Here is a 1,004,154-nt window from a genome sequence, read left to right as displayed (position 1 = left end):
CTCCAGAGCAGCCTGTCCCTATCTGTGATGTTCATATCCACTGAAGGAAACCAAGGTCAAGTGCAGAGAAGGAGAAAATGGTGACCAGTGACTCAAACCCAGTAATGCATGAGAGGAGACAGGTGAGGACCGAGCATTTGTTTACAGGCAGGTCATTCTCCTGGGGCACAACCTTCCTCTGGGGGAAGACATATGCTCCATTTTAACTGTTGGACCTACCTGTTGTGCATGGCAAATAAACAGACAATAAATGTAGCACAGACATGACCAGCTTCAGTCACCTTCCCAGATTAAGACAAGGTTAAATATTTTTGAGAAAAATATTTTATACAATTACACACTTTTTAGCCAAGCTTTGTAATTCAAAGAGATATTTTAAGCCTCACAGTAGCTGCCATTTAAATGTAGGATAACTACTGTTTGAAATATATAAACATTTGAGCTTTGATTTTTGCTTGAAAAAAACTTAATTTTAAAGGAATTTTATAAGCAATGTGTTAATCATTTGGGATCAAATAATTACCAATATAAAAAAAATCAATGCTTTTATTTTAATTTCAAGTGTTACTTTCCACATTACTAGCCTCACTCATGAGGATTTTTGGCTGCTTGTTTATATATTTACTGTGAAACAAGTTTTTTTTTATGTCCTATTGGAGCATTTGTAAGCCTTTTGATAGGGCTAAAGCTACTGAAATAGAAAAGCAAACAGGATAAGGCAATGAAATTGTTTTGTACTCCATTAAGCCCCCATCTCACATATCACCTACTAGTAAATGGCTATTGGGAAAAGTCCTCTGCTTGTTTCCTAATAAAGCTATTCCAATTATGTTAACACTCAACCCCATTTTTCACACAGGCCTTCGAAGCCCACTTGCCTTGGTGCAATTTGAAGCAAAAAATAGGAATTCACATTTACTGGAAAACTTGTTTATGCTACAGCCTTCCTGTTCAATGATTTCAAAGAGCTCTATTTATAAAGGTAAAAATCTGTCCTTTACACAACCAGGCCCATAAAGGGTCTGGCCCTGTTCCTGCAATCACTGGTACACATGAGCAGTGCTACACACACATATGCAATATCTGGGTGTTTCCACGCCCAGGACCATCCCCAGCACTCAGGCAACCCACAGAAAACGGCATTAAAGTCATGTGTTCACATGATAACATTACCAGGGAGGGGGAGATTACAGCTGGTGGGGAATAGGACGACACTTTGGGGAGTGATTCTGGGCCCCAGCTGGAGTCTACCATAACCAAAATAATCCAACACTGACACCGGAAATCATCAGGCTGGGCACACGGTGGAGACTGCAACTCCCATGATACACCGAGACCCAGTAGCGCCCAGCAAACAGGTTTACATTAATCTGTTTACATTAAACGAAGTCCGTCCCAGTAACCTCCAGTACGCCGCTTATCGTCCTAACAGCTGCGTAACAGTGACCGGAAGTTAAGTAGCCTGGTAAAAGGTCTACTATTGTTCGACTACAAACAGTGACCGGAAGTTGTTTACCCCAGCACTGAGTCTAATCCTGTCTGGACATAGTAACCGGAAGCTATTTGCCCCGGTACCTCTTTAATAGTGTCCCACTTGGGATAGTGACCGGGAATTATTGCCCCACCAGGAACAGTGACCGGATACCATTTACTGCGGTAAGCTAACACTAACCCACAGGGAACAGTGACCAGAAGTTATTTGCTCTGGAGTGCTGTTGAATGATGTTCCACGGGCAACAGTGACCGGAATCATTCGCACTGTTGTGCTGTCTAAAAGTATCCGCCTGCGGACAGTGACCGGAAGTCTTTTACCGAAATGCTCACTCTAATAGTGTCCCACGGGGAAAGTGATCGGAAGTTTTTTGCCTAGGTGCGCTTTCTAATAGTATCCCACCGGACGTAATAACCGAAAGTAATTTATCTGATTCGCGCGCTAAGCGTGTTCTACGAAACTTATTTGTCCTGCTACGTGCTTAAGTGTCTCAGCGGGAACCGTACCAGAAGTCTTAATCCCGTTATGTGTGCTCTCATAGTGTGGCACCAAAAACAGTTACTGGACATTTCCACGGTTATTGAACGCTCTACTGGCTCTACTACTGGGGATATTGGGATGCGGGAACAAGTGGCGATTCAGATTGCATCTCATTCAGTGAGGAGAGCTGGAGGGTATTGGAACCATTGAGAATGCGGACGGGTGTTGGCAGTGGATTGGAGATGGCAGGCCTGGGAGCATGCGGCGTGGGATTCCCTGCTGCAGCCCAGCACGCAGGAGAATACAACTCGCATGGTGCAGAGCAGGGAGACTACTCCCATGAGGCATGGAGCAGATGCATTCCCTTCGCCATGACCCTGGCGCCGTCCTCTTCTCTGACTTTCTCATGACGGCAGTACTATGCCAGCGTCACATCAGCAACGCCCTGGAAATGGTCCCGGTCGGGCCTCTCAATGGCTGATGGAAGATGGAGTCCGGGATAAACACCTCTCCCACAATCCACCGCTTCACTCCTCCCCGCCCATCCAGGTTCTCATCACAAGAGTCTGGCGTCAAGTCAATTTGTGCAGTTTGGGGCCACCTGCTGTGACTTCAATTGTATTCTACAGAGATCCTCCAGTACTACCAGGCCTCTCCCCCCCCCCCCCCCCCCACTGAACTTGGCACTAGGCCCCTGCGTTGGACACCCCCTCTAAGAGGCAAAGAAGAGACCCTCCCAGCGATCCCAGCCCCTGCCCAGAGACTGGGGCTGAGTCTGGCATTGGGCCTCTGCAAGGCATGACACCCCTCTAGGCAGTGCAGACTAGTCCCTCCAACACTCCCAGTCCCTGCCCAGCCATGGTCCTGTGTCCTCTGCACAGCCACAGTCAGCGGTCCCTGAATGATGTTACTACTTCTACACATACCCGTTCTTGGGGTCTGAGCTGCTCCCCTGCCAGTTCTTGTGGCTGGTGGATGCCATGAGTCCAACCAAAGGCACTTAGAACAGCTCAGATGTCACTGCCTTCTGGACCAAGGACCGCACGGTACAGATGATTGAGCACTTTGATGCTGTCACAATCTGCAGTGGGTAAGGCTCTTTAGTTATCATATGGGGGGAGATGTGAATTGGTCCCTGCTTGGTGCTGCTGCTTCCTCACTTGGATGGGTAGTTGTGAGCTGCTGGCAAAGGGGCTGAGCTGAGTCAGGGCAAGTGCATGGGGACACTGTTCTTCCTGCAAAGGCCTCTCCCTAGGGTGTAGGGAAGCAGCAGGGTCGGCTCTAGGGTTTTTTCCGCCCCAAGCAAAAAATTTGCTGCCCCAAGCTCCCAGAGCTCAACTGCCCAAGCGCAAAAAAAAAAAAAAAAAAATGGGGGATGGCCGGAATGCCACCCCTGGAATTGTGGTGCCCCAAGCACATGCTTGCTTTGCTGGTGCCTAGAGCCAGTCCTGGGAAGCAGCAATGTTGTGGAGACATCCAGAGGTGTGGAGTGGATGAATATGCGGGAGCCATGGGCCATTCCCTAGTGTGTTCTGAGGGTAAGGGCCATTCCCCAGGATAGTAGGGGCAGGGGGCCTTTCCCTGGGTCGGAGGAGCCCCCTGGGGCATGGACTGGAAAACTGAGCCCTTCCCCAGGGAGCTAACGAGCTTCTGGTAGTTGGAGAATTCCCCCACTGTGTTGTCCCTGGGGAGGTCTGAGTAAGTAGATGGGTACACACACACCCCTTGGCCCCTATAGGCAGCATTGGAGAAAGTGGCTCCATAGTACTAACAGGGTCTGTCTGTCTGTCTGCTTGGTGAGAGAGACAAGCCTTCAAGATACATAGAATTCTTCTTGGTACTCAGAGTGTCATAGCTAAATACAAGGTCGAACAGATAGTTTAGCACTGTTGTTCTCAACCAGGGGTACATAGAGGTCTTCCAGGGGGTACATCAACTCATTTAGATATCTGCCTAGTTTAACAGGCTACATAAAAAGCACTAGCAAAATCAGTAAAAACTAAATTTTTATACAGACAATTATTTGTTTATATACCTCTATATACACTGAAATGTTAGTACAATATTTATATTCCAATTCATTTATTTTGTAATTATATGGTAAAAATGGGAAAGCAAGCAATTTTTCAGTAATAGTGTGCTCTGATACTTTTGTATTGTTATGTCTGATTTTGTAAGCAAGTAGCCTTTAAGGATATGCAAGACATATCAGACTCCTGAAAGGGGTACAATAGTCTGGAAAGGGTGAGAGCCACTGATTTAGCATAACTAGTTAACACATATTTTAAGGGACCATTAATGGGCCACTTCACTTTGAACAGCCGTGTAGTTATAGGACAAAACAGGAACGGTTAATGGGTTACAGATCGTTGTAATAAGCCATACATCCAGTGTCTTTATTGAAGACCTTGAGTTTGTATCTATCAAAGTTATTAATTTAAGTTCACAGGCTCATCCTTTGAAAGTGTTATGCTGATTTGAGTATGAAGACTGATAGGTCAGATACAGAGTGATTGCTTTGTGAAAAGTGTTCACCTTTAGGTGATACAGTGTTGTTTTTTATAATTTTCTTATGTGAGTTTATTGTGATGTATTACATGGTATAAACAGGTTTCAGAGTAGCAGCCGTGTTAATCTTTATTCGCAAAAAGAAAAGGAGTACTTGTGGCACCTTAGAGACTAACAAATTTATTTGAGCGTAAGCTTTTGTGAGCTGTAGCTCACGAAAGCTTATGTGCAAATAAATTTGTTAGTCTCTAAGGTGCCACAAGTACTCCTTTTCTTTATGGTATAAACAAGCTCATATGGTCATGTGACTACAGACTTTTGCTTTAACCAAAGGCAACAAAGTACAAGAAAAGGCAGAAAATATATCACCTGAGAAATATTTCCCAAACTTTCCAGATCTGTACTATTATGAGTACATAGTTGCATTATCAATTGTATTTAGAAGCCTTCTGCCAATTTTGTTCAAAATTAGATTTTCCTCAAGTGATTTTATGATTTTTTTTCAGATTGGATGCCCAATAACATTTAAACATATGCATCCAGCCTGGTGGTGCCCACCAGATATGTACCTATGTGGCAGCAATGACTTTTTTTAGCTGATGGGGTACAACTTATGAATAAGACCCCTTTTTAAATATGGTAGGTAGAATACCTAATGCCCACCTGGGGCCAGATGAAGCTGTATATTATTGGTCTGGATGGAGTCCCACACTTCTGACTTCATTTTCTTGAGGCCCATTTAGGACTTGGGACACTGAGGGACGAATTTAGACCTAGTGAAAATAGGTATTACAGAAAATCCTGCACCCTGCTTTTGGGTGTGGGGGGTGTGGGGAAGTGGTCTCAGTTCCCAGGCATGTGTCTCTGCACAAACACCAGCCCTCCCTCCATGAGGTCAGAATTAACCCCCGAAACAAGCACCAAACTGAACAATATAACAACATATTTAACTAACCTAGGCAAAGCCAGGAATAGCCCCAGGTCAAGATCTCTGGAAGGAATTACACAGACTCACTTGCCTCTGATACAGCACATAACTCCCACACACACACCTGGCTAGACACACACAGACTCTCTACCCGGCACCCATGCAAACCCCCAGCCCCTGGGTCAGTCCAACCTGTCCATGCACGCTGATGCTGGCATGCACTGTGAGCACAGAGATCAGAGCTGCTGCTTTTGCTCCTCCTACTCGTTCTTTATTCCATCCCCTCTCCAAACCTTCCTCCTGTCCTGGTCTTGTTTCCCATCCCACCTTCCATCTGCTTATAGGCTCAAATCCTCTAAGGTGATCCTATTTAATTCTGGGTGCTTGTTTTGGAGTGGGACTCCTCCCAGCCAGTCAGATTTGCACAGAGTAGCAAGGAGGAGAGGAAATGGGGGAAACACACCTGTCTCCAGGTAGCGGGCATGCTCCATGACTTGGCCACCCTAAGCGCTGCTCTGTCAGTTGAGTAGGAGGGACACCTCTCCCCCCCCACCCCCCCGTTCAGCCTTTCAGACTGTTGGGATGTTCCTGCCTTGTTGCTCTGTTCCCCCTGCCCCAGAATCAGGCTTGAGTGCCTCCCCTCTGCTCTCCTCTTCCCCTGCCATGAGGCTGGACTTCGGTGCCTCATTCTTCCCCCTCCAGCTGCCTCACTCTTCTCCTCTGTTCGCTTGCGGCCAGCACCATGGTCTGATGCTTCCATAGGAATCCCCCCATGTGAGCCATCCCAATAGTGGGAGCCCAGTGACATTCAGTGGGTACTTATTGGAGGTGTACACTGTTTTGTTATAAATGTAGGTTAGCTCTAGCAAGTTCCATGTTTCTGACAGGATCCTCAGCCTCACTAGCAGTTTCTGATTGGCTCGCTTGCAAGGCTGTTGCCTTGTGGGTGGTAGGCTGCCATCCTTAGCTTGTGGTTGCCATATTGAGAGAAGACAATTCCTTGAACATTTGTGATGTGAAGGAAGTGCCTTGGTTCATGAGCACCTTGGTGGGGTAGCTCTAGGGCTAGACAAAGTAGCACCAGAAGGCTTCTGCTAGGCTTCAGCTCTGCCAGTGCCCCACAATCCTGACCCACAGCCCCTTGCTATCCGAGTGTGGGGCTCCCCACATAGCTCTGCCAGTACCCCTCTGTGCCATACTATACCTTAGGGGAGTGTCTTGTAACCCCCATATTCCTCATCTGTATATAATTGTGATATTACATATAAAGCATGTCTTGTAAGGTATCAGGGGAAAGGTTATCATAGAATCATAGAATATCAGGGTTGGAAGGGACCTCAGGAGGTCATCTAGTCCAACCCCCTGCTCAAAGCAGGACCAATCCCCAACTAAATCATCCTAGCCAGGGTTTTGTCAAGCCTGACCTTAAAAACCTCTAAAGAAAGAGATTCCACCACCTCCCTAGATAACACATTCCAGTGTTTCATCACCCTCTTAGTGAAAAAGTTTTTCCTAATATCCAACCTAAACCTCCCCCACTGCAACTTGAGACCGTTACTCCTTGTTCTGTCATCTGCTAGCACTGAGAACAGTCTAGATCCATCCTCTTTGGAACCCTGCAGACTAAACAATCCCAGTTCCCTCAGCCTCTCCTCATAAGTCATGTGTTCCAGTCCCCTAATCATTTTTGTTGTCCTCCACAGGACACTTTCCAGTTTTTCCACATCCTTCTTGTAGTTTGGGGCCCAAAACTGGACACAGTACTCCAGATGAGGCCTCACCAATGTCGAATAGAGGAGAACGATCACATCCCTCAATCTGCTGGCAGTGCCCCTACTTATACAGCCCAAAATGCCATTAGTCTTCTTGGCCCCAAATGCTGTTAGCCTTCTTGGCAACAAGGGCACACTGTTGACTCATATCCAGCTTCTCATCCACTGTAATCCCTAAGGAGTGGCAGGTTTGTATAATTTTTGGTGGTGCCCAGAATGGGTCTAGTCCCCCACCTCCCCCCGCCCTCCCACCCACCCTGTAAGCCAATATATAGTTTATTAAATAATGTAAAAATGGACTGGAAACTGTAAGCGTTCAATAGTTTCCCTTTATTCCACAATATCACTATTGTAAGAAAAAATTATTTAACTAAGAATAGGAGTACTTGTGGCACCTTAGAGACTAACCAATTTATTTGAGCATGAGCTTTCGTGAGCTACAGCTCACTTCATCGGATGCATACCGTGGAAACTGCAGCAGACATTATATACACACAGAGATCATGAAACAATACCTCCACAAGTACTCCTTTTCTTTTTGCGAATACAGACTAACACGGCTGTTACTCTGAAACCTTTAACTAAGAATATCAATGTTATTAATACTCTTTTGAATACGGAAACAACCAGGCACTCTTTGATCAACAACCCTCAAAAGAAAATACTTTCTAAAATTAAAAGAAATATAGGGTTAGGGTTGTTGATTGTTAGTGGTCCTACAAATCAAGAATTTGTTGCTGGGATAAAATGAAGCTACAATGCACTGGCACCACAAGATTTCAAGGGTCAATTAAAAGTGGAAAGTCAGAAGCAGCACTCGCCTGCTTCAATATATTATATTTTGTTGAACCTGTTGTGACGAAGTGGGAATGTTCTTAATGTTTTCTCTGAATACTGTGTGGGTGCCTCAGTTTCCCCTATGCATTTCTTAAGGATCTAGGTGGTGGGATAAGGGTGTGTGATTGTTGTAGAGCCCTAGAAAGCCAGTATGATGTTATCTGCCACACCGTGCACCTCCTACAGTGAGTCCGCTCCGGCAGGGCTCCTGCACCCCAACTCCACTGTCAGACGTGACTCTCAGCCAGCCGGTAAAACAGAAGGAACACAGTATAAAACAGAGCTTGTTGTAGGTACAGAAAACAGGACCCCTCAGTCAGTTCCAACTTGGGGGGTGGGGAGCCCAGACCCAAGTTCTGGGCATCTCCCCATTTCCCCAGCCAGCTCCAAACTGACACTGCCTCCAGCCCCTCCTCCGACCTTTGTGTCTTTTCTGGACAAGGAGGCCACCTGATCTCTTTGTTCTTCTACACTTTCAGTTAGCATCTTGCAGGGGAGGGGCCCAGGCCATCAGTTGCCAGGAGACAGAGTGTCGGCCATTCTCTCTGTAGACAGCATCACACTGGCCCTCTAGGGCTCTACAACAATCACACACCCTTATCCCACTGCCTAGATCCTTAAGAAGTGCATAGAGGAAACTGAGGCACCCACAGTGTTCAGAGAAAACATTAAGAACATTCCTGCTTCATAACACCTGTATACAACCAATTATATACTTTAAAGGGTGTAAAATAATCAAGTGTTGTGCTAAACACGATCATACCCCAAACTGATTGCCAAATTTAAGTTGTGTGTTTTTCCCCTCAGGTGAGGGCTCTGCGGTAGGGCTGGGGATGAGGGGTTCACACTGAGGAGGGGGCTCAGGGCTGGGACTCAGTGTTGGGGTGCTGGGGGCGCAGGCTCTGGGGTGGGGCAGGGCTGGGGACGAGGAGCTTGGGCTGCAGACAGGCTGCCCCAGGGCTAGGGTCAGAAGAGGACTCTTCTCCCCCCCCACCCGCCGGCAGCAGCGAGCTTTGGGTGAGGGACCCCTCCTCTCCCCTCCCACAGCACACTCACTCTGCACATGTTCCTAGGGCCCCACTCAGGTCCAGGAAGCCCCCTCACCTCCCCTATGGTGGGTACTGGGGGGGGGGGGGGGCTGCCATCATGTGTGGCCTCCCATGCTGCTGCCCCTGACCATAGCCTCACTGGGGTTGGGGGAGGGGGCTGCCCCTTGCCCAGTGTGGGGCAGGAGCAGTGGCTGTGGGGCGGGGCGGGGGGAGAGCAGGGTGTCACAAAATTCACCCAAGCCCCAGCTGCTCAGGTTCAGGAAGCCCCCCCACCCCGTCTCCCCTGTGGTGGGTGGGTGGGTGCTGGAGTGGGGAGGGGACTGCCATCACATGTGGCTTCCTTCCTCTCCTGCTGCAGCCTGCTGCCCTTCACCGTAGCCTCACTGGGGGTGGGGGATGGGGCTGCCCCTTGCCCAGTGTGGGGCAGAAGTGGTGGCTGCCAGGGTGGTGGGAGAGGGGCAGATCACTGGATCAAATACTCATCAAAGCCCCAGCAGCTGCTCAGGTGAGTGAGGTCCCCTCTTGGGGGCGGGGGAGGGGGAAGAGGGCTGCCAAGCACGTGGGTGCCTCCTCCCCCTCCCCTGGTACAGCAGCCAGCTGCCTGCCTCAAACTGCTGCCAGTGCCTCTTGGCAAGCTTTCCTTCCGGGGGCAGGGACGCTCTGGGGAGGGGTGCAGGGCGCTCCAGGGCCGTGGGGAGATCGCATGGGAGGGGGGCGGCAGGTGAGGGCTGGGGCTCTGAATATTGGTGGAGCAGGGCCCCCGGCTCTGAATATTCCTGGTGCCAGGGCTCCATGAGCCCATATAACTCGCCGCCTATGCCCCTAGGTCCTTTTCTGCAGAACTGCTGCCTAGCCATTCGATCTCTAGTCTGTAGCGCAGGATTCTTCTGTCCTAAGTGCAGGACTCTGCACTTGAATTGTTGAACCTCATCAGATTTCTTTTGGCCCAATCCTCCCATTTGTCTAGGTCCCTCTGTATCCTATCCCTATCCTCCAGCTTATCTACCACTCTTCCCAGTTTAGTGTCATCTGCAGACTTGCTGAGGGTGCAGTCCACATGATCCTCCAGATCATTAATGAAGATATTGAACAAAACTGGCCCTGGGACCGACCCTTGGGGCACTCCGCTTGATACCGGCTGCCAACTAGACATGGAGCCATTGATCACTACCATTTGAGCCCAAGGATCTAGCCAGCTTTCTATCCACCTTATAGTCCCTTCATCCAGCCCATACTTCTTTAACTTGCTGGCAAGAATACTGTGGGAGACCATATGAAAAACTTTGCTAAAGTGAGGGAATAACACGTCCACTGCTTTCTCATCCACAGAGCCAGTTATCTTGCTCGTTTTGAGCAGTGCAAAAAGGTATATTCCTGAGGTACAGTGCTGGAAGCTGGGGGGATTTGGCTCTGGTGCCTTTCTCTGTGTGATTCATGAGTGGCTCTGGGAGCATTCATGCAATCTAGCTGGATGCAGGTCTCCACGTGCGGTTGTGCTGAGTGATAACAGCACCTGAAGGGGTTTGCTGCTGGTCACTAGCAAGGCACTGTGAGAGACAACCCAGGCTAGAGAGAGTTCAGGGGGCACAGCGGTCCCACAGTCCCAGGCTGTACCCCAGGGATCCCGTCACATCCTCTGTCCAGGCCACCCTGGGTCACTGCATAGAATGTGGAAAGGCATACACTCAGGGCACTGCCCCCATCTTGGTCGCCAGTGCCTCCAAAGGTGATGGGATACACTCAGGACACTGACCCTCCTGGACACCCGTGGTCACAGTCCCAACGGAGGTAAGGAACACCTGGGACACTACCGCATCTGGCCACCAGGGTCATTCCCCTCCTCCCTGCCCTGAGGGCTACACACACAGCACTTCCTCATCTAGCCATCAGGGTCACTGGCCCAATGCAAAGTAGGATGGGGTGGGGTGGACTGGGCTGCTGAAACACACACAAGGCACTGCCCAACTACTGAACCAGGGGTCACTGCCCCAGTGAGGAGGGGGAAATACACAAGGCACTGTCCCACCTGACCACCAGGTTTCACTGCTTCCAAGGGGGTGAGGAGAGAATACACACAAACCATGCAATGTCTAGATCAGGCTTCTCCTCCTTATCCAAAGCAATGTAGTGAGCTTCTATTTGCTTCACGGAAGTATTTTACACGCAGACTGCTCCTAAAATATTCATCAATTTTATGTGTGTTTTTGATGTTTATGTATGATTGACATGTCTGTTTACAAATATGTCGTCTCTGCCATTCTGATTGCTGGCATTGGCCACTCTTTCCTGTAATCTCCTGTAAATGTAGTATCATTCCTTTTAATTATTTACTTTTGGGAAGTAGAAAACCCTCCACTAGGGCGACTTACCTGGCAAAGTGGACTAGGTTCTCCCACTGGGCATCTGAACGTAGCCTCTCCCCAGCGCACACCTCACTGCAGTTAATCTTGGAATACCTGCTCCTCCTGAAAAATCAGGGCCTGGCCCGCTCTTCTATCAAAGTTCATCTAGCAGCCACCTCGGCTTTTCATCCACCAATCCAGGGTAGATCGGTGTTCTTGCATGAGATGTCCATCAGGTTCCTGAAAGGCCTTGAAAAGCTCTTCCCTCCTGTTAGGGATCCTATCCCACAATGGGACCTCAATCTGGTTCTCTCCAGACTCATGGGTCTGCCCTTTGAGCCTTTGGCTCTTGTTCCCTTTCTCACCTATCGTGGAAAGTTGCCTTCCTTGTGGCAGTGACGTCGGCTAGACGAGTGTCAGAGATTAAAGCCCTGACCTCGGAACCGCCATATACAGTCTTCTACAAAGACAAGGTACCTCCCGGTGTTCTGTCTTAAACCGAACAAGACCAATGAGGAGAGGCGACTGCATGCCCTGGACGTCTGACGTGCCTTGGCATTTTACCTTTCGCAGGTCGACACAGCTCTTCATCATGATAGCGGACAGGAAGAACGCCCTGCCGGTGTCCTCTTAGAGGATCTCCAACTGTATCAGTTCCTGCATCCGGACCTGTTATGAGTTGGCGCAGGTTCAACCGCCGCTGTTGGTGAAGGGCCACTCAACGAGAGCACAAGCGTTCTCAGCAGCCTTCCTGGTACATGTCCCCATCCAGGACATTTGCAGAGCCAGGATGTGGTCTTCGGTTTCACATGTTCACGGCACACTAAACCATCACCCTGCAGGCCAAGGATGACGCTGGGTTTGGCAGAGCTGTGTTACAGGCTACACATCCATGAACTCCTACCCGCCTCTGTTGGTACTGCTTGGATGTCACCTAACATGGAATGGATGTGAACAAGCATTCAAAGAAGAAAAGACAGTTACTTTTTCCGTAAGTGGTGTTCTTCGAGATGTGGTGCTCATGTCCGTTCCATGACCTGCCCTCCTTCACCACTGTCGGAGTTTCCGGCAAGAAGGAACTGAAGGTGGGAGAAGCCATTGGCACCCTTTATACCACGGCATACGCGCGCCACTCCAAGGGGGTGCCAGAGCCAGTCCCCAATAGATACCACTGGGGGAAAAACTTTCAGCACTGGTCCATATGGTGAGCATGCATACCTTACATGGAATGGACATGAGTAACACATCTCAAAGTTACAGAAAAGGTAACTGTCTTTTCATTAACTGTCAGTCCACAGTATCAAACACATTTATCAGGGTGGTGATGATTAGGGCTTGCTATCCCAAGGGAGGGTAAACAACTAATAAGCAAGGGGAAAAATGGTCAAAAGAAAGAAGGGGTTGGGGACAAACCAAATGACTGCTAAATAGTGGCTAGCTGGAGAACTCAGTTTTGTGTGGAAACTCAGACCTAAACCCTTGTCAGATGGCATTAAAAATAGCAACTTGGAACGTAAGCTTCATTCTGAGTTCTTGGTGGAGACGGTTGCTCTCTGTTTTTGGAGGGGCACAATTTGGATACAGTGTGGATTCAGGAAACAAGACTTTGTTTTAGGTGAGATGTTTTTGGAATTAAAAGGATTGGAAGGAGGCCCAATACTTACCCTGGAGTTCAGATTAAGAAAATTTTAAGTATACACTATTGGTGTGGAGGATGTTTAAAATTTCAGCCTGGAAGGGGCTTACTATTTTTTTTTTCCTGTTATTTGGATAAGACATATTGTGTAACTATGCCCTGCAGCATCAGAAGCTGAGGAAAAATCTTTTAATAGAATATTTTCTCTTCTTATTGACAGCTTGTAAACAGTTATTCCAGAGAGATTGTATCTGATGAATACAGTTATTCCAGAGGGTATGTATCTGATGAAGTGAGCTGTAGCTCACGAAAGCTCATGCTCAAATAAACTGGTTAGTCTCTAAGGTGCCACAAGTACTCCTTTTCTTTTTGCGAATACAGACTAACACGGCTGTTACTCTGAATCCAGAGAGATTGTAATTGTTTAGTTACAGTGACTGAGTGAAACAACCAAAAGGTTTAGTGCTGAATAACTTACTTATGGGTGGCATGTGATATTATAGGTTACAGGATGCTACTTCGGCTCAGCTGAAAGTCTGATTTCATATCTCAAATAGCACAAAACAATGTTAATGTAATATTAGGTTTGTGCAGTTAAGCACTTAACATTTATGAAATGATAATATTAAGTTTATGATGTAGATCACATAACTAAATGATATATCATAATGCAGACTTGCCAGGATGCACAGTTAAAGTTATGCACTCAGCTGGAACTTCTACATTTCCTAATTTTGTAATGTTGCATTGTTCAGTCCTAACGCTGTGTTATCATAGTTGTTTAAATTTACTTTCCTTGTACTTTTAGGGAAAATAAATGTCAGAAGCAGTGTTTTGGTATTTGTTTGTTTGTTGCTTTAGCCCTGTCTAAAAATGTTTGACTAGAACTGTTTTAATAAAAGAAGAAATTATTCTCACTCTCCAAAATTCCAAAATACTTATAGGAATTTTGCTAACCACCCCACCCACCCACCCACCCACCCAAACAAACAAACAAACAAACAAAAAAACCTGTACAGAGATCACCCATAGAAAATTATAGCTGGAAAAAGTCAATAATTGGAAAAGTTTATATGGAATATGGAGTGATAATAGAACTGATCTGAAATCTGGAATATAATGGTATTTGCTAGATTGCCAGGTGAATGCTGTAATACATCCCAGCTATATTTTAAACTCAATTCACTGTCTGCAAATGCTCAATAGTTGAGGAATTCCTTTGCACTAAAGTTTTTTTGAAGTCCAGAACTTTTGTTGAGAGCTTGTAAAACACTGATTGGGGTCTCAGGATCCCAGCCCACAGGCCATCTGTGGCCCGAGCACCTCCCCACTGCGGCCCGCAGAGGAGAGACGCATGCAGCCACGCTGCTGGCAATGTCTGCTGCAGGTGCTGCCCATGGCAGCTCCCATTGACTGGGGGAGAGGGACAAGGATGCTATCTTTAGTCGCTGGGCAGAGTCAGCCATGGAGGCTGCATCATTAGTTGCCGGGCAGAGTCAGCCATGGAGGCAGCATCACTTTTTTCCACAATGAATATAAATATAAGCAGTGTCAGGATGAGCTCCACCCTGACATCTGGTGGTGAGGTGTGGCAAGTTGTGGAAAAGAACTTCAGGGGCCGATGTCATTTGCATAGGCACACCCACCACGCCTAGAATGAGACCATAGCTGCTCAAATGGTCACTTTGGCTGCTGTGGGATCCCCAGCGTCTCTGTTATTGGGGCAGGAAGAATAAATTGTTATTACCCTGATTATGGGAACTGTGCTTGGAACTGTACGTGGCCTTTTGTTATGATGGAGGGATTCACCATCAACTAAGTAGCACTCGCTAGGCAAGGGTCATGGGTTCCAAAACTGTGTGAATAGAGAGAGGCTGGGGATAAGTATTAATACTTGGTGGAATGGGCCCCTTGGTGAGGGCCTTCCATGCTAATTGCACTTCCTCCTCTCTCCACTGTGGAATATCAGAGCTAATTTTGATTTCATTAGAAGTCTAGTTATAGGCTGCTGAGCTCTCTTTGGGCTGACAGTGCACCAGCACTGGGGCTCCCCTACTACAAGCTGAATTCACCTAAGAGCTGAAATCACTGAGTGTTGTGTTAAGTAGTGGGGGAGCCTGAAGATATATTGTGGAGCAGTTTGCGGCACGGCTGGTGAAGCAGTTTGACGCGGAGCAGTGTGTGGATGGCAGGAGCTGCTTGTGGGTCGTGGAGCTGAGCGAAGGAGTTCGTGGGGCAGCTGGCGGAGCGGAGCGCAGCTGAGCGAAGGAGTTCGTGGGGCAGCTGGCGGAGCGGAGCGCAGCGCAGCTGAGCGAAGGAGTTCGTGGGGTGGCTGGCGGAGCGGAGCGCAGCGGAGCGAAGGAGTTTGTGGGGCGGCTGGCGGAGCGGAGCGCCGCTATGGAGCTATGGGGCGGTCAGCTTCAGATCATGTAAGGTGCCTCTTACCCCCGTCCCATTTCCACCCAGGTTGGGAGGTAAAGCTCCGCAGATAAACTTTCGAACTCTGGGGCTGCCCTGACCAGGGACAGAGACTTTTGGGGCATTGGACTTTTGGGACTTTGGGTGATTTGGGGTTGCTGGACTCAAGAACCAAAGGGAAAAGGGCATGCCCCAATTTGCCTGGGGTGGGTTTTTTTTTGCTCATGGGTTGTGTTATGAATCCTGTTGGTGGTGTTTCCCCAACATAATGCCACATTGTTTCTCTCTGTTATTAAAAGGCTTTTGCTACACTCAGGCTATGTGCTTGCGAGAGGGGAAGTATTGCCTCTTGGAGGCGCCCAGCGGGGGTGGTATATATTTGTCCCAGGTCACTGGGTGGGGGCTCGAGCCGGTTTGCATTGTGTTATTGGAATGGATCCCCTAGATATTGAACCCGGCCCTTGTTGCTGCCAACTCTGACGGGCAGAAGGGTTACATAAACAAGTCAAAATACCGAACACAACTATCTGATGAACACCTTACTGCAATCCTGAAGGTTTCAACTGCTCAGCCACTGAGGCCAAACATCAACAAACTGACAGAATTGAAGAGTTGTCAGGTGTCTGTCAAACACTAAGAAGACTCTGGCAGGCAAAGAATTGTATAAAGTTGTATGACTAAGACATTTCTAAGAAATTCAAAATAAAAAGTACAATATAAACGTTTTCTTTTCAATATAAACGTTTTCTTTTCTGAACACCATCTTCAGTGACATTATTGGCCCACTGGGAGGATTTGAGGACTGGCATTGGCCCTAAGGTAAATTGAGTTTGAGACCCCTGGATTAAAAGATGGTGGGTCTAAGAATAATATTTATAGTACTTCAGTGGTGAGAATTTTGGTATTGGAGGCGTGCAGAATTGGGCCACTTGTTAATTTTCTTATCATTCAGACAAAAAAACAACCCACCAACCAAAAAACAAAACAAAAAAAAATTCAAACCCTTACTTGAATTTTTACTGTGCCCTTAAAAGGGCAGGAACAGATATAAACCAACAATAATATAACCCAGAGAGATAATCAGATCCTATTTAAAAAAAGCCAAATAAACAAAAATGAGGTATATTTGATTGTTACATTACAGTTTATCCCTTTGTCAATTCCCTGCAAATTATTTTAATTTCTGATCTTTTTCAAGTCTTTTTTTTTTTTTTTTTTTTTTTTAATTCTGGTGCTTACTAATTTTCTGCTGCTTCTGTTTTGATACTTTCTTTTCTTTTTAATTCTTGGTAAGTATTGTGTATTATTTTTTTGCTCTGATTTTCATCTTTTTACACATTTTTCAAGATAGCCTTATGTTTTTATATTTATAAAATATATGTATGTATGTGTTTGGGATTTTTTTCTTTTTTGCGGGGAAACTTTGGCTCAGAACCAGCATTATCTCCTAACAGAGCTGAGGCAGCTTGCTATTTGTGTGTCTGCCAGCCTAGTACTGCAGTAGATATGCTGCATCCTGCACCATCCAACACAGAATAAGGAATATCTATCATTCCTGCAAACTGCCAACTAGAATCGTAGATTTAAGCTAGACAGCATTGGAGCCAATGAATTTGCAGTATATGTTCTTACACTGCCCTGTTTTTTTTATTTTGCTTTCACTCTTGTTTACTTTATTTATTAATTTTATGCTTGTTGTTTGATAAAATGGGAAAAGACTTGTGACAGCATGAGGTAAGGGAGGGGAGGAGGGCTTTGTTTCCTAAAGTAAGCCTTCTTTCCTAATGCATTTAAAATTTCTTACAGAGTTAAAATGGTGTCATATTACTTACGTGTAGTGTGCTGATATTTTCTTTTTTTCCTGCAGAGGCTATGTATTTGCATTCCAGCCTCATTTGGATTTGGAGATGTTGTTAACCTCAGTACAAAATGTAAACCGGTCCACAGCTGAGATCTCCCCAGAACTCTTTCAGGTGGCTTTCACTTTTGGATCCCTCCGTGGGGAAAAATGATTTGAGATAAACCTGTGTTATCAGAGCCTTTAGTGATGCTGCAGTTCCAAAGATACATGCATTTAGCAGAGTGGATTTCTTTGCTATAGAAAAGGGGTGTGGTGGGATAGAATAACTGAAATTCCAGAAGCAGAATCACAAGAGGCTACCAGAGAGTGGGTAATTATTCAAGCTTGAGCCAGTCAAAATAATATACCTATTGACTCTTATTTATTCCAAATAAGGAAGTAAAAGAGAGAAAATGATAACCACTAAACACTTGATCTGAAAATAAATGTTTCAGAGTTGGAAGGCAGTTCTCTCACCTATTTTATGATTTTTCTATAAGCAGGTTCTCTGGAAGAAGCAAAGAAAGTAACTTTTTTTTTTTTTTTTAAGGCAGTAGGCCTTCAGTGCAATCCAGATACTTGGAGATAAGAAAAGTTGTTCATTAGTATGGAACGGATGACTGTTAACAAGATTGTACGCAGTGTTGTTGTAGACTTGCTGGTCCCAGAATATGAGAGAGCCAAGGTGGGTGAGGTAATATCTTTTATTGCATACGTTTTTGTTGGTGTGAGAGGCAAGCTTTCTAACGTACACAGAGCTCTTACCTGATCCCTGAAGAAGAACTCTGCGTAAGCTCAAAAGCTTCTCTCTCTCACCAACAGAAGCTGGTCCAATAAAAGATATTACCTCACCCACCTTGTCTCTGTTAACAATGTTTATTTTAACAATGGTGTTGGATTCTGTGGTGTATAAGGTCCTACCCCTCTAGTGTGTGTGTGTGTGTTGGGGTGTTTCTGAATGCATACACAGTCTGCACCCTTAAACTCTTCCTAGAATATTAGTTATAGACAGTGCTGAATGTATACACTGTCAGCACCCTTGAACTCTTCCTAAAATATTAGGTATAGACAATGCTGTGTGCTATTTGAGAACTAATTTAACCTAGATTTGCAATAAATTCTTGGACTTGAGTACTGACCTTCGAGTCACAAGTATTGTGCGCTCTATACAGATAATCTACAGTCAAGCAGAAGTTACTCTTCACAGATTTGCTACAGTTTTATTACTTTACAAGGATAAAATAAATTAATAGGGTTGATTTCTAAAAGTCACTTACATTAGATGTGTCCATTCATCAGTCAAGGAACTTCAACAAGGATTTTAAAACATTCATTAATATAATGAGGGTGCTACTGTTTTTTTGGACTTTATTTTGCCCCTTGGCACAGTTTTTAGCTTAACTTGTTTAGAGAATGCTATATTTTTCTTTTAATCAAGAAACAGGTGGTGGGGATCCTTGCATCATAACAGAAACTTAGGGTATTTTATAGATAACCCACTGCAATCAAAATATTCTACACTTCTGTGGCACTGACAGATCATGCAGTTTGAGGGCACTGCTAGAAATGCTATTCTGCCCAGTGCTGGAGACTGATTGGAGTGTGTCAGTACACTTGATTCCTGTATGGTGAGGAAAATTATGACAGAAGGGTTATCAAAGTGGGATTGCTCCCACAATTATTACTATATTCAACTATTTTAAAATTTCAGACTTTGACGCTACACAGTACAAGTGCCAAATGATGCATGTATGAGTATGAGGTGAAAAGTAATGAACAGGAGAGTGGCCATGAAGCATACAGGCTGACCTCCTGAGAGTGCTGCTTCCTGGCCACCAAGTTACTCCTGTTTAGAACCCGGAGTTATGCCAAGGAAGAGAACTTTGTGACCATATGCTCTTTTGGATGTTGAGTAGCATATTTACATATCTATGCAGATGCTCCCATCCTGTGCTTAAAAACATGACCTTTATACTCTGAGTTTCTGAGAATAAGTATGTCAGTGGGAAAGGAGCTCAAGATTTTCTTCCTCTCATTGCATAGTTCTTTGCTTAGGACCTGATTCACCATTTCCTTACTGTTTCTGCCGTCATTTACACCAGTGCAAAGTGAGTGAAATACTTACCATTCTGATTTGGTAGCATTTTACCTCCACTTTGCACTGGTGTACATGACTACGCAAGATTCAGATTAAGGGTGAATTTGTGCCCCCGGTGTTTACCTTTATCTGCAGCCATGTGTCTGTTCTGTTGATGCTTGCACTAGAGCACCACAGCCTTCAGTCTAGTCTGGCCTGCACCTTCCTCCAGAACTAAATTTGCTTTCCAAAGTTTTAAATGAAAAGTGTGGTTTACATTTTTAGAATGTGGTATTCTACTGTGATCCAAATAATATTTGAATAACACACCCTTCCAAACAATGCATGGATTTAAGTTTCCTCAAAAATATTTAAAAAGAAATGTCTATTTCCACCAAAAATCTAGTATTATATGCTGTTGATAATTCTTTGTGTAGAGAAAACAATGAAGTGGTGATGATTCAGTTCTAGTAGAAATAATGTTAATTTATTAGAAACCATAAATTCTTATATAATTTATGTGGCCATGACTAAGTCAAAAGTAAAGTGTATTTTGAAAAACCAGATGAATGGCATGCTTTAAAATTAGAAGAAATGTTAGAAGAAAAGAAGGATTAGAAGAAAATGTCTTTGCTTCCATGTTGAAGTCTCAAATCATCAATGCCCTTCATGGCAAAAGCTAGGAGGGATACTCAGTGCAGCTTTAGACCTGGTTGTTCCACTATCAACTAGATCTTTACCTTGAGACAGTTTTTGAAAAGATGCCTGAATTTAATAAGCTGTGCACAACATTTTTATAAGCTTCCACGCTGCCTTTGATTCAGTGCTTCAAGTTTGTGGGCTCTGATGAGGTGACTTAGCATCCCTGGGAAGACAGAGTTTTTGATAGAAGAGCTCTATAATGGAACAGAAAGCTATGTTTGAGTTAATAGTAGATACATGGAATGGTTTCCAGTTTCCACAAGAGTTTGGCAATACTGCGTCCTCTCACCATTGTTGTTCAGTGTTGGCATTGATTGGTTGATGAAAGCTTACAAAAATGATTCCAAGAAATCCCTGGCCATAATTAAGGCTACAATATTTAATGGAAGAGATGCAGAAAAATACAGGGAGCCTGTAAGAGGCACATTGGTTGGAGAATGACTCCACTCTGTGCTCACCCTGCAGTGGTGGCTCTTATCCTGTGGGTTGGGTCCCCCTCCCTGCTCCAGGCATTGTGACTTGGCCCACGTGCTTGCAATAGCACTCAGGTTTGGTGTATCTGCCCCTCCATCTCCATCTACAGGTGGACACACCAAACCTGGATGGTGCTGCGGCCACATGGGTCAGGTTCTAATGCCAATCAAATTTAGCCCTTCTGCCCCTCTATTTCCATCTGCAGAGGGGAAGATGTGCCAAGCCTCAGTGGTGCTGCAACCATGTGAACTAGGTTGTAAAGCCTGGAGGGGAAAGGAACTGCTTCTCTCTGTGTGTGTAGGTTTCATAGACTTTATCAGAATTCACGATTACTGTGAACACTGCAACCTTCACACCAAACACAGTAGCCTTAGCCATAACCATCAAGCAGCCTTCAACTCGCGATTACAACCAGCTCAGTATTAACCTGTCTGGATGAGATATTGAACAAGTGACAACTGTCAAATACTTGGGAAACACCATAGATAGTGCTGGAGGATGCTTGAAAGATGTGGATGCTTGTATAGCAGCAATTGCTATCATGTGTCGGGCCCTTCAGTGGCCTCTGCAGAGAAGTTGTGACATCAAGCTTTCTACAAAACTGCTGATCTACAGAACCACATTTATACCAACTTTATTGTATAGCAGTGATATGTGTGTGCTGAGAAAGGCTGAAGAGCAGCGGACTGACATTTTCAATCTTTGTTGTCTTTGCCAGCTCCTCTGTGTTAAGTGACAGCGCAAGATCAGCAATGAGAATATTCATAGCCAAATCCATCAATCACCTCTGTCCACACTGGATTGATTTTGGCATATTTCTTGATATGGCCATACTATTCAGATGGAAGACTCATTAATCACAAAATATCTTTTCTAAAAATGCTGCTACACGATCAACAATCGTGTGGTTGCCAAAAGTTTCAGTGGCACAATAAGTTCACCAGTGACAGACATAGATTGAACATCCAGCTAGACTGTCTGAAGGACTTAGCTAGAGATTGATCTGCATGACATTTGATCTGCAAGAAGGCTATCCCTTTGGGATTCATCTTGATGATGACTGACAATTTTGGCCCATGGATGTTTAATACATTGACATGTAGCTGTGATGTTCTTGTTATTAAACTCTGACTGAAGACCGTTCACAGCTGGTTTGTGCCTTTAGTTCAGCAGAATTGCTGCAGATTGGAAAATGGAGTCTGGTCTCATTTATAGCAGTGTAACCTTATTGTCTTCAGTGCAGTAACTGTTGGTTTACACCAGGTCTAAGAGAGAAGAGAATTGGGCTGTTTGACTTCAGAGGCATTAATATCTATACCAGTATAGAAAGAGAGTCAAGCCTTTGGCTTTCTCAATTTACTAATTTTAGTTTTAAGCAAAGATATTTGCCTATATAATATTTATTGAGCACCGAGAGGTATATTAGGCACTTAAAATACACAAGGTTGTATTAATTTTTAATTAATTAATATTTGGGGTCCATTCACATTGGAGATTAACAAGTGTTAACACAGTTTTTAAATTGTTCAGAAACTGTTTTAAGCATACTTTGCTTCTATCATCTAGAACACTTAAAATAGCCTTAAATCATCTACATATCTGCAGAGCTGCCAAGTGTTATGAATCTCACATGATATTAATTTGTTTCACAGCTTTATCAAAGTGTGCATCTCTGTCTGTATTCCACTCTCTCTTAAAAATAAATATCTTTTAGCCTTGGGAAACATGCAGTGAACTACAAGCCAGGCAGCCATGACTTCTAGTTCCAGCTTTTCTGCTGACCATTGTTAATATTTCTATGAATGTCATACCATTATTAAACCACCCAGGACTCATACCTGCCTTTGCAGAGGAACTATCATTCATCTGTTTTACAAGTTGTAGGCCTTGCATGAACAAAGAATGAAAACAGAAGTAAGGAAACAGAGGTATTCAATGGACAAAGCATGAATTCACAGAATCAAAAGGTTATGTTCCCTTTGTTCCCTAAGTGATGGTGTAACTAACGTGTTTTGGGGTTTTTTGTGCTCCCCTTATATTATCCAAAGTCCATTTTCTATGCCTCAAGAGCCAGGCAGTCTTCTTGGGTGCAGATTTTGTTCCTTATTAGGATCTCCAAACTGTCTTCTCTTCTGCTTGTTAGCTTGATGTCTTTGTTTACCTTATATGTAAATGTACTTTTCATTGTTAATCAAGCTGGTCAGACAAGTAAATATACATTCTTTTGCATAGGTCAGGCTGGGTTTATGCACTACCTCCCAAATGTATTTTAAGAACATATTTCCCGAACACATATATAACTCTTTGTACACAACCCATATATGTTGAGATAATGAATGTGTGAGGCCTGATATGAGTTACAGTATGGTGGTCACTCTGCCAGTTGGCTTGAGGGGCTCCCAGGATCACATGAGATAACTGAGAGGTTGCACAAAATGACTTCAGGAAATAGGACCCTAGCCTCTAAAACAGCAGACCCCAGTCTCATCCATGTTGCTGCACTGCCTTTCAGAAGGTAAATGCCATATTGTTTGGCTCGTCTGTCTCTAACCACTATACCACATTCTGTTCCTAGAGCCAGGAGTAGAACCTAGGCAGCCTGAGACCCAGCATTACAGGGTTGTCTCACAAATAGTTGTGTCTACATCTCCTTCTACAGGCTGGTACACATAGAGGCTAACAGCCAGCTACTCCTGCAGCTGAACTAAAAGGTGTTTGTGCTATGGCTCTGAAAGTTATGTGTTCAAATTCTGATGATAACCAGTGTAGGAAAATATATATAATGGCACTGTCTTAAATTAACATGAAAATTCTAAAATGACTTATTGTTGAAATAAGTTTATGTTGCAAAATATAATATTTAGATGTTGAGTTTAACAGTTGTTTTATTTGTGTGTTGGTTAATGGGAGCCATCCTTTTAAGGACAGGCTTAATTGTAGATATTGTTTTGAAGGCCACTGAGAGCACTGTGTTGGAGTTTGGCTGTGGGTACATCTACACAATGGGTCGGAGTGTGCCTTCCAACAGCGGTAGACAGACTCAAGCTAGCTCTTGAGCTAATGCACTAAAAATAGCAGTGTGGACATTGCAGCACAGGCAGCAGTTTGGGCTAGCTGCCTGAGTTCCAGCCCGCCTCTCTCCCAGGGTCCACGCTTGGTTGGCTAGCCTATGCTGCCATTTTTGCTGTAACAGCCATATTGCTATTTTTAGCATGCTAGCTCAAGCAGAGATAATGTTTATCTGTCCACCTGGGCTGAGAGGCAAGCTCCCAGATGCAGTGTAGATATACCCTGTGTGGCCAAAGCATGGCAGCTTCTGCCTATGTAAAATCCAAAAAGTCAGAACTTGATCTAATAAACTTACCCCTCTTCAGGAGGACTGGATGCTTCAAGATGTTGCTAATGTGCTATAGACCTTTTCACTACAATGTTACCAGTTTGGATGTAGCCCAGATCTGTAAGAGTTAAAGGTTTCTCTCATTTAATGGATGTTTGATGAACCCAATATAACATGAGTTTGGTTGGGCTCAGTTGCAGCTCTCACATCACAAACTTGCCAACCTGCTTTGTGCTAATTAGCAGACTCATCAGAGAGGCCAAGAATTGTGTGGGCCCTGGAGACTAAACTTCTTCTGTTCCACCTAGAAAGTCTCTTCTTCATTAAAATCAGATATTGAAGAAAATTAAATACTGTATGCCAGAAATTATATTGGGAATAGTAAAATAAGTTGCACCCCAATTATTCCAGACTGCATAAGAATACACACAGGGTTCATTTAATCAATCCTTGAAATTCAGACACTATAATGTGGAGTGCTGCAGATATTTAACAATACACAGCAATACTAAAAGAAATAAAGTCTATACACAATTTAAACTACAGAGTGAATATAAGTAGGCAGTAGGTCAAATGATAATTTTGATAATTACAAAGACAATATCCCCTGCTCTAGCAAAAGGCATTATGGGATCTTTAATTACAACAGTTGGTCAGGATCTCAGTTTCATATCTTATCTGAAAGTCTGTAAAACATTGTCTCCATATAGCCAAAATCTGTGATGCTGTGTTGTTGTATGTGGGTCCTTGACCAATGTTCGCACTCTGAGGTTTAGTAGTAGCTCTGTATGATGACCATGTAGGGTTGCCAACTTTCTACTCACACAAAACCGAACATCTTTGTCCCACCCTTCCTCCAAGGCCTTGCCTATGCCCTGCCCCTTCTCTGAGGCCCTGCCCCCGCTCACTCTATCCCCCCTCCCTCTGTCACTTGCTCTCCTTACCCTCACTCATTCACTCATTTTCACTGGGCTGGCTCAGGGGTTGGGTTGCGGAAGTGGGTGAGGGCTGTGGGTGCAGGCTCTGGGGTGAGGGATGAGGGGTTTGCAGGAGGGGGCTCCAGGCTGAGGGGTGGAGCCCAGGGGTTTGTAGTATGGGAGGGGGTTCCAGGCTGAGGCGGGGGTTGGGGTGTGGGCTCTGGGCTGGGGGTGCAGGTTCCAGGGTGAGGCCAGGAATGAAGGGTTTGGGGTGTGGGAGGGGGCTCTGGGCTGGGGCAGAGGGTTGGGGTGTGGGGCTGGGGATGTGGGGTTTGGAGTGCGGGAGCGGGCTCCAGGCTGCAGCAGGGGTTGGAGTGAGGAGGGGTGTGTAGGCTCTGGCTGGGGGTGTGGGCTCTGGGTTGGGGCTGGGGATGAGTGGTTTGGGGTGCAGGAGGGTAGGGCTTGGGCCAAGGGCTTCGGAGTGCAGGAGGGGGATCAGGGCTGGGGTGGGGGGTTGGGGCGTGAGAGAGGGTCAGGGGTGCAGGCTCCTGGTGGTGCTTACCTCAAGTAGCTCTTGGAAGCAATGGCATGACCCTCCTCTGGTTCCTACGTGGAGATGTGGCCAGGCAGTTCTGCGTGCTGCCCCTTCCGCAGGTGCCACCCCAACAGCTCCCATTGGCCATGGTTCCTGGCCAATGGGAGCTGCAGAGCTGGCGCTTGGGGCAGGGGCAGTGTGCAGAGCCCCCTGGCAGCTCCTACTCATAGGAGCCTGAGGGAGGACATGCCACTGTGTCTGAGAGCCTCTCAGAGCCACGGCAGGCACAGAGCCTGCCTTAGCCCCACTGCGCTACTGACTGGACTTTTAATGGCCCGGTCAGCAGTGCTGACTGGAGCCACCAGGGTCCCTTTTTGACTGGGCATTCCGGTCAAAAACTGGAAACCTGGCAACCATATGATCATGGAACTTGTACAATTGTTGAAGAGGAAGCGAGGTGTGAGTGAGTAAGTGTATATCAATATAAGTTGAGAAAAATAAAGGGAGAAGGTTGCAGTGGGGGAGGTTTAGATTGGATATTAGGAAAAACTTTTTCACTAAGAGGGTGGTGAAACAGTGGAATGCGTTACCTAGGGAGGTGGTAGAATCTCCTTCCTTAGAGGTTTTTAAGGTCAGGCTTGACAAAGCCCTGGCTGGGATGATTTAACTGGGAATTGGTCCTGCTTCGAGCAGGAGGTTGGACTAGATGACCTTCAGGGGTCCCTTCCAACCCTGATATTCTATGATTCTATGATTCTAAGGATCCTCATGGCCTTGAAAGATACCCGAGAATAAAAAGTAATATTTTTCTTGATCTGACACCTTTAAAAAAAATTATCGCTATGCGAATTGCTTCTTCCTCAATGAAACAGTTAAATTAAATGTTTCAGCTACTCATATAAAATACCACTGTATCTTTCTCTTAGCAATATTTAAGTGCATTTTATTAGACCTCTGCCCAAAAGTAATGTATCCCATCCTGTGTTTGTAGTAGCTATTATTTGTACATTGCACTATTTTTCTATATCATGTTGTAATTTTCATAATATCTGTTGATACAAGGAAGAGAAGGCACTATTCACATGATCATTCTTTGTGCACACAGTGAATGTACAGCTGATTATTTCAAAATGCAAAATGTCCATTTTTGATGAAATTTTTAGACAGTGGCTTGTTAGAAATAAATTACCTTATGCAGAGGACAGGCCAAATATGGTGATATTAGGAAATATTTTGTATTAGGTTATGAAGCAGTTCTTAAACAGTTTTCAAAACCACTTTGAAAAGCAACATGGGTCTCTAGTACTACTTATCTAATTCATGTAGTTTCCAAAACGTGTAAATGATATAGTCTATTAAAATGATGATAATCAGTTTCTAAATACTCAAAGAGGATGTCCATGGCTAGGTGACCCACCCTAATTCATGTATCAGAGTGGCTGCTGTTCCTTTGTTGTTTAGTTTTGTGCCTCATGAACAAGCTTTGCAGTTTTCAGGTAAGTTGTAAATTGTACAGTTTTCAATTGTAGCTACATAACCATTCTTTATGTTGACATTAGATAAATTTCAGCCTGGGCCATCTGGATATAATGGCTATTGTGAGTTTTGTAGGCACTTAGTTAATATAATTTGTCATTCATTACTGAGCTGTTGAAGCTCACCTCCGATCAGCCCATGATGCCAGGCTCCAATGCCCACTTGTTACATTTTCAAACACCTTTGTACTTTCTCCCATGCTGCTCCATCCTTTTGGGACACCCTCCCTATAAACATGTGCAAAGGTGCCTCATTTTCCACCTTCAAACCCCTCCTCAAAACTCTACTGTGTTGTGATGCCTACAGAATACTTGACAGTGGTTAGGCACATAGTGTGCAGAGACCACTCTACTACGCTGACCAATATTGTCTTATTGTTTATTTGAATTCCCGTCTGTGTATTTCTATATATTGTTATACTTAGACAAGAGACAACAGTACTTAGTCTGTAAGCCCCTAAGGGGAGGGACTATCTTTTTGGTTTGTGTTTATACAGCGCCTAGCACAGTGGTGTCCTGGTCTATTACTAGGGCCCCAGGCACTATGATAATACAAATAATAAACGAGAAGAATGAAGTATGAAACCAATGTTGTCTGGTATGCTGGATCAGACCACTGATCCATCTAATCCAATATAACTATCTCCAACCATTGACTATACTAACATATAAAATGCTAAATACAAAATAATATGATGGCATTATATATTTTCAGTGTTATTCTTAATTCACGCTATTCTTGTTTGATATTTTTTGACCACTGCTTCACAGTGAAGAAATTTTTTTAGTTGAACTGTCCACCATAATGCCTATTCCTTTTTGTAGTGGATTACAGATAATGTATAGATAGATAGAATTTAAGACCAGAAGTAACCTGCATTCTTTGCTCCTAGATGTGTATCTTTGCATTAGCTGAACTAAAAAGCATTCTGTGTGAATGGGCACAGCTTACCAAGTGATCCAGATTGCTCTGTCTTGTCCTCAATATTTACCAATCTTTGTCATCTGCAAATATTATCAGCAGTGATTTTTATATATACTTCTAGATCATTGATGAACATGTTGAATAGTGTCGGGCCTAGAACTGATGTTTGTGAAACCCTATTACATTTTTTTTTCAGCTATGACTCCCCATTGAATACATCTTATACGTCAGTTAGCTAGTGCTTAATCCATTTAACATGTGGATTACTGATTCTGTATAGAGCTAATTTTTGAATGAAAATGTCATGAGGCACTGGTATATTACATCTTTGCATTTACTTTTATCAACCTAACTTGAAACCTCATCAAAGAATTAAATCATGTCTTATCAAACAACCCTATTTTCCATATAACCATGATGGCTGGCATTAATTATATTCCTATTCTTTGATAATTTATGAATTTAATCCTATATTGACATTTCTGTTATTTTGCCCAAGATTGATATCAGGCTAACTGCGTATAGTTAGACTTATTAGAGAGACAAGGTGGGTGAGATAATATCTGTTATTGAACCGACTTCTGTTCATGAGAGAGACAAGCTTTCAAGCCACACAGAGGGCATGTCTATACTTACAGCTAAATCAGCACTTCTGCGACTGATACAGCAGTGTCAATTTAGTGGGTCTGGTGAAGACCCACTAAGTCAATGGCAGAGCCCGCTCCCATCGATGTCTGTACTCCAGCTCCCTTAGAAGCCTAAGGTAATTCGGCAGGAGAGTGTCTCCCGTTGTGTAGTGTAGACACAGCTGTAAGTCGACCTAAGTTACGTCGACTTCGGTTATGCAACGGAAGTAGCGTAACTATGGCTAAGTCTATACTACGCAGGTTTTAGCGACACAGTTGTGTCGCTACAGCTGTGCCGCTAAAAGGTGCGCAGTCTACTTGCTGTTTTGTCGGCTCTCCTGCCAACAAAAAACTTCCCCCCTCAACGAGCAGGGTTAGCTTTGTTGGTAGGAGAGCGCTCCTGGCGACAAAGCGTTGTTCACACCGGTGCTTGGCGTCAGCAATATTTTTATCTTTCGGGGGTGTGTGTGTGTTTTTAACACCCCTGAAAGACAAAAATTTTGTCATTCAGGTGCCAGTGTAGACATAGCCTTAGGTTGACTTACAGCTTTAGTGTAGACTAGCTCAGAGTTCTTCTTTAGGTCTGGGAAAGGTACTCTGAGTGTCACAGGTAAATGCAAGATGGAACAGATTGTTTAGCATAAGTAGGTAGAACAAATTCTAAGGGACCGATGCTTTTTTTGCCTCTGTCTTCACGAATAAGGTCAGCTTCCAGACTACTGCACTGGGCAGCACAGTATCGGGAGAAGGTGACCAGCCCTCTGTGGAGAAAGAAGTGGTTCAGGCCTATTTATGTAACCCTTCTGCCCGTCAGAGTTGGCAGCAACAAGGGCCGGGTTCAATATCTAGGGGATCCATTCCAATAACACAATGCAAACAGGCTCGAGCCCCCACCCAGTGACCTGGGACAAATATATACCGCCCCCGCTGGGCGCCTCCAAGAGGCAATACTTCCCCTCTCGCAAGCACATAGTCTGAGTGTAGGAAAAGCCTTTTAATAACAGAGAGAAACAATGTGGCATTATGTTGGGGAAACACCACCAACAGGATTCATAACACAACCCATGAGCAAAAAAAAAACCCACCCCAAGCAAATTGGGGCATGCCCTTTTCCCTTTGGTTCTTGAGTCCAGCAACCCCAAATCACCCAAAGTCCCAAAAGTCCAATGCCCCAAAAGTCTCTGTCCCTGGTCAGGGCAGCCCCAGAGTTCGAAAGTTTATCTGTGGAGCTTTACCTCCCAACCTGGGTGGAAATGGGACGGGGGTAAGAGGCACCTTACATGATCTGAAACTGACCGCCCCATAGCTCCATAGCGGCGCTCCGCTCCGCCAGCCGCCCCACGAACTCCTTCGCTCAGCTGCACTCCGCTCCGCCAGCCGCCCCACGAACTCCTTCGCTCAGCTGTGCTCCGCTCCGCCAGCCGCTCCATGAGCTCCTTCGCTCAGCTCCACGGCCCACAAGCAGCTCCTGCCATCTACAAACTGCTCCACGTCGAACTGCTTCACCAGCTGTCCCGCAAACTGCTCCACAATATATCTTCAGACTCCCCCACTACTTAACACAACACTCAGTGATTTCAGCTCTTAGGTGAATTCAGCTTGTAGTAGGGGAGCCCCCTGTAGTAGGGGAGTGCTGGTGCACTGTCAGCCCAAAGTGAGCTCAGCAGCCTATAACCAGACTTCTAATGAAATCAAAATTAGTTCTGATATTCCACAGTAGAGAGAGGAGGAAGTGCAATTAGCATGTAAGACCCTCCCCAAGGGGCCCATGCCACCAAGTATTAATACTTGTCCCGAGCCTCTTTCCATTCACACAGTTTTGGAACCCATGACCCTTGCCTAGCGAGTGCTACTTAGTTGATGGTGAATCCCTCCATCATAACAAAAGGCCACGTACAGTTCCAAGCACAGTTCCCATAATCAGGGTAATAACAATTTATTCTTCCTGCCCCAATAACAGAGACATTGGGGATCCCACAGCAGCCAAAGTGACTATTTGGGCAGCTATGGTCTCATTCTAGGCGTGGTGGGTGTTCCTATGCAAATGAGATTGGCCCCTGAAGTTCTTTTCCACAACTTGCCACACCTCACCACCAGATGTCAGGGTGGAGCTCATCCTGACACTGCTTACATCTAGAAAACTTGGATGAGCACAGGTCCATGAGGCTGGATGCACTGCATCTGAAGATGCTAAAGGAGTTGGCAGATGTGATTGCAGAGCCATTGGCCATTATCTCTGAAAACTCATGGCGAGCTGGGGGAGGTCCCAGATGACTGGAAAAAGGCTAATGTAGCGCCCATCTTTAAAAAAGGGAAGGAGGAGGATCCGGGGAACTACAGGTCAGTCAGCCTCACCTCAGTAACTGGAAAAATCATGGAGCAGGCCCTCAAGGAATCAATTTTGAAGCACTTTGAGGAGAGGAAAGTGGTCGGGAACAGTCAGCATGGATTCACCAAGGGCAAGTCATGCCTGACTAATCTAATTGCCTTCTATGACGAGATAACTGGCTCTGTGGATATGAGGAAAGCGGTGGGTGTGATATACCTTGACTTTAGCAAAGCTTTTGATACAGGGGAAGGAGTGCAGCGGGGGTGAGGCCTGGGGCAGAGCCAGGGGTCGAGCACCCCCCAGCAGTTTGGCAGAGCACAAAAGAGTTGTAATTTGGAGTAAATTGCAACTGCAATTTGTTGAAGACTGGACTGCAATGAAGCTGGTAGTTTGTAAACAAATGACTCTCTGACTATGTATACGGTTTACCAGGCCATCCACCAACCAGCTGCCCAGGGGAGGGGATCCTACACTATTTTCAGCCTCCCACCAGGGTAATTTTTGTGTGTTCCTCAGTGGGGGTCTTTGTCACACATTATGTACTATATGAAAGGGGCACAGGACGCTGTCGTGGAGCAAAGCGGCTAGATGAATCTTACAGACCGCTACAGCAGAGCGTGATTTGGAGGTTGTCTGCCAGGGACCTTATAAATCATGCTTGTATTCCTACCCTAGGAACCCCGCGCCGTAGCCGGAAGCTCCCCTCAGGCTTCGGCCTCAGAACTACAGATCCCACTATGCACCGCTGGGGGGCGGGGTCTGTGGGAACAGCTGGGGCGGAGCAAGCTGGTAGGTGGTTTGGAGAGCTGTGATTGATGCGCCGGGGGATGGAGGGAGACTCCGGGTCGGGTTGGGTCCCACCGCCCGGGGGACGGAATGTTCTCTGAGCTGAGCCACTGTCGGTCGCTACTCCCAGCGGGAGAACCGGTTCCTGACGGGGGAGCCGGAGGCATGAGCGGCGCGCAACTCCCATGGAGCTGAATAGCGCCCAGGATGCTTCCACACGATTCCTCAGCATCGCCCAACGGTAACTGAGGCGGCGGGCTCGGGGGTGGGGTCTTCCATGAGGCGCGGGGCGTGTCCACAGTATTGGGCTCCCCGGCGGCCGGAGGGTGCGGGCGTTGAGGGGGATCACGCTCTTCCCGCCTTGAGCAGAGACGGGAGCTGTGGGCCTTCTTCCATCTCACTCCCGCCGGGAGACCCCTGGGCGGTCGTGGGGATTGCTTGGGCCGTCGGTGGGGCGGGAAGGCTTGGCTGGGGCGGGGGAAGTGTAACGGAAGCTGTTGTTGTGTGGGACAAGTTTATGAAAGAGGGTTAAAAATCAAGGGGTCATGTTGGACTGCTGTAGTAAGGTGGAGTCGTGCTGCTGGACAGCAAGGGGAATTCTGAAATTTGGCCTGGTGGGATTGGAGCCGGTTACAGATGGGGTAGTGTATTAACTGGTTGGGGCAAGTGTCTGTGTTCTAAGAAGTGGGCAATGATTTGAAAATGAGAATGAAACTGAGTTAAAAAATGTACTAATTATGAAGCAGTCACTGTGGAAAGCTCTAGAACATGCCAGTGTGTTCCCACTGCAAATTTATTTATTTTATAGTGACTGTAACTATACCTGCTTTCTCTGTGGAACACTTAGAAGATGGGCCTATACTCTGAGGGACTTATAAATGTAGATATAACATACACTTGGAAAGGGAGGGCCAGTGAAGGATGCAGGTTATAGACCTATGATTACACAGATACTCTTCTCTCTTTCTACTCCCCCAAAAAAGCCCCAAACAACACAGCGTTCCTCTCTTAGATTTACAGTCTTAGGGCGCCGCTATATTAGAAAAGGTTCACCAGTTTACATCATTTTTAAATTATCAAACTGATTGAAGTGAGGGTTAATCCAGTGTAAATGCATTTATGCTAGGAATTTGCCCCAGTTTGACTAGACTGATTTGAAAGCAATTTAGTTAAAGTAGCACCACTTTTTTAATGTAGACTAGGCCTGTGTCTAAGGAAGATGTAATGGGTTGGTGAATCAAATAAAGGGGGGAGGAATAAGGATGGTTAATAGTAATATGAGCTTGTTTTTGTGCACACAGCTAGACTATGAAAATCCATGGATATACAGGTTTGGTTTATTATTTGTTGGCAGCTATTGGAGTCCCTCCTGATTCCCTCACTATGTTTGCTCTTGGAGGGAGACCATTGTGGTGATGGTAGTGGAAATACCAACTTCTACAGAAAATATAACAGAATTTCCCCCCATTAGTTGGGACTTCGGTGGCTTTTTGCCTTTGTTTGCAGCATGGGGTATGGTTTACCTGCCAAGATCTGGGCATATCACTCCTAATCGATTCTCTGACATTGTAGGGGCCTTGGGCATTCAGGGTATCTTAGTCTGTCCCCGTTCTGTCCTACTGGCATACAGTTTAGTCTCCTGAGGACTGAAATGTTTTAGTCTGACTCTGACTAAAGTGTTTGGGCTTAATATAGTGGTATCTGGGTGAAAAGTAATGGCGTGTGGCATACAGGAGGTCAAACTAGGAGTCTAATGGTCCCTTCTGGTCTTAAACTCAGTGAAACTAGGAAACGATAGGGGGTGCGTGCCCCTCACAGCCACTAGAGAGATCCACATTCCCTTGCTTTGGAAGTGTGGACTGTGAAATGGCCTTTATGACCTAAACAACACGTTAATTAAATATATATGTTCAGAAACATACTAGCCAGAGGTCAGCTGTATGAGCACCTGAAATGAGGATGGGGCATTTCCAGAGGGAAGATGACTCCAGGGAATATGTCATTCCTACCAGAGATGATTTATCCTTGGCACTCATAAAATGCCTGTGTCATAAACTCATCATGATTTCAAAGTTCTGCTTTTTGGACCTGTCAGTGTTAGAAGCAAGTGCACCATATCTCACTGAAAACCTAGAATTTCTCTTGTCCAGTGGTATAAGCTCTTGTTTACTAGTCATGATGGGTTGTGAGGCATGTGACCTTACACTTTGTGTATGATTGCATATTATCTGTAGTGTACTGTAGACAAATGTATATTTGGAAGGAAATTACATATTTGTGAAATAGAGAACTATTGTGACAGTCAGCTTTTTTAAGCTGCTCAGAAGGTTTGAAATGGTAGAGTAAATCCTGAGGCAAGTGAATTTGTGAATAGAGTGCAGGTGAGATTGTGAAAGATACTTGCTAAATGCAATGTATCACATTGCTCTGCAGTTGATTGAATTGACACCATTTCACAAATATGTAAAAAGAAAAGGAGTACTTGTGGCACCTTAGAGACTAACCTCCTAGGAGAGTGATCACTTTAGATAAGCTATTACCAGCAGGAGGGTGGTGTGGGGGGATAAAAAGATCTTCTACACTTTCCACAGTATGCATCCGATGAAGTGAGCTGTAGCTCACGAAAGCTTATGCTCAAATAAATTGGTTAGTCTCTAAGGTGCCACAAGTACTCCTTTTCTTTTTGCGAATACAGACTAACACAGCTGTTACTCTGAAACCTGTCACAAATATGTATATTTAATAATATACAAATGTAATAAAATTTATTTTACTGACATGTTTTATTGCTTCGGTGATGTGACTACACTGTGAAAGCTTCCTTGTCGTTCAGATGCTTTTTAAAATACTTTGCACTAAGGAAGACTTGTGGTTGAAAGGTCATTTTTTGGATTTGGGGGCACTGTATGTAATGGAATACTTGTATTTCTAAGTTTTGTGTGTATTCTTTTAGTTTGTCTTTTGGGGCCATTGTGTGGTGGGTGTGTTAGAGCCTTCCTTAAATGATTGTTCAGATTTTAGCTTTTTAAAAATTTTGTTATTTCGGATCCACTTGAAAACATAAATTCAATTACCCCTGCCCCCTTTTTAAAGAGCTTTTAATTGCTTTCCCTAATGCAGAATTTGGTGATGTATTTTTTTGGTTGGGTTTTAGGCTGGATGTTCTTTCAAGTTGTAAACTTCAGTTATTCTATCTTCATATTTTTAAATGGTCTTTTACATGCATAGTGTTTTGCATAAATAAAGCTGGGCAACTTTAACTGTAACTGGCAAAATGTAGGTAAGGAAAATAAAACTGACAAGGAGAAGAGACAAAAAAGTGTTACAGTGAGGTTTGTGGCTCCTGTTTTGTTTCTTAGTATTCTCTGTAGGGCAAGTTGTGTAACTATTTAGTTTTTGTTTGGGAATATTTCTAAAGTATATTGGACAATTGTTTTATTGTTTGACTGTATTAGTTATTCCAATCTTCATTATCAGTATGTACTCGGTGGGGAAAAAAAGCTTTCTGCATTACTTCAAAACGCAGTAAAAGTGCTTTGGCTCATGTGTATGGTCCACTCAAAATGTTCTGTCCGGTGGCACCTTAAAGACTAACAGATTTATTTGGGCATAAACTTTCGTGGGTAAAAAACCCACTTCTTCAGATGCATGGAGTGAAAATTACAAATCCAGACATAAATATATATTGGCACAGTAAGATAACTCCCTTCTCTTCATGTGCCAATATATATTTATGTCTGGATTTGTAATTTTCACTCCATGCATCTGAAGAAGTGGGGTTTTACCCACGAAAGATTATGCCCAAATAAATCTGATAGCCTTTAAGGTACCACCGGACTCCTTGTTGTTTTGTGGATACAGACTAACACGGCTACCCCTCTGATACTTCAAAATGTTCTGTATGTAATGAAGACTCAAGCACTTTGAGAAGTCATTCTTTTACTGCTTCTTGGGTGGTCTAAAAAGAGTCAAAAGAAAAGGAGTACTTGTGGCACCTTAGAGACTAACCAATTTATTTGAGCATGAGCTTTTGTGAGCTACAGCTCACTTCATCGGATGCATACGATGTAGCTCACGAAAGCTCATGCTCAAATAAATTGGTTAGTCTCTAAGGTGCCACAAGTACTCCTTTTCTTTTTGCGAATACAGACTAACACGGCTGTTACTCTTAAAAAGAGTCAATAGCTTAATGTATATGCACCTTTTATTCTGTAAACTGGTGATTGTCATTTCCAGGGCTGCCAAGCCTTGTAACTTTCTAACCCATAGGTTCAGTTTAGATTTTGAACATATGGCTATTATATGATATGCAGAGTGCTCTATTGAGGCTGTGCTTTATTAATTTTGAACAGGCTGATTTGTTGACTGCTCCCTCATCACCAATGTTAGAGACCTCCCCATAGCCTTTTGAAGAGTGCTTACGGATTGAAAAATCACTGTGCTTTAAATAAAAATAAGCATCTTCTTTCTCACAGATCTGTTTCCTGGATATATGCAAAGTCATATAGGTGCTTACCTTACTGATTGTTCACTGACAACTCTGTGTTAATGAAGTTATTTAAGGTTGCCCACTGGTATCTCATGCCCTTCCAGAGCACTGAGTTCAGCAAAACTCAAACTCCATTATTCTTTAGCAATACAGAGCATATACCCCTATGGAATACTGAACTGGCTTTATTTTGGTTTGTGCATCAACAGAATTTCTAACAAATTTACAATTGTGGAATCTTTACATGAAGGGGGGCAGTGATGTATACCTTAACTGCACTGTAAGTACCCCTATCAAACACTCATCGGTTAGGGGTCAAATTGCGGAGGGAAGATGTTGGTACCCTTCCAAATTCCACCCCCAAAATAAGCTTTGTCCATGTGAATCACCAAAATGAGACACTACTCAGAGTACATTGTGTAGATATGACTGTGCTTTTTGAGCTCTGCTTGGTTCCCAGTTGTTGGGGCTTGAATGTGTCTATGACCTCTGCTGAGCTCCTTGGGCTTGACCGTGGGGGAAAAAAAATATCTGGCAATATCTCCAAAACACCGTTCACTTGGATGAAAATGAGATGTCACTCTCAGTAAATTGTGCAGATTTGTGATCCTCCCTGTCCATAAGAAATAAAATATTAACAATCATGGTATTTAAATTAGCATCTTTAGGCATTGGAGTTAACATATCAGTGAGATGAATGGGGCAGTTGACACCTCTGAGTTATTTTATTCTTTGCGGATTTGCATAGATGTGTCTGCATCAGTTACACTGTTTAAATTTTTGAAGTTTTCTTCGCATCCATAATTGCTAGAGGATTACATTTTGTTTGTTAATGTTTTTTAAATGAAAGATGAGATAGCCGCAGTTTCACAGAAGTGCTAATATGCTTTATTTCTGTGGACCATCTCAACCTGAGCTATGTGTGTTGGATCAGGGTACTGCTTCTGTGAGAGATATAGAATGGGTACAGCATGACTTGCTGATCAGTGGTCTAGTTTGTAGCACTTTTTTTTTTTTTAAATTTTAACTTGCAAACTGAGCAAATTTGCTCAAGTCATGGAGGAAAAATAAACGTGGGATCCCTCCAATGAAATGTCAGTGAAACCATTTTCTGGGGATGTGATGTTATTGACATAAACTGTGACCGTATAGATCATTGTTGCAACCACTGTTATATATTTGCAGCAAATATTGTACAAAGGTTGTTGTGTGAGGTGTCTGAGAAGGTTATGATTTGCTGGTTATGATTATGCTGTCTGTATGTGTGGCCTTTTTGTAGTTGAAGTTATAAATATTGGCTATGTACTTGTATCTCATTGTGTTTGATTCTAAATAGCATTTAGTGAAGCATTTGGTCAGCTTCTTGAGAAAGGAATTTGCAAATTAAGTGCCCAATCAAGAAACACTTAACTGACAATGGACCTTGGGAGACTCCAATCCACATAAGAAGTCTTCCCGGGAACGTTCAAGGTAGCATGGGAGCCATGGCTGTTGCCTGTAAAGAACTGAGTGTTGCATGGACATGTGACTTGCCCATTTGACTCTAAACTCCACCTTGCTGCTGTGATTTTCCACAGTAAGAACAAAGGGGTGTCCTTCCACAGGGCAGAGAACATAAAAGGCCCTGGAAACTCCTCCATTTTGTCTTCACTCCTGCTTCATACCTCTGGAGGAACCTTGCTACAAACTGAAGCTCTGAACAAAGGACTGAATGACCCATCCCAGCTGTGGATGTACTCCAGAGACTTGATGTGAACCTGCAGTTTATTCCATCACTGCTACAAGCCTGAACTGAGAACTTTGCTATTACTGTATGTAATTGATTTCATTTAACCAATTTTAGCTCTCATCTATATTTCTTTCTTTTTATGAATAAACCTTTAGATTTTAGATTCTAAAGGATTGGCAACAGTGTGATTTGTGGGTAAGATCTGATATATATTGACCTGGCTCTGGGGCTTGGCCCTTTGGGATCAAGAGAACCATTTTTCTTTTACTGGGGTATTGGTTTTCATAACCATTTGTCCCAATAACCATTTGTCCCATTTGTCCCAATAACAGCTTTGAGCTGTAACTGCCCTGCTGTAAGCAATTTATCCTGAATTGATACTCTCAGTTGTGTCCCACCAAACGCAGCATCGTTACAGGAGATGAAGGAAGAGATAAATTAATATCAATTTATAGGAGTCCCTGTGTGGATGGTTTGAGGGAAGGACTCTCCTCCCCTCACATTTACCAGAAGGAGGCTTGCTCAGTGATCAAGAGAGGATTTCCTTTAGTTTCTGGGAGGGGCTGAATGGAGAGATACTGTAACGTCTACATAATATTTCGGATGTGTTTGCAGTGATCATTCAAGATCAGAGAATATGACTCACCTTTAAGGGTATCCTTCATATTTGCTTGTCTCTGTTATCTCTCTCCATCGGCTACATAAAATCATAGAAATGTAGGGCTGGAAGGGACCTCCAAGAGGTCATCTAGTCCATCCACTGGCTAAAGTGCACATGGAAACTGAGGATTTGCAAGCTGAATTAACCGTGGTTGCGATTCCTCATAATCTCACACAAATTATTTTGGGGAACAGCTTTTTTAATGTGGCTCAAGCTGTCCTGGGGTCTGGCAGCAGCAAGAAGGAATCTTGTGCTGAAGCCCCAGAGAGGAAAAAGTAAAGTTACAGAAACTGCTGGGGAAATGGGAGAGTGTCTCTTTGCTCCACTGTTGTAGAGGAATTACTGTCTGCTGACAAGGGTGGGAGTGGTTGAGGTCAGCTCTTATCCCAAGGCTAAAACAGGTTTTTCTCCAGGGTGTGTGGGGGTGGGGGGGGAGGGGGATGGGAATGTTTTGCCTGATGGTAGGAAGACTGTCCAAGTTGCTGGCTGCCAGGAAGTTGCAGTTAAGCAAGGAACAGGAGTCACTCTAAAATGCATAGAAAAATGTGTCCTAGAGGAAAGCCCAGAGAAAAATGATGGAGTCCTAAAGACTGCTGCAGTGGATGTGGATTCCATGGGCTCTGTAACCGGAGGCAAACCCAATTAAAGGGGGAGGAGAGTGCAATGCCTACCAGTATGGGGAAGGGGGGGGGGGCTGTTCTGTCTGTCAGTTGTGAGCTCACAGCTGAACCGGGGATAGATTCCACTCTAGGGAGCACAGGGTATATGTCCTAGAGGGGGGCCCAGAGAAGGAAGTTAAGGAGGAATGTGGGGGAGTACAGGGATGTCTCCCCATTAATTACAGGGGAAGGCTTGCCCAGGAGAAATTTGCTGGATCTGCATCTGTAATCCCAGGCACCTCACCTGTGGCTCAGGTTTTAAGAGGGAACTGTGTAACTGTCCTCCTGGAGGGGAGCAGCCACACAACTGACCTCCTGGGGACAGAGAGGGGGAACAGAGGGTTCCCCAATCCAGGCCCCACTTTTGCAAAATGTTGTTCCTGGTGTACTTGTGAAAACTAACTCTGTTCCTTTAAGGCAGGGGTAGGGGTTTCTTCCAAGCATTTTGGTGTCAGTGGATATGCTAATGAACCTCCTGCTGAAGGTGAACCCCTCCAAGAAGGTTGGTGGTGATTGGACATCTAACATAGTGAATACCAGTGGAAGTGAGGTAGGATCAGAAGAGGCTAAAATAGGGAAAGAACAAGTTAAAAATTACTTAAATTAGATGTCTTCAAGTCACCAGGGCTTGATGAAATGCATCCTAGAATACTCAAGGAGCTGACTGAGGAGATATCTGAGCCATGAGCAATTATCTTTGAAAAGACATGAATATCTTATAATCCCCCATCAGTCATGCCAACAATAATAAATTTCAGGGCTGCAGGTGAACTATTCAAGTAGTACCTGTTACCTGATGATGTTTTAAAGAAAGTCACACCACTGAACTGGTGGCAGTCACCAGCTAAACACTTGGAACGAGAGTTTCTTGAAGTACTAACTCAGCTTTTGACATAAATAACCTCTTCTGCAGGCACAGAAAGAATATTTTCTTCATGTGGACTAATTCATTGAAACTTGAAAAATCGATTGGGAGTCGAAACATAGGAAACTTGTCTTTCTCTTTTGGTCTATCAATAAAAATGAGGGAAGGGATGAGATCTACTAGCTTTATAAATTTAAAGGACAGCCTAACTAATTTATTAGACTGTCCTCATTCTCTTGAAAATTAGTGAATTAGAACTTAAGCTCTAGTTATTTTCTATTAAGCATATTTGAAAATTTTCCTAGGCTGACCTGAAATAATCAGTTTAATTCACTGACTACAATTAACCCTTGTGTTCAATAAATGTAGTTGTAAATGTGAAATGTTTTGATAAGAGGGGTTAATGTATCCAAAACATTTAAGGTTGTTTAATAAAATTTCAGTTACCATCCTAATGCATCTTGACAATAAGTTAATTATGTAGTAAATAAGCAATATATCATTCACCATTTTCTAGCATACTAAAAATGTACAATTAAGAATCTGAAAACATTAAGCTTTATAATTGTTTAAAATAAATATAAATAGTTTTTGCTGCCTATGAGGGCACACTATAAGATATACTAAATTTAGTGTAAAGGCTCTAGCTATAAATCAATACAATGAGAATGCACTTCTCTTGAGAAAATAACTGAAGTACAAATGGAAAAGTTGATGACTTAAGGAGGCTATCCATTTGGTGATTATATGATGATTTAAATTGTTAATTTAAATCACCATGATTTAAATCAAAATCCACCATGATCAAGAATGAAACAGATTTCACAGGAGAGACTGAGCAGCCCAGCATCAGAATATCACATAGTCCAGCAGCTAGGACAGACACTTGAGAAATGGCAGATCCCTGCTCAGATCCATGCTGCCTCTCAAGTGGAATGGGGTCTTGGAATGGGGTCTTGAATGAGGGGGTATCCCACCTTCCAGGTGAGTACACTAACCAGTGGACAAACCGAAGGGAGGTTGTAGCCCTCATCCTCCCTCTCACAAAAATGTTGTAGCTGAGAATCCCCTGCAGAAGGAGGTGTTTCCTTGCCGCCTGGATTTAGGTGGCTATCTCTGAGAGGGGTGGGATTTAGTACAGACCCCTTGGCTTGGCATCTCCCACTGCCTAGCTTAGGTGAGGAGCTGCCTAGGGAGGTGAGTTGTCTTTTGTGGATCATATTTTGAGTGCTTGTTCACATCCGTTCCATCTCTCCCCATTCATTTTTGTGTAGGGAACATTCATGCTGAACTCAAGCTTTGTGCATCCTGGTGATTTTCTAGGCACCTAAAAATTAATTGTGGCAATGCTCAGCATTGGCATGCCAAATTTCCATTGTGACTCTAGCCATAAACTGATTACTTCTTGCCCTAACTTCGATGGGCATGGAGAACTGTTAATCAGAGTCCTCTTACCAATCTTTTATAGAATTGAAGACTGTTATCAGCTGTCTCTTCTTTAGACTAATCATACCCCATTCGATTAACCTTTCCTCACAGGTCATGTTTTCTAAACCTTTTATTTTTTTTTGCTCTTCTCTGAACTCTGTTCAGTTTGTTGACATCTGTAATAAAGTGTGGTGCCCAAAACTGGACACTGAGTTTCCCAGCTGAGGCCTCACAGGTGCTGAGCAGTTATCTCCCATCTTACATACGACACTCCTGTTAATAAATCCCAAATTTAATTTGTCTTTTTAGCTGTAGCATCACATTGTTGACTCGCATTCAATTTGTGATCAACTATAACCCTCAGATCTTTTTATGTAGTTATTCTGCATTTTGTGTTTGTGCATTGGATTTTTTGTCTTTTGTAAGTGTAGTACTTTGCGTTTGTCTTTACTGAATGCAATCTGATTGATTTCAAACCTTTTCTCCAATTTATGAAGATAATTTTGCATTCTAATCCTGTCCTCCGAAGTACTTACAACCCCTCCCAGCTCGGTGTCCTCAACAGATTTTATAAGCATAGTCTCTATTCCATTATCCAAGTCATTAATAAAAAATATTGAATAGTGTCAGGGCCCACTTAATATGTCTTCCCAGCTTGACAGTGAAATATTGACAACTACTCTTGAAGTATGATCTTTCAAACAGTTGTGCACACAGTAATTTCATCAAGGCCATATTTCTCTAGTTTGCTTATGATAATGTCATGTGGGACAATGTCAAAAGCCCTACTAAAGTTCAGATATATTATGACTATTGCCCCCTCTTTCACTATGCCTGTTATTCTGTCAAAGAAGGAAATTAGGTTAATTTGGCATGATATTTTTTTCTTGACAAATCCATGTCAAATCCATGGCTATTACTTATCACCTTATTATCCTCCAGGTTTGAAAAAATTGTTTTATAATTTGTTCAGGTATCTTTGAGTATCAAAGGCAGACTGATCTATAATTCGTTTTCCCCTTTTTGAGGATATGCACTTTGTTTTCCCTTTTCAGTCACCAGCTAATGGTTTAGAGATTGCTTTGGCAAGTTCCATAAGTACTCAAGGGTGAATTTCATCCAACCCTGCTGACTTGAATACATCTAATGTATCTAAACATTCTTTAACCTGTTATTTCCCTCCTTTGTCTTGTTTTCCTTTTCTTTTGTTATTGTTATGCATCTTGTCACAATTAATCTTTTTAATGAAGACTGAAGCAAAAAAAGCTACAAACGTTTCAGCCTTTTCTATATTATCTGTTGTTTGCTCCCCTTCCCTCTTCAGTAGTGGACATACTTTTCTTCATTATTCTCATACTTCTAATGTATTTAGAGAACCTCTTCTTCTTGTCTTACATTCCTTCCTGGTTGTAACTCATTTTGTGCCTTAGCCTTTCTGATTTGTTTCTACATGCTTGTGCTGTTTTTTTTATACCCATTCTGAGGAATTTGTCCTTATTTCCACTTTTTTATGATTCCTTTTTGATTTTTCAGGTCATTTAAAAGGTCCTGATGCAGCTATATGGGTCTCTTACTATTCTATCTTTTCTCTGCATTTGAATAGTTTGCTGTTGTGACTTTTAATATTGTTCTTTTTAGAAACCAGCCGCACTCCTGAACTCCCATTTATTTAAGATTTCCTTCCCAAGGAATCCTACTTCTGAGTTTGTTGAGTCTGCTATTATGAAGTCCTTGTCTTTTTTCTGCTGTTCATTCCTTTCCTTAAAATTATGAAGTCTATCATTTCTTGGTTACTTTCACCCAAGTTGACTTCCACCTTCAGATTCTCAACCCATTTCTCCCTTTTAGAATCAAATCTAAAAAGCCACCCTCTAGCTACATCCTCTACCTTCTGAAACAAAATGTTGTCACCAATGTATTCTAAGAACTTGTTCAACAAGGAGTCTGGTGGCACCTTAAAGACTAACAGATTCCTTTGTGCATAAGCTTTTGTGGGTAAAAAGCCCACCTCAGATGCATGGAGTGAAAATTACAGATGCAGGCATTATTATACTGACAAATGAAGAGAAGGGAGTTACCTCACAAGTGGAGAACTAATGTTGACAGGGCCAATTCAATCAGGGTGGATGTAGTCCACTCCCAATAATTGATGAGGAGGTATCAATTCCAGGAGAGGGAAAGTCGCTTTTATAGTGAGCCAGCCACTCCCAGTCCCTATTCAAGCCCCAGTTAATGGTGTTAAATTTGTGAATGAATTTTAGTCCTGCTGTTTCTCTTTGAAGTCTGTTTTTGAAGGTTTTTTTTTAAGGATGGCTACTTTTAAATCTGTTATAGAATGTCCAGGAAGATCGAAGTGTTCTCCTACTGGCTTTTGTATGTTACCATTCCTGATGTCCGATTTGTGTCCATTTATTCTTTTACGTAGAGCCTGTCTGGTTTGACCAATATACATGGCAGAAGAGCATTGCTGGCACATGATAGCATGTATCACATTAGTAGATGTGCAGGTGAATGAGTCCCTGATGGTGTGGCTGATGTGGTTGGGTCCTCTGATGGTATTGCTAGAGTAGATATGGGGACAGAGTAGGCAATGAGATTTGTTATAGTGATTGGTTCTTGAGGAGAGGCTGTGGGTATTTGGGCTCAGGGTCGGAGCGGGAGAAGAGGTGGGTATCTGGGCTGGGGGGGGGGCAGCAGCTGGGCTCTGAGTGAGAGGGGGCTTGGGTGTATTGGTTGGCTGGGGTGGGGCATCATGGCTGGGTTCTGGTGGGGAGGGATTGTGGGTGTCTGGCCCTCCGACTGGGCTTGGGGAAAGAAACAGGAACTGGGATGTCATAGGGGTTTCTTTAACTCTCTGCTCCTGGGGGAGCTTTTGTGTGTGTCTGTATTGTTAGACATACTTGCTGACAGGTATTTTGAAATAAATTACCAAAATAATTGAAACTGGTGTGATTGTGTAGTGTTATTTTGGCAAATAACATTTGCAGAATTTTTAATTTTTTGGCACCAAATTTTAATTTTTTGGTGCAGAATGCTCCAAGAAGTAGCACATGCATGTGCTGAGCGAGATGAGCCTCCTTTGAGAATAACTATACTAACTGTATGTATTTGGAGTTCAGAGGTCACATTGAAAAGTACTTAGAAATACTAATAGATGGGGTCCACTTCAAGTGTGCGAAGTAATCTACTCAGAGTAGAATAATTTTCATTAAGCATTCTTTTCTAATGTGGAGCCAAATTCCAGCATGTTTGTGCAATTTATTTTTCCAAATCTTATACAACCCTTTTTTTATCCTCCCCAATAAAAAGAAAAAAAAAAAAAAAACACTTGATGCAGACACCAAGGATGGACCTATGATGTAAAAGTAGGACTGTCAAAAATTTTTTAAAAAATCGTGATTTATGAGATAAAAAAAAAAACCTCGATTAATCACAGTTTTAATTGCACTGTTAATAATAGAATACCATTTATTTAAATATTTTTGGAGGTTTTCTACATTTTCAAGTATATTGATTTAAATTACAACACAGAATAAAAAGTATACAGTGCTCACTTTATACTATTTTTGATTACAAATATTTGCACTGTAAAGAAACAAGAAATAATATTTTCAGTTCATCTTATACAAGTACTGTAGTGCAATCTTTTTATTGTGAAAGTGCAACTTACAAATGTAGATTTTTTTTTTTGGTTAAATTGTTTTGTTTTTGTAGTTATGTAAAACATTTGCGTCTACAAGTTCGCTTAGTCCTACTTCTTGTTCAGCCAATTGCTAACACAAACAAGTTTGTTTACGTTTATAGGAGATAATGCTGCCCTCTTCTTATTTACAATGTCACCTGAAAGTGAGAACAGGTGTTTGCGTGGCACTGTTGTAGCCGGTGCTGTAAGGTATTTACAGCCTAGATATGCTAAACATTTGTATGCCTGGTCATGCTTCAGCCATAATTCCAGGTGACATGCTTCCATGCTGATGATGCTCGTTTAAAAAAAAAAAAGCGTTATTTAAATAGTGACTGAACTTCTTGGGGGAGAATTGTATGTCGTCTGCTCTGTGGTTTTACCTGCATTTTGCCATATATTTCCTGTTATGGCAATCTTGGATGATGACCCAGAATATGTTCTTCAATTTAGGAACACTTTCATTGCAGATTTGGCAAAACGCAAAGAAATTACCAATGTGAGATTTCTAAAGACCTACAGCACTTGATCCGAGGTTTAAGAATCTGAAGTGCCTTCGAAAATCTGAGGGACGAGGTGTGGAACATGCCGTCAGAAGTCTTAAAAGAACAACACTCTGATTCGGAAACTGCAGAACCTGAACCACCAAAAAAGAAAATCAACCTTCTTTTGGTAGCATGTGACTCAGATGATGAAAATGAACACACGTCAGTCCACACTGCTTTGGATCGTTATCGAGCAGAACTTGTCATCAGCATGGAATCATGTCCTCTGGAATACAGTAACTCCTCACTTAACATCGTCCTGGTTAATGTTGTTTCTTTGTTATGTCTCCGATCAATTAGAGAACATTCTCGTTTAAAGTTGCGCATTTATAACATTGTTTGGCAGCCGCCTGCTTTGTCCACTGCTTGCAGGAAGAGCAGCCTTTTGGAGCTAGCTGGTGGGGGCTTGGAACCAGGGTGGACCAGCAGCTCCCCTATCAGCTCTCCTAAGTTTCCTGTGTGGCAGCTGCCTAGCAGGCTATCAATTGCTGGGCACTTCAGGTGTCCCTCCCCCCACTGTCGTGTGCTGCTCCTGCCCTCTGCCTTGGAGCTGCTCCCAGGAGCCTCGTGCTTGCTGTGTGTGTGTGGGGGGGGAAGGGGGACAGAGGGGTGCTGATGTCAGGGTGTCCTCCCCCCACTCCTATCCTCCCGCTCCTGTACCCCATCTCCACAGAGCGGGGGTTGGTGGACAGGACAGGGATCAGGATAGAAGAAGCTTGCTGGCAGCAGTTGCTGTCTCAATTTGCTGATCTGCTTAAAAAGGCAGTGTACTGAGAGTGGGATTAGCATACTTAAAGGGGCAATGCACATCTCTCGTGCACACACACACACACACACACACACGGCACTTTGGAAAGTGGAGGGAGTGGTGCACTCCAGTGGGATAGTGTGGGTTCATCATCACATTCAGTTTCCACAGGGAAACTGCCACTGCCAAGCTGTGTCTGCTCCCTCCATTTGTGCTGCCTCTTAGAGTGTGAGGCTACATTAACAACGTGTTAACCCTTGAGGGATCAGCTGAGTGTGCTAGTTCATCATTTAGCAGTAAGGCATTCCCTGGGAAATGTCCCACCCTCTGACTCTACCACCTCAACTAAGCTTCGCAATCATCATTGCTGTGTACAGTATTAAATTGTTTTTGTGTGTGTGTGTGCACACATGCACGCAGATAGATAGATAGATAGATATAGTCTTTTGTCTGGCAAAAAAAATTTCCTTGGAACCTAACCTCCCCCCATTTACATTAATTCTTATGGGGAAATTGGGTTTGTTTAACATCATTTCGCTTAAAGTAGCATTTTTCAGGAACATAACTACAACGTTTAGTGAGGAGTTACTGTAGTAAATGCAGCATGAAGGGGTATACAAATGTTTAGCATGTCGGGCATGTAAATACCTTGCAGTGCCGACTCCAAAAGTGCCATGTGAACACCTGTTCTCACTTTCAGGTGACATTGTAAATAAGAAGTGGGCAGCATTATCTCTCATAAATGTAAATAAACTTGTTTGTCTTAGCAGTTGACTGGAAAAAAAATAGGACTGAGTGGACCTGTAGGCTCTAAAGTTTTACATTGTTTTGTTTTTGAGTGCAGTTATGTAACAAAAAAAATCTACTTTTGTAACTTGCACTTTCACAATAGAGATTGCCACTACAGTACTCGTATGAGGTGAATTGAAAAATACTGTTTCATTTGTTTCTTTTTTACAGTGCTAATATTTGTAATAAAAAATAATGTAAAGTGAGCACTGTATACTTTGTATTCTGTGTTGTAATTGAAATCCGTATATTTGAAAATGTACAAGAACATCCAAAAATATTTATAATTTTAAATTGGTATTCTACTATTGTTTAACATCGTGATTAATCACAGTTTTAATCACACTAAATTTTTTTTAATCGAGTTAATTTGTTTTGAGTTAATCGCTTGAGTTAACTGATTAACTGACAGCCCTCGGTATAAGCAACTGAAGACCGGTAATAATGAAAAGTGTAAAACAACTTTAACAAACCTTAACTGGCCTTGCTAATGTGCCACATAGAGTGTTATGTTTTGCAAGAAATGAATGCAGCGTTCCATGTACAGCTCTATGAGAGCTGTGTAGAGTGGGGCTATAACTTCCCAGATCCATAAAGCCCCTGTGAATACAGCTCAAAATTGCAACAATTTCAAACTTTTTCCATTCTCTTCATTCATACATCTTTCCATGCCTCTAGTAATGTTCTCTGCCTGTATCTGGACCCCATCTGTTTCTGCTATATTTGTTGCAATGCGGTGATCAGAAGTCCAGGTGAGGGTGTATGATTGACTTGCATAATAGCATTATAATATATTCTGTCCCATCTCTTTACGTATCCTAACATTTTAGAGTGCTGCTGTATGATGAACAAAGGTCTTTGTTGAGCTGTCTGCAATGATGCCCATGTAGGTGGCTTTTCAGAGCGGTTACAGTTAAATTAGAACCAGTAATGTATAGGCATAGTTCAGATTATTCCTTTTCATTTGTATTACTTTGTATTTGTCGATACTGTATTTCAACTACTATCATGCTACTTTTTCTCTCATTTACCTAGCTTTTTAAGACACCTCTGAAGTTCCTCAGTCTTCTCTTGTCTTGACAAGTATTTTTTTTCATTGCCTTACCTCTTTCAACTTTCAGAATGCACCTTCTTCTGCAAGTGCTCCACTCTAGGTGTGCTAGCGCCTCCTGTGGCTTTGACTACTTCTCATAGCAACATCCGTTCGGCCTGCACATGCGTGATAGTCAGCCTTGTGCCCCATGCTGCTGTTATATAGCACTGCACGAGGGAACTTCCCTCTGTTCCTTCTCCATCTCAGGCTAAAGATGCTGAGATCTGACAGTTGTCCCTCTTGAGATTTCCTCAACTTTGTCCTTATTTCTTATTCTAGTAGATAGTTGAAAAAGGTCTTAGCATTAGTGTAATTAGTTAGTAATAGTAGTAGCTTTCCAGAGCCAGAAAAAACAGGGAGATAACATTTTATCTCATAAATAACACACAGCACACTCAGTATCGCAGGAGTTTTGTTTTCCTGTGGACCTGGCTATATCTGAGATGCCCTAGTCTCAGCTGCTTGGCTCCAACATACTGTCAGTACCAAAGACATTGAGATTGCCTGAAGTTTGCCCAGTACTAACAGTTGCATCTCAGATTCTCCAGGTGCTCCACCATTCAAGAGTCAGTTTGAGGAAGGGGATTCTGATGAAGGCCATGCCTCTGTGTCTCAAATATCAATTCAGGGTTCTCCCCCTCACTCCTATAGAGGCCCCGTTTCAGAAGTCTCTGAGTCTATAACTACATGTGCCACAAGATTGCAACCAACATCTTGCTGGTATGAGCACCAGGAGTGCCTCCTCATCCTATGCCTTATGCACCACCTCCTTAGCTATATTGGGACTCTTGGGCAGCCTGTCACCAACAATTCTCCATGGCATTGAGCACCACCCATCACAGAGAGAGACAACATGCATCATCTGCTCCCTCTAAGAGACCTGACCCTCAAGAAGAAACCTTTGAGGAGCAGGAAGCTAGAGCAGATGAAGAGATCTTTCCTACAGCGAATATCTCCATCTTCTGATGAAGTGAATACGGTTGAGGACCTTTTTTGATGGGTCTGCATTATTTGTGGACACCACGGCTGAATCTCTGCAAACGTTAAAAGATTCTAGGGCTACCGTATGTTATCATAGAAGATTAGGATTGGAAGAGTCCTCAGGAGGCCATCTAGTCCAACCCCCCTGCTCAAAGTAGGACCAACCCCAACTATATCATCCTAACCAGGGCTTTGCCAAGATGGGCCTTAAAAACCACTAAGGATGGAGATTCCACCACTTCCCTAGGTGTAACCCATTCCAGTGCTTCACCACCCTCCTAGTGAAATGTTTTTCCTAATATCTGACCTAGACCTCCCACACTGCAACATGAGACCATTGCTCCTTGTTCTGTCATCTGCCAGCACTAGAAACAGCCTAGCTCCATCCTCTTTGGAATTCCCCCTTCAGGTAGTTGAAGGCTGCTATAAAATACCCCCCTCAGTCTTCTGTAGACTAAATAAGCCTAGTTCCCTCAGCCTCACCTCATAAATCATGTGCCCCAGCCCCCTAATCATTTTCATTGCCCTCTGCTGGACTCTCCAATTTGTCCACATCACTTCTGTAGTGGGGGCCCAAAACTGGATGCAGTACTCCACGTGTGGTCTCACCAGTGCTGAATAGGGGGGAATAATCACTTCCCTCGATCTGCTGGCAATGCCCGTACTTATACAGCCCAATATGCAGTTAGCCTTCTTGGCAACAAGGGCACACTCTTGACTTTCATCTAGCTTCTTGTCCACTGTAATGTCCAGGTCCTTTTCTGCAGAACTGCTGCTTAGCCAGTCGGTTGCCAGCCTGTAGCAATGCATGGGATTCGTCTGTCCTAAGTGCAGGACTCTGCACTTGTCCTTGTTGAACCTCATTGGATTTCTTTTGGCCCAATCCTCCAATTTGTCTAGGTCACTCTGGACCCTATTCCTATCCTCCAGTGTATCTACCTCTCCCCCCCAGCTTAGTGTCTTCTGCGAACTTGCTGAGGGTGCAATCCACCCCATCATTCAGATCATTAATGAAGATGTTGAACAAAACTGGCCCCAGCACTGACCCCGGCGCACTCCGCTTGATACAGGCTGCAAATTAGACATTGAGCTGTTGATCACTACTAATTGAGCCCAGCGATCTAGCCAGTTTTTTATCCACCGTATAATCCATTCATTCAATCTATACTTCTTTAACTTGCTGGCAAGAATACTGTGGGAGACCATATCAAAAGCTTTGCTAAAGTCAAGATATATCATGTCCACCATTTTCCCCATATCCACAGAGCCAGTTATCTCATCATAGAAGGTAATCAGGTTGGTCAGACATGACTTGCCCTTGGTGAATCCACATTGACTGTTCAACCTCCTCTCCTCCAGGTGCTTCAAAAGTGTTGTGTTGGGATTTATATAAGCGCCTACAAGAGAAAGCTTAGCAAGTCCCCGATGGCTCAGAGATCCAGTCCTGCTCAATTCCTGACCTCCCAGAGGCCATATGAACCACATCAAAAGAGACTGATACTTCAGGGAAGGAAACTGTCCACCTCTCAGCCTTCTACCTTGCTCTCTTCCACCGCCAAGCAGCAATTTTGATGGGCTGATGGCCACTGTTCCCTCTAAGCTGTGTGTGTGTGTACGTGCACACAGATCCTAAACCCCACGCACACGGCAAAACACCATGCGCGCAACAATTTGCACAGAAGAAATTTTTTGTGCACACGGTCTGTCAAAAATTAGAGGGAACATTGCTGATGGCAATGTTCCCTCTAATTTTTTCCATCCATGTGTGGAATAAATCTTGTTATGTGCATCAAAGTACTGTACGGATGTGCGCCAGAGTAGAAACAAAAAACGTAGATATAATATGTATTTTTAAAAAGTTACTATAAGGATAATTACTTCATCCAGGACAGGTTAGGCATTTTAGAACTCACTACTCAAAGAATTAAATTTAAGTGTAAGAGAGAGAAAAATTATGAAATGCATAACCATTCAAAAAACTAAAACACACTTTTTAAAAGCATAAAATTACAGAGAATATATGAAAACATGAGGAGTCTGGTGGCAACTTAAAGACTAACAGATTTATATGGGCATAAGCTTTCGTGGGTAAAAAACCCACTTCTTCAGATGCATGGAGTGAAAATTACAGATACAGGCATAAATACAAATTGGCACATGAAGAGAAGGGAGTTACCTTACAAGTGGAGAACCAATGTTGAAAGCCAATTTAGTTAGGGTGGATGTAGTCCACTCCCAATAATTGTTGAGGAGGTGTCAATACCGAGAGGGAAAGTTTCTTTTGTAGTGAGCCAGTCACTCCCAGTCCCTATTCAAGCCAAGATTGATGTTCAGTTTGCAAATGAATTGTAGTTCAGCAGTTTCTCTTTGAAGTCTCAGAGTAACAGCCATGTTAGTCTGTATTTGCAAAAAGAAAAGGAGTACTTGTGGCACCTTAGAGACTAACCAATTTATTTGAGCATAAGGGCTTTCGTGAGCTACAGCTCACTTCATCGGATGCATACTGTGGAAAGTGTAGAAGATCTTTTTATATACACACAAAGCATGAACAAATACCTCCTCCCACCCCATTCTCCTGCTGGTAATAGCTTATCTAAAGTGATCACTCTCCTTACAATGTGTATGATAATCAAGGTGGGCCATTTCCAGCACAAATCCAGGGTTTAACAAGAACGTCGGGGGGGGGGGGTAGGAAAAAACAAGGGGAAATAGGTTACCTTGTGTGTGTGTGTGGGGGGGGGGGGTGAGAGAACCTGGATTTGTGCTGGAAATGGCCCAACTTGATTATCATACACATTGTAAGGAGAGTGATCACTTTAGATAAGCTATTACCAGCTGGAGAGTGGGGTGGGAGGAGGTATTTTTTCATGCTTTGTGTGTATATAAAAAGATCTTCTACACTTTCCATAGTATGCATCTGATGAAGTGAGCTGTAGTTCACAAAAGCTTATGCTCAAATAAATTGGTTAGTCTCTAAGGTGCCACAAGTACTCCTTTTTTTCTTTGAAGTCTGTTTTTGAAGATTTTTTTATTGAAGGATGGCTACTTTTAAATCTGTTATTGAGTGTCCAGGGAGATTGAAGTGTTCTCCTACTGGCTTTTGTGTGTTACCATTCTGATGTCTGATTTGTGTCCATTTATCCTTTTACATAGAAACTGTCTGGTTTGGCCAATGTACATGGCAGAGGAGCATTGCTGGCACATGATGGCATATATCACATTAGTAGATGTGCAAGTGAATGAGCCTCTTCTGGTATGGTTGGTGTGGTTGAGTCCTGTGATGGTGTTGCTAGAGTAGAGGTGGGGACAGAGAAGGCAATGGCTTTTGTTACAGGAATTGATTCCTGTGCTAGTGTTTCTGTGATGTGGTGTGTAGTTGCTGGTGATTATTTGCTTCAGGTTGGGGGGCTGTCTGTAAGCGAGGATTGGCCTACCTCCCAAGGCTTGTGAGAGTGGGGGACTGTTTGCCAGGATAGATTGCAGATCGTTAATGATGTGCTGGAGAGGTTTTATCTGGGGGCTGTACGTGATGGCCAGTGGTGTTCTGTTATTTTCCTTGTTGGGCCTGTCCTGTAGTAGGTGACTTCTGGGTACCCATCTCACTCTGTCAATCTGTTTCCTCACTTCCCCAGGTGGGTATTGTAGTTTTAAGAATGGTTAATAGAGATCTTATAAGTGTTTGTCTCTGTCTGAGGGATTGGAGCAAATGCGGTTGTATCTTAAGGCTTGGCTGTAGGCAATGGATTGTGTGATGTGTCCTGGATGGAAGCTGGAGGCATGTAGGTAAGTATAGCAGTCAGTAGGTTTCCGGTATAGGGTGGTGTTTGTGACCATCACCTATTTCCACTGTAGTGTCCAGGAAGTGGATCTCTTATGTGGATTAGTTCAGGCAGAGGTTGATGGTGAGATGGAAATTGTTGAAATCCAGGTGGAATTCTTCAAGGGCCTCCTTCCCATGGGTCCATATGATGAAGATGTCATCAATGTAGCATAAGTAGAGGAGGGGTGCTGGGGACAAGCGCTGAGGAAGCGTTATTCTAAGTCAGCCATAAAAGTGTTGGAATATGGTCGGGCCATGCGGGTACCCATAGCAGTGCCGCTGCCTTGAAGGTATAGGTTGTCCCCAAATCTGAAATGGTTGTGGGTGAGGACAAAGTCACAAAGCTCTGCCACCACGTGTGCCGTGGCTACATCAGGGATACTGTTCCTGACAGCTTGTAGTCCATCCTCGGGTGGAATATTGGGGTAAAGAGCTTCTACATCCATGGTGATCAGGATGATGTTTTCAGGAAGATCACCAATGCATTGTAGTTTCCTCAGGAATTCGGTGGTGTCTCGAAGATAGCTAGGAGTGCTGGTAGTGTCGTGTCTGAGGAGAGAGTTCAAATAGCCAGATAATCCTGCTGTAAGAGTGCCAATGCTTGAGATGATGGGGCATCCAGGATTTCCAGGTTTATGGATCTTGGGTAGCAGATAGAATACCCCTGGTTGGGGCTCTAGGGGTGTGTCTGTGTAGATTTGTTCCCGAGCTGTAGCAGGGAGTTTCTTGAGCAGATGGTGTAGTTTCTTTTGGTACTCCTCAGTGGGATCGGAGGATGGTGGCCTGTAGAATGTGGTGTTGGAGAGTTGTCTGTCAGCCTCTTGTTCATAATCCAACCTGTTCATGATGACTACAGCACCTTCTTTGTCAGCCCTTTAGATTATAATGTCAAGAGTTGTTTCTGCAGCTGTAGATGGCATTGCATTCTGTACAGCTAAGGTTATGGGGCAAGCAATGCTGTTTGTTCACAATTTCAGCCTATGCATGTCTGCAGAAGCACTCTATGTAGAAGTCCAGTCTGTTATTTTGACCGTCAGGAGGAGTCCACACAGAATATATGTGCATTGCAGGAAGTACCAAAGAAGTAACAACAACAATTATACAAGTATATGTTGGGAGGTGAGTGTGAAAGACTGTGTGAGACACACACAGAGACTGTGTGTGTGCGTGCATGCGCTGGGGAGGTTTGAGAGATGCCGTGCACTGTCTCTTCAAGGACCTCTCACTGAAAGCTCTCCTGCTCCTGAGCCCAGCTGTCTTCCCTCCCCCACTCTGTGGAGATGGGGTACATGGGGAGGGGGAGAGAGAGATTGTGTGTGCTGGCTGCTGGGGAAGTCTCTGAGAGACTGTGTGCTCTCTCTCTAAGGCACTCACTACCTGGAAGGCTTGTTCAGACCTCAGAAGCTCAACTCAGGCTCCTGAGCCAGGCTGTTCCCCCTCCCCTGCTCTGTAGTGATGGGGTACAGGGGTGGGGGGAAGGAAACACCCTGACATCAGTGCCTTTCTCCCCTCCTGCTGTGCATAGACAGTAGGAGGGTCCTGGGAGAAGCTGCCAGGGGCTCCAACTTAGGCAGAGGGCAGGAGCAATGTGGCTGCAAAGCAATGGGGGGAGGGGCACCTGAACACACACTGCTGGATGTGTGTGTCTCCGCTAATCAAGTGCAAGACACTTGAATCACTCCTGGGTGGCCACCCAACCACACAGCTTAGAGGGAACACAGGCTAGTGGAGGGTCTGAATTACCATCCTCATCCTTATCAGCTGTCCCGATTCACCTGTCTTCTTCCCTTAGGCGACTGACTTTATACTTCAGGTGGGCTTGGGAGTTGATCACCAAAGACACGAGGGTTTTGGAAATCCTGTCCGCAGGCTACACTATCCATTTTACTATGCTTCCATCAACAAATCCCCCTTCCCTGTCCTTCAGGAATCCCTTTCACAAGAACTTGCTTCGTCAAGAAATAGATTCTCTTATGCTTGGGATTGGTTGTATAGCTCTCATACAGCAGAGTGGGAATAAGTTTTGTTCTGGATATTTCCTGGTACCAAAAAAAAGTGGAGGTTGGAGACCCATACTAGATTTGAGGCTACTCAATACTGATGTGTAGGCACAGAAATTGAAAATGGTGACACTTGCAGTGATGATTCTATCACTGGAGCAAGGGGATTGGTTTTCACTTTTGACCTTCAGGATGTGTGTTGCTATCCACCCATCCCACAAACAATTCCTATGTCTAAATTGGCTAGGACCACATTCAGTACAGTAGATGCTTGTTAGTAGCAACATATGGGTCCCCTTCTCTATGTTGCTGTTACGGGAAGTGTCATCTGACTAAAGGCAGTCTGCTTTTTCTGGTACATAAAACAGCTACAGTACATGCTAACAAATCTATACTTGTAACAATGTGATGTACGTTTATTATTGTTGCTACAGTATTACTTTAGTATACCTACTGTAGATTTTAAACATGTTTTTGGTTCTGCATTTGTAGCCTACCACCATATTGTATCAAGAAATCGGTATTAATTGAGTTAACATAAAAGTATCAAGTTTTATTTTTATGTTTAAGAACAATCAAACATCAACCATGATAACAAACACAACCCTTTGCTCTTAACTGTAAACGTTTTTTTGAACTCTCACTTAACTGTAATACTTTGTACGCACTGTAAGTCCCACTGGATAAGGACATCTGATAAGCAGATAATAGTTTAATTTAGGTTATTACAGTATTGTTATTCCACATCAGTGTATTCTATTTATACAATCAATATCAACTAGTAAATTAATTAAGAATGGATAAACTCACTCATTTTAGATGGAAGAACTCTGTTAATGTGCTGTGCTTCTCAGTCACAATTTTGTTTTGAAGATCTAATAGCATTTAATTTCAGAAAGGGGAACTACATCAAAATGAGGAGGTTAGTTAAGCAGAAATTAAAAGGTACAGCACCAAAAGTAAAATCCCTGCGAGCTGCATGGAAACTTTGTAAAGACGCCATAATAGAAGCTCAACTTAAATGTATACTCAAAATTAAAGAACATAGTAAGAGAACCAAAAAAGAGCCAATATGGCTAAACCACAAAGTAAAAGAAGCAGTGAGAGGCAAAAAGGCATCCTTTAATAAGTAGAAGTTAAATCCTAATGAGGAAAATAGAAAGGACCATAAACTCTGGCAAATGAAGTGTTAAAAATTATAATTAGGAAGGCCAAAAAAGAATTTGAAGAACAACTAGCCAAAAACTCAAAAAGTAATAGCAAAAATTGTTTTAAGTACCTCAGAAGCAGGAAGCCTGCTGAACAACCAGTGGGGCCACTGGACGATCAAGATGCTAAAGGAGCACTCAAGAACGATAAGGCAATTGTGGAAAAACTAAATTAATCCTTTGCATCAGTCTTCACGGTTGAGAATGTGAGGGAGAGTCCCAAACCTGAGCCATTCTTTTTAGGTGACAAATCTGAGGACCTGTCCCAGATTGAGGTGTCATTAGAGGAGGTTTTGGAACAAATTGATGAACTTAAAGAGTAACAAGTCACCAGGACCAGATGGTATTCACCCAAGAATCATAGAATATCAGGGTTGGAAGGGACCTCAGGAAATCATCTAGTCCAACCCCCTGCTCAAAGCAGGACCAGTTCCCAGTTTCTGCCCCAGATCCCTAAATGACCCCCTCAAGGATTGAACTCACAACCCTGGGTTTAGCAAGCCAATGCTATTGCAAACCACTGAGCTATCCCTCCTACCAAGAGTTCTGAAGGAATTCAAATGTGAAATTGCAGGACTACTGTCATCTGTAACCTGTCATTTAAATGAGCTTCTGTACCAAATGACTGGAGGATAACTAAGGTGATGCCAATTTTTTAAAAGGGTTCCAGAGGTGACCCTGTCAATTACAGGCCGGTAAGCCTGACTTCAGTGCTGGGCAAACTGGTTGAAACTCTAGTAAAGAACAAAATTGTCAGACACATACATGAACGTAATTTGTTGGGGGAAGAGTCAACATGGGTTTTGTAGAGGGAAATCATGCCTCACCAATCTACTAAAATTCTTTGAGGGGGTCTACGAGCATGTGGATGAGGGGGATCCACTGGGGATATAGTATATTTAGATTTTCAGAAAGCCTTTGACAAGGTCCCTCACCAAAGGCTCTTAAACAAAGTAAACTGTCATGGGATAAGAGGGAAGGTTCTGTCATGGATTGGTAACTGGTTAAAAGATAGGAAACAAAGGGTAGGAATAAATAGTCAGTTTTCAGAATGGAGAGAGGTAAATAGTGGTGTCCCCCAGGGATCTGTACTGGAATCAGTCCTACTGAACATATTCATAAATGATCTGGAACAAGGGGTAAAGAGTGAGGTGGCAAAATTTGCAGATGATGTAAAACTACTCAAGATAGTTAAGTGCCAGGTAAACTATGAAGAGCTACAAAAGGATCTCACAAAACTGGGTGACTGGGCAACAAAATGGCAGATGAAATTCAATGTTGATAAATGCAAAATAATGCACACTGGAAAACATAATCATAGAATATCAGGGTTGGAAGGGATCTCAAGAGGTCATCTAGTCCAACCCCCTGCTCAAAGCAGGACCAATCCCCAATTTTTGCCCCAGATCCCTAAATGCCCCCCCTCAAGAATTGAACTCACAACCTGGGTTTAGCAGGCCAATGCTCAAACCACTGAGTTATCCCTCCCCCAACTATAATCCCAACTATAAATATAAAATGATGGGGGTCTACTCTAAATTATCTGTTACCACTCCAGAAAGAGATCTTGGAGTCATTGTGGATAGTTCTCTGAAAACATCCACTCAATGTGCAGTACTTGTGGCACCTTAGAGACTAACCAATTTATTTGAGCATGAGCTTTCGTGAGCTACAGCTCACTTCATCGAAAGCTCATGCTCAAATAAATTGGTTAGTCTCTAAGGTGCCACAAGTACTCCTTTTTTTCTTTGAAGTCTGTTTTTGAAGATTTTTTTATTGAAGGATGGCTACTTTTAAATCTGTTATTGAGTGTCCAGGGAGATTGAAGTGTTCTCCTACTGGCTTTTGTGTGTTACCATTCTGATGTCTGATTTGTGTCCATTTATCCTTTTACATAGAAACTGTCTGGTTTGGCCAATGTACATGGCAGAGGAGCATTGCTGGCACATGATGGCATATATCACATTAGTAGATGTGCAAGTGAATGAGCCTCTTCTGGTATGGTTGGTGTGGTTGAGTCCTGTGATGGTGTTGCTAGAGTAGAGGTGGGGACAGAGAAGGCAATGGCTTTTGTTACAGGAATTGATTCCTGTGCTAGTGTTTCTGTGATGTGGTGTGTAGTTGCTGGTGATTATTTGCTTCAGGTTGGGGGGCTGTCTGTAAGCGAGGATTGGCCTACCTCCCAAGGCTTGTGAGAGTGGGGGACTGTTTGCCAGGATAGATTGCAGATCGTTAATGATGTGCTGGAGAGGTTTTATCTGGGGGCTGTACGTGATGGCCAGTGGTGTTCTGTTATTTTCCTTGTTGGGCCTGTCCTGTAGTAGGTGACTTCTGGGTACCCATCTCACTCTGTCAATCTGTTTCCTCACTTCCCCAGGTGGGTATTGTAGTTTTAAGAATGGTTAATAGAGATCTTATAAGTGTTTGTCTCTGTCTGAGGGATTGGAGCAAATGCGGTTGTATCTTAAGGCTTGGCTGTAGGCAATGGATTGTGTGATGTGTCCTGGATGGAAGCTGGAGGCATGTAGGTAAGTATAGCAGTCAGTAGGTTTCCGGTATAGGGTGGTGTTTGTGACCATCACCTATTTCCACTGTAGTGTCCAGGAAGTGGATCTCTTATGTGGATTAGTTCAGGCAGAGGTTGATGGTGAGATGGAAATTGTTGAAATCCAGGTGGAATTCTTCAAGGGCCTCCTTCCCATGGGTCCATATGATGAAGATGTCATCAATGTAGCATAAGTAGAGGAGGGGTGCTGGGGACAAGCGCTGAGGAAGCGTTATTCTAAGTCAGCCATAAAAGTGTTGGAATATGGTCGGGCCATGCGGGTACCCATAGCAGTGCCGCTGCCTTGAAGGTATAGGTTGTCCCCAAATCTGAAATGGTTGTGGGTGAGGACAAAGTCACAAAGCTCTGCCACCACGTGTGCCGTGGCTACATCAGGGATACTGTTCCTGACAGCTTGTAGTCCATCCTCGGGTGGAATATTGGGGTAAAGAGCTTCTACATCCATGGTGATCAGGATGATGTTTTCAGGAAGATCACCAATGCATTGTAGTTTCCTCAGGAATTCGGTGGTGTCTCGAAGATAGCTAGGAGTGCTGGTAGTGTCGTGTCTGAGGAGAGAGTTCAAATAGCCAGATAATCCTGCTGTAAGAGTGCCAATGCTTGAGATGATGGGGCATCCAGGATTTCCAGGTTTATGGATCTTGGGTAGCAGATAGAATACCCCTGGTTGGGGCTCTAGGGGTGTGTCTGTGTAGATTTGTTCCCGAGCTGTAGCAGGGAGTTTCTTGAGCAGATGGTGTAGTTTCTTTTGGTACTCCTCAGTGGGATCGGAGGATGGTGGCCTGTAGAATGTGGTGTTGGAGAGTTGTCTGTCAGCCTCTTGTTCATAATCCAACCTGTTCATGATGACTACAGCACCTTCTTTGTCAGCCCTTTAGATTATAATGTCAAGAGTTGTTTCTGCAGCTGTAGATGGCATTGCATTCTGTACAGCTAAGGTTATGGGGCAAGCAATGCTGTTTGTTCACAATTTCAGCCTATGCATGTCTGCAGAAGCACTCTATGTAGAAGTCCAGTCTGTTATTTTGACCGTCAGGAGGAGTCCACACAGAATATATGTGCATTGCAGGAAGTACCAAAGAAGTAACAACAACAATTATACAAGTATATGTTGGGAGGTGAGTGTGAAAGACTGTGTGAGACACACACAGAGACTGTGTGTGTGCGTGCATGCGCTGGGGAGGTTTGAGAGATGCCGTGCACTGTCTCTTCAAGGACCTCTCACTGAAAGCTCTCCTGCTCCTGAGCCCAGCTGTCTTCCCTCCCCCACTCTGTGGAGATGGGGTACATGGGGAGGGGGAGAGAGAGATTGTGTGTGCTGGCTGCTGGGGAAGTCTCTGAGAGACTGTGTGCTCTCTCTCTAAGGCACTCACTACCTGGAAGGCTTGTTCAGACCTCAGAAGCTCAACTCAGGCTCCTGAGCCAGGCTGTTCCCCCTCCCCTGCTCTGTAGTGATGGGGTACAGGGGTGGGGGGAAGGAAACACCCTGACATCAGTGCCTTTCTCCCCTCCTGCTGTGCATAGACAGTAGGAGGGTCCTGGGAGAAGCTGCCAGGGGCTCCAACTTAGGCAGAGGGCAGGAGCAATGTGGCTGCAAAGCAATGGGGGGAGGGGCACCTGAACACACACTGCTGGATGTGTGTGTCTCCGCTAATCAAGTGCAAGACACTTGAATCACTCCTGGGTGGCCACCCAACCACACAGCTTAGAGGGAACACAGGCTAGTGGAGGGTCTGAATTACCATCCTCATCCTTATCAGCTGTCCCGATTCACCTGTCTTCTTCCCTTAGGCGACTGACTTTATACTTCAGGTGGGCTTGGGAGTTGATCACCAAAGACACGAGGGTTTTGGAAATCCTGTCCGCAGGCTACACTATCCATTTTACTATGCTTCCATCAACAAATCCCCCTTCCCTGTCCTTCAGGAATCCCTTTCACAAGAACTTGCTTCGTCAAGAAATAGATTCTCTTATGCTTGGGATTGGTTGTATAGCTCTCATACAGCAGAGTGGGAATAAGTTTTGTTCTGGATATTTCCTGGTACCAAAAAAAAGTGGAGGTTGGAGACCCATACTAGATTTGAGGCTACTCAATACTGATGTGTAGGCACAGAAATTGAAAATGGTGACACTTGCAGTGATGATTCTATCACTGGAGCAAGGGGATTGGTTTTCACTTTTGACCTTCAGGATGTGTGTTGCTATCCACCCATCCCACAAACAATTCCTATGTCTAAATTGGCTAGGACCACATTCAGTACAGTAGATGCTTGTTAGTAGCAACATATGGGTCCCCTTCTCTATGTTGCTGTTACGGGAAGTGTCATCTGACTAAAGGCAGTCTGCTTTTTCTGGTACATAAAACAGCTACAGTACATGCTAACAAATCTATACTTGTAACAATGTGATGTACGTTTATTATTGTTGCTACAGTATTACTTTAGTATACCTACTGTAGATTTTAAACATGTTTTTGGTTCTGCATTTGTAGCCTACCACCATATTGTATCAAGAAATCGGTATTAATTGAGTTAACATAAAAGTATCAAGTTTTATTTTTATGTTTAAGAACAATCAAACATCAACCATGATAACAAACACAACCCTTTGCTCTTAACTGTAAACGTTTTTTTGAACTCTCACTTAACTGTAATACTTTGTACGCACTGTAAGTCCCACTGGATAAGGACATCTGATAAGCAGATAATAGTTTAATTTAGGTTATTACAGTATTGTTATTCCACATCAGTGTATTCTATTTATACAATCAATATCAACTAGTAAATTAATTAAGAATGGATAAACTCACTCATTTTAGATGGAAGAACTCTGTTAATGTGCTGTGCTTCTCAGTCACAATTTTGTTTTGAAGATCTAATAGCATTTAATTTCAGAAAGGGGAACTACATCAAAATGAGGAGGTTAGTTAAGCAGAAATTAAAAGGTACAGCACCAAAAGTAAAATCCCTGCGAGCTGCATGGAAACTTTGTAAAGACGCCATAATAGAAGCTCAACTTAAATGTATACTCAAAATTAAAGAACATAGTAAGAGAACCAAAAAAGAGCCAATATGGCTAAACCACAAAGTAAAAGAAGCAGTGAGAGGCAAAAAGGCATCCTTTAATAAGTAGAAGTTAAATCCTAATGAGGAAAATAGAAAGGACCATAAACTCTGGCAAATGAAGTGTTAAAAATTATAATTAGGAAGGCCAAAAAAGAATTTGAAGAACAACTAGCCAAAAACTCAAAAAGTAATAGCAAAAATTGTTTTAAGTACCTCAGAAGCAGGAAGCCTGCTGAACAACCAGTGGGGCCACTGGACGATCAAGATGCTAAAGGAGCACTCAAGAACGATAAGGCAATTGTGGAAAAACTAAATTAATCCTTTGCATCAGTCTTCACGGTTGAGAATGTGAGGGAGAGTCCCAAACCTGAGCCATTCTTTTTAGGTGACAAATCTGAGGACCTGTCCCCGATTGAGGTGTCATTAGAGGAGGTTTTGGAACAAATTGATGAACTTAAAGAGTAACAAGTCACCAGGACCAGATGGTATTCACCCAAGAATCATAGAATATCAGGGTTGGAAGGGACCTCAGGAAATCATCTAGTCCAACCCCCTGCTCAAAGCAGGACCAGTTCCCAGTTTCTGCCCCAGATCCCTAAATGACCCCCTCAAGGATTGAACTCACAACCCTGGGTTTAGCAAGCCAATGCTATTGCAAACCACTGAGCTATCCCTCCTACCAAGAGTTCTGAAGGAATTCAAATGTGAAATTGCAGGACTACTGTCATCTGTAACCTGTCATTTAAATGAGCTTCTGTACCAAATGACTGGAGGATAACTAAGGTGATGCCAATTTTTTAAAAGGGTTCCAGAGGTGACCCTGTCAATTACAGGCCGGTAAGCCTGACTTCAGTGCTGGGCAAACTGGTTGAAACTCTAGTAAAGAACAAAATTGTCAGACACATACATGAACGTAATTTGTTGGGGGAAGAGTCAACATGGGTTTTGTAGAGGGAAATCATGCCTCACCAATCTACTAAAATTCTTTGAGGGGGTCTACGAGCATGTGGATGAGGGGGATCCACTGGGGATATAGTATATTTAGATTTTCAGAAAGCCTTTGACAAGGTCCCTCACCAAAGGCTCTTAAACAAAGTAAACTGTCATGGGATAAGAGGGAAGGTTCTGTCATGGATTGGTAACTGGTTAAAAGATAGGAAACAAAGGGTAGGAATAAATAGTCAGTTTTCAGAATGGAGAGAGGTAAATAGTGGTGTCCCCCAGGGATCTGTACTGGAATCAGTCCTACTGAACATATTCATAAATGATCTGGAACAAGGGGTAAAGAGTGAGGTGGCAAAATTTGCAGATGATGTAAAACTACTCAAGATAGTTAAGTGCCAGGTAAACTATGAAGAGCTACAAAAGGATCTCACAAAACTGGGTGACTGGGCAACAAAATGGCAGATGAAATTCAATGTTGATAAATGCAAAATAATGCACACTGGAAAACATAATCATAGAATATCAGGGTTGGAAGGGATCTCAAGAGGTCATCTAGTCCAACCCCCTGCTCAAAGCAGGACCAATCCCCAATTTTTGCCCCAGATCCCTAAATGCCCCCCCTCAAGAATTGAACTCACAACCTGGGTTTAGCAGGCCAATGCTCAAACCACTGAGTTATCCCTCCCCCAACTATAATCCCAACTATAAATATAAAATGATGGGGGTCTACTCTAAATTATCTGTTACCACTCCAGAAAGAGATCTTGGAGTCATTGTGGATAGTTCTCTGAAAACATCCACTCAATGTGCAGTACTTGTGGCACCTTAGAGACTAACCAATTTATTTGAGCATGAGCTTTCGTGAGCTACAGCTCACTTCATCGAAAGCTCATGCTCAAATAAATTGGTTAGTCTCTAAGGTGCCACAAGTACTCCTTTTTTTCTTTGAAGTCTGTTTTTGAAGATTTTTTTATTGAAGGATGGCTACTTTTAAATCTGTTATTGAGTGTCCAGGGAGATTGAAGTGTTCTCCTACTGGCTTTTGTGTGTTACCATTCTGATGTCTGATTTGTGTCCATTTATCCTTTTACATAGAAACTGTCTGGTTTGGCCAATGTACATGGCAGAGGAGCATTGCTGGCACATGATGGCATATATCACATTAGTAGATGTGCAAGTGAATGAGCCTCTTCTGGTATGGTTGGTGTGGTTGAGTCCTGTGATGGTGTTGCTAGAGTAGAGGTGGGGACAGAGAAGGCAATGGCTTTTGTTACAGGAATTGATTCCTGTGCTAGTGTTTCTGTGATGTGGTGTGTAGTTGCTGGTGATTATTTGCTTCAGGTTGGGGGGCTGTCTGTAAGCGAGGATTGGCCTACCTCCCAAGGCTTGTGAGAGTGGGGGACTGTTTGCCAGGATAGATTGCAGATCGTTAATGATGTGCTGGAGAGGTTTTATCTGGGGGCTGTACGTGATGGCCAGTGGTGTTCTGTTATTTTCCTTGTTGGGCCTGTCCTGTAGTAGGTGACTTCTGGGTACCCATCTCACTCTGTCAATCTGTTTCCTCACTTCCCCAGGTGGGTATTGTAGTTTTAAGAATGGTTAATAGAGATCTTATAAGTGTTTGTCTCTGTCTGAGGGATTGGAGCAAATGCGGTTGTATCTTAAGGCTTGGCTGTAGGCAATGGATTGTGTGATGTGTCCTGGATGGAAGCTGGAGGCATGTAGGTAAGTATAGCAGTCAGTAGGTTTCCGGTATAGGGTGGTGTTTGTGACCATCACCTATTTCCACTGTAGTGTCCAGGAAGTGGATCTCTTATGTGGATTAGTTCAGGCAGAGGTTGATGGTGAGATGGAAATTGTTGAAATCCAGGTGGAATTCTTCAAGGGCCTCCTTCCCATGGGTCCATATGATGAAGATGTCATCAATGTAGCATAAGTAGAGGAGGGGTGCTGGGGACAAGCGCTGAGGAAGCGTTATTCTAAGTCAGCCATAAAAGTGTTGGAATATGGTCGGGCCATGCGGGTACCCATAGCAGTGCCGCTGCCTTGAAGGTATAGGTTGTCCCCAAATCTGAAATGGTTGTGGGTGAGGACAAAGTCACAAAGCTCTGCCACCACGTGTGCCGTGGCTACATCAGGGATACTGTTCCTGACAGCTTGTAGTCCATCCTCGGGTGGAATATTGGGGTAAAGAGCTTCTACATCCATGGTGATCAGGATGATGTTTTCAGGAAGATCACCAATGCATTGTAGTTTCCTCAGGAATTCGGTGGTGTCTCGAAGATAGCTAGGAGTGCTGGTAGTGTCGTGTCTGAGGAGAGAGTTCAAATAGCCAGATAATCCTGCTGTAAGAGTGCCAATGCTTGAGATGATGGGGCATCCAGGATTTCCAGGTTTATGGATCTTGGGTAGCAGATAGAATACCCCTGGTTGGGGCTCTAGGGGTGTGTCTGTGTAGATTTGTTCCCGAGCTGTAGCAGGGAGTTTCTTGAGCAGATGGTGTAGTTTCTTTTGGTACTCCTCAGTGGGATCGGAGGATGGTGGCCTGTAGAATGTGGTGTTGGAGAGTTGTCTGTCAGCCTCTTGTTCATAATCCAACCTGTTCATGATGACTACAGCACCTTCTTTGTCAGCCCTTTAGATTATAATGTCAAGAGTTGTTTCTGCAGCTGTAGATGGCATTGCATTCTGTACAGCTAAGGTTATGGGGCAAGCAATGCTGTTTGTTCACAATTTCAGCCTATGCATGTCTGCAGAAGCACTCTATGTAGAAGTCCAGTCTGTTATTTTGACCGTCAGGAGGAGTCCACACAGAATATATGTGCATTGCAGGAAGTACCAAAGAAGTAACAACAACAATTATACAAGTATATGTTGGGAGGTGAGTGTGAAAGACTGTGTGAGACACACACAGAGACTGTGTGTGTGCGTGCATGCGCTGGGGAGGTTTGAGAGATGCCGTGCACTGTCTCTTCAAGGACCTCTCACTGAAAGCTCTCCTGCTCCTGAGCCCAGCTGTCTTCCCTCCCCCACTCTGTGGAGATGGGGTACATGGGGAGGGGGAGAGAGAGATTGTGTGTGCTGGCTGCTGGGGAAGTCTCTGAGAGACTGTGTGCTCTCTCTCTAAGGCACTCACTACCTGGAAGGCTTGTTCAGACCTCAGAAGCTCAACTCAGGCTCCTGAGCCAGGCTGTTCCCCCTCCCCTGCTCTGTAGTGATGGGGTACAGGGGTGGGGGGAAGGAAACACCCTGACATCAGTGCCTTTCTCCCCTCCTGCTGTGCATAGACAGTAGGAGGGTCCTGGGAGAAGCTGCCAGGGGCTCCAACTTAGGCAGAGGGCAGGAGCAATGTGGCTGCAAAGCAATGGGGGGAGGGGCACCTGAACACACACTGCTGGATGTGTGTGTCTCCGCTAATCAAGTGCAAGACACTTGAATCACTCCTGGGTGGCCACCCAACCACACAGCTTAGAGGGAACACAGGCTAGTGGAGGGTCTGAATTACCATCCTCATCCTTATCAGCTGTCCCGATTCACCTGTCTTCTTCCCTTAGGCGACTGACTTTATACTTCAGGTGGGCTTGGGAGTTGATCACCAAAGACACGAGGGTTTTGGAAATCCTGTCCGCAGGCTACACTATCCATTTTACTATGCTTCCATCAACAAATCCCCCTTCCCTGTCCTTCAGGAATCCCTTTCACAAGAACTTGCTTCGTCAAGAAATAGATTCTCTTATGCTTGGGATTGGTTGTATAGCTCTCATACAGCAGAGTGGGAATAAGTTTTGTTCTGGATATTTCCTGGTACCAAAAAAAAGTGGAGGTTGGAGACCCATACTAGATTTGAGGCTACTCAATACTGATGTGTAGGCACAGAAATTGAAAATGGTGACACTTGCAGTGATGATTCTATCACTGGAGCAAGGGGATTGGTTTTCACTTTTGACCTTCAGGATGTGTGTTGCTATCCACCCATCCCACAAACAATTCCTATGTCTAAATTGGCTAGGACCACATTCAGTACAGTAGATGCTTGTTAGTAGCAACATATGGGTCCCCTTCTCTATGTTGCTGTTACGGGAAGTGTCATCTGACTAAAGGCAGTCTGCTTTTTCTGGTACATAAAACAGCTACAGTACATGCTAACAAATCTATACTTGTAACAATGTGATGTACGTTTATTATTGTTGCTACAGTATTACTTTAGTATACCTACTGTAGATTTTAAACATGTTTTTGGTTCTGCATTTGTAGCCTACCACCATATTGTATCAAGAAATCGGTATTAATTGAGTTAACATAAAAGTATCAAGTTTTATTTTTATGTTTAAGAACAATCAAACATCAACCATGATAACAAACACAACCCTTTGCTCTTAACTGTAAACGTTTTTTTGAACTCTCACTTAACTGTAATACTTTGTACGCACTGTAAGTCCCACTGGATAAGGACATCTGATAAGCAGATAATAGTTTAATTTAGGTTATTACAGTATTGTTATTCCACATCAGTGTATTCTATTTATACAATCAATATCAACTAGTAAATTAATTAAGAATGGATAAACTCACTCATTTTAGATGGAAGAACTCTGTTAATGTGCTGTGCTTCTCAGTCACAATTTTGTTTTGAAGATCTAATAGCATTTAATTTCAGAAAGGGGAACTACATCAAAATGAGGAGGTTAGTTAAGCAGAAATTAAAAGGTACAGCACCAAAAGTAAAATCCCTGCGAGCTGCATGGAAACTTTGTAAAGACGCCATAATAGAAGCTCAACTTAAATGTATACTCAAAATTAAAGAACATAGTAAGAGAACCAAAAAAGAGCCAATATGGCTAAACCACAAAGTAAAAGAAGCAGTGAGAGGCAAAAAGGCATCCTTTAATAAGTAGAAGTTAAATCCTAATGAGGAAAATAGAAAGGACCATAAACTCTGGCAAATGAAGTGTTAAAAATTATAATTAGGAAGGCCAAAAAAGAATTTGAAGAACAACTAGCCAAAAACTCAAAAAGTAATAGCAAAAATTGTTTTAAGTACCTCAGAAGCAGGAAGCCTGCTGAACAACCAGTGGGGCCACTGGACGATCAAGATGCTAAAGGAGCACTCAAGAACGATAAGGCAATTGTGGAAAAACTAAATTAATCCTTTGCATCAGTCTTCACGGTTGAGAATGTGAGGGAGAGTCCCAAACCTGAGCCATTCTTTTTAGGTGACAAATCTGAGGACCTGTCCCCGATTGAGGTGTCATTAGAGGAGGTTTTGGAACAAATTGATGAACTTAAAGAGTAACAAGTCACCAGGACCAGATGGTATTCACCCAAGAATCATAGAATATCAGGGTTGGAAGGGACCTCAGGAAATCATCTAGTCCAACCCCCTGCTCAAAGCAGGACCAGTTCCCAGTTTCTGCCCCAGATCCCTAAATGACCCCCTCAAGGATTGAACTCACAACCCTGGGTTTAGCAAGCCAATGCTATTGCAAACCACTGAGCTATCCCTCCTACCAAGAGTTCTGAAGGAATTCAAATGTGAAATTGCAGGACTACTGTCATCTGTAACCTGTCATTTAAATGAGCTTCTGTACCAAATGACTGGAGGATAACTAAGGTGATGCCAATTTTTTAAAAGGGTTCCAGAGGTGACCCTGTCAATTACAGGCCGGTAAGCCTGACTTCAGTGCTGGGCAAACTGGTTGAAACTCTAGTAAAGAACAAAATTGTCAGACACATACATGAACGTAATTTGTTGGGGGAAGAGTCAACATGGGTTTTGTAGAGGGAAATCATGCCTCACCAATCTACTAAAATTCTTTGAGGGGGTCTACGAGCATGTGGATGAGGGGGATCCACTGGGGATATAGTATATTTAGATTTTCAGAAAGCCTTTGACAAGGTCCCTCACCAAAGGCTCTTAAACAAAGTAAACTGTCATGGGATAAGAGGGAAGGTTCTGTCATGGATTGGTAACTGGTTAAAAGATAGGAAACAAAGGGTAGGAATAAATAGTCAGTTTTCAGAATGGAGAGAGGTAAATAGTGGTGTCCCCCAGGGATCTGTACTGGAATCAGTCCTACTGAACATATTCATAAATGATCTGGAACAAGGGGTAAAGAGTGAGGTGGCAAAATTTGCAGATGATGTAAAACTACTCAAGATAGTTAAGTGCCAGGTAAACTATGAAGAGCTACAAAAGGATCTCACAAAACTGGGTGACTGGGCAACAAAATGGCAGATGAAATTCAATGTTGATAAATGCAAAATAATGCACACTGGAAAACATAATCATAGAATATCAGGGTTGGAAGGGATCTCAAGAGGTCATCTAGTCCAACCCCCTGCTCAAAGCAGGACCAATCCCCAATTTTTGCCCCAGATCCCTAAATGCCCCCCCTCAAGAATTGAACTCACAACCTGGGTTTAGCAGGCCAATGCTCAAACCACTGAGTTATCCCTCCCCCAACTATAATCCCAACTATAAATATAAAATGATGGGGGTCTACTCTAAATTATCTGTTACCACTCCAGAAAGAGATCTTGGAGTCATTGTGGATAGTTCTCTGAAAACATCCACTCAATGTGCAGTACTTGTGGCACCTTAGAGACTAACCAATTTATTTGAGCATGAGCTTTCGTGAGCTACAGCTCACTTCATCGAAAGCTCATGCTCAAATAAATTGGTTAGTCTCTAAGGTGCCACAAGTACTCCTTTTCTTTTTGCGAATACAGACTAACACGGCTGTTACTCTGAAACCTGTCAATGTGCAGTGTCAGTCAAAAAAGCGAACAGAATGTTGGGCATCATTAAGAAAGGGATAGATAGTAAGACAGAAAATATCATGCTGTCTCTATATAAATCCATGGTATGCCCACATCTCGAGTACTGCATGCAGATGTGGGTGCCCCATCTCAAAAAAGATATATTGGAATTGAAAAAGGTTCAGAAAAGGGCAACAAAAATTATTAGGGGTATGGAATGGCTTCCGTATGAGGAGAGATTATTAAATCTGGGACTTTTCATCTTGGAAAAGAAACGACTAAGGGGGGATATGATAGAGGTCTATAAAATCATGGGCTGGTATGGAGAAAGTAAATAAGGAAGTGTTATTTACTCCTCATAACACAAGAACTAGGGGACACAAAATGAAATTAATAGGCAGCAGGTTTAAAGCAAACAAAAGGAAGTATTTTTTTCACACAACGCACAGTCAACCTGTGGAATGTCTTGCCAGAGGATGTTGTGAAGGCCAAGACTATAACAGGGTTCAAAAAAGAAGTAGATAAATTTATGGAGGATAGGTCCATCAATGGCTATTAGCTGGGATGGGCAGGGATGGTGTTCCTAGCCTCTGTTTGCCAGAAGCTGGGAATGGGCGACAGAGGATGGATCACTTGATGATACCTGTTCTGTTCGTTCCCTCTGAGGCAACTGGCCACTCTTGGAAGACAGAATACTGAGCTAGATGGACCTTTGGTCTGACACAGTATGGCCATTCTTATTCTTAAGATGGGATTCAGTGTCCCAAAGAGACTTGTAGACCCTGTCACCAAGTCCCTCTCATTATGAAATGTGCTGATGTGTGTTCGAAGCCTTCAACAGCTCGGAGTTTGTCGGAGGTGGAACTTCATCAAAATCATCCTCGCTGTCTTGATTATTTTTTTTATTATGATATGTTTAATCAACACAAGCTCATTTCTCTGACCTTGCAGCAGCTGCAGCGCTCAGTAATTCCTCATCAGTTAACTCACTGAACCTGGGCAAATCCTCATCCACAACAACTACTAAGTCCTCTTTTTTCCGTATTGACTGGAAGTGGAATATTGTTCAGGAGGTTGTCAATATCCTCACTATGCATATCTTTCACTGGCACAACAAATTTGCTTTCCTGAAACAATTGGAAATTGTTGTCAGATTTACATCTTGCCATGCCTCACAAGAAAATGAATGCAATCAAGCAAACTTACAGTTTTCAGGACTGTCTGAACATCTGTCTTGGTCTGCATCAAGAGCAATAATAATCCAGTTTGCAATTTTCTGATTGGTAATGTCCGTTTATGCTCATAATCGCACCTTGAGCCATATGTTGCATCAAAGATGTAGTGTTAGGGGTAAGAATTCGAGCTGAATGTTTGTGAGAACCAATCCTTAGGCGATAGATCTCTTCCTCAAATTGGGCCTGCAATTGAACATTCAAAAAATCCACTTTGACCCCTGTGGAAAACTTAGAATTCATAGGAGCTCATTTCAATTCAGTAATAGCAAGAGTCTACCTTCCTCTGCATAGGTTTGGCTCTTTCCAACATAGCTAATATACTTCAGCTCAGCCCCCAAGATCAGGTCAAGAATTGTCTTCAGTTGTTGGGGCTCACAGCAGCCAGCACCTTCATCACAGACCATGCAAGACTCCGAATGCGCTGCCTTCAGGGGTGGCTCAGAACTGTTTATTCACCAGACACTGTCTAAACATGCTTCTTTCCTTTTTCACTTGCATAAAACAATCCTTCATTTGGAGGAAAGACCATCACAACATATGCACAGGAGCCCCATTTGCACGTCCTTCCCCAGGGTCATCATAATGATGGACACCTCTCTGCTAGGGTGGGGAGAGCATTTAGACACTCTTACAGCTCAGCACAAGTTGATGTTGCAAGAGATCATGCTACACAGCAGCCTCCTGGAACTCAGAATGGTCAGATACGCCTGTCTCCAGTTTTTACAGCTAATGAGGAGCAAACACATAAAGGTCATGACAGGCAGCATATAATTCAGGTTTTATTTCAACTGGAAGGAGGCGCAATATCGCCCTCCCTCTGTGCCAGAGCTGTCAGATTTTGGAATTGGAGTATATGCAGTCAGGTCATCATCACAACAGCCTAGCTGACTAGCATGCATGCATGGGCTGCACACACATGGCTATGAGAAATCTCCGATGAAAGGCGCAGGTGGCACTAGCACACCTGTAGTGGAGCAGCTGTAGGGGGACACATCTTGAAGTACCACAGTTACTGCACAGGAAGAGTAACCATTTCTTTCTTTCTTCAGGTATGTGAGCAGTTTATTGTAAAGTCACATTGGCTGTTGCTTGTTCTTTGCATTCTCTTCTTTTTCACAGATGTTTTCACCAGTAGTCTGCTGTGCCTTGATTATGGTGTTTTTTAGGACCATTCAGCTGTCTTTCATTCTGGTGGATTTTTAATATTTCCTACTGCACTTTAGTCACAACATTATTTATTTCCCCAAAATTTGCTTTCCTGAAACCTGAAGCACTAGTACTTGATGATTTCTGTGCATGCATTTCTCATTACACTTAATTTGTTCAAATCCTCATTATTATTCTCATCTCCTCAGTTGGTTTCTCCCTATCTGTAGTAGGTAAGTTCAGGATGTGTGGGTTGGAGCGTTTCTCTAGCTTTTGATTCATAACACATTTCTTTTACTTAACCTGGGAACTCTTGCCATTGTTAGCAATAAGCTATCTTGGTATTTAAAACACACCATCAATATAGTGTCATATGGCTCAGAGTGCCTTGAGAGTTGGTCCAGGAATGTTTTTTGTTTTCTCTCACCTTCTGTGTAGGTGATCTTTAGCAGTAGTTACTCCTTTGCTTTTTTCATTTCTTGTATCCGAATAATTTCTCTGCCACTCTTCTTTGTCAGATTGCAATAAAAAACCCCAAATTTGGCTTCTCTCTCTCCCCCATATTGATTGAACTCTTCTGTATTGATGTTCCAGTTGAGGATCATCCCACCAAATTTCATTTATGCCCAATATATCATATTCTCCATTTATTTATTTTCATTTATAGTTTTTGCTTGTTTTCCATACCCTTGTATGTGTGTATCGACATCATAATATGCTAATGTCCTATGAATTATTTATCCTTTTTATTTCAAACAGCTCTGTCTTCAAGCCTACCTTGTCTGTTGGAAATACACATCTGTTCACTGAGTTAAGTGAAAGATCCTGTTCTCCCTCTTCCCATCCCCTTCTATTGTGGGTAATTAAAATACTTCTTAACAAGGTCTGCTAGAGTTGAATCTAGGAGGTTGGTACCTTTTCTGCTTAAATAGACTCTTAATTACTTTACATATTCCATTAATCGCCATTAAAAAATGCTGATAAAAGATTGATTTAAATCAAAGTGTGTTCTGCAGTAATGTAAGCATGTCCAGAAATGTGGTATAATCAGTAAGAGCAGCAAAGAAGATGGTTACCTGAGGAGATTGGTAATGGGTTATAGTGTCTTTTGTCTCCAGAGTATCAAATCCAATCCAGACAAAGGTCACTACTGATCAAGTAGTTGTCATCTGCTAGTTTTTTTCATAACCTATATGAAATATGTTGGAGTGGGGGAATCTTACTTCAGTTACTAGTGGATAGACATCCAGATCTAGAAAAACATCTTTTGAATTGGTCCATTTGTTCCTTTACTTTGATTCCATGTCACCAAAAAGCTTTCCAGAACAGTGTGTGTTGTGTCCTGTAGGACAATGAATTTAGGCTCTTGAGTTCATGGAAAGTGAATTCCATATCTTAGTACCCCTCACTGAGAACTTCTAGCTTCTGCATGTTTGTTTTAAACAAGGGAACTGTAAGCTTACATAACTCCGACGTCTCAATGACTTTAAGTGTTAGATGGAGAGAGAGAGAGGTGGTCTATTAGGCAACTATTTTTAAGGAATATGGATTAAAATCAACACCTTAAATTTCTCTGTAGGACCAATGAGAATCCTATGTAGATCAGAGAATGCAGGTGCAATGTACTCCCTGTAAGAAATGGTGCTCCGCAAACGGATTGCCAAGTTGAGCACCTAAAGTTCTAGGTCGATCAGGGTTACCAAAGAAGAGGATGCAACTTCCTGGCCAAGCATAAATTTTAAGTAATCTTGACCACTGCCACTACCTGAACTTTGATTGGCAGTTGCAGGTCCATCAGGACTCCCACATTACAAACCTGACTAACAAAAGGCAGACAAATTCTTGTAATAGAGGGAGCAGCTATTATCACCTCTGGTGATGGGTTCTCCCAACCCATCAGTATCACCTGAGTCTCATCTGGGTTAAAGTGCAATCAGCTTACCCTCTGCAAGTTCTCATCTCAACAAGACACTAAGAGGCAGCTTACTAGCCAGACCTAATGAAACAAACATAAAGATGGGTGCCTTCTGCATCTTGGAGAGACTGTGGTCCAGACCCCCCATTGGGGTAGATGAGCAAATACCAGAACCAATACAAAGCAAATACCAGGGCCTGAGTCCTTCAACAAGAAAAGAACTGAGCCACTTCAAAAACTATTCCTTCCATCCCTGTCAGCGTCCACAGTTGTTGACCAGAAGGTGTTGTTGGCACAGTATCAAAGGTGCTGAGCAAATTAAAATTAGAATGAATATCTGGTTCTTGTAATTTGCCAGCAGGAGATCAACCAATAAGAACATAAGAATGGCCATACTGGGTCAGACCAAAGGTCTATCTAGCCCAGCATCCTGTGTGAAAAAATACTTCCTTTTGTTTGTTTTAAACCTGCTGCCTATTAAACCTCTGCAGTCTCCATACCCATACTCCAATACCCAGACTTAAAACTGTATCTATTATGGTCAAAGAAATCTAAGGACTCTGGGTATTGCCAGAGTTGCTGCCCCACTACCTTCTTGATAACCTTTCCCATCAAAGGGAATTAGAGATTTGACATTAACTAGTGCAACTGTCAATACCCAAAGATAGTTTATTGAATAAGAGCCCAACAGTTACTTTCTGGCAGAAATAAACAAGCAGAGATGACATCACATTTTCCTCTCCCACATGGATGGAATCAGTGAAGGTATGAGGGACAAGAAATGGTTCACTCCTTCACTCCCCCCACCCCAACTTCTGTCCAGCTGTAAAGTGAAAGGAGCAGCAAAAATGAACAATTCTTTCCTAGCTGTGCTCCCTCTCACTTTTGATAGTCAGAAGAACTCCCTTCCTCCATTTGTACTATTTTTCCCTGTTGTGGGAGGCTGGATGACATGAGTGAGAGGAGGAGGCTGGGACATGAACTGTGTGTGAGAGAATATAAGGGAGATGCCCACCCTTTCAAGAATTAGAAAAGGGTCTCATTTATTCTATCCATCTTTGACTTCTTTCTTTCTTGCTCCACCGATTTAGCTATGTCCAAATCTTGTCACTTATTCCTCTGTAACATCTATAAGATCTGTTTTTTTTCTCTCTCTCCATATAACTAAATTATTTTCCAAGCCTTTATCATCTACTGAATTGATCAGTGCAACCTCTTCTCCTTTGTGCTCCCCACATCCATGTCACCCCCTCCAGTTCATTCGATACCTAACCACTAACATCATCTTGCTTGGCTGTTGCTCTGATCGCAATCTCTCTGAATCCCTCCATTGACACTCCCATTTCCACCACGTAAAATTCAAGTTTGCCTGAACCTACATGGACCTTCACACTGCTTCCCCTCCTTATCCATCTGCTATATATGTTCTCAGTGATTCACCAATGATACCAATCTCTACTGTCCATTACTTGCACAAGCATCTCCGTGCTTTCTTCCATACCATCCTCTTATGCATGTAATACACTTTTGAAATTGGGCTGTAAGGCCTCTACCCTAAAACCCACTTCATTATAGAAGTGTACAGGAAATTGTTGATAGTGGCTGAGAGCCAATCCAATATAGGGATTGATGACTATATATATTATATGGGTTGCTGTCTCTGAACCCTGTTAGTGTTACATAACATTTCCCATTATAACACTGTATTTTCAATTGTTTATAACTTTTCCAAAGTTTAAATAACTCAGGTTGACTCATTCCATGTTTGGTCTCTGCCTTGCATGTTTTTTTCTCAGCAAAAACAGTTCAGCCATAGTCAAAAATAAGGTCAGAGGAAAACAGGTAGTTTTAACAATAACCCATTTTCCTGACCAGTTTTTAAGAAGCTTTTGTGCCTTGTGGATTTGGAGCAGGAACCTGAAATTTGACAGGGGCTTTTCCTAGGGTTACAGTAGTGCCTTTTGCCGTTTCTGTGAAAATCCATTCAGATTTGCACAAGTTATAAACCACAGGCTTGCTACTAAAATATCTGAAAATTCCATCTACATGGAATGTGCTTGCCAGCCTTCCTGAGCCTCCTGAAGCAACCACACAGACCAGATGGGATGGGACATCTGGATGGGACAGACAGTTGCAGCCTATATCGATGCAGGATCTCATAATTAGTCTCTCCCTTTCTAATTTCTCCCTCTTGTTGTCCTGCTGTTAGTAATCATTTTTCTTGTCTTAAATAGATTATAAGCTCTTTGGGACAGGAACTGTCTATTTATATAATTGCACAAGGCCCAGAACAATGGTGTATTCTGCTGATTGGGGCATTTGGGTATTGTTGTGATTATTGCACCTGAAAAGATACCCTAAGCTCAATTGTAAAAGGTATATGAAAGTTCATAAGATTTTACAATAACCATGAAAAATAGGTCAAGTTGTTTACGACAGTGAATGTTATAATAGGTTCAAGGAAACCAGACAGAAAAACTATCTGTCCAAACAAAATGACCTACTGATATAAGTCAACGACTGTGGGGAGATCATACTTGGTAATCAAGCAAATGTGGGAACAAAGTTACCTCTCCCAATTTTGGCTTACAGAAATTGATTTAACTGATGGACAAAATAATGAGGATAAAATATGCTGCCCACTTTTACTACTTTTTGGGGCTCTTAAAAAAAGAGATTTTGAAGGGGAAACAATCTTCTCTCAGCTCATCTGCCAGCATTGCAACTCATCTTGACTCATCTAAAGGACTTTCATCCTGAGACGAATGCTGGTTGGCCTTGGTCTTGTTTAAGGAACTTTGTTTTCATCTGTAAGGGCTGAAAATCATCACATTATCATGACATCCAGTCCTCAGCCCTCCAGTGGAGATAGCTAATTATCAACATTACAAAAGCTTGTAAGATCCTATATTGTATTCCCTTCCCTTGCTGTGGTGTTTTCTTCCCAACTATTTCTTTCCTCCTGTCTTATCTCTTTCTCTTGGCTTTTCATCAAATCCTGAAGTCAGCTATACTGCATTCATCATCACTGCCTTGTCTAAGGATCCAGCCAGATGATGCCCCTGACCAGATTGTAACTAATCAAGCTTCAAAGAGCAGGTGTTGTGTGGTTGACTTGCCAGCCAAAACATCCACTCATAACTAACCAGTGGTCCAGTGTTTCCTTTTCTATCCTGTTTCTCCTCCACCTTGAGTCTGTTACTTAAGAACAGGAAAAGTGAATCTCATTCACATCAGGACTGAGAGTAAAATTAACTTTTTCCTTTTTTTATCAGAGAAAAGTTGTTCTGAAAATGGGAGAGTCTGATACTTTGACTCCAAAAGGAGACAGACTTTGGTAAGGTCTGAAATTTATTTTGCATAATCACTCAGTTTCAATATAAATGCTTGTTTTAATTTCTTGGGTGTGTTTTTTTTTTTAGTTTAATCAGTATATTTTTAATTTGAATGAATGATTTTGGGTGTTTTGCCAAGTAACAGAGTAAACCCAAGGCCTCTATTTAAAACTAACCCCAAACCTATCTATCTCTGTTTAATGTTGGACAGTGAAAGAGTTTATAACACGTTTAACTCTTTAGGCCTTTGAGATCAATATCTATACAGCAGTACTACTGCAATGCAAATAGTACACATCAGCTCAAATGGTAGAGGTAAGGGGGCTAGCTTAGGACTTCGAAGACCTGGGTTCAATTCCCTGCCCTACCACATAGTTCCTATGATCTTGGGCAAGCCAATCTGTGCCTAAAGGTAAATTGGGGATAACAGTACTTCTCTATGTCACACATAAGTACTTCAGACAGATATGTGGGATGTTACTACCTTGAAGTTATTTCACTGAGACCAGGAAATCATCCGCAATCAAATCCAGGTGCATTGTACAGCCACTCAAAAGCTAAAATCTTAAATTTGTGTAAAAAACCATTGCTCTGTTTTAGGAAATGGTGACAAAACACATGAGGCCAACATTTCATGTTTTATTGTTTGAACTGCCAAATAAAATACAGTAGATTCTGCATATTAGAAACCTCTCAGTTCCCAGCAAAAAGTTGTTGTTGTTTGGAAGTTGCCAATAAGTGGAAGGCACTGTTTTCAAGGTGTGACAAAGCTCCTCCTCTGCCTTGGTGGGTCTTGTGCTTTTTGATAGCTTTGCTCACCTCAGAGGTTCACGGCAACCCTCAATTCGGCTGCTTCTGCTAGAGGCTCAAACCTGCTGTTCACTCAGCTAACCTCATCACTGGCCAGCATGGGGGCAACGGAGAACAATCCCCACAGTCTCTGTGTCCCACCGAGTGAGTTGGGGACAGGCCAGATCCCTTTCTAAATTATACCTTCCCTTCTGGTGTTTCTCACAGACCAGGTCAGCTCCTCCTGTGTCCGACCAGGAGTTGGGGGGATGAGGGGAACCCAGGCCACCCTCTACACTGGGTTCCAGCCCAGGGCCCTGTGGATAATAGCTGTCTACAATGTCTCCTGTATCAGCTGCATGACAGCTACAACTCCCTGGGCTACTTCCCCATGGCCTCCCCCCAGCACCTTCTTTATCCTCACCGCAGGATCTTCCTCCTGAAGCCTGAGCTTGTAACTCCTCACTTCTCCAGCAGCATGCCTTCTCACTCCCTGCTCCTTGCATGCCCCCCACTAACTGATGGGAGGTCCTTTTTAAACCTGATTAGTGTCCTGATTAGTCTGCCTGCCATAATTGATTCTAGTATGTTCTTAATTGGTTCCAGGTGTCTTAATTAGCTTGCCTGTCTTAATTGGTTCTAGCAGGTTCCTGATTGGCTTTAGCACAGCCTCTGCTCTGGTCACTCAGGGAACAGAAAAGTGCTTATCCAGTGGCCAGCATTTTTTGTTTAAAATGTAAAATAAGTTTTCAAGAACAAAATTTGTCTGCTTTTTATGGTTGGCCACCTCCACTTGTAAATCCTTCTCAGTCTTGCGTACAGTCTCATAGCCATTCTCAAAGCCATGATTCTATCATATCTTGTGGAAAACGTCGACGGCACTTAGGTGTTCTATAAGCGAAGGCTCTTCAGGTTCATCATTCAATGCAGTATTGTCTTGTACCTCTTGTGGCTCATCAGCCTGTAGGTGCTTCACAGTGGCTGCTGTCTCCAGAAATTCTGCATCAGTGAACTCACCTTCCATCTGCAAATGACTGTCATATTCAACAGTGGTCTCAAATTCATGTGCTTTTCGTTTCTGGAACTGATGCATTGGCCAGCACATTGATGTCTACCAGACCAGCACTTTCTGTTGCTGTTGAAAACTGCTTCAGAAAGGAAGGGTTTGCACAGTCTTGGGGAGAACAACGGCCCATGGCTTCTTAACAAGATGAAATGCATCAGTCAGAATTGTTCTCTGTCAACATCCAATGCTTGTAAGTATGAGTCAGCATCAAGAGATGTGATGATGCATGCAGTAAGATGATCATGGTAGAGACCACTGAAGTTTTTAATGACACTCATGTCCATTGGGTGCTTGGCTAAGGTTGTGTTTGCAGGGAAGAATATTAACACGATGTGTGATAGCTCTACATTAAGTGAATGAGCCGGGCAATTTAGCCACTCTTCAAACAACATATTTGCATCCAGGCATTTGCAGAGCTTTGGTAGATCATGGCAGCTTTGAGTGGTCCTTAAGAAACAATGAGGCCACTTGCTCTTTTCAACCACCATAAGATGGCATTTCTCCATTCCATCCATGTTTGCACAACACACCAATGCAATGTGGTCCATAGCTTTATTTTTTTCTTTCCCCTCCCGCAAACCCTTCTTTCATCATGCTACAGCCTCTGTTGGGAAAGCCCAGTAGAAGAGACCAGGTTCATCAGCACTCAAGATGTCACGTGGCTGGAACTTCTCTAGAATGCTGGGTAAGATGTCCATCCTCCATTCAGCAGCCACCAGAAGATCAGTGTCTTTTTTTCTTGCTGTGCTCTTTATGTTGAATCACAGTGTGGTGGGCTTTCCATTGACTAAGCCAGCCATCTGATGGGTTGAACTCCTTCCCCTGCTCTGCTGCCAGCAACTAGCTTTATTTCTTCTTTGGTTTGGAGAGTTGAGCACCTTGGCCAAGCTTATGCTGAAACCAGAGCCACAGGGTTTCACCAATGTCTGCCTCCTTTCCATTGTGTTGATGCCTGCAGTCTTGGTTTGTGCTGCTTCTGTGCTCCTGTAAAATGTTAGGGCTGTTCTTTAGAATGGGTCAAACAGTGGACTTTGAGATACCAAATTTATGGCTACATGCACTTGCTGAGCACAGGGCTCACACAGGGGCTCCAGAACCCAAACTTTATTGGTGAAAGGTAGGTCCAAGCATTTGGAAGCTATGGTACACAGTGGAAGTGTTGAGCTATGTGTTCTTAGAGCCAGGAAATTGATTACAGGTAGGAACTCTCCTCTACAAAAGATGCTAATAAGCACATGCCTATTGCCGGTATCTGAATCCTTTTAACATTCATAATGGAATGAGGTTGGTTCCTGACAGAGTATTGCCAGTAATTGGAAGTTGCTCTTATCAGTATTGCTGTAAAGTGGAATCTACTGTAATTTATTTTTAAAGCCTTAGTTACATGTAATATAGTATAATCATGGCATGTGGGATAATCTGTTTATATTTATTTGTGTGGTAAGTGGTAAAAATTTTAAAAGTATGTAAATCTCACTTTCAAACATGTATATGCTTTTGAAAATCCTATCCAAGATCTGAATTATTTCCACAGAACTCAGTTCTTTTATCCAGTTTTCCATACTTCACTAAAGAATATAGTGTTTTTTTCAGTCGTGTGTGTGTGTGTGTGTAATTTATATAAGTAGGTGGTGGGTGAATAGATATAGACTACATGATGGAGTGTGTAGTGTGAAGGTTTTGTTGGCATGACTTTGGGATGGCAACTATACCGATCAGCAGCTTAGCTACTTGTGTAATGCCTGTCATCTCAAATGAGTACCAATAACGCTTCCTTGTATTTTCTATATAATGCTTATATTTGAGAGAGAGTATTTTAGAATTATTTTGGCAAGTTTTAAAATTGTTATTAGAGCTGTTTCATTTGTATTCTTCCATCTAAATTTATTCTGCCTTCATTCCAACCACACAGAAGTCAAAAGGAAATAAAATAATTAAAGCATTTTAAATACCTGTAAATACAACCCAAAATAGCTTTTCTATAGTAAAAATTGTAATTTTAAATGTTGGTACCTTGGGGTCCTCTAGGGCTGAAGCAAGTGTTGCGAGTCTTACTGAAAGCTAAGAAATTCTCCTTCCATACACTTAAAGCTGCAGTTTCTACCATTGATTATTTCAAAGCTATCTAACAGGATATCTGTTCTTGGTCTGTGATTGACTGACTGTTGTCCATGTTACATCGAAGCAATTTTTTGAGGAAAATATTTTTGTAGCAAGTTGAAAAAAAAACTATGTAATAGTGGTGACTGTTGGAAGCTAGTGGTAGGTTTGGGTTGTCAGGAAAAGTGCTGGGGAGATGGACTAGTATACAGAGTGCACGTCAGGCAGTCAAAGGTTTATACTAAATTGCAGCCTTGCTTTTTTTTAAGATTGTATTTATAACATGGATATCACCACTATATATGTGGGGCCAAAGTGTACTATAGGTATCAAGAAAGGAAAATGCATTTGCCACTTGTTCTAGGTACACCAAACCCATAAATTGATATACATTATATTCATACGAAATAACTGTTTGAATGCATGTGTGTGCACCCACAGACATTTAACTTGGGGCTAGACTTCTATTTATTCTGAGTGAGAATTTTATTTTTGTCACTAAAGCCTACAGGAGGAGGAAACTATAAACTAATTATTGTTTTTTAAAAAACTTCAGAAGTAAAATCGTATTTTTATTTTCTATGAGTATTTAGGGCATATAAAGAGACTCTCCTGTAAGAAAGTTAATTACAGCATACCACGTGTCAGCAAATATAGCTCATGTAGGCAGTCCTGTTCTATGTGTTAAGTTTATTGCAGGGTTTCTTTTCCCTTAGGTTAGACAGAGATCTCAAATGAAATTTATAATTACCATCCACCCTGGAGCTCTCAGTTGATCTAATGACTAAATATTAAATTTAATAATGGTTTTTCCTTCTGATCAGGCTCAGGCATTTCATTCTCTTTCAGGGTAAAATGAAAGCTAGACTGCAATGGCTGCTAGAGGTTTTGCATGTTGTAAGGAGGGCCCCCTGCAGTGGTGAGCCTATGCACCGCAAACCTTGTTCAGCAGGAACGATTTTTGTCAATGGTAGCTGAATATTGCAGGAGCTTTAGGGCCAGTTAACTATGTCTACTGATGAAGCATTTCTGTTCCAGCTCTGTCTCTGAAGACTTGGGCTGTAGACGTGGAGAGTTCAGCAGAAAGCATTATGGATCTGTGGAGCTGGTAAGTTTATATAGACCATTCCATGATTCTCAGTTGTTCTGAATTTTAGCAGCTTGTAATGCAGAGCTTGTGGAAATCTATTTTTGTTTATGTGCAGGTGAAATATTATCACAAAAGCATCACAAATAGCCTGGAAAAATAAGGTTCTTAGGCTGAGTTTGAAAATTATAATGTCTTAAATCTATTTTGAAGTGCATATTTATTATCTTTGCTTGCAGACCTTTCACTCTAATCTAAATCTTCTCTGCCAGTCAGCTGAAAAATAGTATGTATCTAGCATTTACCTTAAAAATTCAAAAAGATTGAAAATTAGCCTGTTTTGTTGATATTAATTTGAGGTTGACAAAAGAGCAGCACTATGATTTTATAATTGATTGATATTTGTGTGTGTGTGTTTGTTAATGGGGTGGGGTGGAGAGGTTGAAGTTAAAAATGGAGGTATAATTTTATCATAGAAAAACCTCTGCCCAAAAAAATCCATGCTAATTTATTTTGTTTAAGATTTTTCTTCAAATCTAGGCATGAAGTGAACATTTTTACTTCTTAATGAAGGAAGAATTTGGATACTGCATAAATTAACAGAGTATCAGTTATTGAAACACTGTCATTGACTATAGATAGCCAGAATTAAATTGTCCAAGTTGATACAGGGAAACTGAGGGAAGGGGAAGAGGGAGAAGCTGTATTTTTATCCTTAATATAGGAAGGAATCTGGAATATCTTATTAGATAGCACTGCAATTTCAGGCTAGTAGAAAGTGTATTAATTGATAAGTATGCCAATTGTGTACACTGGTAGATTATTGTTCAGCAGTACGGTTGTGAGGAGACCAAGGATCAGATGTTTATACACACACACACACACACACACACACACACACACGTATTTTCTATACTAATTCAAGGTATTATCTCTGGTGATTAATAATAAAAGAAATAATCATAAGAGGGCAAATTAACTGTTGTCTGCTCAACAGACTATTTGTACCTACTGAAAGTATTTAGGTTATTATTTGAAAAACTATCTGCAAATTTTTATTCATCGGTCCAAAGTACACTAATTTAGGACAAGTAACCTTAATTTTTGGTTTGTTTGTTCTTTATCTGTTTGACATTTTGGACAATCTACTTTTGGTATCACATATGGGTAGAAACTAAATTTTTTTCTGTCACAATCGTAACTGTGGCTACAATTTTGGTGATGAGGTGATGGTGTTCACAGTAATTGTGAATTTTAATAAAGTTTGTGACCCCCAGGAGTGGTGGCTCCTGTGGTACCAGTTCTCTGCTGTGGGCATTGCAACCTGGCCCACATGGTAACAGCACAACTCAGGTTTGGCATGTCTTCCCATCTGTAGATGAAGATGGGGTGGATGTGCCAAACCTGAGTGGTGCGGCAACCTGATGCACAGAGTTACAATGCTTGGAGCAGGGAGCCGGAGCCAGGCCCAGCCCGTGGGACAGGAGCTGTCACTGTGAGGTGAGAGTGGAGTGGGTTTGATCTTCTGCCCTTCCAGTCTCTTGATGCCTCCCCTCCTTGGTGGGGTGTCTTACTCTCCAGTCTCCCCTCTTCTCCAGGGTTGGCTTGCTCTCCAACACCCCTCTGGAAGCCTTTCCTCCTCGCTGGGCTGGGCTGCTCTTCAACACGCCTTTCCCCACAACCCTGGGCTATGAACTTTCCATGACTATGGATTTTTTTCCCAGCACCTGTGCTGTGAAATTGACTAAATTGTAGCTTCATTTATATTTTTCTATCTGTTCCCCTAACATCAGGTTTTAAATGTTAAATAATGGCAGACATGGAGCTGAAATTGAGGGGACGATTTTGGCTGTCATGAAACGTGATTTAACTTTTCCCCTGTAATTCTTCAGGCTTTTAAAAACAAAATATTGAATCAATGCTTTTTTTTCCTAAGCCTGTTCACTGCTTGAACAATTTTATTTTCTGCTGGGGATTTCCACCCTTAATGCAACAAAAGCTGATCTACCCTAGAATTTCTCCCTAAATTTTCCCACTAATGTTACCACTGGTGCAACTACACCAGTGGTAGCAATAGCAGGAGATCTTGTGTAGACAAGGCACCAGCAGCTGCTGGTGTTTTTACTTACATGCGTTTTTGTCCCGCTGTGATCACGATTTACATATTGTATTTTAATCCAGTTATAAGCATTTGTTCTCACAAAAATCTTCTGAGGTAAATACTATTATATCCATTTTGTTGATGAGTAAATTGAGGTACAAAGGAGAAGTGACTTGCTCTAGGCTGCACAGTGAGTCATTGGTGGAGCTGGAAATGGAGCCCATCACCCTTGACTACCAGTCCTCTACTCTAAATGCAGCACACACTGCCTCTCTGTACATACACACCACACATTTCCAAATGTATTAGTTAATTAAATAACATTCATATTAAATAGGCTTTAGTTTGAATGTTGTCATGTAAATTTGGCAAGTCTGGTTTAAGAGTCTTGTGAGCTACAATTTCATAAAATGTTTAAACAGTCAAAGCAGCTTTTACAGTTGATATACTTTAGTTCAACCACAACTTATCGGGCTGGATGCAGTAATAACTTGGTGAAAATGTATGTCGCAAGATATGTAGTAGGTTGGACTACATGATCACAATGGTCCCTTCTGGCCTTAAATCTATGAATGCATGAATTTATAAAAAGCAGTCTTTAATGATCCAAAAAATGAGTGAAAAAAATCAACTGAAGTAGGAAGGGAAGTAAAGGCAAATTATAACCAAAATAATCTTCTTGTACCCAATTTTAATTGTTTTCTGATTTATTATTTAGAAATCCTTATAGACATAGGCTGAAGAACTCTAGTGATCAGCTTGATTCCTCCTTAATAAGTTCAAAGAATAAATTATTTATATGTATACATCAGTTTTTAATATGCATCCAATACAGTATTTCTGAGCACATGTACTATATTTAGAATAACATGCTGCTTATTTAAAAATCAGATTCCTTCCACCTCTTAAATATATATATTAGGGCTGTCGATTAATTGCAGTTAACTCACGCGATTAATTCAAAAAAATTAATCGCAATTAAAAAATTGTCGTTTTAATCGCATTGTTAAACAATGGAATACCAATTGAAATTTATTAAATATTTTTGGATGTTCTTCTGCATTTTCAAATATATTGATGTCAATTACAACACTGAATACAAAGTACACTGCTCACTTTATATTATTTTTTATTGCAAATATTTGCTCTGTAAAAATGATCAACAAAAGAAACCATATTTTTCAATTCACCTTATACAAGTACTGTAGTGCAGTCTTTTTATCGTGAAAGTGCAACTTGCAAATAGTAGATTTTTTGTTACAGAATTGCACTGGAAAACAACACAATGCAAAACTTTAGAGTCTACGAGTCCACTCAGTCTTAATTCTCGTTCAGCCAATCGTTAAGAAAAACAAGTGTGACAGGGTCAGGCTAGATGACTACAGGAGAGTAATAGAAGGCAGATGTATTAGCCCTAGGTTAAGTAGGTCCCTTTTCCCTGGGTAAGGTAACAGGGAAGGTTCCAGAACAATCAGGAACCTTCTGGAGACCATTAAGACAGACTGGCTGATTAGAACATTTGCAGCCAATCAAGAAGCTGCTAGAATCAATTAAGGCAGGCTAATCAGGGCACCTGGGTTTTAAAAAGGAGCTCACTTCAGTTTGTGGTGTGTGTGTGTAAGCAGCTGGGAGCAAGAGGTGCTAGGAGCTGAGAGTGAGAACACATACTTTTGGAGGACTGAGGAGTACAAGCATTATCAGACACCAGGAGGAAGGTGCTATGGTGAAGATAAAGAAGGTGTTGGGAGGAGGCTATGGGGAAGTAGGCCAGGGAGTTGTAGCTGTCGCACAGCTGTTCCAGGAGGCACTCTAGACAGCTGCATTCCACAGGGCCCTGAGCTGGAACCCAGAGTAGAGGGCTGGCCCGGGTTCCCCCCAAACCTCCCAACTCCTGGTCAGACACACCTGGACTGTGGGTTCACGAAAAGGGCCAAACTGAGGGTTGCCGTGAAGCTCCAAGGTGAGCAAATCCACCAATAAGCGCAAGACCCACCAAGGTAGAGGAGGAACTTTGTCACACATGTTTGTTTACATTTACAGGAGATGATACTGCCCACTTCTTATTTACAATGTCACCAGAAAGTGAGAACAGGCATTCACATGGGATTTTTGTAGCTCGCATTGCAAGGTATTTACGTGCCAGATATGCTAAACATTCGTGCTTCGGCCACCATTCCAGAGGATATGCTTCCGTGCTGATGTTGCTTGTTAAAAAAAAATGTGTTAATTAAATTAGTGACTGAACTCCTTGTGGGAGAATTGTATGTTTCCGGCTCTATTTTACCCATTTTCTGCCATATATTTCATGTTCTAGTAGTCTTGGATGATGACTTAGCACATGTTCATTTTAAGAACACTTTCGCTGCATATTTGACAAAACGCAAAGAAGGTACCAATGTGAGATTTCTAAAGATAGCTACAGCACTTGACCCAAGGTTTAAGAATCTAAAGTGCCTTCCAAAATCTGAGAGGAATAAGGTGTGGAGCACGCTCTCAGAAGCCATAAAAGAGCAATACTCTGATGCAGAAACTACAGAATCCGAACCACCAAAAAAGAAAATCAACCTTCTGCTGGTGGCATCTGACTCGGATGATGAAAATGAACATGTCAGTCCATGCTGCTTTGGAATGTTATTGAGCAGAACCTGTCATCAGCATGGACACATGTCCTCTGGAATAGTGGTTGAAGCATGAAGGGATATATGAATCTTCAGCGCATCTGGCATGTAAATATCTTGCGACGCCGGCTACAACAGTACCATGTGAAAACCTGTTCTCACTTTCAGGTGAACAAGAAGCGGGGAGCTTTATCTCCTGCAAATGTAAACAAACTTGTTAGTCTGAGCGATTGGCAGAACAACAAATAGCACTGAGTGGACTTTTAGGCTCTAAAGTTTTACACTATTTTATTTTTAATGCAGTTATTTTTTTTTGTTTTTTACAGTGCAAATATTTGTAATCAAAACTAAATATAAAGTGAGCACTGTATGCTTTGTAGTCTCTTATAATTGAAATCAATATATTTGAAAATGTAGAAAACATCCAAATATATTTAAATAAATGGTATTCTATTATTAACAGTGCAATTAATCACAACAATTTTTTAAAATTGCGTGATTAATTGCGACTAATTTTTTGAATCGCTTGACAGCCCTAATATATATGTCAGTCTCTCTCTCTCTCTCTCTCTCTCTCTCAGTATTCATTCCCTACTCAAGTGAACACTGGAGTAAAAGAGATGGCCTTTGTGTGTCCTTGTGTTGGCTCACTGCAGGCTAATGACAACGCCATTCACTGGGATAGGATGCCTCCATCTGTGCCCATAACTGAATTGGGTATATAGGTTCCAGAAATCCTACCATTCAGCACCCCCCCCCCTTAGAGGTTACAGGTTTTTCTTTTCTCCAGGAAAATCAGGATGGAATTACCAAGACAACAGCACTCTAACAAAACCAATATTTATTATAAACAGAGAGCAAATGGAGTTCTAAAAAATGGCTTGCCTTACATATTTAGATTTATACTTCTCATACAGTAAACTAGATACAGCTTTTTTTCTTTTTTGCAGAGAAAAAAAATCAAGTGAATAGCTTACCTCCCGTGAAAGCAGTCTAGTCTCTGACTCCTCTGGTGAGCCTGTCAGCGTCACTTGTTGTCCAGAAAGAAAGGTCTCCCTTCCTTCCTCAGCCTGTCCTCCCCACACCACCTGATCCAAGCAAGTGATCCCTGCTTTCCAAACCAATTTTTATCATTTACAGTTACACACACACACACACACACACACACACACACACACACACACACACACACACACACACACACACACACACACACACACACACACACACAATGGGGGAACATACATATACATGAACATGCCGTATCCTGCAGGAGCGTGACTCATTAGTGATGGGTTTCAGAGTAGCAGCCGTGTTAGTCTGTATCTGTAAAAAGAAAAGGAGTACTTGTGGCACCTTAGAGATAATAAATTTGTTAGTCTCTAAGGTGCCACAAGTACTCCTTTTCATTAGTGATGATTAGCTTCCCTTTCAGAGGCCTAACAACATACTTCAAAACCTACCTTTCACAGACCACGTTGTCTGTTGGCATCTATTTTTGGTCAAGCCTTTTGTTAAACCTCTGAAAACAGGTTTTTTTTTTTTTTTGGTCATGAATTCTGGTCAGGTCCCCAGACCCTCTTTCACAACTTTTAATAACAAACTAGAGGTGGGATTTTCAAAAGTGCTAAGTGTTAGCCTTATACTGCTCACACATTGAGTACTTCTGAAAATTCCATGCTTTGACTCTGAAACCAGCAGATAGAGCAAATTCTAACCATAGATCCTCCACTTTTCCATGTGCAAAGTGGACTTCTTTGACCTTGCCTTCTCCATTATGAACATAGAGCAGTGTGTACATATAACAGAAAATAGCCTACAAAACTACATTGCACGCACAATTCTTCACCGAGGGAGAGTATGAAAGGGAGCATGAACTACAGGTGACGGGTATTAACCACATCACTTAATGTACTACTGGAAGGCGCTTAGATACTACAGTGATGAAGGCAGGAGAAGAACCTATATAGAATTACATACAGCAAATACATTGAAAGACCAGTAAGTTGCAGACTCAGCAAAAGCGGTCAGAAGCTAGAAAAGGCCAACATTAAGGTTGTTTATGCCACTTTAATATGGTCTCCTTTGTGCATATGCATTTTGATACAGATTTTGTGTGTGGCCGTTGGAGATTTTTGCCTTAGCGGTACCCATAGGGCCGGCTGTAGCGTCCTCTAGTGTGCCGCATCCATGCCGCGGTATATCAGGTGCTGCTGGCCCATGCCCTCTCAGTTCCTTCTTACTGCCCATGGTGGTCAGTCAGAGCGCCTCTCTTTTTTGTCAAGAGCTAGTGGTTTCTCCCATTGGACTTCATGCCTTCGGGCCTTTGTTCGATTGTAGTTAGTGTTAAGTAGTTAAGTGCATAGTTAGCTGATAATTAGGGTCCCAGCAGGGACTTTGCCCCAAGCTCCTGGGTTTAAGCCCTGCTAAGTCTGTGGTAGGCCTATCCATGTGAGTGTCCCCCACAACAGTTGCCTTAAGTGTTTGGGGGAATCACACATCATGGAGTGTTGCTGGATCTGTAAGAATTTTCGGCCTCACACCCAGAAGGAGGAGGACATTTGCCTTAGGACTCTTCTGATGGAGTCTGCTCTCCACCCAGCTTCCAAGCCCTCTACGCAGGCTGCACCGAGTATTTCGGCCTCAGTGCGCAGTGCGCCGCCAGCACCTGGCTCCTCTTGGCACTATTTGCTGTTGCCGGTGCTGAAGAAGAAGGTGAAGAAGTGCTCGCTGGCACTGAGCAAGGAGGCCCAGGGGTCATCGGTAGAGGGACCGCCCTGTCCGCCAACCTTCTCCGGAGCAGCGCGAGTGTGCCTCCGCGGCTGGGGCTCTTAGCCCTCTTAAAAGTCCGTCACTGACTCTGGTGAGCGGTATGGGACCTTGCCATTGTACCTTCACCATCGCATCCCAAACCCAGGCACAGAGAGAGCACAGGTCTCCACCTGCTCCTATGACGTCTTCGGTGCCGCAGGACCAGGCCAAGGCTCCCCGAGAGGACAAGCCAGCCGTTAAGACCCCTCCGGGGGCAGGAGAGCACCGTAGGTCACCGGACAACATTGCCAAAACTCTCCCCCGGATGATATTCACCAGTGCAGGATTGGCATTCCCCATATTATGACCGTTTGCCCTATCGCCTATGTGTGTCTAGACGTCGGTCCCGGTCGCCAGCACCATGGGACCACTCCCTCTTGTGTTACCAGTCTCCGCAGCACTGTTCCCCCCCCAGTCTCTCCAGCACTGGTTCTCCCTGGTATAGCCTCTGGTCACTTAAGCCTGGTCAGCGCTCACTGGTGGGCCACAAGACATTTTGTTTAAATTGACTGACTGTCTGCATGCACAGCCCTCCGCGTCTCCCAGTGGCTGCGGTTCGCCATTCCCAGCCAATGGGAGCTGCGGGAAGCAACGAGATCAAGTTGCACCTGGCAGCTATTTCTGCATTTCACCCTCCGCTTTAGGGCAGATCCCTGAAAGAGCTAGAGCACCTGTACCCACATGTCCGAGACCCAGTTCCCCCTTGGGACCTGAATCTGGTGCTCTCAAAGCTCATGGGCCCTCCTTTTGAACCCCTAGCTCCCTGCTCCCTCCTACTCCTTTTCCGGAAGGTTTTCTTCTTGGTCACCATAATGTCGGCATAGCAGGTGTCCAAGATCAGGGTGCTCATGTCGGAGCCGCCCTATACAGTCTCCTACAAGGACAAGGGCCAGCTGCGCAAGCATCCGGGTTTGCTGCCGAAGGTTGTTTTCCAGTTCCACACAGGCCAGGACATTTACTTACCGGTCCTCTGTCCAAAGCCTCATGCATCAGATGAGGAGTGCAAGCTGCATACACTGGATGTCAGACAGGCGCTGGCCTTCTACATCAATAGAGTGCGACTGTTCCATAAGTCAGTGCAGTTGTTTGTTGCTGTCATGGACAGGATGAAGGGCTGCCCAGCGTCAGCCCAGAGAATTTCCTCTTGGATCATGGCGTCAATCTGCCACTGCTACGAGCTGGCGAAAGTGCCCCTGCCAGCGATTTTGACGGCTCTTTCCACTAGAGCGCAGGCATGTTCGGCAGCCTTCCTGGCGCAGGTGTTGATCTAAGAGATCTGTCGGGCAACCACCTAGTCGTCCATCCATATGTTCACATTGTACTACGCACTGACTCGGCAGGCGCGAGATGATGGTGCCTTTGGCAGAGCTGTGCTACAAGCTGCATGACTGTGAACTCTGAGCCCGCCTCCATTGATACTGCTTGCGAGTCATCGAGATGTGTTGCTTACAGGGTGGATTTGATTTAAATCAAATTGATTTAAATCACTAGTCAGGAAGACTTGATTTAATCATGAATTTCTACATAAAAGTGCTTTCTTGTTGGTTATAACCTTAATACATATTCTTCACAACTCAGATATAGGTTTCATTTTTAGAAGGTACACACACATATTTTTAAAGTGATTTATTTTGAAAACTTTTCAGATTAAATTTACAGCTATATCAGAAAATGAATGATTGTTTGGTAATTTCAAATACCAAAGGTAATTGAAGCAGATATTTATGAAGTCATTGGGAGGTGAACTATCTCCAATTCAATGGCTTAATCATTAATATTTGGAGGATTTCTTGCTATGCTGTTATTAGGAGGAGAACATCACCAGACAGACATTTCAATTGTTTTATTTAACTAAAACAACAACATTATGTATTCTGGACTTTTTTCTTCAACAGAAAACATATAATATTTTAACAAAACAAGCATATGAATTTTTGAATTTAGTTAAACATTCAAGTTTTTTAAAATCAGGTTTGTTTTTGTTAAAATTATTTTTAACTAAAATAGTTAAATATTTCTTTTAAAAAAACCAAAAATTAAATCAACGGTGTCAGCCAGGTCAACATGAGAAATGTAAAATATTGGCTTCTGCAGCTAACTCAGTTGTCTTCACCTTTATTTTCCTGTTTGTCCTAATATGGATAAGAAAAACAAGCTTTCCTGCTCTTTCAGGTCCCAAACAATTTTTAAATTTGGAATGAATTAGTTGAAAGGAAGAAAATATTCTTTCTACACTGGCAGAAGAAGCTACTGCTGTTTAAAAGTGAGGTTGTCACTTCTACGGTCTCTGAATCCAAGTGCTTAAGTGACTTCCACCAGTTCACTGGTGTGACTGTCTTTAAAACATAAGTAGCAAACATATATTTCTTGAATGGTTCTTATTCCCAAACTAGGTCTCTTTTATGGCCTCCTATCATTACAGGTTTTCCATTAAAGTGAGAGAATGGTATGGTAGATCTCAAATCAATGAAGGCTACGCTCAGAAAGACCTCAAGACTTCTGTAATATGCTGCTCAAACAGTTTCACTTTTGTTTCTCCTGCCTGTCCCTCCCTTCTCACATGTATCTCCAGACTTCTTCTCCTTGTCCAGATCTATTCAACAATCTTCTATTCATTGAACTTTTTGAAACTTTGCACTTTTAGAGAGACATAAGGGATTAACTCTGTGTTCACCAATTTGCAGAGGGACACCACCTCTGACAATGTGAATCTGCAAAGGTTTCTAATTGCTGGAAAGTTTAAGGCCAGGAATCATGTAACTAGCATGGGAGCAAGTATCTAAATTCATAGACTGATAGATTCCAAGGCCAGAAAGGACCACTATTTTCATCTAGTCTGACTTCCTGCATAACACAGGCCGTAGAGCTTCCCCCACAAAATTCCTAGAGCCTATCTTCTATAAATACAACCAGTTTTGATTTAAAAATTCAGTGATGGAGAGTACACCATGACCGCTGGTAAATTGTTCCAATGGTTACTCTTTCTGTTAAAAATTTACACCTTATTTCCAGTCTGAATTTGTCTAGTTTCAGCTTGTCAATTGTCTGACAATTGTCATAAGACTTGAGAAAACTCCCTCAAAAATGTTTTCATCCTGCCAAAATGAGTGGATGACGCAGCTCCAGAGTACAAAGAGTAGCACTGAGTAAATGTATTAATTGAATTTTAAGTGACAGCCTTACGAATCTTGGCTACGGATACATTGGAGAGAAGTGATGGGGATGTTTACACATTTGGTTGAACGGGCTCTAAATAACCTCTGTGCACTACAGGTCCTATCATCTCTGAGGCCTTTCTGTATCTGAAGTTAGGAAAATTGTCTATGTAACAATTACAACTATGTGTGTACTTGGGAAATGCCCACCAGACAGTAAGCAACCAGCCTTAATGGGCCTTTGGGAGAAGACAATGGGTCTTCAAAGATGTGGATTTCCCATCTTCCCTGGAGTTCCTTCGTGTGGGACATTGCAAATAATGGTTTCATGGTTGCTTTGACACTGCAGGGTCAGGTGATAAGGTCACCTGGTACAAAATACCACCTTGGATACCGCTGGTACTTTTCCACTGGAAACAAAGGCTTCCTGCACTATGTAAATTCTATTTAAGGCTGGGAAGGAAGGCATTCAGGACTCTCCTCCATTGCCTGCCCAGGAAGGAAGACTGCTAAAAACACCCGAAGGGAAAGGCAGGTTTGAGTCCAGGCTGAGACAGGGGTCCAGTCTGTAAAGAGAAATAACTGGAACTCTAAGCTACAGAAACTCTGCAACTTGCCTAAAACAACATTTAGGGTGAGAAATTACATTTTGTAACCTGTTTCTTGAGTGTATTAAGCTTAGTTTGCGTGTTTTGTTTTATTTGCTCAGTAATCTGCTTTGTTCTGTTTCCTATCCCTTATAATCACTTAAAAATTTACCTTTCATAGTTAATAAACTTGTTTTTAGTTTATTTAAAAACCCAGTTTGTAAGATTCAAAAGGCTGTGCATATCTCTCTCCAAATTGAGGGAAAGTGCCAATTCTTATGAGCTTGCACTGTGCAGATCTTTCTGTACAGCGCAAGACAATATTATTTTGGGTTTATACCCCAAAGGAGGTGTGAACCTGAGTGCTGGTCATTCTCCTAGCTAAGTCTTCCCACACAGAGCTGATTTCAGTCTGTCTGCAGCTGGATGTGGCCATACCTGCGTGTGTGCTGGAGAAGGCTTGAGAGCCTAGCACAGCAAAAACAAGGTGAGGAAACCCAGGCTGGTGGAAGGGCGGGCTCAGTGAGACCCCAGCACATCAGGTGGCACCCCAGGAGGGGGGGTCCAACGCATTACAGTATTAATGTGTCGTGGTCCAGGCAGCCTAGTTTTCTCTCCTTGTGTAAAACTGTCTGCCTTCTGGTAATCAGTTAGTGGAATTGCATCTCTCATAGTCGGGGACCTCATGTCAGTGCAGCCAAAATTTGAGACCAAAAAAACTTGTAATTTGTAGTGGGCAAGCCACTCCAGCAGGTGTACACAATAGCCCCTTCCCTGCCTGAGTCCTTACAATGAGTAAATTTTTGGTGGAAGTTGTCTTTTGTTGGCCAAACTGATAATTATTACTCTGAGTTGAGCTTATCTTCAGGGGAGAGTGGAAGGACAGGTTGCACACCTCAGGCTAAGATGGTGGAAGCCAAACTGAGCTGGTTTTGTTGTTTAATTTCTGATTAGGTGGAGGCTTTTGAAGTCAGAACTTTGTATCTCTAACTTTGACTCTTTTTTTCACAGCTTATATCTAGTGATGCTGATGGAGCCATTCAAAGAGCTGGACGTTTCCGAGTGGAAAACGGATCTTCTGATGAGGTAAGAAAAAGCCTCTGTTTATATCTATTGTCTTTTCCTATTCAAAGATAAATCAGTTAAGTAACAGCATTTTCAAATTTCTGAAGTGTTGTATCATAGAAGATTAGGGTTGGAAGAGACCTTAGGAGGTCATTAATTCAATATACAAGGTTGATATTCAATGCGAGGAAGTTTATTTGGCTGCAATGATTGGGCATTGTCAGAGCACTTTCCTCTCAGAAGCGTTCATGGATATGTCTGGTTCCTCTCAGTCTTCTAACTCTCTAAAAATAGATATTTGATATAGTGAAGGATAACCTAGCCTTACACTGTAGAATATAAATTGGTGAACTTGGGGCAGAAAAGGGTCCCTTACCAATCATTTCACAATTAGCTGGATACATTACTGCAGGGAGGGTGGGAGGTTGCTGAAGCATCTGATGTAAACCTGTACCAGAGTCATAATGCAGGATTGGATGATCTGAGTGATGACTAATCTGATCCAGTGTGGTTGTATGTGTGTAATGTAAAATATTAGAAATTATGTTCTTGATATAAAATTATTTTCCTACATTTTTGAGATGAGATATAGAATCCTGATCAAGGTATAATCCTACTTCCAGCTCTGCTGCTTCTATCCCCAGACTTTCTCATGTGAGTCAGTATATTTAATTTAAAATGCATGTATTTTATATCAGCCTGGCTGGCCACGTGTGACACATCATGGGCAATCTAAATTCAAAACTCAAGATAGCTCCTTCCTTCCTAGCAGGGGCCGGAAGTGGTGCAGAGACAGCCCCCATGTTGCTTTGCAAAATCCTTCCCTCTTTTCCTTTAAAGATTTCAGGATCAGAGCTGATAGATTCTGGAGGGAATTGTGTCCAGGCCCTGCTCATTCTAAAGGAAGGTGGCCTAATATGGGGACATTAAAGGATGAGTTGAGGAAAGGAAGAAAACAAGGGTGTTTGAATCTTCCAGACCATTTGAACAGGTTCTGTTATAATCCCATGACTTAACCCCAGCCCTGCCCTTCATGTTGGTCCCACGTGGACAACCATTCTCTTTATCAACCCCACCTGAGCCACCACACTGCCATCACCCAACATAGCTTCAATACAGGATTTAAGTGCTGCAGAGGGCATTATATTGGCTATCTGCATCTAGAGGAATATTGCCCTCTATGTTGCCATCTGCATAGGTAGTTTCAAATTTGTTTGTTCAAACATGTAATGAAAATCATAAATAATTTTCATTTTTGAAGTGATAGGGGCATTGGGATGATCTCAGTAAGTCAGTTGCTTAGCATGCATTACTGAAGAAAAAACTTTTGTGTGGTTGAAAGGGATGTTTTAAGGTATTGAGCACCAAGTAACATCCTAAAAATTACTAAAAAGTTATAATCTTGAGAAACAAGAAACAATAATTGTTTCTCTTAATGCCATTTCAGGGATGTGACGTATTATTTTAGTTAAATGGGGTTCTTGCTATGCTCGAGGGACAGCACAACTAAAGATAAGCAAAATAATCACAATTATTAACTAGGATTAGTTTATTACTAATGAAAGGGAAAGGGAGAAAATAAAATAAAAACAGAGCATAAGCAATAAATGCTTCACTTACTTCAGTTGGAATCTTTTCTGTATTTGTATCTATGGAGAGTTTTTAATGGAGATTACACCATAAGAGTTGGGCCCTCTCTGGTGGAGACACTCTTCTCTACATAAGATAATATCAAAGTATATTAGTTCCCAAATCAGTAGAGTCCTGTCTTAGTGTATCATTGAGCACTAAAACAGTATGTGGATGAGACAAGGAATTTTGTTTTAGGGTTGGAGAATTGTATTTGGTTAAACAGTTTAAATATGGTCATATAGTGAGTGATATTAACTAAGTCTTATGAAACCAAAGAAATATTTAAATTCAGCTATTTAAAAGATGCCATTTAAGGAGTGGTCCTGAGACAGGCAAATTAACGACTATTAAGAATCTTAAATTTAAATTAAGTCCCAATATTTCTCTCCATTTACAAAGGTTAGCTTATGTTTCCTTTCCATGAGTACATAGTTTAAACTTTAAACAGTCTGGTGTTTAACAGGAGAAACTTGTTTGATACCTTAAATTATAATAGCATTTTGGTATCCCATTTAAAAGTTTTACAAGAAAAAATTAAATGCAGTGCTTCATCTCATCAGGGCATGTCAAAGTATTGGGTAATGTGATTCTGTTGTAGAAGCAGTGCTGGGCTGGAAGGTTGCCGCTTCTTGATGTGGTTGTGTGCAGCTTCTTTGTAGTTGTAGTATTGCTGCTGTGTGCTCGGTTGTATAGATGAAATGAATAGACTGACTGAGAGTGCAAGAGTTAACACAGTAGTCCAAGGGCATCCCTACACTGCAGAGTAAGCTCAGACTCAGACTTGAGCCCAAATCCCCCCTTCATCTACACACAATCTGTCTGACTCAGCTCTAGGTCCCAGGACTCTGCAGTAGTAGAGGATTCGAGCTTGGTCCCCACAGGGACTTGGGTCCAAACTCCATCATTTTGCAGTATGGATGCAGCTTGGGCCCAGGTCTGCCAGACTTGGGTCCTGAGAGTCTGCCACTGCTATCCCACAATCCCATGGGATGGTGTCCTTTCTCTTTTCTATCCTAAGACTGGCCAGTTGACTCCCAGGAAACGGAATTTACCCCTCTGATGCAAGTACAGCTGCTCGGCATTTAATCTTTCCATTTTATTCTGACCACTGAGCTGCAAGCAGAGTGAACCTTCTCTTGTGTTTGTAATAGTTACTGACACAAAGAGCTCCTTTGTCAGTTGTGCTGCTTAGCTGGTCATAGGGGCACAGCCAGATTTTGGTTAATCTCTGGTGCAAGGCAAGCAAACAGTTTGACTTTAGCAAGAGGTCCTGGCTTCAGCTATAGGGGTTTCTGAGGGAAGTCCAAAATACAGTTGAGGGACCTTCCTTTTGACAGATCGAAGCTGTTTGCAGAAAAGACTGATGAGTCTCTATATACCTTAAAAGACTCAAGGGCCACGTTGCGTTCTTTGCAAATTTTTCTTTTCTGTGCAGGTGTGTAATTCAGTAAGTCCCAGATAGCGCAGAGATATCGTTCTGCTTGGTTTCCTGCCAGAGATCATAGAATCATAGAATATCAGGGATGGAAGGGACCTCAGGAGGTCATCTAGTCCAACCCCCTGCTCAAAGCAGGACCAATCCGCAATTAAATCATCCCAGCCAGGGCTTTGTCAAGCCTGACCTTAAAAACTTCTAAGGAAGGAGATTCTACCACCTCCCTAGGTAACGCATTCCAGTGTTTCACCACCCTCCTAGTGAAAAAGTTTTTCCTAATATCCAACCTAAATCTCCCCCACTGCAACTTGAGACCATTACTCCTTGTCCTGTCCTCTTCTACCACTGAGAATAGTCTAGAACCATCCTCTCTGGAACCACCTCTCAGGTAGTTGAAAGCAGCTATCAAATCCCCCCTCATTCTTCTCTTCTGCAGACTAAACAATCCCAGTTCCCTTAGCCTCTCCTCATAAGTCATGTGTTCCAGAACCCTAATCATTTTTGTTGCCCTTCGCTGGACTCTCTCCAATTTATCCACATCCTTCTTGTAGTGTGGGGCCCAAAACTGGACACAGTACTCCAGATGAGGCCTCACCAATGTCGAATAGAGGGGGACGATCACGTCCCTCGATCTGCTCGCTATGCCCCTACTTATACATCCCAAAATGACATTGGCCTTCGTGGCAACCAGGGCACACTGCTGACTCATATCCAGCTTCTCGTCCACTGTCACCCCAGGTCCTTTTCTGCAGAACTGCTGCCTAGCCATTTGGTCCCTAGTCTGTAGCTGTGCATTGGGTTCTTCTGTCCTAAGTGCAGGACTCTGCACTTATCCTTATTGAACCTCATCAGATTTCTTTTGGCCCAATCCTCTAATTTGTCTAGGTCCCTCTGTATCCTATCGCTGCCCTCCAGTGTATCTACCACTCCTCCCAGTTTAGTATCATCCGCAAATTTGCTGAGAGTGCAAACCATACCATCCTCCAGATCATTTCTGAAGATATTGAACAAAACTGGCCCCAGGACCGACCCCTGGGGCACTCCACTTGACACCGGCTGCCAACTAGACATGGAGCCACTGATCACTACCCGTTGAGCCCGACAATCTAGCCAACTTTCTACCCACCTTATAGTGCATTCATCCAGCCCATACTTCTTTAACTTGCTGACAAGAATACTGTGGGAGACCGTGTCAAAAGCTTTGCTAAAGTCAAGAAACAATACATCCACTGCTTTCCCTTCATCCACAGAACCAGTAATCTCATCATAGAAGGCGATTAGATTAGTCAGGCCTGACCTTCCCTTGGTGAATCCATGCTGACTGTTCCTGATCACTTTCCTCTCATGTAAGTGCTTCAGGATTGATTCTTTGAGGACCTGCTCCATGATTTTTCTGGGAACTGAGGTGAGGCTGACTGGCCTGTAGTTCCCAGGATCCTCCTTCTTCCCTTTTTTAAAGATTGGCACGACATTAGCCTTTTTCCAGTCATCCGGGACTTCCCCCGTTCGCCACGAGTTTTCAAAGATAATGGCCAATGGCTCTGCAATCACAGCCGCCAATTCCTTTAGCACTCTCGGATGCAACTCGTCCGGCCCCATGGACTTGTGCACGTCCAGCTTTTCTAAATAGTGCCTAACCACCTCTTTCTCCACAGAGGGCTGGCCATCTATTCCCCATGTTGTGATGCCCAGCGCAGCAGTCTGGGAGCTGACCTTGTTCGTGAAGACAGAGGCAAAAAAAGTATTGAGTACATTAGCTTTTTCCACATCCTCTGTCACTAGGTTGCCTCCCTCATTCATTAAGGGGCCCACACTTTCCTTGGTTTTCTTCTTGTTGCCAACATACCTGAAGAAACCCTTCTTGTTACTCTTGACATCTCTTGCTAGCTACAGCTCCAGGTGTGATTTGGCCCTCTTGATTTCATTCCTACATGCCCGAGCAATATTTTTATACTCTTCCCTGCTCATATGTCCAACCTTCGACTTCTTGTAAGCTTCTTTTTTATGTTTAAGATCCGCTAGGATTTCACCATTAAGCCAAGCTGGTCGCCTGCCATATTTACTATTCTTTCGACACATCGGGATGGTTTGTCCCTGTAACCTCAACAGGGATTCCTTGAAATACAGCCAGCTCTCCTGGACTCCTTTCCCCTTCATGTTAGTCCCCCAGGGGATCCTACCCATCCGTTCCCTGAGGGAGTCAAAGTCTGCTTTCCTGAAGTCATCGGGGGGGAGGGATAGCTCAGTGGTTTGAGCATTGGCCTGCTAAACCCAGGGTTGTGAGTTCAATCCTTGAGGGGGCCATTTAGGGATCTGGGGCAAAAATTGGGGATTGGTCCTGCTTTGAGCAGGGGATTGGACTAGATGACCTCCTGAGGTCCCTTCCAACCCTGATAGTCTATGATTCTATGAAGTCCAGGGTCCAGATATTACAAACTCCAGTGTAAGAGGCAATGGTTCCAGAAGAGGAGACCATCTACCTCCTGAGGCATTGACCTAACAACTGACAACTTAGAAACATCAATTTTGATGGGGTGGTTGAGGTGCTGGTTACCATTCCCGTTAACACCTGCTGCAACCATCTGCTTTTCTCCCTTACTTCAGTGAATACCTTTTTCATTTCTGCCAAGATGATTTCAACAAGAAATTCCATCCACTTTATTTCACTCCCACCATCCCACCCCACTTCCCTTATCTGTCTTCAGGGACTCCTCTCATGAGCACTTCTTACGACAGGAAATAGGCTGTCTCCTGAATTAGGGTGATATAGAACCAGCTCCTACACAACACCAAGAGAAGGGGTTTTATTCCAGATACTTCCCGGTTCCAAAAAAGAATGGCAGTTGGAGACCCATTCTAGATCTAAGATTATTCAACAGATTTGTAAAGGTTCAGAAGTTTAGGATGGTAACTCTTGCAGCAATAATTCCCTCACAGGGATTGGTTCTAAACCCCTGACATCCAGGATACTTACTTTTATATAGTGAGTCACCATTCCCATAGAAGGTTGCTCCACTTCACTCTGGGGAAAGAGCGTTTCCAAGAGAGGGTGCTTCCATTTGGTCTCTCCTCAGCACCAGAGTGTTCTCAAACTTTCTCTCAGTGGTGGCTTCTCAAGGGATTCTCCTACAACGAATCCTTTTTGGCCACTCAAAGGGCCATAGATCTATTTTTCAGACTGGGACTGTAGTTAAACATCCAAAAGTCCACCCTAACACCCATACAAAGTTTGGAGTTCATAGTAGCTCACTTGCATGCAATAGCAGCCAAAGCATACCTTCCTCTGCACAGGTTCATAGCCCTAGCCAACTTAGTCACCAGAGTCCAGATCAGACCCCAAACTTCGGCCAGAAACTGTCTAGAGCTGTTAGGGCATATGGCAGTTGGCGTTCTTGTGATAAGCCACATGAGACTTCACATGCATGACCTCCGGGGTGGTTCAGAACTGTTTATTCGCTGAACAAACACAGTTTGAACAAACTACTCTTAATGCCTTTCACTGTGGAAAAAGTCCCTTGACTAGTGGAAGGACCTTCAAAATGTTTGCACAGGGGTCCCTTTTGCTCAACCATTTTCAATGCTAATAATAACAGATGCATCCTTATCGGGATGGGGAGCCCATGAAGTGAGCTGTAGCTCACGAAAGCTCATGCTCAAATAAATTGGTTAGTCTCTAAGGTGCCACAAGTACTCCTTTTCTTTTTGCATCTAGACACTCACGCTGCTCAAGGCAGGTGGTCATCTCTTGAAGCTATCCTGCACATCAGCTTACTGGAACTCAGAGCAGTCAGTCTCTGTTCCACTGATCAGGGACAAATATATGAAGATCATGACAAACAACATGTCATACATGTTCTATATCAACTGTCAAGGGAAAGCAAGATCACCTTCTGTCTGAGCCAAAGCAGTGAGGCTCTCAAATTGGTGTTTTGAAATCAGATCAACATCTCAGCAGCTTACACCTCAGCAGAGGTGTGCAAAAATTCACAGCAGATACCCTCAGCAGGTGTTTCTCACAAGATCATGAATGGGAGTTAGATTCCACTACATATTTTTGTGCTGGTGCATCCTGCAGATAGACCTGATTGCCACGGTAAAGTGCAAGAAGTGCTCCCAGTTCTGCTTGAGAGGCGGACTAGATTGGCGCTCCTTGGGAGATGCCTTCCTCCTTCACTGGAGTTCAAGTCTCCTGTATGCATTCCTCCAGCTCCCTTGGTAGCCAAAGTTTTGATCAAAGTAAGGAAAGACAAGGCCAGCCATAGTTCTGACATGGCCAAGACAAACATAGTTCCTTTACCTCACCAAGCTCACTATGGGTCGACCGATCACTCTCTGGACTGTCCCCATCTTCTCTCTTGGGATGTTGATCAAAGTCTTGAGATTCTTTGACTCAAGGCATGGCTAATTGGTTTGCAGGATTAGAAACATCAATCTGTTCTGAGGACATAGAGAGAGTGCTATTATATAGTAGGAAACAATCTGCTCATAATACCTACCTACAAATGTGGATGAGATTCAGTCACTGCTGTTACTGACATTTTTCACCTAATTCCTGTCTGCTGTCAGATATACCAGATTACATTTTCGATCTAAAACTGACGGGGTTGTCTCTGAGCTACGTTAGAGTACACTTGTCATCTATTACAGCCTTCCATCGTATGATGGAGGGTTTTTCCATGCTGACTCATCCTACAATGATGATATTTCTTAGGAGACTGGGGAACCTCTTTCCATAAGTCACATGCCCTACTCCAGTTTGGGACATCAACTTGGTGCTTACAAGCCTTTATGAGCTCCCCAGCCCTTTGAAAGTATGGCTATCTGCTCCCTTCTATGCTTGTCTGTGAAAATGGCCTTCTCATAGCCGTTACTTCTGCTCAAACAGTGGGGGAGAGACGGGGGGGCTCTGATGGCATAGCCTCCATTCACAGTATTTTTTAAGGATAAGGTCACATTACAACCATACCTCAAGTTCTTACCAAAGGTATCGTCAGATGTCCACATAATCTAACCTATCCACATTCCAGTTTTTTCCCCCAAAGCACATCTGAATAAGGAAAATATGTGGCATTAAGTACACTCAATGTCAGAAGGGCATTAGCCTTTGACCTAGACAGGACTAAACCCTTCAGAAAATCTCCCAGATTATTTCTTTCCATTGTGGACAGAATTGGATCTCCAATTTCCAAGCAAAGACTCCCTAGATGGAGCCAGATATCCATTACCTGTTATCAGTCTCATGATCTGTAACCTCCTTCTAGAGCATTAACTCACTTCACAAGATCCCTTTCTACTTCGATAGCTTTTCTTAGGAATGTTCTAGTCACAGAAATATGTAGAGTTGCAACTTGTACCTCCATTCATACCTTTCTAAACCCTATGTGTTTACCCAAGGCTTAGCTTCTGATGCAGTATTATCTATTGTACTGTCCTTAATCTTGGATTCAACTCCAAAGTCACGCCTCTCCGTAGAGGGCAGTGCTTGGAAGTGACGTACAGTGGCATGCCTGTAGAGACACTATCTGAAGAAGAAGAAATGGTTACTCACCCTGTGCAGTAACTGTGGCTCTTTGAGTGTGTCACTGTGGGTGCTCCACTATCTGTCGTCGTCCTCTACGCTTCAGAGTTCTTTGCCATGGAGCTTTGCAGTAGAGAAGGAGCAGAGAGCATGAGAATGACTCCATAGCCCAGTGATCTAGGGCATTCTTCTGGGAGGTAGGAGACCCAAGTTCCAGTCCCGCCACCTTATTCAATATTTATTTATTTAAAAAATTGAACAGTTTCAACAGAGACTGCAAGAAACCGACCCTAACATAACCCATAGCTCAGAGATTAGCACCCTCTCCTGGGAGGTAGATGACCCGAGTTCTAATCTCTGCTCCACATCAGAATTGAACCCAGGGCTCTCTCATGCTGGGTGAGTGCTCTAACCACAGGGCTAAAGGTCAAAAGTGTGGGCTTGGTTTTTCTTGCAAAATAACTGACCTGGCTTAGGCACCTAAGTACAGGACAGGCTTCAGTGCCTTGAATCTCAAGTGGAGACAGAAACCTAGCTCCCTTTGAGGGCCCTGACCCAGGCCAAACCACTCTCTTCAACATTTCCTATTGACTGTCCTAGACAGCTCCCTGCTCAGCTTCACAGTGCCTAAGTCCCTCTTGTGAATTCCACCCCAAGTGTCAAAGAGAATGACACCTCCTTAGCTATAAAACCATAATTACTACATCCATGTGTTTACACACACATTCTGGGATGCAGCTTTTAACTTCTATTTTGGTTTAACTTCAGTACTATTTTCTTTTATACTATGTTTTAAATATCTATGTATTAGTAATTGTGCTTTATATAGAATATCTGATATGTATCTTTAACAGCATATTGTCAATGTATTTCAAATGGTAAATTATAAAACTAGAAACCATTTGGTTCAAAGGAAAACAACAAGAGTGTCTTCTCAAATAAATTGGTTAGTCTCTAAGGTGCGTACTCCTTTTCTTTTTGCGAATACAGACTAACACGGCTGTTACTCTGAAACTTCTCAAAGAGCAAGACATCCTATTTGTGCCAGACAGCAGTTTGGTATGGACATAATTTTTATCTCAATAAAACAAACTCTATAAGATATTAATGTTAGAAAGAGAACTGGTTGTATAGAACAACGTGAGGATATTCTTTGCTCAAGATATTCAAAAGAAGACTGATTCTTAGGACATGTTATCAGAGCTATAAACTGAAAGGGCTTCCTCATCCCTGCTATTTGCAAAGAGAAAAACCTTTAGTGTAAACCTATACAAAAAATCTTACACACATTCTTACTGAAATTGATTTCTTTTATAAATACTCTAAAATCTTCATTCTTCAAAATATTAAGAACATTTATGGTTGCAAATGTTTTACAGAGACATTGATTACTCCTAACTCATATTGCTACTTAAAGGGAACGAGAAATGGTTACTCACCCTGTGAAGTAACTGTGGTTCTTCAGATATGTCTGCCTATGGGTGTTCCAGTCTAGGTGCACATTAATATTTAATTATTTATACACAGTGGAATTGAACCTGCTTCTCCCACATCCTGGGTGAGTGTTCTAACCACTAAGCTAAAAGTCATAGGGGGAGGAGAGGTGTTAAGCACCATTATCATAGCACATAGGTCAGATTGGGTCCTGAAGGCAAGATAGTAGGGGAGTGCTAATTTGTGGGTCCCAGTGGGGCTTAGGCTTAGGCATGAGTTAGGTGCCAAGATGTTGGATGGTATCAGGACTTACATGGCTGTGTATATGCCCAACTGCCAAAAGTTAAGCACTTCAGCGACTTTAATGGTGAAAACTCTGGCTCCTCGGGAGTTTAGGTGCCTGCAGGGTTATGTGGTTATGCAGGGCTTGTGAGTACCAGTGGTGCCTAAATGTTGGCCTCTAGGTGCATAAATTGGGAGACTGATGCTTAAGTCCACAAGTGAGAAAAATGCGTAATGTTAGAAATCTCTCAAAATCCTCTACAATATCTATTCTGTGCCTTATAATTAAAATTTCTATTTTAGAACTCCTAACTACATGGCACAGAATGCATATCATAGTCATATTTATTTATTAGATATAGATTTTTAAGGCTAGGAGGATGGACTTGTGACATTACCCCATATTCTTCACAGAAATATTGTTATGATACAAATACAGCATAACTAAGATATGTTTTATGCAAGATGAGTTACGTGAGGTATCAATGAGAAGGTTATAATCTACTGAATGTGTATGTCCAATTTGTATGAATGTATCATTTCTGTATCTAAAGTTAGTAATATTGACTATGTAACAATTATAACTGTGTGTGTATTTGGGGGAATGCCCACCAGACAGTAGGCAATCAGCCTGAATGAGCCATTTAAGAAGGACAATAGAACTTTGGAGATACTAATCTTCCATCTTCCTGAGGAGTTTCCTGGGATGTTGCTTTAACACTGCAGGGTCATCTAATGATGTCACCTGGTAAATTCTATTTAAGGCTGGGAAGGAAGGCAGTCAGGACTCTCCTCCATTGCCTGCCCAGGAAGGAAGACTGCTAAAAACACCTGAAGGGAAAGACAGGTTTGAGTCCAGGCTGAGACAGGGGTTCAGTCTGTAAAGAGAAATAACTGGAACTCTAAGCTACAGAAATTCTGCAACTTGCCTAAAACAACATTTAGGGTGAGAAATTACATTTTGTAACCTGTTTCTTGAGTGTATTAAGCTTAGTTTGCGTGTTTTGTTTCATTTGCTCAGTAATCTGCTTTGTTCTGTTTCCTATCCCTTATAATCACTTTAAAATTTACCTTTTGTAGTTAATAAACTTATTTCTTGGTTGTAACATAACCCAGTTTGTGCAATTCATATCTTGGGGGGGGGGGTAGGAGGTCAAGAAGCTGTGCATATCTCTTTCTACATTGAGGGAGAGGGCAATTTTTATGAGCTTGCGCTGTGCAGATGTTTCTGTACAGTACAAGACAATATTATTTTGGGTTTACACCCCGAAGGGGGTGTGCACGTGAGTGCTGGGTGTATCCCCGAGCTGATTCCTCCCACACATAGCTGATCTCATTGTCTCTGTGTCCATTTGCAGCTGGATGTGTCCCTACCTGTGTGTGTATGTGTGTGTGCTGGAGAAGGCTTGAGGGCCTGGCACAACTAGGACAGGGTGAGGAAACCCAGGCTGGTGGAACAGGCAGAACCAGTGGGACCCCAGCACAGCAGGTGGTATCCCAGATGGGGGGGGTTCAACCTGTCACAGGACTATTATCATCAAGTAGTCTGATCTCCTGCATAGGACTTCCCTCAGTTAATTCCTGTTTGAACTAGAACATATCTTTTAGAAAAACACCCAATGTTGATTAAAAATGTCCAATGATGGAGAATCCACCACGACCCTTGGTAAGTTGTTCCATTGTTTAATTACCCTCACTATTTTAAAAACAAAATTGTGCCTTATTTCTAGTCTGAATTTGTCTAGATTCAACTTCCAGCTGTTGGTGGTTGTTATATCTGTGCTAGATTGAAGATCCCTCTATCAAATTTCTGTTCCCCATGTAGGTACTTATTAACTGTATAGTCACACCTTAACCTTCTCTTTGTTAAAGAGAGAGCATGTTGTCTTTCACTGTAAAGCATGTTCTCCGGTCTTTTAACCATTGTTGTGGCTCTGCTCTGAACCCTCTCTAACTTATATGGCTCTCTCCAGTTTATTAACATTCTCCTTGAATTGTGAACAGCAGAACTGCTTTCAGTATTCCAGTACAGAGGTGCTCAGTAAAGAGGTAATATAATCTTCCTGCTCCTACTCAAGAGTGCCCTGTTTATGCATCCAAGGACTGAATTAGCCCTTTTGGTCACAGCATGCACTAGGACTTTATTTTCTTCTGACTATTCACCATGACTCCCAAGTCTTTTTCAAAGTCACTGCTTCACTGGATAGAGTCCCCATCTGGTAAGTATGGCCAACATCCTTGGTTCTTAAATGTATGCATTTACGTTTGGTTATATTACAACTTGTGGTGGTTTCTTGCGTCCAGTTTACTAAGCATTCCAGATGGCTCTGTATGAGTGACTTGTCGTCTTCATTATTTACCACTTTCCCCAATCTTTTTGTCATCTGCAAACTTTATCAGTGATGATTATGTTTTTTTGTAAATCATTAATAAAAATGTTAAATAGGGTACAGCCAAGAATAGATCCCTGCTGGATCCCACTAGACACACACTATTGCAGGTGATTCCCTGTTACAATTACATTTTGCGTTCTATCAGCTAGCCAGTTTTTAATCATTTCATATGTGCCATATAGTTGTGTGGTACTATATCAAAATTCCTTACAAAAGTCTGTTACATCACTACTGTTAACTTTATCCTCCAAACTTGTAATCTCATAAATTAAAAATCAAATTAGTTTGATAAAATATACTTTCCATAAACCATATATATTGGGATTAATTATACTTCTTGGTTAATTGAGTCCTGTTTCAGCTATTCACATTATTTTGCCTCGGATTGATGTCAGGCTGACAGGCCTATAATTATCTGGTAATCCTGTTTGGCTTTTTAAGTAATAGCTCAACATTCACTTTCTTCCAGACTTCTGGATCTTCCCACTGTTTCAAGACGTAATGAACATCATCATTAACAGTCCAGAGAGCTCCTTATCCAGCTCATTAAAAATGTATGGGTTTAAATTATCCAGTCTTGCTGATTTCAAAATATCTAGATTTAGGAGCTGCTGTTTAACATCCTCCCTTGTTACTGTTGAAATGGAAAGTATTTCATCATTGTCATCAGCTGATTTGAATACATAATCTATCATTTTCTCAAATACAGAACAAAAATATTTATTGAACATTTCTGCATTTTTATTGATAATTCTACTAGGGTTGCAAATATTATTTTAAATGGTAACCATTTAAACTATTAAAATTATATTGTTTAATTGGTTAACTGATTAAAGGGAGAGAGGCTGGGGCTGCTTTGGCCAGCCAGGGGCTGGGGCTGGGGCTTAATGGTTAAGGTGGGTTAACTGGTAAGACTAATGCTTACAGTTTAATATTTTACATCTCTAAATTCTACCATTTCCATCTACTAATGACTGATATCATTGTTAGAATTTCTTTTGTTCGTAATATATTTTTAAATCGCCTTGTTGTCCTTAAATCTGCTGCCCATAGATTTCTCCTTGTGTCGTTTTGCTGCCCTTCTTTTCTATGATTCCTAGATTCTAATTTATATTCATTATTATCAGCTTCCCCTTTCTTCCATTTGTAATATATGATTTTTATAGATGCTTTTACTTACTCTAGGCCAGGTTTGTTTTTGAACTAGTGTGGTGTTTTTTCTTGATTGTGGGATCTTATTTCTGGTTTGAATTTGTATAGCTTCAGCTCCCAGCTGTTGGATCTTGTAATGCTTTTGTTGGCTAGATAAGAGCTCTCTGCTTTCAGAAATTATCTCCCCATGTAGGTATTTATAGATTGTGATCAAGTCATCTCTTTACTTCTTAAACTAAATAGACTGAACTTCTTAAGTTTCTCACTGTAATTCATGCCTTCTAGTCTTAAAATCATTCTTGTGGCGCTTTTCTAAACTCTCCAATATATAGTTCCAGTCAGAATTGGGCGCTAGTGGCATCAGGCTTTTTTGGTCATAGCCCTGGTAGGTCACAAGATTCAGATTTAAAATTGTAACATTCTCTGCATAGTCCAGATACCTCTGAAATAAATAAAATTCTAGTTAAAGCAGGTTATATGATGTGTTAAATTTTTTTTATGTGAAATACTTTACGTTAACCTATTAATAGCTGATCTACACAATCTGCTTATTAGCCAGGGGTATCCAAGCCCCAGGATTCTTGCTGAAAGTCGTAGTTTCTTTTGTCAGGCCTTTTGTATTGCAGTAGTGGTGCACAGAGCTTGCATTCTGAACAGGCAATTTGGGGTAATTTCTGCCAGAATCGGCCCAGACTCGTTCATGGTTCCTTAGAAAACAGTGATTAATGCTAGTATCATTGAATATTAAGGTACTATGAGGATGTCTCCTTACTGGACAGTAGTTGAATTAGAAATATATGTCAGTACTACGTAGATCTGTAATCTGAGATACACTGGGGTGTATTTCCATGCCCAGTTTGTTGTACGTTACCTATGATTAAACGCTTGCTTCTGATGTGTTCCTCTTTAAATGTAAATTGCACAGAATGTATTGGCGATGCACAGAGAAAGGATAGGTTTCAGAGTAGCAGCCGTATTAGTCTGTATTCGCAAAAAGAAAAGGAGTACTAGTGACACCTTAGAGACTAACCAATTTATTTATCCGATGAAGTGAGCTGTAGCTCATGAAAGCTTATGCTCAAATAAATTGGTTAGTCTCTAAGGTGCCACTAGTACTCCTTTTCTTTTTAGAGAAAGGATAGTACAGCACTCCCATAGTGAATGTTCCAATAAACTAAACTATTACAGCCATCAAATGATAAAAGAATTATACTTTAAAAACACCATGGAATAATGAAAAAAACACATTGGGTTCAGTTGTGATTTAATGTCACAGTCCATTGCAGGGGCACATGTCCTCAGCAGGAACTCCAGAAGGCATTTGCTTAGCCTGGCACAATGCTTCCAGGCATGCACCATCCTTTGAAAAGATTCAGGATGTGTTCTTCAATACAGCATGAGAAGATGCCTGAGGTTTTGGCTCTGCCCCTTTAGAAAGGTTAGTAAGACAGTGTCACTAGTGTGTAGTTGTCCTTGTTTTCAGGGGAGTGCAAGGACAGCCATTTTGCCTGATCACTGTGTACGAGTGCAAAAGTGTGTAGGTACCTTGCACTGCCCTGCTCTCCGTAAACAAGGCCAGGTACAATTGAGATCGCAGATCCTATTAAGTACCTAAGAGTCAGGGTGGGTTGTTTTTTCTGGCTGAAATTCTAGACCAAAATATGAAAATAGAGTTTTCACTGAAGAATACGCTGGTAAAGTGAGGGATCTGGCTTTAGAGCACAGCTGAAGTAGCATAAACATTCCCTAAGTAGAAGAGAGGGACTTGTGTCATTTTAAATCTTGCCTTTAACCAAGCAATCAACCCAGAAGCAGCAGTGAAGGACTCCAGTGGGATTCCCATGTCCTCCGTTCTTCCAAAAGTATGGGTGGCCATGGCTGAAAGTCTTCTAGGGTTGTGCTGGGAAGAATAAAGAGAAATGGGGGAAATCTGGAGGCAAAACATTGTAAAGAGAGTTTTAAAAACCTGGTTTTTGCTATAATTCCTGTATCTAGATGTGGTGTTGCTTTTAGTAGAATGTTAAAGGGCCATCAAAAACTCAGTGGTTCCAAGGGAAAGCCAGTGAGAAAAGGCCGAAGTGATATGAAAGCATTTAGCTAAATAGAATCCTAGAAATGTAAGGGGCTGGAAGGAAGCTCGATAGTTTATCTTAGTCCATCCCTCTGCACTGAGATAGGACTATGTATACATAGATCATCACTGACAGGTGTTTTTCTAACTTGTTCTTAAAAAAAAAAAAAAAAAAAGCACAGGGTTTCCACACCTCCTTTGGTAACCTATTCCAGTACTTAACTATCCCTATACTTAGAAAGATTTTCTTAATATCTGACCAGAATTTCCCTTCCTGCAGAGTAAGCCGATTATTTCTTGTCCTACCTTCAGTGGATGTGAAGAACAATTGATCACTGTTTTCTTTATAACAGCTCTTAACATATTTGAAGACTATCAGGTTCCCCCTTCAGTCTTCTTTTCTCAAGACTGAACATATCTGTTTTTTTTTAAGCTTTTGTCATAGGTCAGGTTTCTCTAAACCTTTTATCATATTTGTTGCTGCCCTTTGGACTCTTTAAGAATGATACAGACAAATTGTAAAGTGTGGAGTGCAAAACTGGACACAGTATTCCAGCTGAGGCCTCACTAGTGCTGAATAGAGTGAAACAATGAATCACCTCCAGTGTTTTAGATAAGACACTCCTGTTGTTCCACCCCAGCATGATATTAGTCTTTTTTGCAACTGCATCATGCTGGGTCATATTCAGTAAGTGATTTTCTATACCTCCAGATCCTTTTCTGCAGTATTACTGCCTAACCAGTTACTCCCCATGTTGTAGTTGTGTGTTTGATTTTTCCTTTTTAAATATAGTACTTTGCACTTGTCTTTATTGAATTTCATCTTGCTGATTTCAGACCAATTCTCAAGTTTGTCAAGGTCAATTTGAATTCTAATCTTGTCCTCCAAAATACTTGCAACCACTCCTAGCTTGGTGTCCACAAATTTTATAAACATACTCTCCATCCCATTATCCAAGTCATTAATGAAAATATTGAATAGTACCTGACACAGGACAGACCTCTGCAGGACCCCAGTAGACAGGTTCTCCTAGTTTGACAGCGAGCCATTGATTACTCTTTCAGTATGTGTTTTCAGCCAGTTGTACACCCACTTACAGTAGTTTCATCTAGACCACATTTCTGTAGTTTGCTTCTGTGAATGTAATGTGGGAATGTATCAAAAGCCGCCTTAAAAGCACGATAAATCATGTCTGTTGCTTCCCCTCATCCATTAGGCCAGTAATCTTGTCAACAAAGGAATTTCAGTTGGTTTGGCATGATTTGTTCTTGACAAATCCATGCTGGCTATTATTCACCATTCTATTATCCTTGGTGTACTTGTTCCATTATCTTCCTAGATATTGAAGTTACCCTGACTGGTCTGTAATTCTCCACTTTCTCTTTGTTCCCCATTTTAAAGATAAGTACAATGTTTGCCCTTCTCTAGTTTACTGGGACCTTACACATCCTTCATGAGCTCTCAAAGATTGCTTCATGTAGTTCCTTAAGTATGCTTGGGTGAATTTTGTCAGGCCCTGCCAATTTGAATACATCTAAATTATCTAATTATTTTTTAACCTATTCTAGCTTATGTTCCTTCCCCCTTGTTGTTAATATTAAATCTGGTTAGGTATTTGATCACAATTAGCCTTTTTAGTGAAGATGTAAGCAAAACAGGAATTAAACACCTTTAGCCTTTTTGATGTCATCAGCTATTAGCGCTCCTTCCCTGCAAAGTTGTGGACCTGCACTTTACTTATGTTTTTTCTCTAGCTCCTAATGTATTGAAATAACCTCTTCTTGTTGCTTTTTATGTCACTTACTAGGTGTAACTCATTTTGTGCCTTAGCTTTTCTGACTTTGTGCCTACATGCTTGTGCTATTCTTTTGTATTCATTCCCAGCAATTTGTCCATGTTTCCGCTATTTATAATATTTCTTTTTGATTTTCAGGTCTTTAAAGAGCTCCTGATGCAGCTGTATTGACCTCATACTATTCTACTGATCTTTCCTTTGCATCGGGATAATTTGCTGTTATGCCTTAAATATTTTCTCTTTGAGAAATTCTTTGAGGAACTCCCTTTTCCCTTAGATTTTCTTTCCATGGGACCTTACCTACTAGTTCTGAGCTTGTTAAAATTTGCTTTTTTAAGTCCATTGTCCGTATTCTGCTGCTCTCACTCCTTTCTTTCCTTAGAAACATTTCACAATCACTTTCACCCAAATTGCCTTCTATCTTCAGATTCAAGAATCAGTCAGAATCAAGTCTAAAGTACTACCCCTCCACAGTTGTTTTCTCTACTCCTGAAACAAGAAGTTATCCCCTACACATTCCAGGAATTTGCTGGACACTTTGTTTTGCTGTATTACTTTTCCAACAGATATCTAGGTCGCTAAAATTCCCCATTATTACCAGGTCTTGTGTTTTTAGTTATTTCTGTTGTTCATTCTAGAAATGCCTCATCCACCTTCTTCTCCTGATTTGGTGATCTACCAAAATAGTAGACACCTACCGTGAAGTTGCCCCCATTTTTTGTCTTCACCCAGAGAGTTTTAACTGGCCTGTCTGTCACCTCCTTCAGAACAAGTGTATACAATCTTGATATATAGTGTAACATCTCCTCCTTGTTTTCCCCTGCCTGTCGTTCCTGAACAATCTGTGACCTTCTGTACCAATATTCTGGTTTATTCAGCAATCCAATATTCAAATCACCTGTAAGAAATTTTTATTTCAGTTGCATTAAAATAGATTTCCAAATCGGCTTCATGCTTTTGAATGAAGAATGGGCATGAGGATCAAACTCCTCAGGTGCACTTCAGCTAATTTTGCTTGACTTTTTCCTGCATTATTCCTCCACCCCACCTTTGCATTTGGAGGGGTTTAATCTAATAATTTCCCAATTCTGTTTCTGCTTCAGAATGCAGATTTCACCCCAGGTACATGGCGCAGAACAGATGTGCACTTGGAAAACCCAGAGTACCACACCAGATGGTATTTCAAATATTTTCTAGGAAAAGGTAATTACCCTTTTGTAAATGGCTTAAACATGATTTTAAATAAATGAGAAATACCTTTCACATTTGAGTAATTGCAATTGTTAAAGTGCATGGGATTGACTTTATTTCTTCTTATTAATATTGCACCTTCGGTGTGTGCAGTGTTGTACAGAAGATGGATTGTGGCAGACAGGTGGGTCCATGGCCCAAAGAGCTTAGCTTCTGACGTTATTGTGGGCACAATACAATGCAGGATAAGCACATGATAGTATTTGGTTACTAAAGCTGTAATCATTCACTGCACTACAGACTTTACTGCCAGTCCATTGGAATCTAAACTTCTAGCACTGATGCTTCATTAGTGAGAGAAGCCCCAAACCCAAGAAGTCTTGTCACATCAGGGTTTCTTTCAAGAATTCTGGTGCTCCTCACTTTTCTATAAGGTAAAAATGTTTTCAGAACACTTTTTTTGTTTTGGGATTTTTGCATTTCTACTCTTGTCCCAGACAAAATAAGGAAATATGTTTGAAGTGTATGTGAATTGTTGAAGGCCAAGTTAATTGCACATCAGGAAAAGTTTCGGCTCAGTTAAGACTTGAGTGAAGGTTCAGGTTAGTTTATATCATATCTGAAGTGGCTTACTCAATTGTCCTTGTTCTTTTTCACAAAATATCTTCCAGAACTGGCCCACTGAGTTGGCAGAATCTCACCAGATTAGTCACTTAGGCCCCTACTTGGCTTTGTAAGTCTAAAAATAACTATTATTCCGCTCCATATAATGTAGCAGTATTTTGTGAGATAGCATATAGAATAGCTCAGTGGTTTGAGCCTTGGCCTGCTAAACCCAGGGTTGTGAGTTCAATCCTTGAGGGGGCCATTTAGGGATTGGGGCAAAAATTTGGGGATTGGTCCTGCTTTGAGCAGGGGGTTGGACTAGATGACCTCCTGAGGTCCCTTCCAACCTTGATATTCTATGATTCTGTGATATTTGCACAAGACTTTAAGGGAAATCAGCAGAAATTGCTTTTCTTCACAGATTTTATAGGAAGGAACTGGGATGGCAGAATCCTGTAGTTTGAGAGACTTGAAACATAAACTTTACAGAACAAAACAAAAAAATCCCTCTCTTCCCCTTGAAGCTGCAATTCCTCAATAAATTTTCTCTTATCTCTTCTAAATTTAAACCATGTCTCTTGGTAGTGAGGATCTGCAGCCAGGTTTTGATTTCCATGCTTTCTTCATTAAGTCCTTTAAAGTTGTTGACAGAGTCAGGATTTCTTAATGTGTTTGCAGGAGTCTTTCTTCTATTCATTTTGTTTTATAATAGGCACCCTGAAATCTTAAACATCTATTTCTTAAAATCATTTTTTACCTTTCTGTTACTTGTGTTTCTACAGTGCTTAGCACAATGTCCATGACAAGGGCTCCTAAGCACTGCCTCAATACATATAAATAAAATGTACAGTCTGGTTTCAGGTTTCAGAGTGGTAGCCATGTTAGTCTGTATCAGCCAAAAACAGTGAGGAATCCTGGTGGCACCTTAGAGACTAACAAATTTATTTGGGCATAAGCTTTTGTGGGCTAAAACCCGCTCATCTGATAAAGTGGGTTTTAGCCCACGAAAGTTTATGCCCAAATAAATTTGTTAGTCTCTAAGATGCCACAAGGACTCCTTGTTGTTTTTACAATCTGGTTTGTTATTGTAGGGATGTTCACTAGGGCTAGGCTGTATACACCAGTCAGTTATTGCAGGTTGTTCATAGCTGCTTCCCTGTGCATACTACATAGTTTTGAATTTGCCTATGAGTGCTGGATATCTAGAAAAAATATATTTTTAAATAAGAAATTTTCTTCGAAAAAATGTCTCAAAATTACTTGCATTTTACAAACGGATGCAAGAAAAATAGAGAATTTAACAATTTGATCTATTGACAGTGTTCCTTTAAGTCGTGTTCTTAAAAATAACCTTGGGTGCCAGAGACTAGAGACAAATTCCTAAAAAAGCCAAATTTCTGAGGTATTTTGGAATCTGTTGGATCAACTGAATATTTACTTTTGAAATTGCATACAACACTGAAACTACTCAGTGGAAATGCTGATTAAAGAATGGTGTTGGCTGTAGCGTACCAATTTATAAACTTTAGAAATGGAAAGAGCAGGAGTTGTGCACTGCATGTTACCACATTTGGGAACTGCTGAGCTTCCAAGTTCGTTAGCATGCTTTGCAAAAGACATATTCTCATTTTGGCCTTTTGGGGGAGAGACAATGAGGAGAGAAAAGACTTGACCTGGAGCAGTCATGACCTCTCCTAAAAGAAAACATTGTGGTTACTAATTATATATAGGGTATATTATCTGACACTACTATAATAAATCCAGAAAGCCAAGTTTTAAAGGGCAGGTGAGTTGTATCTGTATAGTGAAATCCGATCTCCACATAGAATCAACCTCTTGGATTCAGCAACAGTAGAAACAGGAGTGCTTGTTAGCTTTGCTCTCTGCATATAATTTTGGTAAAAAAAAATGAAGTGTATTTATTGTTCATAGAACGGTTTTTCAGTAGGTGTCTAGCACATTTTAGGGTAAAATTGTGGTGGCCTTACTCATGTTAGTGATCTCATTGATAAAATCATAGTCATGTAGGGATGGAAGGGACCTCAAGAGGCCATCTAGTCCATGCCCCCACAACTGAGGCAGCATCATGTATACCTAGACCTTCCCTGACAGGTGTTTGTCTAACCTGTTCTTAAACACCTCCAATACCAAGGATTCCACAAGAGCCCTTGGTAACCTAATCCAGTACTTAAATATTCTTACAGTTCGAAAGTGTTTCCTAATATCTAACCTAAATCTCCCTTGCTGTGGATTAACAATTACTTCTTGTCCTACCGTCAGTGGACATGGAGAATAATTGATCACCATCCTCTTGATAACAACCTTTTACATATTTGAAGACTGTTCTCATGTCACACCCTCCCCCCCCCAGCCTTCTTTTCTCTAGGCTAAATATAAGCAATTTTCAGCCTTTTCTCAAACATTCTGGACCTTAAAATCATTATAACTTCCACTGAAGCTCACATCTCCTTTGTACGATGCATCTTGGGTCCATAACACCAACCGCCTACTATTAATGTTTTGTCAGTTATTACATGTTAAATGGAAGCTTCAAGGCAGCATTAAGTTTACAATTATAATTGCAAAAAGCCAGGAACTTGAAAATGTTAAGGTTATAACACAGTTAATATGGTCATATTGTACATACTCTGTATATTATGATGTACATTATGCCATTAATATGATAGATAGACATTTGTATAGAAAAACAAAAATATATCTGAGTTAATGCTGTAGGAACCTTAACTTGCTGTAATTAAATGAAAAAACAATTTATAGCTGAGATTTTAAACGTACAAAAGACTGGAATTTTAAAGTTATGGTTCACACAGTAATGGAAACTCGACAAATGGTAACTATATAATATTTAATATTGTGGTAAATAGCATTAATATTAACACTTTAATGTAGATCAGTAAGGTGACTGAGGCATAGTTCCTGTTGGAACCATAATTACAAATTCTGTGACTTTTCTCAGTGTACGTAAAACATCAATAACACACACCTTTCATAATTTAAAAACATTTTCTCAAATCATGTTTCTTCCTTAAAATCAATGGCATCCTTATTTGTTTTATTAGGCTTCAGTAAAGCCATTATTGACCAGCATAGACCAAATGTTAAATGCTGATGTTGTGTACTCTGGGACTGGGCATATACACTGAAATTGCTACCCACAGCAGGGAGACTGTTCCAGGTGTAGTGAGCAGCATGACAGAGAGCACAAAACCAGGAGTAGAGAACGGGACAAAGGATAAAGTAAGCAAAAGGAATGGAAAGTGTTTAATGGGGCTTGAGAGAGTTCAGAGGGAAATGTGACTGTGAGATTATTATAGGACATGCTAGAATGAGTAACTCAAACTAGATGCAATAAGTAGAAGAATTCAGAGGGTGGTGGAATGGTGGGAGCTGGAGGAGTGGCAGAGAGATTGAACAAGAGAAGGTTATTTTAATCAAGGCAAGAGATCACAGCACATGGACAAGGGTTTCAGCAGCAGGAAAAGTGAGTAAGGAGATTTTGGCAATATGCTGCTGGAAACCTACCAACAATGTAGTTCCTTTTGTAACAATTGATTTTTCCTTGTATAATTGTTTTTCACTTGTTGTGTTTCCTTTCCAGTTCATCAGAATTACATAGGTACAGATGTAGAGAAGAACCCTTTTTTTCTGTCTGTCGTGCTCTCCAACCAGAACAATCAACGTGTCCCTCAATACCGCTCAATTCTCTGGAAAAAAACAGTAAGGAACAAGTACTAATAGTTGCCTGCCTGCCTGCTCTCCATGGTTTTTTAGGGCATTTCCTTCCCTCAGTTGTACCACTGAATTCTTAACATTTTTCCATAGCTACTGTGCTGTGGTTACCACAGGAGATACATATATGGTATGAGTAAGCCCAGAAAAGAATGCAAACAAATCTTATCTGTAGCCTTCATGTTTCCAGATGCTACTTTTTTGTCATCCTGGCTTCCTTCACCTACAGGAAACCTTTGGATTCCCTGCTGACCCTCTAAAGGTCATTAACTCACTAGTTATTAAAACTCACTTATTTTTAAGTATTTACTATTTCGGAGCACTATCAGTGTGAATAGCTTTATATAAAACATAGGAGAAGGAATGGTCCCTACTCCATGGGCCTTCCATTCTGCATTTAGCGAGATCATACCGTTTGGACTGTCAATATGTTGGATGACTTGCATAGAAGTCCAGTAACAAATGGGCATATTTTAATTATTCACTGTAGTGAATTATCATTGAAAAGCTTCACGGAAGTTGTGTTTCAAGAAGATATACAAATGCATAGAGGGTGGATGTGTGGCCAGAAGGAGAGACAGGAAGATCCATGTCTATTGGATAACCTCTAAGGAGACGTAAAGATGAGAGAAGAAGGATACAGAGAGAGTGTTTAGTTAGTAAGGTTGCTTAGGAGAGCAGACGGATGGGACAGAGCAGGAGAAGAGAGGTGAGATACAGGCAGGGATGGAGTTGTCAAGGGCCTTGAAGTAGATGATGACAAGAAGCTTAAAGTTGATATGTAAGGAAGATGAAGCCAGTGGAGGAGGGGACTGACATGGTCAGAAGCAGTAGAAGTGGGTTAAAGGGAAAAGGGTAATGTAAAATATGAAGTGTTGGTGGAGTGGCGTAACACATAACCACTTAAAAAATTAATGCAAACTATAAAAGCAAACAGACAAATTAGACAGATTTATACAACTCCCAGGCAGTGAGAGTACATCGAAAGAATATCACCCACATACATGCTTCCTGTCTCAAGCGTTTTGCAGAAGAGATTTTGGTCAATTCTTGGTGGTATATGCTTCATAGGAATCACACCATCCATATTGATTTGTTCCATGTTTCCTGGCTCATGAGTGGACTGTCTTTACAAAAAACAAAATTAAAAAAAAAACTACCAGAAAGGAAATTTAAAAAATGAAGATAACGTAAGGGGGAAATGTTTCAGAGTAGCAGCCGTGTTAGTCTGTATTCGCAAAAAGAAAAGGAGTACTAGTGGCACCTTAGAGACTAATAAATTTATTTGAGCATAAGCTTTTGTGAGCTACACGAAAGCTTATGCTCAGATAAATTTGTTAGTCTCTAAGGTGCCACAAGTACTCCTTTTGTTTATAAGGGGGAAATGTTCTCTTCATTCTGCACTTTAGACTCCCATCTGTCATTATACTTTTACCATACAATGGGGAAGTGTCAGTTACTTCAGAATACACTAGTCCAAATGACTAGCAATTTATGGCTGCTGAATCAGTACAGTGGGCACATTTACATTTATTCCAGTTGTCAAGATATTACTGGTTCTAGTGGTATTATCCATTCCAAATATAGGAAATATAATTAAAACTGGAATTAACTTTTTAATTGCACCCACTGTATGTAGACGAAAAGCTGGACAGTGTACAGATTATATAGTTTTGCTTGTGAGTGTTGTTTGGTCCTACTGGATGCCTTAATAGTCCTGTGTTTGCTACATGTGAACATCAGCTACAAATGAATAAAAACTCTTGTGTTTCCTTGGTTTTTTTTTGTTGTTGTTTATCTGATATGGTTCTTTAGTGATGTGATCATTAGCCAATAAAACCTTTACTCACAGAAATAGTCTTCCAAATAACAATTTTAGTGGTAACTTTTTAATGAATTTTGGTAACCTCCCAGGCTTAGTTTGAAACAAGATGGTGCCCTTACTGTGCCCACCTGCTGTGTGATACCATATGACACCCGCTGCATAAAATGACTGAATATGTACTCAAAATAAGGACTGTGGGGACATTTGCCATTCAGCAACCATTTGATCAGTTCTTCTAAATTTTCAGGAGCAGGTATACAATAGTTAGAGTTCTACAGCTAAGAACTGATATGGTATAGGTGTGAGCCTTGTAGGATTTCCCTCTGTGGGTTATTAAATGACCATAACACTGCACTATGTATTCAGAAATATTGAGATCAAGTAGATAATAAACCTCATGCCATTTTACAAGTCAAAAGAATAACAGTGGTTTTATGCAGAATAAAAATTAAAGTGTAAGGTCAGCAAAGGTATCTCTGGGAGTCTATTAAGTCCTCTTTAAATACCTTTACAGAAACCTACTAAATAGTTTTATGTCAATGGAATGTTTTCTTCCAGCACCAGGAAGAAAACTGAGACATGTTGTTCTTCGGTCTTTGTTTTTCTGTAAAATATTTTGCTGTTGTATTGTATGTTTTGTGATTCTAAAAAATGTATTTCTTTTCTTTGTGATAGGGCTGGGAACATAACCGGCTGGATTGTGTTTGTCCCCCTTTATAGGAGATGTAAGTGGAAGGGAGGCTCCTTCTCCCTATTGTCTCCCTGGCATAACCATGTAGGGTCCCGGCATCATAATGTGATCCATTATGCTCTTGACCCTACTACAAAGAATAGACGCGCTTTTGAAAGGTCAAAATAACATGCACTGCAACAGCAAAATATATACTCCCTGGTACTGCCTCCTTTCCAAAGGGGGACACAGAGAAGGTGGGGCCATGGCCCCATTACCCTTCACACAGCCTATGGAACTTATTAAATGCATTGGAGAACATTATATTCATAGGAGCACCAAGCTGAATTGTGCTTCCCAGAGCTCTTCCTAAGGCATTGCAGCTCCATTCCACCCCCAGAGTGGGCCAGTACCAATAGGTACAGTGTGGCCCACAATTTAGAGGGCTGATATTTTTTTTTCAGGGTTACTGTTAGCTGCTCTGATTCCCCCCACCCCTTTTTTCTGAATTGTGTGTAAAAGCTTCTAAGATGTTCATAACATATGTCTCTCCTTCAAGTGGTCTCTGCATATTGCCTTTTGTGGGATGCACTGACAGTTAATCATAGTGCCTGTTGGAGGACTCGCGGGCCCTTGTCTGCCCATTCCCTCACAATCATGAAGTCCTAGGGTAGGGGTCTCAAAGTCCCGGGCCATCTGTAACCCGAGAACCTCCCCACTGCAGCCCGCAGAGAAGAGATACATGTAGCCATGCTCCTGGCAATGTCTGCTGCAGGTGCCGCCCATGGCAGCTCCCATTGGCTGGGGGAGACGGACAAAGACACCATCATTAGTCACTGGGCAGAGTCAGCCATGGAGGCGGTGTCACTTTTTTCCACAATGAATATAAACAAGTCAAAATACTGAACACAACTATCTGATGCACACCTTGCTGCAATTCTGAAGGTTTCAGCTGCTCAGTCACTGAGGCCAAACATCAACAAACTGACAGAACTGAAGCATTGCCGGGTGTCTGGCAAACACTAAAAGCTCTCTGGCAGGCTCAGAATTATATAAATTTGTATGACAGTTTTATTATTTCTAAGAAATTCGTAATAAAAGATACAATATAAACGTTTTTCTTTCTGAACACCATTTCAGTGACATTATTGGCTTGCTGGGAGGATTTGAGGACTGGCACTGGCCCTAAGATAAATTGAGTTTGAGACCCCTGTCCTAGGGGCTAGGCTACAAACGAAGGTTTGGCACTCTGACAGCCTCAGTCCCTTCCAACACCAGCAGTGTTGGATTGGGAATCAGACTGAACCTGTGGTCTAAAGCTTTCTTCAAGATAGCTATTTTATTAGGCCTTATCTAATAGCTATTGTTTATAGTTATTTAGTATATGGTTATATTAAACTAGGTTTATAGTAATTTAGTATAAGATTTTATTAAAATACGTTTTTAGTATTTGATAGTATAACTTCTTCAAGCATTGGTTCCATTCTGGAAGAAATCCTGATGGTAGATCTGAAGATCAAAAAGCCAGGAGTGAGGACAGAGACAAAACAGGCTTCAGGCTTTACTCCTTCAAGAAGTGCAAAAGCCTGGTTAATCCAATACAACCATCAATTCCAAGAAGATGCACAGTCTAGCTTCGGTTCTGGATACATCTGTGGGGAAGTATCATCCAGCCATGTGGAGAGAGACAGGCAGCCAGCAACCCAGCAAGCACACGTAGGAGAAACCCGAAAGCAAAAGGAAAAAATGAACCGCAAGCAGCCTTTTAAAGCTTTTTATTTAGCAGATTGCGCAACCAGGAGCCAATCACACTCTCTGGCGGGAAATTTCTGAAAAAAAGCACAAGCCACACCTCCGGAAAAGTCCCAGAACAAGCAACACACTGCTTAAAAAAATGAGTAGGCAATTACATACACAAAGAGGCCAATATACACTTGCCGGGAATGGGCTTGGCAACACATCATCAGTTCCACCATCCTCTTTGGTTCTGACCCTAAAGAAGATACCTAGAAAGGATCCTAAGTGCATGGATGAGAAATCTAAAAAAAGCCCAGTAGAAACGGCCAGTGTGAGCAGAGCTAAACCATGAATAAGAACCTCCTCAGAACTGGAAATCTTAGAACCAAGTAGACTTTGCTTGCAGAGTTTTTACATGCTGAGTGAAAAAACACTCAAGTGAAATAGCAAATATAATTACAAACTCAATTATGGGCAGGGGTCGACGCTCTGAGATTGATCCACCAGCGGTTGATTTAGTGGGTCTACTAAAGACCCACCAAATCGACTGCAGATCGATCTCTGATCGATCTCTGTATTCTACCTCCGACGAGAAGAGTAAGGTAAGTCGACGGTGTAGACCCCGTGGTAACTTGACCTAAGGTACGTCGACTCCAGCTATGTTATTCACGTAGCTGGAGTTGCGTATCATAGAATATCAGGATTGGAAGGGACCTCAGGAGGCCATCTAGTCCAACCCCCTGCTCAAAGCAGGACTAATCCCCAACTAAATCATCCAAGCTAGGGCTTTGTCAAGCCTGACCTTAAAAACCTCTAAGGAAGGAGATTCCACCACCTCCCTAGGTAACCCATTCCATTGCTTCACCACCCTCCTAGTGAAAAAGTTTTTCCTAATATCCAACCTAACCCTCCCCCACTGCAACTTGAGGCCATTACTCCTTGTTCTTGACCTAGTGTAGGTCGACTTACTGCGGTAGTGTAGACATAGCCTATGTTTGTCATATCCAAACCAGAAATTGAAGGATCCAGATTTATCAGTCGTCTTATCCAATCTCCTGTTACTGTAGTGCTCACAACTGTCACTCGGATCTGATGCCTCCACCTTAATTGGATCCCAGAAGTGAAGAATTGAGAAAGAGGAAATCACCGTCAGAGAAGAAAAGGGTAGAGGAGCACCACGCCTGGCCTCTGCTTCAACCTCCTAAAATTCAGTCAGATTCTCCTAGTAAACCAGTCTCTCCAGTGCCAGGACCGCTGCTGTTGCCTCTGCATTCTGGATTGGATCTGGAATCAGATCTGCAATCTGTAGACAGTTACAAGCGGGAGGTGCTATCAGTTTGTATGTCTTTAGAAGAATTTCTGGCTCTCAACCAGTCCAAGAGGACCCTTATTATGGATAATGTTATGAATTAGATTTGGTTGTGGATTACTAGCCAGACTGGTAGATGCCACCGTGTTCTAGAGTCCCTTGTTGGCCATTCCCAGATCTGCAGTACAGTGTACAGTTGCAGTCCCTTCTAGGACTTCCAGAAAGCGTTCCCACAGATTTGAAGATACCAGATCCACTGACAAAATATAGAGGGAGACCAGTCTCCTACACTGCCTCTGCATTGTGACCCCGCCCTGCACCTAGAGTGGCAATAGAAGCTGTCCCTTCCCATCTCAGAGAGGTATAGGCAGCAACATGGGATCCCAGCTTAAATAGACAGTCCATGGGATCCTAGCCCTAGATAGGCAAGGAAGGTAGCAAGGACAACCTATCCTCAGCACTTCCCTTGGTAATTAGGGTGCATATGCTTTGGTGGATGGGCTGGTGCCTATTGCATTTTTTCTCTCCTGCTATGCAGTCTTCTGATGGTTGGATGTTGATTGAGTTCCCCACAGCAGTAGGTCTTGGAATTAATATCCCATTAAGATGAATGAGGTAGTTCAAACCTCTCAGAACTATTATCTCAGGCTCTCTGCAAACTCAAGGAGATGTTACTGTGTCAGTTAGTTAATGTTTAAGTTTTTCTTCCCAACCATGGGGACTAGAAACTTTTTAAAATGAGAGCTCAGATTCTGCTGTAATTATTTGTCTCCAGGAGCAGAGGCCCCAGACGCAGGACTGTAGTGCCTATGTCTTACTTAAGCCACCCTTGGGTTCAGGTACTCAGGTAGCTTCTCTCTCACAGGGGCTAATATCAGATACTTTATGGGAAGGTTTAAGAGTTTCCATAATGGGTAGTTAACTTCACCTACAGGCATGCTCTTACTTTTTTCCTAACCCAAGACAGTTAGTGATTAGATTAAGTCCTGATGCATGAAGATTTATATACCTTTTGAATTTTTATCCTAGCTAATATAACTGAGAATATTTTTATGATCCACCTAAATATATAATATTTTATTTAACCCTGCAATTTTTGCTGCAGTATCTTGTAGCACTGAGTTCCAAAGTTGAATAATGCATTTTGTAAAAATATTTTCTTCTGTTTGTTCATTTACTGGACTTAATTTTTGTTGGCTGTCCCTTCATTCCCAAATCGCACCTGGAGCTGCAGCTAGCAAGAGATGTCAAGAGTAACAAGAAGGGTTTCTTCAGGTATGTTGGCAACAAGAAGAAAGCCAAGGAAAGTGTGGGCCCCTTAATGAATGAGGGAGGCAACCTAGTGACAGAGGATGTGGAAAAAGCTAATGTACTCAATGCTTTTTTTGCCTCTGTCTTCACGAACAAGGTCAGCTCCCAGACTGCTGCGCTGGGCATCACAACATGGGGAATAGATGGCCAGCCCTCTGTGGAGAAAGAGGTGGTTAGGCACTATTTAGAAAAGCTGGACGTGCACAAGTCCATGGGGCCGGACGAGTTGCATCCGAGAGTGCTAAAGGAATTGGCGGCTGTGATTGCAGAGCCATTGGCCATTATCTTTGAAAACTCGTGGCGAACGGGGGAAGTCCCGGATGACTGGAAAAAGGCTAATGTCGTGCCAATCTTTAAAAAAGGGAAGGAGGAGGATCCTGGGAACTACAGGCCAGTCAGCCTCACCTCAGTTCCCAGAAAAATCATGGAGCAGGTCCTCAAAGAATCAATCCTGAAGCACTTACATGAGAGGAAAGTGATCAGGAACAGTCAGCATGGATTCACCAAGGGAAGGTCAGGCCTGACTAATCTAATCGCCTTCTATGATGAGATTACTGGTTCTGTGGATGAAGGGAAAGCAGTGGATGTATTGTTTCTTGACTTTAGCAAAGCTTTTGACACGGTCTCCCACAGTATTCTTGTCAGCAAGTTAAAGAAGTATGGGCTGGATGAATGCACTATAAGGTGGGTAGAAAGTTGGCTAGATTGTCGGGCTCAACGGGTAGTGATCAGTGGCTCTATGTCTAGTTGGCAGCCGGTGTCAAGTGGAGTGCCCCAGGGGTCAGTCCTGGGGCCGGTTTTGTTCAATATCTTCAGAAATGATCTGGAGGATGGTGTGGTTTGCACTCTCAGCAAATTTGCGGATGATACTAAACTGGGAGGAGTGGTAGATACGCTGGAGGGCAGCGATAGGCTACAGAGGGACCTAGACAAATTGGAGGATTGGGCCAAAAGAAATCTGATGAGGTTCAATAAGGATAAGTGCAGAGTCCTGCACTTAGGACAGAAGAACCCAATGCACAGCTACAGACTAGGGACCGAATGGCTAGGCAGCAGTTCTGCAGAAAAGGACCTAGGGGTGACAGTGGACGAGAAGCTGGATATGAGTCAGCAGTGTGCCCTGGTTGCCACGAAGGCCAATGTCATTTTGGGATGTATAAGTAGGGGCATAGCGAGCAGATCGAGGGACGTGATCGTCCCCCTCTATTCGACATTGGTGAGGCCTCATCTGGAGTACTGTGTCCAGTTTTGGGCCCCACACTACAAGAAGGTGTGGATAAATTGGAGAGAGTCCAGCGAAGGGCAACAAAAATGATTAGGGGTCTGGAACACATGACTTATGAGGAGAGGCTGAGGGAACTGGGATTGTTTAGTCTGCAGAAGAGAAGAATGAGGGGGGATTTGATAGCTGCTTTCAACTACCTGAGAGGTGGTTCCAGAGAGGATGGTTCTAGACTATTCTCAGTGGTAGAAGAGGACAGGACAAGGAGTAATGGTCTCAAGTTGCAGTGGGGGAGGTTTAGGTTGGATATTAGAAAAAACTTTTTCACTTGGAGGGTGGTGAAACACTGGAATGCGTTACCTAGGGAGGTGGTAGAATCTCCTTCCTTAGAAGTGTTTAAGGTCAGGCTTGACAAAGCCCTGGCTGGGATGATTTAATTGGGGATTGGTCCTGCTTTGAGCAGGGGGTTGGACTAGATGACCTCCTGAGGTCCCTTCCAACCCTGATATTCTATGATTCTATGGTTCTTGTATTATGAGACTGTGAAGAGGAGCACCTGACTTTCTTTCTCTGTACAACTCAATATTTTTATACTTGTAACATGTTACCTCTTATGTGGGCTCTCTAAACTTAAATAGCCTTAATTTTTTTAGTCTCTCCTCATATGGGAATCCATCCATGCTACTAATCATTTTCATTGTCCTTATCTGCAACACTTCTTTAATTCTGAGATGAGTGGCCAAAACTAAATACAGTATTCCAGGTGAGGGCATACTATCAATTTATGTAATGGCATTATAATTATAATAAAGCTTAATATTTTGTTTTGCTTTTTTTTGACTACTGCTGTACATTGAGAAGATTCAATTTAGCAGTCCATAGTGATACACAGTGACAATTTTTCCTAAGTAGTTACAGATAACTTAGAACCCCTTAATGCGTATGCATAGTTCAAGTGTTCCTCTCAATGGCACTGTCTTGCAATTGTCTGCATCTTAATTTCATCAGCCCTCATGCTGTTAAGTCATCTAACATTGTTAGTTCCCCCTGCAGTTCCTAACATTCATTGTACTCTAGATTAGCCTAAATAATGTTGCATCATCTACATGTTTTGTCACATCACTCTTCCTCCCCTTTTCCAGGTAATTAACAAATATATTTAAATAACATTGCGGATGGGATCCTGGTCTTTAGTTTGCTTGTTTTTACTAAGAGTCATACTTAGTTAAATAGAGAATTTCAGCGTTTGATTTAACCTCTCCTATTATTTTTCCTTCATAGGGTACTCAGAAAATATGCCTCCCTTACAGTCCCACGAAAACATTATCAGTGAAATCTATTTTAAGGTAAATATTCACAAATGTATATCATTAAATGTATTTGTCTGTGCCCTATTTTCCTTTTCTGTCATTCAAAAGCTTTATTTCTGTTCATATTTTCTTTTCCATTATGGCTGTAGAAAACAGTGAAACAAAGAATACAGTTCTTAAGGAAAGCCATATATGCAAGGTGCCTCCAGTACAGGAGCTATAGAATGCCAAGTAATGGCCTTGTGATACCTCTATGGCAATGGAGAAATCTAAGCACCTTTTTGGGGGGGCAGAGTGGGGGAAATATCTTCAAGTTAGAAATTGGGCACTAACTGGAACTAACTAATTGGTGCTTGAGAGGAAGAAATCTTGGGCTTGCTTGTGGACAGACCAGGCGAAGCCTCACAAAGTTGTATGGAGAGATCTGACTAGAATATGAATGAGGGGGTAAAGGCAACCAAGGAAGAAGCAAAGATTCCTAAATGGATTGGAGTCCTTAGCTGATTCTCTCCTCTGCTTTCTCATATGGGATATTGTGGATTCTCTTCTGCACTGTTTTCCAGACTTTTGAAAGCTGACACCCGCCACACACGCTTTCAGGAAAGGAAACCAAATACACCCCCTATCCCCTGCAAACTCACCATGTGTTGTTAAAGGTCTTACTCATCTTACTGTATACAGCTTACATGGGCCTCCCTGCCCTCCATCTAGTCTTTTGTCCTCCTATCCATGAAGTGCAATAGTTAAGTGTTAACGTTTAGGGCTAGTCTACACTGGCAACGCTAAAGCGCGCAGCATTCAGTTGACTTAGTTCCCGCTCAGACTCCTGTTCCAAGTCTCTGCCAAGGCACCATAGCCCCGGGCATCGATCGCCGGCGTCTTGCTGACGCGGGTCCACCTGTCGAGGCTGCTCGCGGAGCAGCTTCTACTGTGAGTGCTGCTCCTCCATGTCGAGATCGCAGTCCCCTGGCCGACGTAGATCCTGGCACCGCCGATATTCCCGGTCCAGAGGCAGCAGCGGATCATACGCCAGCTCGGCCTCACCTCACAGCCACCCATCTACAGGCCAAGCTAGCCAGCCCGAACAGCCAGCCGTGCTGGTGCCTCAGAAAGCGCAATGGCACCAAGCGTTGTGACCGGCCCAGTGGGCACCATGGCCTCCGGCGCGGCCTGCACCGCAGCCCCTGATGGGGGCTCACTTGCTGGCCGGGGCCTCGGAATCACCATCGGCGTCCATCTTTAGACCACCAGAAAAAAGGTCGGTGGGGCCTGTGTCCTCGGTACCGTGCCCGGAGTCCGACCAGGTGGTGGATCCTCGGGTGCCAGACGACATCCAAAGTACCACACTGGTGTCACCCCGTCCGGAGGAGCTGATTGTGGGCCCGCCCCCCTCTGTCCCGCAGGAGGACTACCGGGCCCACCAAGACCTCCTAAAAAGGGTGGCAACGAGCCTCCACCTCCAAGCTGAGGAGATGGAAGAGCCCTCAGACTCCCTGTTCAATGTGCTGTCCCCTTCAGCACCAGGCAGGGTGGCCTTGCAGCTCCATGAAGGGGTGGCAAGAATTTCAAATGCCCTGTGACAAACACCAGCCTCATTGGCTCTCATCTCTAAAAAGGCGGAGCGCAAGTACTTTGTACCCATGAAGGGACATGAGTATCTGTATACCCACCTGGTGCCCAACTCCTTGGTGGTCGAGTCAGTCAACCACAGGGAGCAGCAGGGGCAACCAGCCACGACCCCCAAGAACAAAGACTCTCGGAGGCTGGATGCTTTCGGGAGAAAAATTTATTCGTCGTCAAGCTTTCAGCTACGAGTAGCAAACCATCAGGCTCTTCTGGTTCGCTACAAGTTTAACCTCCGGGAATCCCTCTCCAAGTTTGAGGACTCCCTCCAGGAGCGCGATAAGAAGGACTTTAAGGTGCTCATGGAGGAAGGGGAGGCAGTTGCAAGGGCATCCCTGCAGGCTGCTTTGGATAGAGCAGACACGGCCGCACGGTCCATGGCCTCAGCGGTGTCCATAAGATGGGCGTCATAGTTTCTACTCTCTGGGCTCTCCAGTGAAGCACAGTCGTCAATGCAGGATGTCCCTTTCGAGACGTGAAGGCTCTGTTTGCTGAGGAAACAGACACAAGGCTGCATGGCATGAAAGACTCCCGTACGACCCTCCAGACCTTGGCCCTCTATGTCCCTCCTCCCACAAAACCCAAGTTCAAGCTGCAACAGGCTCCCGTCCAGGCCACCCTCCAGAAGTATGAGGCCACCCACAAAAAGCAGTGGGACTACAGAAAGCGCCCGCAAAGGCAATCCCAGCCTGCCCCTCAGCCTGGGTCTTCTAAGGGCAAGCAGGCAGGGAAAAGGTGCATTTGATGGGCAGCTCGGGGGGACCCCACCAGTCCTCATCAGGGATCCGCCCTCAATAAAGCTCCCCTTCTCCAACTGGTTGTGTGCTTTCCTTCCAGAATGGTCGCGGCTAACCTCGGACCGATGGGTCCTCAACACCATCTCCTGGGGTTACACCCTTCAGGTTACCTCCTCCCCGCCCAACCGCCCTCCGCCCCCGTCCCTCGTGGCTGTGCTCGAGCAGGAGGTGGGGCGGCTCCTGGACCTAGGAGCTACAGAGAGAGTGCCCAAGGAGTTCCTGGGCAAGGGGTATTACCCCCGGTATTTCCTTATCCCAAAGGCTAAAGGGGGGCTTAGGCCCATCATGGACCTGTGAGGCCTGAACCACTACATCGTGAAACTCAAGTTCCGCATGGTTTCCCTGGCCTCCATCATCCTCTCCCTGGATCCCGGGGACTGGTACGGTGCCCTCGATCTACAGGACACGCACTTCCACATCCACATATTCGAGAGGCACAGACGCTTCCTCCGTTTCATGGTGGGACAGTCACTACCAATTCACGGTCCTACCGTTTGGTCTGTCCACTGTCCCCAGGATCTTTACAAAGTGTATGGGGGTGGTAGCGGCCTATCTCAGACACCAGGGGGTCCAAATATTCCCATATCTGGACGACCGGCTAGTCAAAAGCACCTCCTGGTCACAGGTGAGGGATCATGTGACGCTCCTCCTGTCCACATGTACTGCCCTGGGCCTGTTGATAAACAATGCCAAGTCCACATTAGTCCTGGTCCAATGCATAGAGTTTATCGGGGCACTACTGAACACAATGTTGGCCAGGGCCTCTTGCCCACCAGACAGGTTTGAGACCCTGAAAGGGCTCATCAACTTGGTCACAAGGTTCCCGGTGATGACAGCCAGGGCTTGCCTGCAACTGCTGGGTCACATGTCTGCGTACACATATGTGGTCCATCACACCAGATTCAGAATGAGGCCCCTTCAGCTCTGGCTGGCCTTGCAGTTCTCCCAGGCCACGGACAGAATGGACAAAGTCCTCACTGTGTCAAACTCTATGATCACCTCCCTATGGTGGTGGTCTGCCCCAAACAACAGGCTCCAAGAGGTCCTGTTCAGGGACAGGGCCCCGTCGTTGGAGCTGGTGTCCGACGCATCGGACCTGGGTTGGGGGGCCCATGTGGGGAACTTTCAGACCCAAAGCCTGTGATCTCTACAAGACCTACCCCTTCATATAAATGTCAAGGAGTTCAGAGCGGTGCAACTGGCGTGTATGGCCTTCCGCTCGCACCTGGAAGGCAAGGTAGGTCAGGGTCCTCACGGACAACGCGGCCTCGATGTTCTATATCAACAGGCAAGGTGGGGCCCGATCCTCTTCCTTCTGCCACGAAGCCCTCAGGCTGTGGGACTTCTGTATAGCCCATGACATCTACCTAAAAGCCTTCCACCTGCTGGGTGCCAGGAATGTGAGGGCGGATGGCTTGAGCAGGAATTTTTTCTCTCTGCACGAGTGGTCTCTACACCCGGAAGTGGCTCACCAGCTCTTCTGAAGGTGGGGTAAGTCCCAGGTGGACCTATTTGCGACCCGGCAGAACCAACGATGTCCCCAGTTCTGCTCCGGGGGGGGAGCCTAGGGAGGGGCGCTATCTCCGATGCCTTTACTGTGTCTTGGTCAGGCCAGCTCCTCTACGCCTTTCCCCCATTCCCTCTGATCAGCAGGGCCCTGGAGAAAATAAAGGCAGACAAAGCCAGGGTCCTCCTCGTTGCCCCAGTGTGGCCCAGGCAGCACTGGTAGGGGACCCTCTCATGGCAGTTGCCGCTCCAACCGGACCTGCTCTCTCAGGGCCAGGGCCGCCTCCTCCATCCCAACCTAGCAACGCTTCACCTCACAGCGTGGCTGCTCAGTGGTTATGTGGCAAGGAAAGGACATGCTCGGAACAGGTTCAGCAAGTCCTCCTCGAAAGTAGATAGCCCTCCACTCGCCGCTCCTATGTGGGGAAGTGGTCTCGGTTTTTGAGGTGGGCGGCAGGCCAGGATATTTCCCCGATGGCTGCCCCGATCCAGCTTATCATAGAATCATAGAATATAAGGGTTGGAAGGGACCTCAGGAGGTCATCTAGTCCAACCCCCTGCTCAAAGCAGGACCAATCCCCAACTAAATCATCCCAGCCAGGGCTTTGTCAAGCCTGACCTTAAAAACTTCCAAGGAAGGAGATTCCACCACTTCCCTAGGTAACGCATTCCAGTGTTTCACCACCTTCCTAGTGAAAAAGTATTTCCTAATATCCAACCTAAACCTCCCCCACTGCAACTTGAGACCATTACTCCTTGTTCTTTCATCTGCTACCACTGAGAACAGTCTAGATCCATCCTCTTTGGAACCCCCTTTCAGATAGTTGAAAACAGCTATTAAATCCCCCCTCATTCTTCTGCAGACTAAACAATCCCAGTTCCCTCAGCCTCTCCTCATAAGTCATGTGTTCCAGTCCCCTAATCATTTTTGTTGCCCTCCATTTTTGTTATCCTTGATTACCTCCTCCACCTGAGGGCCCAGGGTCTGGCGCCCTCGTCAGTCAGAGTACACTTGGTGGCCATATCGGCCTTTCATCCCCTGGTGCAAGGGTACACGGTGTTTTCCCATCCTATGACCTGCCAGTTCCTTAAGGTTTGGACCATCTCTACCCATATTCCAAGCCCCTGGTTCCACAGTGAGACCTAAACCTGGTGTTGGCTCGTCTCACAGGGAACCCGTTTGAACTACTGGTCACGTGTTCCTGGTCTCACCTCTCGTGGAAGTGGCCTTCCTGGTACCTATCACGTCAGCCAGGCAGGTCTCGGAGCTCAGGGCCCTAACCTCCGAACCACCGTATACAGATTTTCATAAGGACAAGGTCCAGCTCCGCCCACACCACGCGTTCCTCCTGAAGGTGGTCTCCGCCTACCCACATGGGTCAGGATGTTTTTTTGCCAGTCCTCTGCCCCAGACCTCACGTGAGTAGTGAGGAACTTAGTCTCCACACACTCGACGTGAGGCGAGCTCTGGCTTTCTATCTCGAGTGGACCAAGCCGTTCAGAAAGTCTTCGCAACTGTTCGTTGTCTTGACTGAGCGTGCAAAAGATCAGCCGCTTTCCACTCAGCCGCTTTCTAAGCGGATCACTTTGTGCATCTGTTCCTGTTATGAGCTGATGGGGGTTTCCGCGCCGCCCATTGTGAGGGCACACTTGACTCGGGCGCAGGCCTCGTCGGCTGCCTTCGTGGCCCATGTCCCCATCCAGGACATTTGTAGGGCTGCCACGTAGTCTTTGGTTCACACATTCACCTCACACTATGTGATCGTCTCCCAGGCCAGGGATGATGCTGGGTTCGGCAGGGTGGTACTCCATCCTGGGAACTTGTGAACTCCTACCCACCTCCAACAGATATAGCTTGGAATCACCTATTGTGCTATACACATGAGCAATCACTCGAAGAAGAAAAGACAGTTACCTTTTCCGTAACTGGTGTTCTTCGAGATATGTTGCTCATGTCTATTCCACATCCCACCCTCCTTCCCCTCTGTTGGCGTTGTCTGGCAAGAAGGAACTGAGGGTGGGGGGAGCACGCAGCTCCCCTTATACTGCGTCAGGCAGGCGCCCCTACAGAGGTCATGGGGGCGCTCCCCCCTACAGGTACTGCTAGTGGAAAAACTTCCAGCACTGGTGCACATGGCGAGCACGCACACCTATTGTGGAATAGACATGAGCAACACATCTCGAAGAACACCACTTATGGAAAAAGTAACTGTCTCTTTTCTGTTTAATAAGTCATATTTTGTATTTTTCTGCATATACAAAGGTTTTATCCTGTTTCTTATGTATACAGTTGACTATTTTTCTATTCTCCTGTGTTGCTTGTGCATATTTAGGTTGTAGTTTTGTGTTAAGCTTAATAATACACCTGTTTGTTTTGATTTTCACTTCCCTTATGTTACTTTTTAGGAAGTGGAGGAAAAGTTTACAAAACAAAATTCTCTCTTGTGTCATATTAAAAGGATAACTATGACAGTCCTTAGCTCAGAGCTTTATATGCGAACAAAATAAGGTTTAACTTGATGGCAATGCAATATCTTACTCATTTCTTTCTGTAAAATTCCCATGTAGTAGTCAGTGTCACATTGCAAAGAGATCATGAGAATGCAAACATGTATGATAAAATGGCTATTTGGTTAATTCTTTATGTGCAGGTGTGTAACACTAAATGGCTAATATTGAAAAATATTCTTTCTCTCTTACAAAATATATTATTTTTAATTGCATTTCAGTGCCATGAGTCTTGACAAATTTGAAAAAAGCCCTAGGGAAATTCCTCACCCTGAGATACAAAAGGTAAGAAAGAGACAGTTTTCTTCCCTCTTGTGTTTTAGAATACACTATTTATAGAAATAATTGTACTAGTTGTTGCTCAGTTGCAGTGGCAGGACATGATGGTGCAGATTACAGTTCTGTGACATTGCCAAAAAACATTGTGGCTTGAAGTGTGTTGAAGTGTCACTTGAAAAGGAAAACAACTTTGATTTTTAAAGGAGTGGAAATAAGATGGCTACGTCTTTGTCAGAGTGCTAACCATGCTTTTTTTTTTTTTAAACAGGATTTACTGGTTCTTGAAGAGCAAGAAGTAAGTGTAAACTGATCACTTTGAACTCACAAAACCCCTTCAGCGAATATTAGCTTTGCATTTCGAATAAGTTCCCCTTTATATGTAATTTCTTGTAACAGTCATTTCTTGTAACAAGAACTGTAATGTGAGGCACTGTGGAGCGTGCAAAGCTGAAGATTGTAAGTTCCATTGTGAATACATTTAAGTACATAAATAGAATTTCATCATATGACTCAAAGATAAATTAGTGGAGAAAAATATAAATGTGATATTTGTGTAACACAAGGATAAGGGCCATATATTTTCATAAGTAGGACTTGTATACAAATCCTTAGTGGAAAAATGATAAGAAAAGTACACTTGCTGACCTTTCCTGATTAACACCCTATAGCTCTGTTTTTTTTCTCAGGGCTGCGTAAATTTTAAGTTTGGCGTTCTTTATGCTAAAGATGGTCAACTTACAGATGATGAAATGTTCAGCAATGGTGAGTCAGCACGTTCTTTTCACCTTTTCATTTGGTAATTGAACACATTTGGCTGCCCGAATGTAAAAACAACAGGACTGTATATTGACTCTGTATACTGGCTGTGGAGAAGAGAGATGGCTGTTAGTGCTATGCTAATGGTGGATCTTTTCTGTATGCTTCTCCCAGTTGTTTTTCCGACACTGGTGTGATACTGCAAATGCACTTTGAGTAGCTCTGTATATTCCCACTTATGAAATATTGTGCCACCTTTTGGTAGAACCTTTTTTTTCTAGCAGTGTAGCTATGGGGCTCCTGCAGCCCCACCTCTTTCCTCAACATACCCCACAAATTGAATGTGAGGCTACAAAGGGGGCGAAGTGCCCTCCCATCTCCAGTCTGCCTAACCGCATGCCTGGGTGGATGTGAACCCCTCTGATGTCCTCAGAGGCAGAGTCTTCTCTTCTAAGAGTTAGTTTAGCATTTTCATATAGCAATCTGTCAAAATCATCTAAAGTCAGTAGCGTAGCTAGGGGGGAGCAGGACAGCAGCCACGGCGCCCATTTACTTACTAGGTGCCTTTAAAATTTTTACTCACCTGGTGGTGCTCGGATCTTCAGCAGCACTTTGGCATTGGGTCCTTCACTCGCTCCAGTCTTCGGCGGCATTGTGGTGGCCAGGGGGCTGTCCTTCAGTGCCGAAGACCGGAGCGAGTGAAGGACCCAATGCCAAAGTGCTGCTGAAGATCCGAGCACCGCTGGGTGAGTACCAGGGGGTGGTGCCTTTTTTTAATCTCTGCTCCCCCTATTTTTTCCACCTGGCTACGCCACTGTCTAAAGTATCTCTGATTTGTGATTGCTGGTCACTATTTCCAGTACAAGGTGCTCCCATTTGGCACCCAGAGTACTTACAAAATGTCTTTCTGCAGTAGTGACTTATGTAAGGAATCAGGGTATTTTCATTTACCCCTTCTTGGATGATTAGCTGCTAAAGGCAACTGTGCATGAGGACCTGATGAGCCACATAGCCACCAAGACCAAACTTCTCTCAGACCTAGGATTCTTTCTGTCATACTCAAAGGATTCCCTTTAAAGGGGCCATATTAAACTCTGTAGAAGGGAGAGTTTTTCTGCCACACTACAGGTTTCTAAGAATGAGACAGAGTATATTAAAGATTTGAAGTTGCCCTATACAGAGGGGCAAGGTTTCTCATGGGTTTTATGGCAATCACTACCTGTGGACTCTGCACAGCTGAGAATGAGACCCATTCAGCACTGGATGTCCTGGGTCCCCAGCCCAAGTTGGGCCAGCTTTCAATTATTGATTATCATGCCTCACCACCTTATAGTATGTCCAGACTGGTGGTCAAACAGGGCACACCTGAAGTACTTGACAGTTTGAGGGCTCTGGTCATCCAAGGAAAGAGCATTGCACTTCAGCATACTGGAACTGGGATTTGACTCTCAAATCATTCGTCTGTATTCTGCAAGGGAAGGTTGTGCACGTAATAACAGACAATACATTGGTGATGTATTATATCGAAAAATGGGAGAGCTTATTCCACCCCCTTGTGTGTGGAGGTGACAAAGTTATGGGATTGGTGTATCTGCCATGACATTCATCCTGTGGTACTACATCTGGCAGGTGAGAACAATGTAGTTGCAGATCGCCTGAGCAGAGATGGCTCTCAGATGCACGAGTGGTTCTTAAAGGATAAGCGAGTTCAGACTGTATTTTTGAGGTGGGGTCAGCCAGTTGTGGACTTGCTCATGACGAGACTCAACAGGAAATGCCACTGTTTCTGTTCCAGAATGGGCTGGGACAGTGAGTCCCTATTGGATGCTTTCCTTCTGCACTGCGGGGAAGGGTCTGATGTTTGCCTTTCCCTTGATACAGAAGGCAATAAGGAAGATACTTCAGGACAGGGCATGGGTGATACTCATTGCCCCGGCGTGGCAATGTCAGCAGTAGTTTGCTTATCTCATCTCATTCATGCATCTTCCTCTGTCCTCAGATCTGTCCCAGGAGGAGGATCTTTCATCTGCACCTGCAATCCCTGTACCTGATGGCTTGAGTGACTGGGATTTGACTCTCTATTCTTGAGCAGTTATGTTCTTCATCCGTGCAGGACATACTAGTTAGTTTTAGAAAACAGTCCACTAGAAACTACCATTATCTGACGTGGTCCAGATTTCAGGCATGGATGCATGGGAAGTCTGGTTCCCCTACAGTCTTCTATCCCTTGTGTTCTGGAATACTTAATGTACTTAAAAAATCAAGTGTTGTCTAATTCATTGTTAAAAGTTCATTTGGCAGCCATCTCCACGGATCATACGTTGGTTGATGGTAGATCACTGTTCATGTTTCCAGTAAGAAGCTCATGGAAGGTTTATCAAACTTGTATGCTCCTGTGAGAGATCCTGCCCCTTTGGGGGACCATAATTTGGTTTTGACCATGTAGATAAAACCTCCATTTGAGCCTTTGGCAGAGTGTTCATTTTATTATTTGCCTTTCAAAACTGTCTTCATTATTGCCATTACATCAGCCAGGGAAGTGAGTGAATTGACTGGGGTCATGGCTGATTCACCTTTTTACTTCCTTTAATAGAGACAAGGTAATTCTTAAACCTGATCCTTGGTTCTTGCCTATGGTAGTGGGTATTTTTTCCCCTAAACGACATTCTGATAAAGGGGAATCTGTCTTCCACCAACTGGATGCCCAAAGGGCTCTTGCATATTATTTGGACATAACTAAGAGTTTTTGTAAAAGTATCTAGATTGTTTTTTATGTATGTCAAGAATAATATGGGGCATATGGTTTCTTCTCAGAATATATCCTGGTGTATTAAACAGTGTATTCAATCTGACCACGTTACATTAGAGCTCTGGCTGTTTCTTTTGATTGTTTTAGGCAGGTGCCAGATGCTGAGATCTACAAAGCTACAACCTGGACTTTGGTACACACCATCACCGAGCATTATGCTCTGAATTTGGCTTCTAGAGTGGATACTGGGGTTGGCAAGAGGGCTTCAGTCTGTATTCAATTAAGACTATGTTCCTACCTCCATGTTAATCTCAGTGCCCTTTGTCAATCTGTCCCATACGTGGGACTATGCAGACCCACTGAAAGAAGAAATGAAGGTTATTTACCTTTAACTGGAGTTCTTTGAAATGGCTCTGCATATTCACGCTTCTTCCCCTTCTTCCCCTCTCTGTCAGAATCCTGGTCATGATGTCTCTGGCTTTGTGGAGGAAGCAATTGGGAGAGTGCTCTACCCCATTTATAGCCTCATCTTCAGTATGTTGGGTATGCTGAGGAGAGGGGCAGTGGTGCAGGAGTGCCGCAGTTACACTGCTAGAAGGGTAGGTTCAAAGGGTTCTGGTGCAAGGCACCACAGGGTGGTGCAATATCCCATAAATAGGAATATGCAGGGACATCTCCAAGAACTCTGGTTTTCTTTACAATAATTCTAAAGATATTTGAAAACTACCTTTTGGGCAGCTGGAAAGGGGCTGGATCCGTTGTTGGTTGTTTTTTTTCCCAGAGTTTGAGATTGTTGTATACCCAAAAGAATACTTTTGATTTCTCACACATTAAATATAATTTCTTTGAATAGTTGTGTTTGTGAGAATTTTCATTTTCATCTGGCTAACAATAATCAGAAAACCCAGACTTTTGGGTTTTGACTTTTTTCTTAATGTGGGCTTTGTATACTTTAAAGTTACACTTGAAAAAAAATTGAGTTTTGTATGATTAAAGCTTTGGCCAGCTTCTGGTGTGTTGGTGCTGTTTTCAGATATTGTCTAATATATTTGTACTCTCAAGTTCGCAAGCCAAATTTGAAATAAAAATATCCATAATTCTTTTAAGGGATTGGAGGAAGTGGGGCTCAGGATCCCAAAGGACCACTTATTTCCCATTTTATTTTCTTGAGGCCTTGCATCATGATGACTGTCCCTGTGCCATCAGAATTAGCAAGAGGGAGTCACTGTTTAGTAAACACATGGTGATCCCTTTTTCTACATGTTCCTCAAGGCTGACAGTGCTGCTTTCACAGAGCTCCCAGGCTTGGGTGATATGAGGAGAATTGAACTCAATTGTGAAATTCTAGTTTCCCACATGGTAGCGTGTTCCTCTACTGTTGAGCCAATGGGTCAGCTCACACATTCCTGTTTCATGTATTAAATTTCTAATATACCCATGCAGATATTTAGAGAATTAATATAGAAACGGGACACTCACATGAAGAAGCAGTGCTTGCCTGAATATAAGCTGGGGAGTAGGCCCTGTGTTCTGTATTGTGGTTCATACGCAGTTGCATCTGCCATACTGATGAACTGTTTCATACCTAACACTGCTTTTCTCCACTTGTAGAAACTGGAAGTGGCAGCTTTCAAAGATTATTGAATCTTTTGGGTGACACAGTTACACTGAAGGGCTGGACAGGCTACAGAGGAGGTCTGGACACCAAAAGTAAGATTTCAGCTGAAATAACTGGTGACAGGTCTATTGTGAATGTGCTGTTAGTGTGCATGCATATGTACAGAATATAAGAACACTCATATACTGTTTACATAACAGACAGTAATAGTCCAGTCTGAGAAGCGACCTACTCAGATACTATTTCCTAAACATATTATTAGACACATTTTGCCATTTTTAATCAAATAATAATAATGTTCTTAATATTATTGGTAAATCTTTATCTCCCCACCACTGACACAACCTGATACAGTTTCCACCACTCAGGCTATGTCTGTCATGTCATTCTCCTTTCAAAACTTTCTAATACTATTCCTCTGTCATCCTGGGTTGGTTATAGCTAAGCAATGTGAGACACTCCCTTCCTCACAACAGAGCTTGGGATGGGGATATCAGCATGGAGAGGCATCCCCACTGACTATAATAGGAAATAACATATCAGGCACTTCCCCCCCAGCTTTGGCATAGCATACTTCCCTACCATCCCACTCTGCCCCCTGACAGAGCCTAGAATTTGGAGGATTTCCATGATGCAGCCTCAACCTTATTTATTCCTCACAAATTCACATTGTCTGTTTTCTTAGACTGCATCTTTCCTGTCATGAACTGGCCACATATTCTGTGTCATGGTGTTAGCTACAGGTGGTTAAATAGCATAACAACTTCACATACTGTAAAGAAGTCACATTCAGCTCCTTTTTCTCTTAGAGACAAAAATTAGACTTGTCAGGCACAAGTCTCTGCAGGATAGGACCCCTTCGAATTCATGGTGTACTAAAATAAAACTAAACTGGATACGTGTCTTCAGTGGGACTCTGTAGGAGGAGTTCATTATTCAGTCGAAGGCCATGATTGAGAATGTAGATATGCACTGGCTGTCAGCCCCAAACACAGGAGTATATTTTACTGAATTACGGATTTCTTGAATGGAGATTCTACTGATATGTGTTGGTGGCTGCATTTGTTTATGTTCATGATGCTTTTTAACTGAGTTGCTGGATACATATCTCCTTTCAGGGTAGGTCCACTGGCAGAAACATTAATGTGACTGCATCACTAGCTTGGGTAGTCCACCTTGTCATAAATATAAAGGGAAGGGTAAACCCCTTTAAAATCCCTCCTGGCCAGAGGAAAAATCCTCTCACCTGTAAAGGGTTAAGAAGCTAAAGGTAACCTCACTGGCACCTGACCAAAATGACCAATGAGGAGACAAGATACTTTCAAAAGCTGGGAGGAGGGAGAGAAACAAAGGGTCTGTGTCTGTCTGTATGCTGCTTTTGCCGGGGATAGAACAGGAATGGAGTCTTAGAACTTTTAGTAAGTAATCTAGCTAGGTATGTGTTAGATTATGATTTCTTTAAATGGCTGAGAAAGGAACTGTGCTGAATAGAACGACTATTCCTGTTTGTGTGTCTTTTTTGTAACTTAAGGTTTTGCCTAGAGGGATTCTCTATGTTTTGAATCTAATTACCCTGTAAGGTATCTACCATCCTGATTTTACAGAGGGGATTTCTTTACTTTTATTAAAAGTCTTCTTGTAAGAAAACTGAATGCTTTTTCATTGTTCTCAGATCCAAGGGTTTGGGTCTGTGGTCACCTATGCAAATTGGTGAGGATTTTTACCAAACCTTTCCCAAGAAGTGGGATGCAAGGGTTGGGAGGATTTGGGGGGGAAAGACATGTCCAAACTACATTTCCCAGTAAACCCAGTTAGAGTTTGGTGGTGGCAGTGGAGATCCAGGGACAAAGGATAAAATTAATTTGTACCTTGGGGAAGTTTTAACCTAAGCTGGTGAAAGTAAGCTTAGGAGGTTTTCATGCAGGTCCCCACATCTGTACCCTAGAGTTCGGAGTGGGGGAGGAACCTTGACACACCTTTATATATAATTTAAATTATGCAGGATGTCAAGATTTTATAATTAACTTTGTCCTGTTTAAAGGCAAGTAAGAAGTATAGATCTGAAAAGGAGGTGCCCTGAGACTGTTCTGTGGCAGGAAATGAAGTTTCCTTTTCTCCTTAGAAATGCAATATTGCATAATCCTACTGAGAGTGGTTTTCTTCCTTTGCAGATGATACAACAGGAATATATTCCATCTATACAGTGTATCAAGGGCATGAGATTATGTTCCATGTTTCAACCATGCTACCATATTCTAAAGAGAACAAGCAGCAAGTATGTGGGTTTCATACTGATTTTTCTTAGTAAACCACCACATGTTTAAAAGAAAAGGTTTTTTAGTTTGTCAGTGAAACTTGTTTTTTGAAATGTAAGACTAAAAAATCTCTCAATGCTTATGGCATTCAAAATTGTGCCCGATATATAAAATTTTATATCTTTATTGTCAATACACTTCATCGCATTACCTATCTCATAGTTAGTCTTGGAAGGATTATATTTTTATTGATAAAAATGATATACATCGATTTCACTGTACACACACACAGACAAACTGAAAAAATATTTCCATCGATGATCAAAATTTATAGATAAGCAAGGTAAGAAAAATACTGTTTGAGAGCTTATTAGACTTTGATTACTGGACGTTTACTTTGTATTTTGACATATGATGTTGATAAATTTATGTTGTAATGGTCATAAAGCTTTAATTTTTTGAATCTCAACGTCTGTCATTAAATGATAATTTGGTCACAGAGACCCCCTTGGGACTGTCACCTAATGTGTTGAAATTACCTCTGAGCCTGTTTATCCTGCCAGCTTGGGACTTCCAGAACCCTGTCTTGTTGAGCCAGACACACTAGCCTGCTGCAACACAGACGCAAGGTCTGGTGCACGCCCTCAAAGCTGCAGACTTAGGTAACCTGCTGAGCTGTTTTCAGTTATCTCCAGCACCCAGACACCCAGTTCGCAATGGGATCCAAACCCCAAATAAATTGATTTTACTTTGTATAAAGCTTATACAGGGTAAATTCATAAATCGTCCGTCCTCTATAACCCTGATAGAGAGAGATGCACAGCTGTTTGCTTCCCCAGGTATTAATATATATTCCTCCTATTTGTACGCATGTATCATTCTTGTATCTGAAGCTAGAAATATGAAGTATGAGTTTGTTAATAAACAAAAGTGATTTTATTAAGTATAAAAAGTAGGATTTAAGTGATTTCAAGTAATAACAGACAGAACAAAGTAAGTCACCAAACAAAATAAAGCAAAAACACCCAAGTCTAAGCCTAATACATTAAGAAACTGATTACAGATAATATCTCACTCTCAGAGATGTTCCAATAAGCTTCTTTTACAGACTACCTCCTTTCCCCTGATACAGTCCTTGTTAGTTCCAGCAGACATCTCAGTTGGTAACCAGGGGTTTTCTCATGACTGGCAGCCCCCTTTGTCCTGCTCCACCCACTTTTATAGCTTTGGCACAAGGTAGGAATCTTTCGTCTCTTTGGGTCCCCACCCCTCCTTCTAAATGGAAGAGTACCAGATTTAAGATGGATTTCATTATCAGGTGACATGGTCACATGTCACTGTAAGACCCCTACTCTCCATTCCCCATGGGCTGGCCCACACGTACACAGGAAGGCTTGCAGGTAAATAACCTTTACAACCAATTGTCCTAGTCAATGTGAGCCATCAAGATTCTAAACCACCATTAATGTCCCATACTTTGCTTAATTACAGTAGGACATCAGAGTTATATTTCTAGCTTCAGATACAAGAATGATACATGCATCCAAATAGGAAAAATATATTTAGTAGTTTATAACCTTTGTTATGATACCTTACAAGAGACCTTTTGCATAAAGCTTATTCTAGTTACATCATATTCACACTCATAAGAATATTTCCATAAAGCACATGGAGTGCAACGTCTCAAGCATGATCTAGTAATTCGATGAAAGGACTAAAAATCAGCATATCTGGTTTCTGTGCTCAGGTTTGCCACCAGTTTGTTATTTGACCTTGGGCAAATCTCTATCTCTCTCTTCATTCATGAATTACCCTAGTTGTCCTCTTACTGGATCTGAAGTTGCCACGCCAATTTGTGGCATCAGAACACCTTAATCTCTCTGTGCCTCAATTTTCCTATCTGTAAAATGAAGATAATATTTTATTCCTTACTTGTCGCAGAAGAGTCCTGTAAAGTTTAATTGATTAGTGGTGGTAAAGTTTTCTAAGGCACTTAATACTTCTAATGATCTCTCTTACCTAATTGTTACCACCACAAAAGACACTAAAGAAAGGAAAACAGCCAATGGGTATGGTAGCTCCATCCTTCAAAGACTTTTGTTACTTGCTAGAATTATTAGCTGCAGTATTCAGTCAGTGCTGGCTGTTTTTGAATTCATTTCTTAGTTGTGCTTAGGCAGACTCTTACCAGAATATTTGTGATGGTGATGCTGCTTTTATGTACAATCTGAAATTTCAAGAGAGAGAGGAAACTTAATTTACAGGAAACACTGGTATAATTGCCTCAAATAACGTTGACACCTCTCACAGTCCAGGATTAGCAGTTCCTTTGACTCCTCACTCAGTCTCTGTTTGGGCACCCCGTTTCAAGTGAGAGGCCCAGCACCTGCACTTCTCTCAAAGTGGAATCTTTCTATTTACCTGACTCTTAGACTGGCTCTCCATGTTGCTGTACCCTTGTTTCTCAATCATGTTTCCTCAGCAGTTTTAATGAATTTGCCTTTGAAATGCTGTGATCAGTAGGTAAACACACTGACTCTGAACAGCTTCTTCCAAACAAAGTTTTATATCCATGGTTACATAGCAATCAGAGAGAAAAGTGATAAAACAACAAAAGGACAGCGAATGTATTGTCTTACCTAAAGCTTAATATTTCTTCAAAAGACAGGTAGGTCTAGCTTATCCCAGGTACCTTTCTGCTTCTGGGGACTGTTTCCTTCTGCTTTTCTGCAGACCCTGACGTTCCCTTGCTGTGCATCAGGGCTGCTCTTCTTAACAGTTCTCAAGTTCTTTGTTTAAGGTTTCCTGTCTAAAGGACCCTGTCCCTGTCCTAAAGTAGAGGACAGTTATGCCTCACTTAGAGATGTAACAAAAAAAAGGTCTTGACCCCGGTATTGCTGGAGAGCTATATAAAGCCATTAACTTTGGTTTCTGTAGACCAAAAACAGATCCGATAAAGTTGACTTAATTCTTAGCTGTCATTAAGCAACTGAGTGACTATCAGAAGTACACACAATATTCTAACATTAATACAAATATTTCTCACAGTCTTCAAAACACCATTTCTGATGCCTAAAAACTGGCCAACTCCACATACTTTATAATTGCTTCCAATACCCACTCTTTAGTAATAAGGTTTTAGCTAGAACTAGGTGAAATGTTTTGACTGAAACTTTTTTGGCAAAAAGTGGAGCTTTGGTGACACCAAAACTTTTAATGAATTCATGACAAATTTGCCAAATTGTTTCAATAACACCTTGTCCCAAATAAACAAAATATTTTGTTTTGATATTTTCAAAATGAAACATTTTAAATTTTTTGGTTCAAAATTACTTTTCAAACTTTCCAATTAAAAAAACAAAAACTATCAAATGTTTTAAATGGTTTTGTTGAAATTAAATGTTTCGTTTGACCTAAACAATTTTTGTATTTTTCGGAATTGCCAGAGAACTGAAAAATCCATTATTCACTGAGCTCTAACTGTAGTACTTTTCGTATCTTCACACAACATGATAATTCTCAAACCCCCTGCCTAATGGGTGTTGGCATCTTTTCATCTGCGAGAGATGGTGGGAATTGCAGGCTATGAAGTACATGGTTTGCAATGTCTCATGTGACTGAATAGGCCAATCCGAGATTTGCATGATCTTTGGCAGTTATTGCAAATGTAAGTATCTTGGTTGGGAGCTGCTTGCTTCCTCTGGGCTCTTTTCTCCTCAAACTGTAGGAGCCAGCTCTTGTCATGGACTTTGATACCCTGATGGAGATGATGGTGCCACTTGTTACGATAACTTGCCAACATTTCCCATTTGTCAGGATCAATTCCAAATTCCTTCATATTTCGCTTGCATGCGTCTTTATTGCGAAGTTTGGGATGTCCTGTTGTTCTTGTTCCCTCTGATAGCTCCCCATATAGCATGTCCTTCCAACCTACTCAGATGGCCCAGTCAGCGCAGTCGTCTTTGCTTGAGCAGGGCTGTCACAGTTGGTAAATTTGCCCTTTGAAGAATCTCTGCATTGGTGACTTTATCTTGCCATTTGTTGTTGAGTATGCAGGGTAAACAACGTAGGTGGAAACTGTTCACCCTTTTCTCCTGATGAGCATAAGTTGTCCGTGTTTCCCCACCATACATGAGTGTTGAGGACGCAAGCTTGGTACGGTAGCATTTTGGTTTTGATGATAAGCTTTGAGTTGTTCCATGCCCTTTTAGTTAGTCTGCTAAAGGTGGTGACAGTCTTTCCAATGCAAACAATTAGTTCTTCATCCAGGTAGAGGTTGGTGGTCACTGTAGAACCTAAATAGCTGAACTTTTGGATTACTTCTAGCTGATTTGCATTTAAGGTAATTGAAGGATCTTGTGGAACGCCCTGTCCTAATACAACCGTATTTTTGATGCTAATGGTGAGAGCAAATGCCTGACGGGTACTTGAAAGGCAGTCCATGAGTTCTTGTAATAGATCTTCATTGTGGGCTATGAGGGAAGCATCATCAGGGAATAGAAGTTCCCTGATTAGCACTTTTTTTTACTTTGGTCTTTGACTTAAGTCGGGGGCTGGTTGAAGAGTTTCCCATCTGATCTTATGGGAGATACACTCCATCTTTCATGTCCTTAAACACACAGTTCAAGAGTACTGAGAAGAAGATTTCAAAGAGTGTAGGGGCAAGAACACATCCTTGCTTCACTCAGCTTTTCATCTCAAAGTTCTCTGAAGTGGACTCATCAAACTGGACAGTTGCTCTCATGTTGTTGTGGAATGAACATATAAGACTTAACAGGGTTGGTGGATATCCTATCTTTTGTAGTATAGCAAATAGACCTGCTTTGCTGACAGTGTTAGGTCCACAAAGGCGATGTACAATGGTTGGTTTTCCTCTCTGCACTTTTCTTGGAGTTGATGCAGAGAAAATATCATGTCTATAGTTGATCTTCCAGCCCTGAATCCACACTGTGATTCAGGGTAGACACGTTTCTTCAGCTGTTGTAAGCTCATTAAGATGACTTTTGCAAAAGCTTTTCCTGCTACGCTTAGTAGCGAGATACCACTGTAGTTGTTGCTTTCACCCTTTTTGCCTTTATTTTTATACAAAGTGATGATGATTGCGTCACGCATCTCTTGTGGTACCTCACCCTCTTTTATGGCATTCAAGTATCAGCTGATGAAGATATGGTAATAGGCTGTCTGTCCCGCACTTGAGGATTTGCGCTAGGATGCCATCTTTTCCAGGAGCCTTGCCACTTGATAGCAAATCAATGGCCTTGCTTAGCTCTTCTACAGTGGGCTCCACATCTAGCTCTCACATGACCTTTAGAGTTGGTATTTAGTCCAGTGATTTGCTGGTGGTGATTCTTTCTTGTGCGTATAGCTCTGAATAGTGTTCAACCCAATGGGACAACTGCTTGCTTTTTTATATGTAATGATGTCACTGCTGTGCAATTTGAGAGGGGCAACCTTGTGACAGTGGGACCTAGAGCTTTCTTCAGGTCATCATACATGATTTTGAGGTTTCCTGTGTCTGAGGCTGTCTGTATCTCTTCACAGAGCTTGATCCAGTAATGATTTGCACAGCGTCTGCTTGCTCGCTGTATCTTGGTTTTTGCATGTCAAAGTCTCATTTTGGTGCTCTCTGTTGGCTTCTTGTTGTGTTCCAGATAGACTGTGTTCTTAATATTGATGAGAGATAATAGATCTGCTTCATTTTCTTCAAACCAGTCCTGTTTTGATGGTCTCTTCCCCCAAGTGTAGCTAAAGCTGTTTCATGGATTGTTGTTCTTAAATCTTCCCAAAATTACTCTGCCTTCTCTGGTAATAACTTCCCATGCATATTAAGTTCAAAAGCCTGCACAAACTCCTGGCATTTCCTCTGGCTTTTGGTGTTAATAGCATTGATTTTGGGCTTGCTTCTAGGTTTTGCTCTATGTAGTTTCTTGGCTGTAATCTTCACTTTGGTAATAATCAAGGAGTGGTCAGTGTCACAATCAGTTCTGTTGAACGTGCGAGTGTTGTGCACTAAGGGTAGGTCTTTCCTCCTGATGATAACAAGGTCTAATTGGTGCCAGTGCCCTGATCGTGGATGTTGCCATGACACTTTAAGAACATAAGAACAGCCATACTGGGTCAGACCAAAGGTCTATCTAGCCCAGTATCCTGTCTTCCGACAGTGGCCAATGCCAGGTGCCCCAGAGGGAATGAATAAAACAGGTAATCATCAAGTGATCCCTCCCCTGTCGCCCATTCCCAGCTTCTGGCAAACAGAGACTAGGGACTCCACCCTGTCTATCCTGGCTAATAGCCATTGATGGACCTATCCTCCATAAATTTATCTACTTCTTTTTTGAACCCTGTTATAGTCTTGGCCTTCACAACATCATCTGGCAAGGAGTTCCACAGGTTGACTCTGCGTTGTGTGAAAAAATGCTTCCTTTTGTTTGTTTTAAACCTGCTGCCTATTAATTTCATTTAGTGGCCCCCTAGTTCTTGTGTTATGAGGAGGAGTAAATAACACTTCCTTATTTACTTTCTTCACACCAGTCATGATTTTTTAGACCTTTGTCATATCTCCCTCCTCCCCCCCAGTTAGTCCTCTCTTTTTCAAGCTGAAAAGTCCCAGTCTTATTAATCTCTCCACATACACAGCCATCCCATACCGCTAATCATTTTTGTTGCCCTTTTCAGAATCTTTTCTGATTCCAATATATCTTTTTTGAGATGGGGTGACCACATCTGCCCGCAGTATTCAAGATGTGGGCGTACCATGGATTTATATAGAGGCAATATGGTATTTTTTGTCTTATTATCTATCCCATTCTTAATGATTCCCAACAGCGTGTTCGGTTTTTTGACTGCCACTGCACATTGAGTGGATGTTTTCAGAGAACTATTCACAATGACTCCAAGATCTCTTTCTTGAGTGGTAACAGCTAAATTAGACCTCATCATTTTATATTATAGTTGGGATTATGTTTTCCAATGTGCATTACTTTGCATTTATCAACATCGATAAACACTTAGTGGTGATCTTTTCCTGTAAAATATGAATTGTTAATGCACATTTGGTTTTGGGCGCAGAATTCAAGAAATTATTGGCCGTTCTCATTCATCTTGCCAACGCCAAAATGTTGTAGGCAATCTGGCCATGAGTTGTTGTCTGCACTGATTCTTGCATTAAAGTCAGCTAGGAGGAAAAGTTGCTCACTTGATGGTATTCTTTTGATGACTTGATGCAAATAGTTGTAAAATGTATCCTTCTCCTCAGGGCTAGATTTGAGTGTTGGTGCATGGGCAGTAATGATGTTCATAGAGCTGATTGGTCGTCTGAAGTTTAAGTGAGATGATATGCTCTGACTTCCAAATGGGTGTTTCTAGGAGCTTTAGCCACTTGTTTCTCAAGGCAAAACCGACACTGTGCAGACGATTTTCTTCGCTGCTTTTACCTTGCCAAAAGAAGGTATAATTGGCTTCTTGGACAGAACCAGCATATGCAAGTCTTGTTTCTTCTTTGAGTGATTGCTCATGTCTATTCCACAATAGGTATGCGTGCTCACCACATGCACTGGTGCCGGAAGTTTTTCCCTAGCAGTGCCCGTAGGGGGGGGAGTGACCCCTGGAGTGGCACTTGCCTGGCGTGGTATAAGGGGAGCTGCGTGCTCTCCCCCCCCCTCGGCTCCCCCCGCCCCCATTCCTTCTTGCCTCCAGTGAAGGTGTGTCGGAACTACTCTGCTCCAGCTTTGCTGTAGCTCGATCCCCAGTACTGTTTGTTCATTCAGCGTTAGTACCTGTAGTTAGTTAGCTGTTTAGTTAGTCAGCGAGCCCGGGCTGGGGCATGACCCGCGCCGTGGGCGTTTAAGTCGTGTGGCTCTTGTTAGCGTTCTATGCCAAGAAGTGACCCACATTGCAGACTGTTTGTGCTGTTTGGGAGAAACCCATATCAGCAAAAGGTGCAAGATTTACAAGTCGTTTAAGCTTTGGACCAAAAGAGAAAGGGACATTAGGCTTCGGGCCATCCTGATGGGGTCGGCACTGACCCCGACTCCGGCATGCTGCTCCGAACCAGTACCTGGCACTGCGGCGTCGGTATGCGGCAACCCTCTGGTGCCATCGACCAGTCGGCACCACTGCCCATTCTCTGGGCACGCCAAGAGGGCCAGGAAGACTCCCTCTTCACAGCGGCACCAAGGGAAATCTGGGATAGAGGCTAGACCCATGTTGGTCAGTCCTCGCTCCCCACCGGGCCCCAGGCCTCTGACTCACGTTGAGCGGAGTAGCCCGGCCCCTTCAGAACAGGCCTCTCTGGATGCCTTCCATGCCTGAAGCCCTCCAGGCGGCCAGGAGCACCGCCGATGTCGGCCCCATGCTCCAGAGGCAAGCCGCCGCTGGGATCTCTGCAGTCGCCTCCGGCTTGGTCTCGGTCGAGGGAACGTTCTCAACGCTGTTCACCGCCCAGTGACCGCTCGAGGCAGAGCCCAGGTGGATCGCCCTCAACGCTGACCAGACTGTCTGGCTGGGTTCTATCCGGCCGGGACTCTCTGCACCACTCATCCTCAAGGAGCAATTATTGACGGGACCGGGGCAGGTGCCGTCAACGTTCCTCGTCTCGGAGGGGGTACCGCAGCCATTCCCGGCATGGTCGTCAATGCCATTCCCGCTCGGACTCCCGCTCCAAGTCTCCGCCAAGACATCGAAGCCCCAGGCGTCGATCGCCAGCATCTCTCCATTGCAGGTCCGCTCGTTGAGGCCGTTCACGGAGCAGCTGCTACTGTCGGTACCGGTCCTCCACGTGAAGATCATGGTCCCGTGGCCGACAGCAATCTTGGCACTGCCGCTCCTCCCGGTCCAGAGGTAGCAGCAGATCTTATGCCAGCCCAGCCTCCATTCGTAGCCATCCTTCGATGGGCTAGGCCAGCCAAGCCGAACAGCCAGCCCCACTGGTGCCGCAGCAGGTGCAATGGTACTGAGCTTTGTGGCTGGCCCAATGGTACCAGTGGGCACCGTGGCCTCTGGCACAGCCCCGGTGGGGGCTCGCTCGGTGGCCGGAGCTTCTGAAGCACCATCGGCCTCCCTCTCCAGACCCCCAAGGAAGGAGTCAGTGGGATGTGCATTCTCGGCACCGTTCCCAGAGTCTGACCAGGTAGTGGACCCTCCGGTGCCAGCCGATACCCAGAGCACCACACCGGCCTTCTCATCTTGCCTGGAGGAGGCGATTTTGGCCCTGCCCCCCTCTGTCCCTCAGGAGGACTTCAGGGTCCATCAAGAACTCTTAAAGAGGGTGGCAGCAAGCCTCCACCTCCAGGCAGAGGAGATGGAGGAACCCTCAGACTCCCTCTTTAATGTGCTGTCCTCGTAGGAACTGGGTAGGGTGGCCTTGCCTCTCCATGAAGGGGTGGCTAAAATTTCAAATGCCCTGTGGCAGACACCGGCCTCATTGGCCCCTATCTCTAAGAAGGTGGAACGCAAGTACTTTGTACCCACCAAGAGTACTTGTATACCCACCCGGCGCTCAACTCCCTGGTGGTTGAGTAGGTCAACCACAGGGAACGGCAGGGTCAACCAGCGCCGACCCCCAAGAATAAAGACTCTCAGAGACTAGACTCTTTCGGAAGGAAAATTTATTAGTCTTCGGGCTTCCAGTTGTGAGTGGCAAATCATCAGGCTCTCCTGCGCCGGTACGAATTCAATCTGTGGGGCTCCCTGCCCAAGTTTGAGGACTCCCTCCAGGAGCACGATAGAAAGGAGTTCAAGGCGCTTGCAAAGGAGGGGGCAGCGGCCGCTAGGGCATCCCTGCAGGCAGCCTCGAATGCTGCGGATACAGCCGCACGATCCATGGCCTCCGCAGTGTCCATGAGACTGGCGTCATGGCTCCTGCTCTCTGGGCTTTCCAGCGAGGTGCAGTCCTCCATGCAGGATCTCCTGATTGATGGGAAAACCCTGTTTGCAGAGGAGACAGATACAAGGCTGCACGGCATGACACACTCCCGCACAACCCTCCAGACTCTGGGCCTATATGTACCAGCTCCGGCAAGACCTAAGTTCAAGCTGCAGCAGTTTCCCGCCCAGGCCGTCCTTCCTGAGTATGAGGCTGCCCACAAGAAACAGACTATAAGAGATGCCCTCAGAGGCAGTCTCGGCTGGCCGTCCCCCGAGCCTGGTTGCTCTAAGGGCAAGCAGGTGGGGAAAAGGTGCTTTTGATGGGCAGCTCGGGGGGACCCCGCCAGTCCTCATCAGGGATCCACCCTCAATAAAGCTCCCCTTCTCCAACTGGTTGTGTGCTTTCCTCCTGGAATGGTTGCGGCTAACCTCGGACCGATGGGTCCTCAACACCATCTCCCGGGGTTACACCCTCCAGTTTACTTCCTCCTCGCCCAACAACCCCCCTCCCCCATCCCTATTGGGGGACCCCTCGCACGAGGCTCTGCTAGAGCAGGAGGTGGGGTGGCTCCTAGAACTAGGAGCAGTAGAGGCGGTGCCCGAGGAGTTCATGAGCAAGGCGTGTTACTCCCAATACTTCCTTATCCTGAAGGCCAAACGGGGGCTCAGACCCATCCTGGACCTGCAAGGTCTGAATCAGTACATGGTGAAACTCAAGTTCCGTATGGTTTCCCTGGCCTCCATCATCCCCTTCTTGGATTCCGGGGACTGGTATGCTGCCCTCGATCTGCAGGACGCGTACTTCCACATCCACATATTCGAGGGGCACAGGCGCTTCCTCCATTTCGTGGTTGGACAGAATCACCACCAGTTCACGGTCCTCCAGTTTGGTCTATCCACTGCCCCCAGGCTGTTTATGAAATGCATGACGGTGGTAGCTGCCTACCTCAGACAGCGGGGGCGGGGGTCCAGATTTTTCCCTATCTGGACGATTGGCTGGTCGCAGGTGAGGGATCATGTGGCGCTCCTACTGTCCACGTGTACCACCTTGGGCCTGTTGATAAACAGCACCAAATCCATGTTAGTCCCGGTCCAACGCATAGAGTTTATCGGGGCGCTCCTGGATGCAGCGTCTTCCACAGCCTCTCTCCCGCCAGACAAATTCGAAACTCTGAAAGGTCTCATCAACTCGGTTTTAAAGTTCCCATTGACAACAACCAGGGTTTGCCTGCAGCTCTTGGGTCACATGTCGGCGTGCACGTACGTGGTCCATCACGCCAGACTCAGGATGAGGCCCCTCCAGCTCTGTGCTGGTCTCTGTGATCACCTCCCTACGGTGGTGGTCCACCCCAAATAACATGCTCCAAGGGGTCCCGTTCAGGGACAGGGCCCCATCATTGGAGCTGGTGTCCGATGCGTTGGACCTGGGTTGGGGGGCTCATATGGGGAACTTTCAGAACCAAGGCCTGGGGTCAGCCCAAGACCTGACCCTACATATAAACATCAAGGAACTCAGGGTGGTGCGGCTGGAGTGAATGGCCTTTCGCTCGCACCTGAAGGGCAAGGTAGTCAGGGTCCTCACGGACAACACGGCCTTGATGTTCTATAACAACAGGCAGGGTGGGCCCGATCCTTTGTCACGAAGCCCTCAGGCTGTGGGACTTCTGTATAGACCACGACATACATCTGAAGGCCTTCCACCTACTGGGCGCCTGGAACGAGAGAGCGGATCGCTTGAGCAGGGACTTTTCCTTGCAACACAAGTGGTCCCTCCACCTGGAAGTGGCCCACCGATCTTCTGAAGGTGGGGAACTCCCCAGGTGGACCTATTCGCAACTCGGCAGAACTGGTGATGTCCCCGGTTCTGCTCCAGGAGGGGTCTGGGGAGGGGCACTATCTCCAATGCCTTTATCCTGTCCTGGTTAGGCCGGCTTCTCTACTCCTTCCCCTTGTTCCCTCTACTCAGCAGAGACCTGGAGAAGATAAAGACGGACAAGGCCTGGGTCCTTCTGATTGCCCCGGCGTGGCCCAGGCAACATTGGTATGGGACCCTCACGGGCCTGGCGGTAGCTCCACTGTGGCCGTTGCCACTCCGCCCGGACCTGCTCTCTGAGGACCTGGGCCGCCTCCTCCATCCCAACCTAGTGGCTCTTCACCTCACAGCGTGGCTGTTCAATGGTTAGACAGAGGAGAGGAAGTGCTCAGAACAAGTTCAGCGCGTCCTCCTTGAAAGTAGACGGCCCTCCACTCGCCGCACTTATTTGGCGAAGTGGTCTCATTTTTCTAGATGGGCGGAGGACCACAGTGTGTCTCCCATGACCATCCTGATCCAGCTTATTCTTGACTACCTCCTCCACCTGAGAAACCAGGGCCCGGCGCCCTCATCTATCAAGGTGCACCTGGCAGCCATACCAGCCTTCCATTCGCTGGTGCAAGGGCACACGGTATTTTCCCATGCTATGACTGGCTGTTCCTTAAGGGTTTGGACCATCTTTTTCCATATTCTAGACCCCCGGTCCTGCAGTGGACCTAAACCTGGTGTTGCCTAGTCTCACGGGGCCCCCGTTTGAGACACTGGCCATGTGCTCCTGGTCTCACCTCTAATGGAAGGTGGCCTTCCTGGTTGCAATCACGTCAGCCAGGCAAGTCTCGGAGCTCAGGGCCCTGACCTCCGAGCCGCCGTACACAGTCTTTCATAAAGACAAGGTCCAGCTCTGCCCACACCCCGCGTTTCTCCCGAAGGTGGTCTCTGCCTACCACATGGGTCAGGACATTTTTCTACCGGTCCTCTGCCCCAAGCTTCATGTGTACAGTGAGGAGCACTGTCTCCACACGCTTGATGTGCGGCGGGCTCTGGCTTTCTACCTTGAGCGGACCAAGCCGTTCAGAAAGTCCTCGCAACTGTTCATCGCCTCAGCTGAGCACGTGAGAGGCCAGCTGACTTCCACTCAGCGGTTTTCCAATTGGATCACTTTGTGCATCCGTTCCTGTTATGAGCTGGTGGGCGTCCCCCGGCTATCCATTGTGAGGGCACACTCGACTTGGGCGCAGGCCTCATCAGCTGCCTTCGTGGCCCACGTCACCATCCAGGACATTTGTTAGGGCTGCCACTTGGTCTTCGGTTCACACATTCACCTCGCATTATGCGATCGTCCCCCAAACCAGAGATGACACCAGATTTGGCAGGGCTGTCCTCCATCCTGGGAACTTGTGAATTCCTACCCACCTCCAACAGATATAGCTTGGAATCACCTATTGTGGAATACACATGAGCAATCGCTCGAAGAAGAAAAGACTGTTATCTTTTCTGTAACTGGTGTCTTTGAGATGTGTTGCTCATATCTGTTCCACCTTCCTTCCCCTCTGTCGGAGTTGTCTGGCAAGAAGGAACTGAGGGTGGGGGGAGCGCACAGCTCCCCTTATACCGCGCCCGGCAGGCGCCACTCCAGGGGTCGTGGGGGCGCTCCCCCCTACGGGTACTGCTAGGGGAAAAACTTCCGGCACCGGTGCATGTGGCGAGCACGCACACCTATTGTTGAATAGACATGAGCAACACATTTCGAAGAACACCAGTTATGGAAAAGGTAACTGTCTTTTACTGTTGTTGTACCCAGGCTGAAAGGGACTGGATAACTTTGTAATGGGCCTCTCGCTTAGAGAGCTTAGTCACAAGGGACAAGGCCTTAAACCAAGCAGAGATCAATAATTAACCTCTGAAAACGCAGACAAAACATTTCCCTTTGATCAGATTTCAGCATCTTTTTTGTCTGAGTCTGAAGTTCCATAGTCACTTCTGAAGTTTGATTTCATGGTTCTCAGACTGAGGTTAGTGAAATCCAATTTCATTTAGACTAACCTTGATGCTTTCAAATTAAAAACGGACTCCTAACAAGTCCTTTGCAGTACACTGTGTAGTAAGGTATATGTCGTCTTGCTTTCCCGTCCTTATAAATAGAATTAAAAATTATTCTAAAATTTGATTTGCATGTAATTCAGTTAAATTTAAATAATATAGATAATTATTTCTAATTAATTTTAATAAATACTGTGTTTGGGCTATAAATAGACATCAGTTCCTCATATTTCCATGGTCATTGTACAATTAGATCAAGAACGAATAAAGAATAAAGCAGCTTCACAGTATTTTGACATTACTGTAATGCACTTTTAAATGCCTGTATTTAGATAGGTTTCAGAGTAGCAGCCGTGTTAGTCTGTATTCGCAAAAAGAAAAGGAGTACTTGTGGCACCTTAGAGACTAACAAATGCATCCGATGAAGTGAGCTGTAGCTCACGAAAGCTTATGCTCAAATAAATTTGTTAGTGTCTAAGGTGTCACAAGTACTCCTTTTTTTTTTGTATTTAGATAAAAACAGAATAGTATGTTTGTATAAATGATGCCTGCACACACTTCAGATTACCGTCAACTGCTATCATAGAAAAAGTGTATTAAATTCAATAATCTCATGTTGTGTTTCATTGTTCTTTCACTTTATTAATACTCAGGATCCAATTCTAGTGATGGTATCTCTCCTTTTTGTAGGTAGAAAGGAAGCGTCATATTGGAAATGACATTGTCACCATCGTGTTCCAGGAAGGAGAAGAATCTTCTCCAGCATTTAAGCCCTCCATGATTCGCTCTCATTTTACACGTATCTTTTGCTTTCTGTTTTTTTAATTGACTAAAGCTTGTTTACAAATCCCCATTAAATCCTTCCTATATGCCATTCACAGAAGAGAAAAGTATATTTTAAAAGGAAATTGCACACGCCATCTTATGGATTACTTTATTTTGTATCCCTAAATCTACCTTGTGAAAATTCTCCATTGTGAACTATGTCAAAGGTGTGCAGATAAAAAACAAGCAGACACTTTCAAATCAGATTTTATTATTAAAGAATTCTTCAGATGGGTTCACAAAGTTAACTCCATTTACATTTCCAAAAGTATATTTTCAGAAAATATTTCTGCTATTGATGTGAATAAATTTTTCAGTATCCACTGAATGCTGGTTGCTTCATGACATTTAGAGAGCATTTATTTTAGTTATTTACTATAGATGGAATGGGATACACAATTAATGTAAAAAATACCAAAACCTTCAGAGTGATGGGTGACATTTTAAAATTGCATTATGACCTATATAAGTGAACACAATACTGAGAGTCAGGAACTTGTGAGTTCTAAACCAAATTCTGATATTGACTACATGGTCTATTGTTGTTACCCCTTTCTTCTTGCACACTTGTTTGTTTCATCCACATGTTGGATCTTGTCTTTTAGATATTTCTTTGAGCAGGGCCTATTATTTACTATATGTTGCTAAAGTGCCTAGCACAGTGAGGACCCATGTTATAGAGGCCTCTAGATGCTACTGCAATACAAATGTTAATAAGACTTGGGGAAGTCACTTTATCTCTCTATGCCTGAATTTCAGTATTAGTAAAATCATGACAATAATTCTTACCACATGGGATGTTGAGAGGATTAGGTAATGAATGTTGGAGAAGAATATTTCTCTCTTATCTAACACACTCTTGGGTTTCAACAATATGAAAGTTCTAAAGCCATTGGTCCAGACATGCCAAACCTGTGAGAAAAATGCAGAAATTGGGCTTGTTTTCGTCTTAATTGGCTTGTGAGTTGCTTGTTGGCTAGTTTTTGGCTTGTTGCTTGTTGTAATTTGTTGCTTCTTTTTTTTAATTCAGCTTTCTGCAAGCAGGGAGCAAGCAGGGGCAAGTGGGGAGAGAGTCAGGGGTGCACAGCAGGCCCATCACAGTCCCAGACTGCACACCGGGGGGGACCTCGTCACATAGAGTGTTGCGGTTCTTAGGGATTGGCTTGTTTTGGCCTTGTTTTGAAATGCCATTAGCTTCATTTTTGGCTTATTGTGAAAGTTGGGGTGCTTATTTACCTTGTGAAAGTTGGCAACTGTGCATTGGTCCTGGCAGGGAGCATCCTGCACCAGTCCCTGCTATGTAATGTGGACACTCCCTAATGTGCCAGCTGCCAGTTCTTTTCAGACGATAGGTAGTGGTTGAGCTCCACCTTCTCCATGTAGCGGGATGGAAAGCTAATGTATGGCTTTACTCCCTCACTCTGTTAGCAAAGGTCCTGATGAAACTCAGGAGAGACACCAATTCTAATAGACCCCTTTTAGGACAAGACAGCCAGATTCTTGAGCCTGTTCAGTGCATTACTAATCTCATCAGGTTGAGAGTCTGAATATACTGGATCATATGTGTAGAGCAAGTCTTTACATCTCAGCCTGGGAATTCCTCTCTGTTGCATGACTCTTGAGAGAAACAGAAATACTTACTTTGTCCAAGCAGGTGTCCCAGGTCATCGTGTGGCTCAGAAATGCTTTTGGGCTGGTGTGAAATCCTACATGGATCCTTTTACATACCCTGTGCAAAAGTCAGTTATCTATCACCTTCCGCTCTGTTTGTGGCACAGACATCTTCCCTCCAAGCCCACCTGGCAGTTGTTCTAGCATTTAAGGTACTGGATGTTAGGCCAGTGTCCACAGTAAGGTGGGCCAATGTTTTTGCTCCAGTAGTTCATTCACTGAAAAGTGAAATTTTGGTCAACTTTAAATTGTTCACAAATTTGCTAAATCGTTTAGCTAGAAAAAAATCAGGGTTGATTAATAAAACAGCTAGAGGATTAGGCAGTACCCACTTCGTAGCTTCTAGCCCAATGGGTAGGACATACACCTGGGATGTGGAAGACCCAAGTTCAAGTCCCTACTCTGAAACAGGGATTTAAATCCAGATCTGCCCTCTCCCCAGATGATTGTCTTCACCACCAGGCTATTCTGGGATGGGTCTTTCTTCATCTCTCTTGCTGAAGCTGTTCCACTCTGTATAAAATATGTGAACAGAATAATGCAGAAAGAATAGCAAATGTGGCAGGTGACCAGCTTGGCTTAACAGAGAAATCTTCGGTGAGCTGAAACACAAAAGAAGCTTACAAGAAGTGGAACTTGGACAGATGATTAGAGAGGAGTATAAAAATATTGCTCAAGCATGCAGGGGTGTAATCAGGAAGGCCAAAGCACAATTGGAGTTGCAGCTAGCAAAGGATGTGAAGGGTAACAAGAAGGGTTTCTACAGGTATGTTAGCTACAAGAAGGTTAGGGAAAGCGTGGGATGCTTACTGAATGGGGGAGGCAACCTAGTGACAGATGGTGTGGAAAAAGCTGAAATACTCAATGCTTTTTTTGCCTTGGTCTTCACAGATAAGGTCAGCTCTCTGACTGCTGCATTGGACACCACAGTGTGAGGAGGAAGTGAGCAGCCCTCAGTGGTAAAAGACAGGTTAAGGACTCTTTAGAAAAGCTGGACATGCACAAGTCCATGGGTCCGGATCTAATGCATCCGAGGGTGTTGAGGGAGTTAGCTGATGGGATTATGAACCATTGGCCATTATCTTTGAAAACTCGTTGTGATCGGGGGAAGTCACGGATGATTGGAAAAAGGCAAATATATAGTTCCCATCTTTAAAAAAGGGAAAAAGGAGAATCTGGGGAACTACAGACCAGGTAGCCTCACGTCAGTCCCTGGAAAAATCATGGAGCAGATTCTCAAGGAATCCATTTTGAAGCACTTGGAGGAGAGGATGGTGATCGAGAACAGTCAACGTGGATTCATCAAGGGCAAGTCATTCCTGACCAACCTGATTGCCTTCTATGATGAGATAACTAGCTCTGTGGATATGGGGAAAGCGATGGACGTGATATACCTTGACTTCAGCGAAGCTTTTGATATGGTCTCCAACAATATTCTTGCCAGCAAGTTAAGGAAGTACAGATTGGATGAATGGATTGTAAGGTGGCTAGAAAGCTGGCTAGATAGTCTGGCTCAACGGGTAGTGATCAACGACTCAGTGTCTAGCTGGCACCCAGTATCAAGCAGAGTGCCCCAGGGGTCGGTCCTGGGGCCAGTTTTGTTCAACATCTTTAATAATCTGGATGATGGGATGGATTGCACCCTCAGCAAGTTTGCGGATGACACTAAGCTGGGGGGAGAGTTAGATACACTGGAGGGTAGGGATAGGGCCCAGAGTGACCTAGACAAATGGGAGGATTGGGCCAAAAGAAATCTGATGAGGTTCAACAAGGACAAGTGCAGAGTCCTGTACTTAGGACGGAAGAATCCCATGCACCGCTACAGACTAGGGACCGAATGGCTAGGCAACAGTTCTGCAGAAAAGGACCTAGGGGTTACAGTGGACGAGAAGCTGGATATGAGTCAGCAGTGTGCCCTTTTTGCCAAGATGGCCAATGGCATATTGGGCTGCATTAGTAGGAGCATTGCCAACAGATTGGGGCAAGTGATTATTCCTCGCTATTCGGCACTGGTGAGGCCACATCTGGAGTATTGTTTCCAGTTTTGGGCCCCCCATGGCAGAAGGATGTGGACAAATTGGAGGGTCCAGCGAGGGCAACAAAAATGGTTAGGGGGCTGGGGCACATGACTTATGAGGAGAGGCTGAGGGAACGGGGCTTATTTAGTCTGCAGAAGAGAAGAGTGAGGGGGGGATTTGATTGCAGCCTTCAACCACCTGAAGGGGAGTTCCAAAGAGGATGGAGCTAGGTTATTCTCAGTGGTGGCAGATGACAGAACATAGAGCAATGGTCTCAAGTTGCAGTGGGGGAGGTCTAGATTGGATATTTCATTAGGAGGGTGGTGAAGCACTGGAATGGGTTACTAAGGGAGGTGGTGGAATCTTCATCCTTATAGGTTTTTAAGGCCTAGCTTGACAAAGCCCTGGCTGGGATGATTTAGTTGGGGTTGGTCCTGCATTGAGAAGAGGGGTTGGACTAAATGACCTCCTGAGGTCTCTTCCAACCATAATCTTCTATGCTTCTATGAATAGGCACTGGGCCACACAAAGAGAGAATAACTCTGTTGCCTCGTGGCTAGGGTACGCACTTGGGAGATGCAACTTTATCGGTGCCAGTAGAAGTCGGCGCCTATGGGTGCAGCCTCCATATTACTGACACTGCTGGAGCTGTGCCACTGGATAATTACAGGTCCTAATATTTCTAGTGTAGACAGAGCCCAGAGCCTGATGGCAAAAGGTCCCTAGGTTTTATTAGGAGCACTCTAAAAACTCTTAGAAAGGTTCCTCGGATCTGTGTTTTCCTTGACACTGTTTATAGCTTAGAAGGTCATGTCAAGGATCAGTCAGTGTCAAGGAAATCTGCCACAACAAAATGTCTTTGATCTGTTTCTGTCTGAGATTTGCATCCACATTGAGCTATCTGGCCATTTTTCCGTATGCGTTGTTGCCTAGATTCTTACCAGAGTCATGAATCAAGATTGGTAATAGATCTTCGTGCAGTCATGAGAATTTACATTGCTACCCTACTAGGCCCTCTGCTTAACTGAATTATGCTAGAAGAATTTCTATAAGTCTGTGTTAGGAAATTTTATTAAACATGTTGAAACATGTTTTTTAATAATCCACTTTGTGGTAACTGTAGACAAGAACAAGTTATTTTCAACATCATTAAGCCTAGTCATGACTATCTAAGATTATGCTGAATATGGCTTGTCCTCATGTATACTGACCACAGAGTTGTGGTGACCATCACATTAGCTAGCTCAGTTGTTGAAAATAGTGTTTAAACACCATAAAACTTCTCATTGTAGACAATGACTAAGATACTTGCGCTTTTTAAGCCTTGCCATTTTAAACATTCATAAAAGAGAGACCCTACCAGAACAATCGAAGGTGCATAGACTAGAATTATATCAAATGTAATAAAGCAATTAATATATTTCACCATATTTCATCTGCTTTTTCAACAGAATGGGCATTTTCAAAACACAAGTGAACTCCATAGACATGAAAGTAATGGATTAATTTCTTTAACTTGCATGGCAGATATTTTTGCCTTAGTGAGATATAATAAGCAAAATGATAGTTACAGGTAGGTGCTAACTTTAACCAAATCATTCGCTTTGTTAGTTTGATGTTACAGTAGAAGCAGAAGTAAACCATTCTTCATAGTCCACCTATCGAATTCCGTGAATTGGGTGTTTTTAAGTGATCATGAAAGTCAGTGGTAAACGGTTCCATGGTGGGGCATAATGTAGTTGAGATCTATGGAATTTTTCCCCACAAATAAGAGTCACTCCTTGTAATACATAGTGTATTCTACTGTGCCTAAGCAGAGACTCTTATGTTCTGATTCAGTAATGTGACTGAGAATATAATCAGGTGAGGAATCCAGTATTATTATGTTTATTCTGTACCCAATTGAAACTAGGCTTGCAGATAGGAAAATCTCTCTTTTGACTGTGTTACTCCTTATAATACTCTAGTTCTTGGCTCCTTTTATATATGTGCCTAGGGTTTGTGTTGTAAAATGTCTGTAATACACAGTGTTAAAAAAAAAAAAAAAAAAGAGGTAATGTACACAGTGGTAGGATTTTGTAATTGACATGTTAAGTTTGTAATTTCATTTTTGTTTGAATAAGGACTAGACTTTGCCACTCCTGTTCTCATTGAATAGTGTATCATTCTACAAGAGTCAACTGAATGTAAAGTAATGTACTAGTTAATGGACAGGTGTCAGTATCTGATCCCAGGTGAATATCCTGGGACCATTCATTGAGACTTTCGATTTCTGAAGTGTTGGTATGCTGTTTCCCAGTAACAATATATAGTTCTTGTTTCTGCTTAAGAAGCATGTCTGGTACTCTTTGTATGTGACTTTCAAACCAAATAAATAGTAATTCTTTCATTAGGCTGAAAATATTTTCAGAAGAAAGTGTACCTCTCTTTGGGCCTCCCCTTCCATCCCCACCTGTGTTCACAGATCACCAGGAATTCAGGGACTTTGTACTAGTGAAATGTAAGTCTTTTTGAGGTCAAAGAGACCTTTTTAAACTTTTAGTCTGATACATAAGAATCTGCTCTTCACACTTATTTGGGATATTGTAGATTGTAAATAATTTTTCTGCTGTGCAGTGTTACAGTTTTATATTGAATCTTTTTTAAACTTCGGCTGTTCTATCCTCAGTGGAATATGAATTCCCTCAAACATTTCTATTTGGTTCTGATAACCACTGAATGCAGTTAATGCTTCCTAGGTTACCAGATCTGTGAGCATTTCAGAAGTATTTGTCCCATTTTTGATGAATTGTTCATTTTTCAAAAGGTTTCTTCTTAAAGACAAAGAAGAATGATACTCAGAAACATATTAATCTAATGCCATTTCATATATTTAGCAGTAAAAGGTGCCAAACTGGCAGCTTTGGAGACTAAAATACTTCATCTACAGAAAATATGCAGCATGGAAAACAATCAGTATGTTTCAGTGCTGTTATGAATATTTTAGTGCTGTTATGAAGCAGTTCTCGAGGAGAGAACTCAATCTTAATGGACTCATTCAAGCCGTGACCTCCAGCTAAGACTCCCAGGAAAGGGGCCACTGAGTACTAATCATGATTTTTGTAATGTAAACATCTGACCAATAGGAATTTGACTGAGAACTCACCAGTTAATTTCATATAAGTCACTAAAGAATACTCGTTGATATTTAAATGGATTAGCAGTGTAGACTCCTAACTCGTATACAAGCAAAGAGATTATTGGGCTGTGTCATCGAGATCTATGATTGCTCATTGCCTTTTAAAGCTAGAGGAATGTCTCTAATAGCTTTGATAAAATCTAATTAGAAAATGGCAAATTGCTTAGTTTATTGAAAACCGCTTTATCAATTACAGCAGTCTTTGACGTTGTTTGGGCCTCAAATTGAACTTAGCAGAGCAATAAGGAACTCTGTGAACTTTTCAATACAATTCTAAAGTATAAGGCAGCTGGACTGACAGCCTGTGACATAGACAGTACGGTGGTACATTTTTTGTCATATGTCAAAGAACTTCAGCACGTTTACTGAGATTCAGGAAATGGTTCTTTTTAAATTGACTGTGAAATAGTATCTTTCTGGAGTTTACATAGTTTTTTTTGTGTCTATGAAAAATGATACTAGGTAAATAAAGTTTTTAGATGCTCAAAAGCAAATAGGGTTAAAAAAAACTCTCCATAGTCATGATGATAAAACAGCTAAAACTTTTAGTTCAAAATATGCACAAATGTGAAACAAACCCAAATTAGTAATTTTGCAGTGAATATCCTTACATGAAGACAACTTGGATTCAGTAAAGGACATGAAACCCCTTTAAGTAACACATCCTCCTTTATTATATGTTTTAGTAATAAATGGGGAAAAAGCCACCTTGGAAACCCCAACATTTGCTCAGAAACGGCAGCGCACTCTAGACATGCTGATTCGCTCTTTATACCAGGATCTCGTGCCTGATCTACACAAGGTAAATCCAAGACCTGAGTGATCTTTATGCACTTCATATCCCCCCCAGTGGCATATTGAATGGCCTATTGCTCAAGAAGATATCCACTCTGGTGAGTACTAATTTGCATACAGTAAGTTGGATAGCAAAGGGGTGTTCTTCCTCTTTACATTTTACATTTTAATTGCATGAAAATCAGCAGTAAGAACAGCCATCCTGGATAGCTCAGCTGCACAGTCAAGGCCTTCACATTTATTCTTCCTTCAATGATTGGCTGATATGAGAAACGTTGCTACAGCAAGTCACTGAGTGAGGATGGTGCTTTATCTCTTCTCCTCACTAGGACTTAAGACAAATTGAGACAAGTCAGCCCTTACTCTTAATCAGTAGGAGGTCACAGGGGCACTTTTAGATGCAAGATCAGCAATAGATTGGACACCATGAGTCATCTTCTATTGGTGTCCAGGCTCAAGCAAAGATATCAGTGACTATCTGTCTTAATCTCTTTGGTCATATGGCTACTTGCACTTATGTGACACCACATGTCAGATTGCATCTTCATCCTCTCCAAGTCTGTCTGAAGTCTATTTACCAGCCAAACAGACACAACATTACTCCATGAGTGCTTGTTCCCAGAGCAGGCGATTGTCCCGCTGGCTCTTCTTAAGCCATCAGCAGGAACAGGAAGCTATCCAAATAACTGGGATCCACCATGCTCTGGACTGTGTGCCTCGTGCTTCCAGCTCCAGCTTCTTCGGCTTGACTTCCTGGCATCCCAACTCGTGGCATCTGAATTGTGGTTCTGATCTCAAGCTTGTCTCCTGCTTCTGATCTCCTGGTATCTTGATCCAGCTGATACTCAACTCCTGTTTTATGACTGTGGACTCCAGCTCTGACCACCAGGTCTGGCTGCCAACGATTCAGCTGTGACACTCAGGGCTATTCATCTAGCTCTGATTCAGGATACCAGTGTCCAAGTTTTGACACTGCATAAACAGGCAAGGAGGAGCAAGATCTTCTCTCCCCATGCCTACAGGAATTCTACTGGAATCATGTGTTTTTAGCATCACATCAGTCTCATAGCCCTACACTCACCTGGGGTTCAAAACAATTTAGGTGACAACTCAGTAGAAAATGGTCCCTCAAGTGTTCAGTCCTTCAGATAAAAATTCAGAAGTGGGGTCATCCCTCCACATACCTGTTCATGACCACTTTAAACAACAAACGTCGCACATTTGGATCCAGAGGAGAAATGAGTCCAGGCACCCTCTTAGATGCATTAGCTGGGACAGGAATCTGATGCATGCTTTCCCCTGGTCACTCTAACTACTAGGGTCCTCAGGAATGTAATACAGGACAGGGTCAAGTTATGCTAACAGCCCCAGTGTGGGGGGTGTCAGTTTTAGTATTCAGAGACGGCACACTTATCAGTTCAAGTTACTGATCAGTCTGGACATCGTAATGCAGAACCAAAGACTGGTTCTACACCCAGACTTGGTCCTGGTCTTCACTAGGTGGGGGGTTGACCTAAGATACGCAGCTTTAGCTACATGAATAGCGTAGCTGAAGTCGGCGTATCTTAGGTCGACTTACCTGGCCGTGAGGATGGCGGCGAGTCGACCGCTGCCACTCCTCTGTCAACTCTGCTTCAGCCTCTCGCGAGCTGGAGTTCCAGAGTCAACGGGGAGTGCGTTTGGGGATTGATTTATCGTGTCTAGCTGAGACGCGATAAATCGATCCCCAATAGATCAATCACTACCCACCGATCCGGTGGGTAGTGAAGACCTGCCCTTAGTGTCTCTACATCTTACAATTTGGATGTTTAGTAGGCTGATCTTGGAGGATAGACTTTCCTCTGCAGAGGTACAGGATCATAGAAATATAGAATATTAAGGTTGGAAGAGACCTCAGGAGGTCATCTAGTCCAATCCCCTGCTCAAAGCAAGACTAACCCCAACTAAATCATCCCAGCCAGGGCTTTGTCACTCTCATATTCTCATTCAGAGCTGAAAACCTTTAACAAGGCATACTTATGGGGCCAAGTGGAAACAGTTTTCAATACGGGCGTCTCATAATAATTTTACACGTTGGAGGGGTCTGTACCTGTTATTGAGGTAATCTGTTATCATTAAAGCATTCAAATGTCTTGACTAGATCTAGTGAAGTTCACTTAGCACTGATATCTGCCTATTATCCCCCAGTTCAAGAACACGCAATTTTCCCCCAGGATTTTATTCCTACTGTAACTATTTTTTTGAAGGGGTTAAAGCCTTTTTTCCCATCCGTTAAGTATTTAAACACAGTCTTCCTGATGCAGCCTCCATTTGAACCTGTCATTCTGTTCTTTGTATCATTTGGCTATTAATATGGCAGTCTTGGTGGCTACTACCTCGGTTCGCAGAATGAGCAAAATCCAAACACTGATGGTAGGACCATCTTATACCACCTTTTGTGAGGACCATCTTATACGACCTTTAGTTACTCTTCATCCTCATTCCAATTTTTTGCCTAAAATAGTGTCAGACTTTAATTTAAATCAGTTCATTCACTTGCCAGTGTTCTTTCTAAGACCTCACTCATCCACTGCAAAGACTAAACTTAACACTTTGGAAGCTTTTAAAAGCTACCTTATATTACTTCAATAGGACAAAACCATTCCACAAACCTTCAAGACTATTTATATCTTTTTGTAATAAGTCCAGAGGATATGCTGTTTCAACACAGAGACTCTCAAAATGGGTGTCAGACAGCATTAGAATTTCTAAAGAACTGAGTAAGTTAACTTCTCTGTCTCATATCGAAGCACATTCTGCCTTACACCAGGCCCCATATACTAGGCTTCAAGTCTCAGGCTCTCTCTTTCTACTGAATATGTCATCATTGATATACTAGATAGCACCGTGATACATGTGAAGAGTATTGCAGCTGCTCCACAACCTTGTAAATCAAAAGGCTAAAGCATGCATTCTTAGATTCATCAGTAGGAGCAAATTTTAAGGGAGGGTGGTTATTTTTTGGTTAGTAATCTAAACTTGAACTGAGGTCACAGGAAAATGCTGAAAGAATTCAGCAGAGTCAAGTAATGTCAGATGAAATTTTTAAAAAATTGAAAAAGTTTGGGTCAGTAAGACTTTTTTTTTTTTTTTTTTTTTAAAGAACATGCTTAATAGGAGGTCCTTCAGTGACGTGTTACCAGAATCCCCTAGATCAGCACGGAAGAAAGAGGAGGCCCGTCAAGCGGAATTTGTCCGACTTGGTCAGGTAGGTTTTATGTAGAAAGTATTGGTCAAATTAATCACTCCACTGGGATGTGTGGAGTAAGATCAGGGATGTGTGGCCCAAAACAGGCTTGTGAAATTCCAACTGGTTCTAGCTTATCTGAGGCAGAATGATACAACCAGATCAAGGTGCTGACTGCATTTATTGTTGTTAATTTAGTCATGAATCTCATTAAATATATTAGGAGCACTTTCAGGAACAAACCTGTCATCAGAAAGGGGGAGATGTATTTAATCTGTATTATGGTAATGCAGCATTTAACACTTATCTGAAGCATCCCCTTTATTTAGTAAAATTACATTATATTATGGGAAATATTTAGAAAAATGGTGATGGTAGCTCAAAGCAATTTACTGATTTTGTTTTAATTTTTTAAAGTAAATTGATGTACAATATAGTGAAGACAACAAATGCTGGGACAGAAAATTTACACTAGCAATAGGTTAATAACTAGGCAATAATATAAATGTTGGAAGTACAGTTAAATAGGGAATTGAGCAGAATTATATTCACAGAAAGAATAATGATCAGAGGATGAGTTATTAGGGAAGCTGATTTAAGTGTAAAAGATAAATAACTTTGAGATGCCACTGTGGACTTGTTTCTGGATAAAGAGTGAATCAAGGCATATGTGGAACTAGAAGGAAGCAAAGATTTAAATAAATCCAAAATATGACAGGCAGCCCTTTTTTGGTCTGGAAATAATTGGCTTAGATCCTTGGCTTCAGTTGAGGTTCAAAGTTCTCAATAGCGCAGCTCAGGCAGAGTAGTGCAAAGATGTATAGGTATTGTGAATTTGGACATCTCTCAAAATAAATTAGCTACTTGCAATGCTTGCTAAGAATTTAGTTTTCCTCTCAGTCTTTAAAAGGAAGTTAAGAACGTAAGAATAGCCTTACTGGGTTAGACCAAAGGTCCATCTAGTCCAGTATCCTGTCTTCTGAAAATGCCAGATGCTCCAGAGAGAATGAACAGAACAGATAATCATCAAGTGAGCCATCCCCTGTCACCCATTCCCAGCTTCTGGCAAACAGAGGCTAGGGACACCATCCCTGCCGAACCTGGCTAATACCTAGGGCCCTACCAAATTCATGGCCATGAAAAACATGCCACGGACTGTGAAATCTGGTCTTTTGTGTGCTTTTACCTTATACTATACAGATTTCGCAGGGGAGACCAACGTTTCTCAAATTGGGCGTCCTGACCCAAAAGGGAGTTGCAGGGGGGGTCACAGGGTTATTTGAGGGGCGTCCCAGTATCGCCACCCTTACTTCTTCTTTGCCTTGAGAGCTATGTGGCCGGAGAACGGCAACTGTTGGCTGGGCACCCAGCTCTGAAGGGAGTGCCCTGCCAGCAGTAGCACAGAAATAAGGGTCTCGATACCATACCATGCCACCCTTACTTTTGCACAGCTGCCTTCAGAGCTGGGCAGCCAGACAGTGGCGGCTACTGACTGAGGGCCCAGCAATACCATACCATAACATCGTTACTTCTGTGCTGCTGGTGGTGGTGGCTCTCCCTTCAGAGCTCAGGTCCCAGACAGCAGCTGCCACTCTCCAGCTGCTCAGCTCTGAAGGCAGCGCTGCCACCAGCAGCACAGAAGTAAGGGTAGAAGTACCACAACCCCCCCTACAATAACCTTGCAACCCCCCGAAACTCCATTTTTTTGAGTTAGGACCCCTACAGTTACAGATTTAAATAACTGAAATAATGAAATTTGCAATTTTTAAAATCCTATAATTGTGAAATTGACCAAAATGGACCCTGAATTTGGTAGGGCCCTAATAGTCATTGATGGACCTATCGTTATTTAGTTCTTTTTTGAACCCTGTTATAGTCTTGGCCTTCCCAATATCCTCTGGCAAAGAGTTCCAGAGACTGACTGTGCGCGGTATGAAAAAATATTTCCTTTTGTTTGTTTTAAACCTGCTGCCTATTAATTGCATTTGATGATCCCTAGTTCTTGCATTATGAGAAGGAGTAAATAATACTTTATTTACTTTCTCCACACCAGTCATGATTTTATAGACCTCAATTATATCCCCCCTTAGTCGTCTCTTTTCCAAGCTGAAAAGTCCCAGTCTTATAATCTCTTCTCATACGGAAGCTGTTCCATACCCCTAATCAATTTGTTGTCCTTTTCAGAATCTTTTCCAATTCCAATATATCTTTTTTGAGATGGGGCAACCACATCTGCACACAGTATTCAAGATGTGGGCGTACCATGGATTTATATAGAGGCAGTATGATATTTTCTTACTATCTATCCCTTTCTTAATGATTCCCAACATTCTGTTTGCCTTTTTGACTGCCGCTGCACATTGAGTGGATATTTTCAGAGAACTATGCATAATGACTCCAAGATCTCTTTCTGGAGTGATAACAGCTAATTTAGACTGTCATTTATATGTGTAGTTGGAATTATGTTTTCCAGTGTGCATTACTTTGCATTTATCAACACTGAATTTCATCTGCCATTTTGTTGCCCAGTCACCCAGTTTTGTGAGATCCTTTTGTAGCTCTTCGCAGTTTGCCTGGCACTTAACTGTCTTGAGTAGTTTTATATCATCTGCAAATTTTGCCACCTCACTCTTTACCCCTTTTTCCAGATCATTTATGAATATGTTGAATCAGACTTGTCCCAGTACAGACCCCTGGGGAACACCACTATTTACCTCTCTCCATTCTGAAAACTGACCATTTATTCCTACCCTTTGTTTCCTATCTTTTTACCAGATACCAGTCCATGAGAGGACCTTCCCTCTTATCCCATGACAGCTTACTTTGCTTAAGAGCCTTTGGTGAGGGACCCTGTCAAAGGCTTTCTGAAAATCTAAGTACACTCTATCCACTGGATCGCCCTTGTCCACATGCTTGTTGACCCCCTCAAAGAATTCTAGTAGATTGCTGAGGCATGATTTTCCTCTACAAAAACCATGTTGACTCTTCGCCAACAAATTGTGTTCATCTATGTGTCTGACAGTTTTGTTCTTTAGTAGAGTTTCAACCAGTTTGTCTGGTACTGAAGTCAGGCTTACCGGCCTATATTTGCTGGGGTCACCTCTGGACCCCTTTTTTAAAAATTGGCATCACATTAGCTATCCTCCAGTCATTTGGTACAGAAGCTGATTTAAATGATAGGTTACAGACTACAGTTCTGCAATTTCACATTTGAGTTCCTTCAGAACTGTTGGGTGAAGACCATCTGGTCCTGGTGACTTATTACTGTTTAGTTTATCAAGTTGTTGCAAAACCTCCTCTAATGACACCTCAATCTGGGACAGTTTCTCAGATTTGTCACCTAAAAAGAATGGCTCAGGTTTGGGAATCTCCCTCACATCCTCAGCCATGAAGACCGATGCAAATAATTCATTTAGTTTCTCAGCAATGGCCTTATCATCCTTAGTGCTCCTTTAGCATCTCGATCGTCCAGTTGCCCCACTGGTTGTTTAGCAGGCTTCCTGCTTCTGATGTAGAAATTATTCCATAAAGAGGAATTTGCTTTCTTCTTTGTGTGCATTATTCAATCACTGTTGGTTCCATGTGACTATACAGTACTGAAACACTGGATTTTGATCTGGCTGTGGAGCTCTTCTCTCGTCAATGACAATATGGAAGTATAAACTAATTCAGATTCTCCTTTTGTCTTCTCACTGCTACTTTGTGCAACATTGGTGTTGTGTTCTGTACTATGAGCTAAGTATTTTTCAAAATCAGCATGCTTCTGTTGACCTGCATCTGGAAAGGTTTGTAAAGCTGTTCATGACAAATTTTGTTTATCATTCCACAAGAATGTGCGAATAGTGCCACTTAGTATCTTGAAATGCACTTTTTAAAATGTGACATTAACTATATAGGGCCAGATTCTCAGCTGGTGTAAAGGGTGTAGTTAGCTCATGGACTTAATTTGTGGGTGTGATGACTTGTTATTATTTAAGGTGTTCTCCCTTAATATATTTGCTATGTTAAGTTTTGTTTTTACCAACAGCAGATATATATTGTCTGATATCATACAATTTTTCAGCATCTTATTGAACATTAATCTTTGCTCAAAACACACGGAATAGCTGGTTTTCTTATAAAGAAATTATGTAATGTGGCACAGAAATTCAGAGCTGGATCTATTGTAATTATAGTCTGAAATTGCTTCCCTCCCTTCCCCAATAGTCAGTCTCCATATCTTTAGTATTTATTTATCCATTTGGTGTTACCAACTAAGAACACATTTTAAATGAAATATCTGTCTTGTTTAAGGCACTGAAACTGAAAACCATTGTGAGAGGAGATGCCCTAACTAGTTCAGCAACCACAAGCCTCTATAAAAAGGAGGTGAGTGGACATTTATACATGATAATGTGCAAAGTTGCTCAAAATCTTGGCATTCCAGGTCTTACTGTGTATGGGACTACACTCAAAATCTTATAATGCATATATGTAATTTGATTCAATAACAGAAGAGAAAACCTTGACATTGATCCATGTATCAGTGCATAATATCAAAATGGCTCTGCAGGCAAGGCCCAGTAAATGGATGGGTATGGAAACTATCTCTGAACTTAAAGCTGATTTCAGCAGTCGCACTGTAGTTTGAGTGGAGTAGTAAATGAAAATGCCAGTTGTTTTTCGTGTACATTTATGTGATACTTGTAACTTTTGCTTCATGCACATAAAATTAAGTTGCATTGTTGTTCCTAATAAAGGGCAGGATTTTTTCTGGCCATAGGGTGGGTGTGCAGGAGTGGAATGTGCAAGGAGCACCTCTGTGCACTCTTCCTGCACCTGCAAGAAGTGACCTTTTCCCATAGGGAGATTCAGTGCCCCAGTTTCACAAATGTAGCTTATATTTATTAACGTCCCAAACTAACTGAGAGAGAGAATTTTTGCCTCCCCTGGCAAACAGACCAAAGTCTGATATTTTTAACTCCAAAAGTGCAGCTCTGAGCATTCTGTCCTGTCAAAGATGTCCAGGTGTTACTTTTCAGCCATTGTACTTGAAATTTTCTGTTGATAAACTTTGTGTTTCCTAGTGTATTTACCATACACTGTTTGTTGTTTCACAGCCATGGGAGTCCCAATGTTTCTGCAGTAATTTTCCTCATGAAGTTGTTTGTGCGGATTCTTGGGGCCAGTCCTTGCTAGTTTCTACAGATGTTGGTGTCCTGCTAATAGATGGTTAGTGGATGATCCAGCATTTGTCTACAGGTCAATATTTATGTACCTGACAGTTTCAATCAGTGGTGCCTATGAGGATGTTAGCAGCTCTTCACTACTTAAGATAGTTAGAAGTCCACATCTATTACTATATATCCTTACTATCAGGACTTTTATAACTTAACTGCAAAAATTTGCTCTGCACTAAAACTAGGCAAATCAGATCATCTTGGGGGCCCTGTTTTAATGCAGACTTCTGAATATTTTGTTGGTTTCAGATGCTGTTTTTTTGACTGTCTACGAGGACTTTTTATTAAGCCAAATCCAAGCTCAAGGGTTGTCCATGCAGCCTGCTTGTATTTCACAGTCCTTGATGCTTCCACTGAGCCTGAGGCCAAAGGTGGCTGTGTACCATTTATGTACTCATCCAAACCTGTTTCCTCCCTAGCCCTGATTTTATGACTCTAACACCTCTTCCCCAGAATGCCATATATGGCAGTCATGATTTTGAGGAATGATATTAGGGGTAGTTGGTTCTCAGTATTCTTCTCAAACTTCCCAAAAACTGTTCCTTTTAGGCTCTGTTCTTGCTATTTGATTCACATCAGTGGTAACTCCTCCTAAGAAAAACAACAAGGAGTCCAGTGGCACCTTAAAGACTAAAGATTTATTTGGGCATAAGCTTTCATGGGTAAAAAACCCTCTTCTTCAGATGCATGCACCCACGAAAGCTTATGCCTGAATAAATCTCTTAGTCTTTAAGGTGCTACCAGACTCGTTGTTGTTGTTGTGGATACATACTAACACGGCTACCCCCGATCTTTCTAAGAAGGAACTACCATCTTTGGTACTGTATATAAAGTGACAGTATGCCAGATGCCTCATTTTCACAGAAAAAAACACACGTTTTTGTTACAAGAAACAAGATGCTTTAAAATCACTTGTCAGCAAATTGTAGTGTCAAAAATGTGTTCTAATTGGGGGTCATGTTTCCTTTCCAGATGGCCAGTCATCAGTGCAAGTATTTGATAAAACTCTCCAGGTGAAACAGATGCATGTGCTGGAAGCTTTGGACCTTTTGATTACCAGAGCAGACAAAGGTAGGATTCTTTACCTCTTGGTTCCAATATGAATGTGGCTGGCACACTATTACTTTACTCGTAGCTCAGTAGAAGGTAACAATTTATGCACTTGCCCTTTCAGAATGTGATTTCATGTTGTCAGTAATTCTCTTTTAAAGAGTTTTTTCCATTTCTACTGTATTCCCGAGTCTCTCACCTTCAGCTGCCTTCTTGCATTCCTACCCAGATGAATTTCTTTGACTATTTCTGATCCAGTGGTATGTGAACAAGTTTACTAGTCAGTACTGGTGGAAGACAATGTCCCAATAACTGAAGTTATGAGACACTGGCACTGCACTTACACATCACTTTGTTCCCACTTATCATTGGAGCTTCCAGCAGTATGAATATGCAATACCAGGTCTATCATACAACAGAAGCTGCTTTTCCTTTGATGGGGAAATCCTCTTAGTCTTAAGTAATTCCTGCTTGTTGCTGGTATTGTAACTTTTTGGACCAAATCCTGCTTACCTTATTCACGCAAGTAATCCTACTGACTTTAATAAGCAGGAGTCCCCACCCTAGTTTACAGGCCTGAAGACTTATTAGAATTGCCCTCCATTACAATTGCAATGGTCAGGAAACAAGTGAACTCAAGAGTTCGAATGTCTCGGTTTCTGTAGTTCTAATATCTGCCAAACTGCAAAGTTAAAATATTTTCTATAGAATTAAATAAATATTAAAGTGGGAACAACTTCTTGGCAGTAGTTTATCTACAATCCATTCTGATTAAACTCAGCTCCAGTATGAAATTTATACATTTACTTAGGTTCTGTCAATTATCAGAAGAAAGCTTGTAGTAACAGTGGCTTTTAATCTCATGACAAAATTCTTACCATGCTTTTCACTCCATAAATTTATAATAAATAAATATTAAGTGGATTTGATATAGACAGTGGAGAATGTTTCATACTACAAGTGATTCTCTGATTGTATTATACTATACCCTAATGAAAGAAATGTAAAGTTACCAACAGACACTATAGTTCAAAGACATAAGAGAGCCACAGTTGCCTCTTTAATATTGCATTTCCATATTGTGAAAGTACATAAAGAGGTGCAACACCAGCTAGGACTTAACAGAGGTAAATCTCTAGTAGTGCTCTGTCATATACATTTAGGAATATTAGAGGCATATTTTTTTGAATGAATTTTGAATGTTAATCTTTCTTTGATATAACTTTAGGACATTGTAAATTGACCTAGGTTTTGTTCCAGGTTGCCCTGGTCTCTGTTATTGTGGACTTTATTTCGATTAGCATTCTGCTCTGTTGTAAAAAGAGTCCTTGAGGACAAGAAGAAATCTTTATTTTTAAATTTATAGGTAGCCGTTGTCTTTGTTGCCATGAAATTGACACATACATTTTCCTATTAAAGTAGCAGTACAGAAAAGTCTACTCCACACTAGCAAACATTTGAAAAAATCTTAGTTTCTAGAGGATAGTTAATAGGGTGGGTATGATGAGAAGAAGAGTGGTGGAGAGTGTGGTTATTGGGGCTAGATAAAGTTTTTGGTTGGTTTTGTGGCATCAGTTAGTTGAATTTGGTGGTAGTGTGATGGTTGCATAGTATGAGATGCGTAAGTAAAAGAATAGGCTGAGGAGTGAGAGTAGAGCCATCAGGATGGCAATAATGATTATGTGTTCATTGGTTAATTCTTGTAGGATTAGTCATTTTGGTATGAATCCTGTTAATGGGGGTAGGCCTCCTAGTGATATAAGAGTAAGTATTATCAGGGTGCTGAGGTTTGTAAGTTTTGTTCATGATGTTATGATGGATATTTTGTTGTTTCTAGAGGTTTAATTATTAGGAATGTTGTTGAGGTTATGATAATGTATGGGTAGAATGTGAGTAATATAAGTTTAGTGAGGATTGTGGTTATTCATCCTAGGTGGGCAATGGAGGAAAATGCTATGATTTTTCATAGTTGGGTTTGGTTTAATCCGCCTCATCCGCCAATTAGGGTGGATGTTAGTCCTAGTGTTTAACAGGAGGGGTGTGCGTAGGGATTGGGCAGTTATTACTAGTAGGGATAATGGGGCTAGTTTTTGTATTAAGAAGTATTTGGTGGCAGCCTGAATTGCTCATGGATGGTGTTGCTGGGCAATTGGTGGAATGACGGCTAATCATCAATTTCTAGTCCAGTTCATGCTAGAATTTAGTGGTTGCTGGAGATTGTAAGTAGGTGTCCTATAGTTAGGCTTGAAGTAATAATTATGCTTGCTTGTGAATTCACTAGTAGGGGAAGGATTTTAACCAGCATTTTCGGGCTATGAGCCCAAGAGCTTAGTTGTCTGACTTTACTAGGATATGGTATAATGGAAGTATGGGGAGTTTTGATCTCTGAAGTATAGGTTCGAATCCTATTTTTCTAAGGAAACGAGAGGATTTTAGCCTCTATTATTCACCCTAGCAAGGTGATCCTTTAATTTCAGGCAAGTGTTCTGTGGTATAGGTGGGAGTCCTGAGAAGCAGGGGTTCTCAATCTTTTTCTTTCTGAGGCCCTCTACAACATGTTATAAAAACTTCACGGCCCACCTGTGCCACAGTAACTGGTTTTCTGCATATAAAATCCTGGACTGGCATGAGGGGGTAGCAAGCAGGACAACTGCCTGGGACCCCATGCCACAGGGGCCCCTGTGAAGCTACATTGCTCAGACTTCAGCTTCAGCCCCAGGTGGCAGGGCATTGGCTTTCTACCCTGGGCTCCAGAGAATCTAATGCTGGCCTGCTTGTCAGCCCCTCTGAAACCTGCTTTCGGCTCCCCAGGGGGCCCCAGACCCCTGGTTGAGAACCACTGCTGAGAAAGCAATTGCTATTGCTTGGTGCTTAGGTGATTGGGAAGAAGATTTTTCATAGGAGGTGCATTTTCATAGGAGGTGTATCGAAATCATGGGTATCAGGCTCGGATTCATAGGAATTCTGCTAAAAGTAGTATGACTTTTGATGTTAATGAGAGGGAGAATAATTAAGGTGTGTTGTTAAGGGAGGTTGGGTTGAGGAATAGGATAGCAGTAAGGGTATTTATTATTAGGATGTTGTCTTATTCTGCTAGAAAGAATAGGGTGAATGGACTGGCGGCATATTCAACATTGTATCCTGATACTAATTCGGATTCTCCCTCAGTGAGGTCAAATGGTGCTCGATTAGCTTCTGCTCGTGTGGAGGTGTTTCATGTTATTAGTGGTCCGGAGAAGATAAGGTATATTGGTTCTTGTGTGGTTATAATGTTTGTATATGAAATGCTCCTGAAAATAGGGTTAGAGAAAGTAGGATAATTCCGAGGGTTACTTTGTATGAGATGGTTTGGGCTACTTCTCTTTGGGCTCCTATTAGGGCATATATGAAGTTTGAGGCCCACTCTGATCAGAGGGTGGAGTAGACTATGAAGCTGGAGGGGGAAATTAGGAATAGGAGGCCTAAATTAAGGCCGGCTAGTGGGAAAGGTAGTGGTAGTGGGAGTCAAATTGATAGGGCTAGTAAAAGGGCTAGGATTGGGGCCAGGGTGAATAGTGCAAAGGATGATCTTAATGGATAGTTTGGCTCTTTAATAAATAGTTTTATGCCATCCGCTACTGGTTGTAGTAGTCCATATGGGCCTACGATGTTAGGGTCTTTTCGTAGTTGTATATATCCTAGAACTTTTCGTTCAGTTAGGGCGAAGAAAACTACAGTGATTGGGATTATATATATGAGTGGGGATTTTAAACTAGAGAGTAGCATTTTCATAGTTGGAGAGGGGTGTTGAACCACTAAGTAAAAGGTTTAGGCCTTTTGCATTGATCCCTGGCTCTGCCACCCGAACTTGGCCCTTTTTGGGGGGCTTGGTTATTTGTTCTTATTATTAAAGTTGATTTCACTAATATAAGGGAAGGCTTGTTTTGAGATATAGGCCTTGCCTTTTTGGTCCTTTTGTACTAGAAAAGGCTCAGTTATAGATAGAAACTGACCTGGATTACTCCAGTCTGAACTCAGATCATGTAGGACTGTTGATCATTGAACAAATGAACTCTTGATAGCGGCTGCACCATCAGGATGTCCTGATCCAACATTGAGGTCATAAACCCCATCGTCTATAGGGACTCTAGGAGGGGATTGCGCTGTTATCCCTGGGGTAGCTTGGTTCGGTGATCAAATATATTGGATCATTTTGCCATAGGCACTTTGAGTTGTAGGTCTAGGTATAGAAATATGTTCTTTTTTCAGAGGTCGAGGTCATCCAACCAAAAATAGGGATCAAATACTAATTGGTTAGAAGTCCGGAGAGGGGGTGTTAGTAATAGTTGATCTGTATTTGAAGTTCCACATGGTCTTATGATGATCTCGCTTTTGCACGAGATCAATTTCACTGATTATTTGTAAGAGACAGGTAGAACCTTTTTTGGCCATTCATTCTAGTCTTTATTTAAAAGACAAGTGATTATGCTACCTTTGCACAGTTAGGATGCCGCGACCATTTAACAGTGTCACTTGGCAGGCATTACCCCCAATACTTATTATTGCTGGGGGCTATGTTTTTGGTAAACAGTTGGGCTCTTTATTTGCCTAGTTCCAGGATCCTTATGCTGCAGAGCGTGGCTTGTCTTCTGAAACAGAGAGCCTTCTTTCCCTACCTTGTCTTCTCTGACCTTGGCCTGTCCACCCCTTTTCCTTCTATTGCCCAAAACGTCCAGTGGCCCTGTGAGTCTTCCTCCAGTTTGTCTCTTTTGTCTTGTTTGAAATTGTTCACTCTCTCCAAACAGCCCACTGCAGACAAGTAGCAGGAAGTAGCTTCTCCCAGCTACAATAGCCTCTTTAGCATACTTATAGACTAGTCAAAGTGCAGTTGTTAAGGTTAATGTGTCTCCATTGTCCCTGGTCTGGAAGAGAGGTGTTTAAAGCTTTGTCAGCAGTGGTGGAGACACATAAACGTGGAATTAGTCGATACAACAGTTTTTGTAAGCACAATTTCATAAGGTCAGCCAGAAGTCATAAGTTGTACAGACAGATTCCCCAAATCATCAGTGTAGTCTCAAATGTTTTCGCCAGTCTTGACTGAAAATTGCCAGTGATGGAGAATCCAGTACAACCCTTGGTAAATGTTTCCATTGATGAATAACTCTTGCAGTTTAAAAAAAAAAAAAAAAAGGCACCTCATTTACAGTCTGCCTAGTTTCAATTTACAGCCATTGGATCATGTTTCTCTGCTAGACTGAACAGCCCATTATTAAATATTTGTTCCCCATGTAGGTGTTTATAGACTATGATCAACTTATCCCTTAACTTTCTCTTTGTTAGCTAAATACATTGAGCTCCTTGAGTCTTTCACCGTAAGGCAGGGTTTCTAATTGTTTAAATAATTCTCATGACTCTTCTCTGAATCATCTCTAATTTATCATCCTTTTTAAATTGTGGACACCAAACTGGACAAAGTATTCCAGCAGTGGTTGCACCAATGCAAAATATAGAGGTAAAATAACTTTTCTACTTCTACTTGAGATTGCCTTGTTCATATACTCTTTTGGCCACAGCCAGCACCTCCTGATCCCCCACCCCCACTCACCATCACTTGGGGGTCATCTAGCACTCTTTTCCAATATCTGGTGTGCAGTAACCATGGACAAGTGGATGCTGAATGTCATCCACTCTGGCATTATGATAGAGTTTACATCCCTACCTTCTCCAAAATCCCTCTCCCCATCCTGCTTCAGTGGCTCCTCTCACAAGAATATTCTCAAACAAGAGGTGAACTACTTATTGAAGTGAGGCGTGATAGAACATGTACCTCTTCAGTACCAAGGGACAGGGTTTTTCTCAACTTACTTCGTTGTATCCAAAAAGAAGGGCGGATGGAGACCAATCCTCAACCTCTACCAACTCAACCACTTCATTTGCAAACTCAGATTTCACATGGTCAAATTGGTATCTATAACCCATCTTGAGAAAAGGGCATGTGGTTTACAGCTCTCAACATGAATGATGCCTACTTTCACGTAGACATTCATCTCGCTCCTAGACATTTCCTCAGAGTCATGATGGGGTCTGACCATTTTCAGTATAGGGTGTTTCCTTTTGGAATAGCAACTGGCCCCAGAGTCTTTACCAAGACATTCTTGGTAGTAATAGCTCATGGTCTCATTGTCTTTCCCTACCTTGATGACTGGCTCTTTGTCACCAAGTCCCAGCAGGACACCTACGCATCAACTTCGGTGATGCTACACCTCTTGTCCTCAGTGGAAGTCAGCATAAATGCTGAAAAATCTGTTCTCAGCCCCACACAATCTCTGGACTTCAGTGGGGCCATCTTGAATTCTTATCACCGCAAGAACCTGGCCAAAGACAGGTTCCAGACCTGAATTATGGTATTGTTCATGATCACAAACTATCCTTGAGTCATCTTTGTCGGCTTTGTCCAGCTTGTCCCTGTCCATCCCTCCATGAACGCAAGTCAATGCCACACTATTCTGTTTTGTTGCGAGCACATTCTTTCCATTTCTGGCCAAAGAGTTTTGTCATTGGATCGGCCCAGTGCGTTTTTGGTCTGCCCAGCGATCGCTTGTGGTCTCTGGAGATCCGTTCATTGATGCGGGTTGTCCACCTGTTGTCTTGCCTGCGGACTACATGACCCGCCCATCTTCACTTTGCATCATACATCGCCTGCACTTTGTCGGTCACCTCTGTACACCTTCTGATCTCCTCATTCGGTATATGATCACTGAGCGATATCTTACACATTCGCCTTTCCATTGCTCTCAGGGTGACAGTGAAATTTTCTTCCTCAGCTTTCATTGTTGACTAGCTTTCTGCTCCATATATCATTTCTGGCAGAACAGTGGAATTAAACAGTTCTTTCCTTTTCTTCATGGGCAGTTCATCATCTGTTTTAGACGTCTTTATTTTGTTTAAACTTGTCCACCCTGCCTTTAATCTCCTACTGCATTCCCCTTCAAATGAGGGGGTTATCTCTTCTCAGCTGCTGATCTAGGTAAATATATTTGTCAACTGCCTCGATTTCTTTCCCTTGAGTACCGGTCATGATATGTCTATCTCTCTCCTGTGTCATGTGGCCTCATGCACCTATGACACCCCATTCCCATGACTTCACCTCTCCAAACCACCATCCCATGAACCTCATGGTAACAGTTCCATCAAGGTGGTGTCTTCCGTGCTATGGTGGACAAATCCTTATCAGGTGTGAGTGGGCATCCCCTTTCTCCCGTCCTCTCCTGACAGGACCATTATTACAGACCCATCCCCATTAGGTTGGGAAGCCCACGTGAACAGCCACAGCACAAGGTACCTGGACATCTTGAGAGTCCAGGATCCACATCAATATCCTGCAGTTGTGAGCAGTCTGGAAGACATGTGAGTCCTTTCTTCCATTCATCCATGCGCGCTATGTTCTTATAATATCAGACAATGTTATGACCATCTTCTACATCAACAAGCAGGGAGAAGCGAGATCAGTCTCCCCGTGTGTAGAATCAGTCAGTCTCCGGAACTGGTATATCACCAATCAAATCACACTATTGGCAGTATAACTTCTGGGGAAACAAAATGTGATTGCAAACTTCCTCCCCAGACATTTTGCAATCGACAACAAGTGAGAGCTCCATGACTTAGTATTGCACAATATTTTCACTCTGTGCAGAACCCCAGCCAGAGATATGTTCATCTTTCAAGCAAACAGGTAATTCACTACATTTTGCTCCAGAGGAGCCCTAGGTCACCTCTCCCAGGGCGACACTTTGCTTCTTCCTTGGCTGGACCAGTTCAGCTATGCCTTCCCTCCACTACCACTCCTGCCGTGAGTTCTGTGCAAAATCCGGCAGGATACAGTACAGGTCATCCTGATCACCCCCTTCTGGCCAAGACTGTTCTGATTTCCCAGCATCCTACACATGTCATCCCAATCTCTGATCATCCTCCCAACATTTCCCAAGCTCCTGACCTGGTGGAATGGCAAGATGAAAGCACTCTGATCTACATGCTCCACCTCAGGGCTTTGTATTTGGATGGGCATCATCCTTGGAACGTTCATGTTCCACAGTCATGTGGGACATTCTTTCTAATAGCAGAAGGATTCTACTAGAAGATGTTACCTAGCTAAATGGAAGTGTTTTTCTTGGGCACTTCAAAGAGTCATTCCCCCAGAAACTGCAGATATTTCTCTCATCTTGGACTATATCCTCTCTCTGAAGACATCAGGCTTGTCCATCAGCTCCTTGTGAGTGCACTTGGCAGCAATCAGTGTATACCATCCACCTTCTCAGGGCTACTCGGTCTTTGCACATCCACTGACAAATAGATTCTGGAATGGCTTAATCAGAATCTTTCCACCTATTCAGTGGGGCTTAAAACTCGTTCTCTCCATACTCACAAGGCCCCCCTGTGAACCTTTAGCTTCTTGCTCCATGTCTCTCCTTTCCATGAAGATTGCTTCCCTTGCAGCTGTTTCCTCAGCTAGAAGAGTTGGCAAGCTTGGAGCAATGATGGCAGAGCCTTCTTACACTGTAAGGATAAGGTTTCTTCTAATCTACACCCCAAATTCACTCCTAAAGTAGTTTCAGAATTTCACTTTAACCAATCGATTCACTTGCCTGTGTTCTTCCCAAAACTGCATATTTCCACAGAAGAACGAAGACTCCACTCCCTCAGTGTTCAGCAAACTTTGGCCTTTTACCTGCAAAAAAAACAAAACACATCAGGAAATCCCTGAGACTATTCATCACTATATCAGAAAGAATCAGGGGGCATGCTGTCTCCACCCAGAGAATCTCCAAATGGATCTCTAGCTGCATTCTACTCGATAAGCTATTGAACCTTCCCCAAACCCCCCTGGGATAAGAGTGCATTCCACCAGAGCAGAAGCAACAACTGTAGTGTCACTTCTGGAGGTACCCCTCCTTGACAGCTGTAAAGCAGCCACATGGGGCTCCATTCACAAGTTTGCGAGACATTGTGCCTTGGTACAGGACTCCTCTGGAATGGCGGTCCTCCACTAAGCTCTGCTATCTACATCCTTGCACCTTCCTCTGACTTAGGTACTGCTTGTTGGTCACCCGCAGCGGAATATAACAGGATTATCACTCGAAGAAGAAAGGGAGGTTACTGACCTGTAACTGAAAAAAAGGAAGAGGTTCTCTATGTGGGCAGCCCAACGTTGCCTGGACCGTATGGAGACTATATTGAAGGTCCTTGACTACTTGGTACATTTAAAACACTCCCAACATTTCATACTGCTCTATTGAGGTCCACCTTTCACCAGTCTCAGCTTGTCATCTATCTGTCTGATTGTGCTCTCACATGACAGTATTGAAGTTCCCAAAAGGTTTATTATATTAACTACCAGCCAGGGAACCTGCTTCTGCCTGGAACCTCAACATTGGAGCTGCCCACCATGTTGCTGTGAAGGGATGCCAGGCCTCTGGATCTCTGAGTATTTTAAGCCTTCGGAGTCAGAATGGGGTCCAGCCACTGCTCCAATCTTTGGGTGCCTAGGCATATTCTTGTGGTCCAAAACCTTAGTCTAGCTTTCCATCTAGAGAACAGGAACCTGCTGTCCAGCTGCTTAGCCCCTCTGGATGCAGGGTTGAAATTCAGTTTCACCCACGCTTAAACACACTCTCCCAGAAATCCACCTCAAGATGTGAGCCTTCTGGTTTACTGTTTTAACTCACTCAGGAGTCTTGTAGCAGTTGTGAAGCATATAACACACACAGACACTTTGCCCAGAGTTTAACACAATTGCTCTTAATCATATAAATCACAAGATCATACAGATCATACAAAATAATAAACCTTACACTCATCTTCCCTTACTAGCTCACCCTTCCCCAGGGGAGGGACCATCTGGGTTCAGGAAACAGGCAAGGCCCCCATCTCATGGAAGCCCTTACCTGCTTAGTTGCTTCTCCTCTTGACCTGGAGACAAAATGGCCAAAGATTCTCACAAATCAACTCCTTCCTATTTATATCTTTTAGCCCCCTTTGTCAGGTGATGTCCTTGCCAGATTCCCCATGTGATCAGAGCTTTCTACCAGGTGACTTTGTTGCCAAGGCAACCTCTCTCCTGAAAAACCAGTTTTCCTGGGTAGGAGCTATCTTAGTGTCAGTCTTTGGAATTTCAGCAAACATGGAGGAAAATGGCCATAAAAAAGGCAAAAGGCTGTATGTTCAAAATGGAATTTGTAGCTTTGTAAAGGTACGTGGAGTGGGTTCATAATCTCACACAGAATTCATAGCATTGTACAGGGAGATTCCCAAATCATCACGCATTCCACCAGAGCTCGAGTTGCATTCTCTACCTGCTTTAGAAATATGCCAGTTTTCTGAATCTGCAAGTTGGCAATTTGGAGTAACCCACTGACCTTTGTCAAACATTAAGCATTGGACTTAGCTGCCAGGGCAGATGCCCAGTTCAGGAGAGCAGTACTACTATTTGACTGGTGCAGTGATACTCTTGGTCCCATCATCCATAATGGGGTACTACTTGCCAGTCATCTACAGTAGGATCCACACTGACACAGATTCAGAAAATAAAGATCGGCCCCAGCCCAGACACTATCAGCCCCAACTCCTCTAGAGCCCAGGGATCCAGAGGGAGAAATAGCCTGATGCTGGGTCGTGGACTTGTATGGAGTTGCTTGCAGTTCGCCGCCTTCTTTCAGAGCTGCAGTTGGTGGGAACCCTCCAGCTCACTCCCTCTCAACCCAGCACTGTCTTCTAAGTAATTCTTCGCTTAACGTTGTAGTTATGTTCTTGAAGAATGGGACTTTAAGCGAAATGATGTTAAGTGAATCCAATTTCCCCATAAGAATTAATGTAAATAGGAGGGGTTAGGCTCCAGGGAAATTTTTTTCACCAGACAAAAAAACTATATTATATATATACACACACACACACTCTATACGTTTTAAACAAACAATTTAATACTGTACACAGCAATGATGATTGTGAAGCTTGGTTGAGGTGGTGAAGTTAGAGGGTGGGATATTTCCTGGGGAATGCCTCACCGCTAAATGATGAACTAGCATTTGGCTGAGCCCTCAAGGGTTAACACGTTGTTAATGTAGCTGCACACTCTACAAGGTAGCACGAATGGAGGGAGGGGAGACAGCATGGCAGAGAGACACACACCCTGTGTGTGGGGGAGAGAGAGAGATGCGCATTGCCCCTTTAAGTACACTGCCCCACTCTAAGTACATTGCCTTTAAAAAGATCAGGAAGTTGAGACAGCAGCTGTGGCCAGCAAGTTCTGTCCATCCTGAGCCCTGTCCTGTCCCGACTCTGTTCTATATGGAGAAGGGGTAAGCGGGGGACAGGAGTAGGGGGGATGGGGACACCCTGATATTAGTCCCCTCTTCCCCCCTCCCCTGCACAGCAAGCAGGAGGCTCCCGGGAACAGCTCCAAGGCAGAGGGCGGGAACAGCTCCAAGGCAGAGGGCAGGAGCAGCACACGGCAGTGTCGGGAGAGACAGCAGAACTGCCGCAATTGGTAGCCTGCTGGGCGGCTGCTGCACAGGGAACTTAGGGGAGCGGGGAGCTGATAGAGGGGCTGCCGGTCAACCCTGGTCCCCACCAGCTATCTGCAATGGGCTGCTCTTCCTGCAAGCAGTGGACAAAGCAGGCAGCTGCCAAACAGTGTTATAAGGGAGCACTGGACAACTTTAAACGAGCATGTTCCCTAATTGATCAGCAATGAAACAAATGTAAACCAGGATGACTTTAAGTGAGGAGTTTTAGAGTAACAGCTGTGTTAGTGTGTATTCTCAAAAAGAAAAGGAGTACTTGTGGCACCTTAGAGACTAACCAATTTATTTGAGCATAAGCTTTCGTGAGCTACAACTCACTTCATCGGATGCATACTGTGGAAAATACAGATGATGTTTTTATACACACAAACCATGGAAAAATGGGTGTTTATCACTACAAAAGGTTTTCTCTCCCCCACCCTACTCTCCTGCTGGTAATAGCTTATGTCAAGTAATCACACTCCTTACAATGTGTATAATAATCAAGGTGAGCCATTTCCAGCACAAATCCAGGTTTTCTCCCCACTCCCCCACACAAACCCACTCTCCTGTTGGTAATAGCCGGTAAGTGAGGAGTTACTGTATTTGTGAGCTGGTCTCTGCTGGGTCCAGCAGCCCCTGGTGGCAGCCAGCAGCTGTGCAGTCCATTTTTGGGGGAGGAAATTTTGCATGCACAACATTAATTTCTGCACAAATTCTGCATGTGCAGTGGTGCGGAATTCCCCGAGGAGTAGTTTCAAATTCCCAGGGAACATAGGGAGAAATTTTGCCTTTTATGTGCTTGCATGGCTGAACAAAGAGGCACAGGACGCATGTACAGCCTCAGTGGATACTGCTATTCAAAAGACTCTAGTCTTGCAATCAGGAGGTGCATGCACCCCTATAGTGGCATCCATACTGACAACATTTTAAAGAGCCACAATTGCCACAGGGTAAGTAACCATTCTTGTCATTTGCTCCTGTCCTGTTGCAAGGTGCAATGGGCCTTTTTTTTTTTTTTTTTTAAATGATCTAAAGCTTTTCACTCTATATACATGATCTTCAAACAGCTTACCTATAGGTGTTGGGTACTGAAGATTGTAGCACTGGTAACGAATGTTGTTTTCATTTCTGCAGTGGGAATATGAATCCTTTGGCATAAATTTGTTTAAATTATCACAAGTTTTAAGTCTTGTTAAGAACAAACTCAGTCTGCCCCAGGGAGATTTTCATTCTGTCATGGTTCTAGTAAATTTAGATTCAGTTGGATTATTCCCACCCAGAGAGCCATCTTGTGTGATAATTCGCATTAGTTCTTTGCGTGTTGGTTTTCATTGTGTTGTAATAATCCTGGTCTCATTTTCTCACCTTGTTTTCCATTACAGTACCAAGTTTTTACCTTATTTTCCAGTATAGAACCAGGTGCAGGGAACCTGTGCTATTGATTTGAAGGAATCTTTTGATTTCTTGAATGGGTTGCTGTGTTCCAGATTTAATTTCATACCATGACAGATTATGCTAGTTCTGCTCATCAGCTCAGGAGCTCTCAATCTGGTAGCAGAATTGCATAACCTAAGCAGAATTCATAGGCATTTTTTCCTTCCTAGCATATTTCCACTCATCTCCAAACTGGATTGGAGAGAGTTGCCTCTTATCTTCATAATTGTGGTTATGTATGTGCAGATTTGACATTTATTCTTTTTGGGAATGTTGGTTTCGTTCTTTATTTTAACTTGCTATTTCCCTGGCTCTCCCCCCTACCTGGCAGGGAAGGATTCTCGTCTCCTTGTCTTCAGGATGAGCGCTGTACGAAATGGCATAGAAGCAAAGCAGATGGCAAAGAGCAAATATGACTGCAGAGAAAATAAACTTGAGAAAACAAAAGGTGATTTGACTCTCATTTATCAAAGACCCAATTAAGGCATTGGGCCAGAAGCTGCCAAAGGTCCTATTGGTTCCCGTGTAGATGTTGCAGCAACTGACCCTTAGTTATTCTCCTCTGGACAGTGGATTGAAATCCAGTGTTAGATAGTATGTGAAAATAAATTTGGACTAATCCCAATCCCCATATGTGCACTTCCCAAAAATACCACATGACTTGGTAGTTTTTACTTAGGAGAAGTTATGAAGCAGAATAGATATATTGCAAGCAGGATTGAAGGACTCTGGCAGAGCTATGTATGGAGACCCAGGACTGAAATGATAGGGCAGTGCTGCAGGTCAGACTTGGTGCATTGGTGGAATTGTATGAGTTCCTAGTACGTGGAATAGCAAGGGAGTTGCACCACATTGTTGAGTTGTATTGGAAAAGCTGAGAGCATTTCTAGATGGGGAGCAACAGAATTTTATGGGATAGGGTTGAGATGCATACTACCTCTGGCACAAGCCTATGCATGTAGTCATTTACATCCATAAGAAATTATTCATTTGCAAATTTTAGAGGGTGAAGAAATAATTAGGTTTCATTTCACAAGGAACTATGTGGAGTTTGTGGGCGTGTTTCTTGAAGGGAATGTTAATACTTGCATTATCTCCTTAGGCTGCCATTTATATGCCATTAATACTCACCACAGCAGTGAACTGAGGATTGTTGTGGCTATTAGGAACAAACTGCTCCTCATCACAAAGAAATACAATCAAGGCAACAGTTTAACCAGTGTCTGTTTGATGTCACCCCTGTCTGAATCACCAGTGGAGGAATTCCAGTACATCAGGGTATGCTTGAGACATATCACTAAAAATACCTTCTCTCACACTGGGCTAACCTGGTTCAGGAGGGGCACACATCTTGCCTTTCTAAACCCCAGGATTGGTTCAAGTGAGAGGCCCAGCAATGGTGATGGAAATCCCACTACAGATACTTAAACAAAAATCCTCCACTTTTTTTAACTGGGCTCTTGTTCATCAATGAAACATATTTGTGTATAGCCTGTCTGCCCTCTAACACAGCTCACTGGTCACCACCTGTAGTACAAACTATTTCCAGTGAGAATATGAAAAGTAGAATAATTCCTTTAATTTCCATCTTAATGTAATGTCATTTACATTACAGGAGATTTGTCTCTCTGACCCTCCAGTTATCATGACTCTGGTGGATGGACCTTCTGGAGACAATGACAATATGATCTGTGTAGCATATCGACATCAGTTCGATTTAGTTAACGAGAGTACTGGGGAGTCCTACAGGTTACACCATATTGAAGCAAGCAGGGTAAGTTCTCAGCATTAGAACAGAGTTTGCTAATGTAACCATACCTGGCACCATAAAAGTCGACATAGCTATCTTTGAGCCCATAGTGACTTATATCACCTTCCTTGGAGCACCAGTTTGGGAGGATCTTGGCTTTTTTTGCTTTTAATTTAGTTTTTTAGCTATTATCTATGCTCCCACTCTGCCTTAGACCTGAGTTCTTTTTAGGGTACCTAATGGTGATTTTCCCCAGGCAATCATAAAGTAAGACATCTCTGACTGGTACTTCTAGGTGTATCACCAGGTTGGCAAAAGTCTTGCATCTCAGAGTCTGGAATATCACTGTCAGCATAGCTGTAAAGCCTTTTCCTTTCTTCCTAGCTCAAAAACTTTTTTCCCTTTTAGTATAGAGTGGGGGTGTGTGTGTGTAAACTACTCTTTGTTAGCCATCAATTTCAAATTAAGATTTGCATAAACCAAGACTGAACCAGCTTTCCCTGCCTTCTAAACAGGTCTGAGGAATAAACTCCCTCCTGTTTGATTGCCTTTTCCAATCTTGCATATTCCTCCTGAGGGCCTTTGGTATTCCCCTTAAGGTCTATTTTTAATATAGGTTAATGACCGGGTGAGACCTCATCTGGAATAGTGTGTGCAGTTTTAGTCTCCCATGTTTAAGAAGGATGATTTCAAAGTGGAACAGGTGCAAAGAAGAGCTTCTAGGATGATCAGAGTAATGGAAAAGCTACATTATGAGGGGAGACTGAAGCAGCTTTTTTTGTTTAGCCTAACCAAAGAAAGGCTGAGGGGAGATATGATTGCTCTCTACAAATACATCAGAGGGATAAAAACCAGGGAGGGAGATGAGTTATTTAAGTTAAGCACTGCCGTTGACACAAGAACAAATAGATCTAAACTGACCATCAACAAATTTAGGCTTGAAATTAGATGAAGATTTGTAACCATCAGAGGAGAGAAGTTCTGGAACAGTCTTCCAAGGGGAGCAGTGAGAGCAAAAAAACCTAACTTAAGACTGAGCTTGATAAGTTTATGGAGGGGATGATATGATGAGATTGCCTACAATGGGATGTGGCCCATCTGCAACAGCTAGTAGCAAATATCCCCAACAGCCAGAGATGGGGCACTAGATGAGGTTGGGAAGGAATTTCCCCCCAAGTCAGATTGGCAGAGACCCTGGGGGTTTTTGCCTTTCTCTGCAGCATGGAGCATGGTCACTTTTTGGTTTAAACTAGAGTAAATGGTGGATTCTCTGTAACTTGAAATCCTTTAAATCGTGATTTAATTACTTCAGTAACTCAGCCAGAGGTTATTACAGGAGTGGATGGGTGAGGTTCTGTGTCCTGCGAAGGCCAGGACTGTAGGCTAGATCAGGGGTGGGCAAACTTTTTGGTCTGAGGGCCACATCTGGGTATGGAAATTGTATGGCGGGCCATGAATGCTCACAAAATTGGGGGTTGGGGTGCGGGAGGGGGTGAGGGCTCTGAGGTGGGGCCAGAAATGAGGAGTTCAGGGTGCAGGAGGGGGCTCTAGGCTGGGGCAGGGGGTTGAGGGAAGTGGGGAGGGCTCCAGCTGGGGGTGCAGGCTCTGGGCTGGGGCTGAGGATGAGGGGTTGAGGTGCAGGAGATTGCTCCGGGATGGGACAGAGGGGTTCGGAGGGCAGGAGGGGGATCAGGGCTGGGGTTGGGGTGAGGGAGGGGTTCAGGGGTGCAGGCTCTGGGCGGCGCTTACCTCAAGCAGCTCCCAGAAGCAGCAGCATGTCCCCTCTCCTGCTCCTACACAGAGTCGCAGCCAGGGGACTCTGCACCCTGCCCTTTCCACAGGCACCACCCCTGCAGCTCCCATTGGCCGGGAGCCATGGCCAGTGGGAGCTGCGGGGGCAGTGCTTGAGGCAGGAGCAGCATGCGGAGCCCCCTGGATGCCCCTATGTGTAGGAGCTGGATGGGGGACATGCCGCTGCTTCCGGGAGCTGCGCAGAGTGGGGCAAGCCCCAGATGCTGCTCCCTGACAGGAGCTCAAGGGCCAGATTAAAATGCCTGGAGGGCCAGATGCTACCCCTGAGTCGTAGTTTGCCTACTCCTGGGCTAGATGATCACGATGGTCCCTCCTGGCTTTAAAGTCTGAGTCCTAACAGTAATTTCTCAAAACAGAGCATCTGTTACTCAGTTTCAGGACGCCCTCTCTCTTACTCAGATGCTGGGTAAACAGAAAATGTGGTTTTCTCCTCCCTCCTCAATAGGCAACAGTCCATGGATGTAGAAAACGCATAGTATTTATACAATTGCTCTTGTAAGCATTCCTCCTGTTGGATCTATCTGCCACAGTTCTGTCTTTTTTAAAGTCATCATTAATTCTTTTTCTGTCAAGATTCAGTGCGCCCAATAAGGCATTTTGCTATTAGATTGTAGTAGCTGCAACTCAATGCACAGCACGTAAAAAGTAATCAAAGCAGGTAGTATCAGGAGTGATGTTTTGGAGCAGTGGTTCCCAACCAGGGACACAAGTACCCCTGGGGGAAAGCAGAGGTCTGCCTGGATGTACATCAATTCATCTAGACATTTGCCTAGCTTTATGACAGGCTACATAAAAAGCACTAGCAAAGTCAGTACAGACTAAATTTCATACAGACAACAACTTGTTTATCATAGAATCATAGAATATCAGGGTTGGAAGGGACCTCTGGAGGTCATCTAGTCCAACCCCCTGCTCAAAGCAGGACCAATCCCCAATTAAATCATCCCAGCCAGGGCTTTGTCAAGCCTGACCTTAAAAACTTATAAGGAAGGAGATTCTACTACTTCCCTAGGTAAAGCATTCCAGCGTTTCACCACCCTCCTAGTGAAAGTTTTTCCTAATATCCAACCTAAACCTCCCGCACTGCAACTTGAGACCATTACTCCTTGTCCTGTCCTCTTCTACCACTGAGAATAGTCTAGAACCATCCTCTCTGGAACCACCTCTCAGGTAGTTGAAAGCAGCTATCAAATCCCCCCTCATTCTTCTCTTCTGCAAACTAAACAATCCCAGTTCCCTCAGCCTCTCCTCATAAGTCATGTGTTCCAGACCCCTAATCATTTTTGTTGCCCTTCGCTGGACTCTCTCCAATTTATCCACATCCTTCTTGTAGTGTGGGGCCCAAAACTGGACACAGTACTCCAGATGAGGCCTCTCCAATGTCGAATAGAGGGGAACGATCACGTCCCTCGATCTGCTCGCTATGCCCCTACTTATACATCCCAAAATGCCATTGGCCTTCGTGGCAACCAGGGCACACTGCTGACTCATATCCAGCTTCTCGTCCACTGTCACCCCTAGGTCCTTTTCCGCAGAACTGCTGCCTAGCCATTTGGTCCCTAGTCTGTAGCTGTGCATTGGGTTCTTCCGTCCTAAGTGCTAAGTCCTAAGGACCCTGCACTTATCCTTATTGAACCTCATCAGATTTCTTTTGGCCCAGTCTTCCAATTTGTCTAGGTCCCTCTGTATCCTATCCCTGCCCTCCAGCGTATCTACCACTCCTCCCAGTTTAGTATCATCCGCAAATTTGCTGAGAGTGCAATCCACACCATCCTCCAGATCATTTATGAAGATATTGAACAAAACCGGCCCCAGGACCGACCCCTGGGGCACTCCACTTGACACCGGCTGCCAACTAGACATGGTTGTATGGTTATACTACTCTCTATATTATACACTGAAATGTAAGTACAATATTTATATCACAGTTGATTTATTTTATAATTATATGGTAAAAATGAGAAAGTAAGCAATTTTTCAGTAAGTGTGTGCTGTGACACTTGTATTTTTATGTCTGATTTTTGTAAGCAAGTAGTTTTTAAGTGAGGTGAAACTTGGGGGTACGCAAGACAAATCAGGCTTTGGAAAGGGGTACAGTAGTGTGTAAAGGTTGAGAGCCACTGTTATGGAGTATTATGAAAGTGATACAATTTAAAAAAACAAACAAACCTGAGCATTTATTATTGCTTTTGTGCCTTTTCATGAAGTTTTAAATACCAGCCACAACTGCCTAAAACTACTTCTTACATTCTTGGAGTATTGCGTGAGAATTTCTTAATAACTTGAACTCAAGAAATGGCTTTTAGTCTTATCTAAGAAATCACGCCCAATGCAATACTGAAATTGGGAAACAAGCAGAATTAGTATTGTATTTCCAATGGCCAAAATGTTCTAATTTGGTTGCCTGAAGTTAGACATCTAAATAAATGCCCTGATTTTTCAGAAGTTTTAAGTAACCACACTTCCTATTGATTTCTGTACGAGCCTGGGATGGTCAGTATCTCTGAAAGTCAAGCCATTTTTATTTGTGTCTAAATATAGATTTAGATGTCTGACTTTAGATACCCAAGTTCGAATATTTTGAGCAGTCTGTTTATGCTGATAGTCTTCCTCAAAATGCAGATAGATAAATTCTCCTCTCTTCTGATGGTTCTTGGTTTTATTCAATTTACTTTTTGTTTTATATTTTACCTTTTATGTTTTTTGCGTGAATTTAGTGATGATGAAAGGGACCAGGTTTGACAGCCTTGGAGACTGAGCAGGTACAGCATGAACAGTTGCAATGCAAGCTTCCCCATGTGGCCTTGCCAATTTTCCTCAACCCTGATCTGAAGAAGCTACTTCTAGGGATGAGAGGGGACTTCATTCACCATGGCCCGTTCAGTCACTGCCCTATTGGCTGAGGCTACCAACAAGGCTGTCAGTTGGTACCAATTATGGTGGTTGTTTTTGGGATGCGGACACTGGCCTCTGGGAATTGGACTTGATGCCCATCAAATCATTTCACTTTGGTCACCAAACAGCTGTCATTTGGTAACAGCTTTTTGTCACTACAGATCTGGGATAGGTCTGAATGGGTGGTATGTGTGTGTATGTATGTATAATGTCCCTATGGGTGCTCCACTTTAGGTGCATTTGTATCCCTACATTGCTGATTGGAGAACTTTGGTAACAGTGTCCATTCGGCCCGCACATCCACTATACTCCCTTGTGCCCCACCAGGAGGCTAACCAGCTTGTGTGGACGAACCGCCCCTCAGTTCTTTTTCAACTGCCCCTGGCTAGAGACAGAGCCATTAGCAGTCTGTTTGTGATCGTTATCTCTATTCTTTTTTTTAGCATTTTTAGTAGCTAGTTAATCTCCTTCCTTCCTTCCTTAGCTGTACATTTTCTTTATTTTCTCTTTTAAAAAAAACAACACACTTTTAATTTTCCCCCTTTGTAGGGGACCCTTTTCCCCCAGCAGGGTATGCCTGACTCACCAGGCTTCAAGAAGTGCATCCCATGTAAGTTGGCCATACATATGGCAGATAAACATATACGCTGCCTCGGGGAAGGCCACATTCCTCAGAAGTGTGGTCTCGGTCAACAATTCAAACCAAGGTCTTGTAAGGACAGGGAACTGAGAAAAAAAATCATCCTGATGGAGGCAGCCCATCAGCCTTCCCTTGACCAACACTAGGAATCACCTAGAAGGTTTGAATCTTCCCCACAGCCCTCGAAGTCCAGGGACTATGAGTCAAAAAATCAGCCGCAGACCCTCATGAAAGGTATCTAAAAAGAGATGTGTAAGCCTCAAGCTAGCTGAAAAAGATCACCGGCATGCTCGGTATAGTTGGTACCAAGACCGTCCAAGCACAGTACCCATAGCTCACAAAGATCTGGAACAGCAGGTACCATTGATGCGCCTAAAAACCTGATGGGCACTGATGGATGAGGACAGGAACAGGTGCACAACATTAAGACGATGCTTTTGGTATGAGTGGTACTTTCGGCACTGTCAGGTGTGAGCCACCCAGCATCAGAGTACTCAGTACAGGCAAGATCCCCAACTCCCACCGTATCAGCACCAGGTCGGTCAGGACTGCAAGAGTTCCAGCACTCAAGAGAACTCAGGGTACCTGATATACCTGAATTTCCCCTTCTCGGCACTGGGGCTCCAGTACCAAGTCTCCTCCAGATACAGGAATCTTTGGCACCATGCCATTCACCTCCACTTTCTAGTGGTGATGCAGACAGTGAGCCAGAGGAGGTCATCTCTCATCACTCCTCCTATGATCCCTATGGTGCCCATTATAAGGGGCTCCTCAGTCATACCCTCAACCTACTCTGCCACCACCATGGTAGGCCAGCCATGGGAACTGCCACCAGGCTCTGTCCCAGTGGCCCTACTGGCATCCCTGCGTCGAATATAGACCTCACATTTTTTAGACTTCCAGCTTGACTCACTGTGAGCCTCTGAGACATTCTCCCTCAGCCACAGCATCCAGAACCTCTGAACCTCCAAAGGAGATCTTGACGGAACAGGAGGGAAGAATCGAGAAGGAAGTTACATCAAGAACCAACATCTCCTTCTCTCCAGATGAGGCAGTGATGCCCACTGACAGTTTCCGGTTTTCCCAGGATTTAGCTAACAGGGTAGCAGACATGCTGCAGATGCCCCTGGAGGAGGTAAAAAATACCCATCACAAGTTCCTTGACATCTTATACTCTTCCTCATCCTCCGGAATAGCCCTCCCAATCAATGAGACCCTTCTGGAGCCAGCCAAGACTATCTAGCAAACCCTAGCATCAGTGATGCCTACCTGTAAACAGGCTGATAAAAACAGTTACATCCTGACTGATGTAAGGAACTGAAAAACCAAAATTTCTTTTTTCTCACCCTCCTCCTAATTCCATTGTCATTGACATGGTAAAATCTTGGGCCTGCCAGCACCAGGTGAGATGCACTCCTTATGACAAGGATTGGAAACACCTGGGCCTCTTCAGGAGAAAGGCCTACTCCTCTGCCACATTGCAATTTAGAATGGCAAATTATCAAACTTTAACAGATAAATATGACTACATCAGTTATACAAAGCTCAACACTTTTATTGATCAACTCCCAGAGTCACACTGTGACCAGTTCGAGCTATTATCCATGAGGGACAACTAGTAGCCGAAACAGTGCTCCAGTCAGCTCTCAATACAGTTGACACAGCTGTCCATCTCCACTGTGGTGGTTATGAGGCAAGCGTCTTGGTTATACCTGTCTGGCTTCCCTAAGGAAGTGCAAATGACCGTAGAAGACCTTTCCTTCAAAGGCACCACATTATTCGGTGACATATCCCTCTATATCCTTAAAGATTCCAGGGCCACTCTTCACTCAGTGATCTATACTCCTGAACAAAAGAGAAAGTTTAGTCCACAACCTCAACATAAATCCCACACTTCACAATTCCGAACCAAGTGTTTGAGTCTCAGAGAAAGAAATCCAGTTTTTCCAACACCCTTCCTCATCCCACTTCAGAGACCCTTCTCACAAGAGTTTACTAAGATAAGTAACAGATCTCCTCCTCCGGTTAGAAGCCATAGAACCAGTACCTCAATATCTGTGAGACAAAGGTTTTTACTCTCATTACTTCCAGATACCCAAAAAGAAAGGGAGGTTGGGGGCCCATAAAGAATCTCAGAGCTCTAGACAAATTTGTCAAAGCTCAAAAATTTTGGATGGTCACACCAGCAATGATTATCTATCTCTGGAACAGGGAGATAGGCATCCTGTAGATCAAGGGCTGAAAACCAATTTCCACATATCGATCCTACCTTCACATAGATGATTTCTCAGATTTACCCTGGGCAAGGACGACCACCAATACAGAGTACTTCCCTTTGGCCTCTCCTCCGTGCCAAGAGTATTCTCCAAAGTCCTCTCCATATTGTGGGTCACCTATGTTCCCGGGAGATCATGATCTACCACTACGTGGATGATTGTCTCCTCAGAGCCTGCTCCTTCAACAAGGCCCACAAGGTTACCAAAACCTCAGTAGACTTGTTCATGGAACTGGGACTACAGATCAATGTCCAAAAATCAACCTTCACCCCTCTACAGCGCCTAGATTTCATAGGAGCTGACCTTGACTTGTTACAGGCCAAAGCGCTCCTACCACAGCACAGGTTCCACAGCTTGGCCACATTCATAGAGTCAGTACAAAACAGCCCTCAAATATCAGCCAGACACTGCCTCCAACTCCTGGGGTATATGGCCCAGCAGTGATACCTCATGCTAGACTTTACATGTTGTGCCTCCAGATATGGTTCAGCTCAATCTACAGATTGAAGAGAAACAGATTAGACAAACCTCTGTCACTACTCACCAAGGTCAAAAACTTTCCTGGATTGGTGTAAAAATCAAGCAAATGATTGCAGGGGATTCCCTTTTCACCATCATTACTTCTCACCACCGACACATCCCTCACAGAATGAGGCGCACATCTAAATGACCTTACAACACAAGACAAATGGTCATCCACAGAGATGTCCCTCCACATCAGCCTCCTCAAGCTCAGGGTGGTCAGGAATGCCTGTACCCATTTTCTCCCACTGATCAAGGGAAAACACACAAAAGTCTTAACAGACAACATAGCATTATACACTACATAAATTGGCAGGGAGGAGCCAGGTTTCCCTCCCTTTGTGCAGAAGCACTAAAGTTATGGAACTGGTGCATTTCCCACAACATCACATTATCAGTGGCCTACCTTCCAGAAGTACAAAATTCAATAGCGGACAGCCTTAGTTGCAAATTCCCACACAATCACAAATGGAAGATAAATCCAGCAGTGCTTCAGTAACTGTTCAGGCAGTGGGAGACACCGACCACAGACCTGTTCGCCACTTACCTGAACAAGAAATGTCCACGCTACTGCTTCAGCACAGGGATAGGGCAAAATTTATTGGGCGACACTCTCCTTCTGTGTGACAGGGACCTTCTCGATGCCTTTCCCCCATTTCCCCTGCTGTCAAAAGTCCTATTAAAAACAAAAAGAGAAGGAGCACACATCATACTGACTGCTCCCACCTGACTGAGACAGACTTAGTACCCTTACCTGTCACAAATGGCTACGGGCCCACTGATCTCTCTCCAACCCACGCCATACCCAGAACGAAGGACGCACTCTACGTCCCAACTTGAGGATACTCTGCCTCAAGGCTTGCCTCTTTCATGGTTCCAATGCATAGAAAGGTCCTGCTCAGGAGGTACAAGAAGTGTTACTACACAGTAGGAAATCCACTACATGTCATACTTACCTGCAGGAGTGGTCCAGGTTTCAGGTTTGGTGTAATTCCCAACAAATTTCCCTGACATCCGATACTTTTCCAGTGGTCCTAGACCATGTACTGACTCTCAAAAAATTAGGACTATCTCTCAGTTCACTCAAAGTTCACTTTGCGGCTATAGCAGCCTTCCATCGATAAGTAGAGGGATACTCACACTGAACCACAAAACAATTCCTCAGGGATATAATAAAACTTTTCCCTCAACCCAGACATCCCACTCCAACATAGGACCTAAACCTAGTACTGAAAAACCTAACTAGACGTCTCTTTGAATGCATAGCTACTTGTTCACTCACATACCTGTCGATGAAGACCGCTTTCCTGGTGGTGATCACCTCAGCAAGGAGAATAGGGGAAATAGCAGCACAGATGGGACCCTCCCCCGCAACCCGCAATATTGTTTCGGGACAAGCCACTCTAAGACCGCACCTGAAATACATCACCAAAGTGACCTCCTCCTTTCACATAAACCAACTGATTCACTTCCTGAGCTTTTACCCCAAGCCTCACTGTGATAACAGGGAGGCTATACTGCACACACTAGACATTAGGAGAGCCCTGGCTTTTTACCTGGATAGGACAAAGGCTTTTTAGGACATCTCCTGTGCTTTTCCTTTCTGTTGCAGAGATCTAAAGGCTCAGCGCTATCAGCCCAGAGACTCTCCAAGTGGATATTGAACGGTCTTAAACAATGCTATCAGTTTTGCAACATAACACCTCCATACGGTATTCGCGCTCACTCCTGAGGTCTGTCTCCTCCTCTGTTGCCTTCCTCAAGAATGTCCCTTTGTCAGAAATCTGTATAGCAGTAACCTGTGTGTCTGCTCATACCTTCACAGAACATTATGCAGTAACCAGAAACTCAACTCTGAAGCCCCAGTCCTCCAGTAGGAATACTGCTCGGGAGTCACTTACAGTGGGAGCACCTATAGGGGACATAGCTCGAAGAAGAAGAGGAAGTTACTTGTGCAGTAACGATGGTTATTCAAGATGTGTGTTCCTATGGGGGCTTCACAAACCACCCTCCTCCGCTCTACTTTAGAGTTCTTGCCAAGGACTCCACAGTAGAGAAAGAACTGAGGGGGGTTCGCCCACGCGCTCTGGTTAACCTTGTGTCAGGGCACAATGAGGACAGTGCATGTCGGACACTATTACCAACTTTCTCTGATCGGCAGCACAGGGACGTTAGTGCATGTACAGTGGAGCACCCATAGGGAGACACATCTCGAGGAACCATCGTTACTGCACAAGGTGAGTAACTTCCTCTTTCCAGGTCCCATTATCAACTGCCTGAGCTATACAGACCCACTAAACAAGGGTATAAATGTCCAGTACAGTCTCTTCTGAGGCTGGTTGGCTAGAGATTAGCGAAGGAGACACTGCTCAGGAAGCTGATTGTTAAAAAAAAAAAAAAATGTTAAAATCCTTTTCGTTAATCTAGTAGTATGATCTGGAAAGTGTTTGTCTGGTATAATCTAGTGCAGCGGTTCTCAAATTGTGTCGGGACCCCAAAGTGGGTCAGGACCCCCTTTGAATGAGGTCACCAGGGCTGGCTTACACTTGCTGGGGCCAAGGGCTGAAGCCCAAGCCTCACTACTGAGGGCCAAAGCCTGAGGGCTTCAGGACTCAGGTTGCAGGCCCCCTGCTTGGGGCTAAAGCCCTGGAGCTTCAGCTTTGGCCCCCCTGCCCGGAGTGGTGGGACCTGGGCTTTGGCAGGCTCAGGCTTTGGTCCCCTGTCCTGGGGTCATGAAATAATTTTTGTTGTCAGAAGGGGGTCGTGGTGCAATGGAGTTTGAGAACCCCTGATCTAGTGCAACCAAGGGTTTCATACCACACCTCTCACTGTACTGATTCCAGTCCAGTATCCATTATAACTAGTTTATAGTTTTGCTTGTGCTACTTACAGAATTACATGATTATTTATTACATACTGCACCAATATTGGTAGTATGTAATACTACCAATAATTAAATTTTTATTTTTATATAATTTCAGCAGATAAAATCTGTTTATTGTAAAGCTTTTTAATCTATTTAAGTTTTCACCATTACGCATAATTATGGGTTTAAAGCATTTTTGGTTATCAATTTAAATATTCGCAGTTACAGGAAATTATGAGGGTCAGGCAATAATTATTTAATGTCAGTAGATGTTGAGATTCAAAAAGTTAAAGCTTTATAAACCACTAAAACACAAATTTTATATTTTTACTAGAGCTGTTGATTAATCACAGTTAACTTGTGATTAATATTTTTTAAATGGCGATTAAAAAAATTGTGATTAATCGCAGTTTTAATTGCACTGTTAGATAGTAGGATAACAATTGAAATGTATGAAATATTTTGGATGTTTTTCTACATTTTCAGATATATTGATTTCAGTTAACAACATAGAATACAAAGTGTACAGTACTCACTTTATATTATTTTTATAACATATTTGCACTGTAAAAATCATAAACAAAAGAAATAGTATTTTTCAATTCACCTCATATAAGTACCATAGTGCAATCCCTTTATCGTGAAAGCGCAACTTACAAATGTAGATTTTTTTTGTTTGTTACATAACTGCACTCAAAAACAAAATAACGTAAAATTTTAGAGTCTACAAGTTCATTCAGTACTATTTCTTGTTCAGCCAATTGCTAAGAGAAACAAGTTTGTTTCCATTTACGGGAGATAATGCTGCCCGCTTCTTATTTACAATGTCACCTGAAAGTGAGAACAGATGTTCACATGGCACTTTTGTAGCTGGCATTGTAAGGTATTTACATGCCAGATATACTAAACATTCATATGCTCATTCATGCTTTGGCCATCATTCCAGAGGACATGCTTCCATGCTGATGACGCTTGTTAAAAAAATAATGCATTTATTAAATTTGTGACTGAACTCCTTGGGGGAGAATTGTATGTCTCCTGTTCTGTGTTTTACCTGCATTCTGCCATATATTTCATATTATAGCAGTCTCAGATGATGACTCAGCACGTTGTTCCCTTTAAGAACACTTTCACTGCAGATTTCAAGAAGGTACCAATGTGAGATTTCTAAAGATAGCTACAGTACTCAACCCGAGGTTTAAGAATCTGAAGTGCCTTCCAAAATCTGAGAGGAACAAGGTGTGGAGCATGCTTTCAGAAGTCTTAAAAGAGCAACACTCCAATGCAGAAACTACAGGACCCAAACCACCAAAAAAGAAAATCAACCTTCTGCTGGTGGCATCTGACTCAGATGATGAAAATGAACATGTGTTGGTCTGCGTTGCTTTGGATCGTTAGCAAGCAGAACCCATCATCAGCATGGACGCATGTCCTGTGGAATGGTGGTTGAAGCATGAAGGGACATATGAATCTTTATTGCATCTTGCACGTACATATCTTGCAACACCAGCTACAACAGTGCCATGCGAATGCCTGTTCTCACTTTCAGGTGACATTTTAAATAAAGTGGGCAGCATTATCTCCTGCAAATGTAAACAAACTTGTTGTCTGAGTGATTGGCTGAACAAGAAGTAGGGATTGAGTGAACTTGTAGGTTCTAAAGTTTTACATTGTTTTATTTTTTAATGCAGTTTTTTTTGTACATAATTCTACATTTGTAAGTTAAACTTTCATGATAAAGAGATTGTACTACAGTACGTGTATTAAGTGAATTGAAAAATACTATTTTATTTTTACAGTGCAAATATTTATAATAAAAATAAATATAAAAGGAACACTGTACACTTTGTATTCTGTGTTGTAATTGAAATCAATATATTTGAAAACGTGGAAAATATCCCCAAATATTTATATAAATAGTATTCTATTATTTAACAACGCGATTAATCACGATTATTTTTTTTAATCGCTTGACAGCCCTAATTTTTACGTGAGGCTGACAAAGTAAATAGCCTTAAATCAAAAGAGCACACCTGTATTTACTATTCATTCACTAGTCCATTTGTAAGAAGCCTAATTCAAAAGTCTAAATCACCAGATTTTGACTGTAGTAAGTTCTCGAGCAGCCATTTCTTACTTTGCCTGTCTGTAAATTTCAGTTATCATCTATGGGAATATATTTTCATATATATTTGTGGTTTGTGTGTATACCATGAAATAGACATTTACCTACATTTACCAATAAAAATCTAATCCTTCTAAACCTATTTATGGGCATTCAAGATACTGAATTTAGTTGCAAAGAATCAGTTGAGGGTTACAGTCTGAGAATTTCTGTTGACCATACTTTATAAAATTTTCCACTTTCTCCAGTGTCCATTTTCTCTCATTCCAATAATTCTCAGTTTCTTAATTGTAGCTGTGTTTTCCAGGGTATTGAAAACTGTTCAGCCATGCTTTATTGTCATATAGGAATTCATTAAACCTGGAACAACTGCCAAATTGGTCTCTCTTATGTTTTTCAATGCTAAGATTCCTGAGAGGGAAGATATGTGTGCTTATGGTCTTTCCAGCCTCCCAGTCATGGTGTGCAGTGTTGGGGTTTTTTGTTTGATGTTTTACAAAGTTTCATTTTAGAGCTGGCATTTTTAGCACTGCATGGTGACTCAGCCTATTTCTCCCTTGAATGCTGGTCCCTATGTGTATTCCACTGTTGGTACACACGTGCTCCATGTGCCTGAGACTGGAGATTTCTAGCAAGTAGCCTCCATTGCTCAATGCTTCTGCAGTTGCTTTCCTTGTGGTCCATACCGAAGATATAAGGGGCGGTGCAGACTGATGCCTCTCCAGTTCCTTTTTTACCATCACATGGCCTTAGCAGGAATCCTCCAGTGTCTAGAACTGGTCCTCGTAGGCATTCTTGTCTATAAATATTTAAAAGTTTTATGTTAGTTATCATTAGATAAATAATTTTTAAGTTAGAATCTCCATCCTGAGAAATACTCTGTCAGTGAAGGACCTAGATTATGACCAGGCTCCCAGGCTTTAAGAATTGCCTTTCCTTCCCCCACTCCTTTTTGGTCAGCGACAACCCCCAGCACTGCCTCTACTTGAAGAAGCTTATTTCTCCACTCAGTGCAGCGTCTACTGCTCTTTTCTCAGACAAACGTGACAGGCGCAAGAACTCCAACTTCGGAAGCACCTAATGGAGCACACTGTGAGGGCTCAATCAGATCCAGACAAGGTGATCCATTCCTTCTTCCATTCCTTGTAGGCATTCTGCTTTCTCTTAATAATCTGTTTGAGATGCTTGTTCATCCATCTTGGTCTGCAACCCTTCCCTACAATGTTTTCCCCTTTGCTTGGGATACAGGATTCAGATAATTTTTGCAATTTTGATTTAAAGTAATTCCAAGCCACATTCAGATCCTTGAGTTCTTTAATCCAGTTCACTTCTGTAACTAATTCCCTAAATGTTTTAACGTTTGCCCTTTAATAATCAAAGACCTAGTTGCAGACCTATTTTTGTTTATACTTCCTTTTAGTTTAAACTGCCTTAACTCATGATCACTCAAACCAGTGTTGGCCTAGTAGTATTTATTTCATTAAAAATATTAAAGAGGTTTCTATAAATATCCAAATAGGATCCTGGGAGTCTGTCCTCCAGCAGGGCTGCTGTACAGACCTCAGACAGGTTTCAGAGTAGCAGCCGTGTTAGTCTGTATCCGCAAAAAGAAAAGGAGGACTTGTGGCACCCTAGAGACTAACAAATTTATTTGAGCATAAGCTTTTGTGAGACACAGACACACAGCTGTATGAAAAGGCTGGGGTGGTACAGCTGCGCCGGAGGAGCTTGCCAGCGTGGGGCTGCCCGGCAGCCCCATGTTCTGCTCCTCTTGTGTCTTTCTGGTACACAGTACTGGCTATAAACAGCTTACTGGTACAACATACCGGACTATAACGCTCTACTTGCATGATTGCTGCCCCATCTCATAGCATCCCTGGGAGTCTCTGTCACTATAGAAGAGTTCACTCTAACTCTGACTCAGACTATAGACATAATAGGAGTGACCTTCAACTCAGGACAAAAGCTTATTTTTCTTATGCACAGATTCCAAGCCCTGGGCAGACTGATAGATCGGGCTATGCACAATCCTTGGTCATTGGTCCAGATGCCATTTGCCAGATTCCACCTCCACTGCCTGCAGCCTTGGCTTCAAGCAGCCTATATACCAAACAAACACAGCATGAATTCTTAGGAACAACCCTCATCGAGATAAGGACCTCTCTGACCAGGTATAAGGAACTGGCACAAGTGTGCATGTGCATTCCTTTCCTATATTCCACACCCCATAGAACAATAATCTCAGATGCCTCTTTGTTAGGGTCAGGGGCTCACACAGATGGTTACATAGCATAGGGCATTTGGACGCCTTGGGAAACCAGGATATATGTAAACTTGCAGGAACTCAGGCAGTCTGAGAAGCATGCAGGGCATTCTTGCCATTAATCCATTCTCAAAATGTTCTTACAACATCAGACACTATGACAACTGTATTGTACATAAACAAATGGAGGAGCAAGATCTGTTCTCCTATGTGTAGAAGCGGTCACCTGGTGTATCTCCCAGGAACTCAGAATTCACTAGCAGACAGCCTCAGCAGGTACTTTGCCACTGACCACAAATAGGAATTGCACAGTTCAGGGGTGAACAGCATCTTCGCTCAGTGGGAAACCCCTATCCAGGATCCATTTGCCTCTCAGACAAACTGGAAGTGCAGCATATACTGTTGTTCTTCAAGTGATTGCACATGTGCATTCCACTGTAGGTATGTGCATACCCTGAGCACAGTCACCGGAAAATTTTCAGAGGTACCTGTTGAGATGGCTTGAGCACTCTCTGGTGCTGCACGTGCTGGTAGAAAGTATCCAGCCGAACCTGTGCCCCCTCCATTCCTCCTTACCGCCCGGACAGGTTCATAGAATATCAGGGTTGGAAGGGACCTCAGGAGGTCATCTAGTCCAACCCCCTGCTCAAAGCAGGACCAATCCCCAATTTTTGCCCCAGCTCCCTAAATGGCCCCCTCAAGGATTGAACTCACAACCCTGGGTTTAGCAGGCCAATGCTCAAACTATCCTTCCCCCAGGTTGCTGGAACTGTTCTCCTCGCTTTGGCAAATTTTCTCAGTGGTCTTCCTTTTCCTATAATTGTATATAGTTTGGTTAGTTGTAAATAGTTTTTAGTCAGTTTAGTGTAATTGGTGTATCTCAGTTAGGTGGTGGAGTTTGGTCCGTTATGCAGTGCTGAGGCATGCCTTGGTCACAAGGCTTCAAGCCCTGTACTTCCTTCAACTAGGCTATGTCCCTGAGCGACCCGCAATCTGGATGCCTGAAGTGCTTGGGAGAGGTTCACGTTGGGGACTGCTGCCAGATTTGCAGGGACTTTCAGCCTCACATGAAGAAGGCCAGAGTGAAGTATTTACTCTTGGACTCAGCACTAAGTACATCAGTTTTGGTAAGGCTCTGCCGTGCAAGAGTCCTGGCACTGTTCACCATCACTAGAGCCAAGGAAAAGGGACAAGAAGCAGCCAAATGAGGTGGGAGAATCTCTGGCACCAAAGACGGCCAGGCATTGGGATCAGAGTTGAGTGCGACCTAAGCCATGCCACTCCTCTGCCTCAGTATCGCAGCGGCCAGCACCACTGACCTCCAGCTCTTATGAAACATCATTGACTCTGGTACTGGATGAGCTTTCTACTTTGGGAATGCAGCGTGGTACTAGTGCTATTGCAGCGCCCTCCACATTGGAGGTATTTGTCGCTGCCAGAGACCGGCTATCGCTGGCTCTACTAGTATCTCTGGCAGTACAGGAGTTGTCAGTATTGGTGCTGGCAGGCAAGAGGGAACCTGTTGTTCCCAGTTACTGTCTGCTATGAGGCCCAGCAGTACTGTCTAAGGGGAAACCAACAATGCTGGCCTTGACACAGGCTTCCCCACCTTGGCACTGGTCTGCAGCATCAGTGGGAACCGCACCTCCATGGTCACCAGATAGATACTCATCATATTCTGAGTTGGAGGTTGGGTCGTACTCCTCCTGTCCCATGAGTCACTCCCGCCACTCTCCCAGACACTCCTATCCTGCTATGGACCCAGGCACACGGTGCTATCAAGTACTTATCCTAGAGGTCACTGGGCACCTATGCTGATGCAGTGGCCCTTTTGAAATCCATAGGTTTCCCCCAATTCAGAATTCCTATTCAAGACACTCCTATTTGTGCCTCTGAAAGAAGAACATCATTGCCTCATTGGGCAACACCTGATCTGGACTCCGTGCCAAATTTCAGGAACCGGTTCTGTGGGATCCTGCTGATGCAGAAAGGAAGGGTATTCTCAGTTAGTGCTGGCCTCCTCCTCCTCCCCTGACAAAGTTGTCAGGAGTGAGCATGTCACCTCACCAAGAGTTGTTGAAGAGGATGGCCTTAAATTTAAGCATACGGGTGGAGGTAGTGAAGGAGTCCTCCCATAATCTAACATTTTAGCCATGGCGGGCTCATCAAAAGTAGTCCTGCCTCTTAATGAGGCCATTAGGAACCCTGTTAAATCCCTGTGGCACACCCCCACTTCCCTTCCACCTACATCAAAAAGAGCTGAGCAAAAATACTTTTTGCCTGTCCAAGGTTATGAGTTCTTGTACACTCATCCCCCACCGCCACCCGAGATCTCTGGTGGTATCTACTGCCAATGAAAGAGAAAGGTAGGGTCATCAAGGTGCAACACCTAAAGCAAAGGACTCCAAGAAATTGGATTTATTTGGTAGAAAGTTTTATTCTACTTGTGGGGTTGCAGCTTGGGATCACAAATCAGCAGGTACTGCTGGGCAGATATGACTTCAACATGTGGGACTCTATGCAGAAGTTCAAGAGCTTGCTCCCCCAAGAGGCCAGGCAAGAGTTCTCCTCGCTGGTGGATGAGGGGAAATCAGTAGCAAGGGCTTCCTTGCAAGCTGCCCTGGATTCGGTGGCCAAGTCCATGGCTTCAGCAGTGGCCGTGTGCAGGAGTTCAAGACTACAGTCTTCTGGTCTCCCACAGGAAGTCCAAGAAATTCTTCAGGACCTACCTATAGAGGGAGGATCGCTCTTTTTGGATCAGACTGACATGAAAGAGATCTCAGAGGAAAAAGAGCAGAGTTTTAGGTATAGGTCACCACTTGTTTCTACCTCAACATCAATGCCGCTCCTCCCCCGACATCCAGGGGATTCTAAGCAGGCATTTTGATGGGCCACTGGAGGACATCATACCAGTTTCTGATGCAGGATCCTATTTCCCCTTTATTTGTGGACGTCCTGTCCCACTTCATCAGTGCATGGTCCCATTTCACCATGGACCATTGGGTGTTGAGCATGGTGGAAGTGGGATATACCGTCCAGTTTATTTCTACCCCTTCTTCCCATCTTCATTCCCCATCCTCCTTCAGGGACCCCTCTCAAGACCAACTTCTAGCCTAGGAGGTTCAATCTCTCCTTTGAGTGGGAGCCGTAGAAGAGGTTTCACCGAATTTAAGAGAGAAGAGGTTCTACTCCTGTGATTTCCTAATCCCAAAAGCCAAGGAGGGTCTCAGACCTATTCTAGATCTGCGCCAACCTCAAGAAATTAAAATTCCACATGGTCTCCCTGGCTTCCATTATTCCCTCCCTGGATCCATGGGACTGGCCGCCCTTGATTTAAGAGATGTCCACTTTCATATATCGATTTACCAAAGCCACAGAAGATTCCTCAGCTTCATAGTGAGCCATGTGCGCTACGAATCTGCAGTACTCCTGTTCAGTCTGTTGGAGGCTCCATTGTGGCTGGCCTCAGTGTACTCGCCAAACCACCACCATCTGGACTCTGGACTCATGGTACCTTCTCAGATTCCCACCTCCCTCAACTGGTGGCTGGAGCCTCTTGCTCTTTGTGTAGGTGTTCCCTTTTTACAGCCTCAATCTTTGATGTCCCTGGTCTCAGACGCATCAGCCCTAGGCTGGGAAGCTCACCTGGAGTCCTCAGGACTCAAGACCTTTGGTCTCCAGAAGAGCTCTCACTTCACATCATTGTCAGAGAACTCAGGGCAGTTCACCAGGCCTGTCAGATGTTCCTGCCTCAAGTTACGGGGAAGAACCAGTTGGTTCTTACAGACAACACTACAGCCATGTTTTATCTCAACAGGCAGGGAAGGGCTCACTCTTCGCCCTGTGTCAGGAAGCAATTCAGCTATGGGAATTTTGCATAGCCCACTCAGTCCACCTCGGGGCCTCTCACCTTCTGGGAGTACAGAATGGGTTGGCAGATCACCTCAGCCAGTCTTTCTCCAGTCACCAGGAGTGATTCCTTCTTCTGAATATTGTGAGGGAAGTTTTCCATCAGTGGGGGACTCCCCAGACAGACCTGTTTGCAACCTGGTACAACAGGAAGTATCACCAGTTCTGCTCCCTGCGAGGCTATAGCCCAGGATCTCTCACGGATGCCTTCCTGCTGACATGGACAAGTCACCTGTACTACGCTTTCCCCCCCATTCTGCTCATGCACAAGTACTATTAAAGATCAAGAGGGACTAGGCCCAGGTCATTCTGATAGCCCTAGCATGGCCCCGTCAACGTTGGTTTACCACCCTGCTAGGCCTCTCTGTGGTGGCTCCAATCCTGCTACCTTTACACCTGGACCTGATCTCTCAGGACCATGGTCAGCTACTCCACCCAAACCACAGCTCCCTTCACCTGATGGCCTGGAATCTCCATGGCTAAATCCAGGAAAGCAGGCTTATTTGCAGCAGGTGCATCATGACCTATTAGTAGTTGGAAGCCCTCCACTAGGGCTACTTAGGAAATACTTGAGTATTTATTACATCTGAAGCAGCAAGGCTTAGCTATATCCTCAGTTAAGGAGATATCTTGCACCAATATTGTCTTTCCACTCTTTCCACACACATTCTCTTCCCATTACGCCATCACTCAACAGCCCAGGGACAATGTTGCAGTCAGCATGTCCACAAACTCCAATCCTACCACCTATGCAACTGCTTGGGGGAGTCACCTACAATGGAATGCACATGCGCAGTCATTCAAAGAAGAAAAAATGGTTATTAACCTTCGTAATTGTCATTCTTTAAGATGTGTTGCACGTGTCCATTCTATGACCTACCGCCTTTGAATAATAGAATATCAGGGTTGGAAGGGATTCAGGAGGTCACCTAGTCCAACCCCCTGCTCAAAGCAGGACCAATCCCCAACTAAATCATCCCAGCCAGGGCTTTATCAAGCCTGATATTAAAAACCTTTCAAAGGAAGGAGATTCCACCACCTCCCTAGGTAACGCATTCCAGTGTTTCACCACCCTCCTAGTGAAAAAGTTATTCCGAATATTCAACCGAAACCTCCCCCACTGCAACTTGAGACCATTACTCCTTGTTCTGTCATCTGCTACCACTGAGAACAGTCTAGATCCATCCTCTTTGGAACCCCCTTTCAGGGAGTTGAAAGCAGCTATCAAATCCCCCCTCATTCTTCTCTTCCGCAGACTAAACAATCCCAGTTCCCTCAGCCTCTCCTCATAAGTCATGTGTTCCAGTCCCCTGATCATTTTTGTTGCCCTTCGCTGGACACTGTCCAATTTTTCTACATCCTCCTTGTAGTGTGGGGCCCAAAACTGGACACAGTACTCCAGATGAGGCCTCACCAATGTCGAATAGAGGGGAACGATTACGTCCCTCGATCTGCTCGCTATGCCCCTACTTATACATCCCAAAATGCCATTGGCCTTCTTGGCAACCAGGGCACACTGCTGACTCATATCCAGCTTCTCGTCCACTGTCACCCCTAGGTCCTTTTCCGCAGAACTGCTCCCTAGCCATTCGGTCCCTAGTCTGTAGCTGTGCATTGGGTTCTTCTGTCCGAAGTGCAGGACCCTGCACTTATCCTTATTGAACCTCATCAGATTTCTTTTGGCCCAATTTGTCTAGGTCCCTCTGTATCCTATCCCTACTCTCCAGCTTATCTACCACTCCTCCCAGTTTAGTGTCATCTGAAAGCTTGCTAAGGATGCAATCCACGCCATCCTCCAGATCATTAATTAAGGTATTGAACAAAACTGGCCCCGGGACCGACCCTTGGGGCACTCCACTTGATGCCAGCTGCCAACTTGACATGGAGCCATTGATCACTACCCGTTGAGCCCGACAATCTAGCCAGCTTTCTATCCACGTTATAGTCCATTCATCCAGCCCATACTTCTTTAACTTGCTGGCAAGAATACTGTGGGAGACCGTGTCAAAAGCTTTGCTAAAGTCAAGGAATAACACGTCCACTGCTTTCCCCTCATACACAGAGCCAGTTATCTCGTCATAGGAGGCAATTAGATTAGTCAGGCATGACTTGCCCTTGGTGAATCCATGCTGACTGTTCGTGATCACTTTCCTCTCCTCTAAGTGCTTCAGAATTGATTCCTTGACGATCTGCTCCATGATTTTTCCAGGGACTGAGGTGAGGCTGACCTATCTGTAGTTCCCCGGATCCTCCTCCTTCCCTTTTTTAAAGATTGGCACGACATTAGCCTTTTTCCAGTCATCTGGGACCTCTCCCTATCGCCATGAGTTTTCAAAGATAATGGACAATGGCTCTGCAAATCACATCTGCCAACTCCTTTAGCACTCTCGGATACAGCGCATCCGGTCCCATGGACTTGTGCTTGTTCAGCTTTTCTAAATAGTCCTGAACCACTTTTCTCTCCACAGAGGGCTGGTCACCTCCTCCCCATACTGTGCTGCCCAGTGCAGTAGTCTGGGAGCTGACCTTGTTCGTGAAGACAGAGGCAAAGAAAGCATTGAGTACATTACCTTTTTCCACATCCTCTGTCACTAGGTTGCCTCCCTCATTCACTAAGGGGCCCACACTTTCCTTGACTTCCTTCTTGTTACTAACATATCTGAAGAAACCTTTCTTGTTACTCTTAACATCTCTTGCTGCAACTCCTGGTGTGATTTGGCCTTCCTGATTTCACTCCTGCATGTCTGAGCAATATTTTTGTACTCCTCCCTGGTCATTTGTCCAATCTTCCACTTCTTATAAGCCTCATCTGGAGTACTGTGTCCAGTTTTGGGCCCCACACTACAAGAAGAGAGTGAAAAAATTGGAAAGCGTCCAGCGGAGGGCAACAAAAATGATTAGGGGACTGGAACACATGACTTATGAGGAGAGGCTGAGGGAACTGGGATTGTTTAGTCTGCGGAAGAGAAGAATGAGGGGGGATTTGATAGCTGCTTTCAACTCCCTGAAAGGGGGTTCCAAAGAGGATGGATCTAGACTGTTCTCAGTGGTAGCAGATGACAGAATGAGGAGTAATGGTCTCAAATTGTAGTGGGAGAGGTTTCGGTTGAATATTCGGAAAATCTTTTTCACTAGGAGGGTGGTGAAGCACTGGAATGCATTACCTAGGGAGGTGGTGGAATCTCCATCCTTAGAAGCTTTTAAGACCCGGCTTGACAAAGCCCTGCCTGGGATGATTTAGTTGGGGATTGGTCCTGCTTTGAGCAGGGGGTTGGACTAGATGACCTCCTGAGGTCCCTTCCAACCCTGATATTCTATGATTCTTTTTTGTGTTTAAGATCAGCAAGGATTTCACTGTTAAGCCGAGCTGGTCGCCTGCTGTATTTACTATTCTTTCTACACATCGGGATGGTTTGTCCCTGTAACCTCAATAAGGATTCTTTAAAATACAGCCAGCTCTCCTGGACTCCTTTCCCCCTCATATTATTCTCCCAGGGGATCTTGCCCATCAGTTCCCCGAGGGAGTCAAAGTCTGCTTTTCTGAAGTCCAGGGTCTGTATTCTGCTGCTCTCCTTTCTTCCTTGTGTCAGGATCCTGAACTCAGTCACTGCCTCCCAGGTTCCCGTCCACTTTTGCTTCCCCTACTAATTCTTCCCAGTTTATGAGCAGCAGGTCAAGAAAAGCTCTGCCCCGAGTTGGTTCTTCCAGCACTTGCACCAGGAAATTGTCCCCTACACTTTCCAGAAACTTCCCGGATTGTCTGTGCATTACTGTATTGCTCTTCCAGCAGATATCAGGATGATTGAAGTCTCCCATGAGAACCAGGGCCTGCGATCTTGTAACTTCCATTATTTGCCGGAAGAAAGCCTTGTCCACCTCATCCCCCTGGTCCGGTGGTCTATAGCAGACTCCCACCACGACGTCACCCTTGTTGCTCAGACTTCTACACTTAATCCAGAGACTCTCAGGTTTTTCTGCAGTTTCATACCGGAGCTTTGAGCAGTCATACTGCTCCCTTACATACAGTGCAACTCCCACACCTTTTCTGCCCTGCCTGTCCTTCCTGAACAGTTTATATCCATCCATGACAGTATTCCAGTCATGTGAGTTATCCCACCAAGTCTCTGTTATTCCAATCACATCATAATTCCTTGACTTTGCGAGGACTTCCAGTTCTCCCTGCTTGTTTCCCAGGCTTCTTGTATTTGTGTATAGGCACTTGAGATAACTCGCTGATCATCCCTCTTTCTCAGTATGAGGCAGGAGGCCCACCCTCCCCACCCCCCCCGCGCTGTCCTGCTCGTGCTTCCTCCCGGTATCCCATTTCCCCGCATACCTCAGGGCTTTGGTCTCCTTCCCCTGGTGAACCTAGTTTAAAGCCCTCCTCACTAGGTTAGCCAGCCTGCTTGAGAAGATGCTCTTCCCTCTCTTCGTGCCTGCTTGCGAAGATGCTCTTCCCTCTCTACATCAGAGCTATCCAAAAAAGGAGGACCTGAGGGGGTGCAGGGTCAGCTGGGGGCTTTATACTGGCGCTGTGAGCGTGCGGCATCAGAGGGCGCTCGAGCCACCCCCAACAGGTACCTCTGAGGGAAAATTTTCTGGTGACTGTGCTTGGGATGTGCATACACCTACAACACATCTCAAACAACAACAGTTACGAAGGTTAGTAACTGTTTTTTCTAGGGAAGTTCAAGGCCATTCTCCAACAGCGCTGTTTTCCTTCTTCCTTGGACAGACCACCTAAACTAAGCATTTCCATCCGTCCCACCGCTTCCTTGAGTATTACAGAAGTCTTGATGTGATAGAGCACGAGTCATTTTCATCATGCCCAGATGGACCAGGAGGTTCTAGTTTCCAGTTCTCCTGCATGTGTCAGCCTGACCGCTAGTCAGCGTTAATTGTTTTCCAGACCTTTTGGCTCAAGAAAAAGGCAAGATCAGACATCCCAACTCGGAATTCTTCATCTCACAGGTTGGTATTTGGATGGGCATTGGATCTAGAATGTTCCTGTTCCCAGAATGTGCAAGCCATCCTTATTAATAGTAGAATGGACTCTGTGATAAATGAAGGGGAGGGAGTAGCTCCCTTTTATGGACACCCAGCCAACCAGTCAGCTATAAAGTCACTCTTGTTGGCTGTTGTCTGCTTGCTTAATCTGTAAATGGTTAAAAAGTATCCCTGACTAGGTTAAAGAAAGGGAGTGGACACCTGACCAAAAGAGACAATGGGAGGGCTAGAACTTTTTAAAATTGGGGAAAAAAACTTCCCTTTCTCGTTGTTGTTCTCCAGTGACGGGGGACAGAGCAGGACAGGGCTGAAGCTATGCTGTAAAGAGCTTTAAAACCAGGTATGAAAAAGCATCAACCCTACCTCATCAATCAAACCTCAACCCTACTTATGTGAAACCCCCAATATGTCAGTAATCAGGGAATGTCTAGGAAGATGCAATTAGGGTTATTTCTTTTAGTTCTTATTGGCTTGTGGACTCCTCTGTACTAACCCCAGGTGCTTTTGTTTCGCTAGTAACCTTTAAGCTACACCTCAAGAGAGCTATCTTGATGCTTAATTTTTGTAATTGCTTTTTTTTAAAATCTGGCAAAAGCCTAAATTCCAGATGTATTTTCTTTCTTTTTGTTTTTAATACAATTTACCTTTTTTAAGAACAGGATTGGATTTTTGGTGTCCTAAGAGGTTTGTGCATATGTTGTTTAATTAGTTGGGGGCAACAGCTAATTTCCTTTGTTTTCTTTCTCAGCTCTTCCGCAGAGGGAGGGGTGAAAGGGCTTGAGGGTACCCCACAGGAACGAATTCCCAAGTGAGCCTTCCTGGTTTCCAAGGGTTGTTTTTTTTGTTTGTTTGTTTTTTGTTGGGGTTTTTTGCACTTGGCTGGTGGTGGCATCTACCCATCCAAGGTCAGAGAGAAACTGTGACCTTGGGATTTTAATACCAGTCTTGAGTGACCAGTTTTAATTTTTAGAATCCTTATGGGTCCCCACCTTCTGCACTCAAAGTGCCAGAGTGGGGAATCAGCCTTAACAGACTCCATGAGAAAATGTTGTCTTGTCAATTGGAAGCGTTTCTCTATCTGGGCCCAGCAGCTCTATTGAGTCTCCTGAGTCAGCAGGTATCCCTGATATCCCACATTACCTTCTTATGCTCAAGAAGTTTGGCCTTTCCCTTAGCTTCATACAGGTTCACCTAGCAGCAATCAGCACATCACCCTCCATCAGACAGCTATGCTGCCTTATTCACCCCATCACCTCCAAGTTTTTAAAGGGTTTTAATTAGAACTTCCTCACGAGTAATAAAACCAACCCCTCAATGAGATCTTAATTTAGTGCTTCCAACAGTCACTGTGCCACCCTTCCAACTCGATGCTTTACCAATCTATGAAGATTCCCTATCTTGCTGCTATCAGCTCAGCCAGACAAATAAGTGAGTTAGGAGCCCTGATGGCAGACCCTCCTTATACTACATTTCATAAAGACAAGATCTCACTACAACTACACTTGAAATTCACCCTTAAATCAGTTTAGGAATTTCACATAAACCAGAATATGCACTTACCTGTGTTCTTTCTGAAGGCCCACACATCCATCAAAATAAGGAAACTTCATCTCTGTTATGTGAGACAAGCTGTAGCGTTTTAGCTACAGAGAACTGATCAGTCACCTAGGCTGTTTCTGGCCACAGCAGAACAAGTCCAAGGACAAGCTTTTTCCTCTCAGAGGATCTCTGGCTGCATCCTACTTTGTTATTTACTGTCTTATCGCACACGGGATATGGGCTTACTCTAAAAGAACACAGGCAGCCTCAGCACCATCATTCCAACAAGTACCTCTGTTTGACATTTGCAAGGCGGTGATGTAGAGTTCCAGGCACACATTCATGAGACATTATGTCTTGGGTCAAGCCTGCTCTGCTGACACATCCTTTGGGATAGCGGTTCTGCAAGCAGCCATCCCAGCTGCATCCTTGCATCTTCCTTTTCTCTGAGTACTGCTTGTCAGTCACTCACAGTGGAATACACACAGAGACCAGCACTCAAAGAAACAAGGGAATTAAGTAGTCTTCATTACTGGAGTTCTTCAAGATGTGTGGTCCCTATCTGTATTCCGCTACCTACCCTCATTCCCCTCTACTTCGGATCCTCTCTGATCTGCAGTAAGAGGAACTGGAGAGGGGTCAGTCCGCATCATCCTTTATGCCCTCAGTCTGGAACACGAGGGGAACAACTACGTAGGCGGAGACAGACACTACTTGCTAGAAATCTCCAGTCTCCGACACATCAGCGCACAGTGGAATACAGATAGGAACTACAGATCTTGAAGAATCTACAGATCTCCAGTTATAAAGGGTAAGTAACTTCCCTTTTCTAAACATCTGTGTTTCCAGATAAGGTCTGTTACTGCATTATGATGTTACTATAGAAAATATTGATTGGAAAACTAATTGAATCCCTTACTAAGAGTGGATTTACAATGAATGTCAAATAAAGGCATAGATACAGACGGCTACACTTGAAAAGGACAGATTTTGTTCTGAGCTGCAGGAGTGCATCTCCACTGACTCTGGGACAAAGTGTTGCATTTTTCTCAAAAGCAGTTTGTAATAACCTCAGTATCCAGTCTGCCCACTACCCTTACCCATTATCATTGCAGGTTAATTTTGTTGCAGCTATTGATGTATATGAAGATGGTGATGCTGGTCTACTGTTGTGTTATAACTGTAAGTGCTGTTTTATTTGATCCAGGCAATAGCAAAGAAAGTTTAAAAACATTAATATATCAGTCTGCTTGTATCAATTCTGTTTGTCTGTGGGATATGATTCTACATATTGCTAAGTTAGCAGTTTTTCAATATAATTTTCATTATTGTTTTATGACAAGCTGTGCAGAATGTAGAAACATCAGCTACCTGCTTCTATTTTCAGGGGTACAAATGAAATTCTCCAATTTTGGAGAACCACCTCTGGAGTTAATTGCTCACTAAAATGTCAGCTCTGAGGTATCCATTATTATAATTGCCTTTTTTTCTTATATGACCCCATTACCAGAGTGTCTGAGCCCCTCACAATCTTTAATGAATCATCCAGTGATTAGGACTCTTGCTTGAGACTTTGATGCAATTCCTTGCTCCAGCACAGACTTCCTGTGTAACCTTGGACAAAACAATTAGGTCCCAACTTTTCATCAGTATTTGGACATTGCTGTGCTCCGCACTGCAATGCCTACCTGATTTAGGAGACTATGTGTCATTTTCAAAAAGGTTTCAGGCACTTACGAGCCTAATCCTGTTGACAGTCAATGGAATTTAGGCTCATAACTACCAAAATTCCTTTTGAAAATGAGACTTAGGATCTTAAATTAGGTAGGCACTGCAACACTGAGTGCAGCAATGCTTAAATACCTTTAAGATATTGGGCATTAGTCTCTATGCCCAGATCGCCATGTGTAATGAATGTCATAGCATTTCTTGACGGCACAGAGAAGTTGTGAGGATAAATACATTAAAAATCGTGAGGTGCTCAAACATTACAGTAATGAAGTCCATATAAGTACCTGTTGATACAAAAGGTTAGACATGTGAGGAAGTAGTGGCATCCTTTCAGACAAAATTCAAGAGTTCAATCCGAGTAAATAAAAAGAATGGGGAATTGTAAACTGGTTTTCAGTTTTACTAGAATCCCTGTTGTGTGAACTATTCATAGAAAGACGGTGACTTTCTTGATTTCAGCTTTGACTTTGCAGATGTACTGATAATTTTTAAGTATATTATTCCTGGCTTTTATAATTCATAATTGAAAGAAATCCTGCAACTAGGGAAATAGATGGTGATTCATAGTTCACATTGGATAATCACTGTAATAATAATGTTCTTTGAGTAATCAATGAATCCAGATTTAAAAAGCCAGTCAGTGGAGTCCTGCCTCCCTTACTGGCTGACCTATGCTTTTATTCTTTCCTTTTTGCCTTTTAGTATTGGAAAATTACCAGTTTTATGATTAGAAGTAGGTGCTGTAGAAGCACTTGCTGATGGAAGAACATGCAGTGCATGAAAACCATGAATTTGATAGAATTTGAGCCATTGTAAAAATAACACTGCAGTTCCTGAGAGACTGGGTGCACAAGTTATTTGATTAATAAAACCTCTGTCTAATATCCCCCAGGCCTCATAGGGAAGTTTCTCCTCTCTGTACATTTCAGTCTTTGGGGAGTGTGAACTGTGCTAATGTATGACTGCGTAAAGGGTGTTTCATGCTGGCCGACAGATACTGTGCCATTGATGTCAACTTCAGAACGTTTCTTGCCCATGTCTCTAGCCACAGAAAAGTAATGGAGGATCAGGGAAGCAAGCAAACACATGATTTCATAAAATATTAATGAATTGTAAAATAAATTATAAATAGCTTTGACATCAAAGTAGACACTTAAAATCAGATTTTACCACAGATGAGACACAATATATTATATATTCTATATTACCTCTGTTTTTCTCCCTTTAAAAATTGTAGTCAGTAAATTCATGTTCTTATGGTTTTAACAGCTGTGCAGGAAGATATAATCCAATTTTCTAAGCCATTTTATTTAATGTCAGTTTGTGTCATTTTCTGTGTGAGGTAACAGATGTTTTTTGTTACAGATGTCTGCTACTACAGAAAGGTATGCCCCTATAATGGGGTTTCTCCTTTGGTCCAGACATCGGCATCAGACTTCCACTTCAGTTGGAACCAGGTTCCTTATGCTATTGGTAAGAAAAGACTGTGGTAACCTAGTAGGATGGTTTAACATTTTCATTTGGTTTGGAATTGTACTTGGCCCCTACTGGAGCAGCAGTGGGTATTACAGAAATGCAGCCATGTCACACTCAGTTCTAGGGCTGTGCCAGTTCACCTAGATTTTTGCATTTGATAGTTTAGAAATGCTATTCTATATCTATTTGGCAGATACTTTCCGTGCAAAAACAAAATTCTGAAATCATTGGCTTCTTTTTCTTGTTCTCCTCAGCCCGTTCATTTCCTCCTGCTCTATTTGAGAGATTCCATCTACATCCTACTAAATGTGGAGAGTCAGGTAGTCATACAGGCTTTATGCAGTTGGATACCCATCAGCATTTAGAGGCTGTTTAAAACTTCTAAAATATTTACACTAGAGAGTGGAGATGCTAGAGAAAGTCAGATTTTCAGGAAACTTCTAGAATCTTTTAAAAACTCTAGTTGCTTTTGTAAAACATCTGATACAAATATATGTTCATAATTTTTCTCACTAATAGCAGCCCTTGTTCCCTTGCAGTTTGTGCTTTCCCTTATATCCTGGCCTTCACTACTGATTCCATAGAGATACGATTAGTGGTGAATGGGAACCTAGTCCACACAGCTGTGGTGCCTGAACTTCAACTTGTTGCATCAAGGGTAAGACATAGGAAAATCCTGTTGGGCCCCTGTGTGAGGTCTCATTACAATGTGTATGTGCAGTTCCTGGTAACACAGACTTCTGGGTGTGCAAGCATAGAATGGAGATAGTCCCCTTCAGAACAGTCTATTAAAACCACAAAAATAGTTGATCCTATATGAGCAAGTTAGGCTGCAGATTATATATGTAATTTGAAACTGTATACTTAGATGTATGATCTTAAAGAAGCACAGGACTGCTCATTTCATTGACTGCAGTGACCATATATATTCCTTATTTGAGTATAAATCTCAAATCCAAGTGCAGCACTATCATTTATATTACCATTGCTTACCCAGAGATGCTCCATTTCAAATGTCTTTCCCAGTTTCTTTCATTTTACATAGTTAGGAATACCCCTTTCTCTTTTCCACTTGACATTCCTCTGACTGAACACAGGGTAAAGGGGTTTGGTGAGTCACCAGATGTGAGTGCATGGAGTAAGTGCAAATAGGCCAACTTCATCCTTGCGTAATTCCATGACTTCAAGGATGAAGATGGCTTAGTATGTTTTGTGCTTAGCCCTTATATATGCACCTGGAAAAAGGAGGGAGAATTCTCTATTTGTAATAAGGAACAGAGATAGTAAAGGAAAGATTAGGCTACATTTTCTAACTTCATATGAACACAAGTTGCTTATTGAGCCAAACCCTTGGACTCTGGTCCAGTTCCTCAGTTGTATTTGAGGAGCACACAGCATACGTGGGAGGGTAGGAGTGTGCCAATATGGCTTGGTGCTGTTTTTGACCTTCTCCTATTCCTGGAGCCATTTGGGCTGGTCACCTTTGTCCTTCAGGCTACTCTAATGTGCACTGATTGCCAACAGGGCCAAGGGGCCCAGTCAGGAGTTGACAGCTCTCCAGAAAGCCCAGGCCATACCACCTTCTCTAACTGCGAGTAGAGGGATCATGTAGGAGCTGGCTGCTCTGCCAACTGTATACCACCAGAGGATTCTTGGATGTCCGCTCCAGATGTCTTTAAGGCCTTTCCATTGTCAAATCAGCATACAATGGCTGCACCATGTAAAGGACAACTCTTTGGGCACGTCTCAATGATAAACTGTGCTTGCTGTGCTAACAATGTGTTCTTTGTCATTTCAGTCAGATATTTATTTTAAAGCTACTGCAACAGTAAGTGGATCATCCAATAGCAGTTTGAAGGAAACCAGTTCAAACAGTTCTCCTCAGACACCAACAGCTCATGAAATGCCAGAATTCCCTTCTTCCTCAGCAGAAGGTAAAGTATTGTTGGGGCTGGTTGTGTGATGGCTTTGAATTGCTCTGGCAGTTATCACATTTCCAATACCTCTGGGCTTTTGGTTTGGTGAATTTGGAGGTGGTGAAAGATTTTGGATTGACAACCCTTGGGGCTGAAGACCGAAATTTTCTGTTTATTCATAGAAGTGACTGTGCAAGCTTGCTCTACTTCACCTCCTGCCAATATCCCTCAGCACTGCTCTGGAGGGACCTTTCCTAAGAGGAGGAGGAGGAAAAGAATCCATTTTCAATGGCCTGCTGAATCTTTGACAACTGTTTTTCAGGGATAAGACTGCAAACAAAGATGCCAATTATGACGGGAAGTTCAGAAAAGAGAGAGTTGCCTACTAAGAACTGAACTGAGACACCCTCCCAACACCCAGCTCTTTTCACCATGGGAGTATTACAGTTCCTTTATAGAATGAAAATAGTAATTAGGCAGCCCCAGCCCCAAAGAGCTTGCAATATCATTTTAGATATGACACGATCAGTGGAGTAACAAACAATAGGGGGGATAAATATGAAATGACAAGGGCCCAATAACAAGATCACACACTGTACACCAGTGGTTCTTAACTAGGGTAACAATTACCCCTGGGGGTATGCAGAGGTCTTCCAGAGGATACATCAACTCATCTAGATATTTGACTAGCTTTACAACAGGCTATGTAAAAAGCACTAGCAAGGTCAGTACAAACTAAAATTTCGTACAGACAGTGACTTGATTATACTACTCTATGTATTATACACTGAAATGTAATTACAATATTTATATCACAGTTGATTTATTTTATAATTATATGGTAAAATGAGAAAGTAAGCAATTTTTCAGTAATAGTGTATCGTGACACTTTTGTGTTTTTATGTATGATTTTTGTAAGCAAGTAGTTTTTAAGTGAGGTGAAACTTAGGAGTACGCACAACAAATCAGGCTTTTGAAAGAGGTACAGTAGTCCTGGAAAGGTTGAGAGCCACTGCTGTACACCTCTCTAGCTCAGTTAAATATGCTACTGCTGCTGTATAGCTGTGATAGAAAAAAAACAGGGAAAGTAATAATTTTAGTTCTTCAAGTGCTTGCTTACGTCCATTCCATGTTAGGTGTGTGTGCTCACCACGTATACCAGTGCCACAAGTTTTTCCCTCAGTGGTATTTGTGGGGGACTGGGTCTGGTGCCTGCTGGAGTGGCGCACATATGCCGCGATATAAGGGGCGCCACCAGCTCCCGCCACCCTCAGTTCCTTCCTTCTTACAACCAGTGATGGTGCTAGTACATTTCTTTGCTTCAGCAAACCTTTTCTTCCATAGAACTGTTCATAAGAACAACATAAGAACATAACGATGGCCATACTGGCTCAGACCAAAGGTCCATCCAGCCCAGTATCCTGTCTACTGACAATGGCCAATGCCAGGTGCCCCAGAGGGAGTGAACCTAGTGATCTCTCTTGCCATCCATCTCCGCCCTCTGACAAACAGAGGCTAGGAACACCATTCCTTACCTATCCTGGCTAATAGCCATCAATGGACTTAACCTCCATGAATTTATCCAGTTCTCTTTTAAACCCTGTTATAGTCTTAGCCTTCACAACCTCCTCAGGCAAGGAGTTCTACAGGTAGACTGTGCGCTGAGTGGAGAAGAGCTTCCTTTTATTTGTTTTAAACCTGCTACCCATTAATTTCATTTGATGGCCCCTATTTTTTATATTATGGGAACAAGTAAATAATGTTTCCTTATTCACTTTTTCCACACCACTCATGATTTTATATACCTCTATCATATCCCCCCTTAGTCTCCGCTTTTCCAAGTTGAAAAGTCCTAGCCTCTTTAATCTCTCCTCATATGGGACCCATTCCAAACCCCTAATCATTTTAGTTGCCCTTTTCTGAACCTTTTCTAATGCCAGTATATCTTTTTTGAGATGAGGGTACCACATCTGTACGCAGTATTCAAGATGCGGGCGTACCATGGATTTATATAAGGGCAATAAGATATTCTCCATCATATTCTCTATCCCTTTTTTAATGATTCCTAACATCCCGTTTGCTTTTTTGACTGCCACTGCACACTGCGTGGATGTCTTCAGAGAACTATCCATGATGACTCCAAGATCTTTCTCCTGATTAGTTGTAGCTAAATTAGCCCCCATCATATTGTATGTACAATTGTGGTTATTTTTTCCAGTGTGCATTACTTTACATTTATCCACAATAAATTTAATTTGCCATTTTGTTGCCCACTCACTTAGTTTTGTGAGATCTTTTTGAAGTTCTTTACAGTCTGCTTTGGTTTTAACTATCTTGAGCAGTTTGGTATCATCTGCAAACTTTGCCACCTTGCTGTTTACCCCTTTCTCCAGATCATTTATGAATAGGTTGAATAGGATTGGTCCTAGGACTGACCCTTGGGGAACACCACTAGTTACCCCTCTCCATTCTGAACATTTACCATTTATTCCTACCTTTTGTTCCCTGTCTTTTAACCAGTTCTCAATCCATGAAAGGATCTTCCCTCTTATCCCAAGACAACTTAATTTACATAAGAGCCTTTGGTGAGGGGCCTTGTCAAAGGCTTTCTGGAAATCTAAGTACACTGTGCCCACTGGATCCCCCTTGTCCACATGTTTGTTGACCCCCTCAAAGAACTCTAATAGATTCGTAAGACATGATCTCCCTTTACAGAAACCATGTTGACTTTTGCACAACAATTTATGTTCTACGTGTCTGACAATTTTATTCTTTGCTATTGTTTCAACTAATTTGCCCAACTGATGTTAGACATACCAGTCTGTAATTGCCAGGATCACCTCTAGAGCCCTTCTTAAATATTGGCGTTACATTAGCTATCTTCCAGTCATTTCGTACAGTAGCTGATTTAAAGGACAGGTTACAAACCATAGTTAATAGTTCCGCAATTTCACATTTGAGTTCTTTCAGAACTCTTGGGTGAATGCCATCTGGTCCTGGTGACTTGTTACTGTTAAGTTTCTCAATTAATTCCAAAACCACCTCTAGTGTCACTTCAATCTGTGGTAATTCCTCAGATTTGTCACCTACAAAAGACGGCTCAGGTTTGGGAATCTCCCTAACATCCTCAGCCGTGAAAGCTGAAGCAAAGAATTCATTTAGTTTCTCTGCAATGACTTTATCATCTTTAAGTGCTCCTTTTGTATCTTGATTGTCCAGGGGCTCCACTGGTTGTTTAGCAGGCTTCCTGCTTCTGATGTACTTAAAAAACATTGTGTTATTATCTTTTGAGTTTTTGGCTAGCTGTTCTTCAAACTCCTTTTTCGCTTTTCTTATTACATTTTTACATTTAATTTTGCAGTGTTTATGCGCCTTTCTATTTACCTCACTAGGTTTGTTGCAAACCTTTCTATTGTACATAGTTATGTCAACTAGTACTAGTTCCCTTAGTGTGTTTAGTTAGTTTTAGTTGTCCCAAATGGGACTTAGGCTCGGGACGGAGCTTACCCTGCTCCCTGGGTTTTAAGAACCGCGACCGCTGTAAGAAACCCATTCCGGTCAGTGACCCCCACACCAGTTGTTTAAGGTGTTTGGGAGAATTTCACATCAGGTGTCAAATATGCAAAAGCTTTAAGCCTCGCACTAAGAAAGAGCGGGACATTTGACTTAAAGTGTTCTTTATGGAGTTGGCGCTGACATCAGCACCGGAACAGCTGAGATCGGACTCCGCACCCAGCACCGTGGCGTCAGTGCAGAGCAGACCGCGGGTGCCATCATCAGACAGATGACCATCCACCTCCCCAGCACCGACCAGTAAAAGGAGGAAGACCGGGAGAAGTCAGTCTCCTGCTCGCAAGGGCAAGGAGAGGGCAGGAGGCGAGTCTAGACCCAACGAACAGCAGCTCATCGACTCCAAGTGGGAGGTGCCTTCAGTTGAGCAGGTTAGCCCATCCCAGGATGTGCTGGCCACCCCGGACAGCAGTATGGGAGTCCAGCACCTGGTGATGCCGTTAACTGTTAACCCCAGAGGCCCTGTAGGCGGTGTAGAATATCTTGTCCCACCCGGTGCCACCCACACCGGCGACGGCAGCTCCCAAATCAAGAGGTAAGCCTGCCCTTGGACATCCCCCTCAGTCCCCATCAATGCTGTACCGCTCGCCACTTCAGGGAGCGTCCCACCAGTGCTTGCCCACGCAGAGCCACCATGCTTTGGACATAGGGCTATATACCAATTGGAGCCTGGGAACTCGACGCGGTGGATCATCTCCCGCATACACATCCCACTCGGAGTGTGGCGGTGGACACAGCCAGGACCAAGACGCCTGGTCTGCCTTGGTGCGGTCCCAGTCTCCGGAACATGGCCCTCCATCCCTGGGCTCGGAGTCGGACAAAGAAACCCTATAGGTGGGGCAAGGTCCTCCACTGGTGACACCAGTTCTCCCTGCGGCACTGTCAGCATTACCGTGGCCGCAGGGTCAGTGGCCCATGCTGTGGCACCCTTAGAACCTGTGGGGGTTCACGCAGCTCCCCCAAAGGTACAAGTCAGTGTTGGGAGTCTCTGACAAGCCCTCTGCCACGGTCTCCTGCCCACCTGAGACTAAGGCTGCCATGCCTGGGACCCCCCCGTGTCCAACAGATGGGGGAAGAAGGCCATGCCGATCAGGTCACAGAGGTGGTGACTCTTGCTGCAGCTACATCCTCTTTCTCATCACCCGATGAGGCCATCATGGGACCCTCGTCTACGGTCCCCCAGGACGATGCCACAGCTCATCAGGAGCTTTTGAGGAGGGTAACCTCAAACTTGGGGCTAGAAACCAAGGAGCCCTCAGACACTCTCTTCAACATCCTCAGCTCCGCAGCAACTGCTAGAGTCGTGCTGCCAGTACATTAGGGGGAGGCCAAGATTACCAAGGCCTTTGGCAGACCCCTGCATCAATACCCCCAATTTCCAAGTGGGCGGAGTGCAAGTACTATGTGCTCACTAAAGGGTATGAATACCTGTATACCCATCCTTCCCCAAACTTTCTAATAGTGTCCGCTGTCAATCAGCGGGAAAGACAGGCACAACCGGAGGCTGTTCCCAAAAATAAGGAGGCGAAAAAGTTGGACGTTTTTGAGGTTTATTCATCATTGAGCCTACAGCTGAGGGTAGCAAATCATCAGGCTCTAAGGAGCCGTTACGATTTTAATATTTGGTAGTTGATGGCCAAATTTGTTGACTCCCTCCTAGAGGACCCCAGGAAGGAATCCCAGGCCATCTGGAAGAGGGGCAGGGAGTGGCGAGGCCAGCACTTGCAGGTGGCTTCAGACATGGCTGACTGCAGTATGGACCATGCCCTCAGCCATAACCATGAGGAGGGCAGCATGGCTGTAGTCCTCGGGCCTATGAGTGGAGGTCCAACAGTCCATCCAGAACCTCCTTTTCAATGGCCAAGTTCTGTTTGCGGAGAAAACCGACGATAAGCTGCATGGGTTAAAGGACTTGTGCACCACACTCAAGACCCAGTGCCTCTACCTGGAGCAGCAAAGAAAGCATTTTAAGCAGGAGCCTTTCCAGAAGAAGGGCAAGGGCTACCAACACCATCAGGGCCAACAGCCCTCTATCTTGACACAGGCCAGCTCTTCCCCCTCCCAGCAGGGGTCGAAACGGGCATTTTGAGGATGTGTCCAAGGATGACATTCCAGCCACTGTCCTGGATCCTGCCCCCTTCTGTTTCTCCAACCAACTTTTTCATTTTTCCTCCCAGCCTGGGTGTCTATAACATCAGACCATTGGGTCTTCAATTCTGTGGTGCAGGGCTATACCCTCCAGTTTGTTTCTATCCCCCATCCCTCCCCTCGGACCCCTCTCACGAGAGTCTACTGCATCAGGAGGTGCAAGGCTTGCTGCAGATGTAGGCCTTGGAAAAAGTCCCCCTAGACCTTAGGGGCAAGGAGTTCTACTCCTTTTACTTTCTGATCCCAAAGGTCCCATCCTGGACCTGCGAGCCCTCAACAAGCATCTCAAGAAGTTGAGCTTCCGCATGGTTTCCCTGGCCTCCATCATCCCCTCCCTGGATCCGGGAAACTGGTATGTCACCTGTCCTGTCCCCTGCTCACTTGCAACTTCCCAGTTCCTAATGGGATCCAAACCCTAAAATAAATTCATTTTACTCCGTATAAAGCGTATACAGGGTAAACTCATAAATTGTTATCCCTCTAGAACACTGATAGAGAGATATGCACAGCTGTTTGCTCCCCCAGGTATTAATACTTGCTCTGGGTTAACTAATAAGCAAAAAGTGATTTTATTAAATATAAAAAGTAGGATTTAAGTGGTTCCAAGAACAAAGTGAATTACCAAGCAAAATAAAAACACACAAGTCTAGGCCTAATACAGTAGGAAACTAAATGCAGGTAAATCTCACCCTCAGAGATGTTCCAATAAGCTTCTTTCACAGACTAGACTCCTTACTAGTCTGGGTCCAGCAATCACTCACACCCCTGTAGTTACTGTCCTTTGTTCCAGTTTCTTTCAGGGATCTCTTTGGGGTGGAGAGGCTATCTTCTGAGCCAGCTGAAGACAAAATGGAGGGGTTTCCAGGGTCTTTGTTCTCCTGTGTAACATCACAGTCACAAGATGGAGTCTTTAGCCACCTGGGCAAGTCACATGTCTGTGAATGATTCAGCTTTTTGCAGGCTGACTCCATTGTTTACATGTTAGTTTGACTGTTCCTGGGAAAGCTCAGATGTGGATTGGCATCTCCCAAAGTCCATTGTTAGTTAAGTACTCCCAATTACTTGAATAACCCCTTCACACGATGTTGACCAAATCTGCCTTATGTGCTTCCTACAGCAGACACTTTAAATACAAGCATAGAGCCAATGCTCATAACTTCAGATATAAAAATGATACATGCATACAAATATAATGAATATATTCAGTAGATCATAGCCTGTGCAAAGATATGTTACATGGCATATCTAGAATAAAACATATTCCAGTTATGTCATATTTACACTCATAAGCATATTTCTTTAAAGTATTATGGGGTGCAATGTCACAGCGCCCTTGACTTAAAGGACTCGTACTTTGATATAGTGATCTTTCAAGGACACAGACGCTTCCTCCACTTCACAGTGGGATCCGCAAACTACCAGTTCACAGTGCTCCCCTTCGGCCTGGCTACAGCACCGAGGGTGTTTACAAAATGCATGTCGGTGGTGGTGTCTCACCTCAGGCATTCAAGTATCCTGATCTACCCGTACCTGGACGACTGGCTGGTCAAGGGTCACTCCAGATCCCAGGTCCAGGACTCCTTCGCGATGCTGTTGACCATGTGCAGGAGACTAGGCCTGTTGATAAACGAGGAAAAATCAACATTAGTCCCTGTACAAAAGATAGAGTTTATCAGGGAGGTCCTTGACTCCGCCAGAGCAAAGGAGTTTCTGCCGCATCACAAGTTCGAGACCATGAGGGACCTCATTGCTGGAGTCTCTGCATTTCCTCTCACAACGGCCAGTTTCTGCCTCCGGCTGCTGGGCCACATGGGCAGTGTGCACATATGTCGTCCGCCATGCGAGGCTCCGAAATGCGATCCCTCCAGCAATGGCTGGCTATGGACTGTGCCCCGTCCAGGGATCACATGGACAAGGTCATCACCATCCTATCAGAGGTACTCACAGTGCTGCAGTGGTGGACCGACCCTGGAACAGTCTTTGAAGGAGTCCCGTTCAATACCCTGTGACCTTCAGTGTCGCTGATATCAGATGCCTTGGACTTTGGCTGGGGAGCTCAAGGCACGTGGTCCGCAGAGGAGATGACGTTGCATATAAATGTTAAAGAGCTCAGGTCAGTTTGCCTGGCCTGTGGAGTGTTCCTCCTGCAGTTATCCGGCCAAGTGGTTCGAGTGCTGATGGACTACACGGTCTTGATGTTTTACATCAACAGGCAAGGAGGAACGTGCTTGTCGGCCCTCTGTCAAGAGGCACTCCGCCTATGGGATTTCTGTATCCAGCACGTGATCCACCTGGAGGTGTATCACCTTTCTGGCGTCAGGAACTTGCTGGCAGATTGCCTCAGCAGGTCCTTCTTTTCTCACCACGAGTGGTCGCTCCACTCCGTAGTGTTCCAGATGCTCTTCCAGAGGTGGGGAACTCCCCGAGTAGACCTGTTCGCCACCAGGCAGAACAGGAAATGTCATCAGATTTTCTCCCTGCAGGGTCTTGGCAAAGGTGCTCTTTCAGACGCCTTTCTCCTGTCCTGGTGGAGAGATCTGATGTATGCGTTCCCGCCGATCCTGCTAGTCAGCAGATGGATTAGGCTCGAGTCATTGTGATCGGTCCAGTGTGGCTGTGCCAGCATTCGTTCAGCACGCTATTGGATCTGGTAGTAGTCTCCCATGGCCTCTGCCCAACCATCCGGACCTTCTCTCACAAGACCACCGTCATCTCCTGCACCCCAACCTTGCCTCCTTCCAGCTCATGGCGTGGATGCTGCATGGTTGAACCCAGAGGAACAAGCCTGCTCCAGGGAGTTGCACCAGGTCCTTTTGGGAAGTGGAAAACCCTCCACTAGGGCGACTTACCTGGCAAAGTGGACGAGATTCTCCCACTGGGTGTCTAAAAGTAGCGTCTCTCCAGTGCACTCTTCGCTGCAGTCAATCTTGGAATACCTACTCCTCCTGAAAAATCAGGCCTGGCCCTCTCGTCAATCAAGGTTCATCTAGGTGCCATCTCGGCTTTTCATCCACCGATCCAGGGTAGATTGGTGTTCTCACATGAGATGTCCATCAGGTCTCGAAAGGCTCTTCCCTCCTGTTAGGGATCCTGTCCCATAGTGAGACCTCAGTCTGGTTCTCTTCAGATTCACGGGTCTGCCTTTTGAGCCCTTAGGCTCTTGTTCCCTTTCTCACCTGTCATGGAAAGTCGCCTTTATTGTGGCAGTGACATCGGCTAGATGGAATTGCCATATGTGATCTTCTACAAAGACAAGGTACAGCTGCGACCCTAGCTGGCCTTCCTGCCGAAGGTGGTGTCTTCCTTCCATATCAACAAGGACATCTTCCTCCTGGTGTTCTGTCCTAAGCCTCACAAGACGAATGAGGAGAGGCGGCTGGACGTCCAACGTGCCTTGGCATTTTACCTGGAGCATATCAAGTCCTTTTGCAGGTTGACACAGCTCTTCATTGTGACAGTGGACAGGATGAAGGGCCTGCCGGTCTCCTCTCAGAGGATCTCTAACTGGATCACTTCCTGCATCTGGACCTGTTATGAGTTGGCGCAGGTTCAGCCACCGCCATTTGTGAAGACCCACTCGACGAGAGCAGAAGCGTCCTTGGCGGCCTTCCTGGCACATGTCCCCCATCCAGGACATTTGCAGAGCCACGACATGGTCTTCAATTCACATGTTCACAGCACACTACACCACGCCATCATCCAGCAGGCCAGGGATGACGCTGGGTTTGGCAGAGCTGTGTACACATACAAAATGGAAAATGATTGCCTAGGAAGGAGTACTGCAGAAAGGGATCTGGAGGTCATAGTGGACCACAAGCTAAATGTGAAGCAAATATTATTCTGGGATGTATTAGCAGGAGTGTTGTAATCAAGACATGAGAAGTAATTCTCCCATCCTACTCCATGCTGATTAGGCCTCAACTGGAGTAGTGTATCCAGTTCTGGGCGCCACATTTCAGGAAAGATGTAGACAAATTGGAGAAAGCCCAGAGAAGAGCAACAAAAATGATTAAAGGTCTCGAAAACATGACACATGAGGGAAGACTGAAAAAATTGGGTTTGCTTACTCTAGAAAAAAGAAGACTGAGAGGGGACATAACAATTTTCAAGTACGTAAAATGTTGTTACAAGGAGGAGGGAGAAAAATTGTTCTACTTAACCTCTGAGGAAAAGACAAGAAGCAATGGGCTTAAATTGCAGCAAGGACAGTTTAGGTTGGACATTAGGAAAAACTTTAACTGTCAGAGTGGTTAAGCACTAGAATAAATTGCCTAGGGAGGTTGTGGAATCTCCATCGTGGATTTTTGAGAGCAGGTTGGACAAACACCTGTCAGGGATGGTCTAGATCAGTGGTTCTCAACCTTTTTACCATTGGGGGCTGCATCCATTACTACCGGTATGGCCCTGACGATGTCACATGGGTTGCAGCTCTGTGCTGATTGGGCTGCAGGTTGAGAACCACTGATCTAGATAATACTTAGTCCTGCCATGAGTACAGGGGACTGGACTAGATGACCTCTCAAGGTCCCTTCAAGTGCTACAATTCTATAATCTGTTACCTATGTGGGTATTTATAGATTGTAATCAAGTCATCCCTTAACCTTCTCTTTGTTAAACTAAATAGATTGAGAGAATCTATTCCTTGAGTCATAAGGCATGTTTTCTAATCCTTTAATCATTCTCATGACTCTTCTCTGAACCTTCTCTCCAATTTATCAATATCCTTCTTGAGTTGTGGGAACCAGAACTGGACATGATATTCCAGCAGTGGTTGCACCAGTGCCAAATGCTGAGGTAAAATAACTTCTGTACTCCTATCGGGGTTCCCCTGTTTATGCATACCAGGATTGTAATCCCCAGGTCCTTTTTTGCAGAACTGCCACTTAAGCAGTCGGTCCCGAGCCTGTAGCGGTGCATGGGATTCGTCCGTCCTAAGTGCAGGACTCTGCACTTGTCCTTGTTGAACCTCATCAGATTTCTTTTGGCCCAATCCTCCCATTTGTCTAGGTCACTCTGGACCCTATCCCTACCCTCCAGCTTATCTACCTCTCCCCTCAGCTTTGTGTCCTCCACAAACTTGCTGAGGGTGCAATCCATCCCATCATCCAGATCATTAATGAAGATGTTGAATAAAACTGGCCCCAGGACCAACCCCTGAGGCACTCTGCTTGATACTGGCTGCCAGCTAGACATCGAGCCATTGATCACTACCCGTTGAGCCCGACAATCTAGCCAGATTTCTATCCACTTTATAATCCATTCATCCAATCCGTACTTCTTTAACTTGCTGGCAAGAATACTGTGGGAGACCATATCAAAAGCTTTGCTAAAGTCAAGGTATATCACATCCACCCCTTTCCCCATGTCCACAGAGCCAGTTATCTTATCATAGAAGGCAATTCAGGCATGACTTGCCCTTGATGAATCCATGTTGACTGTTCCTGATCACCTTCCTCTCCTCCAAGTGCTTCAAAATGGATTCCTTGAGGATCTGCTCCATGATTTTTCCAGGGACTGAGGTGAGGCTACCTGGTCTGTAGTTCCCTGGATCCTCCTCCTATCAGCCTGATCTTAACCCCAAGCAAAATAATGGAGTGGCCGATACAGGACTCAATTAATAATGGAAAATAATGTAATTAATACAAATCAGCATGGGTTTATGGAAAATAGAGCCTGTCACACTAACATGATATCCTTTTATTTAACGTGACTACAAGTTTGGTTGATGTAATATACACAGGGGAGATAGAACCAAGCACTCTATGAACATCCAAGGAGAGGAGAGCGTGATGTGCCGGGGAGGCATGTGGTTTAGCCTGAAAAGTGAAGAGATGCATGCATTGGTTGACGTGGAATGGGGATGCCACTTTGGTAAGGAATTTGGGGTGGAGGCAGAGGGAGACTTTGGCCTTATGGAAAATAGTAAAAGGGGAACCACCATCTTAGCAGGTTTGCTCATGTGACATGCAGAGGTAATGGCCATGGCAAGATGACCTTAATGGAAAGATGTGCAAGGGAACACGTAGCAAATGGAGGGTGGTTCACTGAGGGGTGGAAAGAATTAAATTAAGGCACTGGGGGGAGTTGGCTAATGGATGGGTGGAAAGACATTAAGGAGGCCGCAGAGGAAGCAGATGGTAGATGGGTAAGGATGGAGAAACCATCTATCTGAGGGATAAAGGCACTGAGTGCTGCCTGGTGGACACAAACTGAAGAATGGGCAAGTCCAGATTGCCGGAGGTGGAGGAGGTAGTCCAAAGTGACAGGAATGGAAGTGTCATTCTAGGAATAGCTGGGGTCATGGGACCAGACGGTGAAGCTACTCCATTTCACCTCATAGGATGTTCTAGTAGACGGTCATTGACCATGAGTGAGGATGTTGCAGATGGGAGTGGAGCATGCCATGTCTACATTCGAGCACCATCCAAATACCAGGCTCTTAGGTGAAGTGGACTTGGATTAGGGTGTCACATGCGGCTATGGGCTTGGGTTGGCAGACTGGGGGGCAGGCAAAGAGGAAAAGGTCTGTAAATGAATACTGCTGGGCCCAAGCAGGAGCCACAAGGAGGACCTTCACCCAATCCAGATGTATTTTGTGCAAGACTTGGAGGAGTAGGGGGATGGGCAGTGAGACATAACGAAGCTCATTGGTCCATGGAAGGAGAGGGGCATCACCCTGAGAGCCTGGGCCAAGGACCCCTTTGGAGCAGAAAAGGGGTAGCTTGTGGTTGTCTGCTATAGCAAAGAGGTCCTAGTAAGGTGGGCTCCATTGGTGACTGAGTGGAGCATGGGATCGTGGAGTTCTCACTCGTGGTTGGCATGGAAAGAGCAACTGAAGATGTCCACAGGGGAGTTGCTGGTACTTGGGAGGTGTACCGCTTGGAGAGTGATGCCGTGTTTGAGGCACCAATACCACAGAAGAATGGCTTCCACACAATGGGAGGGAGAAAGGGTTCTGTCTTGTTTGTTGACATACAGGACCGTTGCCATGTTGTCAGAGAGCATTTGGACATGATGGGTGCAGAGGAATGGCAGAAGGGCTTGACATTGATGTTTAGTCTGGCTTCCCTGTGTGATCATAGGCCTTGAGCCGTGTGTCCTTTGACACGAGCGCCCAACCTGCTGTGGAAGCATCTGTAGTCAGGGCAGTGAGTGGCACTGGAGGCATGAAGGGGATGCCCATCAGCACTGAGGACGGCGTGCACCATCACATGAGGGAGATGAGGACAGGCAGGAGAAGGACCGTCTTGGTGAGAGGAACCCTTTATGGATTGTATGTCGAGTGGAGGCAGTGTTGGAGACCGCGCATATAGAGGCATACGAAGGGTGTCACCACAGTGCAAGCCGCCATGTGACCTAGGAGCGAGAGGCATGGCCTGACAAGAGTGCACAGCTAGCGGCGAATTCAAGTGACAAGAGAGGTGAGTGTGGCAAAGCACTCTGATGGCAGGAATGTGCTGGCCACTACAGAGTCAAGATGCGCTCCTATGAAGATGAGGCTGCAAGTGGGGATAAGGACTGATTTTTCCTCATTGATTCAGACTCCGAGGTCAGCTTGCAATGTCTGGAGAGCATGGAGTGTGGGAAGGTGCAACAAGGAGCCAGTCATCAAGGTAGAGAAAAAAGGAATGACCCAGACGGCGCATGTAGGCTGCAATGATGGTGAAGACCTTGGTAAATACCTTGGGTGCAGTAGCAGTGTCAAAGGGGAGGACCTTTAACTGATAATGAGAATCACCCATGACAAAGACAAGAAATTTGCAGTGGGTGGAATGAATGTCTATATGAAAATAGACATCCTTCAGATTGAGATCCGCGAACCAGGCTCCTTTGGGGAGACACAGAAGTATCAGGGGGAGTGTAACCATCTGGAAGCGGAACTTGCGGATAGATTAGTTGAGCAATCGGAAGTCCAGTATAGGGCAAATGCCAGCTCCTTTCTTCACTATGAAGAAATAGGGGGAGTAAAAGCCATGGTTGCAATAGTACTGCAAGACTGGCTCTATGGCACCCTTTTGCAGAAGGGTATCTGCTTCCTGGTGGAAGAAGTGGTATTGGGAGGGGTCCGATGGGCAACCACTGGAAGAGTGGTGGGGAGGAAAGGAAGGAACTCTGAGGTAGCCCCAGCAGACATTATCCAGCACCCAGTGTTTGGTGGTAATTGAGGCCCAGGTGTGGGTGAAAAGGGTAAGGCAGCCACCAAAGATGACATGGGGCATAGTTGGTAGGTTGGAGGAAAGTTTGAAGTTCTCTGTACAGAAGTCAAAAGTTTTGACTAGGGGTGTGGTGGGTGAACGTGGAGGCAACTGAGATAGAAGCCAAAGGTTATTGCAGATGCTGGGAGCATTGTCGGCGACAAGGTTGTTCAGGTTGGTGCTGGGGGTAAGGCTGGTAAGCCTGGTAGGTGGTTTGGCAAGGGCAGGAGGAGGATCAGTTTTGACAATGTGTGAGGTCTGGCGTGTAGAGGCCTAGGGAGTGGCAGGTGGTTCTGGAGTCCTTGAGGGAGTGAAGGGATTCATCTGTTTTATCACTGAATAGTTTGTTGTTATCAAAGGGAAGGTCCTGCAAAGTTATTTGGACCTCCATCGGACAGCCGCTTGACTGAAGCCATGAATCACAGTGAAGTACCACCCCAGGGGCCAGCAACCGGGAAAAGGTGTCAGCGGCATCCACTGTGCCCTCATCAACTAGAGACTGGAATTCCTGCTGCTTATCCAGGAGGAGGAATTCAGTGAATTGGTCCAGTGTTGCATGTGAGCAGGAATCATACTTGGCCAGTATGGCTTCGTAACTGGTTATGAGGAATTGTCGTCCCACAGAGGAATAGACCTTATGCCCGATAAGGTCAATTTTTTTGGCTGCACGATCCAGTGGGGTAGAGTGGAGGTGGTGGTGTTGGTCGTGCTCCATGGCCACTTGGATTACTAAGGAGTTACGGGGTGGGTGTTGGAAAAGGAGGTCCATACCCTTGACGGGCACAAAGTAGCAATGTTCCACTGTCTTCAGGGTAAGTGTACATGATGGAGGGGTGTGCCAAAGCACCTGAGCCAGCTGGAGAATGATGTTAGGGATGGGCAGGGCATTGTGGGCAGAGCCTGGACGCTGAAGGATATCCAGGAAATGATCCTGAGGGTTCTGTATGTCCTCTATGGGAAGATTGTAATCATTGGCCATGCATTGCAAGAGGGCTTGATATTGGGCATGCTCATCTGTAGGAAAGCGGGTGGGGAGGGTATGAGAGGATCATCCAGGGTGGAGGAGGCGCTGGTGTTGACCGATGGTGCCAGTGGTTCCAGAGGTGCCATTGGTGCGGGCAGCTCCAGTGGAATGGGAGCATCCGCAGAAGTGTCATAGGTTGCAGTAGTCGACAGAGAACGTTGGTGATGCATCCACCGTTGGTATGGGTCCCAAGCTGCCCAATAGGGCCAGGCGTATGGGTCACTCAGAACTGATGGTTCCCTTGGATAAGTGAACCACGGATCTGCTAAGTGCTCGTAAGGTGGAGGATGGTGGTCCTCTAGTATCTGGGCTGTACGAGAGGGCAGGAGAAAAAGGGGGGTCCACCACGGAGGACCAGTCCAAGCCCAAAGATGGTTCCAGCAGGGGCGGAGCTGTCGGAGCAGTGCGGTGGAGAGCCCACAAATAGCAGCATCAGCTCAGCTGTGGGTGTTAATGGGGACATGCATCCCAGTGTGCGCAGGGCCTGGCAGGAGACCTCCAACGGTCCTGGCAGAGTGGACGGTAACGGTGGTGAAGGCTGCACTGCCACCTGGTCGAAGTTGTCATCGCTGGAACAGGGTGCCGAGACTTATGCTCCAAGCGGGACTTCTTAAGCGGGACTTATGCTCCAAGCGGGAGGGCCTCCTGTTCTGCACACAACTTTTCACCTGACCTGGCACAGCTCAGGGAGGAAACGTTGCGCTTTGGAGCGGTCCCCATCAGGGATCTGCCCTTGTGTCCATGCGAGTGCTTCTTATGAGCATGGCGTTTGGAAGGAGGCGGCGGTGCCGCTGGCGCTGGGTGGGACGGGCCTGGAGCGGAGCTGACTCCTGGGCGGACCAGAGGTCCATCGGTGCCAGTTCCTGTGGAGGGCCTGGGTCCGTAGCCCCCTCCATTAGGAATTTGCAGAGATGAAGCTCACAAGCTTCCTGAATTCTAGGTGGGAAGGAGCAGCAGATGGAGAAGCACGCTGCTACATGAGCTTCACCCAGACAGTATAGGTGCCTTTGGTGTTCTGGGAATTCCTACAGCTAATTCCTAACTAAACTAACAACTATGAGCTAAGGGAAAATGAGGAACGGACAACTACTGTACAACTAACTATATACAATATACGATCTGAGAATGTAATTTTTGAAAGAATAGCAATGAAGATAGAGAAATGAGGTTTCCGACTGTGGCCATGCAGTGGTAAGAGGGAACTGTAGTGTCGTCGACCCCCACAGCTTCTTAAAGCCTTGGACACACCATGCGGTGGATGCACGTGTGAGTCAACGGACACTAATATGAACAGTTCTGGCGCATGGCACGCATGCACATCCGTGATTGGAATCAACATAGAGACCATCACTCGAAGAATAACTTATAGCACAGTTTCAGAGTTATAAAGTACCAGTAACATTATTAGTTTAAACAGTCCTATCAAAGAAAGCTGCAAAGGGGTCCCTGTGAAGTTACTGCCCAGCTGCTCATAGTGGATCTCTGATGGTAACATTGAAAAGGGGAGCTTGCATTCCCATTGTCTTCAACTGCATGTAAACTATTTTAACAAAGGGAACAGCAATCCCTGTTTTCCCCTCTGTGTTCTGTATCAATAAAATGCTATAGTCACTTCACTATAAAATCATACTCTGTTAACAGCATCCACTGTCTAGTTCACGGGCGGGCAAACTTTTTGGCCTGAGGGCTGCAATGGGTTTCAGAAATTGTATGAAGGGCTGGTTAGGGGAGGCTGTGCCTCCCCAAACAGCCAGGCATGGCCCGGCCCCTGCCCCCTATCTGAGCCCCACACACACACTTTTCGTCCCCTGACAGCCCCCCCGGTACTCCTGCCCCATCCAACCCCCCCCATTCCCTGATGCCCCCCTGCCCCATCCAACCCCCTGCTCTCTGTCCCCTGATCATCCCCGGACCCCGTCGCCCCTAACTGCTCCCTGCCGTCCCATTCAACCTCCCTCTCCTTCCTGATTACTCCCCAGGACCCCTGCCCCATCCACCCCCCCGCTCCCTGACCACCCCCAGAACCCCCGCTCCTGACTGTCCCCCACCGCTCCATCCAACCCCCCTCTCCGTCCTGACTGCCCCCCCAGGACCCGCCCCATCCAACCACCCCTTCTCCCTGACTGCCCCCAGAACCCCTGCCCCCATTCAACCCTGTTCCCTGCCCTCTGACCTCCCCAAACCCTATCCACACCCCGGCCCCTGACCGCCCCCCAAACTCCCCTGCCCTCTATCCATCCCCCTCCCCCACTCCCTGCCCCTTTGCCGTACTGCCTGGAGTACCGATGGCTGGTGGCGCAGCTGCACCAGGACAGGCAGCCGCGTCACCTGGCTGGAGCTAGCCACACACCATGCAGCACAAAGCAACGAGTCAGGCTGGGCTCTGCAGCCTCGCTGCCCCAGGAGCTCGCAGCCCCACCGCCCAGAGCATTGAACTGGCAGCACAGTGAGCTGAGGCTGCGGGGGGAGGGGGAACAGCAGGGGAGGGGCCAGGGGCTAGCCCCGCGGGCCAGGAACATCAGGGGCTGGGCAGAGTGGTCCCACGGACCGGATATGGCCCACAGGCCTTAGTTTGCCACCTCTGGTCTAGTTCCAGTGTGCTTTTATGTCCAATTGTTGTCTGTTTACTTAGATGGTAAGTGCTGCAGGTAAATGGCCATGTCTTCGTTATGACTAGCTGAACATGTTGTCACCACTCAAGTGATAAAAAATAATGTGTCAAATTATTATTTCTTTGAAAATATGAAAATCTATTTCTGGTTATTTTTTCTGTGTTTCAGGTGAAGTTCAGTATAAAAACTTATACAAAATTCCTCTCAGTAACCTGGTTGGGAGGAGCATTGAACGACCTCTGAAGTCACCATTAGTCCCAAAGGCCATCACCACCCCAACGTCCAGTGTTATTGCCTCGGCTCCTGTCAGTCACTCATTATCTTTGTCTCGTATGGAAATTAAAGAAATTGCAAGCAGGACACGCAAAGAACTACTAGGTAAAGCCTCTTGATCGATATAATCAATTCCCAATTATACTACCTAGAGTCTGTGTCACCCATTTAGATTTCTGGAGTGACACATAGCAGAAAATACTACAAAAATAAGATGTCAGCTGGTGAAAAAGCAGCCTCTTTGTAAAAAGGCTACATGCTTTAAAGAAAACATAAAAACTTTGGTAATCTGGTGTCTGATTCACTAATGCACACAGTAGGTCTGTACTCTAACCCAGTCATAACGTAGCCAGTGTCTGAAGCCAGTGAAAGGTATTGTAGCTATAACAGCCCTATGAATGTTTAATCTCTTTTTTGAAAACTAAGTCTTTTATTCCTTTATTGAGGCCTCTTGGATGAGAAAGTTCCCAAATCAGAAGTAGCACAGAAGCAAAAGAAGGTTCCTCGAAAACCGTCAGACCCCAAGCAGGGAGCAATAAGGTCAACAAGCAGTGACAGGTAAAGAGGAGGATTTAAAAAAGAAGCACACTAAATGAGAGGGTAAAATCCTTGGGGCATGAACTGTGTTTTCCTTTGTGTAGTGCAATGGGTCCTGACCCTGAGTGGGCTGCTGGGTTGTACTGTAATATTAATGATAATTTTAAACTATAACCCATTTTAAAAAAAATTCCATAATGCTGCCCTGGTGTAGTGTCAGAACTGGGACCAGTAATAATTTTGGCTAAGGATTGTCAATATTTTCATATCATCTCTGGTTTCTAGGTGTTTATAGCCTTTTTGAATTATATCTGGCTGTACCTAGGAACCAAATCATGGACCGATGAACAAAACCAGACTAAATGTGCCTTGATACGGTAACTACCATGTTTGCGCCTCTCTCAGAAGATTTTGGCAAACAGATTTGCAGATTTTGGATTCACTGGTGAGACAGGGTCAGGCCAGACAGCTACAGGAGAGTGCAGGAAGGAAGGTATAATCCTTTGATAAGTAGGTCCCTCTTCCCCAGGTAACTGAGCAGGGGTTACTCCAGGTTAATTAGCCAATTAAAAACCTGGAGCCAATTAAAAACCTGCCAGAATGGGGTTAAAAGCCTTCCCCCCAGCCAGTCAGGGGGGTGATAGGTGTTGTGAGAATGAAGGCAAGCTGTTGGAGAGCTGAGCGGTGCGGAAGCTGACATGGACCAGGGGAGAACCCCACAGGTATAGAGACTGGGGAGAAACCCTACCCTAAACAGGAGTTAAGGACCCTTCCAGGTCCAAAGACCTGAAGAAAAGGACCCTGCCAGAGGGGAGAGACTGAGCCTTGCATTTGGTGTGATGCTGCCACACCCGAAAGGACTACCAGAGACTAGGGGCTTTCCCTCCCCCGGCAGGAGGATCGGGAGGAACCTTGCCCAAGTAAAGTCGGGACAATAAGCCAAGAGGCCTGGGGAAATAACCCAGGGAAGCTAGCAGATTTCTTGGGAATTGGCAGCATGAGGCTGCTATTTGTAGGGTCCCTGGATTGGGGCCTGGAGTAGAGGGCAGGACTGGGCCCCCTTTCCCCTTTTCCTCTTATTGGATGTCCACTGAGGAGGCCAGAAGCCCCAGTGAAGCAGTGAGGGTCTAGCAGGCCCAGAAACAGGAAGGCCGCTTGGAGACAGTATTTCCCTGCCCACCATAAAATGGGAGGGGAGGGATTCTGAGAGACAAGACGCTATCCTGACCCACTGCTAGAAAGAAGCGTGGGACCCACCGAGACGGAGAAGTCCTGTTCCCTCTTTACAATCCTTGCTGACTATATAGAATTTCTCTAAATTGCCTCCCCCTCAGCCCTGCTGCTCCTGCAATACTCAGTGCACTATGGAATCTATACTTGAGAAGAGCAAAGGCAGGATTTGGCCCAGACATGACCGGTGATTTTTTTCATTAACACAATTTTAAATTACAGAGAATAAAAGTAGATTGATTTAAATATTTTGACTAGAAATGACAATATAAAATATTTGTTTGAGACAGTCAGCCTCACCTCAGTCCCTGGAAAAATCATGGAGCAGGTCCTCAAGGAATCAATTCTGAAGCACTTAGAGGAGAGGAAAGTGATCAGGAACAGTTAACATGGATTCACCAAGGGCAAGTCGTGCCTGAGTAATCTAATTGCCTTCTATGACGAGATAACTGGCTCTGTAGATGAGGGGAAAGCGGTGGACGTGTTGTTCCTTGACTTTAGCAAAGCTTTTGACACAGTCTCCCACAGTATTCTTGCCAGCAAGATAAAGTAGTATGGGCTGGATAAATGGACTATAAGGTGGATAGAAAGTTGACTAGATTGTCGGGCTCAACGGGTAGTGATCAATGGCTCCATGTCTAGTTGGCAGCCGGTATCAAGTGGAGTGCCCCAAGGGTCGGTCCTCGGGCCGGTTTTGTTCAATATCTTCATAAATGATCTGGAGGATGGTGTGGATTGCACCCTCAGCAAGTTTGCAGATGACACTAAACTGGTAGGAGAGGTAGATACGCTGGAGGGTAGGGATAGGATACAGAGGGCCCTAGACAAATTAGAAGATTGGGCCAAAAGAAATCTGATGAGGTTCAACAAGGACAAGTGCAAAGTCCTGCACTTAGGACGGAAGAATCCCATGCACCGCTACAGACTAGGGACCGAATGGCTCGGCAGCAGTTCTGCACAAAAGGACCTAGGGGTTACAGTGGACGAGAAGCTGGATATGAGTCAACAGTGTGCCCTTGTTGCCAAGAGGGCCAATGGCATTTTGGGATGCATATGTAGGGGCATTGCCAGCAGATCGAGGGACGTGATCGTTCCCCTCTATTCGACATTGGTGAGGCCTCATCTGAAGTAGTGTGTCCAGTTTTGGGCCCCACACTATAAGAAGGAATTGGAAAAATTGGAAAGCGTCCAGCAGAGGGCAACAAAAATGATTAGGGAACTGGAACACACAATTTATGAGGAGAGGCTGAGGGAACTGGGATTGTTTAGTCTGCGGAAGAGAAGAATGAGGGGGGATTTGATAGCTGCTTTCAACTCCCTGAAAGGGGGTTCCAAAGAGGATGGATCTAGACTGTTCTCAGTGGTAGCTGATGACAGAACAAGGAGTAATGGTCTCAAGTTGCAGTGGGGGAGGTTTAGGTTGGATATTAGGAAAAACTTTCTCACTAGGAGGGTGGTGAAACACTGGAATGCATTACGTAGGGAGGTGGTGGAATCTCCTTCCTTAGATATTTTTAAGGTCAGGTTTGACAAGCCCTGGCTGGGATGATTTAGTTGGGGATTGGTCCTGCTTTGAGCAGGGGGTTGGATTAGATGACCTCCTGAGGTCCCTTCCAACCCTGATATTCTATGATTCTACGATTCTATGACTTCATCCATGAACATTAACTGCCGGGGATATTTGATTGTCTGTAAACTTGATATTTGTGTGCATTTTCTATTGTCCGGGTTGGTGGGAATATGAGTGAATACTCTGAAAAATCAGAGTTAAAAGGAGAGGGGTCAAACTATTCCGAGGTCCTAGATCTGTCTTCAGACTAAAGTGGTTGTGCCCAGGGATAGCTGTTCATTTGCTTCTTGCTTTGATCTGAGTGTTTTCACAGAGATTTTGCCTTCCTTCTTGCAGGATAATTTCAAGCTCTTTTGAAAGCAATTCTGAAGGGCGTCACCTTTCCACTAGTTCAGATCCTGATACTGCAGCAAACCGGGAGGAGAGCCCACCATCTAGCAGTCCATTTCATCTCACTACTTCATTTGATGAAGACATCATTGACTTGAAGTGAAGACAATCTTGAGTCCCTTATTTTCTCCTTTTCCTTTTCTTATGACTCTGAAGGCCTTATAGGAACGTCACAACACTGCTTTTAGTGATAACGTATGGCTTGAATGGAGAATATTGGTGAATATTCTCTACAGAACCCAATTGGGTGAAGCTTTTTTGCCATCTTTATGTTTACCTTTCTCAGTTAAAGAACCTTTGGCTCGTATTGTAACAAGGTGGTAGATATCAATGGTAGTTTTAGGATGAAAATTTTAAGTAAATAAAAGGATTCATTTTTATTCTCTCTGAACTTCTTATGTTTGGAGTACCTGAATGAGAGTAATATTTAGCTGTGTTATTTGCAGCCACTGATATTACAAATTATTCCATAGCACAGTGTGTCACGTAGAAAGATATTATTTATAAAGAAAATAATTTATTTCAAATTTTTTAAAAGATAAAAACAAACTTGTGGCAAAGTTCTTTTCAGCCAGGATGATCTGTCCCTGAAGTGGTACCATTCTGTTATAATGTTTACTGAAGAACCAAGGATATTCTATGAAGATCAGGTAAGATAAAGCATAAATTTCTAACAGTGAGAGTAATTAAGCACGGAAACAATTTACCAAGGGTCATAGTGGAGTCTCCATCATTGATCATTTTTAAATCAAAAGTGAATGTTTTTCTAAAAGTTCTGCTCTAGGAATTATCTTGTGTAAGTTAAATGGCCTGTGTTATACAGGAGGTTAGACTAGATGATCACAATGGTCCCTTCAGGCCTTGGAATCTATTAATAAGATACAAATATGTTTTCTTAGCTCTCATCTTTCCATGTATATTTTTTTTGAGAGGAACCTGAAAACAAGATTTGGAGTAAAAATTCCAGAATGCAAAGAAGTTTGTAGAAAAATATGAACTTTCAAATTATCCTCTAAAAATTGAAAATCAAAGATAAAGGAAGAAAGATGCATCAGGCTAACAACGTAACTGGAATATTATCCCTGTTGTGTACCTGCAGGCTTCTTGAAAACACAGTATGTAGGAGCCAGCTTCTGATTTTGCGTTCCATTTTCTATCAGTGTTTGGAGTTGCAGATGAACCTCCTGTTAACATGCAGGCACCTGTATTTGTTGCTGTTTGCTTGTGCAAACTTTTTAAATGATAAAATTTTAGACTGCTCCAAATAGCTACATTTTGCTGAGTGAATTCAGGCTGAAATGTCACTGAACAGCTAGGTTTTTGTGGTGAAATAGTAACAATAAACCTTTTGATGTATGAAGGATAGATTTCACCTACAAAATGATTCTTGAGGCCGTTCCTGAATTTTCTGTATGTCAAAAAATCAATTTGCAACAAAAATCAAAATGTTTTGCTTTTTCACGAAAATGTGATGTTTTCCTCCTTTTTTACTTTAAGTTGTCAGCTCTATTTACAAGTTATTTCTTGTTCCATAATTAGAAATAGTTCAGCATCTTCATTATTTTAGGGATGTCATGCTGGTGTCATAGTTTTTCCTTCTTAGCATGAACAGCTGCAAACTTGTGTCTTTTAAATGAGTGTATCTGAATATAATCCAGTTTCCTGCCTAGTACTCTATTACTAACCTTTTACCAGTATAGATAGCTGCTAATTGCTCCGCCAAGAAAATATTAATTAACTTCATTTAAAGGATCATTTCTTATTCTCAGCTGTAACATCTGATTAAGGAAAGAAGCAATATTTTCAGCTGCAATCATTCTTTCATTAGAAGAAAGTATTTTAACCAGTGGTTAGTATTACAGTATTTTTAAACCAGAAAATCTGTGTGCTGTAATTCTAAGTAAAAGCATCTAAGAAAAGAGAGCTGAAATTGTTTGCCAGAGATTTCAACTGTTGTGAGAGAGCACGCCACAGTTGCTGGAAAGAGCTTACACACCCTATGCCATTTACCAGTTCAGTTCAGGTTGAAAAATGAAGCTGAAAGATGCCAAGCGTGGCACTTACTTTTAATGGAGTCTGGGGCCTATTCTGTGTGTGAACGACAGTATTTCATTATACAACTATATTCAGGGCAGACCATGTTAGCATGTAAGTGAACGTGTATGGGGGCTCATTGAACCCACTTTAGAAGCACTAATTGCACTAACATCTCATCCTGAAAGAAACAACAGTCTTTTCTTTCCCTTTCTGCATCCTCAGCCTTGTTCCATTATGTTGCTTCTGTTGTGTTAGTTGTACATGCATATGCTCATGGGTTATTTTGGAGCCTATACTCATGTGTTGCAAACTCAGGCTTTAGTTAAAATAAAATTTTAACTGGAAATTTTGTTTTGTTTTGTCAAAATATCAAATTGTAAATTGAAATAGCTCATGGAACTGTTCTCTTCTTCTGCTATTCTAGCACAGTCCACACAACTCAGCATATAAAAATTAGCATTAGCAAGATCCTGAAGCTGCTGAGGGAGCTAAGAGGGCATACTGAAGGGACTTAGCAAAGAGCTGCATAATCAGTAGGGCTGTCAAGTGATTAAAAAAATTAATCGCAATTAATCATGCGATTAAAAGAATCGTGCAATTAATTACACTGTTAAACAAGAATAGAATACCATTTATTTAAACATTTATGGATGTTTTCTACATTTTCAAATATACTAATTTCAATTACAATACAGAATACAAAGTGTACAGTGCTCATTTTATATTTATTTTTGATTACAAGTATTTGCACTGTAAAAAAAACAAGAGAGTGTTTTTAATTCACCTAATACAAATATTCTAGTGCAGTCTCTTTATCATGAAAGTTGAACTTACAAATGTAGAATTATGTACAAAAAAACTGCATTCAAAAATAAAACAATGTAAAATTTTAGAACCTGCAAGTCCACTCAGTGAGTTAACTGCGATTAATTGACAGCCCGAATAATCAGTGCAGGAAAGGCCTCAGGAACGGAGAAATGAGAGAACTTGGCAGGAGCTGAGTAGATGATATGCAGGAAGGCACATAGGCACATGTTTATGGTTATCGCTGTAGCAGTAGCACTGAAAGAAATTATTCTAGTCAGATACTCAGGAAAACAGCCCTTTTCTGTGAGCCTCATCACAGTAGCAACAACACATTTCCCAAGCTATATCTATCTACACATTCATAGAACTCTGAAGTCAATCTGTAACGGCAGCATCAGGTGGCTCCCAGATAATATCACTAAGCAAGATAAGAAGAGCTGAAAGGAGCGCAGACAGAAGTTGGATATTGAAGGTAGACAAAGTCATCCTGGCAATAAGGTGCAGATTTTTAATAGTTATGGTAATTAACTGATCAAACAACCTACTGAGGGATGTGGTGGCTTCTCCATTACTTGGTGCCTTTAAATCAAGATTGGACATATTTCTAAAAGATATGTTCTTATCTTAACCAGAAGTTACTGAGTTTGATGCAGAAATCATTGTGTGAAATTCTATGGCTTGTGTTATGCACAAGTCATAATAGTCTTTTCTGCCCTTAAAAATCTATGAATTGTATAATTCAGATAGCACCAGATCACAGGAAAATTATCTGAATTTGCCCAGGAAATGTGGACTGAGTGCCCTAACAAGTATCTCTTGTCTCTATTTCTTTGATTCAGTGATTAATCAGTGTGTCTTGGCAAATGTAGGGAGCACATCAGAATAGCCAAGGGAAGCTGAAAAGGGGGCTGGTGGGATCAGATAGGCAGTGTGGGGCACAGAGTGTGTATCCAAATGTCCAGGAGATGGAGAGAGAGTATGTGTGTGAGCAGGAGAGCACACACAGGAAAAAGGCGGGGGGGGGGGGGGGGGGGAGAGTCAGAGAGGAGGTCATAGTCTAAAATACAGTAATTATAATGTTAAATAGTTGGCTCTCCATAGCCAGTGTCCTAGATCCTTCCCAGTTAGGTTACAGGCTAGAATTTGAAATAGAAATAGTATTGGAGATGCTGATGGATGATCTCTTGCTCCTCATGGATAAATGCCAAATGTCCATACACATAGGATACTCTGCTGCCTGAGAGAGGTGTCAGGGGCTCAAGGGAAACTAAAATGGCTTTTTTGAGGCCTGTAGTGATGGGCAACTGCACTTGTGCCACCTGGACCCTCACCTATGCAGTTTTCTCCCTTTGCCTTTTTAGTATTTACATGCAACTTCTGAGAATTGGCAAGATGTCTTGAGTGCAAATTTTAGGACTATACAACTAAGCCAACTCCTCCTGCCTGTCACAACCTGATACCCAGCTATCCCAGTGCCTGGCCAAGACCAGCTAATGAATGAGAAAAAGCTGGTTGAAATTACACTCTAGCAAGACGGGGATTATGCTGGTAAGTAGAAGGGAACAATTGAAAAACCACAGTACTGTCTCCATCAGTGGAGGCATGCCCTGAAGAAGAGCGCTGAGTAGCTCAAAAGCTTATCTCTCTTACCAACAAAAGTTGGTTCAATAAAAGATATTACCTCACCCACCTTGTCTCTCAAATCATCAAGACAGATCATAGCTGAAGGGCTCTTCCAGGCTCCTTGCTGATGCTGAACTCTCCCATGAGTATCTGCAAGAAACTTACTTTGCCCCCTGGGACTGGCAATGGGACTGCAGCACATCCTGGCCAATAGAATTGGCCATGATCATACACACAGGTTTAAGAGTAGCAGCTGTGTTAGTCTGTATTCGCAAAAACAAAAAGAGTACTTGTGGCACCTTAGAGACTAACCAATTTATTTGAGCATAAGCTTTCGTGAGCTACAGCTCACTTCATCGGATGATCATACACACAGTCATTACTACTTCACTTGTTTTATAGAAATACAACTTACGTTAAGTTTAGAAGTGTGAGTAACAAGGGTGATGTCGTGGTGGGAGTCTGCTATAGACCACCGAACCAGGAATGAGGTGGACGAGGCTTTCTTCCGGCAACTAACGGAAGTTACTAGATCGCAGGCCCTAGTTCTCATGGAAGACTTCAATCACCCTGATATCTGCTGGGAGAGCAATACAGTGGTGCACAGACAATCCAGGAAGTTTTTGGAAAGTGTAGGGGACAATTTCCTGGTGCAAGTGCTGGAGGAACCAACTAGGGGCAGAGCTCTTCTTGACCTGCTGCTCACAAATCGGGAAGAATTAGTAGGGGAAGCAAAAGTGGATGGGAACCTGGGAGGCAGTGACCACGAGATGGTCGAGTTCAGGATCCTGACACAGGAAGAAAGAAGAGCAGCAGAATACAGACCCTGGACTTCAGAAAAGCAGACTTTGACTCCCTCAGGAAACTGATGGGCAGGATCCCCTGGGAGAGTAACATGAGGGGGAAAGGAGTCCAGGAGAGCTGGCTGTATTTTAAAGAATCCTTATTGAGGTTACAGGGACAAACGATCCCGATGTGTAGAAAGAATAGTAAATATGGCAGGTGACCAGCTTGGCCAAACAGTGAAATCCTTGCTGATCTTATGCACAAAAAAGAAGCTTACAAGAAGTGGAAGATTGGTCAAGTGACCAGGGAAAAGTATAAAAATATTGCTCAGGCGTGCAGGAGTGAAATCAGGAAGGCCAAATCGCACTTGGAGTTGCAGCTAGCAAGAGATGTTAAGAGTAACAAGAAGGGTTTCTTCAGGTATGTTATGGCGATCGGGGGAGGTCCCAGATGACTGGAAAAAGGCTAATGTAGTGCTCATCTTTAAAAAAGAGAAGGAGGAGGATCCGGGGAACTACAGGCCAGTCAGCTTCACCTCAGTCCCTGGAAAAATCATGGAGCAGGTCCTCAAGGAATCAATTCTGAAGCACTTAGAGGAGAGTAAAGTGATCAGGAACAGTCAGCATGGATTCAACAAGGGCAAGTCATGCCTAACTAATCTAATTGCCTTCTATGACGAGATAACTGGCTCTGTGGATGAAGGGAAAGCAGTGGACACGTTGTTCCTTGACTTTAGCAAAGCTTTTGACATGGTCTCCCACAGTATTCTTGCCAGCAAGTTAAAGAAGTATGGGCTGGATGAATGGACTATAAGGTGGATAGAAAGCTGGCTAGATTGTCAGGCTCAACCGGTAGTGATCAATGGCTCCATGTCTAGTTGGCAGCCTGTATCAAGTGAAGTGCCCCAGGGGTCGGTCCTGGGGCCGGTTTTGTTTAATATCTTCATTAATGATCTGGAGGATGGTGTGGATTGCACCCTCAGCAAGTTTGCAGATGATGCTAAACTGGGAGGAGAGGTAGATACACCGGAGGGTAGGGATAGGATACAGAGGGCCCTAGACAAATTAGAGGATTGGGCCAAAAGAAATCTGATGAGGTTCAACAAGGACAAGTGCAGAGTCCTGCACTTAGGACGGAAGAATCCCATGCACCGCTACAGACTAGGGACCGAATGGCTCGGCAGCAGTTCTGCAGAAAAGGACCTAGGGGTTACAGTGGATGAGAAGCTGGATATGAGTCAACAGTGTGCCCTTGTTGCCAAGAGGGCCAATGGCATTTTGGGATGTATAAGTAGGGGCATTGCCAGCAGATCAAGGGACATGATCGTTCCCCTCTATTTGACATTGGTGAGGCCTCATCTGGAGTACTGTATTCAGTTTTGGGCCGCACACTACAAGAAGGATGTGAAAAAATTGGAAAATGTCCAGCGGAGGGCAACAAAAATGATTAGGGGACTAGAACACATGACTTATGAGGAGAGGGTGAGGGAACTGGGATTGTTTAGTCTGCGGAAGAGAAGAATGAGGGGGGATTTGATAGCTGCTTTCAACTACCTGAAAGGGGGTTCCAAAGAGAATGGATCTAGACTGTTCTCAGTGGTAGCAGATGAAAGAACAAGGAGTAATGGTCTCAAGTTGCAGTGGGGGAGGTTTAGGTTGGATATTAGGAAAAAACTTTTTCACCAGGAGGGTGGTGAAGCACTGGAATGCGTTACCTAGGGAGGTGGTGGAATTTCCTTCCTTAGAAGTTTTTAAGGCCCGGCTTGACAAAGCCCTGGCTGGGATGATTTAGTTGGGTTTGGTCCTCCTTTGAGCAGGGGGTTGGCTTAGATGACCTCCTAAGGTCCCTTCCAACCCGGATATTCTATGATTCTATGATACGTTAGTTGAAAGCACAAAGCCTGAAAAAAATATAGTTGGTCAGAATACAGCCGTGTCTTACCTCAGCAGCCTGGTTTACTGAGAGCACATCGTTGCTGCATTCCACTTACTCTACAGGCTCCCTATAGAACGTTGAGTCATATTTAAGGCCAGCTACTTAAGGGACCTTGACTACCCTTGTCAGCTCTGCTCCTCAGGAACAATGGAACTGTACCCACCTCATGGAGAAAGCTCCTTTGTGAGGAGGCAGGCCTTTCTCAGGCTGGCCGAAGAATTTGTGCCTTACTCCTGGGGGAATTCTGCACCACTACACAATGCAGAATTTTGCAGAAATTAATGTTGGGCATGCAGAATTCCTTTTCTCCCCACAGAAATGGGCAGCAGAGATATTGGCCACCACTAGGGGCCAGTAGACCCCCCAACTCGCAAATAGAAGACAAGGCTTGGGGGCGGGGGGTGAGGGGAGAAATCTGGAGGGTTCTCAGCAGCTGCAGTTCCCAGCATGTCCTGAAGGAAGGAGGTGGGGGCGCACAGGAAACTCCATGCAAGCCTGGGACCCAGCATCAGGCTGTTTTTCCCTCTGAATCCCTGGGCTCTAGGCGGGTAGGGTCTGTCAGTGTCTGGGCAGGGGGCGGGTCCCGCAGCTGGCTTCTGAGAGGGTAGGGGTAGGTGGTGTGAGTGTCTAGGCTGGGGGGGAGGGCCCTGCAGCTGGGCTCTGAGGGGTAGAGGTTTGAGTGTCTGGGCTGGGGGGCCACCGTAGTTGGTCTTTGGGGGGAGGAGGTGTGAGTGTCTGACCCCCCTGCTGGGCTTTGGGGGGGAGGGGAGAGGGGCAGAGAAGCAGGAACTGGCTTGTCATAGGGGTTTCTTTAACTCTCTACTCCTTGGGGATTTTTTGTGTGTCTGTATAGTTACAGACATACTTGCTGACAGGTATTTTGAAATAAATTACCAAAATAATTGAAAGTGGTGTGATTATATAGTGTTGTTTTGAAAAATAAAATCTGAAGAATTTTGCAGAATTTTAAAATATTGTGCACAGCATTTTTAATTTTTTGGTGCAGAATTCCTCTAGGAGTAGTTCCTGCAGGAACTTTAGAATGGTGACACACTTTACCACTTTGCAAGCCAAATGAAAACTCACTTTTATCCTGTAGCATTGTTTCGTGGCACCTCACATTGTCTTTAAATAAGTATAAAACAAAGCGCAAAAAAAAAAAAAACCTGTGGGGAGGAATGAAGGCCTACATTTGTTTTTAAACTTTGGAAGGGGGTGTAAATACCAGCATGCTGGAAATAGTTTAAGAACCTAAGTAGAATGCAGTACATGTATAGTCAACCTTTGTCACGCTGTGTGGGGTGAGGGACTTGAAGTTTTGCTTCTCACAAGTTACAGAGGCTCTTTGCTTCTGGAGAGACTAGAGATGAATGTATTTATTATTAGAGGTATGGTGTGTGTGGTGGGAGATAAATCTTTATGTGGTTGTGTGCATGAATATAATAGCTGAAAGCCTATGCTGCTGCATGATCATTGCAGTTGGGCCAAGTAATCCTCCATCTATGCAGTCTCCCTCATACAACCAGCGAAATTGTTACATGCAAAATTAGCTGTAAAGGCGGTGATTGGCAGAGTTACCTCTGATATCACACTGGTCTAGGACTCCTGCACAGCATAGATACATATTTTACTATAGTTGTATCCAGCATGGATGTAATTTGTAAAGTTATAATGACTGAGAACTTAAAAATTGGATGGCAACAGCCTGCTAATACCATTGATGACTGAACCTGGTGATAGTCTGAACAAAAAGAGCCCTCAACCATGCTTGTAGCTGTTTTCATCGCTTCATACTGACTCGGACATTCTTATGTCAGCCTTTTTTAGAGAGCTCTGCCTTAGGACAGGGTGTGGTATACATGGCATTACGAACCCACCAGGGCAGGATTTGCCTACCTTGCTGTTCCAAGTGCCTGCTACCTGGATTTATGTCAGCCTGTAGTCCTGCCTTTTGGGTAACTAATATCCTCTTAAATTGTTGTAGCCCTGTTGGTCCTAGGATGATAGACACACAAGGTGGCTGAAGTAATATCTTTTATTGGACCAACTTGAAGTTACTACCTCACCCACCTTGGTTCTCTAAGGCCCTCTCAAGTCCATCATTGAGGTCAGGTATGCTTGGTCATTCTAAAGATTTGAGCTGCCTTGCAAATTATTCCCTTTCAGTAGCATGAATCAATATGCTTCTAAAGAGCAACAAGATCTTTTGATAGCTTGTAGCTCGCTAGTCTGCCTCATGCCATACTGGGCACACTCATATGCCTAAGCATTTGGCCAGAATACATTTTGGAGAAAACACTCAAGTTTATTAATGCTGTCCAACAGCCAGGCTTAGACTCCTCCTTAGAAGACAGTAAATTAAAAAGCATGTGTTGGCACATACATTTATAATGATATTTTAAGGATATTTCTTTCCCCTTTCATTGTGTTTTTACATCATGTTTGTAGCTTTCTATCTGTGAGAATGAACAAGAAATTGAAAATGAATATTGCTGTGATTGGTAGTTAATACACCCAGCATTTGCCACTTTAGCTAAAAAAAATCTTTTCTCATTGCCCTTCTGGTGTTGGTGAATGAGCTCTTATGGATTTTGTTTCGTGATGGAATAAATTCGACTTTGAGAAATTTGGATATCATTTCTAAGATACAGGAAATTCCGGTGTTTGAGTCTTCAGCAAATGTCTTTACTAGCAGCCAGGTTACTAAATGTATTTTTAGTATTGTGACAGTACAACACTGCACTTCTGCCAGCCTGTATAATGCATGTCTGCTTTGCCCAAGTCCTACTAGTGACATTCAAATGACCAAGAGCAGCCTTTGTTTATCTGTGTAAATGTGAATTCATAACAATACTACAAGCCTTGAGGAAAAAAGAAAACAGGAATATCTTTGCACATTTATTTTACTGCCTCTTGTTTAAGTATTTAGCTAGTTGAATGGAAGATGTTAGGATTCTGAGGTTTGTACAAAGCAGTTTGTGTCAACCCTGATTTTGTTTTGTTGAAGTGCTTGAATGTTAGCAGTGGGTTATGTACCTCAATGATTTTAGACTGTTGCTGAACCTTTGTGATCTAAAAATTTAACTACCACCAAGTGTCTTAAAATCTATTGTATTGCCTCTGTTTTTAATCTCAAGTAATGTATATGTACTGTGTTTTGAATGTAGCCTGTAAAGAAAGGGAATCATTACTATAATAACTAAAGCTGTTCTAAGTGCAATAGGCCATTGTTGTGGATGAGCAGCAGGTACTTTTTTGTTCATTGAGATGTAATAAATATTTATGAAATTTGACATGAGCCTGTTGTTTGATTTTACTAACGAATTATTAGACCAATGAAGCACTGGACAGTGCTTTTTTTTCCTTTCCAAAGGTAGTAGTTTCTCCATGTTCTGATCATGTTGTTCACTCGTCTGTAGTCTGGAAGGAGTGGTGGTATTCTCATAAGGGGCTGCTTTGGGTCACTGTTTTCCCTGTTTAAGTGTTTCTAAGATTTTTTCTTCCTTAAGAGATGTTGTTGTCACTTCAGAGGAGAAGACATGTATCAGCAGGGTTTGAACAAAAGCCCTTCCTGCATTGAAGGGCTTCTAAAGTCATATTCTTTGTTCTCCCAAGCCTATTCACGGGCAGGGTTCTGCACAGGAAGATGTCTCTGCTTTGGCACCCCTCATTCGCAGACTCATGGAAGAGGGTTCCCACCCCCCCTTTGTGTGTGTGTGATATCTTCTTATTTTAGATAGTCTGAGTAAACTCATTCATATTTTGCACTGCAGTCAAGTTCTGTTTTCATTTCTAGTTTGTGGCCACAAATACTATATTTGGTAAATTTGCTTCGTTTTGCACATTTTACTGAATCTGCTAATGTACAGTTTGGGGCAGAGAGCTGTAGTTGTCTGGATTGCTGATGGATTTGATCCCCTTGTGACATGGATGCGTTCCCCTTCTGTTGCTAGCAGAAACCAACTTTCTGGCCCACCCAGTAATTGGCTGTACTGGTAAAGAATTTCCAATCCAGTCTTACTTCCCTGTCAAGTCGACAACTCACTGATTTTTACTTCAGTCACACACTGAGCATTCCTAGCCTCCCACTACATGTGTACAACTCTCACTCCATTCTCACTCAGCCAACATTTTCTCTTGTTTTCAGGAATGATTTAGCCGGCCTTTTCAGCCTGACCCTCCTCTCAGTTACGCCTAATTTGTACCAGTGTAATGCCCTTTAAGTCAGTAGAGTTACACTGGTGTTAATGAAAGGAGAACTGGGTCCTTTACCTTTTAATTAAGTTATTCACTGAAAATACATGCCTGTTCTCCCATGCTTTTCCAGGTGCAGGTACAGAAACATTGCCCATTATGGCGCCTTTGAGCTCCTAGATGTGGGTTGGGTTGGAAGTTCTCCAAGCGCTGTGTTTTTAAGACCTGTTTAAAATGGATTTATTGCGCTGGGTTAATATGTGTTTTTAAAATTACGAAAAGTGCTTGAAGGAGAAAATTGGTGCATACATTTTATTTATTAGACTGACTCTAGAATAACGCTGCAATGTATGCTTAACACTATGTAACAACCTGAATACTTCCTCTAGGTGGAATCCTGAACTATGGGGAAGGGACTGTGTCTACCTCAGTTTGTACAGTGCCAATGGGGCCCTAATAGCTCATGTAATAGCAACTCTTCACTCAAAAGTTAATATTTCTAACAGTCTTATAAAGGTGAAATTTGTAGATAGTAGCACTAGTTTTGGCTTTTGTTAGCTATATACAGCCATGACATGCTGGTGAAACTGTTATATTATTTGTATTGCCATAGCAAAGGGAAACGTACTTTTATTTTTGGGAAATAGTTAAACAGAGATGAGGCCAGCTTATCTGCCTGGATCAGAAATAGGGCCTGTCCACCTACTCAATATTCAGCCATCGTTCCCCCCCATGGTCTTAAATTTCTTGCCACCCATGTATACTAGGGGGCCTGCATATGCAACATTTGTTTGCAACTTAAGTATATGAACATTCTGTGCCTTTAATGCTTTCATGGTTTCAGAAGGAAAACTAGGTTTCTGCTCTGACAGAGACTGTATGTTTAAAAGGAAAAGGGAAGGGGTGAAGTTAAATAAGTGTGTTTGAAGCAGAGGCTGACAGGTACAACACACCTGATCTCTGAAGGCATTTCTGTGCAGCAGTCACGTGGGAAGCATGGGTAGTATAGATCTGGGACAGTAGCGTGATGACCTCATTTAAGGCAAAGAAAGATACTGAATTATCTCCTATCCCATTAAGTCCCATCCACCCCTGATCTCCATGGTGTGAATAAGATACAGGCAGAACCTACTGCCTTGAGACCACTGCAATTTTTTTTCTCCAGCTGAAAATTTTTAGAGATGGCATCATTTGAGCACAGGACAGGGAGGGCTGAGGTCTATTCCTGGTTTGAACACAGATTCACTGTGTGACAATGAACAAGTCCAGTAACCTTTGTGTGCCTCCAGTTTTCCCATTTATAAAATAGGCCTAATACTTAACAGAGATGTTGAAGTTTTTTTCATTTTATACCACAGTCACTCTACATCTGGAGCAAAAGTGGCATTAGGGCTACTTCTGTGTCCCTCCATCTAGCTACTCTATTCTGTCCCACCAATGAGTAAAGGCCTCTTCAGTGTCATTTCTATCTGGCTGTCTATCTCAGGCTTTTATAAGACTGTTTGAATGGTTAAGTAACTCCCACTGAGATTCTACTTGTAAGTACATCTGATTAGAGAATTGTTAATATATTTCTTAAAATGTAGTTATGGAATATGGACACTACTATGAAATTTTCTTCTTGGCCTTCTTTTGAAAATTAGTCAGTGAAAAAGGAGATATTTCCACGAGATGACCATCACTGTGAACCACAACTGTTTGTGGGTGAAGTGGGACTGTTCTTAATGTTTCCTCTGAATACTGTAGGGATGCCTCAGTTTCCCCTGTGCACTTCTTAAGTCTCTAGGTGGTGGGATAAGGGGGTGTAATTGTTGCAGAGCAAAGGGCCAGTGTACACAAATGGCTGACACTCTGTCTCCTGGCAACTGATGGCCTGGGCCCTTCCTCCCTGCAAGGTGATAGCTAAAGGGTTGGAGAACAAAGGAATCAGGTGACCTCCTGGCCTGGGAAAGGGACAAAGCCCAGAGGAGGAGAGGGTGGAGAGCAAGTCAGTTTTGGGCTGGCTGGGGATGGGGAGTGAAGTGCAGACAGGGTTGTCTGGCTCACTGCCCCCAAAATGGACCTGGCTGAGGGGTCCTCTTCTCTGTACCTACAAGATCTGTTTTAGACCATGTTCCTGTCATCTAATAAACCTCTGTTTTACTGGCTGGCTAAGAGTCACATCTGACTGCAAAGTTGGAGTACAGGACCCTCTGGCTTCCCCAGGACCCCGCCTGGGTGGATTCGCTGTGGGAAGCGCACAGAGGGGCAGGGGATGCTGAATGCTCCGAAGTCACACCCAGGAAAGTGGAAGCCGTGTGAGCTTTTTGCCCTGAAGACAGTCTGCTCACAGAGAGGAGGCTCCCCCCGAGTCCTGACTGGCTTCACAGGGAGCAGTTCCAGAGCATCGCCTGGGGACTCGGTGACAAGTGGTGGTAGCCGTGGGATGTACTGCACCCCGTGGATGGTGCTTCCTGCAGTAAGAGACTGGGGAGCAGTAAAATGAAGGGTGATTGATGAGGACCAGGCGTGCTTAAGGCTTAGAGAGGAGTAGTTTCGGGGGGGCGGAGGACCTACGCTTAACCCCTCTGAGTGTGTAACCAGTGAAAAGGACTGTGCAGTAATGGGGTCCCCCTGGGGACTACAGTGAGCAGTCTCGGGGTGGAGGAGCCTGCGGCTTGGCCCTGGGAGAGAGAAGGAATTCGCAGTAACAGGGTTCCCCTGGGGATTGCAGCGAGCGGTCCAAAGGGCAGAGGAGGCTGCAGTACGACCCTGGCAAAGAGGTGGTGACCTTGAGAAGGGCTGGCACACTAGGGGTTCTCCCGGAAAACCATGGGGAGCTGAGAGCACACAGGCCTGTGAGTCCACAGCAACTTGGGAACAGTGAAGTGATGGCCTATCACCGTCTCCTTAAGGACACTGTAATCCTGTGCAAGAAGAGAGGGTTGCGCATTGGAAAGTTCAGCAAAGCACAGCTAATTGTGCAGCTGGAGGATGATGACTGCTCTAAGAAACAGATTTCTGACCCAAATGGGGCTACAGCAGGATCTGGGAGCAGCTGGAGTGGTAGCCAGGTATCCCTAAGACTCCTGTCCCCAACCAGATGGGGGTCTTCACGATCGGGTTCCCCGTCAGAGGATCAGAGACTGATGGAATTGGAGCTGAGTCCGAGAGCGTGAGAGGACTGTGAGAGACAGCGAGAGCCCAAGAAAGAGCTGCAGGAGAAGCAGCAGCAGCATGAACTGGCGAGCGGAGAGGCACAGGGGACCTCGCAGGGGTGAGTAGGGATAGACCGCAGGGTGCCAATTCCACAGGGAACCTCTATATAAATTGCTGCCCCTGGTTAAGGAGCGGGGGGATGTGGATGCCCACCTCACTGCCTTTAAGCAGGCTGGCGATGTGAACCAGGGGCACTCTGCGGAAGAGCCCTGGTGTCTAGCTCCCTTTCTGGTTCCCAAGGCCATAGATGCCATCAGCCAGATGGGTGGGGTGGTGGACAGGCTCCCCCTCCTGACCCCAACCTATATGGCTGTGTGGAGGCTCTTGGGTTCAGGCCCCTAGGACCCCCAGTGGGAGAGGAAGGTGATGGTCAATGGCAAGACATTCCTGGGGGGGGACGAGATCCTGGGACAGAGAGAACTGTTGTCTGGTCCCAGATGGTGCAGCCCCACCAAATGCTGAAGGGCTGTGTAACCTGGGTGAAGGTCCCAGGGATGAAGCCCCTCCCCCTACCTACTGAGCAGAAGCAACACACCTTCCATTGTCAAGTGTTACCACCTCTGAAGGTACTTATTTGAAATTTTAAAATGCTCTGGTTTTCCCGAAAGATTACAACTAAATATCATAATATTTTTCCCTGTGGTGCTCAAACCCTTTCCTGAAGTTAGGGCTCTTAGAGGGTGTTCAGCGAGTTATCAGGCATAAAACATTGGAAGAGGGCTGATGGCTAGTGCATTAATTGCAGGACTGTTGTACTCACTAAGGGCCTGGCTTTTGTTCAGTAGTCAGGCCACTACCCATACAAGCACAGATGAAGACAGTGGAAGAACTAAAATAGGATATGAAATTAATGCAGTTCAGACAATAAACAGGTTTCATTTGTACTACATACTGTGCTGAACACCAGCACAGGGCCAGGGAAGAAGGGATTCCTTCCAATTCATAAACACACAGGACTGGCTCATGTAATAAGAGACAGAATGAATAGCATACCAGCTAATCCATTAAACGCAGTTGTTCATAACTAATCTACAGTAGGTAAAGGGAACATTAGAAAGAGAGAAACAGGGACAGCCCAAATGAAGGTCCAAGACTGGGAAATGGAGAGAATAACTCACATATCACAGTGAATTAGCAGCAACTGCTACTTTGTAAACCTGAAAGAAGCTGAATGTGTAGAGCATGTGAGAACAATGTTTTGGTTCTCCATATAGTGCAATTCAGATTTTTGCCAAAGTTTAACAATATTGATTAAAAGTTGATTTAAACTAAGTGTAAACACATCACAAATTCACGTGCAGCCTACTAATCCAGCGGATCTTTCTTGGAAAAGTTTAGGCAATAACACGAACAATAACCTAATAGGAAACTTTCCTACAGGTAAAGAACCTCAGGTCGCAGGTACTCTTCGAAAGTGAGCCTCTATTTGTTCCAAAGTCCTTCCTTTTGTTTCAGGCACATACAGGACAGTAAAAATTACATTTAGGATACAGAGGACAGAGAAAAGCCAGAAAGTGCCATAGGAAGTCAGGAAGCCCTGAAAGAAAAAGAAAATTATTAGAAAAAACAAAGCTGCACAGGACTACTTGCAATACCACATTACCAGGGAAGAGCATAGCTTAGTGATTTGCCAACAGCATCGTTTATCAACTTTCACCATCAGCATCATTTATCAACTTTCACCATCAATCATAAGGGGTAAGATTCATAATTGGGGTTACATGGTGCTTACGGTAAGATCATGAAATTCCTTGGTTATTAAAAAAGCCATAAACCAGTTTGTTAAGACACAGGCACCGCTGGAAATCCCTCTAGCTTTAAGTGGGAATATTTCAGACATCACCAACCATGGAATGGGACCCCAACCAAGGGCAAAACCTGAAAATAAAGGTGAAAGAGTAAACTTGTTTTGCATTAAAGAAGCAAGTTGTGAATAATGCCAAAGCCTGTTCTGTGATAAGTGTTAATTCTACCCAAACTCTAACTACTGTCCTGTCAGACTGCTGTACAGGGAACATTTCACTTAGAAAGTAACAAAATGCACACTCCAAACCTGGTACATACTTGTTGCAACAACACCCCCAAAATTATTAACCCCAGCATCTGATAACATGCTGAGATAAATGAGAGGGTTTTTTGTTTGGGTTTTTTTGCTTCCTCTCTCTGCAGTGGAGGTTTGTTCAAACTAAATCTGCATTTTTAACTTCAATTGCCCTGCACTAACTAAAGTTACCTCACTTTGACTGATGCAGGAAGAAAAAAAAAAAATACTTGTTACCGGTTGCAAACAGAGTAAAAATAATAATAATAATAATAATAATAAATAATATGGAGGATCACTATCAAGCAGCATAAGCAAAGGCACAAAGCATGTTAAAAATAACTATGGGAATGGAAAACTAGTTTCCTAAACTTAAGGACCTTTGCCTTTTTGCTAGTTCAGTTGCTGCTCAGCTGTAATCTCTAAACGTTACACTGCTCAACGATCCCCTTATACCACTGTGTCTTTCAAAATTTTAGTTAGAAAGGTCACTTTCTTCTAATAAAACCCAGATTCATAGCATAGAAAAAACCCCAAAAAGCCCCCAAACATATTTAAGTGCAATTTCTAAGAATGTGGTCCAGGCTGATTAATCAATATCCTACGCCCCTGCAGGAGTCCCTGCTGAGTGAAGTACAGACTGCAGAAGCAGAGCCTTATATCTTGATCCCCAAGAAGTGTTGTGCTCTCACACTTTTAGCTGAGTCAGAGGTCACAGGTGATCAGTACTATTGTAAGGCCATACTTGAGAACTTCCGAGGTATACAGTAGTCCTGTCTCCAGTGTTTTTATAGTTGCTGACAATTTTTTTTTTCATAGCCCCTGATTACAATGGCAGACCACTCACCAGTGATGAACAGCCCCAAGCTCACTACAGCCAACCATGCTAGGTTGTTTTCTGCTCCTGCAGATACCGAATTTGGTGTAGTCAGTAAGTCAGGTTGTGATGAATTCCTAGGGTTTGGAAGGACTACTTTACAGTACAACCCAAATGCTGCAGTGCTGATAGCCATTATGACCCCTGCAAAAGTGAAGAACAACCAACTGCAGATTTATTGCCACTTGGAAAAGATTTGTATCTGAGAGACCAAAATTGGTAAATTAAATACAAAAAAAACAAGCCTCTTATGGAAGTTCCTCACATTTGTGCTTTGCCCACAATGACTGTATAAGAATAGCATCCTTAGAAACTACCTCTGGAACTATTTGGTACAGGCTGACTCAGGTCAGAGATCACCAAAAAAAAAAAAAAAACACACCACACACAAGAAGTACCAGTACCTAGAATTACAACCACCTCAGCAATCACTGTGAATATACATACAATTACAGGATTCAAATATACTGTATACATATATGCATGTTTGAATCCTGCTTGATATAACTGATACTACCAAACCTACTTGTGAAATAGGCACAAGTAAACAAGAAATGTTCACTAATTTCAGAAGACAATGGTATTTTAATGTAACTAAGAAAGCAAACTGCTTCTTTGGAAAGATCTCTCCCTTGCATTATCTGAAATGAGAGATTATAATAATTATCTTTTAAATCTTAAAAAGGGAAGAAGGCAAGAGTGATGAGAGCTGGCCCAGAAAGAAAGAATAACTCTCCAGTGCAGTGTATAAGTTGATCACAACTGTTCTTCTAAATCACCAGCCTAAGTCTACAGAAGTTTCAAGTTAAATTTTAAAATAAACTAGTTCACTGCATAATTACAAACCTTCATGCAGTAGGCTAGCAAGGATAGTTTTGGTATTACAAACACTGTTCTTAAAAAGAGGACATTTACCAACAGAAACTATCTTTAAGCTTTTGCATATCTGACCCAAGTTTGGAATGTTAAAATGCAGGCAAGTTTTTGCATGATGAAAGACACTTTCTTCATTGTCCCAGCCTTTACATAAAAAGGCCTCACAAAGTGTTTAGAACTCATTGTATTGCTTCTGGATCTTAAGTTCTCAGTTATTAACTGGCAACATGGAAGCAGGATTCCTACAATGTAGGATACAGTGGAAGTTAAGGGCACAAACCAGAGACAAAAAGATGCAGGACACTGGAGAAGTCTGGACCTAGGTCTTTAGCTCCTTCAGTCACATTCTCCAAAGAGACAGATTCTTAAGTATGGTTTGGAGAAGACAGACTAGTGTCTAGACGTTCCCTCGTCCATTTGCATTGATTCAAACCAGCCATCTCATTTCATGTGTGTTTTATATTTTAAGATATAGAGGTTTTGGGTTTTTTTTACCTGAAATAGAAAGCAGTACTTTTCGCCCAGTTTTATCTATAATAAGTGCAGCCACAGCTGTGAAAAACACTTGTATGGAACCCACAACAACAGAGGCCATTCTGCTGTCCTGAAAGTAAGAGAAAAAAAGAAATCTGTAGAAGCAATGTCATGGTGTTCAGTAAGTGATTAGGATTTTCCAGTAATGCTGCAGGCAGAAAAGAAATAGCATATTTTGTATTGCTGATTTGTATGCAGTATTGATATCTTGGTCTGATCTCTGTATTAACTAACATACTTTTCATATGAGGATCTCAAAATGCTTTTCAAGCATTAAGCCTCACCAGGTAAGTTACTCCGGGGGGAGAGGGGGAAGGGTTTCTGCATCAAAAAATTAAATATTCTACAAAATTCTGCAATTCTCTTTTACAGTTAAATTGTGGCTTGCAGAGCCTTGCATGACCACCCACCTTCTCTACATACCCAGCAGGGAGGGGAGTCTTGGGGCTTCAACCCATTGGGATGCATCAGCTGGGGCTCGGTGCTTCATCTGAAGCCCAGAGGCGCCCCCTCCCTGCAGGACAGAAGCCCTGAGCACTGACAGACGCACCCCAGCTCTTGAATGTCTGAAGATTGTCATATGCGGCTCGGCGGGTCAATAAGATTGGCCACTGCTGCTGTATATCATCCTGCTACCATAAGGTTCTGAATGGCCATACTGTGCAGATGAGAATTTCCGAGGTAGCCATGGATGATAACATTATGGTTCCATTACATGACTTCGGAAAAGTCAGAAGCAGGTAACAAGAATGTCAGGGATAGAACCCCAGATGCCCAGTTCACAACCACTGCTCTTATTAATATACACAAAGGCTCAATTTTATTCATTTCATTCAGAAAACTAACACAAGATTGTTATTAGCAGTTAATTCTCTCACAAGACTCTGTCACTGCCATACCTGTGGATGACCTGGAGATTATGCAAGAAACACAAGGAAAACTGAGGCAGTGGAGGATGAATGCATGAAAGAAGTTGATGGGAAAAAAGTCTGTATTTTTAAATAGTTTGATTCTAACATACAGAGCATATCTTTGTCAGTTAAACTGAAAACTGACACCAGACAGAAGCACTTTGCATGATGTATTAACTTAAAAATAGCATTTAATTATGACTAGTAAAATGTCCTGATCTTTCTTTAGAGATCCACGCCAGCAATTATTCCTCTCCATAGCTGTACTTTAGCTTTCACCTGACACAGGAATTTTACTTCCTCTGAAGCACACAACAGTAACCATGGCCAGAGAGATTCTGCGTGGACCTATGACCATACCAGTGGGTTTCTGGCAGCTTATACTACATTTCCCGGAAATGGAGGCAAAATTGCTGACCAGCAGCCTAATATATATTATTTTTCTTGAAGAAACTATTAATACTAAAACTAACCAACCAGAACAAGGACAGTCCGATGCCTACATACAAACAAAACCACGAACTGGTACAGAGACTTAACATTTTTCTATCACTCCAACAGATTCACAGAATTCATATATGGTTTCTGTTTGGTGCATCCGGCTAAACTGCATTTATCTGTTATATTTTAGAAAGATGGAAGTGAACAAGGTTTACCTTAAAATTAGCTTCTTCAAAGATAGTTTCTGCATAAAACATAATTGCATTAATCCCTGTTACTTGCTGGAAGAACATCAGTGCCACACCAATAAGAAATGGCTTGTAGATGGCTGGATTCTTAAATTCAGCAATTCTTAGTCCATGCTATAAAGAAGACATAGGCAAAGATTCAGTGACAATTATCTGATTTGCATAACTGAATGAAGTGCCACCACTGAGATTCAGATCTATGATGCTGCATATAAGAAAGGTGGCCATTTATTTTACTGTTGTTAATACTGTTATACAATTTCCATAAATCTTGCACAAAGAATGTCATGTAAGGTATCAATGGGAAAAAATTTGCTAAGTATGATTATCCTGTTTATAAGCATGTATCATCTTTGTATCTGAAGTTATGAATATTGGCTATGTGTTGTATTCTGCCAAATAGATTTACATCAGGGCTAAGCAGCTATGTGCTGAGGGCCTATCAGGGACACTCCACTCTCGCAATGGGCCATTGAAGAAACTCATCCTGTTCAGATAGCATTTTTTGAGGATGCTTCAGACAGCAAGGAGCTAGTGACCACCCCCTGTGATTCAGCAAAACATGTAGGAGCATATGATACACTTATGTGACCCTGGAATCTATCTTGGGACAGTAAGTTTCACATACAGGGGCTGTGGCCTTTGTTTGGGATAGTAAATTTCCACATACATGGCAGAGAATACAAAGACACCTGAGACATCTCCATTTTACTTCTTTCCTGCTCTAATTCTCTGGGCTATAGATTTACAACAAAAAGAAACATCTTGAACTATGGACTGAGGACCTTCCAATCTTTTGTAAAGTCTCTCTGGTGACTTCCAAGCCAGCAGTCTATTCCATCACTGCTACAAACCTGATATAAGGACTTTGCAATCATTTGTATGTATATAATCTGTTAACCATTTATAACTCTCCTTTTCTTAATAAATCTTTAGTTACTAAGGATTGGCTGACAGTGTGATATTTGGGTAAGATCTGAAATTCATATTGACCTGGGGATGTGTGTCTGATCCTTTGGGGTTAAAAAGACCCTCACATATGGTGAAACGGGTTTTCAATAACCTCTCACTATATTAGACTTGGTTATCTGGATCAGAGCCAGGAGCTAGAATACCTAAAGGCATTTGGCTTCTGGCTAGACAGTCTGGTACTGCAGAAGCTCTTTTGTTGCTGGTTTGGTGAATCTAATTATGGAGTAAACCACCAGCTTTGGTGACATGAAAAAATGGGTGTTTATCACTACAAAAGGTTTTCTCTCCCTCCACCCCACTCTCCTGCTGGTAATAGCTTATCTAAAGTGATCACTCTCCTTACAGTGTGTATGATAATCAAGGTGGGCCATTTCCAGCACAAATCCAGGGTTTAACAAGAACGTCTAGGAACAGTTTGGGGGGGGGGGGGGGGAGGAATAAACAAGGGGAAATAAGTTTGAATAGAGACTGGGAATGGCTGATTCATTATAAAAAGTAACCTAAGTTAATTGTATCCAATTTGCAAATTAATTCCAATTCAGCAGTCTCTCATTGGAGTCTGTTTCTAAGTTTTTTTGTTGGAGGATAGTCACTTTGAGATCAGAAGTCGAGTGACCAGATAGATTGAAGTGTTCTCTGTCTGGTTTATGAATGTTATAATTCTTGACATCTGATTTGTGTCCATTTATTCTTTTACATAGAGACTGTCCAGTTTGCCCACTGTACATGGCAGAGGGGCACTGCTGGCACATGATGGCATAAAGAAAAGGAGTACTTGTGGCACCTTAGAGACTAACCAATTTATTTGAGCATGAGCTTTCGTGAGCTACAGCTCACTTCATCGGATGCATACCGTGGAAACTGCAGCAGACTTTATATACACACAGAGATCATGAAACAATACCTCCTCCCACCCCACTGTCCTGCTGGTAATAGCTTATCTAAAGTGATCATCAAGTTGGGCCATTTTCAGCACAAATCCAGGTTTTCTCACCCTCCACCCCCCCACACACAAACTCACTCTCCTGCTGGTAATAGCCCATCCAAAGTGACAACTCTCTACACAATGTGCATGATAATCAAGGTGGGCCATTTCCTGCACAAATCCAGGTTCTCTCACCCCCTCACCCCCCTCCAAAAAACACACACACAAACTCACTATCCTGCTGGTAATAGCTCATCCAAAGTGACCACTCTCCCTACAATGTGCATGGTAATCAAGGTGGGCCATATCCAGCACAAATCCAGGCTCTCTCACCCCCCCCCCACCCTTTTCCCGGGGACACACATACAGAAACTCACTCTCCTGCTGGCAATAGCTCATCCAAACTGACCACTCTCCAAGTTTAAATCCAAGTTTAACCAGAACGTCGGGGGGGGGGGGGTTAGGAAAAAACAAGGGGAAATAGGCTACCTTGCGTAATGACTTAGCCACTCCCAGTCTCTATTTAAGCCTAAATTAATAGTATCCAATTTGCAAATGAATTCCAATTCAGCAGTTTCTCGCTGGAGTCTGGATTTGAAGCTTTTTTGTTTTAAGATAGCAACCTTCATGCTTGTGATTGCGTGACCAGAGAGATTGAAGTGTTCTCCCACTGGTTTATGAATGTTATAATTCTTGACATCTATTTGTGTCCATTTATTCTTTTACGTAGAGACTGTCCAGTTTGACCACCAATGATGGCATATATCACATTGGTAGACGTGCAGGTGAACGAGCCTCTGATAGCGTGGCTGATCTGGGAAAGGTACTCAGTGTTGCTAAATATAAGATCAAACATAAAAAGAAAAGGAGTACTTGTGGCACCTTAGAGACTAACCAATTTATTTGAGCATGAGCTTTCGTGAGCTACAGCTCACTTCATCGGATGCTCATGCTCAAATAAATTGGTTAGTCTCTAAGGTGCCACAAGTACTCCTTTTCTTTTTGTGAAGACAGACTAACACGGCTGTTACTGTAAAAAAGATCAAACATAGTTTAGCATAAGTAGTTAGCACATATTTAAGGGATCATTCAAGGTGAAATGGCCCGTTAACACCCCGCAGTCTTAGGGCAAAAAAGGGGGGTTAGTGGGTTACAGATTGTTTAATTAGCTACGTTTCAAAGTAGCAGTCGTGTTAGTCTGTATTCACAAAAAGAAAAGGAGTACTTGTGGCACCTTAGAGACTAACAAATTTATTTGAGCATAAGCTTTCGTGAGCTACAGCTCACTTCATCAGATGCATCAATGAAGTGAGCTGTAGCTCACGAAAGCTTATGCTCAGATAAATTTGTTAGTCTCTAAGGTGCCACAAGTACTCCTTTTCTTTTTAATTAGCTATAAATCCAGTGTCTTTACTAAGCGTCTAGCAAGGTTATGAATTCAAAATCCCAAGCTCATCTTTTTTAAAGTGTTGTGCAGGTTGCTTTTCAGAATGAGGACTGGTAAATCAGGTATTGTGTGATCACTCTGTGGAAAAAAAAGTTTTCACCAACCTCTTGTTTGTCAGTGTGAGAGAGAAGATTTTGGGCCAATACTTCTATTTCCATTTCCTCCTAGTTCTTTTTGTATTGTTCAGCTATTTAATGATCCAATGCAAGTAAGGGGCTGAAAGGATTTAGGTACCTGCTCCAAATAATTTAAAAAAATGGGATTTGAGGCCTGATTCTCCACTCCACATGCATCTGGAACACCCACTGGTCTTCAGTGGGAGCTTTGGATCCTAAGAATGTGCAAACCAGGCCACATGTATATAGATGCAGAGTGTTCTAGTCTCACTTCCTATACAGTGATTTGGCAGCCGGGGGGTGGGAGGGAGAAGGGAAGAAGTCACACTTAAGATAAGTCAAGTCCTGAAACAATTAATTTCACTATTCTCTCTGACCACACACACAAAGTACGTAATAACCATATTCAGCCAAATTTCTTCTTTACTGAATAAAAAAAGCTTTTAGTGTAAGCCAGAACAAAATCTTCATCACCTGCTCCTCAGCACTGGTTTCAATCTGCCTGCATTCCCATTCATGGTCCACCTTTGATCCCCGCAGAAACTGTAAAGCAGCCATAGCTTCACTGTGTTTTTTCTGGTTCAGCAGGAACCTAGGTGTTTCAGGCATGAAGGACATGAACACGAGCATTATGCATGGTGGGAAAGAACATAGCACAGCCAGCCAGCGCCATCCAAGTACCATTCCTGAGGCAGGAAGGGGAAGGAACATAAATTAAGAGAATCAGATGACATTTGTACTCATTATAGTGAGCTGTACTAGCTCTGCTGATAAAGCAATTTGTGTACATTTTCCCTTTCCTCAAAGTGGTTCCCTAAGCATGTGCTGCTTCTCCTCCTGAAGTCTGGAGAAGTTTCACTAGCCCTGCCACCTACATAGCCAGCATGGATGTGTCAAAAAACAAATCATTCTAAACCAACCTAATTTCCTTCTTTGATGGGGTTACTGGCCAACTGAATGGGAGAAAGCAGTAGATGGGATACATCTTAATTTTAGTAAGGCTTTTGACACAGCCCTACACAACATTCTCCTAAGCAAACTAGGGAAATGTGGTCCAGATGGAATTACTAGACCATGGATGCAAAACTGGTTGAAAGACAAAGATTAGTTATCAATGGTTCACTATCAAACTGGGAGGAAGTGTCAGTTGTGGATCCACTACTATGCAATATTTTCATTAATGACTTGGATAATGGAATGGAAAGTATGCTTACAAAATTTGCAGATGACATCAAGCTGGGAGGGGTTGCAAGCACTTTGGAGGCTGAGCACTGAACAGCCCCTCAGTCGTGAAAGAACAGGTTAAGGACTATTTAGAAAAGCTGGACATGTACAAGTTCATGGGTCCAGATCTAATGCATCCAAGGGTGCTGAGGGAGTTGCCTGATGTGATTGTGAACCAATGGCCATTATCTTTGAAAACTCGTGGTGATTGGGGGAAGTCCCGGACGATTGGAAAAAGGCAAATATATAGTTCCCATCTTTAAAAAAGGGAAGAAGGAGAATCCGGGGAACTACAGACCAGGTAGCCTCACCTCAGTCCCTGGAAAAATCATGGAGCAGATCCTCAAGGAATCCATTTTGAAGCACTTGGAGGAGAGGAAGGTGATCAGGAACAATCAACATGGATTCATCAAGGGCAAGTCATTCCTGACCAACCTGATATCTCATCATAGAAGGCAAACTGGCTCTGTAGATATGGGGAAAGCGGTGGATGTGACATACCTTGACTTAGCAAAGCTTTTGATATGGTCTCCCACAGTATTCTTGCCAGCAAGTTAAAAAAGTATGGATTGGATGAATGGACTATAAGGTGGATAGAAAGCTTGCTAGATCCTCGGGCTCAGCGGGTATTGATCAATGGCTCCATGTCTAGTTGGCAGCTGGTGTCAAGCGGAGTGCCCCAGGGGTCAGTCCTGGGGCTGGTTTTGTTCAGCATCTTTATTAACGATCTGGATGATGGGATGGATTTCACCCTCACAAGTTTGCAGATGACACTAAGCTGGGGGGAGAGGTAGATATGCTGGAGGGTAGGGATAGGGTCCAGAGTGACCTAGACAAATTGGAGGATTGGGCCAAAAGAAATCTGATGAGGTTCAACAAGGCCAAGTACGGAGTCCTGCACTTAGGACAGAAGAATCCCATGCACCGCTACAGGCTGGGGACCGACTGGCTAAGCGGCAGTTCTGCAGAAAAGGACCTGGGGATTACAGTGGATGAGAAGCTGGATAAGTCAGCAGCATGCCCTTGTTGCCAAGAACGCTAACGGCACATTGGGCAGCATTAGTAGAAGCATTGCAAGCAGATCGAGGGAAGTGATTATTCCCCTCTATTAGGCACTGGTTAGGCCGCATCTGGAGTAGTGCATCCAGTTTTGGGCCCCCCACTACAGAAAGGATGTGGACAAATTGGAGAGAGTCCAGTGGAGGGCAACAAAAATGATCAGGGGGCTGGAGCACATGAATTATGAGGAGAGGCTGAGGGAATTGGGCTTGTTTAGTCTGCAGAAGAGAAGAGTGAGGGGGGGATTTGATAGCAGCCTTCAACTACCTGAAGGGAGGTTCCAAAGAGGATGGTGCTGGGCTGTTCTCAGTGGTGGCAGATGACAGAACAAGGAGCAATGGTCTAAGTTGCAGTGTGGGAGGTCTAGACTGGATATTAGGAAACACTATTGAACTAGGCGGGTGGTGAAGCACTGGAATGGGTTAGCTAGGGAAGTGGTGGAATCTCCATCCTTAGAGGTTTTTAAGGCCCGGCTTGACAAAGCCCTGACCGGAATGATTTAGTTGGTGTTGGTCCTGCTTTGAGCCGGGGGTTGGACTAGATGACCTCCTGAGGTCTCATCTAACCCTAATCTTCTAAGATTGGAATTCAAAAGAACCTTGAGAAATTGGAATATTGGTGTGAATTCAGCAGGATGAAATTCAATACAGACAAGTGCAAGGAAGGACAAATCAAATGCACAACTATCAAATGGGTAATAACTGGTGAGGCAGTAGTACTGCTGAAAAGGATCTGGAGGACATTATACATCACATATTGAATGCGAGTCAACAATGTGGTGCAAATGCAAAAGAGGCTAATATTCTGGGGTGTATTAACAGGAGCGTTTTATGTAAGACATGGGAGATAGTTGTCCCACTCTACTTGGCACTGGTGAGGCCTCACCTGGATTTCGGTGTCCAATTCTGGGCACCACACTTTAGAAAAGATGTGGACAAACTGGACAGAACCCAGAGGGCAGCAATCAAAATAATAAAAGGTTTAGAAAAACCTGACCTATGAGGAAAGGTTATTTAAAAAGAAAAAAAGGCATATTTAGTCTTGAGAAAAAACAACTGGGTGGGATCTCATAACAGTCTTCCAGTATGTCAAAGGCTATTATAAACAGGCCTGTTCTCCAGGTACACTAAAGATAGAAGTAGTAATGTGCTTAATCTGCAGCAAGGGACATTTAGGTTAGGTATTATGTAAAATTCTCTAACTTTAAGTTTCAGAGTAACAGCCATGTTAGTCTGTATTCGCAAAAAGAAAAGGAGTACTTGAAGTGAGCTGTAGCTCACGAAAGCTCATGCTCAAATAAATTGGTTAGTCTCTAAGGTGCCACAAGTACTCCTTTTCTTTTTGCTAACTTTAAGTGTAGTTAAGCTCTGGAACAGTCTTCCAAGGGAGGTTGTGGAATCTTCTATTGGAGGTTTTTAAGAACACATTGGACCTCTCAGGGATGGTCTAGGTTTACTTGGTCCTACTACAGCACAGGGGCCTGGATTTGATGATCACTCAGGGTCCCTTCCAGCCCAACATGTCTATGATTCTATAACTAAGTGCAATACCTGCAACATAAGCTCCCAGTATACCAGTCACTACCGTCAGCTGAACACATGAGCCAAGTGTTCCTCGAATTTTTGAGTGGGATATTTCAGAAATATACACCTAAAAAAATATGCATAATTAGAAAATATTAACAAAATACTTTTAAAAAAATAAGAACAGCTGATATTGAAAAGAGCTTGTTAAAATACACCCATGGTATCCCAATATGAATCATAAGCAGCTACACTGGACTGACTAGATCCAGCAGTGTCACTTTTGGAAATTTACATTGGTTCCATGAAAGGCTCTACCAAAAATACCAACAAACATGCCGAAATTAATAGAAATCAAAATGCCACAGCTTGCATAGAAGACAATAAGTTAGCATTCCAGACATGGATGCTGAATGTGAACTACAAAATAAAGTCCATGATTCTGCTAACAGATACACAGAGGTGGCGCCCCAGACAACTCCACTGACTTGAATGGGGCTCTGCGCACCAAGATTCATCTGCACACAAACCTTTGTAGGTCACGGTTTAAGACTTTAGCATTTTAATTCAACATAAAAACCTCTATACTTCCTACCCTGTTTCAGATAATGAAAATCTGATTTTGCCAGCTCTTGCCCCACCATATGCTATACTGCAGTGTCACACCTACCACAGAACCCACTTCTAAAGTCAGTTGAGCCCTATGAGCAATTATGGAGGTGTCCGCCATGGCTCCATAGTTTTGACAGAGTTAAGTTTGCACTGAAAGCAGGGATTCATCTTCTTTGTTACATATGAAGAATACATTGGATCCGTCCCAAAAATCAGTCCTTACTCTTTGGGCAGAGAATGAGTTTTGAGAATTTAAAAGTAAATCTATTCAAGTTAACGCAAACAAGTTAATTTTAAGATAGTCCCATAAGAAACTTCATGTTGGGTTGGGTCGGGGTTCGCAATTTCCTGGGAAAAACTAGTTTAGGACAGGGTGCTGGTAAATACAGATTTAAACCAGGAAAAATAATTGCATCAGTGTGCAGCAAGCATAGAACGAATCTTTTCAAGCTTTGGATACATTCACTCAAAACTGTGGAATAGGCTCAGTCTATACACTACATCAAAGTTTGTCTTCTGCTACAGAATGCTACATGGCCAAATGGATCTAGAATGGCAGTGTGCAACTCTGCATGCTTCTCATTGCTTAACGCTTCAAGCTTACATCTCTGCATTATTGTCATTTTTCATACAAAAGTCAAACGTTTTGATTTTTGTTTATGTAATATTGAGAACTGAAATATGAGTCATGACATGTACAACTTCCTTGAGAAAAATACCAAGCCAAAACGTATAGACATTCTTACGTTCCATATCATAGTTACATATTAGTATTACACCCACAGCAGTTTTACATTTTATTTGTTCAACCCTTCTGCTTTATATAACCACAATTTGAATAGGTAACTAAAACTAAGTGTAATGTGATATGTATTAATAGCATAGTCCCAACTTAAGGCATTTTCTATTTAAAAAATTAACTAGTTTTTCCCAGGGCAGTAACAACTGTGATTTTACCTGGTAAAGAAACAAAACAAAAAACACACACACACACACATCAATCTCTGGTAAATACCAGGTCATCCCTGCATTGGGTCACAAACCTTGTGTCCCCCTAATAATTTTCGTAACAAAATAGACTTTAAAATTCCCATATAATTAAAACCTCACAGAAATCCCTCTGAGGAACAGGCTACATTTGAAGATTTTTTATTTTTTTGGTAAAGTAGGATTAGTGGTCTTCAGTGCCATTTTTCTTCATAAGGGAAAGTTGGCAAGGACAGACAAATAAGTGTTCTTTCAGATAATTCCACAAAGAACGCTTTTCTTTCAAAGTTGCTGCCATGTCTTATAACAAACAATAAGAGCTGGAGCCAGAGGCTAATTAACTGAGGGCAGCCTGTGGCCTCAGTCCTATAGAACAGAATAGGGCAGCCCTTTTGAAAGCGAACAGCTCTGAGAGTTTCTCTGAAGTCATTAATGCAGTTTAACAACAAATAAACTTTCAGTAATGGAAAATGCAGCTATAGAGTACTGCCAAGCACAAGTGTTGAAAAATAACTTTTTTTAAAGTCTCATGATTTAAGCCAATAATGAATTTTGGGTTTTTTATTTGCCGCCTAATTCCAGGGACTTAAGGTTACATTTACTTTGCAAGAGCTGGCAACACTGTGATCCCTTGAAAACTACAAATTACACTAGATCTGCTCACCAACAAGGACAAAAGGGAAGTGGAGGGGTGAAGGTAGGAGAAACTGAGGGTAGGCGAGAGGGGAAAAATAGTGTGTGCACGCATGCGCACGCACAGGGAAAAATGAAAGTCAGGAGATAGCAGTAAACGGATGTATATACTCTGCCTGCTTTCCACTGCTCCAAAATGCTGTAAAGCAGCCACAGCCCAGTGATGAATCTGACCCTAAGAGTTTAAAAAATTTTAGAAAGATAATGATATGTAGTCTTTGTTTTATTAACAGTTTATGTATTAAACAAATAAATGTTAAGAAGGACAAGGAAATTCCCGGACAAAGACTATGTTAAAATGGAGTGAAGACTGAAAATAATGTAGAATTTAAAAAAAAAAAAAGTGTTACAGTGACATTGCACTAATAACAAGTGTTATAAACCCAGGAAATTCAGAGTTAATATTAAACTGAAAAGAAGTCCAAACATATTGAGGACTGGAAATGCCATTCGGAAACCCAAAACATTTTAGCTTTGCCTTTCAGAGAGACACCAAGAGGAAATACATGTAATCCATCTTTAAAAGTCAATGCTATTTAATATAAGACCACACACACAAATATGCTATGATCATAGTCATATGGTTATTGCATGGTGTCACTACAGGGTAGAGTTAAGGTTATTTGGGTGCCATAGCTGTGGTTCCACTCCTGGTTTTAAGATTATATTATCTCATGCAACATTTTTCCAGAGTGTGCTGAATAAATAAGAAAAAATAGAACTGTTTCACTTACTGGAACAACAAGTGAAGTAATGCCACTGGCTAACCCAGTCAATATTCGTCCAATGTAAAGCATCCAGACATTCTGGGCAGATATGATAATTGTAAACCCAGAGACATATGGTATTGAACACAGCATCAAACTCAGCTTCCTCCCAAGTTTATCCACCATACAGCCTCCTAGTATTCCTCCAGCAGCAGCTCCTAATGTTACTACAGACTTCAGAAAACAAGCACACACAAATAGATAAATGACTATACATTCTACAGCCTTTCAGAAAATTAATCATTGCTTTTTGGTTTAAAAGAAGATGTGCAGAAGTCATTAGACTAAGGGACAAAGACTAGCTTACCTAACCATTCATAAACTAGTGCACTTTTAACAATAGCCAGGACACCATTTAACTTGGCAAGCTCTTTTCCCCGAAACTGCATTTTCTCTGACCCCTTCTTCATATCAGCTCTTTCATACAATCACATCAGCTCACTAGAGCAGTCTGCCCTCGTTCATAGTTTTTAAGGCCAAAAAGGACCATTATGATGATCTGATCTTCAGCATCACACAGGTGACACTCTTGTTAACACTCTTATGAAATGTACCCAAAGTTCATTAATCCACCACAGAAAGATAGTAGATCAGTTTTAGACTGTGTGTGTGCGCATATATAAAAATAAATGTGTATAAATTAAAAGATATTGCAGTGGAAAAAGATATACTAGCCATAGTCAGTTAAAAATAGAACCACCAGGCATCTTTTTAAAAGTACAATTTAAAGGCTCAGGAGAGTGGCCAGCTTGACCATCCTGGAGCCCTGCTGCCTAAGCAGTGGCACAGCAAGGTGCTACAACATGCTTCACCCTCAATATAGCGCAATCTAATTTAGCAGCAAGAGAGGGGAGCCGAGTCTCCAGGGCCCATTTAATCTTTGGCCGTTCTACTGAAACTACCAAGAGGAGGCGACTTAATGCCAAGTGCAATGAGTTCATAGAATGGGGCAGAAAACTCAAAATTAATTTCAGACTATCCAACAGCCACCAGGTGCAAACAACTTTCAGTCACTCAGACTAAAATTTGAACAAATTACCTAGAACTGAAAAGGTCTATATTCCACTATTAAATGCAAGATGCCTAGTCTCATACAAAACAGACAGTCTTCTCAAAATAGATCTGCCCCACAACTGAAAACGTGTAAGGAATTTTTTCTTACCAAATCAGTCACACACTATGAAAATGCATCTTGTAGAGACTTACCCCAAACCATGATGCTTCGTTGGTGTCTAATCTTAATTTAGGGTCACTAATTTTCTTCAGAGCTGGAATAGCTGGTGAACTGTAACCTAGGACAAATCCAAAGCTGAGGGGTCCCAAAACAGCAGCAAAGGTGGCCAGATATAGCTTCCTGTTCTGGACTTTGCTGTAATGAGTCAAACAGAAATTCTGCATGTGTATACAATTGTTGGTTCTCACAATACTGCAAAAGCCAAAGAAAATTCTGTTTTATAATATGCTTTATATCTACAAATTGTGTGATTTGGTCAATCAAGTATGTAAATAGATCAGTTCAATGTTTCAGAATCCTCAGTGCAAGCCATCAGACAATCTCAGTCCAGGTAATAATCTGGAGATATCCGAATACATTAAAAAAAACAACAACACGTAATTTAAGTGTTCCAGAACACACAATGTAATTGCTTATTTTGGTATCATCTTAGGGAGAGTTAGAGGTGGAGAAGGCTGTCAAAGTAGTAGAAAGTGAGGTTAGAAGCTGAACAGAACATAAACTGGAACATCTCTTTTCAAGAAGTATCACTCAATCATATTTTAAGAAACGGTGAAATTCTGGTGCCACTAAAGTCAATGCGAGTTTTTCCACTGACTTCAAAGGGGCCAGTATTTCAAACTATATGTCATAGTAAACAGCTTAGGATCACAGCTAAAATAAAATATAATCATTGTGGACACACCATAAAATCAGTACTTGGAGGGGAACCAGTACATCTATGTGCACACATACTGATTTGGACTTGAGTTTACAGACGTTTAATTCTCTCAGAGCTAGAATTAGAAAATGTTCACACACACACACCCCCTCCCCCCGCATTGGCAAAGCCAATGAAATTAGTAATAAAGGCAATGGCAATTTAGCCATTTTTTGTGTGGGGTGGGGGTTACTGACTCATCTGAAATCAAACATTTCAGCCAGTTTAAGCACAAAAACACAAAAAGCTCTTTTTTTCTTAAGAAGAAAGATATTTTATTTAGTAACAGAAATGAAAGAGCTTTCTCAGAAAGTTTTTTGAATTACAAATATTTAGTTTCAAACCATAGCCACAACTTCTGTCACCTGATTCTCCACAGACTGCTGACATGGCTGCAGGAACTGCATCAGTTGTTATGTAACATTAAACAACCACCCACCACTTTCCCAACCACACAAAATTTAACACATCCTTTTATTTTCAGAAGTGTGTCAAAACCTAATCTTTACTATTTCACAGTAACCTGTGTTTAACATGAGATTAAAAGCATGCACGAGAATTCGATACTTTCCACTTCTGCTCTAAACATATTTCTGCAGTCAGATCTCAGCTCTAAGCCATTTTGATGTTAGACTAAAAGATTTACTAGTTCAAAGTGGGTCTGAATACAGCAAAAAAAAAAAAAATCTCCCAGCACTCAAAGCCAACTCTCAGTTTCTGCATCTATGTTTTTTAAAACATTTTTTTCAGTCATCCTCTAACTCCTACTTAGTTTTGTACCAGGACAAAGTCCATCTTTATTTTAAACTAGAATCAGAACATTTAGAACATCAAGATCTCTTTCCATCCATACTTCTCAACATGCTTTTCAAAAGATGAGTAAACATGACAAAATGACTTCACTGAGGTCATATTGTCAGAGTGGCAAATCTGGAATAGAACCCATGTCTCCCAAGTCCCAGTCCCAATCCATCAGACCATATTGCCTCCAGATTTTACTCCTTACTCTGTTGCTTTCAAGACCCTACTCTCTTCTCTTTGGCTATAGCAGCTCTTGGAAGTCAAACAGTCTGTTAAGAATCCTGTTACAAACATAATTACATCAACCTTGTCTTGAAGGACCTACACTTGCTCCGTGACCCAATACAAGACTTGCCTTTGTCTTCACCATTGCTTGTGCTCCCATTTAACTTGGCAAGCTCTTTTCCCCGAAACTGCATTTTCTCTGACCCCTTCTTCATACTAGGTCCTTCATACTATCACGTCAGCTCACTAGAGCACTCTGCCCTCGTTCATAGTTTTTAAGGCCAAAAAGGACCATTATGATGATCTGATCTTCAGCATCACACAGGTGACAGAATTTCACTAGAGTGATTCTAGCCTGAAGCACTTTTGGTTGAGCTGGAGCACATCTTTTAGATGTACATCTGGATGTCTTCTAACTCCTTTCTAAGTGTTGTTTAAAACTTACCTGCTTAGCTTCGTTTTCAGTCAGCCAGATGTCAACCAGCTTTCCTCACTGAGTCTTATTCCTACCAGCCCATTAGGCACTCTACTCCGCTGTGCCCAGAACTCATACTGTGATATTCTTCCATATTAGTCACTGAGCTTGCCACTATGTCTCAGGAGAGTTGTAGGAATGCCACATTATAAAACTATACTGCATCGTTTGCGGCCTTTTATTTTGTTCGGTGAGAGCTATGTCAAAACCACTTTTAACTAATAGACAAATTCAATAAAAGTAGGAAAAAGAAATCAAATGAGAGCTAGAGAGAATCTGAATGGAGTCTAGTCTGGAGCAGGGTCAAATATTTCAAAGCCAAATGGCATGTAGGCTGGAGCCCCTACATGGGAAGGAGCAAGTGATGTCTCTGGAAAGACTTCACTGGAAACATCGAGTAGGGATAGCAGCCATACATTCCACGTTTCAGAGGAGCAGCCGTGTTAATCTGTACTGGCAAAAAGAAAAAGAGTACATCCGATGAAGAGAGCTGTAGCTCATGAAAGCTTATGCTCAAATAAATTGATTAGTCTGTAAGGTGCCACAAGTCCTCCTTCTCTTTTTAGCCATACATTGACACTTTGTTACTAGTCAGCCAGGAAGTCCAATGTCTCCAGCTCAGAAAAGCAAGGGTCTTACCTCAGGTAGGCATCCAGCACAGGGTAGCTCTCAGCAGGCAGCAGCCATTGCTCACTAGGCTCCCGGGAGCGCAACAGGGGCTGGGATTCCTCTGTAGCCATTTCTCTATTTAAAAACACCCCCCCCCCCAAAGTAGCGCTCTCCTGGCAATGGCAGTCGGGTTTCACTGGCCTCAGCCTAGTGAAATAAAGGGACAAGCAAAAATAGAAGAATCACTAGACTACTGTAGGTGTGGAGGGTTACAAACCCCTCTCTGTGGGGCTAGGGAAGAGAGGGACACCCCAGAGCTCGGGTGAGAGTCTACGGGACGCACGAATAGGCGCCCCACTCACAGGGGCTGGAAGGGCCTAGTCGCTCTGCAGCGATGGGCGCCAGCCCCGCGCTCCCCGTATGCGCAACCCAGGGAGGGGGCAGCAGCTGCAGGACCGTGCGGAGAGCGCCCCCAACCTCCGCTCCCTCAGACGGGAACTAGCTACCGCGCGCACGGAACCTAACGCCCGCCGGGCCTCAAAGTCCCGGCTTCAGGTGCCGAGGGAAGAGACTGAGGGACCGGCGGTCCGTTTTGTCCAGTCCTCCGCACAGCGTTTCCGGGGATTTTCTAGGCGTGGAGGACTAGCGAGCGCTATGGGCCTAGCTCTGACTCCCCGGGCGGGCAGGCAGGCCGGCCGGCCTCGCTGTGCTGAAGGGATGGCTCTGGGCAGAGCCTCTACCTGCTCGCTCGACAGCCGCTCGCCACAACCCCGCCGCCTTCTCTCACGATCCTTTCCCCCTAGGGGGCCGGGAGAACGGAAATAGCGATAGGCCGGGGCGCAAGACAATGACGTCCGGCTGCGCGCCGGAAGCTGCTCGGGTAGAGGCTGAGCTTGCAGTGGGATCTAGTGGCGGCAGGTTCGACCCCTGGGGAGTGGGGTGGGACAGGACCCCGGCCGCCTCCTCCTCCCAAGGCCCCAGTGACCTCCGCGGGGAGGGATCGAGATGTGGGCGCCAAGGGCTCGGCGAGCGCGCGGGGCGGGATCCTGCGGTGCAGCGGCTAGGCTGGGGTCGTGGCGAGGCAGTGACTGAATCTCTGTTTTGCTGCTGCAGGAGAAATGGCTGCAGAGGAATCCCAGCTCCTGTTGGGCTCCAGGGAGCCAAGCGAGCAATGGCTGGTGCCTGCTGAGAGACGCCCTGTGCCTGACACCTACCTAAGGTGAGTATTCCTGGGCCCCCCAGCCAGAGCCTAGAGAAGCGCCCGACATTCTGCAGCGAACAGCGTAGCTGGCAAGTGGCTACACTTCCCCTCCCCACCTTACACAGTAACCAGGTATAGGATCACAATGGTCCCTTCTGGCCTTGAAATCCGTGAAAGCCAGGTTCTAGCCTGCCAGCATGTCCACAACGGGTGCTACATTTTCACAACTGGTGCTACATTTGTCCTTTAACAAAGGGCACGATTTTATATAGTTCAGGTCTTAGCAGGGCTTGCAAGAAGTTGCCTGAAGTTTTGACAGAAAAAAGTGGTCAGACAGCATCTGATTATTGGGGGTCTGTTCTGTATTTGGTGAACTGTACAGTTAACACATTTTACCACTGTGACTAAAAGCAATAGACTGAGTTGCTTGACCAAAATCAGTAATGAAACAAATACTGGAAAACTCAGAACGATTTCTGCAACATTTGCATACTCAGGAGATAGGTAGGTCAACTGGATTTTAAGCTTTTTGTTCTACTCAAAATCATTAGATTTACTAGTCAGAAACCAGAACAGATTTTAGTATTATCTAGACCATTCCATATAGTGTCTTCATAAGTCTTCACAACTGTTCATTACCTTTCCTCCTTGCAATGCTTTTAGGGCACATACCTTACTTTAATGTATTTTGCTATTGGAGACAAATTTATTATAGACTCTTACAATCTTAAATTAATGCCTTTTCAGTACCTTGGATTTTGATTTCTAAAGACTAGGTTCAACTAGCTGTCTAATAGATTAACCAGTGTAAGTGGCTAATGAGAGACTCTTTGGAAGAATAAATAACTCATGGTGATTTTTAGTGACCACAGATTGAAGTGTGGCTTATTTGATTATACCAATATGAATCTATATCTTATGGAGGCTGTGCATAAAGTCTTATGTACCTCACTTTTGGTGTGATATTAGCCTGCCTGAAAGCATAGAGTTAAATCAGAGGAAGCTGTAAGGGGGAAACTTGCTTCAAAAGGGGTTAATATAACAGTGGCTGAGCCATTAATTGGGAAGAGGCTACTTACCGGGCTCCATCCAAGCTAGAATGGCTTGCTCTTCCCAGTGCTAAACCTAGGATCAAAAGAGGATACTAAACCATTGTGGGACACCAAGCCAAGAACAGGGAGTTGATTGAGTGATTTGCCAGAGGGCATCAGTGGGAGCTGACAGGCATAGGAGAGATACAAACTGCAACAGAACCGTCTGCTTCTACCAACTCAGAGATGGAGCTAACTGAGCTAGATAAATTATACCAAAGTTGGCAAGGAAGGATTATGGGTTAGGCAAGGGAAAATATACATCTAGATATTTACTGGTTTTACTCTTTGGTCTGTGTGCTTTGTACCTTTGCGTGAATGTGTTTCGAATAAGATGTTTTTGATTCATTTTAATAAGCTGCTGTCACAGGTTCCTGGAATGAAAGGGCTTACAAATGCCAAACCAACCTGGGGCTGTTGCATAATACAGTGGGAAACAGGGTGGCTGATATATAGAGATCCAATCTGAAGGTAGTTGAAGAGCGTGGTTCTACTTGCTCTTCAGAGAGGTGAAGCGAGGCCTATACTCAAGAGGGACTAAGACGATCCGTCTTAGTCCCTCTTGAGTATAGGCCTCGCTACCTTCACCTCTCTGAAGAGCGAGTAGAACCACGCTCTTCAACTACCTTCAGATTGGATCTCTATATATCAGCCACCCTGTTTCCCACTGTATTAATGCAATAGCCCCAGGTGGGTTTGGCATTTGTAAGCCCTTTCATTCCAGGAACCTGTGACAGCAGCTTATTAAAATGAATCAAAAACATCTTGAAGAGAAACACTATGGCCAAATACATTTCCTAAGACCATTTAATCTACTTTGTAAATGCTGTATATTTATCTATTGAATGCATGAAAGTACTTTTTTGTACACTGACTTACATTATCAACATATGAGGTTGAGAATGCTGATAAATCAATGATTAAAGATGAGAAATGTTTACATTATCTTTTTGAACAGAACTAATACAATATTTTGATGTACCACAGGTAAATTTTTCATAACCTTATGGAGAAAAAGGACTTTGAAGCATGGCTTGATAACATTTCTGTTACATTTTTTTCTCTGACGGACTTGCAGAAAAATGAAACTCTGGATCACCTGATTAGTTTGAGTGGAGCAGTCCAGCTCAGGCACCTCTCCAATAACCTAGAGATTCTCCTTAAGCGGGACTTCCTCAAACTCCTTCCTCTGGAACTCAGTTTTTATTTGTTAAAATGGCTTGATCCTCAGACCTTACTCACATGTTGCCTCGTGTCAAAGCAGTGGAATAAGGTTATAAGTGCCTGCACAGAGGTGTGGCAAACTGCTTGTAAGAACTTGGGTTGGCAGATAGATGATTCTGTTCAGGATCCTCTGCATTGGAAGAAGGTTTACTTGAAGGCTATTTTAAGAATGAAGCAACTGAGGGACCATGAAGCCTTTGAGACATCCTCATTAATTGGACACAGTGCCAGAGTATATGCACTTTACTATAAAGATGGTCTTCTTTGTACAGGTAGGAAGCCCAGTACCCTTGGAGTCTATTATGATGCTTAAAGATTTCTCATCTTTGAGCTTTACCATTTATTTTGTAACAATATAATTTGTTTAATCTGATTTATGATAGCTGTGCTGGGGGTGGTGTTGGAAGAGGGATGGAATTGTAAGGAGTGAAGGTGGCAAACTGGGAGGCCATGCACCTACCAATTAAGTTGAAACTGTTTCAGTTGTGTTTGTGTAATGTTGAGACTTCATCATTCCCTGAAAACTAGAACTTTCCTCATTAAATAAGTCTCACACTACGTGAGTAGAGAGGAAATACTTAATTTAAGACAAACATGGGGAAAAGCCCAGTATAAGTCTGGGAATTAACTGTCACTTTAATGCAACCAGCTACCGTGTTCTTAAACTATAGGTTCAGATGACCTGTCTGCAAAGCTGTGGGATGTAAGCACAGGGCAGTGCATATATGGTATCCAGACACACACTTGTGCTACAGTGAAGTTTGATGAGCAAAAGCTTGTAACGGGATCCTTTGATAACACAGTAGCCTGTTGGGAATGGAGCTCAGGGGCCAAGATCCAACATTTCAGAGGGCATACCGGTGCAGGTATGTTGAGCTTTTATTCAACTTTTAAGTCAACCAGTCAAATTGTGACTTTATCCCTGTCAAATTAGAAACGGAGGTTGGAATTGGACCATTGTACAGCAGACACTGCTACTTGTGCTGTGAGTTTCATATTGTGAATCAGTTTCTCATCTCTTTTGAGGGGGAACCTGACCAAAAAATATCTACAAATATGCACACTAGCTCTGCCTGCTCTTTGGGGTAAGTCCTAGGCTTAGGGACACCCTGGTCTGCATGGACATGGACACAATACAAGTTGTATAGTTCTGGTAGTATAGTACTTGATGCCTGCTCAGTGTGACATGGAGCACAATTTGCCAGAGCCACTTACATCCCAAGCCGGGGGAGGATTTGTGTAGAGGAATGAGGTAGGGCCGGTGGATCTGAACTTGCCTGTATCCCTGGTAACTCTTCACATCTCTCTTCCTCTGGAGGGGGTCACAGCAGGTGTAACAGGCTGCAGTAGCAGCTGCAGCTCCACACCCTGGAAGGAGAATTCCCTCTCTCCAACCTTCTTCCAAGTCTCCCTCATGTAGAGCTTGGTTATTTGGGCTGTCTTGTGGGCCCACAGTTTGCCCCTTTGAGTTGGAAGGGTATCTGGAATTTACTAATCCTGCTATGTAAACCTGACCACTTAGAAATTCATCTTGCACCGAGGACAGGAGGCTGCCTACCAGAACAGCTGAGGCTTTAAATGTAGTAAGTTTTTGTTTTTTTTGATGGGCTAAGGCTTTTCAGAACTAGGATATTTAAAACAAAATTACTTCTGGAACACCTACAATGGGACTGGCCTAAATAATTAGGTTACACTACACTTAATTCATACATCAGTCAAAAAATAACCCTGCTAATTGAGATACTGTTCTAATTTCATGGAGAAGAACCAATAGCCTTGGGAATTTAAGGGGTGGAAATAACAGATACATGTATTTAAAGTAACCATTCAATCTGAACCATTAGAACCTTTGAAGATTGAGGTTATTAGTCTTGGCCTGGTACCCTCATCTCAGATGAGATGAGGATAAATGTAGAGAGTGGTGCTACTCATTTAAAATCCTTCTTGCTTGTAGTTTTTAGTGTGGACTACAATGATGAACTCGATGTTCTGGTCAGTGGTTCTGCAGACTTCACTTTGAAAGTATGGGCCTTATCAACAGGAATGTGCCTGAATACATTTACTGGACACACTGAATGGGTCACTAAGGTAGGGTTGTATTGATGTAGTCAAATCTTGCTTTGCAAGATAATACTGTGCATGTGTTTTACACACATCCCATATCTCCTCAAGTGGTATTCCTTCACTTGCAGCCGTACAGGGGGTGGGCTGTCAGTAACCAGAGATAAGTGGTTGACGCAGGGATTGTCAGTTTTGATTCAAAGGAAATCGCTGTTAAAATGTTAGAAAATAACCCTTTGGCAGAAGAGAGACAAGGTGGGTGAGGTAATATCTTTTATTGGACCGACTTTTGTTGGTGAGGGAGACAAGCTTTCAAGCCACACAGAGCTCTTCAGGTCTGGGAAAGGTACTAAAGTTATTACCTCACCTATCTAATCTCTCTAATATCCTGGGACCAACACGGCTATAGTTATATTTCATAGAAGAGGCACTTACAAAAGCTACAGTGAAAACATTCAATCCACTTACATGAAGTAGTTCCTATAGCAAAGTGAATGGAATGATTAGGGTTCAATGTTTTATTCCAGGAATGAGTGTGATTGTACTGAAGCCAAGCTACTTTGAAAGGCATAATTACAATGAAAAAAAGTGCTGCTTGTCTGTAAAGTGTACAGTCAAAATGAAGGTGAGCAAAGTTTTCTCAAATGAGGAAGCTGGAATGCTTAGTTCTTAGCTAGTCAGGGTGATTCTAGAATCAAGCTTAACATGAAAGGATTTTCTATCACAATGAGTTGTCAGCAGTGGGAACACAAAGTCTTAATTGTTCTGGGTTCTTTTTGATGACAAAGTATTCTTCCTTAAAAGAACCTGTGCCCCAAAGGCACAGTCATAGCAAAATTGCAATGTTTTTAAACCTCTATTATCAGTATTTAAACCTCCATTACTCAAATTGTCAATAAACTAGAGCAAGTTTTACCTAGATTTGAATAGGTAATTTAATATTTTATGAACTTGGGAATCTGTTTAGTGAGCTTTAGACTTATTTAACTATTTCTTCAATTGCAGGTGGTTTTGCAGAAGTGTAAAGTCAAATCTCTCATGCATAGTCCTGGGGATTATATTCTTTTAAGTGCAGATAAGTATGAAATCAAGGTATGTACTGTGTCTGTTTAAATGTGTATCACAGTGCAGAGAAGTATGGTACTTTTTGCATTTAGGAAATTCATTGGCGCTTTTAAGAGTACATGGATTTTTCCCCATAGCCTATCAGTGAAGCACTGTATAGAAGACAAATGGGTCTTTGAAAGCTAGTGGTGGTTCTATGCTTTTCTTTTAAGACTGAATATCAGATGGCTGGGTGTGCATTAAGTGGGTAGCCCTGGGTTTGTAGTAAGGCCTTCAGCCTCTGCCAAGTATATTCTTGTTGCAAACTCTTCTTCAGTAGGGGGGCATATAGTTTGGGAGGAGGAGTTCTGATTTTAATAAATAGTTTAGAGCTTCACAATGTTTCTCATAAGTGTGCTCATTGGGACTTTATTAATCTTCTGATTGGGTAGAGAAAGTTAATATAGTTAAGAGGACTAGCAAAAGATTTGGTGAAACATGTTGTTGCTAAAACTATTCTGTTTTCCTCATTCACTTAATCTGTATGCAAGAGATTGAATATTAACTAAAAAAGTCTCTTCAGAGGAACACTTCAGGCTTGAGTCAAGACACACACAGTCAATACTACTACTCTTCTGTAGACTGAAAGCAAGAAAAACCTGAAAACCAAATACCTTCTGTGGTCAGGAACTCCACTTCCAGAAATCGTCTGAAATATAATTTGTCTAAATTCACTAGTTGTTGGCAGCCCAGAATGACTACCACATAAATAAGTGCAAAGCAATCACTCTCTGTTCATGTAGCAGTTTACAGCTTGAGATGCTTTATAGTATGAAAAACAGGATTTTTTTTAAATTGCAGATTTGGCCTATTGGAAGAGAAATAAACTGCAAATGCTTAAAAACCCTGTCTGTATCTGAAGATCGCAGCATCTCACTGCAGCCCAGACTGCACTTTGATGGTAAATACATAGTGTGCAGTTCAGCTTTAGGATTGTACCAGTGGGACTTTGCCAGCTATGACATTCTCAGGTACATCTTTCAGTTTGAGACTAACTTTGCATGTGAAGCTTTACTGTTGAGGTTTAAAAAACAATCTGGTTCAAAACCACTAAGGTAGACTACAGAGCCATTTGGTGGGACAAGGAAGCGTAAGGACGATCCCTCTCGCGGTACTGTTGGGCTTGAGACGCATCATAAAACATCTCAGAATTTAGTGGAATGACGTAATCAGATGTCCTGCAAACTGCAGGTGAGGGGGTCAGAGAAGATTAAATTCTGTTCTGGCGTTACTCTTAATTGTATGCTCAGTCCCAGAATAGCGTTGGCATCCAAAATCATAATTTCCCAAGAATAGGATTTATTATGGAAATACTGACAGACCTCTTTCGAAGGATCCTAGCTCATTCAGCCAGCTGTGTCTCTAACCCAAAAGAAAAGCACAGTTTTGCCTTTGTTACCTGCCTTGGGTAGTTTCACCTCCTAATCTGGCTTCAAATATATCTTTGTGGGACATGTTCAAATAAGAAGGAGTGAACCTAGAGCAGGCCTGGATTAAGGCATATTGACAGCTCTTTAGGGAAACTAATTACTTCTTCCTTAGATCATTTTGTCCTTAGACTCCAATTTCCTCTCTCTGTAGATGCATATAGGGGATGAAGTTTCATAATATACAGTGATACCAATTCTGATTTAAACACTGTCTTATCTTTCAGGGTCATCAAACCTCCTGATTTTGCAAACTTGTCCTTGCTGGGCTTTGGAGATATATTTGCCCTATTATTTGATAACAAATACCTGTATATAATGGACTTGAGGACAGAAAAACTGATTAGCCGCTGGCCACTGCCAGAATATAGAAAGTCAAAGAGAGGTTCGAGCTTTTTGGCTGGTGAAATGTCTTGGCTAAATGGACTAGATGGCCAAAATGACATGGGCCTGGTTTTTGCCACCAGTATGCCAGACCACAGTATTCATTTGGTATTGTGGAAAGAACATGGCTGAAGATGTGGCAGGACATTCATGAGTCTGGGACTTGAAGCAGTGTGTCCATGAAAGAAGACTTTGCATGAACCAAAGTTGCACACCTAATGGTATCATCATGCAATGCACAATCACTTATTTTTTGTTTTCTAGGGCATTTGGGAGAGATGGGCTTGTTTTGACATAATACAACACAGCATGCTAACAATATTTGCCAATTAATTTAATCTGTACTCATATTTAAGCATACATATTTGGGTTTTCTTGACAAAGTATAGATTATAAAAGTTTAAATCACTCAGATCTATCATTTAAGTCTAAAATGAAGTGGTGTTTGATCTGAAAGACTTCTGTCCTATATCTTTTGCTGAAACAGAAGGTGAAGCTACTATCTTATACATGTAACATCAAGTGCTAATCACAGTGCTAAAACTGCACCAGTACACAGAATACTCAGTGTAGAACTGCATGATTTCCTCAACTGTCAGCCTCTTCAGGAACTTGGTTTCTCCTTATTGTAGCTTTAAACTCTTAGCAACCTGAAGTCAAGGAAGCAGTAAAGTCCTTTCACTACTATCAGAATATTTCTTGATGACAGCGATAGCTTGTTTCGTTTTAAGTAGGGGCCTGTGTTCATGTGATATTCCCTTCCGTTAGCCAGACTGGGGCAAATTCTTAGAGATAAGCAGCATAAATAACTGCAGGATGTGAACATGGAGAATTTGTGGGCTAGTGTTTTTTACGGTTTACGGCTTGAGTAAAGTTGGCACAGAAATAAACAGTCTTTTCCTGCACAGAGTATACAATAAAGCCAACCTGCTAGTTTAATGTGCCATTGCACAGTTATTGAATAAATATTTTGGACCATGTGTTGGTCTTTCCTCAGGGACTGAAACATGGAATATTTATTTGCACAAAATTCTCCAACAGTTCACCCCATATGGCTTTATTAACATTGCATAACTGTTTTCTAGAATTTGATTGTCAGAGCACAGTTTAATCCATACATTTAGGGAAAACATTAAGGGAAGGGAACTTGTTTAAGACCTAGGCAGCAGGCTTTAGGCTCATACATTGTATGTCAAATGACATCGAAGGGCTGTCCACCATCCAACATAATAATAGTGTGCTAATGAGTACAGAAGTACCTGTTAAATCTGGATTTGAGGATGAAAATTGTGACATTATGGATATACCCGTTTTCATAAGAGTTCAGGAGTTCTAATGATGAAAGAATAGAACTAAAATAATCCATTGTACTCTTCTCTGACCAGTTTTACTAGGCCTCACTAATGTAGGGGGAGAAGATTTTTAGTAAATATTTTTTAATAGTAGGTATTCAAATATTATGCTGAATCTGACTTTTATATTTAAAAGCTGTATCCATCATTACCTGACTCCTATGCTTTAGAACTGCATTTCTACATTTTGAAAATGAAATTTCCCCTCCATGTCTATTTTTACACCACTTCTAAATATAAGACTGCTTGAAGATTAATGACTCTGTCTTTTACCTAACACACTTACATGGCTCCGATCAGCATTTCAATGTACATATCCTCACATCACCTGTTTGGTAGGACAGTACAGTAATTCCTTTTTTGCAAATGGGGAACGGAGGACCAGAGCCTCAAAGGTGTTTAAACACCTCACTCCCATTGATTTCAATCAGGGTTACATACCTACATATCTGTGAGGATCTGGAGCTAATTGACTTGGGAAGTCACAGAAAAAGAGACTTGATCCCAGGTGTTTAAAACCAGAGTCCTAACCCATTCACCCCTTTACAATGGTAATTTCTTTTTGTTGAGACTGGTTAAAATACACAACTAGATTGCAGATGTAGTGAGGAGTGATGTTCACTTCTTTTTTGGGGACACTTTACATGCTTGTGACTGAAACACGTGGTCAGCTAATCACCACAGCTAATTAAAATGACAATTCACCCATAATTTGTTTCTGCTTAGTCATGGTGTCATATGACATTTTGGAAGACAAAATGGGTCTGTAGTGTATCCTACCTTTTTCCCAACCAAGAAGAAAGCACTCAACTAGAATGGGATGGTGAATTACAAAAGAATTACATTAATGTGCTGTGCTAAGTGAGTGTTAAGGCCAGTGTAAGAGTAGGACCAGTCTCTTAACTTTATGCAGTGTACCTGTTCAAGAGTTATCTTGAATTTAGTTGAGCGACTAACTATAGATTCTTCATGCACTAGCACAGCCCCACTGACGGATACTTGACTCACTTAGTACTTGGATAAATAGAGAGGGTGTTAGCGTGATACCGCAATATAATTAGTTAGTGCTTTACAGAACAGCTAAGCCATCAGAACTAACCCAAGTCAAACTAAAGGGATACCCTGCTGGTTTGATAGAGGCCTATGTATGACTATTCAATAAGCACATTACGGCTATTGATAACTTGCTACCATTCACTTTAGGCGCTGCTCAAGCACCACCAAAATACAAGGGAGTTGCTTATTATTGCACCAGCTTCTATCCGTCCCTTGCCCTGCGCCCTCCCCTTCCTCCATACGCTATGTGGGCCTACAAGGGTTTGGCTAATTAGTGGTGCAGCACCATGAGCTGAGGATGAAGAAGTCGTCCCCACAGAAACTCACAATGGGGACCTAGCGAAGAGCAGTACAAACAAAACAATAATGCTTATCTGTGCTGTGGATGATTACTTGGATAATGTTTATTTTGATGGAATATATGTAAAACACTGATTTAGAATCATTTTGAAGAGATCAGCCAGCAAAGAGACAATAAGTATCAAGTAGTTAATTCAGTCATTTACAGTGGGAACCCAAAAGTGTAATATAAAAGTCAAACTATAAATTGCTGAATGAAAACCTAAATGCTACATGGAAATCCTGTATGAGTAAAACCCCTTCTCTAATGGTCCAATACTGCAGTCTGTTCCGTGAAGACAGATTTCTGCAACTCCACAAAAGCTCACTGATAAGGAACTGAATGGATGGAAAGTTTTGCTTGGGCAGATCAGATTGTGAGACTGCAACCTAAAGTTTCATTTGAGTAAAAGTTATTTATAGACATGAAAAATAACCTGTCTACCACCCTAAGTGGTAGACAGCAGGGAGTCCCCACTACCTACCAATGTTGCTAGAAGTTTCCTCAGTAAGGAGGGCCCTTCTGCATGGGGAACAGATTTGGCTTTTGGTATCTTAGCATACAAAACCACTATCACTATTAATAAAGCATGAATGAACACATTAGTAAACAAGTCAGTGGGAGGGTGTCTGATTTTTTTTTCCTCCCCCCTGTGACAGGTTTTGTCACAGAGATCACCTTGGGACTGTCACCTGATGTGCTAAACTTACCTTTAAGTCCTTTTTCCCTGCCAACTTGGGACTCTAGAACCCAGCCTTGTTGAGCCAGACATGCTAGCCTGCTGCAACAAAGACCCGGGGTCTGGGCTATGCCCCCAAAGCTGCAGGCTTTAACTGAAAACAACTCAGCAGGTTATCTATCTCCAGATATGCAGTTCCCAATGGGATCCAACCCCCAAATAAATCTGTTTTACTCTGTATAAAGCTTATACAGGGTAAACGTATAAATTGTCTGCCCTCTGTAACACTGATAGAGAGATATGCATGGGAGAGGTTTGCTCCCCCAGATATTAATCACTTACTCTGGGTTCATTAATAAACAAAAGTGCTTTTATTAAGTATAAAAAGTAGGATTTAAGTGATTTCAAGTAATAGAAAAAAGTAAATCACCAAGCAAAAACACAAGTCTAAGCCTAGTACATTAAGAAACTGATTACAGGTAATATCTCCATGACTGGCAGCCTCTTTGTTCTGCTCCACCCCGTTTTTATAGTTTTCCACAAGGCAGGAGTCCTTTGTTTGTGCTTGGCCCCACCCCTCCTTCTGAATAGAAAAGTACAAGGATTAAGATGGATTCCAGTATTAGGTGACATGATCACATGGCCTGTGAGACCCCAGCCTCCATTCTTCTTGGGCTGGCCCACAGGTAGGTTTGCAAGTAAACAGAGCCATTTACAGTTCATTGATTCTGAAGCACCCTTAATGGCTTCTACTTAATATGTATTACTGATGTAAACAAGTTTATATCTTATTCTCCTAACTCAAGACATAGAAATAACATATGCAAACAAATAGGATGAACACACTCAGTAGATTAAGAGCTTTGTAATGATACTTTACAAGAGACCTTTTGCAGAAAGCATATTCCAGTTACATCATATTCACATTCATAAGCATATTTTCATAAAGCATATGGAGTACAACATCACACACACCCCTACCATTCACTGAAAGCTAAGTAAAAGTGTATGTATAAAAAAAATCAGGTCCTAGTATAGTTCAATTCTTTTCTCCATATGGCCTAGTTAAAAAATTACAGTAGTACAGGTTAACTCATAAAGGAGCAACACAATAGATCTTAACCGATTTACAAAGAACTAGAATCAGCTAATAACTGTTTCTTCATAATAAGATGAAAGATTATGGAAAACTGAGGGCAGTCTCAGCATTCACAGCTCTCTCTCCTCCACCTAGAAACAAAACAGCCTCCTTCCAAGTAACCAGCTAGCACCAACTTTTTCTCCTCAAAAGCTGCCTGTTAGAGCCCCTGCACACAGCTGAGACCAGTTAACATTTTCAGGCACCTAGGGGCAGCTGAAAAAGGCAGCCCTTTTAATGCCATCTGTCATAACCATACAGCTAAGGGTAGCCTAGCATTCCCCCTTACCTGTAAGGGGTTAAGAAGCTCAAATAACCTGGTTGGTACCTGACCAAAAGGACCAATGGGGAAAGAAGAGACTTTTAAATCTTGGGGGAGGCTTTGTTGTGTGTGTTCTCTTGGGAAGCAGAGAAGCATCGGGTCAGAAAACTTCTCCTATAAACCATCCTAAAAGTCTCTCATTACAAAAATTGTAAGTAAAAGTCAGGCAAAATGTGTTCGATTATCTTGTGTTCTGCTTGTGAATTTTTCCTTTGCTGGAGGGAGGTTTATTCCTGTTTTTTGTAACTTTGAAACTAAGCTTCGAGGAACTTCTGCTGTGTTTTTGAATCTTTTGTTACCCTGTAAAGTTATTTTCCATCCTGATTTTTACATAGGTGATTTTTTTTACCCTTTTTTTTTTAAATAAAATCCTTCTTTTAAGAACCTGACTGATTTCTCTATTGTCCTAAGACCCAGGGGTTTGGGTCTGTGATCACTTTGTAACCAATTGGTTAGGATATTATTTTCACGCCTCCCCAGGAAAGGGGGTGTAAGGGGTTGGGGGGCATATTTTGGGGGAATAGGAACTCCAAGTGGTCCTTTTCCTGATTCTTTGTTAAATCACTTGGTGGTGGCAGCGTACCCTCCAAGGGCAAACAATTTGTGCCTTGGGGAAGTTTTAACCTAAGCTGGTAGAAACAAGCTTTGGGGGGGGGGGGGTCTTTCATACAGGTTCCCAATCTGTACCCTAGAGTTCAGAGTGGGGAGGGAACCCTGACGTCATCTAAAGTTAAAAAACCAGCACACTCTCTCAAACATCTATTCCACTCCTTTTTACTGCATTTTTGCTTATTCAAACAAAGAACTAAAAATCAGGACAGTCCCGATTTTATCGGGATGTCTGGTCACCCTATGACTGATGCCTAAATAGCTCTAGCAGCCACCCTTAAGAAACGTATGTTTTCCCTAGTACCTCAGGTCTTTTGATCACCATACATTAAGAACATAAGAACGGCCATACTGGGTCAGACCAATGGTCCATCTAGCTCAGAATCCTGTCTTCCAACAGGGGCCAGTGGCAGACGCTTCAGAGGAAATGAACAGAACAGGACAATTGAGATCCATCCCCTGTTGACTGCCAGAAGGTCTGACAGGACAGAGGCTTACAGACACCCAGAGCATAAGGTTGCATCCCTGACCATCTTGGCTAATAGCCACTACTAGACCTATGCCCCATGAATTTATCTAATGCTTTTTTGACCCCCTGTCACAACAGCCCCTGGCAACAAGTTCCACAATTTGAGCCTATTATGGTATTTTTAAAATGTTTTTCCATGCAGCTTGCAGGCATTTCACTATTTAATTACATAATGGTTGCTACTACTCAGTGGTTCAGCTATATTCACTTCTTGGACCAGATCCTGTACTCCTTTTAGGACTAAATCAAGAATTGTCTTTTCCCTTGTGGGTTCCAGGCCTAGCTGCTCCAAGAAGCAGTCATTAATGGTGTCAATAAATTTGATCTCTGCATCCCATCCTGAGATGATATGTTTTCAGTCAATATGGGGATAGTTGAAATCCCCCATTATTATTGGGTTTTCTGTTTATGTAGTCTGTCTCATCTCCCTAAGCATTTCACAGTCACCATCACCATCCTGGGCAGGTGGTTGATAATATATTCCTACTGCAATATTCTTCTTATTCAAGCATGGAATTTCTGATCCTAGAGATTCTATGAGACAGTTTGAATCATTTTAGATTTTTTACTATGTTTGACTCCATGTTTTCTCGCACACATAGCGCCATCTCCCCACCAGCGTAACCTACATGGTCATTCCTATATATTTTGCACTCTATTGTGTCCCGTTGATTATCCTCATTCCACCAAGTTTCTGTGATGCCCATTATATCAATATTTTTATTTAATACCAGCCAGTCAAGTTCACTCATCTTAGTATTTAGAATTCTTGCATATGTATACAAGCACTTATGAAATTTGTAAATTTTTGTCTGCTTCATCTGATGTAACTGAATGGGACTCTTATTTTGTTTGACTGTTTCTCTTCAGTTCCTAACTGTACTTTATCAACTTCTATCCTCTCCTCTTTACTAGGGTAAGCAGAGTCAGGATGAGCTCTCCCCTGACATCTGGTGGTGAGTCATGGTGGGTTGTGGAAAAGAACTTCAGGGGCTGATCTCATTTGCATAGGAACACCCACCCTGCCTAGATGGTCACTTTGGCTGCTGTAGGAGCCCCAGTTTCTCTGTTATTGGGGCAGGAATAAACTGTTATTATCCTGATTATGTGAATCAAGGATAGTGGAACTGTACTCGGCCTTTTGTTATGATGGAGGGACTCACCATCAACTAAGCAGCACTCGCTAGGCAAGGGTCATGGGTTCCAAAACCCAGTGAATGACTGGGATGATTTAGTTGGGGATTGGTTCTGCTTTGACCGGGGGGGGGTTGGACTAGATGATCTCCTGAGGTCCTTTCCAACCCTGATATTCTATGAATGGAGAGAGGCTGGGGACAGGTATTAATACTTGGTCGCATGGGCCTCATGATGAGGGCCTTACATGCTAATTGCACTTCCTCCTCTCTCCACTATCAGAGCTAATTTTGATTTCATTAGGAGTCTAGGTACAGACTGCTGAGCTGAATTCACTTTGGGCTAATGGTGCACCAGCACTGAGGCTCACAATCTGAAATCAGCTCACAAGCTGAAATCACAAAAGAGCTAAACTTACGAAGAGCTGAAATCACTGAGTGTTGTGTTAAGTAGTGGGGGAGCCTGAAGATATATGGCAGAGCAGTTTGTGGGACGGTGAGCAGAGTAGCGTGGCTGGTGGAGCAGAGCAGTTTGTCGGATGCCTGGAGCAGCTCATGGGGGTGGTTGGCAGAGCGGAGCCCCATGGAGAGGTGGGGCAATCAGCTTTGGACCACGTAAGGTGCCCCTTAACCTCCCCCCCCATCTCCACCCAGGTTGGGAGGTAAAACTCTGCAGATAAACTTTCGAACTCTGGGGCTGCCCTGACCAGGGACAGAGACTTTTGGGTTGTTGGACTTTTGGGACTTTGGGTGATTTTGGGTTGCTGGACTCAAGAACCAAAGGGAAAGGACATGCCCCAATTTGCTTGGGGTGGGTTTTTTGCTCATGGGTTGTGTTATGAATCCTGTTGGTGGTGGTTCACCAACATAATGCCACATTGTTTCTCTCTGTTATTAAAAGCCTTTTTGCTACACTCAGACTCTGTGCTTGTGAGAGGGGAAGTATTGCCTCTTGGAGGTGCCCAGCGGGGGTGGTCATATATTTGTCCCAGGTCACTGGGTGGGGACTAGAGCCAGTTTTGCATTGTGTTATTGGAATGGAACCCCTAGATACTGAACCCGGCCCTTGTTGCTGCCAACTCTGATGGGCAGACGGGTTACACTAGGTTGTAAAGTGTTCCCTTTAATAAATCCTCCCCTAAAGGATGTGGCTGTCTGAACCGTGTGCTGCCCTGCACCTGTTGGCTTTCCCCCAGATCTTAATTTAAAAGCTTCTCAATTATGCTTTTAATTTTAAAATATCAGCAATCTGGTTCTGTTTTGGCTTAGGTAGAGCCCATCCTTCTCATATAGGTTTCTCCTTTCTTAAAAGGTTCCCCTGTTCCTAATAAACCTAAATCCCCGCCCTCCAAACACCACTGTCTCATCCATGCATTGAGAATCTGCAGTTCTGCCTAACTGTCACTGTGTGTGGAACTGGAAGCATTTCAGAGAATGCTACCATGGAGGTCCTGAACTTTAACTTATTAGCTAGCAGCCTAAATTAGTCCTCAAGGACTTCTCTCCTACCTTTCCCTAGGTCAGTGGTCACCAATGAGTTGATTGTGATCAACTGGTCGATCCTGGAGACTCTCCCAGTCGATCGTGATCTCCGGCTGCGGCGATGCAGCAGGGCTGCCTGCCGTGGCCCAACGCCTCTCCCAGAAGCAGCCAGCAGGGGTCTTCACGCGCTGCTGCTGCCTGCAGGCATCACCCCTGCAGCTCCCATAGGTGGGAACAGAGAGCTGTGGCAAATGGGAGCTGCGGAGCCAGTGCCTGCAGAGAGGGATAGCATGTGGAGCCATGTGCCCCCCACAGGGGCACTTTGGTCCCTTCTGGGAGTGGCATGGTCACGTTGTGCACTACTGGCTGGCAGGGTGTGTGTGTGGGGGTGGCCCAGCTCGTGATGGGGAGGAGGTGCTGATGTGCCTGAGTGGAGCCGGGGCAGGCAAGGAGCCTGCCTTAGCCCCGTTGCGCCACCGATTGGGATCTGTCCGAGGTAAGTGCCACCTGCTGGGAGCCTGCACCCCAACCCTGAGCCTGCTCCTGAAGCCAGCACCCCATACCCCCTCCTGCACCCCAAGCCTCTGCCCTGAGCCTCCTCCCAGAGCCAAGTATCAGGGGGTAGCTGTGTTAGTCTGTATCCAGAAAAACAATAAGGAGTCCGGTGGCACCTTAAAGACTAACATTTATTTGAGCATAAGCTTTCATGGGTAAAAACCCCACTTCTTCAGATGCATGGAGTGAAAATTACAGATGCAGACATAAATATACTGACACATGAAGAGAAGGGAGTTACCTCACAAGTGGAGAACCAGTGCTGACGGGGCCAATTCGATCATAGAATATCAGGGTTGGAAGGGACCTCAGGAGGTCATCTAGTCCAACCCCCTGCTCAAAGCAGGACCAATCCCCAATTAAATCATCCCAGCCAGGGCTTTGTCAAGCCTGACCTTAAAAACTTCTAAGGAAGGAGATTCCACCACCTCCCCAGGTAACACATTCCAGGTAACGCATCAGAGTGGATGTAGTCCACTCCCAACAATAGATGAGGAGGTGTCAATTGCAGGAGAGGCAAAGCTGCTTCTGTAATGAGCCAGTCCCTATTCAAGCCCAAATTAATGGTGGTAAATTTGCAAATGAATCTTAGTTCTGCTGTTTCTCTTTGAAGTCTGTTTCTGAAGTTTTTTTGTTCAAGTACAGCTACTTTCAAATCTGTTATAGAATGTCCAGGAAGATTGAAGTGTTCTCCCACTGGCTTTTGTACGTTACCATTCCTGATGTCCGATTTGTGTCCATTAATTTTTTTACATAGGGACTGTCCGGTTTGGCCAATGTACATGGCAGACGGGCATTGCTGGCACATGATGGCATATATCACATTAGTAGATGTGCAGGTGAATGAGCCTCTGATGGTGTGGCTGATGTGGTTGGGTCCTCTGATGGTGTCGCTAGAGTAGATATGGGAACAGAGTAGGCAACGAGTTTTGCTACAGGGACTGGTTCCTGTGTTAGTGTTTCTGTGGTGCGGTGTGTAGTTGCTGGTGAGTATTTGCTTCAGGTTGGGGGGCTGTCTGTAAGCGAGGACTGGCCTGTGTCCCAAGGTCTGGGAGAGTGAGGGATCGTTTTCCAGGATAGGTTGTAGATTGTTGATAATGTGCTGGAGAGGTTTTATCTGGGGGCTGTAAGTGATGGCCAGTGGTGTTCTGTTTTCCTTATGGGGCCTGTCCTGTAGTAGGTGATTTCTGGGTACCCGTCTCGCTCTGTCAATCTGTTTATCAAGCATTCTTAAAACTACAATACCCACCTGGGGAAGTGAGGAAACAGGGAAGGGACAGGATAGATCCTGGGTTGCCCTTCAATTCAAAAAGTGACTTTGGGTGTTAAAAGGTTGGAGATCACTGCCGTAGGTCATTGGTACATGTAGGTACTACAACCCCTAGCTCCTCCTTTGCACGGTACATAACTCAGCCTAGATGTTCTGTGAGGTCTACAACCTTCACGCTCAGCCAGCAATTCGCCAGCAATTTTTCCAGTCATCACAAACCCAACTATCTATATTTCTAAAAATCAAATCCCTCGTTACTATTCCTGTCTCTTCCTAATAACTTGCCTCAGAGAGGTATCCTCAGTGCAGGAGGATACCATGATATCATCTATAGAGGATATTGGAAACAGCACTTGGTGGAGACCCAAGTTACAGATAATGTGCAATTAAAAAGTCCCATGCAGACAAGACAACAATCAGTGAACAAGTCTGTTATAAATATAAAGGAAAGGGTAACCACCTTTTGTTATGCCTGCTGCTCTGTCCCCCAGGCAGAGAGACAGAATTTACAGCTGCAATCACCTTTTACTAAACCTTTTAAAATCCTGCTGTGCTTCTGGTTCAAAATGATCTTTGGTTTAAAATGATCCCACCTCTACCACCATGTCAAGGTTTTTTCCCCACTCTGAACTTTAGGGTACAGATGTGGGGACCTCCATGAAAGACCCCCCTAAGCTTATTTTTACCAGCTTAGGTTAAAAACTTTCCCAAGGTACAAACTTTGCCTTGTTTTTGAACCGTATGCTGCTACCACCAAGCATTTTAAACAAAGAACAAGGAAACAGCCCACTTGGAGACGTCTTCACCCAAAATATCCCCCCAAGCCCTATACCCCCTTTTTTGGGGAAAGCTTGATAAGAATCCTCACCAATTTGTACAGGTGAACACAGACCCAAACCCTTGGATTTTAAGAACAATGAAAAATTAATTAGGTTTTTAAAAGAAGAATTTTAATTAAAGAAAAGGTAAAAGAATCATCTCTGTAAAATTAGGATGGTAAATACCTTACAGGGTAATTAGATTTAAAATATAGAGAATCCCTCTAGGCAAAACCTTAAGTTACAAAAAGACACAAAAACAAAACTATACATTCCATCCAGCACAGCTTATTTTACCAGCCATTAAACAAAAGGAAATCTAACGCATTTCTAGCTAGATTACTTACTAACTTAACAGGAGTTGTGAGGCTGCATTTTGCTGAAAACAAATAAAAAAGCATTATACAGACAGACCAAACCCTTTGTTCCCCCACCCCCCCCCAGATCTGAAATAATTTTTTTCCCTTTATTGGCCATTTTGGGTTAGGTGCCAGCGGGGTTACCTTAGCTTTATAACAACATTGGATAAGGATAAATACATTTACCAGTGATCTAAAGCATGTGGGACCTTGTGACAATCTACAACGACCTATGAAGCTGTGAAAAAGACTCAGATCACTTCAATTAATTCTCCACTGCAATTAAACTGAGTGAAATATGAGAGCCTAGAGACAGCATCTGAGAAATAGGCAATGTGTGTGTATTTGGTGCAAGCAGCTCATGGCCCTCAGACTGAATACGGGCTCTGGAGACCAGAGTGGCTGAACTGGCAGAGCTAAGGGAGACAGAGGTACATAGATGACACTTTCTGGGGCACAGTAGAGTGGTCCCATCCCTGGTCTGATAGCCTCTGTGGTGTTAAGGAGGATGAAAGTCCTGGGGAAGGAGAACATCAAGCTGGAGCAGACCTTAGTTGGGACCCTCCTTTCAGAATCTATACATATTGGTAATCCACCCCTTCCCCACCCCCTCATGGTCTCATTTTCCGCACTTAGAACACTGTTTTCTGTAGCACTTTGTTAACATTCATGATTAATGATGAGTTATATCTCCAGATAGTTGTATCCCTAATCAGGGATTCTCTAGGAAGCTTTCCTTGATGGGCTTCCCGGCAATGATAAATAAGGGCAATATCAATGGGAACATTCACACTGTCTGCATAGGCATGTAGGACAGAGTGGACTGAAGTCTGAACCACTTTCTTTGGATCAACTATCATTTTTTTAGGATTAAATATATTTTTTCTGTTAGGCTCTCTGTGAATATGCTGCAGGATGTTAACGCCAGGCACAGCATTCCAGGATGTAATGTTGAATATGTCAGTAGAAGCATATACAGTTTTAGGGAAGACGTGGCTCTCAAAGAGGAAAATGCCAGCCCCTGGATTTTGCTCCTGAAGGCCGCTCATCATAATTTTCCAGTCTGGGTGTTTCACGGGCAAAATAATTTCATCAATATCATTAAGAAGCACAAACTTGCTCTTGTACATGTTGCGGTAAACACAGTCATTTAGAGCTGTGATTTGTCCATAGTAGCCAATGTCTTTGGTACCCATAGAAAAATGCCATCGAGAAGAAACATTGAGGTATGAAGTAATTGGCCAGGGAATTATCTCAATGGTTCCTTCTGCAATATAAAATTCCAAGGCTTTCTCCATCAATTGGCTGCAACTGTTCTTATAGATAATAACTTTCTGTGCCCCAAGAATTTTATACATCTCCATGGCCTGTATAAATTGTAAGACATTACTATAATTTCCAAACATGGGAGAGAGACACACAGTGAATTCAGTGGGTAAGGTCTCAGGCTTGCGGTTTTTTATTTCAAACCTTGGTAGTTGGTCAATATTTCCTTTAGGTTCCCAACTGATGGATACAAAGTTTGGATCACAGTTTTGAGGTTCTGAACAAAGCAAGTCTGCTGCCCCATAAGGGAATCCAAATCGATCTGAATGAACATCTATTGCTGCCGTTGATACATATATTTCACCATCAGGCTGGCAGCAGAACCAACAGAAAAGGTCTTTCACCTTTTCATGGTGAACAATCCCAATCACGCGGGTTATTTTGCTTTTTCTATTATCGAAGTATGGGGCAATGATAAAAGTTCTAGTACCTTTTATGGCTGTGATTGTATTGCTGGCAAGTTCCCCTCTACAGAGGTTGCCTTCTTGTGATGTTATATTTGGTAGGAGAGAGTGCCCCGGTGTCCAACGATAGTATAAACTCATCAAAGTGAAAGCAAAAATGCAAGCAGCAGCTATATAGTATGATTTTCTTTTACAGCATAACATTTCAGACGGATTTAAATGCAGATGCAGTTGAATTTTTTCCAGAACTTCAGACAGACACACCTACAGGAGAAGGAGATCATGAAATGCAGGTCAGACTGTGGTACACCATGTCCACTGCTTTGTGTCAGAGAAGGTACTTGTTCTGTTTTTCCCTTTCTGCACAATAGCAATTATCAGTGTTTCAGTTTGCTCTCAGATGGGTCACTGTACATTGTGACTTGTCAAAGGACCTGTTAGAATCTAAAGGCTTATGTCTAGCTAAAAAAACCTACCCCAGGAATGTATGGGCCTAACAGCCATTTTAACATATTGGGCAATCACCTCTTTTTAAAACTAATGCTTCTAATTACAAATAATGTATTCCTCTTAAAAGCTGGGAAGGGAAAGCTACCTTTCCTCAAGAGTGCCTACCAATCTTTCATCCCACGGTTTTTCTCCTCTTAGCATCTGACATCCACCCCGATGCCCTCTTTCTCCAGTTGCCATAAAAATTCCTTGTTGTACTGAGCCACAGCAGATGACACTGTGGGCTCAGACTGGAGCATAAGCTCTGGGGCCTTCCCCCCTCATGGGGTCCCTGAGCCTGGGTTCCAGCCCTAGTGCAAACATCTATTCCGCAATTAAACAGCTCCTTATCCTTAGCCAAGTCAGCTGGTAAAGGCCAGAAGCAGGTTTTTAATTGCAGTGTAGACTTACGCTCTATGCTGCAGTTCCTCATCTGTGAAAACTGTACTTTCTTACCCCTTGAGGATTAATACATTAACAATGCAAGATTAGATACTATGGTACCATACAAGTACCTAAAACAGACACAGTCAATTACATGTAAGCACACACAATGCATCTGTCTTGCACAGGGCAAAAAACAACAAAAACATAAACCTCCTTCTACCTCGAGCTTGCTAGTAGACTTGCCTCGGCCTGGAGGAGGATCTCATGGGGCTCAATACATTAGCCACCTCCACACTGTTTTATTGAAACTCACTGGGAATGAGAGCAAATGCAATGCTGAGGCTCCAGCTCATGCAGAATATGACAGCCCCTGCTATGAGACAGGCTACTGGGATCATGTTAGTCTGTGCTCCAGACCCTCCACTGGCTCCCTGTGTGTTTCTGGACTCAGTCCTGATCTTCAAGACCATTACCAAGACAGACATAGCAACATCAACAACCACATCTCTATGCATGACACACAGACATCTATGCTCTCTGGAGGTCAGCGGTGCACAAGCTCCACGGACAAGCCTTGAGCAGTCTAACTCCCCACCCTCTTGGACAAGCCATAGCTACTGTGACAGACTGTACCCTTATGACCACCCTTTTTACAAGACTGTGATAAATTTTGTACAAAGTATGCTTTGTGAGGTGTCATTTGAAAACTCACAATCTGATAAACATTACTGGCCTGGTAAAATACGTGTGGCAACATTGTTAATGTAAAGTTATGATTTTATTGTGTAACATGTTCCAAAGTTCAAAGGCAAACCCAAGCTAGTTTTTTAGAGACAAAGACACACTGGCACCCCAGCCAGGTATCAGTCTATAATAGTTTATCTGATTATGCTATCACATACTTAAAGCATCCATTCTGTGGCAGGAAGAAGAGTGTTGGTGAGAACATTACATATTGACAGGGGGAGAGCTGGGAACTCCTGTGTAAACAGACTGCCTATCACACGAACCTCAGCTGCAGCTAATTCTCAAGAGGGGAGATGGGTATGAGGAGAAACAGTGGCCTCAAAATCACCTCTTCCCCCACCCCCCAATCTCTACTCATGGCAGCTAAAGTGCCTGACAGACGCAGGAAGGATTGTACTGGGGGAGCTATGGGCAGCGGGCATAATAGGCCAGGGAAGGCTAAGCTGTACGCTGGGCTGGCTGGGCGGAGGTGAGGGCTGGCTTCTCAGCCCAGTGCGGCCGGCCCAGCACTCAGGGGAGGGGTGGCCCAGCGTGGCTGGGGAGGGCAGACTGCAGGGCTTCTCCAGTCATAGAGGGTGGGGTCAGGGCTCCTCCTGTTACAGGGGGGCGGGGCCTCAGGAGAAAAGCAGGGGTTCACCCGCCGCCCATGGGGGGAAGGGTCTTGGCTGGGTGGCTTTTCAGACAGTACAGACTGCTGAATGCATATGGTGAGATTAAAACCTTTGTTTTGAATCCATTTAGCTTCCTAAATTAGGTATTAGTTTCCATATTATCTTTTATTTTCTTTGTAAGCAAAATGACTTTATGCCTCATTACTTGTGGTCACTTAAAATCTCTTTCTTAGTTAATAAACTTGTTTTATTGTTTTATCTAAACCAGTGTGTTTAGAGTGAAATGCTTGGGAACCTCCATTTGAGATAACAGGGCTGGTGCATCTCATTTTCCATTGCTGAAACAACAGACTTTCTATGAGCTTGTATTGTCCAGAAGGTGAGAACTGGCCATTACAAGATGCACAGTTTTGGAGACAAGTCTGGGACTGGGAATTTGCTGGTGTTTCCTTGTGTGGAAGTCATGAGTGGCTGGCCAGAGCATTCATGTAATTCAGCGGGGCGTGATTGTAGGACCAGGTGCGGTTTCTTCTCACAGCTATGCAGCATAAAAACACCACATGTTGGAGATTTAAAGAGACACAGCTGTTCAGCAGTCTAGATACCCTGGGGAATGACAGTTAAGTTCTCCTCTGCCTTCCCTCTGAGTGCTTCCCCATAGGAGGAGGAGACACTAGGGAGACTGATCTTGTAGTAGAAAGGAAATACAAAGCCAAAAAGACAAATGTATGCCCTTTTACTGCTTTATAAAATGGGCATGGGGGGGGAAGAAGCTTCATAAAGAAGCCAAAACTTATTGTTTCTACTTATGAATTATCTCTTTAAAATCATGGAGCAATATTCAAGATTGACAAAGACCTTTTTGTACAATCTAGCCAGAAAAGGTGGTGGTGATACTGCCTCCCTCATAACTTTTAGCTCAGTGGTTAGGGCACTTTCCCAAATTCAATTCCACCCCCTCCCCCCGCCTTCTCTTTTTTCTCCCCCCTCCCATCTATGGGGGAGAAAGGGTTTTGAACAGGGGTGTTACAGAATATACCTGTGTTCACAACCTACACACTATTGTAATAATGTTTGTACAAAGTATGTCTTGTGAGGTATAATGTATAAACTCAATTTGCTGATCAATCATATCATGGCAAAATGCACATAGAAGTGTTATATGTGAAGTTATAAACAAACTGAAATCATGACTAAAAGTATGTTTTCCTGATAACTTCCTGGGGAGTGGCCAAGCCACTTCCTCAGAGACAAAGGACAAGCTGACACCTCAGCCAGGTGTAAACAAGGCTGATGGACCATTACCTTCAAAATGGCTATTCTTTGGCAGGAAAGGGGACGGGGCAAAAATCTACATCTTAGCAAAGAAACAACATAGAGTTCCCTTAGAATTCTAGAATATCAGGGTTGGAAGGGACCTCAGAAGGTCATCTAGTCCAACCCCCTGCTCAAAGCAGGACCAATCCCCAATTTTTGCCCCAGATCCCTAAATGGCCCTCTCAAGGATTGAACTCACAACCCTGGTTTTAGCAGGCCAATGCTCAAACTACTGAATGATCCCTTCCTCCGGTAGCGATCCCTCCCCCCCTAGCTGGTAGCTATGCCCCTCGTTTAGAGCGCTGGGAGAGCCGTCTCCCAGCGCTCTGCTGCGACTACACAAGCCACACAGCAGCGCTTTAGTGTTGCTACTGTAGACTAGACCTAATATAGTTTGTTAGTCACCAGTAAACATTTTACCTTTATTTTTCTTGTAGTTGGTTCTGACTTTTATGCCTTGTTACTTGTACTCAGTTAAAATTGATCTCTTTGTAGTTAAATTTGTTTTATCTAATCCAGTGTGTTAAAATGAAATTGTCCAGATAACTATTTAAAATAGTAAACTGGCATATTATTCCCTTAAAAGAATAACAGACATAATATACTTGTACTGTCCAAGAGAGGGCTGGGCAGTACAGGGCATACATTTCTAGGGGAAGATCTGAGACTGGGGGTGTGTTGGGGTCACTCTGCAGCAAAACTGAGGCTGGTCAGAGCCAAGTTGTGTCTGGCTGGCTGCAGCACACACACACACACGCTTACATGGTGGTGGCTCTTTGTGAGCAGGCCAGGTTTGTGGCTACAGCAGCAAAGCATTGTAAAGGGCACCACAAGTTACAGAGCTGGGATGACACAGCTACACAGTCTGGATTGTGTACTGGTATATCACAAGGGGTCTCCCACCCATCAGGAGCATGCTGTAACCACCCACATATGGGATAGGTCACTCTTAATCTCTCCTGTTGAAACTTCCACTTTGGATAAATAAAGAGTCATGGGGAGGGGGAGGGAGAGAGAGAGAGAAAAAAAATGACTCCACATCCTAGTGGCTAAGGCACCCAGGTGGGAGACCCAGGGTCCAGTCCCCCTGCTCCAATGATTATTTCTCCAAAGTGGAGCAGCTTCAGTGTATTCCATAGCTCAGGGGTTAGACTGTGATAAATTTTGTACAAAGTATGCTTTGTGAGGTGTCATTTGAAAACTCACAATCTGATAAACATTACTGGCCTGGTAAAATATGTGTGGCAACATTGTTAATAGAAAAGGAGTACTTGTGGCACCTTAGAGACTAACGAATTTATTTGAGCATAAGCTTTCGTGAGCTACAGCTCACTTCATCGGATGCATACTGTGGAAAATACAGAAGATGTTTTTATACACACAGACCATGAAAAAAATGGGTGTTTATCACTACAAAAGGTTTTCTCTCTCCCCACCCCACTCTCAATAAATGCTCAAATAAATTTGTTAGTCTCTAAGGTGCCACAAGTACTCCTTTTCTTTTTGCGAGTACAGACTAACACGGCTGTTACTCTGAAACCTGTCATTATGCAAGGCACTGCATTTAGCTGTATGGAGTGGAAATCTATCAACTGCATGAAAAAACTTGTACAGATATAGACAGACATCATATTCCTTTCCAAATGCAAACAGACGTCCATCATACCAAAAGGACTGAAGGTAAAAAATCCATTACAATCTACATACCACACAGACTATGCTGACAGCTTGTGCCACACTCTCTCAGAGAAACTGCGGAACCACATGATCAACATCCTCTACAGCAAACAGGGAAAGATAAAGAATGAGCTCTCAAAAATGGATACTCTCATAAAAAACCAACCTTCCACACAAACTTCCTCGTGGCTGGACTTTACTAAAACTAGACAAGCCATTTACAACACACACTTTGCTTCTCTACAAAAGAAAAAGGACACTAAACTTTCTAAACTACTACATGCCACAAGGGGCCACAGCAATGGTTCCCTCAACCCACCCAGCAATATTGTTAACCTATCCAACTATACTCTTAGCCCAGCAGAAGCAGCTGTCCTATCTTGGGGCCTCTCCTTCTGCCCCTCCACCCCCACGAACATGATGCAGTTCTGTGGTGACCTAGAATCTTATTTTCGACGTCTCCGACTCAAGAAATATTTCCAACACATCTCTGAACAACATACTAATCCACAGAGACCTCCCTACCAACACTACAAAAAGAAGGATTCTAGGTGGACTCCTCCTGAAGGTTGAGACAGCAGACTGGACTTCTTCCGCCGACGTGCACGGGCTGAAATTGTGGAAAAGCAGCATCACTTGCCCCACAACCTCAGCCGTGCAGAACACAATGCCATCCACAGCCTCAGAAACAACTCTGACATCATAATCAAAAAGGCTGACAAAAGAGGTGCTGTTGTCATCATGAATAGGTTGGAATATGAACAAGAGGCTGCTCGGCAGCTCTCCAACACCACTTTCTACAAGCCATTACCCTCTGATCCTACTGAGGGTTACCAAAAGAAACTACACCATTTGCTCAAGAAACTCCCTGAAAAAGCACAAGATCAAATCCGCACAGACACACCCCTGGAACCCCGACCTGGGATATTCTATCTACTACCTAAGATCCATAAACCTGGAAATCCTGGGTGCCCCATCATCTCAGGCATTGGCACCCTGACAGCAGGATTGTCTGGCTATGTAGACTCCCTCCTCAGGCCCTACGCTACCAGCACTCCCAGCTACCTTCGGGACACCACTGACATCCTGAGGAAACTACAATCCATTGGTGATCTTCCTGATAACACCATCCTGGCCACTTTGGATGTAGAAGCCCTCTACACCAACATTCCACACAAAGATGGACTACAAGCCATCAAGAACACTATCCCTGATAATGTCACAGCTAACCTGGTGGCTGAACTTTGTGACTTTGTCCTTACCCATAACTTTTTCACATTTGGGGATGGTGTACCTTCAAATCAGCGGCACTGCTATGGGTACCCACATGGCCCCACAGTATGCCAACATTTTTATGGCTGACTTAGAACAACGCTTCCTCAGCTCTCGTCCCCTAACGCCCCACTCTACTTGCGCTATATTGATGACATCTTTATCATCTGGACCCATGGAAAAGAAGCCCTTGAGGAATTCCACCATGATTTCAACAATTTCCATCCCACCATCAACCTCAGCCTGGTCCAGTCCACACAAGAGATCCACTTCCTGGACACTACGATGCTAATAAACGATGGTTACACAAACACCACCCTATACCAGAAACCTACTGACTGCTATTCCTACCTACATGCCTCCAGCTTTCACCCTGACCACACCACACGATCCATTGTCTACAGCCAAGCTCTACGATACAACCGCATTTGCTCCAACCCCTCAGACAGAGACAAACACCTACAAGATCTCTAGCAAGCATTCTTACAACTACAATACCCACCTGCAGAAGTGAAGAAACAGATTGATAGAGCCAGAAGAGTTCCCAGAAGTCACCTACTACAGGACAGGCCTAACAAAGAAAATAACAGAATGCCACTAGCCGTCACCTTCAGCCCCCAACTAAAACCCCTCCAACGCATTATCAAGGATCTACAACCTATCCTGAAGGATGACCTAACACTCTCACAAATCTTGGGAGACAGGCCAGTCCTTGCTTACAGACAGCCCCCCCAACCTGAAGCGACCACATACCACACAACAGAACCACTAACCCAGGAACCTAACCTTGCAACAAAGCCCGTTGCCAGCTGTGCCCGCATATCTATTCAGGGGACACCATCACAGGGCCTAATTACATCAGCCACACTATCAGAGGCTCATTCACCTGCACGTCCACTAATGTGATATATGCCATCATGTGCCAGCAATGCCCCTCTGCCAATGTACATTGGTCAAACTGGACAGTCTCTACGTAAAAGAATAAATGGACACAAATCAGATGTCAAGAATTATAACATTCATAAACCAGTCGGAGAACACTTCAATCTCTCTGGTCACTTGATTTCTGATCTCAAAGTGACTATCCTTCAACAAAAAAACTTCGAAAACAGACTCCAATGAGAGACTGCTGAATTGGAATTAATTTGCAAATTGGATACAATTAACTTAGGCTTGAATACTGGGAATGGTTGATTCATTATAAAAAGTAACCTATTTCCCCTTGTTTATTCCTTCCTCCCCCCACCACCCCTACTGTTCCTCAGACGTTCTTGTTAAACCCTGGATTTGTGCTGGAAATGGCCCACCTTGATTATCATACACATTGTAAGGAGAGTGATCACTTTAGATAAGCTATTACCAGCAGGAGAGTGGGGTGGGGGGAGAGAAAACCTTTTGTAGTGATAAACACCCATTTTTTCATGGTCTGTGTGTATAAAAACATCTTCTGTATTTTCCACAGTATGCATCTGATGAAGTGAGCTGTAGCTCAAGAAAGCTTATGTTCAAATAAATTGGTTAGTCTCTAAGGTGCCACAAGTACTCCCTTTCCTTTAGCGAATACAGACTAACACGGCTGTTAATCTGAAACCTAACATTTTTAATGTAAAGTTATGATTTTATTGCGTAACATGTTCCAAAGTTCAAAGGCACACCCAAGCCAGTTTTTCTGAGACAAAGACACAATGGCACCCCAGCCAGGTATCAGTCTATAATAGTTTATCTGATTATGCTATCGCATAGTTAAAGCGTCCATTCTGTGGCAGGAAGAAGAGTGTTGGTGAGAACATTACATATTGACAATGGGAGAGCTGGGAACTCCTGTGTAAACAGACTGCCTATCACACGAACCTCGGCTGCAGATAATTCTCAAGAGGGGAAAAGGGTATGAGGAGAAACAGTGGCCTCGAAATCACCTCTTCCCCCACCCCCCAATCTCTACTCATGGCAGCTAAAGTGCCTGACAGACGCAGGCAGGATTGTACTGGGGGAGCTATGGGCAGCGGGCATAATAGGCCAGGGAAGGCTAAGCTGTACGCTGGGCTGGCTGGGCGGGGGTGAGGGCTGGCTTCTCAGCCCAGTGCGGCCGGCCCGGCACTCAGGGGAGGGGTGGCCCAGCGTGGCTGGGGAGGGCAGACTGCAGGGCTTCTCCAGTCATAGAGGGTGGGGTCAGGGCTCCTCCTGTTACAGGGGGGCGGGGCCTCAGGAGAAAAGCAGGGGTTCACCCGCCACCCATGGGGGGAAGGGTCTTGGCTGGGTGGCTTTTCAGACAGTACAGACTGCTGAATGCATATGGTGAGATTAAAACCTTTGTTTTGAATCCATTTAGCTTCCTAAATTAGGTATTAGTTTCCATATTATCTTTTATTTTCTTTGTAAGCAAAATGACTTTATGCCTCATTACTTGTGGTCACTTAAAATCTCTTTCTTAGTTAATAAACTTGTTTTATTGTTTTATCTAAACCAGTGTGTTTAGAGTGAAATGCTTGGGAACCTCCATTTGAGATAACAGGGCTGGTGCATCTCATTTTCCATTGCTGAAACAACAGACTTTCTATGAGCTTGTATTGTCCAGAAAGTGAGAACTGGCCATTACAAGATGCACAGTTTTGGAGACAAGTCTGGGACTGGGAATTTGCTGGTGTTTCCTTGTGTGGAAGTCATGAGTGGCTGGCCAGAGCATTCATGTAATTCAGCTGGGCGTGATTGTAGGACCAGGTGCGGTTTCTTCTCACAGCTATGCAGCATAAAAACACCACATGTTGGAGATTTACATGGTGGTGGCTCTTTGTGAGCAGGCCAGGTTTGTGGCTACAGCAGCAAAGCATTGTAAAGGGCACCACAAGTTACAGAGCTGGGATGACACAGCTACACAGTCTGGATTGTGTACTGGTATATCACAAGGGGTCTCCCACCCATCAGGAGCATGCTGTAACCACCCACATATGGGATAGGTCACTCTTAATCTCTCCTGTTGAAACTTCCACTTTGGATAAATAAAGAGTCATGGGGAGGGAGAGAGAGAGAGAGAGAGAGAGAAAAAATGACTCCACATCCTAGTGGCTAAGGCACCCAGGTGGGAGACCCAGGGTCCAGTCCCCCTGCTCCAATGGTTATTTCTCTAAAGTGGAGCAGCTTCAGTGGGAGAGATTGAGGAGCTCCACATCAGAATATTCCATAGCTCAGGGGTAAGAGGTGGGAGACCTGCATTCAAATCCTCTCTCCCCATCAGGCAGAGAAGAGAATTTAACCTGGGTTTCCCATATCCTGAATAAGTTTTCTAACCACTGGGGTAAGAGTTGGAGAGGTGGCAGGGGCATCACCAATGCAAGAAACAGAGGAGGAACAGGCAAGAATGGCTTAGGCACCTAACTCCATGAGAGGGATTGGCTTAACACACATACTTCTCATTGGCATCTCCAACTGGCTAGTTTAGGTGAATTCCTGTCTAGTGTGCTGGCTTTTACAGATCCCATTCTTGGCCACCTGTCTGTTCCCCTTGCATTGTATAGGATGCCTAAACCAGGCTTTGTGGATTCCAGTGATTTTCAAGGCACCTGAAAATTAAGCATTGTGATGCTGAGCATCACCACACCCAAATCCCTTTGTGAATCTGGGCCTGAGACCACAAAACTTGCTGAGGCTTCCATTTTCATGTTATTTAATAGGCTTTTTCAGCAAGAAGTTTGCTACAGAAAATATATCAATATCATCTGACACCTGGATTTAAGCCAGATCAAGTAGGAGAGATTGCATGCCAATGCTTGTGAAGCTACTTATTGAGAAGGGCTTCTATGATGTTATTGACATGAAGTGTGACCATATAGATCATTGGTGCAACCAAGGTCCTATAGTTGCACCAAATCTTGTACAAAGGAGGTCAAGTAAGGTGTTTATAAAAAGGTTATGATTTGCTGGTTACGATTATGCTATCTGTATGCATGTATCATTTTTGTATTTAAAGTTATAAGCCTTGACTCTATTCCTGGATTTCAAATGTTGGCTCCACGGGTAACACCTAGAAAGTAATCAGCCAGATATGTAAGATATCTGCAAAAATGTTATAATTTGCCAGATATGATGATCTTGTTTTATATGTTTGTATCACCTTTGTATTGTGGGTTTTAGATATGTATGTATTTCAAACTTGTGCTATGCTTCTGGGTGACACCCCCAGACAGTTTGGCATCAGCACTGCCTAGCCTGCTTGATGGCCCATTAGGGACTATCAGCGATACAACTGACCCACTGAGAGAAGGCAGATACACCTTGTGACTCAGCAAGGCATGCAGGGACATGTCTATGGAGAGAACTCTAAGGCTTCCAAGCCATGTGCTGGGCAGCTTGTGTCTGAAACAAAGGAAGCACAGGCCGCATGGCAAGAGATTATAAAAGGCAGCTGCATCTTCTCCATTTTGTCTTCAGTCCTGCTTCTTACCCTCTGGAGGAACTTTGCTACAAACTGAAGCTCTGAACAATGGACTGAATGACCCATCCAAGCTGTGGATGTACTCCAGAGACTTAACTTAAGATAGCAGTTTATTCCATCACTGCTACAAGCCTGAAACAAGAACTTTACCATAAATGTGCCTTAGTAGTAAAGGACCCCCAGCCTTGGGCTGTGACTGCCCTGTTCTAAGCAATTTGTCCTGAATTGATACTCTCAGTAGTGTCCTGCCAAAGGCCACTGTGTTACAGCTTCTCATCTCCACTAAGTATTTAGGCTGACAGCAGGCATTGAAAGATGGGCTGCTTAGGGTCTGGCTTCAGGAAAGAATCGCATTTCTCCAGGTTATTTTTGTTTGTAAGCAATTTTCTGAGTTGCAGGAGCACTTTCTGTAATAGAGGGGGAAGATCTAAACAGAAAATATTGTGAAGAGTCATTTCAAGTTATCCATCTTCGTTCCTAGCAAGCCCCCTCAACCTTGCACTTCCTAGTTTAAGTTTCTCCTCCCTGAGAGGAGAGGAAAATGTTTAGTCAGATTATTCAAAATTCCTTGCGGGTGATGTAACGATGCTGGTTTTGGTGGGACCCAAATGAGAGTACCAATTCAGGACAAATTACTTAAAGCTGAGCAGTTACAGCCCAAGGCTGGGATTCCTTTGCACACCAAGGGAAACCAAACCAGCCAAACAGAGAGGACTTTGGTTTTACCCCGCTGGCTAACCATAAGTCACACAAGCAATTCTCTTAGACACTCCAGTTTCCCAATATCACCACCAGTACCACTCATTATGGGGATGAATGGTCATGAAAACCAATATCCCAGTAAAAGAAAAAAAAGGTTCTCTCGATCCCCAAGGACCAAGCCCCATACCCAGGTCAATATGCAAGTTAGATCTTACCCACAAATGACGCTGTTGCCAATCCTTTAGAATCTAAAATCTAAAGGTTTATTCATAAAAGGAAAAAAATATAGATGAGAGCTAGAATTGGTTAAATGGACTTAATTATATACAGTAATGGCAAAGTTCTTGGTTCCAGCTTGTAGCGGTGATGGAATAAACTGCAGGTTCAAATCAAATCTCTGGAGTACATCCGCAGCTTGGATGGGTCATTCAGTCCTTTGTTCAGAGCTTCAATTTGTAGCAAAGTTCCTCCAGAGGTAAGAAGCAGGACTGAAGATAAAATGGAGAAGATGCAGCTGCCTTTTATAGTCTCTTACCATGCAGCCTGTTCTTTCTTTGTAGGAATTAAGCACAGATTTGGGAAGTTTAGTTTAGGTATTTCTTGTCAGAAGTAATGTAGTCCTTTCCCTTTTTATTTAAGGATCTTCAGGGAGTGCTCATGTCTTAATTCTCTTGTGACCTGTATTTTAATGATTCATATGTTACTCAGTTCATTACAAAATCAGAACATCTCAGCATATATACTTTAAAATGTATATTTCTTGGACTTTGATAGCACTTTCTAGTAGAGGATCTCAAATCACTTAAATACTAATTAAGTCCCTTCATGAGCACAGTATTATTTCTAACTTAAAGAGAGAAAGAAAAGTGAGGGACAGAGAATGTGATGCACCCAAGGCATGTGGCAAGACTAGGAACAGAACCCAGCTATACGGAGCCATGGCTTCCTGCTCTGACACCTCTTTCTGATATATTAAAGAGGCCCTGTTGTACCTCTATAATTAAGGGTGGATTCAATTTTTCCAGTTAAAACAGGCACTCAACCTCATATGATGCATCTTCCCCAAACTTGAAGAACATAATCTATTAAGACTGAATTTTCTGAGGACGTTCAACTAAATCTGTTAATTCAGGAGTTTAAATGAATTTTAAATGGGCCCTTTACAAATTTTTCTGAGTCTTTCACCTTTTTTCAGGTCCCTCTCACTAACAAACAACTGTCAGTTACCCTTCAAACTTGCAATATAATTAAAACTACTTAAAAACTGAGGAACAGATACAATTCACTTTGCTTAATAATCAGCTAATTTCTTCAAAATAATTAAATTGTTTACTCTGACAGCTCCTATTGGGATTGTGTTCCAGACCTTCTCCCCTCTGATGGTTAGAAACCACCTACTAATTTCCACCCTAAATTTGTTCATGGCCAGTTTATTTCCATTTGTTCTTGTGCCAACACTGTCCTTTAGCTTAAATAGCTCTTCACCCTCCTGATATTTACCCTATAATGTATGTAGGGAGAGTACTCATATCCCCTTTTAGCCTTCTTTTGGCTTCTCTCTGTGCTCTATGGTTAGAAAACTGGAGAGGAAACTGCAGAGGAAGTCCTGCAGACCTCAGTTCAATCAGAAGGAATAATGGCCAAACTTCCTGGAGAGGGGAACTATGAACTCCAACACTATGAACTCCAACACTCCAACTCCACTGTTGAAGCACTGTGGCTTTAGGAGAGGCTCCAATGCTTCAGAAGCCACAGTTGGCCCAGGTAAACAGATGTGGCATTTGACAGGCTTCCCCACCCCAGGAATGCAGGCACCATTGTGTCAGAGTTAGGATTACAGGTAATGAAGACCTGCTGTCCTCCCAGCAGTTAGCTCTCATGCACCCTCAGCATCCACATGTACCATTGCACACCCCTGCATCCTCTCCCCCCAGCTTCTTACATGTGCTGTATTAAAACCCCAGGAAATACCACAAATTTTTTTTAAACAAAATGTTTAAGATTGTTCTTAAGGGTTTGCTTTGGGACAATGGGGAATGTCAAACTTGAACAAGGAAATGCCAAGTTATGAGACATCTCCTATCAGTACCCAGTTCACAGGGACTGCTCTAATTTACAGCAGCCTTCCAATAGCTGCCTATGGCCAAGAGTTGACAGTGTGCAACTGCAAAGTAAACATGGCCACTCACTTCCTGCTCCCTCCCAGATCTACTCTGAGGGCAGTGCAGAAGGGCAACACAAGGCTACGTACAGTGGCTCTTTTGCTGGCCCTACATTTGGAGAATCCCCCTTGGGGGGCTTTTTTATGCTTCTGGAGCAGGGGCCAGAAACTGGCCCCAAGATTCTTTTCCTGTCACACAAATTTATGTTGGGCCATTATTACTCAGTGCAACAGTAATGTAATCACACACAAGATTTAGAGTACTTCAGAATCAAAACATGAAAGAGAGTAAATCATTCTCTCAAACTTTATAGACATTTCAGCATCAGTACAGAATGTTTCCAAGATATATTTACCATACCCCTAATTCCAAACTATTTGTTGAGGTGTGCTGGTGGTCCCTCCTTGCCCCCCCATTTTATATAACAGAAAGCAGATAATATTTAACATTTTTTTCTTGAATTAATCTGGTGTATTGAAAACACAAAATATCTCTAGTCCTTATAATGAATGCTTTGCTAAATGCATTTTACAATAAAGATAAAATTGTCAATTGTAGCCTATAGAATTAACCTGCTTGCTTGCATATATATATATATATCTTCTTATATTTTAAATATTTGGTTTATTGTAACAGGTCTATAGATTTACATTAAAGTAAGTTAGGCTGTAATGCAAGGGACCTACAGGCCATATCCTGTATGTTGAGCTAAGGCAAAGTTATGTCTGAGACCTTTCGCCTAGATAGATAGATACAGATAGAATGGCATCGGGGGTTTCCAAGTCTGTACCCTCAAACTTAACAGGTACACCACAAGGAAAGAACCGAAATAACGTGTGTGTATAATCTAATGTCATTAATATATATGTACATGTCATCAATATGTACAAACATACTAGTCTATGGAGTAAGAGTACTCGAACATTTTTGTGGGTGAGAAATGAAGTTTGGGCATAGAAGGAGGGTTCAGGCACCTGTGCCCTATAAAAGAAGTGACCCACCTTGCTAGGGGAGCCTGTACTTGTTTTTCTTAAACTTTCTAAGTTCCAAGGGAACTAGGCTAAGCTCAGTTTCCTTAAGCTTTGTTCTTAGTTTTGTTTATTAGGTTTTAATTTTAAGTTTAAGTTAGTTAAGTAAACTCTAATTTAGCTTCGATAGCTCTTAGCTCTAGCTTCTTCTAAGCTTTGCACCTCTCATTCGAGAATTGAGGAACCTGAACTGCCAGAGGCGAGGCTGGTCCTGTGTCTCTTGCCACCTGGTTATCAAGAAAGGGTATACTAACTAGTATACTAACTAAGTATATTAATCAAACCTTTGTAGCATATAATACCATAATACCATATATATCTTTTAAATAGCAGTAATACAATTGTAACTTTGTAACTCTGTTTATTTTACCATTCAATTACTACTTCATTCATCTTAATAAAAAGTCTTTAAGGCTATATCTGTCTCAGTGTGAGCTTCTTGTCATACCCCCAAGGGTCCTTTGTAAATTCTGTGGAGCCTGATTCGGAACAAAAACCTTTTTATCTTCTGATCAAACAGATTGGCGAGCCTAAAACGCATACTATCCAAATTAATATTATTAACTTCCTAAATCAGGCAACAGACTGGCGAGCCAGGCACAAGTCTCGAGGAGTGTGTGACAGGGATTTTCAGGATTTCCAGGCATCTTTAGACCCCTTAAAATCTCCCCTGAGGTATAAGTAAAGAGTTAGAGTTAGAGAGCAAGACTGTGTGTCTTACTCACCCACTCTTAACAACACAGGAACCTGATTTCCTGTGACTGCTTCTTAGCAGCCATCCCAGTATTTCCTGTTACGTACTGTGTTTTGGCTTAGAGTTTTAGCTTAGAGGTTTTAAATTTAATCTTGCAAGATAAAAAATAATAGTGTTATTATTATTTAAAGTAATACACGCGTTTAAGGGGCTTTGTTGAAGGTTGAAGTTATAACAAATGGTACTGATATTAGCAGTAGCATTGAGCCCAATGACCCACACTGGTGGTGGGGGAGTTGATAAATCTATGTATTAATTGCTGCCAAAAGGCCACAGTAACTCAAAACTTGTACGGTTTGAGCTACCTTATTTCAGTCCCCTCAACTCTCCTAGGCTGCACCTCTGATCCATCTGCCTCAGTTTTCCCCAGCTGTTTGGCAGGTCCCGACAGAGGAAAGAAACCTCTCGATCAGCTACGAGCCATTGAGGGAAGAGGGGGGAACGCACCCCCACCCCTCTATTGTTTACTTGGGACTTATTAAACTAAGTGTAAAAACCAGTTTGGGGTGTTGTTTCCTGTTGTTTCTGTAAAGGGATGCCTTTAGTTTCAGAGTAAAGAACAGAAGAGTGTTCATTATATAGTTGATTACATAGGCTAGTCAACAGTAAAGTTGTAAAATTAAAATAAGTTACGTGTTAAGATGAGTGGAGCAACGGCAAGGGTAGAGTCTGTTAGAGTTACCCTTAGTATGGCTTTAAAAAACTTTGCCAGAAAATACATTCAGGAACATGGAGAAGGTTTAGTACAGCTAAAAAAATTGCAAGATAATCTCTAAGCACTGGAACCCATGGGGTTTTGTAAGTGAGGTGTTTAAAGTAAAAACAAAGCAGAAAAAAAGAAAGGCTAACCTGGTAAAGAAAATAGCTGTTAAATGTCTGCTCGTGGCTTGTAGTTCGCTGGAAAAAAAATTAAATAAAAAATTAGAGCTACTCAGGAAAGCCCAGCAAACTTTGGATGAGGGAGGAAAGGTTATTCAGGATTTAACAAATGGGCTACATGTAGCTTCAGAGGAGCGGTCAGTACTTTTCCAAAAGAAGCAGAGTTTAAAAAAAAAAAAAAGTTAAAACAGTGTAGGTACCAGGTACAGAAAGCAGGAAAGAAAGCACATTGTTGGCAGGAATGAGTGAATGCCAGCTTAAAATCGCTGGACAGCTATAAATCAAACCGTGGTCTGCTGTTGGAAAGAATCAAAGAGTTGGAAAAGATAGGAGATGTGTTAGAGGAGAACAAAGAGTCGGTTCCCAACAGTATTGGCATGGTGGAACCAATGGAAATAGAGAATGCTGCAGGGCCAGTTACGAGAAGTAGGGCAAGAGAGTTAGTTCAGGCTGATACAGTACCTTTAGGAGCGGAGTTGAAGATTAAGTCTCGGAAGCCACAGGGAGAGTCAAATGAGGAAGTTAGCAGTGCAGAAGCTACTAGCAGTCTGCAGATAGAAAAAGGAAATCCAAGGGTGGCAACACGGGAGGTGGAGTTAAGTGTCATAATAGAGAAGGTGACTAGTAATGTAAAAAATTAGATGAAACAGAGCAAAGACGGAAGAAATATCCTCTCCTCTGTTAGTGTCTGCCTCTGATAGTAAGGAGGAAATACCTTTAAAAACTGTGATTGTCCAGGGACTAGAAGATGTGGTGTCACAAGTAACACAAGTAGCTAGTGCCTGTGATGTAGTAATCTCTAGGTTACAACAGAAAAAGATACAACAACCAAGGAAAGCAATTCTTGCTCCTCCACCCAATGTTACATTGGCACCATATAGATCAGGAGACCCTTTGGGTGGACACTTATTGGCATTTGTGCAATCATCAACATTGCCTAGGTCCCTAAAATTTTGTGGACCCTCTATACCCCTTTGGTATATGCTGGTCTCACCTGGTGTACTGGTAAAACACCCTACTACACCAGATTTACTGAACTAAGATGTCCTGAGTCAGTGTGGAAATGCCTTAAGTGTAGGACCTAAAGGTTTTATACAAAGGTACCCTGCTCAGCCAGGATTATTTCCAAAGGCACATTCTAATAGCTCTGATAAGAGAAATGTGGATTTGGGTAGGAGAAGTCAAAACATAGAAATTATAAATTCAAACTCAGATCCCAATCCGGAGAGAAGATCCCTGTAACAGTGGTTACAAATATTAGGACCCTAGATCTGGTAGCTAAGCAAATAGGAATAATGGAGGATTCTTCGGTTGCAATGCATGCACAACGTGTACAAAAACACTAAAAGTGTTCTGGCTTATCAAGGGAAGATGGGTTAAAATCTTACAACTCACAGTGAATCGAGCATTATGGAGTAAAAATCTTTTAAAGACACAGTAGCCCTATTGAAACATAATCAGCATCCGGGGCAAGCTGGAGAGGCCATCCTGTCTAACCTAAAGCAAAGACCTAAGTTCCCACATCTATTTCACCTGCGGTTAAGTGCAGCATGGCACAGTCACCTAAAAAGGAAAACAGATGAGTCGCCATACGTTAGTTTGTTAGTCAATAACTCTCTTCCCCATTTTCAGGAAAAGGTTAGCATGCATATAAATAATAACACTTGTTTAAAGGAGGCATTAGGCTTACTGGCCAAGGCATATTCTCAGGAAGGCCCTAAAATAGGTCGCGTGGAGGCCCTGTTGCAATACTTCAGGAACCACAAGTTAATCTCACCGTAAGAATTAAGGGACCCCCAGGGTTAGGCCAAAGTGTTCCTAAATTCCCTAGGTACCAGTGTTGGCAAAATGACCCCAACCCACATAATAATCCTGGACCTTCGAGTGAGCTTGCCCTTTGACAGGGTTTATGCGTTTGGACCCCAAGTAGGGGCCTGGGACCGTGTTCCTTTCTTTTCAGATGCTGCCTAGAACAATTCATGCCTGCAGAGATCCAAGTCACCACCTCCCCATAGAGATAAAAACTCAGTTGTAATAATGTTTAAAACAGTGCAGCAAATGCTTGAGGCTCAATGACAGGACATCCGGGAATTCCAAGCATGAGTGAATGAGCTGAAGATGGAAGGCCAAGGCCCAGCACCCTCGAACCGTCCGGTGGCCTCCGTTAACCCATTTCCTTCTCTCTGGTGGACAGCCTCTTCTCTTCCAGAGTTGGCTGCCTCCAAAGAGATAGAAGAAGAACCCATAGATTATTTGTCTGCATACTCTACAAATTACTTGGCATAACACCAACCGGCCCCGAGCGTAATCATAGCCCCCTTAGTCAGGGATGCAAGCCGGAGACCCACAGTATCTGCAGTGGTAGATTCATAGATATTTAGGTCAGAAGGGACCATTATGATCATTTAGTCTGACCTCCTGCACAACGCAGGCTACAGAATTTCACCCACCACTCCTGCAAAAAACCTCACACCTATATCTGTGCTATTGAAGTCCTCAAATCATAGTTTAAAGACTTCAAGGAGCAGAGAATCCTACAGCAAGTGACCCGTGCCCCATGCTACAGAGGAAGGCGAAAAACCTCCAGGGCCTCTTCCAATCTGCCCTGGAGGAAAATTCCTTCCCGACCCCAAATATGGCGATCAGCTAAACCCTGATCCATAAATTCCATAAATCTGTCTTATCCCATCGCTTCTTATTTCTTTACATTCTACCTCATCATTGATATATAATGCTACTCCACCATCTTTACCGTTATTTCTGTCTTTCCTAAACAGCACATACCCTTCAATACCTGTAGTCCAGTCATGACTACTCTTCCACCATGTTTCTGTTATCCCTAGAATATCTGGTTTCACTTCCTGCACCAGTAGCTCTAGTTCCTCCATTTTGTTACCTAGGCTCCTCGCACTGGTATACAAACATCTTAATTTTTGCTGTTTGGCCTCACTCACATTCTGTACCCTATTAGGCACAGTCATTCTACAGCCAGTATAACCTATTAGACTGGTATCCACACCGCCCTTCCTCCTTATATACATTCTCCTACCCATGGCTATATCCTTTCTAACTTCGTTTTTTTCCCTCTCATTGCTAAAATCCGGTGTGGAGATTACCTGGACATCTCCCAACCATCTCCCCCAAATTCCTAGTTTAAAGCTCTCTTAATCAGTTGTGCCAGCCTCCATCCTAGAAGTCTATTTCCTTCCCTACTCAGATGAAGTCCATCCCAAGAGAACTGTCCTATGTCCATGAATGCCTCCTAGTGGCCATACATCCCAAAGCCCTCCTTATAGCACCACTGCCTAAGCCATCTGTTGATAGTCATAATCTTGTCACACCTTTGTTGTCCTTCTCTAGGAACAGGCAGAATCCCACTAAAGATTACCTGAGCCTCGATTTCCTTAAGCATCTTCCCCAGGCTAGCATAGTCTCCCTTAATACTTTCCAGCAAGAATCTAGCCGTATCATTTGTTCCCACATGAAGGATAATTAGGGGATTCTTTCCTGCTCCCTTTAGGATCCTTTTCAACCTCAGGTCTACATCCCGTATCTTAGCACCTGGAAGACAGCATACCCTTCTATTCTCTGGATCAGCTCTGGTTACAGGCCTGTCTATTCTTCTCAGTAAAGAGTCCCCGATCACATAGACCTGTCTTTTCCTGGTGACGGTGCTATTCTCCAGTCTATCCCCTGTTCCCTCTGGCTGAAAGTTCTTTCCATTCCTGTTCTCCCTTGTAATCCTCTTCAACCCATCCTGTATCCTCCTGGGGCTCATATTTGGTGTAGTCTCCATTGACTCTTCCCCTTTTCCTATAGGACTAGCCTCTCTTCTCTTCTTTCTTGCCCTTCCACCTTCGGTGACTACCTGCTGAGACCCTTCTTCATTTTCCAACTCTGCAAACCTGTTCTTGAGCTCTATTCCTCTTCACTAGCCTGTCTTTTCCTCTGCCTGGTTCTTTTAGTCACATGCTTCCACTGACCACTTTCCTCACCCAGCAGTCTCCCCTCAGAATTCCTCAGTCCTGCTTCCATCTGCAAGTCAGAGCTTTCCCCTTCAGATACCTCATGTCTTTGCTCCATAATCTGCTCAAACCCCTTTCTAAACTCAACCAGACTTTCCACCTGCATCTCCAAACCTCGGATCTTTTCCTGCATCAGCTCTATCAGACGGCATTTCATGCAGACAAAACTCTTACCAGGTGCCCCCTCCAGGATCATGGACATACCGCAGCTTCCACATCCAGTCATCCTCATTGTGTCTTCCACTACATGGGTCACTCCCACTGCTGCCTCTGTATCTGTCATCGCCTTCCCACCTAAACCCTGTTAATCTGGGAAACACAAACCCCACCAAAACCCCACCCCCCACAGCAAAAACAAACCCCCAACAAGCACCACAACACAAACTCCCCCTTACAAACTCCCCCTCAGACTCCCCTGTTTACAGCTCTGTTTGCTGGCTCCTGTGCCGCTGCAGCTGTCATTTCTTTGTTAACAGTTCTAGTTATTACCATCAAGGCAAACCTTATACCAGGTTTGGAATCTATGCAGTTCCTCCCAAGGGAAAAGGAGAGCCTTGGGAGAAGGCATATTCATGCATTCCACATTCATCTCAGTATGCTAAATTAGCAGCGGTGGCTTGTGTGTTGGAGTACTGTGTGCAGTTCTCCATCACCACCACCACATACCAAAGTATCTGTCTATTTTCAGACTCCTCATGGGTATGCAATTCTCTTACAGAGTTTCTGCCATGTTGAAAGACAAATGGGTTCACATCTTCTGATGGCTCACCTATTAGGTATGCATCGCTGATGAAATACATCCGCTGGTTAGAAGTAACAATCACTGTTCCAGGGTGGCCAATTAAAGTAAAAAAAATAAAAGCCCACTAAAAATTAAAACCCTATGCTACAAAAAATGGAAAGGCTAATAAATTAGCCCGAGAAGAAGCCCAATCAGGAAAATTCTGGAAAGAAAAAGATCAGGAATATTCTGTTACTACCCCTAGTCCCAGATGACCTATTGCCACAACTAAAGTTGCACAGGCTGACATACTGAATTTAAAAGAGATGCAAACATCTGATAAAGACATAGTAAAAGTAATCAAAAAGCTTTCCCAAATAAAAGAAGAAGGGTTGCTAACAGTAGAGAAGATATGAGCAACATTTGCAGGTAGTGAATGGAGTTCTCATGTATACAGGAGTTCCTTTCCCTGTATGGGTAGTTCCAGCTCATTTACGTAGGGAAATGATGTTCAAGGTTCATTAAACTCCTTTAGGAGGACACCAAAGAGTGAACAAAACTGTCCAGCATCTTTCATCTGTGGGATGGTAGCCACTTCTTAGGAGGAATGTGCAACAATATTGTAATAACTGTCTGGAATGTGCTCAAGCCAATCCAACTCCATCCAAAAGAAATGTGCCATTAAAATCTCAGGTGTGTAAAGGTCCTTAAGTGGCTTTGCAGATTGACTTTGTAGGTCCTTTGCCAAGGACTCAAAGAGGTAACCAATATCTGTTAGTGGCTGTCAATCCTTTTTCAAAGTGGGTAGAGGCATTTCCTCTTTTGCAATACTGCAAAAGCCACTGCCAAGATCCTAGTAGAGCAAGTCTTCTCTAGATGGGGAATCCCTGCAAAGGTGTAATCGAACCAGGAATCACATTTCACTGGACAGTTCTTTAGGGACTGCCTTAAATTAATGGAAGTCCCACAGAGACTACACATCCCATACAAACCACAGTCCTCTGAGATGGTGGAACGAACCAATCAAACTATAACAGTAATGTTAAGAAAACTGGTTGATTCCAATGGGCGTAATTGGAACACTCTCATGCCTCTAATTTTAATGGCATTGAGAGCAACACCGGCTGTATCTACTGATAAAACACCCTTTAAAGTAATGACAGGCTGAACGATGCAATTACCAGAACATTTAATTTGGCACACCAGTGGCATTCAATTAGAGGAAATAAAAATAAATACCTACTTGCAAAATCTGCAAAAACATTTAAATCAGGGCCACTTGCTGGTAGCTCCTAAATTGGGGAAATCCAGACAAAAAGCAAAGGCTTACTTTGACAACAACAACAACAAAATACTTGGAAGGTTGAAGACCAAGTAATGCTGTTATCATATAAAGCACCAGAGCATGGGCTGTGTAACCGATGGATTGGACCCTTCCAAGTCATCGATAAACTCAGTTCAGCAGTGTGTAAAATTAGGATAACAGGAGGCAAGCGTAATAAAAACAGAATCTACCATGCTAATCAGTTAAAGCTGTATCAATCATTCAGGTTGCAGAAGCAACTTTCTCCTCAAAACTTAAATAAACAGCATCCGACAGAATCGCGACAGCTGAAGTCCATCAAATTGCAACCATAAAATGGACATTAATATTTCTAATTTATTACGCCATTATCGTTACTCTAAGGGTAAGACTAAGCCCAAATCACAAATTTGGGACTAAACTGTTACAACCCCATAAAACCAAACAACACGGGCATGCTCAATTGCTCAAAACATACCAACACAAAAGAAACAAACTATTATACTCAACCTAGAACTTATCCACAGTCCTATCCACCAGGTTAAGGGAATTAAAGGGAAAAATGTCACCTTTAAATATCAATTGGTTGGAGTAATCTCGTTGCCATCCAGTGGCTGGAAAAAAAATTTGGCCTTTAGATAATAACTCAAAGGAGGGAGGATACAAAACCTATACCTCCTCACCAAAAAATTCATCTTCCCTGAAACACAGAATACCTTATAAAAATTGAAAAAAAACAAAGCCATTTGTAATAATCTGATGGGGGGGGGGAGTTTAACCTTATATAAACATAAATATAAGGATAAAGAACAATATAAAGTGGTCATTATAGCTAATTTTCAAACCAAATCAGGAAGCAAAAGGTATGTACTAAATGTAACATTTAAACTTAAGGTTCGGGATCCAATTATTAACTACAATTATAACAATCCAATATCAAATAATGTAACTTGACCAATGATAAACCCAGCACCTGTTTAATTATGGATAGAGCCCTTTTTAATGTTTTTAATAAAGTAAATACTAATGGAAACTGTGTGATCATGGGAGACTTTAACTTCCCAGATATAGACTGGAGGACGAGTGCTAGTAATAATAATAGGGCTCAGATTTTCCTAGATGCGATAGCTGATGGATTCCTTCAGCAAGTAGTTGCCGAACCGACTAGAGGGGATGCTATTTTAGATTTGGTCTTGGTGAGTAATGAGGACCTCATAGAGGAAATGGTTGTAGGGGATAATCTTGGCTCAAGTGATCATGAGCTAATTCAGTTCAAACTGAATGGAAGGATTAACAAAAATAAATCTGCAACTAAGGTTTTTGATTTCAAAAGGGCTGACTTTCAAAAATTAAGGAAATTAGTTAGGGAAGTGGATTGGACTGAAGAATTTATGGGTTTAAAGGTAGAGGAGGCCTGGGATTATTTTAAATTAAAGCTGCAGAAGCTATCGGAAGCCTGCATCCCAAGAAAGGGGAAAAAATTCATAGGCAGGAGTTGTAGACCAAGCTGGATGAGCAAGCATCTTAGAGAGGTAATTAAGAAAAAGCAGAAAGCATATAGGGAGTGGAAGAAGGGAGGGATCAGTAAGGCAAGCTACCTTATTGAGGTCAGAATATGTAGGGATAAAGTGAGACAGGCTAAAAGTCAAGTAGAGTTGGACCTTGCAAAGGGAATTAAAACCAATAGTAAAAGGTTCTATAGTCATATAAATAGGAAGAAAACAAAGAAAGAAGAAGTGGGACCGCTAAAAACTGAGGATGGAGTGGAGGTCAAGGATAATCTAGGCATGGCCCAATATCTAAACAAATACTTTGCCTCAGTCTTTAATAAGACTAAAGAGGATCTTAGGGATAATGGTAGCATGATAAATGGGAATGAGGATATGGAGGTAGACATCACCATATCTGAGGTAGAAGCGAAACTCAAACAGCTTAATGGGACTAAATCGGGGGGCCCAGATAATCTTCATCCAAGAATATTAAAAGAATTGGCACAAGAAATTGCAAGCCCATTAGCAAGAATTTTTAATGAATCTGTAAACTCAGGGGTTGTACCGTATGATTGGAGGATTGCTAACATAGTTCCTATTTTTAAGAAAGGGAAAAAAAGTGATCCAAGTAATTATAGGCCTGTTAGTTTGACATCTGTAGTATGCAAGGTCTTGGAAAAAATTTTGAAGGAGAAGGTAGTTAAGGACATTGAAGTCAATGGTAAATGGGACAAAATACAACATGGTTTTACAAAAGGTAGATCGTGCCAAACCAACCTGATCTCCTTCTTTGAGAAAGTAACAGATTTTTTAGATAAAGGAAACGCAGTGGATCTAATTTACTTAGATTTTAGTAAGGCGTTTGATACGGTGCCACATGGGGAATTATTAGTTAAATTGGATAAGATGGGCATCAATAGGAATATTGAAAGGTGGATAGGGAATTGGTTAAAGGGGAGACTACAACGGGTCCTACTGAAAGGTGAACTGTCAAGTTGGAGGGAGGTTACCAGTGGAGTTCCTCAGGGATCGGTTTTGGGACCAATCTTATTTAATCTTTTTATTACTGACCTGGGCACAAAAAGTGGGAGTGTGCTACTAAAGTTTGCAGATGATACAAAGCTGGGAGGTATTGCTAATTTAGAGAAGGACAGGGATACCCTACAGGAGGATCTGGATGACCTTGTAAACTGGAGTAATAGGAATAGGATGAAATTTAATAGTGAGAAGTGTAAGGTCATGCATTTAGGGATTAATAACAAGAATTTTAGTTATAAGCTAGGGACGCATCAACTAGAAGTAACGGAGGAGGAAAAGGACCTTGGAGTATTGGTTGATCATAGGATGACTATGAGCTGCCAATGTGATATGGCTGTGAAAAAAGCTAATGTCGTCTTGGGATGCATCAGGAGAGGTATTTCCAGTAGGGATAAGGAGGTTTTAGTACCGTTATATAAGGCACTGGTGAGACCTCACCTGGAGTACTGTGTGCAGTTCTGGTCTCCCATGTTTAAGAAGGATGAATTCAAACTGGAACAGGTACAGAGAAGGGCTACTAGGATGATCCGAGGAATGGAAAACTTGTCTTATGAAAGGAGACTCAGGGAGCTTGGCTTGTTTAGCCTAACTAAAAGAAGGCTGAGGGGAGATATGATTGCTCTCTATAAATATATCAGAGGGATAAATACCAGAGAGGGAGAGGAATTATTTAAACTCAGTACCAATGTGGACACAAGATCAAATGGATATAAACTGGCCATTAGGAAATTTAGATTAGAAATTAGACGAAGGTTTCTAACCATCAGAGGAGTGAAGTTTTGGAATAGCCTTCCGAGGGAAGTAGTGGGGGCAAAAGATCTATCTTGCTTTAAGATTAAACTCGATAAGTTTATGGAGGAGATGGTATGATGGGATAACATGGTTTTGGTAATTAAATATTCATGGTAAATAGGCCCAATGGCCTGTGATGGGTTTTAGATGGGGTAAGATCCAAGTTACCTGGGAAAGAATTTTCTGGGAAAGAATTTTCTGTAGTATCTGGCTGATGAATCTTGCCCATATGCTCAGGGTTTAGCTGATCGCCATATTTGGGGTCGGGAAGGAATTTTCCTCCAGGGCAGATTGGAAGAGGCCCTGGAGGTTTTTCGCCTTCCTCTGTAGCATGGGGCACGGGTCACTTGCTGGAGGATTCTCTGCTCCTTGAGGTCTTTAAACTACAATTTGAGGACTTCAATAGCACAGATATAGGTGTGAGGTTTTTTTTGTAGGAGTGGTGGGTGAAATTCTGTGGCCTGCGTTGTGCAGGAGGTCAGACTAGATGATCATAATGGTCCCTTCTGACCTAAATATCTATGAATCTATGAATCTATGAATTACTTTTCCGATTATGGGAGTTGTGGTGAGACTATAATCAGGTTCCATTTATGCTTATTCCTGTAGTGTTAAATTTGTCTAATTTGTATCTAGGAGAATTTAGCTATTGTCAGCATACCAAAGTGGCTTCCTTTTTCTCAGTACAATTTGTGGATAGGATTGCAGCCTATCAACAACAAGTGCAAGATATTGTTCTGTTGGGGATGGATAATAAAATCCATAAACCACATACTTCTAGGAGAAAGCATAGCTTAAATCTTCTTAAAAGTTTAGGATTCCTAACAGGACTATTTGGTTCAGAAGTGTCGATTTAAAACCAAGCAAATACATAAAAAATTCACAAACATATTAATTATGTGTTACAAGAGGAAGCCAACCAAGTGGTCAATCCAATGTTACAGAAAATAAAAAAATCGTCACAAAAAAGCAATTTACTGTTTATAATATGCATGACATAACCCAACTATTTAATAAGACCCAACATAAAATTAATCAGCTAATTGCCTTAAACAATAATCAGCACAGAAATCAACATTTAGAAAAGAAAATTATATGCTCTGCATATGGAAAATATGTTGCAAATGCAATCACGAATACATTACAATCCTTAAAATTGGGAAAGGTTCCTAACTTAATTAAAAATAAGCAACTGTTAAGTTGGTACTGTCCCAAATGTTTTCAAAGGCTGGAAAAGGAACAATCCACATGTTTGGATTCATGCCAGCATTTATCAGTGGGTGCTGTGAGAGAGATGGGATCTGACACCTCACCCCAACCAAGATGGTTGTTCTCTTTCTAAAGGTTATAGGATGGCACGACCCCTGTATGTCTAATTCACAGTCTCATTACCAGTATTTGACCCAAACAAGGATGTGCACAGGCAATTAGTAGCTGTCCACTCTACAGGTCACCTCAAAGGTGACATCTATAGGAAACGCATTAATGCACCTCCCTTGGTGGTCTACCACACTTCAACTCAAACCTGAAAAGTACCACAGATAGTCTGTTGCTCTAAAAAAGGGCCTCAGTATATCTGTAGGTGTAACGTGTTTAAAACAAACACTGTTCTGTGTGGACTGCAGGCAAAAAAATTACAAAATTCATCATCGTCATGCCTAGTGAGGCTGACCAAGTAAAAGACTCCAATGAAGAGGGTGCCCTATGCTGAAAATATCCAATTTTGCATGGTTACCAATCAAAAGAGGTACCAATATGGTCCCTTGAAGTGTCCTGTCACAAAGCCAAATTTTTGTTTTACTCCAAAGCAACCCACTTTAATAGGGAATCAAGCTATTCCTCCTGTTCCCACTTTTAAAAACATCACCATTATCCAGTCCAACCCAACCTATAAATTTAACTATCCAAAGTACACCCACCTTTCTTGTCTACATTCCCCCACTTAGGGTTACAGTTAAAGTCATTATTGGCTCATAAGGAGACCCACCTCATACAAATTACTAATGATATGAAAAAAGACAAACAAGCTATTACCCAGTTAATAAATGAGGGTAATAAGCCTGCAACAACTCCCAGGAAAATTTTTGAATTAAAAAAATTGGTTATTATCCAAGGAATTGCAATTGGGATTAATTTCCTTATTTTAGAATGCCTGCAGTATAAATCCAACAGGCCCAAGCAAATATCTAGACAGGTACCAAATGTTAAAAATAATAAATATGTATACATGGTGCCCACTCCAAAAACGTGCCAGGGTCCAGAATACCATCTTTATAATACCCTTCCTCCACCCCGACCAAAAAAGAATGGTATTAAAACTGTCCCCTCAAATACTTAACCACCTACATCCATACCTATGTGATGGGATTCATTGTTGCAAATCACCCCATCAAAGGGGGTGTGTGTAGCCTATAGGATTAACCTGCTTGCTTGCATATATATGTATCTTTTCTTATAGTTTAAGTATTTGGTTTATTGTAACAGGTCTATAGATTTATATTAAAGTAAATTTGGCTGCAATGCAAGGGACCTACAGGCCATATCATGTATGTTGAGCTAAGGTAAAGTTAGCATATCTATGTCTCGGACCTTCCACCAAATAGCAAAGTTAACACACACACATATGTCTGAGACCTTTCACCTAGATAGATAGATAATGGTAGAATGGCATAGGGGGTTTCCAAGTCTGTACCCTCAAACTTAAGAGGTACACCACAAGGAAAGAACCGAAACAACCAGGAGAACAAAAAATAACGTGTGTATGATCTAATGTCATTAATATGTATGTACATGTCATCTGTATGTGCAAACATACTAGCCTATGGAGTAAGCGTACCCTAACATTTTTGTGGGTGAGAAATGAAGTTTGGGCATAGAAGGAGGGTTCAGGTACCTGTGCCCTATAAAAGAAGTGACCCACCTTGCTAGGGGAATCTGTACTTGTTTTTCTTAAACTTTCTAAGTTCCAAAGGAACTAGGCTAAGCTTCGTTTCCCTAAGCTTTGTTCTTAGTTTTTTTTATTAGGTTTTAATTTTAAGTTTAAGTTAGTTAAGTTAACTCTAATTTAGCTTCGACTGCTCTTAGCTCTAGCTTCTTCTAAGCTTTGCACCTCTCACTCAAGAATTGAGGAACCTAAACTGCCAGAGGCGAGGCTGGTCCTGTGTCTCTCACTACCAGGTTATCAAGAAAGGATGTAAGTATATAATCAAAACTTTGTAGCATATAATACCATAATACCATATGCATCTTTTAAATAGCAGTAATACAATTGTAACTTTGTAACTCTGTTTATTTTACCATGCAATTACTACTTCATTTATCTTAATAAAAAGTCTTTAAGGCTATTATCTGCCTCAGTGTGCGCTTCCTGTCATACCCCCTGTCATAAATATAAAGGGCAGGGTAACCATCTTTCTGTATACAGTGCTATAAAATCCCTCCTGGCCAGAGGCAAAATCCTTTCACCTGTAAAGGGTTAAGAAGCTAAGGTAACCCCGCTGGCACCTGACTCAAAATGGCCACTTAGGGGACAAGATTTTTTTAAATCTGGAGGTGGGGGGAACAAAGGGTTTGGTCTGTCTGTGTGATGCTCTTGCCAGGAACAGATCAGGAATGCAGCCTCACAACTCCTGTTAAGTTAGTAAGTAATCTAGCTAGAAATGTGTTAGATTTCCTTTTGTTTAATGGCTGGTAAAATAAGCTGTGCTGGATGGAATGTATATTTTTGTTTTTGTGTCTGTTTGTAACTTAAGGTTTTGCCTAGAGTGATTCTCTGTGTTTTGAATCTGATTACCCTGTAAGGTATTTACCCTCCTGATTTTACAGAGATGATTCTTTTACCTTTTCTTTAATTAAAATTCTTCTTTTAAAAACCTGATTGATTTTTCATTATTCTTAAGATCCAAGGGTTTGGGTCTGTGTTCACCTGTACAAATTGGTGAGGATTCTTATCAAGCCTTCCCCAGGAAAGGGGGTGTAGGGGTTGGGGGGATATTTTTTGGGGGAAGACATCTCCAAGTGGGCTCTTTCCCTGTTCTTTGTTTAAAGTCTTGGTGGTGGCAGCACACGGTTCAAGGACAAGGCAAAGTTTGTACCTTGGGGAAGTTTTTAACCTAAGCTGGTAAGAATAAGCTTAAACCAGAAGCACAGCAGGATTTTAAAAGGTTTTGTAAAAGGTGATTGCAGCTGTAGATTCTGTCTCTCTGCCTGGGGGACAGAGCAGCAGGCATAACAAAAGGATTTTTCTGTAGGCTGAGAACAACTATCAGAGAAAATAGGTATCAGGTTACAGCACAGCAAAATTTTATAAGCCAGGTATTTTTTTCTTTCTAACTCTCGGGTATGGCTAGGTTAAAAACAGAGAGGTTAGAATGACAGAAAGCAATACTCAACAGAAGCTGGAATTAGCCAGATTTGGGGCTAAGGAAAAACAAAAGAAACATGAAAGATGGGTAGAACTCAGACAGATGGAGATGGCCTAAACAATGTGACTTACCTTGGATGCACAAGCAGCCAAAGAAAAAGAAAGGGAGGCTGCCCACAGCAGAGAGATGGAGACAAAAGAAAAAGAAATGGAGGCTGCCCACAGGAGAGAAATGGAGGCAAAGGCTAAAGAAATGGAGGAGAAGGAAAAAGAGAGGAAGCATTCACTGGAGATGGAAAAGGTAAAGGCTCAGCAGAATATACCAAATAACCCTAACAATCCTTCCCCAACAATCCACAAATGGGAGCGACTATGTCCACAGTATGAAGAATCCAGTGATATAGCTGAATATTTTCTCACCTTTGAGAGACTGTGCACACTCCATCAAATTTCTGAAGCTCACAAGATGACCACATTGGTCACAAAATTGACTGGAAGAGCTCTGGACCTATTCAATAAGATGCCTATTGATGAGGCTTCTGACTATAATAAATTCAAGGATTTGGTTTTAAAGCAATTTCAAGTTACACCTGAAACTTACAGAGTAAAATTTAGAGTCCTTAACAGAGGACCTGGACTAAGTAATGTGGCTAATATAAACCAGATGAAGGATCTGTTGGATAAATGGGTCAAAGGAAGGGGTGTAACTAGCTTTGAAGGAATGTGTGATTTGATGACTCAGGAGCAATTCCTGAATATGTCCAAGGAGAATATAAATCAGTGTTTATGGGATAAGAAAAGGGACTCAGCAAAAAGTCTTGCTGCTTATGCTGATCAATACAAGCAGTCCCAGACCACCAGAGAGGTGGGGCAAACTGGAACAAAACAGGTGGAAGGAGGAGAGAGAAACAACCCTGGTCGCAGTTGGAGCGGATACCAGAAAGGACACCCTCAGACCACACCCTACTACCAGGGACAGCTTAAGGCCCCTACTACACCTCAAGGAACACTCCAGACACCTTATCGTCCTGCCACACCGTTCTCCAGCAACCCACCTCACCCCAGTGACCTGTCAGCTGAACGATGTTTTAAATGTAATAAACTGCCCCAAGAATCCCAGATTACAGTTCATTGCACTGGAATCACACAAAAGGTCCTCAGGCCCAGATACCTTCCAGATACCCTCAGAGCGGAGGAAAACTTTGAGTGTGGGCGGGAAGAAGGTCACAGTGTGGAGGGACACTGGAGCACAAGTGTTGGCTATCCATGCTTCCTTAGTGGACCTCAATTTAATTGACCCAGAGGTCCAAGTGACGATTCAACCCTTCAAGTCAAACTCTTTTGACTTGCCTACAGCCAAGTTGCCGGTCCAGTACAAGGGCTGGTCAGGAACGTGGGCTTTTGCAGTCTATAATGAAGCATAGATTTCATTGACAAGCATTCTTACAACTACAATACCCACCTGCTGAAGTGAAGAAAGAGATTGACAGAGCCAGAAGAGTACCCAGAAGTCACCTACTACAGGACAGGCCCAACAAAGAAAATAACAGAATGCCACTAGCCGTCACCTTCAGCCCCCAACTAAAACCTCTCCAACGCATTATCAAGGATCTGCAACCTATCCTGAAGGACGATCCATCACTCTCACAAATCTTGGGAGACAGGCCAGTCCTTGCTTACAGACAGCCCCCCAACCTGAAGCAAATACTCAACAGCAACCACACACCACACAACAGAACTACTAACCCAGGAACCTATCCTTGCAACAAAGCCCATTGTCAACTGTGTCCACATATCTATTCAGGGGACACCATCACAGGGCCTGATCACATCAGCCACACTATCAGAGGCTCGTTCACCTGCACATCTACCAATGTGATATATGCCATCATGTGCCAGCAATGCCCCTCTGCCATGTACATTGGTCAAACTGGACAGTCTCTACGTAAAAGAATAAATGGACACAAATCAGATGTCAAGAATTATAACATTCATAAACTAGTCGGAGAACACTTCAATCTCTCTGATCACTCGATTTCTGATCTAAAAGTGACTATTCTTAAAAAAAAAAACTTCGAAAACAGACTCCAATGAGAGACTGCTGAATTGGAATTAATTTGCAAATTGGATACAATTAACTTAGGCTTGAATAGAGACTGGGAGTGGTTGAGTCATTATACAAAGTAAAACTGTTTCCCCTTGTTTATTCCTCCCCCCACCCCCACTGTTCCTCAGATGTTCTTGTTAACTCCTGGAAATGTGCTGGAAATGGCCCACCTTGATTATCACTTCAAAAGGTTTTCTCTCCCCCCACCCCATTCTCCTGCTGGTAATAGCTCATCTTAAGTGATCACTCTCCTTACAATGTATATGATAAACACCCATTTTTTCATGGTCTGTGTGTATATAAATCTCCTCACTATATTTTCCACTTTATGCATCTGATGAAGTGAGCTGTAGCTCACGAAAGCTTATGCTCAAATAACTTGGTTAGTCTCTAAGGTGCCACAAGTACTCCTTTTCTTTTTCCGAATACAGACTAACACGGCTGCTACTCTGAAAGTAGTCTATAATGATTATCCCATCCCCATGCTGTTGGGGGAAGACTTGGCCTATCATGTGAAGCTAGCCAAGAGGGTGGGAATGGTCACCCGCAGCCAGGCTAAGCAAGCTGTCACACCTAGCTCTGTTCCAGAAACTTCTACCAGGACCCGGTCAGGGGTGGTGGAACCGGACCCCATGCCAAGTCTGCAACAGCAGTAGTGGATCCAGTCACAGAGACCCAGACAGAGCCAGTCTCAAAACTGAAACCAGCGGAACAACCAGCACCAGAACCATTGCCAGCACTGAATCCAGTACTTGCAACCCCAACACCAGAGGGCCCCACCAAACCTGCACCGGCAGCAGCAGATAACCCTACACAAGAGGCTCAGCCGGAGCCTGAACCCCAACATAGTGGACAAGCGATGAGCAGTTCACAGTCCATGGAAACAGCCCCATCACCTGCATCACTTCCAGAGGGACCAAGCCCAGGTCAACAATCCAATGAGGAACTGATGTCTCCAGCATCAAGGGAACAGTTCCAGACCAAACAGGAAGCAGATGAAAGCCTCCAGAGAGCTTGGACGGCGGCACGGAGCAACCCACCGCCTCTCAGCCTTCTAATCAATCCAGGTTTGTTGTAGAAAGAGGACCTTTATACAAGGAAACTCTTTCTGGTGGACACAAGGAAGACTGGCATCCTCAGAGACAGTTGATAGTTCCAACTAAGTACCAGGTAAAGCTACTAAGCTTAGCCCACAATCATCCTAGTGGCCATGCCGGGGTGAACAGAACCAAAGACGATTTGGGAAAGTCGTTCCACTGGGAGGGAATGGGCAAGGATGTTTCTACCTATGTCTGGTCTTCTGAGGTGTGCCAAAGAGTAGGAAAACCCCAAGACCAGGTCAAAGCCCCTCTCCAGCCACTCCCCATCATTGAGGTTCCATTTCAGCAAGTAGCTGTGAATATTCTGGGTCCTTTTCCAAAAAAGATACCCAAAGAAAAGCAGTACATACTGACTTTCATGGATTTTGCCACCCAATGGCCGGAAGCAGTAGCTCTAAGCAACACCAGGGCTAAAAGTGTGTGCCAGGCACTAACAGACATTTTTGCCAGGGTAGGTTGGCCCACCGACATCCTTACAGATGCAGGAACTAATTTCCTAGCAGGAACTATGGAAAGCCTTTGGGAAGCTCATGAGGTGAATCACTTGGTTGCCACCCCTTACCATCATCAAACAAATGGCCTGGTGGAAAAGTTTAATGGAACTTTGGGGGCCATGAAAAGTAAATTTGTAAATGAGCACTCCAATAATTGGGACCCAGTGTTGCAGCAGTTGCTCTTTGCCTACAGAGCTGTACCCCATCCCAGTTTAGGGTTTTCACATTTGAACTTGTATATGGCCGCGAGATTAAGGGGCCATTACAGTTGGTGAAGCAGCAATGGGAGGGGTTTACACCTTCTCCAAGAACTAACATTCTGGACTTTGTAACCAACCTACAAAACACCCTCCAAACCTCTTTAGCCCTTGCTAAAGAAAACCTAAAGGATGCTCAAAAAGAGCAAAAAGCCTGGTATGATAAACATGCCAGAGAGCGTTCCTTCAAAGTAGGGGACCAGGTCATAGTCTTAAAGGCGCTCCAGGCCCATTAAATGGAAGCGTTGTGGGAAGGGCCATTCACAGTCCAAGAGTTCCTGGGAGCTGTTAATTATCTCATAGCATTCCCCACCTCAATCCAAAAGCCTAAGGTGTACCATATTAATTCTCTAAAGCCCTTTTATTCCAGAGAATTAAAGGTTTGTCAGTTTACAGCCCAGGGAGGAGATGACACTGAGTGGCGTGAAGGTGTCTACTATGAGGGAAAAGTGCTGGTGGCGTGGAAGAGGTGAACCTCTCCATGACCCGTGGGCGTATGCAGCGACAGCAGATCAAGGAGCTGTGCACTAGCTATGCGCCGACGTTCTCAGCTATCCCAGGACTGACTGAATGGGCATACCACTCCATTGACACAGGTAATGCTCACCCAATTAGAGCCCAACCTTACCGGGTGTCTCCTCAAGCTAAAACTGCTATAGAATGGAAGATCCAGGATATGCTATAGATGGGAGTAATCCGCCCCTCTGGAAGTGCATGGGCATCTCTAGTCATTCTAGTTCCCAAACCAGATGGGGAGATACGTTTTTGCGTGGACTACCGTAAGCTAAATGCTGTAACTCGCCCAGACAACTATCCAATGACACGCACAGATGAACTATTGAACAAAATGGGATGGGCACAGTTCATCTCTACCTTGGATTTAACCAAGGGGTATTGGCAGGTACAGCTAGATGAATCCGCCAAGGAAAGGTCAGCCTTCACCACACATGTCGGGCTGTATGAATTTAACGTACTCCTTTTCAGGCTGCGGAATGCACCCACCACCTTCCAAAAACTTGTAGATGGTCTCCTAGCGGGATTGGGAATATATGCAGATGCCTACCTTGACAATGTGGCCATATTCCTGGGCAGAACACCTGGAACATCTACAAAAAGTCTTCAAGCGCATAAGGGAGGCAGGACTAACTGTTAAGCCTGAGAAGTGTCAAATAGGCCTAAACAAAGTGACTTACCTTGTACACCAGGTGGGTCAAGGAACTATCAACCCCCTACAGGCCAAAGTAGATGCTATCCAAAAGTGGTCTGTCCCAAAGTCAAAGAAACAGGTCAAATCCTTCTTAGGCTTGGCCGGATATTACAGGCGATTTGTACCGCAACACAGCCAAATCGCCGCCCCACTGACAGACCTAACCAAAAAGAAACAGCCAAATGCAGTTCAGTGGACTGAAGAGTGTCAGAAGGCCTTTAACCAGCTTAAAGTGACACTCATGTCTGACCCTGTGCTAAGGGCCCCAGACTTTGACAAACCGTTCCTAGTAACCACCGATGTGTCCAAGCGTGGTGTGGGAGCAGTCTTAATGCAGGAAGGACTGAATCGAGTTCCATCCTGTCGTGTTTCTCAGCAAGAAGCTGTCTGAGAGGGAAAGCCACTGGCCAATCAGTGAAAAGGAATGTTACGCCATTGTCTATGCTCTGGAAAAGCTACGCTCATACATTTGCGAACAGCGTTTCCACCTGCAAACCGACCATGCTGTGCTACAGTGGCTTCATACCGCCAAGGGAAATAACAAAAACTTATTCAGAGGAGTTTAACTCTCCAAGATTTTGATTTAGACATACAACACATCTCAGGAGCTTCTAACAAAGCGGCTGATACACTCTCCTGTAAAAGTTTCCCAGAATCCTCTGGTCCAAATCGTCCTTAAGATGTGGAAAATATTGTTAGTCTTTATACAGTTAGTAGTATATTTAGAGATGCATGTGTCTTATTAACTCTGTTTTCTCCTAGAGCTCCAGGAAGAAATCACAGCCAGTTTTTCACCCTATCTGTGATTTGGGGGGCATGTCATAAATATAAAGGGAAGGGTAACCACCTTTCTGTATACAGTGCTATAAAATCCCTCCTGGCCAGAGGCAAAATCCTTTCACCTGTAAAGGGTTAAGAAGCTAAGGTAACCCCGCTGGCACCTGACCCAAAATGGCCAATGAGGGGACAAGATTCTTTCAAATCTGGAGGCGGGGGGGACCAAGGGTTTGGTCTGTCTGTGTGATGCTTTTGCCAGGAACAGATCAGGAATGCAGCCTCACAACTCCTGTTAAATTAGTAAGTAATCTAGCTAGAAATGTGTTAGATTTCCTTTTGTTTAATAGCTGGTAAAGCTGTGCTGGATGGAATGTATATTTTTGTTTTTGTGTCTTTTTGTAACTTAAGGTTTTGCCTAGAGTGATTCTCTGTGTTTTGAATTTGATTACCCTGTAAGGTATTTACCCTCCTGATTTTACAGAGATGATTCTTTTACCTTTTCTTTAATTAAAATTCTTCTTTTAAAAACCTGATTGATTTTTCATTATTCTTAAGATCCAAGGGTTTGGGTCTGTGTTCACCTGTACAAATTGGTGAGGATTCTTATCAAGCCTTCCCCGGGAAAGGGGGTGTAGGGGTTGGGGGGATATTTTGGGGGGAAGACATCTCCAAGTGGGCTCTTTCCCTGTTCTTTGTTTAAAGTCTTGGTGGTGGCAGCATACGGTTCAAGGACAAGGCAAAGTTTGTACCTTGGGGAAGTTTTTAACCTAAGCTGGTAAGAATAAGCTTAGGGGGTGTTTCATGCAGGTCCCCACATCTTTACCCTAAAGTTCAGAGTTGGGAAGGAACCTTGACACCCCCGAGGGTCCTTTGTAAATTCTGTCGTGCCTGATTTGAAACAAAAACCTTTTTATCTTCTTATCAAACAGATTGGTGAGCCTAAACCCATACTATACTAATATTGTAAACCTCCTCAATCAGGCAATACAATAGTTAAATACAATGTATGTATTACCTGTTATCACCTCTGCTTCTTCTGGATGTAATTATGAACAAAGGTAATTTAAAATAAGTTTCACAGGATACCTAGTGTGACAGGGTCGGGCCAGATGGCTACAGGAGAGTGATAGAAGGTAGATATATTAGCCCCAGGTTAAGTAGGTCCCTTTTCCCTGAGTAAGGTAACAGGGAAGGTTCCAGAACAATCAGGAACTTTCTGGAAGCAATTAAGGCAGACAGGCTGATTAGAACACATGCAGCCAATCAAGAAACTGCTAGAATCAATTAAGGCAGGCTAATCAGGGCACCTGGGTTTAAAAAGGAGCTCACTTCAGTTTGTGGTGCGTGCAAGGAGCTGGGAGGAAGAGGCACAAGAAGCTGAGAGTGAGAAGGCATACTACTAGAAGACTGAAAAGTACAGGCATTATCAGACATAAGGAGGAAGGTCCTGTGGTGAGAATAAAGAAGGTGTTGGGAGGAGGCCATGGGGAAGTAGCCCAGGGAGTTGTAGCTGTCACACAGCTGTTACAGGCGCCACTGTAGACAGCTGCAATCCACAGGGCCCTGTGCTGGAACCCGGAGTAGAGGCTGGGCCCGGATTCCCTCCATCACCCCAACTCCCTACTAGATTCCAGAGGAATTGAAATGGACTGTGGGTTCCACCAGAGGGGAAGGTCTCTGGCCTGTTCCCCGATCCACTAGGTGGATCATCAGAGACTGCAAGGATTGTTCTTCTTCCTTTCCCCATGCTGGCCAGTGATGAGGCTAACTGAGTGAACGGCAGATCTGAGCCACGAAAGTGGCCAATATGAGGGCTGCCATGAACCTCTGAGGTGAGAAAATCCGCCAATAAGCGCAGGACCCACCAAGGCAGAAGAGGAACTTTGTCACACTAGAGAATAATCACCTGAAAGCAAGAGTATGTCACAAATACCTTCTGGAGCAGAAGGCTCAGGGAAGTATTGTTCAGTCCTCCAATAAGCTTTCAGAAGGTTTTGCCATTAGAGATCCTGCCAGTTATCTGTGATTTGCTTAAATTTACCCCAAAATTAATTATTCAAGCCCAAGTGTGATTATTACTGAACACAGAAAGAGAAGCTGGAACTGGGCAAATCAAATCCCAGCACAATACCTAGGAGACCTGCCAAAGCATTTTATTTGGAACACCTGGTGGTGTTTAATTTTAACAGCAGTGACTCACTTACTGGAAAAACAAGTTTTTATCACCCTGAGGAAGGCAGCCAGTCTCCTCCCAGTGGCTTTGCCTTGCATCGGCAAACCTACACCATTATGACATTGAGCATCGTCCAAGCAAAGCCATTTAGGCTTTTACAGTTTTTCAAGATACATTAGCTAGTTAAGTTTTTTTTTTAATGGCAAATACTTTTCTGTTGGGGTGAGGCAGGGAAAGTCTGAGTTCCACCTGTGTGCCACCCACATCTTTGGAACAAACTAACCCAGCTGTTTTGGCAGTTTTAACAGCTGGTTTTAATTTTAAGGAGTTTTGTTGGGCAGTAGATATAATTATTTCTTCTCTCCGCACCTGACATAGGTTATTAGTATGTGAAAGATGACCTGAAAAATAAGTGGGTCTGTGCACTTTGTTGATTCTTAGATAGATAAAGAAGGCCTGAAAAGTTTAAATTCAGACCATACCACCCCTTTTTTTCTGGAAGACTCTAGGGATGACTAGTGTGTTGTTAGATTTCATAACAGCACAAAACTCCAAGAAGTGAAACCCAAGCAATTGAGAAGGGAAGGGATTTTAATTCAGCCTCTTAACAGCCATGTTTCACAGAGTTTTAACAAAAACCAAACACCTGAGGACCACTTGGGAGAAAAATACTTTGTAAATGATGCAACAACTTTAAGAAAGGGCTGAGAAAAGCTCCCACTCCACTTCCTTGGGCTCTTCAAGGACAGCTTTAGCAAACACCAGGAAAACAAAAATTGGTTCAATTAATATTTCTAAGGCAAAAACCAGAAACCCCTTCCTATCCCAAACCCAGGCTTTCAGCCCTTGCCACACTGAGAAGTTTTGTTCTGAGCACCGCAGGCCCCACCAACCCTCCTATTTGGTGCTACTCTGCAAGAGAAATTGAGACCTCAGCCTGCTAATAACAGCTCAGGAAGCACTGGAAGGCTGCTTCCCTCCCCAAGCCAGCACTATACTCAAGGCTTCCTCTCACCCTGCACAGCTGCCAGGCCTGCTTTCCACCTTCCCTGCTGGCTCCCAAGTAGGAGAGAGCAATTGGGAACTGGGAGCAGCAGTAAGTAAGCCATATCTGGCTTGGCTCACAGGGGCTCCTGTCAAGGAGAGACAGGGCAGACTTCGCTTATAAAAATGCTAACTTCTCCTATTCCCAATCGGCCAGAAATTCTGCTTCCCTGCTGTAATAGCAGCAACCTCATCACTCTGAGGATGAGCCAATTCCCATATGACACCCATGCTGGAATTTTTTCCCTAAGTGTTAAAAAGGAAAAGAGGGTTAAACCAGTGAAGACTGGATGAGGAAGGCTGTCCTGAGCACCTCCCTCTCCACTCAGTACGTCACACCTTAAATGCAAGGTCCTCTCCAGCTCATCCCTGGGTTTAACCAGGCCAAACGTTTCATGGGTTACATACAAATATCTACTGTTGTTAGCCAGTCCCAGTGCCCAGAACACTGATGGGATCCAGACTTGTTCTCTCTCCTGCCCCTCCCTGTCCCTCTGATGTGCACCTTTTCACCTTCTCCATTGCCTCTCCCATCCTAAGCAAGGGGTCAGGGACCAGGAGTAGGAGAGATGGGGCTTGTCATAAACACGAATAATAACTCCGCTCTAGTTCCCAGCAACCTCTAATTTCTCTCCTGCCACCAAGACCTCTAAATAGCTTTTCACCCTATATCCACACCTCAGGATGACTGATTTCACTAGGTCTAGAATTAAGTAGGATCAGGCCTGGATAGTAGACTTCCAAAGAAAACCTAAGCAGCTGCACAAAAGTGGTGATAATCAATTAGGAGTTGCTCTTTCCTTTGCATGTGTATTGAACCAATGCACCAGTATATTGTTAGATCTGAATTGTGTAAAATCAGGTTTTGTCCATGTAGATCCTGCCAGCATGAACTAAAAGGCACCTTGTTTGCTTTAACACAGGCCCGTTTCAAACAGGACACCGTGAGTGCAAACTAGGTATCTTTTAGTTACCTCTAGCAGGGTCTACATGAGGCAGTTACAGTGCAATGCTTTAGTGCATGCTGCAACTCATCCCCTCCACCCCAGTACAACAGGGCCATGTAAATAAGCCCTTTATCAGTTTAAATTCACAATGTTATTTAAACTTAGTTTCAGAGTAACAGCCGTGTTAGTCTGTATTCGCAAAAAGAAAAGGAGTACTTGTAGCACCTTAGAGACTAACCAATTTATTTGAGCATGAGCTTTCGTGAGCTACAGCTCACTTCATCAGATGCATCTGATGCTCATGCTCAAATAAATTGGTTAGTCTCTAAGGTGCCACAAGTACTCCTTTTTTTTTTTTTTTAAACTTAGTATAGCTCTCAGCGAGATGAGCTTTAAGAGCTTCACCTCCAGATAAATTGGAACAAGATGAATCCAGATAGGGTTACTTCCAAGCAGTGGCTGATACATCCTAATGTAGAGTGTTTGGAATACTCGTAACAAGTGTGTGTGATCTTTGGAGCCAGCTATTTACACACCAGTCAAGCGGCACCGGAGTGCTAGGTTGAGTGGAACATTCAGGGAGGATTTCTAAAATGGCTTTTAAAAGGAAACGCAATAGAAAGTGAGGTAGAAAAATAACTTTAGTTACTGAAATCAGGGATTGACATTGCAAGACTTGCAAAACATAGCTACATTTCAGCCAGGTTAAGCCCTACAGAATATATCTGTAACTTAAATATTTGACCTGGCAACACAAGTCCAGTTATGTTTGTCCTGCTGATTCTGATGAGAATTTTATACATGTGAATTAGTTATTTATAAGCTTTTGTGAATAAATGTTGAATTTATTTAGTACTATTTCCATGAGATTTTTTTGAATATATATCCTAAAAAGTTAATGGAAACAAACCGGTCAACATAGTGATAGTTTTCTGAAGATTTAAATGAAAATGCCAGAGACATTTTTTGACTGAGTAGAAACAAAAATACTCTGGCAGTCTATAAACCAGTGAAAAAGAGGGCCAGATTCACAAAAGGACTTAAGTGCCTAATTGGCACTTTAGGTGCCTAAATCCAAGACGCACACTCCATTGGGATTCACAGCCTACCTACTCAGCTGCCCCTGAGCCCTGCAGATGCCTAAACTCGCTTGGCACCTAAGTGTTTGCAATAAAAGTTCCCTAGGCAACTACATTTCTGGCTCTGTGCTGGCTGGCTGTGCATCGCAGCCACATGACAGGCATCCAGATGCCTAAGCCCCAAAATGATACACATGGGGAAAGATAAAAGCATTCCTCTGTCTAACTTGCCTGAAGAAGTTCTGAGCATGCCTACCACATTGGGCCCCTATAGGCAAGCATACACAGAACATTGCGGGGGAGAGCAAGACCACCTCCCTCATGACTTTTAACCCTAGTGGTTAGGATACTCACCTGGGATGTGGGAGCCATCTAGTTCAACTCTCCCCCTGAGAGGGAGAAGGGACTTGTCACCTCTCAAGTGAGTGCCTTAGCCACTGGGTTATGAGACATTCTAATATGGGGCTCCCTCAGTTTCTTCTATTGACTCGTGTTCCAATGTGAATAAATAATGAAATACTCCAGAAGGCATTCTGTGCCAAAAAATTAAAAAGTCTGCACACAATATTTTAAAATTCTACAAATTATATTTGTCAAATAAATGTGGAGGCTCCAGCATGGCACTGGGGAGCACAGGACACTGTCTGCACAGTGATTGGAGATCACTGTGCAGCTCCCCCCAGGACACGGACTCAGTGGTGAGGTTGCACCCAACCCTGACACAGCACAAGGACTGGGCCTGTCCCAGAAACACTCCAGGGTCCTGCCCCTCCATGCCAGGTGTACCAAGTGTGGGCAGGCAGGCTCAGCAAGGCAAGATCCAAGTGTGGAGGAGCATAGTATGGGGGGATCCAGGTGTGACAGATTTTTGTTACGAATTTGCCGGGTAGCTGGAGCTTGTACACTAGCGGGGCGATGCGATTTACAATGGAGTACAGACCCACCCACTTGGCATTCAGAGTGTGGGCCACCTTCCCCAGCTTTGGAACATTACCTTGTCTTCAAGTTGCCATGTTCAGATGTCTTTACTGACAATCCCCTTATGCTTGGCCTTTTCCTTATCTAAAGCGGTCTTTACGGCTTCACGGGTTTTACACAGCTTTTTTTTCAACTGGGCAAAGCTGAGACATTTTGGTTCTGGCAAACAGTAAATGTGATTATTGGTAAACACAATATTTACATTACATTTGCTTACTGGTGGGTTGCTAACATTTTTATTAAAAAAAATTTTTTTTTTAGGAATTGACACATACACATTGCCCATTATACAGTACTTTGGTCTTATTATTTAATTTATTTTAGATACAAGATTTTTAGGGAAATGTCTTTACTACAGAGCTTTGGAGCAACAGGCAAGGATAAGCACACCCACTTTTGAGGAGTCCACTTGGTACAACCTCTGGTGTTCAATAGCTTCCCTCCCTCCCCAGCCCATTGGCTTGTGGTCTGGGGTAGCCAGAAGGATTCCATGTTCTCTATGGGTAGTGGGCTAACTTTTTATATTTTTGCCTTCAGAACCTGTTGGTATGTGATTTTAATAACAATTCCCCCCCGTGAAAAGGTCTGGCCTTACTATACTAAAAACATACTGCATTTATTTGTATTGATAAGTATTAAACAGTGATTTTTTTTTCTTTAGCAAGTATATTAAAACCTTAGTGTTTTTTTATATTACCCTAAAACATTTTGTGTTTTAAGGTGAACACAGCAAGTATCTGCATTTTATTACATTTTATAGCTATAGCAGTATGTATTTTTTTTATTTGTATTTGTTTTTGTATTAGGCTGTTTTGTAGCTGTGACAAAGAACTTAATTTATTTTTAATTATTTGTAGGTTTACAGTATTTATAATTTTTGCTTTAAAATTATTTTTTTGTAATATGGTGTCTGCTACTTGAGGAGGTTTTCCTGCAGCATTTGGTACACAACAGTGCTTAGCAACAAGACAAACAACACAAGATAACACAAAACACAATTTCTATTGTGACAGTAGATTCCTGGTATTTTGGGTTGCTTTTCAGCTGGTGTCAGCTTTGTTTGGTTTTTTTGAAAGACAAAAGAACATGTTTTTACCCCTTTAGGGGTAGCAGATTATTGCTTAAATTTTACTTTTTTTATAAATATTTTTGCTGATTGCAGGCAAAACAGAAGAGTTACCCTCACATTTTCCTGTGATTGTTTATAGGCAGGCCAGATTTCCATGACTTTTACCTTTATTAGTTAGGTAATTTGCATTAACACAGATGCTTTTTGGTTTGCTTTTGGATTTAAAGCCATTAGCAGCTCAGAGACTCTGTCTTAAAATGACAGGTTTCAGAGTAACAGCCGTGTTAGTCTGTATTCGCAAAAAGAAAAGGAGTACGAAAGCTCATGCTCAAATAAATTGGTTAGTCTCTAAGGTGCCACAAGTACTCCTTTTCTTTTTCTGTCTTAAAAGGAACACATTTAATTTTTAGCAGAGTTTTGAATATTTTTTATTTTTAATTTTTGCTTTTAAAACACACAGCGATTTGAAGACAAAAACACAACCTATTGTGGCTCCCTTTGGCAAAGTGATAGTTTGATTACACAGAGCTATTTTAAGGCTTAGTGAGGGGCACGGTCTTCCTCTCTTTTACTACAGCTTTTATTTGCTATTTTGTTATTAAAAAACAGATTAAATTTAAAAAAAAAATTTTTGGTTTGGCTTGCCCTGCTGCAGCCATGACTTTGGTTTTTATTTTAAACAGTTTAAATTTTATAAAGCATTGAGTTACCTTAAGGTTTGAATGCTAAATACCAAAGTTAAACAACACTAGTTACCTGTGTCTGGCAAAAGTATTACTTGGTTTTGCAACTTTGAATGGAAGATTCAAATGGATTTTAGTGGTATTATTTAAAACAACACCAATGTATTTTAAAACCCCAAGAGTGCTTTTTTTAGCAAATTTGACTAACTTGTTCATAGTCAAATGATTTTAATTGAACAGTCTTTTTTACCTGGATTGTTTACAGACCTTCCTTTGGAAAAGGGCCCATTTTCCTTCAGAATAGCTCCAAAGAAACCAAGACATTTTTTAAAAAATATTTTTACAACGTTTAACTGATTAATTTTTTTAGCCTTTGCAGAGTTAACTTTTTACTTTTTTTAAATTATTTGCTTATTTTTTAAAATGACACCTTCATTAACTCAGATTTTATTATTTTAAGTACTATTTTAGGGATTTGAATTTTTTTATACCTGTACTTACTAGGTTTTTTTTATTTTTTAAGATTTTTAACCTGTTTTTTAATTTTTTTATTTGCTGCTTGTTTGGGCCTGATCCTGTTTTTCTCATTGAACAGTTTCTTTCCATGGGCACAGGCTTCGTTCCATTACTAATTTAGCAAGGAGGGTGGGCTCCTTAATTAGCTGCCACCCCTCCTGGTCCCTTTCCTCTTTACAATTACCCCACGGAGTGCTTTTCTTGTAGTGGGGATGCTGTACATGCAACCTTATTTTTCCTTTATGCGCTGGACCGCTCCTCGGTCTTAATGAGGGCCACTATGGGGGGGTGCAACAAACATTCAACCACCCTTGGGGATCTTTGCACAGCGGGAAATCAAAGCCCTCACAAGGTTACCCAAATCATCCCCTGTGAGGCTTGCCACCTGGACCGAACGCATGGCCAACTGACATTTTAACTGCTCAATTTTCTTTTCATGGTGCGCACACTGCCATTGGGGCATATGCTGAGCACGAATGGTTAAATCTTTGACAAGTCCTTGAAGGACTGGTACTTGCTTAGCCAGTGCTCCCAGGCAGGTGCGTTCTGCTTTTTTCCCCTGGAAGTCCTGTCTCAAAGCTTGCAGCTTATTCTGGGTGTAGACTTGGGTTGCCGCCTGGTACGTGATTTGTGCTTTCAGTTGCTCAATTTCCATTAGCTGTAACACACCTCCCTTCTCCCCAGCTCCGCTTGCTGTCCCAACAACATTTGATACCACATGGCTGCTGCAGTTTAAATTAATTCCACAGCTGCCCCTAGGTTTTTACCCTTCTGCTTTTTATACTTGGCATATAGGTCTAACAAATCCTGCCAAGTCTGCACTCTTTTCTGAAGCTCCGCCACAGAACCTTGGTGAGAGCCTTCTCAAGCTGGGAGAGGTCTTCACCTCCCTTTGAAAGAGGCAGCAGGGTCCCATTTCTCTTTGCTGCCTCCTCCATGGCTCGGGCATCAGGCTCACCTGCCTCCTGACTGGGCAGCTGGGCTACCGTGCCTGCATTCCTTAATGCCTGTACGTCTGGCATTGACCCAGTCATTGATGTCATCACCCACGACTGCGGGACTCCAAAGTCCACAGCTGTACCCTTCTGTTTCCTGAACATGTTGTTACAATTCCTTAGTACAACTTTAAAAATCTTTTAATTACTTGAAATTGCACGTTGCTTACACCGACCGGCACCAGGGCTTACAATGCTCACCCCTACCCCCCCTTTGAGGGGCCAGAGGAAGAGACGCTAAGCCTCCCTCCATATTACTCTGTCTGATCCCACTGAGGGATACATACACCCCACCGAGGGTACATACACCCCAACTCTGTCCGGTTAGAGCGAGACACCCTATGGTCTCCTCTTCAACGCAGTCATACTACGACTGGGGGTGTACGCACTGAGGATTATTCCCTTGGAGCGAGAATTGCAAAGTTCCCCTCCCATTGCCCGGTACTGCTATGCCCAGGGGTAGACCCACCTGCACCCTTCCCCCACCGACCGGGGTGGAGAGAGGAATACTAAACCTCCCTCCGGTTCTCTGTCATGCTATGACTGAGGGTGGGGCACACCTTTAATCATAGAATCCTCAACATGAAATACCAACAGTGCCAGACAGAGCAAACATGAAATACCCGGGGGGGGGGGAATAGATACAGGAACACACCATGTGACTAAATTTTAAAGCTTTATTAAGAAAATAATAAAAGAACAGCAGAGCATGCTGGAATCACGTCCATGTCACGTAGAGGAAGGAAAAAGCATTCGTGCCCGAGCTGTAACCCACTTCCATACTCACACCCAAGCTACCCCAGGCTGGCCAGGCCTGAGCTGTACTGTCAGAAGGGGGTGGGGGATGGACGGGAGTTTGTCCTTTGCACAGGTCATTTGGGGTTCCGCTGCAAAGTTTCCAAATTGTTTCTGCTCTTGGGAGGGTTTTTAAGCCCTGGGGGTCTCTTGGGGGCATCCCCTTCAGAGACCTTTGTTCCCCATGCTCAGTGTACCAGTCCAGACCGGCCTTCTGTGGCTTCTTCAGCTTCCCTCAAAACACACCAGCTCCAAGGTCACAAAGGCAGACTGGTGAGTCTCACTGGGCAGCCAACTTTTGCAATTGTGTAATCTCAGTCCTGCAACTTGCTTTGCTTTTGGTTTTATTTTTTACAGCCAGCTGCGGGTTTGGTGGTCGGCAAGGCAGAGACTGTGTTGATTTTTGACCTTGAGGGCAGAGCCGCTTTCTTTTTTATTTTTAGGCCAAGCTGAATTTTTAAATTAACCCTTTTCTTTCCCACCTCGGCCTTCTAAGACCTGCAAAGGAACCTTTTATTTTACTTTTATACCTTTAACCCTTCCCAAAACACTTTGCAATGCCTGCAACAGCATTAGCAACGTACAATACTGATCTGCCTCCCCAGGGGACTTGAGGGAGGGGGCCATTGGGGTGTGACACAGGTGTGGGTTGAGACTCTTCTGTGTGGGGCAATCTGGGTGCAGGCAGCTCAGTAGGGAATCTGGCTATGGGGGGATCTGGATGCACAGGGTCTTGTTGAGGGGTTCTGGGTGCAATGGTAATGGGACTCTGCAGGGGGGGTCCAGGTGCAGCTGGTTGGGGCTCAGTGGGGTGGGGATCTGGGTGGCTCATCAGGGTGGTCCAGGTGCAGGGGTAGTGGGGCTCATCAGGGGAGTTCTGAGTGCGGAGGGGGGTGGCTCGGTGGGAGGATCTGGGTATGAGGGGGTCTGGATGCATACAGGTTGGGTGGTTGGGGGAACAGCTCCCTGTATCAGGTTCCCTCCCCCTTCAGCTGAGGAGTAATGGGTGCAGGAAGTGGGGGGAGAGTTTGCAGAGCTTCCTGCAGTTGGGGGAGAAATCTGGAGGTGGGTCTGACCTGGCCCCAGATGCCATGCAGGGAAGAGGAAGTCCCATTCTCCCCAGCCCAGCTGGGACTAGCAGCTGAGCATGATGCAGGGTAGGAGCCATCAGCCAGGTCTTCCCCAGTACCGTCCCCGGCACCACAGTGATTTACCTCTCTGCTGGCTGCCCTGGGCACCCAAAACACACTGCTGGGGTGGGTTGCATGACAGCTCTTGTGACTTCCCTGTCGGAAAGTCATTTTTCTGTGGGGAAGCAAAGAAATTGGTGGGGGGGGGGGGTCATAAATTTTGCACATGCACAGTGGGGCAGAATTCCCCCAGGAGTAAATAAAAGAATCACGGGGCCAGAAAAAGAGAGTACAAGCTTCTTGCCAAATGGTGGAGGTATCTAATCCCAAGAGATGGGATGCAGGAGATCCCTGCAGCCCAGATTTTGTGCCTATCTCCAAGAGCTTAGCCCACCCCCCTCAGCTTGGCACCTCCCATTGGCTAGTTTAGGCAAGAAGCTGCCTACTGTGCTAGCTTTTGTGAATCTCATTCTGAGGCACCTCTCTCCTCCCATTTATTCCAGGGCTTGAAGATGCCTAACCTAGGCTTTGTGAATTCCAGTGATTTTTCTAGGCACCTAAAAATTAGGGATGGCGACACTCAACACTGACATGCCTAAGTTCCTTTGTTAATCTAGCCCAAATGATTGAAATAAACTGGGTTCCAGAAACCACAGTTCTCATTAAACAGGTGTTGTGGGTATAATCTCACAGAACAGCATCAGTGCAAATCCAGTTAACATTAATAGGAAAATTAGCCACGGGCAAAACAAAACCATTTTCCAAAAACTTTGAGAAAAAACTTTATGAGTGTATTCTTCTATGAAATTAATAATTTTATTAAATTCACAGACTATTAACTTTAATTCATTATTTTTATAAACACCATGTTGCTTACAAAAATAACGACTGTCTGAAAATGTGAGACAATGTGAAATGTCAGCTGCCAAAGCTAGCAATTCAGAGATCATATGGCTGCTGGCATAAGGGGAAACTTACAACACTAAATAAAACCACCTCCTTCTATGCTCCTTGTTGAACAAGAAATGCTAAATTGGTTTTAAAGTTCATAGACTGAATTTACATTAACCCATGCAGTCAAACTCACTGGAGTAACGGATGGACTAGAAACAACACAAATCAAAATGGTCATTTTGTTATATTACTTTCTTTGTTATGTTCTAATTCAATAATTTCCTAATAACATATTACAACGCCTAAAGAAAGAAAATATTAAAACCAAATATTTAACATATTTATTTAAAGACCACCACCTTTAATGATGAAGAGCCCTTAACAGCTATGCTGGGGAAAGTACATTGGGAGTTTTACTTTGTCTTCCTATTTCTAGAAATAGAGCAATACTCTGATCCCTAAATAAATTACATAAACAAGTTGTAAAAAGAAAAGGAGTACTTGTGGCACCTTAGAGACTAACCAATTTATTTGAGCATGAGCTTTCGTGAGCTACAGCTCACTTCATCAGATGCATACCGTGGAAACTGCAGCAGACTTTATATATACACAGAGAATATAAAGTCTGCTGTTGTTTCATATTCTCTGTGTATATATAAAGTCTGCTGCAGTTTCCACGGTATGCATCTGATGAAGTGAGCTGTAGCTCACGAATGCTCAAATAAATTGGTTAGTCTCTAAGGTGCCACAAGTACTCCTTTTCTTTTTGCGAATACAGACTAACAGGCTGTTACTCTGAAACCTGTCATAAACAAGTTGTGTTTCCATAAATATAAGGAAAGTGGCTGAGATTATGTACAATGTATTTTCAGCTTCTTTAGAAAAAAAATGATGGGACTAGAGCAAGAGAGAGACACACACATTTAACAATATCATGCCACCATTCTTAACATACTTGCATCACATCATGGCTCACTCATGCCTTTAATTTACAGTAGCTTTTACCATGAGTAGGATTGCTTTTCCAGGTCTTGTTTTCAATGCTGAAAATTACTAGTAAACTCGTTTGCCCTTTTACAAATGGGGGCCTTAGGAATGTCTGTAACTGTCCCTTTAAAGGTGTTTCCAATGGCTTCTGAGAATACCTGCAATATATTTTTCATAGTCCATTTGAAGTACTGGTTTTTTTTAGCACTTTGTTAACATTCTTAATCAAAGACAAGTTATATCTCCAGAGGGTTGGATCCCTAGTGAGAAATTCTTTAGGTATTGTGACAAAGTTCCTCCTCTGCCTTGGTGGGTCCTGTGCTTTTTGGCGGATTTGCTCGCTTCAGAGGTTCACAGCAACCCTCAGTTTGGCTGCTTCTGCTGGAGGCTCAAACCTGCCGTCCACTCAGCTAACCTCGTCACTGGCCAGCATGGGGGAAACGGAGAACAATCCCCACAGTCTCTGTGTCCCACCTAGTGGGCCTGGGACAGGCCAGATCCCTTTCCAAATTAGACCTTCCCTTCTGGTGTTTCCCACAGCTCTTCCTGTGTCCAATGAGGAGTTTGGGGATGGGGGGAACCTCTAATAGCATTGGCTCACATAGCGAGCATTTTTTTTTCCTACTTGTCCTGACCGGAAACTTTTTCTTTTTTTCTTCTTTCCTCCTCACTTCCCAGTCCACTACTTTTATTCTCCTGTTATCACCTCATCTCCTACCTGGGTTCCATTTCATCCGTAGCTCAGCATCTCTATTCTTCTCCTTCTCTAGCAGCTTTTTTCCAACTGCCCCTTCTGGTGGATTCTGAGCCCCCTCCCCAGCTTGAGTTGCCTTCTCCTTGGCTAAAAGAAAAGGAGTACTTGTGGCACCTTAGAGACTAACCAATTTATTTGAGCATGAGCTTTCGTGAGCTACAGCTCACTTCATCGGATGCATACTGTGTGCATCCGATGAAGTGAGCTGTAGCTCACGAAAGCTCATGCTCAAATAAATTGGTTAGTCTCTAAGGTGCCACAAGTACTCCTTTTCTTTTTGCAAATACAGACTAACACGGCTGTTACTCTGAAACTTCTCCTTGGCTGTCTCTCCACGATACAGGCGGTCTCCCCAGGCTGTCTCCCCAGGCTGCTGCAGGTATTAGACCAGGGTGAGGGTTACTACTCTTGCTCTCTATCTAGGTCAGGTTACACTTCTATGATATGGAAGCGGACAAGCCATAAGTGCCTGACTTAGACAGTAATGTAAAATGACCTAGGTATCATGATCTTTGAAAAGTGCTGAGGATGTAGTTATAATAGGGCTTAATTAGTTTCTGTGACACAAAGACCACATTGTCACAAATAGACTACGTTTGAAAACACTTGTTTGCATCTGGGACCCAGCCACATGATTGGTAAATGCAAAGCAAATGCTGTTTGTGCTCAAATTGCAAGCTTTCCATGGGCAAACTTGTGGGATCAAGGGGTCAGAGACAACTCAACTTAAGCCTGAGTGTGTTGGGTCGAGAGTGTTTTCAGACCCAACCTGAACCTGATACCTGTAGTTGGGTCCTGTCTAGTTCAGGTCAGATTGCAAGGTTCAAGTCACTGGTACTTTAAACAAAGCACTAGATTTTATGTAGCTGGGAAAGATCAGGTACCAAATCATAAATTGCCACCCTAACCTCCCCATATACTTCCAGAATCTCAGTGAGAAGCCCCACTAACTCAAGCAAAGAAGATGCTGTACTTGTCCCCACTGCAGCTGATTACCTATAATTTATGCAATTTTATCTGTGGGAGTCCAGCGTCCTCCTCCAAACTGCCACAGGCTTCCTCTTTCCTGTCACAGGGTCCTTTAGTAACCAAGAGAAAACTCTGGAAGTTAATCAGTCACCAGATTAACCAGATAATAAAGAAAATGTTCAGACATATAGAATGGGCAGATTATAATACTGAAAATATTACAATGCCACTGTATACACGGGAGGATCTCCCCAAGTGTTCATTTCTAGTCACCCAAATAAACGATTCAGTACAAATAAACTGGGTTCAGAGAGAGGCTGATGATTAACAGCCTGGAGAGGCTGCCTGAGACTATTTACCTTAGAGTATAGCTCTCTCGCAGACTGATTGGAGAAGAAAAGGCAAAATCAGGTAAAATTACACTTTCCCACATTAAAAAATAAGGGGTAATCCTGACATTCATGGAATATCAGGGTTGGAAGGGACCTCAGGAGGTCATCTAGTCTAACCCCCTGCTCAAAGCAGGACCAATCCCCGACTAAATCATCCCAGCCAGGGCTTTGTGAAGCCTGACCTTAAAAACTTCTAGGGAAGGAGATTCCACCACCTCCCTAGGTAACGCATTCCAGTGTTTCACCACCCTCGTAGTGAAAAAGTTTTTCCTAATATCCAACCTAAATCTCCCCCACTGCAACTTGAGACCATTACTCCTTGTTCTGTCATCTGCTACCACTGAGAAAAGTCTAGAGCCATCCTCTTTGGAACCCCCTTTCAGGTAGTTGAAAGCAGCTATCAAATCCCCCTTCATTCTTCTCTCCTGAAGACTAAACATCCCCAGTTCCCTCAGCCTCTCCTCATAAGTCATGTGTTCCAGTCCCCTAATCATTTTTGTTGCCCTCCGCTGGACTCTTTCTAATTTTTCCACATCCTTCTTGTAGTGTGGGGCCCAAAACTAGACACAGTACTCCAGATGAGGCCTCATCAATGTCGAATAGAGGGGAACGATCACGTCCCTCAATCTGCTGGCAATGCCCCTACTTATACATCCCAAAATGCCATTGGCCTTCTTGGCAACAAGGGCACACTGTTGACTCATATCCAACTTCTCGTCCACTGTAACCCCTAGGTCTTTTTCTGCAGAACTCCTGCCGAGCCATTAGGTCCCTAGTCTATAGCGGTGCATTGGATTCTTCCGTCCTAAGTGCAGGACCCTGCACTTATCCTTGTTGAACCTCATCAGATTTCTTTTGGCCCAATCCTCCAATTTGTCTAGGTCCCTCTGTATCCTATCCCTACCTGCCACCGTATCTACCACTCCTCCTAGTTTAGTATCATCCGCAAAGTTTAGTATCATCCGAAAGTTTAGTATCTTCACGAAAAAGGTCAGCTCCCAGACTACTGCACTGGGCAGCACAGCATGAGGAGGAGGTGACCAGCCCTCTGTGGAGAAAGAAGTGGTTCAGGACTATTTAGAAAAGCTGGACAAGCACAAGTCCATGGGGCCGGATGCGTTGCATTCGAGAGTGCTAAAGGAGTTGGCGGATGTGATTGCAGAGCCATTGGCCATTATCTTTGAAAACTCATGGCGATCGGGGGAGGTCCCAGACGACTGGAAAAAGGCTAATGTAGTGCCCATCTTTAAAAAAGGGAAGAAGGAGGATCCGGGGAACTACAGGCCAGTCAGCCTCACCTCAGTCCCTGGAAAAATCATGGAGCAGGTCCTCAAAGAATCAATTCTGAAGCACTTAGAGGAGAGGAAAGTGATCAGGAACAGTCAGCATGGATTCAACAAGGGCAAGTCATGCCTGATTAATCTAATTGCCTTCTATGACGAGATAACCGGCTCTGTGGATGAAGGGAAAGCAGTGGACATGTTGTTCCTTGACTTTAGCAAAGCTTTTGACATGGTCTCCCACAGTATTCTTGCCAGCAAGTTAAAGTATGGGCTGGATGAATGGACTATAAGGTGGATAGAAAGCTGGCTAGATTGTCGGGCTCAACGGGTAGTGATCAATGGCTCCATGTCTAGTTGGCAGCCTGTATCAAGTGGAGTGCCCCAGAGGTCGGTCCTGGGGCCGGTTTTGTTTAGTACCTTCAGAAATGATCTGGAGGATGGTGTGGATTGCACCCTCAGCAAGTTTGCAGATGACACTAAACTGGGAGGAGTGGTAGATACACTGGAGGGTAGGGATAGGATACAGGGGGACCTAGACAAATTGGAGGATTGGGCCAAAAGAAATCTGATGAGGTTCAACAAGGATAAGTGCAGGGTCCTGCACTTAGGACGGAAGAATCCAATGCACCGCTATAGACTAGGGACCGAATGGCTAGGCAGCAGTTCTGCAAAAAAGGACCTAGGGGGTGACAGTGGACGAGAAGCTGGATATGAGTCAACAGTGTGCCCTTGTTGCCAAGAAGGCCAATGGCATTTTGGGATGTGTAAGTAGGGGCATAGCCAGCAGATCGAGGGACGTGATTGTTCCCCTCTATTCGACATTGGTGAGGCCTCATCTGGAGTACTGTGTCCAGTTTTGGGCCCCACACTACAAGAAGGATGTGGAAAAATTGGAGAGAGTCCAGCGAAGGGCAACAAAAATGATTAGGGGTCTGGAACACATGACTTATGAGGAGAGGCTGAGGGAACTGGGATTGTTTAGTCTGCGGAAGAGAAGAATGAAGGGGGATTTGATAGCTGCTTTCAACTACCTGAGAGGTGGTTCCCAAGAGGATGGTTCTAGACTATTCTCAGTGGTAGAAGATGACAGGACAAGGAGTAATGGTCTCAAGTTGCAGTGGGGGAGGTTTAGGTTGGATATTAGGAAAAACTTTTTCACTAGGAGGGTGGTGAAACACTGGAATGCGTTACCTAGGGAGGTGGTGGAATCTCCTTCCCTAGAAGTTTTTAAGGTCAGGCTTCACAAAGCCCTGGCTGGGATAATTTAGTTGGGGATTGGTCCTGCTTTGAGCAGGGGGTTGGACTAGATGACCTCCTGAGGTCCCTTCCAACCCTGATATTCTATGATTCTAAGACAGAGGCAAAAAAAGCATTGAGTACATTAGCTTTTTCCACACCCTCTGTCACGAGGTTGCCTCCCTCATTCAGTAAGGGGCCCACACTTTCCTTGACTTTCTTCTTGTTGCTAACATACCTGAAGAAACCCTTCTTGTTACTCTTAACGTCTCTTGCTAGCTGCAACTCCAGGTGTGATTTGGCCTTCCTGATTTCACTTCTGCAAGCCCGAGCAATATTTTTATACTCATCCCTGGTCATTTGTCCAATCTTCCACTTCTTGTAAGCTTCTTTTTTGTGTTTAAGATCAGCAAGGATTTCACTGTTAAGCCAAGCTTAAGCCATATTTACTATTCTTTCTACACATCGGGATGGTTTGTCCCTGTAACCTCAATAAGGATTCTTTAAAATACAGCCAGCACTCCTGGACTCCTTTCCCCCTCATGTTATTCTCCCAGGGGATCTTGCGCATCAGTTCCCTGAGGGAGTCAAAGTCTGCTTTTCTGAAGTCCAGGGTCTATATTCTGCTGCTCTCCTTTCTTCCTTGTGTCAGGATCCTGAACTCGAACATTTCATGGTCACTGCCTCCCAGGTTCCCATCCACTTTTGCTTCCCCTACTAATTCTTCCCAGTTTGTGAGCAGCAGGTCAAGAAGAGCTCTGCCCCTAGTTGGTTCCTCTAGCACTGCACCAGAAAATTGTCCCCTACATTTTCCAAAAACTTCCTGGATTGCCTGTGCACCGCTGTATTGCTCTCCCAGCAGATATCAGGGTGATTGAAGTCTTCCATGAGAACCAGGGCCTGCGATCTAGTAACTTCTGCAAGTTGCCGGAAGAAAGCCTCATCCACCTCATCCCCCTGGTCTGGTGGTCTATAGTAGACTCCCACCACGACATCACCCTTGTTGCTCACACTTCTAAACTTAATCCAGAGACTCTCAGGTTTTTCTGCAGTTTCATACTTGAGCTCTGAGCTGTCAGACTGCTCCCTTACATACAGTGCAACTCCCCCACCTTTTCTGCCCTTCCTGAACAGCTTATATCCATCCATGACAGTACTCCAGTCATGTGAGTATTCAAATCCAGCGAATTTAAAATTTACAGAGGAACTACTTTTAACCCAAACATAATTAACTCATATCTATCCTGAAGACCTATTTCTTTCACAACACTTACAAGAAACGAGATGACTAAGCCTTCTGCTTATTTATTCTTTTTTTTAAAATGTAAATTATGTGAGGAGGTATTGAATGGTGGAGAATAGGAAGGGGAACTTCATGTGATTAGCTTAAATATAAAAAAACCTCAACAGCAAACATGCAATTACTAATCTAGCTCCATCCCCATCACTTTGCTTGTACAGCCTGATCTAGCTGTATCCTCAACCTGGGTCTGCCTTTGTACACTTTTTTGTGTGTCACTGTACAGAGAGACTCTCTTTCTGTGTTTGGGTGCTATCACAAAAAATGGTCACCTACCGCTTGTAACTGTTATTCTTTGAGATGTGTTGCTCATGTCCATTCCACGTACGTGTGTGCTCGCCGCATGCGCAGTTGCCGGAAGGCTTTCCCCCTAGTGGTACCTGTCGGGTCGGCTCAGGCACCCCCTAGAATCGCACCTTCATGGCACTGCATATAGGACCCTGCCGACTCGCTGCCTCTCCAGTTCCTTCTTGCCAGATTACTCTGATGAGGGGAAGGCGGGTGGGTCTGGGAATGGACACGAGCAACACATCTCGAATAACAGGTAGAGGTAGGTAACCATTTTTTCTTCTTCGAGAGCTTTCTCATGTCAATTCTAAGTAGGTGACTCCCAAGCCTTAGCTAGGAGGTGGGGTCAGAGTTCATGGACATAATTGTTGCTTTGCAGGCATTGTTACAAAGTATCTTTAAGTTTGTTTTTGTTAATATTTCTGATAGGCCGTAGGATGGGGGAGATAATACCTCATAAAGTAGGGAAGTGCTTCCAAATGACAAACGCTTGCCCGTGCTAAAGCATAACAACTAACACAGAATGGCTGCTTACAAAACAGTTTCACTAAAAGAGTTATCAGCATTCCCCCCTAAAACTCAGGACAGCTTTCTTACCCCCATGGCCTGATCTCTGTGGCTGTGGCTTTTTTTAAAATTTGTTTGTCCTCAGTTTAGATTTTAAAAAACATTAGAAAAGAAGAAAAGTGGGGGAGTGGGGGTAGAAAGGGGGGGGAGGAAGACTCCTTATCTCTGGTGAAAAACAGCAAACTTTTTTTTACATAAGCTAATTTTTTCTTGTGTTTTTTGTATAAATCCAAACTTTAAAAAGCAATTTTTTTTGTTAATTTTGTTTTTTATTAAAACACATGTAAACTCCCCTCAACTGCCAGTTTTCATATTCTTACCCAGTTGCTGTTTTGGTACTTTAAAAACACTATTTTTAAAAGGATAGGCTAGTATCTTAAGCCTTTTTAGTTCACTAAACATCTACAAAATATCCCTAAGAGGGGCCTTGTTTTGTTACAGCTCAGTCAATACTGCTTTTTCATGTTAAACTTTTAAAAAAACAAACATAATGCTTCAAATAGGCCTCACTGCATACAGAATATCCTAAAAAGGTCATGTTATGTTACATCTCAGTCAGTGCTGTATTTTCATGCTAAATGTTAAAAAAAACCCTTTATATAATGAAACACAGCATGTTTAGCAAGTGTTAAAATTATGGGGGAAAAGTTGAGGGGTGGGGATGTTCGTCACATAGGCTATCTCTGAGCTTCATTTGGTCACAAAGCGATGGTTTTTGTCTTTTACAATCAGTAAATGGAATAAAATACTTGTTATAACATTCACAAAGTATCTTTCAATGCAATCTCACCATTTGTTAAAACTTTAACAGTGTTTAAAAAGTTAGGAAAGAAGCAAACTGGAGGGGTGACCCCTAGAGCCTTGCTAAGGCAGACTATAGTGCATGGCTCACTGGCCAGCCTAATTAGTCTTATCTGTTTTTTAAATGTAGAGAAAGCCACAGCTCCAGCCTGTGCTGTATTATTTTAATAAAATCTCTGGACCCAAAACAAACACAGGCGCTTGTACCTGTGTCTCAGCACACGCGTTGCAAACATTTAAAAACAAAAATATTCTGATAATGCAACAGAAAAATTCATACTTAAATCTAAAAGTCCTAAAAAAATGGAAGCTTAATATAACTTTCGCGTGGATTTGTTAAAAAGTGGGGAGGAAAACAAACTTCTCTCTGATCCATGGGATTACAGAATAAGGGGAATATAAACTAGCTGTTACTAAGGTTCTGTGGTTTTCACTCTGGGGTGTTTTCTGCGTGCTTTTTCTTTTTTTAATTGAAACACACATGTAAAAATGTTAAATGAAGGGCTCTGTCTTCATATAGGCTTGTCTTTTCAAGTGATTATTCCTTTACAAGCCTTTCACCTCTATTTGTTAAAAACTTTAACAAATTACTTTTATAAACTAACTGGCTGTGGTTTTAACCCTGAGTTAATTTGTTTTTTTATTTTACATTGTTAATAAGATTAGTTACAAAGCAATGTCTTCTTCAGATAACAAAAGGAAATGTTTATTTCAACAAGTATTTGGTATAATTTTGTTTTAAAAGCAGGTCTAGGGCTTTCTTGTTATGTTCTGGCCTTGATCCGCTGTCTCACAGATGCTGTTTTTGCTGACAATGGCTTTGTTGATAAAGCATGCTGATTCAAATTGTTCTTACTAAAAATGATCAATGTTAGTCTAAAACATAGGGGAAAACTTTTTTTATCACTATACATTACTTTTATAAACATGTTCTCTGTGTTTTTAACCCTGGGATGTTTCTGCATGCTAATTTTTTATTGAAACACATATGTAAAAGTGCTAAATAAAGAAATATGTCTTCAGAGAGGCTTGTCTTTTAAAGTGTTTATTCCTTTACAAAACTTAATATAACTTTCACTTGCGTTTGTTAAAAAGTGGGGGAAGAAACAAACTTCTCTCTGATCCATTGGTTTACAGAATAAGGGTAATATAAACTGGCTGTTACTAAGGTCCTGTGGTTTTAAACCTGGGGTGTTTCTGCATGCTCTATTTTATTGAAACACACCTGTAAATAAAGGGATGTGTCTTTATATAGGTTTGTCTTTTAAGGTGTTTATCCCTTTACAAGACTTAATATAACTTTTACTTACATTTGTTAAAAAGTTTGGGGATGAAGCAGCCTTCTTATCTCTGATCCACTGACTCACGGATGCTGTTTTTGCTGACAGGGGTTTTGCTGCAGCTTCAAATTGTCCTCACGAAAAAATAACCAATAATAGTCTAAAACGTAGGGGAAAACTTTTAAAAATTGTTTGTTACTAAGGGTTTATGGTTTTAACTTTTATTAAAGCCCCTATGTAAAAGGGGCTACATGGTGGAAAAAGTGCTTGAGGTCTGTTTTTTTAGATAAGAATAAGGCAGTTAAAGGGGGGGCGGAGATGGCTCTTGTTTACAAATTTTGGGACTATAGGATTGGTTCAGGAAAATTAATTCTATGACACTGCTGTAGAACAACATCTGATTGGGCTGACCCAAAGGCGGTGATAACAAGCCTGAGGGGCTGTGAACCTGGGAAGTTGTCTCTTTCCACAGAAACACTTGGAACGGTAAGATCTCTCTCTGACTCAACCACGTGCTGACTATTTTTGCCCTTTGCAAAGGGGCTTTCTTTTCCCTTTCCTGTTTTCTCTTTTAACCTATCTTTATATGTTTCTCTTATTTAACTCTTTTTAAATGCTCTTTACTTAACCTATCCTTGTATTTAATAGTTTAAATGCTTTTCTATTAACCTCTCTTTATACTTTTTAACATTGCTTACTAAACAGTTTCTGCTTTAGTAAATGCCCTTTTTTGCAATGTGTGTTCTTTTTAAACCTATTTTTCAATATTATTTAATGTTTTGAAATGCTCTTTTCTTAACCTACCCTTATATTTAACATTTTAAATGTTTCTTTCTTAACCAACCTTTATATTTTTACCATGTGCTTACTAAACAGTTTCCTTTATATGTTTCTTTTATTTACCTCTTTTTAGATACTCTTTTGAAGGGCCGAAATCCATATGCTATTAAGTAACAACCTGATATATAAACTGTGTCAGCTCTTTTTACAGGCCCAAAGTCCAGAATTTGGTTAAGAGGCCAGAGGCCTAGCAAACAGTGAACAATATTAGCTAAGAAAGAAAAAAAAACAAACAAAAAACAACCTTGGTTTTTGCTAAGATAAGCTTGGTCAGCAAAATGCCAGGTGGGGAACCATAATTGGTAGCTTTATCTAAAAGCTGCAAACAGACCAAAGGAATGAAAGGGGCCCTTTTCTGTAGAAAGGGGTACCTTCCCACACACCAACGTTGAGTTTATGGAAGAGGTTCAAACATGTCAGTATGAGATATAACATCCTCCCTCTCACAAATGTATACCCCTTCTCCAAGCCACTACCAGTGCCTGCCTTAAAAACACAAATAAGCAACTAAAAAAAATTTCTATTGCCATATACTTTTCACTGTTTTTTTGTTTTAACCCCCAAGTATGTACCTGTAAACAATCAATGGAGCTACTTCATTCCTATAAATCCCAAATCAGAATTAAACATATATATTTTATACTAATATACATTTTATACATTGTTTAAAGTACTAATTGTATGTTACTTGTTAACCTAAAACCATGGGCGGAGACATTATGTAATCTTTGACTATTGGCTACTGTGCTTATCTTGTCTTCCTGCTAGACCTATCCAGGTGTTTGGATTTCCCTCCGCCCATGGAAAATCCATATAATTCACTGTAATCAATTGTTTGGCAGTGTCTCTGAGCCTAATAAGCAAAGTAACACTCCACCAGCACTGTGTGTAATAAATCCACGTGCTTGATTCTACACGTTGTCCATTTTGGTCCTTGATTTTTCTTAACCTACCCTTACATTTAATACACCTGTTACATTTATCTCAAAATTTTTTATTCTTTAATAACTATAGTGAGCTGGTGTGGCTCCCTGCCGCCCCGGAGAGGGACGAGCCCTTCTGGACACCGGAGTGGGCAGAGCTAGGGAGCTCTGAGCCCACCCCCAGAGGGTCAGGCGGCACCCCCGAAGTATAAAGGCTCGACCTCAGAATTCACTAGGGAGAGAGCTGCTGGGGAGGCCAGACGCCTCCGACCTGTCCCGCGCCCGCTACCCAGAGGGGTTGCTGGGCCTGCCCCACGCCTGCTACCTGGAGGAGTTGCCAGGCCTGCCCCACGCCAGCTACCCGGAGGAGTTGCTGGGTCTGCCTCTAATCACCTACCTGCCCCGAGGAACCCATGGTGCCGGAGCCCCTGGAGGACACCACTGTGACCCAGGTACCACCCGAGGGGGAGTCTGGAAATAGCCCGGGGGCAGCTGACCCTAGTCTGGCTGCAACACTGCCAGAGCCTATGTCAGTGTGTTGTGGCCAGGATCCCCACTGACCCAGCAGCGGGTCTTCTGCCGCTGCTAGGGCCCCAGGCTGGGATGCAGTGCAGTGGGAGGGCCTGCGTCCCCCCCCCTGCCACCCAACTCATGGGTGGCAGTCTCCCCCTCTTCCAGGCCCTTTGGGGCCTGGGCTTATTGCTACTATTGTACTGCTACTGCTCGGCCCCTGCCTGAGGGCCTGAGCGCCTGACTCATTGTTGCCCAGGGCCTGGGCTCATTGTGCTTATTTCAGTTGCCGCAAGGGCCGCCGAGAGAGACTCCCGCGGCAGAACTAATTCCCCATAAACATCAACAGCGTGTAGTGAGCTGGTGTGGCTCCCCGCTGTCCCGGAGAGGGATGAGCCCCGGCTAGCCTCTTTACAATAACATACCAAACTAGTCCTTTAAAAATACCTCTCTTTACTCAACCTCACCAAAAATCTCTCTTTTCTTTAATAACTTGCCTCTCTTCTTTAAAAACAAAAATCTTTATTTTTCTTTAAGTTCTCTTTCTATTCTTTAATAATATACCAAACTAGGCCTTTAAAATAATCTCTCCTTACTAAACCTAACCAAACAACCTTTCTTTCCTTTTTTCCTGTAAACCTTACCAAAGCTTTCTTTTTTTAATCTTTAAGCTCTGACTCTATTCTTTCAACCTTTTTCTCATAAAAAAACAACCAAATGCAGCAAAGCACAAGCATGCAACGTTCCCCCTATTCAAACATAAAAAAAATCAATTTTTTTTTTAAATGGCCAACAGCGCCAAACCTTGACACCAATGGAAACGGGGAAGGAAGGCAGGACATAGGAGGGTCAGTCCTAGGACCAATCCCGTTCAACTTATTCATAAATGATCTGAAGATAGGGGTAAACAGTGAGGTGGCAAAGTTTGCAGATGATACTAAACTGCTCAAGATAGTTAAAACCAAAGAAGACTGTGAAGAACTTCAAAAAGATCTCACAAAACTAAGTGATTGGGCAACAAAGTGGCCAGTGAAATTTAATGTGGATAAATGTAAAGTAATGCACATTGGAAAAAAAAAACCCAACTATACATACAATATGATGGGGGCTAATTTAGCTACAACTAATCAGGAGAAAGATCTTGGAGTCATCGTGGATAGTTCTCTGAAGATGTCCACGCAGTGTGCAGCGGCAGTCAAAAAAGCAAACAGGATGTTAGGAATCATTAAAAAAAGGATAGAGAATAAGATGGAGAATATCTTACTGCCCTTATATAAATCCATGGTACGCCCACATCTTGAATACTGCGAACAGATGTGGTCTCCTCAACTCAAAAAAGATATACTGGCATTAGAAAAGGTTCAGAAAAGGGCAACTAAAATGATTAGGGGTTTGGAATGGGTCCCATATGAGGAGAGATTAAAGAGGCTAGGACTTTTCAACTTGGAAAAGAGGAGACTAAGGGGGGATATGATAGAGGTATATAAAATCATGAGTGGTGTGGAGAAAGTGAATAAGGAAAAGTTATTTACTTGTACCCATAATATAAGAACTAAATGAAATTAATGGGTAGCAGGTTTAAAACAAATAAAAGGAAGTTCTTCTTCACTCAGCGCACAGTCAACCTGTGGAACTCCTTGCCTGAGGAGGTTGTGAAGGCTAGGACTATAACAGGATTTAAAAGAGAACTGGATAAATTCATGGAGGTTAAGTCCATTAATGGCTATTAGCCAGGATGGGTAAGGAATGGTGTTCCTAGCCTCTGTTTGCCAGAAGCTGGGAATGAGCAACAGAGGATGGATCACTTGATGATTCCCTGTTCTGTTCATTCCCTCTGGGGCACCTGGCATTGGCCGCTGTTGGTAGACAGGATACTGGGCTAGATGGACCTTTGGTCTGAGCCAGTATGGCCATTCTTATGTTCTTATAAGCCCTAAATGGGGTGTGGAAACCTGTCAAAAATATATGGTGATGAATACTATCAAGCTGTATACCACTGTTGTTTGTTGTTCCCTAGGTCATGCATGACAGCATCAAAAGCCTTACTGAAGTCAAGATATACCACGTCTACCACTTTCCCCCCATCCACAAGGCTTGCTACCCTGCCAAACTCATGGACTTGTCTCTACTTCTGCGCACAGACAGATCTTAACAAGGGACTACAGAATTTGATCTGTTTATATAAAGCCCTGATTGTACGAAAAAAGAGAGAACAACCTCACATAGATTGGAAGTTTGGAAGGATTTTCCTTGTTCTTTGCCACACATTTTGGTCCTGTCACATCTGCTTTATAAATGACTGTAGTTTATGCAACTATAAAGTGTAGTGTCCAACTATGTTATTGTTTAATCACAGACAAAGCACAGTTTGATGTGCTTGACGTGAGAAGTTCTAGTTCATTGTATACTTCAAATCTACTCTTGACAATACATGGTATTGTTAACAATCTGACAGATTCACAACCAAATGCATTTGTTTGTTAAACAATTTTTTTACATTAAGGTATTTAATTAGTGAAACAATCATTATCAATGTAACAAGCTGAAATACAGCAACTTGATACAAGACTGAGGTAACAAAATACTTTGCCAAAAACCTAAAGACTCCCACACAAGGGTTAAAAGTTCAGTGGTTATTATGGGTGAGACAATTCACAAAAGTTATAGAAAGTCTGTACACAAATGGCATGCAGTGGGCTGCTGAAAAATACGGCCAAAAATAGTGCAACAGTGTTCACAAGAAACAAAGAAATATAGAAATTGGTTTATATTGTAATGCGACAAATGGATTGTATATTGAAAACTTCTGTTGATGCCTTAATTGAGTGCTAATGGGACAAACATGCATTTTGGCACTGAATTAGTTTAAAATTACACACACACTAATAAATTAATAATAAATATTGCCTGAAATATATCTAATATCTTCACAAGTCTGAAATTAGTCATCCTGAAAAACAGACTAAAAAGGCCTGATTTTACAAAAGAGCTGAAGTTTTACTGTGCGACTGATAACACTTACAAGGTTTATGATATCCTTTCATAGAGGTGATATTTTAATCAATGTCTATTATTTCAACAGGAGCTTTTAATTCACATTAAAGGTGTCAGATACTGAGTCCCCAAAAAATCAGTAATTATTAGAATTCATACTTTTTGTATTTAACAATAAATGTATTTAAAAATGGATTAAGCTAATACCATCCCTCTACTGTTCTATCATTCTCATTCATTTTATCTTCTCAAAAGCTACAAAGCAATACCACAATTATTGTGATATACTACAAGAATTTCAAGACATATTGCACAAGGCAAAACTACACAATTGCCATGTTCAGCTCTGTTTTACGTAATACTATCTACTCTGCAACTGGTGATCAGCTCAAGCATTCATTTTACCAATTCTTTAAAAACTTTAAAAATGCAAATTACTGAAGGTCTCGAGTAGCATTATTTTGAGGGTTTTGTTCTCTCCACAGACACACAGAAATTCCATCCCTGGCACTATGAGAGACTCCTGGATATCAGAGTCACTTTTGTGTGTGTTCTCTCATTCATGCCACAAATAGTTCAGAGCATATCCTGGTTTCACGTTTGAACTCCTATCTTTGTAGGGGTTTGCTATACAGGTGAAGGGACCTGGAGATGTTTGGAACTTCTCTGCCATAGAATCATAGAAGATTAGTGTTGGAAGAAACCTTAGGAGGTCATAGTCCAACCCCCTGCTCAAAGCAGGACCAACCCCAGCTAAATCATCCCAGCCAGGGCTTTCTCAAGCTGGGCCTTAAAAACCTCTAAGGATGGAGATTCCACCACCTCCGTAGGTAATCCATTTCAGTGCTTCACCACCCTCCTAGTGAAATAGTTTTCCCTGATATTCAACCTAGACCTCCCCCACCACAACTTGAGACCATTACTCCTTTTTTTGTCATCTGCCACTACTGACAACAGCCTAGCTCCATCCTCTTTGGAACACCCCTTCAGGTAGTTGAAGGCTACTTTCAAATCCCCCCTTCATGGCCAGCTTCTAAAGGGCTTTTCTTGAGAAAGATTGTTTTCTAAGGATGAAAAAACTCCCTGCCCTGAATAGAATAACACCTAAAATGTTCCACAAGGCTTTGAATTCTACAAGCCCTCAAGATCTAAACAGGTTCCAGCTTTTGCAATTACTAGCCTATCAGTTAACTGTGAGTGTCACTTCAAGGTGAAACTTGGTCCACAGTCTCAGCAGCCACAACATCCATTACTTAATTTGAATTATAAGCACGGTGGAAAAAAATGAAATGAGAATTAGCTGTTTCTCCCCTCCCCCATTACATCTAAAAACAGCTTTAGACATTTCCTTAGCCTCCTAATATGGACGTCAGGTCAGTGACTGTTACAATTTTAAATTAAATTTTATATTTAACAATGACCAAATTGTTCTCTTATTAATGGGATAACTAAGCATTTGCAGAACATTTTGCTGCAAGGATTTCAGTAGGATTTGTGGAACAGGATCCCTGCACAGGGGAATCACCCACATCCCAATAGAGCAGAACAAGTTAGATGTAGTTGTTATGGTTTCACCTGGACATGATTGGTGAATAAAAGCACTATGTAAGTACATTTCAGAGTTCTTGCAGAACCATTAAAATTAGCTGTGTTAAAAATTCTGCTCTGGCAAATGTGCATTTTAAACTTCGATGCTTGAGGCCACAATTTACCAGTACCTATACTGTCCTCATCCTCCTAAACACTCATTTCGTTGGCAATCTGGAAAATACAAGTACACTGTTAATTGTTGGCAATGCATTTATTAGTCCCTCCTCATTTTTTAAATTATGTCACAGTCCCTTTATAAATCTTTGCCTGCCAATGCCTACGATGGCAAAATGCATACTTATTTAAGAAAACAGTTTGGTTTCTTGATCTATCACCTTCCAAATTTATTGTACTAGGTGGGCCATTTTACATTCTTAGCAGTAGCCCTGGAAGCTACAAAACCCTTTATGATCCATTAGGCAAAGTGGGAATTCAGGATGCTTGAATACATGTTATGTATGTAGAGGAAGTGTTGTCTTTAAATATAATTGAAAAAAAGCAACAGCATTGTAAGTGGCATTACATGCTAGCTCTGGCTTAAACACAGAAATCCAAGGACATTTTAGATACAGGCAGCGCTCCAGGGCTCCTGATTAACAACAGCTCTATTTTATACAAATTCTGCATACGGGGATGGCAACTTAGATCTTCAGCCTTTACTCTTAGCATTTGAGGGTTTAGGTCAGACATATAACATTGCAATAATGCCGTTTCAGAGGGTTCAACCCTCTGGCTGCTGCAAAAGGTTAGATATGCGTACACCTACATGCACCTATGAATCCATTTGAATGGTAGTCCAGAGAATACCTGCATCCTCAGAAATAGTTTAAATTTATAACTCACCTCTCACCACAACCATCCATGCATCTCTCTGTCTAGGAGAATAATTCAGATGATTTCATTTTCAAATAGTTGGGCAACAGTGACATGCTGATGATAGAATTTCACCAGCATCATCATCTTTAAAAATCCTCTGTGTCAGATCTAACTATTGAAAATTCCATTCTTGGACTACAGATGCTGTTATCAGCTCACTACTACAACTAATTTTTGGCTTGGTAAAAAAGCAAAAAGATATTTTTTGGCCACTCCTCTATCCCACTGAAGATCTCTTGAACCATCAAAGAAGTCTGATGTCAAATCTGTGTGAATTCTGATACTTGCCCTGTCTCTCCCTACAGGAATCAGTAGGAACTATTTTTCTTGTCACTTACCAAGTTTCATTCTCAGGATTGTGACACAGACAGTTAAAAAACATTTTTATATAGTCAACAGAAATTCAGCATTACAAATAAGGTATTTTTGTAAGATAAATTTAAAAAAATCTGCTGTAAAATCAAGATTATGTGAGATCAGCAGAACAGCCCAGTGACTGGGCACTTGTTTTGATGTAGGGCTCTAGTGATCCAAAATTATTTCTGGTCTTTCATGGTCTGCAAGCATGTGGTCGAATCACAGGACTCTCCCACCTAGCTCACCATTTTGCTCCATTCTTGGGGAGCTGCAGAGTGAGGGTTTTAGGGGCATTGGTCATGGCATTAGAAAGCCTAGCTGAAAGTGAGGTGGGAGCTTTATGCAATGATTCATCCTTGATGGATGAAACCTGAACACTGACCAGCAAAGGGATGTGACTAAAATGTGAAGAATACTGAAATCAAGGTGAGAATAGCAGAAAGCTCCGACCAGCAGGAAGTGCTAAGGCACACCTGGGAAAAGAGAACCAGGTAGTTTCTCCTGGCATAGAAGGATCTCTTACATGCCAATCAGTCCTGCCTAGATCTCACCTCCATCATGATTTCAGAGGATCAGAGGCCTTCATGACAGCAGTCCTAGTGGCATTATTCTGCCTACCAGGTGATGTGTGCGCACATGCAGGTGCTGAATGGGATTGGGTCACCCACATGAGAGTGGAACAGTGAGTGGAAAGTTCAGCCATTCTGAGGAGTCAGCACTAGGTGGCTGGGAAGATCCAAATACCTGCATCTATGGAGCTAGGGATTTTAGATGAATAGCACCCATAGTAAAGGGGAAAAAAATAAGGCCAATTTATCCTTAGGAGTAAGAAAATCCAAGAAAAGCTGTAACACAAAGTGAATTTAAATAGCAATGGACCCTTCACTCATCTGGGTGTCCCTTTATATTATATTTAAAAGCAGCACATTCAAATGAAAGAAATACTAAATTAAACTATTTATCTTGTGCCAAAATACACATTTCCCAAATAGCTCAAATGTGAACTGCAGAATTGTCCAGAGATTTGATACAAAATCTGAGGCAACCACATTACCAAGCAACTCAGTGCACTTAGGTTATAAAAATGTTGTTCCACAATTTTCTATTCTAATTGACACTTTGCAGCAAGTTAACACTGTCAATCATTTTGTGCATTAGAAAGAACTGAAAACCCAACATGGGCTAAATGTTCTTCAGTCACATAAAGCAGCTTAACAATAAAAAGAACAGTTTAAAAAAGAATAGGCAGAAGATGTGATGCACAGTTTGTGGTCAAACATTAGTCCAGGGCAGTTTGTGACCACAAAGTTAAAGTCAAGGTTTCCAGGATCCTGCATCAGTCAGGACTCATCTTCAGTCTGTCTAAATTGTCTACTTATGTTCAGTGCATGAGACTATGTCTGGTCCTAAGGACAACATTCACTTTCTGCTTTTAAAAGCTGTGTCAAAATCACTTTCAAGTTACATAGAAAAGTGCTGAAGTAATCTTGTCTGGGGCAGCTGGCTCACATTAGGGAGCTCCTTCTCCCCTTCTCCTCAGGGACAGATATTCCCATCCTGCAGTTTGGCACTTGAAGTCACACCACATACTGATGCAAGTTATTCGAATGACATTAGGTTAGCAGGTACCTGGAAGAGAATGTAAATTAGTCAGCAATGTAAAGTTCCTGTGGCAAGGGGAAACTGAAGTGTCAATCTTTGTATTACTATTGCCATTTATTGCCAAGTGCCAACAATGCAATCAGTCCCTTAAACAGACTCTGTGTGAGGCTGACTCTGCAAGCTAGTAACAGGACATTGTACCATAATTTGGGAGAGAAAAACATGACACAGTAAGGGGCACTGAGACTTATGGCTAGAGCCGCACAAATTCACCATTACCAGATTTTTTGTGGATATCCTAGATTTGAAATCTTGCCTTCCACACCTGTTACAAAACTTTGGTCAATATGAAAAATGGGTTGTATAAATATACCCTGATGAGCTTGTCTGTGTATAATCGAGGTGCCCATAGAGGCTAGAAAGTGGCATCCTCTATGTAGGGGTTTCCTGGAATGTAAGGGAGAAACTGGTTGGAAAAGACATTTTCATGGCCTTACCTGAGGCCTGTTGCTTTTGCATGCATCATCCAAATGCTTGTGCCACAGTATTGCGTGAAACCTTGACCCAGTCTGAAACTTGTAAATATTGCCTACAAAATTAAAAAAAATCAGGATCCCTGAGGTTTTGACAGACACTTGGCTTTGCTACATTATCATCGTTTAGTGTAGAAGCCAAGAGCATAAAGTAAATAGGAAAATTAATTTGGTCCTCAAATACCCAAACTGCTCCTACCACACACAGCAGGCTCTGGCAGGGAGGATAGGCTATAGGGAATATGTGCCCAGCACCCCCTAGGTAGGGGGTGGAAGATAGTGTGCATATTCAATAGACCTGAGGGTAGCACATGGGAGTAAAATTAAGCTGTCACAGAACCAAAGACAGTAAGACCAATCTGGGCATCCACTCCAACCTCCTTCATTTTATACTTTGCTTCATTCCCACTAGCATTTATATACCTCACCCCTGAATCGTTTTCATGGATGCACTATTGTTTGCAAATTTAGCTTTTCCAGCATCCCCTTGTTGGTCTCTTTCATTCCTCAGGTCAGTATTGCCTTCCCTGAATTTTCTCTTGAAGTCAGACTTACATTGTATTCATTGTATTCTACAGGAGATGCAGCATGTGCAGCTCATGTTCATCACTGCTTCTCATTGAAATAAGGAAAGATGTGAAATGTTAGGGGAACTTCAAGGTTTTCTGTAGAGACCCTCATGATGCACATTGATGCTAGGACCTTTTTGAACATTTGAAGTGTCTGCTGAGTGATGATGGTTAAAAATCTAAGTAAATGGTTTTATAAATACTTTGATGTTTGGAGAAGCCTCATAAATCAGCACTTATAGTGAAGCTGACTATCTAGGGATTACAGGGCTATTTAAAGGACATAGTGACCTTGAGAAAGCCATTTGGAAAAAAAAAACAACCACCATAGGGTACATCTACACTGGACTAAAAGATATGCAGCACGTCCCGGGCTGGCCCAGGTCAGTCTGGCTGCAGGGCTAAAACTTGCGGTGTAGATGTTCAAACTTGGGCTGGAACCTGGGCTCTGGGACCCTCCAAGGCTGAGCCCCAATGTCTACACTGCAATTCAACAGCCACATAGCCATGCGTGGTGGGTGGAGCCCCCCTTTGGGGAGGCTAGCTCCAGCCCTGCCCCTTCCCCCCCTCATGGCCCCAAGACCACCCCCCTTCAGCCAGAGGAGCCCCAAGACCACCCCCCTGCGGTGGGAGGAGCCCTAAGACACCCCCACCCAGAGGAATCCCCAGACCTCCCCTCAGCTGGAGGAGCTCCGAGCCAGCCGAAGCCCCGAGACCCTCCCCCCACACTGGTGGCTGGAGCTCCAAGACCCTCCCTGGGCTGGTGGAGCCCTGAGTGGGCCAAAGCCTCGAGCTCAGCTGCAGCCACGCTGCATCTCCCCTCCCCAGACCCCAAGCCACCAGGAGAAAAGCATGTGTCTGTCTTCTCCGGAAGAAGCTTTTGCTATGCCCCACGAAGGTACCTGGGCAGCTGAGGAGGCGGTAGCACATGCTGCTTCCTCAGCTACCCTGGAATCTGCAGGGACATAATAAATCAAAAACTTCTCCCCAAAACCCTGAAAATGGGGTTCTGGTGGCCACGGCAGCACCAGGGGAGGTTGAGCCTCCCCTGGCCTATTATAACCCGCTGCCCATGCCCATAGCCCGAGTCCTGCAAGCCTGAATCAGCTGACCTGGGCCAGCTGCAGGTGCTTAACTGCAGGGTAGACATATCTATAGAGAACAGGGAATGCAAGTGACCTCACACTAATCCCAAGAGTTCCTGGAAAACTCACAAAATGCACTCCCCCAATCATTTGGCAAGATGCACTTAGGCCTCTTGCAGGACCCCACAAACATGAGCTTTTTGCAGATGCATGAATCTCTCACTGTACTCTATTTTGAAAATCTGGTTCCTTAACTTTCTGAGCATGTGATATTGCAAATAATGTAAACTTAACATATTAAATGCTATTACCCCATTCCCTAGGTATAATGTAGCATCTACCTTTATCAGGGTTATTTAGCTGAAAAATATCAGGATGTTCAGGATCATCAGGCAGTGCCACCATCCAGCCCACAACAGAGACTTTTTTACCAGCAGTAGATTTATACTAGAAGAGACAGATAGATCAGTTACAATTAGCAGTAGCATGATTATGCACTGGATTGACTTCTAACCATGAAAACAGAGCAGACAAATGTGCTAGCTAGGAGTGATCATATTCACTTTTTGAATGCACATTGCCAGTCCTGCTCATGAGGATGATACATCTAAAGAATGGTTTGCTTTCTAGAACAAATTAATATACTTTGCTTACGTGTTTTCTTTCTGTGCCTCTTAATGATTTTGCTCCGAAATAGAGAAGAGTTGACCCTGAAAGTGTAACCCAATATCTAGTCCATGAGGAGAGCTGAATAAGAAAAAAGAAAATAGGTAAAAATATGGTGTATTAATTTCCGATACTCTGAAAACGAATTAATAACTAAGTATTAGAATTATCTGTTTAAAGTAAGGAAGCTAATAGGAGGAGGGAGCTGGGGCCAAATTCTCAGCTGGTGTAAATCAGTATAGCTCCCTAGGCTCTGGTTGCTGTCTATGAGAATGCAAGATACAGCAAAGAAAATCCACATTATCCTAATGTCTCCTCTAGAAATCTCAGGGCGGTTCATTTCAGTGCAGAGCATTGTACTGCCCTCTGCTGGGCATATCTTATACCTGCCTCTGACATTTGGTCAACATAATTGATTATAAGTAATTTTTCAGAATTTTTGGCTAATCAAAAAGTCAGAAAAAAATTTGTTTCAGGTCGAAAGAAATGTTTTGGTTTGATTTTAGGGATTTTTATCTGTTTTTTAAGTAAAAACAAAGGAAATGAAGACCTAGATTCACAAGGAAACCTGGGCACCGTTCACAAAATTGAGGAGGAAGTTGTGGTCTTACTCATTCTCTCCTGCTGAAACTGTTCCACTTTGTACAAATAATTAAAAAGTAATTGGCGCAAGGACTAGAACCAGGGTAACACCCCCCCATTCCCTGATTCTAGGCTATAGATTCACTAGGCTATAGAGTCACTCTCACTCACTGTATTTATACAAAGTGGAACACCTTCAACAAAAGAGATCGATATCAGAGCCCACCCCAGAATAGCCAATAGGTTGGTCCTGCTCTGGAGTAGGGACTTGAACCCTGGTCTCCCATATCCAAGGTGAATTCCCTAATTACTGGGCAACTGGTATAAGGGATGCACCACCAACCCGTCCTCTTTCTTCCCCACCACCCTTTCATGAATCTAGCCAAAAAAATCAAAACATCTTGTTCTGGGAGTGTTGAAATAAATCATTTGGACATTTTCAATTTTTTTCATCTATTGAAAAAATGTGCTGAAATTGATGCAAATTCACAAAATATTTTGGTTGATCTGAATCTACATTTTTTGTTTAAATTAAGTTTCAGCCACATAATTTTGCACAGCTCTAATTACAAGGTTATTTCCACAGTTCTTCAAATCTCTTAAGACTAAACCATGAAGCTCCAAATAAAAAGTTGTAAGAGGATCAAAGGTAAACCATGGGATTTCCATTGCATCATTTTCTCCCTTCCCAAAGAGGGCCTGACACGGAGGCTGGGGGAATCCTGTGAATCTATGGCATGATGCTTGTGCAGAGAGCTGGTCCTCTGCAATACTACCTGCGTCTCCTGAAGAGCCATTCAGACTTTGTGTCCTGCTTGCAACAGAACACAAAGCCCTCCCACTGATGTGAGGGGGATCTGAATGTGAGGAGAGGGATCCCACAGAAATAGATGCTGACAGGCCTTTACAGAAGCTGATGCTACATAGAGTTCCTCTTCTGATCCCACCTCTGTGGTGTCCCTTACAAACACACAGGGAAAGAACTGATGCAGAGCAGATGCTGGGAGAAAAGGAAACATTTTGTGTCTTATGTTTTAATAGAAAGTGATTCTGAAGCAAAACATTGTTCTGTTTCCTGGAACAGAATTAACTGCCCTGCCCTGTTCGGCTTTGCACTTCAGTCTGAAGCTAACAATGTAAACAATAACAGCCATTATCAAATTAGGATCACAGTAAAGGTCCAACTTACTGTAGGTTTTCTGCCTTCCTTTAGTAATGTCTTCCTTCTTAAAGGCCCTTCCATGGTAATGACTCCTGTTGAACTCCCTAATGTGCAGTTGCAGGCCCCTGTTGGGCTGAAGTGACAAACACTATCATATTTAGGTGAGCAGACAAACAGGAACAAATAATGCTCTTGATAAAATTTATTCTTTATAGAGGTTTTCCATGCAGTGTTTGCTATTGCATATATAGAGAATCATCGAAACTTGGCTCTGTAGTGTGTATGTTTCAGATACCTAAACAAAATAACCAGGTTATCTGAAAAATTCTAGTAGATTTCAGGAAACTGGAGAAATGTAGTGCTCCATGTTATACTGAGTTATGTTTGATTTACATAGTGATAAGCCTAGAAATAATTACCTTTATTCCAGAAAACCAGGACCCATGGTAGTTCTCTTACTGTGCATAGTTTCTAATTACACACATACGCAACCTATATATGTTTATATGACAGAAAGTGAAGAATAAATTATCCAATTGAAACTATGAGAGGAATATCTGATGGAAATAATGTACTTTCAGAAATCAGAATTAAATCAGGCCACCAGGACATGCCTTCACTTTTGCAGAATGTACCAAAGCATCTTTAAGAACCCAAATAGCTAGTGCCTCTGTTTTAAGAAAAAATATATTTTACCATAGGTGTAAAGCAGCAATGGTGTCTGTGAACATTCAAAATAGATTAGTGACATGTTTGAAACTGTTTGTATAAAAAAGCCAAACTATAGGATTAAGCATGTTAAAAATCTTCCTGCAGATGATCTGTCACTGGAAAATTTGACCACACTACATGCACAGTTCTACTCTGCGTAACTGTTAAGCAAACTGAAAAAGCAGTGACCACTAAGATACCCACTGCTGCCTTCTCCACATTACCATCAATTGACATTTATAATTGTTTGAATATGCTTATCACTTATTATTATGTCATGTGTTGACAGAGTTCTTGGTGCTTCAAAAAATAGTGAAAGACACTGTTCCCCCAAAGCTTACAGTCTATGATGGATTTGTATGTAGATTACACACAATTTACATATCTGCAGTCCATACCTAGATTTGCCAGTAACAACTACAAGATGATTTTTAACCGGAGACAGAAGATTTTGCTTTGTGATACCCCCATAACAGGCAAATCACATGAATTTTCTCATCTATTTAAAAAAAGTTTTATTTTGTCATTATTAACATAAATAAACTTTCCATACAAGTATTAACAACTCCTATTCATAACCTGTATTTGCTACCTTTAAAAGTCCTGTGTTTAGTCAACTTCTTATTATTGATGTATTTATTTTGTTCAGATTCCAAAAATGGTAACCATACATAATATAAAATTTACTTGAGCCTGACATAAGGCTGTCCATCATTTTTTTCATTGAAAGGATTTCCCATAATTTATTTCTCTTTGCCTCTAATGATGGGGTATCTATCTTTTTCCAAAAATGAGCTATCACACAGCTGACTGCAAGCAGTAATTGTGTTATCAACGAGCCCTACACCAAGTTAGTAACCTCTTTTAAAATGTAACCTAATAGACTCATTATGGGTTTTGTGGGTGGCCTCACTTCAGTTATCTTGAAAATTCCTTTTGTTATTTTGTCCAAAAATACTATTATCTTAGGGCATTCACAGCATATATACAGAAAGGTCCTTATTTCTCTCCATCCTTTATATATATTATACTTCACTTAAATGGTATGAGGTACAACTAATAACATATTTTGCAGTAACCTTCCTTAATGGCTACCCAAATAGATGAGATTTTGGCCTTCCTCCATATATTTTCCCATTGCCCCAAAGTGACATCTGTTTTTAGATTATTTTCCTATTTTCCCATAAAGATTATCTTATCTTTTAGAACCATTAGTAAATTGTTATATCATGAAAAAAAAATCAGGCCCTTTGAGGTGGCCTTTACCATAATTAATATTTCTAGCCTCATTAATGGTCACCTGTAACTTGGGCTTCCTACATGGGATTTGATATAATGCTTTACTAGCAAATAAACCAGCATGGGTATATTAATAATCCCCATTAGTTCTTTGATGGTATTAATTTCCATAATTTTATCATTACAGAATAACTGGCTGTTACTTGTATATCCTTTTTCCTTCCATACATTATATGTGTTGGATTAGATAACCTTAGTTGAAATTCTGGATCATTTTTCATGTGCTTAACTTTGTGACCACAATGATGTTCTTTTAACATAGGGTTTGTTCATGTGTGTGTGTGTGTATAATTTCCTAGGTTTTTGAAAAAACAAATGGGAGAAAACAGAAATTCCATCATATCGACACCACATTGTTCATCAGTGTACTTGGAACATTTAGATCCACAACACAGACCTGTGCTGCTTGAGCTTAGTGAGTAACTAATAGCAATAATAGATCATCATCCTCTATGTGAGCCAGAGAGGCATGGGACGCTTTCCCAGTGTGTTTCACAGACATTTGCTGACAGAAGAATGGTGAGACTCAGGAATCTTGGGTTCCAGTTCTGGTTCTGGAAGGGAGTGCATTCTAGTGGTCACAGTCTCTTCTGTCTGTTCCTTCCAAACTTGACCCCCTTCTGCCTCATCCCCTGCAACCTGTCCCTGCCCTAGTCCTGTTTCTTACCCACCCATGTCTCTTTGTTCTGGTTCCAGTCCCAGTCTCCACTCCTCAGGCTTCTCATCCCAGTCCCTTTGCCCAGCCAGTCCTAATCTTCTCCTCTAGGCTCACTGTCCAAGTCCCAGTCACTTCTGTTGCCTCCACAGAACCAGTCCTAGTTCTCCACTCCTGGCTCCTCATCCAGTTTCCCCCCTGCCTCACTGATTCCCAGTCCTATCCTCTTTGTCCAATCTCAGTATCCTTCAAGCTCCCTGACCCAGCTCCCCTCCCTGGCTCCAGGTCCCAGTCTGTTTGCCTAACCAGTACCTGTTCTTCCCCTGCATCTCAGCCCTGGTCAGAGCTATCCCCTGGTCTCGTTCTTCCTCACACTAGTTCCCAGTCTCAGTCTCTTTGTTCATCCAGTCCCAATCTCCCTCATTCCCCCAACTTCTCCTCCAATCTCAGCATTTCCCCCCATCCAGCCAACTGACTCCCAGGTCCCCCTCCTCCCAGTTTTCCTTACCAGATACAAATCTCCTTTCCTGGTTCCCAGCCTCAGTCTCCCTGCCAGCTGGTCCCGGTCCCCCTCCCAGTTTCTTTCTCCAGCACTCCAGTCCCAGTCTCACTAGATTCCTTGTCCCAATCTACTCCTTTCCATCTCCCCGGTCTGGCTTTCGTCTCCTCTGCATTCAAAGCACTACTCAATGGACCATATACTCCACTGTCTTGCAAAATAGTTTTAAAACAGGATTTGATACCAATGTATACCCACTTTGCACAGGTGCAACTAGCAACACAAGATGGCAGGCAGTGAAGAATTAAGCCTGGTGCATCCAAAAGTGACTCCTAAATGTTGTGGATTGCTCCTAGAGGTTAGGCAATAGCACTGACTATTGGAAATATGTTTGATGCTGGGGAAGAGGTCAGTGGATGAATAGAATGCTTTGCTCCCACGGCTTAAAAATCAGAATAAATATTGAGGACAAAACATTCCAGAAGTTCGAGGGAAAACACATAATTTGGAGGTTTCAGAGTAACAGCCGTGTTAGTCTGTATTCGCAAAAAGAAAAGGAGTACTTGTGGCACCTTAGAGACTAACGAATTTATTTGAGCATGAGCTTTCGTGAGCTACAGCTCACTTCATCAGATGCATACCGTGGAAACTGCAGCAGACTCTATATATACCTATATATTCTCTGTGTATATATAGAGTCTGCTGCAGTTTCCACGGTATGCATCTGATGAAGTGAGCTGTAGCTCACGAAAGCTCATGCTCAAATAAATTCGTTAGTCTCTAAGGTGCCACAAGTACTCCTTTTCTTTTTACATAATTTGGAGTTTCATCCTAGTGCGATGCAGAAATAATTCAGGAGTCTGGAAAAATACAAAGTCTGGAATTGTGGCAACATAAAAGCCCCACAACAGCTCATGGCAATGACCTCAGAAATCAAAAGGCATTAATGAAAGCATATTGACTAATGGCGTGAGAGAAGAGAAACTAAGTAATAGTGCAAAATTACTTAAAGCATAATGTTGAAAATATTGAGTTCCTTTTGTCACACAATAAGATGGAATTCCATGGCTACATAAGAAACTCAGATATTCAGTAGGGACATTCTTTTTACAGAAGGGTGGGTAGGAGATGGTCTGTTAGGAATTTGCTGCCTCTAGTATCTATCTAGTATTTTGTGATCATAACACTGAAATTTCAATACCCAAAAATATACCCAGGCCAATGCTGTTTACCAGAAGTATATCAATCATATACTGATTAATGCACACAAGTAAAAGGTTATGTATGTGATATGGCATTTATTGCACAATCTCATTCATTTATGAACAAGCACCCTTTTGTCTATAATCAATAATATGATTATGAATATAAATACATGTTGATGAAAACAATACATCTATAAGCAGCACCTACACAGGACTCTGGCCTTGGTCCAAGTGAACTACTTGTGGTTACAAAGAGTCATGCTGACTTTGCAGATGCAAGCCAGAGCTCAGCTGCTGTTTTGCCTTTTTTTTTTTTAAATATTCTGGATTGTGTTCTTAATAATTTTTCAGGGTGCCTATGGGATAGGTGGTTTTCTGTTCTATGTTTAATTTAAATATATCAAATACATTTACATAGAAAGAAATCTAAAGTACATGGAAACTTTCCGCTGGATATTTACAGATATTTCTCTGGTGTTGCAGGTAAAGTAATTGATTTCTTTGTGTTGCTTTGTTAAAATTTGTACTCAAAACAGGGAAATGCAAAATTGATCAGAAAGGATCTCATTTCTGCACAGATTTCCTTTTTTAGCAGCCTTCTATTTCCTCTCAATGGGGTGATATAATGGTGCAGGAACTGGAGCAATGAGGTTAGAGTGGGGGGGGGGCTGGTAAACTTTTTGGCCTGAGGGCCACATCTGGGTATGGAAATTGTATGGCGGGCCATGAATGCTCACAAAATTGGGGGTTGGGGTGTGGAAGGGGGTGAGGGCTCTGGGGTGGAGCCAGAAATGAGGAATTCAGGGTGGGGGAGGGGGGTCCAGGCTGGGGGTTGGGGTGTGGGTTGCGGGTGAGGGCTCCAGCTGGCAGTGCAGGCTCTGGGGTGCAGGAGGGTGGGAGGGGATCAGGGCTGGGACGGGGGTTGGGGTACAGGCTCCAGGCGGTGCTTACCTCAAGCAGCTCCCAGAAGCAACGGCATGTCCCCACTCCAGCTCCTACACGGAGGCGCAGCCAGGCGGCTCTGTGTGCTGCCCCGTCCACAGGTGCTGCCCCTGCAGCTCTCATCGGCTATGGTTCTTGGCCAATGGGAGCTGCGGGAGCGGCACTTGGGGCAGGGGCAGCGTGCAGAGCTCCCTGGCTTCCCCTACGCATAGGAGCCAGAGGGGGGATATGTTGCTGCTTCCAGGAGCTGTGTGAGTCACGGCACACACGGAGCGGGGCAAGCCCTTGACCACGCTCCTTGGCAGGAGCTCGAGGGCCAGATTAAAATGTCTGAAGGGCCGGATGCGGCCCCTGGGCCTTAGTTTGCACACCCCTGGGGAAGAGTCTAGTTGCTGTTCTCATTTAACATCCTTTCCTCCTCTGTGACTAGGGCCCTATCCTCATCAAGGGCTATCTTTTATTTCTATTATAAAGCTTCTAAGAATGTTTCACCAATTGAATGATCTGAGAGGCTCAATGCTTATTTGGAAAAATTAAGCTGTCTTGTGTGGGACAAACAAACAAGTGTTCCAAGAAACACACATACATTAAGTGTATTTTCACAAAGAAAGAAAATGTACCTGATAATGCCTCATAAAGTCAACTGAACAACGTGCATTACAGCATCAAAGAATCCAAGAAATCAGAAGTGAAAACCCCCCAGCAGCAATTTAGTTCAGACCCTGGCCAATGCAGAGAATGTATTTTCAAAAGCAGGAATTATTTAGGAGATATAAGTGGGTATAACTAGAAGTAATGGAATAAAAGAAAGAAAAGAAAAATTTAGAATGCAAAGTCTTCTTGGCAAGAGGACTGGCTTGACACCAGAACTCCCTCTTCTTTAGGTATGACAAAAAAACCTGCCCCCCCATCACTATAGTATCTGAGAGTTTCTGAAAGGAAGTGGGGGAAGCCCCCAATAAAGCAAGACTGGCCAAAGCACTCATATACCATTGTAATGGAATGATAGAAAGAAATTATGAGAAGATGTACTGTAGTGAACGGTCCTTCCCTACTCCTTGGGGGATAGACTAGAAGTGATTTATTAGTTCTTTTATACCTCTGACTCCTATGAATCTTTGAATTAGTCTGTGGTTTTCAGAAGCAGATACCTCAAACATACGTGTACAAGCCCCAACATATTTTCCAAAAGCAGCTATATTAATAGTTGTCTCCAGTGGTCCCTGTAATGGCAATCAGAGATCATTTCTGCCTGTATTTAAGCATTAAAACACTGTATGCCATGGGTTATGCCTTGGGGTAGTTAAGAGATGGTGATCCTGAGATCGCTTGGGGCATTTCTAAAACAGGTCATCACCACTTTCCTCATTTTGTATTTTAATCTTGAGCCACAGGATCAACACAATCCCCTCTGCTACCTGCCTGCAGTTACAGAGGTTGTCAAGATTTTACTAGTCCAGCTCAGGTGGCTGTAGTCAGATTTACATATTATATCAACAATTCCATTTCCTGCTGTCAGGGAACTTTTCAGCCAAACTTAGGGAGTATCATGTTAAAACTTTGAGTACAGGTGAGGTTCACATGTAATCGATGATTCTCATGGCTACAACTTTGCGCAAATCTGTATTTTGTCTCTCCTTCGCCTATAAGTCAGCAGCGAACCAGCTGAGCAGCGGCGAACAGCAGAGCAGCTAACAGCAGGAGTTTGCCTGGGATCTGTGTTGGTGAGTATCTGAGTGTGTGTTTGTTGTGAGGATCTGAATGTTGTATCTGAGTGTTTGTTGTGAGGACAGTTTGACCGTGTGTTTGATTGGTTGGTTGAAAAGGGCGGGAATTGGGAGTGCTTTGTTTCAAGTGAGCCTGACTGTATCAAAAGCCAGTCGGCAGCGAACCAGCTGAGCGGCGGGGAACCAGCTGAGCAGCGCGAACAGCAGAGCAGCTAACAGCAGGAGTTTGTCTGGGAATTCGCCTGGGGAGAGCCCACTGAGGCTTACATCTTGCCGGCTACTCTGAGTCTTTACTGCATCTCCTGAGGAAGTTCATAGAAGGAAGGTAATATGGATGGGGGGGTGTTCAGCTGTTGTGACCTGCACTGGATGTGCCATGTTTGTCTTTCTTCCACAGGACAGAAGCGACTTTGTCTGTACAAAGTGCAAGCTGGTCTCCATACTGGAAGAGAAGATTCAAGGTCTGGAGAAACAGGTATCGACCCTGCGTTGCATAAGAGAAACTGAAGATTTCCTGGACAGATGTCAGGATATGCTTCTACAGGCACAAAGTTCTGAAGATTCACAGCAGGCTGCACAGCAGGGACAGGGGGCTGGTGAAGAAATTTGGCATCATGTGACCTCCAGAAGAAGAAAGGGGAACGTCCATGTACCAGCAACGCAGATACAGGTAAGGAACCGTTTTCGTGTTCTCTCCACAGGTACTAATGCGGAGGGTGGACCAGATGATACGTCTGAGGGAAGGGAGCAGAAGGAGACTCCGCCAATTGGAAGGCATGAGATGCACTGTCCTAGGGTTGGGGGTTCCATGACCACCGCTCCCAAGAGAAGGAGGCGGGTGGTGGTGGTCGGGGACTCTCTCCTCAGGGGGACTGAGTCATCTATCTGCCGCCCCGACCAGGAAAACCGAGAAGTCTGCTGCTTGCCAGGAACTAAGATTCGCGATGTGACGGAGAAACTGCCGAGACTCATCAAGCCCTCAGATCGCTACTCCTTCCTGCTTCTCTACGTGGGCATCAATGATACTGCCAAGAATGACCTTGAGCAGATCACTGCAGACTACGTGGCTCTGGGAAGAAGGATAAAGGAGTTTGAGGCGCAAGTGGTCTTCTCGTCCATCCTCCCCGTGGAAGGAAAAGGCCTGGGTAGAAATCTTCGAATCGTGGAAGTCAACGAATGGCTACGCAGGTGGTGTCGGAGAGAAGGCTTCGGATTCTTTGACCATGGGATGGTGTTCCAAGAAGGAGGAGTGGTAGGCAGAGACAGGCTCCACCTAACAAAGAGAGGGAAGAGCATCTTTGCGAGCAGGCTGGCTAACCTAGTGAGGAGGGCTTTAAACTAGGTTCACTGGGGGAAGGAGACCAAAGCCCTGAAGTAAGTGGGGAAGTGGGATACCGGGAGGAAGCACGAGCAGGAGCGTGTGAGAGGGGAGGGCTTCTGCCTCATACTGAGAAAGAGGGGTGATCAGCGGGTTATCTCAAGTGCCTATACACAAATGCACAAAGCCTGGGAAACAAGCAGTGAGAACTGGAAGTCCTGGCAAAGTCAAGGAATTATGATGTGATTGGAATAACAGAGACTTGGTGGGATAACTCACATGACTGGAGTACTGTCATGAACGTATATAAGCTGTTCTGGAAGGACAGGCAGGGCAGAAAAGGTTGGGGAGTAACACTGTATGTAAGGGAGCAGTATGACTGCTCAGAGCTCCGGTATGAAACTGCAGAAATACCTGAATGTCTCTGGATTAAGTTTAGAAGTGTGAGCAACAAGAGTGATGTAGTGGTGGGAGTCTGCTATAGACCACCGGACCAGGGGGATGAGGTGGATGAGGCTTTCTTCCGGCAACTCGCAGAAGCTACTAGATCGCACGCCCTGGTTCTCATGGGAGACTTCAATCACCCTGATATCTGCTGGGAGAGCAATACAGCGGTGCACAGGCAATCCAGGAAGTTTCTGGAAAATGTAAGGGACAATTTCCTGGTGCAAGTGCTGGAGGAACCAACTAGGGACAGAGCTCTTCTTGACCTGCTGCTCACAAACTGGGAAGAATTAGTAGGGGAAGCAAAAGTGGATGGGAACCTGGGAGGCAGTGACCATGAAATGGTCGAGTTCAGGATCCTGACACAAGGAGAAAAGGAAAGCAGCAGAATACGGACCCTGGACTTCAGAAAAGCAGACTTTGACTCCCCAAGGGAACTGATGCGCAAGATCCCTTGGGAGAATAACATGAGGGGGAAAGGAGTCCAGGAAAGCTGTCTGTATTTTAAAGAATCCTTATTGAGGTTACAGGGACAAACCATCCCAATGTGTAGAAAGAATAGTAAATATGGCAGGCGACCAGCTTGGCTTAACAGTGAAATCCTTGCTGATCTTAAACACAAAAAAGAAGCTTACAAGAAGTGGAAGATTGGACAAATGACCAGGTATAAGTATAAAAATATTGCTTGGGCATGCAGGAGTGAAATCAGGAAGGCCAAATCACATCTGGAGTTGCAGCTAGCAAGAGATGTTAAGAGTAACAAGAAGGGTTTCTTCAGGTATGTTGGCAACAAGAAGAAAGTCAAGGAAAGTGTGGGCCCCTTACTGAATAAGGGAGGCAACCTAGTGACAGACGATGTGGAAAAAGCTAATGTACTCAATGCTTTTTTTGCCTATGTCTTCACGAACAAGGTCAGCTCCCAGACTACTGCACTGGGCAGCACAGCATGGGGAGGAGGTGACCAGCCCTCTGTGGAGAAAGAAGTGATTCGGGACTATTTAGAAAAGCTGGACGTGCACAAGTCCTTGGGGCCGGATGCGTTGCATCCGAGAGTGCTAAAGGAGTTGGCGGATGTGATTGCAGAGCCATTGGCCATTATCTTTGAAAACTCATGGCGATCGGGGGAAGTCCCGGACGACTGGAAAAAGGCTAATGTAGTGCCCATCTTTAAAAAAGGGAAGGAGGAGGATCCTGGGAACTACAGGCCAGTCAGCCTCACCTCAGTCCCCGGAAAAATCATGGAGGAGGTCCCCAAGGAATCAATTCTGAAACACTTAGAGGAGAGGAAAGTGATCAGGAACAGTCAGCATGGATTCACCAAAGGCAAGTCATGCCTGACTAATCTAATTGCCTTCTATGACAAGATAACTGGTTCTGTGGATGAAGGGAAAGCAGTGGACATGTTGTTCCTTGACTTTAGCAAACTTTTTGACACGGTCTCCCACAGTATTCTTGCCAGCAAGTTAAAGAAGTATGGGCTGGATGAATGCACTATAAGGTGGCTGGAAAGTTGGCTAGATTGTCGGGCTCAACGGGTAGTGATCAATGGCTCCATGTCTAGTTGGCAGCCAGTATCAAGTGGAGTGCCCCAGGGGTCGGTCCTGGGGCCGGTTTTGTTCAATATCTTCAGAAATGATCTGGAGGATGGTGTGGATTGTACCCTCAGCAAGTTTGCAGACGACACAAAACTGGGAGGAGTGGTAGATATGCTGGAGGGTAGGGATAGGATACAGAGGGACCTAGACAAATTGGAGGATTGGGCCAAAAGAAATCTGATGAGGTTCAACAAGGACAAGTGCAGAGTCCTGCACTTGGGACGGAAGAATCCCATGCACCGCTACAGACTAGGGACCAAATGGCTAGGCAGCAGTTCTGCAGAAAAGGACCTAGGGGTTACAGTGGACGAGAAGCTAGATATGAGTCAACAGTGTGCCCTTGTTGCCAAGAAGGCCAATGGCATTTTGGGATGTATAAGTACGGGCATTGCCAGAAGATCGAGGGACGTGATCATTCCCCTCTATTCGACATTGGTGAGGCCTCATCTGGAGTACTGTGTCCAGTTTTGGGCCCCACACTACAAGAAGGATGTGGAAAAATTGGAGAGAGTCCAGCGGAGGGCAACAAAAATGATTAGGGGACTGGAACACATGACTTACGAGAAGAGGCTGAGGAAACTGGGATTGTTTAGTCTACAGAAGAGAAGAATGAGGGGGGATTTGATAGCTGCTTTCAATTACCTGAAAGGTGGTTCCAAAGAGGATGGATCTAGACTATTTTCAGTGGTAGCAGATGACAGAACAAGGAGTAATGGTCTCAAGTTGCAGTGGGGGAGGTTTAGGTTGGATATTAGGAAAAACTTTTTCACTAGGAGGGTGGTGAAACACTGTAATGCGTTACCTCGGGAGGTGGTGGAATATCCTTCCTTAGAAGTTTTTAAGGTCAGGCTTAATTGGGGATCGGTCCTGCTTTGAGCAGGAGGTTGGACTAGAGGACCCCCTAGGTCCCTTCCAATCCTGATATTCTATGATTTGGCTTCCTGAAAAGTCTAGGGCTTGATCTACTTCCACTGAAGTAATAAATTTCATCTTTTTGTTATTTCTATTATTTTACCTGTTTCTTGTGCAAGTAGATGCAGCTGTGCATTCCACTTAGGTGTGTGCACACCCAGTGCACTGGAACTGGAGAAAGTTGCTTAGCAGTTCCATAGAGGGGACAGGAATCCAGTCTTACCTACCACATTGTATGATGCTTGTGAGGTATACTGGTGAATAAGATTTGTGGGAGGGTATGTTGATGCTGCTTTGCAGATGTTCCATATAGTTTACTGATGGCCTAAGCTAACACGACTTTGTTGTACAAAAATCAGTACAATGCACTATATTCTATCTGACTTAAACAGACAATATATGAAGAGTATTTCTAGTTTAATTCAGGAAATAAATTATACAGAACGAACAGGAAGCCATCCTTTAAACTTTCTTTGCATAGTTAATATATTTAAACCCCCAAATTAAGCAAGAAAACATCCAGCTTTCATGACAAACATGCTTATGCAATGTCATAGAAGCCCACACCAATCAGCTTCTGAAGCTTGGAAGCCAGATGTATTTACTGGTTGAATCTCTATCGAAATATTCTTCTCTCCTCTGGCTAAGCCCATACAGCTTATATTAGCTCAGGGGTCGTTTTGTGCAGAAATGGAAGGAAAAAAGAATCCCAATGAGTTAGTTTGTTCACCCAGTGATACTTCTGGAGACAAGATGCATTTGGTTTACTTAAGGAAAATATAGAGTCTCAAATGAGAATTCATCACTGCATGCGGAGAGAAACAGACCCACCACCTAATTGTACCTGTAGACACAGCTTCGACTTCTGGGAGAATTCCGAATTGGTACTCGCCAGTTAGGCCCCAGCGTGGCATACAGCCGACCCCTGTTTGTAAATTTAAACATGAGTTCTTTTCTAATACCATAAATGCTGTGGTGAACATCCATTCAAAACATATAAGGAATAAAGTGAGAGAGACATATGATACTAATCTCTAAGTAAGACTACAAGGCATCTGTATTTACTCAGAAATGGAAAAGATTTAATTTTCACGTTTGTAATAAAAACAAGTATTTTCGACATCTGTAAGAAGTGCAACATGTTTTTATGGAATACGAATCTTTGTGAATGAACAAACATAGGGAAAGATCCAGGTTGAGGTTGAACACTGCACACAAAGCTTGCATTTGCTGGTAAAAAATAATTCACAATCTATGGGTTTGTGAATCTGTTTTCCATAGCTCAGAATGAGATATTTCCTTTTACTTGGATTTACTCTCCACTTTTATCTCTAACAAGGAAGGATTATTCTGAGTGTTCATTTTGGGAATAGATTATTTAGGAATTTGACTTTTGGATTCATATTCTTGCCATAAATACGAAAACTGACATCAGGAATTCAGGAAACAAACAAAATAAACAAAACAGTTATAAAGATATTGCAAAAAGAATAACAAATTAGGGTTTTTTGAAATGCCATTTTCTCCCCATTGGGCACTGAACTTAGGATTTGCCCATAAATGCTATATAATGGGTTTCATTATTTCAATGATATACATATGATATGCTGATAACAGGCACAACACCAAAGCAGTTCCTATCACAGGACATTTTCCTAAGTGACTTCCAGGGCTCTACTAATTCTTCCCAGAGCAGGGTTGCCCTCTTACAGGATTTTTATTCCCTGCATGCCTTTCTGGAACTGACCCTTTAAGTATGGCACAACCAAGTAGCTGTAGCCCGGAAGGGGCCGTTTGGCAAGTGGTTTCCCTATCTTCTGTTAACTATCTGATGTGTTTTCCCTAGATTTTTGTTTCTTATTGAGATAGAGATAGCACATCCTTAAGTCTATTATAAAGGAAAGGAATTAAGTGTATGCTCTATTTTTAATGTGTATTTAGGAAGCTTTAGTCCTATAAGGGCTGACGTGATAAAGTATAGCAGTTCTAAACTTAGTCAGTGGGTGTTTGTGGCTATAATAAATGTTCTTTAACAGATCATGCACTGTATTGTATGTGTATAGCTAATGCATACCCTGGAAAAAAAAAAAAAAAAGCTACCGTGCCTGCCCTGACCCCACTGTTTAATCTATGTTTGTACCAATACAAGTTCAAAAGGGATACCGTTGTGTGAGATGCCTAATAATCAGGGTCTAGAGTATCAAGCTGATGATTCAACATGTTTAAGATTTAAAATAAACCAATGTTTGGATTGTAAAGCAGGTTTTCTCAGACATATGGATTCACCTTAGATTTATTTCCTCACAGAAAGGAGTCATGCTGTAAACAGAAGCACATGTAACTCTATAGAAAATAATTCCCTCTGACAGCAAATAAGAGTAAATATCCCTTTTCAGTATAAAAATACACAGGTATAGGTTTCATCAGTAGTTTACAGAAAAGTTCACATACTAAGGTCCAAATTCCTCAGCAACTGCCTGCCATCTAGAGTCACAAAAACAGCCTGATGTGGGAATCTAAGTGGGTGCCTTAAACATAGCTTTTTATACTTCTGAAAACTGATGTGGTCTTAGTATTATACATATTTAGTTTCATTGGATTTATTGGAGCATTGTTTAGACATGGGGATTCAGGAAACTGTACACACTCTGGCATTATTTGGCCTGGCACATAAACATATAGAATTTGGCACTAGTCTCTTTTTATTTATGGTAAAGTTTATTGATAATACTATTTTTAAAGCTTTTAATCCAGCAAGTCCTGCAAACTATAAGGCAATCTCTCCATTGACCCCCAAAGATATGAGGACAAAGCAGATGCTCTGCTGCTCCTTCCTGAAACACTGTTTTATTCAGATAGTTCACATGAAGTGGAGTGGGAGGGCAGAAGAGGAAAAGAATAAAGCAGAGTTTCTGATTAATCAGTTTACACATTAGTAACACATACAGCCAGCATGAGCTCCATTTGTAACATTTCCCATCCTCATTATGATCAAAAGGAATCATAAGAATGAGACCTCAGAATTGGAATGTGTGATGAGGCTTGTGAAAAGCCTTTTTATGGATTTACACTATTCAGATAATTCAATATACTGTATTTTGGTCAGTTGACCAGTTTGCCTAAAGCTATAGATTTCACAGATTTCAAAGTTAGAAGAACAGCCGTGTTAGTCTGTATTCGCAAAAAGAAATTGGTTAGTCTCTAAGCTGCCACAAGTCCTCCTGTTCTTTTTTTGTGAAAGTTAGAAGAGACCACTGTGACCATCTAGTTTTACCTCCCATATCACACAGACTATAGAATTTCACCAAATTGTTCCTGCAACAAGCCCAATAACATCTCCTTCTGTTAGAGCATAGTGTTTTAAAAAGATATTCAAACCTGATTTAAAGACTCCAGGTAATGGAGAAGCCCCCATATGCATCAACTAAGTTGTTCCAATGATTAATTGCCCTCACAGTGTCAAAAATTTGCACTTTTTCCAGTTTGAATTTGCCTAGCTTCACCTTCCAACCATTGGATCTCCTTCTGCTTTTCTCTGCTAAATTAAAGACCCTTCAACAGCATGGTCCACACAAACCTAAGTTTGATAACAACATAGTAATCAAATTACAATTATAATTATAAGTTCAGATTCTGCCACTGAAGGGGGGTTCCAAAGAGGATGGCTCTAGACTGTTCTCAGTGGTTGCTGATGACAGAACAAGGAGTAATGGTCTCAAGTTGCAATGGGGGAGATTTAGGTTGGATATTAGGAAAAACTTTTTCACTAGGAGGGTGGTGAAGCACTGGAATGTGTTACCTAGGGAGGTGGTAGAATCTCCTTCCTTAGAAGTTTTTAAGGTCAGGCTTGACAAAGCCCTGGCTGGGATGATTTAATTGGGGATCGGTCCCGCTTTGAGCAGGGGGTTGGACTAGATAACCTCCTGAGGTCCCTTCCAAACCTGATATTCTATGATTCTGTGAAATCCAAAATACATATTTTTATGATGCATTTCTTCATAATGTTTGTCATTTCTCTTCCTAAGAATTAGTTATCAATGATTTGAGAAGGATCTCCTGATTCAGAATTTTTCCTGTTACTGGAATATCCCTATTTTGGCAATTGTAACAGTTTCTTAGCCCCTAAAAACAATTAGCCCCTTAGTTATTTTATGTGGTATTGAGTGAGGAAAATGAAGACACTGAGTTATAACTCACCTTTCAAGCCCTGAAGACAGCTCCTCACTAAATTCTGAACTTTCACTACTTCCTAGAAAAGGAAGAATATAGATAAGTGAAAAGCTCAAGGAAAATTAAAATGGCAAGAACCTGGAATCACTAGGAGAATTTTGACACAGTACTATGGAAACTGATCACTGAAGCTAGGTCTGAAAGTTCCAATCTTTAGAGATCAGGATAAAATCTGACTTCAGAAATAGATTACATGCTCCTTCCTGTCACTGTGTAGTTCTGCTGAATGGGTGGTTGCTGCTGCTGTAATTTTAAATATACATCGTTTAAATGTGTCCTTTTGTTTTAATTTCATGCTGCTGCTATTCCTACAGAACTTCAATACTGCAGGAAGACAGAATAAAGTCAGGTCTGTAGAGTGACCTTGGATATTTCTATCCCAACATTTTAAAATTAAAATAAAGCTATTAGAGATGACAGTCACTGTCTTTTTATCAAGCAACAGAATTTGTAACATGGAGAACATATTAGTCCTGTGTCACTGTTTGGAGCCATGTGATATTAGCTTGATGCCATTTACATCAATGGTCCCTGTCCACTTCATGTCACTCATACCTTATCATTGACCCTGGCATAGCCATCTGACTGAAATGCAGCCTCAGCTGTGCAGAAACAGATTTTGCTGTAATCTGTCAATGACTGATCTGCTAATGCTGAGTATAAAGCAGAGTGGGCTCTCTCTCAATCCTGCATTTACCTCTTGGTTAAGAGGAATTCAGAAGTTTAGTGAAAATCCCACGTTCTTCTTGGTCAAAAGTACTTCTAGCCTGTCCATCTCCTTTCTACTATAGTGATAGGCTAAATCACATAAGGAAGTGCCTGTGGGATCCACAGGTCTTAGGTCTGCAGTTCCCCAGACAGCCTTTGCATTCTGGCTGCCACCTGGTACCCTGCTTGTAGCTAGGGGCTGAGAGACTAATGGAACCCTGGTCCCATCAGAGGTACCACCCACGGGTGTCCTGACTGGCAGGCTCATGCTCACTGATTGATTCAGCTGCACTATTTAAACCAAAAGGAGGCCCAAGAAGTAGACTCTGCAACAGGGTGAATTCCTGGTTGGCTGCTACATCAGACCCTGCCTTCTCACCTGACTACTAAGCCCTGCTTTTCTGACTTGTCCCTGGATCCTGCTTCATTGTCCTGTTCCTGATCCCTGTCCCTGGCATCTGACTCTAGCCCTGGCTCTGACCCCTGGCTCAAGACTCCTGACTCGATTTGCAACTCTGACTCAGATTCCTGGTCCGACCTCTTATTCTGGCTCCAACCCCTAGCTTGACTCCTGATTCCTGCTCCGATCTCTGGCTTGATTCCTGATTATGGTTCCAGCTCTAGGCTTGACTCCGGCTATGACCACTAGGTCTGACTACTCAAGCCTGGTTGTGATACTGACTTTCTGTTGACTACCGTGCAGATTCTTAGTACAGTTTGAAACATGACTACATTAACATGCACTAGAGAACTTTTACTGCATGCCAGCAAGGTCCTCATGGGCCAGTTAGTTTGTGACACACTAGTGCGCAGTAGAATTTACACCCTTCTGGAGTGGACTAATGCAGTGTAGATAAGCCCACAGTCATGCTTTTATGACCATAACACCCTGCTGCCACCAGCATCCTTCTTCTGTAGAATCCTAATGAAGTAGTTGATGTCTCACACAGGCCAGAGTTACTTGCCCTATGTTACTCCTGGGGGAATTCTGCACTACTGTGCATGTGCAGAACTCATGTCCCCCACAGATTTCTTTGCTTCCCCACAGAAAAATGACTTTCTGACAGGGAAGCAAAGGAAGCTGCAAGAGCAATCACACACCACTCCCTAGCAGCGCAGGTACAACGTTTCAGGCACCCAGAGCAGCCGGCGGAGAGATCAATCACCATGGGGCTAGGGACACCCCAGCCAGTGGCTCCTACCCTGAGCCAGGATCAGCTGCTAGTCCCAGCTGGGCTGGAGGCAGGAGAGGATGGGACCTTCCTTCCCCTGCAAAGAGTGGCTGGGGCTGTGTCAGACCCACCCCCAGAAACCTCCCCCAGCTGCAGAAAGCTCAGCATCCTCCCCTGGTGCCTGCCCCCATCACTTCTCAGCTGTGGCAGGAGGGGTCACTGTATGGGGAGCTGCTCCCACATCCACCCAACCTCTGTACATCTGGACCTCCCATACCCAGATACCCCTGCAAGCCTCACCCAGTACATCCAGAACCCCCCTATCCCTCCATATCTGAACCCCACCCCACTGAATCTTAACCCCTGCATCTGGAGCCCTCCTGCAGCCAGACCCCCCCACCTCCAGACCCCGACCCCTTCACCCAGACCGCCTCCCACTGAGTGCACTCAAACCCCCACCCTGATGCAGCACCCCCTGCACCACCCTGAGCCCCCACATCTAGACCCCCACACCACTGACCACAAACTAGCTGCACCAGACCCCACCCCATCAAGCCCACTCCCTCAGCACCCAGACTCCCCCACTGAGCCCCCCACACCCAGACCCCTCTGCTGAGCCCCAACAACCTTCACCTGGAAACCCCTGCAGAGTCCCATTGCCCCTGTACCTGGAACCCCCCAACAAGCCCCCGTGCATCCAGATCTCCCCACACCTAGACCCCCCCACTGAGCTGCCTGCACCCAGATTATCCCACACAAAATCCTCTCACCCCACACCTGGATCCCGCCACACTGAGCCCCCCACACTTGGATCTTGACTGGTTAAGCCTGCCCACACCTGGTGTGCCTGGCACAGAGGGGCAGGGCCCCAGGGTGTTTTTGGGACAGGCCCAGGCCTTGTGCTGTGTCAGGGTTGGGTGCAGCCTCACCGCTGAGTCTGTGTCCTGGGCGTGGGGGGGCTGCAGGGTGATCTTCCTCCTCTGTGCACCTAGTGGCCTGTGCTCCCCACTGTCATGCTGGAGCCTCTGCATTTATTTAGTGACAAATAAAACTTGTAGAATTTTGCAGAATTTTAAAATATTGTGTACAGAATTTAATTGTTTTGGTGCAGAATGCCCTCAGGAGTATTACTATGTGATGTGCTAGCAGTTGCTAGTAAGACAGCAAGAGTAAGGTAAATTGAATTTTGATGATTCAGCCTCTGGCTGAAACAATGTAGATTTCCTATTTGATTTAATCACAAGGCATCTTGGCATGTTAGTCTGGGAAGGAAACTGTCAGCCTTAACTTTAAGGCCAATTTGCTTTTGCAAGCAGCATAACAGTGACATTTTCATGAGGAATACACCAGTGAATGAAAAAGTTAATCTTTTTTGTTTCAGCTTTCTTTTACAACAAACCAGAACTGGGACAAAGGTCAGAAGGATCACGTGACTAGCTTAAATGACCCTACTGCACAGTCCTGTCTTTAGAATGGGCATTTGTTTCAGATTAATTTCCTCAAAACTGCAAAGATTGAAAACCCCAATTTTTCCTATCTTGAATAAGTTGTTTTGATTTTCTTCCATATAGACTTGAGCTACAGTAAACCAGTAAAAGACTAGAAAAGGTTTTATGGCTCTAATTGACAGTAAGCTTCTTTAAACAGTTCCTATCCTTAAAAGCATAGTGCACTAATGCTCTTCTTTCTTTTTACTGTGGTTTGCTCAGGTTACTCTGCTTCCTATCTGCTCCTGGCAATGCCTTCATTATAGGACAAACCCCAGGCCAACCTCACTTTACACTAATACAGGTTAAAAACATGGGTCTTGTGCAAAAATAGCTCTTACACTTATTCTCATTTCATTAGGGAGCTATTTGGTGGTAAAAAGTGCTGGTTTGACATCCCATTTATGTACAGCATGGACATTGGCAGAACTTCCCCCAGACCCTTTCTATCTTGTTCTAGCAAGACAATCTCTAGCGGGGGGAGAATAAATCTGTGTGGATGAGTTGAGCTAAGCTGCACAAAAACTGAGTGGGTTCACAAGGCCTCGGGGCAGCTGAGAGGTGGTTCCAATCTACTTCCTCCCAAAAAAGTGACCAGTCTTTGTTTGTTTAGAAGCTAAACAATCTTTCTGCTTCTGTAGTTATAGGTGCCATTGCATATTTCCAAGCAGCAGAGACAGACAAGCAGAGAATTTAGCGAGCCATAGAGTTCTTACCTATGGAAATTCCATTGGTGAAAACTGAGTTTAGAGTGTGGTTTCTGACAGGACTGTGGGATTCTAGGACACTGTCATCCAGCAGGTGGCGTGGCTTCTCTGTTGGAAACGTTGCACTTTTACTTTCAACTACACTGAACTGACACATCATACTGGAAAGTTGGGAAAGAAAAAAAATTCAAAAGCTCTTACGTAATCTGATAACATCCATTCATCCCTGTTTTTTTTCCCACTCAGACTTTGCCTCACCATACAATGATCATAACTGTCTATAAGTTTTTTAATGGCAAGCAGTTAAATGGGACTTCTCACATTTTCCTACTGCTCATACATATGCTGCATTTAAACCTAATCCTAAGCTTTGGATTTAGTAGTGTGTATAGTTAACAATTGTTGTATTTGTGCAGATGGGAATTTATTACTTTTAATTCATTTGCTCTCACTCCTCACTGTACAGAGGCTGTATAATCTAGTGGTAAGAAGCATAGATAGGAGACTGCATGCTACACAGCTAATTCACTGCTGAATGATCCTCAGTTAACCTTATCAACAGACACTGTGTGATACTGGACAAGTCACATGAGCTCTCTGCCACAGTCCATCCTCTTGTAAAACTGGGTAGATGTAGAAAGGAGATGCTGTCACTGATCTGAGTTTTCCTCAATAAATGGTGAAGAGGGAGTCTCTCTCTAACCCATACAATTCAGCTAATACAGTACAGAAAGGCCACAACTTTTCAGAACAGTAGTGCGTGCCAAGGAGATTGCAACGTTCCTTGGATGGATCACTGAGATGTTAAAAATCTGTTATGCACATCAGTGCCATTCTTATACTATCCACTTTGATTTGTGTGAATGTCTGAAGTGAGTATTGCCAACTATTCCTGGCACTAGCAGGAAGCATGGTTTCAGTCAAAACAGAAAAGTGTTAAGACATCTTTCTGGAAAATCCTGAAGCACACAAACTAATGCCTGAATCACTCCTATAGGACTAGAAATGGGAGAGGGGCATAAGAGGAAAACTGACTGAAATATCTAAGAACTTTCAACTGCTGGATTAATCCCTAATGATGCTTGAACTGACAGAAGCTGAGACAGTGTGGAGCACCCACTTGTTTCCCAGGCTGTTACTCTTCCTGTGTCTTGGTACAGGAGGGGTTGGGAGGCTGGCTGCCACTGAGGCATCAGGACAAGTTGGTCTCCTGCTGAACCTCACAGTTGCTGACACCTCTGATGGACCTAAAAGTAGAAATAAATTAATGCTGAACTGATGCAAAAAACAGAAATTTCAGGGGCTGGTTTTGGTTATTTTCTGTGTTTGAGAGGGCTCAGAAATCCAGCAGAGATTTTCAGAAATAAGGTCTGATGATTAAACAGCCACTACTTAAACTGGATTGTTACAGATCTCAAAAGGCAGCTGCATTTATGAAATAGTGTCTCTTGCCTACCGGGTTACACCATCTGTTTTTATAAAGGATCCGTCCAATTAAAGCAAAATGGAAATGGAAGTCATCCTCAAAACATTCATGCACATATTGTTAATGATGGACTCCCACAAAAAGTCTTGGCCATTTACAACTGTTGGATTTGCCAACACATAACTTGCACAGCCATAAAGTCAGTTTGTGCTTCAAGGGTAAGCAGTCATGTCTAACAAAACATATGTTCTGAATTTGGTTCGAAACCCATCCAGCTGTAAACAGTTTGCTCATATTGACTCATAGCATGAATATCTGAGAGAAAGCGGGGACTTTTCACGTAGCTTACAGCCAGACAGATGTGTTATTTCTCAATTATCTATGATCTTTGGGAATTTAGGAAAGTCTCACTGAAAATTATCCTCCTTCTCATTTCCCAGATTTTATCAGGGTCCATAGTCACCATGCAAGGCTGCTCTCATCCCTCCTCCTGAATGCTGTTTGCAAGAGGCTTGCATGATCTTGGCCAGGAAGCAGAGAACAACACAGTTAGCAATTTCTTATGTCTTTGGAGGTAGGTTACTGCACTTGAGGCTGTTCTTTGTTTCACAGTAAACAGTTCTATTTCACTTTTAAACTGTTTAGTTGTGACTTCACCACTGGTGACAGACTCCAGAGGGATGGCCTTGGAAGAGGCTGCTCACATGGTCCCCAGTTCAGGTACAGCTCAGGCAGCAGTAGTGCAAGCTTCCCCAGTATTCTACAAAGAACACTTCTTGAGGGTTTGAGAAGAGCTTAGCATCTGTGGCCTCTCTGCTGAAAATGCCCCTAGGGGACCAACTGCGATGGAAATTTTGTGATATGAAAAGCCATGTCTAACTGACCAAACGTCCCCCTCTCCTCATCCCAAGTTTAAAGCTGAGATATCTTTTTGGTTTGGACATATATGTGCTGGAAATAGATAGGTGCCATCAGCACCCATATAGAGGAGCTTTGGTTTAAAATGCTCCTAAATTGAGGCAGAAGAACATTCCACTTCATAATGTAAGAGTTGGGTTTGGAGAAAGGCTAATATCAGGAACAGCTGGGCATCTGCCACACAGGCCAAACACCATGAACAGGACAGGCATAGAATTTGTTCCACAACAGTTTCTCCTGCTTTGGCCTGAGAGCTCATGGCACAGACCGCAGTGAGTCAAAGAGCAGTTGCTTCCTCAAGAAAGAACAGTGCATCCATTAATAAGAGGGAGCTGCTAACTGGAAAAGAGTTGATATTATAAAATAGATCCAGGACTTTTTACTGTCCAGTCCAGCCGTCAGCCTGGAGTTTTACTTATTTAGGCGAAACAGATAGACCTTGGTGAAAGATTATTTACATTGTAATTTCTCCATATTGTAGGCTCAAAGATGCTACCATGAGCTGTGCCATCAGTAGGAGCAAATTACAGTGGCTTCTCAGTGTTAGCAATGGGAAAACTGTCTGTTCAGCTTCCCAGGAGCACCTTTTATCCTACTTTTTAGTTGGACAAAGAAAGTGCATAGGGACAAACAAATATTGTGGAAGGAGAGAGATGACATTGGTCCTTATAACCAAAAGAGACGAAATAAACACTTTAAACGTATCATTTACTGCATCATCATTTGGTGGGTACACACAAAGAGAGAATTTATCTGCTTTTGTCTTTCACCTTTTTTCCCAATGCTCATCTGAATGTGTTCTCTGTTGCATTTGTCCTTGCTACAACTTTTTTATCACATGAATGAAAATACATGACACTTACCAAATTGGAGCTTCTGTACAGGTAAGATGAAATAACAGTTATATTCTGCATTTATAGAATTTAGTACATATGTGGAAGAACAGAATCCGATGCTTACAAACACAATGAAGCAGTACAAATAGGTAAGTAAACATTTTTACCAAGAAAAGGACCACAAGGAAAGGACTTCTTCAGGCATAGCTACTCTTTCTATGTATAACAAAGAACTTGCTGGTCACAGAGTAAGCAAACTAAATGTAATGGAACAGTACATTTTTTTAATGGAACCTTGAAATAATGGTGGCCACCCTCTGAAAAGGTCTGGACAAGACGGAAATGATTAAAATCAGCACTTTTAGTTGTCACAAAGTATAACCAAAGTTTCTATTTCACTCAACCTCTGGCAGATAAAATAAGGGGTTTTAACTTTGGTCAAGGAAATCCCTCCCTCAGCATACATTCTATTACAAAGTGCATATATGATAGTTCATTGCAATTCATAGCTGTTTAACATGAAGATGAATTCAACTTCCATTCTGGAGATCTAGATATTTTGTTTCCTGAGCAAAAAAGATTCAGTTGTTGCTATAGTGTAGTTTCCAATTTAACAATGCAAGTCACATGATAAAAAGTCATTTACACACAGTTGCTATACAATAGGATCTCAAAATATAATTAAAAATTTTCTAAAACTCCACAGTTCTGAGGGTCTAAGTTCTTTGTAACTTTTCTTTGTTTTCTAATGTGAAAAGTCAGTTAGCTCAAAGCAATTAAATGTCTTAAAATCTGTAGCAATCCACTGCACAAAAAAAAACCCCAAAAACTTTCCCTCAGAAAATGAACAGCGAGGGAAAATTCTGTCCTGAAATAGTCATAAATAAGTCACTGTGAAGTTGATCAAAGTTGTGCACAAATAGAGCCACATTGTACTTGAGATAAGTGTTTTAAATAACTTATAGGTTCAAGTGCTATGCCAATCAAAACGAGGAGAAAGAAATTACATATCACATTAAATATATTTCATTAAGAGTTTCTTCTGTAGAGTCACACTCTTGGAAATAGTACCCTCTTAAGGCAGCAGAGGGTGCAATTCACAAGATTATGAATAAATAGAAGCCCTTGAACAAAAATATTAAGATTTAAAGTTGCAATGATTATAATTAAGGCTATGATTTAGTCATGGGTATTTTTTGGACAGGTAATGGGCAATAAACAAAAATTCTTGGCCCCATGACCGGTCCATGACTTATACTAAAAATACCCCGGACTAAATTGTGGGGCGGGGTTCTGCTGGGCGGGAGTGCACTGGGGGGCAGCCCGGGCCAACAGCATCAGCTGCCCAGGGTCCGCTGAGCAGCGGCTGCTCCGGCCACCGGGGGACCACCAGCAGCGGCTGCTCCGGCCACCCTGGGGCTGCCTGAGCAGAGGCTAGGAAAACTGGCTCTGTGGCTACTCCAGCAGCAGCCAGTGTGGCTGGCTGCAGGGCTGCCCAAGTGGCTGGCTGCAGAGCTGCTCCAGCAGTGTCAGGTGTGGCTGTCCCTGGGGCCACCTGAGCAGCAGGCCCCGGAGTCAGCTGCCTGGGTGGCCCTGAAGTCAGCCGCCTGGGTGGCCCTGAAGTCAGCCACACTGGCCACTGCAGAAGTCACCGAGGTTGCAAAAAGTCACAGAATCCGTGACTTCTGCAGTAGACAGGGAACCCTAATTATAATTCCTTTTAAGGAGACTAAAAGAGCTTTCAGATCGAGCAGATATTAAGACACCAAAACACTAAAAACTAAACCTGGTTAAAAAAATGGTGAAACCCCTCTTAATGTATGCAAGAGGACTGGATAACTCAGATTGGGGATAGGTTATGGAGCCTTTCACCTCTAAAGTATTTGTTCCAATCAGGCTCATGTTGAGAGAATAGCTGGCTTGTGGGGGAGGGTGAAAGCAGAAGGGGGATATGGGGCCTTTCACCTTAGGGCACCAGTTCAAATCTGACCATCTGGTAGTGACTGACAGTCGTTACTATTTCATCAGTCTTGTGAAATGAGGTTATTGTCTAATTCCAGTTCCTGATGAACCAGTCCATATCACAACTGATCTCCCTAACGGTAGTACCTGTCGTGAGACTGCTGAATGAACAGGAGACAGGTTATCCTGAGCGGTAAGATAGGGTGGAGAGGCTTGCATGGCTGCTGCCGGTGCTGTAACTATTCGATGGATGAATAGTTCCCAGCACTAAATTCAGTCAAACTTAAAAGAAAGTAATGCATATTTTATTAAACTGTCCAGGATGCTGAGCAGAGACAGAACCCAGAAAATGCTGTTTCGTCTCCCTACAGGAAATTCTTGCTCTTCTTTTACCATGGGATTGACACCTTGTTAGTAGATTATTTATAGTCTCTAATGGGGGGAGGCGGGTCAGTAGAAGTGATTCATTTTAAATGAAACCCAAAAACTATTGCTTTTTATGTTTGCTGTAACTAATAAGGGTTGGAACACTATAAGACACAGGCTCATATTGGCATGTTTCTTCCTTTATACAGCATGGCTAGAAAGGCAACATCTGAGAATCCAATGAACATACTGATGTGCCTTCTGGTATTTTATTCCATTTGCATGCAGAAAAAAATTGGAAACTTCCAAATAAAATTCATAGAAGTCCTGTTATTAATTTCTGCAGTCATTCACAATGTACAGACTCAATGTAATTAAAGCTACAAAGCCAAGATAAGGTAAATTAACTATCAAACAATAGTATGCATTCCCTGTCTGAATATGAATTTTTCTCTTATTTATTATTTAGAAGTAATGCTTTGGAAGACGCTTTCTCCAAACATTAGTGGACCCTGTTACATTCCATTATTTACATAAATAATTTAAGGATGATCAACTAGAAATATCCAGTGAAAGTAATACTGCAGGCCCTGCTTTATTGCCTGCTACAAAAAACTTCTGTAATGAAGATGATTAGGAATATCTGTCATACCTAATATGGATGCTGTCACTGTACTCTAATCCCTCAAATGTTCAGTCAACTGGAGCTCATTTCAGGATTCCTATACCTGTATCAAGTATCTGGGTTTCTACTTTTAACTGAATATAGTTAGCATCTAGTAATTTGATCCATCTTTGTCAATCATTCTGATCTTTACAGACCATAGTTGTCACTGCAATGAAACTGTCTGGCGCTTTTTAGTGTACTGGTAAAAGCTACTTATACAGTACAAGCATTTAGATTAGAAAGTAATGATGGATTGGGAACTTGTTTTTGAGCAGCCTCTTCATTTGATTTGCTTCTTTTTCAATAAATTATTAGAAATAATTCTTGAAAGGAGAATGGAACGTGTTATCAATTAATATAAAATTGCTACTAATGTTCATTAAATTTAGCATTGAACTTGTAAACAACTATCCTTAGTTTTTATCCATAAATGGCTAGGACCTCCATTTAATATCCTATTTTACAGATGACCCCTCCAGCAGCATAGTACACCCTAGAATAATGCTGGAGCACTGAGGTCAGTATTGACTTGGAAGAAAAGATATTCCCTACTGAATCACCAATATCAATTTCTGCAGAATCTGGCTTTTTCTTGGATTTTTCTATGGGAATAATGCCCAGGCCTAACTTGGTTTACCTATGTGAGATCAGATGAAATACCAGATTACCGGAAGTTGCATGCCCAGTTATAGAGATTATGGCATCTGCTTCTCCAGTTTTTGACTGCACATTGTAGGGTTCTCTTAGGAAGTGGAGAATATTTTATTCCAATTACACTGTTAAGTGATGCCTGGGTTTTAGCTGTAGGGAGGCTATTAAAATCAACGAGAGTCATATGTTGTAATAATTGGGCCTACCTATTTACCCAAATTGTAAACTCAACGGAAAAGAGTAAGTGAAAGTTCTGAAGGTGTCACAATAACCTATAACAACAAATGTTAATGGGAAAAGGTATGAAAAGGAGACAAAGACTAAATTAGTGTAAAGGAAAAGGCCTAATCAATGAGTGTGCTGATATTGTGCTTAGTAAAAACGGTAAATGTGGAACTGAAAATTAATGTGGAAACTTGTGCGTCAGACATTAGGCCTAACCTGGTGGACAAAATAAATGAGGGGACAGGCTATTCCACCCACCATTCTTTTTGTGGGTCCTTAAAGAAGGGGACTCTGGAGGGAAAATAGAAAAGAGCAAAGGGAGGCTAGTGGAGTGAGTGTCAGGATCCTGGCTGCTACCCCCATTGTTTGTTGGGACCCTGAGCCTTCGTCATCCTGATGCTGAGAGATGTCCTGACTGAACTGGGCTAGAGTGGGGGATCCACATGACATTGCCACCCCTGCCACCTCCAACTGAATCCCAAAGTCCATCTGTGATTAAATGGGATTGCACTTTAACAACAGCAGCAATAACAGCTCCAGCGCATACTAACTACATTTTTCTCTTTTACCCCAAAGGATAATTATGACTTCTTTAATACCGTCTTAGAAATTGTCAAACAAGGGGTTTTTTCCTTCTAAAACTCTCTCCAGCTAAAGGGAACAAGAAATGTTTATCATAGGTTTTCGAGGTGGATACTGGATTAAAGTTTATTTTTTAAATTATCTCTTACTAGCGAGGATGAAAGACAGCATCTTGCTTGTTCTATGTATGCTTATTATAATACTGACACAGAGAGCAAAATGTAGCTAGTAGCAATGTAACTGGTGTACGGTGGTAATTTTAAACATTTTAACATAATAGGGAACATGCATGAGGCCACCACATATTCAAAAATACAGTTACAGAATAAAATGCATCAGCTCTAAATTGATTCCAAATACAGATTAGTGATGATACACACATACCAACAAACAAACAAAAAACTGAAGGAATTAGTTTACCAAGACATTTCTGACCATCAGGTTTTCCCACTGCCCATTTAGGCCAAAATGTTAAAAAAACAGCTCATAAGACTTTTATGGAATACAGTTAAAACTTGAACCTAATTTAAACCCAATTCAAATCCATATCTTAAGATGCCCTTTTTGACTCAGTTCCAGAAATCAAAGCACCCAGTATTTATTTTATCCAGTACTGTAGTTACACAGTACTTTGTAACTGGAGGAAAATTTCCCCAGGAAAGGTCTGCAACCATGGATCCTTGAATTATTCAGTTAAATCTCATCAGCACTGTATCAATCAACAAAGCGTGGTCTTGTGAATAAAAGTCCAGATCAATGCAGAGCCCAGAAGCTGCATGCATTCACTGCACATGTAGATCAGCTCTACATAAATGCATAATGCATCTTTCTCTCCTTAGACCACTGATAAAAGCAGCTAAAAAAACCCCATATCCACTGTATGACAGCATACCCATACAAAGACACTTTTGAATCTTAATTCCATGAAAGCAAAACCAATTTTTCACTGGAAGACTCAAAGCCACTTTCTGCCAGTGAAGACTAAACTGCTGCTGAATTCCAGCTTTCCCATTTCAGTTGTTGGTGTTAGTGCTATTTTAAAAAATTGCAATTATATTTTTATAATGTGGAAAATATATTTTTTTACTCTTTTCCCCCCCAAGGATGAAATATTTGTATTAGCTCCAACTTCCAAAAAATGTCACCTTCAAGCCGACACAAGGCCTGTGACAGTTAATGAAAGTTACAAGAGAATGAAAACAGCTGGTTATAATGGTGATAATGCTCGTGCAACCTATAGTGCTCCAGCTATAAGAATGCCTGCACACTGGAGTAAGCTGTCAGACTTGTATGTGAGTATTAAGAGTCTCAGTGCCCTAATGCTGACCATGAGGAGTGAATCATTCTTCAGTGGAGCACTCAAGGATTTGGCTGCACAACTCTTATTAATAGTAAAGAGGGGCTTAAGTTACCCTTTGAAAACAGAGCCCATTGGCCCAACTCTTATTTTCATACATGTGGGTGGGTGTTCTTGACAGTGAATTTTGCAACACAGCTGCTGATTTTGCATATGCGCAATCAGAGATGAATGCCTATGAATAGAGCCCTGCGTGGATACAAAATATGTATCTGCGTCTGATCCATGATCCACAAACATGGTCTGTGGATCTCTGCATCCAGATGCAGATATCCCTGGATATAAAGTGGATGTTCACAGATTTGCAGGGCTGTCTCTCTCCATTATTATTATTTATCTGTACCGCAGTAGTGCATAAGAGTTCCAACCCCATTGTGCTAGGCATTGTAGAAACACATCATAAAGAGATATTTTCCACCAGAAAGCATCAAGGTGCTTTTTTGAAACTGACGACATGGTTGTTTTTCAACATATCATTTAAGAGCCCTGACAACAGTGTTTCCATAGAAATAACAGTGCATTTTACCATTGACAAGGGGAGCAGAGCAGACTACTGATTTGAATGTGGTACTACCCCAACCTGAAAGTGCATAGGCTTGACTGATATAATTTGTTGCTTCATTCTTCTGAAACAGTTTTTTTTTTCCTTTGCCTGCAAATTAAAAGAAGTCTTTGGAATCCATGGGGGAGGGGGGTTTTGGAGCCGCCAAAAAATCTTGGGTTTGTTTGAAAAAAAAAATCTGTTGCTCAACATTACCCCAGCAAGAGACTTCCCTGTAAAAAGAATAAAGCTCATATAATTTATTAGGTTTTATTTCAGAGTGTAGACCACTATCCCAGACCCTGCTTGGTGTGTTGCAAATGCCTAGCCTTGTTGCTCAACAGTGAAGTTCCAGTCTCTAAATTCAGTTGAGATCAAGTGATTTTTGGTGCTTTTTTCCATTAAATGAGATCATCTGCTACTGAAAAGTCTCCTATTTATTCTCCTTGGCCCCTACCCTAGTGCATACTGTTGCCATGATTGCTATTCTATCATTATGGCTTTCAGGGAAACAAAGCACTTTAAGCAGGATTTTCCAGTTACCTGGCATGGAGAAAGGCAAATTTGGTTTTCATTATTTCTCAACATCATTGTCAAGACTATGCTGACATGTACAAGAAAATAATGTATAAAACTATCAAAACATTATTAAAAAAAACTGTTTACATTGGGTAACTTGAGAAACGCAGAAGAATGTGATGAGTGCTGTTTAGAGAACTATGGCAAGAGCATTTGGAAAACTTTACCACATATCTTTAATATCCCAGAGGATTATACTGTTTTTTCCTTTGCATAATTTTTCCATGAATAATCTTCCAAATGTTATAAATGAATGTCGCTTTTACAACCTTTTATTAAAACACAGGAACACATATGGTCTCTAGAGTAAAAAAAAAAGTTATAGTCCATTAATTTTCTTCTTAAAAATATCAACAAATAAACTAGTAGAAAATATACAGAGAGGAGCATGAAAGGTGAGCTATTCACCATAGGCTAGGATAATAGAAAGAATACCAGAGACTTTTCAAGAAGAAAATTCTCAACTTTCATGCTCCTCTCTGTATATTTTCTACTAATTTATTTGTTGATTTTTATTTTAAGAGAAAATTAATGAACTATGACTTTTTTTTACTCTAGAGACCATATGTGTTCACATATGTGTGTGTAAGAAATAAAACTGATATTCACTAACTATTTGCTAAAACTTACTGTTGACATTCAAAGCCACAGGGGCTTACAGTCACACCTCCTGACTGCAGTGCAGACATACCCTTAGAGTGTGACAGGGAGTTTAGTCTCCATTGACCATTCAGCTCTGGCCTCCCTTCTGAAACTGCCAAGAAGGGACCACCTCGTGCCAATTTTGTGATGTGATAACATATGGGGATTTGTCAAAGTTAACATAATATATGTCAAATAAAATATAAAAAGGACCCTAAAGGAGTCTGTCAGGCATCAGTGCCTCAGACTAGTATATTAGGTGAGCTTCCCTCACAATATGTCATCATAAAGGTAATAGCTGTAGCCTCAGAGTTTACTTCAATAGATTTTGACAATTACTCAATCATTTTCTGTACCTGTCTTCTAGTGGGCTAAGTACATTTACCTTACTGATGCTTCCCCCAACAGCTATGAGAGCACAGCTGGCAGAAAGCTGTTAAGTTAAAAGGAAATATATTGTCCATGCCTGAGTAAAACTTTCTTTAAAAAAAAATTCTTCCAGGGGGACACTATGACTCAACTGAGGCAAAACATGGTGGTCAAATCTCTTGCCCTCTGGGTGTAGTATGCTTTCATAAAGTATCCCGGAGATTAGGCTCTATGAATTAAAATAAAAGTTGGAAATCAATTAGGACACTGAAGAGAACTGTTTATGTTGAGAAGTGAATCCCACATAATAAAATGGTGAAAAGTTGTTGTTCTCTTCTTGATGGCTGTATCAGCTCTAATTGCTTTTACAAAATCTTGTTCTCAATTTTGTTTTGGGAAGCTTTGGTTCTGCACAGATTTTTTTTTAAAGCCAATTCTTGGTAGCAAACTTACTGATTGATAAAAATGTCTTAAATTCCACACATTTCTTCATTGATATCAATCACTTTCAAAAAAGGGTTCTGAAGATTTGCATGGAACAGAGCGCTCCATGGCAGGCTTATGAGACCACGTTTCACACAAGTGTAACATTTTCTTCCTGGGCTGTAAACTTCTGGGAGGAAAAAAAAAAAAAAAAAAAGGTAGATCTTATCCTAGAAGCTCAGCCAATACCACTTTAACAACAGCACCAGGAAAGTAGCCACCTAAACCATGAGGCAGCAATCGAGGGGTTGCAGGAGGATTAGACAACTCTCATTTCTACAAAATGACTGGCTGTTAAAGCACTCAGCACAAACTATTTATTGGTTACTGAGGCAACCATTAAAACAAACAGCAAAACTAAATGTCAGACTCCGTGTTTACATGGAAAATTATGCTTTCCTTTGAATCTAAAATACTGGAAGTGCCATACAGATTACATCACCAGTGTAGTACATCTACTGCCAAACGGTTACAAATGTGCAAACATCCTGGTGTCTCTGCCTTTCCAGCTGTATGGTTTTTTGAATGTTTTGTTTTTTTAACTCTTAAGTGTCACCTGCTCGAGGGCTAAAAAAATAATGCATTAAAATAACAAGTTACTTAAATTCTTCAGCCACTTCTAGGGCTGACCATATTGGGCTGAATTCTATCCCCAGTTACAGCTGTGCAAATAAAATGGTTACCCACTTTTTTCGTAACAATTGTTCTTTGAGATGTGTTGCTCACGTCCATTCCGTTCTAGGTGTGTGTGTGCGCCCATGTGCACGGTCATCTGAGATTTTTGCCTTAGCAGTATCCGTAGGACCAGCTGTGGCGTCCCCTTGAGTGCCATGCTCATGTGTTGGTATATCAGGTGCCACCAGCCCTAAACCCTCTCAGTTTCTTCTTGCCGACAACTCCGACAGAGGGGAAAGAGGGTGAGTAATGGAATAGACATTGAGCACCACATCTCGAAGAACAATCATTACAAAAAAGGTGGATAACTGGTTTTTCTTCTGCAAGTGACTGCTCATGTCGATTCCATTCTAGGTGACGCACAAGCAGTAGCAATGGAGACAGGTTCAGAGTGCGTGGTCTTGCAGTTTGCAGCACTGCTCTGCCAAAGCCAGCATCGTCTTGAGCTTTCTGGGTAAGCGCATAATGAGACATGAACATGTGGACAGACGACCAGGTAGGGGCTCTACAGAGCTCTTGGACTGGTACCTGTGCCAGAAAGGCCGCTGATGACGCTTGTGCCCTAGTCGAGTGTGTCGTCATGATTGCCGGCGGAGGCACTTTGGCCAGCTCACAGCAGTAGCAGATGCAGGCTGTGATCCAGGACGAAATCCTCTGAGCAGACACCGGGCAACCTTTCATTCTGTCTGCCACCGCTACACACAACTGTGCTGGCTTATGGAACGGCCTTGTTCTATCTATATAGAATGCCAGCACCCTCCTGACATCCAAGATGTGTAGCCTGCACTCCTCATCTGATGCATGAGGCTTTGGAAAGAAGATGGACAAGTATATATCCTGGCTAGTCTGAAACTGGGAAATGACCTTGGGCAGAAACGATGGGTGCGGTCGCAGCAGGAACTTATCCTTGTAGAAGACTGTATAGGGCGGCTCCGAAATAAGCGCCCTGATCGCAGACACCCTGCAGGCTGACATAATCGCAACCGGGAATGAAACTTTCCAGGCTAGAAATAGGAGAGAGCAGAAAGCCAGAGACTCAAATGGAGACCCCCCATGAACGTCAACAACACGAGATTCAGGTCCCAGGAGGGACAGTTTCCCGGACATGTGGGTAGAGATGCTCCAGACTTTTCAAAAACTGTGCCATCATGTTGTGAGCAAAGATTGACCTGCCTTGGAATGGAAGATGGAAAGCCCATATAGTGACCAGGTGGACCTTGATCGATGACAGGGACACACCTTGGAGTTTGAGGTGCAGCAAGTAATCCAGGATCTCCTGAAGCATGGCCCAGCACATGAATCTTTTCCATTTAGCCAGGTAAGTCATTCTGGTGGAGGGTTTCCTGCTACCCAGCAAGACCTTCTGGACAAGGGCTGAGCATGCCCATTTGTCTGTGCTTAGCCATGCAGTAGCCAAGCCATCAAATGCAGCACTGCCAGGTTGGGATGCAAAAGGCTGCCATGGCTCTGTGATCCGGCCAGAGGGGCAGCTGCAGCGGGGTGGCTACCGAAAGGCTCGGCAATGTGCCGAACCAGTGCAAAAGAGGCCACGAAGGGGCTATTAGGATAACTTTTGCCCTATCTTGCCTGATCTTCACAAGGACTCTGTGAATCAGCAGCACTGGCAGGAAGGCATACATCAGTCCCCCTGACCATGGAATGAGAAAGGCATCTAACAGGGAGCCCTTGTCCATTCCCCAGATCAAACAAAACACGTAGCACTTTCTGTTCTGCCTGGATGCAAACAGGTCCACCTGGGGAGTCCCCCACCTCTGGAAGATTATGCCGACCATCTCTGGATGGAGTGACCACTCATGGTGAGAGAAGTAAGTCCTGCTGAGCTGATCCGCCACGACTTTCCTGGTTCCAGGCAGTTGCATGGCTATCAGATGAATGGCATACACCCTGGCCAATGAGAGGCCAAAGGGCAGCACTGTGAATTAAAAATGGTGCCTGCCCACTATGAAATGGAGGATGTGTCTGTGACCTGGGAATATACAAATATGAAATAAGTGTGCTTTAAGTTGAGGGTGGTGTACTAGTCTCCTGGATCCAGGGAGGGGATGACAAAGGCCAGGGAGACCATGCGAAACTTCAACTTTTTGGAGAGACTTGTTGAGGCAACACAGGTCCAGGATGGGTCTGAGGCCCCCTTTCAGAATTAGGGAGTAGTGGGAATAGAACCCTTTTCCTTTCATGTTCTGAGGGATCTCCTCCACCGCCCCTAGGTGCAGGAGGTTCTCGACCTCTTGAATGAGGAGTTGATCATGAGAAGGGTTCCTGAAGAGGAACAGGAAAGAGCGGGGGAGGGAGGGAGGGGCGGTCGAAAATTGCAGGATATAGCCCCGAGATACTATGTCCAGCACCCAGCAGTCTGAAGTGACCCGCAACCAGACCGAATGGTAGGGATGAAGACAGTTGAGGAAAGGACAGGGAATTGACTGGGGCATTGCTTTCAGGTGCACCTTCAAAATGAGCACTTCTGGCCCCCGGGATGCTTCGCCAGGCCAGGCTGCATGGGTGAATGGGAGGAGGAAGGGCGGTGACGACTAAAACTTGTGTGTCTGTCCCTTCTCCTAGCAGATCCCTGACGAGGCTGCCAAGGCCTTGGTGGCGGGGGCAGCCGGAAATGCTTCTGTGCAGACTGCAGCATATGCAAGCCCAGCGAGTGAAGGGTGGCCCGAGTGTCCTTCAACCCATGCAACCTTATATCCATTTGTTTGGAGAAGAGACCATTCCCATTGAATGGGAGATCTGGATCTTGAATGGGAGGAATGGATCGAGATCTGCATCTCTTGGAAAAGGCCAGTGGTCTGAAGCCAGGAGATGCGTCTCATAACCACCGCCGCTGCAACCACCTTAGCCGCTGAGTCCCATGCCACCTGAAGGAAGCATCTAGCCACTGCGGTGCCTTCCTCCACCAGGGTGCCAAATTCTTGGGCCAAAACCTGCAGGAGGGACTCCTTGAACTTATGGAGGGAGAATCATGAATTAAAATTGTACCTGCCCAAAAGGGCCTGATGGTTCGCCATCTGGAATTGTAGGCTGGCAGTGGAATAAATTTATCTCCCAAAAAGGTCCAATCTTTTCGCCTCTTTATTTTGGGGAGTTGAGCTGGTGTGCCTCACTTGTCTTTTTTGTTGGCCGCAGAGACAACCAGCAAGTCCGGAGGTGGGTGGGTATAAAGGTACTCGAATCCTTTGGCTGGGACAAAGTACTTCTTTTTGGTCCTTTTGGAGGTGGGAAGGATGGAAGACAAGGTTTTCCAGAGGGTCTTGGCAATTTTGAGGACCCTGTCATGCACTTGTAGTGAAACATGGGCTGGGATAGAGGCTGAGAGGACACTGAACAAGGTCTCCACCTACTTGGCCATCTCCTCCACCTCTAGGCCCAAGTTCTCAGCCACTCATCGAAGCAGGGCCTGGTGTTCTTTAAAGTTATCAGGTGGGCTGGCTCTTGAGGGTCCCGTAACCATCTCATCCAGGGATGAAGATGATGACTGTATCACCGGAGGAGGTGCATAGGGGAGGGAGGTTTAAAGGTGGGTGTGGTCTCCCCTACCCCTACCTCCAAGCATGACGCCAATCAGGCCACTGTGCTGGTCACTGGCTGTGCTGCCAAGGAAGTGTCATCGATCTTGATGCGGCCTTGGGAGACCAATTGGGCCGGTGGAGTCTGGGCGAGGGGCTGAACTGCCTTTCCGTTCCGGAGAAATCCCGTTTCAGTGACCATGGTGGAGCCACTGCCGCTGGAGACTGGTGCCTGGAGTGAGAGGATCGGTGCCAGTATCGAGGGGACCGGTGCCAGGGCTGGGGGGACCAGAATCAGGACGGGGAGTGCTCCCATGAGGCAGGCGACTGAAAGCTGCACTGAGAGGACAACCTGCGGGGAGGGTGAATGGTACCGGCCATACAGAGACCGGCGCCTCCCCTTAGGTCATCCACGTAGAAATGGTGGGGATCGCAATGCGGTGAACGAGGGCGAGCCCCAGAGGATCTGGTCTCCGACTCTGGAGATCTTCAGGGTGGAGGACAGCACTGCCTTGTCTCAGGGGATCAGAGGTCCTCCACTGCTCCCTACGGGGTCTTAGCAGCTCGCTTGCTCTCGTGGGGAGCTGTTGCAGTTTCCTGTGGCACGTGCAGTGCCGGCGGCGCGGACGGAGGCCTCTGCTCTCTCGGTACCGTCAGGGGTTTGGATTCCCTACCACTCCCGGGAGTCGGTGGTGGATCCTTTAAGGGGCTAAGGGCCCTGACTGGGAAGGCACATCCATGTGGCTCCGGAGTGGCAGGGTGGCCCGAACTGGGTCCTTTACCCCATGTCCCATGGCCCTTCTTGCTCAGTGCCAGGGAGCTGTGCTTCTTTGTTTACTTTTGGGGCACTGGCGATGGGGAGCGGTGCTGGGCAGAGCCTGGTGCTGGGGGTGCGCTGCACACCGAGGCTGAGGTACTAGGTGAGTGTTGGTGGGACGGCCTGGAAGCCAAACAAAGGAAAGCCTCCATGAGGAAAGCCCGCAAGTCAATATCCCACTCTTTCTGAGTCCTAGGTCAAAAATGTTCACAAAAATGACACTTGTCCTTCACATGTGATTCCCCCAAGCACTTGAGGCAGCTGCTGTGGGGGTCACTTACAGGCATAGGCCTGTTCAGGGCCAGCCCACAACATTTTGGCACCTGAGGCGGGGAGCTCAAATGACAGTCACTATTGCAGGGACATTTTCACTACGTTCTGTTGTTGTTACAAAATGCACCATTAAAGTCATTTGTTCCATATGGCTGATGTCAGGTGTGCAGTCCAGAATAACAGAGTAATATCTTTCAGAGTAGCAGCCGTGTTAGTCTGTATTCGCAAAAAGAAAAATGAGTACTTGTGGCACCTTAGAGACTAACCAATTTATTTGAGCATAAGCTTTCGTGAGCTACAGCTCACTTCATCGGATGCATAAATTTATGCTCAAATAAATTGGTTAGTCTCTAAGGTGCCACAAGTACTCCTTTTCTTTTTGAGAGTAATATCTTGCTGACTTCAGATCTGCCACAATCTTCTGTTTGACTTTTGTTGCCAGTAACTGTATGATCTCATTTTGAATTGTTTTTCCAAGGTAGTGTGTGTGTACATTTCTTGGGTGGTGACTCTTCTTCGATGCTCCTGGAGTACAGCATCAAACTCATCCATCAGCTCCATAATTTTAAGGAAGTTTCTGTTGTTTGGCACATACAGCTGATCCGAAGTGCCACGCAGTGCTAGGTTTTGGGTAGCAAGCATTCTCACAATGACAACGAGCCTTTTCAGAACATTTTGCCAGTAAAGAGACTCTGATGCACTCTTCTCTTGATGCTGATCATCCATGGTGGCCTTTAACCTTAGTCTCATCTCAAACTCTTTCCACCTATGGAATGCTCTCTGGTGAGTTGCTGCCTTCTCATGGCATGTCAGATTTCTAGCCAGATTTTTCCAGTCCTTTGTTTCTGTAGAACCCAGTGTGGCTGGAACATTAGACTGGAAGAGTTTGCAACAAAAACAGCATGCAGCATTCTGGGTTTTTGAGTACATAAGCTATGGCCTCTCCACTTTGTCACCACTTGGGATTTCATGCCAGTAATGTGTTGGATGGAAACTTCTATTTTTATTGTCTTTGGGGAATTGTCTTCGGGGAATTGTCTTCATTGTCTTCACTTGCTGTGGCCCATGCAGTACAAGGAAGTCCCTCAGGCTACTGCTAAAGTGGGTCCACAGTCCTGGATCATCTAGACTGAAGGAACTAAACTCAGCAGAAAGCTGTTTCTTGCACCTCCACCACACTCTTCTCTGATCTACACTTTTCTTCAGGAATGTGCATGGTTACATCCAGATATGGATGCTGCAGTAGCTGCCAGGTCATCTGCACTCTGACTAACTGGAAGATCAGGCATCTCCTCACCACTCACATCCTCCCTGAGGCCGGAAGGCTCACCGTGAACATTTGTGTCTATGTATCTCAGGAGAGCTCCTTCCTGCTTAGATAGAAAAGCTTCCTTTGCTTTCTTTCTTTTTCTGAATGCTGCCCCAGAGGGGCGTTTTTTTCTTTCACTCATGACTGCTATTCTGTGACAGCTATAGTGGCTCCCAGCACTCAATTGAAGGGGACAAATAAGCAGGCTGGTAGTAGGGCCCGAGTGAGGGAAGATATCAGCGTCTTAAGGGCTTAACTGGCTCCTACTACTCCAGTTGACTGCCTGTTCTCCTCAAGTGGGTTCAGGGAAGCAGCAGGAAACAGGAATCTCCCTGAGAAGCTGGTGTTAATCAGTCCAGGCTCCTGGGGGGTGCTAGAGAGGTACATAAGAGGCTCCTCCTCCTCTCTCCCTGCAGCTCGTGCTGCTTTCTGTTATTCCCTCTCACCTTTTCTCCTGCCTGCCTGTTATGTCTCTTGTGCCCTCCTTCCTCCCGCACAGCACTCCACCATCTCTGTGCATCTAGAGCAGAGAGAATACATATGTACCAGCAGCAGACACAATTTTCTACACTCTTGGTCCTAGTGGTGTGCCCCCCCCCCCCCACCGCCACAGTCTGACACCTGAGGCAGCCGCCTCAGTTTGCCTCATGGTAAGGCCAGCCCTGGGCCTGTTACAGTCCACACAGAGACCGGGGCATGACCTCCACTTAACACTAACTACTATAAACAAACTATTTACAAGGCCCTAAGGCTCTACGTCAGAAAAGACAAAACCGCAAGCCCTTGCTATGCAAGGAAAGGTGCTCCGACTAACCACCATGGGCGGTAAAAAGGAACTGAGAGGGCATAGGGCCAGCAGCACCTGATATATTGATGCATGAGCGCGGCACTCAAGGGGGCGCCACAGCTGGCCCTATGGATACCACTAAGGCAAAAATCTCCAACGACCTCACACGTGGGCGCTCACACACCTAGAATGGAATCAACATGAGCAAGCACTCGAAGAAGAACCCTGATTTCTGCAGAGTTCCTATGGATCTATATTGAGGTAAGAATTTAGCCTATTTACTCCTTTGGCAGTAAGTATTATGGGGCCTCAACAGTGATGGATTTCTCCATTCTAAAGCACAGTGGAAACACAAGAAATAACAGATCTTATCTATAACTGAGCCCTGACGACTGCTCTACTTCAACACTGCCTCTGAAGAACCTGCTCACCAGACTCTCACCACCAATGCAGTCTAAAGGGGAGATGTAAAATGTTGACCCTTGAATGACGGGGTTGTTAAAAATATCCAGATTCCGCTTTGGGAGCTCACATTCCAATGCTTGGGAAACTCTCGCATGGATCCATTCAACATCCTATAAAATACAGATCAGGTCCCTACTGTTAGCATCTATTTTTTGAACATGAGTATTACTCTTTCAGTATTTGAACACTTTTTAAAAAGACAAAATAGACAAAGCTTTTGTAAAAAACAAACTTTCTATGTTCTGATTAGCTACTTTTCAGAGTGACACTGAGATCCACTAGAAAAACACATGTAGCTATCTGTACTGAACATCGCATTTAGTGATGTTCTAATTCTAAAGAATGTCAGACACTGGGAACTCTAAACATATCTGCTACATATTATGTCAAATATTCTGTTTTGCTCTGGGGAAAAAAATACTTAGCTCTATCTTCCAAAACAATCTGTCCGCTGGATGTAATGTGGGCCATCTCTTACCCAACACTGCAGGAACACAGATGCCATTTTTCAGCTAAGGCATTCAATTGGGAAATGTGAACAATTAACGTTTTCTGTGCATCATTAATGTCCTGTTTTTATAGCAGATCTAAGGGACTTAAAAACAGTCTCAATCAAGTTGTGTGAATCAGAAGAGTCCCTGAAAAACACAGGATTAAACTTCTGGTAAAGTCCCATGTTCTAAAACTATTTATAACAAACTTCTATATATGAGGGGATGCAATTTTCCTATAAAAGCACTATCTACAATTATACATAAATGTGGCAATGTAATGAGATTACCACTAAAACAAAAAATACCATTGTGAGACATTCATTTCAATCAAATGTCTGCCTCCTGTTTTGATTTACTAGAAAACTGGTTGGCAATCCAGGTGGAAAATGGACAGCTGGTTTTCTCCAATATTTTGCAAACAGAAATACTAACAAATGAAACTGTTTCACTGAGTCTTACACAGACATAGGATACTTCACTAAGAAAAACTATGTCTCATTGCAATGATCTTTAGTATACTCTGTGGGAGGGAGAGGGGAAGGAGGAGAAGGGCCGGTTTTGTTCAATATCTTCATCAATGATCTGGAGGATGGTGTGGATTGCACCCTCAGCAAGTTTGCAGATGACACTAAACTGGAAGGAGTGGTAGATACGCTGGAGGGTAGGGATAGGATACAGAGGGACCTAGACAAATTAGAGGATTGGGCCAAAAGAAATCTGATGAGGTTCAACAAGGACAAGCGCAGAGTCCTGCACTTAGGACGGAAGAATCCCATGCACCGCTACAGACTAGGGACCGAATGGCTAGGCAGCAGTTCTGCAGAAAAGGACCTTGGGGTTACAGTGGATGAGAAGCTGGATATGAGACAACAACATTGTGCCATTGTTCCCAAGAAGGCCAATGGCATTTTGGGATGTATAAGTAGGGGCATTGCCAGCAGACAGAGGGACGTGATCATTCCCCTCTATTCGACATTGGTGAGGCCTCATCTGGAGTACCGTGTCCAGTTTTGGGCCCCACACTACAAGAAGGATGTGGAAAAATTGGAGAGAGTCCAGCGGAGGGCAACAAAAATGATTAGGGGACTGGAACACATGACTTATGAGGAGAGGCTGAGGGAACTGGGAGTGTTTAGTCTGCCGAAGAGAAGAATGAGGGGGGATTTGATAGTTGCTTTCAACTACCTGAAAGGGGGTTCCAAAGAGGATGGATCTAGACTGTTCTCAGTGGTGGGCAGATGACAGAACGAGGAGTAATGGTCTCAAGTTGCAGTGCGGGAGGTTTAGGTTGGATATTAGGAAAAACTTTTTCACTAGGAGGGTGGTGAAGCACTGGAATAGGTTACTTAGGGAGGTGGTGGAATCTCCTTCCTTGGAAGTTTTTAAGGTCAGGCTTGACAAAGCCCTGGCTGGGATGATTTAGTTGGGGTTGGTCCTGCTTTGAGCAGGGGGTTGGACTAGATGACCTCCTGAGGTTCCTTCCAACCCTGATATTCTATGATTCTATGTGCTGAAGGAGGAGAAGCACTGGAAAGGAAACCCTATTTCCATCTTCAAGCCAGGCAACTAAAGTCAAGGACCTGAGGACAGACACCCACCCCTTACTGGATTTTGAAGTGACTAATCATTACCACGATATTATGTTTGGTAACACAAGGCAGCTCATAAGAGAGAAATACAGTATGTCACACTCAGAGTTTGGCTAGAGAGCTGTGAACTTAAGTTTTATTACCTTTAATACTGAAGCAGCTCAACTATGATGTGTCTAGTATCTCATGGGCGACACTAATGGCCCAGAAATCACATTAATTTAAATGGCATTACAATGTCCTCAGCCCTTTGTGGAGCTGGGCCTTAAGTTACCATGTGTCTGATTCTACTTTTACACCAGTTTTCACTATTTAAACTCCACTGACTGCAATGGTCTTACTCCTGATTTATAATGGTCAAACTGAGAGAAGAATCTAACCCTATATTAATTGACATTGATAACTGTGGGTATTCAGACCAAAATACCCCAAAATGAAAGTATTGGAAAATACAGTCACAGACTGGACTGTTTTTAACTCTGTATGGTCAAAATTCACGACTGATGTTTAGTACATTTTATGTTTTTAATCTATTCAAGGGGAAACTTAGCTATATTTTTTTAGCTTGAAATACAGACTTCTAATCCATCGACAAAAGTTCACACATAAAGAATAATTTAAAAACATACCACGGCTTATAAAACTGATATCACACAGGTCATCATTAGCAGAGAATTTTGAATGGCGATTAGGTATCGGGGGCGGGGGAGGGGGGAAGGTTAACATTAAAAAAAACTGAGAAATGCTTTAGAAGAGTGACTGACTGTTGTGTGTGAGATCATTTTTCTCAAAATTTTCTCCATGAAATTCATTAACTTGTGTGTCTGTGCACCATTGCCTCTACTGGAGAGATTGTCTATTAGAGGGTGAGATGATCAGAACCCTAACAGAGTCCAGAAAAGAGAATAAACTTGTTTTTAACAGCTTATGCAGATTCTGAATTAGCAAAAGTGGTAAGGACCTGCATTTCTGAAGGCAATTCCCAATGCAATAAGATTAGAATTTGCTGATGAATGTGGAATCTGCATACGTAAATAGCAACTGGATTTAGACTTTTGTTGTGGCAACTGCTGCACTGCTCCCTCCCCTACCAACCTCCTAAACAGAAAGCTCTTTCTTTCCCTAACACAGGGAAGAAAGGTAAGCAGCAGTATACGAACCCTGGACTTCAGGAAAGCAGACTTCGACTCCCTCAGGGAACGGATGGGTAGGATCCCCCGGGGGACTAACATGAAGGGGAAAGGAGTCCAGCAGAGCTGGCTGTATTTCAAGGAATCCCTGTTGAGGTTACAGGGACAAACCATCCCGATGTGTCGAAAGAATAGTAAATATGGCAGGCGACCAGCTTGGCTTAACGGTGAAATCCTAGCGGATCTTAAACATAAAAAAGAAGCTTACAAGAAGTGGAAGGTTGGACATATGACCAGGGAAGAGTATAAAAATATTGCTCGGGCATGTAGGAATGAAATCAGGAGGGCCAAATCGCACCTGGAGCTGCAGCTAGCGAGAGATGTCAAGAGTAACAAGAAGGTTTCTTCAGGTATGTTGGCAACAAGAAGAAAGCCAAGGAAAGTGTGGGCCCCTTAATGAATGAGGGAGGCAACCTAGTGACAGAGGATGTGGAAAAAGCTAATATACTCAATGCTTTTTTTGCCTCTGTCTTCACTAACAAGGTCAGGTCCCAGACTGCTGCGCTGGGCATCACAACATGGGGAATAGATGGCCAGCCCTCTGTGGAGAAAGAGGTGGTTAGGGACTATTTAGAAAAGCTGGACGTGCACAAGTCCATGGAGCCGGACGAGTTGCATCCGAGAGTGCTAAAGAAATTGGCGGCTGTGATTGCAGAGCCACTGGCCATTATCTTTGAAAACTCGTGGCGAACGGGGGAAGTCCCGGATGACTGGAAAAAGGCTAATGTCATGCCAATCTTTAAAAAAGGGAAGAAGGAGGATCCTGGGAACTACAGGCCAGTCAGCCTCACCTCAGTCCCCGGAAAAATCATGGAGCAGGTCCTCAAAGAATCAATCCTGAAGCACTTACATGAGAGGAAAGTGATCAGGAACAGTCAGCATGGATTCACCAAGGGAAGGTCATGCCTGACTAATCTAATCGCCTTCTATGATGAGTTTACTGGTTCTGTGGATGAAGGGAAAGCAGTGGATGTATTGTTTCTTGACTTTAGCAAAGCTTTTGACACGGTCTCCCACAGTATTCTTGTCAGCAAGTTAAAGAAGTATGGGCTGGATGAATGCACTATAAGGTGGGTAGAAAGTTGGCTAGATTGTCGGGCTCAACGGGTAGTGATCAATGGCTCCATGTCTAGTTGGCAGCCGGTGTCAAGTGGAGTGCCCCAGGGGTCGGTCCTGGGGCCAGTTTTGTTCAATATCTTCATAAATGATCTGGAGGATGGTGTGGATTGCACTCTCAGCAAATTTGCGGATGATACTAAACTGGGAGGAGTGGTAGATACGCTGGAGGGCAGGGATAGGATACAGGAGGGACCTAGACAAATTGGAGGATTGGGCCAAAAGAAATCTGATGAGGTTCAATAAGGATAAGTGCAGGGTCCTGCACTTAGGACGGAAGAACCCAATGCACAGCTACAGACTAGGGACCAAATGGCTAGGCAGCAGTTCTGTGAAAAAGGACCTAGTGGTGACAGTGGATGAGAAGCTGGATATGAGTCAGTGTGCCCTTGTTGCCAAGAAGGCCAATTGCATTTTGGGATGTATAAGTAGGGGCATAGCGAGCAGATCGAGGGACGTGATCGTCCCCCTCCATTCGACATTGGTGAGGCCTCATCTGGAGTACTGTGTCCAGTTTTGGGCCCCACACTACAAGAAGGATGTGGATAAATTGGAGAGAGTCCAGCGAAGGGCAACAAAAATGATTAGGGGTCTGGAACACATGACTTATGAGGAGAGGCTGAGGGAACTGGGATTGTTTAGTCTGCAGAAGAGAAGAATGAGGGGGGATTTGATAGCTGCTTTCAACTACCTGAGAGGTGGTTCCAGAGAGGATGGTTCTAGACTATTCTCAGTGGTAGAAGAGGACAGGACAAGGAGCAATGGTCTCAAGTTGCAGTGGGGGAGGTTTAGGTTGGATATTAGGAAAAACTTTTTCACTAGGAGGGTGGTGAAACACTGGAATGTGTTACCTAGGGAGGTGGTAGAATCTCCTTCCTTAGAAGTGTTTAAGGTCAGGCTTGACAAAGCCCTGGCTGGGATGATTTAATTGGGGATTGGTACTGCTTTGAGCAGGGGGTTGGACTAGATGACCTCCTGAGTTCCCTTCCAACCCTGATATTCTATGATTCTATGATCTGTTTTGTAACCAGAATTTCTGTCTTGTTTTAGGGGCTGAATGTAACAGGAAACTGAATGCTTTTTACTGCTTATGTAATGCCAACAGACCCCGGTCCTCGGCGGGTGAGATCGAACCTGGGACCTCTGGAGCTTAGTGCAGGAGCCTCTACTGCATGCGCTAAAAGTGATATGGCTGTTAGCTATGACTGTAGAGCTGACTCAATCTCTCTAAGCGGTCTTGGTGCCACTAGATGGGACAGAACACCATACCCCAAAGGTGTGTGGGTTACACTTATACCACAGAAGTGTTCTCCTTTGGCAGAATGAAGGCATAAATCACCTTAGCTAAACTCACAAGATTTTTATGGCACAAAGGAAGTGAAGAGAAAGAGCTGAAATCTGATGGGCTCTGGCATTTGGTGGACACCCGTGTACCAATTCATCACTCCTTGCACACTTGTAAAAATAATTAAATAGAAAAGTTCATTTTGCTCCGTCTTGCATGGCTGCAGCAGTATTTCATGTATATCATTAACAGCTTATTTAAATGGCTTTCGTTGAATTATAAACAAGGATGATATAAACCACTTTCTGGATGCAAAGTCTAATCTAGAATACATCTATCAATTTCTCTCTCTCTCGGTCACTGTAACAGTCCTCACTTGGGGTCTGGTTGGATAGTGAGGCCTAGTGGTCACGGCCGCAATGGGATTGTGAGGAGGGGAGCCCGGGCCCTCCCATTCCACTGTGCTCTGACTCAGGACACTTGGGACTACCAGTTGTCTGGCAACCAAGGCTGCTTCAGGCTGTCCTCCCTGGGCCTCTTCCTCTCGTACCCCCCTACCCGTCGGGGTCATCTTAGTCCAATGCTTTCCCCTAGTGGGGAAATCCAAACCACAATAAGAGGGATTATTCATATTCATATTCTGGAAAAAGAGGTAAACAGTGAGATGGCAAAAGTTGCAGATGATACAAAACTACTCAAGATAGTTAAGTCCCAAGCAGACTGTGAAGAGCTACGAAAGGATTTCACGAAACTGGGTTACTGGGCAACAAAATGGAAGATGAAATTCAATGTTGATAGATGCAAAGAAATGCACATTGGAAAACATAATCCCAACTATACATATAAAATGATGGGGTCTAAATTAGCTGTTACTACTCAAGAAAGAGATCTTGGAGTCATTGTGGATAGTTCTCTGAAAACATCTACTCAATGTGCAGCAGCAGTCAAAAAAGGGAATAGAATGTTGGGAATCATTAAGAAAGGGATAGATAATAAGACAGAAAATATCATATTGGCTTTATATAAATCCATGGTACACCCACGTCTTGAATACTGCATGCAGATGTGGTTGCCCCATCTCAAAAAAGATATATTGGAATTGGAAAAGGTTCAGAAAAGGGCAACAAAAATTATTAGGGGTATGGAATGGCTGCCATATGAGGAGAGATTAATAAGACTTGGACTTTTCAGCTTGGAAAAGAGACGACTAAGGGGGGATATGATAGAGGTCTATAAAATCATGACTGGTGTGGAGAAAGTAAATAAGAAAGTGTTATTTAGTCCTTCACATAACACAAGAACTAGAGGTCACCAAATGAACTTAACAGGCAGCAGGTTTAAAACAAACAAAAGGAAGGTTTTTTTTAAACACAACGCAGAGTCAACCTGTGGATCTCCTTGCCAGAGGGTGTTGTGAAGGCCAAGACTATAAAAGGGTTAAAAAAAGAACTAGATAATTTCATGGAGGCTAGGTCCATCAATGCCTATTACCCAGAATGGGCAGGGATGGTGTCCCTAGCCTCTGTTTGCCAGAAGCTGGAAATGGGCGACAGAGGATGGATCACTTGATGATTACCTGTTCTGTTCATTCCTTCTGGGGCACCTGGCACTGGCCACTGTCGGAAGACAGGATACTGGGCTAGATGCACCTCTGGTCTGACCCAGTATGGCCGTTCTTATGTTACCAATGTCCAACGTCCACAGGATACTTCCCTCTCTGGTGGTCTCTGGGGTGGGTCCTTCCTTGCCTCTGGGAGGGCTCCTTTGGGCAGCTGTATCAGAGTCTTAGGCTTCCTTCTGCTCTGCACTGCTGGAGCTGTGAGTCTTCTTACCTCCAGCTCTGCCACCCAAATGAGCTAATTCCCTGCCTTTTAATTCCTCCAGCAGATGGAGCATTTGCTGCAGGTGTGACAGGGAGGGGCTGGCTGAGCCCAAAATAATCCCTTAACCCCATGTTGCCCAATGTGGGGTTTGTATATCCCATCATAGTCACTCAGTGGTCTAGGTTTTGATCATAATAAATGTCATTCTGAATATGAAACTACTTATCAGATCAGGTCTGCTTCCTCTCATCAACTATTGGGTAAGAACAGACAAAGCTGGCAAATCAAGATAGCTTAAAACAGTACAGCTTTCAAGATGATGGATACTATTTCAGTAAATATAATTTGCACGTTCTGATTTTTAGTCTGGTTCAGAGAAATATTTATATTTCTCCTCATTTTCCAAAGTGAATAACCTAATTAGAAAACTGTAAATGCAGCATTCCTATTCTCTATCCAGCTTTTAGACGTTAGAGGTTTTTAAGTCCCAGCGTGACAAAGCCCTGGCTGGGATGATTTAGTTGGGGTTGGTCCTGCTTTGAGCAGGGGGTTGGACTAGATGACCTCCTAAGGTCTCTCCAACCCTAATCTTTTGTATTTTGTGTTGTAATAGAAATCAATATATTTGAAAATGTAGAAAAACATCCACAATTATTTAATAAATTTCTGTTGGTATTCTATTGTTTAACAGTGCGATTAATCACAGTTAATTTTTTTAAGTTAATTGCGTGAGTTGACAGCCTTAGTATTTTTTCATTATAGTTTTTTTTTTAAGTGTGTTGCTTTTTCACCACACTTGTTAGTTTTAAAAGTCCCCACTTGGGCATGGTGCCTGTCGTATACCTTATTTGTTGGCATCTTTGGACTGCTCTTGCGCCAATGTTAATGAAGCAGCTTGGGAAGAGTGAATACTCTCTTGGTGGTATCTATTCCAAAGTCTTATGCTGAAGCTTTCAGAGGCTTGGAACCATGGATTTAAAGACTTTTGAGGGAAAAATCAAAGCTGGTCAAGCAGGCAGGTGCTGCTAAGACTGCAGGTTCATTGAAGCTGACAAAACAAGAGGCATCCTAGATCTTTGCATCCCATTAGCCAGCCAGTCACAACTGGAACTGAAAAAAGAAGAATCTTTATCCAAAGGACTTTCTCTGCTGAGAGCAGCATTGCGCTTGGGAGCTGGTATGGATATTGTTTTCATATCAGATGTTCTCATTTTTCTGGAGGTCGTTACTCCAGTGCTATCATTCTGATTACCATACACTCATTCGTTAAAACTAGAATTCAAGACATAACTGACTGCCTGCCTGAGAATCTGATCTTCTAGTATACATAATGCTCCTCTGAATGAACAAGGAATGAAATGAATATTTTCTGTGTGATAGACTCTGCTTCCTCTGTGATGTTTATCCAAAACCTCCCATTCATGCTGTGTAGAGCTCTGCATATATATTAGTGAGCCACACTCCCTGTAATTTCCAGGTCAACTGAAGAATTTGCGTGTATTAAGTTAATACCACTTCATGGAAACTACAGAACCCGAATCACCAAAAAAGAAAATCAGCCTTCTGCTGACTCAGATGATGAAAATGAACATGCATCGGTCAGCTCTGCTTTGGATCGTTATCGAACAGAACCCGTCAATAGCATGGACGTATGTCCTCTGGAATGGTGGTTGAAGCATGAAGGGACATATGAATCTTTAGCGCATCTGGCACGTAAATATCTTGCGATGCTGACTATAACAGTGCCATGCGAACACCTGTTCTCACTTTCAGGTGACGTTATGAAGAAGAAGCGGGTAGCATTATCTCCTGCAAATGTAACCAAACTTGTTTGTCTGAGTGATTGGCTGAAGTAGGACCGAGTGGACTTGTAGGCTCTGAAGTTTTACACTGTTCTATTTTTGAATCCAGTTATTTTTTGTACATAATTCTACATTTGTAAGTTCAACTTTCATGAAAAAGAGATTGCACTACAGTACCTATATCAGGTGAATTGAAATATACTATTTTCTTTTGTTTTTTACAGTGCAAATACTTGTAATCAAAAATAAATATAAAGTGAGCACTGTACACTTTGTATTCTATGTTATAATTGAAATCAATATATTTGAAAATGTAGAAGACATCCAAATATATTTAAATAAATGGTATTCTATTGTTTAACAGTGCGATTAATTGCGTGATTTATCACAATTAATTTTTTTAATGCTTAACAGCCCTAAAAATACACAAAAAACTAACAACTATACTTCCACTAATTATTGAGAGGATGCAGCAAAGTGCAGACTAAAGACCAGTTGGTTCTGCTGCTCACCAGCTGCTAACTGCAGTGTTTGAACAGGGATTGATAGAGGGTTGGGGCCATTGCTCAATATAAAATCTCAGGTCTAAATATTCAAACCCATGAGAGAGGATGCACATAGCTCACATAATGTCTATTTGTTTTCTAGAGTTTTTGGCTCGACAACAAAGTTGCATGCACATCCCACAGGAGAAGATTCGGGCAGGCAATTCTTGAAGATGAATTATTCATTATGAATTATTTTAGCTCTAGTTTCAAGGCTAAGAGGCAAATGCTGATCTAGAAAAGTCACTTATTAGATCATACCATCCACATTCCATGGCTAGTGCAGGATTCTTTTATAGTTTATGTTTACACATTTTTTTATCCAGTTCAGTTGTAAATGTTCCAACTTCTGGTACTTTCACAACTGCCTTTCCTTATGGATTTAGCTATTAATGCCTTCATGTAAATTAATTTCTCCAGCTCTGCAACTATTTTTATTGTACTTAAGAATTTCTGACAGTTTGTCAATATCTTTCTGGGAATGAGGTCCCCAGAGTAAAACATTATAATGCAGAAAAGGGCTCCTTATGCTGTGATATGGTGTCTTTGTATATACAGTTCAAAAGTACATGGTCCTTTTTTTTCCCCCCTCATACAACACTGCAACCTGATGCCTAATTTATCATCCCTAAGATATCACAATATCAATGCAGAAATTCTTTCTGAATCTACCAGATTTTTCACAGTGATTAGCAAGGGTACTGTACTGGGGAAATGGAGTATGGGAAAACACCTTCAAACTAGGAGGTCAAAATCACCTAAAAATCTGGTTTGATTTTCAGAGCTGCTAAGTATGAGCAGTATCTATTGACTTCAGTGAGAACTGTGGATGCTCAGTACACATAGGAAAAATCAGACAACTTATTAGGTGCCTAACTTTAGGAACCCAAATGTGAAAGTTTTATTCAATATCTTCATCAATGAATTTAGATAATGGCATAGAGAGTACACTTATAAAATTTGCTGACGATACCAAGCTGGGAGAGGTTGCAAGTCCTTTGGAGGACAGGATTAAAATTCAAAATGATCTGGATAAACAGGAGTATTGGTCTGAAGTAAGCAAGATGAATAAGGACAAATGCAAAGTACTACACTTAAGAAGGAACAATCGGTTCCACACATACAAAATAGGAAGGAGTACTGCAGAAAGGGATCTGGGGGTCACAGTGGATCACAAGCTAAATATGAGTCAACAGTGTAACACTGTTACAAAAAAAAAGCAAACTTCATTCAGGGATGTCTTAGCAGAAGTGTTGTAAGCAAGACACGAGAAGTAATTCTTCTGCTCTACTCCGGGCTGATTAGGTCTCAACTGGAGTATTGTGTCCAGTTCTGGGCGCCACATTTCAGGAAAGATGTGGACAAAGTCCAGAGAAGAGCAACAACAATGATTAAAGGTCTAGAAAACATGACCTATGAGGGAAGATCGAAAAAATTGGGTTTGTTTAGTCAGGATGATTTAACTGGGAACTGGGAATTGGTCCTGCTTCGAGCAGGGGGTTGGACTAGATGACCTTCAGGGGTCCCTTCCAACCCTGATATTCTATGATTCTATGATTCTATGATTCTAGGAGAAGAATGAGGGGGCCAATGGTAACAGTTTTCAAATACATAAAAGGTTGTTACAAGGAGGAGGGAGAAAATTCTCCTTAACCTCTGAGTATAGGACAAGAAGGAATGCTTTAAATTGCAGCAAGGGTGATTTAGGTGGGACATTAGGAAAAACTTCCTGTCAGGGTAGCTAAACACTGGAATAAATTGCCTAGGGATGTTGTAGAATCTCCATTTTTGGAGATTTTTAAGAGCAGATTAGACAAACACCTGTTAGGGATGGTCTACACAATCCTTAGTCATGCAAGGGACTGGACCAGAAGACTTCTTGAGGTCCCTTCCAGTTCTATGATTCTATGTTCATATTTCAGCTGAACATAGCTTCTTCTGGGGCTACCTTAGTAAAAATTAACTCATTTGTCAAGATAATCCAAATATTTCAACACAAAGACAGATTACATATCTAAGCCTGCAATCTATTTGGAATCCTAGCACTATATTAACAAGATGAAGCCCAAGTGAACACTAAATACCATTGTATCTACAAAGAATCTTATATATTTTAAAAGGACACTGCCAAGTTAGGAAGATAAACTTTAGTTTCTTAAAAGCATTTTCCCTCACTGTTTAGAAAAAGCTCTTAGATGCTCAAAACTGAAAACTGGTTACATATCTCCCTACCCCCACTTGCATGCATGTACCAATATGTTATTATAGGGCTGTTCCTGGGCACTTAGTTACACACTAGTTATTTATTGTCCATGAGGGCTTGGCTGCACACACAAGCTTCTTATTGCATGGTTAATCAAATAAAGGCAAGCAGGTTTTGAAGAATTTGTTTTCCAAACCACTACTCTCAAATCACAAACCCTCATCATACAGAATGACATAGTTTCTGGAAACATATGAGCAATAAAAAGGCAAGTTCGCATTTTGGGCCAACCAATCTCAACAGTGGTCCTTTAATCAAACATGTTGCCTAGTTTTGGTAAAACAAGGCTCCATTTCTATGACTTTATGCGTCATAATATCCTCAGTGTCTATTCAGTCAAGTCAAGGGAAGCAGTGTGTTGTACCCAGGCTCCCACTGAATCCCACAGATCCACATGGAATCTAGTAGCTGTGAAGGTTGTTACTTTACCTTTAAACTGGTAACAGGGCACTTAGAAATAAAATAATGAAACATCCAAGTTGTCCCAAGTCACTTATATCAAATCCTTTCATAAGACAAAAAGAGACAACAGCCTGTATTGTGTGGTTACCATCTTCAGTCTGCTTCCGAACAAGTCTTAGTAGATAATGGGGAAGCATGTCTGTATATTGGGGAAACAGACTCTAGCCAAAATCTCTTATGAATTCTATTGTATAGATAGATAATAGATAGTGTTGGGTAGTTATCACAACACTCCTTTACCCTTTCCCGAGGTGATATAGCTCCCTTCCTTAGTTCAAAGTGCTACTTTACACAGAACTATGTGTAGAGAACTTAATTTATTATTTACTGCACTGAATCAAGCACACTGAAAGAGATACAGTCCTGATTTCTATTCACTAGATAAGTATAAATGAAAAAGCACGTTTGTAACAAACACTGAATCCATCCAATTTCTGTTTCATGTACAAATACTCTATCTATTCCTTATGTAGCATTTGTGTTCAGTGATAAATTATGCTTATTTATAAGTTAGCAATCTTTATCAATGCTCAGCTGTCAGAGATACTCTACCTCTTAGAAAAAAGGAAAGGAGTACTTTTTTGCAGATACAGACTAACACGGCTGTTACTCTGAAATCTACCTCTTAGGGGACTGCTCCATGGAAACAAGTCTGACAAAGAAGCACAGAGTAATACCACTGGGCACGTTGGTCCCTGGCAGGAATGATGTGGTGACAAGGCTGGTGTGGAGACAAACTTGGTTAGCAGTACTGCACCCTTGCCAACCTGTGTTGGCCAGCCCCAGGGATTATCTCTAGGGAAACAGAGCTGGAATACCTCTGTGCTTTTACTCAAAAGTACAGAGGAAAATACCTACTTGGCTTGTATACTGGCTATTAAAAATGTGGAGCTTGCCAACCACTAACCTCAGAAATGCTCATTTTCCAGTTTCATGTGAAATTAGAGATCAATAAACCCATTAGCCAAACAGTGCTGAATGCATGCTCCATCTACAATCTCTTCAAGTGAAGAATAACTTCTAAAGGTTTTGATTTTACTTATTTTTTAAAAGATTATAGGATTTGCCATTCTACTGCAGATGAAAAGGCAAAACTTCCTTCTTGACCACTGGAGCATGATATCTGATGAGCATCGTAGCTCACCACCTGCAATTGTTATTAGCAGTTATACAATCATCTGGCTATTTCTAAGATGCTGCCACACTATCTGATTCTGACCACCCATGGCAGTGAATTCCAGACTAACTACATGATGTGTGATTTGTTCTAAATTGATTGGCTATTTATTTTACCAAGTGACCACTTGTTTTTGTTATTACAAATATACTGAAGTCAGGTGCTCACTACTGAAAAATTCATCACTGACAGTTCTACAACTATTACATTTTTAGGATCATCTACATCACTCAATGCTCTGAAGTTCAGAATGAGGTATTGATTTTCTGACAATTCTTTCAGCATACCTATTTAATTACAATAAAATGCAATTTTCCCATTTGAAATGCAATGAATCCCTAGGCAGAATGCTGATGTGAATTGGATTCACTATATGGACATAACAAGCTTAGAAACTCCAGATGCATAAACTAGAGAGAATGATTTAAGTAAATACAGATGTAATATTGATATGTTGTTGAGATTCAAATATTCACAACAACTTTTTATACCTGCAAGATCTTCCTTGGAGGAGACCAGTCGAGGAGAGCTGCTTCCTGGCTCAATTCTTAAGGATAATCTGGAAAACAAGATTTTAGACACATCAGTAGTGAAAGCGTTCACTGAAGTTAGAAAGGTAAACAGAAGAAACTAATTATTTTATTTTAAGTAGGAAGTCTGGTTGGATCTGAAAGAATATTTATTTATTTAGCTTCAATACAAAACAGGTCCAGGATTCCTAAAGTTAACCTCTGCCCTTTAAATCCACCTAAGAGACTAAGAGATATTGTGGTGGGTTTTGTACCTCATCAACCCCTTTGATTCTGGGGGTGGGGGGGAGGTTAACCCCACCTCCCAGCTTCTACGCCGGTTTCACAACCTCCCCGGTAGTCAGGGCTGTATGACCCAATGGCCAGAGTCCCTCTAAATCTTCTTCCCCTGGTGGGATAGCACGGCCTAGCGGCCAGAGTCCCTATAGTACGCTCCTAAAGCAGTGTGGCCCAATGGCCAGAGTCTCCCAAAACTCTCTTCCTCTGGTGGGATACCGTGGCCTAGTGGCCAGAGTCTCTATACTGCGCTCCTAAAGCACTGTGACCTGAGGGCCAGAGTCCCTCTAAGTCCTCTTCCCCTCTTAGGATAGTGCAACCCAGCAGCCAGAGTTCATCTATCTCCTTTGGGATAAGAGAGGGGTCGGTGAATTATGTTGTCACAAAAAAAAGCGGGGAGGTTAGAGACCCCAGGTAGGGGAGCCCGAGCGCACCCGTCTTCACCGGGCTCCAACCCAGGGCTGTGTCATTGATGGCGTGATCGGCCCAGGGTCAACGGGGAATCCTACCGCAACACGCTGCCCTCAGTGTGGTGCGAGATACTACTCCTTTCCCTTTCCTGGGTCACTTCCTACCAGTTCTCCAAATGTAGCAATCCCTGTGGCATCAGGGTCTTCAGATTCCTCAGCCCCTGGGGCTCCCTGGGGTTCCCACAGCTGCTAGTCTCTGGTTCCACTTCCTGGCCCCTCAGCTCCCTCCTATACAAGTCGCCACTGCTCCTGGGCTGGAGCCTCCACTGGGTGTCCTCCTTCCTCAGCAGCCAGCCCTGACTGAGCAGCTCTGCAGGCTTTTATACTTGACTCTCTATTGGAGCATGCCCAGCAGAGCCTCAGGGGTGTGGCTTCCTCTGCCAGCAGGGAAGGGTTGACCCTCTCATTCCCAGTGCGGGGCCAGTCTGCCCTGTCACAGATATGTTTAAAATGTCAGTGTGAATTATCTTTTATACTTTTTGTCAAAGCAGAAATATGAATCTGAAAATGAAGACACGAAAACCATAGTGGCAAAGAACTCTTCCCTTTCTACATGTTTGTGGGAGGGGTCCCTACATGATCCCAGAGAACTGTGCGGTAGGAAATATTTATTTTAGAAATGTGTTAATTATGTGTACTTATGAAAATAAGGCTTATTTTGTGGGATTTGAAAGAGTTTGTAAGAAAATAATACTGAATAAATATAAATGTTTAATAGTTAGTATATTTATTTACCAGAATGTAATGTTAATTGTAACATATCATTCTGCCTGCCTGCGAGGGTTTATAGTTAAGGCTCCATGTCTGTCACGGAGGTCGCAGAAGTCAGGGATTCCATGACTTTCCATGACCTCCGTGATGGCAAGTGTGGCTGACCTCAGGGCCGCCCATGCAGCTAGCTCCGGGGCCTGCTGTTCAGGTGGCCGTAGGGACAGTCACATCTGCCACTGCTGGAATGGCAGGGCAGCCAGCTGCTTGGATGGCCCCGCAGTCAGCCGTGCAGCTGCTGCTGGAGCGGCCCTGGGGCCAGCCATACACCCCCTTCCATTAGTGCTTTATTTATTGCTGTAGTATCTCAACACTCCTCCTCATGTGTCCTTTCTTCTGATGCATCTACCTCCTCCAACCTCTTGTTTAACACATACACTCCTCATCCTGGCACCCACAGATCATCTGTTATGCACCAGTGTTTTTGAGAGGAGAATTTGAACAGGGCTGCAATTTTACTGGGGGTATTTAAATTCATACAAACAACATTACTAGTCTTAATTCTTCAGCATATGGCAAGATTGGGGAGTATAATGAAGAGCAACTGCCCCACCAGCTACCCACCCAGAGCAAAGTGCTGTCACATCGGACAAGACAGCCTCAAATGATCCACAGCATTACTCCAGAGACAGATTATACTGTGCCTGTTTGCAATGGGTTGCGCTGTTATCAATATTCAAAGGGTAATTCCGGGCATACATATTGATATAACTTGGTTCCACAATGTATCTGGTGCCTCAGAAGGCAGAATGGACAACATACCACCAACACTACCTACAAACATTACATCCCAGAAATGCTGGTTTTCATCCCTGACGAACAATTCAAGAATGCTCTTATTGCAACCAGTGTCACGCTGGATTTCCTAGAGTGCTAAGACAACAACATTTCCATTCCAAAATTCTTTCCTGCTCTGCTGCAAAAAAACAGTGCAACGGTGAGGGCCAGTGTCCAGAGAAATGTTCTTTAATGGAAAGCATCTGTCTTAACACACTGACACCAGGTCAATGCACAATTATACAGGCATTAGAAAATAGTGCAATAATATAAATATCCAGGCAAGATATACGCTTCTTTATTAAAAATAAGGTTAATATGATGGCCGGGACAGGACACAGTGAATTACAGTGAAACCAGGGTAATCAGAGAAAGATAAATGTATATCCACAAAATGCACAACTAGCAGTAGAAAATAATGGGATTTAAGGGAAGTTGTTTGGTCTCCAAGGTAAAAGTCTGTAATCCTGCTCAGTCTTTTATTTAAAGGTTGACACATCAGAGGTGACATTTTTTCTTAGACCAGTTCAAAAATGCATTTTGATCTATCCCAACAAAAACATCAATATGAAAAAGCCAACTCTGGATCAAGTTATTAGACTCGGATAAGGATCCTTATGCCTGAAATACCTAGGCACCTGGCTTCCACAGGAATGACTCTGGCATTATAAAATACGGAGAGTTGCAATTTAACTCCAAGTTTAAGGTAATCCTACAACAGTGATTCAGTTTTCAATTTTAAGTGGATCTTCAACCATCCATGGAAGACAGATGACCCTTGAAGAGGATTTTATGCTAAGAAGAATGGAAAGAATGTTCTGCAAGGAACAGGCGGACAACAGGTGGTGTACTGCCTTTCCAGAACCAAGACATTAGACATCACTCTAAGATTAGAGATGTTACTGAAGCTGGCAGGCAAAGTTCCTCTGGTAATGGTGCATATCACAGCAGTAATGACACTGTGTTACAAGGTACTTTACAGTTTAAAGATAACATCAAGGAATGCAGAATGGTGCTGAAGCAGAAGAATGTCCAAGTGATCTTCTTGGAGATCCTTCCTGTCCTGCAAGCAAAGGAAGACAGAAAGCAAAAGATTCTGGAAGTAAATCACTGGCTAGTTAAGTGATGTAAGACAGAAGGTTTTGGTTTTGTGGAATACTTGGTCCATCTTCTGTGTAGAGAGGGGGCTTCACGGTTTGGATGGCCTCCATCTCAGTAGAAGGAAAACCAATTTCCTGGGGGACAGGCTGGGAGCAGTGGGGACAAAAAAACTAACTGGCTTCAAGACTGAACTTGATAAGTTTATAGAGGGGCTGGTATGATGGGACAGCCTACAATGGCATGTGGCCCATTGGCAACTGCCAGTAGCAAAAATGCCCAACAACTGGAGATGGGACTATAGATGGGCAGGACTCTGAATTACTACAGATAATTCTTTCCCAGGTGCCTGCCTGGTGGGTCTTGCCACATGCTCAGGTCTAATTGATCACATATTTGGGATCAGGAAGGCATTTCCCCCTGCAACAGTTTGACAGAGACTAGGGATGGGGAGGGTGTTGCCTTCCTCTGCAGCATGGGTCATAGGTCACTTGCAGGTTTAAACTAGTGTACATGGTGAATTCTCTCTAACTTGAAGTCTTTAAATCATGATTTGAGGACTTCAGTAACTCATCCATGGTTAGGGGTATATTAAAGGAGAGGATGGGTGAGGTTCTGTAGCCTGCAATGTGCAGGAGGTCAGACTAGATGATCACAATGGTCCCTTCTGACCTTAAAGTCTACGAGTAGTCAGGAGGGTGTTAAACTAATAATAAAAGAACAGGATAAAAAGAGGGAACAAAGGAGCATCCATTTAGCACACAATAAAGCACATAGTTAATCAAGACACCAGTGGACATGAAGAAAAGAAACATTTTATTTAATTATACACCAAAGCTAGGAGCATGGGTAGTAAAGAAGAAGAATTGGAATTATGCAATTATGAGCATAAATTTGACCTACTTCATATTACTGAAACTTAGGGGGAAGATCTGCATGATTGGAATGTTAAAATCAATGGTGTGACCAAAGTTCCTGCTCTACCTTGGTGGGTCCTGCGCTTATTGGCAGATTTGCTCACCTTGGAGCTTCACGGCAACCCTCAGCTTGGCCGTTTTTCTGAATTCACAGTCCAGGTCGACTCCTCCTGTGTCTGACCAGGAGTTGGGAGGATTTGGGGGGAACCCGGGCCCGCCCTCTACTCCGGGTTCCAGCTCAGGGCCCTGTGGAATGCAGCTGTCTAGAGTGCCTCCTGGTACAACTGTGTGACAACTACAACTCCCTGGGCTACTTCCCCATGGCCTCCTCCCAAAACCTTCTTTATCCTCACCACAGGACCTTTCTCCTGATGTCTGATAATGCTTGTACACCTCAGTCCTCCAACAGTCCGCGTTCTCACTCTCAGCTCCTAATACCTCTTGCTCCCAGCTCCTCACATGCACACCACAAACTGAAGTGAGCTCCTTTTTAAAACCCAGGTGCCCTGATTAGCCTGCCTTAATTGAGTCTAGCAGCTTCTTAATTGGCTGCAGGTGTTCTAATCAGCCTGTCTTAATTTGTCTCCAGAAGGTTCCTGATTGTTCTGGAACCTTCCCTGTTACCTTACCCAGGGAAAAGGGACCTACTTAGCCTGGGGCTAATATATCTGCCTTCTATTACTCTCCTATAGCCATCTAACCCGACCCTGTCACAATGGTTATATCCTATTTAGGAAGGATCAAATAGAGAAAAGGGTTGGAGGAGTGACACACTATGTAAAAAATGATTACCTGCTTCCAACTCACTGACAACTTGGAAGAAAATGATCTTAAATGCTTATGGCTCATCTTGACAGATAAAGGATTGATCATGGATCTAAAACATAGTGGTAGCCTAGGTACAAGTGATCATGACTTGATCACAGTGTAATGTGAAAACAGAATATTGTCCAAACCAGTAAAATATATACTTGATAAATTAAAAGGGATTGATTTCACAAAGATAAAAACAATTATGAGCCAGATCAGTTGGGAAAGAGAATTTAAACAGAAAAATGTGAATGATAATTGTGAACTGTTTAAGAACATTTTACTAGCTGCCCAAAAGCCACAATTGAGAAAGAAGGACACACTGGTTAAAAAAAAAATCAACCCGGTTTAGTGGGCAAATGAAAGCAATGTGATAGACCCAGACCGGTTGGGTGCGGGAGTCTGGCAGAAGGAAAACACACTGGACACTGGATGAATAGTTTTCTGTTCCCTGAGTGACCAGGGCAGGGGCTACCCCAGAGCAGTCAGGAAGGTGCTAGAAGCAATTAAGTCAGGCAAACTCCATAAGAAACCTGGAACCAACTAAGAACTGATTAGAAGCAATCAAGGGAAACAGGCTAATCAGATCACCTGAAGCCCATTTAGAACCAGCTGGGACTAATTTAAAAGGAAGTCCCTTCAGAGAGGCTGGCTGGTAGGAGCTGGGAGTAAGAAGGTGTGTTGTGTGAAGACTGGGAGAAAGAAGGTGCGCAGTAAACTGGGAGAACAACAGAAAACTGGGAGTAGCTGGGAGAACAAGCGTGGTCAGGTACTGAGGAGGGTGCTAGGAGGGACAGTTGGGGAAGTAGCCCAGGGAAGGGCTATAGCTCCAGAAGTATAGGAAAACAACCTGTTGCCACTGCCAATTAGGGTTCCTGGGCTGGAACCTGGAGAAGAGGGCGGGCCTGGGTTCCCTCCCTCCCCCCAAACCCAAGAAGGAAGACCAGGACTAAAGAGGGTTCTTACACAAAACCCGTTGACTGGCCAATGATGAAGGTGACTCAGTAAGCTGTAACCCTTGCCTCTAGGAGGGGAGAGAGGCTACATTGAGGGTCACAAGAAACATCTGAGGCAAGTTAAGGGGAAGTTGAGAGTAATGAATATAAATCAGTTGCTAGGAATTGTAGAAAATTAATAAGAGAAGCAAAAGGACACAAGGAGAAATCTATGGACAATAAGGAGTTTAAAAATTATATTAGGGACAAAAAGAATCCTAAAAATTGTATTAGATAGATATGGTAGAATTGTCAATAATAATGCAGAAAAGGCAGAAGTATTCTATAAATATTTAAGAATATAAGAACATACGAATGGCCATACTGGGTCAGACCAAAGGTCCATGTAGCCCAGTATCCTGTCTTCCAACAGTGGCCATTGCCAGGTGCCCCAGAGAGAATGAACAGGTAATCATCAAGTGATCCATCCGCTGTCACTCATTCCCAGTTTCTAGCAAACAGAGGCTAGGGACACCATCCCTATCCATCCTGGCTAATAGCCATTGATGAACCTATCCTCCATGAATTTACCTAGTTCTTTTTTGAATCCTGTTATAGTCTTGGCCTTCACAACATCCTCTGACAAAGTGATCCACAGGTTCACTGTGCGTTGTGTGAAGAAATACTTCCTTTTGCTAATTTTAAACCTGCTGCCTATTAATTTCATTTGATGACCCCTAGTTCTTGTGTTATGAGAAGAAGTAAATAACACTTCCTTATTTACTTTCTCCACACCAGTCATGATTTTATAGACCTCTATCATATCCCCCCTTAGTCGTCTCTTTTCCAAGCTGAAAAGTCCCAGCCTTATTAATCTCTTCTCATACGGCAGCCGTTCCATACCCCTAATAATTTTTGTTGCCCTTTTCTGAACCTTTTCCAATTCCAATATATCTTTTTTGAGATGGGGTGACCACATCTGCACGCAGTATTCAAGATGTGGGCATACCATGGATTTATATAGAGGCAATATGATATTTTCTATCTTATTATCTATTCCTTTCGTAATGATTCCCAATATGTTGTTCGCTTTTTTGACGGCCGCTGAGTGGATGTTTTCAGAGAATTATCCAAATGACTCCAAGATCTCTTTCTTGAGTGGTAACAGCTAATTTAGACCCCATCATTTTATATGTATAGTTGGGATTATGTTTTCCAATGTACATTTCTGTTCTCTATTTGGAAAAAAGCCAGATGATGTAGTCATATCATATGAAGATGAAACACTTTCCACTCCAGGAGTGACTTAGGAGGATGTTAAACAGTAGCTAATAAAGTTTGACATTTTAAAATCAGCAGATCTGGCTAATGTGCATCTAAGAACTTTAAAAGCATTGGCCTAGGAGCTGTTTGGATTGCTAATGTTGATTCTCACTAAGTCGTGGAACACTGGGGAAGTTCCAGAAGTATGGAAGAAAGCTAATGTAGTGTCAATATTTAAAAATGATAAATGGGATAACCTGGGTAATTATAAGCCTGTCACTTAAACACTGATCCCAGGCAAAATAATAGAAAGGCTGATAAGGGACATAATTAAAAAAGAATTAAATAAAGGAAATATAACTAATGCTAATGAACATGAATTATTGGAAAAAAAGATCTTGTCAAATTTGATTTTTTTATGAGATTGCTTGATAAAGATAATAGCATTGACGTACTTAACTTAGATTTATGCCAGGCATTTTATTTGGTATCACACAGTAGTTTGATCAAGAAACTGGAACAAATACAAAATCAACAAAGTGCACATTAAATGGATTAAAAATTGGCTAACTGATAGGTCTCAAAATGTAGTTGTACATGGGAAAACATCATCTAGCCCTTTTCAAACTGTGGGTTGGGACCCCCAAGTGGGTCACGACCCCATTTTGGAATCGCCAGAGCCAGCATTTGTTACTTGCTGGGACCCGGGGCTAAAGCTGAACCCCCGCCTGAGGCAGCGGGGCTTAGGCAGTGGGGCTCAGGCTCCAGCCCCCTCTCTCTCCATCTGAGTCAGCAGGGCTTGGGCTCCAGCCCCCTCTCTCTCTGCCTGGGGTGGTGGGGTTCGGTCTCCGGCCTCGCCTCCTCCCACCCGGGATAGCAGAGCTTGGGCACCTCCCCCCGGGGTCATGTAGTAATTTTGTCATCAGAAGGGGGTCACAATTTTGTCATCAGAAGGGGGTCACAATGAAGTCTGAGAACCGCTGGTAGGTGTAGTGCTTCTAGTGGTCCCACAAGTACCAGTTCTCAGCCCTGTGCTATTTAGTACTTTGAACAATGTCCTGAAAGAAAATATAAAATGACTACGAATAAAATTTGCAGTTTACACAAAGATTGGGGAGTGGTAAATAATATAGAGGAGAGGTCACTGATACAGAGTGATCAGGATTGCTTGGTAAGCTGGGCGCAAGCAAACAATATGATTTTAATATGGCCAAATGTAAAATTATACATCTAGGAACCACAGATGTAGGCCATACTTACAGAATGAGGGACTCTATTTTGAGCAGCAGTGACTCTGAAAAGAAATGGGGGGGTGGGGTCATGGTGGGTAATCACATGAACATGAGCTCGCATGTGTGATGCCGTGGCCAAAAGAGCTAATACAACCCTTGATTGTATAAAAAGGAGACTGCTGCCCAGGAAGGTTATATTACCCTTTGTATTTGGTACTAGTGAATTGCTATTGGAATACTGTAGCCAGTTCTGGTGTCCACAATTCAAGAAGGATTTTAATAAATTGGAGAGTTCAGAGAAGAGCCATGTGAATGATCAAAGGATTGGAAAATATGCTTTACAGAGATAGATTGACAGAATTCAATCTGTTAAATGTAACTAAGAGAAGGTTAAGGGGTGGCTTGATCAATCTATGGCGGGGTGGGCAAACTTTTTGACCTGAGGGCCACATCTGTGTATGGAAATTGTATGATGGGCCATGAATGCTCATGGAACTGGGGGCTGGGATGTAGGAGGAGGTGAGGGCTCTGGCTGGGGGTGTGGACTCTGGGGTGGGGCCAGAAATGAGGAGTTCAGGATGCAGGAGGGGGCTCTGGGCTGGGGCTGGAGGTTGGGGTGCAAGGGGGAGGTAAGGGCTGAAGATGAAGGGTTGGGGTGCAGGAGGGTGCTCTGGGCTGGGAGCAAGGGGTTTGGAGGGTGGGAGGGGGATTGGGGTGGTGCAGGGGTTTGGGGCAAGGGAGGGGGTCAGGGGTGCAGGCTCTGGGGAGCGCTTACCTCAAGCAGCTCCCAGAAGCAGCGGCATGTCCCCGCTCCTGCTCCTAAGCATAGGGGCAGCCAGGCGGCTCTGTGCGCCACCCCTGCAGCTTCCATTGGCTGTGGTTCCTGGCCAATGGGAGCTGCAGGGGCAGTGCTTGAGGCAGGGTCAGTGTGCAGCACCCCCTGGCTATGCGTAGGAGCAGGAGGGGGACCTGCTGCTGCTGCTTCTGGGAGCTGCGCAGAGCGGGGCAACCCCACTCCCCAACTGGAGCAGGGCAAGCACCGGACCCCGCTCCCCAGTGGGAGTACAAGGGCCAGATTAAAACGTTTGGAGGGCCGGATGTGGCCCCCGGGTCGTAGTTTGCCCACCCCTGATCTATGAGCACCTGCATGGAGAACAGCATTTGGATGATCAAGGGCTCTTTAATCTAGCAGGCAAAGGGTATAACAAGATTCAATGGCTAGAAGCTGAAGCTAGACAAAAATCAAATTAGAAATAAGGCACAATTTTTTAGCAGTGAGAATAATTAACTATTGGAACAAGTTACCAAGGGTTGTGATTGATTCTCCATCATGGGAAATTTTAAATCAAGATTGAATGTTATTCTAAAAGATATTCTCAAATTCAAGTAGGACTTAAATTCAGGTTGTAAGGAAGTCAGACTAGATCATCATAATGGTCTGTTCTGGTCTTATCTATGAATCTGTTCATACATCTCTGTCATCTAACTTCCCATTTTTGTTGCTGTTGTACAGATAATCCATACATTTACCTTCTTCTATAATTTAGGCTGAAGACTGCTAGACTAACCTTTTTCTAAATACCCCATTGGGATAAGAATATTACAAAGGGCTGCATATTTCCTGGTTCCAGGAGGCTATGTTACACTGAAGGATCACCTTGTAATATGAACTTTATGTTTTTAGCATACATGACAAGAGGCCACACTATTAAACAAAGTTTCTTTTATGTACCAGCCTCCTGTATGATTCTTCATGCAGTTGTTGGATTTTTGGTTTGACTGACACTGACCATGTGACCACACTGTCTAGCTGAGTTAAGAGATCTGATCTAATATAGCTAAATCAGGCAAAAAGTGAAGACACCAGCACATAAGTGAACTTCAAAAGATATCTGAAGGCAAATACCACAAATCATCACTCTGAGATCCAGAAACAGATTTTGGAAGTAAAGATCCATAGAAAAGAAAATTTGCAATAATGAATTCTTCTTCCATTCCTTTCAGTTTGGGAGGGAAACAAAGTGTTTTTTCAGTGGCTTCATCAAATAAACATGGAGCATAAAATAACAAATACAGTATTCCTTTTTTCTGCAGCCAAGCTTACTGAAAACCTAGAACAGTTCTGATATCCTTTGAAACTGCAGCTTTGAGATTTGGGTGAGGTTACTGGTAAATCAAATTCAGTTTAGATAAACAGCTTTTTTTAGTTTTTAAATATAAAAGTAGCTGAACATGCGATTAAAAAGGAAACATTTGAAAGCATAAGCAACAACTACAATGAACCAATTTCATACAGTTAATATTGGCAAATGCTTCCCTCCATGAGCATAGCACTGCTGAACTTTCTCTCAAATTGAGATGCGAATGGGTAAAAGAGCACTGAGTTCATAAATCACCCAAATCTTATTCATGTAAGGAAGCGAGGGGCTAAGTTAATCAGTCAGATGAAAGACTCCAATGGTAACAAAACAAACATGGCTGCTATTTTGCAAAGGGTTCTGTTCCATGCTCTATAATTTATAGCCCATTGCCATTAAACAATCCTTGTAAATCTCTGTAGCAACAGGCTTCAAGGTGGATATGAAACATTCTTCTCCATTGAGGGAGGAGATGGCATTGCTTATTCCCATCAGCAGGATCTCAGTATCTAGAAAATGACATGCTTCTTTCAAAAGCCTTGCAATGCGGAGGAAGTTACAGTAATAAAACCCACAGCATGTTTCTGCTGTGGCTGAAGGAATTTTGGAGAAGATTCTTGTACAACTGGTTAGCCTCCCAGTGTGTTATTTTAATCACGTCATAGCAAACATCTATCATCTGGGAATTCCCTGTAATGAGGGGGAGTAACCAGATGGTATTACTGGAGTCTTGAAATGGGACTTTATCCTCTGTGCCTGTGGCTCTAGGATTGTGAAAACGTTCCAACAATTGTTAATTCTTGCTTTATAATTTTCTATATGTTCATTCTTTTGATCCCAACTTTGTTCACTTTTGAGAAAGATCTTTTACTTACTATTCTAGAGTTCTTTATTGTTTCAGTGGGGACTGCTTGATTTTTATGGAAACATTTTACAGTTTATTTTCTGATCTTTTGCTGGAACTGGACTATGTGTTGGTGCTGGAAGATTTGAATGGCAAGCTGAGTATTTTGGATGAACTCTTACACTAGGATTCAAGGAGTTTATACAAAATGGATTATGTGTTTTACTCTGAACCTCACATAACTGAGTTGTTCCTTAACCAAAGGAGAAGCAATGGCAGAGACATAACAGTCGATTTTCAGCACTCAAGTACCAGCCATGCCATAAATGGTGACACATCACACCTTTATTTGCACATTTTTGGGGAAGAGATAGAAAAATACTATTTACTTCAGCATATACCTGATAAAAATCTAAACATAAAAGTACTCCACTGCTTAGCTGTAATAGGGTAAAGCTATGCATGCATACATGCAGTTTCGCTGGCAACCACAGGAGCATGACAATGACAGGATACTGATAATGTCACAATATACTTTGAATCCTATTTCCCATATAGGTTCATAGTGAGTACCTTCACTGTTCTTGTGTGTCTTTTTCATCTACTATTTCTTTATCCTCACCATGAAAAAGGGCCAGTAATGACTTAATACTCTTGGTAGTAACATCATCTCCAAATCAGAAAAACAATTTAAAATTAGGGTGCTCCTCACAAGACACAATGCAAGCAATCTACCTTCACGAGTTCCTCTATAGCCCAGCAAATGCAGGTGAATTTGGAGGCCCTCACACTGAGAATTATACACGTTAATATTTATTAGTTAACCAGTTACAGGAATTAAGAAAACTATGAAAATGATCTTATATTTCAGGGGTGCTGAGTACCCACATTTCACAATGACTTCAATTTAGCTGCAGTGCTCAATCCTTCTGAGAATCAGGTACACTGCAGATAGGACACCATATGGAGAAAGTGACTTTGGCTAAATCTACACTACAAAGTTTTGTCAGCATAGCAATGTTGGTCAGGAGTATTAAAAAAACCACAATGCTGACACACATAGCTATGCCAGCAATGCCCCCCTGTGACGGGTCTGGTCACAGAGACCCCCTTGGGACTGTCACCTGATGTACTGAAATTACCTCTGAGCCCATTTTCCCTGCCAGCTTGGGCTTCCAAAACCCTATCTTGTTGAGCCAGGCACACTTGCCTGCTCCAACACAGACCCAGGATCTGGTCCACATCCCCAAAGCTGCAGACTTAACTGAAAACAGCTCAGCAGGTTATCTATCTCCAGCACCCAGATACCCAGTTCCCAATGGGATCCAAACCCCAAATAAATCCATTTTACTCTGTATAAAACTTATACAGGGTAAACTCATAAATTGTCCGCCCTCTATAACACTGATAGAGAGATATGCACAGCTGTTTGCTCCCCCAAGTATTAATCACTTACTCTGGGTTTATTAATAAACAAAAGTGCTTTTATTAAGTATAAAAAGTAGGATTTAAGTGGTTTCAAGTAATAACAGACAGAACAAAGTAAGTCACCAAGCAAAATAAAGCAAAAACATGCAAGTCTAAGCCTAATACATTAAGAAACTGATTACAGGTAATATCTCACCCTCAGAGATGTTCCAATAAGCTTCTTTCACAGACTAAACTCCTTCCCAGTCTGGGCCCAATCCTTTCCCCTGGTACAGTCCTTGTTAGTTCCAGCAGACATCTCAGGTGGCAACCAGGGGTTTTCTCATGATTGGCCCTCCCTTTGTCCTGCTCCACCCCCTTTTATAGCTTTGGCACAAGGTGGGAATCTTTTGTCTCTCTAGGTCCCCACCCCTCCTTCTAAATGGAAAAGTACCAGATTAAGATGGATTCCAGTATCATGTGACACGGTCACATGTCATTGTAAAACCCCTAGTCTCCATTCTTCCTGGGTTGGCCCACACTTACACAGGAAGGCTTGCAGGTAAATAACCATTTACAACCAATTGTCCTAGTCAATGGGATCCATCAAGATTTTAAACGACCACTAATGGCCCACATATTGCATAATTACAATAGGACCTCAGAGTTATACTTTGTATTTCTAGCTTTAGATACAAGAATGATACATGCATACAAATAGGAGGAATATATTCAGTAGTTTATAACCTTTGTTATGATACCTTACAAGAGACCTTTTACATAAAGCATATTCCAGTTACATCATATTCACACTCATAAGCATCTTTCCATAAAACATATGGAGTGCAACGTCACACCCCCTTCCCTCAAATCCTCCCCCACGTAGATGCAGCTATACCAGCAAAAAAGTTTTTTTTGCTAATTTAGTTTATGTTGTTCAGGGAGGTGGTTTAACTATACTGGCAAATTAAAGAGACAAGGTGGGTGAGATAATATCTTTTATTGGACCAATTTCTGTAGGTGAAAGAGAGATGCTTTTGAGCTACACAGAGCTCTTCAGGTCTGGGAAATGTACTCAAAGTGTTCATCTACAGTACACAGCAATTAAACATCACTGGCCCATGTCTGATTTAGGCTCGCAGGGCTTGGGCTGTGGAACTGTAAAATTGCTGGGCAGATGTTCAGGCTGGGACCCTCCTCCTAACGGGGTCCCCAGTGTCGACTGAAGCAATGCCTTGGCTTTTAGGTGGCCCTCTGCCATGAAAACCTTAAATTCTTCCCTTGCATCTTCAGGAAGTCTGTCAGTAAATACGGACATAGATTTCCAGTTTATGAAGTCTTTCTTTGATAAAAGTGCCTGCTGATTAGTTATGCACATTTGGAGAGATGAGGTGGAATACATTTTTCTTTCCATCAAATCAAACCTCTTGGCCTCTTCCTCTTTGGGAGTTGATTTGAATCTCCCCAGCCTTGACCTCTCATTGGTGGCAATGACTACAAGGGAGCTTGGGGCTGGATGGAAATTAAAACATTCAAAGCCTTGAATAGGGACATAAGAATGCTTGTCCATGCACTTAGCTATAGGTGCTACAGAAAGTAGTGTGATCAAATGCTCTTTGTCAGCTCAAAGAAAGCCTTATTTATAGCGAGGGCAACCCTCTGAATGGCTGACAACTAAAGTCTGTCCAAAATCTTATGAATATTCTCTTGGACAAATTCAACTTGAATGCCCAACGCTGCAGCCATCCTTCTTTGGAGGTCTTGGTAGGGAAAAATTTCTGGAAAAGGGGAGAAAGAATCTAGGGCCATGGAATTATCCAGTGACAAAGTAACAGGAACAAGTGGATTTTCCTGTAGCTGGACTGGTTCTTCTGGTAGTGGCTCACACTGCTGTATTGGAGGCTCAGTGGGAGCAATTTTTGTATGTGTCCCCAGTATAGGTGGCTTAGAAAGTTGACTAGCAAAATGGTCTAGCAACCTTCGTCTGCAGTGTGCCAATGATCGGTACATTGGAAGCGGACAGCCCACCCCCATGGGCTCTGAAGGGACCACTGAGGAAAAATGTACGACACAGGAGGTGAGTAGGAACTGGGTCATGCCGACATGTCTCTACTAAAGGAACAGTGCTGGTCTCTGTACTGATGCTCTTCCTCTGAAGGTGGTCTGGAACACTTACTCAACCAATGCCTAGGAGGGGATTGCAAGTAGAGGAGGATTCTAAACCTCAGTGCAATGGACCTTGTGAATAATCATTGGGCAACACAGGAACAAAACCTGATGGAGCCACTAAATGCCCTGATCTATCTGTAGCCAGTGGGAAGAGGGATTTGTACCAAACCTGGCATGGTAGGTGGTACCGCAAATGCCCCCTGAGATGTCAAGACCACATTGAAAGTCGTTGCTGGGATGGATTTCGGTACTGGTGCCAAAGTATGAGGTACTGTCAGTGTCCTGTCCGAGGAATGGTCCAGTCCAATAGCTGTGAGTGCTGAGACAGACTGACATTGAAGGTAAAGAATAGATCAGTACTGAGACAGAGTACACTGGTGCCGAAGACAATGCTGAGGTCACTCTTTTGGTGGGCTTCCTAACTGGTACCAACAATGGTGCCTTTAACCATCTGTACTCCAGAGTGACAGATTCAGATGAGCCAGGAACTGCAGGGGGTACTTCTACTGCTGAGGACTCATGTACACAAAAGTCTGGAACAGAGACGCAAAACAAATCAGTTGCTGCCTGATAAGTCTGTTGGGTTGTTGGTACTGACAATGCTGGTGAAGAAATGGAGCTCATTAGTACCAGGTTCAATGGTTGTCCCACAGACAGTACTGGAGTTGATGGTAAGTACTGATCTGTTCTCATCTCAGTAACAGGGAGTGGGTGGATGACATGGCTCTATCCTAGGTATCTGAGGAGTACTGGCGATGCTCTGCACTCCTCTTGGAAGAGTCTCTTTTGGACTGGGAATGGCTCAACTTCAGTCAGCTTTATGAGTCCTCTTTTAGGGAGGCCCAGTGAAGAGATATTGGTCCCCTCTCTGGGAAAAGTCCAAGTCCAAGTGTCTGTCAGAGACCACTGTCACTTCTATAGCAGACTGAGGGGTCGAACAAGGTCCTGGGGCTGAAATGGGCCTCATGGCTTGCTCCATGAGGTGCTATTTGAGGTGTGGGACTCTGGCAATCTGCCTTCTTTTCTTGAACAAATTGCATATACTACACTTTTCTTTAATGTGTTCCTCACTGAGACAAAAAAGGCACTTTGTGTAGGGGTCACAATTTGGGATAGCAACATGATGGACAGTGTTTAAAACCTTGTGAGCCCATTCACCAGGTTTCTTTCCAAAACTAACACAACTACTTACAACTAATAAAACTAAACTAATTACTGGTTATAAACTACTACTATCTACAAAATACAGAGGAACTCACTGAGACAGTAACCATGAAGAAAACCATCTGCAACTACTTGAAGAAGTTACTCCTCAAACACTACTGTCTGAGTCATTTCAATAGAACTGTTTGCAACAAGATACTATTCAAAGTAAGGGTGGCAGGACCACCCCAGCATGTTGAAAGAGAGGGCATGATATCACTATCAAGCTTTCAGATATGGCTTTGGACTCTGCATCAGCATAATTCTAAAGTTCAGTAAAACTGTTATAATCTGTTTGGTCATACCAAAGTATACTCTGAAAATTTACAGATTGTGAAAACTCTATGGGTGAAATCATGGCTCCAGAGAAATCAATGGGAATTTTGCCATTGACTCTAATGGAGTCAGGATTTAACCCTATACTTAAAAATATCTACTCGTTTTTAACTTGAGAATCTAGAAAAAAATAAAAAAATATGGTAAAGGACCAACAGACAGGCTAATTTAGAACTCACAGTAAATGTTAAACATTTTCACAGACCTAGCAACATGGTCCGTTTAGATCGGGGAGGGCAAACTACAGCCTGCAGGCCAGATCCGGCCCATCAGGGCTTTCAGTCTGGCCTGTGGGATTACTTGTGGGGCTAAGGTAAGCTCCATGCCTGTCCTGGCCCCATGCTGCTCCCGGAAGCAGCTGGCACCATGTCCCTGTGGCCCCTGGGGGAGGGGGAGTGCAGAGGGCTCTGTGCACTGCCCTTGCCTGCAGGCACTGCCCCTGCAGCTCCCATTGGCCAGGAATGGGGAACCACAGCCAATGGGAGCTTTGGGGTGGTACCCGCAGGCAAGGGCAGCGGAGCCGCCTGCCCAACCCCACACCAGAAGCCACTGCCAGACATGCTGGGCACTTCTGGGAGTGGCGCTGGGCCAGGGCAGGCAGGGAGCCTGCCTTAGCCCCGCTGCACACTGCTGCCACCCCAGAGCTGCTCGAGGTAAGTGGTGCCAGGCCAGAGCCCGCATCCCAACCCCCTGCCCTGAGCCCCCTCCTGCACTCTGCAGCCCCTCCTGCACCCCAACTCCCTGTTCTGAGCCCCTTCCTGCATACCGCATCTCCTCCCACACCCCGCAGTCCTTCCCGCACCCCAACCCCCTGCCCCAGCCCTACATTCATGGCCCTGCATGCAATTTCCCCACCCAGATGTGGCCCTCAGGCCAAAAAGTTTGCCCACCCCTGATTTAGATAAATAATCTGTGGGAATTACACCTCATCTACTGTCAGTCCCAGACCAGGGCCATATCTATATTTCACGTCACCCTTGCCAATTGAAACACTCCCCACCCATCCCACAAAGTCTGGGAAGTGTAAAGAACCCATCTATCAATACCTCTTGTCTGAAGCAATCAATGTAATTTTAATGCCTGAGATTCTACCATGGCTAGTTTATCATCATCCAATCTAATCTATACAACTCCCCAGATACTCCATTTCCCCCTAAAAGATAGGGAGAGAAACATGCAAACACGTGCCCACCCATACTAGAGTTGCCAACTTTCTATTTGCAGAAAACCAAAAACCCTTGCCCTACCCCAACCGTGTTCCTTCCCCAAGGCCCCGCCCCTTCCTCACCCCCTCTCCAAGGTCCCACCCCTGCTCACTCCATTCCCCGTCCCTCCTCATTTTAACTGGGCTGGAGCAGCGGGTTAGGGTGAGAGATGGGGTGAGGGCTCCAGCTGGGGGTACAGGCTCGGGGATGGGACTGGAGAGGAGAGGTTTGGGGTGCAGGAGGAGGCTCTGGACTGGGGGTTGGGGCAAAGCGTTTCGGAGTGTGGGTGGGGGCTCCAGGCTGGAGGTTGGTGTGTGGGAGGGAGTACGGACTCTGGGCTGGGAGTGCAGACTCTGGAGTGGGGCCAGAAATGAAACGTTCAGGGCGCAGGAGGGGGCTCCGGGCTGGGAGGGGATACAGGCTCTGGGGTAGGGCCAGAAATGAGTGGTTCAGGGTGCGGGAGGGAGCTCAGGGGTGGGGCAATTGGGATATGGGAGGGGATGCAGGCTCCAGGAGGGAGTTTGGGTGCAGGAGGGGGTTCAGGGCTAGTGTGGGAAGGGGTGAGGGCTCTGAGTGGGCGTTTGGGTGCAGGAGGGGCTCAGGGCTGGGGCAGGGGATTGGGGTGCGGGAGAGGGTGAGGGGTGCAGGCTTGCTTACCTCAGGCAGCTCCCGAAAGTGGCCAGCATGTCCCTCTGGCTCCTAGGCAGAGGCATGGGCAGGCAGCTCCACACACTGCCCCTGCCTGCAGGCATCACCCCCACAGCTCCCATTGGCTGTGGTTCCCAGAGGAGGGGCACAGTGCTCGGAGGAAGGGTGCAGCATGCAGAGCCCCCATGGCCGCCCCTACGTCTAGGAGACAGAGGGAGATGCAGACAGCTTTTAATGGCCCAGTCAGCAGTGCTGTCCGGAGCCACCAGGGTCCCTTTTCAACCAGGCATTCCGTTTGAAAACTGGATGCCTAGCAACCCTAACCCACATATACCTGGGTACAAATGAAGCATTGATTGTCCCAAAAACACAACTCAAAGATCTCTCATAAGGCAGCACTTGGACATTGGAGCGACCATCACAGCTAGCATCTTTGGCCTGTTCAGAGGCTGAACGTAATGTTGTCTATTGGTGGTGGCTGACTTTCATGCTCCATGTGTTTAAAACTAATTTATGTCTCAGCCATACCCACAAGGCAGTAAATCAAGATCCACTGTTTCCAGTGGTGCAAACAGTTTCAGATAGCTTCACCACCACCACCGAAAGCTCCTCTCATCTCTAGCATGATAAGCAAATGATTCAGGACTCTTCCAACAGCAATCACATTGCTGTGTATGGATCGGAATATAGACCGACATTTATCTTACTGATCACTCTGTCCATCTGATCTTGAGCTTTGTTGCAGCTACTATCTCCAGGACTAATTTCCAAGCATAAAGGTTATGCTTCACCACCGTGGGTGAACATGGTTTTTATGTAATAACTCAATGCTGACAAAGAGAAAAGAATAAAAACTTGTCAACATTCCAAAACACAACTGTAATATAGATGTCCAGCTAAGCTGTAGATAGGATGGATCCAGCTGCCATACTGGAAAGTTCTGAACGATGAGGCACAACTTGAAGGAAAATCTCTGAAAATATATTGAGAGGCATTTTAGTAAACTAACAAACTACCTACTTACTATGAAACCAAAAAAATAAGGACAAAATAGCTTTTAAAAAACAAAAACATGCAATCAGTTGTTTTTTCCTCTTGTGCTGCTGGAAAAGTAAAGGAAACAAGATGTTATAAAAAAGCAGGTGCCCTGAAGATTTTCTGAAGCATCCTATAGCTGAAATGCACCGTATGGGAACTAGTCCTCTATAATTTCTTCCATTAGTGTAAATAGAAGTTTTATTATTACAATATATTTGCATATTTATGTATATCTCATGTAAGTATAATTTTCCTGATAACAGGAAGAGAGAAACTTAATATATTGCAGAAATAAAATATGCAATAGTTCTTTAATACAGTCCAGCTTCACCAAAGACATGTCTTCCAGCATTATAATTTGGACTGAGACCTCTGAGAAACTCTTTACTTTCAATTCTCCTCTTTGAGTCCAATTCTGACAGTCTTACTCTGGGCTAGACTGTCACAGTCATTATGTGTTTGCACAGGAGAGTAAGTCCCCCATACTGCCCTGATCAAATTGTCAGTCCAGCTGCACTGAAGAGAACAAAGGCTACTTGTCCAGTGAGTGGGCGGGTAGGGGGCAGACAAGGATGGGAAATGAAGTCTCCTCCTGCCTCAGTAACTGGCTGTGCACACAGAAGGGAATTAGCTGCTCCACAAGAAGAGATGAAGTAACTTATTCCTCCTTGTAGAACAAGGGGAGGAGCTGAGGAAGTAGTGTGACGCGGACACACACTTCATTGTCTGGGATGATTAAAATCTGCCTTCAGGAAGGTTTTAAAGTAACAATCTAGGCCTCAGTGATTAGTAAATAAATCAATGGGGCTACTGTTGTAGTAAAGTACTGCTTGCTGTGAGTAACTGTGGCAGCGTGGAACTTTTCATGATTCCAGTACTTAATACTGTATTTATATAGGATTAAAAAGCAGAGCTTTATAGCTGATATATATGCACCAACTATATTTCGAAATCAAACAGCTTGAAGAGCCAGGGTAGCATTTTCATTATGCGTTAATTTTTCCCTCACTGATCCTTTTCCTTGGCATCCCGCTTATCTAAACCTGAACTGCTGTTTACACAAGAAGAGTCCTGAACTAGTATTTTGAACGATCAATATCTTGCCTATGAGCTCTTTATGGCAAGGACTGTCTCTCATTATTCATAAACTTATTGAGGGTCCCAATCCTGGTTGAAGTGTGTAGGTGCCGCTGTAATACAAATAATGTTTGCAAAGGTCTGGGCTGATGCCCACATGGCTGCTCTGCAGATCTCTCAGATGGAGACATTCTTGAGGAAGGCAACAGATGAGATCAATCTTGTGAAATGTGTACAAATCAAGTCTGGAAGCGCCATGTTACGAATTTGGTAGCACACTCATATGAAATTTTAGACCCACCTGGATAGTCTTTGGGCTGATATCGCCAAGCCCTTAGTTCTTTCTGTCAGAGAGAGATATAGTCTAGGGGACTTCCTGAAGGCCTTTTTATCCTATCAAGGTAGAAAGCAAGGGCTCTCCTAACATCTAGGGTATGCAGTATGGCCTCCCTATTTGTCTCGGTGAGGCTTGGGGTAGAGGGTGGGAAAGCAAATAGACTGATTCATGTGAAACAAGGAACTCACTTTAGGGATGAACCTTGGATGCGGCCTAAGTGTAACCCTGTAAGGGAAGAATACTGTATACGGGGGACGTGCCATCAGAGCTGGTATTTCCCCTATTCTTCTAACTGAGAAACCAGGAAGGACCCTTTTCATCGACAGGTATGCTAGCAAACAGGCAGCGATAGCTTTGAAGGGAAGTCTAGTCAGGCCTTTCAACACTAGGTTTAGATCCCATGAAGGGGTAGGAAGTTGAAATTGAGGGAAGAGGTTTGTTATTCGCTTAAGGAACCTTTTAGTGGGTCAGTGCAAAAGTATTTAGTACCCCTCTCTGGGTTGCTGAAATGCTGTAATAGCTGCTAGCTGGACCCTGAGAGAGCTCTGGGATAGCCCAGATTTTTTAAGGGTCAGGGCATATTCCAGAATATGTGGAAGAGTTGCTGACACTGGAGAAATTTGTTGGGATGATCACCAAATCTGGAACTTGAACCATTTCTGCAGTGTAATACGTCATGCGGTGGACTTCCTACTCTGCAGTAAAACCTCTTGAATTCCCTTTGAGCATGACCTCTCTAGGTGCTGTAACCACCTAGGAGCCATGCTTTGAGGCAGAGGATCCCCAAGTTGAGATGTATGTATGCCCTTTGTCCTGAGAAAGAAGGTACGGAGTGGCTGGAAGGGAGATCGGTGGGCACATTGCAAGCTGTATCACGTAAAGGTAGCAGGTCTAACTCGGCCACGTGGGAGTAATCAAAATTATTTAAGCTCTGTCCCTCTTTATCTTTAGCAGGACCTTCAGCAGAAGAGGAAATGGGGGGAAGGCATAAAGAAGGTCCTTTTTCCACAGGAGGAGGAGAGCATCACTCAGAGAGTGCTGTCTGATCCCTGCCCTGGAACTGTACCGCGGACACTTCTTGTTCTGGTAAGTGGCAAACAGATCTGTGGACGGTGTTCCCCACTGTGTAAACAAGTTGAGAAGTACTGACAGGTGAATCTCCCACTTGGGGTCATGCAGGAAGGTGCAACTGAGCTTGTCCATTACCACACTCTGCATGCCCAGGAGGTAAGCCACGGATAAGACGACGTTGTGAGAGATGCACCAGTTCCACAGTTCCATTGCCTCTGTGCATAGAGAGGGCAACCTGGCTCCTCCCTGGCAGTTGATATAATACATGCAGGCTATGTTGTCCGTCAGGACCTTTTTATGTGATCCTGTTATCCCCAGGAGGAAACTGGTACAGGCCTTACTGACCGTTCTCAGCTCAAGGAGATTACTGTGCAGGGAGATCTCTGAAGGTGACCATTTGCCTGGTGGCAGTGGGCAGTGACAGGGGTTTGTTCAGACTGTCCCTGCTTGGTCTGTAAACTGAGCTGAACCACAGCTGTGTAGGCATCACTTGTGAAGTCTGGCATGTGGAATCACTGCCATGCCGGTTGCTGTATGCCCCAGGAGCTGGAGACAGATTTTTACTGGCACCCAAGGGCTGCATTGAGCTGTGCCTACAAGCGATACCAGGGATAGAAGTTTGTCCTGAATTAGGAAGGCTTTGGGCTCTAGTGTGTCTAGGTTGGCCCCTATGAATTCTAGGCATTGTACTGGTGTGAGGGTCGACTTCTGGGAACTGATCCACAGGCCCAGCACCATGAACAAGTGTGTTGTGTCTTCAGTGGCTCGACAAGACTCCTCAAGTGGCCAGACCCTGAGGAGACAATCGTCCAGATAAGAGTAGATCATGATTCCTTGAGATCACAGATGGGTGGCCACAGAGAACTTTGGAAAATACTCAAAAGACTTAATGAAAATTCAAATGAGAGGACCTTGTATTGGTAGTGGTCATGTCACAGAGTGAACCTGAGGAAACATCTGTGAGCTGGTAGTATTGAGATGTGAAAGTAGGCATCTTGTATATCGAGGGCTGAAAACCAGTCTCCCTGTTCCAGTGATGGAATGATCATCAATAGGGTGACCAAGTTGAACTTCTGAGCTTTGACAAACTTGTTCAGAGCTCGGAGGTCCAGGGTGGGTCTCCAACCTCCCTTCCTTTAGGGTATTAGGAAGTAATGAGAGTAGATGCCTTATAGATGTTGAGATTCTGGTTCTATGACTCCTAACTGCAGGAGTCGATTTATATCCTGCAGTAGAAGACTCTTGTGAGAAGGGTCCCTGAAGAGGGACAGGAAAGGGTGTTGTGGAGGGGTAGGGAGGTGAAGTGGATGGAATATCCAGATCTGATGATCTCTAGGACCCATCTGTCTGATGTTATGCATGCCTAGGCACTCCGGAACGCTGTCAAATGGGTGCGTGGTCACAGGTAGTAGTGGGGAGTGGTCTCGCAGTGCCTCAACCTGCCCATCAAAAGTGATCCTTGGGGCAGGTGATTAGGAACCTGAAGGCTTTCATTTTGAGAACTTTCCTTTTTTCCTCTGGGGTTTATAGTGCTGTTGTGATGGGAATTGGGATGAATAAGGCCTCTTTTGGTACTGAAGACTACAGCGTCTCTTTTGCCCTGGTGTGTAGATTCCAATATTATTCCAAAATTGTTTTTGTCTGATGGCTTGTATGTCAGGCCACTGAAGCCAGGGTTTGCCAGACCAGGTTTAGCTGGGTCTAGGATGACCCCATTGATTGGGAGGATGATTTTTGTGGTAGATGAAGCATAAAGGATATTGATAAGCTGGTGGTATCTTTAACCTCCTCCAATGGCATGCAGAGGGTGTCAGTCACTCTCTTCGTCAGCTCTTGGAACAAGTGGAAGTCATCTGCCAAGGAAGGTGGCAATGGCATGATCACTTCATCCAGTGAAGAAGAGGATATGGCCATGGGGGTGACCTCCTCCTTTATGTTCACCTCTTGCTCCTCCACTTCTTGGGGTTCTGAAGGCAGGCTGGCTGTGTGCTTCCCAGGGGTCCAGGTATGGCCATTACAGTGGCATAGGGCCTGGTGGAGGTGCCCACAGGTGCCTATACAAAGATGGTGGTGGTGCCATTTGGTGGCACATTCCTGGACCCATATGGACCTGATTATCACTACAAAAAGTTTTTTTTCTCCTGCTGATAATAGCCCATCTTAATTAATTGGTCTCGTTACAGTTGGCATGGCAACACCCTTTTTTCATGTTCTCTGTGTGTATATATATCTTCCTACTGTATTTTCCACTGCATGCATCCGATGAAGTTGGTTTTAGCCCATGAAAGCTTATGCCCAAATAAATTTGTTAGTCTCTAAGGTGCCACGGTACTCCTCATTTTTTTTTACTCAAAGAAGAATCACTCTTACTTTGGATGGAGTCAATCTTGAATTCCTTATACGTGCAAACTCTTATTGAACTCAACAAGAGTGTGCTTGAGTAAGGAATACAGAGCTCTTTGGTCCTGCACAAAGAAATAAAATCTATGGGAAAATATTTGAACTTCTGTTGTTTGATTTTGCATTATGATTTGAACTTCAAGAGTGGAGCATGCAGAATTGAATTCCTAGATCACTGCACTAGCAAGTAAGCATATAGAATGCTACACTAAGACAGACAATCACTCTGTCTAGTGAGCACTGTAGAGAGGCAGTAGTGAGAAAGTTCTACAGATACTTTCCATTTATAGTAAGTACATAGGTCCTGATTCAGCAAATATTTATCTTTATGCATGTACTTAGAGTACTTTGCTGAACAAGGATGGACTTAAGTACATGCTTAAAATTAAGAACATGCTTAAATGGCTTGCAAAAATGGGGGCCTTAGTCTTAACAGGCAAAGGATGGATGGTTAAAGAATGTTAATAAGAGAATGAATCTGCTATTTCATGCCTGATTTTTGCTAATATATTTCTAAGTTGCTTATGTCCATCTTTGTTCATCAAAGTCCTTAAGTATGTGCTTAAAAGATAAGCATATGCTTAAGTACTTTGCTGAATCAGGGCCTAGGTACCTGATGTGACAAGGCGTAAAGGAGCACCCATTTAGAGACAGCATCAGGACGCTTTTTGTCAACATCTGGCAAGAGTACAAGTACTGCTGCATTCTGCTGAAATGTTAAAGGAAACTTTCCCAATGTATTTCTCAAACGATTCTGTTTAAACAGAATTTAAAAAGGACATAGTCAACTTAAAATCTAGTCAATTTAAATAGGAGTTAAAGCAGTTTCAAGTGGCATGCTCACCAATTTTGTCGTTTACAGTATTTGTCATTTCCTATTTTTAAGAATGTTTTTCTCTCTCCTATTGCTGTGTGGAAAGCCCACACAAACCGAATGGACAGTGAATGAACAGAGGCAACAGTCAAACTGTTTATCTAGAAAGTGCTGCAAAATGAAAACAAAGATATGTTGCCTGTACTCTTTTAGTTAGAGCCATCTTAGGTGTTACTTGTAACACCTCTAGGTACAAAAATTTCAGACACAAGTGTCCTATTTAAGTTGACAGTGTCCCTTTAAATCTAAATCATGTTCCAAATCTCACTTCCGAGATTCACACAGACTTAACCACAATGGTTATTTCATGTTTTCCTGCTAACTCTAAAGATGAGTTCATCCTTGACTAGGGTTTAACAATTATAGCTTCTGGGGAGAGAGTAGGAGCTATGGGACATGAACTTCTGGAAGAAAAACAGTCTGATTTTTTCAGATCTCTGATCTGTTTCTGGTTCAGGTTTGAATGCCTCGATCAATACTGTAGTTTTCAAAGACAAACTATTTTGCTTTCTACTTCAAAACTATCCACAGCAGCACATAGCATAAAACAAACACCAATCTTATAATTAAAGAGCTAAGATCTATGACAGCGTGAGCAAAAGCTGGAATGGACCTCTATGGTGCAGGAGTAATAACTTCACTACATCAATGCTCTGTGTCTGTGATCAATTACACCAAAGGGTATCAGAGTAGCAGCCGTGTTAGTCTGTATCCACAAAAAGAAAAGGAGTACTTGTGGCAGCTTAGAGACTAACAAATTTATTTGAGCATAAGCTTTTGTGAGCTACAGCTCACTTCATTGGATGCATACAGTGGAAAATACAGTGAGGAGATTTATGATTTCACACGGCTGCGGACTGACAACTAGATATTGTTTCCGCTTGCAACTGAGAGAGTCTAAAGGAATTCTAAATATAAACAATCATAATGTTCTCCTTAGAATGAAACTATTCGGTGGCTGGAAATGCTTGTTTCCAATGCGATGGTAAGAGTGTGAGGCAGTGAGAGTGTATGAGGGTAATGTTGCATATCCATTAAATCCATTACATCTATTTTCCTAACCCTTTTCCCAAGAAGCCAGTTAATTCCCATATGCTCTCTCTAGAATATTGATAATTGTAATTAAAAATATTTATAGCACTATTAATTTACACTATAATTTACAAACATAGATAAGGCACAGTCCCTGCCATAAAGTACTTTAGTATTCTAACTAAGACAAAACAAGAGGATTAAGTGAGATGGGGAGCAGAGAATGTAGTTTGTGCCATCAAGTTACACCGGATCTTGTAGGAGAGGATGATGAACTTGAACTTGATATGGAAGTATTACTGATATATGGGTGGAATTAAGTGCCCTGGGAATTCTCCCAGATGATGTGACTTCAGTAGTAATTATTGTGCTTTGTATGTACACTAAGAAAAAAGCTCAACAATAACTGCTTCATGGGATGGCAAAGTGGACTAGGGGTTAGAGCCCAGGACTGGGACTCAGGAGACCTGAGTTATATTTGTGGCTCTCATTAGCTTGCAGGTGACCTTAACCAAGTCATTTCACCTCTCTGTACCTCATATCCCCATCTGTAAAATGTGGATAATAATACTGACTCCTTTGTACAACACTTTGAGATATACAGATGAAAAGCATTATGTAAGAAATTAATTATTATAGCTGCTTCCTGTTTACTCAAACAGGGCCATCTGCCCCTAAATATTGGCTAATAAACAGAGGAATTCTCTCTCTCTCTGAAATTCAACTGCATTGTTGGTGAGCCCCTTCCTTTCCTGACTCACAACTTAAGGTCTACAATGTTTGCCAAGACAATTTTACATATTGTGTGGGTGACTTTCCTTAACATGGACATAGTTTTCCTTCCGTTTATTTTATTGGAATGCTCAATGTGTTCCTATTTTTTCCAGAAAGACAGAAAAAAAGAAAAGAAAGAAAAGAATGCTTAGATAACCAGTGACGGGTGCTACATAAACTCTTAAGCCAGAAGCCTGATAAGTGTCTATTTTTTATCAAAGCAAGATGAGGTTTATTGAATCAGGAACCTTAGGGTAGCTTCAAAACATCTGAATTGCCAGTTTACAAGGGAAGAGAATATACCTTAACTTAACCAAACTTGTCTTTAATCACAGATTAGAATAAAAAATTGACAATTGGTAAACTGGAGAAGTGCTAGGCTCTCCTCTTCATGGATGTGCTGAATGTGAGCAATGAAATAAAACAGATACAAGATGTGGATGCTACAGCCTGATTTTAGAGGTATTAAGGCATTACTCCACTCAGCATTGTAAGGCCTAAGTGACTTAACAGCTAAGTCCCATTTTCAAAAGTGACTTGGGTACTTAGGAGCCTAAGTCTCAGGCTCCTGTCACTTCTGAAAATGGGACACAGATGCTAAGTCACTTGCAGAGTAATTCCTAAATTCCTTTAAAAATATGGGCATATGTGGCTCTGATGTAAAGGCAATGTATATAATTCTGTTTCTTTAATTACTTCTTTGACCAGACAAGTTTTTTCCTATATATAAGTATCTGCAGAAGAGCTTCTGTCTTTTGTTCAAGAAATAAATGTATACCATCACTGTACTGTAAAAGTGTGAATTTCAGTGCCAGGCTACCTGAAACCAGCTCTAGGGACTTTTGCTTTTCCTTAATTACTGACCTGGGAACAATGAAGAAGGAGATGCACTATCAGGCACTCAGTCCAAGAGTGCTCGGGAGAGTCCTTATTTCCCATATGATTGCTCAGCTACTAAAGCATGATACCAAAGTCAGCCTTATGCAGCAAGAAGCAGTCCCTCTCTCTGACAGCCTCTGTCTGTCACAGCCAGCATCAGAAAGATTAGAATTAGAAGAACGTTAACTGCTGCTGTTAATACCCATAAGTGGGATCAAAAGTCTCCCAAAGCTAGAAGGCTTAAATATGGGTATTTCTATAACCCTTATTTCTTTACTCGGCGTTTTAATTCTAGAATAATTGTCATCAATTAAAAAGAAAAAGCCCCAGGTTTGTGTGGGATGAAGTCTCAAGTGAGGGACAACTGGAGACACTGCACCTGCAGCCCAGAGAGTAATAATAGTGACTTTTCACTTACTGATAAGTTCACAGTCTTGTATACTGGCAATTTAAACAAGACTTGGAAAAAACAACCAATCAAGCTACCCTCATTTAACTTAACTTTTGGGGCAGATTCACTGCAACTGGTCCCTTGATATTTATCTGACCCTTATCACCATAGTATCTAAGTGCCTCAATCATCGATGAATTTTATCGGCATAACACCCATGGGAGGTAGGGCAGAACAGTTCTCCTCATTTCACAGACAGGACCTGAGGCACAGGGCAGTTTAACTGACTTGCCTCAGGTAAGGCAGGAAGTTTGGGGCAGGGCCTGAAAGTGAACCAGGTCTCCTGAGTGCCAGGCTGTCATTTAACTGCTAGCTCCATCCCTCCACCCCAAGGACTGTTTCTGTTACTTCCTATTAGCATTTTTAAGGGCTTGTCTACACTTACCGTGGATCGATGCTGCAGTGATCGATGCACTGAGGGTCAATTTAGCGGGTCCAGTGAAGACCCACTAAATCAACCGCTGATCACTCTCCCGTCAACTCCGATACTCCACTGGAACCAGAAGCATAAGTCGACGGGAGAGTTTCTCCCATTGACCCAGTGTGGTGTAAACACTGCAATAAGTTGACCTAAGGTACGTCAACTCCAGCTACGTTATTCAAATAGCTGGAGTTGCGTAACTTAGGTCGAATTAACCCATAGTGTAGATTTTCCCTAAGAGCGAGGAGCAGTTTTAATTCCTATCTCAAGAGTTGCTCAGCAGGCAGGACCCACCGTGCAGCAGAGCTGCTTTATGTAAGCACTCCCTGGCCAGGCCTGCTTCCCAGGAGGCACCATCGTTTGGTCAGCACTGGTCCCCTATTAGCCAGCAGTGCAGAGGTCTCACTTGCTTTCCTCCAAGCCTCTCTGCCAGTGTGAAGCCAACACTTTTCTTATTAATATTCTTTGAACACAAGTTAACTTCTTTGCTAAGTGTGTACATTCATTTTGCCTCTCAGTATCTTAAAATAAGAACTGTGACTACCAGATAAATAGATGAGAAGATTATCTTGTTTCCCTAAGGCATCTCTGTATCACTTTGCATCCTTTGGTGGAATATAAGCATGCAACTCATTCCTCTGTCTCCGTGGGGGGCAGGAGCCTGGTTACCCCTCTGTCTCTCTTAGGCATATGGCACTGAGGGGAGAGCAACTAGTTATTAATCTGTATTGCAGTAGCACCAAGGAGTCCCAGGCAGATACCAGGACCTCACTGGGCTAGGTACTGTACAAACACAGGACAAAAAGACAGGCCCTGCCCCAAATAGCTTACAATCTAAATATACGACAAGAGACAAGAGGTGACTACAGACTGACAGGGGAGCAGAAAGAAACAACGATGCAGCACTGGTCAGCATGATAGAGACTGGTCTCAGAACACCAATGGGCTAAACATTATCAAGTTTTTGCAGACATCCAGGTGAAGGACAGTTCAAAGAAGAGATCTGAAGGAGGACAATGAGGTAGCTTTGCAGACGTTTATGGAGAGCTATTCCAAGCATGAGGAAGAGCATGGGAGAAAGCGCAAAGGTGTTTGTTTGAAAATGTAACAAGTGAGCAATGGAGGCAGGCATCATTTGGTGAGTGGAGGCAGAAGAGAATGAGAAATTATAGGTAATAAGGGGATAGGCCATAAAGGACCATGAAAGTGAAGACAATTAGCTTATCTTTAACTGATAGAGAAAACGGAGCCAATGGAGGGATGACAAAGAGGGGGGGTGACAAGGTCAAAATGATGGGCTGGGAAAATGGTATTTGTAGCAGTATTCGAAATGGATAAGAATGGGAAAAATGAGATATGTCAAGGTCCCAGATGAGAGGATGTGGCAGCAAGATGATGAGAGCCTGGACAAGAGTTTTAGTTGTGAGGATGGATAGGAAAGGCCATACCTTGCAGACATTATGCAGAAAGAATTATTAAGATTTAGGAATAGCCTAGACATGAGGACCTAGAGAGAGGACTGAGTCAAATATGACACCTGTGTTACAGATCTGAATTCTGTTTTAGCCACATTGAGCTGGAGGTGATGGCTAGACATCCATAAGGAAATGTCAGAAAGACAGGCACAGATTTTACAGCGTGGATAGAAGTAGAAAGGTACGGAGTAAGGTGGATGAATAGGAGAATCCCCTCAGCATAGAGATGGTAGTGAAATTTGTGTTAGTGGATGACATTATCCAGAGATATAATATAGAGGGAGAAGACAAGGGGACAGAGGCCTGTAAAACCTCCCGCCAAAGTTGGAGGGATGATGATGAGGATTCTCTGACATCCTGAAGGAGTGATTAGAGAGATAGCATGAAAACTAAGAGAGGACTGAATCTCAGAAGTCAACGGCAGACAACATATTGAGAAGATGAGCATGACTGACCGTGTCAAAGGCTGTTGACAGATTGAAAAGGTCGGTTACCCCTCTGTATCCCACTGGCACGTGGACCCAAGGGGAGAGAGGAGGCATTTATTTCTTCCTCCATCCCCTCCCCACTCAATTAGCGGAAGAAAACCATTACCACCAGCCTCACCTCAATCCCTGGAAAAATCATGGAGCAGGTCCTCAAGGAATCAATTCTGAAACACTTAGACGAGAGGAAAGTGATCAGGAACAGTCAGCATGGATTCACCAAGGGCAAGTCACGCCTGACTACTAATTGCCTTCTATGACGAGACAACTAGCTCTGTGGATGAGGAGAAAGCAGTGGACATGTTGTTCCTTGACTTTAGCAAAGCTTTTGACACTGTCTCCCACAGTATTCTTGCCAGTAAGTTAAAGAAGTATGGGCTGGATGAATGGACGATAAGGTGGATAGAAAGTTGGCTAGATTGTCGGGCTCAACGGGTAGTGATCAATGGCTCCATATCTAGTTGGCAGCCTGTATCAAGTGGAGTGCCCCAAGGGTCGGTCCTCAGGCTGGTTTTGTTCAATATCTTCATTAATGATCTGGAGGATGGTGTGGATTGCACCCTCAGCAAGTTTGCAGATGACACTAAACTGAGAGGAGAGGTAGATACGCTGGAGAGTAGGGATAGGATACAGAGGGCCCTAGACAAATTAGAAGATTGGGCCAAAAGAAATCTGATGAGGTTCAACAAGGACAAGTGCAGAGTCCTGCACTTAGGATGGAAGAATCCCATGCACCGCTACAGACTAGGGACCGAATGGCTAGGCAGCAGTTCTGCGGAAAAGGACCTAGGGATTACAGTGGAAGAGAAGCTGCATATGAGTCAACAGTGTGCCCTTGTTGCCAAGACGGCCAATGGCATTTTGGGATGTATAAGTAAGGGCATTGCCAGCAGATTGAGGGATGTGATCGTTCCCCTCTAGTCGACATTGGTGAGGCCTCATCTGGAGTACTGTGTCCAGTTTTGGGCCCCACACTACAAGAAGTATGTGGAAAAATTGGAGAGAGTCCAGCGGAGGGCAACAAAAATGATTAGGGGACTGGAACACATGACTTATGAGGAGAGGCTGAGGGAACTGGGAGTGTTTAGTCTGCGGAAGAGAAGAATGAGGGGGAATTTGATAGCTGCTTTCAACTACCTGAAGGGGGGTTCCAAAGAGGATGGATCTAGACAGTTCTCAGTGGTAGCAGATGACAGAACGAGGAGTAATGGTCTCAAGTTGCAGTGGGGGAGGTTTAGGTTGGATACTATGAAAAACTTTTTCACTAGGAGGGTGGTGAAACACTGGAATGCGTTACCTAGGGAGGTGGTGGAATCTCCTTCCTTGGAAGTTTTCAAAGTCAGGCTTGACAAAGCCCTGGCTGGGATGATTTAGCTGGGGATTGGTCCTGCTTTGAGCAGGGGGTTGGACTAGATGACCTCCTGAGGTCCCTTCCAACCCTGATATTCTATGATTCTATATAAAATCTGGGCAAGCAGCCCTTTCTATATTGTGATAATAGGCACAAACCTAACCATTTCTGATCAATTTTTAGGCAGGCAAGGATTGAAAGGGTCTATGGGATCTGTGGCATCATGTCCAGCTTTCTGTTCACTATAGTAGGTTGAAAACTAAGATTCTTTTCCGTAGGAGGATATAAAAAAATTCTTACTGGTAACTCAGGTGTTGAGTATGCCAAATTCAATTGCGTGCTCAGTTCTGCAGCTTGAAAAAACTCAAAAGCACTCTGTACTCAGTGGCAGATGTGGGAAAGTTTAAATAAACCTGCACTACTGGTAAAGCAGTCAGGAAGGAGACAGGACACTCCAGGAGCGTTATGACTCCCTCCAATACTATTCTGTCAATTAGGGGCTCAAGAGCTTGTCTGCATTTTAAAATCTGCAAAAAGTAAAATTCAACTGGGAGTCAGGAGACTCAAGAAATGGAAAGAAACAGATGTTCCAAGGTTAGCAGATTTCAAAAGCTATGTTGCTTACACAGGCAATAGCTGATGATTTCTTTCGCAGCTGTTCAGTGAAAGTCAAGATACACATAGAAAAACTGAACACTTCCACTGAAAACTTCCTTAATGGAATATGAGCTATGTTTAGCACGAGTGGATAAAGATATCAGATACCAGCACAGGAAAAACACGGACAACATGCAAACCAAACAACAACTATGTATAATACTTATATTTAGCACTATTCTTCTTCTGAGCACTTTATAAAAGTTATTGTAGTTTAAGTCAAATTTACATTATTTTTAAGGGAGAAAAGGTAAATAAATTGTAAAAAACATAACAAGCACATTTTCTCCAGCTAAAAATGTGAGATGATCCAGGGTAAAAGGAGAAAATAGGATTTCCATTAGTGAGCCCTTAATGGAATAGGAAAATATATTTTGACTTATCAAAAATGTCCTCTCTCTAACTTAAAAGGTCCACAGATACATTAGCCAATTAGCTTTCTGCCTATGTCCAGCTATGCAGGCAGAGCTGTACCTGTCAGTCACTGGCACGAAAGGGTGTGGCCAGCTAAACTGAAGAATCCACCGGTTAAGAGAGCTTCCAAAGAAAGGACAATATCCCCAGTGACCTTAAATTTTTTAAACACTGTACGAATAAACTATGAATTCCTATTGCATAGCACAGCCTTATGGACCAATTCTGAATGAACTAAATGGCAGTTTTAGCCCATTAGCAACAATATACTCCAAGCAAGGTAAGGTCAAATCTGTGGACCTTGTAACTCAGAGGAAGGCAATTTTTGGTAAGTCATTAAATTTTTCTATTATCTTTCATTTGCAAGGGATTCAGATCAATTAACTACTGGAATTTTTAAATTAACAGGCATGAATAGCTTTCACTCAGGAGTCCTAAAAGAGTTGGCTAAGGAGATCTCTGGGCTGCTCATGTTAATTTTTAATGCATCGGGGAATAACTGGGGAAATTTCAGAAGATTGGAAGAGTGCTAATGTTCTGCCAATTTTCAAAAAAGGCTAGTGGGATGACATGGGTAGCCATAGGTCAATTAGTCGGACATCAGTCCTGGGCAAATACTGAAAAATCTGCTACATGATTAAGTTAATAAAGAATTAAAAGGATACAAATATAATTAATGCCAGTACATGGCTTTATGAAAAACAAAGTTGGTCAAACAAACCTGATTTCATTCTTTGATGAGATTTCAAGTTTGGTTGGAGGGGTTGCTGTGCAGATGTAATATACATACAACTGAACATGAGCTCTGTCATAAATATAAAGGGAAGGGTAAACCCCTTTAAAATCCCTCCTGGCCAGAGGAAAAATCCTCTCACCTGTAAAGGGTTAAGAAGCTAAAGGTAACCTCGCTGGCACCTGACCAAAATGACCAATGAGGAGACAAGATACTTTCAAAAGCTGGGAGGAGGGAGAGAAACAAAGGGTCTGTGTCTGTCTGTATGCTGCTTTTGCCGGGGATAGAGCAGGAATGGAGTCTTAGAACTTTTAGTAAGTAATCTAGCTAGGTATGTGTTAGATTATGATTTCTTTAAATGGCTGAGAAAGGAACTGTGCTGAATAGAACGACTATTCCTGTTTGTGTGTCTTTTTTGTAACTTAAGGTTTTGCCTAGAGGGATTCTCTATGTTTTGAATCTAATTACCCTGTAAGGTATCTACCATCCTGATTTTACAGAGGGGATTTCTTTACTTTTATTAAAAGTCTTCTTGTAAGAAAACTGAATGCTTTTTCATTGTTCTCAGATCCAAGGGTTTGGGTCTGTGGTCACCTATGCAAATTGGTGAGGATTTTTGCCAAACCTTTCCCAGGAAGTGGGGTGCAAGGGTTGGGAGGATTTGGGGGGGGAAAGACATGTCCAAACTACGTTTCCCAGTAAACCCAGTTAGAGTTTGGTGGTGGCAGTGGAGATCCAGGGACAAAGGATAAAATTAATTTGTACCTTGGGGAAGTTTTAACCTAAGCTGGTGAAAGTAAGCTTAGGAGGTTTTCATGCAGGTCCCCACATCTGTACCCTAGAGTTCAGAGTGGGGGAGGAACCTTGACAAGTTCCCAGTGTGATGCTGTGAAAAAAGGGCTAATGCAATGCTGGGCTGTATAACCAGGGGAGTAGGAGTAGGGAAATGTTTTAGTCTGTATGTGACAGTGGTGGAACCAATACTAGAATACTGTGTCCAGGTCTGGTGCCTTTCTGGAAGATAACCTTCAGTCACATACAAAATTATTGGGCTCAATACAGGAGTAACCAGGTGAAATTTAATGGCCTGCGAGGTACAAGAGTTCAGATTAGATGATCTAATGGTTCCTTCTGGCCTTAAACTCTGTGAATCTATGATGCAGTATGCCTTCAGAACTATACACAGGGTAGTAAATTCCTTGTATTTTACCAGGAGTCCACTGCACAGAGCACAAAAGACGGCATTCACCAGTGCCTGAATGTCTAACTTGTACAATTATTAGAAGGCATGATTAGGTGACCATGTGGCCTCCCTACAGATCTCCTCATATGGTGTGTAAGTTCTTGGACCAGGAGACTGCTACCACTCTCAGTGGTATTTAATGCTAGTTGCTTGACAGACACTGTTTGATCTGTAGGCCACCGGGGTGCACCACCTCAGTCCACTTCAAACAGTAGATTTAGTTGCTTTCTCTTTCTCTTGGATGCAGGATGATACTGACTAAATACAGCAGGATTTTTTGCAATGGACATAGATCTTGAGGGCTCAGTGAACTTCTCATGTATGCTAAAGATTCTCTCTAGTGAGGTGGATTTGGGAAAATCTCTTAGACACTGTGAAATGGTGAATTAGTTTTGGGGATAAAAGTTGGGTCTAGAGCAACCTTATCACTGTGGACTATATTGATCCCCAATGGATAAAACCTCATGCTCTGTTATCCACAAGGTAGAAGTACTGGGTACCAGGAATGGCACTGTAATAGAGAGGAAATCACAAACATACCTTCCCAACGGGCTCAAAAGGGATGAAGAATCATGGGTTAAGAACCAAATCAAGGTCCAATGGCAGAGCTCAACAAATCTTGACATGCATCATTTCTTCCTCCTCCTGAGGTAACATTTTAAATCCAAGTTTGAAGAAATTTCTTCCTGCCTGTTCAGGATAGTGCACTTGATAATACAGCCTCTGGACATTTTAATGTTGACTCTGCGATATCTTTGTTCAGACCCTTCTGTAAGAACCCAAATATCTTGAAAGTGAAGGTGAAGATGGACAGACATCACCTTTCTTGTAGCATCCCTTGAACTTTAGCCAGATTTAGAAGAAAAACTGGTGGAAGCATTCCAAGCATCCACTCAGGATATCCTATCTTTCATAGAAAAACACTCAAAAGCCTGTTCAGTTCAGCTACTAGAAGTCCTGTTTTGAAATGGTGAAGCTGAGCCACCATGTTAAAGAGGTTATTAGGCTCTGATAAAGTCCAAGTTTCCTGGTAGCTCAAAGTTTCTCCTGAGTGTCTGTGGGACATAACTCTCAATCTCTAGATATTGCTGTGTCCTTAATTAGGGATATTCTTAGGAAAGGAAAAAACATCTGTTTTACACTGGTGCACACTAAACCATTTCTTAGTCACCTTGCTTGGTCTCTTCAATTTTTCTGTGGACTTCCATTCCTTTGCCATCACAGCTAGCAAGGCCACATTGACAAGAATAAAAAGTTCTGTTTTAGATTCAGAGGAATAATACTTCTGGGTAGTTTTGCTGATCTGGTAACTCCTCTTTGTCTTTCTTGGACACTCCCTTTTGAAATTGATCTAATCTGGATACTGCCCTCTTAAGCATGAATTCAAAGAATTATAACTAGAAAAGACTTTGTTTTTCCCATAAGATGTTACTTATCCCTAAATCCTGACGTACTGAAAACAATTCCAGAATATATGGGATCATAAGCATCAGCAAGTCAATACCTCTGTCACACAAGAGATATTTGGATTTGTAAAAGACCTTTGACAAAGTCCTGCTCAAAATGCCTAAAGAAGCCAGGGAATCATGGGGTGAGAAGCAAAATATTGTCATGGATCAAAAACTATCTAGGAGCAGAAAGCAAATTATAGGAATAAAATGTAAATTTTCTTCATGGAAGAAGGGTAACAGAAAAAGAAAGACCTATCCCAGCTAGGTGAATGGAGAGCTCATTGCCACGGGAAAACAGAGGCAAGGGACTAAGCAGGATTCAAATCTGTGTGGGTAGAAAGAATATCCAGAGCTATTGTAATTGTAGGGAAAATATTGGAAGGGATATTAAAACTCATGCTTCAGGGTTTAAGCCAATCTCTAACTATTAGACAGCAGGATGAGAGCTAATGTGGGGAGCATATTATCCCACATCTGCCTGATACAGGATTCTTACATCTTCCTGGTACTGTCCATTGTTGGAGACAGGATACAGAATTATATGAACCTTGGGTCTGATTTTGTACGGAAATTCCTTATGTTCTTTTACAAACACTTGCAGATTACATGGAGGGAGACTGTTTCCAAGAAAACATCAAGGTTGCAATGTCCTTATCCAAAAAGGCCTTTTATTCATTGGCCTGCCATCGGAAAACACATCATATGTCTCAGATGAGATGTCAGAAGATTTTCTGTTACTAGGAGCCAGAATAGTAAGGTTCCAACACCAGATTCACCAGCTCTGGATTCCAAGGGCAACCTGGCCACTCCAGAGTGACAGAGCATCTATTTCCCATAAGTCATGCTCCCTCATATTGCTGAATAAACTTCAGTCTTCCTTTTGAACTTGGTGGCCGTTAGGTCTATCTATTGGCTTCCCCACTTTTGGCATATTGCACTGAACTCTTGGGACTGAATTTTCACACCCCTGGACATATCTGTTGCCTTCTTTGGCAGTCTGCTGTATTCTTTCAGAACCCTGATACATTCAGAACTTACAAAGCCTTCTGGTATTGGAAGTACATGCACGTCCTTAGCCATATCTTTGTTTTTCATGCATCTGACAATTTACATATGTGATGAGGATCATGTTGCCTGACTATACCCAGCCTTGATGGTAAGATACTTCAAAAGTGGAGCAGCACGAGTTTCACTGCCCTCACTTTGAAGCAGCTGAATACTTCTCCTCTCTTGTGGAGCATTTGCCTTGGCAATACTTTAACTCTGATTGGACTCCTAGACAGACCAGTTGTTGAGACATGGTCAAAGAGCTCTTGTCTCAATGGATGATCTAACCATGACTCTCCAAGAAGGAGCCTATTTGTTTCTTTTGCTTGGTGCTCTGTCTTAGCTCTCACTAGCCAATTGTTCACATAGGAGTGTACATCTGATCCTTCCTTTGGAAGAGCCTGATATTGATAAAGGTGCCCCAGTATTATGAGACACAAGAATGGCCAAACTGGGATGCAGAACAAGGCATCTTGATGACACAGGGAACAGAGAACCTATGCACAGTTAACTGACTGGATTTAAACAGACCTCAGAAACTCCATCCTAAAGCTTGGCAAATCTAGCCCAGGAAGCAGGTGACTGGTGTTCCAGTGAACCTGTTTTATGGAAGCACTGCGTCTTCCTTATGTGAGAGAAATTTCTCCAGCTTCTGGAGTTCTTTGGCAAACAGGCATCCACTTCTGAAGGGTAGAATGGGGAGCTTGGCCTTGGCTTGACCATAGCTTCTGCCACAGAGATCTCCTTGCTTCTGTGGAGGCTGCCATGATTCTCAGGGTGGCCCTGGTGATGTTGCACATGACATCTGCTGGTCTTAACCAGGGTGGCATTTAAGCCAGCTCCATCCTCAAGCTTCTAGTGCCACGAAGCAAGGGTACAAAGTTCAGAGTCACCCAGCCCCTACTTCAGTTCTTTTGCACCGGAAGCTGATGATAGACTCTGATGTGCTGGGGATAGAGCATGGATCATATAATGGATATATGCAACATATCTCAAAGATCAGTTACGAGAAGGTAAGTAACTTTTTTCTTCTTTAAAGTGATTGCATATGTCCTTTATGCTATAGGTGACTCCCATGCCATTAACGCAGGCGGTGGGGCTCAGAGTCTCAACAGAAGAAGGACTGTAGGATCAACTTGCCTACATTTGCATCTTCCCTTGATGCAGCAGACAATGTGTAATAACTGGTGAATATATGAATCAAGGACCATGTTGCTGCTCTACAAATATCCATAATTGGGATGTGTGCCTGTCGTGGGGTATGCATACACTGTCCCATTTTGGGGCAGGTCAGGGTTGTGATACTACTGCAGTTACAGTCCACCTGACTATCCCTAGGCTGGGAGCAGCACAACCCAATGGCTGGAGCCAATATGGCTGCCCTGAGGATCAGGGCTGTGTGGCCTAATGGCCAAAGTCAATATGGCTGCCTTTGGGGATCAGGGCTGCCCAGCTTAATAGCCAAAGTCAATAAAACTGACCTTGGGGTCAGGGCGGTGTGGCCCAATGGCCAGAATCAGTATGGCTTCCCTGGGGATCAGGGCTGTGTACCCTAATGGCACAAGTAAGGAGCCTCCACCTGGGGGGACGGGGGACGGTCAGGATAGAGGGAACCAGGCCCTCCCTGCCCCCAGGGCCCTGTCAGCGGCAAATGTGTTCACCACCCAGTCAGTGGGGATCCTACTACAATATGCTGACCTTCCTTGGGAGGGACAGATCACTCATACTGCCACCCTGGGCCACTTCCTACTGTGTCTCCTGAAGCCGGGGTCTGAATGTCGTTAAGGTCTCCAAGCCCCTGGGATTCTGATTCCAGTTGGCCAGCCATAGGCAACAAGACTCTGGTCTGGTCCTTGGGATCTCTGGTTCCCGCAGTCAAGTGTTGAAGCGGCTACCAGGCAGAAGCCTCCACCAAGCGTCCTCCCTCCTTGGTGGTCAGGTGAGAATAAGCTGGGCTGCTCCTTTGTGTACTGAGACAACAGTTGAAGCATGTTCAGCACAGCCTGAGGGGTGAGACATCTGCTGCCCACAGTGTGAGGTTAACCCTTCCTTGCTTAGTGCAGGGTATGCACACCCCGCCACAGTGCCACAAACACTGATGTGGTTGAATGTTCTCTGGTTGAATGTGCTGTGAGATTGTCAGGAGGCGTTACTCTTTTGGCAGCTCAGCACATTGTAATGCAGCTAGTGATCCATTGGGAGAGTCTGAGTTGAGGGAGGATGACTTCTTAAACATTCTGCAAAACTTGGAAGAAATCCAAAAGGGCATTGTTCTATCCAGGTAAAAAGCCAATGGTCGATGAACGTCAGGGACTATGGAGTCTTCACTTATCCTTGTGTCCATGATGAATCAAAGTACCTAGAGACCTAAGTGGCACAATACAGGGAGGGGTACTTGTTGACCAGGATTGAGACCTATGCTGGAAATGCAGCACTGGGGGAAGCATGGATGACTTTCTAGCATCTGGCAACATACAGTGCGGGGGATCTGGAACTGGCCCCAAGAAGGTGGAAGGGGAGAATACTGAGCCTGAAACTGATGGCCGCACAGAAGAATATCTACCGTGCTGACGGTCTAGATAGCTATGACAATGCCAGTCAAGGGTCTTCGTCCTGAAGAAATGGTGATGGCAGTATCAACAGGCATAGCAAGTTGCTGGCCACAGCATAAGCCTCTAGTGCAGTAGGTACAGCCATTAGACGCTGACCAGGAAGACTGCTCCATAGTCAGTGAAGAAATAGCCAGTCTCAATGGTCCCTGGGAGGGCATCTGAGTGAACAGCTCATTTCTCCAGTGGAGCCGGTACTGGGAAGTGGTGTGCTGTCTGGTGTGCTCTATCTTTAGTAGTGGATCACCCTTCCATGGAAGAGTCCCTAACCCAAGACTTTGATGAGCCAGAAGCCAACTTCTGCTTATGCTTCTGAGGCTGGGACTGGTCTGAAGTCCTGGGCCTCAAAGAAGATGGTACCAGTGTTGGGAATCTCCTGCGGCCTCTTTCTGCAGGCCCGGCTACGGGAGCACTCTGATAATGAGTCTTTGAAGAGCTTTCCTTGGAGGACCGAGGGGGCAATGATGCCAGCCTAAGGGCAACTTCCATCAGGAGGTATCGGAGGTGCTCTTCCCTCAGCTTCTTTGTCTTGTTCTTAAAGTCATGACAAACAGAGCACCTGCCTCTAACTTGGCTCTCACTGAAACACTTGAAACAGAGGGAATGAGGGTCACTAACAGGCATAGGCTTTTTACAGCCCACACCAGGTTTAAACCCTGGGAACCTGGGCATAGGCCCCCCCAGTATCAAATGGGGTCCAGAGACCTCCTTGGGTGCATAATCAAAGTAATTTTTTTCAAAAGAAACAATAAATAAAGAAATAAAAATGAAAGAAAATAACCAAAAACTGAGTACCACTAGGTAGTACTAAACAGTTTATTTGTTCACAGGGAACACCAATGCTACGACCATCAACAGTGCATTCTAAGAAGGAACTGAAATAGGGGAGGGCTATTCTGCCCTTTATAACCTCACTTTGTAGCACAAGGAGCTTGGGGTTGCGCAAGGCCATGCCTATATGGCTTTCGCTAGGGAAAACTCTCCGGTGCACAAGATGCACACACACTTACAGTGTAATGGACATATGCAAGCTCTCAAAGAAGCTGCAGTGGCCTTTACCATATTAGGTATCAAGTTCTGCTCTGATTTCCTTTCACTTTGAATTTTTCCTTTGGCTTCAGCTGAACTCTCACTAGACATAACTCATGCTTATAAAGAAAATTAGTAAATTTGTCAGAAAATGCATTTTCCCAGGCATCCAGATCAAAGGATGAGTATTGAATTACCTCTAACAATATACGTGAATACTTCTCACTGTTGTTAGCAAAACCTCTGTTGGGATTAAAAGTGGCTTCAAAAAATTAAATATAAATTACTCATGATTTGTAGTACATCCAAGTATTATGTCATTGCAATAAATATTTATAAAGACCATTTGTTTTGTTCACTTTCGCAAAGATACTAGAACTAATGAAAAACTACTGTCTATGTAATCTCAACATTGTATCATGAACAGGAAAGCCTGTCCAAAAATTAAATTAAGCAATGTGTTCATTTGCTGGCAGCCAGTCCAGGAGCTGTAAAGCACACACTAACTACAATTTTCCCTATTGCAATATAGATTATAAGCTTGTGCTCTCCCTGCCTTCATTTAATATAACATGCTAATCATGTTGGAAATAAGTAAACACAATCTCTTGCTCACTAAATTTTAACATTCAGAGACAAACACATATGAAAGTCAGACTACTTTTAGTATAGAGCTCACACCGTCCTTAATTTGTACAAGAACATATAATGTGCAAGTGTTCAGTGTGTATCTGTGTGCATAGTGTGCAAGTCTTTCCCTCTCTTTCTATTTGTGTTGTACATATGATGTGAGGAGAGGGAAATTAACACACAAATCCCACCATGAATATAATGGTAGAAATTCTCCTTTTTTAAAATAATATATGTTGTATTTGAAAAAAATTATGTAGATGTGCGGTTTTTCATTTGGAAGACAGTGCAAAACACTAAGCAGAATTATGACATAAAATATCATTGTTCCTAGATCTGCTTTTAATCTGAACCAAAAAAACAAACTTGTCAAAATCATAAACAAGGCTGATCTTCTGCAGTGAATAGACCGATGTTGATTTGGCTGCTCTAGTTGGAGGTTATCCTGGGCAATGGGACAGATTATGGAGGATATTCTCTCCATCTGAAGTTTGTCCGGACACATTCATGCAGTTCTGGTATCAGTCCCAGAACAATGTCTGCTTTGTATGTTATTTCCTTTAGAATGAGTCTCTCATCTGAAGCAGAGTAAAACTCCAACCATATTAATCTTTTATATGGCTCCACATTGCAAAATTAATTATTCCATACTTTATCATAAATGGTTTGTCTCAATTACTGTTTGGCTGAAGAACTGTAGTATACGCGCACTGGTTTGAAGTAGAGTGGAGTAGAACAGCTTTAGAAATTTGAGGTATCTCCAAACATGGGGTATTTGGAAGCCAACAGGAAAGGTCATCATTTTGTTTCATGCTCACTGCCTTCAAATCTGTCTTGCCTATTTTTAAGAGACGGATCTTTCTGTTAACAATGTCTATACTAGCAGCAACAGACATATGCATGATAGCTTAGTACCGCTCTTTAATACTAGAAGCAACTGAAGTATGCTCTGCTGTATCTGAGAAATAACTGCAGGACAGTTTGGTTTGATGCAGTTTAGCCCATTCTTTGGACCTACATGATCCTGAGGATTGCAGAAGTGAAATAGGGACCCTCAGTTCCCCACTCTGGAAAATAAATGTGTATATGCAGCCTCTTTCACTCTGTCACGTTGGTTTGCTCTTGACCTCAGCTTTTTGAGTGAGTGTTGCTTTTCACACACCTGACATATGAAAGTAGTAGCCTGACAAAGCCAGCCTTGTTTGTTGTGAATTAGCCTGGTATAACTATTCAGTTGTATTTAAAAGATATTGTGTACACCATTTCAGATAACATTAAGTAACTCATGAAAGGGACCATTCTGATCATCTAGTCTGACCTCCTGTACAACACAGGTCATAAAATTTCCCCAAAATAATTCCTAGAGCAGAACTTTTAGAAAAACATTCAATCTTGATTTAAAAATTGTCAGTGATGGAGAATCCACCACCATGCTTGGTAAATTGTTCCAATGGCTAATTACTCACTGTTAAAAAATTATGACTTATTTCCATTCTGAATTTGTTTAGATTCAACTACCAGCCATTGGACCACGTTAGACCTTTCTCTGCTAGACTGAAGAGCACATTATTAAATATTTGTGTCCCATGTAAGTATTTATAGACTTATCAAGTCACCCCTTAGCTTTTTCTTTGTTAACTAAATAGATGGAGCTCTTTGAGTCCATCACTACAGGTCATGTTTTCGAATCCTTTAATCATTCTCATGGCTCTTCTCTGAACTCTCTCTAATGTATCAACATCCTTCTTGAATTGTGGACACCAGAACCGGACACTGTATTCCAACAATAGTTGCAGTAGTGCCAAATACAGAGGTAAAATAAGCTCTTTACTCCACTCAAAATTCCCCAATTCATGCATCGAAGCCTCATATTAGCCCTTTTGACCACAGCGTCAAAAAGGAAGTTCATGTTCAGCTGATTATTTGCCACTGCCAACACATCTTTTTCAGACTCACTGCTTCCCAGGATAGAGTCCCTCATCCTGTAAGTGTGGCCTGTATTCTTTGTTCCTAGTTATACATTTACATTTAGCTGTATTAAAATGCATATTGTTTGCTTGGGGCCAGCTTGCATCCTGAGCCAACAGAGTTTGCAAGGGAACATCCAGTTTTAGGGATCCTGAGTGCCATTCCCAGTACAAGGCTACATTGTAATAAGACAGACACTTGATTTTTGCCTTTGCAAAAGCTAAAGAAATACAATTTTGGAACTGATGTTAAGAGTCATAAGGACTACAGCCAGCTAGGGTTTCACTCAGGTGTCCTAACAATATCAGCTCAGTTTAAAAATGTTAAACTCTATTTACATTTCTGTCAGAGATTTTTTGTATAATTCCTACTAAAGCTAATAGCCAGGCCATCTTTCCATTAAAACATGTAGGGGTGGAGGAAAGTATAGTACTTACTTATAGTTGTCATCTTCCACAAACTTTTGAAGTTCCTCAATGTAGCGGACAGACTTTAAGTACTTTTGCACATGTGGTAAAGTTATGAGATGATCTGTAGAGTATAAAAAAAATTAGCCAAGATAAATCTCTACAACTGCAAAACTAAAAGCAATTCTTCTTTAGATTCCTCCAGTTCTTTTGATTTTATGAATGAAACCAAAAGGAGACCATAACTCCCCAAGGGAGAAACTGTCTAGGAATATTATTTTGTTAGATTGTATGAGAATGTTAAGGATTTTACCAAATAAAGGCTTAGTTGTCATTCATGCCATAGATGAGATTCAGCTGCTGATTTTACTAGGAGAATTAGGCGATTTTAGTATGCACTCTCAATTTACAAAGAGAAAAGTGAGGTTCATGTATTAATGAGCAAACCTCAGACAATTTGGTTCAAATACACAACAAACATTTTGGATTCTTATTTGAAACTTAATGGCAAAAAGCATCAGGACAAGATTTCAACCTGAGAGTTCTGAAGTGAGAAAAAGGCACCAAAAGGAACATGGCTCCCCTCTTACTTCACATCTCCCTCTCTCCCTCAACAGGCCCTGGAGCCTTCCACTAGGTAGGCCTCTGATGAGCACCAAAAGAAGAGGTTACTCATCTTGTGCAATAACTGCATTTCTTCGAGATGTGCATCTTTATGGGTTCTCCACTTCAGGTACACAGGAGCCTCTCAAATCCTTGAGCCGCGATTTTCCATTAGCTGTGTCCGTTTGGCAAGCGCATGTGCCCTATTCCTTCTTGTGCTGGACACCGAGGCTACATAGGAGTGTGTGGTAGAACTGCCCTCAGTGCCTTCTCCACCCAAATGTTCCTTAGAGAACAGTCCGAAGCAGAGGGGAAGGAGGGCCGGTAGTGGTGCACCCATAGGGGGACACATCTTCAAGAACTGCAATTACTACACAAGGTGTGTAACTGCTTGTTCTTCTTTGAGTAATGTCCCTAAGGGTGCTCCACTTCAGATGACTACCAGGCAGCATCCCCAGAGTGAGGAGGGATCTTCGGAATTCACTCTAGAACTAAAGACCAGTGCTGCAGTATCAAATGCCACATCGGATCTCGCTGCATGGATCATAGTGTAATGTTCAGAAAATGTATATACTGTCAGGCCGCTACATGGGCTTCATATCTCAGATACTGGCACATTCTTAAGTAACGCAGTGGAGGGGTTGCTTGTGATCTGGTCGAATGTGCTATCACCATTTGGGTGAGATGAATGCCTGTAGCATCGTAAAAAATGAATATACAACCAGATAGCCATCTCGATAGTCTGAGCAGAGGTCGTGGATCCCTTTCATGTATTTGCAAAGCAGATGAACAGCCTAGATGACTTTCTAATTTGTTTGCTACTATCTAAGTAGTAAGCCAATGCCCTTCTAACATGCAAGGTATGAAAACTGGTCTCTTGCAGAGAGCTAAGAGGTACGGGAAAACACACTGGTAGATAAATGGATTGGTTAAGATGGAACTCTGATAATATTTTAGGCATGAATTTAGGGTGTGAATGTAAAGATTATCTTTCTATGCGCTGAAGTTAATCTAGCACATAATCAAACATTCTATTTGTAAGCACCTAGTAAAAAATAAGATAACAGTCAACATGGATTTGTCAAGAACAAATGTCAAACCAATCTAATAGCCTTCTTTGAAAAGTTAACAAGCCTTCTTGATAAAGATGAAGCAGCAGATGTCATATCTTGACTTTAGTAAGGCTTTTGACACTGTCTCAAATGACTCTCTCATAAACAAACTAGAGAAATATAACCTAGACAAAACTACTATAAGGTGGGTGCACAACTGGCTGGAAAACAGTACTCAAAGTGTAGTAATATCAGTGGTTCACAGTCAGGATGCAAGGGCATATCAAGTGGGGTCCAGCAGGGTTCTGTCTGGGGTCAGGTTCTAATCAACGTCTTCAAAAATGATCTGGATAATGGCATAGAGTGTACACTTATAAAGGCTGTGGATGATACCACACTGTGAGGGATAGCATACATTTTTGAGGCTAGGATTAGAATTCAAAATGATCTTGACAAACTGGAGAAATGGTCTGAATTAAATAGGATGAAATTCAATAAGGACAAATGAAAAATACAAATGCAAAGTACTCCACTTAGGAAGGAACAATCAGTTGCACACATACAAAACTAGAAATGACTGCCTAGGAAGGAGTATTGAATAAAGGGATCTGAGGGTTATAGTGGATCACAAAATAAATATAAGTCAACAATATAATGCTGTTGCAAAAAAAGCAAACATATTCTGGGTTGTATTAGCAGGAGTGTTGTAACCAAGAAACAAGTAGTAATTCTTCAGTTTTACTCAGCAGTGTTAAGGCTTCAACTGGAGTATTGTGTGCACTTCGGGGCATCATACTTCAGGAAAGATGTGGACAAATTAGAGAAAGTTCAGAGGAGAGCAATAAAAATGAAGATTTAGAAAACACGACCTGCAAGGAAAGACTAAAAAAATGGGTTTGTTTAGTCTGGAGAAGAGAAGACTGAGGAGGCACATGATAATAGTCTTCAAGTATGTGAAAGGTCGTTGTAAAGAGGAGGGTGATAAATTGTTCTCCTTACCACTGAAGACAGGACAAGTAGTAGCGGGCTTAAACTGTATCTTTGTTCTTCTTTTGCACAAGGAAATACTTCGGGTAAAACCTTTGCCTTTGTGAGGCAGCAAGACAGGCTCTATTGCTCCTAATTAAAGGAGACAGTTCACATCCTGTCTCAATAAAAGCTTGTGAAGGCATCCCTTAAGAAATATGGGGTGTGGGGGAGGTTGGGATGTAAAATGAATGGCATAGCCCAATGTTATAACCTCTATGACTCACTCTGTAGTGATCTGCTTCCAAGTACAAGGAAATGGGAAAGGCCATCTCCAAAGTGGGGGAGGTGGGCAAACATATGCAGGCGTGAAACTAGACATGCAGGAGGATTTGAATGCTCGACTGACTCATCAAAATCATTGCTTTGAAAATACTGGGTGGTCATGGAAGGCAGTTGAGCTGCCCTCTTTCTCTGGAATTTATGTCTTTCCATGTTAGGTTCGGTAGATCTATAGAATCCAGAGAATCTTTGGACAGTCTGTGACATACTAAATCCTCTCTTCTTTGTAGGTGTATGAATGCCCAGGCATCAGAAAGTAGACCTAGAGTCCTTCAGTGTGTGTAAGGTCTCCAAGGAAAGCTTACGGCCATTGAAGATAAGGTCCTCAACAGTGTTCCTAATTTCTTTTGGAAAATCCGAGAGTTAGCCATGATGCTGTGCATAACTACTGCCATGGAGATGGACCTGGCAGCAATGTCAGCAGCATCCAAGGATGCTTGAAGAGTGGTTTTGGCCAATAACTGGTCCTCTGAAATGATGGATTGGATTTCTCCCTATGTTCCTGTGGCAGATGTTCAATAAAAGCTGTAATATATTATAGTTTGTAAAATTATATTTGCCCATGATTGCCTGATAGTTTGTGATCCTGAATTATAGGGCTGCCAATGAATAGGATTTCCATCCAAAAAAGTCCAGTCTCTTTTGGACTTCGTCATATTTGGAGAAGTGTTGCTTATCCCACTCATTTATCACATTCACTACCAGGGAGATAGGTGGAAGGTGGAAGAACCCTCAGAATCTTTTGGTGGCGGGAACATAATATTTTTTATCTGCCCATTTTCACTTTTGTGAAACAGTAGCAGGTATTTGCCACATAGTCTTAGCTGGATCCTGTAGTGCCTCATTAATGAGTAACACCATATTGGAGAGTGTTGCTGACAGCAGGATATCCAACAGTTTGTGCTTCATGTCCTTGACCTCTGAGTGGAATTTGAAGAGTGTCAGCTGCTCTCTTTATGAGATCTTGAAATTTCAAAAAATTGTTGACCATGGAAGGTGGCAGAGGCATAACCCCCTCATCTGGAGATGGGGATGAAATAGATATTTGAGGGGTGGCTTCTTTATCCAATCTGACCTCCTGCTCTTTAAATGTCGTCTCCTGGGGGCGGGGGGGGGGGCTGTTTGAGGAGGAGAGGAGTATATGACTCTAGGCTCCTTATGAGATGGTACTAGAGGTCTGGCAAATTGCGGCCAATAAGCAGCCAAGGGCCCAGTATGGCTGTTGGGGGTGGCATAGAGGAGTAGGGGGTGGAATGCAGGGTTGGTTTCCCCCAACCTTGCTGATGAGCACAATCTTCCCTGTGACTGCTAAAGAGTGGGTTCCTGAAAGGATATGTCAGAGAACCCTGAACAAAAATAGAAGAGACTGACTGGAAGTCTTCTTCATCCTCCTAAATATTGTTCACCAGAGAAGCACCCACAGAGAAGGGTGGAGAGTCCTGCGGTACCAGAGGTGGTCTGGAGAGTCGCTTGATTCTATGAGGAGCAGGGACTCTAGTTCATCCAGGCAAGAAATGGTCCAGTGAAACATCCTACCTTCCCTCATCTGAACAATAATAAAGCAAAAACAGAACAAAAAGAATTAAAATAAAATAAAAATAAACCAGAATGTTAGTCTAGTAAAATCCAAATGCAAGAGCGCTGGTTCACTAAATACTTAAGTTTTAGCCTGCATATGAAACACACTGTTCTAACAAAGCTTGCACACTAGTTCCATTAACAGAGAACACATATGATTCAACTGCCTAATTTGGTATTAAAACTGAAGTTATACAGAAGCAGAAGTTAAGCAGTGCATCACTCTATTGACTTACATTAGCCTCGTGTCCCTCTTCATATGAGGCAGTGTAGCGGGGTGGTCACCCCACTCCAGCCCTGGAGAGGGCTACAGCAAGGAAAGGGGTTAAGAACAGCTGGGGGAAGCTGACTGTGTAGCTGACCACATGTGTGGCTGGCTTAATCAGGGCCCAGATGGCCCTTACAAGAGGACTGTGGGCCAGGAGCTGGAAGAGTCTCACTCTAGCCCTGGAGTGGGAAGGGCTAGAGGCCTGGGAGCAAGGTATCTGAGGTGGAGCAGGGCTGGGGAAGGCCAGAGGGAGTGGGGGAGCTCCAGCCTGGTAAAACCCCAGACTGCAGGCCTGGTGAAGGCCTACAAAGGTACTGGGGCTGCAGAGGGGCAGCCCAGAGATAGGCAAAGGCAGCAGGTCCTAACCCCTTGCCAATGATGAGTGGCCATTACACTGTAGTCTGCCCCAGTGAGCGGGAGCTAGATGATGACTGGCAGTAGCCACTGAGGCAAGGTGGGTTTAGAGGGTTGGGGTTCCCCTGGGAGGGGAGACCCAGAGAGTGGAGACTGCTACGGTAGAACCCCAGGGTAAAGGGCACCGGGGTCTGGGAGGGACATGGGGGCCAGCGGCAGATGAGACATCAGCCTGCAGAGGGCGCTCCAGAGGCTGGAGAGCTAATTCCCAGGACAACCAGCAGGAAGCGCTGCACCGGTGAGTCTTTGCATCGCCACAGGCAGACATCTCCTAATGATTTATTATATTAATATGAGTGACGACTTTACAATAACAAGACAAAAATTACCAACCATAGCTACAGGAGACTTGCAAATCAGCTATTATTCGGAGGATATTGTTCATTTGATTGGATCTTTGTTCATTCTCCATGATGCTGCCAGATGAAGGATATGCAGAATCGATGTAGATTAAATCCAAGAGATATATTCCTGAAATTAAAGATCAATCAAGTGTTTTATAAAGAAATAGTCAAGTACGTACTAACAAACAGAACACCCAGGAAGCACCAGCAACCCATCTGTGCCTTTCCCATTGAACAAACGGGGAGATTATTAACAGCAAAGAGCTTGAGTTTTGTGTAATCAAAAATGTAAAATTTGGACTTCAATCTGTGGCACTGCTTACAAGAACATAGAAAACTGTGGACAATGCACACTTACAAGGAAGCGTAACTGGGGGACTGGGAGTGGCTGGCTCATTACAAAAGCAGCTTTGCCTCTCCTGGAATTGACATCTCCTCATCAATTACTGGGAGTGGACTACATCCACCCTGATGGAATTGGCCCTGTCAACACTGGTTCTCCACTTGTGAGGTAACTTCTTTCTCCATGTGTCATTATATAATGCCTGCATCTATAATTTTCACTCCATGCATCTGAAGTGGTTTTTTACCCACAAAAGCTTATGCCCAAATAAATGTTAGTCTTTAAGGTGCCACCGGACTCCTTGTTGACTTACAAGGAAGAAAGTCTCTTATACAGAAGAGGCAAAACTTCAGTGTATACACTTCATTAAAATGTTGTGTTCACCCTGGAAAATACTATGGAATTAAAGTGGGAGGAGAAGAGGGGAAATATCTCCATGCATTTGGCAAGTTACTAAGGACCTGATACTGCATGATCCCGAAGAATGAAAATCCTGGACTTCAACAAAAGCTGAGGAAGCTCAGCACTGCAACAGTACTGCTCTTCAGATTTGCCCCGTTTGATTAATTTGTACATTATCGCAAGTCTTTGGTTGGCCCTGAGGGGTTGCAGTCTTGACCATCTTGGCTAATATCCACTGATGGACCTATCCTCTATGAACTTCTCTCATTCTTTTTGAATGAAGAGCTATGCAGTGAGATAGCAAAAGGCTTCTCCACAGCAATAACCCTCAGTAACATCATCTATTCCCTAATTTCTATTAATCAGTACACATGCTCTTCTGGTGCACAAGCCCATAGAATATTGGTATACACGGGGCCAGAGGGGCAGCGGCAGGGAGTTGTCGGGAATGGCACCAAGGTGGGAAAGGAACGTTCTGGATGCCTGTAACAGCACAGGCAGTACAGAGAGCGAAACAATCTGTGTAGTTTGGTTTTCCCAGAACCAAATTCTACGTTTAAAGCCATTCGTCCTTCGGCGAAAACTGTGACATGGTTTGCCTGGTAAGCCCTGATCAGAATCCTCTTCATTCTGAAAATGAATTAACACTGGCCATCCCTACAATCCTCAATCAAATATTCCATTGATCACCTGAAACCATCACATCTGTTTTTTGCTCATGACTAAGGCATCCTTACTTCCTCTTCAACTATCTTTTTGCATAATTTTCCAGACTAAAGTTACATCACCTTCATTTTACTTTTTTTTAAATCCAGTACCTCCATGCCACCTTAATTTTGCCCTTTTGTTGGGATGCACTAGGACATAATCTTTAATTACATGATGAAATACTATTTTCCCCACAGACCCTCCGCCTGCGTGAGGCTTGTCACACAGGTTGGAAGCACAAGGGGGAGAATTAAAGTTGCACAGACACCTGCAGTAGTAGCATTTCCTAACTTTCAAGTTCATGACTTTACAACCTATACAACTTTGAACACATTTTTGTATGTAATTTACACATACAGCATAAAACCCAGCACGATTAATAATGGTTAGAAACAGATACAAACCAATGCCTATAAAACTACTAATAGTGGAACTATTGACATCAAAAAGTCAATAATATTTTCACTTCTAGTGATAAAACAAAGCACTCTTATTTGCAGATCAGAGCCTATGGGATGCTGTACATTTAAAGGTAGAAACCAGTTTATATAATATTTGCTTAATGCAAAGCAGACTTGTAGCAAGTCATGCTGAGGCTGTGTTTCTTTTCGTATGTGCTAGCAGAGATACTCATTATGTTTGTGATTCAACAAGCAAAACCACAGTTTTATGGGGGAAGGGATTAGGCAGGTATGGATTAATATTTTAACAACAACATGCCTGTCATTTTATTAAATATGTTTATTATGGTAGCATCCACAGGCAACAATCAGTACAAATACTGGGACAGGGAATGTATCTACCTGTAAGGGATTGCAAGCTAAAGACAAACAATATATGACCAGTGGAGGAAAAGATGTATACAACTTTTGTATACATTCACTATTTGTGTCTGTCTTATATTGATATAAATACGTAAGTACTGACTTTACTCAGCTGCCCCTCGTCATTATGGCTGAAGTGGGACTTGTACAGGCATTTGAAAGGAAGGGTGGCGCCTTATAGATCAGTTCACGGAGGGCATTTCATTTGTAGGGGGTCATCATTGAAGAAAGTGCAGAGGCATAGGTGAAATTTCCATTCTTGATCCAAGGAAGGATCACTAAATGGATGATAGCTGGTATTTATTCAGTTGTTTCATCATAGAGTGTTAGTACAACTGACATCTTTTTCTGCATTGTAGGATTGAATCAAAGTGAATCTGACAGTGGTAGAAAAAAAACCGAGGAGAGATGGCCAATTGTAGGGGACTCAAATGTTTTTTCACTGAATGGGAGGAGAATGTATTGGATAATTAAGAATACAAGGATTGGCCTTTCTCGGAAAGTTTTAAGAGACTTAGCTATCTAGTAAAGCTTTGGAAGAGGCTAAACTCAGTTAAATGTTACCTGGAGGAGTTTAGATGGGAGGGAAAGTTAGAGGTGTGGCTTGCACCTTTGTCATGTTGCTCTTCTCTGTAACAATTGAATAAAACACCCCTGAAACACCAAACTGTCAAGGCTATTGTGAAACCAGTCTGCTGAAGGGTGAAAAACAGTGCTAAATGTTTATATGGTTGGATGAGGGAGCATAACCATGATGATTTCTGCAGCACTGATGGTAGGTTTTTAGAACAGTGAGCTATGAGTGCTCAAGTCCTCTAGACAAACCTGGCGAACTTGTCATTCTCACAGAGTAAAATGATTTTCCAGCCAGTTGGATGCTTTGTAACTACTGATCTCATCATAAAACCAACAGGAGATTTTCTCTGTGAGCCTTGAACAATACAGATGCCAGAGTGCTCAGCTGAAAGGTCTTTGATTTCATTATAGCATTTCTGAACACAACACTGGAAGGTCATAGTGATAAGGTTGGAGTTGTCACAATCCAGGTTTTCTGATGATAGTAGAGAAACTCAAAAAAAAATGCCACATTCACTTATTCCCTCAAATATTAATGGTATATTTTAAACGTTTTTTCAAGCAGACAGTATGCACTATGTGCTACTAGATCTAAACTCCTGATTCAACAATAATTACTATGGCTGAATATTCTTCACTTCTTATGGAGCAATAACAGTCCTCAGATACTTTTTCTCAAACATACAGAGCATACATTCAAGTTCTTCAAACCTGTAAAATTCACTAATATCTTGGAAGAAATACTGAAAAATAATGAAGGATAGGATACCGCATATAGCATCAAAACCAAGAAGGGGACACATGAACAAAGGCTGACTGAATATTGTAATACTCAATACTACAACATAATATTATAGTATGGTTCAAGTCACATAAGATTAATTTCTCATGCTAATTTTCACTGCAGTAAACCAGAAACATATGAAGCTCGTGATCACAATTTCATTGTTACTACTGTTCATGTTTAGGCCATGTACATTTAAGTTTTTGGTCCCGTTCTTGTTCCAGGCAGAAACCTGCACACTGTGCTGTTAAATTGAAGAACTGACTTAGAAAGAGGAGGTTGTAAAACAATATTTGTGGAAGGGAACCTCAGCCCAATGAGTCTTTTATCTCATTTTCATTTGAAGTAGGTCACTTTGGCAACCACCCAGTCAGATTAACAATAGTTTCCCCATTAGCTGTGAGTAGGTCATGCAGCAAAGCTCCCCCGCCTGCATTTGATCACATTAGCATGCTTCAGGATGAGCTCATAAAGGGCATTCAGGAATCCAGAGCTGACAGAAATTTATTGCCTGTGTGTTTTTCAGGCTCACAGCAGGTAAAAAAAGAGGGGACTACTGTTAACTGCTCCATGTGGAGAAATAACTCATTGACCTCAGATTTCTGATCAGAGTGGGGCGGGGTTAGATTAATCCCCCTCTTATTAAAACTGTCTTGAAGGTAGAGCAACAATGTAAGGTGTAATTTGTATATGGGGAGTCCAAGCATTTCAGGCCCTTACAGGATTATTGACAAGTTTATTCCTTTTTCTCACCAGTGGAGTTCAGTAGCCTGTGTAACGTATTTTAGTACTGTGCAACATGATAGTTACCAAAGAAACACACATGGTTTGGATTTACAGTAAACTTAAAGTCACATTGTCAAATCAAGCCCAAAATATAACCAGGAAAACTCTTTCTGCTCACTTACTAGCCATTCCTGAAAACCCAGCTAATCTTACTGAGGCAATGACAAGTGGTGGCAGAAGGGGTTGTTTAGAAGCACTGAAACTACTGCTCCGCAAAGCAATATTTTTGCACACACTGTACAAACTGGCAAAGATGTCAGAGCTGGAAACAGCTGTGTACCTCTCTTGCCTCCCCATTTTCTTCTGTGTACCTGTGAGGCACTTCATTATACCCTGGCACTCCCAAGAAAAGAACAGGCCTTGTGAATTATGCTTGATTTTAAAGGTCTTTTCTTCACAGGACAAGGGCTTTTAATTTAAAGTATGAAAATTGGTATATTTATACAGCAAAGATTCCAAACATTTAATGTTGAAGTAAACACGATTTGAGGTCAGGCCACTGAATGGCAATATGTGAAATGAGTTGGAGGATCTCAGTTCAGTTCATACTGGATAAATATCCAAATCAAAAAATCAGTATCAGAGGGTATGTCCCCACTGCCTAGGCTACAGTGCTGCCGTGGCGATAAACCCCCACCCCAAAACAAGCAGCGGTAGCTTTACCGGGGGGAGCCACACAAAGCGCGGTCTCTGCTGGCGCTTTTCAGCGCTAAAACTTTTGTCACTCGGGAGGTGTTTTTCACACCCCTTAACGACAAAAGTTTTAGCGCTGAAAGTGGCAGTGTAGACACAGACACAGCTGGCACCAAATAACGTTCTCAGTGGAGAGACTAAGGAATGACTAAACAAACACTCATCTCTAAAGGCAGTCCATTTATTGTAGAGATGACAACACATTGGGAATCTATTTAATTGTGCTCGTGTTACATATGTCTGTAGCTTCACTTGCTAACGTGTATTTGGAATAGACAAATTCCATACAAACTGAGGCAAGAACCTTAAAAGAAACCAGACTGAATCAATTAGGACTAGATATTAAAAATTCTTCAGAGTGACTCTTTTTTATCCATGTTTTGGAATAAGGGTCCTAATTCTCATTTACACTAACTTCCCTTTCTACCATTCTGGCAGTTAAAGGAATCTGGATGTGTGTGTGTAAATGTAAATTAGTATACATGAGAATCAGGCCTGAGAGGAGTTGGACTTGCAATGTTTTACATAGTGTACCTTAGCCAACACTGCCATTACCTTCAAAGTTCATCCATCTTCGTTCCCAATGGAAAGTAAGCAGAATGTGTCAATTATAAATACAACTTCACTGTAGCACTGGTGGTTTCTGCAGTTTTTGAATATGGGAGTCTGGAGGAGGAGTCACTTTCAATTAAGCAGAAAGTAATAACAGTGGAATGTCATGCTATACAAAATATCATATAAGATTTCTATGCAGAGTTGTAGCTGTGTCAGTCCCAGGATATTAGAAAGACAAGATAGGTGAGGTAATATCTTTTATTGGACCAACTTTTCTTGGGGAGAGAGAGAGACAAACTTTCGAGCTGGCACAGAGCTCTTCCTCAGGTCTGTGTAATACTTGAAGAATTAAGAATAAGAGTTCTAACAGTTTCCAAAAGATGTCTACTAAGTAAGGAACATGCAGTCAATTCCATATGTTAGACTAAGCTATAGTATACAGTAAAGGCTGTACTTAGTCACAACACAATGTGCCTCACTATTGATATGAAAACTTAGAAGGCAGAACCTTGAGTATATGAAACCACAGAACAGTAGTTTGGTCAAAATGACTACCATGATAAATGTACCCAGGTTCCTTTAATTTTAAAGTTTCAAGTGATAAGCTTCCCAACATAAACCACAAATTCAACAAAGAGTATAAGGTATTGCTGAGGCTCATGCTACTGCTAAGAAACATTCTTAGGGTTTTGTAATACTTCTGTTGATCTTTGTGCAATGGATCCACATGAGCAAGAAAGAGAAATACCTGAATTTAAAATTATTTTAAAAAGGTGTAAATACTGTATTTTACTTGAAAAAGTTATCTGATCATTACAAGACAGATTTGGATTCTACATATGAATGACTGTATAAAAGGCAGACAGGATACAATCTACATTTTAAAAACCATAACTAACAATAATTACAAGGTGCACACACAATTCATCCCAAGATGCTTCTCTAACTTAAAATTATGCACTGTACAGATATGCAGAGTCCTTCCACCTGACACTGGAATGCCATCACCTCTGTTTAAATACACACAGTAACACTATGTGACAATTCAGGACTGGCAGTGAATTTCTGATCCAACTGAAATTACCCTGTATCTGCAACTGGCAATCCTTTACTTTAACTAGCACTTAAAGTTCACCTATTGGCATGAGCAGTTGTCATTTTACTATATATCCAAAAATTAATATACTGAAGTATTATAGCTTTCAGAACCTACAGTATTCTTATTAACTATTTTTACTCAGTGCTATATCAGACCGGACCCAGAGTTTTTAATCTGAAAAACTAAAAGAAGATGGGATATGTCAAGAATCCCGAAGAATGAATATTCCGCAAAGATAATCCTTTTATTTTTTAATGTAGTGCTGACTCAGAGGAGAGTGCCATTTGCTACATCACCGAAATGACTTTTTGAAACATCTACGCCTTCCAAGTTGTCTAACCAACTGTATTTTTAGCTTTGAAACAAAACAAGATTGCAGCCCCAGTTACTGTTACAATTGGACACTTCTCTGTCAGTATCATGAACTAAAGCTTTGGCATGGTACTAGTGGGTACTATGCTACTGGAGGCATCTTCTTGGATGTCACATAAAACATAAGTCCTTAGCATTGCTAAGTGTGGTATCCTGGCTTTGCTGGTGTTGTCTCTATGGCTTATGTTGGAGAAGTTCTCTCTTTGCTACCCCTGTGAAAAGCTACGTGGTAGTAGTCTGACCACGTTCCATGGCAGAGGCGGCTGAATTTCAGGGCTAGATGAGTGATTGCTGCACCCTGAAGTGCTTTGGGATCCTCTTGCTTGAAAGAAGCTACATAATGTTTTAATATGGTATCTAACTGCTACTAATAACATTAATTGTAGAGATTTATCTCATTACTCCATTACCAGCTTCCCCTTTAAACAGCAGAGAAAATGATTTTTTTAAAGCTTGTTGAAGACCAATAAAACAAAAGAAATCTAAATTGATTGATAGCATAAAAGTCACTAGAAACATAATAGTCCGCTGACAATGGACAAGCAGCATTAATCTCTCTAACATAACATGTTCATTTATCTTTATTAACACAGCTGTTCATTTCTCGTGCTGTAAACAAGGGAATTATTCTGTGGTCAGGCGCTTCTGTAAAATATTTGATTACAAAACTGGAATTGGATGGAAACCACATAGAGAAGCTCAGAATTTCATAATCTTGAATTGAATGAGCCAAATACCTCCTTGATGTAACTTCACTGACTACAACCGAGTTACACCAGAAATGAATTCAGCTCACTGAGTCCAATAAAATAATCATGGTGTTGAAGAATTATCTTCCTACACAACAATACACGTCACTTGATGTAACTCTTTATAATTATCCAGTACGTACACATTGAAAGGTTAGATTGTTGGGGGATGAGTAGAGCATTAGTGTCTTTTATACAGCTGTCCCACATGAGATACACAAGTGTAGCAGATCGCAGACTCACCGCTGCGGCACCTCCTGCTGGTTGTCCGGGGATTAGCTCAATTCTAGCACTCAGAGCGCCTCCTACTGGCCGGTGTCTTCCCTGTCTCAGGCCCCAAGTTCCTTCTGGACCCCAGTGCCCCTTTCCTTGGGGTGCTGCCCCACAGCAGTGCCTCCTTAGTCTGGGTCTCCCCTCCCAGGGGAAGCCCCTCCCCCTATGCCCACCTGGCCTTAGTGGCTACTGCCAGTCATCATCTAGCCCCTTTCCCTGAGGCAAACTGCAGTCTGTAATGGCCACTCATCATTGGCAAGGGGGTTGGACCAGCTGCCTCTGCATATCTCCGAGCTGCACCTCTGCGGCCCCAGTACCTCTTTAGGCCTTTAACAAGGCCTCAGCCTGGGGAGTTGCCAGGCTGGAGCTCCCCAGCACTGCTCTGCCCAAGATACAGCTAGGTCCTTCCCACTTCAGGGCTGGAGTGAGAGTGACCCAGCTCCTTCCTTAGCCCTTATATCAGGGCCAGGTGTGGCCACACCCGTGGCCGCTTCCCTATCAGCCTACCTTTTCCCCCAGGAGCAGGACAACTGCCCCACTACAACAAGCTACAAGAAATAATACTTATAGCACGTTATTTACATTTTCTTACCAAGATAAACATGGCTACAGATCTTTTAGCAGCCAAAAATATTTTATCCATTTGGAGTTTAGGCGTTCTGAAAATTCTTACAGCAGCTCTCTGTGTATATTCTGACCTTCTTGTTGCTACTGATGTGCATTCACACACTCAAGTTACTAGTCTCTAATGTTCCTTCAAGAGCAATTTACTTTAAAACCCATACATGTTAATGTTCTAACATTATATTAGCTATGAGATATAATGATGAAACTATGTAGTAAAAAGTTCCAATTGAGGAAGTTGTACATCAGCAGAATCCATGAAAAGAATAACACATGGTATTTCTAATGTCTGAGACCCCGAGGCAACCTTACAAATAACACCTTTTTAAAACATTATCTTTTGCTGCAGTCACAAATTTGCAATGATTCAGTAACAATATCAAACTCAGAACTCTATTCTACATTAAGAAAGCATGATATGATCTGTATAATTCCCAGTCTAAGTGAATGCAAAAATGGTTAGAACCTCACAAAATACATAAATAGTAATAAAAATTTCAATTAATAGATGGCAATAGCATCCCCAAAAGTCTCCAAAATAAAACATTTCCTCATAGAGCTAAACTAATTTTTTTGTTCGGGCACATATAAATGGTTGGGGATGAAAAACAAAGGAGAGAAAGAGACAGGACTTGCACTAAACATCTGAATCTAAAAGTTAGAGCGATTGGGTTAAGAAGTACTTAGTAGATGCTGAGAAAATGCATAAGCGACTGTTGGGTTTGTCTGATTTTTGAGGACATTTTTCTTGACCAATGGAAAAACCAAGTTTATGAAGGTAAAGCAACCATACAGTCACCCCATACAATTTTTTAGAGAGACTCATGGGGCCTAATTCATATACACCAGTGCAAAGTGGGATTAAAACACTAAGGTTCCAATTCTCTTTTATACTAAAGTCCATTTTACATCATTCTGACAACATAAAGTGACTTTAAAGTGTATGTAAATTACATTTACTCCCACTTTAAGGCCCCTTTAGATGGCTAGAGCAATAGAAAGTTCCCTTCATGTAATCTAGAATCAGGCCCTATCATTCTGATTTGGTAGCATTTTACACACAATTTTCACCGGTATAAATGACAACACAAGGTGCAGAGTCATGGAGAATCAGGGTCATGGAATCAGAAAATGGCCTGTCCTTTGCTTCACAGGAAAAGTAGCAGATTAATAAAGAGGAAATACTGTACCCACCCCCAATTTTCACTTAACTTGTGGCCAAATCCTATGCAGTTTTTTTAGCCATGTCAAAACTGCAGGTTTAAGAAGCTGGATAAGAGAAAAAATTAAAGTAAATACAAACAAACAAAGAATAAACTGCCATCACCTTTCATTTGTTGAATTGTTTCTTAAATACAACCTGAGTATCCAGCTATAACCTAGAAAATCTGTATGGCTTCCCACCAATTACTGTTTTTCATTCAGATGATAAGAGACTCGTTAACAACCAAAATACACAGGCTTGGCTAACAGCAGTGCCAGCACCTTTCTAATTATCTACAGCACTTTCTTGCATTTCAATTGTCAAACTGGCATGAAATCACCTTGAGAAATCTGTAAGCTAAAGTTCTGAACATGCAATGGGAACTGTGCAGCAACCCTCTGAACTTTCAAAGAGATGCACTAGAAGCTGTGTGATCCAAGAGGCAAGGTCTCCATAGATATTCAATGGAGCACCTTATTCATTATGCACCTCCTCTCATTTTGTTTTAAACCAGGCAGCTAAGTTAGCACAGACCAGCCTTCTGCTCCCATTCAAATTAATGACAAACCTCTCATCAACTTCAATGGAAGTGGATAGAGGACTTTATGAGTGCAGTGAGGAAAAAGTCATACAAAATATACTGAGCTTGCACAGAGTGCAATATTCAAAATGGAGTAGGTTGGAAATCATTATGCAGTCTTTACTATAGTGATCACTACTGCGACCACTACAATGTGTCAAAGGCATGGACCCATTTTGATTTTTCTATAGCCGTCAAAGCATGGCTTCTGGTATGTGGAAGGTCATCTAAACAAAGGTTTTTATTTGCTGTTTTATGTGTTGTGTGCTCGAGTTAGTGCTCTTAGCACAACTTTATCTGTCACGTGACAAAGAAAGGAAAATTGTTCTGGGCAGGAAAATAATTTGTGCAGCATAAAAAGTTGCCATATTTCCATATTAAACTTTCCATTTTCTTTTTTGAGAGCGTTTATGATTAAAGACATTTTTCCATGTTTTCCTACCGTGCCATGGAAAGAGTATTCTAAGGTTTCAGAAAAATTAAGCTAGTTGGCTGATGTGGCTGCACTTGTGTGGTTTTATCATATCAAACCGTCTTGATTAATTTCAACCATTAACAGAAACGGCAGCCATGCTGTCAAAAGTACTTTTTTTCAACAGAGGGAGAAACCATATATTGCATAGAGCACATATAGAGTGAACTCCCCTGCCTCATAGAGATATGGGGTAGGTTTGTAGTAATCACCAAGCATTAATATATAGTTCTATTATTCTGTTTAAGTACGTGCAGTGAAAACAATTCCTCACTTGGGATAGCCTACACTAAAATAATCTGCTGGTAGTTGACCTAAGTATAACCCACAACTTTTAATAAAAATTGGTAATAATTCAATCTGGGAAAATGTAAATTCTTTCCTGAAGACTAAATGTCCTCATGTGCTCTTTAGTATACACCAAAGTCTCACTTCTGTCATTTATAGCCATGAATTACATAATAGCACAAGTAGTAATGGGAAGTATGGTAATGGGAATTGAAGAAAAGCCATGTGGCTCACTGAAATTTATTCCGCTATAGTTTTCCAGAAGGAGACAGACTGGCAAGCTTATTCTATTTTAGAAGGTGCTGGGAATTTGCAAGAGTTTTCTTGTGTTCACATGTCTGGTACACATGATTCTTCATTATTGTGCACTTTTACAACTTTTTCATTCTTCCAGTGCAATTCTGCACAGCCAAGATGGTGTTTGGAAGATCCCATCCAACACTTATACTTCTCACACTCCCTCTCTGAGACAGAAGAGTACTTAATAACATCTGCCCCCCACAACTCCTCCTCCCAAATCCAACTATGCCTGGCTCCTCTACACCACCCTAAAGCACTGCCATCTTGGGAAGAAAGAGGTTACATTATTCATAGATTCATAGCTTCCAGGGCCAGAAGGGATCATTGTGATAATCTAGTCTGACCTCCTGTATAACACAGGCCAGAGAACTTTCCAGAAACTATTCCTACAGCAGATCTGTTAGAAAAACATCTGTTAGAAAATCTTGATTTTAAAATGGTCAGTGATGGAAAATCCACCTCAATCCTTGGTAAATTGTTCCAATGGTTAATTATTCTCACTGTCAGAAATGTACAACTTATTTCCAGTCTGAATCTGTCCAGCTTCCCAAATGCGTTTTGTAAAGGCTTTCAGCTGCTTGGAGAGGAAAGGATATCATGTGCACCTGTTTAAAAAGGAAGAGGCTTAGACACAGGGCCAGTGAGAGGTAAGGAGGAACCCATTTCGAACGTAAAATGTTGGTAGTCCTCCAAGAAACCAAAAGGCTGGGGCTATCTATCTTTCTCTTAAAAACCTGCTCAAATATGCACATTTTGCATTAAGAGATAGGAAAGACTACCCCTCCGCTTTTTGTAATGCTTTTCTGATAGACCTGATGATACCTCCCAGTGTTCCAGTTGGAAACCTGTGATGTGATCCCCTCACCAGAAGAGAAAGGATGCTCCTTTTTCCCACAAGGAAGTAGTAAGGAGTAGGAGTGATGGCATAACCATCTAGAGCCTAGTCAGACCACTGGCACTACCTTTTTTATGCCTGTTCTGATAAGAGGAGTTTGGAGAGGTATTTAAAAATGGCAGTCTGATCTGTAACGTTCTTCAGTTGGCCCAAACCAGTCACTTAAACATTTGCTTCCCTGACTATAAATGTCCTCATTCCCTCTCTCCTGAACAGGAGCTATACCACATACACATCTATATCTGTTATCTATTGATATTAAAATGTGTGTGTATTTGGTGGGAGAAGATTAAAATTAATTTGGTGCTTTAACTCTTTCTGCTAACAAACTACTTGGGGGGAGTTATTGCTCTCTGAAAAGTACTTTCTAGTCATCATTCTAAATTTGTTTTCATTTTCATCCACACCCTGCATTCCACATACTTGTGGAAACAGTTACTTGGTTTGAACCTGACATCATTAAAAGTTCTATATACTTTCTGTAAATTTCTTAACTGCCATGCTTTCTATAGAAAACAGAGTCCATTTCTGTAACCTGTTTCTGTGGCTCAAAGTTTTAGATTAAATGTCAATCTGTTCTCTATTTCTCTCAAGTACCCCAATGTCTTAATTCACATGGTGAACAAAAATTGCAAGCTGCAAGCCGAAGAGGGAGAAATTAGTCTTTTTGCATTGTCTGACTGGAATTTCTTTAAACTGTATTTTCCACAGTAGCTGTATAGCATATCCCTCATTATCTACATGCTTTGAAATGAGATAAAAATAAATAATCTCCACTTCATAATGTAGGTGGGCGAGTCACCATGATTTGCTTCAATTCCATTTGTTGTTCACTTCAACTTCATGGGAAGTCATTCTAAAAGATCATAGATGACAAATCTTCTAATATTTAGGCTAGGAATACCTGTGGTAACTTAGAAGTCACTCTGTGGCAGCTGCTGGTAAATTATGACATTTTTAAGGTGCATAGTATATGTTTGATATTGTCCCTTCTGTTCTACTCTATACATTTAGTTTGGTATATGCTGTAGAAACTTACTCTAATGTATGACTCTGCAAGGTGTGGAGCACCTGCTGAGAAGTGCAAAGTGCCTTTACCTCTCAGTAGCTTCACATTCATTTACTCAACTCAAAACTAGCTTCAGATTTTATGAAGAATAACTCTATTTTAGATTTATGGGAGTGCAGTTTCTTTCCACTCCCTCAACTACTCGCGGTATTTCTAGTTTCTCTACTTTTGTGTTGTTTCAGCTTGTGTTTCTATTGCTGCCTGTGTGTCTATTCCACTGAACCTTCTGCAGCAAATCATGGTTATAGTAGGGACTACACTGAGAGTGGTCTAGTAACTGATCTGAAATTAATTGTGAAGAGTGACCAAAAGAAAATGCTCTTTTTCAGCTAGCACATCCCATGAGTCCTGAGCATGGCGCTGCCTACTTTAGGCTTATGTTTTTTTAAACGTGTGTTACACAATCTGCATAATGGTCACTCCATGTTCTCTCTCTTTGGATTTTCCTGGTCACCATTCTTTATTGGAATGTTGAGATTACCACAGGTGTGTTAAAAAGGTGGTGATTTAAAAAAAGAGAAGTCTCCCGATTTAGAAGACAATTCCTCACGGAGTTGCTATGATTTGCAGCAGCAGTTCTTTCTTGGTGGTGTTGCAGTTCCTCTGCAAAAGGCACAGATATTCACAACAAAAGTGTTTGTTCCATCCCACTTTAGTTCTAGCCTCCGTGTGAACAGGGAAAATAAATAAGTAAATAAATATTTGCTCCCCTTGCATCTTCAGAGTCATATCTGTTTACTGAAAAAAAATACAAATTACTACTTTCAGTCCTCCAGAGCTAATCAAGCTGCAAAGGGAGCCAGCCATACTCAGACATGCCATATCCATCAGACATATCAGAATTCTTATAATTAATGTTTACCTAAAACCAACAGGGTATTAGGCACTTTATCTACAAGAATAAAGACAAAACCCCTGATTGTCCCATATCAGAACTGCTTTGCACAATCTGAAGCTGTCTCAGAACTGATAGATCTAGCCACGGGAGGCTTCCCCCAGTGCATGGGGTTCCCACGTTGGCTTCAATCCATTGCAAGTAACTCTTACACCACCCCTCCTTGACGCTGGCACAGTGACAGTGGCCAGTGAAAAGGGGCAGTGGCTGGGGAATTATAGGATCAATAATCCCTAGCTCCTGGAATAATTTTTTTCCTTAGATATCTAGGGGGTGGTGGAATCTCCTTCCTTAAGAGGTTTTTAAGGTCAGGCTTGACAAAGCCCTGGCTGGGATGATTTAGTGGGGGATTGGTCCTGCTTTGAGCAGGGGGTTGGACTAGATGACCTCCTGAGGTCCCTTCCAACCCTGATCTTCTATGAACAGCTCCTCAGGGCCATGGGCAGGCTGTGAAGATTAGAGCAGCCTTCGTGTTATTCTAATCTACATCACAGGCCGTAAAGTGCCCACACAGTCAAGGAATGGTGTGTGCGTGTACATACACACGCACACATAGCACCTCTGCAAACCTGATCTGCACCACATGCTTCCCAGTAGAGCCCAAGAAATAATGGTTTCATTTGGTGGCTGAACCAAAAAAGTTAAGTTAGCTTTGAAACTAAACTGAATTTTTTTGTTTTTTCCTTGTTGACATGATGTCATTTGCATGGTTCAAGATGCATGGTTCAAAACAAAATGACAAAATGAAATGCTGATTTGAAATGACATTTCAAAACAAATTGTTTAGACTCTTTCTAAAAAAAATTGCCTTCATTTTTTATTCAGACAAAACCATTTGCCGAATTAGACCCAAATTCGCAAACAGTCTTGGTTGTCCTAAAGCTGCATTTTTTGCTGAATTTACTAAACACATATAAAGCTCCATCTATTTGATTGCATCTCTCTCATTCCTCACAATTATGTGTCATTTGTACTGTAAGGTCTTGGAGCAGGGACCATATCTTCATATAACTTTGTACAGCTACCAGCACAAGACAGCATGTTGAGTCTATTGTAATACAAATATGAAATAATAATACTAAATGAGAATCAGTTTGCTTCTCAAACAAGAAACACAAAACAATTCCCCCAGTGAAAGACAGGCAGGTCCATGGATGCCAGTGGGCCAAAGAAAACATGCATGGACTTAGTTTTTCAAGTTGTAGCTCGTAAATGTGCTACTGTGCATAAAATACTGTCCTCCGTCCGAAGGTATGCAGTCACCAGGATGCTTTCCAAAGAGTGAGCTCATGGGCAGCTGCTTCCATACGGAAAACATTTTCCAGCCACACTGACATTTCTCTATTGTTTTTTAAACCAGTCTCCTAGCTGGGTAATTATAATTTAGTTTATAATACAATGGAAATAAAAATCTAGAGCAAGGAAGCAGCATAACCAAACATTCTTCAATTAAATGAATCAATGGGAGTTATAGCGTGTATGGGGAGAGATTGTAACTTGCAAAAGGGGACTTAGGCTCTATTATTGCTAAATTTAATAGCAAAGGTCTTAGTGAGAAGTGTGATGCTCATCAGGACATGAGCACAAGGCCACTTATTTGTGATCTTTGACTCTCTCCTAAGACACTCCCCTTATTGTCTTTATTGTATTTTATGCTCCTGGGGAAGAAAGAAAGTAACAGTGGCATAGGCAATGTTCCCCTGTATAAGTATCATTGCCCTGGAGAGAGTAGGCGTGGGCAACACATTGTTATAAGGCCTGATCCAAAGTCTATTGAAGTCAATAGAAATACAACCACTGACTTCAACAGGATTTGGTTCAGGCCCACAGGTTTTACATAAGAACGGCCAGACTGGGTCAGACCAAAGTTCCATCTAGCCCAGTATCCTGTCTTCTGATAGTGGCCAATGCCAGGTGCCCTAGAGGAGTGAACAGGACAGGTAATCATCAAGTGATCTGTGGCCTGTCAATCTCCACAAACAGCTGTGGAGGATTTTCTCCTTACAAGGAATGGGACTCCAAGCTGAGATGGGGTAGCAGGATATTTCTGGTCCCACAGATGAAGCACATTTCCAAAGTGATGACACTAATGACGGATTTTCTCAAATTTTAAAGAAAAACACCTGTGTATATTATTTTAAATTATATTCTACATTACTAACAGGGAGGAAGGATGTCTAGGGTACTAGCTCTGGACTTGGGAAAACCAGGCTTAATTCCCTTCTCTGCCACAGACTCCCTGTGTAACTTCGGGCACGTCACTTTGTGCCTCAGTTCCCCATCTGTACATTGGAGAGAACAGCACTTCTCTGCGACGCAGGGGTGTTGTGAAAATCAACACATTAAAGGTTGTGAAGCACTCAGACATTACGGCAGTAGGGACCATATACCTGAGGGAAAACTGTTAGAATAGCAGCCATTAAACCTTATGGGTCCGATTTTCAAATATCTTTCTGCTTTCAGGTTTGCAATCATTTGTGGGTATGGTAAAGGTTTCACACATCTGAAGCACCTAAACTGCTCCCACAAATTATAATTGCAAAACTGCAGGCAAATAGTCTAGGTCTGGTTAAAACCCAGCTGACAATTGGGATTAACTCCAGGTTCGGCCTCTTATCCTTTCTTTTCCTGGATGTAAAGATATGATGTGATATAATACAGTTAATATGTCCTGAATTGTGTGGTTGAAGCACAGTGCCATACACTCCTTTTGACTATAGCAACAGTGCCCTGCTAGGCCCCTCTGTAATTCAGTATTGCAAACAAACTAGGAAGGAGCTGCTGCAAGTTCTTTGTGTTAGACAGGAGTTCATTTTGTCTTTGTTGCTCATGGATCTAATAGAGTTCAATAACATCAAAGAATTATCTGAGAAAAGGAGTACTCTAGACAAGCCTGACCAATATTGTGTGTTATTCTTATTTATCATTCTGATCAAGAAAGCACAGTAAATCGTACAGTTACCATAACAATCATAACCACAAAACAAATGTTATAAAAGGACAATAAAATTTAAATGTTTGAAGGAACAAAGTTAGTTCTACACCCAGCCTCATTTACATATAATGCTGCTTTTATGGGACAGCAATATGTTACTTTTTACAGATATTCTCACTGCTTGAAGAGCCTGTATTCATGTATGCTGCAGTTTTACATGGATGTCAGGCACAGTACATTTGATAGCACATAAAGTCGTGTCTGCTGTGGGGGTCTGGGAACCAGCACACTTAGCAGAAGGAAACCTACTAAAAGTAATATTTTACTCTCTCCCCTCCCCCAAACAGGAGCAATCAAAATGTTTTGATAGGAAAACCAAAAGAGATAAAAAATATGTTTTCAACTTCTAGCAAACTCTATTTAATAAAAACGTTTCCACATAAATATGTGAGGTTGTATCATACCAAATCAAATAGAAGACTCCAAGTGAATGCAACTTAACAATATACTATCAACTTCCAAATCACTGCAATCAGCAGCCTGCAAAACCAGAGACACCATTCTCGAGATTAGCGCACAGTCAGAAAACTGCCAACAGTTTTGTGGTTTTGCTGGTTTCATGAAATTTAGATGATATTTTCCGTGAACCAAGGGCTACAGCACTTTTCTGAAGAGCTAAATGCATATCCTGGTTAGCCTTGGTAGGCCCTGGGACATTTTAATAACAAACTGACGGTGAACTTTGCCAAACCAACATGAACATGTGAATTGTAATACATAAATCCACGCTAGTGGCCAAGTGAATGGGATCACTCAGAGGAAAAGCAAACATGAAATTATGACCAGATTTCTTGCTTTCATCGAGTGCCATCCAACCAGGACACAGTGTATGTAAGAAGCAGCACCACAAACTGACAAGGATAAACTATTTCTTTGGGTTTTTTTATAAAGGTAAATAAATAACAAAAATATTGTTATATACTTTCAAATGCTAACAATTAGTTTTTGTGACAGTTACTAATTTTTGTATTTGCAGTAAACTATTGTTTTCTAAATATCACATCATGCTTGTAGCTACAGTTAATGACCTTTATTTGAGTGTTTCTCTTTTCAGATCTCTCGTTATAATCTGTCTGGATCTGCTCCATGTGCTGCAGCATTAGAAATTCCAAACGTCTTAAAATCATCACTTCTAAAAATCATTTTTCTTGCCTATTTTAGCACCATCTCCCACTGCTCTATCACAACTTCAAGCTTCTTGTGAGTGCCTACCCAGCACTGCATAACCCTCTGTACTTATCTGCAAGTCTTGTACTGCACTGCTCCCAGCCCTTCCATTCTGCCAGCAACATCAGCCTTGTCCTCCCAATTATCTGCTGCTCACACTATTACCGCCAGGTCTCCTTTCACTCTACCAGAATTCCTGGGGTACCTTTCCCAAGCTCCTCCACAAAGCCCCTACCCTCTCTGCATTCAAGTCCCTCCTCCTAAAGCCCCACTTCTCCACTAAAACTCTGGAGAAAAAAGCTGACTTTTACTGACAATGTCTGAGGAGTAATTACACAGCTTACTTTAAAAAAATAAAATCAACATGTTAATTTAACCTTATGTCACATGACGTGGCCAATCTGGATTATGTTTGCACCCTATTTATAAGTTTTGCCCCCTCACCTTGCCCTCTGTCGTTAGATTATGAGCATATTGTGGACACTACTAGAAATAATAAATAACCATCATCTTCATAAGTCCCAACAATGCTACAATTACAAAAAAGCCATGGGGACAGAACTAAAAATTATAATTTTATATAAATAATTTAATAATTATAATAATTAATAAAATAAAAACCATACAAGTCTCTCCCACTCCAGCACCCCCCCTCACTAAACAAACATGATAAGGTTGATTGGTCAGTATGCATGCCTGATTTTGTAGTGGTAGCCTATTTCTGGGATCCTCCCACAAACCCTCTGCTTCGTTTTTCTCCCACCCATTCTATTCTGTTCTATTCTTTTCAGATTCTTGTACCACACTTGTCCACTGCTGTATCCTCATATCATTTCTCTACTTAAACTGTAAGTTCTACAGGACAGGATCCGTATCTCATTTGTCTGTACACTACCACCATGATTTGGGTGCCACAATAATTAAAATAAATAATTTGCTAATTTTCTGTGAGGAGCAAATTTGGTCTTTCACCAGAACTCTTGTTCAGCAAAACAATAAGAACCTTATCCTCATAACAACGGCAAAGAAGAGTTACAATTTACTACAATAAGAACATAAGAACGTCCACACTGGCTCAGACCAAAGATACATCTAGCCCAGTATCCTGTCTTCCGACAGTGGCCAATGCCAGGTGCCACAGAGGTAATCATCAAGTGACCCATCCTCTGTCGCCCCATTCCCAGCTTCTGGCAAACATAGGCTAGGGACATCATCCCTCCACATCCTGGCTAATAGCCATTGATGGACCTATCCTCCATGAATGTACCTAGTTCTTGTTTGAACCCTGTTATAGTCTTGACCTTCATAACATCCTCTGGCAAGGAGTTCCACAGGTTGACTTCCTTTTGTTTGTTTTACACCTGCTGCCTATTAATTTCATTTGGTGACCCTCTACTTCTTGTGTTATGAGAAGGAGTAAATAACACTTCCTTATTTACTTTCTCCACACCAGTCATGATTTTATAGACCTCTATCATATCACCCCTTAGTCATCTCTCTGCCAACCTGAAAAGTCCCAGTCTAATTAATCGCGCCTCATATGGCAGCCGTTCCATACCCCTAATAATTTTTGTTGCCCTTTTCTGAACCTTTTCCAATCCCAACATATCTATTTTGAGATGGAGTGACCACATCTGCATGCAGTATTCAAGATGTGGGCGTACCATGGATTTATATAAAGGCAATATGATATTTTTTCTCTTATTATCTATCCCTTTCTTAATGATTCCCAACATTCTGTTCACTTTTTTGACTGCTGCTGCACATTGAGTGGATGTTTTCAGAGAATACAATAACGATCCTTTGAATTCATGTCTTTTGTGTCTATCATCCATTTGTTTCTCTTCACTTATCTAGTGCTCTGGGTCTTGGGTATGTGTGGCATATCTGTCAGACTTCACACTAGAGCTCAAGGTTATTAAATATACTGTTTAGACTTAAAGTTTTATAAGCTGCCAGCTTTGTGTAACCACAACTGTAACAAAAGAGGAGTTTAGCTTCATGTTGCATGAATTGCCAAGGGTTTTATGCTGTGTCTGCAGTTTGACTTGCCACTTGTCACCCAGCTCCATAGTAATCATTTTTAAAAAGACCATAATGTTTAATTCTTATAGCTGTTTTCTTCCAGCTGTGTCTGATTGTGAACCCTCATAAGATTGTTACATTAACCAGTTCAATAAGAAAGGATTGGAGCAAGGACTATTAGCCTCTCATCTCTGTTAGGTATCTCTTTGTTCCAAATGTACTCCTTATTCCCACTCCTTTTGTAGCTACAACTGACATCTCTCTTACTTTATAAACTACTTATTGGTTTAACAGGTTTAAGTTTACTTTAAGATATTGGTACCATTCAAAGTATCCTCCCCAGATGTGAAGACCATAACCTCTGCAATGTACCTGTACTTCAGCAATCCATTATGGAGGAGAGTCCCTAATAAAGCAGGCAAAAATATTCTCAAATTGGCAAGGAAAAAAAGTATCCCGTAGGTTTATCTTGATTTTTTCCCCCTTTCCAGACTCACTGTTTCTCAATTCTGAATGAAATGTATGTAACGGAGAATAGTTTTCTTTTCAATACCATTTATAAACCCATGACTAAAGCCAATTTATCAGAAGTGATATTTCTGAAATTCTTTAATTGTACTTTCCCCACTTTCTAAAATGATTTGGCACAAAAGAACTCAGTCATAAATATCTGCATAATTCATTGCTCAGTGGCTTACAAAGAGAATACTCTATTCAGAGCAGTGATAATGGGACATACACAGCATGGACACCAAGATGGTCTGAACTCAACTGAGAAGCTAATATCTGGGCACCTCACTAATGGTGCTCATATGGAGGCAGTATTAATGCCTTGAATGACAAACAGTTCTTCAGGAGAAAAATGGTGGGCACTCCATCTCTGGACTCTCACTGCTTCCTGTAGTCCATGCTGTCCAATGTATCTTATGAGACTCTGTGAGCTACAGCAGAAACTATTTACTCTTTGTGCTCAGTATTATGAAGATATGTCAAAATACCATTACTGAAGAAGCCACAGGAGAAGTATGGATTGGACTAATGGCTCTGTGTGGCTTTAAATTTAGGCAACCCTGGGTTCAAAAGAGTTTAGATTTTGGGGAAACGACTCAGTTAACTTATGGAGAATGAAGTTAGGGGAACACAGTGGAAAGGTGATCAATCCTCTCCTAGGAACACTGATCATAACTCAATAAGGGTGCAGCAGCTTAGGGCTGTGGCAATAACGTAACTTTGTCTGATATTCAAAATGCAGGAAAATGCTATCATATCTCTCTCACAAACGGGTTTAACGGCACCTCAGCATTCAAATATAACTCCTATTCATAATCAAACATTGTGTGTGTAACAGAGGCCAAGGTGAAGCTTTCGTAAGGGTAATGGTAGCTATATTCATTTTACATTTAATTTAATTTTACATTTAATTTTTACATTTCAACAGAAATAATTTATCCTGTTAACTTTTTAATGTATCTTCATACAACTCTTCATCCTTTGAGGTTTGTTTTTTGTTGTCTCTGTAAGCTTTTGAAACTGCAAATGCAATATAAGTTTGAGAAATTACAGGGCTGTAAGTAAACATTTTCAGAGGATGACTTTCCATGTAGTTTCTGCCTTAAACTACATACATCAAATTACTTCAGCTGTTCTGAAACCACTTTAATATGAAATCATACAAACATACTCTTGGAGATGTGACAAAGTTCCTGCTCTACCTTGGTGGGTCATGTGCTTATTGGCAGATTTGCTCGCCTTGGAGCTTCACGGCAGCCCTCAGCTTGGCTGTTTTTCTGAATTCACAGTCCAGGTCGACTCCTCCTGTGTCTGACCAGGAGTTGGGAGGATTTGGGGGGAACCTGGGCCCGCCATCTACTCCGGGTTCCAGCCCAGTGCCCTGCGGAATGAAGCTGTCGAGTGCCTCCTGGAACAGCTGTGCGACAGCTACAACTCCCTGGGCTACTTCCCCATGGCCTCCTCCCAAAACCTTCTTTATCCTCACCATAGGACCTTCCTCCTGGTGTCTGATAATGCTTGTACACCTCAGTCCTCCAACAGTCCGCGTTCTCACTCTCAGCTCCTAGTGCTTCTTGTTTCCAGCTCCTCACACGCACTCACAAACTGAAGTGAGCTCCTTTTTAAAACCCAGGTGCCCTGATTAGCCTGCCTTAATTGAGTCTAGCAGCTTCTTGATTGGCTGCAGGTGTTCTAATCAGCCTGTCTTAATTGTCTTCAGAAAGTTCCTGATTGTTCTGGAACCTTCCCTGTTACGTTATCCAGGGAAAAGGGACCTACTTAGCCTAGGGCTAATATATCTGCCTTCTATTACTCTCCTATAGCCATCTGGCCTGACCCTGTCACAGGGAGGACAGACATCAGAGCACCCACTTAAAGTAGACAAGAGATTTGTATGCTATTTATAGAAGCCTGTCATGTTTTTAAATTGTCTTTTTTACTCTTGTAAATCTCCTTTTGACTTTTGGCATTAAAGCATTAAAGTTCTAGGAATCAGCACAACAAAGACAACAGACATTTACAATGATAGTTGCCTAACCTCAAAAATACTAAAGGAAGAGTCTTATTTTTATTTACTTTTCACTTTACTTATTGTCATCACTTATTTTTATCACATTTATGGTTAAAAAACCCAAAGAGCCCCAAACCCACACAAATATAAACTTTCCTTAATTTAAATTTGGTAGCTACTTTTGACTTTGATTGCTTTAGCCAGTACATATGTTTCAAGGATAGAAGATAATTAATTACACAGACATTGTATACAGAGAAAACTACAGGAGTCACTGGAAATTTCTGAAGTGAATTTCCAAGATGGACAGGGTACAACAATAAAGTTAAACACATTCAAGAAAGTGTACTGATGTCAATCATTTGTGAAACAATGTTTAAAATTCCATGTACTAACAATATTTCAATCTGTTTCATATAGAATAACTGACCAAAAATATTCCAGAAGCTAGCTACTTTTCCTCCTAAAGCAGAAATATACAGCTTCCTCAGACTGGCCCAAACTATTGTAAGGTACAGTGGTGACAAACTGTACAGTTAATATAAAATAATATATATTATTGAAACATATTATTATTATGTGGCTATTGCGTCAAGTTAAAATTCAGTGGAACAGTTCTCATAACTGAAGCTGTGTAAAAAAATAAATTTTCACAAAACTTTCATTTTTACTTTTTAAATTGCATACACATTTCTGTGCTGCACACTGCTAACACAAATGTGACCTACTGCTCAAGTGCAAGGACTGAAAAAAATGTTTTTGTTACAGGCTCATTTATAATTATTATTACAGTGCTCAAAAGTATAAATAAATTAGACCAAGTCCCTGTCCCAAAGCGATTATCCATGATGCAATGAAGGAACAGTGAAACAGTAGGGTTGAGATGGGAAGGAGAAGCAGAGGGCAAAGTAACAAAATTACATAGTTACTCAGCAAAGATGTGTGCCAAGCATAGGTGAACTTGTTTTGTGTTATTAAAAAGATAAATCTCATAACATGAGAGAAAGTTGTCTTGGTTAACTCACTTGGAAAATGGATCTTCAGGAGGGATCTGAATGAGAAATTGGCAGAAGCCAGGCAAATTAGTTTGAGCAGAGAAGAACAGAAAAAGGTGCAGAAAGTTGTGAGAGAAGAGGAGGAAACTGGGTGGCATTATTAGTGGTGAAGAAAAGGATGGATGCAAGAAGAGACTAGGATAGGTAAGTAGGTGAGAGCAGAGCTATGTAAGGCCTTAAAAGTTAGCACAAAAACTTTCATTTGATGCAGTGGAGCCAGAGGACTCTCTGGACAGATCTGAACACACTGGACAGTGTGATAGTTCTCGGGGTACCCAGGACTGTAAGTCACCTTGTTACCTCCTGGCTCCGGTGAGACGGAGTCTTTTCCCCTGACATTGTGAGCCCTTCAGGCACTCAAGTACTCTCCTTGGGCTATGCCAGCTCTTTCTTTGCCTTGCAAGTTAACAGGTGCACCTGAGTCTTGGAATCCCTTTGAATTGTTCCCCTGTTATATCCAGCCCTTGACACTGACTACTAACAGAAATTCTGCACTCAAAGTGAAGTGTATACAGTTTATCAGTTTTATCTTAAACCACTACTTAAGTAAACCACACAGCACTTGTGAGCTCTTATAAAACAAAAGTAGTTTTACTTAGATTTAACTAGAAGTGGAAAAAAATGATGGAAACAACTGTTTACAACAAAAAACAAAACATGAAGCTGGGTCTAAACTTATCAATAACTACATTTCTTATATAATATAGTAGGATTACCCCCCAAAGTTCAGTGCATTGCTAGAGCTGGCTGGGTTTCTTGAGAACCAGAATCCAAATGTTCAGAAAAGCATCCCCCTCTGCCAGGGGTTTTCCTCAATGAATGAATTCAGAGTGCCTTTCCCTACACTTTGTTATACTGAAAACAGTCTTTTGTTTCTATTCACAGGCAAGGCAAACCTCTGCCTTGTTGTAGTGTTTCTTTTCTACCTTTAAGTGGTTTTGATTGTCATTGTCTTTGATGGTTTTCTATTGACTGTGGTAAGGATAGATGATAGAACTTTGCATTACCGCACTAGTTGACAAAGGAGGGGTGATACATTACCTCCTCATTTCTACTCCAAGTCCATAAAAGAATACTTTCAATATAAATACAGTATTCCTTAAATATTATCCATACATACATCTCACAAAGATTATGGATCTTGACAAATTATGAGCTTTCTGTAGATAACTTACATGTTACTCTTTATGGAAAAATATCCTGTAAGACATGTACTGGTGTATGCAGTGAAGTTGTAACCACGTCTCCCCCAGCATATTAGAGAGACAAGGTGGGTGAGGTAATACCTTTTATTGGACCAACTTCTGTCTATGAGAGAGAGAAGCTTTCAAGCCACAGGAAGAGCTTGTGGATGGGGCTTAGACATGTGGAGGATGAAGTGACAATGGATGTGAGAGGCAAAGAAGAGAAAAGACTTAAAAATGACCCTTGGTGTGTGACAAAGAGGATGTTGGTGGTGTGAACATTGACAGAGAATATGGGAAGTGGAGAAAGTTCAGAGGAACAGATCAGGTTCAGGTCAAGTCCTCTTGGTTTAGGTCATATTAAGTAAGAGTTCTTAATGAGCATCCAGGAGGAGATGTCAGAAAGGCATGTTGAGATAAACTTGGGTAGAGGAAAAAACAGATTTGTGAGGAATCAGCAGAGACGGCAGTTGAAGCCATGTGAGTCAGACTGTATTTTTAAGAAAAAATGTGACTTCATTTCCCCTCTCACTTAGTATTGTTATCTGCTGGGAATAAAGGGGTTAATCTCTTTCTTGAAACAGGATAAGAAACGCAATGACAGGAATAACACATAGGTATAGGCCTGGGTATATTAAATAAAGACAAGTGCAAAGTAGTACACTTAGGAAGGTAAAATCCAGTGCACAACTACCAAATGAGGAATAATTGGCTAGGTGGTCGTACTGCTGAAAAGAATCTAGGGGTTATTATATTATCTCAAATTGGACATGAGTCAACAATGTGATGCAGTTGCAAAAAAATGCTAATATCATTCTGGGGCATATTGCCATGAGTTTTGTATCTAAGACATGGCAGGTAATTGTTCTGCTCTACTCAACACTGGTGAGGCCTCAGCTGGAGTTCTGTGTCCAATTCTGGGCACTACACTTTAGGAAAGATAGGGATAAATTGAAAAAAGAGTCCAGAGGAGAGCAACAAAAATAATAAAAGTTTTAGAAAACACGACCCATGATGAAACGTTAAAAAACTGGGCATGGTTAGCCTTGAGAATAGTCGACCAGAGGGACCTGATAACAGTTATATAACTGTTATATAACCCCATAAGGGCTGTTATAAAGATGACAGAGATCAATTGTTCTTCATATCTGCTGAAGGAAGGAAAAGAAGTAATAGGCTTAATCTGCAGTAATGGAGATATAGGTTAGATATTAGGAAAAACTTTCTAACTATAAATCAATCTCTGGAATAGAGTTCCAAGGAAGGTTGTGGCACTCAGTAGTTGGTACACTTCTTCCCTTGATGTTTTAACACTTTACGTTAAGGCATCTTCAACTTGATTTCTGAATTTTCAGACATTGTACCAAAATATTTTCTCACTAAATTAAAAGAGAGGGGACAGTGGAATTGGGACAAGTGCTACTGGAGGGATGTGGTTAAATTTTTTATTGCTAAACTAGACATTTTCAAGAGAATGAATCCTATTTTAGATCTTGAGGAACACGTTCTCCCCATTTCAGTTTGTTCATTTGCATATAGAAGTGCTATATAATGTAGGGAAAGGATGCGAGCATTTCTTTCCCTTAATAGTTCTATCTGGGATCTCAGCAAAACATTAGATGTATTAATGGATAGGCTTGCAGTTTCTTTTAGGCACTAAAGTTGAAGTGAATGATTATTGCCGATTATCCAAAATATTAACATACATTACATTTAACTACTTTAAGAGGATTAAAACTCAGGGGTGAATATGATGAGTGTATGCTGAAAGCCAGAGGAAATTCTGAAAATATTTTATTTCATACTAGGAAAAAGGAGGCAAAATAATTATTAAAATCTGAGAATATATTAGGTTTAACAGAATAATTGTTCTGTCTGAAGTAAGGCAATTGATCAGCATAGAGATTTCTTAACAAGGACAGGGAGCCTACATTTGATTCCTTTATTTTTCACTTATCATAAGGGTCTTTGATGCAGGTCAGAAAAGGTAGAGCCAACCACTGAAGCCAACTTCAGAGTTAATTTTACAGTTTGTAGAGAAAGAATATAGTGTCTGCGAGGAGGAATACAGTGTCCTTTCAGAAAAGCCAAAAGGACACTAAAGGAAAGGTCAGCACCTAGCAGCCATCAACTCCTTTTACCTGAGATTGAGTTTCTGAAATGTAGATCTCCCAAGGACATAATGAATTCAACCACTATTCTAAAGTAGTTCAAAGGAAAACAAGACTCTTTAAGGACTTCAACAAAGGATTAAAATAATTCTGAGAGAGAGATGGGTTGTGAAGAGACCTGTATTCTAAGTTGTCCAAAGTAACAAAAGACTAAAGCAGTCTGTTACATATTTTTTTTTAAATAAAAATAGGCAAGAGTTACAGACAGACAGACTGGTATAATATAAACTGGATTGTTTGAGAACTGTGAAAAGTGGTCTTCAAGATTCCTGGCAAAAGTCATGGGTTGCAAGATAATAAGGTGAAAGATTCTAGAAATGGGAGGAAATATTTACAGATAAAATAATCAAAATGTATTTCCATTGGTTAATTCTAATAGGATGAGGTCGCAATCGCTTCTTTGACAATATTTATATAGGGACCATTAAATGGAAGCAGTGGGACCAAGGACCAGCTTTATCATCATGACTGCCACCTCCACTGTCTTTTGGACTCTGGGATCTATTATGACACTACTGGGCCTTCATTGTCCTGATCCTGAAAAATATCCTGACCACAGCAGGCCAGAGAGAGGGAACCAGAGGACACTGACAGCCCCATTGGCTTTGGCTAAATCCTGAACAATACCTGGGATGCACCCCTTAGGTTCCTAATGCCACCCTCTCCATCACATGTCATTTTCTCTCTCCACTTTCCTATCTCCCACCTTTTGTCTTCTATCTAACAGGAGACTGATTTAGCCAGTCAAGACAGCTTTTGTGACACTGCCATGTAAGACTGTCAAGCAGAGGTGTTCCCTGTAAAAGACACAGTCTCCTAAATTGTTAATCCTGGGTCTTTAACCAACACTACAGTTACTTAACTAAAATGGCCCCATTTGAACATAGATTATTGCACATTACAGTAACTTTGGTTCACAATATTTGTAATAATAGATGGTTACAGGTTATAATTAGCCTTAAAGATTAGGCTAATTAACAGTTTCCGTTATAATCCCTCATAATTTTCTCAGGCTTTCACCTATGCGCTGAAATTTTCCATGCTTGGTCTCTTTACTTTGGAAATGGAATAAAAATAGTTCTCTTTTTGAAACACAAGTGTTGCGGGGTGTGGTCCATTATGACACCCCAGCCTCAGTCATCTCCCATCTCCTCATTCAGACAAGCTCATATGCACCCAGGGGTTTCATATAACATTATTTTAAGCTCAAACTATTCATTCCCTGGTTGGCAGGGCACTCTGCAGCCCTCGTTCCAGGGACTGCCACCCTTCTGCCTTGGCACAAGGAACTCGATAGCCCTTCTGTTAGGACTTAAAGTTCTTTATTCCTTCGTGTTCTCTGCAGCCCTCCTTCTAGGGGCTACAGTCCTTCCCCCATTTCAGTGGAGGGCTCTCCATAGTCCTTTTAGAGGCTGTGCCTGAATCCCAGAAAGCATCCACAATCTGCCACCATCCCTATTACTGCCAGAAAGCACATTCCTCACTCTCTGCAGGTCCCTCTGGCTAAGTGAGTAACAGCTCATTTTACAGGAGCTGCTGCCTGTGGACTGCCTTAACATGACTCATAAGGTAATAAGCAACAGTCAACATGGATTTGTCAAGCCCAAACCATGTCAAACCAACCTAATATCCTTCTTTGGCAGGGTAACAAGCCTTGTGGATGGGAGAGGGAGAAGCATTAGATGTGATTATCTCAACTTTAGTAAGGCTTTTGACACTATCTCAATTGACCATCTCATAAACAAACTAGGGACATATAGCCTATATTGAACTACTATAAGGTGAGTGAACAACTGGCTGGAAAACCGTACTCAAAGAATAGTTAGCAATGGTTCACAGTCAAGCTGGAAGGGCATAATGAGTGGGGTCCCACAGGGATCTGTCCTGGGTTTGGTTCTATTCCATATTTTCATAAATGATTTTGATACTGTCATAGGGAGAACACTTATAAGTCTGCAGATGATACCAAGCCGGAAGCGGGTTGCAAGCGCTTCAAAGGACAGGATAAGAATTCAAAATAATCTTGAAAAACTGGAGAAGTGGTCTGAAATAAATAGGATGAAATTCAATACAGACAAATGCAAGTACTACACATAGGAAGAAACAATCCATTGAACAAATACAAAATGGGAAATGACTGCCTAGGAAAGAGTACGGCAGAAAAGGATCTGGGGGTTATAGCAAATCACAAATTAAAGATGAGTCAACAATGTAATACTGTTGCAAAAAAAACCTGGGATGTATTAGCAAGAGTTTTGTAAGCAAGACATAATTCTTCCACCATGTGCAGCACTGTTAAGCCCTCAACTGGAGTAGTATGTTCAGTTCTGGGTACCACACTTGGGGAAAGATGGGGACAAATTGGAGAAAGTTCAGAGGAGAGCAACAAAAAGGTTTAAAGGTCTAGAGAACAAGACCTATGAGGAAAAATTGAAAAAACTGGGTGCGTTTGGCCTATTAGATGTCTGGGACTACATGGCAGATAACAGTGGTACAGTGCTGGTAATTCTATGATCATTTCAAAATCTAGCTGGGGGCTTCCACCAGCCCCCAATTTTTCCATCCTGGTCCCCAGCCAACCCACTGCTGGGAGCTTACTATTCCCCCCCTACCTTGAACAATGGTTAAGAGGGGCTATAAAGGAAAAGGGGTTGGCTCCCTGCCGCGCCACTCATAGGAGCCCCAACCTCACAACTCCCAGTCTGCTCCTTTAACAAACATCTCCTTTAAGTCCTTTACCAAGCCATTTATCTGGTCACTGTGTCCCTTCCCTAAGGAGTACCTGAACGGGACATCTGTTCCACACTTACATAATGAACTGAGTCATCATAGCCTAACTCCCGTCCCTACTCACCATAACAACCCCACCCCCCCGAACCTGCGAAGGTGAAAAAAACCCCATTCCACCTTGGTCTATCTGGTGGTGAGGGAAAAATTCCTTCCCAGCCTCCTGAGAAAGAAGCAGCTAGTGCTATGTCCACAGCGGGTCCTGACCAAACCTGGTATTTTGCCACTCCAAGGGGAGAGAGGGTGGTTACTGCTCCACCTGGCCTGGGGAAAAAGGGTTTCTCTGCCCGGGCTTGCCCTTAATCAACTCCCCAGCCCTTCCGGTACCTGGGGGATGAGTTAGCGTTGCCACACTGACTCACTCTACGTTTGCAGCAGCTTCTGTGCTCTTTCTCATGCCCAACCCATAAAGCACTATACCCCTTCCCCCAGCAAGCCAGATCACCCCACCATACTTTGCTTAAGGTGCGGTGATTGAACAAGGCTAGCTTGAGTGGAGTAACTTGAGTGTTGTAATTTGAGCTAACTGTTGCAGTGAAGATAAACCACAAGGCCCTGTCTACACTACAGGGACTATATCAGCATAGCTATGGTGCTGTAGCTATGCCAGCATAACTCCGTAGTGTAGGCGCAATTTAGAGCAATGGGTGGGATTTTTTCATTGCTGTAGGAACACCAGCTCCCTGAATGAAGGTAGGTAGAATGATGAAAGCCTTCTTTCACCAACCTACTTGCATCTACACTGGGGGTTACGTCAGCATAACTACATCGGTCGTTAAAAAATCCACTCCAACCGATTTAGCTATGTCAATGTAAATTCTAAGAACAGACCACACCTAAATGAGCTAGTGGGTCAAATCCCAATCTAACTGCTACAGAGCTGATATATGGGCTAATTTGGAAATTAGGTTCTTATTTACAAAACAACAAAGGCAGTTTCTGAACCTGCACCATTATGACAACTTATTATTTGTTTGGATAAAATACACCGCCTCTCTCAGATAAGTTTCTACGTGCCAACTACAAAGCCATAGCAAAAATCCAATCAGATGAGACAGAGCTGGACTTGGCCCCTTCAAAAACAGAGAGCCAGGAATGGATATTGTGTTCTCCCTTCATGAATTCAATTTCAAACTGCATGCACATTTTCTATGGTAGCCATAACTATTTATTACTGAAGGTAAACACATCAAAACTGTGACTCTGGATCTGCTCACTAGGGAGCGGCGAACCACGGCCACCGGCAGCTGCAGGTGGCCATGCCTGCGAACTGTCAATGTAAACACACTGTCTCGTGGTCCATCAGGGTAATCCGCTGGCAGGCTGTGTGTGGCCCGCGGGCCACAGGTTGCCCACCACTGGTTTAGCAGATGCAAACAGTCAAAAATCCAAAAGAGGACAGCACGCTTTATAAAACCAGTCAAATGTATCTTACCTTCAATGTGCATGCCCAAGTAGTAACTAAAACCTTTCCACACAGATTACAAAAACAATAAAGGCTAGAATAAGGTAGCAGACAGTAACAGGCATATTGCTCTCTCCTCCCTGCATTTTATCTGCAATCTGGGAAGTCCTAAAATGGCCAAGTAGAGAGGAGTGAGGCTTACTCCCCATTAATCTCCTAAATCGAAACAAACTTCATCATGCAATGAAACATGTTCACACTGTAATAGAAATGCAGTAGACAATATTAGTCCAAATCTGACCTTGAACTGGAAAATTGAAACACAATAAAAACAAGATGGACCTTTCAAACAGTGGACTGTGCTAAAAGAAATCTAGTCGCATGGATGCCTACTTTTGTGGGAACTATTCCAGTATGGTTGGTAATCATAAATTCTAACATAGTTGCCTTGAGTTAATCATCCAAGCATCTTGTCAATTAAACTATTTACAATCTTAGTTATGATAGGTAAGAGTATCGTATTACATACTGGTGAGAAACAATTATCTAGGCTGAATTCAATCTCTGAGGGTATAATTCTTTCAATGTACAGTGGGTGAGGTGACAAAAACACTCAGATCTATGGTCATCTGACATCGACACATGACCACCACACTTATTTCACCTAATAATTTCTATAAAAGCAAGTGATTACCTTCTTAGCTCTCTGGTCACCTCTATATTTTAGGTTAAGAAATTGCAGTAAACACTCTACAGTCTTCACAGCAGAAACAACGCATAAACACAGGTTTCATATTAAAAAAAATCAAGACGACCCCTTTCCTTACCATTCAATAGCCTGATCCCTTCAAACAAGCAGTTTTGACCATTTGCTTCAGAGTTGCAATATGCCTGTGTTTGTGTACATTATACATTCTGAAATGTTTTAGGAAAACATGTTACAATACACAATTATCTCATAGCTTTGATGTTTATTTTGAGAAGTTGAAAAACCTATACAAACTACCATATTACAATTTTACCACGTGTTAAATGAAACAAATAAGTGAAAAACAAAATGTAAAGACCCTGGTATAAGGGAGAAAAAATATGATTCAGAGGTTAGTTGCAGATTCACTGGAGGTACATGGTAAAAAAAAAATTCTATTCATTTTCCATAATGCCCTTTGCTCTAAAAAAAAACTGGAAATTGATGGACATTACAGCTATTAAGTACACTCAGGTGAAAGATGCTGCCTTTGCCCTGGTCCAAATAGGTTCCATGACTGCACACTTAATTGTTAAAATACTCTCTCCACAAAGACCAGACTTATTTTTTTTCTTTCTGAGTCATGTCTACATTATGTCCTCTGAGTCATAAGTACAGGATACAGAGCAAAAACAAAAAACACATGATAACACGTTTCTTAAATCGTTAACATTAATCATCTGACTCTTATAAATATAATTGTTAGCAAACTACCAGACAAGGTAATCTTGAATAAAATGAAAGGCATAAAACAGTCCAAGGTGCACAGCTGCTGTGCTTGAGAGCTGAACATTAGAAAGACCATAGTTTAGCTACATATCTTTATAATTTGGTAAGGAATGTGCTACAGACATTAAATGGTAAATTTCTCAAAGGGTTGACTCTCTTTCGTAGGCATGATTTTAGCCTGATATTTTGTACACACAGTTGAACTGCATGGGACAATCTGGAAAATATGTTATCTGATATTTCCTTTCTGGGACTGACCTCTCCCTGTAGAAGCGAGGACTCACTGCAGGTGCTCTCTCAGACTCCTACCAATGCATCTCTGGACTACCCTGGCCTTCCTTCAGATCCTTTCCCTAAGCTCCTCCATGGGCTTACTGCACATCTACATCCCTCTGTAAACCCTTCCTTCAATCTCTAGCAATCAGAAACGGACTCCAGAGTTCTTCCTCTCTCTCCCTGTAGCCTACTTCTCATCTGGGCTTACTTCCTTTATGATCACCACCCAGATCCTCCCCAACTGGGATTCATCTTCAGTTGGGTCTGACTCACCCTTAAAGTGCAACCAGGGGCCTTAATCAAGATCTCTTGCTCCCAGTTAAACCTTTTAATGCCAATGTAGGGGTATATGCCTCATCACATTCCCACGTGTCTGAGATTGAAGGAGGGAGGGATAGCTCAGTGGTTTGAGCATTGGTCTGCTAAACCCAGGGTTGTGAGTTCAATCCTTGAGGGGGCAATTTAGGCGTCTGGGGCAAAAATTGGGGATTGGTCCTGCTTCAAGCTGGGGGTTGGACTAGATGACCTCCTGAGGTCCCTTCCAACCCTAACCTTCTATGATCTAGAATGAGTATTTGCACCACTTTGTGGGCATACTAAAGGTAGGAGGTGCAGGCATTTTGATATGCATTTGCAATTCTTTTGAAGGTGCAAAAAGAGGGCTTAAACGTCGTCTATGTAAATTGCAGACAGGGAGGTCAGGTGTAAGGCCTTCTGAACATATAGATTCATAGATTATAAAACCAGAAGGGATGATTACATCTAGTCTGACATTCTGTATGACATGGGCTATTAAGTTACTGGGCTCAGTATAGGGATAATGGGGTGAAATTTATGTCCGACTGAAGACTACCTTCCAGAAAGGCATCCAATCTTGGTCTGAAGACATCACGAGATGGCAAATCCACCACATCCCTTGGTAGCTTGTTCCTCACTGTTAAAAAGCTATGCCTTATTTCTAATTTGAATTTGTCTGGCTTCAACTTTCAGCCATTGGTCCTTCTTATGACTTTCTCTTCTAGATTAAAGAGCTCTTAAGTATCTGGTATATTCTCCCTGTGAAGGTATATATGCACCATAATTCAAGTCACCACAATCTCCTTTTTCATAAAATAAACAGATTGAGTTCTTTAAGTCTCACACTGTAAGGAATTTTCTCTAATCGAATAAATTTGGTGGGCCTTTTCTGCTCTCTCTCCAATTTTTCAGTATAAAAATCACAGAAATGTAGGGCTGGAAGGGATATTGAAAGGTCATATAATCCACCATCTCTGCACTGTGACAAGAACAAGTATACCTAGACTGTCACTGACAGGTGTTCTTCTAACCTGTTTTTAAAAACCTCCAGTAATGGGGATTCCACAAGCTCCCTTGGAAGCCTATTCCAGAGATTGACTACCTTTCTACTTAAAAAGTTTTCCCTAATATCTAACCTAAATCTCCCTTGCTGCAGATTAAGTACATTACTTCTTGTCCTACCTTCAGTGGACATGGAGAACAATTGATTACCATCTTTGTAACGACCCTCAACATATTTGAAGACTGTTACCAGGTCCCCCTCGGTTGTCTTTTCTCAAGACTAAACACTTTTTTTTTTTTTTAACATTTCCTCATAGGTCAGATTTTCTAAACTTTTCATTATTTTTGTTGCTTTTCTCTAGACGCTCTCCAGTTTTGTCCACATCTTTCTTAAAGTGTGGCACCCACAACTGGACTCAGTACTCCACATAAGGCCTCAGTAGTGTTGAGTAGAGTGGGACAATTAACACTCTTGTCTTACATATGACACTGCTGCTAAATAGATCCAAGAATCGCGTTAGTTTTTTTTGCAGCTGCATCACATTGTTGACTCGTTCAATTTGTGATGTATTATAATCCCCAGATCCCTTTCAGCAGTACTATCACCTAGTCAATTATCTTCCATTTAATTGTAGTTGTGCATTTGATTTTACCTTCCTCAGTGTGGTACTTTTCATTTATCGTTATTGAATTTCATCTTATTAATTTCAGACAAATTCTCAAATTTATCAAGGTCATTTTGAATTTTAATCCTGTCCTCCAGAATGCTTGGAACCCCTCCTATCTTAGTCTCAACTGCATATTTTATAAGCATACTTTCCATTCTATTATCCAAGTCATTCATGAAAATATTGAACAGTTCCAGACCCAGGACTGACCTTGGGGAATCCTACCAGATACATCCTCCCAGTATGACAACAAACCATTGATAACTCCTCATTGAGTACAGTCTTTCAACCAGTTGTCCATACACCTCATAGAAATTTAATTTAGACCACATTTCCCTAATTTGCTTATGAGAATGTCAAGTCGGACTGAAATATCACATCTACTGCTTTTCCCCATCCAGTACACCAGTAATACTGTCAAAGAAGGAAATTAGGTGGGTTTGACATCATTTGTTCTTGACAAATCTATGCTGGCTAACACTTATTACTCTGTCATTCTCTAGGTGCTTACAAACTGATTGTTTGATCGTTTGTTCTAGTGCCTTTCCAGGTATTGAAGTTAGGCTGACTGGTCTATAATTTTCCATGTCCTCCTAACTATTTATAAGAATAGGTACTAGGTTTTCCCTTCTCCAGCCCTCTGAGACCTAGACCTTACCCGTCCTCCACGAGTTCTTGAAGATAATAACTAATGGTTCCAATTGGTTCAGCTAGTTCCTTAAGTCCCCTACAGTATGAACTTCATCAGGCCCTGAGTAACTGAATACATCTAATTTATCTAAATATTTTCTAACCTGTTCTTTCCCTATTTTAGCTTGTGTTCCTTCCTCTTTGTTGGTACTAAATGTGAGGAGCATCTGGTCACAATTAACTCTTTTAGTGAAGACTGAGGCTAAATAGGCATTAAACACCTCAGCCTTCTTACCATTATCAGTGATTAGCTCTGCTTCTCCACTATGTCGTGGACCTACACACTCCTTTCTCTTGCTCATAATATTTTTATACAACCTCTTCTTGTTGACCTTCATGTTCTTTTACTAGTTGTAACTCATTTTGTTCCTTGCCCTTCCTCATTTTGTCCCTACATTTTGTGCCTTAGGTTTTCTGATTTTGTCCCTACATACATCCTTCTTAAAACGTGGATACCAGAACCGCTTGCAGTACTCTAATGTCAGTCTCACCAATGCCATATAGAGAAGGAAAACATCTCCCTATTCCTACTGCTCTGTTGATACATCCAAGGTTCACTTTAACCCTTTTTGTCACAGCATCACATGGGGAGCTCACATTCAAGGTGCTTGTCCACTATGACCCCAAAATACTTTTCAGAGTCACCGCTTTCCAGGATACAATCCCCATTTCTGTAAGCATGTTCCTTTCCCCCTAAATTATAACTTTGTATTTTCATGTATTAAAATGCATTTTGTTTGTTTTGGAACAAAGGAAAAAGTTAATGCTTGCCTACTGGACAAAGCAGACAGGGAAAGAAGTTTGATTCTCACCTTTATAAGGGGGTGTCACAAACAGACAATAATCCTAAATAACAATACATGACAGTGTCATTTTAACACAAAAAGAGTTCCTTTTCTTGAGTATTATATCATCAGTGCTGGCTAATCCTTTAGATATCACTTAATAATCACTAAAATATTCCTCCATTTAATAACAGAATGGGTGTGTACACGGACACACATACACAAGCACTTAAAATACACTTTTCTGAATAGACATTTATATATCAATGTTAACTTCCAGCCATTTGATCATCGAAACTGCATTAAAATGTAAAGGCTGAGTAATATCAAAGAAGATAAGTTCCAAAATTCTTTAGTAATTGGTTAAATTTATTTAATTTATATATGAGACATAAAACAAGCTTTAGGAGATGAGATCTTATTCTAACAAACTAATAATTTTGGAAAGCACGTTAATTTGATCCATATTAACAAATCATCCACCTCTGTGTTTCCATAACTTGAGCCATATAAAAATTAGTCCAGAAAACCCAAGATAAGTAGGCTAAGAAGGGATTTTGCCCTTAAATAATACCACAAATAATTAGAATAGAAGGGCAACCGTATTTGACAATGTTAAATATCTACCTTTTCTTATTTTCAAGTCCCAAACTTAGGCCCACTGTGGAACGGTGCTGCTTCCCATATGGTTCATTGCCCCAGCATGCACTGTCCTGGTGTTGCCGCACCCAACAGTGAAGAAGGCCAGAGACTGAAGCAGCCATATGGAGAAAGACAAGACTGTTTTCTTTCCTATGTTGTGTAGTTTTGTAAAGCTTTGGGATATTACCAAAAATGACCATGAGTATGACACAAGCAGTATATTCTTCTGGGGCATCACACAAAGAACTAATGGCCATCAAACGACAGAATTAGACCTCTGGAATTCTAATGTTAGATTTTGGTTGTCTGGATATATAGCTCACCTGTATAATTCAAATATTCTGTATCCCTGAGCTCAGGGCCTCTACTATTCATTAAGACCATTAGTCACCAAATCACCAAACACTTTTAAAAAGTCCAGTGTTGCACACAATACTAGACAAAAGTCATCAGATAGAGAGATGATCAGAATTAGCTGTGCTTCCTCATGCAAGGGACAGTGCAAAATGCTCCAAAATCAATTATAAAGTCTGACTGAAAAAAAAAAATCAAACATTTTCTAAAAACCCCTCTCTCTGTACTGAAATAAAGCACTTCCTCTCCTTTGTTAACCTAGAAATGAATTTTCAATCAAGTGGTTAGTGGACAAATGCCACTAAAAATAATAAGATTACTTCAGGAAACTCCCTTATTAAATTATAAAACTAAGTGACTCCACAAATCCTGAATTGGAACTGCCACAGTTTACCTGCTACTTGTATCTACCTGCAGGGACATTAATATTTATAATGCATCTAACGCAGAAAGCTGGCCAAATTTCTCTGAAGAAGGATATGCCCTGGCAAGGTCTGTTCAATATTATTACCACAGCACCCAATAAGCATGCAGCATGCTAGGCACTTTAGACACAAGAATTAAAACAGCCCCTTCCCTGGTGAATTTGCAGTTTAAGGCCACAATCCTGCAAACATTTACACCTGAGTACCTTTAGAGATGAGAGTAATCCCATTTAGTTTAAAGAGACTACTCATGTAGTAAAGAATGTGTAGGATTGGGTCATAAAAGCCTGATCATGCAGGCTTTAAAGGAAGTTGAAGGTGCTCAGCATCATCTGGAGGATGCTCAGCAGCTTGCCGGATCAGGCTCTTAACAGACAACATATATAGGCAAAGGCTGGAATACAATACCAAGCAAAGAGGGGGCTAGCCCAAAGCCCACTGAAATTGATGGATGAACAGCTCCTGGTCTCAGTGGGCTTTCAACCAAGCCTCAATTGTTTCCTGAAGTTAGCAAACATCTTGTCAGTTCACCAATGTGTTTATTTATTTATTTCATAGAGTTGCAACTCAAGAGGATAACTGGAGATTTTATTCTCCATCCTGTAGGATATCATGAGATATCCAGCAGAACATAAAATCTCCAACATTACCATGCTAAAGCAAACAGGCACTGAAGAGGCAATTTCTTTCTCCCTTTTCCTCATCTTTACATGGCTAACTCTTCCATTATAACCACACATGAGAACAGCTTTATACAGCTTCACAGCTTTGAAATTTTAGCTACCAATTAACAGATTATTTCTGGACAGTATCCCTCCAACTTTTCCTGTGTTTCCAAGATTATTTTATCTAGATGACAAATACAAAATTAAGAACTGCACTAAATTTTGTTCTCTGATTCTTTGGTTCATCTCACGCTCAGGTAACTTTTATCCTTCCTCTTCCTTATTTTCCTCCTCCTCACTCTCTAGAAACAGATTGCAGTGACTGATTAATAATGCAAAACTCTCAACTGATTCTATTTACTTTCAGAGAAATAAATATTATGATACAAAATAGAGGATAAGCAGCAAAGAGTCCTGTGACATTTATTCACCCATGAAAGCTTATGCTCCAATATGTCTGTTAGTCTATAAGGTACCACAGGACTCTTTGCCGATTTTACAGGTCCAGACTAAGAAGGCTACCCCTTTAATAATAAATGGAGGACAGTAATTGCCTGGTGAAATAGGTTTGCCTGACCTCTGCCTCTAGCTTCCATTCCTGTCTTCTTGTGACACAGTTTGATTCTGATAGAACAATCATATCCTAGGGTGGCTCAGAACATTACTGTGGTGCCAACTACAAGATTGGAGCTGTACAAACATACCCTATACCAAAATAAAAGACAATGCTCACTCCAAATTTGAAACACTAATTCCCTCTCAAAATGTAAACCAAATGACCAACCTGGTTTTTGGACTCATGGGGAGCGCTTTAATGCATTAAGGCTTCCACCCCACTTAATTTACCTTCAGCCCACTACAAAGTCGTCTGCATTTCTCAATTCAACCCTTGTCCATCTCTAAAGGTTACTGAATTTAAAAAGGGATTCTATAAGTTAAGGATTTAATTAATGGAAAGATACTGACAACTTTTACCTGGATGCAAAATAAATATCAAATTTCAGTGTCACATACTTCTGTGGACAAACTGCTACACATTTATCCAAAGACAGGAAGGCAAATATTGATTGGTCTATACTAAATTATTTCTTGATAGAATATTACTTTGTAAAGTTCAAAGACAAGTATTATTTAGCAGGGAACACATACTGTTAAGTGTTTTTTAGGTGTCAGAGTAACAGCCGTGTTAGTCTGTATTCGCAAAAAGAAAAGGAGTACTTGTGGCACCTTAGAGACTAACCAATTTATTTGAGCATGAACTTTCGTGAGCTACAGCTCACTTCATCGGATGCATACTGTGGAAACGGCAGAAGACATTATATACACAGAGACCATGAAACAATACCTCCTCCCACCCCACTCTCCTGCTGGTAATAGCTTATCTAAAGTGATCATCAAGTTGGGCCATTTCCAGCACAAATCCAGGTTTTCTCACCCTCCGCCCCCCCCCCACAAACTCACTCTCCTCCTGGTAATAGCCCATCCAAAGTGACCACTCTCTTTAAAATGTGTATGATAATCAAGGTGGGCCATTTCCAGCACAAATCCAGGTTTTCTCACCCCCCCACCCCCCTCCAAAAACCACACACACAAACTCACTCTCCTGCTGGTAATAGCTCATCCAAAGTGACCACTCTCCCTACAATGTGCATTATAATCAAGGTGGGCCATTTCCAGCACAAATCCAGGTTTTCTCCCCCCCCCCACCCCCATACACACACAAACTCACTCTCCTGCTGGCAATAGCTCATCCAAACTGACCACTCTCCTTACAATGTGCATGATAATCAAGGTGGGCCATTTCCAGCATAAATCCAAGTTTAACCAGAACGTCGGGGAGGGGGGGTAGAAAAAAACAAGGGGAAATAGGCTACCTTGCATAATGACTTAGCTACTCCCAGTCTCTATTTAAGCCTAAATTAATAGTATCCAATTTGCAAATGAATTCCAATTCAGCAGTTTCTCGCTGGAGTCTGGATTTGAAGTTTTGTTGTTGTAAGATAGCGACCTTCATGTCTGTGATTGCGTGACCAGAGAGATTGAAGTGTTCTCCGACTGGTTTATGAATGTTATAATTCTTGACATCTGATTTGTGTCCATTTATTCTTTTACGTAGAGATTGTCCAGTTTGACCAATGTACATGGCAGAGGGGCATTGCTGGCACATGATGGCATATATCACATTGGTGGATGTGCAGGTGAACGAGCCTCTGATAGTGTGGCTGATGTTATTAGGCCCTTTGATGGTGTCCCCTGAATAGATATGTGGGCACAGTTGGCAACGGGCTTTGTTGCAAGGATAGGTTCCTGGGTTAGTGGTTCTGTTGTGTGGTATGTGGTTGTTGGTGAGTATTTGCTTCAGGTTGGGGGGCTGTCTGTAGGCAAGGACTGGCCTGTCTCCCAAGATTTGTGAGAGTGTTGGGTCATCCTTCAGGATAGGTTATAGATCCTTAATAATGCGTTGGAGGGGTTTTAGTTGGGGGCTGAAGGTGAAGGCTAGTGGTGTTCTGTTATTTCCTTTGTTAGGCCTGTCCTGTAGTAGGTGACTTCTGGGAACTTTTCTAGCTCTATCAATCTGTTTCTTCACTTCCGCAGGTGGGTATTGTAGTTGTAAGAATGCTTGATAGAGATCTTGTAGGTGTTTGTCTCTGTCTGAGGGGTTGGAGCAAATGCGGTTGTATCGCAGAGCTTGGCTGTAGACGATGGATCGTGTGGTGTGGTCAGGGTGAAAGCTGGAGGCATGTAGGTAGGAATAGCAGTCAGTAGGTTTCCCGGTATAGGGTGGTGTGTATGTGACCATTGTTTATTAGCACTGTAGTGTCCAGGAAGTGGATCTCTTGTGTGGACTGGACCAGGCTGAGGTTGATGGTGGGATGGAAATTGTTGAAATCATGGTGGAATTCCTCAAGGGCTTCTTTTCCATGGGTCCAGATGATGAAGATGTCATCAGTATAGCGCAAGTAGAGTAGGGGCGTTAGGGGATGACAGCTGAGGAAGCGTTGTTCTAAGTCAGCCATAAAAATGTTGGCATACTGTGGGGCCATGCGGGTACCCATAGCAGTGCCGCTGATCTGAAGGTATACATTGTCCCCAAATGTAAAATAGTTATGGGTAAGGACAAAGTCACAAAGTTCAGCCACCAGGTTAGCCGTGACATTATCAGGGATAGTGTTCTTGATGGCTTGTAGTCCATCTTTGTGTGGAATGTTGGTGTAGAGGGCTTCTACATCCATAGTGGCCAAGATGGTGTTATCAGGAAGATAACCAATGGATTGTAGTTTCCTCAGGAAGTCAGTGGTGTCTCAAAGGTAGCTGGGAGTGCTGGTAGCGTAGGGTTTTTTAGTGAATTATAGCTTACTTATTATACAGGCCTAGACAAAGTTTCTGTATTATATATTTCCTGTAAGCATATTTATTTCAAAGAGTCTTTCCTCATGTTTGAGGGATGCAATTATAAGGAAAATCAATATGAATATAATTGTAACAAATATGGGAGACCCAGATGTATTTGCACATGATAATGTAATTTGCCTGCTTTCTAAATAGCTTCTTGAGGCTGTAACCTCAACTGCATCAATAAATATGTGGTTTTGTTAATTAATGCTGCCATATTTTTATTATAAAACATTTTGCTGTAGGGTCAACCCCAAATGTTCAAAAATTATGAGTCAGACCTGAAAAAAAGGCATAAGTTTGACTTAGAAATTATGCAAATATTTTAAAAAATACGTTTTGGGTTATTTTTGTTTTTCTTGTGCTGTTTGAGCCTTTGGGATACACCGGAATTACATTTTCAAGCTTTTCTCTGCAACCACTATGAAGGCTAGAAATGTACTTAAAGAAAGAAAGAAAGCTGAGATGAAGAAGTTACCTTGTGAGTAACAATGGTTCTTCGAGACGCATGTCCCTATGGACGCTCCACTGTAGGTGTGTCTGTGCCCCTGCACTGCTGACCAGAGAACTTCAGTAGCAAATGTCCATTAGGCCTGCACATGTGCTGTCTCTTCTCATGCTGCACCACAAGGCTAGTCAGCGCTCGTAGGCTAACCCCCCCTCAGTTCCTTCTCAACCGCCTGGCTAGCTGCATGATTTCCAGTTTGCATACGTATACACACACTAGCTCCCAATGAGCAAGCATGCCCAAAACAATGGTGTAGCCAGGTTAGCATGGGCAGCAGTGAGAGGCAGCAAGGGTTAGCCATGCAGAGAGTGTACCCCTGGATTGTACTTGGCACAACTAGCCCATGCCACTACTCGCTGCTGTCAATGCTACCCTCAGTACAATACTATTTTTAGCATGCTAGCTCAACGACAGCTAATGTTAGCACGTCTATGTGAATTGGGACTCACATACCCCAAGTCGAGGTGTAGACATATCTGCAGTTACCCACAACTAAACCTTTAGAATGCCCTTGCCCTTCCCCAAACACACCTCCCTTTAGGGCTTATCTACACTACAGGTTATGTCAGTATAACTTTTGTCGCTCAGGGGTGTGAATAAGCCACCCCATAAGTGACATAAGTTACACAAACCTGAACACCGGTGTGGACAGCGCTTCGTCAGTGGGAGAGCTTCTCCCACCGACATTGCTTCTGCCTCTTGCAGAGGTGGTTTTATTATGCTGATGGGAGAGCTCTCTTCCATTGGTATTGAGCATATTCACCAGACAAGCTACAGCAGTGCAGCTGCGCTGCTGTAATGGTTCTAGCGTACTGACAGGTTTCAGAGTAGCAGCCGTGTTAGTCTGTATCCGCAAAAAGAAAAGGAGTACTTGTGGCACCTTAGAGACTAACACATTTATTTGAGCATAAGCTTTCATGAGCTACAGCTCACTTCATTGGATGCATTCAGTGGAAAATGCAGTGGAGACTAGCCCTTAGATTCAGCAAAGGTATGCAGGAGCAAGTTATTAGCACAGACCTCCTCTCCTCCAAAAACAGTTTAAATAAATACCTGTAAACCCTTTTAGGAATATGAAAAATATAAATTTGGCTCAATATGATAATCCTTTCTACTAGAGCCTGGCACAAACAACTGGAAACGTTCGTGTTCCTGCTGTGGCATAACAACACAGGGCCATGGTTATTAATTTATGAGTTCTAAAGGAAAACTAAATTAATCCAATTTTATTAGGTTTTGTGTTAAACAGCCTGATTTCTAAAAGGTTCAGAGAAAAAGGAGCTTCTTCCAACCATTTTGTGGTTTTCTCTTACTCCCTTGACATGGCAGATCATCAACTGAACGAACTAAAGCATTGTTTGATGCACACAAGGCTGCAGCTGCTCTCGAAAGTTTTGTGCTTCAGGCACCATGTTGACACTATACAGAAAATCTGGGTTAGAAGCAGAACTCCTAATACAAGAGGCAGCTAAGACGCTCAGTAAACAATAGCATGTTGCTGGAAAAACAGAACCACCTGAAGTATCAAAAATCAACACTTTAACAAAATGAAATGACTTTCTGCCATTTCTGTCTTCTAAATTCTAGGTAATGACAGGAAAGGTTATCAGGTTTCTCTATCTGGACATCTGAACTAAATGGAGGTAAAGAATGCATTGAGCACCGCCTGCCTCCAGCCGTGCAATCTGAATGATCTTGGGCTGAAAAACCTTTGGCATTCATGATGTGTTACTGCAGCAATAAATAATTTGTTATTTGATAAAAATGATGACTTAAGTAAAAAGTAATAAACCCTGTTGGGAACCAGGCTCCTTTTAGAATAAGATTTTATTCGTGAAAGAAGCAGCATTTACTGCATATTTAGCTAAAAATATAATTAACTGATTTATACACCAAAATTGATCTCTCCCCGGTTCAGATTATCTGGTCCACTCCAGCAGTGCAAAGGGGCTGGAAGTTGGATGCAATTTCCCAGCTAGGATTCTCCGCTTCTGGGGAAATCCCCAGTAGGCACAGAGACAACTTCTACACTTGAATGCCCCAGAATCCCCCCATGTAGGCGGCATCACCAGAATGCATCCTCAGCTGGTAGATGGCACATTGGAAGCCACTGGAGTTTAGAGCAGAGCCTGAAGAAGTAGCTACATAGATGCAGAATTGCCCTGAGAATTCAGAAGCCTCATCCATCTCCTTGATAGTCCTCCTCAACTGCTGCAGACTTTGGCCCTCTATTTGAAATGCTATTTACTTATCAGGGTTACTAATTCTGGCCTGGATTAACTACCTTACTCCACAAAACATAACTTCCATTACTATGAATTACCCTTTAAAATGCCTGATGAATCAAGTAGCAAACTCAGAAGTGGGAATTGGAATTTACCATTGCTAAATACCCATTAATTCTATAAAACAAATTTTTGTAGGTGTACATTTTTTTCTGTTAAATATGTTGGGGCTACTGGGAAGCTAAGTTCTACAATCCTTTCAGTGTCTGCTGCTTTGTACAATAGGGATCATTACTGATGAACAAAGCCCTAAGTGAGCATGAAATACAAGGCAAGATGCATAATTAATGATTAACAGAATTTTCATTCACTCTATTAAACTGAAAGCAATGGCAGCCTCCGGGTCATTGCCACATGGTACGTTATCATTATCTATGGTTTTTCAAGCCCTATTACTGCACAGCAGTCAGCATGTGGGATCCCTCTGAAGTCTTGGCTGTTAATTGCTCAAGGTCACTAGGTTTCTGTGTGAACGTAAGGAGCAGCTGAATCCCTTTGCAGGATCAGGACTAAAAAATGTAAACTTAAGGGCTTGTCTACACTGGCAAGTTTCTGCGGAGTAAAGCAGCTTTTTGCGCTCAAACTGCACACGTACACTCTGCCAAGCCACTTTGTGCGGAGAAACGCCTCAGTTGCAGCGCTGCAAAAAAACCACCTCACAGAGTCATAAGGCTATTTGCACAGTGGCTCCAGTGTTCTATTGTCAGTGTGAACACCTGATTGATTTCTGCACTGTAATTGGCCCCTGGAGCTGTCCCATAATGCCTCAAGTGACCGGAATACTTGTGCTGTAGAACATGGGGGGGGGGGGGGGTGTGTGTGTGTGTGTGTGTGTGTGTGTGTGTGTGTGTGTGTGTGTGTGAGAGAGAGAGAGAGAGAGAGAGAGAGAGAGAGAGAGAGAGAGAGAGAGTGAGAGAGTGCTGTGCAGCAAGCCCAGGGAGGAAGGCAGGGGCTGATGCCGGGGTTTCCCCCGCCTCAGCACTGGTTGCTTCCTGGTTGCTTCCTGCTGCTGTCTTAACTTACAAGACAATATGCTGACACACTGTCCCCCAAAACACACTGTCTCTCTCCCCCGCCCATACACACACACACTCCCTGTCACACACTCTCCTCCCCCACTCCCTTCAGTTGAAAAGCAGCAGGCAATGTTGTAGGATGCCCATGGAACAATGGGATTGTATGGGGAGACTTTGGCAAACCAGTAAAGTGCCTGAAACCACTATGGCTTATTGTTAAAAGGAGCCAAGTCAGCAGGCTGTAAACTGGCCATTCAGCACTCTCAGTTTGACCAAGGCAGGACGGGAGGGGGTTTTGGGTGCCACAGAAAGGGCAGCTTGACCCCGCGTCCTTCCTGATAACAATTGTGTTGAACTTGCTGATATATGCATCTTAGAAGAGCAGGATGTGCCCCAGGAATAGCTATTGGGGCTTCAAGGCTGCAAACTCTGGAAAAACCAACACCTGGTTAATCGATAATCAGAAGGAACCTCTTGCTTGACCATTGAAACTGCCTACTTCATAAGTTTTCTTTAAGGGACATGTCATTCTATTACTAATGTATAAATAAGGGGAGAAAGTTTGAGGTAATTGGACTCTTTTTGGACTCTCCCTCTGGATACATCTTGCAGTCCCCACTGGCAGACGGAAGATTTGGCCACTGGAAGCTTGCCGCTGTGTCACTCGAGAGCCACACTAAGCTTTGGTAATTATCAAGGGTTGGGGGTGTTTTACTAACCTGTTGCAGACATGTGTAAGTGCTTGAGACTAAGTAAAGTTTAGCTTTAAGTGAAAGCACTCTTGTGTTGTCCTGTTTGTGCCAACCATCTATCGGTCGGACGGCCGTGTCTCCCCTAATTTATTTCCTGACACCAGCTCGCACAGAGTAAAAGTTACCAAGAACTTTGGGTTGAAAGAACCCCGGGTTACAGAACTGGAAAACCTGCATCATGTGACGCTGTGCCTGCCCCATGAGGCACTGCAAACCCTTCCCAAAGCACCCTGTGGCCAGTTTCACAGTGGGATAGCTACCACAATGCACTGCTGTCTTTGCTGTTGCAAGAGCTGCTAATGTGGATGCGTTCCAGCATAACAAGGAGCGCAGTGTGGACACACAGCAGTGGTTTAATTCCAGAGTTTCAATAAAAATGGTATAACTTGTGGCGCAAAAACTTGCCAGTGTAGACGTACCCTAAGTCATAAAATTCAATATAGATTTATCTTTGCTCTGTACTGAGCACTAAATTATTTTAAGAATTCTTTAAATATACATTCAAAGCATGCATTAAAAACCTTGTTCTTGTCATCCTTTTTCCTGATCTTCCAAAATGGCATAGATTAGCCTTTCATGCACTGTAAATACTGAGGCAAAAGAGTCATTAACGCTGGAGCATTTATCAGGTATTTATATGGAATACAGTTATAGGCTTCACCCTACCGGACTGCACCTGTGATCCATGTAGGCTAGTATCCTGTCCCCTGCTCGTACAAGATAAGAGCAATCATCCTCTTAGTTTCTGTGTCGTCTCCCTCATGGTTTTCTGCAAAAACACGTTTCTATGTGGCGGGGGGGGGGGGGGGGGGGGTCTTACTTTTTAAACAGAGCTATTAGATCCTATTCTTTACTTCTGGACCAAGTTAATGCTTTAGTAGTCCATAAGAACAATCTAATCACTCTAAACTGTGACTACCCTGTTCATCATGGGCAGAACAGGATCGTCTAAATTCTTTTGGAACATCATCTACCAAGAACTAGAAGTTTATGCTCAAATAAATGGGTTAGTCTCTAAGGTGCCACAAGTCCTCCTTTTCTCTTTGCGAATACAGACTAACACGGCTGTTACTCTGAAACAAGAACTAGAACTGATTATACTTCCTGATGCACCATGTTCTTGTAAGAGGAGTTCCTGAAAAAGAAAGATGGGTGGGGGGCAGGTGAGAAGAATATGGAACTAAACTGAGTGTCCCAGTTCTATTATCTCCATAACAGAGCAGTATGCTATGGTACTCAAAACACCACGAAAACAAAATGGTGGTTGCCAAAAGGTGCAGAAATAACTGGTGGATTCACTGGAAGTTATAAAGAGCCCCCAACTGATGAGTCAGATTTACTACCCTGAAGACATAGCTGGATGCATAGATCACGCAAAAGATGTGAATGTATTTGTCCTCTGGAACCTTGGACATTTTCTTCGAAGGTCAGAAGATCTGCACCACGGCTAACAAGATTGTCTTGTCTGCCATTCTCCTGAACAACTCTGGAAAAAATTCTAGTCATCCGGCTGTAAAAATGATGTTGATAGAACAACAGCCTCATCAAGAGGATGAGGATATGGGAGTCGCAATACTGGAGTTCTTGGCTTGTAGCCCTTCTTCAGACCCTTAATCCAGCTGATCAGCAGTAGGGGCTGGTTCCTGTCTTGTCTGAAGAGCTAGTCTCTGTGTGACAGTTTGCTGGGCAGGAACACCTGAGCCAACTAAGGGAGATAAATTGGAGCTAGCTAGAGAAACCTGCACCTGATTGGCAAAGGGGAGACAGCTGCCAGCCTAATTAGCCTGGGCACATACAGGGCCAGAGGAAAGAAGCCAGAGAAGGGAAGGAGGGGGTAGCTTTTCCCTTCTGGGTGCAGAGGCTAAGGAGTCCTCAAGGCTGAAAACCTGAAGCTGTATAGGGTGAGAAGGTGATGGGATTGCACCCTGTAAATAAACTGCACAGGCACTTTGGTGCCGCATGACGGGTATCTGCCATTGGAGGTAGGAACCATTACCAGGCAGTCTGTCAAAGAAAAACAAATTCCCAAACTGAGGGAATTAATAGAAAAGAAAAAAATGAAATGCTATACTAATCACTAAACTAACAACTACCTAACTAGTTACCACTATTTACAATTATTTACAAGCAATAAGAAGCTGTTTAGTGAGTGAAGAGGCTCGGACATTGCAGAGTTCCAGGTCAGAGCCACAGGCGGTGAGAAGGAACTCCATTCCTTCCCCTAAGGAGTAAGTGCAATAATACCCACATAGCTCACAGGAGTGCTGGACTTAATGTTTATAAAGTGAATCACAGGTTTAGAAGGCATTGGAAGGGTCATCTAGTCTAATCCCTTGCCAAGATGCAGGATTAGTTGTGTCTAAACCATATAAGACAGATGGCTTTCCAGCCTCCCTTTGAAAACCTCCAGTGAAGGAGCTTCCAATGACCTTCCTAGGCTTTTTTACAGTTAGGAAGTTTTTCCTGAGATTAAATCTAAATCTGCTATGCTGTAGTTTGAACCTATTGCCTCTTGTCCTGCCCTCTGTGGCAAGAGAGAACAACTTTTCTCTAACTTTTTTATGACAGCCTTTCAAGTATCAACTATCATGTTTCCCCCTTAATCTCTCTTTTCCAAACTAAACATACCCAGGTTCTGTCAGCCTTGGTTTAAGATGGCTTGTATTCTCTCTCTTTGATCATCTTTGTCACTTGCCTCTGGATCCTTTCCAGTTTCTCTATATCCTTGCTATACATGGGCGACCAAAACTGGACACAGTTCTCCAGCTGAGGCCTGACCAGCACCACGAGTGGTACTGTCACCTTGACTTGCATGCTATGCCTCTGTTAATGCAACCTGAAATTGCATTTCCTTGCTTTGCAGCAGTATTGCGCTGGCAGATGACAGAACAAGGAGCAATGGTCTCAAGTTGTAGTGGGATAGTGGGAGAGGTCTAGGTTGGATATTAGGAAACACTATTTCACTAGAAAGGTGGTGAAGCACTGGAATGGGTTACTTAGGGAGGTGATGGAATCTTCATCCTTAGAGGCTTTTAAAGCCCGGCTTGACAAAGCCCTGGCTGGGATGATTTAGTTGGTGTTGGTCCTGCTTTGAGCAGGGGGTTGGACTAGATGACCTCCTGATGTCTCTTCCAATCCTAATCTTCTATGACGACTAATTTTGAGATTGTGATCTACCGTAACTCCCAGATCCCTCTTAGTGGTGCTGCTGCCAAGCCAACAACTCTCAGTCATTCTGTATTGTGCATTTGTTTTTTCTTCCCTAAGCGTAGCACCTTACATTTGTCTTTGCTGAATTTCATTTTGTTGTCCATAGCCCAGTCCTCCAATTTATCAAGATCCCTCTGAATTTTACCTCTATTCTCCGAAGTGTTGCCAACTGCTCTAGCTTTGTGTCATCTGCAAACTTGATCAGTATGCTCTCTATTCCTACATCCAGGTAATTAATAAAGATGTTAAACACTGGACCCAGAACAGATCCCTGTGGAACCCCACTTAAGACCCCCCCCTCCAATCTGACATAATTCTATTAATAGTTACTCAGTTTGCAGTTGTTTAACCAATTACGTATCCACTTAATGGTAGATCAGCTGAGCCCACATTTCTCCAGCTCACTTATCAGAATGTCATGTGGGACTGTGTCAAAAGCCTTGCTGAGGTCTAGGTATATTATATCCACCTCCTTCCCCCATCCACCAAACTAGTTATCCTGTCAAAGAAGGAAATCAAGCTCATTTGGCATGATTTGTTCTTAGTAAATCCATGCTGGCTGCTAATGACTACCTCTTCAGCGGCCACATATTCACAAATGGAATGTTTTATACACTGCTCTAGTTAGCTTCCCAGTATCAAAGTCATGCTGACAGGTCTATCATTCCCAGTCTCCTCCTTTTTACTGTTTTTAAAAATGGGCATTATGTTAGCCCTCCTCCAGTCTTCCAGGACATCTCCTGTCATCCATGAGTTTGCAAATATTATTGCCAGTGGCTCTGAGATTTCTTCAGCTAATTCTTTCAGTACCCTGGAGCGAACAATATCAGGCCCTGGTGATGTGAATTTATTCAAATTGGTCAGAAGATCTCTGACTTACTTATCTCAATCTGCATCCCTTCCCCTTTATCATCTATGGTAATTTTGTTAGTCATGTGGTCACATCATTTTTTGTGAGAAGACTAAAGCATTGAGCATAGGCATTGAGCAGCTCTGCGTTCCATTACCAGCTCACCTTCTCCATTGAACAGCACACCCACACAATCCCTGACATTTCTTTTATGTCTCACATATTTGAAGATCCTTGGATAAAAGGTACTATATAAATGCAAAGTAAATAAAGACAAGACCTTGAGCGCCCTGATACTGAAGCTACTGCACTGGCTTCTATCGGGTAGTAGACTAACTTCAAGATTCTTTTGCTCATCTACAGACCATCAAAGGCTGTCAACACCCATCAGTGCCTCTGCATTCCCTGAGACATATGCTTTAGTCTACATCAATTTGATAGCACTGGTAGTGCTCCCACTCTTTCTGGACATTCCCAAGCGGTTGGGTTTAGGGGCCTTCCAAGTTGGGCCCCATGCATTCTTGAAGCTTCCTGAGTCTGAACAGAGTCCCGGCACTGATCCTGGCTTGGGGTCTCTAGACACAATCACAGGAATCAGACCCTTTGCCTATCAACCCCTCTTGAAAGCTAGGACCCCAGAGTCCAACTGCTTAGCCCCTGGGACTAGTGCTGACTCCCCACACATTAAGTATTCACAAAGCAAAATATAATCAGACACAGTACAGTAAAAATGTTTACACCTGTTTAAGCCATTAAAATAATCACATTTTAGAAAATAGTTAAAGGAAATTTGATCCAGCCTTCCATATGCCATTCCTTGGTCGGGGTGATACCCATAGTCAGCATCCAAAGCAACGAGAGCTGAGTTTCATGACCAGTTCATGGTGACCACAGTGTTTTTTGTTTTGAAGTGAATGCTGATGATTGATTGAAACTCTTTAACCACAGAACAGGAAGGAAAAGGAAGAAACAGGGTAAATTTCTACATGCTGTTCCTGCCAATGTGCTCCCCCCGCCCTGCCCTTTTCTGGAGTGACCAATCTCTAAGGGTGCAAGAATACTTCATTCTCCATGTCCATGCAAGTAGGGTCACAACCATGAAATGAAAACAATGAGGAGTCCGGTGGCACCTTAAAGACTAACAGATTTATTTGGCCATAAGTTTTTGTGGGTAAAAAACCCACTTCTTCAGATGCATGGAGTGAAAATTACAGATACAGGCATAAATATATATTGGCACATGAAGAGAAGGGAGTTACCTTACAAGTGGAGAACCAATGTTGAAGGGCAATTCAGTCATGGTGGATGTGGTCCACCCCTCTGATACTTGGAACCATGAAATGCACTCTTAACCACTCTGAGTTACAATCACCAACTCATTGCGCATGACAGGTTTCAGAGGAGCAGCCGTGTTAGTCTGTATTCGCAAAAAGAAAAGGAGTACTTGTGGCACCTTAGAGACTAACCAATTTATTTGAACATAAGCTTTCATGAGCTACAGCTCACTTCATTGGATGCATGTAGCTCACGAAAGCTTATGCTCAAATAAATTGGTTAGTCTCTAAGGTGCCACAAGTCCTCCTTTTCTCATTGCACATGAAAATTGGTTGAGGTTTATTGTTTTTGGAATTTAAAATATAATACCTCTAATCATCAGCAGGAAGCGCTGACAAAACCATTTTAAGGATCACGGGCTTGTCTTTACTGCAGTGTTAGTCTGAGGCATAACTGTGGAGGCACATCTACCCTGTACTGTGAATCCAATCACTGTGCAGTGTGAGTGTTATTTTGCAGTATGACTGCTCCCACTTGAGGCAGGCCATCTTGAGGGCAGATAACTCCTGGGCAGACAATTTGAACTACCTCTGCAGTGAAGACATAGCTCATGCTGTGGTAATAATAATGAATATATATGAGATTAAAAGGATGTTTGAAAGCCTGTTTGTCATTCACTACGAGTCATCCTTTTATGGTGACATGTTATGTTTATATAATATGGCCAGATTTTTGCCCAATAGGCAAAAACAGTGGGAATCTTCTCTGTTACAATACCTTTCTCTCACAATCATTGTCAGAAGCATGCAGTGAGATCAAAGATACTCAGACTGTTGTGATCTTTTATTTATAAAATGAAGATCAATCTTGTGTTTACTATTAAGGCAGCACTTGTTACCAGTTTGTTGTATCTCATGACCTGCTATAGAACAAGAACTGAAAATCATATTTCATTTATGATGCCTCTCTGCTTGGAACATCAAACAAGGCAGAAGACATAGTTAGAAAGAATGACCATTTTCCTTCGTTACTGTACGTATCTAAAAGCAAAGGCACATTTAATAATCAACTTGTAAGATGCATAGTATTAAAATGGAAATGTAGCCATTGTGAAGTGTTCTGAAAACTATTACATTCAGTCTAAAATCTTAATGAAGATGAATGGACTGACCTTGATGTCAAGGCCTTGCAAATCTAAGATAAGCAAGTTTCCATTTTGTCCAAGAGGAAGCCACACCCTTGTAAAAGGTGGATGCAAAATCCCATTTTGCCTTCTATCCTTCCTATGACAGATTTATAGAGCATTCTGCCAAACCATTCTGATTTTCTAAAAACAGATGGAATCTCTACATAAAAGCTCTCTAACCTCTAGTGTATAGGGAGACTTTACTTGCTCAAACTGATAGGCACATTTTAACAGAACCTAGAAAAGAAAATTTCTTCATCAAATGAAAATTTTTATTGATTCAGTCTGTACAGAAAACCAGAGAGAACTTGGTTAGATGTTGGTTAGATCATAACTGCTGAAAGGGAAGAATAGACATACGGGTGGCAGGGTGCTTAGATGTCTTGTCAGAGTTGCTCAGAAAGAAAGCTTGCCCAGACAGTCTCCATGCAAAAGAATAAATGGACACAAATCTGACATCAGGAATTACAACATTCAAAAACCAGTAGGAGAACACTTCAACCTCCCTAGTCACTCAATAACAGACTTAAAAGTGGCAATTCTTCAACAAAAAGCTTCAAAAACAGATTCCAATGTGAAACCGCAGAACTGAAATTAATTTGCAAGCCATCAAATTAGGCCTGAATAAAGACACTCACACTTTCTTGTCAACTGTTTGAAATGGGCCACTCTCATTACCACTACAAAAGTGATTTTTCCTCCCTTGGCATTTACTGTTAATTGAATTGTCTCGTTAGACTGACCCCCACTTGGTAAGGCAACTCCCATCTTTTCGTGTACTATATATATACACATATATACTATACATATATAGTACATGAAAAGATAGGAGTTCCTTACAAAGTGGGGGGTCAGTCTAATGAGGTATTTCCAGTAAAGATAAGGAGGTTTTAGTACCGTTATACAAGGCATTGGTGAGACCTCACCTGGAATACTGTGTGCAATTCTGGTCTCCTATGTTTAAGAAGGATGAATTCAAACTGGAACAGGTACAGAGAAGGGCTACTAGGATGATCTGAGGAATGGAAAACCTGTCTTATGAAAGGAGACTCAAGGAGCTTGGCTTGTTTAGCCTAATTAAAAGAAGATTGAGGGGAGATATGATTGCTCTATATAAATATATCAGAGGGATAAATACTGGAGAGGGAGAGGAATTATTTAAGCTCAGTACCAATGTGGACACAAGAACAAATGGATATAAACTGGTCATTGGGAAGTTTAGACTTGAAATTAGACAAAGGTTTCGAACCATCAGAGGAGTGAGGTTTTGGAATAGCCTTCCAAAGGAAGCAGTGGGGGCAAAAGACCTATCTGGCTTTAAGATTAAACTCGATAAGTTTATGGAGGAGATGGTATGATGGGATAACATGATTTTGGTAATTAATTGATCTTTAACTATTCATGGTAAATAGGCCCAATGGCCTGTGATGGGATGTTAGATGGGGTGGGATCTGAGTTACTACAGAGAATTCTTTCCTGGGTATCTGGCTGGTGAGTCTTGCCCATATGCTCAGGGTTTAGCTGATCGCCATATTTGGGGTCGGGAAGGAATTTTCCTCCAGGGCAGATTGGAAGAGGCCCTAGAAGTTTTTCGCCATCCTCTGTAGCATGGGGCAAGGGTCACTTGCTGGAGGATTCTCTGCTCCTTGAAGTCTTTAAACCAGGACTTTGAGGACTTCAATAGCTCAGACATAGGTGAGAGGTTTTTCGCAGGAGTGGGTGGGTGAGATTCTGTGGCCTGTGTTGTGCAGGAGGTCGGACTAGATGATCATAATGGTCCCTTGTGACCTTAGTATCTATGAATCTATGAATTCAATTAACAGTAAAATGCCAAGGGAGGAAAAAATATGTATATATACCTGCTACTGTATTTTCCACTCCATGGATCTGATGAAGTGGGTTCTAGCCCATGAAAACTTATGCACAAATAAATTTGTTAGTCCCTAAGGGGCCACAAGGACTCCTCGTTGTTTTTGGTGATACAGACGAACACAGCTACCACTCTGAAAGGAATATGAGTGGTCATCTCCAAGAGGCTCAAAGAGGAAAAGTAAAGGTAATTTTGATACTATGAAATACAAGTAGTCCAGTGGGAATCAGGAATTCCTGAGTACTAATTCTGTGTTTGGCACTGACTTTTTCAGGCCTTGGAGAATTCAAAGAACTTCCTGCCTCAGCTTTTCCATATAAAAAGAAAGTTTAAATATTTACTGGTACATATGTCACAGGAGTGTTGTAAACATAAAGTGCTTTAAACATGAAAAGTGTTATGTAAGTGTCCATTTCGATCCCAGGAAGGGATTTCAGAATACAACAATAGTCAGTCTAACTGGAGTACAGAGGATGACACTGAATATGGTAACAGATTAACTTCACAACTGGATTAGCGCTGGAATTTTCATCTGAGGTTTATCTGATTAGGATAATGGTTTTTTTACAAGGTGCATGCCTGATGAACATGTCTTCAAAGGACCAAGCTGACAAACAAATACGCGTTCTTGCCCATGTACTCTATCCTCACATGCAGTTACAGTATTAGCACAAAAGTAGGTGAAACTACAGTGCATGAATACTCACCTGGAATTGTCCAAAGACACACAAAAGATGAGTACTGTCTGTAAGCAGTCCTACAGGAGATATTATTCTAAAGACCACTAAAGTTAGTTTAATTTCTCAAGCTGCAAATGTTGTCAAGTTAGAGGATTCTCCCTACCATCCACAAATACTTGTCAAACAAAAAAGCTAAGTTTGGAAAATTCAGACATGGTACATGCAGTGTACTCTTAGATTACGTCTACACTAGCATTTATGTCAGCAAAACTTTTGTTGCTCAGGGGTGCAGCAAAAACACATCCCTGAATGATGCAAGTTTTGCCGGCATAAGTGCTCATGCGCACAGCGCTATGACCGTTCATTGAGCTAACGCCGCTCATTGAGCTGGTTTTATTATGTCAACGGGACAGCTCTCTCCTGTCAGCATAATGCGGCTACTGTAAGCTTGTAAGTGTAGAAATGTCCTAGGCTTTTTCTGATCTTTCCTATCTCTTTTCTTACCTTTTTGGTGTTTCTCTGATAAGCAAATCAAGTGGTTATTAATTTTTTAATAAAAAAGAGCTCCAATGAGAGTGCCTCATCTAGCCCTCTGTGGAGTAACTATGCCTTCTTATGTTCAGCAAAGCACTAAAGCATGTGCTTAATTTTTAAGCATGTTCTTAAACCATATTAAAATCAATGGGGCTTAAGTATGTGCTGAATAGTGAGGTTTTGCTGAATATGGTTCTATGTACGAACTGGAATTTCCATCCTCTGAAAAATTTTACCATTCCAAATTGGAACAAAAAGGCAGAAATGTGAAATTTTCCACAGAAGAGAAATTTTTGAAAAATTCCATTTCAAAAGAGAAAGTGAATTTTTTAACATTTCCAGCTATGCCCTTGCTCCCCAGTAGAGCAGCCAAGCACCCAAACAGCAGGCCAACCCACCCACTAGGCAGCTGTGGAGGTTGAGAGCCAGGCAGCCCATCTGTCCACCCGCCTGCCAGGTGGTCAGCAAGGGAGCTGGGCATCAGGGATCCAAGCAGGAAACTAGGCAGACAACTCTGCTCAGTTTCCATCAAAAGCTTAGATGGAATTGACATGTTCCTGTAGAATGGGTCAATTCCATCAAGTGAGCATTTGCTGATGGAAATCTGTTCTGTCAGAAATTTTTCAACCAGCTGTAGTCCCAAGTTCCCATGGTTACTATTTGAATGCACTTTGGTGATCCTTCAGGCTCCAAAAAGTGGCTCTTTTTGATATGGGGAAACTGTCAATGTTTTTAAGTGAAACTGCACAGTAATACAGTATCATAGAATATCAGAGTTGGAAGGGACCTCAGGAGGTCATCTAGTCCAACCCCCTGCTCAAAGCAGGACCAGTCCCCAATTTTTGCCCCAGATCCCTAAATGGCCCCCTCAAAGATCGAACTCACAACCCTGGGTTTAGCAGGCCAATGCTCAAACCACTGAGCTAGCCCTCCCCCCAAAGTAGAATGACAACAGCTGATATATTTGAGCATAAGCTTGGTTAGTCTCTAAGGTGCCACAAGTACTCCTTTTCTTTTTGCGAATACAGACTAACACGGCTGTTACTCTGGAACAGCTGATATGTAAGGTGCTTTCTGTAACATCCTCCCGCAAGGAACGCAGGGCCACATCTGTTGAAGGAGTAAGAATGAGTTCCTGTGACAATCACTGCATTACCAGCAAATCATATTTTTTTAGTGTGTTTACCATTAGGCCAAAGGGCCTATTGTCAAGTGAACCAAACCCCTAGCAAGCTTTAAGAATAATTTGTAATAATAATGTTAAGCTGTGTAACCTTTATTAAGAGTGGAAAATTTAGTTTAGTGAGAGTAGAAAGTTTAGTTGCTTAATGTTTAGCATGAAATCGTATTTATCAGAACAAGTGTTCTGACTGCATTAGTTTGGAAAGTCTGAATATTACAATATGTGCTTGCAAATTTGCAAATGTATCAGACAAAGGGGATTTGAGTAATTGTTATCTGTGAAAAAAGTGAAGCTATAGATTGTCAACAAACTATAAAAAATAGTTTGAGTTACTGATTGAACCAGACAGGACTGGGATCAGCAGTAAGCTTTGGTTTCATAAGGATCAAGTATTGTTATATGCTACAGTTGGCCTTCTTATGTGCTATTCTTAAATAATAAAGTCAACTAACATCAAGCTAAAGGCCATCAAGCTTGACTACTGCTGTCTTACTATTTATTGTTACCAGCTAAGACCAGCCCACTAATCAACTTTGTATATAAAGGTAACAAGTGTGCTCTTTTCAACACAGTAGGCATTAGTTTTCTATAAATAAGGAAACTTCATAATTATCGCTAAAACTGTTAATTAAATTAAAGGGTAGGTACTTAATGAACAGAAATGCATCTTTTCTATTAAATTCAAAACTTATCTCCTATTTTCCCTTTGATAAATCTAGTTTAAAGTATTCTCATATGGATTTCCTTAATCCCTGCAAGCAGATGAGAGATCTTGTAACAATCTGTCTCAAAAATTAACTAAAAGCACAGAAATAACTTGCTTATGTATGACCTTTTAAAATGACCTACTCAGACGGCTAGGATACTAAATAGTGAGAGGAAGTAAAGAAATAGCCCAGTTTGCTAATTGTTGATTTTTAATTGCAATTAAGTCAGCACTGAAAGCATTTTTTTAAATTAGTTTCACTTTTAATTTGTAATATTTCTGTGAAGTCTTTTAGCATTGTACAGATGCACCTTAAAACTGGATCTTTTATTAATAATCCAAACAAAGCCTATTTTAAAATATAATTTATAGCAGTGGCTCCCAAAGTGGGGTCCTCCAGGCTCTTGGGGGCCCATCAGGGGTTATGCATGGGTCTGTCCTGTGAGCAAGGCCTGAATGTGCTGAAATGATGTTCTGGCACTTTTGCCACATGGAGGATGCCATTTTGTCTTCAAAATGGTGTCCTCCACGCACCATGATCTATCATGCACACTGTGTGCAATGTCACACTGGCTGGCGCGTTCTCACCCTGGCAGGGGCATTCTGGTAGTGACAGAAATGAAAGGGATCTGGGACAATTAGGCAGATGCCAAAGGGGTTTTTGGCAGAAAAAAGTTTGGGAACCACTGATCTATAGCAAATGACCATGAGTATACACTACACATAGAAAAGCAAAGGCAGTTTTTGTAGCATGTAATCATCAATTGGGAAGAAATCTTTAAGAATGAATAGTGAACATGTAAGAGCTGTGGAACACCAAGCAGCATCATTTCATAGAATCATAGAATATCAGGGTTGGAAGGGACCTCAGGAGGTCATCTAGTCCAACCCCCTGCTCAAAAGCAGGACCCATCCCCAATTAAATCATCCCAGCCAAGGCTTTGTCAAGCCTGACCTTAAAAACTTCTAAGGAAGGAGATTCCACCACCTCCCTAGGCAACGCATTCCAGTGTTTCACCACCCTCCTAGTGAAAAAGTTTTTCCTAATATCCAACCTAAACTTCCCCCACTGCAACTTGAGACCATTACTCCTTGTCCTGTCCTCTTCCACCACTGAGAATAGTCTAGAACCATCCTCTCTGGAACCACCTCTCAGGTAGTTGAAAGCAGCTATCAAATCCCCCCTCATTCTTCTCTTCTGCAGACTAAACAATCCCAGTTCCCTCAGCCTCTCCTCATAAGTCATGTGTTCCAGACCCCTAATCATTTTTGTTGCCCTTCGCTGGACTCTCTCCAATTTATCCACATCCTTCTTGTAGTGTGGGGCCCAAAACTGGACACAGTACTCCAGATGAGGCCTCACCAATGTCGAATAGAGAGGGACGATCACGTCCCTCGATCTGCTCGCTATGCCCCTACTTATACATCCCAAAATGCAATTGGCCTTCTTGGCAACAAGGGCACACTGCTGACTCATATCCAGCTTCTCGTCCACTGTCACCCCTAGGTCCTTTTCCGCAGAACTGCTGCCTAGCCATTCGGTCCCTAGTCTGTAGCTGTGCATTGGGTTCTTCCGTCCTAAGTGCAGCACCCTGCACTTATCCTTATTGAACCTCATCAGATTTCTTTTGGCCCAATCCTCCAATTTGTCTAAGTCCCTCTGTATCCTATCCCTGCCCTCCAGCGTATCTACCACTCCTCCCAGTTTAGTATCATCCGCAAATTTGCTGAGAGTGCAATCCACACCATCCTCCAGATCATTTTTGAAGATATTGAACAAAACCGGCCCCAGGACCGACCCCTGGGGCACTCCACTTGACACCGGCTGCCAACTAGACATGGAGCCATTGATCACTACCCGTTGAGCCCGACAATCTAGCCAACTTTCTACCCACCTTATAGTGCATTCATCCAGCCCATACTTCTTTAACTTGCTGACAAGAATACTATGGGAGACAGTGTCAAAAGCTTTGCTAAAGTCAAGAAACAATACATCCACTGCTTTCCCTTCATCCACAGAACCAGTAATCTCATCATAGAAGGCGATTAGATTAGTCAGGCATGACCTTCCCTTGGTGAATCCATGCTGGCTGTTCCTGATCACTTTCCTCTCATGTAAGTGCTTCAGGATTGATTCTTTGAGGACCTGCTCCATGATTTTTCCAGGGACTGAAGTGAGGCTCACTGGCCTGTAGTTCCCAGGATCCTCCTCCTTCCCTTTTTTAAAGATTGGCACTACATTAGCCTTTTTCCAGTCATCCGGGACTTCCCCCGTTCGCCACGAGTTTTCAAAGATAATGGCCAATGGCTCTGCAATCACAGCCGCCAGTTCCTTTAGCACTCTCGGATGCAACTCGTCCAGCCCCATGGACTTGTGCACGTCCAGCTTTTCTAAATAGTCCCTAACCACTTCTTTCTCCACAGAGGTCTGGCCATCTAGTCCCCATGTTGTGATGCCCAGTGCAGCAGTCTGGGAGCTGACTTTGTTCGTGAAGACAGAGGCAAAAAAAGCATTGAGTACATTAGCTTTTTCCACATCCTCTGTCACCAGGTTGCCTCCCTCATTCATTAAGGGGCCCACACTTTCCTTGGCTTTCTTCTTGTTGCCAACATACCTGAAGAAACCCTTCTTGTTACTCTTAATATCTCTCGCTAGCTGCAGCTCCAGGTGCGATTTGGCCGTCCTAATTTCATTCCTACATGCCCGAGCAATATTTTTATACTCTTCCCTGGTCATATGTCCAACCTTCCACTTCTTGTAAGCTTCTTTTTTATGCTTAAGATCCGCTAGGATTTCACCGTTAAGCCAAGCTGGTCGCCTGCCATATTTACTATTCTTTCGACACATCGGGATGGTTTGTCCCTGTAACCTCAACAGGGATTCCTTGAAATACAGCCAGCTCTCCTGGACTCCTTTCCCCTTCATGTTAGTCCCCCAGGGGATCCTACCCATCCGTTCCCTGAGGGAGTCAAAGTCTGCTTTCCTGAAGTCCAGGGTCCGTATCCTGCTGCTTACCTTTCTTCCCTGTGTCAGGATCCTGAACTCAACCAACTCATGGTCACTGCCTCCCAGACTCCCATCCACTTTTGCTTCCCCCACTAATTCTTCCCGGTTTGTGAGCAGCAGGTCAAGAAAAGCTCCCCCCCTAGTTGGCTCCTCTATCACTTGCACCAGGAAATTGTCCCCTACGCTTTCCAAAAACTTCCTGGATTGTCTATGCACTGCTGTATTGCTCTCCCAGCAGATATCAGGGTGATTGAAGTCTCCCATGAGAACCAGGGCATGCGATCTAGTAGCTTCCGCGAGCTGCCAGAAGAAAGCCTCATCCACCTCATCCCCCTGGTCCGGTGGTCTATAGCAGACTCCCACCACTACATCACTCTTGTTGCTCACACTTCTAAACTTAATCCAGAGACACTCAGGTTTTTCTGCAGTTTCGTACCGGAGCTCTGAGCAGTCATACTGCTCCCTTACATACAGTGCTACTCCCCGACCAAATTTGTAGGCGAACAGGTAAAAAAACATTGGGGTTCAGCCAAGTTATATTAATATATTTCCTTAAACAGTATTAGATAACTGGAGAGCTTACTTGAGTTTGGACAAATTGATTTCTGTCTTCACCTGGAAATGTCATGACAAACTGAAGGCATGGGGTGAGGAAGGTGCTAGAACTAGAAGTGTTCAGGCACCCCTTGTTACTTTGATTGCCTTTTTAGTTATTATTTATGTCTGTCCATAGTAGTACAGATTCTCTCTTTTTTGCCTACACACTGAACTGAAGAGGAATAAAATAGATGTTGGCTAACTAAAAACCCAGAAATAATCAAGGGGCTGCTGTGCAAATTGCCTGAGTTAAAAGATACTCCGCACCAACATTTGTATTGTGAAAAGTGCACTAAAAAGGAAAGAGACTCAGCCTCCCACAACACAGTTTGCAGTTTAATCCTGCGTATATAGATATTCTAACATCTTGTCTGAACAAAAATAAATAAATAGATCATGCTTCTTAAACACACAGTAGACTCCAGAATTTCTCTCTGAACTCAGGAATCACAGCTTTGAATTTTATAGGTAGATAACTCACTTTTTAGATTAATATTAGCAGTTAATCAGTAATGCTAAAATCTAAGGGGTCTAATTTCTACATGTTTTTAAGTACTATGAACAAATGGCTCACAATAATTCAGACAACTTTACTAACATATACAAAACGCTACCGAAAAATGTAGCTAAAATAAACACATTACATAATCCCAAGAGTAGAAGCCTGGCCTTTCCGGAACAAAACCCTTTACAAAGCATTGATATCTTCATGAGGAACTGGTAGTTTTTCAGCTCGGCTGTCCAGAGGAAATTGTTGCTAATGTGCTCTGCCAAAACCCAGGGAGGCAGCCTCCTGCACGCCAGATTACTTTGGACTGCTGTGAGCTGTGACATCACTGTTTTAAAGTTCGGTTTCAGCCAGACCTCTGCTGCTTGTGGTTAGGGGGAGGCCCTGAACGTGTCTATTGCTGGTGGATCCCTTGTACTTATGGGAGGGGAAAAAAGGCTTATCCAACCAGGACTTGTCTACTTGCTGCATACTCAATAGGTTTTTTTTTTTTTTTTTTTTTTAACTCCAGCATGTAACTCCACCACAAAGGAGCTGAAGTTCAAATAAGGCTGCTTTAGTCCTGCATGAAGTGATAGATTCAAAACTTCGGAATTGAAATGCCTGAGTTCTCTTCTTTCATCAAAAGAAAGTTACTACTTCAGCCTATTGTCCCTCCATGCCTATAGCATGAGGATGTTCATCTTAGATTCAGCAACTAGCTGTCTTTTTTTCTATCAAAGAAAAGAGTTTAAACAATAAGAAAAACAAGATTATCAGAGCCTTAGGGCATTAACTTTTCTAATTATAGTATCAAATGTATAAAACTTTTCAGTGGCAGAGTCTAGCTAGCTTTCACTGCAGACATACTTCTGATACAGAGATGTCACAGTTCCCATGGATAAGCTGTTCAGTTAATCTTTGATAAAAAGCACGTTAAAGACTGAAGAAAGAAGACAAAGGCAAAGGAAACACGGTAAGAATGTTATCATAGTACAGCTGGTTTACGTTTAAAATATACAGATGTTTTCACATGTATGAAATAATTTCCAGTGCACAGAGACTGAGTTATAAAGCCAGTCTTTTAGTAGCAGCTTTGTTTTGTTATGAGTTTTATTACAATCTCTCTGATGTAAATTTAGTTATGAACTGTGTAATGCTTATTAAATAAGCAAACAAATATATATAACGGTGAAAAAACTCCTCTTGCATCCATACAATTTGTAACTAAAGTTCAATTTTGTAAATTTTTACTCTAAAACGAAAATATAATGTTTGGTAAAAATGATTTAGTGACATTTTACAGTGTCAGACAATCAAAGACTTCTTGCTGAGCAATTAACTTTTAAAGAACATGAAGATTATTTCCTTCTTACTTTATTCTGTACATAGTTGGAGGTTTTGTGCCTTCTTCTCATACTGACTGTACATTTGTTCAAAGAATTTTCAGCAAAACTTTTCATGACAAAAAGCTCTACATTTCTTTCATGTCTGCTCTTTGAAAGAGCTATTGTATTAAAAACCCGGAAGCCTGCCTTCAATCTCTTCTACATTAAGTCAGATTAACCAGATATGAAAGTTCCTGTAAATCCCTACAGGTTTTATAAAAAATCCTGCTGTTTGGAGGTTTACGTGAACCCTTTACTTTAAAAACAAAGTAGTATTTAGATGCATCTTTTTGCAAGTACAGCATTCACCAGCTTTACTGGTTAAATACAAGCTTTTGAACCAGCAAAATAAAAGTAAGTATTGAAATTTTGTATTACAGGGCTACTCCATACTAACAACACACTGAAAGACTAAGCGTTAGCTTTTTATACTCTTTTCAAGAGTGATTGGATTATGTGAAAATAAAGTGAGGCCACTGTTAAGGGAAGTAACAGCAAATGCAGTGCTTGCTTTCAATAACTACATTCCAAATCCATGAGAGCTAGCTTTAGTGAGGCACAAAGAACAACCCACTAAATGGATTCTGCCCGCTAAATTTCTTGATGATCCAGAAAGAAAAGCTGTACTTCTTGCAATTAAAAGAGCTACTTTCTTTTGCCGGAAACTGTACGAAAGAAAGATAGAAGGCACAACAAGATATAATCCCTTTCTTACAGCAATTGGTACCATTTCAAAACAAAACTACTCTAAAAACTAATTAAGATTCCCTCGCTCTGCTGTATTTCATTAGTCATCCATTCACTCAACAACAAAAAAGTTGCTCAGAGTTTTAAGAATGAAGTAGTGTTTGAGGATTGGTTATTACCCACAATTTGAACTGAGCAGAACAAGCTGAAAAGCGTATTGCAATGAATCTATCTGAAGTAGTTCATTTCATTTCAGCCAGTCGATTAGTGTTCTGCTTATGGGAATCCAGTAACTAATAGTAAAGTATTCAAAATACCCTTACCCATCCAGGAATTCCTAAAATCAGAGTAAAACGAGTTTTCAACTTGTAAGCACATCACCTTTTCTATATTTAAAGCAAATGCTGTACCTGTCATTTTTTCCCCTGGACTCCATTTGTTTACTTTAACCTTTAAGTAAAAATGTAGAGCTATTCCCTGAATTGCCAAACATACATACTGTTGTACAGTATTTGCACTGTAAAGTTCAATTTCCTGTTACAAAACAAGTAAGCCAACACAGAAAAAATTCTAGTAAAATCTTTTGTTTAATACATAGCAATCTCCTTTCTCCACAAACAAGAAACAAAATAAATGAGTTTACTTAACAAGAAAATACAAATCAATTAATGTCTTTCCACTTTGGAGAAAACAGAAAAATCTTTCTATCTCTGACTGAGCTAAAGGACAAGAGTTTGTTAGCACAATGCCCACAATTCTATAATAGAATGACTGGAAAATGGGGCATGTAAAGTGTATGTTTTTTTAAGCATTTTGACAGAAGGAGTGGGGACTGAGGAAAAAAAAGACAGCTTCAGAAAATTATCATACTAGTGTTGTGAAATCAAGATCAAATTACTGACTGGTGTTTTGAAGATGCCTGCTAGTTGCAAGGTCTCCTACAATCACTGACTACCAAATGATTTTACAGAAGTAAGAATTAAGACGATTTTTCTTCAGAAAATATTTTAAATTTCTATTTGCCTTTTCATTCCAATTAATGTATAGAATTGTATGTTTACTGTAATCTAAAAGAATGCCACCTCTGTGTGATGGACAGGGGAAGCTTGGGGGATTTTACAGAAACACGCATTGCTGCCTTGTTCCCTATTTTGGTTAAACTTTTCTCCTTCAAAGAACGGTAATGTAATAAATTAAGTGTCTGTCACAATCTCGTGTGTGAATACATGTAACACATATTCATATTTATTTTAAATGGTCACATTTTTTCAGAGGAATACCATATGATCCAACACTAGGCCTTTCATGAATCTGACTTCATTTGTGTGTATAACCCTACTTGTGGAAGTTGCACAAACGGCTTCATAATACAGTTTTTTAATACTGGAGTCATCCAAGGAAAACAGCCCACCCAAACCTAACTATTACCAGTAACTCTACTATAATAAATGTACTCTATACAAAATTATTGGTTCAACTGCTGACTAGGCTTTAGTTCCAGATTTATTTAGTATGTGCTGAAAAACTAATCCATTAGTATTTATCTGGTGTTACATTTATTTTTCTTTTGAAGCAAAAAGCTATAGAGATGCAGTTCCAGAATGTTATGTGGTGTTCAATAAGAGCACATCTCATGCAGTCACATTCTCTTTGGATTAAGCTATCTATATGGGGTACTTCTAAGAGGATCTAGAGTGCTACTTTAATTAGTAAACTATATGCACTCAACTAAGAGATGCAGCAAAAAATACCTTTGCATTTCAGGCCAGAGAACCACATTTAAGGATGGGCTCTGGGCTTCAAGCCCTGTTGAACCAGAGGAGGATGAATAATCAAGATGAGAATAAACTGGGAGCTCTGGCCTCCTCCCCTCCCACCCTTGATTAAATTTAATTTGTAAGTTAGTAGGACAAAGACATGACATTTATTTAATAAAACCAGTTATACAAATGTAGGATGAGGCATAGGAAATAAAAGCAAAGTGACTGAACAATGAAAATTTGCAGCTGTCTTGTTAATGCGATGATGTACTACATTTAGAAAAACAAAATAAGGGTCCAACCACTTACATTAGAAATCCTATCTTATTCCATCTGACAGCTCAGTGCTCTTGTTCATATGCGAAGAGCCTGTTTCTCAATTTGGAAAGATCTCCCTTTTCTACTGAGAAAAGGAGTACTTGTGGCACCTTAGAGACTAACCAATTTATTTGAGCATAAGCTTTCATGAGCTACAGCTCACTTCATCGGATGCATACTGTGGAAAGTGTAGAAGATCTTTTTATACACACAAAGCATGAAAAAATACCTCCCCCCACACCCCACTCTCCTGCTGGTAATAGCTTATCTAAAGTGATCACTCTCCTTACAATGTGTATGATAATCAAGTTGGGCCATTTCCAGCACAAATCCAGGTTTTCTCACCCCCACCCCCCCAAACTGGATTTGTGCTGGAAATGGCCCAACTTGATTATCATACACATTGTAAGGAGAGTGATCATTTTAGATAAGCTATTACCAGCAGGAGAGTGGGGTGGGGGGAGGTATTTTTTCATGCTTTGTGTGTATAAAAAGTTCTTCTACACTTTCCACAGTATGCATCCGATGAAGTGAGCTGTAGCTCACAAAAGCTCATGCTCAAATAAATTGGTTAGTCTCTAAGGTGCCACAAGTCCTCCTTTTCTTTTTGCGAATACAGACTAACACGGCTGTTACTCTGAAACTTTTCTACTGAGGATTACTAATACTCCAACCTGAAGTGCATCTGAAAACCTGCCCCCCTCAATTCCCTAATCCCAAACTGCATAGGTGCTGGGACTCGGGGTGCTGCCGTATCCCCTGGCTTGAAGTAGTTTCCATCATAGACAAGGTTTACTTTACAGTTTGGTTCAATGGCTCTCAGCATCCCCAAAGTACAAACTGTTCTAGCACGACTGCCAACTGGCAAACAATTTTTTTTAATATTATAACCTTTTGTTAAGAACAATTGCTGGAACCTCAATTTCTGGAATTTCAGTTCCCAGCTCCTGGCATCATGTAGTTAATTAGCGAAGCTGCAATAAATTAGGCTATCTCTGATGTACAGTTACAGCAGTGCAAATTGTCACTAAAAGTCACTGGAAATCTCCTTGTGTAAAATCTTGCCTTAAACATGGGAAATTGTTGTCTCGCGAAAAGCAGCCTCTCATGGTGGATACAGTATCATGTATCACTTACATATAAACTGGGTTTATGCAGTTCAGTGCATGAGGCTTTCATACCAACCGTCCTCTATCTTAATAACAATACACTATATATAGAAGAACAAGAGTAGCAGAAAGTAAGTCAACTAGTCCTACCTAGCTCCTGAAATCTTTAAGATTCCCTTTTCAGAATAGTATCACATACAAGTGAAGACAGGGTATGAACTGTGTCTTTTGATATGAAATCTATAGCTGATAAATTCATGCAGTATTGCCTTAGAGTTTTCCAGACAATAGTTATGTCTGCTGATATTATTTTGCTTTTGTATTTCTCCAGAGTTTCCTAGCATAAATGCTATTTTGTTTTGACTCTCAAAATGTTTCCCAACTACCATGCACTTAAAATAATTAGCAATTCTTACCCCAATAAAAAGCATAATGGAAGTCAAAGTTTAGCCACAATTCATCTTTCCTATGGTCTCAGCTGTTTTCCAAGATGCTGAAATTTAAACTGTGGTAGGAAAATCAGGGTTACAGATGCCATAAAAATGTCTCATGAAATACCAATCCCCGATCACCAAGTAGAGACTTTTTGTTGCAGAAATTCTTTAGGATTACAGACATTATACATACAGTAACAATAATAAATCTCGCCTTATATAACATCTTTCTTCTTCAAAATGCATTACAATTATTAACTAATTAACGCTACCAGCTAAGAAGTGCTCAATTTAAACAGTGCAATCTGCAGTATTTGGGGTTTATTTGGTGCAGTTTTCATAGAATCTGAATGATGCTTTACAGAACACACAATGTGAGTTGCTAGAAGTCACATTTTTCAGCTAATGAAGTTATCAAACCCTTATATTCACGTGCACAAAAAAAATCTTTCAAATGTAATAACCATTAGAAAATCTAAAAGAGATAATCTGATACAAGTATATGTATGTATTTTTCATTAAAATGAGGGATTAACTTTTGTATATAGTCCTACAGTTATTCATAAAACAGAAATTTTCAGCCTCATTCTTATGAGGTCATGACAATACATAAGTGAAATACCTATTTAGTTTCAGATGGTAAAATACTCAAGTCTTGTGGAAATCTCATTTGTGAGTTTTAAAAACATTTATAATAATCAACAATATTTTGATTAAGCAAGAACGTTCCTACAGAGTACAAATGCCTTACAGTGCAATATGGAAAAGCAATTCCCAAAGTTGCTTTTTCTTAACTTGTGACTAACAAAGCCAAAGAAAATAATTATTTGCTTTTACTTTTCAGGGACTGGAAAAATACCGAATAACTTTTTCTGAAAGTTTATTTTCCCTTCACTCTGACGATAGGAATGTCCTCTAATTGTGTCTCAAGGGAAACCAAACATTGACAGAGCAAATATACACCAATCAGGACACAGATTACAGTTCAAATAATAAAGAAGGGTGAATACTGGATAAATGTGCTCGCAAACATTAATCAAATCCTATTCATGATTCAATCCAACCACATTTATGTCCTTTGTGTGGTTTTTCATGACCACTCAGAGAGTTGGTTTATGTGAGTACAGATGTTTGCAGAGGAGCTTTTATTTGTGTAAGTGTGGATATTCGGTATGACCTAGTGTGTTTGTGAGCATTTACGGGAATTCATAGCAAAACTGTTGGCACATCCATATTTATGTAAACTGGCTTGTGTGTTTTGGTTTGAAGAGTTTAGGAGACAAGGAGAGACAAGGAGAACATTTTAAAGTCACTGGCGTTCTCAAGCAAAATAATTGCAGTTTGAGGAGCCATGGGGAGAGAGAAGGGAAGATAATGAGGGAGGAGAGATGTTTGAGAAGCAGAAGAGCTTGGAGATACTTTGTTTTTATAATGGGGCTAGATTACAGACAGTGTTTGTAGGGTGGCCAGATACTGAAGTGAGAGTTTCACATCTGGTTACAAACATGGTCCTGCTCAAATAGGTACTGGCCACTGTGACAGAGAACAGCTACTGACAGACAGGAGGGTGCCAACAGAGAGAAATCAGGGATCACCAGAGAGCAGCACCCCTGTTAAGGAGAAATAGGGGCAACAGCTACAAGAATTACTTAGTATGAAAGTGACAAAAGGAAACTGAATGCAAAGTCTGCTAGAGAGCCAACAGATGTGACATACCTTTCTCTCTCTGTAAGGAAGGAATCCAGATATCATAAAAACGGGGAGCCTTCTAAATAAACAAATATAATGCTATCTTGTACAAAAGAGGACAGAAAACTAATGTGGCTTAAACTTCCCTAGGTCTGTGTGTATGATCTGTTTCTCTCCACTTCCCCTCCAAGTACACCATCCTCTCCTTGACAGATTCAATGAGCAAACAATTTGTTCAGGCAGGCATGTTGTTTATAAATTCAAGTTAGCCAATCAGAGAACAGAAACAATGTCATGTGACTTAGGTGACCACTTGCACAAAAGCACCCAACACCCAATAATCAGTGTTCATTCTGCAGATAAGCCATTTTCTATAATTTGTTCACATACATTTTTGATTGAACAAGTACAAATACCAATACAGAAAAAAATAAAGTTTTTTTCTAGGACAGATTGCAAACAGAAAAAAGTGATAACTTTGCTAAACAAGCATCCAGCTGTGCTGAATAACACCTACAATACAGGAACATGTACTGGACTCTGCAGCAAGAACAGCATTTCAACAGGGACTTCTTGTTCTGTTAATATTTGTATATCGAATGGAACAATCAACACACAATCATAGAATATTAGGGTTGGAAGAGACCGCAGGAGGTCATCTAGTCCAGTCCCCTGCTCAAAGCAGGACCAACACCAACTAAATCATCCCAGCCAGGGCTTTGTCAAGCTGGGCCTTAAAAACCTCTAAGGATGGAGATTCCACCACCTCTCTAGGTAACCCAGTTCAGTGCTTCACCGCCCTTTATAGTGAAATAGTGTTTCCTAATATCCAACCTAGACCTCCCCCACTGCAACTTGAGACCATTGCTTCTTGTTCTGACATCTGCCACCACAGAGAACAGCCTAGCTCCATCCTCTTTGGAACCCCCTTTCAGGTAGCTGAAGGCTGCTATCAAATCCCCCCTCACTCTTCTCTTCTGCAGACTAAATAATCCCAGTTCCCTCAGCCTCTCCTCGTATGTCATGTGCCCCAGCCGCCTCATCATTTTCGTTGCCCTTCCCTGGACTCTCTCCAATTTGTCCACATCCCTTCTAGCGGGGGGGGGGGGGGAAGGACCAAAACTGGACACAATACCCCAGGTGTGGCCTCACCAGTGCCGAATAGAGGGGAATAATCACTTCCCTCGATCTGCTGGCAATGGTCCTACTAGTACAGCCCAATATGCCATTGGCCTTCTTGGCAACAAGGGCACACTGCTGACTCATATCCAGCTTCTCGTCCATTGTAATCCCCAGGTCCTTTTCTGCAGAACTGCTGCTTAGCCAGTTGGTCCCCAGCCTGTAGCGGTGCATGGGATTCTTCCTTCCTAAGTGCAGGACTCTGCACTTGTCCTTGTTGAAGCTCATTTTGAATCACATTCTCCCTTAAAGAAGCAACTTCTTAAACTAAGTGAAAGGCAGAGACATGGGTGTGACTGTTCTCAAGGTAGCCAGGACTGAGAGTCACCTTGTTATCCCCCTGCCTCTAGCGAGAGGTAGTCTTGCCCGTGATAGCTGGGTTTTAGCTCCCTAACACTACCAATCTATCCGCCACTAAACCACTCTCCTCCGTGCTATGCAAGCCCTGTCTTTGCCTGGTAGGTCCCCTTGAAACGTTCCCCTGTGATATTCAGCTCTTGACACTGGCTACTCAGAAATTCCAGATCCTTTACTCCCAAAGGAACAGTGTACCCCAGTTTTACCTTAAATCAGTGCTCCTGCATAGTGCACAGCACTTATGAGAATTTATAATAAAACAAAAGGAGGTTTATTTAAGAAAGAAACAAGAGAGAGTGATGGAAACAAGTGGTTACAACTAGGGCTGTCAAGCGTTTAAAAAAAATTAATCACGATTAATTGCACTGTTAATAATAGAATACGATTTATTTAAATATTTTGGATGCTTTCTACATTTTCAAATATATTGATTTCAATTACAACACAGAATACAAAGTGTACAGCGCTCACTTTATAATTGTTTTTGATTACAAACATTCGCACTGTAAAAAACAAAAGAAATAGTATTTTTCAATTCACCTAATACAAGTACAAGCAATCTCTTTATCATGGAAGTGGAACTTACAAATATAGAATTATGTACAAAAATAACTGCATTCAAAAATAAAACAATGTAAAACTTTAGAGCCTACAAGTCCACTAAGTCCTATTTCTTGTTCAGCCAATCTCTCAAACAAGTTTGTTTACATTTGCAGTAGATAATGCTGCCTGTTTCTTGTTCACAATGGCACAATAGAAAGTGAGAACAGGCATTCACATGGCACTGTTGCAGTTGGCGTCGCAAGATATTTGCATGCCAGATGCGCTAAAGATTCATATGTTGCTTCATGCTTCATCCACCATTCCAGAGGACATGCGTCCATGCTGATGACAGATTCTGCTCAATAACAATCCAAAGCAGCCTGGACTGATGTATGTTCACTTTCATAATCTGAGCCACCAGCAGAAGGTTGATTTTCTTTTTTGGTGGTTCGGGTTCTGTAGTTTCTACATTGGAGTGTTGCTCTTTTAAGACTTCTGAAAGCATGCTCCACACCTCGTCCCTCTCAGATTTTGGAAGGCACTTCATATTCTTAAACCTTGGGTCAAGTGCTGTAGCTATCTTTAGAAATCTCACATTAGTACCGTCTTTGCGTTTTGTCAGATCTGCAGCGAAAGCATTCTTAAAGTGAACAACATGCGCTGAGTCATCATCTGAGACTACTATAACATGAAATATATGGCAGAATTCAGGTATAACAGAGCCGGAGACATACAATTCTCTCCCAAGAAGTTCAGTCACACATTTAATTAATGTATTATTTTTTAACAAGTATCATCAGCATCATCAGCATGTCCTCTGGAATGGCAGCCAAACCCTGAGGTATCTTTCCTGGGTATCTGACTGGTGAATCTTGCCCACGTGCTCAGGGTTCAGCTGATCACCATATTTGGGGTCAGGAAGGAATTTTCCTCCAGGGCAGATTGGAAGAGGCCCTGGGGGTTTTTCGTCTTCCTCTGCAGCATGGGGCACAGGTCACTTGCTGGAGGATTCTCTGCACCTTGAAGTCTTTAAATCATGATTTGAGGACTTCAATAGCTCAGACATAAGTGAGAGGTTTATTGCAGGAGTGGGTGGGTGAGATTCTGTGGCCTGCATTGTGTAGGAGGTCAGACTAGATCAGTGGTTCTCAAAGCTGGTCTGCCGCTTGTTCAGGGAAAGCCCCTGGCGTGCCGGACCAGTTTGTTTACCTGCCGCATCTGCAGGTTTGGCCGATCGCGGCTCCCACTGACCGCGGTTCACCGTTCCAGGCCAATGGGCGCTGTGGGAAGGGTGGCCAGCACGTCCCTTGGCCCGCGCCGCTTCCCATAGCCCCCCATTGGCCTGGAGCGGTGAACCGCGGCCAGGGGGAGCCACAATCAGCCAAACCTGCTGACATGGCAGGTAAACGAACCGGTCCGGCCCACTAGGGGCTTTCCCTGAACAAGTGGCGGACCAGTTTTGAGAATCACTGGACTAGATGATCATAATGGTCCCTTCTGATCTTAATATCTATGAAGGGCATATGAATGTTTAGCATATCTGGTGCATAAATACCTTGCAATGCAGGCTACAAAAGCCCCATGCTAATGCCTGCTCTCACTTTCTGGTGACATAAATAAGAAGTGGGCAGCATTATCTCCCATAAACAAACTTGTTTGTCTTAACGATTGGTAACAAAAAAAAATCTACATGTGTAAGTTGCATTTTCATGATAAAGAGATTACACTACAGTACTTGTATGAGATGAACTGAAAAATACTATTTCTTTGTTTATCATTTTTACAGTGCAAATATTTCTAATCAAAATTAATAATATAAAGTGAGCAGTGTACACTTTGTATTCTGTGTTGTAATTGAAATCAATATAAGAACGTAAGAATGGCCCTACTGGGTCCGACCAAGGGTCCATCTAACCCAGTATCCTGTCTTTCGATAGTGGCCAGTGCCAGGTGCCCCAGAGGGAATGAACAGAACATGTAATCATCAAGTGATTCATCCCCTGTCACTCATTCCCAGCTTCTGGCAAATAGAGGCTAGGGACACCATCTCTGCCCATCCTGGCTAATAGCCATTGATGGACCTATCCTCCATGAATTTATCTAGTTCTTTTTTGAACCCTGTTATAGTCTTGGCCTTCACAACATCCTCTGGCAAGGAGTTCCACAGGCTGACTGTGCATTGTGTGAAGAAATACTTCCTTTTATGTGTTTTAAACCTGCTACCTATTAATTTCATTTGGTGACCCCTAGTTCTTGTGTTATGAAAAGTAGTAAACAACACTTCCTTATCTACTTTCTCTACACCAGTCATGATTTTATAGACCTCAATCATATCTCCCCTTAGCTGTCTCTTTTCCAAGCTGAAAAGTCCCAGTCTTATTAATCTTTCCTCATACGGAAGCCGTTCCATACCCCTAATGATTTTTGTTGCCCTTTTTCAATTCCAATATAGCTTTTTTGAGATGGGGTGACCACATCTGCACATAGTATTCAAGAAGTGGGCATACCATGGATTTATATAGAGGCAACATGAGATTTTCTGTCCTATTATCTATCCCTTTCTTAATTATTCCCAGCATTCTGTTCGCTCTTTTGACTGCCACTGCACAGAGTGGATGCTTTCAGAGAACTATCCACAATGACTCCAAGATCTCTTTCTTGAGTGGGAACAGCTAATTTAGACCTCATCATTTTATATGTATAGTTGGGATTATGCTTTCCAATGTGAATTACTTTGCATTTATCAACATTAAATTTCATCTGCCATTTTGTTGCCCAGTCATCAATGTAGAAAAACATCCAAAAATATTTAATACATTTCAATTGGTATTCTATTGTTTAACAGTGCAATTAAAACTGCGATAAATCATGATAAAAATTTTAAATCGTGAATAATGTTTTGAGTTAATCACGTGAGTTAACTGCGATTAATCAACAGCCCTACTTACAACACAAAACAAAATTATAAAATGCAAACTAGTGACTACACTTAATAATTACCTTTCCTGCTTAATAAAGTAGGTCCCCAATCCAGGCACAAAATTCAGTCTGTTGCAGAGCTTGCTGGCTTCCCATGAACCAGGAGCCAATCCTTCATGAAACACCCTTGCTCAGCAGTGTATTTTCTCAGTGAATGGATGCTGAGTGCCTGCCTCCACCTTGCCATATACTGAATTCATATTTTGTCTTTATTCACATACAGGCAATTCCTTGTCTATTATAATGTTCCTTTCTACCTCCAAATGGTTTGGATTGTTTGCGCTTGTCTGATGGTTTTCCATGGTCTATTCTGGGGTAGGGCGAAGGGTAGACAATTGAGCCTTGCATTACTTTACTGGCTAATCAGGTAAAGGTCACAACTCCCTCCCGCATAAATGCTCCATCACTGAGACATGATTCCCTGGTGGCTAACCTTTACTCTACGACCATAAGGCATAGTTTTCAACATAGTTACATTATTCTTTAAATCTTACCCACACACAGCTCTCAATGATTATGAGTATTGATAAGTTACAAGCTTTCAGTAGAGAACTCACATGCTACCCTTCATGGATAAATACTATGAAAATGGTGTATTAGTTATTGTGAGTTTGTCTGGCCTGAGACAGGAGTTGCTTGTAAAAAACAGGGAAGCCTTTGTCTGTTGGTACCAATGGGCCTCCATGTCACAATGGGATATGAGAGGAAGAAAAGATTCAGCACAATCTAGTCAAGTTGTTGCTCTTCATTCGTGCTTCCTTTTCTCTAGTCTCCATTTTTGAGAGGTGGCACAAGGGACAAACTCTGGATATTCTTATGTTCAGATGAGGATAATGAACCTAATTCCCATGTTCCTCTGTAATTCTCCAAAAATGAATTACCATTGGAGAAGCTGAAGAAACATTTCTGATTTGCTCTATGGTTCTTCAGCCTGGAAAAGGAAGAAGCACCCCAAATCCAGCACTCAATTGAAGTCATGAAACACTGTAAAAGGGTCATAATGGAACTCGGGGGGGGGGGGGAGGAGTTTCTTTCCATGGGTCATAATAAACAGGGTTTGTGAAGAGAAAAGGTCTGCAATTCAAATACTGAAATCAAAGCCATTTTACATCTACTGTGCTGTAGACATTTACAAGAATGGTTTCATCTGTGTGGAAATATAAACTCTGGAAACCAAGTGTGACCTGCTGTGCAAATGCTGGTTATGAAAGTTAAAGCTATCTGGGGTAATTTTAATTTCTGTTCTTTATCTTTCCAGAGTTTTCAAACTACTCTGCTTTAAAGAATACATGGAACTTGTTTGTAACAGCCAGTTCCTTGCTACTTTGGACATGCTGAACCCAAAACTTGTATCTGACAAGTTCTCAAGATTCTTGCCAAACACCATAAGCCACAATCCCTTTCTAATTGCAAAATGAAAATGAGTTTCATTCTGGTTATACTAAAATTTGAGACACATGGGAAATAAACAATTTTCAAAAAGATCCACAAAAATCATTGCTGATACAGTTTTCTTGTATCATTTACTGAAACATACTAACAAAGCCTCACTACAATTCTATCTCTTTAATTGGTATAATTACAATTAACATAATACTACCATTGACGTTCAATTATATTTTTATTCAGAGTATGTGAATATCTGTAAAAATGATCTAAACAGGCACATTAATTATTAGCATGATGCTCTGTAAAAAATGTATGTTAAATAGAGTTGCCACTTAATTTCATTTTACGCAGTAAATAAATAATAAATAATTAATACTACAAGTATTCCTGCTTAGAATGGCAAGACCTTGCTATACAAATGTACTGACTCCATTCTCTTGTCTGCTTTCCTCATAGCAAGTCCACAAAAGCAAAGAGCAAGGAGTTTCCCAAAGAAAGAATACTAATGCTATTAACAGCAATGCAGTAAGGTTTTTTCCCATCTTCTTCTTGCCCTCCCCTTCAGGCTAGTATGTTCTTAGGGAGGTGTACATACACTGGAAATTTTTCAACAACTTTATTACAGTTGATCAAAAACCACTGCAAGTTCCACTAGTGGAACTCCCAGGGTGGAGGGACAGGCATATACAGAAAGCAAGCTTTCTTACTATCATGTTATCTAAATATGCTCTAAGCAAACCAAGCTGTCACAATGGCAAAAGTTCCAGGGTCCATAGATTGTGAGCTCCTCAGAGTAGGCACTGACTTTCCTGAACATTTGGAAAGCACGTGACAGGCATTACCATAAATAAAAGGTAATATAAAAAGGGTGCAAAAAGAAAAGGAGTACTTGTGGCACCTTAGAGACTAACCAATTTATTTGAGCTCAAATAAATTGGTTAGTCTCTAAGGTGCCACAAGTACTCCTTTTCTTTTTGCGAATACAGACTAACACGGCTGTTACTCTGAAACCTGTCATAAAAAGGGTGTTAACAAAACATTAAGGTTGCAAAGTCAAACACTCAGTCATTGAGAAATGCTAGAATTAAGATTGCCCATGTCCACTAATTCTGACTGCTCAATTTGAGCCAGTGAGGGCCTGATTTTTCAGAGTGCTTACCATTTTATAGCACTTGGATATGTTTAAAGCACAGCTCCCATTGACTTCAGTTGCAGCTGTGAGTGCTCAGCCCCAGAGTCTAAAGTTGGATACCCAGAAAACGGGGAACACACAATTAGTGGCGACAAATGAAAATGTGTGTGTTATTTGTTGAGCATCACACAGAAAATCTGCGGCAGAAGCAGGGATAGACTCCAATTCTCTTGGTCAGCACTCAACTAACTGAACCATGAGACTATCCTCTTTTCTTCCTTCCTCATTCACTAAACACCTTCCAACTTTTGCAACAAATGAGGAAGGGTCCCAGAGACTTTAGTAAAGCTTTTGATACTGTCTCGCATGACCCTCTCGTAAACAAACTAGGGAAATGCAACCTAGATGAAGCTATAAGATGGGTGCAAAACTGGTTGGAAAACCATTCCCAGAGAGTAATCATCAGTGGTTCACCGTCATGCTGGAAGGGCATAACGGGTGGGGTCCTGCAGGGATCAGTTCAGGGTCCGGTTCTGTTCAATATCTTGATCAATGATTTAGATAATGGCAGAGAGAGTATACTTATAAAGTCTGTGGATGATACCAAACTGGAAGGGGTTGCAAGTGCTTTGAAGAAAAGGATTATAATTCAAAATGATCTGGACAAACTGGAGAAATGGTATGAAGTAAATAGGATGAAATTCAATAAGTACTCCACTTAGGAAGGAACAATCAGTTGCACACATACAAAATGGGAAATGACAGCCTAGGAAGGAGAACTGCGGAAAGGGCCCTGGGGGTCATAGTGGACCACAAGACAAATATGAGTCAACAGTGTAACAATGTTGCAAAAAAACCAAACATCATCCTGGGATGTATTAGCAGGAGTGTTTTATGCAAGACACAAGAAGTAATTCTTCCACTCTAGTCCGCACTGATTAGGCCTCAACTGGAGTATTGTGTCCAGTTGTGGGTGCCACATTTCAAGAAGGATGTGGATAAACTGGAGAGAGTCCAGAGAAGAGTGACAAAAATGATTAAAGGTCTAGAAAACACGACCTATGAGGGAAGATTGAAAAACTTGGGTTTGTTTAGTCTGGAAAAGAGAAGACAGAGAAGGGACATGATAACAGTTTTCAAGCATTTAAAAGGTTGTTACAAGGAGGAAGGAGAAAAATTGTTCTCCTTAACCTTGGAGAATAGGACAAGAGGCAATGGGCTTAAATTGCATAAAGGGAGGTTTAGGTTGGACATTAGGAAAAAATTCCTAGCTGTCAGGGTGGTTAAGCACTGGAATAAATTGCTTAGGGAGGTTGTGGAATCTCCATCGTTGGAGATTTTTAAGAGCAGGTTAGACAAACAATTGTCAGGTATGGTCTAGATCAGTTGCTCTTCACTATTTTTGAAGTGGGGGGCCACTTTGGCAAAAAACCTTCAATGTGAGAGCCACATGGGGTGGGGCCAAGGGGTTAGGCGTATGAGAGGTGGCTCAGGGTAGGGCAGAGGGTGGGGAGCAGGGGTGAGGGCTCTAGGGTGGAGCTGGGGATGAGGGGTTCAGGGTGCAGGATGAGGCTCAGGGCTGGGTCAGAGGGTTGGGGTGCGGGTGAGGCCTCTGGCTGGGGGTGCAGGCTCTGGGAACTTAGAGAGAACTTAGGGAGCTGCACTTAGGGTTGATGGCTCGCAGGCCTTGCAATGAAGAACACTGGTCTAGATAATAATTAGTCCTGCCATGAGTGCAGGGGACTGGACTAGATGACCTCTCAAGGTCCCTTCCAGTCCTCTGATTCTATGACAACAGCCTCACTAACTTCACCAACCAGATCCTTTCCCTGAGCATAGTCCATCCTGTGTTCTGAATGAGTCTTTTCCTAACTTTGGAGTGCTTGACTGTGAAACATAATCATGTTATTTTAACATAGGGGCTTTTCGTGTGCAATATCCCTTTTTTTTTTTTAAAGCGAACTCATAAAACCAAATTTCAACATGTGGCATCATATTGATACCCACATGACTCATCAGCTGGGTTAGAACCTTTAGATGCACTGCACAGACCTCTGCCACTTTAGAGTGGGATTAGATACCCACTTTGCCAGTGGATTTCTCAGATATTTGCTGACAACTAGAACAGGCTAAAACTCTGGATTTCTGGTTCACAAGAAATGTTGGCATTTTGAAATTTGGTTTTGTTCCAAATCAGAATGAAACGACATTTTCGGAAATTTCTCAAAAAACAGAAAACATCAGAAAATTTGTTTTGGAAATAACGACACAGGGTGTTTCCAAAAGGAAATGTTCTCCTCAGACCAGCACCTGTTGACTGAAATTGATGGCTGCTTGGGTAATGTAGATTGTGAGAAAATGTCTGAGAGATAGTCCCTTTTTTAACATTATAAAGCTTCAAAAACTAATCATTTTTCCTCAACCTACAGCAGGTCTGGGCAATACTATGACTGCCTTCATGTGTTTAGAAAAGCTGCATTTCAAACAGAGTTTTAGAAACCAATAATAAAAAGTGCAAAGAAATAATTGTCTTTAGTTCTAAGACCAGAAATGGATCCAAATTTAGGGATTTTAATGCTATTGCCTTTACTACATAAATTACTATTTTTATTATAAACTTTGACAGTTAAAAGTGGGTATAGAAGAGGGGAAAATTATATTAGAAAAAGTCTAGACTGTTAACATTTTCACTTTTAAAATCAATTTTTTCCACTGACACAAAAGTCATAATTGTACCTTTCCACTGGATTTAAATGACTGTAGCTGTACATTTCTCATAAAAATGTAAATTGGGAATATGAAATCCATTGCTTTTAATTTGTTGTTTTAAACAAAAGCAAGTGTTTTAAATGAAAATTAGGGTTATAAGGAAATGTTTTACATGTACAGCAAAACAAGATAATAATGGCATGTTGGTAAAGAAAAAGTCAAACTAGGCATTACACGCTGAACAAGTTCGACATTGTATATTTTTATGCAAACTAGATTACGCACACATACACACATTCAAGTGCAATATTTTCTCACAAACTTTTCAGTGCTTTCACTGTTCTCTAACCCACACAAAAATTAGCTGAAATACCCAAGTCAGTCTGAAAAGAAAGAAATCCAGCATTTATACAATGAAAGAAAAGCTGTAATATAGATGGCTATTATAGGGTATTTACTCCCTTAATCCCAGGAGCATTAATGGGAGTTACTATTTGCACACATCAAGGCAAAAATATATTTAAAAGAAAATCATAAAAATATCTTAACCTGATTATCGAGAAGCTACCTAACCACCCCTTGTGAGCATAACAACAATGCAAGTTGACCAAAATGAAGCAATGTTCAGAGTTACAGTATGCAAAGGATTTCCAAACAGGCTCATATTTTTCCTTAGAACAAAGAAAGAAAACCAAACTGCAGAAATAATATGAAAGTATGTTTTGATTCATTAAAATTCATTAAAAGGGGTAACCCAATTTTTAAAGGAAAGTGCAATATATACTCCTTCAAAAATTCTAGTGCACTTTACTACACCCTCAATGAGGTATCCAAGCTCACAAACAGATGAACGTGTATTTTGCAGTGCATCATCCTGTAATCTAAGTGTGTACTTATAAATATTTGAGTTGCATACTCTAAATATTTATTCTGATGCAATTATGTAATAAGCAATTATTGACAGATTTATACACTGAGTGCATGTTATTCAAAAATTAACATCCAAAATATCAACTCTCACAACAGAACTGAGAAACACAGCAAACACACACATACCTGGTATGATTTTATATATAATGTGTAGATCATGGAGTTTTTGTTTCTTTAGCCATTGTGAAGAGAACTGGGAATATTTAGAAAAGACTGAATATTTTATGCAGTATTTAGCAATAAAGGAAGCCCTCAGACATATGCAATGCCAAGGAGTTATTTGGTTGCATAGCTGAAAATGGAACAGCCTCAGTAATGTTGAACTCATAATGCCTAAAAGGGTGATGTCTTATAAACCCTTAGCTGTTGTGGCCACTGTGTTTTATGAATAAAAGTGCCCCAGAGATCCGCTTTGAATACCTGAGGGATTAAAATCAGTTTAAATATCCTCAAAATGGCACTACTATTGCAAAAAGTCAATAAACACTAGTAGCTAGTCTGTGCAGGAGTGTTGAAGGCAGATCCCGTTAAGGCAGTAACTTTGACTAATGTAAGGAGGAATATGAAGGAAATGGGATTTTCCTTGTAAGAGTTACATTAAATACTTCAGTTGAAAAGCAGTTCAAATAACTGAGAGAGATAAATTCCCTCTGCTGAAACTGTGTTATTTTAAAGTATACAATGTTTTGGGGTCAAAGTTCCTGATTTATTAATGTGCAGGCTATGTAAATTGTGTAGGAATGTTTTCAGGGTTGACTGATGTATTCAAAACATTCTACCCTGAGATCTAATGTTACTAATCAAGGTAAAAAAATACCTAAATTGCCACAACTCCATCAAAGCCAGATACCTCCTGCAAATTTAAGCAATAGAACAGATGTATATGCTCCTTTTTAGTTGTTAAAATATTGTTGAACACCTTTATATTTAATATAGAGCTGTCAATCACAGTTAACACAAACACAAAACAAATTAACTAGATTAAAATAATAGGTGCAATTAATTGCAGTTTTAATCGCACTGTTAAACAATAATACAATACCAATTAAGATTTATTATAAATATTTTTGATGTTTTTCTACATTATCAAATATATTTCAGTTACAGCACAGAATACAGAGTGTACACTGTTCACTTTATATTATTTTTATTACAAATATTTGCCCTGTAAAAAGATAAACAAAATAAATAGCATTTTTCAATTCACCTCCTACAAGTACTGTAGTGCTGTCTCTTTATTCTGAAAGTGCAACTTACAAAGGTTTATTACAAATAATTATTATTATTACTTTAGAGCCTACAAGTCGAAGCATGAAGGGATATACAAATGTTTAGCATATCTGGCACATAAATACCTTGCAACTCCAGCTACAAAATACCATGTGAATGCCTGTTCTCACTTTCAGGTGACACTGTAAATACGAAGGAAGCATTATTTCCCGTAAATGTAAACAGACTTGTTTGTTTTAGCGATTGGCTGAACAAGAAGTAGGACTCAGTGGACTTGTAGGCGCTAAAGTTTTACACTGTTTTGTTTTTGAGTGAAGTTATGTAAAAAAATTAGCACTGTCAAGCGATTAAAAAATTAATTTCCATTAATCGCACTGTTAAACAATAATAGAATACCATTTATTTAAATATTTTGGATGTTTTTTCTACATTTTCAAATATATTGATTTCAGTTACAACACAGAATACAAAATGTACTGTGCTCACTTTATTTTTGATTATAAATATTTGCACTGTAAAAATAAAAGGAACAGTATATTTCAATTTACCTAATACAAGTGCTGTAATCCAATCTCTTTATAATGAAAGTTGTACTTACAAATGTAGAATTATGTACAAAAAATAACTGCATTCAAAAATAAAACAATCAAGGGGCATATGAAAGTTTAGCATATCTGGCACGTAAATACCTTGCAACGCTGGCTACAAAAGTGCCATGCGAATGCCTGTTCTCACTTTCAGGTGACATTGTAAATAAGAAGCGGGCAGCATTATTTCCTGTAAATGTAAACAAACTTGTTTGTCTTAGCAATTAGCTGAACAAGAAGTAGGACAGAGTTGACTTGTAGGCGCTAAAGTTTTGCCTTCTTTTGTTTTTGAGTGCAGTTATGTAACAAAAAAAATCTACATTTGTAAGTTACACTTTCATGATAAAGAGATTACACTACGGTACTTGTATGAGGTGAATTGAAAAATGCTATTTCTTTTCTTTATAATTTTTACAGTGCAAATATTTGTAATCAAAAATAATAATATAAAGTGAACACTGTAAACTTTGTATTCTGTGTTGTAATAGAAATGAATATATTTGAAAATGTAGAAAAACAGCCAAAATATTTAATAAATTTCAATTGGTATTCTATTGTTTAACAGTGCGATTAATCAAGATTAATTTTTTAATCACAGTTAATTTTTTTAATCGACAGCCCTGAAAAAATATAATTCTACATTTATAAATTGCACTTTTACAATAAAGAGATTGCACTATCCTACCTGTATTAGGTGCATTGAAAAATACTATTTCTTTTCTTTATCATTTTTACAGGGCAAATATTTGTAATAAAAATAATAATATAAAGTGAGCACTGTACACTTTGTGTTCTGTGTTGTAATTGAAATCAATATATTTGAAAATTAGAAAAACATCCAAAATATTTATAATGAATTTAAATTGGTATTCCATTATTGTTTAACAGTGTGATTAAAACTGTGATTAATTGCAACTATTTTTTTTAAATCTTGCGATTAATTGCGATTTTTAAATAGTTTGACAGCCCTAATCTAGTGCATCTTAGAAACCGTAACAGCACAGGATCAGCAACATTCTGTTCACATTTGAAAGTTATCTTTGCAAGCGTAAGCGATGAAAACTTAATTTTTATTTAAATGAATTTCTGAGAAACTGATGGCACTGTCCTAGAAATATGGGCTTACTTTTTACTAATTCAGTTCCTTAAGGGGAGTGGTGAGAAATTATAGCAATGTTTCACAATTTATTAACATCCTGGTCACAGGATGCTAGTAAGTTATAATTTGTCTCCATGAAGAGGCTTGTCTCAGTAGCGTCTCTATCATTTTTTTATCTTTATCTGGTAGAAGCTCTTACCAGACATGAAAAGTGTACCATATTTGTTGGCATGAAAATATTTATATTTTCATATCATTTACCACTTGAAGAGATTTTTTTAAGACTTCCCAATGAATACATCAGTTGTTAATCTTCTTATTCACATTAATTTATTTTCTATTTATTATTACTAAATAACTTTTTTTTCTATTTTAAACAGATTTTAGAAGTTCATTTGTAGAAGAAAAATTATCCAAAAATAAAGAATGACGAAGGCAGCAAGATTAACTTGCTTATTACTAATTGCAGTCATTGGAGTGACTGCTAGCAAGACACAGGAATTTGAAAGCAGTGATGAGGGCACAGAGCAAGAATTCATTTACATGAACAGGTATAAGCGGTCCAGCGACACACAGGACAAGTGCACTTACACCTTTATTGTACCTCAGCAGAAAGTGACAGGTGCCATTTGTGTTAATTCAAAGGAGCCTGAGGTTCTTCTTGAAAACCGGGTAAATAAGCAAGAATTAGAGCTGCTTAACAATGAACTTCTAAAGCAAAAGAGACAAATAGAAACTCTTCAGCAATTGGTGGAGGTGGATGGTGGGATTGTTAATGAGGTTAAACTTTTACGAAAAGAAAGTCGGAATATGAACTCTCGTGTCACGCAACTTTATATGCAGCTGCTACATGAAATCATTCGAAAACGGGACAATGCATTAGAACTTTCCCAACTTGAAAATAAGATATTGAACCAAACTGCTGATATGTTGCAACTTGCAAACAAATACAAGGACCTAGAGTACAAATATCAACATTTGGTGTCAATTGCCAATAACCAGTCTATAATTATTGCACAGCTAGAAGAACATTGTCAAAGAATGCCATCCATTAAGCCAATACCCCAACCTCCCCAACCACCAAACAGAATGTATCAGCCTCCTACTTACAATCGCATTATCAACCAAATAGCTACCAATGAGATTCAGAGTGATCAGAATTTAAAGGTTCTACCACCTAATCTACCAACCATGCCACCAGTTACTAGCAGTCCAACTTCAACTGATAAACCATCTGGTAAGTTATTTTATTGGCATGTCTAAATGATATCTATTTTAATATGCAGTGACTAACAGCACATTTTCCAGAGGTGGAGATACATACTTAGGTCTCAAAGATGCAGACAGAGGTAAGTAGCACGTAACATATTTAGCAAATGATAATGCAAAAGTTTGAGGGTGAACTGGTTCAGATTCACCACAGATGAGACTGAGGTTATGTTGGTGGACTTGGTGCACCTGCTAGGAGAACTGGCAGAGGTACGATGAGTCCTTCTATTAAGGGAATTTGTCTGCCTTTTGTTATTGCCTTCCCAACCTTGGAGTCTGCCTGGACTTGGTGTAGTTTTGCAAATGTTAGGTAGTGGCAGTGCCCCAGGGTGCTTTAATATTTATGCTTGACCAGGAGATTCCATCCTCTTCTTTCAAATACAGAAATCCTGCTGCAGTAAGCAACATTTTGTCCCCCTGAAATTGGATTGTTGCAATACTCTCCACACAAGAGCATTCAAAAACTTCAGCTACTTCAGCAGCTGAATTTTAAGGGTGTTTCTTACAGGAAGCACAGTACTTCGTGTTTTGTGAGATCCACTGGCTCCCAGTTTGTTTTGGGTTCAATTTAATATATTTATTGTGATGTAAAAAACCTTAAACAGGCTGGGTCCAGGATAACTCAAGATACCTGTGTCTGCCATGCAATATCAATGTAGCTGAGATAATGTGAGAGATATTCAAGCTAACACCTCCTTTATTGCAGGGATGCTGTTGGCAGGGCCTTTATATTCACAAGTCCTAGACTGAGGAATTAGCTTCCAACTTTGGCTTGCCACAGCTTGAACTTGCTCATTTGTACTCAGGCTTTTTTCAAGGAGGAAAAGGATGAAGAGTTGGTGAACGAGCGGGAGAGTTTTCTGAAGAATTGTGATGGGGGGTGTTATTATATTTCTTAGTCCTTGGTCTGCAATGTTGCTCTAAAGTTACATTATGTGTGAAAAGGGTGGGCACATTTTAAAAACTGAAATCCATCAATTAACAAACAGTGAAAGGCTGTGTCTGTCCTGGATATACTGGCCAGTTGGGGCTGGATCCAAAGCTCATTAAAGACTTCCAGTGAATCAAATGGACTTTGGATCTGGCCTGTTAAACACCTGTTCAACACAAACTTTGCTTTTCTGCTGCTACTATGTTATCACTCTAGAAATATAAAATGGCAATAGGTCAGTTCACTTCAAATTCTGTTTTTATGGTTTCAATTTTTTCCATTATAAACTCCTCATTTCCATGGTTTAGAACTGTGCCATAAACGTCAGCTCCAGGCTAAAACATGACATACAAGGTATTACCTGTGAGCAATCAAAACATGAAAAAAACCCAACCCAGCTAAAACACTGTTTTCAAATTATAGTGGGGGGGGGGAGGGAGTCAGTTTCTAAAACTTTGGCCTTATACTGTTTCTCAAATTGTTCCATGTATTGCAGTTTCTAAGAGTAAGAATAAGATGAGGAGGACATAACCAGTTTAACTGTTGTGCTTCAGGATTATTAACTTTTAGGTCAAAATTAGGGTTACTTAGAGAGATTCTCATTTTAGTGCTCCAAGATTATTGTTAATTCTATTAACCTGATTATTTATTATTTGTTAATTTATTTTACATTTAGAACACAAAGAGAAAAAAGTGATTATTTTGAGTTCTAGGTACCTTTGACGTAATTTTGAAATACAAGCAATATAATAAAACCCAGTAGCCTTCCCAAAGCAGAAAAATAAGTAAAAAACTAACCAAAACCAACAATCAAATTAAAGAACACCAAAACTAGACCCTAACACCTCCTACAAAAGCCAGCCTTTATGAAATGCTTACTTCCCCAAAAGCCTAGGTTATGAGATGGCCTTGTAATGTGCCCTGACGGTCACCATTTTGTTAAACACCAACAGCATAACTGGTTTTGTACAAGTCACAAATAAAGATTAAGGGCAGGGAAGATATTTCAAAAGTGCCTATGGAATTTAGGAGCACAAGTCCCATTGGCTATCAATGGGGCTTGCACTCTGAAATCCCTTAGGTGTTTTTGAAAATCTCCCTCTTGATCACTACTTCATGGAGCTCAGTTTAAATCCCTGAACTCTTAATGGGTCAAAAGCTGTTTCCCCCTTGCCATTTTTAATTTACAAGCATAAATCGGAGCAATGCCAAATGTTGTCAAAAGTGTTCTTGCATCTGAATTTTGACTGTCCCTCAAGGGCAGATCTCTTTGTTTCTCTGTAATCCCTGCACAGTGCCTAGACAATTGAGTGAGAAAAGTATGCTCCTTTTATGACCTCTAACTCACTGACACTTGCCAATGACACTGCTACACATTCAGGGCTAAACTGTGGCTTTTCCATAAGCCCTGAGCAAGAGGTAGCACACAGCTCCGCTACCTCAGGAGGAGACCAGTAACTAGATTTTGTCTTAAAGTTAAAGTCTGGTGCCCAGTAAGAGACCTTTGATCTCCTCTTGCTCTAGTCATAAATCCTTGAGTCCATTGAAAGCCTCCAGACATTTACATTTTCATAAGTTATTATTGATTTTGCTTGCCTTGGTTTTTGGTCACTCCAATTGAGACATATAAAAGGGGCCTGATCTTCAAAGCATGGGTGCTCAGCTTTTTCTTTAAAAAAGTGAGGCTCCTCTTAAGTGTCTAAAGTTGTGTAGCCAAAAACTGAGGTATAACGATAGGTGCTTATTACACCCATTCCATAAATCTTTCCAACATTTGCTGGATGGTCTTGTCAAACCTCTCAGATTATCAGGTATTCTCCAATTAAACTGACTTTTATTTATTTTAGGAAATAATTGGTATGAATAAGGTGGAGAGTCATTTTAAAATTGACTTCTAACAACATTTTTCCACACATCATATATTCTTAAAGTGAGCTCAAAGGTGAATGACACTAATAGCTATGAAGTGTAGCTGTAGCTGTGTTGGTCCCAGGATATTAGAGACACATGGTGGTTGAGGTAATAGCTTTTATTGGCCAAGCTTTTCTCTGTCAGCAAAAGAAGCTGGTTCAATAAAACATATTACCTCATCCACCTTGTCTCTCAGCTAGTATACACTTCACCAGAAAATATTACACTAAAATTCTATGGGGAAATCAGTATTGGTTCATTACGCATTTATCTTTTTGTGCAATTACTTGGGGACAGTCTTATTAAAGAGTGAGTCTGGCATTTAGACCTCAAAATATCACACACCACAGGGGAAGACTCCTGCAGCAAGGAAAGTCTTCAGCAGCTGCCTGGTACCAGACCTCTTCCCCCGCAACAGGGAGCTGCTGGATTATTTTGCTGCTGCAGGGAAAGACTATGGCAGCGGGGAAAGGCTCTGACAGCTCCTCACCGCCAAGCCTTTTCCTGTTGCCTGCCACCACCAGAGCCTCTCACTGACACGTGCAGCTATACACCATAATGTGGCACAGTCTGCCTTTCACTGTAGCACATGGCTACACATACCGTACACCCTGCCACAAGCAGTGTGCAGCATACACATAGCCATAGGAAACCGAGTATAGCAGGGAAAGGCCATATAGTCCCATTTCTCCAGGAAATTAGAAAAAACTGTTCGGCACAAGGGAGTGTGAACACCAGATCTGATGTCCATATTAGTACAAAACTTAAAGACCAGCAGTGCTGCATATATACCCAGCTAATATTTACATCCTTCTGGCTGCACTAGTGTGTTCTCTATCTATGAAGATGATGCACTCCACACTGAAAAAAATTCAAAATTCAAAATCAGGTCATTGTGAATTCTGGCATTCAGCAATGATTTGCTTAGGAAAAGATGTATAACTCTTAAATTGGCCAACTTTGTTTCATCTCTTACAATTCCCCATTACCCTCTATCCAGCCGTTACCTTCTATTGGCAAGTGAGAATGACAATGTGTTGAATCAGACATGCACTAGAATAGTAACAGGCAACATAGCAGACCTGGAAAAGGATACCATCTTTCACAAAATTCAAGCTAATTCTTGAGTACAATAAATCTAGCTGGAGAAAATGCACATCTGTGTAGATGCCTCCCTAGATTACTGAATTACTGAGCGGGATATCTGATGCAAGCATATTCACTACGGAAATGGCACACTGCACTAACATTAAATCAGAGAAACCTGTAATAGAGTTTCAGATACTAAAATGATGTACAAAAAAAAGAGAAAGCTTAACTAATAAATGCAACCCTCAGAGATCATGACAAATGACTACAGACAGGATAAAAGTAGCCAATTCAAAAACTCCTACTCCAACATACCAATTCAAAAACTCCTACTACTTATGAAAGGAGTTATTGATTAAGAAATTCCAGCTAAGACTTACACTCAGGTAGAACTACCTTCTAGAAATTTGTGCAGTTCAGTTGCCTACATTTCCATTTGGCTCAAGGAACAAGCGCATTGTTGATGCATGGAACATTTTCAATCCTAGTTTCCAATTTTCCCAAAAGATTACTGGACGTTGTTAAAGACAGACACGATACAGACTAGTATGCATCAAGTCTTGTGTTATGTGACAACAGGGCAGAAGACTACAAAGTAGAAATAGATATAATCATATGATTACTTTTCTTAGTTAAAAATTGAAAGACTAAAGTGCCCTTGTTCAATGGAAACTGTTCTTAATAGTGCTGGCAAAGGGAAAGCTACAGATCCTATAACATATATTTTCAGATTTTAGAGATTCTCTCTTTTGTCAGCAAAAGAAGGGGAGCCGGAGTGGCAGCAAAGGATTCATCATACTGCATAAGATGACATAAGACAGTTGGCAAGTCTTGGCTGGAGTTAAAATAAATTAGGATGCACAATTAAAGTCTCAATGAATTAGAATCTTCTGAGCTCTGTCCAAATGAATTGGCAGGGGTTGTCAGTTCAAAAGGGAAAGAAAGTTGCCAATATGAGCTAGGAAGATTTAGAAGAAATGGTATAGTATAGTTAGACAGCTCCCCATTCCTTCCCTTCAGTTTTTACATGCTAGACAAATAGCTCACTTCCCTGGGAATGCATCTGATGAAGTGAGCTGTAGCTCACAAAAGCTCATGCTCAAATAAATTGGTTAGTCTCTAAGGTGCCACAAGTACTTCTTTTCTTTTTCCCTGGGAAAGGTTTTTCTGATTGGCACAACTTTGACTTCCAAGTTGGATACTGGAAATGAAATAAGACTAGAGGAACTCTTCTATACACTTTATATAACATGCCTTCCCAGCCCAGAACCTAGATTCCACCCCCTAAAGCTTCCTTTCAGTGTTACCTCAGAATTCAAACTGCAACACAATAGCTAACCATATTAACTTATGCGCTGTATTATTAATACTTCAACCTTAATTAAATTACATTTTTCTGAAATAATTAACTAATGTGACATAAAGTCTGTCTCTTTAATTTCTTTCCAAGTATGCTCTGTAGGATATGATATTGACCCCCTGTAGGTGAGATAATATTAAATCACTCGCGATAATATGGGGTGCCTAAATTGTATTAATATAGGCTCCTTTTTAAATAGTATTCTTAAAAACAAAAATCCAAACATTTTCTGTTAGTTCTCAAAGCTCCCTGGTTTGGGCTATTCAGTGACTTCTTGTCAAATGATCCCACAAAATCTTAATCTTTGAATAATTATACAGATAAACTCAGTTTCTAAAAATTACAGTTTGGGAAATTGGTAACAGAGACATAATTTTTCATCTCTACTTCACCTCCTTCAATTCAGGCAAGGGGCCCAATTTTCCCCCTTCATTATATGAGTAACTGACCTCAGTGGGCCTCAAATTACCAGCGATTAAAAGTGGTCATTGTTTAGTAGCTGTTCAATGGTCTCTCTGAAACATAAATTGATAGTTTGTTCACTAGGAATTAGACTGAGATGTCTACATCACATCACATAAATCCACCACCTTTCCAGGAAACCTGTATGAGGCAATGTTATCCACTGAGTAAACAGGTCAACTAGGTTGGGAGTCAGGAGACCCTGGCTCTCTTCCTAGATCTGTTGCTGACCTGCTGTGTGACTTTAGTCAAGTTGCTTTACCTCTCTGCACCTCAGTATACCCTTCTGAAAAACAGGAATAGTGATACCCTACATTTGTATAGCATGCGGAGATCTCTGGAGGAAAAGTGCTGTATAAGAGATAAGTATAGGCATATTATATATTAACAAACAGACCATCGACTAGATGCTATGGATATTGATCTGTCTTTTAACCTTAGCAGTAGCCCCCTCCTCCTAAGTGCTGAGGAAGCTTGTGCTATTGTTGCCATGCTGTACCTGTATTGCGGATAAACAGTAGACTTCAGTCTGCATGGTGGTTAATCCAGTAATTTTCATCAGTATAACATTTAATTGTTTAAAAATATCTGAATAATTACACAACTCCTGAGTTGAATCAAAAATATGTCCAGCCACAAACAAACAAGGCTGTACAGACCACACACCGAAAATGTTTCCTTTTCTCCACATGAAACATTATTATGATTGATGTGTATCCACATCTGTCCCATTCAAAATTAATATACCCAGGCATGTGAACTGGAGAGGCTTATGGGTGTCAGGAAAATCCCACCAATCATCTCTTGATTCTATGTATCATACACACATAATTACTATGTGCAGGAGAGAGTTTGTAGTAGAAGATAGTGCAAATATTACTGAGGTTGTCAGATCTTTAGGGTAGGAACTGTCTTTTTGTTCTGTTTGTACAGCGCATAGCACAACCAGACCATGCTCTCTGACTACAGCCACTATGTTACAAATAAATAATAATAAATATTACTCTATGACATAATAAAGCAATCACTATTTTAAAATGTTTTGCTAATAATATTTTAAAAGCTCTTAAGAAACATGGCTTTACCACGCCAAAATAAGATTAAAAATGCATGCTGAGCATTTTTCTATATTCATATAACTCAGCCAAAATGTGGCTTCTATAATAAAAACTGTCAGGTTTAAAACAGATAGAAAGGCATTATCCCTTTATGGTTTCAGTACTATGTCATAAATATAATAGGAACATTTGAAGTTCTGGGTTGTATTTCAACATCATGGTCTGTTTTTAGCGCCTAACAAATCCCAAGAGAGGATAAAAATCAATGCATGCATAATGAACAGCACTGGCAGAATGTATCACAAAAACAACATGAAGATATTGCTGTATCATACAATGAAGCACTTCTAGAGAAAGAATGCTCACAAATCCCAGTCTAAAAATGTACAAACATATCTGGAGTGCAATCATTTGAAAGACATGAGTTTTATCATGAACAAATTAATTTGTGTGGATAGGATTAGGTGCTTTCATTCATGCATTTGCCAAAATGTGTTACTTTATTATAAAGCATTTTGCTGAAAGTTGCCCCTGAAGCTTTTGCTGTCTGGTTCTATGTGAAAATACAATTAAAATAATTGAGATATTCTGTTTTAATTCCTGAAAGAGTGATTTGTCATTGTAAACATAAAACCCATGAAGCAAAGTTACCATCTGGACTTGTTTTCCATGCGCAGCCATAAATGGCAGCAGCTGAATAGGACCAGTTTTCTCCATCCACAGCATATGCAGCAAATGTACAACAGTGCGAAATTACACAGCGAACAAGGCAACAGTCACTGGACCAGCTGGTACGATACCTCACAATGACTAAGCCAAATATTAAAATTTTTAATTTACTGCTCATTTATATAAAAATGCAAGTATTTAGGCATTCTGATACTCAGCATTGTAATGCCTCATTTAATTAGGAGCTTAAGTCTCATTTTCAGGCTTATGGGAACTACAGTCCTATTTACTGTCAATAGGATTTTGTCTACACTGCAATTAAACACCCACGGCTGCCCCATGTCAGCTGATTTTGGCTCATGGACTATTTAATTGTAGTGTAAATATTCAGCCTTGGGCTAGAGCTCGAGCTCTGGGATCTGCCTCCTTTGCAGGATCCTAGAGCCTGGCCACCAGCCCGAGCCTGAACGTCTACACTGCAATTAAACAACCCCTTAATCCCAAACCGCACAAATCCAAGGAAGGTGACACGGGCCAGAACTGGATGTTTAATGGCAGTATAGACATACCCCAAATGCCTAAATCTCTTTCGAATATGAGATTAGGCTCCTAAATTTGTTAGGAATTGCAACGGTGAGCATCACTATGCCTGAATACCTTTAAAAATCTGAGTCAAAGTGACTAGATGCTAACAGAAGTTCCCCGAGTAGCTTCTCTCCTGGGCATACCATGAATCCATAGTGAAAGTTCTTGAACATTCAAATACAGTAAATCAATGAAAGGGCTCCACTCTTCTAAGATACAAGTATCTGTTGCAATTCAGTGTAAGAAATCTGCAAACAGGAACACCTTAGTGTCAAAATAAATATCCTCACACTATCCAAAATAATGATAACTATTACATATTCTGTCCAGTGGGTAATTCTAAGTAAGGGTTCAAAACATCCCCGAATGACAGTATGATGAAAACTTCTCTCCTCCTGCTCCTGTTTAAATTAGCTAAAATCCTGAGATACAATCACCATAGAACAGGGGAGGGCAAACTAGGGCGCAGCGGGCTAAGGCAGGCTCCCTGCCTGCTCTGGCCCCATGCCGCTCCCAGAAGCAGATGACACCACATCCCTGCAGTCTCTGAGGGAGCGGGGGACAGAGGGCTCCGTGTGCTGCCCTCGCCTGCAGGCAGCGCCCTCGCAGTTCCCGTTGGCCGGGAATGGGGAACTGCGGCCAATGGGAGCTTTGGGGATGGTACCCACAGGCAAGGGCAGCGCACAGTGAAGCCGCCTGCTCCACCCCGCCCCCAGGAGCCGCTAACCTCCTGCTGCACCCCAACCCCCTGCCCTGAGCCCCCTCCTGCACTCCGCGCCCCCTCCTGCAACCCAACCCCCTGCCCTGAGCCCCCTCTTGCATCCCAGCCACTTGCCCTGAGCCCCCCTTCCTGCACACTGAACCTCCTCCGACACCCTGCACTCCCTCCCACACCCCAACCCCCTGCCCCAGCCCTACAATTTCCCCACCCACATGTGGTCCTCGGGTCAAAAAGTTTGCCCATCCCTGCCACAGAATGTGTTCTGACTGGGGTTTATTGTACAGGGAAGAGATGCCCGCCTTCACTAACCATAAAAACTTCTATCCTGTATTCACATCATGATCACCAGTAAAAACAGCAATTGTCAATACAGCAATGTTGCTTGCTAGTCCCAATGTTAATTGGTTAGAAACTGCTTAATACAAGTTTTCAGAAATAACAGATGTCACCTCTACAAACAAATGAATTAAAATAAAATAAAACTCATTATGTTAATGAACTGTACAAGAAAGTGAAAATGAAATCTACTAAATTCTCTACCACTACTTTATAAGACTAATAAAAGCTAGCAAAAAGGTGTGAGCTGTAGGTCGGCCTGCCAGTATGAACAGCAGCAGAAGCCTCACTGATACAAACCAAGATCAGATGGAGACAGAAAATGATGTAACATGTTCCACACCAGGCAACAGACTCTGGAACTCAGGCAAATCTGAAACAACTTAGCACACAGTCTGGAATGTTGACCAGAACTCCTTCATTCCTCCCCAGTTGTTAAAATAACACAAAACAACAGTTTCTTGGATTCTTAATTAGCTGTAATATGCAGTCCATGTTTATATAAATTGACCAGAATTACAAAATAGATATCCTCACATTACATAAACTGAATGGGACACACACTGCAATGGAGAACACACAGCAATCAAAATCAGGTTTAATTTAAAATGGCTCTTCCAGGCAGTCATTTGTACTACTTTTCACACAGTACATAGGAAAAAGAACTGCATGGTCATATATTCTCTCTGTAATAGAGACATATAAAAGGGACAGTTTACCAAAATATTCTGCCTTGTGAAGGCTTTGCAGTGCACCACCTGAAAGAGACGCTAATTTTAAACATATGACAAATGAAAACTTTGCCAGTCTATGGTATTTTTAGCATCATCTGTAACATTTACTTTCTGCATGGCTTCCAATTGCCAAAAGCACTTTCATTCATTATCTCCATTCATCAAGTCGCTCTGTGTAACTCAATAATTCTATTACACTTTTGGGGAGGAAAGGATTATGTCTGGCAAAAGTTATCTGCAGAAACTATGGTAACTAGTTTCAGAGTAACAGCCGTGTTAGTCTGTATTCGCAAAAAGAAAAGGAGTACTTGTGGCACCTTAGAGACTAACCAATTTATTTGAGCATGAGCTTTCGTGAGCTACAGCTCACTTCATCAGATGCATACCGTGGAAACTGTCTGCTGCAGTTTCCACGGTATGCATCTGATGAAGTGAGCTGTAGCTCACGAAAGCTCATGCTCAAATAAATTGGTTAGTCTCTAAGGTGCCACAAGTACTCCTTTTCTTTTTATGGTAACTAGAACTGCTGTCAGATCTCAAATATGGACTAACCCAGAGGTAGGCAAACTATGGCCCATGGGACCGTCCTGTCTGGCCCCTGAGATCCTGGCCCGGAAGGCTCGGTAAGCAACATGGTAAAGAGGCGGTGGCACGTGTGGGGGGATTGGGTACGGAGTCTGGGGGGACAATCAGGAACAGGGAGCAGGAGGCGGTTAGGGGAGGGGAGTCCCGGGGGGCAGTCAGGGGACAGGAGGCAGTTGGATGGGGCGGAGGTTCTGGGGCAGTCGGAGAACGGGGGGGTTGGATAGGGCATGGGAGTCCTGGGGGGCCTGTCATGGGGCGGGGATGTGGATAGGTGTTGGGGGGACAGGGAGCGGGGCGGGTTGGATGGGGGTGCGGTCCCGTGGGCAGTTAGGGGCGGGGAGGGTTCCAGGAGGGAGCAGTCAGGGAACAAGGACCAGGGGGGTTGGATGGGTCAGGTGTTCTGAGGGGGACAGTCAGGAGGTGGGAAGTTTGAGGAGGCGAATAGGGGGCAGGGGCCAGACTGTTTTGGGGGCACAGCCTTCCCTACCCAGCCCTCCATACAGTTTTGCACCCCGATGTGGCCCTCGGGCCAAAAAGTTTGCCCACCCCTGGTCTAGATCGGGATGGGCAAACTTTTTGACCCGAGGGCCACATCTGAGTATGAAAATTGTATGGTGGGCCATGAATGCTCATGAAATTGGGGGTTAGGGAGTAGGAGGGGGTGAGGGCTCCAGCTGGGGGTGTGGGCTCTGGGGTGGGGCCAGAAATGAGTTCAGGATGTGGGAGGGGGCTCTGGGCTGGGGTGCGAGGGGGGGGTGAGGGCTCAAGGTGAAGGGTTGGGGGTGCAGGAGGGGGCTCTGGGCTGAGACCAAGGGGTTTGGAGAATGAGAGGGGGATCAGGGGTGGTGCAGGGGTTTGGGGATGGGAGGGGGTCGGGGTGCAGGCTCTAGGGAGCGCTTACCTCAAGCAGCTCCCAGAAGTAGCAGCATGTCCCTGCTCCTGCTCCTATGCATACGGGCAGCCAGGCGGCTCTGTGTGCTACCCAGTCCTCAGGTGCCACCCCTGCAGCTCCCATTAGCTGTGGTTCCCAGCCAATGGGAGCTGCGGGGGCAGTGCTTGAGGCTGGTGCAGCACCCCCTGGCTGCCCCCTATGCATAGCAGCAGGAGGGGGGACATGCTGCTGCTGCTTCTGGGAGCCGCGCAGAGCGGGCCAAGCCCCCGACCCTGCTCCCTGGCGGAATCTCAAGGGCCGGATTAAAAAGTCTGGAGGGCCGGATGTGGCCCCTGGGCCATAGTTTGCCCACCCCTGATCTAGACCATATTTCATATGATATTTCATAATCTATAAATGAATCTCAGAACATTCCTAAAGCAGTGATCCGAGATTATCCTTTAATCCACTAACTGCTACTGAACATTAGAGGTTCATTTAGGTAGAACTAGGGATGTAAATATCTGTTTAAAAAGTTAACTGTTTAAACTATTAAAATATCATTTAAACAGTTAACCAATTAAAGGGAGCTAGGCCCTATGCTAGGGCCTCTGTGGCTGGGGTTGCTCCAGCTGGCTGGTGCAGCTAAGGCTGGGGTTGGCGGGCCAGTGCAGGGCTGGGACCGCTCCAGCTGGCCAGTGTGCGGGGTCGGGGTCGGCATGGCTGGGGCTGCTCCAGCTGGCCGGTGCGTGGCGCTGGGGTCGACTGGCGTGGCGTTGGCATTGGCCAGCCTGGCACAAGGCAGGTGCCGGCAGACCAGCGCAGGGCTGGAGTTGGCAGGTTGGTCGGCCGGCGTGGGGCTGAGGTCAGCAGGCTAATCAGGTGGCCTGGGGCTGGGGTTAGCTGGTCGGCCCAGGGCTAATGGTTAGGGTCGGTTAACTGGTAAGACTAATGCTTACTATTTAACCGTTTAATATTTCACATTACTAGATAGAACATATCTGTTGTCATGTCCATCACTATTTCAGCAGAATGACAGAAGAGCAAAAATAGTTCAAAATCACTGCATTTCCCATATCAAACCAAAATCAGGTACATCAGAATAATTAAATGGTAGTAATTAAAAGAAATCATACTAGAGACCTCAGCACTGGCAGATGTTTTGTTGACACACACATTTTTACATCTATTTGAAAGTACATATTTGCATGATCATAAAATCCCAAGTCTGCAAACTTAAATTAGTGAGACCAAACACATCTTCTTTAGGGAGGTTTTTTTTAATTGCTTTCCCTTTCGTTTGAAACCATAATAAAACTCTCTTAGAGGTAGGAGCTCAAGCTATTTTTGCAGATTAACTGATAACAATGAAAGAGGAAGCATTATTCTATTCTATTCAGGTTCTCATACCTTTCTCATCATCTTAATATCTGAGCTCTTTACAGTGATGTGATTAATCTCTCTCTCATCCTCTTCCCCAGAGAAGTACTATGTGTGCAGAGTACTGTTTGTTGTTTTTTTGTTTAGTTGGGGAGGGGTTGTTTGTTTTAAGCGCTCATGATGCTATGTGTTTGTGAGAGAAAGCAAGGTCAAACATTTGTGATGGTCCTTAGTTCCTGTTGAAGTCTGTTCCACAACAGCTTTGAACTCATGTATTTTTCTTTGTTATAAAACTCACTGTATTTAAGGGTTTTTTTTTTTGTTTTTTTAGAATCAGGGGTTTATTGGTGAAATATAAACTAATAGCAACAGGGTAGTCAGTGAAAGAAAAGAAATGCAGACTGATACAGTCAAACACAGTCAAGTTAAATGTGTTGAACTAGATATTGGAAAGAAACACAATGATGTCTGTCGCCTGCATTTTAACAAAATAGAACACAGATATTAAAACAGAGGGCTGCATCTTCATTTAAGCAGCCAAGAACATGTACTTCTATCTGCAGCAGCAAAGGAGGAAAGGAAATTGGGCTCAGAAGCAGCATTCTATTCACAGGACTGTGCTGCTGAGGACAAAGGGAAATACAAAAATCAAATAACTTGGACACAGACCAAAAAACCCAAACACCCACTTTAGATTGGATTCTTGAGTATTTACAAAAGGATTTTTAAAATAACAAAAAGTTCACCTAAACTAAGCTACAATTTATTGAACAAGTGGCACAGACTATCCACTGCTAGTCTACTTGCAGTGAGATAATACAGGGGATACAATGTGAACTAAGCTAACTCGTTATAATCTTCTTATTTACATGCATACAAAACAATGGCAATAGTCTTTATTACAGAAGTATTTATTCTGTATAAACTTAAAACTATGTTTAATTATAATAGCAACATACAATTTAGCATCATTCCAAAGATGAATGCTTTACTAAATCTTCTCTTTTCTCTCTCAGTCTGGACTCTGAAGGTATCACTGACTTGAGTGTCTTGTTAATTTAACTTTTCCGCTTTTTGGCAAAAATATGAGCACAGTAGCAAAGCTACTAGAGATGACTGTTTAAAGATTTCCGAAAACAATGCTGTACACATTCTATCTAGGTTCTTATACTGGACCAATTAGGGAGGAATCTGAGTATTTTCACACTGAGAACATTTTCTTTGAGCTAGAAACTCTTTTTAAAAGTCTAATCTCTTAAAAATAGCTGCTTTATATCCTCCATACCTGAAACCAATGTGTTGCACTACTGCAAATGGGGTAGCTTTCTTTCTCCTCTGTGTATGGAGTATATCACACCACATTTTTGATCCATTAACTGTTTTTTGCTTGCCTTCAGATATCAGTGTGACAATGCTAATGTCTATAATGGTTTATTATATTGCTGAGTCTACTGTTGATCTTCATGCCAATGTTATTTTTTGGTGCAGCTCAGCTGGAAAATCCCCATCCAGAACAGAAGCCAAAGTCAATTTGACTCTTTTGTTTCTAAAAGGAAAAAGATCTGTCTACTACATAGCTCAGTTCTGGCTTCTTTACAAATGTTGATCAAACATTCTTGTACTGTAATACTCCCTCAGTTGCCTTAAAAATTGATCCGGACCAGTTACTTGCTGATAACAGTTTTATCATTTCCTTCTATCAGCTCACTCACTATAACCATAGCAACTGAACAAAGCTGTCCATGCAGCCATTTCTAATATGGCCACCATCATGTTATGCAGGCACCAAAATGTTAAAATTCAAAATATAGTTACTAAGTAAGTGGATCCTGAATTCATGAATGTTTCTGATTTTCTTTTTGCAACATTCCTAGGTGTTCAGATGGGCCTAGTTAGTTTACACTGAATTTTTGCAAAAGGATCAACAACAAAATCCAGAATTCTACTGGGCACTTTTTACCAATCAAATTTTTTTCCTTCCTGGGCACTCAGATGCTGCTCCCTTAGGAAATCAGATAACATGTTAAAGGAATGACAATCTTTCCACACAGGATATTTTTTAAATCTATTTTTGTTTTACTTTACAGTCTGTTATATATTTCCAGACATTCATTATCCTGAGATTGCTCTCAAATGTTTTTACTATATAGATTTTGTCTTTAAACGTTAATTTAAAAAGTAAAAGTAAAGTTTTTTCTGTATTTAACAGCTATTTCCCTTATTTTGTTTTTTAGATACTTCTGAAAATTGCAACTATAGTTTTTAAGTGACACAGAAACAAATGGAGTTGTGCTCTTAGGTCACTTTTAGATGATTTTGAAAATTGTAGCCTGTTTAAAGGGCACCAGGCTTTGGGGTGTATGCATGCATTCCAGTGTGTCTGTTACAACTCTTTGGCCATTTAAAACATGGAGCTGTAGCTGCAGGCAAATGGCTAGTACAAGCATGTAACCTATAAGAAACCAGGTTTAAGACTTCTTTCCTCTAGGGCTGGGGCAGCAAACAGGAAGAACCCTGAGTCAGGGAAGTCCTAGAGGTGTGTGTCTCCATTAGTAGTCATTCCAGACCAGTGCTTAATTTATAATAAAAGAGGTGCCAGGGCTCAGGCAATTTTTTAACTTTCAGAACTGCCAGAAGTGCTGGGGCTATGAACTGCCAAGCCTAGAGCCCTAGCAAAAATTAAGCACTGTTCCTGGCTACTAACAGGAATGGGGTATACGCTCTCCCTTCCCAGCTGGCTGGATGGTACACAATATTATGAATTAATTTGCTTTTGTTTGAAAATAAACCCAGCCTTGAAGAAAGGGTCTTCGACTGCATGGTTGTTGGGAACTTTATTCTACCTTACCCAGCCACTGAGTTTGCCCTCTAGCTTACACACCGTAAAGCAACTAACTCTTAAATTTCTGACCTGTCACATCTCAGAAGGACACTTCACCACAAGACAGAATCCAGAGGGGAGTCTTCAAACAAGGACATGCTTAACGGGACTCAGTCTCCCCGGGCACACAAATCCCATGCTTAAGGGCAAGGGACTTTCCCATGTGCTTCCAAGTGATCTTACCTGCTACTCTGACTTTCCTGAACTATCCCCCTAAATATGACTGCATCTGCATTTGCAGTGAATACCTTTCTCCTACCTGACTTGGATACTGTGAATTCTTTTTGCCAGGTGGTGGAACAATACCATGCTCCATATTTTAAACCTACACTCCATACTTTACACTATGCATCCCTTCACAACACTATTAAATCCAAATCACCAGCATGCATGCAAGTCTGAACATACTAGAAGTATTTTCTTCCTTTATAATTACACTTCTACCACTATTTAGTCTTCTGTAATTCCAAGTATCCTTTATACTGAATAAGACTAAAAATTATGGTTATGATTTAAAAGATAGATTGCATAATCTGCCATGTTTTGTATATTGCATAAAGAAAACATGCGGGCAGCCAAGATCAATAAATTAATATACTGTATAAACAGCACACACAATATGGTTTGCCAAGGAATAAATGAAGTAAAAGAGGTCAAGAACCTCGTGAAACCAAAAGAAACCCAGGTTTGTGCAAGCTCACTACTGGACATTAAACCTTCCATAGGCAAAGGTGAAAATATGTGGTTTTTAGGAAGACAGTTACACGTAATACTTGGCAGAAGCATGTCTAGTACATGCAAGGAAAAATATGTTCCACATTCAAATAATTCCAGAAGACAAAGACGACAAGCACAATTATTTTCTGAATGCATACTGTTTATTTTAAAACAGGACCGTGGAGAGACTGTCTACAGGCATTAGAAGATGGCCATGACACCAGTTCCATCTATCTTGTGAAACCTGAAAATACAAATCGACTTATGCAGGTCTGGTGTGACCAACGACATGACCCTGGTGGCTGGACTGTCATTCAGAGACGACTCGATGGATCAGTCAACTTTTTCAGGAACTGGGATACTTACAAGGTTAGGGCAAATGTAACTTGTTTTCTCCTTCCTGTCTTAATGGAAGATTTAGAGTTAAGAGCTTAGTAGGACTGAAAAAATAATTAGACGTGAATAATGAGACCATCCACAGCTATGTTAGATAGGATACAACTACTTTTATAAGGAGTATACATTTATCAGGTTATAAACCAACCACTAACTGATAGGGTGGCAAGAAACTTTCCATTAGACAGATTATTCCATGAGTGTCCACTACATGATCTCTTGTACCTTCCTCTGAAAAATTTTGTAGTGGTGTCAAGTGCTGAAACATACTTAGGGCCAAGGTGAAGTTGCACTGGAATTTCAAAATATGCCCATGTAGTCATTATCAAGGTGCCATGGTTAAGGATGTATTGAGATTTAAAAGTAAAACATATATGCAACAGTAATCCATTTGTCACTATTTCTTCACAGCAAGGATTTGGTAACATAGATGGAGAGTACTGGCTGGGTTTAGAAAATATTTATTGGCTTACAAATCAAGGCAACTACAAACTGCTTGTAACTATGGAAGACTGGTCAGGTCGAAAAGTATTTGCTGAATATGCCAGTTTCAGATTGGAGCCAGAGAGTGAATATTACAAGTTGAGACTGGGTCGTTACAATGGCAACGCTGGGGATTCTTTCACTTGGCACAATGGGAAGCAGTTCACCACACTGGATAGAGACCATGATGTATACACAGGTATGAAGTGCTTAAAAAGAAAAAAAAACGAAGGAAAATGGCAAGTCATAGAATGACATGATAGAAAATTACATTTAAACATATAATTAAAAACATTTAGAAAGGCGAAAAACAAACCACTCTGATGATACACAAATTAATCCAGTAATCTAATGATTTTCATTGACAGATGACAAAGACTTTTTAGTTTAAATATTTGATGTTATTTTAAAAATTAAGGCCAGGATCCTTGCAGGTGAATCTTGTACTAAAGTGGAGCTCCACTGAAGAGTCCACTTGCATAGTTTTGATTGCAGGATTGAGGACTGTAAAAGGAAGGTTTTGTGTGCCTTGCTGCTTACATCAACAGATTGATAGATTTAAAAATATCTAGACATTAAAACTGTTTTATGAAAGTTTTGCTAGTCTGCTCACTGCAAGATTTTCAGTTTCTATACTAATAACAGTCTGCTTTTCATTATAGGTAACTGTGCTCATTACCAGAAAGGAGGATGGTGGTACAATGCCTGTGCTCACTCAAACCTCAATGGAGTCTGGTATCGGGGAGGACACTATCGTAGTCGATACCAGGATGGTGTTTACTGGGCTGAATTCCGTGGTGGATCATATTCACTAAAGAAAGTTGTTATGATGATCAGGCCTAACCCCAACACGTTCCACTAAAAGAATTTTTTCCTTTTAATTTACTGTTTAAAACAGAACAATGAAATGGCAGTAATAGCTGCATGTGCTATCCGGAATACATCTTTATGGCAGCAAAGAATGTAAGATATTGTACATTTATTGCTACAATTTGAGGACTTGTATATTGTATTTTCAACATTCATTCTAGCAAAAGATACAATGTAAGTGATATAATAAACTTTCAGAACATCTTTCTTTGTACCAAAAATAATAAAGGTTCTTGTTTCTAGAACTGGGATTTGACATGGACTGTAGATAACACTTCCGGGTTTTATTCCCTGTAAATTATGTCTAGATGCTAAAAATACTGCCACAGCATCTAAATATTTTGTATTATGTATAAATATTCTCAAATACAGTACAATCTGTACAGCAAGAGTTTTATTCTTATTAGTAGGAATCATTTGACACAGGAAATCACATCCTTTGAAACCATGTAGTTGGTATATGTACTGTAGGGTATTAGTGGGATTATTCCTAATTTAATTTTTATTAATTGTTATAGATAAAACAATCACTAAATCATTTCAGTTTGTGGGCAGACACCCAAATAGTTACCGTAATAATTAATCCAGTCTGTCACTCTCACTCTTCTCTTGATGTACATGCCATCATTCTCAAAGCTGACCTCTGATACAAACATTTTTGATCAAGAAAGGAAAATGAGTGTTTTAAAATTGAACTGCCTACATGTATTTATAAAGTAATCCAAACTTATAATGGCTATTGCATATTATATAGCCAACATGAATAACGTTAATTTTCATATAAAACAATAGCCTAAATATTTAACATTATTTTATACTGAGCTACGTCATTACCTGCTGTGTAGCCACTGTAATCAGAAAATGGCTACAAATTAAAGGGGCTATCCAACTTTGCAGGCAAATGATGGATACCGATCTATATTCTATTTAACGTCCTTAGCCACAAGATTAAGATTCTTGGAAGAAAATATTTGTAACCAAGAACAATTATATTTGTCATATTTCACAATTATTAATGAGTACATTGTGTGTCAACATATTAAAGAGAATTAGTCACTCATATTTATAACTAAAATCAATTGTGGAAACTTGGAGAATTTTAGAATTCTGCTGAGGTAGATATGTAGAATAGATAATTGTTGCAAATTAGAAACTACAGTGAAAACCATAAAATTTAGTGAAAGAATGTCTGAGAAAAACAAAAAAGGCTCTTGGCAATTTGGCATACCTTACAATAAGCCTGTGAGATTTTTTTTTTTTTTTTACCATGTGCATATTATACTTTCTTCCCTTATTACCTCATTATTTCTTTACAAATGTATGATGTGCATTAAAAACTGGTGATGCCTGATGTAGCATGTGTTGTATATAAATGAAAGTAGGGTTTTTAATATATTATCAGATTATCCTTGTAATATTGCAAATTGGTAATAAAGCAACAAATGCTATTTTGATGTATTTAGATTCATTCTAATATTTCAGTTCAGGCTAACTTTCAAAGTACAGGAAATGATTTAACCCCACACAAGTCTACCATTGTTAATTTAAATCAAATCAATTCTGACTTCTAACTCTACACCATTAATGATTTGATTTTTCCATGAAATGAATTGTCTACACATTTCAAGATCTACCAAAGCAGCTTCCTGCTGAGACAAGTACTGCACACCTCCTACCATCTCAGTCAAAGGGGAGAATATCTTCTGGATCAGCTGGTAGGGCTGCTTCCTATGGTCCACAAGGCTCATGATTCATGTCTTAGTTGCAGTAGTGCTCAAGATGCATACTCAACTAGTCCAGCTACCGGATGGGGGAACCTGGTTAATTTGTTAACTGCTAAACAGGGACTCTGTTAATTGTTTCTATCTGCTCTAGTTTCTGGACATTGGTACCCTAAGGGATTGAGACCATGACAAAATCAAAAGTTGTATTTCTACGAAAACTTTTGATCCTATTCAGCTGGAAAACAATTCACAGCATTTTCACATTGAAGTTTGTATTCTAAAGAACAGTTACTTACCTTACAGTAACTGTGGTTCTTCTAAAGAATGTGTGTCAATATGGATCCCACTGTAGGTGACTGGCAAGCAGAGTCCTCCCTGGATGGTGGAAGTGAGGAGTATCAGCTGAATCAGTCAAACTAAGATTGACATACTGCTCACCTGAACGCGGCACCAAATTTGGCAGCCACGTCATAGGCACAATGTTTCACAAATGTCAGGGGGCTACTCCACGTTGCAACCTTGCAGATCTCAGAGACTGGAATGTTTCTGAAGCAGGCAATAGATGCAGCCTGTGCTCTGGAACAATGTGCCTTGATATTCAAAGGGACAGGTTAACCAGCCAGCTGATGGCAGATTGAAATGTACTGTATGATTCACTTGGGAAAATCTCTGCAAAGAGATGGCTTGGCCTTTGGTTGGACCAGAAGTGGCCACAAAGGGGTGAGGAGACCACTGAAATGGCTTGGTCCTATTAAGGTAATACAGCAAAGCTCTGGATAAGTCAGGATAGGCAGTTTCTTCTCTCTGGGTATCAAGTGTGGCTTCAGGAAGAAGACTGGCAAGGTTCAAGTGAAAGTCTGTCTCTGAGGTTGTCTTGAACTTGGGGTGTGGTCTCAACACTACCTTTTCTGTATGTTCAAAGGTGGTCCTACCATGAGAGCCTAGAGCTTGCCGAGTCTGAGCTGACACAATGGCCACCAGAAAGACAGTCTTGATGACGAGGTGGTGTATGGAACATTCTGGTAGTGGCTCAACGAGAGGCTCCATGAACTTCCTGAGGACAACATTAACATCCCCTGAGGAAGCTGGGTCTATTCCTCCAGGGTGTGAAGGAGGCCCTTAAAGGAATTTAAATACCATTAGATGTGAAAAGAAAGCGTGTAACTGCATCCATGCATGACATACTGATACTGCTGCAATATGAACCTCTCCTGGGGTTTGGGAGCACCAAAGATGGTGCTCTACAGACTGAATCCAATGTGCCCCTTGACCATCCTGTCAAATCTGCTGATGAGTCCTAGGAGCAAGATGGGTTGCTGATGAGAAGAAAGGCTGATGTCGCCTTTTGTATCTCACACACTTCTTGGCATGATACTCAGTGTGTCTGGGAGGGTAGGGTGGAGTGCATGGTCCCTGCTGTGACTGAGGACAGTAGTACTGGAGGTATGATGTGGAGGTGTAAATCCCCAAGGCAACTAGGGTAGCTTCTGAGACCTTCAGCAAGTGAAGAGTGCGGTTAGTCAGTCCACTTTGTGAACAGCTCTGGTCTTCTAAGGGAAGTCCTTGATAGTGGCCGGTACTTCTCCTGGGATGCCTGATGCTTGGAGCCATGATACCTGCTGCATGGTCATGACGGTGGCCATACATCTGGCCATGGTGTCTGAGGCATACATTGATACAGTAAGCCTATCAATTATGTCTTTAGGCTGCTCTCTCTTGTCATGAGGGAGCTCTGCTAGGAAGGGAGTCTATCACAGAGTGGCTGGCCCCTTTAAGGGGAATCAGGGCCCAGTCTACCTGTGCAGGTTTCTATAAAAACAAACATCTCAGCCCTGCCTGTGCCATAATTAGCCAACTCCTGTCTGGAGGGGATGGAGTCAGGTGATCACCTAATGATCATAAAAAAGGATGATGAAACTCAGAGAGAGGAATAACTGGGAGCAGGTTGAGCTCCTGGGAAGGCCCTGAGGCAGGGTCTGCAGAAATCAGGAAACTCCAGTGAGAGGGATTCCAGGGAAAGTAGCATGGGAGTCATTGCTCTACAATGGAGCAAAGAAAGAACTGAAAAATTAGCCCAGAAGGCAGGCTGGAGAGTAGCCCAAGAAGGGTGGAAGAACTTTTTGTTTGGACTTTCAGTTGGACTTTTGTTTTCCCAGGAGTTAAATTTGCATAGTGACTTGGTTGGAGGGCCAAGCCATATCACCAACTCTGAGCTGTGCGGGAAAGGGGAGCCACTAGAGGAAGAAACTGAGGCAGGGACTGTCTGCTGAACCATGTTTAACCAGAAGGTGGCACAATGGGATAGTCCATGAGAGAGGCACTCTGTCCTAATTGAGAAAGTCATGCTTAGTTAGTGGCAATTAGCCACATATATTTGCAATGAAGCTAAAGTGCATGGACCAGAAGCGGACAGGATGTCACATAGCCTGTGGGACTTCTCTGTAGTGATCTCTGTTTTGATCTCTAATGTCTTGGTACTCCTCACAAGCAGCTCTTGAAACACTTTATAGTCATCCAGTGCCAGCCCCATAGATTCATAGATATTTAGGTCAGAAGGGACCATTATGATCATCTAGTCTGACCTCCTGCACAATGCAGGCCACAGAATTTCACCCACCACTCCTGCAAAAAAACCCTCACACCTATATCTGTGCTATTGAAGTCCTCAAATGCGAAGGACATCACTTTGTCCAGTGACGAAATAGAGAGATCCTTTGGTGGTGAGATGAGGCATTGTGTTGCTCTGCCCATTGATCTAGGTCCTCTCCTGTACAGGGACGCAGGTGAGGAGAGAGACCTCTGCCTCAGTGATGGAGACTGGCTTCTCAATGCCTGTGATGGTGTGCCACAGAAAGCTACAGTGGCATACCACTGGAGTACACCTAACTTGCTGGATACTGACTGGACGAATGCCATTCTTGGAGGGCTGATGGCAGCTAAGACCTGTAGGAGAAACACATAGGTCTCTGGGCAGCATCAACTGCAGATTTTAGGGGGAAAGATTTTATGTTCAATAACAGGGAGAACATATGTCTGGTGACAGTGAAGAGGAACAGGTCTCCTCTAGAGCCAGTGACAACGCGTAAGGTGCCCTCAGGTCTGTAGTGGTTCCAGTAGGTATCTCGGTGGATATGGACCTGCCTAAGGCTGGGGTCAATGCTGTGGGAAGCATCGGAACTAGGATCAGTGCTAGCAGAGTCTACTGTGTTGCAGGCTGCGCCTTCTCTCCAGTCCTCAATGCCATGGGCGGTTTAGAGGACTTCTGTCTGGTGGTCTTGCCTGTCCTAGTGGGAGAACACCGAGTTCCTTCTTAAGCTTCTACCTCAGCACTTGGAATGGACCCTTTCAGTCCACAAATTTGACCCTAGAGGTGTTTGTGTCAGTTTTGATGCTGATGTTAAGGTTGACTTTTGTGCCGTATTCTCCCCGTCAGCCTTAAGCATCATCTGTCTACTTGACAAGGTGCTCAGTGATAATAATTTGTCCTCTTGTAGGTCTCTGGAACTTGTTTCCTCAAGCCCTGAAGAGACCTTCATGGATTGTTCCAGAAGATGAAGTTTCAGCCTTGCATCTTGCAACTTGCACATTTTCAAAGAGAAAGACCATCCTTCTGAGCATCTGCTCAGAATCTGAGATTATCCCCAACAGAAGTGACATCTACTGTGCCCAGCCATCAAGGGGATTAGCAGAATAGGCAGGGCTAACAGGGGAGTTTTGCGAGGGAGTTTTCCAGGTGAAGGAGGAGTAATTACGTGACCCTTGGGGTAAGTTTCTTGTCTGCAGTGTTTGTGGCACGCTTGCTGCTTGATTGAAGTATACCATGTAGTCTGTTTGGGAGACAGTGTGCTGACTCTGTGTGTGCTAAGCCTAGCGGCCTGCTAGGTAAGGCTGAGAGCTTCTTAATAAGGCTTTGATCCATAAGACCCTTTAGCACCTATCAACTATTAACCAGGGGGCTGGACTACTCAGGAAGACCAGGGCTTTAAAAAGCCCGCTCCTAAGTGACCAGAGGAGCTAGCGAACACGGGAGTTCTGCGAGGGAGTTTACAGGGTGAGTGTGCGTGCGTGTGTGTGTGGGGGGGGGGCTACGTAACATTCTTTAAACATAAAGCCAAAAACAACTCCTAATTAAAAACAAAAACATCCACAACAAAGGAATGAGCTTCAGGAGTAAAAAAGAGAATGCAGGCAGAAGTCCAGCAACAGAGTGGGGCTATCCAGTATATTGCATCCAATACAGCATGCATGATTACCTGCCCTGTGGGCGGGTGGCGTATGTATGCATTTGCTGCAAGGAGCTCCTGGCCCTTAGAGACCGTGTACGGGCTTTGGAGACCAGAGTGGTTGAACTGGAGGAGCTAAGGTAGACAGAGAGGTAAATAGATGAGACTTTCCAGGACACAGTAGAACAATTCCATCCCCAGTCTGACAGCCTCTCTTCTGTTGGAGGGGGATGAAAGTCTCAGGGTTGGAGAACATCCAACTGGAGCTGAGGGAAATGATTCCATAGGGACCCTCCTTCCAAACGATGTTGTGGTGTCCTCTTGCACTGAGGATACCTCTCCAGGGGGAGGGAACAACAGTTATTAGGAAGAGATTGGCAATAGTTATGGGGGATTCGATCATTAGAAACATAGATAGCTGGGTTTGCGATGACTGCGAGAACTGCACGGTGACTTGCCTGCCTGGTGGAAAGGTTGCAGATCTCTAGGGACATCTAGATAGACTTATGTGTAGTGCTGGGGAGGAGCTGGTGGTCGTGGTACATGTAGGTACCAATGACGTAGGGAAGGATATGAGAGAGTTCCTGGAGGCCAAATTTAGGCTGCTAGGTAAGAGATTGAAGTCTAGGACCTCCATGGCAGCATTCTCTGAAGTGCTTCCAATTCCACGTGCAGGGCCAGTTAGACAGGGAGAACTGCAGGGTCTCAATGGGTGGATGAGACAATGGTGTAGGGAGGAGGGGTTTAGATTTATTAGGAACTGGGGAAACATTCGGGGAGCCTATATAGGAAGATGGGCTCCATCTAAACCAAAATGGAACCAGATTGCTGGCACTTAAAATTAAAAAGGCCGTAGAGCATTTTTTAGATTAAGGGCTGGGGGAAAGCCGAGAGGTGCAGAGGAACACGTGGTTTGGACAGAGACATCCCTTGGGAAGGATCCATTAATGGAGATTCTCTATGTCCTAGTAAGGAAGAGGGGATGAAAGATGATAAAATACTGCTAGGATCTGGTGAGAAACAGTTAGTCTCTAAGGTGCCACAAGTACTCCTTTTCTTTTAACCAAATGAAAAAAAGTCCCATTCAATTACATCATTTAATGGCAGACAGCTAAAAAGTGACATGTTTTTACAGTACTTAAGAACATAAGAATGGCCATAGTGGGTCAGACCAAAGGTCCATCCAGCCCAGTATCCTGTCTACCAACAGTGGCCAACACCAGGTGCCCCAGAGGAAGAGAACCTAACAGGTAATGATCAAGTGATCTCTCTCCTGCCATCCATCTCCACCCTCTGACAAACAGAGGCTAGGGACACCATTCCTTACCAATCCTGGCTAATAGCCATTAATGGACTTAACCTCCATGAATTTATCCAGTTCTGGGTCTGTACTGGGACCAGTCCTATTCAACATATTCATAAATGATCAGGAAAAAGGGTTCAGAGTAACAGCCGTGTGGGTAAACAGTGAGGTGGCAAAATTTGCAGATGATGTAAAACTACTCAAGATAGTTAAGTCCCAGGCAGACTGCAAAGAGCTACAAAAGGATCTCACAAAACTAGGTGACTGGGCAACAAAATGGCAGATGAAATTCAATGTGAAAAATGCAAAGTAATGTACACTGGAAAACATAACCCCAACTATACATATAAAATGATGGGGTCTAAATTAGCTGTTACCACTCAAGAAAGATCTTAGAGTCACTGTGGATAGTTCTCTGAAAACATCCACTCAATGTGCAGTGGCAGTCAAAAAAGCGAACAGAATATTGGGCATCATTAAGAAAGGGATAGATAGTAAGACAGAAAATATCATGCTGTCTCTATATAAATCCATGGTACGCCCACATCTTGAGTACTGCATGCAGATGTGGGTGCCCCATGTCAAAAAACATATATTGGAATTGGGAAAGGTTCAGAGAAGGGCAACAAAAATGATTAGGGGTATTGAATGGCTTCCATATGAGGATTAATAAGACTGGGACTTTTCAGCTTTGAAAAGAAAGGACTAAGGGGGGATATGATAAAGATCTATAAAATCATGACTAGTGTGGAGAAAGTAAATAAGGAAGTGTTGATTTACTTCTTTTCGTAACACAAGAACTAGGGGTCACCAAATGAAATTAATAGGCAGCAGGTTTAAAACAAACAAAAGGAAGGTTGTGTGTTTCTTCACACAACGCACAGTCAACCTGTGGAAACCTTTGCCAGAGAATGTTGTGAAGGCCAAGACTATAACAGGGTTGAAAAAAAAAACTAGATAAATTCATGGAGGAGAGGTCCATCAATGATTATTAGCCAGGATGGGCAGGGGTGGTGTCCCTAGCCTCCGTTTGCCAGAAGCTGGGAATGAGCGACAAGAAATGAATCACTTGATGATTACCTGTTCTGTTTATTCTTTCTGGTACACCTGGCACTAGCTACTGCTGGAAGACAGGATACTGGGCTAGATCATTGGTTCCCAAACTGGGGCATGCCCCCCCTGGGGAGGCATGAAGAAATTCCAAGGGGAGGCATGAGGCTGCCGGGCCCTTGAGCTTGTGGCCGGGGAGGCTAGCCCCCGGCCCCTCCCCTCCTGTCCACCCTCCCCCACAGCCATGCTGCCACACAGGCAGCACCGCTTGCGCCCACCCACCTCCCAGGCTTTCCAATAAGCCAATCCTGCCGCTCTGAGCGGCCTGGTAAGGGGGCAGGGGGGGCTGGATAAGGGGCAGGAGATGACGGGGGGGCAGTCAGGGGACAGGGAGTAGTTGGATGGGGTGGAGGTTCTGGGGGGTGGTCAGGAGACAGGGAGCGGATAGGCATGGGAGTCCCGGGGGGCCTGTCAGGGGGTGGCGGTGTGAATAGGGGTTGGGGCAGTCAGGAAACAGGCAGCGGGGGCGGTTGGATAGGGGTGTGGTCCCGTGGGGGGGTGGTCAGGGGACAAGGATCGGGGCGGGGGTCAGATGATGGTAAAGGAGAGGTGGGGGGTGTGAGGGTTTCTCAAAAATTAAAAAGGGGGGCGTGATGCCGAAAAGTTTGGGAACCACTGGGCTAGACAGACCTTTGGTCTGACCCAGTATGGCCTGTTCCTGTGTTCTTATCTCAGAGAGCCAGCTCTACAGCTCCTCCCTGTAGTAGGTTTCTTTCACTTCTCCCCAGACCTAGATTACCTCTTCACCCACCGCACTAGTCTGCCCCTCTTCAGCTGTTACAGCCAATATATATAAGCAGCTGCACCTGTGCCAGCCAATCAACTGCTTTCCAATCGGGCGCTCCTTGTAGCAGACGTTACTCTCCTGCTTCTTTAAAATGGTGCCTTCAAACTGGGCTCAAGATCAGAACTTTGTGGATTTGATTATTATTATGACTGTCAAGCGAATAAAAAAATTAATCGCGTTTAATCGTGCTGCTAAAATATTTATTTTAAATATTTTTGGATGTTTAAATAGATTAATATCAATTGCAACACAGAATACAATGTGTACAGTGCTCACTTTATATATATTTTTGATTACAAATATTTGCACTGTAAAAAACAAAAAAATTATTTTTCAATTCACCTCATACAAGTACTGTAGTGCAATCTCTTTATCATGAAAGTTGAACTTACAAATGTAGAATTATGTACAAAAAAACCTGCATTCAAAAATAAAAGAATGTAAAATTTTAGAGCGGGGGCTGCGGGAAGCGGCGTAGGCCGAGGGATGTGCTGACCGCCCTTCCCGCAGCCCCATTGGCCTAGGACGGTGAACCACGGCCAGTAGGTGCTGCAATTGGCCGAACCTGTGGACACAGCAGGTAAACAAACTGGCCCAGCCCGCCAGGGGCTTTCCCTGGCAGGCCGCATGCCAAAGGTTGCCGATCCCTGCTTTAGAGCCTACAAGTCCACTCATTCCTACTTCTTGGTCAGTCAATCACTCAGACAAACAAGGTTGGTTACAATTTGCAGGAGATAATGCTGCCTGCTTATTGTTTACAGTGTCGCCTGAAACTGAGAACAGGCGTTTGCATGGCACTGTTGTAGCTGGAGTTGCAAGATATTTATGTGCCAGATGTGCTAAAGTTTCATATGTCCCTTCATGCTTCAACCACCATTCCAGAAGACATGCTTCCATGCTGATGGAGGGTTCTGATTGATAACTATCCAAAGCAGCGTGGACTGAAGCATGTTCATTTTCATCATCTGAGTCAGATGCCACCAGCAGAAGGCTGATTTTCTTTTTTGGTGGTTCGGGTTCTGTAGTTTCTGCACCAGAGTGTTGCTCTTTTAAGACCCCTAAAAGCATGCTCCACACCTTGTCCCTCTCAGATTTTGGAAGGCACTTCAGATTCTTAAACCTTGGGTTGAGTGCTGTAGCTATTTTTCAAAATCTCACATCGGTACCTTCTTGGCATTTTGCCAAATCTGTTGTGAAAGTGTTATTAAAATGAACATGTGCTGGGTCATCATCCAAGACTGCTATAACATGAAATATATGCAGAATGCGGGTAAAACAAAGCAGGAAACATGCAATTCTCTCCCCTCCATCCCCCCAAGGAGTACAGTCACAAATTTAATTGACGTATTATTTTTTTAACGAGCTTCATAAGCATGTCCTCTGGAATGGTGGCTGAAGCATGAAGGGGCATACGAATGTTTAGCATATCTGGCATGTAAATACCTTGCAACGCTGGCTACAGAAGTGCCATGCGAACACCTGTTCTCACTTTCAGGTGACGTTGTAAATAAGAAGCAGGCAGCAGACTCTCCCATCAATGTAAACAAACTTGTTTGTCTTACCGATTGGCAAAATAGGAAGTAGGACTGAGTGGACTTGTAGGGTCTAAAGTTTTACACTGTTTTGGTTTTGAGTGTAGTTATGTAACCAAAAAAAAAATCTGCATTTATAAGTTACACTTTCACAATAAAGAGATTGCACTTTAGTGCTTGTATGAGGTGAATTGAAAAATACTATTTCTTTTGTTTATAATTTTTACAGTGCATATATTTGTAATCAAAAATAATAATATGAAGTAAGCACTGTGCACTTTGTATTCTGTGTTGTAATTGAAATTAATATTGAAAATGTAGAGAAACATCCAAAAATATTTCAAAAAATTCAGTGCAGTGAATGAGGCTGTTTTCTGTTAAGTTCACTTATTACAGAATTTGAAAGACGTGTAGTGAATAAGACAGGGAATTGCACGAAGGAAACAGATGGGTTTATGGTTTATTATTTTTATTATTTATTTGTATTATCGTAGTGCCTAAGAGCCCAAGTCATGAACCAGGGCCCCATTTTGCTAGGCACTGTACAAACACAGAACAAAAAGACAGTTTCTGCCCCAACAAACTTATAAGCTAAGTATAAGATAAGACAGTTGAATGACATCCTGAATGGGTACATATTTAATATTACCATCACCACTCAACATGTAACCCCATGCCTTATTCAGTACACACTATCCAAAACCTGCCTGGAATAATAATTTATTAATTTCCTCACAGGCCTTTCTATGGTGCTCATCACAACAAGTGAAATGGACTGATGGTCTTATCTCCATTGTACAGATGAGGAACTGAGGCACAGAGGAAAATATATACAAAATTGTCTAGTGTCCACTAATTTTGGTTGCCTAACTTGAAACACCTATGGCCTGATTTTTCAGAGTAGCTAGCTTTTTTACGGCACGTTCTATATTCAATGCACAACTTCCATTGATTGATCCGGACATGGCAGCGAATGAGGACAAACACAGGGATGTATTTTAGGTGGCAGGTCAAAACCTTAGTCAACTTAACCCAGGGGAGGGCTTTATTCACACTGTCACACATGCTCTCACATACCAGGCAATTTAAGTGAGTTCCAGTGCAGGGGTTACTGGGTTCCTACCACATAAACCATAACTCAGGGTAGACTTTCCTCAGCCTACAGCTAGGGCTTCGCTCACTCATCTGATTCCTACCACTTGCCCCACAAACCCCTACAAAGGGGACAGAGGATAGCAAAGGGGGGGTATTTCAGCCTGTGAAAGCCAAAAGGTCTCCCTTATCCCATGCACTCAACACCCATGAGCAAAATCCCAGGTCTTTTACTTCAGAGAACTGTTCCTTTTATCCTTTTAATGACACTGGAAACTGGCTGTAAGTTGTGATGAACTAATATCCCTACTAAGTAATACAACTAACTACTAAATCCTACTCCTATTTAATATAACTGTGTCTCCAAGATGCTGTGAGGAAGGTGAAAAAACCCACCAGGCCCACACCAATTTGGCCCCTACAGGAACAAAAAATTCCGTCCTGACCTCAAAAAAGGCAATGAGTCAGACCTTCTGCAGCCACAAAACATCGCTCCAACACTACCAGAGTGAGGCTGCTGACATGGAACAAAAAAGGCTCCATTCAGCCCAGACTACAGTTTAAATTAAGGAAAGGGGAGAGTGAGGGACCAGTCAGCTCCTCTCCTGCCCCAGCAGGCCAATGAGTGATTAGAGACTCTGGAGGGGGAGGAGCCACCGCTGCATCCCTCAGCTTACATTCTTCCCCTTTCTGTTGGGGCTGTTCTTATCACCATCAGCCCCATCAAGTTTTCCACCCATTGAGCAGGCACTTCAGTTGCAGTTATGAGTGCTCAGCACTGCTGCAAACCAGATCCCAGGGTGCTCATGTTAAGCACCTAGAAAATGAAGAACACGCAATGAATGAAAGGTTTTGACTTTTCCAGCAGTACACAGGAACTCTGTATCAGAGGCAGGGATAAAACTAAATTCTCCAGGGTGCAATTTCAACTGTCTTAACCATAAGACATCCTTTTTCTTCCTGCAGCCCCTGCCTCGTTAATCTAAAACCCTTTCAAAATCTGCAAAAAATGAGGAACGGGTCCTACAGACAACAGCCTCATTCACTATAGAACCCTAATTCATTCCCCCAGCAGAGTTTACTCTGTACTCTGAATGAGGCAGGGATCCTGTGGAAAAATAGTATTTGATCATGTAATTAAAGACTGTATCATACTGCATACACACAAGGAGGGTACATAAAGGTTGCATAGGCAACCTTAATTCTGGCATTTCCTAACTTTTAGAAGCTTGACTTTGCAACTTTCACTTTCTTTTATTGTAGCTTTCTATATAACATTTCTATGTATATTATAAACCTGAAACCAACATGCAATGCCCCTAACCTAAAATAAAATTACGTGATTTTTTATTGCACCCCTTTCATTCCTTTCTTCTAGCCCTCATAACTGTGTAGAAAAGCTTCAAAAATGTGACCAGAGTATAACCTAAAGGTGCAGAAACCAAAACACAAAATGAACTCCAATTTATTATTTTTAAAAAATCTTATTATTTTTCAGCAAAGTACATGACTTTTTGAGGCTTGACTCAAGTTTTTGTGAAAACTTAGGGGCTTAGCAAGTCTGTACAAAGTAGGTATTAAACAAATGTATTAGTTTCAGGAGCTATTTAGATGCACTTCATGTTAATAATTTTTGTAGTATTAAATATGTCTGTATCTGTATAGTGTTCCCTGAAATAATCCACAATAAGGGTTAACAAGACAGTACTCCAGTAGATTTTTAAAAGTAATATAAAAACCCCCCATCATTGGGAATATATAACTGACGCAAATGACCGGTAAAGGAAAGAAAACCTTTTATAGGTTTTGGAAAAGATTTCGGAATAAATCTCCTCAAACACTTGCTTCCCAAAACCACAAATATTATGCTGTATTCAGCTAAAATTGAACCTCATGATCTTTAATATGAATAAAGAAGTATTTCCCCTCTCTTCTCCTAGAAATAGAAATTACAGGCAGAGAAGGACCCAGAAATATACACATTTCCTTTGATACTAATACTAATTTATTTTCAGGTCTCCTTATTGCTTTGTTTGCTTCTTGACTATGACATGTTGCCATTCTCCCCCATACAAAGATAGACCATACATTCTAGTATTTTTTTAAATTCACTTTGTGCTTTCAGATGTTGGATTTGCTGTTTGCCCTCACTAAAAGTCACAAGAAATACAGCTGCTGCCTATGTTAAAATTACATCATTTGTTAGTTTGTAGAGTTACAAAATTAATTTAGTTTCTTGCATACCTCACTTCCATGTGTGTTGAGATCATGCCAGTTAATTGATTTTAATGTAATAAGAGTATACCACACATTAGCAGGGTTAGAGGACTACCCCTCCGTTGGCCTGTATGCTGTACTGGAAACAGTATATGCTGGCACTCCAGAACTCACAGTGGTCAGAATTTTCTAATAATGATGCACAGAGGAACTATTTACTGGCAATCAAAGTCTCCCTCAGGAAAGGAGATGAATGCATTTACAATGAGGAAGACTTTAACCCTGGAAGCTCTACATTCAAGTCCACTGGATGGAAATAAAATTTAAAATCCAAACTGAAGTCAAAGTAATTACATCAGGCATAAATTTGACCCCAAGTCTTTATCATCATGGCTTCCCTTGATATACAACTATTTTATCATGAAAATACCGAGGTCAGAAATTGTAAAGTTCATTTCAAATAGTGTAATGTATAAAGGTACACGAGCATGTATATGAATTACTTACTTCTGAATTATGCAGCATTATTGTAGATGTGTTGGTCCCAGGATATTAGCTAGACAAGGTGGGTGAGGTAATATCTATTATTGGACCAACTTCTGTCGGAGAGAGAGAGACAAGCTTTTGAGCTTATACAGAGCTCTTCTTCAGGTCAAATTCAATCTGTGTGAGCTCAAAAGCTTGTATCTCTCTCACCAACAGAAATTGGTCCAATAAAAGATATTACCTCTCCCACCTTGTTTCTCTTATTTCTGAATTGTCACTTCCAGATAATTAAAACACTAATTCTTAGAGTCAAGTTCAGTTCCCCTAATTCAGGCACTGCTCCCATTGACTTCAATAGGAGTGGTATTTGAGAACCTAAGAGTAGAATATATACGTAAGAACTAAATATCCCTGTCACGTCCCACTGCTGTCCTTTCAATATTGCCAAAGGGACACAATCACTTCTGCTCCACTATTTCCAGTACGTGAAATGATTCTAAGATGATTATATGTTGTGGTCATTTTGAAATGAATCTATATTCTTCAGTAACAGTTCAATTCAAGATTTAATAATTAAAGATATTGTACACACACCACCAGACACAATACTGTAGCGGTTTACCTCTTAGCCCCACAAATAAAATAAAATCAACCAAGTTGAGTTTAATGAAAAAGCAAAATAGATTTTGTTTTGGGTGCCATCCCCTAATAAGCAGATTGCCACAAGGGATACACAAAATTGATACACTCCAAGCCAACTAATAGAAATGGGTAAAGACCATACTGTATCTTTCTCACAGTAGGGTAAACAAGGTTACCCTGACACATTCTCAGCATGCTAGGAGCTGCACAGCTGAATACTACCAACAGTGTCCAGATAAAAGTTTATCTCCCTATTATTAAAGCAAATTGCTGGAGAAAGCAATTTTCAACTTTCATACTTAAATGTCCATTTCAAAGAAGTCCTTCCATGAAACTCTTCTGTCATCACTCAGGGCTGTTATACCCATTGTTATATCCAAAGAAAAAGAGGGTGACCCTTTAATAGTTTCTCTACACAATAGAATAGCACACCCCCCCGGAACACACACACACACACCTTTGTCTTCCCTATGGTACACAGTATGAAAAGACCACCTTCAATGAAAATTGGAAAATTCAGTGACCAACCACAGGACCCATAAATTTTCATACAAGACTGCAATTATTTCCCAGACCAACCTACGGCTAAATGCTTCCAACACTCCAGACCACAGTCTTGCTGATCTCAAGATTTTTCTAACTTGGAAGATCTGTCTGAAAAGAAAAAAATTCAACTGCAAAGTTTTAAAAATAGTTTAAAATAGTGGTTTTAAACATGGAAAAGACTAAATCCATTTAACATCTTACAGAGAGTGTGGTTATGAATATTATTTTACTTGCTTAGACTGTGCTCATTTAAAACTTCAAGCAAAGTTTTAATTTTTCTTTCCAGTTACACAAACACACACACATTCAATAACTATGTTAATGTAGAGTTAAGGTGGACAGTACATTGCAGTAATTTAGGGTAAACAATATTACAGGGATGTTGTAATTAGCCCAAAACCCATTGATATAAACCCAGGAAATTAAGTTAAGGTTAAACTTAAACCTAACAGAAATCCAAACATATTAAGGTAAGAAATGCACAGTTAAAGCAACCAACCTTAAGTCTGCCCTTTAGTGGCACCATGAATGAAAAAAGGGGAAAAAAGCTAATGTGTCTTTAAAAATCAGTTTTATCTAATTTTAAACAAACTAACACATGTTCCAGACTTTGATGCACATTAACTATGTTGGAAATTTGAAGTCTGTTATTCTGTAACGGACATACTTAGGGGCAAAAATAAAGTTGTAGCACTGGGTACTAAATTCCTTAAAGGACCCATTTTAATTAACTGTAAACTCTAAAATAAATAACAGCTCTACGTGTTAATTCTGAGAAAAACGTATTCTGTACTCAAAGAGTAAGTGATGTAAATTTAGAGAGAGTATACTGTATTTTTCATAATTTTAAAGCCAGAAGGGAAAATTAAATAATCTAGTCTGACTTCCTATATAACACAGGCTATAGAATTTCATCCAGTTATCCCAGTATCGAGTCCAATTATTTAAGTTTGAATATCTTCCAGAAAGGGTACTAGTCTAGATTTGAAGATACTGAGATGGAGAATCCACGACCTCACTTGCTAGTTGCTCCACTGGTTAACTACCCTCACTGTTAAACAGTTGTGCCTTATTTCTAATTTGAATTTGTCTGGGGTCAATTTTCAGCTATTGGTTATTGTTATGCCTTTTTCTGCTAGAGTAAAGAGCCTTTTAGTATCCAGTAATTTCTCCCTATGAAGATATTTATACATCGTAATCAAGTCACCTCTCGATCTTCTTTCTGATAAATTAGACAGATTGAGCTCTTTCAGTGTTTCACTGTATGGCATTTTCTCTAGCCCTCAGATAATTTTTATGGCTCTTTTCTGCACTCTACCCAATAGTTCAACATCCTTCTTAAAATGTGGACACCAGAACTGGACACAGTATTCCAGGATCAGTCTTCTCAACACTGTACCCAGAGGTAAAAATCACCTCCCTACTCCTATTCCTCAATCCCAATTTTCATTCAAGGATTACATTAGCTCTTTTTGCCATAGCATTGTATTGGGAGCTAACGTTCAGTTGCTTGTCCGCTATGACCCCTAAAATCCTTTTCAGGGTCACTGCTTTCCAGAATATAGTACCCCCATTCTGTAGGTACAGCCTGCATTCTTTGTTCATAGATGCATGACCTTGCTTTTGGCTATCTTAAAACACATTTTGTTTGAGTGGGCCTAGTTTATCAGGAAATCCAGATTACTCTGTATGACTGCCCTATTATAATTACTTGACACCTCGTACTGGACAGCAGATCACACTCATGATACAAGGACATAATTCTGTTTCTTTCCCAACATAAAACAGAAATATTTATTGAACACGTCAGCCTTTTTCTGTAGTAATATTAAAATTCTACAATCTCTACCAAGTATTGAGCCTATACCTTTGTTAGGATTTCTTCTGTTCCCAATATACTAAACCCGTGCTTTAAGTGCGTAACTCAACTCCGCATTAACTAAAGCTTCCATAATGAGACAGAAAGTGGTGGCACATACACATAACCTGCTGACGGCCTGTTGAGTGGCCTTTGTAAAATGAGTTTGTTACCACTTGCTACTCTGGTTGAAAGTCTTAAGAAGAGAGACCAAAGACTGAATTGAGATGGAGAATACATTTTCCCTTTAAAAGTAACTCCTCCAAGTCATATATGGCACATTAGTAGGAGAGAGGTATATGAGGAAGTTTGCTGCTGCCTACATTGTACCTGTTTTGTCCTTGTTCTTCAGTCTAGTACCAATACTGTATTCACTAAAGAACAAGTTGTCAACAACTGTCAAATGTACCATTAGATCTGGTACTGGGAAATAACATGGAGTCAGCATGCACAAGTAATAAGTACTGAACAAGGAGCAACTGTGGTAATCAAGGTTAGGTCAGTATTCCAATTGCAAACCTCCTTTTTAAGGTACTTCTAATTTTGCTGTGAGAATTTTTACACTAGAGCTTGGAGCAAACAAACTTACCCCAAAGGCAGATGTACTTTTTCAGTGAGAGATTGAGTTTGTGTGCCCAAACATACACATTTTTAGAGGTTTTTTTTTTTTTTTTTTTAAAAATCATTCTGCTTGTTTTAAAGCTTTATGAGTGTTTTATGAGTTTTCAAAACCTGCAAGTTATAGTGATACTTGTTTTTTTGATAGCATTACTTTCAAATGAATATTTTTATGGGGCATTGATCTAGAATGCACCTTAGAGCACTGGAGTAATATGGAAGAAACATATTGACAGTAACAAAGTCACTTAATTCAGAAATGCAGTTTTGCAGTGCCCACGCACCAATGTTTTCCAAATTAAATTTCATAAAGATTTAGCAAGTGGACATAATGCACAGCTAATGTTTATAACCTGCCACCAACCCAGTTCTGAGACTGAAAGAAAAACAATAAAAAATTCATTCTTACGTAGATGAGTAATAACTATTAGCAATTCTTAAATACATATTTTCATGAGATTAAAGATATGTTTATGACAATCATTCCAGAGTTTTCAGGACAGATGAAATACCACAAATTTTAAAACTTACTAAAGATGGCTTACAAAAATCATAAAAAAGTAGGGCTGTCAATTAATCGCAGTTAACTCACGTGATTAACTCAAAAAAATTAATCGCGATTAAAAAAAAATTAATTGGGGTTAATCATAGAGTCACAGAATATCAGGGTTGGAAGGGACCTCAGGAGGTCATCTAGTCCAACCCCCTGCTCAAAGCAGGACCAATCCCCAATTAAATCATCCCAGCCAGGGCTTTGTCAAGCCTGACCTTAAAAACTTCTAGGGAAGGAGATTCCACCACCTCCCTAGGTAACGCATTCCAGTGTTTCACCACCCTCCTAGTGAAAAAGTTTTTCCTAATATCCAACTTAAACCTCCCCCACTGCAACTTGAGACCATTACTCCTTGTCCTGTCATCTTCTACCACTGAGAATAGTCTAGAACCATCCTCTTGGGAACCACCTCTCAGGTAGTTGAAAGCAGCTACCAAATCCCCCCTCATTCTTCTCTTCTGCAGACTAAACAATCCCAGTTCCCTCAGACTCTCCTCATAAGTCATGTGTTCCAGACCCCTAATCATTTTTGTTGCCCTTCGCTGGACTCTCTCCAATTTTTCCACATCCTTCTTGTAGTGTGGGGCCCAAAACTGGACACAGTACTCCAGATGAGGCCTCACCAATGTCAAATAAAGGGGAACGATCACGTCCCTAGATCTGTTGGCTATGCCCCTACTTATACATTCCAAAATGCCATTGGCCTTCTTGGCAACAAGGGCACACTGTTGACTCATATCCAGCTTCTCGTTCACTGTCACCCCTAGGTCCTTTTCCGCAGAACTGCTGCCTAGCCATTCAGTCCCTAGTCTGTAGCGGTGCATTGGATTCTTCTGTCCTAAGTGCAGGACCCTGCACTTATCCTTATTGAACCTCATCAGATTTCTTTTGGCCCAATCCTCCAATTTGTCTCGGTCCCTCTGTATCCTATCCCTACCTGCCGTCGTATCTACCACTCCTCCTAGTTTAGTATCATCCACAAATTTACTGAGAGTGCAATCCACACCATCCTCCAGATCATTTATGAAGATATTGAACAAAACCGGCCCCAGGACCGACCCCTGGGGCACTCCACTTGATACCGGCTGCCATCTAGACATGGAGCCATTGATCACTACCCGTTGAGCCCGACAATCTAGCCAACTTTCTACCCACCTTATAGTGCATTCATCCAGCCCATACTTCTTTAACTTGCTGACAAGAATACTGTGGGAAACCGTGTCAAATGCTTTGCTAAAGTCAAGAAACAATACATCCACTGCTTTCCCTTCATCCACAGAACTAGTAATCTCATCATAGAAGGCGATTAGATTAGTCAGGCATGACCTTCCCTTGGTGAATCCGTGCTGACTGTTCCTTGCTCACTTTCCTCTCATGTAAGTGCTTCAGGATTGATTCCTTGAGGACCTGCTCCATGATTTTTCCGGGGACTGAGGTGAGGCTGACTGGCCTGTAGTTCCCAGGATCCTCCTTCTTCCCTTTTTTAAAGATGGGCACTACATTAGCCTTTTTCCAGTCGTCCGGGACTTCCCCCGATCGCCATGAGTTTTCAAAGATAATGGCCAATGGCTCTGCAATCACAGCCGCCAATTCCTTTAGCACCCTCAGATGCAACGCATCTTGCCCCATGGACTTGTGCACATCCAGCTTTTCTAAATAGTCCCGAACCACTTCTTTCTCCACAGAGGGCTGGCCCCCTACTCCCCATGCTGTGCTGCCCAGCGCAGCAGTCTGGGAGCTGACCTTGTTCGTGAAGACAGAGGCAAAAAAAGCATTGAGTACATTAGCTTTTTCCACATCCTCTGTCACCAGGTTGCCTCCCTCATTCAGTAAGGGGCCCACACTTTCCTTGGCTTTCTTCTTGTTGCCAACATACCTGAAAAAACCCTTCTTGTTACTCTTAACATCTCTTGCTAGCTGCAACTCCAGGTGCGATTTGGCCCTCCTGATTTCATTCCTACATGCCCGAGCAACATTTTTATACTCTTCCCTGGTCATTTGTCCGATCTTCCACTTCTTGTAAGCTTCTTTTTTATGTTTAAGATCCGCAAGGATTTCACTGTTAAGCCAAGCTGGTCGCCTGCCATATTTACTATTCTTTCGACACATAGGGATGGTTTGTCCCTGTAACCTCAATAGGGATTCTTTGAAATACAGCCAGCTCTCCTGGACTCCTTTCCCCGTCATGTTATTCCCCCAGGGGATCCTACCCATCAGTTCTCTGAGAGAGTCAAAGTCTGCTTTTCTGAAGTCCAGGGTCCGTATTCTGCTTCTTATCTTTCTTCCCTGTGTCAGGATCCTGAACTCGACCAACTCATGGTCACTGTCTCCCAGATTCCCATCCACTTTTGCTTCCCCTACTAATTCTTCCCGGTTTGTGAGCAGCAGGTCAAGAAAAGCTCTCCCCCTAGTTGGCTCCTCCAGCACTTGCACCAAGAAATTGTCCCCTACATTTTCCAAAAACTTCCTGGATTGTCTGTGCACCACTGTATTGCTCTCCCAGCAGATACCAGGATGATTAAAGTCGCCCATGAGAACCAGGGCGTGCGATCTAGTAGCTTCTGCGAGTTGCCGGAAGAAAGCCTCATCCACCTCATCCCCCTGGTCCGGTGGTCTATAGCAGACTCCCACCACTACATCACTCTTGGTGCTCACACTTCTAAACTTAATCCAGAGACACTCAGGTATTTCTGCAGTTTCATACCGGAGCTCTGAGCAGTCATACTGCTCCCTTACATACAGTGTTACTCCCCCACCTTTTCTGCCCTGCCTGTCCTTCCTGAACAGTTTATAACCATCCATGACAGTACTCCAGTCATGTGAGTTATTCCACCAAGTCTCTGTTATTCCAATCATGTCATAATTCCTTGCCTTCATCAGGACCTCCAGTTCACCCTGCTTGTTTCCAAGGCTTTGTGCATTTGTATATAGGCACTTGAGATAACCTGCTGATCGCCCCTCATTCTCAGTATGAGGTAGGAGCCCTCCCCTCACAGACGTTCCTGCCTGTGCTTCCTCCCCGTATCCTGCTTGCCCACTTACCTCAGGACTTTGGTCTCCTTCCCCTGGTGAACCTAGACTTATAACAATAGAATACCAATTGACGTTTTTAAAATATTTTGGATGCTTTTCTACATTTTCAATATTGATTTCAATTAAAACAGAATACAAAGTGCACAGTGCTCACTGTATATTATTATTTTTTATTACAAATATATGCACTGTAAAAATTATAAACAAAAGAAATAGTATTTTTCAATTCACCTCATACAAGTACTGAAGTACAGTCTCTTTACCGTGAAAGTAACTTACAAATGCAGTTTTTTTTTTTGGTTACATAACTATACTTAAAACCAAAACAGTGTAAAACTTTAGAGCCTACAAGTCCACTCAGTCCTACTTCTTGTTAAAGCCAATTGCTAAGACAAACAAGTCTGTTTACATTTATAGGAGATTCTGCTGCCTGCTTCTTATTTACAATGTCACCTGAAAGTGAGAACAGGCATTCGCATGTCACTTTTGTAGTCAGAGTTGCAAGGTATTTACATGCCAGATATGCTAAAAATTCGTATGCCCCTTCATGCTTCAGCCACCTTTCCAGAGGACATGCTGATGAAGCTCATTAAAAAATAATGTGTCAATTAAATTTGTGACTGTACTCCGGGGGGGGGGGGCACGAGGGAAATGGAGAATAGCATGTCTCCTGCTTTCTTTTACCTGCATTCTGCATATATTTCATGTTATAGCAGTCTCGGATGATGACCCAGCACATGTTCATTTTAATAACACTTTCACAACAGATTTGACAAAATGCCAAGAAGGTACCGATGTGAGATTCTGAAAAATAGCTACAGCACTCGACCCAAGGTTTAAGAATCTGAAGTGCCTTCCAAAATCTGAGAGGGACAAGGTGTGGAGCATGCTTTTAGGAGTCTTAAAAGAGCAACACTCTGGTGCAGAAACTGCAGAACCCGAACCACCAAAAAAGAAAATCAACCTTCTGCTGGTGGCATCTGACTCAGATGATGATGCTTTGGGTCGTTATCAATCAGAACCCATCATCAGCATGGAAGCATGTCTTCTGGAATGGTGGTTGAAGCATGAAGGGACATATGAATCTTTAGCGCATCTGGCATGTAAATATCTTGCAACTCCAGCTACAACAGTGCCATGCAAACGCCTGTTCTCAGTTTCAGGTGACACTGTAAACAAGAAGCAGGCAGCATTATCTCCTGCAAATTGTAACCAACCTTGTTTGTCTGAATGATTGGCTGACCAAGAAGTAGGAGTAAGTGGACTTGCAGGCTCTAAAATTTTACCTTCTTTTATTTTTAATGCAGTTTTTTTTGTAAAAAAAATCTACATTTGTAAGTTCAGCTTTCATGATAAAGAGATTGCACTACAATACTTGTATGAGGTGAATTGAAAAATACTTTTTTTTGTTTTTTACAGTGCAAATATTTGTAATAATAAATGAATATAAAGTGAGCACTGTACACTTTGTATTCTGTGTTGTAATTGAAATTAATGTATTTGAAAATGTAGTGCTAGAATTAAGTTTTTAAAAATGTATTTGACAAGCAGAGCCTAAGCCACGGCTGATCCAGACAAAGGAATGTGGTTCCATCTGCTTGAATGTGTGTCTGATGTAAATTAGGTAAGGTGTGACCAAAGACAAAGAAAAGCACAATTACATACAAGGTAAACAAAGCGATCAGGAGATCAAGTGGGAAAAGATGAATATAATCTCAATGGGGATGGAGAATGTACACCCAGGAAGCCTTCCTGCCTCTTGACCCACCGTCAATGAACTTTGGGCAGACAGCAGTGTGTCTACACCCCAGCAGGAGAAAGAAATTTGGTCTGGGCTTACTTTTCAAAGAATACATTTCAAAGGTTTACTGGGCTATAAAAACAGGGGTTCTGAATCTCTAATGATAAGCAATTGAATCACCTGATTATATACAATATTACTGTATTATCAAACTGTATCAAGCAAAGTGACAGGTTTCAGAGTAACAGCCGTGTTAGTCTGTATTCGCAAAAAGAAAAGGAGTACTTGTGGCACCTTAGAGACTAACCAATTTATTTGAGCATGAGCTTTCGTGAGCTACAGCTCACTTCATCAGATGCATACCGTGGAAACTGCAGCAGACTTTATATACACACAGAGATCATAAAACAATACCTCCTCCCACCCCACTGTCCTGCTGGTAATAGCTTATCTAAAGTGATCATCAAGTTGGGCCATTTCCAGCACAAATCCAGGTTTTCTCACCCTCCACCCCCCCACACACAAACTCACTCTCCTGCTGGTAATAGCCCATCCAAAGTGACAACTCTCTACACAATGTGCATGATAATCAAGGTGGGCCATTTCCTGCACAAATCCAGGTCACTTTGGATGAGCTATTACCAGCAGGAGAGTGAGTTTTTGTGTGTATGGGGGTGGGGGAGGTGAGAAAACCTGGATTTGTGTTGGAAATGGCCCACCTTGATTATCATGCACATTGTAGGGAGAGTGGCACTTTGGATGAGCTATTACCAGCAGGATAGTGAGTTTGTGTGTGTGTTTTTTGGAGGTGGGTGAGGGGGTGAGAGAACCTGGATTTGTGCAGGAAATGGCCCACCTTGATTATCATGCACATTGTGTAGAGAGTTGTCACTTTGGATGGGCTATTACCAGCAGGAGAGTGAGTTTGTGTGTGGGGGGGTGGAGGGTGAGAAAACCTGGATTTGTGCTGGAAATGGCCCAACTTGATGATCACTTTAGATAAGCTATTACCAGCAGGACAGTGGGGTGGGAGGAGGTATTGTTTTATGATCTCTGTGTGTATATAAAGTCTGCTGCAGTTTCCACGGTATGCATCCGATGAAGTGAGCTGTAGCTCACGAAAGCTCATGCTCAAATAAATTGGTTAGTCTCTAAGGTGCCACAAGTACTCCTTTTCTTTTTGTATCAAGCAAACTCTTTTATGAAAGCCTGTGACACACTGGTGATTAATATCATTGTGAAATGTCTGCATTAACACTACGTGAGGAATTATGGATACGCAGTGATATTATGCTTTGAAGTCTGTGACCAAACACAGGGAGAAACAGGTTCTCTCTCAGTCAGGAAGGAAAGCAACTAACAACCGGTCTGAAATATAAATTAAACATTACTGAATCAAAACAATAGAAGCCTATTTACATACAAATCAGTAAGGGATGGGAAGTCAACAGGAAGGGAATAACAGCAGGAAGCCTTCCTGACTCCTATAACATGGTTAATGAAATTTGGGAAATATGAGCAGAAACAGAAAGCTATTTTGGGACCCACAACGTGGGGGATCAAGCGGCCAGAGCTCTTGATTTCAAGGGGGTTGAAGTCTCTGGAAACTAAATACAGGTGAGAAATCTGTTTAAGCAAAGATTATAATTTGCTTGTTAATTTTTAGTCTTGGAAGCATATTTTCATATTTGTTTGCTTGTAACTATTTCCATCTTCATTCCTTATATTTGGTATCACTTAATCCCATGTCCTTTTGTTAAATAAACTTCTTTTACTTTTATAATAAACCATATCAGTTCTATAATTGAAATATGAGTGTTTTGTCAAACCACAGTTCAATTAATGAGCTGCAGTGTATCGTCTCTTTAAAGGAGCATCAAATTTAATACTTTCTGTGAGCATTCCAGGAGACAGCTGACCACTGTTCGGAGATGTCTCTGGGGAACTCAGTAGTTGTGGTTTACTGTTTGTTACTTGCAAGGCAAGATTCGGACTGGCAGAGTCCTGAAGAGTTTGCTGGCAAGGCAGACAAGTTACGATGTCAGGGAGTTGTCACACAGCTTAGCAGTAGCAAAACTCTCACTTGGTGAGAATGAGAGGGGTAACACAAAAAGAGAAGGAGTACTTGTGGCACCTTAGAGACTAACCAATTTATTTGAGCATGAGCTTTCGTGAGCTACAGCTCACTTCATCGGATGCATACCGTGGAAACTGCAGCAGACTTTATATATACACAGAGAATATGAAACAATACCTCCTCCCACTCCACTGTCCTGCTGGTAATAGCTTATCTAAAGTGATCATCAGGTTAGGCCATTTCCAGCACAAATCCAGGTTTTCTCACCCTCCACCCCCCCAATTGTGTGTTACTCTGAAACCTGTCATTATGCAGGGGTAACACAGTTACTCACAATTCTAGGAACCTGAGCAGATTGTCACATTAGCAGACGGTTTGGAGGAAATTCGGGACTGGGCTGGAGGTGTTGGGGTCACTCTGCAAAAAGTAACTGGGTGGTGAAAACCAGGGTGTGATGTGCATGTTTATAAGCTGGCTGTTGGTGCCATGGCTGTGAGCCACCGCAGCATAGCAATGAAGGCACCCAGAGTTACAGGGCAGGTGGTAACAACCCTTACTGGTCTAGGTTAAATCCCAAAGCGTCAGAACGTCCAACTTAGGGTAATTTAAAAAAAAAAAAAGCTTCAGCAAAGGTTGTTTAGCTTCTTCCAAGAACTAGGAGACAATACATTGTTTTGCCAGTGTTAAAATATTCTTACAACTCTTTTGTTGTGAAACTCTAGTACCTCCATGTTTCAAACTTGCCATGAGGATTGCTCTGGGGACAGAGAATCCTTTTGCTGTCTTGGTGAAAATCCATTCAGCTTCATTCAAGTTAAAAGCCTTTGAAAACTGCTGTTTGCATGCACTCAGTGGAGGCTTGTTAGAAGCTGGCAGCAAAATTCTGTAAAGATTTGGTCTGCACTGAGCATGAAAGCTCTAATTCACGGCTACAGGGATGGAGAAGGACTTTCCTTATATTGTTCCTCCTGGTTGCTGCAGCTGCTGTGGAATGGAACTGAGCAATGGAATTGAGAGCAGGAAAACCATCTCTTTTGTGTTCTCAATACTCTTGTTTGCTGGCACGCAGGCGTCACAAATGCGACCATTTGTTTTCTTGTGCAGATGCACTATGATACCGTCTTTCATCACACGATTACACATTTTTTCCACATGATCCCTGCCTCATTTAGTGCACAGGATGGATAGTGCTCAGGGAACGAATCAGGGTTGTGTAGTGAAAGAGGCTGTTGTCTAAAGGACCCTTCTCTCACTTGTTGCTGAAGTTGGAAGATGTGTAGTGAATGAGGCAGGGGACTGCAGAAAGAGAAAGGATGATCTTGTAGTTGAATGCTATTCTGGAGAACAGGATTCTATTCTAGCCTCTGCTGCAGAGTTCCTATAAGATGCTGCCTGTATAAGTTAAACCAAACTGTTAATAGGTGGCCAGCAACTGTGCTCAGTTTCTAGATACTCTGCCTGAGACAACTGAGATAGTTGGTACTATCTCTATTTTACAAATGAGGAACTGAAGAACAGTGAGGTTAAGTCCAAAATTGTGAGGTGTCCACCAATTTGGGACATCCAACTTGAGATGTCTAGGGCATGATTTTTTCAGAACACTTAGTATTTGTATAACATTTTATACATTCAAAGCATAGCTCCAATGAACTTTAGCTGTACTTAGGTAATAGGTCCCACCACTTGGTGTCAGGGTGGGAGATGAGGATGGGGAAATGAAGCGTGTGAAGCACGAGTGTGTACAGTTGTTCCCTCGGCGCAGTTTGAAACTGGATCGGCTGCAAGGCGCGCAGCTGGCTCGGAGTACAAAGGGAAGGAGGACGGGAAGGCTTACAGGGCAGGGGCTTGATGGAAATATCCAGAGGGCCTGGGGTGAGGGGTGGGCGAGGGGTGCCCTCTCGCAGGACCTGCTAGAAGTAGACCCAAGAAGTGGGCAATAAGGCTGCCTCCACCTCCTGAAGTGCGCGCCAGGGAATTTGAAGGGTGGAGAGCTCCAGGCGCCAACTCAGCACTATAGGAGAGTGATCTTATTGGGTGATGGGAAGTGTTAAAGGCCCCTCCCCCACTGCTAAAGACCCCTCCCCCAGTCTGGGGAGGAGCTACTGAGCCCAGAACTCAACTAAAGTCAGGGGACAATGAAGAAAAGGGCAGAATCCACTGATGCAGAGAAGGAGCTCTGCCACACCCCGTAACCTCCCCGTTTTTTTAACTGAAGGGGTGTTAATGGGCTTTACCTTGAATAGTCCCTTAGAATGTGTGTTAACTACTTCTGCTAAACAATCTGTTCCATCTTATATTTATCTGTAATGCTCTGAATACCTTTTCCAGACCTGAAGAAGAGCTCTGAATAACTTGAAAGCTTTTCTCTTTCACTAACAAAAGTTGGTCCAGTAAAATATATTACCACACCATCTTGTCTCTCTAACAAAAACTTAAATTTAAGACATTCCTGAAATGCAATCCTCTTGTAAATTAAAAAGAGCTATGATCCACATTAAACATTGATGTATTTATATTTTCAGATTTAATGTGAAGATGAAAACTCTGCAAGTTCACGGTGATCTTAGACACTATTACACCTTAAAATCCTTCACTACCTTTAATTTTTCTGAACAACAAACTAAGTGAACCACATGTTCAATATGTGGTTTGCTTCAAGTGCACTACGTTCCAGTTGGCTATTTGTCAGTCAGAAACAGCAAAGACTTCTTATTCAAAACTGAATATATTTCCACAGATACCACAAGCCTGTTTTCACACCTACCTAAATAGGGAATAGTAGGGACCATCTTTAAGCTTCTGATGTACTCCCGTGTCCTCTTATAGTTATCTTCCTTAGACATTAAGTAGTCTAACTTCTCAAAGGTGGTCTTGTCTTTGCGATTTAGAAGCTAAAGAGAAGAGAAAGACAAACAGTAAATACAAACTCAAGAGATAGTGTCACCCAGAAGACAGAAAAGCATACTACAAGGAGATTTGGTTAGATTTAAAACAAACAAACCAAAACTAGCACAATATTTGAAAGTTTTTTGCACATTAAAATAAAAGTATAGTTTCACTCTTAACTCTGAAGCTGTAGACAGATCTTTATAGTATTATTTATATATATTTTGTCAATCTATCATCTTTTATATACATTTTTACGTAAATGATAAAATGTTAACCTTAACATCATCTGTGTTAATTTTTTAAGGGTAATATGTAAAATGTTATAATCCAGACATTAACATTCTTTCCTAATTTATAGAATATTATATGCTCTTGATTTTGAAACTTAAAATAACTAATACTGAGAAAGGGCTCTCTCTCTATATGCAAGACACACTATTTCATCAGTGTCTCAAAAAAAGCACATCTATAAATGTTAACAGAGTTGCTAAAACCTTGGAAGAAAAAGTCTTAAAGTCTTAAAATAATTATATTTCTGGATAATCTTACTATTTGCTACATAATCTTGGCAAGTTACACAGAGTACAGCAAAACAGGTCAGAATAAGAGTCTGATGTCCTAAACTATGGAGGCATATATGTGTAATATACTGCATCAAAAATATTCATTCACTTTTAGCTGATTTTATATACCTGGCTAATATTTTTGAAGCCACAATTAAAAAGCCAGTTGGAGCTAGTATTGATGCATAAAAATTATGGTATTGCAGACTACTTAATATTGAGTTCTTACACTTGAATTTTAGGGTAAGAGGAAGATCTCATGTCACAATGCTATCTGGACAGCTCCCTCCTAATATTCCAATTCTTGTTCAAGAAAGCTTAATAAAGGACTTTACAACTAATATTTTTACAATGCCAGGAGACTGGTCATAGTGATCAAGATTCCGATCCTGCAATGGATAACACATGAGTGGACTGCTTCACTGAAGCAGGAGAGCACAGTCAAGCCAGAGTGGGGCTCTGTGTGGCTGCAGCAGTCAAACTTGTAGTATCTTATTGCAAGCAGACAGGTTTCAAGATAAACCCTTTATTAAGAACGGAAACTATGTACTGAAATAAGGTAACAAAAATTCCTACTACTCTCTCAATATAACCTGTGACTGCCCTGTTCTAGGTTCCTTTGTTTCCACTCCCAAGCAGAAAGTACCTCACAGACACACCAGACTGCATGGGAAGTGTGGCATCTCTACATTTCTGGAGGAGTTACTCTATAGCCCAAACCTGTGCACTTTAAATTGAAGGATCAAGGCCTAAGCAAGTTAAGAATGGTGCATACACAAGTTGAATATGAATAATGAAAAACTACACCAGTTGTCAGTGTTGAACACCAGTTGTCAGTGAGATAAAAAAAACTGGGGAAAATGGAAACACAACTGAAAGGCTGCAACAGCTGGAGTTTTCTGAAATCACCTCTTTTCCTTTTTCACATTAAAAGGGATGTGAGTTTTATGAATATTCACTAAAGCTCTGATCCTACATTGCAATTCATGCCTATCAACTGTTGTACAGAGAAACATGGAGTTCTTAGGGCTCTGCGCGGATGCTTCAGTCTCCCTGGAGCGATCAAGACCTAATTCGATCTAGTGCAAAAGCTCACCACTTCCTAGCTGGCAAATTTCACTGATGTAGAAATATGCCAGCATTGTAGAATTTTACCATTTTTGTAGCTGAAATCAATTATAATGAAATTCCTTGCAGAATCTGTTTCTGATTTCACAAAAAATTCAGTGTGAGAACAAAAAACATTTTACTTTTAACAAATGTAGGAAAATAGTGATATGAGTAGTGTTAGCAGTATCAGCAATGGCAATCACAGCAAAGATTGTGATGCAACAGCTTTCTAAAACACCAGAAACAACATCTTGTCTAAGGCAAAGGGAAGTTAATTTCTTCTTCCTTAGAGGATCACAATATCCCTTACTGATAGATTTCCGAAATAATGGCTTAACATTTTGCTTTCTAAATTAAACTGGGCATACATCATATATTTCATTTCTTATTTATCTGATGACATTCTGTCATTCATAGATACCTTGAAGGCAAATTTTAATGCACTAGTATATTTCACAAGGATACAAAATGTAAACTCTTAGAAACTTCTTTAAGTCTTAGTTCTGCAATCAGTTATGTATGTGCTTAGTTTCAAGGATGTGAGTAGTCCCATTGTTTAAGTTTCCCTGTTTGCACATACTTGGGACCGCTCATCACATAAAGTTAAGCTTGTACTTATGTTCTTTACTGGATCAGAGCCTCAATACCAAATCTTCATACCCTAGAAGAAGCATAGGCATTTTTCTTTTAAGCATTTTAATAAAATTATATTTTAATTTTTTGACAGTTTTAACTATATAATCAATTATTTCACAGTTCTGAATAGTTAACAGCTCACCCAGTATGGATCACATTAACTTTGAATGACATGACTCCCTCTTTATTTAATGTTGTGTATCATCTAATCCTGCTATATAAACATTCTGATTTACAGAATAATTTAGCTAAATTTATTTTACATAAAAGGCTAGATTAAATTCTATTTATCCATTTAAGGTACATTTTTATGGAAAATTTTGTCTGCAAGAAAATTTCTGAAGCTGGGGTTGATCAGTATGGGCATATTTCCAAATTACATAAAAACTAGAATATGTTCTACGATATTCTGAGTTTCTTATTTCATTTTAAATCAAGAATGTCCATACAATCTTTCAAGATGGTTTAACTAACCTGATTTAAAAGCACACATTAAACTAAACTAGTGTAACTCTGCTTCTCCTGCTCCAGCAACAAGTAAGAAGGAATAGGTGGGGAGGTGTCATGTCAAAATCTGCCATACATCCAAACATACCCGTTTTGTTATTAAGCAGATGTAAACGTCTCTGAACATGACGTACTCTGAAGTGAGTATATGCAGGGTGTGTGCACAGGTGCACTTGGCAAATGAAGTCTCCATGAGGCTCCTGCTTTCATCCAAACTTTGCCCTTAGTTTCAGTGAGTGTTTCACTTTCCCAAGTACACTGAAGCAGCGCTGGGTTCCTGCAATAATATGTGAGATTGAATCTGTTGTAGGAGTTGACCTGCAGGAATGTCCTATAATTCAGATCCCAAGTTCTTTCTCCTACACTGTGATTTATCTTTATCTGAACACTCACTGTATGGCATAAGGGGCAGGGTAATACACAATGAGGTCTACAGAAGGTACATTTTGACTGGTATAGGGAACCCATCAAAATGTGCCTTCCTACAGTCTGAAGTGGGCACATCTTGACAGGTATAGGAATCATATCAAAATGTGTCCAAATTCTAGTTTTTATTCTAGCCAAAGGGCACATTTTTATCATTATGGGGAGCCCATCAACGTCTGCTCACAATCTAATTTTACCTCTGGTCTCAAGGAATGCACGCTTGAGGGGCATGAGGCAAACATAAATTTCATGCTTGATTCTAGAAAATATTCACATTAGGGACTCTTTAATCACATAAGACGTACCAGGGAAGCAAACTGGACTTCTTGTGTTAGTGAAAACTGATCAAATAAAAAATGAAAAACAGGATCAGGCCCTTGAATATTATCATTTAACCTGAGGAAACGTTCTGTACTATGTTTAAATAACAATTCACAATGAATCCTCAATTTTAGCAATGGATCTACTACACACTGGAAAAGCCATGACTACATTACAGATAACGAATAAAGTATTTAAAATAATACTATTTTAAAACTATGTCATTTTTAATTCTAATCTAATATTTTTTTAAGGTCACACGTGTTGGGTACCGAAGATGAATGCACATCAAGTGCATCCCAGACACTTCAGAAAAGCCAGATTTGGAAAAAAAATATTCAAAATACTCTGACCCCAATACATTCATCAAGTTATTTTCACTGAAAAAAAAAATTACTGACTTAGAACTACTAGCCATCTTCCTGACCCAGTCTGGCCATTCTTATGTTCCTGGTCTGTTGATTTGATTGTGTCATTCCTCCCTTTGACGCTCTCCACTGTGTTTCCATCTGCCATTGCATGAGATTTAAATAATAGCTACCACTTTCAAGATTCTCTATGAATCTGCTCCTGCCGACTTATATTTCCCTGTTGTGCTTCACATGATACCCTGCCCCTTCCACACTGCCACCAATGTTATCCTTTCCTACCCAACGGTCATCTTCTTGAATAATCTCCTCCGTATCTTTTCATGTGGCCTCATATATTCTTCAAAACATGTGCAAGGCCATTACTCTCTCTGCTTTTAGACGGTGTTCCCTACAGTGGATCATGCTGATTTGTACAGTATTTCCCTTTTGTTATTACCCTTTCCTGCCCTCTCTGTCTATCCGTAGATTTTAATCAGTTCCTTGGGGCAGGGACCGTCTCGTCTTGCATATCTGGAAAGTGTCCAGCATATCATGGGTACTACAATAAACAAAAGAAATAATAACTTGAGATATTTCTGTTTTGCTACATTTGTCCTAGAGGCTGTGAATGGAACCGTTTACCCAGCTAAATAACTTTGTATGAAAGAATTAGTGTACTCAAAATGGGGGTTCAATCTCTGAGGTTTTTCTTTACAAAAAAAATTAAAAATCAGTGTACTTGCCCCATCCCCTCTTATGGGTACATTCAAGTTTTGTGATTCATACTCTTACATAATCTGAAAGGCAAACATTTGCCACTGAATTTATATGAACCAAAAACCAGGATAGTGGAAGTACTATATTCCTAAGCTCTCCTACAAACCAGAGAGTTTTGATATATGTTTGGACTATTCTATACATCTATAAGAAACAATACAAGAAAAAAACAGTAATTGTGGATTTGGCAACCATCCTCACGTGTTAGGACAGAGTCATGCCACAGGATACTACAAACTAAAAGATACAAACAAAACAATGTAGGAAGAAGTAGGATTATTTTAGGATACAGCAAATTTTTTTTACCTAAAGTAGTAAAGTTTCCTTTTAATAAGGTTATTTAAAAACAAAAACGACCTCCCACTTTCCCCCCAATTCCTAAAATGTAAAAATTATGTTTTGGATTGGCTCGTGTTCTCTGGACAGTACCTTTACTGAATATATAATTAGCTTTTTCTGTATGTATAATGGGTTGCATTAAGCATTTCATTTCAGAATTTTGGTTATTACATTATCAGCCTAGGGAGCCTGGTCCGTGAAGTGTGCCCCTGTTGTCTAATTAGTTAGTAGAGCAGGGGGGATGCACACTGTGCAATATGTGCACTGAATGAGGCAACACCCCTTCACCTCATTCAATACATAATGTACAAATACAGTATACAATTTTAAAAATGCACTTGTGTGTGCTGTGAATGATACCGGGGTGTGAAGAAGCCTTGCCTTATTCCATGCACTCTGTATAAAAGGTCATTATTCAGCCAAATTAAAATCAATGTTTGTCAAAATAGTCAAAGGCACATCTCACTGAGGCTAGCGTTAGAAATCTTTTTACAATTGTAGGGTTTGTTTCTATGTTTTCAAATTTCCCATTCACATGAAAGTAGTTGACCTATTTTCCCCCTCAGACTTAATTAACTTTGGATATAGGCCAAGGCTAGAAAATATCAGCACATGGGCAAAAGTTTTGAAAACATGTGAGTGATGGAAAACAGGGGCTAGAACAGAAATAATAACTATAGGTGTCACTACTGGTTTAGTTGTGAAAACATTTATCTTGGCAAACATTCAATAAATTTATTTAAGATTTTGCATGCTTCCAGCACAGACCTTCTTCTAGCTGATGTACTATGATATGAGAGTTAAGCTGAAGATGTGGTAGATTTAGGACCAAACCCTGTAGTCAGAGAGAGGTGGAAGAAAAAAAGAAATGAGAAAAATGGCAGAGAAATACAAGATAGTTTTTGTCAGGCATATTTATCTACTCACCAGTAGATGTTATCTACTCATATTTATCTACTCATCAGACTTTTAAATCAGATTTGCCAAGGAGCATTAATAAACATTTGGAAACAATCACATGGAGTAAGATGCATTAGTGATTCCTTTGGTATCATTACTTATCAGGAGCTAGCAGATGAAGATTTATTTCAGACCATTTTAAGGAGTATATTTTCAGTTTAAGTGTAGTTAACAATATTTGGAATCTTGAGGTTTATAATTAACCAACTGTGAAACTAAAACCTGGATGTAAGGTTCTCATTATGACGACAATGGACAAAAGAGCAAGTTTGTCCCTCTGGGATAATTTAACACAATTGCTCAAGATGATTTATGGGTGTGGCTGTTAAGTAGATGCCCAGAGACCCTGAGAACAGCTGGTTGGCTGGCTGGCCAATATGAGACAATAAGAAAACACGTTAATAAGGAGGAGAACGTTACTCAGCTCGTGCAGTAATGGAGGTTCTTCGAGATGTGTGTCCCTGTGGATGCTCCACTTTAGGTGTTGGTGCACCCCTGTGCCCATAGCCGGAGATTTAAGGTAGCAGTGCCCAGTTGGATCGCGTGGTCCCTGTCTTGCGCTGCTTCAGGCGGTTAACTGGTGCTGTGTGACCAACCCCCAGTCTGTTCCTTCTCTACTGCAGAGTAAAGTGATAAAACTCCAAAGCAGAGGGGAGGAGGGAGCGTAGTGGATCTTGAAGAACCTCTGTTATGTTGATGGTTAAGTTGATGGTTGAGAAGTAGTATTTGAGGGAGTGGACTGCCGTCTCCTCTACTTTCTACTTTCGACCCTGAGGGTTGTAGTATCTATTGAGTTGTGCAAATGGAGGGGGTTGTAATCGTTGAGGGACTTGATAACTGCCCTGTCGTTTTTTGGTCTTAGGTGTGTGGGTGCCCAAAGATTGCAATGTCACCCTCAAGTCCTTAAGAGTGTGCAACGACTCATCTGTTTTGTCCATGAAAAGTTTGGATCCCTTGAATGGTAAGTCCTCCACGGTCAACTGTACAAGCTTTGGGAATCCAGATAGGTGGAGCCACGAAGTTTGTCACGTAACAATTGCGGTTGCTATGGATATCGCAGCTGAATCAAGGGCAGCTTGTAATACTGTTCTGGTTGTGGGTTGACCTTCTGTAATGAGCGATTTGTATCGTTCTTGTTTGTCATCTGGAATAAAGGCAGTAAATTCAGAGAGACGTGAGTAGTTATTCTGATTATACTTTGCCAATAAGGCCTCCTAGTTTGCAATTCTTAATTGTAAGGTCGCAGCAGAATATACGGCGTTGATCACCAATGAATTAGGTGTTGGATGTGAAAAAAGGAATTCAGAGCCGTTTGCAGGCATGTAGTATTTTTTATCAGAACTTTTACAGGTAGGTGGAATCATTGCAGGCATTTGCCATAGCAACTTCACAGGATACATCATTCATGGGAAGGGGGATTTTAGAAAAGATCGAAGGGTGCAGTATGTCAACTAGCTTGTGTCGTGATTCCTGGACCTCTTCCAGGGAGATGTCCAGTGAAGTGGCAACTCTCTTGTAGAGGTCTTTAAATTGTTTTAAATCATCACCTCTGGTGGGAGGTGGGGCATAATAGTGTTCTTCGGTGAGGATGAGGAGAAATGGACTTCAGGGAAATTGTCTTGATCAGAGAATTCTCCTCCTCCTTTTGAGCCCCCTGTTCAGAGGTGCCAGGTAGGCCCTGTGGCATCAAGAAAGGTGCTTGATGTGTGTCAGCTGTGGGAAGGCCAACAGGTATGTCCTGTTGTTGTAGATATGTAGCCCACGGGTTCCAAAAATGCCATTATGGTTGGAAGGGTACAGTGGGCAGCCGGGGTTTCCTGTACCAGGGTTTGTTCGGAAGGTTTCTCAGGTGGCCCATACATGGAGGGGCTTGCGTGGTATGAGCAGCCACAGGGGAGGAATGTAACGGTGGAGAATGCCCCACATCCTCATCTCCTTCTTCATTCTGACTGGAGAATTGTGGAGCAGACAGAGGTGGAGAACTGGTTTGACTAAGTGCTGTGGGTACCGAGGTACTGTCGGTGCCGAGGGTGGGGGACTCCGGTACCAACTAAACGGAGAGGTCTTTGTGGTGGAGGAATTGCTGTGACGTGCCCAGTATTGGTACAATTGGTGTGGTAGGAAATAGTACTGCATGTTGGAAACTGCTTGTCAGCCCCAGTGTGTGACTGAAGTGTGCGATGGCTGCACCAGGCGACAGCATTAGCATCCGAGTTATTGAAGTACTCGGTACTGATTGCTTTTTTGTGTTCAATGGTACTGTGGCATGGGGTTTCATTTTCCCCTTGGTGCCTGTGACCGAACTTGGCTGCTTGGGAGCTTTCAGTTTCTTGGTACCAACGGTGCCGGAGGGGCCTGCTGTTTCAGCCATTGACATAACCGGTGCAGTCGGTACCAGGAACTTTTGCTCGTGAGTAGAGCACCTTTTCTTGGTCAACTCCAAAGTCGGGGACATGGTATCCCTTTTTTTGCTACCTTCTTGGTGGGTTGATCAGGAGCCCGTGCCATGGAGGAAGGGCCCTTTATCAGAGGCTGCCGATAGTGGTCGTACAGCGCCAGTTAACTGCCTAAAGTGGCGCAAGACATGTGAGACCCAACCGGGCACTGCTACCTTAAATCTCCGGCTATGGGCACAGGGGCACACCAACACCTAAAGTCTAGCACCCATAGGGACATCACTCGAAGAAGAATGGAAAATGAGCAATCATTTGAATTTTAAAAAACGAAAATCCATAACTTGCAAACTCATGTGAGTAGTCACGTGTTGACAGACCATGACTTTCTACCGTTTACATTGTTTTCTCCCAAAATAATCAGATGGAAATGAGCTGAGCAACATATTAAGAGGTATAGTTGCAAATTTCTAGTGATACAGTATCCTTTTCCATTTAGGAATTCTCAGGAGAGCACTACATTTTCTATCCATCCAGTTTACAGTCTAACTTCTTACTTACGTTTTTTAAAAGTAACCCTGGTTTATGAGACATGGACTTTCTATCTTTGAAAACCTAGTTCAGGAGGGGCAGCACACAGAATGCAAAGATTAGAGAAAGCCAAAAAAGGAGATACTTGTAGCTACATTATTATTTAGTTTTAGACGGAAGCTTCAGAGTGTGGGATGAAAGCAGAGTTACCCTGTCCTACTAAAGTAGATATTTATTTAGATTTTGATAGTGAAGCATCCTAATGTGCTAACCAAGCTAATCAACCACTATTTTTAATGAAAATAGGAGTTTTAACAAAAATAAATACGGTGGAAGTGGAAGTTGATGGACCAAGAGTATAATGAGATAAAAAATTGAACTCCAAAAAACTTTGAATGTCATCTTTATCTTCCAGCTGGGAGATCTATCATCTGGGCCTGATCCAGATCCTACTAAAATCAATGGAAGGACCATATAGTCATAGCGAATGAGGGGTAATATGTGGACAACTGGATTTGGAGGGTTCTGACCACGAGCAGATGAAAAATAGCTTTAGAATGGACAAAACAAGGAAATCACAGACAGCTTTATACTTTAAAAGAAAAGGAGTACTTGTGGCACCTTAGAGACTAACAAATTTATTCGAGCATAAGCTTTCATGAGCTATAGCTCACTTCATCGGATGCATTCAGTGGAAAATACAGTGGGGATATTTATATACACAGAGCACATGAAACAATGAGAGTTACCATACACACTGTAAGGAGAGTGATCACTTAAGGTGAGCTATTACCAGCAGGAGAGCGGCGGGGGGGGGGGGGGGGGAACCTTTTGTAGTGATAATCAAGGTGGGCCATTTCCAGCAGTTGACAAGAACGTCTGAGGAACAGTGTGGGTTGGGATAAATATGGGGAACTAGTTTTACTTTGTGTAATGACCCATCCACTCCCAGTCTCTATTCAAGCCTAAGTTAATTGTATCCAGTTTAAAATTAATTCCAATTCAGCAATCTCTCGTTGGAGTCTGTTTTTGAAGTTTTTTTTGTTGAAGAACTGCAACTTTTAGGTCTACTCCTTTTCTTTTTGAGAATACAGACTATCACGGCTGCTACTCTGAAACCTGTTTTTATACTTTATCTACTAGTGAAATGAATGTTTATTAGAGCAACAACAACCTAAAATGAAACAATTCTGTTGAAAAAGCAGATGATCAAAATGCAACTCCAGGACCCAATCCTACTAAACTATAAAGAAAAGCAAGAAACTAGAAGATGACAGAAGAGCATTCAGAGAGAAAGTGTCTACAAAAGATGCAATACTTTGCAGGCAGCACTGCAACTAGTGAGGTGCAGTAGAAGGGAGTGAGGTTTACCAAAAGACTGTTGGTTCCCTTTGAATGCAGGAAGCAATTGCTGTCGCTGGCAAATAAACATCCTAATTTACAGGACACACAGTAGTAGGAAAAACTACTAGCAGGACACTGCCAAATTTATATTAGCCAGGTATTGTTCAGTATGTGATTAATTATTGCTGTACCTGTGAGCGCTGCAAAAAAAAGGAAAGATGGGTGAGACAGAAATGCATGCTAAGTGCCTCTGTTTGGTATATGATCCATTTACTAAGATTAGTAGGGACCATTTAATTTAAAGGGGTAGCTAGGACCACAGTGAGAATATGCAGTTTCTGATTATATAAAGAAAAATGTATATTTTGGTAGGAGAGCAGGTTTCACTGGCACACATTTTACCATAACAATAAGCCACAAGTTCTCTTCTTGGTTATAGTGATGGAACCCAGCCATTAATTTTAATAGGATTAAACACATACAACAGAGTGGAGAGTTATTAATCAGTTTGTGGGGAAAGCACGGGTTAGGCAGTGCAGATTCTCATTGTGTTATACTAATGGAAAGGGATTAGTAGGAAGGTTTAAAGGAATATTAATAGTTATAAGCACACAATTGTAGACAAGCATCTCAAATACTGAGATAAGCCCGGCTATGTGTTATTCAAGTGAACAAACAACAGGGATGCTGAATGTCACTGAACTGTATTCACATGGGATAGAACCAAAGTTAGCAATAAGGTTGCTTCTTCAGTCCTGCCTATTGACTACATCATAGAAAATGTGACAAGCTTTCATGACAAAACATCATTACAGGAGATAACACATGGGCCCATGTTTCATAAACTTCTAAGTAGTTTTTTAGTGCAAATTCTAGTTTATTTTCAAGAGCAAAGCTCTCCTTGCTCTGGGTTCCATGTATCTGACAGGCCTCCTCTCTTTGGGTTAAATCACAATAGTTAAGATTAGCTCACAAGGCTGAGATAAGTATCCATAGATTTGTACACCTGGAGGGTAGAGTATGCATTTTCAGTGGAGGGCCCTTGACTCTGAAATCTGCTCCCTTCCCCCACTTTGTCCAACAGACCCCAAAGTTGCTTTCACATTCTGCAAACCTATTTACCTAGTATGTTTAAATATTACTCTAATTTATTTGTATTATGGTAGCACATAGTACACCCAATGAAGCACTACTGTGCTAGGCACTATACAAACACATTGCAGATATGAAGACCTTACAGTCTAAGTTGACAAGTGACATACGAAGAGTAGGAGGAAAGAGATACATATAATAATAAGGTCAAATCATATAAAAATTGTGAATAAAGAATCAGCTAATCCCATCTGCCTGTCTAGCCATAATGAATTAGCTGATTTCTTATACACATCACGGCAGAGTTGGGTCTTAAGAGGAGAAGCTATTGGTCTTCGTGATCAACTGCTGGAGGGTGTTCCACACACAAAGGGCAGCATAGAAGAAGATACAGGGGATGTTTGTGGGAGAAGATGACAATCATACAATACTGATATATTACTGGTAGAGGAGAGATGACACGGCAGTATGGCAAGTGACAAGCGACAAGACTGGACAGAGGAGAGTTAGGAAGAACCTTCAAGGTGAAAACAAGAAGCTTGAACTTGACTTGGAGAAACAACTAGAACCTGTGGAGGAATTCAAATATAGGTGTGATGTGGTCAGAGCAACAGACAAGGAAAATATTAGCAGTTGTATTTTGCACAGACCTATGGGGAGAGATGTAGATGTTAGGGAAGCTGGAAAGGAAGACATTACAGTAATTAAAATGGGAACTGACAGTAGCCCAGATGAGAGTTTTGGATGCCTGGGAAGAGAGAACGTTATCGAGGAAGATGCTGCAAGATTAGGCCTGACAGATGACCGTCTAGCTTCAGTCTCCAATCTGTTTCAAGTGATGATGATTCCACATCTTCCCCAGGCAACTTTTTCCACTAGCATTAAAATATGAAATGCTGATAGTCGAGTAAACATTGTTAATTTTAAAATCAAATGCAATAAAATAAGCTATATTTTATTTAAATTAACAAAAATATGTCACGTGACTGATTCTAAGCAAACAAGACTGTTTTGATTAGGGCTGTCAAGCAATTTATCGCGATTAATCACGCTGTTAAACAATAATATAAAGTACTATTTATATAAATATTTTGGATGTTTTCCACATTTTCAAATATAGTGATTTCAATTACAACACAGAATACAAAGTATACAGTGCTCATTTTATATTTATTTTTTATTATAAATATTTGCACTGTAAATATAAAATAAATAGTATTTTGCAATTCACTTAATACAAGTACTGTACTGCAATTTCTTTTATCATGAAAGTTGATATACAAATATAGAATTATGTACAAAAAATAACTGCATTCAAAAATAAAAATGTAAAACTTTAGCGCCTACATGTCTACTCAGTCCTACTTCTTGTTCAGTCAATAGCTCAGAGAAACAAGTTTGTTTAATCATAGAACCTCAGGGTTGGAAGGGACCTCAGGAGGTCATCTAGTCCAACCCCCTGCTCAAAGCAGGACCAACCCCCAGCTAATCATCCTTTACATTTGCAGGAGATAATGCTGCCCTCATCTTGTTTACAATGTCACCTGAAAGTGAAAACAGGTATTTGCATAGTACTGTTGTAGTCGGCAATGCAAGATATTTACGTGCCAGATGCGCAATGCAAAATATTTACATGCCAGACACACTAAAGATTCATATGTCCCTTCATGCTTCAACTACCATTACAGAGGATGTGCGTCTATGCTGATGATGGGTTTTGCTCGATAATGATCCAAAGCAGTGCAGACCAACGCATGTTCATTTTTATCATCCGAGTCAGATGCCACTAGCAGTAGGTTGATTTTCATGGTTCAGATTCTATAGTTTCTGTATCGGAGTGTTGCTCTTTTAAGACTTCTGAAAGCATGGTCCACACTCCGTCCTGATCAGATTTTGGAAGGCACTTCAGATTCTTAAATCTTGGGTCAAGTGCTGTAGCTATCTTTAGAAATCTCACATTGGTACCTTATTTACGTTTTACCAAATCTGCAATGAAAGTGTTCTTAAAACAAACAACATGCTGGGTCATCATCTGAGACTACTATAATACGAAATATACGGCAGAATGCAGGTAAAAAACAGAGCTGGAGACGTACAATTCTTCCTGAAGAAGTTCAGTCACAAATTTAATTAATGCATTATTTTTTAACGAGCGTCATCAGCATGGAAGGATGTCCTCTGGAATGGTGGACAAAGCATGAAGGACATATGAATCTTCAGCACATCTGGCACATAAATGTCTTGCATTGCCGGCTACAACAGTGCCATGCGAACGCCTGTTCTCACTTTCAGGTGACATTGTAAATAAGAAGCAGGCAGCATTATCTCCTGTAAATGTAAACAAACTTGTTTCTCTTAGCAATTGGCTGAACAAAAGTAGAACTAAGTGGACTTGTAGGCTCAGAGGTTTTACATTGTTTTGTTTTTGAGTGCAGTTATGTAAAATCTACATTTGTAAGTTACGCTTTCACGATAAAGGGATTGCACTATGGTACTTGTATTAGGTGAATTGAAAAATACTTCTTTTATTTTTAATAATATTTCTTTTATTTTTACAGTGCAAAATATTTGTAATACAAATAATATAAAGTAAGTACTGTACACTTTGTATTGTGTGTTGTAATTGAAATCAATATATTTGAAAATGTAGCAAAACAGCCAAAATATTTAATAAATTTCAATTAGCACTCTATTGTTTAACAGTGCGATTAAACCTGTGATGAATCACGATACATTTTTTTAATCACGATTAATATTTTGAGTTAATTGTGTGAGTTAACTGTGATTAATAGACAGTCCTAGTTTTGATTTGAATGTTAAAGGGTTACATTTCTTTGATCAAAAGAAAAAAGGGTTACGTCTAAATATTCTGTCCAAATATCCCTGGGTTAAAAAATAAGTGTATTCTGGGGGGGAAGCTGCTAGCACTGCCTATTATTAACGTTGCCAAACACTTTCCATTATAAGATCTTGTTTTCAGTTTCTTATAAATGTGCAAAATTTTAACTGTTTGAGGTTACATTTTTTAAACTGGATGTGTCTGCCTTAGGCTGAATCAACAGATAGGAAAATTTCAACCAAAGCAGTTCGGCCATCTCTGAGAATGAATTAGGGAAAAATACACTGTTGTGCCCATGTTAAAAAATGCTGGTGAACTTTTATTTGAAATGCTCTAGCATCCTCATACTTTCAAGCAGGGACTCAAGTGATCTGGGCTCACATACACTTCCAGTGAATGTGTATGTGCACAATCACTTGACGGAAAAATTGCAGTTCGCACATGCTCAGTAGAGACTTGCTATAGCTAAACAGCTAACATCTCTGAAGATTCCACCCTCACTGAACATACTTTAGCCTCTTACAGCTCCTAGCACAGACCAGACTGTGTATGAGACATTCCCACAGAGCAAGTAAGCAAGTTCCATCCCCTCACAGCTCCTGGTGCCACCCAGACTACAAATGCACCGTCCTCACAGAGTAACCTGAGAGTCTCTGGGTTAAGTTTAGAAGCGTGAGCAACAAGGGTGATGTCGTGGTGAGAGTCTGCTATAGACCACCAGACCAGGGGGATGAGGTGGATGAGGCTTTCTTCCGGCAACTTGCAGAAGCTACTAGATCGCACGCCCTGGTTCTCATGGGCAACTTCAATCATCCTGCTATCTGCTGGGAGAGTAATACAGCGGTGCACAGACAATCCAGGAAGTTTTTGGAAAATGTAGGGGACAATTTCCTGGTGGAAATGCTGGAGGAACCAAGTAGGAGCGGAGCTCTTCTTGACCTGCTGCTCACAAACTGGGAAGAATTAGTAGGGGAAGAAAAAGTGGATGGGAACCTGGGAGGCAGTGACCATGAGTTGGTCGAGTTCAGGATCCTGACACAGGGAAGAAAGATAAGCAGCAGAATACGGACCCTGGATTTCAGAAAAGCAGACTTTGACTCTCTCAGAGAACTGATGGGTAGGATCCCCTGGGAGAATAACATGAGGGGGAAAGGAATCCAGGAGAGCTGGCTGTATTTTAAAGAATCCTTATTGTGGTTACAGGGACAAACAATCCCGATATGTCGAAAGAATAGTAAATACGGCAGGCGACCAGCTTGGCTTAACAGTGAAATCCTTGCTGATCTTAAACACAAAAAAGAGGCTTACAAGAAGTGGAAGATTGGACAAATGACCAGGGAAGAGTATAAAAGTATTGTTCGGGCATGTAGGAGTGAAATCAGGAAGGCTAAATCAAACCTGGAGTTGCAGCTAGCAAGAGATGTTAAGAGTAACAAGAGTAACAAGAGTCTTTTCTTCAGGTATGTTGGCAACAAGAAGAAAGCCAAGGAAAGTGTGGGCCCCTTACTGAATGAGGGAGGCAACCTAGTGACAGAGGATGTGGAAAAAGCTAATATACTCAATGCTTTTTTTGCCTCTGTCTTTACGAACAAGGTCAGCTCCCAGACTGCTGCGCTGGGCAACACAGCATGGGAAGTAGGTGGCCAGCCCTCTGTGGAGAAAGAAGTGGTTAGGGACTATTGAGAAAAACTGGACATGCACAAGTCCATGGGGCCAGATGCGTTGCACCTGGGGGTGCTAAAGGACTTGGCGGCTCTGATTGCAGAGCCATTGGCCATTATCTTTGAAAACTCATGGCGATCGGGGGAAGTCCCGGAAGACTGGAAAAAGGCTAATGTAGTGCCCATCTTTAAAAAAGGGAAGGAGGAGGATCCTGGGAACTACAGGCCAGTCAGCCTCACCTCAGTCCCCGGAAAAATCATGGAGCAGGTCCTCAAGGAATCAATTCTGAAGGACTCAGAGGAGAGGAAACTGATCAGGAACAGTCAGCATGGATTCACCAAGGGCAAGTCATGCCTGACTAATCTAATTGCCTTCTATGACGAGATAACTAGTTCTGTGGATGAAGGGAAAGCAGTGGACGTGTTATTCCCTGACTTTAGCAAAGCTTTTGACACGGTCCCCCACAGTATTCTTGTCAGCAAGTTAAAGAAGTATGGGCTGGATGGATGCACTACAAGGTGGGTAGAAAGTTGGCTAGATTGTCGGGCTCAACAGGTAGTGATCAATGGCTCCATGTCTAGTTGGCAGCCAGTATCTAGCGGAGTGCCCCAAGGGTCGTTCCTTGGGCCGGTTTTGTTCGATATCTTCATTAATGATCTGGAGGATGGTGTGGATTGCACCCTCAGCAAGTTTGCGGATGACACTAAACTGGGATGAGTGGTAGATAAGCTGGAGGGTAGGGATAGGATACAGAGGGACCTAGACAAATTGGAGGATTGGACCAAAAGAAATCTGATGAGGTTCAACAAGCACAAGTGCAGACTCCTGCACTTAGGACAGAAGAATCCAATGCACAGCTACAGTCTAGAGACCCAATGGTTAGGCAGCAGTTCTGCAGAGAAGGACCTAGGGGTGACAGTGGATGAGAAGCTGGATATGAGTCAACAGTGTTCCCTTGTTGCCAAGAAGGCCAATGGCATTTTGGGGTGTATAAATAGGGGCATTGCCAGCAGATCGAGGGATGTGATCGTTCCCCTCTAGTCAACATTGGTGAGGCCTGGTCTGGAGTACTGTGTCCAGTTTTGGGCCCCACACTACAAGAAGGATGTGGATAAGTTGGAGAGAGTCCAGCGAAGGGCAACAAAAATGATTAGGGGTCTGGAACACATGGCTTATGAGGAGAGTCTGAGGGAACTGGGATTGTTTAGTCTGCAGAAGAGAAGAATGAGGGGGGATCTGATAGCTGCTTTTAACTACCTGAAATGTGGATCCAAAGAATATGGATCTAGACTATTCTCAGTGATAGCAGATGACAGGACAAGGAGTAATGGTCTCAAATTGCAGTGGGGGAGATTTAGGTTGGATATTAGGAAAAAAATTTTCACTAGGAGGGTGGTGAAAGACTGGAATGCGTTACCTAGGGAGGTGGTGGAATCCCCTTCCTTAGAATTTTTTAAGGTCACGCTTGACAAAGCCCTGGCTGGGATGATTTAGTTGGGAATTGGTCCTGCTCTGGGCAGGGGGTTGGACTAGATGACCTCCAGAGGTCCCTTCCAACTCTGATATTCTATGATTCTATGTTCCATTCCAGGGCTACAGTGGCTCAACAGAACTTGACCTATAATGGTTGCTCCTAGCTGTTCCAGGCCAGGGTGGGGCAGGGCTCCAGAAGTGAGAAGGAAGCCTGTCTCTCCTGTGCTCTCAGTTACCCCCCGCTGATGGCTTCCTCCTCTGTGTTGCCTGGATGCCATTAGATTTGAATGCAGAAGAGACAAACACCAGACCAAAGAGTAAGGAAAGGAGTATACTGGCATGTAGGAATGATATCAGGAGGGCCAAATTGCACCTGGAGCTGCAGCTAGCAAGAGATGTCAAGAGTAACAAGAAGGGTTTCTTCAGGTATGTTGGCAACAAGAAGAAAGCCAAGGAAAGTGTGGGCCCCTTACTGAATGAGGGAGGCAACCTAGTGACAGAGGATGTGGAAAAAGCTAATGTACTCAATGCTTTTTTTGCCTCTGTTTTCACTAACAAGTTCAGCTCCCAGACTGCTGCGCTGGGCATCACAAAATGGGGAAGAGATGGCCAGCCCTCTGTGGAGATAGAGGTGGTTAGGGACTATTTAGAAAAGCTGGACGTGCACAAGTCCATGGGGCCGGACGAGTTGCATCCGAGAGTGCTGAAGGAATTGGCGGCTGTGATTGCAGAGCCATTGGCCATTATCTTTGAAAACTCGTGGCGAACGGGGGAAGTCCCGGATGACTGGAAAAAGGCTAATGTAGTGCCAATCTTTAAAAAAGGGAAGAAGGAGGATCCTGGGAACTACAGGCCAGTCAGCCTCACCTCAGTCCCTGGAAAAATCATGGAGCAGGTCCTCAAAGAATCAATCCTGAAGCACTTGCATGAGAGGAAAGTGATCAGGAACAGCCAGCATGGATTCACCAAGGGAAGGTCATGCCTGACTAATCTAATCGCCTTTTATGATGAGATTACTGGTTCTGTGGATGAAGGGAAAGCAGTGGATGTATTGTTTCTTGACTTTAGCAAAGCTTTTGACACGGTCTCCCACAGTATTCTTGTCAGCAAGTTAAGGAAGTATGGGCTGGATGAATGCACTATAAGGTGGGTAGAAAGCTGGCTAGATTGTCGGGCTCAATGGGTAGTGATCAATGGCTCCATGTCTAGTTGGCAGCCGGTATCAAGTGGAGTGCCCCAAGGGTCGGTCCTGGGGCCGGTTTTGTTCAATATCTTCAAAAATGATCTGGAGGATGGTGTGGATTGCACTCTCAGCAAATTTGCGGATGATACTAAACTGGGAGGAGTGGTAGATATGCTGGAGGGGAGGGATAGGATACAGAAGGACCTAGACAAATTGGAGGATTGGGCCAAAAGAAATCTGATGAGGTTCAATAAGGATAAGTGCAGGGTCCTGCACTTAGGATGGAAGAATCCAATGCACCGCTACAGACTAGGGACCGAATGGCTAGGCAGCAGTTCTGCGGAAAAGGACCTAGGGGTGACAGTGGACGAGAAGCTGGATATGAGTCAGCAGTGTGCCCTTGTTGCCAAGAAGGCCAATGGCATTTTGGGATGTATAAGTAGGGGCATAGCGAGCAGATCGAGGGACGTGATCGTTCCCCTCTATTCGACATTGGTGAGGCCTCATCTGGAGCACTGTGTCCAGTTTTGGGCCCCACACTACAAGAAGGATGTGGATAAGTTGGAGAGAGTCCAGCGAAGGACAACAAAAATGATTAGGGGTCTAGAACACATGACTTATGAGGAAAGGCTGAGGGAGCTGGGATTGTTTAGCCTGCAGAAGAGAAGAATGAGGGGGGATTTGATAGCTGCTTTCAACTACCTGAAAGGGGGTTCCAAAGAGGATGGCTCTAGACTGTTCTCAATGGTAGCAGATGACAGAACGAGGAGTAATGGTCTCAAGTTGCAGTGGGGGAGGTTTAGATTGGATATTAGGAAAAACTTTTTCACTAAGAGGGTGGTGAAACACTGGAATGCGTTACCTAGGGAGGTGGTAGAATCTCCTTCCTTAGAGGTTTTTAAGGTCAGGCTTGACAAAGCCCTGGCTGGGATGATTTAACTGGGAATTGGTCCTGCTTCGAGCAGGGGGTTGGACTAGATGACCTTCTGGGGTCCCTTCCAACCCTGATATTCTATGATTCTATGATATTGGAATAGGGAGTGTGGTGGGACAGGGGCTGTCAAGGTTCCTCCCCCACTCTGAACTCTAGGGTACAGATGTGGGGACCTGCATGAAAACCTCCTAAGCTTACTTTCACCAGCTTAGGTTAAAACTTCCCCAAGGTACAAATTAATTTTATCCTTTGTCCTTGGAATATCCACTGCCACCACCAAACTCTAACTGGGCTTACTGGGAAACGTAGTTTGGACACGTCTTTCCCCCCCAAATCCTCCCAACCCTTGCACCCTACTTCCTGGGAAAGGTTTGGTAAAAATCCTCACCAATTTGCGTAGGTGACCACAGACCCAAACCTTTGGATCTGAGAACAATGAAAAAGCATTCAGTTTTCTTACAAGAAGGCTTTTAATAGAAATAGAAGTAAATAGAGGTAAAGGAATCACCTCTGTAAAATCAGGATGGTAGATACCTTACAGGGTAATTAGATTCAAAACATAGAGAATCCCTCTAGGGCAAAACCTTAAGTTACAAAAAAGACACACAGACAGAAATAGTCATTCTATTCAGCACAATTCTTTTCTCAGCCATTTAAAGAAATCATAATCTAACATATACCTAGCTAGATTACTTACTAAAAGTTCTAAGACTCCATTCCTGGTCTATCCCCGGCAAAAGCAGTGTACCGACAGACAGAGACCCTTTGTTTCTCTCCCTCCTCCCAGCTTTTGAAAGTATCTTGTCTCCTCATTGGTCATTTTGGTCAGGTGCCAGTGAGGTTACCTTTAGCTTCTTAACCCTTTACAGGTGAGAGGATTTTTCCTCTGGCCAGGAGGGATTTTAAAGGGGTTTACCCTTCCCTTTATATTTATGACAGGGGCTGGTTGGGCAAGGAGCCTCGGAGGCAGGGTTGAGAGGAGGCTGGTACTGTCTGGGAAAGAAGACTGGGAGATGGGGTGACGATAGGTGGGCAAACAGCTTGGGACAAGGATCCAGGCAAAGGGTGGAGACTGAGATTGGATGAAGAACCCAGCGAGGGAAACTGGGACTGGAAGTCAGGAGGAGGAAAGAGACAGGATCATACAAGGAGGGCGAGATTACAACTAGCTCGAAAGAGACTAGGATGAGAAACTTTAGGAGTGGAGACTAGGACTAGGTAGAGAAGGAGAATGGAACTGGACAAGGAGACAGGACTGTGGAAGAGACAGGACAGGTTGAAGTAGGGGTGATGGAGTAAAGCGGTCAAGCTTGAGAGAAATGTTCAGGCCCCCGACAACCTGACAATAGAAGGAATGCAAAAATTCTTGCACTTGTACTGCCTCAACCTGCTGTTTCCCCCTGTATTATATGACAGCCTCTCTCTCAGTGATTATTTAAATAATTTGTAATTTTTAAATTGATCTTTAATTTTAAAAATTATATTTAACACACATTAGATACATTTGTTTACAATATGCAGTAGTAAATTCATGAAAAATAAAGTGTTCAATGTACAAAATAGGCAATGAATTATTTTAATTGAGGCAATGATTCACTGGACTCCAGATGTTAAAGAAGCATATTTTGTTATGTTTGGAAGCATAACTTCTTCCAATGCGTATGTCATAAGAATGGAATGTATCTGATTATCAAAATTCAACTCAGATGAACCACAGTCCTGTCAAGTTATTCTGATGGCTGTTATCAAACTGGTTTGGCTTGTCGTTCCATGCCCTTTAGTGACAAATTCATTAGTTAAGGATGCATTTTTCCACCCTCAGTTCTTTGGTCATCACCAGCGCAAAACAAAGAAATTCAGTACATATTTAAGACTCTTAAAAGGAAAGCACAAGCTCACATATTGATGTCTGAGTCACACTTAAGAATGGCCAGATGTCCAGTTTTTGACCAGAAAGTCCGGTCGAAAAGGGGACCCAACACTGTCCAGCCAGTACTACTAACCAGTCCGGTTACTGAAGGCATGGGAGGTGGGGAGGTGCCAGGTCATCACCCACACCAGCCCCAACTCAGCTGGGGTTGCCTCCTACCTGTGTCGGGCAGTTGCAGCTTCCAGTCCTGACTCTGTAGGTGAATCCCTGCCAACCTGAGGGGCTGGACCTTCGTGGGGAAGAGGCATGGCAGGGGAGGTTCTGGCACTCCTGCTGGATCAACCGGTTTTTAATTACTACAAAGTTGGCAACACTAGTCACACTGAACACAAAAAAGACGCCAATACAAATGCCATTTCTTAGGCCCTGATCCTGTAAATCCTTACACGTGCTTAACTTTAAAAAAGAGCAGTCCCTCTGAGTATATCTACACTGCAATTAAACACCCATGGCTTGCCTGTGTCAGCTGACTCAGGCTCACAGGGGTTGGGCTACAGGGCTGTTTAACTGCAGTGTAGACATTCATGCTAGGGTTGGAACCTGGGTTCCAGGACCCCATGAGCGGGGAGGGTCCTAGACCCTGAGCTCCAGCCCAAGCCTGAATGTCTACAGTGCAATTAAAGAGCCTTGTAGCCCAACCCCTGTGAATCTGAGTCAGCTGACACAGGCAAGCCATGGGTATTTAATTGCAGTGTAGAAATACCCACTGGGGCTTTATATTGCAGTAGTTTAAGCCCTAAGAAAGGAGTAGCAGCAGTGGGGAAGGGAGACGAATGAATTTATGTGAATTATTTGTTTCTGTTATGTATGCAGAGAGCACAACTGGGGAATTTGTGGCCATTTCTAGGTACACATGCAAAAATAGGGAGTGGCAATTACTAAGCATGCTAAGTAGTTTTCTTTCAGTCAAAGAAAACCACCATTCTGGCCAAGCAGAGCTGCATCTTACTCATCCACAGCCTGAGAACTGAGCCAATCAGAGCTTGGTGAGGCCAGGAAAGCTTATGATTACAGAAGTTATTGAGAACTCTAGATGACTCAGTGGAAGAACAGTAATGCAAACACCAGGAGAAGCGATTGCTGTTGGGCTGGGTCTCAAAACTTGTAACACTGTGGCTACATATGAGTGTTATTGCAGCTTTTACCTAGTACAGAAGTGCTCAGAATATCATATGCTCAATTGTGGTGTATTTTAAAAATTTATTTTGTTTTCAAATATAGTTAATTAGTAGAAAGAACAGAAAACTTGCCCATCCAATATAGAATCCTGTCTTAGAGGTGTAGACAATATTGGAGAAAGATATAAAACTCCCAGATTGCACTGGTTTTTGCAATTCCATTTTATAGGGGGGATATTCTTCCTAACCTCAGCTGACTAAATTCAAATGCTATTTTGGGTTCCAATTTTGCAAGTTGCAGGATCAGGGCCTTTGGCTAATGTCTAGTTCTCATTCGTATGTGTCTCAATAACAGCCAGCATCAGTGAGTTGCACTGAATACTTCCTCTTCAATTTATTAATTAAAAAGTACACAAGAACAGCTCTCTCTCTAATCTGTTTTCTATACACCTACATCTTATTTTCCAGTGCTCTTCTGCTTTCAACCCTTTGCCCCAGACTTTGTTTTCCATTGACAGTAAACATTCTGTTTTGGATAAAGCTGAGCTCATCCTTTCTCTATATGCTCTCCCTTCCCCAAGAGGTTTTCCAGTGCCTAACAAACATCAATCATGCAACTTTATGGTTCATTACTTCATTCAACCATTGAAATGCATTGTCTTCCCATGTGTGGAACTGGGAGTTTTTCCTGAAATTTAATCTTCCATGTAATGTAAATATAAAGTAAGATGTGAAAGTCTATGGTATTTGTCAGGTGATGTTTGACTCCAGAACAACTTACATCATTTCATAACCCCAGCTGAAAAGTTCATGATCTTGCAAGAGTGACAAATTTCTTGACTGCCAAGATGGGTGAGGTAATATCTTTTACTGGACTAACTTCTGTTGGTGAGAGAGACAGAAGTTGGTCCAATAAAAGATATTACTTCACCCATCTTGGCACTCTACTATCCTGGGACCAACATGGCTACAACAACACTGCACACAACACATTTCCTGATGGTCCCTTTGGAATGTCTGCTAGCAAAATGAGAAACTACAAAAGTTAAACATTCTGTAGCAGTTACTTGCTTTTATCTGGAAAAAAATAAGAAACCCATAAACATGTTTCCAAAGGGTTTGGAAGTTTCTATACCAAACCCCCATACCCCCCCGAAAACACTTTAAGAGATTACCCTTTCTTATAACTCCACCCCTGATATCAATGGAACAGAAAAACCACAGTTACATACATGTTCTATAACTGTTTGTTCTTCAAGATATTCTGCTTTAGGTGTCTGCATGCCAGTGTGTCAAAGCTGGAGAACTTTTTCCCAAAGTGATACCCATCAGGGCAGCCCAAGTGCCCGCCGTATGCTCATGCTGCTAGCTGAGAATATAAAGGGGAGGAGCTGCCCTGATCTCCCTCTCAAATACCAGTCTCACAATGACTCTGGTGTGGAGCGGAAGGTGGGTGGGTTGCGGAATGGACATTTGCAATACATGTCAAAGAACAACAGTTACAGAAGAAGGTACACAAGTGTTTTTTCTTCAAGTGCTTGCATGTGCCTATTCTACTTTAGGAGATTCCCACGCAGTTTCAGAAGGAGGAGGGTATCAGAATCTACCTAAACAAGAAATTTAGTACTACTCTCCCAAATTTAGCACTGTCCCTGGGGACAGCTTAATGAGTGGTAGAGGTATGAACCAAAGACCAAGTGATACCACTACAAATTTCACTGATGGCAAAATGATCCAGGAAAGTCACTGATGCTGCTTGAACCCTTGTAGGGTTTGCTAACACTCTTTCTGGTAGAGGAACATTACCAATATTATTACAGAGATGAATGCAGGAGGAAATCCAGAAAGAAATCCTCTGAAAGGTAACAGGCATCCATTTCATCCTTCCTGCAAAGGAAATGAATAACTGAGGAGAAAATTGACTGAATGCATCCGATGAAGTGAGCTGTAGCTCATGAAAGCTTATGCTCAAATAAATTTGTTAGTTTCTAAGGTGCCGCAAAGTCCTCCTTTTCTTTTTGAGGAGAAAATTGAAACTCCTTAGTTCTTTCCAAATAAAAAAGCTAATGCTCTATGAACACATAAAGCAGTGGTTCTCAAACTTTTGTACTGGTGACCCCTTTCACATAGCAAGCCTCTGAGTGTGACCTTCCCTTATCAATTAAAACCACTTTTTTGTATATTTAACACCACCATTATAAATGCTGGAGGCAAAGCGGGGTTTAGGGTGGAGGCTGACAGTTCACGACCCCCCCATGTAATAACCTCGCGACCCCCTGAGGGGTCCCAACCCCAAGTTTGAGAACCCCTGACAAAGTATGTAGTCTTTCCTCATCTTTGTGAAAGTGGGGTTTCAGAAAGAAGGTGGCAAGTAAGGGTATGTCTATCCTGTAATAAAAAACCCATGGCACTGAGTCTCAGAGCCTGGGTATACTGACTCAAGCTTGCTGGGGTCGGACTGTGAGGCTAAAAATTGTAGCGTAAATGTTTGGGCTCAGGCTGGAGCCTGGGCTCTGAAACTCCGTGAGTGAAGAGGGTCACAGACGTGGACTCCAGCCCAAGCCTGAAAGTCTCCACTGCATATTTTAGCCCTGCTGCCCAAGCTCCGCACTGCAAGTCTTTTACTGCAATGTAGACGTACCCTAAATAGTGTGATTCATATGAAAATCCAAAACCAGGAGGAATTTGGGCTGCAAAGCATTAGGCAACCAGTCTTTGTTAAAAAAAAATGCATAAGGAAGGTCATCCATCAAAGTCTGGTGTTCTGCAACCTCCTAACCAAGGTAGTAGCTATTAAAAAAGCCACCTTCGTTGAGAGATCAGACAACAAGTAAGAGGCCCTAGGCTCAAAAGGGGATCTCATCAATCCTGAGAGCACTACGTTTACGTCTCAGGAAGGCGATGGATCTTTAATAGGTGAGAAAAGTCGTCTGTCCAAATCTTTTAAAAACCTTGTTCTCACAGGGTTGGAAAACATGAACCTGCCTTCTATAGTAGAATGGAACGCCAAGATAGGAGCCAGGTGAATCCTTTTTGAACTGATGGAAAGGCCATTCTCTTTCAGGTAAAGCAGATGATCCAGAATAAACTGAATATGAGCCCATGAAGGAGAACCTCAGCCCACAGCAAACTTCTTCCACTTCAAAAGGTATGTGTACCTGGTAGAGAACTTCCTGCTATTCAAAAGAACGTTCTGAACCACCACAGAGTATGCAGATTCCTGACGAGCTAACCATTGAACATCCAGGCAGTCAGGTGCAGTCTGGGACAGCTGGAATGCAGAATCTGATCATATTCCTGTGAAATTATATCCAGGTCCTGAAGGAGAAGAATTGGATCCCGAATGGAGAGGTTCAACACATCTGAAAACCAGTGCTGTTGTGCCACCAAGATTAGAATAGCATGATCTTGCCTGAGTTTAGTTAGCATTCTGGGCACTATCAGGATGTGGGGGGAAAAAGCAGAAACGTTTCCCCTTCCAAGACTGTAGGAAGACATCTCTCATAGGCCCTGGTTTGAGACCTCCCCTTAACCAGAATTGATTATACTTTCTGTTCTATCAAGTGGTGAACAGATCCAACTTTGGTACCCCCGCCCCCAAATCTGAAAAATAGACTTTTCTACATTGGGTCTGAGGGACCATTTGTGATCTCCTCTAAATCACCTGCTGAGAGAGTCTGCTAGGGAGTTCTGAGACTCCTGGAGATGCTTTGAGTGAGATTCTGTTCTCTGGAATTTCTGCACCGAGGTCTATAGCCTTTTGGCAAAGGGGGTCTGACCTAGCACGTCCCTGTTTGATGAGATAAAACATTGCAGCAGTGTTCTCTGTGAGTACTTGTACAGAGCAACCCGCGATGTGGAAAAGAAACACTTGACTGGCCAGATAAATAGCCAGGAGCCCTGAAATTGATGTGGAGGGAGAGATCCTGATCTGACTAGCGACCTTGAGTACAAAAGCTTCCCAGGTGCATTAAGCCACCAAGGGATAATGCATCTGTGACCAGATTCACAGAAGGTGAAAGCAGAGCAAAAGGCACTTCATTGCATTCATTAGGCGGGGGCTATCTACCAGCCCAGGGAGGGCAGAACAGCTGCATATATGTGAGTCAGCATGACCAGCAGGTGACGTGAGGGATGATAAACAGAATTCAACTCCCACTGCGTTACTTGAAGTGACGTCTGCCATGCTGTCAGGTATGCGTAAGCTCCAATGTGTCCTAGAAGTCTCAGATAGTTCCTTACTGTTGTATGGGCATACGTCTAGAACTCTTTGTACAAGATGAATATTGTTTGAAATCTGGCTTCAGGCAAATATGCTCTCGCTGACAGAGAGGTGAGAACCAAACCTATAAATCTGATGTTCAGGGAGGTAAACTAATTTGCCTTTGTTGATCAACAGGCCCAACGAATGGAAAAGTGATTGGATCTTTTCAACACCTTCCTCCGCCTGCTGTCTGGACTCACCAGGTACACCAGAGCCAATTGTCTGGGTCTGGATATACCTGGATTCCCTGCTTTCAAAGGTGTGTGGCCACCACTGCCATGCACTTCATAAAAACTCAGGGTGCTGAGCTCAGACCTAATGGAAGGGCCATGAACTGATAATGGACATCTGCTACAACGAACCTTTCAAACTCCCTCTGACTCTTGTGTATGGCCACACGAAGTACAATGAGGATAGTGAACCAATCGCTGTGAGACAAGGAAGGAACAGACACTTGGGTTACCATACAAAACTATCATTTTTATGTACCTGTTGAGGCTGAGATCTAAAGTAGGCCTGAGGCTTCCCTGGGACTTTGGAATGAAAAAAATATCAGGAATAGAATCCCTTCCTCCGCTACTGAGGAAGCACTTCCTCTATCGTCCCTAACTTTACCAGAGACTTAACTTCTTGAATCAATACACTGGTGTGGTCCCTGAAAAGGGATGGGGAGTCCGGGTGGAATGGGGAAATACGGGTGAATTGCAGGGTATATCCCAGTTACACCATGGTCAGAACCTACCAATCCGTTGTAATATGGGTCCAAGCCTTCAGGAAATGGGACAACCTGCAGCCAAAGGGAGAGAAAATCTCGGGCTACATGTGCACGAGCACTTTTGTCAGTATAACATACGTCACTCAAGGGTGTGAAAAACACTCTCCTGCCAACATAGCTACCGCCGCTCGTTGGGGGTGGTTTGTCAACAGGAGAACTCTCTCCCATCAGCATAGAGTGGCTACATGAGTGATCTTACCAAGGCACAGCTGCACTGGTACACTGTGCTGCTGAAAACTTGCTAGTGTAGACATGGCCTCTGAATAGTTTGTTGCCCTCAACCAAGAAGTCAAATAGTCTGGTTGGAAGTAGAAGACCCTCTACTGGTAGCAGATGGCGGAAGAGGAGAGGGAGGTGGTCTCTTCTTCTGAGACCTATGACATCTCCTGGAGTGATTGGGCTGTCAGAGCAAATAAAATGGATCTCTCTCTTGGACCAGAGGATGAAACTTCTTTCTCTGTATAGCTGGGGTACAAATACCTAAAGACTTCACCTGGAATCTTTAAGAAAGTGCAAAGCCTTGTCTGCCTTGCCCAGAAAAAAAATAAAAAAATTGGGCCCTGACAGGGCAAGTTCTCTATTGTCTGTTGCATTTCCACTGCTATTCCCGACACCTGCCGCCACGAAGCATGATGCCCAGTGACAACTGTTGTCATCACTTGAGCCAGTAAATTGGTCTCATCCAAAGCCCCCTGCAGAGAGGAGTGGGCTACCAAATGGCCCTAATTTATAAAGGCTATAAACTCATCTGGTAACTTGTCTTGAAACTTAGACATTACATCCCAATTTGAATGTTTGTGCCTGGCAAACAACACTTGGTGGGCTGCTATTCTAAACTGTAATGCCCGAAGAAGAATAAACTTTTCTCCAAAAGAATTACAGGTTTTTTTGCATCCTTATCTTTGGGAGCAGATTTAATCCATCCTTGTCTTGACCTCTCATTCATAAGAATGTAAGAATGGCTATACTGAGTCAGCCCAGTGGCCCATCTAGCCCAGTATCCTACCTTCTGACAGTGTCTGGTGCCAGATGCTTTCAGAAGGACTGAACAGAACAGGGCAATTCATTGAGTGATCCATCCCCTTTCATCCAGTCCCAGCTTGTAGCAGTCAGAGGTTTAGGGACACCCTGAGCATGGCCCATTCACAACTGACACCACTAATGCTCCAAGGGAAAATAAAAAAAATTCCTGTAACTGTAAAGATACTTGATACCTTTTTTCTGTACATTTAGCCATAATAAAGAAGAGGGAGGTCTGCCAATGGATTTTGGTTGGCTCCTAAATCATATCATTAATAAGCAGGGCCACCTCAGCAGCGCCTGATGAATGCAAGATATCCATAAGCTTGTGAGAGTTATCTTGAACCAGCACTAGATACCTAGAGAGGTAGCAACCCTCTTTGTATGTCTTGTAGACATCAGAGACTGCAGATGACTGATACAATAGCCTCCTTGGGTGATGAGGAGGCGTTAAGCAGTGGCACTGACATGTCTATCTGCTCCAGTGGTACAGAAGCCACCATAATAGGATGAATAAGAGTTGGATGGACAATCTGTACTGGTTACGGGGTACTGAGGTTAAAACTGGGAGGAAAATGGTGTCTCAATAGTGATATTGAGACCTACTGCCAAGAAGAAGAGGCCCTAGAGTCTGGGGAAACTCCCCCCAGGTTCCAGAAAGGCATTGCTGCATCTGGAGCCTAATTTCACGGCACAGTAGTCATGGTAATCAGAGCTGGGTCTGTGTACCAAGGATCATGGAGATACTTGGGCCTTTCTGAAGTAGGACTCAGATCGGTAGGAATCCACCTCTGAATTAGATGATGAATCAACATTGGAGTGCCAAGGTGGCACGGTGTGGAGAGGCAGGCAAATGGGAATGGGACCAAAGTCACCAAGGATGGTACTGACAAAAGCACTCAGGATTTCCCTGGGGAAGGTACTGTACACTTGGCACGGTGTGACAGAGTCCACTGCCAGTGGTATCGGATATACCAGTACTAAAGTAGTGGACAGAGGTGGCACATGCCACTGCAGAAGATACAGATTCCTACTGCAACAGAGGAGAGTCAGTACCAACAGGCACAGAAGGTCTCTTCTGTCCCATACAACTCAGGTGTTGTCCATACCGATCAGGTAGTCTGTGATATAAAAACCAGCGCAGAAGGTCCAGCAATAGAGTCAATTTCAACACTGCCCTATGAGGTGCCAGAGTCAAAAACTGAACATTTCTAGAGTGCAGTACCACAGACCACCCTGCCAGGGATGCTCCCACCTTGGTACCTATCTGCTTGTAGAGAGTCTGATTGGGATCTAGACTTCAAAGGCGATGACTTCTTCTGGTTGGAAGCAGTTGATGTACTGAACTTCTTCTGGTGCTTACAAGGCACCGGGGACAGAAAATTGTGCCTTCTCTCTCTATCACTTTGGCACAGAGAAGCTACTAAGTCCAGTGGTGCACTCTAGGATGGCACCGAATCTGAATCCTCACACATCAAATGCAAAGCAGCCTCCATGAGACTATGCTGAAGCTGCAACTTCCCTCCGCTTTTTAGTATGGGTCTTAACCCCTCTGCAAATAGGGCACTTATTCCTAACAGATCCCTCACCCAGAAACTTCAAGCAGCTGCAGTGGCGATTGCTGACTGGCACTGACTTATTGCATTCATTCAGAACACCTGAAGCCTGGAGGCTTGGCATACCCTAGTACCGAAACAAAGATCAATGGAAACAAGGAATGATAAGCTGAACGGAAACTTATAACAAGTACTTTAACTAGAAAAAACTTTTTTACTAAATATTTACATTAAAAACATTTAGAGTTTTCTAAGGTACAAAGGGAAAGTGAGAAACTCGCATGCTTGTTCCAACTACTGACCACAGACAGCAGGAGAAATTGAGGGGGGTCGGAGAAGCGCTGCCCCTTTATACTCTCATGTAGCAGCACGAACATGCAGAGGGCACATGTACCACCCTGATGGGTACCACTCTGGGAAAAAGTTCTCTGGCTTAAATACACTGGAGCACAGACACCTAAAGTGGAATGGACATATGCAAGCACTCAAAGAAGAATTGTTATTCTAACATTTTATTCAACTGTCATCTTCCACCTAGCATAATTTTACTTTGCAATGATACCACACAAAGAATTTTATATTAAAGAAAAAGAGAGCCATAAATATAAAGAAAATGTGTTCTTCTCCTTTACAATAAAGAGTACTCCAGAATCTATTTTCATCTTCCAGGCTGCTAGCTAAAGACGATGGGGAACAATTGTTGCTAAAACAGGGTATGGTCAGCATACATCACTTGCAGCTGGGAAAGAAATAAACAATCAAATTAGCATTTTAATGTTTTTAAAGGAATTTATTTATATTTCTTACTACAATATTCAGTGTACACAATTTCACAGGTGAGCCTCAAGCATTACTATTATAAATGAGAGACAGTAGGAAAAAATATGGTAGCAGAAGTTTGTCTTGTAAAATGTTCCTGTTGCTTAAGCAATAGGTTGTGACTAAGCCAAATCTAGTTAGCTAAACTTGCTGCACTCTCTCTCTAACTAGATTGATAGTCATATTATTCTTAACCTTTATTTTGTTCGCAATTTTGTTTATTCTAAATAAACTCTGCTTTATTCAAGACACCTGGATTGGATTTAGTGGTTGTTACAGCATTGACAAACACAGATCGGTGCTCCAGAGAAAAGGAAACTGTAATCTACCCTCCAGAGGAGACCAAAGAAAGAGGTAACAGTCAGAGCACTGAGCCAAATGCAAGGAAACTTTAGGAGCTCTCTCAAAAAGGTGCTGCAAGAATACTGGCTATGATTAAGACTAAGATTATGTCACGGAGGTCACGGAAGTCAGGGAATCAGTGATTTCCAGTGACCTCCATGACACTGGGGGGCCCCGCAGCTGACCAGCCTACGTGGGTGGCATTGGGGGCCCAGCAGCTGCAGGTGGCGGGACCCCGCACAAATGACCAGCTGCCACCGCTGGTGATAACCCCTGAGCTGCCCGGCCGCCGCCGCTGGCAGGGCCCCCCCTGCAGTGACTCAGCTGCCGCAAGCAGCCAGCCCTCTCCCTGCAGCTCCCAGTCACGACAGCAGTGGCAGAGGCACGCCGGAGCTGCTCAGTGGCTGCGAGTGGGGGGCGAGTGGGGGGCCCCCCGCTGCTCCCCAGCCTCTGCCGCTGGTAGGGCCCCCCACCCGCAGCTCCCCCCCTGCAGCTCCCAGCCCCGCATGGCAGTGGGGCTGGGAGCTGCTATATTTTTCCAAATTATGCAAAAGTATTAGTTGTCAATAAAGTTTATGTCCATGCCGAGCTAACAGTTTCAACTTCAGCTCTTTTTGCTGCAGCCCTGCTTTAAAAATTGTGCTTAGAATTTTTGTTTTTAAACAGTTGGAAGTTTCTTTTCCACTCTCATAACCCAAACAAGGCTGACAGGATTTTGCTGAAACTTGGGAAAAAAAAAATCATCTCTTGGCAGAGACCAACCCTGGAAAATTTAACTAAAAGTTATGTTTTGGAAAGTTTTAAGTGTGGAAACAGATTTATAATGGAAACTGTTTTCAACTTTACCTATGGAGTGTGCTGCCAAGGCTTGCTATAAGTAAATCCTTGACTCTATCAAACAGTGACTGCTGTCCCAAGAGGGCTGTGAAGAGCTGCAAAGATTTGAGAGCCCTAGCTGGCTTTCAAAACTGTCACACTGTGCAGCAGACGATCACAGCTCACCACACTTCCTACTTTGAATTGTTAGGCATGCTACACCTCTTCTTTTCTTTTCTATTATGTTTACTCAAAGCTCTTCTCTGGGGACCATCATGGCATGCATGTCTAAGAAAACTATTAGCAGATCACTATCATGTCATGTTTAACTGCAGAGAATTTGATCATACTTAAGAGTTGATCCTGTAAACAGTTATTTGTGCAAGCAAATTTTATTCACAAGAGCAGTCCCATTGAAATCAATGTGTACAAATGTTGCAGGATCAGGCCCCATGTTGTAGAGTTTTATAAATCTAAATGTATCAAGTGACGAGGATGCAGAACAGATTGCGAATACATCTCAGCTGTCACATCACAAGTGATGTTTAATGTTGTGTTTTCAGCTCACTTCACACCAGCTCTTCAGGAAATCTTATAGGGCACTGCCCTGTGAATACATTAAAACTTGATCACTGCTAGGAAAGCAGATATTAGTGACCATGTTAAATCAATTCAAGACATGCTTTTTTTACTTAATTCTTTTTAACATACTCCACAGCACAGCAGTAAAACCCAACACTGCCATTTTAATTCCTATGGCAAGATGTGGGTGGAGCTTTCAATGTTTTTTCCGGCACTAAAAAAGACTTAGTGACTCATAAAGTGGATATAAAGGATTAATGAAGCCAAGGCAGCTCCCAATTCTCTCTCACACACCCCCCTCCCCTTGTTTTTGGTATAAACAGGGCTAGTAGCAAACAGCCACAGGAAAACACACGTGTTTAGATGTTCAGACAATTTAATCCTCAATTTGGCAGTTGAATATGATGAAACTTAAGTTAAACTTTAAAGAAAAATTAATGAAAGTATTCTTTATTTTTCACTCCTTTTTACGAGGGTATTATTTTATTCACATTTTCTGTGCAAGTTTCTATTTCTTAAACATGAGAGACTAATAGCATTGGCTTCTGGTAGGCTTAGATGGGCAGGAACTTTGCAAGTGGCTCATGACCATCTCTGCCAGTACATCTCAGATACAAATGGTCTTGATTCTCTTTCAGCAGAAACTGTCAGTGATGCTGATTTGTGCCAATTTGTGTAGGGGTTTTGTAATGTGCACTCATGAGACCAAATATTTGCCTACAACTGAAAGCAGAATTTGAACCCAAGTGTCCAGTGCTGAATGGTTAACATGTTAAGGGCCAATCTTGTACCTCTGACGTTAATGGGAATTCTGCGATCGACTTCAATGGAATCAGCATAGGAATCAATCACTCTGAGCCCAACCCAATGCCCATTAAAATAAAAGGGAGAACTCGTATTAATTTCAAAATGAGAACTACATGCAGTTCACAGTTCCAATTTAAATACACAGACAGTATTCCATCTTGGTCCCTATTGAGGTCTAGTTTGTACTCCATTATACAAATAAAAGCATTTGAGATCTGATAGAATACTTTGGACGACATATAAAGATTTCTGGGCACTGGGCATACATAGCACATACATACTGTGTACAACACACAGCCAGCACTTCCCATTCTGTTTTCTAGATTAACTCTTATATAAACAATATAATTAAGAGAACTCAGAGAGATTTTCACTGACATTATTGTGTTTTGAACACTTCCAAACTTTTGCATATAGGAAAGAACAAATCACTAACTACGAATGTAACACAAAATAATTACATACAAAGCAGCAAAATGTAACCACATCTTTTATTCCATAGGAACATGGTCCTTTGGGTAAGTAATCTGTTTTTTGTTTTTAAGTACAGTTCCTCTTTTCATACAACATGTTTTAAACTACTAATTCAAACAGGTTCTATTTTCACTTGGCTCCCTAATTTTTCACTGGAGCTCAAAACCAACAATGTTTTATCCTGAGCAGCTTTGTATGTTTCTTCATTTGGATGTTCTGCTAGAGTTCACTAATTCCCTGACCTCCAGATCTGACTGTAAATTAAAGGAAAAAGGAAAAAACTGAATCTCTAAATATATTTAACAGAGTCACAGCTTCTATTAGGAGTAAAAAAAAAAAAAATCTAGGGTGAATGGCAGAGAACCCAAAAAGAAACAATATTTTTAATACAGCAACTTTCTCCTGCTCTCCTTGCCTGGCGGCTGTACAATAATACAACAAAAACATAACAACATAAGAATGGCCATACTGTGCGAGACCAATGGTCCATTTAGCCCAGTATCCTGTCTTCTGACAGTGGCCAGTACAAGATGCTTTAGCGGGAATAAACCGAACAGCACAATTATCAAGTGATCCATCCAAAATCATCCAGTCTCAGTTTCTGGCAGTCAGTCACAGGTTTAGGGACACCCAGAGCTTGGGGTTGTGTCCCTGATCATCTTGGCTAACAGCCACTGATGGAACAAACTTACAGTAGAACCTCAGAGTTATGGAAACCTCTGGAACGAAGGTTGTCCGTAACTCTGAAATGTCCCATAATGCTGGACAAGAGGTTACGGACTTCAGCCATGGGGTGGGGAGTTGGGGCTGTAGGGCTCCAGGTATGGGGCTCAGGACTTCTGCCCCCAGGGAACACCAGGGCTCACGACTTCAGCCCTGCAGCTCCGTTCAAGGCTTCAGCCCTGTGGGGGATGCTGGAGCTCAGGATTCCCCAGGGTTCCACTCCCTGTTTCAACTGGGGAGTGGGGCGCAGCACATGTTGGGCCTTGGGGCTTTAGCTACAGGGGGAGCACTGGGGCTGAAACTGGCACTTTCCTCTTAGCTAAAGCCCTGAGTCTCCCCTGCTTGTCCGGAGCCCTGAACCCCGCTCCCATCCTGCGGCTGCAGCCCCAACCTCCCTCCTCCCCTTTGCCCGCCCCCATGGCTGAAGCCCTGCTAAGTTACATAAGCAATTAATACTTATAAAACCATGGGCCCTCCGTCAGGTGCAACTGTGAAACTTAACTGCCCCTTCCTGAGCCCCCGTACGCCTTCAGGGTCGGTGTGTGGTAAATATCCCATCACATATATATTTTTTGAGATGGGGTGACCAGAACAGCATACAGTATTCAAGGTGTGGGATTTATATACTGACATATATATACACACCTCTGGACTCTGAGCACCATATTTCAGGGAAAATGTGGACAAATTGGAGAAAATCCACAGGAGAGCAACAAAAATAATTAAAGGTCTAGAAAACATGACCTATGAGGAAAGACTGAAAAAACTGCATTTGTTTGTCTGGAGAAGAGAAGACTGAGGAGAACATAACAGTTTTCAAATACATAAAAGGTTGTTACAAGAAGGAAGGCCAAAAATTGTTCTCGTTAACCTCTGGGGAGAGGACAAGAAACAATGGTCTTAAATTGCAGCAAGGGAGGTTTATGGCAGATATTATGAAAAGCTTCCTGTCAGGGTAGTTAAGCACTAGAATAAATTGCCTGGGGATGTTGTGGAATCTCCATCATTGGAGGTTTTTGTCTGCTGCTACACACCAACAAGATGTTTTCAGTGAACTATCCATGATGACTACAAGATCTCTTTCTTGAGTGTTTACCAGCTAATTTAGACCCCATCTCGTTGTGTGGGTAGTTGGGATTATGTTTTCCAATGTGCATTTTACACTTACCATTGAATTTAATCTGCCATTTTGTTGGCCAATCACCCAGTTTTATGAGATCCTTTTGTAACTCTTCAGAGTCATCTTTGGATTTAACTATCTTGAATAATTTTGTATCATCTTCAAATTTGTGGTTTGTGTTTGGTGTGAAGACTGAAATCGATTCTCCATTGAAACTCAAATTGCAAATCCATCACAGAAAAAGCAGAATAAGACACACTGGTGAAAGCCCTAAAATGTGGGTAGTGTGAGATTCTGGTTTTTTTTTTAAAAAATAACCAATGGTATAGGTTAGTATTTTTAGGAAACAAAGGAACCAGGATAAATATTTGAAGTTGGAGCAGACCAAAAATCTCCTAAAGTAACAGAGGTGTATCGAAACAAAAGGAGTTACAATCAGGAGCACCAAGTTCTGAGACTCTTAGAACAGAGTAGACCCTTAAGTTACAAATTATAACTCAGAAAAGGATATATACCTTGATGATGACCCCATTCTTCCTCCTCCCAATATTTTGCACTCTAATTAAAATGTTTATTTCCAAATAATATCATGATGCAAAAAAAAATCACAATCACAATAAGATATATTATTAAAACCTCAACAGTCTCATCAGAAAACAGAGTCTGAAAATAAAACTTTTCATTAGAGAACAAAGTGAGCAAGTAATGTACCTCTTCAAACATAAACTGGGATAAAATGTTAAAAGGATAAGGAATATGAAACATTCTACTATACAGTTTTGTGTACAAGTGAGCACTTCAACTGAGAGATGACTTGGTTGTTGTGTATAAACTAACAGCAAATTAAGAGGACTGAAGGGATTGAATAGTAAAGGGCCAATAAAAGTTATTACGTACATTCTGTAATGAATTAATTCCCTAATGGGAAGCCACTATAATTTAAAAGAAAACTGGAGTATTGTACTGATCTTCCCTAGTATAAACAACAGGTCTGCCCACAGAATTTTGCATTGTCTGGGAGTCCAGCCAAAGGCGTCTATTGAAAATTTGTATAGACCTTTTGTTTCATAGTATTGTAGCATTGAGATTGAATGCTAAAATATCATGAATCAAAGCATCTACTGAGTGGTGGTCACAGCAGAACTTCTATGCTGAAATAGAAACATTTTACAAGACAATGCAGAATTAATGCATATAGATTTGTGTTTCTCATCATATTATATGAAAATCACGACAGAGATGTGATTTGGGTAATGAGACACAAAGACATCCTTCTCTCATATTAGGGTCAGCTAAGGTGATTTACAAATCAAGATTCCTTCAGTAGGCTGTATGAAATGAGGATTTCGTTACAGTCTAATTCCCAGTAGGCAATTATCCACAACACACACTCTAACACTTAAAGAAAAGGAGGACTTGTGGCACCTTAGAGACTAACCAATTTATTTGAGCACAAGCTTTTGTGAGCTACAGCTCACTTCATCAAGCTGTAGCTCACGAACGCTTCTGCTCAAATAAATTGGTTAGTCTCTAAGGTGCCACAAGTCCTCCTTTTCTTTTTGCAGATACAGACTAACACGCCTGCTACTCTGAAACTCTAACACTTGGGACTCTTATTCGCAGTCTCAGTAGAAGGGTGAGTTCCATAAGCATGGAAACAGCACTCCCCTTACGAGTCCTAGTGGTGGTCCTTCAAGAGCTGTGGTGGCATATTGGTTGGGGGCATGGGAGAGAAGCTTGGACTGCCCTTACTAGTGCTGTAACTCTTTCAAAGATAATTACAAGACTTTATTAACCAAGCATATTTCCAAAATTTGCAAAGGTTCCATTTATTTCCTCAGCTTCCACTATCTTTATTTCTGCAGTAACAAGGAAGATTTTCAGTCCAAGAGGAAAGATGTGAATTTTCTTTACAAATAAAATTTTATTTGAAAATCTGGCAAAGTAAATTGAAATGCCTACAGTAACTAAAATATATGATATTATATGATTTCATGTGATATGATAATAGGATACCAGATATGAAGAGCAAAGGAGGAAACTGTGGCCAGCAGACTTAACGATAATAGTAAGTTTTTAAAATATATTAGGAACAAAAAAAAATCCTGACAATGGAGACCTGAGAGAAAGTTTGGAATTTGGGGGGAGCATGGGCTGTTATAGCAAGGATAAGGGAGAGACAAGACAGAACTGGGGGGGAAATCAAATCAGTATCTTCGATGTCTGTATACTAATGCGAGAAGTATGGGGAATAAGCAGGAAGAACTTGAAATGCTAGTAAATAAACAGAACTATGATATAGTTGGCATCACAGATTGGTGGAATAATACACATGACTGGAATATTGGTATAAAAGGGTACAACTTGCTCAGGAAGCACAGGCAGGGGAAAAAGGGAGGAGGCATTCCTTATATATTAAAAATATATACACTTGGACTGAGGTTGAGATGGGAATAATAGACAGACTAGCTGAAAGACTCTGGATAAGGATAAAAGGGGTAAAAAACAAGGGTGATGTCATGGTAGGGGTTTACTACAAACTACCTAACCAGAAAGAAGAGGTGGATGAGGCTTTTTTATAACAACTAACAAAATCATCCAAAGCCCAGGACTTGGTGGTGATGGGGGACTTCAACTACCCAGACATCTATTGGGAAAATAACATAGCAGGGCACCAATTATCCAACAAGTTCTTGGAATGTACTGGAGACCATTTTTTATTTCAGAAGGTGAAGAAAGCTACCAGGGGAGAAGCTGTTCTAGATTTGATTTTGACAAATAGGGAGGAACTGGTTGAGATTTTGAAAGTGGAAGGCAGCTTGCATGAAAGTGATCATGAAATGGTAGAGTTCATGATTTTAAGGAATGGTAGGAGGGAGAACAGCAAAATAAAAACAATGGATTTCAAGGCAGACTTTAGCAAATTCAAGGAGTTCCTAGGTAAGATCCCATGGGAAGTAAGTCTAAGGGGAAAAACAAATGAAGACAGTTGGCAGTTTTTCAAAGAGACATTATTAAAGGGCACAAGAGCAAACTATCACACTGTGTAGGAAAGATAGGAAATATGACAAGAGACTACTATGGCTTAACCAGGAGATCTTCAATGATCTGAAACTCAAAAAAAGAGTCCTACAACAAGTGGAAACTAGGTCAAATTACAAAGGATGAATATAAACAAATAACACAAGTATGCAAGGACAAAATTAGAAAGGCCAAGGCACAAAGCGAGATCAAACTAGCTGGAGACATAAAGGGTAACAAGAAAACATTCTACAAATACATTAGAAGCAAGAGGAAGACCAAGGATAAGGGAGGCCCATTGCTCAATGAGGGGGGGAAAAATAATAACAGAAAATGCGGAAATGTGGTTAATGACTTTTGTTTCGGTTTTCACCAAGAAGGTTGGTGGTGATTGGACATGTAACATAGTTAATGTCAGTGAATATGAGGTAGGATCAAAAGAGGCTAAAATAGGGAAAGAAAAAGTTAAAAAGTTCTTAGACAAATTAGATGTCTTCAAGTCACCAGGGCCTGATGAAATGCATTCTAGAATACTCAAAGAGCTGACTGAGGAGATATCTGAGCCATTAGCCGATTATCTTTGAAAAGTCATGGGAGATGGGAGAGATTCCAGAAAACCAGAAAAGGGCAAATATAGTGCCAATCTATAAAAAGGGAAATAAGGACAACCTGGGGAATTACAGACCAGTCAGCTTAACTTCTGTACCCAGAAAGAGAATGGAGCAAATAATAAAGCAATCAATTGGCAAACATCTAGAAGATAGTGAGGTGATAAGTAACAGTCAGCAAGGATTTGTCAAGAACAAATCGTGTCAAACCAACCTGATAGCTTTCTTTGACAGGGTAACAAGCCTTGTGGATAGAGAGGAAGTGGTAGACGTGGTATATCTTGACTTTAGTAAAGCTTTTGATACTGTCTTGCATGACCTTCTCATAAACAAACTAGGGAAATGCAACCTACATGGAGCTACTATAAGATGGGTGCATAACTGGTTGTAAACCATTCCTAAAGAGTAGTTACCAGTGGCTCAGAGTCATGCTGGGAGGGCATAATGAGTGGGGTCCCACAGGGATCAGTTCTGGGTCCAGTTCTCCTCAACATCTTCATCAATGATTTAGATAATGGCATAGAGAGTACACTTATAAAGTTTGCGGATGATACCAAGCTGGGAGGGGTTGCAAGTCATTTGGAGGATAGGATTATAATTCAAAATGATCTGGACAAACTGGAGAAATGGTCTGAAGTAAATAGGATGAAATTCAATAAGGACAAATGCAAAGTACTCCACTTAGGAAGGAACAATCAGTTGCACACATACAAAAAGGGAAATGACGGCCTAGGAAGGAGTACTGCGGAAACGGATCTGAGTGTCATAGTGGACCACAACCTAATATGAGTCAACAATGTAACACTGTTGCAAAAAAAAAAAGCGAACATCATTCTGGGATGTATTAGCAAGAGTGCTGTAAGCAAGACATGAGAAGAAACTCTTCCACTCTACTCTGGGCTGATTAGGCCTCAGCTGGGGTATTCTGTCCAGTTCTGGGTGCCACATTTCAGGAAAGATGTGGAGAAAGTCCAGAGAAGAGCAACAAAAATCATTCAAGGTCTAGAAAACATGACCTATGTGGGAAGATTGAAAAAACTGGGTTTGTTTAGTCTGGAGAAGAGAAGACTGAGAGGGGACATAACAGTTTTCAAGTACATAAAAGGTTGTTACAAAGAGGAGGGAGAAAAATTGTTCTTCTTAACCTCTGTGGACAGGACAAGAAGCAATGGGCTTAAATTGCAGCAAGGGAGATTTAGGTTGGACATTAGAAAAAACTTCCTAACTGTCAGTGTGGTTAAGTACTGGAATAAACTGCCTAGGGAGGTTGTGGAATCTCCATCATTGGAGATTTTTAAAAACAGGTTAGACAAACACCTGTCAGGGATGGTCTAGATAATACTTAGTCCTGCAATGAGTGCAGGAGACCGGACTAGATGACCTCTTGAGGTCCCTTCCAGTCCTATGATTCTACGATTCCATGGTATTGGTCCATTAATAGATAGAAATGGTAGCATTATCAATAAAAATGCAGAAGAGGCAGAAATGTTCAATAAATATTTCTGTTCTGTATTTGGGAAAAACAGATGATGCAGCCTCATCAGATGGTGATGACACTACTCTTTCCATTCCACTAACGTTTCTGGATAAAAGCTATTACATTTAAACATTTTCAGATCAGCAAGTCCCAATAACTTGCATCCAACAGTTTTAAAAGAACTGGCTGAGGAGCCAGTTTTTATCCAGAACTGAGGGAAAGTCTCAAAAGTGGGGGACTGGCTGTGATTGCTTGATCTACTTTATGCCGGAGGGTATACTGGAAAACTGTTCAAAGGCAATAGGTAACTTGTATTAGAAAAGGGAATGTATCTAACTTAGAACTGTGAAGCCTGATATTGCATCTTCATGTTTTTTTCCTTTGTAACTTGTATGTGTTCACTTTCCCTTGCTACTCCATCTTTGAATCTGTGATTTTTTTGTGTTTTTGTAAATAAACAGTTTGTTTACTTTTACCCTAAGCAGTCTCTGTTGTGAAAACTGTGTGGAGTGTATGTGCCAAAGTGAACTAGTAAGTGGAGGCAGGTTTCATGTCTTCGAGGGTGATTAACCAAGAGGGGAAAAGTCTGAGTGTCTGGTAGTTGAGAACTTGGTTTGGACAGATTTGGGAAGACTCAAGATTGGAAGGGCTCTGGCGTCAAGCCTGCAAGGCGTAAGTAGGCTGGTGGAAGCCAGGGTCAGACCTTTATGTTTGTGGACTGGCTACCATTGTTAGAGCTCTAAGCCATAGCTGCATACCATTTCAGCACCCAAAGTTACAGGGCAGGTGGTGACAGAACCCCTTACTGGTCTGGGTGATCCCCAAAACATCACAGGAAGTCATGTGTGTGTAAGATGGAACAAGAGGGGAGGTGTCTTTTCATAAAGATTTTCAGCACCAGAAACAGTTTGGATTATAGTATATGTTGTCTATATACACACACACAAACAATGAACTGAAGGGAAAGCTTGACTTGCCTAAAGTATGGAAATGTTTTGGTCTGTTAACCTGGACTTTGACAAAAATTGCTCGAAAGACTTTTTAAAAGAACAAAGTCCTGCTTGATATCTTGATAGAACTACTTACCTAAGAAAGCTTTTTATTATTAATTATTATTTGTACTGTAATAATATGTAGAGACCCCAACCAGAAGTAAGGACCCTAATATGCTAGATGTTGTACAGGCATATAGTCAAAAAACAAGTCATTGCCTCAAAGAGCTCACAGTCTAGATTATTACATGGCACAACATATGAATGAGACAAACGAATCAGGGAAAGGAAATAACAGTAACGCAAACAAGTTAAGCTTATGCTTTAGTTAAACATGTAACGCAATGGTTTGTACTAACTGCCATAAAACTATAGATTTCTCGTTCACACATACACAGGGGTGAAAGTAAGTATAGGGACTTACCGGTATGGGGCTGGGCTGGGGCCGGCTCTGGCCCCCAGAAGGGGCAGGACCGCAGGCAGAAAGGGCGGGGCTGGGGGAGGTCAGAGCCAGCCCCGGGCCACCCTGTACCAGCAAGTGCCTCCCTCCCTGCCCCCGGGGTAACAGTGGCAGCCGGGCGCTCTGGCAGCGGTTTAAAGGGCCCTAGATGGTAGCAGCTACCAGAGCCCTGGGCCCTTTAAATTGTCCCTGGAGCCCCACCGCCACTTCCCCAGGGCTCCAGCAGCAGGGCTCCGGGGATGGGGCTCCGGCTGCCACTACCGCGCCGGGCCCTTTAAATTGTCCCCGGAACCTGCCGGAGCCCTGGGGAAGCAGCGGCGGGGCTCCAGGGACGATTTAAAGGGCCCAGGGCTCGGCTGTCGCTATCGCCTCAGGCGGTAAATCGCCGCCCCAGCCCCGCCGCCGCTACCCCAGGGCTCCGGCAGCAATTTAAAGGGCCGGGGGCTCCTGCTGCTGCTGGGAGCTGCAGGCCCTTTAAATTGCGCCTGGGGAAGCCAGTCCACCCCGGGACGGCACACCAGCTCTTGCCAGTACCCCGCACCGGGGCATGCCGGATTACTGTCACCTCTGTGCACACACAAAATCACTTCTAAGGTAAATTTCCTTCCTTCCTTCAGCTCTAACTCAGCAATCGAGTGATGTTTAGACAACAAAGCACAGGATTATTATACACCATAACAAAAGGGAGAAGATTTGAAATAAAGACAAGTTAACTTACAGCCCAGGTTTTCGTCAGCCTGAAAATAGGTGCGCTTTGCAATGCTGATACCACAGCCATGATGGAATGAAGGTTGTTCAGGTCTAGAAGTTTCTGCAACAACACCAAAGGAAAAATTAATTAACCTTTTCTCATGGCTGTTTAGAGCCATCACACTGAATACAATCAAACTAGAGGTGCAATTCTTCAAAACAAAAGCAAGGGGTACTAAATGGTGTCTAATTTGGGAAATTCTATTAATCTGGGTGACATTTTACACTTTAAAAATGTTGCAGATATTCCAGGCTTGCCCTGAACTCATTGCAAAGTGAAAGCTCACTTAGATGTACCTCCTATGTTCACAAAACTAATTTGGGTTTTGCAAGGTTCTCTCTTTGGAAGTGGAAAAAATTAAATTATTATTATTATTATTTTAAGTGTAACTCTGGTGTTATTGTTGAAAACAAGTTCTAACCATATGATACTATAGTTCTGGAAACATATATGTTTAATTGGGCCAAACGATTCAACTTTGGCCTCCAATGGTTACCGAAGATGTTGAATGAAGTAGTCTAGAATTAATAAAGTGACTTTTTGTTAAAATAATGTTGTAATCTTTTTTTTAAAAAGACAATGCTTCCCCCCCCTCCCAACATGTTTAAAAACCCAGCCTGTGGTCACAGTTCTCTTCAGCAGACTTCTTGCTGTAAAAATCACCAAAACAACTGAGAACATCTGAACATAAAACTGGCCATACTGGGTCAGACCAATGGTCCATCTAACCCAGTATCCTATCTTCTGACAGTGGCCAGTGCTGGAAGCTTCAGAGGGTATAAACAGAACAGGGCAATTATCAAGTTATCCATCCCCTATCATCCAGTCCCGGCTTCTGGCAGTCAAAGGTTTAGGGACACCCAGAACATGGGATTGCATCCTTGACCATCTTGTCTAATAGCCATTGATGGACCTGTCCTCCACGAACTTATCTAATTCTGTTTGAACCCAATTATACTTTTGGCCTTCACAACATCCCCTGGCAATGTGTTCCATGGTTTGACTATGTGCTGCATGAAGGAGCAGAAGCAACACTGTGTTATATAAAAAAAGGTTTCCTACAACACAATGTCTGCAGCGAAGAAAAATGGGAAATACTTTCACATAACTCATTTGTAAAAAGATTTTAAGAGGCTGTACACTCATTCTTACTTCCAGTATTAGCTGTGGATAACAGTACTTAAGGTGTTAAAAAACTAAGTAATATCCATTTGTTTCTCAGGTCAGGTAAGAGAAATAATTATTTTATATACAACTCCTAATATATATGGGTAGTGCACTAAAATGATATTACAGCAGCCAGACCATCATCACAGAATTACAAAAATGCAGGGAGGGAAACAAAAGGGGAGAGAGGGATGGGAAAGGAGGCCGCTGCTCCTCCCTGGTAGGCTGGAAGCAGGGGTGGGGGGTGCCAACAGAGAAGGACACAGAAAACCAAGGGGCACAAACTCTAGCACAAGATAGTAGAACTGGCTCCTCCAGCTGCACTGGCGAGGAAAGAAACAAAAACCAAAATGCTTCATTTCTGAAATGCTGCCAGGGTGCCTCAGGGAAGTTGTAACTCATATGCCTCGTCATAGGGTGCTCCACTCACCGCTGTGCTGGTGCCTCCTCCTAGTCACTCTGGGGATTAGCTCTCACGGCCGACACCCTTGTCCGCGGCTTGCATGCTGTCACTCTGACTCTAGTCTGCAGCTCCACTTGCTCCAGGACTCACAGCATCCTCTTCCTGACTTAGCCCTCCAGCTAGGTCACTCCATGTTCCTACTTATGAGGTTCAGACCTAGGCAGTCTGCACCAGTACTACGCCCTCCGTGGCTGGTAGGGGAACACAGGCCTGCCCTCTTGTTCAGGTTCCAGTCCAGAGACCCTCAGCTCAGCAATTCTGGGTTTCCTCTTTCTGCCCTCACTGCTCCTCCCTTGGACTACTTCCTACAACACCTGGTTCCCCTTCTTTCTTGGGTGTACCAACTCCAAGAACCCTCCTCCCACTTCCCAAGGAAAGACTGCTGCCTGCCTTCCTGCAGCTTTTCCCAGCTGCCCCCAAACACTCCTCCCTTTGCCCAGGGATGGACTGCCCGTTCTCAGCAGCCCAGTCTGTAGCCTGCTACCTGGCTTTATAGGCCCTGCATGTTCCTGCACAAGTGAGCCTCTTTCCAACCAGCTGCCTTCAGCCTAAAGCAGCCTAATTAGCTGACTGGACCCACCTGACCCAGCCCAGCTCTTGCAGGCCTAGTGTGGAGAGCTCACCCCATCACATGCCTAATGCTCCAATTGTCCTCTGTGACCTGAATCCCTATTAGGACTACATCTTCCCATGATGCACAGCTCCCCTCACCAAGGGCTTTGTCTACATGGGAAGTTACAGCACAGAAAGCCAGAGTATGAATCTAGAGCACATCTGCTTGCCACGCAGTTGAGTCCAGATGGACACAGCTAAAGTGTCCTGAAAGTCGTGGAGCATGGCTTAGCTTACTACTAGACTACTTGAAAGTGTATTGAGACAAACTGCACTCCAGAACTTTCAATGCACAGTAGCAGTATCCATGCAGCACATTACTGAGCAGCAAACTGGTGCAAATTCACATCTGGATTATTGTGCAGTAATTTGCATGTAGACAAGTCCCAAAAGGTGACACTGTGGTGCATCACAAAAACTGTCATCTAACTGTGAGACCTACCTATAGCAGAGAATGGGAGGATCAGGCATCAGAATTCCACCTTCATTAGGCTCTATGACAGCGTGTCAAAATAGAAATATTCCAGTTTTTAGCCACAACATTTTGGCTTTCAATGTTTTGCCATCAATTCTAAATTTTCTGTGGAAAATGTTGATGAAAACAATTTTTTGGTCAAAATTTTCAGTGAGGAAATGATTTTTTTCCAACCAACTCTAATGCTAGCAACAAAAATTTGTTTTGGTAATTATGTTGGCCATGGCTCCAACGCAGCTCAACAGCATAATAGCAGCAAGATGAATCACCTTTAAACTTGTAAACACGCTAAACTAGAATATTTGTAGCAGAAGCCAATTAAAAAAGCTCACTGCCCATTGTACCTAGCTATGTACAAGCAGATCAGTCTGTGGTGGTCACATTGTGTATCACAATGACCAAGTACTTAGTGGGATAGCAGGAGCTGTGCTATCAAGAATTTTATTCTTCAGTGGTCTAAAGAGACAGTTGATATGAGTGGAGAAACAGACAAAAAAAGAATATTTTGAATAATAATAATCATAATAATGCACACTTACCTTAGCTATTTTCACAAAATGGCTCAATATTTCTGCCCTTATTTTTAAGGTCTGTGCTGTTAAAATTTCTCGTACAACCCAGAAACTGACCTATAAAGAAACGTATACATCTGAATTTAACGTAAAAAGCCCCACCTTTATTATATTAAACATCTATAAACTGTCTCGATTCTCTAAAGAAAATGCAGGTTAGGAGCAGGAAAGATACAAGTCTTGTAAGAAAGACGTGGTATTAGACAATCAACTGCTGAACTCATTACCCACACCACTTTTCTTTAATTTCAATGGCTTAACTAAACAAAAGGACTTGAGAGATTAATTTAGTTTTATAAAGTGCAATTAAATATCCTGAATAACTGATAGAACAGGATATAAGACAACAAAAACAGTAGTGGACTAGGATTTGGCTAACAAACTAGAAAACTGGTCAATATAATCATTCAGATTTTCAGAATCAAATCACACAACCACTACAGAAAACAACACCTATATTCAATCACTATATAGGAAAGGTGACTTTATTTAGATTTTTGATTATGAGTCCCTCCAAACAGAGGAGAAAGAAAAAACAAAAGCAAAATGTAAAACGAAACCCACCCCCCCGCCCTACAAAGTTAAAGTGCAAGACAATTTGGTTAATTAAATACATGCCAGTTCACCCAGGTCTCCTTCCCAGTGGATCTATAGTAGTCAATCCTTTTAACCTACTTCCCCACACTCCTTTAACATGAACTTCTACATTTATGACAGACTGAGTGGGGATCCAGTGGATATAGTGTACTTAGATTTTTAGAAAGTCATTTTACAAGGTCTCTCACCAAAGGCTTTTATGCAAAGTAAGCTGCCATGGGATAAGAGGGAAGGGGCTCTGATGGATTGGTAACTGATTAAAAGATAGGAAACAAAGGGTAGGTATAAATGGTCAGTTTTCAGAATGGAGAGGTAAACAGTGGTGTCCCCCAGGAGTCTGTTCTGGGACAAGTCCTATTCAACATATTCATAAATGATCTGGAAAAAGGGGTAAACAGTGAGGTGGCAAAATTTGCAGATGACAAAAAATTACTAAAGATAGTTAAAACCCAGGCAGACTGCGAAGAGCTACAAAAGGATCTCTCAAAACTGGGTGACTGGGCAACAAAGTGGCAGATGAAATTTAATGTTGATAAATGCAAAGTAATGTATATTGGAAAGCATAATCCCAACTATACATATATGATGGGGTCTAAATGAACTGTTACCAGTCAAGAAAGAGATCTTGGAGACATTGTGGATAGTTTTCTGAAAACACCCATTCAATGTACAGCAGCCGTCAAAAAAAAGAACAGAATGCTGGGAATCATTAAGAAAGGGATAGATAATAGGACAGAAAATATAATGTTGCCTTTAAATAAATCCATGGTATGCCCACATCTTGAATACTGTGTGTGGTTCCCTCATCTCAAAAAAAGATATATTGGAATTGAAAAAGATTGAGAAAAGGGCAAAAAAAATATTAGGGATATGGAACAGCTTCCGCATGAGGAGAGATTAATAAGACTGGGACTTTTCAGCTTGGAAAAAAAAAGGCTAAGAGGAGATATGATAGAGGTCTATAAAATCATGACTGGTGTAGAGAAAGTAGTTGTTTACTACTTCTCATAACACAAGAACTAGGGTTCACCAAATGGAATTAATAGGCAGCAGGTTTAAAACAAATAAAAGGAAGTATTTCTTCACACAATGTACAGTCAACCTGTGGAACTCCTTGCCAGAGGATGTTGTGAAGGCCAAGACCATAACAGGGTTCAAAAAAGAATTAGATTAATTCATGGAGGATAGGTCCATCAATGGCTATTAGCCTGGATGGGCAGGAATAGTGTCCTTCGCCTCCGTTTGCCAGAAGCTGGGAATGAGCAATAGGGAATGGATCACTTGATGATTATCTGTTCTGTTCATTCCCTCTGGGGCACCTGGCATTGGCCATTGTCAGAAGACAGGATACTGGGCTAGGTGGATCTTTGGTCTGACCCAGTATGGCCATTCTTATGTTCTTATGAGTGCAGTTCAAGAAGCTTGTACGCTTAGTCTGTTTTATGACTGTGTGCACCTAAAATTTGAAAGGCATTATGAAGCGATTAACTATGGTAAATATACAGAGTGTTCAACAATCTTAGTTAACAACAGTAACTTGTTGAGTTTCAGATCACTTTACAACCTTGATTTGAACCTGTTACAAAACAAGGAGACATACTAACTCTGACCATCTTTAAAGTACAGACACAAGCAGGTACACTTCCTTAATAATTAGTTACCAGTTTCAGAAAATGGTCATTTGACTGATTTGGGTTATCACACTGTGTTACTTATCACCAGATCTTTGCTGAGTCATCAGCTTTCATTTTTGTTACTGTTCATAGCAGAGTTTACACTGCAAATACAGGTGGCGTGAAGGATGGAGACAATTGATATGAGTCAACAGTGTGCCCTTGTTGCCAAGAAGGCCAATGGCATTTTGGGATGTATAAGTAGGGGCATAGCGAGCAGATCGAGGGACGTGATCATTCCCCTCTAGTCGACGTTGGTGAGGCCTCATCTGGAGTACTGTGTCCAGTTTTGGGCCCCACACTACAAGAAGGATGTGGAAAAATTGGAGAGAGTCCAGCGAACGGCAACAAAAATGATTAGGGATCTGGAACACATGACTTATGAGGAGAGGCTGAGGGAACTGGGATTGTTTAGTCTGCAGAAGAGAAGAATGAGGGGGGATTTGATAGCTGCTTTCAACGACCTGAGAGGTGGTTCCAGAGAGGATGGTTTTAGACTATTCTCAGTGGTGGAAGAGGACAGGACAAGGAGTAATGGTCTCAAGTTGCAGTGGGGGAGGTTTAGGTTGGATATTAGGAAAAACTTTTTCACTAGGAGGGTGGTGAAACACTGGAATGTGTTACCTAGGGAGGTGGTAGAAACTCCTTCCTTAGAGGTTTTTAAGGTCAGGCTTGACAAAGCCCTGGCTGGGATGATTTAACTGGGGATTGGTCCTGCTTTGAGCAGGGGGTTGGACTGGATGACCTCCAGAGGTCCCGTCCAACCCTGATATTCTATGATTCTATGAATTATAGTTTTTTCTCAGTGTACTAACAGGCAACCTGAATTACTGAAAATAGAAAGAGACAGTTAAATGTGCCTGAGATATGAACTTGATATCAAAAGCAGGACTCCCAGGTGGTCAGCCCAGCACCTCAGTCTTCTCCCTTCCAGTTGTGTTCAGCTTTTCAGAAACAATGTGCTAACAGAAAAAGACCATTTTATCCCATCTCTGTTGGGATAACTTGTTATCTCTTTTTGGAAGTGCTGGCATGGACCAAATCAGATGGCAACCCATACTCTGCCAAAAATTCGAAAGGTCCTACCGCAATGAGAGCTGGCCTCCTCTCACCATGCAATCAGGAAATGAAGCATCACCTTTTTAGTGCTTGCAAGTGGGGCTGGAACCTTCTAGTTTCTTTCTGCCACATATCTTGACACACATCTTGTCACACTAGTTTGTGTAAGGCAGGTTAGGGCATAGCTGTTGGTACAACCATCTTGGGACATAACTTGAACATCGGATAGTTTGCTCTGGTGAGCCGCAAGTCACTTTTCAGGGCCTCTTTGTGGTGCATCCCTTGGCCAACTTCGCAATTATGCTTGCTCAAATTGCAGTTTCTCCAGCAACATTCTGTTAGTTGTTGAAATGTCCAGTTTGAAGTTCATTTAATTTATACAAAGTCTCTCGTTCTTTGATGCTCTTTAAACATGTTTTAACAGTCCAATAAACAATGCAAATCACTTCAAGAAGAGAAAGTTACTCACCTTGTGCAGTAACAATGGTTCTTGGAGATGTCTGTCCCTGTGGATGCTCCATTCCTCCCTGCATTTCTGCTTGGAGATCTTTGGTAGCAGTGTCTGTTCAGCCAGCACGTGCACTCTTCCCTCCACACCCTGCCCCGTCATCTGTCTCAAGGCTAATTAGCGCTGCATGGGCAAACCACCCCCTGTTCCTTCTGTGCCGCGGAGTCCCTATCAAGAACTCTGAAGTAGAGGGGAGGAGAGCGGGTTGCAGAGCACCCATAGGGACACACATCTCGAAGAATCATCGTTACTGCAAAAGGTGAGTAACTTTCTCTTCTTCTTCGAGTAGTGTCCCTATGGGTGCTCCACTGTAGGTGACTCCCGAGCAGTATCCTCAATGGAAGGGTGGTGCTTCGGCATCAAGTCTGTTATGGATGACAGTACTGTGGAGCTGAAAATGAAGCAGAGTCTCCAGTAATTGCATAGTGTTCTGCGAACGTATGAACAGACGCCCAAACCTCAGCTCTGCAGATTTCCGAGATAGGGACATTCTTGAGGAAGGTGACAGAGGAAGAAACCAACTTCGTGGACTACGTGCAGATTACAGATGGAGGTACCACAATGCAAACATGATAGCAGTGCTTAATACAGTTCAAGACCCATTTGGAGTGCCTCTGGGCTGATATCACTGAGCCTTTAGACCTTTCCGTAATGGAAAGGAAAAGCTTAGGAGATTTCCTAAAGGCCTTCGTCCTGTCCAGGTAAAAGGCCAGGGCTCTCCTAATGTCTAGTGTGTGCAGTATGGCCTCCCTGTTATCACGGTGAGGCTTAGGGTAAGAGTTTGAGAGGTGAATCAACTGGTTTATGTGAAAAGATGAGGTCACCTTGGGGATGAACTTTGCGTGGGGCCAAAGAGTAACCTTGATTTAAAGAATATTGTAAAAGGGGGGTGCATTATTAGCGCCACTATTTCTCCTATTCTCCTTGCCAAAGCGAAGGCTACCAGAAATGCTGTCCTCATTGACAGATATGTGAGCGAGCAAATGGCCATAGGTAAAAGAGAAAACTAGTGACGCTCTTTAAAACCAGATATAGGTCCCATGTTGGAATGGGATGTCTGGGTTGGGGAGAGAGGTTCACTATGCCCTTAAGGAATCTTTTTGTAACTGGGTGGGAGAAAACTGAGTATCCCTTTATTAGTTGATGGAAAGTTGCTATGGTCACCGGGTGTATGTTGAGTGAACTGAGGGATAGGCCCGACCTCTTGAGAACAACTATGTAGCCCAACACCATGGGAAGGGTAGAAAATGGTGGGGTAATTTGTCAGGAAATTAACCAAACATGAAATTTAGTCCACTTTTGCAGGTAAGTACAATGGGTAGCCCATTTTCTACTGTGTAGTAACACTTCCTGTACCTCCAAGGAGCAGGAACTCTCTATGTGTTAGAACCACGAAGGAGACAAGCCTTGAGACAGAATATATGCAGGTTGGGATGGAGAATGTGCCCTTTGTTCTGTGAGAGGAGGTAAGGAGTGAGTTGAAGAGGAATTAGTGGACATCTTGCAAGCTGTGACAGGTACGGATATGACATTTATCTCGGCCAGGTGGGATCAATTAGTATGACATTTACTTTTTCTCTTTTTATTTTTAACAGGACTTTCAACAGCGGAGGGAATGGAAAAAAGGCATATAGAAGGCCCTTGTCTCATGGAAGAAGAAGAATGCCACCTAATCAGTGCTGTCCAAGGTAGCCCTGGAGCAATAGCATGGGCACTTGTTCAGATATGCAGCAAACAAGTCTATCATCAGTGTCTCTCATTGATAGAATATGTTGTGGCACACTGTTGGGTTCATTTCCCACTTTGCCACTCAGAGTGTCCGCTGCTGTGTTCTGCTCTCCCGTTAGGTAGGATGCTGATATTAGAACATTGTGGCAAATGCACCAGTTCCATAGCTTTACCATTTCCGCACACAGGGTGCCGCCCTGACAATTTATGTAGTACATGCATGCAATGTTGTCTGCTATCAACTTTGTGTGTGTACCTCTGATCAGTGGAAGAAAGTGAATGCAAGTAATCCTGACTGCTCTGAGTTTGAGGAGGTTGATGTGGAGATGCGCCTCCATGGATGACCACTTGCCCTGAGTTGTGAGGTTGCTGAGATGTGCACCTCAACCTATGAGGGATGCATCTGTAGTGAGAAATAATGTCATGGGGAGGGGACATGGGTGGTGGCCCGGGAGGCGTTGAGGGTGCTGTGGGGGGGGGTTGCCTGGGGAGGGCACCGCTAGTCCTCAGGGGGGCGGCGCGCAGCCTGGGACCCCCCACTGGTGCTGGGGTTGAGAGGTTTGCCAGGGCTGGCAGGCTCCCTACCTGGCTCCACGCCTCCCCAGAAGCAGCAACATCCCCCTCCCTCTGCTCCTAGGCAGAGGCATAGCAAAGCAGTTCTGCACGCTGCCTCCACCCCAAGTGCCGGCTTTGCAGCTCCCATTGGCCAGGAACCATGGGGGGATGGAGGGGGGGCTGGTGGTGTGCCTGCTCTGCCTAGGAGCTGGGGATGTCACCGCGTCTGGGGAGCCCCCCCCACCAAGGTAAGCGCCACCTAGAACCCTCACCCCCTTCCGCACCCCAACCCCAAGCCCTGAGACCCCTCTCACACTCAAATTCCTGCTGCTGCGGGAGGGGGAGGGGTCAGTGGCCCAAGACTGCCACAGCAGTGGCCAATGCGGCTAGCCCCGGGGCTGCCTGAGCTGCTCAGGCGGCCCTGCAGTCAGCAGCACCAGCTGCTGCAGAAGTCACGGAAAGTCACGGAATCCCTGACTTCCATTACCTCTGTGACAAACTCGCAGCCTTAGTCATAGGGAGTGGTCTCTCAGGGCCTCAAACAAGGCATCAAAATTGGTATTTCAAGATGGAAGGCTGTGACGTGGAGGATTGAGGGCCTAATAGTTTGCACCTCTGAAATTTGAACCTTTTTCATTGTGGCTCACAGAAGTGCTATGATGGGTACTGGGGTGGATGCAACTTTTGGGAGGACTGAGTCCTAAATTTCCTTTTTTATCCAGGTGTATTAGATCCCCAGCGACTGTAGTGTGGCTCTGGAGTCTTCAGAGTCTGGAGCGCAGCAATGGTCTTTGGGCCTTCAAAGGGGAGGTCCTCAACTCTCATCTGAACCTCCTTCAGCAGTTCCAGAAGATGCAGCCACGATGCTCATTGCATCACGATCATTTTCAAAATCAAAAGGGTTGCAGTATCTAGTGCAGTCAGGATTGCTGTTTTCACCACTAACAGCCGCTCCTGTACGATGGCCTGAAACTGGTCTCTGTGTGACTCTGGCAGGTGGTAAATAAAGGTGTTAAGCTTGGTGTAATTCGTTTCATCGTATTTGGCTGCTAGAGCTTGGTAAGTTTGCAATTTGAAATTGTAAAGTCACAGAAGAACAGGCCTTCCTCCCAAACAAGTCAAGTCTCTTCCAATCCCTATAGAAAGGGGCGGATTTTGAATAGTACCGGTGGCCATGGGAGATCACCAAATCCACTACAATGGGATTAGGTGGCGTGTGGGAGAAGAGGAACTCTGATTCCTTGTGGGGGACATAATACTTCTTATCAGCCCATCTGCAAGTTGGTGTGGCTGATGCTGGTGTTTGCCAAATGAGTTTGGCTGGATCCAAAAGCACCTCATTAATGGGGAGGGCGATCCTCGAGGAGGAGGAGGATGTATGTAAAATGTCCAGCAGCATATGGTGGGTGTCCTTCACCTCCTCAAGAGGGATTTGTAGTGTATCTGCCACCCGCTTTGTAAGGTCCTGAACGTGAAGTCGTTTGCCATAGATGAAGGAGGGGGCATCACTGCCTCATCTGGACGGAAGGAAGAGAAAATAGTTGGTGGACTATCTCCTCTTCTAGCCCAATCTCCTGTGGTTCATAAATTTCCTCAGGAGGCTCTGAGGCTCTAGATGTAGAGGAAGAAGGAGAGCACATCACAGATTCCTGGTGGTGACACTGGATGTCCAGGAGGCATGGTGCCTATAAGCTGTCCGTGGATCCCATAAGGCCACTGGGACTGTGGAAAAGGCATTGGTGGCAGAGCCTATGGTTGGTCATACCATGGGGGTTGAGGTCCAGAGTGAAAATATGTCTGGGAAAGTCTGGATTGATGGCGGGAGGGAGCATAATCTGAGTGAGTGTGGTAATGACTAGGGGAGGTTTTGAATCTCCGTTGGACATTGGAGGTACAGATAAGGAGACTGAGGTGAATGGCTTGGTACTGGGTGGTGACTCCATGGATCAAGATGTGCCTGGTACAGGGACCCTGGTACTGAGTAAAGGGGACTCTGGGGTTTCACATATCAGCAGGTCCTTAGAAAATCTGAACTCCTGTGGTGCTGTGGTCATCGGTACTGAGGCAATTGGCAATTTTGGCCGAGATGAGCGGTCTGATGAGCTTTGCTATTTGTCATCAGTACCGAGGGTTTCTGTATTGGCGCCGACTTCACAGAGGCGGTACGGTCTGTGCTTCTATCTCTGACAAGCGGTACCGCTGCCTCAGCACCTGTGCCCTGAGGAAACTTAGGCTTACTCCTGGTATCTGCACTGGATGACCCTGTGCCTTGTGGGAACTGTGTTTAGGAGTGGTCAGTACTGAAGTGACTGAATGTGCTGGGGCTTTCCTCTGGCTGGTTCAGGACTCACTGTGAGGGCTCATGGCTCTCTTTTTGAAGGTCTTACATAAGGAATCCAAAAGATTCTTCCTTGGTTCACTTATTTGGAGGTAGAAGGCTATGGTGATGGCTCCCGTCACCGAGGAGACTTGGTACCAGGTCAGCCGCAGGTTGCAGAGCTCCCTCCATCAGAAGTACTTTTAGCTTTAGTTCCCGTTATTTTCGGGAGCTGGCTTTCAGCAGCTGACAAAAAGTACACTTCTGGGGAATGTGGGCCTCTGAGGCAATGGACACAGCGGGAATGTCCGTCTGTTACAGGTATGGCCTCCATACAGGAGAGGCACCTCCTAAACTCAGGGTTGCTGGGCATGCGGAAGCGCTTTAGCATTGCCAGTGTAGACTAGACCTGAGGAAGGGGGTCATGTTGCTATCTAATAATAACAACCATATGTGATATGTATGAAAAGGAAGATGTCCTTTCATATCATTGTTGCTACCACTGTTAAGCAATTGCAACAAATCTTGTACAAAGTATGTCATGTAAGGTATCAATGGAAAAGTTACAGATTACTAAATATGATAATCCTCTTAATATGTATGTATCCTCTTTGTATCTGAAGTTATGAATATTGGTTATGTATCTGTATCTCAAACACATGTTATGATTCCTGGGTGACACCCCCCAGGCAGATTTACATCAGGATTAGACAGTCAGGTGTTGATGGTCCATTAAAGACACTCAACTCTCACAACGGGCCACTGAAGAGACTAAACACACTCAATGAGCCACTGACTCATTGTAGCATGCAAGGAAACGTGATGAGGACGTGACCTAAGACTCCATCTTTTGCCACGAATTTTCCATGCACCTGGGTTGAACATTTAAAAGGGAGACTGCTCTGTGACATCATTTTCTTTGTCTTCATTTCTGCTTCTCACCTCTGGACTGTAATTTTCCAAGGAAGCTTTGAACAAGGAACTGAATGACCCCCAACCTGCTTGGGTAAAAACAAGCTACCAGATTTATCATCACAGCTATGATCCTGACCTGGAAACTCTAAAAATCGATTAGAAAGTATATGATTCCTTAACCATTTAATAACTCTTCTTTTCTTTTTATATCATTAAACATTTAGTTATTCGTTACTAAGGATTAACCTTGACTATCCCCTCATCTAGATGCCTGTGCACAATGACAAATCACACAACTACTTCTGAGCGCACTCTAAGCACAATTCGATGGTTATTGTTACTCGGAATGCTCCTAAAATTAGCATATACTTGATTTGCTAGGTAGGATTTTTCCTTTCTAAATTACAAGAGTGTTATAAGGATAAACTATGCTTTATATTGCAACTTGAGTGGAAAAATTTTTAACTCATTGTTCATTTCTTATTATTAGATGCAAGGTGAATATATGCACATGTTTACTGAGGGTTATATCAGAACCCCAGAAAGTCTCAGGCTCTGGAAGAAACACAGAATATCAGGGTTGGAAGGGACCTCAGGAGGTCATCTAGTCCAACCCCCTGCTCAAAGCAGGACCTAATCGCCAACTAAATCATCCCAGCCAGGGCTTTGTCAAGCCTGACCTTAAAAACCTCTAAAGAAGGAGATTCCACCACCTCCCTAGGTAACCCATTCCGGGGCTTCACCACCCTCCTAGTGAAAAAGTTTTTCCTAATATCCAACCTAAACCTCCCCCACTGCAACTTGAGACCATTACTCCTCGTTCTGTCATCTGCTACCACTGAGAACAGTCTAGAGCCATCCTCTTTGGAACCTCCTTTCAGGTAGTTGAAAGCAACTATCAAATCCCCCCTCATTCTTCTCTTCTGCAAACTAAATAATCCCAGTTCCCTCAGCCTCTACTCATAATTCATGTGCTCCAGCCCCCTAATCATTTTTGTTGCCCTCTGCTGGACTCTTTCCAATTTTTCCACTTCCTTCTTGTAGCGTGGGGCCCAAAACTGGACACAGTACTTCAGATGAGGCCTCACCAATGCCGAATAGAGGGGAATGATCACATCCCTCAATCTGCTGGCAATGCTCCTACTTTATACAGCCCAAAATGCCGTTAGCCTTCTTGGCTACAAGGGCGCACTGTTGACTCATATCCAGCTTCTCGTCCACTGTAATCCCTAGGTCCTTTTCTGCAGAACTGCTGCCTAACTGCTCAATCCCTAGTCTGTAGCAGTACATGGGATTCTTCCTTCCTAAGTGAAGGACTCTGCATTTGTCCTTGTTGAACCTCATCAGATTTCTTTTGGCCCAAACTCCTAATTTGTCTAGGGCCCTCTGTAACCTATCCCTACCCTCCAGCGTATCTAGCACTCTTCCCAGTTTAGTGTCATCTGCAAACTTGCTGAGGGTGAAATCCATGCCATCCTCCAGATCATTAATGAAGATATTGAACAAAACCGGCCCGAGGAGCAACCCTTGGGGCACTCTGCTTGATACCGGATACCAACTAGACTTGGAGCCATTGATCACTACCCAGAAACCTTGTTGTTTGAGAGCAGGTTGTTGAAGTGACATATAATCAAATAGTCTTTATCAGAAAGCAAAATATTCCCTTGACATTTAGCAATTTGTTTTCACATCTGTTATTAAATAAATAAAATCCCCCATCAAAAAAGAGCAAACAAAATAAATAAACAAAAGCCCAAACCCAACACCACCAATCCATTATTATTCTTCATGTCCATTGAGTAACATGTAATACACATCTTAAAATGACCCTATTTTATATCCATCCCTTGCAGCATTTAAATGTAGGTCTAGTCTGAAAAATTACAAGTCAGTTACAATCAACATATTTGCTACACCCATACTGATCTCCTTTAAAGCCAACAACTCTCAAGAAAAAAAAAAATCTGACTCTTTTATGATTACTAATCCATCAAAGCACTGTGTTAATAGGATTCAGATGTGGCACATTTATGTATATCAATGAAGTAACAAATTCAATCCTTGTTAAATTCAGGTGGGCAGTGTTAATTCTGTAAATCTAATTAGATTATTTACCTGATTAAACCTCCTTGTAAAGGCAACAATATTAGGGGCGAGGATGTGTTTTTCTTTCTTATTCCATCCACAGCTGGCTAGTTCCTAGAAAATACACCAAAATACTGTTTCACTATTTACAACTTTTTAAAAGGAAGATAAACAATCTTTAAAAATAAAACAAAGTTGAAATATTGTCTGAGTTCTGATGTAAGGAAAGGACACTAAACTTAACTGAAATACCATTAGAGGGAAACACAGAAATGGACAGATAAGAGTAATATCCACCACAGGCATTTCTAAAACATCAATCACTGCAGTTATAAATCAAGTATCAGAGGGGTAGCCATGCTAGCCTGTATCCACAAAAACAACAAGGAGTCTGGTGGCACCTTAAAGACCAACAGATTTATTTGGGCATAAGGTGACCAGATGTCCTGATCGTATAGGAACAGCCCTGATATTTGGGGCTTTTTCTTATATAGGCTTCTATTACCGCCCACCCTCTGTCCCGATTTTTCACACTTGCTATCTGGTCACCCTATTTGGGCATAAGCTTTATGTGCCAGTATATTTATGCTTGTATCTGTAATTTTCACTCCATGCATGTGAAGAAGTGGTTTTTTACACATGAAAGCTTATGCCCAAATAAATCTGTTAGTCTTTAAGGTGCCACCGGACTCCTCGTTGTTTTTGCAGTTATAAAGGCCCTAATTCCATGACAACGACTCTGTAAATCTTTGCTCTCTCCAAGTACCAGTCATTACCATTCACTGTCATTAGGCTAGGACATTTTCTGGAGAGATATCCCAATAAAGCCTCCCTTCTGATTCACTGTGTAGCATGTGCTAAAATACTATCATACTTTTATGTTGGACCTTTAATCATTAAGCACTTAATTACACACAGAGAGTATTAAGGAACTTCAGCTGCCTCTGGGATGAAAGACCATAGCCAAAAAGTACACAAGATGCTGCACAATATGGAGGGAGTTACTTTTTTAACAGTAACAGTAACTTGGGCAAACCTTACTCCTACAAAATGCATCATGGGCTTTTCAACATAAATACATCCACAGCCAAGAGTGATCCTATTTTTAATGTTCCACACACTGAATTGCACGGAGCTCAGTTATCTTGACAAAGAAGGTCTGAAACAATCTGCCTACATTGAACCTATTGATTCAGACACTAAATATTTTAAACATAATGTTTAGTAAATTATACTACAATTAGAAAAGTGCAAAGAAGGACAACAAAAATGATTAGGTGGATGAGACAGATTCCACATGAGGAGAGATTAAAAAGTGTATGAAACTGTTCATCTTGGAAAAGACACAACTGAGTGGTGATATGAAAATCATGAATGGTATGGAGAAAGTGTTACATATCCCTTCACATAACACATGAACTAGGGGTCACCTGCTGAAATTAATAGGCAGCAGGTTTAAAACAAACAAAGGGAAGTATTTCTTCACACAATGCACAGTCAAACTGTGGAACTTGTGGCCATGGGATGTTGTGAAGGCCAAAAGTATAACTGGGTTCAAAAAAGAATTAGATGAGTTCATGGAGGATGGGTCCATCAATGGCTATTAGCCAAGATGGGGGAGGGAAGAATACAACTCCATGCTCTGGGTATCCCCTAAACCCCCAACAGCCTGGAGCTAGGACTGGACAACAGGGGATGGATCACTTGATAATTGCACTGTCGCGTTCATTCCCTCTGAAACACGTGGCACCAGCCACACTCAGAGGCAGGATAGTGGCCTAGATGGACCATTGATCTGAACCTGTATGGCCTTCTTATGCTCTTAAATATTTCTAACCTTTCACTCAGCCCATACACACAAGCAACACCCAACTGTTGCCAGGGGGCTGTGTGGTAGATAGTAGAACTAGGATTCCAGGGGTGATGTTTTTTCTTCCCTGTATTTTCTGCTCCTCCAAACAGCACAGGGCACCTAATAATATTTATGCAGCTAAGCTAAGGGAAAAGAACATCCAGAGAACCACTTACAAGATAACAATGGACAAGATAAGTTGGGAAAACAGGTAAAGAGTTGGTGAACATGGACAGTGCGTGGACACAGCATGCTGTACAGAGATTGGTTCCTACAAAGTAACCAAGCCAACCCTAAAATGTGTAATACACTGTACAGTAAATGCAATTAAATGTGTAACTGTATATAAAGGGAGAGGGTTTCTATGTAACATGGATATACAATATACCCTGAATCCACACCCTGTATTTAAGTCTGATCAACTCAGTGTAGCATTGCTGTATGCCTGCAAGAGATACCTGAGTGATAAAGGGTTAATGTGGGCCTGAGGAAAACCAGGCTTAAATGAACAAGAGGCTCAGCTGGGCTTAAGTAGGATGGATTATAAAGCCAGGAAGTTTGCAGCAGAAGGGGGCTGCAGGAGAGAGTCTGCAGTCACTCCAGGGAGCAGAGTGGAGGTGAAAACCCAGGAGGGAGAAAAAGCCCCAGGCTTCTATCCCTAGAAGAAGGGTAAATCCCAGAGAAGTTGGGGGAAAAGGAAGCCTAAAAGCACTAAGTAAGAAGAAGCCCAGGGAAACAGCAGTAATGGGTAGGACCGTGCTGACCTTGGCTGCTTGTTATAGGGTCCCTGGGCTGGAACCCAGTTCAGAGGGCAGGCCTGGTTCCCCTACCAGCCACTGGGAAGTGGCACAAGAGCATTGGAGACACCAACCAGACAGTTGGTCCAGAAAGACTTTGCTACCCTGGAAAGGGAGGACTATAGTGATCTGGCAAAAGGGCTGAGTTACGAAGAAGGAGCACCCCAAGTTCTGGAGAGAGAGGGGCCATGGTGTGAGGAAGAGGATGTCAGAACTGAGTGGAGATGATCCCGAGATGTGGCCACAAGGAGGCACCCTTTGCAGTGAATGAACCCCATCACAAGCTGCCAGTAGCGTATTAAGTAATGTCTTCTTTCTCCCTCCCTTTTACCAAAGGGAAAATTGTACAAGGATTTAACTACTTTAACTGTATATTTATGTACGAAGCACTATAGGTTTCTCTTAGTAAAGGCAGGGCCAAGTATTACAGTGCACTTAGAATAGAAAACAGTAATGTTTTAGTAGTTCTCAAATCCTTAGCAAGTTTGTTCCGTAAGTCTGGGAGTAGCCCCCAAGAAAGCGCTGTCTCCTGCACAGTTGAGCTATACCCTTGCAGTAGACAATTCTACTGTGTCAAAGTGAAAATGTCAACAGTGGTCTTTGTACCAGAGCTTCAGCTAAGCTTTTAGGGATCCCAGGCCCTGACCACTAAATCCCTTGAAGATGAGAACAGCAAAGTTGAATATGATATGATGTTGTACATCATCAAGGAAGTGTGACAGGATGTACCTGGCCTTTACGGTTCCCTACAGGATGGCCCACAGTCCTATAACACCCTGCCCCAGGAAAGGAGCAGTGAAAGTGAGTCCTCCAGGCCTGCCTAGAAACACCTCACAGAAGCAGCCAATGAGAGCCCAGCAGGTTCAGATAAAAGGAGCTGCAGGCCTAAGCAGGTCAGTTCCCAGCTGGGAAATAAGGGTGCTTAGAAAAGGTTCAGAAAAGGGCAACTAAAATGATTAGGGGTTTGGAACGGGTCCCATATGAAGAGAGATTAAAGAGGCTAGGGCTTTTCAGCTTGGAAAAGAGGAGACTGAAGGGGGATATGACAGAGGTATATAAAATCATGAGTAGTGTGGAAAAAGTGAATAAGGAAAAGTTATTTACTCGTACCCATAATATAAGAACTAGGGGCCACCAAATGAAATGAATGGGTAGAAGGTTTAAAACAAATAAAAGGAAGTTCTTCACTCAGCACACAGTCAACCTGTGGAACTCCTTGCCTGAGGAGGTTCTGAAGGCTAGGACTATAACAGGGTTTAAAAGAGAACTAGATAAATTCATGGAGGTTAAGTCCATTAATGGCTATTAGCCAGGATGGGTAAGGAATGGTGTCCCTAGCCTCTGTTTGTCAGAGGGTGGAGATGGATGACAGGAGAGAGATCACTTGATCATTACCTGTTAGGTTCACTCGCTCTGGGGCACCTGGCATTTGCCACTGTCACTAGACAGGATACTGGGCTGGATGGACCTTTCGTCTGACCCAGTATGGTCATTCTTATGTTCTCCTTTCTGGACAAAGGACCTTGAGGGATAAGTAGATTTTGATTCTGGCTGCATTTGCTTACACTGGGAGAGAGAAGACCTGAGAACTACAACCCTGTGGTAAGGGGTGAAGATAAAGAGGCAAGGCAGGAAGAGCTCCAGGGAACTAGAAGCAACGAATCGAAGAGAATGGGATGCAGCTGCTTTTTATAGGGTCCCTGAGTTGAAACCCAGAGTAATGGATGGGCCCAGGTTCCACCACTAGCCAATAGTAAAATGGTGTAAACCCCAAGAAGGGGACAAGGCTTACTTTGAAAATCGAGCAAAGGGCTGAATTTAAAAGGCACAGAGCTGAGGCTGAAGACCCTGGTGAGGGCAGGCAGACAGTCTTTTTTGGACTCTTTGCTACCCCAGAAGCAGTTAATTTTGAATGTGTGATGAGGCCAGAGGGCCAAGCCACTGAAGACCTGCCAAGCTAAGTTGACAGCCTACAGAAGGCTCCAGGAGCCGGGAAAAGGACTGCAGAATCACACCCAGCCACCAAGTGGTGCTCAAGAGGTTTCACCCCATTACAGAGAGCCAATGTCAGAAGCAGAGGACAGGTTTGATGTGTTTGCTGTAACTTGTATCACTGGGGAGGCATACTATTGTGTTTGTTATGATTTCCTGAAGTCAGATAATTGCATGCTCCGCAAACAAGGTAATACATCATTCTTTTGTAGAAGGTCATACTCATAGGATGGGACTAATTTGGAAAGCAGTGACTGAAAAAAGGAATTAGAGGTCAGAGTGGATAAAAAACTCAACTTGAACTCCCAGTGTGATGTGCTGGCTAACAGAACAAATGATCCTTAGTTGTATAAAAAGGGAAATATCAAGTAGGAGTAGAGAGATTTTATTACTGTATAACTGTACATTGCACGGTATATAGCATAGTAGATGTCATCCTCATTTTTATTCACAAATTGGAAGTGGAAAAATAAACTTTCCTTGCTTTTTCAACTCCCAATTGGTTTCTTAACTTTGAATGAACAAGTCATTGCGATGAACTAGTTGAATAAACTGAAATGAAGGAAACATTCTTTCTACCTGCAAAAGGCTGTCAAAGGCTGGGTTAGCCCTTAAACAAATTGTAGTTCCAGGTGGCTTAGCCAGTGACTTCCATCAGTTCAATGGTTTAACTTTCTTTAAAACTTTGGCAACAAAAATGTCCTACTTATTTTTTTTAAATTTAAATGAATTTGTTATAGTAAGTTTAGGTCTTTAATGTAACTTGTCATAATTTAAAATTAAATTTTAAATAAAAATGCATTTAATTTAAATTAAAATCTGATTTAAATAAAAAATAAACTGTTTTTTATTAACTCTGTTTCTGCAATACCTTTTTTACCCCACTGACTAGAACAAACCAAAGCATGGATTGCATCTATTTTCTGGACTTCTGAAAATGTCCAGTAAACTGTTTGTTCTAGCTTCCTTTTTTGTCTTGAAATTACATGTAATAAAAATATAGGCAAGCATGATAGGGAGGTCTAGAGTTAAGGTAGCAAAACACTTAATATTAAAACTGCAAAAATCCTAAGAACCTTGCAAATTTCAATCACAAAATTCAATGTTTTAAACGTTTAGTCTTCACTTGAATTTTTTGCAAAATCTCATTTGCCACTTTTGTGATTTTGGCAAGTGACCTCCTCCCTTACTTTTTGCCCAAGAAAACGGTCTTTTTTTCTTGCTTTGTTCACTTAGGAGCAGTACACAAACTCATCTACAACCAAAAAACCTGAATACTGGAATAATTATGAAGTTATATACCATCAGTACCTAGGCAAGAGCTAATAATGGAAAAAAACAAAAATCCATCCCAATTTCACTGTGGTTTCTACCTACATCATTTTTGCAGTAGCACACAAAGCACTGAAAATGGATTTTATGTGCATGGTTGAGAGTGGGTTTGCTTGGATGTGGCTCTGGCACCGCACTGGAGTTTTAATATACTGCCTCAGCAGTTTCACAGAGCTGCAGATTGGCCACATTATACTCTGGTGAGCAGCTGACACACTTTAGACCTTAAGAGAAGGTTACTCACCTTGTGCAGTAACTGAGGTTCTTAGAGATGTGTGTCCCTGTGAGTGCTCCATTTTAGGTGTTGATGCACCCCTGTGCCCATAGCTGGAGATTTAAGGTAGCAGTGCCCATTTGGGTCGCACATTTGTGGTCCCATCTCCTGCTGCTTCAGGCAGTTAACTGACGTTGTGCGACAAAAACCCACTCTGCTCCTTCTCTACTGGAGAGGCTGAGTAAGAAACTCCGAAGTAGAGGGGGGGAGGGAGCGTAGCGGAGCACCCACAAGGACACACATCTTGAAGAATCTCAGTTACTGCACAAGGTGAGTAACATTTTCTTCTTCTTCGAGTGTTGTCCCTGTGAGTGCTCCATTTTAGGTGACTTCAGAGCAGTGTCCTCTGGTGGAAGGAGGGGGCTTCAGAGTTGAAGTCGTGACAGATGACAGTAGAGAGAGTCCGAACGAGGTATCAGATGTTGCCTGTTGCTCTAACGCGTAGTGCTGTGTAAAGGTATGGGCTGAGGCCCAGGTAGCACCTCTACAAATGTCAGTGATGGGTACATTGTTCAGGAAAGCCATGGAGGCTGACAGGGCTCCGGTGGAATGCATGCGAATCCCCTTGGGGGGTTGGCGGGCACACTGATGATAGCACAGGCTTGTTTTTTGTTTTGCAACCAGAGATCCACTTGGAGAGTCCTTGTTTAGATATAGCACTCCCTTTGGAACGTTTGGTGATGGATATGAACAGTCTGGGTGATTTACGAAATGGCCTTGTTCTGTCTATGTAAAAGGCTAATGCCCTCTGTACATCGAGAGTATGAAGCGTGGACTGCGTTCTATCTGTGTGGGGTTTCGGGTAGAATGTCGGTAGGTAAATGGGTTGGTTAAGGTGGAAAACTGAGAACTTTCGGTAAAAACTTGGGGTGTGGTCTCAGGGGTACTTTATCTTTAAAAAAGGCCATGTATGGGGGTCTGCCATGAGGGCCCCCAGCTCTCCTACTCGTCTGGCAGATGTAGCTGCCACAAAGAATGCCACTTTCATGGAAAGGTGTAGTAGTGAGCATGTCGCCATGGGTTCAAATGGGGAACGGGTGAGGGCATGAAGAACCAGGATGAGGTCCCATGGTGTAGTTGGCTCACGTAGCTCAGGGTAGACGTTGTTGAGTCCTTTGAGGAAATGTTTGATTAGCGGGTGAGCAAAGACAGAATGCTGATTCACCTTGGGGTGAAAGGCTGTGATAGTGGATAGGTGGACTTTTATTGAACTCATGGAGACACCTGACCTTTTAAGCTCTAATAGGTAATCTAATATTGAGGGTAATGAGAGCGAGATGGATGCCATCTGTTTTTGCTGGCACCAGGCTTCAAATTGCCGTCACTTGAGCATGTACGTGCAACAGGTAGTTGCTCTATGACTATTTAATAATATGTTTTGTACCTCTTCCGAGCAGGTCATCTCAGATCCTGTGAGCCATGGAGGAGCCATGCTCTGAGATGGAGTTTTTGCAGGCCCACATGCAGAACACGACCTGCGTCCTGGGACAACAGATGAGGCCAAAGTTGGAGTGTGATCGATGGATAGATATCCTTACCTTCTCAGGATGGCTACCATAGTTGGCAAGTCCATGCGGGGGCCATTAGGATTACTGTGGCCCCATCCTGCCTGATCTTGTGGATCACTCATGTCAGGAGAGGGATGGCAGGGAAGGCATATAGGAGGGGAGCGTTCCACTCGAAGAGGAACGCGTCGCCTAAGAACTGTATGCCAAGACCTGCCCTGGAGCAAAATTGGGGGCATTTGGTATTTTGTGTGGTTGCAAAGAGGTCTATTGTCGGGAACCCCCACTGTTGAAATATGTGTAGAAGTACTCTGTTGTCAAGCTCCCACTCATGGTCCTGAGAAATACGCCTGCTTAAGGCATTTGCTGTGATGTTCTGGCATCCAGGTAGGTAAGACGCAGAGATGTGGATATTGTGTCTGTTGCACCATTGCCAGAGTTTTATGGCTTCCATGCATAGGAAGTGTGATCGTGCTCCCCCTTGTCTGTCTATATAAAACATATAGTCTATGTTGTCCGTAAGGATCTGAATGGCCTTGTCTTTGATGAGTGGTAGGAAGTGGGAGCAGGCGTTGCGGACAGCTCGTAGTTCTAATAGATTTATATGTAGAAGGGATTCTGTAGGAGACCAGTGGCCCTCAATAGAATGCGAATGCTTGTGTGCCTCCCCCATCCCAACAGTGAGGCGTCTGTGGTGATGGTTAGTGTCGGCGTCTTCTGAAGGAAGGGCACCCCTGTGCATACCTGTCTTCTGAAAGAAAGACACCCCTGTGTTGGCTGGTTGTGTCCATCAGAGTAGGGAGTCCTTTATTTTGTCCAGCATTTGTTTATGCTGTGTCTGTGTGGGACATAATTCATATGGAGCAATACTTGCAGGCAACGCATGTTTAATATGGCATGTCTGATGACAAAGGTTGTGGCTGCCATGTGACCAAGAATTTGTAGGCAAGTCCTGGCTGATATCTGTGGACTGTTTCGTGCCATGGATATGAGACTAGTGAGAGTGAGAAACTGTTGCTTTGGTAGAGAGGCTACGGCCTCCGTAGAATTGAGATGGGCCCCAATGAACTCCAACTCCTGCACTGGAGTCAGGGTGCACTTTTTGGTATTTATTTGGAGGCCCAATCTCATGAAGAGGGTTACCGTCTGTCGGTGGCTTGTATTGCTGCCTGCCGTGTTGACATTTTTAGCAGGCAGTCATCCAAGGACGGGAATATCATAATTGCATTTCTGCGCAGGTTTGCTGCAACCACAGCCAGTACCTTTGAAAACACTCAAGGGGCAGCAGAGATTCCGAAGGGAAGGGTCTTGTATTGGAAGTGGTCCTGTCCAACAGTAAAACAGAGAAATCGGAGATGAGAGGGGTGTGTTGTTACATGAAAATACGCATCCCGGAGGTCGAGGGCCGAGAACCAATCCCCTCTTTCTAGAGCTGGGATTATGGTGCCTAGCGTGACCATACTGAATAGTTGTGTTTTGACAAACTTGTTGAGTTGTCGTAGATCAAGTATTGGTCTCCATCCTTGGTTTCATCCCAAACTTTTTCTTTGGTAGAAAATAGTGGGAATAAAATCCTCTCCCTCTTGTTCTGTTTGAACGGGTTCTGCTGCTCCTAGCTGCATGAGGTGGCTTACCTCCTGGCACAGTACAGACTCGTGAGAGGGAACCCTGAAGAGGGACAGGGAGGGAGGATGGGGAGTGGTGGAAGATGGTGTCACCAGCACAGATAGACCTGGGGTTCTCGTGCCCTCGACCAAGGCTTCAGATTTGTTGTCTGGAGGTTGATGGTTGGGACGCAGCTACTGAAGAAGTGGATTGGTGTTCCCTCAGGAGCCTGTGTTTTTGGGCCTGTGACTCAAATCGCTGCTGTTGTTGCAAATACATGGTCCTGCAATAGCGTTGGGATACATAATTTCTCTGTTTTTTCCTGGGTTTGGGTGTATAGATTCCCAAGGAACGAAGTGTTGTTCGTGAATCCTTGAGCAAGTGGAGAGAGTCATCTGTCTTCTTGTCAAAGAGTTTGGGACCCTCAAATGGCAAATCCTAAACCGTGGATTGCACCTCTTTAGGGAAGCTGGAGAGATGGAGCCATGAGGCCCTTCTCATCATGACAGCCTTCGCCACTGAACTTGCAGCTGTGTCCGCAGAATCAAGTGTGGCTTGTAGGGCTGATGAGTTGTGCCTCTGATACAAGTGCTGTGAATTGTTCTCTCTTGTCCTTGGAAATAAAATCAGTCAATTCAGACATTTTTGCGTAGTTAATATAGTCATATTTTGCCAGTAATGTTTCATAGTTGGCTATACGGAGGTGTAGTGTAGCCGAGGAATAAGCCTTGTGACCAAAAAGACCAAGTCTTTTTCACTGTTTGTCGTGAGGTGTGGTTTTGGGCTATTGTTGCCTATCAAGTTCCTGGACTGCATCCACCACTAGGGAATTGGGCGCTGGATGTGAAAAGAGGAACTTTGTGCTCTTGGCTGGTACATAATATTTTTGGTCAGACCTCTTGCAGGTTAGAGGAGCAGTTGCAGGGTTCTGCCAAATGGTTTTGACAGGGTCATCAGCGCATCGTTCATGGGCAGAGCAATTTTTGATGAAGCAGATGTATGCAAAATGTCCACTAGTTTGTGTTGTATCCCTTGGACCTCCTCAAGTTTGTGTTGTATCCCTTGGACCTCCTCCTCCTCGAGCTCCACGGGGAGCTAGCCACCCTTTTAAATAGATCCTGAAATAGTCTGAAATCGTCCCCTATATTAGGGGGAGGAAGCATTATGGTATCATCTGTGGACAGTGATGGCAAATGGGTAGGTAGTGCCCCTTCCAGGATTGGGGGTTCTTCCTCATCTTCCCCCAGTTCCCTTGCTGCCATCAAAGGTCCAGGCACTGAAGTTGCAGGTGACTGCTGTGTGCCGGGTCTGGATGGCAGACAGTCCCTGTTGTATGGGGTATGCCATCCACGGGTTCCAATATGCCCATTGGGTTGGGGGAAGCATGCGGGCCCCCAAGGCTGGTCGTACCATTGAAAATACGTGGGATCAGTGTCATATGTCCCCTGAGGGGGTCCTGAGTTAGTCGGTTCATGGTAGAGAGGAGATTGTGGAGGGAGATCTCCTTGTCCTTCCTCACGCTCATCCTCCTCTTCACTCGAATAGGGAGGAGTGGATTGTATTAGAGGTGTGAGGCGACTCGGTGCCAAGCATGACATATTCGCGTTGGTGCCGATGATAGGGGAGTCAGGGGCAGAACCGACTAAGAGACCCTTGCGGCTGAGAAACTGCTGCGAGGTCTGTTTGATTGGCCCCGAGACGGTATCATTGTCGGTGCTGGGAGCTGCTGTGTATAAGCTGGCACTGAAGGCTGCGCTGCTGTGCGCACCGAACATGCCTTTGAAGGAGCCACCGTTTGTCCCGGTGCCACGCCGTTGCGTGCGGATCGCAGCTTTGACATTGGCCGTGCTGAGGCATGAGGCTTAGATTTCCCCTTAGTGCCTCTGTCAGAGCCGGCTCTTCTAGCGTCTCTGGCTCTAACGGTACCAGCGGTGCTGGGTGGTCCTGCTGTGTCTATAACCGGTGCTGACAGTGCAGTCGGTGCCGGTGCTGAGTGTCTGCTCACGGAACAGCACTTCTTGGCCAATTCCTGCACTGGGGACACAGGTGCCTCCCTTTTTGACAGTTTTTTGGCAGGTTGCTCAGACGCATAGTTGAGGAGGGTCAGAAGCCGTGGTCAGCGAAGTTTGACCAGGAGGGGTCCTTGCTCAGATGCAGGTCTGAGAGACTTCTCCTTAAGGAGGAGCTTTAACTGCAAATCTCTAGCTCTTCTTGTCCTAGCAGTGAGCTTAGGCAGTGCTGTCACGTCTGAGTTGTGTGTGTTTCACAGAGGCAGCGAACACACTGATCGTGGCCGCCTGAGACAGGTGTAGCAAGCTTGCAGTTGAGACAGCGTTTAAAGCCCAGGAAACCAGGCATTCCTGTCAGGGTGGGCTTTCACCCTCAGAGCAGCTGTGTATTCGAAGGTTCAACTGAAACTTCTCCCCAGCCAGTAGTTCAAAAGGAAAGTAAAAGGAAAAAGGGTTTGGTTTTGTTATAAACTAGATGACAGGTATAAAAGAAAAAGGGAAACAATGTAAATAGCTGCTAATGAGGAAACTAGGTAACTAACTCTTAAACTAATTAACTACTAAGTAGTGAGGCGCTGCTGACTGCTCCAACTCTGTAGCTGAGGGTGGTAGAGAAGGAACTGAGTCGGTTTTGGTCGCACAGCATCAGTTAACTGCCTAAAGCAGCACGAGACAGGGACCACGCATGTGCGACCCAGCAAGGCACTGCTACCAAAAGTCTCTGACTACAAGCACAGAGGCACACAAACACCTAAAATGGAGCACCCACAGGGACAGCACTTGAAGAAGAACCTCCAGCTCCACAAACTGGCAGTCCACAAATGGAAGTGTACTACTCATCCTCTTGGTCTCCCTTATACACCCCAAGGAGCTCTAAGTGTCACAATAGTGCTTTAAATTAAATACAGAGGACAGTTCAGACAACTCTTACTAATTTTTTTAAATGAGATGTACAAACATTTAAGAGTTATGCACTGAAAGAAATTAGACTATAATTACATGTTCAGATTTGCAAAGAAAAAATGTGTCTATTTTCAAGTGGTTGTTTTATGCAGTTCCAAATACCTTAGACAACTTGACTCTTCAGTTACAGGTTCAAGTTACCACATATCTACACAGCCTTTATATTCAGATGTAACAATAGGGGAATATAGATAGATAGAAAATGAGTTATCCAGAACTCTAGCTCTCAATCACTCCTGTTTTAACAGCCACAATGTCAAACAAAATGTTGTGCAAGTTTCCAAATGTGAGTTATGCACTTCAGATGCATGCAGGCCGAAAGGGAGAGAAAAATCAGCCACAGACTTCTGCCTCCAAAAAGCATTTTACACACTTTGACAAACTGAACTGTCTACAGAAATGCAGGCCCACGTATTGCTGTGTGAGAACCAGGAAAACCACTTTTAGTCTCCACCTGCAACTTCACATCACAAGCTTCCAGCATGTAGGTCTGCTGATAACAGTGCCAATTCACACCTGTCAAGACACAAGATTCTCCCTGTGATGAGCAGATGTCTGGTTTAAGAACCTGGAAGCTATATGCTCAAGTGGAAAAATCTTAGAAGCTCTTTTACTGGAGATAGCAGAACTCACACTTACCAGAATAAGAGAAAATTTTATCAGACTCTGAATATTAAATAGTAAGCTTATTACTTCAAAAGCAGTGAAGAAACAGCTAGTGAGTAACAAAGGAAAACCTTGTGTATGGAAAATTTATTTAATTTGAACAATATAGAAAAGCAGATTTTAAGCGTAAGTAATTTAGCATTTCCTTGCTAGCTGAATTTTTTGTATAATTCTCAACTACATTCCATTTCTATATAGAAGTATGAAGGATGATATTAGAAAGATGAAGACTACTTCCTCATTAGGTATAGCTTAAAACAGATCAGTTTCCTACTGAATGTACAAAAAGGAAACTGGAATGTAAAATATAAACATCTTACACTTTCCCAGAGAATTTTTACACTCTTCACCAATAACGTTTCATATGGCCTATGTAAACCTAGAATGCAAATATCTGCATATCTGTGCAAATGCCATTAAGTGGTGCCAGGGACTTTATTCTAGTGCTTTTATCACAGTATTATACAAACACATTTTTAAGTTACAGCTCATGGAGAAAGCGGAAAAAACAGCATGCACTAGTTTTAAAAGATGTTCAAATATTTCACATGCGATTTCTTTGACAACCTACTGTCTAAAACTGTCAATTTGTTATAACACAAACTTCCCAAAGAAATACTTAAAATGGGGATGTGGGGAAACAAACTATTACTCCCAAGATTAAGCAAGTTGACTTAAAGAGCATGGTGAACATAATTTTGTGCATTTGCACACACATTATGTTAAAGCATTTAAACACAAGTTAGGAAAAGAAAAACAAGGCTCTCAAAGCAACACTAATGTAGGCACAATGAAGGGCAGCATAGTAAAGTGGCGAGTGCACTGGCAGCAGACTCAGGAGACCTGGACTCTAATTCCAAGCTCTGCCACTTGACTAAGATAGCCCAGCAGGGTCAATTATTTCAACCTCTGTGTCTGTTTCCCTATCCACTCTTTACCTGACCAATATAGGGCCAGATCGTGCTGGTGCAAGGAAGTAGGGGGGGGCATAAACCTCCTTCTGATTACCTTGTGGCTTCTGCAAACAGAGGAAGCAGGCTCTGCAGAACCACTGTGCCCCACCTTCCACAAGTGGGCAAGGAGGAATAGGCCTGGTCTGCACTAGGAATTTGCATTGGTATTAGGGTTGCTAATTTTGGTTGGACATATACATGCAGGTTTCATTTTTAATTAATCTTTAATTCCTGGAGACTCCTTGCAACAAAGCCCAATGTCAACTCTGTCCACATATTTATTCAAGTGACACCATCATAGGACCTAATCATATTAACCATGTCATCAGGGGCTTGTTCACCTGCACATCTACCAATGTGATATATGCCATCATGTGCCAGCAATGCCCCTCTGCCACGTACATTAGCCAAACCAGATAGTCTCTATGCAAAAGAATAAATGGACACAAATCTGACATCAGGAATCATAACATTCAAAAACTGGTAGAACACTTCAACTTCTCTGGCCTCTCAGTAATAGATTTAAAGGTGGCAACTTTGCAACAGAAAAGCTTCAAAAACAGACTCCAAAGAGAAACTGCTGAGCTTGAATTAATATGCAAACTAGATACCATTAACTTGGGTTTGAATAGAGACTGGGAGTGGCTGGGTCATTACACATATTGAATCTATTTCCCCATGTTAAGTATCCTCATACCTTCTTGTAAACTGTCTAAATGGGCCGTTTTGATTATCACTACAAAAGATTTTTTCGCCTGCTGATAATAGCTCAAATAATTAATTAGCTTCTTACTCCACTTTTTCATGTTCTCTGTATCTATCTATCTGTATTTTCTTACTATATGTTCCATTCTATGCATCTAATGAAGTGGGCTGTACCCCACGAAAGCTTACGCTCAAATAAATTTGTCTGTCTCTAAGGTGCCACAAGTACTCCTGTTCTTTTTCTCTCTCATATATGTTTGTAGCATACCTACTATGATGGAAGTGGAGCTACTCTGTAATAATTTGTTATACATGTTTGCCTCATTGTTGTAAAAGAGGTTTTATTGTATTAATATATGGGGTTAATTCAAAGAGAAACTGACTGTGTGTAGGCAGGAAAGAGTACAATGGCTTCAGATAGCCACCCACCTTCCAATACTTAAGGGACGATGAAAGAATCAGTCTCTGATGTTCTACCTCCCACCCCTGATAAACTCACCAGACTAGTTTGTCAAGAGGGTGGGGAGTCCAAGCTTGCAAACCCAAGAAAACAAAGACCCCAATTAGACTTAAAAGGACACTCCTTCAAGCAGATGGTGAGATAGGGATAGAGAGAAAGGGAAACAGACTGATACAGACCTCAGAGGTTAAGGGTGATTAAAGAAATTAAGGCCTTCTTAGGCTATCATCAGAGGGATGATCAGCCTTTATTTAAAATAGACATGCATATAGATTTGTTATTGTTTCAAAACACTCTCTCCTGTTATGGTTTGTTCTTACTTTTAAAATTAAACAATACTTTGGTTTAAGAAGGCTAGTTGATCACTCTATTGAACAATGGTCATAGCTCCAAAACAGCAGAACACAGCAGGGGCTGAAGCCAATCCAACTTGCTAGGATAAGCACAGTTGTTACACAGAATAGCCCAGGGCCCAGTTTCAGAGTGGGAAAACCACAGGATTTCAAGCAAGAGGTAAAGGTAGAGGCCTGACACCAGAGGGGGTGCCCTCGGAGAAACCAGAGGGGAGGGGAAAAAGGTGCAACTGACCCTGTAATTGTAAAATAGCATTACTGTAATACCAATCAATAGTATTTATAGCAAACATTGTGTACGTTTAACAAATAACCTGGAAAACTGTATTTCAGACAAGTTAATTTTAGGCAATCTATGCTACAGATACTTTGAAGATAAGGACTGAAAATCTGAACTGAATTTGAAATTTTATGGGAAGCCAGCATAAAGAACTGAGAATTGGTGTGATGTGCTCATGGTAGCCTGTATTGCTGAGGAGATGCCCTGCACTGTTTTATACTAGTTGGAGTTCCCTAGGTGCTGAAAGTTTCATCCCAAGGTGCACTGGTGTACTCCAGCCGAGAGGTGACAAAGACATGAATAACTGAGGACAGCGTCTTCTAGCCAACTGGAGATGGTAGAAAGCATTACTCACAGCCATTGCAATAAGAGCTCAGCATCCACAAATAATCCAAAAGTACTTCTAGACTACAGACTGAATTGACCAATTGTGAATGTGATCAATCAAGGGAGACTGCCATGGCTGCCAACTCCTCAAAATGTTTTCCTCTGCCTAACCTCTGTTTTACTCAGGTTCATCTTTAGACAGCTGTTCTTCACCCATGAGCTGATCTCATCCAAGCACTAGGCCATCTTGGTGGTGGAGGTGTGGTCAGATGTGGTGAAGTATTGGTAGAGCGATGTGTCATCTGAATATTGCTGGCATTTCAGTCTATTGTATCTGACCAATTCACCTACTGGCTGCATGTAGATGTTGAAAAGGACCGAGAGAGAACTGATCTTTGTGGAACTCACAGATGAGGGGTCTAGTGGTGGATGTGCAGTTTCCCATCACTACTCTTTGGGTGCATCCCTCCAGGAAGGACTCAAACCATTTAGGACATGACTCTGGACTCCTCCCGCCTCTCAGGAAAGACAGCAGTATATCACGGTAAACAGTGTCACACACTGCAGAGAGATCCCGTAGGATGAGAATAGATGTTTGTCTTCTATCCATTGCCTGGAGGACACCATCCATCAGTGCTGCTAAAGCCATTTCAATTCTGGGTCCTGGCCTAAATCCAGATTGTGCTGGGTCTAGTATATTGGTTTCAGTTAGATGAACTTTTAGTTAGCCTTTGGCTAGCTTTTCTATGAACTTGCTCAGGGATCATAGACAGCTTGGACTAAAGTATCCAGCATCGACAGAGTTCCAGGGAAGAAGAGTTCACATGTCATAGACATGTGATAAGCTCTCACAACAGCCATGAGTAATGCCTTCTACCACCTCCGCTTGACTAGAAAACTCTTTCCTATACTGGCAGATGAAGACCTGCCCTCAGTTATTCATGCCAATCACCTCTTGGTTAGACTACAGCAATGTGATATACCAGGGCATGAAACCTTCAGTGCTTAGGAAATTCTGACTAGTACAAAAAGCTGCAGAGTCTCTCCTCAGCAACACAGGCTACCGTGAGCACATCACACCTGTCCTCCATTTCCTACACTGGTTTCCCACAGACCGTTTAAAGCTGTGGGACAAAGGCTGTGCTGAACCATGGAACTCTGGCACAATGGAACTCTCAACAACAAGAGTAAAGCTTGTCTGGGGGGGTGGGGGGGAGGATCTTCTCTGGAAGTGGTCTGAGACTGTGGAATGAATTCTCCCAGCAACTAAGAGCTCTCAGAAACATCACCACATTCTGCTCCAAGTGGAAGGTACATTTCCTTGCCTTCTCTAATATAAACACAAGACAACAGGTACATTTAACCAAAAAACTCACCCCTACCAAAACAAGACACTCCATTTGCTTCTCTCTCTGGGAGAGGATGAGAACAACACATCACACATGAAAGATGTGCAGTCATGTTTAATGTACTATGGTGATGAATGTAATACAAAAACTTATACAGAATAGAACTAGAATGGGGCAGGGTGAATTCATATCTTTGCTGCTGCTGTTGTTTGGCTGGAGAACTTTTCTAGAAGGCTAGATTCACATGGCAGCAGTATATCTGAAAAAACAAGAAATAAAAGGAGTGACAGCAGCAGATCTAGACACTGATTCAAGAAAGCATCCCTATTCAAGGCAACACTTAAGTATATGCTTAAAGTTAAGAATGTGCTAAGGGTTGTCCTGAATAGGTACAGATTTCAGTATATGCTTAACTGATCTTTCTGAACAGGGCCCTAAATCTGTATATCTGGGAGGATTTTGCTGTGTGTTTGAATGAGTTTGATTCTCTTCGTTATACAAATGATCCCAGCCCAAGACTTATGTAGGGAAAATGTACATTTTCCATGAAGGGGAGCTTCATATGCTTTGCTAAAATCTTGGCAGACACCAAGTATGATCTGAAGAGATTTTTATTTTTTTGTTCAGCCCTTCCTGAAGTATGGATAAGCAGAAATCCAGCTGCTGAAAAAGTGCAGTAGAAAGCACCACAAAAACAGCAGTTCCCAACATTTTCAGAAGAGGAACATACAATTAAATATATTCATATTAATTTTTTCATACAAAACTCTGAAGTCTCCACAAGACCAGTTTTCATATTCTAATATAGTGGAGCATAAACATACACAATCTGCAATAAAAACCTTTTATTATTATCAATTACCTCTGTGTTTCATCACGACCAAGAGTAATGGACTTTAGCTATTAAAAATATATACTAAATTATCCATCAGACTAAGAATATTTTCCTATTATTTATAAGGAATTCAACTTTTCTTTTTCAGTTGCATTTTGATCTTAGACAGCTTTAGTCTCTGGATAAACAGTACCTGGATATTTTGAATCTTTGCCAAGTGTCTGATCAATTCCAGCCATTGTTTGTACAGTGGAACATATTATATCACAAATACAATATTTGCTTTTCCATTCTGATGACAACTACAGCTGTAGTTGTTGACACAAATCCCTACAAGTGAGTCTATGGGAGAGGTCTTTTTCTATTTTCTGATTTTTTGGGGTAGCATGTGAGCTTCTGTTTCTAATGCCAATGCCTACCCTATTTTCCTAGAGAAGCTGAAATGGCATTTCAACTACATGCAAGTTTAATGCATTCTGTGTGACATGATCACACTAAACAGATTACAATGTACGAAATGTATGAACAAAAGGGTCGAATTAAGGGCTTGTCCATATGAACACTAATTTCACAGAAAACTGGGATGTAAACCTATCCTGCTCTGCACTAACTGTCCACATGAACCTTGCCGCCATGTGCTAAAAGTTCTGTAGTGCGCTTGAATCTACTTCTATTTCAAAGTGGGACAAATCAAAGCATATTATGAAATATTTTGTGAATGGCAGCAGGTTTGTAAAAAGTAGATTTTCACCCCAGCTTGCCCTGAAGTAAGTGTTCATATAAACAAGCCCTAAGTGACTGGACAGCAGATGCTTCTCCTTTGGCTGACTGATTTAGGCTCCAGTTAAAGGAAGCATCCCTATTCAGGACAGCACCTAAACATGTGTTTGTCCCATTGATGTCAATAGGACTCATGCACATTCTTAAGTGATTTGCTGAATTGTGGCCTTAAAGGGGAAATCTACCGTTGCAGTAAAAGGAGTAGTTGGAAGAGAGAATTTCTGTCCCTACACAAAATACCTATAGTAATTTAATTATACGCACTCATATCTTCCCTCACATTTTCTATCTTTGTTTTATTTTATCTTTTTTCTTGAAGGGGTCTATAGTGTACACCCCGAGTTCAGGATTATAAAATAGATTTAGATTAGAGAACTTTAGCAAAAGAGAAAATAATCTTTACAGTTAGAACTAAGCCATATTTTTTGCATAAACTTTTTATAGGGCACTCACCTGGGAAGTGGGAAATCACAGTTCAATTCCCCCTTCTGCCGGATGTGGAGCAGGGATCTCAACTTGGGTCTCCCATGATGCAGGAAAGTGCCCTACCACTGAGATAAAGGTTATAAGGAAGCCATGATCACCACCCACCCGGCTTCCTTCTCCTCCTCACAACTCCACCTTTTCCTCTAGCAGTTTTGTGAATCTAGCCCCTTATTTCCTTTGTTTTTATTTTAAAAATGCTCAGACCCAAAATGAAAAATTTCATTTTGGGTAAAAAAATATTTTGTTTGACCAAAAGTAAAATGTGTTGACTTTTTTAATTCACCAAAACTATTAGGAATTTTCGCTTTTGGTTCAACACAAGGTTTTCTTCTGATTTTTTGGAACTTCCAGCAAACTGAAAAAATCTGCAGAACTGGAATTAATTTGCAAACTGGACACCATCAGATTAGGCCTGAATAAAGACTGGGAGTGGATGGGTCACTACAAAAAGTAATTTTCCCCTCTGCTGATACTCACACCTTCTTGTCAACTGTTGGAAATTGGTGACGTCCACCTTGATTGCATTGGCCTTATTAGCACTACAAAAGTAATTTTCCTTCTTTGATATTCACCCCTTCTTGTGAACTGTTGAGAATAGGCCACTTTCACCTTAATTGAATTAGCCTCGTTAGCACTGATCCCCCACTTGGTAAGCCAACTCCCATCTTTTCATGTGCTGTAATATTTATACTGCTTTCTGTATTTTTCACTTCATGCATCTGATGAAGTGGGTTTTAGCCCACGAAAGCGTATGCCCAAATAAATTTGTTAGTCTCTAAGGTGCCACAAGGACTCCTCGTTGTTTTTGCTGATACAGACTAACACGGCTACCACTCTGACACTCAAAAAAATCTGTTATTTGACCAGCTCTATTTACAACAGGGGTTCTCAAAGTGGGGGTTGGGACCCTTCAGGGGTCGCGAGCTGTCAGCCTCCACCCCAAACCTCGCTTTTATAATAGTGTTAAATATATAAAAAAGTGCTTTTAATTTATAAAGGGGAAGGGGGTCGCACTCAGAGGCTTGCTATGTGAAAGGGGTCACCAGTAAAAAGTTTGAGAACCACTGATTTACAATATATGTTTGAATAATTACGTCTATTCTGTCCTGCTATATCTCTGTCTGAAAGACTATATACTGGGGTATGTAAGTATAGAGATTATGGAGAGGAAGAAGAGAGTCAAAGATGTTACCAAGGTATGACAGTATGAGAGGAAAGACAGTATTAAAGGAACTGAAGCGCTTTGCACACGTTCCATCCCTGGATTAGCAAAATGAAAACATGAGCCATTTTAGTTGTGTGTTAATTTTATGTACAGGTCTTCAGAATATTTTGCTCCTTTGTAACACTCACTAATTTCAGTTGCATTACAGCAGAGTGTAGGAGAGAGAGAGAGAGAGAGAGAGCCTGGAACACTGGGCCTGGAGGAAGACCTAAGGCCTAAACCATAGTCAGCAAAGTCAGGCCATGCCAATAACCAACATCAGGCCATCTATTAAAGCAGATGCTTACAAGTTCACTGTCTGACACATGAACTTTGCAAGGGCACTGCTAGCATGGCTAAAACAGAGACACTGCTAAGAAACAGTAGATACACAGTATGTGTGTGAACATATTCCAGAAGATTAGCCCAGATTCATCCTGACCTAACACCAGATAAGAGGGTACGTCAGAAGTGACGCATAGGGATGTTTTGCCCGAGACATCTGGAGCAAGGTAGAAGGGGAGGTAACAAGTAGATGTCATGAAAAACATAACGTGTTAATTTTTTGTTTCAGTCTATAGATGTTGGGGTACCTCACCTTAACCCTTTGTGTGGCCTAGGAGAAAGCAGAAAGTCTGCTGCTGACTGAGTCACTCCTTGCCACTGGGCACTCATGTGTTAGCATACCTGTAATCACGGAGCCAGGGTGCTAGTACTGTGCCTTGAGGACAATAAACCTGGCTGAGTGCCTTGAACTGAACTGTGCCTGTGGTCTTTTTTTTATGAGTAACATCAAGGTCTGCTGAATTAGTGGGCTGCATTCTCTGCTAGTGCTAATAACACAGGAGCTCCAAGAATAGAAGCACTGAGCAGTTGTAACAGCTTAGCAGCCTGGATAATATTCTTCAGCAACATTCTTAACAACACAGGGCTTCACTTGGCTCATTTAATATTTTCTCACATCTCTAATAAATCACAACAAATTTAACTTACTGGGAAAATCCTACAGTATTTAATAAAAACTGGCAACTTTTCTGTAAGTTTTAAGCATCCTAAAGAACATAATATAGAATTCTGTAGCATAGATATAATTTTATAGGCAAATGATCTATTTGCGGTAGCACTATTGTGTGTTAGGCATTTTAGCAAATACTTAAGGACAGTCCCCGATCTGAGGTAGTCAGGGCAAAAGGAACAAAAACAGTCAGCTTATATACAAGTAATACCATAATCAATATAATTCACTATAGGCAGCAGGTTAGAAATGGGTCTTTAAAACAGACTAACAAGTAGGGGCCTGGTGGATGAGATCAGGGAAGTCACACCATACATAGGTGTGACTGCATGCAAGAAGCCATGGAGGAGACTGTGCAAAAATATGACAAATGGGCACACTAGGCTGGGAACGTCGGAAGAGCAGAGAGGACAAGGTGACAACACACAGCTTGACAAAGAGAATAAATCAGGAATGGACAGTTATGTAGAGCTTTCGCAATAGTAACAAGAAGTTTACCTTGATATCAGATGGGAAGCAAATGGAGAGATTAAAAAAAGGGACTTACATGATCAAAACAGCAGCCAAGGAAGTGGCAGCAATTGTATGGACTGACAGGGAACGATGTATTATTTGGGAATGCAGAGAGGAGAATGTTGCAGTAATCAAGGTGGAACAATGCTGAAGTTCTGAACAAGAGTTAAGGCTGTGGTGGTGGAGAGAAGATCTTGGATGTGTTGAGGAAGAAGCAGATGGACTGGAATGGGTTAGATGTGTAGGGCAGGGGAGGAGGTTTGGGAAGAGAAAGAGTTCAGTTTCGGCCATGTTCAATTTAAGATGACAAGATATTCAAGAGGAGATATCAGAGAGACAGAAAGGGAGGTGGGACAGGATGGAAGAAAACTACCTGGTGGCGGAGAGATAGCTTTGTGAGTCATCAGCACGGAAATCACAGCTGAAGCCATTTGAGCTGATGAGATCACAAAGAGATGAAGTGTAAAGTGAAAACAGTAAAAGGCCAAGGACACAGCCCTGGGAAATCTCAACAAAGAGGGGGAGTGGGGAGGAAGTGGCTCCACGGAAGGAGATGCTGAAGAAGTCCAGAGGTAGGAAGAAATCCAGCAGAGGACAGTATCCGGAAAGCCCAGAGAGGATAAGATTTCAAGAAGGATCAAAAGCAGCAGAGAGGTGAAGGAAGAAACTATAGATAGGTTTGGAAGGATTAGATTTTTACTGGTAAACGTCAGTAAACACTGATTTCATCGTATACACACACACACAAATATATTTCCATCAATAATATTTTAAATTTACAGATAGGCAAAGTAAGAAAAACAATGCTTGAGAGCTTATCAGAGTGTCATTAAATAATTGACCCCCCCCCCAAGATTTCCTTCAGTTGTGAATTTAAATAAAAATGCTTAAAATAAACTGATATTATCCATCCAAATTATAAAAAATAAAAATGGAATTCTGCCAAGCCTACGTATAGAGTAGAGGCCCTGAAATTTGGCCAGGAGGGGGTCATTAGAAACCAAAAAGAGCAATTTCAGTAGAGTGAAAATTCCAGATCCCAGACTGGAAGGGATCCAAAACATAGTTGCAGGAGAGGAAATCAATGCATTGATTACAGAATGCACATTCAACTATTTTGTAGATGAGGGGAAGTATAGAAATATAATAGTAGATAGAAAGGCATCGGGAGTCAAGGGATGGTTTGTTAAGAATAGGGGAGACCAGAGGTCAATGACAGCTGGATAAGAAAGGTGAGGGAGAGTGTGAGTGCTATAAGCTGCCTGATCAGACACTATGAATATCTTTCATCATCAACTAATGACATAGGCCAGGAGTGCTCCTGGATCCTCAGCTGCTTCCGAATATTCCATCAGCAGCAGTGGCAGAGAGTGATTCTCTCCTACACCCTGCAATCGATGCAGGGGCAGGTGGTTGTAACCTTTCCTTTCAGTTGCAAACTTCCTCAGTCACCCATACCTTTGCTATCTCCAGAACAGATTACTACGTGGAATATACCAAAAACCAAAAAAAAATATATGCATGCAAAAGCACATTATATCTATTCTCGCTCCAGAGATTGTGTTTGCTCCAATTCATCTCTGCAAACAATTAATTGTGCTACCTTTGCTATAGAAAGACCTCGATGATGTGTCCTGCTTACTTAAGAGATCATTTCTCTTCACACGCTGAATCCTAGCAGTTGAGATCAGCCATCACTTGAAGCAGGGTCTTCTCAAGGGAAGGCTCATGACTTTGCAATATGTTTCCTCTCTTGATCTGACAGAGATCAAGTTTGTTGATCTTCAGGGCATAATGTGAGGCTCTTTCTAAGAAGGCTAATTGTACAGGGAGACTTTACAATTTTGGTTGGTAGGGGTCATTTGGAGAGGGTTGGTTTTTTTTCAATATTGTATTCATAAACATGCTTAGAGAGACTGATCATTGTATTACATAAACTGTTAAAATAGATTATAGATGGCCTCTCAATGAGAATTTTATTTTGGTTCTACACAGCTCATCCCATACACTTTAAATCATGACCTGCAGACCTCCAGCTATTCTAGTTCTCTTCTCTCTAGTGCATCTCTGCAGTATCTGAAGAACTTCTGCTGTTGCACATTAATACTGACACACAGCAGTTTGTTTTTCCAACTGTGAGTGTCTTAAGCAGATACTGCAAATTATATCAAAACTGTGGTATGGTTTGGTGATATGCATGAAAGTAGACTGTGCTAAGACTACTCATCTGGTTTACCAATACAGAATTTGTATCAAAGACTTCAGAGCTGGAATACTAGAGCATGTTAAAAAAATAGCATGGTCTACCACTAGTAAACAAAATGGACAATCACATCTGTTATTGAAACCTTATTATGTAAGTGGCTGAATTAACATTTGAAAAATGGGCTACTGCACATACACAATAATGTGGCCCACTCCTCCTCAGGAACATAAACTGAAGAGGCAAACACACAATGATCCTATTTCCCACAACAAAAACTAAACTAACCTAAAGTCTGATATCTTTTTTTTTTTCCCAAGATTAAGAAGTTTAAATTTACTGTGAAGGGAACCAGAAGGGAACACTTTTTGGTTCAATCCTCAAGTAAAATAAAACTAGATGACTGGTTTTATGTCTGCTTGATTAATTATGTAGCGACTTGAATTGGAGCCACTGTAACAGTGAGCTTCATTTTTGGTTTTTAAATCATTTTCAGGACAGAAATACATGGAAAAGTTGTACAATATTACACCTCCTAGCACAATAAATTTCAATTCTGATAAGAAACCAGCCTTGAAAATTCACAATTGATCACTACTGGCCTCAGGCAACTCATGTGTGTAGTACTGTTAGTGACAGCAGTAAGTTATATTTTCATGTAAGATATCAAACTTCCTTAGCTAGTGGAGGCTGCAAATAGAAGTAACAATATCCTTTCCTAGGGTCAAAAATGCCACCACATTATTAGTTTAATTTCAGTGGTCAACCATCCAACAGAACAGCAATGGTCAAAGGAGACATTCACCCTTCAGACAAAAGGCAAAGCACATAGTGGCAAGAAGAAGGGAAAACAACAAGGAATAAGACACAAAGATGATTAAAAATGTTGTATAATTAAAAAGCACCTAAAATGGTCACTTTGCAGATCAATAAGTGGAAAACTTGCTTTTTAAAATAATGTTATACTCTATTTTAAAAGAAAGTCCTTTGATTTCTGGAACCAAAGGCATACAGCAATTTTTTATAGCACACTTATCTCTGCCCTCTGGAATGCTTGTAATAGAGCTGGTTGGAAATGTTTCCATCAAAAAATGCTGATTCTGCAAAATCAAATTGTCCCACAGGAACCTGTCTGGTTTCCTGTCATCTTGCCAGCTCTGCCTCAGCAGTTCACCTGGCAGGTTGCCACACAGACAGGACTCCTGGGGTTGCTCAGCAAACTGTCTGGTAGGCTGGAGTGTAGCTGGACTCCCAGGCTCCCGGCTGCTCAGCAGCCTGCTTGGCTCAGAGCCAGGGCTCTGAGGGCTTCCAGGCTCTTGGGGAATCTGGGAGCCCAGGGAGCATATTTCATTTCAGAAACACCAAAATGTTCCTACTACAGTATTTCTAAAAAGAAACAGTGTAATTTCCTTCTGCAAAAATAATTAAGGTTTGGGGTTTTATTCCGATTCAGGATGAAAAATATTTCCAACCATTAAATGATAAAATTAGTTGCTTGTTATAAACATCAGGCAACAGGGCAGCCATAGTGTGATGTTTGCAAATTTCCATTTTCCTTGCACCCTGCCAAACCATATACTAAATCACCTACATGGCTTTCTAGAAGTTCTGTGTTTTCACTATTTTGCTTTCTAAAATAGGACAGAATCTAACAATTTTTTAAAAAGTAATGTTAAATGAATTTTCATTTTCTACTGTCTGTCACAGTCACATACTCAAAAAACTCGGTCCGTGTTTGTGAATTAGGCCCAGCTGAGACATAAGCAACAAAACAGAACATTTCAATAATTCTCACTCAATTAAGGAAATATCCAAATAATACTACTTAAATACAATGTATTAGCCACTTTTAACAGGCTAAGCAAATACTCCATAATGTGCTACAGAATAACCACTATGAAATGGGAAATAAATTTGTCAGTTAGAGACTTAAGGGTGTGTATGTGTAGGATGAAGGAGTGAGTATAATCTTCTTGAATTCAGATAAATTCAAACAGCTTAAAAAGCTTAGGTGGATCAATTCATTAGGAACACTAAAAAAAAAAAAAAAAAAGAACCAGGCCCAATAGTTTACAGATACTACATCACTGTATAAGCAGCAGCAGTTTGCAAGCTCTGCAACGCAAAACAAAGCCCAGTACTCTTTCCCTATACTGTACCCAAGAACACTTTACATGAAAGTAATTGATCTAAAAAGATTTACCGACTCATCAGCAAAAAATATCTCTTAAAATTTTATTTCCTTTACTTTCCTGCACTTCTCCCATAAAAAATGGTTATCTATTTTACAGGAAGTGTGGTTCTTTGAGATGTTGTCATCATTGTGGAGCCACTAAACATGTGCTTGCAGCTCATGGTTATAACAGACTTTACTGAATAGCAGTGTCTTTTGGGACCACACACACCCCATGTCCCTGTATGAGCACATAAATGGTGGAGCATCCACAGTCCTTCCTCAGTTCCCTCGCAATTCAAAACTGCAAGCTCCTGAGCACTCAAAGCAGGGGCAGATTGTGGGATTCACACTAACTACAATATCTCAAAGAACTAGTTACTGTAGACAGGAATCCCACTCCCACCCCCAGCCCCAGCCCTCCCGTCCCTGGAACAGAAGTTGTAATTTAGGCCAGTAATAGGGCTTTCACCATCTTATCCTTCAACTGGCCCCTTTTCCACAATTAGTCCTCCATCTTGGAAGAATCAGCAAGCTGGCCTTTGCCTGATGGTGTCTCCATGCTGTGAAGAAGGAAGCAGGATAGATGTTGGTTCCCTTCCCAAAGCTCATCCCATTCACCTGGGAGAGAGAGGAGAGTTGCCCTGCCCACCCTGCAAGGTTCCTGATCCCAGGTTGTCTTCACAAACACTACAGTACTTATTCCCAGGACTGCTTCCTTTCTTGCAATATCTCTTATTTCCTAGGTCCTTTGGACATCTCAGAATCCCAAAATCTTAAAGGACTATGGCCGCATTGCATGGGTGGGCTGACCCTAGACTCCAGTAGCCTTAAAGGCACAGACTACCTTGTCACAGAGAGGTAGAGAGAGATTGTTTTCCCCTTTCTGAAAAAAACTATGGTCCTGTTAACAGGACTGGCCCCAACTCCACTTAAATTGGATATCTAGTGGAAATGGCTCCTAGACTCCTATGAACTCATAGCTGAGTAACTAGGTGAAGGCTTTTGGGAAGGGTTCTGGATACCTTATGTCAGATCCAGGGTTCCATAACCTGAAGTCAGCAGTTGCCACGCGATGTGTGTTAAGGGCGAAGAGCCAACATAATCCAGATGCTGATCATATCACTGGCTCTTTCTTTCCCTTCTTTTTCCCAATTTTAGGTTTTCCCAACTGGGGATTATGGCCAAGAAGTCCCTAGGTGAGTATCAGCTGACACATCATGTGTCATATCCTCAGCGCTCATCAGTCAGTGATGCTATTGATGCAAACATTTGTGCTGTGGAGCTGGTGAAGGGCCACTGTGGAGTGAAGAGTGACAACAAATCAGCATTTTGTCTCTTGCCAGTGTATCCAAAAGGTTTTGAATTGTGAGGGTTCACCTTTGAAGGGGATTATTATGGGATGGCCATGCCCAAGGGGTTTACTTTTCTGTGTTGTCTTGGAGAAATTTAAAATAATTCCTGGGTCAGGTAATGAAAAGGGAAACGAGACTGGCTGCAGTGGCTCACAATTTGGATGATTTCTTGTACACAGTAGTGTAGGGATTTGGGCACTACTACTGACTTCTCAATTTCTTTCAGGCTGTGACACAGACTGAGTATTTTGCTCGACCCTGAAAAAGCAGAGGCGCCAGACACGACTCTGACCTATCTGGGCAATGAATTTGACACTGTGGTGGGTGAGTTGTGCTTACCAATGGATAAAGTAATGTGCCTGAAGGAAGGAGTTACTGATGGGGGTAATAGCTACAGAGAAGGTGACCTTGTGGCAACTTCAGAAACTTTTAGGCCTTTGGGCATTGTGTGCACTCAGATGAGCCTTCTGTTGATGGCTCTATAATGCTTTAGCTGGAATCATGCTCTCACACTGTGTCTGCATTACAGAAGAAATTAGGAAGGAACAAGACTTGAGTACCTTTTTGGAAAAATTTAATGGCATTTCACTATGGGGCTCAGATTGGCTCCTTTGCACGGAGATCCTTTTGCATTCAGATGCATCTTATTACCTATTTATTCTGTAACTACATTACTGCCTCAGGACTAACCAAAATGCAGCTCCATTGTGCGAGGCACTGTACAAATACAATAATAAACGTGTATTTAGCCCACGGGTGGGCAAACTACGGCCCGCAAGCCAGATTCGGCCTGTCAGGGCTTTCGATCCAACCCGCAGGATTGCCAGCCCTGTGGTGCAGGGGGCCTAAGGCAGGCTCCATGCCTGCCCTGGCCCCGCACTGCTCCCGGAAGTGGCTGGCACCACATCTCTGCAGCCCCTGGGGGAGGGAGGGGCAGAGGGCGCCATGCGCTGCTCTTACCTGCCGGCACCGCCCCCCGCAGCTCCCATTGGCCAGGAACAGGGAACCACGGCCAATGGGAGCTTCGGGGGTGGTACCTCCAGGTGAGGGCAGCGCGCAGCAGAGCAACCTGCCCCATCCCACCGCACCCCTGGAGCCACTGCCGGACATGCTGGCCACTTCTGGGACCCTGCCTTAGCCCAGCTACACACCGCTACCACCCCAGAGCCACTTGAGGTAAGCGGTGCTGGGCCAGAGCCCGCACCCCATGTGCACCCCAACTACCTGCCCAGAGCCCCCTCCTGCACCCTGCACCCCTCCTGTACCCCAACCCACCATCCTGATCCCCCTCCTGAACCCTAACTCCTCACCCTGAGCCCCTTCCTGCACATCACCCCCCCCCACACACACACACTCCAACCTCCTGCCCCAGCCATACATTCATGGCCCTGCATACAATTTCCCCACCCAGATGTAGCCCTTGGATCAAAAATTTTGCCCACCCCAATTTAGCCCTAAAGATCTTACAATCTAAATACAAAAAAATAAAAAGAATAGGAAAAAGTGGTATAATGCATAAGCACACTAATCAGTATAATGGCCTGCAAATATCATGTTGGTGCCATGAGTTAGTTTGTTTGTTTAAATACCTTGGATGGAGTTTTATTAGGAGGTGATAAATTAAACAGAAGGACAAAGGAATAGGGGGAAGAGAACAAGGAGGAAGAGGAAGGAGGCAGGTAAGAGAGACAGAGGGGAAATGAAGTGACAAGATTGAGTGTATATCTACACTGCAATTAAAGACCAATGGCTGACCCATGTCAGCTGACTCGGGCTCATGGGGCTCAGGCTGTGAGGCTGTAAAATTGCAGTATAGACATTCAGGCTTGGGCTGGAGCATGGGACCCTCCCCCCCTTGCAGGTTGTACTCTGCCTGTTGTAGGACATATGTCTGAACAGATTTGGCTTCCTCATCACCAGCTAGCTTGGCTGGCAGAACAGACTGCAATAATAGACGAGGACTTTACACTCCTGTTCATGTCCCTTTTCTTTGTTTTTCAGTGTCTATTCTCATTGTGTAGCTTTTCTTCTAGCTTCAGGTGCTAGACTAAATCCATGTAAACAGTAGGATCACAGACCACAGCACTGTCCACTGAGCAGCAACACATGTCCATGGAGAACTGATGGGCTTATCTCAGGCTAAAGTGCTACTTTGATGGTTCAGTCAGCAGGGCATTTTGTGGGGCTTCCCAACACCTGGACTAATGAGCTGTTGACACAGAATTCTGTCTGAAATGCCCTCCTCATATATCTTGGAGACCATTATTTCCTTTGCATCCATCTTATCCTCCAAATGAAGTGAGACTGAGCAGCCCTGATGCACCTGTTTCCCTCTACTTTGCAGGTGTGATCACTTACTGCCCGCCCCATAGTATTTGAAGTGGTTCTTATGCACTGGTTGTGGTTGACAGGGCCAGGAAGCATGTCAACAACTTTGCTGGTGTGTCTGAAGACTAAACACTGAGGCAGAGGTCATACAACTCTCCTGAATTATTTTACCCAAGAGGTATGCACCTATGGAATGTTGTAACAAGGGTATTGTGAACAGGAGCAAGAAATGTTTGAGAGATATGCATGTTGGATATATCAATTAAGCAGCATCTCCAGGGATAGGTCCTGACAGCAAATGCGCCAAAATCTTTTTTCAGCGTCATAATTATTTGGGATTACGGTCTCAAACCTCCAAGGGAGAAGAAGGTTTGGCGTGAAGCCCTTTTCCTTGTGAATCAAGCAGCAAACACAGCTTTCTTAGGAAAAGGGGCTGGATTTACAGGGAAGTCTGAGCCATCTTAAGAGGCCTGGCAGTTTTTCAAGCAGTAAGCTGTTCTATTTGCAGGCCAGGATAGGTCTTGAATATAACAAGCTGTAAAAAGAGAATTCACCACTGAACTTCAGGGTGACACTTGTGCTGGTCTCAAATCTCCCTGTTGAGATAATCTGCCTGCACAGTTTTATCTTTAGCTAGGTACAGAGCCAGCCGGTATATATTAGAGCACATATCACAAAGTGTTCAGGAAAGAAATCTGCCATGTTTTTTGGTTAATACTTTGCTGAGGTATTATCTGTCAACCTGGTCCTAGTCATTTCCTGGTCATTCCAGAGACCATGAACTTCTAGTTCTTAGAAGTGTATGCCCTCGCCCACACTGGAAGCATCTGTGATGCCAGCCAAAGGAGCTTTTGGACTTGAGGACTCCATACATGAGACTCCAGGGATAATCAGCTGAGCTATTTTAAGGTCTTTGTGGGGCAGGTAACATGTCCAAGCTGTCCATGTTTGGAATGTAACTTTTGTATGAGTCCTCATATAGACAAGTATGGGGATCTCATCCATGGAGAAGCCCATCATTCTGAGACAGATGTGTTGTCGGATATGGAAGGTAGACAAGGATTGTAGTAGGCTCAGGTATACTGTCTTGGCACCAGAAGAAGTCTGAGGCTAAGAAGACAGAAGCATTCAATCCTCTCTTCAAGGGCTATGCAGAGCAAAGCATGGTGCTAAAAGCTTGATCCACAGAGAAGTAGTGGGTCTGGGAAGGCTGTTCAGTACTCTTCATAGAAAACCCAAAGAGTGAAAGCTCAGGACACAATGCACTGTTGTAGTGAATGTGGCTCCACAATGAGGCATCTGACATGGTATGCCTCCCCCAAGAGGCAGGTTGAGTTGGGGAAAATAGATTTGCATAAAAGAGCTTTTATTACACTGCAGACTGATCCACGTCCAACTGGATAGTCCAACTTCAGTTTGCAAAGCCACAATACTCACACACGGAGCTAAGAACAGACTTGATGTATTCCATTCCTGTAGCTTTGGTAGAGGTAACTTTGTTTACTGTAAGAAGCATGTAAGAGTCAGCTCAGACCCAGGGTGTCAGATGGGCTGAGAGTCAGGGGGCTAGCCCGGGCCATGCTAGTGCCACAACATCCACATTGCTATTTTTAGCATGCTAGTTTGAGCTGAGCTCTGATTACCCACACTGTGATCATGCCTCCCAGCTGCAGCGTAGACATACCCCCAGGGACTCTGCCTTCGTATGCTAGCCCATCAATAAGGAGCTACTGAGGTCATGCAATGCAGTCCTTCATTATGATCCTAACATTAAAATGATCTAATACACCAGATAAACTTCTCAGCAACCATCTCAAATGTTAGCTCTCTGGCAGTGTTCAGAAAATGAAGAACAGCTGCTGAAAAAAAGGTCTTTCAGAAGAACTGCTAGTATCAGTGCCTGCACAGAGCTCTTCACAATGTATGTTCTCCAAAACTTCACGTAGAAGCTATATTTAACTTTGCCTTAGCAGCTCAAGAGACATTCGGTAGAACCCTGTTACAGGAGATCTTGGGCTGTTGAAAAGTTATTTTATTAGAGACTGATAATATGCAAATATTTCAAAATCACTATCCAACACACCTAATAATCAGGTTACAGAACTAAAGTCTCCCATTCTTATGTATACCTTACCAGTAGCCTCAACAAATCATTAATAAAAATGCATAGGAAAGATTGCAGCATGCAATACAAACAAGTCTGCTAAAGAAATTAAATCAAATTATACTTCGCTGTTTACAGTAACTTTTGTTTTGTTAGTTCTCTGGTATGGGCAGGAAAAAAAAAGGAATCTCTTATATACCCATTTTTTTCGGTGTGATGTCACCAGGACAGATTAATGAGATCTGAGTATCAACTTCCTGCATAGACAGAACGGTGGAAAAAGAGCAGTTCTCTCAAACTGAGGTTGAGTCTGTATTACCAAAAAAGCATATGGAACCTCTCTTTTTCCCAGCAAGGGAGACTGGGCTGAGAATGAATTTCAAAAGACCCAGTTAGAGAAACAGTGGCTTCTGCTTCAATGAGGACTTATGAAGAAAAAGCTGGGCCCAACACTGGGCTTGTACACTGCAGAGAAGTTAGACCCTAATCTGTTTGGACAAGAGCTCTGGAATAACACCTTGTTGATTGAGAAGTCCTTGAAGGCAGAGTCCAATGTGTCTCCAAACTCCCTGTAGCATTTAAATGGAAAAGCTATCAGCTTTATAGGAAAATTCACACATCACACTATCCCTAGAGAATGAAACTCAGAGCATATTATATAAAGCATCTAAGCACTAAATTTATAATATTCTGAGATTGCGCATGTTGGCAGTTGGGACTAATGCTGTACAGCTTCTCAAAACCAACAAAAGAAAGAATTTAGTACTAGATTTTCATATTCTCAATAAAAGCTGATGGGTGCTGAGCACTTCTGAAAATCTGGCTCTTAGTATAATTTTTGTAACTCGCAAAACTTTAAGTATCTCAAACACACAATATACTTCAGAGATACAACATGATTTTTAAAACACACAGAATATAGGTCAAACACTGACTTAATGATTGCTTAAACAGAATAATTTTCACTTTGTTAATTTTCCATACAAATGGTCTTCCTTCATTTTCTAGAAGGAAAGTTTAAAAGAAAAAGAAAGTATATACTTAGGGGAGATAAGCAAGCACTATTTTTATAACTCAGCACATTTCCTGTGGTAGTTTTACAACAGCCTAATGCTCCATATCTAGCACAAGATGTCTCCAAGAAAAAGGTGCTAGCTGGACCACTCACACGGTTACTTTGCATATCAGCATGAGGATCTTCATGTGTGAGCTTTAACAAAATTGAAGTGTACAGATATAAATGCCTTCTAGTCTCTCTAGTCCACTTTGCTTGTATGTTTATAGTTGAAGAGTCCATTTGTCATGCAGTGTTTATATACATTTATGGCACCACATTAATCATTTATACCTATAAGAAAGTGTTTTATCCAACTGGTCACTTTTTCCCCAAATACCCCAAACAAATATTAACAGTGAATTTAAGAAAACATACCTCTGGCTGTATAGCTTTAAATACTGGCATGTCCATTAAAGTAATCTGGCTCTGTAACAAAACAGTGTTAAAAATAATTTAGTATGAAAATAAAACAAGTACATATTTACAGCTGCTTTTACTGGGTATGGCTTTTCAGGAGTCTTGGCTTGTGTGCCAACATTTTCTCAATGAGGAGATTCACCTCTTAATTAGGATCTTTTTCAGTTATCTGCTTGTGCTGGGCCAGCAGCAGCAGGGGCAGCCCTCTGAGTATCAGCATGTTACTGCACTGTCATACTTTATCATAGAAAGTTTTGCCTGAAAATGGTTTATTTGCATACTTTAACGATCTTTATCCAAGTCTAATGTAACTGTAAGTGGTTTGTCCATGCAGCCCTGGACTACCAGTCTTGTTAGTACTTAAACTTTAGGGTGACAGTTCTGGCATGTGCATACCTGAGTGACATGACAGCATTACTCAGCTACAGTGTGGTGAAGAAGCCTGTGGACAAACATGGGACTGGCTGCCAATAAACTCAACTACAGGGGCTTCAAAAATCTGGTTTGTGTAGGTGTGTGTGACGTTGCACTCCATAGGTCTTATGGAAATATGCTAATGAATGTGAATATAATATAACTGGAATATTCATGCAAAAGGTCTCCAGTAAAGTATCATTACAAAGCTTATAATCTACTGAGTGTGTTCATCCTGTTTGTACATATGTATCATTCTTGTATCTAAAACTAGACATATGAAGTATAACTCTGAAATCCTATTGTAATTATGCAAAGTGTGGGCCATTAATGGTGGTTTAGAATCTTGATGGCTCTCACTGACTAGAACAATAGGTTGTAAATGGCTCTGTTTACTTGCTAGCCTTCCTATGAGTCAGGCCGGAAGAATGGAGGCTTGGGGTCTCACAGGACATGTGACCAGGTCACCTGTTACTGGAATCCACATTAAACCTGGTGCTTTTCCATTTGGAAGGAGGGGTGGGGACCCAGAGAGAAAAGATTCCTGCCTTGTGCCAACGCTATAAAAGGGGGTGGAACAGAACAAAGGAGGCTGCCAATCATGAGAAATCCGAGTTACCACCTGAGCTGGAACTAACAGGACTGTACCGGGGAAAGGATTGAGCCCAGACTAGGAAGGAGTCTAGTCTGTGAAAGAAGCTTACTGGAACATCTCCAAGGGTGAGATTTTATCTGTAATCAGTTTCTTAATGTATTAGGCTTAGACTTGCGTGTTTTGTTGTATTTTGCTTGGTAACTTACTTTGTTTTGTCTGTTATTACTTGGAACCACTTAAATCCTACTTTTTATACTTAATAAAATCACTTATTAATTAACCCAAAGTGATTAATAACTGGGGGAGCAAACAGCTGTGCATATCTCTATCAGTGTTATAGAGGGTGGACAATTTATAAGTTTACCCTGTATAAGCTTTATACAGAGTAAAACGGATTTATTTGGGGTTTGGATCCCATTGGAAGCTGGGTGTCTGGGTGCTGAAGACAGGAGTACTTGCTGAGCTGTTTTCAGTTAAGTCTGCAGCTTTGGGGGCGTGGTTCAGACCCTGGGTCTGTGTTGCAGCAGGCTATCATGTCTGGCTCAACAAGACATGGTTCCAGAGTCCCAAGCTGGCAGGGAAAATGGGCTCAGAGATAGTTTCAGCACATCAGGGGCTCAGTCCCAGAGATCCCCTTGGGACTGTCACATCACAGAGCACAACCATATGTTTTACAAGTAAAGTACCATCTCTAGTGTAAATCACTGTCTCTTTCCTGCCATGTTTCGCATAATCCCTTGTTCAAGAAAAAATGTGAAGATATGACAGTAAAATTCAACAAGAGTTGGGCAAAACTGCCAGTTTTTTCTTTATGGGATTTCAGTACCCAAGCTAGATAATGTTGGCAAGAATATACCAGTGTGACATTTCCTCCCAAACTTTTTATTTTTACATTATTAAAAAAAAACCACAACACTCAACTTTAGGGAGTGACCTTGGACTGGTTATCCCCAATTTCCCTGGGAATCTAGTTGTAACATACCAATTCCAGTCTCCACTGACTACTTATTGTGCCATGGACCTATTCCCTTCAGTACTGCCAATAATTAGACCAAGCCCATTAGGGGGTATAAATTTAGCTTTACAAGACTTCCTGTGAAAAGTTCCTCAGTTGAATTAATATTCACTCAATCTATTTGAGATTCTCAGTGAAGGGAATGTTACATGATTTAAGTCAATGTAGTGGGAAACATAAAATATAATTTGTTAGTAATTATCAATTAATTCCTAGTAAAATTAAATTAAACTAGGTCCCCCTAGGAACCGGAACCAGATGACATACCTAGCTGCCCCAAATATAGGAGATCAGTAATGAAATATCACTAGGGCATTAAAGAGAGCCTTTAATGTGCCTTGGCGAAGAGGGGTTTTTCTGTTGGATTTGTTTTTAAATACTGGGCATGAGAACTCTTATAACTGAAATAAATCAAAGCATTATATGATTTTCCTTAGGCTACACTACAAGTGCTACAAAGGCAAATATTACTTGAGCTGCTGAAATTTTTGTTCATGGCTACTGATTCCCTCCCCCCCCCCCGCCATCTACTAATGGACCAATACCATTGTTAGGATTCCTTTTGTTCCTAATATCTTAAATTCCATCTTCTTTTCATTATTCTACTGGCCATTGATCTCTTTGTGTCCTTTCGTTTCCTTTATCAATTTTCTACAGTTCCATGATTCTAATTTGTATACATTATTTTCAACCTGTTTTGAACTTTTATTATATTAACTGTGGAGGCCAATCCTGTGGGCGGTGCTCAGTTAAATTTGGGAAAATGGAAGTTAAAGCATCAAGTGATTTTATAACTGAACTAATGTAGCTCTGTTAAGTGAGAGTTTTTAATTTTAATGTATTATCATAATGACCTGTAGTCCACATCCAAAGAACTGCAAGTTGGTGCAGGATGAGGCACTGTCAGTCAAGACTTGTTCCAAGATGACAGATCCACAAAAGTTATGACAACATTTGTTACAATGGTATGGAAGTCTTGTTTGTGGCCATCGTGTTTTGTAAGCATTGCGGGAGCTTAAACCTGACACCACATTTTATGTCCAACTATACTGTTCAAGTGCCTGGTACATTTGTACACTCTTTCAGCCACCTTCAGTACCCCGTGATCGCTTCTTCTTGCTCTGTAGCATGTTACACATGTAGTAGTTTAAAACAGAAGCCAAATAATATGAGAGCAAAGAGCTGTACCTGGCATGGAAGCTTTGCTTTGAATCTGGTACTGAAAATTGGTGACGGGGGTATGAAAACTGACTCCCTCAACTTTCAAGAACTAACTGTTTCTCTATAACCATGAAAAAAACAATGCTAGAGATTTAGGTTAAAAAATAAAACAGGGAGTAGGGCTGTGTCTGCATCAGCAAGCTTCCAAAGAGCTGTGGATATTTAGCACTAGTTTTAAAACCCACTTGAAAACATCTAATATTTTGGAAAAAATCCAAAACAGATTTGTAATTAGTTTCAACAGAAAACCAAAGATGTTGAATCAGTTCAGTACTGAATGCTTCATGTTGAGGCATATATCTCAAAATTTATATGATCAGAAACTTATCTTTGAGATTGCTGAAAGACTTGTTTAAAGACTTGTCTAAAAGGTGTTATTTTGAAGGAAAAGAATAAAAAATGTGATGCTATTTTTATATTGTTAGCTCTGAATATTATAAGCATAATGCAAACATTTTTTACTTACTGCAAACTCCTCAGGAGTTACTTTCAATACGTCAAATACAACCGCATCATAGCTTTTATTGGCATAGTCTGAACTCCTTCCTTCCAGAGAGTCAGAGCTGCTACTATCCTACAGAAAGTGAAAAATTAAGTCTTATGTGCAAAGTGATGGATTTCATGTCAGACAAACAAAAAATAAAGTTTAAGTCTGATATCACATTCATGCATAAGAATAAAAGTTTCTACTAAAAACTGAACAACATATAAAGAAAGAACTTTCATGCAGTGCATTGCAAATCTTTTCTGAAAATAGATGTGGCTCATGAATGATAGTATTTACTATACCACAGACAAATTATATAGCTATCTAATCAGAACAGGCTTTTCATTCAAAATCTAAAAAATACCAGGATGTTTTTTCCAGTAAAATTTTAGTTGTATCAAGTCTTAGAAGTTTCCGTCTCTAACAAGGCTATTTTAAAAGTTTAGATTAGAAAGAAAACAGTCAGATAAAAGGAAACTGGCTGGTATTGCCCAATCTCAAATGGAACAGTTTTGGCTCTTCTCTCCTGTTCTCTCCACACACCAGGCCATATCCAAACCTTGCTGCTTTCTTTCCACATAACTTACTGAAAATCTCAAACCCGTCCAGTTCTGAGACAGCTAAATGCAACTCTAATGCTTGCTCATGTTCTGATCATCTCCTGTCTTCATTACTGCAATCTCATTTCCTCAGTATTGTGCAATTCCTACTCTACCCCCATCCAGTCCATCCAAAAATGCGGTCACAAAAATCTTATTCCTTGCCCTGTTTGACCATAGTAGCCCCTCTCTGAATACCTACATTGGCTCTGTGTCAGGGATAAGGCCCTGCACCTGCTCAGTCTTCTGACAGCCTAGTGAGCATAGCTAGGCTGCATCAGCCAGACCAGTGACTCTCAACCTGTCCAGACTACAGTACCCCTTTCAGGAGTCTAATTTGTCTTGTGTACCCCCGAGTTTCACCTCACTTAAAAACTACTTGCTTACAAAAATCAGGCATAAAAATACAAAAAAAAGTGTCTCAGCACGCTATAAGAATGGCCATACTGGGTCAAACCAATGGTCGATCCAGCCCTGTATCCTGTCTTCCAACAGTGGCCAATGCCAGGTGCTTCAGAGAGAATGAACGGATCAAGCAATCCGTCTCCTGTCACCCATTCCCAGCTGCTGGCAAACAGAAGACACTTCAGAGCATGGTTTTGCATCCCTGCCCAGCCTGGCTAATAGCCATTGACAGATGTATCCTCCATGAACTTATCTAATTCTTTTTTGAACCCTGTTATAGTCTTTGCCTTCACAACATCCTCTGGCAAGGCGTTCGACAGGTTGACTGGGCACTGTGTGAAGAAATACTTTCTTTTGTTTGTTTTAAATCTGCTGCCTATTAATTTTATTTGGTGACCCCTAGTTCTTGTGTTATGAGGAGTAAATAACACTTCCTTATTTACTTTCTCCACACTAGTCATGATTTTATAGACCTCTATCATATACCCCACCACTTAGTCTCTTTTCCAAGCTGAAAAGTTAGTCTTATTAATCTCTCCTCATATGGAAGCTGTTCCATACCCTAATAATTTTTGTTGCCCTCTTCTCTACCTTTTCCAATTCCAGTATATCTTTTTGGAGATGGAGTGTCATATCTGCATGCAGTATTCAAGATGTGAGCATGCCATGGATTTATATAGAGGCAATATGATATTTTCTATCTTATTATCTATCCCTTTCCTAATGATTCCCAACATTCTGTCGCTTTTCTGACTGCCGCTGCACATCGAGTGGATGTTTTCTGAGAACTATCCACTGAAAAATTGCTTACTTTCTTATTTTTATCATATAATTATAAATATTGTACTTACATTTCAGTGTAGAGTATATAGAGCAGTATAAACAAGTCACTGTCAGTATTAAATTTTAGTTTGTACTGACTTCACTAGTGCTTTTTAGGTAGCTTGTTGTAAAACTAGTCAAATATCTAGGTGAGCTGATATACCCCCAGGAAGACCTCTGCATACCCTCATGGGGTACACGCACCCCTGGTTGAGAACCACTGAACTAGACCACATGATAGAATGCCCCATTTGACTGGCTAAGGAAGCTAGAGGGCTTGCCCTTAAGCCCAACAGCAGCTTGTTGCTGGCTGCTCAAAGCCTTCACCAACAGATGCAATTGCTCCTGTGATCACTTATTCCTAGTCTTACTTCTGCCTTGCTACAGTCCCGCTCCTGCTTTATTCCAGCTTTGGACCCAGCCCTGCTCCTGCCTTGGACCCAGCATTGCCTGTGTCTTGCCTCACTCCAGGTAATCCAGCTCTGACGCTTGTCTCTGCCATCTGGTCTCTGACCCTGACCCTGCCATCTAACCTTTGACCACAGTTCCAATCACGAGGTCTGACTCCAGCTCCAACCACTTGGCATGACCATCCACATCCCAGTCTCAAACATTCCCATTCACACACAAACTGCCAAACATTGTCCTCGACTTCCTGGCCTGCCCAATTCTGTCTTGCGGCCTACACCTTGGATCTTTTCTCTTCTTGCAATCCCCATCACTCCTCCCCTCCTTAATGCTCATGAAAAAGGTTAATAATAGTAATAAACTACATTAAAAATAGTTATTTTCTTCTCTGGGTTTTCTAACATATCTAATAATCCCAGTTTGTCTTATATATAGTAAGCGTTTTCAAGTGTAAAATTCCACATGGGCTCCCTGTTCTGTAGATATGAGAGAGACACACCCTTCCACATAGACTATTTTGTAGTCTAGGGAAGGTGCACTGGATTGGGAGCCAGGAGACCATGAGTTCTGCTCATCCTCAGAAATACTGTTTATATTTCTGTGAGCTTAATAGGCCTTAATATTGAGTAAGACCTCAGGCCCCCAACCCTACAAAGTAATCAAGTGTCATGCACTCCATTTTACAAATAAGATAACAGAAGTTGCATGTAGTCTTTAGGCAGAAATGGGAATACAATCACGGTTTCTAATATGGCAGACTCAAGCCTCATTTACCATACATTTCAGATTGAATGCGACAATTCTACAGTGCTTGGCTAGCCTGTCTCGAACCACTAGCCCATGTTCTCCTCTCAGAGTTTTGAAAAGAATCCAGGAATTTTGATCTCCATCATTCTATGACTGTCGAGGAAATAGCCGTGTTGCCCATTGGCAAAGTGAGATTGCATCCTTATGCACAATAAATTACTCCTTTAGTTGAAGCAGTATGAGTCTGTGCTGTGAATATGAAGCTCAGGGTTCAAAGCTGCAGACCCATGTGGGGGGTTCCTTATGGTTGCACATGAGGAAATTTGTTTTTTTCAATTCTATTAATAAATTGGTTTAGTTTACAGAGACAGAAAATATTCTCAAAAATAGGTTTTATCATTAAAACATCATTTGCCAATTATAATTTGCCCAACCAGCAAGATAGAAGTGTTCCACATTTTGGTCACTTGTCATTGTATTTTGATTTCTTGTGCTGAACACTGCAATGTTTGAAGATTGAGAAGTATAGATAGTAAGCTCTTTGGGGCAGGAACTGTTTTATTATTTGTGCCCTGTACATTGCTAAATGCTCTGTCAATGCTTAAATTAATATTAACAAACAACAACAATCATCGATATACTGGCAGCTCAAGATCCACAAATCTAGCAATATTTACATATTAACACTATTTAGGGAATGGTGAGAGTTAAAGGCTCTTTGGGGGACTACACTGAAACAATATGAGAACAATTTGCATTAATGTGATTAAACACTACACTTTTATAGCACACTCCTATCTTTTTTAACTCTTTCAGAGGAAATTGTAAACCCTGCCCAAATCTCAAGCACTGGAGATCTCGCAGGGGCTTAAAAACAAAAACAAAAAACAAAAAAACTTCTACTAATCTAATCTAGTAACTCTTGTGTATGCCCTGTCTACCCCCAAAAGGATCACTTGGATTAATCAAATTCTTTTTTTTTTCCTGCGCCGTCTTGTGCAGTTTTAGTGGTTTCTCCCGAACTCAACAACTTGGAAATATTATCTCGTTATAAAATATATTTTGTATTGATTCCTATTTACTTCAGCCTTCCCAAGATGGTAGTGTCTGGAAAAAACTGTGCAGAGTTACTGGAATCTACAGTATATTCAAGCCAGTAAGCAAACCCAAAGGTTAATAACAGAACTTTGAGGTCAAATTTGGACAGTAACAAACCAGCTCATTTCAATAATCCTGCATCATTAGTTAAAAGGCTTGAAAAATAAAGTCACTGTATATTACACAAACTTGTAGTACAGACTAGTGACTAGCCACCCTGTAGTTAGGATTTCCACTGTGCCCAAAAATTGCAAGACCATCTCTATTTCCATGCATTTGTTTGGCATCTCATATAATAATCTTATTCAGCAACTACAGTAAATCAGCAATGTCACTTTAGAAACCATTATGCTATTCTGCTTGGAATATGGTCTTGTGGTTAGGGCACTGTACTAGGACTGTTCCCTGCTTGGAAGCATGACATTGGACAACTCATTTAAATTGTTCTATACCTCAGTTCCCCTGTCTGTACACTGGGACTAATACTTTATTTTAAAGAGGTATTTTGAAGATATATTTTCATTAATGCTCAAAGGCATGTAGGTACCAAGGTAATCTCCCTATAGCAGATAGATGTTCATTTCAACTGCAGCCACCACCATTAACCAAAGTTTTTAATTGTGGCCTCAATTTCAACCTCGTATTTAGAGCTGTGCCCAAACTGTAATCTACATGCTGTAGCTCTCAGATTCTTACTGATCATCACAAAGCCTTGTCTGTACAGGATAAAAAAACCCGACAATTCACCCCCGGTAAAACGACCAGCAGCAGCAGCAACATGGTAATAAAAATACCTGAGTCTTGTCTATATTACGGTTTCTACCATTGCTGCCACCCATAGATGGTGCATACATGGTGAATTATACTTTCTCTGGCCTCATCTGCACTTGAAAAAATTGAATCTGGCCAGTCTCTTTTCAGCCTAACAAGCCTGGATGAGAAAATGCACAGAACTTGTAATCCATTTGGAGAAAAACAGTTTTAAAAAGATTTTTAAATCTACTGCACTCCCTTTTTGAAGATGGAGGCAGTAGCAAAATCTACTTTGCTTTAACACTGCAGACCTAGTGGCATCAATAACCCAAACTTAAAAGTGACATCTCAGAATTCAAGCAAAAAAAAAAAAAAATGGTAAAAAGAAAAAAGGAATACTTGTGGCACCTTAGAGACTAACCAATTTATTTGAGCATAAGCTTAAGTGAGCTACAGCTCACTTCATCGGATGCATACTGTGGAAAATACAGAAGATGTTTCTATACACACAGACCATGGAAAAAATGGGTGTTTATCACTACAAAAGATTTTCTCTCCCCCCACCCCACTCTCCTGCTAGTAATAGCTTATGTAAACTGAAATGCTGCTATTACTAGCAGGAGAGTGGGGTGGGGGAAGAGAAAACCTTTTGTAGTGATAAACACCCATTTTTTCCATGGTCTGTGTGTATAAAAACATCTGTATTTTCCACAGTATGCATCCGATGAAGTGAGCTGTAGCTCACGAAAGCTTATGCTCAAATAAATTGGTTAGTCTCTAAGGTGCCACAAGTATTCCTTTTCTTTTTGCAAATACAGACTAACACAGCTGTTACTCTGAAACCTGTCATTAAAAAAACGGTAATAATCTATTTCATAACCATGTTTTCACTTAAAAACTAGAAAGTTACTGTACATTTTTTAAAGCCTGTTCTTTCATATTGAAATCTTGGCTTTTGGAATAGAGCAGTTTAACTGTAACTCCTCAAGCATTTCAAGGGAAAAAATGAAACTATGAGTAGGGTCCATGAAGCATAAGATAAACAGCATAAACTAGTACAACAGACCAAGGAGTTCACAGAATTAAAGTGTAGAGCTGCAAAAGACCTATTACTTCATTTAGTCCAGTCCCCATAGTCAGTACATGATTTTCCTCAAATTATTATTGCAGAGCCATTGAGACACCATATTTAAGGTTAGTTCTGTTTTGCACTTAAAGCAGGAACTCAATCTCTGTTTTGTATGAAAAAAAACAGTGATTTACAACTATTTCCATTCTACAATATGGTATGGGGAAGACTAACAATTTAGGAGAGGAATACAAAATTGCATTTTGATATATCCCCTTCGTAACGTTCCCTGCATCAAAGCCTGGGATGGAAAACAGATTGTTATCCGATAGGCATTTGTGTTGTGTGTGGAGATAATGGACTTCTGCACCCTTCCTGTTCAGTTTTTTGAAGACTAAGACCCCTGTGAAATGGTTCAGCCCACTCCTAAACCAGCTGAATGATTTCATGAAGAACAGGATCTTCAACCAAGTGCTCCACTGGTTTGATGAATATCGATTTGTGTGTAAAAGAATCACTGCTATGGCAAAGATCCTGGTCTTCAATAAATGTTCACTGGCATACGAGCTCTTCTGAATCTACTAAACTGAAGACCTGATTTAAAATTTTTCAAATGAAAAAAAAAATCAAAAAATAGCCTTTTTAAAAATATTGAAGAAGTTTCTAAAACCTAGTAATTTTTACAAAAGTGATTTTTACACTTTCAAGATTTTCAACCACTGCTACTATTCAGCTGATTCAGAAGACATCTTAAGCTAGCTGAACAGTTTAGCAATGAGCAGGCTCTTCAGCACAGCACTATCTCCTTTAATATGCAACAGGATCTTTATCAGAGATCCTAGATTTTACACCACTACAGCAAGAGAACAGTACACAGTCTTACTCACGAGCTTGGAACATTTATATAATCCTAAAGCAGGCTTGGATTAAAAAAAATAAATAAATTTTAAGTAATACCTTCTAAACTGAAAATGTGGTTTAAAAACTAAACAGATGAGTTTGTTTCTCTAGGAGGAATTTAAAATACACACACAAAGGATTAGTTTAAATTAAGAGATTTATAACGTAATGCAATCAAACCAGCAAGGCTACTGGATTTAACAATCTTTTAAATTTCTTCACAAGACCATTGTAAGGTAGTGAGAGCAAAAACATCTGCTATATAGTATGGTGCAATAGACACTGATCGTGAATAAGAACGAGAGCTTAGATGATCATTACTTACAGCAGCTTCCCTGAACAGATGCCAATTTAAAAGAAAAATAGTATCAAGAGGAGATACACAAGACACCGGTTGAGATTTTAAAACGCCAATACATTTCAAGATACACTACATATTTTGCCTGTGGTATACTATTTTCCCACAATAGCCACCGAATGTCTTCTTGCATCCACATCTACGCGTTTTTACCATTTGAACATAGAGCTGTGTGGGAAAAGGTAATTCCATTCCATGGAGGACTGGAGGTCTTGAAATTTGGTTTTGTTCTTACTCAGAATGAAAGCCAAAAATTTCAAAATTCTTTATCAAAGGGAAAGCCCTAAGGCCCAACTCAGAGTTGGGTAGCTGTTTATTTTTATTTGAAAGAACTACTTCAGCAAATAATCAGTCAATATAGATAGATTTAAATCTATCAACAGCATAAAAGAAAGGTTTTTTTGCATGAGCTGTGAACATTCAGAAGTACAGCATTCAAAGTTAACTTTATAGTCAAAAACTACACTGTTCCTAAAAAAACAGGCTGGCATGCTTCATGGCAGAAGGGATTTCTGTGGAAGCCAAAATAAGCTGCGACTTTATTTTGACATAGTCTCTAACAAAATGAAAATAAACAGCGAGTCTGTACCTCTGGAGTGGCGGAGGTGACGGTCACATTGGCCATGAGGCCATTCCTTTTATACATGCTCTCCCCAAGATGCAGGAAATTTCAGCTCAGCCACCGCTGGTGACACAACATGATGAATGGAGAACTCCTGTAAGGCAAATATACAGTATTTATGAAAAACTGACTTAAGGGATTTCCTTATTCTCTTGAGAGAGAGCAGCCACATGTGTGGAACAAAAAGATTATTATATGTTGGGGGAAGAATTCTCTGTGAAGTATAAAATCAAAAAGAGTACTTATGTGACTTTATCATAATAGCATATTAACACTTTTTTTTTCAAGTCAGTTCAGGAAATAAACATAAGTATAATGCTTATATTTAGATCTAGGTCTAAGAAGAAGTCCACATCGGAGGGCATCCATGCAATCCCTTGAGCACCGCTGACTTACACTGTGAACACAAGAACTTAGGAGAGACACATTAAAACTAACCAAAGCAGCAGCACCTCTTCCTCCCACCTTACCATCCATTATCTAATCACCAGTTACGCAACCAATGGAGCTTCAGAAAACCTATCACACTTTCCCACCCTCAACTGACTCAGCACTCCGCTAATGCCCACTCAAATAAGCTCTGCTGTGTGCCTGGAAAGTCAATTCAGGCTGCTTTGGGGCAGAAGGGCAGAGCATTCCAAAGGAAAGGGGCCTCTACAGAGAGCACTCTTGATCCTCCTCATTAAAAAGCGGGCTGCCAACAAGTTCAAAGGCCTCTTCTCAACAAGAATAGTGACAATATAGCTTGGGGAATGGTGGTCTCTCAAATAAGCAGGTCCCGAACTGTTATGGGCTTTGTAGATTTAAAACATCACCTTAAACTGTCTCCAGAAATCAACAAGCAGTTCGCGCAAAATCATAGAGTACTGATGACAAATGGTACCGTCAAGAGGCACCACAATCAGTAGACTGCTGCATTCCGCTCCAACTTAAGTTTCCAGATAGATTTCAGGTGTTCTCCAACAAAGACCACATTCTCACCTCAAACTGGATTAATGCAAATGCATGAATCACAGCAGCAAAGTTCACATCCAAAAGAAATGATCATAAGCTCTTGGCAAGCAGCAGATGGCAACGAGTGTTCCCGGACATTGATAGAATAGTGTTCTTCTAACAACATATGGGGATCTAACATCACACTCTGATTGTTCACCTGAACAAATGGAGGGCAAACACATAACATGTAGCTGGACATACATTTAATTTTGAATAGTCAGGAAATTTGTTTGAAAACAAATCTTGGTCTACAATTATAAAGTACATAATATTTAAATTAGTTATGCACATTTAATATTGTGATAACAAGTAACTGATTAGTATATTAAACAATGAACAAGAGTCCAGTTATTCTATAAAGAAAAAAATATGATAGACAAAAAGGTACACTCAAACATCATCTATGATATGGGTTCAATGACCGTGATATATATAAACACGGATTTTAAATTCACTCTTCTCTCAGTGGAAGGGTGTTCATAAATAGAGGATTAAATAATACCTATTTCTAAATAAATCACTCATTCAACCACAATGGCAAATCTCTCATGATAAAATCTCATTTGAGTTAGCATGTGCTTGCAAGGCACAAGACTTTACCTCCCACAATGATTTTGACTTTCACTGTTACATTATCCCTTTGCCTTTAAGATCACGGAGCCATTTGGAGGCTATTAAAATACAGATCAGTCCGTGAAGTATCTTAATTAGAACGGATTATTAAATTTTCAGTCAAAATGTGTGTTTTGACAAACTGATTGATTAAATGGACTTTTTGTTGAAAACCCATTTTTCAGGCTTTTGATGTAAAGCAGAGGGCAGGCTCCCTACCTTGCTCTGCGCCTCCCTGGAAGCGGCAACATCCCGCTCCCTCAGCTCCTAGGCAGAGGCACAGCCAGGCAGCTCTGTGGGCTGCCTCCACCCCGAGCACTAGCTCCACTGCAGAAATCCCGAAGGTCCCAGAATCTGTGACTTCCATGACCTCTGTGACAAACTCGCAGCCTTACTAATCACTAACAGTCAGTATGGATTTACTAAGAACAAATCATGTCAAACCAGCTTGATTTCCTTCTTTGACAGGGTAACTAGTTTGGTGGATATGGGAACATGGTGGACATAATATACCTGGATTTTAGCAAGGTTTTTGACACAGTCCCACATGACATTCTGATAAGTAAGCTGGAAAAATGCAGGCTCAGCAGAACTACCATTAAGTGGATACATAATTTGTTAAACAACCGCAAAAAAACAAATAACTATTAACGGAATGATGTCAGATTGGAAGGAGGTCTCAAATGGGATTCCACGGGGATCTGTTCTGGGTCCATGCGATGGGGTTGGGACTCACCACCGTGGCACCTCCGGGAATTAGCTCAGTCCATGTGGAGCGCCCTCCGCTGGTGGTGTCCCGTCCATCTCTCGCCCTCTGTTGGCATCTGGACCTGCGTTGCTCCCTTCTCACAGTGTCCTCTTCAGGACACTGCCCTCCAGTAGAGCCCCCTAGTCCACGCTCACCCCCTTCTGGGGGGGTTGGGGTGGGGGGGTAACAGCAGTCCTTCTGCTTTGCCCCAGCCACTGTGGCCAACCACACCCCCAAAGTCTAACCTCCTTCTGTCAGGGGTCGGGTGCAGTCTGCTATGGCCACTTCTAACAGCTGGGTGTAATACGAGGGGGAAAGAGGGGGACCCAGGCCCACCCTCTACTCTGGGTCCCGGCCCAGGGACCCTCTGACGGCAGCCTCCCTCCCCTCCTTCACTCCCCTTGTCCTCCTCTTCTCCCTGGACCGCTTCCCCTTCGGCCCCCTCGCGGGCCCTTCTATTAGGGCCTGCAGCCTGGCAGGTATTGGGCTGGAGCTCTCCTCAGCTCCCCCCAAGCCTACCCAGCACTACGCTGTCCTGGGTGCTGGTCTCCTTCACTCAGGAGACAGACCTTCTCTCTGGAAGGGACTGACTGCCTCTTGCCTAGGCAGCCTTTATATAGGGCCTAGCCTGGCCCTGATTGGCTGCCTCCTGCTCAGCCCTGATTGGCTCTCTAACAGGCCCTCCCTGTTTGGCTGCCACCTTGCACAGCCACTCTGGCCTACTGTAGCCCAATCTGGCATGGGGATGGGGTCACCGCCCAATTACAGTCCAATGTTATTTAACACAGAATCATAGGACTGGAAGAGATCTCGAGAGGTCATCTCGTGCAGTCACCTGCACTTATGGCACAACTAAGTATTATCTTGACCACTCCTGATAGGTGTTTGTCTACCTGCTCTTAAAAGTCTCCAGTGATGGAGGTTCCACAATCTCCCTAGGCAATTTATTCCAGTGCTTAACTACTCTGACAGTTAGGAATTTTTTCTTAATGTCCAACCTAACCCACCCTTACTGCAATTTAAGCCCATTACTTCCAGTCCTTTCTTTAGAGGTTAAGGAGAACAATTTTTGCCCACCTTCTTATAACAACCTTTTATGTACTGGAAAACTATGTCATATCCCCTCTCAGTCTTCTCGTCTCCAAACTAAATAAACCCATTTTTTTCAGTCTTTCCTAATAGGTCATGTTTTTTTAGACCTTTAAACAATTTTGTTGCTGTTCCCTGAATTTTCTCCAATTTGTCCACATTTTTCCTGAAATGTGGAGCCCAGAACTGGACACAATATTCTAGTTGAGGCCTAACCAGCACAGAGTAGAGCAGAAGAATTACTTCTCATGTCTTGCTTACAACACTTGTGCTAATACATCCCAGAACGTTTGCTTTCTTTGCAATAGTGTTACACTGTTGAGTCATATTTAGCTTGTGATCCACTATGACATCTTTATTAATCACCTGGATGTAGGAATAGACAGCACAGTGATCAAATTTGCAGATGACACACATCGGGGGAGGAAGGGGTTTGCAAACACTTAGCTAAAATTCAAAGGGATCTTGATAAATTGGAGAACTAGGCTATAGACAACAAAATTAAATTCAACAAAAACAAATGTAAGGTGCTACACTTAGGGAAGAAAAACCAAATGCACAAATACAGAATGGGGGATAATTGCCTTGGCAGCAGCACTGCCAAGAAGGATCTGGGAGGTGTGGTGGATTACAACCTCAACATGAGTCAACAGTGTGATGCTGTTGGAAAAAAAGAAAAGGGGGGGGAAATAAAATTTTAGGTTGCATTAACAGAGGCATAGCATGCTAGTCACAAGGGGTGATAGTACCACTCTATGCAGCACTGGTTAGGCCTCAACTGGAGTAGTGTGTCCAATTTTGCTCTCTAATGTATAGAAAGGATGTAGAGAAACTGGAAGGATCCAGAAACAAATGTCAAAGAGGATCAAAGGGATAGAATACAAGCCATATGAGCAAAGGCTGAAGGAACTGGGTGTGTTTAGTTTGGAAAAGGGAGATTAAGGGGGGACATGATAGTGGTCTCCAAATACTTGAAAGGGTACCATAAAAAAGATAGAGAAAAGTTGTTCTCTCTTGCCACAGATGGCAGGACAATAGGCAATGGGTTCAAACTACAGCATAATAGATTTAGATTAAATCTCAGGAAAAACTTCCTAACTGTAAGAACTGCCTAGGGAGGTCATAGAAGCTCCTTCGCTGAAGGTTTTCAAAAGGAGTCTGAATAGCCTGGCATGTACGGTTGAGACAAAGAAATCCTGCATCTTGGCACAGGGTAGACTAGATTACCTTTGCAGTCCCTTCTAATGCTATGGTTCTATGATTCTAAGAAGGGTGGATAAAAATCAATGATTTTTTTTTTAAAATCATTTTTAATGTAAATCGGATTTTTGAGGAAAAAACCTATCTAAACATAGTATCTTAATTAAAAGATATCTCATCATGGAATAAGGATTATAAATTCTAATTCTATAGTATGAGACAATATATTCATGTAATGTTTAAGAAATGTTTTGTAAACGAGTTCCAATAGTTCATGGATTAGGAACTCAATCTCATGGTGTTCCAGGGGGTTCTGTATAGATTATTTAGGTTAATCTTTCTATTTACCCAATGGGACTCAGTGCTCAGTCTAGAAGATACCATCAGAGATGCTTAGTTTTGCAGTTCTCAAACTGTGGATTTGTGTCTCCAGAGATAACATGCTTGTTAACAGCAAAAATGTTTTAAAATAAATAAATAAATATAGAGAGAGGTGAGAAATAACAGACCTCACCCTATAGTCCCTCAGCAAATTTGTATGCACAGAGTCAATCCCTTAACCTCTCTCTAAAAGTGCAAAGTTTCAAAAAGTTCAATGAATAGAAGATTGTTGAGGGCAGAATAGATCTGGAGAAGGAGAAGTCTGGAGATAAATGTGAGACGGGAGGGACAGACAGTAGAAACAAAAGTGAAACTGTTTGAGCAGCATATTCCAGAAGTCTTGAAGTCTTTCTGAGTGTAGCCTTCATTGACTTGAGATCTACCATACCATTCTCTCACTAGAAGGGAAAACCTATAATGGCAGCAGGCCATAAAAGAGACCCAGTTTGGGAATATTTTAATGAAGTCCCTCTACCTGTGAATAAGACAGGCATGCATGCAAAATGCAAACAACACAACAAAGAAATGCAAGGCATGGTTTCCCGAATGAAACAATATAATGGGAAGCGTTCCTTCTCAGGAGGAAGCTGCGTTGAAGATGATGAAATGAACATGTCTGAACAAGCAGGATCTTCATTCAGGTTGGTAAACTTTTTTATTTCATACTTGTTTCTTAAGGACTGCCTGTCTTCCTTCTGGACTATTCTTGAATTCTCATGTTTGAGAAAAAATATAGTTGTTACTCTATGGTACTATCATTTTAGATGCAGTTGTGATAAAAAATAAACAGCTGAAATAGGCAGATCTTCCTTTTACAATTTCACTTTTTAAAGTAGTACTGAGTGTCAGTGAATGCAATGAGTAATACTAAATGAGCAGTATGGTAATAATAATTAAATAACTGCATTAACTTATTTTGTTTAGGAGAATCCATCCTCAACATACAGGATTCTGAAGACTATCCACCTTCAAGATCACCAACATTTTCTATAGTTTCAGAGCTATCTGCCAATGATAGTGTTTCGGTCACATCATATATGTCACATAGCCACAGTATATCACCTGTAGCAAAAAGAAAAAAAAAAAAATCTCCATCATCCAGAAACAATTATAGATAAGTTTGTGATAAGAATCAGCTGATTACAAAGAGGGGTAATTGATGAAAAAATTGCCCAGTTTGTTTATGCAACAGACTCACCTTTCCATATGATTGAGAACCCACACTTCATTAACATGGTTCAGTCATTAAGACCAGGATACAGTCCACCCAACAGAGCAGATGTTGCAGGCAAATTGCTGGATAAAGTGTATGAAAGAGAAATTGAGCAGTGTGCAAAAGGTCTAGAGGGTAAAATTGTTAACTGAGTCTTGATGGGTGGAGCAATGTCCACAACGATCCTGTTGTATGTGCTTGTGTGACAACAGAAGAAGGGAATGTCTTCCTTACAGAAACAACTGATACATCAGGAAATGCATACACAGCAGAATACTTACAAGAAGCAGCAGTAAAAGCTATAACAAACTGTGGGGAAAAAATTCAAATGTCTAACATGCAGCTTGGTCACAGACAATGCTGCAAATGTATCCAAGATTAGAAGAAATTATTTATAAGAGAGTCCCAAGCTAATAACATATGGTTGCAGTGCTTATTTAATAGATGACACTGTCACAGCCAAAGTTCTCAATATTGGGCTTCAGAGAAATGTTGAACACATGCTGAATACCCTGAAGCCTATTTGTGTAGCCTTGAATAAAATGCAGGGAAATAGCTGTTTTATTGCTGACGCTGTTGAAATTTGGAAGGAACTGAGTGAGATCTTAAAAAGAGAAATATGCAGTGACAGAGTTAAATTACAAGCATTAAAAAAACAAATTGGACAAGCACTATCTCCAGCTCATTTTCTTGCATATATTCTCAATATTCGGTACCAGGGACAAACCTTAACTGCTGAAGAAGAGGAGTTAGCTATGACATAGACATCCAGCAATCATCCCACCATAATGCCAACTATAATAAACTTCAGAGCTAAGGGTGAACCATTCAAGAAATATATGTTTGCTGATGATGTTTTAAAGAAAGTCACTCCAGTGAACTGGTGGAAGTCACTTAAGCAATTGGATTCAGAGACTGTTGAAGTGATAATCTCACTTTTAACAGTAGTAGCTTCTTCTGCCAGTGTAGAAAGAATATTTTCTTCCTTTGGACTAATTCATTCCAAATTGAAAAATTGTTTGGGACCTGAAAAAGCAGGAAAGCTTGTTTTTCTTTTCCAGATTATGAACAAACAGGAAAATGAAGGTGACAACGACTGAGTTAGCTGCAGAAGCCAATATTTTAAGCTTCTCACGTTGATCTGGTTGACATAGTCGATTTAATTTTTTTTAATATTTCATTTAACCATTTTAGTTAAAAACAATTTTAACAAAAACAAACTGGATTTTAAAAAACTTGAATGTTTAACTAAATTCAAAAATTCATTTGCTTGTTTTGTTAAAATATTATGTTTTGCTGTTGAAGAAAAAAAATCCAGAATACTTAACGTTGTTGTTTTAGTTAAATAAAACTATTTAAATGTCTGTCTGGTGATGTTCTCCTCCTAATACAGCATGGCAAGAAAATCCTGCAAATATTAATGATTAACCTGTTGAACTGGAGATAGTTCACCTCCCAGTGACTTCATAAATATCTGCTTCAATTACCTTTGGTAAATGAAATAACCAAACAATCATTCATTTTCTGATATAGCTGTAAAACTAATCTGAAAAGTTTTCAAAATAAATCACTGTTTAAAAATGTATAGTGTGTACCTTCTAAAAATGAAACCTACATCTATCTCTGAGTCATGAAGAATATGTATTACAGTTATAACAACCAACAAGAATGCACTTTTATGTAGAAATCCATGATTAAATTGAGTCTTCCTGACTAGTGATTTAAATCATGGTGCCTTGTGCAACAGTACCACCTAGTGACAAAATAACTGAAGAGCACAAGTTTTAAAACGTTTGTGAAACAGATAAGTCATAGGTAATGGTGAGTAAATGAAGGTGTCTAAAGAAGAAAAGGAGTACTTGTGGCACCTTAGAGACTAACCAATTTATTTGAGCATAAGCTTTCGTGAACTACAGCTCACTTCATCGGATGTCTAGTAATTCTGCATAGTATGTGCTACAGACTTAGCAGAGATAGGGTATATATCATACTCTAGGTGCATGCCTGGCTCTCATCAACTGTAATGAAGTTACACATGCCACATACACAACCAACAACCAGTCCATAGGCACAATTACATGAGTTAACAATACCAACAGCTGAGCAACATGACCACAGAACTATAACACTACCAACCCCTTCACCTCTCCCATTGACAACAATTAGTCAGCCAACTGATGCGCTATCGCTCTTCAGCTAACAAATCATCTACAACAGGTTAAAAGCCAGATTGACAAGACATGCTGGCAACCTCCTAGCCATATAAAAATTAAACCTTATTATCTGAGAATCCAGGGCAGCAATGGATCCAGTAAGATTCCAAGATTTTGTACAGTGAGAAAAGCATGGGCATATATCCTCACTGGATGAGGTAACCCCTCCCACAGCCTCTCCAAAAGCTTCCTCATTGCTACTAAAATCACTTTTGTATTGTTAGGATTGATCTTACGCCAGCTAGACACCTTCCAGGATCCTCCCTAGGCAGAACAGTGAGAAAGCAAGGAGGCTGAAAAATCTGGGTTGAATAAAGATTTTTTTCCTCAGTTGATGATGTCACAAATCCTTCAGTATATCTGACAATGGCAAGGCAACTAGTGTGCCGTGACCACTGCTTGTTATATTTTTAATAATTTCACTGTTATATGTGTGCATCAATACTCCAAAAAGACCCATATTTTGGAGTTTACTGTATCCACCTTGCACAACCCTACATCATATACCAATTTAAAGCTTATTACATGTATGTTTAGATGAGGTATGATGTGGAGCTATCAAGTGGTCTTATAAGCCTGTAGGCAAGGTGAAACGATGGTATCCAAAATGAGAAAGTGTCATTTTCCCCATAGTTTCAGAAACACTGTAACGTAACTATGAATACAGTTTTTACTGTTTAAGTCAGGGGTCAGCAACCTGCGGCACGCGTGCCAAAGGCATGGGCATGCGAGCTGATTTTTACTGGCACGCTGCTGCCAGCCGGGGTCCTGGCCACTGGCTCCGCTCAGCCCACCACCGGTCTGGGGTTTTGTCTCCCGGCCCCGCTCAGCCTGCTGCCGGTCTGGAGTTCCAGCTGCCGACCCCTTGCCAGCCGGGGTCTCAGCCACCAGCCCCACTCAGCCCGCTGCCGGCCTGAGTGAATGGAACCCCAGGCCGGCAGCAGCTGAGGTAACCCTTCTCACAGCCTCTCCAAAAGCTTCCTCCTTGCTACTAAAATCACTTTTGTATTGTTAGGATTGATCTTATGCCAGCTAGACACCTTCCAGAATCTAGCGGCTGAGTGCAGCCGGTGGCCAGGACCCCGGCTGGCATGAGCTGGCGGATGGAACCCCCAGCTGGCAGCGGGTTGAGCAGGGCTGGCAGCCGGGACCCCGGCTGGCAGGAGCTGGCGGAACCCCAGACCAGCATCGGGTGAGCCGATGCCGGTCTGGGGTTCTGTCCGCCAGTCCCTTGCCAGCCGGGGTCCTGGCCATCGGCCCCGCTCAGCCTGCTGCCAGCCTGGGATACCAGCTGCCGGCCCCGCTCACCTCACTTCTGGTCTGGGGTTCCAGCTGCCCAGCCCCCAGCCCTGCTCAGCCCTCTTGCTGGCTTGGGGTACTGGCAGCCGGCCCAGGGCTCTGCTTCTGGCCTAGTCCCAACGCTCTGCAGCCCTTATAAAAATTACACTACAATTTGCTTAAAAACTTGAAAACTTAAAAACTTAGTATATTACTGTAATCGTTAAAAAACGTATAATGTTAATAAATACATAGGTTTGATGAAACAAAAGTAGTTGTACTTATGTGCCTGTGCTTAATTTGTGTTTTCAATGATTTACCTTTTAAAAAAAATCTCGCATGTCTCGCACCCCCAGAAAGAGTATCTCGCACCCCCAGGGGGTGCATGCACCCCAGGTTAAGAACCACTGTACTAAACTGATAAGATCTGCATTTTAATTTAATTTTAAATGAAGCTTCTTAAACATTTTAAAAACCTTGTTTACTTTACATACAACAATAGTTTATTTATATAATATAGACTTATAGAGAGAGACCTCCTAAAAACGTTAAAATGTATTATCGGCATGCAAAACCTTAAATTAGAGTGAATAAATGAAGACTCAGCACACCACTTCTGAAAGGTTGCCAACCCCTGGTTTAAGTTAATTCCAACTCCTTAATGTGGTATTTATTGGTCAAAGCTACCAAACAACAATGTAGTAAAAGATTTTTATTAGTTTTGCATGATCAAGTATTTTTTTTCAGAAATGATTAAACTGTTTAGCATGTGGCAAAAATGGCAAATATCAACATTACGCAATTATCTACCATGAAATGTTTTCACATCACATATTCTTAATTGTCAAAGTATCTCATCCATATCTTCAACTGAAATTTACTGACCAGATCAGTTTCACACTGAAGTTTGTAATGCACAGTGGGTAGATATAAATGTACATGAATTCTTAACGTAATGCTTCTCCATTTGTAAGCTTTCATACGTACTATGTAGCATCTAGTCTGCCTGGTAGATTATAATTTGTAATTGCTCCATGCATGCAATACTAGCCTTTGAAATATTCTCGAAACTAGCTATTAATTCAGTGACACTTTTTAGTATTAAAGATAATACACAGCTTCGTACTGGGCTTCAAACAAAGTGCTCACTAAACAAAAATGGCAATTTTGATACTAACGTAGATCTAATTTAGCACAAGTCTATATACTTGTACAAAATGAAAAATGGTGGTACTGGTGGTGGTAATGCTAATATATTTTGGGAATTTTACCGCTACAAGGACATTACAGTATTTGAAGATATGGTGGATACAAGCCCCTTAAAGTTTACATCAAAGAGAAAAAGACTCTCCATAAACTTTTAAAAATGTGGTATTTATCAAGAAAATCAAAAGAAAGCAAAACTGTCAAAAGCCACCAGTGCTGGACAGAAATCAGGAAAGATGAATTGTATTGGCAGCTACTTGATGAGTTATTATCTAATTTGGATGATGTGGAAACAATACTCAATCACAGGGGTTGCTTTCAGAAATACACAAGCAAACTGAATTTGGAACATGTCAGAGTAGTATTGAACCCAGGGAAAAAAAGGACTCAAAATTTGATCAGAGCATCACGTTTTCCTGCTTCTAGAGCAGGGGTGGGCAAACTTTTTGGCCCACGAGCCACATTGGGGAATAGAAATTGTATGGCGGGCCATGAATGCTCACAAAATTGGTGTTGGGTTGCGGGCAGGGTTGCTGGCTCTGGGGTGGGGCTGAGGAGTTTGGAGTGCAGGAAGGTGCTCTGGGCTGGGACTGAGGGGTTCGGAGGGTGGGAGGGGAATCAGGGCTGGGGCAGGGGTGCTGGTTCTGGCTGGGAGTGCGGGCTCTGGGGTGGGGCTCGGGATGAGAGGTTTGGGTGCAGGAGGGTGCTCCAGGCTGGGATTGCGGGGTTTGGAGAGCGGGATCAGGGCTGGGGCAGGGGGCTAGGGAGAGGCTCAGGGGGTGCAGGCTCCGAGTGGTGCTTACCTCAAGAGGATCGTGGAAGTAGCGGCATGTCCCTTCTCCGGTTCCTACGCAGAGGCGCGGCCAGGTGGCTCTGCATGCTGCCCCATTGACAGGCACCACCCTTACAGCTCCCGTTGGAGTACATAGGAGCTGGAGTGGGGCCATGCCAGGGCTTCTGGGAGCTGCGTCGTGCAGCCCTGACCCTGCGCTCAACCCATTCTGGAGTGCCGGAACGGGGCCGAGCCGCATGGTGCGGCCCCAACCCAGCACTGGCAGAGCGGGGCTGAGCCGCGTGGTGCGGCCCCGGCCCAGCGCCCTGGCCGGAGCACCAGCCAGCTTAAAATGGCTCGCAGGCCACATCCGGCCCGCAGGCCATCGTTTGCTAGCCCACCCCTGTTCTAGAGGCACAAGAACTCCAGCAATTGATCTTGGTGCATTGTTTGCCTGAGAAAAACATACAAGACAGACAAGAAACTTCATAAAATAGAAACATCTGAGAGAGCAACCCATCTAAGGAAGGCAGCACTTCAACCAAGAGGCGATGACAAGTTGAGCAGACTATCTGTGGAAGACCTGATTGCTAAGGATGCACTTTATTACTTAACGCGCCCTTTTTCCTGCTTGGGTAAAACAAATCTTAAAGAAAAACCATCTAGTTATACTGCAACAATCCAATGATAACGCTACACTTTATCATCTGATTGAAGAGAGAGAAATGATCTTATGTACAACAAAAAAGCTCTTCGCCTGTCCAAGCTGCTACAAAGCTATTACGTCCTACTTCCCTGAGACGTCGAAACTGCACACTATTCCAGTAGTAAATTACAGGCAAGATTAGAAAAACAACTATGGTTCTGCAATTTCATTCCATACACAGCAAGGACAAGGTAAGTCTACCATTTATTCTATACAGCACAACATTAGCTGATGGTATCCAAGCTCCTAGTAATCTGAAGCAGGAACTTAAGTCAGTATTTTGTCAATGTTCTTCTGGTGAGTAAGAGTGATGAACAGCTTTCAAATGAACAAGTGTTTTTTTATAATGCCGCTTCAATCCTTGTCTGAAATATTCAGAATATTATCCAAAGCTAGGTGACTGCAGTTTACTGACGTCAGCTACTTTTTTGTGCCCCAATAAGTGCAGGAGTTTGCCCTCAGGTTGATAAAGAGGTATATAATTGAGCCAGCAAAGAGTGTCAGCCTTTCAAAGAAAATGTATCTCAATAGCACAGTGCACAGTGTTTAACAGTTCCACAATTATTACACCAGTGCACATAAGCCTTGCTTCACAGCTATACCATGAGTTAGGGGCTTGCAATTTAATTGACATACTACACCTTCACGGATTCCACATCAATTACTATTAGCTGCATCACTAGTGCTGCAAAAACTGAAGTAGGAGACTCCAGAGAGGTGTGTTCACCAGCATGAGGTGAACTGATCCACCTCATGCTGGTACAAATCTCATGTATGAAGGAGATAATAATATAGACATCAATGCAGAGATCACTGATGGAAAAAATACCTTCAATTCAACAGCTAGAGTGGTATTTCAAGAACAGTCAGCAGATAGTCCAGCATCACAAGAAATATCACTGAAGCACAGGAAAGAAAAATCACTTTATTCTCCCCGGGCAATTAGAGTCTCTTATGCAGTGTCTCTAATCAGAACAATCTTCCCTGCACAAAATTGTGTACATGCCAACGCAATGAAGACTGTGGAATCCCATTCAATCCCAACAGAGATAATGATAAACAAGATACAGAGAATACGTTTGACTGGAATAGTCACCAGCGCTATTACATTTCAATAACACCTGTACACGTTTATTATTAGATTTTATTTTACCCTTCAGGTTATTGTTGTGATGCTTTGAGGTCACAAAAAAATCCAGTTTTATGTCTTGAAATAGTTATTAAACAGAAACTAATGCAAATATTTCAGAGTGCTCATTTTAATATGTCAATGGTGTCATTGTTTATCCCCATTTCTATGGTAACAGAACCACTTGACAGCTCCACATCATACCTCATCTTAAAGTAGACATACTAAGCTTTCAAATGATGTATGTTGTGCAAGTGTGTAGAGAGGGTACAATAAGTCAACCAAATCAGCACAATCTGCCACTCGCCTATTACCTGTCCTCCTCTCCATTTGTTGTATACAACTGTCATCACTTAGCTTATCAAATAGAAGCTAAGGATGACAATCTGTAAGTACGTACATGGGAAACAGAAATCGGATAATAGGTGGGTCTTCAATCTAGAAGACAAAGGTATAACAACATCCAATAGCTGGAAGTTGAAACTAGACAAATACAGACCCAAGAAAAGGCACAGTTTTTAACGGTCATGGTACAGTAACTCCTCACTTAACGTTGTCCGGTTAACATTGTTTCGTTGCTGATCCTTTAGAGAACATGCTGGTTTAAAGTTGCTCAATGCTCACTTATAACGTTTGACAGCTGCCTGCTTTGTCCACTGCTTGCAGAAAGAGCAGCCTGTTGGGGGCTTCGAACAGGGTGGGCTAGCAGCCCCCCTATCAGCTCCCCACTCCCCTAAGTTCCCTGTGCTGGCTATCAACTGCTGGGCAGTTCAGCTGTCCCCCCACTGCCGTGTGCTGCTCCTATCCTCTGACTTGGCGCTGCTCCCAGGAGCCTCCTGCTTGCTGTCCGGGGGACGGGGGGAGGGAAGAGGAGAAGGGTGCTAATGTCAGGGTGTCCCCCTCCCTCGCACTCCTGCCCCCGCTCCTTTACCCCATCTCCACAGAGCAAGGGGGGACACAACAGGGCACAGGATGGAGGGAGCCCGCTGGCGGCAGCAGCAGCTGTCTCAACTTGCTGATCTACTTAAAAAGGCAGTGTACTTAGAGTGGGCTCAGAGTTCTTAAAGGGGCAATGCACATCTCTCTCTCTCTCTCTCTCACACACACACACACAGTGTGTGTGTGTATCTATCTCTCTCTGCCATGCTGTCTCCCCTCCATCCATTCGTGTTGCCTTGTAGAGCGTGAGGCTACCTTAACAACGTGTTAACCCTTGAGGGCTCAGCCAGAATGCTAGTTCATCATTTAGCAGGAAGGCATTCCCTGGGAAATATCCCACCCTCTTCCACTCTCTGACTTCACCACCTCAACCAAGCTTCATTAATTCTTATGGGGAAATTGGATTCGCTTAACATCATTTCACTTAAAGTAGCATTTTTCAGGAACATAACTACAACCTTAAGCGAGGAGTTACTGTAATTAATCAGTGGAACAATTCACCAAGGTCTGTGGACTAGTGTTCCCTCTAATTTTTTATGTCCATGTGCGGAATGAATTTTGTTATGTGCACCAATATGGAGGTGATGTGGGGTGGGGCTGAAGGGCTTGGAGTGTGGGAGGGTGCTCAGAGCTGGGGCAGAGGGTTAGGGTGTGTGGGGGGGTGAGGGCTCTGGCTTTGGGGTGCAGGAGGGGGCTCAGGGCTGGGGCAGAGGGTTGGGATGTGGGGGGGAGGCTCTGGGGTGGGGCCAGGGATGAAGGGTTTGGGGTGCAGGCTGCCCTTGGGCTGCAGTGGGGAGAGAAGACTCCTCCCAGCCCTCTCTTGCCACAGCAGCTCGGGGCCAGATGAGAGGTGCCTCTTCCCGGCCGCAGCAGCTCCAGCGGGGCTGGGTTGGGCTGAGCTGAGCTGGGGAATGGGCTCCTCTCCCTGGCAGCTGCAGCAGGGCTGGGCTGGGCCAGGGGGAGGGGCTCCTCTCCCCGCTGGCGTGGCCTTTGAGAGCCTGCTGCGCAGCCTTACAGGGAATTTAGCTGTGGACTCTCCATCACGGAAAATCTCCAAATCAAGGCTGGATGTTTTTCTAATAGATATGCTCTAGATCAAATTCAAGGAAATCCTATAGTCTGATCTCCTGCATAACACAGGCCATATGATTGTATTTGTTCTTTCTGGCCTTATAATTTATGAAACTCTCATCATTTTGAAAATCTTCTCACATTATCTGTTATCATTTCTTCACTCCATTCAAGAACTTTCTTTGTTCAGCTTTGGGCATTATGAGTCAGCAGCTTTGCATTTATTATAGTTATAATGAGAAAGTACTATCTAGTGAACTCATCGCTGTAGACTGAAAAATAAGATAAGGTAGCCATTAATATATAGAAGCACATTATTAAATGCTCTACCCACCCTCCAGCGGTTTCTAGATTCTATCAAATCAATGCTCCTCAACAGTTTACAACTCCACTCACTCCTGCCTTCAGCATCTCAAGTGATTTGATTCCACCTATTAGCATGCCCCTTTCTCCAATCACTAATGACTCCACTTAGTTACCTTCCCCTCTTCCTTCTAGACAGTTTTATACAGTATCATAATTGCCAGGCAGCTGACTGAGGTAGGAGCCAGATGCAGACTGGAGCAAGGGCTGGCTAGTGTGGAAACAGGCATGGGCTGGAGCAGGAGCAAGGGCCAGATGGAGCAGATTTGGGAGAAGGAGCACGGGCTGGCTGGAGCCTATCTGAGAGGAGGAACAGGAGCAACAGCAAGGGCAGTCTATCAAAACTACTTGGCAGTGGAAGTGTTCCAAGCCAGGTAGTGACTTTGAGCAGACTGGACAGACTGCATCCCTAAAGAGCCTGTACATCTGCCTTGGAATCACCAGGATGGGTCCTTGCCTGTGGATTGGCTGAACAGCATCGGGCCTATCATCACTTTCTCTAGCTCAGGGGTAAGCTAGGAGTCTTTTCCATGCAGCAGTTTGCGTCTCCTATCTGGGAGCATGCAAGCCACTTGCACACACTAGCACGACCAGGGATAGCTGCCGGTGAGGTCATTACAGCAAGTACTGAATCATCCATAAAGGATCAAGAGCTTGTTGACTAATCAGTGGTGTTAGAATAACAGCATCACTGGACTTGATCAAAAGGAAAAAATCAAATAGATTCTTTACTTTCACACTCTCTTACATGTGATGTCTGGATTCAACAATGACTATGTCTGTCTGTCTCCTAAGCAGAACAGGTAGATGAGAACATATTACATCTGTGATCTGTAGCCTACACAGGTTCTCCATTCTATATTATATCTATTTCAGAGTGCGGGTCCTCCTCTTCAAAATCCTTAATTGGCTAAAGTCAACTACCTCAAAGCATGCCTCTCCCCTAGAACACAAGTGTGATGCAGTTGTCAGCATGTAGAATTCAGCTTCTTGAGACCAAAGTATAGAACTACAACCTCAGTAAGGGTGGTCTGGAGAACAGAGTCCTACCATGACAATAACTGAAACTTAAAGCACTCTATTTGACACCTAGAGACCAGAGAGATTGGTGGTGCAATACAGATACAAACATATTCCCTTACAGTTATACACATTTTAGTATAATAATTGCAAATTATCAAAATCCTTGTTTTGCTACTGCATGTTTCAAACCATGGCCATTTTGGTGTCATTAGAAACACTGCATGTGCATACTGTCCATATTCTACAGTATGCATCTTGTGAGGTTTTTTCTTCGTTTGTTTTTTTTTAAACAATAAATAAAATCAGATTAACTTACCCATATTATATGTTTATCTCCAAATTTAAATTCAGGTATTCAAAAACAAGAATGGTATTGCGACATGTCTCTCAGAACAGTAATTTCTGAAAAAGTCAAATAAAGCTACGTTTTATACAAAAGTACTTTTCGAATTCACACACAATCACACTCTGCTGTAGATTTTGTTCTTAATGGTGTTTAAAATCAGTTATCTTTGAAAACAGATTATTCCTTACATAATACAAATATCAGATAGCCAGGTGTTCCATCTTAAATTCTATAATGCTTATACTTCAATTTTCATACGATGTATAATTCAGCAATTTACATCTCAGAATTTACAATCCTTTCATATGACTGAAGTATTAAAAATCTAATACTAGATTTCAAAAAATATTAACTAATGGGAATTATTGTTTTGATCTTATACCATTTTAGTAATTTAATATGAATATGTTTTACTGTAAAGTGTCTATGATACTTTTCATGATAGATACTACATAAAATACATTCTAAAAAGATCTCTGTACCTGAAAAGGGGTCTTTTTTAAAAATTATATTTACATTACAAAATATTCAGTTTTACAACTACAATATTTGATGGATGAAGAGTGGGAATTCTTGTTCTGCCAAGATAAAAATCTAGGAAGCAGCTCAAATTCCCTAAGGAAGTACATCATGTTACATAGGATACAGAGGTAACTGAAATAAGTGAAAAATCTTTGCAGCCTAACACTTTTATAAAGTGCAATTTTCCTCTTGATTCCTATATGCAACAATATACATCCAGAAGAGGAGAATGGTTATTTAATCATCAGGAGAAGAGCTTTTTAGTGAGTGTTTCTTTTTCTGAATTAATAGGGGAATTATTAGCTCCTAGGAATCAAAGATCTACGATTTTCAGTGAGGTGAGATCTTCATACAAATTGCATGAAAGAAAGCCTTTATTCTGCTTTCAAGGCTCTCCTGTGTATATTTAAAAAAAAAAAAACATTATTAATTCTTCAACCAGAGTAAGTCATTACATATCACAATGACTTCTCAATATGCAGCAGAAGAGCAGGATAAAGGTTCATGGAACCAGCTCACTGTAGCACAAATGGTCATTCAATATGAAAGGTTGTAAATGCTAAACTCTGCGGGGTTAGCTAGTGCAACTTAAAGTGCAACTCTCTGACCCTGCCAGCACCATGTGCATATTTTGCCATCGTTTTGTTATTTTAGACATAATGCAAATAGTGATATTAACAAACAGCAAGAGGGAAAGGGGAAGGAAGGCCAGGGTTACAGAAAAAATAAATCAGTTACGCTATTCTGGTCTACACATATCTTGATGTTCCTTTAAATTAAATATTTTCTACCCTACATATCTATGTACACACATCTGTTTATACACAAAAAAACATTATTAACTTAAGGTTGCTACTGTATCCCACCAACACAAACCACACAAAGTAAGGAAATCAGCAGTTAAGTCATTCAACATCCCTATTCCCCATCCTCAGAACCTCTTCTCAGTCTCAACTGTGCCAATTTTTAAAAAGGCTAAACGGGATGATTCAGGTAATTATAGGCCTGTCAGTCTAACATTGATCCCAAGAAAGATAATGGAGCAGCTGATCCGGGGCTCAATTAATAATGAACTAAAGGAGTGTAATGTAATTAATGCAAATCAACACTGGTTTATGGAAAACAGTTCCTGTAAAACTAACCTGGTATCTTTTTTGGATGAGATTACAAATTTGATTGATAGACATAATAGTGCTGATGTAATATGCTTAGACTTCTGTAAGAAAATTGATTTGATACCACAAGACATTTTTATTAACATAACACACATTAAATTAATTAAAAACTGGCTAACTGATAAGTCTCAAAATGTAACTGGAAACAGGGAATTATCATCAAAGTGGGTGTGTTTCCAGTGGGATCCTGCAGGGATCTGTTCTTGGCCCTACACTATTTAATATTTTTATCAATCTAGAAGAAAACAAAATCACAACTGATAAAAGTTCACAGATGACACAAAATGGGGGAGTAGTAAATAATTAAGAGGACAGGTCCCTGATTTAGAGCAATCTGAATCACTTGGTAAACTGAGCACAAGCAAACAATGTGTGTTATAATATGGCTAAATGTAAATGAATGAATGTAAGTGTAGGAATGAAGAATGTAGGTCATATTTACAGGAAGGAGGACTCTATTATGAGCTGCAGTGCCTCTGAAAAATATTTGGGGGTTGTGGTGGATAATCAGCCTAATATGAGCTCCCAATGTGCACTGTGGCCAAAAGAGAGAATGCGATCATTAAATGCATAAACTGGAGAATCTTGAATTGGAGTAAAGAGGCTATTTTACCTCTGTATTTGGCTGCTGGAATACTGTGGCCAGTTCTGGTGCCCACAACTCAAGAAGGATGTTGATAAACTGGAGAGCCAAAAGAATGATTAAAAGGATTAGAAAACATTCCTTATGGTGATAAACTCAAAGACCTCAATCTAATTAGCTTAAAGGGAAGGTTATGGGATGACTTGGTTATAGTCTATAAGAATCTACGTGGGGAACAAATATTTAGCAATGGGCTCTTCATTCTAACAGACAAAGGTATAAATTATATCATCCGATGGCTGGAAATGGAAGATAGACAAATTCAGTCTGGAAATAAGGCATAAATTTTTGACAGAGTAATTAACCATTGGAACAATTTACCAAGGGTTGAGGTGGATTTTCCATCACTGAGCCAAATCATCTTTGCAGTTCTACCATCTGGACTCTGATTTGCAGAAGCTCTGAGCGCTCACAACAATAAATGAAGCTAATGGGAGCTGTGTTTTGAACATATGAATCAGGCACAAAGTATCTCATAGAATCATAGAATAACAGAGTTCGAAGGGACCTCGGGAGGTCATCTAGTTCAATCCCCTGCTCAAAGCAGGACCAATCCCCAACTAAATCATCCCAGCCCAGGCTTTATCAAGCCTGACCTTAAAAACCTGTAAAGAAGGAGATTCCACCACCTCCCTAGGTAACCCATTCCAGTACTTCACCACCTTCCTAGTGAAAAAGTTTTTCCTAATATCCAACCTAACCCCACCCCCCACTGCAATTTGAGACCATTACTCCTCGTTCTGTCATCTGCCCACCACTGAGAACCGTCTAGAGCCATCCTCTTTGGAACCCCCTTTCAGGTAGTTGAAAGCAGCTATCAAATCCCCCCTCATTCTTCTCTTCTGTAGACTAAACATCCCCAGTTCCCTCAGCCTCTCCTCATAAGTCATGTGTTCCAGTCCCCTAATCATTTTTGTTGCCCTCTGCTGGACGCTTTCCAATTTTTCCATACCCTTCTTGTAGTTTGGGGCCCAAAACTGGACACAGTACTCCAGATGAGGCCTCACCAATGTCAAATAAAGGGGAACGATCATGCCCCTCGAACTGCTGGCAATGCCCCTACTTATACAGCCCAAAACGCCATTGGCCTTCTTGGCAACAAGGGCACACTATTGACTCATATCCAGCTTCTCGTCCTCTGTAACCCCTAGGTCCTTTTCTGCAGAACTCCTGCCTAGCCATTCCATCCCTAGTCTGTAGCGGTGCATGGGATTCTTCTGTCCTAAGTGCAAGTCTCTGCACTTCTCCTTGTTGAACTTCATCAGATTTCTTTTGGCCCAATCCTCCAATTTGTCTAGGTCCCTCTGTATCCTATCCCTACCCTCCACCATATTTACCTCTCCTCCCAGTTTAGTGTCACCTGCAAACTTGCTGAGGGTGCAATCCACACCATCCTCCAGATCATTTATGAAGATACTGAAAAAAACTGGCCCCAGGACCAATCCTGGGGCACTCCACTTGATACCCGCTGCCAACTAGACATGGAGCCATTGATCACTAGCAGTTGAGCCTGACAATCTAGCCAGCTTTCTATCCACCTTATAGTCCATTCATCCAGCCCATACTTCTTTAACTTGCTGGAAAGAATACTGTGGGAGACCGTGTCAAAAGTTTTGCTAAAGTCAAGATACAATACATCCACTGCTTTCCCCTCGTCCACAGAGCCAGTTATCTCATCATAGAAGGCAATTAGATTAGTCAGGCATGACTTGCCTTTGGTGAATCCATGCTGACTGTTCCTGATCATTTTCCTCTCCTCTAAGTGCTTCAGAATTGATTCCTTGAGGACCTGCTCCATGATTTTTCCAGGGACTGAGGTGAGGCTGACTGGCCTGTAGTTCCCGGGATCCTCCTCCTTCCCTTTTTTAAAGATGGGCACTACATTAGCCTTTTTCCAGTCGCCCGGGACCTCCCCCGATCGCCATGAGTTTTCAAAGATAATGGCCAATGGCTCTGCAATCACAGCCGCTAACTCCATTAGCGCTCTTGGATGCAATGCATCCAGCCCCATGGACTTGTGCTCATCCAGCTTTTCTAAATAGTCCCGAACCACTTCTTTCTCCACAGAGGGCTGGTCACCTCCTCCCCATGCTGTGCTGCCCAGTGCAGTAGTCTGGGAGCTGACTTTGTTTGTGAAGACAGAGGCAAAAAAAAGCATTGAGTACATTAGCTTTTTCCACATCCTCTGTCACTATGTTGCCTCCCTCATTCAGTAAGGGGCCCACACTTTCCTTGACTTTCTTCTTGTTGCTAACATACCTGAAGAAACCCTTCTTGTTACTTTTAACATCTCTTGCTAGCTGCAACTCCAGGTGTGATTTGGCCTTCCTGATTTCACTCCTGCATGCCTGAGCAATATTTTTATACTCCTCCCCGGTCATTTGTCCAATCTTCCATGTCTTGTAAGCTTCTTTTTTGTGTTTAAGATCAGCAAGGATTTCATTGTTAAAACAAGCTGGTCGCCTGCCATATTTACTATTCTTTCTACACATCAGGATGGTTTATCCCTGTAACCTCAATAAGGATTCTTTAAAATACAGCCAGCTCTCCTGGACTCCTTTCCCCCTCATGTTATTCTCCCAGGGGATCCTGCCCATCAGTTCTCTGAGGGAGTCAAAGTCTGCTTTTCTGAAGTCCAGGGTCCACATTCTGCTGCTCTCCTTTCTTCCTTGTGTCAGGATCCTGAACTCGACTGTCTCATGGTCACTGCCTCCCAGGTTCCCATCCACTTTTGCTTCCCCTACTAATTCTTCCCGGTTTGTGAGCAGCAGGTCAAGAAGAGCTCTGCCCCTAGTTGATTCCTCCAGCACTTGCACCAGGAAATTGTCCCCTACACTTTCCAAAAACTTCCTGGATTGTCTGTGCATCGCTGTATTGCTCTCCCAGCAGATATCAGGGTGATTGAAGTCTCCCATGAGAACCAGGGCCTGCGATCTAGTAACTTCCGTTAGCTGCCGGAAGAAAGCCTCGTCCACCTCATCCCCCTGGTCCGCTAGTCTATAGCAGACTCCTACCACGACATCATCCTTGTTGCTCAGACTTCTAAACTTAATCCAGAGACTCTCAGGTTTTTCTGCAGTTTCATACCAAAGCTCTGAGCAGTCATACTGCTCTCTTACATACAATGCAACTCCCCCACCTTTTCTCAAGTTGGCATCCAAAATTAACGGATAATTTTGACAATTTTGGTTTAAATCTTTCTGTGCCTCAGTTCCCAATCTGTAAAATATGGATAATATTGCCTTATCTCACTTTGTAGCACTTCATAAACATTAACAAAGGTGATAAGCACTACAGAAAAACATGTGAAGTAATAAGTCTGTATTCACTATGTGGTTTGGAAGGTGTGCCATAAATATGGCCTGTGGCCACACATGGGTGATGCTAGAAATAAATATTCATTAGTTAGCTGTTTAGTGAACGGAGACCATCCTGCTCACTGAATACAGCAGGGATCCTATGGAAAAATAGTATGTGATCATGTGCTGAAAGGGGCAAAATTAAGGGTCCATAAGTAATCTTAATTCTGGCAATGCATAACTTTTGAGTGTTTGATTTGGCAAATGTAGTAACTAAAACTAAAGAATGAAAGACCTTTAAAGGAAGAAAGAAACAGTTGACAGTAAAGATTGGAGACTTTTTACAGAACTAGAGAAAGCAAAGGAAATTCCTACTCCACTGGATTTATCAACAACAAGAAAGTTTCTGAATTAAGAGAATAAGGAGAAGCCTTTCCGAACGATCAGCAAGTCATTCTCTTAAAGGATTCTGAAAAGCAGGTAAATGTGGACCACATGACTTGTTATATGATAGCCAATTGAAAATAGCCAAATAAACTACACTTATCCACTGGTCACAGGAATAAGTCAAAACAGTAAGTAAGCTACTATTTAACTGAGTATGCTCCACTTTAAGACACATGTATTATAGAGATTTCATATAGTACCAAGAAAGTTATGTAAACTATGTAGTTAATCGCGCAGTTAAATATTATTACATTTATAAAAACAATAGAAAAAAGATTAGGTTCATGACTAAAAGTGCAGTAACATAGGAAAAAAGTAAATCCAGTTAATTATTTAATATTTTCAAACTCTCCACTTTAACATAGCATTAGTATTTCATAGCAAGTGGCAAAAAGTTAAATGTGTATGGTTTGATTAGAGTAGCATGACCTCACTATCATAACTATTTTCATATCACGAAAATAAAACAAACAATGTAGAATAGTAAAATATCTAATTTCACAGAAAGAAAAGGAGTACTTGTGGCACCTTAGAGACTAACCAATTTATTTGAGCATAAGCTTTCGTGAGCTACAGCTCACTTCATCGGATGCATACTGTGGAAAGTATAGAAGATCTTTTTATACACACAAAGCATGAAAAAATGGGTGTTTACCACTACAAAAGGTTTTCTCTCCCCCCACCCCACTCTCCTGCTGGTAATAGCTTATCTAAAGTGATCACTCTCCTTACAATGTGTATGATAATCAAGTTGGGCCATTTCCAGCACAAATCCAGGTTTCACACACACACACACCCACCCCCCCACCCACCCACCCCACCCTGGATTTGTGCTGGAAATGGCCCAACTTGATTATCATACACATTGTAAGGAGAGTGATCACTTTAGATAAGCTATTACCAGCAGGAGAGTGGGGTGGGGGAAGAGAAAACCTTTTGTAGTGGTAAACACCCATTTTTTCATGCTTTGTTTGTATAAAAAGATCTTCTATACTTTCCACAGTATGCATCCGATGAAGTGAGCTGTAGCTCACGAAAGCTTATGCTCAAATAAATTGGTTAGTCTCTAAGGTGCCACAAGTACTCCTTTTCTTTTTGCGAATATAGACTAACACGGCTGTTACTCTGAAACCTAATTTCACAGGTCACCCTGTAATGATTTTCAAAATAATGACATTTATAGAATGTTGCGGCAGATATTAAAAAGTCTAAATTGCCTTTTCCAATAATGAGGGCACACAGACCCAAATTTATAGGAAATGTTTGCATCTTAATAGATGTCAAGTGGTCTAGAACATGAAATGTGACTTTTATACAGTGCAGACATCTACCATTAGTTTTCAGCCTTATTATTATATCAATTTATAGGATTTTCTATGGTGCACACTGTGGTATCTGAGCACCTGATGAGTAATGAGTATATTTTCGCAATATCTTGTGGGGTAAGGAAGTACTATTATCCTCATCTTATAGATGGATGAACTGAGGAACAGACAAATTAAAGTGACTTGTCCAAAGTTGCACTGGAAGGTTGTGGCATAGCGAGCAAAAGAACCCGGACACACTGAGTCGCATCCATTACTTTACCTCAAAAACCATCTTTCCTTTCTCAGTGAAAAGTAGTGGATTCTTCTTCCTTTATTGAAAGAAAACTTGATGCAGCCTAGGGAAATTTTATCCTCTTTATTGCCTTATCAACAAATATCTGAACTAGACAATGAAAAGGCACTCTAGTTCTTTGTTGCCAGAATTTCAGTGCTAGCATAATGAATCAGAGAAAAGGAAGAGACTGAGAAAGAAAATATTAAATATTACATTTGTAACGGTATTATTAATTTTTTAATTTTTAATTGCCAAGATTGGGGATGGGAGTAAGTTCAGTTTTAGTTTTGCTAAGTCAAAATTGTTTGTATGTATTTTTTGTGAGAATTTTGTACTTTTGGAGCTGTTAAATTAACGGAATATTATTTTAAATTTTTTTGTTTAATACTGCAGCAACACTTCAGTATTGCAAAAAGGGGTTGCTACTACTGCTAACAGGAATGAAAACTGAAAGTTCCAGGAACAGAGGCAAATATGTAACCAAATGAATGCTTACAAGAAAACAAAACAAAAAAGAACTCTACGTCTCCTGTATGTGAAGGCAGGAGTTACTCTGGAAATCGCCTTAACTAACGATACAATATAGTTTTTCTTCTTATAGCGTTTCTGCAGTGCACAATCTCATCCACTGCTTCACAAGCTTGCCTCTAGGGTATTGTCAGATTTATACCAGAACCAATTAGGGTTGAGCTCTGCTAGTTCGAAGAGCTCACTCCTTAATATTCATGATGGAAGGTCAAACTAAATTAAAACTACATAGTACCTGCAGGTTCCATGGTACTATTTGACTACTCTTTGGCTAGGGCAGCCAACATAAACCTCAGCACTAAAAGAAACAGAACCCGCAGCATGATCTTTTTCTGAATCCTCTTTCCAGATAAGATAGTTTGGAGTATGCGGGGCAAGACATAAAAAGCTGACCATCTCCCAGGTTTCCTATCCCCAGCTACATATAATTATTCTTTAAAAATTTAGCAACTTGAGCGCCTAATTTTAAATACTATTTGTTCCAGCAGGAAGATGGCAGCAGAAGAACCATGAGCCCATAAATCCTACTCCAACAGAAGTAGTGGCTAAAGAACACAAGTAAAACCAAGTTGCTGCAGCTTGGAGAAATATGCACGGATACAGTTACTGACCAAGAGCACCGTTATGACACTGCTTTACATGAGCTAGCACAGGCTCTGTCAAGGTTCCTTCCCCACTCTGAACTCTAGGGTACAGATGTGGGGACCTGCATGAAAACCCCCTAAGCTTATTTTTACCAGCTTAAGTTAAAACTTCCCCAAGGTACAAACTATTTTACCTTTTGCCCTTATACTTCATTGCTGCCACCACCAAGCATCTAACAGATATATAACCGGGAAAGAGCCCGCTTGGAAACGTCTTTCCTCCCAAAATCGTCCCCAAACCCTACACCCCCTTTCCTGGGGGACGCTTGATAAAAATCCTCACCGATTTGCATAGGTGAACACAGACCCAAACCCTTGGATCTTAAGAACAATGAAAAAGCAATCAGGTTCTTAAAAGAAGAATTTTAATTGAAGAAAAAAAATAAAAGAATCATCTCTGTAAAATCAGGATGGTAAATACCTTACAGGGTAATCAGATTCAAACCATAGAGAATCCCTCTAGGCAAAACCTTAAGTTATAAAAAGACACAAAAACAGGAATATACATTCCATTCAGCACAGCTATTTTATCAGCCATTTAAACAAAACAGAATCTAAAGCATATCTAGCTAGATTACTTACTAAGTTCTAAGACTCCATTCATTTTCTGTTCCCGGCAAAAGCATCACACAGACAGAGAGAGCCTTTGTTTCTCCCCCCCTCCAGTTTTGAAAATATCTTCTATCCTCATTGGTTATTTTGGTCAGGTGCCAGCGAGGTTATCCTAGCTTCTTAACCCTTTACAGGTGAAAGGGTTTTTCCTCTGGCCAGGAGGGATTTCAAAGGTGTTTACCCTTCCCTTTATATTTATGACAGGTTCATACCTGGCTTTGTCAAAAAAAACAACAGTTGCATCTCCTAGCAGATTCTCAGAAATAGGAAACTAGAGAGGACGCAACAACCTTTGAATTATTATCCCCTGAGATACGGAATCCTCCACATTTGAACAAAACAGAAACCAGTCAAAATGTCCAACTCAACACCCACAGCTACACCAAAAATTTCGCAGAAAAGAAACCAACAGGATTAGAACACACCATAAAGCAAGGTGATCCGCATTTTTACCCTAACAAAGCAGCCCAGGCAAATGTATATATGGAACCTACTTCAATTTATACTGAACTGGTACCAGAAAGAGAGACCATTGCATATCTAGCACACTTTTTTCACATAAATTTGACAGAGGAAGAAGGAAGCATGACAATGAAAGACATTTTACAGTTGGTTGGAATCCAACATTATGCAAGCCATCACACTACCAAGCAGGTAACTTACACACTATATGGCATTTATACAATTATAATAGAATGGGATGAAAAGATCCCCAAGGCGTCAAGTATTATATTGGTAGATACGGATATTCTAAATGTTGCCAGAGGTTTTGAAAGAATAGAAAAGTTAGCAAATGACCTGGAGTTTCAACACCAAACACCATAAGTCAGTCACAGAAACTTGAAAAAAGAACTCAAGTTAATGAAGGATCAATATTGAGATTAATCAACTATAAGAAAATGCTTAACCTGTGTATACTGTATAATACCAGAACATAAAAACCTTGAATTCAGATTTGTCTTCAACTGATTTTTAAAAGCATGGTTGTCATATCACCTAATTTAATTTTATTTACTCCTTTTTTTAAAAACTGCATTGTTTGTAACACAATCTTATAAATTTGAAAACACTGATTGTGGTGGCAGCAATAGCAACACTGATGGTATCAGCATAGCTCTATGAATAGCACATTTAGTTAACCACTGCTGTAGAGAAGGCAGAGGAGAGACATATTCTTCAGGGGTAAAATTATGTTTAAGATGTTTAGTTTTTTTAATTTTACAAGTAATTGTGAACAAGATATTTTTTAAAATTAATAGACCTATTCTATCTATTGATGCCTTTGGAAGTACAGGGTCTCTTGGTTTATATCAATCTTCAGAGAAGAAAAAGCCATTTTATTGAGGAAAACTTATTCCAGATGGTCCATTTCTCCAGCAGAGGTAACAAGTACTGCAAAAATGGCTCAAAGAGGTAACTTTATTTTAGAAAAGGTTTCCTATCAGTTAAGCTATAGATTGCACTAGTGTAGAATACAGCAGGGCCTGTCTAAGTTGTCATCACAAAATACTCTGGGGGAGCATGTGCAGACAGGCAAAGGGGCAGAAGACGTTGGAAGAAAGGGAAGAGGAATTGTTTTGTTGTCCAATTGACTAGTCCAATGGATATTCACCTGTGCACATTATGTATACTTCTAGAATTAACTCACCTATGGCAAAAGTAGTTTTCTTCCAATCAGATACTGTGAATTCACCCGAGAGATCTTATAGAATTATCTTTACCAAAACTGTTCTACTTTCATATGGCCACACAAAAGTGGCCATATGAGGCTTCCCAGACATAAGAGGCTTCTCTAAACACAGAGTCACAGCAGTATGAACAGTCTTAATATAACCTGTCCTGGTCTCCAGCTGTTAGGGGCACCACCAGCACAAAGCAATCAGCAACAGAAAACTTAATTTTTAGTTTTTGTAAAAATTTAAGTAAACTATAAACAAAAGGTAAAACTTACAGAAACGGTAAAACGGCTTCTCTGTAATATTACAAAAGACAGAGGCAGTTGTTGAGCATTAGCAATAGAAAATGAAATATTATATTAAAGCAGTTATATTTAAAGTATTAAAAATTGATTAGGTTGCCTACTAGTTCCCCTTTTAGCTCTGGAAGGAACCATCTGCCGCAGTGGTTTTGTAGTTATAATATGTTATACATTAAATTACACAAGAATAGATCTTCCTAAAGCAGATGTAGAACCCCAACTCCCAATTTCTCTGACGTCTATATTTCATGACAGTCCACTCAGTGAAAGATGTTACTAGAAAGAGAAAAATCAGATGTACAATTTAATATGCTTTACGGCTGTCACATACAGGCTATAGATGGGCTGTAAATAATTTTTCATTAAATGAATCTGTTCATATGAAATAAGCCTGTTCAGAGTACATTTTTCCAGGTACAACCCCAAAATGTACATCATCCCACAGAATTCTTTCACCAAGGATCAAAAAGAAATAGAGTTACTCTGTGCCACATTAGGGAAACTTCAGTGATTGTTCTTCCTTTTATAGGAGTAAACGAGTATGAAGTTGAAATGTCAACTTCAAAGTTGTTTGAAAATGTTCCAACAAAACAGTTTTCCATTGGAAAATGCTGATTTGGCCAAATCAAAATGTTTTGCGAGAATATATCAGTTTAATCAAAAACGTCTATGAAAAATTAGCAGAGTCCTTTTTTTTGACAAAGTACTTCACTACAATTTTATCATTTTAACTCATATTACATATAAATATAAACATTGAAAACAAGTTGAAAAAGTACTTCAACCTTATTGAAACAGACTTATCAAAGATTTTGGTATTCCCAAAACAAATTTTTCATTTAGCAGGATCTTACAAAATTTCAACTTTTTGTTCGAGTTTGGAATTAAAGGAAATTTCAAAATGTCAGAATTTCCCAGGAAACTGAAACTGAGTTTTGAACAGCTCTAGTCGACTTCAAACAAGGCGTTGAAAGTAACTTCAGATACTACATCTGCCATTGAGTCTCCCTACCAATTTTTGTGGATTTACAATCATTTACTTCTATTTTTAAAATGTTTCTCTTTCTCCTCTGTATGTGTGAGATAATAGATAACTATATGCACAGAGGGGTAAAAAAAAAATGAAAAATTGAAAATAGAGAAAAAACATTTTATTCTGTCTCTTTCAGTTGCAGTAATTTTAGATGTTACCTATAACAATATGTACATTTTCAGACAGAAGTGTGATTTAAGTTGATGCTGTCCCTTCAAGCTAAATTTTGTTCATTCCCTTCCCACAGAAGGATATGCCACACAACTTTATCTTTCTTTGGAAAAGGAACTGTGCGTCTGGGAAGGGAAGCAAAATAACTAAATAAAAATAAAAAAGACGACTGTTCTCTCTATGAAAACTTTACTTCTGAACTAATGTTAGTAGGGCTAGAAAAATACTTTACCACAAACTAGTGGATGAGTGGGTATCATCAGCTTCTGAAGAATGTAAGTCTTACAAAAATTTTAGATTTCTAGTCTATATGGTTATGCAGAAACACTCCTTGCACATTTGGGAGGTAAACTGATACAGGGCATTCTCCTAAACTTGTGGACAATTCCAGTGCCTCTACTCTTGCTTAAGAGCTTTTCCTAGGTGCCACAGAATCCAAACTGACCCCTCTCTTGTCAGTTTTCATTCTTGCCATTCAGAACTTGTGTCCAGAAGTTAAACTGACAAGAACCAGGTCAATATTGCTCTATTCCTGCTAGCTGGAAAGGCTAAGAGCATCTACAGTGTCAGGCACTGATGCAGAGGACTCAATAAAGGCAGGGGGCGGGAGGGAAGGGGGAATAAAGTAACAGAGACACATCTCTCACAGCAGCCAGGATGCTGGGATTGAGGATATAAAGTGGAAGACACCCATTGCTAACACTGCTACATCCAGGAGGCTCTGGGAGGAGACATGGGAGAAACAGAAAACTCCTTCCTTCCAGCTGCTAAAGATTAAGGATGCTTCAAATTTATCAGACTCCTTTTAGGCAGAGGACGATAGAAAAGATGAGGTCACCAAAGTTGCTACAGGGAGAGCACCTTATTAAAAACACCATGAACCTTTCCCCTTACAGAAGTTAAAGGTTTAAGGTATTGCCAGATGAGTCCTCCTCCATCCCCATTTTGTTTTGGTCTTTGGCTAGTAGGTTCAATTCTATTAGATGTCTGGTAAAATGTCCAAGCCCTATGTTTCATGATATCTTTGGATGGTTGGATGGGTAGGATAAATTAGAAAAAGAAGAATTTTACTGAAATGAGGTGAAGTGTGGAAGAGAAGAAAGAAGAGAGAAAATATGGGGGAGGAGGCAAATATCACAATGTAGGGGAAAACAGAGAGTGATCAGGCAGGCAGGCAGGCAGGCAGGCAGAAAGAGATTTAGTATAAGAAAAGAAAGAAATGAAGCAAGGCCAGGAAGATGAAACAAAGCCAGGAGAGATGTAATAATTTACATTTTTAAAGTTATTTAATAGAATGAGGTTAAATATGAACTCATGTTTGAATGAGTCAGGAGGAGGTCTAGTTGTTTTGCCTGAGATTCAGCGTGAAAATACTTATTTCAAGTGAGGACTTGAACCCTGAATCTCTTCTTGGTCCTCTGCTCTATTCTATAACTAGAATGCTTAGACATATGAAGCTAACTAGCTGAATTTTGGGTAAATGAGAAGTTACTGAAAAAAGGGAATTAGAAGAGTGCTCTTTCTGCAATGATTGGTGTACTGAAACCTAGAAGCCTGAACTTCTGACTGAGGCACATCACTTCTTTTGAAACCTGATTTAAAGATGAAGGCTGAAGTTGGAAATCCTAACTGTGTTGTTTCACTTTGCTGGTTTATTGCTATGGTTGCTATCTTTTTCACTCTGTGCAACATAAGACTCGAGCATTATTTTATACCATATTGAAGACTACACTATTCAACAGCCAGGCTAAGCTGTAAGGAAGGAAATATATTATTTCCAGCCACAACAAAATTTTATTTTCACAATATCTACATTGAAACAAGTATTAAAGCCTGTGGCCTTTTGATCAATACATTAAAATGTGGAATTCAGTAAGAGGGAGAGCAGGGAACAAAGGTAAGAGATTAACAGAACAAGAACTCTGCCTCAGATTGGTTTGAGGGCTGGGAAAATGTTTCTGCCTCTTCCTTTGGTTGACCTAGCTCAGCCAGCTTAATGTAACAGACTCCAAGGTGGAGAGAGGGGGAACTCTAAACAGAGGATTCGTCTCACATACGGGCAGGTTGTGGGAGGGTGTCAAAGAAATCCACAGGCAGGAAAAGCTCTGTAAGGTTCCCCTCAGAGTTTCCTTCTGAACACTTTCTCAAGTGATAGGAGTTTGGGATGCTACAGATCTTGTAGGAACAAAGCTGCACAACCCTGTGGATCATTGAAGGGAATGGGACCCCAAACGGACAGGCAGGAGTTGTTCATCCTCACATACCATGGCAGTATAGTTCCAGGATGAGTTACTACTAAGCAGTCACAGACGGGATGCAGGATGCATTAATGTACCTGTATTTCCATGCATCAAGCTGAGCAGGGGACAGTGCCACAGGCATCAACCAGTTTGCTTCCCGCTCTTATCTTCATACCATATTCCTCTGCGCCTCCTTTTAGCACCACAGAGGCCCTTCTGCATGGACTTGTGGTGGGAAACGACCATGGATTCCCACAAGAAGACAAGTCTTGCAGACATAGGAAAACCAACACCATAAAACAAATAAACTGGAAATAAAGAAGAGAAAAGCACTATGGAGTATAGTGACCATCTACACCAGTCCAGGAGAGAGAATTCCACTATCCAGAGCATCATTCAACACTACCAAGGAAGCAACTTCAGAGTAATACACATAATATAAGTATTTTCCAAGTACACACAATGTAATTAAAGAGGTCTCTAAATTTGAACAATGTCATGTGATAAGCCTTATTTAAACTACAGAGGTGTGCGTTAACAAAAGTTAACACCACAGCAAACCTAAAAGAGATATATGGGGCATATGGGGGGGGGAAAAGAGCCACTCAGCACTGATAACTTAAAATAAGTAAAAGTAGTAAAGAAACAACTTAATTGAATCTCACGTCCTCAATCCCAGCTGCCTTTTTCACCACCTTTGACTATTCCTTAAACCCTCCACACAGAGGACCTTGCTGATTTCTTCAAAGAACATATTGACAAAACACATGAGCTTCCTCCTCCCCTCAGCATGGGGCCTTGCCTTCCCTCTTTGCTTCCCACAACTCTCCTTTCCCTTCTCAGACAGAAGTTTCATGTCTGCTCTCCTCAGCATGGATTTGATTTAAATCAAATTCATTTAAATCACTAGTCAGGAAAACTCGATTTAATCATGGTTTTCTACATAAAGTGCATTCTTGTTGGTTGTTATAACCTTAATACATATTCTTCACAACTCAGAGACAGATGTAGGTTTCACTTTTAGAAGGTACACAATATACATTTTTAAACAGTGATTTATTTTGAAAACTTTTCAGATTAGTTTTACAGCTATATCAGAAAATGAATGATTGTTTGGTTATTTCATTTACCAAAGGTAATTGAAGCAGATATTTATGAAGTCATTGGGAGGTGAACTATCTCCAGTTCAACAGGTTAATCATTAATATATGCAGGATGTTCTTGCCATGCTGTATTAGGATGAGTACATCACCAGACAGATATTTAAATTGTTTTAACTAAAACAACAACGTTAAGTATTCTGGATTTTTTTCTTCAACAGCAAACATATAATATTTTAACAAAACAAGCATATGTTCCTCGCTTCTCACATTTATCTCCAGACTTCTTCTCCTTGTCCAGATCTATTCCACCCGCAACTATCTTCTGTTTGTTGAACTTTTTGAAACTTTGCACTTTTAGAGAGAGGTAAGGGATTGACTCTGTGAACACAAATTTGCAGAGGGACAACAGGGTTGGGGTCTGTTATTTCTCACCTCTATATATTATTTATTTATTTAAAAACATTTTTCTTGTTAACAAGCATGTTACCTCTGGAGAGACAAATCCACAGTTTGAGAACTGCAAAACTAAGCATCTCTGATGGTATCTTCTAGACTGAGCACTGAGTCCCATTGGGTAGATAGAAAGATTAACCTAAATAATCTATACGGAAGCCTCTGGAACCCCATAAGATTGGGTCCCTAACCCATGAACTATTGGAACTCATTTACAAAGCTTTTCTTAAACATTACATGAATATATTGTCTCATACTATACAATTCGAATTTATAATCTCTAATGAGATATCTTTGAGCTATAATGTATTTTAATTAAAACTATCTTTAGATGGTTTTTTCCTCAAAAAGCATTTTAATCAAAAAAATCCAATTTAAATTTAAAAAAATCTGATTTTTTTTATTTATTTTTTTTAAAATCATTGATTTTTATCCACCCTGGCTCTCCTCTAACCCAGTGGTCCCCAAACTTTGAAGGGTCACACTCCCCCTTACTCCTGTCCACACCCCCGCACCCCTCCGAGCCGGGGCTAGAAGCAGGGCCGCAGCTCTGGGGGGAAAAGGGGGATGCGGACAGGAGTGCTGGGGCCACAGCTGGGGGTGGGTCTGGGTCCAGGAGCGGGGCTGTAGTTGGGATGGGAGTGGAGCCACAGCCAGGCTGCAGTGGGGACCAGCAGCCGGGCCCGTGGCCAGGTGCAGTTCTACTCCCAGCCTTGCCCCCAGCCTCGGCCCTGGCCCAAGAACGGAGCCACAGCTAGCAGCCAAGGCTGGGGGCTGGTGCAGAGCCACGCTGAAGCTGGGGACAGGCGCAAGGCTGGGAGCCAAGGACATGGCTGGGGGTGGGAAGGGACCAGAGCTAGGGGTGGGGAGGGACAGGTTGGCGCTTCTTCCCCAGCCCCAGGGGCCTGGCCAAGTTAAGGTTCTTTGGGTGCTTTAATTGTGCATTTCTTACCTTAACATATCTGAATTTCCTTAATTTCAAATGTTCAGTTCTGTAATAATTAAAATATCCCTGTTATGTTTTTACCTTATTGTTGCTAATAAGTATTCTAAAACTTACCCTTATGTTAGCATAGTTTTTGGTCTGGAAATTTCCTTTTTTTTTTTTTTAAACACAATTATTAAAAGCTGTATACATGAACACTAAACCAGAAACCCACAGAGAAAGCTACTATGCAATATTTCTCAAGAACTGATAATATGCAGTATCAACCTTAAATCTTTTTTTAAAAAATTCATCTTTTAAGGGCAATTTTACCAGTACACTAGAGGAGCACAAAGGAGCCAGAGCACACTGGACAATTAAACTCAGTTTACAGCATCACAGAGCAACAAAAAGCAGCTGAAGTATACCGATGAATCTGGCCCTTAAGATGTATCATGGAAAATGTATTCCTGCCAGGAAGCCTCGTCTGTAGAGGAAACTAAAGGCCCTTCAGGTTCCTTGGCTGGACTACATCTCCCTGGATGCATCCAGAGTCACTGAGTTGACTCCACTGAGGAACGAAACAACTAAGTCAGTTGGGACTGCATTGCATTGTGGGAGATGTAGTCCTCCAGGGAGCCCAGTGCATAGGAGACAATGGGGTCCCAAACTACAACTCCCATAAGGCAAGAGGAATGCAGTTTAATGATCATCTGTCTCTAAAGGAAGAGTTTCAGGTCAACAAAACAATTTAGATTTCAGGAATGCAGAAATATTTCATTTCTATCAAAAATGTCAAAAAAAATGTTTCAACATTTCTGAATTCCCATTTTGTGAAAAATTTCACCTTTTGACCCATTTTGGGACAAAAACAAACATTAAAGTGTTGGAATTTCCCACAGAATGGAAATTCAAAGTTTTACTCAGTTCTAAAGGATGGTGGTTCCAGCTACTTTTTCTCTTCTCTCCCACTATATAAGTACTACAGTACAGCTGACAGCCTAGACAAGACATTCTCATAGTTCATTTGTGACACATTTTATTTAGTAAGACTTTTTAAAAAGTGTAGCTTTCTACATCTTCTTGCTTTTATTTTACTTCCTTTCCTTTCCTGGCTTCATTCCACTTGTTCCTTCTTTGCTATAATAGCTTGTGGTGAATCTCTTCCTAAATTTTTTTCCAGGACATTTTCCTCTTTTCCTCCTTATAGAATCATAGACTCATAGGACTGAAAGGGATCTCGAGAAGTCATCTAGTCCAGTCCCCTGCACTCATGGCAGGACTAAGTATTATCTAAACTATCTTTGTCAGGTATTTGTCTAACCTGCTTTTAAAAATCTTCAGTGATGGAAATTCCATAACCTCCTTAGGCAATTTATTCCAGTGCTTAACTATCCTGACAGTTAGGAAGTTTTTCCTAATATCCCAACTAAACCACCATTGCTAAAATTTAAGCCCACTCTTCTTAACATAACCTCAGAGTTTAAGGAGAACAATTTTTCTTCCTCCTACTTGTAACAACCTTTTACATATTTGAAAACTGTTATGTTCCCTCTCAGTCTTCTCTTCTCCAGACTAAACAAACCCAATTTTTTCAATCTTCCCTCATAGGTCATATTTTCTAGACCTTTTATCATTTTTGTTGTTCTTCTCTGGACTTTCTCCAGTTTGTCCACATCTTTCCTGAAATGTGGTGCTCAGAACTGGACACAATACTCCCGTTAAGACCTAATCAGTGTGGAGTAGAAAGAAAGAATAACTTCTCACGTCTTGCTTACAACACTCCTGATAATACATCCCAAAATGATATTTGCTTTTTTTTTGCAATAGTGTTACACTGTTCACTCATATTTAGTTTATGATCCACTATGATCCTGTTGGGAACACTGGGGCATGGCCACTGGGTAACTCGAGGGGATAAAAGACCACGAGTGTCGATGAAGCCCCCTCGCGCTAGGCCCCAATGTCCTTGGCCCCCCTCCTGCCTGGAGGCACTCGCAGCAGCTCTGCGTGCTAGGCCCAAGTGTCCTTGGCCCCCCCGCCTGGAGGCACACACAGCAGTTATGCTGAGAATCTGCAACAGTATGTTGCAGAGTCAGACTGCCTGAAACTAAGCAAGGCCAAACAAAAAAAATATAAAAAACAATGCTGAATAAAGCAGCTTTATGTATAGTTTAACAAATAATACAGAAAATCAGGGAACTAGCTGGGAACTGGATTGGCTGGCTATATGGATACTTAAAGCAGCTTACTATTAAATAAATATGCTAAAAAAAAGAATATATAAAAGCCTGTGTAACTTCCTGCTTTGTGGTACAGGATTTGAGATTCAAATCTCCCTGTACCTTTTTGAAGCTTCAAATAAACTTTTCTGCTTCTCCACCCCGTTGTGATTATTGGGTGCAGCACACCGGGTAACGAACCACTCAAGCTGTTGTTCAGCCTCTCGGCACTGGGTGCCGGCAACAATCCCCAGATCCATCATACCTTTGCACCTTTATATCTTTGTCTACATTGAGTTCTCTACCTTCTCGCCTGTATTTTCTCTTTCCTTCTCACATTTATCTTCCAAAATCTCACAGTATCATTCTTTTTACTAATTTATCCTATTAATTTCTCCTGCACATTCACTCAACTACCCTCTCATACATACACTCTAGAAATTTTGCCAGACAATAGCCAGAGAACTAAAACTACTAGCCAAAGGCCAGTGCAAAATAATTTATTAAATAAAAAGGTCACTGAAAATTGCCACAACTGATTAGAGTGAACAACTGACTGAGCCCTTTAAGTTACAAAATGGCAATAATTTGGACCCTGGCTAATTGGCTTAATTTTTCGCTACTAGATGCTGGGCAGGTTTTTCAAGACATGAGTATAAGATTACCAAGAACGAGTGTGAAAGTCCACAACGATAAAATAACACAAAATAAAATATTCAGTGCAACACTCGATGTTAATGAAATTTCACAAGTTTTAAAGTATGTTAATACAGGTTTTTTTTAATGGAAACTATAACAGTCGCTGCCTTAAGCCCTGATCCTGCAAACTTTGACACACGATTTATTTTGCTACTGCGACTAACCCCACTGAAACGGGTGACTTCTCACAGTAGTAGAGTTGTGCATGTGCATAAGTGTTTGCAAGATCAAGGCCCACATGCTAGAACGCTGAAAAGCATCTTGTAAAAGCTTTAAAGTCAAACTGTGATTGCTGACTACTCCTCCACCACCGCCATTAGTGAAAGATTTTAGTGTCCAAGTTTTGTTCTCATAATTGCATGCTTTTTTATATATTTTAATAATTTTTCAACATATCACATATCTGAGGTTCAAAATATGCTTGTTTTAAAAAGTTTTATTAAACCCAACATTCAAATTAATGTTTTCATATTGTTTCCTATTTTCAATTGAAAAAAAAATTAGATTTAAACATTTTCTGCACTGTTTGCAAAACAAATATTGTAATATTGTGCTAGTGGAAGAGAACCAGTAAATGAAAAAACAACTTTCATCTTTAGTTAGTGGGCAAGCTGAAATGAAATACAAAAAACAAACAGTACAAAAAATAAATTCGTATTACTCCTGGGGGAATTCTGTGCTACTGTGCAAGCACATAATTAATGAGCCATGCATATTTTAAAAATTTTGCGCAGAAAAAACCTTCTGCCGAAATGTTGCTTCAGTTCCACCTTTTTCCCATCAGAGAGTGCCGTGGCGATAGAACAAAGCAGCAGCTCCCAGCCAGCGAGGGAAGAGAAAGAGACTACCTTGCTCACAGGACCTATCAGGCCAGGTCAGTAGATAGGGGCTGTGGGGAGACAGACAGCATAGGGTGCTGGGGGTCAGACAGGGGCTCCTACAGGTTAGTGGGGGAGTACAGACTGGGGCAGGGGCTGAATGGGACCGCAGGGGGAAGGGAGGTGCAGGGCCACATGGTGATTGGGGTGGGAGTGCAGCGCTACATAGGGATAGAGGGTGGCTGAGTGGGGACACAGACACACATGGGAACGGGGTACAGCACCATATAGGGACGGGGAGGAGGTGCAGGGCCACATGGGGATGGGGTGAGTGAGTGTCTGAGTGTGGGCAGAGGGTGCAAGGACACATGGGGGTACAGGGACACATGAGGACATGGCAATTGTGCCTGACTGAATGGGAGAGGCTGGGGTCAGCCAGGGTCTGCATGGGGGAAGCTCCCTAACAATTCCTCCCCTCCCACCAAAAAAACCTGTTCCATACTTTTCCCACCCATACCCAACAACCCTCCAAGTTCACACCCAGCGCGCCAAAGCCACAGTACTTTGCCTAGCAGTACCCATGGGGCGGTGCTCACACGCTGTGCCCATTAGCCCTTCACCTAACTATTTAAGAAGCAGCACCACCCCAACTCCCCTCAATTCCTTTGTACCGAATGTCAAAAGCAGAGACTCTAATGCAGAAGGAATGGAGAGTGGATTGTGGAATACGCATCTGCACCTTTATCTTGAAGAACAACTGTCACAGAACAAGTAAGTAACAATGGTAACAATGTTTTCTTCTTTGAGTGGTTGCAGACATATATTCCACTAATATAACACATGCAGTATGCGTAGAAGGTGGGTCTTGGAGTCTATTTAAATAATGACTGCAGGACTGCCTTCACAAAGTTTGGATCTGACTGAGATGCCACTGTAACAGCATATTTGGTACAAATATGTATGGAAGAACAAGTAGCAGCCCTGAAAATGTCCAATATTTAAACATCTCTGTGTCACCAATACTGGACTCAACGGGTATCCCATGGATGGTACCCCAGGCTACTGTACAGTGACGAACTGATGCTGCCTCAGTACTGAAGAGCAGTTCTTCTCACGTATCTGAAGAATCACAATGTTGGTGTGCACTCCTCCTGGAAGAAAAGGATAACTGTCCCCAAGTTCTGGAATGGTGGTGGTCAGTGTTCCCTCTAATTTTTCCCATCCATGTTATGACTTTTGTTATGTGCACCAATACGGAGGTGTTGTGTGACACATGACCTTCATATTGGCGCACATAACAAAATTAATGTGGTAGGGGTGGGGCTGAGAGGTTCGGGGTGTGTGAGGGGGCTCAGGGCTGGGGCAGAGGGTTGGAGTGCAGGGGTGTGAGGGCTCCGGCTGGGGGTGTGGGCTCGGGGGCCTGCCGGAAAACCCAGTCGGAGCCCTCACACCCCTGCACCCCAACCCTCTTCCCCAGCCCCAAGAATCATAAAAAAAAAGTGGAAAGTAGTTCAAGTTACAAATGATGAATATTAAAAAACAAACAAACAAAAAACCCCACAAAAATACAAACACGTATGGACAAAATTAGAAAAACCAAGAAACAAAATGAGATTAAACTACCTAGGGATAAGGGTAACAAGAAAACATTTTACAGGTACATTAGAAGCCAGAGGAAGACCAAGGATAGTGTAGGCCATTACACAATGAGGAGGGAAAGACAACAAAAAATGCAGCATTGGCCAAAGTATTAAATGCCATTTTTGTTTCAATTTTCACCGAAAAGATTAGCAGTAATTGGATGACTAACATAGTGAACATCCTTGTAATATGGGGTAGGATCTGAGGCTGAATTAAGGAAAGAACAAATAAAGAATTACTTCAGGTTGGTCTCTACTGCAATTAGAAACCTGTGGCTGGCTGGTGACAGCTGCCTCGGGTTCAGGGGGCTTGAGCTTAGGGGCACTTTAACTGTGGTACAGACATTTGGGCTCAGGCTGGAGCCAGGCTTTATGACCCTGTGAGGTGGCAGGGTCACAGAGCTCGGGCTACAGCCCAAGCCCAAATGCCTACAGAGCAATTAAACGGCTCCGCAGCCTCAGTATGAGTCAGCTGGGGCTGGCCAGCCGCGGGTGCCTAATTACAGTGTAGACATATCTAACTTGTCTAAGGGTATCTTCAAGTCAGCAGGGCCTGAGTAATACATCCTAGAATATCTAAGGATATTCTGAAGAGATCTCTGAGCTATTAGCGATTATCTCTGAAAACTCATGGAGGATGGGAGAGATCCCAGAGGTCTGGAAAACAGCAAATACAGTACCTATTTATAAAAAGCAGTAGTAAGGGCAACCCAGGAAATTATAGACCAGTCATCTTAACTGCAGTACCAAGAAAGATAATTCAATCAACCAGCAAGTACCTAGAAAATATTAAGGTGATAAGTAACATTCAACATGAATTAGTCAAGAACAAATCATGTCAAACTAACCCAATATCCTTCTTTGACAGGGTAATGAGTCTTGTAGATGGGGAAAAGCAGTAGATGTGATATATCTTGACCTTAGTAAGGGTTTTGATACTGTCTCACATGACCTCATAAGCAAACTAGGAAAATATAGTCTAGGTGAACCTATTATAAGGTGGGTGAACAATCAGTCGGGAAACCATATTCAGAGAATAGTAATTACTGGTTCACAGGCAAGCTGAAAGGGCATGTCAAGTGGGGTCTGGCAGGGATCTGTCTTTGGTCCAATTTTATTCAATATCTTCATAAATTATTTGGATAATGGCATAGACAGTACAAATATAAAGTTTAAAGGATGATGCCAAGCTGGTCAGGTTGTAAGCGCTTTTGACTACAGGAATTAGAATTCAAAATGATCTTGACAAACTGGAGAAATGGCCTAAATTAAATAGGATGAAATTCAATAAGAACAAATGCAAAGTACTCCACTTAGGAAGGAATAAGCAATTGCACAAATAGGCAAAATGGGAACTGACTGCCAAGAAGGAATACTGCAGAAAAGGATTTGAGGCTTATAGCAGATCACAAACTAAATATGAGTCAACAATGTAATATTGCTGAAAAAAAAAAAAGTGAACATCATTCTGGGATGTACTAGCAGGAATGTTGTAAGCAAGACACAAGAAGTAATTCTTCCACTCTACTCAGCACTGATAAAGCCTCAACTAGAGTACTGTGCCCAGTTCTGGGCATCACACTTCAGGAAAGATGTGGACAAACTGGAAAAAGTCCAGGAGAGAGTAACAAAAATGAGTAAAGGTCCAGAAAACATGAACTAAAAGAAAAGATGGAAAAAATGGATTTGTTAATCTGGAGAAGAGAAGACTGAGGGTGGTCATTATAACAATCTTCAAGTATGTAAAAGGTTGTTATAAAGAGAATGATGATAAATTGTTCTCCTTATCCACTGAGGACAGGACAAGAAGTAATGGGCTTAAATTGCAGCAAAGGAGATTTAGGTTAGGCATAAGGAACACCTTTCTAACTGTAAGGGTATTAAGTACTGGAACAAATTACCTAGGGAGGCTGTGAAATATCGGATATTGGTGGGTTTTAAGAATAGATTAGACAAACACCTGTCAAGGATGGTCTAACATCATATTTAATCCTGCCTCTCAGTCCATGGGGCTGGACTAGATGACCTATCAAGGTCCCTTCCAGTCCTACATTGCTATGATTCTATAAGGATAGCAAAGTACTGGAACAGGTTACCAAGGGGGTTATGGAATCCCCATCACTGGAGAAGATTTTAAGAATAGGTTAGACAAACACCTGTCAGGGATGGTCTAGGTATACTTGATCCTGATTTAGCATGAAGGGATGGAGTAGATGACCTCAAGGTCCCTTTCAGCCCTACATTTTAGCCATTCCAGCCGTGATTCTATAATTACCACCTCCATCAGGTTCAACTAAAATGTGAACCTGAGGTTCCTACTACTAGCCCTTTGCTACTGTCATTTTTCATTCCCTATCTTATTTCTCCTATTTCCTATCTTCCTTTTTTTTGTCTTCTGTCATATAAGAGTCTGGCTTAGCCAGCTAAAACAACTCTACTTTTTGCAACATTGCCATGAGCCTGTGACTAGAAAGGCAGGTAAAAGTACAGTAATGCCTGAAACAGCCTGGCACTGGTAAAAGTTTGCAAGATCTCAGTGTGGCTGATAAGATCATATGCTGTGCCTTCTGGTTCCCCAGCAACTAGTCTGAAATTGAGAAAGACAAACAGAAAGAAACCACATTTTCTGTCTTTGCTATTCTTTTCCCTTCCCACTTTTCTCTTTAAGACAAAACAAGACAAATGCACACAAGAAGGATCATACCTCAATCACAAAAGTAGCAACAAAACCCACTATCTAAATACTCTCTTTTTCCCAAAAATGGACAACTAACTGAGGAGGAAAAAAAAACGGCTTTCAAAGACGGAATTTCCTCCCTATGAAAGACTACACAACTAAAGAGAAAGGGAATAAGGGGAAGTTGTTGAAGTAGTTTTATGGTGTTTATTTCGGTAGGAGTCATCAGCGATAATATAAAATCTTGGACAACATTTCATTGTTTAATATTAATTAATGTTCACAAAAACAGGGGCTTTTATTAACACTTTACTCCTTGTTGGGCCTCCTCTACAGAACAAATCCTCATAAAATCTTGCTCTTCCCTGAAAAATAGATCAGCCTGGCCAAAGAGAATGCTAGGCTAAAATAAAACACTTCATTCTGTTCAATTACACTAATATTATTTGGGGAAAATGTTGGAGAACTCAGAAAAATATAATTCGAATTACATTCAAGTGGTAAGGTTTAAGAATTTGGCGGAATTCTTTTAGTACTGAAGAATTATATGTATGAACTGGACTGTGATTAATTTGATTTAAAGCAACTTACATTTGGTAAATATAAGATCAATAACAATGTTTCCATTTAAAAAAAAATCCAATAAGTGTTTTTAAGCAAATCAACATTTCCCCATACAGAGTTTGAATTCAAACATTTTAGCACTAAGAACTAGAACTTAAAAGTGAAATTGACTATAAACAAAAGTGAAACTAAATTAATAGATTTATATTACTCAAGGTAGGGAAATACAAGTAAGCTAAAAACATAAAATAGTGACAAGTAAACTGGATTTTTAGAATCTTCACTGTTCATAATCTACAGTAAACACGTTTATCACAGATAAATAAAATGTGTTTGTTTATAAAATATAATTCAGGTGACAATATCCTATTAAATTGTTCTTCAAACGGATCCCATCACAAGAAGAACAAACTTTGCAAACAAAGAAAAAACTTTATACAGATCATTCCCTCTCACTTATTTTTGTTACCCCTTTTCCACACACCAAAAATAACTGCCAGTCCCAGAATCAATATTCATTATGAAAGTAAGCCCAGTTTTGATTACTAAGCATCTGCTAGACAAGATACAAATAAACATTGTTATCTTCAATTGTAATCTCTTTGGGACACAGAATAAGTTTTTCTATAGTAAACAGCTGCGTTAATAAAAAATAATTTTAATAAGGCAATAGTCTGCATTTGTTCCATTTCATTGGTTTCAGTTAGAATCATAGAATATTAGTCTATCTAGGACAACAACTACATGCAAAAGGCATGTTTGGGTTCTTCAATTACATAATTCAACTAAAAAGAAAAGGAGTACTTGTGGCACCTTAGAGACTAACCAATTTATTTCAGCATGAGCTTTCGTGAGCTACAGCTCACTTCATCAGCTCACGAAAGCTCATGCTCAAATAAATTGGTTAGTCTCTAAGGTGCCACAAGTACTCCTTTTCTTTTTGCGAATACAGACTAACACGGCTGTTACTCTGAAACCTGTCATAATTCAACTGTAACCCTTTTCATTATATGCCAAAACATTAGTCATCCATATTCTCTGAAGCAAAAAAAAAAGACACATTTACAAAATGCAATCAGAACATATCTGTCAAACAAAGTTCTAAATTGTATTTGTAGAGTGTCATCCCAAACAATATGTGATTAGTTTCCCAAATTATCTCACAAAGCATCCTCTGCTACAGCTGTCTGTGCCTTCCACCTACCCTCACCATGTCCTGATCAGCAGGGTTGCAGTTTACAAGGGTAGCCCTCATTGTATGTGTCTTCCTGAAAAAGCACAACATTCTTTGAATCTTACAACCCAAAGAGCACCTCCACTTCCAAGACTTCCTCACACCCTCCTCATGAAATTATCAAAATGCTGGAAATTCCATCCCTATATTCTGAAACAACAGTGCAGAGAATGAGCAGTACTAGTTAATTGTCCATATCTCTCAGGCATTTATCACTGCACTATACAGAAGCCAACTATCAATATTGCAAATCTCTCTGTCCAAAAGAAATTTTAATTAATACACCATCTACTTTCTTACTAACACATAGAAGAGGCAATGAAATGCAAAGGCTTCCTTTCTATTTAGCCAAAACCTTAAAATACTACAAGGCTCTTCACAGACTTCTTAAAGGGGAGGAAAAAATGGAAAGATTTTGAGTTTATTTATATTACAACCATAGAAAACCGAACAGCTGTAAAGGCTTTTGACCCCCCACCCTACGAAGGGCCTTCTCACTGAATGAGCTGGTTAATGCCTCTTAGACTGGGCACCAAATCTAGAGTAGGAGACATCAGTATTATAGATTGTTCACATTATTGCTGCTTACAGGGTGTCTGAGGTGATGATGGGAGGGTGCAGGAATCCTATAAACAAAGAAACTGTGATAATATGAATACCACACACTTGCACTGTAACGGATAGGAACAAAAAATTACCCGATGGAAAGAGAAATATATACACCTTGGACAAGTTTTCATCTCTCTATTTTGCATAAAATGCTGAAGTATTTGCAAAGGAGGAAAGTGTCAATATTAACAACAGTCCCCCTCCACACACACACACGGTGATGATGAACAAATTGATTTACCCTAGTCATGCTCTAGGGCAGGGGTTCCCAACTTTTTTCTTTCTGAGGCCCTCCAACATGCTATAAAAACTCCACAACCCCACTGTGCTACAATAACTGGTTTTCTGCATATAAAAGCCAGGGCCAGCAGTAGGGGGTAGCAAGCAGGGCAACTGCCTGGGGCCTCATGCCACAGGGGCCCCCATGAAGCTACATTGCTCAGACTTCGGCTTCAGTCCTGGGTGGGGTGGCTCACAGCCTGGGCTTCAACCCCATGCAGCAGGGCTTCGGCTTTCTGCCCTGGGCCCCAGCTAGTCTAATGCTGGCCCTGCTCACAGCCCCCCAGGGGGCCTCGGACCCCTGGCTGAGAACCACTGCTCTAGGACAGGCACTTGACAATGGGGAAACCCAGCCACCACCCCTCTCCTTCCACTTCCTTCCATTTGCCTTCCTTCCATTTGCCCAGTCCCAACCAAATACACATCAACCATGAGGTAGGGAGATTATGACTCACCTATCACATGGAATGGGAGTGGAGAGAAGAGGAGAGACTGGATGGGGGAGGGTCCCCAGGTCTGACAAGGTACAAGGGGAGGGGGTGTGAGAATCCCAAGGCCCATTAGTTCCAGGGGGGTACACCATCTCACCATCCTCAAAATGTGGCTCCTGAGTTTCTTCCAAGATCTAACTTGTCCTGGGGGAATGGGAAAGCAGAAAGCTGGGAAAGGAGTCAGGACACTCCCCAACGGGACCCAGTCTCACATACCTAGCTTTGTGGGATGTGTCACAGAGATAGGAGATTCAAGTCTCTACAAGGGGCAAGCCTGTGGTTTCACCTATCCCCTGTGTGTGTCCTAGAGCTAGGAGGTCCTGGGGATGCCAGGTGCCAGTGGCAGAAATAGGCAGGTGTCCTGGGTCCCTCTAATCCTGGAGAAAGGAGGAGACAGCAATGGTGAGGGCCCCTGGGCATCTCAGTGTTAGGGCAGAGAAGAGGATTCCTGGGGTCTCATCTAAACTGTGTGTGAAAGAGAGTGAAAAACACAGGCAGGAATGGGCTAGGTGGGAGGACTGCAAAGTCTCAGCTATCCCAGCTAGATGTGACAGGGATGAGGGTAGGGAGGATCTTGTGGGGGGGGGGAGAGGTTCTGGATCTCACCTGGTCTTGGGATGGGGGAAGGTGAGTAACAGGAATGGGGTATTTTAGGGATTGGCCTCACCTATTACATGCACAAAAGAGATTGTGGATGCAGTTCTGGGTCTCACCTGACCTGGTGTGAGGGGGTATCCCAAAGTGTCACCTGTCCTGGCGGGTGTTTCGGAGATATCCTAGCATATTTGTGACAGCTATGTGAAGAAGATGTCCCAGGGTCTCAATTGTCCCAAGGATGTGTGGCAAGATCTGCCAGGAACATGGATGAGCAGGGCAGTCCTGGGTACCACTTGTTTCAAGAGAGCAGAGGTAAGTGATAGGGATGGGGGTGGTCCCAGGGTCTCACCTTCTGAGAGTGTGCAGCTGTAGGAGTGGAGAGGTGCCTCAGGAATACCCCGAGGTAGGGGAGTGTTTGTAACAGAGATAAGCAAGGGAGAGCATTCCAGGGTCTCGCCTATCCTGGGAAGAATGAGTGATAGAGATGGGAGGCAGTTCTGATCTCACCAGACCCTGGAGAGGGAGTTTGCAACATAGATGAGGAGGTATCCCCGGGACCCACCTGCTGGGAGGGCTGAGGGCAAGTGACAGGAACGGGAGGGTGTCAGGAATAGGCTGTGGGGGTGTGTCCCAAGGGTATGTGGTGTGGGGTCTCAGGAATGGAGAAGGTGGGGCGCATCCCGGGATTTCTGGTGAGGAGTCCAGGGGGAAGAAGGGGTCCCGAGGTAGGTGACAAGGGGGATGGGAGCAGGCAGTTCCAGCAGGTGGGTAGCAAGTCCCAGGCGTGGGGCTGAGGGATCTCAGGGATGGGCGGGTGGGGGCATCCCAAGCTTGGCGGGGGGAGGAGGTGGTCTGGGTGGAGCAGGGGCGGGTCCCGCGAGTGGGTGGAGAGTGGTCTCAGGGATAGGAGGCAGTAGGGGGGATCCCAGGGGTGTGTGGGGAAGGGTCTCAGCGGAGAGGAGCAGGGAGTCCCAGGAGCGTGGGGGGCGAGGAAAGAGTCGCAGGGATGGGGTGTAGGAGGCTTCGCAAGTGTGGGGCAGGGAGGTTCTGGGGGCAGGGGGGCGGAAGCGGTCTCGGAGGGTGTGGGGGAGGGGTCTCGAGGAGGGTCCAGGCGGGACCGCCGGGTGTGGGGGAGGGGTTTCCCAGTCGAGAGCGGCGCCAGGGGGCGCCTGAGGTGACGCGGGGCCCCAAGGAAGCGGGAGCCCAAAGGCCTCCCCTGGCCGCCGGGAGGCCGGCAGAGCCTCAGGGATGGGGGCGGTTCTGGGTCTCACCTGCCCCGGCGGGCGGCTCTCACCTGCGCGCTGCTCCCGAAGGCCGAGGCCGGCCGCCTACTGTGCCCACAGCAGGAGAAGAGGAGGGGCGGGGGTCCCCGCGGGGGTCCCCTCGCCGCCCCCAGCCCGCCGCCCCCGGCCCGCCGCCGCCGCTCGGCCCGAGCCCCCCGCCCACTGCTGCAGCCGCCAGGGTGAGGCCGAGCCCGGTCGCGGGGACTGGGGCTCACCACAGTGACAGGCAGTTCAGCCAATCCTCACCCCCGCCACCACAGTTCACCAATCAGCGCTGCGTAGAGGCGGGAACATGCAAATAAAAGCTCTGTGCGCAGGAACTGCAGCGCCCTCTGCGTTCAGCGGGCAGCCGAGCCGGGCGCGGGACGGTCCGAGGGCGGCGCGCCTGGGGGCAGCGCGCAACGGTGCCAAGCCTCTGGGACGGCGGCCGGGGCCAGCATGGGCCGGGGTGGGCGGTGGCTGGGGCGGCGGGTGGCTGGGGACAGCATGGGGCGGGCGGCTGGGGACAGCATGGGCCGGGGCTGGCGGTGGCTGGGGCGGCGGGCGGTTGGGGTCAGCATGGGCCGGGGCGGGCGGCTGGGGACAGAATGGGCCGGGGCAGGCGGTGGCTGGGGCGGCAGGCGGTTGGGGACAGCATGGGCCGGGGCAGGCGGTGGCTGGGGCGGCGGGCGGCTGGGAGAGCATGGGGCGGGCGGTGGCTGGGGCGGCGGGCGGCTGTGGACAGTATGGGCCGGGGCGGGCGGTGGCTGGGGCGGGCGGCTGGGGACAGCATGGGCCGGGGCGGGCGGTGGCTGGGGCGGCGGGCGGTTGGGGTCAGCATGGGCCGGGGCGGGCGGTGGCTGGGGCGGCGGGCGGCTGGGGACAGCATGGGCCGGGGCGGGCGGTGGCTGGGGCGGCGGGCGGTTGGGGTCAGCATGGGCCGGGGCTGGCGGTGGCTGGGGCGGCGGGTGGCTGGGGACAGCATGGGCCGGGGCGGGCGGTGGCTGGGGCGGCGGGCGGTTGGGGACAGCATGGGCCGGGGCCGGCGGTGGCTGGGGCTGCGGGTGGCTGGGGACAGAATGGGCCGGGGCGGGCGGTGGCTGGGGCGGCGGGCGGTTGGGGTCAGCATGGGCCAGGGTGGGCGGTGGCTTGGGCGGCGGGTGGCTGGGGACAGTATGGGCCGGGGCGGGCGGTGGCTGGGGTGACGGGCGGCTGGGGACAGCATGGGCTGGGGCGGGCGGTGGCTGGGGCTGCGGGTGACTGGGGACAGCATGGGCCGGGGCGGGCGGTGGCTGGGGCGGCGGGCGGCTGGGGACAGCATGGGGCGGGCGGTGGCTGGGGCGGGCGGCTGGGGACAGAATGGGCTGGGGCAGGCGGTGGCTGGGGCAGCGGGCGGCTGGGAGAGCATGGGCCGGGGCGGGCGGTGGCTGGGGCGGCGGGCGGCTGGGGACAGTATGGGCCGGGGCGGGCGGTGGCTGGGGCGGGCGGCTGGGGACAGCATGGGCCGGGGCGGGCGGTGGCTGGGGCGGCGGGTGGCTGGGGACAGCATGGGCTGGGGCGGGCGGTGGCTGGGGCTGCGGGTGACTGGGGACAGCATGGGCCGGGGCGGGCGGTGGCTGGGGCGGCGGGCGGCTGGGGACAGCATGGGGCGGGCGGTGGCTGGGGCTGGCGGCTGGGGACAGAATGGGCCGGGGCAGGCGGTGGCTGGGGCGGCGGGCGGCTGGGAGAGCATGGGCTGGGGCGGGCGGTGGCTGGGGCGGCGGGCGGCTGGGGACAGTATGGGCCGGGGCGGGCGGTGGCTGAGGCGGGCGGCTGGGGACAGCATGGGCCGGGGCAGGCGGTGGCTGGGGCGGGCGGCTGGGGACAGCATGGGCCGGGGCGGGCGGTGGCTGGGGCGGCGGGCGGTTGGGGTCAGCATGGGCCGGGGCTGGCGGTGGCTGGGACGGCGGCCGGGGCCAGCATGGGCCGGGGTGGGCGGTGGCTGGGGCGGCGGGTGGCTGGGGACAGCATGGGCCGGGGCGGGCGGTGGCTGGGGCGGCGGGCGGTTGGGGTCAGCATGGGCCGGGGCGGGCGGTGGCTGGGACGGCGGCCGGGGCCAGCATGGGCCGGGGTGGGCGGTGGCTGGGGCGGCGGGTGGCTGGGGACAGCATGGGGCGGGCGGTGGCTGGGGCGGCGGGCGGTTGGGGTCAGCATGGGCCGGGGTGGGCGGTGGCTGGGGCGGGCGGCTGGGGACAGCATGGGCCGGGGCTGGCGGTGGCTGGGGCGGCGGGCGGTTGGGGTCAGCATGGGCCGGGGCTGGCGGTGGCTGGGGCGGCGGGCGGTTGGGGTCAGCATGGGCCGGGGCGGGCGGCTGGGGACAGAATGGGCCGGGGCAGGCGGTGGCTGGGGCGGCAGGCGGTTGGGGACAGCATGGGCCGGGGCAGGCGGTGGCTGGGGCGGCGGGCGGCTGGGAGAGCATGGGGCGGGCGGTGGCTGGGGCGGCGGGCGGCTGTGGACAGTATGGGCCGGGGCGGGCGGTGGCTGGGGCGGGCGGCTGGGGACAGCATGGGCCGGGGCGGGCGGTGGCTGGGGCGGCGGGCGGTTGGGGTCAGCATGGGCCGGGGCTGGCGGTGGCTGGGGCGGCGGGTGGTTGGGGTCAGCATGGGCCGGGGCGGGCGGTGGCTGGGGCGGCGGGTGGCTGGGGACAGCATGGGCCGGGGCGGGCGGTGGCTGGGGCGGCGGGCGGTTGGGGACAGCATGGGCCGGGGCCGGCGGTGGCTGGGGACAGAATGGGCCGGGGCGGGCGGTGGCTGGGGCGGCGGGCGGTTGGGGTCAGCATGGGCCAGGGTGGGCGGTGGCTTGGGCGGCGGGTGGCTGGGGACAGCATGGGCTGGGGCGGGCGGTGGCTGGGGCTGCGGGTGACTGGGGACAGCATGGGCCGGGGCGGGCGGTGGCTGGGGCGGCGGGCGGCTGGGGACAGCATGGGGCGGGCGGCTGGGGACAGAATGGGCTGGGGCAGGCGGTGGCTGGGGCAGCGGGCGGCTGGGAGAGCATGGGCCGGGGCGGGCGGTGGCTGGGGCGGCGGGCGGCTGGGGACAGTATGGGCCGGGGCGGGCGGTGGCTGGGGCGGGCGGCTGGGGACAGCATGGGCCGGGGCGGGCGGTGGCTGGGGCGGCGGGTGGCTGGGGACAGCATGGGCTGGGGCGGGCGGTGGCTGGGGCTGCGGGTGACTTGGGACAGCATGGGCCGGGGCGGGCGGTGGCTGGGGCGGCGGGCGGCTGGGGACAGCATGGGGCGGGCGGTGGCTGGGGCGGGCGGCTGGGGACAGAATGGGCCGGGGCAGGCGGTGGCTGGGGCGGCGGGCGGCTGGGAGAGCATGGGCTGGGGCGGGCGGTGGCTGGGGCGGCGGGCGGCTGGGGACAGTATGGGCCGGGGCGGGCGGTGGCTGAGGCGGGCGGCTGGGGACAGCATGGGCCGGGGCGGGCGGTGGCTGGGGCGGGCGGCTGGGGACAGCATGGGCCGGGGCGGGCGGTGGCTGGGGCGGCGGGCGGTTGGGGTCAGCATGGGCCGGGGCTGGCGGTGGCTGGGGCGGCGGGCGGCTGGGGACAGCATGGGCCGGGGCGGGCGGTGGCTGGGGCGGCGGGCGGCTGTGGACAGTATGGGCCGGGGCGGGCGGTGGCTGGGGCGGCGGGTGGTTGGGGACAGTATGGGCCGGGGCGGGCGGTGGCTGGGGCGGCGGGCGGTTGGGGACAGTATGGGCCGGGGCCGGCGGTGGCTGGGGCTGCGGGTGGCTGGGGACAGAATGGGCCGGGGCGGGCGGTGGCTGGGGCGGCGGGCGGTTGGGGTCAGCATGGGCCAGGGTGGGCGGTGGCTTGGGCGGCGGGTGGCTGGGGACAGCATGGGCTGGGGCGGGCGGTGGCTGGGGCTGCGGGTGACTGGGGACAGCATGGGCCGGGGCGGGCGGTGGCTGGGGCGGCGGGCGGCTGGGGACAGCATGGGGCGGGCGGTGGCTGGGGCGGGCAGCTGGGGACAGAATGGGCTGGGGCAGGCGGTGGCTGGGGCAGCGGGCGGCTGGGAGAGCATGGGCCGGGGCGGGCGGTGGCTGGGGCGGCGGGCGGCTGGGGACAGTATGGGCCGGGGCGGGCGGTGGCTGGGGCGGGCGGCTGGGGACAGCATGGGCCGGGGCGGGCGGTGGCTGGGCCGGCGGGCGGTTGGGGTCAGCATGGGCCGGGGCTGGCGGTGGCTGGGGCGGCGGGTCGTTGGGGTCAGCATGGGCCGGGGTGGGCGGTGGCTGGGGCGGCGGGCGGCTGTGGACAGTATGGGCCGGGGCGGGCGGTGGCTGGGGCTGCGGGTGACTGGGGACAGCATGGGCCGGGGCGGGCGGTGGCTGGGGCGGCGGGCGGCTGGGGACAGCATGGGGCGGGCGGTGGCTGGGGCGGGCGGCTGGGGACAGAATGGGCCGGGGCAGGCGGTGGCTGGGGCGGCGGGCGGCTGGGAGAGCATGGGCTGGGGCGGGCGGTGGCTGGGGCGGCGGGCGGCTGGGGACAGTATGGGCCGGGGCGGGCGGTGGCTGAGGCGGGCGGCTGGGGACAGCATGGGCCGGGGCGGGCGGTGGCTGGGGCGGGCAGCTGGGGACAGCATGGGCCGGGGCGGGCGGTGGCTGGGGCGGCGGGCGGTTGGGGTCAGCATGGGCCGGGGCTGGCGGTGGCTGGGGCGGCGGGCGGCTGGGGACAGCATGGGCCGGGGCGGGCGGTGGCTGGGGCGGCGGGCGGCTGGGGACAGTATGGGCCGGGGCGGGCGGTGGCTGGGGCGGGCGGCTGGGGACAGCATGGGCCGGGGCGGGCGGTGGCTGGGCCGGCGGGCGGTTGGGGTCAGCATGGGCCGGGGCTGGCGGTGGCTGGGGCGGCGGGTCGTTGGGGTCAGCATGGGCCGGGGTGGGCGGTGGCTGGGGCGGCGGGTGGCTGGGGACAGCATGGGCTGGGGCGGGCGGTGGCTGGGGCGGCGGGTGGCTGGGGACAGCATGGGCTGGGGCGGGCGGTGGCTGGGGCTGCGGGTGACTGGGGACAGCATGGGCCGGGGCGGGCGGTGGCTGGGGCGGCGGGCGGCTGGGGACAGCATGGGGCGGGCGGTGGCTGGGGCGGGCGGCTGGGGACAGAATGGGCCGGGGCAGGCGGTGGCTGGGGCGGCGGGCGGCTGGGAGAGCATGGGCTGGGGCGGGCGGTGGCTGGGGCGGCGGGCGGCTGGGGACAGTATGGGCCGGGGCGGGCGGTGGCTGAGGCGGGCGGCTGGGGACAGCATGGGCCGGGGCGGGCGGTGGCTGGGGCGGGCGGCTGGGGACAGCATGGGCCGGGGCGGGCGGTGGCTGGGGCGGCGGGCGGTTGGGGTCAGCATGGGCCGGGGCTGGCGGTGGCTGGGGCGGCGGGCGGCTGGGGACAGCATGGGCCGGGGCGGGCGGTGGCTGGGGCGGCGGGCGGCTGTGGACAGTATGGGCCGGGGCGGGCGGTGGCTGGGGTGGCGGGCGGCTGGGGACAGCATGGGCCGGGGCGGGCGGTGGCTGGGGCGGCGGGCGGTTGGGGTCAGCATGGGCCGGGGCTGGCGGTGGCTGGGGCGGTGGGTGGTTGGGGACAGTATGGGTTGGGGCGGGCGGCGGCTGGGCTCCGTGTTAGCTGGAGCAGAGGTTTGACCCACTGTTCTGATTCCTGCACCTCTGTTCGCTTATTGCGCATTCGGTGCGAGGAGCGCCTGGCTCTCAGAGACCCTGTACGGGCTTTGCAGGCCAGGGTGGCGGAACTGGAGGAGTTAAGGGAGGCAAAGTGGTGTGTTGATGAGGCTTTCTGGGACACTGGAGGTGGGACAAATCTACCCGTCAGACAGCCCCTGCACTGCTAAGGAGGATGAAAGGCCCAGAGAAGGAGAGCAGTCAACGGGAGCAGAGGGACACCTTCCCATATTTGGGACCCTCCTTCCAGATGATGTTGGCGTATCCTCTCACACTGAGGTTACCTCTCCAGCGGTTAGGAAAAGGCAGGTGTTAGTAATGGGAGATTCGATCATTAGAAACCTAGATAGCTGGGTTTGTGATGACTGGGAGAACCGTATGGTGAGTTGTCTGCCTGGTGCGAAAGTTGCAGATCTCTCGAGGCATCTAGATACTTATGTGTAGTGCTGGGGAGGAGCTGGTGGTTATGGTACATGTAGGTACCAATGACCTAGTGAAGGGTAGGAGAGACGTCCTGGAGGCCAAATTTAGGCTGCTAGGAAAGAGACTGAAATCCAGGACCTCTATGGTGGCATTCTCAGAGCGGGGCGGGGGGTGGGGGGGGCCTTTTGTAATGATAATCAAGGTGGGCCATTTCCAGCAGTTGATAAGAACGTCTGAGGAACAGTGTGTGGGGGGGATGATTTCTCTCCCACCCCCTGCTCTCCTGCTGGTATTAGCTTATCTAAAGTGATCACTCTCCTTACAGTATGTATGGTAACACCCACGGTTTCATTTTCTCTGTGTATATAAATCTCCCCACTGCATTTTCCACTGAATGCATCCGCTGAAGTGAGTTGTAGCTCACGAAAGCTTATGCTCAAATAAATTTGTTAGTCTCTAAGGTGCCACAAGTACTCCTTTTCTTTTTGCAAACACAGACTAACACGGCTGCTACTCTGAAACCTGTGGAAGGCAACTAATTTGCATATAAATATACTTAGACTTGTGATGAGAGAAATTCATAGAGAGAATGTTTTATACAGTGTTGTAAGTGACCATAACACTTCAAAACATATAAAAAGGCAAAATATGCTTTTAGGGTTGCAGGGGAAGGAGCATCAGTGGGTACACTGGCTATGTGCAGCCACTGATATGACTCATAACCGTAGTATCTCAGCACCTCTACACTAAAGCCAAGGTCTTTGGGTGAAATTCTGGCCCTATTGACTTCAGTTGGACCAGGATTTCACCCTTAACATCCAGTTTTATCACTGAGCCTGTACATGCATTATGGAACAGAGGTTTGAGTCTACAGGTGATTGTGGAGTTTCCCTTCAGTTTTAGAGTAGATAGCAGAGATGGCAAAGGACAGGCATGCTGAGCTTTGCCCACGCTGGTTTGAGTCATACATACTCAGACCTTTACCTGCTGCTGTAGATTGGCTCTGACAACATATCTGCAGAGCCTGCCAGCTTCCCTTAAGAAGTCTATAAATATATAGTTTTTCCAGAGTGGCTTGCACAAATTGCTGCTGCTGCTTACCCATTTAGAGAATGGAAACAGTATTATTTATCTGACATGATAAACAACTGAGCAACATAACTTTTATACAAATAGTGTCATAATGCATCTGAGAACATTGTAATGTTCATGAACATTCCACACAAAAAAGTCAAAGTATGTCACTGAAGCACTGGAATGGGTTACCAGGTGCAATCTCCATCCTTAGAGGTTTAAAGGCCTGGCTTGACAAAGCCCTGGCTGGGATGATTTAATGGGGGTTGGTCCTGCTATGAGCAGGGGGTTGGACTAGATGACCTCCTGAGGTCTCCTCTAACCCTAATCTTATATGATTCTATGATCACGTAAGGACTGTGGGATACTTTTGGCAGAATCACAGAGAATGAATCCAGTGAGGCTGTGTCTACAATATAAAGCAATGGGGCATGAACCCTGGGTCCCAGCTTGTGACATGGGGCCAGAAAGAGTTAAGCAACTAGCAGGCTAACTGACCCTGATTCAACCTTTAGAGACATATTAGTAGATAGTGTTTGTGTTTTGTGTGTTTACATACATATTGTAGAGGTTGGCAATGTAATCAAACATTCCCCTCTATGCTGTATTCTATTAAGATCTTCTTTTGATCTGTGAATTAACATTTAAATGTACTGATATCACTGTCTTAATTTCTCTTTGAAGTTTGTAGTAAATCACCTGCAAAATGGTGGGAGATAAGACAGTTGCCTTATGTTAATCCATGTACCTAATTGCCAGTGATGCTTACCAAATAGGTTACTTTAAAAGCCTATTGTTCACCCAAGGACTAGTGCTGTCAAGAGGCTGCAAAAATCTCTGTAAAAACTCATGGGACCTGATCCTTTCATCTCTGATCTGTTTAAGCTTTATTTGGGGGAAGTTTGAGTCGTAAGACTGAGATCTCCAGTCCCAACTGGACTGCCCTGATATTGAATATTTGGACATTGGACTATAACTTGATTAACTGATTCTGAAAAGGACTCTTTACAATTCTAAAGTTTACTATCTCTACCACAAAACTGATGTCCACTATGTCTGATCCTTTAGGATTGGTAGAACCTTTTTTTTATATGAACAAGATTTTCAAAAATCATAATATTTGACTTGGCTGTCAGCCTATACCCTTCCTGGTCATACCTGGGTCCCAGCTTGACTCAGACTCTCTGCACCTGTGGGGTCCTGCAACAGTGGAATTTGTATGTAGATAGAAGGGAGGTTAGGCTTGAGCCTGAGTTTACATTGCAGGGCAGACACACAGTTTCTGGCTGTCTAGAAATACACAGCTCAACCATTTGCATTGCAGCCAGAAGGTCTTGTAGAATTGTTCTTATTTAAAAGCAAGTTGCAAGATCTGAGGGGTCAGTAGCTGATTGCTAGAAATCCCTCTACTGGGTTCCTTTTCTCCATTGCATAAGTGGGCCCCTGGCTGTGCCCTCCAGCTCTAAGTAAATGAGTGAGGCCTCAAAATAATCATGTCACAGTGGAGAAGCTAAGTTCAACTCTGCACTGTTGTCCTAAGTGGAAAGCCACTGCTGTGTAACAGTGCACAGCAAGACTCCACCCACTTTATCATTATTTAGATTAGAGAGGATCCAGGTGCTTGTCAGGATTGGAACCCCATTATATTCGGTAGCCTCCATAGTAAGCCAGGCCCCTGCCATCTAACAAAAAAACACATAAGGAATTTGGGGAAACAAAGTCCATTTGATTTAACACTCCTACGCTTGCAGAAAGTGACCCATTCATTATTAAAGGGGTAGAACAAGAACATTGGTTACATAGCTTTGTGTTTCATACTTGTGGCCTATGCATATTGTTTGGTGTGTTGTTATAACTATGTTGGTTCCAGGATACTAGAAAGACAAGGTGGGAAAGATAATATCTTTTACTGGACCAATTTATAATAAAATATATTACCTCACCCACCTTGTCTCTCTTCTGTGCATGTGTCTGTCAATTTTTTGTTTGAAATTAGTTTAAAAGTATCATTTCTTTCACATTTTATTGATCCACTGCTTTAGAAAATAGGTTACTTTAGCTCATGCAGTGCAACTGTTTGTTGGATATTTGCTCTAGAAGTGGCCCAAAGTGCTTTCAAGTCAGCTAATACATGGACATTGTATTTATTATGGGAGATGCTGGCTCATGACCTAAAACAAGCAGTTAGTTGAAGTTTAACCATATACACTGTACTATGGTACTGTAATTATTGCAACTTAAATTAAACAAATGTGGAGTGCTTAAGGTCAGCAGTGTCTCAGTGGCTACAGTCTAGGTGAAGCTAGAATTGTATGCCATAATAAATTTTGTACTCTAGCATTAACCAGCTTTCCGGCTCTGTCCCAGCAAAATAACGATCTTGAAAATAGTTAAATCCAAGATGTCTACATCATTTTACCATGTGCTGAGCATCCTAGGGAATATTTTTGAATTTATGAAAAAAGTATTGTGGATAATGCATGCATATAAACGCCAAGGAAGTTCCCCACATTCCCTACCCGAAGCGTCACTGTGATACCAGAAGGATAGGATCCTTCAATATGAAACTACAAACCAGTGACAAACCTGCTGCACTATAATTTAACATTAAAATTCAGAATCTGTATTTTGATGCATGTCATCCCATTGGTAAGCATAGTAGACCCTTCAGTCTTTGCACTCAAGATAATCTGCCGGTGATTTTGCATTCAGATGCTCTGCATCTGAGAAATCTTCCCCACACTGGTGCTTGGGGGGAGGCCTACCTTGAGATGTATAAGTTTGGGGGCCACCTAGAGCCCGTGGCACATAAATATGCCTGTAACATCAGCCTGGTGCTGACTCATGGTAAGTACTACTAGCTTGACTTTTATTTTTTTGGTCATATGTCAGAATTGCAAAGATCATTCCCTTACCCTCTCTCTTTGACCTTATCACCCCTCTAAAATCCCTCCACTGGCTCCCCATTTTATATCACATCAAACATAAGATGCTGGTCTTCGCTTTCAAGGCCCTTCACAGCCTATTCCCATCCTGCCTATCATCTCTATCAAAATATTGTCTCCCATGTCCAATAGACAAATGATGCCAGCCTCCATCGCACATTTCCTAAATGTTCAAACACCTTTCTGCTTTCTCCCACACTGCCCTCACTTGTAGGACGAGCTCCCTGTAAACGTCCACAAAGCTATCTCATTACCCCCTTAAAACTCTCCTTTGGCCTAGCCATTGCCAAGTTTTTTTAATAGGCACCATGCCACTGTCGTGCTGATACCACTACCTACCATGCTGACAAATATGGTCTCACTGTTTCCATGTTCTCCCCATCTATTTGTTTGTTCCTGTTGTCTCGTCTTATACTTACACTATAAGCTTTTCAGGGCAAGTCCAACTTTTTGTTGTTTTTACATTACCTAGCACAATGGGGTCCTCCCAGTCCATAGCTAGGGCTCCTATGCATTATAGTAGATAGTAACTAACAGTAGACAAAGATGCATTAAGCATTACAAGTCAGTGTTTAGCACATGAACATTTCCCTCTCAAACATGGAAAATTTACACCATACTCACTAAACTAAGGCGAAAGGGGGCAAGAAAAGAGTACTGAGTTCTTCCAGTGAAATTTAAGTTATGCTTGGCAGAAAGCAATGTCCAGTCAGCATGATTAAACAGGTCTCTTTTACATGAAAAGTGAAAACCGCATTTGAGCATAAAAGTTTTCAAAGGCACTTTCATAAATACATGCACTATGCTCCAGTGTCCTTGGCCAAATGGCCCCTCCTCTACACAATGTTCTGGTACAGCTGGGCAGTAGGTTATCACTCTTCACACAAAAAAGATGGCTGCATCTCAGTAGTATAAATATAACCTATGATGCTCTTTAGGATATCTTGAATGGAGAGGTGCTATCATAAGAGGATATCAAATAGCTATTAACTCCCAGATGCTATTACAAGACGTGTACACTACTGGGGTGGGAATTCTGTTTTTATTGAAGGGTTTAATTCTCAACTATTAGTATAGTTACTATTACTGCTTTGCAAAAGGAATTAATATAATAGAATCATTGTGGGGAGGGAGGGTGTTTTTGTTTTGGTTTTTTAAAGTTTGGCAACCTGAAGAATTTGTGATAGTCTGCCAAGACAAAAATTAAGGTATTACGTTAGCACAATGTTCTGCAGAATGCACTTTTATCTTCTAAACACTCAAAGCTAAAGCTGATGGACTTTGGTAGACAAACTGAAAAATTACAGATGCACCAGAACTTTCTCTTGCCTCTAAACCCAAAGGCACAGGGGGAACAACAGGGGTATTTTTCTCTCTCTCAAGGAGTTTGCTTTATACAAACTTAAAAAGAAATGAACATTCTGAGCTCCTAGGAAATGCTCAGCAGTCAGTGCCACAGGAAGGAAGTTTCTCTATCCTTTTACCCAGAAAAGAAATGTCAATGGAAATAACTAAGAGCGTTGCTGCATTGTAGCAGTTGTTGCAGCATGGCAGCCCTTTGTACACTCTTGTGCCAATAGTGATTTCTGCAAGCTGATGAATATTGTGTAATCTCAATGTCAGCTGTCTGTGCACATACTCTGCCGGCTATAAACAAGTCTATATAATACACAATACCGTGCAGCACAGGAATGTATCAGCCCTACATGCAATACCCCACTCAGTTCCTGGGCTTGCTTCTGGAACTGCTGTTGCAGCACTAATGATTGCTGCTCTGTGCACTGAAGTAGAAGAAAATGTGGCAAAGATTCTGCAGAAACTGCTGAGTAGCTGCACAAGGTCCCATATACATATCTTCAAATAGCTGCTGTACGTCTCTGCCAACAGCTTCTAAGACCACTTGATGGTACACAAACATTCCTTCTATAGTTAAAAGGAAACTAGCAAGTTCATTAGACTTCCTCCCCCAATGCATACAATAAACTTTATTTCCCCACAGTGGAGGCCACACGAAAAGTTGCTTCCATTCTGAGAGGGATTGCTAATTCCAGTGGTTATCCCCACATTAACTACAAGAAAGGAAAAAACAAATACAAGAGGATCTGGAGAGAACAGACGCCTGGGTGGCAAATACAACTAAAATCATCTTTGAAAAACTATAGCCAGTAAATGTGGGGGGAGAATCTAAAACAGCTATTCAAAAATACATCCTGCAGCTGCACCAGCATTAATAAAAATAAAGAGTTTACATATAATTAACTCAGCCTCGCCTCCACAGAAGTTACAGCAGTAAATCTATCACTCATACTGTGCTAATCCAATCAACTTTACTATGAGATAAATTTCCTTTGTTTACAAGCATAACTCACATGCGCAATGGAAGTAAGTTAAAATAGTCTCAATTCCCATGCTCTAGTTGTAATGAAATAGCAGCATTTGTGTTTTGTAAGATTGCAGCCAGGGCTGCAGGCAAAAATCACTCTTCTGCAAACCACCACCCAAGGAAGGACTGGTCTGTCTCAGCAGATTAATGGAGTATGCCTTTGGCTGATGGTGGGATCATATTTCACTATTGGAAATCACTGGTGACATGGCACCTCCTTGAGTGTTCATCAGTCTAGCTGTGAAAGCAAGGTATAAGGCACTGTTTGCCAACTTTAGATAGACTTGTCAAGTACTTGTCCACAATTGCTGGACACTCATATTTCTAATCTCACCTTTTTCTTTTGTTAGGAAATGAATTGTATACTTAATGGAGGTCTGTGGTGGCCTCTACTACTCCATGAGGGCACAGAATGATATCCAACTGTGGAGGCAGAACATAGCTACTAACCTTAAATCTGTATGCAAAGTATATTAACTGTAGACAGTAATACCTAATATTGAGAAGTTTCTTTTGGATGAGTTTTACATTTTTATGATTCTATGATAGGACAATCTATGACATTTCTAGGATTTATGATAAGTCATGCTCTCTGCAGCATGGTACCAAGTCAGTAGGCTGCTGAGGACTCACTAGCTGGCTCACTAAAGGTAGAGGAACTTCATGGAACAGATTTGCCTCTGGCATTTAATAAAGGAACACCTTTATTAAATTGTAACCTTTTATATAGAGGTTTTATAAAAATGTGACAGATGATGTGAGTCCATTAATGTTTAAAATAAATAATGAAATTATACACTGACAACACTGGTTTGCTCTAGAAGCATTTTAATTTACAAACAGCAATTCCCATTGACTTATTATTTATACCATAAAAAAGCAATGTACAAGCAAGAAACAAAAATTCTTCAGAACAAAATAAAGCAGCACATGTCACAAATCTAAAACAAAATGAATACAAGTGTAAAATATCATTTGAATAAATATTTTAAAATCCATGCTATAAAATAATCCTTAATGGCAAGTTATTAGTTGTTACAGCATCAGCTTAGCTAGCTTCATTTACTTCATATGGTGATGAAGTGTGGAGTTGTGAGGTTACCAGTTTATATTGCAAGATAATGACACTGAGTCAAGTCATTCAAACTGTTCAAATATTTATCATAAACAACTCTACAAATAATAAAAGTTATTTAAAAATACCATTTTCTGTTAAGGGAAATAAACACTATTAACACTGTGCAAGGAAGTAGTGAGTTCTACCTCTAATCAGACATCCAACCGAAGTCTTGCAATACGAGTCCAGAGGCTGAATTCATAATATACGTAAATTGGGGAGGCAGCAATTTGTTTTACCTGCTGTAGCAGTAAGCTGCCTATACAAGCTATAAGCAAGCCTGCTCAGTTATCAGTGCTTCACACCCTTTGAATACAAACAGGAACAGAACGGTCTCAGGCTTACTCTGCTTAAAATTTGTATGTAAACTTGCATAATTAAGTCAATATTCATTGTAGGGATAGGTGAATAATACATTGGGCTTCTAACTATATTAAATATAATTATTCTGGCACTTGTTAAAAGATATGTAAGAAATGCACAATGGTTATACACTTTGAACATTTTGAATGACTTTACTGAACTTCTGGTTCAGTCACTGAGTATTTGAAATTTACAATTCATGAACTAAACAGATTCATATAAAGAATTTACACAGTTCCCAAATACTTTCAAATATAAAATTTAATAAATAACCCTGACCAGTCTAAAAGCACCATTCAAGGGTAAATTTCCCTTGGAAAATAGATTAGGTGTTGCATATTTGAGTCCCTTTCAATGGTTTCATGTGAAACCCTTTCAGAAAATGACAATAAAAACAATCACAGTAAACTAAAATAAAAGATTTGAATAAGATACTTTAAAAATGGTAAAGCTCATTCAAGCTCAATCTTTTCCCAGCCCCTGGTTGTATTCCTGCTGTTCTTCCCATACTTCAACCCAAAGAAAAGTTATAACAGGCCTTACTGTTTTGGCTAGAAGTAAACTGAAGGCTTCAGCATAAAACATTTCCTCATGCTTGGGAAGATTATAATATTAAAAAACTATAAATTTAGGCCTACAGTATATTCTGATGAACAGTGAACAGACAGTATCCTTTATGCTATGTCGCAATAAAATGCAGAACCATTCATGAGGTTCTGTTGACTACAGCTAAACTGAGACACTAAGGTATTTACAAACCTATTTTCTAAATGTATTTACAACTTTAATAGAAATTATATGGAAGATAACTGATTAGGAAAACTAAAATAACTGTTTGAAACAAACCACAATCACTAGCAACAGTATAAAATTCTTTGTTTTCACAGTTTGTAATAATAGGTTAAACATCTAGAGGAAAGGACACTGTCACTGTTTTCACATTTGTCTATGTAATTCAAAAGGTAGATCAAGAAGAGACTCAATTATGAACCAGCCTTATATAGTTTCACGATGTATTTTACTGCCAAATATTTCTTCACATCACTTATTTTATTGACTTCTGCATTTATTGTAAATGAAACGTGTAAGTTCTATACGGTTTTAAGTTAGCGCAGAAATAGGTACTGTACAGTACTTTCAAAGTCTGCTTAAAATAACTACATAAGATACTTTATCTTGGTGAACTTGTAAAATGAACTTCAAGTGGATAATGTTTTATGTTTCATGGTAATGTTAATCCTGGCAAACCATTATGTGACAAGGCACAATTTAATTGCTGCTGCCAGATCTGAAGTTCATTTTATACCAGATTCACACACTTTATAAGTTGAAATGTAATATTCAAAGATGCTCTATGCTGGCCTACATGTATACATCCTTTGAAGCACTGCTGAACCTTACAGTACTGTGTTATGGCTTGATAATCCTTAACACTGCTAGCAGTGGAAAGGGTAAATGTTATGCCAAAATGAATAGGAGCAAGTGGAACTTGCAAACTGTTGAATCATGATATTGTAGAAAAAGTGATGATTTCCTGCCCCTTAACAGTCCCATTGCAATGTTTTGAACCTGAACCTGTACAATCAAAGTGATGTATATTTTTGTCAGAGACAATTTTGGATAAGTCACTCTTTGGTAAAATCAAACCAGTTGAATAAATGTATAGATACAAAGAACTATATTTAAATAATGTTAAGACTGTGACACAATGACAAAGGTCAAGAAATACAAAGTTAACAGCCCTTTCCCTACTCCCCTCAACTCACACTACTATGGAAATAAGCCAACCCAAAGGCACCACAATACAAGTTTAAGATAAAGGATCAAGCTTAACTCTACATTTCTTGGCTTTTCTACGTGTCTCAAACTTAATTTTATCAAAACACAATTGTTTGTATTTACTTAAAAAAAACATTTATGTAAGAAAAAACATTTATCTGAAACACCAACACGTGTTTAAATGGTAAACATGTAGCAATCTAGCCTCTCCTTGATGCACACAACTGTTTTCCATTAATGGAAATAGGAGTTCTTCTGTTGCTTCAGGGAGGAACAAATCCCTTATTTAGGCAGTTTTAGGAGGAAAAGGCAGATTATGTACCCGATTTAACTAAAACTGCTCCTATGGAGCAGCTGGGGTTTATAGTGTACGTCTGTATTTAGTAACATTAATCCTTATTGCGTACTGACACAATATTAAGAGATAGTGTATTTTAAAAGTTACTGCACAAATATACCTCGGACTCATGGACTAAGGGCCTGAAAAATATTTAAAAATCCCACACAAAGTTATTTGAGTTATAGGAGCCCAAAAAGCATTACAAGCCAGCAAACTTACCTTTTTTGCTTTCCTGTAACCAAAAAATGAGCATTTTTTTAATTTTAAAAGTTTAATAACATAATCACAAGAACATTAGCAATCATTGCAAAATGAATCTGAATAAAAAATATACGCCCAAATCTACATAAAGCTTCATTCTTTTGTATTTTTAAAAACATGATTAACAGAATTGTACTTCCTTAATTCTGCCAATCAAATAGAATTTTATACAGTAATGTTTGCCAGCCATGTTTTTAAGGTCTCTTTGAAGCTATCATCTCATTGAACAGATTTTGCTTTTGTTTCACTGTTACCATTAGGTTTCACATTTACTATACTATACTGACCTAAGTTGATAAAGGTAAACATAGCACCACATAAGAACCAAAAAACAAAAAACAAACACATTTGGTAATACAAAACGATTTAGAGTATTCTTAAAGGTTTTGTTATTGGTGGTCTCTTTATGAAGAAAACATTAACTGTTGAAATAATGGGGAAGCCATAGTGACTCTGTAATACTCACATATATAACAACAGACATATTGCTCGCAATTCCCATATAGTATTTTTACAAAAAAAAAAAAGTAAAAATTCCAAGGGCTGAGACGTCACTTGGAACTGTAAGTAGGAAGTTACTGTGCACCTGAAACAGCTCTCTGGGAACAAGATAAAATACTGCTTGGAAGTACTGTAGTTTAAACTACAACATCCCTTTCCAGCTAACATTAGCCAACCATTTAGAATGATCAAGTTAGATTTAGTTACCTGGTATGTTTCTACAGTACAAAATGAAGGTAGATTCTGAGGCCAGTAAAAACACATTTAAAACCACAATGCTACTCTTGGGTTTGCTAGTATAACAATACAAGTTCTATAAAAAAGATCAGCACCACAGGTTGTCCAGCTTGTACTCTAGACAACTAACAAAAACCCAAACGATTCAACCATAATTTAATAGATTTATGGCATTTGGTTTACATATCTGCTATAAAGCAAGGATACTTAAACAAGGTTATTCACTTTGCTCATTTTTGGACACAAAGTAATATTTTAATAAACTGAAAACCAAGTAACTTTCTTCTAAAAAAGAAAAAAATATCCCAGCAAAGTCCTAAGTCCTAGGTAGAGATGAGACTTAAGAGTTGAAAGCCTTGTACATTATATTAACTTTGACATACTCTTACATTCACCCCAACCAGAATAGGAAAAGTGAAAGTGTTTGTTATATAGATAAGTTTGTTATATATATATATAAAATTGCAAGCTACCAAAAAATAGCTATTTCAAAAACTAAAGAAGTTTCATTGGCACCTGGAGGAGACTGATGAGAAAACAGTCTTTCCCCATAGTGCTGCATAACCCCCATTATTGGGAATGGAAGTTAGGAAGCACAATGATGGAGAATATACCCTCTTACTGTATCCAGCAGGGCTGCTAGTCTTATTTGAATATCCTTCCCTGATGGAATTTGTGTCTTGCCAGATCAGCCAGTAAAGAACAATTTTAGCCTACTTCCCCCTCTGGACACCCAGAATACTCTATCCTTTATACTTTAAGCATCTTCAAGAGTGAAAAATACCTAGCTTCCTTCAGAAACCATTTTGACCAGATTTCCAAAAGGTCAGGAAAATTAAAAGAGACTGATATACCTGTACTGAAGGCTATTAAAGAAGCAAAAATTTTAAAAATGCATTGATTAATGTGCTCTGTTTGGGTTGCACTTAGAACTTAGTATTTTAATCAGGTGTGTTAGACACTGTGTGAATTTCCATACTAGAATCCATAGCTTCAGAGGCTGAAGTGTCATTATCTATTTTCTGTTCAAGAAATGCTTCTGTTCTTTCTGGAGATTCTATCCTGTTTCTTACTTCTGCTACCCCAGGGTGATTTTTTCTTAAATGCTGATTTAGCGTCCCTTGGAAAGGAAAACATTTCCCACAGATCTCACAGCGGAAGGGTTTATCATCCGTGTGGCCACGAATATGATACTCAAGTTGGTCCTTGCGTGTGTATTTCTTCCCACAAAACTTGCACACAAAAGGGGTAATTCCCATGTGTAATCGCATGTGTCGATCAAGGCTCCCTTTCTGGTTGAAAGACTTTCCACAGTAAATACAAATTAACCTCTCATTGTATGGATACCAGTGACCTCTTGCATTTCTTTCCCGTGGACTGCTTTCATATCCTGGGTTACTCACTATGGTTTCACCATCAGCCCCTTGCATTAAGCCCTGAATATCACTATGTAAGTGACCAGCGGATACCCGTTTTTGGCGTGCACGACCTCCTCTGAAACAGCTCAGCATGGACCTTGAAGGACTTGAATTGCTCAGGCTTCCAAAGGTTTCTGACATGCTAGTAGCCTGGGATGAGGCATGGGAAAATGAATAAACATGTTGTAATACAGATCCATAGGAGCCTACATTTACTGCAACCACTTGCTCTCCATCAACCATCTCAGTATGGTATCCATCATCGCCAAGTGAGGAGCTATCAGAACAACTTGGCCGGTCAGATTTTTCCATTTTAACCTTCACCTCTGCAATCTGGCTCTCCCTTACTATCAGGTCCCCTTGCTCATGATCACCTTCAATCTGAATTTCATATTCAGAGACACTTCCACTGCTTCCTCGATCTGAGTGTCCTTCTTCGTGCAGACGACTGCGTAAAGTCTTCCCTGTAGTAGTTTCCATCCTTAGATCACTACCCGCTGTTGGTCGTGGCACCTGAGAGCAATAAGGAGGAGATATTTCAACAGGATTGGCAAAGTAGCTGCTATCTTTTACTCCATTGTGGCTTTCTTGAGTCTCTTCAGCACCAACAGTGACAGAGTCAACATCACCAACACTGATCTTTGAATGGATACTCTCCAATATCTGTGTGCACTTGTCAATGACGCATTGCATCTGTAGAAAGCTAGCTGCAGTTAGAAAACTAACAACATCCTTCAGTTGCAAGGACATCCTTCCAGTGTAACAAAATGAAAGTAACTGTTCAAAGACATTAGGGTTTTTAATAACGGATATTGATAAGCCACTCATGGTGCTTAATGCTGAATGATCACGGAAATATGGAGAACTGGCAGCTAGAACAGCTTTATGGGCTCTAAATGGCTGACCCTGAATATGCACAATTATATCACATAGCTTCCCTTGCAGACGAAGCTCATTTAATTGGCTCAGAACAGTGTTGCTGTACTCTGGCACATCAAACTGAATGAAACTGCTGCTGTCCATTTCTACTGATGTAGAACGTAATCTGTGAAAGAAAACAAAAAGATATATAACTCAGGATTTATACACATTTTACATTTCAAAGATAAGTGCAAACACATGGTTAAAGTGTATGCTGTGTGTAATAAATTAATTAAAGTTAAAATAAAAGGTCTAAGGTACATCTTAAGGCCTGGAATATTTTTACAAGCGGTTTCCTGTCTCCTATTTACATCTTTGTCCACTGAATAATTGTCTCCACTATCTACAATTCAGTGGCTCTTATATAACAGGACATATCAATGGTTCTTCATGAGTGTCCACATCCAATCTAAAAGTAGCTTTATAAATACAGGGACACAATTCCACATTCCAATTGGGATGGAAAGGGCAACTTCTAACGGGGGCCCTGGAAGCTCTCAGAATTATGAAGGATAAATGTCAAAATCCATAATCAGTCAGTCCCAATCACAGCTTCAAGGGGAGATATCTCACTCTATTCATCCTAGGAAAAACAGATTCTGAAGCACAAGTTGGCAGCCCCCCAATCCACAGGCTGGGCTGGAGTGGAGACAGGGCAATTCGGCACAGGAGGAGCTGGTACCAGTCATGCTCTGCAAGCCAGGAGAGGGGGAGGGGGAGAAAAAGGGGATGTTCACTTTGCTTATGGAGGAGATTGGGCTCCTCAGAACCACGGTATCCCATGACAGCAAGTCCCACCTATATACCATCAGACATCTACAATGGAGTCCCACCTACATCCATTGAACTGTGCATTTTCTGCTCCTCACATGACAGAAGAGCCGTGTCACATCTCCTGCTTCATCGCTTCTATAGCGACCAACACTTCCAGCCCCCTTCGCCAATCACAGCTGCCATCCTCGAGCACTGGGGCAAAGGAGCATGTCAATGGATGAGGTTAGAACAGAGCTGCAGTGAGACAGGCAGGTCCCTGGGGCTATGCTAGGTAGGTTAGGGAGTGAAGACTCCAGGATGCCCACAGGGCTCTTGCCACGGAGAATTTCAGGGAGTGCAGACAGTCTCTGGGTCTGGAGCCTGAACTGTTCACACATGGTATGAAGCATGGTGCGTGGGGGATGGCACTGCCAACCCTGCCCTACCCAAATGGCATCCCTGTTATAATATCAGTATCTGGCAGGAATGGTAGAACAAGATTAAGGAACCTGATTAATATTAAGCTGCCAGCAGGAGTCATAACCTCTCAAGTGCGTGCTGCTTCCCACTATGCCCACCAATGATTCAGCCATCAAAGTAATTTTTCTGAAACACTTATTTCATAAAGTGCAACAGAGTCTTCTAGAGTTTGTTAAAGAAAACCAAAAGCCTACAAATTGTTTACTTCTTGTGATCAGATTTTTTGTCTAGACATTTCAGATTTTATTGGGATATTAACTGTTCTCTTCTAATCCCATTTATAGATCTTGAGTAGCAACAACAATGCAAAGGAGCAACTATCTAGAAAGTCAAAAAACTTCCCCCAAACATTCTCAACATGTGTCTGGAAGTGTTGTTCGAAGAGGCTCCATAGAAAAAAGTAAGTTTCAAAGTACAAAAACTAAACAAAGGCATTTCTGCAATTTTTTGCTAGAGATACAAATGGGCGGGGGGGGGAGGGCACATAAAAGGAGAAACGGTATGCATCTGATGAAGTGAGCCGTAGCTCACGAAAGCTCATGCTCAAATAAATTGGTTAGTCTCTAAGGTGCCACAAGGACTCCTTTTCTTTTTGCGAATACAGACTAACACGGCTGTTACTCTGAAACCTGTCATTATGCAAGGCACTGCATTTAGCCGTATGGAGTGGAAATCTATCAACTGCATGAAAAAACTTGCACAGATACAGACAGACATCATCTTCCTTTCCAAATGCAAACAGATGGACATCGTACCAAAAGGACTGAAGGTAAAAAATCCATTACAATCTACATACCACACAGACTATGCTGACAGCTTGTGCCACACGCTCTCAAAGAAACTGCGGAATCACCTGATCAACATCCTCTACAGCAAACAGGGAAAGATTAAGAATGAGCTCTCAAAAATGGATACTCTCATAAAAAACCAACCTTCCACACAAACTTCCTCGTGGCTGGATTTTACTAAAACTAGACAAGCCATTTACAACGCACACTTTGCTTCTCTACAAAAGAAAAAGGACACTAAACTTTCTAAACTACTACATGCTACAAGGGGCCACAGCAATGGTTCCCTCAACCCACCTAGCAATATTGTTAACCTATCCAACTATACTCTCAGCCCAGCAGAAGCAGCTGTTCTATCTCGGGGCCTCTCCTTCTGCCCCTCCACCCCCACGAACATGATACAGTTCTGTGGTGACCTAGAATCCTATTTTCGACGTCTCCGACTCAAGGAATATTTCCAAAATACCTCTGAACAACATACTAATCCACAGAGGTCTCCCTACCAACACTACAGAAAGAAGGATTCTAGGTGGACTCCTCCTGAAGGTCGAAACAGCAGACTGGACTTCTACATAGAGTGCTTCCGCCGACGTGCACGGGCTGAAATTGTGGAAAAGCAGCATCACTTGCCCCATAACCTCAGTCATGCGGAACGCAATGCCATCCACAGCCTCAGAAACAACTCTGACATCATAATCAAAAAGGCTGACAAAGGAGGTGCTGTTATCATCATGAATAGGTCGGAATATGAATAAGAGGCTGCTCGGCAGCTCTCCAACACGAGTTTCTACAAGCCATTACCCTATGATCCCACTGAGAGTTACCAAAAGCAACTACAGCATTTGCTCAAGAAACTTCCTGAAAAAGCACAAGATCAAATCCGCACAGACACACCCCTGGAACCCCGACCTGGGATATTCTATCTACTACCCAAGATCCATAAACCTGGAAATCCTGGGCGCCCCATCATCTCAGGCATTGGCACCCTGACAGCAGGATTGTCTGGCTATGTAGACTCCCTCCTCAGGCCCTATGCTACCAGCACTCCCAGCTACCTTCGAGACACCACTGACTTCCTGAGGAAACTTCAATCCATCGGTGATCTTCCTGATAACACCATCCTGGCCACTATGGATGTAGAAGCCCTCTACACCAACATTCCACACAAAGATGGACTACAAGCCGTCAGGAACACTATCCCTGATAATGTCACGGCTAACCTGGTGGCTGAACTTCGTGACTTTGTCCTTACCCATAACTATTTCACATTTGGGGACAATGTATACCTTCAGATCAGCGGCACTGCTATGGGTACCCGCATGGCCCCACAGTATGCCAACATTTTTATGGCTGATTTAGAACAACGCTTCCTCAGCTCTCGTCCCCTAAAGCCCCTACTCTACTTGCGCTATATTGATGACATCTTCATCATCTGAACCCATGGAAAAGAAGCCCTTGAAGAATTCCACCATGATTTCAACAATTTCCATCCCACCACCAACCTCAGCCTGGTCCAGTCCATACAAGAGATCCACTTCCTGGACACTACAGTGCTAATAAACAATGGTCACATAAACACCACCCTATACCGGAAACCTACTGACCGCTATTCCTACCTGCATGCCTCCAGCTTTCACCCTGACCACACCACACGATCCATCGTCTACAGCCAAGCTCTGCGATACAACCGCATTTGCTCCAACCCCTCAGACAGAGACAAACACCTACAAGATCTCTGTCAAGCTTTCTTACAACTACAATACCCACCTGCGGAAGTAAAGAAACAGATTGATAGAGCCAGAAGAGTTCCCAGAAGTTACCTACTACAGGACAGGCCTAACAAAGAAAATAACAGAACTCCACTAGCCGTCACCTTCAGCCCCCAACTAAAACCCCTCCAACGCATTATTAAGGATCTACAACCTATCCTAAAGGATGACCCAACACTCTCACAAATCTTGGGAGACAGGCCAGTCCTTGCCTACAGACAGCCCCGCAACCTGAAGCAAATACTCACCAACAACCACATACCACACAACAGAACCACTAACCCAGGAACTTATCCTTGCAACAAAGCCCGTTGCCAATTGTGCCCACATATCTATTCAGGGGACACCATCACAGGGCCTAATAACATCAGCCACACTATCAGAGGCTCGTTCACCTGCACATCCACCAATGTGATTTATGCCATCATGTGCCAGCAATGCCCCTCTGCCATGTACATTGGTCAAACTGGACAGTCTCTACGTAAAAGAATAAATGGACACAAATCAGACGTCAAGAATTATAACATTCATAAACCAGTCGGAGAACACTTCAATCTCTCTGGTCACGCAATCACAGACATGAAGGTCGCTATCTTAAAACAAAGAAACTTCAAATCCAGACTCCAGCGAGAAACTGCTGAATTGGAATTCATTTGCAAATTGGATACTATTAATTTAGGCTTAAATAGAGACTGGGAGTGGCTAAGTCATTATGCAAGGTAGCCTATTTCCTCTTGTTTTTTCCTACCCCCCCCCCCCCAGATGTTCTGGTTTAACTTGGTTTTAAACTTGGAGAGTGGTCAGTTTGGATGAGCTATTACCAGCAGGAGAGTGAGTCTGTGTGTGTATGGGGGTGGGTTTTTGGAGGGGGGTGAGGGAGTGAGAGAACCTGGATTTGTGCAGGAAATGGCCTAACTTCATTATCATGCACATTGTGTAAAGAGTTGTCACTTTGGATGGGCTATCACCAGCAGGAGAGTGAATTTGTGTGGGGGGGTGGAGGGTGAGAAAACCTGGATTTGTGCTGGAAATGGCCTAACCTGATGCTCACTTTAGATAAGCTATTACCAGCAGGACAGTGGGGTGGGAGGAGGTATTGTTTCATATTCTCTGTGTATATATAAAGTCTGCTGCAGTTTCCACAGTATGCATCTGATGAAGTGAGCTGTAGCCCACGAAAGCTCATGCTCAAATAAATTGGTTAGTCTCTAAGGTGCCACAAGGACTCCTTATCTATTTAACTGGTGATTCCCTCCCTTCAATAGCTTCCACAGCATACACCACTTTCTGATTCCAATACCGTCATTGATCAGATGTCCGCAGCATTAAAATTGCTTTAGTTATTTCTTCTCTTTTCCTTCTGAAGTCCAAATACATTACACATCCACTGCACCTGGTTTCTCTAGCAGGAAAAACCGGAATCCCAAGGTCAGTACTGCTTATTGGCTTCATACAGAACACATCAAATCAAGATACTTTAATATACCACTGGATCTACCTTCTGTTTATATCTTAAGTTATGTGCTGTGATGAGATATATGAAAGATATGGAATCTAATTTAAATTTCACAACAGCTAATGAACTCTCCTAAAAAACCTTAACACCTACCAGGAGTAGACAGCAAAGTAAAACCTGCTAGAAGCAACACAGGATTTCTCTGCTATGTCTAGGTGCCATCCTCCACTTAACCCTGCTACACAATCATCTTCACAGGTGCCAGCACTTCTCTAAATCAAGACAGCAGGGCAAGCAACATCTGAAATCAAATATAACAGCATTCAACGAAAATGCAGTTCATTGTTTTTCCTCTTTCTTTTAAAGTGATCCCAACCCCTGCTTAGTTGGAAGTTAAGATCACTTCAGAATTATAGTATGATGTTTTCCTACTCCATTTGTCTAGCAGTGACTCTGTAAGGCCTGCTACATAGATTTAGGAAACTAAAGTTTATTAATAATGTAAGGCATATTTAACAATTCTGATATACCTACCATGGTTTTCCAGCACCATGTACCAGCAAGAAACAAGGGGGGGGGGGGCAGGAGGAACTAAGCTACTGGCACAAGGGTAACTTTTTACCTGTTTATTTGCAGTTTTTCTATGTTGGCATATACTTCCAATCATTAAACAATCAGTCTGAAAAGGGTCACTGTGTTGATTCCAATGTTTTCTGAAAAATTTAAGGTTTTGATTTTAAGAAGTTTTTAGCCCTTTTGTTTTCTGAGATCACTTCCCATGCACAAACTGATACACTTACTACACTGCTACCTTCCTGAGTCTGTAGACAGACTGAAAAAATAGCTTAAACATTTTACTTTAATTCTGATCCTTAACATAAATGTCTGTGAGGGAGAGGAACAAAAGAGATCACTCTAGGTAGTATGGCAGATCTCTGGGGAAGTGAATCACTTTTACTATAAAATCTTGCGCAATCAGAATGAGTGGGTTGGACTAACAGCAGCAAAGGACAGGAAACATGTTTTGCATAATAATTTGTTTCCTGGTGAGTCAGATCCAATATTTTATTTGAGACAGTCTGATTTGCTGAGACAATTATTGCATATAACCATAGTGATTTCATAATAGGTGCTGATATTTAAATGATATATATTAAGGCTGTCTATCAATCACAGTTAATTCACAGGATTAATTCAAAAAAATTAATCGTGATAAAAAATTAATAGCAGTTTTAATTGCATTGTTAAACAGAATACCAATTGAAATTTATTAAATATTTTTGATGTTTTTCTACATTTTCAAATATATTGATTTCAATTACAACACAGAATACAAAGTCCACAGTGCTCACATTATATTATTTTATTACAAATATTTGCACTGTAAAAATGATAAACAAAAGAAATAGTATTTTTCAATTCACCTCATTCAAATACCGTAGTGCAATCTCTTTATCGTGAAAGTGCAATTTACAAATGTAGAATTTTTTTGTTACATAACACTCAAAAAAAAAAAACAAAAACGTAAAACTTTAGCGCCTACAAGTCCACTCAGTCCTACTTCTTATTCAGCCAATCACTAAGAGAAACAAGTTTGTTTACATTTATGGGAGATAATGCTGCCTGCTTCTTATTTACAATGTCACCTGAAAGTGAGAACAGATGTTCGCATGGCACTTTTGTAGCCGGTATTGCAAGGTACAGGGAGTCCTCGGACTTACAACACAATTCGTTCCTCAGAATTGTGTTGTAAGTCGAAACCGCTTTTCCCATAGGAATCAATGGTATAAATGGGGGATTGGCTCCTCAACCAAGGCTTGATACACTATTTTCACCACAATAAACCAGATTTTTGTACTAAATGAATTATAGATGACTAATTTCAGAGAAGCAGCCATGTTAGTCTGTATGTAGCAACATTAATGTATTTATTCGGTAAACAGCATTCAAATAAACATATAAAATCACATATGCTTTGACCTTCCAGAACTTTTTGAACAGGGAGACAGGCTGGGCAGACAGCCAGGGAGGCAGACAGGCAGCAAGGCAGGCAGCTCTCAGAATGTCGGCAACATACTAACTCAGAATTGGGCTTGCTTTTTAAAGAGTTGCTTGTAAATAACTTTGTGGTAGCGTTATAATGAATGGAGCTGGAAGGGGGTCCCTTGCAGTCGCCTGTCTGATCGGCTTCCATGGCCATGGTAGCTTGTTGCCGGGTAGCCTTGCCACTTGTTTTTCACTGGCTCCCAGTCCCGGTCTCAGCCAATCAGAAAGCTTGAACAGTGAAATCAGTGATTGGCTGAAGCTCAGCACATTATGTGTGCTGTTCTCCCTGCCGGATTTCATCATAAGGTTGAAACAAGCATCGCAGGGGAGAAACGGGCGGTGAATTGAAAAGTGTCATAAGTGGCGTCCGAGGACTCCCTATATTTACATGCCGATATGCTAAACATTCATATGCCCCTTCATGCTTTGTCCACCATTCTAGAGGACATGCTTCCCTGCTGATGACGCTCATTAAAAAAATAATGTGTTAATTAAATTTGTGACTGAACTCCTTGGGGGAGAATTGTATGTCTCCTCCTCTGTGTTTTACCCACATTCTGCCATATATTTCATGTTATAGTAGTCTCGGATGATGACCCAGCATATTGTTTGTTTTAAGAACACTTTCACTGCAGATTTGATAAAACGCAAAGAAGGTACCAATGTGAGATTTCTAAAGATAGCTACTGCACTCAACCTGAGGTTTAAGAATCTGAAGTACCTTCCAAAATCTGAGAGATGAGGTGTGGAGCATGCTTTCAGAAGTCTCAAAAGAGCAACACTCTGATGCAAAAACTACAGAACCCAAACCACCAAAAAAGAAAATCAACCTTCTGCTGGTGACATCTGACTCAGATGATGAAAATGAACATGTGTTGGTCTGCACTGCTTTGGATCATTATCGAGCAGAACCCATCATCAGCATGGACGCATGTCCTGTGGAATGGTGGTTGAAGCATACAGGGACATATGAATCTTTAGCGAATCTGGCACTTAAATATCTTGCAACGCCAGCTACAACAGTGCTATGAGAATGCCTGTCCTCACTTTCAGGTGACACTGTACACAAGAAGCAGGCAGAGTTATCTCCTGCAAATGAAAACAAACTTGTTTGTCTGAATGATTGGCTTAACAAGAAGTAGGACTGAGTGGACTTGTAGGCTCTAAAGTTTTACATTGTTTTATTTTTGAATGCAGTTATCTTTTGTACATAATTCTACATTTGCAAGTTCAACTTTCATGATAAAGAGACTGCACTACAGTACTTGTATTAAGTGAATTGAAAAATACTATTTCTTTTATCTTTACAGTGCAGATATTTGTAATAAAAAATATAAAGTGAGAATTGTACACTCTATTCTGTGTTGTAATTGAAATCAATATATTTGAAAATGTGGAAAACATCAAAAAATATGTATATAAATAGTATTCTATCATTAACAGCACGATTAAGTGCACGATTAATCTTTTTAATCGCTTAACAACCCTAATATATATAACTTCCTCCTATTAAATTTCCTGCTTAATTTTTAAAATACGTTCAATTAACAAAAGACTTAAAAATTATAACAAGAGAGTACAATCACCACATCTGGAACAGGGCGTACCTACCCTGTATTAGTTCCAGATGGGTTAACCACACTCTGTGGGCTGAAGAAGCCATGCCCTCTCGCCCCTGCTTGGCATGCTCAGACTGGAACCAGAGTGTAAAAGGGAATAGCTCAGGTTAGTCTGGGCTGACCACAGAGGAGACTGGATTGTCTTGCAGGCTCCTACCAGGAAGCTGCCAGGTGAACACCGAGCTGACTGCTGAGGCCGACGGAGGACAGACTGCTGAAGCTGTGAGATTGCAGTTACTGGAAGTCAGGGTAGGAAGTGACCCAGGGATCAGGACTATAGCAACGAGAGACCAAGACTAATCACAAAACTACTGGTTCCTTGGGGCCTGGGTTGGGACCTGGTGGAGAAGGGTAGCCTGGATCCCCCTACCCCAACTGCACCCACCACCGGCTGCAGTCACCCCCCTGAAGTGGCGGGCTTTACTGTCAAAGGACAGCTTTATTGACCCTGGCCACTGGGCCACGCTGCCCTGGCAGAAGGACATCTCTACTGACTCTGGCCTTGAACTAGATGAGCCAATAAACAGACTCTAGCCACTGGACCACGCTGCCCTGGAAGCCAGCACCACTGTACTGACACAAGATAGTAAGCCACTTGAGCTGTTGAATCCCCATTTTGTTTCCCCCATAATCTACCCTGTGACAACATCCAATTACAGTAAGTACTAAATCACTAAAAAAAATTGTCTATGCCAAAAAAGTTGCACAGATAATGCTTCTACTTCGCATAATAAAATTGACAAAATGGGTCTGAAAAAATGACTTTTCATTACAAAGCAGTAGCAAAGTTTCAGAGCAGCTGTAAAGATTAAATTTTATAATTTCCTTTCCACAACCCTAAAACTTTCTGATTCCATTGTCTTTTAATGGAAAACACTAACTAATGAAATCCTACTTTGCAGCAAGCTTGGTCTTTACTGGAAAGTAAAGAGCTGTACTAATGACATGGAATTCCTGGAAAGAAGAATCCCAATCAGTGAATGGAGATATTCCAATAGGGACAAATAATGCTAAAATCTTTGAGAATTTCTATAATATTGAATTTTAGATGGTGAAATATTTACTATATATACACAACCTTACTACATTTCAGAAAAACATGTATGCCATCAAAATGTACGCGGGAAGTCTGAAATATCCATTTAAAATAATTTAGAAAACTATTTTAGGTATAGTCTTGTGTATTAATTATATATAATACAGTGCAAGGAGTATGTCCGGTCTTCACTAGAAAAGGTTTGCTATTATTGCGATGATGGCAAACTCTCCTAGGGGAGAGACTCAACTTATACCAGTGCCCCGAACAAAATAAGTTATACCGGCAAAACCACTCTTCTGCCAGAAGATTGCCATCTACACTAGGGCTTTTGACACTACACACCACTATCTGACATTGCTATACTGGCAAAAGAAAGACTTAACTGTAGTCCTGGCCATATTGCCACTGCCATGTAGTTCAAGGAACTAAAACAAAATATTAATAGATTTTTGAGCCCCCCCCCAGATGTTCTGGTTTAACTTGGATTTAAACTTGGAGAATGGTCAGTTTGGATGAGCTATTACCAGCAGGAGAGTGAGTTTGTGTGTGTATGGGGGTGGGTTTTTGGAGGGGGGTGAGGGAGTGAGAGAACCTGGATTTGTGCAGGAAATGGCCTAACTTCATTATCATGCACATTGTGTAAAGAGTTGTCACTTTGGATGGGCTATCACCAGCAGGAGAGTGAATTTGTGTGGGGGGTGGAGGGTGAGAAAACCTGGATTTGTGCTGGAAATGGCCTAACCTGAAGATTACTTTAGATAAGCTATTACCAGCAGGACAGTGGGGTGGGAGGAGGTATTGTTTCATATTCTCTGTGTATATATAAAGTCTGCTGCAGTTTCCACGGTATGCATCTGATGAAGTGAGCTGTAGCTCACAAAAGCTCATGCTCAAATAAATTGGTTAGTCTCTAAGGTGCCACAAGTACTCCTTTTCTTTTTGCGAATACAGACTAACACGGCTGTTACTCTGAAATCTATTTCTAGGCTTAATTTGTCTATCTGGAGCTTCTAACCTTGGGTTTTGTTAAAGTGCTATCTACTATCAAATATTTTCCTCCATATAGATACTTGCAGGCTGATCAAGTCACCAATTAACCTCCTGAATAAGATTAATAGATGAAGCTTCTTAAGTCTCTCACTATAAGGTATGTTTTCCAGACCTTGAATAATTCTTCTACAGCTTTTCTGAACCCTTTCAAATTTTAACATTATTTTTGAAGCACGGACACCAGAACTGAACAGAGTGTTCCAGTAATGTCTCACTTATGCTGTAAACAGAGGTGACACCACTTCCTTACTCCTACTTGCTATTCCCCTTCTTATACGTCCAAGGATCACACTTGCCCTCTTAGCTAATGCATCACATTGCCTTACCTTATGGTTCTATATTGCTATCCACCAACATAGTATCTTGAGTGCATCAGGAGCTTATGTTCAATTGGTTATCTATCATGACCCTACTTCTTAGGACAAGGTTAAAATTACTTCAGATAAGAGTAGTTTCTTAAACTAACATACAAACAGCAAGGTCTACCCCCCCTCCCCCAATCTCATTTTTCAATTTAAAATAGTGAAATCAATAGAAGGTGATGTAATATACTTGGTATTGAATTTCCATGCCTATAATGGTAACAGCAGGAAAGCACTGAGTAACTACTATATGGAGCCACACACGTGCCAAGCTCATATTTAATTTCTGCTTTTAAATCTGCACCTGTTTAGTTTCATTCATTTGCTGATACATACCTGTCTGTTAAAACTGTTTGTGAATCATATGAGCTGTACTCACGTATTTAAATGTATGGAAGCCAAAGTCCTGTCCCATCATCATTAATATAACCATAGACAAAAACATTAAAACATGTGGTTACTGCTGTAACAAAAGTGCAAAAATAAGTTTTCTAAGTATTTCTCTCTCAGTCCCAATCAAAATTTAGACTGAACTATCATCAGCTGTAACCTCATACTTTGTTTTGAAGAAAAAAAAAATGCTATCATAACACTGAGATTGGCTACAGCATTCTGATTCTGACCAAAGTACAGGAGAAAAGCTGAAAGAAAATAGTATGCTGTAATGGATATTCATGAAGACCTCATCTTAACTTTAAAAGATTTGAGTGCTTACTCCACTAATTTGTTAGAATCTGAGAGAACTTTTTTATGCAATCTGACATCTTATGCAGCACTACTATCACTTATGAGGACTTTTAAGTGTTTTTCACTTAGAAAGATGACACTTTGGGCACTATGATCAGTGCTGAAAGTTTTAGAGCCAGATCCTCAACTACAGCTGGACTGGAAAATTAGCTTAAAGCTCACCTTTGCATTCCTCCAATCTTGCAGCTGCTGTGGGCAGTCACCAGGTTAGAGCTGCCTAGAGGCTGTTTTAATTTATGCCAGCTACTAAAAGGGCAAAGCAGTTGAAATTGCCACCAGATATTGGTGCAGTATAGGGCCCCCTACTAGGTCCCCTTTTCTTCAGTCACATCTCTTTTATGTCCGTCCTGGAGAGCAGGATTGTGTAGGAGCCTCTATGCCAGCTCTATTCCACTGAAGGATTTCCCACCTTGCACTGGGGTGAGCCTCCCAGCCCCTTATACACTGGCTTTATGGAGAGAATCTGCTAACAGTGTGACACAGAGTGTGTTTGCTGTGTCAATGAATCTGGCCCTCAATCTTGTAAGAACATGAGAAAGCCATATTGGTCAGATCAATGGTCCATCTAGCCCAGTATCCTGTCTTTCGACAGTGGTTCTTCTGCAGTTAGTAAACAAATAGCTTTTTATTAAGTACTGATCTTCCTGGAGAAGACAGCTTCTTACAGGCCAAAAATAACTTCGATTGTTGTATTTAACCACAAGCACTTGTACTTCACTTTATATTAAGTATACTAAAAATATAGAGTATTGCCCACTGTTCAGCCATTCCTAGGTTTAAGCTGCTATTTCCCTGGAAAACTTTTGTCTTTCGTCTTTCAAAAAGCACTGATAACTGTAGTTTGTTTCTATTTAATTCAAATGAAGTAAGTAGAATATATTGATTATATATATTTCAAAACCTATTGCACTAAATAAAAGGGACTTTTCCAGAAGATTCATACAATTAATATATGTTCAGAATAAGGTCTTGGCTACTTTAGACCCATGCACATAAAACAAATTCTATAAGGGATATCTGTATCTATATATAAACGCACACCCACACACACCCCCATACATATTTCCCTATGCAGTTCATATACTGCAGCTTCACCCCACACCTATATTATTCCTTCTTTGTAAACCATAAAATAAAAAGATGAATGATCGGAACACTTTTTTCAGAACACCTTTTTAAGCTTACCGGAACAGATAAACTGCTACAAAATATTAATCTTAGTGTATTGATTATATTTGTCTAGAGGTCTAGCATAATATGAGAAGTTTGACTGTACATTGCATACACGAGGACTAACATTTAAGAATTGCTGTGCATGAAGGCAAAGGAGTGCTGGGGTAATCAAAAACCTGCTGAAATCATAATGTCTGAATGGCCAAGTTGAGAAACAGGTAACCGGGCAGCAGATCACCTGTCTACTCAAAAGTTCTCTACTACGCTTCATATTTACCAATGTGTGTCAAACATGCCTGGTATGGGATATTACTGGTACAGACACACCTCATAACTGTCCCTCATTTCAAGGGAAAAATCAATCATTTTTGTCTCAGAGTTACTTTCATTCTGCACAAACCTGGTGCCCCATCACTTATTTTTTTAAATTATTTATGTCAGAAATAAAGAATCATTAAACCAAAGTTAAATAAATCGTTAATTTACCCTAAAGGAATAAATCCCACAACAATTTCTGCATGAATTTATTTGTATCCTTCATTTTGAATCTCTCTTATTTGGGCCTTGGCAAGTTGCAAAGTACGGGTACAAAAACCAGAGTACACAAATGTAGAATTCTGATCTCAGTACAAGCAACAATTTATTGTGAGTCACTAAGAAAGTGAACGGGATCTGGAGTTAGCCCCTTGGTCCAGAAAGATACCACAGCACTACTGAAAAATGTTGCAATTTAGTTCAGTAACATTCTGCACTTTTTACTGTTGCACTAAAGCTTCATTTTGTTTACACTTTCTCTATAGCATAGAATGTAGTTTTTCTATGTATCTTTTGTATTTAAAGGTAACATCAAAGCACTTTACATTGTACTGTATTAGATACTGGCAAACCAAGAGCTGTCATGCACATAAAAATTCCTCATGCTCCTTGGATGCAGGAATGCCACATACTGTCGGTGGAACACTGGTTATGACTCCGGGATATTCCCTGAAATTTTTAAAGAGAGATACAGTACCTTTAATTGCTATCTCATCAGCCACACAAGTAGGCAGAAACAGACTTGGATTAATGTCATTCAAAAGGACTTGCATATTTATACCTGCCTCTGAAAATTTCCACTACATGCATCCAACGAAGTGGGTATTCACCCACGAAAGCTTATGCTCCAATACGTCTGTTAGTCTATAAGGTGCCACAGGACTCTTTGCCGCTTATTCAAAAGGACATCATCTGTAATAATATGACAATACTGCACTTCCAACATTAAGGAGATCAAGTCTCTTAAAACTGGAGGAATATAGAAGTTTGTGATGTATTTCTTAACAAATTTGATTAAGCATCGTTTCTTGACATAACTGGGGGGAAAAATCCCATGTCCCAAAACCAAATACAGAAGTCAAAAGATGCCAAATATTTTCTTTCAATTGTTAAGAAAGGTGTGTGTATGGGTCACATAATACAGACCCCTTAAGCTTCCCACAACACAAGGCAACAAGACAATGAACTAAAATTCCACTTGGCAGGGGTCAAAAGTTATACTTTCATGGTTTTTGATGTACATGTAACTGAGAGGGCTACCTGAAATAAAATTTGTGCGTGTGTTGTGGTTTTGAAAGTTCTCTCCTGGGATCAGTAAATTAACACACTGTTGTTTAGGACAGATGGAACCATAGCGTCTCTTGTAATTGTAAGCCTATTAAAAATAACTGGGCAACAATTCAAATCATGCCTCTCCCCTATTTTCCAAAAAAACTCCAAATCCCAGCTCCTGAGAAAAAGGAGCTGACAGAATACCAGGTGTAGGAAATGCTGCAGTATCCAGTCCCTCCATTTTTGTGCGCAGGCAGGGTATTGAAGATTATAAATTTCAGAGAGAAAAATTCTTGTTAATTTCAATCTTTTGCCCAATAGGAACTAAAAAGGGAAATAGTAGAGAGAGCCAATGTGAAGGTGTCCTCATCACACACATTCAGAACAGATCCAACACTTTGGTGGTAAGCCCTCTATCAGAGGAGCAATAATATGTAATTTTTATGGCTAGCCAAAAAACAAGAATTCCATTTTGCAAAACAGATTTAGCTTTTACATTGTTTCCATTCCACATTAAGATGAAACCAAGACCTTTCAAAATTTTTCCTGATAAAACATGAGACTCACCCCAATAGCCAACAGCTCACTGAGACGCTGGACACACAGATGCATGTCCCTGGTTAGTGTTCTCTTCGCTGTAACAACCTTTTAGTACAGGGATTTGATCCTACGTCTCTCAAATCCCAGACAAGTGGCCTCCCAACAGAGCTATAGCCATTTTGGGGCTCTCTCACATTGGAGCTGTTCTAATTTGCATAAATTAACTATTCATTAGGTCCAACAGAGTGACTATAATCCAGTGATTAGGTCCAAATTCCTGTTCCAAATCATCAGGCACAGCAGGGACATGAACCTGGTTCTCCCACATCCTAGGTGAGTGCCCTAATCACTGGGTTATTGGCTATTTTAGGGCAGTTCCCTCTTACACCAGAAATTCTATGCTGGATTTAAGAAACCTTCCCAATGAAAGTTTTACCAAAACCAATAATTTCCATGAAAAGTTTCAGTTTGACAAATCAGCATTTTCCAGCTAAATTTTTGAAAAATTGAGTTCTGTTGAAAAAAATCCCCACCAGCAATAGTAATTTAAGCGGTTGGTTAAAAACGTTAATAGTGTAATTTTAAAGACGAGTGCTTTTAGTTATTAAACTAGTAAATTATTAGATTACAAACACACTATACTTTGCAATGCACTGAGAATAGTGTGGCATCTAGACATAGCAATTGGACACTAGAAATATAGAAAAATTTAAGACTTCTTCTTTGAGCAATATTACAACAGAGAAAGTACTTCTGAAACAAAAACATGAGGACTGCTTTCCCCCTTATTACCGCTATGTGCGCTGCTGGCTCATATAAAAATGATTATAGTGAAAATAAACAGGTAAAGATTCAAAGACCAGGAGACAACAAAGTTTTCATGATCAATTCAAGTTTCAGGTCGTCCGATTTTAGCTCAAAAAGTCAGTTTACATGTAAACATAGATATATGTACACATCTAATTCCAACAACAGCAATAACCATATCAGTGAAAGGCTGGAAGTAAAGAAGCTCTGTACACAAAGGTTAGGCGCCAGACAAGTACAACGTATACTTCAGAACCATAAATGTGCTTTGAAATCAGCAAGATATTTAACAAGTAACCATCTGCGTAGTCTTCATTTTGTGCACATATCTGAACACTTATGCAGACACCAACATTTCCATTTTCACCATTTATAGTCAAGTATTCAATGGTTCCTAAATCACAATTATAGCAAACTTTTGTCCAAATTTGAAAAACCAGATGTTTCAACAAGCCACTTGCAACATGGGAGACAATTCTGTTAGCACAATCTGTTTTGGAAAATACATATCCTTTACTTTGTCAAAGCTAAACTGTGAAATAAATTATTTTTAATATTTTACGCTATTATTACAGATGAAGAATATGTAATTAATGTCAGTGACATGTTCTGCTGGTTTTCTAATTTCTCACGTACAGCTAATAACTTTTTACATTTTAGATAATCAGACATCAGTCATTATTTTCTTGATGTAATAGCGTTTTAGAGCAATGAAAATTAATGAAGTTAGCCATTTATTTAGGTATGATAACAAAATCATCGCTACAGTACATTAAAAGAACATGACATCCATCTGTACTTTCCATGTCAGTACTCTCCATCTCTCCCTTGTTACACCACTTTCTTCTAATTGGATGTTTTTTTATTATTATTCAACAGTTTCCATAAGACCTGTATACTGGCCACTCTACAGTTGTCATTAAGGGGAAAAAGGGATGGCAAAGTGCAGACACTTCCTGATCTCAGGCAGCTACCCAAACACTGACACTTTCAGCCACAACCATGTCCGCTACAATGTCTCTCTACTTTGCAATGCGTTGTACTGTAACTATTTTTAACTAAGCAGTGGTGGCCTCCTTTCCTCATCTTTAAAATCTAGTCGTTTTTATTTTATTACAGATTGCTCTCCAAGTTTCGAGAGGAGAGGGAGAAAGGGAGCTTTAAAAATAAATTCAAACCCAGCAAGCTTATTTTTCTCTAAAAGCGGCAAAGAGTCCTGTGGCACCTTATAGACTAACAGATGTATTGGAGCATAAGCTTTCGTGGGTGACTACCCACCTCGTTGGATGCCTGTATGCTCCAATACATCTGTTAGTCTATAAGGTGCCACAGGACTCTTTGCCGCTTTTACAGACCCAGACTACCCCTCTTATTTTTCTCTGAGTTCCTGCAATAAACTAATGTATGCATAATGGAAGGTTTTTAAAACTGCTTTAGACATCTTTTTCCCAAAGGGAAAAACAAACGTCTATCTAGACTGAAAATTAACTACAGGCTTAAACTCTTGGGAAGCAATGTTTATCGTCCGTCTGTCTGTCTACCCTTAAGCATAAGCGGTTCTATACCAGCCAGCATAAAATATTCTTGTTGTAGTCGGAGGGCTCCATCTGAAAATACTAGCTTTACAGAAAGCTTCAATATTTATAAGCCACGGCCTCCCAATTCACAGGCCGAAATTAACTGAACGGATCAGTGACGTTGGAGGCTGGCGCGCTCCGAGCAGGCTCAGGCACGGAGCGCGCGCCCGGCGCACGAGCAGCCCCGGGCCGGGCAGCTCGGCCCCGCAGCGCCCGCACCGTTCGCCGGACAGTTTCTCCTGCAGTGCTGCGCGCTGGTGCTCGCCGGGCGGCCCGAGCCCGCGGTTCCCATGCCGATTTCCGGAGGGTCGGGCCCCCTCCCGCGGCGAGCGGCAGCCCGGCAAGGGGGCGGGGAACGGGGCAAAGCAGCCAGCGAGCCCAGCCCGGGGCAGGACCGCGCAGCCAGAGCCCGCGATGCTGCCCATCCGCGGCGCCCGAAGCAGCCCTGCGGCGGGCGGGCGGGCCCCAGGCGAGGGGCAGCGGCCACGACCAGAAGGCGGCGGGGGGGCGGCAATGCCCCGTGAGGGGCCGCGGGAAGAGCAGTCCGCGCCCGCCCCAGGGGAGCGCCCTGCCCGGGGGGCTGCACCGGGACCCCGCGCGCCTGGGGAGGCCTGGGCTCCCGCCGCGGGGGCTGCGGCTCCGGGGCAGAGGGAACGCGGCCGGCCCCAGGCCCTCGGGCCCCGCGCCCGCCGCCGGCGGCTCCTCACCTGGGGGTCTCGGGGTCTCTCACATGGCGGGTGCCCGGCCCGGCCCGCTCCCTCTCAGCGCCGCTTCCCGCCCGCTCCCACAGCTAGTTGCACCCGGAAGTGGTTCCCGAGCAGCAGCACTTCCGGGTCACCCGCAGACCGAGGCGGGCGAGGGCCGGCGGCTCCTCCGGCCGAAGGGCGGGCCGAGTCCCGCCCCCGCGGCCGCCCTCTTCACGCGCCGGCCGCGGGCCCCGCCCTGCCCCCGCGAGGCCGAGGCCCGGCCGCGGGGCCGCCGCCGCGGGCCGCAGGGGGCTCCTGGGTCCCACCCGCCGCTCGGACCCGCGGGGCGGCCCGGTAACGTCGCCGGCGCTGCAGGGCGAGGGCGCCGGGCGCCGGGCTCCGGACTCCGGGCTCCGCTCCCTCGGACGCTCCCGCGCGGATGCTTCACGCGGCCCCTGGGCCGGCGCGCCCTGCCCCGCTCCCAGCTGCGCGGCTGCCGCCCGGGGCGCGAGTCCCTTCAGGAGGGGGCGTTTGCAGCCAGCCGCGCCCCACTGACGCCCCGTCGGAAAGTGGCTCCTGCCCCGGGCTCGGGCACTGGCACGCTGGGGCGGGAGCTACCTGCCCCTGGCGGGCTGCTCCGAGCAGGGTCCTCCGGCTGGCCCGGGGGCCTGGTGGTGGTCAACGCCGGATAATTTTCAGTTGGAGGTCACGTTTTAAGGCCTTTATCAGGAGAGCTAATGTGCATGTGTGTTAATGAAGTGTACTTTAGGAGAGCCTAGTCCCCTTAAAAATAAAATGAACACAATGCTATTCCCGGCTTCTTTTAATTCTGGTTGGGTCCCACTTTTTGGGCTCTCTCCCAACCGGCTTAAGGGCCAGCGATCTCAATTTAAACCTCAGCTCACGGTTAGTCTGAGCATCATGAAAGGAAGAAAAGGCTTTTACCCATCCTAGTCATTAGAGAAAGTTGTACAGTGAAGTACAACAAATCAATGGGGGCTGCCTTTTTTTTTTTCTTCTTTTTATTGCTCATGATTCATGCAATAGCAGGGTAGATAGAAAATTATACACAGCAGAAGTACGTGTCCTCTACTAACATGTTTGTTTTCTACCTGCCCAGGCTCAAAGGTGTAACAGAGACAAATATGAGACATTTTGGATCATTATTGTCGGAAATAACAGAGTAGGGGCTATCCAGTTTCTTGCATCCAATGCAGCATGTATGATTACCTGCCCTATGGGAAGATGGCGTATGTGTGCATTCGGTGCAAGGAGCTCCTGGCCCTCAGAGACCGTGTACGGGCTTTGGAGACCAGGGTGGCTGACCTGGAGGAGCTAAGGGAGACAGAGAGGTAAATAGATGAGACTTTCCGGGACACAGTAGAACAGTCCCACCCCTGGTCTGACAGCCTCTGTGCTGTTGAGGAGGATGAAAGGCCCAGAGAAGGAGAACATTCAACTGGAGCAGAGGGAAACAATCCCATAGGTGGGACCCTCCTTCCAGATGATGTTGTGATATCCTCTTGCACTGAGGATACTCTCTGGGGGAGGGAACTCCAGTTATCAGGAAGAGACAGGTAATAGTTATGGGGGGTTTGATCATCAGAAACATAGATAGCTGGGTTTGCGATGACCGGGAGAACCGCATGGTGAGTTGCCTGCCAAGTGCAAAGGTTGCAGATCTCTAGGGACATCTAGATAGACTTACCTGTAGTGCAGGGGAGGAGCCAGTGGTCGTGGTACAGGTAGGTACCAATGACACAGGGAAGGATAGGAGAGAGGTCCTGGAAGCCAAATTTAGGTTGCTAGGTAAGAGATCCATGGTAGCATTCTCTGAAATACTTCCAGTTCTAAACACAGGGCCAGTTAGGTAGAACTGCAGGGTCTCAATGGGTGGATGAGACGACAGGATAAGGAAGAGGGGTTTAGATTTATTAGGAACTGGGGAAACTTTGGGGACGGGGGAATCAAAACAGGAAGGATGGGCTCCACCTAAACCAAAATGGAACCGGATTGTTGGCACTTAAAATTAAAAAGGTCATAGAGTAGTTTTTAAACTAAGGCCTGGAGGAAAAGCCAACAGGTGTAGAGGGGCACGTGGTTCAGACAGAGACATCCCTTAGGAGAGGATCTATTAATGGAGATTCTCTATGTCCTAGTAAGGAGGAGAGGATGGAAGATGATAAAATACAGGTAGGATCTGATGAGAAACTGTCAAATGAGAAGTCTCATTCAATTAAATCATGTAATGGCAAACAGCTAAAAAGTGACAAGTTTTTAAAGTGCTTATATACCAATGCTAGAAGTCTAAATAATAAGATGGGTGAACTAGAATGCCTCGTATTAAATCAGGATATTGATATAATAGGCATCACAGAAACTTGGTGGAATGACGATAATCAATGGGACATGGTAATATCAGGGTACAAAATATATTGGAAGGACAGAACAGGTCGTCCTGGTGGAGGAGTAGCACTATATGTGAAAGAAAGCGTAGAATCAAATAAAGTAAAAATCTTAAATGAACCAAAGAATCTCGATGGATAGTAATTCCATGCTCGAATAATAAGAATATAGTGGTAGGGATATGCTACCGACCACCTGAACAGGATGGTGATAGTGACTGTGAAATGCTCAGGGAGATTAGAAAGGCTATTAAAATAAAAAAATCAATAATAATTGGGGATTTCAACTATCCCCATATTGACTGGGTACATGTCACTTGAGGACGGGATGCAGAGATAACGTTTCTTGACACCTTAAATGACTCTTTCTTGGAGCAGCTAGTCCTGGAACTCACAAGAGGAGAGGCAATTCTTGGTTTAGTCCTAAGTGGAGCACAGGATCTGGTCCAAGAGGTGAATATAGCTGGACCACTTGGTAATAGTGACCATAATATAATTAAATTTAACATCCCTGTGGCGGGGAAAACACCACAACAGCCCAACACTGTAGCATTTAATTTCAGAAAGGGGAACTACACCAAAATGAGGAGGTTAGTTAAACAGAAATTAAAAGGTATAGCACCGAAAGTGAAATCCCTGCAAGCTGCATGGAAACTTTTTAAAGACATCATCATAGAGGCTCAACCTAAATGTATACTGCAAATTAAAAAACACAGTAAGAGAACCAAAAAAAGGCCACCGTGGCTAAACAGGGTAAAAGAAGCAGTGAGAGGCAAAAACGCATTCTTTAAAAAGTGAAAGTTAAATCCTTGATGAGGAAAATAGAAAGGAGCATAAACTCTGGCAAATGAAGTGTAAAAATATAATTAGGAAGGCCAAAATAGAATTTGAAGAACAGCTAGCCAAAGACTCAAAAAATAATAGCCATTTTTTTTTAATTACCTCAGAATCAGGAAGCCCGCTAAACAACCAGTGGGGCCACTGGACGATCAAGATGCTAAAGGAGCACTCAAGGACGATAAGGCCATTACGGAGAAACTAAATGAATTGTTTGCATTGGTCTTCAAGGCTGAGGATGTGAGGGAGATTCCCAAACCTGAGCCATTCATTTTAGATGACAAATCTGAGGAACTGTCCCAGATTGAGGTGTCAGGTGTCATTAGAGGAGGTTTTGGAACAAATTGATAAACTAAACAGTAATAAGTCACCAGGACCAAGAGTTTTGAAGGAACTCAAATGTGAAATTGCAGACTTGCTAACTGTAATCTGTAACCGATCATTTAAATCAGCTTCTGTAACAAATGACTGGAGGATAGCTAATATGATGCCAGTCTTTAAAAAGGGCTCCAAAGGTGACCCCAGAAATTACAGGCTGATAAACCTGACTTCTGTACCAGGCAAACTATTTGAAACTCTAGTAAAGAACAAAATTGTCAGACACATAGATGAACATAATTTGTTGGGAAAGAGTCAACATGGTTTTTTTAAAGGGAAATCATGCCTCACCAATCTACTAGAATTCTTTGAGGAGATAAACAACTATGTAGACAAGAGGGATCCAGTGGATAGAGTGTCCTTAGATTTTCAGAAAGCCTTTGACAAGGTGGCTCACCAAAGGCTCTTAAGCAAAGTAAGCTGTCATGGGATAAGAGGGAAGGTCCTCTCATAGATTGGTAACTGGTTAAAAGATAGGAAACAAGGTGTAGGAATAAATGGTCAGTTTTCAGATTGGAGAGAGGTAAATAGTGGTGTCCCCCAGGGGTCTGTACTGGGACCAGTCCGATTCAACATATTCATAAATGATCTGGAAAAAGGGGTAAACAGGTGAAAAAATTTGCAGTTGATACAAAATTACTCAAGATAGTTAAGTCCCAGGCAGACTGCAAAGAGCTACAAAAGGAGCTCAAAAAACTGGGTGACTGGGCAACAAAATGGCAGATGAAATTCAGTGTTGATAAATACAAAATAATGCACATTGGAAAACATAATCCCAACTATACATATAAAAAGATGGGGTCTAAATTAGCTGTTCCCACTCAAGAAAGAGATCTTGGAGTCATTGTGGATAGTTCTCTGAAAACATCCACTCAATGTGCAGCAACAGTCTAAAAAAGCAAACAGAATGTTGGGAATCATTAAGAATGGGATAGATAATAAGACAGAAAATATCATACTGCCTCTATATAAATCCATGGTACACCTACATCTTGAATATTGTGTGCAGGTGTGGTCGCCCCATCTCAAAAAAGATATACTGGAATTGAAAAAGATTTAGAAAAGGGCAACAAAAATGATTAGGGGTATGGAATGGCTTCTGTATAAGAATAGGTTAATAAAATTGAGACTTTTCAGCTTGGAAAAGAGCCAACTAAGGGGGGACATAATTTAGGGGTATAAAATCATGACTGGTGTGGAGAAAATAAATAAGGAAGTGTTATTTACTCCTTTTCATAACACAAAAACTAGGGGTCACCACATTAAATTAATAGGCAGCAGGTTTAAAACAAACAAAAGGAAGTATTTCTTTCCACAATCACAGAATCATAGAATATCAGGGTTGGAAGGGACCCCTGAAGGTCATCTAGTCCAACCCCCTGCTCGAAGCAGGACCAATTCCCAGTTAAATCATCCCAGCCAGGGCTTTGTCAAGCCTGACCTTAAAAACCCCTAAGGAAGGAGATTCTACCACCTCCCTAGGTAACGCATTCCAGTGTTTCACCACCCTCTTAGTGAAAAAGTTTTTCCTAATATCCAATCTAAACCTCCCCCACTGCAACTTGAGACCATTACTCCTCGTTCTGTCATCTGCTACCATTGAGAACAGTCTAGAGCCATCCTCTTTGGAACCCCCTTTCAGGTAGTTGAAAGCAGCTATCAAATCCCCCCTCATTCTTCTCTTCTGCAGGCTAAACAATCCCAGCTCCCTCAGCCTCTCCTCATAAGTCATGTGTTCTAGACCCCTAATCATTTTTGTTGCCCTTCGCTGGACTCTCTCCAATTTATCCACATCCTTCTTGTAGTGTGGGGCCCAAAACTGGACACAGTACTCCAGATGAGGCCTCACCAATGTCGAATAGAGGGGAACGATCATGTCCCTCGATCTGCTCGCTATGCCCCTACTTATACATCCCAAAATGCCATTGGCCTTCTTGGCAACAAGGGCACACTGCTGACTCATATCCAGCTTCTCGTCCACTGTCACCCCTAGGTCCTTTTCCGCAGAACTGCTGCCTAGCCATTCGGTCCCTAGTCTGTAGCGGTGCATTGGATTCTTCCATCCTAAGTGCAGGACCCTGCACTTATCCTTATTGAACCTCATCAGATTTCTTTTGGCCCAATCCTCCAATTTGTCTAGGTCCTTCTGTATCCTATCCCTCCCCTCCAGCGTATCTACCACTCCTCCCAGTTTAGTATCATCTGCAAATTTGCTGAGAGTGCAATCCACACCATCCTCCAGATCATTTATGAAGATATTGAACAAAACCGGCCCCAGGACCGACCCTTGGGGCACTCCACTTGATACCGGCTGCCAACTAGACATGGAGCCATTGATCACTACCCGTTGAGCCCGACAATCTAGCCAGCTTTCTACCCACCTTATAGTGCATTCATCCAGCCCATACTTCCTTAACTTGCTGACAAGAATACTGTGGGAGACCGTGTCAAAAGCTTTGCTAAAGTCAAGAAACAATACATCCACTGCTTTCCCTTCATCCACAGAACCAGTAATCTCATCATAAAAGGCGACAATGCACAGTCAACCTGTGGAATTCTTTGCCAGAGGATGTTGTAAAGGCCAGGACTATAACAGGGTTCAAAAAAGAACTAGATAAGTTCATGGAGGATAGATCCATCAATGGCTATTAGCCAGGATGGACAGAGATGGTGTCCCTACCCTCTGTTTTCCAGAAGCTGGGAATGAGAGACAAAGAATGGATCACTTGATGATTACCTGTTCTGTTCATTCGTTATGGGGCACCTGGCATTAGTCACTGTCGGAAGACAAGATACTGGCCTAGGTGGACCTTTGGTCTAACCCAGTATGGGCATTCTTATGTTCTTACATACTAGAACAGAACTCTTTAGTTTATTTTTCATAAATAATTGTTTTTATACTTCTACTTCACTCAATTTCTGAGGCAAATAATTACCAGTAATACATGTGGGCCTATGGTGAGGTGAATGGATGTGGGTTTTGAGCTGAAAATGAAAGACACTTAAGAAGGAAAGGTTTCAGAGTAACAGCCGTGTTAGTCTGTATTCGCAAAAAGAAAAGGAGTACTTGTGGCACCTTAGAGACTAACCAATTTATTTGAGCATGAGCTTTCGTGAGCTACAGCTCACTTCATCAGATGCATACCGTGGAAACTGCAGCAGACTTTATATATACACAGAGAATATGAAACAATACCTCCTCCCACCCCACTGTCCTGCTGGTAATAGCTTATCTAAAGTAATCTTCAGGTTAGGCCATTTCCAGCACAAATCCAGGTTTTCTCACCCTCCACCCCCCCACACAAATTCACTCTCCTGCTGGTGATAGCCCATCCAAAGTGACAACTCTTTACACAATGTGCATGATAATGAAGTTAGGCCATTTCCTGCACAAATCCAGGTTCTCTCACTCCCTCACCCCCCTCCAAAAACCCACCCCCATACACACACAAACTCACTCTCCTGCTGGTAATAGCTCATCCAAACTGACCATTCTCCAAGTTTAAATCCAAGTTAAACCAGAACATCTGGGGGTGGGGGGTAGGAAAAAACAAGAGGAAATAGGCTACCTTGCATAATGACTTAGCCACTCCCAGTCTCTATTTAAGCCTAAATTAATAGTATCCAATTTGCAAATGAATTCCAATTCAGCAGTTTCTCGCTGGAGTCTGGATTTGAAGTTTTTTTGTTTTAAGATAGCGACCTTCATGTCTGTGATTGCATGACCAGAGAGATTGAAGTGTTCTCCGACTGGTTTATGAATGTTATAATTCTTGACATCTGATTTGTGTCCATTTATCTTTTACGTAGAGACTGTCCAGTTTGACCAATGTACATGGCAGAGGGGCATTGCTGGCACATGATGGCATAAATCACATTGGTGGATGTGCAGGTGAACGAGCCTCTGATAGTGTGGCTGATGTTATTAGGCCCTGTGATGGTGTCCCCTGAATAGATATGTGGGCACAATTGGCAACGGGCTTTGTTGCAAGGATAAGTTCCTGGGTTAGTGGTTCTGTTGTGTGGTATGTGGTTGTTGGTGAGTATTTGCTTCAGGTTGCGGGGCTGTCAAGCTCTGCGATACAACCGCATTTGCTCCAACCTCTCAGACAGAGACAAACACCTACAAGATCTCTGTCAAGCTTTCTTACAACTACAATACCCACCTGCGGAAGTAAAGAAACAGATTGATAGAGCCAGAAGATTTCCCAGAAGTTACCTACTACAGGACAGGCCTAACAAAGAAAATAACAGAACGCCACTAGCCGTCACCTTCAGCCCCCAACTAAAACCCCTCCAACGCATTATTAAGGATCTACAACCTATCCTAAAGGATGACCCAACACTCTCACAAATCTTGGGAGACAGGCCAGTCCTTGCCTACAGACAGCCCCGCAACCTGAAGCAAATACTCACCAACAACCACATACCACACAACAGAACCACTAACCCAGGAACTTATCCTTGCAACAAAGCCCGTTGCCAATTGTGCCCACATATCTATTCAGGGGACACCATCACAGGGCCTAATAACATCAGCCACACTATCAGAGGCTCGTTCACCTGCACATCCACCAATGTGATTTATGCCATCATGTGCCAGCAATGCCCCTCTGCCATGTACATTGGTCAAACTGGACAGTCTCTACGTAAAAGAATAAATGGACACAAATCAGATGTCAAGAATTATAACATTCATAAACCAGTCGGAGAACACTTCAATCTCTCTGGTCACGCAATCACAGACATGAAGGTCGCTATCTTAAAACAAAAAAACTTCAAATCCAGACTCCAGCGAGAAACTGCTGAATTGGAATTCATTTGCAAATTGGATACTATTAATTTAGGCTTAAATAGAGACTGGGAGTGGCTAAGTCATTATGCAAGGTAGCCTATTTCCTCTTGTTTTTTCCTACCCCCCCCCCCAGATGTTCTGGTTTAACTTGGATTTAAACTTGGAGAATGGTCAGTTTGGATGAGCTATTACCAGCAGGAGAGTGAGTTTGTGTGTGTATGGGGGTGGGTTTTTGGAGGGGGGTGAGGGAGTGAGAGAACCTGGATTTGTGCAGGAAATGGCCTAACTTCATTATCATGCACATTGTGTAAAGAGTTGTCACTTTGGATGGGCTATCACCAGCAGGAGAGTGAATTTGTGTGGGGGGGTGGAGGGTGAGAAAACCTGGATTTGTGCTGGAAATGGCCTAACCTGAAGATTACTTTAGATAAGCTATTACCAGCAGGACAGTGGGGTGGGAGGAGGTATTGTTTCATATTCTCTGTGTATATATAAAGTCTGCTGCAGTTTCCACGGTATGCATCTGATGAAGTGAGCTGTAGCTCACGAAAGCTCATGCTCAAATAAATTGGTTAGTCTCTAAGGTGCCACAAGTACTCCTTTTCTTTTTACTTAAGAAGGAAAGACACTTACTCCTGTGTAACAAATCACTTAACTATCTGGCAAAACTAACGCTAAAGGCCGAATTATGGAGGTCAACTGAGTAATGTTTTGAAGGTTACACCAGTAATATGACCTCAGAATCCTCTGGGGGTACTACCGGGGTTATAGAAAAACTCCGATACTAGCAATATCACTGTTCACCCTCACTCATTTTTGGTACTGTTCTGAGCGTACTGCAAAAAGCAACATTTTAATAGCAGAAAGAGCCAGGGTCAGGGACTGTTTCCTCATTCATGTCTCCTTGCTGCTCCTGGAATGTTACCAGTTCTTTGGGACCCCAGTGTGGAGGGCAGCCAGAGTCAGGAAGTCTCTACACTGTGATACATTTGCAGTGCAGCTTCTATGTTAAGAAATACTGATTTTCTTGTTGTCTTAATCCCACTCAATTGCAATCGCAAAGAGGCTAGTTCAGTGGTTCTCAAACTTTTGTACTGGTGGCCCCTTTCACATAGCAAGCCTCTGAGTGCCACCCCCCTTATCAATTAAAAACACTTTTTTATATATTTACCACCATTATAAATGCTGGAGGCAAAGCAGGGTTTGGGGTGGAGGCTCACAGCTTACGACCCCCCCAAGTAATAACCTCACGACCCCCTAAGGGGTCCCAACCCACAGTTTGAGAACCCCTGGGCTAGTTCAGGTGTGGAAAAGGGCATTACACAAAAGTTTCCTGCTTTCAACATCCAGAAGCTTTTCACATCAAAATGACCTGACTTTTGCTTGCAGAAAGTGCCTTTCTTGTTTGAGAAAAATTCAAGATGAGATCAAAACATATTTGTAAACCGAAATCTTGCTTCATTAAACTCAATGGAGAGAACTTTTTCATGCAGGTCTCCAGTGAACATTATAAAATGCCATTGTGGAATCATTCAAATTCCTAAATCTGGCTTTCATACCAGTACATTTGTAATACTGTAGCAGGATACGATGACTTTATGGCATCATGTGAAAGTGTCCTTCCAAAAGCAGGAGAGAATTTCAGATAGCAATGTAGCTCTGTATCCTGCAAGAGCATGATTATGAAAAGTTAGAAATTCCTGCTCCCCTTAATGGAAAAACTGTACTTGGGAAAAATAAAGCCACTAGTAATATATATACACTTGGTTCTTTGATAGGGTCAATTTCACAAACCTGAAAACAATTATGAGCCAAATTGGCTGAGAGGAAGTATTTAATCAGAAAAACAAACGATAATCGGGAATCATTTCAGAACACTTTACCAGATTTCCCAAAAGCCACAATTGAGAAAGAAGGCTGTACTGGTTAAAAAACTGACCTGGTTTAGTGGAGAAGTGAAGGCAGTTTTATATATATTATATGAAAATATTTATAACAAATGGAGGAAGGGGAAGTTGATAGTAATGAATATAAATCAGAAGTTAGGAATTATAGAAAATTAATAAGAGAAGCAAAGGGTCACGAGGAAAAATCTATGGCTAGCAGAGTTATGGACAATAAGGAACTTTTAAATTATATTAGGAACAAAAAGAATCCTGACAGTGGTATTGGTCCAATACTAGATTGAAATGGAAGGTGTATGTGCCGATGAGTTCTTTGATGGCTGCTGAATCTAATGCATCAGTGACAGTCCTGTCCACGGGTAGGGCACACCCACACACTAGCAATGCTCTGCATTGAAGCAGCAGATTCTTTCCTCCTCTGATGCTGGTCATCACAAAGCTTGATCCAGTCCTCCTTGGAATGCCTCACTCCATCTACAAGCTGACTCCGCCAATCAGAGCACCATTCTGCACTCCTTTTCCAGTCATCCACAGAATTTCCAAAGGATACTAAATCATCTTTGCAAGCATCCCGAAATCTGTGCAGTGGTCTGCCTCTGTATCTAGACCCTTTGCGAGCCTTAGAGGATAGCAAGCTCTTCAGGATCCTGTAATCTGGCATTCGCTTGATATGTCCAAGCCACCTGAGTCTTTTCTTACTAATCAACTTTTCCATGAATGACATACCAGCACAATTTAACACTTCCACACTTGTCGCCCAATCTTGGCATCTTATTCAAAGAATTTTATGCAAACATCTGATATGAAAACTGTTTAGTCTTTTGGTATGTTTGGCATAAGTCGTCCATGTTTCTGAGCCATATAGAAGAGTGGACTTTGCCTCATAAATATGGATTTTCACTTTAGTTGACAATTTATTATTGTTCCAGGCTCTGTCTTGCAAAAGGCCAAAGTTCCTGGCTGCTTTTCCAATTCTACTAGTGAGCTCAGCATCAAGATTTATATTGCTAATAACAGTAGAGCCAAGGTAGCAAAATTTGTCAACAACATTTAGAAAAATACCATCTAAGTTGATATCTGGAACTGGGTATGAAGAGCCTTGGTGCATGATAACTGTCTTCTTCAAACTTATTGCTAACACAAAGATTTTGCATGAATCAGAGAACTTGGTAATAAGATGTTATAGGGCATCAACACTGTGAGCCACAAGGGCTGCATCATCTGCAAACAATAGGCCCCTCATGATCTCCTTCACCTTTGTCTTAGCTCTGATCCTTGCAACAAACCTCCATCATCTCTCATGCTAAGATAGACACCCTCTCAAACATCACGGAACACATGTTGAAACAGAAATGAGAAGTAAATATTAAACAATGTAGGAGCCAGTATGCAACCCTGCTTCACTCCATTTATGTTAAATGAGGCAGACTCTTGGTTTTCATACATTACAGTTGCATTCAAGACATCAGGTAAGGATTTCACAAGGTTTAGCAATATAGGTGGACAACCAAGCTTCTTCAGAACAATGTAAAGCCCTGATCGACTAACCATGTCAAAGGCTGACCTGGGCCAGCTGCAAGTGCTTAATAGTTCTGTAGATGTACTCAAAGAGCTCAATCTATTTAGCTTAACAAAAAAAAAGGCTAAGGGGTGACTTGATGACAGTTTATAATTATTTGCATGGAGAAAAAATATTTAATAATGGGCTCTTCAGTGTAGCATAGAAAGGTCTAACATGATCCAATGGCTGGAAGTTTAAGCTAGACAAATTCAGACTGGAAATAAGATGTAGATTCTTGACAGTGAGAGTAATTAATCATTGGAGCACTTTACCAAGGGTCATGGTGGATTATCCATCACTGACAATTTATAAATCAAGATTGGATGTTTTTCTAAAAGATGTGCTTTAAGAATTCCTGGGGGAACGTTCTATGGCTCATGTTTTACAGGAGGTCAGACTAGATAATCCGACCTTCTGGCCTTGGAAACTATGACCATGAGAATCCAATGAGACAGATGGGTTACAATTTGGTATTACACTGTAAGCAATTACTTCTGAAAATTAGAAGATCTCCTTATGAGGAGGGGTATCAAATTCATTTTTGGGAATGTCCAAAAATTCATAGAATAGAATATCAGGGTTGGAAGGGATCTCAGGAGGCCATCTAGTCCAACCCCCTGTTCAAAGCAGGACCAATCCCCATCTAAATCATCCCAGCCAGGGCTTTGTCAGGCCTGACCTTAAAAACTTCTAGGGAAGGAGATTCCACCACCTCCCTAGGTAACCCATTCCAGTGTTTCACCACCCTCCTAGTGAAAAAGTTTTTCCTAATATCCAACCTAAACCTCCCCCACTGCAACTTGAGACCATTACTCCTTGTTCTGTCATCTGCTACCACTGAGAACCGTCTAGAGCCATCCTCTTTGGAACCCCCTTTCAGGTAGTTGAAAGCAGCTATCAAATCCCCCCTCATTCTTCTCTTCCGCAGACTAAACAATCCCAGTTCCCTCAGCCTCTCCTCATAAGTCATGTGTTCCAGTCCCCTAATCATTTTTGTTGCCCTCTGCTGGACGTTTTCCAATTTTTTCACATCCTTCTTGTAGTGTGGGGCCCAAAACTGGACACAGTACTCCAGATGAGGCCTCACCAATGTTGACTAGAGGGGAACGATCACGTCCCTCGATCTGCTCGCTATGCCCCTACATATACATCCCAAAATGTCATTGGCCCTCTTGGCAACAAGGGTACACTGTTGACTCATATCCAGCTTCTCGTCCCCTGTAACCCCTAGGTCCTTTTCTGCAGAACTACTGCCGAGCCATTCGGTCCCTAGTCTGTAGCGGTGCATGGGATTCTTCCGTCCTAAGTGCAGGACTCTGCACTTGTCCTTGTTGAACCTCATCAGATTTCTTTTGGCCCAATTCCCTAATTTGTCTAGGGCCCTCTGTATGCTATCCCTACCCTCCAGCGTATCTACCTCTCCTCCCAGTTTAGTGTCATCTGCAAACTTGCTGAGGGTGCAATCCACACCATCCTCCAGATCATTTATGAAGATATTGAACAAAACCGGGCCGAGGACCGACCCTTGGGGCACTGCACTTGATACCGGCTGCCAACTAGACATAGAGCCGTTGATCACTACCCGTTGAGCCAGACAATCTAGCCAACTTTCTATCCACCTTATAGTCCATTCATCCAGCCCATACTTCTTTAACTTGCTGGAAAGAATACTGTGGGAGACCGTGTCAAAAGCTTTGCTAAAGTCAAGGAACAAACAACACGTCCACTGCTTTCCCCTCATCCACAGAGCCAGTTATCTCATCATAGAAGGCAATTCACTTTCCTCTCCTCTAAGTGCTTCAGAATTGATTCCTTGAGGACCTGCTCCATGATTTTTCCAGGGACTGAGGTGAGGTTGACTGGCCTGTAGTTCCCAGGATCCTCCTTCTTCCCTTTTTTAAAGATGGGCACTACTTGTTTATTGTGGGCTGTGCGGCTGGGGATAAATGTAGAACTGCATTCTCTTTAGGATATGTAGCTGACATAGCACTCACAGGTTTGCACAATTAAGGGTGGATTATAACCTGTATGTAATGCCTAAACTTAATTATTTTCATTATATTTTGTTCAGTCACATTCAGCATCACTAAACTGAGAAAATGTGCTGCCTTTAAGACCACTGTTACTTTTGCCCTGTTTCTCTCCTTTCTCCATTCTTTATCTCTCCATCTTCCCTCTCTTTGTGCATTTCCACTCTTTTCCTCTGCATTTCCTTCACTGCAGTAACTCCCAGTTCCATCTGGGGGTTCCAGTCCCACCCTGTTCTCCAACCTATCTGATAAAATAATACTAAAAAAAATAGTTATTACTGAGCTATTAAGTGAAATCATCAGGAATTAGAATTCATGCACTAATTATATTAAGGGGGGGAGGAGTCCACACCTTGAGGATAGCATTGCATTGACTTATACTAACTTTGCTTTTAGGTTTTCCTCTCAGCCAAGAGGGCTAAAAACTTTCAGGTTTTGATACCTTTGATCTACAGTATAATTCTGACTTGGACTAACTCACTCAGATTTAGTATGTGTGGTGGTGGAGAGGAGACAAGGCAGGATATACCCTAGCATACCTAGAGGGAATTCATATGGAGCAAAATTTCATCATCAAGTTCTTGAATGAGTTAAGTTACTCTGCTGCATTCAAAACATCTCAATCCCTTTCTCTTCACTGTAACATAGCAATAATTCCCTCTAGCTAAGTATTATTTTCCCTGTCACTTGGCTGTTGATTCAAGCTATTGTGAATACCAATTGTCTGCTAAAAGAATGAGGAGTACTTTTGGCACCTTAGAGACTAACAAATTTATTTGAGCATAAGCTTTTGTGAGCTAAAGTCCACTTCATCGGATGCATGCAGTGGAAAATACAGCAGGAAGATATATATATATACACACAGAGAACATGAAACAATGGGTGTTGCCATACACACTATAACGAGAGTGATCAGGTAAGGTGAGCTATTATCAGCAGGAGAAAAAAACCTTTTGTGGTGATAATCAGGATGGCCCATTTCCAACAGTTGACAAGAAGGTGAGAGTAACAGTATGGGGGGAAATAAGCATGGGGAAATAAGCATGGGGAATGACCCATTGGGTCATTACAGAAAGTAAAACTATTTCCCATGCTTATTTCCCCCCCTCTGCCCCCGTTACTCTCACCTTCTTGTCAACTTTTGGCAATAGGCCATCCTGATTATCACCACAAAAGGTTTTTTTCTCCTGCTGATAATAGCTCACCTTACCTGATCACTCTCGTTATAGTGTGTATGGCAACACCCATTGTTTCATGTTCTCTGTGTGTATATATTGTGACGGGGCAAGGCCAGATGGCTATGGAAAAGTTGTGGGAGATAGATCTATTAGCTCCAGGCTAAACAAATAGCTGGTACCAGGATAAGTGAAATGGCAGCTGCTCCAGGTCAATTAAGACACCTGGGGCCAATTAAGAACTTTCCAGAAGGCAGGGAGAAAGCTAGGTTGATTGGGACACCTGAAGCCAATCAGGGCTGGCTGAAATTAGTTAAAAGCCTCCCAGTTAGTCAGGTGGGGGTGCATGCCAGGAGCTCTGGGAGGAAGTTGTGCTGTTGGAGAGGCTGAGTAGTACACACCATATCAGGCAAGGAAGGATAACTTCTCACCTCCCTCGCTGGCTTATGATGAAAATGGCTCAGTAGACTGTGACCCTTGTCTCTAGAGAGAGAAGGGTTACGTGGAGGGTCACAGTGAGCCTCTGAGGCTAGTGAAATCTGCCAGGAAACACGGGACCCATGGGGGCAAGGACAGTGCTTTGTTACAATATATATCTTCCTACTGTATTTTCCACGGCATGCATCGGATGAAGTGGGTTTTAGCCCACGAAAGCTTATGCTCAAATAAATTTGTTAGTCTCTAAGGTGCCACAAGGACTCCTCTTTCTTTTTGCTGATACAGACTAACATGGCTACCACTCTGAAAATTGTCTGCTAGAATTTGAATAGAATGGCTTCTCTCACAATAAGTGATTACAATTTCCCTCTGTTTTACAGAGCTTGGGCTACATAGTGACCTTGATCTGCTTGTGGAACTCCCACAAATACAAATTTCCTGCCTTTCTTTTTCTCCCCAATGTGTCTTCCTCCCACCCCACCCACTTTTTCTTCCCTATGAATTTCAGTCTCTTTCCCCCTGATCTCCATTGTTGCCTACAGTGAAAAACTATACAACCTAGACTTTTTCCCCTTGGATGATACATCATCCCCTATGTTTCAGTTGTTTGGGGAAGAGAAAAAAAATAATTGAGAATAAATTGAGTTTATTAATTGAGAATAGTAATCTCTCTGTCTTCACATAAACACATGTAATACTAGGGTTTAAGAATGTCTGCTTTGTAGTTTGCCGAAAAAGGACCCAACTGATTATTGAAGGTCATTTTTAATGGTTGTAGTATGTGTGGTCCAATCATAAGTCTTGAGATTTTTGGAGGCAGTTTCAAGACCTGAAAACTTCTTTCTGTAGCCTGAGTCTCAGACCAAAAGCCTAAGGTGAGTTAAGTATGTTCCCATCTCTTTTTTCTCATTTTCAGTCCTATGGCTTTCTGGATAGTGAAATTAGAAACAAGGGTCTTTCTTTTTGAGATTCTACTGTTGGTGTTTTTGTCCTTTCTCCTATGAAGGTTATTTTGGTTTTCAGTTTTACAGCTTGTGTAGCTTATGGCCCATTTTACAGCTAGGAATGGTATATCAAAATAGACTGAAGATATATTTATTTTACTTAATTTTTTGTCTTTTCAGTGTGGTCCAAGGCCCATAAAAGGCTGAACCACCACTGGCTGTAATGTATAGACATAATGGTATGTGCTAAGGATGGTGTCCAATATTAATATTCTGTTTTTCTACAGATGTTAAGGTCAGAAGGTACCTTTATGAGCATCTAAGCAGACCTGCATAATGCCAGTCATAGAATCTAACCCAATGACTTGTTTGAGGTTGAAGTAGGACATACTTATTAGAAAGATATCCAACCCTCACCAAAGATGTCTCGTTTGCTAGCATTTTTCAGTTTGTGTTATAACGTTAATATTACTTAAGGGGTTTGTGTGTGTGTGTGTGTGTGTTTATTGAAGTAAACCCTTATACTGAAATTCACTGTGTATCGGGTCCAATGTTATTAAATGATTTACCCAGGGTTCCAGGACAGATTCTTATAATCATAAACCTTTGCCGACTTTCTGATTTCTCTGGGGACAACCTGTTAGAAAGATCAGATCTCATTACAGCTAACTGTGTACTCAGCAGTAAGCAATTCTGAGGGTATTTACATTGTGGCCTCTGTATAATCTTTTTAAAAGTTGCAATAAAATATTATGTTTCCTTATCAGAACCAGTGCGATAAGGTTAGGGTAAGAGGTGTTCCATACAGTATCAGAAATTCCATGGTTTTAAAAGTTGTGAACTATAGAGATTATTTTATGATCTAAATCATGTAGTAGGTGCCAAAATAATTCTCAGTGCATTGATAGCTGAGCTTGTTGTCATGGAGTCCATAGCTACTTCACACTGCTTAGATTTAGCAGGCACAAAAACAGGAAAATTAATATTTAAAAACATAGCAGCTAAATCAATTCAAACCAATTACTGAGGTCAGGAAAGGCCAGCCACAGGAATATCTGGATTTACAGGAGTCTCATGGTGATTTTTATGATGTGGCTGAGAACTTTTTACTGTTTGATCAGTATCTACATCCAGATTTCATAGAATCATAGAATATCAGGGTTGGAAGGGACCTCAGGAGGTTATCTAGTCCAACCCCCTGCTCAAAGCAGGACCAATCCCCAATTAAATCATCCCAGCCAGGGCTTTGTCAAGCCTGACCTTAAAAACTTCCAAGGAAGGAGATTCCACCACCTCCCTAGGTAACGCATTCCAGTGTTTCACCACCCTCCTAGTGAAAAAGTTTTTCCTAATATCCAACCTAAACTTCCCCCACTGCAACTTGAGACCATTACTCCTTGTCCTGTCCTCTTCCACCACTGAGAATAGTCTAGAACCATCCTCTTTGGAACCACCTCTCAGGTAGTTGAAAGCAGCTATCAAATCCCCCCTCATTCTTCTCTTCTGCAGACTAAACAATCCCAGTTCCCTCAGCCTCTCCTCATAAGTCATGTGTTCCAGACCCCTAATCATTTTTGTTGCCCTTCGCTGGACTCTCTCCAATTTATCCACATCCTTCTTGTAGTGCGGGGCCCAAAACTGGACACAGTACTCCAGATGAGGCCTCACCAATGTCGAATAGAGGGGAACAATCACATCCCTCGATCTGCTCGCTATGCCCCTACTTATACATCCCAAAATGCCATTGGCCTTCTTGGCAGCAAGGGCACACTGCTGACTCATATCCAGCTTCTCGTCCACTGTCACCCCTAGGTCCTTTTCCGCAGAACTGCTGCCTGGCCATTCGGTCCCTAGTCTGTAGCTGTGCATTGGGTTCTTCTGTCCTAAGTGCAGGACCCTGCACTTATCCTTATTGAACCTCATCAGATTTCTTTTGGCCCAATCCTCCAATGTGTCTAGGTCCCTCTGTATCCTATCCCTGCCCTCCAGCGTATCTACCACTCCTCCCAGTTTAGCATCATTCGCAAATTTGCTGAGAGTGCAATCCACACCATCCTCCAGATCATTTCTGAAGATATTGAACAAAACCGGCCCCAGGACCGACCCCTGGGGCACTCCACTTGACACGGAGCCATTGATCACTACCCGTTGAGCCTGACAATCTAGCCAACTTTCTACCCACCTTATGGTGCATTCATCCAGCCCATACTTCTTTAACTTGCTGACAAGAATACTGTGGGAGACCGTGTCAAAAGCTTTGCTAAAGTCAAGAAACAATACATCCACTGCTTTCCCTTCATCCACAGAACCAGTAATCTCATCACAGAAGGCGATTAGATTAGTCAGGCATGACCTTCCCTTGGTGAATCCAGGCTGACTGTTCCTGATCACTTTCCCCTCATGTAAGTGCTTCAGGATTGATTCTTTGAGGACCTGCTCCATGATTTTTCCGGGGACTGAGGTGAGGCTGACTGGCCTGTAGTTCCCAGGATCCTCCTTCTTCCCTTTTTTAAAGATTGGCACTACATTAGCCTTTTTCCAGTCATCCGGGACTTCCCCCGTTAGCCACAAGTTTTCAAAGATAATGGCCAATGGCTCTGCAATCACAGCCGCCAATTCCTTTAGCACTCTCGGATGCAACTCGTCCGGCCCCATGGACTTGTGCACATCCAGCTTTTCTAAATAATCCCTAACCACCTCTTTCTCCACAGAGGGCTGGCCATCTACTCCTCATGTTGCCCAACAAACTCCCCATTTGCCCAACAAACATCCATGTAGGAAAGGGACTTTCCAATTCCTCAGCTTTAGGATGGTTTTTATTTAGATAAATGAACTTCAGAGCTTAGTCATGATCCGAACAGATCCTAGATGATTGGAAATGAGGGAATAAGTGGCAGCCAGGTTAAAGCTATTCAGTTTTTAAAGCTCCTTGTTGTGGAAGTATCAAAACAGATTCCCCAGGCCCTAGAAAGGGGATGCTGTCTCCTTTCATACAGGGCTAAATCTTGGTCTTAATACCATCTATTGAAGTTTTTCTATGGACTCACATTAACTTCAATAGCTTATGTGGGGAAGCCCACCATGGCTACAAAGCAGCAATGGCGATTTCTATTGGCTGTACTGGACCCTATCAGTTTATAGGGAGCAGCATGAATTAGTCTCTTAAGAAACTGCTTATGCTTTGTATCAATTTTTAGAGCCCTGATATCCACAGATCATTTTTGCGGATCACACGCAGATACAAATTGTGTGTCCTCGCAAAGCTCTATCAATTTTGTGTAAACTGCACTGGATTAAAATTATTTTGCTTTCTTACTGTTAATTGTACATACTCTATTAAACTTCCTTTACTTAAAACAAAGATGATACGTGCTTAGTAAGTAGAAAAAAATTGCTTTGAGTCTGAAAATTCAAAGGGGGAAAGGGAGAAAGACTTCTCTCAAAAAACACTTTTTTTTAACCATATTCCCCTTTTCACATGGAACGCCCTACCTGAACTGAACATAAATCCACTATCCATTCCTCATTCAAATTCTTCAGTTCAGTGTATGGGTGTGAGGTGGCAGTAGCTTGTAACGTACAGGAGGTCAGACTAAATCAGTGGTTCTCAACCAGTGGTATGCGTACCCCTAGGGGTATACAGATATCTTCCAGGGAGTACATCAATGCATTTAGATATTTGGCTAGTTTTACAAGAGGCTACATAAAAAGCACTAGCAAAGTCAGTTCAAACTAAAAGTTCATATAGACAATGACTTGTTTATACTGCTCTATGTACTATATGCTGAAATGGAAGAACAATATTTATATTCCATTTTACAGTTATATGGTAAAAATGAGAAAGTAAGCAATTTTTCCATAACAGTGTGCTCTGACACTTTTGTATTTTTATGTCTGATTTTGTAAGCAAGTAGTTTTTAAGTGAGGTGAAACTTGGAAGAATACAAGACAGATCAGAATTCTGAAAGGAGTACAGTAGTCTGGAAAGGTTAAGAGCCACTGGACTACATAATCTAGTGGTCCATTCTGGCCTTAAACCTGATGATTCAAAGACCAGCAATTAGCAAATTAACAATGGCTAGATTAAGGAGAAGATGATAGTTGATTCTTATTTTATGTATTTATAAAAACAAAATACCAAATGTTATAAGGCTTATATACTCTTGTATCTTTCTCTCTTGCACCCCGCCCTTCGGATATTGCAGGTCTTCTGAGAAGGTAAACTCTCTGGATGCAGGGACCAGCCCTGACCTCCTATTATTTGTACAATACACAGTTCATTAGGCAATACACAGGCACTACTGCAATATACAATACTACATAATCAGAAATAATTTAGAGGCAAAATCGTGTTTGGGTCTGTAACTTCCACTGAAATTAAAAAGTCACAAAACTAAAACCATGAACAGTTATTAGTATATGTAAGGGAATGTCTAGATTTAATGGGTGCAAAAATAAAGTTGAATGAACTGCTATGTGTCACATGATTAAAGAAAAGTTGCTAAGCATGAAAAAGGAGCTGTGTGTGAATATTGATTTTTCTAGGGATTAGCTGAATGACCTGCTTTAAACTGAAGTAGGTCCAGTCTTTGTTTGGAAATCAAACATTCTTCCTGATCTGGAGCAACAAATGTCAGTTTTGATAGCTGAATGAAGGCCAAATGGATTGAAGCTGGGTAAATGATAGGTTTTCAATGGAAATACTAAATTTGGATACAGGGGAAGGAGAAAAGATTAAATTCCATCCCTTACAATTGCAGTGTGAAATTACTGTCTTCCACAGTCACATAAAAAGAATTTGAATGATGTAAAGCTGCACTTGTATACTCACTTGAACATGATCTGTATTTGCACTCCTCCAGTTAGTGGGGTGCTTTAAGCATGGAAAAAAGAGATGAGAAACACTGTAGACATTACTGTCTTTAGTGTTTGAGAACCTTGGGATAGTCACTCAACCCCCTCATACATATTTAGAAACACTTGCCACAACGATGCATTGTTATACATGTTAAGACTAAACTAAGCCAAGTTTGAGACCTCATTGGCAGTTGGTCTATGCATTTTTAGGTTCTTCATTTAGAACTACTCAGTAGATCACAGGAATGAAATGCAAGGCACTCCCAAGCCCTTCATAGTACTACCAGCCCTAATCAACCAAGGGCCATTAAAATATTCCTCTTCCTGCTGTCTTTTATTTTTCCCTGTTCCTTTCACTCATCTCATTCTCTTTCTTCCTACAGATCCTTCCTTCTCTCCAAAACAACTCTTTACTATTCCTCCCATTGTGATGGTAGTCAGTGTCCCACTTACCACCAGGACTGGCACCCAAACCTACATTGCCTATAAAGCAACATATACTATGGTAAACTTCTCTGAAAACATTAATCAACAATTTAAGTGATGGGAGCAGTGTACAATTTTATTGAATGTTGAGTTTAATTAAATGCTTTTAGCAGTCTCCTGTTACAGGATTTTTTCACATTTTGCCCACCAGTATTGGTTATAAAAGCCTATTGGATAGAAGGCAATCCTTGCTTATATAAGGAATGGGGATACAGGAGTAAGTAAAGGGCCTGTTCCTGAACTGCAAGGGGGAAGCCCTACAGCAGAAACAGGTATGGTTGTTCTCTGTTTGTGTTGGTCATGTGTGCAGGATGTATTGCAACCCATCATTGCTCACTACTAAGTAAACCACTTATTATAGGTAAATAAAATCTGCTGCAAGATGGAGTTAATCACCTGAGTTTAACTGATAATTATTAATTATTGTATTATTTTAGTGGAATTGAATTACATACTAGAGGCCACAAGCCCAGTGGACTCACATAGCACATTTCCCTTTATAGCTGGTAGTACCAAAAGCAATTATGAAGGCACACTGGAACCTTATCTAGAGTGGAAATTCTGTCAGCGACAATGGTGTTCCTTTTTATATGTTTGCAGACTGAGCATCTGTTCTATTCCTAAAGTTAATTTTGACGAGAATTACTGGTAGTTGTGCTTGTATGAAGAGAAGAATTGACACCACTTAAACTATGTGATTTAGTGATTTTTAGAAGTTGTTTGTGCAACATATTGTGCTAACTGGATACAGTACAATACACAGTTAAATTAAGGTAAATTGTTGTGATAAACACAAACAGGAATGTTAAGAGAACTGAAAACCTTCATAGTGCTATGATTTTTTTAAAAAGATAATCTGTAAATGAAGGTGTTTGGTAATGTGATTTTAGAAATATCTATAAGATGGTACAACCATACTCATCTAGAATACCAGTTTTAATAGACATCTTGGAACAAGTTAAAAGTAAATTCAACATTGGTCTCAATTAGCTTACTAGGAAGTTTATTTAAGAGAAACATGTTTTATATAAAATTAAACATTACATATTTAGGAGCACAGGGGTGAAGTCAACCTGCAAATCTCCCCTTCAAGCTGCAATTTTTTTCCTCGTTAAGGCCTAAATATTAAGTAATTGTGTCACACTAGAAATCAAGTTGCTTACAGCAGAACAGATGCTAGAATCTGAACAACTAGTTACGGCATGCTGTTTATCTATATGAAAAATGGTTAAGGTGCAATATGAGGAACCATTAGATCTACTTTGACCTCCTGTAATTAATACAGAACATAGAATTGAGTGTTCCAAAGGGTTTAAGAACTGCCAACACAGTGTACACACAACTGGTACACAGGCTGATCTCCACTATATTGTGGCCCATATATCTTGATGCCTACAATAGTGGCTGGGGCCTTATATATAGTGGGATTTATATCAACCAATAAAATGCAAAGGGTTCTGTTTGCCTCTTGATGTGCAAGCATAGTTAACAGTGGCAACAAGATTGAATCCTACAGCAATTCCAGTCACTGAATTCCCAGAGTCTTCAAGACAGAAGACAAAAGTAGCTGTTAAATTACGAACATTTTATTCTTGCTACAGGTGTTAGAAACAGGTAACTGATGCTGATTTCTGGGACATTGACAGTCAAGTAGTTTAAGACTAGATCCCTAGCTCTCCCACTGCCAAGCCCAGATGTGGTATACAGTGGCCTTTCTAATGAAAGAAAAAAAAAAAGAGGAAGAATCAAGAATATGGATTATATTGGTTAAGCAGGCACAGGGCCCTCAGTTATATAGTTTACATGTTCATCAGCCTGAAGTGTATTTAGAAGAAAAAACTTATTAGGCAAAATTAGAAGGTAAACTTGATATGTCAATAAAGATGCATTACTAGGTGTACTTTTACTTATTTTATCATAATATGTAATGACTTTTTATTGTACTGGCTTATTTGATGAACTGAAATTATGTTTGAGCTGTTATCTTTCATGGCAATAGCTAAACACTATTAGAGCTAAACAGGCACTCATTTTGTTTACTTAGAATTAAAAAAGAAAAATTTACAAAGTTGACAGATAACATTTATTAAAACATGTTATACCAAAAAGAGCATGGATCTCTTCTATAAGAAGAAAATATTAAACAGCAACATTAAATTAAGTAAAACCATGCTGTGCAATTAGGACAGCAATATTATATAGACAAAATTATCCAACCTTTGCAATACAGGCATAACATCTCACAAAGTATCAATAAGATATGCAACTTTACTATTATGAATGACATTTTGTTTATAATAAAAACTTTTGTATCTCACTTGCATAAACAGTTACATTTCTGGAAGAAAGATCCCTTGGAGAACAAAAAAGCAGCAGCAATTGACTTATGACACAGGCTTCAAGCAAAGTTATCAGAGTCTGATAATTTCATCACATTAAAAATATATTGGTTTTCCAGCATATCCCCTTGGGGCACAGACAGCTTAGAGCTTTTTAACTAAAAACTCTAACTACCCAGTTAAATATAATTAAATATAATCCTTTGCTGTTTTGAGAAAACTTTCAACTCTACTAAATAATGATGACAAACTAAATACAAAACTGCTGGCTCTCAGGATTCAAAGATGGGTTAGCTCTCTGGCATCAGCCCAATAATGTTCACTTTAGGTGGTCTGAAGGATGTCCATTCTTTCATGTCCAGAAGTACAGTGATGTCAAGTATGGACCTTATAATAAAAGACACTGAAATAGGGCAATCTCAGAGCTCCCTCCTGGCCTCTGATGTGTGGTATTTATCACAGTCTTAACAGGGAAGCTACAGCAGAGGAAAAATTGAGACCAAAGATCTTTCAGTAGTACCATCTAGGGTCTCTCTGCTTGTCCATTAAGCGATCAAGAATGGTTGCTACTTGAAACTGGGAAGGTGCTGCCTTTTATTTTTTTTTTTTTTTTAAATACTAGTGTGCAAAATGGGAATGCTAGTATATAAACCCAAAAAAGGAGAAAAACGACTCCTGACAGACAGATTCACAGCTCCTCTGAGAAAAGAAGTCAGGTACTTGTCACTGTGACTGCAGGAGACTGTACTTCAGAATTGCAATTGCTTAGATACCATGGGTAATGATGGTCTTAGAAACCTAGAGATGGAATTGGAAGGAATTTAACTTTAGTCTCCTTAGAGAGTTCTTATCACCAGCAGGCCATGCAGTAGACTCTCAGTAACACAAGATTCTGAAATTGTTACCACTTCTTATCTCTCTACAATGATCCAGGTGTTTATAAAACATCCCCTCTGCAAATGTCTACTAGCAAAAAGAGGGGATATTTAAGGGAAGGATAAAAAATTAACAAAACCACGTTTTTAAATGGTCTCATCTAAAATTATAAAGCATAAGCATAAATGCATAACATTCACCTTAAAATATATATTAAGTGGATCCCTTGTTTGCCAGACCAGAATGCATCTTTTATCCCTTACACAAGGCCATCCCAATAGTGGTGCTTATAGGCTCTGGAAGAAGCTGCATTCAGCCTTTCTTGTTTTAGTTAGCTAAGTGTGGATCATGTAGATTAATACCAAAAATCCAAGTGTCAAGGATTACGAATGTTAATGGAGTCATATATGCTGGATTTTCAACACAAAATGTCACAACCTATTGGGTGGAAACAGTATTAGATGTTAGAGTTACTATTCATGAAAAGTCATTAAAAGGATACACACACACCTACTACACCTGTATAAAACCTTTAAAGTGTCTCTTAGTACATTTATTTTAAAGCTCTATTTCAAAGTTTTCTAAACATTACTCCTATCTGAAGTCAACTTTTAAAAGTTCCATATAAAAGTCATCTCAAGCCAGTAAATGAAAGGGGTTCACAGGCAGCTCTGTAGGGTGGTCTGGGTCTGATGGAAGTATACTTTGTTATTCGACCATAGGTTCTCAACCTGGGGTTTCCAACCACCCTCTCTTTTTTATGGCCAGATGGATCCCCAAATCTTCTCTGTTGTCCTTTGGGGGTCACAGTATGGAAAAGAATGAGAGCCACTGTACTGGAACAATCTTGAAGAGAACAGGAGCATTATCTCCTCCAATGGAACCATGAAAGTCACAAAAAGTACTCCCTGTATGTGGTAAGGAGGTGAGGAAATGGAAAAAAAGGGCCAGTAAGTACAGGAACCCTCTCCCTACACTCATGTAAACACACAAGGAAATAACCTGCTACCATTATAAATTTCAATATTAAATAGTGAGTGTAAATGTGGAAAGAAACCATAGAAGGACTATATAATTTCTAAATGTAAAAAAATGTATAAAGATTTTTAAATACAAAGTGCTTTTATACATTGATCAGGTTACAGTGTTAGTGAACAGATAGATCCCTGTTTAGTTACCTTGAGTACATGGGTTAGACAGCAATTATCACCCCCACCCTGCTTTGATGTAGAGTTCAAGTAAGTGCTAAGAACAGGAACTCCTTAGTGCTGACCATTTGTATGTCCATTGCCAGCAATGGACTCATTTTCTGTACTCAAAATTCTGTATGAAAAATATCTGAAGAATTGATAGAGTAAAATTTGAGAGCCTTTAAAAAACCCATTTTTACTTAAGTTTAAATAATATGCCAAAGAGTTGCAGTAATAATAGCCCATCAAGTAATGAAGCTCACCTTTGTGTCAGACATTCATGTTCAGGATACAGTTAGGTTAGATGTTAAAATATTTTTTTTAATTGGGCTGTTAAGCAGATAAAGAAAAACAGCTAAAGGGGGAATTACTAGTTTGTGTGTGTGGGTTTAACATAATGGGTCATGTTGTATTTTAGTTCCATGAATCTGGATGCAACTTGGGGCCAGTCATGCTTGGTAGCTATTTGGTCCTGGCTAACTATTTTGTTACAAGTTACCAGTGCTGGAAGAGGGCTACATGTATGTAGATTCGCCTCTTCTGATTGTGACCCCAGTGTATGCTAAGGAGGCTTTTTCGTTCTTACACCAGGTAATAAACTACATCATAAGGTTAACTGCTTCTGAGTAGGAATGCAAAGGCTTTCAACCATTTTGAGCTGCCTTCTTCAACCCCTATCTTATCTCCACCTTCACAACTGGAGCATTCCCTGGGGCCTGGATGGATGTCAAAATCTCCCAAAACTACGACACTGCTCCATCTGCTAGAGCATGAGTCCAGTGTATAATATATCCTCCTCATAGCGCAAGAGTGCCACCTTCCCACAACTAAGAATCCAGAATTGCTCACAAACCTGAAACTTGTGCATGGCACCATGTCCCACTGTATAATTAAAAGGGATCCAACTAGGGTAATTTAAATTGTTTGTCAGCAAGGGCCTTCATTTGGAGAGAAAACAGCTCTGACCTGCTTGTGTCTCTGAATGTGATCAGAGTCACAGTAATTGACAATCAAGAACATGTATTATGGACCCCACTGTTCAAACAGTAGAGGATTAAATATTTAAATGACAGTTTATCAATGACTAATAAGAACTTCCTGAAGCAAGTCTCTAGCTCTTCAGATTTAAGAGGATAGACATTTTCAAACAAGTTTTAGTACCAAAAAAACCCAAGTCTGTACTGTACAGTGAGTTTGGTACTTGCTACTGCAGTAAGCCATGAAAATCTGAAACTTGAGCTATAGGTTAAAGGCTTTATTGAGTGTTGGAATAATACCAACTATGCACTTAAAAAAATAAAAACATTTTGATAAAATGCCCTCTTGCTACACACACACTTCTACAAGTTCTCTTACGATGTGGCAGCCAAGGTTGAAAGACAGCCCAACCGAATTTACCATCATACACTGCAGGGGTACAAACAAATGAAGTTTTAATGTAACTGTCTCTTAAATTTATGCAGCACACATCATGATATATCCAAGTGCTTTACAAAAACGAACAAATAGAACTAGGCCCGGTAACGAGACAGAACCAGACACTCTACCAGAGAAAAATATGAGTAAACAAACAAGTAAAGGAAGGCTTGACTCAAAAAGTGGCTTTTCACTAAAAACTATAGCTATCTGAAGGCTACTTAATGACCCATGTTAAGTAAGTTGGTGACATCTGTTCAGTTCCCTGCTGACAGCCAGTTCTATATAACTAAAATCCTTTATTCATTTATTAAAACAAAAACACCTGAATCCTGCAATTTCTACACATAGCTAACCTATGCAACCTTGTGCTACTGTTACCCTTATTGCCACCTTCGCATGCATAAAGTTAAGCACAGGAATAAGTGTTTGCAGGATTGAAGCTTTAAGATTGTGGGGTTTGGGTCTGGAACTTACAGTATGTTTATTTAACTCTTAGCACAATGTAGCCTTCATCACAGCCCTTGAGCACTACTGTGAAACAAATAATAAATAACAGCAATAATATATAACAAAAAAAATCACCACAATTGGCCTCATTAGTTACAGTCTCAGCAGAGGGTCCTATGAATAAGCCATGGAGATTTGAACTTCCCTCTCACCTCTAAAGGAGTCCCATCAGGGCAGGGTTGAAGCACCTGCAGTGGAGACAGTAGATGGACAAAAATTTGGTCTGCTCACAGCTGTATCAGCAACATCCTTAGAACTTTGAAAAAACCAAAACCTTAAATTTTACAATAGCAAGTACCAGACAATATTTGCATAATTAGTTTATTTTGCTTACTCTGCTAAACAATTATAAGTCTTATGTTTTAGTTCATCTCAGTAGTATTCTGCTCAGCTTTGGAGGCTTGGTATGACTTAGTACAAGAAGTTACATGCCGATGAAAACTGTCCCTCCACATAAATCTTTTCCCACAGATATTACACTCGTAAGGTTTTATGCCTGTGTGGATTTTCATATGGCCGACAAGATGATGTTTCATTTTGAATTTCTTACCACAGACACCACAACCATAAGGCCGAAGACCCAGGTGCATGCTCATGTGCCGATCCCTCTGACTCTTGTGTGTAAAGCTTTTACCACACTGACAAGGATATAGTTTGTCATTAGGTGAGAATCCAGAGAGGGTGGTTTCTTCTTTAATTCCTGTAGTCATTTCAATGCTCTCACCATACCCTGCTGCTATCATAACATCTTGTCTGTGAACATTTAGATTTCCATCTGCCCTTTCACCAGAAAATTCTTCCATAGAAGAGCCATAGAAATCAACTTGCTCATCGTAGTTATTTTCATCAGCCTGTTCATCAAATTCTGCCTCCATCTTTTTGTCACTTACATGAAAGTCTTCAACTCCTGAAGACTGGATAGAATGCTCTGTCTGAATGACATTCATGGATTCAGACACCTGGTGCTCATCATAAGTATGTGCATCTACACCTTCACAGTCCTGTTCAAATCTTTCTGGTTTCACATGGATCCAGCGCTTGTGTGACATGATGCTGGGTTTGCTATAGATAGGCCTTGTATACTGACACTCTGCACTGTCGCTGGCTCCCTCTTCGCCATCCTGACTTGTCATTCCTGTGCTGAGTCTGTCATGTTCTGCTGAAGAATTACTGGGAAGGTACTCATGTTCTGTTAGCTGCGATGACAGCTCATCTTTAGAGCTTTCTTCTTCATTTTCACCATCCCTTAGCTCCTGCACTTTGTGGAAGTCTGGCTGTCCTCCAGAGCCCAGCTCAAATGTTTCAACAAGCCCATTATAGCTACTGCTGCTTGGGGACTGATGATCACTGCTATGATTCATCTTCTGACAGAGAACTGTTGGGTTCCCTTCTAACACTTCAGTGCATTTGTCTACTACGTGCCACATCTGAAGGAAACTTGCTGCTGTCAGATAACTGACAATTTCTGGAGCAGGCATCACCAACCGTCCTGTATAAGTAGACAGAAGGATGTTCTCAAACACTCTTGGATTCATCACATCTGGAAGGACTATTCGCCTGCTATTTTTCAGGAGCACTTGGTCACAGAAGTAAGGTGAACTGGCTGCAAGGACAGCTTTATGGGCTCTGAACAGATGGCCCTGAACTACAATGGAAACATCACATAACTGTCCCTGCTGGCGCTGCTGGTTCAACTTCTGCAAAATGGTGCTAGAAAAATCAGGAAATTCCACTCGAAAAGAGTTTGTCCCAGACTCCATTTCATTACAAATCTAGTGTTGTGCTGCAAGAGAGAGGAAAATATAACCAGTTTCAACATAACTAAGCAGCATTTATGATGAGACTAAGTTTGCTCATTCCACTCTCTTATCTTCAAGTCTTTCCTCTTTTTAGAAAGGGACACTTAAGTGGGCTGACATGTTTCAGATAAGTGGGTTTACTTACCCAAAGAAACAAAACTTTTAGGAACCTCCACAGTTGCCAGGCTGTTTCTACCTTTTCTATTCCCCTTAGTCTTTCGATTTTAAAAATGTTCTACAAGATCACAAACTGCTACACCATCTGTGCACAAACATGAAGGTTGGACATCTAAGCTGTATTGTGTATTCTGTACAGCTAGTTATTCTATAGGGATGGGGTTACTCATGCACGTGGTTAGGAGGGTCAAGAGTAAAAAAAAAAGTAGTTATTTTGATGAGATTACAGCAGTAGGGTTGCTTGCATTTCTTATTAACTAATTCCACAATGTCCCAAAGTTTCTCAAGTGTGACAAATCAATTCTGTTTTCCAACTGCCAGCCAAATCATCTCCTCAAACTTTTCTTTAAGAGCACACTGGCCCCTTTTAAGAAAGGAATTCACTCTAAGTTATTTATATATGTTATTTCATACTTCAATATGACAAGTCACATATATTGCAAGAAAGTGACTGTCAGAGTCCTAAATAGAGCAGAGTTAATGACCTTTATTATGAACAATATTTTTCTGCCCCTCATTTTTTAAAAGGAGAAAGAAGTAGATGTTGCTAGTGGGGAGCTGAGAGATTGTTACAGTGACACAAATTTTGATCTTTTTCAAATGTTACTTTATAGCAAAACCCCTTGATTTAGCACCTTTTAAAGTAAGTGTTTTTCTTGCTTAAACTGGAACCTAACAAGACTAAACTCTTCAAAGAAACTGAAGGTTATTAAGGGTCTCAAATAGTTCAGCTGTTTAGTTACAAAAGGAAGAGAAGTACCTGGGCTCAAAGTCTGTTACAAGATAGTAAAGAAACAGAGATGATTGATATTTTAAAGTTTTATTTAAAGTACCAAATTATAAGCAAAGACATAGGCCAACAGGGGTGTATAGTTACTGGGTTACAAATCCTTAACAGGAATTATGGAAACACCAAAATTTTTTTATATAATTGCATCTGAAATGCTAATGTGGTCAAGACCTATAGAAAGGCCAACTTTAACTTCCCATTTACCTGTGTGGATACATTTGTAGATTACATAACTGAAAACTTTAAAAAGAGTACAAGCTTGAATCAGATGTGGTGTGGTCAGATGCTATTTGAGCTTCCAGAAGATTTTTTACATCAGCTACTTGAAAGAAAAACTATTATTTTTTATGATCAACAGAATGAAAGAAACTATTAGACTGTGACAGTCAATCACAGGAATATAGTTTTCACTGCATAGTATTTAGATTTTCTTCAAAGTATCTATCTTCTTGACATCTTTATCTCTTAGAACAAAGTTCTGACTTTCAAAAAAAGTGCCTTCTAACGTTTAACAGAGATTGGACAAAAATCTAGGAAAGAAGCCCCAATTCACTCATTGAATCATAGAAACATAGAGCTGGAAGGGACCTTGAGAGGTCATCAAGTCCAGTCCCCTGCACTGAGGCAGGACCAAGTAAACCTAGTCCATCCCTGACAGATGTTTGTCCAACCTGTTCTTGAAAGCTTCCAAAAAAAATGGGGCTTCCACAATCTCCCTTGGAAACCTGTTCCAGAGATTGACTTCCCTTAAATTTAGAACATTTTCCCTAATATCTAACCTAAAACTGCCTTGCTGAAGATTAAGCTCATTCTTCTTATTACAAACAAGCACATGTATGCAAAATTTGACAGGTATCATTATTTCATTTAGGAGATGCTAAAGAAACAGCAACACTATTTGCATGCAACGCACAGACTACACAAAGAGAATGGTGATGCAAGTCACCCATAACAATTCAAACAATAACTCATGATTATATAACCTCTTTCTGGTCATTTTGGAGGCAGAGATCCACTTTGCATTCGAAACAGAAGTTGCCAGAACTCCTCCATCCAAAATTTAATAAGGGGAAAGGAAAGATCTACATTAAGGCTAAAAATTAAAGCAGCATAATTGTTTTGCCTTTTTTTATTTAGTTAGAGGTCTTACCCACCCCACCCCACCCCCGCAAAAAAGTGTGACCCACTGAAGGTGAATAATCACAATATACTTATTTGCATTTGTGTGTAACTAATCAGCATTCCTCCTAACCTCACTACCATTTACAGGAGGTAAACAGACGTGTATTGGAGTACTTGTGGCACCTTAGAGAATTGGTTAGTCTCACTTCTGAAGTGAGCTGTAGCTCACGAAAGCTTATGCTCAAATAAATTGGTTAGCCTCTAAGGTGCCACAAGTACTCCTTTTCTTTTTGCGAATACAGACTAACACGGCTGTTACTCTGAGACGTGTATTGAATTGTCATAGGATCATTTTCAGTCACTCATGATGGGTGATCATTATCTGATATCAATTTGTCCAATAACTGATAAAAAGTGCCAGCCAGTCAAAATGCTGAATGGCTGATTTCCTTTTAAACCATCAGATTATTAATAAAAGTATCAGATTTTAAAATCTGTTATTGGAAGGAAAGCTATTTCTGAGGTCTTACCAACCAGTTAATTGCCTTGCATCTGCTTCTAAGAGGGCTCTTTTGGGAAGTAGGAACCAGGTAACAGGTCTAATGGAGTCTGCATGTTTAATCTTAGTATTTACCAGTGGTCCTCATTTTCCTTCTGTCATTCCCTTCACTCTTTCCTACAGATATTGCTTCTCTTTTACAGGAGTGCAATCAGCTCTTATTAGGAAGATCACTTTCCTTATGCCTCTGCTAGGGCTGCAGGCATCCCAGATAAAGAAAGAAACCCAGTCTCTTTGCAAGAATTCCAGCCCATGCAGCCTATCATGACAGTACTGTCATGGATAAGTTATTTTCTGCTTTGCAGAAGCACATGACAAGGCTACCGAAGTGCAGCTCTTCAGTAACAACATAACAGGCAAGAGTCATTTTACTACACAATCTCTACTTAGTCATATGAATTTTTTGCATCTTACTATGAAAAATGCCATTATTTGGAAGAAGCAGACTGCCATTACCTCTTTTCCTGTATTTTTTAGGAACAACTTGTCTTCCATGATTATCCTACTATAAGAACTCTTATTCTTTATAACAAATGCTATGCTAAATGCATTTTTGAAAGACATTACTATGACTACCCTAAACTACCATCTTTCAACAAGCATACATCCTAATCCCATAAAGATGTACACAACAGAATACATGTGGGTTCAACGTGGTAACATTTCTAGAAGGGATCTGTTTTCTTGCTGTTGTATACAAAGTTTACCATTAAAAATAAAAGTGTTTACATAAAGGCAGTCAACTTAATCATACTGTAAACAAAATTTTCTTTACATATTATTAAGAAGTTAGATATGAAAAGTGAAAGTATTTTTAAAATGTTGTTTTCTTTTCACTATTTATTGTCAGTGTTTCCTTATTTTATTTCTTTATTCTGGGACAATGAAAGTCAATAAAATTTTTCCCGTTTTGTTTAAGGAGAGTTCCACACTCTTAGTACTAGGATGTTTGGGTTCAAGCATTGCAAGATAAAATATTATTAGAATAATATATTTTGGAAATAAATAGTTGGTCTTAAACTTTATAAACTTGTTTTTACAAAATTTGGTACTTATTATTAGTTATGCAGAGCATCTCAAGGCTCAAGCACATTAGCTGCACTACATGTATTAAGAGTTCATGCCCAGAAAAGTTTACAATCTAAAACAGACAAAGGAACTATTATACCCATTTTACAGATAGAAAGTTGAAGTACAGAGAGATTAAATGATGTGCCCCAGGCTACTAAAGAAGTCTATAGCAGAGCCAGGCACTGAAGGAAGAATTTGCTTTTGTATATCCACAGCAGAAGGCGTTTACGACCGGCGCCGCTAGTGAAGCACTGTCTAACTACATAACTTTGCGAAGCGTGCTGCAGAGCTTGACGCTCGGCAGCATTACTCCGCCCGCCTCCGGTGGCTACAGGATGCCCCACTAAGCTTCGAAGTGAACATCCCCTCGCGAGGCATCTGCCCCCTCAACAGCCGTGGGCTGAGGGCTTTCACGGGGCTGCCCATCCCACGGCTGCTTTGTGCCCGCCCCTGCCGGCCGCTGGGCGCCAGCGGGGCTGAACGGGGTGCGCCGGCGCCCACCGGAACACGGCGGCCCCGCCCCCGGCCGGGAGGGCCCCGCCCAGCGAGCGGCGCCGCGGGGGCTGAGGGGAGGCGCCGCTGTGGGACGGAGAGGGCCGGGGGGCCGGGCCCAGGCCGCGCCACGGGCAGTCAGACCCAGGCGGCGAAGCGATGAGACTCGGCCCCTCTCACCTCCCGCCGGAGCGAAGGGGGAGCCCGGGCGTCCCCCTCTGCGCCTCGATCCCGGCAGGGCCTCACCTGGGCGGCGGGGGTCTCTCACATGGCCGGTCCCGCTGCGGGGCCCCGATCGCTGCTGCTACCGCCGCCACTTCCCGGCCTCGGCCCGGCAGCGCGCGGAAGCGATTCCCCCTGTGTGCGCTTCCGCTTCCGGGTCACGCGGCGCCGGAACTGTTCCAGCGGCTCGGGCCGCGGGGGCGGGGCTAGACCCGGCTGCGAGCTCGAGCTGCGCCGTGCGCGTGGTGGCGGGCGCCTCTCCTAACGGCCGTTTCCGTGACAAGGGTCGTAGCAGGCCCCAGTTGTTCTAGGTACTCGACAAACGGAGGCCGAGTCGGTCCCAGGCCTGAAGAGCTTCCAGCCCAAACCGGCAAGGCGGGCTCGCCCGGGAGGGAAATCGCCGCACAGGGAGCTGCTCGAGCTCGCAGCGCAGGGCCCAGCGGCGGGAGAGGAACCGAGGTTCTGTAAATCCAGCCCACTGGCCTAAATGGCTTCTTTGCCTATCTGAGGAGCCTGTCTGTCTCTTACCTAGAGCTCTTCGTTTACTTGACTTACAAAAGGAAATTGGATACAGAAAATATTCACCATGCAAAGACTGACAGATGCAGAGACGCCTGAGTGGCTTTAGGGACATAATTCGTGGAGGATTTGGCGGTTTTATTTTAATCTTATAACCAGGACAGGAATAGAAGTCTTCTTGCTCATATAGAATGGTTTAGATTGGAAGCTCTTCAGGGCAGAGATGTTGTTTCATTTGTTATGTAACGTATGTAAATTTACACCGCTGGAACATTATGGGGTAGACGGCTCACGACCTTGATACATCATCCTTTAATTTAGGGTGGTTTGAACTGATCGTTATGCTGTCCTCTGCCTGAATGTTCTACTTTACTCCTTATCAGAGTAAGACTGAAGTAAATGAATTTGTGCTCGAAATGAGGGATGTCACTGATAGTAAGAGGCAGCTGAGAGGAGCAGATGTGGTCTCTGAGCTATCCAGTTTCTCATACTTGTTGTACTGGGTTAGGGCAAGTATCGAGTTTAACTTCAGTCATGTTCTGATATAAAACCATTTACAATACAAATATGAATGAGAAAGAAGACCATAATAAAGAGTTAGGGTCTGATTTTGCAAGGAACTTGTGGGGATAAACATCTGTGTCTGTGAAGAGTGTTATTGGTGTTAGTGGGCCACAATGGAGGCACAGGGTCTCTCTGTGTGTTTCTTGGTTCAGAGTCAGGGCTTTCATCTTTCCTTTTGGCAGATAGGTAGACTCCAAAGATAAGGCAAATTCATAAGAACTTATCCCTGACAAACTTTATGACTCAATCACACCCCAGTCTGTAATACACTTGTAGAACACAGAGACAGCTGTGTTACAAGAGTTGCCTTATAAAAGGAAATGCTCAGTTTTCTGTAGATTGGCTAACTGTCTCCAGCATAGGAACTTAATACTGTTATTTATCATTTGTATAATGTAGGAACCAGAGACACCACTGAGGACTGGGCCTCATTGTGCCAGGTGTCGTACAAACATAGAGTAAAAGTCAGTCCCTACCACAAACATCATAAAATCTTGTAAGCAGCTTTGCATAGATATGCACCCGCTAAGCAAAGTCAGTGGTGCTTTGTGTGGGGGTGCAGAACTGAGCATGATTAAAGAGAAAATTCAACAAGTAGGTTTAACAAACGATAGGCGGGGAAAAAAAAAGAGAGAAAGGACTAGTGCAATGAGAAGATCATGTAATTGAGTTCAGTTGTGGAGGGGGACTTAAAGTTAAGCATGTGAATAAGTGTTTGCAGGGTTGGAGCCCATGTGGTCCCAGTTCAGTTAAAAAGATGTAATTGCTTGTGTAACCCTTCTGCTTGTCAGAGTTGGCAGCAACCAGGGCTGGGTTCAGTATCTAGGGGTTCCATTCCAATAACACAATGCAAAACCGGCTTGAGCCCCCGCTCAGTGACCTGGGACAAATATATACCACTCCCGCTGGGTGCCTCTAAGAGGCAATACTTCCCCTCTCGCAAGCACAGAGTCTGAGTGTAGCAAAAAGCATTTTAAGAGAGAAACAATGTGGCATTATGTTGGGGAACCACCACCAACAGGATTCATAACACAACCCATGAGCAAAAAACCCACCCCAAGCAAATTGGGGCATGTCCTTTCCCTTTGGTTCTTGAGTCCAGCAAACCAAAGTCCCAAAAGTCCAACAACCCAAAAGTGTCTGTCCCTGGTCAGGGCAGCCCCAGAGTTCAAAAGTTCATCTGCAGAGTTTTACCTCCCAACCTGGGTGGAGATTGGGGTGGGGGGGAGTTTAAGGAGCACCTTATGTGGTCCAAAGCTGATGGCCCCACCTCTCCATGGGGCTCCGCTCTGCCAGCCGCCCCATGAGCTGCTCTAGGCATCCAACAAACAGCTCTGCTCCACAGACTGCTCCACCATATATCTTCAGGCTCCGCCACTACTTAACAGAACACGCAGTGATTTCAGCTCTAAGTAAGTTTAGCTTTTTTGTGATTTCAGCTTGTAGTAGGGGAGCCTCAGTGCTGGTGCACCATTAGCCCAAAGTGAATTCAGCTCAGCAGTCTGTAACTAGACTCCTAATGGAATCAAAATTAGCTCTGATATTTCACAGTGGAGAGAGAGGGCAGTGCAATTAGCATGCAAGTATTAATACCTGCCCCCAGCCTCTCTCAATTTACAGAGTTTTGGAACCCATGTCCCTTGCCTAGCAAGTGCTACTTAGTTGATGGCGAGTTCCTCCATCATAACAAAAGGCCAAGTACAGTTCCACTGTCCTTGATTCCCATAATCAGGGTAATAACAATTTATTCTTCCTGCCCCAATAACAGAGACACTGGGGATCCCACAGCATCCAAAGTGACCATTTGGGCAGCTATAACCTCATTCTAGGCGGGGTGGGTGTGCAAATGAGGTCAGCCCCTGAAGTTCTTTTCCACAAGTTGCCACACCTCACCACCAGATGTCAGGGTGGAGTTCATCCTGACTCTGCTTACACTTGTAATCTCTGCCTATGCTGTTTTTTCACTGTTTTAAATTACTGTTTTTATTACCTCTGCAACAACATGGTTTCACTGCAGGAGGGGGCCAACACTGGCATTCATTTCAGGGAATCTGCAACCCTAGAGCTCCTTTCATCAAGCGTGGAAGCCATTATCTTCCCTTCACAACAGGCATTCATTCCCCTTTCACAAAAAGAAAAAGAGTACTTGTGGCACCTTAGAGACTAACCAATTTATTTGAGCATAGGCTTTCGTGAGCTACAGCTCACTTCATTGGATGCATGAAGTGAGCTGTAGCTCACGAAAGCTTATGCTCAGATAAATTGGTTAGTCTCTAAGGTGCCACAAGTACTCCTTTTCTTTTTGTGAATACAGACTAACACGGCTGTTACTCTGAAACCTCTCATTCCCCTTTCAGTGAACAGATAACACAGACCCAGAGTAAACCAAAGCTTATGTGGCCATAGAACCACTAAAAAAAACCTAGTATTGTGACACTTTAATAATTATGTTTAAGTAATTTACATGTCAGTGCCAAGGTGTCAGTAAATAAAATAATGTAAATTGTTGCGAATGTGGCCAGAATTCTGATTTCCCTTTTATCTTGCTATAGTTAGTTTTTACTGTGCATGGCACTTTCCTGGCTTACTAAATATTCTTTGATTCAAGATATTAAAACTTAAACAACAGAACATTCCTTGGTGCTGTGTTAATTGGCGATTGAAGCAGATTTGGGCTTAGATGAAAACACTCCTGTTTTTCTGTTTGTTTTTTTTTTTTTTTAAGTAGTATTGTATCTGAATATAAATTGGAAACTAGCAATGGCTGGGTAGATCCCAATTCTACATGCAGATCTCCTTCATAGGTCAGGCTGCCATCTGACCCGCTCCTGTTCCTCCACTGCTGTCTGTTATTAGGTAAAGCAGGATTTCTTTTTTGCTTTTGAAATAAAGTTTTTCCTCTAGGTGACATCTTAGTGGTATTCTGCTGGGATGGGCTTTAGGCAGAATTGTTAGAAACCTAGATTGGAGGGATTATTTTTCCCAGAAAAATAAATTCAGTGGGACTTTTTCAATCTGTGATGCTATTTATACAAACACATATTTGAAAGTATTTTGATATTAGAAGCATTAGGCTCTCTTGTCAATCTAGTAAAATCTTAACTATTCTAAAAGTTAAAGGTGAAGTGATCAGAACATCAGGGTTCTTGTTATGCCTATTAGGAAACTTAGAGAACTGTCTGGAAGCCTAGAGGGGAAACTGGGTGAGTAGCTAGTGATAGGGATGTGATTACTGAGTGGAATGAATTGTCAGTGGAGTTTGAAGAGAGAGGAGCAGGTGAAGTTGTGTACTGTAAGTAGTGGCTTCATTTGATTTAATCTAGAAACTTCTGGAATTTGTGCAGGACATCAGATCACCAACTGTTGACTGTAAATTCAGCTCCCTCGTACAACATTTCTGTTGTAAGTAATTTATAATAGTAAGAGTGAAAAAGCACCAGGTTTGTGGGACATGGAGTAAATGTAGATTTTTGAGAGGCATGCTTGCTCAATCTCTTTTATTCACCAGGAGCTAAATATTCTTAGAATCCCCTGGAGGGAAAGTGCATGAGATAAAATACAATAGGGATTTGTATCAAGCTTCTCTTCACTATCTCCAACAGCTCTTTGAGTGCAGTAGATAATTTTAAGAATATTTTTGGTTGCCACTCAGATACAAATTTGCAATATATAGTATAGGTATGGCAGTTTAATCTATTCTGCTTAATGTGAAAGTCAGCAGAAAGTAAATTAAATTAGCTATGCAAAATTGAATTTGCAAACCAAACATTTTGGGGCAATAACTAAAGACAGCATTATATTTTCACCTGATTGTTACGGACTTAAATCATTTTATGGGGCAGAACCTAATATACACTGCAACTTCTTAACAGTGTGGTAAATAATGCCTCCCAAGTGTATTAAAAACAAGAAAGCTGTTTAAAAAATACATCTTTAAATTGGAAAAGAGGCTCTGTCCAACAAGGCATCAAAACAGACAAGCCTTTCTCCTGACACATGTCACTTAGACTCTTGTTCGATGTACTGAAATAGGAACACAGGAGTTATTGCCATACTTGATCAGACCAGTGATCCATCTCGTCCTGTCTCCTACGATACCTAGTAATAGCTGATTCAGAGGAAGGTGTAAGAAATGCTTCAGCAGGCAGTTATGGAATAACCTACCCGTACAGAAAGTTTCTTTCTAACCTCCTATTAATTAGTGATTGGCTTATGTTCTGAAGCATGAGGATTTGTAGCCCTTCTAAAACTCTTGGCTATATTTTTAATTCTTACTATTATAATTATTAACTATACTTACTTACTTATTAAACTACTTACTATAGTTTTCTGAAAATTCTGCTGTTGGGCTCTTTTCACCCTGATTTAGGAGAGTGAAAGAAGATAGATATCCTGCTGAAACACTGCACTGACCCTGCTCTCAGCACGCTCAGAGAAATGAAACAAGGGTCATTCACAAGAAGCCTATGCAACTTCTCTGTATTTCTCCCCACATCACTACACTAATCCCCAAACACCGCACAGAACAAGAACCTGTCCAATACCTACCTAACAGCACTGACCCAACCTCAGCTCAGCACTCACATTAAGGAGTAACTAGATCCCATATGTCTCCTCTCCATGTCCTAAATAGATTATGCTTACATTCTTCAACTCAGTTTCTCTAGATTAACTTGACATTTTCCTTTTTCATTTCCTAACGGGCTGGAGCCAAGAATCATTCAGCAGGATCTCCATTGGTAGAAATACAGCACAGGCTGAATGTATTGTAAACTCATCAGGAGTTAAATCACTGTTAATAGAACAGTACTATATATCTTTTGTAAAACAATGTGTTGTTAATTCTAATAGGGTTCCATTCACATATTGGCAAAGGGCAAATGCCCCTTTTGGCCAGCCCTTAATCCACTGGTATATACGACATAGATAAAGATGGACCAATATAAGATAGCTCTTTCAAAATGAGACAAACTTGCCAGGTTTGTCTTACTTTCATTGGACTGTCCTTTTTTTCTATTCCAGCATGAGATTTAGAACAGGATTATTTTTTAGAATTCTTTTTATGTCAAGAAGGTCAAGAATGGTGGAATTAAGAAAACATGTTTTGCAAGCTACTCCTGAGGCACTGAGATATTGCTCTACTGGCCATCAGAAAAAAGTCTGAGAGTTGACTCAAACTTCCAGTCTCTGCCACAGTGGATAAAAGCTGTTAAAGATGGTCTCTGAGGGATAGAGAAGCAGCCGCTCTGCTCATTCACTATCCCCTGTTGGTTGATCTACCAGCGAGGTGAGCCTGATATATCCCAAGCTTCAGGATTTGAGTTTAGGTTACCTGCCCTTTCTTGAATGAAGGGGAATAAAGAAGAGAAAAGTGTATATATGTTAGGTGGTAGAATGCTACAAAAGAGGAAGAGTCAAGACAAAAATGAGAAGAAAAATGATATCTTTTGTATTTCTCAGCTTGGCAAATATCTTGTGAGAAGTTTGTGTCAGCAGTTGTATAAATGAAGTAAACTAACCTTAGAAGAGTGAGGGAAGTGCACATTGTATTACATGCCCAGTGCCCCTAGAGGCCAGTCCCAGCATCTCTGGATTCTCACAGGAGGCTGCCGGTACTGTTGGCCATTGCACTGTGTGAAGATGCAGCTGCTTTTACATTAGTGACACTGGCAAATAAGTGATTGATCCACTGCTTATTGACTACAGTAGGTATGAGATCATGCACTAAATGGGGGGAAATTATAATTATGAAAATTCTGTCATACCTCTCTGATGAACCTTGTAACTAATATAATTGAGGGTCCCAGTTGGGGTTAGTGAATGAAGGAGAGCTGCTACTTATGGTCCTACTTTAAGCAACAGAATAAGTGGAAAAAATTAAATACTCAGAAGCATGTTGGGAAGGACAGCGCTGATTTAATACTGAGAATTAAACTTTTCATTTGGCTGTTAGTAGGAAAAATATTTTTGTTTGAAATCTAAATGCAAAGATGCAATTGCATAGATTATCCTTCGGCACATTTGGCATCTGGGCAGCCAATGGAGCAAACCTTTCTGGAGTCTTTGGGCAAAGTTAGGGTTTGGTGGTTGAAGAAATAAAGGCTCTAATAATTGCAGTCCTCCAACTCTACTGCTAGTTTTGTTTTTGCAGTGGTGCTTATTGTCACATAAATGCAGATAGTGTGAAAATCTATTATCTTCTCTGAAGTCAGAGGTGGACTCAGTGGTGAAAAGCCAGTGCTTAATTTCTGCCAGATGTTTATAATTTATGACTGGGTTTAAATAATACTTAAAAAGTAATACCCACACAATATCTTATAGGATTTCTCATAGTGCCTAAGAGTTTAACAAATTTAAATTCATTTTGTCCCTAATGAAAACTTTGTTTTGATGAATGGTTTGAAGGCTGAGTTCCTATTATATCTGTATATGATTTAGAAACCTAATTTAATACAAATTTGAACACAGAAAAGTCAGGAAATGGTGGGAAATTTACTGACATTGCATCTACTTTGCATTAAGTGATCCATTTAGCAGCCAAGCAGTAAGCATAATTGCTTTAACCTTAACAATGTCTTTCTGTTCCAGCTTGATTTTTTGGGGGTAAGATAATTTTTAATATAAACAGTCAGTGAAAACAGATTGCTCCCCAGTATTTACTGAAGATTCTTTTATACTTTCTCTTCATTTCCCCCATGTCCAATCCTCAAATATCAGTATCGTGGTCACTCTTTCCTGGTAAGAAGGTTTGGCCGCTGTGCTCTCCAGAGCTGGTCAAGAGAGCTGTATGCTAAAGCAAGAAGAGGCCACTAGAGAGCAGCAGTAGTAGATATTCACTGAGTGTGCTGTCCCAACAGTGTTGCAAGCCTCTGTTAGCCTGGGAGGAAGAGACTGAGCTAAGGACATATACCTGGATCCCCTCATGACACAGAAGCATGCTGCCATGAAACTACTGGGTTGGCCATACGGCAAGCACATATAAGCACTTTCTAAAAATATGATGGGATTCCATATGAAAAAATTGTAGTATGAAAATAGATCAAAGACTTACTTTGAACTTTCCAAACAAGCCTGTGGCAATTGTGATAGTGGTTTTGTGCCAGGATATTAAGCTAGTTCATAACTGTAAGGCTAGCTGGATTGTACCTAAACTGTAGAGCACTGACTATTCCTATAAGGAATCAAACCTCAGAATAAAAAGTTAATATATTTTCAGACACTATCTTACATGAGAGAGAGAGAGCTGTTTAGCTGACATTTTGCAGAAGCTAAAGTGGTGCGATTTTCTCTTGCCTCTTAGATTAAATAAAACAACTCCTTTGAGTAGAGTCTATGGCTTCCCAGTAAAGTGTGGCTGGGGATACAGCCCCAAAACAGATTGATGCTGCTTCCCCTTTATGAACCTTTTGATTTAAGCAAGATAAGGGCCCATTACTCTTAGTGAAAGGTCAGCTGGGAAGATTTGAATGATTTTTTGATCCAAGTAAGTTTCATATTCAATTTTCCTTTTACACCTTTTAATCTGAGCTAAATACTGTATAAGAAAATGTATCTTGAGTCATTTTTTTTTTCACAAGTAAAAGGATAATAAAGGATTGGCAGGCTTGGTAAATTCACAGAAGAGATGCAATGCAAATTTCCCAATACTGCTCTGTCAAGGTGCTCCGTATTTCCCCGGGGGGTGAGAGGAAGTTTCAGTTTTAACAGTGGATTCGTCCTCTGGCCTCGCTGTTGAGACTCCCCTCAAGGATACCAAATAACAGTTATAGTGATAGTATATCACTGTACAGATAAAATACACTAGGAGCTCAAGAGCCTTGTCATGGACCACTCAGCAGATCAGGTAGTAATAACTGAACTGGATTTGAATCAGAGACCTAGAGATGGAAGGTTTGAGAATTTGTTTCTTAAGGCACTTTCACAAAAGTTTTTATTTCCAGGACGTTACTGTGCAGTGTCCCACATGCAGACAGACAAAGAAAGACTCTTTGTGCTTCTTAGCTGATTGCCTTTAGACATCTTGCATACTTTGTTTTTAATAATTGACGTTAAGGAAACCACTGATCTAGATAGGGGTGCAGAATTTTAATTATAAAAATATTGTATTTATTTTTCCAATTATCCTGTGTTTCTAGGGGCATATACACTATGACTAAACTGTTTGAACTATGTAACACTATCATGATTCCAATAATACTAGAGAATTCCCCAATGCTAAAGAAATTAAAAGAAGGCCCTCCCTGCTCAACACAACCCCTCAGGAAAAGCCTGAATTAATGGTGTGCTGGCCATTCAGGATGTACATAAGGGTCTCAATCTCTTGCTCTGTTGGGAGAAAACAAATTCTAGAGTCAAGGATCCCTTCCTGAGAATGCCCTGCCCCCAGCTAGGTGATAGCTCAGGCATTTCACTTTAGGAAGAGCTATTGAAAATACTTAACGTTGTCTGAAGGTCTCTGGCTGGACCTGAATCTGCTCTGAAAGGGGGGTAAGGATAAAGAAGCTTGGCAAAATTGTTGTTAGACTTTTGTAAAACAGCAGATGGTGCTGAAGGCTAGGACAACTTCTGAAGTGAGCTGTAGCTCACGAAAGCTCATGCTCAAATAAATTGGTTAGTCTCTAAGGTGCCACAAGTACTCCTTTTCTTTTTTCTTAACCTAGTTCATATTTGGTCATTAACATGGCTCTCAAGTAACTTCAGCACAATTGCTGATACAGCTCCTGATCATTTTAGGAAGCTGGAGTCTATTATTTAATGGGTAAATAATAACTGTGTAAAGCAAAGATCTACAAACATTGCAATGGAAATGAAATCCTTTGTAATCATGTTTATTTTGCAATCTATATTTATTGAACTCTATGCTGTTAAGAATTATAATATGTTCCTACATTTAATGCGTGTTTATAAAGATGTACTAGACGTCTTTATGTACTTTGACGTACTAGAATTAATATGAAGCCTGGAAACTAGAGGGTTTTTTAGAACAAGCTCTTCATTTGTGAACAAGGGAGCCAAGAAACCTTTTAGAATAACTCTTTGACCTTTTTGTAGGTCCTCAGTAAAATACCTGTTCAGTATTTAATATGCCTTAAATGTTTGCATTTTGACTACTGTTGCATGAAGTCTGGAGTTTGTACTTTGATCCTCCTTCCTTCCAATTGCTAATTAGCCCTAGAACTGCTTTCCCAGCAAAGCTCAAGACACATGAGCTGGTAACAGTCATGGAAACTCAACTGCCTTCTGTGCTGCTTCTGACAATATTACCAGAATACGTGCAACAACTGGAAAATAACACAGATGAGGGTTTATAATATAGACAATGTATCCAGCTTTCATAGCATGTGATATGTAGCGAATGGTGAACTTCCAAAATTTAGAAGTTTGTTTCAGGCAAGTTTATCCAAACATATCTAGCCCTTGTTACTCTAGAAATGAGGCTAGGAACCTTGTGAAGTCAGGATTTTTGTTGTGTTTTGCAGTAATTCCTGATTCTGGCTGGGCCAGAAATACCAGAAGGGCCCTTTTTTCTCTTAAGCTTCAGAAAGGATTTAATTTGCATCTGGGCAAAGACTCAGATCAGTTTTTATTTTATCTAAGTTCACCACCCTCCAGTCACATGTTCTTGCTAGTTGCTGTTCTCTTTCCCCTTAATTCTTGCAGGAAGTAAGATCGATCCCTTATGTACTGTTGTATGTAGCAAGGTTTAGTTCACAGTGAGAACATGGTATTATGTCTAGTGCAAAAATGAAAAATAGGTTAGTAAATTATTTTAGAAGAGATCATTTAGGTCAGCACTGGAACACAAAGTTATTCAGTTTGCCGGTATGACATGCTTTGCTTACCTGGTCTTTTTTTCTAAAAGATGGGTGGATGTGGGGAGGTTGGGGTTAATTAAGATGTAGCTAATGGGGAGGGAACTTTCTTACAAATTACAGCAGAAAAATGGGTCCCAGCTTAGCCTATTTCATAGCGATTGCACATCAGATACTGAGGGTGTTTTGCTCATAAAAACACGTGGGCAGTGTTTTTTACTTATGTCACCAATTCACCTTATTGATGACTTCCTTGTTGAGGAGAACATGGGTGAGTATAAATTAACACCTGGTTGAAAGTCACACACGAGTATCGTAGGTAATCAGCAACAAATTCTGAATAAGAGACAGAAAGCAAACAAATTTATGTATAATAGTGGTAGGACTTAAAGTCTTTGTGCTCCATTAATGTTAATTTAATGTGGTTACAATGAAGTACCAAAATGTATTTCTTCCACAAGCTAAGCATTCATGTTGTATTACATAGTTACACACCTATTTATTAACTTCAAATGCTGAGAAGTATATGGTTTATTATCAAGGGTTTTCTGTTTGTGCAGCCTTTCCTGTGAATTTCACAAGATAAACTCAAATAATAATTCATCCAAGATCTTTGGCGGGGAGGGATAGCTCAGTGGTTTGAGCATTGGCCTGCTAAACCTAGGGTTGTGAGTTCAATCTTTGAGGAGGCCATTTAGGGATCTGGGGCAAAAATTGAGGATTGGTCCTGCTTTGAGTAGGGGGTTAGACTAGATGACCTCCTGAGGTCCCTTCTAACCCTGATATTCTATGATATAACAATATATAATTATTTAAAGTCATAATTTGTAGGTGCTTGTCAAATGGTTTCTCTCTATATAATTATTCCATGAATAAAGCATTTTAAAGTTAACTTCAAAGGTCAGATGTTGTTCTTGAGCCCCATGAAACTTACTGTGTTGTATTCTGCAAATCTAACAGCTTCAGCCAGTTTTCTTAACACAGTCACCCATGTTTCATAGGCTATGTCTGTGTGCTTGTAGATTTCTTGCCGATGTGGGACAATGACTGTTTATAGTTATTTCCTAAGGTTTCTTTTGTGCTCAGACTGCTTTTATTATCCACTTCTATTACATAAAATAGGAATTACCACTAACGATAAACATTTTCCAGCAGTTTCATTTGGAAGTAAATCCGCACATTCTGATTTTTTCATGTTTAATCTTTTAATTTGTACCTAAATCAGAAGTGGCCATAAACTGCTATATTCTTCCCAAAGGCTTCTTCAACCAGCTCTTTAAACCCTTCTTTGAAACACGAGTTACAACCTGCAGAAACATTACCTATGGACAAAATGTATGCCAGGTATGTGTATCATGTGCTCCACTCTCACTGTACAATGGAGCATACGCATCCCTTACATTCTTGGAATCGGAGTCCTTTGAACACTAGCTTAGAGGCATGGGCACCAAGGCTGCCCTCAGAAGACCAAGCAGAAGGCCAAAAAGGGAAGCCGGGGTAGTGGTGCTATCAGTGCTGTGGTAGGAGAGTTCATTGTGGCTGGAATACATGAGACTTGTGCTCTTGAGTCCCTCCGGCTTTTCTGAAAATCCCACCCTGTGTCACAAATCATGACACACAAGAGCAGGGGTGAGAGTAAGGCTGCTGGCAGCAGCCCGTACAGCTGACTTTAAAGTGCTGCCACTGCAGGGCTTTAAGGACCCTGCTAAAAGCACTGCTGCAGAAGCACTTTAACGTTGTTGCCCCTTTTGCCCCCGCCCCGGGCTGCCGACGGTGGGGGGATGAGCAAAAGGATCAGCTGCCATGGCACCGGTGATTTAAAAGGGCCCAGGGCTCTGGCTGCTGCTACTGCAGCAGCACCGGAGCCCCAGGCCCTTTAAATCGCAGCTGGAGCCCTGGGCAGGCAGTGCAGATGGGCTGGCTGGGGGATGCTGACCCCCCCAGCCCCACCCCTTCTGCCAGAGACACCACCCCTTCCAGGAAGAGGGGCAGGGCTCGGAGCTGGCCCCGTACCGGTAAGAGCTCAATTTTACTTTCACCCCTGCTAAAGAGAGTTGCTTTGACATAAATTGAGAAAATAAAACATACCACAAGACGCAAAGAGTGGAGAGGGCAGCCAGTTCCACTGGGGCTGGGTGGGTGCTTTGGGCAGGAATCACACCCATATGAACACCTACTGTGTGTGCACCTAACTTGGAGCATCATGTGTCTGTATAGTATTTTACATTTATTTACATGCAGTGTGAGTCAGCATCCTTCAGAAATTAACTAGTGTTTTATAATACAAGTACAATGGGAAAAAGGGAAAGGAATTATTTAATACAATATAGAATTATTTAGTACAGCGTCTTCTATGGAAATTATATCCTCAGAATGCTTTACAGAGTTAAATACAGTTACAGAGAAAAATAATAAGCAGTAGTGCAAGGAAAGAGGAATGGAGAGATGTGCATGAGAAATGTTTTCAGATGAAATATGAAAATAAGCAGAGGTACACAGGAAAGGCATTTCATACAGCAGCTACTGCAGAAGAGAAGTCTCTTTCACATCCAGTAGCAATAGAAGAGACCTGTGCTAGAGTCATACACAGAGTACTCCTGGGGGAATTCTGCACCAAAAAAATTAAAAATTCTGTGCACAATATTTTAAAATTCTGCATATTTTATTTGTCAAAATAACACAGTATAATCACACCAGTTTCAGTTATTTTTGGTCATTTATTTCAAAATACCTGTCAGCAATACAGACAACAGAAAAGATTCAGGAAGTGTTTTTGACAAATAGATTCCTTACTAGGCATATTAATACAGCACTCTGAGTAATAATTCATTTAAACTACAATACAGAACCGTATTTCCTGCACCCCTCACAAGCAGTGCGAAGGCTTGGGGCAGTCAGGGGTAATGGAGGAGCTGAGGGGGGACGTAAATTGAAGGGAAGGAGCCTTTGTGTGAACTTGGAGTGTTGTTGGGTATTGGTGGGAAAAGTATGGAACAAGTTTTTTGGGATGTGGGAAGATGTTGTTAGGGAGCTTCCCCCATGCAGACTCTGGCTGATCCCTAGTCTCTCCCATTCAGTCAGGCATATCTGCCCCTGTCCCCATGTGTTCCTGCACCACCCTGTGTCCTTGCACCCCCACTCAGACACCCACTCCCCCATCCCCATGTGGCCCTGCACCCCCTTCCCCTGTCCCTGTGTGTCTTTGTGCCCCACTCAGCCACCCCCTGTCCCTATGTGGCTCTGTACCCCTTCCCCCTCCTCCTTGTGTTTCTGTGCCCCCACCCAGCCACTCCACTGTCCCTATGTGTCCCTGTACCACCTTCTCTGATCCCCATGTATCTCTGTGCCCCCACTCAGCCACCCTCTGTCCCTATGTAGCTCTGCTTCCCCATCACCATGAGGCCCTGCACCTCCCTCCCCTCTGTGGCTCTGTGCCTCCACTCCCATTCAGCCCCTGTCCCAGTCTGTCCTTCCGCGCTAGCCCTTATGAACCCTGTCTGACCCTCCCAAAACCCCATGCTGTCTGTCTCCCCATAGCCCCTGTCTCCTGACCTGGCCTGACAGGCACTGTGAAGAAGGCAGGGTCTTTCTCTTCCCTACCTGGCTGGAAGCGGCTACTGTGTTCTATCGCCACAGTGCCCTCTGGTGGGCAAAGGGCAGAACTGCAGAAGTTATTGTCTTCTGCAAGCTACTGCTGTTCTTGTGCCACAGCACCCTCTGGTAGGCAAAAGGAAGAACTGCAGCAACATTTTGGCAGAAGCTTTTTTCTGTGCAAAAAAATAAAATATGCACAGCTCATTGATTATGCACACACGCAGAAGCGCAGAATTCCCCCAGTAACAGAGAAGGAAAGGGATTGCAGAGATCCTGGAACAAGCCCACAGAGGATTTTCAAAAGAAGAAAGTCAATCCTGACCTGGGTCCAAAAATGCATAAGGATCTCTATAGAGTTGTTGGATGTGGTTGCATTTCTTTGTTCATATGATAAGGTTGACTGCAGCATTAGTTATGTTTGAATCCAGCAAGAGGTGGATTCAGTATAATTTCTTTAAGAATATTAGCACTACCTTGAGTTTTTTTTTTTACTGTTAAATGCCAGATTGTTTCTTGATTTAGGGACAAAAACAGATCATGCAGATAAAAGCAAACAGGCAAAATGACAGGGAATGGCACATATTTGTGTTTTGATCATTAAATTGATTTTTTTGTATTCTGCTCCTTTGCTCTATCCCGCTGAGAACAGTAGATTGAGAGCATTACGGCTTTTTCATTTTGTTTTGACACTGTGCCTTTAAAATTTCATGTTCACACAAGAGAACTCGTCAAAATGACAGATAAAAGTTGACATTAATCTCCACAGTGTCACTTTTGTGACTGGCTGCATTTGATATCCCATTACCTTGTGGGATCATCATAGACAATATAGAATACAATTCAAGTGAATTTGGTTACCTTTTCAAGGTGCTCCAAAACACAGTTCCCTGTATGATATTGTTTTATTTTCTGCAAATTAAGTCAAATCTTGCTGCAAAAACTTTTCCCAATTGTTTTCACTTTTAATTACTGTAAAAATTAAAACTCATAAAAACATTTTCACTCATCAACTTCTAACCATGCTAAAGTTCTTCTACAATGGATTTTGTTTTTAAACGGAAGGAAATATTCTCTTAGGATCCTATCCCTTTGTGCCAGGCTCTGACTGTAATTAATTGAGATTTCCACCGGTGTGAGGCAGAACTCTGTTTTGTGAGAAGCAGGATTGTCCAGTTGTTAGGCCATAATTCTAGGACTTGAGAGACATGGGTTCATTTTTCTGCTATGCCACAAACTTTCTCTGTGACCTTGTGCAAGTCTCTTAGTTTCTCCTTGCCTCAGTTTCCATCTGTAAAATGGGTATATGAGTAATTCTCTACCTCACAGGAGTGTTCTGAGGATAATTACATCCAAGATTGTGAGGTGCTCAGATACTATGGTGAAGGGGCCATCTAAGTACGTTTGATAGGTAGATAACTGGTGTATAGTACCGTACATTAAAATGGTTTAACCTAGGCTGCTCTAGCTCATGCTGTGTCTGGTGCAGATTGCACTGAACAGTTTGGCCAAATGTTTTTGGTCCATTTCTATTTTTTGCTTCAGATATACAAAAAATGGCCTGCTTTTGCTGGAGAAAGTCTTGGGGAGGTGGGTCTAAGGCAGGGATTCTCAAACTGGGAGTCGGGACCCCTCAAGGGTCAAGCAGGTCCTCAAAGAATCAATCCTGAAGCACTTACATGAGAGGAAAGTGATCAGGAACAGTCAGCGTGGATTCACCAAGGGAAGGTCATGCCTGACTAATCTAATCGCCTTCTATGATGAGATTACTGGTTCTGTGGATGAAGGGAAAGCAGTGGATGTATTGTTTCTTGACTTTAGCAAAGCTTTTGACACGGTCTCCCACAGTATTCTTGTCAGCAAGTTAAGGAAGTATGGGCTGGATGAATGCACTATAAGGTGGGTAGAAAGTTGGCTAGATTGTCGGGCTCAACGGGTAGTGATCAATGGTTCCATGTCTAGTTGGCAGCCGGTGTCAAGTGGAGTGCCCCAGGGGTCGGTCCTTGGGCCGGTTTTGTTCAATATCTTCATAAATGATCTGGAGGATGGTGTGGATTGCACTCTCCGCAAATTTGCGGATGATACTAAACTGGGAGGAGTGGTAGATACGCTGGAGGGCAGGGATAGGATACAGAGGGACGTAGACAAATTGGAGGATTGGGCCAAAAGAAATCTGATGAGGTTCAATAAGGATAAGTGCAGGGTGCTCCACTTAAGACGGAAGAACCCAATGCACAGCTACAGACTAGGGACCAAATGGCTAGGCAGCAGTTCTGCGGAAAAGGACCTAGGGGTGACAGTGGACGAGAAGCCGGATATGAGTCAGCAGTGTGCCCTTGTTGCCAAGAAGGCCAATGGCATTTTGGGATGTATAAGTAGGGGCATAGCGAGCAGATCGAGGGACGTGATCGTCCCCCTCTATTTGACATTGGTGAGGCCTCATCTGGAGTACTGTGTCCAGTTTTGGGCCCCACACTACAAGAAGGATGTGGATAAATTGGAGAGAGTCCAGCGAAGGGCAACAAAAATGATTAGGGGTCTGGAACACATGACTTATGAGGAGAGGCTGAGGGAACTGGGATTGTTTAGTCTGCAGAAGAGAAGAATGAGGGGGGATTTGATAGCTGCTTTCAACTACCTGAGAGGTGGTTCCAGAGAGGATGGTTCTAGACTATTCTCAGTGGTGGAAGAGGACAGGACAAGGAGTAATGGTCTCAAGTTGCAGTGGGGGAGGTTTAGGTTGGATATTAGGAAAAACTTTTTCACTAGGAGGGTGGTGAAACACTGGAATGCGTTACCTAGGGAGGTGGTAGAATCTCCTTCCTTAGAAGTTTTTAAGGTCAGGCTTGACAAAGCCCTGGCTGGGATGATTTAATTGGGGATTGGTCCTGCTTTGAGCAGGGAGTTGGACTAGATGACCTCCTGAGGTCCCTTCCAACCCTGATATTCTATGATTCTATGAGTTTATTACATGGGGGGTCGCGAGCTGTCAGCCTCCATCCCGAACCACTTTGCCTCCAGCATTTATAATGGTGTTAATGTAAAGAAGTGTTTTTAATTTAAAAGAGGGAGTCTCACACAGAGGCTTGCTATATGAAAGGGGTCACCAGTACAATAGTCTGAGAACCATTGGTCTAAGGTAATGTGTGTTGTAAGTTCTTTTTGCACCTCAGTTGAATATTTAACAAAGACATCCTTCCTCCTAAGCACAAGGGCTGTCTGCACTGGAGAGTTTTGCACCAGTGTAGCTACATGAATGCAGCTGCACTGGTGCAAGCCCCAGTAAGAATGTGTTGTGTCTGTGCAAAAAGTAACTTGCACTGATGCAGCTTACCTGAGGGGCAGTGGGCCTAAGGAGCTATTACATTGGTTGGAGACTGTTTCATCTACACTCCCTTTACCCACCATGTATCTGACATGCCCCCTACACCTGAGGAGGAGGGTATCATAGAGCAGCCTATGCCAACTCTGCACCACCCACGGATTTCCCCATACCAGGGGAATCTTCAACTAGATGGTTAAGCCAGCTTTGGGACCCTTTGCACCACTGGAGGAGCTGTTTTTGCCAGTACAATGCTAACATTTGTTCAGCTCTGATATGTCTCACTGTTTTTTAAAAGTTACATAAGGATTGTGAATCAAGAAAGAATGTACTTTGTGTTTATTATAGTATTTTGTGTTAATCCACAACAATTCTATTCTTCCAGTCTTATGGGAGTCCTCTGGTATTTTTCCTATACATTTTTTCACGGTTTCTGTTTTTATCCATTTTGTCAATAAACTCGTTATATAAGTGTGAGTAACAACTAAATTGCATCATGTGCATTTAGCATAATCTTACATTCCTTAGTTAAGTGTGGTGGGAAAAGAAATGACCCAATGCCATGTTTGTAGGTATTGATAAATCTTGTGTGAAGAACAGAAAAGTCACACGCTGCTTTTCCACAGAATAGTCCAGTGCTAATCCATCAATTAAATATAAAATATTATTAAAAGTAAGAAGGTAACCACACGACTGTCAGATTGGACCTTCCAGTTCCTAATCATCTGCTGTATTATTAGTGTAATATAGATGGCAAGCCCCTTTGGACAGGGACCGTGTTTTACTTCATGTTGTGTTATGCTGAGCACATTGTTGGTGCTTAAATTCCTGTTAATAATAATTATGCCTCTTAATTTATGCACACATGGTTTTAGAACAGAACTACTCAGATAAGTCAATGGAAAATTACAAACATGAGAAACTCAGTGAGGTCTTTTATCTCTGTTGTCAGTTGTTGGCTGTGTGTGTGTATTCTGTCTGTGTGCTGTACCAGCTCTGCACAGATAGCTGACTCAGCAGACCTCAATCAAACTGCCCAAGAAGACCACAGACTCAGTTCAGTGACGAAGGCACTCGGCCAGGTTTATTGTCAACGAAGCACAGTTCTAGCATCCTATATATGCTACAGGTACACTAACACATGTATGCTCATTACAACGGACTCCGCTCAGTGAACAGTGAGACTTTCTATTCCCCCCTTGATTGGACAAAGACACCCCCTCTGTGACCTCTCTTTTAGACACTGATATAAACAAGTTACATACTGCCTCTTTGATGTGGTTAGTTACCACCCTTTACCTTATACCTGTTGGTTCAATCAGAATGTCTCTATCCAATACCCTGTCATCCTGACCTTATCTTTAGGAGGGGTCAGTGTGTCCTATATTATCTTCGGGGAGTGTGCTTATGCCATACTTGGTGTTGGGGTGTTCTGGAACTTTTGGAATGTGTTTACATGAATACTTCATGCCTAGAAGTGCTCGGGTTTTTGCCTGTTTCTGCCAGGTTCTGTGAACTTGCGAGTAGGCATGTTTTGTAACAGGGCCTGATTTTTGCTCATAGCCTGACTCTTGCTTTATAGCAGCAGGGCCTGACTTTGCTTCAGGCCTTAGGCCTCGTACAAGGCCTTTTGTACCAGGCCCTCTATTTTGTATTACAGTCTCCATGTTTCAGACTCCCATCTTCTAGAATAGCTCACTTCCAAGCTTTAATACCTGATATTTAGTGCTTGAGCCAAGCTGTTTGTTCAGCTCCACCAGTGTGTCACAAGCTGTCAATTTAAAAAGTAGTCAGGTTTTTAAAACCATATTAGTTACTTCTAGGGTTTAGGTTGCCAGTGCACCATGGCTTAACACTGCACATAATTTCTGAGAGAAGTTTTGCTTACTATGCCACTAAAGGATGTACCCCTTTTCTGGATTGTCACAACCCTGAGGTTGCATATTTGAAATGAAGTCTGAACAAAACTGAAATAATTGTCTTGGTGATTCTCAGATTGAAATATAACATGCATGAAATAAACTACACATGAAGAGAGGCATGTTTTGATGCAATTGGGTATGGTTAGGAGACGGGATGGTCAAGAAAGAATAATTAATTTGCTACAGTTGTGGGTTACGGTAGAACACCACTCTTTCTTCTACCCCCAAGGTATGGTTCAATAATATGCATTGCTTTAACTCCATTGTTATCTTGTGACAAAAATGACAATGATGCATTGAGTGCATTTTCAAGTCCTAGTCCATCACCAGCTTTTATAAGAAACTTTGTGATCAAACAAGTTACATGTTATGCCAACTCTAAGTGGTAGACAAATTCAGCCTGGAAATAAGGGGTACATTTTTAACAGTGAGCTATTTAGTGCTGTAATGGGATCCTTGGTCCAGAGAGCTTATCTGCTAAGTGGTATGCAAGTACAATAGATGGTCTCTTATACCAAAAGTCACTGCAATATTCAGGTTACGCCTACTCCTAAAGGACCAGTCAATTGCACTTTACGTCTCACACCAAAGACAATATTTGTAACCAATCCTATAATAAACTTTCTAAAGATTTATTAAATAGAAAAAGGAATCCAAAGAGCTATTTAAAGGTTAAAGCTGGTAAACATAGATACACAAATGAGTTACAATGTTCAAAAGGTAACAGAAGCTTCTATAATCAGCAAGTTCTGTATGTCCTTTAAGGCTAACCCAGGCTAAACAGCTGGGGATATCTCATATGCCTAGAAACACCTTGTTCCCCCTCAGAGTTAAAGCAGAAGAGAGATAGGGGTTTCTAACCTCCTTCCATGTGCTCTCAGCTGATGGGAGGAGTCCACTTGCAAGACTCGTCTTCACAGGGAGGAGCATAGAACGACAAAAAAGTCTTTTGTTCTCTTGTTGACAGTGTGTAGAGAAATTGCAGTTGCAAAGTCCCACAACGGTCTGTCTGGTATCGCGGGACCTTTCCTTTGCAGGGTGTACCATGGAAATATGGAATACAGATGTTACAAGTGAGTTTATGCAGGCAAACACTCACAAGCATTCAATAAAGTCTAAACACTGAACACATTCTTCTAATTCTAATACCTATATTAACAACACTGAACATACAGCTGAGTCAAACAGGTTCCAGCTATGTATTTGTAAATGTTCAGTTGAGACATGGGGATGTTGGCATGAGCTGGCGGCTGGTCTGCCAGCATTACACCCTGTTATAAAGCTCCATTTTCAGGGGTACTTTGAATAATTTCCTACTTCTTCCATTATCTATATAATGTTGATCCAAAACCCCCCATATTCTACTTTGTTAGTCAGTATAGGATTAATGACATTTGTGTTATTTCTAGCAGCATGTTTCCGGGTGGGGAATCAGTATGTGTGACATGCAGATCTTTCATTGTTGTTTCCATTTTTTCTGGCCAATTTTCTTTAAGTTGATTTTATCAGGCACTGCCTCTGATAATCAGGCCTAGTGGTTGGAGCATGGGGGTCACAGCTAGCCATAGGGTGAAACCTGGGCCAAGGGTGGTCCTGGAATTGAGGTCTGCATACAGGCCAGGGGCAAAACCAAGATCAGAGCCTGTAGCCAAACCAGAATCAGAACCATAGCCAGAGTCCAGGTGCAGGCCAGACTGAGTCCAAAGCCAAGCCAAGCCAAGCCAAGTCAGTACTAGAGCCAGTGTCCAAATAAGTGCCGCAGGCTGAAACCAGACAGTCAAAGTCAAAGGGGTTTGGGGTGGGAGGATCAGGAGGCAGAGGCTGGAGCAAGACTAGTGTAGGGCAAGGACAATACTGGGACAAGGCTGGTGTACTGCAAGGCAGCAGAAGGGTTTCTAGTTGGCTAGAACTGTTCCTCAGACTGATCTGCACTTCTGCTGGGGTTATGGAAATACCTAGGCCTGGGGTCATCTGACCCAAGCTCTGCTCTGTGATAATTTGTGCTGCATGCCTGAGGGCTGACTCATCACAGCACCTGAGTGAGCAGCCCTGGTTTGGCTGTGAGTTGGCCTTACAGATTTAGCTTATAAAAGACCATCTTCTCAGATGGTGTGAATCAGGGTAATTCCACCTGGCCCAAAATCTCTGCATGTTGAGAACGTTCCTGACATAGTCATAGAGGAAGTACAGAATCTGTACTTTTCTCAACACAGTTCTGATGTTCACTCTTAATTTCTGTTGATGTGATTTTTGTCATACAGTTCTATGCTGGGGTTTATGTTAAATCTGTAATTTAGGAATAAACAAGAGATTGGTCTGAAATCTTTGACTGTCACAATGAACCTTGCCTTATTTTAATGTCATAGAAATTATGTAAAAACAAGTCTTTGAGTTAGGGCTATGTTCCTCAGAAAATTGAATATTTTTTAATCAGCGAAATATATATGTTTCCAGCTACGCAAACCAACAGAGGCACAGAGCTGACACACTACAATCCTATCACTGCTTTTCATGTTTTATTATTGTTAGATTTGTCTAACAAAAGGTCTGTTGGGATGTTCCAATCCTCACGCAATTTACATGGGATTTGTGGTATTTCTAAAAGCAGAAAGTAAATGTAAAGAAGCATTAAAAGCCTCTAAGTCTTTGTTTTGTCCATCCAGATGATGCCTGAAATGGTTAATAAGGCTTATATTATTCCTGTTCTGCTTTTTAAAATTAGTTTTTTACATCACACAGCAGAAGACTACCTCACCTGAGTTGCTCACTACTGACAACTTGGCAGTCTCATGGAATATCTGTGTTCATTTTAAAAACAGGTGGGCAGTTAGGGGCTAGTGGCCTGAGAAGCATTGTTACATGTACTACTTACAGACCTGATTTGTTCAACAGGTTCACTCTGTATGTTGGGTAGAGAATTCCCTTTGAGAAAGCAAGGTCTGGGTGATTAGAAATGGTTTTCTTGACCTTCGACAGGTGATCAAGGTATTGATAGCATTTCAAACAGCTTTTTAATCAAAGGGTTTCCTGTCTTCTCTTGTAATCTTTTCTGAAAGTCGCCTTTGTTACCTGCTGCACTGTTCACTTGACCAAAAATTCTTTCCTACTGAACTAATGGGGCTGATTATCTCAGGAGAATGTGTCTTATGGTTTTGCAAGACAGGTAGCAAACCAGCTGTTCTGTTGTGGTCCAAATTCTTGGAATATTGGCCACTGGTGCAGCATTAATTGGCACTATTCTCTGAATCAAAGAAAAGAGGAGTCGTTTATTGGAAGGTCTTTTAATATGTGTTTCTGAAATGAACTAAGTCATTTACCTCTTTCTCAGCTTAAACCACCAGGAAGGAATTCTTTTTATATGAGGTTCATTTACTCAAGATGGAAAATGGCAAACAGTTTTTTTCCCTCAGTTGCAAGCAGAAATTGCTGATGTTAATTTGTAGAAGACCAAGGGAATGATAAAATCACATGTACTATATGGCACTTTGCATAGCATCTTTCATACATATAGTATCCCCAAATGTTTTACAAACTTCCATAATGAATACTGGCGTAGGAGAGCAGAGTGACTGGGCAAAGCTCAGACGGTACTGGTGAAGCAATGAGGCAGAGAGATACAGAATCTGCTCCCAGAGCTCTGCAGAGAAGTCTCTCAGAACAGCAGTGGGGATACTTAGGGTATGTCTTCACTGAATGGTTAACCAGGCTCTTGCCCGAGTTTTAGCCGACCCTCCTCTCCCACCCCCATCACCATCCACCCATAGGGTACAAAAAAAATCCCAAACAAAGAAATGTGGCAGTGAGTCTCAGAGACTGGGTCAACTGACTCTTGGCTCATGGGGCTCAGGCCATGGGCTCAAAATAGCCATGTAGATGTTTGGGCTTGGTCTGGAGGCCAGACTCTGAGAACCTCCACCTCACTGAGTCTCAGACCCTGTAGCACGAGCCCCACAAGCCTGAGTTGGTTGACCTGGGCTTTGAGACTCACTGCCAGCTTTGGGTTTTTTGGTGTGTAGATGTACCTTGAAAAATCTCTGACCTGGTATTGGAGGGGCTTTAATCCTGGGCTAGCTTGCTTGACTGGGGGTATATGTTAGAAGCTGGACTCCAGTTTAACTCAGGTTGGAACCCACAGACTTTGCAATGACGACACAGGGAAAGGTCACTCGAATGCTGATAGTTCTATTCTCTATAGGTTACTATACTGCACTTATTGCTGTAGTATCTCAGGACCTTCCTGTAGTGCATTAGACAACATGACTACACATTGGTCATGTGTTGTTTGGTCTCTTATCCTCTCCCCAGAGGGATAAGCATGTGCACAGAGTGTCTTGTTTTTGTAGGGATTTTCCTTTTTGAATGTACATGTTGCTATATACGTGTTAGAGAAGACAAAGTCAAACAAATGTGTCTTGCAATTGGAGCAGAAGGTGGTGAGGTTTGGGATGATCCTTAGTTCCTGTGGGAGTTCTTTCCACAGTCTTGGACTGCCCTCAGAATAAGTTCAGTCTCTCACACAGATGAGCTTTACTCTTATTGTTGACCATTGTGCCGAAGGAACATAGCTGTATAGCATGGTCTTCATCCTGGCACTTTAGTTGATAAAAAGGGAAATAAGGACAACCCGGGGAATTAAAGCTTATTGTCAATTTAACTGCTGTACTCGGAAAAATAATGGAGCAAATAATTAAGCAATCAATTTGCAAACACCTAGAAGATAATAAGGTGATAAATAACAGTCAGCATGGATTTGTTAAGAACAAATCAAGTCAAACCAACCTGATAGCTTTTTTTGACAGGGTAACAAGCCTTGTGGATAGGGGGGAAGCGGTAGATGTGGTATATCTTAATTTTAGTAAGGCTTTTGATACTGTCTCGCATGACCTTCTCAAAAACAAACTAGGGAAATACAACCTAGATGGAGCTACTATAAGGTGGGTGCATAACTGGTTGGAAAATCATTCCCAAAGAGTAGTTATCAGTGGTTCACAGTCACGCTGGAAGGGCATAATGAGTGGGGTCCCACAGGGTTCTGGATCCGGTTCTGTTCAGTATCTTCATCAATGATTTAGATAATGGCATAGAGCATACATTTTTACAGTTTATGGACGATACCAAGCTGGGAGGGGTTGCAACTGCTTTGAAGGATAGGATTAAAATTCAAAATGATCTGGACAAACTGGAGAAATGGCCTGAAGTAAATAGGATGAAATTCAATAAGGACATATGCAAAGTACTCCACTTAGGAAGGAACGATCAGTTGCACACATACAAAAAGGGAAATGACGGCCTAGGAAGGAGTATTGCAGAAAGGGATCTGGGGGTCATAGTGGATCACAAGCTAAATATGAGTCAATAGTGTAACACTGTTGCAAAAAAGGCAAACATCATTCTGGGGTGTATTAGCAGGAATATTGTAAGCAAGACATGAGAAGTAATTCTTCTGCTCTACTCCGTGCTGATTAGGCCTCATCTGGAGAATTGTTCTGGGCGCCACATTTCAGGAAAGATGTGGACAAATTGGAGAAAGTCCAGAAAAGAGCAACAAAAATGATTAAAGGTCTAGAAAACATGACCTATGAAGGAAGATTGAAAAAATTGGATTTGTTTAGTCTGGAGAAGAGAAGACTGAGAGGGGACATGACAACAGTTTTCAAGTACATAAAAAGTTGTTACAAAGAGGAGGGGAAAAATTTGTTCTTCTTAACCTCTGAGGACAGGACAAGAAGCAATGGGCTTAAATTACAGCAAGGACAATTTAGGTTGGACATTAGGAAGCACTGGAATAAATTGCCAAGGGAGGTGGTGGAATCTCCATCATTGGGGATTTTTAAGAGCAGGTTGGCAAACACCTGTCAGGGATGGTCTAGATAATATTTAGACCTGCCTTGTGTGCAGGGGACTGGACTAGATGACCTCTCGAGGTCCCTTCCAGTTCTATGATTCTATATTTTAGGTAACCTGGTACAGGCCATGGAGCACTTTGAAGATAAGACCTAAGACCTTGAACTTGCTTTGATATTCTATGGGAAGCTGTTGTAGGGAGCAGAGGACATGTCTGATGTGCTCATGGTAGCCTGTGTTGCTGAGGAGACACACCGCAGCATTCCGAACTAGTTGCAGATTCCTAAGCATTGAAGAAGTCATGCCTAAGTTTAATAGAATCATAGAATATCAGGGTTGGAAGGGACCTCAGGAGGTCATCTAGTCCAACCCCCTGCTCAAAGCAGGACCAATCCCCAATTAAATCATCCCAGCCAGGGCTTTGTCAAGCCTGACCTTAAAAGCTTCTAAGGAAGGAGATTCCACCACCAATAGCATTGCTGTAATCCAGCGAAGAGGTGATGAAGGTGTGAATGACTGTGGCTATGTCGTCATCTGCCAAATGACAGAAAGCAATATGTGTGAATGCTGCTACGTGAGAGCTTAGTGTCACTAAGGAATCCAAGAGTACTTCTAGACCATGGACTGAACTGACTCACTGTGGGTGTGAATCTGCAACCAAAGGAGACCGCACCATGGCTGGAAACTCTTCAAAATACTTTCCTCTGCCCATCAATTTCATATTTGTCTTGGTTGGGTTCAGCTCCAGCCATCTATTCTTCATCCATGAGCTAATCTCAGCCCAAGCACTGCACCATGTGGTCACATGTGGTAAAGGATAGTTAGAGCTGTAGGTCATCTGCATATTGCTGGCATTTGAGCCCATGTCATCTGACCCGTTCATCTAGTGACTGCATGTAGCTGTTGAATAGGACCAGAGAGAGAATTGATGCTTCTGGGAGTGCTCAAGGGATGGTTCTAGTGGTGCAGGTGCAGTTTTCATTTGTTACTTTCCTTCCAGGAAAGATTTAAACATACCCTGGACCCTGTCGTGTCTCTCTCAGATGAGAGAGCAGTATCTGATTGTTGACAGTGTTGAATGCTGCACAGAGCTTCAAGAGGATGAGAATGGATGTCTGTTCTGTCTGTTGACAGGAGGAGATCATCCATCAGTGCCACTAAAGTTGTTCCATTTCCATGTCCTAGTCTGAATGCACATTGTGCTGGGTTTAGACTATTAGATGAGCTTGTAGTTGGCCTTTGGCTAGCTTTTTTTATGAACTTGCTCAGGAATGGGAGTTTCAGTACTAGGTGGTAGTTGGCTAGCACCAATGTATCCAGGGTGGGTTTCTTCAGTATTGGTCAGGCTATTGCATGTTTTGAGGGAGGAAGGGAAGAGTCCTTCCTTGAATGAGGCATTGGCTGCTTTGATCAGAAGTGGCACCAGTTGTTCAGGACTCTCTTTCACAAGCCAGTAAGGGCATAGGGCAGGTTCCCAGATTTTGGGTTGAGTCCTTTATGGTGTACAGAACTTCTTGATGAGTAAATGTACTGAAGTATGGGAATGCAAGTGGGCTGTTGGTTGGTAGGTGCAGACAGAATGGATACAGGCTGTTGGAGAAGGCTTCCCTATTGTGCATGGTCTTTTCAGCACGGTAGGATGATAGCTTTTCACAGTGTTTGGTGTTCGGTTCTGCTGCATGTTGTAGGCACTCTGGATTGAAGAAGTGGTTTACCACGCTGGATAGCTCCTTGGTGGTGGACTTGTCAGCTTCAATGGAGGATCATATGAAGGTTCTCTTGGCCTCTAATTTACCCTCAGCTTAGGCTTGGAGGAATTCATTAGGCTTCAACCTGACTGTATAAACCTTTGTATTCTGCCATTGGCTTTTGAATTTCTGTACCACAATCTTCATTCATCACAGTGTGACAGAAAACCAGGGAGATCTCTGTGGACAGTGGGGAGAGTGGCTGTTTGGGGTCAATGTGTCAACAGATAAAGCTAGCTTATCGTGATTCACCAGTTCTCCACTCTTTGTCTTGAGGGTGGCATAGTGTTGTCCATTAGCAGGTTTGGAATTTGTTAGAGTCTGTAACAGGGTGCCTTGCCTCTTAATCCTGGAGGGCCTGGGGTTACCAACCCTGATTTCTAAAGTGATCCCCCTGGGTTGGATAAAGTGATTCCACTATAAGAGCAGCAGGAAGCAGGTTTTGTTTTGTTTTATTTTTAGAAGTGAGAGTGGCTGAAATTGTCAGGGAGAGGAAATCTGGCAGTAAGCTTTGACAGAGAGATCCCTGAAGACAGAACTTAAGGTCCAGCTGGGTAATGACTATGTTGTGTTTTCAGTTTTTGGTTTGCTGTTTTGGGAGAAAGAACTGAAAAAAGCCTGGACCAAAGGACCTGTGAGCCTGTTTTGTTGTGTACATAATTGAAGAACCTTGAGGAAGGGAGACCTTGTTAGCAGGGGACCTCAGGACATGGGCGGTGCCGGAGAGGCTGACAGGAGAAAAAAACAGAGTCAGAAGGCAGAACTCTAGCTAGAAAAGGCTTGGAGTAGCAGCTTCATGAGGAATAGACTGGAACAGAAGAAGAGCTCCGTGTGTGGTAGAAGAACCAGAGTTGAGCATGAACTTTCGTATTGTGGTGATGGAATTTATTTTGGGATCCTGAGGATTGTTTTGAACTGTTTCTGTTGTTAAACCAGCATTGGGAGGGAGTGCTGTTCAGCACGAGAAAGACTGGAATTTTTAAGGGGCCTTGAAGAGGGGAAACAGAGACAGGATACTGCAAAACCTTCTCTGGTCACAAGAGTGCTGCTCAGGAAATGGTACAAAGTATGAGTCTTTGTGAGCAAATCAGGATCATGGGTCTTTTTTTTTTTTTTTTGTTTCCTGGGCACTGAAAGATCTGACCACTGCCTTAATGAGGTGATGGTCTGTCCAAGACAGTGGCTGGGTTGTGATGGACTGTGAAAGTTGAGGGATACAAAGGAGGAGATAGAAACACACCCTCTCCATGGTGATTCCACATTTACAATTACATTTTGAGACCTATCGGTTTACCATTTTTTAATCCATTTAATGTGTGTCATGTTAATTTTATATTATTCTAGTTTTTTAATCAAAATGTCATCTGGTACCAAATCAAATGCTTTATAGAGGTCCAAATATATTACATCATCACATTACCTTTATCAACCAAACTTGTAATTTAATCAAAAAAAGATATCGTTAGCTTGACAAGATCTATTTTCCATAAAAACATGTTGATTTGCATTAATTACATTACCCTGTTTTACACCTTTATTAACTGAGTCCTGTATCAGCAGCTCCATTATCTTGCCTGGGACCAGCATCAGGCTGATAGGCCTATAATTACCTGCATCATCCTGTTTTCCTTTTAAAAGACTGGCACAACATCAGCTTTCTTCCAGTCTTTGGGAACTTCCCCTGAGCACCAAGGTTTATTGAAAATCAACTGTAATGATCCAGCAAGCTCCTCAGCCAGCTCTTTTGAAACTCTTGGATGCAAGTTATCCAGACCTTTTGATTTAAAAATGTTTAATTTAGGAGCTTCTGTTTAAAAGCATCCAGAGATACTAGGACAATAGTGATGAGACCATGTGATGAGACTATATCATCTGTCTCCCCGCCTCTTCCCTCCTCCCCCCCAAAATATAGAACAGAAATATTTATGGACACTTCTGGCTTTTCTACATTATAATTCTACAGTGTTGAAAGCTTCAATGGGCATTGGATTGTGCCCAAAGAAAGTAGTTCTCAGATAGATCCTGACATGAATGGGGGCCATTGAAGGTGTCTGGAGTGATGTGCCTGAGTTTTTACATGTGCAGGAAAGGTTGCAATAGGTTCTGGAGAGAGGGGACTTGATAGATAGAGGGGAAGCTGATAGAAAAGGGAGTTGCAATCAAACTGCTACCTAGATACAGCCTAGTCCACAGCCCTTTATTCTGTATATATTGTTACCCTTTTGGCCTGAGCAATTAGCCAGTATTCAGGGTCTTGCAGATTGTTTCCATAAGGAGGAGAAATGGATGATGGAGCCAGGTATTTCTTCAGTGCAGTCCTGGTTATTTACAAAGAATGTATAAAAGTCCTGTTTCCCGAACAAATGGGGAATCAAACAGAAGGGGAAGGTTTCTTTGTTCACAGTTCCAACCCTTTTTTCAGCCAGCACTCTACCCAAAGAGTTCTGTCTCAGGGTCTTTTCTCAAGACCATGCTACCAGTGCCTGTTCTGGGTGGCTCCTTGACTTTTTGCTGCTTTTCAGTCAGTTTCTCTAGTGTTTCTGCTTCTTCTGTCTCTGTCACACAGCTGCACAGCTGCAATCAAATTAATTCCCTGCTTCTGCATTATTAACAAACTCCCAGGAAACCCCTTGAACTGCATGGCCCAGCTACCGCTAAGGCTTGCATATGGTCTATTTTGTGGGTGGCAGTTTTCCATTTTTTCACCTATCAAAGGGGCATTTAATTGTTCCTCATTTAGCCTGAATGGAAGGTGGGTATCCCACTCAACAGTTTCAAGGAGGTGGTGTGATTGCCCTGTCTGTCTGTCTATCCATCTCCATACCCTTCCATCTATCTATCTATCTATCTATCTATCTATCTATCTAATCTCATTTGTTCAAACCATGTGACCAACTTTGTTTTTGTTGTGGTGATCATTGGGGTTGTAATTAGTACTATAGTAATTGTGATTTGATGTGGCTAGCAGACCTCATCTCCAGCCTTGACCTTAGGGAGATCCACAGGCTTCCACTCCTATAAAGTACAGTAAAAATTCTCAACTGTTGTATTATTAGACTATCGTTCAGACACGCAAATATCAGAATGAAATGTGTTTCTCCGGCATGTTTCTCTCCTTCTCAAGTATTAACCTTTACTCACACTGTGGGGATATTTTAAGAAAATGCAATATTCTTATTTACTGAGGAAACAGTTCAGTGTAGTTATAATTAATATACAACTGCCCAGAGAGAAATGGAAAGTCACTACCATTTACAATTTTCAGGAGACAGCTGCTGGGGGAGAAATGATTTTTGTCCTGTTGGCATCTGGAGACTGTGGCTCATGTCAGGAGGTGAAGCATGAAAGCCAGCATCTGGACTGTTGCATCAAGGTTATGCCAAAATGTGTTTACTCCATAGTAGTTGCGAGTTCAGGATTGTAGCAAATAACAAAGGGGGCGGGGCGGTACGGATCAACAGTACCAAGAGGCAGGGAAAATATTCTGAAGAAGGGAAAGGATAGAGTCAGTGATGAAATGACAAACAGCTGCATTAAGCCTCTGGTTTGGTCTGTGCGAAACTTTGTGTGATTCCCACAGCTGGAAATGTGGCTGTGAAAAGTGAATAATCACCCATGTGACACACATAAGAAACATGTGCAGCTAAAATGAGCTCAGCCAAGGAGGTTTCCTCTTGGCTTGCCTACCAGAGTCCTGGCTGTAGTAATGTGCATGTTGCATATAAAGGAATCCAGCCACAGCATAGGGATGGGGGGTTCAGCGAAGGACTCAGCACACTAACTGGCATACACAGCAACGATTCCTTATTCCCACTAAATCCTTCTCATTGGAGTGAAGCCTCAGAGTGCCATTGCTAGGTATAGTTTGCTGCAATGGACGATGTAGATCCTATCATCCTTATGAAAATGGGTCTTGGATCTTTTCTCTAGAATACTGTGGCAGAAATTCTGCATCTTTCTTGGCTTGCCACTACACCCTTGCTGAGCATTTGGTTTGGTGAGCTGTTGATCAGCCAACTAATCAAACTACAGATTCCTGAAAAAGGTCAACGATACAGATATAATTAATACCTGGCCCTGTAACTCCAGGGCTGTAGTTCCATCCATATGTGTAACAGCATCTTAACCCACCAAAACAAAGCTCAAACTGCTAAGACCATCATTCAAAAGGAGTCTTTGATTTGGGCTTTGAATTGGAACCCAGCCTAGATTCATAACAGCTCCCATTGCTCTCTCCCTAAAACGCTGAGGTGCTGTTGCTGATTCACCTTCCAAAATCACTCTCTGAGGTGACCTGCCCTCTATCCCTCAAAACTGTAGCATTTAGAGCAGGGTTGAGCAAACTATGGGCCACGTCCAGCCCATCAAACTTTTAAATCCAGCTCTCGAGCTCCATTGCCCCACTCCCGCTGGGAACCAGGGTCAGGGGCTTGCCTCACTCCGGCTCTCCAGCCGGGGAGTGGGATCAGGGACTTGTCCCACTCTGGCTCTCCAGCCGGGGAGCAGGGTCAGGGGGTTTCCCTGCTGCGCCCGCCCAGCGTTTCAGCTGGGGAGTGGAGTAGGGGCTTGCCATGCTCCGCTTGCCCAGCGCTCCCGCGTGTTCAGGACCCGCATGACAGGCATGAGGGCACACATGTTAGTCTGGCTGCACAACCCCCACGTGCCATCAGACCCTGGGAACGTGCAAGCCCATGTACCTGCTACTTGTTGGCTTAGGTGACTCTGATGTTTTAGTAGTTTTAATTTTCCATTGTTGAGAATAAAAAAAAAAAAGTTGTTGGCCAAGGAGTGTTCAGTGGCAGGTTTCAAAGTTGTGGGCTGTCGGGACTTACATGGGAGGAGATTTCTAAGAGCAGGGGCTGGTGAATCTCAATGAGGTCCAATGACTGGAAGCTGACACCCGACAAGTCCAGGCTAGAGAGAAAGGGCGTGGAAAGGGAGTAAGTTTGGCTTAATTATTGTGATACGTTGCTATGATGGTATATTTATAATAGTAAGTAAGGTTTTATGTTTATTTACACTAAAATGTATCTTTAGTAAATAAAGTTTATTTGAATAGCTCTGAATTGTTAATTTCGTGAGCATTCATGGCCCGCCATACAATTTCCATACCCAGATGTGGCCATCAGGCCGAAAAGTTTGCCCACCCTGATTTAGAATCAGTAACTGAGCACCATGTTAATGAAGCCATGTAGTGGTAGGGTGTGCTGTTATGTAGCAGTGAATGTAAGAGTGCAGAGCTACAAGTTATCTCCTCTTTTTATCTTTGACTCCCTTGTGTTGATGGATAAATCAGTGAAACTCCCTGACATCTTTGATTTCTGGCTCTTCTTGTCTCCACGATCTCTGGTAGGCTAGGAGTTTGTCTCAGCTGAAAGCTGCTCTTTCTATATCTACATTTGCCTTCAAAAATCTTAAACTTATTTTCACTCAGGATCAAGGCCCGACTGTCTTGGGTGCTGAACAGGCATATGGTAAAAGACAGTCCTAGCCCAAAAGAGTTACAATCTAAATGCAGATAAGATGTAACAAGTAGGTGTAGCACCCAATGGATGGGCTGCAGGAGAGGAAAATGAGAGTAACAATAATCTGAATACATGGTTATGTAGACTAGCTGTGGGGCATCATTTGCAGGTCTGCATTTTTTAAAATTATTTCTTAATCAGAGCCAATAAATGAGTCCCAACATCTCACCTGTTTTGTTAGTAATATATCTATTCTGCAATGTAATCCTGTAATATTTAATTTAAGGAATGTATGGCTTTTTTGTTTGGTGTTTTTTGAAGTTTTGTGCAGAGGAACTTGTAATTCTAAAGGTAAAATCAGTTTTTACTGCTAGTTATGATTAACTGGGAGTATCGCCCGAAAAACATTCTGGATTTCCTTTCTGTAGCTGTGGCCAATCCTGCAGTCATTATGTGTGTCGAACTCACGTTGACTCCAGGAGCTATGCTATATGGTTAGGCTATATTATTTAATCAGAATTTCTGTTTTACAAAGAAAGCAAATGGGAATTGCATAACTATTATTGTTTTAGCTATTTATTCTAGTTTCCCTTAAGTCTATAGATCTTTGGAGCAAACTCTTGAGTATAAACAAACACATCATCATCTTGGCTCTCCGCTGTGTTTCTTGAGACCTGTAAATATTGAAACTTCACTTTGGGATCTGCAGCCACAGCAAAAGTACAACAGCATATTGGATGCTGAGCCAAGTGCTGGGGTTTAATTATCTGTTATTAGCATGTCCAAGTTTGCTTTGCATTTTAATTGCAGCACAAACAGAGGCCTCATGGCTAGTGGATTTGTTATAACAGCATTAAAACGGGAATTATAGAATTGTAAAATACATCAATTAGTGAGATATTTGCATTGAGCGTCCTAATTGTGAGGTTTCCCTGTAGCTATGAGGCACTGGAGTTTGTGTATTTGAGTTTGGCCCCATATGCTTTATTGTTCTTGGCAGATTAGGTGCTAATAATGTCAATATCTGCGCAAGATTCTTTCAGAGGTAGAGCTTGTTTTATTAATACGTCAGATTCAGATTCCGGGCAGGTTTTGTTGCTGTTGTTACTGGTAACTGGTTTTGTTTTCTCTCTTGTCCATATAAAGAAAATAAGCAGGAAGGGAGGTGGGCACAGTCACCACTAACACGGGTTGACAACGCAGCTGGTATCTTTCACTTACTGGGGATCTTCTGCAGAGATAAAATATCTGGCTCAGCTCTAGAAACTGATTAGCCCTTGGATACCTCTTGTGTGGAGGTTGCAGGTGGCTCATTATCTTCTCTCTCTTCATATTGTTCTATGAAGAATGAACTTAATTTAAAAAAAAAAGTATTTGGCTATTGACAGTTCCCATTATGTTAAGGGCCTTTGGGGATGCTCCACAGCAACCTGCAAAAGGCCTCTATCCTGATGACCAAGGATCACTGTGCAAGGGTCTAAAGGGCCAAGGAAGATTATTCATGTGCCACTGGAATGGCTTCCTACCCATGGCAGCTGCACTCTTCGCTTCTACCACACAGCCAAGTTGTGACAGTCCAGAAGCTAGTGTCAATGATCGGAACCTTACTGTATTCCCACCTGGCAGCACCTGGCCACTCCTGACACTGAACTGAACTGTTGGAAGGGTTCTCTTTCTGGCTCATTTTAAACAAACCGGGAAAAAAAAAAAAGGTAAAGTGCTTACTAACTGGAAAAGGGAAATGCCATTTCCAATGCTGAAGAAAATTGTTTTGAAGTATGATACTCATGATCTCTACAGCCAAACACTTGCAATATTCCTTTTGTGTAATAATGCTGCCAACTGCTCAGTTCTTTAAAGGAAATACTCTCATTACAGAATAAAATCCTTTAAATGTATTTCTTTAAACTAATGAAAATAAGTGGGGGGGAGGAAGTACTTATTTTCCCAACAGGGAACTCTGAATTGAAACTCTTAGACACTTGTTTGGCAAAAATTGCTGGCTTAAGTTGGACAGCCTATGAATTATGTGCAAGGGCTGGCTTGCAGTTGCACTGATGTTATTCTGCACCGCTGAGCAGCTTTGTGCTGAGGCAGAATAATAGTGCTAAAACCCACCACCACCTATGTATAATCAAAGTTAGACACCGGATCAATTTAGTTTGGGCGGCATCTACATGGGCTTCAGTGGACTTGTGCCCCCTTATGTCAGGGCTGAATTTGTTCCATTGGCATTAGTAAGGACAGCTCATACTGGAATCATATTTCTCCTTGAACACTGAGATTTGCTTTACAACGGACTCGTTTACATTTAGAAAATGGGAAGGAGAAAAGAAGCAACTAAAGGCTCCAACTGAGGCTCCAACCTGCAGCATTGCTGACTTTACCAGATCCTTTCTAGAGATTCATTCAGTATTCTTTGGAGCATCAAGTCTTGGCCAGTCCTGGAGGTAAGATATCAGGGCAGCTGGACTGAGCTGGCATGATAGCATCCAGGTTACCGTGTTTTCAGAATTTAGGGGTGAATGTCCTTTGTTGGTGAATTCCCTCCATATCCCCAGAGTGGTTAGTTTTAGACTGTGGTGGTTAGAGGGAGCGCTCTACATTTTCAGGTTATGGCCTTGCTGGCTTTCTTCTCCCTGTTCCTGGTATTGTGCCGTGATTGATCTTCTGCTGTTTGGCTTTATTACTGTGCACAGATTTCAAATAGCTTAATGCTGCTAAGCATCCTGCAGTCAGCCAAGACAAGCTTTATTCATAGTATTGACTAGAGAGATGAAGAATTTAGCAGAACACTGTCAGCTTCGGCCTCCTTATTGTCAGGCCAGCTTCTTTGTCCACTGAGTATATGCACCTGTGATAGGCTGCAAGGACCCCCAAATGGCACTTTGACTCCAAGCACAGACACCTAATAGAGAATTTATTCAGTACTAAAACAAAGCAATAGCAAACCTAGAATGATGAAAAGTAGTTTGTCTGTATCAGGCTTAGTGATTTGCTGCCTTTTCACCTTTGACTTAGTATTTAAATGTTCTCCAATTCACTGCAGTTAGTTTCACTTCACACTGGTACACAAAGCAGCTAAGGGTAACCTAGAAACACCCACAGACTGCTTCGAAACACCCACAGACTACTTCAGCCCTGGGTAGCAGCAACTGGTCTGAGATTCCTCTTCAGAGGAAGTTATTACTCACGCCTGCTCACCACAAATGAAATGAGATTTGTTCAAAACTTTAATGAAGAATAGTCCATGAGCTATTTCGTGTGAGAGAGAGAGAGAAAGAGAGAGAGAAATAGATTAACAACAGCTTTTATGTAATACAGAACTGCACAATTCAGTGGATTTGTAATTTTCTAAGTCAACTTGATGTACATCCATTCTTCTGTTTTCAAAGGCAGCAGCTGAAGGTATGAGAGCTTCCCAAACACAGCTGGATCTATTATCTTGCATTGAAGGCTGAGTGGTTGCATACAAGTCAGCAGCTCTCTCTGTCTGCACTTGCAGCTTAGGGATAGGCTGTCTTTCTGTGTGTTCAGTCTTATGTTTATTCCTTGTGACAAAAGTGGCTAATCATATTTGTTGCTAGTTGCTGCAGTCAGTTACTTAAACAGCACTGGAAATAGTTAACAATCAAGAAGAATTTTTTCCCTACAAACTGTAATTTCTTAGTCAACATAATACTGAACCTAAAATAACCAGCAGCAGGCAAGAATGTCTGATATTTCCCTACTCTAAGAGTAACAGTGGTTGTAATGTTCCATGGCTGCCAACATTCCCAGATGCCATAGTCATCAGTTAACTGCAAACAGACAGCATGTGGAAGAGAACTCCGATTCTGAAATCATGGACCCATTCTCAGTGAGGATTTCCCAAAATTCATCCAGTAGAGGGCAATGATCTACATATCACAAAGTTCCATACCGTCAAGGGCAGTGGCACAAACAAACATGCCAGTATGTCAGAGCATGCCCTTTGATATAATGGGACAATGGTACATGGCTTGCTTTTTAAGGTCCTCTCAGATTGCTCTGTATTATTTGGTCATGGGCTCCTGTAGGAGACAGGTTGGTACAATATATGCAGGCTTATTCATCAGGTTGCACTGTTTGCAAGAAGCTAGGATAAGCAGGGATGATGCACGTTGAGCTAAACATAGCCATACATCAGAAACATCAAAGTATCCCCAAAGCATCACTTGGAGAAAGAAATCCCCATTTTTTTGGGACCAGAGTGGAGAATTAGGAAATAAAAACCAGAAAGCAAGCATTCAGAGTCAGAACCCTTTGACCCAATCAACGTAGAAGCTGACACAATTAAGATGAGTAACTGGAAAAGAAGTGCTGCAAATCCATACTGCTCCTCCCACCACAAATGATGTCTCTGCTAGATGCCTGTTAACACCTCATAACAGCCACCCACCAACAAAAGAAACAAACTTTAAAGAAGATATCAAAGGAGGGCATTAAAATTCCCAATGGGAAACAGACTCCACATCCCGCTCACGGTGACAGGAGACACATTGGAGATATTTGCAGTCTTGAACACAGATGATGAAGGCAAAGAACTGAAACTGCCAAGTTCCTGATCATGGTGTTCATTGAGGAGAGAGATTAAGTCCCATCGAACTTCTCCAGACACAAGGTGGGTCAGTATTGCAGGATTTGGAGGGGGAGGGGAATTCATAAAGCCCTGCATTTCATGAGTACCAGATGCTTAAACAACCCACAAAGAATTCCAACAGGATACCTGCTGTCTGCAGACAGGGGATAGGCCAGCTAAAAAAGAAAACAACAACAGAGGCTGCATTGTTCTGGCTTTCTGACTTTATGCAGCATAACACAGCATGTTACAAAACAGGCTGGCTAACGCAGACAAGAAAAAATGCTTCATTTCTTATCCACAGTCAGGGATAGGCAGGGACCTATCTGAGCTTTCCTGGCCCTAAAAGGAAAGTGGTCTGCATGGCGCTGAAGGTGTGATGTGTAGAACAGCCAGTACACAATCATTCTCATCTCTGTTCCAGATTCTGTTACTCTCACCCACATGGTATATACTGTGGTGGGGCAAGTAATGCTTTGGGCTTATTAGTATTTCCAGTCTGCATAAAGTGTTTTCTACAGATCATAACTCAGCCATTTAAACTGATTCTGGGTGGGATTTGGCATTCAAGCCCTCTGCCAAAGAAATTAAAAAAGAGAGAGTGCTCAGCCTGGCCATGGAATGTCCATTCAGAGCTACCTAAGCTCATCATGAGGCAGCTTGTGCAATACAACTAGGTGTGTGACTCATAAGCCAAGCTCTTTGGCCTTGTCTGCGCTAGGATTCTCAGAGACTGGAAGCTGTAGTGTAGACAAAGCTTAGGCATTTTACCACAAGTCTAACACTGCTGAGAGTAGGGGTCCGTGTTTGAGCCCATGTGAGTCTTGTCTACACTCTAGCTTCCACTGGTGCTATCACTGGGAGAGCTGTACGTGTTGGCAATTATATGTCCAAAAATCCTAGTGAAAACTGATGCTGCCGTGCAGGAGGCATGAAAAGGAAGGATACATGTATGTAAACTAGGAGCAATGTGGCATCATTGTCTAGTCTGCACCCAGCTCTGGGATGCATAATGTTTACTAACCTGTGATTTGTAGGCATATGGGAGTTATTCAGCAATATAAATCACAGCTCTCCCAGCGAATCATGCTGGGCAAATTCATGTTCATATAAACTCATGTGACACTAAAAAGTGAACTGTAAGTCAGCAACCTGATCTTTCAGAAAGGGTAAGTCCAGTTACAAGGGGTGCTGAACGCGCTCCAATGCAGAGCCCAGACAGCACTATTTGATTTCTCTAGGGCCTGCAATCCTCTGCAGAAGACACAGCTGCAAATGCAAATGTTAAGACTGCCTGAGCTGTGAAAACTAGTGTAAAACGTTGGCTTTACATACACTTGCAATAGTGTTTTCTGGTTAATAAATTACATATTGTATGCACATCACTAGGTAATACAAACCACATCAACTTGATTTTCTATGCAATAGCAGCATTAGGATGAAAGAGAGGCAGCTGAGTGGAGCGTTCCTGGAGAAATATCTTTAAAGCTCTGTACTATTGGTAGCATCTGCTATGGGTCAGGACAAGAAGGTGTTTCCTACACTGATGTTTCTATATAGCTTTTCCTGGCTTGTGTATACAGCTCTGGAAGACTTGCTGCATCTCTTCCCCAAGTCTAGTAGTGCTGCTCCCAGGTTGGTCCCCCTCTTTGGGGCGGGGCAGCCCAGATCAGCGCGTGGCCATTTTTAATAAAATGCAAATACCCACATCTGCTTTTTTGAGAATGTTCCAATTTTAAAAAATTGAAAAGATTGTCCGTCTATCTTTTGGGCACACAGGATGAACTGTGCCAGCTGGGAGAGCCCCACAGGTGGGGGATCTCAGGGAGTGGAGAGTTCAGATATGATGTACTTAAAGAATGGAAGCATCTAATGTCAACAGTTCTTGTTTAAATTTTGTGAAACAGACTGCAAATGAGGTAGGGGCTCTTAGTTACCATCACAGGATGAATAGTTGCAGCAAGGCCTGCTCTTTACATAGCCTGAACCCAGCCCATCCCCTGCCCAAGGTGAGAGCAGCAGGTAGGTTTCCCAGGAGGGGGCTGAGTTTCTGAACCCTTTCTAGGGGGATGGGGTCCTGCACATTCTTGGAGTCACAGAGGAGCATCTATTCTCTTCACAGACGTGGAGGGTTCTTTTTTGAGGAGGGGGCATTTGTTTGTTTCACAGTAGTGGGTCACAAATGCCATTTAATTATTTATTCCTGAATGTATTATTCAATTGGCTTGTAATAATTCCCCTAAATTGTGTGTGCAGGTTGTTATTGCTGTGGGCTTACCTACCTTCTCACCATCAGCCAGGAGGCCTCTGAGCTATATGGTCAAAGCCCAGATTCCCGGGTTTGGGGCCTGATTAATTTCTGCTTTGCATCTTGTAAAGTCACCTATACCAGTGCAAATCCAGTATGGTCTGTCACTATTTTGATGGGTAACAGTACACCCGTGTGGCATTGGTGCAAACAACTAGATGAGGTGCAGGGCAATGGAAAATCAAAAGTCACTAACATTTAACCAAAGTCAAAAATATGTAAAACTTTATGGTCAGATTAGGGCTCCTTCCTTCCAATTGCTAATCAACAATGCTCATGTGGAATTTGCTCTTTAGATTTTGGCAGAAAATTGAAAGCTACAATTATTTTAGGAAGGGTTCAGCACTCACATGCCAAGCTCTAAGTACCAGGCCTGATATGGATTGTATCTCAGAATAAGTTTCTGCACAATACGCAGCAATTTGGAGACAGAAATCTGAGATGTTACTGATGCTGATTCCATTGCTTTTATTCTCTTGTTTCTTCATTTGTGCCTTAATAGTTTTAAGCTGAGACCCTCATTTTTCTTCCTGATGTTGAGTGCTTTTTTATAGTGGTGGTTTTTCTTTTTTTTTTTTTGTGCTCTGTATCTCCTGCTGTGATTCATTTAAATAATTTATTTTAAGGGTGGGTTTCAGATTTTTTAGGTTATGATCAAAAGGAGAATTGTTTTAATAAATTATTAACAAGGCAACTTTTCCTCATCATTTCATGGGGAAGTGAAAATGTCTTTTCGGGGCTTTCTGTGGTTTTGAAACAGATGTGGTCTGAGTAAATTTCTGTCCCCCGTAAACCAAATTTTGTGTTTTCAATTCTCACAGTAAGCACGAGAACACAGATATTTGTAGATCATTGGTGAAAAAGAATAGCTAGGCTTGTCCCATAACGTTAAAATACCCGGAGAACTTGGAACAATGACAACTAATCTGAAAGCTCTAACCCAACGATATAGCAAATGAACCTTGGTGTACGAAGTTAGTGTCTGACCTTGCAAGCTGTTCCTGGGGGCAGCTTTCAATGCACATACGGAGCAATTTGCTTGATCGGGACTCGGTCTCTGATGTAACAGAAAAGCCTCCCATTTAGTTTGGGCACTGCAGGACCAAGCCCAGAAACTCAAAAGGGAGAGAATATTTTTTAATCTGAGTCCAACTGCTGCATATTTTTGACTTTCCTTTTTCAAGTGAGCAGAAAATGAAATTTACAGTCCTGTAATTCTTCAAAACAGGTTATTTGCATATTATTAAGTTAGTGTTTTACATCTGTGGGAAAATTTTGAATTTCAGCAGAGAGACACTCCCAGTAAATCCGTTGCAGCACTGTGTTTCAGGTGTACACCCTCCATCCACCTCCAAGCTGCCCCTTGTTAATCCTGAATTTAAAAAAAATAAAATAATATCTGTGCATTAATGCAAGTCCAGTAATATCTGTGCATTAATGCAAGTCCAGCAAATGATTATATACCCATCAACCATCTACGGTTTGCTTACAAAGGGGAAAGTCACAATGATAAGAGAGAAAAGTTTTACAGTGTAACAAAACTATATATATATAAAATTTTATGGCACTAATCAAGAACAGGAAAGTATTGAGTTCCACAACACCTTTAAATTTTAAACCGACCCACATTGCAAAATCCCTAGGGCAAAACTTAAATAATATATTATAAAGGTATAAATTTCATTCTGCCTCTCCCCAAAAAGTCAGTGTTGTGTCTTGTATGCTGTTGTGAAGACCAACCGGGGTTGCCAACCGACTGCAACAGGGATGCCAGCAAAAACAAAACAAACAAAACCCATTTATGATCCAGCTATAGACTTGTCTTTATTGTACTTATAAAATATACATAGCTTTTTATTGAATTGCCTACTGTCGAAATCTGCAAGAATTTTATTGCTTTTTACTGTCCTGGAGAGGAATAAAGCAGCAGCTTCTGTGTAATTTCATAAGAAGCAAGGACAGTACATCTAATTTTGCTGGATATGGGGTCGATGATAAAAAGTAATGCATTGAACTAAAAATTAGTGGTATCAATGATAAGAAGTTTTGCAATATACAGCATCAGTGTCTCTTCCCCTCATTTGGGATTTCCAGGTTTTTTTAAAAAAGCATTTTGGGGGTTATTCATGTCTGAACGCATTTTGCATGGCAGCATACTGTCTGAGCTATTTTAAGCTACACATTCATGTATTCCCCACTGTAAGTATTTTAGTCTGTTCCTATACTAAATGCGGGTTTTTACAGCCATAGCTCCTTTCCTTCACCTTGAAGTGGGATGTAATTGGCTATGCAATGTGATGAGAATAAATGGGACTTAGCCATTTAACAATATCCTATCCTTTCCTCTGAACTGAAATAGGGATCAACCTATGAAAACTCCAAATTCCCACCACTGAAGCCACTAGTCTGGAACATGAAAAGGAGGGTATTTTTAAAGCAAAACGTGTAGTTTAGCAGCTTTTCAACAAGAGGTGCAATGTGCTGCTGTTGGCCATATTTCTAACCTCGGGAACCCTTCTGACTGTTGTTTCCCAACTTCATGCTTATCCCAGCAGAATTCTGGGCTAACATATGTAGAGGTGAGGCTGTTCGTCTTTTAAGTAAAATAAACGTATGAATTTTTATTTAAAAATAAATCTAGTGTAAGATAATGTCCGAGGTAACAAATTAAGTGTACTAAATGCTTGAGCCAGGGGGAAGGAAAACAGCTATTTATTTGTACATTTTCTGGTTGCATGCGGATTAAAGAGGTATCTTCTCTATACTGCTGCTAAGGATCTGCTGTATCTTTAGCACCATTCGTCAGGAAGAATCACAAAGCACTTTACAGACTTGGGGCCTGCTGCAGAATGGTACTGAATATATGCAACTTATCACAGAACCTTTTGGGATCAGACCCCTGAACTGTTAACATACAAACACTGCTGAAGGATTGCTTCATTTACCAGTGAAATGCAGCAGTACACAGCAGTGCTACTGAGCAAATTTAGGACAGGAAGTGAAAAATCTTTTATCCAATTGAAAGGGCAAGGCATGGGGGATGTAGGGAAAGTGGATTTGAGTATGGCCACAAGCTTTCAAAGAAATGAGAGAGGAAAGTCAGAAACAGGGAAGACCAAGAGACAGGAGATGCAGAGAGCACATACCACGTGAAAGATAGGAGGCAGTTTGTCTGTCTTTACCATAAACACAACCAGATTTCTTCCACTGCTGTGTCTATTATCTGGAATAAAATATCAAGACAATCCTGCAGCATCAGCCAAAAGAGAAGCCTTTTAGTCATGAAAAGACTGAACTGTGACCCATAACCTGGGTAGCTTGTTGCAGGTTGGAATGCTGGAAACCTTGAGTCATCTCTTTTATCCAAACTATGTTTCATAAAAGGCCATTAAAGTTTGAACTTTGTTAAGAAAAAAATACCTTTCATAAAGAGCTTATCTGGCAGAGAGATGCCACTCACTATGAGAAGCAAAAGCTTTGGAAATCCAAATATTTGTAATCTGAAACATGAAAATGCAATTAGATTAATTTAACCAGGGAAAGAGAACCTAAGGATGCTACCACGTAAATCCACATTCATCAGATGAAAAGAAAAGTACATCCTAATCCCTTGGATAACATAGAAATAACAAGGAATTCTGTTCAGCAAAGAACAAATGTATTTTCCCATTACTTTATTGCTCACAGAATTATATTTTTCTTTATTACTAAAACACAAACTGTTTGCAGTGCATTAGCTCACTAATCTAGATCGTATACTTCCTTTGCTATTTTGTATCATGTATTGCTTTGTGCAATTATTCTGCATTGTGAGCAAATGGCCAGAAGGCCATCTGCATTATCACAGCAAAGGACTAGCCTACGTACATCAGCTGAATCTAAAATAGAGGCTGACAAAAACTATTTTCAAGTTATGCATGGACAAATATATTTAAACAACTATATTTGTTTCCATCCAGTCACAATTCTACCATTAATGAAATACCAGGTTGCTAAACTTCTGTTAAGTAGTCAAACACTGGAACAGCCTCACAAATGAACAAACCAACCCCTTCATCAGCCCCAGGACAAGGCAGAAAGCTGTGTGCTGTGCAGGGAGCCTGAAGGCATTTCATTGTGTCCCATTGCTCATAGGTTGTACAACCGGAATCCGTGTTCCACTTGGTAGAGAAAAGAGACATACTAAGGAGCTATGTTGTGATAAAGTCAATACCTGAGCCCAGGATCAAACCCTTCCTCTTCTGTGATAATGAGTCCGGGATCCTTGCTGAGGTCAATCAGGTACTAAGAGCTAACATCCGAGGACCCTATAAAAATGGTTGCTGCATAAACCTTTCTGGTGGCTAGGTACTATAACAGGCTCTTTGGTATTGTTTGAGCAGGGACTTTGCTTGTATGCCGTGGGAATTTAAACTTGGATCGTGCCTGACGGTAAATATGTAGCAGAAAAGGTCCCGGTGGGAGATACTCTTTTTGGCTGGCCAGCTCTGCTAGTGTGCACAGCCTGCTGTCTCCTTTTCTGCATCTTGGGGCAGAATGAGAGACCCATTTGTACTGTTGTGGTGAAATCCCCACCAAAGAATTGCAACAAAGAGAGCAGAGAACTACTTTAGTATCCTGGGTAAGGAGAGAGGGCAGGGAAAGGCTCACAAGGAAGATCACCTCTGATATTTTCCTATGAGTTGTAAGAGTAAAACAGTCTGGGTTCTTACTACTTGTAGCATGAGGCACACCAGATATATTTAGGCTATGCCTGTGCCTTTCACATGCAGTCACTAGTTGCCAGATGTTTGGTGGGAGATGCCCAGTACAGAGAATCTTCCCCAAGAACTATACTGGGTCACATGACTCTCAGGGGAGTCTGCTCTAAAAAGGAAGGAGTCTTCTGTCAACCTCTCTTGCTTTCTTTGTACTGATGCTCTATAAGGAACGGGACCATAAAAGTGCTGTACTAAACAGTGGTTCTTCTGAATGAGCTGATTTGATACTTGTTGTCCAGAAACAGGTGCTGGAACAAGTTGTCAACATCTGAGCCTTGCCATTGTTGAAATGAAATAACAGCTGACCTTCTGCAGGTGTGTGGACCAGCCATGTCACTCCTATGCTTATCAAGTTTCCCCTGAGTGAAGCTGTGCACCTTGATAAGCTGAGAAGGCTCATTATGTTTAACATTTGAGCTACTGCACATAATATTCTAAACACGCAAGTGACTATGGGTTAAATCCACTAGGCTGGGGCTTCTGTCTGGATTTGTATGGTTTCTATAGAATTTACCAACTTTAATCCTGTGCTTGAGGCAATCATGCACATGTATATAGGTGCATCTTAAATTAAAATACAACAGACTTCTGATATCAGCTGATGCAGCATAATACTTTTTCAAATGAAGACGAGACTTCACACATGGAAGTGTGAAAAAACATCTATAAGACTAGTGAAGCCACTGACAAATCACCTTTTGGTGTCTCTTCCAAGAACCACAAAGGAAAGAAAGGGTGGTATTTTCGTTATGTTGCTGAACTGGGACTTAGGAGGTCGAAGCTTTGCCACAGATTTCCTGTGTGATCTTGGGCAAGTCAATTTAATCTCTCTGCCTCAGTTTCCATAAACAGGCATAGTTATTCTTCCCTACCGCTCTACAGTATTGCAAGATTAAATACATTAATGTATTGGAATCACTTAGATGCTATGGAGGCATAGAAAATCTTAGAAGTAACTGAAATACATGTTGTGACATTTGCCTCAGTTTGTTTGCAGTTTTCCATGAAAACAAGTGGCATTTTTCACTACTGTGAAGCACAGTTATTTCATTATAAAACTTCTGTTTTGTGACAAAGGTGTCGATGTTTTTCTGTGAAAATGGTTAATTTTAATTTGGGAAAAACTTGCAGCTAGTTCCCAGGTATAATTGTTATTTCTCATTGAAATAAATTAAGTAATTTCTCCCTACTGCAAGTTTGAGTATTCTTACAAAACCCTGTGAAGAGCTCAGTGTCTGCATGTGAAAAATTTATAGAAAAATGCTTTCTTAGCTCTGCTTTAATGCTGCCACCCACTGTAAACAGTGCACCTCTGCTGTCACTGTTGTGTCTTTGATAAACGTGGTTCCATAGTAGCTACCTTCAGAGAGGCTGCAAATTCCCTCAGGTCAATGGCCCTTGCAGGCTACAGGATGGGTTGCCCAGTAAATCTATGAGACATTCTGCACATACACAAAAACAAGCTGAGATGACCTGGATGCCTTGGCAGCCTGTAGTGACATGGGACAGGGTCCTGCTCTTGAAGCACCATCAATAAATTAGAAAACTCTGAAATAAATATTCCAAAGTATGGTTGTTGATAAAACAGTCTTGTGAAAAGAGAAATCTTTGTGACATGCCACAGAGTGAGGCATCTTCTAACATTTGATCTGCACACAAAGGTTCATTTTGTGTCTGCAGGTTTTTTTGGTTATTTTTAGCCCTACTTACTCTTATATGAAGGTGCTTATCTAGGGGAAAGGGGGAGACAACTAAAAGGAATGATTAAAGATGATGTGGTGTCCTTTACAGTGTGCTAGTAATAATGAGACATAATCTGCTGCCAAAGACGTACAAGTAAATATGTATTTAGGGATAAACTGATACCAGACCCTGGCTAGAATAATCTGTTATCAGATGCTGGCTCTTTAAAGCTTGGAGATACCAGATACCAGCAAAAATCAATATAATCTTTTATGCTAAATAAATCTCATTTAAAGTGTTTTCCTGACTATATTACTGACACAAAGCATGAGAGAAAAGCACTGCATTGATGCACACCCACAGAGAACCAACCTTTCTTTCAGCAAACTTGATAAAATCAGGAACTCAGAGGAATACAAATGGGACATAAAATTACAGTCCTAGAAAAAATGTTAACCTTTCCTTGGACATACAGGATTCAACTAGGGGTTGGAGCTTTTAATGTGGGAGGGACAGTGAAGTAATTAAGGGCCTAATCCTGCCAACCCGCACTTTCACAGAGTGCGACCCTGCCACCTGATCGAAGCAAACAGATCCCTGCCCCCTGCAGAACGCCATAGGCTTCAGCTTGACTCTCTGTGGATGTAACCATTTGTCTGTGTAGGGCAGGTTTACTAGTGTTTGCTCCTGTGCACATTCTCATTGGAGTCAATGGAGTAAGCAAGACACCCAGGAGTAAGAGATTGTGGATTGTTTCCTAGCCTAGTAACCAAAAAGTGTTGCAGAAGAAATGGACAAATTCCGTTTGGGGGCAAAGTTGATTGCTCTTACAACTGTGTTACAACAAGCAAACCAAAAATTAGCCGAGAATGTTCCAATCAGCCAGCTATGTGCTGGTATTATATTTGTGGGTTTAAAGTGTATTAAAATATTTAATATTGGTGTTTCAGGTCAATATTATGTTTTGGGTAATTTTTACTTTGGTGAAGATCTTTGTGTCCAAATTATAAAAAGGGTTTTATATGGAAATGCTAACTGAACCCTAAGCAGGGCAGCACAGCGTGGGGACACTGATACCCACAGTAACACCACTGATTAACTCAGTAGATCACCTTCTCTGTGCTGGAATCAATGACAGTGGTTAAAGGTCTGTGCAATTGCTGTTTTCCCAGTAATGAGTTTATAACAAAGCTGCCACCAAATAGTTTAGTGTAGTGTTTTCTCCTTTATTGATTTCAATAAAAAGGCTAATTTGGAGATATGCTGGATTGTCATCTCTGGCCTAAGAGTAGTTAAAATAACAAATGGCAGGGTGGGGACACTAAACCTGGCTCACTCTTAGAAAACAGAATGGGCTTAACAGACAAAAGGGGAACCCCTGTTTAAAGTACACATTGAGGCTGAGACACAAACTGGCAGCTGCAGGGATGGTCAGTGTCCCGTCAGACACATGGGTTGCTGTGAGGAATGAGTCCCATTGACCGCATCAGGCCAAGCTGTGTGGCCACCTCTGTCACCATCTCGCTCCTCCTCAGAACCAAGAGCACGAGTGCCTTTCCATCACTATTATCAGCACTACGCATGTGCAGTGTGTGAACGAATCACCAGACCTTTCATCGTTCCCAGTGAAGGTGCTAAGGGGCTCGAAAATCCATCCATCTGCAGTGTTTCAGGAGCGAGGACTAGGATCTGGGAAGATAGCTGCCTCCTGCAAGCTAAGAGAGAGACTGCACTAGCTCCAGTGGGCCGAGGACTCAGGTACGCGGAATGGTTGGCTGCTATTTCATTAACATTGATACTGTAGCCCCAAGAAACTTCATGCCCCCTCAAAATGGACTCTTGACAGCTGAAACCCAGTTATTTATGGTAGATCTAGCCCAGTGCCAAAGAACTAATCCAGAGGACATTTTAGTAACACAGCAAATTTAGGGGCAATTAAAAATAATCTAATCAACCCAAGAAGGAACCCTCACCGGGGTTTTAGAGAGCAGAACCTTTCTGAGCTCCCGATCTCTGCTCTCTGACTCCTGGTAGCATGGGTAACACACTCTTCATTCATCAGGGCCATTAAAATTATTGTATGCCTCCTTGAGTGAATGCGGGTATATATTTTTTTCTCTTCTTAGACTGAGCAGATACAGGCATTGCTAGGATGGTCTCTACCCCAAAGTGGCCTTGGAAATGGGAGACCAGAACTAATTTCAAGACAGCAGAATATCAACATTAAGATGTCTATTAACTGGGGAAAGGGAGGAGGAGAGGAAAATACTGATACAACTGGCTTTAGGCACCTGACAGGCCCCAGATCAGATAGGAACCTGTGCCCAGCTACTATTTCAAATCAGCGGATAACTTTATAATCAGGATGATTTTCAGAGGTGCTGAGATCTGCAGTTTCCATTGACCTGAGCTGGAGCTGTGGGTGCTTAGTTTTCCTGCAAATCAAGCCCTTAGAGTTTTGCACAGTTTATGATTCGCTGTTGAAACAGAACAGTAGAAGTCTCTGGAATTTCCTCTCATAATGAAAAAGCCCCTGTGCAGTGAGCACACTTTTCCCTTCTGGGGGGATCTTTAGAGCCTCACGTTGCTGAATCCTCCCCACCAGGAAACTTCACAGAGCCCCTTTATATGCGGTTGGGGTGGTATCTTCACTTCTGCAAGCTGCCTCTGGTCACTTAATGGGACTATTCTTTCCTGGACTCAGATTTCTTTGTGTTTAGATCCTAGTCTGTTTTTTGCTGGGACCTTCTACATCATCTCTGGGTTTTAGAGCTCTAAATTCTTTCCCTCTTCATGCTGCCATGTCTAATGCTTAACAAAAAGCTGCCAGAGCAGAAGTCAATGCAAGAATTGCCACTATAGTTTAAAAATACGAAGCTTTCTGGATAAGGAAAAGTATTAATGTCAGACTTTGTGGTATGTGGCTCTAAGCCATTTGAGATTGTGCCCTTAGCTGCTCAAAAAATTCTGGCTTTGGAAATATTAGCCTAAGCAGTTCTGAGTAATATTTCAGGAAAGTATTATATTGGATTTAGCTACTATAAGTCTAGCATTAGTAACAAAACTCTAATCAAATACCTGATGAAAACAAGGCATTCTTGAAAGATTGGATATGATTTAAAAAAACATACACTTTGGCTGTATTAAAGGTTCCCTTATTTCAAAAGAAAAGGATTAAAAAGAAATATAATTTTAAGAGTTTTTAAAAAACAAAACAAAGGGAACATAGTTTGACAATCAAGAAACCCTTTTTAGATGTGATCGGTTCTGAACACTGAGCGGCATTCCGTGCAGCACTGTGGGTGGCGCTGCTAGCTAGGGATTCAGTGGAAGAAGTGCTTTGGGTTTATAAAGGCTCTGATGAGAGGGACAGTTTATTCCCTAACTGCCATTTGTGCCTTTGTAAATCTCCCTTTGTAAAGGGCCTCAAGGTGGACTCAACCAAACTCTCAAAGGTATAGGCCCCACGTGAGAAGGGATGAGGTAGTTAACTACAGTACCAGGGAGAGTGTGATTTTCACTCTGCAAAGGGCACTGACCCCAAGCCATTCAATTTGGGAACTTCTGTTCTCCCTCTCCCATAACTAAGGATATGATTTCGTCACAGATTCCTTGACTTTAGCAGATCTCCGTGACCTTTTGGCTTCAGCTTCAGCTTTGGGTGGCAGGGCTCTGGCTGTGAGCCCTGGATGGTGGGGCTCCAGCTTCAGGTTCAGCCCTGCCATGACCATACCCTGATTTTTGTCCTTTTCCCCCATGACTGTTCCATGAATTTTGCTTAATTTTACCATGAAAAAATCGTATCCATAGTCCTAACACTACATGCAATATAGTTAAAATGTGGGAAACTCAAAACTGATGAAAGGAAATACTTTTTCACACAATGCATAATTAAACTGGAACTCATTGTCACAGGAAGTCATTCAGGCCAAGAATTCAATATGATTCAAAAAGGGATTGGACATTTATATGCATACCAAGGCTATTCAGAATTTGGCATAACTGATGCTGATCAACTTTCTGGAAAGGATATTATGCTTCAGGTTTTAAGCCAATCTCTAAATCTTAGCTGTCATGTGACTTAAAGTAGAGGGCAGCTTATCCCACATCTCTTACTGCTGGGTTATTATACCTTCCTTTGAAGCAGTTGGTGCTGGCCACTGTGAGAGACAGGATACGGAACAAGGTGAACTGTGTGGCCGATCCACTTGGGCAATTCCTATGTTTACATACCAAACAGACAATAATGTACATGAAAGGGCGAGTCACAGGATACATTGTGCCCAACTCTGTTCTCCCTCTGGTTGATGGGAATGGGATTCGGCTCGCTCTCAGTCAGGCCAGTAGTTTTGAATTCCCCTGGCTGATTTGGTTATATTTTTAGTATTTTGCAACCATAATATAATTAATAATTGTAGCAGACATTTGGCTTTATATCTATCTATCTATCTATCTATCTGTCTATCCCCAGAGCTCCCCTTCTATCTATCTATCTATCTATCTATTTATCTATATGTCTCCACCCCACCCATCTATCTATGTATCCCCAGACCCCCTCTATCTATCTATCTATCTATCTATCCACAGACACCCCCACTATCTATCTATACATCTATCTATCCCCAGACACCCCCTCTATCTATCTATCTATCTATCTATCTATCTATCTATCTATCTATCTATATGTCTCCACCCCACCCATCTATCTGTGTATCCCCAGACCCCCCTCTATCTATCTATCTCTCTATCTCTCTCTCTATCTATCTATCTATCTATCCCCAGAGCTCCCCTTCTATCTATCTTTCTATCTATCTATCTATCTATCTATCCACAGACACCCCCACTATCTATCTATACATCTATCTATCCCCAGACACCCCCTCTATCTATCTATCTATCTATCTATCTATCTATCTATCTATCTATCTCACCTCAGTCCCTGGAAAAATCATGGAGCAGGTCCTCAAAGAATCAATCTTGAAGTACTTGCATGAGAGGAAAGTGATCAGGAACAGCCAGCATGGATTCACCAAGGGAAGGTCATGCCTGACTAATCTAATCGCCTTTTATCATGAGATTACTGGTTCTGTGGATGAAGGGAAAGCAGTGGATGTATTGTTTCTTGACTTTAGCAAAGCTTTTGACACGGTCTCCCACAGTATTCTTGTCAGCAAGTTAAGGAAGTATGGGCTGGATGAATGCACTATAGGGTGGGTAGAAAGCTGGCTAGATTGTCGGGCTCAACGGGTAGTGATCAATGGCTCCATGTCTAGTTGGCAGCCGGTGTCAAGTGGAGTGCCCCAGGGGTCGGTCCTGGGGCCGGTTTTGTTCAATATCTTCATAAATGATCTGGAGGATGGTGTGGATTGCACTCTCAGCAAATTTGCGGACGATACTAAACTGGGAGGAGTGGTAGATACGCTGGAAGGGAGGGATAGGATACAGAAGGACCTAGACAAATTGGAGGATTGGGCCAAAAGAAATCTGATGAGGTTCAATAAGGATAAGTGCAGGGTCCTGCACTTAGGACGGAAGAATCCAATGCACCGCTACAGACTAGGGACCGAATGGCTAGGCAGCAGTTCTGCGGAAAAGGACCTAGGGGTGACAGTGGACGAGAAGCTGGATATGAGTCAGCAGTGTGCCCTTGTTGCCAAGAAGGCCAATGGCATTTTGGGATGTATAAGTAGGGGCATAGCGAGCAGATCGAGGGACGTGATCGTCCCCCTCTATTCGACATTGGTGAGGCCTCATCTGGAGTACTGTGTCCAGTTTTGGGCCCCACACTACAAGAAGGATGTGGATAAATTGGAGAGAGTCCAGCGAAGGGCAACAAAAATGATTAGGGGTCTAGAACACATGATTTATGAGGAGAGGCTGAGGGAGCTGGGATTGTTTAGCCTGCAGAAGAGAAGAATGAGGGGGGATTTGATAGCTGCTTTCAACTACCTGAAAGGGGGTTCCAAAGAGGATGGCTCTAGACTGTTCTCAATGGTAGCAGATGACAGAACGAGGAGTAATGGCCTCAAGTTGCAGTGGGGGAGGTTTAGATTGGATATTAGGAAAAACTTTTTCACTAAGAGGGTGGTGAAACACTGGAATGCGTTGCCTAGGGAGGTGGTGGAATCTCCTTCCTTGGAAGTTTTTAAGGTCAGGCTTGACAAAGCCCTGGCTGGGATGATTTAACTGGGAATTGGTCCTGCTTCGAGCAGGGGGTTGGACTAGATGACCTTCAGGGGTCCCTTCCAACCCTGATATTCTATGATTCTATGATTCTATCTATCTATATGTCTCCACCCCACCCATCTATCTGTGTATCCCCAGACCCCCCCCCCATCTATCTATCTATCTATCTATCTATCTATCTATCTATCCCCAGACACCACCTCTATCTATCTATCTATCTATCTATCTATCTATCTATCCCCAGACACCACCTCTATCTATCTATCTATCTATCTATCTATCTATCTATCTATCTATCTATCCCCAGACACCACCTCTATCTATCTATCTATCCCCAGACACCACCTCTATCTATCTATCTATCCCCAGACACCACCTCTATCTATCTATCTATCCCCAGACACCACCTCTATCTATCTATCTATCTATCTATCTATCTATCTATCTATCTATCCCCAGACACCACCTCTATCTATCTATCTATCTATCTATCTATCTATCCCCAGACACCACCTCTATCTATCTATCTATCTATCTATCTATCTATCCCCAGACACCACCTCTATCTATCTATCTATCTATCTATCTATCTATCCCCAGACACCACCTCTATCTATCTATCTATCTATCTATCTATCTATCTATCCCCAGACACCACCTCTATCTATCTATCTATCTATCTATCTATCTATCTATCCCCAGACACCACCTCTATCTATCTATCTATCTATCTATCTATCTATCTATCCCCAGACACCACCTCTATCTATCTATCTATCTATCTATCTATCTATCTATCTATCCCCAGACACCACCTCTATCTATCTATCTATCTATCTATCTATCTATCTATCTATCCCCAGACACCACCTCTATCTATCTATCTATCTATCTATCTATCTATCCCCAGACACCACCTCTATCTATCTATCTATCTATCTATCTATCTATCCCCAGACACCACCTCTATCTATCTATCTATCTATCTATCTATCTATCCCCAGACACCACCTCTATCTATCTATCTATCTATCTATCTATCTATCCCCAGACACCACCTCTATCTATCTATCTATCTATCTATCTATCTATCTATCTATCTATCCCCAGACACCACCTCTATCTATCTATCTATCTATCTATCTATCTATCTATCTATCCCCAGACACCACCTCTATCTATCTATCTATCTATCTATCTATCTATCTATCTATCCCCAGACACCACCTCTATCTATCTATCTATCTATCTATCTATCTATCTATCTATCTATCTATCTATCTATCTATCCCCAGACACCACCTCTATCTATCTATCTATCTATCTATCTATCTATCTATCTATCTATCTATCTATCCCCAGACACCACCTCTATCTATCTATCTATCTATCTATCTATCTATCCCCAGACACCACCTCTATCTATCTATCTATCTATCTATCTATCTATCCCCAGACACCACCTCTATCTATCTATCTATCTATCTATCTATCTATCCCCAGACACCACCTCTATCTATCTATCTATCTATCTATCCCCAGACACCACCTCTATCTATCTATCTATCTATCTATCTATCCCCAGACACCACCTCTATCTATCTATCTATCTATCTATCCCCAGACACCACCTCTATCTATCTATCTATCTATCTATCCCCAGACACCACCTCTATCTATCTATCTATCTATCTATCTATCCCCAGACACCACCTCTATCTATCTATCTATCTATCTATCTATCTATCTATCTATCTATCCCCAGACACCACCTCTATCTATCTATCTATCTATCCCCAGACACCACCTCTATCTATCTATCTATCCATCCCCAGACACCCCCTCTATCTATCTATCTATCCATCCACAGACACCCCCTCTATCTATCTATCTATCCATCCACAGACACCCCCTCTATCTATCAATCTATCTATCCCCAGACACACCCTCTATCTATCCCCAGACACCCCTCTATCTATCTGTCTATCCCCAGACACCCCTTCAATCTATCTGTCTATCGATCTATCTATCCCCAGACACCCCCTCTATCTATCTATCTATCCCCAGACACCACTTCTATCTATCTATCAATCTGTCTATCCCCAGACACCCCCTCTATCTATATGTCTATCAATCTGTCTATCCCCAGACAACCCCTCTATCTATATGTCTATCAATCTGTCTATCCCCAGACACCCCTCTATCTATCTATCAATCTGTCTATCCCCAGACACCCCCTCTATCTATATGTCTATCAATCTGTCTATCCCCAGACACCCCCTCTATCTATATGACTATCAATCTGTCTATCCCCAGACACCCCCTCTATCTATCTATCTGTCTATTTATCTATCGATCTATCTATCTATCCCCAAACACCCCCTCTATCTATCGATCTATCTATCCCCAGACACTGCCTATATCTATCTATCTATCCCCAGACACTGCCTATATCTATCTATCTATCCCCAGACACCGCCTATATCTATCTATCTATCCCCAGACACCGCCTATATCTATCTATCTATCCATCCACAGACACCACCTCTATCTATCTATCAATCTGTCTATTCCCAGACACCCCCTCTATCTATCAATCTATCTATCCCCAGACACACCCTCTATCTATCCCCAGACACACCCTCTATCTATCTATCTATCCCCAGACACACCCTCTATCTATCCCCAGACACACCCTCTATCTATCTATCTATCCCCAGACACACCCTCTATCTATCCCCAGACACACCCTCTATCTATCTATCTATCCCCAGACACCCCCTCTATCTATCTATCAATCTATCTATCTATCCCCAGACACCCCCTCTATCTATCTATCAATCTATCTATCTATCCCCAGACACCCCCTCTATCTATCTATCAATCTATCTATCTATCCCCAGACACCCCCTCTATCTATCTATCTATCTATCCCAGACACACCCTCTATCTATCTATCTATCTATCCCAGACACACCCTCTATCTATCTATCTATCAATCTATCTATCCCCAGACACCCCCTCCATCTATCTATCTATCTATCCCCAGACACCCCCTCTATCTATATGTCTATCAATCTGTCTATCCCCAGACACCCCCTCTATCTATCTATCTGTCTATTTATCTATCGATCTATCTATCTATCCCCAAACACCCCCTCTATCTATCGATCTATCTATCCCCAGACACTGCCTCTATCTATCTATCTATCTATCTATCTATCTATCTATCTATCTATCTATCCCCAGACACCTCCCCATCTATCTATCTATCCCCAGACACCCCCTCTATCTATCAATCTACCAATCTATCTATCCCCAGATACCCCCTCTATCTATCAATCTATCAATCTATCTATCCCCAGATACCCCCTCTATCTATCAATCTGTCTATCTATCCATCCGCAGACACCCACTCTATCTATCAATCTATCTATCTATCCCCAGACACCCACTCTATCTATCTATCTATCTATCCCCAGACACACCCCCTATCGATCTATCTATCCCCAGACACCCCCTCTATCTATCTATCGATCTATCTATCCCCAGACACCCCCTCTATCTATCGATCTATCTATCTATCTATCAAAGGGGGTGTCTGGGGATAGAGAGATAGATAGATAGATAGATAGATAGACAGAGGGGGTGTCTGGGAATAGATAGATAGATAGAGGGGGTGTCTGGGGATGGATAGATAGATAGAGGGGGTGTCTGAGAATAGATAGATAGAGGGGGTGTCTGGGGATAGATAGATAGATAGAGGAGGTGTCTGGGGATGGATAGATAGATAGGTAGATAGAGGGGGTGTCTGGGGATAGATAGATAGATAGAGGGGGTGTCTGGGGGTACATAGATAGAGGCGGTGTCTGGGGATGGATAGATCGATAGATAGATGGAGGGGGTGTCTGGGGATATATCTATCCCCAGACACCCTATCTATCTATCTATCAGACGGGGTGTCTGGGGATAGATAGATACATAGATAGATAGATATATAGATAGAGGGGGTGTCTGGGGATAGATAGATAGATTGATAGATAGAGGGGGTGTCTGGGGATAGATAGATAGAGGGGGTGTCTGGGGATAGATAGATAGAGGGGGTGTCTGGGGATAGATAGATAGATAGAGGGGGAGTCTGGGGATAGATAGATAGATAGAGAGATAGAGGGGGTGTCTGGGAATAGATAGATAGATAGAGGGGGGGTCTGGGGATAGATTAATAGATAGAGGGTGTGTCTGGGGATAGACAGATTGATAGATAGATAGAGGGGGTGTCTGGGGATAGATAGATAGATGGGGGGGTCCGGGGAGATATTAATATATAGAGGGGGTGTCTGGGGATAGACAGATAGATAGAGGGGTTGTCTGGGGATAGACAGATTGATAGATAGATAAATAGATAGGGGCGGTGTCTGGGGATAGATAGATTAATAGATAGGTAGATAGACAGAGGGGGTGTCTGGGGATAGATAGATAGATAGATAGACAGAGAGATACATAGATAGATAGAGGGGGTGTCTGGGAATAGATAGATAGATAGAGTGGGTGTATGGGATTGGATAGATAGATAGATAGAGGGGGTGTCTGGGGATGGATAGATAGATTGATAGATAGAGGGGGTGTCTGGGGATGGATAGATAGATTGATAGATAGAGGGGGTGCCTGGGGATAGATAGACAGATAGAGGGGGTGTCTGGGGATAGATAGATCGATAGATAGATAGATAGAGGGGGTGTCTGGGGATAGATAGATAGCTAGACAGATGGATAGATAGAGGGGGTGTCTAGAGATAGATAGATAGAGAGATACATAGATAGATAGAGGGGGTGTCTCGGGATACATAGATAGATAGAGGGGGTGTCTGGGGATCGATAGATAGATAGATAGAGTGGGTGTCTGGGGACAGACAGATAGAGTGGGTGTCTGGGGACAGATAGATAGAGGGGGTGTCTGGGGATAGATAGATAGAGGGGGTGTCTGGGGATAGATAGATAGATTGATAGATAGAGGGGGTGTCTGGGGATAGATAGAGGGGGTGTCTGGGGATAGATAGAGGGGGTGTCTGGGGATAGATAGATTGATAGAGGGGGTGTCTGGGGATGGATAGATAGATAGATAGAGTGGGTGTCTGGGATTGGATAGATAGATAGATAGAGGGGGTGTCTGGGGATGGATAGATAGATTGATAGATACGGGGGGTGCCTGGGGATGGATGGATGGATGGATAGATAGATAGATAAAGGGGGTGTCTGGGGATAGATAGATCGATAGATAGATAGAGTGGGTGTCTGGGGATAGATAGATAGACAGATAGAGGGGGGGTCTGGGGATAGATATATCGATCGATAGATAGAGGGGGTGTCTGGGGATAGATAAATAGTTAGATAGATAGGGGGGGGTGTCTGGGGATAGATAGATAGATAGAGGGGGTGTCTGGGGATAGATAGATCGATTGATAGATAGATAGACGGGGTCTCTGGTGATAGATAGATCGATCAATAGATAGATAGAGCGGGTGCCTGGGGATAGATAGATAGATAGATAGAGGGGGTGTCTCGGGATACATAGATAGATAGAGGGGGTGTCTGGGGATAGATAGATCGATAGATAGATAGAGGGGGTGTCTGGGGATGGATAGATAGATAGATTGATAGGTAGAGGGGGTGTCGGGATAGATAGATAGAGGTGGTGTCTGGGGATAGATAGGTAGATAGATAGAGGGGGTGTCTGGGGATAGATAAATAGCTAGATAGATAGATAGAGCGGGTGTCTGGGGATAGATAGATAGATAGAGGGGGTGTCTCGGGATACATAGATAGATAGAGGGGGTGTCTGGGGATGGATAGATAGATAGATAGATAGAGGGGGTGTCTGGGGATAGATCGATCGATAGATAGATAGAGGGGGTGTCTGGGGATAGATCGATCGATAGATAGATAGAGGGGGTGTCTGGGGATAGATAGATAGATAGATTGATAGATAGAGGGGGTGTCTGGGGATAGATAGATTGATAGATAGAGGGGGTGTCTGGGGATAGATAGATAGATAGAAGGGGGTGTCTGGGGATAGATAGAAAGATAGAGAGATAGATAGATAGAAAGAGGGGGTGTCTGGGGATAGATAGATAGATAGAGGGGGTGTCTGGGGATAGATAGATAGATAGAGGGGGTGTCTGGGGATAGCTAGATAGATAGATATAGCGGGTGTCTGGGGATAGATAGATACATAGATAGATAGAGGGGGTGTCTGGGAATAGATAGATAGATAGAGGGGGTGTCTGGGGATAGATAGATCGATTGATAGATAGATGGACGGGGTCTCTGGTGAAAGATAGATCGATCGATAGATAGATAGAGCGGGTGTCTGGGGATAGATAGATAGATAGAGGGGGTGTCTCGGGATAGATAGATAGAGGGGGTGTCTGGGGATGGATGGATAGATAGATAGAGGGGGTGTCTGGGGATAGATAGATAGACAGAGAGATAGATAGATAGAGTGGGTGTCTGGGGATAGATAGATAGATAGAGGTGGTGTCTGGGGATAGATAGATTGATAGATAGAGGGGGTGTCTGGGGATAGATAGATAGATAAAGGGGGTGTCTGGGGATAGATAGATAGCTAGATAGATAGATAGAGCGGGTGTCTGGGGATAGATAGATAGATAGATAGAGGGGCGTCTGGGGATGGATAGATAGATTGATAGATAGAGGGGGTGTCTGGGGATAGATAGATAGATAGATAGAAGGGTGTGTCTGGGGATAGATAGATCGATCGATAGATAGATAGAGGGGGTGTCTGGGGATAGATCGACCGATAGATAGATAGAGGGGGTGTCTGGGGATAGATAGATAGATAGAGGCGGTGTCTGGGGATAGATAGATAGATAGATAGATAGAGGCGGTGTCTGGGGATAGATAGATAGAGGCGGTGTCTGGGGATGGATAGATAGATAGATAGAGGGGGTGTCTGGGGATAGATAGATAGATAAAGGGGGTGTCTGGGGATAGATAGATAGATAGAGGTGGTGTCTGGGGATCGATAGATCGATAGATAGATAGATAGAAGCGGTGTCTGGGGATAGATAGATAGAAAGAGGGAGTGTCTGGGGATAGATAGATAGATAGAGGGGGTGTCTGGGGATGGATTGATAGCTAGATAGAGAGATAGATAGAAGGGGTGTCTGGGGATGGATAGATAGATAGATAGAGACGGTGTCTGGGGATAGATAGATAGATAGACAGATAGAGGGGGTGTCTGGGGATGGATAGATTGATAGATAGAGGGGGTGTCTGGGATATATCCCCAGACACCCCCTCTATCTATCTATCTATCTATCTATCTATCTATCTATCTATCCCCAGACACCCCCTCTATCTATCTATCAATCTATCTATCCCCAGATACCCCCTCTATCTATCTGTCTATCCCCAGACACCCCCTCTATCTATTTATCAATCTATGAATCTATCTATCCCCAGAAACCCCCTCTATCTATCTATCCCCAGACACCCCCTGTATCTATCTATCAATCTATGAATCTATCTATCCCCAGACACCCCCTCTATCTGTCTATCCCCAGACACCCCCTCTATCTATCAATCTAGCAATCTATCTATCCCCAGACACCCCCTCTATCTATCTATCTATTTATCTATCTATCCCGAGACACCCCTTCTATCTATCTATCTGTCTATCTATCCCCAGAAACCGCCTCTATCTATCTATCAATCTATGTATCCCCAGATACCGCCTCGTTCTATCTATCTATCAATCTGTCTATCCCCAGACACCCCCTCTATCTATCTATCTATCTATCTATCTATCCCCAGACACCCCCTCTATCTATCTACCTATCTATCAATCTATCTATCCCCAGACACCCCCTCTATCTATCTATCTTTCTATCCCCAGACACCCCCTCTATCTATCTATCTATCTATCTATCTATCTATCCATCCCCAGACACCCCTTGTATCTATCTATCAGTCTATGAATCTATCTATCCCCAGACACCCCCTCTATCTATCTATCCCCAGACACCCCCTCTATCTATCTATCTATCTATGTATCTATCTATCTATCTATCCCCACCCCACCCCCTCGATCTATCTATGTATTGATCGATTGATCTGTCCCCACCCCACCCCCCAATCGATCGATTTATCTATCGATCTCAGATATGTAGATTGTTCAAACAATTCAGGCAAAATGCTCTCTGCAATTGGTTCAGATACAATGGTGATGGGGCCATATAAATACCTGGAGAGATCGAAAACAAATCCCACACCATGTATACAATGAACGTGAGGAGTTCAGTGATCATAGAATCATAGGATATCAGCGTTCGAAGGCACCTCAGGAGGTCATCTAGTCCAACCCCCTGCTCAAAGCAGGACCAACCCCAACTAAATCATCCCATCCAGGGCTTTGTCAAGCCTAACCTAAAAATATCTAAGGAAGGAGATTCCAGCACCTTCCTATATAACGCATTCCAGTGTTTTACCACCCTCCTACTGAAATAGTTTTTCCTAATATCCAACCTAATCCTCCCCCACTGCAACTTGAGACCATTACTCCTTGTTCTGTCATCTGCTACCACTGAGAACAGTCTAGAGCCATCCTCTTTGGAACCCCCCTTCAGGTAGTTGAAAGCAGCTATCAAATCCCCCCTCATTCTTCTCTTCTGCAGACTAAACACTCCCAGTTCCCTCAGCCTCTCCTCATAAGTCATGTGTTCCAGTCCCCTAATAATTTTTGTTGCCCTCCACTGGACTCTTTCCAATTTTTCCACATCCTTCTTGTAGTTTGGGGCCCAAAACTGGACACAGTACTCCAGATGAGGCCTCACCAATGTCAAATAAAGGGGAACGATCACATCCCTCGATCTGCTGGCAATGCCCCTACATATACATCCCAAAATGCCATTGGTCCCCTTGGCAACAAGGGCACACTGCTGGCTCATATCCAGCTTCTCGTCCACTGTCACCCCTAGGTCCTTTTCTGCAGAACTGCTGCCTAGCCATTCGGTCCCTAGTCTGTAGCGATGCATTGGATTCTTCCGTCGTAAGTGCAGGACTCTGCACTTGTCCTTGTTGAACCTCATCAGATTTCTTTTGGCCCAATCCTCCAATTTGTCTAGGTCCCTCTGTATCCTATCCCTGCCCTCCAGCGTATCTACCACTCCTCCCAGTTTAGTGTCATCTGCAAACTTGCTGAGGGTGCAATCCACACCATCCTCCAGATCATTTATGAAGATATTGAACAAATCTAACCCTAAAATGAATGAGTTAATTTTATTTTAATGAACAAATGGGTTTTTATTACACAAATGTTGACACCTTTTGTTCAAGCATTCCTCAGAGATAACCTATATAATGTTTAGGTTTTAAACTTTTATTCAGTTACAGAGAAAAATACTTGCACACCACCCACACACACTGCACTCAGGTCATGTGTGTGTACGTATGTGTAGCTCTGCATATGTGCGTATTGAGGCAGGCATGCTCTCCATCTTTATTATCACGTATTGAAATAAATGCACGGGGGGCATCTCTCCGGCTTAAGCTCTTTAATGGGAGAGTTCTCAGGTTTTCATCTCTGCTTATAAATGAAATTGGTCAAATCGTTGTGGTTTAAGATAGAAAAACACAACAAAAGCTCTGCAGCTGACTGATTTTTGGCACAATATGAAGTAAAAAATAGACACTGGTGCTTCTTTTAAATGAGTGCTGTGCTCAGCGGAGCAGAGATCAAGCCGAAATTCACATTATCGGCTCATGTACCTCACCTGGGGCTCTGTTATTGATAAGTCTGTCATCCCTCCTAATATTGGAGGGGTAATGGCAGCTGATGATTAGGCCACTCTTGAGCTATTAACTACATTTCTTATCCCTTTTAGAAGAGCTTCTTAGTCAGCTGGGAAACAAAGGCTGCCTTCAGGGAACTAAGACCCAAATTGTGGGCCTGCATCCTGCAACCTGAAAGACACAACTGTTACACTTCCAGGAGCCTCCGAAGTCAGCGAGGAGGTAAATGTCAAAGGTTACCCAGTGGTGTTATCTGAAATGAGTGGGCTCTGACTGCCTCTCGTGCTGACAGAAGCTTGCAGGGAAATTACAGAAAATTGCCTGTTTTGTCAACATTTTCTCGGGAGGTTTAGAAAAAAAGGGACTCTGGTTTCAGACAGTTAAAGGGGCTCAGTCAGCCCAGAATTGACTGACAAACACTCTATTATTCAACTATGTAAAAAAGTGATATTTTATATCATTTCTTTGAGTGATTGTTAAGTGACTGGATAGCAACTTTGACATGCAAGATAATCCTGGTAATATTTCCAGTTCTTGTTTCAAGGCAGACTTGCTCATTTGTCAAAAGTTACAATAGAAGATATTCAGAAAGGTAGTGGTGACAAAAAGTGCTAGCTCCCAAAAATGTCTCATACAAAGCCAAAGCAATGATAAGGGTCTGCACCCACATGCTCCAGCATTGGGTGCATTGGAGTTAGGTAGACTGGTGGCAGTTAGAGCATGGTTGAACAAAGCACACGTGCAGGAACTGAGCTGATAATTCCAGATCATGTGATACTGCAAACACATCCATGGGAGTTCTGTAGCATCACAGTTTTAAAAAGTTTTTTAAAATAGCTTTTCCTGTGTTGCCATGGTATAGTCATCTTGTCAGGTGTTCCCCCGAAGAGTCTGAGCTGGAAGCACGTTTGTCAGAGTGAAGTGACTACTGAGTTTTTGTAAAAGTTACTGTGGTCAAAGTTGCCTGGGACAGTGACTGCTGGGTGAACTCTGGGGGATCAGGTCAGTAGTCCTCATCACTTTCTGACCGAAGGGACAGATTCCTTATTATATGTGTATAATACGTGAGTTGCTTGATGAGTCTGTGGCTGCCTGGGTATTTTAGCTACAGTGACTTCATTGCTCGTGCTTAGGCAGAAAAGGCAGGTTTAGCAGGCAAGGAGCGGAGGAGGGCGGGAAGGGTGACCCAATCCACAAAGGCTCCATCATGAGCTGAAGAATGATTAGGTTACAATGGAAAACAGAACCCATAACCATCTGTCTAAACGATCCTGTCATGGCTTATTCACACCCCACGTAATTTGAGGACAATGCTTTTTCTGGAATTTTCTGGTCTCTGTCCTAAGCAAATGAATACATTCGTACGGTGCCGACACCGTACCCTAACTCCACTCCCTGACACTCCAGTTAAGGATAATACTTTATATACTAAACCCCTCTCACATTAGCAGGTTGCACTGAGTAAAGAAGATGTCAGAGATGACATTATAAGTCCCATGCAGACTGTTTCCACCTTATCTGAGCCTAGGTACTATAGACTTTTGATGTGAATCAGAAAGTCGTCATAACTGGCTGGATTTCTAATGCCTGCATTTCCGTGCCTGGCTGCTGGTCACTATTTGCTCCCAGAACTCCAGGGAAAATGGCATAAAGCGACCAAGTAAACAAGGCTGGGAGGTTTGCAGCACTGTGCTCCTGAGGATGAGAGTTTGCTCTTTTGGACATAGCTACAGTAAAGGCTTTTCTCTGTCATTTCTCTCAAACAATTCCAGTTGGAGACAAACTCAAATGAGCTCATGTTCTTAGCAAAGGAATGTAATGTGGTTCAGGTGTGAATTTTGTAAAGAACATGGCTCTGAAGTAACATTAACATAAGTGCAATGATTTTTTTGTCAGACACTGGAGACAAGGTTTCCGAAACATTGTTCCTCCTAGCACAAGCCTTAAAAGTAAAGGAAATGCACAATCAAGGTTACTGCTTTTGCCAGTCAAAGACTAAGAAATTCACTATGCCAATGACAGATATTAAAATTCCAAGAAGCTTGAAAACAGTAAAAATACATTTTGAAAAACGCTTGTTCCTAAAACAGTAACATTTTCACTTCTTACCAAACTGGTAGTTGTTTTGAACTTTGGGTCACTGATATGGCATTGGGAACATTCCCACACACTCCTCGTAGAAATCTGAACATAGTGATATCACAGCAATAAGATTCAGTGGTCACCCTTTTTCCATTATTGAGTATATGGTCCCACAACAGAACTGAAACAAATCTATTGCAATATCGTTGTTACCCTAATTTGATCTTTTGTAATCACAATGAGCTGGCAATGGCAAGGGTATTGTCCTAATATGAGAGTATAAGTGGTTCATAGATCAGTTTACATTTCTCTAGATACAGTAAAATAGAGGGAGAGCACAGTAAATAGAGATGTATAGAATTCAAGTAATTTTGTGTGTGCTTAGAGAGTTAATGAGAAAGGGTAGCAAAAAGAGCTAGGACATATAAAAATGGGTAGACAATAATACTGGGAGGCAGTGACCATGAGATGGTCAAGTTCAGGATCCTGATACAAGGAAGAAAGGAAAGCAGCAGAATACGGACCCTGGACTTCAGAAAAGCAGACTTTGACTCCCTCAGGGAGCTGATGGGCAAGATCCCCTGGGAGAATAACATGAGGGGGAAAGGAGCCCAGGAGAGCTGGCTGTATTTTAAAGAATCCTTATTGAGGGCACAGGGACAAACCATCCCAGTGTGTAGAAAGAATAGTAAATAAGCAGGCGACCGGTGGCGATGGATTCACCAAAGACAGTGAAATCCTTGCTGATCTTAAATACAAAAAAGAAGCTTACAAGAAGTGGAAGATTGGACAAATGACCAGGGATGAGTATAAAAATATTGCTCGGGCATGCAGGAGTGAAATCAGGAAGGCCAAATCACACCTGGAGTTGCAGCTAGCAAGAGATGTTAAGAGTAACAAGAAGGGTTTCTTCAGGTATGTTAGCAACAAGAAGAAAGTCAAGGAAAGTATGGGCCCCTTACTGAATGAGGGAGGCAACCTAGTGACAGAGGATGTGGAAAAAGCTAATGTACTCAATGCTTTTTTTTGCCTCTGTCTTCACAAACAAAGTCAGCTCCCAGACTACTGCACTGGGCAGCACAGCATGGGGAGGAGGTGACCAGCCCTCTGTGGAGAAAGAAGTGGTTCGGGACTATTTAGAAAAGCTGGACGTGCACAAGTCCATGGGGCCGGATGCGTTGCATCCGAGAGTGCTAAAGGAGTTGGCGGATGTGATTGCAGAGCCATTGGCCATTATCTTTGAAAACTCATGGCGATCAGGGGAGGACCCAGACGACTAGAAAAAGGCTAATGTAGTGCCCATCTTTAAAAAAGGGAAGGAGGAGGATCCTGGGAACTACAGGCCAGTCAGCCTCACCTCAGTCCCTGGAAAAATCATGGAGCAGGTCCTCAAGGAATCAATTCTGAAGCACTTAGAGGAGAGGAAAGTGATCAGGAACAGTCAGCATGGATTCACCAAAGACAAGTCATGCCTGACTAATCTAATTGCCTTCTATGACGAGATAATTGGCTCTGTGGATGAAGGGAAAGCAGTGGATATGTTGTTCCTTGACTTTAGCAAAGCTTTTGACACGGTCTCCCACAGTATTCTTGCCAGCAAGTTAAAGAAGTATGGGCTGGATGAATGGACTATAAGGTGGATAGAAAGCTGGCTAGATTGTCGGGCTCAACGGGTAGTGATCAATGGCTCCAAGTCTAGTTGGCAGCCGGTATCAAGTGGAGTGCCCCAAGGGTCGGTCCTGGGGCCGGTTTTGTTCAATATCTTCCTTAATGATCTGGAGGATGGTGGATTGCACCTTCAGCAAGTTTGCAGATGACACTAAACTGGGAGGAGAGGTAAATATGCTGGAGGTAGGGATAGGATACAGAGGGCCCTAGACAAATTAGAGGATTGGGCCAAAAGAAATCTGATGAGGTTCAACAAGGACAAGTGCAGAGTTCTGCACTTACGACGGAAGAATCCCATGCACCGCTACAGACTAGGGACCGAATGGCTCTGCAGCAGTTCTGCAGAAAAGGACCTAGGGGTTACAGTGGACGAGAAGCTGGATATGAGTCAACAGTGTGCCCTTGTTGCCAAGAAGGCCAATGGCATTTTGGGATGTATAAGTAGGGGCATTGTCAGCAGATCGAGGGACGTGATCGCTCCCCTCTATTCGACACTGGTGAGGCCTCATCTGGAGTACTGCGTCCAGTTTTGGGCCCCACACTACAAGAAGGATGTGGAAAAATCGGAAAGAGTCCAGCAGAGGGCAACAAAAATGATTTGGGGACTGGAACACATGAGTTATGAGGAGAGGCTGAGGGAACTGGGATTGTTTAGTCTGCGGAAGAGAAAAATTAGGGGGGATTTGATAGCTGCTTTCAACTACCTGAAAGGGGGTTCCAAAGAGGATGGCTCTAGACTGTTCTCAGTGGTAGCAGATGACAGAACAAGGAGTAATGGTCTCAAGTTGCAGTGGGGGAGATTTAGGTTGGATATTAGGAAAAACTTTTTCACTACGAGGGTGGTGAAACACTGGAATGCGTTACCTAGGGAGGTGGTGGAATCTCCTTCCTTAGAAGTTTTTAAGGTCAGGCTTGACAAAGCCCTGGCTGGGATGATTTAATTGGGGATTGGTCCTGCTTTGAGCAGGGGGTTGGACTAGATGACTTCCTGAGGTCCCTTCCAACCCTGATATTCTATGATTCTATGAATACTGAAAACATTACAGTGCCATTCTGTAACTCAGGGGTTTGTGAGCTCACCAGGGTTACTGTGCTCAACTCTTGTCTCTGTATCTCAAAAATGATATAGCACAAATCAAAGTGGATACAGAGATGGGTGACAAAATGTTTAGAGGCCTGACAAGAATTTCCTATGGGAAGAGATGGAAATTATTTAGAACTACTTAGTTGGGGGGAGGAGAGATGGAAAAGCGGGGACATAAGGGTAGGCAAATAATGAATGGTCTAGAGAAGGTCAGTCGGGTGCTCTTATTTACCCTTTCTCATAATACAAGAACAAAGGAATGTAAACAAAAGGGAACAGATATAACTAATAAAAGGAAATACTTTTTTACCAATAATCATCCTGTGGGATTCACTGTCACAAGATATTGAGTCTGCTTGGCAGGATTTTAAAAAATGTTAGACATACAACATGTACAGTTATGTTATATAAGATCAGAGAAAGTTATAAAACCTCATGCTTCAGCCATGAGCCAATCATTAACTAATAGGGTTTAAGAAGAAACTGCCTTTGTAATGGAGAGCAGAATTTGATCCATGGAGAGTCAGGTACTCTCACGTAGGGGCCAAGACAGACAGTGTGGGAGGGGTCTATCCTATACAGGCTTTTATATCACATTCATCACTGTAGTAGCTGCTCTCTTATCCTGTCTCCTGCAGATTCTGTGCTCTCATTATTCAGTCCCATAGAAGGGCGTTCTCGTTTCCCTCTTCCATGTCAAACAATGGCACTCTTTCCAGTCACCTCTTTGGCAGGGGGTAGAAAGGCTTTTTGATAAAGCATTGGCCTTTCTTCTTGAACAATGGCAGTGGATGCAAAGGACTGGGCCACAAAAGGAGAAACTGAAATTAGAAAATAAGATGACTCCTATGAATGTGTAAGACCTGTGGGGTGAGTGTTATTAGGCCATCAACAGAAATATCCTGTGTTTTTCTGGCTTGCCGTTCAGTCCCTGGCCCGCTGGTTCTGTTCCTGTCAGAAGAGTTGCAAGGCAGGAAGAATACTATAGTGCACTGAAAATGTGTTTGCTCTGGCCGGACTATAGGTCTCCTCATGGGGTTGATTTCTAACAAGGAACTATCCCATTTCTCTGTGAAAATACTTTTCTTTAGATCATGGTTAAGTAGAAGTTATAGAAATTAAAACTGAGGCTCTTACAGAGGAGAAAACCTCACCAGATTCACTCTTGAGTCGCCCCAGCATCTGTCTGTGAAGGAGCCATCGCTGGTATTATATTTTGATGGTTTTTATTCCAAAGATATTGAACCACACTTGCTCTCCCTCTGCTTAATGGAACTTGCTATTCTTGCTTCGCAGAACACACTGTATGTTTCCCCTAATTATACACACTTAAGAGCTCAAAGTACATTTTTACATCATATTCATTTCAGAAGTCCTTTCTACAGATGTTCATGCTATCTCCCTCCGGAACTATCAGGCTAGGTGAGTGGAGGGGTAGAAAGGTTAGATAGATATGGGAAACAGAGTGTGTAGTGGCAGCCCCCTTTGGCTCTTTTAGTACAGCTGCTACCTCCACCATACAGGGATCCTGGATCAAGTCCTGCCTGTGGTAACATGTAGGACCCACACACAGCAAAACAAGTCTGGTCAGCAGGTGGAGGACTCTGGTAATGGATTGTCTGCTCTAGTTCCCTGTCCCTCTGCTGGTGGGCAGTACCACTTGGGGATGAGGGTGGGACTGGGTCTGTGTGCGCAGATCCTGCAGGGGAAATGAATGTAAGAGATGCAATTGTTGTGTCAACCAGTGGGGGCCAATGCAGTCTTTTTCTTTTACTGGTTTCCATAGCACCAATTGTCATGGTAGGTGGGTGCTAAATTTAGAAATGAAAACATAATATGGACTATGCAAAAATCAGTGAGCAGGATTGTTTGTTAATCAACATTTATTGCTTAATAAAGGAAAGCAAAAGTGTAGGGAGCGCCCATTTTGTTTGTGTGTGTGTCCCCCCACTTAAGAAGCAGCAGGAAGGGCACTGCTGCTGTGTTACTTTCTCCTTTTCCTGAGGAGTTCAGTAATGACTGAAGTGGCAAGAGGAGCTAGGTGAAAGCTGGGATTTAAGAGCAGCATATGCCACAGGGCTTGGAGGAGCAGACCTACTGGCACTGTCCAGCTGCTTTGGCTAGAGGTCGCAAATTGTCCTTTGGAAGGTGAAGTTTGATTGTAGGATGTATCAAAGCCCCATAGTAATCTGCACATGGCTCAATATTAAAGGGGAGCGTTTTTCAGTGACCCAGTCCAAGTCCTGTGATGCAAACACTGCTCTAGATTTAGTGTACATATTCTGCTTTAATTTCCTGCAACCTGTTTTCAGGATTATGGTTTTATTTTCTAGGAAACTATATTGTCACAGGTGACATGGTAGATTTCCATTGGGGGTGGGACTGCTGTAAAGATGGCAGATGCACAGAAAACTTCATTTACATATTTTACATTAAACCCATCTTTATTGTATTTTTTTAATGAAGACCCTAGTGAAGGTTGGAAACATCTCTGGGTTGGAGGGTCATGCTAGTGAATGTTGATCCTATGCCTGGTGACCTTGGGCTGAAATGCACTGTGTATGGTACAGGTTTGGGTTGTGAGAACTTGACAGTCTCTTAGGCCTTGCAGCATTGGGACCAAAATGTATGCAGCCAGTTTATATAGCTTTCTGGCAAACATTCCTAACAACAGTCTGGAACTTCAGATACAATGCTAGCTACTACAATAATGGGGAAAAACTGACAACTTCCACTTAACTAATGTATCAAGTACACACAATTAAAACTATCCTTCTTCCAAAATGCCAACGGGTAACCCTGAAGCAGAAAGTAAGTTTCTCAATGGCATATTTATCTTATGTAGTAATGAAGAATGCAACCAAAATTCCAATAAACAATTCAAAGGAAGTGACCCCTATGCACAGTAAGTGTCTCTCAAATGCTATCAGCTCTGTACTTAGGATGGACATCTCTCTCTCTCTGATATACACCCTTTTCCAAGCTGTGCACAGTATTTTGCTTCTGAAGGTGCATGCAGGAAGCAGCAGCAGTTGCAGATGTACAGATGGCCCCTGATTCTTCCCCCTCAGTGCAGGGACTTTAGTTTGTACCCTTTTTGCCTGTGGAACGCAGCTGCCCTGGATAGGGAATTCACCCCTTGGGGAAGAGGGGTTCCAATTGAACTGGGATAGATTTAACCATTGACCTAGGTGTGAAAGACTCCATATCATTGTCAATACCTACTGCAATTCCTAATAAACTACCAGAAACTCAAGAAGTTCTATTAATCCTCTTTTAAATTGCCAAGTACAGAACAATGTGGCTATAGACTATATATTTTCTGTAGTATTGAATCATCTATATCTTGTAGGTTGTTCAGACACTAATATTTTTAATATTATATAATGCACATGTACATTTCGCCCTTTTCCATATTTCAAGTATCCACCATGCTCTTTAGTGACCTAGACTAGGGATGAAAGGCTTCAGATGTTAATTCTCCTGACTTCTGGAGTTTTTGTGTAAATCATAGTTCATGTAGTTATATATGTGAGAATCTTAGCTTTCATTTTAAAAAAGTAAGTTTCTAATCCTCATGTTTGGGGAGAAAAACTTGAAAAATGTGACCCCCCTGAAGTTTCAGAATCCACAAGGAAAATAAAAAGAATCCATCCTATATTACATTAAAAATATCTGGATTTTTGGTGGCCTATCTTATGGTTTTGAACATATGGGTTTGGCAATGCTGGATATTTGCACACATTTTTCAATGTAATAGATAGACATAGTAGCTGAGACGCCCCACTGAGTCGAGGATGAGGCATTGTCTCAGAGTTTTGGGATGACTGAATAAAGACCTCGTCCAAAATGTCAGCCAAACCCCCAAGTCTTACAGCACTTATAAAAGGTTTACAAGCAGAATTTGCCAGTGGTAGGAGCAGCTGAGGAGCCATGCATTTCTCCCGCCCTCCCATTCAGGTGAGGAAATGCTTAGGCAAACCAGCTGCCCAAACTCCAAACCTTACTGATGGGTAGCCTTCCCCTGCCCTCTGACAGAAGCAGTGCCCTTCTATGGTAGCTCCGCAGCCCCCCAACCAGCAAGAGTTACCAATTTTGGTTGGACGTATTCCTGAAAGGTTCATTACATGACAGAATCTTTAATTAAAGATTAATTCCTGGAGACTCCAGGACAATCCTGGAGAGTTGGCACCCCTACAACCAGCAACAGCAAGTGGCAGTTCTGAGTTTGCTGCCATGCATTGAGTTTTAGATTTCAGGGGCCTACAGTGCATTAGTGCCCCAAACTTGCACAGCATAGCTGAGCAGCTCCAGACTTCTTGAGATTTGAAGTTTTCCAGGGTGCTGTGCCCTCTGGGGAATCTCGGCAGGGGAAGCTTCTAAGGAGTAGCAGGAATGGTCCTGATCTCACATCTGAGAGATGAGAGGAGAAACATAGCTGAACTTACCAAAATCTCCAGAAAGGTCCAGGGAGGGTTTAGCTGTAGGGAAGGTCAAAGGTTAGCTGGTTCTGGTTAGCTCTTTCCTTAGTTTAGCAGCATTGTTTTGCTCACCCTTATTCTCAGTACCTCTATTGGTTTCAGCTGGGAGGGGAAACAGGAGCACAACACACAGCAAGAAAAATCTGTTCTGAGCTGCCTAAACCAGGAAGTGCTGGACATTATTTCTCTCTTTATTGCCTGGCTTTTTCATGGTGCTCGTCACTGGAGTGTCTGATCATTCATGCACACCTACTGAGGCTTCCAGATGCAGAGGCTTGAATATGTGTGGAAAGCCACTGGAGAAGCACTGAAACTTCTGAATGCTCACATTGTAAACTGCACCACCAAACCCTTTGGGTTCAACCCATCACCTCTGCTGCTGTTACCCTTAAATGTACAGAGGAGGAAGTGGCTGGGTTTTTGCTGGTCGTCTCGCGTGAGCCCACTGCCCTGGCTACACTGTGATTTGTGACCATTGTAATGAGATTCAAATTGTTAGCTTTTACTATTGTTACTGAGCATGTTGTCTTAAAAATGGACAGCTTCAAGACTCTTCGAAGTAGGAATTTCCTTGGAGAAATAATCTACATTAAAGCACAGCATAAAACGGGAAGTGCTATTATGACTCATTTATAATAGTGGTGATTTGTATATGACAGGATGTCAAGGATATGGTCAGAAATGTGATACTCTGTACATGCGATCTCCTGGTTGGTTTTATTCTGTGACTATGAGACTCACCTTGTGACCCCTACAATAACATTCTTGGCTCTTTCTGAGCACCAGATGTCAGTTTCATTAGCTAACCAAAAGTTACTTCTCTGTGTATTAAGAAAGTTCTGAGTTACACAAAATTGCTCTTCAGAGAGAGGGCAAGAGAGCATGTCTATAACTTACGATCTTCTAATCTTTTAATTTTGTCAGTACCAGCATTCTGCTCTGAATCCACTGAGGCTGCCATCAGTTATCAAAAACCCAGGTCTTGGAATTCACTGCTGCTAGACTAAATAAAAATTGTCAGCAATCTTTAGTTTTAAAAACAGTGGATGGTTTTCTGGCTCTATCACTTAGTGTAAATATAAGTACTTACCAAGTGCATCTTATTACATCTAGTGTTATGAGACTCAGATCTTTAGCAACTTCATGGATCATGAGATCAGTACAAGAATCTGGAGTCTTGTTTCCCCTCTAGGTCACCTGTATTAACGTTCCTCCTTTTTTATTTGTATAGTTTAGCACGTTACAGGTGCTACTAGAAACAAATGGTAATGCAAATGGTAACTACAATAATAATATAACCCTGTTATTTTTGGTGCACCTCTGCAGAGGACGTTTTAGTTTCTAAAATATCTTCCACACCAAGATCCTTCAATTTAGGATAATAAAGATGAGCTGTAATAGCCCAGGTGTGTGAGAATTCCTCCTTTGTTGAGTTGTTTTCATCACAACATGGAACTTGTGTATTCTTCTACCAAACAACCCCCCCCTTTTTTCTGCTGGTGCATAACCGCTGAAATGTTGTAAAGCAAACAAACAAAAATTAACTCCGGGGCAATGTCTTTTGAGTTTGTCTTGAGAGTGGTAACTTAATTTAATTTAATGCTAGGTTTACAACATAAATACAGCTCCATTCACAAATACTGTCCAACAAGAGAGAGACTAGAGTGCTCAGTGGGGGATGGGGGGCCCACAGGCACCCACAGAGATACAGTCGCCCTTGAGTACTACCATCACTATTCAGCTACATATTATCACTTGTTTTCATGGCCCTTTGCATGGTGCATTGTCCATGAATGTTCTCTCATGTGTCTGTGCTGCCTTGCACACTAGAGTGTATTCATGGGAGCTCTGGACAGGGTTTCTTTTAAAAGTTGAACTAGCGTTTTACAGAATGGCTCCATTTGCCCCAGAGAGATTTAGTGAATTAATTAATCCTCAAGCCCCTCTTTGGGGCTCATCCCCCTTTGTGTGTTGCAGGAGCCCCTTTGGGATGCTGCATCACCATCACTTTGCAAAGGGTGGTGATTTCCCTCTAGGCGTTCTACACTATTAGTCTTGGTGGCTCGTGCGGAATGTGGCAACAAACCCTTATAATCTTCTTCAAACTCCGTAAGTGGGTGTAATGCATCTACAGCAGCTCGTGTTTCCTACCACAGCTAAGCAATGGGAAAGCAGTTAGACTGTTACTTACCTTGCAATGGCCATTGATTTATTCCTGCAGCAGCCTTTGCTTCCAGCACTTCCCTCAATGGAACTCATACTCTGTGTGGTTCCTCTGGGCATACTGAGAGACCTACTGACTGATATTTCCCAGCCCTTGGTCCTGTCTCATATCCCTCGCACTTACATTTTCTATGCTGAGGAAGGCAGCAGCATCTGCAATGGGAATAGCTCTGAGGGTCAGAGCTAGAGAAGCCATCAAGGGCTTTTGCTCTGTTTTTTATATATATATTTTCCCCTGTGATCAGTATCTTGTGGTCATTTCATATTTGTTCTGTAGACTCCAGGATTTTTAGCAGCAGGCAAATTTAGTCAGCTCACATCAACCCCCAATAAGATCCAGACATCTTAGGTTGGAATCAGCAGCAAAGAAGAATTAAGCATTAATGGCCTGTTGGGATGTAAGTGACAATATCCCACCAGTTATCACAGCCTGCTAAAGAAATGCTAGCCAAGGTTGTTAGCAGTATGAAATAGAAACCTTTTCACCTCTGGCTTCCTCTCAATCTCCAAAACTGGCTGTTCTTTGGCTTCATATCTACTGCATGCTGCTTCTGAGATACGCACTGCATGAAATCCTGCCATGTTTCGGTCAGAGCTGAGTGAATACAGGCAATAGCGGAAGGGAACAGATTCCCAGATGGTTGTACTGCCCTGGAGAGGGTCTAGAAATCTGGAGACAGGCAGGCTGACTTTAAAACAAACAATCCAATAGCAAGGTGTTAAGCCTTCATTGTGTAACGCCGACAAATCCCGGTCATCGGTGAGCGGGATGGAACCTGGGACCTCTGGAGCTAAATACATGAGCGAAAAGCCACATGGCCCTTATCAAAGGCGGTAGCAGAGTTATTACTCTCTAAGTGGTCTGGGTGCTATTAGTGAGGACAGAACACCACACCCAGGAGGTGCGTGGATTACAAACTTCCCCTAGCTGAGGAAGCGCATCATGAGCATCAGAGATTTCCCACTTGAAATCCCGGACAAACCCTCACTTGTAACGCCAACAAACCCCCGTCATCAGTGGGTGGGATCAAACCTGGGACCTCTACTGCATGAGCTAAAAGCCACCTGGCTCTTAACTAAGGCTGGAGCAGCCTCATTAATCTCTAAGTGGTCTCAGTGACACTAGTGGGGACAGAACACCACACCCAGGAGGTGTGTGTGGGTTATAATTGGAACTCAGCAGAATTCTTAAAACAGTGATTTAGTTGTGTTTAGGGCATGGGAACAGCCACACTGATCAGACCAATGGTTCATCTAGTCTGGTCTTCCACCTCCTGCAAAAACCAGTGACAGATGCTATGCAAGAAGGTACAGAATTTGTAACTGATTAGGTAATAATTTGCCTCTGGGCAAAGTTGGTGTTTGTCCTATGACCTGAAGCAGGATGGTTTTGCATAATTTGTATCTCAGCTACTGTAACTGCAGATATTTTTATTAACCATGTAAGTGTCTAATACTTTTTTGAGTTCTGTCAAGCTCATTGTCTCAGTGATATCACATGGCAATAAGTTCCACAGGTTAATCAGGTAGATAGATAGATAGATTAGATTAAATAAAAAGAGTATTTCCTTTGATCAGTTTTAAATCTGTTGCCTTTCAGTTTCTCTGGATGTCCTGATCTACTGGGAGAAGGTACATGTGATTTATCTTCTCTATAGCTTGTGTTACTTTACACAACTCTCTGATGTCCCCTCTGAGGGTTAGATTGCTTTATTGAGGTCCATCCCAGAGCGGAGGGCAGGATGGACTATCACACGCCTGGGAAGCACAGAGAACACTTCCCTGGGACACAGCATACTCCTGACACTTGTTACTGCCCCAATTTAGGGCACAGCCTGCTCCTTATGCATGTGTGGAGGGGGGACAGCGATGCAACTTCTCTTTCCCTGCTTTGGGCTCTGTGCACTTCAGAGTTGTAGTGATGGAGCAGCCTCTGCACTCCCCTGAGTGCAGGTATTGCAATTTGACTTGGCCCTTACACTTGCAACACAAATAGGTGGAACCAGCAGTCTGGCCCTGAGCTTAGTATTCCCACCTGCTAAATCCTCCTCACATGGAATGTTCCAGGCCTCTCAGCATTCTGGGCCCCTTTCCCATTTCTGCTGTATCTTTGATGGAATTGGGTGACTGAACAAGGTGTCCCAGGGGAGGACATCTCCTCGGTTTATAGAATGGCATCACCCTATTTCAGTACAATATACCAGCTCTTTCTGTTTAGCTACAGTTTATTTTTATTAAAAGAGTCAGTAAAAGGCAGCGGCACAGGGAAGCTGCTACGATGGAAGGCATACGGCGTGCATACTCCTACCTACAGAGGTAGAGACACAGGTAAATGCCATAAATATGAACCTCTTGTCTGCTTTTCTGACCACTTATATACATCAGGCAGGAGTTTTCACTGAGCTGTTTATATGTCCCGAGGTAGAATTACTTCAGTTGATTCCATAGTACAATCAAGAGCTACTACGGCCTGTTGCTTCCATGTGCTAGCATTGTTAACACCATTGTGGGAGTGTTGTGGAATTTTGTGGCATGAACCACAAGTGGAATTGAACCTTTGATGTGTGCATCACAGGATCACGTAACTGCTGGGCAAACAGACTTCTGTCCGTGAGAACAAGAAATAAAGCAAAGGAAGCACAGGTGACAGCACAGACTACCGGGGAAATAGCCTGCAGGGTTAAAGTTGCTTATCCTGACAGCTGGATTTTATGTCAGAAATTCTAAAGTTGTGTGAGGCAACTATGAATCTAGTTCTAGGGTACAGCTAGATGAAGGCCATGCTGACACATTGATCTGACAAATTCTATATGTTAAGAACTGGGGAATGCATATCATTAACTTTTGAAAACACAGAGGTGCAGAACTCTGCATTCTGCCAGAAAGCAACATACTCTAACATGCTCTGTTTGTGTGATTTAGTTCCAGGGTCTCTTAATTGATATCCCTTATCTAGCAGGCTAGTACCTCAAATGAATCAACTGCTGAATACTTTTCTGGCTAAGCAGTTGGAAGCAGTGCTGCTGTTTAGAAGTTTTAATGACCAGATGAGTCTAAATGTAAAAACAATTTACATGTAACTGATTTGTTACTTGGCAGATCTTACTATTTTACATTACTGTATCACAAGAAATAATTCATTTCAGAACCTCAGTAGCAGCAAGACTAACCTGCAATGTTTTCAGTAACCTCCAGAAGTGATATGCTGTGCCCCTTCTGGAGACTGCCCCTTTTTCTTGTGAAGAATAGTGGTTTTGATTTACCTGCTGCACAGTGCTGTGTAGAAAATCAAACAGTGGAGGTTTTCTGTGCAAATATTTTTCTTTCAAAATAGAACCTTTAATGTATTCTAAGCAGCCTTTCTAACTTGAGTTTGCTCTCACTGTTATTAATTTTTTTATTAAAGATCTTGTTATTTTCAGAGTTCCCCGGTGACCCATTAACAACAGATTTTTATGGAAAAGAAGCATGGTTAAACTGGTGAAAATAACTGTGCACAAGTCATAAGTAAGTAATATAAGCTGCAGCAAGGATACTGTGTGTTGTTTTAATTTCCAAAATAGCAACAGTTCAGACATTTAATTGCATTTTTATGACTTTTTTTTCATAGCTGCCTAGTGTAAAATACGTTGCCAGTAATATATAACTGCTAACAACTTTTAAGTTACTTAAGCTGGCATTAGATTTCTTATCCTATTGGAGATGGTTATTTAATGTACTCTTCATTCTCAGAAAAAAACATCTTTATTTGTTATCATATCTTCATTGCTGTTCTGTAACTTCTTTCCCCTCTTCTCACCATGGCTACCCTGCCTAAAAGCAGGGAGCAGGAAGAGCGGAGGAGTAATTTATTTATTTATTATTCATGTATTTTCATGAGTTTAGGTTTATAAAGTGTGCCCTCCACAAAGTTTATTTTTGCAACCAGCCAACAATGCTTCATCTTGCATAGTCAGTGCTAGCTATTATTGGGGGCATGCAGGGCCACTAACCTGAGCATCATCTCTCTCTCATTGTCACTGTGCGATAATGACTAATGACAGTGTCCATATTGCCAACTCACAGCACAGGATGGACTGTTCTCTTCTGAGCGTCAGATGCTTGCTCAGCATAACATTCCTGGTGTGGTTCCAGTGCAGGCAGAGAGGGAATACATGGAAAGCAGGTGCCACTTGATTCCAGGGCAGTTCCTGATCATTGAGATACAGGCAAGAAGCTGCAGTGTGGGAATTACACCTCATCCTCAGTCTGGTGTGTCTGTCTCCCTAGGCATTTTTTTGGTGTTCATCCCTACGGTAGCTGAGCGCCATACTACATTATATAAAGAGTGGGGCAGTCAAGCGATTAAAAAGATTAATCGCCATCAATCACACTGTTAAACAATAATAGAATACCATTTATTTAAATTTTTGGATGTTTTCTACATGTTCAAAAATAGCGATTTCAATTACAACACTACACAGAATACAAAGATTTATTTTTGATTACAAATATTTGCACTGTAAAAAAAACAAGAAATAGTATTTTTCAATTAACCTAATACAGGTACTGTAGTGCAATCTCTTTATCATGAAAGTTGAACTTACAAATGTAGAATTGTGTACAAAAAAACTGCATTCAAAAATAAAACAATGTAAAATTTTAGAGCCTGCAAGTCCACTCAATCCTACTTCTTGTTCAGCCAATCACTCAGACAAACAAGTTTGTTTACATTTTCAGGAGATGATAATGCCCAATTCTTGTTTACAATGTCACCTGAAAGTGAGAACAAGCATTGTCATGGCACTGTTGTAGCCAGCGTTGCAAAATATTTACATGTTAGATGTGCTAAAGATTCATATGTCCCTTCATGCTTCAACCACTATTCCAGAGGACATGCGTCCATGCTGATGATGAGTTCTGTTCAATAATGATCCAAAGTAGAGCAGACCGATGCATGTTCATTTTCATCATCTGAGTCGGATGCCACCAGCTGAAGGTTGATTTTCTTTTTTGGTGGTTCGGGTTCTATAGTTTCCTGAAAGCATGCTCCATACCTCGTCCCTCTCAGATTTTAGAAGGCACTTCAGATTCTTAAACCTTGGGTCGAGTGCTGTAGCTATCTTTAGAAATCTCACATTGGTACCTTCTTTGTGTTTTGTCAGATCTGCAGTGAAAGTGTTCTTAAAATGAACATGTTCTGGGTCATCATCTGAGACTGCTATAACAAGAAATATATGGAGAATGCGGGTAAAACACAGAGCAGGAGACGTACAATTCTCCCCAAGGAGTTCAGTCACAAATTTAATTAACTCATTTTTTTAAATGCGCATCAGCAGCATGGAAGCATGTCCTCTGGAATGGTGGCCAAAGCATGAAGGGACATACAAGTGTTTAGCACATCTGGCATCTAAACACCTTGTAATGCCGGCTACAAAAGTGCCATGCAAATGCCTGTTCTCACTCTCTGGTGACATTGTAAATAAGAAGAGGGCAGCATTATCTCCTATAAATGTAAACAGACTTGTTTGTCTTAGCAATTGGCTGAACAAGAAGTAGGACTGAGTGGACTTCTAGGCTCTGAAGTTTTACATTGTTTTGTTTTTGAGTGCAGTTATAGAACAAAAAAAAATCTGCATTTGTAAGATGTAATTTCACAACAATGATTGCACTACAGAACTTGTATGAGGTGAATTGAAAAATACTATTTCTTTTGTTTATCATTTTTACAGTGCAAATATTTATAATAAAAAATAATATACACTTTGATTTCAATTACAACACAGAATACAATATATATGAAAATGTAGAAAAACATCCAAAATATGTAATAAATTTCAATTGGTATTCTATTGTTTAACGGTGCAATTAAAACTGTGATTAATCATGATTAATTTGAGTTAATCGTGTGAGTTAACTGCAATTAATCGACAGCCCAAATAAAGAGTTCTTCTGGTGAAAGCTTTATTGCCTCCAAGGCTGTCTGTCTGTCTCTCTTGGTTTCCCTGCCTTTCCTGTGCACATGTACAAATGGGAGCTCGGTTCTCTAAGAGCAGAATTGGTTTGAGGGGCCCCCTGATTGTTCTGGAGATTCAACTATGACGAGTTTGGTCACAGAGATCCCCTTGGGACTGTCGCCTGATGTGCTGGAATGACCTCTGAGTTCAGTTTGCAAAAAGAAAAGGAGTACCTGTGGCACCTTAGAGACTAACCAATTTATTTGAGCATGAGCTTTCGTGAGCTACAGCTCACTTCATCAGATGAAGTGAGCTGTAGCTCACGAAAGCTCATGCTCAAATAAATTGGTTAGTCTCTAAGGTGCCACAGGTACTCCTTTTCTTTTTGCGAATACAGACTAACACGGCTGTTACTCTGAAACCTGAGTTCAGTTTGGGACTCCAGAACCCTGCCTTGTTGAACCAGACATGCTAGTCTGTTGCAACATAGATCCAAGGTCTGGGCCACACCCCCAAGCTGCAGACTCTAACCTAAAACGGCTCAGCAGGTTACCTCTCCAGCACCCAGACACCTAGTTCCCAATGGGATCCAAACCCCAATAAATCCATTTTACTCTGTATAAAGCTAAAACACAGTAAACGCATAAATTGTCTGCCCTCTAGAACACTGGTGGAGAGATACGCACAGCTGTCTGCTCCCTCTGATATTAATCACTTATTCTGCGTTCATTAATAAACAAAAGTGATTTTATTAAGTATAAAAAGTAGGATTTAAGTGGTTTCAGTAATGATAGACAGAACAAAGTAAGTCATCAAGCAAAATAAAGCAAAAACACGCAAGTCTAAGCCTAATACATTAAGAAACTGATTACAAGTAATATCTCACCCTCAGAGATGTTCCAATATGCTTCTTTCACAGACAAGACTCCTTCCTAGTCTGGGCCCAATCCTTTCCCCTGGTACAATCCTTGTTAGTTCTAGCAGACATCTCAGGTGGTAAGCAGGGGCTTTCTCATGATTGGCCGCCCCTTTGTCCTGCTCCGTCCACAAGGCGGGAATCTTTTGTGTCTCTGGGTCCCCAGCCCTCCTTCTAAATGGAAAAAGTATCAGATTTAAGATGGATTTCATTATCAGGTGACATGGTCACATGTCACTTTAAGACCCCTAGACTCCATTCCCTGTGGGCTGGCCCACACGTACCCAGGAAGGTTTGGAAGTAAACAGAACCATTCACAGGTCATTGATTCTGAAGCACCCTTAATGGCTTCCACTTAATATGTTTACATCAGTAATACAAGTTTATGTCCTATTCTCCTAACTCCAGACCTAGAAATAACACATGCAAACAAATGGGATGAACACACTCAGTAGATTATAAGATTTGTAATGACACCTTCCAAGAGACCTTTTGCATAAAGCATATTCCAGTTACATCATATTCACATTCATAAGCATATTTTCATAAAGCATATGGAGTGCAATGTCACATCAGCTACTACTGGTTCACCCTCCCAGGAACTCACTGGTGAAGATACCTTTAAAGTCTGAACTCACGGGAGCAGGGGGGTATTTTTAATTTATTCTTGAACTTTACATCAACCTAAAGTGACCTGGAAAATCCTGCTTGTTTTCCAGGGCCAAGAGGATCAGAGCCAGGTGCTTGCCCTAAAGCTTTGGCTTCAGCACCAAGTCGAGCTATTTGATCTGAAACTAAACAAACATTTTATGTGGGAGATGAGAGGGTCAGAGGAAGAGAGAGAGGGAGGCTTTGAGACTGTTGTGATTCTTTCTGCCACTGTACTATAATTCAGTGCAATTACCTCATTACTACCATACGAAAGCATAATATTCAATTGTAGTCATGGTTAACACTTGTTCCTGAAGGAGCTACAATTTCTTCTTTTGTGTTTGTTTTTGTCTTTTGCTAATACAGTAGCACTCCAGTTTTCAGAAGAGCTTGGCAGACTTGGTCTGGCAGGCGACCTGCACTCTGCACACCTGGCTAGCCATAAGGTAGGTAACTAGGATTACTGAAAATCATTCACCTTACACAGTAAATATACATAGATTAACAGACAATAAGCACCAAGTAAGATACTGGAAGAAGTTTATCTATAGTTTGATTTAGTTGCAGCCTAGTTTATAATTTAAAAAAGCAGATACACTTGGGATTTGAGAAACAGCTTTTTAAAGCCTAGAATGAAGGTTTATATGTGTAATATGTAATATATAAAGAGCTGCTTCGTCAACAAGTCTCCTAGTAGCAGAGCAGGGGAAAAACTGTGATATGGCAAAGAGCTATCACGGTCGCCAGCTGATGCTGGAATTTTGCGTGTGCATCCACTGTCTGTCACTTCTGCCATTGAAATGTAATCGGCTGCCAGCTCTGAAATATTTCCTCAGTGAATTCTGCTGAAGTGCAGGGACGGGGCTGGCTGGGTGCTGGGGCTTTGTAGGGTTTCCTAAGTGCAACAAGCCAGGAACATTGACAGTGCTTTTACCCTGCAAGCCATCAGTGACAATGCAACAAGGTTAATGTAGGTGGAGCCTGCAGGAAGAGTTTATGCTTCAGGGGTCCAGGGATGGACTAAATGCCCTAACAGGCTTTTGTATCTCAAACTTCCATGAGTTACTGAAGAATATATTGACCAGAATAAGAGTAGATTCAATGTTGATGGATAAAGCACAAAGCAAAAAGGAGGGAGTTTATATTTAGTTGCTTATCAGCCAACAGGAACTATAATCAAATACTATCCTAGTTTCTAGGATTTTTGATGGCTACTTCATTCCCTTCACAATGTAAGTTATATGTTCATTACTCAGATTAAACTAAGACCTCCAAAGATGACCTGAGTGTTTCCCTAGAGAGCAAACAAAACTACCCGCCAGCTGTTGTTAGATAAGCTCAGCCCAAGATTTAAAGCAATTTATTTTCTGCTTTTATCATCGACCACCCCACTTCAAGATCTGCCTCTTGGTTGAGGCCCTGTCACCAGTGAACAGACAAGGTGACTGTGCTTCTTCTAGTACTTCTGTACTTGCTCTTTTAAACCTACCTTTATAATGGTTAGCATTGCCTAGGATCCGGTAGCTCCAAAACCCTGTACAAACATTAATGAATACTCTCAGTACCCACAGAGTATCAGTAGATGAGAAACTGAGGCAGGATGTTAAGTGACTTACCCAGAACCACAACAGAACCATTAGTCAAGCTGGAAATGGAACCCAGGAGTGCTTGTTCCAAGCCCTGGGCTAGCCCAGTTAGACAAGATGCCTGTATCTACATACTCATAGATATTAGGACTATTATGTTTGGTCACTGTGTGCTGTCTGGTTTGTAAGCAAGTCTACAACCTTTATTGCAGAAGTTGGTTGCTTGTACTATGTTACTTGAACTACTTAAATGGGATGCGAAATAACTTAGCTCCTTCTTCACTTCAGTACCACATTGTAAGCCTCTCTCATGGTACAAAGGGATAGAGGAGTATGAATGTTGCTCTGTAAATTAATAGCAAAGTATTAGCAGCAACAAATCCCACCTCTCTCCTTCCCTCCCCCACCATATCTAGCAACTCCTTTCTAAATCACTGTCAGTGCACTAGAGGGTTGCTGTATTTATTAGGATCCAATAATGCATTACACATTCCTCCATGTGATTCTCTTTTAATTACTCCCTTGGGGATTAGTCAGGCAGTGTTGATGGTGTTGGACTATAGACTGGGGCTGTTCAGATTAATGACCCAATGATTCACACGACAAGACATGCTTGAGATGTGACTGAGCGTATTACCAGAGCAGCCACCCCAGGGCTCCTAGCACTGGGGCTGAGCCTTTGCCATGGTAGCAGGGCGGGGGCAGTAGCTGTGCCAGATGGCCTGAAGGTTCTGCGTTGGCACGTCTGACCCATCTTTTGTGCTTGGCTTCACTCTGCCTCTCTAGTCTAGGCTGCTCATGGGCTCTTCTTTTGTACAGATGCCCAGTTGTGGAGGAAAGACCTGTGATGGCCACTGAGATCAGTCATAGTCCTGGGGGAACAATCCCTCCATCATTCAGACGACAATGCTGGAGTGCCTGCTGTTTGGCACAGGGTTGTATTAGTTACTAGAGAGTCTTATTCAATAGGGTTGAAAAATGGGCAATTTGCAAAATTTTATTACTCTCAAAACAGAGAATGACTTGGTGAAATTTAATATGGCTCAGAGACTGAAAGCAGCTACAGTGGAGCTGGCTCTCATGATTATGGCTGAGGTGAAGACTGAGTGGCCTTCAACGGAGAAAGAGACAAGGGCCTGGCAAGGACAGAAATGACAAGATGCCCATGTCAGCCTGCACTGGATGCACCCAGGGATATTCCCTCTCCTTTTGCTGAGGTGACCCGAGGAAGGTGAGATTTTTCAACAGCATGTCGACTCATGTTGAATGCATTGAGTGAGCAGTTGGCATTCCTACCCTGCTCTATATCCACTCCGCATGTCAGCTGCTCCTTGTTCTGGGGTGTAACATAGTCAGCACCCATCTCTCCTGCATGCCCCCCTTTTCTCTGGCCGTTAGTGCCTGCAAACACAGTTCTTTTCAGCAGGGCAGCACCTGCCTCTTGTGGGTGACCCCCTTTCTCTCAGATATGAGCCTGCTTTTATATTTTGGTCTTACATCAGGGTGGCACCTGCCTCCCGCAAGTACCCCCGACTGGTTGTTCTCTCAGCTGATCTTTGGCAGGTCAGCCTTCTAGCTGAGCCACACATGCTGTCCTCCCTTGCGAAGTATACAGTCAAAACTCTTTGTCAGCCCTTGTATGGGGCCATAGCTCTAAGGCTTCTTCCCTGAGGCACTGCCTTTTTCAGCCACCTAGCCAGGGCCCAACTCAGTACTCTCACCTGGGGTCTTTTTCAGCAGTCCTCCCTGGGCTCAGTCTGCAACCAGACAAGCAGGCCTGATCTTGGTACTCTCACCTGGTCTGGCCAGGTCCTGGGCTCAGCCTGCCCACACTGAACTTTTCATGGTCCTGCTGCTACTCCAGCCAGCCAGGCACCTGGTCTTTGGCAGCCTCCGCTGGGCTCAGTTCTGTCTGGTGAATTCTCTGCAGTGAGCTGTCCACAGTTCTGCTGTTCGTCTAGCCAGCCAGATACCCAGTCCTCCCTCGTCAAGCTTCACACAACAACTGCTCTTCTCTGCTGTTTGTCTTATATAGGGCCCTTCTGGCCTCTTATTGGTTGCTCCCGCAACCCCTCTGATTGGCCTCTCTTCTGCAGCCACTCTAGGCTGCCTGGAGGATTTCTCACTGCTCTATTCTGGGGCAGGTGATGAAGGACCACGAAGTCTCCAGGAGGGGGCCTCCAGACGTGGTCCACCATGCCACGTGGGGCTTGGCTTTTATGGTAACTCTGGGAAGAGTAATGGAACAGAAACCCAGCTCAAGCTCTCTCTCCCTGTCTGTGACCCTCGTTCCCCCTGATCCAGGGATCACAATCACCTCTCCTGGTGCCGGGGGAGTAGAAAAGCTGCACCTGCCACAGGGACTAAGCATTTGTACTCACAGTTCCAACTCCTGCAAACAGGGTTGATCAGCAGATGAGTCGGGCATCCCTGTGTGGCTGAGGATCCTGCTTCCCTGTCACACCATGCAAGAGAAATATTCTAGAACTTAATATGCGATGTAGAGTTTGCAGGGTGACTGGATGCAAAGGGCTGTGTTGGTAACCGTGTGTGGGTGTGTTGTGGTGCCCCCCCAACCCTCAGTGGAAGGCTCCCGGCTGGTCGCCTTGGAGCAATATGCACTGGCATTAATTGCTGATAATTCACCAAGGACACAAGATGATGAGTGGGAAAATAACAGAGATTCACGCCTCTGTGCAGTGGGGCCTCGTGCTGTGAGCCTGAGCTGCCCCATCTCCACTGTCCTTTGTCTGCTATGACCAGGGCCATGCTGCCACTGAGTGTGCTGTTGGTACTCCATGGATAATACATATCCAGGATAAGTAGCATCTCTCACTGGCTGGCTGCAGGAGCAGCTGGAACCCCAGTTCATGGCATCCTCAGGGCTCCAGCAAAACCTGAACTGCATTCTCACCAGACAGACAGCAGCATCAACCAACCCACCTCATCCGTAAAGAAATTCTGCACTGGGGCACAGGAAACCCCAGCTGCAGAGTTTTTCCTGGGATCCTGCAGCCACCTGATTCTGCTACTATCATGGCCCTGGCATAGGGGAATGGTGGAGGCAGTTTTTCACTTAAATTAAAGCCCAGCAGCATCTCAGACACCTGGCATTTTCTGAGGGTCAGGGTATTTCTGTTTATCTTACGTGCAATGGGAAAAATGAATGTGTGAAAACAGGGCACGTTATTTAGTACACTAAAAGCAATGCAGGGTGCTGGAGTCCTGACCTGTGTTAGACTGAACTGTTCCTTAATCCACCCTCCCAATCACTGTGGAGGCCTGATTGTCAATCCCAAAGTGATTGGTGTTTCAAACAGCAGCATGTGCATGGGATAATTTAATTTGCATGCATTTTTCGGGGTCAGCCCAAAACAGCTTGGAAATGTGCTCACTTAAGAGACAAATGTAGCACAGCTGGCCAGAAATTACAATGACATATTGTGGGAGACCTAGTGATGAGGTGCATGTTGTTGAAGGGTGTCATAGATAGTAACCTATTATAATTATAGTTTGCTTAAACGTACCATTGAAGACTTCGCCATTATAATTAACTCTGGCTCAGAACATTATCTCAAAGCAGAGTCGTGGTGATTGATTACGTTGGTTAGTGTCTAGGCTGTGAGAGGCAGGATAACTGTTGAAATAGAGAAGGAAGTAGATTTTTTGTAATTGTCTCTAACGCTAAAGAATCTAGCAGTTTGGCAAGCTCCTGGGTAGGGCAGTCCTCCCGCAGGTCTATGCCAGCTGCCATCCCCGAAACGTCCAGATAATGAACATTTTGTTCAGTGAGGAAAATTGGGGTCTTTATAATATCCTGGGAGATGTGTTATTGTCCATGAGTTCAAATAGTTCGAACACTGCTTTGTTATAAATGTGAGATGAGAGCAGTTTGCTCAGAAAACAGTTTGGGATTTAAAGCCGTTCACTCTGATACACCCAAATTTCAGAGCATTACCAGCAAATTTTAAAAGCTTCTTGGCTAACTGAGAAAGCAGAGTGCTAGAGATCAGAGTGCAGGACTGGGTGCCAGATGCTCTCAGCTCTCAATTCCACCTTTGCCATTGAGTCCTTGATTGTTGTCGGCGAGTCACTTAGGGTGGCGTTTTCAAATGTGGGAGCCTTACTAGACAAGTGACCTGATTTTCAAAGATGCTGAGACTTTACTCACAGCTCCCACTGGTTTCAGTGGGAGTTGCACATGCTGAGCGCCACCAGCTCAGAACCATTGGGCAAGAAGGAAGCTCACAGGAGCCTAACCCCAACTCACTGCTGAGCTGACATTCATGCAGTATGAGCAAATAATAAATGCTCTATTAACTGAGTATGGTGCACTGATGTATTGAACATGCAGAGAAGAAGTGAAGCAATGTTTCAGGGTGACAGAGCAAACCCTGACCCTGGAAAGAAGGTGGAATATTGACCCTGTTAGACTGTGGTTTAGGAATTATGGTGAAGATGATAAAATCGCTTTCAAGAAACAGGAACACCAAACCCTTTGGAGTGGCTATCCTGCAAGCAGATTCAAGGAAAGATTTTGGGTCTCTGAAATTGTCACCCCAGAGATACTGGGTATAGATTGCATGGTCCAAGGCAAAGTCAGCTAATTTTCAGTGTATAAAGTGTGTGTAAAGTTCAGCAAAAAGAGCTCTAAAAGAGATATTTTGGGCACAATATCAATGTCTAGGGAGAGCAGAGTCCTCTTTGAACCTCCTGCCAACCACTAGTCACTTACTGAAGTTTTATAGCACTAGCTTAGTAGTGGCCGCCTTCTAAATCTGTCATATCTTGTTTTATTTGCATCAAGAGTATAATTATATTCATACAAACTTTAGATTTTTCTAAAAGGTGAGAATGGTCACTGATTTATGTTCCCTACAAGGCAATTCCTTCACTCCTGGATGTAATATGTCACAAACCAAAGTGATGCTGCAGCATTGCTGCAATCCCTCCACCTTCCCCATCCCTGCCTTCAGGATACTGCACATATATTACACGGTGACAGCAAGCCCCAGCTTCTCCCCCCTCTCCTCCAGTGCTCCTGTTCAGAGGTGTTTCTGCACTATATCCAGTCAATTTGTAAGTGGTGGCTTCTCAGAAATGCTACAACATGCTCCTGAGAACCAAGACATGCCTGGCTCCTGACACCCTCACAGAGAATCCCTTTGGGAAAGGAAGCACAGGAGGAGCAGGCCCAAAGCAATAGTCAAACTCTCCATCTTGTTAGCAGGTGGGCAGACAGTGGGGCAGGTCCAGAGCCATGGTGATGGGAGTGCCATAAATGCCTGGAGGAGAAGGCGTGTGATGAGGATGACTATGGTTCTGGGGAACGGCAGCTTGCTGGCCTGCATCAGCGCAAGTTGCTGGATGCTGACTATCCTCTTATAGCTGCAATGAGTTTGGGAGTTAAATGTCCTTCCTCATGCACAGGGATCCGCAAACCTTGCCGCATTGACAGCTGTGTGGGTGTCTGATGATCAACAAGGGTCTTAGTCTGGGGACTGACACTGGACACTCAAACAGTGGGAGTCACAACGCAGCTGACTCCCCTTTTGGCTGTCCATCCCTTTGGGAGGGCAACTTGCCACCTGTAGCTCATGCACTGAACACCTGCAAGCTGGACTCTTGCAAATCACTCTGGATCTAGATGCAATGTTTAAGATGAAGCCAGCACTGGTACATAATGTTGCAGCTTATCTCCCGGGCATGATAAGCTAGAGAGCATATTATACTAGTGTTCCAGAACTGCAGTGGCTCCCCATGGTCCAGTTCAAGACCTTGTACTATCCATTCTACCTCAGGGACTCTCATTTCTTCCAGGACATGTCGTGATTGTTGGGTGTCTGACAATTACTAGAACACAGTGGTCAGCATGAGGGAGCCTCACAAAGAGCGTCTTCTACAGCAGATCCAAGACTCTGGTCTGCCCTTCCCAAGGACCTTTCTTCTAGGCATCTTCTTCTTATTTGTATTATTAATCTTTAGATCACTCTGCAGTGCTCACTTCAGTCCCAAAAGCAGAAGAAAGCCTGACAGTGAATCCCAGAATAGAAACCAATAGTTAAATGAAAGAGCAGGATGGAGAATGCTTTCTCTCCCTTTGGTATTATCTATGTACAACCTGGTTTCCATGCTCAGATACGCTGAAATGCTGCTTTACCAGAATAGCAGGAGGCACTGAAGGTCAGAATGAGGAGCAATGACAGAACGGTGTGTGGGGAGCCCTGGGCTGGATCAGAATGGGTGTGGAGTGGGGCAGGAGTGAGGGGCAGGCCAGGACTGATATGAACGGGGTGGAGAGGAGAAGATTACAGGTCAGTGACAGAGCTAGTGTAGGGACGGGGGATGGCTACAGCAGTGGGAGCTGCAGGTCATAGTTTAGGTGTATTGGCAGAGCTGGGGCTAGGGCTGCCAAAACACCTGCCTGTCTGGCTTCAGCTAGAGTAACAACATCTCCCTTGTATGAACACTAAATTCATTCACAGAATGTTTAATGAGTGCTGAAAAATATAGCTGTCCTGAGTGAGCTGACGTGTCATGGGACACACAGCAGTGGGATGAAGGATTTAGCCGCTAAACTGCTTCTGGACCTTTCCAGTACATCCTTTGCTTCACCCTGCAAAAATCACTGTGGCTCCACACGAATCATGATGCTAATGACTGATGAGAAGGATGCTGGCTAGAATGCTGAAATGAAGATTTGTGGCCAAGACTGACTCTCCCCTGGGTTATTTCCCACCCCTTTGCATGTAGGCAGATGGGACTGCTGCACTGTCTCCTTCTCAAAGGGAGGCTGTGACATTCTTTCTTTTAAACCTTCTACCTAATTTCCATGCAGACTCTTTCCAAAAGGACAATCTGAGAAATCTCTTTGCTGTCAGTGAACAGCAAGCTAAAGTTCAGCTACTGAGCATGGAATCGCCTGGGACCTGCTGGCAGTCGAGCGTCAGGCTTCAGAAACATTTGGGATGGAAAATATGAACTTTTACCAAACTCCGGAGCTGAGCAATCACTGACTGAGTTCCCCAGCAGTGCAAGGTGACAAAACATTCCACAGGGTTAAGCTGCTAGATAAATCAGCGCCCTGTTCTTACGTTTCTGTAGGATCTGTTTGAAAAATAAAAACCCAACCCTCAGACATCACAACCTATCAACTACAATGTGGGGGAACGCCAGCGTCTCTGTGCCTTTTATGTCTTCATTCCTACCTTAGAGCATGAGCTCCTCGGAGCGGGGTCACATCCTATCCACTCTGATAAAAACCCTGGACACTGGAGGGTTTTCTTATTGTAGTAGCACCTAGAGGCCCCAACCAAGATAAAGGGCCCCATCACATATTCACTAAACAAAGAGTACGAGTCAGTCCCTGCTCCAAAGGGCTTATAGTCCAAATGGACAAGACAGACAAAGGGTGGGAGAAAGGGAGTATTAACCCATTTGAAAGCTGGGGGACTGAGGAACAGAGACACAAAAGCCATGATCCAAAGCCCATTGAAATCGAGGGGAAGACATGGACTAAATTCCATGGGCTTTGGATTAGGCCCTATGAGTACATCCATACTGCAATAAAACACCTGCTACTGGCTGGTGTCAGCTGACTTGTACTCATGGGGCTCAGGCTGCAGGGTTATAGAATTGAATTGTAGATGTTTGAACTCGGACTACGGCCTGGGCTCTGGGGTCCTCCCCACTCACGGAATCCCAGAGCCTGGGCTTCAGCCCAAGCCTGGATGTCAACACTGCAATTCTACAGTCCCATAGGCCGAGCCCTCTGAGCCTGAGTCAGCTGACCTCAGCCAGCCACGTGCATTTTATTGGGGTGTAGATGTACCCTCAGTGATTTGCTCAAGGTCACAGTGGGGCTCTGTGACAGAGCTGAGAACTAAATCTGGATCTCTGGAGTCTCAGTCCAGAGTCTTCACCGCAGAATAACCATCCGTCTTTATGGAGCTACAGAAATGATTATTTGATGATAATTCATTGGATCCAGTCATAGGAACAGTCAGCATGGATTCACCAAGGGCAAGTCATGCCTGACTAATCTAATTGCCTTCTATGACGAGATAACTGGCTCTGTGGAGGAGGGGAAAGCAGTGGACGTGTTGTTCCTTGACTTTAGCAAAGCTTTTGACACCGTCTCCCACAGTATTCTTGTCAGCAAGTTAAAGAAGTATGGGCTGGATGAATGGACTATAAAGTGGATAGAAAGCTGGCTAGATTGTCGGGCTCAACAGGTAGTGATCAATGGCTCCATGTCTAGTTGGCAGCCGGTATCAAGTGGAGTGCCCCAGGGGTCGGTCCTGGGGCCGGTTTTGTTCAATATCTTCAGAAATGATCTGGAGGATGGTGTGGATTGCACCCTCAGCAAGTTTGCAGATGACACTAAACTGGGAGGAGAGGTAGATACGCTGGAGGGTAGGGACAGGATACAGAGGGCCCTAGACAAATTAGAGGATTGGGCCAAAAGAAATCTGATGAGGTTCAACAAGGACAAGTGCAGAGTCCTGCACTTAGGACGGAAGAATCCAATGCACCGCTACAGACAAGGGACCGAATGGCTCGGCAGCAGTTCTGCAGAAAAGGACCTAGGGGTTACAGTGGATGAGAAGCTGGATATGAGTCAACAGTGTGCCCTTGTTGCCAAGGGGGCCAATGGCATTTTGGGATGTATATGTAGGGGCATTGCCAGCAGATCGAGGGATGTGATCGTTCCCCTTTATTTGACATTGGTGAGGCCTCATCTGGAGTACTGTGTCCAGTTTTGGGCCCCAAACTACAAGAAGGATGTGGAAAAATTGGAAAGAGTCCAGCAGAGGGCAACAAAAATGATTAGGGGGCTGGGGCATATGACTTACGAGGAGATGCTGAGGGAACTGGGATTGTTTAGTCTGTAGAAGAGAAGAATGAGGGGGGATTTGATAGCTGCTTTCAACTACCCGAAGGGGGGTTCCAAAGAGGATGGATCTAGACTGTTCTCAGTGGTGGGCAGATGACAGAATGAGGAGTAAGGGTCTCAAGTTGCAGTGGGGGAGGTTTAGGTTGTATATTAGGAAAACCTTTTTCACTAGGAGGGTGGTGAAACACTGGAATGGGTTACCTAGGGAGGTGGTGGAATCTCCTTCCTTAGAAGCTTTTAAGGTCAGGCGTGACAAAATCCTGGCTGGGATGAGTTCATAAAAACTCTGGAACAGTTGAAGAAATTCTGTGATTTTTATCCTGGCCACTAGCTCGTCCTTCCTGCAAACGGTCCATTACCTGTTAAACCAGAGCACGTGATGAGCATGGCTGAAGGCACACTTTGTAACTGCAATGTTTTATTTGCATGCACACAGGCCACCACACACTTACAGGCCAATTAACAATTTACGGGGGAAAGCCCGTGATGGGACTAGAATGCAGACTCTTCATGTAAGTGAGCAGTCAGCCAGATGGACAGAAACAGCTGCTGCAGCATGTCAGGCCAATGGCCACTTGTTCTATTGACCCAGATTCTTTACAGTCATTGTTGTCACCAGACCAAGGGGTGTGCATGACATGAGGATGGTGCCTGGGATGTCAGCCCCACAGGGAGTGCGTCTCACAGCTGGACTAACTCTGCGATGTGTGGCAAACAGGCAAATAAATGGTGTAGGCAACGATTGTATTATGATTAGGTCTCAGTACAGAGTGTCTCGTTTACAAAAACAGGCAAATTTAAAAATTTGGGAACATCAACAAAAACAATGAACGAGACTCTAAGGAGAATGGCTCTGTGAGCGAATCATCTTCAGATCAATAGAAAAGAAGACTGAGGTGAAATGCCAGCACTAGTTATTACTATTTTAATTAATTAATTTAATTAACACCATAAATGTGTCTGGCCCTTTGGTGAGCAAATAAACACTAGAGGTGAGATTTTCAAAAGCACTTAAGTGAGTTAGGTGCCAGACCACCATTGGCTCTCATTGGCTGTTAGGAATCTCACTCACTCAGGCACTTCTGAAAATCCCACCTTGAGTCCCCACCCCAAAGAGTGTAAATCAATATAAAAAAAGGAGAGCAAGGCATGAGCCACAGGGCAGGATTGAGAAGAGAGAGGACAATGAGCGTTGGGAAAGGACTTGAGAGGAGAGGGTGGAGGTGAAGCAACTGGGCTTAGGAAGGTCAATCTCCAGGAGGAGGTGTAACAGTTTACTCTAGGACAGGCAATATTCAGCCTAACTATAATGAAAAGCCTTATCTCTAATGGTAGCTTGGGCAATCCAGCCCAAGGAAGGTGTAGTTAGTTATCGCTGGCAATATTAAGGGATAAGACTAGACACTGAACTATCATGGATGGGTGACATCAGTCTGGCTCCAGTGCAGTGGGATGTCCCAGGGGACCCACCAGCAGACCCACCAGGGACTGGGTAACCCACTCAAGCTTTCCTATATGCTCAGTACTTCTGTGGTTTCCTAGAATTGAAGAGAGAGAACAGAGTACCTGGGAAAAATGCTATATGTGGAAGCGTTGGCTCAGAGATCTTCAGAACGAGAGATCGCAGTTTTAGCAGCAGTCACAGCAAATATTGCATTTTTGAGCTGGGATTGGCCTCTGGATTCTCTGGCATTGTCCCAGCCAAGGAACTTCCCTCTGAAATCTTGGTTCTTGTTCCTAGTCTGTCATTTTGCTAGCTGCCTCCTGGACCCTCCACAAATAAAATGAATTTGCAGGGTGTAGAAAGTGGGAAGACAGGCCCCTGCAGCTGGTGCCTGACCAACGTGACTCTGGCCCCTCTAATGCTAACACTTTATTCCTCTCCACAGTTGGTGGTGTGCAGTAATGGGTGCCTTCTGCACTGGGTAAGCCAGAGACCATGGGCACAGAAGGAAAATACTTTCCAGTTGCTGTTCCTATCTCTCAACCTGGGGAATACTTCAGACCCCTTGCTGGGTGTGCTGATGTGAGTTCATGTATTATGGATCGTAGCAAGCAGGGGATATGTTCTTGTGGGGGGGCGGAGGTGTGTGCGGCTGCCATCCATCCTAGGGGAAGGCATAAAACAGAGCCAATTGGCTCTGCAATTTTGCTTTAGTGCTCACTACTGACTTGGGGGATGGAGGGTGGGGGAAGGGACTGACAGGCCCTTGCTGTGTGACTCTGTGGTCTTAAGACAATACTCATTTCTGCATTGCTCATAAACAAATGTATCTAAAACACCACACTTTATATCCACTTACAATTCTGAATACCTTTCCATTTATCTAAAGCTTGCTGAGGTGAGTTCCTATAAGGGAAGACTTATTTCATTTCCATGAAATGTTTATATTTTCTGGGAAGTTTCTCTCTCACCTCTTTAAATTTTACTGCATTTGGCATGCAGCCTGCAGCAGAGTCCTCCCAGGGAAGCTGGTGAGGCAGGGAGGTTCAAGAGGGACTATAAATTTCAAACTCTCTGGGTTAGAATAATTTAAGTGCACCAAGATCTTAACCTTAAAGGATCAATACCAACTTGGGTTTTTTCTTTCTGTCATGCTGTAAAACTCAGGCAAAGAAAAAAAATCAAGGGTTTTAAAAAAAAAGTAAATAAAGATTCTGTGTGAGCTGGGGGTTGATCCCAGAAATGATGCCGCTAGGGTTTTCATCAGAGCCTTGGGTGACTTCTATTTCGGCTGTTTCTGAGATTAGCCATCGCAGGAAAGGGTTCTTAAAAAAAATGTAACGACCCACAACTTGGTAGTCATCTCTGCCAAATGTACACAGCTCTTTGCCTCCAAGCACTTTGTTTAAATCCCACCCGGGACATGCTACTCCAGCACAGATCCCTTCAATGAATTGGGTTTGGCAGATCTGAAAATGTCCCACTGGGTGACATGGCCTTGGCCTCAAACAACTCTCCAGAATTTCACACTGCAGTAAGTTCCCTTTCTTACTAGCTGGCTGAAGTCATCCTGCTGCAGCATCGTCCTCAGTGCCACAGCCTGAGTAAGCCATAAGTGGTGTCTTACATACATACTATAGAAAGGATGTAAGACAGAAACCTTAGTGATTTCTGCCGGCCATGGTGGGTATCCAAGAAGGAATTGGCTGACTTGTTCGAATAGAAACCTCCCAGAACATTTATGAACTGGATCAGACCAACCTACCACAAGATGCAACCTGTTCAAGGGTTCATTTTTTGTGAAGGGGAAAAACAAAAGAAAGAAAGAAAGAAACTCATGCTCACAAAAGGAGGCCTGAGAAACTTCACAGAAAATAAACTCATGTCCCCCCGCCATCTTGTAAGATCTCAAATCTTGACTCTACAGTACACATGTAGGTACAAAATGTATATAAATAATCACATCTTTAAAGCAAAGTATTTGAATATCATTTCATGGTGTTGTACATGCCAGGACTTGAAGTTAGGGTTTTCGGTGATTTTCCTGGAGCAGCTGATGACATCACCACCACTTAAAAGAGCATTTCTTGCCCTGCTTTAAGGGGTGTGTGAAGTCATCATTTTAACATGGGAAGTTCAGGACCCTGAGGTCAGGACTTGACAGGTTAGAGCGGAGAAGGTATTTTGCAAATATTAACTTATAAAATGTACAATCGATGTTTAACCTTTAACTCTGTGTGTTGCCTCTACTGACTATTTTGGTTCTGAAGCAGTGGTTCCCCATATGCATTGCACTCATCTTTAGTTCACTAGAGGCCCAGTGCTCCAACTCACTCTGAGTAACCCAGGGTCACTGTCAAGAAGCCCTTTGCCAGCCAGTTTCATCACATACAAGTCACCTGACCTGCTGTGCATCACAATCAAGTATGGTGAGCTGACACCTCCATCCTAGTGCTGGCTCGCCTGGCCTTTCACCACGCCCTCGTAACCCAGCCTACCCTAAATCAGAAAGAACAAACCTGGTGGGTGGAGTGGGCATTCTGGGTCCGGTTCTACAGAGGACCTCTCAGCATTAAATTCTTTGGCTGCATCTGTTTGATCTTTGAGTCCAGAGACCAGATCAGTTTGGGCATCCTACTAATCTCAGATCTGCAGATGGGAAGGTTCCCCAGAGGGACCAGTGGAGACACTGTCTGACATGGCAATGACATCCACACAGCTCATTGTTTGGGAGATTCCACTATCCCATTCTGGCTCAGGCCACAAAACCGCCTATTTGGTCTCTCCTCCTGAGGCTTCACACAGACAGGCTTCAGCCTCACCCACAGAGTTGGCCGCTCATGCTTCTGGCAGCATTGGGTGCCACATCTGGTTAGGATGGATGTTTGTTCATGGTCCATCTGCCTGTGCACTGAGAAGCAGCTGCAGGTGTGTAGTAAGGATGGTTGGTAAGCACGCTTCCCCTTGTGCTCTTGGAGACACTGTACCTGCCATCTCTCTCTTCAGGCATAATGCCTCCAGACCCATTATCTGTACTGGATACTTCATCTACCCCCACAGCCTCATCAGGTTCCAACAGACGTTACTGAGCCATTGTGCACTGCACTTGAAACAAAATATGCTGGAATCTGCATCTTCTAAATCTTGGAATGTGGAGTGGAAGGGGCAAAGCTTGTCCTGTTACAAACCTTAATGCCATAGGACCCGGCCGATGCTGAGAAGGGTCATGTTTTAATTTTGCAGGAAGGAGGAGAGACTTAAAAGGCTTCCTGCTTTACAAAACTCCTCCTCCTCCAGTAAAAAATAATTAACTGCACAATAGAAAAGGACACATTACTTAAAATGCTTCTGCATCTGAATGGGATACTGTCTCTACTTTGGCACACAGAAATGTCAGATTCACAGGTGCAGTGGTTGCATGGGCTCTCTGGGCTTGACTGTTTCTCATCAGGCTGACGTGGATTTCTTATTCTCTTTCTCTTTCTCGACCACCTTTGCCCCTTCCTCCTCTCCAGGCTCCTGTCACTGCTCTAAGGACAGTCTTTGTCCCTCATTTCCCTGCGTTAAATGAAAGTTAAACCACAATTATCCCCGAATTTCCTGATGTAAAACCGTGAGCTTCTTAAAGCAGTGTTCTGCTGGATGAGCAGCCTGGCCCTACAGAGATCAGCTCTTAAGAATGGGGCCCAGTCTGATCATCTGCATCTTGGTAAAGGATGAGCCAGTCCTACCACTTCCCCTAAATGGAAGCACTGCTTGGGCTTTGAAGGAGGCTCAGATCCTTGAGATGGGGCAGAGGTCCCTGCCATGAAAGGGACATTTTGTTTCTAGTGGAAATGATACTTGAGGTTAAACTGCAAATGTACAATAATAGCTACACAAATCTTGTCTTTGTGCTGGGGCTTGTGGTGGCATCATTTTAACACTGTATACATAGTGGGTGTGACCTCACTGCAGAGCAACAGTGAGGAGATGGCCGAGGCTGTGACCCTCTGGCTGGAGGGGGTGGGAGGCAGTTACCCAGTCAATGCTTCTCAGATTATGGAATGAACACAGACTGCAAACCAGCAAGCAGTCACACCCTTCCATTCACACTCTGCAGCGACTGTAGTCTCTGGTTTCCATGTTCAAATACTGTCAGAAGACCTTGGAATTTCCTGCTTCCATCCTAGAGCAATAGCACTGTACTCTAAGAAGAAGCTAGAGCTAGAAAGACCTGTTTCTGCAGCTCACAACTGGTCTATCCCCAGTCAGATCAACTCCACCTTCCAGAAGACATTTCTTACTGTTGTGTCCACGCCATTTTAGATGTCTTGAGCAAATCGGGGCCCAACCCGTCCTGTGGGGATACAGCCCAGCACCTCACTATTACATGTTGCTGTCAGGAAATTTGCCCCAATATTCAGTCTAAATGATCATTTCCTTCATTTCAGCCAGTTACTCCTGGTTATAACATTTGAGCTACAGTAAATGATCCCGCCTGTTCCTTGGCATTTGCACTCCTCAGATACTGGTTGCCTGTTTGGATGTGTCCCGTCATTTGGCAATTAGTCGAGCTATACAGATTTTGTGCTTGTAACCAGTCTCTTCTTCAGTCAGTCCCTCCAGCCCCTTAACAGTTTTGTTGCTTTTTAATTCCTTCCAGTTCGTCTACATCTTTCTGGTAGGGAGATATCTAGTTGGAGTGTTATTAATGGTTTACATAGCACTGCAAGTATATATGTGGCTGTACAGTCTGTTGAACCACTAACATCTTTTCCTTAAAGAGTTTATCGTCTGAAGGCAGGAAGGAGTGTGAGGTACAAGATACAATACCGAGTGGAAGCTGATTACGGTACGTTCAATGCTTCATGGAATAGACATTCTGAAGTAAGCAAAGGAAGAAGCTTAGTTGTGCCAGAGTATGGGGGTGCTAGTTGCTCTCTCATATCCCTGCTCTTTAATGATGAGATGCCTCTTTGATCGCAAAGCCCAAAATTGCATTTGCTTTTTTGTGATCCTTTTGCATCCCAATCTCATGTCTAATTTGCTGTTCAGAATTAGGAACTGGTTAAGAAACTGGAGACAGTAGTTTCCCCATGCTTTTAACAATCACACCAATAGGTTTCATAATGCACCAGTGCCAAACCCAATGCACCTCAATGATGCAATCTCCTCTCGGACCACCCCTTTGTCCCCTTCTGCGCCTCTGCCAAAGTGAGCATTGCACACAGCATAAATCCTTTTGCAGGTATGGTCAGTTTCCCTTCTCTTATGCTCTCTGGATAGCAATGACTGCACATATTGTTATTTTAGCCCATGGGCGTCAGTGGTGATTAGCTTCCCAGTCATTAATGCTACCTCTTTTGCTTCATGCAATAAGATATTTAAATGGCCATTTTAAAATCAATGATTTAGCAAATGCGGTGCAGTGATGGAGATGTGTACAGAGGTTTGAGCTCCTTGGATCAAAGGTACCAGTGGAAAGCAAAGTGGAAGTATTTATACTTCTTGTTCATTGTTCTGAGGATTATATTTTAGATTAAGGATCAGTTTAATGCCCAAAGATTGTTTCATTACAGTTTCACTCAAGCCCTGCTCTTGTTCTCATTGCAAAGGGGGGTGTCTCTATTTTTGTTAACTCTCGTGGTTTTATTTGCACTTTGAGATTTTTTTCATCCTAAAATAAAAATTGGCCTTTAGCAGGTTAATAATCTGCTGCCTCTTCTCAGCTCTTACTCCACAGGAATGGCCTTGCCTAACTATAAATCATGTTAACACCCTTGGTTTTTAATCTAACTCCTCCATCTCTTCACCTGTAGCCCTGGGGACCTGAAGCAGTGGGTGTGGATTCAGATAGCCTAAACACTTTGTGTGTGCTGAGCCATTGCTCCTTCCTCTCCCAGGAGCAGTGCTTCGGGGTCTTACCACATGCCTGTAGGCTCACTGTTTTTCTGAGCTGCTTTGGGTTTGGAGAAGCTAAATCTAATTAGTTTAAATTAGGAGTTTCAATCAATTCAAGGCCCATAGATTTCCTTGAAGTGCTTTGAAAAAACTGTAAACTGCCAGACCAAAAAAACAAAACCAAACCAACCAAACAAACCAAACCCCCCACCCACTCAAAGCACCAAAGAAACAATTTTGTCTTGGAAATAAACTACTTTCCCTTTCTTTCTCTCTAAAACTTTGAGTGTCTGTAGGACTCTCTGGCAAATTAAATTGGTTTGTTCTAATCTGAGCCAGGCAAAGCAAAACCTTGCTGTAAAACCATTTTAAAAAAAATTGGTTCTTAGACATCTAAACATTGCATTGTACCCCATTTAACTAAGGGCTTTCATCCCCCCGCCCCCTTCTCCAGTGAGCCAAAGCCATTAGTCAACAGTTTGCAGAAGCTTGAACCTGTCACTTTTGAAGGCCTTCCTCCCCCCCGCCCCCCCCCCCGACCCCTGCAGTGACAGATATACAACAAAAGAAATAGTGAGGAAGGAGGCAGGGGTTAGCCTTGGGAGCGCACTGCATTTTCTTGTAATACAGTGAGGGCAGTTTATGCTCAGGGGCCTGTCGTTCTTCTTGTGCAGCTTTGTTTGAAAGGAGTCCAGTGTGTGTCTCTGAGGATGCATTTCCTCGGGAAGGAATCAAACCTTGATCAGCAGGTCCTGTAGAAATGTCCATGTCATCCCTTCATTGGCAAAATGGGACCAAGGGCTTTATTCCCACTTTCCGCAGCCTCTGGAAAATGATTAACAGGTCAGTATCATGTGAAAAAGTCCCTTTTTAATTTGACTGATTCTGTGGGCAGCAGCTTGGAGCAGATAAATAACCAACCTCAACTTGAACCCAGAACAATGCAAGTAGTTTGAAGTTGTTGTTTTTCCAGGAGCTGCCTGCTTCTATCTGGGCTTCTGAGGAGAGCTGTTCTTATGCAACAGAAACCAGGCCGGACTGAGAAACACAGAGCAGACAGTCTGTTCTCATGGTTTCAGATCAGCCCCTCCAAACCGGTGAGTTTCACCAATTGTTGGCCACAAGACTAAGCATGTGTCAATCCCAGAGCCAGCCAGGACTAATGGTTCTCTCTCCCCATCAAGCATGGCCCAGAGTTATTTCCCCAGTACACATGCAGCCACTGCTTCCCTCACAAGAAGGGCCAAAGACTGTCCCAGCCAGGGACACACACAATTCTGCCACACACAATTCTCCTACCTGAGAATGCTGAGGCCTTAGAAGGGCAAAGGTTTAAAAACCTGCAGCCTGTTCTTCTGCAAAGAATATGTCAGTCTGAGGAGCCAAAAGAGAGATCCATGCTAATGTAATTTGTCCTCCTGTTGCTTTCAAGATAAGAAGGGAAATGTGGTACTGATTTCCCTAGTAAAAGTGACACCCCTCAACATGCGGAATCTATCTGTGTCTGTTGTTCGGTGCTGCTCTGCCTTTCGGACAGTGCTATTTATACGTGTGAAGTTATTAAACAGAACCATATTGCCCAGCCTGACTATTAGAGCCAGCTTCAGAAAGGGCAGGTATGAGACCAATTCAAAGAGCGTGTGAAAGACCAAGTGGTGCTTAGCAGCAGGCTCCAAATCCAGCTACCAGAATGTATGCAGAAGTTGTTATCTAAAGCGTATTTCTGCTCCTGAATGAAATCCCCACAAGATGGCTTAATTAATAATTAATTGCAGCTGCTTCTAATCCATAGTTTGTAGTTCAAAAGCCAAAGGAGCAATATTGTTATGAGCCCCTGATGTAAAGAATTCCTTACAGACCAAAAGGCTCTGGGAACCTCTTTGCAACTAACCAAGTGGGCAGCAGATTTTGTTGTTGGTTGTTATTTCATAAACTTCAAGATTGTCAAGTGTGTCTAGTACATAATTAGGGCTGCAAATGGTCAGCTGGTCAGCACTTCCTCCCAGTGCCTGGAGACTGCTAATAATTAGGACCCAAGCCGTGTGGAATGGATTTTTGTTCTCTATTGATCTTCAAAGGGGTCAGAGCTGGAAGTTTGTCCAGGCTTAATTTTAAGTCAGGCTGTGCATATTGTTAAGCCACTCAGCATCCCACTCAGACTTCACTCCCTCCCTCATTGCCTCTCTCTCCATCAGATCAATGTCAAAAAGAGGTAGAATGGAACAATGTCTTACTATGAACTCATCCATCAGGAAATACACCCACTCAGTATTGAAAGCAAATGCTAAACAGGGAGGCAGCACCTGGCTCAGGTATAACAACACCCACCCCATAGTGTCACCCAACGTTTGAAACATACCCAAACCAATGGCTTTTTGATGTTGGAAAAAAAATCTCCTTGGCTTTAATTTTATTTTCATTTCCAGACATCTGTGTGTTAGGACCAGTATTAGAAATTCTGAAATTTCAGGAGAAAGACTTTTCCTACCACTTCTAAAAAATTATTATTCCTAAGAAGAACCAGATCTATCTTCTGTAGGAATTCACCTGCCTTTTTCCTCACCTGAAGCCAAAATCCCCAGTGGCAGCATAATCATCTCCATTCTGAGCTAAGAACTAACTAAAATGAGTTAGTGATGCTGAAGGAACAATGATCTTGGTTTTGAAAAATATTTTCGTTAAAAAAAATCCCTGCAGTGTCTCCAGTCCAAAGCTGGGTGAATGGCACTCTGAAATTTTTTCAGCCAAGGGAAAATGTTCGGTGCTTTTTCTTTTGTGTTACTGAAAATGATCGGTCTAACTGTGGTGACCAAAACTATTTGAAGTCCTCTGCTTCCTGAATGATTTGCCAGGTCATTTAACAGTAGCACTCTCCTCAGAGATCTTGCTCTCAGGCAAATGACTCTAGTGATAAGGAAGAGACATGAAGAAAGTATTATGGAAAACAAAAAGTTATCCCTAAATGGAATGTTTTTCACTCTTTTCCAGAAGGTATTAGTGGGTCACTAGTAAGCAGCAATTTAAATGCCCTTGCACACCCTGGCTATAACAGCAAACGTTCACTGTATCATGGTAAGTGAAGGGAGTTCCAGAGCATACTGCAGAAGCTTTCTCTCTGGTTACTGTATTACCCCTGCTGTGTGATCATGCACAACAGAGCTAACAACGCAAACAATAAATAATGACTTAGTCAGAAAGCCTGGAAGCTCTTGTTCCTGTAACTACATATATCTTGTAGAGCAGCACTCTGACCTCACACATATAATGCACCATAATGCCCCTGAGGCCACCGCCTGTGATTCCACATTTTATGGACTGTCTCTCTATTTATGCTTCACAGACACAAACTCAGCAGATGGCATAGCTTGCAGTTGGTCCCAGTATGGGATCCATCAGAAGCAGTTTGTCTGTTAAAGCCAGGTGACCTGCAAAGGAAAAGAAAATGGTGTTTGTGTCCTTTGTTGTTGCTTTATGATGGATAAAGAAGGCCAGGGAGATTTTTTAAAATTCTTTCTTGTTTTCCATGTTAAAAATATCTGGAATATCGACTCCTGTCTTCCCTGGTTTTGCTGGAGGGCTCCACAGCTGAGCAGAGGATGGGAGCTCCTGGGAGCAGTCTCTGCTCACAGTTTAGGTCAAGGTGTTAGAGCGTCTCTCCCCAGTGTTTGTCAGGAGATGTGTAAGGGCTCAGCTACACTGTAGAATAGCACTGGGTTAATTAACAGTGTGATTTTCAACTGATTCGGTCAAACCAGTGCCAAAGGCAGGGTGGACACATTTATTTCAGTTTAAACCACTAATTTTGGTTTTGCTTAAGTTGATTAGAAACATGTTTAAGCTAAACCAAAATAAGCTATTCTGAAACAAAACTAAGTGGGTGCAAACCCTTGTATGAACAAGTTTATCTAAACCAATTTAACTAAATTGATGAAAATTTGTGTTTAGAGAGTCCCATAAGAAGTCTGAACCAACCAGACAAGCGCTGGTGACTCTCTGTCTAAAAATCCCCTCCCCTCTCATTTGTTCAGATATTGGTCTCTTGTAGCTTGTCATATCTTTGTCATCCAGAAAATCCTCTTGTGCAAACAGCATAGATCACAACTGAGGTTTCAAATTTAAAAACCAAACTATTAATTTTTTTTTAAAAAACCCACACAAATTCCAGACCTCCTTTGTATGTCTCTAAGGAGACCTTTACCCACCACACTATTGTTTTTCCCTTTGTAGCACCTTTAAGAGAGTTAGAGATGGTTTCAGAGTAACAGCTGTGTTAGTCTGTATTCGCAAAAAGAACAGGAGGACTTGTGGCACCTTAGAGACTAACCAGTTTATTTGAGCATGAGCTTTCGTGAGCTACAGCTCACTTCATCGGATGCAGTTTGTTTCCCTTCCTAGTGAATAACGTCATCCCTTGTTCTGCAGGATAATATAGTGCCACCATTTGTCAGCATTTCAATTAGGAGCCCTTCTTTTCCAGAGCTGAGTTCTAGCCCTCCTGATTTCTTCTAGTTTATCGCCTTTGGGGCTGTAAGCAGAGCTCAGATTTCCCTGCACTGGTAAATCTGGCAAATAAATTAGCTTTCTGCATATTTGCAAACAACATTTAATATTTTTATCCTCAGCTCAATTTCTTTTTTCATTTTTCATGCGGCAGGTTTGTAATTGTCATTTTATTACCAAACCAAAAAAAATACGGTTTTCATGGTGAAAATGGCCATAAATTCTCTCCTGGCACATTGTCATTAGTTTTCTCTTAAGCCAAGGAAAGCTGGTTGCCATGTAAAGGGTGAAAAGCCATGTTCATGTGGCAACAGTCCCATTGTGGAGCTAACTGACAGAGCAGAAAAGATCGGGCTTGTCTATAAATATCCACAAGGGGGAGCTTGGCAGTTTTGGTTACTTCTAGAATGCTGGAAATTCTGAATGGAAAAGACCAATTAGTTTGTGCCCTGGGAATGATGTTGGATTGTTCCATACAACTTATTTCCCAGTGGCTTGTCCAGTTCAGATTTAAGTGTCTCAAGTGTTGCAGCTTCTAATACTTTTTTGGGAGACCATTGCAGAGTCTAACAGACCTCACTACTAGAGATTTTGTTTCTGATGTTCTTCCTACATGTTCCTTGTTTAATTTAAGCCCATTACTCAATTTGTCTCTAATGCACCCATTGGCATAAAATCCTACCTACAGTACATTCTCTCTTATGTAGGAGTGCGGACTAGGTGATCACAGTGGTCCTTTCTGGCCTTAAAATCTATTCATTTATGAACTTCCACTGTCCCAATTTATGGTGACTCTTCTATGTAGTGTCTGTATTTGTGAGAGCACAGAACTGGGCCCGTGTGCCAGGAGTGGAACCAGGAAATTGGAGAGTGTCTCAGAATTGAGTGCACCCATTTAGAATTTATTTGGCTTACTGAGCTGATGTCTGAAAAGAGATGAGTGGTGTTGTGATATTACTGTGGGGATCTTACAAGCCACTGTTCACGAGCAATATGGCAAAGAGTGAGGGGAATGAAGTGTGGGAGCCTAATGCTACCATGCCGTAACTGGTACTACAAGAACATAGCGCTTGACTGCTTATGGCTTGACTCCTTATTGCCAGGGCAAACAGGCCTCCTCCTCTACAGCCAGCTAGTTCTAATCATCTGGGCCAGGCCTAAGCTATGCCTGTAATACATTCCAAATCCAGTACTAAAAGGAAACACACAAGCCTATGGATCTGTCTACCCAGAGTCGTATTTAAAAGCAATAAATAATGAATAAAACCAGAATTAAGAGTAAATCAGATATAAATCCCATGAATGTATAAGAAGAAACTGCCTGGGCTTGTCTGGTACACACAGAGGGAAACACAAGCTGTGTCTGCCTGGAGCTACAGAGAAACAAATCTGCAACCAAAGAATACAACCACCTCTCTTCATCCTGAGCCAGCCAAGTGCTGGACACATCCTTGCCACAGTTGGTTGCCCCTCTCAACTCTGGCCCCCTAACTAGTGCAGTTCCAGTGCCTCTTTGGAAAACACAGACTGGACCACAGCCACAGGCTTTCAGCTGGACCTCTGGAGGGGTGCACTACTATGCATATGCCATCATATCACCACTGATGTGTCTTGGAGCACACAGTCCGCTAATAACATTGACTCTATAAAGTGGGGGAGAGGAGGCTCTGTAGCCAGAGAGCTCTCTCTATATATATACTATGCATATGATGTTTTAGTTTGTGAATGGCTGTCTCCTCTGAAATTAATGAAGATAATTCCTGGCCACTTTTAGACCCTTGTTCCAGATCCTGGATGAGCCAGGAGTTAAATCCCACTCTTCTGTTCTTGGTGTCATCTTGGGTTTTGGCAGAAAAATGTCTGAACTGGCCACCACCAATCCAGGAGCCTAATTACTCCTTTTACCAGTGGTTCTCAAAGTGGGGTCCCCGAACCTCTGGGAGTCTGCCGTGGGTTATATGGGAGTCCATCCCTAGATCCAGAATGCTGAAGTGGGTACTTCTGCTGCATGGAGGATGCCATTTTGTTCTCAGAGGAGTATCCTTTGGACAGCGTGACCTCAGACGCACAGTGCGTGAGAAGTCAGGCTGACAAAGGTGATCTCACGTTGATCCACAGTTTAATGGTTGTAATAAATAAATAACTTGTAATAATTTCAGACAGTTTACTTGTGGTTCCTTTGAGTCTTATTGTAATTACAAAAATATGTTAATAATAAACAAATGTAACTAATAGAATAATAAGGACATGAAACATACATATAAAAAATGAAGAGAGCTGAGGAAATTTAACCACAGGCCAAAGGAGTCCTTAGTGGAAAAAATTTGGGACCCACTGCCTTAAATCATTCCTTCAGGATATTCCAGTCCCTACTATTCTTCACTGTATTCCAGTATCCCTCTGTTTAGTCCTAACAGTCTTGTCTTCTTGAATCACTTTCTCCAAATTCTCATAATGTCCCTGGTCATTTCCTTTTCCCTCTTGAATTTGCAGCTCAACTTTCTCAGACAAGTTTTAATCCCAAACCCATAAGTGTTTCTGGCAAAGGCTCCAGCCCCTAATTAACCAAGTGTCGGCTCTTATTCAGTAACGTTCTACAAGAGTCATGAGCCAAACGGGCCCTCTCTAGTGTGCTGAGTGACGCTCTACAGAGCCAATCCTCAGCTGGGGTAAATCAGCCAAGCTCCATGGAAGTCAATGGAGCTACACCAGTTAACACCAGCTGATGATATGACCTTCTAGCATGAAGAGAAAGGAACGTAGAAGGAAAAGACAGACTTGTAATGCTAAGCAATAAACAAAACGTAGCTGCAAATGCACGGTTCCTGGTGGCACCTGTCTACAAGATTCCAGAAACCAGCTTTACACTGGGTATGTGCTAGACAGACTTATTTGAATTATGTGGATGGGCAGCCTGGCATGGTTCATTTTCGCAAGTTCATTGTGACTTTGGGTTCCGTGATGGAGGATCCATTTACTGCATACGTCTTATTTAAGCATCACCTGTGTGCTGTGTTGTGTCTCTGCTGTAGCATCACATGGGGACTGCGATCTCCTCTATTGACTGACTATTCAATATTGGCACAAACCAGGGCAAGTCTTCTCGCCCTCTCATTTTCCCTTTGGCTGGCTCCAGCCTGCCGTAGAAGAGAGTGGAGCCTGCCCACGAAGGCCAGCCCCGCACTTTGAGACACTCAGCTCCAGTGATTTATCTGTGTAATTCTTGCACGGAGGGAGCAGCTGAGCACAGGGCTTCAAGCTGTGGGCTGAGGAGATCACCGGGCTGTAAGGTATTTATTGAAAAATAGTGCAGACCCCATAGAGAACAAGCAGAGGAGGGAAAGCATTGAAGCTGCAGGGACCAGGGAGTTTAATTCCCTTTTACAACTTGATCATTGTTCCAAAAAGTATAAGAGCTGAGAGTCCTGAACCTGTGCTGACATTTTTTGTTACTAGGTTCCTAGAAGCCACTCTCTTGGAGGAGCCATATTTTTTCCACCATCTGTCCCAATTCAGTATTATTTATCTGTTTATTTAATAGACGTATACCATCAAATGCCAGCACCTGCTCAGTACTCTCACTTTATTTTCTGTCTCTGTGAAACACACAAAGTGACTTTCTCTTACCTGCAAAAAGAGGCTGTAAAGTTGTGTGTTTGCTTGCATGTCACGTAGACTGTGCTCTTTAATTTAAAAGGTAATACTACTTTAAAGAGCAATGCATGATGGGGAAGCAAGATGGATATAATAGGACTGACTCCTGGGATATGGAAGAGTCTGATCTTGGTTATGTGGGTCCAGTTGGGGATCTAAACATAACAGAACTACAGCAGTAAGAGGGACGGCGGGAGAGAGGGAGCGCTCATTTCTCCCCTGAAGTGGAATGAGATTGCTTGCAAGCCCACGCTTTGTCAAGGAGCTTTATCATTATAGGCGTGGTTTCCATGTAGTGAAGAAAGGCTCTGAGGGTTGATGGGAAGGACTCACACTCTTGCTTCATGATACTTATAATTTTAACATAAGCCTCTAAAAGAGTGACACAATTGGAATCACACTTGTGTGTGTTGATTTTTCCCCTTGCAAAGTCTTCAGAGACCTGGGCTAAAAGAGGGGAAATCTGTGTGGCCTTGAAACCTTATATAATGTTTCTGTGTTGGGACAATAAAAAATATCCTACCCGTTATTTTGTCTGAGCTCAAATCTTGAAGGAAACATCAGGCCGAGTAGGAAAAAAGTTCTATACTTACAGCTCTTATAATCTCCGAGCTTTCCTCAAATCCCCCCCATCTCCAAGCTCTGTCTCCAAACACTCGGTCGTGGAAGCGATAACCTGCAGACTTGGCAGTGAACATGGCGTTTTACTAAGGGAGCTTACACAAATATTATCTCAAGTGAAATGAGGGTTTAATTCTATTATCTCTAGCTTTTCTTTCCCTGGGGTCAAAAGTACAGAAAGTGGTCATGTTGTCTTTATAGCCCAAGAGACAAAAGACCTGTTTTTAGACCAAATAATTAGTCATCCAGAACTAATGTCCCACAGCACTAACCTCTAAGGAACGCTTCAGAGTTAGCTAAACCAGTCTGTAGTTCTCCATCGACAGCCTTTTCAATGTGCCAGAAAGGAATCTCTTGAGATGGGTGATGTGGAGATGGGAGATGTCACCACGGATATGGCTGCAAGGGAATGGGAAGTGAAGTCACTCAGTGCAGCATGAGGAAACCACAGGACCTGGCATCTCCCCTAATGCTGCACCGAGTGCCTTCATTCCCTGATGTTGTCTGTGGTGCAGCATGCGATGGCTGGTGGTACCATGGGCACAACTGTGTGCGGGCTCCCAGATCTGCAGTGATTGCTTCGGGCACACTTGGGGTGAGGTTGGTAATGCTGCGCATGCAGGTGGAGTATGTGGCGTGGCACCCCGCACAGGAAACTTGGAGGCTGCAGCAGTGGGGATGGAGCAGCTCCTCTGTCGCTCTGGAGCCTGGAAGGATCCTTCTACTGCAGCCCCCCAGAGAACCGCATGGGTTTGGTGAAGGCTCAGTATTTGTCCCTGAATGAGTGAGGACCTCTGTGACTAGCAGGGAGCCTGGACCCAGCACTCTGGAGTTACAGGCATGTTCACCTTGTCACCTGCAAAGCTTGGGGGACTCTGACAGGAGTCAGATTTCAGAGTAGCAGCCATGTTAGTCTGTATCTGCAAAAAGAACAGGGGTACTTGTGGCACCTTAGAGACTAACAAATTTATTTGAGCATAAGCTTTTGTGGGCTAAAACCCATTTCATCAGATGCATGGAGTGGAAAATACAGTAGGAAGATATATATATATATATATATATATATATATACAGAGAACATGAAAAGATGGGGTTTGCCGTACCAACTCTAATGAGACAAATCAATTAAGGTGTGCTATTATCAGCAGGAGAAAAAAAACTTTTGTAGTGATAATCAGGATGGCCTATTTCAAACAGTTGACAAGAAGATGTGGGTAACAGTAGGGGGAAAAATTAGCATGGGGAAATAGTTTTTAGTTTGTGTAGTGACCCAGGAGTGTGAAGCACAGATGGGGAGAGCAGCCAGCCTCCCCCTCAGCAGGTCTCATAGCCCCAGACCAGCCATGTCTGTCTGGGGAGCAGGAAACCCTCTTTTATGCTGGTGTGTTTGGGTGCCTCTGACACATCTCCTCACTCACGGGGCTGGTCCCAAGGGCCTTGGGTCAGGCCCAGAATGCCTGTATGAGCAAGTAGCCTCCTCAAGCCAGCGGGGTAAGGAGAGCAGGGGCTCTCTGTGTATGTGCGCTTACCAAGTGAGCAGGATGGAGACCTGCTGCATATCACACACAAATTCAGATTGATTCACAAAGCTACAGCATGATCTCTCCACTGTCCCACCATGAGCTTAGGGCTCTGCTTGTGGTGCCCAGGAATCACTCCTGGCCCAAAGTGCTTGACAGAGATCCTCTGTTCAGTGACTTGCTCCAACTGTCTCTGCCTAATAGACCATGGGCTTCTCCAGGGCCCATTCCCCAGAATCCTGTGCGAGAAGCTAGCCCATATAAAGGTATGGTTCTGTCGCCTTTTATTTTATTTAAAGGAAATTTTGTAATGTGGTATTCGACCACTATGAGTTTGGCTCTGGTGGCTACAGTTTCAAGCTTAACAGAGTGAAAGTTACCTCTGCTACTTGTTTTAGAGTTAGAGTCTCTAGAAACACAAAGACCAAGGGTAGTGACCACACAGACATTCACAAGTACAAGGTGTAGTCTGTTTTACAAGTTTTATTAAGTTACAATGAAAGTTATGATTACCCAAGCATATAGAAATTATATACAGACCTATGCACAAGTTACAAATATAGTTATACTCACATCCTGAACAATAGTGTTCGGGTCTGATGGGTGTCTCATGGATTGATCATCAATAGAGGGATTGTTCCTGCTGGAGTTTCCCTTAGGGAGCTCAGTTTTCCTAATCTAGGCACCCTTTTTTGTATTGTAATTCTGACTATACCTCATTAGCATTTCTGCACATCATGCACTCTGCAGTTAGGGCATGTGTTAGAAAAATGTGATTACCAGGTATCTTATAAGCAAAAAATTACTTTTACTGTTAATTTTTTGCAATATCACCCATTGGTACTCTTTTCCTGTAATCTTAGGGCATCGGGTTATTCTTCAGTCACTTACTTATGTCAAGCATTTCTTATCTCTCTGGCCTAGTATGGCTAAGCTAAAATTTTACAAGCCTCAGCATGTAGGCCTTGTGTTTGAGCCCTACTTACTTAAATACCTAATACATGATTATTTCTTCTAACTACTGATCAGTCTTATCATAGAATCATAGAATATCAGGGTTGGAAGGGACCTCAGGAGGTCATCTAGTCCAACCCCGTGCTCAGAGCAGGACCAATCCCCAACTAAATCATCCCAGCCCAGGCTTTATCAAGCCTGACCTTAAAAACCTCTAAGGAAGGAGATTCCACCACCTCCCTAGTAACCCATTTCAGTGCTTCACCACCCTCCTAGTGAAAAAGCTTTTCCGAATATCCAACCTAAACCTCCCCTACTGCAACTTGAGACCATTACTCTTTGTTCTGTCACCTGCTACCACTGAGAACAATCTAGATCCATCCTCTTTGGAACCCCTTTTCGGGTAGTTGAAAGCAGCTATCAAATCCCCCCTCATTCTTCTCTGCTGCAGACTAAATAATCCCAGTTCCCTCAGCCTCTACCCATAAGTCATGTGCTCCAGCCCCCTAATCATTTTTGTTGCCCTCCGCTGGACTCTTTCCAATTTTTCCACATCCTCCTTGTAGTGTGGGGCCCAAAACTGGACACGGTACTCCAGATGAGGCCTCACCAATGTCGAATAGAGGGGAACGAGCATGTCCCTCAATCTGCTGGCAATGCTCCTACTTATTCAGCCCAAAATGACTTTAGCCTTCTTGGCAAGAAGGGCACACTGTTGACTCATATCCAGTTTCTCGTCCACTGTAACCCCAAGGTCCTTTTCTGCAGAACTGCTGCCGAGCCATTCGGTCCCTAGTCTGTAGCGGTGCATGGGATTCTTCCGTCGTAAGTGCAGGACCCTGCACTTGTCCTTGTTGAACCTCATCAGATTTCTTTTGGCCAAATCCTCTAATTTGTCTAGGTCCCTCTGTATCCTATCCCTACCCTCCAGTGTATCTACCACTCCTCCCAATTTAGTGTCATCTGCAAACTTGCTGAGGGTGCAGCCCACACCATCCTCCAGATCATTAATGAAGATATTGAACAAAACTGATATTGAACAAAGATATTGAACAAAATCATCTGAGACCAGACAGATTATTTTATCACATTGACATGCTCTGGACTTTGCTTCACTGCACTTTTGTCAAGTTCTCTAGAGAGTGTTTGTGCCCCTACCCAAGCTCCCCCAGGCTGGATTTGTTTTGCAAATCATACATTTGTAACTGAAAAAAATAATCTCTGTATTTTTGAGTGGTGTTTGCCAGGCCCCTTTTGACAATAGTAATAGGTGGTTGACGGGCAGTTTATCCCATAAATAAAGACATGAAAGACATGAAACTTTTTACTTCTATGCACTAAGGCCAAAGCTTCCTTGTCTGTGTGAGTATACTGACACGCAGTTTGTGTCAGTACCTCTGATGCACGAACTGTTGTAAGAGCACTGAGCCAGTAACCTTCTTGGGGGCATCCATGGACAACCTAGTTTTGGGCTTACAGTCATAGAACCTCAGTACTGGGGCTTCTTTCATTAACATTTTGTTTCTCAAACTCTTTACTAGGATTTGCATCCCATGTCCATTGTGTGTCTTTACACAACAGTGCTCTCAGGTTGCTGGTTCAGGCCGGTACATTTGGCACAAATTTCCCTTCATAGTTTACTATTCCAAGGAATCTTTGCACCCTTCCTTGTCTGTTAGGGGCAGCATGTTGATATTGGCCTCAACCCTACTGTAATTTGCCTGTACACCTTGCTGGTTTAACTTCTCTCCCAGGTAGGCTATTTCCTTTACATGAAATTTACAGTGTTGTTTGTTTAGCTTTAGCCTGGCAGGTCTGATTCTTTCCAAAGCTGCCCAGAGTCTCTTGTTATGCTCATAGAATCATAGAATATCAGGGTTGGAAGGGACCTCAGGAGGTCATCTAGTCCAACCCCCTGCTCAAAAGCAGGACCCATACCCAATTAAATCATCCCAGCCAGGGCTTTGTCAAGCCTGACCTTAAAAACTTCTAAGGAAGGAGATTCCACCACCTCCCTAGGCAACGAATTCCAGTGTTTCACCACCCTCCTAGTGAAAAAGTTTTTCCTAATATCCAACCTGAACCTCCCCCACTGCAACTTGAGACCATTACTCCTCATTCTGTCATCTGCCCACCACTGAGAACAGTCTAGAACCATCCTCTCTGGAACTACCTCTCAGGTAGTTGAAAGCAGCTATCAAATCCCCCCTCATTCTTCTCTTCTGCAGACTAAACAATCCCAGTTCCCTCAGCCTCTCCTCATAACTCATGTGTTCCAGACCCCTAATCATTTTTGTTGCCCTTCGCTGGACTCTCTCCAATTTATCCACATCCTTCTTGTAGTGTGGGGCCCAAAACTGGACACAGTACTCCAGATGAGGCCTCACCAATGTCGAATAGAGGGAACAATCACGTCCCTCGATCTGCTCGCTATGCCCCTACTTATACATCCCAAAATGCCATTGGCCTTCTTGGCAACAAGGGCACACTGCTGGCTCATATCCAGCTTCTCATCCACTGTCACCCCTAGGTCCTTTTCCGCAGAACTGCTGCCGAGCCATTCGGTCCCTAGTCTGTAGCTGTGCATTGGGTTCTTCCGTCCTAAGTGCAGGACCCTGCACTTATCCTTATTGAACCTCATCAGATTTCTTTTGGCCCAATCCTCCAATTTGTCTCGGTCCCTCTGTATCCTAACCCTGCCCTCCAGCGTATCTACCACTCCTCCCAGTTTAGTATCATCCGCAAATTTGCGGAGAGTGCAATCCACACCATCCTCCAGATCATTTATGAAGATATTGAACAAAACCGGCCCCAGGACCGACCCCTGGGGCACTCCACTGGACACCGGCTGCCAACTAGACATGGAGCCATTGATCACTACCCGTTGAGCCCTACAATCTAGCCAACTTTCTACCCACCTTATGGTGCATTCATCCAGCCCATACTTCCTTAACTTGCTGACAAGAATACTGTGGGAGACCGTGTCAAAAGCTTTGCTAAAGTCAAGATACAATACATCCACTGCTTTCCCTTCATCCACAGAACCAGTAATCTCATCATAGAAGGCGATTAGATTAGTCAGGCATGACCTTCCCTTGGTGAGTCCATGCTGACTGTTCCTGATCACTTTCCTCTCCTCTAAGTGCTTCAGGATTGATTCTTTGAGGACCTGCTCCATGATTTTTCCGGGGACTGAAGTGAGGCTGACTGGCCTGTAGTTCCCAGGAACCTCCTTCTTCCCTTTTTTAAAGATTGGCATCTACTGTTTCTCCCCAGACCTCGATGTCACCTATGTGGCATTAGTACCCTTTATACCAGGGGTTCTCAGACTTTTGTACTGGTGACCCCTTTCACATAGCAAGCCTCTGAGTGCGACCCCTCCCCATACATTCAAAACACCTTTTAATATATTTAACACCATAAAAAATGGGGTGGAGGCTGACAGCTCATGTAATAACCTCGTGAGCCCCGGAGGGGTCCCCACCCCCAGTTTGAGAACCCCCTCTCTATACCATCAAAAATGTGTTGTATTTTCCCATGAAACACCTTGGGTACTGAACACAACCCAAGTGCAGTCTGCAGAAACAGTGACTCCCAAAGGAGATGTGGAATGTGCCCTGTTCTTCTCAAGGTGCTGGCCAGAACCCGCTGACGCATCCAGCGTAGAAAAATAGTCAGCATCAGCCATATCCCCCCAAATTTCTCCCCTTGTAACTAGTGGACATTTTTACACCTTTATGAAGTTCTTTGGGGTCTCTCTCTATATATGAAGGGTTCTGTCTTTTTTCCCTATAATGACCAATATGTGTAGCCACGTGGTTCCTTCTACTACTTACTCTATAATTCCCAGGGCTGGTCTCAGTAGTCTCTCTCTGAGTTTTTGGTTCCAGATTTCAATCACGATCTGGTCTCTTATCAGCATACAGTCAGCCCCCAAGATTGCAAGATTGGCTCTTCAGCCTTAGATCAGATATAACTCTTCTATAGTTTCATTTTCTTTTTGTACCCCCAGTTAGAAACTTCACATGTGGTTCATTTTTACATGGAGTGCATGCAGAACTCTTCAAATTTTGGCACTATAGTTTTTTAGTTAGCCTCCTCTGCCTTAGTTAACTGAAAACTGTTAAACACAAGTGTGTGAGAACTAGCTATTTTCAGAAAGAAGGCTATGCCCACAGGTTAGCTCTTCAGGAATAACAAAAACTGTAAACAGTGTAAGGGGGAGAAGGATCCCTTACCTTCATTAAATTGAACCATAGTATGAGCCCCTTACACCTCTCCTGCCTCCTGCAAAAGAAGCCAGATTTGTAAGACCTGAGACACTTTGGGAGTGACCCAGAACTGCCTGGACTTGTATAGTGTTGTCATGAGTCATTGCCAATGTATCTGTGCTGTGGGAGTGCTTTAGAGCCTTGTCTGGCAAGAAGGTCCCCACCCCAACAAGTTCACAGTCTACACAGATGACACATGAAGGAAGCTGGGAGGCGGCAAACCTGGGTCTGTGCATATCATTCCCGAAGACACCTCAAAGAACACATACACAGGAGGTACCAGCAAAATTTGCAATTCATGTGAAGGACTGATGACAAAGCACATTCACCATGGAAATGCCTGACCCCAGTTACAAACATATAGAACAATTTCATACCTCCACATACAATGTTGATGTACACATTATAATATGATAATAGTACTCAGCAGGTTACAACTTTTCCACAAAGCATACTTTGTACAAGATTTATCACAATTTTGTAAAAGCAGTGGCATATTAGTGTAGACGGTCACCTTCTCCTTTAGTACACATCACAGCTGCCCCATATTAAGTAGCAAGATCAGATCAGAAATGAGGATATTTGACGCTGAACTGAGCAATCACCTCTATTAGCACTGGTTCGGTTTTGGTGGCTTTCTTGGTATGGACATATTATTAGAATGGAAAACCAACAAATTCCGAAGTGCTCACCAAGGAATGCACTACACGACCTACAATAATGTCAGTGTCAAAAGCTTTTGGGGCATGATAAGATTGCCAGTAATGGCCATAATCTGACTATCCAGACAGTCCACTTTAAGCACCTACCCAGAGATTGATCCAGGTGGTGCTTGATCCTCAAGAAGGCCACATCCCTTTGGTTTTTGCCATGATAATGATGATCATGCTTTAAAAGCTTTGGGCAGTTTCAGTAAGTGCTGTTCCCGCTGAGCCTAGATAAGATCTGTCTTGCCAAATCACCTGGGTCCAGCCACACTGATTAAACCAAATGTACAGAGGAAAAAGGACAACAGAATCCTGAATGATGCTGAAATGATCGTACAGGATGAGACTGTACAGCCCTTGCTCACAGTGGTGAATTTCTCCTCACATGAGCAGCCCCACCAGCCACACACTTTAGCCCACAACACCTTGTTCCTAATTCAATGGCAAGTGGAGTTATAGAACTTTGCATATTCTAATCAGTGTCTCCTTTGGCCATAGCACAGAGAAAATCCGTGAATCTCCATGAACTGGTGAAGGAGGCGGTTGGGACTGCTCTAAGATGATATCATGGTAGAACTTTAATTGTGCCACATGAAGATCCATCGCCACATCTGAGGGCCTGGCAGACCACACCCAGCTCTTGGCAGTGTTCACCAAAGGATCCCCTTCAGACAGGTGCCAAGATGAGCGTATGGGACCTTTAGGGCAAAAGAAACATTTAGTTTCTCTTTAACAGAACTTCTGTTGTTCAGTCGTGTACATGGCAGCCTCAGATCTTAGCCATTTCCTCCAGTACTTCCTGCTCCCTCATGATACTAAAGCCACTTTCCTTCACAACTACTTCATAGTCAGATAATGCTTCCTGGGCCTTTCCCCCTCCTCATGGCTGCTTGGCTGAGCATTCTCAGGTCAGGGACAACCCCAGTACAGTTCCAGCCCTTCTGGTTAGAAATCCATGGGATGCCCTCCGCACACTCACAATAACTGCTTTTTGTATGCAGGTTCCATTGAGTTTACATATAAACAGCATTGCCTGCCCAGCTGTGTGCCTTGTTTACATAGACACATGTTATTTCCCAGAGGTGTTTGCATTCCTATTCACATCCTTGCAAGGCAAACCTAGCCATTGCACTATGTTCATTACCCAGAGAGATAATCTTACTCCTCTAAACATGAAGTATCAGCTCTCAGTAGCAATAACAGCCAAGCACAACTGTGGGTGGAAATGTTTTCCACAGTCAGTTGGAGGATTGGATAAAGTAAACTAAGAGGTGAGAGGCTGATCTGGAAGGAAAAGGAAGATGTTAAAATCAAGAAACTATTTTGCAGGCAGCCTGAACTCAGAGCACACTGGATTTCTGTGCAAGCCCGTAGCAAACATGGAATAAAGAGAGACATGATTCACAGGACAACAGCTAGAGCGTGAGAAGGCAGAAGGAGATAGCAGGGCAGTTTTGGGAAGTGAGGCCTGGAAGGAGGAATCTGGGGACAGAGAAGGAGAGTACTTGGAGCATGGAAAGTGGAAGGAAAAGACGGGATTTCACGTGAGCAGTGTTTCTGCCACTTAGTTGAATTCTGTCTGCTGTACTATCAGTATTATTTACTATCAGAGCCAGGCCCCGTGGTGTTACGTGCTGAACTCACATAGGAAGGCCCAGTCCCTGCCCAAAAGACTGTGCCGTCTGAGAAGACAAATGACACACAAAGGGCGGGAGAAAGAAATACACTCCAGCACAGGCGATTTTGAAACCCATTTCTGCATGATAAGATAAATGCCAGTCAAACCCACCTGCCCCTCAAACCATCACTCACTGATGGATTTCTCATAGGTGTGGAGGCAAAGGTAGGTGTGGAGGTATTTCCCAAAGACTGCTGAGTTCGTCTTTGACAGTCTGTTTGTCTCCTTACAAGGGTCTGGCTGTATATTGTACTCAGGTGCTTGGGGGCTTTAGTTGTGTAACAGGGTGCATTGCAGCTTACAGGCTGGAGGCTTGTGATCAGCTAACCCTGAGTACTAAGGAGCCACACCTGGGAATGGATCAGGTGATTTCCCTATAAAAGCAGCAGGAGGCTGCTGTGGAGGAGAAGGGAAAATAATGCTCAAGGAGTGTAGAGGTTGTGAGGAAGCAATAAGCCTCAGTAGGGAATCCTGGGATGTGGGACTGAGACTACAGGTGGGAGAGACCTGGGAGTGGAAAGAGGCATTTTGGTTTGGGTGGACCTGTGCTAGAGTTGAATTGGGGCCTGGGGTTTTTATTTTGGAGTTGCTGCCTGCAAGGCCACACTGAGCTCGGCAGGGGGCACTTGGGGTGTGGCCACTCACTGATGAGTTATTTTAATGAGACAAGGTGGGGGAGGTAATATCTTTTGTTTGGATGCACTTCTGTTGGTGAGAGAAAGCAGCTTTGGAGCTCTTCTTCAGGGCTGGAAGAAGTGTCTTGAGCATCACAGCTAAATGCAAGGTTGAACAGATTGTTTAGCATAAGTAGTTTGCACATATTCTAAGGCAGTGGTTCTCGACATGGGGTCCATGTACCCCCTGGGGGTATGTAGAGGTCTTCCAAGGGGTAGTACAGTTTAAACTAAAATTTCATACAAACAATGATTTGTTCATACTGCTCTATATATGATACACTGAAACGCAAGTACAATAGTTATATTCCAATCAATTTACTTTTATAATAAGTTAAAAATGAAAAAATAAGCAATTTTTCAGTAACTGTTCGGTGACACTTTTGTATTTTTATGTCTGAGTTTTGTAAGCAAGTGGGTTTTAAGTGAGGTGACATGGGAGTATGCAAGACAAATGAAACTTTGGAAAGGGGTGCAGTCGTCTGGAAAGATTGAGAGCCACTGTTAATGGGCCACTCTGCCTTGAACGGTCCCTTAGAACACCCAATATTGTGGGACCAACAGGGCTACCACTACACTGCATACAAGTTACTTTCATGTCTATATCTAGATTTCAGTTGTGCATCATAATTTAGCTGCTCCAGTGACTTAGAGTAAAAAACCAACACTGGTTCCAAAAGAGCTGAGTTGGTCTCTAGGAAGTGAACCAGCCATTTTGTTCAAGTATCGTTATCTAACATTAAGCACCCAAAGAAAAGGGGGGCAAGGCTCAATGGCCATCTGGCTAATGTGCTTTACAATCAGAGGAACACCCCAGATAACTGTCAGAGCTCCCTGCAGCAGGAAGTGCCCCACCTTGCTGCCCTGGCTTGTTAATATTTTGGGTGCTGCTGCTAAGCCAGGCAAAAGCTGGCCAGCATCTGTGGCTACGCTGGTGAAATCTGAAATGTAACACAAGGTCCTTTTAGCACCTTCAGAGTCTTTCCTTTTATCACAATCTTAGCCTATAATAAAAAGAACAGGAGGACTTGTGGCACCTTAGATACTAACAAATTTATTTGAGCATAAGCTTTCGTGGGCTACAGCCCACTTCATCGGATGCATAGAATGGAACATATAGTAAGAAGATTTTATATATATATGTAAGCAGAGTCAGGATGAGCTCTACCCTGACATCTGGTGGTGAGTCATGATGGGTTGTGGAAAAGAACTTCAGGGGCTGATCTCATTTGCATAGGCACACCCACCCTGCCTAGATGGTCAGTTTGGCTGCTGTAGGAGCCCCAGTTTCTCTGTTATTGGGGCAGGAATAAACTGTTATTATCTTGATTATGTGAATCAAGGATAGTGGAACTGTACTTGGCCTTTTGTTATGATGGAGGGACTCACCACCAACTAAGCAGCACTCGCTAGGCAAGGGTCATGGGTTTCAAAATCCAATGAAGGGAGAGAGGCTGGCCACAAGTATTAATACTTGGTGGTATGGGCCCCCTGGTGAAGGCCTTACATGCTAATTGCACTTCCTCCTCTCTCTAGTGTGGAATATCAGAGCTAATTTTGATTCTATTAGCAGTCTAGTTACAGGCTGCTGAGCTGAATTCACTTTGGGCTAACGGTGCACCAGCACTGAGGCTCCCCTACTACAAGCTGAAATCACAAAAAAGCTAAACTGACTAAGAGCTGAAATCACTGAGTGTTGTGTTAAGTAGTGGGGAAGCCTGAAGATATATGGCGGAGCAGTTGGATGCCAGGAGCAGCTCATGGGGGCGGCTGGCATCTCCACCCAGGTTGGGCGGTAAAACTCTGCAGATAAACTTTCGAACTCTGGGGCTGCCCTGACCAGGGACAGAGACTTTTGGGTTGTTGGACTTTTGGGACTTTGGTTTGCTGGACTCAAGAACCAAAGGGAAAGGACATGCCCCAAATTGCTTGGGGTGGGTTTTTGCTCATGGGTTGTGTTATGAATCCTGTTTGTGGTGTTTCCCCAACATAATGCCACATTGTTTCTCTCTGTTATTAAAACCTTTTTGCTACACTCAGACTCTGTGCTTGGGAGAGGGGAAGTATTGCTTCTTGGAGGTGCCCAGCGGGGGTGGTATATATTTGTCACTGGGTGGGGGCTTGAGCCGGTTTTGCATTGTGGTATTGGAATGGAACCCCTAGATCCTGAACCCAGCCCTGGTTGCTGCCAACTCTGACAGGCAGAAGGGTTACATATATATACATACAGAGAAGGTGGAAGTTGCCATACAAACTGTAAGAAGCCATACAAACTGATGATCATCTTAATTAGCCTCTTACAGTTTGAATGGCAACTTCCACCTTCTCTGTATGTGTGTGTATATATATATGTTCCATTCTGTGCATCCAATGAAGTGGGCTGTAGCCCACGAAACCGTATGCTCAAATAAATTTGTTAGTCTCTAAGGTGCCACAAGTCCTCCTGTTCTTTTTGCGGATACAGACTAACATGGCTGCTACTCTGAAACTTAGCCTATAATGTAACTTGACCACATGGGGGCAGGCTTGTGCCTGTTCAGTACTGCTGGGTCTTTGCAGTGGGTAATGCATTCCCTTTTTAAAATAAGCGTGGCTGCAGCAGTCTCTGAACAGACGCGACACACCTGGTGTGGGCACCACATGGTCAAAAGGAAGAAAGACCATTCTTCCCTGTTCGGAGTGATGAGTTCTGCTCCTGGCTTTCCGGGTGGAGTCCTAGAGTGATTCAGCATCCTCTGTGCTGAAATGGCACGGACTTTCATCACTCCAACATCTGCTTAAGGGGAGTTTCTTCCCTTGATGCGTGCACACCTCCCCGGGAAGTTCCATCAGCACATGGAGAGACCCTTCTGCTGTGCTTTGCTCCCAGGACTCCCATGCTGCAACACCCACAACAAAGGGATGCAAAACTCAGCCTACCCTTTGATGGAAATCCAAATGCACAACAGTGCAAGGCAGGGAAATGAATAGACAGAAGAATTAAAAGGAGGAGATGTGAGATCACTTTGAGCTAGTTGCCTTTGCACCTGGAAAATGGACAAACTCGCACAAAGGATAGCTTGAATGCACTAAACCAAGCTCTGAACAACAGTAACATTCAAACCACTTGGGAGGCGTGCAGGGCCGGCTCTAGGTTTTTTGCCACCCCAAGCAAAAAATTTGCTGCCCCAAGTTCCGAGAGCGCAACTGCCCAAGCCAAAAAACCCCCCCAAAAAACAGGGTGGCTGGACGCCGCCCCTGGAATTGCACTGCTCCAAGCACATGCTTGCTTGGCTGGTGCCTAGAGCCGGTCATGAAGGAATGGCTGCTAAGGCTTCTTTTCTTGTGGTTGTAGAAAACTGGTAGGCCAGGGCCAGGATGGGGAAAAGCAAAATGCCTGTTTCTGTCTCTGCTGTGTATTGATTAAACCAGTTATGCAATCTTCCTGAGTGGGATTGGCTTGTCAGTGGTGTGGCTTTCCAGCTGGCCCTTGTGACATGGTGTGCAGGATGCTCTGTATGAGTCAGGGCTTTGGGGCAGGGGTAAGACTCAGTCAGTTCAATTGCATATATCAAAAGCTTCTAGAAAAGCTGCTACAATGTCTGTAAAATGCCAAATGTGCCCATAATCACGGCAAATGGGTTTACCGCTCCCTGTGAATCTGACCCATTGTATGGTGCAAAGGATGTGGATCTGGGAGCTGGTTTGCTGGTCTGTCTCATTTCCACAAACATTTTCCAAAATGAAGGAAGTGCAGCTCTGGAGGCTGGAATCCTCCATCCAACAGCTAAATTCAAGCGCTGGCGGAGCACTTGCAAACGTGCCAGAGCCCTGACTTTGAGGGACCATGCCTGAGCCTGACTTCGTGAGCACGGGGACTGGCACTGAGGAATTCGCAAGCACCTGTTGACAAGGGGGTGTTTTGAGACGTGGACATTGGTCCACTAGAAACTGAACTTCAACTCCTCTCACACAAACCGCCAAGCGCCCATGAGATGGTAGCAACTTGGTCACTGTAGTTGTCGGTCAACAATCAAACCATGATTTCTGTCCTGCTGTAAATTCCCTCAGCCATCCCATCACATTCTGTCATGTTGTTGTTCAGTTCACTTCAAACTGCACGGGGAACTCTGAATGAAATAGTTAATGCAAAAAAATGTCTTTTAATAAAGAAGAAACTTTGAAAAATGTTTCATTTACAGCATGTGCTAGAATAACAAAACCCAATGATATTGGTATGGTAGTTACAAGTGAGATAGTCCTTAGCCCTAAGAGATGCTTTGCAAAGTCTGTTTGGACAGATGGCATGCTGTCCTTTAGCTTTAAACCTATTACTTAAATTTTCCACATAACAACTTCCCAAAGATGCCTTTGAAAATTTCTAAAGGCAACATGTACTTAATACTTTAATGTAATCAGGTTTGATTCAATACAGATTGTTCAGAAGTACCAAATATCTGTGGATGTATCTCGGGTTGTATCTAAATCTGTACTTCCGTGCATAGTTTTGTGTCTGAAAGCAATCCTGAGCCGCATGGTCTGTGAAACAGCCTGGTGAGCTTAGCAGAAATATGAACCATCTGAATTCTGATGCCACTAAACTGTGCATCTTCCTTTTGTCTGTTTTGATAGACCTTGATCTTCTGAGGACATGGAAGTATTTTTCAGTCCAGCATCTGAAAAATAATGCCCCTCTGGATTCTGGAAAAAACAACATTCAGCGCAAATCCATTCCTCTCCACTTTTGCTTTCAGCTACTGTCTGTCTAGCTTTTGAAATTAGCACAGATACCTCCAAGAAATATAATCCTGCTCACAGCTCTGAATCAAATACATTGCACCCAATAAGTAATTGCCCTCTGACTTCCAAATGATGATTAATCTCTGAAGCAGGTACAGTTGCCTTGTATAATCTGCTCGCCATTTTTATGGGTTAAGTAAATGCCTGCATTAGTTTCCTCCAGATCACATTGTTCTATAACCGCAGCTGGAACATAAGGTCAGAGCTGCAAATAAATAAATAAAAATTTAAAAAAGGACCCAAGAACTGTCTATTCTGCTCTGTTGAGTTCATAAGTGAGACAGGAGTTCTGAGAAAAAGCCTTCTGTTAAGTAGAATCTATACTGACCAATGTGGATTGAAGAAGGGCCTACTGCAGGGTGGTTATATATACCTAGGGCAGACATAGCCAGCGAGTGGATTCCCAACAGGTAGCCAAACTAGCTGCATGTGTGTCCTGCATCTTACTGCAGGAGAGACCAGAACTGGGACCTTCACTCTGCCAGTGGAAGCAGTTCTGAGTTTCTCTTTGCAGAGTCTATAGGCATCAGTGGCATTTTCAGACTTGGGTGCCCTGGTGTCTCTGATTTTGCACAGTAGCTTGTTAGCATCACAGTGAATTGGAGAGTTTAATTTACTGGGACCATGGCAAGTCACTAATCAGTTTGAGTATTTAAAAATCAACTCCAAACCACTGCGTATGAACAGTAATAATTTTTTTAATAAAAAAACCAATCCTAACATATTTCAATAGAGCATTTTTTTAAATTCAGACCAAGATCAAGTGAAGAGGTGACAGAGCTCATTGCCATGGCTGTGAGGACTCTGCATTTATCATGGGTAACTGGCACTACGTTCTTGTATTATTCATTATTTTATACCTTATCGATGGAAAAATCATTGCTACCTCTACCCACCGTAATAGTTTCAGTGTTCCTTAATGTTCCCTGAAGGCGTGAGGCCTGTCACATCAATGAGATCATTCATTTAACCTTCATTTGTAAATCCCTTCATCTGTATGTTTATAACTAAGCTGCAGTGAAGGAGATACAGGTTCCTGTGTGCTTTGGGAGGTGTGTGTGTGGACTCAAGATATGGTTTACTAGTTCATCTTCAGCCAACTATGCTGCAGACAGGAATATACATATCTCATATACGTGTGTGTATCCTCGGTTATATTGGAGACTAGGTTTTCTCTTTTGGTTAGACAGTGGGAGCTGCCAGCTTCTTCCTTGCAGCTGCGTAATATAATATAATATGATCTCCTGTTGTACAGTTTAACCACTTCTGTCACTCAGTGGGGACAACTACCGTGGAACAGACATGGTGCAACAGATAGCAGAGATACTGAGCGACGGGTCAATGGCTTTCTTGTCTAATATATCACTGGTCCCACCCCTTCACTGTTCCAGGTATGACACAATTAATTAAAAAGCAATCAAATATTAACAAACAATTGTAAAACAGACCGAGTAAAGCCCCAAAAACTCCATGCCCAGAGGTACGGCGGCCTCAGAGCCAGCGCTTCATGGCAGGTGACAGAAATTCAAATAGTGACTTGGGCTGAGGGAGAAGCTCAGGGGGGTGAGTTTCGCACACAAGAGCCCCCAAGGTCAGGCTCAGCCACTCCCAAATGAAGGTGAGATGCTGGAGCCTGTGTGCAGGCCCCAGGACAGAAGTAGCTTTGGGGATCAGTCCCTTTCGGCTGTGTATGTCCATGTGAGAGGAGCTCCCATCGAGGTGAGCAACAGATCCCACACTGATCTCCAGGGGAGCAGGACCTGGCCCTACCTGACTTTTAGTTCATGAATTGCTTTAAAAATAGAGCATCACACAAGCATTAAAGCTCGTATCTGCCAGCCCACGGTGCCCCATGTGCCTTTGGGAATTGGCACCTCCCTGCCCTGGGCTCCTTCCTGTGCCTTCCCCCAGGGTCCAGGCCAGAGTGCAGGTTCTGCTGAATCATCTTGAAGGGGCATGTGGTACCAGAGCCATTCCATGTGCTCTTGAATGCAAATGATTTTGGCAGCCTGGCTCCTTGTTGTCATTTAAACGTTCAGAACAACTGAAGCATATGCGGTCACCCACCTGAAATCAATACCTTCTCAGAACAGATAATCAATAGGGAAAGCGTGTAAAATCCATTGTCTAATGCAGTTTAGGAATCATTTGGAGAGATGATTTACAGAATTATAAAGGTCTGACATTAGCTGACCACTAAATTACCCTTTAAATTATTCAGTGGTTTAGGGGATTATCTCCTGCCCTGCAGTGACCTAATCCTGGGCTGACTAGCATAGCAGTAGATATGTGCATGGCCTACCGCCCCCCTGCAGGCAGGGCGCAACGAGGTTTTACACCCTGTTGGTAGTAAAAACAATTTCATTATGTTCAGGTTGTTTTTGCAATATAAAACTATAAAAAAGCATGAAAGTGAAGGTCACAGGAGGTCAGGACCCCTGAGTGCCTCCCCAAGAAAGGCTGGGGGCACAAAACAAGCTGCACACAATCCTCCCTTATCAGAGCTGAAATCAGGTTGGATTCCTGTCTGTGAAATAGATCAGGAGAGACTAGCCATTGTTCGGCAGCCTTGGCCAAAGGGGTATGCTGGCTTTCTGCTAGTCTGAGCCTGGCTGCATTTTTCATGTGTTTTTGCTGAATGCTGGTGACCCAGGTGAGGCCCAAACGGCAGGGCTCAGAGAAGGGCATTTGCAGAGTGCCCTGTCCCAGAGCGTGGTCTGTGCCACGAAAGCTGTGCACCAGCTCAGCACAGGTAACGGCAGCAGTGCTGGAGCGCCCTGTCCCGGAGCGTGGTCTGTGCCACGAAAGCTGTGCACCAGCTCAGCACAGGTAACAGCAGCAGTGCTGGAGCGCCCTGTCCCGGAGCGTGGTCTGTGCCACGAAAGCTGTGCACCAGCTCAGCACAGGTAATGGCAGCAGTGCTGGAGCGCCCTGTCCCGGGAGCGTGGCTCTGTGCCACGAAAGCTGTGCACCAGCTCAGCACAGGTAACGGCAGCAGTGCTGGAGCGCCCTGTCCTGGAGCGTGGCTCTGTGCCACGAAAGCTGTGCACCAGCTCAGCACAGGTAACGGCAGCAGTGCTGGAGCGCCCTGTCCCAGAGCGTGGTCTGTGCCACGAAAGCCGTGCACCAGCTCAGCACAGGTAACGGCAGCAGTGCTGGGTCGGTGCTGCTGCCACTGATGCCCACGCTGTGCTGCCTGGATGGCTGTTCCCCAGCTGGAGCCGGGCTAGCTCCTGGCCCGCCTCGGCAGTGCAGCCCGCGTCTTTGGGTGCCTCTGTCAGAAACAAACAAAACCCTGTTAAAATACAGGTAAGGAAAACAGCGGCATTCCCCCTGCAGCTAATCCACTGCCTCTGTGCAGCCAGCTTCAACCTACACCAGACTTTGGCACTCAGACGGTCAGGGGGCTTTGAAAGAACGGGCCGTGGCCTCAGCTGCGGTAAGTGGACTTAGCTCCATTGACTTCGACATGGGATGGGAACTAGCCCTGAAATGCAACACTGGGATACAGGGTGAAAAGACAGTCATTAAAAACGACAAAGCAAGTAACTTTTTAAAACTGCGGACGTATAAACTCATATACATCAGTGTTTCTATTCTCCAGCACTGGAGATAGGTGTGAGAGACAGGCATGGCATTTCTTACTTTACATTGACTCTAAATATCGGAAGCCCAAAAGCAAAGTAGCAAGAACTTCCCTGGCCACATATCTTGCAGTATTACTCTGATCTGGATTTCATGGCATCCCTCATAGGTAAAGCAAGAAAGTTTAAGGATGTGAAGTGGATTTCAGGTGTGGTTCAACGGCCAATACTTTCTTGGCAAGATGAGCTAAAAAGATGATGTTGGAACGAGATGTTGCTTTGCAGAAAGCCACTGAAATTATTAGAACATGGGCAATGTTTAAAGAGCTTTCTACAGGGAAGCAGAATCCTGCTAGCAGCCATCTAACCCCTAAACACAACAGGGAGAAAGTACAGTGTAATGCCTACAAGCAGCTGCCAAGGTGAAACAAGTCTGGGCAGAAGACAGGCAACAGAATTTTGGGAACGTGATGTTCTAGGATAGGGTAAGATGAACACAACAAATACACCAGCCCTACTCAGACAGTTAAAAGTTTGTCCAAAGATAGAGTAATCCACGCCGTGTCCTGTGGGAGGGTTTAAAACGTTTGCCGAATCATTAGACACCAGCTAAGGACTAAATTATGCACAAAACGACAGTAAACCTGGTCTCTGCAGAAAACATAATCAGCCAGTCCAGGGAGGAGGCTCTACTTTCACTTACCCAGGGGAGATACCAGGGCTCCTTCACAATTTTGGGAGCTCAGTCCTGGTAGCCTATCAAACTGTGCAGACATCTCCAGCACCATGTGGCTTCTGCCCACTACACAGGTGAAAATAAATAAATGGCAGCCCTTAACAAAATCCTTCTTGTTGAGGTGCATAGGGATTCCTCTCTGCTCACCATCCTGGCGCTATTAAGGCTGGTTTTTTAATACAAGGACATTGGCTGAGGCCATCATGTGAATGTGATTCTCTGTGTGCTGGGGAGTGTGTGGGGAAGGACTGTGGGCAGGTTCTGCTCCTGGTGAGAAGGCCCCTGAGTGTACTCACATTTCTGCTAGCACTTGTGAACATCCCCTGGTTTACATGCAAGGCTCCAGAAGTTTCTCAGGGTGAAGTTACTCACATATTTTCTTATAAAAGTGCTTGAGAACCTGAAACGAAGACCTAGAGCTCCCCTGGGAATAATGGGGCTCCCATGGCGTGTGTGCAGGAGAAAATCCTTCCTAGGTGACATTAGAGAAAATGCTCTTTAAACTCTTACCAAACTCTTGCTGTTCTACAGTTCTCCTGTATTCGAAACAGACCTTGGCATGCCAGAGAGTTTGAACATCATGCAACTTGCCCAGGTTTGTAATGTTTCCAGTGCAAGAGCTACAGATATGTGCAGTGCATTTGATTAAACATATGGGAAATAGCTTTTCCTCCCTATGGGCATTGTCTAGAATGAGGGAGATTGCTAGCTCTGCAGATAGCAGAGAGACATTGGGAGGCCCCAAGGCTAGCCTCTTTGATCCGCGCTGCTAAGGGTCTTATAAGGCTAGGAGTGCAGGAGACAGAATCTTTTTTATTTACAAGGCAGACAGTGTCAGGCAGCTACTGCGTGAACTTCCCCATTTATGCTGCTAATGATCTCAGCCCTGACCTGAGCAGTCACCTCTGGGAGTGAGTGATCTGCACTGGCCCCACAGGGAGGCAATCAAACGCATTCACTGCCATCAGGTAAAAAGAAAAGGAGTACTTGTGGCACCTTAGAGACTAACCAATTTATTTGAGCATGAGCTTTCGTGAGCTACAGCTCACTCTCAAATAAATTGGTTAGTCTCTAAGGTGCCACAAGTACTCCTTTTCTTTTTGCGAATACAGACTAACACGGCTGTTACTCTGAAACCTGCCATCAGGTAGCTGCTCTTTTCCTGAGTTGGTTAGTGATGACATAGTGAGGGTGTTGGTTGCCTGCCACAATCAGTAACCAGTGAAAACCAAGCATAGCTGAATGGACAGGACAGCCTCACATGGCTTATTCACGAGTCTGATCCCAGCCTGATTTCCAGACTAAAGAGGTTTGGAGCTGTTTAGATGCCTGCTTTCTATGGTTTGGGGCAGGAACTGTTTCACGCTATGGATATACACAGCATAGGCATGTGGGTGCTCCGTGGAAGAGGCGGGGCCAGGGCAGGGATTTGGGGAAGGAGTTGGAATGGGGCAGGGAGGGGGCAGAGTTGGGGTGGGGACTTTGGGGAAGGAGTTAGAATGGGGGCGGGGCAGGGGGCAGAGGAGGGTCGAGCACGCAGCGGTGGGAGCAGAAGTCAGTGCCTATGATACGCAGTACCTACTCCGAGCACAAAGGGGCCCTGATCCTGACTTGGGCCTTCAGGAGCTACTGAAACACAAGTAGCAAATAATAATACTCGGACAGAAATGGGCTTCCATGCTCTTTGAGGACTGCGCTGTAAGAGTGTGAACTCAGTGTTGTCGGTGACAGCCCGGAAATGGAGGAAGACAATGGAACATAGATTTCTGCAGTGCCAAACTGGTCCTTATTGATGGCACAAGGATTCCTGAACTCACAGCATTGGTTGCAAATGCAAACCACTGCAATTTTTCTTCTGAAGCTAAGGTTTCTAAAGACCAATAATCATATTTCACAAGGGTTCGACACGCTAACCAGTGCAGAGTAAGTGTGTGTAGAGACACACACACACACACACGTACTACAATCTCAAAGACTAAACGCATCAGCATAATTCTACATGCTGTAAATCCTGACTGCTGAGCCTCTTGGGAGACACATCACATAGCTATTTATGACCTTTGACAATACTAAGAGGCATTTCTTTCCCCTATATGTGTCAAGTAACATTTTGGTGCTTTGGGGTCAAACTGAACACCCACTGACTGGAGCTGTGTAGCTTGTGGGGGGGTCTCATCTCTCCATCAGTGCACATGGTGTTTGGGACTTTATGCAGCAGTGCCATGAGGAGCCACGATAGTTAATAACAGTGAGAGTGACTCATACTTACATCCCTCTCTTGTGTCAGAGGTAGCCTGGACTCTTGTCTATACAAGGCAAATATGGGGAATTCACTCCTGTGCTGAGAGCCAGCACCACTGAAATCCCCCTTAAGTTCCCAGATAAAATGTAAGTGGAGTCTGGGCCTTGGGCTGGCTCTCTGCACAGGGACAGTTTACACCCAGCGCTGGTACCTGGCTCTTTCTTGGGCGGTGTTGTAGCCATGTCAGTCCCGGGATATTAGAGATGCAAGGTGGGTAAGGTAATATCTTTTATTGGACCAACTTCTGTTGGTGAGAGAGATGAGCTTTCAGCTTACGCAGAGCTCTTCTTCAGGCCTGGGAAAGGTACTTCGAGTGTCACAGCAAAGTACAAGGTGAACGGATTGTTTAGCATAAGTAGGTAACACATATTTCAAGGAGCCATTCAAGGTCCAGCGGCCCATTAACACTCCTCCCATCATAGGGAGGAAAGGAAAGGGGGCTGGGGGGGAGGCATCTTGGGGCCAGGGGAGTTGTTAGTCGATTACAGATTGTTGTGATAAGCCATAAATCCAGTGCCTCTGTTCACTCCATGGTTTTTAGTGTCTAGCAAAGTTAAGGATTTAAGCTCCCAGGCTCAGCTTTTGAAGGAGTTGTGTAGATTTCCTTTGAGAATGAGGATTGAGATGGCAGATGTGGAGTGACTGTTTTATGACAAGTGTTCACCCAGACAGGGTGTTTGTCTTTTACCGTTTTCCTGTGTGAGTTCATCCCAGAGCTCAGTGATGGTCTGGTTTCACCCACCCAGCTGGCAGTGGGGAAGTTAGTGTACTGGATGATGCTCAGTGTGTGTAGTACCCATGGAGATTGGAAGGCGTGTTGATCCTCACAGTAGTGGAGCTATGCCTACAGGTTTTACAGCCCTTGTTCTGGCAGGGTATGGTGGTGCTTTGAGTTGTTGTGTCCTGGTCTGTGGGGAGCTTGGAGAGGCTGGGGGTTGTTTGAAGGCCAAAGAGGAGGCAATATTTGGGCAGCCAACAGTGTTTAAGGGAGAGATTCACAAAAAGAAAAGCTTTGAGTGGACTCCTTTGCTGCCTGTAGGATGTCCCCAGCAAATGCTGGTGGAGGAGGGAGGGGCAGAACACAAAGGAAGGCATGAACTTGGTCTCTGTTCTTTCAAGTGACACAATGAGACAGAAGGCAGACGGATGCTGGCACTGGGTTAGCATAGTTGTTTGAGAGAGAGCCTGAGCTGTCTCTACCTAGCATGTCTAGGAGGAGCCATCTTGTACATCACCCCAGCTTAAATCTGGTAACAAGGTGTACATTTTTAATGGTGAGAGTAATTAACCTTTAGGACAATTTACCAAGGGTCATGGTGAAGTCTCCATCACTGACAATTTTTAAATCAAGGCGGGATGTTTTTCTAAAAGCTCTGCTCTAGGAATTATTGTGGGGCAGGTCTCTGGCCTTTGCTATACAGGAGGTCAGACCAGATGATCACAGTGGTCCCTTTTGGCCGCGGACTCTGAATTTCACAACATCCTACACTCTGTTACTGTCAGGTACAGTTTACCTCACTTTCTGCTAACAACCCTTGTACTATTTCAAATTAGTAATGTTTGCACAGTGCTTGGAAAATACACAATGCTATCTATGGAAGTGCAAAGTGTTATTACAAGTGTTTCTGATTTCTTGTGTAGTTCCATCTCCTTCCATCAGGTGAAGTGTCTCTCAGAAACCGGGAATGTGCATAATGTCCTTCTGGCTGGTGGGGTACATATATATTGCCCTTTTCAGTGCTCGGTCAGTATATAACGCTGCGCTCAGTGGCAGCAAATGTATAACAATCCGCTGGGAATTAGGAATCCCTCAAAGAAAAGAATAATAAAAACAAAAGCAATTAAAGATACAATTAATCCAAAGCAAATACTGGGAGGAAAGGGTGGCTAGACAGATTTCCAGTCATCTGGAGTCAAACATATGCAAAATGTTATGCTTTTTTTTCTAGCTGGCCTTCTGCATGAAGTGGCTTTCAGAATTGCTTTATAAAGCAGTGGAACCCATGAAGTCTTTAGTCATAAACTCTAATTGTCCTCCGGAGGGAATGCAGGCTTTGTTTCTTTGTCTAGTTCACTCAGTCTCCACTTTGTTTACAGAACCTAGGTTTGAACCTAAGACATCCTCCACTGCTAGTTCAAGGTATGCTGCCCATACCAGAGGATGTTCCAGCAGACACCACTCTGTTCAGTGAAAAGGGAGTTCTCTTTCTTTCATACAGTCAAATCCAAATCCCAAACTGTACTGAACACAGCACAGATCCATGTCACTTCCTGGCTGCATGTGACAGATGCATTGAAAAAGGGACACTTTTTCTTCAAATGTTAATTTTTGCATTGTTACTGTAGGGGAATGTAACAGGATATGGAAAAGTGTATCAACAATGAATTGTCCATGTATCCTAAATATTGTACCTTGCTATTTAGTGACTGCAAACACAGGTGCTTAATCCTGGACTACAGGAATCTGATGTGTGTGTTTGTTTTGCCCCATGGATTGAAATGGATCTACACAGTTTTCTGGTGTATCTTACAATGATTTTATAATCCTGTTCTCAAAACAATCTTAGATACATATATCTTACTAAAGCCTTCCAGCTCTTTTCTAATCCAACTTGTTAAAGTACATTTTTGGAATGTAATATAAGAGAGTGGTGGTTTTAGACTCCTTTGGTGTTTCCACCCTGTAAATGGCATTTTGGAGTTCCCAGTCTCTTGACCGTTTTAAAGCACATTGCACTGAAATAAAAGACTCTGTCTTGCATCCTAGAAGCTATTCACATCCCCATGTGGCTTGAGGATTGCCAGTACAATGCAGAATACAACCTGGCTCCAGTGCAAAGCATACAAGCCATAGCCCCGCCCAATGGTTATGCCAGGTAAAGCATGTGTTGAGCTCTGTAGAGATGGTGCTACCCACTACCTCTGACGGAGGGGACTGCAGTGTGCACTGCAATTCATTGGTACAAGGATTGCAGAGAGCGCCTTCCAGCAGCTGGGAGACAAGCAATCTCAAACCTCCTGCTGTCTTGGACAATTGACCCTTGTAAAGCTCACTTAAATGTTGGCCACTGTGCAACAGAAGGCTGTGGGAGAGGGGAACCTAAACTCTGGAGCCTCTTCCTACCCTCCAGCGTATCTACCTCTCCCCCCAGCTTAGCGTCATCCGCAAACTTGCTGAGGGTGCAATCCATCCCATCATCCAGATCGTTAATAAAGATGTTGAACAAAACTGGCCCCAGGACCGACCCCTGAGGCACTCTGCTTGATACCATCTACCAACTAGACATGGAGCCATTGATCACTACCCGTTGAGCCCGACAATCTAGCCAGCTTTCTATCCACCTTATAATCCATTCATCCAATCCATACTTTTTTAACTTGCTGGAAATAATACTGTGGGAGACCATATCAAAACCTTTGCTAAAGTCAAGGTATATCATGTCCACCGCTTTCCCCATATCCACAGAGCCCGTTATCTCATCATAGAAGGCAATCAGGTTGGTCAAGCATGACTTGCCCTGGTTGAATCCATGTTGACTATTCCTGATCACCTTCCTTTCCTCCAAGTGCTTCAAAATGGATTCCTTGAGGACCTACTCCATGATTTTTCCAGAGACTGTGGTGAGGCTGACTGGTCTGTAGTTCCCAGGATTCTCCTTCTTCCCTTTTTTAAAGATGGCCACTATATTTGCCTTTTTCCAGTCGTCCGGGACCTCCCCCGATCGCCATGAGTTTTCAAAGATAACAGCCAATGTCTCTGCGATCACATCAGCCAACTCCCTCAGCACCCTCGGATGCATTAGATCCGGACCCAGTGACTTGTGCATGTCCAGCTTTTCTAAATAGTCCTTAACTTCTTCTTTCACCACTGAGGGCTGCTCACCTCCTCCCCATACTGTGCGGCCCAGTGCAGCAGTCTGGGAGCTGCCCTTGTCTGTGAAGACCGAGGCAAAAAAAAGCATTGAGTACGTCAGCTTTTTCCACACATCATCTGTCACCCGATTCAGAAGAGTCCCGCACTTTCCCTGACCTTCTTCTTGTTGCTAATATACCTGTAGAAACCCTTCTTGTTACCCTTGCTAGCTGCTACTCCAATTATGCTTTGGTCTTCCTGATTACACCCCTGCATCTCGATCAATATTTTTATACTCCTCCCTAGTCATCTGTCCAAGTTTTCACTTCTTGTAAGTATCCTTTTTGTGTTTAAGACCACCATAGATTTCTCTGTTAAGCCAAGCTGGTCACCTGCCATATTTACTGTTCTTTCTGCACATCGGGATGATTTGTTCCTGTGTCCTCAATAAGGCTTCTTTAAAATACAGCCAACTCTCCTGGCCTCCTTTTCCCCGCATATTAGCCTCCCAGGAGGTCCTGCCCATCAGTTCCCTGAAGGAGTCAAAGTCTGCTTTTCTGAAGTCCAGGGTCCGTATTCTGCTGCTCTCCTTTCTTCCTTGTGTCGGGATCCTGAACTCGACGAGCTCATGGTGATCACCGGGCATGGCTCACGATGCCCAGTGTGTGATGGTGTGGTCACCGGGCATGGCTCACATTGCCTTGTGTGCAGCGCTGTGGTCATAGTGCCTGGCTCATGTTGTCCTGTGCGCCATGGTGTGGTCACCGGGCATGGCTCCTGCTGCCCTGTGTGTGATGGTGTGGTTGTGGTGGGTTCGGTCAGATAGACTGGATGGTGGATGGTAAAAAATGATTTTGCCACGCAGCCTTGGAACCATAGATAGCTACAGTGCAAGTTGCATCCTCAGTATGTTTCAGTTCTGCCCTGACTGGATCCCCTCAGGTGAGAGGGGCGTTCCCTGCCTTTGGTCTCTTTGCTGGGACCCAGAAAGGGGCTAGTTGGTGCCAATTGGCTATTTTGTCCCTTTGAACACATTATGGATTCTTCCTTCGGTCTTCTCCCTCTCCCTCCTCTCCTCACTGCCCCAGCTCTCACATGCAGTGTTAGCAGCAGACTGTGCAGGCCAAGGAACATTGCATGGTTTGTAACAACAAGAGCTAATGGTAACACTGAACTTCAGACTTTGTACATTTCTGTGACAAGAGTGACCCAAACTCAAATGAGCCTTGACAATGAGACCACCATTGGCTAGCTGGGAGAAGGAAGTGCTGAGTCTGTCATCTGTCTGTGGAAGTGCCATCATCCCGGCTATGCAGTTACTTTTATCTTGGGAGGTACCTCTGCCTGGTCCCTTGTGGCGTCTGCTTGTCAGTGTACATCCTGGAGTGGGTTCAGCCCTGGGTTTTTAGTTGGCTCTGTGCTAGATGTTTTACCTACATGCTGCTGGCCACAAAATCTTCCACACAGACAAAGATGTGAAACTGGTGAGCTGTCAAGGCATTTCCTCTGCTACATTTATCAGCTTGAGGAATGTTCAGCTAGAGGTTCCTTTAATCTTATTTTGAACTGTAATCAACCATCCCAAACATGCTGAACTTCCCAAAAGCCCCATTCCTATGCAATCTCTGCCCCTTCAGAGTCCCAGAGCTGGTGATTGAGTATCTGTAATTCTTCACTGGCCTGAGAAACTAGGAGATTCAATTTTATGCAGGTAGTGCAAAGGGGCGACATCCAGATTTCTCTAATTCAGCATGTTTTCCCTTAATTTGTTTTCTTCTCTAGGTTTGCACTTTGCCATCAGAAAGCAAACTCCTTGGGCTAATTTAAAAGCCTGTGTGCAAGAATAATTCACAATTATGACTTCAAGGTGGGCATTTTATTTTCATTTTTGATTTGAGATATCAAAGCACATACATCTGTCCCTTTTGTAAATTTCCTGCTGAAGTATTGTTCAATAGGGAGAAACTGGAATGTCATTGCAGATCCTGGACAGCATTCAGGGCTATTTTCCTTAACTGAAATAACTCAGTTTCTGAAAACTAAGTTTAATTTAACAAGAATTTGGCCTAACCCTCCTGGTCATTTCCTTTTCAAATGTCAGTTTTCTGTGTGTCCCTCTGTGTGTAATATGAGATAACATGCTGTAGTTCACAGTGTAATCTGATTGGAATTTACAATGCTCTGAATTAATAATCTGTGATTTAGCCTCAACTGAACACAATTATAGGCCAAATTTCATCTCCTTTGCTCTCTGCAAGCTCATTGCAGCACCGATATCTAGCAAGGTATAAAAATAAAAATTCAGAGGTTATGACTCACCATTAGGTGGTGCCCCTGCTTTTTCTTTAAGAAAAACAAAAACAAAAAAATTTTCCTCAAAACTCTTACTAGTTTAATTTTCTTCTAGGAAGCAAAGGCAGCTCTAAAACACAGCATCGAGGAGGCCCATATTTTGGTGTGTGTGCTCAATGAAATATATATAAGAACATGGAAGAGAAGGAGCATCTGGCCTTTCTCACATTCATATGCTGGGCAGAGAGGAATCTTCGCTTGCCCTGTGTTCTGTCCTGGTGCTGTCCGGTAGGCCTGGAGGGGCTGATGCCATAGAAGGTAGACAGCTGGGGTTTGCCAAAGCAGGTTGGTGCCCCTTGTTTGATGTTTATGTCTTGTGCCCGGTGCTTCAGAGGAAGCTAAAACCCTCTTTCCCCTAACAGACTCAGCCACTTCCCGAACGCTGTTGACCATGGAGAATTCCTGTCTGACCCCACGGATCATCAATTTACACCCTGAAGCATGATTTCCTCTGCACCATCGTATCTTGCACAACTACAGATATTATTAGTGCTCACCAAATTAGCTTGCTCTCTTTTAAATCCTGTCAAATGACTCGTCTTCCTGACCTCCTGCCAACTGGAATTCCAGAAATTAAAGGGAGTATTTCCTTTTATGTGTCCTTAATTGACTGACTTTCATTTTGCCATTGCATATCACCTTGTCTTTGTATTATGGGACATGTAGACTATATTCTACAGACGAAAGCAACCTTTGCCCTCAAGTTGCGTTTTTCCAGCTATGAACTATCCAGGCTTTGCAAAATGTCATCTTTTTCCATGTCTCATTTGTAGACAGTTGACTTTCCTTGCTTTCTTCCAAGGCTCAGCTCATCAGCTGGTTTTCAGGTAGTGGAGCCAAATCTAGAACCTGTGCTGGTGACCTGAGCTGGAATCAAATTCAGGCCTGTAGACCTTGTGATCACTCCATTAATCCCTCATTCCACAGAGGCACCTGCATGGCTGGCTTGTCTGAAAGAATGTTGGCTGCAGCTAGGAAGGATTTTAAGAAATCAATTGTCCCCTAACTTAACTATTTGGGAAGCAGCTGAAATTAAAATAAACTTCCTTGTGTAAATATAGGAAATTGGGGTACGACCGGAGCGAACTGCGAGTCTGAATTGATTAGATTATAATGTTTTGATCAAATCATTATAATCTGAATATTTAATCTTGGTGAAAAGCAAACCTAGTTTGATGGCTGTCATTTAGCCCTGTATCCTGGGGCCCCCTGCCTCTTTAGCTAAGAGAGCTCCACTCCTCTGCCTGCCCTTGGGGGACTAGGGGAAAGGGAGAGGTGTGTCTAGAACTTTAAGTAAAAGCCTGTATACCAGCAGGTCCTGAGTTCTAGCTCTGATTCCCCCAGGACCTTGGGCAAGTAACTAGTCACTTCAGCTTCTCTGTGTAACTGGCCATAATGAACCACCAAGGTGGCATGGGGATTCATTAGCTAATGACTGCAGAGTTATTTGATGGTGGAATGTGCTGTGTTGTCTGATATTAGCCGAGCAGGCTGAATAATTCACAGATATATGAACAGTGTTAACGTCAGAGACAGATTTCAACAACTAATATTGCATAGTTAGTTACAAATCTGAGCCTTTCACTTCCAAATAGAAATATTCAGGCCTAACTTGTGTGTGTGTGTGTGTGCGTACACAGTTTGCCCTCCTCCGAGTATGAGCATCAGAGCCTCCTACTTGCCCTATTATCCTGGCTTTTTTTGCTTCCCTTGATGGATTGGTCTCTGGGATTCCAAATCCAGGTCCCACCCCCCCAGATAACACTGCTGAGTCTGGTGTCAGCAGCTGTGCACATCCACTTTCCTGCTCGACTAGCCACCCACCTCGGTCTCATTTCCATGGAGGTTCTTTACTTCTAGGGTTAAACAGTGAGCTATTTGTAAGAGTCATTTTCTGCAGTTCTCCTGTCAGTCTGCAGGTTAGTTGCTTTCCCTCCTAGCCTTTTGCTCAGAATAATGCCGCAGTGTTCAGCTGCAGTGGAGGAGCAGGATGATTGTTGGGTTTAATTTTGAAAAAGAGATCCAATCCGCTGCAAACCCAAGGAAGCCAGCTTTGGAGTTCAGCGTCACCTGCACTAGTGGACGGAGGGGAAGGTTAGCTGACGGAACTGGCAGCAAGCTGTTGATAGGTTCAGAGGCCTGTGCATCAGTCTTTTGGCCAGTGACCCACGGGGATAGGGAGACCTTCCCCCCAAGTAATTGCACAGGGCATCACTGCAAAGTGATTCACGCTGCTGCATTCTAGGGAGTGAGGAGGCCTTAGAAGTTTGGATTGGGCTGGGCAAATGTAGGGAAAGCTGGGCTGCTGCTCCCTACCCTGCTGGATGCTCTAATCTGTAGCAGGTGAAATCTTGTCACAATATCCATACCAGGGATGCTTTATTCTCCAGCTGAGTGTGAGCACTTTCTCGCAGCATCTGCACCTGACTATCAATGTCTGGAGATATCACCTAGAGGAGGCAGAGGATGACAGATTAGACATGAATTTGTGAAGCACAACAGTGAAACTTTTGGGCTGCCTGCTGCAAAGAATCCCATCCTGAAGCAGGAAGGCATGATAGCCTCTCTCCAACTAGCTCCTTGAGCTGGCACTAGTGGGTATCATGCTCAGGTCTGGACACCATGATTCAAGAAAGATATTGACAAGTTTAAAAAGAAATAATAAAAGAGCTATGGAAATGGTCAAGGGGCTGGCAGCAGTGATTTAGGAGGAAAGATTAAAGAGCTCAATAAGTCTAGCTTGCTAGTCTACTGGGGGGAATATGATAAGTCTTCAAATATTTGAAGAGCGTAAAAATGCCAAGGCGGTGTGGGGACAGGAATGCAGGGGTATGGCCAGAAGCAGTAGCATGAAAGGAAGACAGGAAAAAGTTAGGCTGAATAATAATAAGAATTTCCTGACAGTGAGATCTATCAGCCTGTGGAATTGTCTGTCCTGGGAAGGGGTGGAAGCTTCATTGCTAGAGCCCTACCAAATTCAGTGTCCATTTTGGTCAATTTCATGGCCATAGGATTTTAAAAATTGTAAATTTCATGATTTCAGCTATTTAAATCTGAAATTTCACGGTGTTGTAATTGTAAGAGTCCTGACTCAAAAGGAGTTGTGGTGGGAGGAGAGGGGGCACAAGGTTATCGTAGGGGGGTTTGCGGTACTGCTACCCTTACTTTTGTGCTGCGGCTGTCGGTGGCGCTGATTTCAGAGCTGGGCAGCTGGAGAGCGGTGGCTGCTGGCTGGGAGCCCAGATCTGAAGGCAGAGCCGCCGTCATCAGCAGCACAGAAGTCAGGATGTCATGTTATGGTGTTGGCACCCTTACTTCTCTGCTGCTGTCTGCAGAGCTCGGCGGCCAGAGAGTGGCAACTGCTGACTGATGGCCCAACTCTGCAGGCAGCAGCATAGAAGTAAGGGTGGCAATCCCATGACCCTTAAATAACCTTGTGACCCCCTGCAGCTGGCTTTTGGGTCAGGACCCCCAATTTGAGAAACACTGGTATCCGCCATGAAATCTGTAAAGTCTAGAGTAAAAGCACACAAAAGACCGGATTTGCTGGGGGGAAGACCAGATTTCATGGTCCTTGACACGTTTTTCATGGCCGTGAATTTGGTAGGGCCCTATTCATTGCTTGGGACAGTTAAAGTAAATCCGCATAAATGTGCAGTGAGGGAACAATCCTGTATTGGCACCAGGGAGATGGGCTAGCTGGGGCCTGACAGGTCTTTTATGTGTCTGATCTTGTGGCTCAATCAATACACTTAAAGAATTCCCTATTGAATCTGAGAGCCATGCAGCCCCCTTGGGCTTGCACTGAACTCCTCAGCACTGGGATGTGCTCAAGTAGGAATAAGGAGACGTGTTTGTTTAAAATAAGAACCTGACTGAATCTTTCTTAAGCTTCCAAACTGCCTGTTTTCTCTTTCAGAGAAGACTTTTCATTTCCTGGTTCTAACCAGAAGCTGAAATACCCAAATACCAGGAGAGGCAGCTCCTGTGGAATCTCCCAGCAGGCTGGAAGCAGAAAGTGATGGACAGCTCATAAAGATGCCTAACCATGCAACATTTGCAGCCTTGTTTCTAGTCTTCCCAGTGTGGATTAGCTGGGAGAAGGACCCGACTGTTAGCACACTTATAAGAATTTCTGAATCTTTTGGGGTTGTGTCATTGACTCATTACTACTCTGAGTTTGTTTGACCTGGAGTAGAAAAGCCTTGAACCCAATGCTCTGTCTTGGTGCTGCAGCCTGGTAACTGGTATTTGCTTTGTTAGTTGATATAAAGATAGATAACGAGCAGAGGGAGTTCATGCATCTTATAGAGTTTCACTGATTTGCTGTAGCATGAGAAAGCAGCAGGAAGCTGATGGAGCAGTCACAGTGATGGATGATATAAACACTGGTCCTTCCCTTCCTTAGTCATCTCTCCACGTGGGCACCAATGAAACTGCCAAGAATGACGCTGAGCGGATCACTGCAGACTACGTGGCTCTGGGAAGAAGGATAAAGGAGTTTGAGGTGCAAGTGGTCTTCTCGTCCATCCTCCCTGTGGAAGGAAAAGGCCTGGGTAGAGACCGTCAAATCATGGAAATCAATGAATGGCTACGCAGGTGGTGTCAGAGAGAAGACTTTGGATTCCTTGACCATGGGATGGTGCTCCAAGAAGGAGGAGTGCTAGGCAGAGACGGGCTCCACCTAACGAAGAGAGGGAAGAGCATCTTTGCAAGCAGGCTGGCTAACCTAGTGAGGAGGGCTTTAAACTAGGTTCACTGGGGGAAGGAGACCAAAGCCCTGAGGCAGGTGGGGAAGTGGGATACCAGGAGGAAGCACGAGCAGGAGCGTGTGAGAGGGGAGGGCTCCTGCCTCATACTGAGAAAGAGGGACGATCAGCGAGTTATCTCAAGTGCCTATACACAAATGCAAGAAGCCTGGGAAACAAGCAGGGAGAACTGGAAGTCCTGGCACAGTCAAGGAATTATGATGTGATTGGAATAACAGAGACTTGGTGGGATAACTCACATGACTGGAGTACTGTCATGGTTGGATATAAACTGTTCAGGAAGGACAGGCAGGGCAGAAAAGGTGGGGGAGTTGCATTGTATGTAAGAGAGCAGTATGACTGCTCAGAGCTCAAGTATGAAACTGCAGGAAAACCTGAGAGTCTCTGGATTAAGTTTAGAAGCGTGAGCAACAAGGGTGTTGTGGTGGGAGTCTGCTATAGACCACCGGACCAGGGGGATGAGGTGGACGAGGCTTTCTTCCGGCAACTCACGGAAGTTACTAAATCGCACGCCCTGGTTCTCATGGGAGACTTCAATCACCCTGATATCTGCTGGGAGAGCAATACAGCGGTGCACAGACAATCCAGGAAGTTTTTGGAAAGTGTAGGGGACAATTTCCTGGTGCAAGTGCTGGAGGAACCAACTAGGGACAGAGCTCTTCTTGACCTGCTGCTCACAAACCGGGAAGAATTAGTAGGGGAAGCAAAAGTGGATGGGAACCTGAGAGGCAGTGACCATATGAGATGGTCGAGTTCAGGATCCTGACACAAGGAAGAAAGGAGAGCAGCAGAATGTGGACCCTGGACTTCAGAAAAGCAGACTTTGACTCCCTCAGAGAACTGATGGGCAGGATCCCCTGGGAGAATAACATGAGGGGGAAAGGAGTCCAGGAGAGCTGGCTGTATTTTAAAGAATCCTTATTGAGGGCACAGGGACAAACCATCCCGATGTGTAGAAAGAATAGTAAATATGGCAGGCGACCAGCTTGGCTTAACAGTGAAATCCTTGCTGATCTTAAATACAAAAAAGAAGCTTACAAGAAGTGGAAGATTGGACAAATGACCAGGGAAGAGTATAAAAATATTGCTTGGGCATGCAGGAGTGAAATCAGGAAGGCCAAATCACACCTGGAGTTGCAGCTAGCAAGAGATGTTAAAAGTAACAAGAAGGGTTTCTTCAGGTATGTTAGCAACAAGAAGAAAGTCAAGGAAAGTGTGGGCCCCTTACTGAATGAGGGAGGCAACCTAGTGACAGAGGATGTGAAAAAGCTAATGTACTCAATGCTTTTTTTGCCTCTGTCTTTACGAACAAGGTCAGCTCCCAGACTGCTGCACTGGGCAGCAAAGCATGGGGAGGAGGTGACCAGCCCTCTGTGGAGAGAGAAGTGGTTCGGGACTATTTAGAAAAGCTGGACGAGCACAAGTCCATGGGGCCGGATGCGCTGCATCCGAGAGTGCTAAAGGAGTTGGCGGATGTGATTGCAGAGCCATTGGCCATTATCTTTGAAAACTCATGGCGATCAGGGGAAGTCCCGGTCGACTGGAAAAAGGCTAATGTAGTGCCCATCTTTAAAAAAAGGGAAGAAGAGGATCCTGGGAACTACAGGCCAGTCAGCCTCACCTCAGTCCCTGGAAAAATCATGGAGCAGGTTCTCAAGGAATCAATTCTGAAGCACTTAGAGGAGAGGAAAGTGATCAGCAATAGTCAGCATGGATTCACCAAGGGCAAGTCATGCCTGACTAATCTAATTGCCTTCTATGATGAGAAAACTGGCTCTGTGGATGAGGGGAAAGCAGTGGACGTGTTGTTCCTTGACTTTAGCAAAGCTTTTGACACGGTCTCCCACAGTATTCTTGCCAGCAAGTTAAAGAAGTATGGGCTGGATGAATGGACTATAAGGTGGATAGAAAGTTGGCTAGATTGTCGGGCTCAACGGGTAGTGATCAATGGCTCCATGTCTAGCTGGCAGCCAGTATCAAGTGGAGTGCCCCAAGGGTCGGTCCTCGGGCCGGTTTTTTTCAATATCTTCATAAATGATCTGGAGGATGGTGTGGATTGCACCCTCAGCAAGTTTGCAGATGACACTAAACTGGGAGGAGAAGTAGATACGCTGGAGGGTAGGGATAGGATACAGAGGGACCTAGACAAATTAGAGGATTGGGCCAAAAGAAATCTGATGAGGTTCAACAAGGACAAATGCACAGTCCTGCACTTAGGACGGAAGAATCCCATGCACTGCTACAGACTAGGGACCGAATGGCTCGGCAGCAGTTCTGCGGAAAAGGACCTAGGGGTGACAGTGGACGAGAAGCTGGATATGAGTCAACAGTGTGCCCTTGTTGCCAAGAAGGCCAATGCCATTTTGGGATGTATAAGTAGGGGCATTGCCAGCAGATCGAGGGATGTGATTGTTCCCCTCTATTCGACATTGGTGAGGCCTCATCTGGAGTACTGTGTCCAGTTTTGGGCCCCAAACTACAAGAAGGATGTGAAAACATTGGAAAGTGTCCAGCGGAGGGCAACAAAAATGATTAGGGGACTGGAACACATGACTTACGAGGAGAGGCTGAGGGAACTGGGATTGTTTAGTCTGCAGAAGAGAAGAATGAGGGGGGATTTGATGGCTGCTTTCAACTTCCTGAAAGGGGGTTCCAAAGAGGATGGATCTAGACTGTTTTCAGTGGTGGGCAGACGACAGAACAAGGAGTAATGGTCTCAAGTTGCAGTGGGGGAGGTTTAGGTTGGATATTAGGAAAAACTTTTTCACTAGAAGGGTGGTGAAACACTGGAATGGGCTACCTAGCGAGGTGGTGGAATCTCCTTCCTTAGAAGTTTTTAAGGTCAGGCTTGATAAAGCCCTGGCTGGGATGATTTAGTTGGGGATTGTTCCTGCTTTGAGCAGGGGGTTGGATTACCCCAGTTACAGCAGCTGAGGATCTAACCCAGTAAGAATAGGAGAAAACAAGACAGTACTGCTGATATTGAGGCATTTTATCTATTTATCTTAGGTAAAACTCACAGACTTTTAAGAGCCAGCATTGCAACTCAAATGATAAGGATTTTTTACGAAATAGCCTTAAAACTCAATAAATTTATGGAGGAGATGGTATGATGGGATAACATGGTTTTGGTAATTAAATATTCAAGGTAAATAGGCCCAATGGCCTGTGATGGGATATTAGATGGGGTGGGATCTGAGTTACCCAGGAAAGAATTTTCTGTAGTATCTGGCTGGTGAATCTTGCCCATATGCTCAGGATTTAGCTGATCACCATATTTGGGGTCGGGAAGAAATTTTCCTCCAGGGCAGATTGGAAGAGGCCCTGGAGGTTTTTTGCCTTCCTCTGTAGCATGGGGCACGGGTCACTTGCTGGAGGATTCTCTGCTCCTTGAAGTCTTTAAACCACAATTTGAGGACTTCAATAGCTCAGACATAGGTGAGAGTTTTTTTGCAGGAGCGGGTGGGTGAGATTCTGTGGCCTGCGTTGTGCAGGAGGTCGGACTAGATGATCATAATGGTCCCTTCTGACCTTAGTATCTATGAATCTATGAATCTCCTGAGGTCCCTTCCAACCCTGATATTCTATGATTCTATGATCTCTTTCACTCTTGCCAGTGGGCATGATATGGATTTGGCATTGCCTTGCAGAAGCACATCACATAAGATAGTTAGCACATTGGCAGCCACTGACGGGTGTCTTCAGCCAGAAATGCCTAGTGCCTGCTCCCAGATCTGGCGCTGACTCCCTCCGTGATCTCACCTGGCATCACTGGGGATGTTCTTATAAATGAGGCCATTGGCACACTGCCCCCGCAAAGCAAATTGGTTTAGGTGAGCAGTTAGAGTAGAGGGCAATGCCCTTTTCTGTGCCTGGTGCTGCTGCAGGGTGCCTGTGCAGTGAGAGGAGCGCAGAATCCAGGGGCTATTCTGTTCCAGCTCTGATCCAGGCATGCTTGCTCCCTCTCCAGCATCATGTACACTCTCCAACCTTGCACAACAGAGAGCAAGTTGAAGGCCTAAATCCGGGAGGGCTTTTTCAGCGGCTTAGGAATGAAAATGCTCCCTTCACACACTCATTTTCTGCACTTTTTCTTTCTAAATGACTAGATTCTGCTTCCCTATTGTCTCCTGAGCATCCTCCAAGGCCAGGCAGACCCACTGTTTCGCTCTGAGGGAGGGATCTCTAAATGGGATGTAGGCAGCAGCAAGACTGGCTCAGAGTGGGAGTGACATCAAGTGAGCACTGTTGGGATTAGACAAGAGTGACACTGGTGCACGTTCTCTGCCCTTTTGTGGCAGCTCAAACAATCAAAAGCAAACAAATAGCACTTGGAAACTGGGGAGCTTGTGTCAGCCTCGGTTAATTCTTACAAATAACCCCTGGGGTGAGTGTGTGTGGGCGAGCGTCTGCATACACACATTTGTGAAGGAGTCTCTCTTTCGCTCTGTCTTCTCCCATCTCCCTCTTGGTAACATTTCAGAGAAAAGAATTTGCTCCCCTTGGTGCTCAGCACCTTGCAGAATCCAGGCCTTAGGTTCAGCTGTGTGTGTATTTTTCCTGTCAGCGACACTCACAGCCCCAGCTCTATTGCTCAGACCTGTGTGCAGGTGAGGCACCAGGCAAAGGAAAGATGACACTCGGGACTGGGGTTCCAGGAAGTCACACAGCTACCTGGACTGTCTTCCAGGTGGGCACAGCTCCGCTATATATGGCTCTCCATCTGCCTCTCTGACAGGTGAAGCCTGTCAGTGCTCACATCATGAAACCAGTCACTGTTTCAGGTGCCCTTAGGCCACTGAACTGAAACCGACAAAGGAAATGATGGTATCTGATTATTTCAGTGAACTTTAATCTGATTGGACCAAGTTGACAGATTTTGTAATGTGTTTAAAGCCTGGCTTTTGGAATGGGCTAGATAGCCCGTGTTCACCAGTAGAGAGCATGTATTCGCCACTCGATAGCATGTATTTGCCATTAGAGCATGGCGTACCTCTGGGAGCACAGCACTGAGATTTGGAAACTATTGCATGCATAGTGTTCTACCAGCCCCGGTTTATAGCCCAGCCATTGTTGTTTTGGTAGGGTTTGCCACATGCCTGTTCAGACCATTTGGCCACCAAGTCCAGCACCCTGCCTGCATCAGTATTGATCCTATCTTTAGAGAAAGGTGAAGCTCACTTTCCTCACCCCGACAACTTGCTTAACCAACTGTGCATCACTGTACATAGGGAGATAGTCCCTTCCAGAGACTACGGGAAGAGCAGAGTGTGAGTATTTCCCTAGTCAATTGCTGAGCATGCATAGCTACAAAGGCCACTGGTTATAAAACTAGTCAGCTCTTTCTAAAATCCAGCCACTGGCTTTGACTTGTTGACATCCAGTAACAGTGAGTTCCGCTGGTTTTGCTTTATAAAGTAGTATTGCCTTTTATTTATGTTTTTCAATTTATAATATTTTAATTTTTTGATCGATTTCTATTGCGATTGGGCTTCCAGTTTGACCCTAGAAACATGGAAAACTATTTGCTTCAGCCATTTCACTGTATGAAACTAAATCTGTTTGTGAGTTGGCAAATCTCTGAAGGTTCAAAGACACTACTATTTCTTGGTTGTCATTCTGAATATGTGTTGGACATAAAGCATGTGAGGCTAAAGAAAAGCTGGGCTTTAATATGTATTTTTCTTGTCTCCAGAATTCTCATGCTGCACAATCTGTTCTGGGCCGTCTGCTGCTGCTTCTCACTTTTAAGTCTGCAAAGCTTTTTTAAAGTTCCAGTGGACACTTTAAAACTAACTTGCTCGCTGCGGGTATCATTTGCTCCTTACACTTCAGGATCACCTGGAAAACCCAGCTCAGCCTTTGCCACAAGAAAATGGCTTGTGTGTATCTTGGTGAGCTGCTGTGATATGCCTCAATAGGCTGGTAAGACTGCCCCTTTGTTCCCTGGCTGTTGCAAAAGGCACTCCTTGGGAATGTGGTTTGCACCTGCTTCCTCTCTTGCATGTCATATTTGGAGATGAACTTTCAGGTTGTGTCAAAGATTCTTAAAAAAAAATTGAAACAAAAACTCCAGTCATTATTGCAGGGTTTTTTCTTGAACCTTTTCCAACATCACTAAGTGTATGTTATTTCCTTTGTGAGTGAACAATCAAGAACATTCTCTGGGGCCACAGCGCAACCCCCTGCGCTGGCTGGTGAAGGGCAATTCAGAGCCACATTGTTCAGAGGAATGATTACTGTAGGGATATGAAGCCATTTTGACTCGAAATTGGACAGAGGAACTGGGATGGGAGATCTTTGTGAATACACACGCAGAGCTACATAGTGCATTGGTTGTTCTGTTCCAGTCCTCTCCTGAGCCATAAGCAGGTTTAGCACTGCAGATGAGAAGGGTGTCAATTCAACATAAAAGTTTCCCTCCTCTGGGATACCAGACTTCTACTGTCTGAGAACACAGCAGGCACAAGAAGGAAAACAAAGCATGTTTCACTGAGCATTGAGCAATCAACACCAGGTCTGGGATCTTTTGCAGTTCATCATTTTACCAGCATTTTACTCCACTGAGCCATACTGTCACCTAGGACACACTTCTGTGGTTGCTAGAAGAGGCCAGAAGTTAAAGCTGTAGGTATTGTCCTTACATTTTATGAAGATGGGTACCCATTCCTGCAACTCCTCCTTCGAGGGTACTGTCTTTTGCCTCATTGTGCTTTGGTGACATGAAGGAGAGGCTGGACTTGTACAGACTATCTGTCCATCTTCATGTTACTGATATTGTAGGCAGTTGGCTAAGTTATTCAACCAGAAACTAACCTTGGCCATGGGGCCATTTATCAGATGCTGTATGCTGGGTGGAGAGGAACTCACTGTTACTGGACGTCAACAAGTCAAAGCCTGTGGGTGGATTTTAGAAAATTTTTACAGTAACACTCTCTTCCCCTGTGAAACACAAATCCTGATTAAACACAGCTCAGAACTCAGCCTGCACAGCTATGGAAGCAACTTCTGGAGTTTGAATGTTAATCAGACTCTGAACTTCTCACTCCAGTGTCTGGTGTGGCTTTCCATGGCCTAGTGCATGATATTCTTAAACGGGGATTTGATCCCCAACACCTAACCACATACAGTGGTTATGTGGAATCTCCTCCCCCTGTCTTTTGCGCAGTCAGTTTACATCCCGAAACATGCTCTGCCAGGGGGCAGCTGTGTCCTGCTACTAGCCCTTCATCATTCCCAGAGCAGGTGCAAGCCACAGGAGGCTTTGACTTAGGAAGAGCTGCACCTTGGTGAGTTAATAATGCAGAAAGTGAGAGACATCTCATCTCTCTGCAAAGCTCTTTCAAAGCCTTCTCCAGAGTCCTGGAATCTATGGGTGTATCTTTCCTGTGCACTCAGTAAAGGAGAGGCAGCTGTGGGGATGTGAAGTGAAGCCAAGAATAAGTGACCTGCAGTGGAGGAGAATCATTTTGTCTGGTGATTCAGGATTTTTCTGCATGTCTGCTGGGTGTTCAAAATCTATGAAGCCTTCATGACCAGAAGGCACAGACCCACGTAAGGGGTAAATCTTTAAAATGGAGTGTGTAGTGCCCATAAGAGACATGGCTGTGTTTCCATATAACATAGAAATAAAATGTTGTCTCTAAAGGAAGTTCCCAAGAGCACATGCTGGTGCATATGCTGAGGGTTGCTGGTTCAGTTATACTTTAAAATTGGAAAGGTTAAGGAAACATTTGTTACTAAGATTTAAAAAGTTTATAGGCACCTCCGACTTCCAAGAGCTGGTGTTAATTCTAGGTGTTTCTGTACTTGGCAATATTTCCCTTTTCTTTATCTGGTGGTATGAGAGATTAAAGACTATTTAGATAATTTCTGCTCAGTGGGGCACATTTCGTTTGAGAAGCCAGGTGGCCTTTAACTAGCTAATGTAAAGTTAATGCCCGGAGCCTGTGCCTTTCTTAGGATACTGGAAGAAGTAACGTTGCTTGTATGGCGCTCAGTGGAGCCAGCTCTGGGACCAGATCCCAGTGCAGCTGGACTGCACAGAATATAGGTGGCTTAAAGCTCCCCATCCTGATGCATCCTCTGTCCAGGACCAATCCTCTTGCACTGCATTAGAGCTTGCTCAGAGATGTTCTAGCTTATGCTGCCACAAAGGCCCCGAAGAGGGAACTGGTGTGGCCCAGAGTATCTTAGCCTCACGCCTTTCCTCTGTTTGGAGGGAAACAGGGAGGGGTAGTGCAGTTAGAGCTCTGTCCTATGTTCAGAGAACCCCTGAACGTCACGTTTATGCTGGATGAATCCTCCCAGGGCCAGTTCAAGCCAGCATTACGACCAGATACTGCTAGGCATGTGACGCAAAGCAGTCACACTGTATTGCAGAATCGGGCCCAAAATAAGCCTGCTCTGCCATGGCACTCTTGGTCAGTTGCCCAAATTGGCAAAAAAAAGCCTTTGGCTACTTTCCTGACCTGCTTATTAGCCCACCACCAACAAACAGTTCTTAGTTAGCTACCAGTGAGCTGGGAGTCTTTGCTGGGAGCAGTGGCCTAGAGGAAGGATGCCCTTGAGTTCCCGTTAGCTCTGCCGGCTGCCCGAGGTACCAGCTGTACCATATCACGTACTCTGCCCATCTGGCAGAGGCCTCATTCCATGTGGGAGATTCCAAACTGACAGAGATTGTGTCTTTCCCGCACAGTTACAAATGATGAACTAAGAACAGGAGGACTTGTGGCACCTTAGAGACTAACCCATTTATTTGAGCATGAGCTTCCGTGAGCTACAGCTCACTTCATCGGATGCATTCAGTTGTTCTCACCCCCTGGGCATAGAGAAAGGGGCTGTGGGTCCCATTCCTAGTGAGAAATTGTTCACAACCAAAGGGGAAAAATCACCCCTGTTGCTGGCAGCCTGAGCGGGCTAAGGATTGAATGAGCACTGGACACAGTCCTGGCCAATGTGAGCACAATGGGTTGGAGTAATCTGGGGAGGTCTGTACTGCTCCTGCCTATGCTGGGCCTGCTTGGGGGGTGAGGGGAGGACTCCAGTCTCCGGGGGGCACTGCGCTTCACTAGAGCTACAGTCAGTTGCAGTTGCTGCAAAAACCCAAATGTTCATGTTCTCAGGAAACAGTGGGCCACGTTCTGCTCCTTTCCCATGGCAACAAGCTCCTTCCCTTGCGAGCAGTGCCTGACTCCAAGGAGACACAGTGAGGAGTGGGACACTGCGACCCTGAGTGGGGAATGGGGTCGGAATCTAGCCTGGCAGGTGCAGTAGGGACAGCACCCCTGGAGTGAGCTGAGATGTGCTGGCCTGATTCCCTGCTGCCCTGCATCCCCTGACATGTAAGTGGTTGACATGGACGTGCCCTTCTCCTCTGATGGTGGTCCACGCCCACTTGACACAGGTGAGAATGATGACACGTGCTCTACTGGTGAGGCCATGCTCTGGGATTGCTTAACTGGTTCAGTTGAGAGACGGATGGACACAAACACCGTTCACCCCTCAGACTTAAACACAGCCAAAGAGACAAGCTCCCCTACAGCCCTTTCAGAGAAAGGGCTCCTATGCCTGCTCCTCACTCGTGTGTGGTAGTAGAGATCAGCTTTAGGGCTGCCAGTATCTCCTCCCCCATGGGCTCTGTTTCATTGCCACGTGCCTTTCAGGGGCTGGTGGGGGGGCTTTAGGTTACAGGCAGATTGTGCCAAATGGTTAGGGTTGCCTGATGAAATGGGGAAAAATTCACCTCCAGTGGAAAACATTTAAAGTTCAGACATACTGTATCAAAATGCAAAATACTTTCAAATTAGAAACTAGGTGTCACTGTTACTGGCTTACCACAGCGGGAATCCAGTGCTGACCAGAGGAACCCAGCCCAGGCCTGCTCTAATACGGATCAGATGGCACGTCAAAACATGAGCACTAAATTTGGAAGGTTTTCTGCTGATGTGGTAGGGGGTCGTCCACATCACAAAAGCAGCATAGATTTTCCATGGCTGGCCCTGCTCACTTAAATGAGACCTAGGGGTTGCTTAGATAAGTTGCCTCTGTAAATGAGAGATTGATCTCATCAGGTTGGCCTAGTTAAATAATGTTAGATAAATAAACACAGGGAGTAAAATATCTTCTCATCTTACTAAAGAGTGTGGTGCTCCCAGGGCAGCACTGAGGAGGTTTTGTGGGGCAGAGCAGGGAATCCTGCACTTTGGCAGCTTTTGCCTATATTATAATAAACAGACCAGGCCTCTCTCCCCTTCAACTTTTCATAGAATTATAGAATATTAGGGTTGGAAGAGTTCTATCCCCCATCTAGTTCTATCCCCTGCTCAAAGCAGGACCAATCCCCAACTAAATCATCCCAGCCAGGGCTTTGTCAAGCCAGGCCTTAAAAACCTCTAAGGATGGAGATTCCACCACCTCCCTAGGGAGCCCATTCCAGTGCTTCACCACCCTCCTAGTGAAGTAGAGTTTCCTAATATCCAACCTAAACCTCCCCCACTGCAACTTGAGACCATTGCTTCTTCTGTCATCTGCCACCACTGAGAACAGTCTAGATCCATCCTCTTTGGAACCCCTGTTTCAGGTAGTTGAAGGCTGCTATCAAATCCCCCCTCACTCTTCTCTTCTGCAGACTAAATAACCCCAGTTCCCTCAGCCTCTCCTCGTAAGTCATGTGCCCCAGCCTCCTAATAATTTTCATTGCCTTCTGCTGGACTCTCTCCAATTTGTCCACATCCCTTTGTAGTGGGGGGCCAAAACTGGACACAATACTCCAGGTGTGGCCTCACCAGTGCCGAATACAGGGGAATCACTTTCCTCGATCTGTTGGGAATGCTCCTACTAATACAGCCCAATAAGCCTTTGGCCTTCTTGGCAACAAGGGCACACTGCTGACTCATATCCAGCTTCCCATCCACTATAATCCCCAGGTCCTTTTCTGCAGAACCGCTGCTTAGCTAGTCGGTCCCCAGCCTGTAGGGGTGTATGGGATTCTTCCGTCCTAAGGACTCTGCGCTTGTCCTTGTTGAACCTCATCAGATTTCTTTTGGCTCAATCCTCTAATTTATCTAGGGCCCTCTGTATCCTATCCCTACCCTCCAGCGTATCTACCTCTCCTCCCAGTTTAGTGTCATCTGCAAACTTGCTGAGGGTGCAATTCATCCCATCATCCAGATCATTAATGAAGATGTTGAACAAAACCTGCCCCAGGACCGACTTCTGGGGCACTCTGCTTGATACTGGCTGCCAACTAGACATCGAGCCATTGATCTCTACCCATTAAGCCCGACCATCTAGCCAGCTTTTTATCCACCTTATAATCCATTCATCCAATCCATACTTTTTTAACTTGCTGGAAATAATACTGTGGGAGACTGTATCAAAACCTTTGCTAAAGTCAAGGTATATGACGTCCACCACTTTCTCCATATCCACAGAGCCCGTTATCTCATCATAGAAGGCAATCAGGTTTGTCAGGCATGACTTGCCCTTGATGAATACATGTTGACTGTTCCTGATCACCTTTCTCTCCTCCGAGTGCTTCAAAATGGATTCCTTGAGGACCTGCTCCATGATTTTTCCAGGGACTGTGGTGAGGCTGACCAGTCTGTAGTTTCCCAGATTCTCCTTCTTCCCTTTTTAAAAGATGGGCACTACATTAGCCTTTTTCCAGTTGTCCGGGACCTCCCCTGATCGCCATGAGTTTTCAAAGATAATGGCCAATAGCTCTGCAATCACCTCAGCCAGCTCCATCAGCACCCTTGGATGCATTAGATCTGGACCCATGGACTTGTGCATGTCCAGCTTTTCTAAATAGTCCTTAACTTGTTCTTTCACCACTGAGGGCTGCTTATCTCTGCCCAATACTGTGCTGCTCAGTGCAATAGTCTGGGAGCTGCCCTTGTCTGTGAAGCCCGAGGCAAAAAAAGCATTATTGAGTATGCCAGCTTTTTCCACATCCTCTGTCACTAGGTTGCCTCCCTCATTCAGTAAGGGGCCCGCACTTCCCCTGACCTTCTTCTTGTTGCTGCCATACCTGCAGAAACCCTTCTTGTTACCCTTCACATTCCTTGTTAGCTGCAACTCCAGATGTGCTTTGGCCTTCCTGATTACACCCCTGCATGCTCGAGCAATATTTTTATACTTCTCCCTAGTCATCTGTCCAAGTTTTCACTTCTTGTAAGCTTCTTTTCTGAGTTTAAGCTCCCCGAGGATTTCACTGTTAAGCCAAGCTGGTCACCTGCCATATTTGCTATTCTTTCTGCACATCGGGATGGTTTGTTCCTGCGCCCTCAATAAGGCTTCTTTAAAATAATGCCAGCTCTCCTGGACTCCTTTCCCCCGCATATTAGCCTCCCAGGGGCTTCAGTGCAACCGAGAGCCTGAGGATCTGCTCACCAGTACTGGAAACTCGCCAGTAACCAGGTAGTGCCAGGACCTAGCAACACCCCAAAGGGGGACCTGCCTGTGCAGTGGGAAGTGAGCAATACCAGCATTTTCTGCATCCCTTTGCTTGTATTGCTGGTGTCTGGCCATTTTCCTGGAGGCCTTTGCCTTCCCACACCACCTGCTCTTTCTTCTTCATCTTGCCGTGAGTCTTTGGCTTACGTTCAGGAGCTGCAATCTGTTGCTGTGGAAATGGTTATGATATCACAAGTGCAGGAGTATTCTGACATCACTCCAACCTAGGGAGGCGGGGGACCATGTTGCTGTAAACATCAATAACTTAGGTCACCAAGAGACATAGGAAGGAAAGTTTCCCCCCCCCCCCAGTTTTCCCCAGTGTGGTTTTAAAGGGTGTGGAGGGACCAGGTGGTTCCTGCTTAAGTCACTCAGGTTTAATCTTATTCTATGGAATGCTGCTTCAGGCAACAGCATTTGAAATCTCAGAGGAGGAGCTGCCTCCTGTCCGGCGGGAACCAGGAAGCTCGTCTGTCCCAGTGAAATGATTTGCACCAATACTGAAACTTGTGAAATGCTTCCAGTTATTATGGTCCAGTGTGTAATTCTGTTTGCTACAGTGTCAGGGGTAATCACCATATAAACCTGGCTGGGGATGGAGGGAGAACAAACTACTCGGTATCACAAGAGTATTTCACAGTTCCTGCATAATATGACCAACTTTGCGCTTGTTGATCTTTCACAGGGCTGTGCAGGGCAGGGCTGTGCAGGGCCTGGCAGAGCAGGCAGGGCAGTGAAATGCTAGTTTTCAACTACGCAAAACACTTTGGGGGTTTTCTATAGAAATGCAAGGCTGTTTCCCCCAAGAAAACCCCTCGGCAGAGAAAGTCAGTCACTCTCTGGTTGCAAGAGTGTTCTTGCTTTTAAGCACTGCACACTCTTTCTGCAAAGGAGCCATCTGCAATCTGCTGCTTGGAATCAAAGTCTCTTTTTGATCCTCCCCCAGCATAGCTACTGAACACAAACTGTGAGGCAGCACAGCAGGAGCTGCTGCAGTGACCTTGGGATCAAAGGGAGATGTTGCTGTGCTGGCCCAAGTGCCAACCGAGCTTGTTTTAACTGAAGAACGTCAAAATAATCTTGAATAAAATACGTGAGGAATGGTCCCCCATTGCTACTGGGGGCGGGAGGAGCAGGATTCACTCCCCTCTCCCAGTACAGTCACGTGTAGGGCCTGAGAGTTCCAGTCTGGAAAACCAGCCAATGGAGGAGACAAGCCAGCGATGGAGAAGGGAAATAGAAAGGTGGGGAAATTGGAGCCAAGAGGCTGGGATCTGTACCAGGAGCAATGTGTGCCAGTTCTTTGTGAGGAAGCGGAACTGCAGCAAGAGCTAAATGACCCATCGTTCTGATGAGAATTACCGGGTCTCTGACAACGGCACCATCCATATTCATGAAGGGCAGGTTTTCTAGCAGTCATGGACATCACAATTTGGGATCTAATGATTATTTATTTCATTTTCTTTCCCGCTGTCTGAATAGGAAGGGAAGTTAGTTCTGTGACAGATTGTGAGATGAGATGCTGCAACTGCTTATCCTGTGGGTGAATTCACTTGGGGCCTATTCTGCCTGTGTATATCACTGCTGCCCCTTGAGGGGCTAATACTGTAGTGAAATTTGGAGCTTAGAAATGTTCATTTTCCATGAAGGGCCCCCCATCTTCCCTCAAATTTGGGGATAAGAATACAGGTACTTAGCAAAGATCCAGGAACTTCTGGTTTGTGGGGGATTCTCAAAAGGTAAATGTCAAATCTAAATGTTAAAGAAATAATAATCGGAGTGATGGTTCAGTCCTCTCACAGCTCTCCCAGTGTACCTCAATACTGATGTGCAGCACCCTCTGCTGTTCCGGTCCTGGGCCTCAAGACAGCTCTGACAGTGCCCCTCAGTCTTGGCCTTGGACGCCTCCAATGATTCAAACCAATGTCCGTGTCTTTTGACCTGGACTGCCCTGTGCATCAGCTCCTAACCCAAAAACCATTTCACTGTTGGCCTAAGTGATATTTACCTGTGAGAAAATGAACTCAGAGCAGGGTTTATTTTCTTTAGGAGTCTCACAACCAGAGAGCCTGGAATAAGCCCAAGTGCATCTTGGACACAATCTCCATAGCTTTTCTGGCTATGAAAGTGTTCAGATAACACATACAAACCTGACTTGATTCGGAAACCTCCAGCCTTTATAGAACAGGAAACCCGCTGGAAATTGAGCAGAGGCGAGGAGTCCAATCTGGAGGTCCTTACTTTGGTTTTACTGAGGCAAAGCTCTTCTTGGAGGCAAGAGACAGTGGGCATTTGCAGTGGCCTCAGAACACAGCACAGGTTTCATACAGTGCCTGAGTGTATATGTACAGATGGGGCATATTCAGTACGGGACAGCAGTAGAGTTAAATTCACCCCTCCCCCCCCGAACTATAGTAGGGCCCAGGTTGTGAGTGGCTGGTGAGACAGTTAGAGAAGATTGATACCATGCCACCTCCTATTGTACATGGCTGGAAAGAGGGAGCGGGTATGGTTAACTTCGAACATCCTGAGGAGAAACCATTTTAATTAAAAAAGGTTGTTGGAAGTTAAAGCTAAAGCAGAAATTACTCTTGAATCTGATCCAACAGTCAGTTTCTTCTAAGGAGATAATTGGTTCCTGTCAGTATCTATTTGGGGAGATTTGAATTCTTCTTCCCAAAATCTGAAGCTGGAATTCTCTCTCCTGTTCCCGCGCATGCTGCATATGGTACATTTCTGAGCCTGTCTTTTCTTTATTAATTGAGTCCATTAAGTGGGACTTCATCAGAGATGGCCTCCTTCACCTGTGCTCACATCATCTTTATTTGGGATGAAGGAACCATCTTAGACATTCAGAACTGACATGAACTGTGGCCTTAAACTCTCACCTAAAACAAACCTTGTTTGAAGCTGGAAAAGTGGTTTTTGAATTTCCGAACACCCTTGCGCTTTCTCAGTTTTTCTACATTCCAAGGAGAATCTCTGCATCTCTCCTTGGAAACAGTGAAATGCCACAAGAGAAGCTGAGACACCAGCACATCCTGGAAATGTGGCTAGGGAGCCTGGTGTCAGCCTGATTCCCAGATCAAAGGGGCGCCGTGAGTTCTGCTAAGCTCCAAGCCATTGGCCCCTTACTCAGATTGAATGAAGTCTCTGAGTTTTCTGGGACTCACCTGCCAGCCTACTCTGATCTTTGCACAAATTCACTTGCATCTTCTCCAGGACTAGCTGATCACAGTCCAGTGACTGTTGCTTAAAAAGATGAAAACTGCATTTCTACAAACCTTGTTCCCATACAGTCTGCAGTTCTGTGATGGCTCCTGCCCATCGCTGCCATCAATCTATTGCTATGTAATGGACAGTCAGTAACTATGGTGCTTTGATCACATCTAGATAAAAAGAAGGCAGAGATATTGGTCTCTAAAGCCAGACAGTTCAGGGCCCGGCTGTCAGAGAAATTTGCTCTTTCTCCATGTTCTGGCTATGGCAGCTGGGGTCAGCAGAGGCACTTGAGCAATCAGTCCCTAGATTTCAGGGTCTGAGCCACGGTCCATGCCTGGCAGAACTCAAACACCTGACTGGGATTGGCCAAGAAGTTAATCATTTCCTGTGCTGGGCAATCTGCTGGGTGCATGAGGCTGCGAAAGGCCCAGCTGTGCCCTGTGGTTGGGGCAGAGTCAGGGCAGATTCCCCTATTGTTGTGCTCCTCTCACAGGGTGGGGCAGGTAACAGGAACCTCTGTTGCTGTGTTGGTGACAGAAGGTGGTCTGGAGGAGTTGGTGCAGTTTGAGTATAGCGCTGTTTGGTTTGAGCCTGCTCCAAACCAAACCATAGAGGCTTTGTCCACTTGTTTAGCCGTTCTGTGTCAACTGCCCTGTCTCCCAAGCACTGACCCAGGTGGTGGGGAAAGTGGCATAAAGGGACCCATCTTCCCCATGGACACAGGTAAGAAATGAACATTCAGCTTGAAATAAACCACCGGACTTTTCTTTCACAGGAAAATCAGATGGATGAGCTGGCAAAGACCAGCAGAGCCCTACCTCCAGGGAGAAGATAACAAGGTGCTCCATTGTACACCACGGAGCAGAAAAGGGCATCTTCTCATGTCTTGCTATCCCCAGCCCTGTTCTGTTTCTGCGGTGATGCAAAGCCCTGAATGGTGGGTTGGTAACAAGTCATCACTGTGCATGGGATTCTAGCGGGATGGTGAAGTGCCCCTCATCAGTATTAGCTAGCTGAGGGTTCTCACGTGATTTTTGGGATTATGTATGGGTGTTTGAAACTATCACAGACCTCGCCAGCAATAGCCACCATGTTTTCTGTATTGTGTCTGCACTAAAGGGATGGTGGATCAGTACAATCTAAGCTTCCGTGCCAAACTTGGCACAAAACAGTAAGACTTAGCTTTGCCCTTTGCCTTCCTACCGGAGTCAGATCTCTGAATTTCAGGTTCCAGTTCCACAGTGTGAATGGACCAAGCCTTAGGGCCCCATCATGCTGGCAGCTTCTCCGGTAAACACAGTGCTATGTGAATGGCAGAAAGCTAGGGAGAGCTGTGAATGCAGGTATATCAGAGTGATTAGTGCTCTAGTGGATATTTGGGAATATTAGAATATCAACATACATCTAAGACTCATCCTGTGTAAGTTGCTGTCAGGATTTCCTACAGAGGCTTCTTTAACAGAGAGGGAAGAGTCAGACTTTAACCCCCTCTCTTCCCCAATACACACACACACACACGCACAGGGCTGATGGTTTATTATGTCTTAATGTCCGTCTTTAGCTCACACTGTTCGACCTGGGTGTGAGCACAGGGACAGAGCATTAACTGAGGTGGGCTCCTTAACTCTGAACATCCTGGTTCATGTAGGTAGAAATTGGACTGTTAAGGTAACTGGAAGTTTGTTCTTTTGTGGTTTATTGTAAGCAGCCCTGAAGTGACAGCAGTTTACACAGTAATCCAGCCCAGTAGATACTTCCTGTTCGACTATGACAGCTCTAGAATTTGATATTTAATTCCATCTCCGCACTTTTAGATGTGTAAAAGAAAGTCTTCCGTGTAAAAGAAAAAAACTCATTGTTGAGACTTTCTGATTCCCTCTTCACTGGGCCAGTTAAATAGAGGTGAAGTAGTTGGTAAATGAGATTGCAATACCAGCTATTACTGTAGCTGTTTTTACCTAGGGTGATGGGGGAAATGCACTTGCTTCTGATGGGTTACTAGCCCTGGCTAATTGCTTGTGGTTGGTGTTCATGCCCCAAATAAATTAAGCAAGTGTGTTATCAATTGAGCTAGTCTTGTACTCAGCTCAGGGCACAAGAGCAACCCTAGAATAATAAAGCAGACTGTGTGCAGTGATGAGGAAATGGCTTCTAATGTAAGAGGAACTTCTCATAAAAATACTGAGTGACAAAAGATTTGGAAAATCCTGACAATGCACTTTAACTGAGACTTGCTAAAGTGTTTTAGACACTGGGCTTTCACCATTCTCTGTAGGTTCTCTCAGGGTAGTCAGAAGTACCTTGACACAGGCAGTAAAAGAAAACTAGTTTAGCTGAATTTCATAAAGAGCCCCATGAAATGGCCAGGCATAGACATTTCTGGCTGAGAGCTGTGTCTAAGGATGTGTGTGGAGGGAAGATCTGGACACTGTCCCTACCCACAATGCAATAAACCTCTCTCTCTAACAAAGCATAAGACTTTCAATGCTTTAATAGCTAATTACAGACAGGAGATTCATTCGACACCACTGATAACATTTACTACCTCTGACTGATATTTGTCAAGACAGCATCTTCCTCTCCTACCAAAGGAATTCACCCGTCTGCTGAAATGAGCCTTTTCTAACGTGTCTCTTTGCTAAATAAATATTGGGATTAGAGCCCAAACTGAGCAGCTTCCTGCCTCAGTACTTGCCATGAGCTCACCTGCATTGATCCTCTGCTCTCCAGCCTAACCCCAGAAAAACCCCAGTACCAAGCTAGCTCCCCGGTTGGATCCCAGCATGCTTTCCCTAGAGAGACCCCAGCTTCCCTCTTATACATTCCAGCGCGGGCAGATAAAAATGATTTCCAATTATGCAAATTAGCGCATTAAATAATATGCAAAAAAGTCTCACATGGCGCTGCGGACACTTGCCAGCTATGTTTCCCTCTCATCCAGTGCTAGTAATTGGGGTGCATTTTGTTTCATTGGGCAGCAGTCCCAAGCTGTGGGTAAGGCCTTTTGTTCTTGGGCTGGGAACTGTGTTTTAAGCCCAGTACAGAAGCTTTCCTTTTATTCGCATTTTGGCTACCCAGTGGGGATGCTCCAACCCTTGTCTTTAGGCGAAACGTTGTCTGCACTGGCTATGTGTTAGAACGCCATTTGGACAGAGCTGCATTTACACCATATCTGAGGGCTTGTCTACACTGTGAATAGAACCACAATTACTAAATCAGATGTAGCTTTATCTTCTTCAGGTCTGTGTGTGAACGCTCTTATTTTGGATTGAGAGTGTCCAATTTTGGAGTAACCTATTTGGTTGATTTTTTTTGACTGAATGAAGATTGCTAATGTTAAAGCCTTCTACACTTACTCATGAGCCAGCACGTGGGAGGCGGGCCCTTGGGTGATACTATTAGCTCTGTTCCACTCAGAGCTCTGATGTTCATTCTGTTTTATGGTCCTTCCCTGGTGCTCAGCTAGACTGAGGCTTGCTCTTTTTATTCTCAGTAGTCCCTACAATTCGTATTTCTCTGCCAGCATGTCGGATGATAACCCAAGAGGTGCACGCATGTGATAGAAACAGAAGATTTGTCCCTTTCTCTTTTAAAGCTAGCTAGCTTGTTCCTGTGTGATTCAGTCAGCATCCCCATAGCATGGCACTTGGCGCATCACACTCCATTAGCATGGCATGGACTGCAGAGTTGCTGAATGGATCGGGAGAATCCCCTTTGCATGGCTCTTGCTCTCTGCTCAGCAGCTGACATAGGGAATAGAAGAATGAGCTTCAAGTGAAAAGGACTGTAAACCGGTTCCAAGCCACATTCAGAGCTCGCTATTCGCTAGGCAGGGTTAGTAATGGTTTGATAATTAGGTGCTGACTGTAAAATGCTAGCTACAGTGCAACTCAATTACAGGCGAACTTGTGTGTAAAAAAACCTTACCCTCTGAATACATTTACTTCTAAGGTTATAGATATATAATGAAAATTGCTCCATTATGGCATGTATGTCTTTCTACTGTACTCAATGGAGTCCAAGTCACTCTGGGGATAGAAACAGTTACGGTGGAGTTAGCCATCATTCCAGATCTCTGTACAGTAGGTTAGGACTTTTAGCTTGTCAGAATGTTACCGCTTTAAACTCTAGTTTGAAAAACTGTTGTCAGTGTTGTGTCCTTAAAGCCTGTAAATCTGTGCTGAGTTGGGAGCTCTGTGGGCACAAATGCTACTGATCAGATATCTAAGCAGCCAGTTGCACCTGTAAATTGTGTTCTTAGGCCTCCAGGTGGGAGGATTGGGGCTCACAGTGAACTGTAGTTAATCTAAAAGATAGAAGGTGTGCTACAGTCATCTGGGAGAACAAAAATCAATACAGGTTCAATCAATTGATCAGAGAATGGAACCCTTGGAATGGCTATAACTGAGCAAATTTATGTCCCCAAAATGGTGGCTGGCACAGAAAGTCTGGCATGAAGTGTTTAATCAGACGTTTCACATGAAACTGTGAACGCTAGGCTTTGCCACCGCCCAGTGTCCACACTAGAGTGTAAGATCCTTCAGCTGCATCCTGTGCCATTTACCTTCCAGAAGTGGCCCATACACTAATTCTTCCTAAGGTAAAGGCCCAGTCACCTGTCTCTGCCAGATCCACTGAGACCAGCCACAGTCTCCCAGTCCTCGTAGGAAGGAGGTTCAGGACAGGTCCACATTCATCTGGTGGTGTGGGAGCTGAGATTTCTTGCACTGGAAGCCTTGTATCAGAGAGGTTGATCAGTGGGACCCAGCCAGGTGACAAGATCAGGGAGTATGGTAATAGTGTCTGAGGGCATGACAGCCCAATGACAGAGTTGCATCCCAAGTGCTGAAAAGCCCAAAAGCCTCAGCAAACCGACCTGCTTGACTTCAACTCTTCCTGTTTTTTTCTCCTGGATCCCTGCTGGCTATTAGTATAACCACAGCTGATGTTCAGTTCCAAGTGGCAGACTTACTGACTGTGTCTTTGGTCTCAAGTATCCCCTGTAACTTCACCTTTATTCTGTTTAATAATGCAGCCCATTGTCTGCAATTCCCCTCAAGTCTTTTCAATCAGTTCTTAGTGTCAGCTGTAATTCTGTCAGTAACTCAATCCAGGATGGGCTCACTGTTTAGCAATGTCTTTCCAATTCTGCAGCTCTTTGGAATCAGTTGCTAAATTAATGTAAACTACACCCTTGGGATAATTGGAGATTTTATTATTTTTATCTGTAAATAAAATATGACGTGAATGCACTGAGCCTGCCCTGGGCCTGGTGATGTGATCCCAGCCTGGGCTAGCTTCAAAGCCCACATTTGTTTATCAGCAGAGGAGTCAGTTCTCAATGTGAACCGGATCAGGGTGCCGTTCTTGGAAAGAGCAGTGAAAGAACAATAAAAACGTGGGATGAGCTGTCATATTTGCTTTTCTCCAGAGGCCAAGTGTAATCAATAGAAGGATTCAAGAAAACCTGAGTGGGCGTAGTTCTGAGTCACCTGCAATACAGAGACTAATCATCATTCCTGCTTGTTTAATTGTCCCGAAGTTTAGTGCTGCTAGAGTGACAGCCACAGAACAGGTACAATATTGGCAAGTTTTCTGCACACTGCCCCTCATGCTAAGGTGCCCCACCCTGACCTGAGGTAACCTCCCCTCTGCAGGAGAGAAGTTAGCTTTGTATCAATGGCCTATTCAGCTCTTAGCCTCCCTGCTGGGTTGCCAAGAAGGAAAGCGGTTAGTGTGAATTGTTATGAGGATCCACTTTCTCCAGGTCATGTCACGCAGGACACTGAGATCTCATCAGCTGGGCAAGAATTTCTCTCCTTGCTGACCAGGGCTGGACCAGAGTGAGCGAGATCGAGGTAAAAGGCTCTGGACCCTGCTACCAATCTCCTTCCTCCCCATGACACCCTGTGAGAAGTGTCCGTGGCCCTACAGCTTCTTCACGTTCCAACCGGGTGGAGACATTTTTGGGACATCTTCAGCAGTTTCACTCTATGGCTCTAGATGGTAAAGTTCATCAGTGGAATAGGAGCTGTGTTAGAATAACACCACCACCATGATGAAACAAGGACAGAAGTGACTCATAAAGAGAGGAAAGACAGAATGCAGTCATCTGTCAGAGACTGTTCACAAACTGTGAGAGAGGATCCAGTCTGGAATTTGTACTAGATCAGGGCGGACTCCCCTCGCAGCATTAGTACAGCCCCTAGCAGGCGGCTCCCTTCTGCCCATAACCCCTTTTTGGTGGGTCATTTCTGTCCATATCTGAGTGAGTAGGTAATGGCAGGAGGAATCTGGGGGAAATGATTGATGTCCGTGTGTGATACTGAATGACTTGGCCATAATTCTTGTTAGCAAAACAAAATTCAGTACAAATAAAGAGCAAGGGAAGTAGTTTGTTAACATTTTCCATAGATGTATAGTTTGCCATAGGAGCAAATATTAACTCAACTGATCAAGCCAACCTCCAAAGGGAGCTGAGTTGAATTAATTGGTCTTGGTGACAGTTGGATTTCTAAGTGAGTTTTTCATAGACAATCCATAGTACAGCCTGGCTGTACTTATGTCAGGTAGCTGCTCTCTGCATGTCAGGGGTATATCCTGACCCCTTGCACACCGCTATAATTGTGACACGCCTGTCATGTGCCTTTATCTACAATGCCCTCTTCAGCTTGGTTGATCCCATGTTGCATTCAGCCTGGCAGTGATGAGGGCAGGAACCAGGCTGTCTGGGCCAGGGGCAAGGTGATGAGGCATTCCTTTCCCTATAGTCTGGGAGACTTGGAAGGATGGAGGTGGGTTGGTTAGTGCCTAAGAACCTCCATACCATGTTTTTAATGGAAATCCAACTTTCTGGTTACCATGGCTGTCAGGGTTCCTTCCACGCTCTGAACTCTAGGGTACAGATGTGGGGACCCGCATGAAAGACCCCCTAAGCTTATCCTTACCAGTTTAGGTTAAAAACTTCCCCAAGGTACAAACTTTGCCTTGTCCTTGAACAGTATGCTGCTACCACCAAGCGTTTTAAACAAAGAACAGGGAAAGAGCCCACTTGGAGACGTCTTCCCCCCAAGCCCTACACCCCCCCTTTCCTGGGGAGGCTTGAGAATAATATCCTAACCAATTGGTTACAAAATCTTCAAAGACCCAAACCCCTGGATCTTGGAACAATGAAAAAGTCAGTCAGGTTCTTAAAAGAAGGATTTTATTAAGAAAAGAAAGGTAAAAATCATCTCTGTAAAATCAGGATGGAAAATACTTTACAGGGTATTCAGATTCAAAACACAGAGGATCTCCCTCTGGGCAAAACCTTAAAGTTACAGAAAACAGGAATAAACCTAAATAAACAGGAATAAACATAAAACAAAAGATAAACTAATCCACCTTGCCTGGCTTACCTATACTGGTTGCAATATTGGAGACTTGGATTAGGATGGGTTGGAGAAGATGGATTTCTGTCTGGCCTCTCTCAGTCCCAAGAGAGAACAACCATGTAAACAAAGTGCACAAACAAAAGCCCCCCTTCCCCCCCCCCCCCAAGATTTGAAAGTATCTTGTCCCCTTATTGGTCCTTTGGGTCAGGTGCCAGCCAGGTTAGCTGAGTTTCTTAACCCTTTACAGGTAACAGGATGTTGCCTCTGGCCAGGAGGGATTTTATAGCACTGTATACAGAAAGGTGGTTACCCTTCCCTTTATACTTATGACAATGGCCAATGCCACATGGCATGTGGACATATAGCCATCCATGCTGCAGTGCCCAAGTGAATACCATCAGTCACCATCACTAATGCCACAGAACTAGCGGAATGCCAGAAGACCTTGAGTCAGTCACCAGATCTGATCCAGTTAGACCACAGCAAACCAGTTTATATGAGACGAGACTCAGGCTCCTACCAATCAGCTGCCTCCCAGGGCTGTTGTGACACATAATATATAAATATGCGTAAAGAGCTTTAGGATTCTCAAGTGGAAGGTGCTGGAGACATGCAAAGTGTGGTTCATTACATAACTTTATTTTATTATATTATTATGTTGTTAATAGTTTGGTGCCACAGATAGATGTATCATAATAATATAACAGGTTTCAGAGTAACAGCCGTGTTAGTCTGTATTCACAAAAAGAAAAGGAGGACTTGTGGCACCTTAGAGACTAACCAATTTATTTGAGCATGAGCTTTCGTGAGCTACAGCTCAGCTCATGCTCAAATAAATTGGTTAGTCTCTAAGGTGCCACAAGTACTCCTTTTCTTTTTGCGAATAATATAACACTCCTTTGTACCAGTGATGAAATCCACACCCATAATTAATGGCTCGCTTCTATGTACAGTGCTTATAACATCTTTCAAGGATTTTATATATTGACTTAAATTATCCTGGTTTTTATATATGTCTAAGTTCTTAAACTGGCTCCCATTACTGAAGTCTTTGAAGGCCTCCCAACAGTAAAACCACCACCAAGTATAACTCCCTTCCAACCCTGCTGTAACAATCAGACAGAACGTTTGAAAGGAATCTTGGATTGTAAACTCTTTGGGGTGGGGTGGGGACCACGTCTTCCTGGGTGTTTGTGCAGCACCCAGAACAATAGGGCCCTGGTCCTGACTGGGATTTTTGGGCGCTACCATGATACAAATATCAACTTTCTGAATATTAAAACAACTCCAGTGTCCAGGAGAATAGGGCTAGCAAGCGCTTGGTGCGATGCGTGGAACTCTAGAGTAATGCACTGAAGTCAATGGAGTTACTCTGGAGTAACTTACCCTGCTGTAACTAAGAGCAGAACTGTCCTAATAAAGATCTCAGACATCGCTCTTTCTTTAGTCATTCCCTTCCCCCTTTCCTGCAATTCAGCTTTCCCATGCTTCTCCTCTTGGAACTGAGTGTTCTTATTACAAGAGTAAAGGATAGTGGGGAGTCAGAACATTAAAAGCATAATTGTCAACTAGGGATTGAGGGAGATTCTTTGAACTGCTCTGTTTGCTGCCTCTGTGTTTTATGTCATTGGGAGTGTTGCTCTGCTTCTTATTTTATATATTTAAACATTTAGATCACTGATTTGCAAACTGTGCCTTGATGTTGTATGTGGCCCTAGATCTGAAGGTGATGGGTGTATTGTCAATACACAGGCAGATAAAATGCACATTGCACCAAGACTTGGATACAGCAGGCAGCGTGACAAGCCTGTCAGGTATGCAAGCTTTCCTGAGACTATCGAAAAGGAGAATTTCTGCAATTACAGTGGCTGATGCTTCTTTGTTGGATGAGGCTGACTGAGAACATTCTGCCACGCCTCAAGCAGAAGCTTTTTAATGTGACCCAGGAGATCTGAGGTATGGTGACCTGCCAAAACACGTTTGTGGATTTGCCTCAAACTTGCAAAACCATTTGGGGTTCTTGCCACCCCCTTACCCCTGTGCTCTCTGACCTAGAGTGAAGATCTGGGGCTGGGGCTGGGACTGAACTGGGGCTTTTAGAAAGAGCAGAGCGGGGAGGGAAATTCATGCCTCTTTCTTCTGGTCAGGGAAAGAGGCTGGATCCTTTGGAACTGAGGGCTCCCCCTGCTGAAGATGGGCATTCACTTTTCATAAGATCCATTTGCCACTTGTAAAACTAGTCCATGTAGGTGTGGCTGTTGCAACATCAAAACAGCTTTGCACAAAAGCAAAGCATTAGTCACGGTCATTAAATTCTCTTGGCCTCTACGGAGATGGCTTTTGGGACTATCTCATGCACAGGGTGTAATACAGCCTCTAGATTTGTGCAATGGCACTGGGACGCTACCTTGTATTTTAGATGATAATTAATGGCCAGGGTGACGTGTGTGGGTGACAGAGAAACTCGTTTCCGTTGGCAGGATGGCTTCAAAATCACCACAAAAGCGCTGCAGGTGCCAGGATGGCTTAGCTCCAAGTGGAGCAGTGTGCATGGTAGCTCTTTTTTACGCACCAGAGGTTGTAACATCTGCCTTTCAAGGGCTTTCTGTCTTTACTGATTTTTGCTAAGGTAACCCTGAAAATTAAATCTTACAACTGCCCTCTTACCATAGTAAAATACCCAAAGAGGCCCTTAAGTTTATATATACTTACCCAAGGCCATGCTGCAGCAGTCAGGAACTACCCTGGAAACGGTGCATGCATGGCTGCTATTAGTAACGCAAAGCTGTTGCATCCCAGCTAAACAAAAACCACCCACAAGGTTTCTGTATTTCAAGACACCGGGATTCTCACAACAAATTTTTTGGTGGCCTCCGAGTGCGGCCACCAACTCCCGCTGGTGGCCGCTCTGACAATTTTTTCTAACATATTTAATTAAATTTAAGAAAAATAAATAAATATGCACATATCCACGTCCAAATCATTGTAATTTATTTATATAGGGTTTTTTTTTTTGCAGATAATAATAACAATAATGTCCAGTTGTCTCTGTTCTTTACTGGACCTAAACAGAACAGAAACATAAATAAGGTGCTTAGCAAGTTTTTCTTTTTTTGGTCGTTTTTTTTTTTTAACTTTCTAACTGTTATGTCTGCTACTATGAAAAGTGATATTTGTATATTTGTTAATATCATTTTTCACAGGAGACTTACTCAGCCCTGGCAAGCTGGGAGACAAATTAAGCCCTGGATGGGTAGGTGGCTAGGGAGGCGGAGGGCAGGAGCTAGATGAAGGGCTGGAGGAGGCGGTGGGGGTTGGGACATGGGGGGGGGGTGAGTCTGGGGCCAGAGCCTGAAGTCCTGTGGCTGAGGGATGGAGCCCACCACCACACGGCCAGAGCCTGCCACCCACCACCACTGGGCTGAAGCCTGAGTCCCACTGTCCCCAGGAAGTTGGAGAGCTCACACTGGTTGCCTGCTCCAACAGAGTTTGTGGCTCCATAAGGGGGCAGGGACCAGCCCCTGCTGATGGCCCTGGGGAAGAAGCTGCTGTTTTCCCACACTGCCCCATCACCATCCAGGAGGCTCTGGCTGCAAGAAAAGCCCCTGGTGGCCGCATGCAGCCACGGTGGCCGCATTTGAGAAACACTATCCCTCCACTTCCCTTTTGTTAAAAGAAGACGTGAAAGTAAAACTGTAAAATAAATAATCCTCTAATGTCTTTCTCTCAGGGTTTTGTACGGTTGCCCATCACTCTTGTACTTGGGCACCTTCCATGTAAATAGATTGGCAACAGTGAAGTCCCTTGTGGGCTTCTGGGAGTGTCTGGCTCTTCTCCTTTTTGGGGTACAGAAAGCTGTTTTTGGGGCAGGGATCTTAATGGGGGATGATTGATGATGATGAATGTCTTATTATGGATATTACTGTGTACTTACTTTTAGGGTAACACTCTATACCACCTTTCATTTACCCCCATTTTCCTGATGATGGAAAATGCAATGTATATGCATATGCCATGCAATGCACTCAGACTTGCAGAAAGGGGATTAGGAAGGCTCTTTATAGCTTCCGGAGAAATCACTCTATTGTCAGTAAGTTTTTGCTAGTGTACTGGCTGGAATATTTAGGATTTTTGAGATTCTCGAGACTGTTAATAAACTGGTGCAGGACCCCAGTGAAGGAGCAAGATTATCTGACAGGTTGTTCCCATCTCTTATTTCTGCATTTCTGTGATTTAAAGATTTTCTGCATTTATTGGCTGATGCTTCTCTTGGCCACTTTACACTCTGTCTTGTGTTTTTACCAATCATTAGGTAATGGCAAAGGCTACTTGAAACACCGTGTTGCCATAGAAACACAATAGCATCCAGTTGAGTTTAACCTCTCTCTCTCCCCTTTCAGCCCCCATGGGAAGCAGAAATACAGGCCTCAAAAATTAATCAATTTGATGTTAACTTTTAGAAGTAATTTTCTTTTCGGTTGCCTGGGTTTCCTGCTGGACTCTCCCGCACACATTTAATTATTTACACTATTAATGCAGTATTAACATTACTGCAACTAATTATTAGCACCAGTTGATAGTAACATCTATGGTTACTAGAACCACTGGTAGTGCCAGGATTACTAGTGTTGCTGCATTGTTGCCTAAACGGCTGGATTCTTGTTTCAATCAAAGCTGAAGCGGCGGCGGAAGGAAACCTTTAAACATGAGACACAAGGTGTGAGCCTGAGCAAGCGTCACTGAGCCCTTCACAGATGTCAGGCGAGGAGCCCCAGTGAGTCCTGGGAAGGAATGTGCATCTCACTAGGAGACTCTGCACAGCCATGATTGCTTGGTTGTTACAGTCAGTCACATTTCTTGTCGGCTGCAGACTTCGGCCTTTATTATTTCCCAGCCCCACGCACCCCTGGCTCAGCCCACAGTGAAGATGCACTGTGGGCCTCCTTCTGAAATGTGTGAATCAAGGCTGCTGCTTTTCCCCTTTGCTTGTGGTGTCCTCCTTGCACCAAGTGTTTGTGAGACACTGACTTCTTTTCTAGTGAAGCATTTCCCTTCCACAAAGCAGTGCTTCCTGGTACAATTCAGTTACAAGCTCCTTGGCATGATCACTTTAACCTTGATAATTCCATGATTTACTCTCCCCACCCCTTTTAAGAATGGCAGCATCTGCAGATCCCAAGGGAGTGAAAGGACCTTTAATAAAGTAATGCTGGTGAGTGCCATCCATCCGGGGCTTCTCGCAGCCAGGCAGCGTGACTTTATAATTGGGCGCTTAGAGAACAGTAATTTCAGGTAATCTTTAATAATTTGCAGCTCTGAGGCACCCATGGGAACCAAAGCTTTTTGTTTCATTCAGTCTCTATAAATACCAGTGCTTGGATCGGCTTACTGACATTGCACAGCCTGGTGAACACATATTCTGGCATCAAAGAGCAGGCCTGTGCTGAGCTACCTCAGACAGGGTGCAAGAAAAAAACAGTCATTGTTTTAAATTGCCACTGCCTGATTACAAAGAGATACCAATGAGCTGTGCTGGGCTGCCTTCCGGATTGTGAAGTACTTGATTTTAGTTAGGCTTTTGACGCAGCCCCATGGCATTCTCAGGAGCAAACTAGGGAAATGTGGTCTAGATGGAATTACTATAAGGTGGTTGGAAGATCGCACTCAAAGAGTAGTTACCCGTGGCTCACTGTCAGACTGGGAGGGCATATCTAGTAAGGTCCTGCAGGGGTCAGTCCTGGGGCTGGTACTATTCAATATTTTCATTAATGATAATGAAGTGGAGTGTTTATAAAATTTGCAGATGACACCAAGCTGGGAGGGGTTGCAAACACTTTGAAAGACAGGATTAGCATTAAAAATTACCTTGATAAATTGGAGAATTGGTCTGAATTCAACAAGATTAAATTCAACAAAGATAAGTGCAAAGTACTACACGGAGGAAGAAAAATCAAATACCCAACTTCAAAATGGGGAATAGGTGGCTAGGTGGCAGTGCGGCTGAAAAGGACCTGGGGGTTCGAGTGGATTGCACACTGAATATGAATCAAGAGTGTGATGCAGTTACAAAAAAGGTAATATCAATAGGTGTGTGGTATGTTAGACATGGGAAGTAATTGTCCCCCTCTACCCATCACTAGTGAGGCCTCAGCTGGAGTACTGTGTCGAAGACTGGGTACCACACTTTAGGAAAGATGTGGATAAATTGGAGAGAGACAAGAGGAGAGCAACCAAAATTATAATAGGTTTAGAAAACCTGCCCTCTGAGGAAAGGTTAAAAGTATTGGGCATGTTTAGTCTTGAGAAGAGAAGACTGAGGGGGATCTGATAACAGACTTTGAACATGTTAAGGGCTGTTATAAAGAGGACTGTGACCAATTGTTCTCCATGTCCATTGAAAGTAGGACAAGAAGTAATGGGCTTAACACAGCAAGGGAGAGTTAGTTTAGACGTAAAGGTAGTTAAGATCTGGAATAGGCTTCCAAGAGTCCCCATTGTTGGAGGTTTTCAAGAACAGGTGTGAAAAAACCCCTGTGAGGGATGGCCTAGGTTTACTTGGTTCTGTCACAGTGCAGGGGGCTGAACTTGGTGGCGTTGTGAGGTCCCTTGCAGCCCCACAGTTCTATGACTCTATGAACAGCACCTGATGCTGTATGCAAAGGACCTCCAGTATCTGGCAATCTGGAGAGAAATAGAGGTTATCACCATTGTACGTTGTTTCTTTAGCTGCATTTCTAGCAACCATGGTCCCCTTGAGTGTTGCTCGTAGGAAGGCTGGAAAGAGACTATCAGGCTCTTGCCACGCAAATGGATTCTGACAAACCAAATTGCCTCACCAATCTACTAGAATTCTTTGAGGGGGTCAACAAGCATGTGGACAATGGGAATCCAGTGGATATAGTGTACTTAGATTTTCAGAAAGCCTTTGACAAGGTCCCTCACCAAAGGCTAAGTAAGCTGCCACGGGATAAGAGGGAAGGTCCTCTCTTGGATTGGTAACGGGTTAAAAAATAGGAAACAAAGGGTAGGAATAAATTATCAGTTTTCAGAATTGAGAGTGGTAAATAGTGGTGTCCTCCAAGGGTCTGTACTCGGACCAGTGCTATTCAGTATATTCATTAGAACAAACAAAAGGAAGTATTTCTTCACACAATGCACAGTCAACCTGTGGAATTCTTTGCCAGAGGATGTTGTGAAGGCCAAGACTATAACAGGGTTTAAAAAAGAACTAGATAAGTTCATGGAGGATAGGTCCATCAATGGCTGTTAGCCAGGATGGGCAGGGATGGTGTCCCTACCCTCTGTTTTCCAGAAGCTGGGAATGGGTGACAGGGGATGGATCACTTGAGGATTCCCTGTTCTGTTCATTCCCTCTGGGGCACCTGGCATTGGCCACTGTCGGAAGACAGGGTACAGGGCTAGATGGACCTTTGATCTGACCCAGTACGGTCACTATTATGTTCTTATGTTCTTATATAACACTGTCGCTCACTTTCAGTGGGGGCCACATGCAACAGTCCTTACGCTGCCCTGACACGGGAAGGCAATGAGTGGGTTCTGGAATAAGAACTCCAGGAACTGGATCTTAGTGAGTTGTTGTAACCATTTACCTAGGGATTGTTTGGCTCCAGCTCTAAACTTGGGGTCAGGAGAGTTCAATAAGGTATGCACAGCGAGGATAATACTACTGATGTACTAGGCCACAAAGGACATGGCATTGCCAGGGCGGGAATAAGGCACCACACACCTGTGCCTTGGGCCCAAGCTCCTGGAGTCATATGCTTACATCAGACTTTACGCTTTTATTTAAAAACAAACAGCCCTTGTGGTTATGGGGATAGGTTTGGAAATTTGACCTGAGCGCAGAGATGTCTGCCTGCGTCTGCAGACGGCCTGAAACGTGCCTCTCAATGGAGTATTTACTCCAAGACTGGCTGCTCAAGAGAGCTCACTGTCACCACGCCAGCAGAGGGGAAAAGGGCAGAGAGCTCAGGGCTCTGCTGCAAGCTGATGACTCCTAGCTTCTAGGGTAAGTACTGCAGGCAGGGAGAGAGGGGCTCTTGCTACTACTTCTGGGGAGGGTCCAAGATGGGGCCAAGTTCCCCTGTGTAATGCCTGAGCCCTGGGCACTGCTGACAGTGGGTTTCTGTAACACCAGTATACAGTAGGAACAGTGTTGATTCCTTGTTGTAGCTAAGCCAGACTCCTCTGTGAAATTCAGAGTTATACCAGTGCCTTTACCCTGGGTTCATAACTCATCTGCCTGCTGCTGTGTTTTATTCTCCTTTCCATGAACAGCCTCCCTTTCTGCTCTTTCCTTCTCTCTTCCAGTTCACATCTCTGACCTGTACCAGCTCATGTAAAAGCTACAAAGAAGAAATGCTCTCAACTCTCTTCCTATGAACTGGTAAACCTCTTCCTGAGTCTTCAGAACCCTTTGGCAACACACACATTACATTTCATTTGGGTGCTAATCATACTTCCCAGGTAGTGCATGAAAATCCGGCTAAGTAAACCCTATAAAGTAGCGTTTGAGAAAAACATAAGTCATCATTTTGCAGTTTCAAAACCAAAAACCACAAATAAAGCTAGTATATTTTGTTTTATTGGTTGTGATTGCACGTACTGTGTACACAAAGGAAGCCTTTGAAATGCAAGCAAACGGTGATTGTATGCAGCTTATTCTTACTAGGCAATTTGTCTAGGAATCTGGGTGTTGATTTTTTTAACTTCTGTATGCAGCTAAAATACATAACGATGAATTTTGCAAGTCAACTGAAAATAAACATAATCTACATTTTTGCTTAGCTCAGTCTGTTAATTTTCAGTAGCACTGCGTGACTCTCTGCCCACTGTCTTTGCTACATGTTGTGGAAGCCATGTTTTCCTGCACTGTCTTTCCACTCTAAAGTTCTCAAAGTAAATAAAAGCAATATGCATTCCATTAAAAAATACAGAGTATCCAAATCCTAATTTTCCAGTGCTGCATCTGTTGAAACATGTTACCGATATACATTTGTACAGTACGGGAGGCTGGGCTGCTTTTCAGAATTGCCTGGAGTTGTATCTGTTTTATTCTCCTCTTTCTCAAAACAATTTTAAATCTACAAGAAAGGTCAGAAGAGGTCGCGATTCCTGACCCAGTGCTGAACTGAGGGAGCCTCTACTGTCTTTTTGATGCTCCGACAGGGGTCACTGAACTGAGGCTTATTATTGGCTCCCTGTGTCTAAGAGGCTCAGCCTATCCCAAACAATTTTTAAATTACCACTGGCCTGAGAATATCAGAAGGGTAGTAGCTGGGAATGTCTAGACTCTGTGGCCAAGACAAGCTTCCCTATAGTGGAGACACCATGCACTGAAGGGGGGTCGGAGAGACAGGCCATGAAACTGTCTCTGGAACTCCCAGGCTGAAAGACAAAACTCCCACAATGCACCCTGTGATTTGCTCCAGGGGTTTACCCAAAGAATTTAAGATAAGGAAATCTATAGGGCCTACAGCTGGGAGAATTTTTAACTGCTTTATTGCTTTCCATTGATTCTAAGGACAGGCGGCTGCTTTTTATGAGCTCTTTAAATCGCACATCAGAATATCTCCTAGCTTCAGCAGTGCTACTGGTCTCTGAATTTGCACTCATTCTTTCTGGTTTTCCCCTTAAAAATTAACACCCCAATATGATTTTAAGGTTCTACCAATGATTATAACCATGAACTCTGTGCAGCCCTGCAATCATCTGCATTCAGCTACTTTCCATTTGCTTGTGTGTGGAGTCACAGATTGAGGACCCAGGAGTATGTCATGGGCTTGGTACTTTCTGTGAATCTGTGTTTGGTACTGCCTGTTCATCGTTGAGTTGAAACAGATATGCAAGGGCGCATAAAACTGTAATCCACTCTCGAACATCACTGTCTCATTCTGTCTGCATTTCTACCTTTGGTCTCACTGCTTTTTAGCAAAAGTCATCTAAAGTGTACTAGAAATCTACTTGACACCTTCTTGTCAACTGTCTAAATGGGCCATCTTGATTATCACTACAAAAGTTTTTTTCTCCTGATGACAATAGCTCATCTTAACTAATTAGCCTCTTACAGTTTGTATGGAAACTTCCACCTTCTCTGTATGTATATATATATCTTCTTACTATATGTTCCATTCTATGCATCCGATGAAGTGGGCTGTAGCCCATGAAAGCTCATGCTCAAATAAATTGGTTAGTCTCTAAGGTGCCACAAGTCCTCCTGTTCTTTTTGCGGATACAGACTAACACGGCTGCTACTCTGAAACCTAGCAATCTACTGTATTTCCTTATAACGTACTATATAGATGAATACCACCAGCTATATACTAATATCGTACTGTGCACATTAACAAATATCATCCTGCATATAGTAACAATATATTCTATTCTATCATTTATATTAAAAAATATTTTTTCCATAGAGATGCGTGAGCCAGTTTCAGTAAATTAAGGATTTCAGAGCAGCAGCCGTGTTAGTCTGTATCCGCAAAAAGAACAGCAGTACTTGTGGCACCTTAGAGACTAACAGATTTATTTGAGCATAAGATTTCATGGGCTAAAACCCACTTCATCGGATGCATGCCGTGGAAAATACAGTAGGAAGATTCTATATACACAGAGAACATGAAACAATGGGTGTTACCATATACGCTATAACGAGAGTGATCAGGTAAGGTGAGCTATTACCAGCAGGAGAGAAAAAAAACCTTTTGTAGTGATAATCAAGATGGGCCATTTCCAGCAATTGACAAGAATGTGTGAAGAACTGTCTGTGTGGGGGGAAATAAACATGGGGAAATAGTTTTACTTTGTGTAATGACACATCCACTTCCAGTCTTTATTCAAGCGTAATTTAATGGTGTCCAGTTTGCAAATTAATTCCAATTCAGCAATCTCTCTTTGGAGTCTGTTTTTGAAGTTTTTTTGTTGTATTATTGTGACTTTTAGGTCTGTAATCGAGTGACCAGAGAGACTGAAGTGTTCTCGAACTGGTTTTTGAATGTTATAATTCTTGACGTCTGATTTGTGTCCATTTATTCTTTTACGTAGAGACTGTCCGGTTTGGCCAATGTACATAGCATCATAGAATCATAGAATATCAGGGTTGGAAGGGACCTCAGGAGATCATCTAGTCCAACCCCCTACTCAAAGCAGGACCAATCCCCAAGTTTTGCCCTAGATCCCTAAATGGAACCCCTAAAGGATTAAACTCACAACTCTGGGTTTAGCAGGCCAATGCTCAAACCACTGAGCTATCTGGCAGAGGGGCATTGCTGGCACATGATGGCATATATTACATTGGTAGATGTGCAGGTGAATGAGCTTCTGATAGTGTGGCTGATGTTCTTAGGCCCTGTGATGGTGTCCCCTGAATAGATATGTGGACACAGTTGGCAACGGGCTTTGTTGCAAGGATAGGTTCCTGGGTTAGTGGTTCTGTTGTGTGGTATGTGGTTGCTGGTGAATATTTGCTTCAGGTTGGGGGGCTGTCTGTAAGCAAGGACTGGCCTGTCTCCCAAGCTCTGTGAGAGTGAGGCGCCATCCTTCAGGATAGGTTGTAGATCCTTGATGATGCGTTGGAGAGTTTTAGTTGGGGGCTGAAGGTGATGGCTAGTGGCGTTCTGTTATTTTCTTTGTTGGGCCTGTTCTGTAGTAGGTGACTTCTGGGTACTCTTCTGGCTCTGTCAATCTGTTTCTTCACTTCAGCAGGTGGGTACTGTAGTTGTAAGAATGCTTGATAGAGATCTTGTAGGTGTTTGTCTCTGTCTGAGGGGTTGGAGCAAATGCGGTTGTATTGCAGAGCTTGGCTGTAGACAATGGATCGTGTGGTGTGGTCTGGATGAAAGCTGGAGGCATGTAGGTAAGTATAGTGGTCACGAGGAAATTAAGGATAGTTTTAAGCTTCACCTAAAGCTTGAACAAACCCTGGAACAAAGCTTTTGGGCGTGGTAACCATTTTTGGATTAATTTTTTTGAAAAGTTGCTGATTATTTTCACAAATCTCTGCACTTTTGGGCTCTGGCAGGCTCAGAGAGAGATTGTTCCTGTGATAGCAGTAGTTTCAACTGGCTAGGGTGTGCTTCTTCACTTCCTGCAAACAGGCCTGCGACAGCAATTCCGGGCACCCTGGCCAGGGCAGTCTCTTGGAGGGTGCAGGGCCTGGGGCAGAAGTGACTAATCCGTCACTTCTGGGACCAAGTGCGCTGGCCAATCACGCTGGCCCGCAGGGCCCCCTAAAGCACGGGGCCCGGTATGGTTGTGCACGCCTTAGAGCCCTGCGGCCTGACCAGGTGATTTAAAAGGGCCAGGGGCTCTCAACCACCGCTGCTGCTGCTACCATGGCAGCAGCAGTGGCCGTGAGCCCCCAGACTATTTTAAATCGCCCTGAGCAATTGCCCTCTTTGCCCCCACCTCCCTGTGTTGGCAGGCTTGCCTGCAAGCAAAGTGGTGCTAGCTCATTGCGGACCCTAAGCAGGAATATTTTGGGGCCCCCAGCCATACACAACACACAACAAAAAGCAAATGGGGGCCCCCTTGAGCTGCGTGGGGCCCTAAGCAATAGTTTAGTCTGCTTATGCCTAGCTGTGGCTCGGCCTGCATGTTAACCATCGTGTAGTATTGCTCTCGTGTTGGTGAAGAGCTTTTACGTTCTACCCCAGAAGTGGCTGCATTTCAGTGGTGGATGAGGTGGTCCCTATTTATAATTTGTATCTCTGTGGAAGAGGCTTTGGGAGATGCTGAACATAGAGTAAGTAAGGTATTGTTATGAAATGTTTTAGAACTATTTCAACCCCTGTTGGAAGCAGCAAGTAACGAACGTCTCAGCAGGAAGCCTGTCCTGTGCGTTCCAGTCCACTTGTGCCTACTCCTAAGGGCTGGATAAACATCTGTGCGATTGGGTGTTTAGCTGAACCAAACTGAGAGCTTTGGACTGAGTTCTTCACCTCTTTGAGCATCCCCTTTGTTCCCCTGCCCTGTGTCCGAAGGTCTCCCTGCTGAGCAGGGCAAGATGCAATTTCCTTCCTAGCTCACCAGCACCATTTCCCAGCCCCACAGAGGAGCCAGTGCAGGCCAGTGAGCTCCTCTGCCTTTCAACCTGAGCACTCTCCCTCAGCTGCTCTTGCAGC

At 42.9% G+C, this 1,004,154-nt stretch overlaps 8 protein-coding genes, 3 long non-coding RNA genes and 1 pseudogene across 43 annotated transcripts; 6 read left to right on the top strand and 6 right to left on the bottom strand.

Moving 5' to 3' along the window:
• The first annotated feature begins 31,673 nt into the window (after positions 1–31,673).
• Positions 31,674–240,563, top strand: GARNL3 (GTPase activating Rap/RanGAP domain like 3). The gene is made up of 29 exons (XM_077835615.1): positions 31,674–31,786; positions 82,202–82,271; positions 94,534–94,608; positions 113,404–113,503; positions 117,717–117,835; positions 127,203–127,267; positions 133,887–133,950; positions 134,213–134,239; positions 134,631–134,706; positions 139,061–139,159; positions 141,239–141,342; positions 155,730–155,838; positions 161,081–161,126; positions 161,947–162,053; positions 163,418–163,533; positions 166,669–166,773; positions 171,046–171,120; positions 171,852–171,963; positions 172,944–173,042; positions 186,324–186,440; positions 187,095–187,270; positions 187,608–187,766; positions 214,712–214,778; positions 216,693–216,800; positions 217,343–217,461; positions 218,602–218,737; positions 236,437–236,646; positions 236,988–237,099; positions 240,215–240,563. The coding sequence occupies exons 1-29, from the start codon at positions 31,731–31,733 to the stop codon at positions 240,369–240,371; spliced, it is 2,985 nt and encodes a 994-aa protein (XP_077691741.1). The 5' UTR covers positions 31,674–31,730; the 3' UTR covers positions 240,372–240,563.
• Positions 174,593–178,979, bottom strand: LOC144276243 (NADH-ubiquinone oxidoreductase chain 2-like; annotated as a pseudogene).
• On the bottom strand, positions 223,860–275,800 carry SLC2A8 (solute carrier family 2 member 8). Of its 11 annotated transcripts, none has more exons than XR_013348154.1 (13): positions 275,176–275,800; positions 272,308–272,470; positions 271,069–271,275; positions 268,070–268,169; positions 264,711–264,922; positions 260,744–260,890; positions 259,138–259,246; positions 257,737–257,910; positions 256,581–256,726; positions 256,340–256,385; positions 241,954–242,037; positions 225,127–228,171; positions 223,860–224,156 (listed from the first exon to the last, which is right to left on the bottom strand). XR_013348154.1 is itself a non-coding variant. In XM_077835619.1 (11 exons), coding segments are annotated over exons 1-11 (1,407 nt in total). In that variant the 5' UTR covers positions 275,277–275,800; the 3' UTR covers positions 242,700–243,380. The 11 variants fall into 11 exon arrangements, 5 of the variants coding, with proteins under 5 accessions (XP_077691745.1, XP_077691746.1, XP_077691748.1 ...); XR_013348155.1 differs by lacking the exon at positions 223,860–224,156 and having other exon boundaries at positions 224,588–225,560; positions 225,968–228,171; XR_013348156.1 differs by lacking the exon at positions 223,860–224,156 and having other exon boundaries at positions 224,588–225,315; positions 225,968–228,171.
• Positions 275,801–275,961: 161 nt separating this feature from the next.
• On the top strand, positions 275,962–285,242 carry FBXW2 (F-box and WD repeat domain containing 2). 2 transcript variants are annotated; one of them, XM_077835625.1, is made up of 8 exons: positions 275,962–276,063; positions 276,259–276,364; positions 278,425–278,933; positions 279,333–279,527; positions 280,616–280,749; positions 281,728–281,814; positions 282,628–282,797; positions 283,481–285,242. In XM_077835625.1, the coding sequence occupies exons 3-8, from the start codon at positions 278,444–278,446 to the stop codon at positions 283,767–283,769; spliced, it is 1,365 nt and encodes a 454-aa protein (XP_077691751.1). In that variant the 5' UTR covers positions 275,962–276,063; positions 276,259–276,364; positions 278,425–278,443; the 3' UTR covers positions 283,770–285,242. The 2 variants fall into 2 exon arrangements, with proteins under 2 accessions (XP_077691751.1, XP_077691752.1); XM_077835626.1 differs by having other exon boundaries at positions 276,026–276,364; positions 282,628–282,727; positions 283,481–283,705.
• Positions 285,243–287,412: 2,170 nt separating this feature from the next.
• LOC144275951 (uncharacterized) lies at positions 287,413–355,591 on the bottom strand. 6 transcript variants are annotated; one of them, XM_077835627.1, is made up of 4 exons: positions 317,663–317,742; positions 313,926–315,682; positions 313,434–313,481; positions 287,413–297,273 (listed from the first exon to the last, which is right to left on the bottom strand). In XM_077835627.1, the coding sequence occupies exon 4, from the start codon at positions 297,211–297,213 to the stop codon at positions 295,912–295,914; it is 1,302 nt and encodes a 433-aa protein (XP_077691753.1). In that variant the 5' UTR covers positions 297,214–297,273; positions 313,434–313,481; positions 313,926–315,682; positions 317,663–317,742; the 3' UTR covers positions 287,413–295,911. The 6 variants fall into 6 exon arrangements, with proteins under 6 accessions (XP_077691753.1, XP_077691755.1, XP_077691757.1 ...); XM_077835629.1 differs by lacking the exons at positions 313,434–313,481; positions 313,926–315,682; positions 317,663–317,742 and adding exons at positions 339,375–339,517; positions 355,328–355,591; XM_077835631.1 differs by lacking the exons at positions 313,434–313,481; positions 313,926–315,682; positions 317,663–317,742 and adding exons at positions 332,347–332,520; positions 355,328–355,591.
• LOC144275952 (uncharacterized) lies at positions 352,774–360,768 on the top strand. 2 transcript variants are annotated; one of them, XR_013348158.1, is made up of 4 exons: positions 352,774–352,911; positions 355,687–355,783; positions 357,152–357,512; positions 359,588–360,768. It is a non-coding gene; the product is annotated as an uncharacterized LOC144275952 (long non-coding RNA). The 2 variants fall into 2 exon arrangements; XR_013348159.1 differs by lacking the exons at positions 352,774–352,911; positions 355,687–355,783 and adding an exon at positions 356,532–356,552.
• A 3,873-nt stretch (positions 360,769–364,641) lies between these two features.
• RALGPS1 (Ral GEF with PH domain and SH3 binding motif 1) lies at positions 364,642–755,853 on the bottom strand. 2 transcript variants are annotated; one of them, XM_077835616.1, is made up of 23 exons: positions 755,716–755,853; positions 727,550–727,618; positions 725,210–725,295; positions 707,922–708,048; positions 700,153–700,260; positions 696,400–696,450; positions 662,580–662,663; positions 651,080–651,169; positions 647,791–647,883; positions 626,258–626,368; positions 604,604–604,730; positions 472,839–472,976; positions 467,313–467,406; positions 422,895–422,962; positions 390,318–390,444; positions 389,207–389,358; positions 385,091–385,142; positions 381,738–381,818; positions 369,614–369,719; positions 367,831–367,923; positions 367,518–367,623; positions 365,487–365,578; positions 364,642–365,016 (listed from the first exon to the last, which is right to left on the bottom strand). In XM_077835616.1, the coding sequence occupies exons 4-23, from the start codon at positions 707,976–707,978 to the stop codon at positions 364,987–364,989; spliced, it is 1,860 nt and encodes a 619-aa protein (XP_077691742.1). In that variant the 5' UTR covers positions 707,979–708,048; positions 725,210–725,295; positions 727,550–727,618; positions 755,716–755,853; the 3' UTR covers positions 364,642–364,986. The 2 variants fall into 2 exon arrangements, with proteins under 2 accessions (XP_077691742.1, XP_077691743.1); XM_077835617.1 differs by lacking the exons at positions 725,210–725,295; positions 727,550–727,618; positions 755,716–755,853 and having other exon boundaries at positions 700,153–700,255; positions 707,922–708,010.
• On the top strand, positions 374,311–393,542 carry LOC144275954 (uncharacterized). The gene is made up of 5 exons (XR_013348161.1): positions 374,311–374,438; positions 376,548–376,621; positions 377,022–377,294; positions 391,064–391,197; positions 392,023–393,542. It is a non-coding gene; the product is annotated as an uncharacterized LOC144275954 (long non-coding RNA).
• On the top strand, positions 393,995–404,532 carry LOC144275953 (uncharacterized). Its single transcript, XR_013348160.1, has 5 exons — positions 393,995–395,103; positions 397,934–398,122; positions 401,831–402,794; positions 403,078–403,302; positions 404,057–404,532. It is a non-coding gene; the product is annotated as an uncharacterized LOC144275953 (long non-coding RNA).
• On the top strand, positions 535,734–576,289 carry ANGPTL2 (angiopoietin like 2). Its single transcript, XM_077835623.1, has 5 exons — positions 535,734–536,446; positions 557,370–558,226; positions 574,724–574,917; positions 575,356–575,626; positions 576,090–576,289. Exons 2-5 carry the CDS (start codon positions 557,416–557,418, stop codon positions 576,287–576,289), a joined length of 1,476 nt encoding a protein of 491 aa, XP_077691749.1. The 5' UTR covers positions 535,734–536,446; positions 557,370–557,415.
• A 13,221-nt stretch (positions 755,854–769,074) lies between the features above and the next one.
• ZBTB34 (zinc finger and BTB domain containing 34) lies at positions 769,075–793,747 on the bottom strand. Of its 2 annotated transcripts, none has more exons than XM_077835945.1 (2): positions 793,667–793,747; positions 769,075–775,290 (listed from the first exon to the last, which is right to left on the bottom strand). In XM_077835945.1, exon 2 carries the CDS (start codon positions 775,266–775,268, stop codon positions 773,769–773,771), a length of 1,500 nt encoding a protein of 499 aa, XP_077692071.1. In that variant the 5' UTR covers positions 775,269–775,290; positions 793,667–793,747; the 3' UTR covers positions 769,075–773,768. The 2 variants fall into 2 exon arrangements, with proteins under 2 accessions (XP_077692071.1, XP_077692072.1); XM_077835946.1 differs by lacking the exon at positions 793,667–793,747 and adding an exon at positions 780,566–780,635.
• Positions 793,748–817,515: 23,768 nt separating this feature from the next.
• ZBTB43 (zinc finger and BTB domain containing 43) lies at positions 817,516–828,265 on the bottom strand. Of its 14 annotated transcripts, none has more exons than XR_013348167.1 (4): positions 828,043–828,264; positions 822,337–823,569; positions 821,862–821,974; positions 817,516–819,578 (listed from the first exon to the last, which is right to left on the bottom strand). XR_013348167.1 is itself a non-coding variant. In XM_077835641.1 (4 exons), exons 2-3 carry the CDS (start codon positions 823,544–823,546, stop codon positions 821,955–821,957), a joined length of 1,230 nt encoding a protein of 409 aa, XP_077691767.1. In that variant the 5' UTR covers positions 823,547–823,569; positions 828,043–828,265; the 3' UTR covers positions 817,516–821,267; positions 821,939–821,954. The 14 variants fall into 14 exon arrangements, 8 of the variants coding, with proteins under 8 accessions (XP_077691767.1, XP_077691769.1, XP_077691768.1 ...); XR_013348165.1 differs by having other exon boundaries at positions 821,939–821,974; positions 822,121–823,569; positions 828,043–828,263; XM_077835641.1 differs by having other exon boundaries at positions 817,516–821,267; positions 821,939–821,974; positions 828,043–828,265.
• Positions 828,266–1,004,154: the final 175,889 nt, after the last annotated feature.

The sequence above is a fragment of the Eretmochelys imbricata genome, chromosome 16, assembly GCF_965152235.1.
Source record: "Eretmochelys imbricata isolate rEreImb1 chromosome 16, rEreImb1.hap1, whole genome shotgun sequence".
Taxonomy (NCBI): Eukaryota; Metazoa; Chordata; order Testudines; family Cheloniidae; genus Eretmochelys; species Eretmochelys imbricata.
The sequence above is the reverse complement of the archived record's forward strand: the minus strand, read 5'-3'. Positions and strand labels throughout refer to the sequence as shown.

What these genes read in the sequence shown, in the direction of transcription:
- GARNL3 (XM_077835615.1), top strand. Translation starts at nt 31,731, where the DNA reads ATGGAGCTGAATAGCGCCCAGGATGCTTCCACACGATTCCTCAGCATC. An exon ending in ACCATATTGAAGCAAGCAGG is followed by an intron (nt 187,767 to 214,711) that starts GTAAGTTCTCAG and finishes TTATCATTGCAG; the next exon opens with GTTAATTTTGTTGCAGCTAT. An exon ending in GACACGCAAAGAACTACTAG is followed by an intron (nt 236,647 to 236,987) that starts GTAAAGCCTCTT and finishes TCCTTTATTGAG; the next exon opens with GCCTCTTGGATGAGAAAGTT.
- SLC2A8 (XM_077835618.1), bottom strand. Translation starts at nt 275,276, where the DNA reads ATGGCTACAGAGGAATCCCAGCCCCTGTTGCGCTCCCGGGAGCCTAGT. An exon ending in ACGAAGCATCATGGTTTGGG is followed by an intron (nt 271,276 to 272,307) that starts GTAAGTCTCTAC and finishes TGTTTTCTGAAG; the next exon opens with TCTGTAGTAACATTAGGAGC. An exon ending in TTGAAGAAGCTAATTTTAAG is followed by an intron (nt 259,247 to 260,743) that starts GTAAACCTTGTT and finishes TCTTACTTTCAG; the next exon opens with GACAGCAGAATGGCCTCTGT.
- FBXW2 (XM_077835625.1), top strand. Translation starts at nt 278,444, where the DNA reads ATGGAGAAAAAGGACTTTGAAGCATGGCTTGATAACATTTCTGTTACA. An exon ending in AGATGGTCTTCTTTGTACAG is followed by an intron (nt 278,934 to 279,332) that starts GTAGGAAGCCCA and finishes CTTAAACTATAG; the next exon opens with GTTCAGATGACCTGTCTGCA. An exon ending in CAGAGGGCATACCGGTGCAG is followed by an intron (nt 279,528 to 280,615) that starts GTATGTTGAGCT and finishes TCTTGCTTGTAG; the next exon opens with TTTTTAGTGTGGACTACAAT.
- LOC144275951 (XM_077835629.1), bottom strand. Translation starts at nt 297,213, where the DNA reads ATGTTATGCTGTAAAAGAAAATCATACTATATAGCTGCTGCTTGCATT.
- ANGPTL2 (XM_077835623.1), top strand. Translation starts at nt 557,416, where the DNA reads ATGACGAAGGCAGCAAGATTAACTTGCTTATTACTAATTGCAGTCATT. An exon ending in TTCAACTGATAAACCATCTG is followed by an intron (nt 558,227 to 574,723) that starts GTAAGTTATTTT and finishes ATTTTAAAACAG; the next exon opens with GACCGTGGAGAGACTGTCTA. An exon ending in AGACCATGATGTATACACAG is followed by an intron (nt 575,627 to 576,089) that starts GTATGAAGTGCT and finishes TTTTCATTATAG; the next exon opens with GTAACTGTGCTCATTACCAG.
- RALGPS1 (XM_077835616.1), bottom strand. Translation starts at nt 707,978, where the DNA reads ATGTATAAAAGGAATGGCCTCATGGCCAATGTGACCGTCACCTCCGCC. An exon ending in TTACAAGGAGGTTTAATCAG is followed by an intron (nt 651,170 to 662,579) that starts GTAAATAATCTA and finishes GTTTCTTTATAG; the next exon opens with GTCAGTTTCTGGGTTGTACG. An exon ending in ATTTTGTGAAAATAGCTAAG is followed by an intron (nt 647,884 to 651,079) that starts GTAAGTGTGCAT and finishes GTGTTGTTGCAG; the next exon opens with AAACTTCTAGACCTGAACAA.
- ZBTB34 (XM_077835945.1), bottom strand. Translation starts at nt 775,268, where the DNA reads ATGGACAGCAGCAGTTTCATTCAGTTTGATGTGCCAGAGTACAGCAAC.
- ZBTB43 (XM_077835636.1), bottom strand. Translation starts at nt 823,546, where the DNA reads ATGGAGTCTGGGACAAACTCTTTTCGAGTGGAATTTCCTGATTTTTCT.